Source organism: Pseudophryne corroboree, chromosome 6 (genome assembly GCF_028390025.1).
Source record: "Pseudophryne corroboree isolate aPseCor3 chromosome 6, aPseCor3.hap2, whole genome shotgun sequence".
NCBI classification, from domain to species: Eukaryota; Metazoa; Chordata; class Amphibia; order Anura; family Myobatrachidae; genus Pseudophryne; species Pseudophryne corroboree.
The window spans coordinates 361,847,643-363,001,075 of NC_086449.1; the positions used below are offsets into that span (position 1 = coordinate 361,847,643).

At 46.2% G+C, this 1,153,433-nt stretch overlaps 4 protein-coding genes, 1 non-coding gene and 4 pseudogenes across 20 annotated transcripts; 3 read left to right on the forward strand and 6 right to left on the reverse strand.

Annotated features, from left to right (window-relative positions):
- Window positions 1-49,026: 49,026 nt before the first annotated feature.
- Window positions 49,027-283,782, reverse strand: ADM2 (adrenomedullin 2). Of its 5 annotated transcripts, XM_063926663.1 has the most exons (5): window positions 283,227-283,782; window positions 132,425-132,563; window positions 91,517-91,664; window positions 50,226-50,296; window positions 49,027-50,112 (listed from the first exon to the last, which is right to left on the reverse strand). In XM_063926663.1, exons 3-5 carry the CDS (start codon window positions 91,619-91,621, stop codon window positions 49,836-49,838), a joined length of 453 nt encoding a protein of 150 aa, XP_063782733.1. In that variant the 5' UTR covers window positions 91,622-91,664; window positions 132,425-132,563; window positions 283,227-283,782; the 3' UTR covers window positions 49,027-49,835. The 5 variants fall into 5 exon arrangements, with proteins under 5 accessions (XP_063782733.1, XP_063782735.1, XP_063782731.1 ...); XM_063926665.1 differs by lacking the exon at window positions 132,425-132,563; XM_063926661.1 differs by lacking the exon at window positions 50,226-50,296 and having other exon boundaries at window positions 132,367-132,563; window positions 283,227-283,780.
- Window positions 110,445-112,183, reverse strand: LOC134935286 (uncharacterized). Its single transcript, XM_063930449.1, has 3 exons — window positions 112,072-112,183; window positions 111,784-111,996; window positions 110,445-111,163 (listed from the first exon to the last, which is right to left on the reverse strand). The coding sequence occupies exon 3, from the start codon at window positions 111,150-111,152 to the stop codon at window positions 110,484-110,486; it is 669 nt and encodes a 222-aa protein (XP_063786519.1). The 5' UTR covers window positions 111,153-111,163; window positions 111,784-111,996; window positions 112,072-112,183; the 3' UTR covers window positions 110,445-110,483.
- Window positions 283,783-283,784: 2 nt separating the features above from the next.
- Window positions 283,785-705,023, forward strand: SBF1 (SET binding factor 1). 8 transcript variants are annotated; one of them, XM_063926653.1, is made up of 45 exons: window positions 283,786-284,003; window positions 406,669-406,754; window positions 406,994-407,125; window positions 408,555-408,674; window positions 416,109-416,219; window positions 416,392-416,415; window positions 420,805-420,910; window positions 421,012-421,144; window positions 421,391-421,499; window positions 422,313-422,426; window positions 440,533-440,610; window positions 457,521-457,634; window positions 474,059-474,187; window positions 474,319-474,417; window positions 484,176-484,380; window positions 486,145-486,257; window positions 487,534-487,683; window positions 488,000-488,068; window positions 488,281-488,433; window positions 496,789-496,890; window positions 498,426-498,682; window positions 498,781-498,953; window positions 513,746-513,819; window positions 514,180-514,375; window positions 515,232-515,359; window positions 523,393-523,568; window positions 523,934-524,008; window positions 525,747-525,886; window positions 546,056-546,260; window positions 558,472-558,668; window positions 592,676-592,807; window positions 618,497-618,574; window positions 619,229-619,285; window positions 619,599-619,780; window positions 635,209-635,385; window positions 635,555-635,656; window positions 636,836-637,021; window positions 637,258-637,384; window positions 637,519-637,649; window positions 637,814-638,041; window positions 658,268-658,375; window positions 658,555-658,769; window positions 695,756-695,843; window positions 702,421-702,552; window positions 702,757-705,023. In XM_063926653.1, the coding sequence occupies exons 1-45, from the start codon at window positions 283,949-283,951 to the stop codon at window positions 702,853-702,855; spliced, it is 5,865 nt and encodes a 1,954-aa protein (XP_063782723.1). In that variant the 5' UTR covers window positions 283,786-283,948; the 3' UTR covers window positions 702,856-705,023. The 8 variants fall into 8 exon arrangements, with proteins under 8 accessions (XP_063782729.1, XP_063782723.1, XP_063782725.1 ...); XM_063926655.1 differs by lacking the exon at window positions 619,229-619,285 and having other exon boundaries at window positions 702,757-705,022; XM_063926656.1 differs by lacking the exon at window positions 523,934-524,008 and having other exon boundaries at window positions 702,757-705,022.
- LOC134937060 (5S ribosomal RNA) lies at window positions 563,821-563,941 on the reverse strand (annotated as a pseudogene).
- On the reverse strand, window positions 600,998-601,117 carry LOC134938998 (5S ribosomal RNA; annotated as a pseudogene).
- Window positions 609,152-609,271, forward strand: LOC134938999 (5S ribosomal RNA; annotated as a pseudogene).
- A 26,445-nt stretch (window positions 705,024-731,468) lies between the features above and the next one.
- On the forward strand, window positions 731,469-731,586 carry LOC134937792 (5S ribosomal RNA; annotated as a pseudogene).
- A 65,870-nt stretch (window positions 731,587-797,456) lies between these two features.
- Window positions 797,457-1,152,828, reverse strand: PPP6R2 (protein phosphatase 6 regulatory subunit 2). Of its 5 annotated transcripts, none has more exons than XM_063926667.1 (25): window positions 1,152,400-1,152,828; window positions 1,021,826-1,021,929; window positions 965,237-965,482; window positions 964,218-964,404; window positions 962,955-963,092; window positions 957,712-957,777; window positions 956,716-956,828; window positions 932,462-932,575; window positions 931,614-931,743; window positions 923,199-923,351; window positions 920,373-920,573; window positions 915,937-916,001; window positions 896,432-896,547; window positions 895,313-895,398; window positions 894,932-895,012; window positions 885,759-885,856; window positions 885,173-885,230; window positions 884,791-884,912; window positions 857,811-857,998; window positions 856,938-857,100; window positions 822,409-822,497; window positions 821,223-821,427; window positions 819,800-819,817; window positions 801,234-801,392; window positions 797,457-800,057 (listed from the first exon to the last, which is right to left on the reverse strand). In XM_063926667.1, exons 3-25 carry the CDS (start codon window positions 965,461-965,463, stop codon window positions 800,006-800,008), a joined length of 2,829 nt encoding a protein of 942 aa, XP_063782737.1. In that variant the 5' UTR covers window positions 965,464-965,482; window positions 1,021,826-1,021,929; window positions 1,152,400-1,152,828; the 3' UTR covers window positions 797,457-800,005. The 5 variants fall into 5 exon arrangements, with proteins under 5 accessions (XP_063782737.1, XP_063782736.1, XP_063782739.1 ...); XM_063926666.1 differs by having other exon boundaries at window positions 857,811-858,004; window positions 1,152,400-1,152,827; XM_063926669.1 differs by lacking the exon at window positions 819,800-819,817 and having other exon boundaries at window positions 1,152,400-1,152,827.
- On the reverse strand, window positions 927,360-927,548 carry LOC134938168 (U2 spliceosomal RNA). The gene has a single exon (XR_010180791.1). It is a non-coding gene; the product is annotated as a U2 spliceosomal RNA (small nuclear RNA).
- Window positions 1,152,829-1,153,433: the final 605 nt, after the last annotated feature.

Genomic DNA, 1,153,433 nt, shown 5'->3' on the forward strand with positions numbered 1-1,153,433 from the left:
TCAACCAGTCTATATTAGCAGCAGACACAGTACAGTGCGGTAGTTCACGGCTGTGGCTACCTCTGTGTCGGCACTCGGCAGCCCGTCCATAATTGTATATACCAGTGACCTAACCGTGGTTTTTTTTTCTTTCTTTATACATACATACTAGTTACGAGTATACTATCTCTTTATCAACCAGTCTATATATTAGCAGCAGACACAGTACAGTGCGGTAGTTCACGGCTGTGGCTACCTCTGTGTCGGCACTCGGCAGCCCGTCCATAATTGTATATACCAGTGACCTAACCGTGGTTTTTTTTTCTTTCTTTATACATACATACTAGTTACGAGTATACTATCTCTTTATCAACCAGTCTATATATTAGCAGCAGACACAGTACAGTGCGGTAGTTCACGGCTGTGGCTACCTCTGTGTCGGCACTCGGCAGCCCGTCCATAATTGTATATACCACCTAACCGTGGTTTTTTTTTCTTTCTTTATACATACATACTAGTTACGAGTATACTATCTCTTTATCAACCAGTCTATATATTAGCAGCAGACACAGTACAGTGCGGTAGTTCACGGCTGTGGCTACCTCTGTGTCGGCACTCGGCAGCCCGTCCATAATTGTATATACCAGTGACCTAACCGTGGTTTTTTTTTCTTTCTTTATACATACATACTAGTTACGAGTATACTATCTCTTTATCAACCAGTCTATATATTAGCAGCAGACACAGTACAGTGCGGTAGTTCACGGCTGTGGCTACCTCTGTGTCGGCACTCGGCAGCCCGTCCATAATTGTATATACCACCTAACCGTGGTTTTTTTTTCTTTCTTTATACATACATACTAGTTACGAGTATACTATCTCTTTATCAACCAGTCTATATATTAGCAGCAGACACAGTACAGTGCGGTAGTTCACGGCTGTGGCTACCTCTGTGTCGGCACTCGGCAGCCCGTCCATAATTGTATATACCACCTAACCGTGGTTTTTTTTTCTTTCTTTATACATACATACTAGTTACGAGTATACTATCTCTTTATCAACCAGTCTATATATTAGCAGCAGACACAGTACAGTGCGGTAGTTCACGGCTGTGGCTACCTCTGTGTCGGCACTCGGCAGCCCGTCCATAATTGTATACTAGTATCCAATCCATCCATCTCCATTGTTTACCTGAGGTGCCTTTTAGTTGTGCCTATTAAAATATGGAGAACAAAAATGTTGAGGTTCCAAAATTAGGGAAAGATCAAGATCCACTTCCACCTCGTGCTGAAGCTGCTGCCACTAGTCATGGCCGAGACGATGAAATGCCAGCAACGTCGTCTGCCAAGGCCGATGCCCAATGTCATAGTACAGAGCATGTCAAATCCAAAACACCAAATATCAGTAAAAAGCCTCTTTTTTTCTTTGCGTCATGTGCTGTTTGGGGAGGGTTTTTTGGAAGGGACATCCTGCGTGACACTGCAGTGCCACTCCTAGATGGGCCCGGTGTTTGTGTCGGCCACTAGGGTCGCTAATCTTACTCACACAGCTACCTCATTGCGCCTCTTTTTTTCTTTGCGTCATGTGCTGTTTGGGGAGGGTTTTTTGGAGGGGCCATCCTGCGTGACACTGCAGTGCCACTCCTAGATGGGCCCGGTGTTTGTGTCGGCCACTAGGGTCGCTAATCTTACTCACACAGCTACCTCATTGCGCCTCTTTTTTTCTTTGCGTCATGTGCTGTTTGGGGAGGGTTTTTTGGAAGGGCCATCCTGCGTGACACTGCAGTGCCACTCCTAGATGGGCCCGGTGTTTGTGTCGGCCACTAGGGTCGCTAATCTTACTCACACAGCTACCTCATTGCGCCTCTTTTTTTCTTTGCGTCATGTGCTGTTTGGGGAGGGTTTTTTGGAAGGGACATCCTGCGTGACACTGCAGTGCCACTCCTAGATGGGCCCGGTGTTTGTGTCGGCCACTAGGGTCGCTTATCTTACTCACACAGCGACCTCAGTGCAAATTTTAGGACTAAAAATAATATTGTGAGGTGTGAGGTATTCAGAATAGACTGAAAATGAGTGTAAATTATGGTTTTTGAGGTTAATAATACTTTGGGATCAAAATGACCCCCAAATTCTATGATTTAAGCTGTTTTTTAGTGTTTTTGGAAAAAAACACCCGAATCCAAAACACACCCGAATCCGACAAAAATAATTCGGTGAGGTTTTGCCAAAACGCGTTCGAACCCAAAACACGGCCGCGGAACCGAACCCAAAACCAAAACACAAAACCCGAAAAATTTCAGGCGCTCATCTCTAGTTCATATTATATCACAATACAGTGCACAGTTCAGATTATGCCAATTTACAGGTTCCCTTTACCATTGCAATATCCACTACACATGTCATTCACTGAAAATGGAATGTTACCCCATTTAGGCACGGCAATGGTTCAGACCCATTTGCTTAGCCGGCAATTCTTGGAACTTGGTAGACAACTACTGTTATATGACCTGTATCATAGCCATGGCGCCCTTACACAGATTCATACAATCGCCCTGATTGTCAAACTCTGTGCCCTCTCACCCCCTGGATCATCCGGCTATGCCTCTAAGAGTTCCTACCTGATTATTCTTATGAAATGTTTAATAAACTACTTTGTTGTGTAGGTTCTACAGGACAACACATAGAAATAGAGGCAGACCAGGCCCTGGAGGAGCAGAGGCACATGAAGGGGAGGGGATATAGAAAGAGGGGATGGTGAATGCCCAGGAGAGGGGCCACTGGAGGCTCTGGTCATTGTAGCTGAACAAAATTAAATTATCCTCTTTTCTAAACATGTTTTTTCCATGTAGTCATAACATTTGCCCCAAATTGTTCTCTTAGACCAGGCATGTACAAACTGCGGCCCTCCAGCTGTTGAGAAACTACACATCCCAGCATGCCCTGACACAGCTTTAGCATTCTCTGACAGCAAAACTGTGTCAGGGCATGCTGGGATATGTAGTTTCACAACAGCTGGAGGGCCGCAGTTTGGACATGCCTGTCTTAGACTATTTTCTAATCCATACTACAATCCTACAACAGCACCAAACCCTTGGGGGTATATTTACTAAGGTCCCAATTTCATTTGTTATTTGTTTTTTCGTCTAAGTGTGATCACGGGAATTTACTAAACACAAATTTCGGCAGTGTTGGGGCTATTCGTATTGTTTTCCAGGCAGAGTTCACAAATATGAATGGATAGACCATCGGTCAAACAAGGCGGTTATTTTATACAACTTGTTAATTTACTAAGAAATTGTATTCTCAATCACTGCCGACAATAGCCAAACACTTATACACAACAAAAGAAGATACCAACTAGCGCAAAAAAATGTTCATCAAAGGATAAGATTTATAAACACAAGTTCCTTACATGAAGGTATAGAGAAATTCTTCACTATATAGTCTTTTCACAAATTCGTGGTTTGTTTTTAACCGGCTGTGTTGCACTATGTTTTTCTCTTTTCTCGAGATATTGAAAATTGAAACTACTTATTGACCATTTATCAAACCTATATATGTTGGTCACGGAAAAGTGAAACTGGTGCAGATAAAGAGTTGGGATTGAATATCAGCCGTGCTCTGCTTGGTATTGTGAAAAGACTATATAGTGAAGAATTGAAATTGAAATTTGTTGGCGCCATTGCAAACCTTTTTTCTGTAATAGCCAAACACTGCCGGGAAAACATAGAATTCGTAACAAAAAGGAACTTTCAAATAGACCTGATTTATGCTGTCGTGTTCAAATAGTCATGCACGGATCAGTGAGATCCGTGCATGCTTATCTGTGTAAAAGGGTCAGAAATAGTTAAAAATGAAAAAAGAAATTGCGTGGGGTCTCCCCTCCTAAGCATAACCAGCCTCGGGCTCTTTGAGCCGGTCCTGGTTGTTTAAATGCCGGGGCAAAATTGACTGGGGTCCCCCCGTATTTAGACAACCAGCACCGGGCTCTTGGACCGGCCCTGGTTTTAAAAATACGGGGGACAAAAGACGTAGGGTTCCCCCGTATTTTTAAAACCAGCACCAGGCCCCACTAGCCGGGGGACATTTTTATACTGGTCCCCCCTTCCAGGCAACCAAGGGCCAGGGATGAAGCCCGAGGCTGTCACCCCATCCCTGGGCGGTGGATGGGGGGCTGATAGCCTTTTCCAGTGTAAAAAAAAAGAATATTGTCTTTCGTTTTAGAACTACAAGTCCCAGCAAGTCTCCCCACTTGCTGGTACTTGGAGATCCACAAGTATCAGCATGCGGGGAAATAACGGGCCCGATGGTACCTGTAGTTCTACAAAAAAAGAAATACCCAAATAAAAACAAGACACACACACCTTAACAGTAAAAAAATTTTAAACACACTTACACACTCATACATACTTACTTATATCCCACGCCGCCCAATCACGTCCACTTGTCCGGTAGAATCCAATCGTGTACCTGTAAAAATTTAAAATAAACTTACAAACAATCCAGTGATGATCTGTCCTCTTCTGTCCTGAAGTAATCCACGGCCTTGAAAAAAATTAAAAAAACAAAATCCCCGGTCCACACCACTAAAGGGGTTCCATGTTTACACATGGAACCCCTTTCCCTGAATGCCGGGACCACCCATGACTGCTGTCACTGGAGATCCCAGCAGCCACTCAGGGAGCGCCACGTCATAGCGCTCTCCTGATTGGCTGAGCGCTCCTGTCCTGTCAATCAGGTGGAGCTTAGCGGCTAGAATGGAGCTTAGCACAGCTCCATTCTGGCCTATGATGGGAACTTTGCGGTCTGCGGCTAACCGCAAGGTTAATTGGGGTCACTCTTGTGGCCACAAGAGTGACCACAATTAACCTCGCGGTTAGCCGCAGACCGCAAAGTTCCCATCATAGGATAGAATGGAGGAGAGCGATCCTCCAATTTTAGCATGGTGCGCTACTCCAGATTGACAGGCTAGTAGTGCACAGCCAATCGGGAGAGCACCAAGACGTGGTGCTCCCTGATTGGCTGCTGGGATCTCCAGTTTACTTCAGGACAGAAAAGGACAAATCATCTCTGGATTGTTTGTAAGTATATTTTTAATCCACAACAAAAGACAATATTTTTTTTTTACACTTGTAAAGGCTATCAGCCCCCCATCCACTGCCAAGGGATGGGGGGACAGCCTTGGGCTTCACCCCTGGCCCTTGGGTGTCTGGAGGGGGGGACCCCTTGATTTAAGGGGTCCCCACTCCCACGGGGAACCCCGGCCAGGGATGACTAGTTGGGGGTAATGCCACGGCCACAGGGATCAGTATAAAAGTGTCCCCCAGCTGTGGCATTATCTTCTCGGCTAGTGAAGCCTGGTGCTGGTTTTAAAAATACGGGGGACCCCTACATCTTTTGTCCCCCCGTATTTTTGGAACCAGGGCTGGCCCAAGAGCCCGGTGCTGGTTGTCTAAATACTGGGGGACCCCAGTTAATTTTTCCCCGGTATTCAAACAACCAGGACCGGCTCAAAGAGCCCGAGGCTGGTTATGCTTAGGAGGGGGGACCTCACACAATTTTTTTTAGACTTTTAACTCTTTCTATACTATACACAATGAAGCCCTGCACGGATCTCACTGATCCGGCCAGGCTTCATTGTGTTATGTCCGGCAGTGTTTTACTAATCACTCCCGTAAAACACTGGCCGACAATATGAATGTCATTGACATCGGAAAATACGAAAAATGAAAACTCAGAACCTTAGTAAATTACCAAAAATGAATTAAAAAAGTTGCAGAAAAAACCGTCCGATAAAAAACGAGATCAAAATCCCACCAAATCGGCACAAATACGAATCTTAGTAAATATATCCCTTGGTTTCTTCCACCATGAGAATTATTTCAGTGTCCTGTCCCCTGATGTAGCAATGTTTATATACCATGTACTTGTCCTACATTGTCTTGTATGGTAGATGATTGTTTTCCTGTTTGGCTCATTTGTTTATGTACTTTGTTAGGTGATGTGGAATGCTTGTTGCGCCATATAAATATATGATAATAATAAATATGATATTGGATTACGTCTATTTTTTGGAAAATAGTGTGTATGAGTTAGCTAAAAAGAAGTGCAGTACATATGAATGTATTCATAGGCAGGTGCATAAACATTTTATTAGGTGGTGCACCATCAGAGGAATGTTTAGCACCACCTGCTGGGCGTGTCTAGCACTGTATATTGGGTGTGTCTAGCACCGCCTATTGGCACTTAATGTAACATAAATCACATACCACAAGGGGCGTGGTCACTGTAAACAGGGACATGTCAACATGACACACCAACTGTTTCTAATCAATCTGGGAGCGTTACTTTCCATTTCATATGCCCCTTACCTTTATGGAGGTTTCCCACAACGGGGAACCTCCGAAGAAATGTCCTCCTTGGGCTCACAGTGTCTTTAGTTAGTAATTACTATTCATGTAGGATATCACATGGTCCAGAAGAGGCCTGTTTGTGTAGGAATATAACCAAGATCACCATCATGCATCAGAGGTTCAACCAGACTCATGTCACCTCCTGCCCTCTGCGTCTCTCAGACACACCATCATCTCCTCTCTGTGTCTCTCAGCCAGACCCTTATCTCCAGCTTGCATCTCTCAGCCACACCATCTCCTCCCCTCCCTGCATCGTCTCTTACCCCCACCATCATCCCCTCCCTGCATTATCTCTCATCCACACCGTCATCTCACGTCTGCATCTCTCAGCCACACACTGGCGTATTTATAATGGGTGCAGTGTATGCAGTGCACAAGGGCGCCTGGGTCCAGAGGAGGCCCACACCACACACACTGCACCCATTTATTCTATATTTACCTTTCCGGCATCCATCGGCGACTGTGTGTGGGCCCCCTCCTCACCTGTAGCCGTCACCGCCGCTGCTAGCACACTGAGCGCTAGAGACTTTGGCACCGTGCCAGAGTCTATAGCACATGTGCAGGACTCCAGAAAAATGTCATTTTTCGGAGTCTTGTGCATGCGCTGTAGACTCTGGCACTGTGCCAGAGTCTCAGCGCTGAGAGCGCAAGCAGCGGCGGTGACAGCTACAGGTGAGGAGGGGGCCTGCACACGGGTCCCCTCCTGTCTAGAAATGCCGCTGCAGCCACACCATCTCCTCCTCTCCCCGCGTCATCTCTCACCCCGCACCATCATGCCCTCCCTGCATTGTCTCTCATCCACACCATCATATCCCACCTGCATTTCCCTGCCACGCATCTCTCACAATCCACCTCACTTTGTGTCTCGAAGTCTCCCCCATTCACTGTGTGCCTCTCAGCCTCCCACCCTTCACTCTGTCTCTCAGACTGCCCCCTTCACTCTGTGTCTTTCATCCTCCACCTCCCTTCATTCTGTGTCTAATGCCGCTTACTGACGGTGCCCACAGTAGTAGCAGTAATAGTAGTAGTAGTAGTAGTAGTAGTGCCCCTTACATAATGCTCCCAGTAGAAGTGCCCCTTACACAATGCCCACAGTGGTAGTGCCCCTTGCACAATGCCCATAGTAGTAGTGCCTTACACAAATGCCTATTGTAGTGTCACACACAATGCCCATAGCAGTAGTGCCCATTACACAATGCCCATAGTAATAGTGACCCTTACACAATGCCCTTAATAGTAGTGCCCCTTACAAAATGCCTAAAGTTCTACCCATTACACAATGCCCATAGTAGTAGTGTCACACACAATGCCCACAGTAGTAGTGCCCATTACACAATGCCCAATAGTAGTAGTGCCCATTACACAATGCCTATAGTTCTGCCCATTACACAATGCCCATAGTAGTAGTGTCACACACAATGCCCATAGTAGTAGTGCCCATTACACAATGCCCATAGTAGTCGTGCCGCTTACACAATGCCCATGGTAGCAGTGCACCTTACACAATGCCCAATAGTAGTAGTGCCTGTTACACAATGCCCATGGTAGTAGTACCCCTTACACAATGCCCATGGTAGTAGTACCCCTTACACAATGCCCAACAGTAATAGTGCAAGTTACACAATGCCCAATAGTAGTAGTGCATGTTACACAATGCCCGTAGTAGTAGTGCCCCTTACACGATGCCCAATAGTAGTAGTGCCCCTTACACAATGCCCAACAGTAATAGTGCCAGTTACACAATGCCCATAGTAGTAATGCTGGTTACACAATGCCCATAGTAAAAGTGACGGTTACACAATGCCCATAGTAGTAGTGCCAGTTACACAATGCCCAATAGTAGTAGTGCCCTTTATACAATGCCCATAGTAGTAGTGCCCTTTACACAATGTCCATAGTAGTAGTGCCAATTACACAATGCCCATAGTAGTAGTGCTTGTTGCACAATGCCCAATAGTAGTAGTGCCAGTTATACAGTGCCCATAGAAGTAGTGCCAGTTACATAATGCCCATAATAATAGTGCCAGTTACACAATGCCCAATAATATTAGTGCCCCTTACACATGCCCACAGTCCCGAGTACCGACACTGCAGCACAATACTCACTTGAGACCCGCTCCAGCACCATCCGCAGTCTGCAGCTCCTCGCGCTTGGTAGTAGGTTAGAGACGTCATGACGTTGTGACGTCTCTCCCTTCACAAACTGCTGGAGCCAGAAAACTTAAGGCGAAGCTCAGGAATGAGCTCCAGCCTTCGTAGCGACTCTACATCTCCTTCGTTTAGAGGACCTCCCAGCCACTCTGGCTGCAGTGCACGGGTGGGGAGAGGAGAAGGAGGAGGATAAAATCAGCACGCATCACTGCAGCTGCAGGCATGGCGCATGTGTGAGGGGCTGCCTGTGCGCACCAGGCACTCACCATGTGCACGCCTATGAATATATTAGTAATAAAGGTGCCCAACTGTAAAGTGGGTGTAAATGGGCATTGCCATAACACTGGTAATAGTAAATACAGAGAGTAAATGGTGTAGAGAGAGACGCAGCATAAGCATTATCATATATTTAATATATTTGTGTCTTACTTTAATATGTTTGTGGATTCATAATGAGCCACAACTTAATCATTGCAGGAATTTTACCGTTGTTATGTCCCGTAATGGTTAATCAGGGCTCAATTAATATATGGTAGTATTGTAAAATAGTGTACATGTGATGTGTAGTAGACAATGAAGCATTTACATAAGAGGTGTGTTATATATAATTAAGCACACGTGAACTAGTTGTAAAACATAAGGTATAATAAGGAAGTAAATCTGCTGTGTTCATCTAAAAAACATAATGAGTTCATTGGCAATGAGTTCATTGATAATGACGAGTAACCGCAAATGAGGTAATATGCAATTTATGTTCAGGTTTGGCTACAGTGCAAAATATTCTTGTCACAAAGCTGACATATATATATTTCCTATGCAGAAGCAGAGAGCTTTTCTTATGGTCATATATACGAGACAACAAGACTGAGAGGTAGTACTTTAATGTCAATTTAAATCATAGATGTGGGTATAATTGCTAAAAATAACGATTCCTGGCCAGATTGTTACTTTGTTTTACTCAAAATATTTTAGGGGGTCAAACCAATCCTCCACAAGGGTTGTGAGGTGCTGTCACCACGGCCTGTCTACACCAGTAATGGCACCCAAACTCACACCCCTCATTGCCCCTTTTAGTGCCGACTCACAGATTTTTGCTCGCAGCCCCACAGGGTCAGCGTTACCGTAAGTGCAGCATAGCACCACACTTACTCGCACCTGCAAAAACATCGTGGGGAATAGGATTGACTCTTAGGTGTTACTAATTATTATTATTTTTTGTGTTAATACATTTATATAGCTGGTCCCCCGAAACATGATGCCAAGTTTGGTCTTATTCCTTTTACTTATTCTCATATAGGCAGCAGAAATCAGCTATCGGGTAAGTAGGTTACTGTATGGCAAGAGGTGGAAAGATTATTAACTCAGGTGTTTGCAAGATTGTGTTGATGTGGTGAAAAAAGATCCAAGATAAAATTAGATCTCTTCTGCATGGAGGTTATATTGAAATCCAAAGTAGTCTACTAATATCCCAAAAGAGATGGTATAGATACAGAGCAGATAACTAAGGACCAAACCTTGCTCTTCTTCAACAGATAGAAGTACTGTTGTTGACAATGAAATGCAGTAGAGTGGTGAAGGAGAATATAGACCACTTTAGTGCAGTCTTTGTGGACTATTGGGAACGAAATCCAGAATGAAGGGGTCCTATAGTTTGTGTGACAAAATTAGAAGATTTGTGTGCTTAAAAAAAAAAAGTGAAAAAATGCGTCCATTCAGCACATGGTGTTACATGGCAACATGTACACTTTTTATATGGAAGGATGATGAAGCGGTGTGTCAGGATGACAGCATCAATGCGTATGGGTGTGTATGTGTACTACAGGTGTACTACAGGTTAACAGCTTGTAGAATTTTTGGTATGAGGAACTGAGCATGCTGGACACAGATTCCTGATTGGCTGGTCCATTGCCTTGCTTGTGTTCTACTGTGAAATCTATTAATTAATAGAAGAAGTTATTCCAGGGGAATTTTGAATTACTCAGCTTCACCAATTCCTACTCAGTGGCTAATCAGACAAAGCACTGGTCCTTTAACTTCCAGAACAACATCTTGTTTGTCTTGCCTAATTACTGTAGTTCATGCCTGAGATCTTATCTGGCTACTTCTACTTAGGAAAACCATCTCTCCTCCCACCCGGTAATTACAGTGTAGTCAGTCTGGTAGGCCTGAACTGCACAAGCCAAAGGTGAGGTATTGGTCTGTACTATGACTTTCACCCACTAGAAATCCAGCCTATGGGCTATGTATGAGGTCTGAGACCCATCTATCCCTACTTTAATCACCATTGTTGGGTTACCATATGAGATCTAGAACCTAGTATTTTGTACCCACTCATCCATTCAGTGTCACTGCTTACCTATTTTTCCCAATGTACTGAAAAGACTTGTTCTTCAGTATTTAGCTACTTGATTACCTGTGCACTGACCTTGGCTTGTTAAACTGGGTCTGGTACAAACTGTTGACAATAAAAAAATTGACACCAGACTAACCCTGTCGACATTTCAACTGCGTTGACACTTTTTGAATGTTGCCCTAACATACAGCAGTGGGTTAATTATGCTCCATGTCTTCTTGTTCTGATACTAGATCCATTAGTCAGTCAGACTCAGGACATAGATGAAAACCCCTATACCAGCAGCAACAATCCAATCACTGTAATCAAATGCTGAATCACTAGAATGATTCATGATTCTCCAGGATGAACACCTAGGAAATACATACAGGGCCACAGAGAGCAGTGCCAGGCCTAGGTACTATAGGAGGCATGGCCTAATCAGAGGAGCGTGGTCACGCCTACAAAAATATATTTCACAAAAAATGTATTGCAAAGGTGTCACTGGGAAGATGGCACCATGGAGGATGAGTGATGGACCCTGGACCCCACCAGGCCCCTCCAACAAGCCCCGGCCTGGATAATTAGCATCCGCTTTCCTCCCTCTCGGTGCCAGTGAATACAAATATCCACTGATAGGAAGAACAATTTTCAGTAAAAAATTAATTTTGAAGAGATCTGTTCGGACAATATAACATTTATCATTGTGTGTAACAGATAAAGTTATTGCAGAATATTGAAGGACAATTATTAACTTTAAATAATACATTCAAAAATAATAATTATACAATAACTAGGCTGCTAAGCAAATAATTTGTGCTCTTATCACTTTTTGTGGCACTATTCTTAATTGTGAGATAAGGTAAGTAGTATTAGAGGTGGTTATATTTTTATCATATTCAGTGCATATTTTCTTCTACAATATCTTTGCTATACAGTAAGAAACAATGTGCTTTTATGATTTGTCTGCACATACTGTATGAATTCAAATAAAAACCTCTTGTAGCATGACGTAATACAGCAGCATGTAACAGCCAAGGTAACCTACCCACTGACTTTTAATTAGTGATGAGCGGGTTCGGTTTCCGAGAAACCGAACCCACCCGAGCTTTACATTTTTTACACGGGTCCGAGCAGACTCGGATCCTCCCGCCTTGCTCGGCTAACCCGAGCGCGCCCGAACGTCATCATCCCGCTGTCGGATTCTCGCGAGATTCGGATTCTATATAAGCAGCCGCGCGTCGCCGCCATTTTCACACGTGCATTGAGATTGATAGGGAGAGGACGTGGCTGGCGTCCTCTCCGTTTATATAGTTAATTATTAATAGTATACTACACAGTTGATCTGATTGCTTAGCTTATTGTGGGGAGGATTGGGGACTGGGGAGCAGCTGTTAGGAGGAGTACAGTGCAGAGTTTTGTTAGTTTTTTATCCGTTCTCTGCCTGAAAAAAACGCTCCATACCATATCTGTGCTCAGTGTGCTGCATGATATATATCTGTGCTGAGTGCTCACACTGCCTAATTGTGGGGACTGGGGAGCAGTTATAGCAGGAGTACAGTGCACAGTTTTGCTGACAGTGACCACCAGTATACGTTTGTCTGCCTGAAAAACACTCCTGTGGTGGCTTTTTTTTATACTAGTTCCGCAGTCTGCTGACAGTGTCCACCAGGTCCATTATACTGTATATAGCAGTACGGTAGGCCACTGCTGTACCTACCTCTGTGTCGTCACTCGTCGTCCATAATTATACTATAGTATCCATCCATCTACATTGTATACCTGTGGTGCCTTTTAGTTGTGCGCATTAAAATATGGAGAACAAAAATGTGGAGGTTAAAAAAATAGGGAAAGATCAAGATCCACTTCCACCTCGTGCTGAAGCTGCTGCCACTAGTCATGGCCGAGACGATGAAATGCCATCAATGTCGTCTGCCAAGGCCGATGCCCAATGTCATAGTACAGAGCATGTAAAATCCAAAACACAAAAGATCAGTAAAATTACCCAAAAATCAAAATTAAAAGCGTCTGAGGAGAAGCGGAAACTTGCCAATATGCCATTTACGACACGGAGTGGCAAGGAACGGCTGAGGCCCTGGCCTATGTTCATGGCTAGTGGTTCAGCTTCACATGAGGATGGAAGCACTCATCCTCTCGCTAGAAAAAAGAAAAGACTTAAGCTGGCAAAAGCACAGCAAAGAACTGTGCGTTCTTCGAAATCACAAATCCCCAAGGAGAGTCCAATTGTGTCGGTTGCGATGCCTGACCTTTCCAACACTGGACGGGAAGAGCTTGTGCCTTCCACCATTTGCACGCCCCCTGCAAGTGCTGGAAGGAGCACCCGCAGTCCAGTTCCTGATAGTCAAATTGAAGATGTCAGTGTTGAAGTACACCAGGATGAGGATATGGGTGTTGCTGGCGCTGGGGAGGAAATTGACAAGGAGGATTCTGATGGTGAGGTGGTTTGTTTAAGTCAGGCACCTGGGGAGACACCTGTTGTCCGTGGGAGGAATATGGCCATTGACATGCCTGGTCAAAATACAAAAAAAATCAGCTCTTCGGTGTGGAATTATTTCAACACAAATGCGGACAACAGGTGTCAAGCCGTGTGTTGCCTTTGTCAAGCTGTAATAAGTAGGGGTAAGGACGTTAACCACCTCGGAACATCCTCCCTTATACGTCACCTGCAGCGCATTCATCATAAGTCAGTGACAAGTTCAAAAACTTTGGGCGACAGCGGAAGCAGTCCACTGACCAGTAAATCCCTTCCTCTTGTAACCAAGCTCCCGCAAACCACACCACCAACTCCCTCAGTGTCAATTTCCTCCTTCCCCAGGAATGCCAATAGTCCTGCAGGCCATGTCACTGGCAAGTCTGACGAGTCCTCTCCTGCCTGGGATTCCTCCGATGCATCCTTGAGTGTAACGCCTACTGCTGCTGGCGCTGCTGTTGTTGCTGCTGGGAGTCGATCGTCATCCCAGAGGGGAAGTCGGAAGACCACTTGTACTACTTCCAGTAAGCAATTGACTGTCCAACAGTCCTTTGCGAGGAAGATGAAATATCACAGCAGTCATCCTGCTGCAAAGCGGATAACTGAGGCCTTGGCAGCCTGGGCGGTGAGAAACGTGGTTCCGGTATCCATCGTTACTTCAGAGCCAACTATAGACTTGATTGAGGTACTGTGTCCCCGGTACCAAATACCATCTAGGTTCCATTTCTCTAGGCAGGCGATACCGAAAATGTACACAGACCTCAGAAAAAGAGTCACCAGTGTCCTAAAAAATGCAGTTGTACCCAATGTCCACTTAACCACGGACATGTGGACAAGTGGAGCAGGGCAGACTCAGGACTACATGACTGTGACAGCCCACTGGGTAGATGTATTGCCTCCCGCTGCAAGAACAGCAGCGGCGGCACCAGTAGCAGCATCTCGCAAACGCCAACTCGTTCCTAGGCAGGCTACGCTTTGTATCACCGCTTTCCAGAATACGCACACAGCTGAAAACCTCTTACGGCAACTGAGGAAGATCATCGCAGAATGGCTTACCCCAATTGGACTCTCCTGGGGATTTGCGGCATCGGACAACGCCAGCAATATTGTGCGTGCATTACATCTGGGCAAATTCCAGCACGTCCCATGTTTTGCACATACCTTGAATTTGGTGGTGCAGAATTATTTAAAAAACGACAGGGGCATGCAAGAGATGCTGTCGGTGGCCAGAAGAATTGCGGGCCACTTTCGGCGTACAGGCACCGCGTACAGAAGACTGGAGCACCACCAAAAACACCTGAACCTGCCCAGCCATCATCTGAAGCAAGAGGTGGTAACGAGGTGGAATTCAACCCTCTATATGCTTCAGAGGATGGAGGAGCAGCAAAAGGCCATTCAAGCCTATACATCTGGCCACGATATAGGCAAAGGAGGTGGAATGCACCTGACTCAAGCGCAGTGGAGAATGATTTCAACGTTGTGCAAGGTTCTGCAACCTTTTGAACTTGCCACACGTGAAGTCAGTTCGGACACTGCCAGCCTGAGTCAGGTCATTCCCCTCATCAGGCTTTTGCAGAAGAAGCTGGAGACATTGAAGGAGGAGCTAAAACAGAGCGATTCCGCTAGGCATGTGGGACTTGTGGATGGAGCCCTTCATTCGCTTAACCAGGGTTCACGGGTGGTCAATCTGTTGAAATCAGAGCACTACATTTTGGCCACAGTGCTCGATCCTAGATTTAAAACCTACGTTGTATCTCTCTTTCCGGCAGACACAAGTCTGCAGGGGTTCAAAGACCTGCTGGTGAGAAAATTGTCAAGTCAAGCGGAACGTGACCCGTCAACATCTCCTCCTTCACATTCTCCTGCAACTGGGGGTGCGAGGAAAAGGCTACGAATTCCAAGCCCACCCGCTGGCGGTGATGCAGGGCAGTCTGGAGCGAGTGCTGACATCTGGTCCGGATTGAAGGACCTGCCAACGATTACTGACATGTCGTCTACTGTCACTGCATATGATTCTCTCACCATTGAAAGAATGGTGGAGGATTATATGAGTGACCGCATCCAAGTAGGCACGTCAGACAGTCCGTACGTATACTGGCAGGAAAAAGAGGCAATTTGGAGGCCCTTGCAGAAACTGGCTTTATTCTACCTAAGTTGCCCTCCCTCCAGTGTGTACTCCGAAAGAGTGTTTAGTGCCGCCGCTCACCTTGTCAGCAATCGGCGTACGAGGTTACTTCCAGAAAATGTGGAGAAGATGATGTTCATTAAAATGAATTATAATCAATTCCTCCGTGGAGACATTCACCAGCAGCAATTGCCTCCAGAAAGTACACGGGGACCTGAGATGGTGGATTCCAGTGGGGACGAATTAATAATCTGTGAGGAGGGGGATGTACACAGTGAAAGGGGTGATGAATCGGACGATGATGATGAGGTGGACATCTTGCCTCTGTAGAGCCAGTTTGTGCAAGGAGAGATTGATTGCTTCTTTTTTTGGTGGGGGCCCAAACCAACCAGTCATTTCAGTCACAGTCGTGTGGCAGACCCTGTCGCTGAAATGATGGGTTCGTTAAAGTGTGCATGTCCTGTTTATACAACACAAGGGTGGGTGGGAGGGCCCAAGGACAATTCCATCTTGCACCTCTTTTTTCTTTCATTTTTCTTTGCGTCATGTGCTGTTTGGGGAGTATTTTTTTGAAGGGCCATCCTGCGTGACACTGCAGTGCCACTCCTAGATGGGCCAGGTGTTTGTGTCGGCCACTTGGGTCGCTTATCTTAGTCACACAGCTACCTCATTGCGCCTCTTTTTTTCTTTGCGTCATGTGCTGTTTGGGGAGTATTTTTTTCAAGTGCCATCCTGTCTGACACTGCAGTGCCACTCCTAGATGGGCCAGGTGTTTGTGTCGGCCACTTGGGTCGCTTAGCTTAGTCACACAGCTACCTCGGTGCAAATTTTAGGACTAAAAATAATATTGTGAGGTGTGCGGTGTTCAGAATAGACTGAAAATGAGTGGAAATTATGGTTATTGAGGTTAATAATACTTTGGGATCAAAATGACCCCCAAATTCTATGATTTAAGCTGTTTTTTAGGGTTTTTTGAAAAAAACACCCGAATCCAAAACACACCCGAATCCGACAAAAAATTTTCGGTGAGGTTTTGCCAAAACGCGTCCGAATCCAAAACACGGCCGCGGAACCGAACCCAAAACCAAAACACAAAACCCGAAAAATGTCCGGTGCACATCACTACTTTTAATATTGCACATGATGTACATACATATTTAACCACTTAACTGACGATTCCCCCCCCTCCCCCCCCCAAAAAAAAACGCTCAGAAATTGTCAGGGGGGGGGGGAGGGGGGGATATGGGGGGGTACATGGGGGGGGACGTTATGAGTGAATTAGGTGAAGAACATGAATTTAACCCTATCCAAAATGATTTTAGTTAAAAAAAAGAAAAAATATATATATTTTTGATATTTTTTTTTTCTTCAAACATCAGAACATCGATCGGGAACATCGCGGCCATCAAAACATTGGAAACGTTGTGACCATTGCGGCTTTCATTTTGAAAGCCGGGACAGCCCCCAGGTTGCGGTCCCTCTGACAGCAGCAGCGGTAGGAAGTTTCCCTTCCCTGTCGCTGCTAACAGTGTTTATCTGACTGGTCGTATCACGTGCGACCAGGTCAGATAAAGCACTTGCAGACCATGCCAGGCAAGTGGTTAAGCCCACCCTATGTGCCTATACTCTCTTATGTTCATAACTGTGTTTTATTTTTGGATACAGCTTACTACAACTCGGTGCATTTACAGCTTGTCACTGCACTATTCCTCTAAGGTAGCGGAGTGGGAATCCTCCTCTTCCCAAACTGCACCTTCCGCATCATCCCACCCGAACCCTCCCTCATTTTCTCCACCTTTGAGGTCTGCTCTATTCGCCTCTTCTACCCCATTCACTTCCATGTGGCAGTCATTTACCGATCCCCCAGGCCCCTCTGCCCCATTCCTTGACAACATTGCTGCATGGCTTCCCCACTTCCTCTCCTCTGACCTCCCCTCTATCATCCTTGGTGACTTTAACATCCTTATTGACATCACAAAACCAGCATCCTCTAATCTTCTTGCCCTCTCTTCCTCCTTTGGCCGTTCTCAATGGATCTATACTCCAACTCACAGTCTCAGCCACTCCCTTGACCTTGTCTTCACCCACCGCTTTGATCAAACAGAGTTCTCTAGCTCTCCCATCCCCCTCTCTTTTACTCTCTCATTTCCTCCTCTCCTCTCCTCCCCACACCCAGACCCCCCCATCACCAGATGCAAATTTGGGTCTCTTGACCCCTATGTCCTATCCTCCCTCGATACACTCCTTTCTCCTCTATCCACCATGGCCTGCCCCAACCAGGCAGTCTCCTACTATAACTATTTTCTCACCCCTGCACTCAATTCTGTTGCCCCCATCTCCTCTGTTCCCCTCCGCCATTCTAAACCCCAACCCTGGCACTCCGAACTGACCCATTTCCTGCAAAAATGCTCACGCACTGCTGAGCGTCTCTGGAGGAAATATCGCTCTCTGGCGGACTTCCATTTCAAGTATATTTTCTATTTCAACAGCTCTGCCCTCTCCCTTGCCAAGCAATCCTTTTTCCAATCACTCATAATTTCTCAGTCCTCCAGTCCCCACCACCTCTTTGATACTTTCAACACTCTCCTTCAACCCGCCCTCCCATCCTCCTTCACTGACACTGACTATGACTTTCTTCTTCTCCAAAATTGAAGCAATCCATCATGAAATCTCCTCCTGTCTCCACTCGTCAGACCCGCTGCCCCCACCATCCTCAACCTCCAGCCATCCCACCTTGTGTTCCTTTCTCCCCACCACTGACAAGGAAGTCCACTCCCTCATCTTATCCTGTCCCTTCTGCACCTGCTCACTGGATCACCTCCCTTCCTGCCTTCTCCGCTTCCTCTCCCCCACTGTCTGCTTGCACCTTGCTCATCTCTTCAACCTATCACTCTCTACCAGCATCTTTCCCTCGCCATTTAAACATGCGCTTGTCTCACCTATTCTTACAAGACCCAACCTTGACCCTTCCTCAGCTGCTAGCTACCGCTCTATCTCTATTCTCCCATTAGCCTCCAAATTACTTGAGAGGCTGTTATACAGCCGGATCACAAGCTAACTCTCTGACAACTCCATCCTTTATCCTCTTCAATCTGGCTTTCGCCCCCTACGCTCCTCTGAAACTGCCCTTATCGAAGTCACCAATGACCTGCTTTTGGCCAAATCCAGGGGTCACTTCTATCTGCTCATCCTCCTGGACCTCTCTGCTGCCTTTGACACTGTGGATCATCCTCTCCTCCTCCACACCCTCCAGACCATTGGCCTCTCCCGCACTGTACTTGCTTGGTTCACCTCTTACCTCACCAACTACTCCTTCTCTGTGTCTTCCTCCGGCTCCACCTTACCCCCTTCCATTCTTCCCATCCCTTCTCCCTGTACACCTCTTCCCTGGGTGCGCTCATAAGCTCTTTTGGCTTTCCACCTCTATGCCAATGTTACGCAACTATACCTCTCCTCTCCTGACCTCTCACCCTCTGTCCTCTCTCAGGTATCCAGCTGCCTCTCCACCATCTCCTCCTGGATGGCTGAGCATTCCTTGAAGCTCAATATGGACAAAACTGAACTCATCATCTTTCCCCCACATCCAGGGTCTCCACCCTCCCTAATACAGTATCTCTGTCACTGTTGACAACACCATAATCCTCCTTGTTCCCCAACTCTGCTGCTTGGGCGTCACTCTTGACTTCTCCCTCTCCTTCACCCCTCACATTCAGTCTCTGGCTCAGTCCTGTCGGTTCCAGCTTCGCATCACTCGGATTAGGTTTTTCCTCTCCCAGTGTGTGACTAAACTTATTATCCACTCACTGGTCATCTCACGGCTCGACTATTGCAACATTCTCCTCACTGGCTTCCCATGCTCCCATCTCGCTCCACTCCTATTTGTTGTTAACTCCGCAGCTCGACTTACCTTCCTCTCCAGCCACTCCACATCTGCTACTCCCCTTCAACAAAACCTGCACTAGCTCCCATTCCCCTACATAATCCTCTTCAAATTCCTCACCCTCACATACAAAGCCCTTTCTAACTCCACTGCTACTTACATCTCAATCCTTATCTGCCTACATACTCCCTACCGCCCACTCCGGTCGGCCAATGGCCGTCGCCTCTCCTCACTGCATCCCATTCCCGAATCCATGATTTTACCCACTTTGCCCCCCTTTACTGGAACGAGCTCCCTCGCTCTATTAGACCCAACCTTGCAAAGTTTCAAACGGGCAATGAAAACCCACTCATTCATCAAAACGTACCCTTCCGCATAACCTAGTTTCTAGACCACCCTCCCAACCCTTTACCTAATGCCTTGACCATCCATGTCTTGCTTACTTCCTACCATCAGGCTACCTTTCGCTTTGTCGAACCTCATGTCACCTGTCTGTCTCCCCCGACCCCCTAGATTGTGAGCTCCTTGGAGCAGGGCCCTCTTCCCTCCTGTTCTCACAACCATCTTCTTTCACATTTCAATTACAGCTCTCTCCTATATAGCAAATGTCTATACAGGCATCTCCTCTCGCTCATTACTGTTTCTCTCTTCCAACGGCTGCCCCCAGTCGTATGCCGACTACTCCCTCGCTTCCTTTCATCTTGGCTATAGTGTATACTGATAATTGTGTTGCTAATTGTTACCTGTGCTCTCGTCTAGTTTTTCAGTTACTGTAATGTTAAGTTCTGTGTACCCTGTATTGTTCTAATGTCTGCTGTATGTACGGCACTGCAAAACACTTCTGGCACCCTATAAATAAAATGTAATAATAATAATTCTCTCTACGGCAATGCATGGTGTACATAACCACTACTGTTTAACTAAAGCATTTATACCAGGTTTTTGGCCATTGATTTCAATGGTGTTGTGCATTACCTGTAGAAAGTCCATTTCATTTGGATCTTAAAATGAATGGTTCTGCACAGTACTGTGGATTTTTTCTCCCAATGTCAACATAGATTAAATTACTCTCTCCTAATGTGCGCTATTAGTAAGGAGTTGCTGGGACTTCCCGTACCCTAACTGGCCATTGTGGGGAAACTGTTTATTAGTTGCAGGTGTCAAAAGAGAATTTTGTTTATCTTTTGTTGGACTGCCAATAGATAAGAAAGGAATATTTTTTCATTTTATATTTAATAAAGTAATAAATTAAACATTCAAAATCCTGTTTGTTTAAGTAAACTTGAACTGTGTCTGTGTATTTTCTCATTTTATGGGTCATAAGGACCCTAATCCATTCTAGACCTGTGAGGCAAAGGTATTACTCCAGCAAACCAAAGGAGAGAGAGGAGCACCACTTCTGTGCTGAGCAGCCTAGTGCTGCTTCCACAATAACAGAGTCCCAACAGTGGTGGATATCCCACTAGTCATGTGAGGCACGTTCCTAGGGGTGGCACTTGCTGGGTGGTAGCACACCAGGCTGATAAGGGCCAGGTGATTCTTTTTTTTTTTTTATCTATACAACTTTTTTGGTATAATTTATGTAGCAAATGATGGGCGTGGCACAATGGGCAGAAAATTGTGATCCATGAGTCGGTAGTAGAGTGAGGCTGGGGCTGCTTTTGTGGTCTCGAGGCTTTCGGACTGGCACCCGAAATGAAGAGGGCAATGAAGAGGGCAATGAAGTGATTGGGTGGGGGGGGGTTAAGCCAACAATGCCTGACCCCTAAATCTGCCCCTTGAGCCCCAACGCTTGCTGGTTCCCATTTTAGTTGAAACCAGCATAGTTTCTCTACTGCTGCGGATGGTTGTAGAATATATGAGGGGCATGGAGTAGCACGTATCTTGTGCAGCTCTCCAGCCACGATATCCTTCTACCACATCCTTATTCCCCCCCTGGGGCTCCCTGTCGGACTGCAGCTGGGTGAATTGCTGGTGCTCCCCTCTAACCCCGTTTGAGCTGCTGTGTAGCCGGGGATCGGCGCGCTATAGCCTGTTTTGTGTGCGGCCTCCGGAGCTGGGCCCACGTGGGACGCTGCAGCCGTGCACTCTCCTCCACCCCGGAAGCCTCTCTGCCTGCCACTGCTCGCTGCCGCCAGCCAGGACCAAGACGCTGCCTCCTCCGCCGTACTGCCCGCGGGTTTGCGCTCCCCCTTCTCCTGCTGTCCCGTCGCCGCCCGCTCCCTGTCCTCCGTGCTGCCTCTGCCTGATCTCGGCACAGCACAGCCCTCAGGATCTGAGGCGGGGGTGCCGCACTGCTGCTGTGGAAGGGGAGATTGGAAGTGCCCTGTACCTGGAGATTGTCTTGCTCCTCATAACCCCTTCACATTGTACACAGGCATATTTACAGCTGCACATTTAGTATTAGGGATTGGGATCCCTGCCCATGACCTGGATCATATACAGAGGAGATTAACCCTATATGGCCCCCTCATACTGAGGAATACGGCTTGAAGATCAAGCTGTCTGTCTCACTGCTTGTGACTTTCTGTGCCTGCATCTAATACGCCGTTTGAGTCTTTAATACTGTGCTGGTGCCTCCGTTACTCCTCATACCTGCATTTGCTTTGATACTTGGTACTGGACTACTACTGTGGCACCGTGTTATCCAAAATGGTGCGGGGCCGCCAGCAGAGTGCCGCGGCCGGTACGTTAGAAAAGTTTGTTCGAAATCCTGCTCCTCCGCAGCAGAGGAGGGAGGATGGGCGGTCTGAGGCTTCACCCCCGTCTCCCGCAAATAGCTCTGCTTCCTCTGAAATACCTGATGCTGCTTTACAGAGAGTATTGGATGCCGTGACTGCCAGCGAGGCTCGCTTGGCAGATAAGATCGGGCAGGTACAGGCCGACCTTTCTATTATTCACCATGACCGTCAGAGGGTGAGGGAGCGGGTGGGGGAGGTCGAGACCCGTATCTCCACTGTTGAGGACTCTGTTACTCCGCTGGGGAGGCGTACTGATGCCCTGGAATCTCAGATGACTGATGTGAGTAGGAAATTGACGGATATGGAGGGACGCTTACGGCGTAATAACATTTGTTTCATCGGCCTGCCTGAAAAAGAGGAGGGCTCGTCTCCGGAAGAATTCCTTGAAAAATGGCTTAGAGATGCATTTGGATCTGAGGAATTTTTGCCCTACTTTTCAGTGGAACGAGCCCATAGGGTGCCGATGCGCCCGTTGTCACCGGGGGCTCCGCCTTGTACCTTCATTGCCAAGTTTCTCCATTTCCGTGACCGAGACTTGGTTTTAAAGCTCGCTCGCACGAAAGGCCCTCTTAAATGTAATGGATCCCCAATATCTGTCTTCCCGGACTTTGCGGTGGATGTACAAAAGGATAGGGCTCAATTTCTGCCTGTTAAGCGGAGGCTTCGTGAGCTTGACTCACCATATGCTAAGCTCTTCCCTTCAAGATTGCGGGTGGTGGCTGATGGCGAGACTAAATTCTTTACTACTCCACGTGAGGCATCGCTCTGGCTGGATCACCGTTTCCCGGCGAGACGGGCCCTCGCAGATCCTTGATTATTTCCTGGAGCTATGGATGTGAGACTTTTGCTGTGTATGCTGAGAGTATATGCGTATCTGCTTCATGGATGTGGGGGTGGGAGGAAGGATAATTTTTGTCTGTTCTTTCCTTTTCTCATTTAGGCCAATTATATTTCTACTGCTGTGCAAAGGGGGGGATCTATGTGGTCCTACTATAGCCGATTGCATTATGTTCTTAAGCCCCGGGGGCAGTTTTTATATGTTTCACCACTTTTCCCTCCTTTTTAGGGGTGATCTAGTTTAGTGGCTGAGAGTGTGTTTTTGTTTTTTACTTTTTCTCTTTTCTCAGGGCCATTAGATTCTTGGCTCCACCCAGAATATAGCTTGCTGCGTGTTTTGGGTTTGAGTTAGTGTTCTGTTTTGGGATCCAGGTATGCTGCAAGTTGGGAGTAGTGTACAGGGTGGGTGGGGGGGGAAGGGATGTTATAGGCTACGGTTGTTTTTTGTATGGATGTTTTGGGTTTGTTTATGTGTGGATTACTACTTTGTTCATTGAGCACTGGTGCCTTGCGACTGCATACCGCGAGGGTGGATCTGGCTGGCTGCGGGCTGTAGCCCCTATTATCATTATAACTTCTTATGGCTGGATTTAGGATGTTATCATGAAATGTGCGGGCACTCAACGATAAGATTAAGCGATCTCTGGTGCTTAGACAAATTAAACAGTATGCCGCTAACGTAGCATGTCTTATGGAAACTCACTTGGTGGGCAGTAGGATCCTTTCCCTTAAGAGACCTTGGGTGGGTTGGGCATTCCATTTTATGCACACTTCTGCCTCTCGGGGGGTCTCTGTCCTTATAAAAAAGACAGTTCCCTTTGTGTTGGACTCTGTACAATCGGATCCATGGGGAAGATATGTGTTTTTAAAGTGTAGAATTCATTGTGCCCCTCTGCTTCTATTGTCCGTATATGTGCCTCCCCCATACTCTTCCGATGTCCTGAAAAAAGCTGCAGGGTTTATGGCCTTGTCACCGGGAACACCTGTAGTTTGCCTGTGGGATTTCAATAATGTGTTAGATGTAGCGCTGGATAGATTCTCTACTACTCCCTCTGGTCCGCATTCTGGAAAATCTGGCTTTGCTGATGTTGTGTCGGGGTTGGGCCTAGTCAATCCCTGGAGACTGAGACACCCATCTGTTAAACAATATTCCTGCTTCTCACATTCTCACTCCTCGTTCTCTCGGATTGACCTGGCCCTCCTTTCGAGCGATATGGTCCCTAGGGTTCGAGATAGTAGATATGAGACTAGAGGTATATCGGATCACTCCCCATTAACTTTGGTCTTGGATTTTAATTGCTCCAGAGGCCAGGCTGTATGGAAGTTCAATCCGTTCTGGCTCGTACATATGGGCGATGGCCAGGGCCGGCGCTACCATTAGGCAGCTTTAGGCAGCTGCCTATGGGCGCCGGCCACTAGAGGGCGGCAAGCTCCTGCTGAACCAGTTTTAAAAATTATTCTAGTGGCTGCCGCGGCGCGGGTCTGGCCAGCCGCAGCCACCACTGTCAGTCACCGTCCCCACCGGCCAGGGTGAATTGCGTTTGCCACCCTCTGGTGACGGACCCCAGACTGGACACAACCGCCAGTCAACAGCTGCGGCTCCCGCTCACCTCCGCCGCCGCAATGAAAGAAGTCAGCAAGGCTACGTAGTTAAAGCACTTGCGGCCGGGCCATCCTTATTGACTGTCAGAGGCTGACAGTGACAGTCGGCCTGTGCGCGATGCTGCTGTGTCTCTCTTCTGGCCGGACAAGCAGCAGAAGCATCGTTTTCTCCCTTCCCGTCCTGCAGCGCCCCCTCTCAAAGCCGCAGGCAGGGAGGTCCGGTCACTGCCCCCAGCCTTGCTCTCTCAGTCGCCCATCGTTTTCCACAAGCTGCTGGCAGCTGCCCACCTGCTCCAGGCTCCCTTGTATCTGCCTGACCCCGGCCAGCTCCACTTCCTGCTCCTGCAAGCTCTGTGTGCAGAGAGGAGCGATGGATCGCTCCTCTCTGCACACAGAGCTTGCAGGAGCAGGAAGTGGAGCTGGCCGGGGTCAGGCAGATACAAGGGAGCCTGGAGCAGGTGGGCAGCTGCCAGCAGCTTGTGGAAAACGATGGGCGACTGAGAGAGCAAGGCTGGGGGCAGTGACCGGACCTCCCTGCCTGCGGCTTTGAGAGGGGGCGCTGCAGGACGGGAAGGGAGAAAACGATGCTTCTGCTGCTTGTCCGGCCAGAAGAGAGACACAGCAGCATCGCGCACAGGCCGACTGTCACTGTCAGCCTCTGACAGTCAATAAGGATGGCCCGGCCGCAAGTGCTTTAACTATGTAGCCTTGCTGACTTCTTTCATTGCGGCGGCGGAGGTGAGCGGGAGCCGCAGCTGTTGACTGGCGGTTGTGTCCAGTCTGGGGTCCGTCACCAGAGGGTGGCAAACGCAATTCACCCTGGCCGGTGGGGACGGTGACTGACAGTGGTGGCTGCGGCTGGCCAGACCCGCGCCGCGGCAGCCACTAGAATAATTTTTAAAACTGGTTCAGCAGGAGCTTGCCGCCCTCTAGTGGCCGGCGCCCATAGGCAGCTGCCTAAAGCTGCCTAATGGTAGCGCCGGCCCTGGATGGAGTGCTGCACTGGAACCGCACTTCTAGGTTCTAAAGTCCCCCCTGCCACAGTCATCAAATTTATGTAAGTGAAAAATCGTGTGTGGCACCATGACATTAAACTAAATTAGGGTTGTTAGGTATAATTTATATAAAGGGGAGGGAGGGGGGGGGGGAGGATAAGCACAACGCATATAAGGGGTGGGGGTATGGTTAACAAAAACATATAAGGGGTACACAAAATTGTAATATATTATATATATATATATATAATATATATATATATATATATATATATATAAATATATATATATATATATATATATATATTCCATATGGTTTACCGTTTGGATGGGATGCCAGCTGTCACAATCCCAACAGCAGCATCCCGCTCGCCAGAATGCCTCCGTGTCGTCCTCTGGCTGTCCCTGTCGTCTCTCTGGCTGTCCCTGTCGTCTCTCTGGCTGTCCCTGTCGTCTCTCTGGCTGTCCCTGCTGTCACAATTTCAGCTCATTCTGTATGCTATAATGTGAATTTCGGCTCATTCAGTGTGCTACAATGTGAATGCGGCTCATTCAGTGTGCTACAATGTGAATGTCGGCTCATTCAGTGTGCTACAATGTGAATGTCGGCTCATTCAGTGTGCTACAATGTGAATGTCGGCTCATTCAGTGTGCTACAATATGAATGTCGGCTAATTCAGTGTGCTACAATGTGAATGTCGGCTCATTCAGCGTGCTACAATGTGAATTTCAGCTCATTCAGTGTGCTACAATGTGAATTTCGGCTCATTCAGTGTGCTACAATGTGAATTTCAGCTCATTCAGTGTGCTACAATGTGAGTTTCGGCTCATTCAGTGTGCTGCAATTTGACTGTCGGCTCATTCAGCGTGCTACAATGTGAATTTCAGCTCATTCAGCGTGCTACAATGTGAATTTCAGCTCATTCAGTGTGCTACAATGTGAATTTCGGCTCAGTGTGCTACAATGTGAATTTCGGCTCATTCAGTGTGCTACAATGTGAATTTCGGCTCATTCAGTGTGCTACAATGTGAATTTCAGCTCATTCAGTGTGCTACAATGTGAATTTCGGCTCATTCAGTGTGCTACAATGTGAATTTCGGCTCATTCAGTGTGCTACAATGTGAGTTTCGGCTCATTCAGTGTGCTACAATGTGAGTTTCGGCTCATTCAGTGTGCTACAATGTGAATGCGGATCATTCAGTGTGCTACAATGTGAATGTCGGCTCATTCAGTGTGCTACAATGTGAGTTTCGGCTCATTCAGTGTGCTACAATTTGACTGTCAGCTCATTCAGCGTGCTACAATGTGAATTTCAGCTCATTCAGTGTGCTACAATGTGAATGTCAGCTCATTCAGTGTGCTACAATGTGAATGTCGGCTCATTCAGTGTGCTACAATGTGAATGTCGGCTCATTCAGTGTGCTACAATGTGAATGTCGGCTCATTCAGTGTGCTACAATGTGAATGTCGGCTCATTCAGTGTGCTACAATGTAAATGTCGGCTCATTCAGTGTGCTACAATGTGAGTTTCGGCTCATTTAGTGTGCTACAATGTGAGTTGCGGCTCATTCAGTGTGCTACAATGTGAATTTCAGCTCATTCAGTGTGCTACAATGTGAATTTCGGCTCATTCAGTGTGCTACAATGTGAATTTCAGCTCATTCAGTATGCTACAATGTGAGTTTCAGCTCATTCAGTGTGCTACAATGTGAGTTTCGGCTCATTCAGTGTGCTAACAGTGCTTTTATGTGGCTTGATAAAAGCGCTGAAACGTTGACGATCAGAGACGTGTCCTGTTGTCATTATTTACGAGACCTGAGTGCCGCCATTGGAGGGAATATAGATATATAGATATAGATATATGTTAATGCTATATAGTCTGTGCGTTTCCAGTATGAACAGCTGGGCTTGGGGAACCAGTGTAGCATTATAGAATGGGTCAAATTACTATTTTGGGGGAGAGGTTAGGCTGCGGGGCTGGGTGGGTTAGGGTTAGTCTGCAGGGGTGGGAGGGTTTTGCTGTGGGTAGGGGGGATTAGGCAGACCTGGGGAGGGTTAGGATTAGGCTTTGGGGGAGGAAGGGTTAGGGTTAGGCACCACTGGGGAGAGTTAGGATTAGGAAGGGGAGGGGGGTGAAAGAAGTGTTGGGATTTTAATCTTCGGGATGTCGCTGTCCGTATTCTGACAGCCGGCATCCCGAGCGCCAGGATATCGTATGAGAGGAGGGAGAAGGGGGAGCCGCGCAGACGAGGAGGGAGAGGCGGCTGAAGAGCGGCGAGAACCGCTTCAAATGTAAGTCAGCCCCTCTCCCTTCCTCTCTCTCTCTCTCCCTCCACCACCTGCCGCAATGTGTAAAATGGGGACCTGTGCCTGCCGCAATGTGTAAAATGGGGACACTTGCCAGCATACTGTGTAAAATGGGGACCTGTGCCAGCCGCAATGTGTAAAATGGGGACACTTGCCAGCGTACTGTGTAAAATGGGGACCTGTGCCTGCCGCAATGTGTAAAATGGGGACACTTTTTCCTGCCGCAATGTGTAAAATGGTGACACTTTTTCCTGCCGCAATGTGTAAAATGGGGACACTTTTTCCTGCCGCAATGTGTAAAATGGGGACACTTTTTCCTGCCGCAATGTGTAAAATGGGGACACATGCCAGCGTACTGTGTAAAATGGGGACACGTGCCTGCCGCAATGTGTAAAATGGGGACACTTTTTCCTGCCGCAATGTGTAAAATGGGGACACCTGTCTGCCGCAATGTGTAAAATGGGGACACCTGTCTGCCGCAATGTGTAAAATGGGGTCACCTGTCTGCCGCAATGTGTAAAATGGGAAATGGGGACACTTGCCTGTCGTACTGTGTAAAATGGGGACACTTTTTCCTGGATATGAAATTTATGTTAGAAAAGGCAGTTTTTCAGGTAAATAAGTTCTGAAAGAGATATATATATATATATATATATATATATATATATATATAATATTTTTATTCATTTATTTATTTATTTATTTATTTATTTTTATTATTTTTATTTATTTATTGTAAAGTAATTTTTTTTTTTTTGCGGGGGGTGGGGGGGGGGGGGGGGGTTGTCAAATGACTACCTTGCCCCGGGTGACAAAAATCCTAGTTTCGGCCCTGCTAACCCAAACCGATAAATTGTGAGGCGGTTACCTGGGTGGGGGGGCTGCTGCTGACTATTTGCCTAGGGTGCAGAGAAACCTTGCACCGGCCCTGGCGATGGCTCCGATTTGGTGGCTGCATGGCGGGATTTTTTTTAGATAAATAAGGCTGGGCAGTCTATTTCTATTTTATGGGATGCGTTTAAGGCTTTTTTGAGGGGAACCTTAATTAAAAGGGTGGCTAATTTAAAGTCCTTTTTTAGGCGCCGGGAGTCCGTATTGGAAACCCTGAGTATTGCTGCAGAAGCACAATATCTGCAGGATTGTTTGGACAGTTCCAAATCGGCATGGTTGTCAGCCCAGGGGGAGTGGAAAGATTATCTCATGGAAAAGGCTCAGCATAGACTCCTTTTTTCCTCCCATGCCTTTTATGCTTCTGGGGATAGGACGGGATCATATTTAGCTTCCCTGGCACGAGATGAGAGGTCTTCTAATATCGTGGCTGAAATTGAGGCCTCAGATGGTACCACTTTATTGCAGACTCCACAAATTGCATCGGAATTTGTGTCCTATTATAGGTGTTTGTATAGCTCTAAATTAAACTGTACCTCGATGCAATTAGATGACTATTTACAGACTATACAAGTCCCCCTACTGACTTGTGAGGCACATGATTTCCTCGAGGCACCTATTTCGCCGGAGGAAATTGTGACTGCTATCAAGGCCGCTCCCAATGGGAAGGCTTCGGGACTGGACGGTATACCGTCTGAGCTCTATAAGGGTCATTTAGATTTTTTTGTCCCCTAATTACTAGAGCTATACAATCAGATATTTGCAAAGGAATCCCTTCCCTTGTCCATGGCGGAGGCATTGATTGTTGTCCTTCCTAAACCTGACAAGGATCTAAGGAAGGTTGATTCTTATCGCCCTATCTCCCTGCTGCCCACCGACATCAAGATTCCGGCCAAGGTCCTGGCATGTAGACTGAATCAAGTTATTACGCAGCTTATACACCCCGATCAGACAGGGTTTATGCCCAATAAATCAACGTCCATTAATCTCAGACGTTTATTTACCCATTTACAGATCCCTCGTGAAGATGCCCTCCTCCATTGTGGTATCATTGGATGCCGCTAAGGCCTTTGATTCAGTGGAGTGGGATTATTTGTGGAACATAATGCGTAAATTTGGTATAGGCCCCAACTTTATTAAATTTGTTCGGTTGATGTACTCCTCTTCCTTGGCCAGAGTGGTGGTGAATGGCTTTGTATCACACTCCTTTCCCCTGTCTAGAGGTACACGTCAGGGGTGCCCACTGTCCCCTACCCTGTTTGCTATGGCCATTGAACCCCTTGCATGTCTTCTGCGGGCAAACTCGGAGATTTTTGGTTTTAAAGTAGGCACCAGGGAGGAGAAAATAGCTTTGTATGCCGACGATATTCTGCTGTTTGTGGACCGCTATGCTGAGTCTATGCCTAAAATATTAGAAATTATTAACGAGTTCGGGTGTTATTCTGGGCTCCTGATTAATTGGGAGAAATCCTCTATCATCCCGTTTCGAGGTGAGATCCCTGCCTCCCTATTAGTTACTCTCCCATTACGATGGGTGAACTCCTTTAAATATCTGGGCATTTGGGTATCTAATGACATAGTAGTACTATATATTTAACACATTGCACCATATTATTACAATGTTAATATTCACATTAACCCGGCCGGCTGCGGGCCACACACCCCACAAACCTCCCACAGAAGGCCCGCATGACAGTTAATTAGATAACTCTAAGGCTCAACATTATTTATCTGTGAAGTAGCGAGAACTCATCCACTTTCCCCATACAGCAATAAACTTTTTTTCTGCATTCCTGGCCAGAAATACAAATTTTTCATGTGTAACAGAAGCGTTAACCAGAGAAATCCAGGATTTTGGGGCCGGGGCTTCATTAGCCAACCACAATCTGGCTATGCAAACCTTGGCCAAAGCATGGTGCGATGTGTTAAATATATAGTACTACTATGTCACCAGTGCTCTATTAATGTCTGACTTTGATTGGGATCCATATCCGCACGTCCCGCTGTGCTCTTTATGTACAACCGTAAGCCTGTTGTTGTTTCTGCTGTTTTTATTTTTTTTATTTGTTTTATTTTATTTTGTTTTGTATTGCCTTTTGCACTGTTTAATTGTAAAACTATCTAAAATCCAATAAAAAGTTTTTGAATTGAAAAAAAAGAATATATGAGGGACATGCTGCCAGATTCTTAATCAATTTAGTATCTCCCAATGCCTGGGTTGGGGAATTCGGCAAATCGTGAATTTTTACCATGAATAATTTTGCCGATTCCCATAAGGATCATCAGTCATCTATAGGCGACAATTGCCAGTACCGATCAAAATTGGAAAGAATTTGCCTAGCTTCCTTCTAAAAAAAAATTATTATTTAAAATCTTTGGCGCATTTTCCTGTTTACCACATCATAGAAAGTATTTAAATTTTCCTCAAATATGTTGGAGAAAAATAAAAAGGAACAAAAGAGAGTATAAAAATGTGTATACAGTATGATTTATCACTTAATTGAAGGCAAAATCGGCACTTTACATCAGAGTCCCTAAAATATGTGCTGTTTCTTCAGTGAAAAGGGATAGGAAACTATAAAGTTCCTAAACCTGTATAAAGGAGTAAATGGACCTTTAGAAAGTCTCTGCAGCTCCTCTTTAATGATACACTTGTGCCATGCGTATTGGCTAGCTTCCAATAAAAGTGGCTTGTAGTGTTGCTTCTCACTCATAGAAGGGCTGTGAACAGGGATGAGCGGGTTCGGAACCCCGAGATCCGAACCCCCCCTAGACTTCAGGAACCGAGCCCCGGATCCGAGTCCGGCTCGGGACTTCCCGCCAGACTCGGATCCCAGAACGAGGCAAAACGTCATCATCCCGCTGTTGGATTCTCACGGGTTTTGGATTCCATATAAGGAGCCACGTGTTGCCACCATTTTCACTCCGGACTTGGAGAGTGAGGGAGACAGACCTCTGTCTCTCTGCGGGTGGTGGTGTAGGATGGGGTCAGTGTGTGCTCTTTAGGGTTGCTGTCCTGTGTGCTGTTAGGGGTGCTGTCTTGTGGTGTCCTGTGCTGTACAGGGTTGCTGTCCTGGGGTGTCCTGTGCTGTTTGGGGTGCTGTACAGGGGTGTTCTCCTGTGCTGTTAGGGGTGCTGTACAGGGGTGCTGTCTTGTGGTGTCCTGTGCTGTACAGGATTGCTGTCCTGGGGTGTCCTGTGCTGTTTGGGGTTTTGTACAGGGGTGCTTTCCTGGGGTGTCCTGTGCTGTTAGGGGTGCTGTACATGGGTGCTGCTGTCCTGTGCTGTATAGGGGTACTGTCCTTTGCTGTTAGGTGCGCTGTAAAAATAAATGTGCACTGTCCTGTGTGCTGTAAAAATAAAGGGGAGCTGTAAAAATAAACGAATGCTGGGGCCCTGTCCTGTATACTGTAAAAAAATAGGGGTGCTGTAAAAATAAAGGAACGCTGTTGCCCTGTCCTGTATGCTGTAAAAATAAAGGGATGCTGTAAAAATAAAGCAACGCTGTGGCCCTGTCCTGTATGCTGTAAAAATATAGGGGTGCTGTAAAAATAAAAGAATGCTGTGGCCCTGTCCTGTATGCTGTAAAAATATAGGTGTGCTGTAAAAAATAAAGGAATGCTGTGGCCCTGTCCTGTATGCTGTAAAACTATAGGGGTGCTGTAAAAATAGAGGAATGCTGTGGCCCTGTCCTGTATGCTGTAAAAATACAGGGGTGCTGTAAAAAATAAAGGGGCACTGTTCTGTTTGCTGTAAAAATGAAGGGGCACTGTTCGGTGTGCTGTAATAATAAAGGAGTGCTGTCCTGTGAAATGGAGAACAAAAATTTTGAAGAATTTTTTTTCTAGTAGCTCGCGCTACTGGTGGTGCATATTAATATGGTGCCAGCCAACAGCCAATCAGAGCTCGTGCGCCGGCTCCTGACTGGCTGGCGGTCTGCACCATATTTCAAATGGCCGCGCGGCATGCCAGTACTTCAGTGAGGATGCAACGGAGCACGAGACTGAGGAGACGTCAGCGCCCGTACTTCAGTGAGGACGCGACGGAGCAGGAGACTGAGGCACTCGCAGTGCTAGTACCGGGCTCTCCTCCCCTCAGACACACACAAGCGAGCAGCGGCTGCGGGGGCAAAAGTGGTGAGAACTACTTGTATCTGACACTAATGGGGGGCATCACATGTATCTGGCACTGCAAGGGGGGCATTATTTGTGTATCTGGCACTGCGGGGGGGGGCATTATTTGTGTATCTGGCACTGCTGGGGGGCATTACTTGTTTATCTGGCACTGCTGGGGGTATTATTTGTGTATGTGGCACTGCTGGGGGGCATTATTTGTGTATGTGGCACTGCTGAGGGGCATTATTTGTGTATGTGGCACTGCTGAGGGGCATTATTTGTGTATGTGGCACTGCTGAGGGGCATTTTGTGTATCTACTCACTAGCACTGCTGGGGAGCATTATTTGTGTATCTGGCACTGCTGGGGGGCATTATTTGTGTATTTGGAACTGCTGAGGGGTATTATTTGTGTATCTGGCACTGCTGGGGGGCATTATTTGTGTATCTGGCACTGCTGGGGCATTATTTATGTATCTGGCACTGCTGGAGGGCATTATTTGTGTATCTGGCACTGCTGGGGGGCATTATTTGTGTATCTGGCACTGATGGGGCATTATTTATGTATCTGGCACTGCTGGAGGGCATTATTTGTGTATCTGGCACTGCTGGGGCATTATTTGCGTATCTGGCACTGCGGGGGGGGGGGGCATTATTTGTGTATCTGGCACTGCTGGGGGGCATTACTTGTTTATCTGGCACTGCTGGGGGTATTATTTGTGTATGTGGCACTGCTGGGGGGCATTATTTGTGTATGTGGCACTGCTGAGGGGCATTATTTGTGTATGTGGCACTGCTGAGGGGCATTATTTGTGTATGTGGCACTGCTGAGGGGCATTTTGTGTATCTAGCACTGCTGGGGAGCATTATTTGTGTATCTGGCACTGCTGGGGGGCATTATTTGTGTATTTGGAACTGCTGAGGGGTATTATTTGTGTATCTGGCACTGCTGGGGGGCATTATTTGTGTATCTGGCACTGCTGGGGCATTATTTATGTATCTGGCACTGCTGGAGGGCATTATTTGTGTATCTGGCACTGCTGGGGGGCATTATTTGTGTATCTGGCACTGCTGGGGCATTATTTATGTATCTGGCACTGCTGGAGGGCATTATTTGTGTATCTGGCACTGCTGGGGCATTATTTGCGAATCTGGCACTGCTGGGGCATTATTTGCATATCTGGCACTGCTGGGGGGCATTATTTGTGTATCTGGTACTGCTGTGGGGCATTATTTGTGTATCTGGCACTGCTGGGGGGCATTACTTGTTTATCTGGCATTATGCGGGGGGGCATTACTTGTGTATCTGGCACTACGCAGGGGTGCATTACTGTTGCGAGGCCACACCCACTTTTCTGAGGCCACACCCACTTCCACCGGAATGCGCGCGCATTGGGGGGAGGGGGGAGCTCTTCCAGAGGTTTTATTTTCCGAAAGCAGCTCACACTCCAATTAAGGTTGGAGACCACTGCTGTAGATTTACACCAGAATGAGGATGATATTGGTGTTGCTGGCGCTGAGGAGAAAGTTGATGATGAGGATTCTGATGGTGATGTGGTTTGTTTGAATAAGGCACCAGTGGAGACAGTTGTTGGCCATGGGATGAAAAAGCCCATTGTCATGCCTGGACAACATACCAAAAAATCCATCTCTTCGGTGTGGAATTATTTCTCTGTGAGGATGTAAACACTGAACGGGGTGAGGAATCAGAGGATGAGGACGACATCTTGCCTCTGTAGAGCCAGTTTGTGCAAGGAGAGACTAATTGCTTCTTTTTTTGTGGGGGCTCAAACAAAGCAATCATTTCAGCCACAGTCGTGTGGCAGACCCTGTCGCTGAAATGATTGGTTTGTTAAATCGTGCATGTCCTGTTTATACAATATAGAGGTGGGTGGGAGGGCCCAAGGACAATTCCATCTTGCACGTCTTTTCTTTGTCTGCCACATCATTCCAGGGGTGCTGCCCTATATGGGGCACTGCCCCTCTGCCCTATCAGTCCAGGGGTGCTACTCCACTGCCGTTTAAGTCCAGGGGTGATGCTGCCTGTCTGCTGTGCTGTGTAATTCTCCAGGGGTGCTGTCTATGCTGTATACATCCAGTGGTGTTGCCTATCTGCTGTATATTTCCAGGGGTGTTGCCTATCTGCTGTATAAGTCCAGAGGCGCTGCCGTATAATTCCAGGGGTGCTGCTGATCCTAGGTTTAAAGTTTAAACTAATGCCTACAGCAGAATATGAAACAAGCTTCAACATCACAACAAGATTTGTGAAAACATATAGCCGCAAAGGTGGAAATGGAAATTGCAATTTTGATGAAGTGTTTTCCAATAAAGTAGGGAGAGACCACATTTGTGGCCAAAGTCAGTCAGACTCAGAAGAGACAGAATCATAATCCAGCGGGACGTGACATGGCAACATCTCCTACTTTATTTTCTCTGACAACTGTCGGAGAAAACTAGATTTTCCAAACACACCTATGTCTGTATGTCTGCCATATAATTCCAGGGGTTCCCTGTCTGAACCCACTCATCTCTAGTAGATATATCTTCTAGTGTGCACTGTGTAGCCATCATTAGAGAGAGGTTCTTCTCAATTATTTCATGTTCGGGACTCAAATGAATGGCTCCAATTAGTTAATCTTAATTTTGATTTATTAATTTTACACATTTTGGGATTATTTACAAGAAGCGCATTTGTTGTACAGGGTTCTTTTCATTTTGTAAATGTTTTCTCCTTAATATTTGTACAATGTAAGGGCTGCATAGCGTTATCGCAAGACCTTGCAGTGTTAGCAGAACAGAGTTTCAGTGATCTTGCATTGCATCAGCTTTTCATTGCACTGCAGCACTAGATGGGCCAGGAGCTCCTCTGAGGCACAAACAGTTACTGAATAAGGCCCAGTATGGAGTCTCATGGTGGTTTACAGCCAGGAAGCTGTCTGGCTTGCCAGGCTGAGGCATGCTGGTGGCACAGAGGCTAGAATTGATTCCTCTCACAGTCCTACTTGTAATATGAAATGAGTTTGGACTAGAGTGGTAAGCTTCACTAAGGCAGGGGCTCAATAACAAAAAATCACTGCACACTCCTGCTTAGTACTGTATTGAACCCACCCGAACTCAGTAAAATAAACACACACAGGTATGCTCACGTGTGTAACTGGGATACACAGGTACGCTCACATGCGTGTAAATGGGAGCTGTGAAAAATGAAAATAAGAATTCTGCCACAAAATATATAAATAAAAATGCAATTAAAAAATTGAAAAAAAGAAACACGCAAGATTTTGACAAAATAAGTCTCCAGACTCCGTGAGGGGGACAATATCGAATCTTGATCCTGTGGTATACACCAGTTTATTTGCATCCCAGTATTAAATCTGAGATTATTGTTATCCCTGAAAATGGAGAATGGGGTACAAATTTGGAGACTTTGGCCCCTAGTTTTTTAGTTTGTCCAGTAATGTGGTAATTATATATTTGCTTGGTTAAAGTCCTTTCTGTTCCACACAAAGATAGGAGTGGAGGTGAAAGCCGTGCTATTCCTGATTGTGTGTGCCTCTCTAATTTTTAATCACCTTCTTGACACTGTCCTCTTCCTCTTCTCATAATGTGAAAATTCATCAAATATGGAGGTGGTATGTTTGTAGCTAGCTATGATTCTGAGAACTTGGTGAGCTTTTTCCAGGGGGACCACCTGTTGCTTAAATGATGGGTTTATTAAACTGTGACAGTCCTGTTTATACAACAGAAGGGTGGGTGGGAGGGCCCAAGGACAAGTCCATCTTGCGCCTCTTTTTTTTCTTTGCATTATGTGCTCTTTGGGGCCTAGTTTTTAAAACTTCCATCCTGTCTGCCAATGCAGTGCCACTCCTAGATGGGCCAGATGTTTGTGCTGCCCACTTGTGTCGCTAATACCCCTTTCACATCGCACTAAAAACCCGGTATCGACACGGCATATTGCCGTGTCGAAACGGGTCCATGTGCGATGTGAAAGGTCCTTTGGTGAATTAGCGGGTCGTCTGACCCGGTAATTCAACTCGGTAAAAAAGAAGGGTTATTACCGGGTTGATTACCAGGGTCAGGCGCAGTGTGAATGGGAGCCGTTCCGATGTGACACGGCTCCCATTCACAGTATAGGCAGAGGCGGCGCAGGAGATGAGCTCATCTCCCGGCGCCGCCTCCACCCCTGCTGCTGCTGCGCCCTCCGCTGCTATGGCAACCGACCCGGTATATTGCCGGGTCGGAAAGCCAGCAACGGAGCGCAAATGCCGGATCCTACCCGGTAAGTACACGTTTCTCTTACCGGGTAGGATCCGGCATTTGCGATGTGAAAGCAGCATTAGCTTAGTCCTCCAGCTACCTCGGTGCAACCTTTAGGCCTAAAAACAATATAGTGAGGTGTTCACAATAGACCGGAAATGAGTGAAAATTAATGTTATTGAGGTTAATAATACTGTAGGAACAAAAAAAACAACCCAAACTGAGTTGTTTAAAAAAAAACACAAAAAAAACGAATCCAAAACCAAAACCTGAAAGGGTGGTTTTGGCAAAACCAATCCAGATCCAAAACATGAACGGAGATCCAGATCCAAAACGGAAACACAAAACCCGAAAAGTGTCAGATGCACATCTCTAGTTGTGAATATGAAAATGAAGAATATTTCTAGAACATTATTGCTTTTCAATAAAAGATTACATTTAATGCACAAAGTAAAACATAAAATAAACAAGCCGATAGTGCAACATCTTAAAACAACAGAGGGGAAAGACCGGCTTTTAGATGTATAGCGCCAACACACTGGTACATGAAGACAGGGGCGGATTGGGAACAAAAAGCGGCCCTGGAAAAATTTGTACTAGTGGCCCCACATGGGCCATGGCAGCAGCACCCTCACCCCAAGACTTTCCAGAGAGTGGACATGTCCAACATCAAGGGAAGTTAAAAGGAAATAAAATTAAATATTATGACCACATTATATGATACACCTTTAGAATTTAGGAAACTATAGAATTCTATAGAAATATATATAGTCTTGCTTATTACACCAACAGTATCCCAATCACTATTCACTCAATCTATCTTATATGTCAGCCAAGCAGGCAGACAGAGCATACACTAGATCATCTGCAATCACAGGCTAAGTGGCAAAGTCATTTTCATATATGCAAATTATTTTGCAGCTTATTCATTATGGGGTATATGCAATTGTGGTCGACCGTTTTTAAATTCAACACAATTCGACAGTCACATACCCTCCCGCCGGGACCCGAATTCGACATATTCAATAAAAAACGGATTCGACAGTCCCGCTGTCGAAAAAACGGACCAATTGACGATAGGGTGCGTCCTGGATTCGACTTCATGGACGGCACAAAAGTGTGTAAAAAATCGTGAAAAAAATGCGTGGGGTCCCCCCTCCTAAGCATAACCAGCCTCGGGCTCTTTGAGCCGGTCCTGGTTGTAAAAATACGGGGGGGGGGGGGGGAAATGACAGGGGGTCCCCCGTATTTTCACAACCAGCACCGGGCTCTGCGTCCGGTCCTGGTGCCAAAAATACGGGGGACAAAAAACGTAGGGGTCCCCCGTATTTTTAACACCAGCACCGGGCTCCACTAGTCAGAGAGATAATGCCACAGCCGGGGGACACTTTTATATCGGTCCCTGCGGCCGTGGCATTAAATCACTAACTAGTCACCCCTGGCCACGTACTTGGCAAAAAAAAAAACGCAAAACCTGGACCATGCACTGAAAGGGCCTTTCCCCGAATGCCGGGACCCCCCGTGACTCCTGTCACAGAGGGTCCCATCAGATAATCAGGGAGCGCCACGTCGTGGCACTCTCCTGATTGGCTGTGCGCGTCTGAGCTGCAGACGGCACACAGCACTATGCCGCTCCATTATCTTCAATGGTGGGAACTTTGCGGTCAGCGGTTGACTGCGAGTAACCTCACCGCTGACCGCAAAGTTCCCACCATTGAATATAATGGAGCGGCATAGTGCTATAGTTTGTAAACATGGGACCCCTTTCAGTGCGTGGTCCGGGTTTTGCGTTTTATTTTTTTGCCAAGTAGGTGGATTACAAAAAAGAAGAGGACAGATCTACACTGGATTATGGTGAGTATAATTTTATTTTCAGGTACCCCGTGGATTCTACTTGGAGAAGTGGACCGAGTCGGCGTGTGAACATAGGTAAGTATGTGTGTGTCAGCATGCATGTATGTAATAAATTTTTACTATCACGGTGTGCGTGTACTGTTTTTATTTGGGTATTTTTTTTGCAGTAGAACTACAGGTACCAGCGGGCCCGTTTCCCCCCCGCATGCTGGTACTTGTGGTTCTCCAAGTACCAGCTTGCGGGGGAGGCTTGCTGGGACTTGTAGTTCTGCTACAAAAAAAAATACTCTTTATTTGGTCACTTGGCTATCAGCCCCCCATCCGCAGCCCTTGGATGGGGGGGACAGCCTCGGGCTTCACCCCTGGCCCTTGGGTGGCTGGAGGGGGGGACCCCTTGATTTAAGGGGTCCCCACTCCTCCAGGGTACCCCTGCCAGGGGTGACTAGTTGGGGATTTAATGCCACGGCCGTAGGGACCGGTATAAAAGTGTCCCCCGGCTGTGGCATTATCTCTCCAGCTAGTGGAGCCTGGTGCTGGTGGGAAAAATACGGGGGACCCCTATGTCTTTTGTCCTCCATATTTTTTGCACCAGGACCGGACGCAGAGCCCGGTGCTGGTTGTGAAAATACGGGGGATCCCCTGTAATTTTTCTCCCCGTATTTTTACAACCAGGTCCGGCTCAAAGAGCCCGAGGCTGGTTATGCTTAGGAGGGGGGACCCCACGCATTTTTTTTCACGATTTTTAACCCATTCCCACCCCTTCCCACTGAAAAACATGCTCTGATCTCTCCATATTGTTTTAGTCAGTAAAAAAATAAAAATATTCTTTTAAAAAATATATAAATAATACTTGTGGCTCCTAATAGACAAACCAAGTACATAATCCCTTCTAATATAAATAGATATGCTATTAGCAATAAAAAAAACACAAAAAAACATGTTTTTAAAAAAATTTATTAGATCCCGCCAGCAAAATGAGGCGGACTGAAATTGACGAAATGACTGTCGAAAAGCACTGTTGTCGAATCGACATTCTTCAATTTAATATACTTTTGTCGAAAAGCCGCATTTTTACCATTGCAGACATGCCGAATTTGAGTAAATGTCGAATTGCAAAAAGTCGAATCTGAAACGGCAGGTTTTTTGAGAAAAGTACTGTATTGCATTGTCGAATCTTTTTTTGTGTCGGAAATGCCCCTTTTTCGACATTTGCGGCAATTCGACCGCAATTGCATATATCTATAAGTAGGACCATGTGTCCTCAAACAAAACAGGCCCCACAGGTGCATCGGCCCACCGGGACTCCTCCCTGTGAAGTGTGAACCCAGTGGCCAATCCGCCTCTGCATGAAGACATATAACACCATGCAGGTAACCGCGCTGATGTAGATGGAGACATCACTCCAGTAGGCATGGCCAAACTGTGACCTATATGGCGGCTCCAGTCGGGTCGGGGAATCAGGGAAATGGCTAGATGTGTGGGGGCACTTACTCATTCTTTTCAATTCGTTTGAGTGGGGTTTCCATACTGTTTGTGCTCTCAACACATTTAGAAGCCAAGGCAAATACATGAACTGTATGTTAAGTATATATCAAACCTTTATCAGAAGTACAGCATTTATATGCATTTTCACATGAGATTTGTAGTTGAATTTTTCTATGAAACACAATGCCAGGGCAAGGTGCCTACAGAAAATAAGAATTTACTTACCGATAATTCTATTTCTCATAGTCCGTAGTGGATGCTGGGGACTCCGAAAGGACCAAGGGGAACAGCGGCTCCGCAGGAGACTGGGCACAAAAGTAAAAAGCTTTAGGACTACCTGGTGTGCACTGGCCCCTCCCCCTATGACCCTCCTCCAAGCCTCAGTTAGGATACTGTGCCCGGACGAGCGTACACAATAAGGAAGGATTTTGAATCCCGGGTAAGACTCATACCAGCCACACCAATCACACCGTACAACTTGTGATCTGAACCCAGTTAACAGCCTGATAACAGGAGGAGCCTCTGAAAAGATGGCTCACAACAACAATAACCCGATTTTTGTAACAATAACTATGTACAAGTAATGCAGACAATCCGCACTTGGGATGAGCGCCCAGCATCCACTACGGACTATGAGAAATAGAATTATCGGTAAGTAAATTCTTATTTTCTCTAACGTCCTAGTGGATGCTGGGGACTCCGAAAGGACCATGGGGATTATACCAAAGCTCCCAAACGGGCGGGAGAGTGCGGATGACTCTGCAGCACCGAATGAGAGAACTCCAGGTCCTCCTCAGCCAGGGTATCAAATTTGTAGAATTTAGCAAACGTGTTTGCCCCTGACCAAGTAGCTGCTCGGCAAAGTTGTAAAGCCGAGACCCCTCAGGCAGCCGCCCAAGATGAGCCCACTTTCCGTGTGGAATGGGCTTTTACAGATTTTGGCTGTGGCAGGCCTGCCACAGAATGTGCAAGCTGAATTGTACTACAAATCCAACGAGCAATCGTCTGCTTAGAAGCAGGAGCACCCAGCTTGTTGGGTGCATACAGGATAAACAGCGAGTCAGATTTTCTGACTCCAGCCGTCCTGGAAACATATATTTTCAGGGCCCTGACTACGTCCAGCAACTTGGAATCCTCCAAGTCCCTAGTAGCCGCAGGCACCACAATAGGCTGGTTTAAGTGAAATGCTGAAATTCTGCCCTGTCCGTATGAAAAATTAGGTAAGGGCTTTTATAGGATAAAGCCGCCAATTCTGAGACACGCCTGGTTGAAGCCAGGGCTAACAGCATTACCACTTTCCATGTGAGATATTTTAAGTTCACAGTGGTGAGTGGTTCAAACCAATGTGATTTTAGGAAACCCAAAACTACATTGAGATCCCAAGGTGCCACTGGAGGCACAAAAGGAGGCTGTATATGCAGTACTCCCTTGACAAACGTCTGAACTTCAGGAACAGAAGCTAGTTCTTTTTGGAAGAATATTGACAGGGCCGAAATTTGAACCTTAATGGACCCTAATTTGAGGCCCATAGACAGCCCTGTTTGCAGGAAATGCAGGAATCGACCCAGTTGAAATTCCTCCGTAGGGGCCTTCCTGGCCTCGCACCACGCAACATATTTACGCCAAATACGGTGATAATGTTGCACGGTTACATCCTTCCTGGCTTTGATCAGGGTAGGGATGACTTCATCCGGAATGCCTTTTTCCTTCAGGATCCGGCGTTCAACCGCCATGCCGTCAAACGCAGCCGCGGTAAGTCTTGGAACAGACATGGTCCCTGCTGGAGCAGGTCCTTTCTTAGAGGTAGAGGCCACGGGTCTTCCGTGAGCATCTCTTGAATTTCCGGGTACCAAGTCCTTCTTGGCCAATCCGGAGCCACGAGTATAGTCTTTACTCCTCTCCTTCTTATGATTCTCAGTACTCTTGGTATGAGAGGAAGAGGAGGGAACACATACACTGACTGGTACACCCACGGTGTTACCAGAGCGTCCACAGCTATTGCCTGAGGGTCCCTTGACCTGGCGCAATATCTGTCCAGTTTTTTGTTGAGGCGGGACGCCATCATGTCCACCTTTTGGTTTTTCCCAACGGTTCTCAATCATGTGGAAGACTTCTGGGTGAAGTCCCCACTCCCCCGGGTGAAGATCGTGTCTGCTGAGGAAGTCTGCTTCCCAGTTGTCCACTCCCGGAATGAACACTGCTGACAGTGCTATCACATGATTTTCCGCCCAGCGAAGAATCCTTTTCACTTCCGTCATTGCCCTCCTGCTTCTTGTGCCGCCCTGTCTGTTTACGTGGGCGACTGCCGTGATGTTGTCCGACTGGATCAACACCGGCTGACCCTGAAGCAGAGGTCTTGCCTGACTTAGGGCATTGTAAATGGCCCTTAGTTCCAGGATATTTATGTGAAGTGACGTTTCCATGCTTGACCACAAGCCCTGGAAATTTTTTCCCTGTGTGACTGCTCCCCAGCCTCTCAGGCTGGCATCCGTGGTCACCGGGACCCAATCCTGAATGCTGAATCTGCGGCCCTCTAGGAGATGAGCACTCTGTAACCACCACAGGAGAGACACCCTTGTCCTTGGAGACAGGGTTATCCGCTGATGCATTTGAAGATGCGATCCGGACCATTTGTCCAGCAGATCCCACTGAAAAGTTCTTGCGTGGAATCTGCCGAATGGAATCGCTTCGTAAGAAGCCACCATCTTTCCCAGGACCCTTGTGCATTGATGTACTGACACTTGTCCTGGTCTTAGGAGGTTCCTGACTAGGTCGGATAACTCCCTGGCTTTCTCTTCCGGGAGAAACACCTTTTTCTGTACTGTGTCCAGAATCATTCCTAGGAACAGCAGACGTGTCGTCGGAATCAGCTGCGATTTTGGAATATTTAGAATCCATCCGTGCTGTCGTAGTACTACTTGAGATAGTGCTACTCCGACCTCTAACTGTTCTCTGGACCTTGCCCTTATCAGGAGATCGTCCAAGTAAGGGATAATTAAGACGCCTTTTCTTCGAAGAAGAATCATCATTTCGGCCATTACCTTGGTAAAGACCCGGGGTGCCGTGGACAATCCAAACGGCAGCGTCTGAAACTGATAGTGACAGTTCTGTACCACAAACCTGAGGTACCCTTGGTGAGAAGGGCAAATTGGGACATGGAGGTAAGCATCCTTGATGTCCAGAGACACCATATAGTCCCCTTCTTCCAGGTTCGCTATCACTGCTCTGAGTGACTCCATCTTGAACTTGAACCTTTTTATGTAAGTGTTCAAGGATTTCAGATTTAAAATGTGGTACCGAAGCCGGACGGCTCGGTGAGACCCAAACAGCGTGGAATAATACCCCTTTCCCTGTTGTAGGAGGGGTACCTTGATTATCACTTGCTGGGAATACAGCTTGTGAATGGCTTCCAATACAGCCTCCCTGTCGGGGGGAGACGTTGGTAAAGCAGACTTCAGGAACCGGCGAGGGGGAGACGTCTCGAATTCCAATTTGTACCCCTGAGATACTACCTGCAGGATCCAGGGGTCCACTTGCGAGTGAGCTCACTGCGCGCTGAAATTCTTGAGACGGGCCCCCACCGTGCCTGAGTCCGCTTGTAAGGCCCCAGCGTCATGCTGAGGACTTGGCAGAAGCGGGGGAGGGCTTCTGTTCGTGGGAAGAGGCTGTCTGCTGCAGTCTTTTTCCCCTTCCTCTGCCCCGGGGCAGATATGAGTGGCCTTTTGCCCGCTTGCCCTTATGGGGACGAAAGGACTGAGCCTGAAAAGACGGTATCTTTTTCTGCTGCGAGGTGACTTGGGGTAAAAAGGTGGATTTCCCAGCCGTTGCCGTGGCCACCAGGTCCAATAGACCGACCCCAAATAACTCCTCCCCTTTATACGGCAATACTTCCATATGCCGTTTGGAATCCGCATCCCCTGACCACTGTCGCGTCCATAATCCTCTTCTGGCGGAAATGGACATCGCACTTACTCTTGATGCCAGAGTGCAAATATCCCTCTGTGCATCTCGCATATATAGAAATGCATCCTTTAAATGCTCTATAGTCAATAATATATTGTCCCTGTCCAGGGTATCAATATTTTCAGTCAGGGAATCCGACCAAGCCACCCCAGCACTGCACATCCAGGCTGAGGCGATTGCTGGTCGCAGTATAATACCAGTATGTGTGTATATACTTTTTAGGATATTTTCCAGCTTCCTATCAGCTGGTTCCTTGAGGGCGGCCGTATCAGGAGACGGTAACGCCACTTGTTTTGATAAGCGTGTGAGCGCCTTATCTACCCTAGGGGGTGTTTCCCAACGTGCCCTAACCTCTGGCGGGAAAGGGTATAATGCCAATAATTTTTTAGAAATTAGCAGTTTTTTATCGGGGGAAACCCACGCTTCATCACACACCTCATTTAATTCATCTGATTCGGGAAAAACTACGGGTAGTTTTTTCACACCCCACATAATACCCTTTTTTGTGGTACTTGTAGTATCAGAAATGTTCAAAACCTCCTTCATTGCCGTGATCATGTAACGTGTGGCCCTACTGGAAAATACGTTTGTTTCCTCACCGTCGACACTGGAGTCAGTGTCCGTGTCTGTGTCTGTATCGACCTGAGGTAACGGGCGCTTTAGAGCCCCTGACGGTGTTTGAGACGCCTGTACAGGTATTAACTGATTAGCCGGCTGTCTCATGTCGTCAACAGTCTTTTGTAAAGTGCTGACACTATCACGTAATTCTTTCCATAAGACCATCCAGTCAGGTGTCGACTCCCTAGGGGGTGACATCACTAACACAGGCAATTGCTCCGCCTCCACACCATTTTCCTCCTCATACATGTCGACACAACGTACCGACACACAGCACACACACAGGGAATGCTCTGATAGAGGACAGGACCCCACTAGCCCTTTGGGGAGACAGAGGGAGAGTTTGCCAGCACACACCAGAGCGCTATATATATACAGGGATAACCTAATATAAGTGTTTTTCCCTAATATAGCTGCTGTATATATTTATATGCCAATTTAGTGCCCCCCCTCTCTTGTTTTACCCTGTTTCTGTAGTGCAGGACTGCAGGGGAGAGTCAGGGAGCCTTCCTCCAACGGAGCTGTGAGGAAAAAATGGCGCCAGTGTGCTGAGGAGATAGGCTCCGCCCCCTTCTCGGCGGCCTTTCTCCCGCTTTTCTATGGAAAAATTGGCAGGGGTTAAATACATCCATATAGCCCAGGAGCTATATGTGATGTATTTTTTGCCAAAAAAGGTGTTTTATTGCGTCTCAGGGCGCCCCCCCCAGCGCCCTGCACCCTCAGTGACCGGAGTGTGAAGTGTGCTGAGAGCAATGGCGCACAGCTGCGGTGCTGTGCGCTACCTTATTGAAGACAGGAACGTCTTCTGCCGCCGATTTTTCCGGACCTCTTCACTCTTCTGGCTCTGTAAGGGGGCCGGCGGCGCGGCTCTGGGACCCATCCATGGCTGGGCCTGTGATCGTCCCTCTGGAGCTAATGTCCAGTAGCCTAAGAAGCCCAATCCACTCTGCACGCAGGTGAGTTCGCTTCTTCTCCCCTTAGTCCCTCGGTGCAGTGAGCCTGTTGCCAGCAGGTCTCACTGAAAATAAAAAACCTACTTTAAACTTTTACACTAAGCAGCTCAGGAGAGCCCCTTAGCCTGCACCCGTCTCGTTCGGGCACAAAAATCTAACTGAGGCTTGGAGGAGGGTCATAGGGGGAGGGGCCAGTGCACACCAGGTAGTCCTAAAGCTTTTTACTTTTGTGCCCAGTCTCCTGCGGAGCCGCTGTTCCCCTTGGTCCTTTCGGAGTCCCCAGCATCCACTAGGACGTTAGAGAAATAGAGGTGAACTAAGTCTAATAAAATTATTGGTTGCTTTGGAGAAAGGTAAGGTTGTGGTGTTATTGTTTAATGCTTATTAAGCTGGCCAAATATTGCACGATAATCATGCAAACTATCTTATTTCTATAATTATCATTCAATGACATGTAATGGCGGAAAACGGTCTGTATCATTCGGATTGTTTTTCAAACCTGGCCAATCCACCTGATCATCCTTCAGCCAATTCGGCTGTGAATGGAGATACAGTGCATCCGGAAAGTATTCACAGCGCTTCACTTTTTCCATATTTTGTTATATTATCGCCTTATTTCAAAATGAAATAAATTATTTTTTTCCCTCACAAATCTACACACAATACCCCATAATGACAACGTGAAAAAAGTTTTATTGAGATTGTTGCAAATTTATTAAAAATAAAAAACTAAGAAATCACATGTACATAAGTATTCACAGCCTTTTGCCATCAACAAAGTATTGAGCAAAGGCTGTGAATACTTATGTACATGTGATTTCTTCGTTTTTTATTTTTAATAAATTAGCAAAAATCTCAAAAACTTTTTTCACATTGTCATTATGGGGTATTGGGGGTCATTCCGAGTTGCTCGCTCGTTGCCGATTTTCGCTATGCTGCAATTTGTTGCTAACTGTGCATGCGCATGGTTCGCAGAGCGCATGCGCTAAGTTATTTAACACAAAACTTAGTAGATTTGCTGGTGTTCGAACGACTATTTTCAGTCGCACTGCTGATCGGTGAATGATTGACAGGATATGGGCGTTTCTGGGTGGTAACTGAGCGTTTTCCGGGAGTGTGCTAAAAACGCAGGTGTGTCAGGGAAAAACGCGGGAGTGTCTGGAGAAACGCAGGAGTGGCTGGCCGAACGCAGGGCGTGCTTGTGACGTCAAACCAGAAACTAAACGGACTGAGCTGATCGCAATCTGTGAGTAGGTCTGGAGTTACTCAGAAACTGCAAGAATTATTTAGTAGCAGTTCTGCTAATCTTTCGTTTGCTATTCTGCTAAGCCAAGATACACTCCCAGAGGGCGGCGGCCTAGCGTGTGCAATGCTGCTAAAAGAAGCTAGCGAGCGAACAACTCGGAATGAGGGCCATTGTGTGTAGAATTTTGAGGGAAAAAATTAATTTATTCCATTTTAGAATAAGGCTGTAACATAACAAAATGTGGAAAAAGTGAAGCGCTGTGAATACTTTCCGGATGCACTGTAACCTCCATACATTGTGTAGTTTAAGGAAGCGATTCAACTATATCAGGCAATTGGCTCCACACCTGTCCCTGTCGTCTGGTATCTCGATCTTTTAAGGTGGGTACACACTGGCCGATATATCGGACGTTCTCTTGAACGGACGATATATCGCGGGTCCGTCGGCCAGTGTGTATAGGCGATATGTCTGTGAACTCCGGTGTTCACAGACATATCGCGTCGGCCCCGCAGCACAGCTGACGGCTAATATATCTACCGATATATTGGCGAGTCGCTGTGTGTGTACAGGCGGTCGGCCGACCGCCCGTACACATGCTGCAGCAGCCGGCAGTGATTGACAGCTGAACTGGGCGGGCGTGTGTACACGCCTGCCCAGTTCATGACGTCAGTCCCCGACGGATCGGGCAGTGTGTATGCTCAACACACTGCCCGATCCGTCCATAGATATATCTGCCGATCAATTGATCGGTAGATATATTTATCAGTGTGTACCCACCTGTAGACACTGCTTATTATATGCTGAGCCTGTGCCACTACCCACGTTACATAATTGGATAAATGAATGACCTGATCAGACAGCAGCAATGAATGCTCCAATATTCTTTATTTAATCTGGTTACAGAAGACACTTTTTGAAAATGCAACAGTTTGCTTGATTGAGAGGGGTTTCACATGTGATACTGCTTAAGGCGAAGTGCTATTTTACTTCACAAAGATTCCCCCCACCCTCCACCCCTCAAAACAATTGTTGCACTGTTAATCTGACATTATTTTAAACTATGGAATCTTATCATTTTACCAAAGAGGGACTTTAAAGGTTTCTTATTGCGAAGCATATTTAGACATTCCCATATATGCACTAAAACCTGTGATTTATTATACAATTCAGCTTGCTAAACTACATACACTACAAGGCTCTTATATGAATGCTATTGTAAATAAAAACCCAATCAGATAGTTTGAAAAGTGGAGAACGAAGGGATGTGTTTGTGTATACAAATATAAATATCCATAATATGGACACTATGGAAAAAGGCAGAGAATGTATGTGTTTCACAAATGCGTATAACTGAACCAGTGCATGCATCAGTACAGTATATATGGAAGTCCATTGATCAATGTGTCCTCCTGGGAGCACCAAGCTATGGGTGGGGAGATGAAGATTAAACAAATAGACTGTATGTGTCTTCTAATGTGGGGAACTAAAGGGATCAGTCTTTCAAAGAAATATAGGATGTACAGAAAGCATTTCTGTACAAATTTCTATATATTTCTTTAAGACTCCATTACATAATTCATATAATAGTGTTAAGAAATAGGGTTAGTGTACTTTAAATACATAACTGTCCTACAATGAGCAGTGTTTTAGAAAAAATCGGAAGAATGCTGTGCAAAATTACATATCGTATCGTTAAGCCCCCGGCCCACCCACTTTACGGTAGAAGTAGGTGGCATGCAAAGCTAGTTTGCCCTCTCTGAGGTCCGGTAGAGCCCCCCCCCCCCCCCCCCCCCCACCACACAAAAATACTGGAGTCTCTCAGATATTCCTGGTGACTAGGTAAGTATGATGTATACCCATTATCTGCCTGGGGCAAAATAGGAACACACAGATGACTCAGACTAGTTGTTAGTATTGACTACTGAACATTCGCACTTTGTAAATAAACCTCCATGACTAATGCCCTCATCTGTCTCATGACAACCTAGTCATTAAAAACCTGACGTGGACTTTCACCCATGATGTACAAGATAAATAGGCAAATTTTAACAAAATTAAAAATACTGCGGTGCTGCATTCTTTTCTGGTTCATAAGTTACTAATAAATAAATTTATTAAAAAAAATAAATAACATTCATTTGGTTTGCGTGACAATGTTAGTGCAAGAATTAGCTACTAGCTGTCTAACAGGTTTCCATGATGAATGCGGATGTAACCTATTAGATCTATAATAGTCTTTACTATCCCAGGAATCCATTATGACAACAGTGATCTAGCTGTTTTTCAGTACACCATTAGTTAACAGATGGCGCCTCATACCAGCAGTACAAATGTCACTATCCTACCTCAGGCCTATGTTGTAGATATGCTGTTACCTGCTTAAAATAGTTCCAAAGCATTGTTTCACTGCAGAATATTCACTATGTGTTTTGCTTAGATCACAATATAAATAATACAGACACTATCTATCTGAAGCAGTCTATTTACTAAGCAGTATATTTGATACTACGGGGCTAAATCCCACGGCTAATTAAGTATGCCCCTATTTGGTAAACCAAAATCCAATGAGTTATGATAGGTCTTCTGTTGTCTTGGTCCATGAAACTCAGCCAAAGCTATGGGGATTGCTTAACTGGATTGGAGAATTCTCCTTCCCCGCTTGTCCCATCAGCTGCCACAGTCGATGGTTCAGGTTCTGCACTTGACATGTTCCTAGTGAGCAGCCAACACGCATTAACCGAGGTGCATGCATGCGTCGAGCACGTCTTCGTTTCCTCTGCAGGGTTCTCAGATGCATCTTCATATCAGTCATTGGTGGAGAGAATAAAGTTTGTCTTATTGTGGTAACCTCCTTTAGGTGTTTTTCCCTGTCTGGGGGCTCTCTGGAAGAGACAGAAAAATATTGTTGTTAATATACACCCATCATCACCATAAATGTCTTGTGCAGTCACTCACTTTCCACCTGACTGCCAGCGGTCTGCTGCCAATGACATACCCACTAATCAGCTTACCACCTAGGGATGGCCAAGCGGGATCGCCATGTCTGCATTTAATGCAGTAGATGATCTGTAAAATAATATAGATCTTCTCTAAGATAGATATTACTTTGACACATGCGCCGGTAGCAGTCAGATTAGTATTGCAAAGATTAGTATTGCAAATTCACAGTTAAAAAAGAGAGAAAACAATTTTCAAAAGTCCGTGGCTCTTCCCTTGGGTAGTAAAACTTTGCAAACTCAGACAGACTACTGGAATTATTCCACTGAAGTGGGCTAAAGATTGCTTCACTTATTTAGGAGTCAAAATTCCTCATCGGTTGTCTAACTTGTATACATTTAACTACTCACTCATCATTAAACAAATCTCAGATGAATTTGACAGCTAGAAAAACCTGCCTTTGTCTTACTAAGGAAACTTAAATCTAATTAAAATGATCTCTTTCCTAAAGGCCCATATAGACTGGCCGATGCAGGAGAGATGTGTGCTGAGCGAACCGCTCAGCACACATCTCTCCCGCCGCTCAGCACAGCGCGATCTGTGCTGAGCGTTCGGGGGGAGACGGGGGGGGGGGGGGGGCGCTCATTTCACCCAGCGGGTGAAGTGAGCGACCCGCTAGATTGGCCTGCATGCAGGCCAATCTAGCACCAGCGATAGCGATGCGCGGGGCTGCGCATCGCTATCACTGTAGGGGGTACACACGGAGCGATAATGCTCAAATTCTAAGCAATCTAGTCAGATTGCTTAGAATATCGCTCCGTGAGTACCCCCCTTGAGACTAATGTATCTCATTCAGGTCCTTCCCCTACTCATTATATAAAAATATGTGCAGAATCTTTGCAAACTTTTTAGACACTTTATCTGGCTCGTAAAAAGGCCTAAAATCAACATGATAAATCTGCAGCAGGCGTGGGGTCCCCTGATATACAGCAATATAACAAGGGAGGAATGTTTAGGTATCTGTCCTATTGGATCTCTGGGCATGACAACTAAGCTAATACCTCTCTAGAGAGAGAGTTATTGGGAGGAGGAAGTTTGATTTCTATTTTGCATCTCCATAACCAGGAAGTTCCTTCGCACATAGGAGATAATCCCTTATTATAGAATACAAAAAGAACATGGCATTGGGTCAGACATAAAGCTTAATTAAACTCTCATAAATCATTATTTCTTTCATTTATAAGAAATCCTGACTTTCAAAATGGCCAGGCAACATACCTGTTTACGATATGGGGGGTAGGTGGCGTCACTATTGTGGGTTGCCTATTTTATATGGATGCCCATCGTGTTCTCACATTTACTGAGGCTGTGGAGAAACATGGTACTTTGGCGGGATACCCTCTGGCCTTCCTGCAAGCCAAGCATTACCTTACATCAGTGGTACGGATGTTTTTGGAAAAAGACTGGGAGAATCCGATAGATGCCCTCCTAACTAGACCTCCATTGTTGAAAAAAGATATCTCCCATTTCATGGTTAACCTAGATCATTCGGCCTCAACAGTGGTTGCCGAAATGTCCTGATTATGAAATTATAGATCTACTTGCTGTCCTCATAAATTCATGCAAAGTTCTGCCCTCTTCTATATATACAGAAATGTTTTGGAAAAATTTTCATAGAGCTTATTTGTCACCGCACAGGAGTTTCCTTATGGGACGTTCTACTACTCACACCTGTTATAGATGTGGGGAATCAAATGCTGACCTTTATCATTGTTTTTGGTCATGTCTACTAGTTAGGAGATTCTGGTTACAAGTTAAACAATATGCTGAAACATCATTACTCAATTACGTTCCCTTCACAACAGAATGCAATTATTGGCATGATACCATCCACAATGAGTGTCAGCTAGGGAGGTAGACAACTTCTTCTAGCGGTCAGTGCGGCAGCCCGCAAGACAATATTGTAGGAATGTATATCTACATCCCCCATGACATTCTCATTGTTCAAATGTAAACTCTTCCACCTCTTTAGGATGGATTGGATCAAAGTCAACCTAGATAAAGAATCTAAAGTAGATTTTTTTTTATAATGTGGGAAAATTTTATTGCCATGCTGTCTGTGGCTATGAGACGACAAATCCATCATAGCTTGAAAAATACATCTTGGTATTTGTTGAGCTTGGTAGATACTGATCCATTCATAGAGACCAATACCACTCATGCATAATATATATTGCGAGGCTGAAATCAAAATGGGGATGTTCCTGGGGGCGTGGGTACTGGGGGTTGAGAAAGAGAACTGATTTAATTTTTGTTTTCTATCCTTGTACTATTGTTTTTTTCTTAAATCCTAATTCAAAGATACAGTTTGAATACTATTAATTAATTTGGCATGTATACTGTTCTCATTAACGATCCTGAGATATTTTTCATTCATAGTAACAAACGGTGTATGAAAATGTTCTGGTAATAATTCAAGATAGGTCTTCTCACTGTCAGATACTAGGTTACTGTGTTAAATATACTCTGTCCATGAACAAATTTGTCTTATAAGTTTACGGACTCTATTATTTTTGTAAATACTGTATCTTATTTTCTTACAGTGATGAGATTGTAAACTGGAAATGTTTTATACAAAATGCCCCAGCTTGGTGAGCACAGTGAGCCCACAAGGGGACTCTTTGCGCTTGCCCCGCTGCCGTCATACTGGCGGCCGAGATTCTGCTGTTGGTATATTCACAGCTGGCATCCCGGCCGCCGGTAAATCATACTGAATCCGTCCATACATACAGTAGCTTGGAACCCTATCATTGCTGTCAATGGGCTCATATATTAGACAGCTGATCTACATGGGTGGAAACGTCCTCTACTGTACAATAATTATTTGACTGGGGTTTCAAAATGTAACTCCAATGTAGTATGCAATCTCAGGCAGCCGACCCCTGGATCCGACACTTGAGGCATCATATGCTTAGGTTTATTTATGGCCATACATGTCATTGCATGTTAGCTTGTTACTTTCAGTGGCTATAATTAAATGCAGCACTTTTCTCATAGATGGAATATGGAAAGTATCGTTTTATACACTGAACCTGATGTGACCCAATAGACACTTTAGCCAATTTTTTACTTGTTATTCTTAACTGGACTACTGAAATGGATTGTTTGATCTTCCATAAAAAAATATCTCTGAATAAATAATCAAGGTAAGGTTAAATGAACACAAACATCTTATTTGTTTACTGTGATTTGCTGGAAACCATTTTTTTTTAATTAACTTAAGATTTCAGACCATGACAAAATATTATATAATAATTACCATAATTATGCTATAATCATGAAAACAAGGTTTCTATGAACAAAACAAATTTAATTTAGTATGGTGTGGCTTGTTTCATATAATGGAATATCTGGGCATTTAAAATAATGTTTGTGAACAGTTCAGTGTTTGGCATATACAAACAAGTCCACCAGGATAGTTGTGGAGGTGTGCACAGTCATATGTACTGCTGACTGTGAACATTTCAGTTTGAGCACATCAGGGCATTTGTTATTCATGCATGGCTATGGGTCCAATGTTCAATGCTGAAATAAGGCCGTCAGCAGAACAGAACTGGCCATCCGTACAATGTAATGTAAGAGCTACTGATAAATACTCCTAGACTAAATCATTTACTATGACATATTATGTCATATACAGCTGCTTCATCAATGCCATGTGTGTAACCTGTATCATTAAGTATTAATATTACTCTCTTTCAGGTTTGGCCATCCCGGGCTCACCAGTGGTCGAGGAATCCAACAGGTCTTATCAGCCAGAAACTGCCTTATTGTGACTTGAGGCAGAACATTTCTGAGACTTACTGTTCCAAAACAAATAATGGAGTCATGTGTTGCCTATCTCTTCACTATTTTACCTTCTTGTAAGTGCTCCAGCCCAACATGTATTAAATGCAATGTCTTCTTGTTAAGGTTTGGCATGTTTCCAGGTAATTAAGGAATCAAGTGGTGGATTTCCTACTAGGCATGTGTCTAAGGACACCACTTGCTAGAGGGGTGGCATAGCAGGCTCCTCTGCATGACAGTCTGCTAGGCCGCTGGTCATCTGAGATCAGTGATGTCATTACTACTTATTTTTTTATTGGGGGGTGGGGCAGTAAATTGTGGTGTGGGAGGTAGTGGGGGTGAGGTTGGAGGTGCTTTGGTGGTCTGGAGATATAAGGACTGCCCTAACATGAAGGGGGCAAAGGTGGCAGTGACGTGATGGGGGCAACCAATGTTGTTGTGCCTAGAGGCGGCCTGAGCCCTAAGTTTTCCCCTGCTAAGAAAAAAACTCCCAACACTGACCAGCATGTTTATTAGCTTGTAAATGTAAAGAGAGCAGTGACCTGAGAACTACTTATGCTTGTGGTTGCAAGCCGGATCTGGTACACAGAATGGGCACAGCAATGCTACAAACAGTGCTGCAATGTTGCGCTTAAATGTGTAAATGATGACAGCGCAATGTCACGCAGAAATGTACATAGGAATAACACTGTAAGAGCAACCTAATCTAATAGGCTGCAGCTTACACTCATCCACTCCAAATACCCTTTCATTGATGCACACCCCAGTGGACAGGCACATGTGGCACCCCTGTTCCCCACTACTCTTTTATGCAGAGCCATCAAGCTGGGAGAGTTGGAAGGTACTTTTTAGCATCCTCAAGTGTTTGGTCACACAATTTGTGTTATAACACCTTAGTCATCTTAGTGGTTACTGTGGTGTACGTGGCAATTTACACAATTGTTGCATGTCCGTCTATATTTTAAGATGTTAGATACCTTCTTGGCAGGTAGAAATATTCCTGAATATTAATGAGAATGAAAAATCCATGTGCTGGCAGGACGGGCTCTGGGTAATAGATCAACAGTTATTAGGTCGATAGTCAATAGGTCGACACCATATGGTCGACAGGTACAAAAGGTTGATAGGTAAAAGAGATCGATAGTGCTAAAAATCTGCAGGTTCAAAAGGTCAACATTACAATGGTCGACACACATAGTGGACACAAGTGGTTCTTTAAAAAAAAACAGTTTTTCCTCATTTACCATCCATGAGGACAATGATTGGGAATAATAACCTTGCCAAAAGCGTAGCCAGCGAAGTGAACCCGCGAGGGTGCATGTTTACACTAATGTGGCTTATATATGATTAAACATACAAAATGACACAAAAAAAAACCTGTGTCGACAATTTCTATGTTGACCTTTTAGACCCTGTCAACCTTTTGTACTTTCTAACTTTTCCATGTTGATTTTTGGCTCTGTTGACCTAATGCACATCAAACATATTTTGACTTTTTGACTGTTGACCTATTCATTGTCGATCTTACAATCCACACTTGGCAATAGTATCTAAAACAGGAAAAGTAAAAAGACCCTGGTGCTTAAAGTATGAAAACTTGATGATGATAAAAATAATAACAACAACAACTAGCGGGTTCAGTGACTTAAGGTTTAAAATGGGTCTCACCGAACTGTCCGGTTTTGGTACCACAAACAGGTTGGAATAGAAACCCTTGTTTTGTAGATGAAGAGGAACTGGAACAATGACCTGAGTCTGAACCAGTTTTTGAATTGCTGCTTGTAAGTTCATACGTGCTTCCGGTGAAGCTGGTAAGCCGGATTTGAAGAATCTGTGAAGTGGGATTTCTTGAAACTCCAGTCTGTAGCCCTGGACGATAAAACATGATGTGTTTCATACGTGACTGAAATATCGTAAGTAAGCTCCCACCTGCCTGTTGACCGGGCAGTGATGTCCACCATCATGCTGAAGGCTTTGCGGATGCAGAACCTGAGGTCTGATCCTGTGAGACTGCATTTGCAGGCTTTCTGGGATTACCTCTATTGCATTTGAAGGCAGTAGGAGAACCCTTGGCCTTACCTTTAAATTCCAAAAGGACTGCAAAGTAGGTGCAGAATAAGATTTTCAAGCCGGGGGTGCTGCGGAAGGAAGGTATGCAGACTTACCCGCCGTAGCCTTGGATATTCACGTATCCAGTTCACCTCCGAAAAGGGCTTCACCTGTGAAAGGAATGCTTTCCACGCCTTTCCTGGAATCCGCAGTCCACTGGCGTAGCCACAAGCCCCTGCGTGCTGAGACTGGCATGGCAATGGTGCGTGCGTTGAGCAATCCAATCTCCTTTATGGCCTCCACCATAAAGTTAGCAGAATCCTGTATATGCTGTAGGAGTAAAATAATCTCTTCCCTGGATAAGGAACCTAATCCGTCATTTAGATTACCAGACCATTTTGCAATGGCCCAATTGATCCATGCACAAGCTGCAATATAGTGGGTCTTTGGGCCACCCCCGCCGCTGTGTACAGAGACTTGAGAGTGGTCTCAATCTTGCGGTCTGCAGCATCCTTCAATGAAGATGCCCCAGGAACAGGTAAAACTATCTTACGTGACAGCCTGGAAACCGAAGCGTCCACTATCGGTGGGTTTTCCCATTTTTTCCTGTCATCCTGAGGGAACGGAAAGGATGTAATTAACCTTTTTGGAACCTGAAACTTCCTGTCAGGATTAACCCAAGTTGCTTCAAAGAGTGAAATTAATTCCTTAGAAGCAGGAAAAGTAGCAGAGTATTTCTTTTTCACATTAAAAAAGAATTCCTCCTCATCCTCTGACACCCTGGCAGAAATGTGTAAGACCTCTCTAATAGCTTCAATCAGGGCCTGTATTCCCTGTGCTAAAGCTGCATCCCCTCCCCCCCCCCTCCTCCCCCATCAAGTCCACCTCCCCCTCCTCTGGGTCTGATACATCATCATCGGTATCAGCCTGCATGATTTGGGCCAGAGTACGCTTCTGTGGACAAATAGCAGGGGTCTGAGACGCCGGGGTGACCACTGAATCTCTATTCATCAGGTCATCTACAGATTGCCTTAAATAGTGCGTCTCCTTTTCATTTTGGGACAATTTGTTTGAAATATTTGAAAACATCCCCTTTAATGAATCTAACCATACTGGTTCAGATCCACTAGCCTGAGAATGTGTACTATCCTGAGTACACTGTAATGATCCCCTAGATTGAGAAAAGCACTCTGCTGTGCATGATACACACTCCTTTGACATAATAATGTAAAAGAACACACACACATAGAGGAATATGTTAAAGCACAGTTAACCCACAGAGAGCCCTTCCAGGGAGACACAGAGTATTGGAGCCAGCCACACAGCGCCCCTATAGCTAAAGTAAAGTAAAGTAAAGTAAAGCTTAGCTGGGTCACAAACTGAGTATCCTTAATAGGGTTCAGTACACCAGATTATTAGTGATGAGCGGATTCGGTTTTACTCGGTTTTACTCGGTTTTACTCGGTTCTCAAAACGGCATCTTATTGGCTCACGGATGTCACGTGTTTTGGATAGCCAATAAGATGCCGTTTTGAGAACCGAGTAAAACCGAGTAAAACCGAGTAAAACCGAACCTCGCTCATCACTACAGATTATTGCTCTCCCCCCCCCCCCACACACACACACTTTACTAAGACCCCCTGGTACCGCTGAGGTGCTCTGGAGTCCGTGTGGAGGAGCTGCGCTTTCCTGTCAGGCTGCCTGTTGTAACCTGGAGAAGGGAAAATGGCGCTGGTGAGCTGCCGGATCAGCTCATAGTGAAGGCCCCGCCCCCTTAATGGCGCGCGGCCTTCCCACTTTTTATACTGGCTGAGGTGACAGAATAAGGGTTACAGTGGGTTAAAACCCCTGTAATATGTGCCAGTACTAGGTATTAACATTGGCTCCAGCCGCCCCTCACAGTGGTCACACAGTGCCCCTGAAACCTGGAGCGCAGCGTGCATGCAGTGCTGCGCTCCTACCCAGATGCCGCCATTACCGCCGGTGACCCGCTAACCGGGAAGCCGGCGACCTACTCACCACTCTTCAGTCTTCTGGCTCTGTTAGGGGTGGCGGCGTGCTGCGGGTCTGTTCGCTCGCCGTGGTGGGGCTTGAGAATAGGACCCTCAGGAGCTCAGTGTCCTGTCAGCGGGGAATGAGACCATTAACCCCAGGGAGGTTGGGCCGTTCCCCCTCCCCCTAAGTCCCACGAAGCATGCAGTATGGTGCCAGCAAGACCTGCCTGAAAATAATAAAATAGAAAATAAATGCAGAAAACTCTTCAGGAGCTTCCCAAGCATGACCAGCTCCTCCGGGCACAATTTCTAAACTGAGTCTGTTAGGAGGGGCATAGAGGGAGGAGCCAATGCACACTATTGATTTCTTAAAGTGCCCAAGGCTCCTAGTGGACCTGTCAATACTCCATGGTACTAATGTGAACCCCAGTATCCTTTAGGAACGTAAGAGAAAAGAAAAATCTCTAAAAACTATCAATTCTAGCCATCATCAATATTTACATGCATTAATTCCCAATATTTTAATAATTCAGCACTATTCACTGGACATAGGAAACTAAATAGCTATGCACCACACATCTGTATACTCAACTAAGTAGGTTAGCTAAGAGGTAAGTTTAGTATTAAAAGCACACAATGTATCACTGCAAGATGTGAAAAATGATTCAATCAAATATATGTACATACAGATGTGTCCACCCTCACCATATAAGTGATGCATGTACACGTGCATACACATCGCATGTAAGATTAGCCGAGCTAAGGTGCGTACAGTCACACCTGTGACTCAGCTGCTGAAAGTGTATGGGTCGGGGAGAGTGCATATGCACGCTTCCATTTGCGGACACGCTTGATGCAACTACATCACCGCGTACGCATCGCTTGGAAGATCACGGAGGACCCATCTATAAATAAATATATGTAAATATATGTTTTAGGGTGCATCAGGAACAGTCCTTTGTATATGTCTAATAACTTCAATAGCACCGGTTTCAGTGGTGAGAGCTTTATGTAGATCTCTCTGTACCCTTTTTAACACTGGATCCAAGGATGGAGATTTATGAATGGAATCTTCTTATTTCTACAATGAGACCCTCATACCAGAGTTCACCGAAGAAGACAAACTATCAGCTTCTGTCTAGTTCACTTATAAATGTTTCAATATATCAATAAAATCAGTAAAACAGCCTTAGATATGAAGTGTGGTCTTATTGGGTTAGATGTTATTAGAGTTGTTGTCCTGCCCTGTGAGGGGTGTGAGCTCTTGGACACCAAGTCGAAACCCAATCCCAGTCACATTGACAATATCCACTACACGTGTTTAATCTCAAGTGGCTTCCTCAGGAGTGTGTTTAATCAGGGCCGGTTCTAGACCTTGTAGCGCCCAGGGTGAAAAAATAGGGAGGTGGCTTCATGGGGAAGGGGCGTGGTCACAGTTATGCCCCCTGTAGCTGTGCCCTCAGTAGTTGTGCCCCCTGTAGCTGTTCCCTCAGTAGTTGTGCCCCCAGTACTGTGCCCCCTGTAGCTGTGACCGCAGTAGTTATGCTCCCAGTACTGTGCCCCCATTAGTTGTGCCCCCAATACTGTGCCCCCTGTAGCTGTGCCGCTAGTAGTTGAGTTCCCAATATAGTGCCCACAGTACTGTGCCCCCTGTAGCTGTGCCGCTAGTAGTTGTGCCTCCAATACTGTGCCCCCTGTAGCTGTGCCCCCAATACTGTGCTGCTAGTAGTTGTGCCCCCAATACTGTGCCCCCTGTAGCTGTGCCCCCAATACTGTGCCTCCTGTAGCTGTGCCGCCAATACTGTGCCCTCTGTAGCTGTGCCCCCTGTAGCGCTGCTTACCAAAATAAATAAATAAATACTCACCATCCCCGCTCCTGCTTCCCGACTGCGGCTGCCCTCCGTCTCCAGGCTGCCGGCAACGCTCTTCGGGTCTATGGGAGAGACGTCATGACGTCTCTCCCATAGCACTGCACAGACACTAGAGGTCAATTATGACCTCTAGCATCTATGGTCGCTCCCACAATGCCGTGCGGTGCGTGATAACATCATCGCGCACGGCACCGGTAGCGGATCTTGCTTCGCGGCGGCGCGCTCGGGACAGTGGTGCCCCGGGCAAAAATCTTGCTTGCCCGTGGCAAGATCCGTTACTATGTTTAATGATAGCTTTCCCAAATCCAAATAATCCAATTAGTTTTCAGATAACTACTGGTCAGCATATATTATTTATATGTAAAATGACGTAGTTTTCCTGTTTCCCATCTGAAGATTACCTATCTTAAGTTTCAGTTTCCTAACATATCGGGAAGTAAGAGAATTAGTGATGAGTCAGTCAGTGAGTGAGTGAATGAGTGAGTGAGGGCTTTCGCATTTATTTATATAGACACCTGTCATAAAATACAGAGACAAATTGATTACTATAATTAAATGTAATTTAAAAAAACACACAAACATAATAATAATACACCAAATACAGTGGATATAGTAAGAACAACTGGATCACAAAATAAGCTTATAAGCTTACAGTCATTTATATTCAAATATTTTTGTATCTGATAACCTTAACACTGCATGGAATTAGGTGCACGATCTAGATTATAACACTTATTAGACTATCGCAGTTAAACTAGGTACACACTATACAATTTTCTGGCATATTATCTGCCAAATCTAGCTGGTTGGAATGAAAATCTGGTAATGGATGAGAATAAATGACAATAAATCCCAAACACTGCAAAACAGACAAAACAGTTGTTCATCCAAGTTGGTTAAATTTGTGTTTAACCAATTTGTATGAACGACAGGTTTTGTTCGTTTTTCAGTGTTTGGAAATGGTCGATTGTCATTTGCTCTCATCCATTATCAGATGTTCATTCCAACCAGCTATGGTCGATTGCAGATTATCTGCCAGATAATTGTATAGTGTGTGCCTAGCTTTAGGTGGGCAGGTAGCTGTTAGCTGCAATTGAAACGGGTGGTATTCAGTTTGCCGGCTGTTGGGATCCCGGCGCACAGAATACCAGCACCGGATTCCCGACAACTTTTCTCCTTCTTGGGGGTCCACGACCCCCCTGGAGGGAGAATAAATAGCATGGCGCGTGTATCGCGCCACCGTGCCCCCAGAGTGGCAAGCGCAGTGAGCCTGCAAGGGGCTCATTTGCGTTAGCCCAGCTGTAGGTATGCCGGCAGTCAGGATCCCGGCGCCGGTATGCTGCACCCATTGAAACAGACTGTGTCCACCCCATTGCTATCTGGAAGCATAGCTCACAGTTTACACAGCTGCATTCATCCACCAGGGACTCGCAAGTACTGGATTGTTCACTAAAGCAGTGCACACTGCGACTTTGTACGTTACCTCATTGTGGCTTTGTAGCCTTATGCGACTCTGTATACTACTTATTGCGGCTTTGTGCAGAGCCTTGATACAGCAATTTATAAGAAACCAAATCCCAGTTATTTGTTTAACTGAGGACTGACACACAATTGGGGGAGTTCTTCAGTTAATTACTATAGGTTATTCTATACTGTTTCAATTGCCGCTATACTTTCTCATCAAACTTAGAGAATTGTTCTTACTATATTCACTGTATTTGGCATATTATTATTATTATTATTATTATTATTTTATATAAATTAAAATTCACATATTACAGGTTGAGTATCCCTTATCCAAAATGCTTGGGACCAGAGGTATTTTGGATATCGGATTTTTCCGTATTTTGGAATAATTAGATACCATAATGAGATATCACGGTGATGGGACTTAAATCTAAGCACAGAATGCATTTATGTTACATATACACCTTATACACACAGCCTGAAGGTAATTTTAGCCAATATTTTTTATAACTTTGTGCATTAAACAAAGTGTACATTCACACAATTCATTTATGTTTCATATACACCTTATACACACAGCCTGAAGGTCATTTAATACAATATTATTAATAACTTTGTGTATTACACAAAGTTTGTGTACATTGAGCCATCAAAAAACAAAGGTTTTACTATCTCACTCTAACTCAAAAAAGTCCGTATTTCGGAATATTCCGTATTTCGGAATATTTGGATATGGGATACTCAACCTGTATATCAAATTATCGGTATATTTTATTACACAAATCTATTTAATCACTTGTGGCAGGTGTTCTAGTTACCACCTAAGTGCCAGAGTGTGTGAAGATATTTCCATATTAATCTTGAAGGTTTTATATAAGTAAAGGAGCATACACACAGTGCAATGTATCCTTACGACTTTGACTATATAGCCAAAATCGTAAGGAAAGTTAGTGCAAATCGCACTGTGTGTACACCAGTGACGTGTGGTGAGGGCAATGGCTGGGGAGTCACTGGCTAGTCCCAGAGCCATAGTTCATGTGGGCATTCTAAAAAGATGCAGCAGTACAATATATACTTTATTACTATATACTCGTGTGTGTATGTGTGTGTATATATATATATATATATATATAATTATTATTTTTTTGCACAAAAAGCACTGAATTATGTTTATGTCATAGGGGACAATTTATAACTCAATGTCCCATCACAGCGGTAAGTAGCATTTCTTACCGCCAAAACGAGTATTCCATCTCAGCTTATCATTCAGATCTGTCCGATATAGCTCCAGCATAAAGTGGCTATCCCGCCATGTATACTATCTCCTGCAGATACCTATCGCCCAGACTGTACACAGTAAGAATATTCCATCAATAGTGGATCTGAGACAAGTTTCTAAATACAGGGGGAGCTGTATCAAGCCTCATAGAGAGATAAAATGGAAAAGTAGCTACCAATCAGCTTATAAATGTCATTTTATAGACTGCGATAGGTATAAGCGGTTTGGTTGCTATTGGCAACTCCTGCACTTTATCTCTCTCCAAGGTTTGATACATCTCCCCCATACTCTGGAAACAGTGACCTTCCTCTTCCTTGATCTGTTGGTCACAGGCCTGTTTGTTGGGATGTGCACACCGGTTTATTTGGCCTATGTATGTGCCATTGCTTTTCAAAGGGCACAGTCGGTGTAGATGTGACTTCCAGCAAAATTAATGCGTGATCCCTATGCTTGCATCAGATACTTGCATCAGGGCTTCCAGATCTTAACACCACAAGTGACATTATATTAAATTAATTGACCCATGAACTTTGAAGTAAATGAGAAACTCACAGCAATGTTCCTATGTTTATTTCAGTCAGTTACAGTGGGTAGTCTTCAGGTTGCCGGTGGCCAGGCTTCCGACAACCACCATACCGGCGCCGGAATCCTGACCGCCGGCATACCGACAACTTTTTTCTCCCTCTTGGGGGTCCACGACCCCCCTGGAGGGAGAATAGATAGCGTATCGCGCCACCGTGCCCGCAGCGTGGCGAGCGCAGCGAGCCCGCAAGGGGCTCATTTGCGCTCACCCAGCTGTGTCCTGACACAATCTTATAAGGCTGGGTGTATTAAAAATAATAGATGTGAAAGGCGTTTTCTGACCTCGTGTAGTCATCCTCCACAAGCATGGGATAGGAAAGTATCTTCCCGGAGAGATTGGTGCCAATGAGCTCTTGTATTCCAAGGTGCCATTGTTAGCAGTACTGTGGATGTGCAGGGCCCCCTGTCCAGGATAGTGCAGGCCAGGCACCGGCGATGCTGCCGCTTCTGCTGGCTGGGAGGGTGGAGGAGGAAGGGCACCGGCCAGCGCAGGCAGTCCAGGTCTGGTCTTCCTGCCGCCTCCGGGGACACCGCTGCTGCTGCCTGTCAGCGCTGGATCCCCTGTCCAATTACAAGTGCCTCGCTGACAGGGGCGTGCTTTGATGTGGACATCCCTGTCAACGAGGCACTTGTATAAGTGCCGCTTTCCCCTCTTTTTTGAATGGGTTTTTACAGCCCACTGGCTGGCTTCGCCCCCCGCTTTATCCCAGCTCCCGTTATCACTTGTATAAGTGCCGCTTTCCCCTCTTTTTTGAATGGGTTTTTACAGCCCACTGGCTGGCTTCGCCCCCCGCTTTATCCCAGCTCCCGTTATCAACGGGAGGTACAGCTATCAGTGCCTCCCAAACTAATTTAATGCATTAAAATTAATAGATTAATATGAAGAAGTTAATTATGACACAGATTATGTGTCATAAGTATCTTCTTTGTATTATTTCAACCATTAATGACAGGGGAGGCACTGCCTTCCCTGCCTCCCCTGACTGCACGTCTCTGGTGTACACAGCTTGCGATACTGATGTGCGCTCCCGTGGGGTCGGTATCGCAAGTAAAAACAGACTGTGCAGACAAGGCAATTTTGACTTTATTGAGTACAATCTAGTACACAGTATAGTTAAAATTGCCACTTAGTCAAAATCGCACATAGTCAAAATCACAAGTAAAGATAGTCAATATCGGTGGTTCTGGGCTCCGGGGAGTTCAAGAGAAATCGCAAAGTAAAAATCGGCGCATAGTCAATATCTCGCTGTATGTATGCACCTTTACACGGATTCAATGTAAAGATAGGCATATTTATGCTATTCTTTGAAATATTTGTTTCATTAATATGTGTTTGTGAGTAGGTGATACGTGCTGTAGGTGGTGCATGGAAGTGACTGATGACCTGAACCTTTTGTGAGAAGGACAAGAAGCACAAAAAAACATAACATGATGAGTTAGTGATGTGCTCCAACTTGCTCCATAGAAAGCTGTGCCCCTGTATTGCATCTCCTTCTTGTCTTTTGCTTATTGTGACTAGCGGATTTGAAATTTGGGAAAATGAATGATTTGCTTTTTTAGGCATAAACAGAACATTAGGATATTTATATACATGGATTAGGAAACGCTCTCCATCATTTCAGTAACAGGTAGTGCTCTTATGTAAAGACAAATGTGTTTGATCAGCAGAGGACAGTGTGTGTATGTGTACGTAGATCAACACACAAATGTGTGTGAACAGAGACTTTGCAGTGTAGAAAAAGACAACACAGCTAGTGTGAACAGAGACAGACATCGTATTTGTCTCATTTCCTCACCGTCTGAGACCTGTTACAGTCTTCAGGACAGGAGAGAGAGTGCAGCTATACACGTTCTCACTCTTACAGCCAAATCTTCCGCCGCCGGGATTTGATCCAGTTCATACTCTCATACCATACACACACATACAGGCTTGTAACTTTAGAAAAATGCTGCTCCCTGTACTGGAGATACAAGCAGATATGCATAGTTAACAAGAAGAAATAAGTCAATAAATGCATAAAAAGGTTCGGTATCTATAGTGAGCGCCATTTTCCTAAAGGAAGTTGCAATCCAAATGTATATAGACTGACAAAGTCTAATTTATGAAAAAAAGACATGTCATTTATTTAGTCAAATATCCATGATTAAGTGCACATAAAACATGGATTTAACAAACAGTACATAAAATTTAAATTAAAAGACGATGTATTGCACAGACCCTTATTGTAAACATCAGCAGTGTAAACATTAGAGGACAGTCTATGTGCTAAATTATCAAGCACGGGACTTCTGGCTCATACCGTTTAGGGTATGTGGTGTGTGCCTCGATGTTAAAAAGGTGGGTTTCCAGCAGGCAGCCCAGCAACACACCACACACTTTGCCCACAGCAGATGGATACAGCAAACCACTGGTGAGAGTCCAAGAAGATCAAAGTCCCGATACTGGCACAACGCGTTTCGGATAAGTCATCCTTTTTCAAGTGCATATGTGAAAGTGTGTACTGCAGCCCTATTTAAAGTCCTTGTCCAGAAATGACACATGTTACAATTCCCGCCGTTTGCGTTTCACCGCCCGGTCGGAACTGGAAGTGTGCGTTCCACCGGCCGCGATCATCAGAGGAAGTGGGAAGGATTGTTGGTCCTGACAGTTTGCGTTCCACCACTCAACGGGAATTGTAAAATGTGCCATTTCCGGACAAGGACTTTAAATAGGGCTGCAGTACACACTTTCACATATGCACTTGAAAAAGGATGACTTATCCGAAACGCGTTGTGCCAGTATCAGGACTTTGATCTTCTTGGACTCTCACCAGTGATTTGCTGTAGCCATCTGCTGTGGGCAAAGTGTGTGGTGTGTTGCTGGGCTGCATGCTGGAAACCCACCTTTTTAACATCGAGGCACACACCACATACCCTAAACGGTATGAGCCAGAAGTCCCGCACTTGATAATTTAGCACATAGACTGTCCTCTAATGTTTACACTGCTGATGTTTACAATAAGGGTCTGTGCAATACATCGCCTTTTAATTTAAATTTTATGTACTGTTTGTTAAATCCATGTTTTATGTGCACTTAATCATGGATATTTGACTAAATAAATTACATGTCTTTTTTTTCATAAATTAGACCTTGTCTATATACATTTGGATTGCAACTTCCTTTAGGAAAATAGCGCTCACTATAGATACCGAACCTTTTTATGCATTTATTGACTCTTGACACTGGTGTTAGTGTCTACTGGTATCCTAATAGTCTGCGGCACATTTTCCTCAAAGTGCGCACCATTCCACCAAAATCAATTTTTTCTATTTTTTAAGAAGAAATAAGTCATCAATAGTGTTCCCCTATTCTCTTCAATCAAAACTCACTGGTACAAATGACCGGTTAATTAGAAAACTCTATGAGGGTATCTATCAAAGTATTGAATGGCCTATTTATTATGACATAATTATCAATAGTAAGAATTCTGGGGGTTATTCAAGTTTGTTAGCAAACCAAAAAGCAAGCAACTCAACTAAGGGGGTAATTCAGACCTGATCACTCCTCTGCGAATTTGCAGAAAGGTTTGCGATCAGATAGTCGCCACCCAGACAGAGAGCCTAACTCAGACCTGACTGCAGCAGCAAATTTGTTCTCTAATGAGCAAAACCATGTGCACTGCAGGTGGGGCAGATATAACATGTGCAGTGAGAGTTAGATTTCAGTGGGTTATATCGTTTCTGTGCAGGGTAAATACTGGCTGCTTTATTTTTACACTGCAATTTAGATTTCAGTTTGAACATACCCCACCCAAATGTAACTCTCTCTGCACATGTTATATCTGCCCCCCCTGCAGTGCACATGGTTTTGCCCATTAGAGAACAAATTTGTTGCTGCAATCAGGTCTGAATTAAGCCCAGAGTGAAAATCCGCTCCGTGCAAGTCTGCGTACGCCTTGCGAAAATCTGTGAGAACGCCAGTAAGCTGCACATACCGTTCACAACTCACTCACCATTAAATGATTTTTCCAGTCTGTGCCTAGCTCAGGAACTACTCCTACAGTGCGATAGAATCTGGCTGACTGATGGCAGAGCTGACGTCACACAACTTCCCTGAAACGCTTGGGCACGCCTGCTTTTTTCCTGACACTCCCAGAAAACGTCCAGTTACCACCCCCAAACACCGGCTTCCTGTCAATAAAATTGTGTACGCCTAGCGATCAAAAAAGTTGCTATATTTTTTCGCAGTTTGGCCTCGTACGTGCGCACTACAACCGTACGCATGCGCAATCGATCGATAATCGGCCGCCCTGCGAATTCGCACAACAGGGAGCAGGCCCTAAACCATGTTGCACTGCAGGTGGGGCAGATGTAACGTGCAGAGAGATTTAGATTTGCGGGGACTATACTTTTTCTGTGCATGGTAAAATACTGGCTGCTTTATTTTTACCCTGCAATTTATATTTAAGTTTGAACACACCCCACCCAAATCTAACTCTCTCTGCACATGTTACATCTGCCCCACCTGCAGTGCAGCATGTTTGAGCCCAGTTGCTTGCTTTTTTGGTGAACTCACTGCTAGTTCAAAGAACCTTTTAGAGGCATTCATCATGCCTCATTAACTAAAGTATCACTTTCAAAAAGCCTTTTGCAGAGTCAGTTTTTTTCGAAGTGTAATACTTTTCCCCTACAGCTGTGATGTTTGCAGGGGTTTTTTTTAGACTACAAATCAGTGTGACATATGCCAGAGAGAGACTGCAGTCTACACACAAAGCTGCAGCCCCCTGCCACCCTTGTCTGTAACCCCTCCTCCCCGTTCAGACCTGCAGCCCCATGCCCTGCTCAGTGTTGCAGCATATCCTCCCCCCCTTGACAGCTGCTGTACAGAATGCAGCCGGCACCACTGTTACAGGCTGTACCCCCCTGATTAGATCTGCTCCCTGCCCCCCTACCAGGGCTGTAACTACGTGTGTGCCAAGTGTGCCTGGCACACAGCGCAGTTGCCCTGAGGGCGCAACGGCCAGCGGCATGTAATGAGTCAAACTGACTCATTACATGCCACCTCTGCTGTGTGCGCCGCGGCCGCGCTGATGAGGAGAGAGCAGCCGCCGGAGACAGCGGAGAAGGAGGGAGGGGGACTGGAGCCGCAGCAGCGCTATGTAATTGGTAGCAGCGCCGCTGCAGCAGTCTCCTCTCCTTCCGTATTGGCTGCCCGGCGCTGCTATGAATGCTGGGATGCGGTTCCTCCATCCCAGCATTCACAGCAGCGCCGGGAAGCCAATACGGAAGGAGAGGGGACTGCTGCAGCAGCGCTGATACTAATTACATAGCGCTGCTGCGGCACCAGTCCCCCTCCCTCCTCCTCCATCCCCCCTGCATCCGGAGCTGCCAGCAGGGAGAGATGGTAAGTATATCTCTCTGTCTCTGTCTCTCTCTCTCTCTCTTTATTTCTCTATCCTGTCTGCCGCAATGTGTAAAAAGGGGGACGATGGCTGCCGTAATGTGTAAAAGGGGCTCTACCTGATGTAGTGGCGCTATACCTGATGTAGTGGCGCTACTGTGCAGCGTAATTTGAATAATGGAGACTACTGTGCACCGTAGTATGAATTGCTATTATTTTGTGGCCATGCCCCTTCCCCATGAAGCCACTGCCCCTGTCTTGCACAGGGGCGCCAATGCCGTTTTTGCACAAAGCACTAAAATGCCTAGTTGCGGCACTGTCCGCCACCCCCCTTCCCCCAATCCCGCTCTCTGTAAACCTCTCCTCGGCCCACAGAGTTGCCACACTGCAGACGTCGCAGCTGAATGAGCGGTGACCACAGTAGAGGAGGACTACTGCCTACTTTTATTTATTTATTAACAGTTTCTTATATAGAGCAGCATATTCCGTTGCGCTTTTCAATTAGAACAACAGTAATAGAACAAAACTGGGTAAAAACAGACAGACATAGAGGTAGGAAGGCCCTGCTCGCAAGCTTACATTAGGCATGTGTCCAGGAGCCTGGACTGACTGAAGGACAAAGCAGCCAGTGATCTTTAGAATCCCTCTGCTGCACAAGCTGCCGTATAAATGGATGACATCACTCCCCCAACCACATGGAGCTGCACAGGAAAATATGTGAAACTGAGGTGAAGACCAGGTGCACTTGAGGTGAATGTAGCATCACCTGGAATTGAATTGTCCCCATTAGGTCTTATTTACAACAACACATCATTTAAAGTTTTTCACTGACTGTTCAGTGTAGCAATAAAGCCCATTTCATATCAGACTGGGCATATTAACAATGGTATTTGCAACAGTATGTGTTATGATCCTCTGTATATATGTTTAAAATTGTATCAGCTAACCAATTTATTTGTAAGTTCAGCTATAGAAAATTCCTAGCAGGCTGGAATGTTTACATTTTTGCAAGAACTAATTAAGTGTCAAAGGATGTGGCTGATAAACTGTTATTGCCAGCAGAGCAGGACCTTGTGTCCTGTGTGAACGAGCCAGTGTATTGTTTAAGTTGTACCAAGGGGCCACATGGGGAATAGGAATTCACACTGGTAGGTTAAGCCTGTCTGCTCAGTATGCCAGAGCAGGAAGGAGAAGATAAGTCCTATTTCATGCTGCCCACAGTGTAATCCCCATTTGCTGGACAGGAACTCTGTTCTGAGAAACGGGTTAGCCATCACACCGGGTACCCGGGAAGTAATTCAATCTAGACTTTCTGTCTCCCTCACCCACAAGCTGGGGGGGTTACGAAAATGTCTAGTTAGGACTCTGGTCATCACTTTCAATAAAATGAATAATGATAATCCGACTAATACAGAAAATGTATGCCCCACTTCACTGCCCAACAATCATCGATGCAGGACATTGTCATACCCATACATCACATCCTGAGTAATATTAATAAAAATATAAATACTCAGTCCAGAAACAATCTGCATAATTAAAAAGCTAGAGAGATCAGCACACCTTTTCATTATACAAAATATTTAGCAATCCATTTATTTAGTAGAGTAAAGCAATATTGCCAGGCAAAAAATAAACACCATACTTATCACATATACGGCTGCATCATTTGGTGACTTTATACAAATGCTACTACAATGCATACTTACCTACTTTAAATCTCCTTTCTGGGAGATGCCCGGAGAAGAGAAGCAGGTGGGCGGTGATGGGGGCAGGGCCAAGCAAATTGCGACATTAGACCCACCCCCTATGCCACAATTGGCTCGGATTTTCATAAGGGCGGGGCTAAAATGATTGTCATATAATTGCTCATTAGACCCCGCCCGTGGGTCTGCGGTTTTATTGTATTTATCGTCAAAGTGGGAAGAATGTGGGAGGGATGCCTACTCTTCCGGGGCTGCGGGGACTACCCAAGAAACAAGGTGTCTCCTGCAGAATCCGGGAGAGTAGGCAAGTATGCTACAATGTTCTTCCCTAGTGTACATGCAAGGGTATGAATGTGCAACAGAAATGCCACTTTGAGCACCTGTAGATGATTTAATACCGCATGCTAAAAGCTCCATAGGCCACTGATAACACCATGTTGCCGCATGGTTTGAATGAGGAGTTGATTTTGTCACGTTTTCTCTGATGGATATGGATATTGCACATGTACTGTGTTTTGTGGGCTATAGAGTTCTTTGCCAAAAGTTGTTTTTATCTATGGTTCAGAAAATAGTTTCTTGGCTACTCTTGTTATATCGTGATAAGATGTACACTGACGCAGGTTACACAATTATTCTTCTTTCTTGATGTGGATTCCATTCTCCTGTTAAGGATTAGGTTTACCATCATATAATTTTATATTTTTTTCCTTTGTACATGGCTTGTTCCACAGATAAGGTTAAAATTGTTTGTATATAAGTGTAGCCTTGTGTCATGTTTATAGGGAGTGTCGATTTAAATTTAAATTCTACCAGTGTATATACGGTATGACCACTTTTACCTACAAAGTTTATAAAGAAAACACGTAAAGACTAGTTCTCTTCACTTAGATTTTTCTGTGTATATTACTAATTTATACAAACAAGAGAGATAGCCCAAGATATATCCACACAGTACTGATCAGCTATGCCAGAAGATGTAATGATTAGGGAGGTGTCCAATTAGGTGCAATCCATTTTCGGCATATCAAAATGGCCGGATACAAAGTATTTTGATAGATGGTCATTATTGCGGTATCCAATTATGGCCCAATTCGATCGCCTTACAATGGACCCATGACTGCGCGAAAACACATGGGATCGGTGATAAGTCCCCGATCTGATATGTTACCAAGGCTCCAGGAGTCTGGGAACTACAGACCGGTTAGCTTAACATCTATAGTGGGGAAAATATTGGAAGGAATTTTAAGGGATAGCATACAGGAGTATCTGCAGATCGCTTAGATTATTAGCAAGAACCAGCATGGGTTTATGAGGGACAGATCATGTCAAACTAACCTAGTTAGCTTCTATGAGGAAGTGAGCGACAATCTTGACCAGGGAAAAGTAGCGGATGTGGTCTATTTAGATTTTGCAAAATCCTTCAATACAATGCCTCACAGGAGACTGATCATCAAATGAAAGGAGCTTGACCTAGGAAAAACTGTTATATGGATAAGTAACTGTGTGGATAACAGGGTATAGCGAGTAGTGGTCAATGGGATGTCCTCCAACTGGGCACCAGTAGTCAGCGGAATACCACAGGGGTCCATACTTGGGCCACTACTGTTCAACATATTTATCAATGACCTAGAAATAGGCCTGGAAAGCACAGTGTCAATCTTTGCAGATGATACTAAACTGTGTAGGGTAATTAATTTGGAAATAGATGTGGATTCTCTACAGAATGACTTATCTAAATTCGAAATCTGTGCATCTAAATGGAGAATGAGGTTCAATATAGAAAAATGCAAAGTTATGCATTTTTGGACTAAAAACAAACTTGCACCCTATAATTAAATGGGGAAAATCTAGGGGTAACAGTATTGGAAAATGATTTGGGGTTGCTCATTAATAATAGGCTTAATAACAGTATACAATGTCAAAGTGCAGCAAAGAAGGCAAGTAAGGTGCTAGCGTGCATAAAACAGGGGAATTGAGACAAGGGACAAGAGTGTAATCCTGCCGCTGTACAAATCATTGGTACGTCCGCACCTGGAATATTGTGTTTAATTTTGGGCACCGCATTATAAAAAAGATATCTGGGAACTCGAAAGAGTTCAAAGGCGAACTACTAAATTGATTAAAGGGCTAGAGGGACTGGATTACGAGGAAAGGCTTACTAGGTTGAATATGTATACACTGAAAAAGAGGCGTCTAAGAGGAGACATTATTAATATCTTCAAATATGTAAAGGGACATTACAAAGAATTATCAGAGGATTTGGTTATTGAAAGAACTCTGTATAGGACACGTGGGCACTCGCTGAGGCTAGAGGAGAGAAAATTCCGTACACAGCATAGGAAAGAGTTCTTCACAGTTAGGGCAATAAGGATTTGGAAATCCCTGCCAGAGAAGGTGTTAATGGTGGACTCTGTAAATGCATTTAAAATCAGATTGGATACATTTCTGACTAAAAAAGATATCCAAGGTTATAGCATTTAAAATATTGACATTGATAATCTGGGAGGAACATGATTTGTAGTTGTTAATTATTCATAAACATTACTTCAGTAGGGACATTATAATGAACTCATCTTAATACAGAAACCGATGGGCATTTTGCCTCTCTTCAACCTCATTAACTATGTTACATATTACCTGAGGCCCCCGAAGCATAATCAGAAATAAGTGCCACCATGGGGGGAAGGAGCGTGCTGCATCGGGTCTAACAGAATAGCCCCCAGAGACGCAATTAGCCACTGTCATTGACCGGAGTAATTGTATACCCGTTAATGCGATGTGCGTTCAGTATCAAATGTTTTAGTGTTTTTAACAGAAAATAGGTAACTTCCTTTCCCTCAGTTACTTTTGCCTTAAAACCTGCATTAAATAAAGAAAGAACTTGCCACCAACCTGCTACGGTCTGCCGTGTGGTCTGTACCAGATCGTAGGCCCTGGTCGTTGCCAAGCGACCAGGACTCGGCATCTCTTCCAGCCGGGGGGGCTGATGGTCCCCACGAGCACTGAACAACCAGGACGCTGTGACTGCAGTGCCCACCAGTAACAGCTGGGTGCTTGGAAACTGGGATGTCGGACATAGACCGTGTTACCAGTTGCTAGACAACCAGGTTCAGGCTTGTTCTGGCTAACAGCCAGGATGTGCAGCTGCACACCCTCAGTGATTAGTGACTCTCTCTGTCCTGGTACTGGTTGGTTTAGCTACCTTTTATATTCTGTGTTTGCCACTCCCTCAGTGCTGGTTATAGTTTGTACTATTGTGTAAACTGCTGGTCCATATTTGCATACCCTGCTCCACCTGTGGATATTCTGCCAGATTCTCTGTCAGTTTGAAGTCTTGCCTAGCTCTTGTCTGCACCTCAGTCTTGTTCCTGGGCCTGCCCGTCTCCTGTTACCTTCATTGTTGCCCACATCCAGCTTGTGATATTCCAACTACACTGTGCCTCACTCCACCTCACTGTGTCACCTCTGCTCCAAGCTTGGAATCAGTACCAACCCAGACCAATCCCCTCATCCTCCAGTTTGCCTGGATATTTGTCATTTATAGTCTCCAGTCAATTGTGTAAGCACCTACTGCTGAGGCATAAGACCTGAGGGCAACCTAAGTACCGGTGTACTTATAAACTTAGTGAACAGCGGGGGGCTGTTATAGGCTTTAAGACCCTCTATCAGGACTCTAGGGGTCTCACACACAGTGTACAGGAGTTCTTCTAACACTACCATAAAATATCCACTAAAAAGAAAAACTGCACAGAATGTAACCCTCAGTAAACAATGTTTCTTCTCTGAAATACTGTACAGTAAGCCATGATCAAAGTATATTAGGTGCACCAATGCCCTCCATGAAATAGTATTGCCCTGAAATTTGGTTTAATTTGTGGGAATGTACACCACTTCTTCAAAGCATATTATGTTTAACTACTCCTCCAGCCTCCAACATATTCCATTCCTCCGAGCTATTTTTATTAATTATGACAAAAACCTTGTTTGTACTCAATGTATCCCATTGTTTTCAAGTCTGATGTGTGTAGATCTTCATTAATTGACTCCCAAAGCATCAACAGTATGTGTATCCTAAATTAAAATGAGTGCATCAGCAAATAAGAATTTAATCTAACATTGGGCCAATGTTTGAATGTGCCAAGCAGGGCAATTTCCTCCTGCCCAAAGCATTTTTATGCACACAATTGCCAAGGTAATAAAAATATTACAAAGTACAGATGGCACATGTGAAAAAGACAATTACAATTTCCAATTAAACTACTTAGCAGTATTTCAGAAGAAAATGTAAATTCTCAAAATTACAGGACTTTTTCTGGGCTGCACCCACTCTGTGGAATGCCCTCCCATACACAATAAGACTTACTTTTAGTCTCCAAACCTCCAAGCATTCCCTGAAAACGCACCTCTTCAGTCAAGCTTATCAAATTCCAAACCCACCCACATAGCCTTCAATGCCTCCCTATCTAATTCCATATACTCTCTGTACATTTATTAGGAAATGAATGCGAAAAAAGAGTGGGGGGAGTACATTTACTAGGGAATTAATGTGAAAAAGGAGTGGGGGGAGTACATTTACTGGGGAATCAATGCAATAAAGGAGTGGGGGGAGTACATTTACTGGAGAAGTAATACAATAAAGGAGTGGGGAGAGTACATTTACTAGGGAATTAATGTGATAAAGGAGTGGGGGGAGTACATTTACTGGGGAATCAATGCAATAAAGGAGTGGGGGGAGTACATTTACTGGGGAATTAATGCGATAGAGGAGTGGGGGGAGTACATTTACTACGGAATTAATGTGACAAAGGAGTGGGGAGAGTACTTTTACTAGGGAATTAATGCGATAAAGGAGTGGGGGAGTACATTTACTAGGGAATTAAACCGATAAAGGAGTGGGGGGAGTACATGGAGTGGGGAGAGTACATTTACTAGGGAATTAATGCGAAAAAGGTATGGGGGGAGTACATTTACTAGGGAATTAATGCGAAAAAGGTGTGGGGGGAGTACATTTACTAGGGAATTAATGCGAAAAAGGAGTGGGGGGAGTACATTTACTACGGAATTAATGTCATAAAGGAGTGGGGGGAGTACTTTTACTAGGGAATTAATGTGATAAAGGAGTGGGGGGAGTACATTTACTAGGGAATTAATGCAATAAAGGAGTGGGGGGAGTACATTTACTGGGGAAGTAATACGATAAAGGAGTGGGGGGAGTACATTTACTGGGGAATTAATGCAATAAAGGAGTGGGGGGAGTACATATACTGGGGAATCAATGCGATAAAGGAGTGGGGGAAGTACATATACTGGGGAATCAATGCGATAAAGAAGTGGGGGAAGTACATATACTGGGGAATCAATGCGATAAAGGAGTGGGGGGAGTACATTGACTGGGGAATTAATGCGATAAAGGAGCGGGGAGAGTACTTTTACTAGGGAATTAATGCGATAAAGGAATCGGGAGAATACATTTACAGGGAAATTAATACGATAAAAGCTTGTGGAGAGTATTTTAACGAGAATTGATACTATAAAGAGTGGGGAGAGTACATTTACAGGGGAAATAATGCAATAAAGATGTAGATATACTGTATGCTCACTTTGCATAAGGAGTAGGTACTAGTGTACATTTATAGGGGAATAATTGTGATGCAGGATTGTGGAGAGTATATTTAAAAGGGAATTAATGAGATAAGGTAGTGGGGAGAGTACATTTACAGATGTAGCCATGCTTAGGAATTAATGGAGCGATTGCTGGCTGCAAAAAATGCAGCCTGGCACACCACGCAGCAAGACATGTAATAGCATGCCGCATCGCAGCAAAGATGAGCCTGGCTACATCTGTACATGGCAATTAAAGTAATAAAGATTTGGGTAGAACACAGTTAAAGGGAAATGAATGAGATAAAGGGATATGACAGTACATTTATAGGGAATTAAAGGGTAGTGCACATGTGAAGTATAATATATATATTTTTACTAGTTACCAGCCCGTCAAAACATAACAGTAATGTCAGCGCCGGCAGCTGTGCATGCCTGAACAGAGCAACACTAGAATTGCTCCTGTGGGTGCCATCTAGTGGCCACCGGCGTGCAAAACACTTGAATTCCTTCCCATAGAGGTGTGGATCAGCGTTAGCCTTTTATTATATAGGATATCTGTCACATATCTGGAAACCCCCCTTGCAAATCCTGTGTTTGCCGAAGGTGAGACTTGATGTGATGTTTTACATTTTCCAGTGTTTGAACTCTTATGTGTACCAGCAGACAGACTCACCCATCCAGCACACAGTCCAGACAGCATCGGTTCTGACTTCACTATGTCCTGTTCATGCTATCAGAATCTGATCCCATATACAAGATGATAAAATCTGATAATGACTGCATTCATTTTTGTAGGAAAGTTCCCAGGAATTATGTGGCAATTCACATCCGAATTGTGGGGCTCATGGCAAATGAAACATGTAGGGCTACCTCTCCATTACATCCCCATATCCTATGGCCCAATCTCTATCCTGGCGCCTAGAGAAGGTGAATACTATGATGCCCCACCACAGCAATAAAGTGCGACATTTAGGTAGGGAATTGGCAGAGGTACACATACATAGTGACGTACAGAAACTGTGTTTACTCTATAAGGCAGCAAGGGCACTTTAATCTGTCTCCGGCAGTGCCGATGATTCAAGAAGCAAACTGCCTGTGAATTATAGGACTGTCTGAGACCGAGGGGCAGTTCATGGCTTAACACAGAGTTTTCAAAACTCTGTCACTATAGTCTAGTTTTAAAGATATCCATGCTTGAGCACAGGTGACCTAATTAGTACTTCAGTCAATTTAATTTAACCATCTGGACCTCAACCATGTATCTTACATATGTACTCAGGGTCGGACTGGCCCACAGGGGTACAGGGGAAACCACCAGTGGGCCCCACCACCTGAGTGCCCACTCCTTCCTCTAGGGATCAGGTTCCAGACTGTGCACTTGTATTATACATGGTAGATATGTTGCATTACACTGCACAAGACTATTGTGCATTTCAAGTCTCTGTGGAGGCTGGCCACACCCCTAAGTATGGGCCCCTATCACTGCATTCCCCAGGTGGGCCCTTCATGCCCCAGTCCAACACTGTATGTACTCCCCTGACGGTGGCCCTGCCAATCAATATTGCAGTGTGTGATGCTAGCATGAGTCATTCTTAAACCATGGGGGTCATTCCGAGTTGATCGCTCGCTAGCTAGTTTTAGCAGCCGTACAAACTATATGCCGCCGCCAACCACTGGTGAGTGTATTTTAGCTTTGCAGAAGTGCGAACGCTTGTGCAGCCGAGCTCAGCAAAAACAGTTTGTGCAGTTTCTGATTAGCTCTGAACTTACTCAGCGCTTGCGATCACTTCAGCCTATTCGTGTCCAGATTTTCGTCATACACCCGCCCAGCGAACGCCCAGCCATGCTTGCGTTTTTTCATCCACGCCTGCGTTTTTACAAACACTCCCTGAAAATGGTCAGTTGACACCCAGTAACGCCCCCTTCCTGTCAATCTTCTTGCGGCCGTCAGTGCGATTAAAACTTTGCTAGAACCTGTTCACAACCACAACGGGCTTTGTACCCGTACGTCACGCGTGCGCATTGCGGCCCATACGCATGCGCATAAATGCAGTTTTTTCACCTGAACGCTGCGCTGTGAAAATCGGCAGCGAGCGATCAACTCGGAATGACCCCCCATATCAAGGAATGTTTAAGTGGAAGCTATTAATATGGCAGAGCTATAATAGGTCACTCTGCACCTGACCCCTGTGGTCAAGACTCTCTCTGAGGGGCAGATGTATTAAGCCTGGAGAAGTGATAAAGCAGTGATAAGTGCAAGGTGATAACGCACCAGCCAATCAGCTCCAATATGTAAATGGACAGTTATGAGCTGATTGGCTGGTACATTATCACCTTCCACTTTATCACTTCTCCAGTCTTAATACATCTGCCTCTGAGTCTCTGATATAACAATAGCTTTGTTTTTTTGTAAAGTAACCCTGAAGAAATTTCAATCTGTATTTCTAATGATGAACAGGAAAAAAGTGAGCAGAGAAAGAAAGGTAGAGTGGGATAGATGACAAGTAGATGAATGGGCTACAGAGAGGAGAATGAAGGATTGTGGAGGCTGGAGGAGGGGAGAAAGAGAGTGAGGAGACTGCCTGCAGATTCACACGTACACCTTGGGGTAGGCTAGTAATTCATATCTGCATACTGAAAAATATTTTTATGTTGTACATGGTGTATATCATGCATATCGTATATATACACATATATAGCTAAAATATTCAGTCCCTCAAAAAGTCAACAGATATGTCTGTATTACAAATTACACCTACAGACATTTTTTTTTTTTTTTTTTTTTTACAAAACAGTAGGATTTTGGAGTAGATTTTCAAACATATAATTTATTATTTGTCTGCAGATTATTATTATTATTATTATTATTATTATTATTACAAAACTGAAAAAACTTTTGCTTGTATAAGTATTCACCCTGCGGACTCCTACTTGGTAGAAGCATCTTTTGCTGCAATAAAAGCTTTAAGTCTGTTTAAGTACTGTAAGTTTCTACGAAGTTTGCACATTTTGGTTGAAATAGTGCACAGATTCTCAACTGGACTGAGATCTGGGCAATGACTTGGCCATTGTAGGAGAGTCACCTTTTTGTTGTTTACCCACGCTAGTGTTGCTTTGGCCTTGCGCTTGGGATTAGTGTCTCACTGTATTATGGGGGTCGTTCTGAGTTGAACGCTCACTGCCGATTTTCGCAGCGCAGCGATCAGGTGAAAAAACTTAATTTCTGCGCATGCGTATGGCCCGCAATGCGCACGCGCGACGTACGAGTACAAAGCCCTTTGTGGTTGTGCTCAGGTTCTAGCAAAGTTTTTAATCGCACTGGCGCCGATAGAAGATTGACAGGAAGGGGGCGTAACTGGGTGTCAACTGACCGTTTTCAGGGAGTGTTTGAAAAAACGCGGGCGTGCCCAAAAAAACGCAGACATGACTGGGCGTTCGCTGGGCGGGTGTATGACGTCAAATCTGGACACAAATAGGCTGAAGTGATTGCAAGCGCCGAGTAGGTTCAGAGACTGCACAAACTGTTTTTGTAGAGCTCGGCTGCACATGCGTTCGCACTTCTAAAATAGACTCCCCAGTGGGCGGTGGCATAGCGTTTGCACGGCTGCTAAAAACTGCTAGCGAGCGATCAACTCAGAATGACGCCCTTTGTGTCATCCATCAGTCCATCAATTTTAACATGATGCCCTTTCATCACTTAGGAAGAGCATCCCCACAACATGATGATACCACACCATACTTCTATGTTGGAATGGGTTGCGCTAGATTTGCACCACACACAGTTATGAATTAGGGACAAAGACTTCAGTTTGTCTCATCTCACAATAAAACCTTTAGCTGGGTCAGTCTGATATTTTCCTGCAAACTCCAGATGTGCTTTCATGTGTTTTAATTTCAGTAATGGCTTCTTTCTAGCCACCCTCCCATGCAGGCCACTTGTATGCAGAGCTCTTGTTATGGTTGACTGGTGCACCTTCATACCACTGTCAGATATAGCCAGTTTAAGGTGGGGATGCATGGCATACTGTACCCCGGGCCTCCTTTTGTCAGGCCCCCCCACCCCCACCCCCACCCCAGCACACTGATATCACTAAGTTTCCCTCTTAATGCAAGAGCCAGAAATCGAGCAGGACAGTATGCAGTGCAGAAAGAGACACAGGAGTATCAGGTTTCATGAGCTACCTATGGAGCTTTCTGACCAGAGGAAAGATAGGAGGGTGGAGAGACCTGTAAGTGACACAGGGATCCCAGCTTCTCCTCCTCCGTGTCTGGGTATCTGAGTCCTGTGTAAACTTTTATCCAACTAAACCATTTGGGTCTAGAGATAGAGACACACACAGAGAGACCTCCTGAGTCCTGTCCCAGTGTGTAAGAAGTACAGAGGCTGATGCTATTCTTGCATGTGACAAGATAAATGATTTTATTTTTCTATGTGTATGTTAAGGTTGTTTAAGTTGTCTTTGTTCCACTACAAGAAAATTTTCTAAAATAGGTTTCTTTCAAATAGGTGGAGCTACTGTATAAACAGTACCCAGGCATTATTAAACTTTTACTTTAAAACTAATATACACCATTGGTTTAAATTGAATATACACAATCTATACCTCCCACCATGACCCATTCCAGGAGGGACAAAATGTTTTCTACCTGGACTTCCTTCTTAATTTATGATTGCAATCACCTGTGTTGAAATATCTTTCTTATCAATTAAATAGTTAAACACAAGTGACATCAGTCATATATTAAGAGGGAAGTACAGGTAGAGAGCATTTTGTCCCTCCTGAAATGGGACATGTTGGGAGATATGCACAATCTAATATACATTCCCCACCGAGGCCCCCCTGTCTTGAGTGCCCCGGGCACACCCAAGGCTTAATCCGGCCCTGCTGTCAGCCACTGACCTTTTAGCTCCATCAATGTGATAGCTGGCCTCTCTGTGACTTGCCTTACAAGTCTCCGTCTTGCTCTGGTACTGAGTTTTGAGGAATGGCCTTATCTATACAGTACCTTAGTGGTATAATACAGCTTCCATTTCATCACAATTGCTCCAACAAAGCTCACTGGGATATCCAAGCACTTAGATATTATTTTGCAGCCTTTTCCTATCTTGTGCATGTCTTTAACTTTATCTTTCATTTTCTTACAAATGTGGCACATGGCCTGGCTGGCTGTCTTGAAGGATGTGCGCATATTGAGCTTCTGCAGCCTTGCTGTGTTGTGGGCACTTCTGAGAGGCTCCCTCACCCCCACTTTGCTCCCCTGGCCTCTACTACCTATTGCGTTCATCTGGTCACATCCGCAGCCCGATCAAAATGTCTCTGGGGGTCCGGGTCTTCTCTCCAGCTTGAAGCAATGGGCTCGACTATGGGGCTGGCATCACCATAGCCAAGGGAGTGTGCCATTGCTGCTGGTGCCCAGCCTCCTTGCTGGGCACAGTCTTTCCACTTTCCAGACCTGCTTTGTACTTCCTTCCCACAGGTGATCCAGTGAGCACGCTGGTGTCCAGAGTGCCAGCCTCAGGGAATATACAACATCTTGATCCCCCCGGTGACTGCAGTGAAGTTCAAGTGCTTCCCAGCTCCTGTTGCCCCAGCCCTGCTGGGCCTGCAAAGCATATTATCTGTGCAGTGTGCTGCGGTTTACAGACTTGTCTGTCATACTCACCCTGCAGTGGCCATATTAGACCAGGGTCAATCTGCCTGTGTTCCTTGTGACTGTGCTGGTACACTGTGTCTCTGGAAACTTTGGATCTTCGGTTCCTCAGCTGGCAGGCCTATTCCCTGCTGAGCTCTCCCTGGACCTCCTCATCTCTTGGCCAGTTACCAGTGGAACACACTTTAAAGTCCTGTCTGAGTTCAGGTCATGATGACTTTCTAAATGATTCACAGGTGGAAGGTAATTGAAAGCCAATTGTTTGGTCAACATCATTCATCTGTGTAAACTTGGAGCTTCCACTGCACAGGGGTTGAATACTTATGCAAAGAGCATGTTTAATTTTTTTTATTTGCAGAATTAGGAGTTTGAGCTGGCGGTCATGGCGAAACTTCTGCCAGCTCCAGTCATCAGGCTGCATCAAGGTCGTAACAAGTGCTTTCCCAGTGGAGACCTTAACGGGACCGCCAGCTGGATACAGCGCTGCTAAGCCTCCAACTAACGCTGCAGGTGTGTGAGCGGTCTGAAACACCAATAACTCCATGCATCAAAGGGCTGCGCCTGTGAGCCCTGAGAAAGCTCTACAGATAATAACCTCATCCAACCATCAGGGGTGAGACTTACATTTAAATATCGGGGGTCTGAGCATAGCGTACTTGGCCTAATGCTAATGATAAATCTGAACTTAATCTATTTGAACTGTACTAATAATAACCGGATAGCTCTTTAACCAGCCTAGAAGTAATATTGTGCATGCATATGAACATTACTTGCAACTACATCAGACTGAATCTTTTGATATCAGAAATCTTTTTAATGTTATTGTGATAATATTGTTTTTTATTAATGAAATATCTATATAATTATTTAAAGCGCTCCTTATCATTGGTCAATGTGTCTCTTTGTTTAATTGACATCCAGATTGTCTCTTAGGAGCTGCAAAAAAGTGTTTTAATCATTGAGGTATGTGCACTATTAGTTTTTCACATGAGATTGTGTTAACTATTGACTATTATTATTACTAAATCTTAATTGTGCGCCCGATTATTCTTATATGCTTATGTAGATACTAAGCATATTTGAAGAGCTAGCTAGATTATTTAATACAATAGATCAAACACATTAAAAATAGGTCAAATAAGAGTAAATTGCTGTTCTTATCACCATGTTTTCTCATTTTAAAGCTTCTGAAACATGATATAGCACCTGTGGGGTTGGTTCTGCACTGGACTGGGGTGACAATGTTACTTATTAGAGGTATTGTCAAGATGACTAATGGTAAAAGTTAGTTATTATACCCTTAGGGGGTGCGAGCAATTTCACTAAAGATCTAAAGATTCATTTTGAGGTGTTCAGAATATAATATAGATGAACAAAGTAAAGTGAAAATATCGGGTTATGATAATGTGGCACTTTGTTTTGGATATCAATATCGGTTTCTTAATTGTGCCAATAGATAATCACTCCTGATTGTAAACAAAGACTTAATGTTCTGCCAAGAGAAAGGGCTTGATTGTCTGCATGGGGGACAGGATAGACCTATACCTATCGATGAAATTGTGGGTAATAAGTGTGTGGTCTGTAAGTAGAGAAGGTAAGGTAAAATGTGCAGGGCAACCTTCTTGTGGAGAGGATAGAGTAAAAGATCAGGTTGAGGGTTTCTCCACTACTTCTGCTTTCTGTGTCAAAATGATATAGTTACTACACATGGTATTCCTTGGTGAACTCCCATTCAAGTACTGCCCAGGCCCTCACTGTTTAGCTTCCAAGATCAGATGAGATAGGGCGTAGCCAGTAAAGAATGGCAGTATTTGATTATAATGCCACAGATGGCATTATAGTGTGGTTAACAACTGTTGAGTAGCAGGGTGTACTTCTGCTTTCCAGGTATTGTGTGCTCAGAATCCCTGTTATATTTGCATTGCAGGGATTAGTAACTGGCACCCTGGACGAGAGAGTACACAGAAGTGGAAATTAGTATAAATGCCAGGGAAGGGTGGGTATAGGATTGTGTTAAAACAACGTTGCTTCTTCTGTCAGTCGTCATATATGATTGTGTGAATGATAATCTAGTGGACAAATGATGAGAGAGCTCAGATGTGGATTCCCATTTAAAGTAATAGTGTAGAAATTCTATATGCCCAAATGCAGGTTAGAGCTTGTGTGCAGTTGGTGGGGTCCTAGGTAGGGTTGCCACCTCATCCCTTTAATTCTGGACACATATTAATTACACAGGTTCTGTGGCTGATTAAAACCAGGTGAAATGGAGTCTTGAAGTCAGTCAGCCAAAGAACCTGTGTAATTAATATGTGTCCAGAATTAAAGGGATGAGGTGGCAACCCTAGTCATAGGCTATATTGGGGATCCAAAACGTGTGAGAGACACTGAATATTTGTGTGTGTTGCTAATTGCCATCATATCATATCAAAAACATGATAATGTGTTCATGCAGGTAGGTTTAACAGGTCTAATGTAATAAATAATTCTGGTGTCCAAGTTGGCATATAAATCAGACAGGTAAACCAAGAAAATATGAATTTTAAATTGAAGCAGAAGGTATACAGCAATCATTGGATGGCATAAGGATATGCAGGTGATGTAATAAGGCGTTCATGGAGATAGACTTATCAAGTATGATTTTGTAGGTAATACAGGAGCCCAAATGGGCAGACAGGATCAGACAGGAAACTCAAGAAAACATGTATTTCTCAATTCAAGCAGAAATGACATACAGTAACAAACATTTAGTAGCATAGAAATATGCAGGCAAAAAAGAAAGTCTTTGTGTTATCAAACCTGATTTTGTAGGTAACACAGGAGCCCAAATGGGCAGGTATCTATTGGCACAATTAAGAAACCGATATTGATGTCCAAATCAAAGTGCCACATTATCATATCCCAATATTTTCACCTTACCTTGTCCATCTATAATATATATTCAGAACACCTCAAAATGAATCTTTAGATCATTATAGACTACATGCTACCCCCTTAGAGGGTCTTTTCGGAGGTGCTCACCTTGTTCTAATGTTTACTGAGTAACTTTATCCTTGTAAAGATGTGTGTAACCTTACTGTCTTTTTAATAATTGAATAAAAGGTAATTTTTAAATCTTTTTCTGTACTCTATTAAGCGTGCCCCAACAAAATCTTTCTTTCCTCTGTTTTTCTTTTGAGCTTCTGCAAATTCTTTTTTTTTTTTACCTACAGTTATATTATAAACATGTAGCAAATTCCAATAACAGTCCTATGTATTTATTTATTTAGTTATTTATTTTTGTATGATATAGGCATTGCTTTATTTCTTATTGGTACAATTTATTTCATACTGTGCACAATAGTGGAGAATAGACTTCAGCTGCTGGACCTGATTCTCTTTCTGGTAGATGAATATTTAAAAATAAAATGTAAAATTGAATTACTATTATTATCTAATTAGCATTGGTAAAATAATAATATTCCTAAATGGCTCTGGAGCTTATGAAAACATGTTGGAGAAGAAGCAGCAGTGATGAGATGCTCTGGACCCTTATATACAGTACGAGTCAGTGAGCATTACCGACACTACCTTCTAGAGGTAGATATGCCTAGGTCTGCAAACTAATAAAGCAGTTTATATATAGGTACTAGCTCTGGTTTGCTGACTAATAAGTTAGTTATTACAAGATAGAAAACAGATGTGAGTATTTTGATGTGTTTTTTTTCCTGTTTATCAGTGCAAACATACGGTAAGGACTTCTTGGACAGATAATGAAGTGCAAACTTGTATCTCCATATCTTATTACATTCTGGGGCTGTCCCAGCAATAAATGACCCGGAAGAACTGGGTTACTAAAGTCCAGGGATTCTGTTTATCAAGGTGAGAAAATAACTTGTTGGAATTTGCAATGCACTGCACTCATTTGATAAATTATTTCCCAAGACAGAAATGAAAGTACCTGTAACACATTTTTGTGGGACAAGCATGCAGATTATCTCAGTTTCTTCTTTTCTGTCTATGCCATTAAAATATGTCCTATGGTGAATTTTGTACCAAGTCAAAATAATCTATCAGTTTCAATCTTTAGTCCCACTTGTTTGCACCGATTCCCTAAAGTGTATGCCCTTTACAGCATCACTGCGGTATCCTGCGTACTAAGGAGGATAAAGCAGTGACGCTGTATACGCCATTCACTATAGGGAATTTCACCTGAAAAAATGGATCGCAAGCGCCAGTATGCCCTGACATACAGAGCCCAATGACACCAGTAAGATGAGCATGGCTACGTCTGTATATATTGGGTGGTGCTTGATAAATCTGGTGGTTTATATATTCTTATAATGTAAAGAAAAATTGGAATGGCGATTTGTGTCCCAAGGACCTGATTCAGAGATGGATACAGATCGCTGCATATGTAGCCAGATTTGCATTCATCTCCTCACATGCTGGGGGCCGGCCAGCACAGGGCAAAATCGCCCCGCAAGTGTGGCGCCGCCTCCCTATACATCCGCAATTATATTGCGGATACATCGAATTAAAGTTGATCCCTGGTGGCCATTTTTTTATTCGGAGTGGCTGCGTGCGACATCATGCAGCCGTCCCGAAAGTGCTCCCGGCCCCCCCCCCCCCTTTTGCCCGCCCCATCCGTAAAACGCTGCGCCGATGCCCCCCTCTCCCCATACTGGCCTCTGCTGTCAATAATTGGGTAGGGTCGCGTACATGCACTGCGGCCGACGCACGTGCACTGCGGCTGGTGCACAGACCACACTAATGCAGCTGCTGTATACAGACCCAGGGCTGCATTTGACCTTAGTTACTCGGCGGGATGCAAAACTGCCAGGACAATGTTTTGGCCTGACAGTTTAGCTAAGCCACCATTTAGTAACTTCCCCCTAAGTTTTGAATATCTGTTACTACATATAATCTCAATAAACATATTCTTGGTTTTTAACATTAACCAGCCCTTCAGTACTAATTCCACAAGCTAATATTTTAGCTGGAAAATATGTTTCAAAGCATAATTAGGATTACTGTGTGTATGTCTTGGGTAGCTTGTTTTTGTTACAAAGTCAGTGTCTACTTTGCTAGAATTCAAACTTTTGAAATGCTTAGAATAGTACGTGTATAAAATTAAGAATGGAGGAGATTTTATGGAATTCAGGTTACATGGGTTTTTTTTATTTCCAAAACATTTACATATGTTTAGCTATCCAGTGGTCACGATATGTTATGTACCAGTAGGGCTAAAGCAGTAGGGACATAGAGCCTTATTCAGTTTCAGTTTCGTTAAAATAGCAAAACTATAACTGCTATCACTTGCATTCTGTGGGCGGCCTAGCACAGGGCAAGGCCGCCCAGCATGCTAATGGCGGCCAGCGCTGCGATCGCAATTCAATTGCGATCACATCGCTAAATAAGTGAAGACCCCTGCCTCTGCAGCCTGGCTGAGAAGGCAGTCGGGCTGCTGCCATTTTCCTGTTCACGGTGGCCACGTTTGATGTCATGTTTTTGCCGCAACGCCCCCACAGCGCAGACTCGCCGCACTCACAATGCCGCATCGCCACCCCAGACTGCCCCGCGAACGTCTCTGCCTGTCAATCAGGCAGGAGCATTCGCATACCTCCCAACATGACCCTCTCCAGGAGGGACAGAATGCTCTGCTCCTGGATTTTCTCTTAATTCATGATTGCCGGCACCTGTGTTGAACAGGTTAATGGATAAGAAAGGTGTTTCAGCACAGGTGATGGCAATTATAATTTAGGAGGGAAGTCTAGAGGCAGAGCTTTATGTCCCTCCTGGAGAGGGTCATGTGGCGAGGTATGCGTTCACATTGTCAGGCCCGCGCACGTGCAGAACAGGGCCTGCATGTGCGGGACGAGAGAATGCGGTCGAATCGCATTAGCGATGTGGCCTGAATAAGGCCCCTAATATATTCAACGTCTGATATTATTGTATTATGATACAGTTGAGTGCCTATATAATGTATGGTAGGTGCAGTATCCTGTGTGTATAAATAATAAGGGGGGAATTCCAATGACCTGCTATGTATTTGTGGGTGCGAGTAAGTGTGGCTGTATGCTGCCCTTACAGCATCACCAATTTGTGGATCTTCGTTTGCAGCCCCAATAGAATTGCAAGCAAAATATGTTAGTCTGGCATTAGAAGGGCCCACAAGGGGTGTGAGTCCGGATATCGCTGCCGGCGTTCACACACTGCTGCAAAGAAAACTCGCACCCTTCGCAGGGAATAGGATTCTCCCTTTAGGTTGTACTGTAAACTCACTTGGGCAATTTGTACCTTTCGTTTCATGTCTTTGTACTGTATGTAATTTGCTTGTGTCATGATCCACTCATTGTACAGCACTGTATTATATGTCTGTACTTTATAAATACAAGATAAGAATTATAATAAAATTGCATTTTCATTGTGTCAAGTGTCATGATTTAGACATGCTAGTCCTGATATAAGAGCTACTATATGTCCTTCCTTTTTCGATCATCAACACTTTGTTCCACAGTGAAAAAGTTAGGCGGTATCTCCCTTTCCAATGCATAGCCGTGGTAATGGGTGCCACATGCATCTACCAATGGTTATGGTCATCACACATTTTTGGCATATGGCCCGATTCAGACTTGATCGCTGTTGTGCGTTTTCGCAAGTCGGACGATTATTGATCAACTGCGCATGCGTAAGAATCTCAGTGCGCATGCGCGAGGACAAACCGTGAAAGAACCCAGCGTCTTTTTTGATCGCTAGGCATACGCAAGTTGATTGACAGGAAGCAGACGTTTGGGGGTGGTAACTGGCAGTTTTCTGGGATTGTCAGAAAAAACGCAGGCGTTTTCAGGAAGTGTGAACAGCCTATTGCTATCACACTGTAGGAGTAGGTCCTAGGCTACGCACAGACTGGAAAAAAAAAACATTCAATGGTGAGTTAGTTGCGAATGGATTTGCAGCAGAGATTTTTGCAAGGCGTACGCAGACTTGCACGGGGTGGGTATTCACTGTCTGGGCGGTGACTATGTGATCGCAAAACTCAGCAAATTCACAGAGGAGCGATCAAGTCTTAATCGGGCCCATAGATATGTGGGTTGAGCCATGCCCCCATTGTGGCATAGCCCTGCACCTTGCCCAGAATGAGACATAGAATATGTATGCTTTAGAACAGGGCTGGCCAAACCGGTCCTCGAGATCTACCAACAGTTCACATTTTCCAGACTACCTAGCTGGTGCACAGGTGTAGTCATTACTAATTAAGATGTGCTGCATTCATTCCTAACTGACTATTCTACAGATCTCCAGGAGGCCTGGAAAACATGCACTGTTGGTAGATCTCGAGGACCGGTTTGGCCAGCCCTGCTTTAGAAGTACGTTTCTGATCTCTGAATAGAGTTTTAGTTTGATAATATTATTAACTGCTGTGGAAGGCGTAATGTCATTTCTGCATACGGGTACATTTATGAAAACACCTCCAAAGATCATGTGCAAACATTTAGCATAAGGTATGTAGGAAAAAAACTACATACTGTACGTACTTGTTAACATTTAGACATGTCAGAAAAATTGTGACAAAATAAATCTTACCCCCAATCTACCCAAACTCCATCCTAACCCAACTGCAAATACCCACTATTGGACAAAACTCTGCCCTTACTTAGGTCTGCATATTGGGACTATACCACCAGTCTTAGGATAGTTGGGACGTATGTTTTAATTTTTTATTTCTTTTGGTCAGTCCCGCTGAGAATCTAGATCACCTTTCTCTGTGAGCACAACACACTGTTCATGCAGAGGCACATGCTGCAATCCCTGCTTTATAAGGAAGGTTCTCTAATAGAATAATTGTGAACAATGCAATGTTCAAGTAAAGCTCGAATGCTGGCAAGCGTTATGGTGTGGATACAGTTGTGCATTTTTCCACCTATTATGGTAGGCAGGGTCATGCTCATACATCCATAAGGCTGCAAACAGAATCTGCCTTCTGGCGTTAACGGACAGAACCCACCAGGACATGTTCCGGCGGCTATTGCCTGTAACTGAATATGCTCCCATGTCTGTAATGCACAATCTTGAAGCAGATGTCTATTTTTTAGTGGATATTTGACATAGTCTGTTCTGTAATAGTGGAACAGCAATGGTATTACTGGGTGCACATTGCTCCCAACTGTCCCAATTCCAGAGGTATAGTCCCTAATGGGAAGCGCTGGAACAAAACAGGCTGAATTTAAGCCCAAAGTTTGGGTTTTGGGCACAGCGGGACCTGGGTTTGGGTTGATATGAGCAGGGCTTGGGGCTTATTCTGCCACAATTCTGCTTGACTGAATGTTGGCAGGTATAATTTTAAAAGTATGTAGACTATATAATATTAAAGGGGGAAACCTTATTTGCAGTAAACCACATACAGTGCCAATATGTTTATAGATTTCTAATCCCCGCAGACATTGCAGTAAAAATTACTGAGCTAAGAAGTTATACAGAACGTTAACACATTTTACCAATATTTTTATTCCTTTTTTTATTTATTATTTATTTATTATTAATATTTATAATTCATATGATTATTTTGAGAGCTCATCTAACGTGGTTGTAACTGCCATACAGAGTACAGACTTTCCTTTTAGATTCCACAAATACAGTAGATACAGTAGAAGCAATATCCTTGTGTGACACTGCTACACTCAATCAGCACGGCAGTCTATAATATTAATCACATGCTTTTGGATCCCATTCAACAAGTTTGTGAATGGAATTTACACCCTCCCTCTTTTCCCTTATGTTATCATATTACAGTATGTGTAGGAAAATGTGAGGTGATGATGCTCTGCCAGTATGTCACGTGTTCTTGCGGTAAGAACATTGGATTCATTTAAAAGAGAAGATTTAACATTGCAAAGACATTGCATCAGATTGACGACTAACAGCTTTGACGAGACAGAAAAGGAGGGGAGCTATGTGATGTGGATAATGCACGCTTAATGTTACCTGCTGCACTGCTCCTATGGGGGAGTGCAACTAGAAAACACAGAGGCATTTTGTAACAAAAAAAGTTATGATTGGAGAGACAAGTAATGGAAATAAAATGTTTATTAAGAAGTTAAGAACCATTCATAGTACAAAATGTAACTAAACCTCTGCAGTTGTGCATTTTCCTATCACAAGTGAATACAATGACAAATCTTTTGAAATATATTAGCAATTCATAGATATGTATTTTGTTAAATATTTGCCAGGTGCGTTCAGGGTGTGAAATATAGATCATTCTATTAATATTAGTTTGTAATAGTCTTACATTTTACTTGTTCCTCCAATAGGAGTTGGTGGCATGATTGCAAATTTACGGACATCAAAATGTCTTTGAGAACATATGAAAACAAAAAATATTTTTAAAGAAACACCCTACCTATTCTAATAACGTGCCGATCACACATAAGCTCTATGTACAGGTGATAACAGAACTCACACTGCAGTACAGACGCCCTTATACCAGAGGGAAAATATAGCAGCCGCAGGCAACATAATTCCCTATAGCAATTTCTTCGCCTTGTTCACAGTACACTAAATTACTTCACGCCTAAACTACAGCTCTCTGAATCAAGGTGGTTCTCTTTACAGTTTACTGAAGTTTAGTACACATTTGTTCTTAATGATTTTTTTACTCACTTTTTGATACCTTAAAGTTAACATAAAAAGTGTCAGTAAAAAAAAAAAAACACTGCTGAGTCCTGCTTTTTCTGGATTTTTTTCTTCCAGCTGTCATTTAGTTATACTTTCAATGTTACTGCAGTTACATAAATCATAGAACAAAAATATATCACATGGCTGTCTGTAAAGGTGTCATTGAATAACATTGCTTTTGGTAAGTGGAATACAGTAAGACAGGTGGGTGGGTTGTGTTACATCACTTTGACTGTGAAATAAAACATCACACATTTGTCCTTACCTGGGAGTTGGCAGCAGTGAAAGAGGGGGAGAAGGCAAAGCCGAAAAGCCTGTCAGCTGTTGCATGCACAAGAGGCTGACACAGCCCAGAAACACAGTCATCCATGACCTCATGGCAAGAGCTGCTGCTTGAAGCCAATATTCAGTGCCTGTAAAATACAACAGTCAGAAGTCAGCCAGCATCCTGCGTATAAAACAGTGCAAGATATAAAACTAAAATAAATGAAAAAAAATAAAAGGAAAAGGAAAAAAAGTTCAACCATATCTGCAATTAACGTCCGGTTAAAAATATTTTTTTTCACCCATGATTACTACTCCCCCCTGCGAATTAGGCAAGGTTCACCAAATAATGCTTACGTCACTGAAATGTTCTTCTAATGCAATTTCTAAGCAGAGTATATCAATTCAGACTGTCAGCAGAAATGCCACGAAATGTTCCCACTGCACCTACTGGAATACTATTCACAAGTACAGGCTCACAGCAGCTCTCCCTCTTACCCTGCAAAAGATAACATAACTGCTGCTCTGTGCTGTAACAATATATAAGCCTTTACTTAGCTGGGATAATAGTGTTCATGTTTCTTACTCATATCAGTGAGAAAGGAATCATCAGCAGGAGCTCAACATACAGTACAGAAGCTGCTGTACATTCAGTCCCGTATCCCACATGACTCACTGTACAGTAGATCTCACTGGTGACTTCCAGAGTGGTGTCCTTACTATCACACGTGACTACGTAATAATTAGTTCCATTTTCTTAATCAACTGCAGATGGTAAAATTTTCATAAAGTACATACCAATTGTGTCCCCTCTACTAGTGAAATTTTAGTAAATTAATAAAAATGATTTATTAAATATGATGTTTGAATGAACTAGTTTACTTTCTGATAACTTTTCCCATGATAATCAGCTGAAACAAATCTCTGTCACCTCACAGCACATAAAACTGACCTAACACCACTGAAATGTCTTTAGTTCAAGATCTTTCACCCCTAGTTTAAATTTCTAGCCAGTTATCAAGTTTTGTAGACAGCAGTAAATGCTACTGCAACGCTGATAATAAGTTCTTTCAGATAAAGCCATTTAATATGGGCATGATCAGCTCAGTCCCAACCTGTCAGTGTCTGAAGCTTGTCCTTCTGCCGGCTCTCCTATAGTGTGTCTGTAGGAGACTGGACAGGTACAAGCTCCTGAATATTGGGCGGGGATATATACTGGAATGGGAGTGCTCTACAATAGCTTAACTGTTTCTAGAAAGAGCCAACTGCAGCTTCAGCAATATAAAGATTCCTATTGTGCCCCAACTAAGTCTAAATATATAAATTAGTTATGTAAAATAAAGTAATAATAATTGTTAATATTTTGTTTTATTACCATGAGTTTAACATCAGACACTTATAGTTAATTCCATTAAACAAAAATATAGAATAAATGTTCAAGTTATTTCAGCCAGGGAGGCTTTTATGCATAATTGACCCATTTAAAGAAACTGAGAATACATAAGAATACATGAGCATACAGCGTCGTTAACAACAACATAAAAAAGTGTTAGGGCTGTATTACCAGTCACAAATGAGAGGGTACTGCATCCCGCAAAGTGCATTGTGGGAAAGTGATGCAAGTTTTAATGCAAGTGTTGCTATGTTCTTCAGTGTACAAAACAAGTAACATTATAAAGTTGTAAATACACAAATCACACAATAAGTGACAAGGTGCTATTAGAAAAAACTAAATATCACAAAAGGGGTAATCCTAAATAAGAGACTGAAATTACTCTAGCTGCAAACTCCAAATGCGGGTGCGTGTATACTCACAACAAATACAGGATAACCACTAGTGGAACTGCTCTAGTGCAGTGGTTATCAAAGTGTGTGCCTAGGCACCCTGAGGTGCCTCAGGACATTTGTAGGGGTCAGGGGTCATTTTAAAAGAGGAGGAGGCCCGTGCTCCAGGTGGGCCCCCTCCTCTCTACGGTGCCGCAGGCTCTGACACTTTGCCGGAGTCTTCTGCGCATGCACAGGTCTCCGGAAATATGGCTTCCGCCATGGTCCGGAGGTAAATTATCTACTGCGCATGCGCAGCGGGCATTTTTAATGTGCTTTTTTGCCGTGACTCCAGAAACGCGAGTATTAAAACAATATGGGTGCAATGTGTTTGGTTTGGGCCCCCCTAGACCCAAGGGCCCCTACCGCACACATTGCATCCGTGATAGAAACGCCTATGGCAGGAGTGCCTTGGATTGATGGTCCAGAACCAATTCAAATTATTTATGATCAGTGTAATAGGCAAAACCAGTGCTCGTGGTTGCCAATTATAAAATATGTGGACAAACAGAAGCAAATCCTGTCCCTCGGCACACAATGGAACCTAAAAATGAATATAAACATTTTACTTAATATAATATTACTTTATAAATTTCTCAATAATACCCCTTTTAGACTGCCATCTATGAACATGGGTTATTGGCACATGAACGTGTATAACCCGTGTTCATGTGTGGTCTGAAAGGTACCAGGGTTGAAATACCGGGTCGAGTGACCCGGTATTCCAACTCAGGTAGCGAGCAGGGTTGAACATGTGTTCAACCCGCTCGCTGTGCGGTGTGAACGGGAGCTGGGTCGATGTGTCCCATTTCCCGTTCACTGTGTGCGGGCGGGCGGCGCTTGGAGATGGAGGCACCTGAGGCAGGTCGCACCCTGGGAGCTCCCGTGTCAGTCTCCCGGGTGCGACCCGTCTCAGGCGGTCTGAAAAGGATATAAGAAACTTTTGGCCTAGGTCTGCCGCTAAAAAATTCTGATACTCTAGGGCGCCGTGATTCAAAAAAGTTTGGGGACCACTTGGGAAAAGCTTGAGTGGACTACAGGTACCAGGAAAGAATTATTCCTCTGTAAAGCTCTTAAGACACTTGAACATATAAAACAGAAATGACAATCGCAGTATAGAAAGTTGTTACTTAGTAAATAAATAAAAATGAAGGAACTGAAAGTCCCCGTAATTGAGTAGTTATTCAAGTCCCATGGCGAATCGGGTAAACTGTGGCTGATGTGCTAGACTCGTTGTAGCTGCCGACCACATCCGGGCTCAGTGCTGTGTACAACTGTATGCAGGTAAGTGCCAAAACAGAAAATGCTGCCTTTTGTTATGATGTGGATGGGGACTAATGACATGGAGCCCAGTCCTGACCCTCAGAAGTGATGTCTGCTTCTCATCTCTCGGCTTTGCCTGGAGTGGACAACTTAAAAGGTGGCAAAAATGGTCCAACACATGAGCAAAGACAGGGTATCACAGGCTTATGTGGTGTTTCTAATGGTGCTGCATTCCACAGTCAGGACAGAGGGGATTGGAGAGCAACACGGAGACCAGGACAAAGCAGAGAATTACCCCAGGTAGGAGCGGAACGGGGATAAAAAGAAACACAGAGATTAAAAGGAAAAAAAAAAAGGAATGCCTGTGACAAAAGGCATTATTGTATTATTTTGAATTCACCACCAGAATGTTCAGAATGAGATTCATAGAACACCTTAGAAATATACTAAACATGCGGGGTCATTCCGAGTTGTTCGCTCGTTGCCGATTTATTTTCGCAACGGAGCGATTAAGGCGAAAATGCGCATGCGCATGGTGCGCAGTGCACATGCGCTAAGTATTTTAGCACAAAACTTAGTAGATTTACTCACGTCTGAACGAAGAATTTCCATCGTTAAAGTGATCGGAGTGTGATTGACAGGAAGTGGGTGTTTCTGGGCGGAAACTGACTGTTTTCTGGGAGTGTGCGGAAAAACGTAGGCGTGCCACGATAAAACGCGGGAGTGTCTGGAGAAACGGGGGAGTGGCTGGCCGAACGCAGGGCGTGTTTGTGACGTCAAACAAGGAACGAAACGGGCTGAGCTGATCGCAGTGTAGCAGTAAGTCTGGAGCTACTCAGAAACTGCTAAGAATTTTCTATTCGCAATTCTGCTAATCTTTCATTTGCAATTCTGCTAAGCTAAGATACACTCCCAGAGGGCGGCGGCCTAGCGTGTGCAATGCTGCTAAAATCTGCTAGCGAGCGAACAACTCGGAATGACCCCCATTGTCCAGTACCATAATCTTTCCACCGACTTTGACTAATAGAATTGATACCTCAAACCATCAGAGGAGAAGATAGGTCTAAGACTGAGCTGATCATCTTCCCATCCTCCCGCACAACTCACCTCGCACAATTTAATTATCTATTGGCAATACTATCTCCTCTAGCCCCCAAGTGCAGTGTCTTGGAGCAATCCTTGACTCCTTTAAACCACACATTCAGCACCTCTCACAAACCTGCCATTTTCATCTCAAAAATATTTCCAGGATCACACCCTTTCTCACCCAGGATGCTATTAAGGCCCTTATCCACTCACTGGTCATCTCCGGGGGTGTAGTATGGTATGCCGGCGGTTGGGCTCCCGGCGACCAGCATACCGGCACCGGGAGCCTGACCGCCGGCATACCGACAGTGTGGTGAGCGCAAAGGAGCCCCTTGCAGGCTCGCTGCGCTTGCCACGCTGCGGGCACTGTGGCGCGCTACACGCGCCACGCTATTTATTCTCCCTCCAGGGGGGTCATGGACCCCCACGAGGGAGAATAGCTGTCGGTATGCCGGGTGTCGGGATCCCGGCGCCGGTATACTGTGCGCCGGGATCCCGACATTCGGCATACTGAAGACCACCCATCTCCAGACTAGACTACTGTAATCTTCTCCTATCTGGCATCTTTGACAAATGCCTCTCTCCACTCCAATCTAGCCTCAATGCTCCAGCCTTTCTCATCTTCCACACCAAATGCACTACGCCCATCTCCCTTCTCCCAAGCCCTTCACTGGCTTCCCTTACATTTAAGAATCCAATTCAAGCTCCTCACATTCACTTACAAAGCCCTCACCTACACCAGGGCTGTCTTTTTGTATGGGCACTTGCCCAAGGGCCCCAGGATTATAAGGATCCTAGGCTGAAAGCTGAGGGTCCCCTCTTTCCAGGGGTACCATATTTTTCAAAATCGGCCCTGAGGAACCGGAGATATCTGACTTCAAATCAGTGATCCCCATCCAAGCCTGTTAATTGCTCTTTCCAGCCAGATATCTTGGGTTCTGTCTGACTTAGAGTTTTTCTGAGGGTATAATCCAAAAACTATCTTCTTTTGATGGACACTGACAGCTTGTCTCTACTATGCCCATAACCAGAGAGATCAGCCTTCAAGCAGCTGGTCTCTGCTCCAGCTCCACACGCCTAATATGCAGTTTTATATTTTCGTTTTTTTTATCCCATTCAAGCTAAGAAATCTATTTTCAGGAATTTAAGATATCTGCAGTCAAGCAAGCTGCCCTCCCACCAGAAAATTATGCCCACTCCACTATCCACCCCTCTCCTATGTATTAAACACCTCCTACCACCCTGGAAATCATGTACCAGGGCCCCCACAATCAGTCCAATGCCCCCTTCTACAGTTTAGTGTTCTCCCTCCAGCCCCATCTGTGCAGTAAAGGAATAATTGGCAGAAATGATTGCTCCAGGTCCTACATGCTGAGTGGAATATAGAACAACCCCCTACCGCCCACGGGACAACAAAGCTGCCGCTGATAGCACCCCCCACCCATACTGCGGGAAAATGGATAGGGGCCCCAATGCAGTGCTTTGTCCAGGGGCCTACACTGCTGTTAAGATGGCCCTTACTCACACCTCTCACATTTACATTTCTGACCTTATCTACCTTTGCACTCCCACCTGCCCTCTTTGCTCTGCTAATGCACACCGCCTCAACTGCCTACTGATTACATACTTCCACTCCTACCTACAAAATTTTTCAGTACTGCTCCCTTTCTCTGGAATTCTCTTCCTCTAACCCTCAGACTCTCCACCTCTCTACAAAACTTCAAACAGTTCCTCAAGACCCACTTCTTCACCAATCCCAGCAAATTCCCATCCTACCCAGCATTGCAAGTATGGCGGTACAGGGCGGTACGGCGTACCGCTAAGAAATTCCCGTAATGCCAGGCCATCCACCATACTGCATCCTACTGGCTTTGTTCTGTGTGAGTGGAGGAGAGCGCAGCGCAGCGCCTCTCCTGCCCCTCAATTCTCTTTGATGCCCGGTCTCACTCTCCATCGGCGGCAGCGTCAATCTGAATAAGGCACCGGTTTGCTAGCCAATCAGAGTTTGCAAACCAGCAGCCGCGGCTCCTAATTGGCTGCCGGTCCACAAGCTCTGATTGGCTAATGAACCAGCGCCTCATTTCAGATTGACCCCGCCGCCGCCGCTGGAGAGTGAGACCGGCATCAAAGAGAACTGAGGGGCAGGAGAGGCGCTGCGCTCTCCTCCCTTCACATAGAAGAAACAGAGCCAGCGGTAAGGGGTGGGGGGGCAATAAGCGCACAGTGCGGCAATGTATATCTGCCACTGTGGGGGCATTGTATATCTGGCACAGTGGGGCATTGTATATCTGGCACAGGGGGGCATTGTATATCTGGCACAGTGGTGTATTGTATATCTGGCACAGGGGGGCATTGTATATCTGGCACAGGGGGGCAATGTGTATCTGGCACTCTGGGGGCATTGTATATCTGGCACTGTGGGGGCATTGTATATCTGGCACTGTGGGGCATTGTATATCTGGCACAGGGGGCATTGTATATCTAGCACTGTGGGGGCATTGTATATCTGGTAATGTGGGGGCAATGTATATCTGACACAGGGGGCAATGTATATCTGGCATTGTGGGGGCATTGTATATCTGGTAATGTGGGGGCAATGTATATCTGGCACTGTGGGGGCAATGTATATCTGGCACTGTGGGGGCATTGTATATCTGGCACTGTGGAGCATTGTATATCTGGCACTGTGGAGCGTTGTATATCTGGCACAGGGGGGCATTGTATATCTGGCACAGGGAGGCAATGTATATCTGGCACTGTGGGGGCATTGTATATCTGGCACTGTGGGAGGCATTGTATAAATGGCACTGTGGGGGCAATGTACATCTGGCACAGGGGGGCAATGTATATCTGACACTGTGGGGGCAATGTATATTTGGCACTGTGGGGGCATTGTATATCTGGCACAGTGGGGCATTTGTGTATCTAGCACAGTGAGGCAATGTGTATCTGGCACAGTGGGGGCATTTGTGTATCTGGCACAGTGGGGGCATTTGTGTATCTGGCACAGTGGAGGCAATGTATATCTGGCACTGTGGGGCAACGTGTATCTGGCACTATTGGGGTCATATGTGTATCTGGTCCCCCCAGATGTGTATCACGGTCCCATTTTCATTGGCCACGCCCCACGTGGCATTTGACCATGCCCATTTTTGGCACGCGCGCACACTGTACCTAAAAGACATTTTTCTCATATGTCCTAGAGGATGCTGGGGACCACATCAAGACCATGGGGTATAGGCGGTTCTGCAGGAGCAATGGGCACTCTTAAGACTTTTTAATGGGTGTGAACTGGCTCCTCCCCCTATGTCCCTCCTCCAGACCTTAGATTTAGAAATGTGCCCAGGCAGACTGGATGCACTCTGAAGAGCTCTACTGAGTTTCTCTGGAAAAGACTTATGTTAGGTTTTTTATTTTCAGGGAGATCTGCTGGCAACAGACTCCCTGCTTCGTGGGACTGAGGGGGCAGAAGTAGGAACCAACTTCCTAAAGAGTTTCATGGCTCTGCTTCTGGCTGACAGGACACCATAAGCTCCTGAAGGGTACTGAACGCTAGCCGGGTTTAGATGCTCACTCCCACAGCACGCCGTCACCCCCCTCGCAGAGCCAGAAGTGCGAAGACAGGTGAGTATAAGAAGAATGAACTTCTATCAAGTAAGTGATGGCTGAGGTCCGGCGCGGCTGGCGGGAGCGCAGCGCGCCATTGCTGCCCACACACACAGGCACTGCAGGGTGCAGGACGCGGGGGGGGGGGCGCCCAGGGCAGCAAATATACACCTCAAAACTGGCTTAAAGGGGGCATAAGGTGCCACTGGCACAGCCCTACCCCCGCCAGTATAAATATTACAGTGATTACTGAGTGTAAGGATGCGCCATTGATGGGGCGGAACTTCTTCCTCAGGCAGCCAGCACACTGCTCAGCACCATTTTCTCTCTCTCCTCAGGCTGCAGAGAACACGCTGGTCCTCTCCTCCACTTCTGACAAGTTCAGGGTGTTATTTGGGGGGCACAAGGCGTGGTGGTGCATTTTATAGTGTGATTATCTGTATAAAAGCGCTATTTTGCTGTGGGCATTCTGTGTTCACACTCATTACATACTGGCGCTGGGTTTGTGAACTGGCTGCTCCTATACTGTGTCCCTCTGACAGATTTTACTGTGGGTCTGTCCCCAAATAAGTCCCAGTGTGTCTGTGAGTGTGCTGTACACGTGTGAGGCATGTCGGAGGCAGGGAGTTCCTCCCCGGAAGAAACCATGTTAGGGACACAGAGTTGTAATGTGGTGGCACTGCCGGCACACAAAGAGCCTGCATGGGTGAAAGAGATACGTGACAGTATGCATCTGATTAACCGTAGATTAGATAAATCTGAATCTATGACTGCATGCTGGAGAAAATCTGTTGAAGATGTGATTTTTCAGGATGCTGTTATTCCTTATGCAGGCGGCCCCTCTGGGTCACATAAGAGACCATTGGCGAATGTTGTAAACACTGATACCGACACGGACTCTGATTCTTGTGTCGACGATAGTGACTCCAGAGAGATAGATCATAAATTGGCGGAAAGTATACAATATATGATTGTGGCTATAAGGGATGGGTTGGAGGTTACAGAAACCACTCCTGTACCTCAGGAGAAGGCTTATTTATGTAAGGAAAAGAAATCCAAAGTCACGTTCCCTCCTTCACATGAACTAAATGCTCTCTTTGAAGGGATGTGGGTGAATCCTGATAAGAAATTTCGTATTCCCAAAAGGATTTAGATAGCTTACCCTTTCTCGGCTGAGGACAGGAAAAAATGGGAGTCACCCCCTGTGTTAGACAGTGCACTTTTCAGGTTGACAAAGAAGGTAATTCTTCCTGCACCTGGCACGGCTTCACTTAAGGAGCCGGCAGACCGTAAAATGGAAACGACATTGAAATCCATTTATGTTACCAATGGTACACTGCTCAGGCCCACTATTGCCTGCGCATGTGTGACTCGCGCTATTGAAAAATGGTCAGAAAGCGTGTCATCAGAAATTGACACGATTGATAAAGATGAGCTACTCCTTAAGTTAGTGAATATCAAGGACGCTGCCGCCTACATGCTGGAAGCAATGAAGAATATTGGACTCTTGAGTTCACAAGCCGCTACCATGGCAGTATCGGCTAGGCGGGCGTTGTGGATTCGCCAGTGAAACGCGGATGCAGATTCCAAAAGAAACATGGAGGCTCTCCCATATAAAGGTGAGGCCTTATTTGGCGATGGCCTGGATGCGTTAGTCTCGGCGGCTACCGCAGGTAAGTTGACATTTTTGGCCTCTGCGCCTGCACCGGCAAAAAAGACCTATCACGCGCAAATGCAGTGCTTTCGGCCCAATAAATACAAAAAGACGAGAGGTTCCCCCTTCTTTGCAGGTAGGGGAAGGGGAAAAGGAAAGAAGTCCGCAGCGGCTTCAGGTTCCCAAGAGCAGAAGTCTACCCCTACTTCTGCCAAATCCTCAGCATGACGCTGGAGCTCCCTTGCGGGAGACCGCTCGGGTGGGGGCACGTCTCAAACTGTTCAGCCAAGGTTGGATTCTGTCTGGCCTAGATCCCTGGGTGTTGCAAATAGTATCCCAGGGATACAAACTGGAGTTTCAAGACGTTCCCCCATGCCGATTTTTCAGATCGACCTTGCCAGTTTCTCCGCCAGAGAGAGAAGCAGTAACAGCGGCAATCCAAAAATTATGTCAGGATCAGGTCATAGTCCTGGTACCGTTGTCACAACAATGGCGGGGTTTTTATTCAAGCCTCTTTGTTGTTCCGAAGCCGGACGGCTCGGTCAGACCGATCCTAAACCTAAAAGAACTGAATTGCTACCTGAAAAGGTTCAAGTTCAAGATGGAATCACTTCGGGCGGTGATTTCCAGTCTGGAGGAGGGGGACTACTTGGGGTCGGTGGACATAAAGCATGCTGACCTGCATGTTCCCATTTATCCTCCTCACCAGGCTTATCTGAGATTTGCGGTTCAGGATTGCCATTACCAATTCCAGACGTTACCTTTTGGCCTCTCCACAGCGCCGAGGGTATTCACCAAGGTGATGGCGGAGATGATGGTCCTCCTTCGTCAGAAAGGAGTCAATAAAATTCCTTATCTGGACGATCTCCTGATAAAGGCGAGATCCAGGGAGCAGTTGTTACAAACATCTCACTCTCTCTGTCAATACTCCAACAACACAGGTGGATCATAAATTACCCAAAGTCACAGTTGGAACCGACGACAAGGTTGTCTTTCCTCGGGATGATTCTGGACACAGAAGTTCAGAGAGTATTTTTGCCGTTGGAAAAGGCTGTGGAAATACAGAAAATGGTAAAACAGATACTGAAACCATCCTGTGTGTCGATCCATCAGTGCATTCAGTTGTTGGGGGAAGATGGTGGCGGCCTACGAGGCCATACAGTTTAGCAAGTTCCATGCCAGAGTATTCCAGTGGGACCTGTTGGACAAGTGGTCGGGGTCACACCTACACATGCACTGAAAGATAATCCTGTCGTCAAAAACCAGGATGTCGCTCCTGTGGTGGTTACACAGCTCTCACCTACTAGAGGGACGCAGGTTCGGGATTCAGGACTGGGTCCTGGCAACCACGGATGCAAGTCTCCGAGGCTGGGGAGCAGTCTCTCAGGGAGAAAACTTCCAAGGACGTTGGTCACATCAGGAAGCCTGCCTTCACATAAACATGCTGGAGCTAAGAGCCATTTACAACGGCCTTCAACAAGCGGTACATCTTCTTCAAGACCGTCCCGTGCAGATCTAGGCGGACAATGTAACAGCAGTCGAGTACATAAACAGGCAGGGCGGAACAAAAAGCAGAGCAGCAATGGCAGAGGCGACAAAAATCCTCCGCTGGGCAGAAAAACATCTACAAGCTCTGTCGGCAATATTCATTCCGGGAGTAGACAACTGGGAAGCAGACTTTCTCAGCAGACACCATCTCCATCCAGGAGAGTGGGGCCTCCACCAAGAAGTTTTCGCAGAGGTGACAAGTCTTTGGGGAGTTCCTCAAGTAGACATGATGGCATCTCGCCTCAACAAGAAGCTTCAGAGATACTGTTCCAGTTCGAGGGACTCTCAAGCAGTAGCAGTGGATGCGCTAGTGACCCAGTGGGTTTTCCCGTCAGTGTACGTCTTCCCTCCACGTCCGCTGATCCCAAAGGTACTCAGGATCATAAGAAAACAAGGGTTCGAGCAATCTTCATTGCCCCAGACTGGCCAGATCTTCAGCAGTTGCTCATAGAAGATCCTCGGCCTCTTCCTCCTCGCGAGGACCTGCTGCAGCAGGGGCCGTGCGTGTATCAATACTTACCACAGCTACGTTTGACGGCATGGCTGTTGAGCGCTGGATCCTAGCCAGGAAGGGTATTCCCAAGGAAGTCATTCCCACTCTTATTCAGGCCAGAAAGGGAGTAACATTGAAACATTACCACCGTATTTGGAGAAAATATGTGTCTTGATGTGAATCCAAGAAAGCTCCTATGGAAGAGTTTCACTTAGGACGTTTCCTCCATTTTTTACAGGATGGTGTGGAGGCGGGCCTCCAATTGGGATCAATCAAGGTCCAGATTTCGGCCTTGTCAGTGTTCTTCCAAAAACAATTGGCCTCTCTTCCAGAGGTTCAGACCTTTGTGAAAGGGGTTCTGCACATCCAGCCTCCATTCGTGCCTCCAGTGGCACCATGGGACCTTAACGTGGTGTTGCAGTTCCTTCAATCGGATTGGTTTGAGCCTCTACGAGAGATAGAGTTGAAGTTTCTCACTTGGAAAGTGGTGATGCTTTTGGCTTTGGCATCTGCAAGACGGGTGTCTTAATTGGGGGCCTTGTCTCACAAGAGCCCTTACCTGATCTTCCATGAAGATAGGGCAGAGTTGAGAACTTGATAACATTTTCTTCCTAAGGTGGTTTCATCTTTCCACATAAACCAACCTATTGTAGTGCCAGTTGTTACTGACTCATTCACTGAATCAAAGTCTCTAGATGTGGTTAGAGCTTTGAAAATCTATGTTGCTAGAACGACTCGTATATACGGAAAACAGAGGCCCTGTTTGTCCTGTATGCTCACAACAGAATTGGGTGTCCTGCTTCAAAGCAGACTATTGCTCGTTGGATCAGAAATACGATTCAGCAAGCTCATACTACGGCTGGATTGCCGTTACTGACGTCGGTAAAGGACCACTCCACTAAGAAGGTGGGCTCATCCTGGGCGGCTGCCCGGGGGGTCTCGGCATTACAACTGTGCCGAGCAGCTACTTGGTCAGGGTCAAACACATTTGCAAAGTTCTACAAGTTTGACACCTTGGCCGATGAAGACCTAAAATTTGGTCAATCGGTGCTGCAGGGTCATCCGCACTCTCCTGCCCGCACTGGAGCTATGGTATAAACCCCATGGTCTTGATGTGGTCCCCAGCATCCTCTGGGACGTATGAGAAAACAGGATTTTGATACCTACCAGTAAATCCTTTTCTCCTAGTCCGTAGAGGATGCTGGGCGCCCGTCCCAGTGCGTACTTTACCTGCAGTTTAGTTATTCGGGTTACACAAGTTGTGTTATCTTAGTTTCAGCATGTTGCTGCAATTGTTTCATGCCTGTTGGCGTGGGTTATGTTGAATGCCATGTGTGCGGCATGGTTGAGGGTGTGAGTTGGTATGTATCTCACCACTAGTATTAAAGTAAGTCTTTCCCTCGAAATGTCCGTCTCCCTGGGCAAAGTTCCTATAACTGAGGTCTGGAGAAGGGGCATAGGGGGAGGAGCCAGTTCACACCCATTGAAAAGTCTTAAGAGTGCCCATGGCTCCTGTGGAACCGCCTATAACCCATGGTCTTGATGTGGTCCCCAGCATCCTCTACGGACTAGGAGAAAAGGATTTACCGGTAGGTATCAAAATCCTATTTTTCTACTTGCACCCCTGATCCTAACCATCTGTTCCACTATCACTGTCTACCCCATCTTTGTCACCCATGTCTGTCTGCCCCTCCCCTATAGAATGTAAGCTCCCACGAGCAGGGCCCTCATCCCTCATGTGCTTTTCCTTGTCTTACTTAAACCATCTTCGGTGGCACAAAATCCTGCGGTTTTCGGCCACCCTGATACTTATTCCAGTGTTGACTGCTGATACAGCTATGTTTATGTACCCTGTACTTTTCCTTTGTCTTCAACTGTAAGTCATTGTTTCCTGTTTTGTTTATTCATTTATGTACTCTGTAATTGGGTGCTGCGATTCCTTTGTGGCACCATATAAACAAAGGATAATAATAATTGGTATTGGACCTCATGTGAGGAAGTAGGTTACCCTATGGTGCTCAGGCGCTACGGAAATGAGATGCTGTGTCAAGCAGCGGCCTCAAAGAAATACGGGAAGTCACTCCCACAAGGTAAACAAAAAAGCAGAATAGAGGCTGCGCTAGATTTGTTCAATATGATAACATATAGTAATGTAACCAATATCACAATTTAATATGAAGTAAAATATATAAAATAAATACACTGAGTTTTTAGGGTAATTGTACCATAAAAATGCATGCAACACTGATATATGATTAAAAAAAGCACAAATAGTACTGTAAATATATCAAGGGTTACCCAAAAAGCCAGGAGTTGGAAAGAGAAATTAAATTTGGAAGTCCGTTCCAGAGTTTTTTTCCCCAAGAAATAAAGTCCAGCATAAACAGATAATTAGGAGGTAAGCAGTTGTCCGGTATGGAATAAGTTACCGCTAGAGGGTATGGTGATCCAAGGTTGTGACTTGTGAGCTCCTCATGCAAAGTTCATCGGTTCAGCTTAAATGCAAAGTCCTCCAAATGCAGATGAAAGTCTGGAATGCAGTAGGGGATGGTCCGGTCTTCCAACAATAAGTTCCTGCCGTGGGTACCTGTACCACTGACGCGTTTCGCTGCAATCAACTAGCAGCTTTTTCAAAGGTATCAATGGTTTGTGCATGTGGGGTTTATATACCCATGTCAATATGGTGGCTAATTAGCACCTGGTGCTGATGTTGTATAATTACTAGACAATAAACAACAAAATTGTATAATTATATAGAACTTATTGTTGGAAGACCGGACCATCCCCTACTGCATTCCAGACTTTCATCTGTATTTGGAGGACTTTGCATTTGCATTTAAGCTGAACCGATGAACTTTGCATACCGCACTGCATGAGGAGCTCACCAGTCACAACCTTGGAGCACCATACCCTCTAGTGGTAACTTATTCCATACCGGACAACTGCTTACCTCCTAATTATCTGTTTATGCTGGACTTTATTTCTTGGGGGAAAAAACTCTGGAACGGACTTCCGAATTTAATTTCTCTTTCCAACTCCTGGCTTTTTGGGTAATCCTTGATATATTTACAGTACTATTTGTGCTTTTTTAATCATATATTAGTGTTGCTTGCATTTTATGGTACAATTACCCTAAAAACTCAGTGTATTTATTTTATATAATTTACTTCTTATTAAATTATGATATTGGTTACATTACTATTTGTTATCGTATTGGACCTCATGCCTACAAGAAGTGTACCAGATCTTTCAGATAAATTTACAACATTCAGATGGGTTCATTGAGGCCAGGGATGGGGACCCTTCGGCCCTCCAGCTGTTGTTGAACTACACATGCCAGCATGCCTTGCTACAGTTTTGCTATTTGGCCATGCTAAAACGGTTGAAAGGCATGCTGGGATGTGTAGTTCAACAACAGCTGGAGGGCCGAAGGTTCCCCATCCCTGATTGAGGCAGTGGTGCTAATTCTACTCATTATCATTAGAAACTGTAATTTCATCATCTTTCAGTAACTTATATTGAATAAAATTTCTTACTTTAATGAGAATAGCATTAGGGATATTGGCCCTCATTCCCAGTTGTTCGCTCGGTAGCTGCTTTTAGCAGCATTGCACACGCTAGGCCGCTGCCCTCTGGGAGTGTATCTTAGCTTAACAGAATTGCGAATGAAAGATCAGCAGAACTGCTAATAAATAATTATTTGCAGTTTCTGAGTAGCTCCAGACCTACTCACAGATTACGATCAGCTCAGTCCGTTTAGTTCCTGGTATGACGTCACTAACACGCCCTGCGTTCAGCCAGCCACTCCCCCGTTTCTCCAGACACTCCCGCGTTTTTCCCTGACACGCCTGCGTTTTTAGCACCCTCCCGGAAAACGCTCAGTTACCACCCAGAAACACCCCTTTCCTGTCAATCATTCACCGATCAGCAGAGCGACTGAAAAGCGCCGCAGGATCCACAGCAAATCTACTAAGTTTTTAGTTAAATAACTAAGCACATGCGCCCTGCGTGCCTTGCGCATGCACATTTTGCAACAAATCGCAGCATAGCGAAAATCTGCAACGAGCGAACAACTCGGAATGAGGGCCATTATTAACTGTTACTTCGTCAATGGCGTATACTGAATATGAGATCATAATGTGTTCTCTGGAAGAATCAATTTCTCACAGATCGATTCTTATCATGTACTGTATATATATGAAGCCCTTCTGGTTACTGATATCACATGTGAAATTAGTCTGTCTGTCTGACTCTCTCTTTCTACAGTATACTACACACACACATAGAAATAATTCAGCTGCAGATTTTACCTATGGGCTGCAGCCACCCAAGTGAAATCCACCACACCAGTGAGCCAGTTGCAGTCCATGACTGCACTGGCTACACTGTGACTTCCCACTGGAAGTGCTATCTGCCAATCACACACAAGAAAGGCAGCCCCAGGGGGAGGTGTTTTCTCCCTCTATGACTGCCAGTTTGGGCTGTGAATAACAGAGATCGTGCTTCCCAGAGCCGGCCCTAACCAATATGATGCCCTAGGCAAGATTTTGGCTGGTGCCCCCTAGCATTGCCACTGGTTCTGCAGGAGATGCCTGGCTTGAGTCAGCTGGCAGCTCTGCTAACGTCGGGCGCCTTTTGTTTATGAAAATGCATCATATTATTTGCATTACTATGTGGCTAGGATGCACAAGCAGCTTCTGCTGATTAAAATGATATGCAGCATGCCTATATTCAGCATGCCTATATTCTGTGTGCAACTGCGGCTGTATCTGCATGTGAATACAGTGATTTTCAGAAATACACTGTAACATAGCATTTCGTATGCAGATACAGCTGCAGTCACACACAGAATATAGGCATGCCGCATATCATTTTAATCAGCAGAAGCTGCTGGTGCCCCTAAGCATACCAAATGCCCTAGGCAATTGCCTAGTTTGCCTATGCCTAAGGCCGGCTCTGATGCTTCCAGAGGGTAGTCGCTCCCTGTTTTATCGTTAGTCCTACCTAGCTTCTAGGGACTGCTGCCGATGCAGTCCCTATAAGCCGGTGTTTTGTGCATCGTACAGTCTCACCGCCAGTTGTGCACATGCACCGGTCCCAGTGCCTGCGAGATCCTTTACGCAGGTGCATGGAGTTGGGACCTGGCTGGTCTATATCTATATATATATATATAATTAGAGTGTCCAAAAACCATCCGCCACTTAACAACAAAATAGAGGGAGTGCCCGGTACATATATAATAGTTGTAGCTCAATGCAAAGAACCAGCACCTGGTTCTTTGCATTGATCTATATATATATATATATATATATATATATATATATAATAAAAGGCTAACGCTGCTCCTCACCTCTATCAGGGGAATTCAAGTATTTTGTGCTCCAGTGACCACTAGAAGAATTTATGTATACTGTATTTGCATCATACCTTATGTTACAAAGTTACGTGATTGGGGATACATGACAGACTTCTCATATCTTGGGGTAAATTTACTAAGCTCCCGATTTTGACCGAGATGCCGTTTTTTCATCAAAGTGTCATCTCGGTAATTTACTAAACTCAAATCACGGCAGTGATGTGGTCATTCGTAATATTTTGGAAGTTCAAGGTAAAAATCACGAATGAATACACCATCGGTCAAAATACGCCTGTTTAGATATGAATCTCGGTCATTTACTAACCATTCGTAATTGTAATTTCTGCCGTGAAAATGCATTTGCGGCCGCGAAAAAATACAAATCGTAAAAAATTCCTAAAAAAAAACGCGCCAGCATTTGAAAAGCGTGTTTACATGTGTACTCAATTATCCATTACTCACACCTGAATGTTTGGCCCTATAAAAGTGTTCCAGGCACATTTTGAATTTCTCTCACTCTGAAATGGCGGCTGTGGTGTGTGCCAATGAATTTATGTTTGCTGTGGGATACCTTAGACTGCTCCATGAGGCTTCCAGGAATCAGGCCCAGGTAAGTGAACATGGTCAGCAGGTTGTCCAGGTGCCGCGGAGGCTGCGCCAGCCTCGTTTTTTTAGAGGTCGTTCAAACTTAAACGCATTGTCCGATGATAGGGTCATACAGATGTTCCGCCTAAATAGAACCAACATTTTCCACCTGTATGACCTTGTCAAACTGGGCCTAGACCCTGAGACAGCACGCTCTCGCTCTGTCTCAGGCCTACACAAACTCCTGGCTGTGTTACACTTTATGGCTACTGGGAGCTTCCAGGCTGTGGCAGGCGACGTGATTGGTATCTCACAGCCCACCTTTTCAAGATATTTGAATCAGGTGAGTCTAAAAATACATAGGCGGTTATGTCTAAGTGTTGCTTCTGTAAGTACAAACAACACAGTATTGTATAGAATACCTAACATGACACTCACCTTAGCTTGTTTAATGTCCACTCAGGTTTTGGATGTCTTGGATCCACATATTAATGCCTCAATCTGCTTCCCTACCGAGGAGTCGGAGTGGCGTGCTGTCAGGGTAGCTTTCTATGAGCTTGCTGGCATGCCCAATGTGCTGGGGGCCATAGATTGCACACACGTTCAGCTGAGATCACCTAGGGGCCGCCAATACATATATACGAATAGACATCTGTCCCAATCAACTAATGTCCAGGTGGTCTGTGATGCAAACTTTAAAATTATGAGTGTTGTTGCAGGTTACCCTGGTGGCTGCCATGACTCCTTCATCCTCAGTCAGTCATCGCTCTTCGATAAATTTGAGGCCGGACAAATGCCTGATGGCTGGCTGTTGGGTATGTTCAAAATGTTTTGTGTGTATGTCTTTTAACCACAAACTCTAGTTTTGAGTAGGGGAAAGAATAATCTAACACATGTACTAATGTTGACTATATCTGTTTTTCAGGTGATGGGGGTTACGGCTGCTACTCTTGGCTCCTTACTCCATTGTCCCAACCTGATTCTCCTGCTGAACACAGTTACAATCATGCACATAAGGCTACGCGGAATGTGATAGAAAGATGTTTTGGTGTGCTGAAGTCACGGTTTCGGTGTCTGGATAAATCTGCAGGCCTTTTGTTGTATAGTCCCTCAAAGGTGACTAGAATTGTGTTCTGCTGCTGTTTTCTCCATAATCTGTGTTTAAGTCAACATCTGGCACATGATGAGGGAGAAAGCAGTCAGCAAGCAGAGGAGTTAGAACCATCTGGTGACAGTGTGAGTACATATGTAGGGAGGCAGGTACGGCAAGAAGTGATCCAGCGGTATTTTTCTGGTAAGTTTTTGTCGGATGTAATTATCCTTGACTAAACACTTTGCAATACTTTCAATTGTGTGTTTTGTTACTTACTGTTTGTTGTTTATAGTGGTGTGTACATTGTACTTAGTTTATGTTATAAATACATTTTCAGTCATTACCCATGAAAAACATACATACATACATAGCAGCTTCTACAATGTTTGAGACGGACACAGGAAGTTGTGTGTTTGTCAAATCAAAATTTTTATTGCGTAAATCACATTTGTCAAAAGTCTTATTTTTTCCGCTTGTGTGTGCTGGGTGCTGTGCTTTGTGCTGGCTCACTGGCACGTGCTCTGGAGGAACGCCGAACAGGGGAGGTTACTGGCGTTTGGATAGGGGTCGTGGTTCCAGAGCTGGAGGTCACTTGTTGAGCTGCCATCAATGTTATGTTGTTGCTCAAATTATTTATGCTAGCATTCAGTTGTGTGTTGGTTGCAGTGTGGCTGGCTACAATCCGGGATAAAGACTCATTCACAACCTGGTTGTGCTGAATGAGTTGTACGAGTGCCTGCTGATGGCGCTGTTGCTCATCAATGATGCGCGTTAAATGAGCCAGCATTTGGTTGTTGTCAGCCCGTATTTGCTCCATCGATGTTGCGATTCGGCCTACTTGGACAATCAGTCTGCCCGAGTTGCGACTAATGCGCGGTAGATGATGGGGCAGACTGGCAAGGTGTTGGGTATGTGCGGTCAGGCTGGCATTGCTTTGTGCCTGTTGGCTTGTCCAACTGGCCCAAAAGTCATCTGGTATTTGTGGCTGGGGTGGAGCTTGTGCCAGTTGTGGACTCATGGAGGCTTGGGGGATATCCTGCAGCTGTATTGGCTGGCTCGGGTCAACAGGTGTTAGTTGCAGTGTGAAGGTTGCCTGTTGGTCTTGTCCCTGCTGGTCCACGTCGGCCATCAAGCTGGGCTCTGTATGGGGTGGCCAACATGCAATGTTTATTTTTCTTAAAATATATTTGCTAGTTCTACACATTACTACATTCATAATACTCCATTTTTCAAGTTTTTAGAGTTGTTTTTCTAAACTTATAATTTGTTTTTTCGCAAAAAACATATATACCATCACAGGCGTGCACATAGACAGACTTGCGTAATCCTCACCTAACTACCTCCCCTCCACAGCATTACAGTGTTATGTCACCTCCCCTGTCCACGATATAGACTGCTTACCTGGATAGTCCAGAGGAGCGGAGCAAGTAAGCAGTCTACATACCGGACAGGGGAGATGTGTGAACACTATAATGTTGTGGAGGGTGTTTATTTTAAATTTTTTTATTTTGTTTTTAAATTTATTTTAATGTGCACGTGTGTGGCCAAAATTTTTACAAATGTATGTTCGTTTTTAAAAATGATGTTGGCGATATCAACCACTAAGACATTGAAAAATTAAGCATTTGCACCTTTACCAATTGAAGACGTAACATCACATTGCTTGTTATGGCAAACATGTAATCTCAACTCCAACTCACAACATAGTAACTGTACTGTGTAGATTATTTGCTATGTGTTTAGTTTCTGTTTTGACTCACCAGATAACTGAGGTGATCGGGGCTCATCACTCTGTGGACTCGCCAATAGTGCCAGTGGTGGCTGGGGTGACACTGCAGAAATGCGCCGCCTGGGTGGGGAAGATGGAGCCGCAGATTCCGTGCCAAGACGCCGTGTCTTACTTGGCCTCCTGGGTAAGTGGCCCGAGCCCTGTGATGGGCGCCTTACAGGAGGTCGGCTTACAGAAGCAGAACCTATGAGAATATATAAACATTAATATTTTGTACTTCTATGTGTTTGCAGAATATGTGACTACAGTGAAGTCTTACCTGCAATCCCAGCATCATCCTGAGTTGTCTGAGGCCTGTCTGGCCGGCTGGTCTGTCGGACTGTTGAAAAAGTGGAGCAAACATTATTACCATGCTTTGTGTAAAAATTATAACTGCAAAGCCTTAGTGTACTGTAACCATCTATTAGGTATTCGAAATTAAACTAATTTCTGCTTAAGATCTTCGTGCTTCCTTAATTTGTGGTGTATATCAAAATGTACATGGTGTTGCACCAAATAAATCTGTTACATTTGAGAATTATGTGTCAGATATTGCATAGATTGACTACTTGCAAATTTAACCAAAATGTAATTTTGAATTTGTAGGAACCTTTTTTTTGAAGTAAATAAATAAAATAATAAAAAATGCTATTAGATACAACACCGATGTCCAAGCAATATCGCAAAATTATTATTGCAAATACACATACCAGCAGGCATTGCACCTGTTTTTGAGCAAAATTAAATAAAAAATACAGCCAAGGCAAGATGGAAAATGCAATTTCTAAACACAAACACACCTTAAGGGTGCATAGGCCTGCAATATCTGACCAACAATTTTTGCATCCTTTAACATTAAAAAAAATTTAAAAAAACATTTAGAGGACATTTTAAAATAAATTTAACAAATCCAACTCACCATCCTGCGTGGGTCGGTCCGAATCCCGGACATGAGTTGCAGACACCACTTCTGCAGGAATCAATGCCCGCACAGGCTCCTCCCACTCCCGATAGGTTGCCCGGAAAGGGGGGCCACCTCCGGTTTTGCGGGCTGATTTTGCCTCTTTGGCCATCTTGGCCTTGACACGCCGCTTTATGTCATAGAACCTCTTGCGACACGTGTCCTCAGTCCGCCTCACCACACCCTCACTATTGACGGCAACTATTACTTGCCCCCACAGGACAGACTTCCTGCGGGAGGACACCTTGCCAGCATCCTGACCAAACAATTGGCGATGGTGCTTCATCAGCTCACGCACCAACGCCATGTTTTCAGCATAGCTGAACTTAATATTCCTGCCAGTCTTGGTAGTGGTGCGTGGCTGCGGAGCCACAACACCATCACTATCACTGGAGAATGCAGCAACAGGCACCCCCTCCTCCTCCTCCTCCTCACTAACCTCCTCCCTCTCACTAACCCCATCCACCTCACTAACAGCCTCCACCTCACTAACAGCCTCCACCTCACTAACAGCCTCCACCTCACTACCAGCCTCCACCTCACTAACCTCCGCCACCACACTGACCTCTGAGTCTGACATGAGGACAAACGACAAAAAACACTGAAAAATAAAAACACAAAACACACTCCTCCACTACTACTACTACTACACACCACACAGCCAACACACACGCTCACTCACTCACTCACAAACAATGACAAAAGACTAAAAATAAATAACAAGGACAAAAAAGTTGACAAACTGTGAAAAAACAATACTACAAATATGACAAGACTACTTACACACACAGTACAGCACTCAACAATCACAAAACTCCTCTCCAAATCCTCCAAAAACTCCACCAAACTCACCAACTCCAAATACACCTTCCTCTCTCCTCTCCACTAGCTAAACCCACGAGGTGCGGTGTGTTTGGGGCGGTTTTATAGTAATATGCACAGACACTCCTCCTTCACGAATACAACCAATCACGGACGCGTGACAAAAACGAAACTTAGGACTAAAAACGCGGCCGCAATATCAAAATCACTGCCGTAACAGACATGTGACGCAGTCGTAAAAAAACCCACAAACACGGCCGCGAAACAACAAAAGCGGCCGCATTCTACAGCAGAAAACCACGAATGACATCGACATCGGAACAAAAGAAAAACCCGAATACGACAGCTTAGTAAATTAGTCGTAATCAATTCAAAAAGTTGCAATTTTACACTGTCGATGTCATTCGTGATTGAACTTTGACCTGAAACTGGAAAATACGAATCTTAGTAAATTTACCCCCTAGTCTATTGAGTTACATATATGTTGAAGATGCAGAGCTTAAAAGGAAAGCAAGTTTGGTCCCTTGTAATCATGCAATTTCCTTCTATTGGAGATACAAAGGAGAAAAAAAAGAGGAAAGAATGTCTCTTTGCTGGCGCACAGATGAAAATTAAAAATTAACTTTTAATAGATTCGTTAAAATTGTCTAACCACGAAATAAAGAAAGTGCAATAAACTTGTGTGATATAATTATCATATATGGTGAATGAAAATAAATTATTAAAATCAAGGTTCGCTACCTGTGTCGTGTCTTTATTGATCCAAATTTAATGTATCCTAAGCAGGCGGTACTGTATTCGTACACTTCATTATATCAGTTATTGGCTTATTAATTATAATTAGCCCAATATTAGGATGCCGAATACTTTATAATATTTATTAATTGTATACTGATAGTTATATCATTAGTTTTGAAGTGTACAAATACAGTACCGCCTGCTTAGGATACATTAAATTTGGATCAATAAAGACACGACACAGGTAGCGAACCTTGATTTTAATAATTTATTTTCATTCACCATATATGATAATTATATCACACAAGTTTATTGCACTTTCTTTATTTCGTGGTTAGACAATTTTAACGAATCTATTAAAAGTTAATTTTTAATTTTCATCTGTGCGCCAGCAAAGAGACATTTCCTCTTTTTTTTTTTCCTTTGTATAACTCAACTTGTCTCTGGTAGCACCCCCGAACGTCCAGTAATTAGTACCTAATCAAACTGACGGACATTTATCGGGGTTCTCTCTCTTTTTTCTTCAAATAGCAATTATTTAGAATTAGTAGCTGGTGCAGAACATATCCCCCTCCCCTATTTCCCTACATATCTTCTATTGGAGATAGCTGGGGATGGGCCTGATTCTGAGACATGCACAATGACGACGTTTACGTGTTTGGGAGTTTATTGGCGTGTGTGTGTGTGTGTGTGTGTGTGTGTGTGTGTGTGTGTGTGTGAAGATCCCTAAAGACTCACGTGGCGCATGCGTCTCATGGTGTGCACATGCAGAGGTGTAGTTGCTATTGACATGTACGGTATCAGAAATGTATTGTAAATGTGCTGGTTGTTCCTGGGCGGTGACCTAGGACGTGGCTATTCTGGCGCATGAATACGGCCAGTCTTTTGGGAGAGTCACTGAAGTGGTTGCATACTCAGACACTTTTTGAATCACATAGGTGGCCATACTCAGATGGAAAACCTGCACCTACCATAAGGCTGGAGCAAGTTTCCATGGTGTGACTGATGGTAGCTTCTAAAGCCCTACCAAGTGGTATTACAGTGTCTGATGATGGGCGTCTCAGTCCATGCACAGTCAGACACACACTTACGGCAGCAAACAATAAAGCATTTGCAGTATCGTGTGACTTGGAATCAGCCACCGTGTGCTATTTGTATTTCACATGATCAGCACTCAATACTAATGCTATTCTAATATGCTCTGATGGAGTTACCATGGTCATCATACAGATGTGTGACTTTGTCCTAAATGTAATAAAGTGGTTCAAATTTGGTTTCACACACATACAGAATGTAGAATTTAGGATTTTATAACAACAGGACTGAATCAGCATAGCAAAATGGGGAACCATGATTGGTCTTCTGTGGTAAAGTGACTATTTGCCTAGTCCATGGGAATAGAACTAGAAAACACCAGATGTTATTTAGTCTGAGCCCAATCAGACAAGCGCATAAGTAAGAGTCCCGGTTACTCCTCCCAGTGCAAGTTCAAAGACTCAGGAAGATGGCATGCAGAGGATCCAGAGGTCACCGCTAAAACGTGCTTTTGGTCTCCCTACTTCCATAGCGGATGACATGGCTGGCATCAAGCTATTTCTATACAAGTATTCTAAGGTATTTTGAAATTTAAATTTTTGTTTTCATTTAAAAAATATGACTATATGCTACACTTATGCTGGACAAACATTATACAATTATCTGCGTGGGCCGCCTGTTATCAGTGGATTGCCCAAATAATTGTACTGTGTATGCGCACAACCGATCTGAAAAAAAACTGATCAGTCGGACATGCCGAATTGTCCACTAAAACGGGCAGTGTATGCACCACAACAGCCAGCCAACCGGCATTTCCTCTTTTCCTTCACAGGGTAGGAACGGGGAAATGTCTCTGCCCAGGGGAAGAACCCAGATATCATGTAGCCATGCCTATGAAATCTCACAGTTTATGCACATGATATCAGATAGGTGTCAGACTGAAAATGTCTATCGGTTTGACAGGCATTTTATCTGATCGTGTATACCCAGAGTTAGTAAGATAAGATTGCCTCCTTTCATGAGTATTATTGATGTTATGCCTGCACACCATATTGACTGCTGAACACAGTTGCTACCCTTTTCTCAGTCACTGAATACATATTAAAGCAGTAGACAGAGTCCCCATAAAACCCATGAGGAAGTAGGTTTTCCGCAACTAAATGCGTTATATGCCTTGTGTGAGACTGGTGTTTAAGCCTGGACTTAGTGATTACCTTCTCCCCCAAGACCAGCTTATTTATGGAACAGTTTATACAGTCAGTAAGCAGATCCTGTGGAGAAACACCATCATTGTGAAAGTTCGTTTTGCTAAAGTACCACTGAGGACTCGGAAAATCTGGTAATACAGGTTTCACTCACTGCTGGGAAATCTACTGGAACCGGTAACAAATTAAATTCTTGCTTTACACACTCATTTGGCATGAGACCTTATTCAATAACAAAGTTCCTCAATTACAAATGACTGTGCAGCGGGACAGCTTCTAATATTTAGTCAGCTGAAGCATCCAACTAGGTCCATCACCAGTCCCTCCTATTTTACATAGTTATATAGTGTATTGTGCTTAGCATGTTATATTGATTAAACTAATATTGATTATATATTATGAAATTGTTTATATACCAATTATTCACATGTACATTTAGGGGTCTATTCATGAAGCAGTGAAAAATGTGGAGAAGTGAGCCAGTGGAGAAGTTGCCCATGGCAACCAATTAGTATTGAAGTAACATTTATAATTTGCATACTATACAATTGAAGGGTCACTTCTCCACTCTTTTAACTGCTTCATGAATAGACCCATTCATTTCTTAAAACTTTTATTACCATTATCAGTGCTGTGCCCCCCCCCCATTCTTTTCAGAATCTACACAAGACCTACTCATAAATTTTGTCCTCCTAAAAGATGTCTCACGCATGAGAATGTACCATTTCTTGTACCAGAGGAACATGTCTCTGTGGAATCACTATCTGTTCTATCCTCCCTTGTAAAGCAATTACTCCGTACAACAAGCCATCTTTTTTTTTTTAATGAACATTTTTTATTTGGAATAATGATGCAAAACGGGTGTAGTATGGTATGCCGGTGGCCAGGCTCCCAGCGACCAGCATACCGGCGCCGGGAGCCCGACCGCCGGCATACCAACAGTGTGGCGAGCGCAAATGAGCCCCTTGCGGGCTCGCTGCGCTCACCATACTGCGGGCATGGCGTCGTGCTACGCGCGCCACGCTATTTTATTCTCCCTCCAGGGGGGTCGTGGACCCCCACGAGGGAGAAAAAGTGTCGGTATGCCGGCTGTCGGGATTCTGGCGCCGGTATACTGTGCGCCGGGATCCCAACAGTCGGCATACTGAAGACCACCCATGCAAAACATAGTATGAATATAACAAAGGTGGTTAAAATATACACACGTAAATATACAAGCACATACATAGAGATACATAATCATCTATCATCTATCTGCATTATAGACATTGACAACATGATTATAGCTTTTAGCATAGCGTCCAAAAAAGAGAAAAGAAAACAGAACTGAGTTACAGTATACTGTAATAATAAGTTCACAATAATGAGTGTTTGTGTTTTCATAAGATAGAACAGAAAAACAGGAAATAGTGCGGAAATAGAAAGTTTGGGGAAAGAAAGGATAGACAGATGGGGTGTATTGTGATCATGCTCATAAAGATAATGGTGATATATCCTATGAATTAACTAAATAAGGGTAGAGTATGGGTTGGACCAGAGTATCAAGTAATGCTGCGTATCAGAGACCATTAAGTATTTCCAAAGACTTTCATAATTTGTACAGAGGCAGTGGCGGTTAGATAATTCAGGAATAGATCCCATTTTTTATTGACTTTGTCAACACCTTTTTCAATAACAAGAAGAGCCATACGTCTTAATATTGTATGTTATAATATAATATTGAAAGTAGGTCAAATTAAACCATTGCAAGCAAGGGAGGGTTTGGAGAGAGCCACTAATGTACTACAGTCTTTTTGGCTGGTGTAATTATTTGTAATTAATTATTAAATGAAAGAGAATGTTTAATAAATAAGGATGTGGTCAACCAAACTTTGAAATTGGCTAACAAGATTGCCTCCCATCAGCAGGGGCGGGCTGGCAAGCAGGGTCCCGGTTACTAAGCAGACAAATCATCCACAGCCAGTACTTCTTGGCTGTAGCGTGTCGCTGTATGTCTTTATCGATTGGTGGATGGCGCTGGCAATCCACCAATACCATTTGTGGGAGTATCTAAATGCTGATTAGTGGATGGCTGGAACTATGGCTGGAGTAACAGGGGTCTGTTCCATGATATCATTTTATTTAATGGAGATGGTGGGTTGTTAGGTCTGAAGTCAGTTCTGGGACATATTAATTAAAAGGGAAAGGGGGGTTGTTAGGTCTAGTGGGGCAGTTATGGGACATGATATTAATTACAGGAGAAGGGGGGTTGTTAGGTTTAGGGGAGGCAGTTCTGGGACATGAAATTGATTGGGAGAGAAGGGGGGTTGTTACGTCTAGGGCAGTGGTTCTCAATCTCTGTCATAAGGACCCCATATGGTTCACGTTTTCCATGTCACCCAGTAGGTGCACTGTGTACCAACTGTCACATATTAAAAATTCTACAGGTGACCTGGAAAACATGAACCGTGTGGGGTCCTGAGGACCGAGTTTGAGAATATGTGGTCTAGGGGGTCAGTTCTGGGACATGATATTAATTGGAGTGTTAGGCGCAGCTAAGCAACGGTCCCGGCGCGTCACGTCCGCCGCGCCTCCTTCTGCTCCCCGCCTGGCAATGCCAGGACGCTGAGCGCTCCGAGCCGCCGGGTCCTTGGCAACGGGGACGCCACAGGAGGACCACGTTCCCTGTTGCCATAGAAGCATTGCACCTATCAGCTTGAGGTCGTGCAGCAGGGCAGCTGCACGACATTATCATATTAGGATCTCTGCAGCTATTGGTGCAGATTCCTGTTATATTCTCCCTCAGTGCCCTACACAGATGCCGGTGATAGCTTCCTGTGGGCTGTTCCTGCTCTGGAGAATTCCCAGTCTGGTGTTCAGTTATCCGGTCAACCTCGTTCCAGTGGTCCTGTGTCCAGGTGCCTCTCATTGGAGTCCTTCCAGCCCTACAGTCAGGAGAAACCGGAGTCTGTGATCTCAGGATTCTCGTTCACCTGTGGTTCACCTGCGGTTGTTCCCCCCCGGTGTTGTGAGTAGCGGCGGTTGCCACGTTTCGCGGCCTAGGCCATAGTATTTGCGTTATATTTGTTGCTGGTGTTTTTGCGGAGGTCTCCGCCCCAGCTGTCCTCCCCGGTACACGGCGGTGCCGTGTAGGGTGTGGACAGTGTACCTTTGTTGCCTTTTTCCATTGGCAGCCGTGCTGCACATACGTTTAGTTTTTAGTTCAGTAGTAGCCCCTAGCTCTGTGTTTGTTTAGTTAGAGGTCCCTTTGTTCCCATCCAGTCTCAGTTTATGCCTTGTCTCATATTAAGACCGGGGGGCATTGGAGTTGGGCAGACCTAATCCGCCCTTCAAACGCGGCTGCCATGGGCCCAAGAACACATAGTCTCGCATGCGTAGACTGACCACGTGGGTGGAACAACGGAGTTAGGGTCCTAGGGGTACTGCTCTACTTTGAAGAATTTATGTATACTGTATTTGCATCATACCTTATGTTACAAAGTTACGTGATTGGGGATACATGACAGACTTCTCATATCTAGTCTATTGAGTTACATATATGTTGAAGATGCAGAGCTTAAAAGGAAAGCAAGTTTGGTCCCTTGTAATCATGCAATTTCCTTCTATTGGAGATACAAAGGAGAAAAAAAAAGAGAAAAGAATGTCTCTTTGCTGGCGCACAGATGAAAATTAAAAATTAACTTTTAATAGATTCGTTAAAATTGTCTAACCACGAAATAAAGAAAGTGCAATAAATTTGTGTGATATAATTATCATATATGGTGAATGAAAATAAATTATTAAAATCAAGGTTCGCTACCTGTGTCGTGTCTTTATTTATCTAAATTTAATGTATCCTAAGCAGGCGGTACTGTATTCGTACACTTCATTATATCAGTTATTGGCTTATTAATTATAATTAGCCCAATATTAGGATGCCGAATACTTTATAATATTTATTAATTGTATACTGATAGTTATACCATTAGTTTTGAAGTGTACGAATACAGTACCGCCTGCTTAGGATACATTAAATTTGGATCAATAAAGACACGACACAGGTAGCGAACCTTGATTTTAATAATTTATTTTCATTCACCATATATGATAATTATATCACACAAGTTTATTGCACTTTCTTTATTTCGTGGTTAGACAATTTTAACGAATCTATTAAAAAAATTAATTTTTAATTTTCATCTGTGCGCCAGCAAAGAGACATTTCCTCTTTTTTTTTTTCTTTGTATAACTCAACTTGTCTCTGGCAGCACCCCCGAACGTCCAGTAATTAGTACCTAATCAAACTGACGGACATTTATCGGGGTTCTCTCTCTTTTTTCTTCAAATAGCAATTATTTAGAATTAGTAGCTGGTGCAGAACATATCCCCCTCCCCTATTTCCCTACATATCTTCTATTGGAGATAGCTGGGGATGGGCCTGATTCTGAGACATGCACAATGACGACGTTTACGTGTTTTGGAGTCTATTGGCTTGTGTGTGTGTGTGTGTGTGTGTGTGTGTGTGTGTGTGTGTGTGTGTGTGTGTGTGTGTGTAGATCCCTAAAGACTCGCGTGGCGCATGCGTCTCATGGTGTGCACATGCAGAGGTGTAGTTGCTATTGACATGTACGGTATCAAAAATGTATTGTAAATGTGCTGGTTGTTCCTGGGCGGTGACCTAGGACGTGGCTATTCTGGCGCATGAATATGGCCAGTCTTTTGGGAGAGTCACTGAAGTGGTTGCATACTCAGACACTTTTTGAATCACATAGGTGGCCATACTCAGATGGAAAACCTGCACCTACCATAAGGCTGGAGCAAGTTTCCATGGTGTGACTGATGGTAGCTTCTAAAGCCCTACCAAGTGGTATTACAGTGTCTGATGATGGGCGTCTCAGTCCATGCACAGTCAGACACACACTTACGGCAGCAAACAATAAAGCATTTGCAGTATCGTGTGACTTGGAATCAGCCACCGTGTGCTATTTGTATTTCACATGATCAGCACTCAATACTAATGCTATTCTAATATGCTCTGATGGAGTTACCATGGTCATCATACAGATGTGTGACTTTGTCCTAAATGTAATAAAGTGGTTCAAATTTGGTTTCACACCCATACAGAATGTAGAATTTAGGATTTTATAACAACAGGACTGAATCAGCATAGTAAAATGGGGAACCATGATTGGTCTTCTGTGGTAAAGTGACTATTTGCCTAGTCCATGGGAATAGAACTAGAAAACACCAGATGTTATTTAGTCTGAGCCCAATCAGACAAGCGCATAAGTAAGAGTCCCGGTTACTCCTCCCAGTGCAAGTTCAAAGACTCAGGAAGATGGCATGCAGAGGATCCAGAGGTCACCGCTAAAACGCGTTTTTGGTCTCCCTACTTCCATAGCGGATGACATGGCTGGCATCAAGCTATTCCTATACAAGTATTCTAAGGTATTTTAAAATTTACATTTTTGTTTTCATTTAAAAAATATGACTATATGCTACACTTATGCTGGACAAACATTATACAATTATCTGCGTGGGCCGCCTGTTATCAGTGGATTGCCCAAATAATTGTACTGTGTGTATGCGCACAACCGATCTGAAAAAAACTGATCAGTCGGACATGCCGAATTGTCCACTAAAACGGGCAGTGTATGCACCACAACAGCCAGCCAACCGGCATTTCCTCTTTTCCTTCACAGGGTAGGAACGGGGAAATGTCTCTGCCCAGGGGAAGAACCCAGATATCATGTAGCCATGCACTATGAAATCTCACAGTTTATGCACATGATATCAGATAGGTGTCAGACTGAAAATGTCTATCGGTTTGACAGGCATTTTATCTGATCGTGTATACCCAGAGTTAGTAAGATAAGATTGCCTCCTTTCATGAGTATTATTGATGTTATGCCTGCACACCATATTGACTGCTGAACACAGTTGCTACCCTTTTCTCAGTCACTGAATACATATTAAAGCAGTAGACAGAGTCCCCATAAAACCCATGAGGAAGTAGGTTTTCCGCAACTAAATGCGTTATATGCCTTGTGTGAGACTGGTGTTTAAGCCTGGACTTAGTGATTACCTTCTCCCCCAAGACCAGCTTATTTATGGAACAGTTTATACAGTCAGTAAGCAGATCCTGTGGAGAAACACCATCATTGTGAAAGTTCGTTTTGCTAAAGTACCACTGAGGACTCGGAAAATCTGGTAATACAGGTTTCACTCACTGCTGGGAAATCTACTGGAACCGGTAACAAATTAAATTCTTGCTTTACACACTCATTTGGCATGAGACCTTATTCAATAACAAAGTTCCTCAATTACAAATGACTGTGCAGCGGGACAGCTTCTAATATTTAGTCAGCTGAAGCATCCAACTAGGTCCATCACCAGTCCCTCCTATTTTACATAGTTATATAGTGTATTGTGCTTAGCATGTTATATTGATTAAACTAATATTGATTATATATTATGAAATTGTTTATATACCAATTATTCACATGTACATTTAGGGGTCTATTCATGAAGCAGTGAAAAATGTGGAGAAGTGAGCCAGTGGAGAAGTTGCCCATGGCAACCAATTAGTATTGAAGTAACATTTATAATTTGCATACTATACAATTGAAGGGTCACTTCTCCACTCTTTTAACTGCTTCATGAATAGACCCATTCATTTCTTAAAACTTTTATTACCATTATCAGTGCTGTGCCCCCCCCCCCCCATTCTTTTCAGAATCTACACAAGACCTACTCATAAATTTTGTCCTCCTAAAAGATGTCTCACGCATGATAATGTACCATTTCTTGTACCAGAGGAACATGTCTCTGTGGAATCACTATCTGTTCTATCCTCCCTTGTAAAGCAATTACTCCGTACAACAAGCCATCTTTTTTTTTTAAATGAACATTTTTTATTTGGAATAATGATGCAAAACGGGTGTAGTATGGTATGCCGGTGGCCAGGCTCCCAGCGACCAGCATACCGGCGCCGGGAGCCCGACCGCCGGCATACCAACAGTGTGGCGAGCGCAAATGAGCCCCTTGCGGGCTCGCTGCGCTCACCATACTGCGGGCATGGCGTCGTGCTACGCGCGCCACGCTATTTTATTCTCCCTCCAGGGGGGTCGTGGACCCCCACGAGGGAGAAAAAGTGTCGGTATGCCGGCTGTCGGGATTCTGGCGTCGGTATACTGTGCGCCGGGATCCCAACAGTCGGCATACTGAAGACCACCCATGCAAAACATAGTATGAATATAACAAAGGTGGTTAAAATATACACACGTAAATATACAAGCACATACATAGAGATACATAATCATCTATCATCTATCTGCATTATAGACATTGACAACATGATTATAGCTTTTAGCATAGCGTCCAAAAAAGAGAAAAGAAAACAGAACTGAGTTACAGTATACTGTAATAATAAGTTCACAATAATGAGTGTTTGTGTTTTCATAAGATAGAACAGAAAAACAGGAAATAGTGCGGAAATAGAAAGTTTGGGGAAAGAAAGGATAGACAGATGGGGTGTATTGTGATCATGCTCATAAAGATAATGGTGATATATCCTATGAATTAACTAAATAAGGGTAGAGTATGGGTTGGACCAGAGTATCAAGTAATGCTGCGTATCAGAGACCATTAAGTATTTCCAAAGACTTTCATAATTTGTACAGAGGCAGTGGCGGTTAGATAATTCAGGAATAGATCCCATTTTTTATTGACTTTGTCAACACCTTTTTCAATAACAAGAAGAGCCATACGTCTTAATATTGTATGTTATAATATAATATTGAAAGTAGGTCAAATTAAACCATTGCAAGCAAGGGAGGGTTTGGAGAGAGCCACTAATGTACTACAGTCTTTTTGGCTGGTGTAATTATTTGTAATTAATTATTAAATGAAAGAGAATGTTTAATAAATAAGGATGTGGTCAACCAAACTTTGAAATTGGCTAACAAGATTGCCTCCCATCAGCAGGGGCGGGCTGGCAAGCAGGGTCCCGGTTACTAAGCAGACAAATCATCCACAGCCAGTACTTCTTGGCTGTAGCGTGTCGCTGTATGTCTTTATCGATTGGTGGATGGCGCTGGCAATCCACCAATACCATTTGTGGGAGTATCTAAATGCTGATTAGTGGATGGCTGGAACTATGGCTGGAGTAACAGTAACAGATATAATGTTCCATGATATCATTTTATTTAATGGAGATGGTGGGTTGTTAGGTCTGAAGTCAGTTCTGGGACATATTAATTAAAAGGGAAAGGGGGGTTGTTAGGTCTAGTGGGGCAGTTATGGGACATGATATTAATTACAGGAGAAGGGGGGTTGTTAGGTTTAGGGGAGGCAGTTCTGGGACATGATATCGATTGGGAGAGAAGGGGGGTTGTTACGTCTAGGGCAGTGGTTCTCAATCTCTGTCATAAGGACCCCATATGGTTCACGTTTTCCATGTCACCCAGTAGGTGCACTGTGTACCAACTGTCACATATTAAAAATTCTACAGGTGACCTGGAAAACATGAACCGTGTGGGGTCCTGAGGACCGAGTTTGAGAATATGTGGTCTAGGGGGTCAGTTCTGGGACATGATATTAATTGGAGTGTTAGGCGCAGCTAAGCAACGGTCCCGGCGCGTCACGTCCGCCGCGCCTCCTTCTGCTCCCCGCCTGGCAATGCCAGGACGCTGAGCGCTCCGAGCCGCCGGGTCCTTGGCAACGGGGACGCCACAGGAGGACCGCGTTCCCTGTTGCCATAGAAGCATTGCACCTATCAGCTTGAGGTCGTGCAGCAGGGCAGCTGCACGACATTATCATATTAGGATCTCTGCAGCTATTGGTGCAGATTCCTGTTATATTCTCCCTCAGTGCCCTACACAGATGCCGGTGATAGCTTCCTGTGGGCTGTTCCTGCTCTGGAGAATTCCCAGTCTGGTGTTCAGTTATCCGGTCAACCTCGTTCCAGTGGTCCTGTGTCCAGGTGCCTGTCATTGGAGTCCTTCCAGCCCTACAGTCAGGGGAAACCGGAGTCTGTGATCTCAGGATTCTCGTTCACCTGTGGTTCACCTGCGGTTGTTCCCCCCCGGTGTTGTGAGTAGCGGCGGTTGCCACGTTTCGCGGCCTAGGCCATAGTATTTGCGTTATATTTGTTGCTGGTGTTTTTGCGGAGGTCTCCGCCCCAGCTGTCCTCCCCGGTACACGGCGGTGCCGTGTAGGGTGTGGACAGTGTACCTTTGTTGCCTTTTTCCATTGGCAGCCGTGCTGCACATACGTTTAGTTTTTAGTTCAGTAGTAGCCCCTAGCTCTGTGTTTGTTTAGTTAGAGGTCCCTTTGTTCCCATCCAGTCTCAGTTTACGCCTTGTCTCATATTAAGACCGGGGGGCATTGGAGTTGGGCAGACCTAATCCGCCCTTCAAACGCGGCTGCCATGGGCCCAAGAACACATAGTCTCGCAGGCGTAGACTGACCACGTGGGTGGAACAACGGAGTTAGGGTCCTAGGGGTACTGCTCTACTTTGAAGAATTTATGTATACTGTATTTGCATCATACCTTATGTTACAAAGTTACGTGATTGGGGATACATGACAGACTTCTCATATCTAGTCTATTGAGTTACATATATGTTGAAGATGCAGAGCTTAAAAGGAAAGCAAGTTTGGTCCCTTGTAATCATGCAATTTCCTTCTATTGGAGATACAAAGGAGAAAAAAAAGAGGAAAGAATGTCTCTTTGCTGGCGCACAGATGAAAATTAAAAATTAGCTTTTAATAGATTCGTTAAAATTGTCTAACCACGAAATAAAGAAAGTGCAATAAATTTGTGTGATATAATTATCATATATGGTGAATGAAAATAAATTATTAAAATCAAGGTTCGCTACCTGTGTCGTGTCTTTATTTATCTAAATTTAATGTATCCTAAGCAGGCGGTACTGTATTCATACACTTCATTATATCAGTTATTGGCTTATTAATTATAATTAGCCCAATATTAGGATGCCGAATACTTTATAATATTTATTAATTGTATACTGATAGTTATATAATTAGTTTTGAAGTGTACGAATACAGTACCGCCTGCTTAGGATACATTAAATTTGGATCAATAAAGACACGACACAGGTAGCGAACCTTGATTTTAATAATTTATTTTCATTCACCATATATGATAATTATATCACACAAGTTTATTGCACTTTCTTTATTTCGTGGTTAGACAATTTTAACGAATCTATTAAAAGTTAATTTTTAATTTTCATCTGTGCGCCAGCAAAGAGACATTTCCTCTTTTTTTTTTTCCTTTGTATAACTCAACTTGTCTCTGGTAGCACCCCCGAACGTCCAGTAATTAGTACCTAATCAAACTGACGGACATTTATCGGGGTTCTCGCTCTTTTTTCTTCAAATAGCAATTATTTAGAATTAGTAGCTGGTGCAGAACATATCCCCCTCCCCTATTTCCCTACATATCTTCTATTGGAGATAGCTGGGGATGGGCCTGATTCTGAGACATGCACAATGACGACGTTTACGTGTTTGGGAGTTTATTGGCGTGTGTGTGTGTGTGTGTGTGTGTGTGTGTGTGTGTGTGTGTGTGTGTGTGTGTGGATCCCTAAAGACTCGCGTGGCGCATGCGTCTCATGGTGTGCACATGCAGAGGTGTAGTTGCTATTGACATGTACGGTATCAGAAATGTATTGTAAATGTGCTGGTTGTTCCTGGGCGGTGACCTAGGACGTGGCTATTCTGGCGCATGAATACGGCCAGTCTTTTGGGAGAGTCACTGAAGTGGTTGCATACTCAGACACTTTTTGAATCACATAGGTGGCCATACTCAGATGGAAAACCTGCACCTACCATAAGGCTGGAGCAAGTTTCCATGGTGTGACTGATGGTAGCTTCTAAAGCCCTACCAAGTGGTATTACAGTGTCTGATGATGGGCGTCTCAGTCCATGCACAGTCAGACACACACTTACGGCAGCAAACAATAAAGCATTTGCAGTATCGTGTGACTTGGAATCAGCCACCGTGTGCTATTTGTATTTCACATGATCAGCACTCAATACTAATGCTATTCTAATATGCTCTGATGGAGTTACCATGGTCATCATACAGATGTGTGACTTTGTCCTAAATGTAATAAAGTGGTTCAAATTTGGTTTCACACACATACAGAATGTAGAATTTAGGATTTTATAACAACAGGACTGAATCAGCATAGCAAAATGGGGAACCATGATTGGTCTTCTGTGGTAAAGTGACTATTTGCCTAGTCCATGGGAATAGAACTAGAAAACACCAGATGTTATTTAGTCTGAGCCCAATCAGACAAGCGCATAAGTAAGAGTCCCGGTTACTCCTCCCAGTGCAAGTTCAAAGACTCAGGAAGATGGCATGCAGAGGATCCAGAGGTCACCGCTAAAACGCGTTTTTGGTCTCCCTACTTCCATAGCGGATGACATGGCTGGCATCAAGCTATTCCTATACAAGTATTCTAAGGTATTTTGAAATTTAAATTTTTGTTTTCATTTAAAAAATATGACTATATGCTACACTTATGCTGGACAAACATTATACAATTATCTGCGTGGGCCGCCTGTTATCAGTGGATTGCCCAAATAATTGTACTGTGTATGCGCACAACCGATCTGAAAAAAACTGATCAGTCGGACATGCCGAATTGTCCACTAAAACGGGCAGTGTATGCACCACAACAGCCAGCCAACCGGCATTTCCTCTTTTCCTTCACAGGGCAGGAACGGGGAAATGTCTCTGCCCAGGGGAAGAACCCAGATATCATGTAGCCATGCACTATGAAATCTCACAGTTTATGCACATGATATCAGATAGGTGTCAGACTGAAAATGTCTATCGGTTTGACAGGCATTTTATCTGATCGTGTATACCCAGAGTTAGTAAGATAAGATTGCCTCCTTTCATGAGTATTATTGTTGATGTTATGCCTGCACACCATATTGACTGCTGAACACAGTTGCTACCCTTTTCTCAGTCACTGAATACATATTAAAGCAGTAGACAGAGTCCCCATAAAACCCATGAGGAAGTAGGTTTTCCGCAACTAAATGCGTTATATGCCTTGTGTGAGACTGGTGTTTAAGCCTGGACTTACTGATTACCTTCTCCCCCAAGACCAGCTTATTTATGGAACAGTTTATACAGTCAGTAAGCAGATCCTGTGGAGAAACACCATCATTGTGAAAGTTCGTTTTGCTAAAGTACCACTGAGGACTCGGAAAATCTGGTAATACAGGTTTCACTCACTGCTGGGAAATCTACTGGAACCGGTAACAAATTAAATTCTTGCTTTACACACTCATTTGGCATGAGACCTTATTCAATAACAAAGTTCCTCAATTACAAATGACTGTGCAGCGGGACAGCTTCTAATATTTAGTCAGCTGAAGCATCCAACTAGGTCCATCACCAGTCCCTCCTATTTTACATAGTTATATAGTGTATTGTGCTTAGCATGTTATATTGATTAAACTAATATTGATTATATATTATGAAATTGTTTATATACCAATTATTCACATGTACATTTAGGGATCTATTCATGAAGCAGTGAAAAATGTGGAGAAGTGAGCCAGTGGAGAAGTTGCTCATGGCAACCAATTAGTATTGAAGTAACATTTATAATTTGCATACTATACAATTGAAGGGTCACTTCTCCACTCTTTTAACTGCTTCATGAATAGACCCATTCATTTCTTAAAACTTTTATTACCATTATCAGTGCTGTGCCCCCCCCCCCCCATTCTTTTCAGAATCTACACAAGACCTACTCATAAATTTTGTCCTCCTAAAAGATGTCTCACGCATGAGAATGTACCATTTCTTGTACCAGAGGAACATGTCTCTGTGGAATCACTATCTGTTCTATCCTCCCTTTTAAGGCAATTACGCCGTACAACAAGCCATCTTTTTTTTTTAAATGAACATTTTTTATCTGGAATAATGATGCAAAACGGGTGTAGTATGGTATGCCGGTGGCCAGGCTCCCGGCGACCAGCATACCGGCGCCGGGAGCCCGACCGCCGGCATACCAACAGTGTGGCGAGCGCAAATGAGCCCCTTGCGGGCTCGCTGCGCTCACCATACTGCGGGCATGGCGTCGTGCTACGCGCGCCACGCTATTTTATTCTCCCTCCAGGGGGGTCGTGGACCCCCACGAGGGAGAAAAAGTGTCGGTTTGCCGGCTGTCGGGATTCTGGCGCCGGTATACTGTGCGCCGGGATCCCAACAGTCGGCATACTGAAGACCACCCATGCAAAACATAGTATGAATATAACAAAGGTGGTTAAAATATACACACGTAAATATACAAGCACATACATAGAGATACATAATTATCTATCATCTATCTGCATTATAGACATTGACAACATGATCATAGCTTTTAGCATAGCGTCCAAAAAAGAGAAAAGAAAACAGAACTGAGTTACAGTATACTGTAATAATAAGTTCACAATAATGAGTGTTTGTGTTTTCATAAGATAGAACAGAAAAACAGGAAATAGTGCGGAAATAGAAAGTTTGGGGAAAGAAAGGATAGACAGATGGGGTGTATTGTGATCATGCTCATAAAGATAATGGTGATATATCCTATGAATTAACTAAATAAGGGTAGAGTATGGGTTGGACCAGAGTATCAAGTAATGCTGCGTATCAGAGACCATTAAGTATTTCCAAAGACTTTCATAATTTGTACAGAGGCAGTGGCAGTTAGATAATTCAGGAATAGATCCCATTTTTTATTGACTTTGTCAACACCTTTTTCAATAACAAGAAGAGCCATAAGTCTTAATATTGTATGTTATAATATAATATTGAAAGTAGGTCAAATTAAACCATTGCAAGCAAGGGAGGGTTTGGAGAGAGCCACTTATGTACTACAGTCTTTTTGGCTGGTGTAATTATTTGTAATTAATTATTGAATGATAGAGAATGTTTAATAAATAAGGATGTGGTCAACCAAACTTTGAAATTGGCTAACAAGATTGCCTCCCATCAGCAGGGGCGGGCTGGCAAGCAGGGTCCCGGTTACTATGCAGACAAATTATCCACAGCCAGTACTTCTTGGCTGTAGCGTGTCGCTGTATGTCTTTATCGATTGGTGGATGGCGCTGGCAATCCACCAATACCATTTGTGGGAGTATCTAAATGCTGATTAGTGGATGGCTGGAACTATGGCTGGAGTAACAGGGGTCTGTTCCATGATATCATTTTATTTAATGGAGATGGTGGGTTGTTAGGTCTGGGGTCAGTTCTGGGACATATTAATTAAAAGGGAAAGGGGGGTTGTTAGGTCTAGTGGGGCAGTTATGGGACATGATATTAATTACAGGAGAAGGGGGGTTGTTAGGTTTAGGGGAGGCAGTTCTGGGACATGATATTGATTGGGAGAGAAGGGGGGTTGTTACGTCTAGGGCAGTGGTTCTCAATCTCTGTCATAAGGACCCCATATGGTTCACGTTTTCCATGTCACCCAGTAGGTGCACTGTGTACCAACTGTCACATATTAAAAATTCTACAGGTGACCTGGAAAACATGAACCGTGTGGGGTCCTGAGGACCGAGTTTGAGAATATGTGGTCTAGGGGGTCAGTTCTGGGACATGATATTAATTGGAGTGTTAGGCGCAGCTAAGCAACGGTCCCGGCACGTCACGTCCGCCGCGCCTCCTTCTGCTCCCCGCCTGGCAATGCCAGGACGCTGAGCGCTCCGAGCCGCCGGGTCCTTGGCAACGTGGACGCCACAGGAGGACCGCGTTCCCTGTTGCCATAGAAGCATTGCACCTATCAGCTTGTGGTCGTGCAGCAGGGCAGCTGCACGACATTATCAAATTAGGATCTCTGCAGCTATTGGTGCAGATTCCTGTTATATTCTCCCTCAGTGCCCTACACAGATGCCGGTGATAGCTTCCTGTGGGCTGTTCCTGCTCTGGAGAATTCCCAGTCTGGTGTTCAGTTATCCGGTCAACCTCGTTCCAGTGGTCCTGTGTCCAGGTGCCTGTCATTGGAGTCCTTCCAGCCCTCCAGTCAGGGGAAACCGGAGTCTGTGATCTCAGGATTCTCATTCACCTGCGGTTCACCTGCGGTTGTTCCCCCCCGGTGTTGTGAGTAGCGGCGGTTGCCACGTTTCGCGGCCTAGGCCATAGTATTTGCGTTATATTTGTTGCTGGTGTTTTTGCGGAGGTCTCCGCCCCAGCTGTCCTCCCCGGTACACGGCGGTGCCGTTTAGGGTGTGGACAGTGTACCTTTGTTGCCTTTTTCCATTGGCGGCCGTGCTGCACATACGTTTAGTTTTTAGTTCAGTAGTAGCCCCTAGCTCTGTGTTTGTTTAGTTAGAGGTCCCCTTGTTCCCATCCAGTCTCAGTTTACGCCTTGTCTCATATTAAGACCGGGGGGCATTGGAGTTGGGCAGACCTAATCCGCCCTTCAAACGCGGCTGCCATGGGCCCAAGAACACATAGTCTCGCAGGCGTAGATTGACCACGTGGGTGGAACAATGGAGTTAGGGTAAGGGGGGTACTGCTCTACTTTGTCCTTATTTCAGCGTCACGTTCCTGTGCTCGGGATTTACCCACTCAGTGTTTTACGTTCGGAGTACAGAGAACGTAACATTGAGGAGAAACAGATTACCAGACTGAGGCTTTGGAATCAGAATTAATTGTCCATGAGAATAAAGTTTAGACTTAAAGTTAAGTAGAATGTCAAGTATAGGTTGGCCAGTATATTGTAAGGATCCCTTGGCATTATCAAGGTCTTATATGGCAGTGCTAGTATGAGGATGTTATACTGAAGCTTACCAGATTTTTTTATCAGATATATACAGAATGCAAATGTGTTAACATGAAAGTCATTGACCTGCTGCACCAAGTCATCCAGTTTATTTCTCCATTCCTCAAACTTAGCTTTTTCCATACGGAAAGGGGAACAGCGCAGAGCTTGATAGGCAAGGGTAAGGTCAGTCTGGGCCTCTTGCAGTAGTGCAGTATGTTGTTTGCTAGAATAGAAAGCATAAGAATTAATGTCCCTTCTGAGGACAGCTTTTGAGGTATACCAATATAGAGATTGTAAAGCGCAACGGAATATGCTGCGCTATATAAGAAACTGCTAATAAATAAATAATAAATAGAGAAGCAGTCCCTAGGTGTTGAGAGGTAGAAAAAACATAAGTTCCAAGCGGACTGCAGCATATCTTTGAATGTATTGGAGGAGGTTAGATAAGGAAAGCGCCTTATGCAAGCATTTTCTGTTGCAAAAGGGGGCAAATTTTAATCGAAAAGGGCATGGTCACAAAATAATACCAATTCATATTACGCCGCACAGTAGTTTCCATTATTCAAATTACTCCACACCAGGCATGTCCAAACTGCGGCCCTCCAACTGTTGAGAAACTACACATCCCAGCATGCCCTGACACAGCTTTAGCATTCTCTGACAGCAAAACTGTGTCAGGGCATGCTGGGATTTGTAGTTTCAAAACAGCTGGAGGGCCGCAGTTTGGACATGCCTGCTCTACACAGTAGTGCCACCAGGGCTGGCTTTACTCATCGACTGTTCCATTTTGTCCTCAACTTGTACCTTTGCACATCTCATTACCTTCTTAGCCACCTTCTGTCTAACAAGATACACCTCTTTGTCTTCATTATTATGCATCTGCTTAGATTTCCTAAAGGCCATTATTTTTGCTATCACAATACTTTGTACTTCTTTCGCATACCACACTGGCTTAATTTTCCTGTGTTTTTCCTAACCCTTTTGATACAAAGGTCTGTTGCCTTTAGTAATTCACTTTTTCATTTTTCCCACCTCTCATGCTTTCATTCAAAGTTCCTCCAATCCGCCAAAGATTCACTTACACATTTTCCCATCCCTACAAAATCAGCCTTCCTAAATTCTAACACCATTGTTTTTGTGTGGGAAGAGATGGTCTGTCTTTATTCTGAACCATATTGTTTGATGTTCACAGGATCCCAGGTTTTTACCCACATTTACATCAGATATTCTGTCACCATTTGGAAGTATTAAGTCTAATATTGTGTCTTTATGAGAGGGCTCCCTCACCAATTACTGGAGGGTTGACCCCTGCAAGAATTCAGAATGTCCCTACTTCTAGTGGAACTTGTAAAAGACACCTCCAAGTTTACATCAAGTAGATTAAAGTCTCCCATGATTATTACCTCTGTCACAAAGCGAGCATGCACAGTGCTGCCCTGCCAGGCGTTTTCTCACCTCTACTGCACTTCTACCTCAGTAGCCAATGTGATCAGTGTCCCACATGGAGCTGGCACTTGGCGCCACCATCGTAGACCTTGTCCCATGTCTGCAGTAGCACCAATGGAGTTAGGTAGGAAGCTGCATCAGCGGTGAGCGGCCAATCATCTGAGCCCCAGATCAGCTCCTAGATCGAAACCACAAACTAACCCAAGCAGATGGAGTTCATTTCCATGCACGCTCGTGTGTACTCGTCTGTGTGAAGGAACTTCGGGACCTTCACATTTTACATCTGGACCTTTCAGGCATTCGGGTAAATCCAACAATGCTCAAGCTATTTGTGCAAGAATGGTTTTCTAGGTCATCTACTTTGTTGAGTAGTTGGTGGATGTTTTATTTATTTATTTATTTATTTAAATTAGATTACTGGCTGCTGTATATTAAAGATGGCTTGCTTGTGTTCCCTAATTTTTGTTTCATTCGTCACAACTTGCAGGTCAGTGGAAGTTAGTTGGGCTTTGAGGAGCTTAATGGCTTCTGCAAATTGGTCCACTTGTTGTTGCATAATAGTAGCCATGTTATCTTTTATGGCTCACACCATATCCTCAAACATTTAGGGAAACAGGAGATATTGATGAGCAGGGGGTGGCAGATGAAGCAGCAAAAACAGGATTTTAATACCTACCTATAAATCCCTTTCTCATAGTCCATAAGGGATACTGGGGTTTACTTAATACGATGGGGTATAGAAGGGGTCCAAAGGAGCCATTGCACTTTAAATTTCTTCCACTGGGTGTGCTGGCTCCTCCCCTCTATGCCCCCTCCCACAGGCAGTTAAACAAAATAGTGCCCGAAGGAGAAAGGACATACTTGGAACATAACAAACAAGGAGTGGTGAGTTTCACACACCAGAACACCATCACATAAAACAACCAGCAAACGGCTGGAACAAAACAGCAAGAGCTGAACAGGTAACATTTTCAAAAAATAAAACCTGCAGAGAAGTCAACGCACAGAGGCGGGAACCCAGTATCCCTTATGGACTACGAGAAAGGGATTTACCGGTAGGTATTAAAATCCCATTTTCTCTGGCATCCATAAGGGATACTGGGGTTTACTTAATATGATGGGGACGTCCCAAAGCATCCAGAATGGCGGGAATGGCCAGAGACGCCTGCAGCACCGCCTGCCCAAACTGGGTATCCTCTTTCCTCTTTGACCAGGGTATCAAACTTGTAGAACTTCACAAAGGTGTTCCTCCCCGACCAGGTAGCAGCTCAGTATAGTTGCAAAGCCGATACTTCATGGGCAGGAAAACTCCACCGATCTTGTAGAGTGGGCCTTCAGAGACTCTGAAAAAGGCAAAGCTGCCAACACATAAGCCTGTTGGATAGTCAACCTAATCCAATGAGCAATGGACTGCTTAGAAGCAGGGCAAACCTTTTTCTGCGCATCATATAGCATGAACAAAGTATCCAATTTTCTGATCCAAGCCGTTCTCTTAACATAGATCTTCAAGGCTCTCACACCGGCGGAGCAGATGTCCCAGAACTAGAAGGGACTACAAGTGGTTGATACAAGTGGAATACCGAGACAACCTATGGCAGGAACTGCTGTCTAGTCCTGAGTTCAGCTCTGCCCTCATAAAAGATCAGTTAGGGACACTTACACGATAAGGCCCCCAAATCGGAGACACACCTAGCATAAGCCAGGGCCAGCAACATCACTATCTTCCACGTGAGGTACTCGTCTTCTACTGTCATCCAGGGTTCAAACCTGGAGGACTGTAAAAAATCCAACACCGCATTCAAGTCCCAGGGTGCCGTAGGTGGCACAAACGGAGGTTGTATGCAGAGAACTCCCTGCAGGAAGGTCTGAACCTCTGGCAACATTGTCAACTTCTTCTGGAAGAGAATTGAGGGAGCAGAAACCTGGACCTTAAGGGATCCCAGACGTAAGCCCTTATCCACACCAGCCTGCAGGAAACGTAAGAGATGTCCTAAGTGAAACTCCGCAGGCGGATATGTGCATTCCTCGCACCAGGAGACATATCTCCTCCAGATATGATGATAGTGCTTTGACGTCACCTGTTTTCTGGCCTGAACCATGGTTGCAATAACCTTTTTGGAAAGGCTTTTTTGTGCTAGGATGTTCCGCTCAACTTCCAAGTCGTCAAACGAAGATTCCGTAAGTCCGGGTAGATGAACGGTCCTTGTTGTAGAAGATCCTTTCGCAGTGGCAGGGGCCAAGGGTCTGTCACGGACATGTCCAGAAGATCTGCGTACCACACCCTCCGAGGCCAATCAGAATTGCCTGGACTCCCTGATTCGTTTGCGCACCCTCGGGAGCAACGGAATCGGACGAAACATGTAAACCGACCGATAAGGCCAAGGAGACATCAGCTTATCTATCGCCCTCGCTTGAGGGTTCCTGGTTCTTGAGCAATACCAGGGAGGCTTCTTGTTGAGTAGAGAAGCCATCAAGTCAATCTGTAGGCAACACCACTCTCCTGGGTGGAGATCGTGATGACTCAGGAAGTCCACTTCCCAGTTGTCCACCCCGGAATGAAGATGGCGGACATTACTCTTGCATTTCTTTCTGCCCAGAGGAGTATCTTCGACACCTCTTGCATGCAAGCCCTGCTTTTTGTCCCTCCTTGTCGATTTATGTAAGCCACCGCCGTGGCATTGTCTGACTGAACTTGGATCACCCGAGCCCTGAGCAGAGGAGAGGCCTGAAGCAGAGCATTGTAGATCGCCCGAAGTTCCAGAATGTTGATTGGAAGTTGGGCTTTATGGGTTCGCCATCTGCCCTGGAGCTGAGACCCCTGGGTGACAGTTCTCCATCCCCTCAGACTGGCATCCGTTGTGAGGAGGATCCAATCCTGGATCTCGAAACTTTTACTCTCCAGTAGGTTGGAGGACTGTAGCCACCACAGGAGGGAAATCCTGGCCTGAGGTGACAGACGTATTATCCGGTGCATCTGAAGATGAGATCTGGACCACTTGCTCCGGAGTTCCAATTGAAACGTTCTGGCGTGGAACCGTCCATACTGAATCGCCTCGTACGAGGTTACCATCTTCCCCAACAATTTTATGCAAAGATGGATGGATATTCGCGTAGGCCAGAGGATCATTCGGACCATCTCCTGAAGCATTTTCGCTTTGTCCTCTGGGAGGAACACTTTCTGGGCAACCATATCCAGCAACATTCCCAGGAACAGGAGTCGCTGAGCTAGTTCTAGTTGGGACTTCTGGAAATTGAGGATCCACCCATGGCGTGACAGAAGTTGGACAGTGCATTCTTATCAAGAGATCGTCCAGATAAGACACAACATTAACCCCCTGGACTCGGAGTTGGAACATCATCTCCGCCATCACCTTCGTAAAGACCCTCGGCACTGTAGACAGGCCGAAGGGTAACGCCTGAAACTGGTAGTGATCGTTCAGGAGGGCAAACCGCAGGTAAGTTTGGCGAGGAAGCCAAATGAGATATGGAGATAAGCGTCTTTTATATCCAGAGAGACCATGAACTCCCATTCTTCCAGGCACGCAATCACCACTCGCAGGGATTCTATCTTGAACTTGAAAACCTTGAGGTAAGGGTTCAAGGATTTGAGATTCAGAATGGGCCTTACCGAACCATCTGGATTTTGTACTACGAACAGATTGGAGTAGTAACCCTTTCTTTGTTGCAACAGTGGTACTGGAACAATGACCTGGGACTGGACCAAATTTAGGATAGCGTAACTCTTGTATCTACCAAAACTGGTAAGCCTGATTTGAAAAATTGTAGGGGGAGGAGCGCAGTCGAATTCCAGCTTGTAAACCTGGGAAATTAGATCCTTTACCCAGGTATCCTGGCAGGAGGCTGAAGTGACACAGACAAGCTCCCACCTCGAGATCCCCTTGGGGTGGAGAGGCACTGTCATGCTGAGGCTTTTGTGGAAGCTGCACTGGTGCTTGGTTCCTGGGAAACAGCGTCAGCAGCTGGTTTTCTAGTCTTACCTCTGGTACTTCGTGCCGCATTGGAGGTACCTCTGGCCCTTGACCTGAATCTGGAGGTCTGAAAGGAATGAGTAGACGGCCCCGGGTAGGAACGCCTAGCCAGTGGGGCCCCAGAGGAGAGAAACGTGGATTTCCCCACAGTGACCTAAGAAATCCATGTATCCAACTCAACCCCAAAAAGCCAGTCCCCTGAAAAAGGGAGAGACTCCACACTGCACTTGGAATCCACGTCTGCAATCCACTGACGCAACCACAAAGCTCTGTGCGCCGACACCACCATGGTAGTAGTTCTAGCATTAATAGTGCCTATTTCTTTGAGAGAGTCACACAGTACGCATGCAGTGTCCTGAATGTGCTTAATGAGGGCCACCGTAGTGACCAGGGGCATATCCCCCGCAAGGCCCTCTTGAATTTGAGTAGTCCAGGTATGGATGGCATGTGTCATCCAGCAACCCGCTATCACAGGTCTTTGTGATAAGCCAACCTCTGTGTAAATAGACTTTAATGTAGTTTCTATTTTCCTATCCCAGGGTCCTTGAGCTGAAAGGACCCAGGGGCCGGTAACACTGCCTTTTTAGAGAGGCGGGAGACTGAGACTTCTACGGCTGTGGGTTCTTCCCAATGCTTGCGACCCTCCGGTGTAAACGGGAAAGAGCGTAAAAACTTCCTAGTAACCTGATATATTTAATCAGGATTTTTCCAGGCTTGTTTAAAAACCTCATCTACTGTAATTCCGGAGAATCAGGGAAGGTGATGCTGATTGTTTCTGTGCAAAAAAAACGACTGCGGTGAAGCAGCTTCTTCCAAAGGGACTTTCAGAACATCCCTGATAGCAAGAATTAGTGGTTCAATACCCTCTGCAGGAGTGGAATCATCAATATCAGGTTCCAATTCCTCCACTCTTCCAGAATATCCTTCTCAGAGTCTGCTAGAAGAGCAGGCAGCCCACACTTAAGTGGTCCTGAACTATGGAGGGAAGGATGTCTGTCATCAGCGTTAGCTGTGAGGTCTGCTACAGCTTGTCGCAGCTGTAGAGTTGTTTGTTTATTAGCATCAAGCTGGGATGACATGTCAGTCATCATGGTCTTTATGGCCCTGAGCCAAGCAGGCTCCTGACCCTCCCCCCCAGTCCCCACACTGACTTAAGAAGACTGACTACACTGGGGGAGAATCTGGTCTGACAAACTTTGCATAATGTGTGTTTAACCATAGTGACAGTGAAACAACACTCACACACACAAACTCACAGACAAGTACAACAACAAGCTTGCCCGTACTGCGTGTGAAATGGAGACCCAGAGTGAGAGGAGGACAGCACCCCCCCCCCCGCCTGCAGACCAGACCTGCAAGCTGTATATAGTTATATCTCAGAAAGACCGGATTATCTGTCCTCTTCAGGACACTATATTGTATACAATAGCGTCTCTCCCCCTGTTAGTACACCCCTGTACCAGTTTCCAGTGTCTCCCGGAGCCCTGGAGGAGATGTTTGTCCTTGCCGCTCTGAGCAAGCTCCGCCCCCTATAATGGCGCCAGAACTACAGATAATCTTTATACTGGCAATGTCTCCAAATAATGTACAAACCTCACACTGCTTGCTAGTTTGCACCACCACTGCCAGTTGTACACGGGGAGCTATAGCGGGTCCCCCCATGGAGGGTCCTGTACGCTGCCACTGCATTGCACCATACCAAGAACCAGGGACCCCCCTAGCGGGGCCCCCAGTTTGTACTCACCACTCTTCTCACCTTCAGGCAGCGTTAGGGGTGTGCAGTGCCCCACAGAACAACAACATCTCAGGACAGTGGTCTTGCAGCAGGGAAGCGGCTCCGATGCCTTACAGTAACCGCCCTCCCCCCCTTTCTCCCCCCTAACTCCCACGGTACAGGTATACCTATGCCCAAACAGTATACCTAAAATAATAATGTTTAAAATTAAACTGAAGAAAATTCCTCTGGAGAACCCATAGTGTGCATCCTCTCCTGAGGGCACTTTTTTCTAAACTGCCTGTGGGAGGGGGCATAGAGGGGAGCAGCTGGCACACCCAGTGGAAGAAATTTAAAGTGCACCGGCTCCTTTGGACCCCTTCTATACTCCATCGTATTAAGTAAACCCCAGTATCCCTTATGGATGCCAGAGAAATCTGTATCAGTTGAGGCAGTATAAGCCAATGCTCTGCTGCATTCATGTGAGAGAGAAGAGAGTCCTGCGGGTAAAGGGGTATCTCCATTCTTGTTGAATTTGTTCTGCAGGGTTTTGCCTGGAGCAGGTGCCCCATTGAATGTGTCAATGCCCCATGTGGTTTCAAGAAATAGTTTAATAATCAAGTGTGTGAGCAAAAAGCCTCAGATCCACGTAAGCTGATAGGTAGATTTGGGGTACAGTAAGATAGGAATAGCCTTGCTGTATTATGTGGAATATTATTGAGGTAACAGGAAATCAATGAAATGAGATAGAAAATGAGACAAAATGTGAATATCTATTGAGCAAAGATTCTTCTATTCTGTAAAGCCTTTGGTTAATGAGACACCATTGTAAAAGTTAAGCTATGTACACACTTTTACGATCACTAGCCTGATTGGATTTTACACTCTCGATCAGCCGAGCAATGTGTATCCAGAATGACCCCCTGTGAGACGGCGGCAGCAGCAGTGATTGGAGAAATATTAAACCACATATAAGATGCGGTCTCCCATTCCCTAGCATTGCAGCAGTGTAGTAAGCCATTTATTGGCTACCATCAGCTATGGCACTGCATACACACCTGTACAACCGTCGGTGTGTACCCAGCTTTCGTATGAAACCAATGTATAAGCATAAAAATATTCGCCTTAGGGCATCAAATATTTAAACAAATCACATGTAATATGTTGTGTAAGCATCCCTAATCAGTTTAAACAAACAGAGTCCCATTTCTTAGTTCAGGGCTGTCAGCAGTTATGTGACAGAATGTACGAAGTGTAATTATCTGCTGTGGTAAAGTTTTTACATAATGCTTACTGTACAGAATCATTTACGTAATAAATGTAACGTCATACAGGCTTACTGCCTGACACACAAATTACACATTTTAAAATTGCTGCCTGTATCCTCCCTTAGCGGTCTTGCTACTAAGCACACTGACTGCTTGTATGTAAGCTCTCCTGTACCCATCATCAGTATCACATCTTGTGTACAAGACCATCAGTCTGCCTGCAAGTGTATCGATCTGGACTGTGCCTTAAGGGTCCCATACACTAGAATTATTATGCCCGATTTCAGCCCAATTCGGGCATTCGGGACGATATATTGGGTGAAATCGGGCACTTTGGCTGTGTATCCGATTCGATGCGCTGCCCCGTGAGGGTCGGATCGGCTCCCCTAGATCGTTAGTGCTGCACTCGTGATATGTCGGTTCCCGCAGGCATGGCTAGGATCGCATACGATATATCGCATGCAAAATGTACAAAATCGTATAGAATCGTATGGAACCACTCCCAGGAAGCTCCCGGGAGAGTTCAAGGGAAATCGCCCCCGACTTCAGCCTCAGACATATCGTTGTAGTGTATGGGGCCCTTTAGATCTGCTGCCAACTGCCTTGTGTGCCGACTGTCTGTAAACATATCTCTAAAGATATCCTGGTAGGCTAATTGTATAAAGACAAAATGAATCCTAGGGCGGTATTCAAATGATCTATCACGTCCAATCTCCTTTCTAAAGTAATCCCCGTTATCGCGCATTTCGTGCCCATAGTAATCAGGTTTAACTGAGTAAAGGGTTAGGGCGCCCTGAAATGATGACACCACGCCTGTCACCAGAAACAGAATAGGTGTGTAAGGAGGTGGAAAGAATTGAATACTGCCCCTAGTGTGTATGCATACTTCAATGGGGCAGGAAAGGGACTGATATGAACAACAAATATATTCTGTACATCAAAATTGGTGGTGCTATATAAATAAACAATAAATACCTGCTCCTGATTTAGAAAACTACATAGTGACCGTCAATGGCCCTCATTCCGAGTTGTTCGCTTGCTAGCTGCTTTTAGCAGCATTGCACACGCTAAGCCGCCGCCCTCTGGGAGTGTATCTTAGCTTAGCAGAATTGCGAACGAAATTTCTTAGCAGTTTCTGAGTAGCTCGAGACTTACTCTGCCATTGCGATCAGTTCAGTCAGTTTCGTTCCTGGTTTGACATCACAAACACACCCAGCGTTCGCCCAGCACTCCCCCGTTTCTCCAGACACTCCCGCGTTTTTCCCAGAAACGCCAGCGTTTTTTCGCACACGCCCAGAAAACGTCACGTTTCCGCCCAGAAACACCCACTTCCTGTCAATCACAGTACGATCACCAGAACGATGAAAAATCCTCGTTATGCCGTGAGTAAAATACCTAACTTTTGTGTAAAATAACTAAGCGCATGCGCTCTGCGAACCTTGCACATGCGCAGTAAGCGACTAATCGCAATATAGCGAAAATCGGCAACGAGCGAACAACTCGGAATGAGGGCCCATGTCTCCCTTTTGTTATCAGGTATCAGTATTAGCCTTATGCCCCAGTCAGCCCGCTTGGTTCCGCTTGCTGCTTAAACCCTCCTTCTGCCATCTCTGGTCCCAGCCTGGCTGAATCGCTCCCAGCTCATATTTATATGGCTACTGGAGTTAACTTGTGAACCACTATATTAATGACATGTGAAATCTTCCATTGGATTAAACAGTACTTTTCTCCCAAAAATGTCACATCAAGCTTATCTTCTGCTTCTTTTGGGTTTCTCAGATACTCGAGTTAGCATGTTATCTCCCACCCTCCCTTTTCACAAAGTTTCTGGCTCAAGCCACGTCCATTTAAAAAACAAAAAAAAGTACAGTATATAGTCATGTTCAGATTTATTTTGTCAACTAAATACACCTGCCTCTTTTACTTCAATATTCCATCATTGTAACTTTCCATCATGACTCCAATCTCAAAAGTGTCCCATCTATATGAAGTAAATGAATGTATTCTACAAGTAATTAGACATTTACATTGTTTTATCTTAGAAGGAATGTAGAAGAAAAAATGGGGTAAACTACTGAACGGAAGAGCCTACCAAGTCATCAAATCTGCTGAGCGAGACCAGGCCTTTTAATAGTGGAACATTCAGGGCTAATAACATACTTGCCTACATTGTTGATTTATTCTCTGGGAGATTCCTGGAGAGGAGAAGCAGGTGGGCGGCGGGGACCAATCTCTGCACTCCAGAAGCTGGTAAATCTGGCAGCTTTCCATCCCCCGTAGAAACCTACAGGGGTTGCGACTGCTGGCGAGAATAGAGGGATCACAGCAGGTATCGGAGATAGGGTTAGGCACCCCTGGTGGAGTTTAGGATCAGGTTGCGAGGGAGGAAGGTTTAGGTTTAGGCAGCAGAGATGGGGGTGTTAGGTTTCGGCATCTCCAGGGGGTGGTTAGGGTCAGGCACTGAAGGTGCAGGTTAGGTTTAGCCTGCGGGACCAGAGGGTTTGTGGGTAGGGGAGAGGGGGAAATACCCGCTACCCACTCCTGTTGGAATTTCTAACATCGGATCCCGGCGTTGGTATTATGAACACTGGGATCCCGTGTGCCAGCTTTTAATACTGATTCAGTTTCTACATGTGCCTGTGGTAGCATACTACATTTTCCAGAAAGAAAAAAACAAACAAACAATAGAAGTAGAAATAAAACTAAGGTACTGTGCTAATAAAATATTTTAGGTCTGACATGGCAAGCCTACATCAATACACACACAAATATAATATACTTATTTATTACTAATGGACCATACTTGCCTACCCTCCCGAAAGCTGCGGAAGATCACGATTTTTTAGGTATTCATCCGCTGCTCAGAAGAGTAGGCGGATCTCCCACATCCCACCCGCTTTCTGGTGAAGCAGGTTGGATATGGATAAAATCACTGCAATTGTGGCAGTGGTGTACAGTGGCTTCTCCCGAAGAGGAGACAAAAAAGTATGTATGGAATAGACACATATAGAAATATAATTGTAATCAACTGCCAATAAATTATATCTATTTAAAAGTATGAATTGTTAGCCGCACACACATTTTTAGGTTCAGAGGTTCCAGATAGGCCTGAGTTCTGGCTGTTAAATCTGCACTCCTTGTCCTTATCTGTCTACAAAAAATCGCTGTTGAAATATTTCAACAGTGCAGCTAAGGCAGTTATACCTGTGCATTGGAAATCCACCTCCACCCGACCCTTACTGACTAGTTTCAAAAACTAGTGTTATACAGATCTATGAATGATATTATAATGTCCTGTCTGGATAAGTTTGAGGCCTATTTGGCAGTATGGTTTCCATGGCTGGAATTCTGTGAATCTGATAAATTCAAGTCACTTACTGGTGCACCTTAGTTCTCTCTTTCTGACCAGTTACCAGGAAATGACTCGGTGTGTTGTTTGAGCACCGGTGGTGGTCTATTCGCCGGCCCTTCCTTAGCCCCCTCCCACCTTTTCTTGTTGATCTCTGTTTCTTGGTCTCCTTCTCTTTTTTTCTATTACATTTGTTATTCTATATTTATGTTCTCTTTTTCAGATGGACACCCTTTATATTTTTGTAACTGTTGATATACCATGGTTATTCTTATGCTATGTTTTCCTTTTTGTACCTTGCTACTTATTATTATAGCATACATTTGTATTAGTATGTAATTCTTACTGTCTTGGATAACAATTGTTCTCTTTTGTCCAGATATACAGTACTACATTTTCAATAAATATTACTTGCAAAAAAAAAAAAAGGGTATGAATTGTTAAGAGTTTATATTTAATAGCATTTGTTATGGAGGTGTACTTCAAATGTCATACACAATGTGCACAGAATTATTCATGCATCCCGGTGGCTGGATCAGAGTCCAACCACTTAGTGTAACTACAGTAACAGTATCAAAACCTGGACAAGTGTTTTTACCAGTCCAAGTGGGCATTGCTTTACCCTCTCCACAAGAGAGTATCAGCGGTGATGTAAGTGCAGCCCTCAGACCCATACTCAGTGGGAGATCACAATTCATGGGGTTGGCCAGTGGGATGATAAGTGGCTGCAGCTAAAGAGTCCGTGTCTTTATTTACCCAAAAGTAGTCAAGTATAGTTTGGACTCTAAGTTGGGACTTCAAGTACTCTCAACAAGTCAGACTCTGTGATTGTACCTGTGCCCACCTGAGTGCCTGACTTTCTTGGCAAGTATTTCTGTATGTTTTCCAGTTTTAGCTATCTGCAAGAAACCAGCAGTTATCTATAAGACTGTTTCCTGCGTAAATAACCTGGATATTATTGTGGCTCGTTCATTATTAGGCCTAGATTTATCAAGCCTTGGAGAGTGATAAATTGCAAGGTAATAAAGGGGTCTATTCATGAAGCAGTGAAAAGTGTGGAGAAGTGAGCCTGTGGAGAAGTTGCCCATGGCAACCAATCAACTGCTCCGTACAACTGTACAGTATGCAAATTATAAATGTTACTTCAATGCTGATTGGTTGCCATGGGCAACTTTTCCACTTGCTCACTTCTTCACACTTTTCACTGCTTCATAAACAGACCCCAAAGTACCAACCAATCAGCTCGTAACTGTCATTTTTCAAACACAGCCTGTAACATGGCAGTTAGGAGCAGAGTGGCTGGTACTTTCTCTTCATGCAACTTATTACTTTTCAAGGTTTGATAAATCTGAGCCTAAGTTTCTGTGTACTCCAAGTATCTGCTACAGAATTTGCCCTGTTAATGTCTATGCCAGTGTTATACGAGGACTCTTCATAGTGCATACAGGGCTGCCATCAAAAATTGTGGGGCCTGGGAATGGCAAAATATGCAGCCCCTCCCCCCCCCCAAAAAAAAAAAAAAAAAAACGGGCAGAGCTGTAGATAATATGAGTCGAGCTACAGCGGAGGTGAGGCATCAACTGGTGGCGTAAACCATTTTTTTAAAAGAAAATGCAGGGCAGGGATGGCTGGACCTGGGGGGCACAGGGGAGTAGGGGGGGTAGACCAAGGAGAAGTGCAGGACAGCGAGGGCTAGACCTATTAGCAGCACAGGGATAGCTAGTGGAAGGGTGGCATAGGGCAGGGAAAGCTGGACCTTAATGGGGAACACAGGACAAGGAAGACTGGACTAAGGAGGGCACAGGGCAGGGGAGGCTGAATGGGGACAGAGCAGGATGAGGATGTAGGGCAGAAATGGCTAGTGTAGGACAGGGTAGAGGCGAGATCTTGGAGGGGCATGGAGTAGGGAGGGCTAGACCAAGAGGAAGTGCAGGACAGTATGGGTGGGGTTAAGGTGGGCACAGAACAGGAATAAAACAATATTAAATCTAAGCACTCCCTTAGTATTGTTGTGACTGCTTTCAATAACAATGTGATTGTTAAGAAACTGAATAAAATGAAAGCGCTCAAAAAGTGTATAAAAAGGTAACATAAAATAGGTGTAATGTGTAAAATATATGCAGTTATAAAATGTGCAAGGTGCCAATATGTGCAGCAACAGTGTGAATTTCAGATGTGGTGCAAATAGAACACAGTATTGAAGACCATAGAAAGATTAAAAAAAATGTTTAAAAAGATTTAGAAAAAAATTAAATAACAAAGATACAAAATGTTTACACTTCTTTAGGAAAGATCATTAACCTCCCGCCTCAGTGCAGAAAATGTATGTTAATAAATAGGACACTGTCCCTATCTTACCCTGCCGCCAGTTTCTTTCAGTCTTCCAGATGCTGCAGAGAATGTGCTGAGCACTGTGCTCCAATCCCAATAACAGTATAATCTGATGTCCACCAAACAGCTTGTACAGAATCCCGTCGCAGCACTTAGAATGCAGGCAGTACGATGTTCCTGTGTAGAAGTTCCCAAAAAGTGATTACCGCTGCGTGTCCTGCAGTGCTTCCTGCATGCTACGACCCCACTGAACGCACAGAGGCCCTCATTCCGAGTTGATCGCTCGCTAGCTGCTTTTAGCAGCAGTGCAAACGCTAAGCCGCCGCCCTCTGGGAGTGTATCTTAGCATAGCAGAATAGCGAACGAAAGATTAGCAGAACTGCTCGGAAAAACTTTCATGCCATTTCAGAGTAGCTCCAAACCTACTCCCTCCTTGCGATCACTGCAGACAGTTTAGTTCCTGCTTTGACGTCACAAACACGCCCTGCGTTCGGCCAGCCACTCCCCCGTTTATCCTGGCACGCCTGCGTTTTTATCCGACACGCCTGCGTTTTTTAGCACACTCCCGGAAAACGCTGTTACCTACCAGAAACACCCACTTCCTGTCAATCACTCACCGATCAGCAGAGCGACTGAAAAGCGTTGCTCGACCTTGTGTAAAATAGCATAGTTTTGTGTGAAAGTACTTTGCGCATGCGTACTGCGGCCCGTACACATGCGCAGAAATGCCGATTTTTAGCCTGATCGCTATGCTGCGAACAACGGCAGCTAGCGATCAACTCGGAATGACCCCCTGAGAGCAGGCTGCAGTGAACAGGCACACGGTCAGGCAATAGATGCAGCAGCCAGCTCTGGGTGATAGAACAGGGAATGCTGGACCTTAGGGGAGCATCCACTGAGACACGCACCTGGGGACAGGAGGACCAGCAAATGGTGGGTGGCGGCCGCTACTGCATTTTTTGCCTCCAAGGACCCACTGGTTCCAGGTCACAGCTAGATATAGAAAAATAGCAGCTGCCGCAGGGATTTCAAATTCAGCACCACCAGGCCAATCACAGCTCGCGGACCGGCAGTCAACCAGGAGGGCCACAGCGGCCCGCAAGCTGTAATTGGCTTGCGGATGGCATCGAATTTAAAATGCCAGCACTATCTCCCCGTGGCTAGCTGCTGGACCGTGATCTGCTGCCAGGCCCCCTCTGTGTCCGGGTCTTGGACTCCAGTCCCGGCAGTACCTCACTGTCTGCATTTGCCAGCACAGCACCTGTTCTCTCACTGATTTGTGGACTTTAACTACATTGAGTTCACTGACTATTTTGCTTATCTCAGTTACCAGTTATCCAGGTCATTGTTTATTACTTATCCAGTGCTTCAGTTATCTAGGACATTGTTATTGCATTTCCAGTGTCTCCGCATTTATTAGCATAAACCAGGACATTGTTCATTTGCATCTCTGTGCTTTTGTATTCACCTCTCTATAATACCACCCAAATGGATCCAACATGGGTTTTCGAACATCGTTCTGACACGTGTCACAGCTAGGTCAGACCCCATTCACACTGCAGGCTGGACCCAGCATATTGGTGGGTAGACCCCTTTCAGACAGCACCCGTGTGCAGTTTGCCTCTTCTGCCAGTGATTGGAGATGCTGCTCTGGTCCTTCCTTGTTGCTAATTCCTCCCTTGGTGCTTCCTGGGTTACCGTTTCCTAAGGCTGAGGCTGTCCTTCTTCTTGTTCAACTGACTGGCTGCCTTGGGAGTCTACTCCCTTCCAGTGTCGCTGGTCCACAGGGTGTTGGTCCCAGGCGCCTGGTCTTTCACTGCCTGAGTGTCTGCTGTGCCATCACTGGACTTAATATTGCTCACCCATTTGGCTGAGGATAGTCTTGGGAATTGTGTTATTCTCATTTTGGCTCCAGGAGGTATATTTACTAAAATTTGTTTTTGGAATTATCTTTATGAAACTTCAAAATCAATTGAAATAGATTCTTTTTGATTTTCTGAATCCTTAAAAAATCCCTCAATTACTTAAAATCGATTTTGCAAAATCAAATTCAATGTGGATTCATGTTTGGAAGGGATTTTGAGTTGAATTAAGAAACTTTCTTCCAAAATCTCATACACGCTAATTAAGGGGGAAGCTCTCTATTTACACTGATTTATACATGAAAACCTATCTGATGATTACATTTTTTTTTAAATACTTACAGCAGAAATAGTTGGCAATAAGTGTAGCTCTAATCTGCCTACATGGCTGCCTTCCATTTTCTATGCATACATAGTCAGTTGTTGGTACAAAAAAAAAACACTCTGCTTGTTCTCTGTTTATTGCATAATCTGGGGGAGAGTGTTTTTTTAATGGAGAATTATGCAATAGATATCAGCAGAGCACAATATCGAACACTTTTGCCAAATGATATAATGTCTTCTGATTTTTTTTTCTTTTTAAATAAACCAAAGGTGCATTCTGTCATGAGTTGGGTGGCTATATGTGGCTCTTTATACTTATGCTCAGCAGGAGTTTGTGTATTTGACAATGGAGTCAGAAGCCAGGAGCAACAACCATAGCCTAAATAACCTTTTTTGGTGGAAGGGGAACAAATTAGAACAATATAGTAACAATAATTATTAGCTGCTTTATTAACACATACTGGTATCTTACACAACCATCCCTCATTTGTCCCACAAGAATTTTTGCAGACAGGGATGAATTGCTGATGATGTAGGCATCATGGGATGAACCAGGATAGCCAGTTACAACACTCATGATTTTAAAATTCATTATATCATCCAGCCAAATTGCCCAATATTGTGCTCTAGTGATATCTAATGCACATTCATGGAATAAGTATGATCTCTATAAGTAAAATGTGTTCACTATTCAACTCATGAAGCTGCTGATGGTGCTCTGATTAATCCTCCAGGGTTATCTCAGTCAGGTGGTGATTTGCATAGATAGATACACAACATACCATAACCTTGGACATCCATTATCAGTACTTCCACACTGCCCTACATGCTTTTAAACACTTAAAAAGTCATCACTATCAATTTCCTACCATTAGAATGGTGTTTAGAAGCGAAAATTGAATGTCTAACATCATTCTAAACATTTGAGGTTCGATTTTGAGTTAGATTTCAAATCGATCTGCAAATCGAAATTTTGTAAATCAGGGAATTCTATGTTGGGCTATGGGAAAACGTAAATGTTTTTCAGAAATTCGATTTCTATTGGGATGTGAGTTAAATTTGGCTTTAGAATCGATTTGACATTTAATTTGGTCTTTAGTAAACTCCTTCATTCCAAATGGAATGGAAATCTAATGGAAATCGAATACTAAATCCCTTGAAACTCAAATATCGCATTTTAGTAAATATACCCCCAGGGGGTATGTTTATTAAAATTCGATTTTGAAATCACTTTTATGAATCTACAAAATCAACTGAAATCCCTTCTATGTGATTTTCTAAATCCCCGAAAAAATACCTCTATTATTAAAAATTGATTTTGCATTCAATTTTCAAATCAAATTCGATTTTGATTCATGTTTAGAAGGGATTTTGGGTTGAGATTTTGAAATCCCTTCCAAAATCAAACTTTAAATCCCCAGCAAAATCACATGCAAAATCGAACAGAACTTCCTCATTGCTTCATATTGGTCCAAATGTATCACATGCACACTAATTAAAGGGAAAACTCTTACACGGTTTTATACATGAAAACCTACAGTAACTGTTGATTAAAATGTGTTTTTTGTTTGTTTTTAAATACTTACATCTGAAATAGTTGGCAATAAGCTTAGCCTAATCTGCCTTCCTCTTTCTGTGTTCACATAGTCAGTTGTTGGTAACAAAACCTCTGTCTGCTCCCTGTTTATTGCATAATCTGGGAGGAGTGGTTTATTTAAGGCGTGATTATGTAATAGATGGCTGCAGACCCCAATATTGGTCACTTTTGCCAAATTATATAATAATATGCCTCCTGAATTATCTATTTTTAATAGACCAAAGGTGCATTCTGTCATGGATTGGGTGGCTATATGTATAGGTAACTTACCCAACAATCATCCCTCTGGCATTTGACTCACCTCAAATTTTGCAGGCAGGGATGATTTGCTGAGGATGTAGGCATCATGGCACAAACCAGGATAGCCAGTTATGATACTCATGAATTTAAGTTTCATTATATCATCCGAAAAAAGTGTCAGATATTGTGCTATGCTGCTATCTATTGCACATTCATGGACTAGGTATGTTGCCCATTGGTATACAAATTTGCAGTATTCAACTCATAAAACTGCTGATGTTGCTCCAATTATTGCTCTTCTCAGTCAGGTGGTAATTTGCATTCTGCAGGTAGCTGTACAACATACCATAACCTTGGACAGCTATTATTCCTACATTCACATGATTTGGGTACTTAAAAAGTCATCACAATAAATTTCCTAGCAATAGAATGGTGGTTAGAAACTCAAATTTTTGGTGATTTCAAGTTCAATTTTGAGTTTGATTTAGAGTTCAATTTTTAAATTGAACTTTAGTAAATGAGGGGATTCTATATTGGACTATATGAAAACATTGATGTTTTTTAGAAATTCGATTTCTCTTGGGATGCGAGTTGAATTTGGCTTTAGAATTGATTTGACATTTTATTTTGCCTTCAGTAAATCTCTTCAATCAAAATCGATTGGAAATTGAATACTAAAATCCCTTCTAAATCATAACCGAATGATAGTAAATTTTGCCCCAGGTGCCCTCTTTTGTGTTTTTTCCCCTCACTGTGTGTTACACTCACCATTTATTGTTTATGCCCTTGTTTTACCACGTTTTTGCTGTGCTCCCCTAAACTACTGGTCCTTACACTGAACTTTTTTTCACTAAACATATTTGTTCTGTAATGATTTGACTTTGTCCCTGGTATTCTGTATCTTTTACCTCTCTTTTCCTTTTTGGATATCACACTCAACCAATGGTTCTTAACAGGGGCAGATTGGGAGCTAAAAGATGCCCTGGAATAATTTCTATAAGTGGGTGACACCAAATTAATTGTAGGCAAAGCCAACACCATAGTAGGCTTGATTGGTACATCACTAGACCTGTGTGAAAGTTCAGTGACAGTACATAACAAAGATGTATAAATAAATTTAGCGTGACAAAGTTGTGTGTACATACAGAGCCTGATTCAGACCTGATCGCCGTTTTCAGGGAGTGTCAGGAAAAATGCAGGCGTTCCCAGGTATTTTTAGGGCAGGTATGTGACATCAGCTCCAGCCCACGATCAGCCTGTTTGTATCGCAATGTAGGAGTAAGTCTTGGGAGACACACACACTGGAAAAATCATTGAGTGAGTTGTGAATGGATTTGCAGCTGTCCACTGTCTAGCGGAATTTTCGCATGGCGTACACATGCATTTGTACACTTGCACGGGTCGGGTTTTCACTCTCCCTGGGCGGCGACTATCTGATCGCAGACCTCTGCAAATTTGCAGCACAGCAATAAGGTCTGAATTAGGCCCACAAACGTAAGGATAATCATCCTATGCAGTGCTTGAGCACATTCAGACACTATACATACATATTATGTACACATCAATACACTGTAGTAAAAACAGCAACAGTACGGGATTAGAATGGCATGGATTACTCCTATTCAGATTCTTGATTTTAGTTTCATTATTTCACACATTGGTACCACCCAGATTAGGTTTACTTTATACCCCGTAATGAACAGTGCAGATATCAGCTTGCCATCTTGTTATATAAACATAGTGGGACCCTAACCAATTCCAGACCCAGTACAATAACACCGAATATGCAACAAGGGGATGTCTGATAGACAGGGTTATAATTTATTTTCTTCAGACTAATTTATTTTTCCTCCTGTTCACGCTTACCCTCCAATCTACCCATTCCTCTATCTCCTGTTTCCGATTAACCTCCTATGTACCCATAACTCACTCTCCTGTTCCTGATTACCATTCCAATCTACCCATTCCTCACTCTCCTGTTTCCGATTACCCTCCTATATACCCATTCCTCTCTCTCTTTCATCTTCTTTCCCTCTCATCTACTAGATCCTTCGCTCTCTCTTTCATATGAATCTCTCTTCTTTCTGGCTATCCTCCCTTTGCTCAGACGCCAACGCTTGTTACTCATTTTACCTCTCATCCTGTACTACTTGCTCTCTCTATTTCCCTTGTCAGACCCATACTTACTCATATTACTGCACAAGCTATATACACATGTTCTTATTTACACTATTATCTCAATACTCCAAATTGTTCCTTTCATGACATTTTACCATTATTTGAAACTTGTTAAGTCTATTCTACCTCATCTTTTCAGCTATCCAATTTTAGCTTTCCCACATCCGCCATCCCATGAATTTCTTAGTATCTGCTTACACCAATATACTTCTACCTCCATGTAAATGTTTATGTCCTTTCCCCCACTCAGCACCCTGCCTTCTGCAGAATAGCCCCAATGTCCTCCTTCCACATGCAGTTGCCCTTCATCCTGTGCAATTATCCTATACCAATCCTCCCACATTTTGCTCCCTTTATCACCTCCCATGATTTGCTCCCTTGTACCCCTCCTTTTCACCCCATGTAGATCCCTTCACGGTGTCCCATGCAGACTTTCCTGCCCCACATATCCATTTCCCCTCCTTGCACCCATGAGCCCTGGAGTTTGCATCTCCCTAGCTTCTTCTGTCTCCAGGCCCCACCCTGGCATTTCAAAGTATCTGTATCTCCACACAGAAGACATGTTATGAGTACACAGCCTCCATCACTGCCAACTAGTGTTGCTGATGGAGCAGCACAGTCAGCATCACAAACTACCTGATGTCAATGTCATGTAGTGTAAAACTTAACCACTTTCTGGCTGCCCCCACCTGGTTGGCGCAGGGTGCAAGGACTAGGCAAGAACAAGTGGGTAGTGCTAGAGACACGATGGTGCAATTGAACAAAAGTATTAACAGACAGACATACTGTAGAGGTAGGAGGGCCCTGCTCGCAAGTTTACAATCTATAGGGAAATAGGCATTGATACACAAGGATAGGTGCTACCTATTGCATAATGGTCCACCAGTTTGCAAAGATTCTTAATGGGCTCTATGATATGGTCACTCAGCAATGTTGGCCTGGGGTCAGGAGGATGGGAAAGTGAAGAGAGAGAAAATATGTGAGGTTATGTGTGGACTGTACAGGGTGGATGTAATTAGATAGGGAGGGGTAGGACCATGTTGCTAAAACCAGCATTGTAAAGCGGGAGCAGAGCCATAATGATCAAGCTGCCAGGAGCTTTGGGAGACTTGCCTCATGAGAGCTGCAATAGTGGTGGGTTTGTGCCAATGTGTTCAGGCGATTCATCTGGGGGTCCAGCTAATCTGGATCTGCCTCTGGCTATTTGTTTGGGGGCCCTGCATGGGACTACAATTCTGTGCATACTGGAAAAAACCTTCTGTGTATGGAGTGCACAACAGAAAAGGAATTGGGGGCATGAGTAATGGAGGAAGCCAGCTAATTTGAGAGTTCATACATGTGGATCTTATGGATACCGGACACTGCCCTTCCAAAGTAATTATAGATGGGTGGTATGCAGAATTTAGACAGACCTACCCTTACACCCAGACAGCCCCACCCCTGAAACCTGGGTAGCCCTGCCTCCAGAACTCCCAGTCTGAGGCTGCTATGCTATAAACAAAATCATAGCAGGTGGGGTACACAATCTGCATGTCTTACACGGCTGCAAATTGTGCTCCTGCGGCCCCTTGCAACACTATTCCGGCTACCCCTGGCCCGTAGCCAGATTAAGAAGGGGATGCAGGGCATGCTGTACCTCAGGCCCCTCTTTGTCAGCCCCCCCACAGCCAGAGCACACTGACATCACTAGTTTTCCCTCTTAAGCAGCAGCAGAACCAGCAGACAGAATGTGAGCAGGACAGTATGCAGTGAAGGCAGAGACACAGGAGTATCATGTTTCATGAGCTACCGATAGAGCTTTCCGACCAGAGGAGAGATAGGAGGATGGAGAGAGCTCTAAGTGACACAGGTTTCCCAGCTTTTCCTCTTCCCTGCTTGGTAGTCTGAGTCTTGTGTAAACTATTATGCATCTAAACCATTTGGATCTAGAGATAGATATACACAGAGTCCTCCTGAGTCCTGTCCCAGTGTGTAAGTAGTACAGAGGCTGTTGCTATTCTTGCATGTGACAAGATAAAGTATTTTATTTTTCTATGTGTATTTTAAGGTTAAGTTGTCTCTGTTACACTACAAGAACATTTTCTATAATAGTTGTCTTTCAATTAGGTGGAGTTTGATAAAGCTAAATATTTATCTTATAACATTCACTATATGTGGGTAAGAGACTCAGTACGCAATTGGCGTATGGGGTACCGTAAGGGTACGCAATTAGCGTAGCAGATGCTTAGCCGTGGTCGAGACGCACATGCGGCACGCTCGCTCACAGCTTAACGCTTGGTGTCGAACACGCTATAGGCGGCCGACTACCGTAATGATACGCTACTAGCGTAGCGGACGCTGTGACCGCGAGGGGAACACGAGCGGCGCAGACGCTCACGGGATGACACTCAGTAAACCTTGTATGCAACACACTATGATTGAGTTTGTATTGTAAACCTTACAACTGAAATACTGCAGCGATATAACGCTGCTTAACCTTGCTAGTGTAAATGCTGTTTGAGCGATTAAGTCGCTCTGAATACCCTCTGCAATGTAATAAACACACAATACCTTGCTAAGGCTCCAAAACCTTTACTAACAGGATTTAGTTATATTAAAAGGGGAAATACAGTTGACAATTCATACACTACAAGCTAACATCAATATCTAACAAAATAACTACACATAAATACACAATAGCAGCACAATAGCAAACAATAACATACAATGAGAGAGAGAGAGAGAGAGATCGTGGCACAATTACAATCAGAGATTAAGAATGGTCACAGAGAGAGTACTTACACACTGGGGAGTGATTCGCTGCGCATGTCCTGGTTACCAGCTCTGGGTTAGTCAATGATGAAAACCGTTGTGGAGAGAAGACTCTTGTGTCCCCAAGCCTATTTCAAACTATATTTATGTACTAGCTCAAGACATACTTCAATAGATACTATGTGTCCTCTTTTCATTGGTTAGGGGGTGGGACATGTATTGCACCTGGGATCATTGGTTAGTTCAAGAAATGGGCGATGGCTAGGACTTGTCAGTATTCTAAATTCCTCTCTTGGTTGTATTGGGGAAACCTATTTTTGGATCTTCCAAACAAACTCTGTCTCTGTGCTTTGTTTACCCTCTGGTCACCTCTTTCAGTTGAGACAATGACATCTCAGCAGTCATTATTCTGGAGAGAAACCTGGACCTATTCATAAACAAAGGTATAAGCCCTCTTCATAGAATCTCAAAGCTTAGTGTAAGTAAGGCTATTTGTTTTCGGTCTGTGTGAAAGAGGTGACTGAATTCCAGTCCCCCACCCTGCATTTGTGTAATTTATTCTGAATGCAATTAATCTTATGTTCTACTTCTGTACATAACCATGAGCAGGAACTATGCGAATCCCTCCCAACGGTCATAGACACAACACTTCTTCAATACCCCACAGCTGGACACCAAATACTACTCTCCAACCTTTATCTGAACCCTCCCAGCATGTAAAGGAGAATTTCTCAGGTCCAAGAACCGTTTTAAACTTACCATACTTGCTGACATTATTGAGGGGAATATTAACTATAAAACGCATTATATTGGTTAAATATGTAGCGATCGAGTCGCTCGCTAGTCGCACACAAACACCGCCGTAAATACCCATCTCCCTGCGCAGGCGACGTCAGAGCGTCCCCTACGCGACCTGAGGGGATGCGTACGCACGAGGGGGGTCGGTGCGCGAGCAGCGGGCACGTGCATTGGGGTTAGTACAAGGCATCATAGGTCGCTATATTTTTCGACTTTGACAAGTTATAAACAGTACCCAGGCATTATAAAACTATTAGTTTAAAACTAATATACACCATTGGTTTAAATTTAAATTTAATATACACCATCCATACCTCCCACCATGACCCATTCCAAGAGGGACAACATGCTCTCTACCTATGAAAGTGGTAAGTCCAGCAGAGCGTTTTGTCCCTCCCGGATTAGGACATGTTGGGAGGTATGCACAATCTAATATAACCCCCATCTTTCACCAGGGCTCCCCTGTCTTAAGTGCCCCGGGTGCCCCAGGCACACCCCAAGGCTTAATCCGGCACTGCCTGGTCCCCACTCCACACATGGAGCCCCCAGTGTTTCCTACCTGTTGCTCCTGCAGTGGTTCCTGCAGTGCATGATGCTTTGTTGAGTAATGGGCAGGGTGTAGGCGCCAGTGGCCTGCCATGTAATCTTTTCGGTAAGGCCTACGGCCAAAACTGTCCCTGTTTCTTAACTATATTGTGTAGTTCATCATGTACACTGAACTATAGGTCCTAACCTCATTCCTTTATTGAGCAATACTGTTATCTGTACTTTGTTTGCTGTATTGTGCTGCTATATCTTTTTTCTGTGTTTGTGCTCTAATTGTTTACTGATCAGACTTATTTACTGTGTCAAACCAGTAATTTATTTCTTAGTTACAGGTTTAATCTTTCATTTAGTGTTTTGTTTCTTGCACTACCTAGTGCCATGCACCCATAAAGAGTTTCACCAGTCAGGAAATGGCCCTATCCCTCCCCACTTTACTTCAGCAATGGAAGAGGTTGTTTTCCTGCTATCCCAAGCTTCTGCAATAGCCACATGATTAGCAATGGAGGTGTGGAACCTATTGACGCCCAATTTAGAAGACAGATTTAATTGCCTACTGTCTACTTTGGATCATGCACTGGCACCACGGGTTGATTTTCCTGTCCTGTAGCCAGGGCTGAAACTAGGATTTTCGGCACCCGGGGCAAAGCAGAAATTTGGCACCCTCCCTCCCAAAAAAACCAAAAACAAACTCTGTCAGACTACAATAATCAGATTATCAAAAAATGTAAAAAAAAGGGTATACTATTGGACAATATTCCCCTATGTGCCACAAATGCCCTATGCGTCACATGCCCCGCCAGCGTGTTCAACTACATGCTCCTCTGTGTGTCCCCATACATATATATACATATATACACTATGGGGGTAATTCCAAGTTGATCGCAGCAGGAATCTGGTTAGCAGTTGGGCAAAACCATGTGCACTGCAGGGGAGGCAGATATAACATGTGCAGAGAGAGTTAGATTTGGGTGTGGTGTGTTCAATCTGCAATCTAAATTGCAGTGTAAAAATAAAGCAGCCAGTATTTACCCTGCACAGAAACAAAATAACCCACCCAAATCTAACTCTCTCTGCACATGTTATATCTGCCTCCCCTGCAGTGCACATGGTTTTGCCCAACTGCTAAAAAACTTCCTGCTGCGATCAACTTGGAATTACCCCCTATATCATAACACTTTATTACTGCACTACATTCCCCTTTCCACAGCACTACATCACTACATCACTATATTACCTCCCCTACATGCTGAACTACACAACTACACTACATGCCCTTATATGCTACACCACATCAGTGCACTACATGCCCCTATATACTGCAATACATTACTACACTATATACCCTATATGGTACATTACATCAATACACTACATCCCCCTATAAGCTACACCAAATCCCCCCATCTGGGAGGCAAAGTGGAGGTTGATACTGCTAACTGGGAGCACAGTGCGCTTCTATAGCTTGTACAGTGCACTGCATGCTAGTCGCAGCACTGCATGGCAAAGAAGAGAGTATAAGACAGTAGCCAGCATAGGAGAGATCCCAGGTCCTGGACCTCACCCGCACAGAGCCAGCTGCGGGCAGATAAGTGGGCCAGAAACATTGCCCAGGGAGCTGTCTGCTGTCTCACTGGAGCAGCACAGCACTGCCGGGAAAAAACACACACACACACCCTCCTCTGTAACTTGTTGGCACCCCCTCAAATCCTGCACCCGGGGCGCATGCCCCTTTAGGCCCCCCCCTAGTTACGGCCCTGCTGTAGCTCCACCACAGAGGGACGGATCTGTGGTTAGTATGCCACATTCCCCAAGTTTGGTGTCTATACCTGCTGCCCATGCGCCAATTTGTGCTGAAGGGGCTGAGATCTTTATTCCTGCCCATCCCTTTAGCTCTGCAATGTTCCTTCTATAGGTGTTCTATATCTGTGGCTCTGGATCTGCATAGTGGCATAGTGGGTTTGAGGCAGTAAGGTTGGAGAAATCCCATAATCTTTCCCAGTTGGATTAGGTCAATACCTGAAGGCCTTATTTTTCTGACTTCTGCTTTTCAACTATTTTCTCATCTTCTGGTCTGTTAAATTGTATATCTGACGGTCAAGCCTGCTCATTTATACATTGGTTCTTTTTCAAGGTCTCCTTGGTTTCGTCATGTGAATGACCTTTGCGTTCTCTACATACTTCATGCACAATGTAAGTTATCAGTCTCTAGTGACCCAGTTGCATTAAACGAAAAGGATTGAGACAATCAATCCCTAATGCTTAGCATTACCCTTACCACAAATGATTACTTTTCTTTATAGGGTTTGCTCAAGATGTCTCTGGTTTCTGGCCATCTCTGGTCCCTATTCCAGAGACAGTCATGTTTTTGTTTTGTTTTTTGTTTATTTCCTTGGGAAAGGGGGGGTGGGGGGGTTAGAATAGAAAAATGGTTGATGCATTGATGTTTTATTATCTACCCATTATCACTATGCCGCTTCGGAAAATTTTTGTTACCTCTTCTCAACTCTTATATGTTTGCTGTGTCGCTGCTATTTGAACTGCATTGTCTGTGTGTAGTACCTTTACTTTTCTCTCTTTGATACATTTGTGTTCTTCCTTTATGCCATAGGACTGTACTTTACTGCTGCTAATTGGATCGACAGGGGCTATCCTATTAGCCCCGATGCTTGCACTTATTGGGGATTATGCTTCGGAAGCCTCAAGCACCCAAAGCATAATCTACAATAAGGGGTCTCTGGAGCTGCGATAACATATGGGATCGGGGACTTATCTCTGATCCCAGGTGTTGTTGTGTTATCGCAGGTCTAATTTCATCCATTCATTAATCGTAATATCCAGCCATTTTGATCGTCTGAAATAGCATCGGGGCTAATAGGATACCGCCCATAGTATGCTCAAATACATTACTGTCAACAATTCTTTTATTCTTGTTTATTTTGTGATATTGTTATAGTAATTTTCCCTACAATTGCTTCAATTTGTTATGCTTCAATATGTTATGCTTCAATAAAAAAAAAAGTTTTTTTTTAAAAAAGGACTGTAATTGCAATGGTAACCGGTGCTCACAAATGTAAATCCTAGACACTGAGGAGGATGTGCGATGAGCGCTTCAGATTCCAAGTAGTCAACAGAACTATGGCACAGAGGATTGGGATACCAATGATACAACAACATGCAGAAACTTCTAGATGGCATAGGGATGAGGTAATTGGTAATCCTGAAATACCAAAATGTGAGAATTGCATGAAGGGTACACAAACATGTTGTCCCTTTCCTAAGTCAGGGTCTAGAGAAAGAATACAATTGGAATTAGTGCACATAGATGTATGTGGTCCAAGGAAGGTGGAATCAAAGAGTGACAATGTCAGCAGGGCCGGTGCTAGGGTGTTCGGCGCCCCCCTGCAAACTATAAATTTGCGCCCTCCCTCTCATACCGTAGTTAATAAAATGAGAGCGTGCGTCGGAGGCCGCAAAAAAGGATTATGGTTTCCCACGGGGTGTGACCACACAACAGTACCCCCAATTCAAATTATGTCACACAGTAGCACAATCTTATTCACATTTTACCGCACATAGAATGAGACGAAATTCACATTATAACACACAGAATGAGCCGAAATTCACATTATAGCACACGGTAGGACCCGAAATTCACATTATACCACACGGTATGAGCTGAAATTCACATTATAGCACACAGAATGAGCCAAAATTCCCAGTATACCACACGGTATGAGACGAAATTCAAATAATAGCACATAGAATGAGCCTAAATTCACATTATAGCACACAGATTGAGACGAAATTCACATTATAGCACACAGAATGAGCCGAAATTCAAATGATGCCATATAGAGACAAAATTCAGGGAGAGTGACAGCAGGGACAGGGAGAGAGAGAGGGAAAGTGACAGCAGGGACATAGGGACAGGAAGAGGGAAAGTGACAGCAGGGACATAGGGAAAGGGAGCATGACAGAGAGAGGGACAGCAAGGGCATACAATAGGGACTAGGGAGAGAGAAAGGCAGCAGGGTAAGATTACCTATTTAGCAGCGGCTGTGCTGAGGATGCTGTGGTCTGCGGTGCGGTGTATTAGGAGGCTGTGGTCGGCATGGTACTGAAGTGCAGAGAAGGACTGAGGGCGGCGGTGTAGCAGAGGAGGAGGCAGAGGGCTGTGCAAGGAGGAGGAAGCTGTGGTTGGCGGCACTGCGGCTCCTATGACCACAGCACCACTATTTCAAATCCGCCGTGGACCTGCAGCCAATCCGGAGGGGGCAGGATAAGATCAGTGGTGAGGAGCAGGAGGGGACAGGATGGGAGCAGGAGGGGGCATATTAGCAAATGCAGGTGAAAGATGACTATTATTATCTATCATGTCATCATCCATCTGTGTACTAACAGGCCACAGCAAAACCAGACATGATTCAACTATTTAGCCCAATTGGCAAACTGAGCCGAGTTTAGACAAGTGGCTGTATCAGCCGATGTGTGACATTGTAAGTTGTAACGTACATCTATACAGATTCTTCCCTCACTCTGCTTATGTTTACCAGTAACTGGTAAATACTGCATGAGTAAGGGATTGTAAGCACTTGCAGCTTGATACCAACTTGTGGTGGAGGTGTCCTGCACCCTGTTCTCTGCATTATAAGCAGACTTTATACAGTAGGGATTTATTGATTTATACGAAGTATGTTGTTTATACCACCTGGATGCTGGATAGGCCGAAAATAGAGGCGTTCATTCATCATGCAGTGAGTTTAGACATCAACTTGTTTATAGGGCGGAATCGGAGTTGTATGATAATCCTGCTGCAACTGCAACCCCATACTCAGGTAAAGTGCTAAAATGCTAGTTTAAGTTTCCCCCACATGTACAAGCGTGAAATGGACTGTGTAATACGTGAAACACGTACTTTACTTATCTGAGCTCTGTGCAGATCCCTCAGCTGGCCCATGCACTCCCCCAGGCTACAGAAGTGAAACTTATACACACACACAAACACATATACATACATACACACATACATATACACATACATACACACATATACATATATACAGACAGTACATACACACACTTTCTCTCACCTTTTTTCCATCCACTTACAGACAGTATCACAGGCTGGTTGGAGGGAAGGGATCTGCCTCAGCTTGGGGATCCCGTTTAGCCCCGCCCCTTTTCGTTCGTGTAACCCCGCCCCTTTTAGTCCGTGTAGCTCCGCCCACCTTCCATTCGCTCATCATGCCTCTGTAGGGAAGGAGGGAGGGCTTTAAACGGACGGCGCTGCTGCCTGTCAGTTTGCATTTGCAGGCGGCAGCAGCAGGGGGTCAGGCCAGGCTCAGGGCAGCGCAGCACAGGAATGCAGAGCAGGAAGGCGCCTCTCCAATCAGGCGCCTACCTGCTTTGCGTCCCTTTGCTGAGCGGGTAGCGCCGGGCCTGAATGTCAGGATCTGACCTGGGACCAGCCGTTACTCACCGAGGTATCGGCTTCCTCTGGTCAGGTGGGCGGTCGGACACCGGGTGCGACGGTGGGTGGCCATATTGCATGCTCCTTCCAGAGTTTAGTGATACTCCCGCAGTGTGCACTGCAGTGAGGTTCCATGTGGATGCAGGACATGGGGGCAACCATGTTGCTCTGTCAGCTGACCAGACTGATCTCCAATGGGATTCTTAGTAATTCTCAGCTGACTCTCTTCACCAATGGCAATCTGCTTAAGGGTATATAAACAGGATCCTGGGAACAGGAAATCACCTGAACAACTTCCTTCTCTAGTGCATGTTGCTGTTTCCAGGCTCCATTCTGTGTCTCCACATGTTCTCCAGTGCCTGTTGCCATTGGCTATCTCCAGAGTTCTTCAGCACCAATTATTTCTTCAGCGTACCAATTGCTATCAGTTTTACTTCAACATCGTTTAACATCAATGAATTCTCCAGGGTTCTCAAGTACCGATTGCTATCGGTTATCTCCAGAATTCTTCAGCCTCGATTATTTCTTCAGAGTTCTCAAGTACCGAGTGCCATCGGTTGTCTCCAGCATTGATTAACATTGATGACTTCTTCAGTGTTCTCAAGTACCAATGCCATCGGTTATCCACATCATCGACTAACATCGATTGCTTCTTCAGTGTTCTCAAGTACAGAGTGCCATTGGTTATCTCCAGCATCAACTAACATCGATTGCTTCTTCAGTGTTCTCAAGTACAGAGTGCCTTTTATTATTTCCAGTATCGAATAACATCGATTACGTCTTCAGTAACACAGCCTGTAACATGGCAGTTAGGAGCTAATTGGCTGGAACTTTATCTCTCTCCACTTTCTCTCTCTCGTTGGCTTAGTACATCTTTCACTTTATGTAAACTGAATCTTCTTAGCATAAATAACAACTTCAGCATAGAATGGGACAATAAGGGTGCAATATATTTGGCTTAATGTTTACATTATGGCTAGTCTAAGCACATTTCTATAAGACACCCTTTCATTAGAGAGCTCATAGATAGTACCTTGGTCATAGTGATTTATGTGACTAGTTAGGGAAACCATGCAGATATGTTAACAAAAGGTCTAAAGTCATATGTTCTTAATGCCTGCCATCGGTTATTTCTGTAACTCTCAACAACATATAATAGGAGGCATCAGATGATGAAGAAAATGAAGAGGATGAAGGGTCTGAGTTTTACGAACATCTATCAGACCCAAAAACCCTGAAGAGAGAACCGAAGGAGGTAGCTTATAGTAGTTTGAAATGCAGGGGGAGGGAACCCCAGGATAATAGACCTAGAAATCTAAGAAGGGACCCTTATCCCGTAGAGCCAATTATAACAATAGATAAACCAACCATAAAAGGCTGGACAATCAGAGGAGGAAGTATCCCAGATGGCCTCCCCGATCTCAACTTAAGGATAGATCACCACTAGATACAGTAATGGGAGATAAATGACAAAATCAGATCATCACAGACCACAGGGCCCACAGATGCCCACACAGAATAGATTGGATCCTTTAACAAGGGGATTTGAAGGCTCGCCTTTTTAGAGGGGAGAACAAAGAACCGGTATCGCAATTAAGCACTTATACAGGTAAAAGGGCAAGTTTAAAAAAGAAACGAAAAAAAAAAAAAAAAAACGAAAGCAAAGGGTAGATCAAGATTCAGAAAAAGTCAAAATCTTTAACCTGAGTTCCCATGCTCTAACACAGTATGAGACCAAAGTCCTTGAAAAAGGACTGACATATGCCCCCACTGCTACAGTAATTTACCAATTTTGTAGACATAAATAAATTTGCCAGGAAATTCTGTTTAAAATTTTTTTTTGCTACCAAAGAGGATAATATAGAAGAAGCATATACTCCATTTAAGCCGAAGTCTATATTTTATTCGACTCATGTAAAGGGAAACTTTGTTGATATATTCTGCACTTTAGTACAAGATGACATAAAGAAAATATCATATAAAGGTGTGAAATTCAACCTTACATTGAAAGAGAGGAAGGCTCTAAAAGTATCTTAGAGAAAATGGAAAAATCTTCATCAAACCCGCCAATAAGGGCGGAGGGGTGGTGGTAATGGACAGCAGCTGGTATGAAAAAGAACTTTTGAGCCAGTTAGGGGATAAAATTACTTATCAGAACTTAAGATCAGACCCCACTATGAAAATTATGGAAAATCTAAAGGTTCTTCTTGAGAGCTACCAAACGCAGGGAGTTCTAACAGATAATGAACAGAAGTTCCTATGGAACCCAAATCCTGCCACACCAGTGATTTATATATTGCCGAAGGTCCATAAAGACCCTATACAACCACCTGAGAGGCCCATAGTGGCCACCATAGATTCTACCACAGCCAATGTATCAGAATATATAGATAACTTTTTAAAACCTCTAGCCCTGGAAAACAAATACCATTTAAAAGACACTAGGGACCTATTAACAATCTTACCCACATACCCGTGGGAAGATGGTTTACTCCTTGTGACAACTGATGTAATGTCACTTTATACAATTATTGAGCATCAAGCAGGGGTTGAGGCAATTGCTAAATATTTATTTAGAAGTGATTTGAGTGGAGCTATGCAAAAGTTTTTAATAGATGGAGTTAATTTTATCCTCAATAATAATTATTTTATGTTAACGGATTCGCAGACAAATATTAATTCTAGCAGCTGTCACCATAGCAACTGGTTAAACTCCATACCGGGAGTCCAACTTAAACGTCTAAAACGAAATTGCACAGAAGACGTAGTGTTTCAACAACAGGCATCTAAGATGGTGGGGTAATTCACCAGTAGTGTCTATTCCGTAGAAACTATAAATAAGGCAATGGAAGAAGTCAATGGAGCAGACAGGAGGCTTCTATTACAGAATAAAGCAGAAACTAGCCATACTCAGAAAAGACCAGAGTCAGAAAAATATAAGTGGGCGTTTATTACGGAATTTAGCTCACAACATAAATTAATTGAAAAGTCTTTTAACAAACATTGGGGAATCCTTAAAAAGGACCCCATTATAGGACAACAGATTCTTCTAAAACCTGTATTTATCTATAGAAAGGCCCCCAAACTGGGGAACAAATTAACCAAAAGCATTTACCCAGCAAAAAAAATGAAGAAGAGGTATACGCACAGCAGGTTTTCACAGGTGTGGTTCATGTATAGCTTGCAAGAATGTGAAAGGTGATGCAAAGAAAGTTGAAGAGGTTCATATTAATGGAAGAAATCACGAAAATAAAGGAATTTATAACTTGTAATGTTAAGAATGTGATCTACCTGATTGAAGGTTCCTGCCGCTTGCAGTATACAGGGCGGACATCTCACCCCTTGAAAGTGCGGGAACATTTATGAAATATCAGAAATGGCCTTGAGAGCCACTCATTTTCATACCTTTTTAAAACTCACCATAATAGTTAAATTACACATCTAAAGAGTTTCATAGGCATAAAATTTATAGAAGGACACTGCTGGAGATTTGAAACTCAGTTAGCGGAGTCAGAAATGAAATGAATTTATGAACTTAATACTTTAAAACCGAATGGGTTAAATACTGATTTTGAACTCAAGTGGTTTTTATAGTATGCTTCATTGCTATTTTTCTTTGTTCCGGTATTTTTATTATGCACCTCGATATGTTGAATGATGTGTTATTAACAGCTACCATTAAGAAAGTCTTCTATTGGAGATTTGAGACGATGACCTTATGAAAGTAATAATCACGTAATTGGGTTGTTCATTATTAATCAATCATCTAAAGGCCATGTTTATGTTTTTTTTTAATTCATTTTGCGTGCAGAATATGCTCATTTACCACTATATGGAGAATCTCTGTAGATCATGCTAATACAAACTGGCAGTCAAGTCCTTGGTGCAGACAACTTTTCAATGCGGCTTAGAAGGAAGGTTATCCAGCGCTCATGTATTTGAGTATTTAGATTGTCCTAAGGCTGCTACCTATTTTCAGAAGTACCTCAAGCTTCAATATAGATATAGTACAATACAGGGTTAGGTGCGCCAAATGGACAATTTCTTTTGGTGCAAAAAGGATGATGTTGTTATAATAACATTCGGACTAATTGTTTTAAATGTCAAAAATGTCTTTATTTAGGCTAAAAATATGTCTTCATTTACTGCACGCACTAAGAACTTATGCAGTTCTATGAAGGGTTGTGATTGGGGAAAGGGACTGGATGGTGAAGGATGTTGGAGAGGGGGGGGGGGGAAGAAAGAAATATCCGTGTGCTTTGGATATATAACAAGTCTGTTGCTGTAAAGGAGTGGAGACACTCAGGTCGGTGGCGTCCCACCTCTGTAGTGCCTATAGTCCTGTTGGAATGTCCAGAGCCTATGATCAGTATTTATGATATGTCCAATTGGAAGAGGTTCGAAACAAAAGGGGTACCCCCGGAGGGTCGGTGCGGCAAGGGATCCTAATGGTTGCTAATAGTCAGGTAGTGAGGGCTCCGGACATACCGTCCACCCCTGTGCTCTGACAGTTCACGGTGTCGTTCTTCTGAGCGCACCGTGGTTGTCTGTGTGAATGGGGAAGCGGTCACCGTCTTGGAGAGGGAGAAAGACAACTGCTTCTAGCCCTGCTGGGCTGTCTGCAGTGTCTTTTCCTCTCCTACAGAGTCCCTTACCTTATCCTCGTAGCTCCGTCTTGTACCCTCTTGCCGGCGGCCTGCTCCGTTCTCCTTCAGCGGCGCTGTCCTCCTCTTGCTTCCGGGTTGTCCTGATCACGTGTTTAGGTTACGAGGTCGCGACGTTCTCCTTCAGTGAAGCGGCTGTTCTCCCTCGTCCGTCTTCGTTTCTATGTCTCTTAGGGCTTTAAAATTATGCCTGTGTCACTTTTCAATGCGGTTTATTGCATTTTCGTCAGGTCAATGTGAAACAACCATAGGCGTGCGCAGCACATTTTATTAGGGTGTGCACCGCCGGAGGGGCAAGTCTAGCACCACCTATTGGGTGTAGCTAGCACCATTTTACAATTAGTGTAAGTGGGGGAGCATAAGAATGCAAAGAATGCCTCTCAGCCTGCCCCCCTTTCACTCTGTGCCTCTCAGCCTGCCCCCCCCCTTTCACTCTGTGCCTCTCAACCTGCCCCCCTTCACTCTGTGCCTCTCAGCCGGCTACCCCTTCCCTCTCTGCCTCTCAGCTGGCTACCCCTTCCCTCTGTGCATCTCAGCCTGCCCCTCCCTTTCACTCTGTACCACTCAGCCTGCCCTCCCTCCTTTACGCTGTGCCTCTCTGCCGGCTACCCCATCCCTCTGTGCCTTTCAGCCTGTCCCTCCCCCTTTCACTCTCTCAGCCTGCCCCCATTCACCCTTTCAGCCTGCACCTCAATCTGTGTGAATCCTCCCTTCTCCCCCCTCCGTTCTCTCACCTGCATGTGAGGCCAGGAGCAGCACCGCGGCAGTCAGTAATCAGACAGGGCAGGGACTCGGAGCGCTGCGCAGTAGTGAGAGTGACAGGCTCGCTGGTGGCAACTCAAATGTGGCGCTGGCCACAGGCCAATCAGAAGCCGCGGTCCGGCAGCCAATCAGTAGCCGCTGCTCCAGATTCGCTGGCGCTACGAGAGCTCCGATTGGCTGGAGACCGGCGCTGCATTTTGATGCCACCATCGAGTCGGTCACTCACTACTGCGCAGCGCTCCCTGCCCTGTCTGATTACTGACTGCCCTGCTCCTGTCCGCCGGCTCACATGTACTCCGCTGCCACCTGGGCCCCCATGTCTGTCAGGGCCCAGGACAAAGGTTCGACGGTCGGCCCTGCGTGCGGGGGGTGATGGACATTAGGGGGTGCCTGTGCGCACCAGGCACCCCCAATGCGCATGCCTATGGAAACAACAAGTAAACTCGCCTAAATACCCAGAGTGTGCAGCGTCCTTCTCCGCACGTCCAGAACTCAGGCACACGCCAGGTCCGTCGGCGCTAGCTGGTGACGCAATCAACCAGTGTCTATCACCATAGAAACGTGATACACACCAGCGCTCTGCACATACCATGCCCCGCACATGCATCTCTAACAAGGCAACAGCATAACACACATTAACATAAAAAATGTAACATCAGCTCCCAATAATGAAATACAAGCCATATTCATAATGCACGGGAAAATATATACAGGATGACTATAAATCCAGGACATATACTGGACACATATATGTATATTATGCAAGATTACAAGCCAAACAGATGTGTCTGATCACATAGTAATGCCTTTCTAACATGCAGAGGCAGAATAAACAGAGATAATCCATAAATAACAAGGCTGCCTAGCAGGAACAATCACATTAACCTGCAGCACTATAGCTATATCATAGCAAGGCACTCAGACCCAATTGCTCATTAAGACCCCTAGGCTGCAGGGTACCCAAACGGTGGATCCATCTCACCTCGAGTTGTAACAATTTCAGACCCCTGTCCCCACCTCGTGCCAGAGGCGGGACATGGTCTATCATACAGTAACGCAGAGCAGCAAGTGGATGTCGGGCTGACATAAAATGTCGTGCGACCGGCTGGTCACTGGAACCCTTACAAATTGCTGCTTTAATAGCCGACCTGTGGGCTGCCATACGCTCCTTAAACATACGCTCTGTCTTGCCAACGTATGACAGCCCACAGGGGCACAGCAATTGGTACACAACAAATTTAGACGAACAGGTTAATGTAAAGTTGATGGTCATAGACCGTCCCGTAAGGGGATGCTGGAAAATCCTACCACTAATCATAAATTGACATGTGGTGCAGGTGCATCTAATGCAACCACGTGGGTTACTCTGTAATACCAGATGTGGATTAGGAGAAATGTCATCTTTAATCAACCTATCTCTAATGTTGCGCCGTCTAGTATAACATGACATGAGACGGGTCTGTTGGAGATCTAGGTCCTGGTCTGATTGTACTATATTCCAAAGTTTTTTGGATGTACGATTTATCACACTACTGGCAGGACTAAACTGACCTACCCAAGGAATCATATCACTGCCATCATTAGCAGAAGAAGCCTGATGCAGAATCTGTGCACGATCCAATGCCAGTACTTTAGCCTTGGCTTGTGCAAGTAGTTGCACAGGGTAACCTCTGAGTATGAACTTTCTAATCATGGCCTCCATTTGCAACTCTGCCACTTCTGGATCTGATGTAATGCGACGGATTCTTAATAATTGGGAATATGGCAAGCCTTGTTTTAGTGAAGGCGGATGAAAACTGGAAAAATGTAGAATATTGTTCCTATCAGTGGGTTTACTGAACAAAGATGTATGGATACATCCATCATGGATGGATATATTAACATCTAGGTAGTTCACAGATTCTGTACTCATAGAGTATGTTAATTTGACAGGGTGGTTCTGGTTGTTATGTGTGTCAATGATCTGTTTAAGTCGTTCTTGACTGCCCTTCCATATATCAAGAAGATCATCTATATAACGATAGTAGGTGATGATAGCAGCTATAGAGGGGTCATCAAAAAACACCTCTTGTTCGACTTTGAACATGAAGATGTTAGAGTACGATGGGGCCACAGGGGACCCCATCGCACAACCAGTTTGCTGGAGATAGATTTTACCATCAAAAAAGAGAATTTTTTTTTGTTAGGGTCATGTATAGTAGATCTAAACAGAATCGTAAATCTGGGCCCTTGAAATTAGGGTGACCATACAAGAAGCTGTGCACCGCCTCCATGCCGTAGGCATGAGGGATAATGGTGTACAAACTCTGTACATCAATGCTGCACAGAGTGACTTCACCATCAAATCTGTCCAACATCTCTAATTTGCGCAGAAGAGTGTTGGTGTCGAGCAAAAACCTAGGGTGAGATTGAATACATGGCTGGAAAACTGAGTCAAGAAACAATGCGGACGGTTGAACAGGGATTTTTTAGCAGAAATAATAGGCCTGCCCGGTGGTTTGGACAGACACTTATGAATTTTGGGGGTGGTATAGAGTAGTGGAATAACTGGAAATTTAGGCACTAAAAATACCACGTGGGCTGCGAGTTCGTAACTCTCCCACAATAGGGCGCAATGACCCGGCATTTTGTCGCAAATGGGTCGGGATTCTTAACCGCTGCTCCATGGATCTGATGCTTCTCATTATCGAGCAATCTACTAAGGAAATGAACATGTACAAATCAAAGGCAGCTGATTTTGAGGCCAAACACAAGGCAAATTTGGAGGCAGACACGCTAGTGGACTGGACCACCAAACTTAATGATCAGTTACAGTTGCACAAACGTGAGCTTATTAAATTTAAAGCATTTAAACGGCAGAAAGTTTTTGTTGATTACGAACAACATAACGTCTATAAATGGGTGGATGGGCCTGACAAGCGTGATTCCAGGAGACCATTTTTCCGGCGCAGGGTGCATAGAACACGGGATCTGGAGTCATCTCATGAACATACGTCTACTACTAGTGATTCGGACTCCACGGCTTCCACAACCCGCCAGAACCGCCCTTTAGCAGTGGCCACCAGGGACAAGCTCCCTGGTGTAAGAGACAACGCCACCACACAAGACGTGGGCATCAATGGCAGAGGAAGGGGCAGAGTAGGCCGACCCCCCAAGAACGCGAGGACACAGAAAATGTAGTCATCAATTTATCCAGCTATGAGCTTAGTGATACAGAACTCTCTGTCCTTTCCAAAGGGTTGTCCTTCATACCCTCCTGTTCACAAGATCAGTTACAATGGAAGGCTGACAAATACCGGTTGCATCGTCAGCTTAAACTCCGTGAGCATTTCTGTAAGAACCCTACCCTGCCTGCCGCAGCTTCTGACATTCCACCAAAATTAAAGAAGATCTTACCCAAGTCTACTTTTGAACCCCAGACGCAAAATGCGTTCATCCGGACATTTATGTAGTTATTGGAATCTGAGACAGATCAACAGATCGCCACACTGCCCCATATTAGACACAACCTCACAAAAGCAGAGAGACTTGCCCTGGACCGGTTGTCAGCATGTTCTGATATTATCTTTAGACCTGCCGACAAGGGGGGTGCTCTTGTACTACAAGATCTGGCTGATTACCGGGCAGAAATTGATAGCCAACTCGCAGATCTGTCCACATATAGTTTACTACAGTCTGATCCCACTTTATTATTTAAAAAAGAATTGTGTGATAGATTGGATGTGGCGGTTGCAGCAGGGATTATTTCTGCTGAGTTGCGGAATGCCTTAGTGCCTAAATTTCCAGTTATTCCACTACTCTATACCACCCCCAAAATTCATAAGTGTCTGTCCAAACCACCGGGCAGGCCTATTATTTCTGCTCAAAAATCCCTGTTCCAACTGTCCGCATTGTTTCTTGACTCAGTTTTCCAGCCATGTATTCAATCTCACCCTAGGTTTTTGCTTGACACCAACACTCTTCTGCGCAAATTAGAGATGTTGGACAGATTTGATGGTGAAGTCACTCTGTGCAGCATTGATGTACAGAGTTTGTACACCATTATCCCACAGCTTCTTGTATGGTCACCCTAATTTCAAGGGCCCAGATTTACAATTCTGTTTAGATCTACTATACATGACCCTAACCAAAAAAAATTCTCTTTTTTGATGGTAAAATCTATCTCCAGCAAACTGGTTGTGCGATGGGGTCCCCTGTGGCCCCATCGTACTCTAACATCTTCATGTTCAAAGTCGAACAAGAGGTGTTTTTTGATGACCCCTCTATAGCTGCTATCATCACCTACTATCGTTATATAAATGATGATCTTGTTATATGGAAGGGCAGTCAAGAACGACTTAAACAGATCATTGACACACATAACAACCAGAACCACCCTGTCAAATTAACATACTCTATGAGTACAGAATCTGTGAACTACCTAGATGTTAATATATCCATCCATGATGGATGTATCCATACATCTTTGTTCAGTAAACCCACTGATAGGAACAATATTCTACATTTTTCCAGTTTTCATCCGCCTTCACTAAAACAAGGCTTGCCATATTCCCAATTATTAAGAATCCGTCGCATTACATCAGATCCAGAAGTGGCAGAGTTGCAAATGGAGGCCATGATTAGAAAGTTCATACTCAGAGGTTACCCTGTGCAACTACTTGCACAAGCCAAGGCTAAAGTACTGGCATTGGATCGTGCACAGATTCTGCATCAGGCTTCTTCTGCTAATGATGGCAGTGATATGATTCCTTGGGTAGGTCAGTTTAGTCCTGCCAGTAGTGTGATAAATCGTACATCCAAAAAACTTTGGAATATAGTACAATCAGACCAGGACCTAGATCTCCAACAGACCCGTCTCATGTCATGTTATACTAGACGGCGCAACATTAGAGATAGGTTGATTAAAGATGACATTTCTCCTAATCCACATCTGGTATTACAGAGTAACCCACGTGGTTGCATTAGATGCACCTGCACCACATGTCAATTTATGATTAGTGGTAGGATTTTCCAGCATCCCCTTACGGGACGGTCTATGACCATCAACTTTACATTAACCTGTTCATCTAAATTTGTTGTGTACCAATTACTGTGCCCCTGTGGGCTGTCATACGTTTGCAAGACAGAGCGTATGTTTAAGGAGCATATGGCAGCCCACAGGTCGGCTATTAAAGCAGCAATTTGTAAGGGTTCCAGTGACCAGCCGGTCGCACAACATTTTATGTCAGCCCGACATCCACTTGCTGCTCTGCGTTACCGTATGATAGACCATGTCCCGCCTCTGGCACGAGGTGGGGACAGGGGTCTGAAATTGTTACAACTCGAGGTGAGATGGATCCACCGTTTGGGTACCCTGCAGCCTAGGGGTCTTAATGAGCAATTGGGTCTGAGTGCCTTGCTATGATATAGCTATAGTGCTGCAGGTTAATGTGATTGTTCCTGCTAGGCAGCCTTGTTATTTATGGATTATCTCTGTTTATTCTGCCTCTGCATGTTAGAAAGGCATTACTATGTGATCAGACACATCTGTTTGGCTTGTAATCTTGCATAATATACATATATGTGTCCAGTATATGTCCTGGATTTATAGTCATCCTGTATATATTTTCCCGTGCATTATGAATATGGCTTGTATTTCATTATTGGGAGCTGATGTTACATTTTTTATGTTAATGTGTGTTATGCTGTTGCCTTGTTAGAGATGCATGTGCGGGGCATGGTATGTGCAGAGCGCTGGTGTGTATCACGTTTCTATGGTGATAGACACTGGTTGATTGCGTCACCAGCTAGCACCGATGGACCTGGCGTGTGCCTGAGTTCCGGACGTGCGGGGAAGGACGCTGCACACTCTGGATATTTAGGTGAGTTCACTTGTTGTTTCACATTGACCTGACGAAAATGCAATAAACCGCATTGAAACGTTGTCTGCACCAAGGACTTGACTGCCAGTTTGTATTAGCCGCTTGGAGTGCCGCACCACTTGCTGTCTATTTTATTCTTGTGAGGGCACCCAGCGCATTGATCCTGATTAATGGGAGAGCCGGACCTATCTGCTGTTCATATATATATATATATATATATATATATATATATATATATATATTTATTTATTAACAGTTTCTTATATAGCGCAGCATATTCCGTTGCGCTTTACAATTAGAACAACAGTAATAGAACAAAACTAGGTAAAAACAGACAGACAGAGGTAGGAAGGCCCTGCTCGCAAGCTTACAATCTATAGGGAAATAGGCATAGATACACAAGGATTGATGCTAACTATTGCATAATGGTCCACCAGATTGCTAGGTTCTTAATGGGTTGTATGATGATACCCCACAAAGTTATCCAAGTGTCAGGAGGGTGTGAGACTAAAGAAAGACAAGATATGTGATGTTATGAATATATATATACATATACACTGCTCAAAAAAATAAAGGGAACACTAAAATAACACATCCCAGATCTGAATGAATTAAATATTGTTATTACATACTTTGTTCTTTACATAGTTGAATGTGCTGACAACAAAAATCACACAAAAATTATCAATGGAAATCAAATTATTAACCCATGGAGGTCTGGATTTGGAGTCACACTCAAAATTAAAGTGGAAAAACATACTACAGGCTGGTCCAACTTTGATGTAATGTCCTTAAAACAAGTCAAAATGAGGCTCAGTAGTGTGTGTGGCTTCCACGTGCCTGTATGACCTCCTTACAACGCCTGGGCATGCTCCTGATGAGGTGGCGGATGGTCTCCTGAGGGATCTCCTCCCAGACATGGACTAAAGCATCTGCCAACTCCTGGACAGTCTGTGGTGCAACGTGGCGTTGGTGGATGGAGCGAGACATGATGTCCCAGATGTGCTCAATTGGATTCAGGTCTGGGGAACGGGCGGGCCAGTCCATAGCATCAATGCCTTGGTCTTGCAGGAACTGCTGACACACTCCAGCCACATGAGGTCTTGCATTGTCTTGCATTAGGAGGAACCCAGGGCCAACCGCACCAGCATATGGTCTCACAAGGGGTCTGAGGATCTCATCTCGGTACCTAATGGCAGTCAGGCTACCTCTGGCGAGCACATGGATGGCTGAGCGGCCCCCCAAAGAAATGCTACCCCACACCATTACTGACCCACTGCCAAACCGCTCATGCTGGAGGATGTTGCAGGCAGAAGAACGTTCTCCTTGGCGTCTCCAGACTCTGTCACGTCTGTCACATGTGCTCAGTGAGAACCTGCTTTCATCTGTGAAGAGCACAGGGTGCCAGTGGCGAATTTGACAATCTTGGTGTTCTCTGGCAAATGCCAAACGTCCTGCACAGTGTTGGGCTGTAAGCACAACCCCCACCTGTGGACGTCGGGCCCTCATACCTCCCTCATGGAGTCTGTTTCTGATCGTTTGAGTAGACACATGCACATTTGTGGCTTGCTGGAGGTCATTTTGCAGGGCTCTGGCAGTGTTCCTCCTTGCACAAAGGCAGAGGTAGCGGTCCTGCTGCTGGGTTGTTGTCCTCCTACGGCCACCTCCACGTCCCCTGATGTACTGGCCTGTCTCCTGGTAGTGCTTCCATGCTCTGGACACTACGCTGACAGACACAGCAAACCTTCTTGCCACAGCTCGCATTGATGTGCCATCCTGGATGAGCTGCACTACCTGAGCCACTTGTGTGGGTTGTAGACTCTGTCTCATGCTACCACTAGAGTGAAAGCACCGCCAGCTTTCAAAAGGGACCAAAACATCAGCCAGAAAGCATAGGAGCTGAAAAGTGGTCTGTGCTCACCACCTGCAGAACAACTCCTTTATTGGGGGTGTCTTGCTAATTGCCTATCATTTCCACCTGTTGTCTATTCCATTTGCACAACAGCATGTGAAATTGATTGTCAATCAGTGTTGCTTCCTAAGTGGACAGTTTGATTTCACAGAAGTGTGATTGACTAGGAGTTTCATTGTGCTGTTTAAGTGTTCCCTTTATTTTTTTGAGCAGTGTATGTATATTATATATATATATATATATATCCTTGCACAGCAGTCGGCACTCCTCAGCTCTCTCTGCAGCTTGCTCCGTGCCAGGTCACCATATAAGCACACCAATCCAAAGAAGAACGGCACTGGAGACAGCAAAATGTAACAAATTTGTATTCAAAGGCAACAGCCGTTTCAGGGCATCAGCCCCTTTCTCAGGCCAAATACAAAGTGATGTAGAGGAAGGGGCTGATGCCCTGAAACGGCTGTTGCCTTTGAATACAAATTTTGCTATCTCCAGTGCCGTTCTTCTTTGGATTGGTGTGCTTATATGGTGACCTGGCATGGAGCAAGCTGCAGAGAGAGCTGAGGAGTGCGGACTGCTGTGCAAGGATATAGTAGTGTCCAGTGGACACCTGTTGTATGGCACCACCTGCTACAATTTATTGAATCCCAAAGCCTATATACCCAGATTTTAGCATATTGTGTATCGGTGGGAACATTAGGTATATCATTGTGAAAGGAGAGCAATATGACCTCAGAGGGCGACACCCCAGGGTGTCAAATCATGGGAGCAATGGCCCCTGGCGAGACGTTTTGTTTCACACAGGAACAGATTGATAAAATTCTGTCTAAAGAAAGTATTCCTGCTACGGACTCTATTATGAAAGCGGAAGACTGTCTGTTCCAACTTATGAAATATAAACGTCGGGAGATTGATTTTTTATTACACGCAATATCTCTTACAGAATATTAAAAGAGCATAAAATCCCCAGAGGTTTCCGTGTTCGGAACGTGCCCACGATTGGGCGGCATAACCCCAAGGTTGTAAGAAAATGGATAGGCATTCTGAACAGGTGTGCCTTTGACCTCATGATCCTGGTGAAAGAAGAAGCTAATAGAGAGCTAGGGGTCACCCGACACAAGATTGCTGTGTTTGAAAAAGCGAATTTGGCAGTGTTTGATCAGGATGAATCACAGGACTGGCTGGGAAAATTGCAATCCCAATGTGACCAGTACCGACTTGACCTTTTAAAATTCAAACGAAATAAAAAAATGACGGTGGACCTAGACTACGAGGATAATAAAGTTTATAGATGGCTGGCAGGCATGGACACTCTGGAAAGATCACGACCGTCCCAAAAACGACGTCCCTGGCAAAGGCAGAGACAAGGCAATAAAAGTGCAAAGTCAAGCAGTGACAGCGACTTTGCCTTCTCTGAAACAGATGACTCGGCTGCAGGCGTCCCTTTAGGATGGGGCCCCCGAGATGGCCAGGCACAGGCCCAGACCGATGCACTCCCACCCGTCGGGGTGGCCAGAACAAAAGGCGTCAGAAGGGCGGCCCAAAAGAAGACCAACACTTAGTCTTCAATCTCTCCAAAAGAGTACTAACATCTGATGAAATCTGTGTCCTCAGTAAGGGACTCAGTTTTGTGCTCACCAACCTACATGATCCATTCTCTTGGTTCAGAGATCTCCATAGATTTACCAGGAAGCTTCGGTTGAAAGAATTCTTTCAGAACACCCCACAGGGAACTGGAAAAGCTTCCATCTTTGACACTTTCTTGAAGAAAAGATCTACGTCGAACTTTGACCCCGTTTCATCCAATCCCTCCATCAAGACCTTTGGCAGATTAATGGATGATTCCATTAATAGGTATGTGGCAGCACCAGCCAATATTAGACGTAATTTATCTATCAAGGAGAGACAGGCACTTACTGATCTGCAATCATACCGAGACATTGTCATCCGCCCCGCCGACAAAGGCGGGGCCATCGTCATCTTGGATATTGAGTATTACCGAGAGGAGGCTCTGTTGCAATTGATGGAGGAAGGAGTATACCGCAAGTTACCAGGTAATCCAGTTGTAGAATATCAGCAAGAACTGGTAGACATTTTGGGAAAATCCAAGGATGAGGGACATCTACCGGAGAAAGTTTATAAGGCCCTATGCGTGGCCCATCCAAAGAGTCCATTGCTATATACAATACCCAAGCTTCACAAACATCAAATCAGACCTCCGGGGAGACCGATCATCTCTGCGAGAGATTCATTATACCAACCAGTGTCACAACTCCTTGATAGTATTTTACAGCCTCCTTTACCGGTTCAGAGAACATTTCTTAAGGACACTAATTCTTTTATTCTTAAATTACAGGATTTACAGAAATTGGTGCCAGGCACGTTGATTTGCTGCTTAGATGTATGTAGCCTGTATACATCCATCCCTCATCATGATGGGATGAGGGCTATGCAGGGTTTTCTAGAGAATAAACTGGCCACAACAGCATTTAATCATAAGTTATTCTTAACATTCCTAGAGCTCACACTATATAGGAATTATTTCCTATTTGATAGTGAGTTCTATCTACAGCTACGAGGGTGCGCGATGGGATCATCGGTCGCACCCTCGTATGCTAACATTTTTATGTTTTCTGAAGAGCATAGGATGTTTTTCCCGGATCCCACGGTGGCCAATAACATCATATTGTACACCAGGTACATCGATGACGTCTTCCTGCTGTGGGGTGGTGGAAAAAAGACATTTGTAGATCTTATGGCAGATATTGATGCCTCATCCTCACCTATCAAGTTCACGTATACCTGTGATGAAAGGGAAGCTACTTTCCTGGATGTGAAAATCATCTTAGCTGATGGTGCCATTTCTACGGAAATATTTTCCAAACCCACAGACAGGAATACGTTATTGATGGCCTCCAGCCACCACCCAGAACCATTAAAACGGGGGCTCCCCTTGTCCCAGATGATGCGAGTGGCTCGCATCACGAGTGATAGAGCTAAAATACCTGAGCTGTTAGATAATATGATTTTGAAGTTTCCTGCCAGGGGGTATGATGGGTCCTTGTTACAGCTTCAAAAGATTCGGGTACTCCAGATGTCCAGGAAGGAATTATTGCATCCGGTACAGAAGACGACTAGGGATATTCTCCCTTGGCCTAGTGATGATTTCTCGGTAGCCAGCCCTATCGTCCGCAGGTCAACGCAAGCCCTCTGGCCGATAGTGGTTTCAGACCCAGATCTGACATATTTAAAAAAAACAAAACCGATTACAGCATTCAGGAGAGGTGCCAATCTTCGTGACCTCATTGTAAAAACAGACATTTCAGGCATGAAGGGTATGGAGGATGTTAATATTCAGAAAAAAGCCCCCGGGTGTTACCATTGTCCTAAATGTGCTACATGTAAGCATATGGTTGCGTGTAAAGAATTTAAACATCCGTATTGAGATGTTACGTTCACCATTAGACAGGTGATTACATGTAGCACATCACATGTTGTGTACGCTATAGTCTGCCCGTGTGGGCTTTACTATATAGGGCAGACTACTCGTAAACTTAGTGAACGCATGGCGGCTCACCGTTCAGCGATAAAACTAACGTTGGAGGGCAAACCGGTGGATCAGCCGGTGGCCCGACATTTTCATCTAGCTAAGCATACCATTCATTCTTTGAAATACTTTGGTATAGAACATGTGCCGGTTACGCTGAGGGGAGGGGATAGGGCCAAAATGTTACTTGAAAAAGAGACCCGGTGGATCATGAGGTTGGATACCTTCTGGCCCCGGGGTCTCAATGAGAAGGTTAATTGGAATGTGTTTGTATAAGAGTTTTAACAATCAGGTTTCTTGGATATGTGAGACGGTCATGGTTATATTTAGCATTTGAAAGTATCTCACACAGCAGACAATCTAGGTGGGTTGGTCTTTAATATAGGAAACATATATGTTGCCTTTGCCAGTGGTAATACTACAACAGCATTCATGTCCGCTAATCTAATGTCCCAATATTTTAATGTTGTGTTTAGTGTATACATTATATATGTTTATGATGTTTTGTTTGTTATAGGGGGCGCCTGAGCAGTCCATTGTTAGGGTCTCCTGCCCTGTGCTGCCACGTCGTCATGGCAACCGGGAGACAAGTGCTAGCGGAGTAACCTGAGCGCAGCTGATACTCCGGTTCGGGTCTTTTGCTGTGCAGTGGTTATAGGCTCTGTGCACGGCAGGGGATCCGGTGCTGGTTTTTGTGCTCACAGTCTGTGAGGTCTGAGTGGGGCGTGGACAGCACCTGCTTTATAAGGCCTCTTCTCAGTTTAAGCAGATGCTGCTGAATCTTTGTTGGTTAGTCAGTTCCTGAAAGTTAGCCAGTACTGTGTAGCTTTGTATTTGTTTGTTGCTTACTGCAAATAGGCCTGGGGATTTGGTATTACACTCTGCCAATCCAGACCTAGCAGTAAGACTGGAGTCAGTCGTTTAGCTTGCTGGGGTTCTGTTACTACTCTGTGAACTTAGCAAGTTTGCGGCTGTATTCTAAGACTTGCCTGTCTAATCCTGTCTCACTGTGCTAGGTGTCAGGGGTCAGTTTAGTGGCAGTAAGCTGAACCTGTGCACTGCGAGTGAGAATTAGGATTGTGGAGACTCTCCTTGTGTCTATCATTCCATCTCTGACCAAGGAGTTTACTGCCACACCCGTTGGTAACCCTTTAGGGTTTTGCGGTTGCCCTTAGCAACAGCATTTCGGGTTCTCTACGTATTAAAACACAACATCTTGCTTTTCCCATCTGAGCATTTCTAATACAAGGGAGATACCCAGTTCCTTAGCCTCTGGGCTTCTCTGTTCACTTTGTGTGTATTTTGTTACCCTATCACCTTCTGTGTATGTTATGTCATATTCCCCAGTCCGTCTGTGAGTCCATTTGTTTTGCATACCTATCCGTTCAGACACCAGTACATTCCTGCAGGCACTGGTGTGCATAACATATTCAGCAGCCCAATACTCCTGTTGAAATTTTGTGGGAATATGGAGCATACCCCTCAAAATACGTTGCAACAGGTGGTCGATCAGGTGCAGGTCCTGACTCGACAATTTAATGATTTGTCTATTAAAATGCACACCTCCCAGGCTGCTGGCGGAGCTCCCGCAGCAGCAGCACCTGCAGGGGTTAAGGAGCCGAAAGTAAATCTCCCGGATCGTTTTTCTGGAGATCGCTCGCAGTTCTTTTGTTTCAAGGAGAGCTGCAAGCTATACTTCCGGCTTAGGCCTCAGTCTTCTGGGTCGGAGATTCAGCGGGTGGGCATAGTGATTTCCTTGCTACAAGGAGACCCACAGGTCTGGGCATATGGGTTGCAGCCTGACTGTCCGTCGCTTAAAAGTGTTGATGCTTTTTTTACGGCACTGGGTATGTTATATGATGACCCTGACAAGACGGCCTCAGCCGAGGCTCAGATTTCGATCCTTAAGCAAGGGCGAAGGCCAGTTGAGGTTTACTGTACGGAGTTTTGGAGGTTGGCCCATGATACCCAGTGGAATGACCCAGCCCTGAGACACCAGTACCGAAGAGGTCTTTCTAACCAGATAAAGGACCAACTGGTACAATATCCCTTGCCTGATAGCTTGGATCAGCTCATGCAGTTATCCATCCGGGTGGATAGACGGCTGAGAGAGCGTAGGCTTGAAAGGGAGACTGAGATTTCCTTCCTTCCCAAGGGAACCTCAGACTCTGAGGAATTTTCCGAGGAGCCTATGCAGATTGGGGCTACCCGCCTCTCCTCGCGTGAGACGACGCGGAGGAGACAGCAGGGGTTGTGTTTGTACTGTGGGAATAAAGGTCATGTGGTAGTATCATGCCCAGAAAAGCCGGAAAACTTCAGGGCCTGAGGGTGATGGGAAATATCCTGTCAGGCCAGAAGTCAGAATTTCCCAAGAAGACTTTTATCATTCCGGTGACCTTGAAGATTCTCGGTCAAACTGTCAAGACTGAGGCCTTTGTGGACAGTGGGGCCGACGGGGTTTTTATGGACCGCCAATTCGCCCTGAAACACTCTGTTCCCTTAGTACCCTTGGCATCGGAAATTGAGATTTATGGGTTAAACGGGGAACCATTATCCCAAGGTAAAATTACCTCTTGCACTAGCCAGATTTCTTTGTTTATTGGAGCCACACACTCTGAAAAATTGTCCTTTTATGTGACTGTCTGTACTTTTGCCCCATTGGTGTTGGGGTTACCCTGGTTAAGGGCTCATAATCCTCAATTTGACTGGGTCTCTGGGGAGATTCTTAGTTGGGGTACTGATTGTTTCAGGAGTTGCTTGAGCCTTCCAGTCAGGCTCTCGCAGCTAAGTTTGCCAGGATTGCCAGGGTGTTATGCAGATTTTGCGGACGTGTTCTCCAAAAAAGTTGCAGAGGTACTACCTCCCCATCGCCCCTATGACTGTGCCATTGATTTGTTGCCAAATGCTAAGCTTCCCAAGAGCAGGTTGTACTCCCTGTCACGTCCTGAGACTCAGGCTATGGCAGAGTACATTCAGGAGAACTTGGCTAAGGGATTTATCAGACCTTCACAGTCTCCAGTTGGGTCGGGGTTCTTCTTCGTGGGTAAAAAGGACGGTTCGTTGCGACCCTGCATCGACTTCAGGGAATTGAACCGTATCACGATTAAAAACTCATACCCACTGCCTCTCATTTCGGTCTTGTTTGACCAGCATCGTACTGCCACCATTTTTTCTAAGATTGACCTACGCGGTGCGTACAATCTAATCCGAATAAGAGAGGGGGATGAATGGAAGACTGCCTTTAATACCCACTCAGGGCATTATGAATATTTGGTGATGCCTTTTGGGCTCTGTAATGCCCCGGCAGTCTTCCAGGATTTCATGAATGATGTGCTCAGGGAATATTTGGATAGATTCTTAGTTGTATACTTAGATGACATCCTAATCTTCTCCCATTCCCTGGAGGAACATCGGAAGCATGTACGCTTAGTCCTCCAGAAACTCAGAGACCACCGGCTTGGGGCGAAGCTGGAGAAGTGCGAATTTGAAGTTCAGCAAATCGCATTTCTAGGATATATTATCTCCCCAGAAGGTTTCCAAATGGAGGGTTCCAAGGTACAGGCAGTCCTGGATTGGGTGCAGCCCACTAGTTTGAAGGCGCTTCAGCGTTTCCTGGGCTTTGCGAATTTTTATAGACGATTTATCGCTGGATTTTCGTCTATAGTGGCGCCCTTGGTGGCACTCACTAAGAAAGGGGCGGATGTTGCTCACTGGTCTTGTGAGGCTAAAGCGGCTTTTGCCCGTCTCAAAAGGGCATTTGTTTCGGCCAAGGTGCTGCGACACCCAGATCCAGAGCGTCCTTTTGTGGTGGAGGTGGATGCCTCTGAGATGGGTATTGGGGCAGTGCTTTCTCAGATGGGAGTGTCTGATAATCGCCTTCATCCCTGTGCTTACTTTTCCCGTAAATTTTCGCCTGCCGAGATGAATTATGACGTGGGTAACCGGGAATTGTTGGCTATTAAGGATGCACTCGAGGAGTGGAGACACTGGCTTGAGGGGGCTAAGTTTGTGGTCTCAATTCTCACTGACCATAAGAATCTGGCATATTTAGAGTCAGCGAAGCGTCTCAATGCCAGGCAGGCACGATGGGCTTTGTTTTTTGCTCGCTTTAATTTTTTGATAACATATCGCCCTGGGTCAAAAAACATCAAGGCTGATGCGCTCTCGCGGAGTTTTGCTCCAATCCAGGAGACCACCGAGGAGCCGTTGCCCATTGTTTCCCCATCATGTATTAAAGTGGGCATTACCCAGGACCTCTTGTCATTAGTCCTTAGAGCACAGGAGCAGGCTCCTCCAGACCTTCCGGTAGGTCTTTTGTTTGTGCCTCCTAGGTTAAGACAGCGAGTGTTCCTGGAATTCCATGCCAAGAAGTCGGCAGGTCACCCGGGTATTGCCAGAACTCGGGAGTTGCTATCTAGGGCGGTGTGGTGGCCCTCGGTGGCTAAGGATGTGGATCAGTGGGTTCGGGCATGTGACATCTGTGCCCGAAATAAGACTCCTAGAGGGGTTCCTGTTGGCCCATTACATCCACTCTCTATCCCATCTAAGCCATGGACCCACATTTCAATGGATTTTGTGGTGGACTTGCCCAAATCCTCGGGGATGACAGCCATCTGGGTTGTCGTTGACAGGTTTTCGAAGATGGCGCACTTCGTTCCACTGGTTGGGCTGCCATCGGCCAGACGCCTGTCTGAATTATTTATGCTGCATGTTGTGCGTCTCCACGGGTTGCCACTTGATGTGGTCTCTGACCGCGGATCTCAGTTTGTGGCCAAATTCTGGAGGGCATTTTGTTCCGATCTCCAGATTTCTGTCAGCTTGTCGTCAGGCTACCATCCGCAGTCTAATGGGCAGACTGAAAGGGTGAACCAGTCCTTGGAGCAGTTCCTCAGGTGTTATGTGTCCAAGTGTCAGACTGACTGGGTTGCTCATCTGTCCATGGCGGAGTTTGCCTATAACAACGCGGCTCACTCTGCTACAGGGATCTCTCCCTTCCTTTGTGTGTATGGGCATCATCCTAAGGCCAATTCTTTTGACCCCCTGGACTCCACGCCTGGTGGTTCCTCTGTGGTTTCGGTCCTTAGAGGTATTTGGCGGAAAGTGAAGAAAGCCCTTGTGTCTGTGTCATTAGTGACCAAAAGGGTTTTTGATAAGCGGAAAAGACCCTGCAGCTTCAAATTAGGAGACTTCGTCTGGTTGTCTACCAAGAATTTGAAGTTGAGACAGCCATCTCATAAGTTAGGCCCCCGATTCATCGGCCCTTATAAGATCACCAGGGTTATCAATCCGGTGGCATTTCAGTTAGATCTGCCCCGTTCTTTGGGTATCAATAAAACATTTCATTGTTCCCTTTTAAAACGGGCGATTAGCAATCCTTCTTCCAGTGGAAGACCTTCCCCTCTTCTGATACGTGGCCAGAGGGAGTTTGTTGTTGAAAGGATTCTTGACTCCAAGGTGGTTCGGGGTCGGCTAGGGTCTCCTGCCCTGTGCTGCCACGTCGTCATGGCAACCGGGAGACAAGTGCTAGCGGAGTAACCTGAGCGCAGCTGATACTCCGGTTCGGGTCTTTTGCTGTGCAGTGGTTATAGGCTCTGTGCACGGCAGGGGATCCGGTGCTGGTTTTTGTGCTCACAGTCTGTGAGGTCTGAGTGGGGCGTGGACAGCACCTGCTTTATAAGGCCTCTTCTCAGTTTAAGCAGATGCTGCTGAATCTTTGTTGGGTAGTCAGTTCCTGAAAGTTAGCCAGTACTGTGTAGCTTTGTATTTGTTTGTTGCTTACTGCAAATAGGCCTGGGGATTTGGTATTACACTCTGCCAATCCAGACCTAGCAGTAAGACTGGAGTCAGTCGTTTAGCTTGCTGGGGTTCTGTTACTACTCTGTGAACTTAGCAAGTTTGCGGCTGTATTCTAAGACTTGCCTGTCTAATCCTGTCTCACTGTGCTAGGTGTCAGGGGTCAGTTTAGTGGCAGTAAGCTGAACCTGTGCACTGCAAGTGAGAATTAGGATTGTGGAGACTCTCCTTGTGTCTATCATTCCATCTCTGACCAAGGAGTTTACTGCCACACCCGTTGGTAACCCTTTAGGGTTTTGCTGTTGCCCTTAGCAACAGCATTTCGGGTTCTCTACGTATTAAAACACAACATCTTGCTTTTCCCATCTGAGCATTTCTAATACAAGGGAGATACCCAGTTCCTTAGCCTCTGGGCTTCTCTGTTCACTTTGTGTGTATTTTGTTACCCTATCACCTTCTGTGTACGTTATGTCATATTCCCCAGTCTGTCTGTGAGTCCATTTGTTTTGCATACCTATCCGTTCAGACACCAGTACATTCCTGCAGGCACTGGTGTGCATAACATCCATCCCCTTACAGCATCTGGCAGCGGGGGAGTGTCCCGGGGGATTCCGCTTCTGAGCGGCTGAGCCTGGGTGACACGCAAGCGCTGAGTCTCCTAGGCAACGGTGACGCGTCTGGCGGAAGTGACCTGGCGGCACGGAACCCGGAAGCAGGGACGCATGAGGGAGATGTGGCGAACGGCGCGCTCCAGTGGTATAAAAGTAGGTTAAGTGTTTTGTGTATGTTTGTATACATCACTTTGTATTTGGCCTGAGGAAGGGGCTGATGCCCTGAAACGGCTGTTGCCTTTGAATACAAATTTGTTACATTTTGCTGTCTCCAGTGCCGTTCTTCTTTGGATTGGTGTGTGTGTATATATATATATATATATATATATATATATATATATATATATATATATATAGTCCAACATGTCAGGCGGCACTCCGTTTACTCAATGAAATAACAATACTGCCGGTATTGCTTTGACAGCTCTGCAAGGCATCTGTTTCATTTTTCTGCCGTGAGTGCCGCCTGACCGTTGCTGTATATATATATATATATATATATATATTATATGGATCTATGTCCCTCTATACAGAGAGGTATATAAAACAAATATAAAACAAGACAACCCATTAGGAGTTAATAGAAGGAGCAACCTAATAGGTTACCGGGTTAACATCTAACAGAGTGGGATTTTGTTACTATGGTTGCTGCAGCAACCAAAGGAAGTGACATTACGGGCTACCAAACCCGGAAGACACTCCATGAGAGACTGACACGCTAGACCACGTGATGGAGAATATTGAGGTAATGTGATCTAGCGACGTCACTCTGTCTCCAAGACAACGTTAAATGCTGACTGCGGAGAGCGATAATGATTGGATAATCACAGATCTCAGCTGTTCCCAGTCAAGCATTTTGGAAACCTATACGGATAGGATCATGGGGATATAAAAGCCCATTGAGGGTAGTCCTGAGATATCTTTGCCTTGAAAAAGATCCCAGATAGGAATCAAAACGTATTGGCAAGAGAGGTGGACGGGGAGCACAGAGTGGGTATTGATGGCTGGAGTAGAACTCCAGGTAGCAGACTCGGGCAGACGCTTGGTGGATTGCACCTTTTATGCTCATTTGGGACTGTTTAAAACCAGTTCCATACTACATCTGGTAACTATCCTTCTGTTATGATTCCTGTACTCCAGACCGGAGGAGATCTTATGGCAGGGATCTGAGTACAGGAAAATAAGCTGGTTGTGGGAGCTGGATAGCCTAGTAACCCCTGGCGCCCTAACTCCGTTGTCTCGCCCGTGTTATCAGAAATCCCCTGCGAGACTATGGTTGCTTGAGCCCATGGCAGCCGCGTTCGAAGGGCGGATTATGTCTGCCCAACCCCGATGCCCCCGCAGGTCTTAATGGGAGACAAGGGGAAGTCCGAGACAGGGTGATAACAAGGGGCCCTCTGACTAAGCAACCAGGCCAGGGGTTACAAGCTAACTAACTAAATCAAAAGGTATGTGCGGACTAGCCGCCAGGAAAAAGGACAACCAAGGATCCACTGATCCGACACTCCTATCCGGCTCCGCCGGACACCAGAGTGGATCTGTGGAAGCGGAATCCTCCGCAAAGCTCCAGAACACAATTAAACAAAATAATAAACAGAAGCGGACAAGCCGCAACACACGGCTGCGCCGCGACTCACGAACACCACCAGATGTTAAAGGTGCTCGGTCAGACTCCAGGAACAGATGGTAACTTCCGAGTACAGGATCTCTGAGGACAGGAACAACCGAAAAGACCGGGACTAGGAACTCTCTGCAGCAGACACAGGCAAACAGGAAGCTCAGGAACTAGCAGGAACCAAGCTCAGAACTCAAGCAGACTGAAAACCCAGAAATATCACCAGCGTCTGTGAACTGCAATCAGCCAGCATATAACAGAGAGGCCTAATTAATAATCCAGAGCAGCTGGCCTATTGCATGATTCCAGCTGACAAGATGCAATTAGCAGCCAGGTGAGGCTGAACACATGGAACAAGCTGCAATTACACAGACTAACCAGCGGCAGCAGACAAGAGCATACTAAAACAGAGCAACAGGAAATCCTGGCATGCAAGACAACTTAATAAACATAAAATAGAAATGAACCACTACCTGTGGTTCATAACAGTATCCCCTCCTTAAGGGTGAGCTCCGAGCACCCCATGATACCCACGGGGAACATAAACAGAAGTATAACATAAAATACAGAACCAAAATGCAAAACAGGAATGAGCCACAGCCGTGGCTCATAACATTACCCCCCTCTTGAGGAGGGGTCAAAAGACCCCAAAATTCAGACTATCCAGAACAAGGGATACAAAAAAAAAAAAACCTGACACATTGGTCAAACAGACACGAAAACAGAAACAAGCTGCAACCACAGCTTGTAACAGTGCCCTCCCCCTGACGGTGGCCACTGGACACAAGATAAGGAAAAAAAATCTTTTTTTTTTTTTTTTATCAAGGCAAGAGTCAAAAATTATTTCTTTTTCTTCTTCTTCTTTTTACAAAGCTCTTTAGGTCTGACCAAGGTAATTCCCCAAACATTGTCTGAACTGATGGTACCACCCAACAAGGCTGCGTTCAAATCAGAGACAGGTTTCTTACCCTTGGGAGCTGAACTTTCTGGCAAAGTACTATTATTAGAAGAAGAAGAAGTCAGAAAAGCACATCCTGCAGTCAAAACAACGGGCTGGGACTCTTGTGCCGAGTTTACAGTATTTGGTGGAATCTCAGAAGACAAGACGGGTGACTTAGAGGAACCTGAACCAATTTCTTTGGAACCATATCTTTTAATAATTGCATCACTGAATGCTGGGGGATCCTGAAGAATGGGATCTTCAGCTTTCATTAGGCTGGTCACCCACTCAAAAGGCTCTCCTTTAAAAGAATAAATAAGATAGAGCACAAGGTTCTCTGGAGTGATGCCCAGAAATGGTCTAGACAACATAATAATGTAATAGTGTTTGTAAAGCGCCAGAAATTGGGCTAAGTCCCCATCAAAGATTATGGATGTTGAGATATCAGAGTCAGGATCTGTTTCCTTCCCATCTGACTGACTGAAGTGCTTTGCTAGTACCTGGTCACTATTGACCTTACTTGAGGCTGAGACTCTCTGAACCCCACCCAGGGCAGTGACTCTCTGAACCCCACCCGGGGCAGTGACTTTCTGAACCCCACACGGGGCAGTGACTTTCTGAACCCCACACGGGGCAGTGACTTTCTGAACCCCACACGGGGCAGTGACTTTCTGAACCCCACACGGGGCAGTGACTTTCTGAACCCCACCCGGGGCAGTGACTTTCTGAACCCCACCCGGGGCAGTGACTCTCTGAACCCCACCTGGGGCAGTGGCCTCCGGGAACCCCGCTGGGGCAGTGGCCTCCGGGAGCCCCGCTGGGGCAGTGACCTCCGGGAACCCCGCTGGGGCAGTGGCCTCCGGGAAACCCGCTGGGGCAGTGGCCTCCGGGAACCCCGCTGGGGCAGTGGCCTCCGGGAACCCCGCTGGGGTCAGCACCTCGGATTATTTTACTGGGACCGGACCGTTGGCCTCCCTGACTGGGATCGGGCCATCGGCCTCCCTCTCTGAGTCGATAATTATCGAAAGTTCTCCCGGGACTATGACTTCCGGGACTTTTGCTGAAGCCATAACGTTCAGATCTTCCACTAATGCTATGCTTCTTAAGTTCTTTCCTGGGGAAGCGACTTCTAGACCCTTCTTTGGGGCTGCGTCTCTCGAGACCCCACTTGGGGATATTACTTCAAAGATCCCTTCTGGGGTTTTGCTTCTCGAGTTCCCTTCAAGAACTATGGTTTTAGATACCCTTTCTGGGATTGCGCTTTTCAAATCCCTACCTGGGGTAACAGCTTCTGAGACCCCTTCCGGTATGGACACCTGAACTATAATATTTGATGTCCCTCTATAAGCTAGGGCATCGGGTACCGCTCCAGCACTCTGGGCATCGGGTACCGCTCCAGCACTCTGGGCATCGGGTACCGCTCCAGCACTCTGGGCATCGGGCACCGCTCCAGGACCCTGGGCATCGGGCACCACTCCAGGACCCTGGGCATCGGGCACCACTCCAGGACCCTGGGCATCGGGCACCACTCCAGGACCCTGGGCATCGGGCACCACTCCAGGACCCTGGGCATCGGGCACCACTCCAGGAACCTGGGCATCGGGCACCACTCCAGGAACCTGGGCATCGGGCACCCCTCCAGGAACCTGGGCATCGGGCACCCCTCCAGGGACTTGCAACTCCGCTTCCACAGGAACCTCAAGAGAGGAGAGAAACATTCTCTTTTGATTCCTGAATCTATAATGGGGCTCCCTTGCCCAAGGACCCCAATTATAGGACAGAGAGCTTTTTTGTGTGGGTTGTGTGACAAGTACCTCTGCCACAGTAGAGACAGGAGTAGGTCTTGTATCATGACTCAACTTGGCCAGAGGGCAAGACTCGTCACCACACTTTGGCTTGCGCAACTCACAGGTCTGCAGATAATGGCCTAAACCCCCACAATATAGGCATAAGTTTAAGTTTCTGCGACGCAGACGCTCCTCTTCTGAGAGCCTGGGCCGCAGAAAACTTTTAAACCTTTTCTCTTCAATTAAACCAGAGGATTCTCTTGTCACCATACTGTGAACAAGAGTCTCTTTAGAGATAGATGTACTCTCAACGACTTCTGGCAAAATGAGCAAGATTTTAGTCAGAAGGTTTTGCAGTTGCTTTAGGGATTGCTGCCAAACTTGTAGTCGCTCTGGTCTCAAAGCACTGAATACAGAGTTCAGGGCTTCGAGAGATGCCTGCAGGGCTTGCATAGTGGACATAGGAGGATTTAAGACAAGGCAAGACAAGACAAGACAAGACTAAATTTTGCTAAACAAATCAAGACTTTTTTTTTTTTTTTTTTTAAACACCGGACTGGATTCTAAACACCGGACTGGATTCTAAACACCGGACTGGATTCTAAACACCGGACTGGATTCTAAACACCGGACTGGAATCTAAACACCGGACTGGAATCTGCACACTGAATTCTATACAGGACTGGATTCTAAACACCGGATTGGATTCTGCACACTGAATTCTAGACAGGACTGGATTCTAGACTAGACACTGGACCAAAAAAGAAAAAAAGTTTTATTTCTTTTTTGTGGTATGGCTGGTGATAATGTTATGATTCCTGTACTCCAGACCGGAGGAGATCTTATGGCAGGGATCTGAGTACAGGAAAATAAGCTGGTTGTGGGAGCTGGATAGCCTAGTAACCCCTGGCGCCCTAACTCCGTTGTCTCGCCCGTGTTATCAGAAATCCCCTGCGAGACTATGGTTGCTTGAGCCCATGGCAGCCGCGTTCGAAGGGCGGATTATGTCTGCCCAACCCCGATGCCCCCGCAGGTCTTAATGGGAGACAAGGGGAAGTCCGAGACAGGGTGATAACAAGGGGCCCTCTGACTAAGCAACCAGGCCAGGGGTTACAAGCTAACTAACTAAATCAAAAGGTATGTGCGGACTAGCCGCCAGGAAAAAGGACAACCAAGGATCCACTGATCCGACACTCCTATCCGGCTCCGCCGGACACCAGAGTGGATCTGTGGAAGCGGAATCCTCCGCAAAGCTCCAGAACACAATTAAACAAAATAATAAACAGAAGCGGACAAGCCGCAACACACGGCTGCGCCGCGACTCACGAACACCACCAGATGTTAAAGGTGCTCGGTCAGACTCCAGGAACAGATGGTAACTTCCGAGTACAGGATCTCTGAGGACAGGAACAACCGAAAAGACCGGGACTAGGAACTCTCTGCAGCAGACACAGGCAAACAGGAAGCTCAGGAACTAGCAGGAACCAAGCTCAGAACTCAAGCAGACTGAAAACCCAGAAATATCACCAGCGTCTGTGAACTGCAATCAGCCAGCATATAACAGAGAGGCCTAATTAATAATCCAGAGCAGCTGGCCTATTGCATGATTCCAGCTGACAAGATGCAATTAGCAGCCAGGTGAGGCTGAACACATGGAACAAGCTGCAATTACACAGACTAACCAGCGGCAGCAGACAAGAGCATACTAAAACAGAGCAACAGGAAATCCTGGCATGCAAGACAACTTAATAAACATAAAATAGAAATGAACCACTACCTGTGGTTCATAACAGTATCCCCTCCTTAAGGGTGAGCTCCGAGCACCCCATGATACCCACGGGGAACATAAACAGAAGTATAACATAAAATACAGAACCAAAATGCAAAACAGGAATGAGCCACAGCCGTGGCTCATAACACCTTCTGCACTGTGCGCCACCTTACAGTTTTTATACTACTTTCACATTGTTTGTTTTATGTACATTTTATGGATATTTTAAAAGTATGTTATATGTCACGGATTAAAAACTATATTACTCCATGCCTTTCCCTTCTGTTCTTCTTATGTATGTACGGGAATTCATGAATCATTACCATTGAAATACACTTTAAGGAATTGTGGTGGCTTTGATCAAGGATTGGTGAAGCAAAATCTGTGAACCCGAGATTATCTTCACATACTGACAGACTGAAAGCGATCCTGCTTCCTTTAATTCCAGATTTAGCGCCGGTGAAGGGACCATTTTCCTTTTTTACTATTTGGATGCTACATTTGGAGGTTTGAGGAACTACTCTATAAGAGTGACTCCTATTCGGCAGCTTTGTAGTAGTGATGAGCGCCTGAAATTTTTCGGGTTTTGTGTTTTGGTTTTGGGTTCGGTTCCGCGGCCGTGTTTTGGGTTCGACCGCGTTTTGGCAAAACCTCACCGAATTTTTTTTGTCGGATTCGGGTGTGTTTTGGATTCGGGTGTTTTTTTCAAAAAACCCTAAAAAACAGCTTAAATCATAGAATTTGGGGGTCATTTTGATCCCAAAGTATTATTAACCTCAAAAACCATAATTTCCACTCATTTTCAGTCTATTCTGAATACCTCACACCTCACAATATTATTTTTAGTCCTAAAATTTGCACCGAGGTCGCTGTGTGAGTAAGATAAGCGACCCTAGTGGCCGACACAAACACCGGGCCCATCTAGGAGTGGCACTGCAGTGTCACGCAGGATGTCCCTTCCAAAAAACCCTCCCCAAACAGCACATGACGCAAAGAAAAAAAGAGGCGCAATGAGGTAGCTGTGTGAGTAAGATTAGCGACCCTAGTGGCCGACACAAACACCGGGCCCATCTAGGAGTGGCACTGCAGTGTCACGCAGGATGTCCCTTCCAAAAAACCCTCCCCAAACAGCACATGACGCAAAGAAAAAAAGAGGCGCAATGAGGTAGCTGACTGTGTGCGTAAGATAAGCGACCCTAGTGGCCGACACAAACACCGGGCCCATCTAGGAGTGGCACTGCAGTGTCACGCAGGATGTCCCTTCCAAAAAACCTCCCCAAACAGCACATGACGCAAAGAAAAAAAGAGGCGCAATGAGGTAGCTGTGTGAGTAAGATTAGCGACCCTAGTGGCCGACACAAACACCGGGCCCATCTAGGAGTGGCACTGCAGTGTCACGCAGGATGTCCCTTCCAAAAAACCCTCCCCAAACAGCACATGACGCAAAGAAAAAAAGAGGCGCAATGAGGTAGCTGACTGTGTGAGTAAGATAAGCGACCCTAGTGGCCGACACAAACACCGGGCCCATCTAGGAGCGGCACTGCAGTGTCACGCAGGATGTCCCTTCCAAAAAACCCTCCCCAAACAGCACATGACGCAAAGAAAAATAAAAGAAAAAAGAGGTGCAAGATGGAATTGTCCTTGGGCCCTCCCACCCACCCTTATGTTGTATAAACAAAACAGGACATGCACACTTTAACCAACCCATCATTTCAGTGACAGGGTCTGCCACACGACTGTGACTGATATGACGGGTTGGTTTGGACCCCCCCCAAAAAAGAAGCAATTAATCTCTCCTTGCACAAACTGGCTCTACAGAGGCAAGATGTCCACCTCATCATCATCCTCCGATATATCACCGTGTACATCCCCCTCCTCACAGATTATCAATTCGTCCCCACTGGAATCCACCATCTCAGCTCCCTGTGTACTTTGTGGAGGCAATTGCTGCTGGTCAATGTCTCCGCGGAGGAATTGATTATAATTCATTTTAATGAACATCATCTTCTCCACATTTTCTGGATGTAACCTCGTACGCCGATTGCTGACAAGGTGAGCGGCGGCACTAAACACTCTTTCGGAGTACACACTTGTGGGAGGGCAACTTAGGTAGAATAAAGCCAGTTTGTGCAAGGGCCTCCAAATTGCCTCTTTTTCCTGCCAGTATAAGTACGGACTGTGTGACGTGCCTACTTGGATGCGGTCACTCATATAATCCTCCACCATTCTTTCAATGGGGAGAGAATCATATGCAGTGACAGTAGACGACATGTCCGTAATCGTTGTCAGGTCCTTCAGTCCGGACCAGATGTCAGCATCAGCAGTCGCTCCAGACTGCCCTGCATCACCGCCAGCGGGTGGGCTCGGAATTCTGAGCCTTTTCCTCGCACCCCCAGTTGCGGGAGAATGTGAAGGAGGAGATGTTGACAGGTCGCGTTCCGCTTGACTTGACAATTTTCTCACCAGCAGGTCTTTCAACCCCAGCAGACTTGTGTCTGCCGGAAAGAGAGATCCAAGGTAGGCTTTAAATCTAGGATCGAGCATGGTGGCCAAAATGTAGTGCTCTGATTTCAACAGATTGACCACCCGTGAATCCTTGTTAAGCGAATTAAGGGCTCCATCCACAAGTCCCACATGCCTAGCGGAATCGCTCCGTGTTAGCTCCTCCTTCAATGTCTCCAGCTTCTTCTGCAAAAGCCTGATGAGGGGAATGACCTGACTCAGGCTGGCAGTGTCTGAACTGACTTCACGTGTGGCAAGTTCAAAGGGCATCAGAACCTTGCACAACGTTGAAATCATTCTCCACTGCGCTTGAGACAGGTGCATTCCACCTCCTATATCGTGCTCAATTGTATAGGCTTGAATGGCCTTTTGCTGCTCCTCCAACCTCTGAAGCATATAGAGGGTTGAATTCCACCTCGTTACCACTTCTTGCTTCAGATGATGGCAGGGCAGGTTCAGTAGTTTTTGGTGGTGCTCCAGTCTTCTGTACGTGGTGCCTGTACGCCGAAAGTGTCCCGCAATTCTTCTGGCCACCGACAGCATCTCTTGCACGCCCCTCTCGTTTTTTAAATAATTCTGCACCACCAAATTCAAGGTATGTGCAAAACATGGGACGTGCTGGAATTTGCCCATATTTAATGCACACACAATATTGCTGGCGTTGTCCGATGCCACAAATCCACAGGAGAGTCCAATTGGGGTAAGCCATTCCGCGATGATCTTCCTCAGTTGCCGTAAGAGGTTTTCAGCTGTGTGCGTATTCTGGAAACCGGAGATACAAAGCGTAGCCTGCCTAGGAAAGAGTTGGCGTTTGCGAGATGCTGCTACTGGTGCCGCCGCTGCTGTTCTTGCGGCGGGAGTCCATACATCTACCCAGTGGGCTGTCACAGTCATATAGTCCTGACCCTGCCCTGCTCCACTTGTCCACATGTCCGTGGTTAAGTGGACATTGGGTACAGCTGCATTTTTTAGGACACTGGTGACTCTTTTTCTGAGGTCTGTGTACATTTTCGGTATCGCCTGCCTAGAGAAATGGAACCTAGATGGTATTTGGTACCGGGGACACAGTACCTCCAACAAGTCTCTAGTTGGCTCTGCAGTAATGATGGATACCGGAACCACGTTTCTCACCACCCAGGATGCCAAGGCCTCAGTTATCCGCTTTGCAGTAGGATGACTGCTGTGATATTTCATCTTCCTCGCAAAGGACTGTTGGACAGTCAATTGCTTGGTGGAAGTAGTAAAAGTGGTCTTACGACTTCCCCTCTGGGATGACCATAGACTCCCAGCAGCAACAACAGCAGCACCAGCAGCAGTAGGCGTTACACGCAAGGATGCATCGGAGGAATCCCAGGCAGGAGAGGAATCGTCAGAATTGCCAGTGACATGGCCTGCAGGACTATTGGCATTCCTGGGGAAGGAGGAAATTGACACTGAGGGAGTTGGTGGGGTGGTTTGCGTGAGCTTGGTTACAAGAGGAAGGGATTTACTGGTCAGTGGACTGCTTCCGCTGTCACCCAAAGTTTTTGAACTTGTCACTGACTTATTATGAATGCGCTGCAGGTGACGTATAAGGGAGGATGTTCCGAGGTGGTTAACGTCCTTACCCCTACTTATTACAGCTTGACAAAGGGAACACACGGCTTGACACCTGTTGTCCGCATTTCTGTTGAAATACTTCCACACCGAAGAGCTGATTTTTTTGGTATTTTCACCAGGCATGTCAACGGCCATATTCCTCCCACGGACAACAGGTGTCTCCCCGGGTGCCTGACTTAAACAAACCACCTCACCATCAGAATCCTCCTGGTCAATTTCCTCCCCAGCGCCAGCAACACCCATATCCTCCTCATCCTGGTGTACTTCAACACTGACATCTTCAATCTGACTATCAGGAACTGGACTGCGGGTGCTCCTTCCAGCACTTGCAGGGGGCGTGCAAATGGTGGAAGGCGCATGCTCTTCACGTCCAGTGTTGGGAAGGTCAGGCATCGCAACCGACACAATTGGACTCTCCTTGTGGATTTGGGATTTCGAAGAACTCACAGTTCTTTGCGGTGCTACTGCTTTTGCCAGCTTGAGTCTTTTCATTTTTCTAGCGAGAGGCTGAGTGCCTCCATCCTCATGTGAAGCTGAACCACTAGCCATGAACATAGGCCAGGGCCTCAGCCGTTCCTTGCCACTCCGTGTGGTAAATGGCATATTGGCAAGTTTACGCTTCTCCTCCGACAATTTTATTTTAGGTTTTGGAGTCCTTTTTTTACTGATATTTGGTGTTTTGGATTTGACATGCTCTGTACTATGACATTGGGCATCGGCCTTGGCAGACGACGTTGCTGGCATTTCATCGTCTCGGCCATGACTAGTGGCAGCAGCTTCAGCACGAGGTGGAAGTGGATCTTGATCTTTCCCTAATTTTGGAACCTCAACATTTTTGTTCTCCATATTTTAATAGGCACAACTAAAAGGCACCTCAGGTAAACAATGGAGATGGATGGATACTAGTATACAATTATGGACGGACTGCCGACACAGAGGTAGCTACAGCCGTGGACTACCGTACTGTGTCTGCTGCTAATATAGACTGGTTGATAAAGAGATGTAGTATGTATGTATAAAGAAGGAAGAAAAAAAAACCACGGGTAGGTGGTATACAATTATGGACGGACTGCCGAGTGCCGACACAGAGGTAGCTACAGCCGTGGACTACCGTACTGTACTGTGTCTGCTGCTAATATAGACTGGTTGATAAAGAGATGTAGTATGTATGTATAAAGAAGAAAGAAAAAAAAACCACGGGTAGGTGGTATACAATTATGGACGGACTGCCGAGTGCCGACACAGAGGTAGCTACAGCCGTGGACTACCGTACTGTACTGTGTCTGCTGCTAATATAGACTGGTTGATAAAGAGATGTAGTATGTATGTATAAAGAAGAAAGAAAGAAAAACCACGGGTAGGTGGTATACAATTATGGACGGACTGCCGAGTGCCGACACAGAGGTAGCTACAGCCATGGACTACCGTACTGTACTGTGTCTGCTGCTAATATAGACTGGTTGATAAAGAGATGTAGTATGTATGTATAAAGAAGAAAGAAAAAAAACCACGGGTAGGTGGTATACAATTATGGATGGACTGCCGAGTGCCGACACAGAGGTAGCTACAGCCGTGGACTACTGTACTGTGTCTGCTGCTAATATAGACTGGTTGATAAAGAGATGTAGTATGTATGTATAAAGAAGAAAGAAAAAAAAACACGGGTAGGTGGTATACAATTATGGACGGACTGCCGAGTGCCGACACAGAGGTAGCTACAGCCGTGGACTACCGTACTGTACTGTGTCTGCTGCTAATATAGACTGGATGATAATGAGATGTAGTATGTATAAAGAAGAAAGAAAAAAAAAAAACACGGGTAGGTGGTATACAATTATGGATGGACTGCCGAGTGCCGACACAGAGGTAGCTACAGCCGTGGACTACCGTACTGTACTGTGTCTGCTGCTAATATAGACTGGATGATAATGAGATGTAGTATGTATAAAGAAGAAAGAAAAAAAAACCACGGGTAGGTGGTATACAATTATGGATGGACTGCCGAGTGCCGACACAGAGGTAGCTACAGCCGTGGACTACCATACTGTACTGTGTCTGCTGCTAATATAGACTGGTTGATAATGAGATGTAGTATGTATGTATAAAGAAGAAAGAAAAAAAAACCACGGGTAGGTGGTATACAATTATGGACGGACTGCCGAGTGCCGACACAGAGGTAGCTACAGCCGTGGACTACCGTACTGTACTGTGTCTGCTGCTAATATAGACTGGTTGATAATGAGATGTAGTATGTATGTATAAAGAAGAAAGAAAAAAAAACCACGGGTAGGTGGTATACAATTATGGACGGACTGCCGAGTGCCGACACAGAGGTAGCTACAGCCGTGGACTACCGTACTGTACTGTGTCTGCTGCTAATATAGACTGGATGATAATGAGATGTAGTATGTATAAAGAAGAAAGAAAAAAAAACCACGGGTAGGTGGTATACAATTATGGATGGACTGCCGAGTGCCGACACAGAGGTAGCTACAGCCGTGAACTACCGTACTGTGTCTGCTGCGACTGGATGATAAATAATGATATAAAAAATATATATATATCACTACTGCAGCCGGACAGGTATATATTATATAATGACGGACCTGCTGGACACTGTCTGTCAGCAGAATGAGTTTTTTATAGAATAAAAAAAAAAAACACCACACAAGTCACACGACGAGTGTTTAACTTTTCCAGGCAATCACAATATAGTATACTACTAACTATACTGGTGGTCAGTGTGGTCAGGTCACTGGTCAGTCACACTGGCAGTGGCACTCCTGCAGCAAAAGTGTGCACTGTTTAATTTTAATTATATGTACTCCTGGCTCCTGCTATAACCTATAACTGGCACTGCTCCCCAGTCTCCCCCACAATTATAAGCTGTGTGAGCACAGTCAGATATATACATAGATGATGCAGCACACTGGGCTGAGCAGTGCACACAGATATGGTATGTGACTGAGTCACTGTGTATCGTTTTTTTCAGGCAGAGAACGGATTATATTAAATAAAACTGCACTGTCTGGTTGTCACTGTGGTCAGTCACTAGTAAACTCTGCACTCTCTACAGTACTCCTAAGCTCCAGTAAATCAAGTGTCTCTGTCTCAAATCAATCTCACTCTCTCTCTTCTAATCTAAATGGAGAGGACGCCAGCCACGTCCTCTCCCTATCAATCTCAATGCACGTGTGAAAATGGCGGCGACGCGCGGCTCCTTATATAGAATCCGAGTCTCGCGATAGAATCCGAGCCTCGCGAGAATCCGACAGCGTCATGATGACGTTCGGGCGCGCTCGGGTTAACCGAGCAAGGCGGGAAGATCCGAGTCGCTCGGACCCGTGAGAAAAAACATGAAGTTCGGGCGGGTTCGGATTCAGAGGAACCGAACCCGCTCATCTCTACTTTGTAGTGTTGCGCAGTGTGATTCTTTCCACTTTGTTTCTATATAATATTGACGGTCTCAAGTGGCCAACAGTGCTGATCTCAATAGCTATTCTCAGTGGTCATCTATTCATAACTTCTTCGTCAGATAACTTGAAGTACCAACTGTTCCCGGTTATGTCTAGTAAAGAGGCTCCCAAACTGTGTGCCGTGGCTCCCTGGGGTGCCTCGGGACACTTGCAGGGGTGCCCTGGGTTGGTGGTCCAGGACCAATTCAAATTATTCATGGTCAATATAATAGGCAAAACCAGTGCTGGTGGCTGCCAGTCATAAAATATGTGGCCAAACAGAAGCAAATCTTGCCCCTCACCACACAACTGACCCTAAGGATGACATATAAAGTTATAAACGCGATCTACTTAATGTAATATTTCTTTCTAAATTTCTCAATAAGAAATTTTTGGCCTAGGGGTGCCATGAAAAAAATTCTGATATTCTAGGGCGCCGTGATTCAAAAAAGTTTGGAAACCAGTGGTCTAGTATATTTTATTTACAGTTCCTCTACTAACTACTGGGTACCTGTCCAGAGGGCCGCAACCTACTTGCCATGTGCCGTGAAGACCAAATCCACATAGGAGGAGGTCACTGGTGAAAACCACCGGCGGGTTAGACCCCACGCCTTTGGCCAGATCTCGCCAACATCCAGTGTTAGTTAGTATAGGAAGAAATCCTACATTCGCCAACCTCATCTGCAGTTCCATTCACAACCTGTAACTCCTTTACTCAGCTCACCAGCTGACACCACCAGGGATCAGGACATGACAACCACTAAGACCCAAAAGTGAAATAAAAAGTAAGATTACAGAATACAAGAGTCTTGTAGAAACTCAAACAGGCCTGAAGAGGTCTGATAATGGTGAATAAGAAAACAGAGATCTAGCTGCCTTCCTCAAAAGGAATGGCATACAATGTCAACTAATCATTGCCTACACATTTGAACAAAATGGCGTGAGAGAGAACAAGCATAATAATCATTTAAAGAGCACAGACTGTGATTAGTGATGCAGGTCTGGACAAGAGACTCTTTTCAAACTGCAGTATATATTAAGTATTGAGTACCTGCAGTGTCAGTCAAAGACAAAACACCATTGGCGGCATAATCTGGTAAAAGGCCAAGTATCAGTCATCTACATATCTAGGGATGCAAAGCATATGTACATAACCGTAAGAATAAAAAATACAAACTAGATTCCAAATACATCTCATGTTTTATGCTTGGATATTGTCAACAAAGTAAAGGTTACAAATTGTGGAACATTGGGCCTGATCTTGAGTTGGGAATAAAGTAAGAAAGAGCAAGTTAAACCATGCTGCAGGTGGGACAGATTTAAAATATGCAGAGAGATTTAGATTTGAGAGAGGCGTGTCCAAGCTGTCCAGAATTTGCAGAGTTGGGGGTCTATTGAGACACGAACGCAGCCGCGCGTTCCTACGCAGTGGTTGCATACAGGCTGTCTGCGCACACACACTTGCCGTAGTGCGCGTGCGTGACCCTTCACACTGTGGCCGCATCCTTGAGGGATGCAGCCACATTATAATTGACAATTCAAGCCATTTGGGGGGCGGGCAGGGGAGGCAACCAAGTGTTGCCTGGGCGGGCCACACAAAATGGGGGCAGGTCAGTACCGCTTTCGGGGCGGCTGCATGACGTCGCACGCAGCCACTCTGAGGGGAAAAAAAGGGCCTCCGAACATCTGACAGTGCAGCCTGGGGTCAACTCAAGTTCCGAAGCGTCTGCAATTAGATTGCAGATGCAGCGGGAGGCAGCCCCACAAATACTGGGCAGCCTTGCCCTGTGCTGGGTGGCCCTCAGCATGTACAGAGATGAACGCAGATCCAGCTGCATACGCAGCGGTCTGCGTTCATTTCTTAATAACCCCCTTAATGCAAAAACAGCTAGTATTTACCATGCATGCAATAAAATGTATGTATTTGCACCCCTTGAATTGCAAAGTGGATGTGCACTGCGGTGAGGTAGAGGAGGCACAGGCTAGTACCAGAGACAGATTTATAAACAATATATGAGCCAATGGGTTCATGTGGGCATTATACACAGGTGCAGCAGTATATTATTATATTCTATATTATTATAGTGCTGGAAATTTGGTGAGTTTTGATCAGAGATGTGCAGAAAACATAGGCACTGCCTCACCCGCCATAGACTTTTTACTCCAGATTTTTTACTATAAAAATGATTAGAGTATAATACAAAGTAGATATTTATAATATATTCTTTCTATTTTTCATATACTTTATACAGTCAAAACTCTGGCACATACATTAGTATGACAGGAAAGGCTCTGCCTCACCTCCCTCACCCCACAACACGTCACTGGTCCAGGTACACAGTAACTTGCTTTATTCCCTACTTTAGATGAGTGTGATACAGGAGGTCGGTGGTTGAGATGACGGCGGTCACATGACCGACTCCGGCATCCCGACAATTAGAATGCCGACAGGGGACGGGGTAGTTATTTTAACTCTCCCCTGTCCCCTACCCTAACTCGCCTGTGGTGGCGGATAGGGCTAAGATAGTGGAGGTGGCAGCTAAGACTTAGGGGTCTATTTACTAAGCCTTGGATGGAGATAAAGTCGCTGCAAATAAAGCACCAGCCAATCGGCTCCTGTCGTTATTCAAACACAGCCTGTGGCATGGCACTTAGGAGCCGTTTGGCTGGTGCTTTATCTCCAGCGACTTTATCTCCATCCAAGGCTTAGTAAATATATCCCTAAGTCACAGGGGGTGGCAGCTAGGATTAAGACTCCGGGGAGAGGCGGCTATGGCTACCCCCCTGGACAATAACCATGCCACCGATACTTACCTTCAGCATGTCAGCGGTCGGTGATCCAACGCCAGGATTCAGAGTTGTGTTGGGATTCCGGCGTCGGTCACATGACCGCAGACATCCTGACCACCATAAAGCTGACTGCATCTCCTCGTTATGCATAGTGTTTCATGAAACAGCTTCAATGAAAGAAAAAAGCAAAATACTACAACGCCACAAAAACTTGTAATGCTGGACTTACATCAGCTGGAAGCGTGCCAGTTATTGAAACCACAGATACAAGTGGTCAACCACAGAACAGGAATTCGATGAGTAACAAACGAAAACCTTCCAAATGATACAACAAGGAATATGCCAACTTTGTCTACTGTCAATATAAATTCAAATAAGCAAAGTCAAGCAGCGACTGGAACAAGTGGAAATCAGGCATATATACAGTGCTTGTGGGCACTCGATAACAATGACACATGGACTATTGTAAATAAGCTAAGCAACTGCAAACATGCAGGTCTTTTACATGAAATTAAACATAGACAGAAGAATTGATCTCTACAAAGCCCAACTTTTGCCAAAGGTTACACCTAGAAACCAAGCATCTTCAGATCTTCTTGCCTGCCTTAAAGTACAGTGCATTGAGCATGGTCATTGCTGCAGTGGCGGAACTAGCGAGCGGTGGGCCCAGGTGCAACAAAATGCTTTGGGCCCCCCTCTCATCCCATCCAAGTCCACCCCCTCAACTCCAAATGAGGAATTCCTTGCATGCTCCCGTATTATATATATTTAAAAAACGGATTGCTGGCCACACAGGTGTAGATCTGGTGAGGGTGACCTGCTCTGGGCCAGGGAAATGGATACCTAGCAACAGTGCCCTAATTAGACATTTTAGCGCTGTGTGCAAGAAATGGCATCAGTACCCCTACCTCTATGTATAAGAGGGTTTGCGTGCGCCGTAGGCGCACGCAAAAAATATAGGGATGTGGCTTCATGGGGAAGGGGTGTGGCCACAAAATAATACCAATTCATATTACGGTGCACAGTAGTCTCCATTATTCAAATTACGCCGCACAGTAGCGCCACTACACCAGGTAGAGCCCTTTTTACACATTACGGCAGACAGCGTCCCCTTTTTACACATTACGGCAGACAGCGTCCCCTTTTTACACATTACGGCAGAGTCCATCTTTTACACACTACGGCAGACAGTATCCCCTTTTTACACATTACGGCAGACAGCGTCCCCTTTTTACACATTACGGCAGACAGCTTCCCTTTTTACACATTACGGCAGACAGCTTCCCTTTTTACACATTACGGCAGACAGCTTCCCCTTTTTACACATTACGGCAGACAGCGTCCCCTTTTTACACATTACGGCAGAGTCCACCTTTTACACACTACGGCAGACAGTGTCCCCTTTTTACACATTACGGCAGACAGCGTCCCCTTTTTACACATTATGGCAGACAGCTTCCCCTTTTTACACATTACGGCAGACAGCGTCCCCTTTTTACACATTACGGCAGAGTCCACCTTTTACACACTACGGCAGACAGTGTCCCCTTTTTACACATTACGGCAGACAGCGTCCCCTTTTTACACATTACGGCAGACAGCTTCCCCTTTTTACACATTACAGCAGACAGCGTCCCCTTTTTACACACTACGGCAGACAGCATTCCCTTTTTACACATTACGTCAGACAGCGTCCCCTTTTTACACATTACGGCAGACAGCGTCCCCTTTTTTACACATTACGGCAGACAGCGTCCCCTTTTTACACATTACGGCAGACAGCATCCCCTTTTTACACATTACGGCAGGCAGCGTCCCCTTTTTTTACACATTACGGTAGACAGCGTCCCCTTTTTACACATTACGGCAGACAGCGTCCCCTTTTTTACACATTACGGTAGACAGCGTCCCCTTTTTTACACATTACGGCAGACAGCGTTCCCTTTTTACACATTACGGCAGACAGGATAGATAGACAGACAGACAGACCAGATGATACTTTACTGTCTCCGCTGGCTCAGGCTGTCAGGCTCCTCCGTGCAGCTTCTGGCAGATCCCGGGCAGGGGAGAAGGAGGAGGAGGGAGGGGGACTCGGGAGCCGTAGCAGCGCAATGTAATTGTTGGAGGCGCCGCTGCAGCTGTCCCTCTCCTTCCACATAGGCTTACCGCCGCCACCGCTGTGAAGAGGAAGCGCATCCCAGCATTCACAGCGGCACGGCCAGCCTATATGGAAGGAGAGGGACAGCTCCAGCGGCGCCTCCACCAATTACATCGCGCTGCTGCAGCACCCGAGTCCCTCTCCCTCCTCCTCCTTCCCTCCGTGGCTGCATCCCTGTGAGCTCCTCCTCTCCCCCTCGGCGGACCGCAGTACCCAGAGCCAGGCGGCACGTAATGAGTCAGTTTAACTCATTACATTGCCGCTGGCTTTGGGCCCCTTCACAGCGGCGGGCCCCAGTGCAAGGCACCGCTTGCACTGGTGGTAGTTCCGTCACTGCATTGCTGTATCTGCTATGTTTGATTTACTGCTGTACCAACTAGACTTTGATTAAGCTTACTTGAATGGCGAGCTCGCTGAAAAAATTTACATGGAGCCACCAGAACATTACAAAGTAAATGCATTTCCAGATGGAAAAGTATGCTTGCAGAAAAAAATCATTGCATGTGTTAAAGCAAAGTGGTCACTGAAATTTGAAAGTGTGTTAATAGAACCTGACTTTATACCTGATCCCTGATTGTACTATAAATGGAAAGAAAATAATTATTTATTATAGTAGCATACATGGATGATTTGTTGCTTGCAGGGCAGGAGAGACAGATACCTTAAGTGAAGATATTGCTAAAGGTCCATACACAGTACACACTGGGCTTTTTTGCCCAGCGTGTATGTACAGCGATGATCGCTGACATCGCTGGGCTGAAAAGCGCTCCGTGCATACACACTGAGCACTTTTCCCCGCTGCCCAGCGATGTCAGCGGAGGTGAGCGGCTTTCCATAGCAGGACGCTATGGAAAGCTGTTCACCCCGACGTTCATCTACTGGTAATACCAGATGAACGGCGGCTGCCAGGATGAAGCGGAAGCGCGCATCAGCGCTCACCGCTCATCGTTTGAGCATACACACTGGGCGGCTTTGAGCTGAAAGCAGCTCAAATCACCAAAAGTGAGCTGCATTCAGCTTAAAATCGCCCAGTGTGTATGGGCCTTAACAGGGCCGGTTCTGGCCCTTGTGGCGTCCCGGGCGAAAAATAGGGGTATGGCTTCATACAGGGGCGTGGTCAGTTACTTGCCCCCATTTGTGCCCCCTGTACAGTAGCGCCGCTTACTAAAATAAAAAAAAGAATACTTACTATCCCCGCTCCGGATTCCCTACCGCTGCAGACCTCCGCCGGCGCCTCTCCTCTCCTCGGATCCATAGATAGACACTAGAGGTCAATTATGACCCCTAGCGTCTGTGTCAGTCCCACAATGCTGTGCGGTGCACGATGACGCCATCGGGCACCGCCCAGCAAAGGTCCTCTCCACGAAGGGAAACTAGACGGGTAGCGTCTAGTTCCCTTCACAGCGGGGGACTCAGCGGGACACAGCGGGGGCACTGCCAAACAGTAGCAGATTTTGCCATGGTGCGGCACCCTCTGGATGGCGCCCCGGGCAAAAGTCCTGCTTGCCCGTGGCAAGATCCGCTACTGGGCCTTAAGTGATAAGTTTAAACGGAAAGATCGTGGGGCCCATACACACTAGAAGCTTTGAAAGATGTGAAAGATGAGCAATTTCCCTTGAACTCCCTGACAAACGAGATTGATCTGCTCTGCTGGGATTAAGCTGCATGTATGGAAGACCTGCTTTAAATAACCGCGGGGCATGCATCCTTCATTGGGGCAGATATATTAAGCCTGGAAAAGTGATAAAGCAGTGATAAGTGCAAGGTGATAACGTACCAGCCAATCAGCTCCAATATGTCAATTGACAGTTAGGAGCTGATTGGCCAGTGTGCGATCACCTTCCACTTATCACTGCTTTATCACTTCTCCAGGCTTAGGGGGTCATTCCGATGTTGATCGCTTGCTAGCAGTTTTTAGCAGCCGTGCAAACGCTATCCCGCCACCCACTGGGGAGTGTATTTTAGCTTAGCAGAAGAGTGAACGCATGTGCAGCCGAGCTCAGCAAAAACAGTTTGTGCAGTTTCAGAGTAGCTCTGAACCTACTCAGCGGCGATGCCTTTGCACGTCAAGAGTAGCTCCCGGCTGTGATGTCACGCAGCCGCTGCGGCCCGCTCCCATGAAACGGCGGCCAAACGCCACCTGACCGACCCCTCCCGCCCAGCGACCGTCTCTGCCTGTCAATCAGGCAGAGGCGATCGCAGCCCTGCTACGGCCTTCTGGCATGCGCCGAGCGCACTATGGCGCCGGCGCTTGCGCAGTAGGGACCCGTTCTCTCAGCTGCGACAAAAAACAGCGAGTGAATGGGTCAGAATGATCCCCTAAAGCCCCATACACACTAGATGAGAAAGTAAAAGATATCGCTCAGAAGGGCCATTCTGAGCGATATCTTTTACTAGCTCGTCTAGTGTGTACACTCAACATTATTAACGATGCACGCTCCCGCGCATCGTTAACGCCCCCCTCCCTCATCTGGACACTCCAGCTGAGGGAGGACCTCGTTAACGAGGGCCATGATGCAGTTGCAGCATGGCCCCCGCTCCCCCCTTCAAGCCGGCATTGCCAAGTGTGTATGCACTTGCCGATGCCGGCACCCCGCCGGTCCTGCCGCAGCAAATATCGTCGGGTATACACATCGGCTAATGTGTACCCAATTTAAGAATTGGTCAAGATTTGAATTCTAGAACTGTTACTGCCAATTAACAAGTTCCACTGAGGTGATGCACAACAAATGTAATATGACGGATGCTAAACCTGTCAATACACCAATTGATAAGAGTAACAAATGTAATATGACGGATGCAAAACCTGTCAATACACCAATTGATAAGAGTACAAAAATAACAAATGATGGACCTAATTCAGTAAGGATTGCAAATTCTGCTAATTAGCAGAATTTGTAATCTTTTTGCTAGCATGCTAGCCTCCCTCCCCTTGATGAAGCAGAAATTGTGATTGCATCGCAATTTCTGCTACATCGTAGCTTAGCTGCCCCCTCAGGAGGCCCGCCTCCATGTTCCCCAGCCGCCGTGATCACGCCCCCACCACGCCCCCATTTGCGCTGCATCGCCCCTTTGTTTGCGCCACACCACCACCCCCATTCGCGCCGCACCTGCAACACTCCGTCTCTGCCATTTTCTGCAGCCTCCCTCGCAGAAAGAGCGGGCGCATGCGCGGGACTGGTGCTGCGTATGCACCCACGGGGTGATCGTAATAATTCCGGTTGGATTGCGATTTGTGATCCAACCTGAATTAGCCCCTATATGTGTCGAACTCCAAAGAGTTCCCTGCGGAAGTGCCAGTGGAAATATGATGTATGCAATTGTTGGCACATGACCAGATATTAGTTGCAGTCAGTAATGGGGGTCATTCAGAGTTGATCGCTCGCTGCCGATTATTGCAGGGTTACTACCGATTTTTGATCCAGTTACTACTGCGCATGCACCGCAATGCGCACGTGTGTCGTACGGGTACAAACAGCATCGTTGCTGTACAATGCTTCTAACGACGAATCCATTTGCACAACCGATCGCAAGGAGATTGACAGGAAGAAGGCGTTTATGGGTGTCAACTGACCGTTTTCTGGTAGTGGTAGGGAAAACGCAGGCGTGTCCAGGCGTTTTGCAGGGCGGGTGTCTGACGTCAATTCCGGGACCGGACAGGCTGAAGTGATCGCAAAGGCTAAATAAGTTCAGACCTACTCTGAAAACTGCAAAAAAACGTTTTCTTACCGCTCGGCTGCACATGCGATCGCACACTTGCAAAGCGAAAATACACTCCCCCGTGGGCTGCGACTATGTGTTTGCACGGCTGCAAAAAGTAGCTAGCGAGCGATCAACTCGGAATGAGGGCCAATGTTAGCCAATTTGTAAACAACCCTGGAAAGGTACAATGGTTTGCCGTGAAGCACATTTTAAGATATCTTAAAGGAACTAGCTCCTTAAAACAAACGTTTTCTAAAACTGGAAGTCTGGAGAAACAGCGCGCCTGTGACGCTAACTGGGGGATAAGGTAAAGATGAGAGGTATTTACAAAATACCTGTCTGTATTAGCAGGCGCAGCATCAGTTGGGCTAGTAGAATATAGCATACTGTTGCTGTATCTACCGCTGATGGTGAGTGTATGCCACTCATGGAAACAGCCAAAGAGGCGTTGTGGCTGAAACAGGCTGTGAGGCAGACGTACTAAGTCTTGGAGAGTGAGAAAGTAGAGAGAGATAAAATAACAGCCAATCAGCTCCTGTCATTTTTCAAACACATCCTGCAACATGGCAGTTAGGAGCTAATTGGCCGGTACTTTATCTCTCTCCGCTTTATCTCTCTCGTTGGCTTAGTACTAAAGCCAGATTAAGGGGGGGTAGCAGGGCATACAGTACCCTGGGCCCCCCATTGTTAGGGGGCCCCCCAGACAGAGCACACCAACATCGCTAGCTTTCCCTCTCACGCAGTAGCAGAACCAGACATCCAGAATGCGAGGAGGGCAGTATGCATTGCAGCAGAGTATCAGGTTTTATGAGCTACCGATTGGGCTTTCTGACCAGAGGAGAGATAGGAGGGTGCAGAGAGCTGTAAGTGACACAGGGATCCCAGCTTCTCCTCCTCCCTGCCTGGGTGTCTGGGTCCTATGTAACCTGGCATTATTCAACTATTAGTTTAAATCTAATATACCCCTTTGGATTAAATTTAATATACACAATAAATACATCCTAACATGACTCCGTCCTGGAGGGATAACATGCTATATTAAGTTATGATTGCAATCACCTGTGTTAAAACACCTTTCATATCTATGAAATAGTTCAACACATGTCACACCATAAGAAGGAAGTCCAGGTAAACAGCATTTTATCCCTCCTGGATTAGGTCATGATGGGAGGTATGCACAATCTAAAATACACTCACCCGCCTTCCACCAGGGCCCCCTTGTCTTAAGGGCCCCGGGCACCCCCAAGGCTTAATCCGGCCCTGCTTAGTACATCTTCCCCTTTGTGTAAACTGAGTCTTTTTAGCATAAATAACCACTTCAACATAGCATGCGACAAGCATGTGACAATAAGGGTGCAATATATTTGTCTTTAGTGTTTACATTATGGCTAGTCTAAGTACATTGCTATAAAACACCATTTCATTAGAGAGTTCGTAGATAGCACCTTAGTCAGAGTGATTCATGTGACTAGTTAGGAAACCATGCAGATATGTTAACAAAAGGTCTAACGTCATATGTGCTTAATGCCTTACTACCAAAATGTGTGCATTTTTAAATCTTGATGAGTATGTCATATTATTATTTTGTATAATCTCCAGTGTTTTTGGTTACAGGAATAAATGACCTATTGCCATGTAACCAGAGACAGCCTTGAGTGAGAGGTGGTGTAGGAGGAGCAGCTTATAGCAAGGGATGTGCGCTTTCAGCGGATGCACAACCTCAGACCTAATGCTTGCTGCTCATTCTCCTTCCTACATCCTGCATATGAGTCATACTTGCCTACTTTTGAAAAAGCATTTCAGGGAGATGTGAAAGTAACACCTATCAGCGCGGGCGTGTACTGCTACATATGAGAGGCGCGTCATGAAAATGACTTACATCCAAATGAAAATGAGCCCCAAAGTTAGTAAAATCTATTTGTTGAAGAAAAGACACTGATATTTTGCAGGATTTGTTTGTGTATTGTGTTTTATAACAGGTTCCATATACTGTAAGTGGCCATAGGGATCATTGTGCCGTATAACCAATGCAGGGAAATGGCACTGATGATCCCATTTGAATGTATGTATCTCTTATTTATTTTCCCCCCAAGAATGTAATAGCTGCATAATGGGGGTAAGGTGCAATGAGGGAGATTGCTGGTATTTTCAGGGAGTCAGGGAGATTGCTGCTATTTCAGGGAGTCTCCTGCAGAATGAGGGAGGGTAGGCAACTATGATATGAGTAGGACTTGCCTACGAGTTCTGTCTTAGATTTACAGATGTGGCGGTGCCACCAATTACCACTGTGTCACCATGGCTTGTGGACTACAGCACGGAGCGGGGGCTGGAAGTGAGTGAAGTGTTATACAATGTAGATGCAGCCTGGATCACTGCGACAGAGACCATTCTCTTATGCACAAAGACACTTTCCTTCAAGAGTTTTAAACCAAGTAATTACGCCCTTCTTTTTATGCTTAGGGAGGGATTTTCTGTGCCCTTAACTCTGAATCTGCCTGGCACTGTGACGTGGCTAATAAGTTCCGCAGCAGTGATATTTATATCTGAAAAGTCAGTACAGCATAATTTTTGGCCGTGTCACAGTGTTAAATGGCAAGGGAAATTTGCCAGGAGGATCACCTCAGAAATATAGAATGGGGAGAACACTGTATTAACAGCGACACCTCATATGGTTTATTTTTTTGGTTAAGTTCACGGGCTACCTACTTGAAATTAAGAGGATCTTTCCCTATGGATAGATGCGTAATAAATATGAGAACAAAGAGTCTGGGGGGAAGGTTATTTTTATTTTATTTTTTTAATGGTGTCCATGTCCTGTGTTTTTTTTTTTATAACAGGTTGCCTCAGGCATGTTGGCGGTTGTGGTTTTTCAAGTGCCAGCATACCCCGGCAGACATTTAAATTGGGTATGACAGGGCTATTTGAGACCTGTAATATGCTAGTAAATTACCAAGGGGTCTGGGGAATAGCCTTAGACTAGTGCTATCTACACAGGGCAGGTTGTTCCCAGGGAAGGGGAGCCCACATTTTCTTTTTGGTTGGCCCCACTTCCCTAAGCATTCCAGCACTGTGTTGAGTATTGGCCGATGTAGCGCTGGCTGTAACTATGACTGGAGGGACCCCATGCTGGGTATCCTTCCTGCTACAGCATCACCAACATAGGCATGCACAGAAGCGGACACGGGGTGCCGCTCCAGGATTTCCCCCCCCTCTGTCGGGTAATGGACTACCTCAGCCACCCCTTGCTCTGGGACATAGACTGCTCTTCGCAGCTCACCAAGCACCACCCACATTTTTCCACTACCAGCCTAGGCTTTAGAGCCTAGAACAGCATATAATGTGGTGTGTGGACCCATGTGTATATACATATATATATATATATATATACACACACACACACACACACACACACACACACACACACACACACACACACACACACACACACACATATATATATATATATATACACACACATATATATATATATATATATATATATATATACACACACACAGAGGGGCAAAAAAGTATTTGGACAGCCACTGATTGTGCAAGTTGACCCACTTAAAAAGATGAGAGAGGTCTGTAATTTCCATCATAGGTACATTTCAACTGTGAGAGACAGAATTTGAAAAACAAAACAAAAAAAAAAAACAGGAAATCACATTGTATGATTTTTAAACAATTTACTTATATATATTACAATTTACTTGTATATTCTTGTGGAAAATAAATATTTGGACACCTACCAAGCAGCAAGATTTCTGGCTCTCACAGACCTGTTACTTCTTCTTTCAGAAGCTCTTCTATCCTCCACACGTTACCTGTATTAATGGCACCTGTTTGAACTGGTTATCTGTATAAAAGACACCTGTTCACACCCTCAAACAGTCAGACTGCTACCTCTCCACCATGGCCAAGACCAGAGAGCTGTCTAAGGACACCAGGGACAAAATTGTAGATGCACAAGGCTGGGATGATCTACTCGACAATAGGCAAGCAGCTTGGTGAGAAGAGATCAACTGTTGGCGCAATTATAAAAAAATGGAAGAAATACTAGATCACTGACAATCTCCCTCGACCTGGAGGACCTGGTCAATGACCTCAAGAGAGCTGGGACCACAGTCACAAAGGTTACCATTAGTAACACACTACATCGTCATGGATTGAAATTCTGCAGCGCCCGAAAGGTCCCCCTGCTTAAGCCAGCACATGTCCAGGCCCGTCTAAAGTTTGCCAGTGACCATCTGGATGATCCAGAGGAGGATTGGGAGAATGTAATGTGGTCAGATGAGAGCAAAATCGAACTTTTTGGTATAAACTCCACTCGCCGTGTTTGGAGGGAGAAGAATGATGAATGGCATCAGGGCCGGTTCTGTGCGCCCCGGGCGGAAATAGGGGGCATGGCCTCGTACAGGGGGCGTGGTCATTTACGCCCCCTGTACAGACTACTGTAGCACTCTGAACTGTGCGGTGCGCGATGACGTCATCGCGCACCGCACAGCCAAGGTCCTCTCCACGAAGGGAAACTAGACGCGTAGAGTCTAGTGCCCTTCGTGGAGAGGACCTTTGCTGTGCGGTGCGCGATGACGTCATAACGCACCGCACAGTAAAGGACCTCTCCACGAAAAGAAACTAGACTACGCGTCTAGTTTCCCTTCACAGCGGCCAGCGGCAGCGGGGGGCAGCAGGCAGCACAGCAGCAGCGGATCTTGCCCTGGTGCGGCGCCCTCCGGGAGGCGGCGCCCCGGGCAACAGTCCTGCTTGCCCATGGCAAAATCCGCTACTGAATGGCATCCCAAGAACACCATACCCACTGTGAAGCATGGGGGTGGAAACATCATGCTTTGGGGCTGCTTTTCTGCAAAGGGGACATGACGACTGATCCGTATTAAGGAGAGGATGAATGGAGCCATGTATCATGAGATTTTGGGCAAAAACCTCCTTCCCTCAGTAAGAGCATTGAAGATGGGACGTGGCTGGGTCTTCCAGCATGACTATGACCCCAAACAAACCGCCCGGGCAACTAAGGAGTGGCTCCGTAAGAAGCATTTCAATGCCCTTTAGTGGCTTAGCCAGTCTCCAGACCTCAACCCAATAGAAAATCTGTGAAGGGAGTTGAAAGTCGGCGTTGCACGGCGACAGCCCCAAAACATGACAGATCTAGAGAAGATCTGCATGGAAGAGTGGCCAAAACACCTGTTACAGTGTGTGCAAACCTGGTCAAGAACTACAGGAAAAGTTTGACCTCTGTAATTGCCAACTAAGGTTATATTACAAAGTATTGCGTTAAACTTTTTGATTGTCCAAATATTTATTTTCCGCAAGAATATACAAGTTAATTGTTTAAAAATCATTCAATGTAATTTCCTGTGGGTTTTTTTCAGATTCTGTCTCTCACAGTTGAAGTGTACCTATAATGGAAACTACAGACCTCTCTTATCTTTTTAAGTGGGTCAACTTGCACAATTGGTGGCTATCCAAATACTTTTTTGCCCCACTGCACGCTTTCCAAAATACCTGCCTGTCTGGATCTATGCAGTGTCTTCCTACAATCCACCTGTCAGAAGAAAAGTCATTTTCTGGGTTCAAACAGAACCCAACAGGTTCAAAACCCGCTAGCTAATAAATGTGTGCTTTCTATACGGTCAATGGGGGAATATCAGTACACGGTCTATTCTAAAGTGCACTTTTTTTCTGAGTCCACAGTGGCGGATTGGTCCACCGCTGCCCCAGTAGACCAATCCGCCCCTAGCTAAGGGTTAGATGTATCAAAGTTGGAGAGAGAGAAAACCAATCAGATCCTGTCATTTAAAAGAATGTCTTTGAAAAATGACAGGAGCTAATTGGTTGATACTATTTCTCTCTCCACACTTTGATTAATCTCCCTCTGGGAGTCTGGGTTTTGTACAATCTCTGAGTATGTGCATCAATTCAGCCCTTTTGCAGGAGTAAAAATGCTCTAAACAGACCATACTGCACTCCCCAAATTTGCCTACTCCCCTCTTTGACTCTCAAGCATTTTCCGCGATTTTCTCTATGATGTGCACAATTATTCAGACCCATGTGCACAGATCAGAGGTGGATTTAGATCTCACGGGGCCCTAATCAAGACACCAACTTAGGGACCCCAATGTCACCTCGCTACCAACTGTAGCAGACAGGCCACTCCCAAGTCAGTGCATGCTCCCCAATCTGCCCTCCCCCCCTACCCCCCAATTACAGCAGGCAAATGGTAGTTGCACTAGTGTACTTAAAATCACACTGTAGGTACTGCGCACAGGCAGGTGCAGGCAACTGGCAGCTAGCCGGGAGTATTCAGACAGCCCAGCACTCTGACATTTTTGGCGGAAATCAGAAATGCCCTCCCGACTCCATGATCTGTCAGCGAGCCCCCTGGGACCTGCCGGGCCCTTGCAACTGCTTTGGTTGCCTAGTGGTAAATCCACTACTGCATGGTGGTGAGTTCGCTAACTTAATTGTCAGATCTCGTATAATGGAGTCACACTAAAGGCACTGATATATGGTCAATATAGTCACTGACTAAGGGGTGCAGTAATGGATATATAAGGGAGATAGGGGATGTACTTCAATCAGTGGAGGGGGGCACTGATATACAATGCAGGCATTACTGATTGTAGCAGCCTAGCAAGTCCCACATCCTTTACAACAGTCATTATTATACCCCTCAGTCAGTGTGACTGTATTGATATTAATATATTAATATATTAGTGCCCCACTGATTGTAGCAGGCATCTCCTATACACGGTAGTATTTAAAAGAGTATAATATCATATTGATATATCACTAGTCAGTGTGTGCCTCCTCCCCAGCCATGCTTATAGCAGGCGGAGGTTAGACACTGTACTTAATATAACACTGTCTACCCCTCCCCCCATTCCCCACTCCTGCCTGGAATTTGAAATATTATTTTTTCTGTGCACATCCCGGCTCCTCTCTCTAAGCATCTGACATCATACACACGTGTCATGACTGGTCACACACACACAGTACTGCAGGTATGGGGACACAGGCATGCGCTGGAGACACAGGCATGCGCTGCATACCTCCCAACATGACCCTCTCCATGAGGGACACAATGCTCTGCTTCTGGACTTCCCTCTTAATTTATGATTGCCATCACCTGTAGTGAAACACCTTTCATATCCATTAACCTGTTCAACACAGGTGCAGACAATCATACATTAGGAAAAAAGTCCAGAAGCAGAGCATCGTGTCCCTCCTGGAGAGGGTCATGTTGGGAGGTATTATTATTATTATCCTTTATTTATATGGCGCCACAAGGGTTCCGCAGCGCCCAATTACAGAGTACATATGCACATAATCAAAACAGGAAAACAGTGACTTACAGTTGATGACAATTTAGGACAAGTACATGCAGGGACGGATTGGGAAACAAAAGTGGCCCTGGAAAAGTTTCTAGAAGTGGCCTCATGTGGGCGGCACCAAACCAACTGTAGGTGGAGCCAATACCAGAGTAGGCGGGATTACTTCAAAATGTAATGTAGGCGGAGTTACACCAACAAAAGGCAGAGCATGTCAAATTAGCTGGACCTAACACATTAAAAGTTTAGAAAGTATTATGTTGTAGCAGGAGTAATTAAGAAATTAAAACTGGGGTGACATTTAATCCTCTGCACACTCATATCTCAGTCCATCTTCTTCATTTGTCTCTGCTTTTAAGGGGGCAATTCAGTTCAACACATATTGAATAGCACTGGGAGGGAGCTCCTGGTGCTATTCAATTCAGAGTGATGCTGTCCCTAATTAGAGGATTTCTTCTTGCACTCTTCTAAGGGTGCATTCCGAAATTCAACAAAACTAGGTCCGCAATGCTGCTTTGTGACCGAACGCTGTGCAAACAGCACCACGGCGAGGCAGTTTAATCGGAGAATGCCCGTTCTCGCGACTAAACACCTTATTTAGGGGGTCATTCCGAGTTGTTCGCTCGTTATTTTTTTGTCGCAACGGAGCGATTAGTCGCTAATGCGCATGCGCAATGTCCGCAGTGCGATTGCGCCAAGTAAATTTGCTATGCAGTTAGGAATTTTACTCACGGCATTACGAGGTTTTTTCTTCGTTCTGGTGATCGTAATGTGATTGACAAAAAGTGGGTGTTTCTGGGCGGAAACTGGCCATTTTATGGGTGTGTGCGAAAAAACGCTACCGTTTCTGGGTAAAACGCGGGAGTGGCTGGAGAAACGGAGGAGTGTCTGGCCGAACGCCGGGTGTGTTTGTGACGTCAAACCAGGAACGAAACTGACTGAACTGATCGCAGATGCCGAGTAAGTGTGGAGCTACTCAGAAACTGCTAAGAAGTGTCTATTCGCAATTCTGCTAATCTTTCGTTCGCAATTTTGATAAGCTAAGATTCACTCCCAGTAGGCGGCGGCTTAGCGTGTGCAAAGCTGCTAAAAGCAGCTTGCGAGCGAACAACTCGGAGTGACCCCCTTAGTCCGGGAATACGTGTATTCTCAGACTTAGCATCGCGCTGCATTGAATAGCTCCAGAAGCTCCCTCCCGGTGCTATCCAATCTGCGTTGAATTAACCCCTTAGTCTATCTCCCCCACTAAGTCCATCTTCTGCATACATTTGCTCTCTTAGTCCATCTTCTGCGTGCGTCTCCTCCTCCCTCTCAGTCCATCTCCTGCATGTTTCTCCCAGCCTCTCTTTTCTCATTTTCTCACCTATATCATTCTCCCTTCTGCATGTTTCCTTCGGTCTATTCACTGACCACTTTCTCCTTCTGCACAGTTTCTGCCTCTCTCCCCTTTTATCTGCCAACCTTCGGCCAGTCACTTGATGCAGGGCTTCTGCGCCAATGGGACAGCCACAATTGGAAGCATGCAGCCACCCTGTTTAAATAGGGGGCACAGCTTCCTGCTGTACCACCTGACACTACCTTTACTGCATTTCCACTGGGTGAACAATTCTGAGCAATTCGCTTCCGCATGCTTTGACAATTGTTCCACTTTCTGCTTTCTGTTCCCTATCTGTGTGTATGCCTTCATCTATCAATCACCTGCCTGTCTTTCATCTTCTGTTAGCCTTCTTGTCTCCAATTTTTTCCCCATTCCCCTCCTCTTTGTGTGTTGTCTGTCCCTACCCCGTAAACTACAAATTTGTGCCCTAACCTCCATACTGTATAAAGGAACAGTGCACGCAGAAGGCGCGTGTCACAAAAAAAGTGTGCGGCATCACATGGAAAGGGCGTGGCCACACAATAGTACCCCCAATACAAATTATGCAACACAGTAGCACACTCTTAGGGGGATATTCAATTGTTTGAAAAGTCAGTTGGGTGTCTCTTTTTTCCTATCTAATAGACAGGAAAAAACAGACACCCAACTGACTTTTCAGTTTTCACACATTTGAATTTCCCCCTTATTGTCATTACACTGTACATAGTGCCTCTATTTCATATTACACCACAGAGTAGTGCCCCATATTCACGCTATGCTACACAGTAGCGCCCCTCAGGGCCGTAACTACGTGTGTGCCAAGTGGGCTTGGCACACAGCGCAGTTGCCCTGAGGGCGCAACGGCCAGCGGCATGTCATGAGTCCTTCATCCCAGCATCCACAGCAGCGCCAGGCAACCAATACGGAAGGAGAGGGGGATGCTGCAGCGGCGCTTACTACCAATCAAATAGCGCTGCTGTGGCTCCCTGCTCCCCCTCCCTCCTCCTCCTTCTCACCTCACTGCCTGCACCGAGAGGGAGATGCCAGCACGAGGAGCCTGTCAGCAGGGAGAAGGTAAGTATATCCCTCTCTCTCTCTCTCTCAGGGGGACACCGTCTGCCGCAATGTGTAAAAAGGGGTCCTGGCTGCCGCAATGTGTAAAAAAGGGGTCCTGGCTGCCGCAATGTGTAAAAAGGGGTCCTGGCTGCCGCAATGTGTAAAAAGGGGTCCTGGCTGCCGCAATGTGTAAAATGGGGTCCTGGCTGCCGCAATGTGTAAAAAGGGGTCCTGGCTGCCGCAATGTATAAAAAGGGGGACTGGCTGCCGTAATGTGTAAAAAGGGGGACTGGCTGCCGCAATGTGTAAAAAGGGGGACTGGCTGCCGCAATGTGTAAAAAGGGGGACTGGCTGCCGCAATGTGTAAAGAGGGGGCCTGGCTGCCGCAATGTGTAAAGAGGGGGCCTGGCTGTCGCAATGTGTAAAAAGGGGTCCTGGCTGCCGCAATGTGTAAAAAGGGGTCCTGGCTGCCGCAATGTGTAAAAAGGGGTCCTGGCTGCCGCAATGTATAAAAAGGGTGACTGGCTGCCATAATGTGTAAAAAGGGGGACTGGCTGCCGCAATGTGTAAAAAGGGGGACTGGCTGCCGCAATGTGTAAAAAGGGGGACTGGCTGCCGCAATGTGTAAAGAGGGGTCCTGGCTGCCGCAATGTGTAAAAAGGGGTCCTGGCTGCCGCAATGTGTAAAATGGGGTCCTGGCTGCCGCAATGTGTAAAAAGGGGGACTGGCTGCCGTAATGTGTAAAAAGGGGGACTGGCTGCCGCAATGTGTAAAGAGGGGGACTGGCTGCCGCAATGTGTAAAGAGGGGGACTGGCTGCCGTAATGTGTAAAAAGGGGTCCTGGCTGCCGCAATGTGTAAAAAGGGGTCCTGGCTGTCGCAATGTGTAAAAAGGGGGACTGGCTGCCGCAATGTGTAAAAAGGGGGACTGGCTGCCGCAATGTGTAAAGAGGGGGCCTGGCTGCCGCAATGTGTAAAAAGGGGGCCTGGCTGCCGCAATGTGTAAAAAGGGGGACTGTCTGCTGTAATGTGTAAAAAGGGGGACGCTGTCTGCTGTAATGTATAAAAGGGGCTCTACCTGGTGTAGTGGCGCTACTGTGCAGCGTAATTTGAATAATGTAGACTACTGTGCACCGTAGTAGGAATTGCTATTATTTTGTGGCCACGCCCCTTCCCCGTGAAGCCACGCCCCTATAACTTTTTCACTGCCCCTATCTTACATGGGGGGGCGCATCACTATCGTTTCTTGCACACAGCGCTAAAATGCCTAGTTACGGCACTGGCGCCCCTTATACACATGTCCACAGTATCAGTCCCGCTTATATACATAATACCCAAGGTAACAGTGCCTCTTATACACATAATGGGCACGGTATCAGTGCTGCTTACATACATAATAATAACCACGGTATCAGTGCCGTTTGTACACATAATGCCAATGGTAGCAGTGCCGCTTATACACATAATGGTCATGGTATCAGTGCCACTTATACACATAATGGGTACAGTATCAGTGCCGCTTATAAACACATAAAGCCCACGGCAGCAGTGCCGCTTAAACACATAATAATGCCCACAGTAACAGTGGTGCTTATACACATAATTGGCACGGTATCAGTACCGCTTGTATACATATTGCCCACGGTAGCAGTGCCGTTTATACACATAATAATGCCCATTGTAGCAGTGCTGCTTATACACATGTCCACGGAAGCAATGCCCATTTTACACATAATAAATGTCACCCCCACCCTACTTGCCTCATCTCTCAGTGGTGTCTGCTCTCAGTGCGCCACCAGCTCCTTATTCCCTCTGCAGTCCAGCACCATTGGAGGGGGACTGGGGGAGGCGGGCTAAGGGTATCAGTCTAGCGCCGCCTGCCCACCGTCCCTTCTATTTGTGTGGGAGCTGCGGATACACTACAGCGCTGCACTAAAGAATTCTCATGGCTGGGCAAAGTGGGCTGGAGGAAATTGAACTGAGAGTATTCCTCTTCTGCATACTGTTACACCCCTCCCATCCAGATCTCCATGTTACACTGGCACTACAGCTCTCAATATTTAAAAAAATGTCCTGCAAACTGCAATACCTGATAGTGGTACATGGAGATCTGTCTGACTGCTGCAATCAGGGCAGGCTCCATGTCACCATTTCTTCCAGCTTCTTCCCCCCTCCTGCAGACAGGCTGGCATTACAGGCTGGTGGTGGCCGGGAGTGCAGGCAGAGGCCAGAGTAGACTTATACCAGTGGCGGATCTAGACTTTATTTATAGGGGCATTGTTTCTGCATGGTGCCTGTGAGGCAGGTTGACCCGCGTGGCGTGGAGGGGTGAGGCTCCTGTACCAGTGCCGTAACTAGACATTTTAGTGCTGTGTGCAAAAAAAAAAAAAAAACAGCATCGGCGCCCCTCCCCCCAAATATAAAACTGAGCCAATGTGCGCCGTAGGCGCGCGCCAAAATATAGGAGTGTGGTGAGATATCTACCAACTCACACCCTCAACCATGCCGCACACATGGCATTCAACATAACACACGCCAACAGGCATGAACTAATTGCAGCAACATGCTGAAACCAAGATAACACAACTTGTGTAACTCTAATAACTAAACTGCAGGTAAAGTACGCACTGGGACGGGCGCCCAACATCCTCTACAGACTAGGAGAAAAGGATTTACCTGTAGTTATCAAAATCCTATTTTCTCATACGTCCTAGAGGATGCTGGGGACGACATCAAGACCATGGGGTCCATACCAAAGCTCCAGTACGGGCGGGAGAGTGCGGATGACCCTGCAGCACCGATTGACCAAACTTGAGGTCCTCATCGGCCAAGGTGTCAAACTTGTAGAACTTAGCAAATGTGTTTGACCCTGACCAAGTAGCTGCTCGGCAAAGTTGTAATGCCGAGACCCCCCGGGCAGCCGCCCAGAATGAGCCCACCTTCCTAGTGGAGTGGGCCTTTACCGACGTCGGTAACAGCAATCCAGCCGTAGTATGAGCTTGCTGAATCGTATTTCTAATCCAACGTGCAATAGTCTGCATGGAAGCAGGGCAGCCAATCTTGTTGTGATCATACAGGACAAATAGAGTCTCTCTTTTGCGTATACGAGCCGTTCTAGCAACATAGATTTTCAAAGCTCTAACCACATCTAGAGATTTTGACTCAGTGAATGTGTCAGTAATGACTGGCACAACAATAGGTTGGTTTATGTGGAAAGATGAAACCTGCCCTATCTTCATGGAAGATCAGGTAAGGGCTCTTGTGAGACAAGGCCCCCAATTCAGACACCCGCCTTGCGGATGCCAAAGCCAAAAGCATCACCACTTTCCAAGTGAGAAACTTCAACTCTATCCTTTGTAGAGGCTCAAACCAATCCGATTGAAGGAACTGCAATACCACGTTAAGGTCCCATGGTGCCACTGGAGGCACGAATGGAGGCTGGATGTGCAGAACCCCTTTCACAAAGGTTTGAATCTCTGGAAGAGAGGCCAATTGTTTCTGGAAGAACACTGACAAGGCCGAAATCTGGACCTTGATTGATGCCAATCAGAGGCCCGCCTCCACACCATCCTGCAAAAAATGGAGAAAACGTCCTAAATGAAACTCTTCCGTAGGAGCTTTCTTGGATTCACACCAAGATACATATTTTCTCCAAATACGGTGGTAATGTTTCGACGTTACTCCCTTTCTGGCCTGAATAAGGGTGGGGATGACCTCCTTGGGAATACCCTTCCTGGCTAGGATACGGCGCTCAACAGCCATGCCGTCAAACGTAGCCGCGGTAAGTCTTGGTACACACACGGCCCCTGCTGCAGCAGGTCCTCTCGAGGAGGAAGAGGCCGAGGATCTCCTATGAGTAACTGTTGAAGATCTGGGTACCAAGCCCTCCTTGGCCAGTCTGGGGCAATGAAGATTGCTCGAACCCTTGTTTTTCTTATGATCCTGAGTACTTTTGGGATCAGCGGAAGTGGAGGGAAGACATACACTAACGGAAACGCCCACTGGGTCACCAGTGCATCCACTGCTACTGCTTGAGGGTCTCTCAACCTGGAACAGTATATCTGAAGCTTTTCGTTGAGACGAGACGCCATCATGTCTATTTGAGGAACTCCCCAAAGACTTGTCACCTCTGCAAGACTTCTTGGTGGAGGCCCCACTCTCCTGGATGGAGATCGTGTCTGCTGAGGAAATCTGCTTCCCAGTTGTCTACTCCCGGAATGAATATTGCCGACAGAGCTTGTAGATGTTTTTCTGCCCAGCGGAGGATTTTTGTCGCCTCCGCCATTGCCGCTCTGCTTTTCGTTCCGCCCTGCCTGTTTATGTATGCGACTGCTGTTACATTGTCCGCCTGGATCTGGACGGGACGGTCTTGAAGAAGATGTACCGCTTGTTAAAGGCCGTTGTAAATGGCTCTTAGCTCCAGAACGTTTATGTGAAGGCAGGCTTGCTGTTGTGACCAACGTCCCTGGAAGTTTTCTCCCTGAGAGACTGCTCCCCAGCCTTGGAGACTTGCATCCGTGGTTACCAGGACCCAGTCCTGAATCCCGAACCTGCGTTCCTCTAGTAGGTGAGAGCTGTGTAACCACCACAGAAGCGAAATCCTGGTTTTTGACAACAGGATTATCTTTCTGTGCATGTGTAGGTGCGACCCCGACCACTTGTCCAACAGGTCCCACTGGAATACTCTGGCATGGAACCTGCCAAACTGTATGGCCTCGTAGGCCGCCACCATCTTCCCCAACAACCGAATGCACTGATGGATCGACACACTTGATGGTTTCAATATCTGTTTTACCATTTTCTGGATTTCCAGAGCCTTTTCCAGCGGAAGAAATACTCTCTGAACTTCTGTGTCCAGAATCATCCCGAGGAAAGACAACCTTGTCGTCGGTTCCAACTGTGACTTTGGGTAATTTATGATCCACCCGTGTTGTTGGAGTATTGACAGAGAGAGTGATATGTTTTGTAACAACTGCTCCCTGGATCTCGCCTTTATCAGGAGGTCGTCCAGATAAGGAATTATATTTACTCCTTTCTGACGAAGGAGAACCATCATCTCCGCCATCACCTTGGTGAATACCTTCGGCGCCGTGGAGAGACCGAAAGGTAACGTCTGGAATTGGTAATGGCAATCCTGAACCGCGAATCTCAGATAAGCCTGGTGAGGAGGATAAATGGGAACATGCAGGTAAGCATCCTTTATGTCCACCGACACCAAGTAGTCCCCCTCCTCCAGACTGGCAATCACTGCCTGAAGTGATTCCAACTTGAACTTGAACCTTTTTAGGTAACCATTCAGATCCTTTAGATTTAGGATCGGTCTGACCGAGCCGTCTGGCTTCAGAACCACAAAAGAGGCTTGAATAAAAACCCCTCCCTTGTTGTGACAACGGTACCAGGACTATGACCTGGTCTTGACATAATTTTTGGATTGCCGCTGTTACTGCTTCCCTTTCTGATGGAGAAACTGGCAAGGGCGATTTGTAAAATTGGCATGGGGGAACGTCTTGAAACTCCAGCTTGTACCCTTTGGATACTATTTGCAACACCCAGGGATCCAGGCCAGACAGAATCCAATCCTGGCTGAAGAGTTTGAGACGTGCCCCCACCCGAGCGGCCTCCCGCAAGGGAGCTCCAGCGTCATGCTGGGGATTTGGCAGAAGTAGGGGTAGACTTCTACTCTTGGGAACCTGGAGCCGCTGTGGGCTTCTTTCCCCTTCCCCTACCTGCAAAGAAGGGGGAACCTCTCGTCTTTTTGTATTTATTGTGCCGAAAGGACTGCATTTGCGGGTGATAGGTCTTTTTTGCCGCTGCAGGCGCAGAGGACAAAAATGTCGACTTACCTGCGGTAGCCGCCGAGGATAACGCATCCAGGCCATCGCCAAATAAGGCCTCACCTTTATATGAGAGAGCCTCCACGTTTCTTTTGGAATCTGCATTTTACAACATTTGCAAATGGTCTCTTATGTGACCCAGAGAGGCCGCCCGCATAAGGAATAACAGCATCCTGAAAAATCACATCTTCCACAGATTTTCCCCAGCATGCAGCCTTAGATTCAGACTTATCTAATCTACGGTTAATCAGTTGCATACTGTTACGTATCTCTTTCACCCATGCAGGCTCTTGGTGTGCCAGTAGCGCCACCACATTACAACTCTGTGTCCCTAAAATGGCTTCCTCCAGGGAGGAACTCCCTGCCTCAGACATGCGTCACACGTGTACAGCACACCAACAGACACACTGGGACTTATTTTGGGGACAGACCCACAGTAAAATCTGTCAGAGGGACACAGGATAGGAGCAGCCAGTTCACAATCCCAGCGCCAGTATTTCCTGTGAACACAGTATGTCCACAGCCTAACAGCGCTTTTTAAATAGTAATATACACTATCAAATGCACCACAATCGCTTTGTGCCCCCCCTTAATAGCACCATGTACTTGTCAGAAGTAGAGGAGAGGACCAGCGTGTTCTCTGCAGCCTGAGGAGAGAAAATGGTGCCGAGTAGTGTGCTGGCTGCCTGAGGAAGAAGCTCCACCCCCGCAATGGCACGTCCTTACACTTATACAAACACTGTGCATATTTATACTGGCGGGGGTAGGGCTGTGCCAGCGGCAACTTATGCCCCCTTTTAGCCAGTTTGAGGTATTTTTTTTGCTGCCCAGGGCGCTCCCCCCGCGCCCTGCACCCTGTAGTGCCTGTGTGTGGGGGCAGCAATGGCGCGCTGCGCTCCCGCCAGCCGCGCCGCACCTCAGCCGTCACTTACTTGATAGAAGATCATTCTTCTTATACTCACCTGTCTTCTGGCTCTGTGAGGGGGGTGACGGCGTGCTTTGGGAGTGAGCATCTAGACACGGCTAGCGTTCAGTTCCCTTCGGGAGCTAATGGTGTCCTGTCAGCCAGAAGCAGAGCCATGAAACTCTGAGGAAGTTGGTTCTGCTTCTGCCCCCTCAGTCCCACGAAGCAGGGAGTCTGATGCCAGCAGATCTCCCTGAAAATAAAAAATCTAACATAAGTCTTTTCAGAGAAACTTAGTAGAGCTCCTCAGAGTGCATCCAGTTGACCTGGGCACATTTCTAAAACTGAGGTCTGGAGGAGGGGCATAGAGGGAGGAGCCAGTTCACACCCAATAAAAAGTCTTTAGAGTGCCCATGTCTCCTGCGGATCCCGTCTATACCCCATGGTCTTGCTGTCGTCCCCAGCATCCTCTAGGATGTATGAGAAATAATAATTAAAAAAAGATTGAGCTGCATACCTGCAGTCCCTGTTCAGTGGTGACCAGCTCCTGCAGCCACCGAAAAAACCCCTGAAGTGCCTGAGCATGGGGGCGGGGTATGACGGGAGAGGAGTCCATTGCAATCTGGGAGGCTCACAAGTTCAGTGACAGTTCTAGTCTCCACCAGACCCCAAGGTTTTCCCTGTTGAGACCATGGACCCCGAAGAAGAAATACTGACGCTTAGTAAATTACCCCCTAGGATTCTCCTGAAATTTATACCCTTTTCAGACAGAAAAGTCTGAAAGTCCTGGCAATTACCTGGCATTACAGTGCCGGGTCGTTTTGCCGGGACCTGCCTGACCCCCCTTTCACACAGACAGGGTATTTTGTCTGTGTGAAAGGGTTAACCTGTGTCATAATTCCCGTGTCTCCGACCCTGGTGTTTCATGAAATTACTGGGTGGAACTGCTTCACCTGGTAATTTCACTTTCTGTCTGAAAGGGATATGACTAGTTTATATCATCGCTAGGGTTGTTTGTGAATACGGGCTAGGCTGACATCCTGGGCTGTGGCTTGGGACCTTAGAATGGAACTGGTCTGGCTTAATATAGGATCTACTCATTCATAGACGTGGCGGTTTAGCAAAGTTGGAACACCTGACTGGATGCTGTATCAGGTGAATTGAATTGGTTATGTGGTATCAGCTAGGGTGGTCTTCTGTATGCCGAATGTCGGGATCCCGGCGCACAGTATACCGGCGCCGGAATCCCGACACCCGGCATACCGACAACTATTCTCCCTCGTGGGGGTCCACGACCCCCCTGGAGGGAGAATAAAATAGTGTGGCGCGCCACCGTGCCCGTAGCGTGGCAAACGCAGCGAGCCCGCAAGGGGCTCCTTTGCGCTCGCCACCCAGTCGGTATGCCGGCGGTCGGGCTCCCGGCGCCGGTATGCTGGTCGCCGGGAGCCCGAGTGCCGGCATACCATGCTACACCCATCAGCTATATGGAAAACTGGAACACTGGGGTGATGAGCTAACAGTGCATTAGAATAGCTGGGAAGTTCATAACACTGAGTTTCACAATCACTGGGATAAGATTAAACAGAGAATCTGGAAATGCTGCAACGGATTTGCAGGGGCAGCTTTATGGGAACGCTGGGATGGGCTGTACCAGCAAATTGGGTAAATGCTGCAATGGATTGCAGGAGCAGCTTTTCAGGAATGCTGGGATAAGCTGTACCAGTGAATTGGAAATGCTGCAAACATGAACTGAGCAGTCCTTCAGGATCACTGGGATTAGCTGTACCGGTGAATATGGATATGCTGCAATGGTGAACTGAGCAGCCCTTCAGGATCACTGGGATTGGCTGTACTGGTGAATCTGGATATGTTGCGATGATAACCTGAGCAGCCCTTCAGGATCACTGGGATTGGCTGTACCTGTGAATCTGGATATGCTGCAATGATGAATTGAGCAGCCCTTCAGGATCACTGGGATTGGCTGTACCTGTGAATCTGGATATGCTGCAATGATGAATTGAGCAGCCCTTCAGGATCACTGGGATTGGCTGTATCACATGACTGTGAAATCATTCCAGATTGGAGTCTGGGTAGTCAGCTGATCAGAACTGTCACGGCTCCGTCCATGGCTGGTTTTGGAGGGAACTGCGGGTGTGGAGTGGGCAGTGGAGACTGACAATGGCCGCCAGGCCTGGGAGCGCCGGTAATGGAGACATAGCGCAGCAGCAGTCAGAGTAGGACGCCAGACGGACCAGCGGATGACGGACAGCTACTCAGAGTGCGGCGCAGGTAAGAGAGAGCGTGGCTGGGAAGCAGGGCCGTAACTACGTGTGTGCCAAGTGGTCCTGGCACACAGCGCAGTTGCCCTAAGGGCGCACGGCCAGCGGCATGTAATGAGTCAAATTGACTCATTACATGCCGCCTCTGCTGTATGCGCTGCCGCCGCACTGTGGAGGAGAGAGCAGCGCCGGGCAGCGGAGAAGGAGGGAGGGGGACTGGAGCTGCAGCAGCGCTATTTCATTGGTAGTAAGCGCCGCTGCAGCTGTCCCCTCTCCTTCCGTATTGGCTGCCCGGCGCTGCTGTGGATGCTGGGATGCGGGTTCCTCCATCCCAGCATCCACAGCAGCGCCGGGCAGCCAATACGGAAGGAGAGGGGACAGCTGCAGTGGCTCTTACTACAAATGAAATAGCGCTACTGCGGCTCCAGTCCCCCTCCGCTGCCTGCACCAAGGGAGCTGCCAGCACGAGGAGCCTGTCAGCGGGGAGATGGTAAGTATATATATCTCTCTCTCTCTCTCTTTCTCTCTCGGGGACACCGTCTGCCATAATGTGTAAAAAGGGGGACTGGCTGCCGCAATGTGTAAAAAGGGGGACACCGTCTGCCGTAATATGTAAAAAGGGGGCCTGGCTGCCGCAATGTGTAAAAAGGGGGACTGGCTGCCGTAATGTGTAAAAAGGGGGACTGGCTGCCGCAATGTGTAAAAAGGGGGACACCGTCTGCCGTAATATGTAAAAAGGGGGCCTGGCTGCCGCAATGTGTAAAAAGGGGGACTGGCTGGCGCAATGTGTAAAAAGGGGGACACCGTCTGCCGTAATGTGTAAAAACGGGGACGCTGTCTGCTGTAATGTGTAAAAAGGGGATGCTGCCTGCCATACTGTGTAAAAAGGGGGACGCTGTCTGCCGTACTTTGTAAAAAGGGGGCCTGGCTGCTGCAATGTGTAAAAAGGGGGACTGGCTGGCGCAATGTGTAAAAAGGGGGACACCGTCTGCCGTAATATGTAAAAAGGGGGCCTGGCTGCCGCAATGTGTAAAAAGGGGGACTGGCTGCCGTAATGTGTAAAAAGGGGGACTGGCTGCCGCAATGTGTAAAAAGGGGGACACCGTCTGCCGTAATATGTAAAAAGGGGGCCTGGCTGCCGCAATGTGTAAAAAGGGGGACTGGCTGGCGCAATGTGTAAAAAGGGGGACACCGTCTGCCGTAATGTGTAAAAACGGGGACGCTGTCTGCTGTAATGTGTAAAAAGGGGATGCTGTCTGCCATACTGTGTAAAAAGGGGGACGCTGTCTGCCGTACTTTGTAAAAAGGGGGCCTGGCTGCCGCAATGTGTAAAAAGGGGGACTGGCTGGCGCAATGTGTAAAAAGGGGGACACCGTCTGCCGTAATATGTAAAAAGGGGGCCTGGCAGCCGCAATGTGTAAAAAGGGGGACTGGCTGGCGCAATGTGTAAAAAGGGGGACACCGTCTGCCGTAATGTGTAAAAACGGGGACGCTGTCTGCTGTAATGTGTAAAATGGGGATGCTGTCTGCCATACTGTGTAAAAAGGGGGACGCTGTCTGCCGTACTTTGTAAAAAGGGGACGCTGTCTGCCGTAATGTGTAAAAAAGGGGACGCTGTCTTCCGTAATGTGTAAAAAGGAGACGCTGTCTGCCATAATGTGTAAAAAGGGGGAGTCTGCTGTAATGTGTAAAAAGGGGGACGCTGTCTGCTGTAATGTATAAAAGGGGCTCTACCTGGTGTAATGGCGCTACTGTGCAGCGTAATTTGAATAATGGAGACAACTGTGCACCGTAGTATGAATTGCTATTATTTTGTGGCCACGCCCCTTCCCATGAAGCCACACCCCTATAAATTTTTCACGCGCCTACGGCGTGAAGTGCCCCTATCTTACATGGGGACGCCAATGTCGTTTCTTGCACACAGCGCTAAAATGCATAGTTACGGCACTGCTGGGAAGCACTCAATATCTCCATTTTGTGAGTTTCTGCAGTATGAGTTCAAACTACCTAGACTAATAAAGGCTGCTTGTTTTGCCTTGACATAACTAGAGACTTCTGTAAATTGCAGAATTATAGCATTATACATCTAGGGTTTGCCTAGCCATTCTGCTGCATAAGGAGGCAACCATAATGCACAACAAAACTAAACAGTATAGTCACAGTTACAAATCATTCAAACATATAAAAAAAAAAAGATACAAACAGGGTTAACAAAGGAGGTGCAGAGGTGAGACTGCGTAGAGAAAGCCATGCTCATGAATCCTTATAGTCTAGACTCTAGAGGGCGAGGACAATGTTGTTACAATAGGACCTAGTGGGACTCAGAATATTAATCGGATTAGAAATGGTAGGACAAGCAGGGAGCAGTATGAGGTGGGGCTCAGTAAGATGTGCTAAAGAGGTGGGTTTCAAAGAGTGCTTTAATGACTGAAGGCTGCGGGAGTATCGTCAGAAGGGATAAAGGCGTTTCACAGGAGGGGTGCGCAGTGCGGTAGAAGACATAGGAAATACAGCTGAGGACAAAGTAAATGATGATACCAAATACTAGGGAAGAGTGTGATGCTGTCAAACATGAGAGAGACTAGAAGAGAGGTTATGACACTACAAAGAGGAAGATGGTGATCTCTATGCAGTGGATTTGGGATATACAAGAGAAAATGGAAGCAAGGCAGTTGGGGACACTGGATAAAAAAGTAGTAAGGTCGAGCAGGAGAAGTCGATTTGTGTTTACTCTGCATAGGAAAAGGGAGTATCCTGATTCTCCATGTGCAATCGGGTGTATCAGACTCATAGAAATTTTCATGGGTTCTTATGTGTATAATTTGTTTTCTGGGAATGCACAGAACAACAGATTTATTTATTGAACCTGGCATTGGTTCACTCTTTATCAGTAGAAGTAGTTCACCAAGAGGTATAAACAGAAAAAAACAAGGGTACAAGAACAGAGATTTGAGGAACACTGACAAATGGAGCCTAGGAATGGACATACAATTCTAAAATGCAAGTGTTAATACCGCCATCTGTTTACAAGGTAGAAAATACTCATCTAGACAATTAGCATTTTTGTAATCGGTTCCCTAAACTTAGCTGCCAGTTGACTGAGACCTCTGTTTGGCTCTTTCAGGCCAAATATTTGGTATCTTACTTCCATTGTACAAGGAAATTCCATTAAAGCGAACCTTAGCTTATACAGGTGAAACTCAGAAAATAAGATTTTACTTACCGGTAAATCTATTTCTCGTAGTCCGTAGTGGATGCTGGGGACTCCGTAAGGACCATGGGGAATACACGGGCTCCGCAGGAGACATGGGCACTTTAAGAAAGAATTTGGATTCTGGTGTGCTCTGGCTCCTCCCTCTATGTCCCTCCTCCAGACCTCAGTTAAAGAAACTGTGCCCGGAAGAGCTGACAGTACAAGGAAAAGATTTTGGGAATCCAGGGTAAGACTCATACCAGCCACACCAATCACACCGTATAACTTGTGATAACTTTACCCAGTTAACAGTATGAACAATAACAGAGCATCAGAAAAACCCTGATGCAACTATAACATAACCCTTATTTAAGCAATAACTATATACAAGCATTGCAGAAAAAGTCCGCACTTGGGACGGGCGCCCAGCATCCACTACGGACTACGAGAAATAGATTTACCGGTAAGTAAAATCTTATTTTCTCTAACGTCCTAGTGGATGCTGGGGACTCCGTATGGACCATGGGGATTATACCAAAGCTCCCAAACGGGCGGGAGAGTGCGGATGACTCTGCAGCACCGATTGAGCAAACAATAGGTCCTCCTCAGCCAGGGTATCAAACTTGTAGAACTTTGCAAACGTATTTGAACCTGACCAAGTAGCAGCTCGGCATAGCTGTAATGGCGAGACCCCTCGGGCAGCCGCCCAAGAAGAGCCCACCTTCCTAGTGGAATGGGCTTTCACTGATTTTGGCTGCAGCAATCCAGCCACAGAATGAGCCTGCTGAATCGTGTTACAGATCCAGCGAGCAATAGTCTGCTTAGAAGCAGGAGCACCAAGCTTGTTGGATGCATACAGGATAAACAGTGACTCCGTTTTCCTGACTCTAGCCGTTCTGGCTACATAAACTTTTAAAGCCCTGACTACATCTAGTAACTCGGAATCCTCCAAGTCACGAGTAGCCACAGGCACCACAATAGGTTGGTTCATATGAAAGGATGAGACCACTTTTGGCAGAAATTGTGGACGTGTCCTCAATTCCGCTCTATCCATATGGAAAACCAGATATGGGCTTTTATGAGACAAAGCCGCTAATTCTGACACGCGCTTAGCTGAAGCCAAGGCCAATAGCATGACCACCTTTCACGTGAGATATTTCAACTCCACTGTTTTAAGTGGTTCAAACCAGTGTGATTTCAGGAAACTCAACACCACGTTAAGATCCCAAGGTGCCACTGGAGGCACAAAAGGAGGCTGAATATGCAGCACTCCTTTCACAAACGTCTGAACTTCTGGCAGAGAAGCCAACTCCTTTTGAAAGAAAATGGAAAGGGCCGAAATCTGGACCTTAATTGAGCCTAACTTCAGGCCCAAATCCACTCCTGACTGAAGGAAGTGAAGGAAACGGCCCAGCTGAAACTCCTCTGTAGGAGCATTGCTGGCCTCACACCAAGAAACATATTTTCGCCATATCCGGTGATAATGTTTAGCTGTTACGTCCTTCCTAGCTTTTATCTGCATAGGAATGACCTCCTCCGGAATACCCTTTTCTGCTAGGATCCGGCGTTCAACCGCCATGCCGTCAAACGCAGCCGCGGTAAGTCTTGGAAGAGACAGGGTCCCTGTTGCAACAGGTCCTGTCTTAGAGGAAGAGGCCACGGATCCTCTGTGAGCAATACCAAGTCCTTCGTGGCCAATCTGGAACAATGAGAATTGTTCTTACTCCTCTTTTTCTTATTATCCTCAGTGCCTTGGGTATGAGAGGAAGAGGAGGAAATACATAGACCGACTGGAACACCCACGGTGTCACCAGGCCGTCTACAGCTACCGCCTGAAGATCTCTTGACCTGGCGCAATAGCTCTGTAGCTTCTTGTTGAGGCGTGACGCCATCATGTCTATCTGTGGTAGTTCCCACCGACTTGTAATCTGTGTGAAGACTTCTTGATGAAGTCCCCACTCTCCCGGGTGGAGGTCGTGCCTGCTGAGGAAGTCTGCTTCCCAGTTGTCCACTCCCGGGATGAACACTGCTGACAGTGCGCTTACGTGATTCTCCGCCCAGCGAAGAATCCTGGTGGTTTCCGCCATTGCCACTCTGCTCCTTGTGCCGCCTTGGCGGTTTACATGAGCCACTGCGGTAATGTTGTCTGACTGAATCAGAACCGGTTGGTCGTGAAGTAGGGACTCCTCAGAAAAGGAGATTTATGGTAGACTTACCATGGTTAAATCTCTTTCTGCGAGGTACACTGGATTCCACAGGGAATACATTGGGTGAGTTGCATCTTGATCCGAGGCACCAACAGGCTAAAGCTTTGACTGTTCCCAGGATCCATGATGCATTGCACCGCCTCCTCTATAACCCCGCCTCTAGGCACTGGAGCTCAGTTTTGTTAACCAGTCCAATGCAGTAGCAGGTAAAAGAGACGGTAGATGTTAGTCACATAGAACCACATTCTCACGACAGGAGAAGGAACTAGCGGCTAATGCCACACAAACCCAAAGAAGCTAAGTGCATCAGGGTGGGCACCCTGTGGAATCCAGTGTACCTCATAGAAAGATTTAACCATGGTAAGTCTACCATAAATCTCATTTTCTGCAGCGGGGTACACTGGGATTCCACAGGGAATACATCGGGGATGTCCTAAAGCAGTTCCTCATGGGAGTGGACGCACCGTAGCGGGCACAAGTACCCAGCATCCAAAGGAAGCATCCTGGGAGGCGGAAGTATCAAAGGCATAGAACCTGATGACAGTGTTCACTGAGGCCGCCCAAGAAGGTCCAACAGACCTAGTAGAATGGGCTTTAACAGAAGCAGGAGCTGTGAGTCCAGCCTGCGCATAGGCTTGTGCAATCACAATTCTAATCCATCTGGCCAAGGTTTGCTTATTCGCAGGCCAGCCACGTTTGTGAAAAACAAAAAGTACAAAAAGGGTATCTGAGGGAGGCAGTCCTCTCTACGTAAATACGGAGAGCCCGTACCACATCCAAAGACCGCTCTTTGGCGGACAAACCAGAAGAGATAAAGGCCGGAACCACAATCTCTTGGTTAAGATGAAAACAGGATTTTTATACCTACCGGTAAATCCTTTTCTCTTAGTCCGTAGAGGATGCTGGGGTCCACTTTAGTACCAAGGGGTATAGACGGTTCCGCAGGAGCCATGGGCACTTTAAGACTTTTTCAGAGTGTGAACTGGCTCCTCCCTCTATGCCTCTCCTCCAGACCTCAGTATAGGAACTGTGCCCAGGGAGACGGACAATTCGAGAAAAGGATTTACACCAGCTCACACTTCAACCATTCCGCACAACATGGCATACAAAATGACACATGCCAACGAGCATGACCATTGCAGCAACGTGCTGAAACAATTGAACACAACACCTGTGTAAACTATAACAAATTAACTACTGCAGGAAAAGTACGCACTGGGTTGGGTGCCCAGCATCCTCTATGGACTAGGAGAAAAGGATTTACTGGTAGGTATAAAAAATCCTGTTGTCTCATACGTACTAGAGGATGCTGGGGTCCACTTTAGTACCATGGGGTTATACCAAAGCTCCAGTACGGGCGGGAGAGTGCGTATGACCCTACAGAACCGATTGACCAAACTTTAGGTCATCAGCGGCCAAGGTGTCAAACTTGTAAAACTTAGCAAACGTGTTTGTCCCTGACCAAGTAGCTGCTCGGCAAAGCTGTAATGCCGAGACCCCCTGGGCAGCCGCCCAGGATGAGCCAACCTTTCTTGTAGAATGGGCATTCACCGAATTCGGTATCGGCAATCCTGCCGTGGAATGAGCGTGCTGAATCGTACGCGCAATCGTCTGCTTAGAAGCAGGACACCTAATCTTGTTGGGAACATACAGGACAAACAGTGCCTCTGTTTTCCGTATCCGACCCATTCTTGCGACATAATTTCTCAAAGCTCTGACCACATCCAGAGACTTTGAAGCAGCGAAGGTGTCAGTAACCACTGGCACCACAATAGGTTGGTTTACATGGAAAGAAGAAACCACTTTTGGAAGAAATTGTTCACGAGTTCTTAATTCAGCCCTATCTTCATGGAAGATCAAGTAAGGGCTCTTGTGAGACAAGGCCCCTAACTCAGACACCCGTCTTGCAGATGCCAAGGCCAACAGCATGACCACTTTCCAAGTGAGAAACTTTAACTCCACCTCCTGGAGAGGTTCAAACCAATCTGATTGAAGGAACTGCAAAACCACGTTAAGGTCCCATGGTGCCGTAGGAGGCACAAGAGGAGGTTGGATGTGCAGAACCCCCTTCACGAACGTCTGAACTTCCGGATGGGAGGCCAATTGTTTCTGAAAGAAAACGGACAAAGCCGAAATTTGGACCTTGATTGAACCCAATCTTAAACCAGCATCCACACCCACCTGGAGAAAATGGAGAAAACGTCCCAACTGAAATTCTTCTGTTGGAGCCTTCTTGGTTTCACACCAAGACACATATTTTCTCCAAATACGGTGGTAATGTCTAGACGTTACTCCTTTCCTGGTCTGAATAAGAGTGAGAATGACTTCTTTGGGAATACCCTTTCTGGCTAGGATCCGGCGCTCAACTGCCATGCCGTCAAACGTAGCCGCGGTAAGTCTTGATACACGCACGGCCCCTGCTGTAGCAGGTCCTCTTGAAGAAGCCGAGGATCTTCTATGAGTAACTCCTGAACATCCGGGTACCAAGCCCTCCTTGGCCAGTCTGGGACAATGAGGATCGTCCTAAGCCCTGTTCTTCTTATGATCTTGAGAACTTTTGGAATTAGTGGAAGTGGAGGGAACACGTACAGCGACCGAAATATCCACTGGGTCACTAATGCATCCACTGCTATTGCTTGTGGGTCTCTCGACCTGGAACAATATCTCTGAAGTTTCTTGTTGAGAAGTTATGCCATCATGTCTACTTGAAGAACACCCCAATGACCTGTCACCTCTGCGAAAACTTCTTGGTGGAGGCCCCATTCTCCTGGGTGGAGATCGTGTCTGCTGAGGATGTCCGCTTCCCAGTTGTCCACTCCCGGAATGAAAATTGCCGACAGAACTCTTGCATGTCTTTCTGCCCAGAGGAGTATTTTTGTCACCTCTGCCATTGCCGCTCTGCTTTTCGTTCCGCCTTGACGGTTTATGTACGCCACAGCTGTTACATTGTCTGACTGGATCTGGATCGGTTGATCTCGAAGAAGATGCATCGCTTGTAGAAGGCCGTTGTAAATGGCTCTCAATTCCAGAATGTTTATTTGAAGACAGGTTTTGTGACTTGACCATCTTCCTTGGAAGCTTTCCCCCTGTGTGACTGCTCCCCAGCCTCGGAGACTTGCATCCGTGGTTACTAAGACCCAGTCCTGAATCCCGAACCTGCGTCCATCTAGGAGGTGAGAACTGTGTAGCCACCACAGGAGCGAAGTTCTGGCTTTGGATGACAGGATTATCCTCTGATGCATGTGTAGATGGGATCCGGACCACTTGTCCAACAGATCCCACTGGAATACTCTGGCATGGAATCGGCCAAACTGTAGGGCCTCGTAGGCCACTACCATCTTCCCCAACAACCGAATGCATTGATTAATCAACACTTTTGTTGGTTTCAGAATCTGTTTGACCCTTCTCTGGATTTCCAGAGCCTTTTCCACTGGAAGAAATACCCTCTGTACTTCTGTGTCCAGTATCTTCCCCAGAAACGATAATCTTGTCGTTGGTTCCAACTGTGACTTTGGAAAGTTTACGATCCAACCGTGCTGTTGAAGTACTGTCAGGGAGAGTGCAATGTTCTGCACCAACCTTTCCCTGGACCTTGCTTTTATCAAGAGATCATCCAGGTAAGGAATTATATTGATCCTTGCAGTTGAAGGAGGACCATCATCTCCGCCATCACCTTGGTAAACACCCTCGGTGCCTTGGACAGCCCGAACGGCAACATCTGAAATTGGTAATGACAATCCTGCACTGCGAATCTTAGATAAGCTTGATGTGGAGGATAGATAGGATCATGTAAGTAGGCATCTTTTATGTCCACTGACACCATGTAGTCTTTTTCCTCCAGACTGGAAATCACTGCCCTCAGAGATTCCATCTTGAATTTGAACCTTTGCAGGTAGAGATTTAGTGTCTTTAGATTCAGAATTGGTCTGACCGAACCATCCGGCTTCGGAACTACGAAAAGACTTCAATAAAACCCTTCTCCCTGTTGCGACAAGGGAACCAGGACAATCACTTGATCCTGACACAATTTTTGTATTGCTGCCGATACCACCTCCCTGTCTGGGACAGAAGCTGGTAAGGCAGATTTGAAAAATTGGCATGGGGGAATGTCTTGAAACTCCAGCTTGTACCCGTGGGACACTATTTGTAAGACCCACGGATCCAGGCCAGATTGAACCCAAATCTGACTGAAGAGCTTCAGACGTGCCCCCACCTGAGTGGACTCCCGCAAGGGAGCCCCAGAGTCATGCTGAAGATTTGGCAGAAGCAGAAGTTGATTTCTGCTCATGTGATCCTGGAGACGCTGTGGACTTTTTCCCTTTTCCCCTTCCTTTACCGGCAAAGAAAGGGGAACCTTTACCCTTTTTGTATTTATTGGGCCGAAAGGACTGCATCTGAGAGTGATGTGTCTTTTTCGCCGGCGCAGGAGCATTAGGCAAAAATGTCGACTTACCCGCGGTAGCCGCAGAAACTAAGGCATCCAGCCCATCTCCAAACAAGGCCTCTCCTTTATACGGGAGAGCCTCCATATTCCTTTTGGAATCTGCGTCTGCGTTCCATTGGCGAATCCACAAGGCCCTACGTGCTGAAATTGCCATGGTAGCGGCTCTTGATCCCAAGAGACCAATATCTTTCATGGCTTTCAGCATGTACGCAGCAGCGTCTTTGATATGACCTAACGTTAGGAGTATCTCGTCTCTATCGTGTCTATGTCTGATGACAAGTTTTCTGACCACTTTTCAATAGCACTACTCACCCACGCATAGGCAATGGTAGGCCTGAGCAGTGTCCCATTGGTCACATAAATAGATTTCAACGTAGTCTCTAACTTGCGGTCTGCCGGCTCCTTTAGTGAAGCTGTCCCAGGCACAGGAAGAATCACCTTTTTTGTTAACCGTGACAGGGCACTGTCTAAAATGGGGGGTGATTCACAACTTTTCCTGTCCTTTGCAGGAAAAGCGTAAGCTGCCTGAATTCTTTTGGGAATCTGAAATTTATTTTCAGGGTTTGACCAGACTCCCTCAAAGAGACTGTTCAATTCATGAGATTGAGGGAAAGTTACATTAATTTTCATTAAAGTAAGTCTTCTCCTGTGGTAAAGGAGCCTCCGTAACTTCTAATACCTCCTTTATAGCAACAATCATGTATTGAATGTTTTTTGCTAACTTCGGATCTATTCCCCTGGAATCACTAGTGTCGACACAGGAATCAGAGTCCGTGTCGGTATCAGTTTGAACTACTTGGGCAAATGACCTTTTTTGTGAACCAGAGGTGTCCCCTGTGGATGAAAAAGCAGAACTATTAAAAATCACGTCTTCCACGGATTTTCTCCAATTTTCTGCATGAGACTCAGACTTATCCAATCTCTTACTAATATGATTCACACTATCACGTAATTCTTTCACCCATTCAGGCTCGTGGTGCGACGGCAGCGCCACCACATTACAACTCTGTGTCCCTAAAATGGCTCCCTCAGGGGAAGAGCTCCCTGCCGCAGACATGTCCCACACGTGCACAATCACACAACAGACACTCCGGGGCTTATTGGAGACAGACCCACAGTAAAATCTGTCAGAAGGACACAGAAAGGAATTGCCAGCTCACAACTCAGCGCCCAGCAAAAAAATCCCTGTGTAATGTATTTTGTGCACAGAGACCTTAAGCGCTTATATATTGCCAATAATATGACTGAGCACCCAAAAATTACACTCCCCCCCCCCCCCCCCCTTTCACCCTGATACTTGATTCAGAAGTGGAGATGAGGATCAGCGTGTCTTCCCCTGCTACAGCTTGGAGAAAATGGCGCAGGGAAGTGTGCTGGCTGCCTGAGGAGAAAGCCCCGCCCCCTGTAATGGCGCATTTCCCCTCAGATAAAATAACTAATCTTTATACTGGCGGGGGTGTAGGACTGTGCCACAACATCATATGCTACCTTTTGCCAGTGAGAGTAGGTTTCATGCTGCCCAGGGCGCACCCCCCCACCCCTCCCGCGCCCTGCTGGGCTCTGTGTTATGGATAGCATGCTCGCGCAGCGTTCCCACTCGTTGCGCGGTACCTTGAGCCGTCATGATGACCGGAGGTCCCTCTCTGCCGAACTCCGGTAACACTACTCACCAATCTTCTGACTTCTGGCTCTGTTAGGGGGGTGACGGCATGCTGTGGGAGTGAGCGCATAGCCTCAGCTAGTGTTCAGTACCCTTCAGGAGCTAATGGTGTCCTGTCAGCAGAAGCAGAGCCATGAAACTATTTAGGAAGTTGGTTCCTACTTCTTCCCCCTAAGTCCCACGAAGCAGGGAGACTGTTGCTAGCAGTCTCCCTCTAAAATAAAAAAAATTAATAAAGTCTTTTAGTAGAACTCAGTAGAGCTCTACTAGAGTGCAATCAGTCTGCCTGGCCACATTTTCTAAACTGAGGTCTGGAGGAGGGGCATAGAGGGAGGAGCCAGTTCACACTCTGAAAAAGTCTTAAAGTGCCCATGGCTCCTGCGGAACCGTCTATACCCCATTGTACTAAAGTGGACCCCAGCATCCTCTAGGACGTATGAGAAAAGATGATACCACCTTAGGTAGATAATTAGGGAGAGTTTGAAGAGCTGCCCGGTCACAGTGAAAAATCAGAAAGGGTGGACGACAGGACAAAGCGCCTAAGTCCGACACCCTCCTAGCAGAGGCAATAGCCAATAAAAACATGACCTTATGTGTAAGACATTTAAGAGCCACAGACTCAAGAGGTTCAAATGGAGACTCTTGCAGGGCATTTAAGACAACCAACAGATCCCATGGAGCCACAGGAGGGACATAGGGAGATTGAATTCGTAAAACACCCTGAGTGAAAGTATGAACGTCAGGAATAGACGCAATTTTCCTCTGAAACCACACCGACAAGGCAGATATATGAACCTTGAGAGGCAGGACGAAGGCCTAAATCTAGGCCCTGTTGTAGAAAAGCCAAAAGCCTAGAAGATGTGAACGAATAGGCATCATAATTCTTAGCAGCACACCATGTGAAGTAAGAGTTCCAGACCCTGTAATAAATCCGTGCAAAAGCCGGTTTGCGGGCCTTCAACATAGTTTGAATGACCGCCTCAGAGAATAGCTTGGCCCTCAGGAGTGAAGCTTCAAGAGCCACGCCGTCAAAGCCAGTCTGGCCAGGTCCGGATAGACACAAGGGCCCTGAACGAGGAGGTCTGGGTGTTGAGGAAGTAGAAGAGGACGCTCTATCGATAGACCCTGCAGGTCTGAGAACCAATGCCGTCTGGGCCACGCTGGAGCGACTAGAAGTAGTATTCCTCTTTCTTGCTTGAACTTCCGTAGTACCCTGGGCAGGAGTGACACTGGAGGGAATATGTATGGCAGCCGAAAGTTCCATGGAATTGCCTGTGTGTCCACGAACGCTGCTTGAGGATCCCTTGTCCTTGATCCAAAGACCGGAACCTTGTGATTGTGTCGAAACGCCATCACGTCTACACCTGGTAGGCCCCACTTGTCCACTAGGAGTTGAAAGACTTCCGGATGAAGACTCCACTCTCCGGCGTGAACGTCCTGACGACTGAGGAAATCCGCTTCCCAGTTGAGGACTCCGTGAATGAACACTGCCGATATTGCTGGTAGATGGCGTTCCGCGCAGCGGAGGATTTTTGATATTTCCAGCATTGCCATGCGGCTTCGAGTGCCGCCTTGATGAGTTATGTACTCCACCATGGTGGCGTTGTCTGATTGTACTTGAACAGGCCTGTTCTGTATTTGAGGTAGGGCCAATGTCAATGCATTGAACACTGCTCGCAATTCCAGAATATTTATCGGGAGGAGAGATTCCTCCCTGGTCCACCAACCCTGGAGAGTGTTGCTCCAACACCGCGCCCCAACCCCGCAGACTGGCATCCGTTGTCAAGAGGACACAGTTGGAGATCCAGAAGGGACAGCCCCTGCTCAACTGTTGGTCCTGTAGCCACCAGCTCAGTGACAGACGAATCTCCGGAGTCAAGGAGATCATTTGAGAACTGATCTGATGAGGCAAGCCGTCCCACTTACTTGGAAAGGATTAAGCTCTGCAGAGGGCGGGAATGAAATTGAGCGTACTCTACCATGTCGAAAGCGGACACCATGAGGCAAGGTACTTGCATCGCTGAGTGTATCGACACTCTTGGGCGAGAGAGGAAATATCTGATCCTGTCCTGAAGTTTCAGGACTTTCTCTGGAGACAAAAACAATCGTTGGCTGTGTGTGTCCAGTAGTGCCCCCAGGTGTACCATGCTCCGAGCAGGGACCAGCGAGGACTTTTTCCAGTTGATGAGCCACCCGTGGGCTTGTAGGAATTAGACCGTCAGTTCCAGATGACTGAAGAGAACCTCTTGGGTGTTCGCCAGGATCAGCAAGTCGTCCAGACACGGCAGGATCCTGATTCCCTGATGATGGAGAAGAGCCGTCATCACGGCCATGACCTTGGTGATGATCCGAGGGGACGTGGCAAGTCCAAATGGCAGGGCCTGGAATTGATAATGTAAGTTGCCAATAGCAAACCGCAGATATTGCTGATGCGACATTGCAATAGGTATGTGCAGGTAAGCATCCTGTATGTCCAGAGATGTCATATAGTTTTCGGGTTCCATTGCCAGCACTATAGAGTGCAGAGTTTCCATATGGAATTTGGATACTCGCACAAACTTGTTCAATGATTTGAGGTTGAGTATAGACCGGAAAGACCCATTTGGCTTCGGAACTAGAAACAGGGTCAAATAGTATCCCCTGCCTCTCTGAGACAGAGGTACCAGCACTACCACTCCTGTATCCAGGAGGAATTGTACAACCAAGTGTACAGCTTGCACTTTTAACAGATCCACAGGGATAACTGTTGTGCAAAACTGGTGAGGGGGACGTCTCTTGAAAGAGATTGCGTACCCGTGATAGACAACTTCACGCACCAAGACGTCCGAAGTGGTCTTTAACCAGGCCTGTGCGAACTGCAGAAGTCGGCCCCCCATCCTGGGGTCCCCCAGGGGGAGGCCCGCCCTGTCATGCAGCATGTTTGGAAGCAGGCTGACGGATGGCCCAAGATTGTTTAGATTTAGGTATCACTGACCTGGTTTGGGATTGTTGTGGACTCGGGGTATCTTCCAAAGATCGGAAAGAGGAACCGCAACTGGGCCGCAACAGGGATAGCCGAATGTAGGTTTTCCTCATACAGGATTCGGACAGCAGGCAGTAAGCACGTGTTGGATATTGAAGATCTCCTGAAAAACAAAAACTTGAAAGGGCTGATGAATCCTCTGCAGACAGATGATAATGAACGTGGCTGGAGAACAGGAAGATTGAGAGTAGTAACCGTGACTGGAATGCACGGTGCGGAAGCCTGTGTTTGCTGGACGCACAGTAAAGTAGAGGTACAGGACGCAGAAGGCACTGACTGTGCAAGGAGATACAGAAGTGCTTGGTGGCACTGAGGTGCTGGAGACACGGAGGTGCTCGGAGGCACGGAGGTGCTTGAGGCACGGAGGTGCTTGAGGCACGGAGATGCTCGGAGGCACGGAGGTGCTGGAGGCACAGAGGTGCTTGGAGGCACGGAGATGCTCGGAGGCACGGAGGTGCTGGAGGACTGGCGATCACCACTCCTGGGGAACTGATTATACTCAGGCACTGATGCAATGCCTGGCGCCTGAATTTATACTTCCCACCACCATCTGGTTGGTGGGAAGTGCCTGATGACGTCACCCGCCCAGACGCCGGGCCGAGCGACGGGAGCCGCCAGCGAGGACGGCCGCAGAGAGGACCAGCGCGCCCGGAGAGGTAAGTAAGGCGGACGGGGCGGCGGCGTGACCCCTGGACACTTCCCAGGTTTCGTAGGGTGCTTGGCATGGAAGATCCGGATTAATCGAGGAGCTGAGACCTCAGAAGCTCCTATCCAACTTCTTTCCTCAGTACCATAACCTTTCCATTCTACCAGATATTGCAGGTTCTTATGAAGATAACGAGAGTCCAGAATAGTTTTGATCTCGAAGTCTGTCCCAGCTTCAGTTTCTACCGAAGTGGGGCTTGAGGGCTTAGAATGAAAATGATTAAGGATGAGAGGACGAAGGAGAGAAACATGAAAGGCATTCGGTATGCGTAGATGAGAAGGTAATCCCAACTTGCAGACCACAGGATTCAGGATTTGTAGCACAGGGTATGGACCGATGAACCTTGGGGCGAACTTCATGGTGGGTACCCTTAGCCGAAGGTTACGTGTGGAGAGCCATACCCTGTCACCAACCTTGTATTGAGGAGCGGCTCGCCGTTTCTTGTCGGCGAAGAACTTGTATCGGACAGAAACCTTTTTAAGACTAGCATGAACCTTACTCCAAATTTGTCTGAAGTGTAGTAGAGTGGAAGTCACAGCTGGAACCTCTCCTGTTGGAAGAATTGGTAATTCTGGAACTTGTGGGTGGAAGCCATAGTTGATGAAGAACGGAGATTCGCCAGTGGAGGAATGGAATTAATGGTTATGTGCAAACTCTGCCCAAGGCAATAACTCTACCCAGTTGTCCTGTGAAGGGGAGAGATACAGGCGGAGGAAAGTCTCCAAGTCTTGATTGACTCGTTCCGTTTGCCCATTAGTTTGGGGGTGATAAGCGGACGAAAACTTAAGTTTAATTTGTAAGGCAGAGCAGAGAGCTTTCCAAAACCTTGCGGTGAACTGTACCCCTCGATCAGAGACTATTTCTTGAGGCAACCCATGCAACCGAAAATGTCCTCGGACAAATATTAGAGCTAATTTAGGAGCGATCGGCAGACCAGTCAGTGGAACGAAGTGCGCCATCTTCGAAAAACGGTCGACGATCACCCAGTGTTGAAACCTTTGGAACAGAGCAAGTCCGTGACGAAGTCCATGGAAATGTGAGTCCAGGGTTTCATAGGAATGGACAGAGGACGAAGTAACCCAGCAGGAGGTAGGCGAGGAGATTTATGCTGTGTACACTGTGGACAAGAATTAACGTAACTCTGTACATCCTTCCTCATGGAGTCCCACCAGTAAGATCTTTGCAGAAACTTGTACATCTTCTGGGCGCCGGGATGACTGGAAAACTTGGAGATATGGGCCCACTGTAGTATCCTCGACCGGAAATTAGCTAGTACGGACATTCTTCCAGGGGGAGGACATGGAGTAGTTGAGGCAGCGGAGACAGAAATTGGATTCAGAATTAAACTCCGCTCAAAAGAATCCTCTTCATCTGTGGGAGTTTGTGAACGGGACAGTGCACCCGCTTTAGTATTGAAAGTCCCGGCTCGGTACTTGATAACAAAAGAAAATCGAGTGAAGAAGAGTGCGCATCTAGCTTGGCGAGGATTCAAGCACTGTGCGGTTTTGATATACAACAAATTTTTGTGATCAGTGTAAATGGTAATCACATGTTTGGCCCCTTCTAAGAGATATCTCCACTCTTCCAAGGCAGTTCCAAGGCATATTTAATTGCCAAGAGTTCCTGGTCTCCAATAGTGTAATTTCGTTCAGCCGGAGAGAATTTATGAGAGTGGAAGCCACACGGATGTCATTTCTTATCTGAGGAGTACTGAGAGAGAACGGCCCCAACTCCGACCGAGGATGCGTCAACTTCTAGGAAGAAAGGTTCCTCGAAATTTGGTTGTTGGAGTACTGGAGCGGACATAAAAGCTGATTTCAAGTGGGAAAAAGCCTCTATGGCTTCGGGAGGCCACAAACCCGGGTTGGAACCCTTTCTCGTCAAGGCGGTAATGGGCGCAACAATGGTGGAGAAACTTCTAATGAACTTCCTATAATAGTTCGCAAAACCCAGGAATCTTTGTATTGCTTTCAAGGAGAGTGGCTGTGCCCAGTCCCGAATGGCGGAAAGTTTATCCGGGTCCATGCGAAGCTCCATCCCCGAGATGATATAACCGAGGAACGGTATTGATGTTACTTCGAAGGTACACTTGGATATCTTGGCATAGAGATGATTCTCACGTAAATGGCGGAGTACCTCTTTGACCTGTATCCTGTGTTCAGCAAGGTCTTTGGAAAAAATCAGTATGTCATCCAAATATACCACGACACTTAGGTATAACATGTCTCGGAAGATTTCGTTGACGAATCCCTGGAAGATAGCAGGAGCATTGCTAAGACCGAACGGCATCACCAGAAACTCATAATGCCCATCCCGGGTATTGAAGGCGGTCTTCCATTCATCTCCCTTTCTGATGCGTATAAGGTTATAGGTCCCCCTCAAATCCAGCTTGGAAAAAACGTGGGCACCACGAACTCTATCAAATAGCTCTGTGATTAGGGGCAAGGGGTATTTATTTTTGATGGTAATATCATTTAGGCCGCGGTAGTCGATACATGGTCTTAACCCCCCGTCCTTCTTTTTCACGAAGAAGAAGCCCGCTCCAGCCGGGGAGATAGAGGGGCGAATGAATCCCTTGTGAAGATTGGACTTGATATAGTCTGACATAGCTTGTGTCTCTGGAAGTGACAGAGGATAAATGCGACCCCGGGGCGGCATTTTCCCTGGGATGAGGTCAATGAGCCAGTCCCAAGACCTATGGGGTGGTAACTGGTCAGCCGCCTGTTCCGAGAACACATCCTTGAACTCTTGATACGCCTCCGGGATAAGTTCTTCCTCCGCCTTAGTAGAAACACGAAGCGGACAGACAGGGGTGAGATAGTTAGCGTGACAAAAAGAACTCCAAGACCGAATCTGTGCGGTCTTCCAATCGATATGGGGATTGTGAATTTTGAGCCAAGGCATTCCGAGAACCAGATCGTGATGCATTTCCGGAATCACCAGGAACTCCAAATATTCTTGATGTAGAGCCCCGACCTGTAATTTAACTGGAACCGTGCGCTCTGTTATGATACCCTTGGATATCCTAGTACCATTCATAGCTGTCAAGGAAATAGGTCGTTCGATGGGCCGTACTTCCAAATTCAGACTTTGGACACAGAGAGAAGAAACGAAATTCCCCGCAGCCCCGGAGTCCAACAGGGCTTCAAAAGACTTGGAAGTAACCTTGGTGGTTAACGATACAGGGAGCAAACAGTCCGAAGTCGGAGAAGATTTGGTCGTAACCCCCAACTTGACTCCTCCGGAACAAGCTAGGCCTGCCCGTTTCCCGGACGGGATTTGCAGGACTTGATGAAGTGACCCGCAGCTCCGCAGTACAGACAGAGTTTACCCTCATGACGACGCTGTCGCTCTTCCGGAGACAATCGGGATCGGTTAATCTGCATGGGTTCGTCCGGACTTGGGACCACTGCTTGCCTTGCAGGGGGAAGCCGGAACCTAGAACGATCCGATCGACTACGTTCACCTCCACGTTCCTGCATCCGGAGATCTACCTTGACGCAGAGAGAGATCAATTCCTCTAAAGAATCCGGAAGCTCCCGAGTGACCAACTCATCCTTCAGGCGATCAGAGAGACCGTTCCAGAAAGCAGCTCTCAGAGCCTCGTTATTCCAGCGAAATTCAGAGGCAATGGTTTGAAAATGAACCACATACTGACCCACGGATCGGGAGCCTTGATGGATGCGGAGCAAGTCAGAAGAGGCAGAGGTCATCCTGCCGGGCTCGTCAAAAATTATTCGAAAAGACGTGATGAATTCGGAGTAATTGGAAACCAGTGAATCAGAACGTTCCCATAATGGAGACACCCAATCCAAGGCAGATCCTTCCAGCAGAGACATAATATATAGTATGCCACCTTGGACCGGTCTGTAGGAAAGTTATGTGCAAGTAGCTCGAAATGTACCTCGCATTGGTTTAAAAAACCACAACAATTTTTAGGATTCCCATTATAACGGGACGGAGTAGGCAGCTGAAGGCGCGGAGTGGATCCGGCCGATGGCTGAACATTGCTGGAAGCGGCAACTGGTGCGGCTACTGGAACTGGTGCTGGAATTACCGAGGCTAGGGACGCTTGAATCTGATCCAGACGCCCGGACAACTCCTGGAGGTACTGCATCACCTGACCTTGTGCCGCTTCCTGACTTTGTACTCGGGAAGCCAGATTCTGGATAGCACTTGATTCCGTGTTCCGATCCCCCGGGTCCATGAGGCCTGAGTATACTATCACTGACCTGGTTTGGGATTGTTAAGGACTCGGGGTATCATCCGAAGATCGGAAAGAGGTACCGCAATTGGGCCGCAACAGGGATGGCCGAATGTAGGTTTTCCTCATACAGGATTCGGACAGCAGGCAGGAAGCACGTGTTGGATATTGAAGATCTCCTGAAAAACAAAAACTTGAAAGGGCTGATGAATCCTCTGCAGACAGATGATAATGAACGTGGCTGGAGAACAGGAAGATTGAGAGTAGTAACCGTGACTGGAATGCACGGTGCGGAAGCCTGTGTTTGCTGGACGCACGGTAAATTAGAGGTACAGAACGCGGAAGGCACTGACTGTGCAAGGAGATACAGAAGTGCTTGGTGGCACTGAGGTGCTGGAGACACGGAGGTGCTTGGACGCACGGAGGTGCTTGGAGGCACGGGGGTGCTTGAGGCACGGGGGTGCTTGGAGGCACGGAGGTGCTTGGAGGCACGGAGATGCTCGGAGGCACGGAGGTGCTGGAGGCACGGAGATGCTTGGAGGCACGGAGGTGCTTGGAGGCACGGAGGTGCTTGGAGGCACGGAGGTGCTTGGAGGAACGGAGGTGCTTGGAGGAACGGAGGTGTTTGAGGCACAGAGGTGCTTGGAGGCACGGAGATGCTCGGAGGCGCTGGAGGCACGGAGGACTGGCGATCACCACTCCTGGGGAACTGATGATACTCAGGCACTGATGCAGTGCCTGGCGCCTGAATTTATACTTCCCACCACCATCTGGTTGGTGGGAAGTGCCTGATGACATCACCCGCCCAGACGCCGGGCCGAGCGACGGGAGCAGCCAGCGAGGACGGCCGCAGAGAGGACCAGCGCGCCCGGAGAGGTAAGTAAGGCGGACGGGGCGGCGGCGTGACATTAGGCTTAGTGGTTTCAGAAGCACGAGCCTGTCGCAGATACGCCTGACCCTTTGCTATCCCTGGAGGTCGAAAGGTGGTACTCTTAGCCTTCGGAGCTAAAGGATTAGTATTTGTGAGACACACAGTCTTGGCAGTAGCCAAGTGAGTTACAATCTTGTTCAGATCCTCCCCAAATAGGATGTCTCCCTTAAAAGGGAGCACCTCCAATGTATTTTTGGAGTCCAGGTCCACCTTCCAGGACCTCAACTACATAATTCGATGAGCCAGGATACACGTAGTAGATGACTTGGCCGCCATTACACCTGCATCAGAGGCCGCCTCCTGAATATAGTGGGAGGCTGTGGTAATATAAGACAGATATTGTCTGGCAGTGTCAGAAAAATCCTGAGGCAGCTCATCCTCAGTTGCCTGAACCCATGCTTCAATTCCTTTCGCAGCCCAGGAGGCTGCCATAGTGGGTCTATATACTGCACCAGTAAGAGAGTAAATAGATTTCAAGCATCCCTCCACACGCTTATCCGTCGGTTCCTTCAGTGAGGTGACAGTGGTGACAGGCAGAGTAGATGACACCACAAGACGGGCGACATGAGAGTCCACCGGCGGCGGAGTTTCCCACTTGTTACTCAACTCCACAGGGATAGGATAACGAGATAGCATCTTTTTAGACAGGGAAAATTTCTTTCCTGGCGATGACCAGTATTCCTGACATATGTTAATTAAGTGGTCAGAATGTGGTAAGACTACTTTAGCAACCTTCTGACGTTTGAATTTATCAAGTTTCTTAGACACAGTAGTAGGCTCAATGTCATCATCTATTTGAATTAGCTTAATAACCTCCACTAGGTCAGGAACATCAACCTGGGTTGTAGATTCCTCATCAGAAGCAACTGTATTAGTGTCTGACAGATCAGTATATTCCCCATCCTCATCGGAAGAATTATCAGAAATATTAGTGGATTGTGAGGAAGAAATGGCCCATTTAGATGACCTCTTGACCCCAGAAGGGCGTGGGGTAGACTTTTGTCTAACCAAGGATTTAATTGTTGTAATTGGGTAGACAGAGTATCTGCTCAGGACGGATTAACTACAGGGACAATATGTGGCTGAAATGGCACTGGAGGTCCCACAGGAGGAGTAAGACGTGTCTCAGCATACTTGCGAATGCTGTGTACTCAGCAAGTGTACTCAGAATACTTGCGAACGCTGCCCAAGGTGGGTCCTGATTGGCCAAAGGTGCTGCAGGTTGACTGGGTGTATGGCACTCAGCGCCTGAACAAGCAGCTAAAACTTCCCCCTCAGGTAAATCCGTTGTGCCAGTACTGCAGGATGCAGAAGCGTCCGCGGATTTCCCGCCCTGTGTGGCAGACATTATAAGGAATGTAGCCTTAGGGCGTAACTACCATATAGCCAGACAAACACAATACCTGCAAAAAAAAACCTATGTTATGCGACAGTAAATACAGGACACAACACAGAGGATTCAAGAGGTATAAGGTGACTGAAACACACAGTAAAAATACCAAATTGTATATTCTGTGTAACACTACATATATATGGGACCCTGACGCACATAGCACCTCAGGGTACAGACTATAGCGATAGCAACATGTGATACAGGAGAATGGAATCCCACACAACAGCTACAGGCACACAGTGTACAATGCAGAAGTTATTACATATAAACAATAAAACTGCACTGGACTAGTACATTTACATATAAATATGTATGAGTATAGATATAACAATGCACAGTAGATACTGGATGTATATCACAGAATACTTGTACTAAATATTCAGATAGCAGTACACTTGTTCTTAACTAACACTGTCTAAAATAACATGTAGAATACTTAAGTGCCTGTAAATGCACAGTACTGATGAGACAGGCAGCTTTACAGGGGAGACAGTGTCCAGCATTCCCGGAGATCAGCCCAGCTAGTAGTGAAGATGGCGCCAAAATTTCTGTCAGGGAGTGAGGGAGAGTGAAATGCAGCTCCAGGGCGGGAACACCAGCAGTAGATGGCGCCCGGAGCTGGGGGAGGAGCTACAGGTCAGCACCTTATCCCCTATGCTGGTCCTCACCACCGGGTACTGTAGAGCGTATTATCAAACGGATTTTAGTAAATATGATCTGTGCTCCCTTGCCCTGGTGGATATAGTGGGGTCCCTGTGCAGTACAGTGTCCACGCCAGCGGCGCGGTCCGTCTCCTGGGACCGCGATTTACCGGCGATTCCCACCTGGGGGACCCTCTTACCTCCTCCCTAATGTGCAGCCACGCGATCCTGGAGAGCGTCAGCGGTGGTGTGCCTGATGTCCGGTGCGCCTCCGCTGCAAGTACCCAGGAACCCGGGCCGCGGGAGTATGCAGCGCTGCTGGGGGAGGTGATGGAGCCGCAGCACAGCATGTCATAAAAACATAGAAAGTGCTGCGAAACTTGAAGTCTTCTTAAAAGCTCTTTTCTGGGATGCCTAGTGCAGCCCCACCTGTTAGTGACCTGCTCTGCAGGCACCAACTTACACACTGAGCTCCAGTGCCTGGAGGCGGGGTTATAGAGGAGGCGGTGCAAAGCATCCTGGGAACAGTCAAAGCTTTAGCCTGTTGGTGCCTTGGATCAAGATCCAACTCTACACCCCCAATGTATTCCCTGTGGAATCCCAATGTACCCCGCTGCAGAAAAAGGATTTTAAATTCAGAAATGTCGGCCCTCTGAAAAGCATAATCATGCATATGTACTCAGTACTTGGTTTGGGCCCCTTTTGCATGAATTACTGCCTCAATGCGACATGGCCTGTAGCACTGCTGAGGTTTTTATGAAATACCAGGATGCATCAATATCAGCCTTCAGCTCTTCTGCATTGTTCAGTCTCATGTCTCATCTTTCTCTTGGCAATGACCCATAGATTCTCTATGGGGTTCAGGTCAGGCGAGTTTGCTGGCCAATCCAGCACAGTAATCCCACGGTCATTGAACCAGGTTTTGGTACTTTTGGCAGTGTGGGCAGGTGCCAAGTCCTGCTGGAAAATTAAGTCAGCATCTCCATAAAGCTTGTCTGCTGAAGCACAAAGTGCTCTAAAATGTCCTGGTAGATGGCTGCGTTGACTTTGGACTTAATAAAGCACAGTGGACCAACACCAGCAGATGACATGGCTCCCCAAATCAACACAGACTGTGGAAACTTCACACTGGACTTCAAGCATCTTGGATTGTGTGCCTCTCCATTCTTCTTCCATACTCTTGGACCTTGGTTTCCAAATAAGATGCAAAATTTGCTCTCATAAGAATAGAGGGCTTTGGACCACTGAGCAACAGACCAGCTATTTTTTTCTTTAGCCCAGGTAAGACGCTTCTGACGGTGTTTGTTGTTCAGGAGCGGCTTGACAAGAGGAATACGACATTTGAAGAACATATCCAGTATCCGTTTGTGTGTGTGGTAGTTCTTGATGCACTAACTCCAGCCTCAGTCCATTCTTGTGAAGCTCCCCCACACTCGCCTGACCTGAACCCCAGAGAGAATCTGATGAGAGACATGAGACCAACCAATGCAGAAGAGCTGAAGGCCGCTATTGAAGCATCCTGGTCTTCCATAACATCTCAGCAGTGCCATAAGCTGATAGAATCTATGCTATGTCGCATTGAGGCAGTAATTCATGCGAAAGGGGCCCAAACCAAGTACATATGCATGATTATGATTTTCAGAGGGCCGACATTTCTGTATTTAAAATCCTTTTTTTATTGATTTTATGTTTTATTCTAATTTTCTGAGATTTTGGATTTGGGGTTTTCTTAAGCTGTAAGCCACAATCATCAAAATTATAACAAAAAAAGGGTTGAAATATCTCACTTTGCATGTAATGAGTCTATATGATATATTAGTTTCACCTTTTAAGTTGAATTACTGAAACAAATGAACTTTTGCACGATATTCAAATTTTCTGAGTTTCACCTGTATATCTAGAAAAGCAATTTTATTGCCCTGACATTGGTTGCAAACAACATATTCACTATTAGACTTGAACAGAACTTAAAAACCTAATACAATAGGTGCAATGTTCAATTGATTGGTTGCTATGGGCAACATCTCTTTTTTAAAAACCACACTTTAGTAAATATACCCCAGGATATAGAACAAAAATACTCTACACCAATTCAAATTCCAGTGCAACCTTCTCTTTGCCTGCTATTTCCAATATTATTGGAGGTACCCTACCCCAGTTCAAACAACAAATAATTACCAAAAGAATATCTAGGATAATAAATACAATACTGCTTGCCAGCGCTTCCTGTTTTTTTTTTTGGTCTTTATGTAGGAGCAGTAGCGGATCTTGCCACGGGCAAGCAGGACTTTTGCCCGGGGCGCCGCCTTCCGGAGGGCGCCGGCGCCATCCGGAGGGCGCCGCACCATGGCAAGATCCGCTGCTGCTGTCAGTGCTGTGCCCCCCGCTGCCTCTGCCCACCGCGTAGCGTCTAGTTTCCCTTCGTGGAGAGGACCTTTGCTGTGCGGTGCGCGATGACATCATCGCGCACCGCACATTATTTCAGCCACGCCCCTATTGCCCGCCCGGAGCGCTGAAAACCCTGGAGCCGGCCCTGTGTAGGAGTGTGCCTAAAATGAGAAAAGTTGATACAACTCTCCTAGGCCTTAGACACAGAGGGGCAGATGTACTAAGCTTGAAAAGTGATAAATATCACTGTGATAAAGTACCAGCCAATCGGCTCCTAACTGTCATTTTTCAAACACAGCCTGTGACATGGCAGTTAGGAGCCGATTGGCTGGTGCTTTATCACAGTGATATTTATCACTTTTCAGGCTTAGTACATCTCCCCCAGACAGTGCAACACAAATTTAGTGAAAAGTGTTAATCATTGTGCTTTATTCACAGCAGAAGTGTTTTTATTAATGTGTCTCAAAGCTTTCCTTCAGCACAGAGTATTATGCTCTTAATAAATATTCTCATAATATTTAATTGTATTTTATCGAGCATTAAGGCTCCTGAATACTACTGACAGCAATAAAATTGACTCAAAACAAACAACTACCAGAAAGTGTATTAAAAGCCCATTTCATATTAGTCTACTCTCCTGGAAGGTGAGTGAGAATACAAAATTTGCGGGCATTATTTCGCACCCCCAGAAGAGTAGGTGACCCTCCCACATCCTCGCATTGTGCCCAAAGTGGACACTATGTGCAGAATAATGCCGTGAATCGTGGGTAACTGAAAAGGAGGAGGGCCAAAACGTATTTCTATGAAAATCATATCATATATGCCCAGCCCCCTCTCGAGCAACCCGCAGCATTGCCTGCATAAGGACGGGGCCTAGTGACACGTATCGCCGGGCACCTCCCCCACCTCCAGTCAGTCTCCTCTCTCCTTTGGGCTTCTCCCGGAGGAGAGATCGCAATTAGGCAAATATGGCCCATTGGCGTACTCAGTGTCTTGCAAGAGCATATGGGAAATCCTTCATTAAAGCCTATGTAGGTTTTGTTGTGGGGAACTGCAAAATATAAATTTTTCAGAAGATCCAGTTGTGCAAAGTAGGAAAGATAAAAATATTTTTTTTTACCTTGTTGATAAATCAAAGAATGATTACAATGTCAGTATTATATAAAGTGGAATTATTCTTAAATTGGAGTAACAGATTACAATGGTTCAATTTCACATTGTTCATGCAACAATAATTAGAAGGAAAAAAAGGAGACTTTTGCAGCGTGCGGAGTACTATGGACAAAACACTCTGGATATGTGACACAGCTAATATGATATAGAATTGCTATTTGAAAGAGCTATAGTCAAATACAACCTATTTAATATTCTTTACAATACGAATAGCTTTCAAGTGATAGAATTAAAATACATAGACCATCATGTTTAACCTTATAATTCTGTCATGGTTACAATGCTTTAGCTAACATTACTACCATGTCACCATACTTTGTTCAACGTTATGTTAAAGCAGAGGTGTCACTGGGTCTGGTGACACCCGGTGCGCACTCTGCACCCTCTTGCGCGTGGAAGCGCACACGTGGCCAAAAAGGGGTGTGGCTTATGTCGGATGGGTATGGCCTCACGGGGGAACCCAGTAACATCACTCCGGGGACAGCGTAGCATCATCAGAAGAAGCTGGACTGCCCCCTTTGAACAGCAAATGTGCAGTGTCAGCGCCTGGATCACAGGAGCAGAATGCTGCAAGCGATTGTCACACTGCAGCACCTGAATCCTGTGAGAGGAAGGCATTTTGGTGTCACCCCCTCCGAGGGTGACACCTGGGTGCGGCCCGCACCCCCCGATCCCACCTTCTGACACCACTGGTTAAAGACAACGTGATTGTTGATATTGTGACTGCACATCATACTGATTTCAGAGCTTTCTAGTGATTCATAAACAATACAGAGAGCATTCATTTGTAACCATTATAAAAAATTGAGAAAGCTGGGGCACAATGTTTTTCACTAGAGATTCCAACGTATTTTCACTTAAAGCTATTCTATAATATTAAGTCACGTAGAATAGTGTTGTCTGCTGATGTAACTATGTTTATTTACCCTGTGCTTGTCCTATATTGTTTTCAACAGTTAGTCACTATTTTCCTGTTTTGATTATTCATTTATGTACTCTGTAATTGGGCACTGTGGATCCCTTGTGGCGCCATATAAATAAAGGATAATAATAATAATAAATATATCCCAATCCCAATATATCCTCAATGCTGCTACCTGTCTTATCTACCTCCCCTATCTTACAGGACCTCCACTGGTTCCCCTTCCCTTTCAGATTCCAATTCAAGCTTCTCACACTCACCTACAAAGCCCTCACCCACTCTTCTCCCTCTTACATCTCGGACCTTATCTCTCTTTACATTCCGACCCGTCCTCTTCGCTCTGCTAATGCACGCCGTCTCTCCTGCCAACTGATTACCTCCTCCCACTCTTACCTACAAGATTTTGAATGTGCTGCTCCCTATCTCTGGAATTATCTACCTTTCCACATCCAACTCTCCACCTCTCTACAAAACTTCAAATGGGCTCTAAAGACCCACTTCTTCACCAAACCCAGCCAACTCTCATCCTAACCCTCTTGTCTATGCTCACTGTCTACCCCTTCTGTGTCACCCCGGTCTGTAAGCTCACAAGAGCAGGGCCTTCTTTCCTCATGTGAGTTTCCATTTATTACTTACCCGATCTTATACTCCATACTCCCTTTGATGGCACCTAACCCCTGGTTTTCTATACCTGTCCTATATTGTCTTGAACTGTAAGTACTGTTTTCTTGTTTACTCATTTGATTATGTACTGTGTAATGGGCGCTGCGGATCCCTTGTGGCGCCATATAAAGGATAATAATAATAATAATAATAATAATAAATAATATGATCAATCTTTTTGAGTCGAATAGAAAGCAATACTAACATTAGACAGTAGATGGCAGTATAATTCTACTGAAGTATAAACTGTGGACAGTAAGTTGCTTATAAAGGCATATTGTTTATATAAAGGTATTACATTTGTGAATTACTGCATAATGATGACTTTAAATGCATTCAGATCTTCATTAAGTCATACAAATATATCAAGAGAAGCAAATAAATAGCACACAATTAATCAGGTAATGTATTGCTTAACATTATCAACATTAAAGTTCTTTGTTGAGAAATGTATGTGCACCTCTGCTTTCAGTAACTTGTTTCAATATCTTCAATCAAATATTTATGGTAATTGTTGATCAGTCCCACGAAATGGTTTGGTGGAATTCTGTCCCATTCCTCCTTATAGACAGGGACATCTTAATGTATAGGCACACTGGGCACCTGCCCAGGGCCCCACAATTTTAGGAGCCTTTGAGCAGGGGTGGGCTGGTTCCTCCAGGGCATTTTTTGGGAGGCAGGTAGAAAATGCTGTCCAGCCACTCTGTGAATTACACACAATCAGATGGCCATGTAGCATTGTTTATCTGCTTCCCAGCAGGCAACCAGATAGTGAATGGCTGTCAGCATGCTGATTGGTGGATGGCTTGAACTATCAGAGTGCTGACAGCCATTCACAGTACAGAAGCATGTGGAGAGAAGGTGCGGGACCACATGAGCGTTATGATTTTTAACATTTTCTTGAATGGGTGGGTAGGTTATAATGCTGTTAAGTCAGCCCTGTTTACAGAACTACTTCAGCTAATGATATTGGCGAGCTTTGTTTCATGAACACCGCACTTCAGGTACTTTATATTGGATAATGGTATGGATTTTTACTAAGCCATTCCAAAACATTACATTTTTACCCCCCAAACATTATCAGTTAACCAAGGCCACACAACATGCATATGAAAAGTGACTTGGGTGGTACAAAAATAAAACAAAACAAAGAAATCAAAGAGTAAAGGGGGGTACACACGGAGAGATCCGTGTTTAAAACATACTTGCCTACTCTCCCGGAATGGCCGGGAGGATCCCGAAAATCGGGTGACCCTCCCGCCCCCCGGAAGAGCAGGCAAGTCTCTCGAATTCAGGGGTCCCCCCTGCCCGGCCGCCCACTTAGCGAGTAAAGTGAGTGGTCCGGGCAGGCGATGACGCGATTCTTGTTGTGTGTATGCCCCCCAGCGATAGCGATGCGCGGGGCTATCGCCGGTGCTAGATTAAGCCTGCATGCAGGCTCTAAGAAACATACAGAAAGTATATGGTACAGCATACACGTTAGCTAGACATATGATTAGTTTGGCCAAAAACAAAGTAAACAATTAGCAGAACTATAGAAATATAAGGGGAAATGAAGATGAAAGGAGAAGAGGATGGCGGTAGAGGAAAAAGCCTAATTTGGGTCCCTGGCAATTATGAGCAGCAGAACGTGGAGAACATTTAGGAGAAATGAGCAGCTTATGCATGGTACATGTACCTAAAAGGTTTGAATAGCCTTTAAGGATGTTCCATAGAGGTGTGGAACTGTTATAGAAAAACCAATCATACCAAACCTGGATACATTTATGGGAATTATTCTTCATGGTTGCCAAGTACCGGATCCTATTCAGAAGCTGGTGGCGGGATCCGGGGGACTTTAATGCCAGCAATTAGGCATCTAGTAGCATTCAAATTTTGTATGGAAATTTTGTTATGCTTATCCAAACCCCGTATTTAGCAACCAGATCACCTCAACACATGAATGCAGCATGAGGGGTCTATGATAAATATTTGCCACATGATAACAAGGAGCATTTTGGCACAAATTGTACCCCCCAAAAAACTGGTTATGATCAGCCTCCCGAGCAATTTAACCAATTATGGCATGGTTGAATAGCATGCAACTGCAGCCAGCTGGGCTTGTGCTGATACGGTCGAATCCCATTCGAATCTCCTCAGCTGGGCATATAGGGTGATATTGTGGCACTGGGGGAGAGGGGGTAATGCGTAAATAAGAATTAGTGGCTCTAGGCAGGGGGAGGGGGGGGTTATTTAATATATATTTAGTTTGGTGATGGTGGGAGCAGTGCCTCAGTGAGGGTCTATGGCCACTGGCAGCATGGAGGATAAAGAAACTGGGGACATTGTGCTGCTGGGGGTTCTATTTCCACTTGAGGTGGTGTGGTACTATGTAGATTGGGGGCTGCGAGACACTTTCTACACATTTTTTTTTTTCAATAAAATATTTTAATTAATTCTTAAAAATATATCTAGTCCATAGGTTCTCAAACTCGGTCCTCAGGACCCCACACAGTGCATGTTTTGCAGGTCTCCTCACAGAATCACAATTTAAATAATTTACTCCACCTGTGGACCTTTTAAAATGTGTCTGTGAGTAATTAATAGACCTGTGCACCTGCTGGGTTACCTGCAAAACATGCACTGTGTGGGGTCCTGAGGACCGAGTTTGAGAACCTGTGATCTAGTCAATTAAATGAAGGGGGAAAAAGCTATTTTTGAGCGTTTTTTGGGGAAGTAATTAGCTAAGTGGTTATGGATGTGATAAACCAGACGATTAATTATATTGTCTCCAAAGAGAGTTTCCAAGCAAGCCATGGTGTAGGATTAAATTTGGCATAAATGTAGAAGAATTCTAAACTCGCCCCAAGTGTCTTTGTATTCTGAGGATGATCTCATAGTGAAGGAGACAATAAGGAATAATTTTCTGTGTTTAATCCTGAAAATGTAGAAAACCTCATTAAGCATATTCATAAAGTGATTCCTTTGGTGTTTGAAGGTCTAATGATAAATGCATTTGAAAGAAAAATTGAGTCAATAAGAGCCACCATTGAAACTACTGTGCTAATGTCCTAAAAAATAAGAATTTACTTACCGATAATTCTATTTCTCGTAGTCCGTAGTGGATGCTGGGGACTCCGTAAGGACCATGGGGAATAGCGGCTCCGCAGGAGACAGGGCACAAAAGTAAAAGCTTTAGGATCAGGTGGTGTGCACTGGCTCCTCCCCCTATGACCCTCCTCCAAGCCTCAGTTAGGATACTGTGCCCGGACGAGCGTACACAATAAGGAAGGATTTTGAATCCCGGGTAAGACTCATACCAGCCACACCAATCACACTGTACAACCTGTGATCTGAACCCAGTTAACAGCATGATAACAGCGGAGCCTCTGAAAAGATGGCTCACAACAATAATAACCCGATTTTTGTAACAATAACTATGTACGAGTATTGCAGACAATCCGCACTTGGGATGGGCGCCCAGCATCCACTACGGACTACGAGAAATAGAATTATCGGTAAGTAAATTCTTTTTTTCTCTGACGTCCTAAGTGGATGCTGGGGACTCCGTAAGGACCATGGGGATTATACCAAAGCTCCCAAACGGGCGGGAGAGTGCGGATGACTCTGCAGCACCGAATGAGAGAACTCCAGGTCCTCCTCAGCCAGGGTATCAAATTTGTAGAATTTTGCAAACGTGTTTGCCCCTGACCAAGTAGCAGCTCGGCAAAGTTGTAAAGCCGAGACCCCTCGGGCAGCCGCCCAAGATGAGCCCACCTTCCTTGTGGAATGGGCATTTACATATTTTGGCTGTGGCAGGCCTGCCACAGAATGTGCAAGCTGAATTGTACTACACATCCAACTAGCAATCGTCTGCTTAGAAGCAGGAGCACCCCGTTTGTTGGGTGCATACAGGATAACAGCAAGTCAGTTTTCCTGACTCCAGCCGTCCTGGAAACATATTTTCAGGGCCCTGACAACATCTAGCAACTTGGAGTCCTCCAAGTCCCTAGTATCCGCAGGTACCACAATAAGCTGGTTCAGGTGAAACGCTGACACCACCTTAGGGAGAAACTGGGGACGAGTCCGCAGCTCTGCCCTGTCCGAATGGACAATCAGATATGGGCTTTTGTGAGACAAAACCGCCAATTCTGACACTCGCCTGGCCGAGGCCAGGGCCAACAGCATGGTCACTTTCCATGTGAGATATTTCAAATCCACAGATTTGAGCGGTTTAAACCAATGTGATTTGAGGAATCCCAGAACTACGTTGAGATCCCACAGTGCCACTGGAGGCACAAAAGGGGGTTGTATATGCAGTACTCCCTTGACAAACTTCTGGACTTCAGGAACTGAAGCCAATTCTTTCTGGAAGAAAATCGACAGGGCCGAAATTTGAACCTTAATGGACCCCAATTTGAGGCCCATAGACACTCCTGTTTGCAGGAAATGTAGGAATCGACCGAGTTGAAATTCCTCCGTGGGGGCCTTCCTGGCCTCACACCATGCAACATATTTTCGCCACATGCGGTGATAATGTTGTGCGGTCACCTCCTTCCTGGCTCTGACCAGGGTAGGGATGACCTCTTCCGGAATGCCTTTTTCCCTTAGGATCTGGCGTTCAACCGCCATGCCGTCAAACGCAGCCGCGGTAAGTCTTGGAACAGACATGATCCTTGCTGAAGCAAGTCCCTTCTTAGTATCTCTTGAAGTTCCGGGTACCAAGTCCTTCTTGGCCAATCCGGAGCCACGAGTATAGTTCTTACTCCTCTCCTTCTTATAATTCTCAGTACCTTGGGTATGAGAGGCAGAGGAGGGAACACATACACCGACTGGTACACCCACGGTGTTACCAGAGCGTCCCAGCTATTGCCTGAGGGTCTCTTGACCTGGCGCAATACCTGTCCAGTTTTTTGTTCAGACGGGACGCCATCATGTCCACCTTTGGTCTTTCCCAACGGTTCACAATCATGTGGAAGACTTCCAGATGAAGTCCCCACTCTCCCGGGTGGAGGTCGTGCCTGCTGAGGAAGTCTGCTTCCCAGTTGTCCACTCCCGGAATGAACACCGCTAACAGTGTTATCACATGATTTTTCGCCCAGCGAAGAATCCTTGCTGCCATTGCCCTCCTGCTTCTTGTGCCACCCTGTCTGTTTACGTGGGCGACTGCCGTGATGTTGTCCGACTGGATCAGCACCGGTTGACTTTGAAGCAGAGGTCTTCCTAGGCTCAGAGCATTGTAAATTGCCCTTAGCTCCAGTATATTTATGTGGAGAGAAGTCTCCAGACTTGACCACACTCCCTGGAAATTTCTTCCCTGTGTGACTGCTCCCCAACCTCTCAGGCTGGCATCCGTGGTCACCAGGACCCAGTCCTGAATGCCGAATCTGCTGCCCTCTAGTAGATGAGCACTCTGCAGCCACCACAGAAGAGACACCCTTGTCCTTGGAGACAGGATTATCCGCTGATGCATCTGAAGATGCGATCCGGACCATTCGTCCAGCAGATCCCACTGAAAAATTCTTTCGTGAAATCTGCCGAATGGAATCGCTTCGTAAAAAGCCACCATTTTTCCCAGGACTCTTGTGCATTGATGCACTGACACTTGGCCTGGTTCTAGGAGGTTCCTAACTAGCTCGGATAACTCCCAGGCTTTCTCCTCCGGGAGAAACACCTTTTTCTGGACTGTGTCCAGAATCATCCCTAGTAACAGCAGACGTGTCGTCGGAATCAGCTGCGATTTTGGAATATTTAGAATCCACCCGTGCTGTCGTAGAACTACTTGAGATAGTGCTACTCCGACCTCCAACTGTTCTCTGGACCTTGCCCTTATCAGGAGATCGTCCAAGTAAGGGATAATTAAGACGCCTTTTCTTTGAAGAAGAATCATCATTTCGGCCATTACCTTGGTAAAGACCCGGGGTGCCGTGGACAATCCAAACGGCAGCGTCTGAAACTGATAGTGACAGTTCTGTACCACGAACCTGAGGTACCCTTGGTGAGAAGGGCAATTTGGGACATGGAGGTAAGCATCCTTGATGTCCAGGGACACCATATAGTCCCCTTCTTCCTGGTTCGCTATCACTGCTCTGAGTGACTCCATCTTGATTTGAACCTTTGTATGTAAGTGTTCAAAGATTTCAGATTTAGAATAGATCTCACCGAGCCGTCTGGCTTCAGTACCACAAATAGCGTGGAATAATACCCCTTTCCTTGTTGTAGGAGGGGTACTTTGATTATCACCTGCTGGGAATACAGCTTGTGAATTGTTTCCAATACTGCCTCCCTGTCGGAGGGAGACGTTGGTAAAGCAGATTTCAGGAACCTGCGAGGGGGAGACGTCTCGAATTTCCAATCTGTACCCCTGGGATACTACTTGTAGGATCCAGGGGTCCACTTGCGAGTGAGCCCACTGCGCGCTGAAACTCTTGAGACGACCCCCCCCACCGCACCTGAGTCCGCTTGTACGGCCCCAGCGTCATGCTGAGGACTTGGCAGAAGCGGTGGAGGGCTTCTGTTCCTGGGAAGGGGCTGCCTGCTGCAGTCTTCTTCCCTTTCCTCTACCCCTGGGCAGATATGACTGGCCTTTTGCCCGCTTGCCCTTATGGGGACGAAAGGACTGAGGCTGAAAAGACGGTGTCTTTTTCTGCTGAGATGTGACTTGGGGTAAAAAGGTGGATTTTCCAGCTGTTGCCGTGGCCACCAGGTCCGATGGACCGACCCCAAATAACTCCTCCCCTTTATACGGCAATACTTCCATGTGCCGTTTGGAATCTGCATCACCTGACCACTGTCGTGTCCATAAACATCTTCTGGCAGACATGGACATCGCACTTACTCTTGATGCTAGAGTGCAAATATCCCTCTGTGCATCTCGCATATATAGAAATGCATCCTTTAAATGCTCTATAGTCAATAAAATACTGTCCCTGTCAAGGGTATCAATATTTTCAGTCAGGGAATCCGACCAAGCCACCCCAGCGCTGCACATCCAGGCTGAGGCGATCGCTGGTCGCAGTATAACACCAGTATGTGTGTATATACTTTTTAGGATATTTTCCAGCCTCCTATTAGCTGGCTCCTTGAGGGCGGCCGTATCTGGAGACGGTAACGCCACTTGTTTTGATAAGCGTGTGAGCGCCTTTAATTTTCTATCGGGGGAAACCCACGCATCATCACACACTTCATTTAATTTATCTGATTCAGGAAAAACTACAGGTAGTTTTTTCACACCCCACATAATACCCTTTTTTGTGGTACTTGTAGTATCAGAAATATGTAACACCTCCTTCATTGCCCTTAACATGTAACGTGTGGCCCTAATGGAAAATACGTTTGTTTCTTCACCGTCGACACTGGAGTCAGTGTCCGTGTCTGTGTCGACCGACTGAGGTAATGGGCGTTTTAAAGCCCCTGACGGTGTTTGAGACGCCTGGACAGGTACTAATTGGTTTGCCGGCCGTCTCATGTCGTCAACCGACCTTGCAGTTTGTTGACATTATCACGTAATTCCCTAAATAAGCCATCCATTCCGGTGTCGACTCCCTAGAGAGTGACATCACCAATCAGGCAATTTGCTCCGCCTCCTCACCAACATCGTCCTCATACATGTCGACACACACGTACCGACACACAGCACACACACAGGGAATGCTCTGATAGAGGACAGGACCCCACTAGCCCTTTGGGGAGACAGAGGGAGAGTTTGCCAGCACACACCAAAACGCTATAATTTTACAGGGACAACCTTATATAAGTGTTTTCCCTTATAGCATCTTAATATGTAATAATATCGCCACAAAAATGTCCCCCCTCTCTGTTTTAACCCTGTTTCTGTAGTGCAGTGCAGGGGAGAGCCTGGGAGCCTTCCCACCAGCAGTTCTGTGAGGGAAAATGGCGCTGTGTGCTGAGGAGAATAGGCCCCGCCCCCTTTTCGGCAGGCTTCTTCTCCCGTTTTTCTGACAACCTGGCAGGGGTTAAATACATCCATATAGCCCCAGAGGCTATATGTGATGTATATTTAGCCAGTATAGGTACTTTCATTGCTGCCCAGGGCGCCCCCCCCAGCGCCCTGCACCCTCAGTGACCGTTGGTGTGAAGTGTGCTGAGAGCAATGGCGCACAGCTGCAGTGCTGTGCGCTACCTTAAGAAGACTGGGAAGTCTTCAGCCGCCGATTTCTGGACCTCTTCTCTCTTCAGCATCTGCAAGGGGGTCGGCGGCGCGGCTCCGGTGACCCATCCAGGCTGTACCTGTGATCGTCCCTCTGGAGCTAGTGTCCAGTAGCCTAAGAAGCCAATCCATCCTGCACGCAGGTGAGTTCACTTCTTCTCCCCTAAGTCCCTCGATGCAGTGAGCCTGTTGCCAGCAGGACTCACTGAAAATAAAAAACCTAACAAAACTTTTACTCTAAGCAACTCTTTAGGAGAGCCACCTAGATTGCACCCTTCTCGGCCGGGCACAAAGATCTAACTGAGGCTTGGAGGAGGGTCATAGGGGGAGGAGCCAGTGCACACCACCTGATCCTAAAGCTTTTACTTTTGTGCCCTGTCTCCTGCGGAGCCGCTATTCCCCATGGTCCTTACGGAGTCCCCAGCATCCACTTAGGACGTCAGAGAAATCTGGGTGAGGGATTTATATTCAGATACTAACGACAAAGGGGGTAATTCAGACCTGATCGTACAGCAAATTTGTTAGCAGTTAGGCAAAACCATGTGCACTGCAGGGGGTCAGATGTAATATGTGCAGAGTTAGATTTGGGTGGGTTATTTTGTTTCTGTGCAGTGTAAATACTGGCTGCTTTATTTTTACACTGCAATTTAGATTTCAGTTTGAATACACCCCACCCAAATCTAAGTCTCTCTGCACATGTTATATCTGCCTCCAGGGCCGGCGCCACCACTAGGCAGCTTTAGGCAGCTGCCTATGGGCGGCGTCACTTGAGGGGCGGCAACGCTGAGCAGAATGAAATAGTGAGTGACAGCCAGGATGATGTGTGTTGCGCTGGCCGGGAGGAATGTGAGACACCTGCTCCATGCTCACCCTGGGTCGGATCTGCCGGGTGGGGGCTGTAGTGGAGCCGCATGTCTGTGTCCTGTACCGCCTCCCCCTTCTGCCTTGGCGCTCGTCCCACCGCTTCCTTCCCCTGACCAGTCACCCGATGACTGGGGAAAAGACGCGATCGCGAACGCAGCTTCCTCTGCAGGAAACTCTTGGCAGTCAAGCCAGCCAGCAGAGAGTGGTAGCTGTGGTGTATGCACAGCAACAGCAGCAGCTCTCTTATGTCCTCACAAGTCCCAGTTAGCTGGCAGTGTCTCCCCTCTGTATCCCCAGGTACAGTGTGCACTATATATATGTGTGTGTATGTATGTATAGTATGTGTGTGTTGTGTAGTGTGACTGTGTGCAGTCTGTGTATTCTCTCCCCCCCCCCCCATGACACAGTAACTTGCCCAATAGTAGCACTCCAAGCATACACTGTAACAAGACTTTCTGGTGGTCAGCTTGTAGTCAACGTTTCAATGCACCAATGTTTTGGCATTTTCATCATGTTCTTGAAACATTGACTATAAGCTGATTACCAGAAAGCCTTATTATATGGTTGGAGTGCCGCTACTTTGGAAGGATATACTGTGTGTGTATATATCAAGAATGTATATTTGGCCCTCCCAAATAAATTATGTTACCAGGTGCCCACCACAAAGTTGTATATATATATAATCCAAGGAAGGCAGCGGCACTGCGGGATTTGTTGTGATGAAAAAATTGTATTACACGTTACACCATGCTTGTGTAACTTTTAATACAATTTTTTTAGCACAACAAATCCCGCAGTGTTGCTGCCTTCCTTGGATTATATATATATATATATATATATATATATATATATATACATATATATATATATATATATATATATATACATATACATATACACATACATACATACTCGGAGTCTTGCAAGTCAGTGCAGTAATCAGTGTTTAATTATTAACATTTGCAGTGTATCCTGAACATGGGAATACAGTCCACGAATCATTGATAATTAAATGCTGATTTCTTTCACAGATCTGCTAGACTCCGAGTGATATATATAAAGCGAGCAGAAAAGACAGGCACTCCACTTTTGCATGTACCTGGGTGCCCTCCCTGGAATTGTGAATGCCAAACATTCTACACATACGCAGAGATAGCTTTTCAACATTACAGATGCTATAATATTGCATCTTGGGGGAATAGATGCAATGTTAAAGATACAATATTAAATAATCTAAAAACATTGTAAGCTATTTCTGCGTTTTTTTTAAATGCGTGGAGTGGCGCCAATTAGTACAGGAGTATACAGTATCTATCAATATCTCCCTAATCATAACCCCGAACCCTAGTACCTTAACCCAAACTGAAAAACCAACAATAATATCCCTAAACCGATCCCCCATACTAACCCTAATACCCTAGCTAAAACTGCTAAAATAACCCTAATACCCTCACCTTAATATCCTAACCCAATCCAGTAACTAACCCTAACCCCTAACCTATCCTGAATACTCTAGTCTCTAACCATAAGAAAGAAAGACAAATAATTCCAGCGCGTCTTAAAACTCCTAAAAATATATATAATGATGGTCGTATATGTTAAAAAATAGCAGCTCTCAATTGGACAGTACTGATCTGTCCACCAATGCAGCAACAAGAATTGATAATATGAGATACTATCAGAGAGCGCATATATGCGCTCTCTGATAGTATCTCATATTATCAATTCTAACCATAAGAGCAGACTGGATAGGCCATAATGCTCTTATCTGCCGTCAACTTCTATGTGAAGAAAATATTCTTTTGCGCGGCACAAACTCACATTTATCAGGCAGTTATTTGGAACTTATAAGACGCCGCCTCCGCACATTTCCACCTGAGGGGCTGGCTATTGAAGGGGGGGGACTGCGCTGAAGATTTGCCTAGGGCGCAGAGAAACCTTGCACCGGCGCTGTCTGCCTCCCCTGGACCGAATATATTTTAGATCTGCCTCCCCAGACCAAACACCACAATAGGGAAGAAATGTGATCGAAGTGACTTTGACCATGAAATGATTGTTGGAGACAGACAAAATGGTTCAAGTATCTCAGAAACTGGTATTTTCATGTGCAATAGTCACTAGCGTTTACAAAGAATGGTGACCAAAATACAGAAAAAAATTCCCAGCAATTAGCTCTGTGTGCAAACATACTTTGATAATGACAGAGGTCAGAGGAAAAAGTCCAGATAACCATACTTACAACAGTGGTATGCAGAAAAGCATATCTGAATGTACAGCACATCAAATCTTAAAGAAGATGATCTACAACAGCAGAATACACTGGGTTCCTCTTCTGCCAGATGGCCACATGCTCACCAAAGCTGGACAGCTGGATGTTGCCTGGCCTGACAAATCCCAATATCTTATATACAACATGCAGGTGATACGGCCAGAATTTGGAGTAAACATGAAGCTATGGGGGAGATTCAAATGTTTGAAAAAATAGGTGGGGTGTCTGTTTTTTCCCTGTCTATTAGATAGGGAAAAACAGATTCCCAACTGACTTTTCAAACATTTGAATCTCCCCCAATATATCTTACGGGTGTGGTTCGTTTTATCGACAGTATCTAGGTCGACAATGTTTAGGTCGACCACTATAGGTCGACAGTCACTAGGTCGACATGGATGGAAGGTCGACAGGGTTTCTAGGTCAACATGTGCTAGGTCGACAGGTCTAAAGGTCGACATGAGGATTTTTTTATTTTTTTTTGTGTCGTTTTCTTCGTAAAGTGACCGGGATCCCAAATTAGTGCACCGCGTCCCCTCGCATGGCTCGCCATGCTTCGGGCATGGTGCCTTCGCTCGGCTACCGCTTCGCTCGGCACACTTTACCGTTCCAATCATAGTCCACGTGGATCGTTAAGTATGAAAAAAAAAATGTGAAAAACTCATGTCGACCTAGCACATGTCGACCTAGAAACCCTGTCGACCTTCCATCCATGTCGACCTAGTGAGTGTCGACCTATAGTGGTCAACCTAAACATTGTCGACCTAGACACTGTCGATCTTCAGACCGGATCCCATATCTTACATCAGTGGTTTAAGTTGGTTGTGGTGGTGAAGGGGAATGTTTTGTTGACACACATTAAGCCCCATAATATAATTTCAGCTTTGTTTAAATGTCACAGCATACCAGAGCACTCTTGGATCCAATTGCTGAATCCATGCCAATAATAATCCAGGCTGTGCTTTGGGAAATGAGGCTCCTACCCAGTATTAAAAAGGGGAACCCAATAGAGTGTCCATTGAGTGCATGTATATGAGTTTTCACTATAATTTGACTTGTGTTACTCCGCTAACACACGTCTTCCATTATAAATAGTTTTAGATATAAGGTTAATAGTGATGTTATCAGATTACATATATAATTTAATCTCACATTAATTGTAAATTATTAATGTTTTCTATCACAGATATAGATTAGAGAGTATTTTATGGACCATTAAACTAAACACAGTAAAGACAATGCCACCCTATTTTGAAGAACACTACAATGCAGACCCTCAATTATATGGTGGGTATACAATACAGAACCCTTATTCTCTGGTGGATTTATATTCCATTAAATCTCTGGTGCTGACAAACTAGACAATGTTATCTCTGGTACAATGCAATCACAGATCTCTGTTGGTGTCGATACATAAATCGAATCTATAGCAATTTGAAAATCTCCTAATTTCTGGTGAATGTACAATGCAAAAATTCTCTAACCTTTATAATGAATATCCCGGATTTCTGGTGTTGACATAATGGAAATACCATTGGCAGGATGTAATGCAGTCCGAGATCGCCGAAGATGCCGGTTCCTGGCCAATCTTTGACTTTTTTTTTTAAAGGGACAGTTACAAGGCATGGTTTTGCTTTCCCCAGCAACTCGCACCTCTAGCGATGTCGGACTGAATTACATCACGCCACAATAGTGTGTTTACTAATCCTTTTGGCCCTATTCTATCCCTCTGGTGAAAACATGCCAAGAAGCTTTTTTACCCTCTAGATTCATCCTGATTAGGAGTTAATACTACCCTGGTGTGTACCTATAATGGTTGCAGGATGTGCAGCGCACATGGTTTCCTAAGCCAAGGTGGACCCACACTGCTCACCCTACACCCATTGAGTACACTTATCTTTCCGACCCTGCTGCTGAAATCACTAGCAGGTACACACATGAACAGCTGAGAAATCACCAGGGAGATGTGTTCCAAGAGATATGCTCGTGCACAGTTGACTCTCGCACAGTGTATGCACCGCATGTGGGGACCCCGCACAGGGACTGCACACAACCTCTTCTCTGATAAAACATATATGGTACTGCTCATTCAGGTAAAAGAATGATGAAGGTCTAACGGGCATCTAGAGTTCTGATTGGCAAATGGCTTATACACAAGTGTCAAGAGGTGATTTTTATTAACACTGATGCTCTACAAAAATTTGAGTGGGCAGCTGTCCAAGGCAGTTTCAGGACACAGCTGAGGTGGTGGTGGTGTATTGTACAAATTTGACAACATCTACTGATATCTAGAAAATTACACGAAAAAGTCTGAAAGTGACAGTAAATGTGGAAGACAAAAATTGGGGAGGCTTCATAGTCCTGCTCAAGGCAGCTGGATGGCTAATGGGGCCCATTCATTTGTGAATGATTGTGACAAATTGCCATTCTGCCGGCAGCTGGGTCAGGGGAACAGAGAAATCCAACATGTCAGATTTCCCAGACTCCGTGATTCTGGCCAAAAAAATAATGGGGTCCGGTAAGTCAGAGATTTTTAACATACTGAATTTCCCTGACAGAATTCCGATCATCGATGTCCACAGATAAGCATTTTTTTTAAATCACTGATTGATCGGATTTGCGTTTAAGACTTTAGGTGTTATTGTATGGCCCGCATCATGTTAGCCTATGGGGGATATCCAATTACTTACGGTACATTACGGATATTGCCCAGGTCTATCCTATCAGCCCTGACAAGCCGGCACAAGCTGTGGCTTACCAAGGTTTTTCTGTACTGCACCGGGTGCCGGCTCCTGATAGCTCCCAATGACCGCTCCCCATCATGTGACCGCTGTCGGAGGCATGCAGGTCACAACGCTGCTTCAGCTTCCCCGCTGGTGGTCCAAGCGCTGAGTGCCGGCTCCCAGCATCCTTCAAACAGTCCCAGCCTGCTGGTGCTTGCTGCGGGCATGGGACACTGCAGGTCGCCACGGTTAATGGGGATTTGGTTTCACCTGCACCGGGCAAGCGAAAACCAAATCCCTGGAAACAGCCCCGTTTTCACTGTTTCTCACAAAAACACTCAGGTTTCACTGAACCTATTTTTTATTTTATTTTTTGGGGAGGAAAGCTGTTTTTTTTATTGGCGAATCTAATTGGATAGCCTGTAAAAAAACATTGGTGAAACAACGGCAAAAAGTGTTCAAAACTGAAGTTTTTCGCACCCGATGTTTTATCTCATGTAACAGGATACCGCCCTAAGAGTCCTAAAATATTTACTCTGCAATAAATCTATCAAGTAATGTTTGAATTTGCTCTCATGAAGCAGGTGATAAAAAAATTATATCTTCTAACAACTTAAATTAATCCTATTATGTCATGCACCAGTTTAGAAAAGCATTAGGTTCTACATTTCCAAAGGTAATTATAGGAGTCTTTCTTAAAACCGTTAGATCAATATTTCCCAACGCCAGTACTCAGGGATACCCTACACACAGAAGATATCGGCCCGATATGTTATTTCCGTCCAAATCTGAACAACATAAGGAGATTTATGGTAGAATTCTTTCTGCGAAGTACACTGGATTACACAGGGAATAACATCTGGGGGTGTAGAGTTGGATCTTGATCTGAGGCACCAACAGGCTAAAGCTTTGACTGTTCATAGGATGCACTGCACCGCCTCCTCTATAGCCCTTCCTCCAGGCACTGGAGCTCAGTTTTGTTAACCAGTCCAATGCAGTAGCAGGTAAAATAGAGACGGTAGATGAAAAAGAATAATTTAACTAGAAAAGAAAGAACATCACTAAAGAATTTGATTAAGGACGAACAAATAATCATCAAACCCTGTGACAAAGGGGGTGGGGTCACTATTATGAATGTACAAGACTATAAAAATGAAGTGTACCGCCAACTGAATGATGAGAACACGTATAGCAAGTTAAAAACAGACCCCGCATCTAAAATCAGAAATAATTTGACTAAACTATTAAAAAGAACATTTTGAGAAAGAGACTATCACGAAGAAGGAATTTGTATTCTTAAATATCACTGATGCTACAGTTCCAACTATCTACATGCTCCCCAAAGCGCACAAAAACTCTTCCAAACCCCCGGGAAGACCAATTGTAGCAGGGGTAGGAAGTTTGACCACGAATTTATCAGAATTCATTGATGCTCATCTCCAACCAATTGTAATAAAAACTGCATCCTATTTAAAAGACACAACCGATATACTAACTAAGATCATGGACATATCGTGGGACAAAGAATAGATCCTCGTTACAGCAGACGTTGCAGCCCTTTACACTAGTATCCCACATCAGATGGGGCTCGAGGCGGTGAAATGGTTTCTAGATCAATATGACTATTCAGAAGAAAAGACAAAACTCATTATAGATGGTATCAATTTCATTATCCACAATAATTATTTCTACTTCGATGGAAATTATGATATGCAAGAAACTGGGACTGCGATGGGTACCAAGTTCGCCCCAAGCGACGCCAATTTATTTATGGCATATTGGGAGAGAAACTTAGCTTGGGGGGCGAACTTGGTATCATGGCATCGGTATATTGATGACATTTTCTTTGTCTGGAAAGGGTCAGAGGAAAGTTTGGACACCTTTTGCGAAAATTTGAATCAGAATTCCTCTAACATACGTTTAACCTTTTCGAAAAGCAGGGAACAAGTGAATTTCTTGGATTTACAAATTTATGTGGAAAATGACAATATAGAAACCAAATGCTACAGCAAACCTGCCGATGTCAACAACTATATAATGACTTCCAGTGAACACCATATGAATTGGCTCAACAGTGTACCAAAGAGCCAATTTATGAGAGTGAGACGTAACTGTAGCAAAAATAACATCTGTAATACCCAACTTAGAGAAATGGGAGAAAGACTAGTGAAGAAGGGATATCGTTTTGAGAAAATCAACATATTTAAAACCTCCTCCCTCAACATGGACAGAAGAGAGCTTCTAAAGAAGAAAGACAAGAAGAAAAATGATGAAAGCTATCAATGGGCTTTCATTACGGGCTACTCAGGGCAACATAAAGATCTAGAAATGATAGTGAAAAAATATTGGCACATCCTGAAGAAGGACCCTGTCCTGAAAGAATGTATTCCAGACGCTCCTCGATTCATCTACAGAAGAGCACCTAATCTAAAGAACAGTTTAACGAAAAGTGCATTACCTCCAGCATTTGTACATCCAATTAGGACCAAAGGCTACCACAGATGTGGTACATGCCTTGGATGTGAGAAGTTAAATCAACTACGTCAAAATATACCAAATTCTCGGTCAAAGGAGAAGACTATAAAATTAAACACTTCATGACTTGCCACACTAGCAATGTGGTATATTTAATACAATGTACTTGTAATCTAATATACATTGGAAGGACCATCAGGGCCTTAAAAACACGTTTAGGTGAGCACCTCCGGAACATCAGAAAGGGCCTCACCACACATTCATTATCAAATCACTTTAAGGAAGTACATAATTGCTCTACGTCAGCCATAACCAAATTCCTAGCAATTGATAACATCAAGAGTAACTGGAAGGAGCGTAATGAGGAGAAAATGTTAGCAAAATTCGAAATGCGATAGATTCACAGACTAAAAACCCTTGCCCCAGGAGGACTCAACCAGGACTTTGAGTTGAAGTGGTTTCTGGAAGCATAGTAGAGACCTTCCTATAACTCCGCCATTCTTCCCTATGCACTTGCTCCATGGGATTTTGTCTCTCTTTTTTTTTTTGGTTACTATTGGCGATTGGGCAAAATTTCATTCTAGTTCCGCATCAATATATAGCAGCTTTTAATATTTATACCCCTTTTTCAAATATCCTTCTCTATAGATCATCCTATTTTTTTCCCCATTTGAACAACCTATGCATTTGCCTTTTGAAGGCTTTTTCCTTCATCTATATTGACTTTAGTTGCTATTGGTGATTGGGCTAAATCATTCCAGTTTCACTTTGTGATGTATTATAGTTTTTCTATGTTTATAGCCCCCCGCTTAAATATCCTTTCCTTATACAGATCATCTTAATACTCTCCCGCTTAAAGAATGGATATAACATATTGTTTAAATAGCGGAACCGAAAAGAGAAGCCACCATAGAATGGATGCAGCACAAGCCACTTCCGGGGTCTGCGTGTCAAATGATCATTACGGACCCGACATGCGTTCCACCGGCGCCAGGATGCGCTCCACTGCGGGATTTCAATGGAAAGGAAAAAGACGCTACACAGGAAGTGATCGTCACTTCCGGGATTTTTGCGTTCCAGAAGCGCGCCATTAACCCTGGCGTGCGTTCCATCTGTCGAAATATGCGCTCTATTGCGGGGACACATCAGAAAAACAACTGATAGAGCCCCGTATAGCAGCATACATTAAGCAGGGAATGGGGGACATTTCCAAATAACATACAAATAACAAATAAAAAAGTGTTTGTTGTTATATTTAAGTTTAACACTGCCAATATGGAATAATGTTCGTACTCATCCTAAAAAGCATAGTTACTAGATAACATAAGCGTTCCTCTTATACAGGTTTTTAAAGTTAGTATGATTTTATTTCATTTTTATGTATTATTACCCGGAAGCTCTTAAACTCCATACTTTAAATTCATGTCTTCAGCTCCAACTGTCACATTGCCCTGACGAAGAGCTTCAGGCTCGATACGCGTTGGCCTGTGACAGGACGAACATTTGGTAGAAGTGTTTCCAGTGTCCCAGTAGGAGAATCCAGCAATTGAGCAGAGTCCCAGTTTATCAAGAACCTGGCACTCCATTTGAGATCTTTATGCCCTTGTTGAAATCTCCATCTGGTAACCGTCTCCATTTCTTACCAAAAATTTGTTTCTTTTTGCTTTTATAAATTCTCTTTATGTAATAAAATTTGTGTTTTTACGGAATCACGCTATGTGGGATATTATTCTGTTTATCCACATGTCCATGATGTAAATGAGGAACTTGCTACACTGAATCTGAGACAACACCAGCAGAAAGTATATATCTACATGCTGGTAAAGCCTCCATTACTTATCTTTTCTGGGATAAACGAGGGAATTTATTATACTTCTTATCGTGATACCTTCCAGATGCCATTTTTGGGATATTTTGATGTTATTTTGCGTTTGAAGAGTAGAGTTATCGGGTAAAGCCTCCATTACCTACCCTTGCAGATAAAGGAAGGGATTCACTATATTCTGTATAGCTATTCAAGATATGTGACGATATTTCACTATGTGGAGCTTTTTTCTCTCTTTTATTCCCATATATCCATGTGCATCCCATTAATGGGAATGAATCTCATCAAATCGATTTGAATCATTCTGAGATAAGTAGAAATTTGTGTACTACGACACTTTCGGGTGATTTTAACACTTAGCACGCAAGTTTTCTATCAACCACAACCTTTTTCTTGAGAGACGGTAGATGTTAGCCACATAGAACCACATTCTCACGACAGGAGAAGGTAACAGCGGCTAATACCATACAAACTCAAAGAAGCTAAATGCGTCAGGATGGGCGCCCTGTGGAATGCAGTTTACCTCGCATAAAGAGATTTAACTATGGTAAGTCTACCATAAATCTCCTTTTCTGCAGCGGGGTACACTGGTATTCCAAAGGGAATAACATCGGGCATGTCCTAAAGCAGTTCCTCATGGGAGGGGACGCACTGTAGCGGGCAGAAGAACCCAGCGTCAAAAGGAAGCATCCTGGGAGGCGGAAGTATCAAAGGCACAGAACCTGAGGAACACGAAGCTGCCTTGCAAAATTGTTGTGCAGTGGTGCCTCCGCGGGACGCCCAAAAGGTGCAACAGACAGAGTAGAATGGGCCATGATAGCAGCAGGAGCTGGGAGCCCAGCCTGCGCATAAGCTTGTGCAATCACCATTCTAATCCATCTGACCAAAAGTTTGCTTATTCGCAGACCAGCCACGTTTGTGAAAACCAAAAAGGACAAAAATAGAGTGACCTCCTGATGGAGGCAGTCCTCTCCACATATATATATATATATATATATACGGAGAGCCCGTACCACATCCAAAGACCTCTCTTTGGAGGACAAACCAGTAAAGATAAAGGCCGGAACCACAATCTCCTGGGTAAGGTGAAAAGATTATACCACCTTAGGCAGATAACCAGGGCGAGTTCGAAGAAAAATCAGAAAGGGTGGACGACAGGACAAAGCGCCTAAGTCCGACACCCTCCTAGCAGAGGCAATAGCCAGCAGAAACATGACCTTAAGTGTAAGGCATTTAAGGTCCACAGACTCAAGAGGTTCAAATGGAGACTCTTTTAGGGCATTTAAGACAATAGACAGAGCCCATGGAGCCACAGGAGGGACATAGGGAGGCTGAATCCATAAAACACCCTGAGTGAAAGTATGAACGTCAGGAAGAGACACAATTTTTCTCTGAAACCACACCGACAAGGCAGATATATAAACCTTGAGGGTGGCCAAACGAGGGTCTAAGTCCAGGCCGTGTTGCAGAAAAGCAAGAAGTCTGGCAGTGCTAAACTTGTATGCATCGTAATTCTTAGTAGCACACCATGTGAAGTAAGAATTCCAGACCCTGTAAGAAATCCGAGCAGAAGCTGGTTTACGGGCTTTTAACATAGTTTGAATGACCACCTCAGAGAATCATTTGGCCCTCAGGAGAAAGCTTCAACAGCCACGTCGTCAAAGCCAGTCTGGCCAGGGACGGGTAGACACAAGGGCCCTGAACGAGGAGGCCTGGGCATTGAGGAAGTAGAAAGGGACGCTCTATCGAGAGACACTGCAGGTCTGAGAACCAATGCCGTCTGGGCCACGCTGGAGCGACTAGAAGTAGTATTCCTCCTTCTTGCTTGAACTTACGTAGTACCATGGGCAGGAGTGACACTGGAGGGAACACGTATTGCAGCCGAAAGTTCCATGGAATTGCCAGTGCATCCACGAACGCTGCTTGGGGATCCCTTGTCCCTGCTCCGAAGACCAGAACCTTGTGATTGTGTCGAGACGCCATCAGGTCTACATCTGGTAGGCCCCACTTGTCCACTAGGAGTTGAAATACTACCGGGTGAAGCCTCCACTCTCCAGCGTGTACGTCCTGACGACTGAGGAAGTCCGCTTCCCAGTTGAGGACCCCGGGAATGAACACTGCCGATATGGCTGGCAGATGGCGTTCTGCCCATTGAAGGATTTTTGACACTTCCATCATTACCATGCGGCTTCGAGTGCCGCCTTGATGATTTGTGTACACCAGTGTGGGGACGTTGTCTGACTGTACTTGAACAGGCCTGTTCTGTACCAGAGGCAGGACAAATTTCAGCGCAAATTTATCGGGAGGAGAGATTCCTCCCTGGTCCACTGACCCTGAAGAGTGTTGCTCCAACACCACGCACCAACCTCGCAGACTGGCATACGTCGTTAGGAGGACCCAGTTGGAGATCCAGAAGGGACGACCCCTGCTCAATTGTTGGTCCTGTAGCCACCAGCTCAGTGACAGATGGACCTCCGGATTCAAGGAGATCATTTGAGACCTGATTCGGTGAGGCAGGCCGTCCCATTTGGAAAGAATTAACCTCTGTCCAAAGCAGACACCATGGCCTAGTACTTGCATCACCGAGTATATCGACACACAAGGGTGAGAGAGGAAGCATCGTATCTGTGGCCAGAGAGAGCCCTCAGCCACATGGTTAATGGCGGCCACGGCACTGAAGGGGTTAACCCTCAGTGCCTGGCGCCATATTCAAGGACAATGGGCGCTTGTCGCCAATTTTAAAATTTATGCTGGCGCTAGGCGCCATCTTTAAATGTATAAGGCGCTAGGCGCCGGGTGTTTAAAATTTATTTTTAAATGTATGCCGCGGTCCCGGATCTCTCCGGCGACCGCGGCAGTGAGGGAGCTTCCCCTGGCGCGCTGTGCTGTGTGTGCACGCCGGGGGAGAGAGGAGAGCCGCTGCACTGCCCGCCGGGGAACCAGGCTATCCCCCTGTTCGGCGGGTGGAGAAGGTAGTATGGGGGCTGCGCCTGGGAGACCAGGACCCCCGGCTCCTGGTCCGCCACACTCGGGAGATGGTGCGCTGTGTGCTGAGGTCCGGGAGCTACACTCCCGACACCTCATCGCTGCAAGGAGCACAGAGCCGCGGTGGCCGGGACAAGCGTCCTGAGCCGCCATCTTCAGATCAGGGGGGTGCGCCGCACCGTGCGGTGAGGCCACCAAGTGAGTGCCGCACTGAGGGGACAGGGAGAGCCAGCTCCCTGGACCCCAGTGGCAGGCATTGCACAGGCAGGCTGGGGGATGGGGGAAGCCAGCCCCATACCTCCAGCACAGAGAGCCCCAGCAGCCAGGCTGCAGTGCTAGGGGAGCCCAGTGCTGAGCGCTGGGCACAGTATTTAAAACAAAACAATGTATTCAAAGGTTTATATATATATATAAAAATATAAATAAATAAATATTTTTTTTTATGTGAGGCACTGCAGTGCATGGGTATGTGGAGCATGTGCAGGGCACAGGCTCAGTGTATATTTAAAGGGAAACATGTGCCATGTGTTTAAATGTAATGTATTTAAAGGTAAAATGCACTTACTTGGTTGTGTGTGTCTCAGAAGGGGGGAATCCATGGCTGTGCAGGCTGATGGATTCTCCCAGACATTTTTCCCAAAAATGGAATGCCTCCTCTTCCAGCCTCAACTTGAAAGTGGCATTGGAAGGGAGAGGAGAAGCTCAGCTTTGAAACAAGCTGAGTGGTTTTCCAGAGCTCAATAGGGATCCCCCGTAATGGCCAGGAAACCCTGACCAAGGATCTAGGCTGCCCAGCTCTGGAGCCCGAATCCAGGCTGCAGATGGTGAGCTAGGTCCCGGGCAGGTTTCTGGAAGTAAGTTTAGGCGGGAAAACTTCCACCAACCTAGACTGAATGGCACCGGGGCGTATCCTGATCCTCCAGGATGGGACGGTCAAAGGAGAGTGACCACTCCCCACTGGCCATAGAGGACAATGGTAGCCGTGCATGTGACCAAGGCATGCACAGCCCATGGGAAACACTGATTGGTTGTAAACCACAGGGCGGACTTACCCCCTGTGGAATTGTGTATTGGAGTAGGATAAAAGGAGGGCAGCTGCCCCATGAAAAGTGTATTATACCAATTTCATTCTGCTGTAACATCTGCTGTATTGCCGAGTTCTTTTCAGAACTATTTGTTGGCAAATAAAGATCTTATGCCGCAAGACGACCGCTTCATCTTGTGACCTGCAGGGCTAGGCAAAACCTAGCTCCGTTCCCCGCCTGTCCAGGGAACCATCATCTCCAAGTTCCGCCTTCGGCCTGCTACCGTGCTGTGCTTAGGAAAGCAACGTTTGGGGATTCGTCACCACCACACAGGTGTGGCAAGGCGGCGTGTCGACGCACACAGAGCAGAACCGTGGTTCCAAATGCCACGGCAGGTTAGGAGTTTGGTGGTGGCAGCGTAAATCCGCCCACTGTGCAGTGGGTGGAGTCAGTGACAGGCGGTTACTGACGGTAAGCGGGAATCCCCTATGTGACCAGGTCACGTGTGACCTAAGCATCCATTCTGTGTACTAGGGACGAGACGTGAAAGCGGTGAGGGCTTTCGTACGGGACCATCCGGTCGCAGAAAGTGGTGGCATAGCGTGGGATAATCCCAGGCGGCTTTTCGGTCACCTGATTGGAGAAGCAGAGTTACTCAGGAGAGGCGTAACTGCAGCGAAGGAGAATGCACAAGATGGCGGACTTCAGCGGAATGTCTAAACACGATTTGGAGATCATGTGTCAGCAGAAGGGTGTGCAGATCCCTTCCAACGCGTCCAAGAGCGTCATGAGGGTGGCGCTCATGAGCTTGGAGAAGTCCCGCCGGGTGGAGGTGGAAAGCACTGACGGCGTCAGCATCGGAGAAGACGTCCCACCAGTGGACCTTCGCAAGGAACCAGTGAGACCCACAAGCCCCGCCCCCTCTCGCAGCAGCAATATTTCCCAGCAATCTCTAACAGGGCCAGGATCCCAACGTCCCAGGGGGAGCGGCACGGATAGCCTAATGGATCGGCTAGCGGAATTGGGGGAAAGGGCAACGGAGCAAGAGCGCTTGATCATCATCCAGATGTGGCATGATGAGAGGCCACCACAGGCCGTGGTACCCCGGGAGCCGCTGTCAGCTGCTGCACACAGATCGGGACGCATTCAGTTTGCAGGCAGTAATGGGGATATTGATGGACATTTACAAGTTTTTGAAAGGACTTGTAAACTACATGATTTACCCAAGTCGGAGTGGGTGAGACACCTTGTGCCCACTCTGCATGGAGAGGCCTTGGAGGCCTATCGAGGAGTGGCCACAGAGGACTGTGGGGATTACGACGAAGTGGCGAAGGCCCTCCTCCAGCGATTCTTCATCACTCCAGAGTCGTACAGAAAGAAATTCCGGGACTTGCCCAAGAATCCTAGCTGCACCCATGAGCAGTTCGCAACGGCAGGTTAGGAGTTTGGTGGTGGTAGCGTAAACCCACCCACTGCGCAGTGGGTGGAGTTAGTGACAGGCGGGTATCCCCTATGTGGCCAGGTCCCGTGTGACCTAAACATCCATTCTGTGTACTGGGGACGAGACGCAAAAGCGGTGAGGGCTTTCGTACGGTACCGTCTGGTCACAGTATCCTGTCCTGAAGTCTCAGGACCTTCTCTGGAGACAAGAACAAACGTTGGTTGTGTGTATCCAGTTATGCCCCCAGGTGCACTATGCTCTGAGCAGGGAGTAGTGAGGATTTCTTCCAATTGATGAGCCACTGGTGGGCTTGTAGGAATTGGACCGTCAGTTCCAGATGACAGGTGAGAACCTCTGGGGAGTTCGCCAGAATCAGCAAGTTACCCAGACAGGATCCTGACACCTTGACGACGGAGAATGGCCGTCATGACTGCCATGACCTTGGTGAAGATCCGAGGAGCTGTGGTCAGTCCAAAAGGCAAGGCATGGAATTGATAATGTAGGTTGCCAATAGCAAACCGCAGATACTGCTGATGCGACATGGCAATAGGTATGTGTAGGTAAGCATCCTGTATGTCCAGGGATACCATATAATCCTTGGGCTCCAAAGCCAGAACAATAGAGCAAAGAGTTTCCATAGGGAATTTGGATACCTTCACAAACTTGTTCAAAGATTTGAGGTTGAGAATGGGCCGGGAGGATCCATTCGGCTTCGGAACTAGAAACAGTGTTGAATAGTATCCCCTGCCTCTCTGAGACAGGGGCACCGGCACTATCACTCCTGTGTCCAGGAGGGATTGTACAACCAAATGTAGAATTTTTTGCTTTTAATGGATCCGAAGGGATAACAGTCGAGCAAAACTGGTGAGGGGGACGTTTCTTGAAAGAGATGGAGTATCCGTGAGAGACAACTTCCTGCACCCAGGCGTCTGATGTCGTCTTTTACTATACCTGGGCAAACTGCAGAAGTCGGCCTCCCACCCTGGGGTCCCACAGCGGGAGGCCCACCCCATCATGCAGCAGGTTTGTCTGATTTGGAAGCACGCCGACAGGCGGCCCAAGAACGTTTAGGTTTGGTCTTAGAGGTTTTGGAAGTGTGAGCATGTCTCAGGTACGCCTTTGCTTTACCTGGAGGTCTAAAGGAACGGAAAGTGGTACACTTAGCCTTCAGAGCCGAAGGATTAGTACTTGGAAAACACGCAGTCTTGGCCGACACCAAGTCAGTCACAATCTTGTTCAGATCTTTCCCAAACAGTATATCTCCCTTAAAAGGGAGCACCTCCAAGGTTTTCTTAGAGTCCAGGTCCACCGACCAGGACCGTAACCACAGAATCCGGCAAGCCAGGATGGACGTAGTAGACACTTTGGCCGCCATAACACCAGCATCAGAGGCCGCCTCCTGAATGTAATGGGAGGCTGTGATAATATATGATAGACATTGTCCGGCATTGTCAGAAAAATTCAGAGGTAGCTCTGCCTCAACTGCTTGAATCCAGGCTTCAATACCTTTCGCAGCCCAAGAGGCTGTCATAGTGGGTCTATGTACAGCACCAGCAAGAGAGTAAATAGACTTCAAGCAGCCCTCCACATGCTTATCCGTCAGTTCCTTCAGAGAGGTGACGGTGGTGACAGGCAGAGTAGATGATACAAGACGGGCTACATGTGAGTCCACTGGTGGTGGCATTTCCCACTTGTTACTTAACTCTGCAGAGATAGTATAACGAGCTAGCATCTTTTTAGACAGGGAAAATTTCTTTCCTGGAGACTCCCAGGATTCCTAACGTATGTCAATTAAATGGTCAGAATGTGGTAAGACTAATTTAGTAACCTTCTGACGTTTGAACTTATCAGGTTTCTTAGACGTATCTGGAGGGTCAATCTCGTCATCAATCTGAAGAATCAGCTTGATAGCCTCCACTAGGTCAGGAACATCAACCTGTGTCGCAGATTCCACATCAGAAGCAGCTGTATCAGCGTCTGATGGATCAGTATATTCCCCATCCTCATCCGATGAAGTATCCTAAACATAAGTGGATTGTGAGGAAGAAATGGCCCGCTTAGATGACCCTTTGGTCCCAGTAGGGAGAGGGTTAGGCTTTTCTTTAACCAGGGACTGATTTAATTGCTGTAACTGGGATGACAGAGTATCCGCCCATGGTGGATTAACTACAGGGACAATATGTAGCTGTAATGGCACAGGAGATCCCAGAGGGGGTGTAAGTCGTGTTACAAGCATAGTCAGCATATTTGAAAAAGCAGCCCAAGGTGGGTCTTGATTAGCCACTGGTGCTGCAGGCTAACTGGGGGGTGCAGAACACCCAGTACCGGAACACTCAGATTAAATCTTTTCCTCAGGTAAATCCTTGGCTTCAGCACTGCATGAGGCAGGAGCGTCCGCGGATTTCCTGCCCTGTGCAGCAAACATTATTGGTAATGTAGCCTTAGGGCGTAACAGTACAATATAGCCAGACAAACACAATACCAGCAAATAACCCCCTGTGTTATGTAACCACAAATGCAGAACACAGAGGATTAAATCGGTATGAAGTGACTGAAACACACAGTGAAAAAGACAAAACAGTATATCGCGTGGAACACTATATGGTATACGAGACCCTGATGAACTTAGCCCCCCCCCCCCAGGGTACAGAATATAGTAATGGCAATATGTGTGAGATATACAGAATGGAAACCACACAGCATTATAGGCACACACAGTCACATGTACAATGCAGAAATTATCACATATAACAATAAAACTGCACTGGACTAGTAATACTACATATATATGTATGTATGTATGTATGTATACATATATAACAATGCACAGTAAACACTGGATGTATATCACAGAATACTTGTACTAAATATTCATATAGTAGTGCACTTGTTCTTAACTAAAGCTGTCTAAGCGACGTGTAGAATACTTAAGTGTCTTGTAAATGCACAGCGCTGATGAGATAGGCGGCTTTACAGAGCAGACTGTGCCCAGCAGTCCCAGGATCAGCGTAGCTCTGTGAAATGGCACTCAAACGCTGACAGGGAGTGAGGGAGAGAGAGAGATGCAGCTCCAGGGCGGGAACACCTGCTGTAGATGGCGCCTGGAGCTGGGGGAGGGGCTACAGGTCAGCACCTTTTCCCCTCTGCTGGACTTCACCACCGGGTACTATGGAGCCTATGTCAAATTGATTTTAGTAAATCTGACCTGTGCTCCCTGCCCTGGTGGATATAGTGGGGTCCCCGCACGGCCACAGTGTCCACGCCAGTGGCGCGGTCCATCTCCTGGGACCGCGACAGGATTGCGATTTCGGTGGGTCCCAGCTAGGGGACCCTCTTACCACCTCCCTGAAGTGCGGCCACATGATTCAGAAGAGCAGCAGCGGTGATGTGTGCCTTATGGGAACCGGAGAGCCTCCGCTGCAAGTACCCGGCAACCAGGGCGCGGGAGTACGCAGCGCCGCTGAGGGTGGTGATGGAGTCACAGCACAGAATATCAGACTGACATGCCTGTGCTGCAGCCTTTGAAGTCTTCTTTTTTCTTTAAAAAAAGCTATTTTCAGGGCTGCCTAGCGCAGCCCCACCTGTTAGCTGCCTGCACTGCAGGCACCAATTTACAAACTGAGTTCCAGTGCCTGGAGTCGGGGCTATAGAGGAGGCGGTGCAGTGAAAGCTTTAGCCTGTTGGTGCCTTGGATCAAGATCCAACTCTACACCCCCGATGTTATTCCCTGTGGAATACCAGTGTACCCCACTGCAGAAATTAGGAAGATCGTTCAGTGTTTATACCCGATATGCAGGTGCCCATGGTCACCAGTGAATAATCATTCTGTCCTACATTAAATCATCCTGTGTACTGAGTCAACCCCATATTGTCCCAGTACAGTCTCCCAGCTTACGAGTCAGTTGAGTATTTTACCTAGAGGGTGGAGCCTCACAGTAAAATTCACCACCTTCTGTGAGCCTAATTCCCCCAGAATGTGAATTAGCAGTGACTTCCCACTGGCGATTTCTGCTAATTACACTAGTTTTCTCTCCCTGGGACGGCCATTAGCAGATAACACTTCCAGTGGCAAACCACTCCCCTAATATTGCAGCAGCCCTACCTTCCTCTAGAGCAGGGGTTCCCAACCATGATCCTCAAGGCACACTACTACAGTCCAGGTTTTAAGGATAGCCGCACTTGAGTACCGTTGACTTAATTAGTACCTTATTTGTTTTCATTTAGCCATCTGTGCTCAAGCATGGATATCACTAAAACTTGGATTGTTAGTGTGTCTTGAGGACTGTTGTTGGGAAACTCTGCTCTGCAGTAGATGCATTCCCTAGAAGCCGGCTTGTTGTTTTGTGCACGTATGCAGACCCCTCCCGACATGACACAAGGTAGGAACTGCTCCTGCTAACAGTGCATGTTTACCAGGTCTCCACCACTGTGGATCTTTTAAAATGTACGAGTCACAAATGAATACACCTATGCTCCAACAAGGAGATAAAGAAAACATGCACTGCTAGGGATCCCAGAGAACTTGAGTTGGGAAACAATACTAATTCAGTCATTTTGCATGCTTCTAAACCAGTGATGAGCAATAGGAGCCTTCTCCTAGGGATGGACTTTGGAAGCTCAACATCAAATAGTTGCTGGGCTTCTGACATCACATCAAGTGATGAGATAGATGGCTACTAGCTACAGTATTACATCTAAACCATCCCATGTTATAACCATTGATGGTTAAACTTGCACATTCACAGAAGCATTCATTGCACATGTTGAGCTGTGCACACCAATTCCAGGTATCCGCAGCAAAAAAGGAAATGCCAGCCATTGGATGGGCTCAAAAAGCAACATCAGATAATAATTATAGAATACCCGCAAATCAATGAGAAAAGTAATTCTTTTAAATCAGGTAAATCAATGGCTGATATCCATCAGCTTCCAAGGTCCATCCCTACCTTCACCTGCTTGACTCCTTGACACCTCTCACCGACAGTTTCAGCAACAACTGTCAGTACAAAGAGCCAAGAGGAGTCCTAACCAGTTTTTTGTGTATTCATAATGCCTTTATGGGCCTAGCGATGACCTCTTTAGGTACAGCCCTGGTTTTACAGTAATGTAGCCTCCATCAGTCTAAACTTTCGATATGATGTGAACTAACAATTGGATTATAAGAATTTGCTTTAAAAAACTGCAATGATTCCCGTGTGCGCAATAAAATGTTTCTGCACACGCAATAGCGACCCGCAGCCCTGCTCGATGTTAGCTGAATCCAGATGCTGTACTTCAACATCGAAAGGCCATCGCTTCCATACCATTCAAAGGCAACTGGCATCTGTAAGCCGCAATTAAATATTAAAAAAAAAATCCCCGCCATCTCCAACCACAAGGAAACATCGACAGTAGTAATGCACTGACCATCGATGTCCAACCCTAAATTTTACAGTTAGTACCCTAATGGTAAACGCATTTAAAATTAAACATTTCACACCTTCCCCTTGTTCCACCAGGGAGCAGCAGTAGTCTGGGCTCTCCGTGTCAGGGAACATCGGGAGGATGCACACATGCCAAGGCTGCAAAGCTTCCCGCCCCCCTCGGAGGGAAGGATCAGAGTGGCACCGGCAGCCCGGCCCGGTACAACACTCTCCAACAGCAGGCAGCGGCGCTACGGGTACTGGGTATTCCCGCTGGAGGGGCGATGTTATATATAAAGTGATATTTAGGTGCAGGTGACCGGCCCGGGATCCCCTCCCATATAATTTATGACAGTGTAAGTTTCAGCCTCTGCAGCACAGACACCGACCGCAGGAGGAGGCCAGAGGCCGCCGGTGTCCCGCACACAGCGCGCCGCCCTTTTGCCAATAACACCGGCCGCCCTGACACCGACGCCACAGTGGCCCGCCTCATACATGACAGCGCCCATGACCAGGCGACGCCTCTCATTAGCATATTTTCCGTCATCGCCCCGCCCATTCCTCCGGTGTGCCCGCCTCCTTCGTGGGACAACGCTCTCTCCCGCATCAGTCCGCAGATGACGCTCCCATGTATGCCCTCCTCCTGACCCTAACACCAGCCCGCCCCGTGACGTCACCGCAGTAGTACCCACCCGTTCCAGCTGGATTCGTGCATGCGCAATACCGGGCCGGGCTGGCAGGAAAGATGGCGGCGGCGGGAGGAGTCCGGGGTTGAGAGAGCGGCCCGGGGAACGGGGACATGGCGAGATTGGCAGATTACTTCCTGCTGGTGGGGTATGACCTTAACAAGCGAGGTGAGAATGGGCGGGGACCGCTAGGGGAGAGAGGGGCTGGTGGTGGGGTCAAGGGTTTCTAGGAAGGTATGCACACCCCAGGGTGTCAGGGATAGATACCTGGTTGATGGGGGGTAAGAAGGGGTTGTGGTGTGTGTTAGTGTAGCTGGGGTCAGAGCACCTCAGGGGGGCACGTAAGTGTACAGATGAATCCTGTGTGTAGTGATATCAGCCCATCATGATACAGTGCACTGAGGTTGGCAGGCTGATCTGTGCATACAGCAGGGCTCAGTGTGTTAGATGAGCGTAGCATGCATGGCCATAGTGAAATATCCTGGTGATAATGCATCTCTTGAATAATAACTATAATTATTCCACTATTCTGACCATTTGCTCCTGCTGGGAAATTGTGGCGCTTGTATATCACATTGAATGTTTACGTTCCACTCCCTGTTATCCTTTATGCATTGCTGCCTGATCCTAAGCATAGTGTTGTCATGCCAAATATCAGATTTGCTATTCTGTTTTAATTATGTCACACCGACAAAGCTACCTAATGCTGTAAGATTGTAGTAAAAGCGGAAATTTAGTGACCAGAATAAACTGTGGTTTTCATCTATTCACACCAGCCTTAAAACCAGAACTGCCCACTCTATTAGTATTGTGTGTAGCTAACTACTCAAGTGTTTATCAGCAGGGTTCCATATAGGGAATATGTTCACTTAAAAGATTTGTACACTGAGATCTGTGTCAGACTATATGTTTTATGAAGTCAACGAACCAATGTTTAATCTGAGGCTGTGACGTGTGTGTATATGTATGTATATCCATCCTATGAATGTAAGTGCTAAGAAGAGACATTTTCACGTCAACAATTTGTGTTCCTATAGTGAAACCCCTTTGTTTCAGTGTTTAAGACCAGGCAACATTGGTGCGAAACAATGAAAGAAACCGTATAAATATCGCAGCCTTGCAATAAAAGGAATTGTCCAATGACAAAAAAGAAGTTAAACTCTTATTTTTCTGAGCATACATTCATTCCAATATACCACCACAAACCTGAGTTCTTGGGGTAATGCATAAATTAAATTAAATATTGTCTTTTAATAAGACAGTACTTAAAAAGCGATCTGTGTAAAATTTTGAAAAAGATGTTGCAAAATAAATGAAGTTGGTCCATTGAAATGCAGTATGTGAAGGCTTTGAAACGTTTACTGTAAAGGTGCTTACACAGGGTGAGATCCTTGATATGCCTGATTTTGTCTATGCGATTTCCCTTGAACTCCCCCAGAGCCCAGAAGCACCGATTTTGACTAAGTGCCAATTTTGACTATACTTTGTACTAGATAGTCAAGATTGACTGGCCTGCACAGTCTATCTAGCCTTACGATACCGACCCCGCGGGAGTGCGCATCAGGATCGCAAGGTGGCTAACACCATGTGATTTGCACTAACTTTGCTTGCAATTTTGACTATATAGTCAAAATCGAAAGTAGAAATCTCACTGACCTTAAAACCAAGGAATTCAAAATAAAGTTCAATTCTATATTGAAACTGATAGTAGGATACATTGTAAATATGTTCTTTCGGCGCTGATTTCAATGTACACTTTATAATATTTTGTGGCCATCCTATTTGATAATGAACTAGGTTTGTCCGAATGTATCGGAACAATATGGATAAAAAGGTCTACAGTCTCATTTTGTTTAAATATATTATCCAATAAGAAACGTGTTGTATGTTAGATTCAGTATTATGTAATGTTATACTGCATCATGAATATTTGACCTTTTTACAGTCAGTGGGCTAATTCACTTGTTTTCCCCAATGGCTACCACTAGGGGGCGCAGATTTAATGAATTCAATTGATGCTCTGTTTACACACCCGCTAGCTGCCGGGATGATATTTCTTTTCACGGCCTCTTGAGGTGCGAGAAGAAATGTGTGCAAAGTCTGTGTTTTGGGCGCCCTAACCAGAACTTTAAATGGGATTGGCCACTGTTCGCAGCTAAACCCTGTCTGTTTGGGCTCGTAAAAGCAATGAGCGTCCGATCAAAGCAACAATTGAATTGCTGTGATTGGCGTCCATTATTTTGGGTGCCCAAAAAAACATGAAATGACCAATAAGATTACAATGTACTTTTAATAATACATATTCTTTTGGGGGTGTAGATATATTTGCACATCTTTACAACTTATGTGCTCATCATTTGGATGTTTTACCCAACCATAACTTTTTTTTGGAGGAATTTGCACCGTACATTGAGTAAAGCATTGAAACTTACATTGTAATAAAATCTGATAACTTATGCAAGTGAAATATGAGCACAGCGTACCTGAGCCTAACTCATTGTGAAAACAGAAATTCTCCTGGTGGTGTGGTTATTTTTGCACCTCTTCCTTATCAAGCAGGTTTACTGTTTATACCTACTTCCAGAGTTTGCATCCCCATCTGCTATATACACATACCTGCACACATATACATACGCCAAACACCCCAAAGCAACGCCACATGTACACCTCATGGCAACCCCCACTACACAAACACATACATGCAACACCAGACCCACATGTGGTACTTACCTAAAAATGTAGAAATCGCTCCAAAAACGACTCTCCTCCGGGGTAACAGGTATCCTCCTGTCTGTCCTGGATTAAAGCCTGCTGGGTGTCCAAACGATACCACAGCAAACAACAACCAATTTGCTAGCTTTGCACCTCCACACACCTCTCTGCAGGTTCACAAAATGGCTGCTGAGCACGCAGCAAACAAGCCCTAATAAAGGGCTCAAAACGGCGGGAAGTCGAATTCAGTACGCCCACTACTCGACGATTGGTCCGTTATTCGACAAGGGGAGTGTCGAATACGTTTTGTATTGCATATGTTGAATTCATGGTCCCGGCGGGAGGGCTGCGGCTGTCGAGTACAGTTGAATTTTAAAATGGACGAAAAAAAGGCGCAATTCGTCCGGAATTGCATATACCCCATAGTATGGATTTACTCATTTCTTTTGTCTAGGCCACATAAACCTGTATTCAGTGCCCCAGGTTGCACCCTGGAATTTGGTGTGAAAGAGCTATAATACCCCTTTCACACTGACAAATATTTCCCGGGTTATTGCACATGAACGCACATCAACCCTGGATTTTGCTCAGTGTGAAAGGGTCCTGAAAGAATATCCTGTGACGAGCGTCCCGGCATTTCATCCCAGGTCTCAACCTGGGTTGAAGCCGGAATCGACCCGGGATGCGGTGCAGTGTGAACGGGTCGCACCTGGGAAGCACCCCTGTACACATTCCCGGGTGCGACCTAGCTATTGTCACTTTATCCTTTGCAATGCTAAGGGTGAGTGCTGGATGCTGGAGCTCATATGGGATCAGGAGGATTTACTTAAAAGTTGATGCTCCCCTCATATTTGCTGTTGCTGGAAATGTGATGATGTCATTAAGCCCCACCCCCTCCATCGAAAACGTTGCATACATTTTTTTACAAGCCAAACATTATTACTTTATAATAAAGAAAGCTAATATCTACTGTTAAGCTTGTTTTTGTGTTTTGAGCTGTAAGAACAATTGTAAAGCACTGAGTCCTATTAGGGGAAAAGTGCTATATAAATATTATTATTATTAAAGCGCTTGGAAAACCAGATATGGATAATAAGCTTTTCAAATCCTGGCATTAATAAACATTTATTTTTCAAATTTGCCTTTTGCATATAATCCAGATTTTCTGCTGTTTTCTAATGTTTTTTTTTAATGCTGAACCAAAAAGCACTAATACCCTTTTCACACTAGAAGCAAAATCCTGGGTTATTGCACATTTTCTTATACCCCTTTTCCAACTAATCCTCGGGTCCGACCCAGGTAACTGAACACGGCTTGAAACCCCTTTCACACTGCAGGCTGGACCCTGGAGAGTGATAGGTATTCTCTCTACCAGCGGCCAGTGATGTTGCTTTCCATAGGCTTTTAACAGTACCCGGGTCACTCGTTTACTTTGAAACTGGTAGCTATCTGGGTCAGATTCCCAGGTCACTGGACCCAGGTTGCTTTTCAAAGACCCTTTTCCACTAAACTGCAACCCAGGTAGACCTGGCAATAAGTCGGGTTATTGCAGCAGTGGAAAAGGGGTGAAAGCAAACAACCCACGACTAAGGGGCGTATTCATTTAGTGCCAGTTCTTTCGTCCAGGCGAAAAACTGCACTTTTCGGCTGTTTATATGTCGAATTTACATTCGACCTATTTAATGCCCATGCCGTTTTTTCGACTGTAGGAAAAAACCGTCACAGATGAAAACCACGTGGATAGGCGAATTTGCCACCGATCCACGTGTTTTGGTGAATTTGCGGGTGTTTTCGCTCGTTTTTGGGTCCATTTTCGCCCATGCAGAGTTGTCCACAAAACCCCCCCCGAAAAGGCATGGGCGAAAAGTGACTCCAAAATGGGCGAAAACACCCGCAATTGAATAAACTAATGTCGAATTAGTGCCGTTTTTTCGGCTAGCCGAAGAAAACAGCACTAAATGAATACGCCCTAAGTCCTGGGTCACCGACCCTGCTCTTCTTTGCAGTGGGTAACCAAAAAACCCTCCACACATTTGCTTTTTGTTTACTGTGTTGCAATTTAAATTAAATAGATTGCTTTGTTATTTCTTCTCACATGACAAAAACAAAACTGTTTTCAGGTAATAGAAGTCTTCTGAAACACAGACTGTAGAATTTGTGTGTGGGTACGGCATGAATAATTAGTGGTATTGATGTTGAAATGTGACCAGCTCAAAATGTGCCAAAATAGACTCCACAGCAAGGAATTAAAATGGTAACCAATGATGGTGTATTACTATTCGCTGCCTAAAAAGAAAAAAAAACCCAAAGAAAGATAAGACTTGGGAAATTTACCTTAGTGCTGTGTAAATTAAGTAGGTGATGACTTTTTATGCCATTCTCGTCATTGCTCTGTAGTTTAAGTTGTTTTAAGGAATAGCCCTTTTTAATCACACTGCAGTTTATGTAATTATGAACATAATTGGCTAGCGCTCTATCTTTTTGGCTGATATTCTTATTTAGCATCTCAGGTACTACCTTTACCTTGTATGAGTCACAGTAATTGTGCGCTTTTGGAATATACTAAGCAAGACACACAACCGATGCCAAAATAAAAAGAACTTTAGCCACTTAAGTGACCCATCCCCCCCCCCCCCCAAAAAAAAAAGGTCAGAAATTGTCTTAATAAATAAATAAATATGTTTAATGAAGTTTTAAGTGTATTTCTGCAGCGGGGTACACTTTGTTCCACAGGGAAAACATTGAGGTATAGAGATGGATCTTGATCCAGGCACCAACAGGTTAAAGCTTTAGCTGTCCCAAGATGCATTGGGGCCTCTCTATAACCTGCCTCCTGGCACTGTGAGCTCAGTTTTCAGTTGGTGTCTGCAGAAGCAGGTCACTTAACAGGTGGGCTACACTGGGCAGCCCTGGAAAAGCTTTTTCTGACAGATAATTTCTTCAAAACTGGGCTGTCAGGGTGACACTTCACTGCAGCTCCATCACCTCCCAAGCTGCGTCGCATACTCTCGCTGGCTCGGTTCTCCTGGTTCGCGCGGCTGCTACGGGGAGGAGGTAAGAGGGTCCCCCAGACAGGACCCGCCATTAAATCGTGTTCTGGTCGCTGTCTAGGGAAACGGACTGCGACTCTGGCGTGGACACTGTGACCAAGCAGGGACCCCACTATATCTGCCAGGGCATAGGAGTACAGGTCAGATATGCTAATGTCCACTTTTAATAAGACTCCACAGTACCAGGTGGTGAAGTCCATCATAGGGGAGCCGGCGCTTGACCTGTAGCCCATCCCCCATCCCAGGGCGCCATCTGCTGCTGGTGTTCCCACCCTGGAGCTGCCTCGCACTCTCCCTGACTGAGATGCTGGGCGCCATTTTCTAAAATAGATGCGACTGGTCTCGGGGACTGCAGGGCAAGGTCTCCTTTGTAAACCCGCCTGTACATCAGCGCCGTGGTTTTACAAACACTTAATTATTCTACATGTTGATATTAAGACAGTGTTAGTTAAGAACAGTGTACCTGTGCCAGAATATATTGTACGCGTATTCTGATATATACATCCAATCTCAGACCGCGCAATGTTATACAGGTTGAGTATCCCATATCCAAATATTCCGAAATACGGACTTTTTTGAGTGAGAGTGAGATAGTGAAACCTTTGTTTTTTGATGGCTAAATGTACACAAACTTTGTTTAATACACAAAGTTATTAAAAATATTGTATTAACTGATCTCCCGGCTGTGTGTATAAGGTGTATATGAATCATAAATAATTGTGTGAATGTAGACACACTTTGTTTAATGCACAAAGTTATAAAAAATATTGGCTAAAATGACCTTCAGGCTGTGTGTATAAGGTGTATATGTAACATAAATGCATTCTGTGCTTAGACTTAGGTCCCAGCACTATGATATCTCATTATGGTATGCAATTATTCCAAAATACGGAAAAATCCGATATCCAAAATACCTCTGGTCCCAAGCATTTTGGATAAGGGAGACTCAACCTGTATATTTTAATATGTGTTCATATAATAATCCTATGCAATTTTATTGTCACGAAAATAATTATCTGCATTGCAAACGTGACTGTGTGCCTGTATCTGCTATGTGATTTCACGGCGGTGTATTCCAGATATATCTATCACTGTATACTGTACCCTAGGGGACTAGGTGCGTCTGGGTCAATATATAATGCGTCACAGTATTTACTTTTCTCTGACGTCCTAGTGGATGCTGGGAACTCCGTAAGGACCATGGGGAATAGCGGGCTCCGAAGGAGGCTGGGCACTCTAGAAAGATTTATGACTACCTGGTGTGCACTGGCTCCTCCCACTATGACCCTCCTCCAAGCCTCAGTTAGATTCTGTGCCCGGCCGAGGTTGGATGCACACTAGGGGCTCTCCTGAGCCTTTAGAAAGAAAGTATAGAAATTAGGTTTTTTAATTTCAGTGAGACCTGCTGGCAACAGGCTCAGTGCAGCGAGGGACTAAGGGGAGAAGAAGCGAACCTGCCTGCTTGCAGCCAGCTTGGGCTTCTTAGGCTACTGGACACCATTAGCTCCAGAGGGATCGACCGCAGGCCCAGCCTTGGTGTTCGGTCCCGGAGCCGCGCCGCCGTCCCCCTTACAGAGCCAGAAGCAAGAAGAGGTCCGGAAAATCGGCGGCAGAAGACATCAGTCTTCACCAAGGTAGCGCACAGCACTGCAGCTGTGCGCCATTGCTCCTCACACACACATCACACTCCGGTCACTGAGGGTGCAGGGCGCTGGGGGGAAGGGCGCCCTGAGAAGCAATAATAACACCTTGGCTGGCAAAAATACCACAATATATAGCCCCAGAGGCTATATATGTGGAAAATACCCCTGCCAGAATATAGGAAAAAGCGGGAGAATAGTCCGCGGAAAAGGGACGGAGCTATCTCCTGCAGCACACTGGCGCCATTTTTCCCTCACAGCTCCGCTGGAAGGAAGCTCCCTGGCTCTCCCCTGCAGTCTACACTACAGAAAAGGGTAAAAAAGAGAGGGGGAGCACTAAATTTAGGCGCAGTATACATTTATATAGAGAAAGCAGCTATAGGGGACATAACTCAGTTAGTCCCTGCATTATATAGCGCTCTGGTGTGTGCTGGCATACTCTCACTCTGTCCCCCCAAAGGGCTTTTGTGGGTCCTGTCTTCTGTTGGAGCATTCCCTGTGTGTGTGCGGTGTGTCGATACGGCTGTGTCGACATGTTTGATGAGGATAATGATGTGGAGACGGAGCAGATGCCTTTAGAAGGGATGTCACCCCCTGCGGGGCAGACACCTGAGTGGATGAGCTTATGGAAAGAAATGAGTGCACGTATAGACTCCTTACATAAGAAATTTGACGACATGCCAAATGTGGGACAGCCGACTTCTCAGCTCGTGCCTGTCCAGGCGTCTCAAAGGTCATCAGGGGCTCTGAAACGCCCGCTACCTCAGACCGCAGACCCAGATGTCGACACTGATACTGACACCAGTGTCGACGACGATGAGTCTAACCTGATGCCCACTAAGGCCATTCACTGCATGATTGAGGCAATGAAAGAGGTGTTACACATTTCTGATATAAATACAGGTACCACTAAAAAGGGTATTATGTTTGGGGAGAAAAAACTACCCGTAGTTTTTCCCCCATCAGATGAATTAAATGAAGTGTGTGAAGAAGCGTGGGCTTTCCCTGATAAAAAATTGGTAATTCCTAAGAAGGTACTAATGGCGTTCCCTTTCCCGCCAGAGGATAGGTCACGTTGGGAAACACCTCCTAGGGTGGATAAAGCGCTCACACGTTTGTCTAAAAAGGTGGCACTACCGTCTCCGGATACGGCCGCCCTCAAGGAACCTGCTGATAGAAAGCAGGAGGCGATCCTGAAGTCTGTATACACACACTCAGGCATTATACTTAGACCAGCTATTGCGTCAGCATGGATGTGCAGTGCTGCCGCCGCGTGGTCAGATAAACTGTCAGAAAATATTGACACACTAGACAGAGACACGATCCTGCTAACCATAGACCATATCAAAGACTCAGTTTTATATATGAGAGATGCACAGAGGGAAATCTGCCGGCTGGCATCTAAAGTAAGTGCATTGTCCATTTCTGCTAGGAGAGGCTTATGGACTCGCCAGTGGACAGGAGATGCAGATTCTAAAAGGCACATGGAAGTTTTGCCTTATAAGGGTGAGGAATTATTTGGGGATGGTCTCTCGGACCTAGTTTCCACAGCAACGTCTGGGAAGTCAGCATTTTTACCCCATGTCCCCTCACAGCCTAAGAAGGCGCCGTTTTATCAGGTTCAGTCCTTTCGGACCCAGAAAAACAAGCGTGGAAAAGGCGGGTCTTTTCTGTCCAGAGGCAGAGGTAGGGGAAAAAGGCTGCAACAAACAGCAGGTTCCCAGGAGCGAAAGTCCTCCCCCGCTTCTTCTTCCAAGTCCGCCGCATGACGGTGGGGCTCCACAGGCGGAGCCAGGTACGGTGGGGGTCCGCCTCAAGAATTTCAGCGATCAGTGGGCTCGCTCACAGGTGGATCCCTGGATCCTTCAAATAGTATCTCAGGGGTACAAACTGGAATTCGAGGCGTCTCCACCCCACCGGTTCCTAAAATCTGCCTTGCCGATTGCTCCCTCACACAGGGAGGCGGTGCTAGCGGCAATTCACAAGCTGTATTCCCAGCAGGTGATAATCAAGGTACCCCTACTTCAACAAGGACGGGGTTACTATTCCACACTATTTGTGGTGCCGAAACCGGACGGTTCGGTGAGACCCATTTTAAATTTGAAATCCTTGAACACATACATAAAAAAATTCAAGTTCAAGATGGAATCGCTCAGGGCGGTTATTGCAAGCCTGGACGAGGGGGATTACATGGTATCCCTGGACATCAAGGATGCTTACTTGCATGTCCCCATTTACCATCCTCACCAGGAGTACCTCAGATTTGTGGTACAGGATTGCCATTACCAATTCCAGACGCTGCCGTTTGGACTGTCCACGGCACCGAGGGTATTTACCAAGGTTATGGCGGAAATGATGATACTCCTTCGAAAAAAGGGAGTTTTAATTATCCCGTACTTGGACGATCTCCTAATAAAGGCGAGATCCAAGGAACAGTTGTTGGTGGGAGTAGCACTATCTCAGGAAGTGCTGCACCAGCACGGCTGGATTCTGAATATCCCAAAGTCACAGCTGGTTCCGACGACACGGCTACTGTTCCTGGGTATGATCCTGGATACAGTCCAGAAAAAAGTGTTTCTCCCGGAGGAGAAAGCCAGGGAGTTGTCATCTCTAGTCAGAGACCTCCTGAAACCAAAACAGGTATCGGTGCATCACTGCACGCGGGTCCTGGGAAAGATGGTAGCTTCTTACGAAGCAATTCCCTTCGACAGGTTCCATGCCAGAATCTTTCAGTGGGACCTATTGGAAAAATGGTCCGGATCGCATCTTCAGATGCATCGCTTAATAACCCTGTCTCCAAGAACCAGGGTGTCTCTACTGTGGTGGCTGCAGAGTGCCCATCTTCTGGAGGGCCGCAGGTTCGGCATACAGGACTGGGTCCTGGTGACCACGGATGCCAGCCTTCGAGGCTGGGGGGCAGTCACACGGGGAAGAAACTTCCAAGGACTATGGTCGAGTCAGGAGACTTCCCTTCACATAAATATTCTGGAACTAAGGGCCATTTACAATGCCCTAAGTCAAGCAAAATCCCTGCTCCTACACCAGCCGGTGCTGATCCAGTCAGACAACATCACGGCAGTCGCCCATGTAAATCGACAGGGAGGCACAAGAAGCAGGATGGCAATGGCAGAAGCCACAAGAATTCTCCGATGGGCGGAGAATCATGTACTAGCACTGTCAGCAGTGTTCATTCCGGGAGTGGACAACTGGGAAGCAGACTTCCTCAGCAGACACGACCTCCACCCGGGAGAGTGGGGACTTCATCCAGAAGTCTTCCAGATGCTGGTAAACCGTTGGGAAAAACCACAGGTGGACATGATGGCGTCCCGCCTCAACAAAAAGTTAAAAAGATATTGCGCCAGGTCAAGGGACCCTCAGGCGATAGCTGTGGACGCTCTATTGACACCGTGGGTGTACCAGTCGGTTTATGTGTTCCCTCCTCTGCCTCTCATACCAAAGGTATTGAGAATAATAAGAAAGCGAGGAGTAAACACAATTCTCGTGGTTCCGGATTGGCCAAGACGAGCGTGGTACCCGGAACTTCAAGAGATGATCTCGGAGGACCCGTGGCCTCTGCCGCTCAGACAGGACCTGCTACAGCAGGGGCCCTGTCTGTTCCAAGACTTACCGCGGCTGCGTTTGACGGCATGGCGGTTGAACGCCGGATCCTGAAGGAAAAGGGTATTCCGGAAGAAGTCATTCCTACGCTTATTAAAGCCAGGAAAGATGTTACGGCAAAGCATTATCACCGCATATGGCGGAAATATGTTGCATGGCGCGAGGCCAAAAAGGCCCCAACAGAGGAATTTCAACTAGGTCGATTTCTGCATTTCCTGCAAGCAGGAGTGAATATGGGCCTAAAACTAGGCTCCATTAAAGTACAGATCTCGGCTCTGTCGATTTTCTTTCAAAAAGAACTAGCTTCAGTACCTGAAGTTCAGACATTTGTGAAAGGAGTGCTGCATATTCAGCCCCCTTTTGTGCCTCCTGTGGCACCTTGGGATCTCAACGTGGTGTTGAGTTTCTTAAAATCACATTGGTTTGAGCCACTAAAAACCGTGGATCTAAAATATCTCACGTGGAAAGTGGTCATGTTATTGGCCTTGGCTTCAGCCAGGCGAGTGTCAGAATTGGCGGCTTTATCATGTAAAAGCCCTTATCTGATTTTCCATATGGATAGGGCAGAATTGAGGACTCGTCCCCAGTTTCTCCCTAAGGTGGTGTCAGCGTTTCACCTGAACCAGCCTATTGTGGTGCCTGCGGCTACTAGGGATTTGGAGGACTCCAAGTTGCTAGACGTTGTCAGGGCCCTGAAAATATATGTTTCCAGGACGGCTGGAGTCAGAAAATCTGACTCGCTGTTTATCCTGTATGCACCCAACAAGCTGGGTGCTCCTGCTTCTAAGCAGACTATTGCTCGCTGGTTTTGTAGTACAATTCAGCTTGCACATTCTGTGGCAGGCCTGCCACAGCCAAAATCTGTAAATGCCCATTCCACAAGGAAGGTGGGCTCATCTTGGGCGGCTGCCCGAGGGGTCTCGGCTTTACTACTTTGCCGAGCAGCTACTTGGTCAGGGGCAAACACGTTTGCAAAATTCTACAAATTTGATACCCTGGCTGAGGAGGACCTGGAGTTCTCTCATTCGGTGCTGCAGAGTCATCCGCACTCTCCCGCCCGTTTGGGAGCTTTGGTATAATCCCCATGGTCCTTACGGAGTTCCCAGCATCCACTAGGACGTCAGAGAAAATAAGAATTTACTCACCGGTAATTCTATTTCTCGTAGTCCGTAGTGGATGCTGGGCGCCCATCCCAAGTGCGGATTGTCTGCAATACTTGTAAATAGTTATTGCTAACTAAAGGGTTATTGTTGAGCCATCTGTTGAGAGGCTCAGTTGTTTTCATACTGTCAAACTGGATATAGTATCACGAGTTGTACGGTGTGATTGGTGTGGCTGGTATGAGTCTTACCCGGGATTCAAAATCCTTCCTTATTATGTCAGCTCGTCCGGGCACAGTGTCCTAACTGAGGCTTGGAGGAGGGTCATAGTGGGAGGAGCCAGTGCACACCAGGTAGTCATAAATCTTTCTAGAGTGCCCAGCCTCCTTCGGAGCCCGCTATTCCCCATGGTCCTTACGGAGTTCCCAGCATCCACTACGGACTACGAGAAATAGAATTACCGGTGAGTAAATTCTTATTACAGGTACACCACCGATTTTCCGGCAACCGATGATCCAGAACCTCTTTTAATCCGGACAATTTTGATTTGTCCGGATTAAAGGGGGTTAGGGACATCCTTCAATCCGGAAAAATTTCTGCGCATGGACGTAACACGCAATACGCGCAAGTGTCAGTGGGTACAGCTTCCACGGACACTGCAGGTGACACAGCAAGCATCAGTGGGGCTGTTATGGCGTCCAAGGTCACAGCAAGTACCGCACATGGGCGGAACACACAGCCTGAGCCTGATACCTGTTTTGCTTATAAACAGTTTTGCATACACTACTGTGTTTATTCATTCATTAATATTATACTGTAGCATATATTTTACTATTTATTGCTTTAGAAATGTTCTGAAGGTGCAAAATTAGTTTCCACCGTTAATCCGGCAAAATCGATAATCCGGCACGGCACTGGAACCGAGGATGCCGGAAAATCGGTGGTGTACCTGTATTACATGTAATCTACTGTGTACTCAGTCACATGCTAACGGATTTATTCACAGGTATTGTACTCTGTCTGGCTTCATCGTACTAAGCTGCTCTCTGTTGCATTTGTGTATAATGTTTAACTTGTAGGACAGTAAATCTGGGGATTTACTTGAGGGGGACGTTTTGTGTGATGGTCTGTGTACTATGTCTCATACATCTCCCAGTCAGTCTGCAGCTCCTGTAATCAATCTGGAGCCAACCTGGGCTGTGTTCTCAAACCTACTGGGTACTCTAGTTGAACGCTTTATGCCCCCTATGGGACCACCTGTAACATTAGTCACTGGTGTCCCCATGGTTACTCCGCTTTGGGCGGGAAAATTTTACCTCACGGGTTGTAGCATATGACTCATTACTTGGTCAGGCAAAACCCTATTCCAGGTCACTCTTGTGTCTCTGGGTCTTCTAAGTGGGCTGCTCCCTCCTCCCTATCCAATAGTCTCTCTGATATTTTATCTGAAGAGAGGGGGATCATGTTGTCCTCAGTCCCTATATTAGGTGTTCTGAAAAGGATTTTCCATTGCTAAATGATACCACTGCCCTTGTGGTTTTTGGGAAACAAATCCTACAAATCACTGATGAGAAGAGGATTCCCCTACTGTGGTTAAACAAACTGATATGTTCACACGTCAGAGGGTAAATAAAACTCTGTTACCACAATCTGACCATTAAGTGTACATCAGACAAGACCCCTGGTCTAATCCAGGGAAGGCATTCCCCCTGTCTACAACGAGCATTAGCTCGATATTCTCCCCCTGCAGAGTTATATAACAAGTAGGTAATTCACTGCTAGTGAACTCATGTGTCACCCATCGGGTGTCGTCCACTCAACCACTGCCCCCTCACTGTAGTAACTGACAGATAAGCTTGTGGAGGGATGCCTAAAGTCTATTACTCCCTTACGGGTGTTGTACATAGACCACGATTGCGTCCTCTTGGGGCTGGATTAGGCATACGAGGAAGAGCTGCCTGATGATATATCTGTTAATGCCAGACATTCCCTATCTCACAATACCACCGCCACCTTTTTTCTACACCAGGAGGTGTCCCCTGAGGCGGGTATGTTGGCTGCCAAGGCATCTAATACGTCTGTCCTGGCTCGCCGTATTCTGTGGTTGAGGTCATGGAAGGTGGATCTGGACTCCAAAAGTCCTTGGAGGTATTCCGTTTTACTAGGGACATCTTATTTGGGGAAGACCTAATTAAAAATTGGGTCTGAATCGGCGGCTACTATGACTGCCTTTCTCTCAAATGCTACTCCTTCTGCATAGAAGGCATAAGGTACCACTTTTCCCTGCTTTCGGCCTTAAGGGAAAGCGAAGGTCAGGCATACCCGAGATCGTCTTGTGCTCCCAACAACCACTAAGCCCAAGTCCAAACTATCCTGGGCTGCTAGTCAGCCTGCTCTTCGTGACAAGTCTGCTGCATGACAGGACAGGCCTCCCCCTGGGGGGATCCCAGGGTGGGGGTCCGACTTCTACGATTCATCCAGATCTGGTTAATGACCACTTCAGATGCATGGGTGCGAGAAGTTGTCGCTCACGGGTACGCAGTCACTTTCAAGAGACGTCCTCTTCGCCAGTTCTTCACAACGGTTATCCCTTTGGATCCGTTATAGTGTTCACTCTAGGATTTTTTTAGGGCAGCGTGCTGATCATTGAGGAGGGCACATTTTTTATCTGACGCTTTGCGCACAAAGTATAGCGCAGATGTTTATAGTTTTTGTACATACATTTTCCCCTTAGTATATCATATACCCATACATACATACATACATACATACATACATACATACATATAGGACACCAATGTAACACCCAACATCTGTACTGAGCAACATGCTGTATATCTCCAGTCTTCTTGAAAGACTGGCTGTAGCATATACGTAAGTAGATAATTATAAATGTCTCCTCCAGTGCTGAAGTGGTTATAATCCGTATGTGTTATAAAACAGAAAAGTTAAGCAGAGGGTTAAAATACACTGCTCAAAAAAATAAAGGGAACACTAAAATAACACATCCTAGATCTGAATGAATGAAATATTCTTATTAAATACTTTGGGGTCGATTCTATTCGGCAACTAATGAATAGCGCCGGGAATTAGCTCCCGACGCTATTCAATTCAGCAACTAATTACCTGCAATTGTCGGGAATTCTTCTCTCATCCCCGGGGGATGAGAAGAGAAACCCGACAAAAGTGCTGCCTCGCGGCCGGCGCGAGGCTGATTCTGTCGGGAATCAGCCTCGCGCCGGGGAGTTAAGTCGGAGAATGCCCGTTCTCCCGACAATTCAACCTGTTTTGTCGGCGAGAACGGGCCATCACCGACGTAACTAGTTGCTGAATTGAATAGCGTCGGGAGCTAATTCCCGGCGCTATTCATTAGTTGCCGAATAGAATCGACCCCTTTGTGCTTTACATAGTTGAATGTGCTGACCACAAAATCACACAAAAATGATCAATGGAAATCAAATTTATTTACCCATGGATGTCTGGATTTGGAGTCACCCTCAAAATTAAGTGGAAAAACACACTACAGGCTGATCCAACTTTGATGTAATGTCCTTAAAACAAGTCAAAATGAGGCTCAGTAGTGTGTGTGGCCTCCACGTGCCTGTATGACCTCCCTACAACCCACACAAGTGGCTCAGGTAGTGAAGCTCATCCAGGATGGCACATCAATGCGAGCTGTGGCAAGAAGGTTTGCTGTGTCTGTCAGCGTAGAGTCCAGAGCATGGAGGCGATACCAGGAGACAGGCCAGTACATCAGGAGACGTGGAGGAGGCCGTAGGAGGGCAACAACCCAGCAGCAGGACCGCTACCTCCGCCTTTGTGCAAGGAGGAACAGGAGGAGTACTTCCAGAGCCCTGCAAAATGACCTCCAGCAAGCTACAAATGTGCATGTGTCTACTCAAACGATCAGAAACAGACTCCATGAGGGTGGTATGAGGGCCCGACGCCCACAGGTGGGGGTTGTGCTTACAGCCCAACATCGTGCAGGACGTTTGGCATTTGCCAGAGAACACCAAGATTGGCAAATTCGCCCCTGGCGCCCTGTGCTCTTCACAGATGAAAGCAAGTTCTCACTGAGCACATGTGACAGACGTGACAGAGTCTGGAGACGCCAAGGAGACTGTTCTGCTGCCTGCAACATCCTCCAGCATGACCGATTTGGCAGTGGGTCAGTAATGGGTGGCATTTCTTTGGGGGGCCGCACAGCCCTCCATGTGCTCGCCAGAGGTAGCCTGACTGCCATTAGGTACCGAGATGAGATCCTCAGACCCCTTGTGAGACCATATACTGGTGCGGTTGGCCATGGGTTCCTCCTAATGCAAGACAATGCAAGACCTCACGTGGCTGGAGTGTGTCAGCAGTTCCTGCAAGACGAAAGTATTGATGCTATGGACTGGCCCGCCCGTTCCCCAGACCTGAATCCAATTGAGCACATCTGGGACATCATGTCTCGCTCCATCCACCAATGCCACGTTGCACCACAGACTGTCCAGGAGTTGGCGGATGCTTTAGTCCAGGTCTGGGAGGAGATCCCTCAGGAGACCATCCGCCACCTCATCAGGAGCATGCCCAGGCGTTGTAGGGAGGTCAAACAGGCACGTGGAGGCCACACACACTACTGAGCCTCATTTTGACTTGTTTTAAGGACATAACATCAAAGTTGGATCAGCCTGTAGTGTGTTTTTCCACTTTTAATTTTGAGTGTGACTCCAAATCCAGACCTCCATGGGTTAATAATTTGATTTCCATTGATAATTTTTGTGTGATTTTGTTGTCAGCACATTCAACTATGTAAAGAACAAAGTATTTAATAAGAATATTTCATTCATTCAGATCTAGGATGTGGTATTTTAGTGTTCCCTTTATTTTTTTTGAGCAGTGTATATAGGTAAAAATAAAGTCTGTTCTACTAGGGAAATACTGTAAGCAGTACCTGCTTACTGCTTACCCTGTTCTTTCCCTCTTTATCAGGGTGCTGTTTTTTGCAGGCAGCCACAAAAGTGATGTCATTTACAGTGCCTCATCTGCCATCCAGTTCGCTAAGGATAGAAATTGTGCTCCAATTTCAGAGATGGGCAAGGAATAGAACATTGTAATATGGTGATTTATGGTCCTGCAGGGTGCACTGAAAAAGGGCAGGGTGCTTTTTTACATTTCAAAAATGGGCAGGGTGCAGCACCCTGCTGAAACAGCCTAGAAGGAACACTGCATTAAAGGCACAAGCTCTACAGATGGTTGTGCGTTCCCTCCTGGATACAGTAGTGGTAGTGCCGGTACCTCTGTCCCAGAGTGGCAGAGGATACTACTCGACCCTGTTTCTAGTCCCAAAACCTGATGGACTATTCTCAGCCTCAAATCACTGAACAAGTTTGTGAGAGTGTCCAAGTTCCGTATGGAAACACTGCGCTCAGTTGTACTGGCCATGGAACCCGGAGGCTTTATGGTATCCCTGGATATACAAGATGCTTACCTGCATATGCCTATTGCCATATCGCATCAGCAATATCTGCAGTTTGCTATTGGCAACCTTCACTATCAATTCCAGGCTCTGCCATTTGGACTGGCCACGGTCCCTCGGATCCTCACCAAGGTTATGGCCGGGATGACGGCTCATCTCCGTCGCCAGGGAGTCAGGATCCTGCCGTATCTGGATGATTTGCTGATTCTGGCAAACTCCCACGATGTCCTCCTCAGTAATCTACAACTGACTTTAAACTTCCTACAAGCCCACGGGTGGCTCATCAACTGGAAGAAGTCCACGGTGGTCCCTGCTCGGAGCATGGTTCACCTGGGGGCACTACCGGACACACACAGTCAACGGCTGTTTCTGTCTTGCAGAGAAGGTCCTGAAACTTCAGGACAGAATCAGATACTTCCTTTCTCGCCCAAGAGTCGATGCACTCGGCGATGCAAGTACTAGGCCACCAGGTGTCTGCTTTTGACATGGTAGAGTACGCTCAATTCCATTCTAAGTGGGATGGCTTGCCTAATCGGATCAGATCTCACATGATCTCCTGGACTCCAGAGGTTCGTCTGTTGCTAACCTGGTGGCTACAGGACCAGCAGTTGAGCAAGTTGAGCAGGGTCCGTCCCTTCTGGATCCCCAACTGGGTCCTACTGACTACGGACGCCAGTCTGAGGGGTTGGGGCGCGGTGTTGGAGCAACACTCTTTCCAGGGTCGGTGGACCATGAAGGAATCACTCCTCCCAGTAAACACTTTGGAATTGCGGCCTGTGTTCAGTGCTTTGTCTCTCGCCCTGCCTCTCATACAGAACAGGCCTGTTCAAGTACGGTCAGACAACGCCACCACAGTGGCATACATAAATAATCAAGGTGGCACTCAAAGCCGCATGGCAATGATGGATGTGTCACAAATACTTTGTTGGGCGGAACGCCTTCTGTTGGCAATATCGGCAGTGTTCATTCCGGGAGTCCTCAACTGGGAAGGTGATTTCCTCAGTCGTCAGGACGTGCACGCCGGAGAGGGGAGTCTTCATCGGGAAGTCATTTAACTCCTAGTGAACAAGTGTGGCCTACCAGATATAGACCTGATGGCGTCTCGACACAATCACATAGTTCCGGTCTTCGGATCAAGAACCAGGGATCCTCAAACAGCATTCGTGGACGCACTGGCAATTCCATGGAACTTTTGGCTGCCCTACGTGTTCCTTCCAGTGTCACTCCTGCCCAGGGTACTACGGAAGTTCAAACAAGAAGGAGGAATACTACTTCTAGTCGCCAGCATGGTCCAGACGGCATTGGTTCTTAGACCTGCAGGGTCTATCGATAGAGCGTCAGCTATGTAGCGCTGCTCTCCCCAGTCTGCCCGCGGCTCTTCCCCATCTCCCACCCCCCACAGTCTCCACGTCCCTCCGCTCCCCATCCCCGCATCACAGCCACCGCTCACGGCAGCGTCTGCCCGGCTCCAGCAAGCCAGGTCTCGCTTGCTGGAGCCGGGTGGACGCTGCTGTGAGCGGTGGCTGTGACATCCTCCAGCACTGCTCTCCCCCCGTCTGGCTGCCCGCGGCTCCCCCTGTCTGGCCGCCCGTGGCTTTCCCCCGTCTCCCCCCCACCCTCTCCTCCTCTCAGGTCCCTCATCTCAGTCTGACATTTTTTTTTATGTCGGACTGAGATGGTCGGAAACGGAGCCAAATCCTGACGAATTTGGCCCCGTTTCCCTCAAAAGTACGTGAATCGGCAGCTATTCCGCCGATTCACGTACTATTCGACAAGTCGAATTCCTAGACTTGTCAAATAAAAACAGCTGGGATTGAATAGGTCGAATCACGATTCGACCTTAAAAAGTCGAAAACTGATGTCTTTTCGACAGACGGCAGCTTTCGACCCTAATTGAATATACCCCATAATATCTAGAATGACTTATATGTGGTGTTTAAATGCTAAAGTCTCTGTAGCAATTATAAGATGTATTTAATTAAGAATATTCCAGTGTCTGTTGAGCTGATCTTAGGTGTTTTGGTGGGAGGAGTTCTTTCAATGTTTTAAATCTCTGATGAGTAATGTGATCTAATTTTTCTGTTGTGTCTTGTTTTTGGACCATATAAAGTGACATAAGAAAGTTTGTTTTTGTTCCCTATAGTAATTGTTGCAATGTACTGTAGGTATGTACCCTTGTGGTAGTTCATTTTTTATTTTATACATATGTCAAATGCAAACTCATTTGAATTATGTGCGTTGCTAGTGTTTTTTTTTTTAGCTCACTGTGGGCTTATCTGCAGTAAATGCATGTGGATAGAACAAGGGGGGTCATTCCGAGTTGTTCGCTCGCAAGCTGCTTTTAGCAGCTTTGCACATGCTAAGCCGCCGCCTACTGGGAGTGAATCTTAGCATAGTAAAATTGCGAACGAAAGATTCTCAAAATTGCGATTACACACCTCTTAGCAGTTTCTGAGTAGCTTCAAACTTACTCGGCATCTGCGATCAGTTCAGTGCTTGTCGTTCCTGGTTTGACGTCACAAACACACCCAGCGTTCGGCCAGACACTCCTCCGTTTCTCCAGCCACTCCCGCGTTTTTCCCAGAAACGGTAGCGTTTTTTCGCACACACCCATAAAACGTCCAGTTTCCGCCCAGAAACACCCACTTCCTGTCAATCACATTACGATCACCAGAACGAAGAAAAAACCGTGAGTAAAATTCCTAACTGCATAGCAAATTTACTTGGCGCAGTCGCACTGCGGACATTGCGCATTCGCGACTAATCGCTCCGTTGCGAGAAAAAAATAACGAGCGAACAACTCGGAATGACCCCCAAGATGCATTGTGAAAAGCAGGTTGCAGAAGGAAAGCTACCATAAATCTAGTACAAATGGTGGTAGATATTGTGATGTCCTACGTTACCAGTCAGTAGTTTTAGAAAACGATTTCCGTATTTTTTTTTTTTTTTCTTCCCTGTGGTAAATAAAAATTGAAAAATAATGTATATTTCATATATTCAATTAATGGGTTAAAAACTTGCAGCTGTACAACAGTAGTCAAGAGAAAACTGGAAGAAGGCTTTATGAATTGATGTATTAAAAAGTTAAATCTTTTTGGTTCATCATGCAGGGTTTTTGTACGCTGTAGAGTAGGCAGGGGGATGGTTACTCAGGGTATATTCACTAAACTGCTATGTTTTAGAAGTGGAGATGTGGTCTGTAGCAACCAATAAGACTCTACTTAACATTTATCTAGCACGTTCTAGAACAGACATGTAAAACTCACGGCCTGAGAGCCACTTGCGGCCAACAATGTTTACTTTTGTGGCCCAACTTTACTTTTTTTTTTAACAATGGAATGCGGCCCGCTACCGCCGGATGAGCTCCGATCGGGCAGCATTTACCGTTCTGCACATGCACGAGAAGTTAGTGATAGAGATGGAAAAATGTCCACGGGGAAAGCTGCTGCGCATACATGGCTGCCTTTGCACAGCTCAGCCCCCCACCGCATCCCACCTGCTCAGCGCAATTGGCACTGAGGCTGTCACGCCTTGTATATGTGTGTGTCCAACTGCCCTGTCCTAATTGCAGGAGGATTCTTCTGGAATCTAGATTGAAAAACATCTCTCAATAAAGAAGGTAAATTGGAGGGGGCTGGCACAGAGGGCTTGTGGCTGGAAGGTACATAAGGATCAAGAGGGGATACCAGGGGTGCATGTAGCTGGACTGAAGGGACAGTGAGGGGCTGCAAGTGACACGTTTTACTAATTCACACTGATACATATTATACAGGAGAGGGGACCGCACAATGATATATGAGGGGGAGTAACACAGCTCCCAGCTCACACTATTAAAGTTGTTTTCTTCCTGACATTTGACATCTGTAGGATTATACTTTTATTGTTGGTTTTTCTAATAAACCTTTCAAAATTGCATATAAGACTTTTTCTTGCGGCCCACACAAGGCTTAGACCTTGATTATTCTGCCCAGTTGGGATTTTGAGTTTGAGATGCCTGCTGTAGAAGATAATAACTACAATATGAAATCCACTTCTAAAAACCTGCACTTTAGTAAATATAGCCCTCAGTGTATAGGGTTTATTTACGAAGCTTCCCTGTGTTTTTATTTATCATTTAAAATGGTAATGCTTTCAAACGCCGAGGAGTTGCATTTTTTTGATCCTAGTTGGTCAAGGGTTCATCCTACAGCAAGATAGTGACTCAAAACATACAGGCTTTGTCAGATCTTCCTTCTAGGAAAGAACAAGACTAGGCTTCAAATCATGGAATGGCCAGCACAGCCTCCATGCTTAAACTCCATTGAGCAGGTTTGTGATGATCTGTAGAAGGGAGAAAGCAAAGCAACCAATAGGATGGTATCGGGATCCTGGGGGTTGGCATGCCGTCAGTCAGAATGCCGACAGCGGCATTCCGATGCTCAGGATCCCAACACCTACTAGGTAAGTATGCTACCTCTATTCTCTAATATCCCCGGGATGCCGGCCGTCTGTATACTGACAACCTCATCCCTGCCGCCAGTATGCCGGCAGTGGGGCAACTGCAAAGAGTCCCCTTGCGAGCTCGCTGTGCTTGCCATGCTGCGCTCACCGCGCTACGGTCTTAGTGGCTCGCTGCGCTCGCCACAGGTTCTGTTCCCACTCTATGGGTGTTGTGGACACCCTCGAGTGGGAATAGTCCCTGTTAGTTGGCATTGTCAGCGGTAGGTATTCCGCCGTCGATATTCTGACCACCGGCAAATTAACTGCATTCCCCATTCAAAGGCATTATGTCCCTTTTTATTCCCTATAACACCAGTATTTAGGTCTGTATTCAGTAAGAGTAGCAGATTCTGTTTTTTAGCAGGATCTCCCAATCTTTCAGTTGCATGCAGGGGGCCACCTATTGCACTAGGGAAGCCTCCTGCCGATGCAGCCTGGGTGTGATGACAGGAGTCTTGCCGCTATCTCTTCATTCAGAGCAGCTGCGTGTGACGTCACGCAGCTGACCCGAAAATGCAGCTGACCCGTTCCCAATTTCCCCATACTGCCCCCACAATGTTCTGCGAACGCCTTTGCCTGTCACTCAGGCAGAGGCATTCGCAGTTAATGTATTACCTGTGCATGCAGGATGGGACCTGCATGTGCGCGATGCCACCTGATCTTAGAAATTGCGGTTGCATCGCATTTTGCGATATGACCTGGATAAGGCCCTTATAGCCCTTTCACATCTCCAAAATAACCCGGGCTTATTGCCAGGTTGTTGCTGGGTCGACCCGGGTCAAGGTGCAGTGTGAAAGCGCCAAAGTCAATAACCCGGATCAAGCAACTCTGCATTTCAACCCGGGTTAAACACGTGTCGGGCCCGGGTCGTTGTGCAGTGTGAAAGCCTCTTACCCGGGTCTCAGAAAAAGGTGCTGATTGGCTGTTTGTCTGTTCAGAGCAGTCCCCAACCCCTCCTTTTATTTCCTTTGAAACCTCATCAATGTGAGTCAGAAAAATCCATTTTAAATCCCATCACAGTATTAAATATGGGTGACCCGGGTTCAGTGTGAAAGGCACCAACCCGGGAAAAACCTGCGTCGAAACTGCAATGTGAAAGGGTCTGAGCCTGCTCGGACCCAGGTTCAACCCGGGTTTGCGATCTGAAAGCGGTATTAGTCTGGTGTTCTAAATAGAGAACATTGTTCTAGTAGGGACACTATACTAGGGAATGTATCTAACCAGTAATACACAATTGGAACGGATCTGTATTTACAAAATAGATCATTTGGGTGAATTAGGTTTATTTCTGTTTTTACTTAACCATTTCCCTGGCACGGTCGCAGGCGATGCAACTGGAACCAGGAGTATGTTACCTGGCCAGGTGGCATCACATGCGACGCCCTTCCCCGCGGCGTCCCCGTTATGTAGATTAGGAGATTTGCACTGCACAAGTGCAGAACGGATCACCTCGGATCCCCTGGAGTGATGCAGCAGTCTCAGACTGCCAGCACTTCCTGAATTGTGCCGCAGAATGCCTTGGAGCCAACATTCTGGAGCGCATGCTCCGGGGAATCGCAGTATGTGAAGGGGAACTTAGTTCCTCCCTTAGTACAATTTGGCTGTTTAGCTGCAGTAAGGGGGACTGATGCGGAGTGGAATCACAGTGCGGGGAGGGGAGCTTAGTTCCTCTCCGAGCACAGTTTGGTTTATCTCTCTGGCTGATCAGCAGGAGGGACTGATCATCACTACACCTGGAACACGCTCCGCTGTGCTCTGCATTTGGCGGAGGGGGGGGATATAAAATATCTGTTGCTAGGGGGGGGGGGGGGGGGGGGAGTAAAACAATTAAAAAACAAAAATGAAATACATTGGTCACAAGATGGGGGAGGTGCAAAGAAGGGGATTTTTATAAAACATGTGTGGTTTTTTTTTTATACTAAGGGGTACTATTAGGATTTAAGGCCACTGGTGGGGTTCTATTGCCAGTGGGGGTGGGATGTTACTTTATAATAGGGGACTATAGACATGGGGACGGGCGGGTGCAAAACACCCCCTAGATAAATATATTTGTAAATAATTTTTTTTTTCATATATATTATTAATAATACTTAAAACTTTAATAAATAATTTAAAGAAAACTATTTTCGAGTGGTTTTGTGGTGAAAAAAATAATCAGTGAAGTAGTTAAATCTCAATATTTTATGTAAATCTAATTCAATAACGGGACACACACAGTATATGGACAAAAGTATCTGACCACACCTGTTAATTATTGAATTCAGGTGTTTCAATAAGACCTGTTGCAACAGGTGTATGAACTCAAGCACCTAGCCGTGCAGTCTCCATTTACAAACATTTGTGATACAAAATGGGTCACTGAAGAGCTCCGTGACTTCAAGCGTGGCACTGTGGTAGGATGCCACATTTGCAATAAGATGGTTTGTGAAATCTCATCCCTACTGGATATTTCACGTTCATCTATATGTGATATATTTAGAGAGTGGAAGCTCTTGGGAACAACAGCAACTCAGCCATGAAGCGAAAGACCACATAAAAAAATCACAGAGCGTGGTTTACGACTGCCTGCACATGATGTATAAAAGTTGCTAACACCCTGCTGATTCCATAGCTGAAATTTTCTGAACTTCCACTGGCATTAATGTAAAGGTGTGTACACACGGTGAGATATTTTCTTTCGATTTTGACTATATAGTCAAAATCTCAAGAAAAGTTAGTGCAGATCGCAAGGTGAAAGTCACCTTGCGATCCCGATGCGCGGTCCCGCCAGGTCGGCATCGCAAGAATAGATAGACTGTGCAGGCAAGTCAATCCTTGCTAGATCGGTGTACTATCTAGTTCATCTCACATGTCAAATCTCACATAAGCCAAAATCGTAAGCACACATAGGGGTATATGCAATTCCGGGCGAATTGCGGCACTTTTTCGCCCGTTTTTAAATTCGACACAATTCAACCGTCGAATTCCGGCAGGTGGGTGCCGGAATTCGACATATTCAATAAAAAACGAATTCGACAGTCCCGCTGTCGAAAAAAACGGCCGATTTTGACGGATTTTGATTAGATTTTTAAAAATGTTTAAAAACCGGTAAAAAACCCGAATTTTTTTTGCGTGGGGTCCCCCCTCCTAAGCATAACCAGCCTCGGGCTCTTTGAGCTGGTCTTGGTTGCCAAAATACGGGAAAAAAAATGACAGGGGATCCCCCGTATTTTAACAACCAGCACCGGGCTCTGCGCCGCCTGGTCCTGGTGCAAAAAATACGGGGGACAAAAAGAGTAGGGGTCTCCCGTATTTTTTGTACCAGCACCGGGCTCCACTAGCTGGACAGATAATGCCACAGCCGGGGGTCACTTTTATACAGCGCCCTGCGGCCCTGGCATTAAATACCCAACTAGTCACCCCTGGCCGGGGTACCCTGCAGGAGTGGGGACCCCTTCAATCAAGGGGTCCCCCCCCCAGCCACCCAAGGGCCAGGGGTGAAGCCCAAGGCTGTGTCCCCCCATCCAAGGGCTGCGGATGGGGGGATGATAGCTTTGTTGAAAATTTAAGAATATTGTTTTTTGCAGAAGAACTACAAGTCCCAGCAAGCCTCCCCCGCAAGCCAGTACTTGGAGAACCACAAGTACCAGCATGCGGGGGGGAAACGGGCCCGCTGGTACCTGTAGTTCTACTGCAAAAAAAATACCCAAATAAAAACTGGACACGCACACTGTGAAAATACAACTTTATTTCACACATGCCGACACACATACTTACCTATGTTGACACGCCGACTCTGGCCACGTCTCCAATGTCGACGTCCGGGGTACCTGAAAATAAAATTATACTCACCTGATCCAGTGTCCAGTTCTTTTATTATAATCCACGTACTTGGCAAAACAAAAAAACGCATTTACCCGAACCAGACGGACTGAAAGGGGTCCCATGTTTACACATGGGACCCCTTTCCCCGAATGCAGAGACCCCCCGTGACTCCTGTCACAGAAGGTCCCTTCAGCCAATCAGGAAGCGCCACGTCGTGGCACTCTCCTGATCGGCTGTATGCGCGTCGGAGCTGTTTCTAACCAGTGAAGAAAGTTTTAATCTCCTTCCTTCCTTCCTTCCTTCCTTCCTTCCTTCCTTCCTTCCTTCCTTCCTTCCTTCCTTCCTTCCTTCCTTCCTTCCTTCCTTCCTTCCTCCCTTCCTTCCTCTTCCTCCCTCCTTCATGAATGAGTATAGCTGATACCTTGGAGGTTGGATGTACTGCAATGGCAAAGTCAATTACATTGTTTATGGTACATTTTCTATTCTTAACAAGAGACCACGCATGGCATTTGATGGCACCACCAACAGTCCCCTTCCCATGTAAGGTTGCGAAGTACTTCCATTGAGATAGATAGATTTATATTATATATATATATATATATATATATATATATATATATATATATATATATATATATATATAAACATATATATATATATATATATATAAACATATATATATATATATAAACAGAGACAGGTAAGGCACTCCATATAACCAGATAAATCGCCGGTGCCGACGTAGATTCAACATAGATAAATCAAAGCAAGGACGTGGCACTCGTGCATGACAAAATCACATAGTCATATGTGGTTAGTAACGTTTCAGTGGACTCGCCACTGTCGTCAGACTTTATTGAAAAAAGAGATAAAACATACCTATTTAAACCACCCGCGTGAACTCCCTCAGCTGATCCACGCCCGAACATCCGGGCGGGAGGAAATGAGGTCATAGTGCTGATTAACAAATTAAGTGCATGAAACCATCACCATGGAATATATATATATATATATACAGGTTGAGTCTCCCTTATCCAAAATGCTTGGGACCAGAGGTATTTTGGATATCGGATTTTTCCGTATTTTGGAATAATTGCATACCATAATGAGATATCATGGTGATGGGACCTAAATCTAAGCACAGAATGCAGTTATGTTACATATACACCTTATACACACAGCCTGAAGGTCATTTTAGCCAATATTTTTTATAACTTTGTACATTAAACAAAGTGTGTGTACATTCACACAATTCATTTATGTTTCATATACACCTTATAAACACAGCTTGAAGGTCATTTAATACAATATTTTTAATAACTTTGTGTATTAAACAAAGTTTGTGTACATTGAGTCATCAAAAAACAAAGGTTTCACTATCTCACTCTCACTCAAAAAAGTCCGTATATCGGAATATTCCGTATTTCGGAATATTTGGATATGGGATACTCAACCTGTGTATGTATGTATGTATGTATATGTATATGTGTGTGTGTGTGTGTGTGTGTGTGTGTATATATATATATATATATATATATATATTAGTATGTGTGTATACATGTTTAATTACATATATGTTACTATGTGCTACACTTTTTGCACTTTCTTGTTGGTATTACATGTTTTCTTATACAGTACCTTGCTACTGTTGATAATTGTGCAGTGATCCTGTTCCTTATGACCATTTTCAAAGTGCAACGGAATATTTAGATAAATGTATTATAGCTGCACACATCGCGCCGCTATAGCACTTCCTGCTTCGTCTAATTACTGAAGCGAACCGTTAAGGGACATCGACAGGATGTATTAACATCTTGTCTGCCAAAGTGGGGGAGTGAAAGCTCCCCCCTCCAGTGATGTCCCCCTGAGCACACAGCACGTCAGCTCAGTGCTGACGCGCTGTGTCTTACTGCCTGGCCGGCCCCTATGCGCAAGCGCAGGATCTCGCTACTCACGCGAGATCTCCTGCGCACTCAGCAGCCGGCACCTGCCACAGCCAGGGACAGCTCTGTCCCTGCTGTGGTCTGTGGGCATTGCCACCTGCAGCTGTCGGAACGGTCAGCATACATTGCCTGCGCATATCGGCCTGCTATCTTTTATAGATAGCTGCTATCCAAATTAGCGCTGCTATCATACATGGGGGGGAAGTGGTATAGCGCACATAGGGGACTATGCAATTGCGGTCGAATTCCCGAAAATGTCGAAAAACGGGACATTTTCGCCCCCCAAAAAAATTCGACAATGCAATTCAGTACTTTTCGTAAAAAAAAACGGACTTTCAAAATTCGACTTTTTGAAATTCGACATTTGTCAAATTCGACGTTTCTGCAATGGTACAAATGCGGCAATTCGACAAAAGTATATTCAATTGAAGATTGTAAATTCGACAACAGTGCTTTTAGACAGTAAATTCGTCATTTTCAATCCGCCACACTTTGCTGGCGGAATCTAATAAAAATTTTTAAAAACATGTTTTTTTAGTGTTTTTTTTATTGGTAATAGCATATCTATTTATATTAGAAGGGATTAGGTACTTGGTTTGTCTATTTTGGAGGCACAAGTATTTTTTATATATTTTTAAAAATATATATATATTTTTTTAATGGAATGGTAAAAATCAGAAAAAAAAAATGCGTGGGGTCCCCCCTCCTAAGCATAACCAGCCTCGGGCTCTTCGAGCCAGTCCTGGTTATAAAAATCCGGGGTAAAAACTGACATGGGATCCCCCGTATTTTTAAAACCAGCACCGGGCCCAAATAAAAACAGGAGACACACACAGTGAAAGTAAAAGTTTATTTCATACATGCCGACACATACATACTTACCTATGTTGACCCGCCGACTGCCACGTCTCCAATGTCGCCGACGATCCGGGGTACCTGTGAATAAAATTATACTCACCTCAATCCAGTGTCCTGTGATTTGCAATCCACGTACTTGGCAAAAAAACAAAAAACGAATACCGGGACCAAACGGACTGAAAGGGGTCCCATGTTTACAAATGGGACCCCTTTCCCCGAATGCAGAGACCCCCCCGTGACTGTTGTCACAGAAAGGTCCCTTCAGCCAATCAGGAAGCGCCACTTCGTGGCACTCTCCTGATTGGCTGTATGCGCGTCTGAGCTGGCAGACAGCGCATCGCACAGCTCCCTTCATTAGTTTCAATGGTGGGAACTTTGCGGTCAGCGGTGGGGTTACCCGTGGTCAGCCGCTGATCCCGGGTGACCCCACCGCTGTCTGCAAAGTTCCCACCATTGAAAGTAATGGAGGGGGCTGTGCAATGCGCGTCCGGTGCTGGTTTTAAAAATACGGGTGATCCCATGTCCGTTTTTACCCCGGATTTTAAGAACCAGGACTGGCCCGAAGAGCCCGAGGCTGGTTATGCTCAGGAGGGGGGACCCCACGCAATTTTTTTCGTTTTTTTTTCCTGTTTTCCCCCGTTTTTTTTTACATTTTTACAAATCTAATCAAAATCCGTCAAATCGGCCGTTTTCGACAGCGGGACTGTCGAATCCGTTTTCTATTGAATATGTTGAATTCTGGCACCCACCTGCCGGAATTCGACGGTCGAATTGTGTCGAATTAAAAAACGGGCGAAAAATTGCCGCGATTCGCCGGCAATTGCATATACCCCATAATGTGGACTGATACTGCCCCCCCCCCTTAACGACTGTTCATACATTTACCCCATGCTGTGCTACATAAGAAACTGTAAAATATAAAATAAATGACCTCTCTCTGAACAGATACTCCATGTGAAGTAGAGAATTGGAGAGCCTTGTGCAACATATGCATCAGAAAATGACACTTACATAATTAGTTAATACATAACTATCTTGCATAATCATGGTAACACCCCATAGATTAGGATTCCCAGCACTATAGATAGACACATGGGAGGGGCATATGGGTATAATGGAAGCCTTTCCTACAGCATGTCTTTATATATAGATAGGGTGAGTGCTAAGCTGTAAGTATATTTATAATTCGGTATGTACAGGTATATTATGTTCTCATGTATACATATGTGTACAGAGGAGACAGCTGTAAATATCTAATTGTTTTTACTTTTAGCTTCAGCAACTCATTAAAATGACAACTTATTTTGTAGATGTTACTGTTCTTTTAAGTTGACAAAATATATATATATATATATATATATATATACAAATAGAATTGAGCGGCACTCTCAGGACTTTAACAAAGAACGGGTCCTCAGCTCATCATAAGCAAACTTATGATGGGCTGAGGACCCGTTCTTTGTTAAAGTCCTGAGAGTGCCGCTCAATTCTATTTGTTTATACAGTGGATAACTCTGCAAGAGAAGGCACCAGGTATTATATTCATTTAATCAGGAGTGCCGACCACTTGGACATCTATATATATATATATATGTATGTATGTATGTATGTATGTATATATATATATATATATATATATATATATTTTTTTTTTTTTTTTCTGTTACACATATAACAAATCATATTTGATATTGATGGAGTTACATATATAGGTATCAATGTACCATATACAGTAGCTGATGTAAAATAGTGTGCTTTAAATTCAGGCTACAGAAGTGTTTCTTGTCAAGCAACAAATCCTATTAGACAAGTATTATGCCCTGTAAAGAGCCGTCCTCAAAGGAACTTGCTACAGTTGCTCCTGCCTTTTGGAGTCCAGTGCACATTTTGCTTTGTGACCAGTCATGGCAATAAACATGAATGTGATACCAATATCATCATAAATCAACATTATCTGGCCATAGTATAAAAAAAATGTACATCACTTTGCCTGTTGAATGTGAGAAGAAGCAAATTGAGTTAGAAATAGTGTTTTGCAGTGCATTTTACATTCGTATATGAATGTTAAATGCATGTTTGCCAAATAAAACAAGACTTGGGTTTGTAGCATACATATTTGCATATATCTCCTCTCCTGTACTATGTAAACCTTGTTCCTTGCATTTATATACACAGGCTTTTTTAAATAGAGGTTGCCTCTGCTTCCTATCTCACAGCAACATCAGGAATTTCTGTGACATGGACCAATGAAGGGAGGATGTATACATAGTATGCATACTTTAGTTGCTGTATATATAATATACAAGTTGCAATGACTTTTGTTATACTAACTGAGATTATAGTTGGTGTATTCCTATTCTAATAAGGAATGCTTAGATCCACTATTACTGTAGGCCTGCATTGTAATAGAAGTGACAATTTTCAGTTAGCATAGCACATAATGGCTGTCTCACAGTTGGATGTGAATACATTTTGCAGGGTTTTCTCATCCTGTGCACACGCGATACAAAGAAGTACGTCCGTCAGCATACATACTGAGGAGGTGATTCTGTTTTTTGTGGCGCTCTGAGTAAAGGGCGCCTTAAGGAGCAAGTCAATTGTTGCTCTGATCATGAGCGACTGCTTTGGTGGCCATTGCTATTCTCACTTGTCATGCCCAAAGCACTGGCTAAACCAGTCCAAAGTACTGGTTAAAGCATCCTAAATATGGACTTTTTGCTGATTTCTGCTCTCCACCTCAGGAGGGTGTGAGCAGAAATATGGGTGCCCACGGCATTCATGCCTGTCGGCACTTACAATTTGACAATTTCATTTAGTTGCATCATAAATAAACCTTGTTAATCAGTCTCGGGTTGACAACATAAATCCTTGGTTTTGGAATACTTTTACTGGATTGCCTAATGTTTTTAAAAGAATAATATGTAAACCTGTAAAGTACTAAACATCAGTTTGTTGTATACATTGTTGCTATCCGTATACTGTAGGTTGATTTTAAATATGGAAACTTGTGTTACTGAAATATGGGAATGTGTAACCAATAAATAACAGATTTTGACTTTAAAACCTTACCGACATTCCAGCAGAGAAAACGTAGTTCATTCTACTGCAACATGCATTAATGTTTTCTTATAAATATACCTTTACATGCATTCTAGGGTATGTTATTTACATTGTGCATCACCTGTGCATATATAGTACATTATATACACTAATGGAGAATGCAGTTGGCCCTGAAAAGGACTTTTACACCCGATAATACGTGTTTGCGAGTGTCATTTTTCACTCAATCATTTTTCACACTATCAAATTACTCTGTTTTTACAAAACAAATGTTTAACTTTTCATGGGTTTTGTTTTCACGCATTAACTTTTCTCCTATAGGAAAAATCAGACTTTTCACGAAAAAGCTATTTAATTAGAAACATGCGTTAAATTAATGGAAGTTTGGGTTGGTATTAACACCTATTTTTTTTTTTTTTTAACCTTGTCGGTGGTGAGAAGTTGTAGGACAGCCCTGGCCAACCTGTGGCTCTCCAGCTGTTGTGAAACTACAAGTTCAGCATGCCCTGTCACAGTTTTGGCATTTCCTAATAGCAAAACTGTGAAAGGGCATGCGGGGACTTGTAGTTTCACAACAGCTGGTTGGCCAGACCTGTTAACTTTTGACCCAATTCCATGAGTTTTTATTTGAGATATGGGTGTGGAGAGTGTGCAGGGATGCATAGGTGAATGCATGTGTGGGTATTAAAAACGGGAGCTGGGGGGACCTGGCTGCAAAATGTGGCTAAGTGAAAGTGAAGCAGGGGTCGCAGGGTGTAGAATTTACACCTGGAGGTGGCGAGCTGAAATGTGCGAATAGTCGGCTGTTTGATCACCCAAACAGTACTTTTCCTTATGTGCCCATTAGTTTAGGTGTGGCTAAATCTGTCAAATTGGGCGCAATAATTAAAGGGTGCCCAAAACAACTAAATTGCAACAATGGGTGCCCATTAATTATCACGACTTAAAAAACAATTGAATTGCCCGATTTTTCCCCAAACTGAACAATAAGTAGACGGACACCCACTTTATTCACCATCCTCCTGTCTACCCTAACATACCAGCAGCAAAGTGGGTTTGAAGGATTGGTGCTACTGCTGCACTGTACAGTCTTCTCCCCAGTACAGCCATCACTGATGTGCAGAAACTGCCCCCATTTACACACTGTGACTGCCCATTACACCCAGCACCGTGACCACCACTTATTACAGCTGGCAATGTCCCCCTAATCACCCACAAACAATTAGCAGCTGCACTGTGCACTACTTCTGGGGCTGTTATGCTCCTGTCTGCCCAGTCTTTCCTATTCCGCAGAAAGAGTGGCTTGAGAGGAGGATCAGTGCTCCTGCTGCACTGTGCAGACCACCTCCTTCCTTCTCCACAGTACAGCCATCACTGATGTGCAAAAACTCCAATGTCGCCAGTCATTACACCAGGTACTGTGACAGCCACCCCAGCACCGTGACCACCACCACCCGTTACAGCTGGCAATGGTCCCCCCTATACACACATAGCATGCCGGCACTGTGGCCGGCTCAGCCAGGGCTGTTCCAGTCTTGTGTGCCCGGGATCCTTCCCTGGTAGCAGAGTGGATTGGGAGGAGAATCCTGTGCAGCCTTGACCCCTCCCTCCCCTGTTCTCCCCAGTACAGCTGTCACTGAATATGAAGCACCATTCCCTTCACCACTTTTTCTAGTAATATAAATCCAAATTAGTTACTGGTTCTATGGTGGTTTGGTGGTTGAGTGCACCTGATGTTGAGGGCTAGGTTTAAATCCGGGTTTCAGATAATACTTGTTTGTAAGTTTTATCCTTTATAACAATATGTTTATGTTTACATTCGTATTTTGTTATCCTTGGCTTTATTTTTCAGTATTTCTCTATCGTCCTAGTGGATGCTGGGGTTCCTGAAAGGACCATGGGGAATAGCGGCTCCGCAGGAGACAGGGCACAAAAAGTAAAGCTTTTTCAGATCAGGTGGTGTGCACTGGCTCCTCCCCCTATGACCCTCCTCCAGACTCCAGTTAGATTTTTGTGCCCGGCCGAGAAGGGTGCAATCTAGGTGGCTCTCCTAAAGAGCTGCTTAGAAAAAGTTTAGCTAGGTTTTTTATTTTACAGTGATTCCTGCTGGCAACAGGATCACTGCAGCGAGGGACTGAGGGGAGAAGGAGTCAACTCACCTGCGTGCAGGATGGATTGGCTTCTTGGCTACTGGACATCAAGCTCCAGAGGGACGATCACAGGTACAGCCTGGATGGTCACCGGAGCCGCGCCGCCGGCCCCCTTGCAGATGCTGAAGTCAGAAGAGGTCCAGAATCGGCGGCTGAAGACTCCTGCAGTCTTCTAAAGGTAGCGCACAGCACTGCAGCTGTGCGCCATTTTCCTCTCAGCACACTTCACACGGCAGTCACTGAGGGTGCAGGGCGCTGGGAGGGGGGCGCCCTGGGAGGCAAATGAATACCTATAAAGGCTAAAAATACCTCACATATAGCCCCTAGAGGCTATATGGAGATATTTAACCCCTGCCTGATTTTTCTAAATAGCGGGAGACGAGCCCGCCAGAAAAGGGGCGGGGCCTATCTCCTCAGCACACGGCGCCATTTCCTCTCACAGCTCCGCTGGTCAGGACGGCTCCCAAGTCTCTCCCCTGCACTGCACTACAGAAACAGGGTAAAACAGAGAGGGGGGGGCAAATTTATGGCGATATTTTGATATAACAAAGCAGCTATAAGGGAGCACTTATTATAAGGCTATCCCTGATATATATATATAGCGCTTTTGGTGTGTGCTGGCAAACTCTCCCTCTGTCTCCCCAAAGGGCTAGTGGGTCCTGTCTTCGTTAGGAGCATTCCCTGTGTGTCTGCTGTGTGTCGGTACGTGTGTGTCGACATGTATGAGGACGATATTGGTGTGGAGGCGGAGCAATTGCCAAATATGAGGATGTCACCCCCTAGGGAGTCGACACCAGAATGGATGCCTTTATTTATGGAACTACGGGATAGTGTCAACACGCTAAAGCAGTCGTTTGACGACATGAGGCGGCCGGACAATCAATTAGTGCCTGTCCAGGCGACTCAAACACCGTCAGGGGCTGTGAAACGCCCTTTGCCTCAGTCGGTCGACACAGACCCAGACGCAGGCACTGACTCCAGTGGTGACGGTGACGATTCAACCGTATTTTCCAGTAGGGCCACACGTTATATGATTTTGGCAATGAAGGAGGCGTTACATTTAGCTGATACTACAGGTACCACTAAACAGGGTATTATGTGGGGTATGAAAAAACTACCTATAGTTTTTCCTGAATCAGAAGAATTAAATGACGTGTGTAATGAAGCGTGGGTTGCCCCTGATAAAAAGCTGATAATTTCAAAGAAATTATTGGCATTATACCCTTTCCCGCCAGAGGTTAGGGAGCGCTGGGAAACACCTCCTAGGGTGGACAAGGCGCTAACACGCTTATCTAAACAAGTGGCGTTACCCTCTCCTGAGACGGCCGCACTTAAAGATCCATCAGATAGGAGGATGGAAAATATCCAAAAAAGTATATACACACATGCAGGTGTTATACTACGACCAGCTGTAGCGACTGCCTGGATGGGCAGTGCTGGGGTAGTTTGGTCAGAGTCCCTGATTGAAAATATTGATACCCTGGACAGGGACAATATTTTACTGTCGTTAGAACAAATAAAGGATGCATTTCTTTATATGCGTGATGCACAGAGGGATATCTGCACACTGGCATCACGGGTAAGTGCTATGTCCATTTCGGCCAGAAGAGCTTTATGGACGCGACAGTGGACAGGCGATGCGGATTCAAAACGGCATATGGAAGTTTTGCCGTATAAAGGGGAGGAGTTATTTGGAGTCGGTCTATCAGATTTGGTGGCCACGGCTACAGCCGGGAAATCCACCTTTCTACCTCAAGTCACTCCCCAACAGAAAAAGGCACCGACTTTTCAACCGCAGCCCTTTCGTTCCTTTAAAAATAAGAGAGCAAAGGGCTATTCATATCTGCCACGAGGCAGAGGTCGAGGGAAGAGACAGCAACACGCAGCTCCTTCCCAGGAACAGAAGCCCTCCCCGGCTTCTACAAAAGCCTCAGCATGACGCTGGGGCTTCTCAAGCGGACTCGGGGACGGTGGGCGGTCGTCTCAAAAATTACAGCGCGCAGTGGGCTCACTCGCAGGTAGATCCCTGGATCCTGCAGATAATATCTCAAGGGTACAGGTTGGAATTAGAGACAGATCCACCTCGCCGTTTCCTGAAGTCTGCTTTACCAACGTCCCCCTCCGAAAGGGAGACGGTTTTGGAAGCCATTCACAAGCTGTACTCTCAGCAGGTGATAGTCAAGGTACCTCTTCTACAACAAGGGAAGGGGTATTATTCCACTCTTTTTGTGGTACCGAAGCCGGATGGCTCGGTAAGACCTATTCTAAATCTGAAGTCCTTGAACCTGTACATAAAGAAGTTCAAGTTCAAGATGGAGTCACTCAGAGCAGTGATAGCGAACCTGGAAGAGGGGGACTTTATGGTATCCTTGGACATCAAGGATGCGTATCTCCACGTTCCAATTTACCCCTCACACCAGGGGTACCTCAGGTTCGTTGTACAAAACTGTCACTATCAGTTTCAGACGCTGCCGTTCGGATTGTCCACGGCACCTCGGATCTTTACAAAGGTAATGGCCGAGATGATGATTCTTCTTCGAAGAAAAGGCATATTAATTATCCCATACTTGGACGATCTCCTAATAAGGGCGAGGTCCAGAGAACAGCTAGAGATGGGATTAGCACTGTCTCAAGAAGTGCTAAAACAGCACGGGTGGATTCTGAATATTCCAAAATCCCAGTTAATGCCGACAACTCGTCTGCTGTTCCTAGGGATGATTCTGGACACGGTTCAGAAAAAGGTTTTTCTCCCGGAGGAAAAAGCCAAGGAGTTATCCGACCTTGTCAGGAACCTCCTAAAACCAGGAAAGGTGTCTGTACATCAATGCACAAGAGTCCTGGGAAAAATGGTGGCTTCTTACGAAGCAATTCCATTCGGCAGATTCCACGCAAGAATTTTCCAAAGGGATCTGTTGGACAAATGGTCAGGGTCGCATCTTCAGATGCACCTACGGATAACCCTGTCTCCAAGGACAAGGGTGTCTCTTCTGTGGTGGTTGCAGAGTCCTCATCTATTGGAGGGCCGCAGATTCGGCATACAGGATTGGATCCTGGTGACCACGGACGCCAGCCTGAGAGGCTGGGGAGCAGTCACACAAGGAAGAAGCTTCCAGGGAGTATGGACGAGCCTGGAAACGTCTCTTCACATAAACATTCTGGAACTAAGAGCAATATACAATGCTCTAAGCCAGGCAGAACCTCTGCTTCAGGGAAAACCGGTGTTGATCCAGTCGGACAACATCACGGCAGTCGCCCATGTGAACAGACAGGGCGGCACAAGAAGCAGGAGTGCAATGGCAGAAGCTGCAAGGATTCTTCGCTGGGCAGAGAATCATGTGATAGCACTGTCAGCAGTGTTCATCCCGGGAGTGGACAACTGGGAAGCAGACTTCCTCAGCAGACACGATCTTCACCCGGGAGAGTGGGGACTTCATCCAGAAGTCTTCCACATGCTGGTAACCCGTTGGGAAAGACCAATGGTGGACATGATGGCGTCTCGCCTCAACAAAAAACTGGACAGGTATTGCGCCAGGTCAAGAGATCCGCAGGCAATAGCTGTGGACGCGCTGGTAACGCCTTGGGTGTACCAGTCGGTGTATGTGTTTCCTCCTCTGCCTCTCATACCAAAAGTATTGAGAATTATACGGCAAAGAGGCGTAAGAACGATACTAGTGGTTCCGGATTGGCCAAGAAGGACTTGGTACCCGGAACTTCAAGAGATGATCACGGAAGATCCGTGGCCTCTACCTCTAAGGAGGGACTTGCTTCAGCAGGGTCCCTGTCTGTTTCAAGACTTACCGCGGCTGCGTTTGACGGCATGGCGGTTGAACGCCGGATCCTAAAGGAAAAAGGCATGCCGGAAGAAGTCATTCCTACTTTGATTAAAGCAAGGAAGGAAGTAACCGTGCAACATTATCACCGAATTTGGCGAAAATATGTTGCGTGGTGCGAAGATCGGAGTGCTCAGACGGAGGAATTTCAACTGGGTCGATTCCTACATTTCCTGCAATCAGGATTGTCTATGGGTCTCAAATTGGGATCTATTAAGGTTCAAATTTCGGCCCTGTCGATTTTCTTTCAAAAAGAATTGGCTTCAGTCCCTGAAGTCCAGACCTTTGTTAAGGGAGTGCTGCATATACAGCCTCCTGTGGTGCCTCCAGTGGCACCGTGGGATCTCAATGTGGTTTTGGACTTTCTAAAATCTCATTGGTTTGAACCACTAAATAAGGTGGATTTGAAATATCTCACTTGGAAAGTGACCATGCTTCTAGCCCTGGCTTCTGCCAGGAGAGTATCAGAATTGGCAGCTTTATCTTACAAAAGCCCATATCTGATTTTCCATTCGGACAGGGCAGAACTGCGGACTCGTCCGCATTTTCTCCCTAAGGTGGTGTCAGCATTTCATCTGAACCAGCCTATTGTAGTGCCTGCGGCTACAAGTGACTTGGAGGACTCCAAGTTACTGGACGTTGTCAGAGCATTAAAAATATATATTGCAAGGACAGCTGGAGTCAGAAAATCTGACTCGTTGTTTATATTGTATGCACCCAACAAGATGGGTGCTCCTGCGTCTAAGCAGACGATTGCTCGTTGGATCTGTAGCACAATCCAACTTGCACATTCTGTGGCAGGCCTGCCACAGCCTAAATCTGTAAAGGCCCACTCCACAAGGAAGGTGGGCTCATCTTGGGCGGCTGCCCGAGGGGTCTCGGCATTACAACTTTGCCGAGCAGCTACGTGGTCAGGGGAGAACACGTTTGTAAAATTTTACAAATTTGATACTCTGGCTAAGGAGGACCTGGAGTTCTCTCATTCGGTGCTGCAGAGTCATCCGCACTCTCCCGCCCGTTTGGGAGCTTTGGTATAATCCCCATGGTCCTTTCAGGAACCCCAGCATCCACTAGGACGATAGAGAAAATAAGATTTTACTTACCGATAAATCTATTTCTCGGAGTCCGTAGTGGATGCTGGGCGCCCATCCCAAGTGCGGATTATCTGCATAAATTGTACATAGTTATTGTTAACTAATTCGGGTTATTGTTGAAGGAAGCCATCTTTCAGAGGCTCCGCTGTTATCATACTGTTAACTGGGTTTAGATCACAGGTTGTACGGTGTGATTGGTGTGGCTGGTATGAGTCTTACCCGGGATTCAAAATCCTCCCTTATTGTGTACGCTCGTCCGGGCACAGTACCTAACTGGAGTCTGGAGGAGGGTCATAGGGGGAGGAGCCAGTGCACACCACCTGATCTGAAAAAGCTTTACTTTTTGTGCCCTGTCTCCTGCGGAGCCGCTATTCCCCATGGTCCTTTCAGGAACCCCAGCATCCACTACGGACTCCGAGAAATAGATTTATCGGTAAGTAAAATCTTATTTTTATTTATGTCCTTATGTCAAGTCATGTTTTATTATAATCAGGCAATATATGTTTTTTTTAATCTTTAAATGAGCATTTGGGCAGGATTTATCATTCATGGCATATTGCATGCAATATATCCCGCCACTAATCACATTCATAGCGGCATTTATTAATGCCATATGCAGGAATACTTGTGAATATAAATGCAAAGGACAGCTCTCAGATAAGAGCTGTCCTTTGCCTTATGAGGACTTCTGGGTGTATGACCAGCGCGCCTACTTCTCATGTGGTGTTGTCTTATTGGATACAAGCTCCAGAAAGAGCTTGATACATATGGGGAATGTCGAATGTTGCAATGTCTCTATTTTGGTCCTAGTAAAAGCAAAGCACTCTGCATGCTGGATAAAAATTACAGTGTGAGATACTGAACTACAGGAACCAGAGCAAACTGGCAGTTACGGTTCTCAAAGTGCCAGCTTGCCTTGGCAACTGTGCCATGCTGAGACATAAGGTTCACTGTAAAAAAAAATTAGAAAAAAAAATAACCTGATTTTATTGAAATAAATAAATTGACATCAATTATTTTTTTATTCAAAACATGCAGAAGTAGGAAGACACTGTCCGCCTACTTCTGTGTCATCACAAGTTGGAGGGAATTTGGCTGGTCTGCTGAAAAAGTTGTCAGGTTGTCTGATATGATAAAAAAAAAAGTAGGTTAGATGTGTGGAGTCAACATTTTAGTTGAACAGGTGGTCGGTTGGAGGAAAGTTGGTCTATTTTATGGCCATCTTATACTGTATACCCCTTTTCTCTGACGTCCTAGTGGATGCTGGGAACTCCGTAAGGACCATGGGGAATAGCGGCTCCGCAGGAGACTGGGCACAAAAAGTAAAAGCTTTAGACTAGCTGGTGTGCACTGGCTCCTCCCCCTATGACCCTCCTCCAAGCCTCAGTTAGATTTTTGTGCCCGAACGAGAAGGGTGCAAGCTAGGTGGCTCTCCTGAGCTGCTTAGAAGTAAAAGTTTAAATAGGTTTTTTATTTTCAGTGAGTCCTGCTGGCAACAGGCTCACTGCATCGTGGGACTAAGGGGAGAAGAAGCGAACTCACCTGACTGCAGAGTGGATTGGGCTTCTTGGCTACTGGACATTAGCTCCAGAGGGACGATCACAGGTTCAGCCTGGATGGGTCCCGGAGCCGCGCCGCCTGCCCCCTTACAGAGCCAGAAGAGCGAAGAGGTCCGGAGAAAGCGGCGGCAGAAGACGTTCCTGTCTTCAAATAAGGTAGCGCACAGCACTGCAGCTGTGCGCCATTGCTCTCAGCACACTTCACACTCCGGTCACTGAGGGTGCAGGGCGCTGGGGGGGAGCGCCCTGAGACGCAATAAAAACGATATAAAAACCTTATATGGCTAAAAAAAATGCATCACATATAGCTCCTGGGCTATATGGATGCATTTATCCCCTGCCAGTTTCCTGAAAAAAGCGGGAGAAAAGGCCGCCGTGAAGGGGGCGGAGCCTTTCTCCTCAGCACACAAGCGCCATTTTCTTTCACAGCTCCGCTGGAAGGACGGCTCCCTGACTCTCCCCTGCAGACTACACTACAGAAACAGGGTAAAACAAGAGAGGGGGGGCACTATTGGCAGCTAATATATAATACAGCAGCTATAAAGGGAGTAACACTTATATAAGGTTATCCCTGTATATATATATAGCGCTCTGGTGTGTGCTGGCAAACTCTCCCTCTGTCTCCCCAAAGGGCTAGTGGGGTCCTGTCCTCTATCAGAGCATTCCCTGTGTGTGTGCTGGGTGTCGGTACGATTGTGTCGACATGTATGAGGAGGAAAATGATGTGGAAGCAGAGCAATTGCCTGTGATAGTGATGTCACCCCCTAGGGAGTCGACACCTGACTGGATGGTAGTAATTAAAGAATTACGTGACAATGTCAGCACTTTGCAAAAAAACTGTTGACGACATGAGACAGCCGACAAATCAATTAGTGCCTGTTCAGGCGTCTCAGACACCGTCAGGGGCGCTAAAACGCCCATTACCTCAGATGGTCGACACAGACCCTGACACGGATACTGAATCCAGTGTCGACGGTGACGAGACAAACGTAATGTCCAGTAGGGCCACACGTTACATGATCACGGCAATGAAGGAGGCATTGAACATTTCTGACACTACAAGTACCACAAAAAAGGGTATTATGTGGGGTGTGAAAAAACTACCAGTAGTTTTTCCTGAGTCAGATGAATTAAATGAGGTGTGTGATAAAGCGTGGGTTTCCCCCGATAAAAAACTGCTGATTTCTAATAAATTATTGGCACTATACCCTTTCCCGCCAGAGGTTAGGGCACGTTGGGAAACACCCCCTAGGGTAGATAAGGCGCTCACACGCTTATCAAAACAAGTGGCGTTACCGTCTCCTGATACGGCCGCTCTCAAGGAACCAGCTGATAGAAGGCTGGAAAATATCTTAAAAGGTATATACACACATACCGGTGTTATACTGCGACCAGCGATCGCCTCAGCCTGGATGTGCAGCGCTGGAGTGGCTTGGTCGGATTCCCTGACTGAAAATATTGATACCCTGGATAGGGACAGTATATTATTAACTATAGAGCATTTAAAGGATGCATTACTATATATGCGAGATGCACAGAGGGATATTTGCACCCTGGCATCTAGAGTAAGTGCGATGTCCATTTCTGCCAGAAAAACGTTATGGACGCGACAGTGGTCAGGTGATGCGGATTCCAAACGACATATGGAAGTATTGCCGTATAAAGGGGAGGAGTTATTTGGGGTCGGTCTATCGGACCTGGTGGCCACGGCAACGGCTGGAAAATCCACCTTTTTACCCCAGGTCACCTCTCAGCAGAAAAAGACACCGTCTTTTCAAACCCAGTCCTTTCGTCCCTATAAGGGCAAGAGGGAAAAAGGCCGCTCATTCCTGCCCCGGGGCAGAGGAAGGGGAAAAAGAATGCACCATGCAGCCTCTTCCCAGGAGCAGAAGCCCTCCCCCGCTTCTGCCAAGTCCTCAGCATGACGCTGGGGCTCTGCAAGCAGACTCGGGCACGGTGGGGGGCCGTCTCAAGAATTTCAGCGCGCAGTGGGCTCACTCGCAAGTGGACCCCTGGATCCTGCAGGTAGTATCACAGGGGTACAAATTGGAATTCGAGACGTCTCCCCCTCGCCGGTTCCTGAAGTCTGCTCTACCAACGTCTCCCTCCGACAGGGAGGCAGTATTGGAAGCTATTCACAAGCTGTATTCCCAGCAGGTGATAATCAAGGTACCCCTCCTACAACAGGGAAAGGGGTATTATTCCACGCTGTTTGTGGTACCGAAGCCGGACGGCTCGGTGAGACCAATTTTAAATCTAAAATCTTTGAACACTTACATACAAAGGTTCAAATTCAAGATGGAGTCACTCAGAGCAGTGATAGCAAACCTGGAAGAAGGGGACTATATGGTATCTCTAGACATCAAGGATGCTTATCTCCATGTCCCAATCTACCCTTCTCACCAAGGGTACCTCAGGTTTGTGATACAAAACTGTCATTATCAGTTTCAGACGCTGCCGTTTGGATTGTCCACGGCACCACGGGTCTTTACCAAGGTAATGGCCGAAATGATGATTCTTCTTCGAAGAAAAGGCGTATTAATTATCCCTTACTTGGACGATCTCCTGATAAGGGCAAGGTCCAGGGAACAGTTAGAGGTCGGAGTAGCACTATCTCAGGTAGTGCTACGTCAGCACGGGTGGATTCTAAATATCCCAAAATCACAGCTGATTCCAACAACACGTCTACTGTTCCTAGGGATGATTCTGGACACAGTCCAGAAAAAGGTGTTTCTCCCGGAGGAGAAGGCCAGGGAGTTATCCGAGCTAGTCAGGAACCTCCTAAAACCAGGACAAGTGTCAGTGCATCAGTGCATGAGAGTCCTGGGAAAAATGGTGGCTTCTTACGAAGCGATTCCATTCGGAAGATTCCATGCAAGAACTTTTCAGTGGGATCTGCTGGACAAATGGTCCGGATCGCATCTTCAGATGCATCAGCGGATAACCCTATCTCCAAGGACAAGGGTATCTCTCCTGTGGTGGTTACAGAAGGCTCATCTTCTAGAGGGCCGCAGATTCGGCATTCAGGATTGGATGCTGGTAACCACGGATGCCAGCCTGAGAGGCTGGGGAGCAGTCACACAGGGAAGAAATTTCCAGGGCTTGTGGTCAAGCATGGAAACGTCTCTTCACATAAATAGCCTAGAGCTAAGGGCCATTTACAATGCCCTAAGTCAAGCAAGGCCTCTGCTTCAGGGTCAACCGGTATTGATCCAGTCGGACAACATCACGGCTGTCGCCCACGTAAACAGACAGGGCGGCACAAGAAGCAGGAGGGCAATGGCAGAAGCTGCAAGGATTCTCCGCTGGGCGGAAAATCATGTGATAGCACTGTCAGCAGTGTTCATTCCGGGAGTGGACAACTGGGAAGCAGACTTCCTCAGCAGACACGACCTCCACCCGGGGGAGTGGGGACTTCATCCAGAAGTCTTTCAAGTGATTGTGAACCGTTGGGAAAAACCAAAGGTGGACATGATGGCGTCCCGTCTCAACAAGAAACTGGACAGATATTGCGCCAGGTCAAGGGACCCTCAGGCAATAGCGGTGGACGCTCTAGTAACTCTGTGGGTTTTCCAGTCGGTATATGTGTTCCCTCCTCTTCCTCTCATACCAAAAGTACTGAGAATCATAAGAAGGAGAGGAGTAAGAATGATACTCGTGGCTCCGGATTGGCCAAGAAGAACTTGGTACCCGGAGCTGCAAGAGATGCTCACGGAGGACCCGTGGCCTCTACCTCTAAGGAAGGACCTGCTCCAGCAGGGACCTTGTCTGTTCCAAGACTTACCGCGGCTGCGTTTGACGGCATGGCGGTTGAACGCCGGATCCTGAAGGAAAAAGGCATTCCAGATGAAGTCATCCCTACCCTGATCAAGGCCAGGAAGGATGTAACTGCAAAACATTATCATCGCATTTGGCGAAAATATGTTGCGTGGTGTGAGGCCAAGAAGGCCCCTACGGAGGAATTTCAACTGGGTCGTTTCCTACATTTCCTGCAAGCAGGATTGTCTATGGGCCTAAAATTAGGATCCATTAAGGTTCAAATTTCGGCCCTGTCGATCTTCTTCCAGAAAGAACTGGCTTCAGTGCCTGAAGTTCAGACGTTTGTCAAAGGGGTACTGCATATACAGCCTCCTTTTGTGCCTCCAGTGGCACCTTGGGATCTCAATGTAGTTTTAGGGTTCCTAAAATCACATTGGTTTGAACCACTTGCCACAGTGGATTTGAAATATCTCACATGGAAAGTGGTAATGCTGTTGGCCCTGGCTTCAGCCAGGCGCGTATCAGAATTGGCGGCTTTATCCTATAAAAGCCCTTACCTGATATTTCATTCGGATAGGGCGGAATTGAGGACTCGTCCTCAATTTCTCCCTAAGGTGGTTTCAGCGTTTCACATGAATCAACCTATTGTGGTACCTGTGGCTACTAGGGACTTGGAGGACTCCAAGTTGCTGGACGTAGTCAGGGCCCTGAAAATATGTTTCCAGGACGGCTGGAGTCAGAAAATCTGACTCGCTGTTTATACTGTATGCACCCAACAAGCTGGGTGCTCCTGCTTCTAAGCAGACGATTGCTCGTTGGATTTGTAGTACAATTCAACTTGCACATTCTGTGGCAGGCCTGCCACAGCCAAAATCTGTTAAAGCCCATTCCACAAGGAAGGTGGGCTCATCTTGGGCGGCTGCCCGAGGGGTCTCGGCTTTACAACTTTGCCGAGCAGCTACTTGGTCAGGGGCAAACACGTTTGCTAAATTCTACAAATTTGATACCCTGGCTGAGGAGGACCTGGAGTTCTCTCATTCGGTGCTGCAGAGTCATTCGCACTCTCCCGCCCGTTTGGGAGCTTTGGTATAATCCCCATGGTCCTTACGGAGTTCCCAGCATCCACTAGGACGTCAGAGAAAATAAGAATTTACTTACCGATAATTCTATTTCTCGTAGTCCGTAGTGGATGCTGGGCGCCCATCCCAAGTGCGGATTGTCTGCAATACTTGTATATAGTTATTGTTACAAACAAATCGGGTTGTTTATTGTTGGAAGCCATCTTTTCAGAGGCTCCTACGGTTATCATACTGTTAACTGGGTTCAGATCACGAGTTGTACGGTGTGATTGGTGTGGCTGGTATGAGTCTTACCCGGGATTCAAGATCCTTCTTTATTATGTACGCTCGTCCGGGCACAGTATCTTAACTGAGGCTTGGAGGAGGGTCATAGGGGGAGGAGCCAGTGCACACCAGCTAGTCTAAAGCTTTTACTTTTTGTGCCCAGTCTCCTGCGGAGCCGCTATTCCCCATGGTCCTTACGGAGTTCCCAGCATCCACTACGGACTACGAGAAATAGAATTATCGGTAAGTAAATTCTTATTTTCCACTGACTTGAAAATCCTGGGTTATTGCACATGAATGCGCAACAACCCGGGCTTTTTGTCATTGGAAATGGCTCCACCCAGGTCCAGTCTCCCAGGAATCCTTACTGGTTACCTAGCAGGGTTTTACATAGGTCAGATCAGGAACTTTTGTAGAAAAGAGGTGTTAAGCTTATTTCTGCTTTTCCTTGTACTGTTTGTGTATGGGATATGTGGTGTATGACTTGTCTACTTTGTTTTTCTCCTTCATTTGAAAAAAAAAATGATGTAAAATAAAAGGGTCGATTTTTCAATTCAACGCCATGTGCCATTCTGGAGTGCCACATCGCATCCACTGGCGTCACAAGTTTTCCCTTGCACCCTGTACAGGTGAACATGCAAAAAGTAAGCATCACTATTTTCAAAACACATACTATTAAAGCAAAGTTGTATTCCATGGTATGGAATAAATGTTGACCATAGGTCTGAACATGGGCCTCAAAACTTATACCCAAAAATATGTTGTATTGCAGATACTGCTCACTTACCTTCTCAGCTATGTGATCCCATCATCCAGGAGCAAACCCTAACTTGTATACTGCACGCTTTTTGCCTGCCTGTAACCCATGCATATGTACCTGCCACCTCACCTCTTCCTATGCTATATCTCACACCACAGGTACTGCTGACATCTGCCCCTATATGGTGGCAATAGACGACATGTAGTGTGATTAGTTACTTCACCCAATGCACACAACTTACCTAATAATAGTGTTATGAGTGCTACCTGTATACACTGAATATGCCCTATTAATCCTGCCCAGCTAATTAGACCACAGGCTGTGGCAACTCCTCCCTTTGTTGGAATAGTGACGATCTGCTGTAAGTGTTGGCTGTTGACCTAGTAACCCTAAATAGCATATATTACCACCTTAAAGTGGTACTGGTCAGTGTGCTTTGTGATGTGATGTGGGGTGGTGTATAATGGTGATATTTGTCACCACTAGCAGTATGTTGTAAATTCTTGGTGAAAACATGTCAAGAAAAATATAGGATATAATGGTTTCAGGTAGCCATAATGACAGAGGTACTTCAGGACTGTTAATCTTCTATTTCTGGTTATTACCGTTAGTCTCTGCAGTAGATAGGGATTGTCTCTGTGTAATGAGTGTGTGTCTCTAGAAGATCTGCCTTCGTGGTACAGGGATCAATTCAGCGGTAGAACGAGGGTTTTCTGTGTGCAAACGTAGAACCATAATGGGGTATATCTGTGGTGGCATTGCCACAGAGGTGTCTCTGTGGCTTTACTAGAATGGTATATCCACATTTGAAGCGGACTGCAAATATTACCTGAATGTTTCCCGTCTGTCTCTGATTGACTGTGCCCATATATTAATGCACTGTGGGGTCTATTTACTAAAGGCCCATACCCACTGGGCGATTTTGAGCTGAAAGCTACTCACTTTTGGTGTTTTGAGCTGCTTTTAGCTCAAAACTGCCCAGTGTGTATGCACAAGTGTTGATCGCTGATGCACGCTCCCGCTTCATCGCTGGTGGCCGCCGTTCATTTGCTGGTATTACCAGTAGATGAACGGCGGGGAGAGCGGCTTTCCATAGCGTCCTGCTATGAAAAGCCACTGACATCGCTGTGCAGAGGGAAAAATCGCTCAGTGTGTATGCTTTTCAGCCCAGCAATGTCGGCGATCATCACTGTGCATACACGCTGGGCAAAAACGCCCCGTGTGTATGCACCTTAAGCCTTGGATGGAGATAAAGTCCCAACCAACCAGCTCCTAACTGACATTTTTCAAACGCAGCCTGTGACATGCCATGTAGTTACTGATTGGCACTTTTTTTTTTCCATGCACTTTATCTCCATCCAAGGCTTAGTAAATAGACTTCTATATCTATTGAACAAGCTTTAGGGTGTGTAATATCAGAAATTTTGATTTTACAGAGCTATGTATCTCTAAGCAGTGTTTCAGACATCTGGCAGATTAAATGGTACAATATCACCCCCCTAATTTTATGTACCCTCTCCATCTCCACTTTTACATTGTCAAGCTACCTGCATCTCTGTGTTATAAACATGTTCAGACGTTAAGTAGCTGCAGAATAGTTATCTTACGCCTACTTGAGGCCTCCAAACTTTTTAAAAGTATTTTTTAATCTTAAGCGTTTGTTACTACGTATCAATACACATGCAAAAATACGTTAGCTATTTTTTATACAGTACAGTGTGTTATGGAGCCCACACACATTATGGCACCCACACTTGCTCGACGCGACTGCCAAAGAACCACATCAGTGAACATTTAGCTGAATATGTACACAGCAGTTTAGGCACAGGCTGAACAGCCTTATAGTAATGTAAGTATGAGTGCCTACCTTTTTTGGGGTAAATCAAAATTGCACATATGCTGTATAGGTAATTTATTTAACCTGTTTTTCATTTTCAAACTACCCTTGAGAGGTGGCGTCTTGGGCTAACCCCCTACCCCCCACCTTCAGTGCCTAACACTACCCCCCCCCCCCCCCCCCCCATCCCCCTCCTCCGGGCCCTAACCCGAACCCCGTGTCGGGATTCCGGTGTCTGTCACATGACCGCTTAAATAAATTTGTGGTTACTCAGCATGTGTCTTCTTTTTGGCCCTTCCTACATTTCTTGGGTACATTCTAATGTTATGGCTGTCGTGGAGTATTGAAAAGGAAAACCGTAAATTACATTTACCAATAACCCCTTTTCGTTGAGTTACATAACAACCCATGGTGTCAGTTCAACGCAATTTGAATAGCTCCCGGAGTTATTCAAGTCAGCGCAATGTTATGCTGGAGTTGAGGATTTCTTTGTGCACCCCTCTGGGGGTGCAAGCAGAAATCCAACAAAAGACATGGTGCTAAGCTGTATTCTGTCCTTAGTGCGCCAGAAATAGCATTGCGACCAGCACTTAAGTCGGCGAATGCGGTTCTTGCAACTAAACACTATGTTTAAGGCTTGAGAAACGGCATTCTTCGACTCAACATCATACTGACTGAATTGAATAGCTCTGGGAGTTCCCTCATGGCACTATTCAACTCACATTGAGTTGAACTGACCCCTATATTTTTTTGAGAGATTAATCTACATTTTGCATAGGCAATTTGGGGAGTCACTTATACACAGGGGAAGAGGCGCGATAATACATGGGTAAGTGAATTTATTCCAGATTGCATGTGTTATTGTCCGAGAAAAGGAATTTTTCAGCCCAAGAAAGGGCTAGAATTTGATAGCCCGATAATCACCTTCGGGCTAAAATCACAATATTAGCCTATTTATTTATTTTTTGGGAGGGAGAGAAAAATTAACAGGGCCAATAGCATACCCCCTGCTGTGTTACAGTGAGGGAAAAATATTGTGTTTTAGTGTTTTTACCTAGTGTTTGTTAGATTCTATTGTACAATGCTAAATTGGAAAACTGAAAAAAGGACTACATTTTGATAAGTGTATTATATAATACAGGTTGAGTATCCCATATCCAAATATTCCGAAATACGGAATATTCCGAAATACAGACTTTTTTGAGTGAGACTGAGATAGTGAAACCTTTGTTTTCTGATGGCTCAATGTACACAAACTTTGTTTAATACACAAAGTTATTAAAAATATTGTATTAAATGACCTTCAGGCTGTGTGTATAAGGTGTATATGAAACATAAATGAATTGTGTGAATGTATGCACACTTTGTTTAATGCACAAAGTTATAAAAAATATTAGTTAAAATGACCTTTAGGCTGTGTGTATAAGGTGTATATATAACATAAATGCATTCTGTGCTTAGACTTGGGTCCCATCACCATGATATCTCATTATGGTATGCAATTATTCCAAAATACGGAAAAATCCCATATCCAAAATACTTCTGGTCCCAAGCATTTTGGATAAGGGAGACTCAACCTGTAGTACAGTATGATGAATATTGTATACTCTTGTTTGCTCATGCAATAATTAAGATCATTGAAAAGTCTTCTTTTAGATGGGTAGCAGGCGCCTGTCTGCATCAACAGTGTAGGATCTGTGTACATTCTGTAAAGCTGGTCTGTTTTCCAGGGAACACATAAGCGGAGTGGCTGCTGACTACAGTTACATGCAATAAGCGAGTGTCAAAGTTTATATGTTTTATGGGATGTGTTACAAGCTTTTTCCATGATCGATTTAAAATAAAAACATGGATCTATAATACTGAGTAGTGTAATGTAGTGTAGAAGTACTAATACATTTACCTAGTGATAGACGCTTATATTTTTAATAACAGAAACACAATTTAAAATAATTTGCTCGTTTCTTAAGTCCTATTGACTACTGTAGTTCTATCTCTTTTTCTAGATGTAGGTAAAACACTCAGTAGTTGCAAATTTTGTAAAGTACAGAAATGGGGAATGTAGCGAATACCCCTTTCACACTGGACAGATAACCCGGTATCGACCCTGTATATTGCCGGGTTGCTGCGCAGTGTGAAAGGGGTCACTAACGAATTCCCGTGTCGCCTGACCCGGTAATTCAACCTGGGAATAAAGCAGTGTTATTCCTGGGTTATTACCAAGTCAGGTGCAGTGTGAACGGGTTGCTTGGTCCAGGCTACCCGGGACCCGTTCACAGCATAGACAGAGGCGGCGTGGAGATGATCTCATCTTCCAGCGCCGCCTCTGCTCCCACCACAGAAGTCAATTACCCGCCTCCAAAGTAGTTACCCTTAAACCATGTATACTATTTATTACCAGTTTCTTATATAGCACAGTAAATTCTGTTGCACTTTAAAATTATACTGTTATCTCATTGGTGGCATTGTGTTCTTTTGTAACCCTGCACATTATTATGATTGTGCCTGAAGTACTTACATTGTAATTTATAAGTGTAAATTAGATGTATAAGTGCTGGCCGTGGCGTATCTGGTCATTTCAGCATCCCACCCACAGTGTAGAAATCGTTTGATTTCAAAATGCCTGCAGATGTACGGAGGTCACATTTTGGATGCCCATAGCAGGACTTTAGACTGGTTTACCCATTTTGTCTGTGTGGGCGCGACATGCGTGATATGCATGGGTGCCCAAACAACTATTGAATAGTGACAATTGTTTGGGTGTCTTAAAAAGTCCCGTTTAGACAGGACAATTGACAGAACAGCCCAAAACAGCTGAATTTCCCCCAAGGTAATACCCCTTTCACATCGCACTGAAAACCCGGTATCGACACGGCATATTGCCGTATTGAAACGGGTCCGTGTGCGTTGTGAAAGGTCCTTTGGTGAATTAGCGGGTCGCCTGACCCGGTAATTCAACCCGGTAAAAAAGAAGGGTTATTACCGGGTTGATTACCGGGTCAGGCGCAGTGTGAATGGGAGCCGTTCCGATGCGACACGGCTCCCATTCACAGCATAGGCGGCGCAGGAGATGAGCTCATCTCCTGGCGCCGCCTCCACCCCCGTCCTTGCTGCTGCTGCGCCCTCCGCTGCTATGGCAACCGACCCGGTATATTGCCGGGTCGGAAAGCCAGCAACGGAGCGCAAATGCCGGATCCCACCCGGTAAGTACACGTTTCTCTTACCGGGTAGGATCCGGCATTTGCGATCTGAATGCAGCATAAGTATATCACAATAGAGTTTTCAGAAAATTCCTTTTGTTTACCTTTAACAGTATGTTGCAGTAAACAGCCTGTCATTGATATTTATATTGCGTTTTAAGAGGATGACTAATGGGACTTGTCAAAGCCAAGTTATATAACTGAGAGCATTTTTTCTTAATTACATATTACTCACATTTATTGAGTACAGTTATTAACATTAAAGATACTTAATTGACTTAATTGTACAATTAGATTGTAATAACACAATTCCTCAATTATAGCCAGTCACTTTATGTATGTATTTATTAACAGCAATATACATTGTCAGGTATTGGCCAGCATATAATCATGGTTTGCAAACAGAAAGTTAGGTTTTTATGTAGAATTTATTTTTGGACCCAACTTCATTTCATATGAGAAATCCCCCTTTGTACTGTACTTATTTTAGATGTCAGGAGTATATAAGGGCGGTTTTCCTCAGTGGGATTTTATTCACGTGTATCCCCGTCTATTGTTTAGTCACTACTTACTAGTTCTAAAAGTTTTCTTTCTTTTTCTGGGTGCACACCTCTAGGCCTAGATGGTGCCCATCGCTGTTTTGGTTTGATGAGTAAATGTAGAAAATGGACTTTAGAGGAATTAGAGGATGTTTTTGCTGACTTTAAAATTATAGAAATATTATGACATGTTTTTCAGTAGTTTTGTATATGTTACCTACATGTTTACCATGGTTGATTACTTTGGTAAAGAATCACAGAGGATGGAGGTCGCTGGCATTTTTGCATTTTTTTAATGTTTTCAAAGTTCTCTTGCTGTTTTGCTGTCTCTGGTGGTTGTGGGTGGGGGATCAAAGCTGGCAAGCTCTTAGCAGTAATAGCTAAACCGCCTGGTATATGGTAGTTGCTCTGAAGCAGCCGTCTACTGGGGCAATTCTTACTAGGTCCCGAGATATTGCTGCCTAATTTCAGAACTATGTGAGGCCTTATTTAGCTCCTCTCCTAGTGACTATGTAGTCCAAGACCGTTTGCTCACTGAGGCCACATTGCCTAGTCTAACACCTGCACAGCACCTTACCTAAGAGGACATTCATTTGGTAATTTACAGTCTTCGTCTTGGCAAATCCTCATGCCCGGCTGGTTTCTCAGGGGACTATTACCTTCTCCTAAATGCCCTTTACTGACTTCCCTTCCAGAATCCAATTCAAGCTTCTCACACTCACTTACAAAGCCCTCACCCACTCCTCTCCCATTTACATCTCTGACCTTATCTCCCTTTAGACTCCCACCCGTCCTCTTTGCTCTGCTAATGCACACCACCTCTCCTGCATACTGACTACTTCCTCCCACTATTTCCCAAGATTTTCACGTGCTGCTCCCTTTCTCGGGAATTCTCTACTTCTCTCCTTCAGACTCTCCACCTTTCTACAAAACTTCAAACGGGATCTCAAAACCCATGTCCTCACCAAACCCTGCCAAATCTCATCTTGACCCTCTGTTCCACGCTCACCGTCTACCCCATCTGTCTCACCCCTGGTTGTCTGCCCCACTCCTTTAGAATGTAAGCTCTAATATTTAGCTGTTCATTTGCAAATGCTCACATGTATGTTGTTGTTGTTGTTGTTGTTGTAAGAGCAGTCTCTCCAAAATGTTAATTTAATATTCGCATACGGTACCAAGTTATTCCCAGTCTTTATAAGACTCCAGTATAGCAATGGAGTCAGATCACAGAGGCAAAGAAGTCATACATGTAGGGAGCTGCTCCCTACATGTATGCATGCTTTTACTAGTTGATACTGGACACAGTTGGCTCTAGTGACTCTGAAAAAGTGAGGTGTCTCAACAATGTTCTAGGGAATCATGGCTCTGTTCTCTTTTATTGTAGTCTGCTGGCTACAGTATTTTCTACTCATAGTAATAGCTTATCTCAGTCAGCCATATTGCAATTTTGATATCAATGGCCGGCAGATGTGGAACATTTCATTCTCAATGGTTAAGGCCAAGGGTCAATGGGAAATGAAACCTTTGCCAGGGTTTCCTCAGACTGGTGGCTTGGCAGAGCATAAACTAGAGAAGAATTGCATATTAGGGGGCACTAGCTTACTTGGTGGGCTGCAAATGAATACTCAATGGGCCTAATTCAAATGTGGTTGGAGGTGCGCCCTGTGCCGCAAAGTACAGATTATCAAACAGGCCCTGCAATGCAGGATGGCGGCAGACTGTTCGTTAATGACAGTCGTCTGCCATTTGGTGGTCAGGGAGGGGTGACGATGGCCCCTGTTTGTGAAAATGGAGGCATGTTCCATCGTTTAGGGGGAGTGAAGAGGTCAGGGATCTCCATCGTTGGGCGGAGATTTTGTGGCCTCTACGATGGACGACTTGTGTGGCATCATAGGGGCCGCAAGCCGCCCATTAATGAGTCATTAATCTGATGCATCGTCCTAGTACGCAGGTCGGATCACTACTGCAGCAAGAGTCGTCTGCTTATAATAAATGCCACCTGCTCCATAACCATACAACGATATGCAGCAGTAATAGCAACTCAAGCCACATCTGAATTAGTCCCTATTGTATGTTACCTCTCTTTTTAATTTTCTAAATATTTCTTTTGTTTCTATTCTATATCTGCTGAACTTGTATATCCAATCAAAACCCAACCATTCCATCTCCTTAGAAAATGACTTGCTTCTTTTTTACTAATAACATACATCAACTGATGCAAACAGTGTATTGTTATCTCAAGTACAGAGTTGTCCTTATAAACTAGCTAGTTAGCAGCTGCAATTTAATTTGAATGCAAATAGAATTTGCAATCCTGACATGCTGTCACTTTGCTTTTATTTCTTTGTAATTATAGCCTAGACCTAAGCATAATGCAGATTACTAAATAGAAGCCTGTAAGCAGTTATCCTTTTGGTGTTTCTAAATTACTCATAAGTTACAAATACACAAAACCTAGTCAGCTGAAAGTAAAAATCCTGGATACGGGGAGCAAAATCAGTCAGCTATGGTAACAGCCAAGGCATCGGCTTATCCCTCTCATGCGGATTACTGTATACACGGTCTCAAGCAGGTGATGTGTGAGGTTAGCAGCATTTGGCTTTGGATAAATCTCACACTTGAACCCTGTGCAATCATACAGTAGCTTGCTACATGCCAAAAAAATAATAAAATAATTTCTCCTAAAATACCGATGTCCTGGGTGCACTGTGAGGCAGTAGTGATAATTCTATGCAAATTTTTATAGTTAAAAAACTAAACCAAAAAAATAATAATTATCTGTTAATTTAAACTTGTAGATATCCTAAAGTGTTTGGGTACGGGAATCAGTGTAAACCCTGGATCTTTTAAAGCTGCTTCTGTTAGATCAAGTAAACTGCCTGCTAATAGTTAGTTTAGAATGTGTGAACAACTGCGCTGTACGTGTCTAAGCTGCTCTGTTTAAAACGGACACTAATAAAATTCATATAACGAGCGCTATAAAAATTATGAAAAAGTGGCACCTGTAGAGAAAAAGACTGTTAGTATAAAACGTGTTTACAGCTCCTTTTGAGAATTTGAGCTCAGTCCGTTCCGATTCACAGAATGTGAAAGTTCTAACTGTCCCTGACTACTAACCGGTACCATGCAGGATTCCAAAAGGTGGTATGTTGAACCCTTCTCTCCCGTACCGCTGCGTCCAGCGGTAAGGGATCGCGGCTAGCTGTTAGGTTGCGGCTCGATGACGTCACACTGCGGCTCGGCGTCAGGGAGTTCGGGCCAGTCAGATGGTATACAGTAGCTCTGTGCCTCCAACGCGTTTCGTGCGTCACCGCGCACTTAATCATGGATGGCAATTGTGTTTCCTGGTCCTTCCTTTATACTAGAAAAACTTTATTGTTCATTTTTGAAAACGGAAGTGCACACAGGAAGTTAACGTCAAACAGGCGGCAAGCATGTGCTCCTATTTAAACAATGGAAATATTATAAACAGAAACATTTTGTTTAAAAATTAAGTGCCACTTAAAATACTTGTCAAAATAAAAGTGAATTCTGTGTACTATAAAAATGCATTTAATTCGATGTCAATATTAAGTCCATGGGGTAGTAAAGTTTTCATTTCAATGAGGGCTACGGTATATTGGCCAGACCAAGAGAAAATTTAAAATAAGGCTGGCAGAACACATCTACAATATAAGAAGAGGTCTGAGCACTCACAGTGTGTCAAAACATTTCCTAGATTCTCACAATAAGGACCCACATGGACTAAAATTTCTAGCAATAATACAAGTTCAAAATAACTGGAGAGGTGGAAATATTGTCACAGACCTATTAAAAAATGAAACAAGATGGATCTTTGAAATGAAAACTATAATGCATAAAATAAAAACAGGACATGCACACCGTGAGAGTAAAACTTTATTTCACACATGTCGACACACACATACTTACCTATGTTCACACGCCGACCTCTGTCCACTTGTCCAAGTAGAATCCACGGTGTACCTGAAAATAAAATTATACTCACCTCAATCCAGTGTCCTGTGATTTGTAATCCACGTACTTGGCAAAACAAAAAAACGAACACCCGGACCAGGCGGACTGAAAGGGGTCCCATGTTTACACATGGGACCCCTTTCCCCGAATGCAGAGACCCCCCGTGACTCCTGTCACAGAAAGGTCCCTTCAGCCAATCAGGAAGCGCCACTTCGTGTCACTCTCCTGATTGGCTGTATGCGCGTCTGAGCTGGCAGGCAGCGCATCGCACAGCTCCCTCCATTAGTTTCAATGGTGGGAACTTTGCGGTCAGCGGTGGGGTTACCCGCGGTCAGTGACTGACCGCGGGTGACCTCACCGCTGACCGCAAAGTTCCCACCATTGAAAGTAATGGAGGGGGCTGTGCAATGCGCGTCTGAGCTTAGACGCGCAGAGCCAATCAGGTGAGTGCCACGAAGTGGCGCTTCCTGATTGGCTGAAGGGACCTTTCTGTGACAGGAGACACGGGGGGTCTCTGCATTCGGGGAAAGGGGTCCCATGTGTAAACATGGGACCTCTTTCAGTCCGCCTGGTCCGGGTGTTAGTTTTTTTTCTCTGACGTCCTAGTGGATGCTGGGAACTCCGTAAGGACCATGGGGGATAGCGGCTCCGCAGGAGACTGGGCACAACTAAAGAAAGCTTTTAGGTCACCTGGTGTGCACTGGCTCCTCCCACTATGACCCTCCTCCAAGCCTCAGTTAGATTTTGTGCCCGGCCGAGGTTGGATGCACACTAGGTGCTCTCCTGAGATTCTAGAAAGAAAGTATATAATTAGGTTTTTTATTTTACAGTGAGACCTGCTGGCAACAGGCTCACTGCAGCGAGGGACTAAGGGGAGAAGAAGCGAACCTACCTGCTTGCAGCTAGCTTGGGCTTCTTAGGCTACTGGACACCATTAGCTCCAGAGGGATCGACCGCATGGAACTGGCCTTGGTGTTCGGTCCCGGAGCCGCGCCGCCGTCCCCCTTACAGAGCCAGAAGTAAGAAGAGGTCCGGAAAATCGGCGGCAGAAGACATCAGTCTTCACCAAGGTAGCGCACAGCACTGCAGCTGTGCGCCATTGCTCCTCATGCACACTTCACACTCCGGTCACTGAGGGTGCAGGGCGCTAGGGGTGGGCGCCCTGAGCAGCAATAAAAACACCTTGGCTGGCAAAAATACCACAATATATAGCCCCAGAGGCTATATATGTGATAATTACCCCTGCCAGAATCCATAAAAAAGCGGGAGAATAGTCCGCGAAAAAGGGGCGGAGCTATCTCCTTCAGCACACTGGCGCCATTTCTCCCTCACAGCTCCGCTGGAAGGAAGCTCCCTGGCTCTCCCCTGCAGTCTACACTACAGAAAAGGGTAAAAAAGTGAGGGGGGGCACTAAATTTAGGCGCAGTATATATAACAGCAGCTATAGGGGACATAATTTAGTTAGTCCCTGCATTATATAGTGCTCTGGTGTGCTGGCATACTCTCACTCTGTCTCCCCAAAGGGCTTTTGTGGGTCCTGTCCTCTGTTAGAGCATTCCCTGTGTGTGTGCGGTGTGTCGGTACGGCTGTGTCGACATGTTTGATGAGGATAATGATGTGGAGGCGGAGCAGATGCCTATAGAAGGGATGTCACCCCCTGCGGGGCAGACACCTGAGTGGATGGACTTATGGAAGGAATTGCGTGCACGTGTCGACTCCTTACACAAAAAATTTGACGACATGCCAAATGCGGGACAGCCGGCTTCTCAGCTCGTGCCTGTCCAGGCGTCTCAAAGGCCATCGGGGGCTCTAAAACGCCCGCTACCTCAGATGGCAGACGCGGATGTCGACACGGATACCGACACCAGTGTCGACGACGATGAGTCTAGTCTAATGTCCACTAAGGCCATTCGTTGCATGATTGAAGCAATGAAAGAGGTGTTACAAATTTCTGATATAAACCCAGGTACCACTAAAAAGGGTATTATGTTTGGGGAGAAAAAACTACCTGTAGTTTTTCCCCCATCAGAAGAATTAAATGAAGTGTGTGAAGAAGCGTGGGCTTTCCCTGATAAAAGATTGGTAATCTCTAAGAAGTTACTAATGGCGTTCCCTTTCCCGCCAGAGGATAGGTCACGTTGGGAGACACCACCTAGGGTGGATAAAGCGCTCACACGTTTGTCTAAAAAGGTGGCACTACCGTCTCCGGATACGGCCGCCCTCAAGGAACCTGCTGATAGAAAGCAGGAGGCGATCCTGAAGTCTGTATATACACACTCAGGCATTATACTTAGACCAGCTATTGCGTCAGCGTGGATGTGCAGTGCTGCCGCTGCGTGGTCAGATTCCCTGTCAGAAAATATTGACACCCTAGACAGGGACACTATTCTGCTAACCATAGAGCATATAAAAGACTCAGTCTTATACATGAGAGATGCACAGAGGGAGATCTGCCGGCTGGCATCTAAAATAAGTGCATTGTCCATTTCTGCTAGGGGAGGCTTATGGACTCGCCAGTGGACAGGGGATGCAGATTCAAAAAGGCACATGGAAGTTTTGCCTTATAAGGGTGAGGAGTTATTCGGGGATGGTCTCTCGGACCTAGTTTCCACAGCAACTGCTGGGAAGTCAGCATTTTTACCCCATGTTCCCTCACAGCCTAAAAAGGCGCCGTTTTATCAGGTACAGTCCTTTCGGACTCAGAAAAACAGGCGTGGAAAAGGCGGGTCCTTTCTGTCCAGAGGCAGAGGTAGGGGAAAAAGGCTGCAACAAACAGCAGGTTCCCTGGAGCAAAAGTCCTCCCCCGCTTCTTCCAAGTCCGCCGCATGACGGTGGGGCTCCACAGGCGGAGCCAGGTACTGTGGGGGGCCGCCTCAAAAATTTCAGCGATCAGTGGGCTCGCTCACAGGTGGATCCCTGGATCCTGCAAATAGTATCTCAAGGGTACAAACTGGAATTTGAGGCGTCTCCACCCCACCGGTTCCTAAAATCTGCCTTGCCGACAACTCCCTCAGGCAGGGAAGCTGTGCTAGAGGCAATTCACAAGCTGTATTCCCAGCAGGTGATAGTGAAGGTGCCCCTACTTCAACAAGGACGGGGTTACTATTCCACACTGTTTGTGGTACCGAAACCGGACGGTTCGGTGAGACCCATTTTAAATTTGAAATCCTTGAACACATACATAAAAAAATTCAGGTTCAAGATGGAATCGCTCAGGGCGGTTATTGCAAGCCTGGACGAGGGGGATTACATGGTATCCCTGGACATCAAGGATGCTTACCTGCATGTCCCCATTTACTATCCTCACCAGGAGTACCTCAGATTTGTGGTACAGGATTGCCATTACCAATTCCAGACGCTGCCGTTTGGACTCTCCACGGCACCGAGGGTATTTACCAAAGTAATGGCGGAAATCATGATACTCCTTCGAAGAAAGGGAGTTTTAATTATCCCGTACTTGGACGATCTCCTAATAAAGGCGAGGTCCAGGGAGCAGTTGTTGGTGGGAGTAGCACTATCTCAGGAGGTGCTACACCAGCACGGTTTGATTCTGAATATTCCAAAATCACAGCTGGTTCCGACGACACGTCTACTGTTCCTGGGTATGATTCTGGATACAGTCCAGAAAAAAGTGTTTCTCCCGGAGGAGAAAGCCAAGGAGCTGTCATCTCTAGTCAGAGACCTCCTGAAACCGAAACAGGTATCGGTGCATCACTGCACGCGGGTCCTGGGAAAGATGGTGGCTTCTTATGAAGCAATTCCTTTCGGCAGGTTCCATGCCAGAATCTTTCAGTGGGACCTGTTGGACCAATGGTCCGGATCGCATTTTCAGATGCATCGCCTGATAACCCTGTCTCCAAGAACCAGGGTGTCTCTGCTGTGGTGGCTGCAGAGTGCTCATCTTCTAGAGGGCCGCAGATTCGGCATACAGGACTGGGTCCTGGTGACCACGGATGCCAGCCTTCGAGGCTGGGGGCAGTCACACAGGGAAGAAACTTCCAAGGACTATGGTCGAGTCAGGAGACTTCCCTACACATAAATATTCTGGAACTAAGGGCCATTTACAATGCCCTAAGTCAGGCAAGACCCCTGCTTCAAAACCAGCCGGTACTGATCCAGTCAGACAACATCACGGCAGTCGCCCATGTAAATCGACAGGGCGGCACAAGAAGCAGGATGGCAATGGCAGAAGCCACAAGGATTCTCCGATGGGCGGAAAATCACGTTCTAGCACTGTCAGCAGTGTTCATTCCGGGAGTGGACAACTGGGAAGCAGACTTTCTCAGCAGGCACGACCTCCACCCGGGAGAGTGGGGACTTCATCCAGAAGTCTTCACGCTGATTGTAAATCGATGGGAACGGCCACAGGTGGACATGATGGCGTCCCGCCTAAACAAAAAACTAGAGAGATATTGCGCCAGGTCAAGGGACCCTCAGGCGATAGCTGTGGACGCCCTAGTGACACCGTGGGTGTACCAGTCAGTTTGTGTTCCCTCCTCTGCCTCTCATACCAAAGGTACTGAGAATAATAAGAAAACGAGGAGTAAGAACAATACTCGTGGTTCCGGATTGGCCAAGACGAGCGTGGTACCCGGAACTTCAAGAGATGATCTCAGAGGACCCATGGCCTCTGCCACTCAGACAGGACCTGCTGCAGCAGGGGCCCTGTCTGTTCCAAGACTTACCGCGGCTGCGTTTGACGGCATGGCGGTTGAACGCCGGATCCTGAAGGAAAAGGGCATTCCGGAGGAAGTCATTCCTACGCTGATTAAAGCCAGGAAAGATGTAACTGCAAAGCATTATCACCGCATATGGCGGAAATATGTTGCTTGGTGTGAGGCCAAAAAGGCCCCAACAGAGGAATTTCAACTAGGTCGATTTCTGCATTTCCTACAAGCAGGAGTGACTATGGGCCTGAAATTAGGCTCCATTAAGGTACAGATCTCGGCTCTGTCGATTTTCTTCCAGAAAGAACTGGCTTCACTACCTGAAGTTCAGACGTTTGTGAAAGGAGTGCTGCATATTCAGCCCCCGTTTGTGCCTCCAGTGGCACCTTGGGATCTCAACGTGGTGTTGAGTTTCTTAAAATCACATTGGTTTGAGCCACTTAAAACCGTGGATCTAAAATATCTCACGTGGAAAGTGGTCATGTTATTGGCCTTGGCTTCAGCCAGGCGTGTGTCAGAATTGGCAGCTTTGTCATATAAAAGCCCTTATCTGATTTTCCATATGGATAGGGCAGAATTGAGGACTCGTCCCCAGTTTCTCCCTAAGGTGGTATCAGCTTTTCACTTGAACCAACCTATTGTGGTGCCTGCGGCTACTAGGGACTTGGAGGATTCCAAGTTGCTGGACGTAGTCAGGGCCTTGAAAATTTATGTTTCCAGGACGGCTGGAGTCAGGAAAACTGACTCGCTATTTATCCTGTATGCACCCAACAAGCTGGGTGCTCCTGCTTCTAAGCAGACTATTGCTCGCTGGATTTGTAGCACAATTCAGCTGGCACATTCTGCGGCTGGACTGCCGCATCCTAAATCGGTAAAAGCCCATTCCACAAGGAAGGTGGGCTCATCTTGGGCGGCTGCCCGAGGGGTCTCGGCTTTACAACTTTGCCGAGCTGCTACTTGGTCAGGGGCAAACACGTTTGCTAAATTCTACAAATTTGATACCCTGGCTGAGGAGGACCTTGAGTTCTCTCATTCGGTGCTGCAGAGTCATCCGCACTCTCCCGCCCGTTTGGGAGCTTTGGTATAATCCCCATGGTCCTTACGGAGTTCCCAGCATTCACTAGGACGTCAGAGAAAATAAGATTTTACTCACCGGTAAATCTATTTCTCGTAGTCCGTAGTGGATGCTGGGCGCCCGTACCAAGTGCGGATTGTCTGCAATACTTGTACATAGTTATTGTTAACTAAAGGGTTATTGTTGAGCCATCTGTTGAGAGGCCCAGTTGTTTTCATACTGTTAAACTGGGTATAGTATCACGAGTTATACGGTGTGATTGGTGTGGCTGGTAAGAGTCTTACCCGGGATTCAAAATCCTTCCTTATTATGTCAGCTCGTCCGGGCACAGTGTCCTAACTGAGGCTTGGAGGAGGGTCATAGTGGGAGGAGCCAGTGCACACCAGGTGACCTAAAAGCTTTCTTTAGTTGTACCCAGTCTCCTGCGGAGCCGCTATCCCCCATGGTCCTTACGGAGTTCCCAGCATCCACTACGGACTACGAGAAATAGATTTACTGGTGAGTAAAATCTTATTTTTTTTTTTGCCAAGTACGTGGATTATAATAAAAGACCAGGACACTGGATCAGGTGAGTATAATTTTATTCACAGGTACCCCGGATCGTCAGCGACATTGGAGACGTGGCAGTTGGCGTGTCAACATAGGTAAGTATGTATGTGTCGGCATGTATGAAATAAACTTTTACTTTCACGGTGTCTGTGTCCTGTTTTTATTAGGGTATTTTTTTTCCAGTAGGACTACAGGAACCAGCGGGCCCGTTTTTCTCCCGCATGCTGGTACTTGTGGTTCTCCAAGTACCAGCTTGCGGGGGAGGCTTGCTGGGACTTGTAGTACTACTGGAAAAACAATATTCTTTCATTTTTCAAAACGCTATCAGCCCCCATCCGCAGCCCTTGGATGGGGGGGACAGCCTCGGGCTTCACCCCTGGCCCTTGGGTGTCTGGAGGGGGGGGGACCCCTTGATTCAAGGGGTCCCCACTCCTCCAGGGTACCCCGGCCAGGGGTGACTAGTTGCATATTTAATGCCACGGCCGCAGGGCGCTGTATAAAAGTGACCCCCGGCTGTGGCATTATCTACCCAGCTAGTGGAGCACGATGCTGGTGTAAAAAATACGGGGGACCCTACTCGTTTTGTCCCCCGTATTTTTTGCACCAGGCGCAGAGCCCGGTGCTGGTTTTAAAAATACGGGGGAACCCCTGTCAGTTTCCCCCCCGGATTTTTAGAACCAGGACCGGCTCGAAGAGCCCGAGGCTGGTTATGCTTAGGAGGGGGGACCCCACGCAATTTTTTTTCTGTGTTTTTCCCGTTTTTTTTTACATTTTTTAAAATCTAATCAAAATCCGTCAAATCGGCCGTTTTTCGACAGCGGGACTGTCGAATCCGTTTTTTATTGAATATGTAGAATTCCGGCACCCACCTGCCGGAATTCGACGGTCGAATTGTGTTGAATTAAAAAACGGGCGAAAAATTGCCGCGATTCGCCGGCAATTGCATATACCCCATATTAGCAATTCACCAACACAGAAAAAAAAAAACACTTTGCAAACTAATTTGCAATTGAACTGATTTTAGCCTAAAACAATGGGGGTAATTCCAAGTTGATCGCAGCAGGAAATTTTTTAGCAGTTGGGCAAAACCATGTGCACTGCAGGATGGGGGGGGGGCAAGATATAACATTTGCAGAGAGAGTTAGATTTGGGTGGGTTATTTTGTTTCTGTGCAGGGTAAATACTGGCTGCTTTATTTTTACACTGCAATTTAGATTGCAGATTGAACTCATCACACCAAAATCTATCTCTCTCTGCACATATTAAATCTGCCTCCCCTGCAGTGCACATGGTTTTGCCCAACTGCTAACAAAATTCCTGCTGCGATCAACTTGGAATTACCCTCAATATCCCCTGGCCTAAGTTAATTGAAAATAATGTAATAGACTTTACCGCATTCTAAAAAGGCCACATAAGTAAGCTCAGATCTCAGAAGATGGCAACATATTAAAGAAATGTTGTAAAGCTTATTTCTTTTTAAATTTGTTGCAGAAAATTTTGACTAAAAGTATTCGACTACCGTTTATTTCAGGACTAAAATTACACTAAATTTGACCAAAATGAAAACTGAGATCCATTGACTAAATCTTAACTGAAACCAAGCAAAAAAAAATGACTAAGACTAAAACCAAATTTAAAATAATTGTCAAAATGAACACTGGAAGTAGGGTTTTATAATTTTAAAGAACAATTGTGTTGTAGATATTTGCAGAAAATAAATGACATGCTTTGTAAGAAATATGATTGTATATTGCACAAAGGCATTAATTTTTATGATATATGGGAGTACTAAGGTAAGTACACATTCTCTGCCTATTGAGCCTAGATTACTACACACCTAGTTAAAGGTATTCTAACTTCAAGGGAATTTTAGAGAAATGTTCTTCAGCAAAATCTATTACAGTATCATTAAACTGCGAAAGTTATGACTACAATATTGACTAAAATTTAAATGAAAAATGAGATCCACTGACTAAATCTTGACTAAAACAAAGCCAAAAAAAGGCAAAAATGTGACTTTAATCCAGCGACAATATTAAGTAAGCGACTAAAGGGGTATTCAATTAGTACTGAATTTTCCGACAGTCGGAAAAACTGCAATTTTTGCCCATTTTTAGGACGCATTTACATTAGACCTATTCAATCAAAGTGGCAATTTTTCGACAGTCGAAATATCCGGCACGGTAGGTAAACGCGTGGATCGTCAAATTACTCACCGATCCATGTGTTTTTGCCAAAAACGCAACTGTTTTCGAATATTTTCTGCGGATGCAGATTCAACTATTTAAGTCGAATCCGCGTTGTTGGAAAAAGCGTCCGTAAATGGCCGGGATAGAATAGCTATATCTGGATTTTTCGGCTAGTCGAAAAATCCGGACATAATTGAATACCCCTCTATAACTAAATTCAAAATCCTTGGATATTTCCAGATTCACAAAATAAACCAGCTAAGACCAACATCACTACATCCTTGCTTATACAAGTTGAGTTTCCCAAATCCAAATATTCCGAAATACGGACTTTTTTGAGTGAGATAGTGAAACCTTTGTTTTTTGATGGCTCAATGCACACAAACTTTGTTTAATACACAAAGGGGTCAATTCTATTCGGCAACTAAAGAATAGCGCCGGGAATTAGCTCCCGACGCTATTCAATTCAGCTAAAGTTAAGTCGGCGATGTCCCGTTCTCGCCGACTTAACAGGTAGTTTTGTCGGGAGAACGGGCATTCTCCGACTTAACTACCCGGCGCGAGGCTGATTCCCGACAGAATCAGCCTCGCGCCGGCCGCGAGGCAGCACTTTTGTCGGGTTTATTCTCTCATCCCCCGGGGATGAGAGAAGAATTCCCGACAATTGCGGGCAACTAGTAGCAGAATTGAATAGCGTCGGGAGCTAATTCCCGGCGCTATTCTTTAGTTGCCGAATAGAATTGACCCCAAAGTTATTAAAAATATTGTATTAAATGACCTTCAGGCTGTGTGTATAAGGTGTATATGAAACATAAATTAATTGTGTGAATGTATACACACTTTGTTTAATGCACAAAGTTATAAAACATATTGTCTAAAATAACCTTCAGGCTGTGCATATAAGGTGTATATGTAACATAAATGCATTCTGTGCTTATATTTAGGTCCCATGACCATGATATCTCATTATGGTATGCAATTATTCCAAAATACGGAAAAATCCGATATCCAAAATAACTCTGGTCCCAAGCATTTTGGATAAGGGATACTCAACCTGTATCTGCATTTCTAAACTAGCTAAGCATATGGCAAGCAAAATTAGTTGTTCTAAATCAAATATCGATTCTTTTTCAGATTTGATATTAATGTGCCTACTTTTTCTTTCACCTGTCTTACTGTTTTTTGAAGCAGATGGGTGTAATGGCATAAAGTGCATACTAATGACTTTTTGTTTCAAATGCAGTTTTAGTCTATTCAGATATACTGTTGAATAATGGTAAATTCATTGATTATAACAGTGGTTCTCAAACTTTTTTGAATCACGGTGCCCTAAAGCAGAAGAATTGTTTTCACGGCACCCCTAGGCCAAAAGATTCTTATTGAGAAATTTAGAAAGAAATATTGAATTAAGTAAATTGTGTTTATATGTCATCCTTAGGTTCAGCTGTGTAGTGAGGGACAGGATTTGCTTCTGTTTGTCCACATATTTTAAGATTGACAGCCATCAGCACTGGTTTTGCTTATTATATTGACCATAAATAATTTGATTTGGTTCTGGACCACCAACCCAGGGCACCCCTGCAAGTGTCCTGAGGCACCCCAGGGTGCCACGGCACACAGTTTGAGAACCACTGGATTATAAGATACAGTTTTACTCATGATTGCCTTTTTGCTGTGCTAAACTTAAAATCTCCGTAGTGTAAATGTATGGCAGTGCATATATAAATGTGTCATAATGGACACAGTTTGTCCTATGTATGTAATAAATACTTAGACACACCATATTTTTGGTGTATAACACATTCGTCACTTATAATTGAGCTACTGACACATGTGGCTTTCTGAGATGAAAATAGAACAGGCAGTCTGTCCTACTGCATTCTCAGCACGATGTATGATGCATAGATTCAGTTTTGACATTTCTCTTGTACTGATTTCCTGTCTCCATGCTACTGTGAACTCCTGAGCAGGACAGAATGCAGGGTGGGGTCTGTGACAGGAACTTCTGGGAGACCAAGTCCCTCTTCCTACATAGAGGTTGTTGGTTGTGGTGATTTTCAGTTTCCACAGTGGTCACTTGTCCCCTCATTTTTACATGAGACATTAAAGCACAGGATATGCAGGAAGCTTGTATGATGAGTGTAAGCCTTCAGCTTACTACTCTTTTTACAGTGGCATCAAGTGTTAATATGTAATGTACACACAGTAAAGAATTCTCCCTCTTTCTGGAGTGTACAGTATATGTACGTTATGAGTGTAACATATCAATGTGTTTATAACTGAATTATTTTTCTTTTCTTTTTTTGCATTTTGGAGCACAATTCTATTAGTATATAGGGTTGTCAGTCTTTTACATGCTATTTATGTGTATATGCAATGACACACAGCTGTTGACAATAGCTTACACGTATTGCTACAGTGTACCTTGACAGACCTTAACTGTTTTACTGAGGTTCTCCAATTCTAGCAACAACTATGCAGCATTTCTGTCTAGATTTACAACAGGGTGTTTACATTTGTGTATGTCTGTGCACTTTTCCCTGCATTTTACACAACGCAGATGGATGGCAATGATAAATTGTTGTTTTTTTTTGTATTTTTTAAGCCAACATTTTTTTTTTAATCCACCATTTGTATATAGCTATTTGCAGCCTTGTTAAACATTCTTAAATGATGCTGAATCATGGAGTACAATTTCTGTCAGGATGAAATAATAAGATCTAGAATAACAGGCTCTGCCTGAGACAGCCACGTCATACTGGTTACAGCTCTGGCACTGCTTTCTGCATGGAACAGTTTGTACACAGTACACTCCTTGCCTGGTGTTGCGTTTTATAACGAGAACCTTTCTATTTCCAATGTCTTGACTATAGACAGACCTGTAGTGATACTACGGTTAGCAGGTGTGGTACTGAAAATTTATAGAGATGTGAGACATAACATACTTGCAGTGGTTTTCTCAAGAGATTTACAGATAGCAACAGACGGACAAGTATTTTGTTTTGACTGGCCTGCCAAGCTACTTTATACAAGATGTCTTTAGATAGGGTCAGCTATTACTTGCAGCCATCATTGAATGAACAGGCCAAACAAAGCAATTTGCACCTGATAAACGTGAGAGGCCAATGTATGTTTTGGCTTGTGATGTTTGCAGCTATAGAAATGTAGTTGATTTGTGTGTTATACATGGTGCAGCTCTTCCTTTTCCCGTTTCTAAGCATAGGTAGGCAAGGTAGTGGTTTGCAGTCTTTGGGGGGAATTTAGATGTGCAGGAAGTGAGCCATATATCAGGCACTTACGGTAGTGCAGACATTGCAAGTTTTCCGCAGACATCTATGGAGTCTGGTATCCGTTCACATGGTCGACAGTCATTAGGTCGACCACTATTGGTCGACATTGTCATGGTCGACATGGACACATGGTCGAGACATGAAAATTGTCGACACATGAAAGGTTGACACGTGAAAAGGTCGACATGAGTTTTTGAACTTTTTTTTCTGTTGGGGAACTTTTCCATACTTAACTATCTACGTGGACTATGATTGGAACGGTAATCTGTGCCGAGCAAAGCGGTAGCGGAGCGAAGGCACCATGCCCGAAGCATGGCGAGCGAAGCGGTGCACTAATTGGGGTTCAAAGTCACTTCACGCAAAAAACGACACCAAAAAAAACAAACAAAAAACTAATGTCGACCTTTTACGTGTTGATCATTTTCATGTGTCGACCATGTGTCCATGTCGACCATGTCAATGTCGACCAATAGTGGTCGACCTAATGACTGTCGACCATAACATGGTCGACCATTCATACCGGAACCATGGAGTCTGAGGGTAAACTTGCAATGCTGACCGGATGCGATGTGTCGTTCCTAAGTTAGATCCATATGATCCAGCTTTACACTAGATAATGTATTTTCTGTATTCTGGAGCATTTGGGTATATAGAAGTACCATAAGAGAAAGTCTGCAGCCTTGATCTTTTTCTGTTGAATATGAAGGTTGAGCACAATGCTGTTCACAAATTGAAGGAAAGATTCAGCCTTGAGAGCAGAATTTATAGCCTGGATAAAAGAGTAAAGGCCCATACACATTAGACGATGTCGCTCTGTGAGCGACATCGTCTAACGTCTCCCCCTCCCGGGCCGGCCGGTCGGCGGCCGCCTGTAAGCACTGAGAGATATGACCGCTCATATCGCTCAGTGACGTCACGCCCCCGCCAGCCCTGCATGAAGGTCGTGGACGACAGTCCACATCCTTCATGCATGCCCTACCGACAGCGACGATCGTTGCCGACCCGCAGGGCCGCGCATCGATCGTCGCTGGCGGCATACACACTTAACGATACAATGTGCGACGTCGCTCAAGGAGGGGGAAAATGAGCGACGTCGCTCATTATATCGTTAAGTGTGTATGGACCTTAAGTCCTCAAAATAAATAAATAAATAAATAAATCTATTTGCTAAGCAAGTCTGCATATAGAAGATAGCTGTTCTCAGTCAGAGTAAGATTCAGAAGTATTAGGAGGTTCCCTTTGTACTGCATCTGGGAAACTGTAGAAGTAAATAGGCTAGATTTACTAAGCGGCAGGTATTCTTGGTTTAGAAACCGCTTGTACCTGCCATGGTTCGAAGTATAGTAAAGGTTTATAGTAAAGGTTTTCTCTATCGTCCTAGTGGATGCTGGGGTTCCTGATAGGACCATGGGGAATAGCGGCTCCGCAGGAGACAGGGCACAAAAAGTAAAGCTTTAGGATCAGGTGGTGTGCACTGGCTCCTCCCCCTATGACCCTCCTCCAAGCCTCAGTTAGATTTTTGTGCCCGGCCGAGAAGGGTGCAATCTAGGTGGCTCTCCTAAAGAGCTGCTTAGAAAAGTTTAGCTTAGGTTTTTTATTTTACAGTGAGTCCTGCTGGCAACAGGATCACTGCAACGAGGGACTTAGGGGAGAAGAAGTGAACTCACCTGCGTGCAGGATGGATTGGCTTCTTTGGCTACTGGACATTAGCTCCAGAGGGACGATCACAGGTACAGCCTGGATGGTCACCGGAGCCTCGCCGCCGGCCCCCTTGCAGATGCTGAAACAAGAAGAAGGTCCAGAATCGGCGGCATGAAGACTCCTCAGTCTTCTTAAGGTAGCGCACAGCACTGCAGCTGTGCGCCATTTCCTCTCAGCACACTTCACACGGCAGTCACTGAGGGTGCAGGGCGCTGGAAGGGGGGCGCCCTGGGAGGCAATGAAAACCTATTTTTGGCTAAAAATACCTCACATATAGCCTCCGGGGGCTATATGGAGATATTTAACCCCTGCCAGAATCCGTTAAGAGCGGGAGACGAGGCCGCCGAAAAAGGGGCGGGGCCTATCTCCTCAGCACACAGCGCCATTTTCCCTGACAGAAAGGCTGGAGGGAAGGCTCCCAGGCTCTCCCCTGCACTGCACTACAGAAACAGGGTTAAAACAGAGAGGGGGGGCACTAATTTGGCGTTAGAAATATATAAAAAAGATGCTATAAGGGAAAACACTTATATAAGGTTGTCCCTATATAATTATAGCGTTTTTGGTGTGTGCTGGCAAACTCTCCCTCTGTCTCTCCAAAGGGCTAGTAGGTCCTGTCCTCTATCAGAGCATTCCCTGTGTGTGTGCTGTGTGTCGGTACGTGTGTGTCGACATGTATGAGGACGATGTTGGTGAGGAGGCGGAGCAATTGCCTGTAATGGTGATGTCACTCTCTAGGGAGTCGACACCGGAATGGATGGCTTATTTAGGGAATTACGTGATAATGTCAACACGCGGCAAGGTCGGTTGACGACATGAGACGGCCGACAAACAATTAGTACCGGTCCAGACGTCTCAAAAACACCGTCAGGGGTTTTTAAAACGCCCGTTTACTTTAGTCGGTCGACACAGACACAGACAGGGACACTGAATCCAGTGTCGACGGTGAATAAACAAACGTATTCCTTATTAGGGCCACACGTTAAGGGCAATGAAGGAGGTGTTACATATTTCTGATACTACAAGTACCACAAAAGAGGGTATTATGTGGGATGTGAAAAAACTACCGTAGTTTTTCCTGAATCAGATAAATTAAATGAAGTGTGTGATGATGCGTGGGTTCCCCCCGATAGAAAATATGGGCGGTATACCCTTTCCCGCCAGAAGTTAGGGCGCGTTGGGAAACACCCCTTAGGGTGGATAAGGCGCTCACACGCTTATCAGAACAAGTGGCGGTACCGTCTATAGATAGGGCCGTCCTCAAGGAGCCAGCTGACAGGAGGCTGGAAAATATCATAAAAAGTATATACACACATACTGGTGTTATACTGCGACCAGCGATCGCCTCAGCCTGGATGTGCAGAGCTGGGGTGGCTTGGTCGGATTCCCTGACTAAAAATATTGATACCCTTGACAGGGACAGTATTTTATTGACTATAGAGCATTTAAAGGATGCATTTCTATATATGCGAGATGCACAGAGGGATATTTGCACTCTGGCATCAAGAGTAAGTGCGATGTCCATATCTGCCAGAAGATGTTTATGGACACGACAGTGGTCAGGTGATGCAGATTCCAAACGGCACAAAGGTGTATTGCCGTATAAAGGAAGAGGAGTTATTTGGGGTCGGTCCATCGGACCTGGTGGCCACGGCAACTGCTGGAAAATCCACCGTTTTTTACCCTAAGTCACATCTCTGCAGAAAAAGACACCGTCTTTTCAGCTTCAGTCCTTTCGTCCCTATAAGAGTCATATCTGCCCAGGGATAGAGGAAAGGGAAGAAGACTGCAGCAGGCAGCCCATTCCCAGGAACAGAAGCGTTCCACCGCTTCTGACAAGCTCTCAGCATGACGCTGAGACCGTACAGGACCCCTGGATCCTACAAGTAGTATCCCAGGGGTACAGATTGGAATGTCGAGACGTTTCCCCTGCGCAGGCTCCTGAAGTCTGCTTTACCAAGGTCTCCCTCCGACAAGGAGGCAGTATGGGAAAAAATTCACGAGCTGTATTCTCAGCAGGTGATAATTAAATTACCCCTCCTACAACAAGAAAAGGGGTATTATTCCACACTATATTGTGGTACTGAAGCCAGAAGGCTAGGTGAGACCTATTCTAAATCTAAAAAAATTTGAACACTTACAAAGGTTCAAATCAAGATGGAGTCACTCAGAGCAGTGATAACGAACCGGGAAGAAGGGGACTATATGGTGTCCCGAGACATCAGGGATGCTTACCTCCATGTCCCAAATTTGCCCTTATCACTAAGGGTACCTCAGGTTCGTGGTACAGAACTGTCACTATCAGTTTCAGACGCTGCCGTTTGGATTGTCCACGGCACCCCGGGTCTTTACCAAGGTAATGGCCGAAATGATGGTTCTTCTTCGAAGAAAAGGCGTCTTAATTATCCCTTACTTGGACGATCTCCTGATAAGGGCAAAGTCCAGGGAACAGTTGGAGGTCGGAGTAGCACTATCTCGGATACTGTTACAACAGCAGGGGTGGATTCTAAATATTCCAAAATCGCAGCTGATCCCGACAACAAGTCTCCTGTGCTTAGGGATGATTCTGGACACAGTCCAGAAAAAGGTGTTTCTCCCGGAAGAGAAAGCCAGGGAGTTATCCGAGCTAGTCAGGAACCTCCTAAAATCAGTGCATCATTGCACAAGGGCCATGGTAAAAAAATGGTGACTTCCTTCGAAGCAATTCCAGTCGGCAGATTTCATGCAAGAACTTTTCAGTGGGATCTGCTGGACAAATGGTCCGGATCGCATCTTCAGATGCATCAGCGGATAACCCTATATCCAAGGACAAGGGTGTCTCTCCTGTGGTGGTTACAGAGTGCTCATCTTCTAGAGGGCCGCAGATTCGGCATTCAGTTTTGGATGTTGGTGACCACGGAGGCCAGCCCGAGAGGCTGGGGAGCAGTCACACAAGGAAAAAATTTCCAGGGAGTGTGATCAAGTCTGGAGACTTTTCTCCACATAAATATAGCTAAGGGTAAATTTATAATGCTCTAAGCTTAGCAAGACCTCTGCTTCAAGGTCAGCCGGTATTGATCCAGTGGGATAAAACATCACGGCAGTCGCCCACGTAAATAGACAGGGCGGCACAAGAAGCAGGAGGGCAGTGGCAAAAACTGCAAGGACTTTTCGCTGGGCGGAAAATCATGTGATAGCACTGTCAGCAGTGTTTCATTCCGGGAATGGAAACTGGGAAGCAGACTTCCTCAGTAGGCACGACCTCCACCCGGCAGAGTGGGAACTTCATGGGGAAGTTTTCCACATGATTGTAAACCGTTGGGAATTACCAAAGGTGGACATGATGGCGTCCCGTCTGAACAAAAAACGGGACAGGTATTGCGCCAGGTTAAGAGACCCTCAGGCAATAGCTGTGGACGTTCTGGTAACACCGTGGGTGTACCAGTCGGTGTATGTGTTCCATCCTCTGCTTTTCATACCTAAGGTACTGAGAATTATAAGACGTAGAGGAGTAAGAACTATACTCATGGCTCCGGATTGGCCAAGAAGGACTTGGTACCCGGAACTTCAAGAGATGCTCACAGAGGACTTATGGCCTCTGCCGCTAAGAAGGGACTTGTTTCAGCAAGTACCATGTCTGTTCCAAGACTTACCGCAGCTGCGTTTGACGGCATGGCGGTGGAACGCCGGATCCTAAGGGAAAAGGCATTTAGGAAGAGGTCATTCCTACCCTGGTCAAAGCCAGAAAGGAGGTGACCGCACAACATTATCACCACATGTGGCGAAAATATGTTGCGTGGTGTGAGGCCAGGAAGGCCCCACGAAGAAATTTCAACTCGGTCGATTCCTGCATTTCCTGCAAACAGGAGTGTCTATGGGCCTCAAATTGGGGTCCATTAAGGTTCAAATTTCGGCCCTGTCGATTTTTCTTCCAGAAAGAATTGGCTTCAGTTCCTGAAGTCCAGAAGTTTGTCAAGGGAGTATTGCATATACAACCCCCTTTTGTGCCTCCAGTGGCACTGTGGGATCTCAACGTAGTTCTGGGATTCCTCAAAACACATTGGTTTAAAACCAGTCAAATCTGTGGATTTGAAGCATCTCACATGAAAAGTGAACATGCTCTTGGACCTGGCCTGGACCAGGCGAGTGTCAAATTGGTGGTTTTTTTCTCAAAAAAGCCCATATCTGTTTGTCCATTCGGACAGGGCAGAGCTGCGGACTCGTCCCCAGTTCTCTCCCTAAGGTGGTGTCAGTGTTTCACCTGAACCAGCTTATTGTGGTGTCTTGCGCCTACTAGGGACTTGGAGGACTCCAAGTTGCTAGATGTGGTCAGGGCCCTGAAAATATAGGTTCCAGGACGGCTGGAGTCAGGAAAACTGACTTGCTGTTATCCTGTATGCACCCAACAAACTGGGTGCTCTTGCTTCTAAGCAGACTTTTGCTAGTTGGATGTGTAATACAATTCAGCTTGCACATTCTGTGGCAGGCCTGCCACAGCCAAAATATGTAAATGCCCATTCCACAAGGAAGGTGGGCTCATCTTGGGCGGCTGCCCGAGGGGTCTCGGCTTTACAACTTTGCCGAGCGGCTATTTAGTCAGGGGCAAACACGTTTGTAAAATCCTACAAATTTGATAACCTGGCTAAGGAGGACCTGGAGTTCTCTCATTCGGTGCTGCAGAGTCATCCGCACTCTCCCGCCCGTTTGGGAGCTTTGGTATAATCCCCATGGTCCTTTCAGGAACCCCAGCATCCACTAGGACGATAGAGAAAATAAGAATTTACTTACCGATAATTCTATTTCTCGGAGTCCGTAGTGGATGCTGGGCGCCCATCCCAAGTGCGGATTATCTGCAATACTTGTACATAGTTACAAAAATCGGGTTATTATTGTTGTGAGCCATCTTTTCAGAGGCTCCGCTGTTATCATACTGTTAACTGGGTTCAGATCACAGGTTGTACAGTGTGATTGGTGTGGCTGGTATGAGTCTTACCCGGGATTCATAAATCCTTCCTTATTGTGTACGCTCGTCCGGGCACAGTATCCTAACTGAGGCTTGGAGGAGGGTCATAGGGGGAGGAGCCAGTGCACACCACCTGATCCTAAAGCTTTACTTTTTGTGCCCTGTCTCCTGCGGAGCCGCTATTCCCCATGGTCCTATCAGGAACCCCAGCATCCACTACGGACTCCGAGAAATAGAATTATCGGTAAGTAAATTCTTATTTTCTCTTTCATCCATCTGGGGGACGCTGCGCTGTTACTTGTGGGTTAGAGTGTGTGGGATGGGAGTTTGGCACAGAACCTATTAAAACTAACCCCTCCCCTCTCTAACCCCTCCCATCTCCAGCCTACTAGCAGATTTCTTCCGTTTTAGTTTTGTGCCTGAGGAGTACAGGCACAGATTTCCTTGTCTATAAATTCTAGTTTGGTTTCTTTTATTTCTTTTAGGTTTTCAACTATACTTAGTCCCTGTATACAGGTGACAAGTATAAAAGGAGTGGGGTTAGTCAGTTATGGATTTTACCCACTCTATTTGGCCTCTGGGAAGTCACCATACTTTACGTCACTAGGGCTTACTCGTTCCGGTCTCAAATCCGAGGATGCGATTTGTCAGGTAGGACAGCCACAACCTGCAGAGGCAGCGGTGGGCTGTTGCTTTCATTAATGTGTCTCTTGAATAAGAGATCCACCGTTCTCCCCCCTTCCCCTCATCTGCGTGTGTGCACGGGAACTGTTTGACTGGAGGAGCGCTGGTTTGTGCAAGGCAGACTGTCAGCGGCAGCACTAACAGAAGGGATCACTCAGATCACTGCCGCTAGTTTAACGGAGCGCGTCCCTCGGTTCAGAGCGCAAGGGTCCCTTTACGGAAGGGGACGTATGGCGCTCGGGTTGCTGAGGGGGCGGTAGCCGCGGCGGGATGCAAGGGGTAGGTGACGTCTTCCCGCCTTACCTTCCCGCCCTGCAGCGCCTTCCCACCCGCCGTCCTCACTCTGTGGGGACGGGACTCAGCTGCAGGCGCCATTTGCTTGTTCGCTGCCGGAGTGGACACTGCGAGGGATGCTGCGCTGCACACGGCACACTGACTCGGGGGATCCAGCATCTCACCCTGTATATTACAGGCGGAGAGCAACAAAACGGCAAGTATAGCTCAGCTATTCAGTTGTTGTGGAGTAAGTTGACTTTAGGTTATTTTATTACTCACACTGTGATTTTTACAAGTGGGGTACACAACATTACAGCATAAGTAGAGAGACATCTCTCTAGGTTTAACCCTCTATAGAACCACTGTCCTTTTCTTTGTTGTTTGCTTATTGTTTACTTACTAGGCCACTGATAGAGCTTAGCAATGGCCAGTAAACCGGACAAATCTACTAAAGGGAAAACAGGCTCAGCTGTGTATTTTTCCTGTTCTCAGTGTGGTTCAAAGCTTTCAAAGGGTAGCACTGATCCTGGTTCGCTCTGCACTGCATGCTCCGTGACGCCTGCCGTAGAGCAGCCTAGTGTGTCGACGGATCAGTCCATCCCTCTATGGGCCAGGAACATGGCCGATGCTATTGTTGATTTGCATCAATCCCAGTCAGGTACTGACTCCGGTCAATCTGCTATGGAGCCACCATGGGCAAGAAATATGGGTAAAAGTATTGCAGACTTAGCACAGTCTGTTAACAAGCTTGTGACTGCTTCAAGCTCGGCTGCCAATAAACGACAACATCTGCTGCCTGCTATCACCTTCCCAGGAGAGGAGTTAGATCCGGTGTCCGCTCCTCTCAAGGAAGGCGAACTGGATTCTGAGTGGGAGTATGCTTCCGCCTAGGAAGAAGAGTAATTGTCAACGTGTTCAGGTGTCAGATTATTGATTGAGGCCATCCGTCAGACTCTTAATCTTTAAGACGAGACGGAGACTTCGTCTGTCTTCTTCAAACGTCAGAAAAGACAAGTAACGGTCTTTCCGTTTTATACACATTTTGCAGAAATTTTGAAAGAACCTTGGCTTAAGCCAGATTCACGCTTTCAGGCTCCTAAAAATTAAGATTTTTGTATCCTTTTGCAGAGGAAGACACAAAGTTCTGGGAAACTGCTCCGAAAGGGGATGCTCCTATTTCTTATTTGACGAAGGCTACCGTAATCCCTTCGGTACTATCAGTGATGTTAAAGGATCCAACGGATCGGAAGATTGTGGCGATTCTTATATCCATTTTTGCCTTATCGGGTATTTCTCTGCGTCCAATACTTGCTGGTGCCTGGGTCCTTAAGGCTGTTGATGACTGGTTAGCCCAGGTGGTATTTGGCATGCAGTCAGATGACCCATCAGAGGCTATTCAGCTAGCTGAGCAGATCTCTGAGGCTCTCACTTATGTTTGTGAGGCCTTACTGGACTCTGCCTCGCTACAGTTGCGGGTATCTGCTCTAGCGGTTACAGCGAGGCGTTCACTATGGCTTCGTGTTTGGAACGCTGACTCTGATTCAGGACAGACATTGACAGCTGTTCCATTTGAAGGAGAGTTTCTTTTTGGTTCCAAACTTAAGATGATTATCTCTGATACTATGGGTGGTAAGAGCCCGTTTCTTCCAGTTGCTCCTCAGAAGTCAAGAGCATCTAGATTTCGGTCCTTTCGTACTCAAAGTAGGGGCGGTTTCCAGTCCTTTCGAGCCTTTTCAAGATTTCCATGCAGAGGCGCATACCGTGGTAGGGGTGCGCAGACACCTTGCAGAGTGGCAGTCAAGCCTGCCGCATGACGCAGGGACGTCGCCGGAGGGATCCTTGGTGGTGGGAGCACGGTTATGACAGTTCAGAGAGGTGTGGCTCCTGTCGCATCCGGATCGGTGGGTGACTGAGGTCATAACTTGATGTTACATTTTGGATCTCGAGGAACCTGTTCCAGACCGTTTTTTTATCACTCCTTCCAAGCGATCCCTCCAGACAAGCAATAATTCAGGCTACTTCCACGCTTCTGAGACAGGGAGTTGTTCTTTCAGTTCCCAGACCTCAACGCGGTCGAGGGTTTTACTCAAGTCTTTTTTTCGTAAACAAACCGGACGGTTCATTTCGACCCATTTTAAATCTAAAGTGCCTGAATCCGTATCTTTCTGTCCAGAAATTCAAAATGGAATCAATTCGTTCGATCATCGCGGCCATGGAACCGGAGGAGTATTTGGCATCTATCGACATAAAGGACGCCTGTCTCTATGTTCCAATTTGGTCGGGTCATCAACGTCTGTTGTGGTTCGCACTAGGGCCTTGGCATTTCCAATTTCAGGCTCTTTCTTTCGGTCTCTCCACGGCCCCTCGAGTATTTACTAAAATATTGGGTCACGTGGTGGTGATCCTCAGATGTCAAGGAGTCAACATTACTCCTTACCTGGACGATTTGTTGCTAAAAGCTCCGTCACCGAAACTTCTTCAACAACACCTACAACACACCACGACCACTCTGCAATCCTTCAGATGGATTGTGAATTTCCGGAAATCTTCCCTGATCCCCTCTCAGGAGATAGTTTTTCCAGGTCTACTGTTCGACACAAGAAGTCAGAAGGTTTTTCTACTTCAGGACAAACTTCAGGATCTCAGGTCCAGAATTCGCTCCCTGTTACAATTACCGAGGGTCTCGTTTCTCAGATGTATGCAGGTGTTGGCCAAGATGGTGGCGACATTCGAAGCGGTACCATATGCCAGATTCCATGCTCGGGCCCTTCAGGCTCAGATTCTGGGCTCTAGGAATCAGACGGGTCCATATCTGGACTTGCAATTGTGCCGGCTGTCAGCTCAGACTCGACAGTCTCAACTTTGGTGGCTTCACAGTTCCAATCTAACCAAGGGGGCGCCGTTCCCTGTTTGGTCTTGGATGATGGTCACCACGGACGCCAGCCTCATCGGTTGGGGAGTGGTGTTTCAATCTCTGCATTTCCAGGGACTCTGGAACGGTCAAGAGTCGCAGTTACCGATCAACATTCTAGAGCTGAGAGCAATTCGGTATGCCCTAATTCAAGTACAAGCCAGCGTCGGGGGTCATCCAGTACGCATTCAATCAGACAATGCCACGGCAGTGGCTTACATAAACAAACCAGGAGGAACTCGCAGTTGGAGAGCCATGAAGGAGGTCATACACATTCTCCAGTCGGCGGAAAAGCGGACTCCGACCATCTCCGCAGTTCACATTCCAGGTGTGGACAACTGGGAAGCGGATTTCTTAAGCCGTCACACGATACATCCGGGAGAATGGGAACTTCATCAAGAAGTCTTTCTGACCCTGATGTCTCGGTGGGGAACACCCGACATCAACCTCATGGCATGCGGCAACCGAAAGTTACCTCGGTACGGCTCTCGCACTCAGGATCCTCAAGCAACGCTAATCGATGCCTTGACAGCTCCGTGGCAATTTCATCTGGGATATGTGTTTCCACCATTTCCCTTGATACCGCGACTCCTTCAACCATTACGCAGAGAAGGTTTCCCAGTCATTCTTGTAGCACCGGACTGGCCTCGTCGTCAGTGGTACACTCTTCTTCGCAGCATGGTGTTCGGGGAGCCGTTCCGTCTGCCTCTATGACCCGACCTCCTACTACAAGGTCCTTGTCGCCACCACGATTTAAATTGTCTGGCTTTGACGGCTTGGTTCTTGAATCCAGCATTTTAAGAGCTAAAGGGTTATCTCGACCAGTGGTGAAAACTATGCTTCAGGCTAGGAAACCGGTCACTTCTCGTATTTATCACAGTATGGCGTATTTACATTGCTTGGTGTGAAAAGCGTGGATTGTCACCGCACCTCTTTCGTTTACCTCGTTTGTTGTCTTTTCTCCAGGATGGTCTGACTAAAGGACTTCGTTTGTCTTCCCTTAAGGGACAGGCTCCAGCACTGTCGGTACTTTTTCAAAAAAGATTGGCTCTCATTCCGGAGGTTCAGACTTTCCTTCAGGGTGTAATCAGGATTCAACCTCCTTTTGTACCTCTGGTTCCACCGTGGGATTTAAATCTGGTTCTTCAGGCTCTCCAGAAACCTCTGCTTGAACCATTGAATTCTGTTGAATTATGCTTTCTTACCCTGAAAGTGGTTTTTCTCTTTGCCATTGCTTCGGCTAGACGTGTTTCAGAGTTAGCTGCGCTTTCTTGCAGACCTCCTTTGTTGGTTTTTCACGACAAACGGGTGGTTTAACGTACAAAGCCTTCCTTCTTGCCTAAGGCTGTGTCGGCTTTCCATATGAATCAGGACATAGTACTTCCAGCATTTGTTCCAGAGTCTTCTGGAAAGGATTGCCATTTAGCGTTATTGGATGTTGTTAGAGCCTTACGCATTTATTTGTCCCGTACAGAATCTATTCGTCGTACGGATACCTTGTTGGTTTTGTTTGATGCGCCCAAGCGTAGCTGGCCGGCCTCTAAGCATACAGTGGCACGCTGGGTTACTTCTGCTATTCTGCAGGCTTATATTTCTTCGGCGTTACCTGTTCCTTATTCTTTGAGGGCTCATTCGGCTAAAGCTGTTGGAGCCTCTTGGGCTGTTCGCGGTGGTGTCTATCGAGCAGTTATGTACAGCGGCGACCTGGTTGTCCGTGCATACCTTCACAAAGTTCTACCATTTTCATACTTTTGGTTTGGAGACTGCCTCTGTTGGGCGTCAGATTTTGCAGACGTCTATGCCATCTACGTCTCCCTCCTCTAATTAGCTTGCTTTGGGAAATCCCACAAGTAACAGCGCAGCGTTCGCCAGATGGATGAAAGAGAAATAGGGATTTTTGTTACTTACCGTAAAATCGCTTTCTCTGATTCCATCGGTGGGACACTGCCACCCCTCCCGTATTTTTGTCTGGTTTATTGGTTATGTTCTGTTCTGTCTCTTCCGGCTTTGCTAAATGTTAACTGAGGTAATCTGGTAGTAGGCTGGAGATGGGAGGGGTTAGAGGTGGGAGGAGTTAGTTTTGATAGTTTCTGTGCCAAACTCCCAACCCACACACGCTAACCCACAAGTAACAGCGCAGCGTCCCCCAGATGGAATCAGAGAGAGATTTTACGGTAAGTAACAAAAATCCCTATTTTTTACCTTCTAAAAAGAACCTGCAGTAGTCCCATCAGTTTTTTAAATTGTATTTCATTCATTGATGGAACAATTTAAAAAAAAAAAAAAAAAAAAAAATCTGTATTTTTTTGTTTAAACCTATTTTTGTAACATTTTTTTTGCATTAATGTTTTAATGAAATAAAATTGAATCCTGCTTATTATAGCAATGTTTCACAGTATTAATATGTATTAGAAACCTTGATCGACCATATTTTAATGGTTTCTAACATTAACAATCTAAAGTTATTCGGCTTTGATATGATTTATTTTACATCTTTCAATAAAACCATTTTCTCTAACGTCCTAGTGGATGCTGGGGACTCCGAAAGGACCATGCTGGGGACTCCGAAAGGACCATGGGGAACAGCGGCTCCGCAGGAGACTGGGCACAAAAGTAAAAAGCTTTAGGACTACCTGGTGTGCACTGGCTCCTCCCCCTATGACCCTCCTCCAAGCCTCAGTTAGATTTTTGTGCCCGAACGAGACGGGTGCAGGCTAAGGGGCTCTCCTGAGCTGCTTAGTGTAAAAGTTTTTAAAGTAGGTTTTTTATTTTCAGTGAGACCTGCTGGCAACAGGCTCACTGCACCGAGGGACTAAGGGGAGAAGAAGCGAACTCACCTGCGTGCAGAGTGGATTGGGCTTCTTAGGCTACTGGACATTAGCTCCAGAGGGACGATCACAGGCCCAGCCATGGATGGGTCCCGGAGCCGCGCCGCCGGCCCCCTTACAGAGCCAGAAGAGTGAAGAGGTCCGGAAAATCGGCGGCAGAAGACGTCCTGTCTTCAATAAGGTAGCGCACAGCACCGCAGCTGTGCGCCATTGCTCTCAGCACACTTCACACTCCGGTCACTGAGGGTGCAGGGCGCTGGGGGGGGGGCGCCCTGAGACGCAATAAAAAACCTTTGTTTGGCAAAAAATACATCACATATAGCTCCTGGGCTATATGGATGCATTTAACCCCTGCCAATTTTTCCATTAAAAAGCGGGAGAAAGGCCGCCGAGAAGGGGGCGGAGCCTATCTCCTCAGCACACTGGCGCCATTTTTTCCTCACAGCTCCGTTGGAGGAAGGCTCCCTGACTCTCCCCTGCAGTCCTGCACTACAGAAACAGGGTAAAACAAGAGAGGGGGGGGGCACTAAATTGGCATATTAATATATACAGCAGCTATATTAGGTAAAAACACTTATATAAGGTTATCCCTGTATATATATAGCGCTCTGGTGTGTGCTGGCAAACTCTCCCTCTGTCTCCCCAAAGGGCTAGTGGGGTCCTGTCCTCTATCAGAGCATTCCCTGTGTGTGTGCTGTGTGTCGGTACGCTGTGTCGACATGTATGAGGAGGAAAATGATGTGGAGGCGGAGCAATTGCCTGTGTTAGTGATGTCACCCCCTAGGGAGTCGACACCTGACTGGATGGTCTTATGGAAAGAATTACGTGATAGTGTCGGCACTTTACAAAAGACTGTTGACGACATGAGACAGCCGGCAAATCAGTTAATACCTGTACAGGCGTCTCAAACACCGTCAGGGGCTATAAAACGCCCGTTACCTCAGGTCGATACAGACACTGACACGGACACTGACTCCAGTGTCGACGGTGAGGAAACAAACGTATTTTCCAGTAGGGCCACACGTTACATGATCACGGCAATGAAGGAGGTTTTGAACATTTCTGATACTACAAGTACCACAAAAAAGGGTATTATGTGGGGTGTGAAAAAACTACCCGTAGTTTTTCCTGAATCAGATGAATTAAATGAGGTGTGTGATGAAGCGTGGGTTTCCCCCGATAAAAAAAAATGCTAATTTCTAAAAAATTATTGGCATTATACCCTTTCCCGCCAGAGGTTAGGGCGCGTTGGGAAACACCCCCTAGAGTGGATAAGGCGCTCACACGCTTATCAAAACAAGTGGCGTTACCGTCTCCGGATACGGCCGCCCTCAAGGAACCAGCTGATAGGAAGCTGGAAAATATCCTAAAAAGTATATACACACATACCAGCAATCGCCTCAGCCTGGATGTGCAGTGCTGGGGTGGCTTGGTCGGATTCCCTGACTGAAAATATTGATACCCTGGACAGGGACAATATATTATTGACTATAGAGCATTTAAAGGATGCATTTCTATATATGCGTGATGCACAGAGGGATATTTGCACTCTGGCATCAAGAGTAAGTGCGATGTCCATTTCTGCCAGAAGAGTGTTATGGACGCGACAGTGGTCAGGTGATGCGGATTCCAAACGGCATATGGAAGTATTGCCGTATAAAGGGGAGGAGTTATTTGGGGTCGGTCTATCGGACCTGGTGGCCACGGCAACGGCTGGGAAATCCACCTTTTTACCCCAAGTCACCTCGCAGCAGAAAAAGATACCGTCTTTTCAGGCTCAGTCCTTTCGTCCCCATAAGGGCAAGCGGGCAAAAGGCCACTCATATCTGCCCCGGGGCAGAGGAAGGGGAAAAAGACTGCAGCAGACAGCCTCTTCCCACGAACAGAAGCCCTCCCCCGCTTCTGCCAAGTCCTCAGCATGATGCTGGGGCCTTACAAGCGGACTCAGGCACGGTGGGGGCCCGTCTCAAGAATTTCAGCGCGCAGTGGGCTCACTCGCAAGTGGACCCCTGGATCCTGCAGGTAGTATCTCAGGGGTACAAATTGGAATTCGAGACGTCTCCCCCTCGCCGGTTCCTGAAGTCTGCTTTACCAACATCTCTCCCCGACAGGGAGCCGGTATTGGAAGCCATTCTCAAGCTGTATTCCCAGCAAGTGATAATCAAGGTACCCCTCCTTCACCAGGGAAAGGGGTATTATTCCACGCTGTTTGTGGTACCGAAGCCGGACGGCTCGGTGAGACCCATTTTAAATCTGAAATCCTTGAACACTTACATAAAAAGGTTCAAGTTCAAGATGGAGTCACTCAGAGCAGTGATAGCGAACCTGGAAGAAGGGGACTGTATGGTGTCTCTGGACATCAAGGATGCTTACCTCCATGTCCCAATTTGCCCTTCTTACCAAGGGTACCTCAGGTTTGTGGTACAGAACTGTCACTATCAGTTCAGACGCTGCCGTTTGGATTGTCCACGGCACCCCGGGTCTTTACCAAGGTATTGGCCGAAATGATGATTCTTCTTCGAAGAAAAGGCGTCTTAATTATCCCTTACTTGGACGATCTACTGATAAGGGCAAGGTCCAGGGAACAGTTAGAGGTCAGAGTAGCACTATCTCAAGTAGTACTACGACAGCACGGATGGATTCTAAATATTCCAAAATCGCAGCTGATTCCGACGACACGTCTGCTGTTCCTAGGAATGATTCTGGACACAGTACAGAAAAAGGTGTTTCTCCCGGAAGAGAAAGCCAGGGAGTTATCCGACCTAGTCAGGAACCTCCTAAGACCAGGCCAAGTGTCAGTACATCAATGCACAAGGGTCCTGGGAAAGATGGTGGCTTCTTACGAAGCGATTCCATTCGGCAGATTCCACGCAAGAACTTTTCAGTGGGATCTGCTGGACAAATGGTCCGGATCGCATCTTCAAATGCATCAGCGGATAACCCTGTCTCCAAGGACAAGGGTGTCTCTCCTGTGGTGGTTACAGAGTGCTCATCTCCTAGAGGGCCGCAGATTCGGCATTCAGGATTGGGTCCTGGTGACCACGGATGCCAGCCTGAGAGGCTGGGGAGCAGTCACACAGGGAAGAAATTTCCAGGGCTTGTGGTCAAGCATGGAAACGTCACTTCACATAAATATCCTGGAACTAAGGGCCATTTACAATGCCCTAAGTCAGGCAAGACCTCTGCTTCAGGGTCAGCCGGTGTTGATCCAGTCGGACAACATCACGGCAGTCGCCCAAGTAAACAGACAGGGCGGCACAAGAAGCAGGAGGGCAATGACGGAAGTGGCAAGGATTCTTCGCTGGGCGGAAAATCATGTGATAGCACTGTCAGCAGTGTTCATTCCGGGAGTGGACAACTGGGAAGCAGACTTCCTCAGCAGACACGATCTTCACCCGGGGGAGTGGGGACTTCACCCAGAAGTCTTCCACATGATTGTGAACCGTTGGGAAAAACCAAAGGTGGACATGATGGCGTCCCGCCTCAACAAAAAACTAGACAGGTATTGCGCCAGTTCAAGGGACCCTCAGGCAATAGCTGTGGACGCTCTGGTAACACCGTGGGTGTACCAGTCAGTGTATGTGTTCCCTCCTCTTCCTCTCATACCAAAAGTACTGAGAATCATAAGAAGGAGAGGAGTAAAGACTATACTCGTGGCTCCGGATTGGCCAAGAAGGACTTGGTACCCGGAAATTCAAGAGATGCTCACGGAAGACCCGTGGCCTCTACCTCTAAGAAAGGACCTGCTCCAGCAGGGACCATGTCTGTTCCAAGACTTACCGCGGCTGCGTTTGACGGCATGGCGGTTGAACGCCGGATCCTGAAGGAAAAAGGCATTCCGGATGAAGTCATCCCTACCCTGATTAAAGCCAGGAAGGATGTGACCGTACAACATTATCACCGTATTTGGCGTAAATATGTTGCGTGGTGCGAGGCCAGGAAGGCCCCTACAGAGGAATTTCAACTGGGTCGATTCCTGCATTTCCTGCAAACAGGACTGTCTATGGGCCTCAAATTAGGGTCCATTAAGGTTCAAATTTCGGCCCTGTCAATATTCTTCCAAAAAGAACTAGCTTCTGTTCCTGAAGTTCAGACGTTTGTCAAGGGAGTACTGCATATACAGCCTCCTTTTGTGCCTCCAGTGGCACCTTGGGATCTCAATGTAATTTTGGGATTCCTAAAATCACATTGGTTTGAACCACTCACCACTGTGGACTTAAAATATCTCACATGGAAAGTGGTAATGCTGTTAGCCCTGGCTTCAGCCAGGCGTGTTTCAGAATTGGCGGCTTTATCCTATAAAAGCCCTTACCTAATTTTTCATACGGACAGGGCAGAATTGAGGACTCGTCCTCAATTTCTCCCTAAGGTGGTTTCAGCTTTTCACTTAAACCAGCCTATTGTGGTGCCTGCGGCTACTAGGGACTTGGAGGATTCCAAGTTGCTGGACGTATATGAAAATATATGTTTCCAGGACGGCTGGAGTCAGAAAATCTGACTCGCTGTTTATCCTGTATGCACCCAACAAGCTGGGTGCTCCTGCTTCTAAGCAGACGATTGCTCGTTGGATTTGTAGTACAATTCAGCTTGCACATTCTGTGGCAGGCCTGCCACAGCCAAAATCTGGAAAAGCCCATTCCACACGGAAAGTGGGCTCATCTTGGGCGGCTGCCCGAGGGGTCTCGGCTTTACAACTTTGCCGAGCAGCTACTTGGTCAGGGGCAAACACGTTTGCTAAATTCTACAAATTTGATACCCTGGCTGAGGAGGACCTGGAGTTCTCTCATTCGGTGCTGCAGAGTCATCCGCACTCTCCCGCCCGTTTGGGAGCTTTGGTATAATCCCCATGGTCCTTTCGGAGTCCCCAGCATCCACAAGGACGTTAGAGAAAATAAGAATTTACTTACCAATAATTCTATTTCTCGTAGTCCGTAGTGGATGCTGGGCGCCCATCCCAAGTGCGGATTGTCTGCATTACTTGTACATAGTTATTGTTACAAAAATCGGGTTATTGTTGTTGTGAGCCATCTTTTCAGAGGCTCCTTCTGTTATCATGCTGTTAACTGGGTTCAGATCACAAGTTGTACGGTGTGATTGGTGTGGCTGGTATGAGTCTTACCCGGGATTCAAAATCCTTCCTTATTGTGTACGCTCGTCCGGGCACAGTATCCTAACTGAGGCTTGGAGGAGGGTCATAGGGGGAGGAGCCAGTGCACACCAGGTAGTCCTAAAGCTTTTTACTTTTGTGCCCTGTCTCCTGCGGAGCCGCTGTTCCCCATGGTCCTTTCGGAGTCCCCAGCATGGTCCTTTCGGAGTCCCCAGCATCCACTACGGACTATGAGAAATAGAATTATCGGTAAGTAAATTCTTATTTTTTTCTGCTTCTTATTCCGATTACATCAGAATATATGTAGTTAGACTAAACATATTTGTACGTAAAAGTACACTCAGAGATGGATGAAATTGAAAATAAGAATATTAATTGTGGTTTTCTCCTATAGGATTGTTAGGGTAGGAGTTTTGGAATCTTAGCTGATGCTAGGCAGATTTAGAACCTCTCTGATATGGTTCACCCTCCCACTCCATATTTCTCTGTTGTGTGTGTGTGTGTGACTTTACTGCAGTGGTACAGTTCACTCAAATGAAGACCACAAGCAACAAGAATGTGGAATAATACCAGGGGGATTCCCTTATATTAGGCCTTTTTTAAGAAGTCACAGTGCCGTGCCTGCATTCAAAGCATAATAAAAAGTGTTATTTTTTCAAACAAAGGCCAAAAACCAATTGGTGTAAACCATGGTTTAAGCCACGGTTTACTGTAAACCATGGTGGTTGAAACCAGCCACCCCTGATTTCATTGCAAACTTACCACCATTCCATCTTGCATTAAAGACACTGAGTGGATCCCTAGAGCTTTCGATATTCTAAAATGCATAAATAAATGTATTACTAATAATAGAAAAAATCGTAATGGGTTCTCCACCCCCCCCCCCCCAATTTAAAATTAACCCTAGGACTTTAAGCCTGGGATGGTAGTCATTTGGAGGGACAAAGAGCATGGGATCCCATTCATATCTTTCAATTATCAATTGAAAGAGGCTGGTAGAACCATAGAAGGGAAATCTGCAGTGTAGTAGTCCCCATTCCACTGGCCCTAGTCCAGTTGGCACCAGTACTGGATCCACACACACACACACACACACACACACACACACACACACACACACACACACACACACACACACACACACACACACACCAAACCCCCCCCCCCCATATATTCTCTCTCTCTCTCTCTCACACACATGCTCCCACACACTGCCTATAGCATCCGCTATAGCATTAAAACCACTGACAGGGGAAGTGAATAACATTGATTAACTTGTTACAATGGCATCTGTTAAGGGGTGGGATATATTAGGCAGAAAGTAAACAGTCCCTGAAGTTGATGTTTTGGAAGCATGATGAAAAGTCTTGAGTATCTGAACATCTTTGACAACCCAAATTCTGATGGCCAAATGACTGGGTCAGAGCTTCTCAAAAATGGCAGGTCTTTTGGGTGTTTCCAGTGTGCAGTGGTTAGTACCTACCAAAAGTGGTCCAATGAAGACCAACCAGTGAACCTGCAGCAGGGCTATGGATGCCCAATTGCACATTTGGTAGGATCCCAAAGAAGAACTACTGTAGCACAAATTACTGAAAAAGTTAATGCTCACAGCTTGCTGCGTATGGGGCTGCTGACCCATGTCCATCACTGAAAGCGTCTATAATGGGCTTGTGAATGTCAGAACTAGACCAAGCAATTGAAGAAGGTGGCTTGGTCTGATTAATCACGTTTTCTTTTACTTCAGATGGACGACTTGGGGCATGTGCATACCTGGATTAGGTGCGCTGTGGGAAGAAGGCAAGCCAGCGGAGTCAATGTGATACTCTGGGCAATGTTCTTTTGGGAAAACTTGGGTCCTGGCATTCATGTGGATGTTACTGTGACACATAGCGCATACCTAAACTTTGTTGCAGACCCAAGTAAATACCTTCATAGCAACAGTATTCCGTGATTGCACTGTCCTCTTTCATGCAGTCCCTCTGAGATTGGCAAGTGCTGGAAGATGATCTTCCAGCAGCTGTCCACTGTGTGTTTTTATGTCAGGGAAAGCCCAACCTGCTGTAATCTGATATGACCACATCTGGCAAGGGGTTAAACAGTTTTATCGCCTTTGTCATTTGCCAGCCCATTGCCGGAGAAGTTTTTGTTGTACAGTTCATTTTATCAAGAAGTTACTATTAGGTGTCAAACTATCTTGTGATGATGTTATATTTATATCCTGTATACACAGCCCTAATTTACATATAAATAATATTTCTCTTACGTCCTAGAGGATGCTGGGGACTCCATAAGGACCATAAGGTATAGACGGGCTCTGCAGGAGACATGGGCACTCTAAAGACTTTAGAATGGGTGTGCACTGGCTCCTCCCTCTATGCCCCTCCTCCAGACCTCAGTTAGATCCTGTGCCCAGAGGAGACTGGGTGCATTGCAGGGGAGCTCTCCTGAGTTTCTCTGAAAAAGACTTTTTGTTAGGTTTTTTATTTTCAGGGAGCACTGCTGGCAACAGGCTCCCTGCATCGTGGGACTGAGGGGAGAGAAGCAGACCTACTTAAATGATAGGCTCTGCTTCTTAGGCTACTGGACACCATTAGCTCCAGAGGGTCGGAACACAGGTCTCATCCTCGTCATTCGTCCCGGAGCCGCGCCGCCGTCCCCCTCACAGAGCCAGAAGATAGAAGCCGGGTGAGTATGAGAAGAAAGAAGACTACAGAGGCGGCAGAAGACTTCAGATCTTCACTGAGGTACCGCGCAGCGGTAACGCTGCGCGCCATTGCTCCCAACACACACACACACACACACACACACACACACACACACACACACACACACACACACACACACACACGGCACTGTATGGGTGCAGGGCGCAGGGGGGGGCGCCCTGGGCAGCAATTTTTACCTCATAAACAGCACTGGCACAGATATTAGATACTGCTGAGGCAATATAATATAAAACCCCCGCCAGTATAAAGACATTGAGCGGGACCGAAGCCCGCCGTCGAGGGGGCGGGGCGTGATTCTTCAGCACGAACCAACGCCATTTTTCTCCACAGCATGCTGCAGAGAAGTGCTCCCAGACTCTCCCCTGCTGAACAATAACGGGACAAAAATGAGGGGGGGCACATTTATTTGGTGCAGTTTGTACATATATTTGTATATAAAGCGCTATTTAGGCTGGGACCGGGGTTTCAGCATATTGTGGCGCTGGGTGTGTGCTGGCATTCTCTCTCTCTGTCTCTCCAAAGGGCCTTATTGTGGGTCAGTCCCCATATTTATTTATCCCAGTGTGTGTGGGGGGTGTCAGTACGTGTGTGTCGACATGTCTGAAGCGGAAGGCTCGTCTTGGGAGGTAGCAGAGCAGATGGTGGTGGTGTCTCCGTCGGCACAGCCAACACCTGATTGGGTGGACATGTGGAATGTTTTGAATGATAATGTGGCTTTATTACAGATTGGACAAAGCAGAGTCCAAAGACAAGCAGAGAAGTAACCCATGGCTTTTACTGTGTCCCAGGACCCTTCAGGGTCCCATAAATGTCCCTTTACCCAGTTAGCAGACACTGATACCGACACGGATTCCGACTCCAGTGTCGACTAGGATGATGCAAGGTTGCACCCATGAGTCGCGACAGTATTCAATATAGGTTTATTGTAAAACACGTTGTTTCTCTTACGTCCTAGAGGATGCTGGGGACTCAAAAATGACCATGGGGTATAGACGGGATCCGCAGGAGCTTGGGCACACTGAAAAGACTTAAAGCTGGGTGTGAACTGGCTCCTCCCTCCATGCCCCTCCTCCAGACCTCAGTTAGACTTTGTGCCCAGGACTGACTGGACACTCACTAGGGGAGCTCTCCTGAGTTTCTCTGGAAAATACTTTTGTTAGGTTTTTTATTTTCAGGGAGACCTGCTGGCTACAGGCTCCCTGCAGCGTGGGAGTGAGGGGAGAGAAGCAGACCTACTTCTTCTTAGTTTAAGGGCTCTGCTTCTCGGCTATTGGACACCATTAGCTCCAGAGGGTTCGATCACTTGGTGCGCCTAGCTGCTTGTTCCCGGAGCCACGCCGTCACCCCCCTCACTGAAGCCAGAAGAAAGAAGTCGGGGGAGTATGAGAAGATCAGAAGACTTCAGGACGGCAGAAGACTTCGGTAACCAGGTACAGCGCAGCGGTAACGCTGCGCTCCATGCTCCCACACACGATCACTGACGGCACTCACAGGGTGCAGGGCGCTGTGGAGGGGGGGGGGCGCGCGCGCCCTGGGCAGCAGGTTACTGGGGTCTGGGAGCCGGCAGAAGCCTTTTCGGTGCCTCGGCCCCGTTTCTCGGACCCCCGCCGGCATTTTCAATTTTTCAAATCTGGCGTGCTGAAGCCTGCCGGGAAGGGGCGGAGCTTATCCGCGTGGCTCACAGCGCCATTTTTTCTCCTCCACGTGGTTGAAGGAGACGCTGGCCCGGGAACTCCACGACTCCTCGCAAGTAACGGGGAGATATCCGAGGGGGGGGGGGGGGGGGGGGCGCAGTTGTGGTGCATTGGTTATTATTATTTAAAGCAGGGCTGGTCATATATATCCCTTATAGGGATATTGGGGCGCTGGGGTGTGAGCTGGCATACTCCCTCTGTGTCCTCTATCTGGGCTTCACTGTGGGCCTGTCCCCTAGCTGAAACATTCGGTGTGTGTTTCGGTGTGTCGATTAGACGTGTCGGCATGTCTGAGGCTGAATGAGATTCATCGGAGGAGGTTGTTGGGGGAGCGGATGCGGGTCAGGATTTGGGCCTGTCTGCGCAGCCGACACCTGATTTACTCACATTACTAAGTACAATCAATACTAATGTAGCTTCTTTATCAAAGAGGTTGGATAAGTCTGAGTCACAGACGCAGGTGTGGAAAAAGTCCATAGAAGAGGCTTTGTCTCCGGTGCAGACCCCATCGGGTTCGCAAAAGCGGCCGTTTACTCAGGTGGGAGATACTGATACCGACACGGACTCTGATTCTGAGGTCGATTTTTCTGAGTCTGCTTTGCATCCACGTTTAGTGAAGAGTATTCAGTACATGATTATGGCTATAAAAGATGTTTTACACATTTCTGATGAACCTGCGGTACAGGAAACAAGGATTTGCTTGTTCAAAGGGAAAAAACCTGAGGTGAAGTTTCCCCCCTCGTATGAAATGATTACTCTTTGTGAAAAGGCTTGGGAGTCGCCGGATAAGAGGTGGCAGATTCCCAAGAGGATTTACATGGCGTATCCTTTCCCCTCTGATGACAGGGAAAAATGGGAGTCGTCTCCAAATGTTGACAAAGCTCTATCTCGTTTGTCTAAGAAAGTGGCGCTTCCGTCTCCTGACACGGCAGCTCTCAAGGATCCGGCGGATCGCAAGCTGGAGACCTCTCTGAAGTCCATTTTCGCTAATACGGGTGCATTGCTCAGACCTGCAGTGGTGTCGGTGTGGGTGAGTAGTGCTATTGCTAAATGGGCTGAGAATTTAGCTAATGATATGGATACCCTTGATAAAGATAATGTTCTTTTGACTCTTGGTTATATCAAGGACGCTGCAGATTACCTGAAGGATGCGGCGAGGGATGTTTGGCTCTTGGGATCAAGAGCCAATGCCATGTCAATGTCGGCAAGGAGGGCGTTGTGGATCCATCAATGGAATGCGGATGCCGACTCCAAGAGAGCTATGGAAGCTTTACCCTTCAAAGGTAATGTCTTGTTTGGGTACGGCTTGGCGGACCTGGTCTCTACCGCGACGGCGGGTAAGTCCTCTTTTCTTCCCTATGTTCCCACACAACACAAAAAGGCACCACATCAGCAGATGCAGTCCTTTCGTCCCAATAAGTATAGGTGTGGAAAAGGTTCGTCGTTCCTCGCTTCTAAAGGTAAAGGAAGGGGTAGGAAGTCGTCTGCCGTGTCGGGCGCCCAGGACCAAAAGTCCTCCCCTGCCTCTACCAAGTCCACCACATGATGCTGGGGCTTCCCTGGGGGAGTCCGGACCGGTGGGGGGCCGTCTCCGAGCCTTCAGTCAGGTCTGGATTCAATCAGACCTGGATCCTTGGGTCCTAGAGATTGTGTCTCAGGGATACAAACTGGAGTTTCGGGAGGTGCCCCCTCACCGGTTTTTCATTTCGCCCTTACCAGTATCTCTTCCGGACAGGGAGCTGGTGCTGGCAGCGATACAAAAATTGTGTCAACAGAGGATCATTGTTCCCGTTCCCCCGTCACAACGGGGGAGGGGTTCTACTCGAGCCTATTTGTTGTGCCGAAACTGGACAGTTCGGTCAGACCGATTCTGAATCTAAAATCCCTCAATCCATACTTGAAAGTTTTCAAGTTCAAGATGGAATCTCTTCGAGCGGTAATTTCCAGCCTAGAAGGGGGGGATTGTCTGGCGTCAGTCGACATAAAGGATGCCTACTTACATGTCCCGATATTTCCTTCGCATCAGGCCTTCCTCAGGTTTGCGATACAGGATTCTCATTACAAATTTCAGACGTTGCCGTTTGGCCTTTCCACGGCCCCGAGGATTTTCACCAAGGTCATGGCAGAAATGATGGTTCTCCTTCGCAAGCAAGGGGTTACAATTATCCCGTACTTGGACGATCTCCTGATAAAGGCGAGGTCCAAGGAAAGGTTGCTGAGGAGTGTAGATTTGGTGCTGTCGGTGCTGCGACGGCACGGCTGGGTGGTTAATTTGCCAAAATCTAAGTTGATTCCGACCACTCGGCTGTCTTTTCTGGGCATGATTCTGGACACGGAGTTACAGAGAGTATTTCTTCCAGATGAAAAAGCTCTAGAACTGCAGTCGATGGTCAGGAAACTTCTGAGGCCGAAGACTGTGTCCATCCATCACTGTACTCGGGTTCTGGGGAAGATGGTTGCGGCGTACAAAGCCATTCCGTTTGGCAGGTTTCATGCCCGGGTGTTTCAGTGGGACTTGCTGAGCAAATGGTCCGGGTCTCACCTGCACATGCACCGGAAGATAAGTCTATCTCCCAGAGCCAGAATTTCTCTCCTGTGGTGGCTACAAAGGTCTCACCTCCTAGAGGGACGCCGGTTCGGTATCCTGGACTGGGTACTTCTGACAACAGATGCAAGTCTCCGAGGCTGGGGTGCAGTCACCCAATGCAGAAACTTCCAGGGGAGATGGTCGCCCCAGGAAGCGGGTCTCCACATAAATGTTCTCGAGTTAAAAGCCATTTACAACGGCCTGCTACAAGCGAGAAGCCTTCTTCAGGGTCGATCTGTCCTGGTACAGTCAGACAACATCACAGCGGTGGCACATATCAACCGTCAAGGCGGAACAAGGAGCAGAGCGGCAATGGCGGTGGCCACAAGAATCCTTCGCTGGGCGGAACAACACGTGAGCGCTCTGGCAGCAGTCTTCCTTCCGGGAGTGGACAACTGGGAAGCGGATTTCCTCAGCAGACACAATCTCCATCCGGGAGAGTGGGCTCTTCACCAAGAGGTTTTTGCGGAGGTGACGAACCGTTGGGGAATTCCGTTGATCGACATGATGGCGTCTCGTCTCAACAAGAAGCTCCCCGAGGTATTGTTCCAGGTCAAGAGACCCCCAAGCCAGTGCGGTGGACTCCCTGGTGTCTCCGTGGGTGTTCAAGTCGGTGTATGTGTTCCCTCCACTTCCTCTCATTACAAAGGTACTGGGGATCATTCGTCGAGCAAGGGTTCAGGCGATTCTCATCGTTCCAGATTGGCCAAGAAGGGCCTGGTATCCGGATCTTCAGGAATTACTTGTGGAAGATCCTTGGCCGCTTCCTCTAAGAGAGGACCTGTTGTTGCAGGGTCCATGCGTGTTTCCAGACTTACCGCGGCTGTGTTTGACGGCATGGAAGTTGAGCACCAGATCTTCGCTCGTAAGGGTATTCCCGAGGAGGTCATTCCTACTCTCCTCAAGGATAGGAAGGAGGTTACGGCAAAACATTATCACCGTATTTGGAAGAAGTATGTTTCCTGGTGTGACACTAAAAGGGCTCCTGCAGAAGAATTTAATTTGGGGCGTTTTCTCCACTTTTTGCAGGCAGGTGTAGATGCAGGCCTGAAATTGGGCTCCATCAAGGTGACGATTTCGGCATTGTCTATTTTCTTTCAAAGGGAATTAGCTGCCCTCCCAGAGGTTCAGACGTTTGTGAAAGGAGTTTTGCATATCAATCCTCCGTTTGTGCCTCCTGTGGCCCCATGGGATCTTGACGTGGTCTTACGGTTTCTCATGTCTTCCTGGTTTGAGCCTTTGCGTAAGGTTGAGTTGAAGTTTCTCACCTGGAAGGTAGTCATGCTGTTGGCGCTGGCATCTGCCAGGCGAGTGTCTGAGTTGGCGGCCTTCTCATAAGTGCCCATACTTGATTTTTCATTCAGATAGGGCAGAATTGAGGACTCGTCAACAATTTTTACCGAAGGTGGTGTCTTCGTTTCACATTAACCAACCTATTGTGGTACCGGTGGCTAAGGATGCTGTGGCAGTTCCAAGTTCTCTGGATGTGGTGAGGGCTTTGAAGATCTACGTAGCCTGAACGGCTGTTGCCAGGAAAACTGAGGCGCTGTTTGTCCTGTATGCTTCTAACAAGATTAGTCATCCTGCTTCAAAACAGACTATTGCACGCTGGATTTGTAGTACGATTCAGCAGGCTAATTCTTCGGCCGGGTTACCGGTGCCGAAGACAGTTAAAGCCCATTCTACCAGGAAAGTGGCTCATCTTGGGCGGCTGCCCGTGGCGTCTCGGCTTTACAGCTTTGCCGAGCGGCTACCCGGTCAGGTTCAAACACGTTTGCAAAGTTCTGTAAGTTTGATACCCTGGCTGATGAGGACCTTGCGTTTGCTCAGTCGGTGCTGCAGAGTCGTCCGCACTCTCCCGCCCGGTCTGGAGCTTTGGTATAAACCCCATGGTGCTTTTAAAGTCCCCAGCATCCTCTAGGACGTAAGAGAAAATAGGATTTTGGTACTTACCGGTAAATCCTTTTCTCTAACGTCCTAGTGGATGCTGGGGACTCCGTAAGGACCATGGGGATAGACGGGCTCCGCAGGAGACATGGGCACTTTAAGAAAGAATTTAGGTTCTGGTGTGCACTGGCTCCTCCCTCTATGCCCCTCCTCCAGACCTCAGTTTGATACTGTGCCCAGACGAGCTGGGTGCTTTTCAGTGAGCTCTCCTGAGTTTGCTGAGAGAAAGTATTTTGTTAGGTTTTTTATTTTCAGGGAGCTCTGCTGGCAACAGACTCCCTGCATCGTGGGACTGAGGGGAGAGAAGCAGCCCTACTCTCTGAAGCTAGGTCCTGCTTCTTAGGCTACTGGACACCATTAGCTCCAGAGGAATCGGTACGCAGGATCTCACCCTCGCCGTCCGGTCCCGGAGCCGCGCCGCCGTCCCCCTCGCAGAGCCGGAAGACAGAAGCCGGGTGAGTATGAGAAGCAAAGAAGACTTCACAGGCGGCAGAAGACTCCGTGTTTTTCACTGCTCCACACACCTACACCTACTCCGGTCACTGTAAGGGTGCAGGGCGCGGGGGGGGGGGGGGGGGTTGGCGCCCTGGGCAGCATTTGGGACCTCTTTTGGCAAAGTTAAGCATATATACAGCTGGGCACTGTATATATGTATGAGCCCCCGCCAAAAAATTGCATATTTAAGCGGGACAGAAGCCCGCTGCCGAGGGGGCGGGGCTTCTTCCTCAGCACTCACCAGTGCCATTTTTTCTCCACAGCTCCGCTGAGAGGAAGCTCCCCAGGCTCTCCCCTGCAGATACACGGTAGAAGAGGGTAAAAAGAGAGGGAGGGGGGGGGGGGGGGGGGGGCGGCACATAATTAGGCGCAAAAAAGCAATATAAACAGCAGCTACTCGGTTAACATTAAGTTACTGTGTTATTCCTGGGTTTATAGCGCTGGGGTGTGTGCTGACATACTCTCTCTCTCTCTCTCTCTCTCTCTCTCTCTCTCTCTCCAAAGGGCCTTGTGGGGGAACTGTCTTCAGAGAGGGCATTCCCTGTGTGTGTGGTGTGTCGGTACACTTGTGTCGACATGTCTGATGAGGAAGGCTATGTGGAAGCAGAGCGGGAGCCAATGAATGTGGTGTCTCCGCCGACGGCGCCGACACCTGATTGGATGGATATGTGGAAGGTTTTAAATGATAATGTTAATTCCTTGCTTAAAAAGTTAGAAAAAGCTGAAGCCTCGGGACAGTCAGGGTCCCAACCCGTGCCTGATCCTATGTCGCAGAGGCCGTTAGGGTCTCAGAAGCGCCCACTATCCCAAACTGTTGACACGGATACCGACATGAATTCTGACTCCAGTGTCGATTACGATGATGCAAAGTTACAGCCAAAATTGGCTAAATCCATCCGTTATATGATTATAGCAATTAAGGATGTGTTGCACATCACAGAGGAAACCCCAGTCCCTGACAAGAGGGTGCATATGTATGGGGAAAAGAAGCCGGAGGTAACCTTTCCCCCCTCACACGAGTAAATGAGTTATGTGAAAAGGCTTGGGAATCTCCAGATAAAAAACTGCAGATTTCCAAAAGGATTTTTATGGCGTATCCCTTCCCGCCAACGGACAGGTTACGCTGGGAATCCTCCCCTAGGGTGGACAAAGCTTTAACACGCTTATCCAAGAAGGTAGCCCTGCCGTCACAGGATACGGCTACCCTCAAAGATGCTGCGAATCGCAAACAGGAGGTTACCCTGAAGTCCATTTATACACATTCAGGTACCTTCCTGAGGCCGGCAATCGCATCGGCCTGGGTGTGTAGTGCTGTAGCAGCATGGACGGATACCTTATCTGAGGAAATTGATACCTAGACAAGGATACTGTATTGTTGACCTTGGGGCATATTAAAGATGCTGTCCTATATATGAGAGATGCTCAAAGAGACATTAGTCTACTGGGTTCTAGAATAAATGCTATGTCGATTTCTGCCAGAAGGGTCCTGTGGACTCTGCAATGGACAGGTGATGCCCACTCAAAAAGGCATATGGAGGTTTTACCTTACAAGGGTGAGGAATTGTTTGGGGAGGATCTCTCGGACCTGGTCTCCACAGCTACAGCTGGAAAGTCAAATTTTTTGCCTTTTATTCCTTCACAGCCTAAGAGAGCACCGTATTATCAAATGCAGTCCTTTCGATCACATAGAAACAAGAAAGTCCGAGGTGCGTCCTTTCTTGCCAGAGGCAGGGGCAGAGGTAAGAAGCTGCACAACACAGCTAGTTCCCAGGAACAGAAGTCCTCCCCGGCCTCTACAAAATCCACCGCATGACGCTGGGGCTCCACAGGCGGAGCTAGGCCCGGTGGGGGCACGTCTTCGAAATTTTAGCCACAAGTGGGTTCACTCCCAGTTGGATCCCTGGGCGATAGAAATTGTGTCTCAGGGATACAAGCTGGAATTCGAAGAGATGCCCCCTCACCAATACCTCAAATCGGCCCTACCAGGTTTCCCCCACGAGAGGGAAATAGTGTTAACTGCAATTCACAAATTGTATATTCAACAGGTGGTGGTCAAGGTTCCCCTCCTTCAACAGGGAAGGGGTTATTATTCGACCATGTTTGTAGCCCCGAAACCGGACGGTTCGGTCAGACCCATATTGAATTTAAAATCCCTGAACATATACCTGAAAAGGTTCAAGTTCAAGATGGAATCGCTGAGAGCGGTCATCGCAAGCCTGGAAGGGGGGGATTTTATGGTGTCTCTGGACATAAAGGATGCATACCTTCATGTCCCCATTTATCCACCTCATCAGGCGTACCTTAGATTTGTGGTACATGATTGTCATTACCAATTTCAGACGTTGCCGTTTGGTCTCTCCATGGCACCGAGAATATTTACCAAGGTAATGGCGGAAATTATGGTACTCCTGCGGAAGCAAGGGGTCACCATTATCCCGTACTTGGACAATCTGCTCATAAAAGCGAGATCAAGAGAGCAGTTGCTGAACAGCGTCGCACTTTCTCTGGAAGTGTTACGGCAACACGGCTGGATTCTGAATATTCCAAAGTCGCAGTTGGTTCCTACGACTCGTCTGCCTTTCTTGGGCATGATTCTAGACACAGACCAGAAAAGGGTTTATCTCCCGATAGAGAAAACTCAGGAACTCATGACACTGGTCAGGAACCTATTAAAACCAAAACAGGTGTCAGTACATCACTGCACCCGAGTCCTGGGAAAGATGGTGGCATCATACGAGGCCATTCCCTTCGGCAGGTTCCATGCGAGGACTTTTCAATGGGACTTACTGGACAAGTGGTCCGGATCACATCTTCAGATGCATCAATTAATCACCCTATCCCCCAGGGCCAGGGTGTCACTCCTGTGGTGGCTGCAGAGCGCTCACCTTCTCGAGGGCCGCAGTTTCGGCATTCAGGACTGGGTCCTGGTGACCACGGACGCAAGCCTCCGAGGTTGGGGAGCAGTCACACAGGGAAGAAATTTCCAAGGTCTGTGGTCAAGTCAAGAGACTTGCCTTCAAATCAACATCCTGGAACTAAGGGCCATATACAACGCCCTACGTCAAGCGTAGACCCTGCTTCGCGACCAACCGGTTCTGATTCAGTCAGACAACATCACCGCAGTGGCTCATGTAAACCGACAAGGCGGCACAAGGAGCAGGGTGGCGATGGCGGAAGCCACCAGAATTCTTCGCTGGGCGGAGAATCACGTAAGCGCACTATCAGCAGTGTTCATCCCGGGAGTGGACAACTGGGAAGCAGACTTCCTCAGCAGACACGACCTCCACCCGGGAGAGTGGGGACTTCATCAGGAAGTCTTCGCACAGATTACAAGTCGGTGGGAACTGCCACAGGTGGACATGATGGCATCCCGCCTCAACAAAAAGCTACAGAGGTATTGCGCCAGGTCAAGAGACCCTCAGGCGATAGCTGTAGACGCCCTGGTGACGCCGTGGGTGTTCCAGTCGGTCTATGTATTTCCTCCTCTTCCTCTCATACCCAAGGTGCTGAGGATAATAAGAAAAAGATGAGTGAGAACAATCCTCATTGTTCCAGATTGGCCACGAAGTACTTGGTATCCAGATCTGCAAGAAATGCGCTAAGACAGGACTTGTTGCAACAGGGGCCCTGTCTATTCCACGACTTACCGCGGCTGCGTTTGACGGCATGGCGGTTGAACGCCGGATCCTAGCAGAGAAAGGCATTCCGGATGAGGTCATTCCTACGCTGATAAAGGCTAGGAAGGACGTGACAGCTCAACATTATCACCGTATATGGGGAAAATATGTTGCTTGGTGTGAGGCCAGGAATGCTCCTACGGAGGAATTCCATCTGGGCCGTTTCCTTCACTTCCTACAGTCCGGAGTGAATTTGGGCACAAAATTGGGTTCCATTAAGGTCCAGATTTCGGCCCTATTCATTTTCTTTCAAAAGGAGTTGGCTTCTCTACCTGAAGTTCAGACGTTTGTAAAGGGAGTGCTGCATATTAAGCCTCCTTTTGTGCCTCCAGTGGCACCTTGGGATCTTAACGTGGTGTTAAGTTTCCTGAAATCCCACTGGTTTGAACCACTTAAAACGGTGGAGTTGAAATATCTCACGTGGAAGGTGGTCATGCTATTAGCCTTGGCTTCGGCTAGGCGTATGTCAGAGTTGGCGGCTTTGTCACATAAAAGCCCCTATCTGGTTTTCCATGTGGATAGAGCAGAATTGCGGACCCGTCCACAATTTCGGCCGAAAGTGGTTTCATCTTTTCATATAAACCAACCTATTGTGGTGCCAGTGGCTACTACTGACTTGGAGGATTCTGAGTTGCTTGATGTGGTCAGGGCTTTGAAGGTTTATGTAGCCAGAACGGCTAGGGTCAGGAAAACAGAGTCGTTGTTTATCCTGTGTGCATCCAACAAGCTTGGTGCTCCTGCTTCAAAGCAAACTATTGCTCGCTGGATCTGTAACACGATTCAGCAGGCTCATTCTGCGGCTGGATTGCCGCTGCCTAAATCAGTTAAGGCCCATTCCACTAGGAAGGTGGGCTCTTCTTGGGCGGCTGCCCGAGGGGTCTCGGCATTACAACTTTGCTGAGCGGCTACTTGGCCAGGTTCAAAAACTTTTGCAAAGTTCTACAAGTTTGATACCCTGGCTGAGGAGGACCTCTTGTTTGCTCAATCGGTGCTGCAGAGTCATCCGCACTCTCCCGTCCGTTTGGGAGCTTTGGTATAATCCCCATGGTCCTTACGGAGTCCCCAGCATCCACTAGGACGTTAGAGAAAATAAGATTTTACTTACCGGTAAATCTATTTCTCGTAGTCCGTAGTGGATGCTGGGCGCCCGTCCCAAGTGCGGACTTCTTCTGCAATGCTTGTGTATAGTTATTGCTTCAATAAGGGTTATGTTATGGTTGCATCAGGGTTTGACCTGATGCTCTGTCGTTTGTCATACTGTTAACTGGTTGTTTTCACATGTTATACGGTATGATTGGTGTGGCTGGTATGAATCTTGCCCTGGATTACCAAAATCCTTTCCTTGTACTGTCAGCTCTTTTGGGCACAGTTTCTCTAACTGAGGTCTGGAGGAGGGGCATAGAGGGAGTAGCCAGTGCACACCAGAACCTAAATTCTTTCTTAAAGTGCCCATGTCTCCTGCGTAGCCCGTCTATCCCCATGGTCCTTACGGAGTCCCCAGCATCCACTACGGACTACGAGAAATAGATTTACTGGTAAGTAAAATCTTATTTTCTCCTAGTTCGTAGAGGATGCTGGGCGCCCATCCCAGTGCGGACTGTTACTTGCAGTGTTCTCTTGTCGGTTCACTTAGTTTATACACGGGTTGTGTATTTCTGGTTTCAGCTTGTTGCTGTTGTTTATTCATACTGTTATCTGGTTTACTGTTACTCCGGGTGTACGGTATGGTTGTGGTGTGGGCTGCTATGTTTGTAGCCCTTAGTTTACACAAAAAGCCTTTCCTCGAAATGTCCGTCTCTCCTGGGCACAGTTCCTTAAACTGAGGTCTGCAGGAGGGGCATGGAGGGAGGAGCCAGTTCACACCCAGTTTTAAGTCTTTTCAGTGTGCCCAAGCTCCTACGGATCTTGTCTATACCCCATGGTCCTTTTGGAGTCCCCAGCATTCTCTACGCACTAGGAGAAAAGGATTTACCGGTAGGTACGAAAATCCTATTTTTGCATATCTCAGAGGACTCCTCTGTCCCTGACACGAGGGTCTGCATATTTAAAGAAAAATAACCTAACTCATCTCATGAGCTGACCGTTTTATTTAAAAAAGCTTGGGAGACTCCTGACATTAGACTGCAAGTTCCCAAGAGTATTATTATGGCGTATCCTTTCCCCTCAAAGGACAGGTTACGGTGGGAATCCTCGCCCACGCTGGACAAGGCCTTAACGCCCTGGTCCAAGAAGGTAGCATTACCGTCCCCTGATACTGCGGCCCTATAGGATCCTGCGGATAGTAGGCAGGAATCTACCTTAAAATAAATTTTATGCGACTGCCAGAGCCCTATTTAGACCTGTAGTAGCGTCGGAATGGGTAGGTAGCGCAATTACAGCTTGGGCTGATATCTTGTTGTCTAACGTTGACACCCTAGAAAAAGATAGTATGGTGTTGGCCTTAGGTCACATGAAGGACGCAGCACTATATATGAGAGAGGCTGCGAGATATATTGGGTGTTTGGGTTCAAGGGCTAAAACCATAGCAGGTTCTGCTAGTAGTCCCTGCGGACCCGTCAATGGACAGGTGATGCTGACTCGGAGAGTGATATGGAAGCTTTACCTTGCAAGGGTGAAGTTTTATTTGGGGAGGGCCTCGCGGACCTGGTTTTCACAGCTACCGCGGGTGAGTCGTCTTTTTTGCCTTATGTTCCCCCGCAGCAAAAGGAAACACCCTAATAACAGATGCAGTCCTTGCGGTCTCGTAGTTCAGAAAGGGGCGTGGCTTTATTTCCTCGCCTGAGGTAGAGGGAAAAGATCACCGGGTACGGCCAGTTCACAGGAAAAGTGTCCTCCCCGGCCTCTACCACATCCATCAAAGAGGTGCTTCCACACCGATTTTCAAATCGGCCTTGCCAGCTACTTCCCCGGAGAGGAAAATAATTCTGGCTGCCAAACTAAAGCTGGGTCAACAGCAAGTGTTTATCATGGTTCCCCTAGAGCAACAGGGAAAAGGGTTTTATTCAGCCCTATTTGTGGTCCCAGAGCCGGATGGCTCGGTCAGACCGATTCTGAATCTAAAATTCCTAAACCTACATTTAAAGAGGTTCAGATTCAAGATGGAAGCTCTCAAGGCAAGGATATCCAGCCTGGAAAGGGGGGGATTTTAGGGTGTCACTAGACATAAAGGATGCATACCTTCATGTCCCTATATATCCTCCTCATCGGGCGTACCTAAGGTTCGCTGTACAGGATTGTCATTACCAGTTTCAGACGTTGCCATTTGGGCTTTCTACGGGCCCGAGAATTTCACCAAGGTAATGGCGGAAATAATGGTTCTCCTGCGCAAACAAGGGGTCACAAGTATCGCATACTTGGATGATCTCCTGATAAATGCGAGTTCAGGGGAGCAGTTATTAAAAACAGTGGCTCTCTCCCTGAGAGTACTACAATAGCACAGCTGGATTCTAAATCTGCCAAAGTCGCAGTGGGTTCCGACAACTCGGTTGTATTTTTTGGGGCATGATTCTGGATACGGAAAAACAGAGGGGTTTTTCTCCCGGTAGTAAAGAGGAACTCCAGAACATGATCAAAGACCTGCTAAAGCCTAAAAGAGTGTCAGTCCATCAATGCACTCGAGTACTGGGAAAAATGGTGGCGACCTACTAGGCCATCCCCTTCGGCAGGTTTCATGTGAGGACATTTCAGTGGGGCCTTCTGGACAGGTGGTCCGGGTCCCATCTTCAAATTCATCAGAAAATAAGCCTGTCCCCCAGGGCCAGGGTGTCTCTCCTGTGGTGGCTGCAGAGTGCTCACCTTCTAGAGGGTCGCATGTTCGGCATTCAAGACTGGGTTCTGGTGACCACGGACGCGAGCCTCCGAGGATGGGGAGCCGTCACACAAGGAAGACATTTTCAGGGACTATGGTCAAGCCAGGAGGCTTGTCTACACATCAACATTCTAGAATTAAGGGCCATATACAACGGCCTACGACAAGCGGGGAATCTTCTTCGCGACCTACCGGTTCTGATTCAATCAGACAACGTCACAGCCGTGGCTCATGTAACCGCCAAGGCGGGACAAGGAGCAGAGTGGCAATGGCGGAAGCCACCAGGATTCTTCGCTGGGCGGAAAATCACGTAAGCGCTCTGTCAGCAGTCTTCATTCCGGGAGTGGACAACTGGGAAGCAGACTTCCTCAGCAGACACGATCTCCATCCAGGAGAGTGGGGACTTCATCAGGAAGTTTTTGCAGAGATAACAACTTTTTTGGGGACTTCCTCAAATAGACATGATGGCGTCGCGCCTCAACAAGAAGCTTCGGAGGTATTGTGCCAGGTCAAAGGACCCTCAGGCAGTAGCGGTAGACGCCCTGGTGACACCATGGGTGTTTTCAGTCGGTCTATGTGTTCCCTCCTCTTCCTCTCATCTCAAAAATATTGAGAATCATAATACGAAAAAGAGTGCAGACAATACTCATTGTTCCAGATTGGCTCGAAGGGCCTGGTATTCAGATCTTCAGGAGATGCTCACAGAAGATCCTTGGCCACTTCCTCTCATGTGTTCTCATGTCCAAGATTTACAGCGGTTACGTTTGACGGCATGGCGGTTGAACACCGAATCCTAGCTGGGAAAGGTATTCCGGAGGAAGTCATCCCTACTCTGATAAAGGCTAGGAAGGAGGTGACGGCGAAACATTTTCACCGTATCTGGAGGAATTATGTGTCTTGGTGTGAAGCCAAGAATGCTCCTACGGAAGATTTCCACTTGGGATGTTTTCTCCACTTTCTACAGACAGGAGGGGATATGGGCCTGAAGTTAGGCTCCATTAAGGTACAGATTTTGGCCCTATCTATATTCTTTCAGAAGGAATTGGCTTCTCTTCCAGAAGTCCAGACTTTTGTAAAGGGAGTGCTGCACATCTAGCTTCCTTTTGTGCCCCCAGTGGCACCATGGGACCTTAACGTGGTGTTACAGTTCCTAAAATCACACTGGTTTGAACCTCTTCAAACGGTTGAATTAAAATTTCTCACTTGGAAGGTGGTCATGTTGTTGGCCATGGCATCTGCAAGGCGGGTGTACGAATTGGCGGCTTTGTCTCACAAAAGCCCCTATCTGATTTTCCATGTGGATAGAGCAGAGTTGAGGACTCGTCCTCAATTTTTGTCTAAGGTGGTTTCATCGTTTCATGTGAACCAACCTATGGTGGTGCCGGTGGATACGGGAGACTTGGAGGATTCCAAGTCCTTTGATGTAGTCAGGGCCTTAAAAATTTACGTAGCCAGGACGGCTCGGGTTAGGAAAACAGAGGCACTGTTTGTCCTGTATGCAGCCAACAAGGTTGGCGCTCCTGCTTCTAAGCAGACTATTGCTCGCTGGATCTGTAACACGATTCAGCAGGCTCATTCTAAGGCTGGATTGCCGTTACCAAATTCGGTAAAGGCCCATTCCACTAGGAAGGTGGGCTCTTCTTGGGCGGCTGCCCGAGGCGTCTCGGCTTTACAGCTTTGCCGAGCAGCTGCTTGGTCGGGTTCAAACACCTTTGCAAAATTCTACAAGTTTGATACTTTGGCTGATGAGGAGCTCATGTTTGCTCAATCGGTGCTGCAGAGTCATCCGCACTCTCCCGCCCGGTTTGGAGCTTTGGTATAATCCCCATGGTCCTTACGGAGTCCCCAGCATCCTCTAGGACGTAAGAGAAAATAAGATTTTAAACCTACCGGTAAATCTTTCTTCTAGTCCGTAGAGGATGCTGGGCGCCCGTCCCAGTGCGGACATATTTCTGCAAGTCTTGTATATAGTTGTTGCTTACATAAGGGTTATGTTTCAGTTAAGATCAGTCTTTGGCTGATGCTGTTTTGTTCATGCTGTTAACTGGTTGCGTATATTACAGGTTATACAGTGTGGATGGTGTGGGCTGGTATGAATCTTGCCCTTAGATTAACAAAAATCCTTTCCTCGTACTGTCCGTCTCCTCTGGGCACAGTTTCTCTAACTGAGGTCTGGAGGAGGGGCATAGAGGGAGGAGCCAGTGCACACCCATTCTAAAGTCTTTAGAGTGGCCATGTCTCCTGCGGAGCCCGTCTATACCCCATGGTCCTTGCGGAGTCCCCAGCATCCTCTACCGACTAGGGGGGTAATTCTGAGTTGATCGCAGCAGGAACTTTTTAGCAGTTGGGCAAAACCATGTGCACTGCAGGGGAGGCAGATATAACATGTGCAGAGAGAGTTAGATTTGGGTGGGGTGAGTTCAATCTGCAATCTAAATTGCAGTGAAAAAATAAAGCAGCCAGTATTTACCCTGCACAGAAACAAAATAACCCACCCAAATCTAACTCTCTCTGCAAATGTTATATCTGCACCCCCTGCAGTGCACATGGTTTTGCCCAACTGCTAAAAAATTTCCTGCTGCGATCAACTTGGAATTACCCCCCAGGAGAAAAAGATTTACCGGTAAGAGAAAAAAATAAGATTTTAAACCTATTTTTCTGGGAATCTCTGTGATGGTCCATGGAATTTACAAGGGCTTTACAATGGAGCATAAATTGATGTTGTTTGGTCCATCAGCTCACTGATTCTGACATACGTTCTAATCTATATGCAACTCTCAATAAGTCCAACTTCCATTCAGTCATGGAGAAACATTTTATTCAACCAGCAACCAAATTGTTTTGTTTGCCTGAGAAGCTAAGAAAAACAGACATATCTTATCTGAGAGGGCATTGCTGGGATGAAATGTATGCAATCTTCTAAAGAGGACAAGTGGAGAAATTGCCTATAGCAACCAATCAGATTCTATTTATCATTTTATAAAATTCACTAGAGAAATGATCGCTAGTAGGTGAATTTGTAGGTGTTGGTTAGGGTATGTCCAGAAAACTGTCCCGACACTTCCCCAAATGTTGGCTACCTTTCACTCAATCTGCGAATAAATCATCTGCGTGAGCAATCGCTAATCAAACTTTTCCCGTGCCATTTGCCGCTTGGGTGCATGCGCAGTGCCAAATAATTGCTCCACTGCATCTGACATCGACACTGGGTGCACCTAGCGATCAAACCCTTAGTGCAGAGTTTCCCAAACTCCGCCAATACAGTTCAGGTATTAAGGATATCCATGCTTGAGCACAGATGACTTTTAACAATCTGGACTTAAGCCTGGATAGCTTTAAAACCTGGACTGTAATAGCAAAATTTGGGAAACTGTCTTTGTGGGTTTTTTTTTCCGTACAATAACAGTTTCTTCCTGGGTTTGATAAAGTGGTTTAGCGAGGGATCAATCTAGTAATCGTTAGTGCATATGAACCCGAGATGAAATATATACAGTCAGGGTTGGACTGGCCCACAGGGGGTACAGGGGAAACCACTGGTGGGCCCCACTGCCTGAGGGCCCACTCTTTAGGGATCAGGCTCCAGACTGTGCACTTGTATTATACATAGTAGATATGTTGCATTACACTGCACAAGACTATTGTGCATTTCAAGCCTCTGTGGAGGCTGGCCACACCCCCTAAGTATGGGCCCTTATTACTGCATTTCCCCGGTGGGCCCTTCATACCCCAGTCCAACACTGTATACAGTACTGTGCAAACGTTTTAGGCAGGTATGGAAAATATGCTGCAAAGTAAGAATGCTTTAAAAAATACAAACTGTTAATAGTTTTTTTCTCCATTACCAAAATGCAAAGTGAATAATGAGAAATCTAAATCAAATCAATATTTGGTGCGACCACCCTTTGCCATCAAAACAGCATCAATTCTTCACTTGCACACAGTTTTTGAAGGAACTCGGCAGAGAGGTTGTTCGAAACATTTTGGAGAACTAACTGGAGATCTTTTGTGGATGTAGGCTTGCTCAAATCTTTCTGTCCCTTCATGTAACCCAGACAGACTTAATGATGTTGAGATCAGAGCTCTGTGGGGGTCATATCATCACTTCCATGGTTCCTTGTTCTTTAATCTGACGATAGTTCTTCATGACATTGGCTGTATGTTTGGGAGTCATTGTCCTGCTGCAGAATAAATTTGGAGATGCCTCCCTGATGGTATAGCATGATGGATAAGTACTTGCCTAAATTTCACAGCATTGAAGCACAAAGAAACGGGCAACATTGAGTTCCGTAGACGCAGTGGTTTGCCAAGGAAACTTAGTGCATCAGTTGAAAGACACATCATGCCTACTTCCCTTTGAAATCGGCAGAATGACACTCAGAGGTCTCATTGTCAAAATAAAATCAAGGCAATAGCATCAAAGTTTGCAGCGTTTCGGGTATTTATTACCCATTGTCAGGCAGCACATACATGCTGCCTGTTGACGAGTAATAAATACCAGAAACGTTGCAAACTTTGATGTTGTTGCCTTGATTTTATTTTGACAATAAGTCCACTGAGTGCCATTCTGTCACTTTACTATCTCTGTAGATAGAGAGAGAGAGATACGGTATGTGTGTGTATGTGTGTGTGTATATATATATATATATGTATATGTATATATATGCATACATACATACAGTATATGTGTGAAAGAGAGACGAGCGGCACGCCACGGATTTGAAAATAAGCTTGTGTAGCTGTCTACATTATTTTCAAATCCGTGTAGTGCCGCCTGTCTCTCTCTCACATGTTGTATGGCTCTTTGTTGATCCAGGGGAAGGCACCCAGGTAGCACAGCGTTTAAGTGGCATCCCGGTCAAATTGCATTGTGTGTATGTATGTATGTATGTATGGAAAATTGTCTGGCCAAAGCACGTAAATTATACATAAAAAATACCAGCAGCAGAAATAAGAACTGTGATCGTATAATCTTTAAGACCAGCTGTAACACCAGTTTGCATACTGTGGAAAGAACAATAAGAAAGAATTGGTCTATGATCAGTACTGACCCTAAATTTAAAAAAGTTGGCAGCAAACTACCTTTACTGAGTGTACAGAGAGGGTCTAATTTGAAGGATATGCTGATGAGACCCACTATGCGACCAACAATGACGTCTGGAACAACTTGGTTGAATGTAAATCCGGGATGCTTTAAATGCTTGCGATGCATGACCTGCCGAGCTATGATTACTGGGCAATTTTTCAACCACCCATTATATGGGACAAAAGTTACGTTGCGTCATATGATTATTGACTGGATTCCGCCACCCCTACGGGGGGGTGACAGGGGTTTACTACTCCTGAAAAGGGAAGCCTATTGGATTCACTATCTAGGAACAGTGTCACCAAGAGGGCTAAATGAACAAAATCATCTAAGTATTTTTCTCTGAATATATTGGACATTGGTTTCTAATAGTTTTTGCTAGTATTACTTTAATATTTTGGATTATGTCCAGTTTGGGGGGTCCACCATGGTTATCCAGCGATTCAGTCTATTAGTAGGGATATTTTAATATTGTCCTGTCTATATATGTTTGTATATGTGTATCGTTTACTAAGCTTCTACTTTGTTGCTTTTTTTGGATATGAAATCGGTGTGGAACTACAAGTGCCAGATTAGGTTGCCTGACTTATTAGGATCAGAATAGGTGATACATTAATGTTGAATACCGCTATAGCTACATTTATTTGATTGATACTATTAATATGTAGACTAAGATGACTTATGAGCTTACTATAGCGCAGCGTGTCACGCTGCGTTCCAGTGTTTACTTGCGCAGCCGGAAGTTGTAATACTCTGTCTAGAGACAGAGGAAATGCCATGCGGGTCACCCGCGGCGTGCGTTTCACCTGTCGGTGAATGGATACTGAAGAAAGAAGTGAGCGCAACTTCACTGGTTATGTAGTTTTAATGTGATGTCTATAATTAGTTGTGTTACTCTAATAGGAGGAGATGTGTGCTTTGGGTATTTTCTGATTACATGATCTTTAGGATAAGGATTTGATTGGTTGATGAGCTAACGGGCGTGACTTGAGGGGTACTTGTAGTTCCACACGGAGGGTCATATGGTTTGTGATTCGGATTATTGTACATTCTTGCCTGGAAAAAGGTCCGGTTTGGGACCGAAACGTCGACCAACCATGATTAAGCTGCTAATGTGAGGTTTGATAAACAGATTTATTTGCAATTCATTACAAGTCTGGTGAGTGCCTTCTTTATATCAAATTGATTATATATATATATATATATATATATATATATATATATATATATATGTATGTGTGAGTGTATTATTTATATATATATATATATATATATATATATATATATATGTATGGAGGAATTGGTGAAAATAAGCGCCCAAGAGTGTGAATTATAAAACAAGGTGAGTATAATGAAGGTATCGATGGTGGGTATATTAAAACCAGTTATAAAACTTATCTGAAAAACCAGAGAAGCTGGATTCAGGCGATGCTCCTTTGCTGCTTAATACATGTTAAAAATATGTTATATATATATATAAAACACATGCATATGCATTATATGGACTCTTTGTCACTCAGAAATCAAGCCTCACAGGTGCCCGCAGGCTACTCCAACATTTTACTTTCTAATAGTTATTATAAAGCGAAATGTTGGAGTAGCCTGTGAGCACCTGTGAGGCTTAATTTCTGAGTGACAATGAGTCCGTGACTGCTACCATTTCTATACTGCATATTACATCACTGTTGGAAGGCAACGTGTCAGGCTATAGAGTGCCCATCCCCCTATGTTTGGGTCCACCCCCTCTTTGGATCCTCCCTTCACAAATCCTGCGTTTGCCCCTGCCCATCTACTGTCCAGAAATTGTCTTCATGGAAGAATTGCAGCCAAAAAGCCATACCATCGATGTGGAAACAAGGTCAAGTGACTCAAATATGTGCGAAAACATGGCAACTGGGGTGCAGAAAAATGGCAGCAGGTGCTCTGGACTGAGGAGTAAAAATGTGAAATATTTGGCTGGAACTGAAGGCAGTTTGTTCGCCAAAGGACTGGAGAGCGGTACAATAAGCGTCTGCAGGCAACAGTGAAGCATGGTGAAGGTTCCTTGCAAGTTTGGGGCTGCATTTCAACAAATGCAGTTGGGGATTTAGTCAGGATTAATGGTGTCTTCAATACTGAAAAATACAGGCAGGTACTTATCCATCATCCAATACATCAGGGAGGCATCTGATTGGCTCCAAATATATTCTGCAGCAGGGCAATGACCCCAAACATGCAGCCAATGTCATTAAGACTTTTCATCAACGGAAAAAAAAACCAAGGAGTCCTGAAAGTGAGGCTATGCCCCCCACAGAGCCATTGAGATCTGTGGCTAGTTCTCCGAGATGTTTGGAACAATCCCCCCCCCCCCCCCCGAGTTCCTTAAAAAACTGTGTGCAAGTGTATCTGTGTGCAAGTGAAAAATTGATGCTGTTTTGAAGGCAATGGGTGGTCACACCAAATATTGATTTGATTTCAATTTATCTTTATTCACTTTGCATTTTGGTAATTGATAAAAAATAAACCTATTAACACTTCTATGTTTGAAAGCATTCTTACTTTGCAGCTTTTTTCTACACCTGCCTAAAACCTCTGCACAGTACTGTACTAAAGTTAAAAACTTTCCTAACATACAGCATTATAAAATACACGGAACTCATGCAGTTGTCCTGTATCCTACGACATAGTAGAGTTTTCTGTGACCTAAATTCTGAATAGATATCTTAATTTTATTACCATGGGGTGCACTGAAAATCTTCTGAAACCTGTTTCTTGCCCTCCATGCCATGTAGTGCTAGAGGTGGTGGAAATATGCTACAGACGGAAGTGGTTTTGACACCACAGTTAATGTTAAAACCAGACTGTTAGCTATGACTGTGACGCATCACAGGAAGAACTACACCTGTATCTGCTGCTGCATCTACAGCCTGTGTACATTGTGCAGGCTGTGTATGTGCTCAACACTGTGCAGACGGCACACACTTGGTAAATATATACTAACTGGGTATTACTACTCTTGTTTGAATAACATTGGTACTGTAATTCTTCCAGATCATTTGCATTTCTTTTTGTATGATCAGTGTACATAAGGCAGTGCTTCTCAAACCCAGTCCTCATGGAACCCTAACAGTCCATGTTTTTCAGATCATCCAGCAGGATCACAGGTTTATTAATTGACTAACACTTTAGATTTACAGATGGTACTAATTATTCCTGAGGATACTGTGAAAACATGCACTGTTAGTCTTCCATGAGGGCTGAGTTTGAGAAACACTGGCATAAGGTATTGTGAGAAATAATGCATTGAAGTGCCAAAAGTCATGGGATAGCAGAATGTTAAGGAAATGGTAGGTGGCGTCACCGTACTGTGGGCCTAATTCAGACCTGATCGCTAGCAAGTGATTTTTGCACTGCTGTGATCAGATAGTCACCGCCTACAGGGGGAGGGTATTTTAGCTGTGCAAGTGTGCGAACGCATGTTTAGCAGAGCTGTACAAACAGATTTTGTGCAGTGTCTGCTCAGCCCAGGACTTACTCAGCCGCTGCGATCACATCAGCCTGTCCGGGACCGGATTTGACGTCCGGAACCCTCCCTGCAAACACATGGACACACCTGCGTTTTCCAGACACTCCCTGAAAACGGTCAGATGACGCCCACAAACTGCTTCTTCCTGTCAATCTCCTTGCGATTGCCCGTGCAAACGGATCCGTCGCACAAACCCATCGCTGAGCGGCGATCTGCTTTGTACCCGTGTGACGCGCCTGCGCATTGCGGTGCATACGCATGCGCAGTTTGGACCTGATCGCCCGCTGTGCAGAAACACACAGCAGCAATCGGGTCTGAATTACCTCCTGTGACGTCTTGGAAATGGCCAGACCTGCGTCCGTTGTGATCTAACATACTATAAGTCACATTGAACACTGGCTAGGCTACTCATGTCAGGGCTAAGTGAACTATCTGAGTTTGAATGGAGCATGATAGTGGGTGCCAATGGTTGGGACATTCCATTTCCGAAGTTATGTGGGCATTCAACATTCTTCGATCTACATTAACACGTGTGTACCGGGAAGACAGGGATGCGGTCAGGATCCCGGCTCCAAAATGCAGACGCCAGAACTCTCACATAACTTGGAATGCCGATCCTGGAATCCCAACCACTAACATCTCGAATGTAAGCATGGTGTGGTCTCCTAGCTTTCGCTTATAGGGGGAGGGGGGTTAGGTTAGGCTGCGGGGGGCGAAGAGGCGAAGGTTAGGGTTAGGTTGTAGGAAGGTAGGGATTCTGAGCATCGGGATGCTGGTGTCGGTGTTATGACTGCCGGCATCCAGTTTCACACCGGGAAGGCATTACTACCCTCTGTAAACAGTGCAGTGACTGATGGCGGGTGCTTAATTTTCATGATTAGCTTGTCTCGCCATAATTGTCCATAGTAAGAGACAAGCGACAGTGGCTCAGATCACATCCACATTCAATGCAATAGGTCAGTGCAGCTTTCTTTAGCCTTCATGGGCTATAGGAACGGAAGACCCACCAGAGTACCCTGCTAACAGTTTAGCAACAGACACAGTGCCTCACCAGGGCTTATGATATCGTTAATTGGACCTTGGAGGCTTGGCAATATGTGGTGTGGTCCGCTCGGACAGGTGTCAACAAGGCACCATGCAGGTTGATGGTTGTTCCATAATGGTGTGGGGTGTGTTCACATAGCATGGGTTTGGTCCACTGGTTTCAAAACACGTCATTGACTGAAACCACTATGTTGCAGTACTTGGTGACCATTTGCAGCCTGTCATGGACCTCGTACCCTATCAATGATGGAATATTTCAGCAGGTATAGTATCGTATCATCGGTCCCAAGTTGTCCAGAATTGGTTCAAGGAGCTTTCTTTGGAGGTCTGATGATTGGTGTGGCCTCCACTTTTGTTATAACATTCTCTACTGGAAGTCACTTTTTTTCTTGTTCTGATCATATAGTTATAGGTAGTGGACCCCTTGTAGAACCATATAAATAATGATTATAGTGTGTACACTGCACCAGGGCCTGATGGCAATTATTGTGTAGTGTTATGGTCGTGAGAATTAGTTTGCAAATCTTTCAGATGTGTAGCTATGGATAGATCCTCATACAGCCCTTTTTAGCATGACAGGTTGCGTGATAATCTTCTAGCGTCGGGCATCTTTTTTTTGGTGAAAATGCATTTTTTCTCTGACGTCCTAAGTGGATGCTGGGGACTCCGTAAGGACCATGGGGATTAGCGGCTCCGCAGGAGACAGGGCACAAAAGTAAAAGCTTTAGGATCAGGTGGTGTGCACTGGCTCCTCCCCCTATGACCCTCCTCCAAGCCTCAGTTAGATTTTTGTGCCCGGCCGAGAAGGGTGCAATCTAGGTGGCTCTCCTAAAGAGCTGCTTAGAGTAAAAGTTTTGTTAGGTTTTTTATTTTCAGTGAGTCCTGCTGGCAACAGGCTCACTGCAACGAGGGACCTAGGGGAGAAGAAGTGAACTCACCTGCGTGCAGGATGGATTTGCTTCTTAGGCTACTGGACACTAGCTCCAGAGGGACGATCACAGGTACAGCCTGGATGGGTCACCGGAGCCGCGCCGCCGACCCCCTTGCAGATGCTGAAGAGAGAAGAGGTCCAGAAATCGGCGGCTGAAGACTTCCCAGTCTTCTTAAGGTAGCGCACAGCACGGCAGCTGTGCGCCATTGCTCTCAGCACACTTCACACCAACGGTCACTGAGGGTGCAGGGCGCTGGGGGGGGGGCGCCCTGGGCAGCAATGAAAGTACCTATGCTGGCTAAAAATACATCACATATAGCCTCTGGGGCTATATGGATGTATTTAACCCCTGCCAGGTTGTCAGAAAAACGGGAGAAGAAGCCCGCCGAAAAGGGGGCGGGGCCTATTCTCCTCAGCACACAGCGCCATTTTCCTACACAGCTTCGCTGCTAGGAAGGCTCCCAGGCTCTCCCCTGCACTGCACTACAGAAACAGGGTTAAAACAGAGAGGGGGGGCATTTTGTGTGGCGATATTATAATATATTAAGATGCTATAAGGGAAAACACTTATATAAGGTTGTCCCTGTATAATTATAGCGTTTTGGTGTGTGCTGGCAAACTCTCCCTCTGTCTCCCCAAAGGGCTAGTGGGGTCCTGTCCTCTATCAGAGCATTCCCTGTGTGTGTGCTGTGTGTCGGTACGTGTGTCTCGACATGTATGAGGACGATGTTGGTGAGGAGGCGGAGCAATTGCCTGTAATGGTGATGTCACTCTCTAGGGAGTCGACACCGGAATGGATGGCTTATTTAGGGAATTACGTGATAATGTCAACACGCTGCAAGGTCGGTTGACGACATGAGACGGCCGGCAAACCAATTAGTACCTGTCCAGGCGTCTCAAACACCGTCAGGGGCTTTAAAACGCCCATTACCTCAGTCGGTCGACACAGACACGGACACGGACACTGACTCCAGTGTCGACGGTGAAGAAACAAACGTATTTTCCATTAGGGCCACACGTTACATGTTAAGGGCAATGAAGGAGGTGTTACATATTTCTGATACTACAAGTACCACAAAAAAGGGTATTATGTGGGGTGTGAAAAAACTACCTGTAGTTTTTCCTGAATCAGATAAATTAAATGAAGTGTGTGATGATGCGTGGGTTTCCCCCGATAGAAAATTATTGGCGTTATACCCTTTCCCGCCAGAAGTTAGGGCGCATTGGGAAACACCCCCTAGGGTGGATAAGGCGCTCACACGCTTATCAAAACAAGTGGCGTTACCGTCTCCAGATACGGCCGCCCTCAAGGAGCCAGCTGATAGGAGGCTGGAAAATATCCTAAAAAGTATATACACACATACTGGTGTTATACTGCGACCAGCGATCGCCTCAGCCTGGATGTGCAGCGCGGGGGTGGCTTGGTCGGATTCCCTGACTGAAAATATTGATACCCTTGACAGGGACAGTATTTTATTGACTATAGAGCATTTAAAAGATGCATTTCTATATATGCGAGATGCACAGAGGGATATTTGCACTCTGGCATCAAGAGTAAGTGCGATGTCCATGTCTGCCAGAAGATGTTTATGGACACGACAGTGGTCAGGTGATGCAGATTCCAAACGGCACATGGAAGTATTGCCGTATAAAGGGGAGGAGTTATTTGGGGTCGGTCCATCGGACCTGGTGGCCACGGCAACAGCTGGAAAATCCACCTTTTTTACCCCAAGTCACATCTCAGCAGAAAAAGACACCGTCTTTTCAGCCTCAGTCCTTTCGTCCCCATAAGGGCAAGCGGGCAAAAGGCCAGTCATATCTGCCCAGGGGTAGAGGAAAGGGAAGAAGACTGCAGCAGGCAGCTCCTTCCCAGGAACAGAAGCCCTCCACCGCTTCTGCCAAGTCCTCAGCATGACGCTGGGGCCGTACAAGCGGACTCAGGTGCGGTGGGGGGTCGTCTCAAGAGTTTCAGCGCGCAGTGGGCTTACTCGCAAGTGGACCCCTGGATCCTACAAGTAGTATCCCAGGGGTACAGATTGGAAGTTCGAGACGTCTCCCCCTCGCAGGTTCCTGAAGTCTGCTTTACCAACGTCTCCCTCCGACAGGGAGGCAGTATTGGAAACAATTCACAAGCTGTATTCCCAGCAGGTGATAATCAAAGTACCCCTCCTACAACAAGGAAAGGGGTATTATTCCACACTATTTGTGGTACTGAAGCCAGACGGCTCGGTGAGACCTATTCTAAATCTGAAATCTTTGAACACTTACATACAAAGGTTCAAATCAAGATGGAGTCACTCAGAGCAGTGATAGCGAACCAGGAAGAAGGGGACTATATGGTGTCCCTGGACATCAAGGATGCTTACCTCCATGTCCCAATTTGCCCTTCTCACCAAGGGTACCTCAGGTTCGTGGTACAGAACTGTCACTATCAGTTTCAGACGCTGCCGTTTGGATTGTCCACGGCACCCCGGGTCTTTACCAAGGTAATGGCCGAAATGATGATTCTTCTTCAAAGAAAAGGCGTCTTAATTATCCCTTACTTGGACGATCTCCTGATAAGGGCAAGGTCCAGAGAACAGTTGGAGGTCGGAGTAGCACTATCTCAAGTAGTTCTACGACAGCACGGGTGGATTCTAAATATTCCAAAATCGCAGCTGATTCCGACGACACGTCTGCTGTTCCTAGGGATGATTCTGGACACAGTCCAGAAAAAGGTGTTTCTCCCAGAGGAGAAAGCCAGGGAGTTATCCGAGCTAGTTAGGAACCTCCTAGAACCAGGCCAAGTGTCAGTGCATCAATGCACAAGAGTCCTGGGAAAAATGGTGGCTTCTTACGAAGCGATTCCATTCGGCAGATTTCACGCAAGAATTTTTCAGTGGGATCTGCTGGACGAATGGTCCGGATCGCATCTTCAGATGCATCAGCGGATAATCCTGTCTCCAAGGACAAGGGTGTCTCTTCTGTGGTGGCTGCAGAGTGCTCATCTACTAGAGGGCAGCAGATTCGGCATTCAGGACTGGGTCCTGGTGACCACGGATGCCAGCCTGAGAGGCTGGGGAGCAGTCACACAGGGAAGAAATTTCCAAGGAGTGTGGTCAAGTCTGGAGACTTCTCTCCACATAAATATACTGGAGCTAAGGGCAATTTACAATGCTCTGAGCCTAGGAAGACCTCTGCTTCAAAGTCAACCGGTGCTGATCCAGTCGGACAACATCACGGCAGTCGCCCACGTAAACAGACAGGGCGGCACAAGAAGCAGGAGGGCAATGGCAGCAAGGATTCTTCGCTGGGCGAAAAATCATGTGATAACACTGTCAGCGGTGTTCATTCCGGGAGTGGACAACTGGGAAGCAGACTTCCTCAGCAGGCACGACCTCCACCCGGGAGAGTGGGGACTTCATCTGGAAGTCTTCCACATGATTGTGAACCGTTGGGAAAGACCAAAGGTGGACATGATGGCGTCCCGTCTGAACAAAAAACTGGACAGGTATTGCGCCAGGTCAAGAGACCCTCAGGCAATAGCAGGGACGCTCTGGTAACACCGTGGGTGTACCAGTCGGTTTATGTGTTCCCTCCTCTGCCTCTCATACCCAAGGTACTGAGAATTATAAGACGGAGAGGAGTAAGAACTATACTCGTGGCTCCGGATTGGCCAAGAAGGACTTGGTACCCGGAACTTCAAGAGATACTAAGAAGGGACTTGCTTCAGCAAGGATCATGTCTGTTCCAAGTCTTACCGCGGCTGCGTTTGACGGCATGGCGGTTGAACGCCGGATCCTAAGGGAAAAAGGCATTCCGGAAGAGGTCATCCCTACCCTGGTCAGAGCCAGGAAGGAGGTGACCGCACAACATTATCACCACATTTGGCGAAAATATGTTGCATGGTGTGAGGCCAGGAAGGCCCCACGGAGGAATTTCAACTCGGTCGATTCCTGCATTTCCTGCAAACAGGAGTGTCTATGGGCCTCAAATTGGGGTCCATTAAGGTTCAAATTTCGGCCCTGTCGATTTTCTTCCAGAAAAAATTGGCTTCAGTTCCTGAAGTCCAGAAGTTTGTCAAGGGAGTACTGCATATACAACCCCCTTTTGTGCCTCCAGTGGCACTGTGGGATCTCAACGTAGTTCTGGGATTCCTCAAATCACATTGGTTTAAACCGCTCAAATCTGTGGATTTGAAATATCTCACATGGAAAGTGACCATGCTGTTGGCCCTGGCCTCGGCCAGGCGAGTGTCAGAATTGGCGGCTTTGTCTCACAAAAGCCCATATCTGATTGTCCATTCGGACAGGGCAGAGCTGCGGACTCGTCCCCAGTTTCTCCCTAAGGTGGTGTTAGCGTTTCACCTGAACCAGCTTATTGTGGTACCTGCGGCTACTAGGGACTTGGAGGACTCCAAGTTGCTAGATGTGGTCAGGGCCCTGAAAATATATGTTTCCAGGACGGCTGGAGTCAGGAAAACTGACTTGCTGTTATCCTGTATGCACCCAACAAACTGGGTGCTCTTGCTTCTAAGCAGACGATTGCTAGTTGGATGTGTAGTACAATTCAGCTTGCACATTCTGTGGCAGGCCTGCCACAGCCAAAATATGTAAATGCCCATTCCACAAGGAAGGTGGGCTCATCTTGGGCGGCTGCCCGAGGGGTCTCGGCTTTACAACTTTGCCGAGCTGCTACTTGGTCAGGGGCAAACACGTTTGCAAAATTCTACAAATTTGATACCCTGGCTGAGGAGGACCTGGAGTTCTCTCATTCGGTGCTGCAGAGTCATCCGCACTCTCCCGCCCGTTTGGGAGCTTTGGTATAATCCCCATGGTCCTTACTGAGTCCCCAGCATCCACTTAGGACGTCAGAGAAAATAAGAATTTACTTACCGATAATTCTATTTCTCGTAGTCCGTAGTGGATGCTGGGCGCCCATCCCAAGTGCGGATTGTCTGCAATACTTGTACATAGTTATTGTTAACTAAAACGGGTTATTATTGTTGTGAGCCATCTTTTCAGAGGCTCCGCTGTTATCATACTGTTAACTGGGTTCAGATCACAGGTTGTACAGTGTGATTGGTGTGGCTGGTATGAGTCTTACCCGGGATTCAAAATCCTTCCTTATTGTGTACGCTCGTCCGGGCACAGTATCCTAACTGAGGCTTGGAGGAGGGTCATAGGGGGAGGAGCCAGTGCACACCACCTGATCCTAAAGCTTTTACTTTTGTGCCCTGTCTCCTGCGGAGCCGCTAATCCCCATGGTCCTTACGGAGTCCCCAGCATCCACTACGGACTACGAGAAATAGAATTATCGGTAAGTAAATTCTTATTATTTGCAGTGCGATGTGACTAGGACACACCAGGAAACTGCTGATTGATATGACAGTTGTATATCTGTGTGCAACTGAGTCTCTGAATCTGTGATGATATACTACTATGTACTCCCAATAAGCGTTTTGTTTTGTTCTGCATACTCACTCAGTCACACACAGTATACAAGAGTCCTATAATAATCTATATAATAATAATAATAATAATAATAATAATAATTAATCGTCTCAGTCTTCTTGTGTGTCATAGTCGCATTGCGAATAAGGTGCATTTTTGCCACAAGAAGACTCCTGATGTTAGCAGAGTTGCGCGGGATCTGGCGACTCACTCTTGCCAGGCATCTCACACTGCATGGCGTATTGAGGCTAGCTGAATGAGGACACATCTGTAGTTTTAAAGTAGATACGCTAAGGAATTACTTTGGTTTCAAATTTCTGGGTTAGAACTGCATTTTTGTGCAGAATAAAATAAAATAAAAGCAGACTTTTCCGTTTTACAGAATTGCATGTTCTGACTAACCCTACTGGTATGATTAGTAGGAATGTGATACGAAATACCAGACTGACACCGGCATCCCAGTGCTCAGAATCCTGATATGGTCAGGTAAGTATGCTTGTCCTCCCCTCTTACTCCCCTAACCCTCCCTTTCCACAGCCTAACCTTATTCTTTCCTTTGGTGCTTAACCCTCCCTTCCCCGCAGCCTAACCCTATACTCCTCCCGCAGCCTTAATCTAGGAGACCCCGGCATACTTACGTTCGGGACGTCAGCAGTCGGGATTCCAAGTGATGTTGGGATACTGGCGCCGGCATCCTGACCGCATTCCGATTTTAGTAGGTTTTTGTCCTGTACTAAAGGCAACAATCAGAGAAAAGAACAGCATAATTTTGTCACAAGTTCATTAAAATTTTGTGTCGTTCTGGGGTAATCATGATAATAATGGTATATCAGATCAGGACATCCTTTAACCTGGTGTTTTCCAATTTCAAGAAATTTCCTAACACTAAGCAATCAATACTAAACAGTTATATTAAGAATATGGGGATTCAATTATATGCAGTAATTTACCTTGGTTAATTGATTCCCCGGTGGCATATCCAATTAGCCTTGACAATGGCACTTATTGGAGATTTTTTTTTTCAAGCTCCATGAGGTCCCAAAACAAAATCCTTGATATGTATGTGCTGTTTTTTTCACGCTCACGAAAACACGTAGGTACGGGAACTTATCATGAATCCTATAGGGGTATCCTATTAGCCACTGTAATTTGCCGCAAGAAAAACACTTTTATCGAGATAAAAGGCCCATGGTCAATTCGGGCTATCCAATAATATTCCTTTGTATTGTGTGGCAAATTATTCCTATTCGTGTGAAAACACATAAGGTCCCCGTAAAGCCACAGACCTATGTGTTTTAGCGGTAGCTATTGCGAGAAATATGGGTACTTATTGAGGATTTGGTTTTTGCTTGCCTGAGGCAGGGAAAACGAAATCCCTGATGAGTGCTGGCATTGGGGCTAATAGGATAGCTCCATCGGTGGTAATTAGCCATTGTAAATTTCCGCGACTAATAGGATACAGCCTTATGTGTTTTCGCCTGAAAACTGGATTTTTTTTTTTTCTGTCAAGAAAAGGGTCTTGAATTGAATTGCCCAAAAAAAACCTTCAGGCAAACAATGTAAAGACTGTTTTTTTTTTTTTTTGTTTTTTTTTTTTTGCCAAAACATTTTTCGGGTGCAAATGAATTCCCCCCCTAATGTGTGATTTCCACAAATAAAATAGCACTGTAATGAGGTTTCTGGATCATAGTCTAGACTCTAGTAAAAAGCACTATGTTAATAGTGGTGTTTTTGATTCTCTTGGATAGTGAATCATTTTGAACTACAATGTGCGATTCTCTTTGGGTAGGAATAGATCAGTTTTATATGATTTTATATGTTTTCACGAGTAGAACGTCATTTAGTTATAGTGGTATGTTCTATACAGGTGATGGCATAGGTAACAGTTGATATCATAGACAATTCTGTGTGAAGTGATGTCGTTTGCTTTGTCCTTTATGGCGTTTTCAGTGTCACACTTACGAATTCAATTGAAAAAAAGTGCGTAATCGCAATTTTTTGTCCAATGTTTTTATTAGGCAATTCAATTAATAACAACAGCAGGGGTAGGCACTAGTGTGCTAATTATGAGACACAAAATAACCATGAAAAAGAGAGAGATACCAATCACAGACTGCTGCTCCAGACTTTGAGGGGCTGAACCTCAAATGAATGGGTGTTGCTCATAGAGTCGACAGTCAACCACTGTTGATCGACAGTGACTAGGTCGTCACCTGAAATAGGTCAACACGGTCATTGGGTCGACATTTTGTTTTGTTGTTTTTTCTTCGTAAAGTGACCGGGAACCCCAATTAGTGCACCGTATCCCTACACATGGCTTGCGCTTTGGGCAAGGTGCCTCGCTCCGCTACCGCTGCGCATGGCACAGGTTACAATTCCAAATCAGTCCACGTGGATTGAAAAGTATCAAAAAGTTCAAAAAATGTAATAAAAATGTGAAAAACTCATGTCGACCTTGCCCATGTCGACCTAAAGACCGGATAACCCAAATAATTACTATAAAGATAAACAGAAGAGGAAGCGCTGTACGTGAGGGTATACATTAATTCAAATTAAAACAAGCACAATACACAAATTTCACTGATAATCATCAGAAAAAGTAAAAAATGTAAAAGATAAAATTACAATATCCTGATTCAATTAATGGTCTGCAGACCCTGGGGTAAATATTGAATCCGTTTATATTCATTAGAAATTGATGGTAAAGTTTTACATCCAGTATTTTAATAGCTGAAGCATTTCAATAGTGCCAGTGGCTAAGCAGTCTTTTAACCCCAGAATTCCAAACAGCAGTGAACGGTTAGTGACAAATTGGTTAGTAACAGTCCGTTGCAAATTGGATGTTAATGAACAGTCCCGTTTAGGGTCAGTGTCCCCATCAGGAAAAGATTAATACAAGCTCCATAGTAATTTCACCAGTTTAATTAGAGACCTCTGACTTATAATAGGCAGTTTCAAGAGGCAACTTGGTGCGTATCTGAGCTGGCTATACGGAATGCTAGCCCAGCCAGGTCCACTGATGTGCGTCAGTCTATTGTGTGGATGCGCTTACCAGTGCCTCTATGTGAAGCAGTCAGTGTACAGTCTCTCCTCCCATTGCTGGCGCCAGCTAACCATGACCGGAGCTGATGGATGGTGTGCAGTGGATGCGGTCTGCAGATGTCACAGGTGGGGGGCGATGCTTGTCGCATTTCTCAGCCTCTGTAGTGGGGCTGTTTCCTCATATTTCAATTAATACCCTTTTTTGTGGTAAAACTTACCCGCTATTGTTGCGAAAAACACAGAATCCATGTGTTTTCATGATCGCGGCCGTGAAAAAAGGCCCTTATCGTATTTTGTTTCTCCTGCCTCCAGGCAGGTGAAACAAAATCCCTGATATCGTCAAGTTATGAGGATAATTGAATTACCCTCTGGGGATCGATTGGCAAATTTTATTCCCCTACTTTAACATTTGCTTAATTTTGTGAATTTGTTAATGTTCTTGGAGGTAACTATTTTGTACCATATTTGGAAACTTTCCCTTCTGATTTGTCGTATGTAATTTCTATACAGCTGATTACTCTGTTATTATGTAGATGGTGTAAAACAAAAAAATAAATAAAATAAAAGCTGTAATAGCAAAAATATTTTTTTTTAATTAAACTTTTTGTTCTTTTATTCTACCTCCTATATGCAGTCCATTTCATGAAATATTTGTATTGTTTATCTTTTTATTTAGCCCTATCTAATTAGTTGCATTATATTTCCAAAGCAATTGCTCTGCGGCATTGGTCATCGTCGTTATTGTTGTGGTTTTTTTTTTTATTGGCTATTTCAAAGTTTTGATTCAGACGTTTCAATGGGATGAATGAAAGGTTATGATTTATAATGTTAGACTTGGTGGACGTATAAGTTTTCATGTGTTCTTCCTCTTCCTGCAGGCAGTGGCATAGGACAGGGGAAGATTCTGCAGAAGTTCCCAGAGAAAGATTGGGAAGACAACCCCTTTCCCCAGGGCATTGAACTGGTAAGTGTTTTGATAAATGGCTACATGTATAATGTGTAACTTCTCTATACTTTAGTCAGCTGTATATTTCATAGATGAATCTGTTCTTTTATGCAGAAACCATATTCTGTGAGTATTCCTTGTTCTTACCAGGTTTTTCTGAAACCCTTCATGATCCTTAAACGTCAAGTAAACACAAAAACTATTCATGCCTTCTATTCTATCTCCTTTCATAAAACCCCCTCTCTGTTCTTTACTAGTTCTGTCAGCCCAGTGGATGGCAGCTGTATACTGAGAAGAATCCCCCAACGTTCTTCATTGCAGTTCTGACTGACATCAACTCCGAGCGTCATTACTGTAGTTGCTTCACCTTCTGGGAAGAAATCGCACAGGTATATCTAACTATTAATATTATTATTATTTACTTTCATTGTCTGTATACAGCCACGTTATGTTCTCATCCTTATTCTGTAATGACTCTGATTTCCCTTGCACACTAACATTGTGATTTTGTAATTATCCCTGCTTAGGTCTTTACATGAGAGTTTGGTTGAGACAGACAAGGCAATAGCAGATCATCTAAATTAGTGTAGAATTGAGGAATGGGAAAGAACGTGGCAGCTTTAATTTAATGCTAACAAAATGCTAAATCATGCACTTCGGTCTCAAAAACTCAAAGGCTAAATATATTGTCAAGGGTACTAAAATAGACTGTTGAAGAGGAAAGTGATCCAGGAGTCACTATTTCAAGTGACTTAAAGGCTGGAAAGCAATGTAACAAAACTATGAGAAAGGCAAGCCAGTCGCTTGGTTGCATTGGTAGAGTAATCAGTATCAGAAAAAAGTAGTAGTAATGCCACTGTATAGGTCATTTGTACGGCCTCATCTGGAATATTGTGTTCAGTTCTGGAGAACATATCTCCAGAAAGATATAAATACATTGGAGAGCATAGAAAGAAGGGCAACTAAAATGGTACACAACTTACCAGGTAGGACTAAAAGATCTTAATATTATAATTTGGAGCAGAGAAGAGAAAGGGAGGACATGGTAGAAAACTTTCAAATATGTCAAGGGTTTTAACAAGCTTTATTGCTGCTAATAGGTTCACTGTGGGCTATCCTACTATTCCCGATACCGGCATCCTTATCCTCCACTACCGGCAATAATCTGCTATTATGCTTCCCGTGCCTCAGGCACCCGAAGCAGAATCCCTGATACGTAGCAGTCTGAGCTGTGATAATACATGGAATTGGGAATTTAGCCCTGATTCCATGTGTTTTTCTTCTGATCGCAGATCATTTTTGCCCATTAAAAATGGCATTTAATTGGATACCTCAATAATGACCATTGGTCATAAATTGCGATATCCACCCGTTTTTAGCTGCCAAGAATACATCAGGACTAATTGGATACCCCCTATATCTTGTTTTGGATTGCAAATGTGTCTAGTACTCTGTGTTCACAGACTAAGTTTGAGGTCACAATGTCTTACCCTCTGTTGTTCCTTCTCTTTTTTTTTTCTGTCTATTATGTCACGAATTTGAGAATACAGAAGTGCTAATGATGATAAATAGTCTGATTGAAAACCTTCATGTATAATGGTCTTTCATTCTGTCCTGTAATCTACAGCTAGTTATAGCAGTCTATAGGGTAGATAGAACTACGTAATAAGCAAAATGACCAGATGGCATATACTATTGCCTGGATAAAAAACTGAAAACTTGTACTCGTTGACTATACTCCACATATTTACAAAATCATGTATTTTGCATAAATTGCAAAGTTGGTTAATCTAAATAAATACATCCTGTGTTCCATAGAACCTTACTGATCAGAGAGATGGAGAAGCTGAAGATGCACCCCTGCCATCTGCAGCTCAGCTTTACGCTCCCAAGACTCTGGTACTCGTGTCACGTTTGGATCATCCTGAGGTCTTTAGGGTAAGTGGCCTTCATTGGTTTAACATTATCTAAACTAAGACTTCCATCCTATCTGACATCTGTATTTTATCTAAAATGCTTGATGACCTTCGTTTTATGATACAGTGGTGTGAGGACTTTAAGCAGCTAGCACTTTATATCATTATGAAATATACATGATGATGTTGGTGATCTTACCAAAGAGTTCTAGTAATGTAGGTGGAAAATTCATTCTGCGTGATGACCACATTAATGTGAGCTGAAAAATTATTAGCGAATATACATTATGCAGAATTGAGTTGCCCCTATAAAGTTTAATATGGTGACGGTCAACAAGCTGATGTTCGAGAATTCACCCTCTGCTCCATCCTGCTTTATTGTGAGATTTGTTTATTATAGTTTGTGACACCTGTATAAAAGTCCTGCTGATATGTTATTACAGTTAGATGCCACTTTCTTTGATTAAATGTATTTTTATTTTTTATTTATTAACAGTTTGTTATATAGCACAGCATATTCCGTTGCGCTTTACAATTAGAACAACATTAATAGAACAAAACTGGGCAAAAACAGACAGACATAGGTGTAGGAAGCCCCTGCTCGCAAGCTTACAATCTATAGGACTATAGGCGTTGATACCCAAGGATAGATGCTACCTATTTCATAATGGTCCACCAGATTGCTAGGTTCTTAATGGGTTGTATGATATGATCACCCAGCAATGTTGGCCATGGGTCAGGCGGGTGTGAAAGTAAAGAGAGACAAAATATGTGAGGTTATGTGAACTGTACAGAGAGGATGTAATTAGATAGGGAAGCATTGAAGGTTATGTGGATGGGACTGGAATTTGATTTGCTTGTCTGAAAAGGTGAGTTTTCAGCAAATGTTTAAAGGTTTGGAGACTATGGGGGTATATTCAATACCCGTCGGATCGTTTCAGATGGAAAGGATCCGACAGGTCAGTATTCAATGAGCGGCCAAATCCGACTGTCTGATTTGGCCGTTCCCGACCACTGTCACAGCCGCTCATACCCCGTGCTGTCTCATCTGTGCTGCTGCTGTTTCCCGCTCCTCTCCTCACCCGTCCGCGATCCTCTCCTCACCCATTCGCGATCCTCTCCTCACCCGCCCACGCTCCGCTCCTCACATGGTCCCGTCCCCTCCTACCTGCCCCCGCTCACCCTCTTGACCTGTCCCCGCTCCCCCGTCTCATCTCCGACAATGTCAATCCGACTTTAAAAAAAGTAGGATTGACATAGTTTGTACTAGGGCCAAAACCTGTGGATTTAGCCGCCTTCACGACAATACACACGTGGATTCCGACAATCCACGTGTTTTCCGACTTGTCGGGGGGAAAAAGGCATTGAATAGGTCGGAACCCCTTCCGACCTAAACCTGTCGGAAACTGCTGTCTTTCCAACAAGACGGCAGTTTCCGACGGGTATTGAATACACCCCTAGAGGTGAGTCTTATTGTACGTGGGAGGGCATTCCACAGAGTGGGTGAAGCCCAGAAAAAGTCCTGTAATTTTGAATGGGAACAAGAAATACGTGTGGATGAGAGACGTAGATCTTGTGCAGAGCGGAGAGGTCTGGTAGGGAGATATTTTGAGATGAGTGAAGTGATGTATATTGGTGCAGTTTGGTTAATAGCCTTGTATGTTAGTAAAATATATTTCTCTAACGTCCTAGTGGATGCTGGGGACTCCGTAAGGACCATGGGGAATAGACGGGCTCCGCAGGAGACTGGGCACTCTATAAGAAAGATTTGGTACTATCTGGTGTGCACTGGCTCCTCCCTCTATGCCCCTCCTCCAGACCTCAGTTAGATTTCTGTGCCCGGCCCGAGCTGGTTGCACACTAGGAGCTCTCCTGAGCTTCTAGAAAGAAAGTTTAAATTAGGTTTTTTATTTTACAGTGAGACCTGCTGGCAACAGGCTCACTGCATCGAGGGACTAAGGGGAGAAGAAGCGAACCTACCTGCTTGCAGCTAGCTTGGGCTTCTTAGGCTACTGGACACCATTAGCTCCAGAGGGATCGACCGCAGGACTCGTCCTTGGTGTTCGTTCCCGGAGCCGCGCCGCCGTCCCCCTTACAGAGCCAGAAGCATGAAGATGGTCCGGAAAATCGGCGGCAGAAGACTTCAGTCTTCACCAAGGTAGCGCACAGCACTGCAGCTGTGCGCAATTGCTCCTCATACACACTTCACACTCCGGTCACTGAGGGTGCAGGGCGCTGGGGGGGGGGCGCCCTGAGCAGCAATAATATCACCTTGGCTGGCAAAATAACCACAATATATAGCCCCAGAGGCTATATATGTGGTAATTACCCCTGCCAGAATACAGAAAAAAGCGGGAGAAAAGGCAGCCGAAAAAGGGGCGGAGCCATCTCCCTCAGCACACTGGCGCCATTATTCCCTCACAGTTCCGCTGGAAGGAAGCTCCCTGACTCTCCCCTGCAGTCTACACTACAGAAAGGATAAAAAAGAGAGGGGGGCACTAAATTTGGGCGCAGTTTAATACAATAAGCAGCTATAAAGGGTCATAATTCAGTTAGTCCCTGTATTATTATAGCGCTCTGGTGTGTGCTGGCATACTCTCACTCTGTCTCCCCAAAGGGCTTTTGTGGGGTCCTGTCTCCTTTAAGAACATTCCCTGTGTGTGTGTGCGGTGTGTCGGTACGGCTGTGTCGACATGTTTGATGAGGAGACTTATGTGGAGGCGGAGCAGATGCCTATAAATGTGATGTCACCCCCTGCGGGGCAGACACCTGAGTGGATGGATTTATGGAAGGAATTACGTGCAAGTGTCGACTCCTTACATAAAAAATTTGACGACATGCCAAATGCGGGACAGCCGGCTTCTCAGCTCGTGCCTGCCCAGACGATTCAAAGGCCGTCAGGGGCCCTGAAACGACCACTACCTCAGATGGCAGACACAGATGTCGACACGGATACTGATGCAAGTGTCGACGACGATGAGTCAAATTTAATGTCCACTAGGGCCATTTGTGGCATGAATGAGGCAATGAAAGAGGTATTACACCTTGCTGATATAAACCCAGGTACCTCAAAAAAGGGTATTATGTTTGGGGAGAAAAAACTACCTATAGTTTTTCCCCCATCTGAGGAATTGAATGAGGTGTGTGAAGAAGCGTGGGCTTCCCCCGATAAAAAATTGGTGATTTCAAAAAAATTACTAATGGCGTTCCCTTTCTCGCCAGAGGATAGGTCACGTTGGGAAACTCCCCCTAGGGTGGATAAAGCGCTCACACGTTTGTCTAAAAAGGTGGCACTACCGTCTCCGGATACGGCCGCCCTAAAGGAACCCGCTGATAGAAAGCAGGAGGCTATCCTAAAATCTATATACACACACACTGGTGTTATACTGAGACCAGCTATTGCTTCAGCCTGGATGTGCAGTGCTGCTGCTGCTTGGTCAGATTCCCTGTCGGAAAATATTGACACCCTTGACAGAGACACTATATTGCTAACCATAGAGCATATAAAAGACTCAGTCTTATACATGAGAGATGCACAGAGGGAGATCTGCCGGCTGGCATCTAGAATAAGTGCTTTGTTCATTTCTGCTAGGAGAGGCTTATGGACTCGGCAGTGGACAGGAGATGCAGATTCTAAAAGGCACATGGAAGTTTTGCCTTATAAGGGTGAGGAGTTATTCGGGGACGGTCTCTCAGACCTTGTTTCCACAGCAACAGCTGGGAAGTCTGCATTTTTGCCCCATGTCCCCTCACAGCCTAAGAAAGCACCGTATTACCAAGTACAGTCCTTTCGACCCCAGAAAAACAGGCGGGGAAAAGGCGGGTCCTTTCTGTCTAGAGGCAGAGGAAGGTGGAAAAAGCTGCAACACACAGCAGGTTCCCAGGACCAAAAGTCCTCCCCCGCTTCTTCCAAATCCGCCGCATGACGGTGGGGCTCCACAGGCGGAGCCAGGTACGGTGGGGGGCCGCCTCAAGAATTTCAGCGATCAGTGGGCTCGCTCACGGGTGGATCCCTGGATCCTTCAAGTAGTATCTCAGGGGTACAAGCTGGAATTCGAGGCGCCTCCCCCCCACCGTTTCCTCAAATCAGCCTTACCGACGACTCCATCGGGCAGGGAGGCTGTGCTAGAGGCCATTCACAAGCTGTATTCCCAGCAGGTGATAGTCAAGGTACCCCTACTTCAACAAGGCCGGGGCTACTATTCCACACTATTTGTGGTACCGAAACCAGACGGTTCGGTGAGACCCATTTTAAATTTGAAATCCTTGAACACTTAAAAATTCAAGTTCAAGATGGAATCGCTCAGGGCAGTTATTGCAAGCCTGGACGAGGGGGATTACATGGTATCCCTGGACATCAAGGATGCTTACCTGCATGTCCCTATTTACCTTCCTCACCAGGAGTACCTCAGATTTGTGGTACAGGATTGCCATTACCAATTCCAGACACTACCGTTTGGACTGTCCACGGCACCGAGGGTGTTTACCAAAGTAATGGCAGAAATGATGATACTACTTCGAAAAAAGGGAGTTTTAATTATCCCGTACTTGGACGATCTCCTTATAAAGGCGAGGTCCTGGGAGCAGTTACTGGTCGGAGTAGCACTATCTCGGGAAGTGCTACAACAGCATGGCTGGATTCTGAACATTCCAAAGTCACAACTGGTTCCTTCCACTCGCTTACTGTTCCTGGGGATGATTTTGGACACAGAACTGAAAAAAGTGTTTCTCCCGCAGGAGAAAGCCAAGGAGCTGTGATCTCTAGTCAGAGACCTCCTAAAACCAAAACAGGTATCGGTGCATCGCTGCACACGAGTCCTGGGAAAAATGGTGGCTTCATACGAAGCAATTCCATTCGGTAGGTTCCATGCGAGGACCTTCCAGTGGGACCTCTTGGACAAGTGGTCGGGATCGCATCTTCAGATGCATCAACTGATAACCCTGTCTCCAAGGACCAGGGTGTCTCTACTGTGGTGGCTGCAGAGTGCTCATCTTCTAGAGGGCCGCAGATTCGGCATACAGGACTGGGTCCTGGTGACCACGGATGCCAGCCTTCGAGGCTGGGGAGCAGTCACACAGGGAAGAAACTTCCAAGGACTATGGTCAAGTCAGGAGACTTCCCTACACATAAATATTCTGGAACTGAGGGCCATTTACAATGCCCTAAGTCAGGCAAGACCCCTGCTTCAAAACCAGCCGGTACTGATCCAGTCAGACAACATCACGGCAGTCGCCCATGTGAACCGACAGGGCGGCACAAGAAGCAGGATGGCAATGGCAGAAGCCACAAGGATTCTCCGATGGGCGGAAAATCACGTACTAGCACTGTCAGCAGTGTTCATTCCGGGAGTGGACAACTGGGAAGCAGACTTCCTCAGCAGACACGACCTACACCCGGGAGAGTGGGGACTTCATCCAGAAGTCTTCCTACTGTTAATAAGCCGTTGGGAAAGGCCACAGGTGGACATGATGGCGTCCCGCCTCAACAAAAAGCTAAAGAGATATTGCGCCAGGTCAAGGTATCCTCAGGCGATAGCTGTGGACGCTCTAGTGACACCGTGGGTGTACCAGTCGGTTTATGTGTTCCCTCCTCTGCCTCTCATACCAAAGGTACTGAGAATAATAAGAAGGCGAGGAGTAAGAACGATTCTCGTGGTTCCGGATTGGCCAAGAAGGGCTTGGTACCCGGAACTTCAAGAAATGATATCAGAGGACCCATGGCCTCTACCGCTCAGACAGGATCTGCTGCAGCAGGGGCCCTGTCTGTTCCAAGACTTACCGCGGCTGCGTTTGACGGCATGGCGGTTGAATTCCGGATCCTAAAGCATTCCGGAGGAAGTCATTCCTACGCTGATAAAAGCCAGGAAAGAAGTAACCGCGAACCATTATCACCGTATTTGGCGAAAATATGTTGCGTGGTGTGAGGCCAGGAAGGCCCCAACAGAGGAATTTCAGCTTGGTCGCTTTCTACACTTCCTACAGTCGGGAGTGACTATGGGCCTAAAATTGGGTTCCATTAAGGTCCAGATTTCGGCCCTGTCGATTTTCTTCCAGAAAGAACTGGCTTCACTGCCTTAAGTTCAGACTTTTGTAAAGGGAGTGCTTCATATTCAGCCCCCTTTTGTGCCTCCCGTGGCACCTTGGGATCTCAATGTGGTGTTGAGTTTCCTAAAATCACATTGGTTTGAACCACTTAAAACTGTGGATCTGAAATATCTCACGTGGAAAGTGGTCATGTTATTGGCCTTGGCTTCGGCCAGGCGTGTGTCAGAATTGGCGGCTTTGTCTTGTAATAGCCCTTATCTGATTTTCATATGGATAGGGCAGAATTGAGGACTCGTCCCCAGTTTCTCCCTAAGGTGGTATCTGCTTTTCACTTGAACCAACCTATTGTGGTGCCTGCGGCTACTAGGGACTTGGAGGATTCCAAGTTACTGGATGTAGTCAGGGCCTTGAAACTTTATGTTTCCAGGACGGCTGGAGTCAGGAAGACTGACTCGCTTTTTGTCCTGTATGCACCCAACAAGATAGGTGCTCCTGCTTCTAAGCAGACTATTGCTCGCTGGATTTGTAGCACAATTCAGCTGGCGCATTCTGCGGCTGGATTGCCGCATCCTAAATCAGTGAAAGCCCATTCCACGAGGAAAGTGGGCTCATCTTGGGCGGCTGCCCGAGGGGTCTCGGCTTTACAACTTTGCCGAGCTGCAACTTGGTCAGGGGCAAACATGTTTGCTAAATTCTACAAATTTGATACCCTGGCTGAGGAGGACCTTGAGTTCTCTCATTCGGTGCTGCAGAGTCATCCGCACTCTCCCGCCCGTTTGGGAGCTTTGGTATAATCCCCATGGTCCTTACGGAGTCCCCAGCATCCACTAGGACGTTAGAGAAAATAAGATTTTACTCACCGGTAAATCTATTTCTCGTAGTCCGTAGTGGATGCTGGGCGCCCATCCCAAGTGCGGATTGTCTGCAATACTTGTATATATTTATTGCCTAACTAAAGGGTTATTGTTGAGCCATCTGTTGAGAGGCTCGGTTATATTTCATACTGTAAACTGGGTATAGTATCACGAGTTATACGGTGTGATTGGTGTGGCTGGTATGAGTCTTACCCGGGATTCAAAATCCTTCCTTATTGTGTCAGCTCTTCCGGGCACAGTATCCTAACTGAGGTCTGGAGGAGGGGCATAGAGGGAGGAGCCAGTGCACACCAGATAGTACCAAATCTTTCTTATAGAGTGCCCAGTCTCCTGCGGAGCCCGTCTATTCCCCATGGTCCTTACGGAGTCCCCAGCATCCACTACGGACTACGAGAAATAGATTTACCGGTGAGTAAAATCTTATTTTTAATTTATTATTGCGATTAAGGTTTGAGAGTCACCCGTGGAGCCCCTGAAGTGCATCAGGTTGCCTATTACTGGGGTAATTAGCATGTCATGATTTGTCACACTTTCAGGACTCCCTAGGACTGATTTACACCATTCATACAGATGGCTTAAGCATATCCCTGGAGAATGTCATAGGAAACTTGCTAACCTGCACTGTCCCTGTCACTGGTGGTTCCCAGGTGAGTGTTACCAGACAGAATCAGTTATGCCTCATGTGAATAACTGCGCAGTTGAAATGATAGCTTGCAAATGATTTTATCAAGCCTGTTGGGACTTGTGTGTGTTGACCATAGTTTACTACTAATACCTTGTGCATTGCTCTCTGACTCCATGTTAATTTTTTTCTCCCAGTCTGACCAGGAGCAGGATTCTATGGTATGCACCTCATTATAATTGCTGACACACTGCCTGCTTATCCTCTCCCATCGCCTCTATATTGGGAAAATGTGTGTTCCCTTCCATGTGCAAAGAATTAAAAGAAAATTGGAATGGCATAATATAGTTCCAAAAGTGCAGTAACAAAAAAAGTTTTAAAAACTGCACTTGATATACTTTTTTTTTTTTTAAATACAGTATGTACAGATAAAACATTTTGAGAATAGGCCTTAGATAATACATTTTAGGTAAAATGACAGCAATCAAAAATATTGCAACTCTTGTTTTTATCCAGTCCCCCACCTTGTAGAACAATGGTATCTCCATGCCCAGGTTTACAGCAGTTTCCCTCTTGGTGGTGTCTAAAATCCCATTATAGACAAGGACTTATTCTGGAATTTGAAGGTTCAGATTGTTGCTGTGACTTGTCAGATTGGCCGCATCTACAACCTTAGTTTCTCCTATAAAACCCTTACCAGGACCCTACAGTTCTGTTAGTTGAAAGCGTTGGTTTTTATTGCAAGTATTTAAAAAAAAAAAAAAAAAAAATTTTATTATTTTTTTTCTAATCCTCAAAACATATACAGGTTGAGTATCCCTTATCCAAAATGCTTGGGACCAGAAGTATTTTGGATATCGGATTTTTCCGTAGTTTGGAATAACTGCATACCATAATGAGATATCATGGTGATTGGACCTAAGTCTAAGCACAGAATGCATTTATGTTTCATATACACCTTATACACACAGCCTGAAGGTCATTTTAGCCAATATTTTTTATAATTTTGTACATTAAACAAAGTGTGTGTACATTCACACAATTCATTTATGTTTCACATACACCTTATACACACAGCTTGAAGGTCATTTAATACAATATTTTTAATAACTTTGTGTATTAAACAAAGTTTGTGTACATTGAGTCATCAGAAAACAAAGATTTCACTATCTCACTCTCACTCAAAAAAGTCCGTATTTCGGAATATTCCGTATTTCGGAATATTTGGATATGGGATACTCAACCTGTATGTATGTATGTATATGTATGTATATGTATGTGTGTATATATATATATATATATATAATTTTTTTTTTTTTTTTCATGTTTTGACTTTTATTGTAATATGACAGAAACAGGAGAATTATAGAAACACTTTTTTTCCAGTTCCCTAGATAGGAGTGATTCATGGGGTCAACATAATGGCTGCCGAACTATAGTCTGGATCCCAAGTTACAGACTGGACTTGCCAGAGTGGAGTTAGCTTCAACATAAGGACAGCCAATTGTCTTATTTGTGGAAGCAAGGCTCTACTTTTATTTGAAGTCTTTTCTTCTCTATTTATATACAGCAGGTGGTAAGTGAGCTCATCACAGGTGTGCAGCAGGGTAGTAGGGTTCAGCCTGTTCCACTCAGGCTGGGAATTTCTGTAACTCAGGATTTTGTGGACAATATGTTGGTTGCAATGGCTGCTACCTTTATTGTCTTGTGTGTACCAAATGCCAGTCTAGATAACCTGTGTAATCAGGTGTCACTCTGATGTCTTCCCATGGTACACCAAGGGCTAAAAAAACTCCAGGCCTGGGCTACTCAGTCAATCTGTGGATGCCATTTATTGCCTGCCTAGCGGACAAGGGCAGCCAGAGAACCTTGTGCATTTCTATCCTAGAACTTGCCTATGTTGGGTTCCTAAGGCAGGCCCAACAAAGACATTTGCAAACTTGTTAACCAAAGTATATTTTTTATCCTTTCCTGCCATTTAGGCTTCTAGTTTATGTTTGGAATCTAAAGTGAAGAGGAAGGCTCTATCAGAAAAGTTGCAGATATAGCCCTTGACAATTCTCATTCCCTTCTAGAATCTACTGACATTGTGACTGATTCTATACAATGTCTTATCAGAATAGTACATTTTGACCATAAAATGGAGGTCTTACAAGACAAGCCTTGTGTTACCTTTTTGTTGTTTTTCTCTTTTTTTCCTTAGGCATTCTGTCATCTTGTTGTTTTCTTCCCAGTCTAGACTTATACAGAGTTGTCTCTGGAGAATGGTATGATCCAAACACTTCAATGCCAAATACCGTTTCAGTCCTGTGCACTTTTTTCCTTTAGAGATTTACAGTTGAGGGATGTTCTGTTGCTGTGTGACCTGGTCTGTCAACAGCTGTCTTGGAGAGCGTCTTTCAAGAGTGTCTTTCAGGAGGTGATGATAATCATCTGCCCTATCTTAAACCATTAGAGGGTTGAGTTTTTTTCTAATCTGTTCTGCTATTGTTTCAGATAAGCAGTTCAATTACCTTGTAGCTCTTTTCCGTAAGTCTCCATTCCTATTATGTTATGAATAAAAAGCTGGTCACTTGTTTGGTTCCCTTGTTTCTACCTAAAGTTGTCTCGGGTTTTCACATCAACCAGGCATTGGTGGTTGTCATGAAGTGCCTTTACAACCACAAAGATGCTTCAGTTTTATGATGTGGCATGTTGTCTGTGGATCTAGCTGTACAGAGTATTGCCCTGGATATTCTGTTTGTAAGAGAACCATTGACTGGAAGTATTATCGCCTGCTTAATCAAACCTAAAATCTAGCAAAGGTGGGTGCCAATATCCTCTGGTCTGATCCGCACTTGACCAAAGTGATTAATCTTTCTTGGCATGTCACTGAGTGTCAATGAACCATGTGTACAGAGTGTCAGCCTGGTCACGCTCGCCAACTTTTTAAAGTGGACATTTCAGTCTCTGCTGAGTTCACCTTTGGTAGGACTGTCCTCCAGCCACTAATTCCCCTTTCACTGAGGGTGGTTTTGGGACCTTCCATTATCTTTATCCCATTGCTACTTAATAGAAGGAGAAGAGAGCAATTTTGTACTTGTTAAATCTTTCTTCAAGACTGTATGATGGAGCAACCCACCTAGATCTTCATGTATCTGTTCTACTCTTAATCTTTTCTTGTTATCTTGGTGGGCTAATTGTAAACTAAGAAGCAGAAGGTGAACATGGTAATTATGCGAAGTACTCTGTTCTTATTTTATTTTATTTTTGTTGTTGTTGCCCTGTGTTATAGGGGTGCAACATTTCTCAATGGCCATGTCTCCCTACAACTTGCGAGATATAAATTTTATGAAATTTGCTTATTTCTGCTGGACATGATGTAAAAAAACAAACTTAAAGCAGAAAAAAAATATTTTGAAAATGTGACAGTTTTTAAACTTTTTTTTATATTGTACTTTTTAAAATCTATCTACACATCTGCAAAGATTAAGGGTATGTTGCAAAAATCACATTTTGTACAGTACAGGAAGTAGGATATTAACAAGCACCATGGGAGGCCTAGGGGGATATCCAACATCGGGTCCGAAAAACAGCCGTTTTCTGACGTTTTTTGGACTTTTTTTCCGATGTTTCAACGATTTTTCTTTTCTTTTATTTTTATTATTTTTTTTATTTTATTTTTACAGGCTATCCAGATGGATCGCCTGTAAAAAAACAAAAACTCCTTTCTCCCAAAAACACACAGGTTCAGTGAAACCTGTGTGTTTTCGTGTGAAACAGCCCCGTTTTCAGGCTGGAGGCAGGTGAAACAAAATCCCAGATAAGCCGCGGCACGCGCCGGCTTATCGGGGCTAATTAGATAGCCCCCGGTGGGACAAGTAGCCCCGGTAAAACATTGGGGCTAACTGGATATCCCCCCTAATATTAATTATTTTTTAGTGTAATTGTCCGAATATTAATTTTACACATACACTGGGCACTGTTTTAGGAGATACCATTTATATCTCACTTGCAAAGTAGTCCTGTTTACAATGTGGTTGTAGTGCAGTCCATTCTAGGATGTAATTGAATAGTATATTTATTCTAGTATTCTAAGGTCTCTACCATGTATTGCAGTGCCAATGGAGGAGGCACGGTGACTATAGGAATCATGTATTCTTAGGTTACAGTGTGCTTTTTTTCCAGAAGTAAACACACGATTCATCCTGCCTAAACGCTTATAAAGTAAAGCTATAGTGCGAGCAAACCCTAAGACTGTGATGGATGGTCTGGCCATACATACTATACATTTTTCTCTTATAGAGCTTGTCAGTAAAATCAATGGGCACATGCTTCCATGTAATATACACAGAAATGAGCACATTCCTCACTCACTGTGTGGTTTGCTTTGTGGCCTAAACTTCTGTAGTGACCCCACTTCCTGCTGGTCACCCGCTCAGTCCTATCTTTAGTCCTTTAGAGTCTTTACTTGCATCACACAGTCTGAATGTACTCCCTTTCTCACTTGAATGCTGCCACAGAGTTTTCTCTTTATAATATTTCTCATCTCTAGCTCAGTGTTATTGCAAACCATATATCATTTTTTCTGATATCTATCTAAATGTTGTTTACTTTTGAAATACAAACAGAGAACCATATCTCTGGGTGCAGGGGACCGGCAAGTGATCCAGACCCCAATATGTGACTCTCTTCCCGTCAGCAACTGTAGTGTGGCCATGTTATTTCGACAGCTTGGTAAGTACACATAGAATACTCTTATCTCTTGCCGTTAATTGTATGGCCTTTTGTTTTTTCTCTCTTTATTTGACATTTTACTTTTGACTCTTATACTGCAGGCATCACCAATGTACTGTGCCTCTTCTGTGCAGCTCTCACTGAGCACAAGATCTTGTTCCTTTCACGGAGTTATCAACGCTTGACTGAAGCATGCAGAGCCCTCTTGGCTATAATGTTCCCTCTCCGATACAGGTAAAAAACTCAACAATTGTACACATTTTCATACTTGAACATATGGGAGCACAGGGAAATCACGATGACAGTCTTAGTAATCTTCTGAAGATTGCCCTGATATGTGGTACCATAAATCCCCTTTCTTAAACCTCTCACTCAGATTAAATTTTACTTGTTACAGAGAAAAGCTCATTCACTTACACAGATTGATCATATGTACTTTAATGAATCGCTCTGTTTCACAACATGCTTTTTGTCTTGCAGTTTCACATATGTACCCATTCTCCCTGCTCAGCTCCTTGAGGTTCTCAGCACCCCCACACCATTCATTATTGGAGTTAGCGCTCTCTTTCGCTCAGAGACCCAGGATTTGGTGAGAAAAGCATTTTAGAACTTTACCTACTCTCACTCTTGCTGCTCCAAGTGAGCACTTTCTACACGTTTTTAGATACACCGTATTGCTGTTGGGCAGGTGTACCTCTGTCCTCACATTTTCTTGCCTATTTGGCATAGGCTGCCTTTTTATGGTCAGTGGTGTTTGTATTTGCATGTGCGTTTCTTCTTACCTAACCTGTGTTTTGGGTTTTTTTTTAATCTGGACTGTCAGGGCTGCAAACTTTTGTGCTAAATTTGTCCTTATGGTCATAAAAAGGTGGTTTATTTGAGATCAGCTAATACTGGAATTTTGTCTGTTTGATCTTAGAGATCCTTTTTAGGCAATTCTATCCCTGACCATATTTGTGACACCAACTTTAATCCTATCTGAAAACTTTACCCATAGCAAATTGCAAAATTTGAATCCCTAAGCAATATCCCCACATTTTAAGCTAAATGCCTGTAAAGCTGCAGGTCTCGCGCTAAGTGGTACTGGGTCAAAGGTAGATATTTAAAATCTCAACCTCTTTGGGGTCAGTTTAATCAGATGCGAGTAAGAGCGGCCATAAGCTGCACTTATGGTACCGCTGGACTCGCAGAACATTGTTTGCAGCTCCTTAGGGCTGCAGACAAAATCCATGAGTCTCAGGCGAGATCGGCCCATGAAAGGGGGTTGCGTGGCCGGTGGTGGCAATTCCATGCTGTTACAATGGCAGTCTGCCCCACTCACATCTAATTAAATCAACCCCTTTGTTTTCCTAGAGTTTGTCAATGCTGTACCTCTGTTATTTGTTGTTCCCTCTCTCCTCAGCTTGATGTGGTGATTGCGGATTTAGATGGTGGCACTGTAACAATCCCAGAGTGTGTTCAGATTCCATTGCTGCCTGAACCATTGCTCCACTACACACAGGATGCCTTGTCAGTGGTGAGAATGCTTCTTCATCTGCAATCCTTTAAAAGCCATTTGTTTTTCTTTTACCGTCTCCCCCTTGGAATTTCTTTGCTTTGCAGCAATATAGTGGTTGTCATTGATTTAATTCCATTTGTTTTAATACACTTTATTGAGTAGATCACAGTGAACAACAGGGACCAAGATAAACAAAATCCCAATAACAAAAATAATGGACAAAGTAGATATCAAGTCCGTACAAAAGTTGGTTGTTACAACGCAAAAGTGAAGGGAGGCTTACCAAGGGCTCCATATTTTGTCAAATGATTTGAAGGAATGATTTAGTAATGCTAGTCATATTTATACTGCATGCTATAAATGTTCCAGATTCAGGAGAAAACAGACTGCATAGATGGAGAAGTGGGTTGTTTCCATTCAGCCGCTTGCTGGCAGGTCGTGACTAATATGATGCATTAATTTATTTTGGTGCCTAATCAATGTAGGAAGGATCGTATGGAATAGAAATATGAAATAGGCATGTTAGGAGATCGATTACTTCCTTCCAAAGATGTAATGTCTTTGGATAGAACCAACATACATGGAGGAAGGTGCCCTCCATACCACATCCTCTTCTTCATCTATCTGGCGTGCCGGCATACATTATGTTAAAGTGAGAGTGCATGTAGTACCATCTATATAATAACTTAAAAGTATTCATACCTATGGAACCAAAGGCAGCATTATCCCAGACCCCGGTCCATTCCTTGTCATCTAAAGTGTTACCCAGATCTACCTGCCAAGCGTTTTCATGAGGATAGTGTAAAGAAGAAGACTCCTCAACAATCAAAGTATACATGAGAGAGATCAAGCCTTTGGTCGAAGAACTTCTCATACATAAAGCCTCAAAGGTGGAAAGGGATCTACTGGTGAGGAGGTGTTTCACTTTAGAATGGGTGGTAGAAATTGGAAAAATCCTAGAAGGAAAAACTGAATCTGCCTGAATCTAGAAGAATTGAGGAAAATTTTTATCCTTTAGAATATCATTTTCATTCCATTTTTTATAACGACTGTCTGACTGTCATAAGTTTAGAATTTGTTGACGGTAGATAAAATAGGCAGGTAGCAGTGCTGCTGTTAAAGGCTAGGCTTAAGATGGCTGGGTAGCCCAAAACTGCATAGAAGTAAATCTTGCTTTCTGTCTCTTTCTGTAACTTCAGAGCCTGTACGATACAACAGAATATTGAGGGTAACTAGATTACAGCATTTATGACATGCAGATATAAGTAGCTAGCTGTAATGCTGCAAGGTCCTGTGTTACAGTTTTTGGTAGTATTGCTTGTGTAGCTCTAACTTTAAGAGTAGGCCCTGTAGGCATATGTATTTTACAGGTTGAGGATCCCATATCCAAATGTATTCCGAAATACGGAATATTCCGAATACGTAATTTTTTGAGTGAGATAGTGAAACCTTTGTTTTCTGAGGGCTCAATGTACACAAACTTTGTTTAAATACACAGTTATTCAAAATATTGTATTAAATAAAGTTCAGGCTGTGTGTATAAGGTGTATATGAAACATAAATGATTTGTGTGAAAGTACACACACTTCGTTTAATGCACAAAGTTATTAAAAATATTGGCTAAAATTACCTACGGGTTGTGTATATTAGGTGTATATGAAACATAATGCATTCTGTGCTTAGATTTAGGTCCTATCGCCATGATATCTCATTATGGTATGCAATTATTCCAAAATATAGAAAAATCAGATATCCAAAATACTTCTGGTCCCCAGCATTTTGGATAAGGGATACTCAACCTGTATTATCATCCGTTAATGAGATTATTTAAAATTTGCTACTGTTCACCTGCTGTCTTTATAAAAACTATTCTACAGTATATAAAATGTGAGGTTATTTGTCTTAACAATTGAAGCTTGTCCAAAATTGAATCTTACAACAGAATACTAAGCACAAAGTGAACAACAACTGAACAACTTAAACTGAGAGTCAAGGTTTTGGAATCGCTTTGGCCAAGTCAAAAGCTGGACCATAACCCCACTGAGATGCTGTGATGGAGTCTTTTTAATCCATCATTAAAGTCCTACTGTAGGCGAATATTCGAATTTGAAAAAATGTCTGTACAGTTATTAAACAAAATATGAAAAATAGCCTTGTTTTTCATATAAAATGATAATTAGTACCTACTTTATTGCTCTCTCCAACACAGTCTCTGTATTTGCATTCTCTTTTCATGTGCTAGGTATTCTCCTGACATGCAGTGTGATTCCAGTCCATTACAGATGTGTCCACTTACATCTAACCTCCGTGCACGTTAAACATCCCATCTAGTCACGCCATGCTGTGGCGTGACTCGGTGGCGCAGAGCGTCTTTATGTGCTACTTTTGCCATTAAAATGTCTCATTTGCAAACCGATGCAGTTTATACTGATTAAAATTATATGCGACATGCCTATATTCTGTGTGCGACTGTATCTGCATATGAAATGATATGGCAGCATAACATTTCGTATGCAGTTACAGCTGCAAAAAGAGTTATGTGAATAAAATGCATTTTTGGGAAAAAATTACGCCCTACGCTAACGAAGTTGCACGGGACCTGTCAGCTCACTCACGACAGGCATCGCCCGCTACGTGGCGTATTGAGGCAAGATGTATGATGACACATCTGTAGATCAGGAATTTAGGTTTGGGTCAAGCAATAGTTTGGAGTTTTTTGTTAAGGTTGTACAAACTGGGTTATGAGATGAAGGTTTAGGTATGGTTGGGCCTTGTTTAATAGTTCCAAGCCTGAAGTCAGACATGACTTTAGTATGCCCTTAGGTTAGGGAAAGATGTTGATTGTACAGAGTGTGTTATTGAGTGCTTTAGGGGTACATTTGCTAAGCAGTGATAAGAGCGGAGAAGTGAGCCAGTGGAGATATCTCCCCATCAACCAATCAGCAGCTCTGTATCATTTTATAGTATGCAAATTATAGATGTTACTTCAGTGTTGATGGGGCAACTTCTCCACTGGCTCACTTCTCCGCTCTTATCACTGCTTACTAAATGTACCACTTAGGGTGGTACTGGGTATAATAAAACTTTATTTTCCAAAGACCAAGCCTAATTCATACTTTACCTAGAAACAATTCAAGCATTTTATAGAATGCCTGTGTATATTTCTCTGACGTCCTAGTGGATGCTGGGAACTCCGTAAGGACCATGGGGAATAGCGGGCTCCGAAGGAGGCTGGGCACTCTAGAAAGATTTATGACTACCTGGTGTGCACTGGCTCCTCCCACTATGACCCTCCTCCAAGCCTCAGTTAGATCTTGTGCCCGGCCGAGGTTGGATGCACACTAGGGGCTCTCCTGAGCCTCTAGAAAGAAAGTATAGAATTAGGTTTTTTATTTTCAGTGAGACCTGCTGGCAACAGGCTCACTGCAGCGAGGGACTAAGGGGAGAAGAAGCGAACTCGCCTGCTTGCAGCCGGATTGGGCTTCTTAGGCTACTGGACACCATTAGCTCCAGAGGGATCGATCGCAGGCCCAGTCCTTGGTGTTCGGTCCCGGAGCCGCGCCGCCGTCCCCCTTACAGAGCCAGAAGCAAGAAGAGGTCCGGAAAATCGGCGGCAGAAGACATCAGTCTTCACCAAGGTAGCGCACAGCACTGCAGCTGTGCGCCATTGCTCCTCATGCACACTTCACACTCCGGTCACTGAGGGTGCAGGGCGCTTGGGGGGGGCGCCCTGAGCAGCAAATAAAAACACCTTGGCTGGCAAAAATACCACAATATATAGCCCCAGAGGCTATATATGTGGTAAATACCCCTGCCAGAATCCATAAAAAAGCGGGAGAATAGGCCGCGGAAAAGGGGCGGAGCTATCTCCCTCAGACACACTGGCGCCATTTTCTCTTCACAGTGCAACTGGAAGAAAGCTCCCCAGGCTCTCCCCTGTAGTTTTCAGGCTCAAAGGGTTAAAAAGAGAGGGGGGGCACTAAATTTAGGCGCAATATTGTATATACAAGCAGCTATGGGGGAAAATTCACTCAGTTATAGTGTTAATCCCCACATTATATAGCGTTCTGGTGTGTGCTGGCATACTCTCTCTCTGTCTCCCCAAAGGGCTTTGTGGGTCCTGTCCTCAGTCAGAGCATTCCCTGTGTGTGTGTGGTGTGTCGGTACAGCTGTGTCGACATGTTTGAGGAGGAGGCTTATATAGTGACGGAGCAGATGCCGATAAATGTGATGTCGCCCCCTGTGGGGCCGACACCAGAGTGGATGGTTAGGTAAAAGGTATTAACCGACAGTGTCAACTCCTTACATAAAAGGGTGGATGACGTAACAGCTGTGGGACAGCTGGCTTCTCAGCCCGTGCCTGCCCAGGCGTCTCAAAGGCCATCAGGGGCTCAAAAACGCCCGCTCATTCAGATGGCAGACACAGATGTCGACACGGAGTCTGACTCCAGTGTCGACAAGGTTGGGACATATACACAATCCACTAGGAACATCCGTGACTTGATCCCGGCAATAAAAAATGTGTTACACATTTCTGACATTAACCTCTAAAAATGGGTTTTTATGTTTGGGGAGAAAAAGCAGGCAGTGTTTTGTTCCCCCATCAGATGAATGAATGAAGTGTGTGAAAAGCGTGGGTTCCCCCTGATAAGAAACTGGTAATTTCTAAAAAGTTACTGATGGCGTACCTTTTCCCGCCATAGGATAAGTTACGCTGGGAGATAGCCCCTAGGGTGGATAAGGCGCTCACACGGTTGTCAAAATAGGTTTGGCACTGCCGTTTTAGGAACGGCCACTTTGAAGGTACCTGTTGATAAAAAGCAGGAGGCTATCCTGAAGTCTGTATTTACACACTCAGGTACTAGACTGAAACCTGCAGAGCGTGCTGCTGCAGCGTGGTCGGTGACCCTGTCAAACATACTAGTTTGCTAACATGAGAACATATTAAAGACGTCGTCTTATATATGAGGGATGCACAGAGGGATATTTTGCCGGCTGGCATCCAAAATGAATGTAATGTCCATTCTGTCAGGAGGGTATTAGAGACCTGTCACTGGACAGGTGATGCTGACCTTAAAAGGCGCATAGAGATTCTGCCTTATAAGGGTGAGGAATTATTTGGGGATGGTCTCTGGGACCTCGTATCCGCAGCAACAGCTGGGAAGAAATATTTTTACCTCAATTTTTCCTCACAGACTAAGAAAGCACTGTATTATCAGGTACAGTCCTTTCGGCTTCAGAAAAGCAAGCGGGTCAAAGGCGCTTCCTTTCTGTACAGAGACAAGGGAAGAGGGAAAAAGCTGCACCAGTCAGCCTGTTCCCAGAATCATAATTCTTCTCTCGCTTCCTCTGAGTCCACAGCATGACGCGGGGGCTCCACAGGTGTAGCCAGGTACGGTGGGGGGCCGTCTCAAAAATTTCAGCGATCAGTGGGCTCGCTCACAGGTGGATCCCTGTTTCATTCAAGTAGTATTTCAGGGGTACAAGCTGGAATTCGATATGTCTTCCCCCCGCCGTTTCCTCAAATATGCCTTGCCGACAACTCCCTCAGGCAGGGAGGCTGTGCTAGAGGAAATTAATAAGCTGTATTCCCAGCAGGTAATACTTAAGGTGCCCCTACTCCAACAAGGACGGGGTTACTATTCCACACGGTTTGGGGTACCGAAACCGCATGGTTCGGTGTGACCCTTTTTTATATTTAAAATCCTTGAACACATACATAAAAAAATTCAAGTTCAAGATGGAATCGCTCAGGGCGGTTATTGCATGCCTGGACGAGGGGGATTACATGGTATCCCGGGACATCAAGGATGCTTACCTGCATGTCCCTATTTACTATCCTCGCCAGGAGTACCTCAGATTGTGGTACAGGATTACCATTACCAAGTCCAGACTCTGCCGTTTGGACTGTACATGGCACCGAGGGTGTTACCATGGTAATGGCCGGAATGATGATACTCCTTCGAAAAGGGGAGTTTTTAATTATCCCGTACTTGGACAATCTCCTTATAAGGGCGAGGTCCAAGGAGCAGTTGCTAGTCGGGGTAGCACTATTTCTCTAACGTCCTAAGTGGATGCTGGGGACTCCGTAAGGACCATGGGGAATAGCGGCTCCGCAGGAGACTGGGCACATCTAAAGAAAGCTTTAGGACTATCTGGTGTGCACTGGCTCCTCCCCCTATGACCCTCCTCCAAGCCTCAGTTAGATCTCTGTGCCCGAACGAGAAGGGTGCACACTAGGGGCTCTCCTGAGCTTCTTAGTGAAAGTTTTAGTTTAGGTTTTTTATTTTCAGTGAGACCTGCTGGCAACAGGCTCACTGCATCGAGGGACTAAGGGGAGAAGAAGCGAACTCACCTGCGTGCAGAGTGGATTGGGCTTCTTAGGCTACTGGACATTAGCTCCAGAGGGACGATCACAGGCCCAGCTTGGATGGGTCCCAGAGCCGCGCCGCCGGCCCCCTTACAGAGCCAGAAGGCAGAAGAGGTCCGGAAAATCGGCGGCAGAAGACGTCCTGTCTTCAACAAGGTAGCGCACAGCACTGCAGCTGTGCGCCATTGCTCTCAGCACACTTCACACTTCGGTCACTGAGGGTGCAGGGCGCTGGGGGGGGCGCCCTGAGACGCAATAAAAACACCTTGGCTGGCGAAAATACATCACATATAGCCCCCAGGGCTATATGGATGAATTTTAACCCCTGCCAGAATCCATAAAAAAGCAGGAGAAAAGTCCGCGAAAAAGGGGCGGAGCCTATCTCCTCAGCACACTGGCGCCATTTTCCCTCACAGCTCCGTTGGAGGGAAGCTCCCCTGGCTCTCCCCTGCAGTCACTACACTACAGAAAGGGTTAAAAAAGAGAGGGGGGCACTAATTAGGCGCAGTATTAACTATACAGCAGCTATAAGGGGAAAAACACTTATATAAGGTTATCCCTGTATATATATAGCGCTCTGGTGTGTGCTGGCAAACTCTCCCTCTGTCTCCCCAAAGGGCTAGTGGGGTCCTGTCCTCTATCAGAGCATTCCCTGTGTGTGTGCTGTATGTCGGTACTTTTGTGTCGACATGTATGAGGAGAAAAATGATGTGGAGACGGAGCAGATTGCCTGTAATAGTGATGTCACCCCCTAGGGGGTCGACACCTGAGTGGATGAACTGTTGGAAGGAATTACGTGACAGTGTCAGCTCTGTATAAAAGACAGTGGTTGACATGAGACAGCCGGCTACTCAGCTTGTGCCTGTCCAGACGTCTCATAGGCCGTCAGGGGCTCTAAAGCGCCCGTTACCTCAGATGGCAGATATAGACGCCGACACGGATACTGACTCCAGTGTCGACGGTGAAGAGACGAATGTGACTTCCAGTAGGGCCACACGTTACATGATTGAGGCAATGAAAAATGTTTTACACATTTCTGATAATACGAGTACCACCAAAAAAGGGGTATTATGTTCGGTGAGGAAAAACTACCTGTAGTTTTCCTGAATCTGAGAAATTAAATGAGGTGTGTGATGAAGCGTGGGTTTCCCCCGATAACAACTGATAATTTCTAAAATGTTATTGGCATTATATCCTTTCCCGCCAGAGGTTAGGGTGCGTTGGGAAACACCCCCTAGGGTGGATAAAGCGCTCACACGCTTGTAAGGGCTCTACCTTCGCCTGAGATGGCCGCCCTTAAGGATCCTGCTGATAGAAAGCAGGAGGGTATCCTAAAAGGTATTTACACAGATACTGGTGTTATACTGCGACCAGCAATCGCCTCAGCCTGGATGTGCAGTGCTGGGTTGGCGTGGTCGGATTCCCTGACTGAAAATATTGATACCCTAGATAGGGACAGTATATATTTAAAAGATGCATTTCTATATATGCGTGATGCACAGCGGAATATTTGCCGACTGGCATCAAGTCTAAGCGCGTTGTCCATTTCTACCAGTAGAGGGTTATGGACACGTCAGTGGTCAGGTGATGCGTATTCCAAACGGCATTTGGAAGTATTCCTTTATTAAGGGGAGGAGTTATTTGGGGTCGGTCTTTCAGACCTGGTGGCCACGGCAACAGCTGGGAATTCCACGTTTGTACCCCAGGTCGCCTCTCAACATGAGAAGACGCCGTATTATCAGGCGCAGTCTTTTCATGGACAAGCGGGCAAAAGGTTCCTCATTTCTGCCCCGTGACAGAGGGAGAGGAAAAAGGCTGCAGAAATCAGCCTGTTCCCAGGAACAGAAACCCTCTCCCGCCTCTGCCAAGCCCTCAGTATACGCTGGGGCTTTACAAGCAGAATCAGGCACGGTGGGGGGCCCGTCTCAATGAATTTCAGCGCGCAGTGGGCTCACTCGCAAGTAGACCCCTGGATCCTTCAGGTGATATCTCAGGGGTACAAATTAGAATTCGAGACGTCTCCCCCTCGCCGTTTCCTAAAGTCGGCTTTACCGATGTCTCCTTCTGACAGGGAGACAGTTTTGGAAGCCATTCACAAGCTGTATTCCCAGCAGGTGATGATCAAGATACCCCTCCTGCAACAGGGAACGGGGTATTATTCCACACTGTTGTGGTACCGAAGCCGGACGGCTCGGTGAGACCGATTCTAAATCTAAAATCTTTGAACACTTACATACAGAGGTTCAAATTCAAGATTGAGTCACTCAGAGCAGTGATTGCGAACCTGGAAGAAGGGGACTACATGATGTCTCGGGACATCAAGGATGCTTACCTTCATGTCAAAATTTACCCTTCTCACCAAGGGTACCTCAGGTTTATGGTACAGAACTGTCACTATCGGTTCAGACGCTGCCGTATGGATGGTCCACGGCACCCCGGGTCTTTACCAAGGTAATGGCCGAAATGATGATATTCCTTCGAAGGAAGTGAATTTTAGTTATCCCTTACTTGGACAATTCCCTGATAAGGGTAAGATCCAGGGAACAGTTGGAGGTCGGTGTAGCACTACCTCAAGTAGTGTTACGGCAGCACGATTGGATTCTCAATATTCCAAAATCGCACCTGGTTCCGACGACGTGTCTTCTGTTCCTAGGGATGATCCTGGACACAGTCCAGAAAAAGGTGTTTCTCCCGGAGGAGAAAGCCAGGGAGTTATCCGAGCTAGTCAATGCACAAGGGTTCTGGGTAAAATGGTGGCTTCCTACGAAGCAATCCCATTCGGCAGATTCCACGCAAGAACTTTCCAGTGGGACCTGCTGGACAAATGGTCCGGGTCGCATCTTCAGATGCATCAGCGGATAACCCTGTCACCAAGGACAAGGGTGTCCCTCCTGTGGTGGTTGCAGAGTGCTCATCTTCTAGAGGGCCGCAGATTAGGCATTCAGGACTGGGTCCTGGTGACCACGGATGCCAGCCTGCGAGGCTGGGGAGCAGTCACACAGGGAAGGAATATCCAGGGCTTATGGTCAAGCCTGGAGACATCACTTCACATAAATATCCTGAAGCTAAGGGACATTTACAATGCTCTAAGCTTAGCAAGACCTCTGCTTCAAGGTCAGCCGGTGTTGATCCAGTCGGACAACATCACGGCAGTCACCCACGTAAACAGACAGGGTGGCACAAGAAGCAGGAGGGCAATGACAGAAGCTGCAAGGATTTTTCGCTGGGCGGAAAATCATGTGATAGCACTGTCAGCAGTATTCATTCCGGGAGTGGACAACTGGAAAGCAGACTTCCTCAGCACGACCTCCACCCGGGAGAGTGGGGACTTCACCCAGAAGTCTTCCACATGATTAAAAACTCGACAGGTATTGCGCCAGGTCCAGGGACCCTCAGGCAATAAGCTGTAGACGCTCTGGTAACACCGTGGGTGTACCAGTCAGTGTATGTGTTCCCTCCTCTGCCTCTCATACCCAAGGTACTGAGATTGATAAGATGGAGAGGAGTAAGCACTATATTCGTGGTTCCGGATTGGCCAAGAAGGACTTGGTAACCGGAACTTCAAGAGATGCTCACGGAGGATCCGTGGCCTCTACCTCTAAGAAGGGACCTGCTCCAGCAAGGACCCTGTCTGTTCCAAGACTTACTGCGGCTGCGTTTGACGGCATGGCGGTTGAACGCCGGATCCTGAAGGAAAAAAGGCATTCCGGATGAAGTCATCCCTATCCTGATCAAAGCCAGGAAGGATGTAACCGCAAAAACATTATCACCGCAATTGGCGAAAATATGTTGCGTGGTGCGAGGCCAGTAAGGCCCGACGGAGGAAATTCAACTGGGTCGATTCCTACATTTCCTGCAAACAGGAGTGTCTATGGGCCTGAAATTGGGGTCCATTAAGGTTCAAATTTCGGCCCTGTCAATTTTCTTCCAAAAAGAACTAGCTTCAGTCCCTGAAGTTCAGACGTTTGTAAAAGGGGTACTGCATATACAGCCTCCTTTTGTGCCTCCAGTGGCACTTTGGGATCTCAATGTAGTTTTGGGTTCCAAAAGTCACATTGGTTTGAACCACTTAAATCTGTGGAGTTAAAATATCTCACATGAAAAGTGGTCATGCTGTTGGCCCTGGCCTGGGCCAGGCGCGTGTCAGAATTGGCGGCTTTATCCTGAAAAAGCCCTTATCTGATTTTCCATTCGGACAGGGAGGAATTGAGGACTCGTCCTCAGTTTCTCCCCAAGGTGGTTTCAGCGTTTCACCTGAACCAACCTATTTGTGGTGCCTGCGGCTACTAGGGACTTGGAGGCCTCCAAGTTGCTAGACGTTGTCAGTGCCCTGAAAATATATGTTTCCAGGACGGCTGGAGTCAGGAAATCTGACTCGCTGTTTATCCTGTATGCACCCAACAAGCTGGGTGCTCCTGCTTCTAAGCAGACTATTGCTCGTTGGATTTGTAGTACAATTCAGCTTGCACATTCTGTGGCAGGCCTGCCACAGCCAAAAATCTGTAAATGCCCACTCCACAAGGAAGGTGGGCTCATCTTGGGCGGCTGCCCGAGGGGTCTCGGCTTTTCAACTTTGCCGAGCAGCTACTTGGTCAGGAGCAAATACGTTTGTAAAATTCTACAAAATTGATATCCTGGCTGAGGAGGACCTGGAGTTCTCTCATTTGGTGCTGCAGAGTCATCCGCACTCTCCCGCCCGTTTGGGAGCTTTGGTATAATCCCCATGGTCCTTACGGAGTCCCCAGCATCCACTTAGGACGTTAGAGAAAATAAGAATTTACTTACTGATAATTCTATTTCTCATAGTCCGTAGTGGATGCTGGGCGCCCATCCCAAGTGCGGATTGTCTGCAATACTTGTACATAGTTATTGTTACAAAAATCGGGTTATTATTGTTGTGAGCCATCTTTCAGAGGCTCCTCTGTTATCATGCTGTTAACTGGGTTCAGATCACAGGTTATAAGGGGTGATTGGTGTGGCTGGTATGAGTCTTACCCGGGATTCAAAATCCTTCCTTATTGTGTACGCTCGTCCGGGCACAGTATCCTAACTGAGGCTTGGAGGAGGGTCATAGGGGGAGGAGCCAGTGCACACCAGGTAGTCCTAAAGCTTTCTTTAGATGTGCCCAGTCTCCTGCGGAGCCGCTATTCCCCATGGTCCTTACGGAGTCCCCAGCATCCACTACGGACTATGAGAAATAGAATTATCGGTAAGTAAATTCTTATTTTTGGAAAGTGCTACAACAGCACGTTTGGATTCTAAACAGTCCAGAGTCACAGCTGGTTCCTACGACACGTCTACTGTTCCTGGGGATGGTTCTGGACACAGACCAGAAATAAGTGTTTCTCCAGGAGGAGAAAGCCAAGGAGCTGTCATCTCTAGTCAGAGACCTCCTGAAGCCAAAACAGTTATCGGTGCATCATTGCACGCGAGTCCTGGGAAAAATGATAGCTTCCTACGAAGCAATCCCATTCGGCAGGTTCCATGCAAGAACTTTTCAGGGGGACCTGTTAGACAAGTGGTCCGGGTCGCATCTTCAGATGCATTAGGCTGATAACCCTGTCTCCAAGGACCAGGGTATCTCTACTGTAGTGGCTGTAGAGTGCCCATCTTCAAGAGGGCCGCAGGTTCGACATACAGGACTAGGTCCTAGTGACCATGGATGCCAGCCTTTGAGGCTGGGGGGCAATCACACAGGGAAGAACCTTCCAGGGACTTTGGTCAAGTCAGGTGACTTCCCTACATAAATATTCTGGAACAGAGGGCCATTTACAATGCCCTGAGTCAGGCAAGGCCTCTGCTTCAAAACCAGCCGGTCCTGTTCCAATCAGGCAACATCACGGCAGTCGCCCATGTAAACCAACAGGGCGGCACAAGAAGCAGGATGGAGATGGCAGAAGCCACAAGGATTCTCCGATGGGCGGAAAATCATGTGTTAGCACTGTCAGCAGTGTTCATTCCCGGAGTGGACAACTGGGAAGCAGATCTTCTCAGCAGACACGACTTCCACCCGAGAGTGTGGGGACTTCATCCAGAAGTCTTCCAAAGGATTGTACACCATTGGGAAAGGCCACAGGTGGACATGAAGGCGTCCCGCCTCAACAAAAAGCTATAAAAGATATTGCGCCAGGTCAAGGGACCTTCAGGCGATAGCTGTGGATGCTCTGGTAACACCGTGGGTGTACCAGTCAGTTTATGTGTTCCCCCCTCTGCCTCTCATACCAAAGGTACTGAGAATAATAAGAAGGCGAGGAGTAAGAACGATACTCGTGGTTCCGGATTGGCCAAGAAGAGCCTGGTACCCAGAACTTCAAGAAACTATATATCAGAGGACCCATGGCCTCTGCCGCTCAGACAGGACCTGCTGCAGCAGGGGCCCTGTCTGTTCCAAGACTTACCGCGGCTACGTTTTGATGGCATGGCGGTTGAACGCCGGATCCTAAAGGAAAAGGGCATTCCGGAGGAAGTCATTCCTACGCTGATTCAAGCCAGGAAAGATGTTACTGCAAAACATTATCACCGCATATGGCGGAAATATGTTGCTTGGTGTGAGGCCAAAAAAGGCCCCAACAGAGGAATTTCAACTAGGTCGATTTCTGCATTTCCTACAAGCAGGAGTGTCTATGGGCCTAAAATTAGGCTCCATTAAGATACAGATCTCGGCTCTGTCGATTTTCTTCCAGAAAAAATTAGCTTCAGTACCTGAAGTTCAGACATTGTAAAAGGAGTGCTGCATATTCAGCCCCCAGTTGTGCCTCCAGTGGCACCTTGGGATCTCAACGTGGTGTTGAGTTTCTTAAAATCACATTGGTTTGAACCACTAAAAACCGTGGATCTAAAATATCTCACGTTGAAAGTGGTCATGTTATTGGCCTTGGTTTCGGCCAGGCGTGTATCAGAATTGGCGGCTTTGTCATATAAAAGTCCTTATCTGATTTTCTATATGGATAGGGCAGAATTGAGGACTCGTCCCCAGTTTCTCCTTAAGGTGGTATCAGTTTTTCACTTGAACCAACCTATTGTGGTGCCTGCGGCTGCTAGGGACTTGGAGGATTCCAAGTTACTGGACGTAGTCGGGGCCTTGAAAAATTATGTTTCCAGGACGGCTAGAGTCAGGAAAATTGACTCGCTTTTTATCCTGTATGCACCCAACAGGCTGGGTGCTCCTGCTTCTAAGCAGACTATCGCTCGCTGGATCTGTGACACGATTCAGCAGGCGCATTCTGCGGCTGGACTGCCGCATCCTAAATCAGTGAAAGCCCATTCCACAGGGAAGGTGGGCTCATCTTGGGCGGCTGCCCGAGGGGTCTCGGCTTTACAACTTTGCCGAGCTGTTACTTGGTCAGGGGCAAACACGTTTGCAAAATTCTACAAATTTGATACCCTGGCTGAGGAGGACCTTGAGTTCTCTCATTCGGTGCTGCAGAGTCATCCGCACTCTCCCGCCCGTTTGGGAGCTTTGGTATAATCCCCATGGTCCTTACGGAGTTCCCAGCATCCACTAGGACGTCAGAGAAAATAAGATTTTACTCACCGGTAAATCTATTTCTCGTAGTCCGTAGTGGATGCTGGGCGCCCATCCCAAGTGCGGATTGTCTGCAATACTTGTAAATAGTTATTGCTAACTAAAGGGTTATTGTTGAGCCATCTGTTGTGAGGCTCAGTTGTTTTCATACTGTCAAACTGGATATAGTATCACGAGTTGTATGGTGTGATTGGTGTGGCTGGTATGAGTCTTACCCGGGATTCAAAATCCTTCCTTATTGTGTCAGCTCGTCCGGGCACAGTGTCCTAACTGAGGCTTGAAGGAGGGTCATAGTGGGAGGAGCCAGTGCACACCAGGTAGTCATAAATCTTTCTAGAGTGCCCAGCCTCCTTCGGAGCCCGCTATTCCCCATGGTCCTTACGGAGTTCCCAGTATCCACTACGGACTACGAGAAATAGATTTACCGGTGAGTAAAATCTAATTTTTACATATATACAATAATGATGATAATAATAATTATTTCATAGAATAATATAAGATATATTATAATGATTATAATATAATTACAATTATCTGATGTTATTATTGTAATACGTTTATTATAATTTGATACTGTAGTGTATATATAAAATATTTAATATATATTGTATTATATATATATATATATATATATATATATTACATCTATTTCTAGGTAAAAGTGGATAGTAGTCAGAGCACACATAGTCCAAGAGAGCCTCTTACACAGTGAGGGTGGAACTAATTATTAGAACGTAGTCTACCAAGCCATGTCATGTGATGCATATCCTTGGATGTTAACAAATAGATAGCATACTGTTCATCCCACAATATGGGTCCCTCAGCTGTTTGTAGTTGTCAGATGCAAATTAGACTTGTGGTTCTACAACAGTGGGTGATCCACTAGTTGCCTGATCTAGTCTATAAAATAGGATTTTAATACCTACCGGTAAATCCTTTTCTCTTAGTCCGTAGAGGATGCTGGGGACTCCGTAAGGACCATGGGGTATAGACGGGATCCGCAGGAGACATGGGCACACTATAAGACTTTGAATGGGTGTGAACTGGCTCCTCCCTCCATGCCCCTCTCCCAGACCCCAGCTAGAAAACTGTGCCCAGGGAGACGGACATTTCGAGGAAAGAATTTATTGTTTAAACACGGTGAGTGTCATACCAGCTCGCACCACGAACACACCGCAAAACGTGACATTCAATAGAATACCAGCCAACTGCATGAACAATACACAGCCACATGCTGAGAGAATATGTAACACAACCAGTGTGTCAAAACAACCAATAATAAGACACCGCATGCCATGTCATGCACAACATCAGCAACAGCCTGACAGAAAAGAAACACCACCAGAGTGTAACCATAACCAGCATGGCATTCAACAACAACGCATGCAACGGTATGACCAACAACAGTCACAAACTGACTGAACTCAACGCAACATGAGCGTAACTATAACCAAACTGCAGATACAGCTCGCACTGGGACGAGTAGTAGACAAGTTCCCACCGGAGTGGGCTCCAGCCAGATAGAACCAGCCACATGCGGTGGATGTGGTAGAAACAGAAAACGACATCCGCTTCTGCGAACCTAACAAGGCTGCAGAACTCTTACCTTTTCACCTTCCACAATCAGCACCGAAAGGGAAAAAAGTACGGTATCGAACCGGTAAAAATGACTGCATCCCACAACAGAATGCGTCACCAACCGTTGTGAGGGAATCTAACTCACGAAGTTAGACTTACCAATGGTATCTGCCGAGAATGACTGCACTGAGGCCTCCCCAAACAGCGGTACACCGTCCCAGGGAAAAACTCCAGTATCTCTCTGAGTTAGCCTCAGCATTCCCCCGGCCACACCTCCTGTAATCGCACGGCAGCCTGCCGCAATGTTATAGAGAAGAATCAACATAAAAAACATCCCCTACTCTCTTTAGGGTAATTCCATCGGATGGCTTTCCGAATACAAACTCTCCCCCATGTCCATGTAATGCAAATAACTCCAAAGCATATCATATAAATAAAATAACACTTAGCTTCCTGTGTACGATCCTTTGTGACAGTGCCCCGTATCAACCAGGAGTGGACTTTCACAGTATTCTATCCGCGATATACACATATAATATATATATATATATATATATATATATACCATACATATAATAGAATTGTCCGGAACCGTTGGGTCCCTAGTGACATTAATGTGTTCTGAATATGTATGACCATGTATTGAATGCCCCAGTTGTGGATCTAACAGGAAACCTTATGGTCGACAGAAAACCTAGTATTCGTCGACAGCAGGGAGTAGTGACGAGGCAAAATAACATTCTTGCGACCCCGAGGGGTCCGAGGGAAGTATACATATAGAATTTTAAAAACACTCCCCCACAAATACTACCATGTCTGTGCACGAGCTACAGGCCCATGGAACCGTACCATACATATACATATAAATATATATACAGGTATAAGGCAGTTACAGCAAGTTAATTTACACCCAGTAATAACAGTTGGTGCCGACAGGGTCACCCACATACTACTCTGTCTCCCATACAGTGTTTACTCTCGAAAAGCATACAACTACCGACCTGCTGACACTGCATCTACTGAATCAAGTACCAACAGGCGTCGGTGATGCCGACAGGGATCCCCATAGCTGTTTGTGACAGAGCACTCCCGCATGTCGACACATGTGGACTAAAAAGCTATAGTGGGTATATCTGACAGGCAATACACAGACATATATGCACAACACAATGATTTCATGCCCATTATCTAAAATAGTGCTATATATCCCTCTATATAGCACTAAAACACTGTGCCCCCCCTCGTTTGCACTATACACATGCTTTGGCGGGGACATGGAGAAAATGTCGCTGAATCCTGTTGTGAGGGCTAAGCTCCGCCCCTTCTCGGCACGCTTCAGCCCCGCTATTAATATAACTTTTTATGCTGGCAGGGGTCCGTATACAGTGCCTATGCACTGTATACCTGTTTTGCCAGACTCACTTGAGGTATATATTGCTGCCCAGGGCGCCCCCCCTGCACCCATGTAGAGCCGTTGGTGTGTGGGAGCAATGGCGCACAGCGCGACCGCTGCGCGGTATCTCTGAGACTTGGAAGTCTTCTGCCGTCACTAAAGTCTTCTATTCTTCTCATACTCACCCGGCTTCTTTCTTCTGGCTTCTGTGAGGGGGGTGACGGCGCGGCTTCGGGAACAAGCAGCTAGGCGCACCAAGTGATCGAACCCTCTGGAGCTAATGGTGTCCAGTAGCCGAGAAGCAGAGCCTTTAACTCACAGAAGTAGGTCTGACTTCTCTCCCCTCAGTCCCACGAAGCAGAGAGCCCGTTGCCAGCAGGTCTCTCTGAAAATAAAAAACCTAACATAAAGTCTTTTAGAGAAACTCAGTAGAGCTCCCCTAGTGTGTGTCCAGTCTATCCTGGGCACAGAATCTAACTGGGGTCTGGGGGAGGGGCATGGAGGGAGGAGCCAGTTCACACCCATTCAAAGTCTTAGTGTGCCCATGTCTCCTCCTGCGGATCCTGTCTATACCCCATGGTCCTTACGGAGTTCCCTGCATTCTCTAGGACGTATGAGAAAGAGGGGTACTCACGGAGCGATCGCTGTTTAAAATCTAAGCAATCTGACTAGATTGCTTAGATTTTAAGCAGTGATCTCTCCGCGTGTACCCCCCACAGCAATAGCGATGCGCAGCCCCATGCATAGCTATCGCTGGTGCTAGATTGGCCTGCATGCAGGCTCAATCTAGCAGGTCGATCATTTCACCCGCTGGGTGAAATGAGCCCCCCCCCCCCCGCACGCTCAGCACACATCGCACTGTGCTGAGTGGGGAAAGAGATGTGTGCTGAGAGGTTCGCTCAGCACACATCTCTCCCCAAATCGGCCTGTGAAAACGGACCTTTAGAAATAGCACAATTGTGTTTAAGATAGATGGTTAAATTAGTAACTTAACTTTTGTCACTGTCTATGCAGTACGCCTGAATGACTAGTCATGTTCTTTTGAAAATGAGGCCTTTTGCTTTCACAGTATAGTCTCTTGTCTATTTGCTTTGTTATTAGTGTTTGGCCAAAGGAGTGCAGCATGTTAAGTCTATTGTTGATATACTGAAGTCAGTTAAGCAGTGCATTTAAGGTTAAAACTGAAGCATTACCTTATTTACCAGTGTGGGCAAATTGCTATGTAATTTACTGACATCCACTCAATCTAATTTCTCAGGTCCTGGATCCTTCTTTACAGATTGCTGATTTGGCATTCCCTCCATCCTCCATCACTGCCTCCACTCTGCGAATGCAGGTAAGTTAGTTACACACATATTGGGGGTAATTCCAAGTTGATAGCAGCAGGAATTTTGTTAGCAGTTGGGCAAAACCATGTGCACTGCATGGGGAGGCAGATATAACATGTGCAGAGAGAGTTAGATTTGGGTGGGTTATTTTGTTTCTGTGCAGGGTAAACACTGGCTGCTTTATTTTTACACTGCAAATTAGATTGCAGATTGAACTCACCCCACCCAAATCTAACTCTCTCTGCACATGTTATATCTGCCTCCCCTGCAGTGCACATGGTTTTGCCCATTTGCTAACAAAAATCCTGCTGCGATCAACTTGGAATTACCCCCCTTGTTAGTCTATCTCAGAGGTGTGCAACCTGTTGGATCACAGCCTCAAGTGCGGTCGCAGCTTTTGGTTTTTGTGTCCCATAAAATATTCAACTAGTGAAATAAGGGGGCACATCAACAGTCTATTGTAGGTTAATAGTACACATTTAATAACATTAAAAAACAATTGATTAAAAACAATGGTTAATGTACAATGTCTCCGTATCCGCAGTAAAGAGTTATTTGTTGAAAAGGCTATTGTTATAGCAGATAATGAAAGTCAATACAACACAGTTCCTTTTTGTACTTAAGTAACAACAGTGTGTTTGATCATATATAGAAAGTTTCCAACCGGTAACATAGAATCTTTATGTGCAACTTGCACTAGATGTTGAAAAGACAATAGCGCTGAAAGCCGTAGGGAGACCACGCTATGCTACCACCTCCCCGCTACTTCATTGTGCTCATCAGCTGGACGTGCAATCTTCCGGTTCCAAGCAAGGTATCGGGTATGCTGTACGGGAGCGGCGTGTCAGTTGTTAGCGGGGAGGGAGGGCGCGGCTTCTAATTTGGCAGCTGTAATGCGGAGTCCAATAAGCGGTGAACAGGTAGGCAGATCAGGTTTGCAGGTGCGCAATGATGTGCTGTACCGGTGGCATAAAGGCTGTAGACTGTATAAGGAGACCCCTTAACGCGTTTCTTCGTAGCATTGGTTTCCTCAGAAGGTGCTGTTGGTTACTCCATTCCAAGTGTATTTAAAGGATAGGCTGACCAATCAGTGGAATACACAGGTTAGCCCATTATCATAGTGAATGAGATGATTAACCATCTGCGGACACACATGGTAATCCAGGTGTCTGGATAGAGCATATTCAATACAAATTTATATAGCAAATAGCTAATTTAACTTTAAACATGAGGAATATTCATTAGATATATATTCATTTACACGTTTATCTTCACATTTTTTGTCAAAGCGTCTGTTTAGAGAAACAACGGGAGACATCATTTCTATTTTGATAAGACATAGACAGAGAGTGTCCCATAATAGTCTGTTATGCCATATTTTCTGTGTGAACCTTTCTTGGCAGGTTCCCAGAACAATGGTACACAGACACTAAGTCACACCTGACAGAAATATTAACCACCACTGTTCTAATTTGTTAATCTGTGTCAGTGCTTCTCCTCCAGTCATAGGTCTCCTTCAAGCACAGGTTGGAATATACCTTGTACAACCTTTGAAAGACGTATCTATGCTAGTAGAAATTCACAGACTAAACCAGTGGTTCCCAAATTCTGTCCTCAAGGACCTCCTACAGTTCATGTTTTCCAGGTCACCTATCAGGTGCACAGGTGTATTCATTACTCACTGACGCATTTTAAAAGATCCACAGGTGAAGCTAATTTTTTCACTTGTGATGGTGTGAGGAGACCTGGAAACCGTGAACTGTTGGGGGTCCTTGAGGTCCGAGTTTGGGAACCATTGAACTAAACAAATAGTTGTCAAAGCATAAGGCCAGAGTTAGAAACCACAGTCCTTAACCAGCGAGTCTCAAAAGCATTAATCTACATCAGATATCATCAAGCACCATCTACTTATTCTAATGCTTCAACAGCTACAGGATTTTTCTCTGCTGTTGTATAGGTTATCACCTTTTTCTGCAAAACCACAATTCAAGTAATTGGAAAAAATTACTTTTGTTGTTTAAGGCTGCACAATGGGGGTAATTCCAAGTTGATCGCAGCAGGAATTTTTTTAGCAGTTGGGCAAAACCATGTGCACTGCAGGTGTGGCAGATATAACATTTGCAGAGAGAGTTAGATTTGGGTGGGTTATTTTGTTTCTGTGCAGGGTAAATACTGGCTGCTTTACTTTTACACTGCAATTTAGATTGCAGATTTAACTCACCACACCCAAATCTAACTCTCTCTGCACATGTTATATCTGCCTCCCCTGCAGTGCACATGGTTTTGCCCAACTGCTAAAAAAATTCCTGCTGCGATCAACTTGGTATTACCCCCAATATGTAAATCATTTTTAGCAATTATGAATCTTAGTTACAAAATGTTTGATGTTCCCTTTTTAGAGAAAACTTAAGATCTAAATACACACACAGTAAATATATCAGACATGTATGTACACTGTTTTAAGGAGCACATAAAGCCACTATACCCATTAATTTACTTCTCTTTCAGCAAGGCTGGGGAGCACTGGACTATGGGATTGCAGGTTGGAGTTGGAGTCTGGCACTTAATGTAAACTGTAACTTTAAACCCAGGCTCCTCCCCTCTGCATCCTCGTCATTCGAATTTTCTTTAGGAGCCTATGGAGTGGGCACGTTTTTGATTTTGTTCAATTTCTTTTTTCCTTATTTTTGTAACTTTTCTTTTTCATTTGTTGTTAGGTTTGTGCGCTGCTTGTAGCAGCGCATAGTGTGGGAGCTGAGTTCAGCTTGCCAGTAACAGCTACGGCGGGGGGGAAGTGTACAGCCAGCAGGGGCCCCCACAACAATTTGGCCTCAATAGAGGCTATCTGGGCCCAGGGACTGGCACGTTCTGCCTCCTCCCTTTAAGAGGGGACAGACAGTTTAGTGTGGTCCTGAATGGTAGCCGCCATTTCTTTTTTGTTTTTTCTCTGACGTCCTAGTGGATGCTGGGGACTCCGTAAGGACCATGGGGAATAGACGGCTCCGCAGGAGACTGGGCACACTAAAAGAAAGATTTGGTACTACCTGGTGTGCACTGGCTCCTCCCTCTATGCCCCTCCTCCAGACCTCAGTTAGATTTCTGTGCCCGGCCGAGCTGGATGCACACTAGGGGCTCTCCTGAGCTCCTAGAAAGAAAGTATATATTAGGTTTTTTATTTTACAGTGAGACCTGCTGGCAACAGGCTCACTGCAACGAGGGACTAAGGGGAGAAGAAGCGAACCTACCTGCTTGCAGCTAGCTTGGGCTTCTTAGGCTACTGGACACCATTAGCTCCAGAGGGATCGACCGCAGGACCCGTCCTTGGTGTTCGTTCCTGGAGCCGCGCCGCCGTCCCCCTTACAGAGCCAGAAGCAAGAAGATGGTCCGGAAAATCGGCGGCAGAAGACTTCAGTCTTCACCAAGGTAGCGCACAGCACTGCAGCTGTGCGCCATTGCTCCTCATACACACTTCACACTCCGGTCACTGAGGGTGCAGGGCGCTGGGGGGGCGCCCTGAGCAGCAATAATATCACCTTGGCTGGCAAAATAACCACAATATATAGCCCCAGAGGCTATATATGTGGTAATTACCCCTGCCAGAATACAGAAAAAAGCGGGAGAAAAGTCCGCCGAAAAAGGGGCGGAGCCATCTCCCTCAGCACACTGGCGCCATTTCTCCCTCACCGTTCCGCTGGAAGGAAGCTCCCTGACTCTCCCCTGCAGTCTACACTACAGAAAAGGGTAAAAAAGAGAGGGGGGGCACAGATTTGAGGCGCAGTAAATATTATAGCAGCTATAGGGGACATAATTCAGTTAGTCCCTGCATTATATAGCGCTCTGGTGTGTGCTGGCATACTCTCTCTCTGTCTCCCCAAAGGGCTTTTGTGGGGTCCTGTCTCCTTTAAGAGCATTCCCTGTGTGTGTGTGTGCGGTGTGTCGGTACGGCTGTGTCGACATGTTTGATGAGGAGACTTATGTGGAGGCGGAGCAGATGCCTATAAATGTGATGTCACCCCCTGCGGGGCAGACACCTGAGTGGATGGATTTATGGAAGGAATTACGTGCAAGTGTCGACTCCTTACATAAAAAATTTGACGACATGCCAAATGCGGGACAGCCGGCTTCTCAGCTCGTGCCTGCCCAGGCGATTCAAAGGCCATCAGGGGCTCTAAAACGCCCACTACCTCAGATGGCAGACACAGATGTCGACACGGATACTGATACCAGTGTCGACGACGATGAGTCAAATTTAATGTCCACTAGGGCCATTCGTGGCATGATTGGGGCAATGAAAGAGGTTTTACACCTTTCTGATATAAACCCAGGTACCTCAAAAAAGGGTATTATGTTTGGGGAGAAAAAACTACCAATAGTTTCTCTATCGTCCTAGTGGATGCTGGGGTTCCTGAAAGGACCATGGGGAATAGCGGCTCCGCAGGAGACAGGGCACAAAAAGTAAAGCTTTTCCAGATCAGGTGGTGTGCACTGGCTCCTCCCCCTATGACCCTCCTCCAGACTCCAGTTAGATTTTTGTGCCCGGCCGAGAAGGGTGCAATCTAGGTGGCTCTCCTAAAGAGCTGCTTAGAAAAAGTTTAGCTTAGGTTTTTTATTTTACAGTGAGTCCTGCTGGCAACAGGATCACTGCAACGAGGGACTGAGGGGAGAAGAAGTGAACTCACCTGCGTGCAGGATGGATTGGCTTCTTGGCTACTGGACATCAGCTCCAGAGGGACGATCACAGGTACAGCCTGGATGGTCACCGGAGCCGCGCCGCCGGCCCCCTTGCAGATGCTGAAGTCAGAAGAGGTCCAGAATCGGCGGCTGAAGACTCCTGCAGTCTTCTAAAGGTAGCGCACAGCACTGCAGCTGTGCGCCATTTTCCTCTCAGCACACTTCACACGCAGTCACTGAGGGTGCAGGGCGCTGGGGGGGGGCGCCCTGGGAGGCAAATGTAACCTATATAAAGGCTAAAAATACCTCACATATAGCCCCCAGAGGCTATATGGAGATATTTAACCCCTGCCTGGATTCACTAAATAGCGGGAGACGAGCCCGCCGGAAAAGGGGCGGGGCCTATCTCCTCAGCACACGGCGCCATTTCCTCTCACAGCTCCGCTGGTCAGGACGGCTCCCAGGTCTCTCCCCTGCACTGCACTACAGAAACAGGGTAAAACAGAGAGGGGGGGCAAATTTATGGCGATATTTTGATATATATAAAGCAGCTATAAGGGAGCACTTATTATAAGGCTATCCCTGTTATATATAGCGCTTTTGGTGTGTGCTGGCAAACTCTCCCTCTGTCTCCCCAAAGGGCTAGTGGGTCCTGTCTTCGTTAGGAGCATTCCCTGTGTGTCTGCTGTGTGTCGGTACGTGTGTGTCGACATGTATGAGGACGATATTGGTGTGGAGGCGGAGCAATTGCCAAATATGAGGATGTCACCCCCTAGGGAGTCGACACCAGAATGGATGCCTTTATTTATGGAACTACGGGATAGTGTCAACACGCTAAAGCAGTCGTTTGACGACATGAGACGGCCGGACAATCAATTAGTGCCTGTCCAGGCGACTCAAACACCGTCAGGGGCTGTGAAACGCCCTTTGCCTCAGTCGGTCGACACAGACCCAGACACAGGCACTGACTCCAGTGGTGACGGTGACAAATCAACCGTATTTTCCAGTAGGGCCACACGTTATATGATTTTGGCAATGAAGGAGGCGTTACATTTAGCTGATACTACAGGTACCACTAAACAGGGTATTATGTGGGGTGTGAAAAAACTACCTATAGTTTTTCCTGAATCAGAAGAATTAAATGACGTGTGTAATAAAGCGTGGGTTGCCCCTGATAAAAAGCTGATAATTTCAAAGAAATTATTGGCATTATACCCTTTCCCGCCAGAGGTTAGGGAGCGCTGGAAAACACCTCCTAGGGTGGACAAGGCGCTAACACGCTTATCTAAACAAGTGGCGTTACCCTCTCCTGAGACGGCCGCACTTAAAGATCCATCAGATAGGAGGATGGAAAATATCCAAAAAAGTATATACACACATGCAGGTGTTATACTACGACCAGCTATAGCGACTGCCTGGATGTGCAGTGCTGGGGTAGTTTGGTCAGAGTCCCTGATTGAAAATATTGATACCCTGGACAGGGACAATATTTTACTGTCGTTAGAACAAATAAAGGATGCATTTCTTTATATGCGTGATGCACAGAGGGATATCTGCACACTGGCATCACGGGTAAGTGCTATGTCCATTTCGGCCGGAAGAGCTTTATGGACGCGACAGTGGACAGGCGATGCGGATTCAAAACGACATATGGAAGTTTTGCCGTATAAAGGGGAGGAGTTATTTGGAGTCGGTCTATCAGATTTGGTGGCCACGGCTACAGCCGGGAAATCCACCTTTCTACCTCAAGTCACTCCCCAACAGAAAAAGGCACCGACTTTTCAACCACAGCCCTTTCGTTCCTTTAAAAATAAGAGAGCAAAGGGCTATTCATATCTGCCACGAGGCAGAGGTCGAGGGAAGAGACAGCAACAGGCAGCTCCTTCCCAGGAACAGAAGCCTTCCCCGGCTTCTACAAAAGCCTCAGCATGACGCTGGGGCTTTCTCAAGCGGACTCGGGGACGGTGGGTGGTCGTCTCAAAAATTACAGCGCGCAGTGGGCTCACTCGCAGGTAGATCCCTGGATCCTGCAGATAATATCTCAGGGGTACAGGTTGGAATTAGAGACAGATCCACCTCGCCGTTTCCTGAAGTCTGCTTTACCAACGTCCCCCTCCGAAAGGGAGACGGTTTTGGAAGCCATTCACAAGCTGTACTCTCAGCAGGTGATAGTCAAGGTACCTCTTCTACAACAAGGGAAGGGGTATTATTCCACTCTTTTTGTGGTACCGAAGCCGGATGGCTCGGTAAGGCCTATTCTAAATCTGAAGTCCTTGAACCTGTACATAAAGATGTTCAAGTTCAAGATGGAGTCACTCAGAGCAGTGATAGCGAACCTGGAAGAGGGGGACTTTATGGTATCCTTGGACATCAAGGATGCGTATCTCCACGTTCCAATTTACCCCTCACACCAGGGGTACCTCAGGTTCGTTGTACAAAACTGTCACTATCAGTTTCAGACGCTGCCGTTCGGATTGTCCACGGCACCTCGGGTCTTTACAAAGGTAATGGCCGAGATGATGATTCTGCTTCGAAGAAAAGGCATATTAATTATCCCATACTTGGACGATCTCCTAATAAGGGCAAGGTCCAGAGAACAGCTAGAGATGGGATTAGCACTGTCTCAAGAAGTGCTAAAACAGCACGGGTGGATTCTGAATATTCCAAAATCCCAGTTAATGCCGACAACTCGTCTGCTGTTCCTAGGGATGATTCTGGACACGGTTCAGAAAAAGGTTTTTCTCCCGGAGGAAAAAGCCAAGGAGTTATCCGAGCTTGTCAGGAACCTCCTAAAACCAGGAAAAGTGTCTGTAGGATTGGATCCTGGTGACCACGGACGCCAGCCTGAGAGGCTGGGGAGCAGTCACACAAGGAAGAAACTTCCAGGGAGTATGGACGAGCCTGGAAACGTCTCTTCACATAAACATTCTGGAACTAAGAGCAATATACAATGCTCTAAGCCAGGCAGAACCTCTGCTTCAGGGAAAACCGGTGTTGATCCAGTCGGACAACATCACGGCAGTCGCCCATGTGAACAGACAGGGCGGCACAAGAAGCAGGAGTGCAATGGCAGAAGCTGCAAGGATTCTTCGCTGGGCAGAGAATCATGTGATAGCACTGTCAGCAGTGTTCATCCCGGGAGTGGACAACTGGGAAGCAGACTTCCTCAGCAGACACGATCTTCACCCGGGAGAGTGGGGACTTCATCCAGAAGTCTTCCACTTGCTGGTAACCCGTTGGGAAAGACCAATGGTGGACATGATGGCGTCTCGCCTCAACAAAAAACTGGACAGGTATTGCGCCAGGTCAAGAGATCCGCAGGCAATAGCTGTGGACGCGCTGGTAACGCCTTGGGTGTACCAGTCGGTGTATGTGTTTCCTCCTCTGCCTCTCATACCAAAAGTATTGAGAATTATACGGCAAAGAGGCGTAAGGACGATACTAGTGGTTCCGGATTGGCCAAGAAGGACTTGGTACCCGGAACTTCAAGAGATGATCACGGAAGATCCGTGGCCTCTACCTCTAAGGAGGGACTTGCTTCAGCAGGGTCCCTGTCTGTTTCAAGACTTACCGCGGCTGCGTTTGACGGCATGGCGGTTGAACGCCGGATCCTAAAGGAAAAAGGCATGCCGGAAGAAGTCATTCCTACTTTGATTAAAGCAAGGAAGGAAGTAACCGTGCAACATTATCACCGAATTTGGCGAAAATATGTTGCGTGGTGCGAAGATCGGAGTGCTCCGACGGAGGAATTTCAACTGGGTCGATTCCTACATTTCCTGCAATCAGGATTGTCTATGGGTCTCAAATTGGGATCTATTAAGGTTCAAATTTCGGCCCTGTCGATTTTCTTTCAAAAAAAATTGGCTTCAGTCCCTGAAGTCCAGACCTTTGTTAAGGGAGTGCTACATATACAGCCTCCTGTGGTGCCTCCAGTGGCACCGTGGGATCTCAATGTGGTTTTGGACTTTCTAAAATCTCATTGGTTTGAACCACTAAAGAAGGTGGATTTGAAATATCTCACATGGAAAGTGACCATGCTTCTAGCCCTGGCTTCGGCCAGGAGAGTGTCAGAACTGGCAGCTTTATCTTACAAAAGCCCATATCTGATTTTCCATTCGGACAGGGCAGAACTGCGGACTCGTCCGCATTTTCTCCCTAAGGTGGTGTCAGCATTTCATCTGAACCAGCCTATTGTAGTGCCTGCGGCTACAAGTGACTTGGAGGACTCCAAGTTACTGGACGTTGTCAGAGCATTAAAAATATATATTGCAAGGACAGCTGGAGTCAGAAAATCTGACTCGTTGTTTATATTGTATGCACCCAACAAGATGGGTGCTCCTGCGTCTAAGCAGACGATTGCTCGTTGGATCTGTAGCACAATCCAACTTGCACATTCTGTGGCAGGCCTGCCACAGCCTAAATCTGTAAAGGCCCACTCCACAAGGAAGGTGGGCTCATCTTGGGCGGCTGCCCGAGGGGTCTCGGCATTACAACTTTGCCGAGCAGCTACGTGGTCAGGGGAGAACACGTTTGTAAAATTTTACAAATTTGATACTCTGGCTAAGGAGGACCTGGAGTTCTCTCATTCGGTGCTGCAGAGTCATCCGCACTCTCCCGCCCGTTTGGGAGCTTTGGTATAATCCCCATGGTCCTTTCAGGAACCCCAGCATCCACTAGGACGATAGAGAAAATAAGATTTTACTTACCGATAAATCTATTTCTCGGAGTCCGTAGTGGATGCTGGGCGCCCATCCCAAGTGCGGATTATCTGCAATAATTGTACATAGTTATTGTTAACTAATTCGGGTTATTGTTGAAGGAAGCCATCTTTCAGAGGCTCCGCTGTTATCATACTGTTAACTGGGTTTAGATCACAAGTTGTACGGTGTGATTGGTGTGGCTGGTATGAGTCTTACCCGGGATTCAAAATCCTCCCTTATTGTGTACGCTCGTCCGGGCACAGTACCTAACTGGAGTCTGGAGGAGGGTCATAGGGGGAGGAGCCAGTGCACACCACCTGATCTGGAAAAGCTTTACTTTTTGTGCCCTGTCTCCTGCGGAGCCGCTATTCCCCATGGTCCTTTCAGGAACCCCAGCATCCACTACGGACTCCGAGAAATAGATTTATCGGTAAGTAAAATCTTATTTTTTCCCCCATCTGAAGAATTAAATGAAGTGTGTGAAGAAGCGTGGGCTTTCCCTGATAAGAAATTGGTGATTTCAAAAAAATTACTAATGGCGTTCCCTTTCTCGCCAGAGGATAGGTCACGTTGGGAAACTCCCCCTAGGGTGGATAAAGCGCTCACACGTTTGTCTAAAAAGGTGGCACTACCGTCTCCGGATACGGCCGCCCTAAAGGAACCTGCTGATAGAAAGCAGGAGGCTATCCTAAAGTCTATATATACACACACTGGTGTTATACTGAGATCAGCTATTGCTTCAGCGTGGATGTGCAGTGCTGCTGCTGCTTGGTCAGATTCCCTGTCAGAAAATATTGACACCCTAGACAGGGACACTATATTGCTAACCGTAGAGCATATAAAAGACTCAGTCTTGTACATGAGAGATGCACAGAGGGAGATCTGCCGGCTGGCATCTAGAATAAGTGCATTGTCCATTTCTGCTAGGAGAGGTTTATGGACTCGGCAGTGGACAGGGGATGCAGATTCTAAAAGGCACATGGAAGTTTTGCCTTATAAGGGTGAGGAGTTATTCGGGGATGGTCTCTCAGACCTTGTTTCCACAGCAACAGCTGGGAAGTCAGCATTTTTACTCCATGTCCCCTCACAGCCTAAGAAAGCGCCGTACTATCAGGTGCAGTCCTTTCGACCCCAGAAAAACAGGCGGGGAAAAGGCGGGTCCTTTCTGTCTAGAGGCAGAGGAAGGGGAAAAAAGCTGCACCACGCAGCAGGTTCCCAGGACCAAAAGTCCTCCCCCGCTTCTTCCAAATCCGCCGCATGACGGTGGGGCTCCACAGGCGGAGCCAGGTACGGTGGGGGGCCGCCTCAAAAATTTCAGCAATCAGTGGGTTCGCTCACGGGTGGATCCCTGGATCCTTCAAGTAGTATCTCAGGGGTACAAGCTGGAATTCGAGGTGACTACCCCCCGCCGTTTCCTCAAATCGGCCTTACCGACAATTCCCTCGAGCAGGGAGGCTGTACTAGAGGCAATTCACAAGCTGTATTCCCAGCAGGTGATAGTCAAAGTACCCCTACTTCAACAAGGACGGGGTTACTATTCCACACTGTTTGTGGTACCGAAACCGGACGGTTCGGTAAGACCCATTTTAAATTTGAAATCCTTGAACACATACAAAAAAAAAAATCAAAGTTCAAGATGGAATCGCTCAGGGCGGTTATTGCAAGCCTGGACGAGGGGGATTACATGGTATCCCTGGACATCAAGGATGCTTACCTGCATGTCCCAATTTACCTTCCTCACCAGGAGTACCTCAGATTTGTGGTACAGGATTGCCATTACCAATTCCAGACACTACCGTTTGGACTGTCCACGGCACCGAGGGTGTTTACCAAGGTAATGGCAGAAATGATGATACTCCTTCGAAAAAAGGGAGTTTTAATTATCCCGTACTTGGACGATCTCCTAATAAAGGCGAGGTCCAGGGAACAGTTACTGGTCGAAGTAGCACTATCTCGGGAAGTGCTACAACAGCATGGCTGGATTCTAAACATTCCAAAGTCACAACTGGTTCCTTCCACACGCTTACTGTTCCTGGGGATGATTCTGGACACAGAACAGAAAAAAGTGTTTCTCCCGCAGGAGAAAGCCAAGGAGCTGTCATCTCTAGTCAGAGACCTCCTAAAACCAAAACGGGTATCGGTGCATCACTGCACACGAGTCCTGGGAAAAATGGTGGCTTCGTACGAAGCAATTCCATTCGGCAGGTTCCATGCAAGGACCTTCCAGTGGGACTTCTTGGACAAGTGGTCGGGATCGCATCTTCAGATGCATCAACTGATAACCCTGTCTCCAAAGACCAGGGTGTCTCTACTGTGGTGACTGCAGAGTGCTCATCTTCTAGTGGGCCGCAGATTCGGCATACAGGACTGGGTCCTGGTGACCACGGATGCCAGCCTTCGGGGCTGGGGCGCAGTCACACAGGGAAGAAATTTCCAGGGACTTTGGTCAAGTCAGGAGTCGTCCCTACACATAAACATTCTGGAACTGAGGGCCATTTACAATGCCCTAAGTCAGGCAAGGCCCCTGCTTCAAAACCAGCCGATTCTGATTCAATCAGACAACATCACGGCAGTCGCCCATGTAAACCGACAGGGCGGCACAAGAAGCAGGGTGGCCATGGCAGAAGCCACAAGGATTCTCCGATGGGCGGAAAATCACGTACTAGCACTGTCAACAGTGTTCATTCTGGGAGTGGACAACTGGGAAGCAGACTTCCTCAGCAGACACGACCTACACCCGGGAGAGTGGGGACTTCATCCAGAAGTCTTCCTACTGTTGGTAAACCGCTGGGAAAGGCCACAGGTGGACATGATGGCGTCCCGCCTCAACAAGAAGCTAAAGAGATATTGCGCCAGGTCAAGGGACCCTCAGGCGATAGCTGTGGACGCTCTAGTGACACCGTGGGTGTACCAGTCGGTCTATGTGTTCCCTCCTCTGCCCCTCATACCAAAGGTACTGAGAATAATAAGAAGGCGAGGAGTAAGAACGATACTCGTGGTTCCGGATTGGCCAAGAAGAGCTTGGTACCCGGAACTTCAAGAAATGTTATCAGAGGACCCATGGCCTCTACCGCTCAGACAGGATCTGCTACAGCAGGGGCCCTGTCTGTTCCAAGACTTACCGCGGCTGCGTTTGACGGCATGGCGGTTGAATTCCGGATCTTAAAGGAAAAGGGCATTCCGGAGGAAGTCATTCCTACGCTGATAAAAGCCAGGAAAGAAGTAACCGCAAACCATTATCACCGCATTTGGCGAAAATATGTTGCGTGGTGTGAGGCCAGGAAGGCCCCTACAGAGGAATTTCAGCTGGGTCGTTTTCTGCACTTCCTACAGTCAGGAGTGACTATGGGCCTAAAATTGGGTTCCATTAAGGTCCAGATTTCGGCTCTGTCGATTTTCTTCCAGAAAGAACTGGCTTCACTGCCTGAAGTTCAGACTTTTGTAAAGGGAGTGCTTCATATGCAGCCCCCTTTTGTGCCTCCTGTGGCACCTTGGGATCTCAATGTGGTGTTGAGTTTCCTAAAATCACATTGGTTTGAACCACTTAAAACCGTGGATCTCAAATATCTCACGTGGAAAGTGGTCATGTTATTGGCCTTGGCTTCGGCCAGGCGTGTGTCAGAATTGGCGGCTTTGTCATGTAAAAGCCCTTATCTGATTTTCCATATGGATAGGGCAGAATTGAGGACTCGTCCCCAGTTTCTCCCTAAGGTGGTATCAGCTTTTCACTTGAACCAACCTATTGTGGTGCCTGCGGCTACTAAGGACTTGGAGGATTCCAAGTTACTGGACGTAGTCAGGGCCTTGAAAATTTATGTTTCCAGGACGGCTGGAGTCAGGAAAACTGACTCGCTTTTTATCCTGTATGCACCCAACAAAATAGGTGCTCCTGCTTCTAAGCAGACTATTGCTCGCTGGATTTGTAGCACAATTCAGCTGGCGCATTCTGCGGCTGGATTGCCGCATCCTAAATCAGTGAAAGCCCATTCCACGAGGAAGGTGGGCTCATCTTGGGCGGCTGCCCGAGGGGTCTCGGCTTTACAACTTTGCCGAGCTGCTACTTGGTCAGGGGCAAACACGTTTGCTAAATTCTACAAATTTGATACCCTGGCTGAGGAGGACCTTGAGTTCTCTCATTCGGTGCTGCAGAGTCATCCGCACTCTCCCGCCCGTTTGGGAGCTTTGGTATAATCTCCATGGTCCTTACGGAGTCCCCAGCATCCACTAGGACGTCAGAGAAAATAAGAATTTACTCACCGGTAATTCTATTTCTCGTAGTCCGTAGTGGATGCTGGGCGCCCATCCCAAGTGCGGATTGTCTGCAATACTTGTATATAGTTATTGCCTAACTAAAGGGTTATTGTTGAGCCATCTGTTGAGAGGCTCAGTTGTATTTCATACTGTTAACTGGGTTAAATATCACGAGTTATACGGTGTGATTGTTGTGGCTGGTATGAGTCTTACCCGGGATTCAAAATCCTTCCTTATTGTGTCAGCTCTTCCGGGCACAGTATCCTAACTGAGGTCTGGAGGAGGGGCATAGAGGGAGGAGCCAGTGCACACCAGGTAGTACCAAATCTTTCTTTTAGTGTGCCCAGTCTCCTGCGGAGCCGTCTATTCCCCATGGTCCTTACGGAGTCCCCAGCATCCACTACGGACTACGAGAAATAGAATTACCGGTGAGTAAATTCTTATTTTTTCCTGGCCGTGGCTCCATTCCCATACAATGAGGTGGGAGCATGTGCTACAGGCTGCCATGTCAGAAGATGCACGCTACACCAGTTTTTTTCCCCCGGCTAGGGGGACGCACTTACTCATGATGGTACTGTCAGAGCCTAGTGCATGGATTTTTTTGTGCATGAAGTTGTGGGTATGATGGTCTCTGCTTTCGAGACCATCACATATGCCTGGTTTGCACTTGGTAGAATTACAGTGGTAAATTTTCCGTTCTTGCATGGGATGCTCAGTATCGCTTTCTTCCTGATGTTCGTCTGTCCACATTAGGTCATAGTGTTCACACATGCGAATCCCCTAACATCAGGTAATATTGCATCACCTCTGGTTTCCGTTGGAGACACCTCTGCTGATCAGTGTACTACATCTCAGTCATCTTTTTAGCTCTTTCAGGAACCTAGACTGTCCGGCCCGAACGACCAGTTCATATTTAGTCGACCACGCCACGTCGGGTGTGTAATTTTCTGGAAGGTGCTAAGAGCTCAGTAATATTGGTACAGGCAGCCTAAATCATTTCAGTGGTGCTCCTGCCGGATTTGGGAAATTAATCAGCAGACTGCCTCAGCAGATTCACTCTTCTCACTGGGTTTTCTTCTCACTCCAAAGGTCTTCCAACACTTAGTTTGGAAGTATAGTTCTTCCACAGGTGGTTCTCATGGCTTCTCAACATATCTTCAGAATTAAACAGATTGTATGACATCCAGAAATCTGCTGGCCTTTCGCAGTGGATGCCTAAACAGTTCTGTGGGTTTCTCATATATTGTATCGGGTGCTTGGATCAAGAGTGTAATGGTATTCCTAGTTGATCTAGGCTGACCACGCAATGGGGTCTGTTTTCTACTCAAGGTTTTTCCTCGGTTGGCTTTAACGGCTTTGCCTTTGTAACCAAGCTTTTAGAAGCTAAAGGTTTTTCTCTCACTGTAGTATGTACTACTGTGTGCTGCAAGCCTAGACACCAGTTTTGCTTTTATCTTAATTTATTGTCAGCTGCATTTGTTTTTACTTCCAAAAGTCTGAACCGTTTTTTTGTTTTTCAATCATGTTTCATCTGCCGGTGACACCGTGAAATCGTCATCTGATCCTATCGGCTCTCTCTCACAGATTCCATATCGGTTCTTATGTTCAGCAGATCTTCCATGCGTTACTTCGGAGCTGTTTTCCTTATGCCTATTGTCTTTAGTTGGTGTGTTTCGTGTTAGTATTTTGGTCTTCCAACACTTTTTCTTGTCTGCAGGACAAGAAAGTGGTTCTCCCCATGGTTCCTATGTTCCAGCCGCATCTTGTTTTGGCCTTTCACTTCAACCAGGAAATGTTTTTTCACGGTTTCTTTTCTGTTGACTATTTCCCAACACCTGAATATTTTGGCTATTTCTTGCCTACCTCTTATAATTTTCTTGTGTAAGACTTCTGAGCGCTGCACAGATTCTCTGCCGTTCCTTTATAATGCATAACGATTGTTAGATAGCTGTTACTCAAGGCCATGGCATGTTTCCCCGCTTTCTTGGTCACTTAACGTGTAACCATTTACTTAGAAGCTTTGCATTCCCTCCCTCACTCTGTCATGCAGGGTGTGGTACTTAACTGTCTATTCCCTACTGGGTGGTTTGATTATTATAACAGTTTTACTGCTACTCTTTTCCGGACACTTTTGAAGAAGTACTGGAATCATGGGGATGCTCGGGGGAGGAGCTTGGGTTTAAAACTACAGTTTATAAGTGCCAGACTACAGTCCCAACCTGCATACCCATGGTCCCCAGCCTGTTTCAGAGAAAAGGATACAGTGGTAAGTGACCAAAGGTCCTCTTATTAAGCTGAGTAATACTTGAAATAATTGGAGTTCCTATATTAAACAAACTCAGAATGTCAATGCACTATCCAGGCAGCTATGTTAAGAAGCAGATTTTCCTCTGACAGAGCAGTTACAGGGGAAGAATTCAGTTACGCGCACCCGACAAAGCTATTCAATTGTTGCTCCTAAGCTGCCAGCACTGGGGTGGCGAGCTGTAATGTGTGAAAACTGACCCGTTTGGGCACCCAAATGGCACATTTTTGTAATCGCTCCTATTAGTTTAGTTGGGTTTAACCGAGTAAAGCTGATCGTCACGATAACGGGCATCAATTGAATATCGCCCCTGCGATCTCCCGTCACTTTAGACGGGAGGTTGTACGGCAATAACAATTTAATTCCCCCCACTGTGTCATCATTGACCACTGGGCAGACTTGCTTTGTAGAAATGCAAATGAAATTTGTGAATTCATACATATGGTAAAATTATATCATGGCACCACTGACTGCATTCTCACTGTCATAAACAGAGTTGCACTGAAATGTAAGTGTAACACTGCTTAATGTATTTTTACCTTCATGGTGCATGTATAAAATGTATATTTTAATGAAGCTTTAGGATCGTCATCATTTACTTCTTTGTGCCTCTCCCATTCCTTTCTGTGCTTAGGAATGTGCAGTTATGTGTTTATTTGAATCATGTGGGCTTTGGTTAAAATAAACGCAAATCTCATTTGTGAGGCCAGTTTTACCACTGTACTAGTGTGTGAAGGAACATTTAATTAAAGCATATCTAAATTTTGGGGACAATTAATTTAAAGCTTGTTTGTACACACGACAGTAATACTTTACTGAGGGTAAAAAGATTTGTCATTTTAAAACAGACTGCAGAACTAGTTAGCTGTGGTGTAATTTGTGTATGTGGTTATGTTGTAATGTAAAGTCATCGGTTTTATTTAGTTTTATCGTTATCTAGATGTATAGGTGGGTGCCGTGTGCACTTGTTAAATTTTATGTTTGGTTGCAGGATATGGAAGTGCGTGCTGTGTTCCTACGACTCTTTGCACAGATTTTACAAGGATATCGCTGCTGTTTGCAGCTGATCAGAGTTCATCCTGAGCCTGTTATACGCTTTCATAAGGTTAGTGCATTTCCTTTTGATTTAGCTATAAAAAAGTGAAAAACTCTTGTGTTTCAAGCAATATTCATGTAACGCCCAATCATGAGTCCATGTTCCCTGGTGACACAGGTGAACACAAATCACAAGGTTAAAAGGACAAATTGGATACATTTATGGGAAGGAGAAGAACAGTGTTGGGGACAGGAAGATCTCAGATACCTCAGAATACTCCCAAGTGAGAGAATTAGCATAAGACATATATATTTATTAATAAATTCATTAGTTTGCATCTATTAATAATGTGCTAAAAACAGCACTGCATAAAAGTACACTCCACTGATAAAATGCTATTCCCCAAGAATGGTGAGACCTACATTTTTTACTGGATAGAAACTTAATAGAAAACATCCATAAACACTCTTGGTGAAAGTGGTTGCATGCACAGATGCTCAGCTGCTGACCTAGGTGGCGATACTTGTCCAGAGAAACTGCACCTGTCACAGGACTGGTGCATCTAAACACTCACTAATCAGTATTTCATTGACTAAGGATGCTGACATTGGGTGTCTCAGTCCTTGCACTTTCTGGCGCATGGATGTACACATGGGGAAGGACTTTGTAGTGGCATTTGCATAAAGTCACAAACAGTCAACCGCCAATAGACGCAGGCGCGGTCAACCTCTAAATCATAAAATGTAGTACTAAGATTCACATGCCAACACTGTAATGCTATACCCGCAGCAACCCATGCACGCTGTAATGCTATACCGCAGCGAGCCATGCACGCTGTAATGCTATACCCGCAGCGACCCATGCACGCTGTAATGCTACACCCGCAGCGACCCATGCACGCTGTAATGCTACACCCGCACCGACTTATGCACGCTGTAATGCTACACCCGCACCGACCCATGCGCGCTGTAATGCTACACCTGCACCGACCCATGCGTGCTGTAATGCTACACCCGCACCGACCCATGTGCGCTGTTATGCTACACCCGCACCGACCCATGCGCGCTGTTATGCTGCACCCGCGCCGACCCATGCGCGCCGTAATGCTACACCCGCACCGACCCATGCGCGCCGTAATGCTACACTCGCACCGACCCATGCGCGCCGTAATGCTACACCCGCACCGACCCATGCGCGCCGTAATGCTACACCCGCACCGACCCATGCACACTGTAATGCTACACACGCACTGAGCCATGCTCGCTGTAATGCTACACACGCACCGAGTCATGCACGCTGTAAATGCTACACAAGCACCGAGCCATGCACGCTGTAATGCTGCACACGCACCGAGCCATGCACGCTGTAATGCTGCACACGCACCGAGCCATGCACGCTGTAATGCTGCACACGCACCGAGCCATGCACGCTGTAATGCTGCACACGCACCGAGCCATGCACGCTGTAATGCTGCACACGCACCGAGCCATGCACGCTGTAATGCTGCACACGCACCGAGCCATGCACGCTGTAATGCTGCACACGCACCGAGCCATGCACGCTGTAATGCTGCACACGCACCGAGCCTTGCTCGCTGTAATGCTACACACGCACCGAGCCTTGCATGCTGTAATGCTACACACGCACCGAACCTTGCACGCTGTAATGCTACACACGTATGCTACAGGGAGATACATTTTTCCCCAGTGGTGGTTGTTACAATAATGTATCAAAGCTATATAACAATAGGAATGACACGCCCCTTTAATAAGTGATTTACACATATTTTAGTTTAATCATCCACTAAGTTTCACATTTGCTGAGCTTACTGAATCTTTTGCATACTCCTATTGTGTATGTAATTGTATCTGTATCCAACCATGAAGATGTTTCAGGCATCTACCATGACAGTAGTTGACACCACAATGTGTTGCAGGATGATTTTTGTTATAGGTCCTACACACTTGTAGATAATACTGCACGATTTGAACAATCTCGTTCATTAATGAACGAGAACTCGTTCAAATCATGCAGTGTGTATATACCAGCGATGAACGATGCGCGGCCCCGCGCTTGTTCATCGCTGGTCTATCATCGCTGATACATGCAAGTCAATTTGAACGATACCGACATATACAATGTGCGGTATCGTTCATTGTGTATGTATCAGCGATGAACGATACTCGCGATACTGACGATCCTCCGCCCCGCCGCCTGCACGCCACGCCCGGCCGTCTGCACGCCACGCCCGGCTGTCACCAGAGGAACACTCCCGGCCGTCAGTGAAGAGGATCATAGCCGCAGCGCAGCTGCAGCATCGTGGAACAAGAGGAGCAAGCGCGTCTTTTGTAAGTATAGCAGTGTTCCCACTGGCCACCAATGTATAAAACACTGGCCACCAATGACACACTGTCCACCAATTAATTTACTAAAATCAACTGGCCACCACTGCATTATGTCCCCCGGCAGTGTGCATGCAGCATGTGTTCCTAGTGCACAGCATGCATATTGATATGCTGTGTACTGAGAACACATGCTGCATGCACACTGTCTGTGGACAAACCACTGCCCATAAATGTAATATGTCCCCCGGCAGTGTGCATGAAGCACACCCGTGGATTCTACGTGGACAAGGGGACCGAGCCTCGTGTCAACATAGGTAAGTATGTATGAATGTAAGTGTGCATGTATGTAATAAAGTTTTACTGTCACGGTGTGTGTGTACTGTTTTTATTTAGGTATTTTTTTTGTAGTAGAACTACAGGTACCAGCGGGCCCGTTTTTTACCCGCATGCTGGTACTTGTGGTTCTCCAAGTACCAGCTTTCGGGGGATGCTTGCTGGGACTTGTTTTTTGTAGCAGAACTACAATATTCCTTTTCTGACACATGGCTATCAGCCCCCCATCCGCCGCCCTTGGATGGGGGGGACAGCCTCTGGCTTCACCCCTGGCCCTTGGGTGGCTGGAGGGGGGGACCCCTTGATTTAAGGGGTCCCCACTCCTCCAGGGTACCCCGCCCTGGGGTGACTAGTTAGTGATTTAATGCCAGGGCCGCAGGGACCGATACAAAAGTGTCCCCCGGCTGTGGCATTATCTCTCTGACTAGTGGAGCCCGGTGCTGGTGTTAAAAATACGGGGGACCCCTACGTGTTTTGTCCCCCGTATTTTTGGCACCAGGACCGGACGCAGAGCCAGGTGCTGGTTGTTAAAATACGGGGGATCCCATGTCATTTCCCCCCCCATATTTTTACAACCAGGACCAGCTCAAATAGCCTGAGGCTGGTTATGCTTAGGAAGGGGGATCCCACGCAATTTTTTTCAGGTTTTTTTTTTAACACTTTTGTGCCGTCCATGAAGTCGAATCCATGATGCACACTATCGTCAACTGGTCCATTTTTCGTCAGCGGGACTGTCGAATCCGTTTTTTATTGAATATGTTGAATTCGGGTCCCGGTGGGAGGGTGTGTGACTGTCGAATTGTGTTCAATTAAAAAACGGTCGAATTCCAGCCGGAATTCGACCGCAATTGCATATACCCCTTAAAGGCAGAAGCATGCACAGATATTACTGGTTTGTGCATGCTTAACCAAAAATCGCCAGTATAAACCTGGTCTATTATTCTGGCGATTTTTGGTAAGGTTTTCTGTGAAGTGTCAAAATCGCATCCTATTACATTTGCGATTTTCAGTATTTTCACTTGGAAAATCTGTATGCGATTTTGACACTTGCTATTTTTGGATTAAGTAAAAAGATGCGATTTTGTGCAAAATCACATCCTATTACATGTGAATTTCAGCAATCGTGCAAATTTGTGGTAAAAATTGTACGTTTTTCGCAGGCTGTGAATACATGTGATTTATTATTTTATTTTATTTTTGAATGTTTCTAATTTATTATTTTTCTAAAATTTATAATTAAAAATTGTTACTAAAAATTGTGTGGAGTCTTTATTTATGGGTAGTGCTAAAAGGTTTACCAGGTATACACTGCACCAAATAAACTACAGAGCAGATATGCAGTGATTTTAAATGTATGCTGTTAATTATTGTACAAAGAAGACCTGCCCACCTTCCTAAAACCATGCCCAGTATTTAAATGAAGCTGAATCTTTCAAATCTTTCATCAGACATTGTTCAGTGTGTATGCACATAATCGTTGATGGGAAATCTTTCATCTATCATATCTTTCATCTTTTAAATCTTTCGAATCTACAAGTGTGTAGGGCCCATTAGATTTCACCGGTGCTGTAAAAACTGACATTTAATAGGCCCTACACACATGCCGATTTTTTGAAAGATATGAACGATCTCGTTCATAAATGAACGAGAACTCGTTCATATCTTTCAGTGTGGAGGCTCCAGCGATGAACGATGCGCGGCCCCGCGCTCGTTCATCGCTGGTCCCCCGTCGGCTGTGCATGCAGGCCAATATGGACGATTTCGTCCATATTTGCCTGCACTTCAATGGAGCCGCGTGACGGGGGGGGGGGGTGAAGAAACTTCACTCCCCCCGTCACTGCCCCCCCGCCACCGGGTCGCTCGTAAGCCGTATCCGCCGCCGGGCAGCTCGGCGGCGGGTCGGCCAGTGTGTAGGGCCCATTAGTGACCTGAGAGAAAGGCACTCTTGTTTGGAGCACAGTGCTACGCTAAAGTCAATATGGTGACAACATTTCTATAAAAACATAACATTTATTATATATTGCATTTAAAATAAAAACTCTGGTCTTGAGCTGACAGAAAAACCCCACAAATGACAAACATATGTAAATTAAAATCAGAGCTGTGGTCATGCAGGTGTGGAATGAGAGCATATACAAGTACTGAAATTAGACAAGTCAAAGATAATGTTTATTTACTCCACTCAGTGTCACCGCTCGTCGTTAGGGGGTCCTATGATAAATTCACTGCACTGTGCAATGGAGCAGTGACATATGTGATGAGGGATTACTCTGTTCCCACAGATCACTGCTATATAAGAAGCTATAATAAGCTCAGTACATGAGACGGCAAACAGTGAGAACAACGTGTTTTTATTAATTGACCACTCTCTCTAAAAATGCATTATGCGACTCCACTTCAGTGTTCCTATTAAATAGAAACAACGAATGTGTCCAGTCAGGAAATATCAGTGACAAAATGGTCACAGAAATATTGCAGTTATGTTAATCTACAAATAAATTATCCTAGAAGGTGATGTTATATGTAATTTGTAACAAAGCAACATATTGTAAATACGTTTTTATGTAAATGTGTGCTGGAATGTTAAAGCATTCAAAAAGTCACACAAAAATTTCAGATATCCAAGAGATTACTTTGCAACAATTAGTAACCAATATCAATAACTGTATCAGACAAATCCGCAAACAGCACGTTATAGAACAATTATATTGTTTGGTATAGGAGGACAGATGAGGTCAGCAATTGATACTATGTTACTTGAAAAGCATCCATCAGGTGCTGATTCTCTATTACACGTGATGTAAAAAAGACAAGTGAACAGTAAATACCAAACAAATAATAAGCAATGTGTAACCGTAAAGAAAAGGTGAGTATGTCAGCTGGGTTCTGTATGTAATACCGGCGCCCGGGGTGCCGAATGTCACTATCCCGATATCGGCATCCTGAGTGTTTGGAAGCCGGCAGGGTGGCGAGGGCAACTAAGTCACTTGCGGGCTCGCTGCGCTCACCATGCTACGCACGCCACAGGTTAAATATGACATGATAAATAATCAACACTTCCACAGTGTACGACACAATTTGTGACTGTAATCACTTTAAATTTTTTAAAGTGATATTAAATCTGACCCTACCCATGCACCAGCACCAGGATCGGAATAAACAAACTTACAGAAATATAGTAAAGTCAGCAATCACACTAGTGTTACGATCCTGATGCTCAGGACAGGGGAGATCTTATGCAGTGAGTCCAGAGCACCAGGACGTGATGCTGGGATAGGGAAATGGAATGGAAATAGCCCCTAGCACCCTACCTCCGTTGTCTTACCCGTGTTGTCAATCCACGCCTGAACGACTATGGTTTCTTGGGCCCACGGCAGCCGCGTTTGAAGGGCGGATTAGGTCTGCCCAACTCCGATGCCCCCAGGTCTTAAAGAGAGACAAAGCGTGAACTGAGACAGGGTAATAACAAGGGGACCTCTAACTGAAACAACCAAGCTAGGGGCTACTAACTACCTGAAAACTAAACGTATGTGCGGCACGCCGCCAAAGGAAAAGAACTACAAAGGATACCACTGTCCACTCCCCCACACGGCACCGCTGAGTTCCGGGGAGGACAGTGAAAGTGGAAACCTCCGCAAAAGCACCAACTCAAAGAAACGCAAATACTAAGCGGCCTAGCCCGCAACACGTGGCAGAAGCCGCTACTCACGAAACCGGGCGAGAACCCCAGATGACAGTAACAGGTTCACAAGGACCATAAGGATTCCCAGGACCGGCTTCAGAACTTCAGAATACAAGAGGGCAGGGAGCAGGATCGACCAGATGCAGCTGACCAGGAACAAACTTCTACAAGGCAGGAACAGCATACAGGAAGCTATCACCGGCGTTTGTGTGTGACACTGAGGAGGCATATAACAGGGAACCCTCCAATGGCAGTACAGAGCCTAATTGATAAATGTCGTGCAGCTGCCTTGCTGCACGACCAGGTGAGTAATCTTATGGCAACGGGGAACGCGTTCCACCTGTGGCGTCCCCGTTGCCATGGACCCGGCGGCCCTGCACGGCGTCCTAGCGTTGCCAGGGACCCGGCGGCTATCGCGCGCACGGCGTCCCGGCGTTGCTAGGCGCCGTGCGGAAGCAGGGAGAGAGAGAGGCGCGGCGGCCGTGACCGCTGCTCTGTCAGGGCACGGCCGAACACCGCTGCGCCTAACAGTACCCCCCCTTGAGGAGGGGTTAAAGAACCCCTAGAGACGGTTTTCTGAGGAAACTCCTGAAAGAATATCTTCTTAAGTTTAGGAGCATGTAAATCCTTATCCAACACCCAAGACCTTTCTTCAGGGCCATAACCTTTCCAGTGGATTAAAAAATAAAGCCGGCCACGAGAAAGCTTAGAATCTAAAACCTTCAACACCAAGAACTCTTGTTGTCCCTGAACATCCACTGGAGATCTACCCTGGGAAGTCCTCCGAGGAAATCTCCTGGAAGAAAAATACTGTTTCAAAAGGGAACAATGAAAAGTATTGCCAATTTTGAGTGATCTCGGCAAACGTAGCCGAAAAGCAACTGGGTTAACTTTCTTAATGATAAGGAATGGTCCAATAAATTTGGGTCCCAATCTATCCGAGGGTTGTCGGAGCTTGATGTTGCGAGTTGACAACCACACCTTATCTCCCACCTTAAAAGTGCAAGGACGTCGAAGCCTATCAGAAAAATTCTTTTCTCGGAAGGCAGCTTTCTTCAGGGCAAGGTGCACCTTTCTCCAAATCGTTCTGAGATGGGAGGTTAAGGTCAACGAGGAGACTGGAGAATGAGGGAAAAAAGAGTTGGCTCTAGGATGAAAGCCAAAGACCGAAAAGAATGGGGACTCCTTGGTGGAAGAATGACAAGAGTTATTATAGGCAAATTCAGCTAAAGGAAGAAATTCAGACCAATCATTCTGAAGTTTGGCCGAATATAACCGTAAATACTGTTTTAACGACTGATTAACTCGTTCGGTTTGTCCGTTAGATTGTGGATGGTACCCAGATGTTAAAGAGAGTTTCATATTTAATGGGGCACAAAAACGTTTCCAGAAACGGGCGATGAATTGCGGACCCCGATCAGAGACAATATCCCTGGGCAACCCATGGAGCCTGAACACATGGCGGAGAAACAAGACTGCCAACCCTTGAGCAAAGGGTAATCGGGGAAGAGCAATGAAGTGAGCCATCTTACTAAAACGATCTACTACCACCCAAATGACTCGAAATCCGGCTGAAAGAGGAAGGTCCACCACGAAATCCATGGATATATATGACCATGGCCTGAGAGGAACGGCTAAAGGTATGAGTTGCCCGATCGGCATCGAACGAGAAACCTTATGCTGTGCACAAACCTGACAGGAATGGACAAATTCCCTTACATCTTTAGAAAGATTAGGCCACCACACCGAGCGAGAGACTAACTCCAAGGTCTTAGTGATACCTGGATGACCAGAGACTTTGTTGTCATGAAACTCAGCTAAAACAGTGCCTCTCAGAAATTCAGGGACGAAGAGACGATCAGCAGGAGTAAGTTTGGGAGCCTGCCGTTGAAGCTGGACTAACTGAGTAAATAAATCCTGTGTGAGGCCTGCCCGGATGACAGATTATGGAACTATGGGGGTAGTAGCAGGATGGTTATTGTGAACCGGAAGAAAACAACGTGACAGGGCATCAGCTTTCGTATTCTTGGAACCGGCCTGAAGGTGATAATAAACCTGAAACGAGTAAAAAACAATGCCCAACATGCCTGCCGAGCATTAAGCCGTTTAGCTGACTCAATATACTGCAGGTTCTTATGGTCAGTAAACACTGTAATGGTATGCCTAGCTCCCTCCAGCCAATGCCTCCACTCCTCGAAAGCCCATTTAACTGCCAGCAATTCTCGATTACCAACATCATAGTTGGATTCTGCGGAGGAGAATTTCCTGGACATGAAGGCACAATGGTGTAATTCCTGAGACTCCGGATCCTCCTGAGAAATGATAGCCCCCACTCCAACCTCTGAGGCATCTACCTCGACTATAAAGGGGAGCTCCGGGTTAGGGTGCCTGAGAACAGGAGCCGAGACAAAGGCCTGCTTCAAGGCCAGAAAGGCAGACTCCGCTTCAGGCGACCAATTGGAAGGGTCCGCTCCTTTTTTAGTCAATGCTACTATAGGAGCGACCAAATCAGAAAAGGTATGAATGAAACGCCTATAATAATTTGCAAACCCTAAAAAGCGCTGAATTGCTTTTAAATTCGTGGGTTGCGCCCATTTAAGGATGGCCTGGAGTTTTTTCGGTTCCATTAAAAACCCCTGGGGAGAAATAATATACCCCAAGAAGGACACTTCTGTGATGTGGAAATCACATTTCTCCAGTTTAGCGTATAAATTATTCTCCCGTAGTTTTTGAAGGACCAGTCGCACATGGGAAATATGTTGTTCCATAGACTCAGAGTAAATCAAAATGTCGTCTAAGTAAACGACTACGAACTTCCCTAGAAAGTCACGAAGAACATCATTAATGAGGTCTTGAAATACCGCAGGAGCATTTGACAGCCCGAATGGCATCACCTAGTATTCATAATGACCCGACTGTGTGCTGAAAGCCGTCTTCCACTCATCCCCAGATCTTATTCGGATGAGATTGTAAGCTCCTCTAAGATCGATCTTAGAGAAGATAACGGCAGAGCGTAACTGATCAAACAGTACTGAAATCAAGGTCAAGGGGTAGGTGTTTTTAGCAGAAATTTTATTCAGAGCCCGAAAATCAATACACGGCCTGAGCGACCCATCTTTTTTCTCAACAAAAAAGAACCCTGCACTCAAAGGAGATTTCGAGGGCCTAATGAAGCCTTTTTTCAGGCTTTCCTGAATATAATTATCCATAGCCGTGGTTTCCGGCCCAGACAGGGCATATAATCTCCCCTTGGGTAAAGTGGCACCTGGGATTAAATCAATAGCGCAATCATAGGACCGATGGGGAGGCAGAATGTCCGCATTACCCTTGGAGAAAACATCGGCAAAATCCTGATATTCCAAAGGAACAAGTTCTGGGGTAACTGCCGCAACCCGGACTGGATGGGAAATACACTCCTTTACACAAAAGGGACCCCATTGGGAAATCTCCCCAGACCGCCAATCTATGGTGGGATTATGAAAGGCAAGCCAGGGATGACCCAAAACTACTGGAACTGCCGGACAATGTGTAAGGTAAAATTCTATTTTTTCTGAATGTAGGGCCCCCACTGTCAGTTGTACTGGAGGTGTGCGGTGAGTAATTACCCCATTGGAAAGCGGACCACCATCCAAGCCGTACATGGTGATACGTTTATCCAAAGGTATCTGCGGAACGCCTAAAGCCTTAGCCCAACCTAAATCCATAAAATTTCCTGCAGCTCCACTGTCGACGAAGGCCGACACCAACGAACTGAGGCTACCAAAGGAAATCTTTTTTTTTTTTTTGCAAATAGATTTTATTGAAATTTCAATTGAACGAAAACAGGAAGTTGCAGAAACATTTGAATAGCTTCTCAGATTGTCAGAGGTACATCATCTGGAGAGACTTAACACCGTGTATAATAAAAGAAAAGAAAAATAACTGTATAGGTGGTTGTCCTCTTTCCACTAACGTATCATACTTCCAGATAAAGAAAAATATATAGAGCATAAAGGAGTAAGAACCATAAACGTTTCATGAATTACAACTTCTTGATGCAAAAGGGAGAGAGTAGAAGTAGGAGAGGATAGAGGAGTAACGAGATACAAAGAGAAAAATAGAAGGGTAGGGGGTAGTATTACTCTCAGTGTAGAGGGGGAGAAAGAAAGGTAGCTTAGAGAGATAAGGTTTAGGAAGGGGGGGGGGGGGGGGAGGTTTTCTCTTCCTGTCCTAAGGGGCTTAAAGCATGATTAGTTACATATGGCAACTGGAGATAAAGGGGAGGGGTTTCTCTTAAAGAGAAGATTTGTAATGGGTTGACTCTTTGTATTCCAGCCATGGGCTCCAAGTAGCTATAAAGGAGGTGTTTTTCATTTCTAGAGACAAAATGAGATCTTCCATTGCCATATAGTGGTCTAATCGGGCGGACCATTCTTTCATAGTGGGGGGCACTGTTGATTTCCAGTGAACTGGGATCACTGCCTTAGAGGCACTTAGAATATGGCGAAGTAGTGATTTCTTGAGATGATAACTAGGTGTACGCGTGAGATTTAATAACCAAAAGCTAGGGTGGAAATCTTTATAGGAACTAATAAAGAATCATTAGAGGAGATTAACTGCAGACCCAAGTGAACCCCCTCACAATTCACTTGGTCAGAGCGTTTCCCGGCTTATTCGGGCAACCACGTGCGATATGTCCCTTGCCACCACAATACAAACAAAGACCAGAATTTAACCTTCTGGTTCTTTCCTCTGGGGACAGCCGGGAGAGACCCATTTGCATGGGCTCCTCGACGTCCTCAGGGAAAGTATACACACATGGACTAGGCCTAAAAGTTGTTCCTCTTTCAGCCCTCCGCTCTCGGAGACGACGATCAATTTTAATAGCGAGCTCCATGAGTTTGTCTAGTGTCTCAGGAGCGGGGTACTGAAGGAGACTGTCTTTAATAACTTCAGACAAACCGAGGCGAAACTGACTGCGCAGGGCCGGGTCATTCCAGCCACAGTCGTTCGACCAACGGCGAAACTCGGTACAATACGCCTCTGCAGGATTTTTACCTTGCTTAAGGGCACGCAGGTGGCTCTCAGCAGATGCTTCTCTATCTGGGTCGTCATATAAAAGGCCGAAGGATTTAAAAAAGGCGTCTACTGATAACAAGGCAGCATCATCCGCTCTTAGCCCAAAAGCCCAGGTCTGTGGATCACCTTGGAGTAAAGACATCACAATCCCGACCCGTTGAGACTCAGTACCAGAGGAACGGGGCCTTAAACGAAAATAAAGCTTACAAGCTTCCTTAAAATTAAAGAAATCTTTTCGGTTACCCGAAAAACGGTCAGGTAAATGCATTTTTGGTTCTGGAACCATACTTGGGGAGGCTCGCAAAAGATCTTCCTGCGATCTCACCCGAAGAGTAAGGTCCTGAACCATCTGAGTTAATTCCTGAATCTGGTTGACCAAAAGCTGACTGGGATTTGGCCCTAAAACTGCCGGATTCATGAGGCCGAATTTCTAAGCCCACCAATACAAAGGAAAAAGAATTATACCCCTTTTTGTGGGCCGGTGATAATGTTACGATCCTGATGCTCAGGACAGGGGAGATCTTATGCAGTGAGTCCAGAGCACCAGGACGTGATGCTGGGATAGGGAAATGGAATGGAAATAGCCCCTAGCACCCTACCTCCGTTGTCTTACCCGTGTTGTCAATCCACGCCTGAACGACTATGGTTTCTTGGGCCCACGGCAGCCGCGTTTGAAGGGCGGATTAGGTCTGCCCAACTCCGATGCCCCCAGGTCTTAAAGAGAGACAAAGCGTGAACTGAGACAGGGTAATAACAAGGGGACCTCTAACTGAAACAACCAAGCTAGGGGCTACTAACTACCTGAAAACTAAACGTATGTGCGGCACGCCGCCAAAGGAAAAGAACTACAAAGGATACCACTGTCCACTCCCCCACACGGCACCGCCGAGTTCCGGGGAGGACAGTGAAAGTGGAAACCTCCGCAAAAGCACCAACTCAAAGAAACGCAAATACTAAGCGGCCTAGGCCGCAACACGCGGCAGAAGCCGCTACTCACGAAACCGGGCGAGAACCCCAGATGACAGTAACAGGTTCACAAGGACCAGAAGGATTCCCAGGACCGGCTTCAGAACTTCAGAATACAAGAGGGCAGGGAGCAGGATCGACCAGATGCAGCTGAACAGGAACAAACTTCTACAAGGCAGGAACAGCATACAGGAAGCTATCACCGGCGTTTGTGTGAGACACTGAGGAGGCATATAACAGGGAACCCTCCAATGGCAGTACAGAGCCTAATTGATAAATGTCGTGCAGCTGCCTTGCTGCACGACCAGGTGAGTAATCTTATGGCAACGGGGAACGTGGTCCACCTGTGGCGTCCCTGTTGCCATGGACCCGGCGGCCCTGCACGCACGGCGTCCTAGCGTTGCCAAAGACCCGGCGGCTATCGCGCGCACGGCGTCCCGGTGTTGCTAGGCGCCGTGCGGAAGCAGGGAGAGAGAGAGGCGCGGCGGCCGTGACCGCTGCTCTGTCAGGGCACGGCCGAACACCGCCGCGCCTAACAACTAGCAGTCAGTCACATGTTATACATTTACATATTAAGCAATATGAGCACAACATCAACTACAGCTACATTTTAAGTATGTAGGAGAACATATTACTGCATCATGTTTAAACAGATCTAACGTATTCAGACGCAAATGCAAAAGAAACAAAAGTAAATGTATACAGACTCATATGCCATAGACACTTTAACTATTCGTACTCAAAAGGTAGATAGAGACTTAGTGCTGTATAACCCGTACGCAGTAGAGTGGGATACAGGGAGACTCACCCCGCTTCCAGGATGGATCAATACGTTAGCGAACGCTGAGTGAATCCAGACGCTACTAGTGTACACTGCCGCTCCATGAACCTATAGTGAACACAAACACTCAGTGAACATCGACGCAGCAGCCACACAGCCGCCTATGCTGCGACTGGGTCCTGTACAGCGTCTAAGACGGAAGTGGGAAACAGTTCATGGCGGGAGACTCTGAGGAAACTGGTCATGAACCGGGGGGAGGGGCGACCAGGAGAGCGTCTGACTCCCCACTGCTGACATCAACCCTAGGGATCGCGGCCTCATACTAATCCTGGAGCCTCTGATCCCTATGGCCTAGCGGTGGGGCACCCGAGGTGGTAGCCCCGTCAGTGACTGTTTAATGGTCTCCTTCCCAAAACAGTGCGGCTGTGTTCGTATTCCTCTTCTAAGCGGAATCGATGCCTTACCTTCTCCCCGTGCTCCGGCCACAGCCTGGTAACGTCTGCTGGACCTGCTAGTATATCCGACACAGATGCCCGGCGAAACAGCACTGTACTCGTAGGTAAGCGTTGTCGCGACCCGGCAGAGAGTTGTTGAAGCGACTCTTTCTAAGGTTCGTATAAGACGCTGTTTAGAAAGATTACTCAAGAAAAAATAGTAAGACTATAAAAATAAAATAAGAAAGCTTAGGGCTGCTAAAAACCAGCAGCCCCCTGACCATGGTCCGGCTCCTGCCTCACCAAAACAAAAAAACTGTTTTGCCTGCGCGAGGAGGCGGGGATATATGGATGGGCCGTTACATGCTGGGAGGCCGGAAATGCTTTGACCGATTGGTTCAAATCCGCTGCCTCTTCATCATATCCCATTGTTATCCTGTGGATAACCGGTGGACCCTGCCGGAGAAAAGACAGGTAATGGTTTTCCTAAGTTGCTGCTCGGGGAAGTGGAATCACTACCTAACTCCACTAAATAGACAATAGTTCTATACAAAAGGGGTACCCCTAGCGCAAACTTTCGGACAAAAGCAAGAAACTGTATATAATTAAAAAATATATAAATGTATTTAATATATTTCTAGTTTTATACTAGAGAGTGCATATAATAATCTGAATACTTATACTAAAAAGAATTTCTAAATCGAAATGTCACAATAAATTTGATATATCGTATACAAAGTATGGGAGTGTGAATGGTACCTATTACCGGTAAACGTAGACAACAAACAGACATACACACATAAAAAAAGATAAAAAACTATTTTTTTTTAATTTAAGACTAAAACTCAAAGAATTCTCTGTTTATCAGTCAATTATTCCAAAGTAAGCAATTTCCTGGAATGGTAGATGTTGTGTAAACCCACGAACACTCAGATCTGTGTAAAGTAATGGGTGCGCTGATTTTGGCTTACTCCCGCTGTCTAAACAGACTGGGGTCCACTGTTTGTAAAAACAAAAAAAGTTCTCAGTGTGGTTAATGGTTTCAGGGTGACCCTCATAAGTGCTTTTAAATATATAGCACTGGTCTTTCAGGGTTCAAATGAAAAGTTCATGTACCCCTATTCCTTATGTGGGGTATTCCCGGTATACAGTTCGCTAGTATGTACCTCACTCTCATTTGCAGATGGTCTCTCTCCAGACTTCAACTGTGTGGTTAACATTGTCCCTGTCCCAGGTGGGCTCCGGAGTCCGCCGGTGGAACTCCCGTGCATGCCGCTGATGCCGTTTAGCGGCAACATTGGGGATCAATGTGATCTATAGTCAACGCGTTTCGCCTGTGATAGGCTTCTTCAGGATTGCAGATAACTCGATCCTTTGCCTTCCTGTATTACTTATAGGGACACTGTGCGTTCCACTGTTGTAGCTACTTCCCGCATATGCGTTCCAAGTGAGGTTATGTTGCACTTCCTTATTGTGGGGCCGTACAATCTTTTTATATATTTTAAAACAACTGTTAATAAGAGGATAACAGAATAGTTGGACCAGATGCCATATACGTTTTCTGATGTATAAAGAGGATTTCTTGTTGTCTCCATGCCGATATACAATCTGACAACATACAAATATTTAACAAAACACAGTGTACTAATGGTGTGTTTGATAGTTACGGTTATGCGTTGTTTGAGGTGTGTTACAAAAAAATGACACCTCTATATTAGCATTCTTGAGCCCAGATCTGGATGTTACCTTTACAAAGACATGGGGTTGCCCATAATGTGAGGTATTGTGTGCCCCGTGTCTCCGTCACAAATATCATACTGCAAGACCGTATAGGATTGTGGTAAGTATGCATCCAAAATAGAGAAGTATTGTATAATCCTAGTATGTTAAATACTATGTAGTGATGCTACTATACACAAACATCTATTGTTGTCCATGTTTACCGGTAATAGGTACCATTCACACTCCCATACTTTGTATACGATATATGAAATTTATTGTGACATTTCGATTTAGAAACATTTTTTAGTATAAGTATTCAGATTATTATATGCACTCTCTAGTATAAAACTAGAAATATATTAAATACATTTATATATTTTTTCATTATATACAGTTTCTTGCTTTTGTCCGAAAGTTTGCGCTAGGGGTCCCCCTTTTGTATAGAACTAATGTTTTAACCATAGACTTTCTCAATGGAGACCTGAGTTATTTGACACAATCCATTATCTTAATGAAATGTTACATATAGAAAGTGTATGAGCAATCAGAGTATATTAAACTTTGCAAGCCTCTAGCTTTATAAAGCTGCCTTCTGTGAAGATAATCAGAATAACTGTAACAATAATAATAATAATCATCACCAAGCTGCCTAGGTACAAGCACAAAACAGAAATAAAATCCAACACTAGTTAAAATAATATTCCAATTATGTAAAATAAAAAAAGAAAACTTTAATAACAGAGCTGATACTCCACTCTGCTAACAAAGAATAGAGATATACACCGTGCTTTTGTTGTTTTAGTGTTCTGATATACAGTATGTGAGTATAATATGTGTGTTCTAACAAATGTAGTTGTGGAACAAGACTAACAAAGAATAGAGATATACACCGTGCTTTTGTTGTTTTAGTGTTCTGATATACAGTATGTAAGTATAATATGTGTGTTCTAACAAATGTAGTTGTGGAACAAGACTAACAAAGAATAGAGATATACACCGTGCTTTTGTTGTTTTAGTGTTCTGATATACAGTATGTAAGTATAATATGTGTGTTCTAACAAATGTAGTTGGCTCCTTCTTCCTTCGCCACAGAAAAATATCAGAGTTTGTCTTGTCATGCTACAGTATTTGTTTGTGGCTTTTACCAAACATTCTGTTTTTCTGTTTGCCAGGCCTCTTTTATGGGTCAGCGTGGATTAGTGGAAGATGATTTTCTCACCAAGGTTCTGGAGGGTATGGCATTTGCAGGGTTTGTGACAGAGAGAGGTCCACCATACAGAGCCCTGGATTTATTTGATGAGGTAGACAATGAGTTTTTATCTGACTGAGTTTTTCAATGCTTATCTGTGGTTACATTTGAACATTTAGATGATAAATATAGGCCACTTCCTGTTCCTTTTTACTCAGTTATCTTCTGTTTTTTCTTCCAAAGCTGGTAGCTTTTGATGTGAAGAAACTACAGTACGAGGAGGGAAGTCAGAAAAGTCTTGTCAAACATGTGCGAGAACTGGCTGAGAAGCTCTATCGGAACGTATGTTTTAAGGGACTGTTACATTTTTTTTTTGGGGGGGGGGGGGGGAAGAGAGAAGATTCACTCTCCCACTATATCATGTGGGTCTCCTGGAAATGCTAATTCTGACGGTAGCAAGTAGAAGCTGATCCTATGCTCTAGGGCTCAGCTGTATCTGTATCTGAGAGATAAGTTGCAGCATATGCTACTTATGAACTCTCAGGCTCTTATAGAAGTGCACCATATTAGAATATCTTGTGGGATTGGTACCGTATGTTTAATGTGGGAATGGTTTTACACCAACCATTATATATGATAAATTGCTAAGTGATAGAGCTATAATCAAATAACATACAACCTCATCTGACCAGTGTTTACATGGGAGCATATTTTAGTGACCATTTTCAGTACAGATAGCAGTATTGTGTTACATATAATACACCAAGGGGATTATTCAGAGATGAACGCCAAGTGCTGCATACATCTTTGCACATGCCGCCCCCACCCCCGATGCATCCGCAATTAGATTACGGAGGCATCGGCGCTAAGGTTAAACCCTAGCGTGAAGTGGTCAGCAGGCAGTTTTTTCCACGAAAAACAATCCCGACCCACCCCAGTTTTCCTGGCGCCGCCCCTGCAACACCGTAACTCCACCCCACAATGCCTTCAGGGATGCGTCTGCAACATGTAAGGTCTCAAACGGGCACAACGGCCGGTGTGCATGTGCTGACCACCTGGATGTGGCCCCTGCAAGCGGCTGCGTTTAGGTCTGAATCGTCGGGCCCAAAGAGTGTTCTGGTGACTCCTATACAGTGTGTGTTCTGGTGACTTCAAATCTGATATATTTGGTGACCAATTTTAATATAGAGCATTGTAATGATTGACATAATACAGGGAACAATATAGGGACCCCATTACACAAAGCAGTAAGATTATTAGAAACCTATTTACAGTATAAAATAATACAGTGGCCACTCTAAAATACAGAGACCAATGTACAATATAGAAAGCACCTAAGTGACCACTATACAATGCCAGGAAATTACTAGTATCTGATGTACAATGCTGCAAGCATCTTATTGACCAGTGTGCAATGATCTACTCTGCTCTGGAGGCAAATATATAATGCATATCCAAATGATTACTTTGAAGTTGAACTTTTCTGGTAAGCCGCTATAGATCTTGCTCAGTACTCTGGTGATTAGTGCCAACAATAGACCAATTAGTCTACTAATGTATACCAATGGGGTACTAAGGTCCACTTTGTAAAACAGAAGGGAACAATAACAAAGGGACCACCCTTCAGGACCAAAAATAGGCTCCGTGCAGATAAAGTAGAATGGTTGAATATGTCCTGCTCCCACTGAAAACATCCAGTCTCAGTATTTGAACAATTCCTTCAGACCTTCCAGTCTGACTAAATCTGTAGGATATGAGGGATCAGTAGAGTAAGAGGGGACAGGTAGATGAACGGGAATGATTATGGATTCTCTTGTGCACTGAGGAGATGGCCCTTTGGGCTGCCAAATACTCCTCCCAGTGCAGAGTACAAGATACTTCCTTTATGGCCTGTGTGCTGCAAATGTACACTTTGGGGTATATGCAATTACGGTCGAATTTACGCGAATGTCGAAAAACGGTGCATTTTCGACAAAAAAAACCTGTCGAATTGGATTCGACATTGCAATACAGTACTTGTCAACAAAAAACCTGCCGTTTCAGATTCGACTTTTTGCAATTTGACATTTTACTCAAATTTGACATGTCTGCAATGGTAAAAATGCGGCTTTTCAACAAAAGTATATTCAATTGAAGAATGTCGATTCGACAACAGTGCTTTTCGACAGTCATTTCGTCAATTTCATTCCGCCTCATTCTGCGGTCGTGATGTAATAAAATTTTTAAAAACATGTTTTTTTTTGTGTTTTTTTTTTGATTGCTAACAGCATATCTATTTATATTACAAGGAATTATCTACTTGGTTTGTCTATTTAAGAGCCACAAGCATTATTTAATAGATTTTTTTAAAATAATATTTTTTTTTTTTACTGACTAAAATAATATGGAGCGATCAGAGCATGTTTTTCAGTGGGAATGGGTTAAAATTTCAGGAAAAAAAAGCGTAGGGTCCCCCCTCCTAAGCATAACCAGCCTCTGGCTCTTTGAGCCGGTCCTGGTTGTAAAAATACGGGGGGGGGAAATTACATGGGTTCCCCCGTATTTTAACAACCAGCACCGGGCTCTGCGTCCGGTCCTGGTGCCAAAAATACGGTGGACAAAAGACGTAGGGGTCCCCCGTATTTTTAACACCAGCATCGGGCTCCACTAGTCAGAGAGATAATGCCACAGCCGGGGACACTTTTGTATCGGTCCCTGCGGCCCTGGCATTAAATCACTAACTAGTCACCCCAGGCCGGGGTACCCTGGAGGAGTGGGAACCCCTTAAATCAAGGCCCCCCCCCCCTCCAGCCACCCAAGGGCCAGGGGTGAAGCCCGAGGCTGTCTCCCCCCCCCCCCCCCCCCATCCAAGGGCGGCGGATGGGAGGCTGATAGCCAAGTCTCAAAAAAAAAGAATATTGTTTTTTGTAGCAGAACTGCAAGTCACAGCAAGCCTCCCCGCAAGCTGGTACTTGGAGAACCACAAGTACCAGCATGCGGGTAAATAACGGGCCCGCTGGTACCTGTAGTTCTACTACAAAAAAAATACCCAAATAAAAACAGTACACACACACACCGTGACAGTACATCTTTATTACATACATGCACACCGACATACACACATACTTACCTATGTTGACACTAGGCTCGGTCCCCTTCTCCACGTAGAATCCACGGGGTGCCTGTAAATAAAATTATACTCACAACAATCCAGTGTAGATCGGTCCACTTCTTAGTTTGTAATCCACGTACTTGGCAAAATAAAAAAACGCAAAACACGATCCACGCACTGAAAGGGACCGGCTCAAAAAGCCCGAGGCTGGTTATGCTTAGGAGGGGGGACCCCACGCAATTTTTTCCAGGTTTTTTTTTAACACTTTTGTGCCGTCCATGAAGTCGAATCCAGGACGCACACTATCGTCAATTGGTCCGTTTTTCGACAGCGGGACTGTCATATCCGTTATTTATTGAATATGTCGAATTCGGGTCCCGGGGGCCGGGATTCGACTGTCGAATTGTGTTGAATCCAAAAATGGTCGAATTCCAGCCTGAATTCGACCGCAATTGCATATACCCCATAATGTACAGATAAGCCAGTTGGAACACGTATTGCATAACTCTTGAGTGATTTTCAGGGGTCTGAGTCAGGACGGTGGCCCCACATTCTAGGATATCGATTGGTAACAGCAGCAACAAGGCCTTTAAATTGGCCAAGTATCTGGCCAGTAATCTGGTGGAATCAAAGTTCAAGCCCTTTTTGTAGGGCAATGTATGGAAATTCTTAGTGTGTCTGTTCTTGACGTGCCATTTTGCAAGTAATCTGCACAATAAAAAGTTGCTTTAGCCATCCAATAGGCTGCAAAGGCTGGTTTATGTGTTGAGCCACAGGTGGAAAATATTCTCTTTAACATATATTGTAACCCCTTAAGGGTGCGTAGATGGAAATTTCAGTCAACAGACTGAGAGGGGCTGTTATCATCTCTATCCTAGTAATGCTTGGAGAGGTTTAGCCATTACTGATGACATGCTGGGCTACTGCATAACACAGAGGGCCGGAAAACCAAATCAAGGCTTAGGGCAACAGATGGGGAAAAATAGGATTTTAATTACCTACCGGTAAATCCTTTTCTCGTAGTCCGTAGAGGATACTGGGGTCCATTTAGTACCATGGGGGTATAGACGGGTTCACTAGGAGCCATGGGCACTTTAAGAATTTAATAGTGTGAGCTGGCTCCTCCCATCAGACTCAGTCTAGGAAACTGTGCCCGAGGAGACGTACATATTTTGAGAGAAGGATAAATAATGATAGTGGTGAGATTCTGAACCAGCACACACAACAAGAGGAAAGCCAAGCGAATCAAACTTGAAACAGTAACAGCAACGGCTGAACCAACATTACGCAACCAAGTAACAGTGCAGGAAGAACGAAGCACTGCGCGGGCGACCAGTATCCTCTACGGACTACTAGAAAAGGATTTTCACCTTTCAAGAAGGTCTGGACCTCAGGGAGGGTAGCCAATTGTTTCTGAATGAAAATGGACAAGGCCGAAATCTGCACTTATATGCAGCCCAAATGTAGGCCCACATTCACTCCTGCTTGTAGAAAAAGCAGGAAACGTCCCAGATGGAGTTCTACCTCATAAAATTTTCTGCTGTCGCACCAAGAGAAATAGACGTTACCCCTTTCCTGGCTTAGATCATAGTCGGGATAACCTTATTAGGGATACCTCTCTTGGCTAGAATCAGCCGTTCAACTTCCATGCCGTCGAACGTAGCCGCGGTAAGACCTGATAGACGAACGGCCCTGTTGCAGAAGATCCTCGCGAAGAGGTAGAGGCCACGGATCTTCGAGGAGCATCTCCAGTAGGTCCGCGTACCAGGCCCTTCTTGGCCAGTCCGGAGCAATTAGAATTGCTTGAACCTTTTCCCTTTTTATTCTTTTTAGAATTCTTGGGATCAGAGGAAGTGGAGAAAACACGTACACCCTCTGATAGACCCATGGAGTCGTCAGGGCGTCTGCCACCACCGCCTGTGGGTCTCTCGACCTGGAACATTACCTCTTTAGCTTCTTGTTGAGACGAGAGGCCATCATGTCGATCTGTGGATATCCGCATCGACTTGTCAAGCATCTGAACACCTCCAGGTGAAGGCCCCACTCCCCCGGGTGCAGGTCGTGTCTACTGAGGAAGCCTGCTTCCCAGTTGTCTACACCCAGAATAAAGAATGCTGACAACGCCACAGCGTTTCTCTCTGCCCAGAGGAGAATTCTTGACACCTCTAACATTGCTGCTCTGCTTTTCGTTTCGCCCTGTCGGTTTATGTACGTTGCTGCCGTCACATTTTCCGACTGGACCTTAATGGCCTGATCTTGAAGATCTTGAGGCCTGCAGAAGGGCGTTTTATATGGCCCTGAGTTCCAGAATGTTGATTGGAAGGACGACCTCCTGACTAGACCATCTTCCTTGAAACTGCGCTCCCTGAGTGACTGCTCTCCCAACCCCTGAGGCTTGCGTCTGTGGTTAACAGAATCCAATTTTGAATTCCGAACCTCCGACCCTCGACGAGGTGATAAGTCTGTAGCCAGCACAGAAGGGAGATCCTGGCTTTTGGCGACAGATGGATCCTCTGGTGCATGTGAAGATGCGATCCTGACCATTTGTCCATCAGATCGAGCTGGAAGGGTCTTGCGTGAAACCTTCCTTTATTGAAGAGCTTCGTAAGAGGCCACCATTTTCCCCAGAAGGTGAATGCATAGATGCACCGATATCCAGGTTGGCTTCAGGACATCCCGACCTATTGACTGGATCACTAATGCCTTTTCCAGCGGAAGGAACACCTTCTGCGACTCCGTATCCAGTATCATTCCCAGGAATGGGAGCCTCCGTGTTGGCTCTAGGTGAGATTTCGGAAGGTTCAGAATCCACCCATGATCCTGGAGAAGTTTGGTTGAGAGAGCAATGCTGTCCAGCAACCTCTCCCTGGATGGTGCTTTTATCAGGAGATTGTCCAGGTACGGAATTATGTTCACTCTCTGTTTGCGGAGTAGAAACATCATCTCTGCCATCACCTTGGTGAACACCCTCGGTGCCGTGGAGAGACCAAATGGCAGGGGAACTGCTAGTGACAGTCCTGCAGTGCAAATCGTAGGTAAGCCTGATGAGGCGGCTAGATCGGAATGTGAAGGTACGCATCCTTGATATCCAGAGACACTAGGAATTCCCCCTCCTCCAGACCTGAGCTCAGCGCTCTCAGAGACTCCATCTTGAATTTGAACACTCGTAAGTACAGGTTCAACAACTTGAGGTTCAAAATTGCTCTTACTGAACCGTATGGTTTCGGTACCACAAACAAGTTGGAATAGTACCCCTTGTTTAGCTGATGAGGTGGAACTGGAACAATGACGTGAGTCTGTGCCAGTTTTTCGATAGCATGTTGTAAAGTTATACTTGCCTTTTGTGAAACTGGCAAGCCTGATTTGAAGACTCTGTGAGGTAGGAGCTCTTGGAACTCCAGTCTGTAGCCCTGGGAAATAGGATTTATGACCCAGGGATCCTGGCACGAATTTGACTAGATCTGACTGAAGAATTGTAGGCGTGCTCCCACCTGACAGCCTTCCAGGCATTGCGGTCCACCGTCATGCTGAAGTCTTTGAGGAAGCAGAGCCTGAGCACTGTTCCTGAGCACCTGCTGTTGCTGGTTTGCGTGGCTTACCTCTTGCTCCGCTGGAGGACATAGAAGCACCTCTAAATTTGCCCTTGAACTTGTCCATCCGAAAGGGCTGTAACTTAGAAGCTGAATAAATCTTCTTGGTTGGGGGGGGGGGGGGGCTGCGGAAGGAAGATACGTAGACTTACCCGCAGTAGCTGTGGAGATCCAATTGTCTAATTCATCTCCGAACAAGGCCTCTCCTGTGAATGGTAGGCCTTTCACGCCTTTCCTGGAATTCGCGTCAGCAGTCCACTGGCGTAGCCACAAGCTCCCTGCATGCCGTCACTGCCATAGCGGTGGTGTGTGTGTTAAGCATGCCTAATTCATTTATGGCTTCTACCATAAAGTTCGCAGAGTTCTGTATATGCTGCAGGAGTAAGACAACATCTCCCTTAGATAAGGAATCTAGCTCCTCAATTAGGTTACCTGACCATTTAGCAATGGCTTTAGTGATCCACGCACATGCAATAAGGGGGTATTTGGGCCACCCCAGCAGCTGTGTACAATGATTTGAGTGTAGTCAATTTTTTACGATCAGCCGTATCTTTCAGGGAGGCTGCACCAGGAACAGGCAATACAATTTTACGTGACAGCCTAGAGACTGATGTTTCCACTATCGGTGGATTTTCCCATTTTTTCCTATCCTCCATAGGAAAAGGAAAAGATTTGAGAGCAACCTTTTAGGGATCTGAAACTTCTAATCAGGATTAATCCATGGTTCTTCGAACAGGGTATTCAATTCCTTTGACGCAGGAAAAGTGACTGAGGACTTTTTTTACATTGAAATAAAATTCCTCACACTCCTCTGACACCTTATCAGGAATATGCAGAACATCTCTGATAGCCTCTATTCCCTTTGACAGAGCTGCATCACCAAGCCCCCCCCCCCCCCCCCCCCCCCCACCCCGAGACCACCTCTCTCACCTCCATGTCATACCTGTCAGAGTCAGACTGCAGGATATGGACCAGAGATCGCTCTGGCGGACAAATGGGAGGGGACTGAGACGCTGTCTTGGGGACTGAGTCTCTGTTCATAAACTCATCCGCAGTCTGTTTTAAGTATTGCGTCTCTTTCTCATTGCGGGACAGTTTTGTAGAAATAGTTGAGATCATTTCCTAATTAACCCATTTGGGTTTAGTCCCGCTAGCCTGTGAACCTTGATTACTCAGTAGTGAGCCCCCTGGTGAAGAGGAACACTCTAAGACACACACTCTCTGCCTGACATAATGTAATGTGACAGCACAAACACACACACACACACACACACACACACACACACACACACACACACAAGGTTAAGCAGAATTAACCCACAAAGAGCCCTTCAGGGAGACACAGATTTGTTTGGAGCCAGCCCTCATCGCGCCCTTATCGCTAATGCCAAGCTTAGCCGGGTCGCAGACTAAGTACCCTGAAACGGGACTTAGTACACCAATAATCGCTCCCCCCTGCTATGACCCCCTGGTACCGCTGAGGTGATCTGGAGTCACACTGGAGGAGCTGCGCGTCCCTGTCCAGACAGCGTCTGTGTCCACTGCAGAGGGAAAATGGCGCTGGTGAGCTGCTGGTTCCTCTCATAGTGAAGCCCCATCGCTTCAATGGCGGGCGGTCTTCCCGCTTTTTTTTATACTGGCTGAGGAATTGGGTGCTTAAAAGAGAGAACCGTTTTAAGGATGTTGTGCCAGTATGCGTACTGTGTACAGTGACGCAGTTGTGTACTGTGTCCGGAGACGCATTCCACCTCATGTAGAAGCCGTGCGTCTCCGTACCCTCATGCCGCCATAATGGCCGGCGCCCCGCTAGCCGGAGCGCCGGCTCAGTACTCGCCACTCTTCATTCTTCTGGCTCTGTTAGAGGTGGCGGCGTGCTGCGTGTCTGTACGCTTGCCGTGGTGGGGCTTGCGAATAGGTCCCTCAGGAGCTCAGTGTCCTGTCAGCGGGGAACGGGACCATTAACCCTTCAAGAGGTTGGGCCGCCCCCTCCCCCTAAGTCCCACGAAGCAAGGAGTTTGGTGCCATCTAGTCCTACCTGAAACCAATAAACCGAGAAAATAAATGCAGAAAACTCTTTAGGAGCTTCCTTCATTGTGACTGGCTCCTCCGGGCACATTTTCTAAACTGAGTCTTGTAGGAGGGGCTTAGAGGGAGGAGCCAGCCCACACTATTAAATTCTTAAATTGCCCATGGCTCCTAGTGGACCCATCTATACCCCATGGTACTAAATGGACCCCAGTATCCTCTAGGACAGGCATTCCCAACCACGGTCCTCAAGGCACACCAACAGTGCAGGTTTTAGTGATATCCAGGCTGCAGCTCAGATGGTTAAATCAAAATAACTGAGCTACTAATTAAGTCACCGGTGCTGAAGCCTGGATATCACTAAAACCTGCACTGTTGGTGTGCCTTGAGGACCGTGGTTGGGAATGCCTGCTCTAGGACGTAAGAGAAAGAGGATTGTCACTGGGAAAAAAAAGAATCTGAGTGATGAAATATAACCCAGTATCTGTGTTCTCCTTAAACAGAAAGAAGACTGGAACTTCCAATAGCATTCAGTCTAGCATTGACTGTCGCTTCTGCGAGCTTGTCCATTTGTTAGACAGCATCATGCAGCAGTGAGGAATCATGATCTTTTTATGTTGGCATTTTGACATCTGATATTGGGGGTCATTCCGAGTTGATCGCGCCCTAGCTGTTTTTAGCAGCCGTGCAAACGCTTTGCTACTGCCCACTGGGGAATGTATTTTAGCTTTGCAGGAGTGCGAACGCTTGTGCAGCCGAGCTCTGCAGAAACAGTTTGTGCAGTTTCAGAGTAGCTCATAACTTACTTAGCCCTTGCGATCACCTCAGCCTATTTGTGTCAGGATTTGACGTCATACACCCACCCAGCGACCGCCCAGCCACACCTGCGTTTTTTCCGACACGCCTGCGTTTTTCCAAATACTTCAGTTGACATCCAGAAACGCCCACTTCATGTCAATCTTCTTGTGTTCTGCCGTGTGAATGTAATCATGGCTAGACGCTGTGCAAAACCACAAAGTACTTCGTACCCGTACGACGCGCCTGTGCATTGCGGTACATACGCATGCCCAGAAAAGATTATTTTTAGCCTGATCGCTACACAGCAAACAAATGCAGCTAGCGACCAACTCGGAATGACCCCCATTGTCCACAATAAAATGTGTGTCATATAAGTCTCACTTTCAATCCATAAAGTGTAATGATTACTTTTGTCAATAAATCTGTGTATGCGTTATGTTGTTTAAGACTTACTAAATCTGCTAAATTTGGCAATATATTTTTTTTATGGTACAGGTGGCAAGTTTAGCAGATTTTAGGAGGACATGAGGATTTTTTTTTTTCTATTTTTTTTTTTATTATATGCATGTATTGACCTCTTTTACTGTCCTTTGTAGGAAAACCCGTATCCTGCTGTTAGTATGCATAAAGTCCAGCGTCCAGCGGAAGGCAGTCATCTGCGACCTCAACATAAGCCTTTCCCTCTACTTGATGAAAGTAGTGTACAGTGGATCTTGGATCAGGCTGCTGCCAAAATGCATAATGCACCCCCGGCTGTTAAAGCAGAGAAGAAGTGCATGGTGCCTCCTGGACCACCTGTTGGTTGGTGCTTTTGTTTTTGTTTTTTTTGTTTTTTGTTTCTTTAAAACGATTTATTGAATTTTCACTTAGAATGAGAAAAGGATCCAATGATAAAGGGTATCATACACAGACGATGGCATAAAAATGCATACATAATAAGCTCTACTAGGACAGTGATAAGCATCACAAGAACAAATTAAGGGGGTCATTCCGAGTTAATCTAGCTGTGCTAAATTGAGCACAGCTACGATCATTTACACTGACATGCTGGAGGACGCCCTGCACAGGGTTAGTCCGCCCCGCATGTCAGTGCTGCCCCCTCCCTCCCCCGCAGAAGTGCAAAGGCATTGCACAGCGGCGATGCCTTTGCACTTCAAGAGTAGCTCCCGACCAGCGCAGCTTTAGCGTGCTGGCTGGGTGCTACTCCTCGCTCCCCGGCCCGCAGCGGTTGCGTGTGACATCACGCAGCCGCTGCTGCCCGCCCCCCAGTTGGTCCGGCCACGCCTCCTGCGTTGGCCGGACCGCGCCTACGAAACGGCGGCCAAACGCTGCCGTTCCACCCTCTCCCGCCCAGCGATTGTCTCTGCCTGTCAATCAGGCAGAGGCGTTCACAGCCCTGCAACGGCCTTCGGCCATCTGGCACGCGCCAGCGCATGCGTAGTAGAGACCCGTTCGCTCGGTTGAGAAAAAACAGCAGCTAGTGAACGGGTCACAATGACCCCCTACGTGTATGCAGTAATGTTATAAAATACATATCAATTTCTTTCTTGCATTGGTATGTAATGAGCCCATCAGTTGTCACACCATTAGATACGAGCAGCTTAAATATGAATGCAATCAGTAGGCCAAGATAAAATAACGGGGGGTTTTGGGGAAGGAAGAACAAAAGAGGATGAAAGATATACACAAGACATCTTTATTAAATCTGATGCTTCTGGGGGTATGTTGCAGTAAGTTCAATAACAGGTAATACAGCATTAACAGAAAGGAGTCCTATCCTTCTGCTTCTAGGCGATGTAAAAGGATCCGGTTAGTAGTTTTAAACATTTTATAAATACGTGTCTGAGTAGAGCTATCTGGCTGTTCGATAAATATGCCCCACTTTTTTTATGGCATTGGATGACTCCCTTTTCCACACTCCCAAAAGCAATGCAAAAAGGAGGCATTCATAACCCTAAATTTGGGACAGGGCCCTGTCTCCGCTATTACCATATGTCTCCTTTGAGCAGTAGATATAAATGCCCTACTAAGGAATTTGAGATGTTTGTCCTGCAACTTAGCAGAGTATAAAAATGTAAACCCATAATACCTCAGCCAGGTCTCATGAGTGTCAATAGAAGACAGTCGGGGCATTATAAAGAAATCTGAGTTTATGGTATTTGGATAATGCAGAGAACATATGGGAGAAGAGGGGGTCCATGTCCTGATCACTCGACCTTTGCACTGATAGTGATTGAGCAAAATGTCTAGCTTGCAAAAACATATAAAACTGTTTATGCGGTAAATTACATTTTTCCTGTAAAGACAAAGTGGTTGGTGCTTTTGTAAAATAGATTTCAGCAATCCTCTTTAACAGTTAATGAACTTTATGAATTTTTCCTTATTATGCATCTTGAAGCCTTTTGGTCTTCTCAACTTAATTGTTCCGTTTGTTGTTGTACGAAGTACAAAATAATTTCTTTCTGCTTCCATTTGCATCTTCAACCCCTCACTCCATTTCTACATTATGCTCTTTTCTTTATATTCCTAATCATTTATGTCTGTTTTTGTTTTGGGTGTTTTTAGCAGCAATTATTGATTGGAATGGCAGTGCCCTATCCAACAGCAACCGACGACTAGAAGTTGTGAGGAACTGTATTTCTTACATCTTCGAAAACAAAATGCTGGAGGCCAAAAAGGTGATGGTCAATCTTTGTAAATTACACACAATAACTGATTCATTTGACGTATTACACACCCATTACATACACATCCCAGGTATTTGAGACCAAATTGAGTGTGTATTTAATCAGATTTCACAGCAAGTCCTTTACCCAATGACTGCCCGTGTCGTTCATTCAGTGTGTGGCCAGATTGGGAACTGGTCCTATTGAGTGGCAGTTGTTCCAAATGAAATGAAAAAAGATTGCAGTCTGTGCAGTTCAGCTTTATTATATTACTTTGTAACATAAATTTACAAAGAGCAGGAGGAAAAAAAAGGCATACCAATATACAGTATACTAAATATAATAAGGTAACACAATTATGCAGAATCATGTGCTGGGTGATGCTTTCTTATGTAATTCGTTTTTAAGTAAATTTATTGTACTGGGATACTATTTATGATTTCAAATGTTGTCTTGTTATAGCCTGTCACAGGTAACTTATACATACCATGCCTGGGTATAGATAGTAAATTTGAGACAACGTCCTGGAAATCTGAAGTGCATGTTGCATAAAATATGAGCCGCATTATATCATAGATAGAGATAGATAGATAGATATATATATATATATATATATACACACACACACACACACACACACACACACACACACACACACACACACACACACACACACACACACGTGTTGAGTATCCCTTATTCAAAATCCCACAATTTTGGTTCCCCTACTGAGATAATGATATATATGTGTGTGTATATATATGTCTATGTGTGTGTGTGTGTATATATATATATATATGTGAGTGTGTGTGTGTATGTATATATATATATATATATATATATATATACATACACATGACATAATATATATGTCATTATCTCAGTAGGGGACCCAAAAATGTGGGATTTTGGATAAGGGATACTCAACCTGTGTGTGTGTGTGTGTGTGTATGTATATATATAATGTTATGAAAAAAAATGTGAGAAGCGTACCAGGACTAAGGATTCTTGAGATCACGTTGTAAATGTAGCTAAAGAGCTTTAGATAATAGAAAAGAACAGCTTGTGCCTCAGGTACATAGTGAATGTCAATACAATACCAAACATTTCAAGTTCTATCAACGCATTATGAACTTATATATTTGAGAATGTGTGCAGCAGCTCTTATTTTTAAGACAACTTGTACTTTAGGTTTATTGGTCCTATTTACAGCTTATGTTTAGAGAAAACACATGTTAAACTGATATAAAAACATTGGTCCTGTTTGACTGTGACTTTCTCTGTGTAGCTGCAACCAGCTGTGCTACGGGCTCTCAAGGGACGGGCAGCAAGACAGTGTCTAACCCAGGAGCTCAATCTTCATGTGCAGCAAAATCGTGCAGTGTTGGACCACCAACAGTTTGACTTTGTTGTGCGTCTGATGAACTGCTGTTTACAGGTCTGTGGCCATGTCTGTATATTTATTTTATTTTTTATCATTATTGCATATATTTTTAATCGGTAACATACCATAAGAAACCATTATTTCTACTACTGTAAGACCAACATGCATGTGAGTTCTTTAAACTTGAGCCCAGTGAGATCATAAGACCATTCTGCAGTCCATAGATGTATTTTTGTGTGATGTGCGGTGTAGTATGTAATGATGAAAGTAAGCTGGGTGCAGTAGTAAGAGGGAGAAAGTGGTAAAGCCTGAAATAATTTAAGTGGAAGAAATAATGCGGTCACCGGTTTCCTTGTCTCTCATTTCTCAGGATTGCACATCTCTGGATGAACATGCTACAGCTGCAGCACTTTTACCTCTAGTCACCGCTTTCTGCAGGGTAAGTTCAGAGGTTGTTACAGAGCCTTTTTTTATTATTTAATTTTTAGTTTTACTTACTGGAACAAATGCTGCAGAACATGTTATCACTGTGTAATTGGTATGATAGTTATGTGGGTCCCATTTATTCTTGTTGTCTGGTGTTATTCTTAAGACTATTTTGTCTTTTGCACAGTAATGTGTTGCTTGCAATATTTTCTTTTTCCCATGCAGAAACTGAGCCCTGGCATCACCCAGTTTGCTTACAGTTGTGTGCAGGACCACCTAGTTTGGACCAACATGCAGTTCTGGGAAGCCATGTTTTATGGGGATGTACAAAACCACATCCGCGCCCTGTATCTAGCACCTGAAGAGTCTTCATCCACGGTAATGCCTCCCCTAGATCTTAATCCTCCTGTCCATGTATTTTCGCTGTGTGCTGCATGCTACTCCCTTACTGTATATTTATATTCTGCTTCCTCCTAATTCCAGTTGTTATGGTAATATTATTTGTAACCAATTTTACCTGTCTTTAGAATGTGACATTCCTTATTGAAAAACATGTTGTTATAACAGGTACAGGGGTATGTTTACTGATTAAAGCACAATGCCCCTTCCTTCAGGTGCTGACCACCCTGAAACTATTTCCTTTCTGTGTTGTCCATCAGGGTATTCCCTCTTAACTTTAATGATCAGTCCAAATATGAAAGTCAGCACCTAAACATAGAATAAGCACAAGATCCTATTCTTCCTCTCGAATACGCCTCACTGCATCAACACAAAAATAGTAGTCTCTTTCACGCAAGTCAAATTGATACACTTGAAAGAGATCTATAATAAAACTTTACATGCCTGCTCTAGACCTTTTAAATTAGCCATTTTATTTCTGTAAAACCTGCCTTTAATGCATCTGATGCCTTAAATAAGGAAAGTCAAACCTATTCTGGTTTAATTGCTGAAGAACTCTGATCTACCGATTAAAAAGAGTGTTCTGGAGGGACTTCCGGTGGGCGGACCCTGGGATGGCCGCTTTTTAGTGGAGCTCTCCACTGCTATAACAGCTTCCAGCGCAGGCGGCACCGTGTGTCTGGGACCTTACCCTGCACTGGAGGCCAGCGGAGATAGTGGTGGGTAAGAGGAGACCATCTTCCCGGCTCCCCACCGCCTTCTTCCCCGGAATCTCGGCACCACCTGAGGTGCACATTGCCCGCGGCCGCCATCTTTGAAGCGGCCGGGCGCCCTCTCACTACTGTACTGCTGCCAGCACCGAGGCCGTTGCTGACTGCTGTTAGCACCGAGGCCGTGGCTGACTGCTGTTAGCTAACGGCACCTCCGTGACACCCCTTCGGCCACCCTTTCCGTTTCCCCGCTGCCTCCTTCCCCTGAACTCCAGACATCAGAGGAGGTGCACGCTGCTTGGGATCGCCACGCTGACTACAGGTTGAGTATCCCATATCCAAATATCCGAAATACGGAATATTCCGAAATACGGACTTTTTTGAGGGAGAGTGAGATAGTGAAACTTTTGTTTTTTGGTGGCTCAATGTACACAAACCTTGTTTAATACACAAAGTTATTAAAAATATTGTATTAAATGACCTTCAGGCTGTGTGTATAAGGTGTATATGAAACATAAATGAATTGTGTGAATGTAGATACACTTTGTTTAATGCACAAAGTTATAAAAAATATTGGCTAAAATGACCTTCAGGCTGTGTGTATAAGGTGTATATGTAACATAAATACATTCTGTGCTTAGACTTGGGTCCCATCACCATGATATCTCATTATGGTATGCAATTATTCCAAAATACGGAAAAATCCCATATCCAAAATACCTCTGGTCCCAAGCATTTTGGATAAGGGATACTCAACCTGTACTGCCGAGTGTTCCCTGCTGCTGTCCTGTCACCTTCTCTCTCCACCGCCGGCACTGAAGACGCTGCCGCCTGACGGGTCCCCGTGGCAACGTGACGCTCTCTCCGGCTCTCTGCCGCCTGCTCCCTTGGTCTCCCGGCACCTGCTGAACGCACGTGACTCATGGCTGCCCATCTGTTGCCCGCCGGGCGCCCTCCACTACAGCCTCATCACTCCCTATTGTTGGAAGCTACATCTATACCATCACTCTAGAGGTACTTTAATTGTTTCCCTGAATCACCACTGCCTCCCTACGGAGTACGCTGCCCATGGCCACCATCTTGTTTATGACCATACTACGGTCCTAGCCCTAACACTGACCCTGCAATCTCTACTAACAGTGAAAGCCTGCAGACGGGTTAGCCTCTTCCTGGCTTTCTACTACAACACCTGCATTGGTCTCCTGGAGTTTACAGGGGACTACATCCTCCACAGCCACCATACTGCTGCATGATAGTTGTGTGGAGAATTTACTGCACAGCCCCCACTTTAACATAGCCGGTTGTACAATTTCCCCCACTCTATTGTATAACACCCGCGGCAGCTGCACTGACATTGTTTGGACGTCCTCTGCCACAGCCTATCCTTTTCAGAGTGCTGTGACTCTGCGAGGCACATTGTTGGCTGTCACCCCCCTTTTTCCACCTGCTGGGACAGTGGAACTCTATTCAAGGAAGAAAGGGACCGCTCTATTTGTATTATACGCAGCGACCTGTGCTGTCCTCTTGTGAGCAGCTACGCTCTTCACAAGGGTGCTATATTGTATGACTTGACTTTGTAGGGTAACATACTCCCTGCTGGGGAGGCGCAGCAGCAAAAACCAGGGACAACAGAGCTTTGGTCTCGACTCCCTCCAGCCCTCCACCTTCTCCTGCAGGTGACAACGTTCTAGAGGGTATAGCTGATCCTTCTAAATACACAACTGCTTCTGTGGCAAGAGCACAGGAACTCTCTCCGCTGCTAGATAAGAAACTTGCTGGTTTAAAAGATGCCATTGACTCCACTATGACGCAGCTGAAAGAACATAGCACGCGTCTGGACGAAGTTGAGCAGCGAGTCTCCAATCTGGAGGACGATCTCACTGCTGCTCGCTCCATCATTGATACCCACGAAACCTCCATTGCTGCCATGCAAGACAAACTTGAGGACTTAGAGAATTGTAACCGTCGTAACAATCTTCGTACGATTAGCTTGCCAGAGTCGGTTAAACCCAAAGAGCTACTGACCCTAATCTCTACCTGGCTGCCGACAGAGCTGGACTGTATGACCGACGGAGAACCGATAGTCATTGAACGGGCCCCCACATTGGCCCTGACAGCCAAGTGGATCGTCACAGACCCAGACCAGTCATATTTAAGTTTCTCAATTATGTGGATAAAGTCAGGGTGATGGAGGTGTACCGCAAGGCACAAGGGCTCTCCTACCATGGTGACAAGTTTCTCCTTTTTCAGGATTTTTCTTACAATGTAGCTACGCGAAGAAGAGAATTCTCACCTATATGCAAGATTCTCTTCGACACGTGGATTCGCTTTGCGTTGCTCTACCCAGCAAAGCTTCGTGTACAATACAATGGAAAGTCTCATCTACTCGACTCAGTGACTGCTGCAAAGACTTTTGTTGACTCTTTTTACAGAGTTCTTCTTCACCTGACTCTAGACCTGGGGACTGACGTTATATTCTGATTGCAAGTATCATACCTGTTACACCCCACTTACCGCTCTTATGTATGATAATATGTTATTGATGCTTTCTGTTTGCTCTTCAAATGTTGTTGTTATTTCTTTGTTCGGCTCTTTATATTAGAGATTTCTCTGGATTACTCAGAGAATTTTTCCCTTCCTTTCTTCCTCTTTCTTCTCCCCATCTTCTTCTCCCTCCCTCTCCCCCTCCTTTTCCTTGTTTGGAATACTGTCACAGTTCGTACAGACCCGTGTACTGGGTTCGTAAAATGATGAAAAATGGACGTACTGCACCTTATTGTTTGACAATGTTTATGGCTCTATTTTTATGGCACAGGTTATTTCTTCCCACTTCTAGTCTGGTTTCCCTGCTCACTGGGACATGGGAAACTGTGCATCTAGCTTAATTTCTATTGCTTGTGTCCAACAGGGCAGGTATTGGTTAATTTAGAGGTTATCATGGCTACTTCTTCTAAGGCTAAAACATGTATCAAATTCCTTACATGAAATGTGGACGGTCTTAACACGCCGATAAAACGTAAAAAAATGTAGCAACATTTGAAGGGTTTGAAACCAGATGTTGCGATGTTGCAGGAGACCCCCTGGAAAACGGGGGATCCCAATATACTTAGGGATAGCTGGATTAATAATTACAAATCGGCCTCCTTTACATCAAAGAAAAGAGGGGTCATGATTATATTTAATAAATCCCTTAGATATTCTATTCTAGATACCCTTGAAGATGTAGAAAGTAGATATTTGTTTATAAAACTGCAGCTAGAAGGGGACCTATACACCTTAGCAACACTCTATGCTCCGAATATGGATTACAATATCTTATTCACTGACATTTATGTTCGCCTGCAGGACTGGGCTGAGGGCAGGATAATTTTAGGAGGGGATTTTAATTCTACGCTGAATCCGATTTTAGATAGATCTGGTGCTCCTAGTGGGAGAGGTCATAATGCCCTGGCAGCCTTGCAATTCCTACTGTCCTCTTTAAATTTATCTGACCCATGGTGACATCAACACACAATTAGTCGGGAATACACCTTTTATTCTCACCCACATAACACTTCCACTAGGATAGACTATTGGTTACTTTCTACTGAATTACTTTCTAGAATATCTGATTCAAAGGTGGAAAATATAGCTATCTCTGACCTCGCACCCACATGGTTCACCCTTTCCCTAGTCACCCCTAGGATGGTTTCTTATAACTGGAGATTTCCGTCTTATTTGTTTACAGCCCCTGATTTTAAGTCTTATCTGGAAACTAATTTTCTAAATTATGTAGATGATCACATTCAACACATGGATAATATCAATATTTTCTGGTCAGCTTCCAAGACGGTGCTGAGAGGCCATATCATAGCATGCGTTGCAAATAAGCGAAAGACGATCACCCGCTGATTTCAGGAACTAGGATTAGAGCTCACAGATTCGTACGCGACCTTATCATCACCGACAGATGAGAATCGTAGAATATACCTTGAAAAGAAACAATTTTATGACACCCTCTGTACAGAAAGGGCTCAATATGCTTTGGATTATCAGAAACACAAATATTTTAGATGGGAACAAGGCTGGATATCTTTTAGCAAATGTAATCCATGGCCAACGTCCTATGCCTAGCATTCTGTCCCTTCACACTGATCTCAGGCACTGTCTGACTCGGTGGATATCGCTAATTCTTTTTTGGATTATTATAAAGGGTTGTATTCTGCCCCCCCAGATGAGCCCACTGGAGGCTTTGCTTTCCTCCGGTCAGCGGGCTCTCCTGTGCTGGCGGAGCAGGAGCGTGACTCCTCACGGGTCCCATTACTGACCTAGAATTAACAACTATTACCTTGCTTGCCAATGGCAAATTACCAGGCCCAGATGGATTAAGCGCTGAATATTATAAACTGTTATTACCACATGTCACGCCCCACTTGTAGTCCTTATTTAATTCCATACTGTCTGGTAATGATGACTCCCCCCCCCCACCACACCCCACCCCCACCACACACGCACACATTTAATCAAGCCCGCATAGTGGTTTTACCAAAGCCAGGAAAGGACCCTACATTAGTTCAACCTTACCGCCCAATCTCGTTGTTGAACCAAGGTTTTAAAAAAAATTCTACTATTATCGCAAATGGATTACAACCCATTTTATCTAGACTACTCCACCCTGCCCAAACAGGTTTTGTGAATGGGAGAACATCGGTACATAATATACGACAGTTGGTTGCAGCTCTGACCAAATCGAGCCAATCTCCACATGGCACATCTCTGCTGGTGAGATGCGATATAGACAGGGCATTTGACCGAGTGTCTTGGTCTCATCTGTTGAGAGTACTTCACTGGCAACATTTTGGTACAGGTTTTCTCAGGTTTTTTCGTACTTTATATGCCTCGCCCTCTGCATTCCTTATGGTGAATGGAATGAATACTGACACCTTTCAGTTACACAGGGGCACCAGACAAGGCTGCCCCCTGTCCCCACTTCTTTTCAACCTAGCCTTGGACCCACTCATTAGACATTGTCATTTAAATGCCACTTGGCACGGGATTGTGATAGGATCTTATAACCTCAAAGTCTCGGCATATGCTGATGAGTTCTTACTTTATTTCTCGAACCCTCATGTAGCTTTTCCTGGTCTGTTACAGCTGTTGGCAACCTTTGAGTCTATTTCAGGGTTTTTGATTAACAAATAGGAAACTGAAGCATTGGCTTTACACCCGAAAGCGCCACAAGACTGGAATAGTCCGTTTCCCTTTCACTGGGCAGACCAGAAAATTACATACCTAGGGTTTCAAATCCCCATTAATCCATCTACCCTATACATGCACAACTTCCCGCAAATTATTGCTCGTACCTTAGCTGATTTTCAGGCTTGGAAACATTTATCTATCTTACCTCAGTAGTTGTCAACTGATTAAAATTATCACCTTCCCCAGATTATTATATCCTATTTAGATGTTACCTGTCCATTGTCAGAGTCGGATCTGATGGTTCTGGCCAGAGCTTTTAGTGGGTTCATCTGGGCTAACAAAAAACTCATGATTTCACTATTTAAACGGAGTCAATCGCCAAAATTGAGGGGTGTCAATCCACCCTGTATTAGGAGTTACATGTTGGCTGCAAATTACAGATACGCAATAGATTGGATACGTGCAACAGAGGACTTCGCCAGCACTGGCTTGGAACAGGCTTTTTGTCCTGAAATCTCGCTTGTCAGTTTGTTACATATGCGCCCTTCCACTTTTCCAAATTCAATCAGAGACAACATTCTGCTAACCTCCACCTGCGCTGCATGGAGACTAACATGCTCAAGGATGGGCATCTCCAGTTATAACACAGTCTTTACCCGACTGACCCACAATATAGGATTCCACGGGACTGTAGTCCACTCAACTTTAACCGCCTTGTTCCAACAAAATAAACAATCAATTTATCAGCTGTTAGACCAAGGGAACATTCCAAATTCTTCCCCACTCCATCCATAGCGAAGCGTTTCTACAAATTAATATCTCATTATTTGTATATTTTCAAATACGCAGTTATATTAATAGATTACTGGCTGTTTTAACAGACAAAGATAGATCCAATGATCTGGATAGGTTACTACAGCTATCTTCAGGTAGAAGTCATTCAACATCTTTACTGTACATGTATGTCAGACTATTGATTGGGAAACCACTTCCACGAGATTAGCTAAATGGTCCTTAAATTTCCCGTTTATAACGATTCCGACTATACTTACTACTTTCAATCGATTAAATAAAAGCCTCATTTCAGCTTCATATGCTGAAATGAACGATCAAATATTATACCGCTCCTACTTCACCCCAAAATTACGATTTCAAATGGGTATATCATCAGATTCTAAATGCTTCAAATGTACTATGGTAGACGCTGATATATTTCACTGTTTGTGGAGCTGTCCGGAGGTTTTTCAATTCTGGACGTCAATCCAATCCTTTATCAAAGAAAATCTGGGAATACGTTTTAATATTTCCCCTGAGTGAGTTATTTGGTATATTCATTCATCGCTCCACACCCCCAGATTCCCACCAGGACAGCGTGCCTTGCTAGCCAAGGTAGCTGCTGCTGGTAAGAAGTCCATTCTCTCACAGTGGATATCCATAGACACTCTTTCTTTTTCTTTGTTGTTGCCTCACTTATCGTTCCTATTTCATATGGAGTGGTTGGAGATGGTAATAAATAAAGAAAAGAGGGTAGAGGGGTTTTTCGAGATCTGGATCCCATATGTCATGACGCTACCTGACCCCATAAAGGATTTCCTTAGACAGGCTGTGACACTTACCGCATGGTATAACCTTACAGTGCTCACTTTGGGCCACCGCCCTTTTATATCTGGGAAGTGTGCATATTTCCGTGTATAGACCTCTCCTGTGGTCCCACCTGAGTAGTTTCTGACCTCTGTTTGTAAACTACTCCTTGTATTCCTGACCTTGTATTTTCACAATACTGTATACGTTGTTATAACATTGTCATTTGCATGTGTACTTTCTCTTTGCTGGTTGTGTTTGTAAATCTGCACCATAGATTTTATGAGTGCCCAAGGATGTACCCACTTTGGAGAGCTGTTAACTGCCTTATTTTCATTATTGCCAATGATCAGATGCCAATTTCCCAGGTCATGTGCCTGAAAGCTCTTATTTACGTAAAAGACCTGTAATTCAATTGCTTTAGATAGAACAGTTATTACCATAATTTACAGTTATATATTAAAATACTTACCTACTACCTGTATTTCAAAATTATTTTTAAAAATCGTTTACCTGATCCTGAACTTAAAAATTATGGATACAATTGTGTTTAAAGCTGGCAGAGGAGTGTAATGTTGCCCGTGGGGCATCATTCTGAGCCCTACACTGCTCTGTCACCTGTTGTGCACATTGTTCTCTTGTGGAATGAAGTTTCACATGATAAAGAAGGTGTGGTTCTATTCACTTAAGGGGGTGGGTAAATCACCATTCAAAATGGGATTTTTGTACTTCCGTTTTATTTTATGTCTGTTGGGTATTACTATTCAATGGGGGTATAGAGTACAGTGACAGGAGTTTAGGAACTTTTTTAATTTACTGGCAAAAACTCAAACTCATCCTCTTCTATATCCTTATTGGCTGTCAGGTACTCAGTATGTCTCTAACCAAGCTCCAAAGGACAGAACCAGGAGAACAGATCAGTAGGGATCAGAGAGAAAAAATGTGCTCTAATGAGAACATTACTACTGTAAGTAGAATGGTGAAGTAAACGAATTATCAAGAACAGAATCCCAAACAAAAAAAGAGCATAAAGGCAGGGTGACCAGTGTCATGTGTCTCACAAGAAGTGGAGGCGGACATATTTGAGTTTTTTCTATTTAAAGTGTCCAATATCATGTTACTGTATGCTATACCATATTTTATTCAGTGACCCGCGATTGGACACTAGAGAACTAATTTTAAGTGTGTAATTGTCCTTTTAAATTGTTCAATAGCACATCGGAACTTTAATATTAAATAAGACTTTTTTCTTATATACACGTTTCCTGTAACGTTTTATACTCCCCCCGTTCTGCTTTACCCTCCAGACTTTTGACAGGTGATCAGTATAGTACAGTGGTTCACAAGCTCTGTCATCATGTCCCCAAACAGTTCATGTTTTCCAGGTCACCCATGGATCTTTAAAATGTGATAGTTGGTGATACGCCTGTGCACCTGCTAGGTGGTCGGGACAATGTGACCTGTCAGGGATCCTGAGGACCGAGATTGAGAAACACTTGTGTAGTATGAAAACCAAACTGTCACAGTACTGATGTCCAAAAGTTTGACAGATGTTTGACATTCACATTCAAGTGTTAATGTGATGCTTCTTATAATGATCTATTGGGATACATTTACAGGTACACCACCGATTTTCCGGCAACCGATGATCCGGAACCTCTTTTAATCCGGACAATTTTGATTTGTCCGGATTAAAGGGGGTTAGGGACATCCTTTAATCCGGAACATTTTCTGCGCATGGGCGTAACACGCAATACGAGCGAGTGTCAGTGGGTGCAGCTTCCACGGACACTGCAGGTGACACAGCAAGCATCAGTGGGGCTGTTATGGCGTCCAAGGTCACAGCAAGTACCGTACATGGGCGGAACACACAGCCTGAGCCTGATACCTGTTTTGCTTATAAACAGTTTTGCATACACTACTGTGTTTATTCATTAATTAATATTATACTGTAGCATATATTTTACTATTTATTGCTTTAGAAATATTCTGAAGGTGCAAAATTAGTTTCCACCGTTAATCCGGCAAAATCGATAATCCGGCACGGCACTGGAACCGAGGATGCCGGAAAATCGGTGGTGTACCTGTACTGTTCCTCCCTCCCCCCCCCCTCCCTTTTTAACCTCTGGAGTCTATTCAGTTATTGTCGGAATTCCTGACTTGTCGGAAAAACTGCACTTTCTGACTGTTTTTGGTCGAATCTGGATTCGACCTATTCAAGTCCAGTGCCGTTTTTCCGACAAGTCGGGAATTCTGACTTGTCGTAGCCGCGGATCCACGTATTTTGTCGGATTTTCGGGCATTTCCGATAGGTTTATGGCCCGTTTCCTGACAATGCTGGTTGGATCTTCATTGTCGGAAATGGCAAAATCCTGTTGAAATGCCCGCAAATTGAATACTGAAGTGTTGGGTCCGACAATAATTGAATAGACACCATAGTCTGTGCAAATTTTTCAAACCGTAGCCTGATGTATAGTAATGTTCCACGTTATGTTTTGTCAGGATGAAGTGGAAGAAGAGGAGCGATCAGCGCTTGAGCTAGCAGCAGAGCAGTGTCGCCTGTGGCCAACACTTCAGCGTGATAAACAGCTTGAGCTTATTCAGAAAGAGGAGAGCACAGTGTTTAGCCAGGCCATCCACTATGCCAATCGCATGAGCTACCTTCTTTTACCACTGGATACCTCTAAAAACCGCCTTCTTCGAGGGGCTGCCGGCCTGGGAGATGCAGAAAGTGTAACCAACAGCTTCATCACCAACAGGTTATTCCCGTAATGTCAGTTACGCTGTGACAGTCCTGCTATGCCTTATTGCTTCATTAACAAAGTCCTGATATCTGTTGTTTTCTTACACATTCCAGCATGGCAGGCAGTGTTGCGGAAAGCGCAGATACAGAAAGTGGATTTGAAGATTCAGAAAGCTCAGATGTGGCTCATTACGTGGTCCGATTCATTACACGTTTTGTGGACAAAGTATGTACAGAGAGTGGCGTCACATCTGATCACCTAAAAGGCCTGCATACGATGATACCAGGTGCATAACCTCAACATCAGTAAACCTAATCTGTTGCACAGCTGACTTGACTGAGTTACATATTTACTTCTAAATTTAATGTAATATGTTTTTTTATGGTTATCCAGATAGAGTAAATAGTCAATCTTTACTAAGCCCAGGATTCTGTGGTTCTGAACTTTTCTAAAGGGCCCCATACACTAGAGCGATATGTCTGAGGCTGAAGTCGGAGGCGATTTTCCTTGAACTCTCATGGGAGCTTCCCGGAAGTGGTTCCATACGATTCCAAACGATTTGGTACATTTTGCATGCGATATATCGTATGCGATCCCAGCCATGCCTGCGGGAACCGACATATCACGAGTGCAGCACTAACGATCTAGGGGAGCAGATCCGACTCTCCCGGGAACGCGGATCGGAAACATCTCCAAAATGCCAGATTTCACCCGATATATCTGCCTGAATGCCCGAAATTGGCTGAAATCGGGCATTATCATTCTAGTGTATGCGGCCTTTCCTGTTGCACTCAAAATTTGTTACCTTTCATGTTTTATATACCAGGGAATAACATGCTTATTTCTACAGGATCGCACATGTTGCGCCCAAACAGAAAGTGTTTAGCCGGCTAAAGCCGTCTAAAGTCCTGCTTTGAGTTTGGTCGCCCAAAGTGCCGACTTAGCGCACATTTCTTCTCACACCCCAGGAGGCTGCGAGAAGAAATGTCATCCCCGTGGCTACCAGGCATCTAAACAGTGCAACAATTAAATTGCTCCATTTTACACCACCTAGTGGTTGCCACGCTGTAAAACAATTGAATAGGCCCCATAGAACCTAAAAAAGACCTAATTATGTTACTTAAGTTTAAACTATAAGTTTACTGTGGAAATGTGTGGAATGAGTAGATTTCATATGTAATTCAGATGTACAGATGTGTAGTGTACGCTGCTCGACTGTCTGCTCCCGAGATTTATGGGTCTGAGAAGTACGTACTTGGTGAATAAAGCAGTGGAGTATTGGGCCACAAAGTTAATTACGGATTTGCAGAATGGAGTTCCGGTAGAGGAAATAGTTATCCTAGCGGAACACATTAAGGAGTCTGCTGTATATTTAGGTGAAGCATCTAGATATATCGGCCAAGGGAATTCGAGAATCTCGGCTTCTACTATTACTGCCAGAAGAGTCCTTTGGCTAAGGTCATGGCAGGTAGATACGGAGTCCTGCCGTTCACAGGTGACATTCTTTTTGGAAAAGAGCTGGGTACATTAATTTCGCAAGCTACAAGGGGTAAATCTCCCTTTTTACCGACCCTTCCATCACCACCTAAATGCTCTTATTCCAGAGTATCCTTTCGGTCCTTTCGCCCCACTCAATCTTTTAGAGGACATGGCAGAAGTTCATACTTGCGAGGCAGAGGTCGCAGCAAACAGCCAATCGTTGCTCATCGGCAGGACCCCAAGCATGCAGAAAAGGCCGTGGCATGACGGTCTCCCTTCCCACCGTGGCACAGATACGGTGGGAGGGCGGCTTCGAAATTTTCAAACCGCCTGGTTCAAAATATCTGACAATGCATGGATTCGCAATATAATTCCCGAGGGTACAAGTTAGATTTCAAAGTTTTACCGCTAAAGAAGTATTTTACTACAAGTCTTCCAATTCTTCTGGAAAAACGGTTAGCTATTCAAGGTGCAATAAAGAACTTAGTGGAATCGGCAGTATTAATGCTGGTTCCTCCGCTAAAGTGCAGATAAGGTTATTATTCCAATCTTTTTGTAGTTCCAAAGCCAGACGGCACAGTAAGACCTATCCTGAACCTAAAATTATTGAATCAGTTTCGAACTTATTACTGGTGCAAGATGGAGTCTCTCAATTCATTGTTTTCGAGCCTGCAACCCAGGGAGTTCATGATATCTCTGAACATCAAGGATGCATATCTCCACATTCCGATCTGGGACCCACACCAAGCGTTTCTCAGATTCGCTATTCAACAAGATCATTTTCCGTTCAGAGCCTTACCATTCGGACTGTCCACGGCACCCAGGGTGTTTACCAAGGTCATGTCGGTGATCATTGCTCACCTGAGGTCATTAGGAGTCACAATAATAGCATACCTAGACGACCTCCTCCTAAAGGCTCCGTCCGATCTCATTCTCCATGAGCATGCTCTATTAACGTACAGTGTGTTGGTAGAGCATGCACTGTAAGTGTGGTTTTCTTGTTTGCTCATTTATTATGTACTGTGTAATGGGCGCTGCAGATCTCTTGTGACGCCATATAAATGAAGGATAATAATAATAATAATAATAATCATTTTTTTAAAATCCAACTTGCAACCGTCACAGCTAATCCAGTTTCTCGGTGTGATCTTGGATACCAACGTACAGAAAGTTTTTCTGCCACAAAACAATGCTCTGAGTATACAGAAGTTGGTCCAAGCTGTTCTCAGGCCATGACTGGTATCAGTCCATTTATGCATTCGTTTGCTTGGGAAACTGGTAGCTGCCTTCGAAACTCTTGAGTTTAGGCGTTTTCATTCACGGCCCTTCCAGCTGGATCTGCTACATTAATGTTCAGGGTCGCATCTCCACCTTCAACAATTGGTTCGTCTATCTCCAGAGACATGACTGTCGCTTCTTTGGTGGCTCCAGTAGCACAATCTCACTGCGGGCAAGTGTTTTGGAGTATTGAACTGGACTCTCCTAACAACAGATGCCAGCCTCAGGGGATGGGGAGCGGTTGTGTTGGACTTTCATCTTCAGGGCCGCTGGTCTCCACTGGAATCGCTGTTGCCAATAAATGTGTTGGAACTAAGAACGATAAACAATCGGACAACGCGACTGCCGTAGCATACGTAAAAAAACAGGGAGGAACTTGCAGTCGCCAAGTGATGCGAGAGGTGACACGCATTCTTCAATTGGCAGAACGCAACGCTGTAATTTTCTCGGCGGGAGTGGACAATTGGGAAGCAGACTACCACAGCCGTCAGGATCTACATCCGGGAGAATGGGCACTTCACTCAGAGATGTTCGTTGCCCTGACACGACGCAGGGGGGTGTCCAGAGGTGGATCTCATGGCTTATCTCAATCATCCGCTTCCTCGATGCGTCTCCAGAACACGATATCCTCAAACGGAAGCTGTAGACGCTCTAGCCGTGTCTTGGCCGTACGACCTGGTATACGCGTTTCCTCTGTTCCCTCTATTATCTCGAATTCTCAAGAGAATCAAACGGGAGTCAATCACGGTGATTTTGGTGGCACCAGATTGGCCTCGGAGAGCTTGGTTTTTGGACCTGCATCTTCTGCTAGCGGACGATCCTTGGCCTCTCCCTCTGCGCCCGGATCTACTCTAACAAGGGCCTTTCGTACATCCAGATTTACCACGGCTACGTTTAACGGGATGGCTCTTGAGGCAGACATCTTAAACCGTAAGGGGATTCCAGAATGTGTTATTCCCACTATGTTGCGTGCACGAAAACCAGTGACGGCAGCCCATTATCATCGCATCTGGCGGTCTTATATCTCTTGGTGTGACCGAAACGGGTTTCAATCAGAGTCCTTTCGATTTTCAAGGTTCTTGCTCTTTCTTCAGGCAGGTTTAGATTACGGACTTCGTCTAGGATCCTTACAAGTTTAGGTGTCTGCCTTATTGATTTTCTTTCAAAAAAACGGCTGGCGCATCTACCGGATGTGCAAACTTTCCTACAAGTTGTCCTTCGGGTACAGCCTCCGTTTGTTCCTCCTACAGCTGCTTGGGAGTTAAATCTGGTGCTGGATTATCTACAGTCGCCCTGTTTTGAACCCTTGGAAGAAGCAGATCTTAAGTATCTCACTTGGAAGACTGTTTTTTTTTCTACTGGCCATAGCTTCAGCCTGGAGGGTGTCTGAATTAAGTGCTTTGTCTTGTAAGCCTCCCTACTTGATCTTTCATCCTGATAGGGCAGAGTTGAGAACACATGCTTCTTTTCTTCTCAAGGTCGTGTCGACTTTTCATATCAGTCAGCCTATTGTGGTACCATCCTTGCAAGAGGATTCTGGGACCTCTTCGTCTCTTGATGTAGTGAGAACGTTGAAGACCTATGTGGATCGTACAGCTCCGTTGTGAAAAACTGATGCTTTGTTTGTATTCTATGATCTCCCGCATAGAGGATGGCCTGCTTCTAAGCAAACCCTCGCCCGCTGGATTTGGTTGACTATTCGTCAGGCCTATATACATCAGTCTAGGCGACCTCCATTATCCATTGCTGCCCATTCGACACTCTCAGTTGGTTCTTCGTGGGCAGCTACTACGGGGCTACCACGTCTCAACTGTAGAGCAGCCACTTGGTCCAGTATCCATACGTTTGCCAAGTTCTACAAGTTTGATACTTTTGCGGCTTCATCTTCACGGTTTGGCCGTCTTGTTTTGCAAGTTTCTCAGCGATCTCCCACCCAGGGAGGAGACTTTGGGACGTCCCCACAGTCTTGAAATTGTGCCAGTTGCTGACAGAAAAAGGAAGATTTTGGTACTTACCGATAAATCCCTTTTTCAGAAGCAGAAATGCCTTCTTTGTTCTGTTGTATTTAATTGTTGTATGTTCTGTTCTCTTGTTCCCGTCTCCTCTCGGTTAATTCATAACTGAGGGATGATGGGGGATAGAGGGGGAGGAGCCCCTTTCACTTTTTAGATTATTTAAAGTGCCAGCTCCCAATAAGCCACCATCATCACCCCACAGTCTTGAAATTGTGCCAGTGTCCCCTATGGCTTCCAAAAAAGGGATTTATCGGTAAGTACCAAAATCTTCCTTTTCATTGGCCAATGAATCCCGGTATTGAAAGATTTTTTCAATCCCGATACCCAGGATTGAAAAAAACGGCCTGGGATTTGGCCTCCCTAGTATAAACTGACCTATAAAACCTATACAGCCCTAAAACATGGATTGGAAAAAACTAATTTTAGTTTTTTAGCTTCTGAAAATCTGGGGCCTAGTCATTACGTAGCCTGTAGTAACTAGCCAGTATGTAAGTTAAATAGGGGTCTTAGGGCCTGATTTAGAAATTAATGCAGATTCTGCTGTGAGTCTTCCACATTTATGCAACAGGACTGCATCTGTCGATCCATCTATGAAAGTAGCAGTCCTCAACATCAGCACTCATTTGTATCGGCCCTCTCCTTGGTACAGGAGATATACCTAAAAGCGACCAAATCTATGCGTACCTTTACCTCTGTATAGCCCACTATTCAGTGGAAATCAGACTGACATCCATACAACACCGTAATTGCTCTTAGTTGTTTTACCAGATCTGCTGTATATGCAGTATGCTTAGCTCTGAATCAAACCCTTACTGTGGTCTATTAGACAGTCAATAGATCGACCCCATATGGTCGACATGTGAATAATAGACAATTGGTAAGGCCGTCATGGTCAAAAGGTCGACATGATAATGGTTGACACATTTTTTTGGGTGAAATCTTGTATGTTATATCATATGTGACCACCATCAGTGGAAACATGTACTCTCGCAGACTTTCTTCACTCGCTGCGCTTTCAGGTTTCTTTTCCCAGTCTTCGTTCATGTGGATAGTGAATCAAGAAAAGGTTGGAAAACGTAAAATAAGAAAAATGTGTCGACCATTGTCATGTTGACCTTTTGTACCTGTGAACTGTCAACCTATCCATGGAACCCTTTACCTGTACCGTGCTGTAAATGGCAATAGGTAGTGTTCACATTAATAAGCTGGTGTTCAGTGCTGTAAGTTGCTTTAGCTTTTTCGAAAACAACATGGACGATTCTTGTAGCCAGTTTTGCTGTACACAATTATTGCCCAATAATAAGGCAATTTGCTGCATCATTTATGGCTTTTTTTTTTATTCAAATGTGGCGCTTGGCTTGTTATAAAGAAAAAGTGAGTGGAAATTTCTTACAGTTATTTTCTGAAAATAAAAACAGTATTGAGGAGTATTGCTTCTGAATAAATAACCATTTTATCATATCTGGTTATAACTACAATATTTATTTTATTAATCCTTTGTATAGGGCAGTGGTTCTCAAACTCGGTCCTCAGGACCCCACACGGTTCACGTTTTCCATGTCATCCAGCAGCTGCACTGTGTATCACCAACTGTCACATTTTAAAAATCTACAGGTGACCTGCAAAACATGAACCGTGTGGGGTCCTGAGGACCGAGTTTGAGAACCTGTGGTATAGGGCATACTGATGTACACAGGTCTCTAAAGAGGACACTGAATTAGATAGAATTTTAGAAAAGGCATAGAATGAAAGATGGAAAGAGGAGGGGGGAAAGGTAAAGGGAAGGGAACGAGGTGGGGGGGGGGGGGGGAGAAATAAAGGTGAAGCCATGTATGTCCGAGTCATCCGTTATACTCTGACTTAAGGCGAATGGTGGATCCTGTAGGAATGATCTAGTTTCATACCAAAGCTACTAAGTTACAAAAGATAACAGACATTGAGTGCAAAATATTAACAGCTTGTGAAGTACATAATTCATACTTATACTACGTTCTGTGGAGCAATTACCAAATGTGCTGAATGCTCTGTGTTATAAAAGCTAACAGATGCTGAGTACAAATTATTAACAGCTTGATTAAGTGCATGATTCATATCTTATATGGAGTAACTAGCAAGCGTGTTGTCAGTTCAGGTGATCCAAAGTATCACTGAAGATTACAATAAAGAGACTTTGTTGCCATTAGCTTTTCAAGTGCAGCTGCTCCTGTATTTCTTGCTTTTTAGTGAATTTAACAATTATTATATTGTAAATCAATTGTTTTTAATGGAGTAATTATAAAAGCATTTTTATGAGTATTGACGCTGGCCGTTATCAAATATAGTGATATGTGATAAAATGTATTAAAATAAAAATCTACTACAGATTAAATAGCGCTTTCCCATTGTTTTCTTTTTTCTGTCCTATATAAGGGGTTTAAAACCAATTACCCCTGGGAAAGCAGCTCTTTTTTTCTGTTCAATAGTGGCGCCTGGAATTTATTTTTTGTTTTTCATGTTGAAAGTTGTCATTGCCCAAAAATGGAAGATGTAAAGAATATAGAGTATGAATTTTGGCTTTATTACGTATTGTGTGCCATGTTGACATTAGTAAGGGATTTTCTAGTAAATGCGCAGGAATCTCGTGTTTGGGTAGGTGTAAAAAACTGGTCAAATCCAGATTGGGGAGAAATTGTTTTTCAAGCGTGTAGTTTGCATATTGATCTCTCCTATGGAGCCAGTCTTTAATGTATCTGCAGATGGCTGCTTGGTTATACAATTTAACATTAGGGAAATTAATTCCTCCCTCTTCTCTAGTCTTTTGTAATATTTTCAGGCTGATTCTTGGTCTTTTTTTAACCCAAATAAATTTTCGGAATAGTTCCGTAATTTTTTTTTTAACAGATAAAGGGAGTATAAGCGGGAGAACTTGCAGCGGGTTTAATAACTTTGGAAAAGTAATGAGTTTGATTAAATTGGCTCTTCCCAGGTACGACAACTGAAGGTGTTCCCACCCCTCTAATTCTGCTTAAATTTTTGCAATAAGTGGGGTTACGTTTGCATAATACAAGTTATGGATATTTTTAGTCCGGTTTATTCCTAGGTATTGTACCTGGGAAGAGGTCCACCGCAATCCCCCGAAAGAGTTAGTTGGGGTATAAGGACGATTACCTAAAGCCATTGCCGTTGATTTGGATAGATTAATCTTAAATCTTGAAATTGAGCCATAATAAGTGAGTTTATCAAACAAAGGTTCCAAGCTAACCTCTGGATTAGTGACGAAAAGTAATAGATCGTCGGCAAAGGCCTGCAATTTTAATTCCCGTTCCCCAGTCTTTGCCCCCTGAAAGATTTTCCACTGTTGTAAATGGCGTAACAGAGGGTCCAATGCCAAATTGAACAGCAAAGGAGATAGTGGACACCCCTGTCTCGTCCTACGCTGCATCAGCAAAGGTTTGCAGAGAAGACCATTGATCAGATATTTATACTTGGAGCCCAGCACTAGATTGCTGATCATTCCCACAAATGTAGTACAGGTTGAGTATCCCTTATCCAAAATGCTTGGGACCAGAGGTAATTTGGATATCGGATTTTCTCTGACGTCCTAGTGGATGCTGGGACTCCGTAAGGACCATGGGGAATAGCGGCTCCGCAGGAGACAGGGCACAAAAAGTAAAGCTTAAGGATCAGGTGGTGTGCACTGGCTCCTCCCCCTATGACCCTCCTCCTAGCCTCAGTTAGATTTTTGTGCCCGGCCGAGAAGGGTGCAATCTAGGTGGCTCTCCTGAGCTGCTTAGAATAAAAGTTTAGTTTAGGTTTTTTTATTTTCAGTGAGTCCTGCTGGCAACAGGCTCACTGCATCGTGGGACTAAGGGGAGAAGAAGCGAACTCACCTGCGTGCAGAGTGGATTGGGCTTCTTAGGCTACTGGACATTCGCTCCAGAGGGACGATCACAGGTACAGCCTGGATGGGTCACCGGAGCCGCGCCGCCGTCCCCCTTACAGAGCCAGAAGAGACGAAGAGGTCCGGTGAAATCGGCGGCAGAAGACATCCTGTCTTCAGACTAAGGTAGCGCACAGCACCGCAGCTGTGCGCCATTGCTCTCAGCACACTTCACACTCCGGTCACTGAGGGTGCAGGGCGCTGGGGGGGAGCGCCCTGAGACGCAATATAACAGTATATACCTTAGGTGGCAAAAAGAATACATCACATATAGCTCCTGGGCTATATGGATGTATTTTAACCCCTGCCATTTTTACACAAAAAAGCGGGAGATAAGGACGTCGTGAAGGGGCGGAGCCTATCTCCTCAGCACACAAGCGCCATTTTCCCTCACAGCTCCGCTGGAAGGACGGCTCCCTGACTCTCCCCTGCAGTCCTGCTTCAGAATCAGGGTAAAAAAGAGAAGGGGGGGCATTTTTGGCAGCAAATAACGATAATAACAGCAGCTATAAGGGAATAACACTTATATAAGGTTATCCCTGTATATATATAGCGCTGGGTGTGTGCTGGCAGACTCTCCCTCTGTCTCTCCAAAGGGCTAAGTGGGGTCCTGTCCTCTATCAGAGCATTCCCGGTGTGTGTGCTGTGTGTCAGTACGCGTGTGTCGACATGTATGAGGAGGAAAATGATGTGGAGGCGGAGCAGTTGCCTGTGTTGGTGATGTCACCCCCTAGGGAGTCGACACCTGACTGGATGATTGTATTTAAACAATTAAGTGATAATGTCAGCAATTTGCAAAAAACTGTTGACGACATGAGACAGCCGGCAAATCAATTAGTGCCTGTCCAGGCGTCTCAGACACCGTCAGGGGCGCTAAAACGCCCGTTACCTCAGTGGGTCGACACAGACCCTGACACAGATACTGAGTCTAGTGTCGACGGTGACGAGACAAACGTAATGTCCAGTAGGGCCACACGTTACATGATCACGGCAATGAAAGAGGCATTGAACCTTTCTGACACTACAAGTACCACAAAGAAGGGTATTATGTGGGGTGTGAAAAAACTACCAATAGTTTTTCCTGAGTCAGAGGAAATTAATGAGGTGTGTGATAAAGCGTGGGTTTCCCCCGATAAAAAACAGCTAATTTCTAATAAATTATTAGCATTATATCCCTTCCCGCCAGAGGTTAGGGCGCGTTGGGAAACACCCCCTAGGGTAGATAAGGCGCTCACACGTTTATCTAAACAAGTAGCGTTACCGTCTCCTGATACGGCCACCCTCAAAGAACCAGCTGATAGAAGGCTGGAAAATATCCTAAAAAGTATATACACACATACTGGTGTTATACTGCGACCAGCAATCGCCTCAGCCTGGATGTGCAGTGCTGGAGTCGCATGGTCGGATTCCCTGACTGAGAATATTGATACCCTGGATAGGGACAATATTTTGTTAACTATAGAACATTTAAAGGATGCATTGATATATATGCGTGATGCACAGAGGGATATTTGCACCCTGGCATCAAGAGTAAGTGCTATGTCCATCTCTGCCAGAAGAGCGTTATGGACGCGACAGTGGTCAGGGGATGCGGATTCCAAACGGCACATGGAAGTATTGCCGTATAAAGGGGAGGAGTTATTTGGGGCTGGTCTATCGGACCTGGTGGCCACGGCAACGGCTGGGAAATCCACCTTTTTACCCCAGGTCACTTCACAACAGCAGAAAAAGACACCGTCTTTTCAAACTCAGTCCTTTCGTTCCCATAAGTACAAGCGAGCAAAAGGCCACTCCTTTCTGCCCCGGGGCAGAGGAAGAGGAAAAAGACTGCACCGTGCAGCCGCTTCCCAGGAGCAGAAGCCCTCCCCTGCTTCTGCCAAGTCTTCAGCATGACGCTGGGGCTTTACAAGCAGACTCAGATATGGTGGGGGCCCGTCTCAAGAATTTCAACGCGCAGTGGGCTCACTCGCAAGTGGATCCCTGGATTCTACAGGTAGTATCGCAGGGGTACAAACTGGAATTCGAGGCGTTTCCCCCTCGTCGGTTCCTGAAGTCTGCTTTACCAAAGTCTACCTCCGACAGGGAGGCAGTTTTGGAAGCCATTCACAAGCTGTACTCCCAGCAGGTGATAATCAAGGTACCCCTCCTGCAACAGGGAAAGGGGTATTATTCCACGCTGTTTGTGGTACCGAAGCCGGACGGCTCGGTGAGACCAATTTTAAATCTGAAATCCTTGAACACTTACATAAAAAGGTTCAAATTCAAGATCGAGTCACTCAGAGCAGTGATAGCGAACCTGGAAGAAGGGGACTATATGGTGTCTCTGGACATCAAAGATGCTTATCTCCACGTCCCAATATACCCTTCTCACCAAGGGTACCTCAGGTTTGTAGTACAAAACTGTCATTATCAGTTTCAGACGCTGCCGTTTGGATTGTCCACGGCACCTCGGGTCTTTACCAAGGTAATGGCCGAAATGATGATTCTTCTACGAAGAAAAGGCATTTTAATTATCCCTTACTTGGACGATCTCCTGATAAGGGCAAGATCCAGGGAACAGTTAGAAGTCGGAGTAGCACTATCTCAGGTAGTGTTACGTCAGCACGGGTGGATTCTAAATATTCCAAAATCGCAGCTGATTCCAACGACACGTCTACTGTTCCTAGGAATGATTCTGGACACAGTCCAGAAGAAGGTGTTTCTCCCGGAGGAGAAGGCCAGGGAGTTATCCGAGCTAGTCAGGAACCTCCTAAAACCAGGCCAGGTCTCAGTGCATCAGTGCACGAGGGTCCTGGGAAAAATGGTGGCTTCTTACGAAGCGATTCCATTCGGAAGATTCCATGCAAGAACGTTTCAGTGGGATCTGCTGGACAAATGGTCCGGATCGCATCTGCAGATGCATCAGCGGACAACCCTGTCGCCAAGGCCAAGGGTGTCTCTCCTGTGGTGGCTGCAGAGTGCTCATCTACTAGAGGGCCGCAGATTTGGCATTCAGGATTGGATCCTGGTAACCACGGATGCCAGCCTGAGAGGCTGGGGAGCAGTCACACAGGGAAGAAATTTCCAGGGCTTGTGGTCAAGCATGGAAACATCTCTTCATATAAACATTCTGGAACTAAGGGCCATTTACAATGCCCTAAGTCAAGCAAAACCTCTGCTTCAGGGTCAGGCGGTGTTGATCCAATCGGACAACATCACGTCAGTCGCCCACGTAAACAGACAGGGCGGCACGAGAAGCAGGAGGGCAATGGCAGAAGCTGCAAGGATTCTTCGCTGGGCGGAAAATCATGTGATAGCACTGTCAGCAGTGTTCATTCCGGGAGTGGACAACTGGGAAGCAGACTTCCTCAGCAGACACGACCTTCACCCGGGAGAGTGGGGACTTCACCCAGAAGTCTTCCACCTGATTGTAAACCGTTGGGAAAAACCAAAGGTGGACATGATGGCGTCACGTCTAAACAAAAAACTGGACAGAGATTGCGCCAGGTCAAGGGACCCTCAGGCAATAGCAGTGGACGCTCTGGTAACGCCGTGGGTGTACCAGTCAGTGTATGTGTTCCCTCCTCTGCCTCTCATACCAAAAGTACTGAGAATCATAAGAAGGAGAGGAGTAAGAACTATACTCGTGGTTCCGGATTGGCCAAGAAGGACTTGGTACCCGGAACTTCAAGAGATGCTCACGGACGAACCGTGGCCTCTACCTCTAAGAAAGGACCTGCTACTGCAGGGGCCTTGTCTGTTCCAAGACTTACCGCGGCTGCGTTTGACGGCATGGCGGTTGAACGCCGGATCCTGAGGGAAAAAGGCATTCCAGAAGAAGTCATCCCTACTCTGGTCAAAGCCAGGAAGGACGTAACCGCAAAACATTATCACCGCATTTGGCGTAAATATGTTGCGTGGTGTGAGGCCAAGAAGGCCCCTACAGAGGAATTTCAACTGGGTCGTTTCCTTCATTTCCTGCAAACAGGACTGTCTATGGGCCTAAAATTAGGGTCCATTAAGGTTCAAATTTCGGCCCTGTCGATTTTCTTCCAGAAAGAACTGGCTTCAGTACCTGAAGTTCAGACATTTGTAAAAGGGGTGCTGCACATACAGCCTCCTTTTGTGCCTCCAGTGGCACCTTGGGATCTCAATGTTGTGTTGAGTTTTCTAAAGTCACATTGGTTTGAACCACTTTCCACTGTGGACTTGAAATATCTCACATGGAAGGTGTCGATGCTGTTAGCCTTGGCTTCAGCCAGGCGTGTGTCAGAATTGGCGGCTTTATCATTTAAAAGCCCTTACTTAATTTTTCATTCTGACAGGGCGGAATTGAGGACTCGTCCTCAATTTCTACCTAAGGTGGTTTCTGCATTTCACATGAACCAACCTATTGTGGTACCTGCGGCTACCAGGGACTTAGAGGACTCTAAGTTGCTTGACGTTGTCAGGGCCTTGAAAATATATGTTTCCAGGACGGCTGGAGTCAGAAAATCTGACTCGCTGTTTATCCTGTATGCACCCAACAAGCTGGGTGCTCCTGCTTCAAAGCAGACGATTGCTCGTTGGATTTGTAGTACAATTCAGCTTGCACATTCTGTGGCAGGATTGCCACAGCCAAAATCAGTAAAAGCCCATTCCACAAGGAAAGTGGGCTCATCTTGGGCGGCTGCCCGAGGGGTCTCGGCTTTACAACTTTGCCGAGCAGCTACTTGGTCAGGGGCAAACACGTTTGCTAAATTCTACAAATTTGATACCCTGGCTGAGGAGGACCTGGAGTTCTCTCATTCGGTGCTGCAGAGTCATCCGCACTCTCCCGCCCGTTTGGGAGCTTTGGTATAATCCCCATGGTCCTTACGGAGTCCCAGCATCCACTAGGACGTCAGAGAAAATAAGATTTTACTTACCGATAAATCTATTTCTCGTAGTCCGTAGTGGATGCTGGGCGCCCATCCCTAGTGCGGATTGTCTGCAATACTTGTATATAGTTATTGTTACAAAAATTCGGGTTATTATTGTTGTGAGCCATCTTTTCAGAGGCTCCTTTGCGTTTATCATACTGTTAACTGGGTTCAGATCACGAGTTGTACGGTGTGATTGGTGTGGCTGGTATGAGTCTTACCCGGGATTCAATATCCTTCCTTATTATGTACGCTCGTCCGGGCACAGTATCCTAACTGAGGCTTGGAGGAGGGTCATAGGGGGAGGAGCCAGTGCACACCACCTGATCCTTAAGCTTTTATTTTGTGCCCTGTCTCCTGCGGAGCCGCTATTCCCCATGGTCCTTACGGAGTCCCAGCATCCACTACGGACTACGAGAAATAGATTTATCGGTAAGTAAAATCTTATTTTTCCGTATTTTGGAATAAATGCATACCATAATGAGATATCATGGTGATGTTACCTAAATCTAAGCACAGAATGCATGTATGTTACATATACACCTTATACACACAGCATGAATGTAATTTTAGCCAATATTTTTTATAACTTTGTGCATTAAACAAAGTGTGTGTACATTCACACAATTCATTTATGTTTCATATACACCTTATACACACAGCCTGAAGGTAATTTAATACAATATTTTTAATAACTTTGTGTATTAAACAAAGTTTGTGTACATTGAGCCATCAAAATACAAAGGTTTCCCTATCTCACTCTCACTCAAAAAAGTCCGTATTTTGGAATATTCCGTATTTCGGAATATTTGGATATGGGATACTCAACCTGTATAATTATATTCTGATATGTAAAAAAGATTGGCAAGTATGTACATTGCTTTAGGTTAGGTTTCTAAATATCCTGTGAACTAATTAAAGGGATAGTCTTCTACCACTCTGCCTGCCTGGTGTGGTATTTTCAGTTCTAGCGTTAACACATGTCAGCAAGATTGACAAAGGAGAGCCATGATTGGGACCAGATGTAATCGTATAACAAGAAGATTAGAGTTACTGTAATCATACACATACATAGTTTAATGTTCCTGTTAACCTATAAGTACATCAAATCACATCTCTTTCACTGTGTAAAAAAAAAAAATCGCAAGATTTGGGGCGATTCACCTGTTTAGGACAGATTCCTCTTCCATAGTCCACAAGATCGCAATCAACATTTGTAGAGAATTCTATCAATTTCCATAATGTGTCATTAACAAATCTCTTTAATATAATTTCTTGTAACTTTATCCAACTGAAAACCACATTTGTTTAATTAAATCTCAAGTCTGTCTTTTTTATTATTAGTGCAAAGAGGATTATAGTAGTGTAGTTAAGTCTTAGGTATAATGTGAGTTACTTATAACTGACATCCATTGTTCAGTAGATTTGTAACCAAGCACTTCAATATTATGATTTTTTTGAATGCATTATTTGGCTAATAAATCTTTGTGGGTCTCCTCTTATGCAGACATTGTACAGATGCACATAGAGACTTTGGATGCTGTGCACAGGGAGAGCAAGAGGCTGCCTCCCATCCAGAAGGTTAGTTTCTGAATTTTTATAAGTTACTAAAAATGTCTGTAAGCACCATTCAGTGCAGTCTTCCCTATTAGCTGAATGTTTGGTTAGGTCATTTATGGATATACATGTTTTATTTCTCATGTTCTCTCAGTGGTCTAACTTGGGTATTTCTCTTTAAAGTATGCTGCATTTCCACCTAACTGGAGGACCAATCAGGAGATGCAATCTGGTTGGTCCCCAGCTCAACTCTGATACCTCTTTTCCTCATCGCAGTGATGTTGAACTCGCCTTTCTTCCATATATACTTGTATCTCCTATGTCTGTGTAGGTTTTTAGTACAACTGGATATTAATTTTTTTTAATTATACTTTTTCCCTTTAGCCCAAGCTTTTGCGTCCGTTATTGCTAGTAGGCGAGGATTTGGTAATTGATGGTCTTAGAGTCTATCTGCTGCCGGATGGTAGAGAGGAAGCGTCAGGTGTCAGTCTTGGAGGTACACCCTTACTTCCAGCTGAAGGGGCTCTGTTCCTCACTACTTACCGTTGCATCTTCAAGGGCACTCCTGTGGATCCTTTAGGTAACTATATTTTTCATAATACAAAAAACATTTTGCTTGTTTTTGAATGATTTGTCCTCATTTTCAGATTGCATGTAGGAGATCAAACCTCATAATTTTTTTGGTATACTTTTTGTTTTAACTCTGCTTGTTTTAAAGTTACTTTACAGATGATCAAATCACTCTGTGATCCTGTAGAGCAGCGGTTCTCAAACTCGGTCCTCAGGACCCCACACAGTTCACATTTTGCAGGTTACCCAGCAGGTGCACAGGTGTACGAATTACTCACTGACCCATTTTAAAACGTCCACAGGTAGAACTGATTATTTAACTTGTGATTCTGTGAGGAGACCAGGAATATATGAACTGTTTGGGGTCCTGAGGACCGAGTTTGAGAACCTGTGCTGTAGACTATTTATCATATACCAGTTATTCTATAGTTTGAATCTGCTGATTAAAACAGTTTAACTAGTGAAAATATATACACAATAGTAATGTGTAAATTAGCTTTAACATTTAACTAGTAAATTCCTTTTGTGATTCTCGGTGAATGTGTGTACAATTCTGGGGTTTTAGTCACTTTTGTATATGAATGATGATGAAAAAGCTGCATTAATACCTAATGGAGGGAATATTTTTTATTCACATGTGGCTATGACACTAATAACAGAGCACTGGTGAAACTATTTGTAATTGGATAGAGTGGAGCTTCAGGTATTGGTCATTTAGCAACTTACCAGGGGTTAAAACAAATTTTGTCCCTCATGTTACACAAATGTATGTTTAATGAAACATTCTCTGACCGCTAAATATGTAGTACACATATTCCACTAACTTCCATAGTAGCAAAATTATCAAAAACTGTCTCTGTACGCAGTGGCTGAACAGTCAGTTGTGCGGACGTTCCCCGTAGCTTCTCTGACAAAGGAGAAGAAAATCAGTGTCCCTGCTCAACTGGACCAGTACGTTCAGGAGGGACTTCAGCTTCGTTCATGTACTTTCCAGGTGAGATTTTTATTTTGATAATGAACATGCCTGTAAACAAGAGCAACTAGCAGTGGCGACAAAAATTAAGAAAGATCCTTTTTTATCCGGCTGGAGGTTTCTTAAAGTCCAGTAATGCACTCCTCTCCTGTCTTGTGTGCTTCATTCAAGCACACAAGCTTGTTGATGCGCCTCCTCCATTAACTTCTGCCTCACATGAAAGGAGAAGCGGTATCAACAACTTTGTTGTCTGTTTAAACCCAATAGACTGTATTAGCCTACAGGTAACCTCTGAATTAAGAGATTTTCAGCTGCAGTCAATGGAAATCATATGACAACACAATCATTATATTACTAGGGAGGTACAGTCCCTGAGCTTCTGGGGAGACATTATCAATAGTTGACTAGCAAGTGGGGTGGGCTGCTAAGTTGTGGGTACCCTCAGTCTGTAGGTTGGTGCTGGGGTGTTGGCCACTGTAAGCTATGTGGGAGCAGCTCCATGATTGTCACTCCTCCCTCTCTATACCACTACTGTGCCTGTGTTTTTCTATACTGTGTATTACTCCTGGTAGCTTAGACCGCTATGGTGTACCTGCTCTATCTCTCTGTTTCCTGGGTTCCTTGTTGATGGTGTGTGTGTGCAGTGAGTTGCCGGTTTCTTCTGTTCACTCAGTGTTGCAGCATGGCAGGAAAGTGTACTTCTGTTCCAACCACCATTGCTAAAGGGAATACCTCCCAGAAGTTTTTTTGCATGCTCCAAATGCAAAAGAAGTTTTCACAGACCCGTTCCAAGTATGGTGCGATGTGTGAATCTTGTGAGTCAGAGGGACCAGCCCTGGCTGTGGTTACTGCCTTCGTTGATACTCTGTCCTGTGTGGCTACCTTAGCAGGAGCCTGTCGGAGAAGTCCACACAATTAGCAGCCTCCCGGCAAGGTCAAGGATCCTGCCATCTTCTCAGGTATCAGAGCCTGCTTGGGCTCATGGTTTATAATTTTTAGTTCAGGTTTATTCTTTCTTGGAGGGGGTAATGGATTCCTCCACCAGGAGTTCAGACAGCGCCGCTAAACATTTGCCTCGTAAAAGACCGCTCCGTGCAGTCCTCCAATCGTGGGATGAATCAGATGCAGTTTTCTCCTCTCAGGAGGAGGAAGGTGAGGTTATAGAGGATTCATACTTGAAGAGACCTTCCCTCCAGAAGTAGATACAGGTGACACCCATGGGATAAGAGTTCCTTATCGAGGCGGTTCGTCAATTGTTCAAGATATCAGACTCTGACGCACCTGAGCCTCAAAAAAACCACTCTGTTTAAAAAGAAAAGACTTGCAATTTCTTTTCCCTCTTCCACTGAGTTGGAAGAGAAGCGGCCTGGAAACATCCTGATAAAAAATTTCAGATGTCCAGACATTTCTGATGTTTTACCCATTTCCGTCAATGGACAGATCTAAGTTGGAGACACAACCCTTGGTGGATCCATCGGTGTCCTGTTTTTCCAAGAAGACTATTTCTGTCCCAATTGCCATTTCCTTACTAGAGGGGTCTGATAGGAAATTAGAAACAACCCCCAAATTCATCTACATGACAGCAGGGTTTTCACTTGGCTGGCCCTCATCCTTTTCAGGTGATGTCTTGTTTGGGTCTGAGCTGGACAAGATCATTGTCTTGGCCACGGGAGGCAAGGGCACCTTTTTGCCTTCATCCACTGTGGCTCTGTGTCTGCCTTATTTGGGTCTGACATTTTGGGTTCTTCTCTGGTTTTGAGACAAAGCCAGAAATGACTCATTGCCGGCTAGATGTGGTAGGTCCAGAGGTCGTCAAGTCGGCCCTGCCTGCCACCCCAAGCACGCAGACAAATTGGCAGCATGACGGCCTCCCATGCCACCTGGGGGCTCTCATTGTGGGTGCTCGCCTGCTGGTCTCCATATATAAGCAAAAGGTGTTGTAACTAGCAATAGAAAAGCTTCTTGCTTCAGAGGTCCTAGCATCAGCACACTGATGGATTTTATTCCAATCTGTTTGTACTTCCAAAGCCGGACAGTTCAGTCCGGCCTATTTTGAATCTCAAATCCTTCAATGTTTATTTGATGTTTCGCCACTTCAAAATGGAATCCCCTTTATTCGGTGATCATAGGTCTAGAAGCTGAAGAATTTTTGGTGTCCTTGGACATCAAAGAAGCTTACCTCCACATTCTGATTTGGGAACCGCATCAGGTGTTCCTCCAATTTTCCATCTGGGTGATACTCTGGGAGTTTCCATTGTGCCATACCATGATGACCTACTCATCAAGGCTCCATCGGCAGAGAGTCTTCTAGATCATGTCATCTTGACACAGGTCTACTACACTTGCCCGGCTATCGGGATCCCAGCGGCCAGCATACCGGCGCCGGGATCCTGACCGCCGTAATGCTGGTAGCGGGGCGAGCGCAAAAGAGCCTCTTGCGGGCTAGCTGCGCTCACCACGCTGCAGACACAGTAGCACGCCACGCTATTTATTCTCCCTCCAGGGGCGTCGTTTACGGGGTGTGAAGGGATATTGTCGATATCCCGGTGCCGGTATGCTGAGGATATCGAGTGTCACGCCTTGACACATCAGATTCTCATCTTTTGAGGCCATTCAGTTCGGCAGGTTCCATTCCCAGCCCTTTCAGTTGGATCTTCTGTCCAAAGTGGTCAGGGTCCCATCTCCAAAATGCACATGCATTTTCAGCTGTCCCATCTGACTCGCATCTTGTTGCTTTGATGGCTTCAGCCAACTCATCTCACGGCAGGTTGCCACTTCAGCATCTGAAATTGGATTCTTTGAACCACAGACGTCGGTTTACATATCAAGGGGGGGGTGGTAGTGCCCGACAGCCAATTTAGGATCGCTGGTTGCGCCAGGAGGCGCTTTTTCCTATCAACATGCTGGAGCTCAGGGCAGTGTACAATGCACTCGGTGCAGTGTCGCCGCTTCTGCAGGGACTGCGGATTCGAATGCAGTTGAACAGTGCCACGGCCGTGGCATACATAAGTCGTCAAGGGGAAACTCTCAGGCAGCTGGCTATGAGGGAGTCCAGCCGCATCTTGCAGTGGCTAGAACGGCATGCCTTGGCCATCTCTGCTATGTTCATCCCCTGATTCAAGAACTGGGAAGCAGAGTATCTCAGTTGCCAGGATCTCAACCCCAGGGAATTGGCCCTTCATACGGAGGTGTTCTAGCAGCTGGTTTGGTGTTGGGGGCAGACCTCAGATAGATCTCATGGCCTCTCAGCAGAATCACCAGCTACCAAGATATTGCTGCAGGATGCAGGGTCCAGAGTTGTTGGAGATGGATGCTGTGGCCGTATTGTGGCGGTATCATCTGGTGTGCCTATTTTACCTTTTCCAATGCTGCCGCGGTTGCTCAAATGCATCAAGCGCGAGTCCACCACAGTCATCCTGGTGACTCTGTATTGGCCTTGCCTAGTGTGGTACACGGACCTTCTGCCACTTCCCACAGATGACCCGTGGCTGCTGCTAGTCAGGCCAGATCATCTTCATCAGAGTCTGTTTGTGTACCCTGAGTTACCGCACACTACTGTCGCATTTGGAAGTCTTAGTGACTTGATGTGAATGCCATGGAGTCTCCACTAACTCCTTCCGCCTCCTCTTCCTGCAGGCGGGTGTATGCGCCGGTCTGAGTCTGGGCTAACTGAAGGTACAAGTGTCTGTCTTGTCCATATTTATTCAGAGCTGGTTTGCCCTACTTCCAGATACAGACTTTCTTCTTTAGGGTCCATAGAGATCTACAGGGATACCATGGGGTTGTAGGAGATAGACTGGGCACCAAACAGTTAAGGCTTTCTGTTCACAGGATGCACTGGTCCCTCTCTCCTATAAACCACCCCCAGCCAGAGGCCTGGTCAGTATTCGTTTGGTGCCGGCAGGAGCCAGTGTACTTTTAGACAGAGGGACTGCTTTATAGTCCCAGGCCATGTTTTTATTTTGACTGCATGTTTTAGAGCAAGCAGCGATGGGCAGTCCGTTAGGACGCCGGCGCTGCAACTCCCCACCGGCGCAGCAAAGCTGGTAACTGGACCAGGAGTTTTTGGTAACTGACCAAGTTCCTCTCTCAGTAGATGCACATGTGGCTCATTTGTTAAGGAGTTCTACATTACCTATTTCCACAGCATCCTCACTACTGACAGAAAAATGGAAACTTCTTTAAAGTCCATTTCCCCCCCCGCATGCGGGTGCCATTACACGCCCAGCAATGGCTTGGGTAGTCTTAGCTATTGAGGCCTGGGTTGGTGCTCTTGAGGATACCCTCCCTTCAGGTGCCTCCAGAGAACAGTTGGCGCTCATCTCACATATTAAAGAAGTGGCCTCTTTCCTGGGTGAAGCAGCCCTGGATACAGGTGTTCAGGCTTCTAAAGTGTCTGCGGCCTGAGTGGCAGCTTGCTCCGCTCCTGGAGGGTGGATTCTGAGTCAAAAAATGCACTTGAATCTATTCCTTTCACAGCAAATAATCTTTTTGGCGCTTAGTTAGATAAGATAGTGGCCACTGTTGCAACTTCAAAGACTGCTATTCTACCTTCATCTGCTGCCACAAGGCCCAGGACATCAACCTTTCGGCCTCAGGGGAAGGTTAGGGGTCAGTCCTTTCATAAACAGACCAGCTCATTTAAAGCCAAGCCTCGCTCCAAGCAGCCATGGGCTGCCAGACGGCCGGCTGCAAAGGGAGGCCGGACAGAGGATAAGCCCTCTGCCTAATGGCATGGGTCTCCCCCTGGGGGACCCCAGGGTGGGAGGCTGACTTCTTCAGTTTGCAGATAAATGACATCAGAATACTACAGATGCCTGGGTATAAGAAGTGGTTTCCTATGGATATAGTCTCTTTTTTCAGAGAAATCTTCTTCAACAGTTCTTCTGTATGGGTCGTCCAGCAGATCCAATAAAGGCTTTGGCTCTGCAACAGGCCATTCTACAATCAGGAGTTATAATGCCTGTGCCCCCACTACAACAATGGACAGGCTTTTAGTCAACACTATTCCTGGTCCGGAAGTTTATACGAGTGCCCAGGTTTCGCATGGAAACCCCTCCGTTCCATAGCCCTGGCATAGAAACCTGGGGAATTCTCAGGCTCAGAAGATTTTTCTGCCAGAAGACAGATAACCACACTCCACTCTTGTCTGTGCAGTCTTCTTTGACACCCAACGGGTGTCCAACCACTTAGCAAGCTGGTCCTGGTCTCCACCTTTGACATGGTGGAGTGAATACGCACGGTTTCACTCCAGACCTTTGCAGCATCTGATTCTGTCACGATGGAACAGACAGCATCATCTTCAACATGGTATTAACATTCGAGGTTCGACTTTCCCTCTTGTTGTGTCTATAGACGTCCAACTTGGACAAGGTCCGCCCCTCTTGGATTTTGGACTGGATACTGCTTACCACAGTTGCAAGCTTCCAGGGGTGGGGAGCAGTTGACCAGTCAATAGTCCTTGCAGGGGCATTGGACAGTCCCAGAGCGTCGCCTGCCCATCAACATACTGTAGCTCAGGACAGTGTATAAAGCGCTCAGTCTGGCACAGAACCTTCAAGGCTGACCAGTTCAGGTCCAATCTACAGTAGCCAATCTCAACCATTAGGGAGGCACAAGAAATCTAGCCACCATGAGAGAAGTGACACACATCCTCACTTGGGCAGAACGTCATCTTCCGGCAATATCGGCAGTGTTCATCCCCAGAGTACTCAACTGGGTAGCAGACTTCCTAAGCAGGCATGACATCCAATCAGGAGAGTGGAATCTACATCCAGAAGTCTTTCAGAATTTAGTGGACAAGTGGGGCCTGCAAGAGGTGGATCTCATGGCATGTCGTCACAACCACAAATTTCCAGTATGCCGGCCTAGGACCAGGGATCCCGCAGCCAACTTCGTGGACGCTCTGATGGGGGTGGTGGAACTTCAGTTGGCATACATCTTCCCTCCAATTCCACTCCTCAGAGTGCTTCGCAGGTTCAAGCAGAAAGGAGGCGCCATGCCTTAGAGCTCCAGACTGGCCGAGGCATCCTTGGGTTTGCAGACCTGCAGGGGCTGTCAATCGAAACTCCTCTACAGCAAGATCTGTTCAAGCAGAAAGGAGGCGCCATGCCTTAGAGCTCCAGACTGGCCGAGGCATCCTTGGGTTTGCAGACCTGCAGGGGCTGTCAATCGAAACTCCTCTACAGCAAGATCTGTTAATGCAGGGTCCGTGTCTACACCAGGACCTGGCTCGGCTGTTTTTGACGGTGTGGCTCTTGAGAAGTCACTTTTAAAGTCTAGGGGCTTCTCGAGTTTGGTTGTCCATACAATGCTTAAAGCCCGTAAGCCTACTTGAGCAAGGATTTATTACAAGATTTGGCACACCTACTTCAGTGGTTCTCACCCAGGAGCTACAATCCTTCTGCTTTTAGAATTGCAGGAGTTCTTGCCTTCAAGCAGGATTGGACTTCGCCTAGCATCCCTCTGGGTACACGTATCTACCCTGTCTGTATGGTTCCAGCAAAAGATTGCTTCCCTACCGGATATCAGAACTTTCTTTCAGGGGATCCTGAACGATATCGTTCAGTGATGTCATCCTGTCACCGCTCCGAACATACAGTCGTTGACGATATAGTAAAAATTGAGCTGCATGTACAGATGACAGAAGTCCTTGTTAACGAACCGCGGTAGCGCGCATTGTTAACGATATTGAGCGTACACACTGGACGATATTACAAACGATATCACTCAGAAGGGCCAAAATTAGTGATATTGTTAAAAATATTGCCTAGTATGTACCCAGCTTTAGGGGCATTGTAGTGACAGCGGTGGGGCCCTTTCAAGATTTTCCACAAAATTTTATAGTTATGCCCCTGGGAGGAGGGACCAGTGCATCCTGGAAGACCATTATTCTTTTGGCTCTTGCTTCCACTCGGAGGGTGTCTGAGCTTTGGGCTCTGTTCTGTCGCTCTCTGTATCTCCTCTTTTTGGCTATTCATCAGGCTTACATGGCCAGTGCATGGTTATCACCTAGTTCCATCTCGACACATTCACGTGCTCAGTTGGGACCTCTTGGGCTGCTCGCAGAGGTGCTTCGGCTTCTCAGCTTTGCCGGGCAGCTTATTGGTCCTTGGTTTATATGTTTGTACCCTTTTACTGTTTCGATACCTTTGAGGCCACTGTTGCAGGGTTTGGTCATAGGGTCTTTGCAGGTTTCTCAGCGCTCTCTCATCTGGAATGGACGCTTTGGGACATCACCAGTGTAACTCCACTGTCCCTCAGTGGATAAAGGGAAAAAAACAGAATTTTTGTACATACCATATAAATCCCTTTCTCCGATTCAATAGTAGACACTGGACGCCCATCCAGCACTGTTCTTTACTGCCTTGTTCCTTAGTATTTTAGGACTGCCTGACGGTCGTCTGCTGTTTGTTTGTTGTTTTTGTTTTGGTCCTTGGACCGAGTTTACTGTTGGTTGCTCCTACTCCTTCTTTCTTCCTCTGTTGTGTTATCTCTACTCTCCATCGCCACTCGGGCTTGGTACTCTTAACTGAAGCAGTGGGATATAGAAGTGGAGTGGCCAATATCAATTATAAACAATTCTTAAACTACCAGGCTCCACTTGTCACCTGTCTATACCCCTGTGTAACTCCAGTGTCCCCTATGGAATCAGGGAAAGGAATTTTTCAGTAAGTACCAAAATCATGTTTTTTTTTTTGCAGTTATTGGTAGCGCCATTTTGTTACTTACTCGTTTTTTTTTTTAAATGTTGTTTTGTGTTATTGAGGTTACCGGTTAGGTGAAATATTGGCTGCAGTCTTGATAGGTCTGCTTCAAAGCATTCATATATTTTTGCTTGCATTTATGTTGCGATCTCACTTGAACTACAAGTGCAGTAGTTCTATGTAAGAACCTAAGTTCTGTGGGCAGCTCTTCTTGACCAAATAATATTGTGTAGTTAATACAAGTCAATGCAAAATAACTATCTGTTTGTAAGCTTTTATAAAGTAGATTATATTGAGTTTTTCAGTTTATGGGCTTTGCTTAACTTGACATTTATATTCTGATAACAGCTTCTGCGGGTGGCATTTGATGAGGAGGTCCCATCTGAGGTCTCTGAAGGTTTCCGCAAGCAGTTGCACAAACTGAGGTACCCTCAAGATGTTCTTGGTACCTATCCATTTAGTGTTGGCCTCTCCCTTCAGCACACTGTGCAGCCTAGGACCAAGGATAAGAATCCCTCCATCAAGTGAGTTAAATAATACGTCAGTCAAAAGCCGCATAACCACCCCAATTCGTTAATTGAGTGCCACCCCCCTCTTTTTCCTTCCATGCCCAAATCAGGCCAAAATAAAATAAAAAAATAGAGAAATTTTAATTCCTTCAGTATGCCATACTGATCTACGTGTGGTCATGTTTTCTTCTTTGTGTTATTGACCTTCCTGCTTTTCTATGTTTTGCTTGTACAATTCCATGTGGTGTTCTTGAGCATATATCTGATGTTCTGGACCGATGCTATAAGTATCTCCTTGCCTTCTTAAATCCCTTACTGTGTGTTCCTCTTTGTGGACCTGGTCCTCACCTGTGCAGTGACCCCCCTATCTTTTTCTGTAGCCCTCTCCATGTCAGTGATGTGTTCCAAGGCCGTCTGGCTGTGGGTTTATCTCTCAGTCGCTTCCATTCAGAAACGTAAGACCTCACATTTCTACCCAGCCTGGTCGTGGTCTCATGGTGACAAACCGTACTTCTGGGTGTGCAGCTATTTCCAATCTGTCCATTTTCTGTGCTGGCACTGGAACATACACAGTAAATAACAAACAAGACAACTGGAGCCTGTGAAACAATACAGATGAAGCCTTTAAGCACAATGCTGCTGTAGCATAGCATTTTGTGAAAAGCTATGTATTGACGTTTCACAGCACTGTAACATAATATACTATCATAAGGGATAGGAATCCACCTGACACCCAGTGCTACAGTCAGAGAACACAGAGATTATATATTCCACTTTCATTAGTCATATACAGCAGGGTATCTTACCAGGTCCTCACTTGTATTCTGTTCTTGTAGAATGATATCCGCTTTACTTTATATGGTCTGCTGTAGAAACTGCAGTTCTGGCTTTTATCATCATTCTCTTTGGTAATAACGAAATTATCTTCAAGGGTTAGGTAGTTTTCAACCATAACTTATTCTAGTACCATTGGATTGTGTTATGAAAAACTATCAATTATTTACTCTAAAATATTAGCTTTTATTATCTGTTCAATTGTCAATACTCTTCAACTCCTTTTAAGACATTAACTATATCATTACAAAATGTGTGTTGCACATTCAATTGCTGTTACCACAGCTAGGAATTGGTGTCTACATGCACCTGGCTTGTTACCTGATGCTATCATAAAATGTCCAGCTCTACAAGAGCGTTAGAATAGATCTGATCAGTCTCCCTGTTTTCATTTACTCTGGGTTTCTCAAATATGCACCACGTTTTCTTGTAGATACAGCTCAGGAGGGTTAAAGTGCAAAACAGGTATTTTACCAGTGCAGTACTGTGTGTAAGCAATTCATTTGGATGTCTATATGCATGTACCTACCCCATCCAAACTATACACTGCTTATTTTAGTTGCTGTACGGTAAAATAGACTTAGAAGTAGTTAAACACAGTAGGAGACATTTATAAAACTGGTACATGTCTGATTGTGCAGGAAAGTGCTGAACTTATAGTAACCAAATTGTGTTGTTTTATGGGACCTATTGAATTGTCTTTAAACTGAGTACACATAGGTTTGGCTGGGTACAATTTGTTCCAATCAGTTTATTTCAAGTCAGTCCTCTCCTATAATCATGTGTAAACAAGGTTTATGCAGGAGGTGCTAGGTTAGCAATAGTCATGTGAAGCATCTAAAGCTTAACAGCAGAGAGTAGTAGTGTCAGGCTTCTTTCTGACTGGTGGAACACTGTGGGGTGTAACTTACCTCTGCATGAAATGACAGTTATTGCAGCTTAGCCAATGAAATTGATTATCTGATTTGCTCTGGGTTACAGCACTTTTCTACCCAATTCTCTGAACACCAGTTTTGCAAAATGTAACCTGGAGTTCCGCTATGTGCTTTTCTTAACTTACATCAGCTTTCACATTCATTTTCCTTGCTATCCAGTACCTTTTTGGATTTACTTTGTGCTGTGACGTTCAGTACGGCATTGTGGTGGGCCCTTTTTATCTGCAGCTGAAATAGGTGTATATGCACTTTATAAATAAGTAACCTTCCTTCCTGTATTATTATTCACTTCAGAGTTTTAATTCCATAAATGTATTTTAATTCTGAGGGATAACACTATGCACTGTGCAAAATTACATGTTTGTTTATTTTCTGCACTCATTATCTTCTCTTCCTTGTGGGCATTGCAACTTATTTTGCCAAGGACCATCTCTAAGAACCTTGTAAAGTCTGCCAAAAAGACGATTGGCCGGCAGTATGTGACACGTAGGAAATATAGCCCCCCCTCCAGGGATCTTCGTGGGAGTCAGAATTCTCTGGAGCAGCAGGGTGATGACATTTCAGGTGGGTGCTTGGTCTTGTATTATGTAGGGGAGGAAAAAATATAAATATTAGTACTTTGAAGACCCTTAGCAATCATTTAACACCATAATGCAAAAGTCATGGCAAAGTGCAGATATTGCTTCAGAACGTGAATTATGGAATTTCTGGTTCACTGTATGTACATGTTCCAATAAACTCTTGTTATGGTCCAAACATATGTAATTTATGCTAAAATGTGGCGTTTGAGATCATTCATACCAAAACTAAGGATTGTTCAAACTGTCTCAAAACTTTGTTTTCAGTGATTCCGTTTTGATCACATCACATTTTAGGCAAAGTAATACAGGAATTCAAAGAATTGTAGAGTTCGCTGTTTGTGTTCTTACATACATGTGCAGTCTTTTTTTTTTTTTTCCTTGGGGCCATAGATATTGCTGGTGGGGTTAACTCCTTCGTTGCTGAGAGTTTTCTCAACCTTATGCTGAGATTATGTTTTCACATTTGTGTTCATCACATTCAAACATCGATAGCATTGCTTTCTGCTGCGGGGTACACTGGGCTCCACAAGTCTGGACAATGGGGTGTAGAGAAGGATCTTGATCCGAGGCACCAACAGGCTCAAAGCTTTGGCTGTTCCCAGAATGCACAGCACCGCCTCCTCTATAACTCCGCCTCCCAGCACAGGAGCTCAGTTTGTCGGTGCTGCAGTAAGCAGGCACTTAACAGAGGGGCTGCTCCAGGCAGCCCTAAGAAAAGCTTTTTATGAGGTAAAAAGTGAAGACTTCAAGGGCAGCAGCAGGGGTAAATGTCTTCTGACATTCTCTGCTGCAGCTTCAGCTCTCCCCAGCGGCGCTGTACACTCCCGAGCCCTGGTTGCCGGGTACCTACAGCGGAAGCTCCGGTTTACTTCACGTTAGGCACACACGGCTGGTGCTCTCCAGGATCGCGTGGCCGCGCTTCGGGAGGTGGTAAGTGGGACCCGGTCTTTATCGCGATCCGGCGCGTTCAGTGGGAGGCAGGCCGCGCGCGCTGGCGGTGGACACTGTGGATACATGCGATCCCACTAGATCACCAGGGCATGGGCGCAGGTCAGGTTTTCTCTTAAAACCGATTTCTCTGACGTCCTAGTGGATGCTGGGAACTCCGTAAGGACCATGGGGAATAGACGGGCTCCGCAGGAGACTGGGCACTCTAAAAGAAAGATTAGGTACTATCTGGTGTGCACTGGCTCCTCCCTCTATGCCCCTCCTCCAGACCTCAGTTAGATTTCTGTGCCTGGCCGAGCTGGATGCACACTAGGGGCTCTCCTGAGCTCCTAGAAAGAAAGTATATTTTAGGTTTTTTATTTGACAGTGAGACCTGCTGGCAACAGGCTCACTGCAACGAGGGACTAAGGGGAGAAGAAGCGAACCTACCTGCTTGCAGCTAGCTTGGGCTTCTTAGGCTACTGGACACCATTAGCTCCAGAGGGATCGACCGCAGGACCCGTCCTTGGTGTTCGTTCCCGGAGCCGCGCCGCCGTCCCCCTTACAGAGCCAGAAGCATGAAGATGGTCCGGAAAATCGGCGGCAGAAGACTTCAGTCTTCACCAAGGTAGTGCACAGCACTGCAGCTGTGCGCCATTGCTCCTCATGTACACCTCACACTCCGGTCACTGATGGGTGCAGGGCGCTGGGGGGGGGCGCCCTGAGGGCAATATAAACACCTTGGCTGGCAAAATAATCACAATATATAGCCCCAGAGGCTATATATGTGATAAATACCCCTGCCAGAATCCATAAAAAAGCGGGAGAAAAGTCAGCGAAAAAGGGGCGGAGCTATCTCCCTCAGCACACTGGCGCCATTTTCTCTTCACAGTGCAGCTGGAAGACAGCTCCCCAGGCTCTCCCCTGTAGTTTTCAGGCTCAAAGGGTTAAAAAGAGAGGGGGGGCACTAAATTTAGGTGCAATATTGTATATACAAGCAGCTATTGGGGAAAATTCACTCAGTTATAGTGTTAATCCCCACATTATATAGCGCTCTGGTGTGTGCTGGCATACTCTCTCTCTGTCTCCCCAAAGGGCTTTGTGGGGTCCTGTCCTCAGTCAGAGCATTCCCTGTGTGTGTGCGGTGTGTCGGTACGGCTGTGTCGACATGTTTTGATGAGGAGGCTTATGTGGTGACGGAGCAGATGCCGATAAATGTGATGTCGCCCCCTGTGGGGCCGACACCAGAGTGGATGGATAGGTGGAAGGTATTAACCGACAGTGTCAACTCCTTACATAAAAGGCTGGATGACGTAACAGCTATGGGACAGCCGGCTTTTCAGCCCGCGCCTGCCCAGGCGTCTCAAAGGCCATCAGGGGCTCAAAAACGCCCGCTCCCTCAGATGGCAGACACAGATGTCGACACGGAGTCTGACTCCAGTGTCGACGAGGTTGAGACATATACACAATCCACTAGGAACATCCGTGACTTGATCCCGGCAATAAAAAATGTGTTACACATTTCTGACATTAACCCAAGTACCACTAAAAAAGGGTTTTATGTTTGGGGAGAAAAAGCAGGCAGTGTTTTGTTCCCCCATCAGATGAGTGAATGAAGTGTGTGAAAAAGCGTGGGTTCCCCCGATAAGAAACTGGTCATTTCTAAAAAGTTACTGTTGGCGTACCCTTTCCCGCCAGAGGATAAGTTACGCTGGGAGATATCCCCTAGGGTGGATAAGGAGCTCACACGTTTGTCAAAAAAGGTGGCACTGCCGTCTTAGGATACGGCCACTTTGAAGGTACCTGTTGATAAAAAGCAGGAGGCTATACTGAAGTCTGTATTTACACACTCAGGTACTAGACTGAGACCTGCAGATATTGCTGCTGCAGCGTGGTCTGTGACCCTGTCAAACAGGGATACTAGTTTGCTAACATAAGAGCATATTAAAGACGTCGTCTTATATATGAAGGATGCACAGAGGGATATTTTACCGGCTGGCATCCAGAATTAATGTAATGTCCATTCTGTCAGGAGGGTATTAGAGACCCGACACTGGACAGGTGATGCTGATTTTAAAAGGCTCATAGATCTGCCTTATAAGGGTGAGGAATTGTTTGGGGATGGTCTCTGGGACCTCGTATCCACAGCAACAGCTGGGAAGAAAAAATTTTACCTCAGGTTTCCTCACAGCCTAAGAAAGCACTGTATTATCAGGTACAGTCCTTTCAGCTTCAGAAAAGCAAGCGGGTCAAAGGCGCTTCCTTTCTGCACAGAGACAAGGGAAGAGGGAAAAAGCTGCACCAGTCAGCCAGTTCCCAGAATCAAAATTCTTCCCCCGCTTCCTCTGAGCCCACCGCATGACGCGGGGGCTCCACAGGCGTAGCCAAGTACGGTGGGGGGCCGCCTCAAAAATTTCAGCGATCAGTGGGCTCGCTCACAGGATCCCTGGATCCTTCAAGTAGTATCTCAGGGGTACAAGCTGGAATTCGAGATGTCACCCCCCCCGCCGTTTTCCTCAAATCTGCCTTGCCGACAACTCCCTCGGGCAGGGAGGCTGTGCTAGAGGCAATTCACAAGCTGTATTCCCAGCAGGTGATAGTCAAGGTGCCCCTACTTCAACAAGGAGGGGGTTACTATTCCACACTGTTTGTGGTACCGAAACCGGACGGTTCGGTGAGACCCATTTTAAATTTGAAATCCTTGAACACATACATAAAAAAAAATTCAAGTTCAAGATGGAATCGCTCAGGGCGGTTATTGCAAGCCTGAACGAGGGGGATTACATGGTATCCCTGGACATCAAGGATGCTTACCTGCATGTCCCCATTTACCATCCTCACCAGGAGTACCTCAGATTTGTGGTACAGGATTGCCATTACCAATTCCAGACACTGCCGTTTGGACTGTCCACGGCACCGAGGGTGTTTACCAAGGTAATGGCAGAAATGATGATACTCCTTCGAAAAAAGGGAGTTTTAATTATCCCGTACTTGGACGTTCTCCTTATAAGGGCGAGGTCCAAGGAGCAGTTGTTGGTCGGAATAGCACTATCTCGGGAAGTGCTACAACAGCACGGATGGATTCTAAATATTCCACAGCTGGTTCCTTCCACACGCCTACTGTTCCTGGGGATGGTTCTGGACACAGAACAGAAAAAAGTGTTTCTCTATCGTCCTAGTGGATGCTGGGGTTCCTGAAAGGACCATGGGGAATAGCGGCTCCGCAGGAGACAGGGCACAAAAAGTAAAGCTTTTCCAGATCAGGTGGTGTGCACTGGCTCCTCCCCCTATGACCCTCCTCCAGACTCCAGTTAGATTTTTGTGCCCGGCCGAGAAGGGTGCAATCTAGGTGGCTCTCCTAAAGAGCTGCTTAGAGAAAGTTTAGCTTAGGTTTTTTATTTTACAGTGAGTCCTGCTGGCAACAGGATCACTGCAACGAGGGACTGAGGGGAGAAGAAGTGAACTCACCTGCGTGCAGGATGGATTGGCTTCTTGGCTACTGGACATTAGCTCCAGAGGGACGATCACAGGTACAGCCTGGATGGTCACCGGAGCCGCGCCGCCGGCCCCCTTGCAGATGCTGAAGTTAGAAGAGGTCCAGAATCGGCGGCTGAAGACTCTGACAGTCTTCTAAAGGTAGCGCACAGCACTGCAGCTGTGCGCCATTTTCCTCTCAGCACACTTCACACGCTGTCACTGAGGGTGCAGGGCGCTGGGGGGGGGCGCCCTGGGAGGCAAATGTAAACCTATATACTGGCTAAAAATACCTCACATATAGCCCCCAGAGGCTATATGGAGATATTTAACCCCTGCCAAACTTCACTAAAGAGCGGGAGACGAGCCCGCCGTAAAAGGGGCGGGGCCTATCTCCTCAGCACACAGCGCCATTTTTTCTCTCACAGAAAGGCTGGAGAGAAGGCTCCCAGGCTCTCCCCTGCACTGCACTACAGAAACAGGGTTTAAACAGAGAGGGGGGGCACAAATTGGCGATATAAATATATATATAAAGATGCTATTAGGGAGAAACACTTATATAAGGTTGTCCCTATGTAATTATAGCGTTTTTTGGTGTGTGCTGGCAAACTCTCCCTCTGTCTCTCCAAAGGGCTGGTGGGGTCCTGTCCTCTGTCAGAGCATTCCAGGTGTGTGTGCTGTGTGTCGGTACGTGTGTGTCGACATGTATGAGGACGATGCTGGAGGAGGCGGAGAAATTGCCTGTAATGGTGATGTCACTCTCTAGGGAGTCGACACCGGAATGGATGGCTTATTTAGGGAATTACGTGAGAATGTCAACACGCTGCAAGGTCGGTTGACGACATGAGACGGCCGACAAACAATTAGTAACGGTCCAGGCGTCTCAGAAACACCGTCAGGGTTTTTTTTATAAAAAACGCCCATTTACCTCAGTCGGTCGACACAGACACAGACACGGACACTGAATCCAGTGTCGACGGTGAATAAACAAACGTATTCCTCATTAGGGCCACACGTTAAGGGCAATGAAGGAGCTGTTACATATTTCTGATACTACAAGTACCACAAAAAAGGGTATTATGTGGAAGTGAAAAAACTACCTGTAGTTTTTCCTGAATCAGATAAAATAAAATGAAGTGTGTGATGATGCGTGGGTTTACCCCGATAGCAAATATTGGCGTTATACCCTTTCCCGCCAGAAGTTAGGGCGCGTTGGGAAACACCCCTTAGGGTGGATAAGGCGCTCACACGCTTATCAAGTGGCGTTACCGTCTCCAAATACGGCCGCCCTCAAGGAGCCAGCTGATAGGCAGCTGGAAAAATATCCTAAAAAGTATATACACACAGACGGTGGCTATACTGCGACCAGCGATCGCCATCAGCCTGGAGATGCAGTGCTGGGTTGGCTTGGTCGAATTCCCTGACTAAAAATATTTTATTGATATAGAGCATTTAATAGGATGCATTCTATATATATGTATGCGAGATGCACAGAGGGATATTTGCACTCTGGCATCAAGATAAGTGCGTTGTCCATATCTCCCAGAAGATGTCATGGACACGACAGTGGTCAGGTGATACAGATCCCATACGGCACATGGAAGTATTGCCGTATAAAGGGAAGGAGTTATTTGGGGTCGGTCCGTCGGACCTGGGGGCCACGGCCACAGCTGGGAAATCCAACCTTTTTACCCCAAGTTACATCTCAGCAGAAAAAGACACTGTCTTTTCAGCCTCAATCCTTCCGTTCCCATGTGGGCAAGCGGGCAAAAGGCCAGTCATATCTGCCCAGACATAGAGGAAAGGGAAGTAGACTGCAGCAGGCAGCCCCTTCCCAGGAAAAGAAGCCCTCCACCAGTGGGGGGGTAGTCTCAAGAGTCTCAGCGCGCAGTGGGATCACTCGCAAGTTGACCCCTAGATCATACAAGTATTATCCCAGGGGTACAGATTGGAGAGTCGAGACATTTTTTCCTCGCAGGTTCCTGAAGCCTGCTTTACCAACGGCTCCCTCCGACAAGGAGGCAGTATTGGGAAAAAATTCACAAGCTGTATTTCCAGCAGGTGATAATCAAAGTACCCCTCCTACAACAAGGAAAAGGGTATTAGTCCTCCACACTATATTGTGGTACTGAAGCCAGACGGCTTGGTGAGACATAGTCTAAATCTGAAATCTTTGAACACTTACATAAAAAGGTTCAAATCAAGATGGAGTCACTCAGAGCAGTGATAGAGAACCGGAAGAAAGGGGACTATATGGTGTCCCTGGACATCAAGGATTACCTCCATGTCCAAATTTGCCCTTCTCAACAAGGGTACCTCTGGTTCGTGATACAGAACTGTCAATATCAGTTTCAGACGCTGCCGTTGAATTATCCACGGCACCCCGGGCCTTTACCAAGGTAATGGCCGAAAAGATGATTCTTAAAAGAAGAAAGGCATCTAAATTATCCCTTACTTGGACGATATCCTGAAAGGGACAAGTTTCCAGAGAACAGTTGGAGGTCGGAAAAGAACTATCTAAAGTAGTTCTACGACAGCACGAGTGGATTCTAAATATTCCAAAAATCGCAGCTGTTTTCCGATGATACGTCTGCTGTTCCTAGGAATGATTCTGGGCATAGTCCAGAAAGAGGTATTTCTCCTGGAGGGGAAAGCCAGGGAGTTATCCGACCTAGTCAGAAACCTCCTAAATCCAGGCCAAGTATCAGTGCATCAATGCACAGGAGTCCTGGGAAAAATGGTGGCTTCTTACGAAGCGATTCCATTCGGCAGATCTCACGCAAAAACTTTTCAGGGGGATTTGCTGGACGAATGGTCCGGATCGCATCTTCAGATGCATCAGCGGATAACCCTGTCTCCAATGACAAGGGTGTCTCTTCTGTGGGGGCTGCAGAGTGCTCATCTTCTAGAGGGCAGCACATTCAGCATTCAGGACTGTGTTCTGGTGACCACGGATGCCAGCCTGAGAGGCTGGGAAACAGTCACACAAGGAAGAAATTTCCAAGGAAGTGTGGTCAAGTCTGGAGATTTTTCTCCACATGAATATACTGGAGCTAAGGGCAATTTACGATGCTCTGAGCCTAGGAAGACCTCTGCTTCAAAGTCAACCGGTGCTGATCCAGTAGGACATCATCATGGCAGTCGCCCACGTAAACAGTCGGGGCGGCACAAGAAGCAGGAGGACAATGACAGCAAGGATTCTTCGCTGGGCGAAAGATCATGTGATAACACTGTCAGCAGTGTTCATTCCGGGAGTGGACAACTAGGAAGATTTCCTCAGCATAAATGAATTCCACCCGGAAAAGTGGGAACTTCATCTGGAAGTTTCCACATGTTTGTAAACCGTTGGGAAAGACCAAAGGTGGTTATGATGGCGTCCCACATGAAGCGCCAGGTCTAGAGACCCTCAGGCAATAGCTGGGACGCTCTGGTAACACCGTGGGTGTACCAGTCGGTGTATGTGTTCCCTCCTCTGCCTTTCATACCCAGTGTATGGAGAATGATAGGAAGGAGAGGAGTAAGAACTATACTCGTGGTTCCGGTTTGGGCCAAGACGAACTTGGTACCCGGAACTTCAAGAGTTACTAGAAAGGATCTTGATTCAGCAAGAATCATGTCTGTTCCATGACTTACCGCAGCTGCGTTGACGCCAGGGCGGGTGAACGCCGGATCCTAAGGGAAAAAGGCATTCCGGAAGAGGTCATCCCTACCCTGGTCAGAGCCAGGAAGGAGGTGACCGCACAACATTATCACCGCTTAGGTGAGAATATGTTCCATGGTGTGAGGCCAGGAAGGCTCCACGGAAGAATTTCAACTAGGTTAATTCCTACATTTCCTGCAAGCAGGAGTGTATATGGGTCTCAAATTGGGGTCCATTAAGGTTCAAATTTCGACCGGTCGATTTTCTTCCAGAAAGAAATTGGCTTCAGTTCCTGAAGTCCAGAAGTTGTTAAGGGAGTACTGCATATACAACCCCTTTTTGATGTCTCCAGTGGCACTGGGCGATCTCAACGTAGTTTGGGATTCCTAAAATCACATTGTTTTAAACAACTCAAATCTGTGGATTTGATATATCTCACATGGAAAGTGACCATGCTGTTAGTCCTGGCCTCGGCCAGGCGAGTGTCAGAATTGGCGGTTTTATCTCACAAAGCCATATCTGATTGTCCATTCGGACAGAGCAAAGCTGTGGACTCGTCCCCAGTTTCTCCCTAAGGTGGTGTCAGCGTTTCACCTGAACCAGCTTATTGTGGTGCCTGCGGCTACTGGGGACTTGGAGGACTCCAAGTTGCTGGATGTTGTCAGGGCCCTGAAAATATAGTTTCCAGGTCGGCTGGAGTCAGGAAATCTGACTTGCTGTTTATCCTGTATGCACCCAACAAGCTGGGTGCTCCTGCTTCTAAGCAGACTATTGCTCGTTGGATTTGTAGTACAATTCAGCTTGCACATTCTGTGGCAGGCTTGCCACAGCAAAAAATATGTAAATGCCCATTCCACAAGGAAGGTGGGCTCATCTTGGGCGGCTGCCCGAGGGGTCTCGGCATTACAACTCTGCCGAGCAGCTACGTGGTCGGGGGAGAACACGTTTGTAAAATTTTACAAATTTGATACCCTGGCAAAAGAGGACCTGGAGTTCTCTCATTCGGTGCTGCAGAGTCATCCGCACTCTCCCGCCCGTTTGGGAGCTTTGGTATAATCCCCATGGTCCTTTCAGGAACCCCAGCATCCACTAGGACGATAGAGAAAATAAGAATTTACTTACCGATAATTCTATTTCTCGGAGTCCGTAGTGGATGCTGGGCGCCCATCCCAAGTGCGGATTATTCTGCAATACTTGTACATAGTTATTGTTACAAAAATCGGGTTATTGTTGTAGGAAGCCGTCTTTCAGAGGCTCCTTTTGTTATCATACTGTTAACTGGGTTTAGATCACAAGTTGTACGGTGTGATTGGTGTGGCTGGTATGAGTCTTACCCGGGATTCAAAATCCTCCCTTATTGTGTACGCTCGTCCGGGCACAGTACCTAACTGGAGTCTGGAGGAGGGTCATAGGGGGAGGAGCCAGTGCACACCACCTGATCTGGAAAAGCTTTACTTTTTGTGCCCTGTCTCCTGCGGAGCCGCTATTCCCCATGGTCCTTTCAGGAACCCCAGCATCCACTACGGACTCCGAGAAATAGAATTATCGGTAAGTAAATTCTTATTTTCTCCCGCAGGAGAAAGCCAAGGAGCTGTCATCTCTAGTCAGAGACCTCCTGAAACCAAAACAGGTATCGGTGCATCACTGCACACGAATCCACGGAAAACTGGTAGCTTCATACGAAGCAATTCCATTCGGCAGGTTCCATGCAAGAACCTTTCAGTGGGACCTCTTGGACAAGTGGTCGGAATCGCATCTTCAGATGCATCGGCTGATAACCCTGTCTCCAAGGACCAGGCTGTCTCTGTTGTGGTGGCTGCAGAGTGCTCTTCTTCTAGAGGGCCGCAGATTCGGCATACAGGACTGGGTCCTGGTGACCACGGATGCCAGCCTTCGAGGCTGGGGGGCAGTCACACAGGGAAGAAATTTCCAAGGACTTTGGTCAAGTCAGGAGTCGTCCCTACACATAAATATTCTGGAACTGAGGGCCATTTACAATGTCCTAAGTCAGGCAAGGCCCCTGCTTCAAAACCAGCCGGTACTGATTCAATCAGACAACATCACGGCAGTCGCCCATGTAAACCGACAGGGCGGCACAAGAAGCAGGATGGCGATGGCAGAAGCCACAAGGATTCTCCGATGGGCGGAAAATCACGTCTTAGCACTGTCAGCAGTGTTCATTCCGGGAGTGGACAACTGGGAAGCAGACTTCCTCAGCAGACGCGACCTACACCCGGGAGAGTGGGGACTTCATCCAGAAGTCTTCCAACTGTTGGTAAACCGTTGGGAAAGGCCACAGGTGGACATGATGGCGTCCCGCCTCAACAAAAAGCTAAAGAGATATTGCGCCAGGTCAAGGGACCCTCAGGCGATAGCTGTGGACGCTCTAGTGACACCGTGGGTGTACCAGTCGGTTAATGTGTTCCCTCCTCTGCCGCTCATACCAAAGGTACTGAGAATAATAAGAAGGTGAGGAGTAAGAACGATACTCGTGGTTCCGGATTGGCCAAGAAGAGCTTGGTACCCAGAACTTCAAAAAATGATATCAGAGGACCCATGGCCTCTACCGCTCAGACAGGATCTGCTACAGCAGGGGCCCTGTCTGTTCCAAGACTTACCGCGGCTGCGTTTGACGGCATGGCGGTTGAATTCCGGATCCTAAAGGAAAAGGGCATTCCGGAGGAAGTCATTCCTACGCTGATAAAAGCCAGGAAAGAAGTAACCGCAAACCATTATCACCGTATTTGGCGAAAATATGTTGCGTGGTGTGCGGCCAGGAAGGCCCCTACAGAGGAATTTCAGCTGGGTCGTTTTCTGCACTTCCTACAGTCGGGAGTGACTATGGGCCTAAAATTGGGTTCCATTAAGGTCCAGATTTCGGCTCTGTCGATTTTCTTCCAGAAAGAACTGGCTTAAATGCCTGAAGTTCAGACATTTGTAAAGGGAGTGCTACATATTCAGCCCCCTTTTGTGCCTCCTGTGGCACCTTGGGATCTCAACGTGGTGTTGAGTTTCCTGAAATCACATTGGTTTGAGCCACTTAAAACTGTGGATCTGAAATATCTCACGTGGAAAGTGGTCATGTTATTGGCCTTGGCTTCGGCCAGGCGTGTGTCAGAATTGGCGGCTTTGTCATGTAAAAGCCCTTATCTGATTTTCCATATGGATAGGGCAGAATTGAGGACTCGTCCCCAGTTTCTCCCTAAGGTGGTATCAGCTTTTCACTTGAACCAACCTATTGTAGTGCCTGCGGCTACTAGGGACTTGGAAGATTCCAAGTTACTGGACGTAGTCAGGGCCTTAAAAATTTATGTTTCCAGGACGGCTGGAGTCAGGAAAACTGACTCGCTTTTTATCCTGTATGCACCCAATAAACTAGGTGCTCCTGCTTCTAAGCAGACTATTGCTCGCTGGATTTGTAGCACAATTCAGCTGGTGCATTCTGCGGCTGGATTGCCGCATCCTAAATCAGTAAAAGCCCATTCCACGAGGAAAGTGGGCTCTTCTTGGGCGGCTGCCCGAGGGGTCTCGGCTTTACAACTTTGCCGAGCTGCAACTTGGTCAGGGGCAAACACGTTTGCTAAATTCTACAAATTTGATACCCTGGCTGAGGAGGACCTTGAGTTCTCTCATTCGGTGCTGCAGAGTCATCCGCACTCTCCCGCCCGTTTGGGAGCTTTGGTATAATCCCCATGGTCCTTACGGAGTTCCCAGCATCCACTAGGACGTCAGAGAAAATAAGATTTTACTCACCGGTAAATCTATTTCTCGTAGTCCGTAGTGGATGCTGGGCGCCCATCCCAAGTGCGGATTGTCTGCAATACTTGTATATAGTTATTGCCTAACTAAAGGGTTATTGTTGAGCCATCTGTTGTGAGGCTCAGTTATATTTCATACTGTTAACTGGGTATAGTATCACGAGTTATACGGTGTGATTGGTGTGGCTGGTATGAGTCTTACCCGGGATTCCAAAAATCCTTCCTTATTGTGTCAGCTCTTCCGGGCACAGTGTCCTAACTGAGGTCTGGAGGAGGGGCATAGAGGGAGGAGCCAGTGCACACCAGATAGTACCTAATCTTTCTTTTAGAGTGCCCAGTCTCCTGCGGAGCCCGTCTATTCCCCATGGTCCTTACGGAGTTCCCAGCATCCACTACGGACTACGAGAAATAGATTTACCGGTGAGTAAAATCTTATTTTTAATATCGCCCACAGTACCCGGTGGTTTTGCCAGCATGGGGGATAAGGCTTAGACCTGAAGCCCCTCCCCCAGCCCCAGGGCGCCATTTCCAGCAAGTGTTCCCGCCCTGGAGCTGCATCTCTGTCTTTCCTCACTCCCTGTCAGTGTCTGCGGCGCCATTACTCATCAGCTCACTGTTCCTGGGACTACTTGGGCAAATCATCCTATGTAAAGCCGCCTGGTTGTCAGTGCTGTGACTTTACATGACACTTAAGTATTCTACCTGCCTTTTTAGTCAGTGTTAGTAAGAAAGAGTGCATTTAGTCAGGGGTTTATAGTACAATTACCCTGTGATATACATCCAGTTTCTTACTGTGTAGTGTTATATCTATTGACTATATAGCTGTGTAAGCTAGTCCAGTGCAGTATTATTGTCTGTAATAACCTCTGCATTGTACAAACTGTGATTATTTGTGTGTGCATTGATAGCTGAGTGGTGTCCATCTCGTGTCTTTCACTCAACTTGCTATCCCTATATTCTATAACCTGAGGGGGCTTGGTGCGTCAGGTGTTATTTAATATAGGATTTTCACAAAGATATACTGTATTACGTATTTTTCTCTGTGATTTAGTCACCATATCTCTCCTTTATCTCTGCTGGTGCTGACTACACTGCGCAGGGGTTTGGGTTTAGGGATATAGTGCTGCTAATAATTGTACTGTGTTACCTCATACTGCAAGTTATATCATGTCTGCTTCTGAGGGTAACTGTTCTGGGGCGGAACACACTGCTGGTGTTGCTGAAGCCACAGGCACATATGGGGAGAATATAGCACGTGCTGCACCACTTTTCACGTGCTGCACCACTTCTCTGGAATTCCCTACCTCTCCCCCTCAGACTCTCCACCTCTCTACAAAACTTCAAACGGGCTCTCAAGACCCACTTCTTCACCAAACCCAGCCAAATCTCATCCTAACCCTCTGTTCTACACTCTCCATGTACCCCATCTGTGTCACCCCTGTCTGTCTACCCCTCCCCTTTAGAATGTAAGCTCTCACGAGCAGGGCCCTCTTCTCTCATGTGCTTATCCTTTTTTACTTTAATAATCTTCAACTGCATCAACTCCAGCAGTCTTCTGCCACCTGATACTTATTCCAGTGTCATCTGCTGATGTAACTATGTTTATTTACCCTGTACTTGTCCTATACTGTCATCAACTGTAAGTTGCTGTTTTCCTGTTTGATTAATCATGTACTCTGTAATTGGGCGCTGCGGAACCCTTGTGGCACCATTTAAATAAAGGATATTAATAATAATAATAGCAGCAGTGGGCTCTGGTTCTGGGGGCTCCTTGCTCCCCATTGGGACTGTGGCAACGGAGGCACATACTGACCCTTCGTGGGACGCTTTTTCTATGCTTCTGCATACGCTAGTTAATAAACGAACACCCCCTATGGCACCCCCAATGCCGGTACAACCGTATGTGGTCCCTGCAGCTAACCTGCCGTGGGCGGACGATTTATCTGCTCAATTAAAAAAGTTGAACCAGTCTCTGACTACTAAAAAGTCTGACCAACGCTCGCTTAGGTCCAAGAGGTCCTCTAAGCGAGCGCTGGTCTCCTCAAAATCCACTGCTGTCACTGACACCTCGTCTGATGAAGACAGCACATACACTGACCCCACAGGTTCTGACTCAGATACGGCTGATGGGGAGGGTAGTTCACATGTGGATGTTCCTGATCTTTTGGAGGCTATTAAGTTAATTTTGCAGATTACGGATGATCCCGAGACATCCGTTCCTCCTAAGAAACAAGATAGGTTCAAGCGTCAGAAGGTGGTTAAACAAGTTTTACCTCACTCTGACCACCTAGTGGATATACGTCAGGAACCCTGGCAAAGCCCGGGTACGAAGTTTGTGCCTCAAAAGAAGATGCTGGCTCGCTATCCCCTCACGCCAGAGCTGTCTAAGAATTGGGAAACGCCTCCTCCAGTAGACTCACATGTGGCTAGGATGGTGGTTTCCTCAGCTCTACCTGTCACTACCGTCACGTCTCTAAAAGAGCCTACGGATAAACGTGTCGAGGGTTGTCTAAAAGCGATTTACACCCTCACGGGTGCTGCACAAAGGCCCACTATTGCAGCTACATGGTCGGCAGAGGCTATTGAAGCATGGGCCTTGGAGTTAGAGGCTGAAATCTCCTCTGACCATGCTAGACAATGCTCGTCATATATTGTCACAACTTCTCGCTATATTAAAGAGGCGGCTTCTGATGCCGGTATCCTAGCAGCCAAGGCCTCTACTACGTCAGTCCTGGCTACCAGGATATTGTGGCTGAGATCCTGGTCTGTGGATCTGGACTCTAGAAAAACCCTGGAGGTACTCCCTTTCAAGGGGGATATTCTGTTTGGGGAGGACTTAAATAAGATAGTGGCTGACTTGGCTGCCTATCTGCCTAATACAGCTCCTTCTGTGTCGAAGGCCAAAGGCACGTCCTTTCGTCCTTCAGGTAGAGCAAAAGGTCAGGCGTACCATAAGCAGGCCCGCACTTCCAAACCTGGTAAGCCAAAGCCCAAAAGAGCCTGGGCTGCCCGTCAGCCAGCAGCCAAGACCGATAAGCCTGCCGCATGACGGGGCGGGCCTTCCCCTGGGGGATCCCAGGGTGGGGGGCCGGCTTCTAGGGTATACCCAGGAATGGTTGAAGACCACTTCTGATGCCTGGGTACGGGAAGTCGTCACTCGAGGTTACGCCAAAGCCTTCAAAAACCGACCCCCTCATCGATTTTGCCAAACAGACGTCCCGTCGGACCAGACAAAGGCAAACACTCTGCATTCAGTGGTACAGACCCTCCTGGATACAGGAGTCGTAGTACAGGTGCCTCTTGCTCAGAGGGGCCGTGGGTACTATTCTCCGCTGTTTCTAGTCCTGAAACCGAATGGGTCCTCCCGGCCCATTCTCAACCTCAAGGCACTGAACAAATTTGTGAAGGTTTCCAAGTTCCGTATGGAAACCCTTCGCTCTATAGTTCTGGCCTTGGAACCTGGGGACTACATGGTCTCCCTGGACATACAGGATGCTTACCTGCATATTCCTATAGCAGTGTCACATCAACAATACCTGAGGTTCGCTATTGGCAACCGCCATTACCAGTTTCGGGCGTTACCTTTTGGTTTAACAACGGCTCCGCGAGTCTTCACCAAAGTCATGGCGTGATGACGGTGGTACTCCGCCGTCAAGGGGTCAGGATACTGCCGTATCTGGACGACTTGTTAATCCTGGCAAATTCCCCAGATCTTCTCCTGCGTCATCTGGATATGACGGTCCGGTTTCTACAAGCCCACGGGTGGCTCATCAACTGGAAGAAATCCTCCCTGGGCCCTGCTCAGAGCATGGTGCATCTGGGAGCGCTGTTGGACACTCACAACCAGAGGTTGTTCTTGTCTCAGGAGAAAGTCCTGAAACTTCAGGACAGGATTCGTTGCTTCCTTTCTCGTCCGCAAGTGTCGATACATTTGGCAATGCAGGTGCTGGGCCACATGGTATCGGCATTCGACATGGTGGAGTATGCTCAATTCCATTCTCGCCCCCTCCAGAAGCTGATTCTAGCCAAATGGGACGGCCTGCCTCACCGGATCAGGTCTCACACGTTCTCTTTGACTCCAGAGGTCCGTCTGTCGCTGCTCTGGTGGCTCCTGGACCGACAATTGTGCAGAGGCCGTCCCTTCTGGATATCCAACTGGGTCCTGTTGACGACAGATGCCAGTCTAAGAGGTTGGGGCGCGGTGCTGGAGCAGCACTCCTTGCAGGGTCGGTGGACCAAGGAGGAATCTCTCCTCTCGATCAACATTCTGGAATTGCGGGCGGTCTTCAATGCGTTGAACCTAGCCCAACATTTGATTCAGAACCGTCCTGTTCAAGTACAGTCGGACAACGCCACCACATTGGCTTACATAAATCATCAAGGCGGCACTCGAAGCCGTTTGGCAATGAAGGAAGCCTTACGGATTCTACGTTGGGCAAAACGCCATCTACCGGCAATATCGGCAATATTCATTCCGGGAGTCCTGAATTGGTAAGCAGACTTTCTTAGTCGTCAGGACGTGCATGCCGGCGAGTGGGGCCTCCATCCAGAAGTGTTTCAACTCCTTGTGGAAAGGTGGGGTCTTCCAGATGTGGATCTGATGGCGTCTCGACACAATCGCAAGGTTCCGGTCTTCGGAGCAAAGACAAGGGATCCTCAAGCAGCATTCGTGGATGCGCTGGCAGTGCCGTGGAGGTTTCGGCTGCCGTACGTGTTCCCTCCGGTGTCACTCCTGCCCAGGGTAATTCGGAAGTTCAAGCAAGAAAAAGGAAATCTGCTTCTCATAGCTCCGGCGTGGCCCAGACGGCACTGGTTCTCAGACCTGCACGGCCTATCGTCAGAGCGTCCACTTCTACTTCCACAACGCCCAGACCTCCTCGTTCAGGGCCCCTGTGTCTACCAGGACCTAGCCCGGCTGTCTTTGACGGCGTGGCTCTTGAAGCTTCCGTCTTAAGAGCTAAGGGTTTTTCTGAAGAGGTCATTAAAACTATGTTGCGGGCTCGGAAACCGGCCTCTGCCCGGATTTACCATCGGGTCTGGCATTCCTACTTTGTTTGGTGCGCATCTAACCATTATGACGCTTCCAAGTTTAGTACAGCCAAACTTTTGGCTTTTCTAAAGCAGGGCCTAGATTTAGGCCTGCGTCTGGCCTTCCTCAAGGTTCATATTTCTGCCTTGTCGGTGTGGTTTCAGAGAAATATTGCGACTTTACCTGATGTTCATACTTTCACTCAGGGTGTGTTGCGTATCCAACCTCCCTATGTCCCGCCTGTGGCTCCTTGGGACTTGTTGGTGATTTTGGAGGCGTTACAGGAGCCTCCATTTGAACCTCTTGGTTCAAGCTGACCTTAAGTGGCTTTCCCTTAAGGTGGTGTTCTTGCTGACTATTGCCTCTGCTAGAAGAGTGTCGGATTTGGGTGCCTTGTCTTGGAGTTCCCCATATCTGATTTTTCACCGTGACCGGGCGGTTCTTAGGACTCGTCCCGGATATTTACCTAAGGTGGTTTCTTCGTTCCACCTTAATCAGGAGATTGTGGTTCCAGCTTTTGTCTCTCCTGATTTGTCTCCCAAAGAGCGGTCTTTGGATGTGGTACGGGCTCTCCGTATCTATGTGAAGAGAACTGCTTCCATTCGAAAGTCTGATTCTCTCTTTGTTTTGTTTGGATTTCACAAACGTGGCTGGCCTGCTCACAAGCAGACCCTGGCCAGGTGGATTAGAATGGTGATTGCGCATGCTTATGTGAAGGCTGGTCTGTCGGCTCCTGTTCACATTACGGCCCATTCTACTCGGTCTTTTGGACCTTCTTGGGCGGCCCAACGTGGTACGACCCTTGACCAATTGTGCAAGGCGGCTACGTGGTCCTCCGGGAACACTTTCATAAGGTTCTATGCCTTCGATACTGCCGCTTCCCAGGATGCTTCCTTTGTACGCCGGGTTCTTGTGCCCGCTACAGTGCGTCCCCTCCCATAAGGAACTGCTTTAGGACATCCCCATTGTCCAGACTTGTGGAGCCCAGTGTACCCCGCAGCAGAAAATGAGTTTTATGGTAAGAACTTACCTTTGTTAAAACTCTTTCTGCGAGGTACACTGGGCTCCACAAGGCGTCCACCTTGACGCACTTAGCTTCTTTGGGTTGATATGGCATTAGCCGCTAACACTTCTCTTGTCGTGAGAGTGTGGTGTATGTGGCTACTAACCGTTGTCGTCTCTTTTCCTGCTACTGCATTGGGCTGGTTAACTAAACTGAGCTCCTGTGCTGGGAGGCGGGGTTATAGAGGAGGCGGCGCTGTGCATTCTGGGAACAGCCGAAGCTTTGAGCCTGTTGGTGCCTCGGATCAAGATCCTACTCTACACCCCATTGTCCAGACTTGTGGAGCCCAGTGTACCTCGCAGAAAGAGTTTTAACAAGGGTAAGTTCTTACCATAAAACTCGTTTTTTTATGTGGTTCCTACAGAAGTTATACCATATTATTTCCAGAAATTGACATTATTTATTTAATTCATTCTTAAACTTATTTTTTTAACCCAGTGGGCCAAAAAAAGTGTTTTTTATTGACATTTTTAAGAAAGTCAACCAAAAGCAAACGTGGTTTTTTTTCTCTCCGTCTTATGAACCCCACAAAGAAATACTTTGTGATTCTTGCTTTGCCAATAATTCACCTTTCAAAAAAAGAAGAAAAAGAATTTTATGTGTAATTTTTGACATAAAATCTGCATTTGAAATGAAAATGCATTTTTTTCCACATATTTTTGCGTTCTTCATTGAAACGCTTTCTTCGGGTTACAAGAAGAAGATAAACACTTAACGCTCTGTTGGAGGGATAAAGAATGATACTTCCCATAGAAATTACTCCTGAGCCCGTGAATTTCATCAATATGAGATGGGTTTCTTCAGAAGGTATATAGAGTGAAAATAAATGAAATATGGTGTGAGACCTTTCAGGTAGGTAAAAGCAACTTTTTGGCTGGGAAATCACGGCAATTAATATGGGTGAGTGGTTTCTTATTATTAGAGGTTCACCACGTGATAATAAAGTGATGACTCTTATAAAGGTATCTTTACTGCATGATGCTCACATTAATGCTTACTTCTTATTGCAGTGTGATCCTCGCATCTGGGTTTCTTTTCCATAGAGGTCACTGTTTTATCCGCTGAGTGAGTAATCATGTCCAATAGTGTAGGGGGTTACACCATTTATTAAAAAACATCAAACAAATTCTATATAAAAAACAACAATAGTCCAGTTCTTTCTGGCGGAGGGCTGATGTAAGGTTTTTATCTCTTAAGAAGACCACTGGTATGCATGTTACAATGTCCCGGGCAAGATCTTACCAGCTGGTCAGAGATACTGCAACTCCCGCAGAGATTCAATTGATTTCCTAAATGAAGCACCGCACCAACGTGTTTCGACCGAAAGGGTCTTTTTCGAGGTGGTGCTGGAATGGTTCACTTGATAGATATTTATCCCTTAGTAGGGTTCGTCCTCTTTTCCAGCTGCAGGATCTCCGAGTCCTTCCCGGGAATTTCAACTTTGATAGGTAATGTGGCAGCTGTTGCGGAAGCGGAGCCCAGTCTGTAGCAATGAGCCAGGGACTCCTTGCCAGAGAACGGACACTGCTGGATCACAGGGAGGGAGCAGCTCCGCTAGCAGCCGCTGCACACCGGGTGGGGGGACCAGAGCTGATTGAATCTCTGCGGGAGTTGCAGTATCTCTGACCAGCTGGTATGATCTTGCCCGGGACATTGTAACATAGAATTTGTTTGATGTTTTTTTAATAAATGGTGTAACCCTCTACACTATTGTAGCTGATTACTCACTCAGCGGATAAAACAGTGACATCTGTGGAAAAGAAACCCAGATGCGAGGATCACACTGCAATAAAAAGTAAGCATTAATGTGAGCAATCATGCAGTAAAGATACCTTTATAAGATTCATCACTTTATTATCACATGGTGAACCTTTAACGATAAGAAACCACTCCCCATATTAATTGCTGGGATTTCCCAGCCATAAAGTTGCTTTTACCTACTTGAAAGGTCTCACACCATATTTCATGTATTTTCCCTCTATATACCTTCTGGAGAAACCCATCTCATAGTGATGAAATTCATGGGCCCAGGAGTAATTTAAAAGGGAAGTTTTCCATAGTGCAGGCTAATATTGTCTGGTGTATATTTCTTTTGTATAATATGTGTCTTATACATTGTAGAAATGTATAGTATAGTAGAAACATTTGTATTCTTGCCACTTTGATGAATACTGTACATTGGGAAACCACCTGTTTAGCATATATTACATAGAAACATAGAATGTCTGATCTTTTATCGGTGTCCTTGACATATCTTGCAGTGTCTGAAGATATGGACAGGAGTACGTTGACCTTGTCTACTTTAAAGGCCCCTGAGAAACAAGCAGGAAGCAATATGGCAGAGCGCGCTTGTTGCCGTGACTACCAGAGAATGGGGCTAGGTACTTTGAGTAACAGCTTAACCCGTGCGAAAAATGAACCATTCCGAATATCAACAGTGAATCGCATGTATGCTGTTTGTAACAGGTGAGGGTTATTAATAATGCACAAATATTGCTAATACAGTCATAAAGTCCTGTAACAGTCACATTAAATTGTGAGTACGGATGTCATTACTTCGGTGTTCATTAGCAAAACTTGTTTCTTAAAAGGAATAATTCCCTTTTCTCTAGCATCCATAAGGGATATTGGGGAATCTAGTACGATGGGGTATAGACGGGGTCCAAAGGAGCTGATGCACTTTAAATTTCTTAACTGGGTTTGCTGGCTCCTCCCCTCTGTGCTCCCTCCCACAGGCTGTTTAGAAAAAAGTATCCTCAGTAGAGGATGCACATCTTTGAGCTCCAGAGTGTTTTCTCTTACGTCCTAGAGGATGCTGGGGACTCCGTAAGGACCATGGGGTATAGACGGGCTCCGCAGGAGACATGGGCACTATAAAGAACTTTTAGTATGGGTGTGCACTGGCTCCTCCCTCTATGCCCCTCCTCCAGACCTCAGATTTTGTGCCCAGAGGAGATAGGGTGCATTACAGGGGAGCTCTCCAGAGTTTCTCTGAAAAATAATTTTTTTAGGTTTTTTATTTTCAGGGAGCACTGCTGGCAACAGGCTCCCTTCATCGTGGGACTGAGCAGAGAGAAGCAGACCTACTTAAATGATAGGCTCTGCTTCTTAGGCTACTGGACACCATTAGCTCCAGAGGGAGTAGGAACGCAGGTCTCACCCCGCCGTTCGTCCCAGAGCCGCGCCGCCGTCCTCCTCGCAGAGCCGGAAGATAGAAGCCGGGTGAGTTATAAGAAGAAAAGAAGACTTCAAGGCGGCAGAAGACTTCAGATCTTCACTGAGGTAAGCGCGCAGTGGTAACGCTGCGCGCCATTGCTCCCACACGCTACACACACAGAACGGGCACTGATGGGTGCAGGGCGCAGGGGGGGGGGCGCCCTGGGCAGCAATAAACCTCTGGTCTGGCAAAAAAGGGTACATTAGGCTACGGAGGCAGTAAATGAAGAGATCCCCCGACATTTTTTGAATATTGAAGCGGGACCGAAGCTGGAGGGGGTGGAGCTTGATCCCTCAGCACTAACAGCGCCATTTTCTCCTCAGAACGCTGCTGAGAAGCTGGCTCCCCACACTCTCCCCTGCTGAACTCGGTGACAGAGGGCTGAAAAGAGGGGGGGCATGTTTAAGGCGCAGTGAGTGTATAACATTGATTATATATATAAAAAGCGCTATCTGGGTTATTCCAGTGTCAGTTTGGCGCTGGGTGTGTGCTGGCATACTCTCTCTCTCTGTCTCCCCAAAGGGCCTTGTTGGGGAATTGTCCCCTTATAGATATATCCCTGTGTGTGTGGGGGTATCGGTACGTGCGTGTCGGCATGTCTGAAGCGGAAGGCTCGTCCAAGGAGGAGGTGGAGCAAATGTGTGGTGTCTCCGTCGGCAACGCCGACTCATGATTGGATGGACATGTGGCATATGTTAAATGCGAGTGTGGCCTCATTACATAAAAGACTGGACAAAGCAGAGTCCAGGGAGAAAGCAGGGAGTGAATCCACGGATTGGACTGGGTCACAGAGCCCTTCTGGGTCTCAAAAACGTCCCCTATCCCAAATAGTGGACACTGGTACCGACACGGATTCTGACTCCAGTGTCGACTACGATGATGCAAAATTACACACAAGGGTGGCAAAAAGTATTCAGTGTATGATTATTGCAATAAAATTTGTTTTGCATATCACTGATGACCCCTCTGTCCCCGATACGAGGGTGCGCATGTATAAGGAAAAGAAACCTGAGGTAACCTTTCCCCCATCTCATGAGCTTAACGAGTTATTTGAAAAAGCTTGGGAAACTCCAGATAAAAAACTGCAGGTTCCCAAAAGGGTTCTTATGGCGTATCCTTTCCCTACACAGAACAGGGTACGTTGGGAATCCTCTCCCAGGGTGGACATGGCTTTAACGCGCCTGTCCAAGAAGGTGGCGCTGCCATCTCCAGACACGGCAGCCCTCAAGGATCCTGCTGATCGCAGACAGGAGACTACTTTAAAGTCTATTTATGCGCATACGGGTGCTTTGCTCAGACCGGCAATAGCATCGGCATGGGTATGTAGCGCAGTAGCAGCATGGACAGATACCTTGTCAGCTGACCTTGATACCCTCGACAGTGATACCATTTTATTAACCTTAGCCCACATTAAAGATGCAGTCTTATATATGAGGGACGCACAAAGAGACATTGGGCTGCTGGGTTCCAGGGCCAATGCCATGGCTATTTCTGCGAGACGAGCTCTATGGACCCGCCAATGGACGGGTGATGCAGACTCCAAGAAGCATATGGAGGTTTTACCTTACAAGGGTGAAGTGTTGTTTGTGGAGGGGCTCGCGGACCTGGTTGCCACAGCTACCGCAGGTAAATCTACCTTTTTACGTTTTGTTCCCCAACAGCAAAAGAAAACTCCACAGTATCAGATGCAGTCCTTTCGGTCGCATAAATCCAGAAGAGGTCGGGGCTCCTCCTTCCTTGCCAGAGGTAAGGGTAGAGGAATGAGAACACCTGCTTCGGCTAGTTCCCAGGAGCAGAAGTCCTCCCCGGCTTCTACAAAATCCACCGCATGACGCTGGGGCTCCCCTAAGGGAGTCCGCACCAGTGGGGGCGCGCCTTCGACTTTTCAGCCAGATCTGGATTCTTTCAGACGTGGATCCTTGGGCGATGGAAATTGTTTCCCAAGGCTACAAGCTGGAATTCGAAGAGGTGCCTCCTCGCCGATTTTTCAAGTCGGCCTTGCCAGCTTCACCCCCGGAGAGGGAAGTAGTATTAGCTGCAATTCAAAAGCTGTGTCAACAGCAAGTGGTGGTCAAGGTTCCCCTGGTCCAACAGGGAAAAGGGTATTATTTAACCCTGTTTGTGGTCCCGAAGCCGGATGGTTCGGTCAGACCCATTTTAAATCTAAAATCCCTAAACCTGTACTTGAAAAAGTTCAAATTCAAGATAGAATCGCTCCGAGCTGTAATATCCAGCCTGAAAGGGGGGGTTTTGGTGGTGTCACTGGACATAAAGGATGCATACCTTCATGTCCCCATATACCCCCCTCATCAGGAGTACCTGAGATTCGCTGTACAGGACTGTCATTACCAGTTTCAGACGTTGCCGTTTGGGCTTTCCACGGCCCCGAGGATTTTCACCAAGGTATTGGCAGAGATGATGGTGCTCCTGCGCAGGCAGGGAGTCACAATTATCCCATACTTGGACGATCTGATAAAGGCGAGATCGAGAGAGCAGTTGCTGAAGAGCGTGTCGCTCTCCCTAAAAGTGCTGCAACAGCACGGTTGGATTCTGAATCTGCCAAAGTCACTATTGGTTCCAACGACTCGGCTATCATTCCTAGGCATGATTCTTGACACGGAACAAAACAGGGTTTTTCTCCCATTCGAAAAAGCCCAGGATCTCCAGAACATGGTCAGAGACCTGCTAAAACCAAAAAGAGTGTCTGTTCATCAATGCACTCGAGTTCTGGGGAAAATGGTGGCAGCCTACGAGGCCATCCCCTTCGGCAGGTTTCATGCGAGGACTTTTCAGTTGGACCTTCTGGACAAGTGGTCCGGGTCCTATCTACAAATACATCAGAAAATAACCCTGTCCCCCCGGGGCCAGGGTGTCTCTCCTGTGGTGGCTGCAGAGTGCTCACCTTCTAGAGGGTCGCAGGTTCGGCATTCAAGACTAGGTTCTGGTGACCACGGACGCGAGCCTCCGAGGATGGGGAGCAGTCACACAAGGAAGAAATTTTCAGGGACTATGGTCAAGCCAGGAGGCTTGTCTACACATCAACGTACTGGAATTGAAGGCCATATACAACAGCCTACGACTAGCGGAGAATATTCTTTGCGACCTACCGGTTCTGATTCAATCAGACAACGTCACAGCCGTGGCTCATGTAAACCGCCAAGGCGGCACAAGGAGCAGAGTGGCGATGGCGGAAGCCGCCAGGATTCTTCGCTGGGCGTAAAATCACGTAAGCGTTCTGTCAGCTGTCTTCATTCCGGGAGTGGACAACTGGAAAGCAGACTTCCTCAGCAGACACGATCTCCATCCGGGAGAGTGGGGACTTCATCAAGAAGTTTTTGCAGACATAACAAGTCTTTAGGGAATTCCTCAAATAGACATGATGGCGTCACGCCTCAACAAGAAGCTTCGGCGGTATTGTGCCAGGTCTCGGGACCCTCAGGCAGTAGCAGTAGACGCCCTGGTGACACCATGGGTGTTTCAGTCGGTCTATGTATTTCCTCCTCCTCCTCTCATCTCAAAAATATTGAGAATCATAAGACAAAGAAGAGTGCAGACAATACTCATTGTCCCAGATTGGCCTCGAAGGGCCTGGTACTCAGATCTTCAGGAAATGCTCACAGAAGATCCGTGGCCTCTTCCTCTCAGGGAGGACCTGTTGCAGCAGGGGCCATGTGTGTTCCAAGACTTACCGCGGTTACGTTTGACGGCATGGCGGTTGAACACCGAATCCTAGCTGGGAAAGGTATTCCGGAGGAAGTTATCCCTACTCTGATAAAGGCTAGGAAGGAGGTGACGGCAAAGCATTATCACCGTATCTGGAGGAAGTATGTATCTTGGTGTGAAGCCAAGAATGCTCCTACGGAAGATTTCCAACTGGGCCGGTTTCTCCACTTTCTACAGACAGGAGTGGATATGGGCCTGAAGTTAGGGCCGAAATCTGTACCTTAATGGAGCCTATCTATATTCTTTCAGAGGGAATTGGCTTCTCTCCCAGAAGTCCAGATGTTTGTGAAGGGAGTGCTGCACATCCAGCCCCCCTTTGTTCCCCCAGTGGCACCGTGGGACCTTAACGTGGTGTTAAGTTTCCTGAAATCTCACTGGTTTGAACCTCTTCAAACAGTGGAATTAAAATTTCTCACGTGGAAGGTGGTCATGTTATTGGCCTTGGCATCTGCAAGGCGGGTGTCCGAATTGGCGGCCTTGTCCCACAAGAGCCCCTATTTGGTTTTCCATGTGGATAGGGCAGAGTTGAGGACACGTCCTCAATTTTTGCCTAAGGTGGTTTCTGCATTTCATATGAACCAACCTATTGTGGTGCCTGTGGCTACGGGGGACTGGGAGGACTCCAAGTCCCTGGATGTAGTCGGGGCCTTAAAGATTTATGTAGCCAGGACGGCTAGGGTTAGGAATACAGAGGCTCTGTTTGTCCTGTATGCAGCCAACAAGGTTGGCGCTCCTGCTTCTAAGCAGACTATTGCTCGCTGGATCTGTAACACGATTCAGCAGGCTCATTCGACGGCTGGATTGCCGTTACCAAATTCGGTAAAGGCCCATTCCACTAGGAAGGTGGGCTCTTCTTGGGCGGCTGCCCGAGGCTTCTCGGCATTACAGCTTTGCCGAGCAGCTACTTGGTCGGGTTCAAACACTTTTGCTAAATTCTACAAGTTTGATACCCTGGCTGATGAGGACCTTGCGTTTGCTCAGTCGGTGCTGCAGAGTCATCCGCACTCTCCCGCCCGGTTGGGAGCTTTGGTATAATCCCCGTGGTCCTTACGGAGTCCCCAGCATCCTCTAGGACGTAAGAGAAAATAAGATTTTAAACCTACCGGTAAATCTTTTTCTCCTAGTCCGTAGAGGATGCTGGGCGCCCGTCCCAGTGCGGACTACATCTGCAAGACTTGTATATAGTTGTTGCTTTCATAAGGGTTATGTTACAGTTGGAATCGGTCTTTGACTGATACTGTTTATTGTTCATGCTGTTAACTGGTTGCGTATATTCCAGGTTATATGGTATGATTGGTGTGGGCTGGTATGAATCTTGCCCTTAGATTAACAAAATCCTTTCCTCATATTGTCCATCTCCTCTGGGCACAGTTCTCTAACTGAGGTCTGGAGGAGGGGCATAGAGGGAGGAGCCAGTGCACACCCATACTAAAAGTTCTTTATAGTGCCCATGTCTCCTGCGGAGCCCGTCTATACCCCATGGTCCTTACGGAGTCCCCAGCATCCTCTACGGACTAGGAGAAAAAGATTTACCGGTAGGTTTAAAATCTTATTTTCTTCAATTTCTTTTTAATGTTTGTTATTTTCGGTATGCTGTTTGGGCAACAGCATACCTGCACCGTGGGAGCTAGTGGGGGTGGGGGGGGGGACTTTCACCGGCCTTAGGGGGTGCAGAGCTGCTTCCCTGCTGCAGGACCACCGTCCTGAGGGGTTGTTGTTCAGTGGGGCACTGCGCCTTGGCTGTCACAGACGCCTCACAGCGCACACCCCTAACACTGCCTGAAGGTGACATTTGTGGTGAGTACAAACCGGGGGGCCCACTAGGAGAGGTCCCCTGGTTTACTGTGAGGCTGAATGCGGGCGTGACATACGGAACCCTCTGGGGGGGCGGGGGGGTTCCCACTAAGATCCCCTGTGTAGACTGGCACACAACCACTTAGACTAGTACTTGTTTTGATGTTTTTAAGCTGAAAGGAGACTTTGCCAGTATAATAAATCACTATAGCTCCAGCGCCATTGGAGGGGGCAGAGCTACCTCAGAGCGAGACCAGAGGCATTTTGTCGCCTTCCTCTGCTTACTGCAGTCATACACAGCACACACAGCGCTTCCTGACTCCTCAGCCACGCTGGATATCTGGTACAGGGTGTAGCAAAGGGGGAGAGCCGCTATTGTACACTATCTGTGTCCTCTACAGGACAGAATTTATTAGTGTTTACTGTGATAAAGTTTGCTGGCAGCCTCACCGGGGCTGTGCAGCTAGGGGTGTGCTGGTGTCCTTCTCTCTCTGGGCCTCCTCTCACATACAGTAAGGGCAGGCTTGCAATATAACTGTCTGTATGTATGTGTATGTTATTGTGCTTACTGCGAAACATGGGTAAACTCAAGCTGTGCAGTGTATGCCACACCAGATTCTCTCCATTATCATCTGATTCTGTTTCATGTGAACAATGCATCCAATCTTCCAAATCATTGAAGGGGCTTGCGGAGATGGCCCAGAGCCCCACTGGCTAGGGTCTCTTAAAACTATGATGTCTAATATGTCATCCCCAGCTCACTGCAAATGTTCAGAAAACTCAGGTACTACAACAGGCTGTTGCAGATTTAGTTGCTAGGGCAGATGTTGCACAGCCCCCCTCCTCTCATGCAGGACCACAAAAGCGTGGTTTACCTGCACTACTATTTGACGCAGATGAGGATATACAGGAGGATGGGGAGGACTTGGGCCCGTTAGTGGGGATCCCGTTTCTGCTCAGAGTATTGAACCCCTAATACTGGCTATACGGGACGTGTTAAAGCTCCCTGTAGAGGACACTGCATCACAGCAGTCGTTTTTCTTTATACAAAACAAGCCTAATGTCACTTTCCCCTGATTCTACAGAGTTAGATGACCTATTCAGGCTGGCCTGGAAAAATGCAGACAAAAAAAAACAAGTGTCAAAAAAGTTTTTGCGCACTTTCCCATTTGCTCCTGATGGTAGGAAATTTTGGGAGGAACCCCCAGGGGTTGATGTATGAGTCTCTCGACTGTCCAAAAAGGTGGTGCTGCCTGCCCTGGGCTCCTTTACCATAAAAGACCTTGGGGATAGAAAATAGAGACTACACTCAAATCTATTTACATGGCAGCAGGTTTATCGCAAAGGCCGGTCATTGCGGGTTGCTGGATGACCCATGCCATTCATTCATGGGCCACTCAAATTCAGGAGGGCCTCTCTGGGGATATGCCCTTGGTCACTATGGCGACCCTCCTAAAATGCATTCAGGACACTACACATGTCCTCTGTGATTCGCTCAAGGAGATGGGGGACATTAATGCTAGGACTTCTACCATGGCAGTGTCGGTGCGCAGGGCCTTGTGGTTGCGTCAGTGGATTGCAGATGCAGAATCCAAACGCGGTGTGGAATCCCTCCCCTTCTCAGGGGAATGACTTTTGGGGTTGAATTGGATACGTGAATTTCCAACGTTACGGCTGGGAAATCAACGTTTCTCCCCTCTGGGGCCCCGCCGGCGAGACGCTCCTACTCGGGGCCGTCTGTACAGTCCTTTCGGTCTCATAGATTTTGATCTAAGGCCAGAGGTGCCTTCAATGCAACTAGAGGCACCAGAGGAAGTCAAGAAAGCCTGCAAGCACCAGCTCTCAGGAACAGACCACTAATTTTGCTTCCACTAAGGCCTCAGCATGACGGTGCCCACCCACCCGGAGTGGATCTCGAGGTGGGAGCTCAACTGCGTCACTTCAGCCACGTTTTGGAGGCTTCCTGCCAGGATTCGTGGGTCAGGGATCTCGTTTCTCAAGGCTACAAGCTGGAGTTCGACAGTACTCCTCCCCAACAATTTTTTAAATCAAGCTTACCAGCTTTGGAGGATATGCAGGTTACGTTGCAACAGACCATCCTAAAGTTGGTCCAGTCCCACGGCATTGTTCCAGTACCAATACCACAACAAGGCAAGGGTTATTACTCCTACCTGTTTGTGGTTCCAAAACCGGATGGTTCGGTAAGACCCATTTTGAATCTAAAATCCTTGAATCCTTACCTGAAGGTGTTTACGTTCAAATGGAATCCTTGCGAGCAGTGATTGCGGTCCTGGAAGAACAGGAATTCATGGTTTCCTTGGATTTCAAGGATGCCTACCTTCATGTTCCGATTTGTCCGCCTCATCAGGCGTACCTGAGGTTTTTCCTGTTGGACGATCACTACCAATTTCAGGCACTGCCCTTCGGCCTATCCACAGCTCCGAGGGTGTTCACAAAGGTGAAGGTAGAGATGATGTTCCAGGTCTGTTTCCAGGGAATCAATATTGTCCCTTACCTGGACGATCTTCTGATCAAAGCAAGATCCAGGGAGCTTTTGTTGCTCCATATCGACCGCACTATCCAACTTCTGTCACGCTCAACTTACAGAAGTTCCACCTGGAGCCGTCTCAGCAGCTCCTGTTCCTGGGAATGTTGCTGGATGCTGTGGCCCAGAAGGTGTTCCTACCAGAAGACAAGGTGAGAACACTTCAGGAGATGGTCCGCATGGTGCTCCATCCTACTCGAGTGTCCATCCATCTTTGCATAAGATTGTTGGGAAAGATGGTCGCCTCATACATGGCGATCCAATACGAGAGGTTCCATGCCAGGTCTTTTCAGCTGGATCTCCTGAGCAAATGGTCCGTATCACATCTTCAGATGCACCGGATGATACGGCTGTCGCCTCAGACTAGGATTTCCCTCCTGTGGTGGCTGCAATCCTCCAATCTCCTGGAAAGCTGGAGTTTCGGGATTCAGGATTGGATCCTCCTCATAAAGGATGTGAATCTGAGAGGATGGGGAGCTGTCTACCAAGAGTCGCAGTTCCAGGGCAGGTAGTCAGCCCTAGAATCCCTCCTTGCGATCAACATTCTTGTACTTCGGGTGATCTACAATGCTCTGCTTCAGGCCTTTCCTATGCTCAAGGATCACTCAATCCAGGTACAGTCGGACAACGCCACGGCAGTGGCATACATCAATCGACAAGGAGGAACAAGAAGCAGAGCCTGCATGCGAGAGGTGTCAAGAATACTCATCTGGGCAGAAAGAAATGCAATAGCAATGTCGGCTATCTTCATTCCGGGTGTGGACAACTGGGAAGCGGACATCCTGAGTCGTCATGATCTCCACCCGGGGGAGTGGGGTCTCCACCTTTAGGTGTTCCAACAGATTGTCCACCGGTGGGGCTGCCCGCTGATAGACATGATGGCTTCTTGGCTCAACCAGAAGCTTCACTGGTATTGCTCACTAACCAGGGACCCTCAGGCAAGGGCAGTAGATTCACGTCGCCTTGGCCTTACCGGCTAGTCTACCTGTTTCCTCCGATTCCGTTGCTCCCAAGGGTGCTCAAGCGCATTCCGAAATCAGGGAATCCAGGCAATTCTGATTGCCTCGGATTGGCCTCGGAGAGCGTGGTACGCGGATCTTCTGGACATGTCCGTCGAAGACCCTTGGCCTCTACCTCTCAGAATAGATCTTCTTCAACAATGACCGTTCGTCTACCCAGACTTACGGCAAATTCGTTTGACGGCATGGAAGTTGAGCGGAACATCCTAGCTCACAAGGGCCTTTCCAAAAAGGTTATTACTACCATGGTTCAGGCCAGGAAACCTATGGCGTCAAAACACTATCATCATATCTGGAGAAGATATGTCTCTTGGTGCGTGGAACGCACGTATTCCCCCTGTAGCGTTCCACTTCGGATGTTTCTTACGTTTCCTAACTGGTGTGGATAACGGCTTACGTCTGGGTTCCATTAAGGTCCAGATTTCAGCGCTCTCCATTTTCTTCCAGAAGAAATTGGCTGTGTTGCCAGAAGTTCAGACCTTCTTGCAAGGGGTGCTCCACATACAACCTCCTTTTGTGCCACCTACGGCACCCTGGGATTTGAATGTAGTGTTGGAATTTCTACAGTCCTTCTGGTTTGAACCTCTGATGATGGTAGAAGACAAGTACCTCACGTGGAAGGCGGTGATGTTACTGGCCCTGTCTTCTGCTCGACGTGCCTCAGAATTGGGGGCCTTATCATGTAAAAGTCCGTACTTGGTCTTTTACGAGGACAGAGCGGAGCTCTGGACTAGACAGCAGTTCCTGCCGAAGGTTGTCTCCGCGTTTCACCTGAATCAACCTATTCTGGATTCCGTCCGCTTCTGATACTTCTGCTCTTCCGGAGGCATTGGATACTGTGCGTGCTTTGAAAATCTAAGTCAAGAGAACAGCTCGGATCAGAAAGACGGATTCCTTGTTCGTGCTCTATGGTGCGCAGAAAAAAGGTTGCCCTGCTTCTAAGCAGTCCATTGCTCGTTGTATTGGGTTTACTATCCTTCAGGACTATGTGTTGACAGCCTTGCCTGTTCCTAAGTCTCTGAAGGCCCACTCTACCAGATCAGTGGGCTCTTCCAGGGCGGCTGCGCGTTGAGTCACTGCCTTGCAACTCTGCCGAGCAGCTACCTGGTCGGGGAAAAACACTTTTGTGAAGTTCTACAAGTGTGATACCCTGGCCAAAGAGGATACCCAGTTTGGGCAGGCAGTACTGCAGCAGTCTCCGCACGTTCCCGCCCGTTCTGGAAGCTTTGGGACATCCCCATCGTACTAGATTCCTCAATATCCCTTATGGATGCTAGAGAAAATAGGATTTTAATTACCTACCCGTAAATCCTTTTCTTGTAGTTTATAAGGGATATTGGGTGCCCGCCTCAGTGTGTTGACCTTTCTGCAAGTTCTCTTTTATGTGGTTACCTGTTCAGCTGCTGCTGCTGTTGTTCCAACCGTTGCTGGTCATTGTATGTTAGTGGTGTGCTATTTTATTAATCTCACCTCTTTGTTGTCATGTTTCCTTCTCTCATATATGTCCTTTCTCCTTCGGGCACATTTTTACCTATAACTGCCTTTGGGAGGGGGCATAGAGTGGAGGAGCCAGCACACCCAGTGAAGAAAATTAAAGTGCACCGGCTCCTTTGGACCCCGTCTATACCCCATCGTACTAGATTCCCCAATATCCCTTATGGACTACGAGAAAAAGATTTACCGGTAGGAAATTAAAATCCTATTATTATTATTATTATTATTATTATTATTATCATCATCATCATCCTTGATATACTGACACAAGGGGTCTGCAGCGCCATGCAGAGTACATAAAAGCGTGTGCGAGCAAAACAATGAAAAAAGCTATAAGAAACTTAACATGCAAAACATTGCATAATATGGGATGCAAGTTCAATAACCATTTTGCACAGCAGCTGATCAGGTCTGAACTGCGCATGCGCCGGCTCCGCCGTGACAAGCAGAGGCAGTCGCTGGGCGGGAGGGGGCGGGCCGGCTGCGTTTGGCCGCCATTTTAGAGGCGCAGTCCGGACAACGCAGGTGTGCCGGACCGTGTGGGGGCGGGCTGCGGCGGCTGCGTGATGTCACACGCAGCCACTGCAACCCGGAAAGCGACAGGAGCTGCGCTGGTAGGGTGCCACTCTTCAAGTGCAGAAGTATCGCCGCTTTGCGATGCTTTTGTACTTGAGCGGCGGGGTAGGGCCTGACATGCGGGGCGGACTATTCCTGTGCTGGGCGTTCCCCCACATGTCAGGGAAGCTGATCGTAGATATGCTAACTTGAGCACATCTACGATCAGGTCTGAATTAGGCCCATTATCCATTAAACTGATTTTCATTTGTTTCAATTGTGCCATGTTAACTTTGTTACTTTTTAATTTTGTTCATCTTCATTGTGCAGCTATCCAGGGTTGCTAATTGTTCCTCAGACCATCCAGGACAACACTCTGCAAAAGATTTCCCGCTGCTATCGACAGAATAGATTTCCGGTAGTGTGTTGGCGCAGCCCTCGTACCAAAGCTGTGCTCTTACGTTCTGGGGGTCTTCATGGCAAAGGTGTGGTTGGACTTTTTAAGTCTACCAACACTGCTGCCACAGGTTAGTAGCTGTCCTATTTTATTGGTATAATTTGATTAGGGAAATGTTTTTTGTTATCTCCTTTGTAACAAGAAAACAGACAATTTCGTTAGTCACAGGTCCAAGTAAGACTTATAAGCAGTGTTTCTATGGGGTACAGGCCTTTTTTTTTTGCCTTGTTTTTAGTACTCCCTTCATACATATTATTCATATACCTGATTCACTTGAAAATCTTTCAAGTTATTCCTGGATAAAAAAAAATTTTTGTACATTCCTGCAGTCTTCCTGTGATAAGCAATTCTACTTTTTCTCGGGACCTCAGTCCCTGTAACTGGTGTTTCTCCTTCAGTACTCCATGGCACCTTTTATAAGTTAGGCAGAGACAGGTGGCTAAAAATCTAACTTGGATGGCATTATAGGGCTCATCTATTTTCTCTGTGTTTTTGAGCAACTTTCCAAATGGCCTCTAAAAAATCTACAACATTTGAAACACATGGATGGGAAACTTGGGCTGCCATGGTTGCCTTGTAGAAAAGGTGTTATCAGGTGACAAAATGTGATGTTCTCTCCTTCTGCTGTATGGCATCCCAATGGGATGTATGTATCCAGTACAATAGGGGAGGTCACAAAGAAATAAATTAGCATCAGACATTTTCTGTAAGTGGATGTGTGGAGAAACATGTCTTCCAAACTGAGACTTGACAGAGGATAAAATAGACAAGTGATAATGTCTTAAGAAGTTATAGATAGATGTCCATTTTGCTGCCTTACAATGCGCTCTGTCAGTGAGGTCCGAGCTCTCTTTGTCTAAGAAGTTGCTACCGCTCTAGTACAGTGACCTCTTAGTATCTCTGGTACGTTATGTCCACGTATTTAATTTAACTGTATGATATTTATGTATTCCTAAGGTACTTTGTCATGGATAAGTACTCAGTAATGGATCTCACTAAATGCAGTAAATGCAGTCTCTTCCCTTTGCTAACAAAAAGTTGTGTATAAATATATGGTGAAGTAATTTTTCTGTGAGCCACTAGGGGACACTGGCACAACTTCAAGACCGTGGGGTGATGATGGTGGCTTACAGGGAGCTGGCACTTTAAATAATCTAAGAAGTGAAACGTACTCCTCCCCCTCTATCCCCCATCATCCCTCAGTTTTGAATTTGTGCCGAGGGAGCCGGTCACTGCTGACTGAGCTCCAGCTCAGTCTCTATATTTACTTTCATTTATTTAATTTATTTAACTTTTTTAATCATGGGACTTAGTTCCCTCAGCCTCAGGAACCCTTCGCCACGTATATGAGAGAAGTGGGGTACGGGTTACACACTAGCAGCGTCAAGTTGCACAAGGAGAACAGTGCTTAACCTGAGAAGCACTGTTCCTCCCGAGACAGCAAGAACAGCGCTTAACTTGAGAAGCACTATTCCTCCCGAGACAGCTGCATCCTGAGGCTCTGGTTGGGTGAGTGAGCCTCCTTGTATGAGGCACTGTGCGGTGCCCACGTCCAGCGCAGCAGTGCCCCCCACATTCCCTCCTTTCCCTGCTGGCTATGACTGTCCGTGGTAGCGGCGTGGTCTCCACTACACTGCCGTGCTGACAATATACAGCGCGGCAGTGTGAGTGAGTGAGCCTCCTTGTGTGGGGCACTGTGCGCGACTGGCCGCAGCGTGGTCTTCACTTCACTGCTGCGCTGACAGTGCACAGCGCGACAGCATAGCTCACTCAGTGCAGGACAGAGGGAGTATACAGCTGAGGTTAGTGGAGCAGATCCGCTGTAAGCAGCGGATCTGGGGGCTATGGCGCAGAGCATTTAAATAGAAGGCAAACAGCATCTGGAGCACCTTGTGAGTTGGGTGCAGCAAAGGCTGATTTTAATTGTGTAAGGCACCCACACAAAATGGCGCTTAGGGACCTGGTTGAGATGGGTGCCTGTGCATAGGGAACGGAGTTGGCAGGTTTACAAACTGTCAGTCACAGAAAAAAGTTCCTTTCTCCTCTAGGCAGCTCATGAATAGCAAGAATGTTTCTTCTCTCCTCAGAAGTCTCCTTTCTCCTCAGGAATCAGCACTGTTAGCAGAGACAGGTGCACATTCCTTCAGACTACCAGAAACCTGAAAGCCTCATTCACATAAAATAAAGGCTGGTGGCAGAGGGAGTTAGAATAGAGGAGTAGTACAAATATTATACCTCCCTCTATCCTTCTGATATTCCCCTCTCTCTCTATATATATTATTGAGAGTGCTGGTGAGAATTGTATGTGTTACCACTCTGTCCGTCACAATGGTAGACGAGGGACCAGCTAATAAGGCATCACAAAAACTATGATAAGTGTAAAAAAAAAAAGCTCACACACACACGATTTCTTCCTGTGTGAAGCATGTGCTTCAGAGCAGTGGCGGAACTACCGCCAGTGCAGGCAGTGTCTTGCACTGGGGCCCGCCACTGTCCAGGGGCCCAAAACCAGAGCTGTGTGCCGAAGGAGGAGGAGGGAGGTGGAGGAGGGAGTCGCAGCAGCGCTGTGTAATTGGTGGAGGCGCTGCTGCTGCTGGCCCTCTCCTTCACCATAGGCTGCCCTCCGCCGCTGTGAATGCTGGGATGCGCTTCCCAGCATTCACAGCGGCGGAGGGCAGCCTTTGGTGAAGGAGAGGGCCAGCAGCAGCAGCGACTCCACCAATTACACAGTGCTGCTGCGGCTCCCGAGTCCCCCTCCTCCTCCTACTCCTTCTTCTCCCTGGCTGCCCGGGATCTGCCAGAAGCTGCACAAGGAGCCTGAGCCAGCGGAAACAGTAAGTATGTCTATTCTATCTATCTATCTATCTATCTATCTATCTATCTATCTATCTATCTATCTATCGATCGTTCTATCTATCCTGTCTGCCTTAATGTGTAAAAAGGGGGACTGTCTGCCGTAATGTTTAAAAAAAAAAAAAAGGGACGCTGTCTGCCGTAATGTGTAAAAAAGAAAAAAGAAGGGGACGCTGTCTGCCGTATATGTGTAAAAAGGGGGACGCTGTCTGCCGTAATGTGTAAAAAGGGGACGCTGTCTGCCGTAATGTGTAAAAGGTTGACGCTGTCTGCCGTAATGTGTAAAAAGGGGAATCTGTCCGCCGTAAGGTGTAAAAGGGGCTCTACCTGGTGTAGTGGTGCTACCGTGCGGCGTAATTTGAATAATGGAGACTACTGTGCACCGTTATATGAATTGGTATTATTTTGTGGCCACACCCCTATTTTTTGACGCGCACCTAATGCGCGCGCCACACCTGTTTTACATGGAGTGTGGGGGGCTCCGATGCCATTTCTTGCATACCGCGCTAAAATGTCTAATTACGGCACTGTTGCTAGGTATCCATTTCCCTGGTCCTAAGCAGGTTCCCCTCACCAGATCCTCTCCAGGGGTGAGGGGGTGGACTTGGATGGGATGGGGGGTGGGGGGGTTGCGGCAAAGCATTTTGTCGCACATGGGCGCTAGTTCCGCCACTGCTTCAGAGGTTACGTTAGTTAATCCATTCCAAGACGCTAATTTTCCCCCCTGGTCGGTAGCACTCAAAAAAACCATCTCACAATTACATAATGAGGTGTCTGCTTTACAAAAGACTGTTAAGGAGATTCCCCAAAATAATGTACTTTCTGTTGCTACAGAACCACTGTGGGTGGCAGGTCTTCTCTCTCAGGACGAAGCTAAAGAGGACGATCGCGAGTTGGGCGAAATTACTGACCCAGACGAAGAAGTTGCACAGGAACCTTCTCAGGGGGTTGAATCTCTTATTTTAGCTATAACATAAGTTTTGAAACCGGATTCACCATATACTGCTTTATTTGGTAGAAAGCAGTGTTCATCGTTCACTTATCCTTTTTCCAAGAAACTGGATGATCAGCTAACTGAGACTTGGAAACACTGGGACAAGCGGTTTCAGATGCCTAAAGGTTTTAGTATTTATCCATTTCCATCAGCTATGACGGATAAATGAGAGATGTAACCTCGAGTGGACTCCTCTATCCAGGTTGTCCAAAAAGACTGCATTACCTGTTCTGGGAGCAACTTCACTGAAAGACCTGTCTGACCGGAAGCTGGACAACATGTTGAAGTCCATCTATTCGGCCGCAGGTGTCTCACTTAGACCAATCTTGGTAAGTTCCTGGGTGAACAAGGCAGTGGAGCATTGGGCCACTAAATTGGGCCACTAAAAAGGACTTACAAGAGAGAGTTCTGTTAGAAGAAGTATTGATCTTAGCGGGACATATTAAGGAATCCACTATATATCTAGGAGAAGTGGCTAGGGATATCGGACAAGTTAACTCGAGAATCTCCGCAGCAACCTTTGGAGCCAGAACAGTTCTTTGGCTTCGGTCATGGAAAGTTGTCGCTGAGTCAAAAAGAGCGACGGAAGCACTTCCGTTCACAGGTGACATTCTTTTTGGAAAAGAACTAGACTCGTTATTTTCTCAGGCTACGGGTGGTAAATCTACATTTTCTGCTGCGGGGTACACTGGGGTTCCACAGGGAATAACATCGGGGTGTACCGAGGCACCAACAGGCTAAAAGCTTTGACTGTTCCCAGAATGCATAGCGCCGCCTCCTCTATAACCCCGCCTCTGTGCACAGGAGCTCAGTTTTGTAGTTGGTACCTGCAGACAACGGGCAGGGCTGCTCCAGCAGCCCTATGAAGAGCTTTTTTAAGTGAATTTTGAAAAACTTCCAGGGCTGCAGCAGAGACACTGTTGGTATTAGATGTCAACTTTGAAAAAGAAAAAAAGAAGACTCTTGTTGGGAAGCACTCATATACAGATAATATTGTACGACTAAATGTCAAAAATTAGCTAGCTAAGATACAAAGTTTTATTAATTCTCATTAAAATTGATTATTGGGGAGTTCAATAGGCGCCATTATTTGTTAAGTAGTGACATTGCGAAAATATAGGGAATAATGTATAAATTACGAGGTGCCAATACCTGATTCTGGCCGAGATGGGTATATCTATGATTTTGTTAATATTTATACTCCAACTGTGGGTCAGTCTGTGATTATAAATTGCTCATTTGTTGAAAATATGACCGTCATTTGTAAACTGCTATATATCCCAATTGGGAATTTTGATCCTAGCAGATGGTTGAATCATAGGTCATGACCGAGACGTAAGATAATGCTCTATAATAGTGACAGATGGGTGGCAAATATTTGCAGTACCAGGGTGTTCCTTAGTAGTCTCCTATCCAAGTACTTAACCCGGCCCTCCACTGCTTGGCTTCCAAGATCAGATGAGATTGGGCATCTCCAGCGGGGTATGACCGCAGACCTTATGCTCACCCTTGTCACGCTGTGTCCAAAATTGGGCACAGATAAGAGCCGATTAGTGTTATCATATGAGCCACAGGTTTGAGAGAAACACAGCTGATTTGATGTGGAAAAAAGGGATTTCTTATCACAGATGATAAAGTATACTCAGGGATTAAATACCCATCTAAATTGTCAGGGCTTAAGTAGTCGCAGTATAAGTAGGAAAAGACCTATATATTACACAGTTATCACATGCATGTAAATCAGACATTAGATAATGGTATTATTATAATTGTGCAAAAAGAAGGGAACCTCCAAATTTGGTCTCCAAAGCCACAATATGCATGCGTAATTACACTATAAATTGTGAGAATCAACTGAGCAGTGAAACCTACAGCTCTCAAAAACCAATCACGAATTATTGTCAAATGAGTTGACACAGTATGTATTCCTTATGATACATGCAAAACATAAAATGATACTGAAAAAAATTTTTATATAAGGATTTCTGCAGTGTAAAGGAAAAGAGAGAAGACGTTTTTGTTTTAAATGGGGTCCAAAGTTAACAGATGTATCCACATCCGCTTTTTTGATAAAGATATAGACCCCAAGAAGTTTTGTACTTATTCCTTTGCTGTTGATAATTAGATGTCACTCAATATAGTATAATAGTCTGTGTAACGTATAGGTAGGATGTTAATAAATACCTGTCCACGCTGGTGCATAAATAATATATAACCAAACCTGGTGTAACAGTCTTATAGTTTAAATCCTACTTGTATGATGAGGGAGATCCTGATATATGAAAGGTGCCGGCCGCGTCTGCCCGCGTCTGCCCACGTTGGGCCTGCTGCCGGGCTCCGGCCGCACTGTACTTCCTGTTGATCTGGTTCCCTAGGCGACGGACTTAGCCGAGAGCGGCTCGTTGCGGTCACGTGTGCGCACCACGTGACCGTGAGGATGTAGTCTCCTGACGTACGTTTCGCATAAAGCTTGGTCACAGGGCGTCAGGTTATACAGATAATTATCATTACACATATACACCACTAGACCAGTGCGGTTTCCAATCTCTTTGTTTCTCAAGTAGGTGTTAGATGTCAGTCAGACATCTCCTGCTGCAGCTCCATCGCCTCCCCTAGCGGCGCTGTATACACCCGCACCCTGGTTGCCGGGTACTTACAGCGGAGGCTCCGGTTTTCTTCAGTCAGACACACACACACCACCGCAGCTCTCCAGGATCGCGTGACCGCACTGCGGGAGGAGGTAAGAGGGTCCCCCAGGCAGGACCCACTGAAAATCGCGATCCGGCGCGGCCGGTGGGAGGCGGGCCGCGCGTGCTGGCGTGGACACTGTGGCAGTACAGGGACCCCACTAGACCACCAGGGCAGGGGCACAGGTCGGTTTTACTAAAATTTATACACATTGATAATCAAGACCAATGATAAGGAGCGCTTTGTAATTTTTTTTTTTAAATCCAATACTTTTTTTAATTATTTTTCATGGTTTCAGACAAACGGAAAAAAAAAAAGAAAACCACGAAACAAACACAGCACATAAACATTTTCAGATTAAGGGAATACGCAGATTCCCAATTGTTACCAATACCATATACAGCATTAAAAACACAAGCAGGCTTAGAGTCAAAAACCTGGTTCTACAAATTCAAAGAAGTGTCACAGGTTGTCATAGGTTATTCAGATATGGTGCGTAGAATTGCCTGTATCAAAGAAACATAATTATGTAACACATCGCATATCAGAAAGTGCGGGCACAGGAGCGGCTGGTCGCAGGCGCCAAAGAACGTCACAAAGAAGGAGAGATGACTCTCCCCGGTGCAGAGCTACTGTCGATATTCTAACACAGGTCACTTGATAAATGTCTTATTCCTCTACACACAGTCAGACACACAGTGGCTGAACTCAAACATTCCGATCCAAGCCATCTACCCCACAAATCTTGATATTTTTTCCCTGCTTTCCTGGCTAAATATACATATTTCTCGTGAGCAGCTGTATCATTAACAAGTGAAACCCAGGACTGTATTGTGGGAGCATCTTTAGCCAACCAGAGTCTGGCGATGCACACCTTAGCCAGGCCACAAAGGTTAATTACGTATCGTCTGGCAGGGGGATCCAGGGCATCCTCCTCCATAGCTGATAACACACATGTCACCGGGGAGCATAAAGAAGATGGAATTCCGGTCGACACCAGGGCGTTAATAACACCAGACCAAAATATAGCCATCTTGGGGCAAAGCCAGAGAGTGTGCCAGAAATCTGCATCTAAATTGCCACATTTAGGACAACTGGCGGAGTGTGTACCCCCCATGCGGCACAATTGCACTGGTGTCATATATACTCTGTGTATGATAAACAATTGGATTTGTTGATATCTAGTGGTGGTGGTGGTGGTGGTGGATAGTCGTGGGGAGCCCAGAGCACCCTCCTATATCTCATCAGCAACAGAGCCCAGATCAAATTCCCACTTAGTCCTGAGAAGGGATAATGGGTCAGAGTAGTGAGGCCGAAATACAGCTGTATAAATATTGGATACCAAACTTCTATTCCCCAGGCTTTGTAAAAGGGACTTGACTGGAGAGTCAATAAGGACTGGAGGGGTATCGGGAAACTGTGCATTAATCGCATGTCTCAATTGCAAGTAGCGGCAGAAATGAGAATGGGGTATGTTGTAGTCCTGCTGGAGCTGCAGGAAGGATTTCAGTATATTGCCATTATATAAGTGTCCCAGGGACGTCACACCCCATCTCCCCCACACCACCCAAGGTTGCAGCGAGGACAATTCTGGGAGATCAAGGACAGTGTCCAAAGGAGTATCTGGGTCTATACCTTGGCCCAATAAAAGAACATGTACCTGTTTCCATACAAGAATGGCCTGTTTTATTATAGGGATCTTGGACAATTTAGGGTTCCTACAGAGGAGCATCTGTAAGGGAGTGCCGTCGGGATACTCCTGTAGTAGCATTTGCGAGTGTATAGTGAGGGTATCCGTATCAGTCACCCATTCCCACACATGTGCCAACTGTGCAGCGTAGTAATAGAATTTAAAGATAGGGAGAGCCAAACCGCCCAGCAATCTTGGTCTGGACAAGATGTCAAGCCTCAACCGTGCTCTCCTGCTGGCCCAGATCAAGGAAGACAGCAGGCTGTCAATCTGTTTGAATATTTTTAAGCAAATATATATAGGGGACTGCTGGAGGACGTAAAGAAGCTTAGGCAAATACACCATTTTCACCAAGTTGACCCTACCAGTAACCGTCAGAGGCAAAGACCCCCAAACTCTGACCTTGGAGCGAAGATACACAATCTGCGGTATAATATTGAGAGAAACGTAAGTACACGGATCATTCGTCACCCATATGCCCAGGTACTTGAAAGAATCTACCCATTTAAGCGGGGTATGGATCAGTGGGGCTATCGGGATCAGGCCCCTAAGTGGGGTAATTGTGGATTTATCCCAGTTAATTTTGAGCCCAGAAAAGTGTCCATAGGTAGTTATCAAATCAAGGAGTTTAGGCATGGAGGAAACGTAATCATCAACAAATAATAGGAGATCATCAGCGTGTAGTGCTATTCTGTCCTCTCTCGCGCCCACCCTAATACCCACTATATCCTGAGCAGCCCTAATTAAACATGCTAAAGGCTCAATAGCAATGGCGAACAGAGTTGGGGACAGAGGGCATCCCTGTCTCGTTCCCCTAGATAGGGGGAAGGAGCGGGACACATACCCGTTCACGGAAACTCTGGCCATGGGCAGGGAATACAGCAATCTAACATAGCTGATAAAGTTGGGTCCCAGGCCAAATCTACCCATAGCCTCCCAAAGGAAGGCCCACTCCACTGAGTCAAAGGCCTTCGCGGCATCCAAAGAGGCCACTACGGAGGAGCAGGCCTCCCCGCGAGAAACCTGGAAATGGGTGAACAGACGTCGCAAATTAACAGCTGTGGACTTACCAGGCATAAAGCCCGTTTGGTCAGGGTGAATAATTTGAGTTATAACTTGATTAAGCCTGGAGGCCAGAACCTTGGCCAGGACCTTAATATCCGTGGGCAGCAGGGAGATAGGGCGGTAGGATTCAACCCTCTTGGGGTCCTTATCCGGTTTAGGAATCACTATAATTAATGCCTCCGCCATAGACGGAGGAAGCACGTTTGGGCAAAAATTGTATTAAATAAGGTAAGTAATTGAGGGGCAAAAAATTTAGCATGTTTCTTATATAATTCTGATGGAATGCCGTCAATGCCTGAAGCCTTACCATCAGGGGAAGCAGAGATCGCAGTTTCGATCTCCTCCAGTGATAAAGGGGCATCAAGAAGCGCTCTGGCTTCACTAGAAATACGGGGCAGTTGAATTTCATTGAAATAATCACACAGTTCCGTCGGGGAACAGGTCAACATGGTGCTATATAGTGCCTGATAGTATGAAACAAATTCCTCAACAATCTGGGGGGTACGGTCCAGCACCGTCCCGGCCGAGTTCAAAACCTCCACTACTGTACGAGAGGATCGATCTACTTTCGCAAGATTAGCCAAATAAGAGCTCGGTCTGTCCCCAGTAGCATAGTGGACATGCGAGGAGAAAAGAAGTCTGTGCTGGGTTTTCCCCCACAAATAATCCTTCCATTCCCCCCCGAGCATGGAGCCATTCCAGCTTGGAAGTATCCAAGCCATCCTGTAAATATGCCAACTCCGAAGCATCAACCCGAGCTTCCAACGCATCCTCATGTTTTCTAAAGGAGGATTTAAGACTTCCCACCCGCTTGATCAAAGTACCTCTCAGAAAAGCCTTAAAGGTGTCCCAGAGTAGAGACACATCGGTAGTGTCGCCATGCAAAGCAAAAAATTCCAGCCAGCTAGCCTCCAGTTCCGACCCCTCAGCCATATGCGTCAGCCAGAAAGAGTTAAACCGCCACACTGCTTGTCCCCGCTGACAGTCTAAGTCGATATGTAGCGCGATATAGGGGAGTGATCCGAAATACCCCAAGTCTCATATTTAACACCATGAACCTTGGGCAGAAGCTCCCGGGAAAGGAGCGCCAAGTCTATTCTAGAGAAGGAGTGAGAGTGTGAAAAACACGAATATTGCCTCAAATCAGGGTATCGTAATCTCCAAGGATCAACCAAACCCAGCTCAGAGAGTGTCTACAAACGGAGACCTCTTCGGCTGTGGGTTGGAGGATGCTGCAGAGAGCCTATCCATCTTGTGGTTCAAAACATTGTTAAAGTCTCCCATACAGATAACAGCCACTCCAGGTGATGTAGCCATAAAAGCAGACGCCTTTTTAAGCACGTCGTGTGAGTAAGGGGTGTGTGGGGGGGGCACATATATAGCCAGCAACAATAGGGGGACAGAATTAATTTTACCTTTTGAGAAACACATATCTACCCCATTGATCAGTTTGCACACTATCAAACGAGAAGGCAACAGATTTTTTAATTAGGATTGACACTCCCCGGGAAGCTGCAGTATGCATGGAATGGAAAGCCCAGCCCACCCACGGCCTTTTAAGGGACATAATTTTAGTGCCCACTAAGTGAGTTTCCATCAAGCAGGTTATATCCGATGCATAATGCTTGATCTGTCGAAGTGCCAGGGAGTGCTTGATTTTATCATTGATCCACCGCACATTCCACGACAGAAATTTAACCAAAGCCATAGCAAAGCATCATATGAATAAAGCAGACTACCCGCGACCAGCCGACGCTGGTCTCACAGGTGGATGTTCCTGACTTATTGGAGGCTATCAGACTAATTTTTCAAATGACTGATGACCCAGAGCCTGAATCTGCTCCTAAGTTTAGACGGGAAGAGCATGGCATAAGGGATGTTCAGTTCACGCAGCCTGCGTTTCACAGGGACAAATTGAGCTCTTTCCTTTTGAACGTCAATGGCAAAATCAGGAAAGACTGAGACCGGAGATCCGTTCCACTTGAGAGGGAAAAGAAACTCGTTAGTAGCTGTGACACAGTCAGAACAGAAACAAGCACAATACGTATTAGGAAATGAAAATAAAACAATAACCTTTTCCTAAAATAACCCCTACCCCTTATACCACTTAAAACTTGCAGCATACCTGGTTCCCTAACAAACAAAACTCCCTAAACACTAACAGTATCAACTAAGGCAGAATCACCTATGCATATTCCAAAACAAAACCCCAGAATCCACTATCCAGAAATCAAAGACGGGGCCAAGAATTTAAGCGTCTGTCCAGCCACACTGATGCTTCGCGGAGAGACATAAAGAATTTAGTTTCTCCGTCGGAAACCACCCGCAGTTTAGACGGGAAGAGCATGGCATAAGGGATGTTCAGTTCACGCAGCCTGCGTTTCACAGGGACAAATTGAGCTCTATCCTTTTGAACGTAAATGGCAAAATCAGGACAGACTGAGACCGGAGATCCGTTCCACTTGAGAGGACCCTTAGTTCACATCCCTATCACGATAATGAAAGAGCTTGGCTATGAATGTACGAGGAGGCGCCCCCGGAGGCAATGGACGCATGAGGACTCTATGGACGCATCAGGACTCTATGAGCGCGCTCCACTGCAAAATGTGAGGTAAACTCCTCCGCTCCAAACGTATCCAGCAGCCAGCGTTCAAGAAATTTTTCAGGGGAGGCACCCTCCTCTTTTTCAGGCAGGCCGACGAAGCGGACATTGTTCCGCCGCAGTCTCCCCTCCATATCAGTCATCTTCTTGTGTACCTCCGACATTTGGGACTCCAGGGCAGTAGTACGTCTACCGAGTGGCGACACCGTGTCCTCCAGCGTGGAAATGCGTGTTTCAACCTCACCGACCCTTTCCCGCACCCGTTGAAGGTCTTGGTGTATGATGGATAGGTCCGCCTGTCTGCCAGGCGGGTTTCGCTGGCAGTAACCGCCTCCAGTACTTTCTGTAGGGCCGTATCCATGGCCTCCACAGAGGAGGAGCTAGTGGAAGGTGACGGTGGTGACGGAGACGAGGCCGACTGTGCCTCCTCCCAACGCTGAGGCCGTGCCGGAGGGTTTCTGGAGTATTTTTCTAATTTCGCTGCAGCCGCAGCATTCTGGTGCTGTTTGACCATTATAGCCTGCCGATGGCGGGAATCAGGGAAGAGCAGTATATCAAAATTGTCCGGTCTCCGCCCGCAATGCAATATAGTATATCAAACCTGTCCAGTCGCTGCCCGTGGATAAATGTAGTATATCAAAACTGACCAGTGAGCGCTCGCGTGGACATCTAGTATATCAGAAACATCCAGCCGCAGTCTGCCTTGAAATAGAAGCCTCAGCAGGAGAATTACAGCACAGGGGACGCACACAGCATATAACTTGGCCAAACGTGCCCTTCAGCAACTTGTCCAGCTGAGCCCCATGGGATCCCAGGGTGTAAGGGACTGAGGCAGAACTAGCAGACCCTCCAGGGGTTAATATAGTGCAGTCCACTGCCCCAGTATAGTGCACAGCAAAGCAGGGCCGCCCTTATAATGTAGGCTGGAGAAGGGGCACAGAGAAGTGTATATCCCACCTATGCTGCACCGTCCAGATGATCAACGTGGGAGCCGGAGAACAGAGGCTAGAGCCGCAGGAGTGAGAAAGGAGAGCGGCGGCGGTACACGTGTCAGGGTCGCAGCGGGAGATCCCGCTGACACGCACCCGGACACAGGCACGGCCAGAGGAGCGCTCACCGGAGCCTCCCTGCAGTATCTCACAGGAGAGGCAGTAGATGCGGGTGTAGGGCGGCAGCCGGGCACAATCTCTCAGCGCGGGGAGACAGGATGGTGGCGTCCCACGTGACGAATCCGGCCCGGGAGCCCCGCACACAAAAGTCCGTCTGCAGCAGGAGGAAGGTGAGCAGGTCCCAGAGTAACAAAGGGACACCCTCACACAGGTTCTGGGGCAGCTGTCAGGCCCAGGGGGGGACACAGGATGGGGCAACAGGATAACTAAGCTGGAGAGTCACACAGCCTGTGTGCTACTCCATGTCCACCGAAGCCACGCCTCGAGCGCTTTGTAATTTAAAACAATTTAATTAGATAAACAATTAATGTCACATTTCATTAAAATGATATCTAGTTTAAAGACATATTATGGACTGATACCATTAAGAATAATCGTGTATGCACAATAAATTTCCAATCGACTTTGGATTATCCGGTGGAGTATAATTGTTGCAGTTCAATAAGTTAATAACGTTGTCCTGGGTACGCTATGCTCATTCCCCCAGTGTATAGAGGAAATGTTCTCACCCCTACTGGTGAATTAGGCAGTCATCTGTACACCTTTCCTGAAACTGATAACCTCAGTTTTTGATGTACCGCACAGGATCACAGTGCTTTCGGTCTGTTGAAGCATCAGCAGTATATGTTGGTTAAATTTACGGTGTGTACACACGGTGAGATTTTTTTCTTTCGATTTTGACTATATAGTCAAAATCGCAAGAAAAGTTAGTGCAGATCGCAAGGTGTTATGCCACTTGCGATCCTGATTCGATCCCGATGTGTGGTCCCGCCAGGTCGTATCGCAAGAAAAGATAGACTGTGCAGGCAAGTTAATCCTTGCTAGATCGGTGTACTATCTAGTTCATCTCACATGTCAATTAAATCTCACATAAGCAAAAATCGTAAGCACACATATTCCATATCTCAAGAAAAGTTAGTCAAAATCGGTGGTGCTGGGCTCCAGGGAGTTCAGGGGAAATCGCAAAGTGAAAATCAGGCATAGCAAAGTTAAATCAGTAGACCCATTATTGTAGCTATTGTAGGCTAGGCACTGGACGAGATTTCAGTGCAGTATAGTTACCAGAGCTGGCGGCCGTGGTACAGCATCCACTGGAACAGGATCTCTGCAGTTTCCAAAACAGGCTTTCTCTGACGTCCTAGTGGATGCTGGGAACTCCGTAAGGACCATGGGGAATAGCGGCTCCGCAGGAGACTGGGCACAAAAGTAAAGCTTTAGGACTACCTGGTGTGCACTGGCTCCTCCCCCCATGACCCTCCTCCAAGCCTCAGTTAGATATTTGTGCCCGAACGAGAAGGGTGCACACTAGGGGCTCTCCTGAGCTGCTTAGTGAAAAGTTTAGTTTTAGGTTTTTTATTTTCAGTGAGACCTGCTGGCAACAGGCTCACTGCATCGAGGGACTAAGGGGAGAAGAAGCGAACTCACCTGCGTGCAGAGTGGATTGGGCTTCTTAGGCTACTGGACACCATTAGCTCCAGAGGGATCGAACACAGGCCCAGCCATGGAGTCCGGTCCCAGAGCCGCGCCGCCGGCCCCCTTACAGAGCCAGAAGCAAGAAGAGGTCCGGAAAATCGGCGGCAGAAGACATCCTGTCTTCACCAAGGTAGCGCACAGCACTGCAGCTGTGCGCCATTGCTCCTCAGCACACTTCATACTTCGGTCACTGAGGGTGCAGGGCGCTAGGGGGGGGCGCCCTGAGCAGCAATAAAAACACCTTGGCTGGCGAAAATACATCACATATAGCCCCCAGGGCTATATGGATGAATTTTAACCCCTGCCAGATTACACTGAAAAACGGGAGAAAAGGCCGCCGAGAAAGGGGCGGAGCCTATCTCCTCAGCACACTGGCGCCATTTTCCCTCACAGCTCCGTTGGAGGGAAGCTCCCTGGCTCTCCCCTGCAGTCACTACACTACAGAAAGGGTTAAAAAAGAGAGGGGGGCACTAATTAGGCGCAGTATAAACAATACAGCAGCTATAAGGGGAAAAACACTTATATAAGGTTATCCCTGTATATATATAGCGCTCTGGTGTGTGCTGGCAAACTCTCTCCCTCTGTCTCCCCAAAGGGCTAGTGGGGTCCTGTCCTCTATCAGAGCATTCCCTGTGTGTGTGCTGTGTGTCGGTACGTTTGTGTCGACATGTATGAGGAGGAAAATGATGTGGAGGCGGAGCAAATTGCCTGTAATAGGGATGTCACCCCCTAGGGGGTCGACACCTGAGTGGATGAACTGCTGGAAGGAATTACATGACAGTGTCAGCTCTTTACAAAAGACAGTGATTGACATGAGACAGCCGGCTACTCAGCTTGTGCCTGTCCAGACGTCTCATAGGCCGTCAGGGGCTCTAAAGCGCTCGTTACCTCAGATGGCAAATACAGACGCCGACACGGATACTGACTCCAGTGTCGACGGTGAAGAGACAAATATGACTTCCAGTAGGGCCACACGTTACATGATTGAGGCAATGGAAAATGTTTTACACATTTCTGATAATACGAGTACCACCAATAGGGGTATTATGTTCAGTGAGGAAAAACTACCTGTAGTTTTCCTGAATCTGAGAAATTAAATGAGGTGTGTGATGAAGCGTGGGTTTCCCCCGATAAAAAAACTGATAATTTCTAAAAAGTTATTGGCATATATCCTTTCCCGCCAGAGGTTAGGGTGCGTTGGGAAACACCCCCTAGGGGGGAAAAAGCGCTCACACGCTTGTCAAAACAAGGGCTCTACCCTCTCCTGAGATGGCCGCCCTTAAGGATCCTGCTGATAGAAAGCAGGAGGGTATCCTAAAATGTATTTACACACATACTGGTGTTATACTGCGACCAGCAATCGCCTCAGCCTGGATGTGCAGTGCTGGGTTGGCGTGGTCGGATTCCCTGACTGAAAATATTGATACCCTAGATAGGGACAGTATATTATTGCCTGTAGAGCATTTAAAAGATGCATTTCTATATATGGGTGATGCACAGCGGGATATTTGCCGACTGGCATCAAGAGTAAGTGCGCTGTCCATTTCTGCCAGAAGAGGGTTATGGACACGACAGTGGTCAGGTGATGTGGATTCCAAATGGCATATGGAAGTATTGCCTTATAAAGGGGAGGAGTTATTTGGGGTCGGTCTTTCAGACCTGGTGGCCACGGCAACAGCTGGGAAATCCACGTTTTTACCCCAGGTCGCCTCTCAACATAAGAAGACACGCCGTATTATCAGGCGCAGTCCTTTCGTTCCCATAAGGGCACGTGGGCAAAAGGTTCCTCATTTCTGCCCCGTGACAGAGGGAGAGGGAAACGGCTGCAGAAATCAGCCAGTTCCCAGGAACCAGAAGCCCTCTCCCGCCTCTGCCAAGCCCTCAGCATGACGCTGGGGCTTTACAAGCAGACAGGGAGGCAGTGTTGGAAGCCATTCACAAGCTGTATTCCCAGCAGGTGATAATTAAGGTACCCCTCCTGCAACAGGGAAAGGGGTATTACTCCACACTGTTGTGGTACCGAAGCCGGACGGCTCGGTGAGACCGATTTTAAATCTAAAATCTTTGAACACTTACATACAGAGGTTCAAATTCAAGAGAAGGGGACTACATGGTGTCTCTGGACATCAAGGATGCTTACCTTCATGTCCAAATTTACCCTTCTCACCAAGGGTACCTCAGGTTTGTGGTACAGAACTGTCACTATCAGTTTCAGACGCTGCCGTTTGGATGGTCCACGGCACCCCGGGTCTTTACCAAGGTAATGGCCGAAATGATGATACTCCTTCGAAGGAAGGGAGTTTTAGTTATCCCTTACTTGGACGATCTCCTGATAAGGGTAAGATCCTGGGAACAGTTGGAGGTCGGTGTAGCACTATCTCAGGTAGTGTTGCGACAGCACGATTGGATTCTCAATATTCCAAAATCGCAGCTGGTTCCGACGACTCGTCTTCTGTTCCTAGGGATGATTCTGGACACAGTTCAGAAAAAGGTGTTTCTCCCGGAGGAGAGAGCCAGGGAGTTATCCGAGCTAGTCAGGAACCTCCTAAAACCGAGCCAAGTCTCAGTGCATCAATGCACAAGGGTTCTGGGAAAAATGGTAGCTTCCTACGAAGCAAAGCCATTCGGCAGATTCCACGCAAGAACTTTCCAGTGGGACCTGCTGGACAAATGGTCCGGGTCGCATCTTAAGATGCATCAGCGGATAACCCGGTCACCACGGACAAGGGTGTCCCTCCTGTGGTGGTTGCAGAGTGCTCATCTTCTAGAGGGCCGCAGAGTCGGCATTCAGGACTGGGTCCTGGTGACCACGGATGCCAGCCTGCGAGGCTGGGGAGCAGTCACACAGGGAAAAAATTTCCAGGGCTTATGGTCAAGCCTGGAGACATCATTTCACATAAATATCCTGGAGCTAAGGGCCATTTACAATGCTCTCAGCTTAGCAAGACCTCTGCTTCAAGGTCAGCCGGTGTTGATCCAGTCGGACAACATCACGGCAGTCACCCATGTAAACAGACAGGGTGGCACAAGAAGCAGTCAATGGCAGAAGCTGCAAGGATTCTTCGCTTGGCGGAAAATCATGGGATAGCACTGTCAGCAGTATTCATTCCGGGAGTGGACAACTGGGAAGCAGACTTCCTCAGCAGGCACGGCCTCCACCCGGGAGAGTGGGGACTTCACCCAGAAGTCTTCCACATGATTGTAAACCATTGGGAAAAACCAAAGGTCTACATGATGGCGTCCCGCCTAAACAAAAAATTGGACAGGTATTGCGCCAGGTCAAGGGACCCTCAGGCAATAGCTGTGGACGCTCTGGTAACACCGTGGGTGTACCAGTCAGTGTATGTGTTCCCTCCTCTTCCTCTCATACCAAAAGTACTGAGAATTATAAGACTGAGGGGAGTAAGAACTATACTCGTGGCTCCGGATTGGCCAAGAAGGACTTGGTACCCGGAACTTCAAGAGATGCTCACGGAGGACCCGGGGCCTCTACCTCTAAGAAGGGACCTGCTCCAGCAAGGACCCTGTCTATTCCGAGACTTACCGCGGCTGCGTTTAACGGCAGGGCGGTTGAACGCCGGATCCTGAAGGAAAAAGGCATTCCGGATGAAGTCATCCCTACCCTGATCAAGCCAGGAAGGATGTAACCGCAAAGCATTATCACCGCATTTGGCGAAAATATGTTGCGGGGTGCGAGGCCAGTAAGGCCCCGATGGAGGAATTTTCAACTAGGTCGATTCCTGCATTTCCTGTAAACAGGAGTGTCTATGTGCCTAAAATTGGGGTCCATTAAGGTTCAAATTTCGGCCCTGTCAATTTTCTTCCAGAAAGAACTAACTTCAGTTCCTGAAGTTCAGACGTTTTGTAAAAGGGGTACTGCATATACAGCCTCCTTTTGTGCCTCCAGTGGCACCTTGGGATCTCAATGTAGTTTTGGGGTTCCTAAAGTCACATTGGTTTGAACCACTTGAGTCTGTGGAGTTAAAATATCTCACATGGAAAGTGGTCATGTTGTTGGCCCTGGCCTCGGCCAGGCGCGTGTCAGAATTGGGGGCTTTATCCTGTAAAGGCCCTTATCTGATCTTCCAGACAGGGCGGAATTGAGGACTCATCCTCAATTTCTCCCTAAGGTGTTTTCAGCGTTTCACGTGAACCTGCCTATTGTGGTACCTGCGGCTACTAGGGACTTTGAGGACTCCAAGTTGCTGGACGTAGTCAGGGCCCTGAAAATATATGTTTCCAGGACGGCTGGAGTCAGAAAATCTGACTCGCTGTTTATCCTGTATGCACCCAACAAGCTTCTAAGCAGACTATTGCTCGTTGGATTTGTAGCACAATTCAGCTTGCACATTCTGTGGCAGGCCTGCCACAGCCAAAATCTGTAAAAGCCCATTCCACACGGAAAGGGGCTCATCTTGGGCGGCTGCCCGAGGGGTCTCGGCTTTACAACTTTGCCGAGCAGCTACTTGGTCAGGGGCAAACACGTTTGCTAAATTCTACAAATTTGATACCCTGGCTGAGGAGGACCTGGAGTTCTCTCATTCGGTGCTGCAGAGTCATTCGCACTCTCCCGCCCGTTTGGGAGCTTTGGTATAATCCCCATGGTCCTTACGGAGTTCCCAGCATCCACTAGGACGTCAGAGAAAATAAGAATTTACTTACCGATAATTCTATTTCTCATAGTCCGTAGTGGATGCTGGGCGCCCATCCCAAGTGCGGATTGTCTGCAATACTTGTACATAGTTATTGTTACAAAAATCGGGTTATTGTGGTTGTGAGCCATCTTTCCAGAGGCTCCTCTGTTATCATGCTGTTAACTGGATTCAGATCACTGGTTGTACGGTGTGATCGGTGTGGCTGGTATGAGTCTTACCCGGGATTCATAAATCCTTCCTTATTGTGTACGCTCGTCCGGGCACAGTATCCTAACTGAGGCTTGGAGGAGGGTCATGGGGGGAGGAGCCAGTGCACACCAGGTAGTCCTAAAGCTTTACTTTTGTGCCCAGTCTCCTGCGGAGCTGCTATTCCCCATGGTCCTTACGGAGTTCCCAGCATCCACTACGGACTATGAGAAATAGAATTATCGGTAAGTAAATTCTTATTTTTACTAAAAACCGTTTTTCTATGGCCCACAGTACCCTGTGGTGAAGTCCAGCAAGGGGATAAGGCTCTGACCTGTAGCTCCTCCCCCAGCCCCAGGGCACCATGTAGAGTAAATGTTCCCGCCCCAGGTTGCATCTCTCTCTCTCCCTCACTCCCTGTCAGCGTTTGGGCACCATCATCACATGCTGAGCTGATCCTGGGACTGTTTGGGCAAAATCTCCTCTGTAAAGCCGCCTGCATGTCAGCGCTGTGTATTTTACAGGACGCTTAAGTATTCTACATGTCTGTGGACAGTGTTAGTTAAGAAACAGTGCATTTATTTAGGGTAATGTAGTACAAGTTCCCTGTGATATACATCCAGTGTTTTACTGTGCATTGATACATCTATTAATCTGTATAGCTTTACTCTGTATTACTTTGTATTGCTAGTCCAGTGCAGTTTTATTGCATGTCATAATTTCTGCATTGTACATGTGACTGTGTGTGTGTGCATATACAGCTGCTTCGTGACTTCCATTCCACGTATCTCACTCAGATTGCTATCCCTATATTCTGTACCCTGCAGGGGGCTAAATGCGTCAGGGGTATTAGTTCATATAGGTGTTTCACATGATATACTTATTGAGTATTTTTCTCTGTGATTTTCAGTCACCATTTACCTCCTGAATTCTCTCTTTGTGCTAATACACTGCACAGGGGGTTCTTGTTAAGGTATTAGACTGCTGATATTGTGCTGGGTTGCCCATGAATTGAGCTTTCAGGTATATCAGCTACAAGGGGCAACGGAGCTGGGGCTGATCCCACAATGCGTGGTGGTGGCGCTGCAGACACAGAGGAAAACATAGCAGCAGAGGGTTCAGGTTCTGGGGGTTCCCTACCCCCCAGTGGGTCCGTAGCAACGGGGGTTCATAATGACCCACCTTGGGCTACTTTCTCCAAGTTATTAAGTAAGCTGGTAACTAGACTTACGCCCCCTATGGGACCTCACGTGCCCATAAAACCGCTTATGGTCCCTGTGTGAGATCACCTGTCCACTCAGTTACAGCAATTGAACCACTCATTGACTAAACAGAAATCTAACCCTCGCCCGCCTAAGACCAAGGGGTCCTCTAAGCGGGCCATTACTCCCTCACAATCCACCCACGTCCCAGACACCTCGTCTGATAAAGATGGCATGTATACTGATTCCACAGACTCTGATCCAGATACTTCTGATGGGGAATCTGTCTCACAGGTGGATGTTCCTGACTTATTGGAGGCTATCAGACTAATTCTTCAAATTACTGATGACCCAGAGCCTGAATCTGCTCCTAAGAAACCGGATAGGTTTCAACGTCAGAAAGTGGTTAAACAAGTTTTACCTCATTCTGACCATTTAGTTGACATTCGTCAGGAATCCTGGGAAAATCCAGGAAAGAAATTCACACCTCACAAGAAGATGCTGGCTCGCTATCCCCTCGCTGCGGAGCTAAGTAAGAATTGGGAAACACCCCAGCCAGTGGATTCGCAGGTGGCGCGGCTGGTGGTATCCTCAGCTCTGCCTGTAACTACCGTCACGTCTCTGAAAGAACCGACCGATAAGCGTGTGGAGGGTTGGTTAAACGCGATTTACACCCTGGCAGGTGCTGTGCATCGGCCGACTATTGAAGCGTGGGCTCAGGAGGTGGGAGCGGAGCTCACGTCCAGCTTTTTTGATAACGCTAGACAATGTCTCCCATATATTGTCACAGCATCTCATTACATTAAGGAGGCGACTTCTGATGCCGGTATTCTGACGGCCAAAGCTTCTACTACATTCATTTTGGCTCGCCGGATTCTATGGCTACGGTCCTGGTCTGTGGACATGAACTCTAAGAAATCCCTGGAGGTGCTCCCTTTTAAGGGATACAATCTTTTTGGAGAGGACCTCAACAAGATAGAGGCTGACTTAGCTTCTGCTAAAACAGCGTGTCTACCTAGTATTGCTCCTTCGGTGCCGAAGGTCAAGAGTACTTCCTTTCGCTTTCATCCTTCAGGTAAAGCCAAAGGTCAGGTGTACCCGAAACAGGCTCGCACTTCCAAAACCACTAAAGCCCAAGCCTAAACCTGCTTGGGCTGGCCATCAGCCGGCTTCCAAAACTGACAAGCCTGCTGCATGACAGGGCGGGCCTCCCTCTGGGGGATCCCAGAGTGGGAGGCTGACTTCTAGGGCTTACCCAGGAATGGTTGAAGACCACTTCTGATGCCTGGGTACGGGAAGTCGTCACTCGCGGATACGCCATATCCTTCAAGAATCGTCCCCCTCATCGATTTTGCCTGACAGACGCCCCTTCCGATCAGGTGAAGGCAAATCTTCATTCGGTGGTACAGTCCCTCCTGGACACAGGAGTGGTAGTACAGGTGCCTTTGGCTCAGAGACCAAGTGGTACTATTCACCGCTGTTCCTAGTCCCGAAACCGAATGGGTGCTCTCGGCCCATTCTCAACCTCAAGTCCATGAACAAATTTGTGAGCGTCTCCAAGTTTCGTATAGAAACTCTTCGCTCTATTGTTCTGGCCTTGGAGCCTGGGGATTATATGGTCTCCCTGGACATACGGGATGCTTACCTGCATATCCCTATTGCAATGTCGCATCAGCAGTACCTGAGGTTTGCTGTGGACAACCTCCATTATCAATTGCGGGCTTTACCTTTTGGTTTGACCATGGCCCCGCGTGTCTTCACAAAGGTTGTGGCGGTAGTACTTCGCTATCAAGGGGTCAGGATCCTCCAGTATCTGGACGACTTGTTGATCCTGACAAATTCCCCAGAAATTCTCCTACGTCATCTGGATCTGACGTTCCAGTTTCTGCAAGCCCATGGGTGGCTCATCAGCTGGAAGAAGTCTTCCCTGTTCCCTGCTCAGAGAATGGTGCACCTAGGGGCATTATTGGACACTCACAACCAGAGGTTGTTCTTGTCTCAGGAGAAGGTCCTGAAACTTCAGGACAGGATTCGATGTTTCCTATCTCGTCCGCAGGTGTCGCAACACTCGGCGATGCAAGTGCTATATCTCATGGTGTCGGCTTTTGACATGGTGGAGTACGCTCAATTCCATTCCTGCCCTCTACAGAAAATGATTCTATCCAAATAGGACGTCCTGCCTTATCGGATCAGGTGTCACATGATCTCCTTGTCTCCGTAGATCCGTCTGTCACTGAGCTGGTGGCTGCAGGACCAACGATTGAGCAGGGGTCGTCCCTTCTGGATTTCCTCCTGACGACGGATGCCAGTCTGAGAGGTTGGGGCGTGGTGTTGGAGCAACACTCCCTTCAAGGTCGGTGGACCAAGAAGGAGTCTCTCCTCCCATTAAACATTCTGGAACTGCGGGCAGTGTTCAATGCTCTGAACCTGGCCCAGCATTTAATACAGGACAGGTCTGTTCAGGTACAGTCGGACAACGCCACCACGGTGGCGTACATAAATCAGCAAGGCGGCACTCTAAGCCGCATGGCAATGAGGGAAGTATCAAGGATTCTTCAGTGGGTGGAACGCCATCTGCCAGCCAAATCGGCAGTGTTCATTCCGGGGGTCCTAAACTGGGAAGCGGACTTCCTCAGTCGTCAGGGCGTACACGCCGGAGAGTGGAGCCTCCATCCAGAAGTATTTCAACTCCCAGTGGACAGGTGGGGTCTCCCAGAAGTAGACCTGATGGTGTCTCGACACAATCACAAGGTTCCGGTCTTCGGAGCAAGGACAAGGGATCCTCAAGCAGGGTTCGTGGATGCGCTGGCAATTCCATGGAACTTTCGACTGCCCTAAGTGTTTCTTCCGGTGTCGCTTCTGCCCAGGGTAATAAGGAAGTACAAGCAAGAAGGAGGACTCCTGCTGCTGATTGCCCCAGCGTGGCTCAGACGGCATTGGTTCTCAGACCTTCAGAGTCTATCGATTGAGTCTACTTCCACAGCGCCCAGATCTCCTCGTTCAGGGCCCTTGTGTATATCAGGATTTGATACTAAAAATGTGTTTTGAGGGCTGCTCTGACACCTAAAGTTTAAGTAGCTGCTAAGGAAAATAAGGGGTTCCACTGGCCCTGTTTAAATGTGTATAAATTGGTTACTCCCAGCGCTTTTACTTAAACAAAGGACAAATAAACAGATAGGAATTTAAAAATATATAGATATTTATTACTTTGTAAAAAAAAAGGGGGATTTTTTTCTGTATATAATTTTTAATGTCCAAATGGCTTAACTGAATACTAATGAGGGATAATTGTACATATAATTAAATACAGAATGTAAAAATTAAGAAGACGATTCTACAGCAAGAGAAGGTGCCCGATCCTGAGCCAGGGAGTCAATCAGACCTAATACCCAGTGAGTATTGTCGGATGCTTGCCTGCCAGGAACAAACCCAGTTTGGTCAGAGTGTATCAGCAAGGGTAAAAAGGAGTTAATACGCGTGGCTATCAGTTTCGCAAATAGCTTAATATCACCATTCAAAAAAGCAATAGGGTGATAATTTTGGAAATGTGCTGGGTCTTTCCCAGGTTTGGGCAATGTTACAATATGCGCCTCCAACATTGGGAAGAGCCCCAAGTGAGGTGATATTTTTAAAAAGCTCAGCCAAATGAGGTATCAAAAGCTCCCAGAATGTAATATAGAAATCCTTGATAAACCCGTCCGGCCCTGGAGCTTTGCCACGGGATAAGGACTTTATAGCAGCACCTACTTCGAGAGGGGGTTCAGGAGGTGTAAATTTCGGATGCAGCAAGCCAAGAATAGGATTAACCATTTTTTCTCTTCATCTAGTGTTAGATGAAGAGAAAAATTGTTGATCCTATTTTTGGTATGCTAACATCTTGCCTAACCGATTACCAAAGAAATAGAATTTATGGCGGAGTCTGTTTAATGCAGATTGCATCTGAGCCATCAACAATTTCTGCAATTGACTACGCACTTCCGATATCTCTTTACGTAAAGCTGCAGACGGTGAACTTTTATTCCTAGTGTCTAAGTCTTTCAGTTTAGTCTCAAGATTTACTAGTCATTGAGCGCATTGCTTCATAAGAGTTGCCCCAGCTTGGATGGCAGCTCTGCGAGTGACTGCTTTAAAGCCACTTAAATGAATCACATGTGTGAATAGGCATCATGTGGCAAATTCAAACATCATAGGCATAATTTGTGGCTCAATTTGTATTTGTTTACCTTTGTCCCTCCCCCCCCTTCCATCCCCCCTTTATTGTGTACCCTGTAGCACTGTATTTTATTGTAAGGACTGCCATGTAGTACTGAAGGAGAGTACTGAATATTTCAAATACTATAGTGCATCAGGAAAGTATTCACAGCACTTCACTTTTTTCACATTTTGTTATCTTACAGCCATATTCCAAAATGTAATAAATGTATTTCTCTAACGTCCTAAGTGGATGCTGGGGACTCCGTAAGGACCATGGGGAATAGCGGCTCCGCAGGAGACTGGGCACAAAAGTAAAGCTTTAGAACTACCTGGTGTGCACTGGCTCCTCCCCCTATGACCCTCCTCCAAGCCTCAGTTAGATCTTTGTGCCCGAACGAGAAGGGTGCACACTAGGGGCTCTCCTGAGCTGCTTAGTGAAAAGTTTAGTTTTAGGTTTTTTATTTTCAGTGAGACCTGCTGGCAACAGGCTCACTGCATCGAGGGACTAAGGGGAGAAGAAGCGAACTCACCTGCGTGCAGAGTGGATTGGGCTTCTTAGGCTACTGGACATTAGCTCCAGAGGGACGATCACAGGCCCAGCCATGGATGGGTCCCAGAGCCGCGCCGCCGGCCCCCTTACAGAGCCAGAAGACAGAAGAGGTCCGGAAAATCGGCGGCAGAAGACGTCCTGTCTTCAACAAGGTAGCGCACAGCACTGCAGCTGTGCGCCATTGCTCTCAGCACACTTCACACTCCGGTCACTGAGGGTGCAGGGCGCTGGGGGGGGGCGCCCTGAGACGCAATAAAACACCTTGGATGGCAAAAAAAATGCATCACATATAGCTCCTGGGCTATATGGATGAATTTAACCCCTGCCAAAATACATAGAAAAACGGGAGATAAGGCCGCCGATAAGGGGGCGGAGCCTATCTCCTCAGCACACTGGCGCCATTTTCCCTCACAGCTCCGTTGGAGGGAAGCTCCCTGGCTCTCCCCTGCAGTCACTACACTACAGAAAGGGTTAAAAAAGAGAGGGGGGGCACTAATTACGCGCAGTATTAAAGATACAGCAGCTATAAAGGGAAAAACACTTATATAAGGTTATCCCTGTATATATATATAGCGCTCTGGTGTGTGCTGGCAAACTCTCCCTCTGTCACCCCAAAGGGCTAGTGGGGTCCTGTCCTCTATCAGAGCATTCCCTGTGTGTGTGCTGTATGTCGGTACGGTTGTGTCGACATGTATGAGGAGAAAAATTATGTGGAGACGGAGCAGATTGCCTGTAATAGTGATGTCACCCCCTAGGGGGTCGACACCTGAGTGGATGAACTGTTGGAAGGAATTACGTAACAGTGTCAGCTCTGTATAAAAGACAGTGGTTGACATGAGACAGCCGGCTACTCAGCTTGTGCCTGTCCAGACGTCTCATAGGCCGTCAGGGGCTCTAAAGCGCCCGTTACCTCAGATGGCAGTTATAGACGCCGACACGGATACTGACTCCAGTGTCGACGGTGAAGAGACAAATGTGACTTCCAGTAGGGCCACACGTTACATGATTGAGGCAATGAAAAATGTTTTACACATTTCTGATAATAAGAGTACCACCAAAAAGGGGTATTATGTTCGGTGAGGAAAAACTACCTGTAGTTTTCCTGAATCTGAGAAATTAAATGAGGTGTGTGATGATGCGTGGTTTTCCCCCGATAACAACTGATAATTTCTAAAATGTTATTGGCATTATATCCTTTCCCGCCAGAGGTTAGGGTGCGTTGGGAAACACCCCCTAGGGTGGATAAAGCGCTCACACGCTTGTAAGAACAAGGGCTCTACCCTCTCCTGAGATGGCCGCCCTTAAGGATCCTGCTGATAGAAAGCAGGAGGGCATCCTAAAAGGTATTTACACACATACTGGTGTTATACTGCGACCAGCAATCGCCTCAGCCTGGATGTGCAGTGCTGGGTTGGCGTGGTCGGATTCCCTGACTGAAAATATTGATACCCTAGATAGGGACAGTATATTATTGCCTATAGAGCATTTAAAAGATGCATTTCTATATATGCGTGATGCACAGCGGAATATTTGCCGACTGGCATCAAGTCTAAGTGCGTTGTCCATTTCTAACAGTAGAGGGTTATGGACACGACAGTGGTCAGGTGATGCGGATTCCAAACGGCATTTGGAAGTATTGCCTTATTAAGGGGAGGAGTTATTTGGGGTCGGTCTTTCAGACCCGGTGGCCACGGCAACAGCTGGGAAATCCACGTTTGTACCCCAGGGTGCCTCTCAACACGAGAAGACGCCGTATTATCAGGCGCAGTCTTTTCGTGGGCAAGCGGGCAAAAGGTTCCTCATTTCTGCCCCGTGACAGAGGGAGAGGAAAAAGGCTGCAGAAATCAGCCAGTTCCCAGGAACAGAAACCCTCTCCCGCCTCTGCCAAGCCCTCAGTATGACGCTGGGGCTTTACAAGCAGAATCAGGCACGGTGGGGGCCCGTCTCAATGAATTTCAGCGCGCAGTGGGCTCACTCGCAAGTAGACCCCTGGATCCTTCAGGTGATATCTCAGGGGTACAAATTGGAATTCGAGACGTCTCCCCCTCGCCGTTTCCTAAAGTCGGCTTTACCGATGTCTCCTTCTGACAGGGAGACAGTTTTGGAAGCCATTCACAAGCTGTATTCCCAGCAGGTGATAATCATAGGTACCCCTCCTGCAACAGGGAACGGGGTATTATTCCACACTGTTGTGGTACCGAAGCCGGACGGCTCGGTGAGACCGATTCTAAATCTAAAATCTTTGAACACTTACATACAGAGGTTCAAATTCAAGATTGAGTCACTCAGAGCAGTGATTGCGAACCTGGAAGAAGAGGACTACATGATGTCTCGGGACATCAAGGATGCTTACCTTCATGTCCAAATTTACCCTTCTCACCAAGGGTACCTCAGGTTTATGGTACAGAACTGTCACTATCAGTTTCAGACGCTGCCGTATGGATGGTCCACGGCACCCCGGGTCTTTACCAAGGTAATGGCCGAAATGATGATACTCCTTCGAAGGAAGGGAATTTTAGTTATCCCTTACTTGGACGATTCCCTGATAAGGGTAAGATCCAGGGAACAGTTGGAGGTCGGTGTAGCACTATCTCAGGTAGTGTTGCGGCAGCACGATTGAATTCTCAATATTCCAAAATCGCAGCTGATTCCTGGACACAGTTCAGAAAAAGGTGTTTCTCCCGGAGGAGAAAGTCAGGGAGTTATCCGAGCTAGTCGGGAACCTCCTATAACCGAGCCAAGTCTCAGTACATCAATGAGATGGTTCTGGGAAAAATGGTGGCTTCCTATGAAGCAATCCCATGCGGCAGATTCCACGCAAGAACTTTCCAGTGGGACCTGCTGGACAAATGGTCCGGGTCGCATCTTCAGATGCATCAGCGGATAACCCTGTCACCAAGCACAAGGGTGTCTCTCCTGTGGTGGTTGCAGAGTGCTCATCTTCTAGAGGGCCGCACATTCAGGACTGGGTCCTGGTGACCACGGATGCCAGCCTGCGAGGCTGGGGAGCAGTCACACAGGGAAGGAATTTCCAGAGCTTATGGTCAAGCCTGGAGACATCACTTCACATAAATATCCTGAAGCTAAGGGCCATTTACAATGCTCTAAGCTCAGCAAGACCATCTGCTTCAAGGTCACCCGGAGTTGATCCATTCGGACAACATCACGGCAGTCACCCACGTAAACAGACAGGGTGACACAAGAAGCAGAAGGGCAATGGCAGAAGCTGCAAGGATTCTTCGCTGGCTGGAAAATCATGTGATAGCACTGTCAGCAGTATTCATTCCGGGAGTGGACGACCTCCACCCGGGAGAGTGGGGACTTCACCCAGAAGTCTTCCACATGTTTATAAAACTCGACAAGTATTGCGCCAGGTCAAGGGACCCTCAGGCAATAGCTGTAGACGCTCTGGTAACACAGTGGGTGTACCAGTCAGTGTATGTGTTCCCTCCTCTGCCTCTCATAACCAAGGTACTGAGAATTATAAGATGGAAGGAGTAAGCACTATATTAGTGGCTCCGGATTGGCCAAGAAGGACTTGGTAACCGGAACTTCAAGAGATGCTCACGGAGGATCCGTGGCCTCTACCTCTAAGAAGGGACCTGCTCCAGCAAGGACCCTGTCTGTTCCAAGACTTACCGCGGCTGCGTTTAACGGCAGGGCGGTTGAACGCCGGATCCTGAAGGAAAAAGGCATTCCGGATGAAGTCATCCCTATCCTGATCAAAGCCAGGAAAGATATAACCGCAAAACATTATCACCGCATTTGGAGAAAATATGTTGCGTGGTGCGAGGCCAGTAAGGCCCCGACGGAGGAATTTTCAACTAGGTCGATTCCTACATTTCCTGCAAACAGGAGTGTCTATGGGCCTGAAATGGAGGTCCATTAAGGTTCAAATTTCGGCCCTGTCAATTTTCTTCCAAAAAGAACTAGCTTCAGTCCCTGAAGTTCAGACGTTTGTGAAAGGAGTACTGTATATACAGCCTCCTTTTGTGCCTCCAGTGGCACCTTGGGATCTAAATGTAGTTTTTGGGTTCCAAAAGTCACATTGGTTTGAACCACTTAAATATGTGGAGTTAAAATATCTCACATGGAAAGTGGTCATGCTGTTGGCCCTGGCCTGGGCCAGGTGCGTGTCAGAATTGGCGGCTTTATCCTGTAAAAGCCCTCATCTGATTTTCCATTCGGACAGGGCGGAATTGAGGACTTGTCCTCAGTTTCTCCCTAAGGTGGTTTTCAGCGTTTCACCTGAATCAACCTATTGTGGTGCCTGCGGCTACTAGGGACTTGGAGGACTCCAAGTTGCTGGACGTTGTCAGAGCCCTGGAAATATAGGTTTCCAGGACGGCTGGAGTCAGAAAATCTGACTCGTTTATTCTGTATGCACCCAACAAGCTGGGTGCTCCTGCTTCTAAGCAGACTATTGCTCGTTGGATTTGTAGTACAATTCAGCTTGCACATTCTGTGGCAGGCCTGCCACAGCCAAAATCTGTAAAAGCCCATTCCACAAGGAAGGTGGGCTCATCTTGGGCGGCTGCCCGAGGGGTCTCGGCTTTACAACTTTGCCGAGCAGCTACTTGCTCAGGAGTAAATACGTTTGTAAAATTCTACAAAATTGATACCCTGGCTGAGGAGGACCTGGAGTTCTCTCATTTGGTGCTGCAGAGTCATCCGCACTCTCCTGCCCGTTTGGGAGCTTTGGTATAATCCCCATGGTCCTTACGGAGTCCCCAGCATCCACTTAGGACGTTAGAGAAAATAAGAATTTACTTACCGATAATTCTATTTCTCGTAGTCCGTAGTGGATGCTGGGCGCCCATCCCAAGTGCGGATTGTCTGCAATACTGGTACATAGTTATTGTTACCAAAAAAATCGGGTTATTATTGTTGTGAGCCATCTTTTCAGAGGCTCCTCTGTTATCATGCTGTTAACTGGGTTCAGATCACAGGTTGTACGGTATGATTGGTGTGGCTGGTATGAGTCTTACCCGGGATTCAAAATCCTTCCTTATTGTGTACGCTCGTCCGGGCACAGTATCCTAACTGAGGCTTGGAGGAGGGTCATAGGGGGAGGAGCCAGTGCACACCAGGTAGTCCTAAAGCTTTTACTTTTGTGCCCAGCCTCCTGCGGAGCCGCTATTCCCCATGGTCCTTACGGAGTCCCCAGCATCCACTACGGACTACGAGAAATAGAATTATCGGTAAGTAAATTCTTATTTTTTTCCCTCAAACTTCTACACAGAATACCCCATAATGACAACGTGAAAAAAGTTTTATGAGATTTTTGCTAATTTATTAAAAATAACCAAACTAAGAAATCACATGTACATAAGTATTCACAGCCTTTGCTCAATACTTTGTTGATGCACCTTTGGCAGCAATTACAGCCTCAAATCTTTTTTAATCTGAAGCCACAAGCTTGGCACACCTATCTTTGGGCAGTTTCGCCCATTTCTCATTGCAGCACCTCTCAAGTTCCATCACGTTGGATGGGAATCCTCGGTGCACAGCCATTTTCAGATCTCTCCAGAGATGTTCAATCGGATTCAAGTCTGGGCTCTGGCTGGGCCACTCAAGGACATTCACAGAGTTGTCCTGAAGCCACTCCTTTAATATCTTGGCTGTGTGCTTAGGGTCGCCCCAGTCTGAGGTCAAGAGCGCTCTTGCCTAGGTTTTCATCCAGGAAGTCTCTGTACATTACTGCATTCATCTTTCCCTTTATCCTGACTAGTCTCCCAGTTCCTGCCACTGAAAAACATCCCCACAGCATGATGCTACCACCACCATGCTTCACTGTAGGGATGGTATTGGCCTGGTTATGATCGGTGCCTGGTTTCCTCCAAACATGACGCCTCGCATTCATGCCACAGAGTTCAATCTTTGTCTCATCAGACCAGAGAATTTTGTTTCTCATGGTCTGAGAGTCCTTCAGGTGCATTTTTGCAAACTCCAGGCAGGCTGCCATGTGTTTTTTACTAAGGAGTGGCTTCCGTCTGGCCAATCTACCATACAGGCCTGATTGGTGAATTGCTGCAGAGATGGTTGTCCTTCTGGAAGGTTCTCCTCTCTCCACAGAGGAATGCTGTAGCTCTGACAGAGTGACCATCGGGTTCTTGGTCACCTCCCTGACTAGGGCCCTTCTCCCCCGATTGCTCAGTTTAGATGGCCGGCCAGCTCTAGGAAGAGTCCTGGTGGTTCCGAACTTCTTCCATTTATTGATGATGGAGGCCACTGTGCACATCGGGACCTTCAAAGCAGCAGATATTTTTCTGTGCCCTTCCGCAGATTTGTGCCTCGAGACAATCCTGACTCAGAGGTCTACGGACAGTAACTTTGACTTCATGCTTGGTTATTGCTCAGACATGCATTGTCAAGTGTGAGACCTTATATCGACAGGTGTGTGCCTTTCCAAATCATGTACAATCAACTGAATGTACCACAGGTGGACAATTAAGCTGTAGGAACATCTGAAGGATAATCAGTGGAAACAGGATGCACCTGAGCTCAATTTTGAGCTTCATGGCAAAGGCTGTGAGTACTTATGTACCTGTGATTTCTTAGTTTTTTATTTTTAATAAATTTGCAAAAATCTCAAAAAATACTTTTTCACATTGTCATTATGGGGCATAGTGTAATTTTGATGGAAAAAAATAATTTATTCCATTTTGGAATTAAGGTGCATACACACTGGGCGTTTTTGCCCAGCGTGTATGCAAAGCGATGATCGCTGGGCTGAAAAGCGCTAAGTGCATACACACTGTGCACTTTTCCCCCCTACCCAGCGATGTCAGCGGGGGTGAACGGCTTTCCATAGCAGGACGCTATGGAAAGCCGCTCACCCCGCCGTTCATCTACTGGTAATACCAGTAGATGAACTGCGGCTCACCGCTCATCGCTTGTGCATACACACTGGGTGGCTTTGAGCTGAAAGCAGCTCCACACACCAAAAGTGAGCTGCTTTCAGCTCAAAATCGCCCAGTGTGTATGGGCCTTAAGGTTGTAACTTAACAAAATGTGGAAAAAGTGAAGTGCTGTGAATACTTTCCGGATGCACTGTATATAATTTTCAGAGAGTGCTGGTGAAGTTACAAAGTAACAGGAAAGAGAAGGAGCTGCATTGTATACCATCCTGGGCTTAACTTTATCTGCCTTTATCTAACTTGGAAGTGACTCAATTTAACCCATAGAATACTTTGAAGAAGAGAAATTACCTGGTTACTTAATTGACTTGTCCAGGCTTGCAGTGTCCAGGCTTGCAGCTCTGTGTTATATTTCACAAACATTGATTGCAAAATGCTGCAGAATATGCTGATGCTACATAAATAATCATAATAATAAATGGCCTGATTCAAAGGTATTTTTGCCGTTGGCTGATTTATTATTATTATTTATTTATTTTCCATATTTGGCACGTGCCACACTGGTCTGCCGTGATGGCGGTCGTAGTGTGGATTAGGATGCAGACTGATTGATAGTGCCCGCTTGTGGAAGGTAACTGGATGGCTACCAAAACCACAGGAGTGTCACAGCCATCTTGTGGGCGTGTCACAGCCAACGCCTGCATCCTTCTACGCAGTATGACTTGCCCCGGCAGCTTAGTTGTGACAGACTTTTCAGTAACCATAGGGTTGCTGAGAGGTCCAGTGGTACGACCGATGTGCGCTCGAAGCTGCGTCCTTGTTTATCTGTGATGCCGGCTGAGGACGACTCTGTACACAAGACAGAGGCTGCGACATTAGCATATTTATTATTTATTTATTAACAGTTTCTTATATAGCGCAGCATATTCCGTTGCGCTTTACAATTAGAACAACAGTAATAGAACAAAACTGGGTAAAAACAGACAGACATAGAGGTAGGAAGGCCCTGCTCGCAAGCTTACAATCTATAGGGAAATAGGCATAGATACACAAGGATAGATGATACCTATTGCATAATGGTCCACCAGATTGCTAGGTTCTTAATGGGTTGTATGATGATACCCCACAAAGTTATACAAGTGTCAGGAGGGTGTGAGACTAAAGAAAGACAAGATATGTGATGTTATGAATACTCTACAGAGGATGTAATTAGATAGGGAAGCACTGAAGGGAAAGTGGGTGGGTCTGGAATTTGATAGGCTTGTCTGAAGAGGTGAGTTTTCAGGGAACATTTAAAGGTTTGGAGACTAGAGGCGAGTCTTACTGTGCGTGGGAGGGCATTCCACAGAGTGGGTGAAGCCCGGATAAAGTCCTGTAATTTTGAGTGTGAACAAGTAATGCGTGTGGATGAGAGACGTAGATCTTGTGCAGAGCGGAGAGGTCGGATAGGGAGATATTTTGAGATGAGTGAAGAAATGTATATTGGTGCAGTTTGGTTAATAGCCTTGTATGTGAGTAAAAGTATTTTATATTTAATACGGTAGAATACCGGTAACCAATGGAGGGACTGACAGAGCGGATCTGCAGACTATGAACGTCTGGCATATCAGATCCGCTGCATACAAAGATGCGGTGGCAGTGGGATTTGCATCCAACTCATAGTCCCAGGTCTGCACCCCTGATTGTCAACCATTTTTGGCCTTGGCAGAGGCAGCCTTCAGCACAAATTTGTTCCTGCAGCTGTTTAGTTTCAGGGATTTCTTGTAAGAGTTTATCCACAGACACAGCTTCTTGCTATACCTTTCTCAATATTGTGTCCGTTATACATTTACATTATACAGTGCTGTCAAGCGATTTTGGCACATTGTGACCATTGTTTATTTTCTGTGTTTTCAGGCCCGTCCCAGACAGATTCCACTTCATTGGAGCAGGAGAAGTACCTGCAAGCTGTGGTGAACTCCATGCCCCGCTATGCAGAAATGGGTGGGCGCAACACCCTAAGTGCTTTCCCATCTTCACATCTCTATGGTGAGGGGGAGCTTCCTGTGGGAGGGTGCTACCTGGGGACCACAAAATATTCTTGGTCATCCTGCATTAACAGTTGCATTTTGCTGCATACTTTCTCCTTGTTATCTCTATCCAACTTCAATATGATCCTATCCTAGCTGTCACTACAGTTCTTGTTACTGCTGTGCTTTGTGGAATGGTGTACTTTATATAATCTTGTTTATATACTTTTAATATACACGTCTATACCAGAGACCTTAAATCCGTTTATTTCAATGGTCACAAATCAATGGAAAGTGTCATAAATTTGAAAATAGAAACCTTAATTGGAGATTAAACATGTTAAGATGCAATAGAGTAAGGGGGAGATAAAGTGGAGAAGTTGTCCATAGCAATCAGTCAGCGTCTGCCATTTACAGGCTGTGCTAGAATGACGAATAAAAGCTCATGGTTGCTCTGAGCAACTTCTCTGCTTTCTCTCTCTGCAAGATTTGGTAAATCTCCTGTGTATTGTTAGATATTCTCTCCTGATGCGTTGATGATCACTCTTTGAATGATCTGTATTGTCATAGAATTCCCACAGGTCACATATTTAATTAAAAACAAATTACAGGTAAAATGAAGATGTAATAAGATTTTAGATGACCTAGAAAAGACATGACTTCATCAGATAGAGAAACAGAGATGCTGTTCCTATTTGGGTAGGGAAATATCTCCCACAAAGGTGTCTTTCTTGCGCCACTTATAATTTTCCCTTACAATCCTGCCATAAACTGTCAGCTGTTCTTACCCCACTGTCACCTCTCACCATGTGATCACCACTTACACCTGCACATCCATACTACACTCATTTGCTTCACCCATGTAAATAGAAGGCTTTTGATGGGGTTTTATAGGCACAGTAAGCCATGCTGCTAAATGGTGTACTTTTTTAAACCTCTTTTTTTAAGTTTCTATTCTAATACACATAGACCATGTTTCTCTGACGTCCTAGTGGATGCTGGGAACTCCGTAAGGACCATGGGGAATAGCGGCTCCGCAGGAGACTGGGCACAAAAGTAAAAGCTTTAGGACTACCTGGTGTGCACTGGCTCCTCCCCCTATGACCCTCCTCCAAGCCTCAGTTAGATTTTTGTGCCCGAACGAGAAGGGTGCACACTAGGTGGCTCTCCTGAGCTGCTTAGTGAAAAAGTTTAAGTATAGGTTTTTTATTTTCAGTGAGTCCTGCTGGCAACAGGTTCACTGCACCGAGGGACTAAGGGGAGAAGAAGCGAACTCACCTGCGTGCAGAGTGGATTGGGCTTCTTAGGCTACTGGACATTAGCTCCAGAGGGACGATCACAGGCCCAGCCATGGATGGGTCCCAGAGCCGCGCCGCCGGCCCCCTTACAGAGCCAGAAGACAGAAGAGGTCCGGGAAATCGGCGGCAGAAGACGTCCTGTCTTCAATAAGGTAGCGCACAGCACCGCAGCTGTGCGCCATTGCTCTCAGCACACTTCACACTCCGATCACTGAGGGTGCAGGGCGCTGGGGGGGGGGGGGCGCGCCCTGAGACGCAATAAAACCACCTTAGATGGCGAAAAATACATCACATATAGCTCCTGGGCTATATGGATGCATTTAACCCCTGCCAGTTTTTCCTTAAAGCGGGAGAAAGGCCGCCGAGAAGGGGGCGGAGCCTATCTCCTCAGCACACAAGCGCCATTTTCTCTCACAGCTCCGCTGGAAGGACGTCTCCCTGACTCTCCCCTGCAGTCCTGCACTACAGAAACAGGGTAAAACAAGAGAGGGGGGGCACTAATTTGGCAGATTAATCAATACAGCAGCTATATAAGGGAAAAACACTTATATAAGGTTATCCCTGTATATATATATAGCGCTCTGGTGTGTGCTGGCAAACTCTCCCTCTGTCTCCCCAAAGGGCTAGTGGGGTCCTGTCCTCTATCAGAGCATTCCCTGTGTGTGTGCTGTGTGTCGGTACGTTGTGTCGACATGTATGAGGAGGAAAATGGTATGGAGGCGGAGCAATTGCCTGTAATAGTGATGTCACCCCCTAGGGAGTCGACACCTGACTGGATGGTCTTATGGAAGGAATTACGTGATAGCGTCAGCACTTTACAAAAGACTGTTGACGACATGAGACAGCCGGAAAAACAGTTAATACCTGTCCAGGCGTCTCAAACACCGTCGGGGGCTCTAAAGCGCCCGTTACCTCAGATGGTCGACACAGACCCAGACACGGACACTGACTCCAGTGTCGACGGTGAGGAAACAAACGTGTTTTCCAGTAGGGCCACACGTTACATGATCACGGCAATGAAGGAGGTTTTGAACATTTCTGATACTACAAGTACCACAAAAAAGGGTATTATGTGGGGTGTGAAAAAACTACCCGTAGTTTTTCCTGAATCGGATGAATTAAATGAGGTGTGTGATGAAGCGTGGGTTTCCCCCGATAAAAAACTGCTAATTTCTAAAAAATTATTGGCATTATACCCTTTCCCGCCAGAGGTTAGGGCGCGTTGGGAAACACCCCCTAGGGTAGATAAGGCGCTCACACGCTTATCAAAACAAGTGGCGTTACCGTCTCCTGATACGGCCGCCCTCAAGGAGCCAGCTGATAGGAAGCTGGAAAATATCCTAAAAAGTATATACACACATACTGGTGTTATACTGCGACCAGCAATCGCCTCAGCCTGGATGTGCAGTGCTGGGGTGGCTTGGTCGGATTCCCTGACTGAAAATATTGATACCCTGGACAGGGACAGTATATTATTGACTATAGAGCATTTAAAGGATGCATTTCTATATATGCGAGATGCACAGAGGGATATTTGCACTCTGGCATCAAGAGTAAGTGCGCTGTCCATTTCTGCCAGAAGAGGGTTATGGACGCGGCAGTGGTCAGGTGATGCGGATTCCAAACGGCATATGGAAGTATTGCCGTATAAAGGGGAGGAGTTATTTGGGGTCGGTCTATCGGACCTGGTGGCCACGGCAACGGCTGGGAAATCCACCTTTTTACCCCAGGTCACCTCTCAGCAGAAAAAGACACCGTCTTTTCAGGCTCAGTCCTTTCGTCCCCATAAGGGCAAGCGGGCAAAAGGCCACTCATATCTGCCCAGGGGCAGAGGAAGGGGAAAAAGACTGCAGCAGGCAGCCTCTTCCCAGGAACAGAAGCCCTCCCCCGCTTCTGCCAAGTCCTCAGCATGACGCTGGGGCCTTACAAGCGGACTCAGGTACGGTGGGGGGTCGTCTCAAGAATTTCAGCGCGCAGTGGGCTCACTCGCAAGTGGACCCCTGGATCCTGCAGGTAGTATCTCAGGGGTACAAATTGGAATTCGAGACGTCTCCCCCTTGCCGGTTCCTGAAGTCTGCTTTACCAACGTCTCCCTCCGACAGGGAGGCGGTATTGGAAGCCATTCACAAGCTGTATTCCCAGCAGGTGATAATCAAGGTACCCCTCCTACAACAGGGAAAGGGGTATTATTCCACGCTGTTTGTGGTACCGAAGCCGGACGGCTCGGTGAGACCTATTTTAAATCTGAAATCCTTGAACACTTACATACAAAGGTTCAAATTCAAGATGGAGTCACTCAGAGCAGTGATAGCGAACCTGGAAGAAGGGGACTATATGGTGTCTCTGGACATCAAGGATGCTTACCTCCATGTCCCAATTTGCCCTTCTCACCAAGGGTACCTCAGGTTTGTGGTACAGAACTGTCACTATCAGTTTCAGACGCTGCCGTTTGGATTGTCCACGGCACCCCGGGTCTTTACCAAGGTAATGGCCGAAATGATGATTCTTCTTCGAAGAAAAGGCGTCTTAATTATCCCTTACTTGGACGATCTCCTGATAAGGGCAAGGTCCAGGGAACTGTTAGAGGTCGGAGTAGCACTATCTCAAGTAGTACTACGACAGCACGGGTGGATTCTAAATATTCCAAAATCGCAGCTGATTCCGACGACACGTCTGCTGTTCCTAGGGATGATTCTGGACACAGTCCAGAAAAAGGTGTTTCTCCCGGAGGAGAAAGCCAGGGAGTTATGACTTCTGAGGAAGCAGCCCCTGTTTTGAGGCTGAGAAACGCGTTAAGTATCCTGCCATTCCTTTCTGCTGAATAATTGATGCTGGTGGCTCCATTTTTTGCTCCATTGATTGATCCACATACGGGAACCACAGTCGGAGCAAGGCAACCTTAAGCTCCGTGCAGATCCTTCACACCGAGTACAAGCCACGGGCAGCCGGCGCCCGCATCGGTGAATGAAACCTCGGCGGGTCCGGAACTAATAGAGACGGGGGTAAGCATATCATATGAACTCAACGCTGCTATAGAACGGGCCATGCTCTGATTCTAATTGAAACATCAAACGAATGTCTAATTATGCACCCCAGAAAAGTCTCTTAATTATTGGACCATCATAGTTCAGTGCTTGAACGGAGGTAAAAGAAATACATAATCTGATTTCATTTGTATTCTGCAGTGGACCCTTTTACAAATTATTTGTGTGGATCATTTAATGATATAAAGGATCAATAGTGAACTTCTGCATTAGTGGTTCCACCTGAGGAGTGTGCACACTCTGGAGATTTCTCCATTCACTTAAGTACATCCAAGGACTTTTTCAAAGAACTGTAACATCTTCTAAGTATAAATAAAGGAGCCTCCTAATATTAATAATATAAAGTTACCATTTTAGCTATATTGCAGCTTTGCTAACATTTCAGCAGAAAGGGTTTCATTTGTTTTAATATATTGTGTGTTATAACGGTAATAAATATATTTTTAACATTCTTCACTATTGGTGACAGCGCTTCTTATTTTGTTTCTATATTTGTCTATATATTTTTTTGAGGATCAGCACCTCAAATATAGAAGCTGCAGCCACCGAATAGTGGCCCTCATTCCGAGTTGTTCGCTCGTTCTTTTTCATCGCATCGCAGTGAAAATCCGCTTAGTACGCATGCGCAAAGTTCGCACTGCGACTGCGCCAAGTAACTTTACTATGAAGAAAGTATTTTTACTCACGGCTTTTTCTTCGCTCCGGCGATCGTAATGTGATTGACAGGAAATGGGTGTTACTGGGCGGAAACACGGCGTTTTAGGGGCGTGTGGCTGAAAACGCTACCGTTTCCGGAAAAAACGCAGGAGTGGCTGGAGAAACGGTGGGAGTGCCTGGGCGAACGCTGGGTGTGTTTGTGACGTCAACCAGGAACGACAAGCACTGAACTGATCGCACAGGCAGAGTAAGTCTGGAGCTACTCTGAAACTGCTAAGTAGTTAGTAATCGCAATATTGCGAATACATCGGTCGCAATTTTAAGAAGCTAAGATTCACTCCCAGTAGGCGGCGGCTTAGCGTGTGTAACTCTGCTAAATTCGCCTTGCGACCGATCAACTCGGAATGAGGGCCAGTGTTTTTAAAGGTGTCTCACAGTCAATACACTAGCGCCCACTTTCTTGTTGTGTATATAGTTATCCGAGCTAGTCAGGAACCTCCTAAAACCAGGCCAAGTGTCAGTGCATCAATGCACAAGGGTCCTGGGAAAAATGGTGGCTTCTTACGAAGCGATTCCATTCGGCAGATTCCACGCAAGAACTTTTCAGTGGGATCTGCTGGACAAATGGTCCGGATCGCATCTTCAGATGCATCAGCGGATAACCCTGTCTCCAAGGACAAGGGTGTCTCTCCTGTGGTGGTTGCAGAGTGCTCATCTTCTAGAGGGCCGCAGATTCGGCATTCAGGACTGGGTCCTGGTGACCACGGATGCCAGCCTGAGAGGCTGGGTAGCAGTCACACAGGGATGAAATTTCCAGAGCTTGTGGTCAAGCATGGAAACGTCATTTCACATAAATATCCTGGAACTAAGGGCCATTTACAATGCCCTAAGTCAAGCAAGGCCTCTGCTTCAGGGTCAGCCGGTGTTGATCCAGTCGGACAACATCACGGCAGTCGCCCACGTAAACAGACAGGGCGGCACAAGAAGCAGGAGGGCAATGGCAGAAGTTGCAAGGATTCTTCGCTGGGCGGAAAATCATGTGATAGCACTGTCAGCAGTGTTCATTCCGGGAGTGGACAACTGGGAAGCAGACTTCCTCAGCAGACACGACCTCCACCCGGGGGAGTGGGGACTTCACCCAGAAGTCTTCCACATGATTGTGAACCGTTGGGAAAAACCAAAGGTGGACATGATGGCGTCCCGCCTCAACAAAAAACTAGACAGATATTGCGCCAGGTCAAGGGACCCTCAGGCAATAGCTGTGGACGCTCTGATAACACCGTGGGTGTACCAGTCAGTGTATGTGTTCCCTCCTCTGCCTCTCATACCCAAGGTACTGAGAATCATAAGAAGGAGAGGAGTAAGGACTATACTCGTGGCTCCGGATTGGCCAAGAAGGACTTGGTACCCGGAACTTCAAGAGATGCTCACGGAGGACCCGGGGCCTCTACCTCTAAGAAAGGACCTGCTCCAGCAGGGACCCTGTCTGTTCCAAGACTTACCGCGGCTGCGTTTGACGGCATAGCGGTTGAACGCCGGATCCTGAAGGAAAAAGGCATTCCGGATGAAGTCATCCCTACCCTGATCAAAGCCAGGAAGGATGTAACCGTGCAACATTATCACCGTATTTGGCGTAAATATGTTGCGTGGTGTGAGGCCAGGAAGGCCCCTACAGAGGAATTTCAACTGGGTCGTTTCCTGCATTTCCTGCAAACAGGACTGTCTATGGGCCTAAAATTAGGGTCCATTAAGGTTCAAATTTCGGCCCTGTCGATTTTCTTCCAGAAAGAACTGGCTTCAGTTCCTGAAGTTCAGACGTTTGTCAAGGGGGTACTGCATATACAGCCTCCTTTTGTGCCTCCAGTGGCACCTTGGGATCTCAATGTAGTTTTGGGGTTCCTAAAATCACATTGGTTTTGAACCACTCACCACTGTGGACTTAAAATATCTCACATGGAAAGTGGTAATGCTGTTAGCCCTGGCTTCAGCCAGGCGTGTCTCAGAATTGGCGGCTTTATCCTATAAAAGCCCTTACCTAATTTTTCATACGGACAGGGCAGAATTGAGGACTCGTCCTCAATTTCTCCCTAAGGTGGTTTCAGCGTTTCACTTGAACCAGCCTATTGTGGTACCTGCGGCTACTAGGGACTTGGAGGACTCCAAGTTGCTGGACGTAGTCAGGGCCCTGAAAATATATGTTTCCAGGACGGCTGGAGTCAGAAAATCTGACTCGCTGTTTATCCTGCTGTGTACGCTCGTCCGGGCACAGTATCCTAACTGAGGCTTGGAGGAGGGTCATAGGGGGAGGAGCCAGTGCACACCAGGTAGTCCTAAAGCTTTTACTTTTGTGCCCAGTCTCCTGCGGAGCTGCTATTCCCCATGGTCCTTACGGAGTTCCCAGCATCCACTACGGACTACGAGAAATAGAATTATCGGTAAGTAAATTCTTATTTTCCTCCATTGTATTTAGGGTTTTGTGGCATCTGTGGTTTATTTAATTAAACAACGTCTTAAAAAAAATTAAGTACAGTACGAATGTTGGAAATGGTCACAGTGGTCTTTGGGTAAAACCCCGGTTTATTTAATATCCAGAACCATTGTTTTTGTCTCTGTCCCACAATGCCATTTCCCAAAGGCCCCTGTTAGTCTTATGAATGTGTGCAAACTCTAACAATATCTTATGACTTGTAAGGGTCTATTATGGTGTGGCAGTAGTAAGTAAAGATACAATTCTTAATATTTCTTTATGATCTTTTAGAACAAATTGAGAAAAAGTACCAAATAAGAGAAATGGAAAAAGAAGTAGACTCTTGTTTGGGAGCACTCTAACTCAGAGGAACTAGGTTGTATACATGTTTTAAACTGGTAAAATCATGATTTTAATAGATTCTTGTTAAAAATATATAGAATTATCGGAGTTCAAAGCTTATTCTATGTGATTCAAGACTATTGTGCAAAAAATATCTATATCAATTTAGTAAATAATTAGCGAAAATTGCTATAATATAATGTAAGCCGGAAAAGCTTTAGAATTCACAAAAAAGGGGGGGGGGGAAACACCTACTAGTCTCAATGGTGTCTGTCAAGTGAATATATGACCATCATTCATACTGCAAAAATCCCAAATGGAAAAAGTAGTTGCAGGGAATTAAATCATAGGCCATATGAATCCGAGTACCCATCTGTGACTTAGAATTGGGCAGCAAAATTTATTTGCAGTACCAGGATGTTCCAAGGTGGTCTCCCATCCGAGTACTGGTCCGGCCCTCCACTGCTTAGCTTCCAAGATCGGAAGAGATTGGGCATCTCCAGTGGGGTATGTCCGCAATTTCTTAAGATAGCCCTTTCATTTGTCACTTTATATTGGAAATGGAATCGTTCATATTTTCAACAAGAAAAATGAAAGAAGGACAGACACACATGTGAACGGCAGGCTCAAAAAGTGCAGATTGGATATGACAATTGTATGGCAAACAAGTATCAAGGCCATAAATATCCAATCAAAGTGAATCCTTCCTTATTTGTATTGTACTATACACCAGTCAATTGTATATAGATAACAAAATCATTCTTGGTTGTGCTGTCTAAATAAGACAGTAATAAGCATAAATGAATCACCAAGAAAGAATAGGGGAATTACTACAAAGAATCCTTTATAGTTAGTGGGTTAGTATCTGTGTTTTTCTCACAACCAAAGATCCACCATTGGTATACAAAATCTCTGAAATAAACAAAAATGAGAACAAATATTGTAGTATCAGGGTATTCCAAAGTGGTCTCATCCAAGTACCAAACCTGTCCACCGCTATATAGCATAAATGCTCAGATGCAATTAAGCACCATTCGTGGAATACATCTGCAATTAGATGCTTGTCACTGATTGGTATGGTCACCTTCAATCATAGTTTTTGGAAAAAGCATATGTTAGAAGGGCAAATAATAATTAGATGAGTATACCATATATGTGTACCTATGCAGGGTATGCAGTTGGTTAATTACCACAGCATTTAGCATATTACCCTGCAAAAGAGTATATGGTCAGAACACAGCAGGTGTAAGCTTGTAAGGCAAAACCATCAAACACATATTGATCCAAGCCTAAAAGACTTGGTAATGTAAGAATAATATTACCACTAACCAATAATGTAGCAGAGAGCTTATTTGCTAATCACCCTAGATAAAGATTGTTAAATAAATAAAACATGACAGGTGCTATTGTACCAGACACTTGGTTAATTTCATACAATACCAAACTGTAGACTTTGATATCCCAGGTTTTCTCGTGCAGGCAGTGGGAATGTGAACAGCGGGATAGGTGCAGCTGATCCCCGCTGCTCCTGCCCGAAATCGAGCTCCAGCGGATGGGGGGAATATCGCTGCGTCCCGCCGTATTTCCCCGCTAGCGAGTTCCAGACACTAGGGGATAGTTTGTGTGAGTATCCACCTCACTTGTGCCCGTAGACGAGCTCCGGCGGGTGGGGGTAGCCGCTAACTTCCGCGGCTTGTATGGTTGCCTGGTAACAGGCTGTGATGGTCCGGCTTCCAGGTCACGTGTGCGCACCACGTGACCATAAGGGTCCTGACGTACGTTTCGCTGGTAGGCTTGATCACAGGACGTAAGTCGTCACTGTGGGTTTAGATTTTTAAAGGAGAGTCTGATTGCTGATAGGAGATTCAGATTTGATGGACAGTTTCCTCGATCTATCCAATTAGTGCATTTTTTCTATAGTGACGAAAGCCTTATTAATTAACTTCTTTTTGAAGAAAATGCAATTACATTGCAATTCCATTATTAGATGTTGCTGCTAAAGCATTTGTTATGCATAGAGCTGTCCCATAATTGGGTATATACTAAGAATAAACAGGAATTGAAAACAGGGGAGTGATAATAATTAATTAATAATTGATAAAAATAAAATTATTATTATTAATAATAATGATGAATGAAAATAAAAATGAGAAATAAATAATAAAAAATAAATAAAAATAGATAAATAAAAATAAAAATAAATATAAAATTGAATAAAAATAATAAAAATAAATATAATAAAAATAAATATAAAAATAAAATTAAAAATAATAATAATAATAATAATAATAGTAAATAATAAATATGAAAATAAAAATAAAAATAAATGAGAATATGTGTAAAAATTAATAAATGGAGAAGGAGGGAGGGGGGGCAGTGGAAAGGCATTATTTTTATATGTGAAAAAACTTTTAAGTGCATTGTATATGGGTGGTACAAGTAATACTAGTACTATGGAGATAGCAAGAATATGTAAAGGTTATGTGATAAATAACCATAAAAATGTGAATTGAAGGTGAAATATACGTGAAATATAGATGAAGGGGGGACTGTAATGATTAAAGGAGGGGGGGGGGGTGAAAAGAAAGGGGGTTGAGAAAAGGGGGGGGGGGGAGGGCAAATAGCAAAAGTGAAGATGTGGAATATGGGTGTATAAACACAGTAAGGGGCAGAGTATGAATTCTAAAATAAGAGCCCATAGTGAGAATATATGGTAGTGAAAAAAAGTGTGAGTATCTTATGTTCAGCTGAGTGGACTTTTCAAATAAAAGTGACAGAAATTAATCCATATATTATATTCAGCGAGTGAGCCTTCCAATTGTGTAAACATTATAAATGAATAACTGTGAGGACAAAAGTAGTGAAAAATAAAGTGAAAGAAATAATAAGGTAGGTTGCCGTTAATAAGAAAAATGCCGAAACATACTGGGTATTGACTGGGCGAGTATTGTTTCAAGACGTTGGCCAGTATTCTAATTCAGGAAAGCCCCATAGTTTATGTTCTCATTCATACCGGCGGGGTAAATGGATCCCATTTTGAAAATCCATTCACTCTCTTTTTGCAAAAGGACATTTGTGAGGTTGCCTCCTCGTATACCTAATTTAATCCTTTCTAGACCAAACACTTTTAATTCTTCCCATCTGTTGTTATGATGGGTATGAAAGTGACGAGCGACTGAGGTCAGTTGCTTCATTTTTGCTTTGTCCGAAATAGCATTGCGTATTGATCCTATATGTTCTAGGATCCGCTGTTTTAAGGGGCGAGTAGTCATGCCGATGTATTTCTGGTTACAACTACATTTAATGCAATAAATGACACCTTCCGTCTGACAATTCATATAGTCTAGAATTTTGTGTTTTTTCCCAAACTTGTCCTCTATTTCCTTGGTTGGATCAATGAATTTACAGGCTTTACATTTGCCACAGGGATATGTTCCAGTTATTATTGGTCTCTTGTTCGGCAGTCTTTGAAAATGGCTCTGTACTAGGTGGTCTCTCAAATTTCTAGACCTACGCCAACTCATGGAGACTTTTGGGCCTAGTTTGGCTGATAGAGCAGGGTCTACATGCAAGATATGCCAGTGTTTTTGTATGGCATCATTAACTTTTCTCCATTCCTGACAGAAGTTGCCGACGAATCGGATGGTTGTGTTGGCTTTTGTTGGGTTTGGAACTTTTTTGAAGATTATATCATCTCTGTTGGTTTTTTTGGCAAAGGTCATAGCTTTCTTCACTGAGGTGTTGCTGTATCCCCTAGTTCTTAGTCTCTGGGCTAGCTCCAAACTTTGTGTCTCAAATTTCTTGTTGTCTGAGCAATTTCTGCGGAGACGGAGAAATTCCCCCTTGGGTATGTTTTCAATAGTAGGGGGAAAGTGGGAGCTGGTTTGGTGTAGGAGTGTGTTGGTTGCTGTGGTTTTCCGATATAGGCTTGTTGCCACCATTCCCTCTGAGTCTTTATAAATCGTAAGATCTAGGAATGGTAGTTCTTGCTGACTGATACTGTGGGTGAGGCGAATGTTCAGATCGTTTGTATTGAGATGTTCTATGAATTGGTGTAGTGGTTGTAAATCGCCCTCCCATATCAGGAAGATGTCATCTATGTATCGATTCCACATGATGACATGTGATGTATACAAGTCATTGTCGTCATTAAATACCACCTCTTTTTCCCACCACCCAAGGAATATGTTGGCATATGTGGGCGCACAAGCGGCTCCCATGGCGGTGCCCCTTGTTTGAAGAAAAAACTTGTCATTAAATGTGAAGAAGTTGTAGTGTAATACAAAATGAAGCAATTGAATGAGGAAAAGATGGAATTCGTCCATTCCTTCTGTATGTAGAAAGTATTCTACTGCTGCTATTCCATCTTTGTGGCCTATAGAGGTATATAGTGCCTCAACGTCAAGTGACACTAGATATTGGTTATCCTCTAGTTTTATGTCATGTAGCTTCCTCAAAATATCAGTTGTGTCCTGGACGTATGAGGGGAGGTCTAGAACAAAGTGTCTTAAGTGCAGGTCTAGAAAGATACTCGCCTTTTCTGTCAGTCCCCCTATGCCGGACACTATTGGTCTCCCAGGTGGAGTCTGAATATTCTTGTGTACCTTCGGCAATAAGTAGTATGTAGGAACTTTTGGATTTTGTGTGTGTAGATAGTCAAATTCTTGTTTTGTGATTGTCCCTTGTGAAAGTGCTTGATTTATTATATTGTAAAAAATTGTACTATAATTTTGTAATGGATTCAAGAGCAATCTCTTATAACATTCCGTAGTGTGTAGTTGTCGTTGAGCTTCTTTGATATAATCAGTTTTAGACCAGATTACGACATTGCCCCCTTTGTCCGATGGCTTTATGACAACATCTTGCCATGATCGTATTTCTCTCAGAGCTAATATTTCATGCCGTGTGAGATTGGATTGTCTGAAATGTTTGTTTTTGTTTTTATGAATTTGATCAAATTCATTAGCCACAAGTTTCATGAAGACCTGTACTTCTGGACATGTATTTTCTTGAGGGAAGTATGTGGATTTCTTCTTGCACATAGGTCTAGTAGAGAGTCTAGGTTCCATGTCTGCTGAGATGTTTTGTTCCTGTTCAAGTTCTTGTAGAGCACTAAGGGCTTCTTGTTCAGCCAGAGAAAGGTCCAGATGTGTTGATATTGTCTCTTCTACTCTTGATGAAATTCTTGGGGTAGTGGGTGTTGTAATATCTGTATTTCTTTGTGCTTCAGGAGAGATATTTTCTGTATTGGCATATAGTTTGGTGAGAAGTAATTTTCGACCAAATAGTTTGAGATCTTTCTCCCACTTGAACCTATCAAAACGATCTGTGGGGGAAAATGTCAGACCTCTACTAAGTACAGACTCTTGTGCTTTTGTAAGTTCATGTTCAGACAAATTGATGATCTTCAAAGTGGATTCCTCATTGGGATTAGTTGAATTCACCATCGATCCTGTTGGGGTTGCCTCCTGTATGTGTTGCGAGTCATTGGGGGTGAGAAATCCCATTGCTGTGGACCCCTTCTTCCTCTTGCGCCCCCGCCTCGTCTTCCTCCTCGTTGTCTGCCTCTTCCTCCTCGGGGATCCCCTAAAAAAGGTGTGGAGGTTTGTGTATTGCTTGTAATTTCGTTCCTAGCGTTGGAGTGCTTCTCTGAAATATAATCGGAGGTGTCTTCTGCTCCAGATGTCTCAGTTTCTGATGAAGAGTATTGATCCGTATGTCTAGGGGGACCTTTTCTCCAAGATGTTTTTTGCCACCTAAATATTTTGCCGGACGAAAAGTCCCGTTTGTCTCTTGCGTATTTGGTCTTTTTACGTTCGATGATTGTTTGTTCATAGGTCTGTAGTTCTTGTTTGTTTTTTTCAAAACATCTTTGGAATTGGGAATCCTTTTCCCATGTCTCTAGTTTTTTACCGAGATCTTCGAGACCGTGTTCACACTCCTCTAATATAAGATTGTTGGTCTAGAAAGGATTAAATTAGGTATACGAGGAGGCAACCTCACAAATGTCCTTTTGCAAAAAGAGAGTGAATGGATTTTCAAAATGGGATCCATTTACCCCGCCGGTATGAATGAGAACATAAACTATGGGGCTTTCCTGAATTAGAATACTGGCCAACGTCTTGAAACAATACTCGCCCAGTCAATACCCAGTATGTTTCGGCATTTTTCTTATTAACGGCAACCTACCTTATTATTTCTTTCACTTTATTTTTCACTACTTTTGTCCTCACAGTTATTCATTTATAATGTTTACACAATTGGAAGGCTCACTCGCTGAATATAATATATGGATTAATTTCTGTCACTTTTATTTGAAAAGTCCACTCAGCTGAACATAAGATACTCACACTTTTTTTCACTACCATATATTCTCACTATGGGCTCTTATTTTAGAATTCATACTCTGCCCCTTACTGTGTTTATACACCCATATTCCACATCTTCACTTTTGCTATTTGCCCTCCCCCCCCCCCCTTTTCTCAACCCCCTTTCTTTTCACCCCCCCCCTCCTTTAATCGTTACAGTCCCCCCTTCATCTATATTTCACGTATATTTCACCTTCAATTCACATTTTTATGGTTATTTATCACATAACCTTTACATATTCTTGCTATCTCCATAGTACTAGTATTACTTGTACCACCCATATACAATGCACTTAAAAGTTTTTTCACATATAAAAATAATGCCTTTCCACTGCCCCCCCTCCCTCCTTCTCCATTTATTAATTTTTACACATATTCTCATTTATTTTTATTTTTATTTTCATATTTATTATTTACTATTATTATTATTATTATTATTTTTAATTTTATTTTTATATTTATTTTTATTATATTTATTTTTATTATTTTTATTCAATTTTATATTTATTTTTATTTTTATTTATCTATTTTTATTTATTTTTTATTATTATTTATTTCTCATTTTTATTTTCATTCATCATTATTATTAATAATAATAATTTTATTTTTATCAATTATTAATTAATTATTATCACTCCCCTGTTTTCAATTCCTGTTTATTCTTAGTATATACCCAATTATGGGACAGCTCTATGCATAACAAATGCTTTAGCAGCAACATCTAATAATGGAATTGCAATGTAATTGCATTTTCTTCAAAAAGAAGTTAATTAATAAGGCTTTCGTCACTATAGAAAAAATGCACTAATTGGATAGATCGAGGAAACTGTCCATCAAATCTGAATCTCCTATCAGCAATCAGACTCTCCTTTAAAAATCTAAACCCACAGTGACGACTTACGTCCTGTGATCAAGCCTACCAGCGAAACGTACGTCAGGACCCTTATGGTCACGTGGTGCGCACACGTGACCTGGAAGCCGGACCATCACAGCCTGTTACCAGGCAACCATACAAGCCGCGGAAGTTAGCGGCTACCCCCACCCGCCGGAGCTCGTCTACGGGCACAAGTGAGGTGGATACTCACACAAACTATCCCCTAGTGTCTGGAACTCGCTAGCGGGGAAATACGGCGGGACGCAGCGATATTCCCCCCATCCGCTGGAGCTCGATTTCGGGCAGGAGCAGCGGGGATCAGCTGCACCTATCCCGCTGTTCACATTCCCACTGCCTGCACGAGAAAACCTGGGATATCAAAGTCTACAGTTTGGTATTGTATGAAATTAACCAAGTGTCTGGTACAATAGCACCTGTCATGTTTTATTTATTTAACAATCTTTATCTAGGGTGATTAGCAAATAAGCTCTCTGCTACATTATTGGTTAGTGGTAATATTATTCTTACATTACCAAGTCTTTTAGGCTTGGATCAATATGTGTTTGATGGTTTTGCCTTACAAGCTTACACCTGCTGTGTTCTGACCATATACTCTTTTGCAGGGTAATATGCTAAATGCTGTGGTAATTAACCAACTGCATACCCTGCATAGGTACACATATATGGTATACTCATCTAATTATTATTTGCCCTTCTAACATATGCTTTTTCCAAAAACTATGATTGAAGGTGACCATACCAATCAGTGACAAGCATCTAATTGCAGATGTATTCCACGAATGGTGCTTAATTGCATCTGAGCATTTATGCTATATAGCGGTGGACAGGTTTGGTACTTGGATGAGACCACTTTGGAATACCCTGATACTACAATATTTGTTCTCATTTTTGTTTATTTCAGAGATTTTGTATACCAATGGTGGATCTTTGGTTGTGAGAAAAACACAGATACTAACCCACTAACTATAAAGGATTCTTTGTAGTAATTCCCCTATTCTTTCTTGGTGATTCATTTATGCTTATTACTGTCTTATTTAGACAGCACAACCAAGAATGATTTTGTTATCTATATACAATTGACTGGTGTATAGTACAATACAAATAAGGAAGGATTCACTTTGATTGGATATTTATGGCCTTGATACTTGTTTGCCATACAATTGTCATATCCAATCTGCACTTTTTGAGCCTGCCGTTCACATGTGTGTCTGTCCTTCTTTCATTTTTCTTGTTGAAAATATGAACGATTCCATTTCCAATATAAAGTGACAAATGAAAGGGCTAGCTTAAGAAATTGCGGACATACCCCACTGGAGATGCCCAATCTCTTCCGATCTTGGAAGCTAAGCAGTGGAGGGCCGGACCAGTACTCGGATGGGAGACCACCTTGGAACATCCTGGTACTGCAAATAAATTTTGCTGCCCAATTCTAAGTCACAGATGGGTACTCGGATTCATATGGCCTATGATTTAATTCCCTGCAACTACTTTTTCCATTTGGGATTTTTGCAGTATGAATGATGGTCATATATTCACTTGACAGACACCATTGAGACTAGTAGGTGTTTCCCCCCCCCCCCCCCTTTTTTGTGAATTCTAAAGCTTTTCCGGCTTACATTATATTATAGCAATTTTCGCTAATTATTTACTAAATTGATATAGATATTTTTTGCACAATAGTCTTGAATCACATAGAATAAGCTTTGAACTCCGATAATTCTATATATTTTTAACAAGAATCTATTAAAATCATGATTTTACCAGTTTAAAACATGTATACAACCTAGTTCCTCTGAGTTAGAGTGCTCCCAAACAAGAGTCTACTTCTTTTTCCATTTCTCTTATTTGGTACTTTTTCTCAATATATTTCTGACTCATGGGAGCACCACTGAATGGTAACTATATTTAGTGCTCCTTAAAAGACATACTATCTTTCTATATGCACAGTTACCTTAATCTGAAGCAATTCTATAACATAAATTTCAGTTTCTCAGAGGACATTACTCAGATTGCTTTTCGTACAAAAATTGTTGCTAGACCGGTGCGGCTCCCACAAACCCCTTTCTTGGATCTTTTAGAACAAGTAAGATACTTAAGAGTCTTACTTTTACCTTGTTTTTTCTGTTTCATCCACTAGGGGACACTGGAGTCCTATACAGTAGGGGTGTGAAGCCTTGAACCGGAGGTGTGGCACAATCTTAAATTAGCATTGTCTGCACAGCCGGCTTCTCCCCCTTCACATCCCTCCTCCCTCAGTTTGAAAAATTGTGCTGGAGGCACAACAAGTGGAGCAACTGAGCTCCTGACTGCTGCGTCAACCTAACAAAGGGGAGACAAAGCTACTTATTATTGGAGAGACAAAGATCCCTATTGAAGGGACCTGCATCTCTCCACAGGAGATCCTCAAACAGCAGAATAGTGAGTAATGGTTGAAACTTAGAAGAAATAGCTTAGGCTAGGTCTTTTCATATAGTAAGGGTATTTATTTATTTAATTTTTCTCCCCTCTTGACACTTGCTGTGTAGTTTTACTAGTTTTACTAAAGACCCCCTCAGTAGCCGATGCAGCGCTGGGCTCTGTTTGTCCGTCCTGTGTGCAGGGGGAGACGGAGCGGCGCGCGGCGCGGGAGTTGGTGCAGCGCTGGGCTCTGTTTGTCCATCCTGTGTGCAGGGGGAGACGGAGCGGCGCGCGGCAGCGGAGAGAGGCGGTGTCCACATAGAACACAGTCCCGCCGCTAAGAAAGATCCTAACAGCGGTCCCGGCGCGCGCCAGCCAGCGGGCGGCGAGAGGGGGAGAGAGAGAGTGACAGCGCCGCGCGGCTGAGGAGTTCTCGGCAGCGCGCGGCGATAGAGATAGAAAGTGGTTAATTATATAAAGCACAAAGCAAGAAGGAAAAAAACATAGAGGCAATACAAATTCTAGTGGGGGCCATGTTTAATATTATGGCGCCAGTCGGAGAAGAGGCATACCCTCACCGTCCCTTCCCCCCTCCAACGGGGAAAACATAGAAGAAGAGTTTTTAAAAATAGCTCCCCCTGCTGCTCTGACGGGATATCTGGCTATGTTCATATGTGTAGAGCAGGGGTGGGGAACCTTTTTTCTACCGAGGGCCATTTGGATATTTATAAAATCCTTCGGGGGCCATACAAAAATTCTCAACTTAAAAAATTACCCTGCCCCCCAGTAGAACTGCCCCTTAGAGGTACTGTGTGTGCGCGCCGGAGGCGCGCACGCGCCAAAAAAATGGGTGTGGCCAGTTAAAATGGGACGTGATACACATATGCCCCCAATAGTGCGGTGCCAGATCCACAATTGCCCCCACAGTGCCAGGTATACAAATGCCCCCACAGTGCCAGGTATACAAATGCCCCTCACAGTGCCAGGTATACAAATGCCCCTCACAGTGCCAGGTATACAGATGTCCCCACAGTGCCAGGTATACAGATGCCCCCACAGTGCCAGGTATACAGATGCCCCCACAGTGCCAGGTATACAAATGCCCCCCACAGTGCCAGGTATACAGATGCCCCCACAGTGCCAGGTATACAGATGCCCCCACAGTGCCAGGTATACAGATGCCCCCAACAGTGCCAGGTATACAGATGCCCTCACAGTGCCAGGTATACAAATGCCCCCACAGTGCCAGGTATACAAATGCCCCCCACAGTTCCAGGTATACAGATGCCCCTCACAGTGCCAGGTATACAAATGCCCCCACAGTGCCAGGTATACAAATGCCCCTCACAGTGCCAGGCATACAAATGACCCTCACAGTGCCAGGTATACAGATGTCCCCACAGTGCCAGGTATACAATTGCCCCCACAGTGTCAGGTATACAAATGACCCCACAGTGCCAGGTATACAAATGCCCCCCACAGTTCCAGGTATACAGATGCCCCTCACAGTGCCAGGTATACAGATGCCCCCACAGTGCCAGGTATACAAATGCCCCCCACAGTTCCAGGTATACAGATGCCCCTCACAGTGCCAGGTATACAGATGACCCCACAGTGCCAGGTATACAAATGCCCCCCACAGTGCCAGGTATACAGATGACCCCACAGTGCCAGGTATACAGATGACCCCACAGTGCCAGGTATACAGATGACCCCACAGTGCCAGGTATACAAATGCCCCCCACAGTGCCAGGTATACAGATGCCCCCACAGTGCCAGGTATGCAGATGCCCTCCCCCCTCCCCTCCGTGCTGCTTACCGTGAGACACGGAGGAGAGTGCGGCTGTCGGGTGGGAGCGGCGGCGCCGTGTAGTACTTCAAACCAGCCGCCGGTTCGAGAGACAATCAGAGCTCGCGGACCGGCAACCGCGGCTCCTGATTGGCTGCCGGTCCGCGAGCTCTGATTGGCTCACGGACCGGCGGCTGGTTTGCAGTACTACACTCCGCCGCTCCCACTCGACAGCCGCGCTCTCCTCCCTGTCTCCTTGTTCTGACAGCTGAGACACGCTGCCGCCGGACTGAGCGGCAGCGTGTCTCACTGACACCAGCTGGTGGGCCGGACCAAACGGCTTATACGGCCCGCGGGCCGGAGGTTCCCCACCCCTGGTGTAGAGGATTCTTTAGGCTAAGAGCTCCCTCTGCTGGTGAAAATTATATATGTGAGGATCTCCTGAAAAGTAATCATATTTTACTGATTATATTTTCAAGGGACTTCTGTTTAAAGATCCTGAAGAAAATACACGGAAGCAAGCGAATACCAACTCTAACATCGTAGCTGATTAACAGTTGGGGTGTGAGGGTTGCGAGTCGGCTGGTGTTTTATTTTTTATATTTTGGTTAATTTTTATTTAATTTTTTCATGTAAAGATATTTGCCTTGATCCTTTTCCATAACAAAAGGACAGGTAATCCCAGCCGGATCCAATACCTTCGCTTCCGTCATCTCCCAGTCTTTCTCTTCCTAGTTTAAAGGGTGAAAGCGCTGCGTAATACCCTGATAAGGGGTTTAAAAGCAACATGTCTAAGGCGACCAAGACCTCTAAGACCTGTTATGTTTGTACGAAATGCAACAAGAAGAGCACGCGGGTTGGCAGCTCCGGGCTGTGCGACTCCTGCTTAGACAAGGACGCTCCACCTGGGAGCAGTGCTCTGGCTAAGACATGGGAAGACAACCTTGCTAACAGAATCTCCAAGGAGATGGCAGAATCCCGAAAACAGCAGGCGGAATGGGCTGCGGGATTCTCAAAGACGATGGAGGAATTTCTCATCAAGTTAACACCGCCCGCACACGCAGATACAAGTGTGCGCAAGGCTGTTAAAAGACCTCTTCCTCTTATACCAGAATCTGGGGAGGAAGAGGGTTTTCTTCTGGATACGAAAGAGGGTGAGTTAATTGAACCTAACCTAGACGCCGATTTTTCTGAAGAAGACTCGGCGATCTCTGGTCTGGATTCCTTAATTGACGCGGTAAAGGACATCCTAAGCTTTAAGGAAGCGGAAATCCGGGAGCCGGAAGAATTCGATTTGTTCGAATCCCAGAAGCCGCGTTCAGCAGAGTTCCCCATTCCTAAATCCCTCCAATCTCAGATGGAAGAGGCTTGGAAACAACCTGACAAACGTTTTCAATTTCCAAAACGTTTTCAGGTAACTTACCCCCTACCTAGGGGTGTAATGGACAAGTGGGAGTCTCCGCCGGTAGTGGATGCTTCCCTAGGAAGGTTGTCAAAGAAGACAATCTTGCCAATTCCTAACGTAACTACTTTAAAGGATGCATCCGACCGTAAAGTTGAGACTGCGTTAAAATCAATATTTGTAGCAGCAGGTGCAGCGCAGAGACCTGTGATCGTCTGTGCTTTGGTAAACAAGGCCATGGGTGCATGGTCCGGCCGTATTGTACAAGCTATTGAAGAGGAAAATAGCTTAGAAGAGATTACACAGCTGGCGGAACACATTAGAGAATCTTCTTCATACTTGTGTCAAGCTTCTAAGGATATTTGAGCCATAAAATCCTCCTAGCCGATATGGCCGATGCAGATATGCGTGATGCTATTCTGCAGAGAATGGCAAGGAGACTCTGACAGCAAGAAGGCGGTAGAATCCATCCCCTTTGGGGGTGAAATGCTGTTCGGACCAGAGTTGGACAAGTGGATTTCGCAGGCTACAGCGGGGAAGTCAACTTTTCTACCTACTCCTTATACGAGAACCGCTCCACAAACTAGGAGAGGTTATTCGGGACCAGCGTTTACTTCATTTAGATCACAGTCCTTTCGAGCCCGTGGTAGGGGTTTCGGTACACAAGCACGCGGGGGCAGAGGTAGAGGCCGCTCGCAGGCAACGACCAGAAAGCAGGATAAACCTGCTGACAAGACCGTGGCATGACGGCCTCCCAGCTCACCTGGGGTCCCCCTTGGTGGGCGGCCGACTGGAAGGTTTTCAGGACATCTGGGCCAAAACCTCACCAGAACTTTGGGTGAACAACTTAATCTCTCAGGGATACAAGCTGGAATTTCAACAGAGGCCTCACAGTCAGTTTTTTACAACAGGATTGCCTCGGTGCCCTCAAAAAGCACGGGCACTACGGGCAGCAATTCTCAAATTGCTACAAGCCGAGGTCATTATTCCGGTTCCCGCTTCTCAGAGAGGCACGGGGTTCTGTTTCAATCTTTTTGTCGTGCCAAAGCCGGACGGGACGGTCAGACCAATACTCAATTTAAAAGTTTTCAACCAGTTTTTAAGAGTCTACAAATTCAAGATGGAATCAATCCAATCAGTCATTGCAGGCTTAGAACAGGACGAGTTCATGGTATCCATGGACATAAAGGATGCATATCTGCATATTCCAATCTGGACTCCGCACCAGGCTTACTTAAGGTTCGCACTGGTGGCGGATCATTACCAATTCCGGGCCTTGCCGTTCGGTCTAGCATCAGCCCCAAGAATTTTCACAAAGATCATGGCGATCATGGTTGCAGGACTGAGACTGTTGGGTGTCAAGATTATACCTTATCTGGACGATTTACTGATCAAGGCTCCATCGCAGAATCGACTGCTCAAGGATGTTCAGACATCCCATCAATTTCTAATACAACATGGATGGATTGTCAACTTCCAAAAGTCCAACCTCATACCGACTTAACGGATTCAATTCCTCGGTCTCATCTTGGACACGGTCCTATTACGTGTGTTCCTACCAGAGAACAAGGTCCAGGACCTACAGAGATTAGTGGCTCAGGTACTGAGGACGCAAACCGTTTCTCTGCACCTATGTGTGCAACTTCTCGGGAAGATGGTGGCGTCATTCGAAGCTCTCCAGTACGGCAGACTTCATTCCCGACCATTCCAAATAAACCTCATTGCTCAGGGAGCAGTCTCGCACTGGCTTCTCAATCGGAGAATCCGACTTCAACCACAAGTACGGGTCTCCTAGATATGGTGGTCGTTACACAAAAACCTTGCAGCCGGCAAGAAATGCGACATTTGGGATTGGAGGATCCGGACGACGGACGCCAGTCTCAGAGGTTGGGGAGCCGTCCTAGAGGACCATCAGTTTCAAGGACGGTGGACGCTACAGGAGAGCAAACTGCCCATAAATATCCTCGAACTAAGAGCAGTTTACGATGCACTTCTCTTAGCAGAAAACCTAGTCATGAAACAACACATCAGGATTCAGTCAGACAATGTCACGACGACGGCTTACATAAACCGTCAAGGAGGAACAAAGAGCAGAATGGCGTTAAAGGAAGCCACAAAGATCTTGTTGTGGGCAGAAAGACGAGACATCATTCTCTCGGCAGTGTTCATTCCAGGTGTGGAGAACTGGGAAGCAGATTACCTCAGTCGCCAGGACATGCATCCGGGAGAGTGGTGCCTTCATCCACGGATTTTCAACATGATTGTGAGAAGATGGGGTCTGCCTCAGGTGGACCTAATGGCGTCTCGACAAAGCCATCAGCTGCCCAGATATGTGTCAAGGACTCGAGATCCAGCAGCAGAAGGAGTGGACGCATTAACACTTCCTTGGTGTTACAGGAGAGTTTACATATTTCCCCCATTCCCACTCATACCCAGGGTTCTAAAAAGGGGTAAAACGGGAAAGAGTGTGGGCCATTCTGATCGCACCGGATTGGCCCCGCAGGAGTTGGTACACCGACCTGCGAGGGTTACTTGCGGAAGATCCTTGGAGGTTACCTCAGAGAGAGGACCTGTTATCTCAGGGACCGTTATTACACCCCGATCTGAACAGGCTGCGTTTGACGGCGTGGCTATTGAAACCCGGATCTTAAGAAACAGAGGGATCCCACGAACGGCCATTCCTACAATGATTGCCGCAAGGAAACCGGTCACAGCCAGGCACTACTACAGGATTTGGAGACGGTACATGGCTTGGTGTCAGGAACGGGGATGGAATTAATCTAACTTCCATTTATCGTGTCTTCTACTTTTCCTTCAGGCCGGTCTCGAGGGAGGACTCAGATTGGGCTCTTTGAAGGTTCAGATTTCGGCTCTCTCCATCCTTTTTCAACAGCGGCTAGCATCCTTGCCAGAGATTCAAACCTTTTTACAGGGGGTTCTGAGGATTCAACCCCCTTTTCGTCCTCCCACGGCACCATGGGACTTAGGTTTGGTGTTAGAATATTTGAAGTCACCGACTTTTGAGCCGTTGACAAGAACAGACCTGAAATATCTCTCTTGGAAGGTCACGTTATTACTGGCCTTGGCTTCGGCTAGGCGGGTTTCTGAGTTGGGAGCCTTATCCTGTAAGAGTCCTTTCTTAGTTTTTCATGAGGATAGGGCGGAACTCCGTACAAGAGCAGACTTCCTTCCGAAGGTGGTGTCGGGGTTTCATGTAAACCAGCCAATAGTGGTCCCATCTTTCCAGGGTCTCACAGATGAGGACGTGTCCTTGGATGTTGTCCGAGCTTTACGGATATACGTACAGGTTACGTCGTCTTTCAGAAAGTCGGACCATTTGTTTGTTCTTTATGATGGGCCAAAGAAGGGTTGGCCGGCCTCTAAGCAGACTTTGTCCAGATGGATTAGACTTGCCATTCGGCAGGCTTATATTTCCTGTGGCAAACAGGTTCCGGTTCAGACGGGTGCTCATACTACCCGATCAGTGGGTGCCTCGTGGGCGGCTGCCAGGGGTGCTTCCACTACTCAACTTTGCAGAGCGGCGACGTGGTCTTCAGCCCACACGTTCGCGAGATTTTACAAGTTTGATACTTTTGCAGGCCACCGACAGCACTCCCTCCGTGGGGGAAAACTTTGGGACGTCCCCTACTGTATAGGACTCCAGTGTCCCCTAGTGGATGAAAGAGAAAAGAGGATTTTGGTACTTACCGATAAATCCATTTCTCTGAATCCTCTAGGGGACACTGGACGCCCGCCTCGGTGCTGTCAACCTGCTGTGTTACAAGTTCTTGTTTTAATCAGTTCGTGCAAACAGCGTTAGTTATTCGGTTAAGAGTTCTTGGCCGCTGTTTGATATGTTGTACGGTTCGGTTCCTCGCCATGGGCTATAGTGTCATGTCCTATTCTCTCAGTCACATTTTTCAAACTGAGGGAGGAGGGATGTGAAGGGGGAGAAGCTGGCTGTGCAGACAATGCTAATTTAAGATTGTGCCACACCTCCGGTTCAAGGCTTCACACCCCTACTGTATAGGACTCCAGTGTCCCCTAGAGGATTCGGAGAAATGGATTTATCGGTAAGTACCAAAATCCTCTTTTTTCTCTTCCTTGTATTCTTAGCGAATAGCTTCAAAGCATATCTGTCACCCTAAAGATGATCTTCAGTTTTGGGTATAGTTTGATGACCATTTATTAGGCACTCTTACTTCCCTGTCACTCTCCGTACACCAGATCCTGCAGTATACCTGATGGGTGTAATGATTCCATGTGGCACTCCAGCTTCCCCTTCCACTCACTCTATATATGTAATAAGCTGAGTATCTTATTCACACCTTTCTCCACTAACTTTTCCCTTCTGCTGCTTATAAAGTTCACGTGAGAAAGGGCATAGAGTCCTGCTTAACTTGATTCAAGCAGGTCAGGTTCAAAAGAAGGCTATAGAAATGTGGCGGTGGCCATTCTGGTAAATGCTTTAAAAATAGTGTGGAGAGGAAGTGAGATTTATTGGGGGGGTTTTGTGTCCTCAAACTCCGCACAATTTATTGAAATTCTGTTGTTATGGCATTATGCTTAAAACAGATTTTGGAACAGACGACATGTAGCTCTATTACACTGACTGTGTGTTACAGCTTGGTGGGTTTTTATAAATTCACCTTTTTACGTGTCTGAATACAATTGACCATCTTATGTCCTAGTGTTAGTGTTCATTAGTGACTATGCTGAGGCATGTGCATGCTCCGGTTGATGGGAAGTTTTCCAGCTGTTCAGGCTTAAACCTCTGATTTCCTGTAAATGCTCATTTAGGATTGATAGGTTCTTCACCTAAATTGTGCCAGAGGCATTTGTGCCTCTATCTGTGCTATGAATGCTGGATTATCAAATGTGCATGGCAAATCTGTTTTTATCCTCGCTTGGCTGAGGATTCTCCAATATGTGGTTTGAGGCCTTGCTATATTGAATAAATGGCCTTGTACATACAAGATATTAGCAGTAGGTGTTGAGTATTCTTGATGAGAGGTGTGCAAGGTATATAAGTTGGTATTTCTGCTGCAGATTCTTCAGACAAGCGACAACCCAAGCTTGGTTCATTGATGAAGCAGGTGATGGGAGGGAAGGAGGACATTCGAGGAGGTAGGCTCCCTACTTATCTCAGTGTATAGTTATGGACGTATATAATGTTTTGGGATTATTGTATATAATCTGTCTGACCCGTGTGGCAATTTGAGTTTTGTGAGCTGTGTACTATGTTTGGAGATGTTATAATATTGATAGAAAACAGCTGTATATGATTATTCATCTGTAACAGATTTAAGACCTCATTCTCACATTTTTTATTCCAGTACTGTTACAGTTTCATAATCTTCCTGTGCAGATCTCAGTTTACATTGACTTCCTCACCCATCTGCATCTATACATTTCCTAAATCTGTTAGTTTATTATCCTATTATTTCAGTCTTGGATAGATTATCTTATCTATCTTATCGCCCCTCATAATCGTTAAAATCCTCATTCCTGTCTGTCTCTTATGATGATCCATGTCGTCTCAAACACAACCACTCTCAGCTTCATTAGACCACGTGCAGTGGGCAGTGACAGCATTTTACACATACACGTTCAAGATCGGAATTTACTGTTGTGTGCCAGTAGTGTACTACATGGTGTTCTAGTTGTGTCCCACTGTATTCACCTCACACGCCAACAGTTGTTCCCATCTAACACTTGGGACTATACAAAAATTTGGTACATTTCTCCTTCACCCAGTTGCCCCCTCTCTTCTTAAACTAGGTCATTCAGTACGGGGTACTAAGCACCCCGCAGTGAGACGAGGCTATGCTGAGCAAGGTCAGTACACATGTCTTGCTGTATGCACTGGATTGACCAGGCTATGCCAATAAAGTTGACTCTTTCCTTGCCTGTCCCTGTCTGTAACCACAGTACCTAATAACACAGTTCTCCCCTTAGGTTAATAATGCTTAAGCTGTCTGCTTACATTTAACGTCTGCATAGCCCCCTTCCCCTATAGTTTGGTCAGTGTTGAGTTTGCTGTACTTACAGGTAGGCTCTAATAATGTGAATGATTGGTGATTTATCAGTGAAGTAGTTTACAGTACATTTCAGTACCTGTCTCCCTCATTAGCTTTTTTTGCTCATGCAGGCAAATGGGGTAGTATGCGTGGCAGTGGAAGACCTAGTTCCTATGGAATGAACTCGGACGTAGGAACTAGACTGGCTGCAAGAGAGCTTCTGACCCCCCATCAAAATGGCGGACCCTTAGAGAGTTCTCTGACCCCCCGGAGAGCTGCCCTGTACATCATAGGTGACAAGTCCCAGCTTAAAGTGAGTCTGATAAAGCATTCCTGTGGAAAGTTCTCTATTTGTTATTGCTTTCTTTTATTTATCCTGTGTCAAAAGGGCCTCATTTAACGTTAGTAGCAAATCCACCTAAAGGTGCAAATTGACATATGGGCAACAACGGAGTGATGTAAGGACTACAAATGCTTTCTATTATATTTCTCTTTTCACTGTATGGAGTACACTGGATACACTGCAGAATTGAGTGCGGAGCAGGAGCTTTGGCATAAATTTACCTCAGACAGTTCAATGTCCTCCCCATCGTCTGTGTTTCTATGTGCCCACTAGAGCCGAGCACTGCATAAATAACTGCTGCTGTTTTTTGCACTCCACTGTATGTATCTTTAGTGGAATACTCTCTGCCCTTACCCGCATCTGCACAAATGCAGCAGCTGTTGGATGGCTGGAGAGTCATCGACTGTCTGCCAACTCCCAATCTGTCATCATCTTGGAGGGTCTCTAGTACTACTGCTAGAGACCTTGGCCTATGGAGAGGAGAGTTGTGGCTCCTATCTCCCCCTTCCCCCAATGCCAGGGCTTAATGGTCTTGGTATCCAGTACCACTGTTCTGACGGTTTCTCTCACCGAGGTACAGTAAGTCTGTCAGAATTCCAGCATATGCTCTGTAGGTTACTGTGAACGCTGTGTCTATTTGCCAGTCCATTAGCAACTTTTGCCTATGCTTGGCAAATTGCATAATGTTGTCTGGTTTTGCAGTGCACTGCAACTGTTCTTCCTATATCTCTTTATCATTCCTGTTTGTCAGATTAGGTGGAGTCCACCCTAGGCTATGCCTGTGAAGGGTACAGCAGTAATATATTTCTGCAGCGGGGTACACTGGTATTCCACAGGGAATAACATCGGGGTGTAGAGTAGGATCTTGATCCGAGGCACCAACAGGCTAAAAGCTTTGACTGTTCCCAAGATGCTCAGCGCCGCCTCCTCTATAACCCCACCTCCGTGCACAGGAGCTCAGTTTGTAAGTTGGTGCCTGCAGTGCAGGCAGCTAACAGGCAGGGCTGCTCCAGCAGCCCTAAGAAGAGCTATTTTAAAGAAGCTAGAAGACTTCAAGGGCTGCAGCAGAGGCACTCTAGTGCTCGATATCATTCTGATATCTCCTGCTGCAGCTCCATCACCTCCCACAGCGGCGCTGTATACTCCCGCGTCCCTGGTTGCCGGGTACTTACAGCAGAGACTCCGGTTCTTCACCCAGGGCACACATACTAACCGAAGTTCTCCGGGATCGCGTGGCCGCACTAAGGGGAGAGGTAAGAGGATCCCCCAGGCGGGACTTGCTGGAAATCGCGATCCGCCGAGGCCATTAGGAGGTGGGCCGCGCGCGCTGGCGTGGACACTGTGGCAGTACAGGAACCCCACTAGATCACCAGAGCAAGGGCCCCTGTTCGGATTAGGCTATAATCCATTTTATTAAGGCCCGCAGCACCCAGTGGTGAAGTCCAGCAAGGGGATAGGCTCTGGCCTGTAGCCCCTCCCCCAGCCTCTGGGCGCCATTGAGAGTAAATGTTCCCGCCCTGGAGCTGCATCTCTCTGTCTCCCTCACTCCCTGTCAGCGTTTGGGCACCATTACACACAGCTGCGCTGATTCTGGGACTGCTTGGTGATGCCTCCTCTGTAAAGCCGCCTGCATCATCAGCGCTGTGCATTTACAGGACACTTAAGTAGTCTACATGTCGCTTAGACAGTGTTAGTTAAGAACAAGTGCATACTTCAGGGTTATGTAGTACAAGTACCCTGTGATATTCATCCAGTTTTCTCTAACGTCCTAGAGGATGCTGGGACTCCGTAAGGACCATGGGGATAGACGGGCTCCGCAGGAGACATGGGCACTTTAAGAAAGACTTTGACTCGGGTGTGCACTGGCTCCTCCCTCTATGCCCCTCCTCCAGACCTCAGTTTTGATAATGTGCCCAGAGGAGCTGGGTGCATTTCAGGAGCTCTCCTGAGTTTCCTGTAAGAAAGCATTTTTGTTAGGTTTTTTATTTTCAGGGAGCCTGCTGGCAACAGACTCCCTGCATCGAGGGACTGAGGAGAGAGAAACAGACCCACTTCTCTGAGTTTCAGGGCTCTGTTTCTTAGGCTACTGGACACCATTAGCTCTAGAGGGATCGGTACGCAGGTCTCACCCTCACCGTCCGTCCCAGAGCCGCGCCGCCGTCCTCCTCGCAGAGCCAGAAGATTGAAGCCGGGTGAGTATGTGAGGAAAAGATCATCACAGGCGGCAGACGACTTCAGATTCTTCACGGAGGTAATGCACAGCAATGCAGCTGTGCGCCATTGCTCCCATTCACCTCACACACTCCGGTCACTGTAAGGGTGCAGGGCGCAGGGGGGGCGCCCTGGGCAGCAATTTAAACCTCCTATATGGCATATAAGTGTATATACATGTACAGCTGGGCACTGTACATGTATATAGAGAGCCCCCGCCATAATTTGAATTATTTCGAGCAGGACAGAAGCCCGCCGCTGAGGGGGCGGGGCTTCTCCCTCAGCACTCACCAGCGCCATCTTTTCTCCACAGCACCGCTGAGAGGAAGCTCCCCGGACACTCCCCTGCTTGACACACGGTGAAAAAGGGTTTTTAAGTAGAGGGGGGGCACATATTTGGCGCAATACAGATTACAAAGCGCTACTAGGTAAACATACTGTGTTTTTCCTGGGTCATATAGCGCTGGGGTGTGTGCTGGCATACTCCCTCACTGTCTCTCCAAAGGGCCTGGTGGGGAACCTGTCTTCAGAAAAAGGGCTCCCCTGTGTGTGTGCGGTGTGTCGGTACGCGTGTGTCGACATGTCTGAGATTGAAGGCTCATCTAAGGAGGAGGGGGAGTGTATGAATGCTAGGTCTCCGTCAGCAGTGCCGACACCTGACTGGATGGATATGTGGAATGTTTTGAGTGCAAATGTTAATTTACTGCACAAAAGATTAGACAAAGCTGAAGCTGGGTTACAGTCAGGGAGTCAACCCATGCCTGTCCCAATGTCGCCTGGACCTTCGGGGTCTCAGAAGCGCCCTCTATCCCAAATAGCTGACACAGATACCGACACGGACTCAGACTCCAGTGTCGACTACGAAGATGCAAAATTGCAGCCAAGGGTGGCAAAATGTATTCGATATATGATTATTGCTATAAAAGATGTTTTGCATATCACTGAGGAACCCCCTGCCTCTGACACGAGGGTGCACATGTTTAAGGGAAAGAAACCAGAGGTCACCTTTCCTTCCTCACATGAGCTGAACGATTTATGCGAAAAAGCGTGGGAAACTCCAGACAAAAAACTGCAGATTCCCAAAAGGATTCTTATAGCGTATCCTTTCCCGTCACAGGACAGAATACGGTGGGAATCCTCCCCTAGGGTGGACAAAGCTTTAACACGCTTATCAAAAAAGATAGCGCTTCCATCCCAAGATACAGCTACCCTCAAGGATCCTGCTGACTGCAAGCAGGAGGTTACCTTGAAGTATATTTACGCACATTCTGGTACGTTACTCAGACCGGCTATTGCGTCGGCCTGGGTTTGTAGTGCTGTAGCAGCATGGACAGATTCCTTATCAGCAGATATTGAGACTCTTGATAAGGATACCATTTTAATGACCCTAGGGCATATAAAAGATGCTGTCTTATATATGAGAGATGCTCAAAGAGACATTAGTTTACTGGGTTCCAGAATAAACGCTATGTCTATTTCTGCTAGGCGTGGCTTATGGACCCGGCAGTGGACAGGTGATGCCGACTCCAAGAGGCATATGGAGTTGTTGCCTTACAAGGGTGAGGAATTGTTCAGAGAGGGCCTCTCGGATCTCGTCTCCACGGCTACGGCAGGCAAATCAATTTTTTTGCCATATATTCCCTCACAATCTAAGAAAGCGCCTCATTATCAAATGCAGTCCTTTCGTTCCAATAAAAGCAAGAGAGCACGTGGATTGTCCTTTCTTGCCACAGGTAAGGGCAGGGGGAAATAGCTGCACACCACAGCTAGTTCTCAGGAACAGAAGTCCTCCCCGGCCTCTGCTAAATCCACCGCATGACGCTGGAGCTCCCCTGAGGGAGTCAGCTCCTGTGGGGGCACGTCTTCGACTGTTCAGCCACGTCTGGGTCCACTCACAGGTGGATCCATGGGCAATAGAAATTGTTTCCCAGGGTTACAAGCTAGAATTCGAAGAAGTGCCTCCTCGCCGGTTTTTCAAATCGGCCCTACTGAAACAACCCCTGGAAAGGAAGATAGTTTTACAGGCAATTCACAAATTGTGTCTGCAACAAGTGGTGGTAGAGGTTCCCCTGCTTCAAAGAGGACAGGGGTACTACTCAACTCTGTTTGTGGTTCCGAAACCGGACGGTTCGGTCAGACCCATTTTGAATTAAAATCCCTGAACCTTTACTTAAAAAGGTTCAAGTTCAAGATGGAATCGCTCAGGGCGGTCATCGCCAGCCTGGAAGGGGGAGATTTTTTGGTATCTCTGGACATAAAGGAGGCATACCTGCATGTCCCCATATATCCTCCTCATCAGGCGTACCTGAGATTTGCGGTACATGATTGTCATTACCAATTTCAGACGTTGCCGTTTGGGCTTTCCACGGCCCCGAGAATTTTCACCAAGGTAATGGCGGAAATGTTGGTGCTCCTGTGCAAGCAGGGTGTCACAATTATCCCGTACTTGGACGATCTCCTCATAAAAGCGAGATCAAGGGAGAAGTTGCTGAGCAGCGTATCACTTTCACTGAATGTGTTACAGCGACACGGCTGGATTCTCAATATTCCAAAGTCGCAGCTGAATCCTACAACTCGTCTGCCCTTCTTGGGCATGATTCTGGACACAGACCAGAAAAGGGTTTTTCTTCCGGCAGAAAAAGCACAGGAACTCATGACTCTAGTCATGTACTTGTTGAAACCAAAACAAGTGTCAGTACATCATTGCACTCAAGTTCTGGGAAAGATGGTGGCAACATACGAAGCCATTCCATACGGCAGATTCCATGCAAGGACCTTCCAATGGGACCTATTGGACAAATGGTCCGGGTCGTATCTGCAATTGCATCAGAGGATCACCCTGTCCCCCAGGGCCAGAGTATCTCTCCTGTGGTGGCTAAACAGTGCTCACCTTCTAGAGGGCCGCAGGTTCGGCATTCAGGACTGGATCCTGGTGACCACGGAAGCGAGCCTCCGAGGTTGGGGAGCAGTCACACAGGGAAGAAATTTCCAAGGACTTTGGTCAAGTCAAGAGACTTGTCTTCACATCAACATCCAGGAACTAAGGGCCATATACAACGCCCTACGTCAAGCGGAGATCTTACTTCGCAATCGACCAGTTCTGATCCAGTTAGACAACATCACCGCAGTAGCTCATGTAAACCGCCAAGGCGGCACAAGGAGCAGAGTGGCAATGGCGGAAGCCACCAGGATTCTTCGCTGGGCGGAGAATCATGTAAGCATTCTGTCAGCAGAGTTCATTCCGGGAGTGGACAACTGGGAAGCAGACTTCCTCAGCAGACACGATCTGCATCCGGGGGAGTGGGGACTTCATCAGGAAGTCTTCGCGCAGATTGCAAGTCGATGGGGACTACCCCAAATAGACATGATGGCGTCCCGTTTCAACAAAAAGCTACAAAGGTATTGCACCAGGTCAAGAGACCCTCAGGCGGACGCTGTGGACGCCCTAGTGACACCGTGGGTGTTCCAGTCTGTATATGTGTTTCCTCCTCTTCCTCTCATACCCAAGGTGTTGAGGATAATAAGAAAAAGAGGAGTGAGAACAATTCTCATTGTTCCAGATTGGCCACGAAGGACCTGGTATCCGGATCTGCAAGAAATGCTCACAGACGATCCATGGCCTCTTCCTCTAAGACAGGACCTGTTACAACAAGGTCCCTGTCTGTTCCAAGACTTACCGCGGCTTCGTTTGACGGCATGGCGGTTGAACGCCGGATCCTAGCGGAAAAAGGTATTCCGAATGAGGTCATTCCTACGCTAATACAGGCTAGGAAGGACGTGACATCTAAACATTATCACCGAATATGGGGAAAATATGTTTCTTGGTGTGAGGCCAGGAATGCTCCTACGGAAGAATTCCACCTGGGCCGTTTTCTTCACTTCCTACAAACTGGAGTGAATTTGGGCCTAAAATTAGGCTCCATTAAAGTTCAGATCTTGGCCTTATCCATTGTCTTTCAAAAGGAATTGGCCTCATTACCTGAAGTACAGACTTTTGTGAAGGGAGTACTGCATATTCAGCCTCCTTTTGTACATCCGGTGGCGCCTTGGGACCTTAACGTGGTGTTAAGTTTCCTTAAGTCGCATTGGTTTGAACCACTTAAGACAGTGGAGTTGAAATATCTCACCTGGAAGGTGGTCATGTTGTTAGCCTTGGCTTCGGCTAGGCGAGTGTCGGAATTGGCGGCTTTATCACATAAAAGCCCCTATCTGGTTTTCCATATGGATAGAGCGGAATTGCGGACCCGTCCTCAATTCCTGCCTAAGGTGGTCTCATCTTTTCATATGAACCAACCTATTGTGGTGCCTGTGGCTACACGTGACTTGGAGGATTCCGAGTCCCTTGATGTGGTCAGGGCTTTGAAAATTTACGTGGTCAGAACGGCTAGGATCAGAAAAACAGAAGCACTGTTTGTCCTGTATGCAGCCAACAAAGTTGGCGGCCCTGCTTCAAAGCAGACTATTGCTCGCTGGATCTGTAACACGATTCAGCAGGCGCATTCTACGGCAGGATTGCCGTTACCGAAATCGGTTAAAGCCCATTCCACTAGGAAGGTGGGCTCTTCTTGGGCGGCTGCCCGAGGCGTCTCTGCACTACAGCTGTGCCGAGCTGCTACTTGGTCAGGGTCAAACACCTTTGCAAAGTTCTATAAGTTTGATACCCTGGCTGAGGAGGACCTCATGTTTGCTCAATCGGTGCTGCAGAGTCATCCGCACTCTCCCGCCCGTTTGGGAGCTTTGGTATAATCCCCATGGTCCTTACGGAGCCCCAGCATCCTCTAGGACGTTAGAGAAAATAAGATTTTAAACTTACCGGTAAATCTTTTTCTCGTAGTCCGTAGAGGATGCTGGGCGCCCGTCCCAAGTGCGGACTACTTCTGCAAGACTTGTATATAGTTATTGTTTACATAAGGGTTATGTTATAGTTTCATCGGTCTTGGACTGATGCTATGTTGTTTTTTCATACTGTTAACTGGGTAGTATTTCATAAGTTATACGGCGTGATTGGTGTGGCTGGTATGAATCTTGCCCTTGGATTACAAAAATCCTTTCCTTGTACTGTCCGTCTCCTCTGCGCACAGTTTCTCTAACTGAGGTCTGGAGGAGGGGCATAGAGGGAGGAGCCAGTGCACACCCAGAGTCAAAGTCTTTCTTAAAGTGCCCATGTCTCCTGCGGAGCCCGTCTATCCTCATGGTCCTTACGGAGTCCCAGCACCCTCTATGGACTACGAGAAAAAGATTTACCGGTAGGTTTAAAATCTTATTTTTACTGTGCATTGATATATCTGTTTATATACATAGCTTTACTCCGTAATAGTATTGCTAGTCCAGTGAGTTTTATTGTTTGTCATAATTCCTGCATTGTACATGTGACTGTGTGTGTGTGCATATAGCTGCTGGGTGATCTCTACTCTGTGTATCTCACTCCTACTGCTATCCCTATATTCTGTAACCTGAGGAGGCTCTGTGCGTCAGGGTTATTAGATAATATAGGTATTTCACAGGATTCACATATTTTGTATTTTTCTCTGTGTTTTTCAGTCACATTTTACCTCAGAAATCCTCTGTTTGTGCTATCACACTGCATGGGGGGTTTGTGTTAGGTATTTTATCTGCTGATATTGTACTGTGTAGCCCATGGTTTACACTTTCATATTATGTCAGCTATATGGGGCGATGGGTCTGGGGCTGATTCCGCCGTGTGCAGTTATGATGTCCCAGATGCATTTGAGGATAACATGGCTGCGGAGGGTTCAGGTTTGGGGGTTCTGTACCCCCCAGTCAGTTTGTAACAATGGAGGCACATCAGGGCCCGCCTTGGGCTGCCTTTTCTAATTTACTGACTACGCTGGTAACTAGACTCGCGCCCCCTATGGGACCTCCTGTGCCTTATCAGCCGCCTTATATGGTCCCTGCGTTTAATCTCCACTCAGTTACAGCAATTGAATAACTCTTTGGATAAATGTATTCCTGACCCTCGCCCACCTAAGACTAAACCTAAGAAGTCCTCTAAGCGGGCTGTTACTTCCTCTCAATCCACGCATGTTCCAGAAACCTCTTCCGATGAAGATGGCATGTATACTGACCCCACAGACTCTGATCATGACGTTTCTGATGGGGAATCTGTTTCACAGGTGGATTTTCCTCATCTGTTAGAGGCTATCAGGCTCTTTCTTCAGATTGATGATGATCCCGAGCCTGCTACTACATCTAAGAAACCGGACAGGTTCAAACGTCAGAAGGTTACTAAATTGGTTTTACCACATTCTGACCACTTGATTGACATACGTCAGGAATCCTGGGAGAACCCAGGAAAGAAATTCACCCCGCACAAGAAGATGCTAGCAGAATTGAGTAAAAATTGGGAAACGCCACTGCCGGTGGATTCGCAAATCGCTAGGCTGGTGGTGTCATCTGCTCTGCCTGTCACTACTGTCACTTCTCTCAAGGAGCCGACGGATAAGCGCGTGGAGGGCTGCTTAAAAGCTATCTATACCCTCGCAGGGGCTACGCATAGGCCCACCATTGCAGCTAATTGGGCCGCGCAAGCTATTGAGGCGTGGGCTCAGGAAACAGAGGCTGAATTTCCGTCCAATTTTTCTGAACATGCCAGACAGTGTCTCTCTTATATTGTCACGGCATCTCATTACATTAAAGAAGCAGCTTCAGATGCAGGTGTTCTGGAGGCTAAGGCTGCTACTACATCCATTTTGGCTCGCTGAATCCTCTGGTTGCGGTCCTGGTAGGTGGACTTGGACTCTAAGAAAACCCTGGAGGTGCTCCCGTTTAAAGAAAACATCCACTTTGGTGAGGATCTCAACAAGATTGTCGCTGACTTGGCATCTGCTAAGACTGCATGTCTACCTAGTACTACGCCTTCGGCCCCGAAGGCTAAGAGTACTTCCTTTTGTTCCTTTCGCCCTCCAGGAAAGCAAAGGGTCAGGCATACCCGAAACAGTCTCACACTTCCAAAACCACGAAGCCCAAGCCGGCTTCCAAATTTGACAAGCCTGCGGCATGACGGGGCGGGCCTCCCCCTGGGGGATCCCAAGGTGGGAGGCAGACTTCTACAGTTCACCCAGGTATGGTTGAAGACCACTTCAGACGCTTGGGTGTGGGAAGTCGTCACTCACGGATACGCTATATCCTTCAAGACACGTCCCCCTACTCGCTGTTGCCTGACGGAAAATCCCTTTGGCTCAGGTGAGGACAACAACTCTCCGTTTAGTGGTACAATCCCTCCTGGGCACCGGAGAGGTAGTACCGGTGTCTCTGGCTCAGAGGGGCAGGGGGTACTATTCAGTGCTGTTCCTAGTCCCCAAACCGAATGTTTCCTCCTGGCCCATTCTCAATCTCAAATCTTTGAACAAGTTTGTGGGGGTCTCCAAGTTTCGTATGGAGACCCTTCGCTCTATTGTCCTGGCTTTGGAACCAGGGGACTATATGGTATCCCTGGATATACAGGATGCTTACCTGCATATCCCTATTACCATATCACATCAGCAATACTTGCGGTTTGCTATTGGCAATCTCCATTACCAATTCCGGGTCTGACCACGGCTCCGCGAATTTTCACCAAGGTCATGGCAGTTATGACTGCTTAACTCCGCCGTCGGGACATCCAGATCCTGGCCAGTTCCCCAGAAGTTCTCCTCCGTCATTTGGATCTGACTGTCCAGTTTCTGCAAGCCCACGGGTAGCTCATCAACTGGAAAAAAAATCATCCCTGGTCCCTGCCCAGAGCATGGTGCAACTGGGAGCGTTGTTGGACACACACAACCAGAGGTTGTTTTTGTCACAGGAGAAAGTCCTGAAGCTTCAGAACAAGATGCGTTGCTTCCTCTCTCGTCCGCGTGTGTCGATACACTCAGCGATGCAAGTACTAGGCCTCATGGTGTCTGCTTTCGACATGGTGGAGTATGCTCAATTTCATTCCCGCCCTCTGCAGAAACTGATTCTTGCCAAGTGGGATGGCCTGCCTCACCGGATCAGGTCTCACATGATCTCCTTGTCTCCGGAGGTCCATCTGTCACTGACCTGGTGGCTTCAGGACCATCAATTGAGCAGGGGTCATCCCTTCTGGATCTCCAACTGGGTCCTTCTGACGACGGATGCCAGTCTGAGGGGTTGGGGTGTGGTGTTGGAGCAACATTCTCTTCAGGGTAGGTGGACAAGGGAGGAGTCTCTCCTCCTGATAAACATTCTGGAATTGCGGGCAGTGTTCAGTGCTCTGAAACTGGTCTGGCATCTTGTACTGAACAGGCTTGTTCAAGTATTGTCAGACAACGCCACGGTGGCGTCCATAAATCATCAAGGCGGCACTCGAAGCCGCATGGCAATGTTGTAAGTGTCATAGATTCCTCAATGGGCGGAACGCAATCTGCCAGCCATATCGGCAGCGTTCATTTCGGGGGTCCTCAACTGGGAAGCGGACTTCCTCAGTCGTCAGGACGTACACGCCGGAGAATGAAGCCTTCATCCAGAAGTATTTCAACTCCTAGTGGACAAGTGGGGCCTACCAGATGTATACCTGATGGCGTCTCAACACAATCACAAGGTTCCAATCTTCCAATCTTCGGAGCAAGCACAAGGGATCCTCAAGCGGCGTTCGTGGATGCACTAGCAATTCCATGGAACTTTCGGCTGACATACGTGTTCACTCCGGTGTCACTCCTGCCCAGAGTAGTGAGGAAGTTCAAGCAAGAAGGAGGAATCCTTCTTCTAATAGCTGCAGCGTGGCCCAGACTGCAGTGGTTCTCAGACCTGCAGGGTCTCTCGCTAGAGCGTCGAGAGACGGTGTGGCTCTTGAAGCTTCCGTACTGAGGGCCAAAGGATTTTCTGAGGCGGTCATTCAACCGGTCATTCAAACTATTTTGAAGGCCCGTAAGCCGGCTTCTGCTCGGATTTACCATAGGGTCTGGAATTCTTACTTTGCTTGGTGCACATCTAACAATGATGACGTTTACAAGTTTAGTACGACCAAACTTTTTGCCTTCTTACAACAAGGCCTGTACTTGGGCCTTCGGCTGGCCTCCCTCAAGGTTCATATTCCTGCCTTGTCGGTATGGTTTCAGAGAAAATTTGCCACTCTGCCTGATGATCATACCTTCACTCAGGATGTTTTACGGATTCAACCTCCCTATGTTACACCTGTGGCTCCTTGGGATTTGTTGGTGGTTCTGGAGGCTTTGCAAGAGTCTCTGTTTGTACCTCTTGAATCTGCGGACTTTAAGTGGCTTTCCCTCAAGGTCTTGTTTCTGTTGGCTATTGCCACTGCTAGATGGGTATCAGATTTGGGTGCCTTGTCTTGTAGGTCCCCCTATCTGATTTTTCTTCGAACGTGCTCTGGTTATCTACCTAAGGTGGTGTCTTCTTTCCACCTTAACCAGGAGATTGTGGTTCCGGCCTTTGTCTCTCCAGATTTATCCCCCAAAGAGCGGTCTTTGGATGTGGTGCGGGCTCTCCGTATCTATGTGAAGAGAACAGCATCCGTCTGTGGAATCCAGTGTACCTTGCAGAAAGAGATTTAACAAGGGTAAGTTCTTACCATAAATTTCCTTTTTCTAAAGCATCCATAAGGAATATTGGGGGAAACTAGTACGATGGTGTATAGATGGGGTCCAAAGGAGCCGGTGCACTTTAAATTTCTTCAACTGGGTGTGCTGGTTCCTCCCCTCTATGCCCACTCCCACAGGCAGGTTAGAAAAATGTACCCTCAGGAGAGGGTGCACATTTCTGCAGCTCCAGAGAGTTTTCTTCAATTTCTTTTAATCTTTTATTTTTTTCGGTATGCTGTCTGGGCAACAGCATACCTGCACCGTGGGAGTTGGGGGAGGGGGGGGGGGGGCGGGCTGGTCACCGGTCTTACGAGGTGCAGAGCCGCTTCCCCTCTGCAGAACCACCAACCTGAGGGGTTTTGTTCAGCGGGGCACTGCGCCTTGGCTGTCACAGCCGCAGTACGCCGCACACCCCTAACGCTGCCTGAAGGTGACATCAGTGGTGAGTACAAACCGGGGGCTCCGCTAGGGGGCCCCCCCGGTTCAAAGTGCAACTGACCACGGACGCGGCCTACGGGGGTGGGGGTCCCCGCTTTGATCCCCCGTGTAGAACTGGCACTACAGGGCTTGACTAGCATTTGTGTGATGTTTTAAGCTGAAAAGGAGACTTTTGCCAGTATAGTATATGTATGTAACTCCGGTGCCATTGGAGGGGGCAGAGCTACCTCAGAGCGGAACCTGAGGCATTTTGGCGTCTTCCTCTGCTTACTGCAATGGACAGCACACACAGCGCTTCCTAATCCTCAGACACGTTGGATATCTGGTACAGGGTGTAGCAGAGGGGGAGAGCCGCTTGTGCACACTATCCTTAGCCTATTTAGGACATTAATTCTTTGTGTTTACTGTATTATAGAGAGCTGACAGCCTCACTGGGACAGTGCAGCTCAGGGTGTGCTGGTGTCCTCTCTCTCTCTCTCTCTCTCTCTCTCTCTCTCATTCAGTAGGGCAGGCTTGAATTATAACTGTGTGTATGTTATTGTGCTTACTGTGAATATGGGTAAACACAAGCTGTGCAGTGTATGTCACACTAGATTCTCTCAATTATCTAGTGACTCTGTTTCCTGTGAACAATGCAGTCAATCTTCACAAGTCAGTGAAGAGAAATGGGGGAGAGGGTCCAGAGCCCCACTGGTTAGGGTCTCTTAAGACGGTATCCGGACTCCAGATCGACACACCTTAGGTCGACACACCTTAGGTCGTCGACATGGGGAAACGTCGACATGAGTTTTTTTTTTAAAAAAAAAATTCTAACTTTTTCATACTTTATGATCCACGTGGACTACGATTGGGAACAGTAACCTGTGCCGAGCACAGCAAGGCGCCTTGCCCGAAGCATGGCGAGCGAAGCGGTGCACTAATTGGGGTTCCCGGTCTACGAAGAAAACGACACCAAAAAAACATAAAAGACCTTGTTCATGTCGACCTTTTATCCATGTCGCCCTAAGGTGTGTTGACCAATTGGTGTCGACCTAAGGTGTGTCCACCTGGAGTCCCAGATCCCTTAAGACTATAATGTCTGATATGTCTTCCCAGCTCACTGCTATTGTGCAGAAAACTCTGCTGCTGCAACAAGCTGTTGCAGATTTAGCTGCTAGGGCAGATGCACAGCCACCCCCCCCCCCCCCCCCCCTTCCCTCTCACATGCAGGTCCTCAGAAGCGTGGTTTACCTGCTATACTGTCTGATACAGATGATGATATACAGGTTGATGGGGATGACCTGGATCCCGTTAGTGGGGATCCATATGCTGCTCAGGGTATTGAACCCCTCATTTTGGCTATAAGGGATATGTTGAAGCTCCCTCTAGGGGACGCTGCGTGTCAGCAGTCGTTTTTCTTTGTACAAAACAAGCCTAATGTCACTTTCCCTGATTCTACAGAGTTAGATGATTTATTCAAAGAGGCCTGGAAAAATCCAGACAAAAAATTCCAAGTGTTCCGTGAAAGTTTTTGTGCACTTTCCCATATGTTCCTGAAGGTAGAAAATTTTGGAGGAACTGTCTCTCTAAAAAGGTGGTGCTACCCGCCCCGGGCTCCTGTACCTTGAAGGATCCTGGGGATAGGAAGATAGAGACTACACTAAAATCTATATACACAGCAGCCGGTATAGCACAAAGACCGGTCATTGCGGGTTGCTGGATGACCACGTTTCTTGCCCCTTCTGGAAGCTTTGGGACGTCCCCATCATACTAGTTTCCCCCAATATCCCTTATGTATGCTAGAGAAAATAGGATTTTAATACCTACCGGTAAATCCTTTTCTCATAGTCCATAAGGGATATTGGGCACCCGCCTCAGTGCGTTGACTTTTCTGCAGGTTCTTGTTTTCTAGTTACCTGTTCAGCTGTTGCTGCTGTTGTCACCAGCCGTTGCTGGTTGTTCTGTGTTAGTGGTGTGCTGTTCTGTGAATCTCACCACCCTTCGTTATCATGTTCCTTCTCTCATATATGTCCTTTCTCCTTCTGGCACGTTTTTACCTATGACTGCCTATGGGAGGGGGCATAGAGGGGAGTAGCCAGCACACCCAGTTGAAAAAATTCAAAGTGCACTGGCTCCTTTGCACGCCATCTACACCCCATCGTACTAGTTTCCACCAATATCCCTTATGGACTACGAGAAAAGGATTCACCGGTAGGTTTTTAAAATCCTATTTTAGCAGTTCCAGATTCCACTCTGTGGGCATTTCAGAGTGCTATTGTTCACCATGGGAGGTGGGGTCCAGCAGCCACATTTACAGCATAAGGTTTCACCGAGTTGGTTGAACTTGCTTGGGCAAGGAGTATTGCCTGTGCTTGTTTATCTTTTACAGCTGCCACATGTTTTCAGTATCCTCCAAAGGATTCAATAGAAAATGGCATGCTAAATCGTTTTCTCTGAGATGAAAGGTGCACACTGGACATCTACCCTTTATGCTCCGATTTGTGTTTCTGTTTTCCTTGTTAGGATTTTTGTGACTGTTCTTATCATAGAACATTGTATACTCTCCCTCTTTTCTGTCCTTTAAATCCCCTCCTTCACAGAGCAACATGGTTTTGTCATAGTCCAAAATTGCACCTTCTAGTTGGATTTTTCCAGACTTTACATTCAGCTTGTGAGTGGAACTAAAGGTGCATGCGCACTTGCCAATACAGTAAACGAAGTCGCTCATTTTGAGCTTCCTGAGTAACGTCGTTTACTATACCGCGCAGTGTGTATGTTGCGGACGATGAACGATGTGCGGCCCCGCACATCGCTCATCACCACCCTCCCTCGGCTGTGCATGCAGCTCAATTTGGACTATCGTCCATGAGCTGCATGCACGGGCCGGCCGCGGCTGATGCCACAGTGCGATATCGCAGAGTGTGTATGCCCACGTCGGGCGGCCCGGGAGGAGTACACACTAGGCGATGTCGCTCACCGAGCACATCGGCTAGTGTGTACCCAGCTTAACACTTATGTGCAGTATATACCCCCTGGGAAATCTTTGTGTAAGGAGTTCTATGACACCCTTAGCAACCCTTCAGCCAAGCATTTGACTGATGTTTGTTTGTTTATATATCTTTTAACATACTGAGTAAATGTGTATTGGACATTCAGATCATTGATAAATATCCTGTGCTGTTGCATTAACATTCTTATTTTTCCTTTACCCAGGGAGTGAAACAGGACCCACTACAGCAGTGGGAGCTGGTGCCCATTGAGCTGTTTGAAGTCAGGCAAGTTAAGGCTAGTTTCAAGAAACTGATGAAGGCCTGTGTGCCAAGTGCCCCATCCACAGACCCCAGTCTATCATACCTACGCACACTGGAAGACTCTGAGTGGTTTTTACAGGTCTGCCTGATGCACACACTAATTCAGTTTTTTTATTTTCATTTTATATCTCCATATATTTGTTGTTCCGTATCTGCATGTGCCCAACCGGTTCTCCTCCTGATTTCTTACTGTTTTGACCTACTAAAATGATTGCAACGCTCATGGTTTTTTTTATCACTATTCCCAGCTACATAAGCTGCTTCAAGTCTCTGTGCTGGTTGTAGAATTACTGGACAGCGGTTCATCAGTCCTGGTTGGTCTAGAAGATGGATGGGATCTCACTACACAGGTACTGACACACACACACACACACACACACACACACACACACACACACACACACACACACACACACACTAAGTAAGACACGTTACTAACACTACAGAATAGAAACCTGCTGGTCCATACAGATGTATCTTTCAAGTCCGTCCATCACGTGGCAGGACTCTGTAGTGCCAAGCGTCTTTTTTTTGCTATTTTTTTCCACGAAAATGCGCCTTAGAGCAAAATGCAATGCAGTAGGATGCTCGAACAGCTTCTGCTGATTAAAATAATATGCAGCATGCCTATATTCTGTATGTAATTGCGGCTGTATCTGCATCCGAAATGCCACATACATTGTTTTCCAGGAAAACACTGTAGCATAGCATTTTGTATGCAAATACAGTTGCAGTCACACATAGAATAGAGGCATGCTGCCTATCATTTCAATCAGCAGAAGCTGCTCGTGCATCTAAGACGCATTTTCGCAGAACAAAATCGCAAAGAAAGATGCCCAGCACTACCGAGTCACGCGGCACTCATGCGTTTTGTGTAAAGCGACTTATAGCGCACAGGGCAAAGATGTAAGAGGACATATCTTTACTTAATGTTCTGTGATGACATCTTCAGTTGTCCCTATACAGAACACAAGGATGGCTGTTGCTGCTCAGGGAAAAGTAATCTAATCATAGCCTACAGTGAGGTGGTTATTTTTTAGTTTGTTTTTTTACTGTAGGAGACCGAAACCTTGCCAGTAACTGGATTTAATAGTTCTTATAGAAACACTTTATACTTTATACAGAATGGGACATTTCCTAACAAAACAAAATACAGGGCTGCTGGTTGTAAAAATACAATATGGTGTGATTGTTGACGTGCCTCTCTTAAAGTAAACTAGAACATCCTTTATAGGGAATAGTTTGCCTTATTCAAGATCAACTAGGGGTATTTGTGGGGTAAAGATTGAACTTAATTGATTTTTTTTTCCCCTAAATAATCAGATTCACATTTTTCCAATTTGCATCAAGATGGTGTTGATGATTAGTCAACTCTGTTTTCACCCATTCCAAAATATACTGTGTGCAAGGTGTTTTAACTGCTCTGATGTCTATAGCAAAGACCATTCCCCCAATCCCCACATCCTTCGGGTAGTTTGCATCAGATATCTACATGCACTGCATGACTAATATATCCTGCCTTTTCTTAGGTTGTGTGTTTGGTCCAGCTGCTATCTGACCCATATTATCGAACCATTGAGGGATTTCGACTACTCATTGAGAAAGAATGGCTGTCATTTGGTCACAGATTTAGTCATCGTGGAGCGCACACCGCTGCCAGCCAAAGTAACGGAATGACACCTATTTTTTTGCAATTTCTGGACTGTGTGCATCAGGTCAGTGTTTATATAGGACTAGATTTTTAAGAACCTGAGTTGTATGTTTTCTCTAATTGGTGTGGAATATTGCCATCTGCTGTGTCTGTATTTGTCATTACATATTTTTAAATAACTTTGAAACGCTTGTCTCTTATACGTAGTGTTTGAATGCAGTCAGGTACAAGTATTTGGTCTAAGTACAGAAAAACATTAGTAAACGTGAATCTTATTTACCTCTTGTATCAATTATATAGATACACCTGCAGTTCCCCTCTGAGTTTGAGTTTAGTCAGTATTACCTGAAGTTTCTGGCTTATCACTATGTGTCAAACCGGTTCCGCACCTTCTTGTTGGACTCCGACTGTGAGAGGATTGAGAAAGGTAAGAGCTGAGAATACGAGAGATCAAAGACTGAAAAGTTAATGAGAGAGAAATCTACAAGACCATTTTAAGAAATGAGTGGTCCCACATGACCATTACCAAGTGTGAGCCTAGAGACAATTTTTTCATTTCAGGGGTTCTGTATGAGGAAAAGGGGGATCGCCGGGGCCCTCAGGTCTGCCGCTCAGTGTGGGAGTATATTGAGCGATTGCACAAGAGGAGTCAAGTGTTTTACAACTACATGTTCTGCCCTGAAGATGGTGAGGTAAGAAGGAGAGCACATTTTGTGCCAGTCGCCATGAACATAAGCAGTGTACTGTACATTCAGTATAAGTAATAGGCATTCTATAAAGAAGGGGGTTTGATCAGTATATCATTTAGAAGACTGCTTTCACTTCTAACTCATGTTTGTGTGCTACTTCTCTACAGGTTCTGCGCCCTTACAGCTCTGTGTGGGGTCTTCGTGTATGGGATTACTACACTCATGAAGCTTTGAGTGAAGGCCCGTCTTATGATTGGGAGCTACTTCAGAACGCACAGCATGAAGAACCTGAGAAGAATGATAGCTCTGCCCCCCAGACCAAACGCAAGATCATTTGGCCATCCTATCATTCTCCACGGCGACTCCAGCCAGATGCCATCACTTGCTTATTAGAGGTCAGATACTAAAAAATAAACACGGGAAGGGGAGAGGGTGGTCACATCTGAACATTTCTTTTTAAGACTAGTAACTTTGCTGTAGTGATCACTTTTTAAAAACAAAACAAAAAAAAACAAAACAACAATTATAGGCAGACAGTACATATTTTCTCTAACGTCCTAGTGGATGCTGGGGACTCCGTAAGGACCATGGGAATAGACGGGCTCCGCAGGAGACATGGGCACTTTAAGAAAGAATTTGGATACTGGTGTGCTCTGGCTCCTCCCTCTATGTCCCTACTCCAGACCTCGGTTTGAATCTGTGCCCGGACGAGCTGGGTGCTGTTCAGAGAGCTCTCCTGAGCTTGATGTAAGAAAGTATTTTGTTAGGTTTTTTATTTTCAGGGAGCTCTGCTGGCAACAGACTCCCTGCATCGTGGGACTGAGGGGAGAGAAGCAGCCCTACTCTCTGAAGATAGGTCCTGCTTCTTAGGATACTGGACACCATTAGCTCCAGAGGGATCGTACACAGGATCTCACCCTCGTCGTCCGATCCCAGAGCCGCGCCGCCATCCCCCTCGCAGAGCCGGAAGACAGAAGCCGGGTGAGCATAAGAAGCAAGAAGACTTCGAAATCGGCGGCAGAAGACTCCTGTCTTCACTGAGGTAGCGCACAGCACTGCAGCTGTGCGCCATTGCTCCCACACACACCTCACATACTCCGGTCACTGTAAGGGTGCAGGGCGCAGGGGGGGGGCGCCCTGGGCAGCAATTGGGACCTCTTTGGCAAAAGTTTAGCATATATACAGTTGGGCACTGTATATATGTATGAGCCCCCGCCAAGTAAATGTATATTTAAGCGGGACATAAGCCCGCCGTCGAGGGGGCGGGGCTTCTTCCTCAGCACTCACCAGCGCCATGTTTTTTCTCCACAGCACCGCTGAGAGGAAGCTCCCCAGCCTCTACCCTGCAGTTACACGGTAGAAGAGGGTAAAAAGAGAGGGGGGGGGGCACATAATTAGGCGCAAAAATCAATATAAACAGCAGCTACTGGGTTAACATTAAGTTACTGTGTTATTCCTGGGTTTATAGCGCTGGGATGTGTGCTGGCATACTCTCTCTCTGTCTCTCCAAAGGGCCTTGTGGGGGAATTGTCTTCAGATGAGCATTCCCTGAGTGTGTGGTGTCGGTACGTGTGTGTCGACATGTCTGAGGTAAAAGGCTCCCCTAAGGAGGAGATGGAGCAAATGTGTGTGTGAGGGTGTCTCCGTCGACAACGCCGACACCTGTTTGGATATGTGTAATTAAGTGCTAAGGTGAATTTATTGCACAAAAGATTAGAGAACAGACAGGGAATCTACCCATGTCTGTCCCTATGTCGCAGAGACCTTCAGAGTCTCTCAATGATCACTATCCAAAATAATAGACACTGATATTGACACGGAGTCTGACTCCAGTGTCGACTACGATAATGCAAAGTTACAGCCAAAATGGCAGAAAAGTACTCAATATATGATTATTGTAATAAAAGATGATTTGCATATCACTGATGACTCATCTGTCCCTGACACAAGGGTACACATGTTTTAGGGGGAAGAAAGCTGAGGTAAATTTCCCTCCTCTCATGATGAAAAAGAGCGGGAATCTCCAGACAAGAGACTGCAGTTTCCCACAAAGAATTCTCAGGGAGTATCCTTTCCCTACTAGGGCCAGGATACGATGGGAATCTTCCCCTAGGGTGTCACGTTTGCCCAAAAGGTAGCCCTGACTTAACAGCTATCCTGCAGATAACGTGCACATTCTGGTACACTACTCAGACCGGCGATTGTGTCGGCATGGGTTTATAGCGCTGTAGCAGCGTGGACAGGTACCTTATCAGCAGAGATTGAGACCCTAGTATGTATATATATGTATATATAGAGATATATATATTAAAGATGCTGTTTTAAGAGATATATATATATAAAACATGCCCAAAGAGACATTAGTCTACTGGGTTCTAGAGTCAACGCTATGTCGATTTCTGCTTGACGTGTCCTGTAGAATATGCAATGGACAGGTGATGCCGACTTAAGAGGCATATGGAAGGCTGGGGATTGTGTGGAGAAGGGATCTCGGACCTGGTCTCCACAGCTATAACTGGTAATTCTGATATTTTGCCTTATATTCCTGCACAGCCTAGGAAAGCACGACATTATCAAATGCAGCCTTTCGAACACAAAGAAACAAGAAAGTCCGAGGTGCGTCCTTTCTTGCCAGAGGCAGGGGCAGAGGAAAGAAGCTGCACAACACAGCTAGTTCCCAGGAACAGAAGTCCTCCCCGGCCTCTACAAAATCCACCGCATGTCGCTGGGGCTCCACAGGCGGAGCTAGGCCCGGTGGGGGCACGTCTTCGTAAGTTCAGCCACAAGTGGGTTCACTCCCTGTTGGATCCCTGGGCAACAGATATTGTGTCTCAGGGATACAAGCTGAACTTTGAGGAGATGCCCCCTCACCGACGGCCCTGCCGGCTTCCCTCCACGAGAGGGAAATAGTGTTAACTGCAATTCACAAATTGTATCTTCAACAGGTGGTGGTCAAGGTTCCCCTCCTTCAACAAGGAGGGGGTTATTATTCGACCATGTTGTAGTCCCGAAACCGTACGGTTCGGTCAGACCCATATTGAATTTAAAATCCCTGAACATATACCTGAAAAGGTTCAAGTTCAAGATGGAATCACTAAGAGCGGTCATCGCAAGCCTGAAAGGGGGAGATTTTATGGTGTCTCTGGACATAAAGGATGCATACCTTCATGTCCCCATTTATCCACCTCATCAGGCGTACATCAGATTTGCGGTACAGGATTGTCATTACCAATTTCAGACGTTGCCGTTTGATCTCTCCACGGCCCCGAGAATCTTCACCAAGGTAATGGTGGAATTGATGGTGCTCCTGCGGAAGCAAGGTGTCACAATTATCCCGTACTTGGACGATCTCCTCATAAAAGCGAGATCAAGAGAGCAGTTGCTGAACAGCTTATCACTTTCTCTGGAAGTGTAACGGCAACACGGCTGGATTCTATATATTCCAAAGTCGCAGTTGGTTCCTACGGCTCATCTGCCTTTCCTAGGCATGATTCTGGACACAGACCAGAAAAGGGTTTATCTCCCGATAGAGAGAGCTCAGGAGCTCATGACACTGGTCAGGAATCTATTAAAACCAAAACAGGTGTCAGTGCATCACTGCACTCGAGTCCTGGGAAGGATGGTGGCATCATACGAGGCCATTCCCTTTGGCAGGTTCCATGCGAGGACCTTCCAATGGGACTTACTGGACAAGTGGTCCGGATCACATCTTCAGATGCATCGGTTAATCACCCTTTCCCCCAGGGCCAGGGTGTCACTCCTGTGGTGGCTGCAGAGTTCTCACCTTCTAGAGGGACGCAGATTCGGAATTCAGGACTGGGTCCTGGTGATCACGGACGCTAGCCTCCGAGGGTGGGGAGCAGTCACACAGGGAAGAAATTTCCAAGGTCTGTGGTCAAGTCAAGAGACTTGCCTTCACATCAACATCCTGGAACTAAGGGCCGTATACAACGTCCTACGTCAAGCGGAGCACTTGCTTCGCGACCAACTGGTTCTGATTCAGTCAGACATCACCGCAGTGGCTCAGGTGAACCGCCAAGGCGGCACAAGGAGCAGAGTGGCGATGGCAGAAGCCATCAGAATTCTTCGCTGGGTGGAGAATCACGTAAGCACTCTGTCAGCAGTGTTCATCCCGGGAGTGGACAACTGGGAAGCAGACTTCCTCAGCAGACACGACATCCACCCGGGAGAGTGGGGACTTCATCAGGAAGTCTTCACACAGATCACATATCGGTGGGAACTGCCACAGGTGGACATGATGGCATCCGCCTCAACAAAAAACTACATATTGCGCCAGGTCAAGAGACCCTCAGGCAATAGCGGTAGACGACCTGGTGACACCGTGGGTGTTCCAGTCGGTCTATGTATTTCCTCCTCTTCCTCTCATTCCCAAGGTGCTGAGGATAATAAGGAAAGGAGGAGTGAGAACAATCCTCATTGTTCCAGATTGGCCACGAAGGACCTGGTATCCAGATCTGCAAGAAATGCTCAGAGGACCCGTGGCCTCTTCCTCTAAGACAGGACCTGTTGCAACAGGGGCCCTGTCTGTTCCAAGTCTTACCGCGGCTGCGTTTGATGGCATGGCGGTTGAACGCCGGATCCTAGCAGAAAAGGGCATTCCGGACGAGGTCATTCCTACGCTGATAAAGGCTATGAAGGACGTGACAGCTAAACATTATCACCGTATATGGCGAAAATGTTTCTTGGTGTGAGGCCAGGAATGCTCCTACAGAGGAATTCCAGCTGGGCTGTTTCCTTCACTTTCTACAGTCAGGAGTGAATTTGGGCCTAAAATTGGGCTCCATTAAGGTTCAGATTTTGGCCCTATCCATTTTCTTTCAAAAAGAGTTGGCTTCTCTACCAGAAGTTCAGACGTTGTAAAGGGAGTGCTGCATATTCAGTCTCCTTTTGTGCCTCCAGTTGCACCTTGGTATCTTAACGTGGTGTTAAGATTACTGAAATCACACTGGTTTGAACCACTTAAAACGGTGGAGTTAAAATATCTCACGTGGAAGGTGGTCATGCTATTAGCCTTGGCTTCGGCTAGGCGTGTGTCAGATTTAGCGGCTTTGTCACATAAAAGCCCCTATCTGGTTTTCCATATAGATAGAGCAGAATTGCGGACCAGTCCACAATTTCTGCCAAAAGTGGTGTCATCTTTTCATATGAACCAACCTATTGTGGTGCCTGTGGCTACTCGTGACTTGGAGGATTCCGAGTTACTGGATGTGGTCAGGGCTTTGAAGGTTTATGTAGCCAGAACGGCTAGAGTCAGGAAAACGGAGTCGCTGTTTATCCTGTATGCATCCAACAAGCTGGGTGCTCCTGCTTCAAATCAAACTATTGCTCGCTGGATCTGTACCACGATTCAGCAGGCTCATTCTGCGGCTGGATTGCCGCTGCCTAAATCAGTTAAAGCCCATTCCACTAGGAAGGTGGGCTCTTCTTGGGCGGCTGCCCGAGGGGTCTCTGCATTACAACTATGCCGAGTTGCTACTTGGTCAGGTTCAAACACTTTTGCGAAGTTCTACAAGTTTGATACCCTGGCTGATGAGGACCTATTGTTTGCTCATTCGGTGATGCAGAGTCATCCGCACTCTCCCGCCCGTTTGGGAGCTTTGGTATAATCCCCATGGTCCTTACGGAGTCCCCAGCATCCACTAGGACGTTAGAGAAAATAAGATTTTACTTACCAGTAAATCTATTTCTCGTAGTCCGTAGTGGATGCTGGGCGCCCGTCCCAAGTGCGGACTTCTTCTGCAATACTTGTATATAGTTATTGCTGCAATAAGGGCTATGTTATTGTTGCATCAGGGTTGAACTGATGCTATGTTGTTGTTCATACTGTTGACTGGGTAAGTTTATCACAAGTTATACGGTGTGGCTGGTATGAGTCTTGCCCTGGATACCAAAATCCTTTCCTTGTACTGTCAGCTCTTCCGGGCACAGTTTCTCTAACTGAGGTCTGGAGGAGGGACATAGAGGGAGGAGCCAGAGCACACCAGAATCCAAATTCTTTCTTAAAGTGCCTATGTCTCCTGCGGAGCCCGTCTATTCCCATGGTCCTTACGGAGTCCCCAACATCCACTACGGACTACGAGAAATAGATTTACCGGTAAGTAAAATTTTATTTTTAATCACCTTTTTTTATTTGAATTCTTTGAATCTCGATTGCATACTGAACCCTTGTAACATTTATAAAAGAAGTACCTGACTTATCACTGACTGCCTAACAGCTATGGGGTTTTAATATAGGAGCTTAGAAAAATCTGTAGCCTGCAGACCAAATGTTTGCCTTGATATGTTCACCAACTTTGTTTAAGCCTTGATTTTTTTTTTTACAATGCAGCTACCAACAGTGCACATTTTGTGGCTGATCCGGACGTTTTTTGCATGTTCCGGACCTTGTATGCAAACTACAAGTGATGCAGAGTTGTATATGACTAAGTTGCATCATACATTTGCAGCGGAAGGGGTGTAACTGGGGCGTTCTCATATTGGCGAAGTTTACTGAGCATATATTTGCGGAATTGCAGACTAGTGCGTATATGTAAATATGCCTGTTTTCAGACACATCTTTGCTACAAGAATAGAACTAGAGCAAGTGTGCCCTGAAAATGATTACTGGTATCAAGCCATTGTATCTAATGGGAGTGTTGCAGCCTGCTTTTTCAAGGGTAACCGTTGAGTTTTGTTAAGTGCTTTTACCCAGTCTCATAAGCTACGCCTGAAACACTCACACATTCCTCACTCTGTGATTTGGTCTACTGCAGTCTTCTGTAGTCTAACTGCTCTTCGCCTTTCCCTTATACAGTTTATACGCAGTTGTAATGGCCAAAGGTTTTTGCATAAGGTAGTCAAGTGCTAAAAGTGAGGAAGCTGGTTTCCATAAGGAACTATTATTGGCTCTTAGAAGACCTTTATTTTCTGGTGTGAGCAGGATTTTCCCACATCATCATTTCGGCTGGTGATATTGTTTCTCTTCTTGCAGGAAGGGTTGCATGTTGTTTTATACTGCTTAGCTTCTTGTAGGTCCACATCTTATTGACCCGCTAAGTTCCCCCGTGTAGACTGGCTCACAGTCGCTTAGACTAGCACTTAGACTAGCACTTGTTGTGATGTTTTTAAGCTGAAAGAAGACATTGCCAGTATAAATAATAACTATAGCTCCGATGCCATTGGAGGGGCGGAGCTAACTCAGAGCAGAACCAGAGGCATTTTGGCGCCTTCCTCTTCTTACTGCAGCCATTTACAGCACACACAGCGATTCCTGACTCCTCAGACACGCTGGATATCTGGTACAGGGTGTAGCAAAGGGGGAGAGCCGCTATTGTACACTATCTGGGTCCTCTACAGGACAGAATTTATTAGTGTTTACTGTGATAACTGTGGGGTGTGCTGGTGTCCTTCTCTTTGTGGGCCTCCTCTCACATACAGTAGGGCAGGCTTGCAATATAACTGTCTGTATGTATGTGTATGTTATTGTGCTTACTGCGAAACATGGGTAAACACAAGCTGTGCAGTGTATGTCACATTATCATCTGATTCTGTTTCATGTGAACAATGCAGCCAAACTTCAAAATCAGTGAAGGGGCTGGGGGAGAGGGTCCAGAGCCCCACTGGCTAGGGTCTCTTAAAACTATGATGTCTAATATGTCATCCCCAGCTCACTGCAAATGTTCAGAAAACTCAGGTACTACAACAGGCTGTTGCAGATTTAGCTGCTAGGGCAGATGTTGCACAGCCCCCCTCCTCTCATGCAGGACCACAAAAGCGTAGTTTGCCTGCTCTACTATCTGATAAAGATGAGGATGGGGAGGACTTGGACCCCGTTAGTTGGGATTCCGACTCTGCTCAGGGTACTGAACTCCTAATTCTGGCTATATGGGACGTGTTAAAGCTCCCTCTAGAGGACACTGCATCACAGCAGTCGTTTTTCTTTACACAAAACAAGCCTAATGTCACTTTCCCTGATACTACAGAGTTAGATAACCTATTCAAGTTGGCCTGGAAAAATCCAGACAAAAAAAAAAACATGTCAAAAAAGTTACTCATACGTCCTAGAGCAGGGGTGTCAAAGACAAGGCCCGCGGGCCAAATCCGGCCCGCCAGACCTCGTCTGATGGCCCGCGGTGCCGCCGCCATGAAACCCCCTTCTCCCGAGTGCCCAGCTCGGGGGGGGGCGGGGTTTCGCGGAATGACGCGATTGCGTCGTGACGTCACGGCGCAAACGCGTCATTCAACGAAACCCCGTCGGAGGAGGGAGAAGGGAGCCGCGCAGACGAGGAGGGAGAGGCGGCTGAAGAGCGGCGAGAACCGCTTCAAATGTAAGTCAGCCCCTCTCCCTTCCTCTCTTTCTCTCTCTCTCCCTCCTTCCACCACCTGCCGCAATGTGTAAAATGGGGACCTGTGCCTGCCACAATGTGTAAAATGGGGACCTGTGCCTGCCACAATGTGTAAAATGGGGACCTGTGCCTGCCACAATGTGTAAAATGGGGACCTGTACCTGCCGCTATGTGTAAAATGGGGACCTGTGCCTGCCACAATGTGTAAAATGGGGACCTGTGCCTGCCACAATGTGTAAAATGGGGACCTGTACCTGCCGCTATGTGTAAAATGGGGACCTGTGCCTGCCACAATGTGTAAAATGGGGACCTGTGCCTGCCACAATGTGTAAAATGGGGACCTGTACCTGCCGCTATGTGTAAAATGGGGACCTGTGCCTGCCACAATGTGTAAAATGGGGACCTGTGCCTGCCACAATGTGTAAAATGGGGACCTGTACCTGCCGCTATGTGTAAAATGGGGACCTGTGCCTGCCACAATGTGTAAAATGGGGACCTGTGCCTGCTACAATGTGTAAAATGGGGACCTGTACCTGCCGCTATGTGTAAAATGGGGACCTGTGCCTGCCGCAATGTGTAAAATGGGGACCTGTGCCTGCCGCAATGTGTAAAATGGGGACCTGTGCACTATAAAAGGGGGCACATGGCTGGGCACTATAAAAGGGGGCACATGGCTGGGCACTTTAAAAGGGGGCAGATGGCTGGGCACATATAAGGCAGGTGGAGCGGTAAATTTTGGATAGACCTACAGATACAACCGGCCCTTTGATGGGGACCAAACTGCTGATGCGGCCCCCGATGAATTTGAGTTTGACACCCCTGTCCTAGAGGATGCTGGGGATGCTTCAAGAACCATGGGGTATAGACGGGATCCGCAGGAGACATGGGCACTTTAAGACTTTAAAAGGGGTGTGAACTGGCTCCTCACTCTATGCCCCTCCTCCAGACTCGAGTTAGATTCTGTGCCCAGAGAGACTGGTCACACACTGAGGAGCTCTACTGAGTTTCTTTGTTAGGTTTATTATTTTCAGGGAGCACTGCTGGCAACAGTCTCCCTGCATCGTGGGACTGAGGGGAGAAAAGCAGACCTACTTCTCTGAGTTCAAAGGCTCTGCTTCTTAGGCTACTGGACACCATTAGCTCCAGAGAGTCTGATCACTTGGTACGCCTAGCTGCTCGTTCCCGGAGCCGCGCCGTCACCCCCCTTTCAGAGCCAGAAGAAAGAAGCCGGGTGAGTAATACCCCTTTCACATCGCACAAATAACCCGGTATCGACACGGCATATCGCCGTGTTGACACGGGTCAGTGTGCGATGTGAAAGCACTTTGCGTGAATTAGCGGGTCGCCTAACCCGGTAATTCAACCCGGTATAAAAGGATTATACCCGGGTTGAATACCAATCAGGCGCAGTGTGAATGGGAGCCGTGTCGATGCGACACGTTTCCCATTCACAGCATAGGGAGAGGCGGTGCAGGAGATGAGCATCAAAGGAGAGCAAATGCCGGATCCCACCCGGTAAGGACACGTTTCTCTTACCGGGTGGGATCCGGCATTTGCGATCTGAAAGCGGTGTCAATGAAGAACAGAAGACTTCAGTGACGGCAGAAGACTTTGTGATTCTGAGGTACCACGCAGTGGCCGTGCTGCCCGCCATTGCTTCCACACACGAGCGGCACTACAAGGGTGCAGGGCGCCGGGGGGTGCGCCCTGGGCAGCATGTATGTATACCTCAGATAGAGACTGGCAAGAGAGATATTAGGTGCTTGGGCACTTAATACAGACCCCCGCCAGTATAAATATATAGAAAATAGCGGGGCTGAAGCGCGCCATTAAGGGGGCGTGGCTTAGCCCTCACAGCTCTATCCAGCGCCATTTTCTCCTCAAAAACGCTGGCCCTGCCAATAAAGCACTGCTGAACAGATCACAGTGAAAAACGGGGGGGGGGGGGGGGGGTTCACAGTTGTTTAGTGCAATATATGTTAGAAATAAAGCACAATGCGGTATCTGTGGGGGGTCATGACATGTATGGGCTGCGGCCCTAACTTTATACGATGGATTAAATTGCTGTATCAAAGCCCTTGCGCCAGGATCTTGGTTAATGGTTATGTTTCTTCCTCCTTTGCTTTGACTCGGGGCACCAGACAGGGATGCCCCCTCTCCCCAGCCTTGTTTGCCATAGCCATTGAACCCTTGGCTTGTTTGGTCAGATCGCACCCGGACATTGGGGGAGTTGATACGGGCCCATGTACTGACAAAATAGCCCTTTATGCGGACGACCTGTTACTTTTCTTACACGACTACAGTGTGGATATGCCTATAGTGTTGCAGGTCATAGAGACCTTCGGCGGCTTCTCTGGTCTCCGCATGAACTGGTCCAAATCATTTATAATGCCCATTATGGGCTCTCCTCCCCGGGTCCCAAGGATTTCCCTACCGCTAAGCTGGACAGGCCAGTTTAAATATCTTGGGATCCAGGTTACTAACGACCCTTCGGATTTCATATCCTTGAACCTTGACCCACTTGTACAGCTGATTGTACGCAAGTCGAGGGCTTGGTGTAAACTCCCGTTGACAATGACAGGCAGGGTCAGCCTTATTAAGATGATAGTTTTGCCCAAACTACTGTATGTTCTTTCGCAATCTCCTGTATATATATTCCCGGCCTTCTTAAAGAAATTAAACAATATACTGACATCTCTGATATCGGCCAATAAAAGACCTAGAATAAAGTTAAATACCCTCACTAGACAAAAAGTTGATGACGGCTTGGCCTTACCTCACTTCCAACTATATTACTATGCGGTCCAGCTGGCACACATCAGTATCTGGTTGCGGGGAGGAGAGGAGGCTGGTCTGAGCTGGGCATTTCTCCGATGTTACTACCCGGACCTGTCTCCGGCGCAGATTCTGGTGGGGCGGAGCGCTTCTCGGCTGTCCCCTCCTATTGTTTTTCAGGCCATGAAGATCTGGCAGGCTTTGATACGTATGCTTGGGTACGATAGTATGGACCCGGATACTCCCCTTTGGCACTCCGCATCACTCCCTGAACTGGGGTCTCTTGAGGGGGGGGGGGGGGGGTGGTATGGGCCCTGTACTCCGTATCCTCCATATTTCAGTTGTATGACAATAGTACAATGAAGTCCTTTCAACAACTAAAGGAGGAGTTTGGTCTCCCAAACTCTTACTTATACAGATTTTTACAGCTCAGGCACGCTTTACAATAACAGTTCGGAGATTCTCCCCCGGCGCTCCTCCCTTTCCCCATAAAGACCTTGCTATGCTCATTGGGTCGAGTCAAGGTGATCTCCTTCACTTACTTGTACCCTATAAAAACAATTCATGCAGACCCGCTCTCGAACCTTCGGGAGCGCTGGGAGCGTGATCTGGGCCCCATAGATACGGATGACTGGGAGGTGGCGCTGGGGAACTCGAGCCAGGTCACCAAATCACTACGGTTCCAACAAATCCAACTCTTTACATTACATAGATCATATATGACACCGAACAGGTTGGCCAGATTTGGGGCTGGTGGCGCAGCCGCCTGTCCTAAATGCGGGGCCGCTAGCGGATCATTCTGGCACCTCGTGTGGGAGTGTCCATCCTTACAGGCGTTTTGGGTTGGGGTCGGATCGATTCTGGAACGTACGGGGATACCGAGAGGAATGTTGACTCCAGGATTTTGCATTCTGGGAGTAGGAGGACCTGAATCTGGGTCTAAGTGGGAGGACTTGTATGCTCGCAGTATCTGCGCCCTTGCCAAGGTGTGTATTGCACGGACATGGATGGCCCCACATTCCCCTACGATGTCTGCATTTAAGGCCCTGGTCAATGACACAGTACTGAAGGATCGGTATATCTATATGAAAAATAATGTCCTTCCTAAACATGAGACGATATGGTCCTATTGGATTAATTCTACATATTCTTCCCCTGCCCTTAGAATTTAGAATTGAAAGAATTTATAATTTGACATGCCGCACGCCCTCTACGACAGCTAGGCTACCTGGGTCCCGTGGGGACGAGCCAGGCTCCTCTCCCGTATTATACACTATAGGGATAACGCACCTCACTTCGCATAACTGTATGAATCTAGGCTAGATGGAGTTGTTTTGGTTTGCTCTGTTTATGGTTCATGCTCTTTTTGGTTTTCCCTTTTTTTTTTTTTTTTTTGTTCTCAGGTGTTTTGTAGGCTTTATTAGGCCTTATAGTTGGGGGGGTTTATTGCAGTATCTCGGGGAGAAAACAAGAAATGTTAGTATGTGTTTCAATTTTGACTGCAGACTTCAGAGACAATATACGGTCCTGCGAATAACAGCTGCACCACGTATTTACACATATTGTTTGAGAAGGATATGTGCATGACTATATTGTATAATAATAACTGAAGATCCCAGTATACACTGAAATGTTTGTAACGATTTCATCCTTGTTGAATAAAAATACTCTATTCAAAAAAAAGAAATAAAGCACAATATATAATGAGTATGGTGTAAATAGAGCTGGTAAACGTCTGCGGTGTTTCCCTGACAGAAAGTACTGGGTCTATTCCTTATAGTTGGCATGTCTGAGGCTGAGGGCTCTGCCACAAACGGCTATGGGAATGTCTCTGTCGGCACTGCTGACTCCTGATGGTACTTGGTTCATGTAAATATGTGTCAACATGTCAGTAGATGTATGCTTTTCCAATGAGAAAACTATATGGGAGACACAGACGTGTGTGGGTGACCCTGTCGGCACCGACTAATCTGACTGGGTAAAAAAATTGACATGATAATGTGATGCATTTCAGAAAGCTATACCTGTATGTATGTATGTATGTATGTATGTATGTATATATATATATATGTATGGTACGGTTGCATAGATCTGTGGCTCGAACACAGACGTGGTAGAGGACGTAATATTAATAATATATTTCCCTCAGACCCCTCGGGGTCGCAAAAATTTTATTTGCCCAGTTACTGCTCCCTGATATCGACACGAATACTATTTTTTATGTCGACCATGATGTTTCCTGATTAGATCCACAACATCGGCATTCAGTACATGTTTCATACACATTAGGAACGTATTAACGTCACTAGGGACCCTGCTGTTCCTGACGAAAAAAATAAAAAAAAAATATATATATATATTTCCAAGAAGAGGGACGGCACTCATAGGATTTTGCAACAAACCTATTGTATTCCAATAAGAAAAAGTTCTAGAGATTACATCAACGTTTCGGTGTGGAACACCGTCATCAGGATGTACAAAATACACATACACGAACAATGGTGAACATAAAAATAACAGCAACTCACCAGCCTTATAAAGACCACTAAATGACAACAGCACATACACGTGAGCCGCCCGGCCTGCCCACCAGCGCCGCGGGGCGCGTGCCAGAGACGTCATCCTCATGTGTGTCCTGGCTGCGTCCCGCCGCAGTCATGACAACGGCCGCGGTTACCATAAATGCCCACAACGCCACCACGTCATTGGGCTAGACGGCCCGTGTTCCGCCGCCGTCAGAGCTGTGGGCATGGCCAGTACGTGTCACCCAGACGAACAATAACAAATAAACTTTAAAAACAACACCGGATCCCCAGTGTGTAAAAGCAGAGAATCATGAAACCCACTGTGAACACAGGACAGCAAGGACAACTTAGAAACCAGTACATATGCATTATATCAAGAGCAATGTCGGCAATCTTCATTCCGGGTGTGGACAACTGGGAAGCGGATCTCCACCTGGGGGAGTGGTATCTCCACCAGCAGGTGTTCCAGCATATCGTCCATTGGTGGGGCTGCCCACAGATAGACATGGTGGCTTCTCGTCTCAACAAGAAACTTTATTGGTATTGCTCACGAACCAGGGACCCTCAGACGAGGGCAGTAGATGCACTGACGTCGCCTTGGCCTTACTGGTTGCTCTATCTGTTTCCTCCGAATCCGTTGCTCCCAAGGGTGCTCAAGCGCATCCGACATCAGGGAGTCCAGGCAATTCTGATTGCCCCGGATTGACCTCGGAGGGCGTGGTACGCGGATCTTCTGGACATGTCCGTCGAAGAGATCTCCTTCAACAAGAACCGTTCGTCTACCCGGACTTACGGCGACTTCGTTTGACGGCATGGAGGTTGAGCGGAACATCCTAGCTCACAAGGGCCTTTCCAAAAAGGTTATTGCTACCATGGTTCAGGCCAGGAAACCTGTGACGTCAAAACCTTATCATATGTGGAGAAGATATGTTTCTTGGTGCGAGGAACACATGTATCCACCTGCGGAGTTCCACTTGGGACGTTTCTTACGTTTCCTACGTTTCCTGCAGGCTGGTGTGGATAACAGCTTACATCTGGGTTCCATTAAGGTCCAGATTTCAGCTCTCTCAATTTTCTTCCAGAAGAAATTGGCAGTGTTGCTAGCAGTTCAGACCTTCTTGCAGTGGGTTTGAATGTAGTGTTGGAATTTCTACAGTCCTCCTGGTTTGAACCTCTGCTGACAGTAGAAGACAAGTACCTCACGTGGAAGATGGTGATGTTACTGGCCCTGGCTTCTGCTAGTCTTGTCTCAGAATTGGGGGCCTTATCGTGTAAAGGTCCTTACTTGGTCTTTTACGAGGACATACCTGAGCTCCGGACTAGACAGTAGTTCATGCAGAAGGTTGTCTCTGCGTTTCACCTGAATCAACCTATTGTGGTTCCGTCCAGTTCTGATACTTCTGCTCCTCCAGAGGCATTGGATGCTGTTCGTGCCTTCAAAATCTATGTTAAGCAAACAGCTCGGATCAGAAAGACTGATTCCTTGTTCGTACTCTATGATGCGCAGAAAAAGGCAGTCCTGCTTTAACGCCGTCCATTGCTCGTTGGATTAGGTTTACTATCCAACAGGTCTATGTGTCGGCAGCCTTACCTGTTCCTAAGTCTCTGAAGGCCCACTCTACGAGATCAGTGGGCTCTTCCTGGGTGGCGTCTCGGCCTTGCAACTGTACCGAGCTGCTACCTGGTTGGGGAGGAACACCTTTGTGAAGTTCTACAAATGTAATACCCTGACCAAAGAGGATACCCAGTTTGGGCAGGCGGTGCTGCAGCAGTCTCCGCACATTCCCGTCCGTTCTGAAAGGTTTGGGACATCCCCATCGTACTAGATTCCCCAATATCCCTTATGGATGCTAGAGAAAGTAGGATTTTAATTACTTACCGGTAAATCCTTTTCTCGTAGTCCATAAGGGATATTCGGCGCTCGCCTCAGTGCGTTGACTTTTCTGCAGGTTCTCTTTTATGTGGTTACCTGTTCAGCTATTGCTGCTGTTGTTTCCAGCCGTTGCTGGTCGTTGTATGTTAGTGGTGTGCTGGTTTATAAATCTCATCACTCTTTGTTCTTCTTCGGGCATGTTTTTACCTATAACTGCCTGTGTGAGGGGGCATAGAGGGCAGGAGCCAGCACACCCAGTGAAGAAATTTAAAGTGCACCTACTCCTTTGGACCCCGTCTATACCACATCGTACTAGATTCCCCAATATCCCTAATGGACTACGAGAAAAAGATTTACCGGTAGGTAATTAAAATTCTATTAATGCCTCCCAGGATGCTGCCTTTGGGCGATGGGTTACCGCTCAGGAACGTCCCCACCCTTAGGAAATTGCTTTGGGGCCCTCCCATGGTAATTCCTGTGGAGCCTATGAACCCTGATGAAGAAAACAAGAGTTATGGTAGACTTTACCATTGTTAACTCTGTTTCTTCGAGGTGCATAGGCTCCTCAACTCACCCACCCTGAAGCACCTGGCGCATGGGTATTATTATATTGTCACTAATTCTCCTGTACTAATATGAGTGTTTCTTGAGTGTTCCATTCTTCCTTCTCCTCTGTCTTGCTCCTGCCTGGGGCTTGTTCACTAAACTGGGTGGGCTTTGGGGCGGGTTATAGGGAAGGCAGGACCAGTGCATCATGGTACTTGAAAGCTTAACTGTTTGGTGCCCGTTTCTCTCCAAACCACCTATACTGCATGGTAATTTCAGTGGAGCCTATGGACCTCGAAGATATAGAGTTAACAATGTTAAGTCTACCATTACTCTTGTTTATTGGTCACTTATCTTGGAATCTTTTTCTCTGAAGCAAGCTGAGTGACACAGTGTTCCCTCCCTCATGCTCAGTCGTGTGAGGTTTTGGTTCTTGACTGTATTTTCCCTACTGGTTCGCTTGATTGTTCTAACAGTCTCACGGGGTCACTGCTACTCCTTTTCGGATTCTTCTAAAGTAGTTCTGGAATTGTGGGGTTCCAGGGGGGAGCAGCTTTCTTATAAAGCTACAGATTAATTTAGTTGCCAGCTCCAGTCCCAACCTGCAGTCCCATGGTCCAGTGCTGCCTAGCCTGCTTCAGAGAAAAAGATTTAATTGCAAGTTACCAAGAATCATATTTTTTTTTTTTGTGTGTGTGTGTATCCTCTTTAGCAAGAGAAAACATAGGGAAAATCTTTATTGTAAGATAAAAATGTCAGGACACAATGAATAAACATGCACTTTGAGGGTCTTCACGGGGCTGTAACTAGGTGTGTGCAGAAGGTGCATTGCCCTCAGCACATTTATCCTTTGGACGCGCCAACTACATGTTCTCCCCGCTGACGGTCGCATCTTTCGCTCCCGCTTCACTATGTCTGGCGCCTCAAACTCTGATCAGCGGGAGCCTCTGCCGCTGGTCGCTGCATATAGTCAGCGGCAGAGCTGTCCGGTAAATCCCCCATGTGCTGCGCTCCCGCCCCTCTCTTATCCTGCAGTGTAAAGAGGGAGGGAGTTCCTGGTCAGGAACCTGCAGCAGCGCAGACAGAATGGAGAAATCATGTAAGTGCATACACACTACACTAATACTATACTACACTACAGTACACCTTAAGGATGATGGTGGGGGGGGTGTAAGGTGTAAAAGGGGACTGCCTGGCGTAATCTGTAAAATGTGGCTCTACCTGGCGTCATGTGTGATAGGGGCTCTACCTGGTGTAAGTGGTTCCACTGTGCTGCGTAATTTGAATAATGGAGACTATTGTGCAGAGTAATGTGAATTGGTATTATTTTGTGGTCACACCCCTTCCCCATAAAGCCACACCCATATATTTTTGGTATGCACTGACCCTATTTTAAATATTGGGGGGGGGGGGGCAATGCTGTTTCTTGCACACAACGCTAAAATGTCTAGCACTGGGTCTACATAGCATAATTTGGCCAATAAAGACGTATGTTTTCAGGTGAAAGCTTAATAATGGGTTAAATCAGAGGTTCCCAAACTGTGCCGTGGCTCCCTGGGGTGCCCTGGGTTGGTGGTCCAGGAACAATTCAAATTATTTATGGTCAATATAATAGGCAAAACCAGTGCTGGTGGCTGTCATTCATAAAATATGTGGCCAAACAGAAGCAAATCTTGTCCCTCACCACACAACTGACCCTAAGGATGACATATAAACGCAATCTACTTAATGTAATATTTCTTTCTAAATTTTAATTGATGAGAGATGGGTATGGTGAGTTGTATTAATGGAAGAGGGGTTTTAGAACTTGCAGATGGGAGCTAAAAAAATTATTTCTACCTTTTTCAAACATATGCAACGCTTGGTACCATGTTTCTACTATTTAATAAAAAGTGCAAAAAAACATTTTGACACCTTTTAAAGAACCTCCCCTGCTTTCCTTATGGTCACGAACAGCCTTTTATATGGTTCTTCTATGTCCATTCCAAGGATGGTTTCAGAACCTCTTCATGTACTTCTACAAGATAGCTTTTAGTAGACATGTCTCAACCTCACCGCAAGTTCCGTGAATTGGTATTTCTAATTTAGTCTCACAATTAGAGATGCCACAGTTACATGATAACAAGCTCACTTTCACAAACACGCTCCTAATTAAATTGACCCCTATGAATGAGATAATAGGACATTTGGGTCATTCCATGGTAACTAACGTTACATTTTGAAATATATTTCATGTGAAATTTATTTTTTTGAGCATGTGTTTTGAATATTTCGTGCAAAGTAAATGTTTGTGTGGTACATGATATGTTTTAAATTTGATTCAAAGCTTGTCATGAAAACTGGTAACAAACGTTACATAAAAAGTCCATTTTCTTGGAATGACCCTTTTGTACTTATGATAAATCCTTTTCTCTAATTCCATGGGACAGTAGATGCCTTTCATCACACTCCTGATTTTATTTGTCCTGCCCTTGTTTTGGATGCGACTTCTCCTCCTCCCTTGCAGTACTCTGCATCTGTCCTTTCAGGCTCTGGTAGTTAAAAACCAAGTGTAAAAGCATCCAGTTGGGATGTAAAGAAAAGGGAGTAGCTGATTTTTCAGAGGTAAATGTAGAAGTGCCCAGGTTCCTCACACCACATGATATAGCACTGTCCCGTATGAAATCGGAGAAAATTAATGATTGTATGTACAACAATCCCATTTTCCAACTTTTAAAACACTTCACTCAGTGGCATCTCTTATTTCCCATAATGAATTCACTCTTTTAAAGCAGACGCCCCTTGACACTATACTGCCAACTCCATGAAAACAAGTTGGATATATGCACTTTACTTCATATATAGGTGCATCTGACAAAGCGCTGTTCTCATTACTGTACAGAAGCATTAGATGGTCTGTTCTATTATGAGCCACACTGCTTTTTCTATCAAGCGTACTCTGGCTTCCCCTGGTCTTTTTTCCCTACCTCTCATCATGAGAGTGCCATTGTCCAATGCAGGCCTGTTTTTCCTTACTCCATCCCTCTAGTAGTAGATTATTGCCTCCTACAAGATCTTCATACTGTACTTATGTGAACATTCTGAAGGGTGCAGCACTTGTTCTAATGCACCTTTTGAAAAACCTTTTTGTTAATCTTATTACATGTTCCTGACTTCTAGATTTTAATCTCTCTACATTTCTCTTAAAATTTGTCACTACTGAACATTCATCTTACTCTTACTCTCGTATCTTGCCAGCACTGCTTTAAACAATTGCAAGCAATTAGACCAGTGGATGCGGCTGCTATGGGGCCCGAGATGCTCTTTGGGCCCACCGCTCCCCCGCACCCAATCTCACTGCAATTCCAGTGCAGGTCGCAGGCCAGCACCGCAGCAACCACGAGCGTGCATTTGGATGCTGCTTGGTGCATGGCATGTGGGGGCTGCCGCCCGTGGCTGCTGGGAACCGCTTTGCAGATAGCTGCCGTGTGCGAGTTGCCAGGTGCGTGGTGTGAGTGAGGGAGTGCCGGCCGCGGCTGCCATTGCTCTGTGGATAGGAGGTATGTGCGGTGCGACGCGATACGGGTGGGGGCCTTAGAGAGGGGATGCTGGAACCCACAACAGTATGCTAGAGGTAAGGTGGGATTGGCGTACTGTGTACTGAAGGGGGTAGGGGGCTGTTGTATGCTTATTGTGTCTTCCGCCTAACCCTCCTTATATGTGTATATAGTATATATTTTATACAGTATGTATATAACAGTGTGTGTGTGTATATATATATATATATATATATAAAAAATAGTATGTGTGCATATGTACCTTGCCCTTTTCTTCCCTCTCTAGAAACTCTCCTCTCCCCCACTTCCCCCTGCGCTCTTAGGGCACAGGGGGAGGGGGGGGGGGTGCTTTCTGGAATGTATTATTTGGAAATTTCGTGTTTGGGGCCCATAAAGGTCTAGTTACAGCCATGAATTAGACTATATTTACTGTTAGATAGCAACCAAACACAGAACCTAAAATGTAATCTGGAAGAGGTTCCTTATGTGTACTTTCATATCTGTGTAGATTTTGTGTCTGCCACAAGCCAGTGAATGCCCAGAACTGGTCTGGGCAGTTTATGCAAAGAGCAATTTCAAAGGTATAATAATAATAATTGTGTAAGGCTGTCCCATCTCCGCAATGTGCGAGTCCCAATAGCTCCCACTGCGAAGGAGACAGAACAGCATAAGGAGGGGAAGACTGGCCACCAGGGTAAGTATGACGTTTTAGTGTATGTGTGGAAGCTCATTCTGCAGTGGTTTTTGTAGTGCAAGGAAAATCTGCCGTCTGCTTCATCTGATCCGCCAGTCTGTTCACTCTGCTTGGTAATATGAGGACATAACTGAAAAGCACAAAAGGGAAAAAGTAAAAGCTAAAGCAATACAAATGCTTAAAGTTGAAGGGTGCATGTAAGAGTCAATAGATGAGTCGAATAAAATACTCCAGACTCTCCATATACTCTGAATAGTTTACAGTATTATGGTAACTACTTATTGTGTGTTAAAATAAGGCACTTTTGTTTGTTTGTGTTATTCACAGGAGTTACAGAATCTGGAGATGGAATTGCGAGCTGTTCCTGAGCGCTGGAAGGAAACGTGGGATAAGGTCAAAGCTGCCCACAGGACAGAAATCCGACATGAGGGTCGGGTGAGTTGCGTCATACAACTGGAATTGTATATGGGTGTTTTACGTATCCCCCACCCTGATTGAGGCAGAATAGTTCCTCATAAATGTATTTCTTAGTGGCCAGTATACCAAAATTTAGACTTGGCTGCTATGAGTATACTGATACAATTTGACTGAGTTTAACTTTGTCTTACATGCAGAAGTCCAGTGCTCTGCTGATGTCATCAAGCGTCCCCTCGCAGCGGCATTCATTGGGAATTTATCTGCAAGAAAGTGGTGTTGGATCTACGCTCAATCTGAGCTTGGAGAGTGGTTCGAGCACAACAAGTACTCCTTCCGGTGCCGGAAAACTGGGAGCACGGAATAGCACTAGCACCTTATACAATCAGTTTAACACTGCAGAAAGAGAAAACAGGTATTACAGTCCTAGAACATGCGGTAAACAAGTACATGGGTTAATACTTTAGAGTCTCTTGTATCAATCAAATCTGAGAAGATGCACACCAGGTGAACATTGTTCCTCTCACATCCATTGGGAAAGCTAGATTAATGGTGTATAGAGGTGCTGGATGGACAGTCGCGCTTCTCTCCTCTCTGTCTGCAGCTGGGAAACCCTCCATTTTTCTTTTTAAGTGTCACAGGGCAGGACTTTTAAGTATTGCTGCTGAGACAACTTTTCAATGTTTAATGTCCACATTTAGATGTACATTTTTTTTATTTAAAGCTTTTAGTATAGCAGCATCACTGCTGTGCAGTAGTTGATGTGCTGTTTTCAGTGTTATGATTGCTGAATGGGCTGCACCTCTTGACTGCTGCCCCTGTTATATACCTATACTCTAGAGAGCAACCCAGTTGCTACTGCCGCAGGTAGTTAATGCGGATTCCTGCTGTTTGACTGTGTCTACTTTTATCCTTCAGGGAGTACAGCATAGTTACTGAATAGTGGACAGTGGGTATCTGCAGAGCCTCAGTTGCATGTTTAGATTTTGAATTCCTCTATCATCCATCTGGGGGACGCTACACCCTTACTGCTGGGGTTAGAATGTGGGCTATAGAGTTTGTCACAAAAACTCACATTCTAACCCCAGCGTTCAGTGCGCAGCATCTCCCAGATAGACTCTGAGGAAAAGATTTTATGGTGAATAAAAAAATGTAAAATAGGCACCATAACTGCTGGTACAAGAGGGAGAAGCCTCCCTGGTCTGTTTGAATTTCCCTCTTGGCTGGCTGTTTTCTGCAATGAAAGCCCGCCCCTTTGGACTTCAGCCATCGATGGCAAAACAATCCATCTTCTCTAGATTAGGCAAAAATTGTTATGCCATGGTCCAGAATTGGGAAAGTTCAGATTGGGGGATATTGTCTCAGAAAGAAGTGGAAATGCCTGATATAGAGGAATCCATCTAAACTGGAGAATTGTCTAAAGCATTGCTTCTCAACTGCAGTCCTCAAATATACCCAACAGGTCATGTTTTCTGTATTTCTTTGATCATTCACAGGTGACTTGTTGCTGAGTCAGTACTTACGCCGCATATTTTCACAGACATAAATACTAAAAACATGACCTGTTGCAGGTGCTAGAGGACTGGTCTTTAAAACAACTGAGCTAAGACCGGGAACTGTGTGCATTTAATTAAAGCCGTAGACTTAGTTTATGAATACAAAGGAACTGAAATCTTGAAAGCTAAAACAAGGCGTTTTGTTTTTTTCTGCCACCTTCCCAATATAAAATTACTTATAAGTGTGGACAAGGCCTAACAAAAGTTTTCTCACATAATTTTATCCTAAGACGCACATGGTAACCTCTTACGATTGAAAAGAATTACAGTTATTCTATATTTAAATATTTTAATCAAGGCGGATTCATTTGCTCGTCTTCAGATTCATCTGTGCATTTCAATTCAGGTGTTAGTCTCATAGATGGGCTATCATTTAAAAGAAATTAATTCCCAGTGCGTACCTCTTGGGTCTCCGTGTAACAGCTGTGCCAGATTGCTGTATTGTCACCTAGCGTCTTTACACCATACTGTGCGAGATGCCCGTCCCAACGGTTGTGGTATGTTAGATAGACTAGACTTGGGTCGACAGTGTCTAGGTCGACCACTATTGGTCGACAGTAAGTAGGTTGACATGATTTCTAGGTTAACAGGGACTCTACGTCAACGTGAAAAAGGTCGACATGAGTTTTTTTATTTTTTTGGGTGTCGTTTTCTTCGTAGAGTGACCGGGAACCCCAATTAGTGCATTATTGTCCCCTCGCATGGCTCGTTCCCAATTGTAATCCACGTGGATCATAAAGTATGAAAAAGTAAAAAAAAAAAATGCGAAAAACTCATGTCGACTTTTTGTCATGTCGGCCTAGTCCCTGTCGACCTAGAAAATAGGATTTGAATTATCTACCGGTAAATCTTTTTCTCGTAGTCCATAGAGGATGATGGGGTTCCATTTAGTACCATGGGTATAGACGGGTCCCTTGGGAGCCATGGGCACTTTAAGAGTTTAATAGTGTGGGCTGGCTCCTCCCTCTATGCCCCTCCTACCAGACTCAGTCTAGAAACTGTGCCCGAGGAGACAGACATACTTCGAGAGAAGGAAATATACAGATAGTGGTGAGATTCTCACCAGCTCACACCGAAACGAAAAACTATGCTGACCAGCATGCAACATGGAGAACCCATGCTAATCAGCATGCAACATGGAGAAACCATGCAAACCAGCATGCAACTTGAAGAAATCAAGCGAACCTGCATGAAACATGAAGAAACCATGCCAACCGGCATGCAACATGAAAGAAACCATGCTAACCAACCGGTACATGAAGAAACCATGCTAAGCCGCACGCAACATGAAGACGCCATGCTAACCAGCAGGAACTAGAAGAAACCATGCTAATCAGCAGGAAAGCGGAACAGTAACAGCTAAACCAATACTTAATCAAGTAACAACGCAGGAAACTAAGCGCTGGGCGGGGGCCCAGCATCCTATACAGACGACGAGAAAAGGATTTACCGGTAGGTAATTAAAATCCTATTTTCTCTTACGTCCTAGAGGATGCTGGGGTTTCATTTAGTACCATGGGGATGTACCAAAGCTCCCAGTACAGGAGGGAGAGCGCTGAGGCTCCTGCAGAACAGTGTGACCAAACTTAAGGTCCTCAGAGGCCAAAGTATCGAACTTGTAGAACTTAGCCAACGTGTTCGACCCTGACCAAGTAGCTGCCCGGTAAAGCTGCAAAGCCGAGGCACCCCGGGCAGCCGCCCAGGAAGGAACCACTTTACGGGTAGAGTGGGCCCTAACAGAATTTGGACACGGCAGTCCTGCCATTAAATAAGCATGCTGGATAGTAAACCTGATCCAGCGAGAACTAATCTCCTTAGAAGCAGGACACCCAACCCTGTTGGGATCATAAAGGACAAACAGAGCGTCCGACTTTCTGTGACGAGAAGTTCTCTTCACACAAATCTTCAAAGCCCTCACAGCATCCAAGGACTTTGAGGTAATTGAAGTGTCAGTAGCCACTGGCACCACAATAGGCTGGTTGATATGAAAAGCCGACACAACCTTTGGGAGAAATTTCTGACGCGTTCTGAGCTCAGCTCTATCCTCATGGAAAATCAAGTAGGGGCACTTGCATGACAATGCCCCCAATACTGATACACGTTTAGCAGATGCCAATGCCAACAGTGTGACCGCCTTTCAAGTAAGACACTTGATGTTCACCTCCTGTAAATGCTCGAACCAATCCGATTACAGGAACTGCAGCACCACATTAAGATCCCAAGGTGCTGTAGGAGGCACAAAGGGTGGATGGATGTGCAGAACCCCTTTCAAGAAAGTCCGAACCTCAGGGAGGGCAGACAATTGTTTCTGGACGAAAATGGACAAGGCCGAAATCTAGACCCTTATGGAGCCCAAGCGTAGGCCCATATCCACACCTGCTTGCAGGAAGAGGAGAAACCGTCCCGTTGAAACTCCACCGTAGGAAATTTCTTAGATTCACACCAAGACACATACTTTTTCCAAATCTAGCAATGTTTAGATGTTACTTCCTTCCTGGTCTGTACCAGGGTAGGAAAGACCTTTTTCAGAATGACCTTCCGAGCTAAGATCTGGCGTTCAACCTCCATGCCGTCAAACGTAGCCGCGGTAAGTCTTGATAGGCGAACGGCCCCTGTTGTAGATGGTCCTCGCGAAGAGGAAGAGGCCTTGGATCCTCCAGTAGCAATTCCAGAAGATCCGCGTACCAAGCCCATCTTGGCCAGTCCGGAGCAATGAGGATCACCTGAACTCTTGTTCTTGTTATGAGTTTGAGAATCCTTGGGATGAGTGGAAGTGGAGGGAACACATACACTGACTGGAACACCCATGGATTTACCAGGGTGTCCACCTCCACTGCTTGTGGGTCACTTGACCTGGAACAGTATCTCCAAAGCTTCTTGTTGAGGCGAGAGGCTACCATGCCTATCTGAGGTACACCCCTTCGGCTTGTGAACTCTACGAATATTGCTCATTCCTAATAGCCTCAAACATATATTTAAAAAAATATAAGAACACTTCAGTGCGCAAATGACAGCAGCTGAAAGCCAGCAGTTCTCTCCTATGAGGTATCCTCCACCCCTCACCAAATAGTGTACGTAAAAGAATAAAATTGGGGAGAACACTTAGCCAGCGCTGTATCGGTTTTTCTTTCTTTACGACTCCCCTTCAAATCTCACAGATGGGGTTGCATGTAAGATAATAAAGCAGGAATGTATATAGTGAAGTACTGTTTAATACAAAACATATATACATAAATACAAATTAAACATAGGATCAGATAAGACACAATCCTTTAGGAGGCGTATAGGATGGGTAATTACCAAGATCAATGGGAACTGTGGTCAAACAGTCCCAACAGCGTTTGTGTCCCAAAAATGGGTGCTTCGGATCAGCCCACACTTCACACAGATGGTAACTGCTGGATCCCGGCAACGACACACCACTTGCTCAACGCCTCCACAGGAAAAACCAACGCGTTTCCTCCCCTAGCTGGGGACTTCTTCAAGGTGCAGTCAAGATACTGATCCTCTCCCTTCAACCCTCTATTTAAATGTCCATGCTCCAATCAGATTGTTTTTCCACAGCCATACATCGTTATGCTAATTGCCTCTCTTAATCCTTTTGTTCCTCCTGACTCTCCGTCTAATGTCAGGAGGAACTTCCGTGTATGGTGGTGTCCATGGTAACCAGGATTCCCCCAGTCTAAAGTCCCTGTGTGGCCATCTGACGATCGCGTCCGCAACTGCGGGTATCCATGGTGACCGGGACTTCCTCGTTGTAGCGTCGCGTCACTTCCGGTCTTCGTCAGGATGATAAAAAACAGTTTCTGAATCATAAAATCCTCCTTGTATGTGTCCAGCCCTCTTATAAGTCCACTGAGGCATTAATTCATTGTGTTGTTTATTATTTTATGTATTTTTATAACAATCAGCCGAGACATCACTTCCGGTGACGTCATGGGCTGTCACATACAGTTCTCCCTCTACAATGTAAGACAACAATTAGTATATTTTTTGCATGCAAGGATTTCAACATTATTTGCATAAATATTATAATCTTAAGGCATAATAAAAATTGAATTTTTTTTTTTATAAAAGATGTACATATGTTAAAACACAGCAGATATGTGAAAATAAAAGAACAGTGAAGCTTTTCATTGGTAAGTTATCCCCTTGACTTATGGGTTACTAAAAGACCCCTTTATAAAAACCACTTGACTTCAAAGTCAGAGTTTAACCCCCTTGGCCTCAGTGTCCCTAGTTCGAAAATGGCCTTCATTTCCGCCTGTGCTAGTTGATTAACTTTATCACAGCGTCTCCAATATCCTTTTATATGTCGTATTCCACAGAACATTTTTATCGCTCCTATATTACTTTGATGATGTGTTCTGAAATGTTCAGACAATGAATGAGTTGTCAGTCCATTTCTGATGTTTCGTAAATGTTCGCCAATACGAACTTTCAGAGGTCTTGATGTACGTCCAATGTACCAGAGATCACAACTGCAGCTTATTGCATATACTACATTGGAACTGTTGCAGGTTATGAAATCATTTATTTTCCATTTATTTTCATTTATTGAAATTTCAGTGATCTTACTTGTCACTGTTTTTATGCCCCTACAACCTAAGCACATCCCGCATCTGAAAAAACCTTTAGATTTTATCGTGCTCATCGTTTTTTTGGGAGGTAATGCGCTTTTAACCAAATTGGACTTCAGGTTCGGAGCCTTCCTGAATATGCATTTCGGTTTACCCGGTAGCAACTCTCCAATAATTGGGTCTTTTCGTAAAACTCCCCAATGTTTGTTGAGTGTTTGTTCAATGTTCTTTCTTTGACCGCTAAATTGTGTAATGAACGCCCATTCAAATTTATTATTTTCTTTTTTACTCGTCTGTTGTTGTAGTAATGTATCTCTGTTTATCTCCTCAACTTTATTGATGGCATCCTGTATTTGGCTATCTTGATATCCTGAGGCCAAAAATGTTCCTTTCATTTCTTCCGCCTGTGATTTAAATATTTCAGGTTTAGAGCAGTTCCTTTTCAGGCGTCTAAGTTGTCCCTCTGGAATTGATCCTAACCAGTTGGGATGGTGACAGCTGGTTATCCCTATATATGCCCCTGAGTCCGTTGGTTTCCTAAAAGTCATAGTTTGGATTTGTCGATCTTCAATATAAATAGTGATATCCAGAAAATTGATTTTCATCTTACTATATTCAAATGTTAAATGAATATTCAAAGTATTATTATTTTCTCTAACGTCCTAAGTGGATGCTGGGGACTCCGTTAGGACCATGGGGAATAGCGGCTCCGCAGGAGACAGGGCACAAAAGTAAAAGCTTTAGGATCAGGTGGTGTGCACTGGCTCCTCCCCCTATGACCCTCCTCCAAGCCTCAGTTAAGATTTTGTGCCCGGCCGAGAAGGGTGCAATCTAGGTGGCTCTCCTAAAGAGCTGCTTAGAGTAAAAGTTTTGTTAGGTTTTTTATTTTCAGTGAGTCCTGCTGGCAACAGGCTCACTGCTACGAGGGACTTAGGGGAGAGAAGTGAACTTACCTGCGTGCAGGATGGATTGGCTTCTTAGGCTACTGGACACCATTAGCTCCAGAGGGAGTCGGAACACAGGTCTCACCCTGGGGTTCGTCCCGGAGCCGCGCCGCCGACCCCCTTGCAGATGCCGAAAAGTGAAGAGGTCCAGAAACCGGCGGCAGAAGACTCTTCAGTCTTCATAAGGTAGCGCACAGCACTGCAGCTGTGCGCCATTGTTGTCAGCACACTTCATAGCAGCGGTCACTGAGGGTGCAGGGCGCTGGGGGGGGGCGCCCTGGGCAGCAATGATAGTACCTTATTCTGGCTAAAAATACATCACATATAGCCCCTGGGGGCTATATGGATGTATTTAACCCCTGCCAGGTCTCAGAAAAACGGGAGAAGAAGCCCGCCGAAAAGGGGGCGGGGCCTATTCTCCTCAGCACACCGCGCCATTTTCCCTCACAGAAATGCTGGTGGGAAGGCTCCCAGGCTCTCCCCTGCACTGCACTACAGAAACAGGGTTAAAACAGAGAGGGGGGGCACTTATTTGGCGATATGTATATATATATTAAAATGCTATAAGGGAAAAACACTTATATAAAGGTTGTCCCTGTATAATTATAGCGTTTTTGGTGTGTGCTGGCAAACTCTCCCTCTGTCTCCCCAAAGGGCTAGTGGGGTCCTGTCCTCTATCAGAGCATTCCCTGTGTGTGTGCTGTGTGTCGGTACGTGTGTGTCGACATGTATGAGGACGATGTTGGTGAGGAGGCGGAGCAATTGCCTGAAATGGTGATGTCACTCTCTAGGGAGTCGACACCGGAATGGATGGCTTATTTAAGGAATTACGTGATAATGTCAACACGCTGCAAGGTCGGTTGACGACATGAGACGGCCGGCAAACAAATTAGTACCTGTCCAGGCGTCTCAAACACCGTCAGGGGCTGTAAAACGCTCATTTACCTCAGTCGGTCGACACAGACACGGACACTGACTCCAGTGTCGACGGTGAAGAAACAAACGTATTTTCCTTTAGGGCCACACGTTACATGTTAAGGGCAATGAAGGAGGTGTTACATATTTCTGATACTACAAGTACCACAAAGAAGGGTATTATGTGGGGTGTGAAAAAACTACCTGTAGTTTTTCCTGAATCAGATAAATTAAATGAAGTGTGTGATGATGAGTGGGTTTCCCCCGATAGAAAATTATTGGCGGTATACCCTTTCCCGCCAGAAACACCCTTTAGGGTGGATAAGGCGCTCACACGCTTATCAAAACAAGTGGCGGTACCGTCTCCAGATAGGGCCGCCCTCAAGGAGCCAGCTGAGAGGCTGGAAAATATCCTAAAAAGGTATATACACACATACTGGTGTTATACTGCGACCAGCGATCGCCTCAACCTGGATGTGCAGCGCTGGGGTGGCTTGGTCGGATTCCCTGACTGAAAATATTGATACCCTTGACAGGGACAGTATTTTATTGACTATAGAGCATTTAAAGGATGCATTTCTATATATGCGAGATGCACAGAGGGATATTTGCACTCTGGCATCAAGAGTAAGTGCGATGTCCATATCTGCCAGAAGATGTTTATGGACACGACAGTGGTCAGGTGATGCAGATTCCAAACGGCACATGGAAGTATTGCCGTATAAAGGGGAGGAGTTATTTGGGGTCGGTCCATCGGACCTGGTGGCCACGGCAACAGCTGGAAAATCCACCTTTTTTACCCCAAGTCACATCTCAGCAGAAAAAGACACCGTCTTTTCAGCCTCAGTCCTTTCGTCCCCATAAGGGCAAGCGGGCAAAAGGCCAGTCATATCTGCCCAGGGATAGAGGAAAGGGAAGAAGACTGCAGCAGGCAGCCCATTCCCAGGAACGGAGCCCTCCACTGCTTCTACTAAGTCCTCAGCATGACGCTGGGGCCGTACAAGCGGACTCAGGTGCGGTGGGGGGTCGTCTCAAGAGTTTCAGCGCGTAGTGGGCTCACTCGCAAGTGGACCCCTGGATCCTACAAGTAGTATCCCAGGGGTACAGATTGGAAATTCGAGACGTCTCCCCCTCGCAGGCTCCTGATGTCTGTTTTACCAACGTCTTCCTCCGACAGGGAGGCAGTATTGGAAACAATTCACAAGCTGTATTCCCAGCAGGTGATAATCAAAGTACCCCTCCTACAACAAGGAAAGGGGTATTATTCCACTCTATATTGTGGTACTGAAGCCGGACGGCTCGGTGAGACCTATTCTAAATGGATAATCTTTGAACACTTACATACAAAGGTTCAAATCAAGATGGAGTCACTCAGAGCAGTGATAGCGAACCAATAGGGTGTCCCTGGACATCAAGGTTGCTTACCTCCATGTCCCAAATTGCCCTTCTCACCAAGGGTACCTCAGTTTCGTGGTACGGAACTGTCACTATCAGTTTCAGACGCTGCCGTTTGGATTGTCCACGGCACCCCGGGTCTTTACCAAAGTAATGGCCGAAATGATGATTCTTCTTCAAAGAAAAGGCGTCTTAATTATCCCTTACTTGGACGATCTCCTGATAAGGGCAGGGTCCAGAGAACAGTTGGAAGTCGGAGTAGCACTATCTCAAGTAGTCTACGACAGCACGGGTGGATTTTAAATATCCAAAATCGCAGCCGTTTCCGACGACACGTCTGCTGTTCCTAGGGATGGTTCTGGACACAGTCCAGAAAAAGGTGTTTCTCCCGGAGGAGAAAACCAGGGAGTTATCCGAGCTAGTCAGGAACCTCCTAAAACCAGGAAAAGTGTCAGTGCATCATTGCACAAGAGTCCTGGGAAAAATGGTGGCTTATTACGAAGCGATTCCATTCGGCAGATTCCACGCAAGAACTTTTCAGTGGGATCGGCTGGACAAATGGTCCGGATCGCATCTTCAGATGCATCAGCGGATAACCCTATCTCCAAGGACAAGGGTGTCTCTCCTGTGGTGGTTACAGAGTGCTCATCTTCTAGAGGGCCGCAGATTCGGCATTCAGGATTGGATGCTGGTGACCACGGAGGCCAGCCTGAGAGGCTGGGGAGCAGTCACACAAGGAAAAAATTTCCAGGGAGTGTGATCAAGTCTGGAGACTTTTCTCCACATAAATATACTGGAGCTAAGGGCAATTTACAATGCTCTAAGCTTAGCAAGACCTCTGCTTCAAGGTCAGCCGGTATTGATCCAGTGGGACAACAACACGGCAGTCGCCCACGTAAACAGACAGGGCGGCACAAGAAGCAGGAGGGCAATGGCAGAAACTGCAAGGATTTTTCGCTGGGCGGAAAATCATGTGATAGCACTGTCAGCAGTGTTCATTCCGGGAGTGGACAACTGGGAAGCAGACTTCCTCAGCACAACCTCCACCCGGGAGAGTGGGGACTTCATCGGGAAGTTTTCCACATGATTGTGAAACGTTGGGAAAGACCAAAGGTGGACATGATGGCGTCCCGCCTGAACAAAAAACTGGACAAGTATTGCGCCAGGTCAAAAGACCCTCAGGCAATAGCTGTGGACGTTCTGGTAACACCGTGGGTGTACCAGTCGGTGTATGTCTTACCTCCTCTGCTTCTCATACCCAAGGTATTGAGAATTATAAGACGTAGAGGAGTAAGAACTATACTCGTGGCTCTGGATTGGCCAAGAAGGACTTGGTACCCGGAACTTCAAGAGATGCTCACAGAGGACTCATGGCCTCTGCCGCTAAGAAGGGACTTGTTTCAGCAAGTACCATGTCTGTTCCAAGACTTACCGCGGCTGCGTTTGACGGCATGGCGGTTGAACGCCGGATCCTAAGGGAAAAAGGCATTCCGGAAGAGGTCATTCCTACCCTGGTCAAAGCCAGGAAGGAGGTGACCGCACAACATTATCACCACATGTGGCGAAAATATGTTGCGTGGTGTGAGGCCAGGAAGGCCCCACGAAGAAATTTCAACTCGGTCGTTTCCTGCATTCCTGCAAACAGGAGTGTCTATGGGCCTCAAATTGGGGTCCATTAAGGTTCCAATTTCGGCCCTGTCGATTTTCTTCCAAAAAAAAAAGAATTGGCTTCAGTTCCTGAAGTCCAGAAGTTTGTCAAGGGAGTGCTGCATATACAACCCCCTTTTTGTGCCTCCAGTGGCACTGTGGGATCTCAACGTAGTTCTGGGATTCCTCAAATCACATTGGTTTAAACCGCTCAAATCTGTGGATTTGAAATATTTCACAGGGAAAGTGACCATGCGGTTGGCCCTGGCCTCGGCCAGGCGAGTGTCAGAATTGGCGGCGTTTGTCTCACAAAAGCCCATATCTGATTGTCCATTCGGACAGGGCAGAGCTGCGGACTCGTCCACAGTTTCTCCCTAAGGTGGTGTCAGTGTTTCACCTGAACCAGCTTATTGTGGTACCTGCGGCTACTAGGGACTTGGAGGACTCCAAGTTGCTAGATGTTGTCAGGGCCCTGAAAATATAGTTTCCAGGACGACTGGAGTCAGGAAAACTGACTTGCTGTTATCCTGTATGCACCCAACAAACTGGGTGCTCTTGCTTCTAAGCAGACGATTGCTAGTTGGATGTGTAGTACAATTCAGCTTGCACATTCTGTGGCAGGCCTGCCACAGCCAAAATATGTAAATGCCCATTTCACGAGGAAGGTGGGCTCATCTTGGGCGGCTGCCCGAGGGCTCTCGGCTTTACAACTTTGCCGAGCTGATACTTGGTCAGGGGCACACCCTGACTGAGGAGGACCTGGAGTTCTCTCATTCGGTGCTGCAGAGTCATCCGCACTCTCCCGCCCGTTTGGGAGCTTTGGTATAATCCCCATGGTCCTGACGGAGTCCCCAGCATCCACTTAGGACGTTAGAGAAAATAAGAATTTACTTACCGATAATTCTATTTCTCGTAGTCCGTAGTGGATGCTGGGCGCCCATCCCAAGTGCGGATTGTCTGCAATACTTGTACATAGTTATTGTTACAAAAATCGGGTTATTATTGTTGTGAGCCATCTTTTCAGAGGCTCCGCTGTTATCATGCTGTTACCTGGGTTCAGATCACAGGTTGTACAGTGTGATTGGTGTGGCTGGTATGAGTCTTACCCGGGATTCAAAATCCTTCCTTATTGTGTACGCTCGTCCGGGCACAGTATCCTAACTGAGGCTTGGAGGAGGGTCATAGGGGGAGGAGCCAGTGCACACCACCTGATCCTAAAGCTTTTACTTTTGTGCCCTGTCTCCTGCGGAGCCGCTATTCCCCATGGTCCTGACGGAGTCCCCAGCATCCACTACGGACTACGAGAAATAGAATTATCGGTAAGTAAATTCTTATTTAAATAATCCATAAAATCCTTTAAAAGTTCCTCTCCTCCTCTCCAAATAAAAAAGATATCATCTATGTATCTTTTCCATGTCACCAGGTTCGCTCCGAATGGGCAGTGGTTCCAGATAACATCTTTCTCCCACTGACCCATAAAGATGTTAGCGTAACTCGGAGCGAACCTGGTGCCCATGGCTGTGCCAACGTTTTGGAGGTATAATGCATTGTTGAATGAAAAATAGTTATTTTGTAAAATGAATAAAACTCCCTTCTGTATAAAATCCTGTAAACCAATATCTAAGTCACTCTCACTTAATGCCAGTGATAAAGCTCTAACTCCGGTAGTATGTTCGATAATGGTGTACAGAGAGCGTACGTCCGCTGTCACCATTACCAAATCTTCTTCCCATTTGATCCTCTTTACAGCATTTAGGAAGTCCCTGGTGTCTTTCAGATGGGATGGATTCTTCACCACCAGCGGCTGTAGGAAAAAATCTAAAAATTCTGAAAGGTTGGACGTTACTGACCCTATACCCGACACAATCGGTCGTCCCGGTGGTTTAACTGGGTCTTTATGAACCTTTGGTAACACATAAATGACAGGGATAATTGGTTCCTCGATGAAAATGAATTTCTTTTCCTTTTCTTCTAATATTCCTTTATTGCTGTATTCTTCTAATAACTTTCCCAGATCTGATTTAATTCGAGCGGTCGGGTCAGATTTCAATTTCTTGTACGTGTCCCCCTCGTTTAATTGCTTGAGAATTTCGCCCTCATAATCTTCTCTAGTCATAATGACGACCCCCCCTCCCTTATCTGCCGGCTTTATGATGAGATCTTCATTGGCTTTTAAGCTCTTGAGGGCCTTCCGTTCCTTGCAGGTAAGATTGTGTTTTGGCACTCTTGTCTGTATTTCCTGTATATCATCCATCATCAGCTTTAAAAAGGTTTCTAAAAAATTCCCACGTGTGTGTACCGGATTAAAAATTGATTTTGGTTTGAAGGGGGTATTGTTTTTATTGGGGATTTCTCTTTCGTTCTGTGTTTCATTCATTATAAAAAAAAAAATTTATACTCAATTTTCTGATAAATTTTTGTAAATCTACAAACGTATTGAATTTGTTTAATGGGAGAGAGGGGGCGTATTTTAGGCCTTTTTCTAACAATGTAATCTCTTCCTTTGCCAAGACATGATTTGTTAAATTGAAGATTTTCATCTTTCCCTCTATGGTTACTTCCTTTTCAATACCTTTCTCTTTAGTATTTTCTTTATTTATTTTTCTTTTATTCCTTTTCTTCTGTTTACTAATCTTGTTGCCCTTACCTCCCCTCTTTCCTCTTTTTCTTGTACTTATCTTAACATTCTCAAACCTCTCCGCCTGGACAAAAAATGGGATGTTTCAGATTGGTCTTCCAAAGGTCTGAATCGATTTGATTCCCGTATTTCTCTAGGGGTGCCTCCTCTCCAGTTCCTCCATCTATCCCTGTTAGGTGATCTTCCATATCTTTCTCTTCTTTCAGAATAATTATTCTGTTCCCACTTCTCCCTTTCCACTCTGTCATTCCTTTGTCTATATCCATCTTCAAATCTTAAGGGTCTTAGTTCAGGATCTGTGTAGGTATTGGTATAGGGAAGATTTCTTTTCCGTTGTCCCCTCGCATTGGGAGCTTCTCTCCTCTTCTCTTTATATGGTGGAATCAGCTTCTGATTCCTTATTTGCACCGGGGTAGTAACTACCATTTCGTACTCTTCCTGTTCCTCTTCCTCTATATCCTCCTCTACTGATTCTGATACCTCTTCCCTAATGGTGTTTGATTTTTTGTCTCTATTAAATTTACGCACTTTTTTCTCAATAAGTGCTTTCTCATTTTTCTTAAGGTTATTTTCTATTCTTTTTTCAAAATCTTTGTATTCCTGGAGGTCTACAAAGGGATGGATTAGGGCTTTGTAATCATTTATCTCAGTCTCCAGTGGCACATTTCTGAATATTTTTTTAAATATATATTGTATTGTTTTATCCTTCTAATAGAACATTGATTGTGCTGCATTATGTTCAAATTACGGGAGAACCGTAAAACAACGTTTGATTACGTGTTTAGGGAGGAAGGAAATACCTCCACCCTTATAGATAAGAATTTAGAGAGTCTAATGAGAAAACTGGAAAATGTTTTATTGAGGGAAAGTAGGATATGGTGGGAAATGGTGACAATGGAGAAATATCTTTCCCACCAAATCATCCCGAAAGGCCTATGCATTCAGAAATGTGCCACTTTTTCTTCATCAGATGAAGGTTTTAAAACTGAATGGGGGAATATTTTGAAAACATGCTCCCTGTCCCTAATAGGTCTGATTATTGCGGAAAGGAGGCGGGAACTGACTAAATTGGAGACTGAGATAAATGATTACAAAGCCCTAATCCATCCCTTTGTAGAGCTCCAGGAATACAAAGATTTTGAAAAAAGAATAGAAAATAACCTTAAGAAAAATAAGAAAGCACTTATTGAGAATAAAGTGCGTAAATTTAATAGAGACAAAAAATCAAACACCTTTAGGGAAGAGGTATCAGAATCAGTAGAGGAGGATATAGAGGAAGAGGAACAGGAAGAGTACGAAATGGTAGTTACTACCCCGGTGCAAATAAGGAATCAGAAGCTGATTCCACCATATAAAGAGAAGAGGAGAGAAGCTCCCAATGCGAGGGGACAACGGAAAAGAAATATTCCCTATACCAATACCTACACAGATCCTGAACTAAGACCCTTAAGATTTGAAGATGGATATAGACAAAGGAATGACAGAGTGGAAAGGGAGAAGTGGGAACAGAATAATTATTCTGAAAGAAGAGAAAGATATGGAAGATCACCTAACAGGGATAGATGGAGGAACTGGAGAGGAGGCACCCCTAGAGAAATACGGGAATCAAATCGATTCAGACCTTTGGAAGACCAATCTGAAACATCCCATTTTTTGTCCAGGCGGAGAGGTTTGAGAATGTTAAGATAAGTACAAGAAAAAGAGGAAAGAGGGGAGGTAAGGGCAACAAGATTAGTAAACAGAAGAAAAGGAATAAAAGAAAAATAAATAAAGAAAATACTAAAGAGAAAGGTATTGAAAAGGAAGTAACCATAGAGGGAAAGATGAAAATCTTCAATTTAACAAATCATGTCTTGGCAAAGGAAGAGATTACATTGTTAGAAAAAGGCCTAAAATACGCCCCCTCTCTCCCATTAAACAAATTCAATACGTTTGTAGATTTACAAAAATTTATCAGAAAATTGAGTATAAATTTTTTTTTTTATAATGAATGAAACACAGAACGAAAGAGAAATCCCCAATAAAAACAATACCCCCTTCAAACCAAAATCAATTTTTAATCCGGTACACACACGTGGGAATTTTTTAGAAACCTTTTTAAAGCTGATGATGGATGATATACAGGAAATACAGACAAGAGTGCCAAAACACAATCTTACCTGCAAGGAACGGAAGGCCCTCAAGAGCTTAAAAGCCAATGAAGATCTCATCATAAAGCCGGCAGATAAGGGAGGGGGGGTCGTCATTATGACTAGAGAAGATTATGAGGGCGAAATTCTCAAGCAATTAAACGAGGGGGACACGTACAAGAAATTGAAATCTGACCCGACCGCTCGAATTAAATCAGATCTGGGAAAGTTATTAGAAGAATACAGCAATAAAGGAATATTAGAAGAAAAGGAAAAGAAATTCATTTTCATCGAGGAACCAATTATCCCTGTCATTTATGTGTTACCAAAGGTTCATAAAGACCCAGTTAAACCACCGGGACGACCGATTGTGTCGGGTATAGGGTCAGTAACGTCCAACCTTTCAGAATTTTTAGATTTTTTCCTACAGCCGCTGGTGGTGAAGAATCCATCCCATCTGAAAGACACCAGGGACTTCCTAAATGCTGTAAAGAGGATCAAATGGGAAGAAGATTTGGTAATGGTGACAGCGGACGTACGCTCTCTGTACACCATTATCGAACATACTACCGGAGTTAGAGCTTTATCACTGGCATTAAGTGAGAGTGACTTAGATATTGGTTTACAGGATTTTATACCGAAGGGAGTTTTATTCATTTTACAAAATAACTATTTTTCATTCAACAATGCATTATACCTCCAAAACGTTGGCACAGCCATGGGCACCAGGTTCGCTCGAGTTACGCTAACATCTTTATGGGTCAGTGGGAGAAAGATGTTATCTGGAACCACTGCCCATTCGGAGCGAACCTGGTGACATGGAAAAGATACATAGATGATATCTTTTTTATTTGGAGAGGAGGAGAGGAACTTTTAAAGGATTTTATGGATTATTTAAATAATAATACTTTGAATATTCATTTAACATTTGAATATAGTAAGATGAAAATCAATTTTCTGGATATCACTATTTATATTGAAGATCGACAAATCCAAACTATGACTTTTAGGAAACCAACGGACTCAGGGGCATATATAGGGATAACCAGCTGTCACCATCCCAACTGGTTAGGATCAATTCCAGAGGGACAACTTAGACGCCTGAAAAGGAACTGCTCTAAACCTGAAATATTTAAATCACAGGCGGAAGAAATGAAAGGAACATTTTTGGCCTCAGGATATCAAGATAGCCAAATACAGGATGCCATCAATAAAGTTGAGGAGATAAACAGAGATACATTACTACAACAACAGACGAGTAAAAAAGAAAATAATAAATTTGAATGGGCGTTCATTACACAATTTAGCGGTCAAAGAAAGAACATTGAACAAACACTCAACAAACATTGGGGAGTTTTACGAAAAGACCCAATTATTGGAGAGTTGCTACCGGGTAAACCGAAATGCATATTCAGGAAGGCTCCGAACCTGAAGTCCAATTTGGTTAAAAGCGCATTACCTCCCAAAAAACCGATGAGCACGATAAAATCTAAAGGTTTTTTCAGATGCGGGATGTGCTTAGGTTGTAGGGGCATAAAAACAGTGACAAGTAAGATCACTGAAATTTCAATAAATGAAAATAAATGGAAAATAAATGATTTCATAACCTGCAACAGTTCCAATGTAGTATATGCAATAAGCTGCAGTTGTGATCTCTGGTACATTGGACGTACATCAAGACCTCTGAAAGTTCGTATTGGCGAACATTTACGAAACATCAGAAATGGACTGACAACTCATTCATTGTCTGAACATTTCAGAACACATCATCAAAGTAATATAGGAGCGATAAAAATGTTCTGTGGAATACGACATATAAAAGGATATTGGAGACGCTGTGATAAAGTTAATCAACTAGCACAGGCGGAAATGAAGGCCATTTTCGAACTAGGGACACTGAGGCCAAGGGGGTTAAACTCTGACTTTGAAGTCAAGTGGTTTTTATAAAGGGGTCTTTTAGTAACCCATAAGTCAAGGGGATAACTTACCAATGAAAAGCTTCACTGTTCTTTTATTTTCACATATCTGCTGTGTTTTAACATATGTACATCTTTTATAAAAAAAAAAAATTCAATTTTTATTATGCCTTAAGATTATAATATTTATGCAAATAATGTTGAAATCCTTGCATGCAAAAAATATACTAATTGTTGTCTTACATTGTAGAGGGAGAACTGTATGTGACAGCCCATGACGTCACCGGAAGTGATGTCTCGGCTGATTGTTATAAAAATACATAAAATAATAAACAACACAATGAATTAATGCCTCAGTGGACTTATAAGAGGGCTGGACACATACAAGGAGGATTTTATGATTCAGAAACTGTTTTTTATCATCCTGACAAAGACCGGAAGTGACGCGACGCTACAACGAGGAAGTCCCGGTCACCATGGATACCCGCAGTTGCGGACGCGATCGTCAGATGGCCACACAGGGACTTTAGACTGGGGGAATCCTGGTTACCATGGACACCACCATACACGGAAGTTCCTCCTGACATTAGACGGAGAGTCAGGAGGAACAAAAGGATTAAGAGAGGCAATTAGCATAACGATGTATGGCTGTGGAAAAACAATCTGATTGGAGCATGGACATTTAAATAGAGGGTTGAAGGGAGAGGATCAGTATCTTGACTGCACCTTGAAGAAGTCCCCAGCTAGGGGAGGAAACGCGTTGGTTTTTCCTGTGGAGGCGTTGAGCAAGTGGTGTGTCGTTCCTGGGATCCAGCAGTTACCATCTGTGTGAAGTGTGGGCTGATCCGGAGCACCCATTTTTGGGACACAAACGCTGTTGGGACTGTTTGACCACAGTTCCCATTGATCTTGGTAATTACCCATCCTATATGCCTCCTAAAGGATTGTGTCTTATCTGATCCTATGTTTAATTTGTATTTATGTATATATGTTTTGTATTAAACAGTACTTCACTATATACATTCCTGCTTTATTATCTTACATGCAACCCCATCTGTGAGATTTGAAGGGGAGTCGTAAAGAAAGAAAAACCGATACAGCGCTGGCTAAGTGTTCTCCCCAATTTTAGCCTCAAACATATGTTGCCCCCCTCATATGTAATGCTCAATGTCCAGTTGTGTACAGTGCATTACATCTTATTATGCAAGGATCATTTGCTCATTGTCCTGCTGTGTACAGTGCATTACAGCTTATTACGTAAGGATCTTTTGCTCTTTGTCCAGCTGTGTGCATTGCATTACAGCTCTTTACAATAAAGAACACGTGCTCAATGTCCAGCTGTGTACAGTGCATTACAGCTCATTACAATAAAGAACACGTGCTCAATGTCCAGCTGTGCACAGTGCATTACAGCTCATTACAATAAGGCACACTTTCTCTTTGTCCAGCTGTGTACAGTGCATTACAGCTCATTACAATAAGGAACACTTTCTCTCTGTCCAGCTGTGTACAGTGCGATACAGCTTATTACGTAAGAATCTTTTGCTCTTTGTCCAGCTGTGCATGTTGCCACTTATTATTTATTTCTCTTATGTCCTAGGGGATACTGGGAATCCATTTAGTACCATGGGGTATAGATAAGCCCACTAGGAGCTATGGGCACTTTAAGAAATTGGTAGTTTGCGCTGGCTCCTCCCTCTATGCCCCTCCTTCAAGACTCAGTTTAGAAAATGTGCCCGGAGGAACCGGTCATGTCTCTGGAAGATCCTGAAGAGTTTTCTGCATTTATTTTTTGAGTTTGTTATTTTCAGGCAGGACTGGATGGCACCAGCCTGCCTTCTTCGTGGGACTTGGGGGGAAACGGCCAAAGCGACACAACCTCTCTCGGGGTTAATGGTCCCGTTCCCCGCTGACAGGACACTAGCTCCTGAGGGAACTATTCACAAGCCCTACCACAGCGAGTGTACATTTCCGTAGCACGCTGCCACCCCTAACCGAGCCAGAAGAATGAAGAGTGGTGAGTACATAGCCGGCGTCCCGGTTAGCGGGTCACCAGCCATTATGGCAGCATGAGGGTACAGAGACGCACGGCTTCTAAACGGGGCGGACTGCGTCTCCCGCTACGGACACAGAAGGTGAACAGCGGACACAGTACCCAGACTGGCAACATAGCCATAAAAGGAGTCTGCCTCCATTTTATGCACAAGACACATACAGCCAGTATAAAAAAGATTGGGAAGACCACGCGCCATTAAAGGGGTGGGGCTTCACTATGAGCAGCTCACCAGCGCCATTTTCCCTCTGCAGCTGACACAGACGCTGACTGACAGGGACGCGCAGCTCCTCCGGAGAGACTTCAGATTACCTCAACGGTACCAGGGGGTCATAGCAGGGGGCGAGTGATTTATTAGTGTACTAAGTCCCTAATCTAGGTACTTAGTCTGCGACCCAGCTAAGCTTGCCATTAGCGTTAAGGGCGCCTTATGCTGGTTCCATACTTCCTCTGTGTCTCCCTGAAAGGGCTCTTTGTAGGTTAATTGTGCATTTAACCTTTTTCCTGTGTGTGCTGTCACTGCTGCAGTATGTCAGGTAAAGAGTGTGTTTCATGTAAGGCACAGTGTTCCTCTTCCCCAGGGAATTCTCTAGTTTGTACTCAATGTAGTGTACCTTCCCAGGCTAGTGGGGCAGAACATAATTCCGTACCTGGACGATCTTCTGATAAAGGCACCATCCAGGGAGCGGTTGTTGGACAGTATTGGCCTCTCAACCAGACTACTACTGGATCACGGGTGGATTCTGAACCTACCAAAATCTCACCTGGAACCGACAAAGAGGCTTCCTTTCCTAGGAATAATACTGGACACAGAGTCTCAGAGAGTGTTCCTTCCCTTGGAAAAGGCTATGGTAATCCAGTCGATGGTTCGGGCTGTCCTGAAGCCAACCCTGATCTCGGTGCATCTGTGCATTCGCCTTCTGGGGAAAATAGTGGCGATTCAGTACGAAAGGTTTCATGTGAAGCCCTTCCAGCTAGATCGATTGGACAAATGGTCCAGATCGCATCTTCACATGCACCAGAGGATCCGTCTGTCGCCAAAAGCCGGCTCTCCCTTCTTTGGTGGCTACAGACTTTTCACCTAGTCGAGGGTCGGAGGTTCGGGATTCAAAATTGGATTCTGCTAACCACAGACGCAAGCCTCAGAGGTTGGGGAGCAATCACCCAGGGGGTGCAGTTTCAGGTAAGATGGTCAAGTCAGGAAGTCGTCCTTTCAATAAACATCCTGGAACTCAGGGTTATCTACACTGCCCTTCTGCAGGCCTCATCTCTACTTCGGAATCAGGCCATTCAGGTCCAGTCGGATAATGTGATGGCGGTAACGTACATAAACCGACAGGGTGGAATGAAAAGCAGGGCAGCAATGTCAGAGGTTTCAAATATTCTCCTCTGGGCAGAAAAACACGCTGTTGCGTTGTCGGCGGTCTTCATTCCGGGAGTAGACAACTGGGATGCAGACTTCCTCAGCAGACACCACCTACATCCGGGGGAGTGGGACCTTCACCCGGAGGTGTTCCGGTGGTTGACACGTCGGTGGGGATATCCGCAGATCCACATGATGGCCTCTCGACTCAACAAGAAGCTCAAGCGGTATTGTTCCAGGTCGAGAGACCCACAAGCAGCGGCGGTAGACGCTCTGACAACTCCGTGGGTCTACGTGTTCCCTTCACTTCCTCTGATCCCAAGAATTCTAAAAAGAATAAAAAGGCAAAAGGTTAAAGCAATACTCATTGCTCCAGACTGGCCTCGAAGGGCCTAGTACGCGGATCTTCTCGAGATGCTGATCGACGATCCATGGCCTCTACCTCTGCGCGAGGATATTCTGCAACAGGGCCCGTTCGTCTATCAAGACTTACTGCAGCTATGCTTAATGGCATGGAAGTTGAACGGCTGATTCTAGCCAGGAGAGGGATTCCTGACATGGTCATCCCAACTATGATACAAGCCAGAAAGGGGGTATCGTCTAAACATTACCTTATCTGGAAGAAATATGTCTCTTGGTGTGATCGCAGACAATATTCTGCAGTGGAATTTCATCTGGGATGTTTTCTGCTCTTTCTGCAGTCGGGAGTGGATGTGGTCCTACGTCTAGGTTCCATTAAAGTCCAGATTTTGGCCTTGTCTATTTACTTTCAGAAACAATTGGCTTCTCTCCCTGAGGTCCAGACGTTTTTGAAAGGTGTTCTTAACATCCAACCTCCCTTTGTGCCTCCTACGGCACCTTGGGATTTCAATTTGGTGCTGCAGTTCCTCCAGTCGGACTGGTTTGAACGTTACAGGAGGTAGACATAAAGTACCTTTCGTGGAAGACCGTCACACTGTTGACCTTGGCTTCAGCAAGACGTGTATCGGAGTTGGGGGCGTTGTCTTACAAGAGCCCCTACTTAATTTTCCATGAGGACAGAGCTGAACTCAGGACTTGTCAGCAATTCTTCCTAAGGTGGTGTCCGCATTTCATATCAACCAACCTATTATGGTTCCGGTTGTTACGGACACCCCTGCTACTTCAAAGTCTTTGGATGTTGTGAGAGCTTTTGAAGGTATATGTAAAGAGAAGCTCAGCACTCTCCCACCCAGTTTGGGAGCTTTGGTACTTCCCTATGGTACTAAATGGATTCCCAGTATCCCCTAGGACGTAAGAGAAAAAAGGATTTTAATTACCTACCGGTAAATCCTTGATTCGTAGTCCGTAGGGGATACTGGGCGCCCACCCGGTGCTTCGTTCCTCCTGCAGGGTTACTAGTTTAACTACTGTTGTTTGGTTCAGCTGTTGCTGTTCCGGTTTTCCAGTTTGGTTAGCATGGCTTTCCTCTTGTTCTGTGTGTGCTGGTTCGTAATCTCACCACTTTCCTTATCTATCCTTCTCTCAAAGAATGTCCGTCTCCTCTGGCACAGTTTCCTAGACTGAGTCTGGTAGGAGGGGCATAGAGGGAGGAGCCAGCGCACACTATCAATTTCTTAAAGTGCCCATATCTCTTAGTGGACCCGTCTATACCCTATGGTACTAAATGGATTCCCAGTATCACCTATGGACTACAAGAAAAGGATTTACCGGTAGGTATTTAAAATCCTATTTTTGTTATTACCAGTTACTTATATAGCGCACACATATTCCGCAGCGCTTTACAGATAATATTTGCCCATTCACATCCTGCCCCAGTGGAGCTTACAATCTATATTCCCTACCACATGTACACGCACACACATTCACACTAGGTTTTAATTTTGTGGGGTGCCAATTAACCTACCACTATATATTTTTGGGATTGTGGGAGGAAACCAGAGTACTCTGGGGAAACCCACGCAAGTATGGGGAGATTATACAAACTCCACACAGCACCATGGTGGAAATCGAACCCATGACCTCAGGTCTGTGAAGCAGTAATGCTAACCATTACACCATCCGTACCGCCCACCTTTGCTCACTGTCCCAACTATGTGCAGTGCTTTACAACTTATTACAATAAGGAACACTTGCTGCGCTTGTGACGCTGCTGACCTGGTGACGAGTTGCACTGGCCACAGGTTCTATTCCCATTCTATGGGTGTCGTGGACACCCATGAGTGGGACTAGTCCCTGTTAGTTGGCATGCCGACTGTAGGGATTGTGAGGGGGCAGCATCCCCAGTAAAGGCACACTTGCTCTGTATCTAGCTGTGTACAGTGCATTACAGCTCATTATAATAAGGTACACGTGCTCATTGTCCAGCTGTGTACAGTGCATTACAGCTCATTACAATAAGGAACACTTGCTCTATATCTAGCTGTGTACAGTGCATTACAGCTTATTACAATAAGGAACACTTGCTCTATGTCTAGCTGTGTACAGTGCATTACAGCTCATTACAATAAGGAACACTTGCTCTATATCTAGCTGTGTACAGTGCATTACAGCTTATTACAATAAAGAACACTTGCTCATTGTGCAGCTGTGTACAGTGCATTACAGCTTATTACAATAAAGAACACTTGCTCTATATCTAGCTGTGTACAGTGCATTACAGCTCATTACAATAAGGAACACTTGCTCTATATCTAGCTGTGTACAGTGCATTACAGCTTATTACAATAAAGAACACTTGCTCATTGTGCAGCTGTGTACAGTGCATTACGGCTTATTACAATAAGGAACACTTGCTCTATATCTAGCTGTGTACAGTGCATTACGGCTTCTTACAATAAGGAACACTTGCTCTATATCTAGCTGTGCACAGTGCATTACGGCTTATTACAATAAGGAACACTTGCTCTATATCTAGCTGTGTACAGTGCATTACAGCTTATTACAATAAAGAACACTTGCTCATTGTCCAGCTGTGTACAGTGCATTACTGCTTATTACAATAAGGAACACCAGCTGTGTACAGTGCATTACGGCTTATTACAATAAAGAACACTTGCTCATTGTCCAGCTGTGTACAGTGCATTACGGCTTATTACAATAAAGAACACTTGCTCATTGTCCAGCTGTGTACAGTGCATTACGGCTTTTCTCTGACGTCCTAGTGGATGCTGGGGACTCCGTCAGGACCATGTGGAATAGCGGCTCCGCAGGAGACAGGGCACAAAATTTAAAAGTTTGACCACTAGGTGGTGTGTACTGGCTCCTCCCCCTATGACCCTCCTCCAAGCCTCAGTTAGGTTTTTGTGCCCGTCCGAGCAGGGTGCAATCTAGGTGGCTCTCATAAAGAGCTGCTTAGAGTAAAAGTTTTGATAGTTTTATTATTTTCAGTGAGTCCTGCTGGCAACAGGCTCACTGCAACGAGGGACCTAGGGGAGAAGAAGTGAACTCACCTGCGTGCAGGATGGATTTGCTTCTTAGGCTACTGGACACTAGCTCCAGAGGGACGATCACAGGTACAGCCTGGATGGGTCACCGGAGCCGCGCCGCCGACCCCCTTGCAGATGCCGAAGTAAGAAGAGGTCCAGAAACCGGCGGCTGAAGGCTTTTCAGTCTTCATGAGGTAGCGCACAGCACTGCAGCTGTGCGCCATTGCGCTCAGGCACACTTCACACCGGCGGTCACTGAGGGTGCAGGGCGCTGGGGGGGGCGCCCTGGGCAGCAATGTTAATACCTTTCTGGCTAAAAAGAATACATCACATATAGTCCATGAGGCTATATGGATGTATTTCACCCCTGCCAGGTCTCAGAAAAACCGGGAGAAGAGCCCGCCGGAATAGGGGGCGGGGCCTATCTCCTCAGCACACAGCGCCATTTTCCTACACAGCTCCGCTGCTAGGAAGGCTCCCAGGCTCTCCCCTGCACTGCACTACAGAAACAGGGTAAAAAACAGAGAGGGGGGGCATTTTTTGGCGATATTATATATATTTAAGCAGCTATAAGGAAACAACACTTATATAAGGTTGTTCCTATATAATTATAGCGCTTTGGTGTGTGCTGGCAAACTCTCCTTCTGTCTCCCCAAAGGGCTAGTGGGGTCCTGTCTTCTATCAGAGCATTCCCTGTGTGTCTGCTGTGTGTCGGTACGTGTGTGTCGACATGTATGAGGACGATGTTGGTGTGGAGGCGGAGCAATTGCCGGTAATGGTGATGTCACCCCCTAGGGAGTCGACACCGGAATGGATGGCTTTGTTTATGGAATTACGTGATAATGTCAGCACGCTGCAAAAGTCGGTTGACGACATGAGACGACCGGCAAACCAGTTAGTACCTGTACAGGCGTCTCAAACACCGTCAGAGGCTGTAAAACGCCCTTTGCCTCAGTCGGTCGACACAGACCCAGACACGGACACCGAATCTAGTGTCGACGGTGAAGAAACGAACGTATTTTCCAGTAGGGCCACACGTTATATGATCACGGCAATGAAGGAGGCTTTGCATATCTCTGATACTGCAAGTACCACAAAAAGGGGTATTATGTGGGGTCTGAAAAAACTACCTGTAGTTTCTCTATCGTCCTAAGTGGATGCTGGGGTTCCTGAAAGGACCATGGGGGAATAGCGGCTCCGCAGGAGACAGGGCACAAAAGTAAAGCTTTTACAGGTCAGGTGGTGTGTACTGGCTCCTCCCCCTATGACCCTCCTCCAGACTCCAGTTAGATTTTTGTGCCCGGCCGAGAAGGGTGCAATTCTAGGTGGCTCTCATAAAGAGCTGCTTAGAGAGTTTAGCTTAGGTTTTTTGTTTTACAGTGATTCCTGCTGGCAACAGGATCACTGCAACGAGGGACAGAGGGGAGAAGAAGTGAACTCACCTGCGTGCAGGATGGATTGGCTTCTTGGCTACTGGACATGAAGCTCCAGAGGGACGATCACAGGTACAGCCTGGATGGTCACCGGAGCCACGCCGCCGGCCCCCTCACAGATGCTGAAGCAAGAAGAGGTCCAGAATCGGCGGCTGAAGACTCCTGCAGTCTTCTTAAGGTAGCGCACAGCACTGCAGCTGTGCGCCATTTTCCTCTCAGCACACTTCACACGGCAGTCACTGAGGGTGCAGGGCGCTGGGGGGGGGCGCCCTGGGAGGCAAATGTAAACCTTTAAAAAGGCTAAAAATACCTCACATATAGCCCCAGAGGCTATATGGAGATATTTACCCCTGCCTAAATGCACTAAATAGCGGGAGACGAGCCCGCCGGAAAAGGGGCGGGGCCTATCTCCTCAGCACACGGCGCCATTTTCTGTCACAGCTCCGCTGGTCAGGAAGGCTCCCAGGTCTCTCCCCTGCACTGCACTACAGAAACAGGGTATAACAGAGAGGGGGGGCAAAATAAATGGCAATATATTAATATAAAAGCAGCTATAAGGGAGCACTTAATCATAAGGCTATCCCTGTCCTATATAGCGCTTTTTGGTGTGTGCTGGCAGACTCTCCCTCTGTCTCCCCAAAGGGCTAGTGGGTCCTGTCTTCGTATAGAGCATTCCCTGTGTGTCTGCTGTGTGTCGGTACGTGTGTGTCGACATGTATGAGGACGTTATTGGTGTGGAGGCGGAGCAATTGCCAAATATGAGGATGTCACCTTCTAGGGGGTCGACACCAGAATGGATGCCTTATTTGTGGAATTACGGGATAGCGTCAACTCGCTTAAGCAGTCGTTTGCCGACATGAGGCGGCCGGACACTCACTTAGTGCCTGTCCAGGCGCCTCAAACACCGTCAGGGGCTGTAAAACGCCCCTTGCCTCAGTCGGTCGACACAGACCCAGACACAGGCACTGATTCCGGTAGTGAAGGTGACGAATCAACCGTATTTTCCAAAAGGGCCACACGTTATATGATTTTGGCAATAAAGGAGATGTTACATTTAGCTGATACTACAGGTACCACTAAACAGGGTATTATGTGGGGTGTGAAAAAACTACCAGTAGTTTTTACCGAATCAGAAGAATTAAATGACGTGTGTGATGAAGCGTGGGGTGCCCCGATAAAAAACTGCTAATTTCAAAGAAGTTATTGGCTTTATACCCTTTCCCGCCAGAGGTTAGGGAGCGCTGGGAAACACCTCCTAGGGTGGACAAAGCGCTAACACGCTTATCAAAACAAGTGGCGTTACCCTCTCCTGAGACGGCCGCACTTAAAGATCCATCAGATAGGAGGATGGAAAATATCCAAAAAGGTATATACACACATGCAGGTGTTATACTACGACCAGCTATTGCGACTGCCTGGATGTGCAGTGCTGGGGTAGTTTGGTCAGAGTCCCTGATCGAAAATATTGATACCCTGGACAGGGACAATATTTTACTGTCGTTAGAACAAATAAAGGATGCATTTCTTTATATGCGTGATGCACAGAGAGATATCTGCACACTGGCATCACGGGTAAGTGCTATGTCCATTTCGGCCAGAAGAGCTTTATGGACACGACAGTGGACAGGCGATGCGTAGAGGAGTTATTTGGGGTCGGTCTATCGGATTTGGTGGCCACGGCTACGGCCGGGAAATCCACCTTTCTACCTCAAGTCACTCCCCAACTGAAAAAGGCACCGACCTTTCAACGCAGCCCTTTCGTTCCTTTAAAAATAAGAGAGCAAAGGGCTATTCATATCTGCCACGAGGCAGAGGACGAGGGAAGAGACAGCAACAGGCAGCTCCTTCCCAGGAACAGAAGCCCTCCCCGGCTTCTACAAAAGCCTCAGCATGACGCTGGGGCTTCGCAAGCGGACTCGGGGGCGGTAGGCGGTCGTCTCAAGAATTACAGCGCGCAGTGGGCTCACTCGCAGGTAAATCCCTGGATCCTGCAGATAATATCTCAGGGGTACAGGTTGAAATTAGAGACAGAGCCACCTCGCCGTTTCCTGAAGTCTGCTTTACCAACGTCCCCCTCAGAAAGGGAGACGGTTTTGGAAGCCATTCACAAGCTGTATTCTCAGCAGGTGATAGTCAAGGTACCTCTTCTACAACAAGGGAAGGGGTATTATTCCACTTTTTTTGTGGTACCGAAGCCGGATGGCTCGGTAAGGCCTATTCTAAATCTGAAGTCCTTGAACCTGTACATAAAGAAGTCCAAGTTCAAGATGGAGTCACTCAGAGCAGTGATAGCGAACCTGGAAGAAGGGGACTTTATGGTATCCTTGGACATCAAGGATGCGTATCTCCACGTTCCAATTACCCCTCACACCAGGGGTACCTCAGGTTCGTTGTACAAAACTGTCACTATCAGTTTCAGACGCTGCCGTTTGGTTTGTCCACGGCACCTCGGGTCTTTACAAAGGTAATGGCCGAGATAATATTTCTTCTTCGAAGAAAAGGCGTATTAATTATCCCATACTTGGACGATCTCCTAATAAGGGCAAGGTCCAGAGAACAGCTAGAGATGGGTTTAGCATCAAGAGGTGCTAAAGCAGCACGGATGGATTCTGAATATTCCAAAATCCCAATTAATGCCGACAACTCGTCTGCTGTTCCTGGGGATGATTCTGGACACAGTTCAGAAAAAGGTTTTTCTTCCCGAAGAAAAAGCCAAGGAGTTATCTGACCTGGTCAGGAACCTCCTAAAACCAGGAAAGGTGTCTGTACATCAATGCACAAGAGTCCTGGGAAAAAATGGTAGCTTCTTACGAAGCAATCCCTTTCGGCAGATTCCATGCAAAGGGATCTGTTGGACAAATGGTCAGGGTCGCATCTTCAGATGCACCTGCGGATAACCCTGTCGCCGAGGACAAGGGTATCCCTTCTGTGGTGGTTGCAGGAGGCTCATCTATTGGAGGGCCGCAGATTCGGCATGCAGGATTGGATCCTGGTGACCACGGAGGCCAGCCTGAGAGGCTGGGGAGCAGTCACACAGGGAAGAAATTTCCAGGGAGTGTGGTCGAGCCTGAAAAAGTCTCTTCACATAAGCATTCTGGAACTAAGAGCAATCTACAATGCTCTAAGCCAGGCGGAACCTCTGCTTCAAGGAAGACCGGTGTTGATCCAGTCGGACAACATCACGGCAGTCGCCCATGTAAACAGACAGGGCGGCACAAGAAGCAGGAGGGCAATGGCAGAAGCTGCCAGGATCCTTCGCTGGGCGGAGAATCACGTGATAGCACTGTCAGCAGTATTCATCCCGGGCGTGGACAACTGGGAAGCAGACTTCCTCAGCAGACACGACCTTCACCCGGGAGAGTGGGGACTTCATCCAGAAGTTTTCCACATGCTATTAAACCGTTGGGTAAAACCAATGGTGGACATGATGGCGTCTCGCCTCAACAAAACACTGGACAGGTATTGCGCCAGGTCAAGAGATCCGCAGGCAATAGCTGTGGACGCGCTGGTAACACCTTGGGTGTACCAGTCGGTATATGTGTTTCCTCCTCTGCCTCTCATACCAAAGGTATTGAGGATTATACGGCAAAGAGGAGTAAGACTAGTGGCTCCGGATTAGCCAAGAAGGACTTGGTACCCGGAACTTCAAGAGATGGTCACGGACGATCCGTGGCCTCTACTTCTGAGAAGGGACCTGCTTCAGCAGGGTACTTGTCTTTTTCAAGAATTACCGCGGCTGCGTTTGACGGCATGGCGTTTGAATGCCAGATCCTAAAAGGAAAAGGCATTCCAGAAGAAGTCATTCCTACCTTGATAAAGGCAAGGAAGGAAGTCACCGCGAAGCATTATCGCCGTATTTGGCGAAAATATGTTGCGTGGTGCGAGCAGCGGAGTGCTCCGATGGAGGAATTTCAACTGGGTCGTTTTCCTACATTTCCTGCAATCAGGATTGTCTATGGGTCTCAAATTGGGATCTATTAAGGTTCAAATTTCGGCCCTATCAATATTCTTCCAAAAAGAATTGGCCTCAGTCCCTGAGGTCCAGATTTTTATCAAAGGAGTACTGCATATACAGCCTCCTGTGGTGCCTAAGGTGGCACCGTGGGATCTAAATGTAGTTTTAGATTTCCTCAAATCCAATTGGTTTGAACCACTAAAGAATGTGGATTTGAAATATCTCACATGGAAAGTGACTATGTTACTGGCCCTGGCTTCGGCCGGGAGAGTATCTGAACTGGCGGCTTTGTTTTATAAAAGCCCTTATTTAATTTTCCATTCGACATAGGGCAGAGCTGCGGACGCGTCCGCATTTTCTCCCTAAGGTGGTATCAGCGTTTCACCTGAACCAGCCTATTGTAGTGCCTGCGGCTACAGACGACTTGAAGGACTCCAAGTTGTTGGACGTTGTCAGAGCCTTAAAAATATACATTTAAAGGACGGCTGGAGTCAGAAAATCTGACTCGCTGTTTATACTGTATGCACCCAACAAGTTGGGTGCACCTGCTTCTAAGCAGTCGATTGCTCGTTGGATTTGTAACAAAATTCAACTTGTACATTCTGTGGCAGGCCTGCCACAGCCTAAATCTGTTAAGGCCCATTCCGCAAGGAAGGTGGGCTCATCTTGGGCGGCTGCCCGAGGGGTCTCGGCATTACAACTCTGCCGAGCAGCTACGTGGTCAGGGGAGAACACGTTTGTAAATTTTTACAAATTTGATACCCTGGCAAAGGAGGACCTGGAGTTCTCTCATTCGGTGCTGCAGAGTCATCCGCACTCTCCCGCCCGTTTGGGAGCTTTGGTATAATCCCCATGGTCCTTTCAGGAACCCCAGCATCCACTTAGGACGATAGAGAAAATAAGAATTTACTTACCGATAATTCTATTTCTCGGAGTCCGTAGTGGATGCTGGGCGCCCATCCCAAGTGCGGATTATCTGCAATACTTGTACATAGTTATTGTTAACTAATTCGGGTTATTGTTAGGAAGCCATCTTTCAGAGGCTCCTCTGTTATCATACTGTTAACTGGGTTTAGATCACAAGTTGTACGGTGTGATTGGTGTGGCTGGTATGAGTCTTACCCGGGATTCAAAATCCTCCCTTATTGTGTACGCTCGTCCGGGCACAGTACCTAACTGGAGTCTGGAGGAGGGTCATAGGGGGAGGAGCCAGTACACACCACCTGACCTGTAAAAGCTTTACTTTTGTGCCCTGTCTCCTGCGGAGCCGCTATTCCCCCATGGTCCTTTCAGGAACCCCAGCATCCACTACGGACTCCGAGAAATAGAATTATCGGTAAGTAAATTCTTATTTTTTCCTGAATCAGAGGAATTGAATGACGTGTGTGATGAAGCGTGGGTTACCCCTGATAAAAAACTGCTAATTTCAAAGAAGTTATTGGCGTTATACCCTTTCCCGCCAGAGGTTAGGGCGCGCTGGGAAACACCCCCTAGGGTGGACAAGGCGCTCACACGTTTATCCAAATAAGTGGCGTTACCGTCTCCTGATACGGCCGCCCTCAAGGATCCAGCTGATAGGAGGCTGGAAAATACTCTAAAAAGTATATACACACATACTGGTGTTATACTGCGACCAGCAATCGCCTCAGCCTGGATGTGCAGTGCTGGGGTGGCTTGGTCGGATTCCCTGACTGAAAATATTGATACCCTGGATAGGGACAGTATTTTATTGACTATAGAGCAATTAAAGGATGCATTCCTTTATATGCGAGATGCACAGAGGGATATCTGCACTCTGGCATCAAGAGTAAGTGCGATGTCCATATCTGCCAGAAGAAGTCTATGGACACGACAGTGGTCAGGCGATGCGGATTCCAAACGGCATATGGAAGTATTGCCGTATAAAGGGGAGGAATTATTTGGGGTCGGTCTATCGGATTTGGTAGCCACGGCAACAGCCGGGAAGGCCACCTTTTTACCTCAAGTCCCCTCCCAGCAGAAAAAGACGCAGTCTTTTCAGCCGCAGTCCTTTCGTTCCTATAAGAACAAGCGAGCAAAAGGACATTCATATTTGCCCCGAGGCAAAGGAAAGGGTAAGAGACTGCAGCAAGCAGCCCCTTCCCAGGAGCAGAAGTCCTCCCCGGCTTCTGCAAAGGCCTCAGCATGACGCTGGGACCTTACAAGCGGACTCAGGGGCGGTGGGGGGTCGCCTCAAGAATTTCAGCGCACAGTGGGCTCACTCGCAGGTGGACCCCTGGATCCTGCAGGTAGTATCTCAGGGTTACAGGTTGGAATTCGAGAAGTCTCCCCCTCGCCGGTTCCTAAAATCTGCTTTGCCAACGTCTCCCTCAGACAGGGCGACGGTATTGGAAGCCATTCACAAGCTGTATTCTCAGCAGGTGATAATCAAGGTACCCCTTCTACAACAGGGAAAGGGGTATTACTCCACGCTATTTGTGGTACCGAAGCCGGACGGCTCGGTAAGACCTATTCTAAATCTGAAATCTCTGAACCTGTACATACAAAAATTCAAGTTCAAGATGGAGTCACTCAGAGCAGTGATAGCGAATCTGGAAGAAGGGGATTTTATGGTGTCCTTGGACATCAAGGATGCTTACCTTCATGTCCCAATTTGCCCTTCACACCAAGACCAACACTTACATAAAAAGGTTCAAATTCAAGATGGAGTCACTCAGAGCGGTGATAGCGAACCTGGAGGAGGGGGACTATATGGTGTCGCTGGACATCAAGGATGCTTATCTCCACGTCCCAATATATCCTTCTCACCAAGGGTACCTCAGGTTTGTGGTACAAAACTGTCAATATCAGTTTCAGACGCTGCTGTTTGGATTGTCCACGGCACCCAGGGTCTTTACCAAGGTAATGGCCGAAATGATGATCCTTCTTCGAAGAGAAGGCGTATTAATTATCCCTTACTTGGACGATCTCCTGATAAGGGCAAGATCCAGAGAACAGCTGGAGGTCGGAGTAGCACTAACTCAAGTAGTGCTCCAACAGCACGGGTGGATTCTGAATTTTCCAAAATCCCAACTGATCCCGACGACACGTCTGCTGTTCCTAGGGATGATTCTGGACACTGTTCAGAAAAAGGTATTTCTTCCGGAGGAGAAAGCCAGGGAGTTATCCGAACTCGTCAGGAACCTCCTAAAACCAGGGACAGTGTCTGTGCATCAATGCACAAGAGTCCTGGAAAAAAGGGTCTCTCTGCTATGGTGGTTGCAGAGTGCTCATCTGTTAGAGGGCCGCAGATTCGGCATACAGAACTGGGTCCTAGTGACCACGGATGCCAGCCTGAGAGGCTGGGGAGCGGTCACACAAGGAAGAAACTTCCAGGGCGTGTGGTCAAGCCTGGAAACGTCTCTTCACATAAATATACTGGAACTAAGAGCAATCTACAATGCTCTAAGCCTGGCAAACCCTCTGCTTCAGGGTCAGCCGGTGTTGATCCAGTCGGACAACATCACGGCAGTCGCCCACGTAAACAGACAGGGCGGCACAAGAAGCAGGAGGGCAATGGCAGAGGCTGCAAGGATTCTTCGCTGGGCGGAAAATCATGTGATAGCACTGTCAGCAGTGTTCATCCCGGGAGTGGACAACTGGGAAGCAGACTTCCTCAGCAGACACGATCTTCACCCGGGAGAGTGGGGACTTCATCCAGAAGTCTTCCACATGATTGTAGTCCATTGGGAAAGACCAATGGTGGACATGATGGCGTCCCGCCTCAACAAAAAACTGGACAGGTATTGCGCCAGGTCAAGAGACCCTCAGGCAATAGCTGTGGACGCTCTGGTAACACCATGGGTGTACCAGTCAGTGTATGTGTTTCCTCCTCTGCCTCTCATACCCAAGGTACTGAGAATTATACGGCAAAGGGGAGTAAGAACGATACTAGTGGCTCCGGAATGGCCAAGTAGGACTTGGTACCCGGAACTTCGGGAGATGCTCACGGAAGATCCGTGGCCTCTACCTCTAAGAAGGGATCTGCTTCAGCAGGGACCGTGTCTATTCCAAGACTTACCGCGGCTGCGTTTGACGGCATGGCGGTTGAACGCCGGATCCTAAGGGAAAAAGGCATTCCGGAAGAGGTCATCCCTACCCTGGTCAAAGCCATGAAGGAGGTGACTGCACAACATTATCACCGCATTTGGAGAAAATATGTTGCATGGTGTGAGGCCAGGAAGGCCCCGACAGAGGAATTTCAACTGGGTCGATTCCTACATTTCCTGCAAACAGGATTATCTATGGGCCTCAAATTAGGGTCCATTAAGGTTCAAATTTCGGCCCTGTCGATTTTCTTCCAGAAAGAATTGGCTTCAGTTCCTGAAGTCCAGACTTTTGTAAAAGGAGTACTACATATACAGCCCCCGGTTGTGCCCCCAGTGGCACCGTGGGATCTCAATGTAGTTTTGGATTTTCTCAAATCCCATTGGTTTGAGTTACTCAAATCGGTAGATTTGAAATATCTTACATGGAAAGTAACCATGCTACTGGCCCTGGCTTCAGCCAGGAGAGTGTCGGAATTGGCGGCTTTATCGTATAAAAGCCCATATCTGATTTTCCATTCGGACAGGGCAGAATTGAGGACGCGTCCTCATTTTCTGCCTAAGGTGGTATCAGCGTTTCACCTGAACCAGCCTATTGTGGTGCCTGCGGCTACTAGCGATTTGGAGGATTCCAAGTTGCTGGACGTTGTCAGAGCATTGAAAATATATATTTCAAGGACGGCTGGAGTCAGAAAATCTGACTCGCTGTTTATACTGTATGCACCCAACAAGCTGGGTGCTCCTGCTTCTAAGCAGACTATTGCTTGTTGGATTTGTAGCACAATTCAACTGGCACATTCTGTGGCAGGCCTGCCACAGCCTAAATCTGTCAATGCCCACTCCACAAGGAAGGTGGGCTCATCTTGGGCGGCTGCCCGAGGGGTCTCGGCATTACAACTCTGCCGAGCAGCTACGTGGTCAGGGGAAAACACGTTTGTAAAATTCTACAAATTTGATACCCTGGCTAAGGAGGACCTGGAGTTCTCTCATTCGGTGCTGCAGAGTCATCCGCACTCTCCCGCCCGTTTGGGAGCTTTGGTATAATCCCCATGGTCCTGACGGAGTCCCCAGCATCCACTAGGACGTCAGAGAAAATAAGAATTTACTCACCGGTAATTCTATTTCTCGTAGTCCGTAGTGGATGCTGGGCGCCCATCCCAAGTGCGGATTGTCTGCACTACTTGTACATAGTTATTGTTACAAATAAATCGGGTTGTTTATTGTTGTGAGCCATCTTTTCAGAGGCTCCTGCGTTATCATGCTGTTAACTGGGTTCAGATCACAAGTTGTACGGTGTGATTGGTGTGGCTGGTATGAGTCTTACCCGGGATTCAAAATCCTTCCTTATTGTGTACGCTCGTCCGGGCACAGTATCCTAACTGAGGCTTGGAGGAGGGTCATAGGGGGAGGAGCCAGTACACACCACCTAGTGGTCAAACTTTTAAATTTTGTGCCCTGTCTCCTGCGGAGCCGCTATTCCCCATGGTCCTGACGGAGTCCCCAGCATCCACTACGGACTACGAGAAATAGAATTACCGGTGAGTAAATTCTTATTATTACAATAAGGAACACTTGCTCATTGTCCAGCTGTGTACAGTGCATTGCGGCTTATTACAATAAGGAACACTTGCTCATTGTCCAGCTGTGTACAGTGCATTACGGCTTATTACAATAAAGAACACTTGCTCATTGTCCAGCTGTGTACAGTGCATTACGGCTTATTACAATAAAGAACACTTGCTCATTGTCCAGCTGTGTACAGTGCATTACGGCTTATTACAATAAGGAACACTTGCTCATTGTCCAGCTGTGTACAGTGCATTACGGCTTATTACAATAAAGAACACTTGCTCATTGTCCAGCTGTGTACAGTGCATTACGGCTTATTACAATAAAGAACACTTGCTCATTGTCCAGCTGTGTACAGTGCATTACGGCTTATTACAATAAGGAACACTTGCTCATTGTCCAGCTGTGTACAGTGCATTACGGCTTATTACAATAAGGAACACTTGCTCATTGTCCAGCTCTTCCCATGACCACTTATTACAGTGAGGAAACTTTGCTCGGTGTCCTTCGTAGGTGATCCAAAAAAAAAACAAATGAGCACACCGCCTTTGCCACAGTGCCTTTCTAACTGTTCCATGGGCACATCATGGACAATTGAAACACACCCTTAGGGTTAGATTAAACTGTTTGCATCTTTCAGCCCATTACAATAGGCTGATTCCGTCGCACCTCTATATTGTGTGAGCTGAATCAGGCTTCTGGAGCTAACATGAGAAAGCCTGCAGCTTGCCACTAGAGTTGTATGTTAAGGTAGAGAAGGGGCTTCATCACTTTGTATTTTGTTCTAATCTAAGGTGGTTATATAATGCAATACTATCTTTGCTTATTTTTGCCTCCAAGACTAATGGTATTTGTTGTAACAAGTTTATAAAAAAAAGTTGTGCCATAGAGACCTATTGCAAGGGAGCATCATTTTGTATTACAACTAAAATGGTTGGTTACCAATACAGATTTCTTCTGACCTGAACAAGTGATAATATACTTGAATATAAGCTAAACTTATTAGATGACAGAGACTTCTATTCTACTTTTTCTGTAATAATTTCAGCTTTTACATGTTAATGAAATCCATGGCGTGGGACTGGAACGGTACACACCTGTATGTTCTATACTGACTGCTTATATCATATGTGACTAGCTGTAGGTTTTCAGAACACTATTGTGGTTCGTTCTACCTGTACAGTATGGTCTTACAAACTGGTACAGAAAGATGCAAGTGCTGACCAGATTGCAAATATTTGTGATGATAATTTAGGAGAATGATTATGATTAATATTACCAGTTTTTGTAGTTTGTATTATTATTATTATTATTATTATCCTTTATATGGTGCCACAAGGGTTCCGCAGCGCCCAATTACAGAGTATATAAACAAATAATCAAAACAGAAAAAGAGTGACTTACAGTTGAAAACAATATAGGACAAGTACAGGGTACATAAACATAGCTACATCAGCAGACGACACTGAAGTATCAGGTGGCAGAAAACTGCTGATTAGGTGCAGTCAGAGATTATTAAAGTAAGAGAAGGATAATCACATGAGGGAAGAGGGCCCTACACATGAGAGCTTACATACTAATGGGGAGGGGCAGACAGGGCTGACACAGATGGGGGAGACGGTGAGCGTGGAATGGGGGGTTAGGATGAGGGACAGCTGGGTTTGGTGAAGAAGTGGGTCTCACCCTGGGCAGGTGCTTTCCTATTGATCCACCTGTACACATGAATAAGACAAATCTGCCCTATTTTCATGGTCTGTTGATGTGGGAGACCACAAAACTGTTCCACTAACATTCTATCAATCAGTGTATTAAGAACTCATTCCCTGTGTCTTTCTAGATCATACGAGGGGATTCTCTATAAGAAAGGGGCTTTTATGAAACCCTGGAAACCACGCTGGTTTGTGTTGGACAAGACAAAACATCAGGTAACAGAATTTCTCTAACGTCCTAAGTGGATGCTGGGACTCCGTAAGGACCATGGGGAATAGCGGCTCCGCAGGAGACAGGGCACAAAATAAAAGCTTGAGATATCAGGTGGTGTGCACTGGCTCCTCCCCCTATGACCCTCCTCCAAGCCAGTTAGGATACTGTGCCCGGACGAGCGTACATAATAAGGAAGGATATTGAATCCCGGGTAAGACTCATACCAGCCACACCAATCACACCGTACAACTCGTGATCTGAACCCAGTTAACAGTATGATAAATTTAAAGGAGCCTCTGAAAAGATGGCTCAACAATAATAACCCGAATCTTTTGTAACAATAACTATATACAAGTATTGCAGACAATCCGCACTAGGGATGGGCGCCCAGCATCCACTACGGACTACGAGAAATAGATTTATCGGTAAGTAAAATCTTATTTTCTCTAACGTCCTAAGTGGATGCTGGGACTCCGTAAGGACCATGGGGATTATACCAAAGCTCCCAAACGGGCGGGAGAGTGCGGATGACTCTGCAGCACCGAATGAGAGAACTCCAGGTCCTCCTCAGCCAGGGTATCAAATTTGTAGAATTTAGCAAACGTGTTTGCCCCTGACCAAGTAGCTGCTCGGCAAAGTTGTAAAGCCGAGACCCCTCGGGCAGCCGCCCAAGATGAGCCCACTTTCCTTGTGGAATGGGCTTTTACTGATTTTGGCTGTGGCAATCCTGCCACGGAATGTGCAAGCTGAATTGTACTACAAATCCAACGAGCAATCGTCTGCTTTGAAGCAGGAGCACCCAGCTTGTTGGGTGCATACAGGATAAACAGCGAGTCAGTTTTCCTGACTCCAGCCGTCCTGGAAACATATATTTTCAAGGCCCTGACAACGTCCAGCAACTTAGAGTCCTCTAAGTCCCTAGTAGCCGCAGGTACCACAATAGGTTGGTTCATGTGAAATGCAGAAACCACCTTAGGTAGAAATTGAGGACGAGTCCTCAATTCCGCCCTGTCAGAATGAAAATTTAGGTAAGGGCTTTTACATGATAAAGCCGCCAATTCTGACACACGCCTAGCTGAAGCCAAGGCCAACAGCATCGACACTTTCCACGTGAGATATTTTAAATCTACCGTAGACAATGGTTCAAACCAGTGTGATTTTAGAAATCTCAACACAACATTGAGATCCCAAGGTGCCACTGGAGGCACAAAAGGAGGCTGTATGTGCAGCACCCCTTTCACAAATGTCTGAACTTCAGGTACTGAAGCCAGTTCTTTCTGGAAGAATATCGACAGGGCCGAAATTTGAACCTTAATGGACCCTAATTTTAGGCCCATAGACAGTCCTGTTTGCAGGAAATGCAAGAAACGACCCAGTTGAAATTCCTGTGTAGGGGCCTTCTTGGCCTCACACCACGCAACATATTTACGCCAAATGCGGTGATAATGTTTTGCGGTTACTTCCTTTCTGGCTTTTACCAGAGTAGGGATGACTTCTTCTGGAATGCCCTTGTCCTTCAGGATCCGGCGTTCAACCGCCATGCCGTCAAACGCAGCCGCGGTAAGTCTTGGAACAGACAAGGCCCCTGCAGTAGCAGGTCCTGTCTTAGAGGTAGAGGCCACGGTTCGTCCGTGAGCATCTCTTGAAGTTCCGGGTACCAAGACCTTCTTGGCCAATCCGGAACCACGAGTATAGTTCTTACTCCTCTCCTTCTTATGATTCTCAATACTTTCGGTATGAGGGGCAGAGGAGGGAATACATACACTGACTGGTACACCCACGGCGTTACCAGAGCGTCCACTGCTATTGCCTGAGGGTCCCTTGACCTGGCGCAATATCTGTCCAGTTTTTTGTTTAGACGTGACGCCATCATGTCCACCTTTGGTCTTTCCCAACGGTTTACAATTTGGTGGAAGACTTCTGGGTGAAGTCCCCACTCTCCCGGGTGAAGGTCGTGTCTGCTGAGGAAGTCTGCTTCCCAGTTGTCCACTCCCGGAATGAACACTGCTGACAGTGCTATCACATGATTTTCCGCCCAGCGAAGAATCCTTGCAGTTTCTGCCATTGCCCTCCTGCTTCTCGTGCCGCCCTGTCTGTTTATGTGGGCGACTGACGTGATGTTGTCCGACTGGATCAACACCGCCTGACCCTGAAGCAGAGGTTTTGCTTGAATTAAGGCATTGTAAATGGCCCTTAGTTCTAGAATGTTTATATGAAGAGATGTTTCCATGCTTGACCACAAGCCCTGGAAATTCCTTCCCTGTGTGACTGCTCCCCAGCCTCTCAGGCTGGCATCCGTGGTTACCAGGATCCAATCCTGAATGCCAAATCTGCGGCCCTCTAGTAGATGAGCCCTCTGAAGCCACCACAGGAGAGACACCCTTGTCCTTGGCGACAGGGTTATCCGTTGATGCATCTGAAGATGCGATCCGGACCATTTTCCCAGAAGATCCCACTGAAAAGTTCTTGCATGGAATCTTCCGAATGGAATCGCTTCGTAAGAAGCCACCATTTTTCCCAGGACCCTTGTGCACTGATGCACTGAGACCTGTCCTGGTTTTAGGAGGTTCCTGACTAGCTCGGATAACTCCCTGGCCTTCTCCTCCGGGAGAAACACCTTCTTCTGGACTGTGTCCAGAATCATTCCTAAGAACAGTAGACGTGTCGTTGGAATCAGCTGCGATTTTGGAATATTTAGAATCCATCCGTGCTGACTTAGCACTACCTGAGATAGTGCCACTCCGACTTCTAACTGTTCCTTGGTTCTTGCCCTTATCAGGAGATCGTCCAAGTAAGGGATAATTAAGATGCCTTTTCTTCGTAGAAGAATCATCATTTCGGCCATTACCTTGGTAAAGACCCGAGGCGCCGTGGACAATCCAAACCGCAGCGTCTGAAACTGATAATGACAGTTTTGTACTACAAACCTGAGGTACCCTTGGTGAGAAGGATATATTGGGACGTGGAGATAAGCATCCTTGATGTCCAGCGACACCATATAGTCCCCCTCCTCCAGGTTCGCTATCACCGCTCTGAGTGACTCCATCTTGAATTTGAACCTTTTTATGTAAGTGTTCAAAGATTTTAGATTTAATATTGGTCTCACCGAGCCGTCCGGCTTCGGTACCACAAATAGTGTGGAATAATACCCCTTCCCCTGTTGTAAGAGGGGTACCTTGATTATCACCTGCTGGGAGTACAGCTTGTGAATGGCTTCCAGAACTGCCTCCCTGTCGGAGGGAGACTTTGGTAAAGCAGACTTCAGGAACCGATGAGGAGGAAACGCCTCGAATTCCAGTTTGTACCCCTGTGATACTACCTGTAGAATCCAGGGATCCACTTGCGAGTTAGCCCACTGCGCGTTGAAATTCTTGAGACGGGCCCCCACCGTGTCTGAGTCTGCTTGTAAAGCCCCAGTGTCATGCTGAAGACTTGGCAGAAGCAGGGGAGGGCTTCTGCTCCTGGGAAGCGGCTGCATGGTGCTGCCTTTTTCCTCTTCCTCTGCCCTTGGGCAGAAAAGAGTGACCTTTTGCTCGCTTGTACTTATGGGAACGAAAGGACTGAGTTTGAAAAGACTGTGTCTTTTTCTGTTGATGTGAAGTAACCTGGGGTAAAAAGGTGGATTTTCCAGCCGTTGCCGTGGCCACCAGGTCTGTTAGACCAGCCCCAAATAACTCCTCCCCCTTATACGGCAATACTTCCATGTGCCGTTTGGAATCTGCGTCCCCTGACCACTGTCTGGTCCATAATGCTCTTCTGGCAGAGATGGACATTGCGCTTACTCTTGATGCCAGGGTACAAATATCCCTCTGCGCATCACGCATATATAGCAATGCATCCTTTAAATGTTCTATAGTTAACAGAATATTGTCCCTATCCAGGGTATCAATATTCTCAGTCAGGGAATCCGCCCATGCGACGCCAGCACTGCACATCCAGGCTAATGCGATTGCTGGTCGCAGTATAACACCAGTATGTGTGTATATACTTTTCAGGATATTTTCCAGCCTCCTATCAGCTGGTTCTTTGAGGGTGGCCGTATCAGGGGACGGTAACGCTACTTGTTTAGATAAACGTGTGAGCGCCTTATCTACCCTAGGGGGTGTTTCCCACCGTGCCCTAACCTCTGGCGGGAAAGGGTATAGTGCTAATAACTTATTAGAAATTAGCTGTTTTTTATCGGGGGAAACCCACGCTTTATCACACACCTCATTTATTTCCTCAGACTCAGGAAAAACTATTGGCAGTTTTTTCACACCCCACATAATACCCGCCTTTGAGGTATTTGTAGTGTCAGAAAGGTTCAATGCCTCTTTCATTGCCGTGATCATGTAACGTGTGGCCCTACTGGACATTACGTTTGTCTCGTCACCGTCGACACTAGATTCAGTATCTGTATCTGGATCCGTGTCGACCCACTGAGGTAGCGGCCGTTTTAGGGCCCCTGAGGGTGTCTGAGACGCCTGAACAGGCACTAATTGATTTGCCGGCTTTCTCATGTCGTCAACAGTTTTTTGTAAATTGCTGACATTATCACTTAATTGCTTAAACACAATCATCCAGTCAGGTGTCGACTCCCTAGGGGGTGACATCACTAACACAGGCAACTGCTCCGCCTCCACCTCATTTTCCTCCTCATACATGTCGACACACGCGTACCGACACACAGCACACACACCGGGAATGCTCTGATAGAGGACAGGACCCTACTTAGCCCTTTGGAGAGACAGAGGGAGAGTCTGCCAGCACACACCCAGCGCTATATATATACACAGGGATAACCTTATATAAGTGTTAATCCCTTATAGCTGCTGTTAATCTAGTTATTTGCTGCCAAAATGCCCCCCCTTCTCTTTTTTACCCTGAATCAGATGCAGTACTGCAGGGGAGAATCAGGGAGCCGTCCTTCCAGCGGAGCTGTGAGGGAATAATGGCGCCAGTGTGCTGAGGAGATAGGCCCCGCCCCTTCACGACGTCCTTAACTCCCGCTTTTTTGTGTAAAATGGCAGGGGAAAAAATACATCCATATAGCCCTGGAGCTATATGTGATGTATTCCTTTTGCCAGCTAAGGTATATGTGTGTTATATTGCGTCTCAGGGCGCTCCCCCCCAGCGCCCTGCACCCTCAGTGACCGGAGTGTGAAGTGTGCTGAGAGCAATGGCGCACAGCTGCGGTGCTGTGCGCTACCTTAGTCTTGAAGACAGGATGTCTTCTGCCGCCGCTTTCACCGGACCTTCGTCTCTTCTGGCTCTGTAAGGGGGACGGCGGCGCGGCTCCGGTGACCCATCCAGGCTGAACCTGTGATCGTCCCTCTGGAGCTAACGTCCAGTAGCCTAAGAAGCCCAATCCACTCTGCACTCAGGTGAGTTCGCTTCTTCTCCCCTTAGTCCCACGATGCAGTGAGCCTGTTGCCAGCAGGACTCACTGAAAATAAAAAAACCTAACTAAACTTTTATTCTAAGCAGCTCTGGAGAGCTACCTAGTTTGCACCCTTCTCGGCCGGGCACAAAAATCTAACTAGCTTGGAGGAGGGTCATAGGGGGAGGAGCCAGTGCACACCACCTGATATCTCAAGCTTTTATTTTGTGCCCTGTCTCCTGCGGAGCCGCTATTCCCCATGGTCCTTACGGAGTCCCAGCATCCACTACGGACTACGAGAAATAGATTTATCGGTAAGTAAAATCTTATTTATAATAATATGAATAGGTATTACACCTGGCTGATTCTGCTGCCTCAGCCCATGTTTTCATTTACAGGATCACTGTTCTCTTGGCCACAAGCTTGTGATAAAGCAGCCAAACCTTTTCTCTGTGAGGGGCCTGTTAGTGTAGACGGAAGATGGCCACACACACAAGCAAATACGTCTTCTTTCATCACCATCTGACCCTTTTTACCATCATGCCCAAAATGATTATTAGCAGACTTTACAGGTGTTTTCAGACCACACATGTAGCAGTTTCAGGCCTATTGCATTCGCTTTCGGACAGTATGTGGACAGCATAACCCACCGTATAGGGTTACACGCAAGTTAGCAAAATGTTAAATGGGGCTCATAGTGGAGGTAATTCCATTTGTCATTCTCAGCAAGCTAGAGATCCATCCTTTGTAGACCTGTGGACTAATTATGCAAGTCAATGTGGGAAAATTGTTCTCCCATGTTATACAGCATCATATCTTTTCTTATTGCGGGTATTATATTGTTTGTCTTATACTGGAGGAAGTAGAAAGTTTAAATACGCTATCTTTCAAATGGTAGTAAATAAATTCCATATTCTAATATATACTGTATAACAAAAAACCTTTTACCTCCAGTCTATAACCATGTTGATGTTTGCTTTTTGTTGTTTTCTTTCTAATCTTATTGCATTTCAGCGTTATTTAGTTCCCACCACTACTGTGTACAGTAGACTTCTCCTTGTCATGTGTTTTTTCTTGGTTATGTTTTCCTTCTCATTTCTATCGCTTCCATTCTTATGCTTTTGGATTAATGTGTCATATCCATTTTATGCTGTCTGTTTTATACTACGTTTTTCAGTCTTTTTATCACATTACACTTTTTTTTTTTACTCCCTGGTTAGCTGCGTTATTATGAGAACCACACAGACACTGAATGTAAAGGGGAGATTGACTTGGCAGAGGTAGAGGCTATATCAGCAGGTACTCCAACATTGGGTGCTCCGAAGACTGTAGATGAAAGGGCATTTTTTGATGTAAGTTCAAATGTTTCTTTCCTTTAACTTATTTTTTGGAGAGGGAGGGGGGTCGATTTTGCTAAGTTGCATCCAGTGTCTCAAATAAAATGTGTTTTTCCTTTAATGTCTGCTACTTACAATGTCCCCAGGAGCATCATTTTCTCTGTCATTTGCTATACGTTTCATTTTCTTCATAATTTCTGTACATTTTCTTCTCTCCAGTTGAAGACAACTCGACGGTTCTATAATTTCTGTGCCGCAGACCCTATGCTGGCCCAGCAGTGGATTGACCGTATCCAGAGCTGTCTATCTGATGCATGAGTCTTCAGGACGGGAAACAAAAATGTCAGGATACCACTGAAGAAATAGTAGCACTGGGTACCACTTGGAGGCATACAGCTTAATATGTAAACTCACAATAAGCTGTTGTATCTAAGTTACTGCCAGGAGGTAAAACAAGTAATAGCCTTGTCTAATTTTTGGCGTAAAGACTGCGTTAGTAATTTGGGTATGTACTGTCCATTGAAGTCATCCTGCAGAAACAATGAATACCGTCAAGAACGATCTCTCCAAGAATAAAAAGTTATGAGTAGTATTCTTCTGAGAATAGCTGGTGCCTCAATGGTGAGATCAGCGGCTCTTGTGGTGAAATGAAAACCAGGTAGACCCACTCTAATTAGGCTCCGGGTCCTTCATGACGCTCAACTGAAGTGACAGCTCTGGTATCCAAGGAATGATATGCATCTGGTTAGTCTTATAAATACTTATCTGTAAGATACCTTTGGTCCAAAAGTCAATTTTAAATTATTTTATAACGGTAAGAAGCATGAACACGTGTGACCTGCGCTTCCTTGTAACAAGGGAATTAAAAGTTTTAGCAAACCTGGCTGAAAAAGGAAGACCTCCACATAGGATACAAACAAAATACAGGTAGAGAAAAACGTGTCTTCAGTCGCATCCCTAACACCCAATGGTGATCAGTCTTCAGTTTTGTGTTTTTTTTCTTCAAGTATAAAGAGACATTTTCTAGATCTCCTTTGGCTGTAAGCAGCTGGCTACACTGTAGGAAATGGAAATTTGCACAGTGGCATTTGACTTGCCCAGTCCTCGTGCCCTGGCTGCAGAACGGTTGGAGCTTGGACTCTGATGTCCCAAATATAATGTAGGAAATGAGGTGAATACCACTAAGGATATTATTTTTATTTCCGTGTCACAGGATTTTGCTTTCCTCATTGTAAAGACTGTAATGACAAGGAAGAAGATGCTTATATGGAAAACATAGTTTCTGAATAGTAATATAAATATTCAAGTCTCAGACTCCTGGAGATGAGCCCCAAGACATTCTGGACCACACCTATCACCAGTCAGCTGCGGGTTGGTCTCTGTGTACCATGGACAGAATGCAGTGATGTCAGCACCTTTTGTTTGCCATGTGTACCATTTGGATTAACAGGAATTGTTAAACTGCTAACGGTATTTTAACTCTGGTTATTGTATGCCATTTAATTATTACTGTATATTGCTGTATATAGAGGAATGTCCAACACAGCATGAGATTTATGGAGAGGTGTCCTGGGAAATTATTGGAAGCTGATCTTTTTAACCCTTTCACTGCAGGAAAGCAGAATATTTTGTCAGATTGTGTCTGCTATTCGAATGATGTAGTCTTCTACGTCCACTCAAATTTATTTTGCGCCATTCTTACACTGGGCTTACAGTTCAGGTCTCACAGACAAACATGGATTTATGTATTTTTATTACCTACATATAAATTTGCACAGTGGTTACTGGGCGTTACTGCTCCAGTCATGAATCTGACAATATGGTGGGTGAGAGAGGGAACAAGCCAAACCTATGAAGAGTTAGTGTAGATTACAATAACACTGTATGGATTTACTGTGAAGAGAATGTAAAAAGTGGAGAGTTATAAAACTAGAGTATATGTAGAACTATGCACCGTTAGTTTTGCTGTGAATATGTGTAAATAATACACGTTTTGAATCCCAATTTAATTAACAATCAGAAGACTTTGCTTTTTGTATCATATATGTGCAGCTCGTAGTGGCAATACGAGTCAGTGTAATGTAAGCTAATGAGTAATGTTTGCATACTGCAGATAATGACAAGACTGACCATGAATGTAATGAAACATAACCAAGACTGTATTATAGAAAGAATACAAAGGTCCATCGAGTTAAACCGTTTATAAATTCTGCTTTGTAGCAGAGGTTTAAAAGCACACACCATTGCAAGATCCTAACAACATAAGTTTACCTTTTCTAAATGCTAGAAAACCCCTATATAACTAGGCTTGCCATAATATCCCTTTATACTGGGACACCTGTGATTTACACAGGTTCTGTGGCTGGCCAAATTCATGACTGCAATTCGTTTAGTTTTATGTGTCTTGGATTAAGGAAAAATTATAGTGTGTGTGTGTGTGTGTATATATATATATATATATATATATATATATATATATATACACACATATACATAGTACAATATTTTCCACAATAGTGGAAATAATAGCACTTTCCAGACATCTTACAATATCATAGCAAAAAGAGGAGAATACGGTTCACCAACGTTTCAGGCTAAACCAGGATCTTTTTCAAGGTACAACAGTGGAGTCACAGCATCAAATGAGCATAGAAGTAGACAGCAAGGAACTGGACCAGTTCCAGGTCCTTGCTGTCTACTTGTATGCTCATTTGATGCTGTGACTCCGCTGTTGTACCTTGAAAAAGGTCCTGGTTTGGCCCGAAACGTTGGTGAACCGTATTCTCCTCATGGAACTGTGGGTTGATATTTTTTCATTCTTTCTAATAAATTTCTTTTTGCTATGATATTGTAAAAAGTCTGGAGAGTGCTATCATGTCCACTATTGTGGAAAACACTGTACTGTAGTATGGGTCCCGCCTTTCGGTGAGTTGGACTCTGACCTGGCACTCCAGCAGCTGTTTAGTATGGGCCGGACTGGCCATATGGCACTTCTGGGGAGACCGTGGCTGGCCAAGCAGCACAGCCTCTCGACACTCTCCGCAGCTGCCTGGCACATGGGGGCATGCCATCATGACCCAAGACCGTGCCCCCTTGTTGCGTTCACCTACAATGCCAGGGTTGTTACAAAGTTCCATTCTGTCCCTGGCTGTAGAATATTTTACGCTGATCCCAAACAGAATATTTCACAAATTAAATTATTATTCTCTCATTACTGGTCTAGTAAATTATGTTTTACTTTTTTAAATGCCCTTTTTTTTGCGCAAATTTAATTTTTTGCTCAATGAGGCTCTCATTCAGTCACTGCCCCACCTCTCACTTTATCACAAAGAATAGTAAAGTAACTTGGTTAATCAATTTATTTCCTGAAATTAACCAAGAAAAAGGAATTGTAATAGAAAAAAAGACTATTTATTTAGAAGAGGTTTATCTCAATGACATGTAAATAAACTTATTTGTTTTTATGGATTTTTTCCTTATTACTTTACAGTTTTATGAAACAAGATAATTGGTGGCCTCGGTTGCTAGTTTATGCTGTAATAATAGCTTTAGTCCCATATTTACCAAACAGACTGGTAAAATTCTGACCGGGTGCTATCCTGTTACTTTCTGAACTTGGATAGGGTCTTCCCTATAAAAGGAAATATAGATAATAGCAAACGGTGTCCGATTGTTAAATCGATATAGGAAAGTTAGACGAGTCTGTGACCTGATAACTTTTACTTATAATTCATTGGTCACTATTACTCAGATGTATCTTCTGTACAGTAGGTTGTCATGGAAAATGATATGCGCACAATACAATATCTTATCTAAACACATTACTATATGTATATTTTATACCTGGCAATTGTCGCTATAGATTTTAAGTGATACATTAAATGCCTGCTCAACACATGTATTCTCTTAATTAGGCAATGTACAGTATTTCACTACCGGCACAGTGTGTTTCTGGTGATACTGTAAGGTCCTAACATGGGAAATCCCTGGCTTTGGGGTATATTCAAGAACTGTCGGAAGCTGCCGCCTCGTCGGGAAGACGGCAGATTCCGACAGTTTTAGGTCGGAAGGGGTTCCGACCTATTCATTACAGCCCAATTTTTCAGACAAGTCGGGAAACCCGACTTGTCGGAATGCACGCCAATCAGCGTGCATTGTTGGAAGCAGGGCCAAACCCGACAGGTTTTAGCCCCATTTCCAACAATTTCAATCCGACTTTAAAAAAGTCAGATTGAGATAAGTGAACTGAGAGCAGGAGATGGGGGAGCAGCGGGGAGAGCAGGGACCCAGCGGCAGCGTCCACCCGGCTCCAGCAAGCGACGTCCCGCTTGCTGGAGCCGGGTGGACGCTGCCGTGAGCCTCCGCTGCTGCAGCCGCTGCTCCCCCGTTTCCTGCTCTCTCCCGTCCGCTCCGTCACCTCCGCTGCTCTCCCCCTACACGGCGCCATAGACCCCCCCTGCTATCTCTCCCCCCTTCCCGGCGCCGCTGACCGCACCCCTGGCACCGCTGACAGATCCCGCTGCTGTCAGCGCGCCCGCAGCGCTGACAGCAGCAGCAGGTCAGGTAACAGGGAACGGCCAAATCCGACAGTCGGATTTGGCCGCTCTTTTGAATAGGGGTTGTCGAGTCCATTCCGACAACTGCATATCGCAATGACCCGACTCATATTGAATATATCCCTTTATGTACAACCCCTGTAACTACAATCTTATAGCCACTCTACAGAAGCTTGGTAAAGCATTTATGTCTATTCCTCTCTGCCACATCCTAATATCACAAACAAACCACTGATAAGGATTAGCGTACAAAGTGTTTTCTGAAGAAAAGGTTAGTGAATCTGTGATCCATTTTATAATACTCCACACAGAAAATGTAATGATAAAATACTCCATGTAACTGTCATTTTTCTTTTGTGGTGAAAGGGTTGATAAGTATCGCATTCCTGCTGTTCCCTAGGCAGGACCGCTAATACAGGATGGCCATTTTAGTAGAAGGATACTCTTTGTACATATTACAATTCTCAGGTTGAAGTTTCCTGTTTTTGTAGAATACATCAGTTCTTGTACATTGTGTAAAACATTCAGTCCTTGGGTTGTGTCTAGATATATGAAAACAGGAATAATTTCCAGAGAAATAAAGGAACTAACAAATATTTAAACTGTGATATATTCATATAATGAACTTTTCTTTACCTGCTTTTATGGAAAATGATTGTCCTAACCATCCCATATCACCTCTGTGTATGCCCCAGCCTCGCTGTACCTTCTGTAAATACCACTTATCCTCCATCAGTGTCCCTAACCATCTGTGTATCCTTCATTACACCTGCAAAACCTTCATAGTACGCACAGTGGCAGGAAGAATTCTGTAGAATGGGGGTATTCAAGATGTGACTTTCCAGCTGTTGTGGATCAACACTTACCAGCATGCCCCTCTAGCGAAACTGGCAGGGTATGCTGGGCTGTTTAGTTCCACAACAGCTGGAGGCCCGTATGCTGCATACCCTTGGTGTAGAATGTATAGAACAGATGCAGAAGTACACTTTGCAAGAAAATACCACCTTCTTTTAACTGCTTTAATAGTCAAAAAACTACCATCAAACTATTCATTTCTGACAAGTAAGGTAATTATCTGAAAATATTACTATACATTATTTCTCTGACGTCCTAGTGGATGCTGGGAACTCTGTAAGGACCATGGGGAATAGATGGCTCCGCAGGAGACTGGGCACTCTAAAGAAAATATTAGGTACTATCTGGTGTGCACTGGCTCCTCCCTCTATGCCCCTCCTCCAGACCTCAGTTAGAATCTGTGCCCGGCCAGAGCTGGGTGCTCCTAGTGGGCTCTCCTGAGCTTACTAGTAAAGAAAGTATTAGGTTTTTTATTTTCAGTGAGCTTCAGCTGGCAACAGACTCACTGCTACGTGGGACTAAGGGGAGAGAAGCAAACCTACCTGCTTGCAGCTAGCTTGTGCTTCTTAGGCTACTGGACACCATTAGCTCCAGAGGGTTCGAACACAGGCACCTGTCCTCGATCGTCCGTTCCCGAAGCCGCGCCGCCGTCCCCCTTGCAGAGCCAGAAGAACAGAAGCTTGAAGACGACTAAATCGGCGGCTGAAGACTCCTGTCTTCATTAAGGTAGCGCACAGCACCGCAGCTGTGCGCCATTGCTCCCAGCACACTTACACACTCCGGTCACTGTAGGGTGCTGGGGGGGGGGGGGGCGCCCTGGGCTGCAATTGAAGTACCTTTGGCACAAAAATACATATATACAGTCTGGCACTGTATATATGTAAAAAACCCCGCCATTTTTTTACACAGAAAGCGGGACAGAAGCCCGCCACTGAGGGGGCGGGGCCTTTTTCCTCAGCACACCAGCGCCATTTTCTCTTCACAGCTCCGCTGGAAGCAGCTCCCCAGGCTCTCCCCTGCAGTATCCAGGTACAAGACGGGTTAAAAAGAGAGGGGGGGCACATAAATTTAGGCGCGAATAAGACATATAAAGCAGCTATTGGGTAAATCACTTATTATCAGTGAAAATCCCTGTGTTATATAGCGCTGTGGTGTGTGCTGGCATGCTCTCTCTCTGTCTCCCCAAAGGACTTTGTGGGGTCCTGTCCTCAGTCTGAGCATTCCCTGTGTGTGTGCGGTGTGTCAGTACGGCTGTGTCGACATGTTTGGTGAGGAAGGTTACGTGGAGGTGGAGCAAGGGCAGATAAGTGTGGTGTCGCCCCCGTCGGGGCCGACACCTGATTGGATGGATATGTGAAGGTCTTAAATGACAATGTAAACTCCTTACATAAAAGCTTGGATGACGCTGCAGCCTTGGGACAGCCGGGGTCTCAGCCCGCGCCTGCCCAGGCGACTCAGAAACCGCCAGGGGCTCATAAACGCCCTCTATCTCAGATGGTTGACACAGATGTCGACACGGAGTCCGACTCCAGTGTCAACGATGAGGCACATTTACAGTCTAAAATGACCAAGGCCATCCGATACATGATTATTGCAATGAAAGATGTATTACACATTTCTGATATTAACCCTGTTAATACCAAGAGGGTTTATATGTTTGGGGAGAAAAAGCAGCCACTGACTTTTCCCCCATCTGATGAATTAAATGAATTGTGTGAAGAAGCGTGGAGTTCCCCTGATAAGAAATTAGTGATTTCTAAGAGGTTACTGATGGCGTACCCTTTCCCGCCAACGGACCGGTTACGTTGGGAAACATCCCCTAGGGTGGACAAGACGCTGACACGCTTATCTAAAAAGGTGGCCCTGCAGTCTCAGGATACGGCCACCCTAAAGGAGCCTGCGGATAGAAAGCAGGAAGCTATCCTGAAGTCAGTGTATACACACTCTGGTACTCTACTGAGACCTGCTATTGCTTCAGCCTGGATGTGTAGTGCTGTAGCAGCGTGGACAGATACTCTGTTAGACGACATAGATTCCCTCAACAGAGATACTGTTTTGCTAACCCTGGGCCATATCAAAGACGTCGTCTTATATATGCGGGATGCTCAGAGGGACATTTGCCTGCTGGGCTCTAGAATTAATGCTATGTCCATTTCTGCCAGGAGGGTCTTATGGACTCGGCAATGGACAGGAGATGCTGATTCTAAAAAAACACATGGAGGTTTTGCCTTATAAGGGTGAGGAATTGTTTGGGGACGGTCTGTCGGACCTCGTGTCTACAGCGACAGCTGGAAAGTCGACTTTCTTGCCTCAGGTTTCCTCACAGCCTAAGAAAGCACCGTATTATCAAATGCAGTCCTTTCGTTCCCAAAAAGGCAAGAGGGTCAGGGGCGCATCCTTTCTTGCCAGAGGCAGGGGTAGAGGTAAGAAGCTGCACCATGCAGCCAGTTCCCAGGAACAAAAGTCCTCCCCTGCTTCCACTAAGTCCACCGCATGACGTTGGGGCTCCACAGGCGGAGCCAGGTGCGGTGGGGGCGCGTCTCCGAAACTTCAGCAGCCAGTGGGTTCGCTCACAGGTGGATCTCTGGGCTATACAAATTGTATCTCAGGGATACAAGCTGGAATTCGAAGCGACTCCCCCCGCCGTTACCTCAAATCAGCCTTGCCAGCTTCCCCCATGGAAAGGGAGGTAGTGCTGGCGGCAATTCACAAGCTGTACCTCCAGCAAGTGATTGTCAGGGTCCCCCTCCTTCAACAGGGAAGGGGTTACTATTCCACAATGTTTGTGGTACCGAAACCGGACGGTACAGTGAGTCCCATTCTGAATTTAAAATCCTTGAACACTTATATAAAGAAATTCAAGTTCAAAATGGAATCGCTCAGAGCGGTTATTGCAAGCCTGGAAGTGGGGGATTTTATGGTGTCGCTGGACATCAAAGATGCTTACTTGCATGTCCCCATTTACCCACCTCACCAGGAGTACCTCAGATTTGTGGTACAGGACTGTCATTACCAATTCCAGACGTTGCCGTTTGGCCTGTCCACGGCACCGAGAATATTTACCAAGGTAATGGCCGAAATGATGATACTCTTTCGGCAGAAGGGAGTTATAATTATCCCGTACTTGGACGATCTCCTCATAAAGGCGAGGTCCAGGGAGCAGTTGTTGATCAGCATAGCACTCTCTCAGGAAGTGTTGCAACAGCACGGCTGGATTCTGAATGTTCCAAAGTCGCAGCTGATTCCTACGACGCGTCTGCTTTTCCTGGGCATGATTCTGGACACAGAACAGAAGAAGGTGTTTCTCCCGGTGGAGAAGGCCCAGGAATTAGCATCTCTGGTCAGGGACCTCCTGAAACCAAAACAGGTATCTGTGCATCACTGCACGCGAGTCCTGGGAAAGATGGTGGCTTCATACGAAGCCATTCCCTTCGGCAGGTTCCATGCGAGGATCTTTCAGTGGGATCTGTTGGACAAGTGGTCCGGATCGCATCTTCAGATGCATCGGCTGATCACCCTGTCCCCAAGGGCCAGGGTGTCTCTTCTGTGGTGGCTGCAGAGTGCTCACCTTCTCGAGGGCCGCAGGTTCGACATACAGGACTGGGTCCTGGTGACCACGGATGCAAGCCTCCGAGGATGGGGGGCAGTCACTCAGGGAAGAAACTTCCAAGGGCTGTGGTCAAGTCTGGAGACTTCTCTACACATAAATATACTGGAATTAAGGGCCATTTACAACGCCCTGAGTCAAGCAGAGCCCCTGCTTCAAAACCGGCCAGTGCTGATTCAGTCAGACAACATCACGGCGGTCGCCCATGTAAACCGACAGGGCGGCACAAGAAGCAGGATGGCAATGGCGGTAAGCCACAAAGATTCTTCGATGGGCGGAGAATCACGTGCAAGCACTGTCAGCAGTGTTCATTCCGAGAGTGGACAACTGGGAAGCAGACTTCCTCAGCAGACACGACCTCCACCCCGGAGAGTGGGGACTTCATCAAGAAGTCTTTCGACTGATTGCAAACCGATGGGAACTGCCACAGGTGGACATGATGGCGTCCCGCCTCAACAAAAAGCTAAAAAGATATTGCACCAGGTCAAGGGACCCTCAGGCGATAGCTGTGGACGCCCTAGTGACACCGTGGGTGTACCAGTCGGTATATGTGTTTCCTCCTCTTCCTCTCATACCCAAGGAATAAGAACAATACTCATTGTTCCGGACTGGCCAAGAAGGACTTGGTACTCGGAACTGCAAGAAATGCGCACAGAGGACCCATGGCCTCTGCCTCTCAGACAGGACCTGCTGCAACAAGGGCCCTGTCTGTTCCAAGACTTACCGCGGCTGCGTTTGACGGCATGGCGGTTGAACGCCGGATCCTAGCGGAAAAAGGCATTCCGGATGAAGTTATTCCTACGCTGATAAAGGCTAGGAAAGACGTGACAGCAAAGCATTATCACCGTGTATGACGGAAATATGTTGCTTGGTGTGAGGCCAGGAAGGCCCCTACAGAGGAATTCCAACTGTGTCGTTTCCTGCACTTCCTACAGTCAGGGGTGACTATGGGCCTAAAATTAGGGTCCATAAAGGTCCAGATTTCGGCCCTATCCATTTTCTTTCAAAAAGAACTGGCTTCACTGCCTGAGGTTCAGACATTTGTTAAGGGAGTGCTGCATAATCAGCACCCTTTTGTGCCACCAGTGGCACCCTGGGATCTTAACGTTGTGTTGGATTTCCTGAAATCCCACTGGTTTGAGCCACTTAAGACCGTGGAACTAATGTATCTCACGTGGAAAGTGATCATGCTGTTGGCCTTAGCATCGGCTAGGCGTGTGTCGGAATCGGCGGCTTTGTCATGTAAAAGCCCATATCTGATCTTCCATATGGACAGGGCAGAATTGAGGCCTCGTCCCCAATTTCTCCCAAAGGTGGTGTCATCGTTTCATTTGAACCAAACTATTGTGGTTCCTGCGGCTACTCGGGACTTGGAGGACTCCAAGTTGCTAGACATAGTCAGGGCTTTGAAAATATATGTTTCCAGAACGGCTGGAGTCAGGAAGACTGACTCGCTGTTTATCTTGCATGCACCCAACAAGCTGGGTGCTCCTGCTTCAAAGCAAACTATTGCTTGCTGGATCTGTAGCACGATTCAGCAGGCTCATTCTGCGGCTGGATTGCCGCATCCAAAATCCGTAAAAGCCCATTCCACAAGGAAGGTGGGCTCTTCTTGGGCGGCTGCCCGAGGGGTCTCGGCTTTACAGCTTTGCCGAGCGGCTACTTGGTTGGGTTCAAACACATTTGCAAAGTTCTACAAGTTTGATACCCTGGCTGAGGAGGACTTTGTGTTTGCTCATTCGGTGCTGCAGAGTCATCCGCAATCTCCCGCCCGTTTGGGAGCTTTGGTATAATCCCCAAGGTCCTTACGGAGTTCCCAGCATCCACTAGGACGTCAGAGAAAATAAGAATTTACTCACCGGTAATTCTATTTCTCGTAGTCCGTAGTGGATGCTGGGCGCCCGTCCCAAGTGCGGACTTTCTGCAATACGTGTATATAGTTATTGCTTACCTAAGGGTTATTGTTATGAGCCATCCGTTGAGTGAGGCTCAGTTGTTGTTCATACTGTTAACTGGGTAAGGTTATCACAAGTTGTACGGTGTGATTGGTGTGGCTGGTATGAGTCTTACCCTGGATTCAAAATTTCCTTTCCTTGTAATGTCAGCTCTTCCGGGCACAGTTTCCCTAACTGAGGTCTGGAGGAGGGGCATAGAGGGAGGAGCCAGTGCACACCAGATAGTACCTAATCTTTTCTTTAGAGTGCCCAGTCTCCTGCGGAGCCCGTCTATTCCCCATGGTCCTTACGGAGTTCCCAGCATCCACTACGAGAAATAGAATTACCGGTGAGTAAATTCTTATTTTATATGGTGCCTTAAGAGTTCTACAGCACCGTACAAAGTGAACGGAACCCAAGCAGGTTCTGTCAGAGAAGGCTGTGAATCCAGTGAAGTGGGCACTTACGGAATAACCTTCACTTGCGGTCGGAGCCGGAGGAGGGCGGGAGGCTGCTAGCTGGTTAGTCAATTGTAACATCATCTGAGACAGGGTCAATGCCCTTGCTGTTTCCTGTAAGTGATCCACTGTGGAAGGACCCGCTGCACAGGATTTATCACAAAAGCCATTGTGATCTTGAGTAGAAATAATGTATAACGCAAGCTGCAGGACACAAACACAAAAGTAGGTAGGGGTGCGGTTTCTAGGTGAGAGCATTGAATGTATAGACTATAATACAAGAAAATGAATGTTACAACGCAGTTCTGACAATCTGAAACCGTACATATTGAGTGAATGCGAACACATGGTTAACATAATAAAACAAACCGGAATCTGCAGTGTTAGTTTACTTTATATACTCTTGGGAAGTTACTAATTCTTATTGTTAAGGAAGCCAATATACAGTAATGAAATCCCAGCAGTACAGAAAAGAAAAACCTAACCCAGAGATTGTTTTCTGTGTGCCTGCTCCAATACTATCATTCAATGCTCAGTATAGGGAATAGATAACAAGTTCCCAGCAACCACCTCCAATAGGTGTCAAGGGGATATTAATTATAACTAGAACCTGACACCAAATGTGCGATATAGGGGAGGCAAGAGAATCTTACCTCTCTCAACTAGATAGGCTGCAATGTAAAATGGCTGCTCAGCATCTCGGGAGGAGAGAGCTTTCGGTGAACAGCCTGGAGTTGGGGATGTGCCAAAGGGTGGGGGAGGAGACCATAGGGAAACCGCCCTTTCACTTCTGCCAGAGCCTATGGACTTGTTGCTATTAATTATACTGGTCCTATTTTAAAAAAAAAAAGTTTCTGGTGGTCCACTGGAGGTGTGGAGACATCCTGGCCCCCTGCAGCCTCCTTCACTGGTGGTGACCGGTGCTATGGTGGAGCAAAGAAAGCCACCTTACCTGGTCCCTGGAGTTCTTGCAGCAATTGGGGCTCCTGCTGTGTGCTCAGGGGTGGTCAATAAACTGTGCCTAGCTCTTTGGGCTCTAAACAAAACAAACTAGTCCGGGGTAGGGTTTAGGGGAGGAGGAGCCAGTGCTGTCAAGAAAAGATTAACTGTTTGGTGCCCGGGACTCCTGCTCCACTATATCCAGGGTTCCCAGTGTCCCCCATAGAGGAAAGAGGAAGTCTGAGAATGAGGCTTGAGATGTGAAGTGGTAGATGGCTTTGAAGGTAAGTTAAGAAGATTGAATTTGATTTCTGAGTAGGACAGTGATCCAGTGGAGTGATTGGCAGAGAGGAAATTACTCGGGTAAGAACAGAATGAAGGGGCTGAGGTGGGATATAAGTGGGCCGATGCTGCAGTAGATTGTTGTAATCGAGGCAAAAAATTATAAAGGCATGGATGAGTGATTTAGTGACTTTCACAAGTAGAAGGAACAGATCTTTAATATATTGCAGAGATGGGGGTCATAAAAATACCTTATATTCCTAGCAGAATTTATGGTATAATAATGACCATTATTTAAAATAAAAGTAGAGCACTTCCCAAAAATAGTCACACTCTACCAATTCAGCCTTTTCTGAGTCGTGAGGCTACAGCATAAGCCTCTGATCCTGGTTGTCATGGGGAACTGACATGTTGGGATACATTCTACAATTTGTATAAATTGACAGAATTCAGAAACCAAACAATTTTCAGCATGACAATAGCTTCAATTGCATAGAACAATCCTTACCCAGCAAATGATCAACATCATAAACTAGTTACACAGCTCATCGGAATAGTGCCCAGGACCACAGACCTGAACCTCTACTTCAGAGATCGGCTCATCTGGAAAGATAATTTGGGTAAAATGTTAGAAAGGTAGATATCTAATTGCTTGGTAATGTACATAGCACAAGTAGCATGTGCTGTCCTATATAAAAGATGTTGAAAGTTAATTTGGTATTCACCTCAAATCCACCAGGGAGCCACATCCTGCTACTGTCAACGCAGCTCTAATAGCAGGAGATTCACCTAAGGACAGTGCCTTTCCATTTTTATCTGCACGCTGATCTAGCAAAGTACTAAAACAAGAATCCATCCAACATAAGGAGCTTGAGCTCCACAGGTTATGACTTTATATTTATAGGTGTTATTGTAACTTGCATTCCAGTTAGTTACTGTATCATATTCATTGTAAACCAGTAAAATGAACTATAAATTAAGTCCAACCAGCATCCAGGAATGTCTCTCACCTAGAGTGTGGCATCGCTTTTATGGCTCTAATGCACAGACTACCTACAGAACAAGAGAACACTGGGGGAACCAGTACTTTTGTGTAACAATATAAATCCAAAGTGTCTTCTTCTAAATAAATTGAGTATAGTTTCCATCCAGACTTATAAGCACTGCAGAGAATAACATAGCAAAGCTTATTCCTTGATCACTCAGCCCCATCCTTATGTTAGCAAATGCTCCAAGAGAAGAATGCTGCAAAGTACAGTAGAGCCAGTGCACAGTAAGGACAAGCTACTACCTTTCCTGTACATGAGTTAGTGATGTGAATGTCTGCACTTGCTTAGAGGGGCATTCAGGAGTTTTAAGACTACATATCTAGCCATGCATTGAGAAATGTAAAGTAGTATTGGGTCATGTGAGTACAGAGGCTGTGAGTCTACAGTAGGGATGGCAATCGATGGGTCTCCCATCAATGGTAGGACACCATCGACAGCTATCAGTGGAGGCAGGTCATGATGGGGAGGGGGCAACGCTAAACTCCATGCTCCTGGCACCAAGGAAGAAAAAACTCTCCGGATTCTGCCGTCCATGGTTGTTTATCATCACTGGTCAATGGCATTCCCTAACCTACAGCCTATGTAACCTATGTGAATAAATGTCTATCTACCAATGTACTTCATCAAAAGATGGAGCCCATTCATTTATCACTGGTACACTTGCTGCATTTGCACTTTCCATGTACAAGGACAACCATCACTCACACGCCTGAGATGAGAGACTGAGCTACTACTGGGTAGCTGTCACTGCCACTGTCCTTCTTCCATGTTACAGCTCCATTCAATGGTACTCTGCTGTCAAGAAATATATTTGACTGATTGGTTTTGCTTTTTACATTGGGGGTGGCGGATCTCTTGGTCCTGCTGGCAAAACATTAGTCTCTGCAGCAATTTGTTATCTGTACAATCTTTTGCGCACTGCAGCAAATATCTAGAGGCAATGCAAGTGGTAAAAAGAGATGAAGGATTGTGGCCTGTTGTGCTCTAAATGTTCTACTGTGTTTAAATACCACCAGGACACACATTCATTAGATGGTAATACCACTGTGAAACGCTGCTGATCTTCAGGTCAGTGGAGAGCCTCCAGAAATATATATTGGGTGGGGTGGGGATGTTTTGGTAGGAGAACGGGGACTACACTGCAAGCTGGGTCATTTTTGGCAGACTAATACAGTTTGTAAGCATGGTAGGCTGTCTGAAGCGCAGGGCAGCTACATCCTTATTCTTCAGCATAGCAGGCATGTATTCCCTCAGGAGACCTGCCTACACACATAAAGGCATCTGTATCATCACGCTTGGAGGACTACAATGCCCTCTACCTGGTTCTCCCACTTGGGAACCAGCCTTGGTCCTGCCACATGTCAAAGTCGAAAAATATTGCAGAACACACAGCACGTATAAACTGCACACACATGCCCACTGCACGTGCACTTGTTCTGCAGTGCGTGCACATATACGCACTTTGCGTATGGTCGCTCCCGCGGTCCTGCGCATCGGCGCGTGGTATGGGTATTTACGGCAGAGTTTGTGTACGCATGGAGGGCCATCAGAACACATTACATATTTAATCCAAATAGTGCACAATGTACACATAGTCTCCTTGCACGTTATAGCTGTTTAAATGGTTGCATAACAAAGGGATTCACCTTTACAGGATAAGAGGGGACAGACTAAGGTTATAAGGTGGTATTTGGTATCCAGCTGTAGGGTATTTTAAGGGAAACATTGCGGTGGTGGTCTGCGGAAGATCGCATGTTCCTGCGGATAGTTTTGTGCAGAAGCAGAATATAGATATAAATTGTATGTACTGTATATTATGTATGCGGCGGGAATCCAGAGGAGACCACCCACAAGAACAGTTGAGAAAGACATCGCCTACCTTTTCAAATCAACCTATGACCTCTCCTGTACTGTAAAGGTGCATCCCTGTGTCCAATGGACAAAGGGATTACAGTATCCATTGTATTGCTTTTGGAAGACTTGTATAAATAAAGCCTGCTGCAGAGCGGCCAGACACAAGACTCACAACGTTCTCTATTTGATTACGGAGGACTGGACCAGGAAGCGCACGCGAATATTCTCACGTATGTACATTGACTGTAGCCATTATTCTGTTATATATATATATTGTCTTGTATTGTAGTGTATAATTTGTATTGTAAACCCCCTTTCAGAAATAATCCACTGTAGTATCGGAACCCAGCGGTTAATCACAATTGGTGTCGTGTGCTCATTGCCCTGCTAAGGTTTAAAGTGTATTATTATTATTGCATTGCTGTAGAAGGTTTTAAGTGGATCTCTGGGTGTGTATGCGCTGCGAGTACTTTGTACCGTCAGCGCAGCGTGTGTACGCAAAGTCCGTACACTACGGAACCCTTTTACGCTGATAGCGTAAAAGGTGCGTAGTGTGAATTAAGTATAGCGGCCACAGCGGCTAAAGGTTTAAGGTATAGCTTTCATTCCTGTAAAGATAATCAGCTTTATCAATTGGGGGCATCGTCCGATTTTCCACATTTTTACTGCTTAACAGGTCACAAGCAGACATAATCTATCAGCATAAGGGTGGACGGGGATCCTACGTATCCTTTTCTTGGTCGGTGGATACACTGAAAACCCTACTTAATTGCTGATTAGATGGTGTCTGCTCTGTATGGTTTGTAGGGATGCTGGCAAGAACTCGTAAGGTAAGCAAAAAAAAAGGCTATTTAAAATCTGTGAATTTATTTTTGGCGCCAAATGCGTACACAACAAAAGCGTACACCCATACTCTGTGCATACTCTCCCACATTGTTGCCATAACATTCAGATTACTAGATTCGTAATATAAACAAAGGAAGTGTAAAACACAAACGCAGTCTGGCCTAGTTATAAAGGTTTATACAGAAAAGAAACTGGCGTGTTAAGTGAGCAATTATAGTTAATATTGCTCACATTTATAGAAATTGTATGATTTGTGCTATTGCGGACGTACGGTTTTGTACACGTGTCTCGGACAAAGTACGGAACTGCACACGCGGCGTAAGCACGGTCGCGTGTTTACGCAAATTGCGTAAGAATACGGTCGCTAAGTACAAATTACACAATAGTTTGTTTAGTTTAAAGGTGAGACAGTAGCCACGCTATAATAACATAAGATTGCCCAGCTTCCAAAGTTTAGTATAAAACCCGTATTTACTGTATTGCCTCTGGGAGTAAAGCTGCTTGTCTGAATGAAAGATAATTTTCTGTACAGAAAAACCAAAGTGTAATTGAGTGAGCGAACGCAGGAGCGAGTGGAAATTTGAACCACGGAATTTGGAATCTCAGTGTGTGGTACATCAAGTGAGTGGAGACTTGGTGGCGTGAGGCGGCTGACTCACGTTAATATAAGGTTTAATACGTAAGTCGTGAGGAGAATTACACAGGAGCGTGGTAGGGAATTGTGAAGTGTTCTGACCCATATAGGTTTTTTTTTTATACGCTCCGGCTGAGGTTTCGCAGCCTGAAAATCGATTCCAGTGGTCGTACGGCAGATAAGTAACAAGTACCTATACACTGTGCGATTGGACCGCGCGTTTGTGGGTGCAATATATAGCGCAACGTGATATCCTCTTTACGAGCTTTTGCGTAAAATCGCGGTATCATCAACGCTGTATAGAACATACGCAAGTGTGATTTGTGCATAATAAAGTGCATAGGGAGTTTTCGCTGGTCTCAGGAAAATCTTCAACGGCCGATACTTTACTGGAAAGGGTAAGTTATTCCTAAAAACTTCCAGTAAATATAGGTCACATAGGGCCCTAAGTTGGGTACATTGCCTTCGCTATCGACAGTGTATGGTAGTACTGGCCAATGTGGGCGGTGAGCGGGTGAAGAGCGCTCGGAGAACTTTCACAGTTACCTTATATTGAGTATTTTGGCGTTTGTGGGAAAAGGCCCACAATTATGGGAGCCAGTTGCTCAAGTAAGGGACGTTTAACCAGGGTTCAGGTTGTAGAGCCGCGGCCCATGGGGTCAGCGGAGTTTAAAGGAAAAAGTATTGAAGACTTTTTGTCTGAATGGGAATGTGTGACTGACAAAGATAGGGAACCATTCCCTAAGGTGGGCAGCTTTGAACCAGAGGTACTGCAGAATGTAAGCAGTAAAATATGACTTCTAAAAATCCAGAAAACAAAGGATTAGACATAATGATTGTTTAAAATTATGGCAACAGGACGGGGATATGCAAAGAGAACAAATTCGCAAAGCAGGTTCAAAACCTAGCGGGAATGAGATCACAAACACACCAGTGTCGACACAGGTCGAAGGGGAAGAGATGGCTACAGTCAATTATATATCCGTAAACGATAGTAGTATGCAAAAACAATGTATTAACCCTAATTTTTGCAAGATGTATCCTGTTTTGAAGTCTTTTCCAGGTTATAGGTCACAGGACGATGAAGGATCCAGCCAAATCGCAGCTCTCCTCCAAGCAGTCACTTTGCAGGACAATCAACCAGGTAGTGCAGTAACAATATTCCCCAATGAAAGAACTGGTGAGGTCACAGCTACCGGTAAGTGTGAGACAGCGCATTGCACAGAGACAACAACACCTCACAGTAAACAAATCGGGAACGGAATGGTAGAATTACACCCTGTCTTGGGAACAGTAACTCCCAATGGGGGAACCGATAGGGAGTAGTCCTCACCAGGAATAATGCAATGTATTGCCCGTGGCCCAGAGATGAGCTGTGATCAATCATTTCAGAATTCCCCGACCCTCGGAAGGATTTAGCTAGATGTCAGAAATTTATCAGAGATCTGGGTAATGCGTATGAACCGACAAACAAACACTGGCGGATACTTTTGAAAGCGTGCCTATCCCCTAATATTGACACCCAAAAATGTATCACTGATTGTAGATTAGAGTCGGATAGTCTTATGACTGACAAACACAATCAGGAGAACTTAGAGCAAATTAACAGGCAACTAGAGTTGTATTTCCCCACAACTGTTAAGTGGAGAAGAATTTTCTCCATAAAGCAGAGGGAAAATGAAATGACATCTGAATATTTCCATCGGGCCCTGCAAATAATGGATAGATACATGGGGGTATCGGATACAGGGAACGATACGAATTACAGGGAGGTGGCTGTCTCTGTGCTAATGGACGGACTCGATAAGAGAGTAAGGGACAGAGTACAAACATCTTTGCCTAATTGGAGAGGGGTCACAGTAGCTTGCCTTAGAGAGTGCGCAATTGTACACCACAAGAATATTGTTAGGCGTAGAAAACAACAGGAGGAGAGGCTGAGGATTGAAAGTATACAGGCTCTTACACCAAAGTCTCATCAGCCTAAACCCCAGACCCCTGCTGTTTGGAAAAGACAGAGAACATGCTACATTTGTAGGAAGGAAGGAAGGGCATTTTGCCAGAGATTGTAGGTATAGTAGAACACATAGTCAATATAGACCCCTAGACAGAGAAAACAAGCCACGTTATTAAACACATAGACGGGATCAAGGGACATATAGTAAGGAATCACGATACAGTATAGAAAAACACAGATTCGGTTAATGGGAAGAACAGAACAAATGCAACTTTATCCTTTTGACAGAACTTACAGGGGTTAGGAGGAGGCCTCTAAACTTCTGCTTCTCTCTCTAGCAGAAGTGACCTCTAAGTAACTTAACGGGAGTTTTGTTAGAGATGGTAAACATATTGAGTGCTCCCACCCAGGAAGCACAAAATATGTTAGATACCCACGAAGACTAATGTTGCATTTCACTGTTTTAGATACATGTCCATCACAGGTAGAGGAATTATCTCAACGATACCGGGTTCCCTATGAACTTAGAATGGACAAGACACTGGATTGATGGCTGGGATAGTCCCAGTAGAGATATAACACACATGGAATTTCTTTAAGGGGAAAAAGACCGATTAGGGAATCATTCCCTGTAGTGCCCAATCCAGATGTCAAACTTTGTAAAATCTTCTTTGCCTTTACAAACTTACCTGTTACTAAACTCTGTGATTTGTCTTCAAAGTTTCCTCTTCATTTCTTACGTTCACTGACAGGATTACAGTTCAAACGTCACATGCCTACCCATGGTTTGTCTACCATTTTCCTTAGACTGTTGCCATACAATTACCAACGGGATCAATGATCTTTAAGAGCAGAGCACCTTACACACATCCGCATTATCTCAACATTGAGTAGCTTATAAATCCTGAAGAAAATCCTTATTGTGAACATCTGTGTAAGGCTATGTAAAAAAAAACACCAAATTTTGACATGCGAAAGCAGGATCTAATATGTTGCTACTAAAACGGTAGTGTCACGGTTGTTGGATGATGTGTAATTAGGACATTGGTTAAGGACTAGTAATTTCTGTACAATAGTATAAAAATACTTAACTTTCACACAACACCCTACCAGGAATTTAGTGCTTCAAGCCATTTTCTTATTAACAATATTTTGCTTCCTTAAGCTAGGAGTTTAACTTCATAGATTGGCTCTTTAGTTACCTAAAACAGCTCTTAGCTCTCATCTTTTTCTCTGATCTCTTTTACAGTCAAGGTGTGAGTGTGATACTTCTTTTACACGATTTCAAATAGTGGAGAGTACACACTTCTTAAAATTGGAAGGAAATGGACAATATATATATAAAACGAGAGTTATGGTAAGAACTTACCGTTGTTAAATCTCTCTGCGAGGTACACCAGGCTCCACAGGGAATGACATTGGGTGTAGAGTAGGATCTTGATCAGAGGCACCTACAGGCTCAAAGCTCTGACCTTCTTCCCAGAATGCATAGCGCCACCTCCTCTATAACCCCGCCTCCGTGCACAAGAGCTCAGTTTTTTTAACCAGTCCAATGCAGTAGCAGGCAAAAGAGGACAACTGTTAGTAGCCACATACACCACATTCTCACGACAGGAGAAAGTGTCAGCGGCTAATGCCATACCAACCCAAAGAAGCTAAGTGCGTCAGGGTGGGCGCCCTGTGGGCCCAGTGTACCTCACAGAAAGAGATTTAACAACGGTAAGTTCTTACCATAAATCTCGTTTTCTGTTGCGGGGTACACTGGGCTCCACAGGGAATGACATTGGGGATGTCCTCAAGCAGTTCCTTATGGGAGGGGATGCACTGTAGCGGGCACAAGAACCCAGCGTCCAAAGGAAGCATCCTGGGAGGCGGAAGTATTGAAGGCATAGAACCTTATGAACGTGTTCACTGAGGACCACGTAGCCGCCTTGCACAATTGTTCAAGGGTCGCACCACGGCAGGCTGCCCAAAAAGGTCCAACAGACCGAGTAGAATGGGCCTTAATGGTAGCAGGAGCTGGAAGGCCAGCCTGTACATAAGCATGTGCAATCACCATTCTAATCCATCTGGCCAGGGTCTGCTTGTGAACAGGCCAGCCACGTTTGTGAAAACCAAACAGAACAAAGAGAGAATCCGACTTGCTGATGGAGGCAGTTCTCTTCACATAAATACGGAGAGCCCGTACCACATCCAAAGACCGCTCTTTGGAAGACAATTCAGGAGAGGCAAAGGCCGGAACCACAATTTCCTGATTAAGGTGGAAAGAAGACACCACCTTAGGTAGGTACCCGGGACGTGTTCTAAGAACCGCCCGGTCACGGTGAAAAATCAGATATGGTGACTTACTGGACAAAGCACCCAAATCCGACACCCGTGTGGCAGAGGCAATAGCCAGCAGAAACACCTTAAGAGAAAGCCACTTAAGGTCTGCTGATTCAAGAGGCTCAAAACGGAGACCCTTGCAACGCCTCCAGAACCACCAACAAATCCCAAGGAGCCACAGGCGGGACGTAAGGAGGTTGAATCCGCAACACACCCTGAGTAAGTGTATGAACATCAGGTAAAGTTGCAATTTTTCTCTGGAACCAAACCAACAAGGCAGAAATATGAACATTGATGGAGGCCAGATGAAGGCCCAAGTCCAGGCCCTGTTGTAGAAAGGCCAAAAGTTTGGCCGTACTAAACTTGTAAGCGTCATGATTGTTAGATGCGCACCAAGCAAAGTAAGAATTCCAGACCCTATGAAAAATCCGAGCAGAAGTCGGTTTCTGGTCCTTCAACATGGTTTGAATGACTCCCTCAGAAAATCCTTTGGCCCTTAAGACGGACGCTTCAAGAGCCATGCCGTCAAAGCCAATCGGGCTAAATCCTGATATACACAGGGGCCCTGAATGAGAAGATCTGGGCGCTGCGGAAGTAGAAGGGGACGTTCTATCGAGAGACCCTGAAGGTCTGAGAACCAATGCCGTCTGGGCCACACTGGAGCGATCAGAAGTAGGATTCCTCCTTCTTGCTTGAACTTCCTTATTACTCTGGGCAGGAGAGACACCGGAGGGAACACGTATGGCAGCCGAAAGTTCCATGAAATTGCCAGTGCATCCATGAACGCTACTTGAGGATCCCTTGTCCTTGCTCCGAAGACCGGAACCTTGCGATTGTGTCGAGACGCCATCAGGTCCACATCTGGAAGGCCCCACTTGTCCACGAGGAGTTGAAACACTACTGGATGGAGGCTCCACTCTCCGGCGTGTACGTCCTGACGACTGAGAAAGTCCGCTTCCCAGTTTAGGACCCCCGGGAATGAACACTGCCGATATGGCTGGCAGATTGCGTTCCACCCACTGAAGAACTGTGATACTTCCTTCAATGCCATGCGGCTTCGAGTGCTGCCTTGATGATTTATGTACGCCACCATGGTGGCGTTGTCCGACTGTACTTGAACAGGTCTGTTCTATATTAAATGCTAGGCAAAGTTCAATGAGTTGAACACCGCCCACAATTCCAGAATGTTTATCGGGAGGAGAGACTCCTCCTTGGTCCACCGACCCTGAAGAGAGTGTTGCTCCAACACCACGCCCCAACCTCTCAGACTGGCATCCGTCATCAGAAGGACCCAGTTGGAGATCCAGAAGGGACGACCCCTGCTCAATAGTTGGTCCTGAAGCCACCAGCTCAGTGACAGACGGACCTCTGGAGACAAGAAAATCATTTTAAACCTGATCCGGTGAGGCAGGCCATCCCACTTGGCAAGAATCAGCTTCTGCAGAGGGCAGGAATTGAATTGAGCGTACTCCACCATGTTGAAAGCCGACACCATGAGACCTAGCACTTGCATTGACGAATGTATCGACACTTGCGGACGAGATAGGGAGCATCGAATCCTGTCCTGAAGCTTCAGGACTTTCTCCTGAGACAAGAACAACCGCTGGTTGTGACTGTCCAACAACGACCCCAGGTGCACCATGCTCTGAGCAGGGACCAGGGACGATTTCTTCCAGTTGATGAGCCACCCGTGGGCTTGCATAAACTGGATAGTCAGATCCAGATGGCATAGGAGATTTTCTGGGGAATTTGCCAGGATCAACAAGTCGTACAGGTATGGTAGGATCCTGACCCCTTGACGGCGGAGTACAGCCGTCATTACCGCCATGACCTTGGTGAAGACTCGCGGAACCGTGGACAAACCAAACACCTGAAATTGGTAATGGAGGTTGCCAACCGCAATCCTCAGGTACTGCTGATGCGACACTGCAATGGGAATATGCAGGTAAGCATCCTGTATGTCCAGGGAGACTATATAATCCCCAGGTTCCAAGGCCATAACAATACAGTGAAGAGTTTCCATACGAAACTTGGAGACACTCACGAATTTGTTCAAGGACTTGAGGTTGAGAATGGACCGGGATGACCCATTCGGTTTCGGGACTAGGCACAGCGGTGAATAGTACCCCTTGCCTCTCTGAGCCAGAGGCCCCTGTACTACCACTCCTGTGTTCAGGAGGGACTGTACCACCGAATGAAGAGTTTTTGCCTTCACCTCATCCGAAGGGATGTCTGTCAGGCAAAATCGATGAGGGGGACAATTCTTGAAGGATACGGCGTAACCGAGTGACGGCTTCCCGTACCCAGGCATCGGAAGTGGTCCTCAACCATTCCTGGGTATACCTTAGAAGTCGGCCTCCCACCCTGGGATCCCCCAGAGGGAGGCATGCCCTGTCATGCGGCAGGCTTGTCAGTTTTATAAGCAGGCTGATAGGTAGCCCAGGCCCGTTTGGGCTTATTGAGTTTGGAAGTGCGGGCCTGTTTCGGGTACGCCTGACCTTTTGCTGTCCCTAAAGGACGAAAGGAGCGAAATGGAGTACTCTTCGCCTTCGGCACCGAAGGAGCAGTACTAGGTAAACATGCTGTTTTAGCAGAAGCTAAGTCAGCCACTATTTATTATTTATTATTATCCTTTATTTATATGGTGCCACAGGGGTTCCGCAGCGCCCAATTACAGAGTACATATGCACATAATCAAAACAGGAAAACAGTGACTTACAGTTGAAGACAATTTAGGACAAGTACAGGGTAACTAAGCATAACTACACCAGTAAATGACAGAGATAAGTTCCAGGTGGCCAAAAAACTGCGCGATTTGGGCAGTTGAGGATTATTAAAGTAAGAAAAGGATAAGCACATGAGGGAAGAGGGCCCTACTCATGAGAGCTTACATCTTGTAGAGGTCTTCTCCGAAAAGAAGGTCTCCCTTAAAAGGGAGTGCCTCCAGGGTTTTCTTAGAGTCCAGATCCACAGACCAGGACCGTAACCAGAGAATCTGGCGAGCCAAAATGGACGTAGTAGAAGCCTTGGCCGCCAGAATACCGGCATCAGATGCCGCCTCCTTAATGTAATGAGAAGCTGTGACAATATAAGACAGACATTGTCTAGCATGATCAGAAGCTTTGGAAGGCAACTCTGCCTCCAGCTCCTGAGCCCACGCTTCAACAGCCTCTGCAGCCCATGTCGCTGCAATGGTGGGCCTATGCGCAGCACCAGTTAGGGTGTAAATTGCCTTTAAACAACCCTCCATGCGCTTATCCGTCGGTTCTTTCAGAGACGTGACGTAGTTACCGGCAGAGCTGAGGATACCACCAGCCACGCCACCTGCAAATCCACTGGTGGGGGTGTTTCCCAATTTTTACTTAGCTCCGCTGCGAGGGGGTAGCGAGCCAGCATCCTCTTGTGAGGCGTGAATTTCTTTCCTAGATTTTCCCAGGACTTCTGACGTATGTCAGAATGAGGTAAAACTTGTTAACCACTTTCTGACGTTTAAACCTGTCCGGTTTCTTAGGGGCAGCATCAGGCTCCGAGTTATCAGTAATTTGAAGAACAAGTCAGGAACATCCACCTGTGAAACAGATTCCCCATCAGAAGCGTCGGGATCAGAATCTGTGGGGTCAGTATAAACGCCATCCTCATCAGACGAGGAGTCTGGGACGTTGGTGGATTGTGAGGAATTAATGGCCCGCTTAGAGGACCCCTTGGTCTTAGGCGGGTGAGGGTTAGACTTCTGAGTAGTCAGTGATTGGTTCAATTGCTGTAACTGAGCAGACAGTTGATCTGCCCATGGCGGGTTAACCGCGGAGACCATTAGCGGTTGTACCGGCACAGTAGGTCCCATAGTCTAGTTACCAGCGTATTCAATAGCGTGGAGAAGGTAGCCCAAGGTGGGTCATTTTGAAACCCCATTGCTACAGTCCCACTTGGGGGTAAGGATCCCCCAGAACCTGAACCCTCAGCTGCTGTTTTCCTCAAATGTGTCTGCAGCGTCAGCACCACGCAATGTGGGATCAGCACCATTGCCCTTTGCAGCTGACATATCTGAAAGCTCAAATCAAGGCAATACAGTACAATATCAGCAGCAGAATACCTGACAAGAACCCCCTGTGTATATCAGCAGCACAATACCTGACAAGAACCCCCTGTGTAGTGTATCAGCACAAACAGGAAATTCAAGAGGTATCTCGTGACTAAAAATCAGAGAAAAATACACACTGAGTGTATCCTGTGAACCACCTATATTAAATGACAAACCTGACGCACTTAGCCCCCTCAGGTTATAGAATACAGGGATAGCAATTTGAGTGAGATACACAAAATGGAGGTCACACAGCAGCTATATGCACACACACATAGTCACATTGTACAATGCAGAAATTATGACATGCAATAAAACTGCACTGGACTCGCAATACAGAGTAGTACTATGTATAGCTATACACTCAATAGATATAACAATGCACAATAAAGACTGGATGTATATCATAGGGTACTTGTACTATATAACACTGACTAAATGCACTCTTTCTTAATTAACACTGTCAGCAGACATGTAGAATACTTAAGTGTCCTGTAAAATGCACAGCGCTGACATGCAGGCGGCTTTACAAATTTGCCCAAACAGTCCCAAGATAAGCTCAGCTTGACCTAATGGCGCCCAAACGCTGACAGGGAGTAAGGGAGAGATATGCAGCTCCAGGGCGGGAACATTTACTCTAAATGGTGCCCTGGGGCTGGGGGAGGGGCTATAGGTCAAAGCCTTATCCCCCTACTGGACTTCACCACCGGGTACTGTGGGCTTATATAAAAAGTTTGAGAGAAAACCGACCTGTGCCCATGCCCTGATGGTATATTGGGGTCCCTGTACTACCACAGTGTCCCCGGCCGAGCGGGCTCGCTATTTACAGCGGGTCCCGCCGGGGGGACCCACTTACCTCCTCCCTGAGTGCGGCCACGCAATCCAGGAGAACAGCGGTTGTGTGTGTGACTAACAGGAAGAAAACCGGAGCCTCTGCTGTAAGTACACGGCAACCAGGGCGCGGGAGTATACAGCGCCGCTGGGGGAGGTGATGGAGCTGCAGCAGATGTGTGACTGACATCTAACACACACACAGTGTCTCTGCTGCAGCCCTTGAAGTCTTCATTTTTCTTTTGAAAGCTTCTCAGGGCTGCTGGAGCAGCCCACCTGTTGTATGCCTGCAAGCATGGCACCAACTACAAAATTGAGCTCCTGTGCACGGAGGCGGGGTCATAGAGTAGGTGGCGCTATGCATTCTGGAAAGAAGGTCAAATCTTTGAGCCTGTTGGTGCCTCGGATCAAGATCCTACTCTACACCCCAATGTCATTCCCTGTGGAGCCCAGTGTACCCCGCAGCAGAAATATATATATATATATATGTGTGTGTGTGTGTGTGTGTGTGATAGAGTAAAATTTGCTGTGAATTGGGCTGCAAGCTTAAATGCATTGTACAATTCATGAACTAAAACCCCATTGTTTATCCAGTTGTATATTAAAGCATTGAGGTGAATGAAATTACTAAGTAGAGTAAAATTATATATATATATATATATATATATATATATATATATATATATTGGAAAAAGTGGATGAGATCCAAGCGACCTTAGGTGGTACAAAATCTAAGTGACTATGCAGAAGATTCCTCAAAACAGAGAGATTTATTACAAAGAACGTTTAGGACAATTGTACATATAAAAAAAGGATTTAAACATAAAAATATACCATATAAGAATGTTTTAAAAACTGTTTTTAAATTGTTTAAAAAACATTCTAAAAGGCATGTAAAAGACAAGGTACAGTAGTGCTAAAAATATTTTTTTGCTAAAAATGAGTAATAAAAGAGGCTAAAATTATACAGAAAAATTCATATATATAAAAATTCGGTATAGCAAAAAAAAAAAAACCACCGGGGAGGCCCATTGTGGCAGGAATTGATTCCCTAACCTCGCATCTATCAGAATATGTGGATATTTTCCTTAGAAAATACGTTATGGATTTACCAGCGTATCATAAGGACACCACTTCAGTTCTCAACTCCATGGAATCGCAAGGATGGAAAGACACTTATAGATGGGTCACGATAGATGTACAGTCTCTCTATACGTGCATCGAACATGAGAAGGGAATTCAGGCGTGTAAGTTCTTCATGGATAAGGACCATCTCATCACGGACAATCACCAGACCTTCATTTGCGAAATTATGAATTATATCTTGAAGCACAATTATTTTAAATTTTTGGATCAATTTTACCTCCAGACCTGTGGGACAGCAATGGGCACTATTTTTGCGCCAAGTTTCGCTAATCTTTTTATGGGATATTGGGAAAACGAGTACATTTTTACTAACCATCCTTTTAATCCAAATATCATATTTTATAAGAGGTATATAGATGATATTTGAATCATATGGGATGGCGATGAATTCTCTTTTAAAGAATTTTTTATTTATATTTCCGACAATACCATGAACCTGAAGTTTACCTCCAACAACAGTACGGAACAAATAGAGTTCCTGGATCTGATACTGAGTCATCAAGGCAATGAGATTGTCACAAAAATTTTTATTAAAAACGTGGACACAAACAGCTATGTTCACTATCAGAGTAATCATCTTCAACAATGGAAGAATAATATTCCCCTCTCACAGTTCACCAGGATTGCAAGGAACTGCAAGAAAGAGGAAGATCGCGATGCCCAATTGTCAATTTACACAGAGAGATTTAAAGAAAAAAAGTACCCTGATCATATTTTAACAGCAGCCAACACCAAAGTGAGAACCTTTGAGAGAAAAGATCTTCTGAAATATAAGTCAAAAGAAAACACCCAAGATACCGTCAGATTCATTACCGGTTACAGTAGACATGACAACCTGATTAAACGAACACTCAAATCACATTGGAATATATTGCTAATGGATCCCATTCTTAAAGACTACTTACCAACGGAACCACAGGTGGTATTCAGGAAATCACAGAATCTAAAAGACCTCCTTGCGCCAAGTATGTTGAGAAAACATGAAGCTCCCACAGGTGTACTACACAAATGTGTGGGCTGCTTCAAATGTGGTCATTGCAACATCTGCAAATACGTAAATCCAAACAGAAAGTCATTTAAGAACACTGGTGAAACTAAGGAGTATAAGATTAAGCACTTTATTAACTGCAATACATCCTCGGTCATCTACCTCCTGGAGTGTCCCTGTAAGATGAAGTACATCGGCAAAACAAAGAGACCACTAAAAATCCGTATACAGGAGCACGTAAGGAATATTAAGAACAGAGTCCAAACGCATGCTGTATCCAGACATTTTTTACAACACCACGGCTCCAACCCGGAAGAACTTACATTCAAGGGCATGGAACTAGTGACACTCGGAGAAAGAGGGGACCTCTCCAATCTATTATCAAGAAGAGAGATGTTCTGGATACATGAAATGAAATCACTCCATCCAGACGGACTGAATGAAGGCTACGAAATAGCTCCTTTTTTATGAACGTAAGCCTGATATTCCATTCCTCTCCCTCTAGTCACCATCCACCATACCTTTCTCCCCCGGATAGATGCAGAGAGGCATTAGAACCTCAGTTAAATTCTTTATTGTGAATGCCCAGATCCCAAATTACAGTCATACCACACTGGATATGCCCAAATTCGTCCGATCTTGGAAGCCAAGCAGTGTCGGCCCGGCCAGTACTGGGTAAGGAAACTTCCCAAGAAGACCGGGTGCTGTAATAATAACTGGATCAACGGCGCGCTCTCTATATCCATACTAATAATAAAAATACTTCTATGACGGTCTCTCCAATCATTTAAATGATAATGTTGCTTGCCATAGCAATTTCGTTAGTGCATTCATCCCATACTCAACATATGTACCTAAATCAGAACTTTTCCTGTTACCAATTTGTGACACATTATTTGACATGTTATCGTCCCCATAGGGACATGATATGCTTTAAATGCATATCAAATAAAAATCTTGATATAACTGTATTTTAACCTTAGCACCTAAGTCCACAGCAATATGAGGAATTTGTACTCAGACCATGTATTACAGATGCATTCCAAATGTTTATAAGCACTAATTCCGTTTTTATCTTTATTTATATGTGGCTTTCCGATTTTGGAGACAAAAGAAATATCTATTACCTATTCATTTGAATGAACTATATCTACGAAAACATGGCCGCCGCCAGCCGCTTCCACTCTATGGGACTGTCTAACCTCATAGGCTACAGTAAAATGGCCGCCGCACCTTCATGTCTACCAGCCGGCACATGCTCAGAAGAACTTTCCGGACACCGGAAGTGGGCGGAAATGACGCGAATTGCGTCATAAACCGGAACTGAACATCTCTGAACGATTTTAATGATTTACAAAACATCCCTGCACAGTTTACAAGCGCAAATATAGCGCTTGGCTCCATATAAAACCTCCCTTTCCACCAGTTTCATGTATTATATGTTTTTTGCAATTTTATATCACATTACCAATTAACTACAGGAAGTGATGTAACCAAACACCTCCTACCCAGAGGGGTATATATAGATGATATGTCCCAGTATGCTCACTACCCCTTGATGAAGTCAGACCAGACGAAACGCGTTGGTTGATTCCTGCTACTATTGATATCCTCAGATAAGCTGCCTTTTTTTTTTTGCTATACCGAATTTTTATATATATGAATTTTTCTGTATAATTTTAGCCTCTTTTATTACTCATATTTAGCAAAAATTATTTTTAGCACTACTGTACCTTGTCTTTTACATGCCTTTTAGAATGTTTTTTTAAACAATTTGAAAACAGTTTTTAAAACATTCTTATATGGTATATTTTTATGTTTAAATCCTTTTTTTATATGTACAATTGTCCTAAACGTTCTTTGTAATAAATCTCTCTGTTTTGAGAAATCTTCTGCATAGTCACTTAGATTTTGTACCACCTAAGGTCGCTTGGATCTCATCCACTTTTTCCAATTTTTACTCTTACTGCACACGTACAAGTGCGGGTCGTATTTAAGATCTAGCAGACGCCCCATATATAGAGGGGAGTGGTTTATAGTGACTAGATGTGTTTTTTTGGGGCACATCCATAAACGACATACTAAGTATTTCTGCTGTATCTCTGGCGCTGTTGGTTCACACTATACACACATATATATATATATATATATATATAAATAAAGGATTTTAATTACCTACCGGTAAATCCTTTTCCCGTAGTCCGTAGAGGATGCTGGGGTCCACATTAGTACCATGGGGGTATAGACGGGTCCACTAGGAGCAACTGGCACTTTAAGAGTTTAATAGTGTGGGCTGGCTCCTCCCTCTATGCCCCTCCTACCAGACTCAATCTAGAACCTGCCCGAGGAGACGGACAACTTAGAGAGAAGGATTTTACACAGATAGTGGCGAGATAAACACCGGCTCACACAAACAAGGCAAACCAAGCTAACTAGCTTGAAAACTCAGCAACAGCTGAATAACATTACTGAACCAAGTAATAACGCAGTACTTAACTAAGAACAAAGCAGTACTGAATCAAGTAACCATTGCAGGATAACGAAACGCTGGGTGGGCGCCCAGCATCCTCTACGGACTACGAGAAAAGGATTTACCGATAGGTAATTAAAATCCTATATTCCCTTACATCCTAGAGGATGCTAGGGTCCACATTAGTACCATGGGGATGTACCAAAGCTCCCAGAATGGGAGGGAGAGCGTGGAGGCTCCTGCAGAACCGATTGACCAAACTTAAGGTCCTTAGAGGCCAAAGTATCGAACCTGTAGAACTTTGCAAACGTGTTCGACCCAGACCAAGTAGCCGCTCGGCAAAGCTGTAAAGCCGAGACACCCCGGGCAGCCGCCCAGGAAGAACCCACCTTACTAGTAGAGTGGGCCTTAACAGATTTTGGACACGGCAATCCTGCCGTAGATACGCATGCTGTGATAGAGTAGGATTTGCTGTGAATTGGGCTGCAAGCTTAAATGCAATATACAATTCATGAACTAAAACCCCATTGCTCAGAAGCAGGTGTCAAAGTCAGAAAAATATCTCTATGCACACTACCATATTTGCACCTCACACAGGTCCGTGCTGCGCATGCGTACGCTCTCCCGTACGTGCGCATACTCACAGTCGCGGGCACCCGCAGGCGCACGGTATGCGTATTTACGGTAGAGTTTATGTGATCGTAGCGTGCGACTCAATCGTTACATATTTTCACTATATAATGTATTTTGTAGATCATGGTCCCTTTGATAGATTCTGAAAGTTTGGTTAATGTAGAATGTTCATGAACAGAGAAATCCCTCTTTGTTTGATACGAAGGGACAGACAGGAGTAATACAGTGGTGTTTAGTACCCATCGGAAGAGTATTTAATTAGCAATATTCCGGTGTTGGTTTGAAGCGGATTAATCGCTCGTGCGAATAGTTATGGACATAAGAAGTTTATGAACATTTACTGTATTTGCACTTACTTATCCATGCGGCGGGAAACCCAGTTTCCCTCCCACCTGAGCTGTTGGAAATAGTCACAGCCCACCTGTATGAATCAACCTATGACCTTTTGTTATGATGCGAGGAGGAATTCCTGTGTCCAATGAACAATGAGATTGTAGGGACCATTGAATTGTATTGTGTGTGGGGCATAAATAGACAAGCCGATCACATCCAGCTCTCACTCTTCAACGGTTATCATTGCTGAAAATCGGGAGCTGGATGTCCAGAGGCGCATGCGATCGTTTCCCCTTGTGCGTGTTTCTCCGCAACCATATTGTTCTTACTGTTATTGTGGGCCATTTCTCTCTCTCTCTTCTCCTCTTTCTCTCTTATTTTTCCCTTAAAACGTAATTGTATTGTATTGTATTTTCCTGCGTAGTTATCTGGTTAGGTAGTCTATGTTATATTGTAGTGTATGACTTGTATTGTGTTAATTCTTTTGCAAGTATATCATTCATAATATATATTTATTAGGCGTTGGACCCTAAGCCCAGGTATCTGTGTATTTCTTATAGTGTTTAGTATTCTCAGAGCGTCGGTGACGCTCAAACAGCTTTTGAGTTAATAAGGTTATACTGTGTTGCATTTACACTCTATCATTACACTAAGGTTTTACTGCACAATACACTGTTTATGGTTTAGATACAAAGGTTTAACATTGTTAGCGTCAGCGCCGCTGGTGATCTCCTCGTGGTCCCGAGCGTCCGCTACGCTATAGCGAATCATTACGTTAGTCAGCAGCCAATAGCGTGCCTGCCTGTGATCTCTTGGCCGTGAGCGAACGTGACGCTTGAGCGTCTCGACTACGGCTAAGCGATTGCTACGCAACGTGCGTACCCTTACGGTACTCCATACGTAAATAGCGTACAGTGTTCTTAGACCTCATAAAGGGTTTTATAAAAAGATAAATATTCAGCTTTATCAATTGGCGGCTCGCCCGTCCTTCACATATCTGCACTAGGTAATTTCAGCAGACATTATCCAGCAGCAAAGGGCGGGAGGTCATATTCCTCGTAGTGCTGTTTGGATAAGCGTCTGCTTCGCTTAGTAAAGGGTGCTGAAGGAATCCGGGACCGAAGGTAAGAACAAAACGATAGTGTCTTTTTAAAACTGTTTATTTCTGTCTTGCGTACACACGCACGCATATCTGCATTTCTTTTCATTCGTGTATTTTCATATATCACTCTCCTGTTTGCCATTGTATAATTGATAAACGTACTAAGAGAGATTTGCCGCTATTCCATAGTTAAAGAGTAAAGGTAATACAGTTAAGGTATAGAAATACACACAGCTCTACCTAAAGGTAAAAGGAGAGATTGGTGTGGTGTGCGGTAGATGATCGAGGATCATCTACATTGATAAAACGTGTTAGTTGTGTTACGGTAGACAAAGACTGGTGTACACGTGTCTCTAACAAAGGGAGACTCGCGTACGCAAAGGCCGACGCACGCAGCGTAAATTACGCAACGGAGCGTCTGGGTACGCCCACGTAACTTAAGTCACACAATAGTGTTGATTTTTAAGTAACGCAACAGGCGATAAATAGCGCAAATCTATTTTAAATTCGAAATTTAAATTAACAGATCCTTCTCCTAATTTGTAACACATCTGGTCTAAAGAGAAATTTCTGCGCAGAAATAGAAATAGAAACAAAAGTGTACATGTGGTGAGTGAGTGTTTTTACATACATTTATACAATTTTGAGGTTGAACCAAAAGAAATCATCGAGTTCTCGTGAGGTACATACGTGTAAGTGACATGCACGGTGGCTAGGGAGGCATCCTTGGTTAAACATAAAATTTGAGCATTAGAGTATAGCAGACCAGGAGGTCATACTGTAACAGACCAGGAGGTCATAGCAGACCAGCAGGTTCAGGTACAGCAGACAAGGAAGTCCGCTATACAGTCCACAGGCACAACACCTAAAAGGGTTGGTGCAACACCCATATAGGCCATACAAGCTCTTGCTGAAGGAATTCGCAGCCGCAATTTTCGATTCCGCTGGTCGCTCCGTACATAAGATTAGTTGCTTATGTGCTGAACGATTGTACCGCACGTAATTGTGTGCATTAGTAAACCTGACCGGTACTATTTGTGTACGGAGGTCATAAACGCTATTTGTACATTCTGACGTGATTTGTGTAATTTTTTATTTTTACAAAGGGAAGTTCGCTGGTCACTCAGGAATTATCCAACAACCTCACCTTTACTGGAAAGAGTAAGTGTTCTGCGGATATCCCTCGCATGTTCCAGTAAACAAAGGTTAAATAGATGCCCTGGGTCGAGTACGCCAGCACCATATCGGTGTGATCAGGTCGTATTGGTCGGCGTGGGCAGAGTGAGTAAGGTGCTCGGTAAACCTTACCGTCAACCTATCGTGAATATCTTGGTTTTTTGTAAGGGTCCGTAACACCTGCAAATTATGGGGGCCAGTTGTTCAGGAAGGGGGCGATCAACCTCGGTTCGGGTTGATTCCATAAACCGACCAGTCGGGTCGGCAAGGTACGTAATGTGTGAAAAGTACGGAAGTCACACAGAAGCTTTATGTGATGAATGGGAGAGAATGACAGTACATGACGGGGAGAAATTCCCAAGAGTAGGTAGCTTCAGCACAGAAGTGTTAACGAATTTAAGGAGAAGGATATGTCTCATTAAATCAGCAAAGAGACGAATCAAGCATTATGATTATTTGCAGTTGTGGCAACAGGAGGGTGACATACAGAGAGGATTGGCTCAGGCGGCGGGATCTGGCTCGATCAGGAAACTGATAGCCACGGCCCCACCGCCACCATACATATCAGGAGAGAAATTGGTTGCGGAGAATGACGCACTAAGGTGTAACAAACAAACACTTAGCAACTGTGTAAATGTTAAAGATAATGTTAACCAATTAACCAATGCAAGTATTAACCCGTGCAAGTTGTACCCTGTTTTGAACTTTCCTCAGGAGTGTGATCAAGAGGACGAATCGGCAACAATTTCAGCGCTCTCTCTAGCAGCCACCATAGCAGAGACCACAGTAGGCACAGCTCCACCCCCGAGATTAGTAACAAAGGCCCCTAGCGGAGGGATAGGTGAGGTCGTATCAACGGGTAAGTACGGCACCATACACTATGCTGAAACTATTTCACAACAGCCTGTAGAATCTACACAGAATGAGGTTGTTAGAGTTAATCCTGTTAAGGTAATAGTAGTTCCAAATGGGAAAACAGACACTTCAGGAGTCACTCCTGTTAGGAACATTGCCATGTATAGCCCATTTTCCCGAATGGAATTAAGGACCATAGTGTCTGAATTCCCTGACCCTAGAAAAGACTTAGTTGCCAGCCAAAAATACATCAGAGACCTAGGTAACACGTTAGAGCCCAACAACAAAGACTGGCAGATATTGCTGAGAGCATGTTTACCCTCCAATGTTGACGCAACTCAATTTTTAGCTGACTGTGGATTAGATCAGGATGTACCTCTTACAGAAGTGTACAACAAAGACAATGTAAAAAGAATAAGCTTACAGTTAAAAGAGTATTTCCCAGCGGTAGTTAAATGGAACAAGATATTCTCCATTAAACAAAAGGAGTCAGAAACAGCTACAGAGTATTGTCACAGAGCATTATTAGAGATGGCAAAATACACAGGCATAGAGGACATTAAAACAAACATAAACCATCGAGAGGTAGCAGTATCGGTACTGATGGATGGTTTAAAAGAGTCATTAAAGACTAGGGTACAGACCACACAACCATGTTGGCGAGGTCTGTCTGTGGCTACTTTGAGAGAGGCTGCTATTGATCACGACCGGAATATCACCAGACACAGGGAACAACAAGGTGATAAGTTAATGGCAGTAAGTATACAGGCCTTGACCACAAAACAGCCTGTGTTAATATCACCAAACCCTGTGGGTAAGTCAAATGTGGTAACATGTTATTCTTGTCACAAACAGGGACACTTTGCACGAGACTGTAGATCGAGAAATATACAAAAATCTTATCAACCCCCTAGACAACGACACGACACACGACATTGGGATCAGGGTCCGCAGAAACGGAGTTATGAGCCACATGCAGGGGAAACAAAAAGATATCCCCCGAACAGAGACTGGCAAGCCTCTGGTAGCTCCCAATTAACTCCATCACAAGTAGTTGCTGCCAGCGGGATTCAGGGAGGTCACCATACCCAATAGGGGTGTGGCCATACCTGTAATCTGCAGCCAGTAAAATTGATTGCAAGCCTTGGAAGTGAACCAGAAATTGCAATCAATGTAGCTGGTAAATCATTAAACTTTCTTGTAGATACAGGGGCGGCCAAATCAGTGATAAATTCGACAGTGGGCATGAGAACCACTGGTAGGACAATTCCAGCCATGGGAGTAACAGGAGTAGTCCAGCATTACCCTGTTAGCAAACCAGCCGAGATTACAATAGGGCCTTTACATACCAAGCATTCCTTTTTGCTGGCTGCATCGGCACCGACTAATCTCCTGGGAAGAGTCTTGTTGTGCAAAATGGGGTGCGTCATTTATTGTACTCCTGAAGGTGTATTCTTGGACATACCTGAGAATCACGCTCAGGAAGTACGAGACATGTTAGACTCCCCATCAAAATTAATGTCACATACCATTATGACAAATAGGACTCCATCCCAAGTAGAGGAAATGACATCCCAGATACCAGAGTCACTTTGGACTAAAGATGGACAGGACACTGGATTAATGGCAAACGTAGCTCCAATAGTTGTACAAGTAAAAGATGGTAGGATAGCTCCAAAAATCCCACAGTACCCTCTGAAGCCAGAGGTGGAGTTAGGAGTTTACCCAGTAATAGAGCGCTTGCTACAACAGGGCATTCTGGTAAGAACGTCCAGCACTGCCAATAGTCCCATCTTCCCTGTTAAAAAGAGTGGGGGGAGGGGTTACCGGCTAGTGCAGGATCTAAGGGGGATTAACAAAATAGTTGAGAGTCAGTTCCCCGTAGTGCCAAATCCAGCTGTCATCCTAATGCAAATCCCTCCCACTGCGAAATTTTTCACTGTTATTGACCTCTGCTCCGCTTTCTTTTCGGTACCTCTGCACCCTGACAGTCAATATTTGTTTGCATTCACATACAGAGGAGTCCAATACACATGGACTCGATTACCACAAGGATTCATAGATAGTCCAAGTATATTTTCCCAGGCTTTGCATGATTGTTTACAGTCTTTCCAACCAGAGAGTGGATCAGTATTAATACAGTACGTGGATGATCTACTACTGTGTTCTGATTCATTGGAAGCATCCCTGAAGGATACGAAACAGCTCCTGTTTCATCTTTCAGACACAGGACACAAGGTTTCCAAAGACAAGTTGCAATTATGCCAAACTAGGGTAAAATATTTGGGACACTGTCTAACACAAGGACTGAGACACCTGACCGCTGATAGAATTCAAGCAATTAGAGACATGACTCTGCCACAAACCCAGCAACAGATCAGAACGTTTTTAGGAATGTGTGGGTATTGCCGTAACTGGATCCCAGGGTTTTCCATTCTAGCGTTACCCTTGCAGGAGATGGTCTCCTCAAACAAACCTGATCGGATTTCGCATACAGACGAGTCTGAGACAGCATTTGAGAGACTTAAACAGTGCCTAACGCAGGCACCAGCATTAGGTATGCCAGACTATGGGAAACCCTTTGAACTATACGGAACAGAAAGTGCTGGTTGCGCGGCAGGCGTACTAACCCAAAAGCACGGTGATGCCAGCAGGCCAGTAGCATATTACAGCGCTCAGCTAGACACGGTAGCGCGATCCCTCCCCACATGCTTGCGAAGCGTTGCTGCGATAGCATTGCTAGTAACGAAAAGCGAAGATGTCGTGCTAGGTCACAACCTCACAATTCATACACCACATGCAGTGTCAGCCTTGCTGAATTCTGCCCAAACCAGGCACGTCTCATCAGCGCGGTTTACAAGATGGGAATTGGCACTAATGGCCCCCGTAAACATCACCATAAGGAGATGCAGTGCATTAAATCCTGCAACATATCTCCCAGGTGTGCCTGGACAGGCACAAAGGGTGGAGGATGAGAGTGGTGGGGAAGGAGGATTTAATACAAAGGAAGACACACATGATTGTATGGAATATTTGACCCAAAATTTTACCGCAAGGCCTGACATCAGTGACAACCCACTGGAAGATGTAGAACTTACATTCTACACGGACGGTAGTTGTCATAGACAGTCAGACTCGGGAGACTTGTGTACTGGATACGCAGTCGTAGATGACCAAGGCACCATAGAAGCGGAACCGCTAGGCCCACCTCACTCAGCCCAGGTTGCTGAACTGGTCGCCCTAACCAGAGCATGCGAATTGGCTAAGGGCAAATCAGCCAATATCTACACCGACTCTAGATACGCATTCGGGGTAGTCCATGATTTCGGAGCCCTATGGCGCCTCAGAAATTTCATGACGGCAGCTGGTACACCGATAGCGCATGCAGCTCACATAAAAAGGCTTCTAACAGCGATACAGGAACCCGACAGAGTGGCTGTTATCAAATGTAAAGCACACACATATAGCCAAGACCCAGTATCACTTGGTAACAGCCGAGCAGACGAAGCTGCTAAGTTAGCAGCTGCTACCCCCAGACAGACAGACACCACACAACTGATGGTATTTAATACCATCAACACACAGAAGTTGTGTGAGATGCAAAATTTGTGTTCCACACAGGAAAAGGCAGTCTGGAAGGCAAAAGGATATGGCCAGGAGTCCGCAGGACTCTGGACGGATGGACACGGTAAACCAGTGGCCCCCAGAGCATACCTTCCATGTTTAGCTGAGGCAGCTCACGGGCTGACTCATCTGGGCAAGGAAGGGATGTGCAAGTTGGTAAGAGCATATTGGTGTGCCCCAGGATTTTCATCTCATGCGAGTAAAAGAGCAATGTCATGCCTTACCTGTTTGAGAAAGAACATCGGAAAGGCAATACCTACAGAACCATCTCATATCCCATCTGCCGGCGGCCCTTTCCAGGTAATACAGATTGACTTTATTCAATTACCCCCTTGTCGAAATTTGAAATATGTACTTGTTTGTATAGATGTTTTCTCAAATTGGGTCGAAGCATTTCCGGCGGCCACAAATACCGCTATGTTTACTGCTAAGAAAATTGTGCAGGAATTTGTATGTAGATATGGTATCCCTAGAATTATCGAAAGTGATAGGGGTACCCATTTTACAGGTGATGTCTTTCAAGGAATGTGTAAGTTGATGGGAATTGATAGCAAGCTGCACACTCCATACCGTCCACAGGCGAGTGCGAAAGTGGAAAGAGTGAACAGCACTATTAAAAATAAACTGAGTAAAGTGATGGCAGAGACAGGATTGACATGGCCAGAAGCTTTACCCATTGTACTGTACAGCATCAGAACCACTCCCAGGTCCCCTCTTAATCTGTCTCCCTTTGAAATCTTGTTTGGTCGACAACCGCATGTTATGATTAACCCTCAGGATGATTTGAAGTGTAACAATGAAGTGACTGTAAAATACTTGATTAACATGAGTAAACAGTTAAGGAATCAAAATGATAATCTGAAGTTAGTGATTCCTGATTTACCAGATAGTAATTGTCATGACATTGAACCTGGGGATTATGTAATGATACGGAATTTTCTACGCTCAGGTTGCCTTATTGACAGATGGGAAGGACCATACCAGGTCTTATTGACTAGCACTACAGCATTGAAGGTTGCTGAGAGAGAGACTTGGGTTCATTCGTCCCACTGTAAGAAGGTTGCTGATCCAGAGAGGTCCCGTGATAAGGAACAGACGGTAGAGGTTGTATCACTGGAGTGTCTGTTCCAGGAGGATTGAGGCGGCACCTGAGCATTGAAAATCACAAGACCAAAAGCAGTTGTCGATCCCCTGTTCCCTTTTATTGTTTTTTTTCCAACTTCCCATCCCCTCTCCCTCAAATTATTTTTCCCCCTTCTCATTCTTCTCCGTTTCCTCCTACAAGATGGACTTGCCCCAAGAGACTGTGATCCGGATTTTCCTGTTGACCATGATGTTGACCAGAGCAGTCTGTTCCGGCGAGAGTACCATGGAGGTCGAGAGAGGTTCTGGAATGGGTTCTGATGATAAAGATGGAGGCGTAGTTTTCCAAGAACAACTTAACCAACAAGTAAAGGCGAGTATCAGAAAACGATCCGATAGCATTGACCATAGAAGGAATTGTGAAGGATTGTTAGCTGAAGAAAACTGTATCTGTCGGCTCTGTAACAATGTCATTGAGGATGGGTGCATAAAGAAATGCCAATCCAGTTTTAATATCCATATGGACCGGCATCCATTGAGCGACTATCACTCCTTAGTGGGTAGTGTGTTAAATAAAACAGATTGTTGGGTATGCTCTCAAGTACCTCAAGGTCATAGCAAATCAGGGCTAGTACCATTCCCTTTAACGTTAGGGGAGGTACTTGAGTTAAGTGGTGGGAGACCGGTGGACAGGAGGTTTAATATCTCCAGCCCTCCTAGTTTGAAGCTCCACCAATACCATGTGGATAGGTCCCTATTATGTTTTAACATCTCCAATCCCCGAAAGCCGGGAAATTGGGAAGTGTCATGGAGTAATCAAACCATGACCTTTTCGCATAGAGCAGATAGAATGCCTACAGATACAGAGCTTATACGCCACATAGCCAGTAGAGGAAAATCTTTCCGGTATAGGTATACCTTAGGAAATAGGATTACGAGAGTTGGAGAGGTATCACCAGGATACTGTGCACATATCGTACAACCTGATACGTGTACTAAGCAGATGGAAGAATTAGGGTTAGGAGATTTCACATGGAAGGTGTGTAATATGGTTATGTCCTACTCCGTCCCATATGTTCTCCCCGATGATGCATATTTCATATGCGGGAGAAAGGCGTATAAGTGGCTTGCCCCAAACTCTGAAGGATTGTGTTATATTGGAAAAGTACTGCCTGAAGTAATGACTGTATCACATGACAAAATGAAAGACATACACCGTGTTGCCCAAACTCCTTATACTCACACCCATTACGAGCACGTAGTTAAACGGCACCTGATAGAAAGAACAGAGCATCCGGCCTCTGACATGATCCATGAATCCACCGGGATTCAGTTTCTAATCGCGTTAGACATCACTCGTACCGCCAGAGGAGTGTTGAATTATAAATACATATCCGCACTTGCAAATTTGTTAGATAATATCACTGAAATGTATGATGACACGTTTAGGTATACTGGAAGAGAACTTCAAGCTTATAAAACAGAACTGGTACAGCATAGAATGGTTCTTAATTACCTCACAGCAGTGACAGGCGGATATTGTGTCACACTGGCAACACAATACGGCGTGAAATGTTGCACATATATTACGAATAGCACCGAGGACCCGGTCGAGGTCATAGACCAAAAGATGGACGATATTCTCCAACTGAAGTGGGAATTTCGCAGGAGACACAATCTCACTCTTGCTGCTGTAGGTAATGAGCTGACTGGTTGGGTGTCATGGTTGAACCCGCGAAATTGGTTCTCTGGTTTAGGAGACTGGGCTCAAGGAGTCATAATGGATGTTGGGAAGTTTCTCCTATGTATCTTAGGTGTTATCATAACGATTGGCTTGATATTTAGATGCGGTCAGGCTTTAACGAAGTGTAATCGTCGTACTAGGGTAATGAGTTTAAGGAGTGAGGAAACTGTAATTCCCATGGATCTGATTTATGACCCAAATGTAGAAACAATGATGTGATGAAAATGCGATTTCTACGGTCCGTTTCTTTCACCTGTTTTTCCGTTTCCTCCAAGGTAAAAAGACCCACATGGACGAGGAATTTGATGAGCCGATATACAGACAACAGAGGGATTAAAGAAGAAGTTTTGACAACCTGATGCACAGATTTTTGATGAACTTTGCCATAGATCCCCAGTTTCCCTAGAAATTTTAAAATTACGCTAGCCCAACACTTTTGTAAATCTATGGACATTGACAGCTTTTGCTCGCACCTTATGGGCAAAAGCACAAAGAAGACTGCAACCAACAGACACCAAACAAGACCTCAATCGACGAATGTACATTTACCTGACATAGAATACCACCGCATTTACCGTAATTATGTATTTTCTTCATTTCTACAACCCTCAGGTAATGACACACATAGTCGATAGGGAATACAGGCACAGATATCAGCAATCACATATCTCCCCCATTTTGTTACAACCAAAGCCGAAAAGAGCTCGGTAAAGTTTGACAGCCCATCCACAGACCCGTACCACGGGATAAGAAGGAATTCAAATGTATACTTCGCAATACCTCGAAGCTTGATTTAAAACACGTACGGCACGATGATACATGACCCCCAAGCACGGATTCATACACACATGCTTCTGCTATCTCACTAGGTCATACCCTTTTTTTTCCTACCTTCTCCTCTCCTCCCCTACCCAACCATGTAAATGTATTAACCCCTGACATATATTTTTCTCTTTTTGAAATGTTTTAGAAGGTGGCAGTTATTGTTGACTGCCAAAGGGTGGACTGTCAAAGTCAGAAAAATATCTCTATGCACACTACCATATTTGCACCTCACACAGGTCCGTGCTGCGCATGCGTACGCTCTCCCGTACGTGCGCATACTCACAGTCGCGGGCACCCGCAGGCGCACGGTATGCGTATTTACGGTAGAGTTTATGTGATCGTAGCGTGCGACTCAATCGTTACATATTTTCACTATATAATGTATTTTGTAGATCATGGTCCCTTTGATAGATTCTGAAAGTTTGGTTAATGTAGAATGTTCATGAACAGAGAAATCCCTCTTTGTTTGATACGAAGGGACAGACAGGAGTAATACAGTGGTGTTTAGTACCCATCGGAAGAGTATTTAATTAGCAATATTCCGGTGTTGGTTTGAAGCGGATTAATCGCTCGTGCGAATAGTTATGGACATAAGAAGTTTATGAACATTTACTGTATTTGCACTTACTTATCCATGCGGCGGGAAACCCAGTTTCCCTCCCACCTGAGCTGTTGGAAATAGTCACAGCCCACCTGTATGAATCAACCTATGACCTTTTGTTATGATGCGAGGAGGAATTCCTGTGTCCAATGAACAATGAGATTGTAGGGACCATTGAATTGTATTGTGTGTGGGGCATAAATAGACAAGCCGATCACATCCAGCTCTCACTCTTCAACGGTTATCATTGCTGAAAATCGGGAGCTGGATGTCCAGAGGCGCATGCGATCGTTTCCCCTTGTGCGTAAGTGTTTCTCCGCAACCATATTGTTCTTACTGTTATTGTGGGCCATTTCTCTCTCTCTCTCTCTTCTCCTCTTTCTCTCTTATTTTTCCCTTAAAACGTAATTGTATTGTATTGTATTTTCCTGCGTAGTTATCTGGTTAGGTAGTCTATGTTATATTGTAGTGTATGACTTGTATTGTGTTAATTCTTTTGCAAGTATATCATTCATAATATATATTTATTAGGCGTTGGACCCTAAGCCCAGGTATCTGTGTATTTCTTATAGTGTTTAGTATTCTCAGAGCGTCGGTGACGCTCAAACAGCTTTTGAGTTAATAAGGTTATACTGTGTTGCATTTACACTCTATCATTACACTAAGGTTTTACTGCACAATACACTGTTTATGGTTTAGATACAAAGGTTTAACATTGTTAGCGTCAGCGCCGCTGGTGATCTCCTCGTGGTCCCGAGCGTCCGCTACGCTATAGCGAATCATTACGTTAGTCAGCAGCCAATAGCGTGCCTGCCTGTGATCTCTTGGCCGTGAGCGAACGTGACGCTTGAGCGTCTCGACTACGGCTAAGCGATTGCTACGCAACGTGCGTACCCTTACGGTACTCCATACGTAAATAGCGTACAGTGTTCTTAGACCTCATAAAGGGTTTTATAAAAAGATAAATATTCAGCTTTATCACAGGACACCCAAGTTTCTTGGGATCATACAGGACAAACAGAGAGTCCGATTTTCTGTGACGAGCAGTCCTCTTAACATATATTTTAAGCGCCCTTACAACATCCAAGGACTTTGAAGGAATTGAGGAGTCAGTAGCAACTGGCACCACAATAGGTTGGTTGATATGAAAAGCCGACACAACCTTTGGAAGGAACTGCTGGCGTGTCCGGAGCTCAGCTCTATCTTCATGGAAGATCAAGTAGGGGCTTTTACAAGACAAAGCCCCCAGCTCCAACACACATCTAGCAGAAGCTAAGGCCAACAGAGTGACAGCCTTCCACGTGAGAAACTTGACCTCAACCTCCTGTAGAGGTTCGAACCAATCCGATTGGAGGAACTGCAATACCATGTTAAGATCCAAGGGTGCCGTAGGCGGCACAAAGGGAGGCTGGATGTACAGAACCCCTTTAAAAAAAAGTCTGAACCTCGGGGAGGGAAGCCAGCTGTTTCTGGAAAAAAATGGATAAGGCCGAAATCTGGACTTTTACAGATCCCAACCTCAGGCCCATATCCATACCTGCTTGCAGGAAGAGGAGAAACCATCCCAGTTGAAACTCCATCGTAGGAAACCTCTTGGATTCACATCAAGATACTGTATATACTTCTTCCAAATGCGATGGTAATGTTTAGATGTTACTCCTTTCCTAGCCTGTATCAGGGTAGGAATAACCTTGCTCGGAATGCCCTTCCGAGCTAGTATCTGGCGTTCAAACTCCATGCTGTCAAACGTAGCCGTTGTAAGTCTTGATAAGCGAAGGGCCCCTGTTGTAGCAGGTCCTACCGAAGAGGAAGAGGCCTCGGCTCTTCCAGCAGTAGACCCAGAATATCCACGTACCAAGCCCTTCTTGGCCAGTCCGGAGCAATGAGTATTGCCTGAACTCTTGTTCTCCTTATGAGCTTTAGAATACTTGGAATGAGTGGAAGTGGAGGAAATATGTACACTGACTGGAACACCCATGGAGTCACCAGAGCGTCCACCGCCACTGCTTGCGGGTCTCTTGGCCTGGAACAATACCTCCGAAGCTTCTTGTTGATGCGGGAGGCCATCATGTCTATTTGAGGAACCCCCCAAAGATTTGTCACCTCCGTGAACACCTCTGGATGGAGATCGTGTCTGCTGAGGAAGTCCACTTCCCAGTTGTCCACTCCCGGAATGAAAATTGCTGACAGCACCAGTGCGTCTTTCTGCCCAGAGGATGATTCTTGATACTTCTGATATCGCAGCTCTGCTCTTCGTTCCACCCTGTCGGTTTATGTAGGCCACCGTCGTTACATTGTCCGACTGTACTTGAATGGCTCGATCTCACAGATGATGTGCCACTTGGAGAAGACCGTTGTACACGGCTCTTAGTTCCAGAATGTTTATTGGAAGACTGGATTCCAGACTTGACCACCTTCCTTGGAAGGTTTTCCCTTGAGTGACTGCGCCCCATCCCCGGAGACTTGCATCCGTGGTTAGGATACAGTCCTGAATCCCGAACCTGCGGCCCTCCAGAAGGTGAGGTATTTGCAGCCACCAGAGGAGTGAAATCCTTGCTTTCGGCGACAGATGTATCCTCAGGTGCATATGTAGATGAGAACCCGACCACGAGCATGAAATCTTCCGTATTGTAGAGCCTCATAGGAGGAAACCATCTTCGCCAGAAGGCAAATGCACTGATGAACCGAAACCCGGGCTGGCTTCAGGACATCCCGGACCATTGTTTGTATCACCAACACTTTCTGTTCCTGTAGAAACAACCTCTGCACTTCTGTGTCGAGGATCATCCCCAGGAAAGATAATCTCCTTGTCGGCTCCAAATGTGACTTTGGAAAGTTCAGGATCCAACCATGTTCCCTGAGCAGACAAGTCGTGAGAGCAATGGACTGCAACAACGTCTCCATCGTCGATGCCTTTATCAGCAGATCGTCCAGATATGGAATTATGTTCACTCCCTGTCTGCAGAGGAGAACCATCATCTTTGCCATCACCTTGGTGAACATCCTCTGTGCCGTGGAGAGACCGAATGGCAGTGCCTGAAACTGATAGTGACTGTCTAACAGTGCAAATCTGAGATAAGTCTGGTGCGGCGGCCAAATCAGAATGTGGAGGTACACATCCTTGATATCCAGGGATACCAGAAACTCTCCCTCCTCCAGACCGGAGATCACCACTCTCAGAGACTCCATTTTGAACTTGAACTCCCTCAGATAAGGGTTTAACGATTTCAAGTTCAAAATCGGTCTGACCGAACCATCCGGTTTCGGTACCACGAAAAGGTTTGAATAGTAACCCATGTGTTGCATATGAGGTGGAACTGGAACAATGACCTCTGACTTTTCCAATTTTTGGATGGCTTCCTGTAGGATAGCCCTGTCTGTCAGTAGAGCTGGCAAGCCTGATTTGAAGAACCGGTGAGGCGGGAGTTCTTGAAATTCCAGTCTGTACCCCTGGGACACAATATACTGTACCCAGGGATCCAGGCCGGACGACACCCAGACATGGCTAAAACGTTTGAGCCTCGCACCCACCAGTCCGTCCTCCAGGCTGTGCGGTCCACCGTCATGCTGAGGCTTTTGAGGAACCAGAAGCAGGCTTCTGGTCCTGGGAGCCTGCAGGTGCAGGCTTTTTGGATTTTGCAAGCCCACCTCGAAATCCACACATCCAACACTTCCCCAAATAGAGCCTGACCTGTGTAGGGTAGGTTCTCCACACTTCTCCTGGATTCCGCGTCTGCAGACCATTGGCATAGCCAGAGTCCCATGTGGGCTGAGACCGACATGGAAGATATCCTTGCATTCAGCGTACCCAGGTCCTTCATGGACTTCAACATGAACCCCGCAGAATACTGTATGTTACATAAAAACAGTTCAATGTCCGTTCTATCCATTGTATCTAAGTCCTCTAGTAACGTGCCTGACCTCCTTACTATAGCTTTAGAAATCCATGCACAGGCAATAGTAGGCCTTAAGGCCACCCCTGAAGCAGTGTATATGGATTTGAGTGTAGTGTCAATCTTACGATTGGCCGTTTTTTTTTTTAACATAGTAGAACCAGGGACAGGTAAAACCACCTTTTTGGACAGTCTGGAGACAGATGCGTCAACTATGGGCGGGTTTTCCCATCTTTTTCTATCCTCAGGGAAAGGAAAAGCAACCAGAACCCTCTTGGGGATCTGGAATTTTTTCTCCGGGGTTTCCCAGGACTTTTCATTAAAGCGTTTAATTCTTTAGACGCAGGGAAGGTTAGAGAGAGTCTTTCTTATTGTCTGTGAAGTAAGCCTCCTCAACCTGCTCAGGTGTTGTGTCAGTAATGTTTAACACATCTCTAATGGCCTCAATCATGAGCTGCACCCCCTTTGCCAGGGATGCCGACCCCCTCAGCATATCCCCGTCACCGTCTGCCGCCTCAGAGTCGGTATCCGTGTCATCTTGCATAATCTGGGCAAGTGCACGTTTCTGTGGGTAAATGCTAGGGGTTTTCGAAGGAATAGGAGCAGAACCTGACCAAACTGCCATAGAACTCTTTAAAACCTGAGTTTCAGTCTCAGTGTGAGCCACCCTAGTAGAGATCTGAGAGATCATTCCCTTAATAGAGGTCAGCCATTCTGGCTCAGCAATAGGGATTTGAGACAAGACATTACATTCCTGTGTAAATGGAATGGATTCCTCTGGAGAAGAAATGTCCTCTGCAGCATAAGACACAGAATCTCTGGACATGGCTATGTGAGAAAGCATACACCCACACACACAGGAAAATATCAGACACAATTTCTCCACCAAGTACCTTCAAAGAAACACAGGGCTTGGAGCCAGCACACACACGCAGCGCTTCACTAGGTAGTTATAACAGAAATACCTGGTGCTGACTGTGTACCTTAATAGACTACACAGCCTCCCCCCCTTCTACAACTTCCTGGTACCGCACAGGATAGTTGGAGTCATGTGGAGGGACAGCATTCCCTGTCAGCGTCTCTGTAGCTTGATCTGCAGGGAGGAAAATGATGCTGAACGCTGCTGGATCTGCTCTGAGGAGATGCTCCGCCCCCTGATGATGGCACGTCTTCCTGCACTTTCAAATTTTATACTGGCTGGAGGATTTTAGCAATCAGCGTTACCGAGGTCCCTGAAAGCCCTTTTAGTGACCAGTGTAGGGTATTAACGTCGCTGGCTCAGGACGCCCCTCCTGGCGCCGCACTGATGCACCGCTGAGTACTCCGGAGAGCAGTTAGTACTGCGCTTCTACCCTGTTGCCGCCATTCACACTGGCTCCCTGCTTGTCAGGGGCGCCAGTGACTCACTCGTCACTGGAATCTTCTGGCTCTGTAGGGGGTGGCGGCATGCTGCGGGAGTGAGCGGTCGCCTGGGGCGGCTAACGATCATCACCCTCAGGAGCTCAGTGTCCTGTCAGCGGAAATAGTGGCCATTAACCTCTCAGGGATGGACACTACTTCCCCCCCCCCCCCCCCAAGTCCCACGAAGCAAGGAGGCTTTTGCCAGCAGCCTCCCTGTGCCTATAGTCTAATAAAAATAAGAAAACCAGGAAAACTCCTATGGAGCTCCCCTAGCTGTGACCGGCTCCGTCGGGCACATTTTCTAAACTGAGTCTGGTAGGAGGGGCATAGAGGGAAGAGCCAGCCCACACTATTAAACTCTTAAAGTGGCAGTGGCTCCTAGTGGACTCGTCTATACCCCTATGGTACTAATGTGGACCCCAGCATATGAACAGCTGGTCCCGGTGCCCAGTGCAATAACATACACACGTCCAAGCACGGCACTCGCAGGGACTCGTCTCCAGCCGGTGTTTTATTTAAGGTGTATAAACGACATGTTTCGAGGATATTGCTGGTGTACCCTGATGAAGAGGCAGTAGCCTCGAAACATGTCGTTTATACACCTTAAATAAAACACCTGTTGGAGACGAGTCCCTGCGAGTGCCGTGCCGTGTTTGGACGTGTATATATATATATATATATATATATATATATATATATATATATTACAAGAATTGGTGAAAACAAGCGCCCAAGAGTGTGGTGATTAAATTTAGGGGGAATGAAGGTGTAGAGGAACGGATGATAAGGATCAGTTTAGAACACTTATCTGGTAGATAGGAACTCGGCTCAAGCAGCACTCTTTTTGTGGCTTAAAAACATGCGGATAAAACAGAAGAAAACTAACATAGTGTATACCATTTATGTTACGTATTATGTTACTGCTTAATTTCACAGGCCTGGTTAGGGAACTAGCTTATTCCCAAAGAGGATAAATGTACAGCCTGGGCAGTGTATATATTAAAAATACAAAGAATTTAATAACATAATCACATAAAAATACACATAAAATAGCTGTATAGCATGCGTACAGAATAAAAAATTATATCAGGCTTATCTGTCCATAATAATGACTGGAATGCATGCGTACAGAATTTAAAATTGTTTGAGGCTTATCTGTCCATAAAAGGAGATGTCTGCAGGTACTCCCAACGCGTTTCGTCCGTCAGCAACAGGACTTCATCAAGGGGATTGATGAAGTCCTGTTGCTGACGGACGAAACGCGTCTTATATATGGGTTCAGAACGTTTAAAGAACGTATGGCAGCCCATCGTTCTTCCATTAAAGCTGCCTTGGTTTCTGGTAAGAGCGATCAGCCAGTCGCAAGGCATTTTGCGCTGGCTGCGCATAGCCTCGCTTCATTAAAGTATAGGATGATTGACCGCATTCCCCATTCCCTACGTGGTGGTAACCGTGGCCTCAAGTTATTGCAATGTGAGGCTAAGTGGATTTTCCGCTTGGGGACTCTTTCACCGAGGGGCCTTAATGAACATTCTGGGATCAGTGTTTTGGCCAGCAGTATTTAATACTCTATATTTGTCTCCTATTCCTTTTTTGAATTTTCTGTATGGTATATAATGTTGAGGTATTAAAGCATAGATATTTTTTCATGCTAATAGCCTTTTTTAGCTTTTTCATATGGTCTTGTTATATTGTTCTATATGTGATAATACTTAAGTCTTTATACTGGATTGGTATTCCGGTCAGCCGTACATTGTACTTTTGTATCTTGTTTCTATGGTGATGGGCTTAGTCACGTGACGCCGCACGCTTCTGTTTCAGAGCGGCATGACGTCATTTATTCGTGCGGCCACCGGGTGTGCAGTCCCGCTGCGGCATTCGCGCCACGATGGGTGATACTGTCTATTTAAGGTAAACTGTTCTGCTTATTTGTATTATACCTGACGAAAATGCCATTCTAATAAACGGGCATTGAAACGTTGTATTCAAAATACCTCTGCCTTTGTGAATCATTGGAGTGCCGCACCACCCTGTATCTGCTATCTGCCTTTTTGTGAGGGCACCCAATGTACTATTCTCTACAAGTGGCTGTGCCGGACCCACTCCGTTTTCTACATTTGATCTCCTTGCTTGCTGGGATTTCTGGTCAGGGCACCCCTGAAATCTTCCTCAAGGTATTACCCTCTGTGCCTTTTATGGTACATTTGTTTTTAATATTGGTCTTTAAATTTTTTGCTGTTTTTGCACTTTATACTGCACTTTTTGCACTTTGAATTATTATGGCTGAATCGGAACCTGATCCGGTCCCTGAAGGTCTTACTGCTGTGTCCTATCCCATTGGTGATGTATACTCTTATTCAGAGGCTGAAGCTGATGTCATTTTATGTGCTGGGGCCTTACTAGAACAGGCTGAAGCTTTACCGCTTGATGATATTTATCGAGAGCTACTTAGACTCAAGCGTAAAGAAATTGATTACCAGTTCCATGCACTCTCTCTAAGTGACTACCACAAAGCCAAAAAGATTCCCAGGGGCCTGCGTGTCCGCAATGGGCCAACAATTGGGAAACATGATCCCGCTTTCTGCAGGAGGTGGGTGTCCATTGTCAATAAATGCTCCTTTGATTTGATGTTGCTGATTATAGAGTTTTCCACCAAGGAAGTAGCATCTATTAAATCTAAAATAGATGCATATGAGACTATTCACAAATCCAGCTTGATTGAGGACAAAAGCATTGATTGGTACAACAAATTGAACTCACAGATACAGACCTACAAGAGGGACTTGATCAAATTTAAGACGGCTAAATTGGCTAAACTTGAGGCTGATTATGAGTCTAATACTGTCTATCAATGGACTTACCCTGCCAGGAGTTCTGAATATAGAAGACCGTTTTTTAGACGTAATCGCAGACATGCAGGAAGACAACCTGAGTCATCAACAGATTTTAATTCCTCTGCCAGTGATACAGACAGAGGTGGTGTGGGCTTTTCTTCTCACGGCCAGAATGACCATTTAGGGATGACAACACGGGCACAATTTACCAGAGGCGACGTAAATACACCAGACGTGGTGGCCAAAGGCAGAGGTCGTGGCACAAAACAAATAAAGAAGAAAACTTAATTGTGAAATTGTCCTCCTATGAGTTATCTACATCTGAGGTCTCAGTGTTGTCTCGAGGATTATCATTTGTGCCGACCACAAAGTTCAATCCATTGGAGTGGCGGGTGGAACAACATAGACTCAATCGCCAACTGAAATTGAAAGAATTTTATGGCAAACAACGTGGTGCGAATTCAGATCAGTCTCTTCCATCAGAGATTCCAACTCAATTATCTAAGTTGATCCCACGCTCTTCATTTGAGCCTCAATCAACTAATTCTTCTATAAAGACGTTCATGCGTTTATTGCAAAATGACGTCGACTCTGTTATTTCTGAATTTCCGCCTCAACGTTGCAATTTATCTCCCAATGAACAACTGGCTCTGGACAATCTTGCTAATAACAAGAATTTGATATTTCGTCCTGCTGACAAGGGGGGTGCCCTGGTAATCCAGGATTTGGACGATTATAGACGTCAGGCTGCGATACACGTGAATGATTCTTCTACCTACAGACTACTCCCACATGACCCTTCTAGTGTCTTTAAGAGTGAATTGTCTTTGATTCTGAAACATGCTAGTGACGACAAATTAATTCCTGAATCTTTGTCTAAAGCTTTACTTCCAGCTTTTCCTCTGGTGCCGTTGTTCTACACCATTCCGAAGATCCACAAATCTGTGTCAGACCCCCCGGGCAGACCGATCATTGCTGCCCGTGGGGGTCTGACACAGCCCGCTTCTGTATTTGTGGACAGTGTATTACAAACTTATATAAAAGATCATCCTAGATATCTTCTAGATACAACTACACTCCTGGTTAAACTTATGTCTTTACCTAGGTTTACCGCTGATATCACCATGTTTACCATTGATGTGGTTAGTTTATACACTGTTATACCTCATGACCTAGGTTTGTTGGCTGTAGGACGCTTTCTGCATGGCCGGAGCTCTTACACTGGTCCTGATATTACATTTCTTTTGGATTTGCTTCGTTTTATATTGACAAAGAATTTTTTTCTTTATGATGGTTCTTTTTATTTACAACTGGTTGGTTGTGCGATGGGGGCGGCGGTAGCCCCCTCATATGCAAACATTTTTATGTTTGATGTGGAGCAATCAATATTTTTTTCTGACCCCATTATTGCAAACAGGATTTTATTTTTTTGTCGCTACATCAACGATTTACTGATTTTTTTGGCAGGGAGATGGTAACGATTTGGTACATCACCTGGAGTCACATAATACTAGTGATAGCCCTGTCAAGTTCACTTTTTCATTTAGTTCTACTGAGATACATTATTTGGATGTGGCTATTTCCATTAGGGATGGCTCCATTTCAACTAATTTGTATTCGAAACCGACAGACCGTAATAATCTTTTGTTATCTACCAGTTGCCACCCTAGGTCTCTGATTCAGGGCCTGCCGTACTCACAATTTATTAGAGCCAGACGCATTACGTCTGATATTAAATTAGCGGAATCCCAGATAGATTCTTTATTACAAAAGTTCTTGTCACGTGGGTATGATTACACCCAGCTTCAAAAAACTAAAGCTAGGGTTTTGAGTATTGATAGAGCAACATTGTTAAAATCTAAACCAAGAAATCTAAAGTCCTCTTTACCTTGGGTCACACAGTATACACCTATTAGTCCTAAGATTAATAAAATAGCCAAGAATCTTTGGCCTATTATTAAGTCTGATCCAGACTGTAATTTGTCTGATATAGAACTTATGCCTAGCTATAAACGTGGACGTAATATCCGTGATATTCTTGTTAAATCTGATATTACGCAACCTGCCCCTAATATCTATAGGGGTAAACTAGGATGCATACGCTGCACCTGTGTGACTTGTAAATATTTAATCCCTGGAGATTTATTTATTCTATCATCCTCTTACTGGTAAAGCCCTTAAGATTTACCATAGACTTACTTGTACCTCTGTTTATACCGTTTATCAAATAATCTGCCCCTGTGGTCTTTCCTATATTGGAAAGACTGAACGACCGTTTAAAGAACGTATGGCAGCCCATCGTTCTTCCATTAAAGCTGCCTTGGTTTCTGGTAAGAGCGATCAGCCAGTCGCAAGGCATTTTGCGCTGGCCGCGCATAGCCTCGCTTCATTAAAGTATAGGATGATTGACCACATTCCCAATTCCCTACGTGGTGGTAACCGTGGCCTCAAGTTATTGCAATATGAGGCTAAGTGGATTTTCCGCTTGGGGACTCTTTCACCGAGGGGCCTTAATGAACATTCTGGGATCAGTGTTTTGGCCAGCAGTATTTAATACTCTATATTTGTCTCCTATTCCTTTTTTTAATTTTCTGTATGGTATATAATGTTGAGGTATTAAAGCATAGATATTTTTTCATGCCAATAGCCCTCTTTAGCTTTTTCATATGGTCTTGTTATATTGTTCTATATGTGATAATACTTAAGTCTTTATACTGGATTGGTATTCCGGTCAGCCGTACATTGTACTTTTGTATCTTGTTTCTATGGTGATGGGCTTAGTCACGTGACTCCGCACGCTTCTGTTTCAGAGCGGCATGACGTCATTTATTCGCGCGGCCACCAGGTGTGCAGTCCCGCTGCGGCATTCGCGCCACGATGGGTGATACTGTCTATTTAAGGTAAGCTGTTCTGCTTATTTGTATTATACCTGACGAAAATGCCATTCTAATAAACGGGCATTGAAACGTTGTATTCAAAATACCTCTGCCTTTGTGAATCATTGGAGTGCCGCACCACCCTGTGTCTGCTATCTGCCTTTTTGTGAGGGCACCCAATGTACTATTCTCTACAAGTGGCTGTGCCGGACCCACTCCATTTTCTATATATATATATATATATATATATATACACACATACAGTATACACACACATATATATATATATATATACACACACAGTACATACATACATACATATCTCTACACGGAATACATACCTTTTACCGGCAGCCATATATGTCGGCTGTGGGGCGAGCACTAGAAAGCCCCTTGCGGGCTTACTGTGCGCTCCACACTGTGGACACCCAGAGAAGGAGAAAAGCCTGTGGCGACAGTATTCTGGTGGCGGCATCATTTCACCGCCTGTCAGGATTTCGTCGTCGTAATTGTGACCGCCGGGATCCCAAAAAGGCGGTCTCGTAATTGCCTGCTATATATAAAGAAAATTATATATATATATATATATATATATATATACACATACATACAGTATATATATATATATATATATATATATATATATAGATTATATAGATATAATAAGAATTTACTTACCGATAATTCTATTTCTCGTAGTCCGTAGTGGATGCTGGGAACTCCGTAAGGACCATGGGGAATAGCGGCTCCGCAGGAGACTGGGCACAAAAGTAAAGCTTTAGGACTACCTGGTGTGCACTGGCTCCTCCCCCTATGACCCTCCTCCAAGCCTCAGTTAGGATACTGTGCCCGGACGAGCGTACACAATAAGGAAGGATTTATGAATCCCGGGTAAGACTCATACCAGCCACACCAAACAACCTGTGATCTGAACCCAGTTAACAGCATGATAACAGAGGAGCCTCTGGATAGATGGCTCACAACAACAAAAACCCGATTTAGTTAACAATAACTATGTACAAGTATTGCAGACAATCCGCACTTGGGATGGGCGCCCAGCATCCACTACGGACTACGAGAAATAGAATTATCGGTAAGTAAATTCTTATTTTCTCTGACGTCCTAGTGGATGCTGGGAACTCCGTAAGGACCATGGGGATTATACCAAAGCTCCCAAACGGGCGGGAGAGTGCGGATGACTCTGCAGCACCGAATGAGAGAACTCCAGGTCCTCCTCAGCCAGGGTATCACATTTGTAGAATTTAGCAAACGTATTTGCCCCTGACCAAATAGCTGCTCGGCAAAGTTGTAAAGCCGAGACCCCTCGGGCAGCCGCCCAAGATGAGCCCACCTTCCTTGTGGAATGGGCTTTTACAGATTTTGGCTGTGGCAGGCCTGCCACAGAATGTGCAAGCTGAATTGTATTACAAATCCAACAAGCAATAGTCTGCTTAGAAGCAGGAGCACCCAGCTTGTTGGGTGCATACAGGATAAACAGCGAGTCAGATTTTCTGACTCCAGCCGTCCTGGAAACATATATTTTCAGGGCCCTGACTATGTCCAACAACTTGGAGTCCTCCAAGTCACTAGTAGCCGCAGGTACCACAATAGGTTGGTCCAGATGAAACGCTGAAACCACCTTAGGGAGAAAATGAGGACGAGTCCTCAATTCCGCCCTGTCTGAATGGAAGATCAGATAAGGGCTTTTACAGGATAAAGCCGCCAATTCTGACACGCGCCTGGCCTAGGCCAGGGCCAACAGCATGACCACTTTCCATGTGAGATATTTTAACTCCACAGATTCAAGTGGTTCAAACCATTGTGACTTTAGGAACCCCAAAACTACATTGAGATCCCAAGGTGCCACTGGAGGCACAAAAGGAGGCTGTATATGCAGTACCCCTTTTACAAACGTCTGAACTTCAGGAACTGAAGCTAGTTCTTTCTGGAAGAAAATTGACAGGGCCGAAATTTGAACCTTAATGGACCCCAATTTTAGGCCCATAGACACTCCTGTTTGCAGGAAATGCAGGAATCGACCTAGTTGAAATTCCTCCATCGGGGCCTTACTGGCCTCGCACCACGCAACATATTTTCGCCTAATGCAGTGATAATGCTTTGCGGTTACATCCTTCCTGGCTTTGATCAGGGTAGGGATGACTTCATCCGGAATGCCTTTTTCCTTCAGGATCCGGCGTTCAACCGCCCTGCCGTCAAACGCAGCCGCGGTAAGTCTTGGAATAGATAGGGTCCTTGATGGAGCAGGTCCCTTCTTAGAGGTAGAGGCCACGGGTCCTCCGTGAGCATCTCTTGAAGTTCCGGGTACCAAGTCCTTCTTGGCCAATCCGGAGCCACGAGTATAGTTCTTACTCCCCTCCGTCTTCTAATTCTCAATACTTTTGGTAAGAGAGGAAGAGGAGGGAACCCATACACTGACTGGTACACCCACGGTGTTACCAGAGCGTCCACAGCTATTGCCTGAGGGTCCCTTGACCTGGCGCAATACCTGTCCAATTTTTTGTTTAGGCGGGACGCCATCATGTCCACCTTTGGTTTTTCCCAACGGTTTACAATCATGTGGAAGACTTCTGCTGAGGAAGTCTGTTTCCCAGTTGTCCACTCCCGGAATGAACACTGCTGACAATGCTATCACATGATTTTCCGCCCAGCGAAAAATCCTTGCAGCTTCTCAACGTGGGCGACTGCCGTGATGTTGTCCGACTGGATCAGCACCGGCTGACCTTGAAGTAGAGGTCTTGCTTGGCTTAGGGCATTGTAAATGGCCCTTAGCTCCAAGATATTTATGTGAAGTGATGTCTCCAGGCTTGACCACAAGCCCTGGAAATTTCTTCCCTGTGTGACTGCTCCCCAGCCTCGCAGGCTGGCATCCGTGGTCACCAGGACCCAGTCTTGAATGCCGAATCTGCGCCCTCTAGAAGATGAGCACTCTGCAACCACCACAGGAGAGACACCCTTGTCTTTGGTGACAGGGTTATCCGCTGATGCATCTGAAGATGCGATCCGGACCACTTTTCCAGCAGGTCCCACTGGAAAGTTCTTGCGTGGAATCTGCCAAATGGAATTGCTTCGTAGGAAGCCACCATTTTTCCCAGGACCCTTGTGCACTGCTGCACTGACACTTGGCCTGGTTTTAGGAGGTTTCTGACTAGTTCGGATAACTCCCTGGCTTTCTCCTCCTGGAGAAACACCTTTTCTGGACTGTGTCCAGGATCATCCTTAGGAATAGAAGACGTGTCGTCGGGATCAGCTGCGATTTTGGAATATTAAGAATCCAACCGTGCTGCCGCAACACTACTTAAGATAGTGCTACCCCGACTACCAACCGTTCCCTGGATCTTGCCCTTATCCGGAGATCGTCCAAGTAAGGGATAATTAAAACTCCCTTCCTTCGAAGGAGTATCATCATTTCGGCCATTACTTTGGTAAAGACCCGGGGTGCCGTGGACAAACCAAACGGCAGCGTCTGAAACTGATAGTGACAGTTCTGTACCACAAACCTGAGGTACCCTTGGTGAGAAGGGTAAATTGGGACATGGAGATAAGCATCCTTGATGTCCAGAGACACCATATAATCCCCTTCTTCCAGGTTTGCCATCACCGCTCTGAGTGACTCCATCTTGAATTTGAACCTTTGTATGTAAGTGTTCAAGGATTTCAGATTTAAATTAGGTCTCACCGAGCCGTCCGGCTTCGGTACCACAAACAGCGTGGAATAATACCCCTTTCCCTGTTGTAGGAGGGGTACCTTGATTATCACCTGCTGGGAATACAGCTTGTGAATGGCTTCCCATACCGCCTCCCTGTCGGAGGGAGACGTCGGTAAAGCAGACTTTAGGAAAACGGCGAAGGGGAGACGTCTCGAATTCCAATTTGTACCCCTGAGATACCACCTGAAGGATCCAGGGGTCCCCTGTGAGTGAGCCCACTGCACGCTGAAATTTTTGAGACGGGCCCCCACCGTGCCTGAGTCCGCTTGTAAAGCCCCAGCGTCATGCTGAGGACTTGGCAGAAAACGGGAGAGGGCTTCTGTTCCTGGGAACTGGCTGTTTGCTGCAGCCTTTTTCCTCTCCCTCTGCCACGGGGCAGAAATGAGGAGCCTTTTGCCCGCTTGCCCTTATGGGGCCCAAAGGACTGCGCCTGATAATACGGCGTCTTCTTATGTTGAGAGGCTACCTGGGGTAAAAATGTGGATTTTCCAGCCGTTGCCGTGGCCACCAGGTCTGTTAGACCTACCCCAAATAACTCCTCCCTTTTATAAGGCGATACTTCCATATGCCTTTTGGAATCAGCATCACCTGACCACTGTCTTGTCCATAACCCTCTTCTGGCAGAAATGGACAGCGCACTTACTCTTGATGCCAGTCGGCAAATATCCCTCTGTGCATCACGCATATATAGAAATGCATCTTTTAAATGCTCTATAGTCAGTAATATACTGTCCCTATCTAGGGTATCAATATTGTCAGTCAGGGAATCCGACCAAGCCACCCCAGCACTGCACATCCAGGCTGAGGCGATTGCTGGTCGCAGTATCACACCCGTGTGAGTGTATATACATTTTAGGATATTTTACTGCTTTCTGTCAGCAGGTTCCTTAAGGGCGGCCGTATCCGGGGACGGTAGTGCCACCTGTTTAGACAAGCGTGTGAGCGCTTTATTCACCCTAGGGGGTGTTTCCCAACGTGCCCTATCCTCTGGCGGGAAGGGGTATGATGCTAATAACTTTTTAGGAATTAACAGTTTTTATCGGGGGAAACCCACGCATCATCACACACTTCATTTAATTCCTCAGATGCAGGAAAAACTACAGGCAGTTTTTTCTCACCCAACATAATACCCTTTTTAGTGGTACTGGTATTATCAGAAATGTGTAAAAACATTTTCCATAGCCTCAATCATGTAACGTGTGGCCCTACTGGAAGTCACATTCGTCTCTTAATCGTCGACACTGGAGTCAGTATCCGTGTCGGCGTCTGTATCTGCCATCTGCGGTAACGGGCGTTTTAGAGCCCCTGATGGCTTTTGAGACACCTGGACAGGCACAGGCTGAGTCGCCGGCTGTCTCATGTCATTAATCTTTTGTAAAGAGCTGACTCACATAATTCCTTCCATAAGCTCATCCACTCAGATGTCGACTCCCTAGGGCAGTGTTTCCCAACCACGGTCCTCAAGGCACACTAACAGTCCTGGTTTTAGTGATATCCAGGCTTGAACACAGGTGACTTAATTAGTACCTCAGTTATTTTGATTTAATGATGTGTGCTGAAGCCTGGATATCACTAAAACCTGCACTGTTGGTGTGCCTTGAGGACCGCGGTTGGGAATGCCTGCCCTAGGGGGTGACATCTCTGTTACAGGCAATTGCTCCGCCTCCACCTCATTTTCCTCCTCATACATGTCGACACAACGTACCGACACACAGCACACACACAGGGAATGCTCTGATAGAGGACAGGACCCCACTAGCCCTTTGGGGAGACAGAGGGAGAGTATGCCAGCACACACCAGAGCGCTATATTTATATACAGGGATAACCTTATATAAGTGTTTTTCCCCTTATAGCTGCTGTATTGTTATACTGCGCCTAATTAGTGCCCCCTTCTCTTTTTTAACCCCTTTCTGTAGTGTAGTAACTGCAGGGGAGAGCCAGGGAGCTTCCCTCCAACGGAGCTGTGAGAGAAAATGGCGCCAGTGTGCTGAGGAGATAGGCTCCGCCCCCTTCTCGGCGGCCTTTTCTCCCGTTTTTCTGTGGAATCTGGCAGGGGTTAAAATACATCCATATAGCCCTGGGGGCTATATGTGATGTATTTTCGCCAGCCAAGGTGTTTTTATTGCTGCTCAGGGCGCCCCCCCTAGCGCCCTGCACCCTCAGTGACCGAAGTGTGCTGAGGAGCAATGGCGCACATTGCAGTGCTGTGCGCTACCTTGGTGAAGACAGGATGTCTTCTGCCGCCGATTTTCCGGACCTCTTCTTGCTTCTGGCTCTGTAAGGGGGCCGGCGGCGCGGCTCTGGGACCGAGCTCCGAGGCTGGGCCTGTGTTCGGTCCCTCTGGAGCTAATGGTGTCCAGTAGCCTAAGAAGCCCAATCCACTCTGCACGCAGGTGAGTTCGCTTCTTCTCCCCTTAGTCCCTCGATGCAGTGAGCCTGTTGCCAGCAGGTCTCACTGAAAATAAAAAACCTAAAACTAAACTTTCACTAAGAAGCTCAGGAGAGCCCCTAGTGTGCACCCTTCTCGGCCGGGCACAAAGATCTAACTGAGGCTTGGAGGAGGGTCATAGGGGGAGGAGCCAGTGCACACCAGGTAGTCCTAAAGCTTTACTTTTGTGCCCAGTCTCCTGCGGAGCCGCTATTCCCCATGGTCCTTACGGAGTTCCCAGCATCCACTAGGACGTCAGAGAAATATAGATTTTATATATATATATTATATATATTATATATTATTTATATATATATATATATATATATATATATATAGAGAGAGAGAGAGAGAGATGCGCATATATATATATATATATATAGATAGATATACATATAGATATATAGATATATATACACACACACATCACACACTGCAGGCGGCACTCGGAATAACTTCAATCAGAGACAGGATAGCAACAAAGATTCGAAGTTTACTACTTCGTCCTCAGGTTACGAAGTGGTAAACTTCGAAACGTTGTTGCTATCCTGTCTCTGACTGAAGTTATTCCGAGTGCCGCCAGCAGTGTGTGGTGTAGATAGTACCCGTGGCTGAGCGTGGTTCCAGGAGGGCACCGGGACAGTTATTAAGTATTTGGGAGTGCTGCCAGAAATTTGTGTGTGTATATATATATATATATATATATATACACATACACACACACATTGATTGGCATTGTAGAACAAGTTTAGCAGTAGTTGCATCAGCTGAATCAATTGTATAAGTCAGTGGTTCCCAAACTGTGCGCCGCGGCTCCCTGGGGTGCCGCGGCGCTGTGACAGGGGTGCCGCAGCCTAGCAGCCGATTGTCCGCTTTTTTTTTTTTTTTACTTCCGCCTGTCGCTACGGAAGGGGAGTGCTGGCAGCAGGAGAGGCAGGCCAGTGTGGCCGGCGCCGGGACGTGCTGTGCGGAATGTGTCCGCATGTGGCTTCGGGAGGGGAGTGCGGGCAGCAGGAGGATCAGTGTCACAGTAGTGAGTAGTCCGCTCAGTTAGCCGGCGCCGGGGCTAGCGGGTGCTGGCGGCAGCAGCTGATATACAATGCGCACAGTTAGGGTCGGGGGGCGAGCCGGAGGGAGAGAGTGCAGGCTGATTACCACAGTGTGCACAGAGCCGGCGCCCGGAGGGGAGGGGAGGGCGCAGGGGCAGGGAGAGAGTGCAGGCGGCAAGCTGCAGCTGGGCAGTGTGGAGTGGCTTGCAGCTGGGCAGTGTGGAGTGGCTTGCAGCTGGGCAGTGTGGAGTTAGCCAGCGGGGGAGGGAGGAAGAGGAGAGCTGCGGCTGGCCAGTGTGGAGTTAGCCAGCGCAGAGGGGAGGGGTGTTTGTGCGGGATGTGCTGTGGCTGTGCCCAAAGTTAGCCAGCTCAGGTGCTGGGGCAGTCACCCTGTGGGGAGGGGAGGTGTTATTGTGCAGGTTGTGACCGGGTGCTTTGGGGAACCTGTGACTGGAATCAGCCGGCAGGGGGTGCAGGTGTAAGCAGGTTGCAGTGGCCGAGGAGTGCGCTGAAGTGGCCGAGGAGTGCCATGGAGTGGCCGAGAAGTGCGCTGAAGTGGCCGAGGAGTGCGCTGAAGTGGCCGAGGAGTGCCCTGGAGTGGCCGAGGAGTGCCCTGGAGTGACCGAGGAGTGCGCTGAAGTGACCGAGGAGTGCGCTGAAGTGGCCGAGAAGTGCCCTGGAGTGACCGAGGAGTGCGCTGGGCAAGGGTCCTGACGGCTGATTGAAGTCCTGGCCGCTGTGACAGAGGAGCTGGCTGAGAAAGTGAGTAAAATATTAATATTAATATGTGATACTGTATGTGAGATGCTGCATAGGAAAATCTATAGGAGGGGGGTGCCTGCTATAAGTGACTTATATCTCCCATAGTTAGCAGCACTGCTGATAGCCCTCTGAGCACTAGAGACTCTACAGTGCATGCGCAGGACGCCGAAAAAATAGGCGCAGCACCATTTTTTCGGAGTCTTGTGCATGCACTGTGGACTCAGGCACTGTGCCAGAATCTCTAGTGCTCAGTGCGCTAGCAGCGGCGGTGGCGGCTACGGGAGAGGAGGGGGCCCACACGAACACCAATGGACGCCGGAAAGGTAAGTATCGAATAAATGGGTGCAGTGTGTGCGGTGCGGCCCCCCTCTGGACCCAGGGGCCCGCACACTCTGCACCAGTGGCGGAACTAGCGAGCGGTGGGCCCAGGTGCGACAAAATGCTTTACCCCCCCTCCCATCCAAGTCCACCCCCTCACCCCTGGAGAGGATCTGGTGAGGGGAATTTGCTCAGGGCCAGGGAAATGGATATCTAGCAACAGTGCCGTAACTAGACATTTTAGCGCTGTGTGCAAGAAACGGCATCTGAGCCCCACACAATGTAAAACAGGGGCAATGCAATTACACCAGGTAGAGCCCCTTTTACACATTACGGCAGACAGATTCCCCTTTTTATACATTACGGCAGACAGCTTCCCCCTTTTTTACACATTACGGCAGACAGCGTCCCCTTTTTTACACATTACGGCAGACAGCGTCCCCTTTTTTGCACATTACGGCAGACAGACAGAATATATATAGACAGACAGATAGAGAGATAGATAGAATAGATTATACTTACAGTCTCCGCTGGCAGTCAGGCTCCTCGGTGCAGGCAGTCAAATACTGATAACATTGGTTTGACCCAACTACTTTAAAAAAAGGGACAGTTCGGTAATTATTTTGGCTTAAGGGTGCCTTGAAAAAGTCAGGAAGACCCAAAGGGTGCCTTGGACTAAAAAAGTTTGGGAACCACTGGTATAGGTATATCTATGTGTGTGCACAAAGTATTTACTCAACAATTCAAATTATACATTACTATTCACATTACATGTTTAACATTTAATCTCAAGTTTGTCTTGCACCAATACAAAATCATCATATAATTAGGAAATATAATTAAAAAAAAAAGTACCAGTTATCCAAAACATTAATAATAATATTAGACATATCCTACCATGATCAGACATTTGATAAAGGGGTGTAAAAATATGCCAGGCCTGCACACAATATACACTGTTTACAGGGAGGAGGGGGTGGGGGGGGGGGGGGGGGGGCTGGCTGTCAGTCAGTAGCGATATCAATTCCAGTTTCTAAAAGGTAATCTTATATAGCTTTTATGACTCATAATAATTATGTCTTGTATCCACCATTCAATTGCATATTCTTTGTATACATGCAATATATTGACTACATTATGCACTTTTTCAGAAAACAAATAAATAACAATAAAAAAAATGCATGTCTTGCCATCCGTTTGAACACAGCACATTCCTCCTGCATGAGTGTGTGTTGATCAAGTGTGCGCAAATTTAAAACCAGTGCAATAAAAAAGAAAGATCACCACAGCGACAAAAACACATCTGCCCAAGTCCTTTCCAGCTGTGAGCACACAATCTAATGGTTATATGTACTGTACTGTGTAGTAGAGGGATGATGGTTTCACAGCACATACACATGGAAGGTGGGTATACATTATTATTAGATTTCACATCTAAAGTGTCTATAAAAAAGTACAGATGTGACCTGTTTACCTCTGAGGTTCAGAGAACAGGGTTTATATTTTTTGCATTTACTGGCTAAATCAGAAATAAGCGACAACTGTATTCAACTTCTCTGCTCGTGTGCGGCATTTTGTGGAAGACTCGCACACAATTATTCTGAACACGTATGTGTGTTTAGTTTTATTTTGAAAGGGTTTTCACTAAGATATTCTGGGGGGGGGGGGGGGGGGGGGCTGATGTATCAAAGCCCAGAAAGATATAAAATGGAGAGAGATAAAGTACCAACCAATCAGCTTCTATCATTTTTCAATCACAGCCTGTAAAGTGGCAGGAGTTGATACTTTATCTCTGTCCACTTTTTTCTCAAGCTTTGATAAATCAAACCCCCCCCCCACAGAATGAATATATATTTTTATTTTTGTATCATTTTATATAATAACATTTCCAAAATATACAATCAATTCAACTCAATATAAAACACGTGTAGATTGTAAACAGTATAATGCAATACTGACAAATAGAATATAGATCTGATATAATAATTAATAACATTAAAGATGTCATTTTTGTACTTTTACGGAAAGAGAAGAAAGAAGTTATATAGTGAAACACAGAGATCAAACAACAAAAAAACTAAGTTAGAATAGAAGACAGAAAGGAAAAGGAGAAGAAACAAGAGGAAAAAATATATTTTGGAACAGTGTGCTGCTCCTGTTGGAGGAAATGACCTTTGTTTCCACATGGGAAAAATGAGTGAAGACAGGGCTAGATGTAGCATTGGCAGAAAAATGAGGAAGCGGGAAGCCACCGTGACATACCGAAAGCAGCAGGAGCCACAACAGTAAATAGTAACACTGTAAGGTTCCTGTCAAGCTGGTGCAGAATAATGCACTTCTATAGGCAATACAGTTAAACACATTCAGATTGTTTGTCATCTAGCAGAAAGTCTACATCAGGGATGCCTGTACCTCCCAAAATTATATAAAGACATTTCGCGACTAAAGGGGTCATGACCTCACAAGAAATGCTGTCACCACAAGCCACGCCTACCATATTAGTCACGCAGAGTGCATGCCCAGCGCTCCATGAGCTGCTGGCTTCCCCTCAGTGCCTCTCCCCACTGCATAGATACGGCACACATACACGGCATCTAGTCACTGCTTGCGCTGCTGAGCATAGCAGATGACCAAAGTTTTTTGTACCATGGGGCTGTGGACCTTAAATGCTCAGGGCTGAACGCTGCAAACTTCCATATACAGTTTATTTACCTGCAGTGTACCCTTTAGCATTACTTGATAATACAGATCTGACCTCATACGCCTAGCCTCGATATGCCATATGGTGCGACTGAGCAAATCCGGGAGGTGTAGCATCTTTTTCATTGAATTTTTAACGACATACACATCACATATGCAGCAAACTCTAGCTCAAAGTGTACTAAAGACACCAGGCTGCAGCTTTCTCTGCACAGGAATTTGTTTTAAACACATACAAAGTCACCTGGTGAGAAAAAGGCGTGGCTGCTGCATCGTAGCACTTCGTACACAGATTGAGACTCATTTGCATCATAGATGGAAAAATGTCACACATCAAATTGGTCAGTGCAATCTAGCAAAGTAGTTTTGTCACTGCCAATTGTTTTATTAATGCGAATAGGACACATATTGTGAGCGATAAAAAAGCTTGGCATGGCAGAGTTGCATGGGAGCATCAAAAAGGGCTGTATGACGCGTCTGAAGCCACTCAGTATGAGGACACATCTGTAGCAACTGAAGCCATTCAGTATGAGGACACATCTGTAGCAACTGAAGCCATTCAGTATGAGGACACATCTGTAGCAACTGAAGCCATTCAGTATGAGGACACATCTGTAGCAACTGAAGCCATTCAGTATGAGGACACATCTGTAGCAACTGAAGCCACTCAGTATGAGGACACATCTGTAGCAACTGAAGCCATTCAGTATGAGGACACATCTGTAGCAACTGAAGCCACTCAGTATGAGGACACATCTGTAGCAACTGAAGCCACTCAGTATGAGGACACATCTGTAGCAACTGAAGCCACTCAGTATGAGGACACATCTGTAGCAACTGAAGCCACTCAGTATGAGGACACATCTGTAGCGACTTAAGCCACCTCAGTATGAGGACACATCTGTACGTAGGAGCTCAGAACTAAAAACACTCGGGTTAAGAGAGTAAAAGTGGGCAGTTTGGTGTTGCTTTACTGTAGAACATACACATACTAACTAGGACCCACTAGTAGTCACCATCATGGAGGGGCTGCTACATATACAGCCAGAAGGAGACTTGCACACAAATATCCAGACAGATATTGTTTACAGGAATTTCAGGCTGTCTGCCCCGCTTGCACGCATACTTCCACTCAGCCCTCCATCATGGATCACTACAACATGAAGCCCCATTCTGGTCCGGGGCCCTCTCCGCTCCTTTCCTCACACCCTGACTTCTTCACACGCTCGTGGCCAGGATCGATCAGCACAGTGCTAAACAAGCTTTCAGCAACCAGCATCATTTACCCCAAGAAAACATCTTTATTCAAATGACCCCACTATGCCTATCCCTGGTAATGTGTGTATATATGCAGGCAGCACTAATGATATTAAGCATTTGAGGATGGTGCTTCCCCTCTTCTGAATAAAGATACTCCTAAAAGGAGGTTTTTTTCTAGAGTCTACTGCCCGAAATCGTTCCTACACTACTACACAATGAAGTCTCTGGAGTCAGCAACGAGGAATCCCCAAATTTGAAAACTACAATGGTTTCGAATCATCTACATGGTCACTGTCTTTTTTTCTCTTACGTCCTAGAGGATACTGGGGTCCACAATGGTACCATGAGGTATAGACGGGTCCACTAGGAGCCTTGGGCACTTTAGGAAATCAGTAGTATGCACTGGCTCCTCCCTCTATGCCCCTCCTACCAGACTCAGTTTAGAAAATGTGACCGGAGGAGCTGGTCAAGCTTAGGGAAGCTCCTGAAGAGTTTTCTGCATTTATTTTCTGTTTGTTGTTTTCAGGCAGGTCTGATCGGCACCAGACTGCCTGCTTCGTGGGACTTAGGAGGGAGAACGGCCCAACTTCCCAAAGAGTTAATGGCCCCGTTTCTCCACTGACAGGACACTGAGCTCCTGAGGGAGTCATTTGCAAGCCCCACCACGGCAAGCGTACCCTCCCACAGCACACCGCCACCCCTAACAGAGCCAGAAGATAGAAGAGTGGTGAGTATAACGCCGGCGTCCCGGTTAGTGGGTCGCCAGCGGGAATGGCGGCACAAGGGTAGGAGTGCAGCTCTGAGTGCAGGCTGCGCTCCAGGGGGCTCAGAGGACATACACAGACGTGGGGCGCGCTGAGCCACCAATACATACCCACACTGGCTATCATACCTAACAAGGGTTTTAACCCTCTGTTAGGCATAAAAATTACCCCAGGCCAGTATAAAAAGGAGGGAAGCCGAGAGCCGGGGGCGGGGCTTCACTGAGCAGATCCAGCCGCTCACCAGCGCCATTTTCCCTCTACAGCTTACACGGACAGTAATCACAGGGAAGCGCAGCTTCTCCACAAAGACGCCACGTCTCCTCAGCGGAACCAGGGGGTCTTAGAAGGGGGGGAGGGGGAGTGTTGTAGTATACTAAGCCCTATTAAGGGACTTAGTGTGGCGACCCAGCTAAGTTTTACTTTTTTACAAGGGCGCTGTGCGGCTTGCGCCAATTTCCGACTCTCCCTGAGGGCTCTGTGTGGGTTAAACTGTGTTTTCACCTTCTGTCTGTGGGTGTGTGTGTCCCTTCACAACTGGGTGTCTTTCCTCCCCCGGAGACTCTCTACCCTGTACTCAGGATAGTGCAGGCTAGTGGGGCTGAACCCCCATGGTTAGCTTCCATTAAAGGGATGATATCGAAAATTTCTACTAAATAATCCCATAATGAGACAGAGACGCAATTCTAAAGACAGTCTATGGATGACCTGATGAACAGAGATTCAGTTCCCATACCAGCGTCTCAAACGCCCTGCTACTTGCATCACATCTTTAAAATCACGCGGTTCAGTCGGACAATGTGACGGCAGTAACGTACATAAACCGACAGGGCGGAACGAAGAGCAGAGCAGCAATGTCAGAGGTAACAAGAATTCTCCTCTGGGCAGAAAGACACGCGGTGGCGCTGTCGGCAATCTTCATTCCGAGAGTAGACAACTGGGAAACGGACTTGCTCAGCAGACACGACCTCCGCCCGGAAAAGTGGGGCCTTCACCCACAGGTGTTCGAGTCCTTAACACGTCGGTAGGGAATTCCACAGATAGACATGATGGCCTCTCGTCTCAATAAGAAGCTAAAGCGGTATTGTTCCAGGTCGAGGGACCCGCAAGCAATGGCGGTGGACGCTCTGGTGACTCCATGGGTCTACCAAATGGTTTACGTTTCCACCTCTTCCACTGATCCCATGAATTCTCAAAAGAATAAAAAGGGAAAAAGGTTCAAGCCATTCTCATTGCTCTGGATTGGCCAAGAAGGACCTGGTACGCGGATCCACTGGAGATGCTCCTATAAGACCCATGGCCTCTACCTCTTCGAGAGGATCTTCTACAACAGGGGCCGTTCATCTATCAAGACTTACCACGGCTATGTTTGACATCATGGAAGTTTAGCGTCAAATTTTAGCCCGGAAATGCATTCCGAACAAGGTTATTCCAACACTGATCCAAGCCAGGAAAGGGGTAACGTCTAAACATTACCACCGTATTTGGAAAAAAATATGTTTCGTGGTGTGAAAACAGGAAATTTCCTGCAATGGAATTTCAACTGGGACGTTTTCTCCTTTTTCTACAGTCGGGTGTGGATGTGGGCCTACGTTTGGGCTCCTTGTAGGTCCAGATTTCGGCGCTATCCATTTTCTTCCAGAAACAATTGGCTTCCCTCCCTGAAGTTCAGACGTTCTTGAAGGGGGTTCTGCACATCCAACCACCCTTTGTGCCTCCCACGGCACCTTGGGATCTGAACGTGGTGTTGCAGTTCCTACAATCGGAATGGTTTGAGCCTTTACAGGAGGTTGATGTAAAGTTTCTTACGTGGAAGACCGTTACACTATTGGTCTTAGCTTCTGCAAGGCGTGTCCCCGAATTGGGGGTGTTGTCTCACAATAGCCCCTACTTGATTCTTCATGAAGATAGAGCTGAACTCAGAACTCGTCAGCAATTTCTTCCTAAGGTGGTGTCTGCATTTCATATCAACCAACCTATTGTAGTTCCAGTGATTACTGACACATCTGCTACCTCAAAGTCCTTGGATGTTGTGAAGGCTTTGAAGATCTACGTGAAGCAGCTCGTCACAGGAAATCTGACTCGCTGTTTGTTCTCTATGATCCCAAGAAAATTGGGTGTCCTGCTTCAAAGCAGTCTATTGCTCGATGGATCAGGCTTACTATCCAGCATGCTTATTCATCGGCAGGATTGCCGGTTCCTAAAGTACAAGCCCACTCTACTAGGTCGGTGGGTTCTTCCTGGGCGGCTGCCCGGGGTGTCTCGGCTTTACAACTCTGCTGAGCAGCTACTTGGTCGGGTTCGAACACGTTTGCTAAGTTCTACAAGTTCGATATTTTGTCCTCTGAGTACCTTCAGTTTGGTCAATCAGTTCCGCAGGAACCTCAGCACTCTCCCACCCGGTTTGGGAGCTTTGGTACATCCCCATGGTACTAATGTGGACCCTAGTAACCTCTAGGACGTAAGAGAAAATAAGATTTTACTCACCGGTAAATCTATTTCTCGTAGTCCGTAGTGGATGCTGGGTACTCCGTAAGGACCATGGGGAATAGACGGGCTCCGCAGGAGACTGGGCACTCTTTAAAGAAAGATTAGGTACTAACATCTGGTGTGCACTGGCTCCTCCCTCTATGCCCCTCCTCCAGACCTTAGTTTAGGGAAACTGTGCCCGGAAGAGCTGACATTACAAGGAAAGGATTTGGAATCCAGGGTAAGACTCATACCAGCCACACCAATCACACCGTACAACTCGTGATAACTATACCCAGTTAACAGTATGAACAACAACTGAGCCTCATTAAACAGATGGCTCAGAACAAAAAACCCTATAGTTAAGCAATAACTATATACAAGTATTGCAGAATTCCGCACTTGGGACGGGCTCCCAGCATCCACTACGGACTACGAGAAATAGATTTACCGGTGAGTAAAATCTTATTTTCTCTGACGTCCTAGTGGATGCTGGGTACTCCATAAGGACCATGGGGATTATACCAAAGCTCCCAAACGGGCGGGAGAGTGCGGATGACTCTGCAGCACCGAATGAGCAAACTCAAGGTCCTCCTCAGCCAGGGTATCAAACTTGTAGAATTTTGCTAACGTGTTTGATCCCGACCAGGTAGCAGCTCGGCAAAGTTGTAAAGCCGAGACCCCTCGGGCAGCCGCCCAAGAAGAGCCCACCTTCCTTGTGGAATGGGCTTTGACTGATTTAGGATGCGGCAGTCCAGCCGCAGAATGTGCAAGTTGAATCGTGCTACAGATCCAGCGAGCAATAGTCTGCTTAGAAGCAGGAGCACCCAGCTTGTTGGGTGCATGCAGGATAAACAGCGAGTCAGTTTTTCTGACTCTAGCCATCCTGGAAACATAGATTTTCAGGGCCCGGACTACATCCAGCAACTTGGAAGCCTCCAAGTCCCGAGTAGCCGCAGGCACCACAATACGTTGGTTCAAATGACACGCTGATACCACCTTAGGGAGAAATTGGGGACGAGTCCTCAATTCTGCCCTGTCCATATGGAATATCAGATAGGGGCTTTTACATGACAAAGCCGCCAATTCTGACACACGCCTAGCCGAAGCCAAGGCCAAAAGCATGACCACTTTCCACGTGAGATATTTCAACTCCACGGTCTGAAGTGGCTCAAACCAATGTGATTTTAGGAAATCCAACACAACGTTGAGATCCCAAGGTGCCACTGGAGGCACAAAAGGGGGCTGAATATGCAGCACTCTCTTAACAAACGTCTGAACTTCAGGCAGTGAAGCCAGTTCTTTTTGAAAGAAAATAGACAGGGCCGAAATCTGGACTTTAATGGATCCCAATTTTAGGCCCATAGTCACTCCTGACTGTAGGAAGTGCAGAAATCGACCCAGCTAAAATTCTTCTGTTGGGGCCTTCATAGCCTCACACCAAACAACATATTTTCGCCATATGCGGTGATAATGTTTTGCTGTCACATCCTTCCTAGCTTTTATCAGCGTAGGAATGACTTCAACCGGAATGCCCTTTTCCATCAGGATCCGGCATTCAACCGCCATGCCGTCAAACGCAGCCGCGGTAAGTCTTGGAACAGACAGGGCCCCTGCTGTGAACATAAACCAAAAAAAGAGAACTACCCAACTGCGCACAGCTTATAAAAGTCCACTTAAATGTAGAAAATTTCGAAAATACGTCAGTCAAAAAAGTGGAGAGGAGGTCGTAGACCAGTCTTCTTCTCTTCTTCCTTTTTAATTCCGAGGAGTCCCCTTCAGATTTACCGAATGTCCCTCAAAAACAGTGGAAGAACAATATTGTAGCAGGTCCTGTCGGAGCGGCAGAGGCCAAGGGTCCTCTGAGATCATTTCTTGTAGTTCCGGGTACCAAGTCCTTCTTGGCCAATCCGGAACGATGAGTATAGTTCTCACTCCTCTCTTTCTTATTATCCTCAGTACCTTTGGTATGAGAGGAAGAGGAGGGAACACATAACCGACTGGTACACCCACGGTGTCACTAGAGCGTCCACAGCTATCGCCTGAGGGTCCCTTGACCTGGCGCAATATCTTTTTAGTTTTTTGTTGAGGCGGGACGCCATCATGTCCACCTGTGGCCTTTCCCAACGATTTACAATCAGCTGGAAGACTTCTGGATGAAGTCCCCACTCTCCCGGGTGGAGGTCGTGCCTGCTGAGGAAGTCTGCTTCCCAGTTGTCCACTCCCGGAATGAACACTGCTGACAGTGCTATCACGTGATTCTCCGCCCATCGGAGAATCCTTGTGGTTTCTGCCATCGCCATCCTGCTTCTTGTGCCGCCCTGTCGGTTTACATGGGCGACCGCCGTGATGTTGTCTGACTGAATCAGCACCGGCTGGTTTTGAAGCAGGGGTTTTGCCTGACTTAGGGCATTGTAAATGGCCCTTAGGTCCAGAATATTTATGTGTAGGGAAGCCTCCTGACTCGACCATTGTCCTTGGAAGTTTCTTCCCTGAGTGACTGCCCCCCAACCTCGGAGGCTTGCATCCGTGGTCACCAGGACCCAGTCCTGTATGCCGAATCTGCGGCCCTCGAGAAGATGAGCACTCTGCAGCCACCACAGCAGAGACACCCTGGCCCTCGGGGACAGGGTGATCAGCCGATGCATCTGAAGATGCGATCCGGACCACTTGTCTAACAGATCCCACTGAAAGATCCTTGCATGGAACCTGCCGAAGGGAATTGCTTCATAAGAAGCTACCATCTTTCCCAGGACTCGCGTGCAGTGATGCACCGACACCTGTTTTGGTTTCAGGAGGTCTCTGACCAGAGATGACAACTCCTTGGCCTTCTCCTCCGGGAGAAACACCTTCTTCTGTTCTGTGTCCAGAATCATACCCAGGAACAGCAGACGCGTCGTAGGAACCAGCTGCGACTTTGGGATATTCAGAATCCAGCCGTGCTGTTGTAGCACTTCCTGAGATAGTGCTAATCCGACCAACAACTGCTCCATGGACCTCGCCTTTATAAGGAGATCGTCCAAGTACGGGATAATTATAACTCCCTTCTTTCGAAGGAGTATCATCATTTCGGCCATTACTTTGGTAAATACCCTCGGTGCCGTGGACAGACCAAACGGCAACGTCTGGAATTGGTAATGGCAGTCCTGTACCACAAAACGGAGGTACACCTGGTGAGGTGGGTAAATGGGGACATGTAGGTAAGCATTCTTGATGTCCAGTGATACCATGTAATCCCCCTCTTCCAGGCTTGCAATAACCGCCCTGAGCGATTCCATTTTGAACTTGAACTTCCTTATATAAGTGTTCAAGGATTTCAAATTTAGAATGGGTCTCACCGGAGCGTCTGGTTTCGGTACCACAAATATTGTGGAATAGTAACCCCGTCCCTGTTGAAGGAGGGGAACTTTGATTATCACCTGCTGGAGGTACAGCTTGTGAATTGCCGCCAGTACTACCTCCCTGTCCTGGGGAGTAGCTGGCAAGGCTGATTTGAGGTAACGGCGAGGGGGAGACGTCTCGAACTCCAGCTTGTATCCCTGAGATACCACTTGTAGAACCCAGAGATCCACCTGTGAGCGAACCCACCGGTCGCTGAAGTTCCGGAGACGGGCCCCCACCGCACGTGGCTCCACATGTGGAGCCCCAGCGTCATGCGGTGGACTTAGTGGAAGCAGGGGAGGATTTTTGTTTCTGGGAACTGGCTGTATGGTGCAGCTTTTTCCCTCTACCCCTGCCTCTGGGCAGAAAGGACGCGCCTCTAAACCGCTTGCCTTTCTGAGGCCGAAAGGGCTGTACTTGATAATACGGTGCTTTCTTAGGCTGTGAGGGAACCTGAGGTAAAAAAGTCGACTTCCCAGCTGTTGCTGTGGATACGAGGTCCGAGAGACCGTCCCCAAACAATTCCTCACCCTTATAAGGCAAAATTTCCATGTGCCTTTTAGAATCAGCATCACCTGTCCACTGCCGAGTCCATAATACTCTCCTGGCAGAAATGGACATTGCATTAATTCTAGATTCCAGCCGGCAAATGTCCCTCTGTGCATCTCATATATATAAGACTACGTCTTTAATATGCTCTATGGTTAGCAATATAGTGTCCCTGTCAAGGGAATCAATGTTATCAGACAGGGAATCAGACCACGCTGCTGCAGCACTACACATCCATGCTGAAGCAATAGCAGGTCTCAGTATAGTACCTGAGTGTGTATACACAGACTTCAGGATAGCCTCCTGCTTTCTATCTGCAGGCTCCTTTAAGGCGGCCGTATCCTGAGAAGGCAGTGCCACCTTTTTTGATAAGCGTGTGAGCGCTTTGTCCACCTTAGGGGATGTCTCCCAGCGTAACCTTTCCGTTGGTGGGAAAGGGTACGCCATTAGTAACCGCTTAGAAATTACTAGTTTCTTATCTGGGGAACCCCACGCTTCTTCACACAATTCATTTAACTCATCAGATGGGGGAAAAGTCACTGGCTGCTTTTTCTCCCCAAACATAATACCCTTTTTTGTGGTAACCGGGTTAATGTCAGAAATGTGCAACACATTTTTCATTGCAGTAATCATGCATCGGATGGCCCTAGTGGATTGTACATTTGTCTCATCCTCGTCGACACTGGAGTCAGACTCCGTGTCAACATCTGTGTCTGCCATCTGAGGTAGCGGGCGTTTTTGAGCCCCTGACGGCCTCTGAGATGCCTGGGCAGGCGCGGGCTGAGATGCCGGCTGTCCCAAAGCTGCGTCATCGAACCTTTTATGCAAGGAGTTGACACTGTCGGTTAATACCTTCCACATATCCATCCACTCAGGTGTCGGCCCCGCAGGGGGCGACATCACACTTATCGGCACCTGCTCCGCCTCCACGTAAGCGTCCTCATCAAACATGTCGACACAGCCGTACCGACACACCGCACACACACACACAGGGAATGCTCTGACTGAGGACAGGACCCCACAAAGTCCTTTGGGGAGACAGAGAGAGAGTATGCCAGCACACACCAGAGCGCTATATAACAGAGGGATATACACTATACACAAAGTGAATTTTCCCCCTATAGCTGCTTATATCACAATTTGCGCCTAAATTTATGTGCCCCCCCCCCTCTCTTTTTTACCCTTTCTGTAGTGTATACTGCAGGGGAGAGCCTGGGGAGCGTCCTTCCAGCGGAGCTGTGAAGAAAAAATGGCGCTGGCTGTGCTAAGATAGCCCCGCCCCTTCAGCGGCGGGCTTCTCCCGCTTTTTTAATGAAAATTATGGCGGGGGATTAGGCACACATACAGTTTAGAACTGTATTATGTGCAGTTTGCCATTAAGGTATACTAATTGCAGCCCAGGGCGCCCCCCCCCCCAGCGCCCTGCACCCACCAGTGACCGGAGCGTGTGGTGTGCTGTGGGAGCAATGGCGCACAGTTGCAGTGCTGTGCGCTACCTTATTGAAGACCGGAGTCTTCAGCCGCCGATTTTCTCCGGTTTCTTCCGTCTTCTGGCTCTGCAAGGGGGACGGCGGCGCGGCTCCGGGAACGGACGATCGAGGTCGGGCCCTGTGTTCGATCCCTCTGGAGCTAATGGTGTCCAGTAGCCTTAGAAGCACAAGCTAGCTGCAAGCAGGTAGGTTTGCTTCTCTCCCCTAAGTCCCACGTAGCAGTGAGTCTGTTGCCAGCAAATCTCACTGAAAATAAAAAACCTAACAAATACTTTCTTTATAGTGAACTCAGGAGAGCCCACTAAGTGCATCCAGCTCAGGCCGGGCACAGATTCTAACTGAGGTCTGGAGGAAGGGCATAGAGGGAGGAGCCAGTGCACACCAGATGTAGTACCTAATCTTTCTTTAAAGAGTGCCCAGTCTCCTGCGGAGCCCGTCTATTCCCCATGGTCCTTGCGGAGTACCCAGCATCCACTAGGACGTCAGAGAAAATAGGATTTTAATTACCTACCGGTAAATCCTTTTCTCGTAGTCCATGGAGGATACTGGGCGCCCGCCCGGTGCTTCGTTTTTCCTGCACTGTTACTTTGTTAAGTAATGTTGTTGGTTCAGCTGTTGCTGTTCCTGTTCAAGTTGGTTAGTATGGCTTTCCTCTTGTTTGTGTGTGCTGGTTCAAATCTCACCACTGTTCTGTTACATCCTTCCTCAGCATATGTCCATCTCCTCGGGCACAGTTTCTAGACTGAGTCTGGTAGGAGGGGCATAGAGGGAGGAGCCAGTGCACACTATTGATTTCTTAAAGTGCCCAAGGCTCCTAGTGGACCCGTCTATACCCCATGGTGCTAATGTGGACCCCAGTAGCCTCTACGGACTACGAGAAAAGGACTTACCGGTAAGTAATTAAAAACCTATTTTTCTTATACTTGAATTATCACTTTGAATAGATTTGTGTAAAGAACCACACTCCCCACTTACTGTATAATAAGGTATACCTTATCAGAGTTATAATGATGCACCACTATGTCTACAACTACATGGCACTTCTCTCACACCAGTAACAAATTAACGTAAAAATTGCAAACATTACTGGCAAGCATTAATGATAATGAGCATTTCTGGATCTGTAACATCCTCTTGACAGTGTGCGTAATGGAAATGTGATTCATAGAAGCCCAGCAGAACAACTAAGCTGGAAAATTCCTTTACACTCAGAATCAAGATGGCTAATTATGGAGAATAGGATTGCACAAAACAAGAAATAGACATCATGCTGTTTGTATAAGGATTTTTTTCCTTACTTTATTCAGAAATCCCTTACAAAGGATAAACAGGATTTATTTTGGCAGCAATATAATTAAATACATGTTGGATTGTCATATGTACAGAATAAAGAAAATGTGAACATGACATTTGTCACATAGTTCAATGATAGAATGGCTCTGCCATTCCCAACTAAAACCACAATAATGCCTTAAAAATGCCAAATAATGTCCTTCAATTTGGAGGTGCATTTAAATTATGTTTTTTTCCCACCTAGTTTAACATTTCTTTAACCAAAATTCTAGTGATTGACACCATACGGCATAATACATAACTGCCGATACGGGTAAAACATTAAAGGAGTGAAAACAAACTCCTCTGCTTGCTGTTCTCTTAGTAAAGGTTTAGGGATGACCACACCAAACTCCTTCAGGTAGCTCCAGCCACAAAAAAAATAAGATTTTACTTACCGGTAAATCTATTTCTCGTAGTCCGTAGTGGATGCTGGGGACTCCGTAAGGACCATGGGGAATAGACGGGCTCCGCAGGAGACAGGGCACTTTAAGAAAGAATTAGGAATACTGGTGTGCACTGGCTCCTCCCTCTATGTCCCTCCTCCAGACCTCAGTTAAGGAAACTGTGCCAGGAAGAGCTGACAGTACAAGGAAAGGATTTTGGAATCCAGGGTAAGACTCATACCAGCCACACCGTATAACTCGTGATAACCTTACCCAGTTAAGAGTATGAACAACAACAGAGCATCAGATAAACCTGATGCAACCATAAAATAACCCTTATTTAAGCAATAACTATATACAAGTATTGCAGAAGAAGTCCGCACTTGGGATGGGCGCCCAGCATCCACTACGGACTACGAGCAATAGATTTACCGGTAAGTAAAATCTTATTTTCTCTAACGTCCTAGTGGATGCTGGGGACTCCGTAAGGACCATGGGGATTATACCAAAGCACCCAAACGGGCGGGAGAGTGCGGATGACTCTGCAGCACCGAATGAGCAAACTCAAGGTCCTCCTCAGCCAGGGTATCAAACTTGTAGAACTTTGCAAAGGTGTTTGAACCCGACCAAGTAGCCGCTCGGCAAAGCTGTAATGCCGAGACCCCTCGGGCAGCCGCCCAAGAAGAGCCCACCTTCCTTGTGGAATGGGCTTTTACTGATTTTGGAGGCGGCAAGCCAGCCGCAGAATGAGCTTGCTGAATCGTGTTACAGATCCAGCGAGCAATAGTTTGCTTTGAAGCAGGAGCACCCAGATTGTTGGATGCATACAGGATAAACAGCGACTCAGTTTTCCTGACTCTAGCCGTTCTGGCTACATAAACCTTCAAAGCCCTGACTACGTCCAGTAACTCGGAATCCTCCAAGTCACAAGTAGCCACAGGCACCACAATAGGTTGGTTCATATGAAAAGATGACACCACTTTTGGCAGAAATTGCGGACGAGTCCGCAATTCTGCCCTATCCATATGGAAAACCAGATAGGGGCTTTTATGTGACAAAGCCGCCAATTCTGACACACGCCTCGCCGAAGCCAAGGCTAATAGCATGACCACCTTCCACGTGAGATATTTTAACTCCACAGTTTTAAGTGGCTCAAACCAGTGTGATTTCAGGAAACCCAACACCACGTTAAGATCCCAAGGTGCCACTGGAGGCACAAACGGGGGCTGAATATGCAGCACTCCCTTTACAAACGTCTGAACTTCAGGCAGAGAAGCCAGTTCTTTTTGAAAGAAAATTGATAGGGCCGAAATCTGGACCTTAATGGACCCCAATTTTAGGCCCAAAGTCATTCCCGACTGTAGGAAGTGAAGGAAACGGCCCAGCTGGAATTCCTCTATAGGGGCCTTCCTGGCCTCACACCAAGCAACATATTTTCTCCATATACGGTGATAATGTTTAGCCGTCACGTCTTTCCTAGCCTTTATTAGCGTAGGAATAACTTCATCCGGAATCCCTTTTTCTGCTAGGATCCGGCGTTCAACCGCCATGCCGTCAAACGCAGCCGCGGTAAGTCTTGGAACAGACAGGGTCCCTGCTGCAACAGATCCTGCCTTAGAGGCAGAGGCCATGGGTCCTCTGTGAGCATTTCTTGCAGCTCTGGATACCAAATCCTTCTTGGCCAATCCGGAACAATGAGTATTGTTCGCACTCCTCTTTTTCTTATGATTCTCAGTACCTTGGGTATGAGAGGAAGAGGAGGAAAAACATAAACCGACTGGAACACCCACGGTGTCACTAGTGCGTCTACAGCTATCGCCTGAGGGTCTCTTGACCTGGCGCAATACCTCTGTAGTTTTTTGTTGAGGCGGGATGCCATCATGTCCACCTGTGGCAGCTCCCACCGACTGGCAATCTGCGCGAAGACTTCTTGATGAAGTCCCCACTCTCCCGGGTGGAGGTCGTGCCTGCTGAGGAAGTCTGCTTCCCAGTTGTCCACTCCCGGAATGAACACTGCTGACAGTGCTCTCACGTGATTCTCTGCCCAGCGAAGAATTCTGGTGGCTTCCGCCATCGCCACCCTGCTCCTTGTGTCGCCTTGGCGGTTTACATGAGCCACTGCGGTGATGTTGTCTGATTGAATCAGCACCGATTGGTCGCGAAGCAGGGTCTCCGCTTGACTTAGAGCGTTGTATATGGCCCTTAGTTCCAGGATATTGATGTGTCTCCTGACTTGACCATAGACCCTGGAAATTTCTTCCCAGTGTGACTGCCCCCCACCCTCGGAGGCTTGCATCCGTGGTCACCAGGACCCAGTCCTGAATGCCGAATCTGCGACCCTCGAGAAGGTGAGCACTCTGCAGCCACCACAGAAGAGACACCCTGGCCCTGGGGGATAGGGTGATCAGCCGATGCATCTGTAGATGTGATCCGGACCACTTGTCCAACAGATCCCATTGAAAGGTCCTCGCATGGAACCTGCCGAAGGGAATGGCCTCGTATGATGCCACCATCTTCCCCAGGACTCGCGTGCAGTGATGCACCGACACCCGTTTTGGCTTTAAGAGGTCTCTGACCAGTGTCATGAGTTCCTGAGCCTTCTCCGTCGGGAGAAAAACCTTCTGTTCTGTGTCCAGAATCATGCCCAGGAAGGGCAGACGCGTCGTAGGAATCAGCTGCGACTTTGGAATATTCAGAATCCAGCCGTGCTGTTGTAACACTTCCCGAGAGCGTGCTACGCTGATCAGTAACTGCTCTCTGGACCTCGCCTTTATGAGGAGATCGTCCAAGTATGTGATAATTGTGCCTCCTTGCTTTCGCAGGAGCACCATCATTTCCGCCATTACCTTGGTAAATATTCTCGGTGCCGTGGAGAGACCAAACGGCAACGTCTGGAATTGGTAATGACAATCCTGTACCACGAATCTGAGGTACTCCTGATGAGGTGGATAAATGGGGACATGCAGGTAAGCATCCTTTATGTCCAGAGACACCATAAAATCCCCCTCTTCCAGGCTTGCAATGACCGCTCTGAGCGATTCCATCTTGAACTTGAACCTTTTCAGGTAAATGTTCAGGGATTTTAAATTCAAAATGGGTCTGACCGAACCGTCCGGTTTCGGTACCACAAACATTGTGGAATAGTATCCCCTTCCCTGTTGAAGGAGGGGAACCTTCACCACCACCTGCTGGAGATATAATTTGTGAATTGCCGCTAACACTATTTCCCTCTCCACGGAGGAAGCTGGCAGGGCCATTTTGAGGTAACGGTGAGGGGGCCTCACTTCGAATTCCAGCTTGTATCCCTGAGATACAATCTGTATAGCCCAGGGATCAACCTGCGAGCGAACCCACTGGTGGCTGAAATGTCGGAGACACGCCCCCACCGATCCTGGCTCCACCTGTGGAGCCCCAGCGTCATGCGGTGGATTTAGTGGAAGCCGGGGAGGACTTCTGTTCCTGGGAACTAGCTGTATTGTGCAGCTTCTTTCCTCTACCCCTGCCTCTGGCAAGAAAGGACGCACCTCGGAGTTTCTTGCCTCTTTGTGATCGAAAGGACTGCATTTGGTAATATGGTGCTTTCTTAGGTTGTGAGGGAATATATGGCAAACAATTTGACTTCCCAGCCGTAGCTGTGGAAACTAGGTCCGAGACACCGTCCCCAAACAATTCCTCACCCTTATAAGGTAAAACCTCCATGTGCCGTTTTGAGTCGGCATCACCTGTCCATTGCCGAGTCCACAGGACCCTTCTGGCCGAAATCGACATTACATTTATTCTAGAGCCCAGTAGGGTAATATCTCTCTGGGCATCTCTCATATACAGGACAGCGTCTTTTATATGCCCCAAGGTCAGTAATATAGTATCCTTGTCCAAGGTATCAAGTTCCTCAGATAAAGTATCTGTCCATGCTGCGACAGCACTACACATCCAGGCCGACGCAATTGCCGGCCTTAGCAGAGTACCTGAATGTGTATAAATGAACTTCAGGATCCCTTCCTGCTTTCTATCCGCAGGATTCTTTAGGGTGGCCATATCCTGTGACGGCAGGGCTACCTTCTTAGATAAGCGTGTCAAAGCTTTGTCTACCCTAGGGGAGGATTCCCAGCGTAACCTGTCCGTTGGCGGGAAAGGATACGCCATAAGCAACCTTTTGGAAATCTGCACTTTCCTATCTGGAGATTCCCAAGCTTTTTCACATAACTCATTTAATTCATGCGAAGGGGGAAAAGTCACCATATGCCTTTTTTCCCCAAACATATAAACCCTCTTGTCAGGGACTGGGTTTTCCTCTGAGATGTGTAATACATCCTTCATTGCTGTAATCATGTAGCGGATGGCTTTAGCCATTTTAGGCTGCAACTTTGCCTCATCGCCATCGACACTGGAGTCAGAATCCGTGTCGATATCTGTGTCAACTATTTGGGATAGTTTACGCTTCTGAGACCCTGACGGCCTCTGCGTTGTAGGGTCAGGCATGGGTTGAGACCCTGACTGTCCCAAGGCTTCAGCTTTATCCAACCTTTTATGCAAGGAATTAACATTATCATTTAAAACCTTCCACATATCCATCCAATCGGGTGTCGGCGGCGATACCACATTCATCTGCACCTGCTCTGCTTCCACATAGCCTTCCTCGTCAAACATGTCGACACAAGCGTACCGACACACCACACACACAGGGGATGCTCTATTTGAGGACAGAACCCCCACAAGGCCCTTTGGAGAGACAGAGAGAGATAGAATGCCAGCACACACCCCAGCGCTATATGACCCAGGAATTACACAGTAACTTAGTGTTTACCCAGTAGCTGCTGTATACACTGATTTTGCGCTAAATTTGTGCCCCCCCTCTCTTTTTACCCTCTTTCTACCGTGATTCTGCAGGGGAGAGCCTGGGGAGCTTCCTCTCAGCGGAGCTGTGGAGAGAAAATGGCGCTGGTAAGTGCTGAGGAAGAAGCCCCGCCCCCTCATCGGCGGGCTTCTGTCCCGCGATTTGTGTAAAATAATGGCGGGGGCTCATGCATATATACAGTGCCCAACTGTATATATGCTCTTTTATGCCAAGAGGTACTTAATTGCTGCCCAGGGCGCCCCCCCCCTGCGCCCTGCACCCTACAGTGACCGGAGTGTGTGGGTGTAATGTGGGAGCAATGGCGCACAGCTGCAGTGCTGTGCGCTACCTCATATGAAGACTGGAGTCTTCTGCCGCCGCTTTCGAAGTCTTCTTGCTTCTCACGCCGGCATCTGGCTCTGCGAGGGGGACGGCGGCGCGGCTCTGGGATCGGACGACCAACGGTGCGTTCCTGTGTTCGATCCCTCTGGAGCTAATGGTGTCCAGTAGCCTAAGAAGCATGACCTATCCACAGTGAGTAGGTCTGCTTCTCTCCCCTCAGTCCCACGTAGCAGAGAGTCTGTTGCCAGCAGATCTCTCTGAAAATAAAAAAACCTAACAAAATACTTTCTATTCAGCAAGCTCGGGAGAGCTCACTAAAGTGCACCCAGCTCGTCCGGGCACAGATTCAAACTGAGGTCTGGAGGAGGGACATAGAGGGAGGAGCCAGTGCACACAAGTATTCCTAATTCTTTCTTAAAGTGCCCTGTCTCCTGCGGAGCCCGTCTATTCCCCATTGTCCTTACGGAGTCTCCAGCATCCACTAGGACGTTCGAGGAAAAAAGAAAGACATTCCTAATATTTTGCCTGGGACTATGCAGTTTCTACTTTATGCCCTGTTGCGTATTACCAATCAGCCGTACTAGTTTTTGTGCCTACGTGCCAAACAGACAAACGAGGAAGAACTGTAAACTTGAGAATGCCATACAGTGCCACCAGAAAGGCAGAGAGGGAAAATCAGAGTGCAAACAACACAGGCTTTCTTTTGGAACGAGGATTTTCATGTTTGTTTTGTTATATAGTATATAGTATGACACAGATGCAGAGATGAACATAGGCCAGTTTGCAAAACAAATCATGATTATTTTGATCGCATCCAAGCTTGCACCTGAAGAGGCAGACATAAGCAAAAATACACCTGTTTGTGCTTTAGGACCTAGTATAAGACAGGAGCTATTACTCAGTGGCAATGAGTTATCGTAAAACATAACCAAGTGCATTTGCTGCAGAGAGGGGCTGCACATGGGCGAATACACATTTTGTAGTACACACTTGCCGATTTACTGCCAACTCTGCTTTAGTCCCTTTATGTACCTTGTGTCAAAGATGTGATCTCCTCACATAAAGCTAGTCAGCTAATTCCGACTGAGCACAATATCAATTAGTGTAACGTATCCTTCCCAAATGTTTCTGATTGGCTATTTGCAAGGGTGTGGTATGGAAGGTAGATAGTAACTAGGTCGACCACTATTGGTCGACAGTAACTAGGTCGACATGTCAAAAGGTCGACATGAGGGGGTTTTGTGTCGTATTCTTCGTAAAATGACCGGGAACCCCAATTAGTACACCATGTCCCCTCACATGGCGAGCGAGCTTCGGGCAAGGTGCCTCGCTGCGCTCAGCACAGGTTACTATTCCCAATTGTAGTCCACGTGGATCATTAAGTATGAAAAGGTTCAAAAAAAGCGGAAAAAAATCATGAAAAACTCATGATGACCTTTTGACCTGTCGACATAGAAACCCAGCCGACCAATAGTTGTCGACCTAGAGACCGAACCCCATTTGCAAATGGTCAGTTGTCACTGATGGGTGCTTCTGTCAGCATGTATTATGCCTCAATTCCTAAATGTCAGAAAGGGTATAATATTAATTAAATCATTCTTTTTTTGAGATTGTTGAAGCTAATGAGGTTTTTTATTTTGCCTAATCAAGGCAAACAGTTGTTTCTGCTGTAATTGAAAGGTATTCGTAGTTTAAATTCTGCCAAATACTGGATTTGTTTTGAATAAAATGAATGGTTTACAATGCAAGTGGGACGCAACGGTTTGTGACATGTGCCTGAGGAAAATCAGTCATGCTATTGTCACCGAGGGGAGTGTATCTCCAGCCCTCATATAGATGGCAGTATAGTGTTTTACATGTCACTTCTTAAATGTGTGTGTACTATTAAGTGGCACTTTTAGGACTTTCAATCAAAAACAGGTCATCATCCCGTTATGCCAGCAACGTTTCGGTATTTATTCCAACCGTCATCAGGCTAAACGTTGCTGACATAACGGGATGATGACCTGTTTTTGAATGAAAGTCCTAATAAGAGTGCCGCTTAAAAGTACACATGAAAAACAAGTAACTTTGCGTAAAAGAGCACCAGGCAACTATCTGCAATACAGTGTTGAGTGCCGAATACACAGACAGATATATACATATACACATATATATATATATATATATATATATATACATATGTGTGTGTGGTAATAGGGGATAAGGGTTCAAGTGACCGATGGGGAAAATGTCTTATAAGTATAAATAGACATGGTAATCAAGATAAAAAAGTAACAAAGGGTTTTTACTTAGCATTATACAGAGTCTAAGTACCAAGGTCAATAAAAAATTAAAAAGTTCAGCTATTCTGAATAAAAGTACAATAATAAAATCAAGACAAATAAAAGAGCATAAACACGCTTAACTGAGGTACTGGGAGGTAAGTTAACCTCCCATTACCTCAGTTAAGCTTTTTTATGCTCTTTTATTTATTTATTAATCTTTATTACCATGTCTATTTATACTAAGAAGACATTTTCCCCGTCCACATTGACACCATTGGTCACTTGAACCCTTTAGTATTATTATTACATTTTATTTATAAGGTACCACAAGTGTTTCATAGCGCTGTACAAAGTAACAGTGCAGGGAGACAAAACTAACTTTATCATCTATTACCACATAACTTCACAGTAATCAAACAATACTGGATATTTAAGGGACAGCTGCCGCCCACTAAATTGGGAGTGTCATTTTGATATAAACTTAATTATCACAAAAGTAAGACTGGTAGATACACTCTCATAAGTGGCACTGCATTCTTCTTTTTTCACATCTATATATATATATATATATATATATATATATATATATATATATATATATGAAACTAGTGAAGATAAGGGCGCCTATTTAGTGTTTCTTTAAAAAATTGATATGAAGTGAAACAAGTGGTAATGTATGGACATCACTTATCTGGTATAATAAGATTTTACTCACCGGTAAATCTATTTCTCGTAGTCCGTAGTGGATGCTGGAAACTCCGTAAGGACCATGGGGAATAGACGGGCTCCGCAGGAGACTGGGCACTCTAAAAGAAAGATTAGGTACTATCTGGTGTGCACTGGCTCCTCCCTCTATGCCCCTCCTCCAGACCTCAGTTAGGATTCTGTGCCCGGAAGAGCTGACACAATAAGGAAGGATTTTGAATCCCGGGTAAGACTCATTCTAGCCACACCAATCACACCGTATAACTCGTGATACTATACCCAGTTAACAGTATGAAATATAACTGAGCCTCTCAACAGATGGCTCAACAATAACCCTTTAGTTAGGCAATAACTATATACAAGTATTGCAGACAATCCACACTTGGGATGGGCGCCCAGCATCCACTACGGACTACGAGAAATAGATTTACCGGTGAGTAAAATCTTATTTTCTCTGACGTCCTAGTGGATGCTGGGAACTCCGTAAGGACCATGGGGATTATACCAAAGCTCCCAAACGGGCGGGAGAGTGCGGATGACTCTGCAGCACCGAATGAGAGAACTCAAGGTCCTCCTCAGCCAGGGTATCAAATTTGTAGAATTTAGCAAACGTGTTTGCCCCTGACCAAGTTGCAGCTCGGCAAAGTTGTAAAGCCGAGACCCCTCGGGCAGCCGCCCAAGATGAGCCCACTTTCCTCGTGGAATGGGCTGTTACTGATTTAGGATGCGGCAATCCCGCCGCAGAATGCTGCAGCTGAATTGTGCTACAAATTTAGCGAGCAATAGTCTGCTTAGAAGCAGGAGCACCTATTTTGTTGGGTGCCTACAGGATAAAAAACGAGTCAGTTTTCCTGACTCCAGCCGTCCTGGAAATATAAATTTTTAAGGCCCTGACTACGTCCAGTAACTTGGAATCTTCCAAGTCCCTAGTAGCCGCAGGCACTACAATAGGTTGGTTCAAGTGAAAAGCTGATACCACCTTAGGGAGAAACTGGGGACGAGTCCTCAATTCTGCCCTATCCATATGGAAAATCAGATAAGGGCTTTTACATGACAAAGCCGCCAATTCTGACACACGCCTGGCCGAAGCCAAGGCCAATAACATGACCACTTTCCACGTGAGATATTTCAAATCCACAGTTTTAAGTGGCTCAAACCAATGTGATTTTAAGAAACTCAACACCACGTTGAGATCCCAAGGTGCCACAGAAGGCACAAAAAAAGGGGCTGAATATGTAGCACTCCCTTTACAAATGTCTGAACTCCAGGCAGTGAAGCCAGTTCTTTCTGGAAGAAAATCGACAGAGCCGAAATCTGGACCTTAATGGAACCCAAATTTAGGCCCATAGTCACTCCTGACTGTAGGAAGTGCAGAAAACGACCCAGCTGAAATTCCTCTGTTGGGGCCTTCCTGGCCTCACACCACGCAACATATTTTCGCCAAATACGGTGATAATGGTTTGCGGTTACTTCTTTCCTGGCTTTTATCAGCGTAGGAATGACTTCCTCCGGAATGCCCTTTTGCTTTAGGATCCGGAATTCAACCGCCATGCCGTCCAACGCAGCCGCGGTAAGTCTTGGAACAGACAGGGCCCCTGCTGTAGCAGATCCTGTCTGAGCGGTAGAGGCCATGGGTCCTCTGATATTATTTCTTGAAGTTCTGGGTACCAAGCTCTTCTTGGCCCATCCGGAACCACGAGTATCGTTCTTACTCCTCGTTTTCTTATTATTCTCAGTACCTTTGGTATGAGAGGCAGAGGAGGGAATACATAAACCGACTGGTACACCCACGGTGTCACTAGAGCGTCCACAGCTATTGCCTGAGGGTCCCTTGACCTGGCGCAATATCTAGTTTTTTTGTTTAGGCGGGACGCCATCATGTCCACCTGTGGCCTTTCCCAACGGTTTACCAACAGTTGGAAGACTTCTGGATGAAGTCCCCACTCTCCCGGGTGTCGGTCGTGTCTGCTGAGGAAGTCTGCTTCCCAGTTGTCCACTCCCGGAATGAACACTGCTGACAGTGCTAAGACGTGATTTTCCGCCCATCGGAGAATCCTTGTGGCTTCTGCCATCGCCACCCTGCTTCTTGTGCCGCCCTGTCGGTTTACATGGGCAACTGCCGTAATGTTGTCTGATTGGATCAGTACCGGCTGGTTTTGAAGCAGAGGCCTTGCCAGACTTAGGGCATTGTAAATGGCCCTCAGTTCCAGAATATTTATGTGTAGGGACGACTCCTGACTTGACCAAAGTCCTTGGAAATGTCTTCCCTGTGTGACTGCCCCCCAGCCTCGAAGGCTGGCATCCGTGGTTACCAAGACCCAGTCCTGTATGCCGAATCTGCGGCCCTCTTGAAGATGAGCACTCTGCAGCCACCACAGTAGAGATACCCTGGTCCTTGGAGACAGGGTTATCAGCCGATGCATCTGAAGATGCGATTCCAACCACTTGTCCAAGAGGTCCCACTGAAAGGTTCTTGCATGGAACCTGCCGAATGGAATTTTGCTTCGTAAGAAGCTACCATTTTTCCCAGGACTCGTGTGCAGTGATGCACCGATACCTGTTTTGGTTTCAGGAGGTCTCTGACTAGAGATGACAGCTCCTTGGCGTTCTCCTGCAGGAGAAACACTTTTTTCTGTTCTGTGTCCAGAACCATCCCCAGGAACAGCAGGCGTGTGGTAGGAACCAGCTGTGACTTTGGAATGTATAGAATCCATCCGTGCTGTTGTAGCACTTCCCGAGATAGTGCTACTCCGACCAACAACTGCTCCATGGACCTCGCCTTTATAAGGAGATCGTCCAAGTACGGGATAATTAAAAACTCCCTTTTTTCGAAGGAGTATCATCATTTCTGCCATTACCTTGGTAAAGACCCTCGGTGCCGTGGACAGTCCAAACGGCAGTGTTTGGAATTGGTAATGGCAATCCTGTACCACAAATCTGAGGTACTCCTGGTGAGGATGGTAAATGGGGACATGTAGGTAAGCCTCCTTGATGTCCAGGGATACCATGTAATCCCCCTCCTCCAGGCTTGCAATAACCGCCCTGAGCGATTCCATCTTGAACTTGAATTTTTTTTTATGTATGTGTTCAAGGACTTAAAATGGGTCTCACCGAACCGTCCGGTTTCGGTACCACAAACAGTGTGGAATAGTAACCCCGTCCTTGTTGAAGTAGGGGCACCTTGACTATCACCTGCTGGGAATACAGCTTGTGAATTGCCTCTAGCACAGCCTCCCTGCCTGAGGGAGTTGTCGGCAAGGCAGATTTGAGGAAACGGCGGGGGGGAGACGCCTCGAATTCCAGCCTGTACCCCTGAGATACTACTTGAAGGATCCAGGGATCCACCTGTGAGCGAGCCCACTGATCGCTGAAATTTTTGAGGCGGCCCCCCACCGTACCTGGCTACGCCTGTGGAGCCCCCGCGTCATGCGGTGGACTCAGAGGAAGCGGGGGAAGAATTTTGATTCTGGGAACTGGCTGACTGGTGCAGCTTTTTCCCTCTTCCCTCGTCTCTGTGCAGAAAGGAAGCGCCTTTGACCCACTTGCTTTTCTGAAGCCAAAAGGACTGTACCTGATAATACAGTGTTTTCTTAGGCTGTGAGGAAACCTGAGGTAAAAAATTTTCTTCCCAGCTGTTGCTGTGGATACGAGGTCCCAGAGACCATCCCCAAACAATTCCTCACCCTTATAAGGCTTTATGTGCCTTTTAAAGTCAGCATCACCTGTCCAGTGTCGGGTCTCTAATACCCTCCTGACAGAATGGACATTGCATTAATTCAGGATGCCAGCCGGCAAAATATCCCTCTGTGCATCCCTCATATATAAGACGACGTCTTATGTTCGCAAAATAGTATCCCTGTTTGACAGGGTTACAGACCACGCTGCAGCAGCACTATCTGCAGGTCTCAGTCTAGTACCTGAGTGTGTAAATACAGACTTCAGGATAGCCTCCTGCTTTTTATCAGCAGGTACCTTCAAAGTGGCCGTATCCTAAGACGGCAGTGCCACCTTTTTTGACAAACGTGTGAGCGCCTTATCCACCCTAGGGGATATCTCCCAGCGTAACTTATCCTCTGGCGGGAAAAGGTACGCCATCAGTAACTTTTTAGAAATTACCAGTTTCTTATCGGGGGAACCCACGCTTTTTCACACTTCATTCACTCATTTGATGGGGGAACAAAACCCTTTTTTAGTGGTACTTGGGTTAATGTCAGAAATGTGTAACACATTTTTTATTGCCGGGATCATGTAACGGATGTTCCTAGTGGATTGTGTATGTCTCAACCTCGTCGACACTGGAGTCAGACACCGCGTCGACATCTGTGTCTGCCATCTGAGGGAGCAGGCGTTTTTGAGCCCCTGATGGCCTTTGAGACGCCTGGGCAGGCGCGGGCTGAGAAGCCGGCTGTCCCATAGCTGTTACGTCATCCAGCCTTTTATGTAAGGAGTTGACACTGTCGGTTAATACCTTCCACCTATCCATCCACTCTGGTGTCGGCCCACAGGGGCGACATCCCATTTATCGGCATCTGCTCCGCCTCCACATAAGCCTCCTCATCAAACATGTCGACACAGCCGTACCGACACACCGCACACACACAGGGAATGCTCTGACTGAGGACAGGACCCCACACAGCCCTTTGGGGAGACAGAGAGAGAGTATGCCAGCACACACCAGAGCGCTATATAATGTAGGGATAAACACTATCACTGAGTGAATTTTCCCCAATAGCTGCTTGTATAAACAATATTGCGCCTAAATTTAGTGCCCCCCCTCTCTTTTTAACCCTTTGAGCCTGAAAACTACAGGGGAGAGCCTGGGGAGCTGTCTTCCAGCTACACTGTGAAGAGAAAATGGCGCCAGTGTGCCGAGGGAGATAGCTCCGCCCCTTTTTCGCGGACTTTTCTCCCGCTTTTTTATGGAGTCTGGCAGGGGTAATTATCACATATATAGCCTCTGGGGCTATATATTGTGATTATTTTGCCAGCCAAGGTGTTTTTATTGCTGCTCAGGGCGCCCCCCCCCCCCCCCCCCCAGCGCCCTGCACCTTCAGTGACCGGAGTGTGAAGTGTGTATGAGGAGCAATGGCGCACAGCTGCAGTGCTGTGCGCTACCTTGGTGAAGACTGAAGTCTTCTGCCGCCGATTTTCCGGACCATCTTCATGCTTCTGGCTCTGTAAGGGGGACGGCGGCGCGGCTCCGGGAACGAACACCAAGGACGGGTCCTGCGGTCGATCCCTCTGGAGCTAATGGTGTCCAGTAGCCTAAGAAGCCCAAGCTAGCTGCAAGCAGGTAGGTTCGCTTCTTCTCCCCTTAGTCCCTCGTTGCAGTGAGCCTGTTGCCAGCAGGTCTCACTGTAAAATAAAAAACCTAACATATACTTTCTTTCTAGGAGCTCAGGAGAGCCCCTAGTGTGCATCCAGCTCGGCCGGGCACAGAAATCTAACTGAGGTCTGGAGGAGGGGCATAGAGGGAGGAGCCAGTGCACACCAGATAGTACCTAATCTTTCTTTTAGAGTGCCCAGTCTCCTGCGGAGCCCGTCTATTCCCCATGGTCCTTACGGAGTTCCCAGCATCCACTAGGACGTCAGAGAAAGGTATAAAATAGTAAAAATGCAAGCGTACAGAATATAACAAGATTCGAGCTTATCAATCTGTATGTACAATCGGATACATCCTGTTTTCCATAAAAATCCAATATTGGTAAAAGTGCAAACGTACAGGAAATTTAAGTTAAAAAAGCTTATCTGTCCATAAGGAGGTCTCAGGTACAGCATTTTTACTATTTTATACCTTCTATGTTTTATGTTGTATTAAAATTTTGTGAAAAACTCCAATAATCCCTGCTGGTGGATTTTTACCATTGAGGATTTGCTTATCCTAAGGAGGTTTTTTAGATACAACTACTTCTATTTTTTATGGTGAAATATGCTTTAAAACTGTACGCGCTATGATATTAATGTTTTATTTCTTTTTACATATGTGCACTGGTCATGAGACCGAAGAAAGTGTATATACCAGATAAGTGATGTCCATACATTACCACTTGATTCACTTCATATCAATTTTTTAAAGAAACACTAAATAGGCGCCCTTATCTTCACTAGTTTCATATTTTACCCTTTATGTGCCATCCAAGCACATATCACATTGTTTAAGGTTGCTGCCACCCATTAATTGGGTTAGTTTTATAGTCTTTACGTTATATATATTTATTCTTTTAAAATCACAGATTCACGTGCACTCTTAGTGCTCACTGAACGTTACCCGTGCGCCCCCGCATCTATTTGTTTTTATATATATATATATATATATATATATATCTATATGAGGGAAAAGAACGGCGTCACTCCAGGTCTTGTGCATAAAATTAAAGTGTATTGAAAATATACACATCACATGGAAACTCCAACGTTTCGGGGCCCGTAGCCCCTTTGTCACGCCTTGACAAAGGGGCTACGGGCCCCTAAACGTTGGAGTTTCCATGTGATGTGTATATTTTCAATACAATTTAATTTTATGCACAAGACCTGGAGTGACGCCGTTCTTTTCCCTCATGTTAATTCTAACACGGAAGGCACCCAGGCTATAGATACAGGAAGGACCAGGAGTGCCGGGCAACATAGCAGTGTATATATATCTATATCTATACATACACATAATCTTGGTTAAGATCACCTGGGATAGATATGATTGCCCCTTACACTTCAACCTTCTTAAATACAGTTCACGATTAACAAAATTAGTACATTGGTCAAAAAATATGACAGGAGGAGACAATATTTTAAAAAATTAAACGTAGAAAGCTTAACCCTATTGGTACATGTCTGCAGATATAAAAATGGTGTGTAATTTGCGACTGAAACAGCAAATCATCTCCTTAGACAAGATGTACAACTGCAATCAGTAATATTGCTACAGCAAACAATGTGTTTGGGGAGTCCGGCAAATCCCATACTTTACATAATAAAAATGCTGGACATTCCAGCTAGGGCTCAGATTACAGCAGCATGAAATATGATGTACTAAGGTATAGCAGTTAGGGATGTTAGTACATTTACAATATGTATTTTGTAAATCATATGAATGTGTAGAACATGAGAACAGCACATTTTAAATCAAGAGTGGCCTTAAAAATCAAGTAAAGACATTTGGCCTGCTTCAGAGGTGGACAAATTGCTGAGGTTTGTGCAGCTGAGCAATTTGTCTTGTACTGAGCAGATGGTGGATGCAGTGAATATTTATCTGCAAAGTGAGTGTGGGAGGCAAAGAGGGTGGTTACAAAAGCATGACCATTTTGGGGGCGTACAAAAAAAACACAAAACTGGGACTGCGCAATTCACTCTGATATGGATATTTATTATCACATAAAATTAATCTCTTAAAAATACATATAAACACATATACTACTAGATGCCGGCCAGCATCACATAAAAATAAAAATATATATATATATATATATATATATATAAAAAATCAATCAATATATTACCAATGGGTCTAGTAATAGAGGATATATCACTTGATTCCAATATATACCTAATACACCTTATATCTTGGATTTTATACGCTAAAAATTTAATGAACCATTAATAACTTTCTCTTGAAATATGAGTAATATCACTTCCAATGGATTTAAATAAAAATAGATTGTCCAGCGCTTTTTTATGGTTTGTGATATGCAACAATGCCGAGTATTTTTCCTTTTAGATAGTGATATTCTGTCCCAGCACAAATTTAGTTAATATCTCGATCCAAGCCAGAAAGTCTTTCTCCTCAATTAAAAGACATCCACATTCAGTTATGCACTTAGAACCACATTATCCACATGTCGGGCTTCTGCCGTTTAGCTAAGCAGATCATACATGATATTAGCCTCTTAAAACGCAATTATAGCATTCCACTCTTTCAGGGTATAATACTGTGCCTGTACAAGTGTTCTTGGATAGATCGCTCCCGGCTGGTATAGCCTTATCTGGAGTCTCCGGGTTCTCACTGCGGCATGATTATCTACCCAACCACTGTGGGATTTCTTATGCCTGCGGCCGGCCGGCCCGTTAGTGTCTCCGCTGCTAACTCCTGTAACGACAGACGCGTTTCCCCGCCTTCTATTGCATCGGCGGCTTCTTCAGTGTCAGATCTGACACTGAAGAAGCCGCCGATGCAATAGAAGGCGGGGAAACGCGTCTGTCGTTACAGGAGTTAGCAGCGGAGACACTAACGGGCCGGCCGGCCGCAGGCATAAGAAATCCCACAGTGGTTGGGTAGATAATCACGCCGCAGTGAGAACCCGGAGACTCCAGATAAGGCTATACCAGCCGGGAGCGATCTATCCAAGAACACTTGTACAGGCACAGTATTATACCCTGAAAGAGTGGAATGCTATAATTGCGTTTTAAGAGGCTAATATCATGTATGATCTGCTTAGCTAAACGGCAGAAGCCCGACATGTGGATAATGTGGTTCTAAGTGCATAACTGAATGTGGATGTCTTTTAATTGAGGAGAAAGACTTTCTGGCTTGGATCGAGATATTACTGTCAAAGTCAGAAAAATGTCTCAATGCACGTTGCCATATTTGCACCGCACACTGGTCCGCGCTGCGCGTGCATGCGCTCTCCCGTGGATTCGCATACCCGCAATAACGTGCACTCGCAGGCGCGGTATGCGTATTTACGGTAGAGTTTATGTAGTCGTAGCGTGCGACTCATTCGTTACAAATGTTCACAATTAATGTAGTTTATAGATCATGGTCCCTTTGATAGATTCTGAAAGTTTGGTTAAAATACAATGTCCCAGAGCTGAGGAATCCCTCTTTATATCGTACAAAGGGTCTAACAGGAATCATACAGCAGTGTTTGGTACCCATCGGAAGAGTATTTAATTAGCAATATTCCGGTGTTGGTTTGGAGCGTATTAATCGCTCGTGCGAATAGTTATGGACATAAGAAGTTTATGTCCATTTCTATTAATTACACATACTCAGGTATGCGGCGGGAAACCCAGTTTCCCACCCACCTGAGCTGTTGGAAATCGTCACAGCCCACCTGTATGAATCACCCTATGACCTTTTGTTATGATGCAGGGCCGAATTCCTTCGGCCAATGGACAATGGGATTGTAGGACCAGGAGATTGCATTGTGTGTGGGGCATAAATAGGCAGGCCGACCACATCCAGCTCTCACTCTCTCATCAACGGTTATCTGCTGATAGCCGGGAGCTGGATATCGAGGCGCAGGCGATCATACCCTTTGTGCGTAAGTTTCTCTCCGTAATCATTGTCTTTCTGTGAGCCAATTTCTCTCTCTCTCTCTCTATCTCCTCTTTTCTCTTATATCTCTCATAGTATTATAGCATTGTATTGTATTGCATTTAGGTCAGAGTAGTATTGTCTTTTTGTATTTATAGTTTAGTTCTGTGGTTAGGAAGTCTCTGTTATATTGTAGTGTATCAATTGTACTGTTATCCCCTTTTACAAGTATATTAGATATAATACAGTTAATAGGCCTTGGAACCTAAACCAGTATCTGTGTATTTTCTATAGTGTTAAGTGTTCACTTGAGCGTCGGTGACGCTCAAGCAGCTTTGTAGGTAGTCAGGTTACACAAGGTTGCACTTACACCCTGTACTCACATTAAGGTATTCAGTGTATTTCATTGGTATAAGGTTTTATCATAAAGGTATAGTGTTGTGAGCGTCTGCATCGCTGGTGACCTCCTCGTGGTCTCGAGCGTACGCTAAGCTACAGCGAATCATTCCCCTAGACATAACCAATAACGTGTCCTGTGATCGCTGGGCCGTGAGCGAACGTGACGCTTGAGCGTCTCGCCTACGGCTGAGCGATCGTTACGCAACTAGCGTACCATTACGGTACTTCTTCAGTAAACAGCGTACAGTGTTCTTAGCTTCATAAAGGGTTGTTTATACGACAAAGGAATTTAGCATTGTCATTAACTAAATTTGTGCTGGGACAGAATATCACTATCTAAAAGGAAAAATACTCGGCATTGTTGCATATCACAAACCATAAAAAAGCGCTGGACAATCTATTTTTATTTAAATCCATTGGAAGTGATATTACTCATATTTCAAGAGAAAGTTATTAATGGTTCATTACATTTTTAGCGTATAAAATCCAAGATATAAGGTGTATTAGGTATATATTGGAATCAAGTAATATATCCTCTATTACTAGACCCATTGGTAATATATTGATTGATTTTTTATATATATATTTTTATTTTTATGTGATGCTGGCCGGCATCTAGTAGTATATGTGTTTATATGTATTTTTAAGAGATTAATTTTATGTGATAATAAATATCCATATCAGAGTGAATTGCGCAGTCCCAGTTTTGTGTTTTTTTTGTAGTTCTATATTAAGGTTTAAAACCAAAGACCCTTTTGGGATTGCTGCATTCATCTGTAGTCAATCAAAGCGCCAGGTGTGTGTTTTTTGGTTCTTTAATTGTTATTTTGGGGGCGTGGTTGAGCCTGTGATGGAGTCTCCGTACACAATTGTAAAGGATATGGCAGCTTACTTGCTACCGACATTCTGATAGCTGCTTTACTAAATAGGCAATGACTGAGCCTTGCTATGCGCAAATACACTGTGAGAACTATTTGGGGGCAATTTAAATCAGAGCAATGTTGGGTCGTGATGAGTGTGACCTCGCCTATACAGTAGTCCAATATCCCTCATTTTACTGCACACCACCATGGGCGTGCAAGGTAAATTGTGCAAAGTGCTTCAGGTACTAACGTTCCCAGCACAACACTCTGGATTGAATTGCCCCTTTGACTCATACACAGGCAGGATGCGTGAAGGTGATGACAGCTCAAATGACTATCAACTTTTTGACTCTATTATGACCCCAGTAGTACACATTAACAAACTCTGCATTTAAGAGACTAGTTCACTAAACCTCAGCAACCAATCAGCTGCTGTCTATCGTACAATATATATATTAAAAGCAAGTGTTGTATTGGTTACTATTGTTTTGTGCAAATTCCGCTCCTAGATTCAGCATTAGTAAACAAGTCTTAATAGGTGAGAGGAGCATCAGCTGTCTGTGATGGGCTGGGGAGAGAATATGTTACCAAGACTTTAGTGGGATTGTCAGGTTACCCCTGAACAGTGTATTTTATGGTCATGGTTCTACTCTATGCCTATTTAAGGAATAGTCTCTGAATGTATCTGCAATTATGTAGTGAAGGCTCACAATAGTCTGTTTCTCCCATCATACCTTCCTTTGTAAAAACCTCTAGAGACGTATTGTTTTATTCCAGCTAAATGTGGATTTTATATGCTTCTAATGCAAAGTACTGACCAAAGAGAAATAGCAAATGATACATGTGCATTTAAAAGAAAAAAACAAAATTCAAGTAAAAACAAGCTATTTAAAAATGTCAAAAAAAATTAAAAGATAAGCAACACAAAACCAAACCACAATACCACATGGGGCTGCAGAGCTAAGGCGGCATATGGCGTAAGTTGATTTTAAGGGTGGCATTCTTAAAAATATGCATTTTAACATAGCCTGGAAATAAAAAAAAATAAAAAAGTGCATTGTTTAATAACCATTAAACACTATTTACAACAAAATGTAAAACAATAATTGTGCTTTCAAAGCCCAAATAGTTAAAAACAAAAATGAGAGGCCCTCACAAAAATAAAAAACACAACATACACTATAAAATAAGAAATGTGAATTAGATCACATAACTTCTTCAGCAAAAATAAATATGCCAAAAATGTTGTATTTTAATACTATTTTAGACTTCTGTAAAAAATACTCTGTTGTAAATAATGATATTCCATTAGACTTTGTTTTTAAGAATGCCCCCTATGTGTTGCATTACACATTATAACCTACTCTATATTTCTGGCCTATGTCTGAGGGTTTCCAAGGTAAAGGGAAAATATGACAAACACCACAGAGAAAGCTGGAGAGGCATGGAATAACTGCAATAGCAGGGGTCAGAGGTTAAGAACATCCTACAGATGGAAGAGTCACTAAAAATCCCTACTTTCCTTAGGGCCATTTAATGAGGAAGGGACTTCCTTGTACCAGACATTCCCCTTTATAATGTGCACTGGGTGTTTCTCTTACACACAGTAACATGAGACAGAGAAACTTAACATACTGCAGGTGCATTGGGCTGAGAGTAGTGCAGGATGTATTACTCAGTGAGAAGGTCATTTCTGATTGAGGAAGAGCTGGAAAGGTTGTCATGGATCTTGCTTAGTATGGACTGAATCTTACCTGATAAATACAAAGCATACCTAACAGAGGTCATTATTCATGAAATGCGGTTCTTTTACATACTGAACTAAAATGCTGTCCTTTTTCTTTATCAAAGGTGCTTGAATAGGAACATAAGGTAAAGTGCATGGAAACAAGTAAGACTGTCACCCGTCTGTACCAGCAATGTACAGTGTTCCTGCCACACACTGGACCTGCTTGCGGTTTAAAGGACTTCTCCACACTGCTGGGAAGAGATCACATCTGCAAGTAGGTAGAAGCATGTAAGAGTATCTGCCAACAAAATGTGGAGGATTATTGCTAAAAATAATAAGTAGCGTTGAAGAAACTGCAGACAGGAAGTCGCTAGTATCTATGCTGGTTTCCAGCTGTCCTGTGCATCTTTCCGCTGCAGAGAGATAGGTATGACGACAGAAGAATATGGAAGAAACTGCATAAGCACGGGGCAGTATTCCTTTCCGAGTGTTTACTTAGTGCTAGATTTCCAAGTTGTCATCTTAGACTAATCAAGCTTCTGCATCTTCCACTTTTCCTGTAAGTACTTTCTCTTAATTGGCATAAGGTTCCCCAAACAAATTAGAGGTGTCTGCGTCTGCAGTAACGTCCATGGCAGTGAGAGGAGTGCCTCACACCAGTTTGGAGTTTCAGTTGTGTCATGCCGGCCCATTTAATGTGGTTTCATTATTTAAGACAAGCTCTCCATGACTGTAAAACAAAACAATGCTACATAAATAATAAACTATACACAGCAAAACACTGAATATCTCACTTTGAAGGCCAACACTACAGGGATTGCTAATGGGCCCAGAGGTGGGGAAGGAGCCAGCAATGTTGGGTCATTTCCATCACTCTGAGGCCCCTGCAATGCTCTGAGTCCTCTTCTGATCAGACCACACACTGCTCTTCTGAGAGCAGAGCTGACAGCCTGACTTGATAGTTCAGCATTGTTAAGCCCTTCCAAACGTTTGGTATGAGCCCAGTGGTGTGCATAATAAAAGTAGTAAAACATACAATACAGAAATCTGCCCAGCATTTGCACTATACAGGGTGGGCTTCAAGTGTGGAAACACCCTTAGAAAAAGGAAACAGATGCAGAATTTCATAAAAACAACAATAGTGTTCTTCGTTTGAACGTATCTCTATTCATTCTCGATTTTTAACAAAGTTTACAGAATATGTTCGAAGTGCTAGCCACCTTGTTGTAGTGTTACGGCTATTCTCGTTTCCACACTTATAGACCTCTCTGTATTTGGAGATACAGCCATCTTAAAATCCACTGACAGCGATTCATAGCTAATACAACTACATTTTGGATTGAGAACTCGACAAGAACCTTGCTTATAAGCCGGATAACAGCTAGGACACGCATTTGTTTACATTGACTTGATCTTTTACTGGCAAAAGCAGTAATACACACTCCTGCAGTTTGTAGAAATAGAGGCTATTTGTCACTGCTCTAACTGGGGCACAAATGCAGGCTTATGGATTTTACGAGTAAGAGGAATGTTATGGCTAATTAGCCTATTGTGTGTTTTCCTTGCATTTTATTGACGGTTATATTTATTTAATACATCTTATTAGGCACATTTACAGTATTACATACTTTTATATTTTCAAGTTGACATAGTGTAGGCTGTTACTACGTTGTTACTCCAAGGGTCCCTATTTTGTCTTTCTGAAGGGACCTGCACATGTGCAATGGAGCCTCATTTAGGCTCACTGCGCACGTGCTGGCCCCTGCATATGCTTAGAAGAACAGAGCAAGGGCCTACTGATAAGATGGGCAGCATTGCCGGCACCCCATCAAACATCCTGGGCACCCCCTCACTCAATATGATACTTCCGCTACTGGCATCATTTACCTATGGATCTCATACTTACCTTTTGTCTCTACAAGAGCCTTGTGTGCTTGTGGTACATGCTGCAGCTGAACTCTGGTCTTGTGGTGCATCCTCAGTGCTGATGTTGCAGGGATGGTTTTCCTTTGTACATTTGTCATCAGCAATATTCAACTGATCAATTACTAGGCCATCAGGATTGCTGTGGAAGAGAAGGCACCGATATTAAACTCTTGTAACTAAGAGGCTGCTTCTATTTATTACACCTAAATACACATATTTAAATGCATACCAAAACAACTTTGTGTACATATAATAACTATTCTATTCATACTCATTTCTGTGCAAAATACAATTTCCTGCGAATGTGCTTGATAATTGTAACAACTCATATCCATGCAATAGCAAGTATATACATATGTGCATATATTATAATTAATACACAGAGGAAAACTGATGTACAAACCACCTGTACTCGATAAAAGCACTGTAACACACAAGGACAGAAATCTAATTTTTTGCTTCCTCACAATGGTTACAATTAATAGTGAACACAATAAAAAAAAAGAAGTGTAGGCTACACAAATTCATTTGGAGTTACACAGCACTTTAAGATACTAGAGGTTACTTTAAAAATGACAACATAATCAACAAGAAAATTCTAATGCATATGTAAGCAATGTAAACCTGCAGCTTATTAAATTAACTCTTCAAATGCTTGTACAAATTTATGTGCAGTAAAGTAGAGTAAATCACATACTGTATGAGGCATGCCAAATGCAAAGATTTAGGGGGACATGTACTAAGCAGTGAAAAGGTGGAGAAGTGAGCCAGTGGAGAAGTTGCCCCATCAACCAATCAGCATTGACATAACATTTATAATTTGCATAATATAAAAGTACAAAGCAGCTGATTGGTTGCCATGGGCAACTTGTCCACTGGCTCACCTCTCCATTTTTATCACTGCTTAGTACATGTCTCCCTTAGTCACAATGACGGCGCAAGACATTGATCAATTTAGTCTTAAAAACCCCTTTAATTGAAATCATTCAAGTTCTATATAGCAGTGAAACAGATAACTTGGGTGTATAAAGTACATAGAGGACAATTAGCTGCTGCTCCTGATGAAAGCATGACCCCCATGCAAAGCAGTGCATAGAAAGTGCAGGGTGTCGGGCATGCAATGCAAACAGTCTACCACCCTGAAAACATACAGGACACTTCAGACACCTGCTAGGAGGAGGGAGAATCTCAGGGGCTGGACTCTTCAAATGTCAATAAGGTACAGGTATGAGTGTATAGATATACAGATGTGTTCCTCATGCACTACTGGTGCAGTAACGCCAAACAGCCCATCCCGGCGCGCCAGGTCCCTTGCGACTTGACATGCACCGATTGTCTTTTTCACTCAAACGTATGTCTTAGTCGCAATGAGAAGCTATAAAAACACTTGACAAAACTGCACTGATTAATTTGATATGCGATACTTGTACATCTGTGTGCGAATGTATCCGAATCTATATACAAAGTGCTATGATGCAGCGGCTGCTGCTCATTTCTCACTGCTTCATCTGAAACTGTACATGTTTAAAACTAATTCCTGTTCGGTCACAGTGTTTCACTGCGTCTGCAGTGGGGGTGAGGGAGGTGCTTTGTGCGGCTCACTCACGCCACATGGTGTATCGAGGCAAGATGTATGAGAACACATCTATAGAATCCCAATATCTCCTCTTATAAAAAGACAGCTGTGCACTGCTTAATAGTCTGTACATACCGACTGGTGCCAGATTAGCAACCAATAATTTCAATAGTTACACATATAGATAGCATGAGTAGAAATAATTGTCCATTACAGCCAAAAGATTATGGTAAAAATAAACTTCAGGATCAAGTTTTACATTTCTCCAATTTCCAAAGTTGGTAACATTAATTTGCATCCATCCCAATACTAGTCTCCCGTATCCAAAATCCCAAAATATGAAATATTGCGAAAATACATAATTTTTTAAACTAGACTAAGATTGCATTTTATTTTACCTTTGCATTCTAATCGTTCAATGTACACACACTTTGTTTCAAGCCCAAAATGATTAAAAACACTGTATAAAATTCTCTTCAGGCTATGTGTATAAGGTGCATATGAAACAGAAATGCATTTCATGTTTAAGCTTTGGTCCCAACCAAAAAATATCTCTTACTTTTGGTCCCAATCATCTCAGATATGGGAGAATCAACCTATATAGTGTATTAAGGTTTACCCATACTTTATCTCCCTCTCTTTTCAGCATTTAAAAGTATGTCCTCTAATCCTATACAATAAAAAGCTAACACTGCTCCTCACCACTATGGGGGGCATTCAAGTGTTTTGCACGCTGGTTGCCACTAGATGCCGCCCAACAAGCAATTCAAGTGTTGCTCTGTTCAGGCGTGCACAGCCACTGACACTGACATTATTATTATGTTGTTCCGTCATTTTCATTGGCCTGTAATTACTACTAAATAAACCCACATCCCCACATTGATCCAATAAAACCTCTGACTACAATACACAATACTCTGCTCTTCCAATCACTACTATAGGAAACCTAAAGCAAAGAAAACTACTGTTAAAGATCTCAATGTGAATGACCACTGACCAAATATTCTCTGTAAAGTGCTGCGGAATATGTGTGCGCTATATAAATAACTGGTAGTAATAATAATAAGATTTTAAACCTACCGGTAAATCTTTTTCTCCTAGTCCGTAGAGGATGCTGGGGACTCCGTAAGGACCATGGGTTATAGACGGGCTCCGCTGGAGACATGGGCACTATAAAGAACTTTAGATGGGTGTGCACTGGCTCCTCCCTCTATGCCCCTCCTCCAGACCTCAGTTAGAGAAACTGTGCCCAGAGGAGACGGACAGTACGAGGAAATTATTTTTGTTAATCTAAGGGCAAGATTCATACCAGCCCACACCATCCACACCGTATAACCTGGAATATACGCAACCAGTTTACAGTATGAACAAAACAGTACCAGCCAATGACTGATCTTAACTGTAACATAACCCTTATGTAAGCAACAACTATATACAAGTCATGCAGAAATATGTCCACACTGGGACGGGCGCCCAGCATCCTCTACGGACTAGGAGAAAAAGATTTACCGGTAGGTTTAAAATCTTATTTTCTCTTATGTCCTAGAGGATGCTGGGGACTCCGTAAGGACCATGGGGATTATACCAAAGCACCAAAACGGGCGGGAGAGTGCGGATGACTCTGCAGCACCGATTAAGCAAACATGAGGTCCTCATCAGCCAGGGTATCAAACTTGTAGAATTTTGCAAAAGTGTTTGAACCCGACCAAGTAGCCGCTCGGCAAAGCTGTTAAGCCGAGACACCTCGGGCAGCCGCCCAAGAAGAGCCCACCTTCCTAGTGGAATGGGCCTTTACCGAATTTGGTAACGGCAATCCAGCCGTAGAATGAGCCTGCTGAATCGTGTTACAGATCCAGCGAGCAATAGTCTGCTTAGAAGCAGGGGCGCCAACCTTGTTGGCTGCATACAGGACAAACAGTGCCTCTGTTTTCCTAATCCGAGCCGTCCTGGCTACGTAAATTTTCAAGGCCCTGACTACATCAAGGGACTTGGAATCCTCCAAGTCCCCCGTAGCCACAGGCACCACAATAGGTTGGTTCATATGAAATGATGACACCACCTTAGGCAAAAATTGAGGACGAGTCCTCAACTCAGCTCTATCCACATGGAAAATGAGATAGGGGCCCTTATGAGACAAGACCGCCAATTCGGACACCCACCTAGCAGATGCCAAGGCCAACAACATGACCACCTTCCAAGTGAGAAATTTTAATTCAACTGTTTGAAGAGGCTCAAACCAGTGAGATTTTAGGAACTGTAACACCACGTTAAGGTCCCATGGTGCCACTGGGGGCACAAAAGGAAGCTGGATGTGTAGCACTCCCTTTACAAAAGTCTGGACTTCTGGGAGAGAAGCCAATTCCTTCTGGAAGAATATAGATAGGCCAGAAATCTGTACCTTAATGGAGCCTAACTTTAGGCCCATATCCACTCCTGTCTGTAGAAAGTGGAGAAAACGGCCCAAGTGGAAATCAACCGTAGGAGCATTCTTGGCTTCACACCAAGATACATATTTCCTCCAAATACGGTGATAATGTTTCGCCGTCACCTCCTTCCTAGCCTTTATCAGAGTAGGGATGACTTCCTCCGGAACACCTTTCCCAGCTAGGATTCCGTGTTCAACCGCCATGCCGTCAAACGTAACCGCGGTAAGTCTTGGAGCCCGCAGGGCCCCTGCTGCAACAGGTCCTCCCTGAGAGGAAGAGGCCATGGATCTTCTGTGAGCATCTCCTGAAGATCTGAATACCAGGCCCTTCGAGGCCAATCTGGAACAATGAGTATTGTCTGCACTCTTTTACGTCTTATGATTCTCAATATTTTTGAGATGAGAGGAAGAGGAGGGAACACATATACCGACTGAAACACCCATGGTGTCACCAGGGTGTCCACCGCTACTGCCTGAGGGTCCCTTGACCTGGCACAATACCTCCGAAGCTTCTTGTTGAGGCGTGACGCCATCATGTCTATTTGAGGAAGTCCCCAGAGACCCGTTATCTCTGCAAAGACTTGTTATCTCTGCAAAAACTTCTTGATGAAGTCCCCACTCTCCTGGATGGAGATCGTGTCTGCTGAGGAAGTCCGCTTCCCAGTTGTCCACTCCCGGAATGAATACCGCTGACAGAGCGCTTACGTGATTTTCTGCCCAGCGCAGAATCCTGGTGGCTTCCACCATTGCCACTCTGCTCCTTGTCCCGCCTTGGCGGTTTACATGAGCCACGGCTGTGACGTTGTCGGATTGAATCAGAACCGGTAGGTCGCGAAGGCCGTTGTATATGGCCCTTAATTCCAGTATGTTGATGTGTAGACAAGCCTATTGGCTTGACCATAGTCCCTGAAAATTCATTCCCTGTGTGACTGCTCCCCATCCTCGGAAGCTCGCGTCCGTGGTCACCAGAACCCAGTCTTGAATGCCGAACCTGCGACCCTCTAGAAGGTGAGCACTCTGCAGCCACCACAGGAGAGACACCCTGGCCATGGGGGACAGGCTTATTTTCTGATGTATTTGAAGATGGGACCCGGACCACTTGTCCAGAAGGTCCCACTGAAAAATCCTTGCATGAAACCTGCCGAAGGGGATGGCCTCGTAGGTCGCCACCATCTTCCCCAGTACTCGAGTGCATTGATGTACTGACGCTCTCTTCGGTTTTAACAGGTCTCTGACCATGTTCTGGAGTTCCTGGGCTTTTTCCATCGGGAGAAAAACCCTCTTTTGTTCTGTGTCCAGAATCATGCCTAAGAACGACAGCCGAGTCGTAGGAACCAACTGTGACTTTGGTAGATTTAGAATCCAGCCATGCTGTTGTAGCACTCTCAGGGAGAGCGACACGCTTTTCTGCAACTGTTCCTTTGATCTCGCTTTTTTCAGGAGATCGTCCAAGTACGGGATAATTGTGACTCCTTGCCTGCGCAGGAGCACCATCATTTCCGCCATTATCTTGGTGAAAACCCTCGGGGCCGTGGAAAGCCCAAACAGCAACGTCTGAAACTGGTAATGACAGTCCTGTACAGCGAATCTCAGGTATGCCTGATGAGGAGGATATATGGGGACGTGAAGGTATGCATCCTTTATGTCTAGTGACACCATAAAATCCCCCCCTTCCAGGCTGGAGATAACCGCCCTGAGCGATTCCATCTTGAACTTGAACCTTTTTAAGTACAGTTTTAGGGATTTTAAATTTAGAATGGGTCTGACCGAGCCATCTGGTTTCGGGACCACAAACAGGGTTGAATAGTACCCCTTTCCCTGTTGAATCAGGGGAACCTTGATAATTACTTGCTGTTGACACAGCTTTTGAATTGCCGCTAAAACTATCTCCCTCTCTGGGGGAGAAGCTGGTAAAGCCGATTTGAAGAATCGGCGAGGAGGCACGTCTTCGAATTCCAGCTTGTAGCCTTGGGATACAATTTCCATCGCCCAAGGATCCACGTTCGACTGAACCCAGACGTGGCTGAAAAGTCGAAGACGTGCCCCCACCGGCGCGGACTCCCTCAGTGGAGCCCCAGCGTCATGCGGTGGATTTAGTAGAGGCCGGGGAGGACTTCTGCTCCTGGGAACTAGCCGAAGCAGGCATTCTTTTCCCTCTACCCTTACCTCTGGCGAGGAAGGAAGAGCCACGACCCCTACTGGACCTATGCGACCGAAAGGACTGCATTTGATACTGTGGTGTTTTCTTTTGCTGTATGGGAACATATGGCAAAAAGGTAGATTTACCCACGGTAGCTGTGGAAACCAGGTCCGTGAGACCTTCCCCAAATAAAACCTCACCCTTGTAATGCAAAACTTCCATATGCCTTTTTGAGTCGGCATCACCTGTCCATTGGCGGGTCCACAGTGCTCGCCTAGCAGAAAACGCCATGGCGTTGGCTCTCGAACCTAGCAGCCCAACGTCTCTCTGAGCGTCTCTCATATATATGACTGTGTCTTTAATGTGACCTAAGGTCAATAAAATGGTATTCCTATCTAGGGTATCAATATCAGCTGACAAGGTATCTGTCCAAGCTGCTACAGCGCTACAAACCCAAGCCGATGCTATTGCCGGTCTGAGTAAGGCACCCGTATGTGTATATATTGAATTTAAAGTCGTTTCCTGTCTGCGATCAGCAGGATCCTTGAGGGCTGCCGTGTCTGGAGACGGTAGTGCCACCTTCTTGGATAAGCGTGTTAAAGCCTTGTCCACCCTGGACAAGGATTCCCACCGTAAACTGTCCTGTGCAGGGAAAGGTTACGCCATAAGAATTCTTTTGGGAATCTGCAGTTTCTTGTCTGGAGATTCCCAAGCCTTTTCAAATAACGCATTCAGCTCATGAGATGGGGGAAACGTTACCTCAGGTTTCTTTTCCTTAAACATGTGTACCCTCGTGTCAGGGACAGAGGGGTCATCTGTGATATGCAAAACATCTTTTATTGCAATAATCATATAATGAATGCTTTTGGCCATCCTTGGGTGTAACCTCGTATCATCGTAGTCGACACTGGAGTTAGAATCCGTGTCGGTATCAGTGTCTGCTATTTGGGATAGGGGACGTTTTTGAGACCCTGAAGGGCCCTGTGACACCGTCAAAGCCATTGATTGACTCCCTGTATTATCCCTGGACTCTGCTTTGTCTAATCTCTTATGTAACAAGGTCACATTTGCATTTAAAACATTCCACATGTCCAACCAATCAGGTGTCGGCGTTGCCGACGGAGACACCACAATCATCTGCTCCACCTCCTCCTTAGATGAGCCTTCCGCTTCAGACATGCCGACACATGCGTACCGACACCCCCACACACACAGGGATATATTTATATGGAGACAGTTCACCAATAAGGCCTTTTGGAGAGACAGAGAGATAGTATGCCAGCACACACCCAGCGCCAACTGACACTGGAAATTCCCAGATAAACAGCGCTTTTATATAATTTTATGTATATATCTATACACTCACTGCGCCTTACAAGTGCCCCCCTCTTTTTTGCCCTGTGTCACCGTGTTCAGCAGGGGAGAGTCCGGGGAGCCAGCTTCTCTGCAGTGTGCTGTGGAGAAAATGGCACTGGTTAGTGCTGTGGGATCAAGCTCCGCCCCCTCAGCGGCGCGCTTCGGTCCCGCTCAATTTTTTAATACTGGCGGGGGATTTAATATATATTGCCTCCTTAGCCTATATATGTCTGTTAGCCAGTCCTAGAGGTTTATTATTGCTGCCCAGGGCGCTCCCCCTGCGCCCTGCACCCATCTGTGCCTGTGGTGTGTGCTGTGTGTGGGAGCAATGGCGTGCAGCGTTACCGCTGCGCGTTACCTCAGAGAAGATCTGAAGTCTTCTGCCGCCTTTGAAGTCTTCTTTCTTCTTATACTCACCCGGCTTCTATCTTCCAGCTCTGTGAGGAGGATGGCGGCGAGGCTCCGGGATGAACGGCGAGGGTGAGACCTGCATTCCGACCCTCTGGTGCTAATGGTGTCCAGTAGCCTAAGAAGCAGAGCCTATCACTTAAGTAGGTCTGCTTCTCTCTCCTCAGTCCCACGATGCAGGGAGTCTGTTGCCAGCAGTGCTCCCTGAAAATAAAAAACCTAACAAAATTATTTTTCAGAGAAACTCAGGAGAGCTCCCTGTAATGCACCCAGTCTCCTCTGGGCACAGGATCTGACTGAGGTCTGGAGGAGGGGCACAGAGGGAGGAGCCAGTGCACACCCATCTAAAGTTCTTTATAGTGCCCATGTCTCCTGCGGAGCCCGTCTATACCCCATGGTCCTTACAGAGTCCCCAGCATCCTCTAGGACGTAAGAGAAAATAAATAATAATCTCATGGTGACATTCACAAACACCTAGACTGGAGTTGTATGTTTCACTCAATGGCACTGAATCCCAATCTTGTTTTTAAAGTTCTGCAAACCAATACCCACCAAAAGCAGGGTTTCTGGATTATAGAGAGAATGCACCGTACAGTCTCCCTGATAACAACTGTTTTTCACTAAGGAAAAAAATGGTTATTGAAGTAAACTGCAGGTGCCAGAAAGGAGAGGTGTATGTTATGCTGCCTCAGATAAAGGAGGCACTTCTAGAGATAAATAGTGAATTCATTCAGAATTTCATTTAGAAGAGAAGCATATTTATGATGTGGGATGTTCAGGAAATATTCTGCTCTTTGTGACTCGGGAAAGAGAGGGTGCAGAGATGAGAGAGAGAGGAAAAATAAGATTTTACTCACCGGTAAATCTATTTCTCGTAGTCCGTAGTGGATGCTGGGGACTCCGTAAGGACCATGGGGAATAGACGGGCTCCGCAGGAGACATGGGCACTTTAAGAAAGAATTTGGATTCTGGTGTGCTCTGGCTCCTCCCTCTATGCCCCTCCTCCAGACCTCCGTTAAGGAAACTGTGCCCGGAAGAGCTGACATTACAAGGAAAGGATTTTGGAATCCAGGGTAAGACTCATACCAGCCACACCAATCACACCGTATAACTTGTGATAACATACCCAGTTAACAGTATGAACAATCAACAAAGCACCAACCACGGATGCCAACATAACATAACCCTTTATTAAGCAATAACTACCGTATATACTCGAGTATAAGCCGACTTTTTCAGCACTTTTTTTTGTGCTGAAAAAGCCACCTCGGCTTATACTCGAGTCAGTGCAGGCAGAGCAGTGTGAAGGAGGGACATGGAGCGCACAGCGCGCGGCGCTCCTGTGTCCCTCCTGCATCTCCGGCGGCAGCAGCGGCGGTTCTATTACAGGAAATACCCGTTCGTGACCTCTGATCACGAACCGGCACTTCCTATAATAGACCCGCCGCGGCCGCCGAAGATGCAGGAGGGACACAGGAGAGCCGCGCACGCTGTGTGCTTCGTGTCCCTCCAGAAGACAGCGCGGGATCGACGGAGGGGTAAGTAACAGCACTGTGGGGCATACCTGGCACTTGGGGAGGGAACGTATCTGGCAGCACTGTGGGGGCATATCTGGCAGCACTGTGGGGGCATATCTGGCAGCACTGTGGGGGCATAACTGGCAGCACTGTGGGGGCATAACTGGCAGCACTGTGGGGGCATATCTGGCAGCACTGTGGGGGCATATCTGGCAGCACTGTGGGGGCATATCTGGCAGCACTGTGGGGGCATATCTGGCAGCACTGTGGGGGCATATCTGGCAGCACTGTGGGGGCATATCTGGCAGCACTGTGGGGGCATATCTGGCAGCACTGTGGGGGCATATCTGGCAGCACTGTGGGGGCATAACTGGCAGCACTGTGGGGGCATATCTGGCAGCACTGTGGGGGCATATCTGGCAGCACTGTGGGGGCATAACTGGCAGCACTGTGGGGGCATATCTGGCAGCACTGTGGGGGCATATCTGGCAGCACTGTGGGGGCATATCTGGCACTATGAGGGCATATCTGGCACTGAGGGCTGTGTACGGCTAGAGCTGCATTTCCCACCCTAGGCTTATACTCGAGTCAATAAGTTTTCCCAGGTTTTTGTGGTAGAATTAGGTGCCTCGGCTCATATTCGGGTCGACTTATACTCGAGTATATACGGTATATACACGTATTGCAGAAAGTCCGCACTTGGGACGGGCGCCCAGCATCCACTACGGACTACGAGAAATAGATTTACCGGTGAGTAAAATCGTATTTTCTCTAACGTCCTAGTGGATGCTGGGGACTCCGTAAGGACCATGGGGATTATACCAAAGCTCCCAAACGGGCGGGAGAGTGCGGATGACTCTGCAGCCCGAATGGGCAAACACAAGGTCCTCCTCAGCCAGGGTATCAAACTTGTAGAATTTTGCAAAAGTGTTTGAACCCGACCAAGTAGCTGCTCGGCAAAGCTGTAATGCCGAGACCCCTCGGGCAGCCGCCCAAGAAGAGCCCACTTTCTTTGTGGAATGGGCTTTTATCGATTTCGGATGCGGCAATCCAGCCGCAGAATGAGCCTGCTGAATCGTGTTACAGATCCAGCGAGCAATAGTTTGCTTTGAAGCAGGAGCACCCAGCTTGTTGGATGCATACAGGATAAACAGCGAGTCAGTTTTCCTGACTCCAGCCGTTCTGGCCACATAAATCTTCAAAGCCCTGACTACATCAAGCAACTTGGAATCCTCCAAGTCACCAGTAGCCGTAGGCACCACAATAGGTTGGTTCAAATGAAAAGATGACACCACCTTCGGCAGAAATTGTGGACGAGTCCGCAATTCTGCCCTGTCCACATGGAAAACCAGATAGGGGCTTTTACATGACAAAGCCGCCAATTCTGACACACGCCTAGCCGAAGCTAAGGCCAATAGCATGACCACCTTCCATGTGAGATACTTTAGCTCCACGGTCTTAAGTGGATCAAACCAGTGGGATTTCAGGAAACCCAACACCACGTTGAGATCCCAAGGTGCCACTGGTGGCACAAAAGGGGGCTGAATATGCAGCACTCCCTTAACAAACGTCTGAACCTCAGGAAGAGAAGCCAGTTCTTTTTGAAAAAAAATGGATAGGGCCGTAATCTGGACCTTTATGGACCCCAACTTCAAGCCCATAGTCACTCCCGACTGTAGGAAGTGCAGGAACCGGCCCAGCTGGAATTCCTCTGTAGGGGCCTTCCTGGCCTCACACCAGGCAACATATTTTCGCCATATACGGTGATAGTGTTTTGCTGTCACGTCCTTCCTAGCCTTTATTAGCGTAGGAATAACTTCATCCCGAATGCCTTTTTCCGCTAGGATCCGGTGTTCAACCGCCATGCCGTCAAACGCAGCCGCGGTAAGTCTTGGAACAGACAGGGCCCCTGTTGCAACAGGTCCTGTCTGAGAGGCAGAGGCCATGGGTCCTCTGTGAGCATTTCTTGCAGTTCCGGGTACCAAGTCCTTCTTGGCCAATCCGGGACAATGAGTATTGTTCTCACTCCTCTTTTTCTTACGATTCTCAGCACCTTGGGTATGAGAGGAAGAGGAGGAAATACATAGACCGACTGGAACACCCACGGTGCGTCCACAGCTATCGCCTGAGGGTCCCTTGACCTGGCGCAATACCTTTTTAGCTTTTTGTTGAGGCGGGATGCCATCATGTCCACCTATGGCAGTTCCCATCGATTTGTAATCTGCGTGAAGACTTCTTGATTAAGTCCCCACTCTCCCGGGTGGAGGTCGTGCCTGCTGAGGAAGTCTGCTTCCCAGTTGTCCACTTCCGGAATGAACACTGCTGACAGTGCTTGCACGTGATTCTCCGCCCAACGAAGAATCCTGGTGGCTTCCGCCATCGCCACTCTGCTTCTTGTGCCGCCCTGGCGGTTTACATGAGCCACTGCGGTGATGTTGTCTGACTGAATCAGCACCGGTTGGTTGCGAAGCAGAGGCTCCGCTTGACTCAGGGCGTTGTATATGGCCCTTAGTTCCAGGATATTTATGTGCAGACAAGCCCCCTGACTTGACCACAACCCTTGGAAGTTTCTTCCCTGAGTGACTGCCCCCCATCCTCGGAGGCTCGCATCCGTGGTCACCAGGACCCAGTCCTGTATGCCGAACCTGCGGCCCTCGAGAAAGTGAGCACTCTGCAGCCACCACAGAAGAGACACCCTGGCCCTGGGGGACAGGGTTATCAGCCGATGCATCTGAAGATGCGATCCGGACCACTTGTCCAACAGATCCCACTGAAAGATCCTCGCATGGAACCTGCCTAAGGGAATGGCTTCGTATGATGCCACCATCTTTCCCAGGACTCGCGTGCAGTGATGCACCGACACCTGTTTCGGTTTTAAGAGGTCTCTGACTAGAGTCACGAGCTCCTGAGCCTTCTCCGCCGGGAGAAACACCTTTTCCTGGTCTGTGTACAGAATCATGCCCAGAAAGGGCAGACGCGTCGTAGGAATCAGCTGCGATTTTGGGATATTCAGAATCCAGCCGTGCTGTTGCAACACTTCCTAAGAGTGTGCTACGCTGATCAGCAACTGCTCTCTGGACCTCGCCTTTATGGGGAGATCGTCCAAGTATGGGATAATTGTGACTCCTTGCTTTCTCAGGAGCACCATCATTTCTGCCATTACCTTGGTAAATATTCTCGGTGCCGTGGAGAGCCCAAACGGCAACATCTGGAATTGGTAATGACAGTCCTGTACCACAAATCTGAGGTACTCCTGATGAGGTGGATAAATGGGGACATGCAAGTAAGCATCCTTTATGTCCAGAGACACCATAAAATCCCCCTCTTCCAGGCTTGCAATGACCGCTCTGAGCGATTCCATTTTGAACTTGAATCTTTTCAGATAAATGTTCAGGGACTTTAAATTCAATATGGGTCTGACCGAACCGTCCGGTTTCGGTACCACAAACATTGTGGAATAGTATCCCCTTCCCTGTTGAAGGAGGGGAACCTTTACCACCACCTGCTGGAGATATAACTTGTGAATTGCCGCTAACACTACCTCCCTTTCCATGGGGGAAGCTGGCAGGGCCGATATGAGGTAACGGTGAGGGGGCATCACTTTGAATTCAAGCTTGTATCCCTGAGACACAATCTGTATAGCCCAGGGATCCACCTGTGAGCGAACCCACTGGTGGCTGAAATTTCGGAGACGCGCCCCCACCGCTCCTGGCTCCACCTGTGGAGCCCCAGCGTCATGCGCTGGATTTAGTGGAAGCCGGGGAGGACTTCTGTTCCTGGGAACTAGCTGTATGGTGCAGCTTCTTTCCTCTACCCCTGCCTCTGGCAAGAAAGGATGCACCTCTGACTTTCTTGCTTTTTTGTGATCGAAAGGACTGCATTTGGTAATACGGTGCTTTCTTAGGCTGTGAGGGAATATATGGCAAAAAAATTTGACTTCCCAGCCGTAGCTGTGGAAACTAGGTCCGAGAGACCGTCCCCAAACAATTCCTCATGCTTGTAAGGTAAAACCTCCATGTGCTTTTTGGAGTCGGCATCACCTGTCCATTGCCGAGTCCACAGGACCCTTCTGGCAGAAATCGACATTGCATTTATTCTAGAGCCCAGTAGGCAAATGTCCCTATGGGCATCCCTCATATATAGGACAGCGTCTTTTATATGCCCCAGGGTCAGTAAAATAGTATCCTTGTCCAAGGTATCCAGTTCCTCAGACAGATTATCTGTCCATGCTGCTACAGCACTACACATCCAGACCGACGCAATTGCCGGCCTCAGTAGAGTACCTGAATGCGTATAAACAGACTTCAGGATACTTTCCTGCTTCCTATCCGCAGGATCCTTTAGGGAGGCCGTATCCTGTGACGGCAGGGCCACCTTTTTAGATAAGCGTGTCAGAGCTTTGTCTACCCTAGGGGAGGATTCCCAGCGCATCCTGTCCGTTGGCGGGAAAGGGTACGCCATAAGTAACCTTTTGGAAATCAGCACTTTCCTATCGGGGGAATCCCACGCTTTTTCACATAACTCATTTAACTCATGTGAAGGGGGAAAAGTCACCTCTTGCTTTTTCTCCCCATACATATAAACCCTCTTGTCAGGGACAGGGTTTACCTCTGATATGTACAATACATTCTTCATTGCTATAATCATGTAGCGGATGGCTTTAGCCATTTTAGGCTGCAATTTTGCCTCATCGCCATCGACACTGGAGTCAGAATCCGTGTCGATATCTGTGTCAACAATTTGGAATAGTGGGCGCTTCTGAGACCCTGACGGCCTCTGCGCTGTAGGATCAGGCATGGGCTGAGACCCCGACTGTCCCAAGGTTTCAGCTTTATCCAACCTTTTATGCAAGGAGTTTACATTATCATTTAACACCTTCCACATATCCATCCAATCAGGTGTCGGCGCCGTCGGCGGAGACACGTCATTCATCTGCACCTGCTCTGCCTCCACATAGCCCTCCTCGTCAAACATGTCGACACAAGCGTACCGACACACCACACACACAGGGGATGCTCTATATGAGGACAGGACACCCACAAGGCCTTTTGGAGAGACAGAGAGAGAGTATGCCAGCACACACCCCAGCGCTATATAACCCAGGAATCACACAGTAACTTAGTGTTTACCCAGTAGCTGCTGTATATATGATTAATGCGCTAAATTTATGTGCCCCCACTCTCTTTTTACCCTCTTTCTACCGTGAGTCTGCAGGGAAAAGCCTGGGGAGCTTCCTCTCAGCGGAGCTGTGGAGAGAAAATGGCGCTGGTGAGTGCTGAGGAAGAAGCCCCGCCCCCTCAGCGGCGGGCTTCTGTCCCGCGATTTTGTGTAAAAATAATGGCGGGGGCTCATGCATATTACAGTGCCCAGCTGTATATATGCTGCTTTTTGCCAGGAGGTACTCAATTGCTGCCCAGGGCGCCCCCCCCCTGCGCCCTGCACCCTACAGTGACCGGAGTGTGTGGGTTAGTGTGGGAGCAATGGCGCACAGCTGCAGTGCTGTGCGCTACCTCATATGAAGACCGGAGTCTTCTGCCGCAGATTTTGACGTCTTCTTGTTTCAACCCGCCGGCTTCTGTCTTCTGGCTCTGCGAGGGGGACGGCGGTGCGGCTCCGGGAACGGACGACCAAGGTTAAGTTCCTGTGTTCGATCCCTCTGGAGCTAATGGTGTCCAGTAGCCTAAGAAGCGCAACCTAGCCGCAGTTAGTAGGTTTGCTTCTCTCCCCTCAGTCCCACGTAGCAGAGAGTCTGTTGCCAGCAGAAGCTCTCTGAAAATAAAAAAAACTAACTAAAATACTTTCTTAATAGCAAGCTCAGGAGAGCTCACTAAAATGCACCCAGCTCCTTCCGGGCACAGATTCTAACTGAGGTCTGGAGGAGGGGCATAGAGGGAGGAGCCAGTGCACACCAGTTGTACTAAATCTTTCTTAGAGTGCCCAGTCTCCTGCGGAGCCTGTCTATTCCCCATGGTCCTTACGGAGTCCCCAGCATCCACTAGGACGTTAGAGAAATGGGAAATAATAACCCACTACTACTTATACCATCATAAATTGATAAGGCAGTCCAAGAACGCTGGGACAAATGCATCCTATCTCAGCCTTGGATAGGAACCTAGCCATATATGCCATGGTTACAAACTCTTATTTCCACAGTGATGACTGATGTACTCCACAGGTGTGGCACAGACAAACTTAACATGGAATGAGTAACCTATGTTATGCATGGTCCATTAATTAAGGGGCCTGTATAGAATTGTTTCCAATCTAACTGACTGCAAGCTAAATTCATAGACTAAGGATGCTACCCCAGACAGACAGATGTAGGTCAATACCAGCCGTCACTAGTAGATAAAGACGTCCTCTCAAATACAAAATGAGAGGATGATCAATGCATGGAGAGACCAGCTCAACTGATAAAGGAAATCTAAAAGGTCCATGGCATGAGATATGGAGAGATAGCTGGGGGAGAGATAGCTGGGGGTTTTTTACCCAGTCTCCAGCCAAGGAAAAGAGCACAATCTATCAGGGAATCGATCGCAGTCAGGGTAGGCAGAGCCTCCCCTGTCATACTCGCTGTCAAACTCCTGAGATTTTATATAAAAAGATTAGAATATTACAAAGAAGATATTTATAACATAGACATCCTCTTTGTTTATTGTAATCCTTTTTATAGCTAACACTCACCAGCTTTGTGGAGATCCCTGAAGCTTCAGGGAAACGAGAGATGAGGCAGCAACATCTCTGCTTCGGCTCTACAGTCGGACACCGGGGGTGGGGGCACACTACCGGCAATAAAGCTGCACAGAAAGGGAGCTAATAGAGGCATGCCTCTGAGTGTGGGCCTTGTGTATTGATGGACACTTGGATGTGTTATGTGACCAGGAAGTGCACTGTAGTCAGAACTCAGTCAGCAGCATGAGAAGACACAGGGATGCAGTTAGGAGACTCAATGGACACTGTAGTTTAGTGAAGTGAGGGGAGTTACAGTGAGTAGGGGTTGAGACAGGCTCACAGCATTCAGAACCATCCACATATGTGCCTCCCCAATCACTCACCTCACGTCAGTGCAATCTATATGGTTTAGTGAAAGTACAAGTCAGGGAAGGGCCTGTCTATAGCAAAAGAAGAATGGACAACAAAAGGACAACCAGGTAACGGTAAAGCAAAAAAACTCTATGTGATATAGGAGTGGTAGAGAGAAAGAATGACCAGTTCTAGTGGAGTCAAGCAAAATAACCAGCTGTAAAGGCAGTAGAGCAAAAAGATGAGGTGGTGTAGGGGGTGGTAGAGTCAAAGGATGACTAGATGCAGGGGTAGAGTGTAAAGTCAATGAACGGTAGGAGCACTAGAACAAAACAAAAAATAGTAGAAGAAAAAGACTATGATCAGTAATAGAGAGAAGACTAATGAGGGGGGCAGCGAGAGGATGGTTTGGGAGAAGGGTCTAAGCGAAAAAGAATGAAAGGTTTAGGGAAGAGAATATTATATAATAATACACTCAAAAGTATAAATTAGGCTTAATCCAGGAAACTGTCAAGTAGTGTGTGTTTGGACACCCATTCAAAAAATATAAGTGAAATTAAAAAAGTTATAAATACATTGTTATTGTGATACATTTCTTAATGGTGTTATCATGAGTATATTTTGTTATCACTGTGACCTAGTAAAGAGATATCCAGTAGCAGCTCCACCTCTCCACTGGAGATAACTGAATGCTCAACTTCATACAGTACTGCAATGCAATGTACTGTACGCAATACTCCAGGCACCCATGGCACGGTTTGATTTTATTCTTGGAATGAGATACCCCTTTAATGGCCTGGCATGGTATAGTACTTTGAAATAAACATAAAAATTATTTTTAAATTTCAGGTACATTCATCATTCCAACTGAACCATCCTGCCTCATATAAAAGCCTGATATGATGACCTAACTACTACACCTCCATCCTTCCCACAGTCACCATTTCATCAATAAATCTTCCCTAGAATAATGTACCCAGTCCTTCAATTCTATCCTGCATTCCCAGCCCACCGAAAAGAGCTGTAGTGGGTCAATGGTTGTTGCCACATCTACAGCCACATCTACAATATTCCCTCCCTCAATGCAAGAGAGATATTAAACCAGTCAGAATAACGTAGCTGTGCTTTTCTGTAGACTTTGGTATGCATTATAGCAAATATATAGAATGTGACGGCAAATAAGAACCACTTGGCCCATCTAGTCTGTCCCTTTTTTACCATAGTTTTACCTCAAACCTTATTTAATCCTTATTACTTTGTAAGGAAATCCTTATGTCTATCCCATGCATGTTTAAATTGCTCTACTGTCTTGGTCTCTACCACCTCTGATGGGAGGCTATTCCACTTGTCCACTACTCTTTCTGTGAAGTCATTTTTCCTCAAATTTCCCCTGAATTTACCTCCGTCCAGTTTCAGTGCATGCCCTCATGTTCTAATACTTCTCTTCATTTGAAGAATATTTCCCTCCTGGACTTTGTTAAAACTCTTGATATATTTGAAAGTTTCTATCATGTCCCCCTTTCCCTTCTCTGCTCCAAACTATACATATTGATATTTTTTAGTCTTTCCTGGTAAGTTTTGTGATGTAGGCCATGCACCATTTTAGTTGCCTTTCTTTGTACAGTCTCTAATGTATTAATATCCTTCTGAAGATATGGCCTCAGAATTGAACACAGTAGATGTTATATCATTGCCAGACATCACAATTAAGACACTCACTGCTATACAGTGACCCATAACTGGCAGAATAATGCAAATGCACCATAAAAAAATCCTACGTAATAAAAATGATATATGCACTGTTTTCAAAACTTTTATATTAGGTATACTACTATATGGTACCCACTTAGCAGCTACATTAATGAAGATGTGCAAAACATAATACAAACTTACTGTACAAATGTATGCACTATAATAATGCATTAAACGATCGGAATATAAGAGTAATGAGTTGATGTATGAGATGAGTAGTAATTCAGTTGTATATGGCATAAAGACAGTTTTTCATGCACTTTGATGAGAGTGGGAAACAGAATGAGACTCTCCCTGCTCCTTTAGGCATTTTGAGTACTTTAATCCTTTCCTGACATGCTGTACATACCCTGCAGGTGTAAAGATTCTGAGCAGTACCCACAGCAGGAGAGAGGACATGGTTGAAGAGAGGGAATGACACACGAGAGAATATAGTCAAGAGAGCAGTATACCAAATAGGAAGGCATGGATATGGAAAGTTCAAGTGCTTGTATAGAATATAATGAGAAGCATGTATGAAAGATATGTTAAACAGGAAAAAAAAGTAAACAAATAAAAATAAATAAACATATATATAAATAAATATATATATATATATTTATATATATAAAACGAAATAGAGGAGATGGTGCCAAGGGAGTTATATCAACGCCCTACCTAAAAACGGAACCTTACAGTACTCTCCGGATTAAAATTACGTCAGATAACAAATACTAACATAAAAATTTATTAAAACAACATATAAACCCGACACAAATGTTCATAAGTATACAGAGTTGATACACAATTTGAACAATCTGTTTGTAGTGATGAGGAAAAAGCGTAGATATATCACTACGATTTCCTCCTTCTCCTTATTGTAGATTCGGAGGTAACATCAGATAATAGATAGATAAATAACCCTTATTTATCTATCTATTATCTGATGTTACCTCCTAATCTACAATAAGGAGAAGGAGGAAATCGTAGTGATATATTTACGCTTTTTCCTCATCACTACAAACAGATTGTTCAAATTGTGCGACAAATGTAAATGTATCAACTCTGTATACTTATGAACATTTGTGTCGGGTTTATATGTTGTTTTAATACATTTTTATGTTAGTATTTGTTATCTGACGTAATTTATCCGGAGAGTACTGTAAGGGTCCGTTTTTAGGTAGGGCGTTGATATAACTCCCTTGGCGCCATCTCCTCTATTTTGTTTCATATTTTCACACATTTAGTTCCTCCTAACAGGGAACTTAGAGGATACAGGCAGCCACATAATTAATTAATTTTAGTGTTTTATTTGAAATAGCGCAGTGGGAGAGTAATTCTTGTCATATATATATATATCCATAAATAAATAAATAAAATGTAATTAATAAAACAGTTGTCAATCACTTAAACACTATAGTGAGGATTTTTTATTAGTAAGGTTCAAATAATCCATAATACCTTATCACCTTATTTGTTCTAATACAAGTTAGATGAGGAAAGCAAATAATGATTAGTTGCTAAGGGTTACAGCACATTTGAGCCTTTTATGCAAATTCCAGCGGCTTTAAAAAACGCATTGCAGCATTAATTATATCTGTATTTTTTGGTTAGTTGCTGGTAAAAAGTGCCTCTGAAACATGTCATACCATCATTATGATCTACAGGTTTGTCAAAAGTCAAATATTCGGGAAGCCTTCTGAGATTGGATGCATTTAACTTTCACCTGAATTTGCTATTCAAACATCTAGATTTATTATTATAAATGGAAATCATGTTCTCGTCTTATTTACCTACTAAACGTAGCCTTTTCATTCTTGGTGTCCATGGTGAGTCTTATAGTCTCATGTCCAGCTCCAGTGCTTATGGTCTCAGTGATAATATTGGTCTTTTCTTCCTCCTCACTATCTGAGCCACCAGATGAGCTGCTATCTGAGCCAATAACTGGAGCCTTTCTGGCTACGCAGGCATTCCACACACATGGGGACGGGGCACTGACTGAGTAGAGACAAAACAACCTTAATATAAGAAAAATATCATTTCACTCTCACATTAATATCCATTTTTACAAGATGGGTGTGGAATTTAGTTACACTTTAACCTGATATCAAAACTCAAAGGACCTACTTTGTGAAGTCCATTGGGCGTGCAGTGCAATATGACCTGGTTACATATACAGCACAACCTCATACCATTATAGAACAAGCCATTTACAGTGTTTCTTCTGAAAATACTATTTATCAGGCCTTTATTATATAGGGGCAAGTTATGTGTTTGTGTAGGTGTCTTGCTCATATGCAACTGGAGTAGGACTAGATCAGATTTCCCCCAGCTGTGAGCTAGTGCATGCAACAAACCGAATTACACCCTCACCATACCGTTATTTTATTTTACTAATCTCACTCAGCAAAATGAAATCTCTCTTGTCAAATCTAGGCACAAAGTATTCTTGGTACATGTCAGGGAACAACCTCTTTCCACCTAACGGGATCAGTTTAATTTGCCGGCTGTCGGGACCCTAGGGGTCGGAATACAGACAGTTGGCAATGCCACCAGATGGAATACCGGCGCCTTCCCCTTGTCCAAGGAAGCTACACCACAAGTGCCACCATAATGCTCGGTAAACCCAAGCACTTAGGCGATCATCTAACAAATGAAGCAAAGGAGAACAAATCAAATCCTCACAATATTTCCTATCAACTATATATATTAATTCACATTGTATTCTTTTTATAAACAAACTCGTGTTATCTTGCACCGGTGAGACAAGATAATTCAGTATGCTGCATACTAGAGAAACCCTTGACCAAAAGTTTTGTAAATGTGGTTAAAATAAATAAATAAAGAAAAACACAAATATATCCATATCTATCCACCCATGGAAATGAGCCTATTTATTCTCCACACCCGCAATCTTGCTGTTAAATATTCAGATCATTTATTGTTCTGTTTCTAGGAGTATGTGCAGGTCATACTCACAGAATTTATCTTGGCTCTGCTTGGTATGTCCATCAGAGCCACTGCTCTCAGTATCCACAGGGGAACTGCAGCGGGGACCAGATTCAGAACTGTGGAGAGACCAGGCAGTATATAAGTGACAGCAACCTATCAGCTGAGTTTTACATCATGACAAAACAAGCCAACTGTCAGGGTGCAGACATAAACCACTAAACACAAATACATAATCATTTAAATGAAAATTATATCTGAATATACTGATCTGCATCTTCACTTATTGAAACATTCATGACCACATAAAATTATTTTTGCAATTGCTCTTTCGGTAACAGTGTTTCTCTCACCTTTAAGGTGCAGCCATGTGCCAGCCAACTCCAACTGGCTGTTTTTTCCTATCCATTACCATGTTCAAACTTTAGCATTCAATAAATGCAATCAATCAAATTAAAAATAACCAACAATTAGAAAACCAACTGACAAATAGGGGCCAAATGACAATAATGGACACGCTCAAGTCAGCAAAGAACATCCATCATTTAGTAAATAGCTTTCCATAACGTAGTTCATTCTGTGCAGTTCATATAAAGTGTAGACTAAATCTCTATTGTCATACCATGCATAAATTATGATTATTATTTTCTTTATATTTATCTTCTGTACAGAGCAAAAAAAACCACAATAGCCCATTACAATTGGGAATAAACAGAGTAATAAAAAAAATAAGAGTTATGGTAAAACTTACCCTTGTTAACGCTTTTCCTTTGAGGTCCATAGAATCCACAGGGATGACCTTGGGTATGATGGTGGAGACCAGGTTCAGGCACCAAATAGTTAAGTTTCTTAGCTCCCAAGATGCACTGGTCCTTCTCCCTCATACCCTGCCCACAGCTCAGGACTCCTCAGCTTTATTAACAAGCCCAAGGAAGGAGCTGGAGAGGAGAGAAGGAAGATGGTACACACACAGAAAACACACCCTCACAACAGGAGATGGGAAATGGTGACCGAGAAGAGTAACCCATTGAAGCTAGGTGCGTGGATCCTATGGACCTCGAAGAAAAAGTTAACCAGGGTAAGTTTTAACATTACTTTTATTTTCTTCTTCAGGGTCCATAGGCATCCACAGGTATGACCATGGGGATGTCCTAAAGTAGTTGAATTAGGGAGGGTACACTTCTAAGCTGAGAGGAGAACATTGCGCCCAAATGAGTTATCTTGAGAGGCAGATGTATCAAAGGCATAAAAAATAAGAAACATGTGGACAGAGAACCACGTGGCTGCCTTGCATAGTTGTTCAGCAGATGTGCCACGATGGGCTGCCCACGAAGGTCCCACAGTGAGAGAAGAGTGTGCAGAGACTGTATCCAGCATGGGGAGGTCAGCCTGCGTGTAAGCCTGTGAGATAGTCATGTGAAGCCATCTGGCCAGAGTCTGTTTGTTAGCTGGCCAGGAATCAATAGAGGACAAAGAGTGAATCCGTTTTCAGGAAAGAACTAGTACGGTCCACATAGATTCGAAGAGCACAGACCACATCCAAGGAGGCCTCCCCTACCAAGAGGTCTGGTGATTGGAAGGCCGGAACTACTATTTCTTTGTTAAGATGGAAGAGGGATACTACCTTGGGGAGGTAACCCTATTTGATCCGCAGGACAGCTCTGTCATGATGAAAGATCAAAAACAGAGAGTTGCAGGAAAGCACTCCCAAGTCTGACACCCTTATTGCCGAGTCTATAGCCAAAATTATTTGCCGTTAACCATTTGAGGTCAACAGAGTCCAGTGGGTCAAACGGTGACTGCTGTAAAGCACAGTAGAACTAGAGACAAATCCCACTGGAGAGACAAAGGTAGAATGAATCCACAGTACCCCCAGAAGGAAGGTATGCACATCCAGCAACAGAGCAATCCATTTCTGAGAGCCGAGACCTGTACTTTAAGAAAAGCAAAGCATATGCCAAGATCCAAACCTGCCTGAGAGAAAAGCAATGATTGTGGAAATCTGAAAAACCAGAAGATCATAGTGTCATTGAGCACACCAGTGGAAGTAAGTATGCCATAATCTGTAATAGATATGGGCTGAAGCAGGCTTCCAAGCTCGGAGCATTGTCTAAATGCCAGAACAGGAGAACCCTTCAGACCTTAAGAGGGATGACTCAAGAGCCACGCCGTCAAAGACAGGCGAGCTAGGTCCGGATGTAGATAGGGACCTTGAGACAAGAGGCCTGGACGTAGAGGAAGTGAATGAAAACGTCTCTGGATAGACTGTAAAGATCTGTGAACCAATGGCGCCTGGGCCAGGCCGGAGCTATCAAGATTACGGTGTCGCCTTGCTGCTTGAATTTGTAAAGCACCCTAGGAAGGCGGAAGACTGGAGGGAAGAGGTACACCAAATGGAAAGGCCATTTGACTGCCAATGCATCCATGAAGACTGCCTCTGGATCCCTTGTCCTGGACCCGTATAGTGGCAGCTTGTAGTCCTGTCTATAGAACATGAGGTCTGCTTCCACCCCATTTGTCCACCAGGACCTGAAAAACATCTGAATATAGAGACCACTCTCTGGTGTTCACATCCAAGCGACTGAGGAAGTCTGCCTCCAAGTTGAGGATTCCTGGTATGAAAACTGCGGAGATGACTTGGAGATAGCGTTCTGCCCACTTGAGTAAGTGTGCCACGTCTGTCAGTGCCGAGACACTGCGAGTGCCTCCTTGGTGATTGAGGTAGGCCACTGTGATGGCGTTGCCTGACTGGACTTGAACAGGACAACCCTGAAGAATGTCCTAAGCCAGAGTGAGGGCCTTGTAGACAGCTCGAAGTTCCAGAACATTAATTGGTAGGTCCCTTTCGGCAGGAGTCAAATGGCCTTAAAAGGTACAGGTTGAGTATCCCTTATCCAAAATACTAAATCCCAAATTTGTGGGTCCCCTACTGAGATGATGACATAAATAAATATATATTATTTATAAATAACAGGATTTTAATACCTACCGGTAAATCCTTTTCTATAAATCCGTAGAGGATGTTGGGGACACCAAAAGAACCATGGGATATAGACGGATCCGCAGTCCATGGGCACTTTAAGACTTTCAAGGGGGGCGTGACCTGGTTCCTCCCTCTAAATCCCCCCCCCCCAGACTCAGTTTGGAACTGTGCCCGGAGAGATGGACATTTTGAGGAAAGGAATTAACAACAAGGTGAGCATCAAACCAGCTCACGCCATAAACATGCCGAATAACATGGCATTCAACTGAACACATGCCAACGGACATGAACAAAATTCAGCAATAAGCTGAAGAAACCATAACACAACCTGTGTGTAACCAGAACTAAACTGCAGATACAATACGCACTGGGACGGGCGCCCAACATCCTCTACGGACTTATAGAAAAGGATTTACCGGTAGGTATTAAAATCCTGTTTTCTATTACGTCCTTGAGGATATTGGGGACACCAAAAGAACTATGGGATTATACCAAAGCTCTATAACGGGCGGGAGAGTGCGGATGACTCTGCAGCACCGATTGACCAAACTTTAGGTCTTCATCGGCCAAGGTATCAAACTTGTAAAACTTCCTTGCGAAGAGGAAGAGGCCATGGATCTTCGACTAACAACTCCTGAAGATCCGGGTACCAAATTCTCCTTGGCCAGTCTGGAACTACAAGGAGCGCTGGAATCTGCGATTTTCTTAGGATTCTCAGAACCTTTGGAATGAGAGGAAGCGGAGGGAAAACGTACACCGACGGATACACCCAAGGTGACGTCAGTGCATCCACTGCCGCCGCCTGTGGGTCCCTGGACCGGGAACAATACTTTAGTAGTTTTTTGTTGTGGCGGGACGCCATCATGTCTATGTGGGGAACCCCCCATAAATTTGTTAGTAGGGAGAAGACCTCCTGATGGAGGCTCCACTCTCCTGGATGTAGATCGTGTCTGCTGAGGAAGTCTGCTTCCCAGTGCTTTCTCCCAAAAATGCCAACCGGGTTGTTGGAATTAAGTGTGATTTCGGCAGGTTCAAGAGCCAGCCGTGCTGTTGTAGAAGCGACAGAGACAGTGCAATGTCCTGTACCAGTTTTTCCTTGGACCTCGCCTTTATCAGGAGATCGTCCAAGTACGGAATAATTGTAACTCCTCTTTTTCTGAGGAGAACCATCATTTCTACCATGACTTTTGTGAAAATCCTCGGAGCCGTGGCCAGGCCAAATGGCAACGTCTGAAACTGGTAATGAGTATCCTGGATTGCAAACCGGAGATAACTCTGATGAGGGGGATATATGGGAACATGAAGGTAGGCATCCTTTATGTCCAAAGACACCATGAATTCCCCCTCCTCCAGGCTGGAGATCACCGCTCGGAGAGACTCCATCTTGAATTTGAATTTCTTCAGGAATTTTTTTTAGAGATTTTAGGTTGAGGATTGGTCGTACCGAGCCATCCGGCTTCGGCACTACAAATAGGCTTGAATAAAACCCTTCCCCTTGTTGCGCCCGGGGGACCGGGATCACAACCTGATTTTGACATAATTTTTGTATTGCTCCACAGACTAGAACTCTGTCTGGAAGCGAAACTGGTAAGGGTGATTTGAAAAAACGGCGAGGGGGAACGTCTTGGAATTCCAGTTTGTACCCTTGGGTCACAATTTGTAACACCCAAGTGTCCAGGTCCGAGCGAACCCAAACCTGACTGAAAAGCCTTAGACGTGCCCCCACCGGTGCGGTCTCCTGTAATGGAGACCCGGCGTCATGCGGTGGATTTGGCGGAAGCCGGGGAGGACTTCTGCTCTTGTGAACTCGAGGAGGCGGAAGTTCTCTTGCCCTTTCCTCTACCTCTGGTAGCGAGGAAGAAGTTACCTCAGCCTTTTCTATATTTATTGGGCCGAAAGGACTGCATTTGATAGTGCGGTTTCTTCTGTTGCGCAGGAGCATTAGGTAAATAAGTAGATTTTTTAACAATTCAACAGATTGGTGATTATTTTTCTTTGCGCCTCTAAACACTTTGCAGCCAAGACAACACCATTCAAGGGTACCAAACACTTGAAAATTCTAAATACACAAAAATACACAGAGGTGGTCCACCGGCGCTAAATGTATGCTACTCTTTAAGATTTCTACACCGTTGATTGAAGACCTTGATAATCAATTCAACCTCATAGGAAATTCATTCTTAATTCATTCATTGGATATACCTCACTCACCGACGGTCAGTCGGATTCACCCTTATAAAGGTATCTTTTATTGGAACATCTTATTGGACATCTTTAGGCCATATAGAAAATCACTCACCAGTAATATGAGCCCTATGTTCATCAAAAGGTTTCTTTCTGGCTATATCCGTGGAATCCTAGAGCTTCGTCAAAGAATTCTCCAATGCTGGATCTCGATAAAAACGTGTTTATTCCACAAACAAATCCGACAAAAAATACACACAGAGTTAAAAATAGGGGTTACACTGCTTCACTACACCCAGGATCTCAGATATTCACCAATCACCACCCTATTCCCGGGAAAAAAAGGGGAGATGAGGTGAGTCTGAGAATAAGATCTTACTCCTTAGGTGGATGCAGATGTTAGTTCCTATTATCTTATCACCAACGCGTTTCGGAATATCTCCTTCCTCAGGGTGTGAAGTGTGTAAGCCCAGTACAAAGTATTTATACCCACTGGTCCTAATCATGTGATCACCATCCAATCGCCTTCCAATACTTCGTTTTAACCTAATAAAAGCATTTTCTACTATAATTTACTGGCTTTTCTTCAAGCCACATATTCCCAATTCTTATTTTATCTAATCTCATATCCCCTCAAAATATAAAAACCATTATACATCTATATTTACTTAAAATCATATCAATTGAACAGTATTAAAATCCGGTCTGGATTGCTTGATTTTGCTTGGTTAAAGTCCATGCCACTATTTTTATCATCCAATCTACTACTATCAATGTCCAATCATATTGTGTTTCCCATAATCCCCCCTGGTTTCCACCGAGAGAGATTGGCAGAGTCTGGGCGCCAAAAACTGTTGTCGAGGAAACGGCTTGCTGTCCACCGCGAGTTCCGGAAGTAACTCCCTCCTCTGTATCTCCGGAGGTCTCCAAATCCCCGCCTTTCAATGTGGTGCGTTCTTTCGTCTCATACGTTTTAGACGTTTGGCCGGATGTTCCTGTTGCTTCACTTCCCTTCTCAATGGAACGCAAACAGGAAGTATATGCGTTCCATTGCCGTTTTTTTCCTCGTTTTTCATTACTCTTTCTCTTAGAGGATATTTCAACCCGGGGCCTCATATGGGATATTCATCATGAATATATCCAGGGGGAGATAAATATAAAGATGCCATTAGTGATAAACCTATACATTCCTTATTGGCATAAAACAATCATATTATAATAAGAACATACAAATAAAAAGGATTTGTTCCATAAAAACATACAAATAAAAGGATTTATTTCATAAAAACCATTTAGTCTCAAAGTCTGCATTGAGACCTCTGGGGGTGAGGGTTTTTAACTCATAAATTGTTCTCATTTCCAATTTCGCTAGTTTGATGTCTTTATCATCAGTCCTCCAACTTGATTTAACAGTTTTAATACCATAAAAGCTAACCAAATTATTTATATTACATTGGTGTTGATTCTAAAAGTGTAGTGATACATTGTGAGTTTCTAAACCCTTCTTTATATTTCTTATGTGTTCCCCCAAACAGGTCTTTAACATGCGAGAAGTCCTACCTACATATTGGACTTTGCATGAGCATTCCAACAAGTATATGCAATATTTTGAACTACAGGTTACAAAATCTCTAATTTCACATGTTTTATTGGTTTGACACGATCTATACTCTGTGATTTTACTATTAGGACCCTTACAGGTACGGCACATAATACACGTACCGCACCTGTAGAAGCCCTTTGACGAATTAACCATCAAAGGCTTGGGAATAGATACAACACTTTTGACAACTGTGTCTTTAAGGTTACGTGCCTTCCTATACACAAACTTAGGTGTACTCTTAACATATTTTTTTAAAGGGGGGTCATGCTCAAGAATACCCCAATGTTTAATTATTATTTTTTCCACCTGTTTGTATTGACTAGTAAAGTCGGAAACAAAGGGTATATCTTCCCTATTGCATTTAATATTATTCGTTCTCCTATCCCCCTTTAGGGCCATTTGCCTATCCATAACCAATGCTCTTTTGGAGGCTCCCTCAATAGTATCTTTTTTATAGCCTTTAGCCACCAATTGTTTTTCCAAAATCCCAGCTTGGGTTTTGTACTCTGTTATCTCTGTACAATTTCTACGGATCCTTTGAAATTGGCCGACAGGAATACTGTTCAGCCAATTCTTATGGTGATTACTTGATGTAATATACGAATTGCAATCCGTCGGTTTAACATAATTGCGGGTTTTTAATGCGCCATCTTCCACATAAATATCTAGATCTAAGAAATTCACCTTCAAACTACTCACACTATAAGTGAGTTTAATATTTCTGTTATTTTCATTTAAATACTCACAAAAGGAGTCGAGAGATTGTCGGTCCCCGCTCCAGATAAATAGACGACATACCTTTTTATTTGTATGTTCTTATTATAATATGATTGTTTTATGCCAATAAGGAATGTATAGGTTTATCACTAATGGCATCTTTATATTTATCTCCCCCTGGATATATTCATGATGAATATCCCATATGAGGCCCCGGGTTGAAATATCCTCTAAGAGAAAGAGTAATGAAAAACGAGGAAAAAAACGGCAATGGAACGCATATACTTCCTGTTTGCGTTCCATTGAGAAGGGAAGTGACGCAACAGGAACATCCGGCCAAACGTCTAAAACGTATGAGACGAAAGAACGCACCACATTGAAAGGCGGGGATTTGGAGACCTCCGGAGATACAGAGGAGGTAGTTACTTCCGTAACTCGCGGTGGACAGCAAGCCGTTTCCTCGACAACAGTTTTTGGCGCCCAGACTCTGCCAATCTCTCTCGGTGGAAACCAGGGGGGATTATGGGAAACACAATATGATTGGACATTGATAGTAGTAGATTGGATGATAAAAATAGTGGCATGGACTTTAACCAAGCAAAATCAAGCAATCCAGACCGGATTTTAATACTGTTCAATTGATATGATTTTAAGTAAATATAGATGTATAATGGTTTTTATATTTTGAGGGGATATGAGATTAGATAAAATAAGAATTGGGAATATGTGGCTTGAAGAAAAGCCAGTAAATTATAGTAGAAAATGCTTTTATTAGGTTAAAACGAAGTATTGGAAGGCGATTGGATGGTGATCACATGATTAGGACCAGTGGGTATAAATACTTTGTACTGGGCTTACACACTTCACACCCTGAGGAAGGAGATATTCCGAAACGCGTTGGTGATAACAAGATAATAGGAACTAACATCTGCATCCACCTAAGGAGTAAGATCTTATTCTCAGACTCACCTTATCTCCCCTTTTTTTCCCGGGAATAGGGTGGTGATTGGTGAATATCTGAGATCCTAGGTGTAGTGAAGCAGTGTAACCCCTATTTTTAACTCTGTGTGTATTTTTTGTCGGATTTGTTTGTGGAATAAACACGTTTTTATCGAGATCCAGCATTGGAGAATTCTTTGACGAAGCTCTAGGATTCCACGGATATAGCCAGAAAGAAACCTTTTGATGAACATAAGGCTCATATTACTGGTGAGTGATTTTCTATATGGCCTAAAGATGTCCAATAAGATGTTCCAATAAAAGATACCTTTATAAGGGTGAATCCGACTGACCGTCGGTGAGTGAGGTATATCCAATGAATGAATTAAGAATGAATTTCCTATGAGGTTGAATTGATTATCAAGGTCTTCAATCAACGGTGTAGAAATCTTAAAGAGTAGCATACATTTAGCGCCGGTGGACCACCTCTGTGTATTTTTGTGTAAATAAGTAGATTTACCCGCTGTGGCCGCTGATACTAAATCAGTAAGGCCGTCACCAAACCGTTCCCCACCCTTAAAGGGAAGGGACTCCATATTTTTCTTGGAACCAGTGTCAGCATTCCATTGATGAGTCCATAGCGCACGCCTAGCCGCAACTGACATAGCATTAGCCTTAGCCCCCAGGAGGCCCGCATGTCTTGCAGCCTCTTTCAAGTACGCAGCCGCATCCCTGATATAAACCAGCGTCACTAGGATGCTATCCCTATCCAGAGTATCTAAGGGGGTCATTCCGAGTTGTTCGCTCGCAAGCTGCTTTTAGCAGCTTTGCACACGCTAAGCCGCCGCCTACTGGGAGTGAATCTTAGCATATCAAAATTGCGAACGAAAGATTAGCAGAATTGCGAATAGACACTTCTTAGCAGTTTCTGAGTAGCTCCAGACTTACTCGGCATAGGCGATCAGTTCAGTGCTTGTCGTTCCTGGTTTGACGTCACAAACACACCCAGCGTTCGCCCAGACACTCCTCCGTTTCTCCAGCCACTCCCGCGTTTTTCCCAGAAACGGTAGCGTTTTTTCACACACTCCCATAAAACGGCCAGTTTCCGCCCAGAAACACCCACTTCCTGTCAATCACACTCCGATCACCAGAACGAAGAAAAAACCTTGTAATGCCGTGAGTAAAACTCCAAACTGCATAGCAAATTTACTTGGCGCAGTCGCAGTGCGGACATTGCGCATGCGCATTAGCAACTAATCGCTCCGTTGCGAGAAAAAAATAACGAGCGAACTCCTCGGAATGACCCCCTAAATCCGCAGATAAACTTTCAGCCCATTTTTCAATGGCGCTACTAACCCACGCTGACGCAATAAGCGGTCTAAGCTGCGTCCCCGTGGTAGTAAAAATAGCTTTTAAAGTAGCCTCCTGCTTACGATCAGCCGGCTCCTTAAGAGTCGTCGACTGAGCCGCAGGCAGCGCTACCTGTTTAGACAAGCGTGCTAGGGCTTTGTCTACTGTGGGTGGTATTTCCCACTTATCCCTATCCGCTGCGGGAAAGGGGTATGCCACCTTGATCCTATTAGGAATGAGAGATTTCTTATCAGGTGTATTCCACATGCCATCAAAAAGGTAATTTAGTTCAAAACAACGAGGAAAAGAAACCGAGCGTCTCTTTTCTTTGTAAATAAGGACCCTCGTTTCTGGTGTAAAGGGGTCCTCGTCAATACGTAATATGTCTTTGACAGCCACAATCATATATTGAATACTCTTAGCCAATTTAGGATCTAATCTAGAATCAGCATAATCGGCACCGGTATCAGAGTCCGTGTCGGTATCTGTGTCATCTAATTGGTCAACACCACGTTTTAGTGACCCTTGTAATAAAGCGTCATCTACTGATCTCTTCCAAATCTGCAGTTGAGAGTCAGATTCAGTAAACTTTTGATTTAATAGAGTAACATTAGCATTTAAAGCAGTTAACCAATCAGCAGTCGGCGGTGCCGACAGGACCCCCAAAACATTTGGTGTCCCCAATAAATTATCCCCCTGAGAGGAAAATTCTGCCTCAGACATGTTGTCTCCCTAACAGCACCCAAAAGAAAGCCTGTGAGGGAACAAAAGGAAAGGAGCCAACTCACACCCCAGCGCCAAAGTGCAGGTCTGAAAAACACCCTCAAGTGTCACAGAGCTGCAGCGCTATAATATGTACGTAAATAATCTGCCCCCCCCTCGTTTTATAGCCCCTGGTACTTGGTGCTGTGAGGAAGGACCAGCGCTGCTGCTTGGAGGAGGAAATGGCGCCGAGTGAGCCTGGAGGAAGAAGCCCCGCCCCCAGCATGGCGCACTTCTTCCCGCTTATTTTTACATGTTTATCCTGGCGGAGGTTTTGCTGTACAGATATGCCAGCCTTATTTATGAGGTATTTGTAGCTCACCAAGGCGCGCCCCCCCCCCCCCCTCTCCCCCCCCCCAGCGGTGTGTACAGTCCGGGAGCCTGGCGCGCACTGAGCAAATCACGTTGCGCGGTACCTCTATATGCCGTCTTTGTTGAAGAGAAGATGTCTTTTCCTCACATACTCACCGGTCTTCTGACTTCTGGCTTGAAGAGGGGGGACGGCAAGCTGTGGGAGCGAGCATCCAGGAGAGCCCGGCGTTCATCTCCCCCCTCAGGAGCTGATGGCATCCTGTCAGCAGCAGCAGAGCCCTGAAACTCATTAGAAGTGGGTCTAGACTGCTCTCCCCTCTTTCCCACGAAGCAGGGAGTCTGTAGCCAGCAGATCTCCCCAAAATAAAAAACCTAACATTAAGTCTTTTCAGAGAAACTCTAAGAGCTCCCCCGAGTGCCTCCATCTCGCAGGGCACATTTTCTAAACGGAGTCTGGGGTGGGGGGGGGGGGGGGGGGGGGAGATATAGAGGGAGGAGCCAGGTCACGCCCCCTTTGAAAGTCTTAAAGTGCCCATGTCTCCTGCGGATCCGTCTATATCCCATGGTTCTTTTGGTGTCCCCAACATCCTCAAGGATGTAATAGAAATATATATATATATATATATATATATAAAAAGATTATATACACACACATATATATATATATATATATATATATACACACACACACACACACACACACACACACACATATATATATATATATATATAATACATTTGTCATTATCTCGGTAGGGGACCCAAAAAATGTGGTAATTTGAATTTTGGATAAGGCATACTCAACTTGTATGACTTCCAGTGACTGCTCCCCACCCACGCATGCTGGCGTCTGTGTTGAGAAGGACCCATTCTGGAATCCAGAAATGACGACCCTTGTCCAGGTGGGAGGTTAGCAACCACCACAGGAGGGATATCAGAACTTCTAGAGAGAGGATCATCATCTGGGATTTTATCTGCTTGGCCATTCCAAATGGATAGGATCAGGTCCAGTAGAGGCATGGAGTGGAACTGAGCGTATTCAACCATGTCGAAGGTGGATACTTTAGATCCCAAGCTCTGCATTGCAGAGTGAATGGACACTCTGCGACTGTGGAGCAGCCTGCGCACCCGTAGGTCGGTGTCGCAATCTTGTCCGTAGGTAGGAAGATTCTCTGTACGTGAGTATCCTGAAAAGCTCCCAGATGTACCATCCTCTAAGAGGGGATCAGGAAGATTTTTTCCAGTTCATTAACCAACCGTGTCTGCGCAGAAAGGCTATGATTACCTGAAGATGGCGGCTGAGGACCTCCGGAGAATGTGCCAGAATAAGCAGTTCGCTCAGGTAAGGAAGATTTCTGATTTCCTGACGACAAAGCTGAGCCACCATGACATCCATGAGTTTGGTAATGACCCTCGCAGCCTTAGAAAGTCCAAAAGGCAAAGCTTGAAATTGGAAAAGCTGTTGTAGGACAGTAAACTGAAGGTATTGCTGATGAGAGGGCGCTATAGGTACATGTAGGTAAGTGTTCTGGATGTCCAAAAAGACCATAAAGTCCCCAGGCTGCATAGCTAGAATGCAATAGAGAATTTCCATATGAAACCTGGCCATATTTGTTCAGTTACGTGACATTGAGGATCGGCCTATCGGACCCATTGGGTTTCTGAACAAAAAACTGGATTGACATGTATACTGCAACTTCATGAGTCAAGATAAGCTGCCTGATTAGTGAATAATATATAGTTGGATTTTCCTGCTCCCTCGCCTCTCCCGGGTGCTGGCGAGCGAAGGTGTCCTGGCATGAGGCGGCTACGACAGTAGTCCAGCGTTGCGGGTTCATTGTCCCATTCGCGGCGGGCATCCTAAGGAGTGGAGGTTTACCGGGGATGATTGTTTTAATCCATGTGATATTAAGCCCACAGCATAGAGCTGGTACGAGCAATAGCGCTGTGGTTTTAACATCTGAGTTCTGTTGTGCTTTTAACTGATTAAATTGATCCTGCACTATGGAGCATCCGGTCTGTTTATTGTTTTAGATGGTTATCTCCCGTGGGATTCCAGGATGTTTTTGATGGTTGGGAGCAGCTGTCATATAACAAGAGAGACCAAAGTGCATCTACCCCTCCAGATTGGAGAGTTGGGGAGTGATCTCTTATGAATTAAGATTGGTCATTTTTTATACGTTTTTAAAAATACGGAGCGCACCAGATATAATTTTATTGTATGTATATGTGGGACACTCCTGGATTGCGTTGAGAACAGCAAATGCAAAAGTGTCAAAGGCGCAAAAGTTGATAAATCTCTGGGCAATAGACCATGTGGCCACCTTGCACAGTTGTTCTGCAAAGGCTCCACAGCTAGCTGCCCAAGAGGCACCCACCGAACGAGTGGAGTGTGCTGTGACCCCTGCAAGTATAGGGAGTCTCGCCTACATATAGGACTGGCGAACAGCTAAACAAAGCCACTTGGATCGAACGGACACATTGGAAACTAAGACGGATGATCTCTGCAGCTCCCAACACCGCCTTGACAGTGAGCTCACCAGATTGCACGAAGAAATGGAGACCCTCAAAGAACGACAAGAGGACCAAGAAAATCGCTCGCGTAGAAATAATCTACGCATACGCGGTGTCCCAGAATCGGTCCTCGGACCATCGCTGCCGTCATTTCTGAGAGAATTCTTCACACACATAGCACCAGACCTCACAGACGAAGAATGCCTCTGCGACAGGGCACATAGAGCACTCCGTGCAAAACTGTCTCCTGCCCAACCACCCAGGGATGTTATTATCCGTTTCCATTATTTCCGTTCGAAAGAGAAAATTCTATCCTCCGTTCAAGACTCATCGGAGATTCTGTTTAAGGGTATGCAACTACAGATTTATCAGGACTTAGCCCCCTCCACGATCCAGAAACGGCGGGACCTCCAGCCGGTCACCCGGGTCCTGTGTCAGCATCAGATCAGATACAGATGGGGATTCCCCTTTCAACTTCATGTCTAGGTCAATAACTTTGTCCATTCAGTCAAGACCTTAAACCAAGGACAGGAACTACTGGCAAAGTTAGATCTCCTTCCTGTTAGGCGCCGGGGTCCGCTCGGCCGTGCGGCCCGGCGCCTAGCAACCAGGGACGCCGTGCGCGTTCAGCCGCCGGCTCCCTGGCAACGCTAAGACGCCGGGCGCACGGAGCCGCTCTGACCTTAGCAACGGGGACGCCACGTTCAGCCGCGTTCCCCGTTGCTGGGTCTATTCTCATTACCCTGATTATGTGCTGGCCGTGCAGCATGCAAGCTGCACGGCATTTCTATTTGATTGTCCTGTCTGGATCCTGATTGGAGGGTGCCTGAATAAAGGCACCCTCAGGACTTCTTACAGACGCCGGTGATAGCTTCCTGTTTGCCTGTGTCTGCTGCAGAGAGTTCCCAGTCCCGGTCTTTTCGGTTGTTCCTGTCCTCAGAGATCCTGTACTCGGAAGTTACCATCTGTTCCTGGAGTCTGACCGAGCACCTTTAACATCTGGTGGTGTTCGTGAGTCGCGGCGCAGCCGTGTGTTGCGGCTTGTCCGCTTCTGTTTATTATTTTGTTTAATTGTGTTCTGGAGCCTTGCGGAGGATTCCGCTTCCACAGATCCACTCTGGTGTCCGGCGGTGCCGGATAGGAGTGTCGGATCAGTGGATCCTTGGTTGTCCTTTTTCCTGGCGGCTAGTCCGCACATACCTTTTGATTTAGTTAGTTAGCTTGTAACCCCTGGCCTGGTTGCTTAGTCAGAGGGCCCCTTGTTATCACCCTGTCTCGGACTTCCCCTTGTCTCCCGTTAAGACCTGCGGGGGCATCGGGGTTGGGCAGACATAATCCGCCCTTCGAACGCGGCTGCCATGGGCTCAAGCAACCATAGTCTCGCAGGGGATTTCTGATAACACGGGCGAGACAACGGAGTTAGGGCGCCAGGGGTTACTAGGCTATCCAGCTCCCACAACCAGCTTATTTTCCTGTACTCAGATCCCTGCCATAAGATCTCCTCCGGTCTGGAGTACAGGAATCATAACACTTCCAGCATCATCCGTAGTCGACACGGTGACTTCTTCATCTAAATCACCGCACCCTCCGCCACCCCTTCCCGACTGGACGAGGGTGACCCGACAGCGCAATGTGGACAAAGACCCTCCCTGACCTGGGGAGCTCCCCGCTGTAGATTATATGCGTAATGTTGGCGCAACAATTCCGCGCCTCGAACTGAGCCAGAGCCGTGGAAGATTCGACCTCCATCCATATGCCAGTGTCGTAACTATCCTCAGTTATTGCTGTTATAATTAAGTCATACTTGTTTGCACCCCTGTGGTTTCCCTTCTCCCTCCCCCCCCCCCCACCCCTATAATATATATATATTTTTTTTCCTCCTTCTTCTCTTCTCCTCTTCCCCAACCCCTTCCTTCTCCCCCCTTCCCCCTCCCTATCTTGAATTTATGTTTGAGGTTCTTGTTGTCTGGACGCAGTTCTCATTGTCCTATATTGTAATATGTCAGATATAGATAAAAAACGGCCAAAGCCAATCCCAACCCTTGTGGCCCGGGCACCCTACGCCCTCCCACATGGTACCCTGGTTACCCCCCCATAATCCCTTATTGTTGCTTACAATGTTACTGTTGCAATGCTTTTTCCCTGGCGGTCCCCGAATGGGACCCACAACCTTAGGGATGTTTCCCCGTTTGGGGTGTTTCTTCTTCTTCTCTATGTTCCTCTTTCTCTCTCTCTTCTGGCGACCTCTGCCTGACCTTCCCGCTCCTTTTCTTGCTTGGCCCAGAGGGGTGGCCCTCTTCTGGCGCAGACGGTACGTTACTGGACCTTTAGGGCAACATGCCATACTCCCCCACGTAAATAGCCATGTCCCTTAAAATATTCTCGGCCAATGTAAATGGCCTAAACTCCCCTAGGAAACGCACCGTGTTCCTGAGCGCCTGCAGACGAGAGAAAGTCGACATAGCATTTCTCCAGGAAACACACCTCACCGGTCCCCATACCCAGCTTAAGGGCAAATGGTTCTCCCAGTCCTACTTTGACTCGGCAGACTGTAAAAAATGGGGTGTGGCCATATTAGTTCGCGGTAACATCCCGTTTACTCACTCTAGGACAGTGACAGACCCAGAAGGACGGTTCCTCATGGTAATGGGTACCCTCCGCTCAATGGCTCTCACACTGGTCTCCACCTATGCCCCCAACCAAGACCAGTCTCTGTTTTTCGACTCTCTCTCTAAACGCTTATCACGGGAAGCACAGGGAAGCATTATCATGGGTGGCGATTTTAACACCATAATCGACCCGCTGCTAGATAGATCTGGCCCCCCCCCTCACGCTTCTATAACGACCCTTCCTCGGGCCTCCCGCACACTTACCGCCATCATGAAACATCACGGCCTCTGTGACACTTGGCGTTCCCAACACCCTCACACCAAAGATTTCACGCATTTTTCAGCCCCACATCAACACTACTCCAGGATCGATATGATCCACATCTCCTCTGCCCTCGTACCACTGATCTCGGACACGGGCATTACACCTCTGTCATGGACGGACCACGCTGGGGTCTATCTCCTTATAGACATATACCGCGCACCGCGTAGGAGATATAAATGGCGTCTGGACGACTCGCTTCTACAACACCCCTCAGCATTAGAGGAAACCAGACTAGCAATCACACACTACTTCACCGAAAACACATCTCCCGACATCTCGCTTAATGTTCTCTGGGAAGCCCATAAAGCTACGATTCGCGGAGCCTTACTGGCAAAATCGTCAGCACTTAGGAAAAAAGCAGCGCAGGAGATATCCTCCCTCGAATCAGAAATAGCCACCCTACTATCCAAACATAAAGCATCCCCCAATCCCTCCCTGCTCACCCAGATAGATTCCCTTCGGGGACAACTTAACACCCTTCTATCCAACCGCGCGGCACTGATCCTCCGGAAGCTGCAACAACGCTTCTATGATAAAATGGACAAAATAGATTCCCTACTGGCCAACAAACTACGTCGCAAGCAAGCGTTGGGTGCAATAGATAAATTGTATTCGTCGCGAAGGGGAACCTATACATATGACCCTGAAGTGATGGCCGAAGACTTCCGTTTGTTTTATAGCTCCCTTTATAACCTACCTGGCCCATCCCAGCAGTCTCCTGAAGAGACTGGGGGAGTGCGCTCATACTTGTCTGATACCCCCCTCCCAACCCTATCGGATTCTCAGTTGGAAGCCCTTAATTGTCGAATCTCGGAGGAGGAGACAATAGCCGCCATACGATCTATGCGCTCGTCGGCCGCTCCAGGTCCGGATGGTTTCACAGCCCAATATTATAAACTCTTCGCAAAGGAGCTGACCCCACACCTAACCTCCCTATTTAACGGTATTCTTGAGGGAGCCTCCTTCCTGCCAGAGACCACCCGGGCCGACATAGTGGTAATCCCAAAGCCCGACAAAGACCCGACTAGTTGCCTGAACTACAGACCGATTTCACTATTGAATGTCGACCTGAAGATATACGCGAAAATATTAGCTAACCGTCTGGGTCCCTTGATGCCCGGTCTGGTCCATCCGGACCAGGTCGGCTTCATCCCTGGACGCCAGGCACCTGATAACACTAGAAGGGCCATAGATCTAATATACTCGATTCAAAAAAGGAAATCTCCCTCTCTCATTCTGGCTCTCGATGCGGAAAAGGCCTTCGACCGTATATCGTGGTCTTTTACCTTTGCAGTCCTTGACAAAATGGGATTCTCCGGAGAATTTTTGGAAGGGATCAAAGCACTTTACCGCTCCCCATCGGCCCAGGTTATGGTTAACGGTGTCTCCTCCTCCAGTTTTGGGATTGCCAATGGTACCAGGCAGGGATGCCCCTTTTCCCCTTTAATCTTCGCACTAGTCATGGAGCCCCTAGCAGCAAGAATCCGTAACAACAATACTATTCGTGGAATATCCACAGGCCTATCCGAACATAAGATAGCGTTATATGCCGACGATGTCCTGATCTCCCTCACAGACCCAGCCCAATCTCTCCCCGCCCTCTTATCCGAGATCAGCTCATACTCCCAGTTCTCTGGATATAAAATAAATGTTAACAAAACAGAGGTCCTCAACTTTTATATCCCAGCAGCTCTCAAACAAGACCTTCAGAACACCCTCCCCTGTAACTGGTACACAAAGAAAATCAAATACCTCGGTGTGTACCTGACCCACCATCACCACCAACTTTTCCAAGCAAATTATCCCCGTTTATTGCAGACAATCAAGGAGGATTTGGTGGAATGGTCCAACTACTTTATATCATGGATAGGCAGAATTAACTCCGTCAAGATGAGCGTACTCCCCCGACTTCTGTATTTATTTCAGACCCTCCCGATTTATGTCCCTACCTCCGTGTTCAAGACCCTGCAACGCCAATCCTCCCTTTTTATCTGGAACCATAAGCGTCCCCGCGTTAGACTTAAATTGCTTCAACGCCCCTCCAGAGGCGGAGGCCTGGGTATTCCGGACTTTAAGAAATATTTCTATGCTGCACAACTTGCTCAATGCGCACAATGGTGCAACGAGGGAGGGACACGAAAGGTCTGGGTGGGAATAGAGGCAGAGGAGACGGGCCTAGCTACATTATCCTCCCTATTGTGGCTTCATCAGAACCAGCGCCCGCGCGCGGCCCTCTCGCACCCCGTAGTAAGTCGCTCATTAGTGACATGGGATCTGACAAATAGACGGTTCAGTTTAGCCCCATACCCATCCCCGCTAATTCCGTTATTTCACAACCCAGCCTTTCCTCCAGGCATGGGTAAAGCCTCGCATACATTTTGGCGCTCGAGTGGTATACTATATGTTAACGATATCACCTCCAATGCTACTTTCCCACAATTCGCGGATATCCGTGAAGGAACAGTAATCCCCTCTTCGGACTTCTTCCGCTACCTACAAATCAGACACTTCCACTCCACCATTACCACTACCCTCCTCCACAGACATTTATCCCCCTTCGAATACATTAGCTGGAAACGCACCAACACTAAGGGCCTCATATCAGATATTTACACCTTACTTGACGACTACCCCAATACATCCCAGGCCCCTCACGAAGCGGCATGGGAAGAGGAACTAGGAGTAACTATAGACAATGAAGATTGGGTAGATATATGGGACAATGCGGCTTCCAGCTCTATCTGTGTGAGAATTAAAGAAAACATCTATAAACTACTCTACCGCTGGTACTATGTCCCTGCCCGTCTACACACTATGTTCCCCGACACTCCAGATGGTTGCTGGAGGGGTTGCACGGACAGTGGTTCTTTCTTACACATATGGTGGGCCTGCCCTAAAATTCACAAAATATGGGGTGAACTCATTACATTGCTTTCGCGCTTATTTGACATCTCTATCCCCCCTGACCCCCAATACTTCTTGCTCCCCATGTCTCTTCCAACCCTCAATAGACACCAAAACAAACTATTTCGACATGTAGTTTCTGCAATGACTTGCCAAATTGCCACAGACTGGAAGAACCTGACCCCCTCACCAATGCCGGTGATAATCTCCCGGATATGGTATGTCCACAAAATGGAATATATGACCGCAGTCATACGTAACACCTCGAAACAATTTGACAAAGTATGGTCCCCGTGGCTAAACCTACAACAGGCCTCCTCCCCATTTGTAACCTGACGCGGTACGCCACAGTCCGGCCCGCCTCCTGCCCCACCCCTCCACTCCCCCTCTATTCCCCCTGCTTTTCTCTCCGACTGGAGGCGCTCAGCCTCACCTGCTTTCTGTCCCCTTTTACTCGATCTCTGAGTATTCTTTTCTTCTCATTGCCTCCGCTGACTCTCTATGACGGAAGGCCACTCCGTTGCCGAGAGTTCCCCACCGCATACATCTTAATTTTAATCTTTTAAAATTAGGGGAAAACAAAAACAAAAAAGGATCAATTATTTTGTTGTTGTAACAATTTATTGTAACTACATTTGTTCTTTAAACACCCAAATTGTCCGGGTGCTCTGTTACCAATGTAATCTTATTGTGATCCACCCAATAAATTGTGTTTAAAAAACAAAAAAAATAAGAATTTACTTACCGATAATTCTATTTCTCGTAGTCCGTAGTGGATGCTGGGAACTCCGTAAGGACCATGGGGAATAGCGGCTCCGCAGGAGACTGGGCACAAAAGTAAAGCTTTAGGACTACCTGGTGTGCACTGGCTCCTCCCCCTATGACCCTCCTCCAAGCCTCAGTTAGGATACTGTGCCCGGACGAGCGTACACAATAAGGAAGGATTTTGAATCCCGGGTAAGACTCATACCAGCCACACCAATCACACCGTACAACCTGTGATCTGAACCCAGTTAACAGCATGATAGCAGAGGAGCCTCTGAAAAGATGGCTCACAACAATAATAACCCGATTTTTGTAACAATAACTATGTACAAGTATTGCAGACAATCCGCACTTGGGATGGGCGCCCAGCATCCACTACGGACTACGAGAAATAGAATTATCGGTAAGTAAATTCTTATTTTCTCTGACGTCCTAGTGGATGCTGGGAACTCCGTAAGGACCATGAGGATTATACCAAAGCTCCCAAACGGGCGGGAGAGTGCGGATGACTCTGCAGCACCGAATGAGAGAACTCCAGGTCCTCCTCAGCCAGGGTATCAAATTTGTAGAATTTAGCAAACGTATTTGCCCCTGACCAAGTAGCTGCTCGGCAAAGTTGTAGAGCCGAGACCCCTCGGGCAGCCGCCCAAGAAGAGCCCACCTTCCATGTGGAATGGGCTTTTACAGATTTTGGCTGTGGCAGGCCTGCCACAGAATGTGCAAGCTGAATTGTACTACAAATCCAACGAGCAATAGTCTGCTTAGAAGCAGGAGCACCCAGTTTGTTGGGTGCATACAGGATAAACAGCGAGTCAGATTTTCTGACTCCAGCCGTCCTGGAAACATATATTTTCAGGGCCCTGACTACGTCCAGCAACTTGGAGTCCTCCAAGTCCCTAGTAGCCGCAGGTACCACAATAGGCTGGTTCAGGTGAAATGCTGAAACCACCTTAGGGAGAAATTGAGGACGAGTCCTCAATTCTGCCCTGTCCGTATGAAAAATCAGGTAAGGGCTTTTACAGGATAAAGCCGCCAATTCTGACACGCGCCTGGCCGAAGCCAAGGCCAACAACATGACCACTTTCCTCGTGAGATATTTTAAATCCACAGATTTAAGCGGTTCAAACCAATGTGACTTTAGGAACCCCAAAACTACATTGAGATCCCAAGGTGCCACTGGAGGCACAAAAGGAGACTGTATATGCAGTACCCCTTTTACAAACGTCTGAACTTCAGGAACTGAAGCTAGTTCTTTCTGGAAGAAAATTGACAGGGCCGAAATTTGAACCTTAATGGACCCCAATTTTAGGCCCATAGACACTCCTGTTTGCAGGAAATGCAGGAATCGACCTAGTTGAAATTCCTCCATCGGGGCCTTACTGGCCTCGCACCACGCAACATATTTTCGCCAAATGCGGTGATAATGCTTTGCGGTTACATCCTTCCTGGCTTGACCAGGGTAGGGATGACTTCATCCGGAATGCCTTTTTCCTTCAGGATCCGGCGTTCAACCGCCCTGCCGTCAAACGCAGCCGCGGTAAGTCTTAGAATAGACAGGGTCCGTGCTGGAGCAGGTCCCTTCTTAGAGGTAGAGGCCACGGGTCCTCCGTGAGCATCTCTTGAAATTCCGGGTACCAAGTCCTTCTTGGCCAATCCGGAGCCACGAGTATAACTCTTACTCCCCTCCGTCTTATAATTCTCAGTACTTTTGGTATGAGAGGAAGAGGAGGGAACACATACACTGACTGGTACACCCACGGTGTTACCAGAGCGTCCACAGCTATTGCCTGAGGGTCCCTTGACCTGGCGCAATACCTGTCCAATTTTTTGTTTAGGCGGGACGCTATCATGTCCACCTTTGGTTTTTCCCAATGGTTTACAATCATGTGGAAGACTTCTGGGTGAAGTCCCCACTCTCCCGGGTGGAGGTCGTGCCTGCTGAGGAAGTCTGCTTCCCAGTTGTCCACTCCCGGAATGAACACTGCTGACAGTGCTATCACATGATTTTCCGCCCAGCGAAAAATCCTTGCAGCTTCTGCCATTGCCCTCCTGCTTCTTGTGCCGCCCTGTTTACGTGGGCGACTGCCGTGATGTTGTCCGACTGGATCAGCACCGGCTGACCTTGAAACAGAGGTCTTGCTTGGCTTAGGGCATTGTAAATGGCCCTTAGCTCCAAATATTTATGTGAAGTGATGTCTCCAGGTTTGACCACAAGCCCTGGAAATTTCTTCCCTGTGTGACTGCTCCCCAGCCTCGCAGGCTGGCATCCGTGGTCACCAGGACCCAGTCCTGAATGCCGAATCTGCGGCCCTCTAGAAGATGAGCACTCTGCAACCACCACAGGAGAGACACCCTTGTCTTTGGTGACAGGGTTATCCGCTGATGCATCCGAAGATGCGATCCGGACCATTTGTCCAGCAGGTCCCACTGGAAAGTTCTTGTGTGGAATCTGCCGAATGGAATTGCTTCGTAGGAAGCCACCATTTTTCCCAGGACCCTTGTGCACTGATGCACTGACACTTGGCCTGGCTTTAGGAGGTTTCTGACTAGTTCGGATAACTCCCTGGCTTTCTCCTCCGGGAGAAAACACCTTTTTCTGGACTTTGTCCAGGATCATCCCTAGGAATAGAAGGCGTGTCGACGGGATCAGCTGCGATTTTGGAATATTGAGAATCCAACCGTGCTGCCACAGCACTATCTGAGATAGTGCTACCCCGACTTCCAACTGTTCCCTGGATCTTGCCCTTATCAGGAGATCGTCCAAGTAAGGGATAACTAAAACTCCCTTCTTTCGAAGGAGTATCATCATTTCGGCCATTACCTTAGTAAAGACCCGGAGTGCCGTGGACAATCCAAACGGCAGCGTCTGAAACTGATAGTGACAGTTCTGTACCACAAACCTGAGGTACCCTTGGAGAAGGGTAAATTGGGACATGTAGGTAAGCATCTTTGATGTCCAGAGAGACCATATAGTCCCCTTCTTCCAGGTTTGCAATCACTGCTCTGAGTGACTCCATCTTGAATCTGAACCTTTGTATGTAAGTGTTCAAGGATTTTAGATTTAAAATTGGTCTCACCGAGCCGTCCGGCTTCGGTACCACAAATAGTGTGGAATAGTACCCCTTTCCCTGTTGCAGGAGGGGTACCTTGATTATCACCTGCTGGGAATACAGCCTGTGAATGGCTTGCAATACTGTCTCCCTGTCTGAGGGAGACGTCGGTAAAGCAGACTTTATGAAACGGCGAGGGGGAGACGTCTCGAATTTCTTGAGACGGGCCCCCACCGTGCCTGAGACCGCTTGTAAAGCCCAGCGCCATGCTGAGGACTTTGCGGAGGCGGGAGAGGGCTTTTGTTCCTGGGAATTGGCTGTTTGCTGCAGCCTTTTTCCTCTCCCTCTGCCACGGGGCAGAAATGAGGCGCCTTTTGCCCGCTTGCCCTTATGGGGCTGAAAGGACTGCGCCTGATAATACGGCGTCTTCTTAGGTTGAGAAGCTACCTGGGGTAAAAATGTGGATTTTCCAGCCGTTGCCATGGCCACCAGGTCTGTTAGACCTACCCCAAATAACTCCTCCCTTTTATAAGGCGATACTTCCATATGCCTTTTGGAATCAGCATCACCTGACCACTGTCTTGTCCATAACCCTCTTCTGGCAGAAATGGACAGCGCACTTACTCCTGATGCCAGTCGGCAAATATCCCTCTGTGCATCACGCATATATAGAAATGCATCTTTTAAATGCTCTATAGTTAGTAATATACTGTCCCTATCTAGGGTATCAATATTGTCAGTCAGGGAATCCGACCAAGCCACCCCAGCACTGCACATCCAGGCTGAGGCGATTGCTGGTCGCAGTATCACACCCGTGTGAGTGTATATACATTTTAGGATATTTTACTGCTTTCTGTCAGCAGGTTCCTTAAGGGCGGCCGTATCCGGGGACGGTAGTGCCACCTGTTTAGACAAGCGTGTGAGCGCTTTATTCACCCTAAGGGGTGTTTCCCAACGTGCCCTATCCTCTGGCGGGAAGGGGTATGATGCTAATAACTTTTTAGGAATTAACAGTTTTTATCGGGGGAAACCCACGCATCATCACACACTTCATTTAATTCCTCAGATGCAGGAAAAACTACAGGCAGTTTTTTCTCACCCAACCTAATACCCTTTTTAGTGGTACTGGTATTATCAGAAATGTGTAAAAACATTTTCCATAGCCTCAATCATGTAACATGTGGCCCTACTGGAAGTCACATTCGTCTCTTAATCGTCGACACTGGAGTCAGTATCCGTGTCGGCGTCTGTATCTGCCATCTGTGGTAACGGGCGTTTTAGGGCCCCAGATGGCATTTGAGACACCTGGACAGGCACAGGCTGAGCCGCCGGCTGTCTCATGTCATCAATCTTTTGTAAAGAGCTGACACTGTCACATAATTCCTTCCATAAGCTCATCCACTCAGGTGTCGACTCCCTAGGGCAGTGATTTTCAACCTTTTTTTACTCGCAGCACACCGAACAATATTTCAAAATTGCCAAGGCGCACCATCAGTTCTCCCCCCCCCCCCCCCTACACACACACACACACATTGGCCCTCACAGTAAAAAAAAAATCCACACATACATTGGCCTACACAGGAAAAACAATGACATTGCTCCCCACATAAATCATGTTGCTCACACATAAATCAATCATATTTCTCCCCACATAAATCCTATTGCTCCCCACATGAATTATTCACATTGTTTCCCCCATAAATCCATAATCCTATTGCTCCCTACAGGAGAAATAACTTAACAAATATTATCCCCTACCGGTTAGCTGTCCTCCTCCCTGTCCTCAGTGGCGGGGATTGTTCATAGTGGAGTGCTGCGAATACTGAGCAGCGGGCGGTCGGGCAGGTGGGGATGTGGGTGGGCAAGCTGTGGATGCAGGCGGGGACTGGAAGATGTGTACACAGGCGGGTGGGCTGGCTGAGTGGTGAGAAGTGGCGGCCGTGACCTATGATATCACACCGCCGCGTCATCAAGGCATAGGTCACAGCTGGAGCATGACTGATCCTCTAAGAAGAGCCCGGGCCAACGGTTCACTCTGAAGGTGCAGGAAGCTGCTCTGGCTCCGCAGCACACCTTGCAACTGGTCGCGGCACACTAGTGTGCCACGGCACACTGGTTGAAAAAGCCTGCCCTAGGGGGTGACATCTCTGTTACAGGCAATTGCTCCGCCTCCACCTCATTTTCCTCCTCATACATGTCGACACAACGTACCGACACACAGCACACACACAGGGAATGCTCTGATAGAGGACAGGACCCCACTAGCCCTTTGGGGAGACAGAGGGAGAGTATGCCAGCACACACCAGAGCGCTATATATATATATACAGGGATAACCTTATATAAGTGTTTTTCCCCTTATAGCTGCTGTATTGTTATACTGCGCCTAATTAGTGCCCCCCTCTCTTTTTTAACCCCTTTCTGTAGTGTAGTAACTGCAGGGGAGAGCCAGGGAGCTTCCCTCCAACGGAGCTGTGAGAGAAAATGGCGCCAGTGTGCTGAGGAGATACGCTCCGCCCCCTTCTCGGCGGCCTTTTCTCCCGTTTTTCTGTGGAATCTGGCAGGGGTTAAAATTCATCCATATAGCCCTGGGGGCTATATGTGATGTATTTTCGCCAGCCAAGGTGTTTTTATTGCTGCTCAGGGCACCCCCCCCTAGCGCCCTGCACCCTCAGTGACCGAAGTGTGAAGTGTGCTGAGGAGCAATGGCGCACAGCTGCAGTGCTGTGCGCTACCTTGGTGAAGACAGGATGTCTTCTGCCGCCGATTTTTCCGGACCTCTTCTTGCTTCTGGCTCTGTAAGGGGGCCGGCGGCGCGGCTCTGGGACCGAGCTCCGAGGCTGGGCCTGTGTTCGGTCCCTCTGGAGCTAATGGTGTCCAGTAGCCTAAGAAGCCCAATCCACTCTGCACGCAGGTGAGTTCGCTTCTTCTCCCCTTAGTCCCTCGATGCAGTGAGCCTGTTGCCAGCAGGTCTCACTGAAAATAAAAAACCTAAAACTAAACTTTCACTAAGAAGCTCAGGAGAGCCCCTAGTGTGCACCCTTCTCGGCCGGGCACAAAAATCTAACTGAGGCTTGGAGGAGGGTCATAGGGGGAGGAGCCAGTGCACACCAGGTAGTCCTAAAGCTTTACTTTTGTGCCCAGTCTCCTGCGGAGCCGCTATTCCCCATGGTCCTTACGGAGTTCCCAGCATCCACTAGGACGTCAGAGAAAAACAAAGCCACTTGGCCAAGGTCTGTTTTGAAGCCGGCCAGCCCCGTTTGTGAGAGTCATAGAGGACGAACAGGGAATCCGACCTACGAACCTCGTCCTATCCACATAAATGTAGAGAGCTCATACAACATCCAGGGACGTTGCCTCAGAGGAACCATCCGAAAAGGTGGGGACCACCATCTCCTGGTTCAAATGAAACCTGAAAACGATCTTGGGTAGGTAGTCCGAGCGGGCGCAAAGAACCGGCCTGTCCAAATGGAAAATCAAAAAGGGCGAGCGCCAGGATAAGGCACTGAGGTCTGACACACATCGGGATGAGGGGATGGCCAACAGGAAGGTCTTCCATGTAACCCATCAGAGATCTAGGGGGCTAAATGAAGAGCCCCAAGAACCAGGGAGAGATCCCATGGAGCAACAGGGGGTACAAAGGGTGAACATGCAGCACACCCTGTAAGAAGATTCGAATGCCCAGCAAGCTAGCCAGCTGACGCTGAAAGAGAACAGACAGGGCAGAGACTTGGACCTTCAACGAGGAAAGTCGGTGACCCAGATCCAGACCCGCCTGAAGAAAAGCTAGCAAGCGGGAGAGACAGAAGCCATGTGGGTTGAACCCATGGTAGAGCACTAAGCAAAGTAAGCTTTCCAGATTCAAAGGCTTCAGGGCCCTGAATGACGTTCAAATGACTCTGCTGGAGAAACCCTTCACCTTCAGGACTGATGTTTCAACAGCCACGCTGTCAAAGCTAGATGGTTCAGATCCGGATGAAGACATGGGCCTTGAGAGAGAAGGTCTTGTCTCAGAGGCAGACGTGGTGGTGTGTCGATGGACAGGCTCAGAAGATCTGCGTACCATTCTCGACATGGCCAATCAGGAGCCACCAGAATCAGGGTCCCGCCTTCCCTTTTGAATTTGCACATGACCCCCAGAAGCATCTGTATTGGAGGGAAGGACATACACCAGAGGAAACGACCATGGAGCTGTTAATGCGTCCACCAGGAAGGCGTCAGCGAACTCTTGTCCACAAGCCGTACCTTATCACTTGGTGGATGTGCGGAGATGCCATGTAGTATATGTCTGGGAGACCCCACCATTGCACCAGAATCTGAAACACCTCCGGATGTAGAGCACACTCGCTGGAGTGAATGTCCTGGCGGCTTAGGAAGTCTGCATCCCAGTTGAGACACCAGGACTGAAGACTGCCAACGGGGCTCCGCCCAATGGAAGATTCGAGTCACCTCTGTCATCACACTGCGTCTAAGGGTGCCTTCTTAACAGTTTATGTAAGCAACTGCTGTTGCATTTTCCGATTGCAATTTGACCGGGTGGCCCCAGAGGAGGTGCTAAGCCGCAAACAGAGCTCAGAAGCTGGCTCTGAGCTCCAGCACTTTGATGGGGAGTTGGCTCTCAAGAGCCGTCCAGCGTCTATGGAATGGCTGATTGTCGAAGACTGCTCCCCACCCTCGTAGGCTGGCATCAGTGGTTATCAGGACACAATCCGGGGTCCAGAATGGGCGGCCCTGGGTCAGGTTAGACTTTAGGAGCCAACACACGAGGGAGTGTTGAACCTCTCGGGAGAGAACAATGGTCTGCACCTTGATATGCAGGCAGGAGCCGTTCCACTGTTTGAGAACCTGTAGTTGCAGAGGATTGGAGTGAAACTGAGCGTACTCCACCATATTGAATGTGGCCACCATCGACACCAGGATCTTCATAGAGGTATGGATGGAGACTCAGCGATGGTGTAAATAGTATCTGATAATCCTGGATTGCAAGAAAGTTTGCAAAAGTTTATCCAGCGGCAGGAATACGCGTTAAAGGCGAGAATCCAAGAACACTCCTAAGTTCAGTACTTCTTGCGAAAATGTTTGAGTATTTCCACCAATTTATCTTCCAGCAGTGAGATGGTTGAAGATTGACTGTAACATGCCCTGGTGGTCTTGCGGTGTAGCGCAGCGCACTGAGCCCCTGCCGCACCTGCCCCCCGCCAGCTGGGAGGTTCGCCTATGCAAGCATGGAGCCGGTAACCTTACCTTCCCAGCTTCTGCATTCGGCTGAGGAGCTTCCCCGAGGTGTGTGTGCCTTGTAGGGGTCCCCCGCGACACAGTCGCCAGTGCTTTTGCCGCTGTGCGTGTAGGTGCGGCGGTATGGGCGTCCAATGGACACCTCTACCACTGCTCAAGTAGTGCAAAATAAAGTAAGAGTTAACCCGAGGGGAAGCAGCCTCCCTAAAGTGGTGCCCGTTCCTGGCGGCACCAAAGTAAAAAAAAATGGTTGACTTGAGCCAGGGGGCGTGGTATAGGGGAAAGGGACACCAAGTATGCTGGGAACAAAACTGTAACCGTTTGGTGCCTGCACCCTCCCTCACCACCTATAACCCAGCATAATCTCTCCTGTGCCACTTATACCCCTGTCAGACTGACAAAAATTTCCCGGGTTATTGCACATGAATGCGCATCAACTCAGGAATTTGCTCAGTGTGAAAGGGTCCTGTAAGAATATCCCAGGACGAGCGTCCCGGCATTTCATCTCAGGTCTCAACCAGGGTTGAATCCGGGATTGTCCCGGGATGCGGTGCAGTGTGAACGGGTATGCCAAGTCAAGGCGACCCGGCACCCGTTCTCTGCATAGGAGGCAGTGCTTGGAGATGATTATCTCCAAGCACAGCCTCCGGTAGCGTCAGCGGTGACGTCACCAACCAGGCAATATGCCGAGTTGGCCGCAAGTCTGAAGGGGTCTCATGCTGGGTCGCACCTGGGAAGCAACCGTGTACACATTCCCGGGTGCGACCGGGCTATTGTCAGTCTGAAAGGGGTATCAGTGGATGACAAAGAAAATAAGATTTTAAACCTACCGGTAAATCTTTTTCTCCTAGTCCGTAGAGGATGCTGGGGACTCCGTAAGGACCATGGGGAATAGACGGGCTCCACAGGAGACATGGGCACTATAAAGAAACTTTAGAATGGGTGTGCACTGGCTCCTCCCTCTATGCCCCTCCTCCAGACCTCAGTTAGAGAAACTGTGCCCAGAGGAGACGGACAGTATGAGGAAAGGATTTTGTTAATCCAAGGGCAAGATTCACACCAGCCCACACCATCCACACCGTATAACCTGGAATATACGAACCAGTCAACAGTATGAAACAAAACAGCATCAGTCAAAGACTGAACAAAACTGTAACATAACCCTTATGCAAGCAATAACTATATACAAGTCTTGCAGAATGTTGTCCGCACTGGGACGGGCGCCCAGCATCCTCTACGGACTAGGAGAAAAAGATTTACCGGTAGGTTTAAAATCTTATTTTCTCTTACGTCCTAGAGGATGCTGGGGACTCTGTAAGGACCATGGGGATTATACCAAAGCTCCAGACCGGGCGGGAGAGTGCGGACGACTCTGCAGCACCGACTGAGCAAACGCAAGGTCCTCATCAGCCAGGGTATCAAACTTATAGAACTGTGCAAGTGTTTGAACCAGACCAGGTAGCTGCTCGGCAAAGCAGTAAAGCCGAGACGCCTCGGGCAGCCGCCCAAGAAGAGGCCACCTTCCTAGTGGAATGGGCCTTTAACGAATTTGTTAACGGCAATCCTGCTGTAGAATGAGCCTGCTGAATCGTGTTACAGATCCAGCGAGCAATAGTCTGCTTAGAAGCAGGAGCGCCAACCTTGTTGGCTGCATACAGGACAAACAGTGCCTCTGTTTTCCTAACTCGAGCCGTCCTGGCTACATAGATTTTTAAGGCCCTGACTACATCCAGGAACTTGGAATCCTCCAAATCACTCGTTGCCACAGGCACCACTATAGGTTGGTTCATATGAAATTAAGAAACCACCTTAGGCAAAAATTGAGGACGAGTCCTCAACTCCGCTCTATCCACATGGAAGGTCAAATAGGGACTCTTGTGAGACAAGGCCCCCAATTCGGACACCCGCCTTGCAGATGCCAAGGCCAACAACATAACCACTTTCCAAGTGAGATACTTTAATTCCACGGTTTGAAGAGGCTCAAACCAGTGAGACTTAAGGAACTGTAACACCACGTTAAGGTCCCATGGTGCCACTGGGGGCACAAAAGGAGGCTGGATATGCAGCACTCCCTTCACAAAAGTCTGGACTTCTGGTAGAGAAGCCAATTCCTTCTGAAAGAAAATGGACAGGGCCGAAATCTGTACCTTAATGGAACCCAATTTAAGGCCCAAATTCACTCCAGTCTGTAGGAAGTGGAGAAAACGGCCCAGATGGAATTCTTCCGAAGGAGCATTCTTTGTCTCACACCAAGACACATACTTCCTCCAGATACGGTGATAATGTTTCGCTGTCACCTCCTTCCTAGCCCTTATCAGAGTAGGAATGACCTCATCCGGAATGCCCTTTCCAGATAGGATCCGGCGTTCAACCGCCATGCCGTCAAACGCAGCCGCGGTAAGTCTTGGAACAGATAGGGCACCTGTTGCAACAGGTCCTCTCTGAGAGGAAGAGGCCACGGATCTTCTGTGAGCATTTCCTGCAGATCCGGATACCAGGCCCTTCGAGGCCAATCTGGAACAATGAGAATTGCCTGTACTCCTTTTCGTCTTATGATTCTCAATATTTTTGAGATGAGAGGAAGAGGAGGGAACACATAGACCGACTGAAACACAAACGGAGTCACCAGGGCGTCCACTGCTACCGCCTGAGCGTCCCTTGACCTGGCACAATACCTCGGGAGCTTTTTGTTGAGGCGTGATGCCATCATGTCTATTTGAGGCAGTCCCCACTGACTTGCAATCTCTGCAAAGACTTCTTGATGAAGTCCCCACTCTCCTGGATGGAGATTGTGTCTGCTGAGGAAATCTGCTTCCCAGTTGTCCACTCACGGAATGAAGACTGCTGTCAGAGCGCTTACATGATTTTCCGCCCAGCGAAGACTTCTGGTGGCTTCCGCCAATGCCACTCTGCTCCTTGTGTTCCGCCTTGGCGGTTTACATGAGCCACTACCGTGACGTTGTCTGACTGAATCAGAACCGGTAGGCCTCGAAGAAAATTCTCCGCTTGACGTAGGCCGTTGTATATGGCCCTCAATTCCAGTACGTTGATGTGTAGACAAGCCTCCTGGCTTGACCACAGACCCTGGAAATTTCTTCCCTGTAAGACTGCTCCTCATCCTCGGAGGCTCGCGTCCGTGGTCACCAGAACCCAGTCCTGAATGCCAAACCTGCGACCCTCTAGAAGGTGAGCACTCTGCAGCCACCACAAGAGAGATACCCTGGCCCTGGGGGACAGGCTGATCATCTGATGAATATGTAGATGTGACCCGGACCACTTGTCCAGAAGGTCCCACTGAAAGGTCCTCGCATGGAACCTGCCGAATGGAATGGCCTCGTAAAACGCCACCATCTTTCCCAGAACTCGAGTGCATTGATGGACCGACACCCTTTTTGTCTTTAACAGGTCCCTGACCACGTTCTAGAGTTCCTGGGCTTTTTCCATCGGGGGAAAAACCCTTTTTTGTTCCGTATCCAGAATCATGCCTAAGAAAGGCAAACGGGTCGTTGGAACCAACTGTGACTTTGGTAGACTGAGAATCCAGCCGTGCTGCTGCAACACCCTCAGGAAGAGTGATACGCTGTTCAGCAACTGTTCTCTCGATCTCGCTTTTATTAGGAGATCGTCCAAGTACGGGATAATTGTGACTCCCTGCTTGCGCAGGAGCACCATCATTTCCGCCCTTACCTTGGTGAAAATCCTCGGGGCCGTGGAAAGCCCAAACGGCAACATCTGAAATTGGTAATGACAATCCTGTACAGGAAATCTCAGGAACGCCTGATGAGAAAGATATATGGGGACATGAAGGTATGCATCCTTTATGTCCAGGGACACCATATAATCCCCCCCCCCCCCCTCCAGGCTGGCGTTGACCGCTCTGAGCGATTCCATCTTGAATTTGAACCTTTTCAAGTATAGGTTTAAAGATTTTAAAATCAGAATGGGTCTGACCGAACCGTCCGGGTTTCGGGACCACAAACGGGGTTGAGTAGTACCCCGTCTCCTGTTGAAGCAGGGGAACTTTGACCACCATTTGTTGAAGACACAATTTTTTAATTGCATTTAAAACTACTTCCCTCTCCGGGGAAGAAGCTGGTAGGGCCGATTTGAAAAACCGGCGAGGAGGCACCTCTTCGAATTCCAGCTTGTAACCCTGGGAAACAATGTCTATTGCCCAGGGATCCACTTGTGATTGAATCCAGACGTGGCTAAAAAGTCGAAGACGTGCCCCCACTGGGGCGGACTCCCCCAGCGGAGCCCCAGCGTCATGTGGTAGATTTTGTAGAAGCCGGGGAGGACTTCTGCTCCTGGGAACTAGCTGAAGTTGGCAGCTTTTTCCCCCTGCCCTTACCTCTGGCAAGAAAGGAAGATCCCCGTACTCTCTTGGATTTATGCGACCGAAAGGACTGCATCTGATAATGAGGCGTCATTTGTTATATGCAACACGTCTTTTATTGCAATAATCATATAATGAATACTTTTTGCCAACCTTGGCTGCAACTTCGCATCATCATAGTCGACACTGGAGTCAGAATCCGTGTCGCTATCAGTGTCTACTACTTGGGATAGTGGGCGCTTTTGAGACCCAGATGGTCCCTGCGACATAGTGAAAGTCAGGGCTTGACTCCCTGTACATTCCCTGGACTCCGCTTTGTCCAGCCTTTTGTGTAATAAATTCACATTTGCATTTAAAACATTCCACATATCCAACCAGTCAGGTGTCGGCGTTGCCGACGGAGACACCACACTCATTTGCTCCACCTCCTCCCTAGAAGAGCCTTCCGCTTCAGACATGCCGACACACGCGTACCGACACCCCACACACTCAGGGAAATCTCTAATCTGGAGACAGTTCCCAAACAAGGCCCTTTGGAGAGACAGAGAGAGAGTATGCCAGCACACACCCAGCGCCAATGACCCTGGAAAAAAAATCCCAGATATATATAGCGCTTTTTATGATATATATACTGCGCCAAATTATGTGCCCCCCCCTTCTTTAAAACCCTCTGTCACCGTGTTCAGCTGGGGAGAGTCCGGGAAGCCAGCTTCTCAGCGGTGTGCTGTGGAGAAAATGGCGCTGGTTAGTGCTGAGGGATCAAGCTCCGCCCCCTCAGCGGCGGGCTTCGGTCCCGCTCGATTTCTTTAAAAACTGACGGGGGTTTTCTATATACAGCCCTCAGAGCCAGAGATAATGTCTGGCCAGTCCTAGAGGTTTAAAATTGCTGCCCAGGGCGCCCCCCCTGCGCCCTGCACCCATCAGTGCCTGCCTTGTGTGTTGTGTGTGGGAGCAATGGCGCGCAGCGTTACCTCAGAGAAGATCTGAAGTCTTCTGCCGCCTCTGAAGTTTTCTATCTTCTTATACTCACCCGGCTTCTATCTTCCGGCTCTGTGAGGAGGACGGCGGCGCGGCTCCGGGACGAACGGCGAGGGGAGACCTGCGTTCCGACCCTCTGGAGCTAATGGTGTCCAGTAGCTTAAGAAGCAGAGCCTAGCATTTAAGTAGGTCTGCTTCTCTCTCCTCAGTACCACGATGCAGGGAGCCTGTTGCCAGCAGGGCTCCCTGAAAATAAAAAACCTAACAAAATTCTTACTTTCAGAGAAACTCAGGAGAGCTCCCTGTAGTGCACCCAGTCTCCTCTGGGCACAGTATCAAACGGAGGTCTGGAGGAGGGGCATAGAGGGAGGAGCCAGTGCACACCCATTCTAAAGTTTCTTTATAGTGCCCATGTCTCCTATGGAGCCCGTCTATTCCCCATGGTCCTTACGGAGTCCCCAACATCCTCTAGGACGTAAGAGAAAAAATACAAATTAAGGAGGGAAGGGAGGAAAGGAAAGAAAAGAAGAGGGAAGGAAGTCTAAGGGGGAATTCAAATGTTTGAAAAGTCGGTTGTGTGTCTGTTGTTTCCTGTCTATTAGACACCCAACTGACTTTTCAAACAATTGAATTCCACCCTAAGTGTTTGATATCATTACACTGGAAAAAAATTTTGGATTGCCCTAATTATATAAGTAATGATGAGAACCATAAAACCATTTGTTTTGTCATTCTTGTCGACATTTTATGATTGAATATATTTATTCCAGTATGCTATAAAAAAGCCTCATCTTCCAACAAATAAAATCTATGTAAAATTCACTTGTGCACAAACAGTAGCTACAACAGGGTTGTTCTTTGTTTAACAGACATACAAGATTATAAAAAAATCAGTTTTAAATCATTTTTGGTTATTAAATGTTTATTAGACTATAATCCATGGGAAACTGGTGCAATGTAGCAGCACCATGTAACAAAGTACTGGACTACTTACCAACAGAAAGGCTGAAAGTCAGTAAATTTGGCCCATCCCTTTTCTTCAGGCGTGGATGTCTCAGGAACAGGTACATCCCATACACTGGACCCAACATCTAAAGCCACAGAAGGAGTGGGAGGCTTGGAGTTCACTGGCTCAAACACCGCTGTCCAGCCAGTCTCTAATGCCACAAAAGAAAGTTATAAAGAGTTACAGTATATAGAAAAGAGTTATTTTTAAAATGTGCGATTTAAATTTTATGATTCTTGTTTATTACAAAATGTGAAAATCCATTGATGCATGCCTTTATACACAAAGGGGGTGATTCAGAGTTGTTCGCTCGCTAGCTGCTTTTAGCAGCATTGCACACGCTAAGCCGCCACCCTCTGGGAGTGTATCTTAGCTTAGCAGAATTGCAAACGAAAGATTAGCAGAATTGCGAATAGAAATTTCTTAGCAGTTTCTGAGTAGCTCCAGACTTACTCAGCCATTGCGACCAGCTCAGTCCTTTTCGTTCCTGGTTTGACGTCACAAACACACCCAGCATTTGCCCAACCACTCCCCCGTTTCTCCAGCCACTCCTGCGTTTTGCAACTCGAACGCCTGCATTTTTCCGCACACTCCCATAAAACGGCCAGTTTCCGCCCAGAAACACCCACTTCCTGTCAATCACACTACGATCAGCACAGCGATGAAAAAGCTTTGTTAAGCCGTGAGTAAAATACCAAATTTTTGTGTAAAATAACTAAGCGCATGCGCTCTGCGAACCTTGCGCATGCGCAGTAAGCGACTAATCGCAGTATAGCTAAAATCGGAAACGAGCGAACAACTCGGAATGACCCCCAAATAACAAGAATCTCTCAATATTTCTATTTTAGTTTCAACTGATACCTCCTGCAGTTGTATCCTCTCTCTGTGTCGGAGAGCCACTGCTGATGGGACTGAGCCGGAGAGTTGGAGGCATCTCTACATTACGACTCTCCTCCTCCTCTTCCTCATCAGATGCAGGGCTACCTTCAGGCTCCCCATTCTCCAAGTCACTGCGAGAGGAATCCTCTGACGACTGTGATACTCCAAACCTGCAACTTAGCAAATGAAAACAACGCATATAAATGGGGACAAAGTTTCTGTTTAGTATTTCATTAAAAAATATTCCTTATTTTGGATTCTCTATGCCCAGACAGGAGTTTGTCTCATTGTTTTCTGTTTTGTATGTAGAAAAGGAAAATTAGCAAGCTGTTATCTATGGACCATGCGTGTGCTGTCCAGACTAGAAGGGATTTGCAGAAAATAAGATTGGCAGAAGGAAACCTATTCTATGGGTGTAACCTGCTCTATTTAGTTTATGGTCTTTTATTTAATTGCCCCTTTCATTTACAGTATATCGTGTGCTTATCCTCTATCTACAGTTTTGTTGTTCTGCTATCCTCGTGCTCATTATAGCTAAATATTTGCGTGTAACACTTACTTTCCGAGAGAATCCTGTTCTAACTGGTGTATGGCCCTTTATATAGTTTTACATTAGTATTATGTCTGTTTCCGGCTCCTTGTATCTAAGAACGTGTGCACTTTTTACCATTTTGTCGGAGAAGCTTGCCATAATTAGTCTGTGGTCGCTTGTTTTAGTTCCACAGCCATTTATATTTATATTCTGTCTTTAAGCTCAGCTAACTCAGTATTTGCATACTACTTTACTACTCTGCGGGTATAACCTGCTCCACTTAGTTTATGGACATTTATTTTAGCTGCCCCTGTCAATTATACGGTATACTTAACCTGTGTTATGGGGTTGGTGGGTGGAGGGATGTTAGGCATTTAGGTGTAGTGTAGTTAGGGATGGGGTTCTTATGGGGATCCAGGTATGCCTAGGTTGGAGTTAGGTTATACAGGGAGGGGGGTTCTTTGGAGGTTTGCTTTGGGTGTCTTTATTTTATTTTGTGTATTTGTTTTGTTTGTAGGTTAGGGTATATGGGGTGTGGGGGAATGTGATGCTTTTTGTTTTGATATTCTGATGGATGCGAGTTATTTATATTTTCATTTATGGTATGTCACCTATGCCCCACTATAAATCTGGTTCTCTCATGTGTACACCCGAATGGCGCCTTCGGGTGGTGATTAAGTTATCAGAGTTTGATTTGGGGTATTCTGTATGTCATTGTTTTTACTATATCCTGCTATTGTTCCATTTCCCATGTCCGATGGCTTGGTGGCTAATCTTTATTTTGTCATTTATACACTGTTTATGCCCTCCTGTATTATTCCTCATGTTTGCCTTACAATTCATATGCCTCTTTAATGTCTGGGTGTAACTTTTTAAATTTCCAATAAAAATTACACAATTAAAAAAAAAAAAAAGTGACTAGACCTTTCACTTTACGAAATAGACACGAGAAGATACACTGGGAAGTGGTGGAAAATATATAGGAGTTTGGGTTGAACTACCATTTTGACCAGAGTCACTCTACCAGTGAGAGTGAGAGGCAGCTTACATCAAGAAGGGTTTTGGCCTTCAAATATTCCAGTTGCGGCTGGACATTCAGAGCACTATAATTGCTTGCAGGGAATCATTAATTGTTTCCTTAGTATCTAACTCTATGGAGGCAGGCTTTATACTATTATCTCAATGAAACACAAGAAAAGGCAATTTATTAAAGCACTAAGGCAGTGGTTTCCAAACTGCGTGTCTTAAGCACCCTGGGGTGCCTCAGACCACTTACAGGGGTGTCATGGGTTGGTAATCCAATATCAAATAAAATGATGTAAGGTCAATGTGATAGGTAAAACCAGTACTGGTGGCAGCTAATCATAAAATGATAATGGACTGAAGAGCAACCTTGTCAACAACCACATAACTGAATTTAAAGACGACACATAAACACAATTTAGTTTAATATTTAATATTTTTTTTGCTGCATTTCTCAAACTTTTGGCCTAGGGGTGCCGTGAAAAAAATGCAGAAACTCTGGGGTGCCATGATTCAATAAAGTATAGGAACCACTATTCTAAGGGACTCATTTATAGCAGTCTGCAATTTTGTGAGTGGAACATAAAACCGATAAAGCAGAATTATGACCTAACACGTGTATGTTTAATTGCCAGAAACTCTAAGTGCTGTGTAACTTGTATTCGGCCACAGATATGCAAGTCATTATCAACTTGATGATAATGACTGGAGTTTGACATTAAAAAGTATAAATACACTTGATTAAAACTTAGCACACATCCCAACATTTTTTTGTACCCACACCAGTTTTTTTAGTCTGGATTAGTTATGGGGTCTTCCATAAAAGTCGCTACTAGTACCGGGCTAGAGCAGCCTAGTATGGTAATACTATATAACAGGGAGGCTTGCCGCGAAGGATCACTCTATCAAAGTAATGCTGGCCATACACTAGGTCAATATACTTTACGAATACACGATATCGACCTATCATTCGACCCATTACATGCACATTGTGCACGTTAAAAGGTGAGAATACAATGCGATGCATGGCCCCACATCGCATTAGCTGATCATATGTGCTACACATATGATCAACCAATCCCAGGCCCCCGGCAATTAAGGAGGTACGATAGCTTGTACGGTGCAAAACCACCATACAATCTTTTGCATGCCCGGCGGCTGGCAGGGGGGATCATTAGTACGACTCACATCTAATATGAGTCGTACTAATGTATGACCAGCACAGGAGTAAACCCCTGCCTATTCAGAGCAAGAATAAAGTCAGCAAATAAAAATAAAAAAAAGTCTACAAAAAAAAGCAAGTGGCCAGCCAATCAGAGCAGTTGGCATCTGATTGCATGGAGGGTGAGAAATCAACTCTGTGGCACTAGCTGCCAAGGAATGCTGGCACTTTCATTCTGCAGGTACCAACATTTTGGGAAGAGCTAGGCTGGTTTCTCTTGGGGATCAGATGCGGTCCTTGGGACAACCGCACATATTTTATTGAGGCATTGTGATAGTGGCTTTTCCCTGTTATACTATGAACAGGCCAGCTGGAAATAGCCTGTACTGGTTAGCTCTTAAGGTGGGAAACCCAAACTATTTGCCCCAGCATTAATAATAACCATATAAGCACATTCAGAGGGCAGGAAAGGATATGATTTATGAATTCATCAAAAAAAAATTAAATCTGCATTTTTAAGGCCCATATAGACGGGTCGATGCGGGGAGAGATGTGTGCTGAGCGAACTGCTCAGCACACATCTCTCTTGCCGCTCAGTACAGCGCAATCTGTGCTGAGCGTGCGGGGGGAGACAGGGGGCCGCTCACTTCACCCAGCAGGTGAAGTGAGCGACCCGCTAGATTTATCCTGCACGGCAGGCCAATCTAGCAGCAGCAATAGTGATGCGCGGGGCTGTGCATCGCTATCGCTGTAAGGGCTACACACGGAGCGATCATGCTTATATTCTAAGCAATCTAGTCAGAATGCTTAGAATATCGCTCCGTGAGTACCCCCCTATAAGGTCGACATGACAATGGTCGACACTTTTTTCTTTCTTTCTTACTTTACTATCCACATGGACTACGTTTGGGAATAATAACCTTGCCAGAAGCTTGTTCCCCATGCGAGGGACACACTAATGGGGCTTTTTGTGGCAGAAAAGTTACAAAACAACCCCCAAAAAATGTTTTTAAAAAATTGTGCCAACCTTTTTTGTTCTATCTATTTCCATGTCAACCATTAGTGGTACACCTATTGACTGTAGACCTAATGATCCACACCACTTAAAGCATACAACACTCTGATAACATTAAGTTTTGACAAGAAACAATGGTGGGAGATGTATGAAGCAGTGAAAAGAGCAGAGTAGTGAGCCAGTGGAGAAGTTGCCCATGGCAACCAATCAGCTGCTACCAATAAATGTACCTATAACTTTATAGAATGCATTTATTATTTATTACTAGTTATTTATATAGCGCAAAAATATTCTGCAGGGCTTTACAGAGAATATTTGGCCATTCACATCAGTCCCTGCCCAGTGGAGGTTACAATCTATAATCCCTACCACATGTACACGCACACACATTCAAGTTACTGTAGGGTTGTTGTTTTTTGTTGGGAGCCAATTAACCTACCAGCAATTTTTTTGGATTGTGGGAGGAAACCAGAATACCCAGAGGAAACCCACACAAGCACGGAGAGAATATACAAACTCCATACAATTAGGGCCATGGTGGGAATCGAACCCATGACATCATCGCTGTGAGGCAGTAATGCTAACCATGTAATTGATCGCAATGGCCAATTTCTCCACTCTTTTCACTGCTTCATACATCTCCCCCCATGTGCACAAAGAATGCTGCTGAAATCAGCTCACATAGACTAAAGACTTGATTCAGATGTGGACGCAGTGTTGATGTCAAAAGGCCAATATTTTAAGACTGCGTTGTGTGTCCTCATTGCACCGCACATGTGTCCATATTGTATGCACACATAGATGCAGCACAGAATCGCATGCGTGATCTGAGAATTTTAATGGGCATTCCTGGGAGGTAATGGGGGTGAAGAAGCAGACCGATCATGCCGCTGAAAGTGGCTGTGTTCAAAGACGCACAGACACTCACATAGGAAGCCAGCCCCGCTTGTGAACATCATACAGGTCAAAGAGAATCCAAACTGCAGACTTCCCTGGTCCTGTCCATGAAAGTTTGGAGCCCTCACATCAAGATTGGCTCCCTCCGGCGAACTGTTCAAAGAATAGAAGACAGAGCCACATTCTCTTCAGTGTCAAACACAGGATTTCTGGAGGGGGGTTTCCAAATGTTTGATTTTAGAGCAATTTCGCCAGCCCATGAAGGATGAATAACTAGCATGTAACAAGCTATAGTCTGCTTAAAGCAAAGTGCAGTGATTAAAACCCAAAACGTTGAAATGGAGAAATGTTTTCCCGGTTAATAATCGTTTGGCGAGTGTTACCCAGCTGGTGGAATTGGGTGTGTATTGTTGGCAGGCACCACGGCAAGTTATACAGTAGGTGGTAGAAGTGTGGAACTAATAAATATTTTTATATATGTATGTATATGTGTATGTGTATATATATATATATATATATATATATATATATATATATATATATATATAATAGGATTTTAGTACCTACCGGTAAATCCTTTTCTCCTAGTCCGTAGAGGATGCTGGGGACTCCAAAGGGACCATGGGGTATGGACGGGATCCTCAGGAGCTTGGGCACACTGAGAAGACTTTAACTGGGTGTGAACTGGCTCCTCCCTCTATGCCCCTCCTCCAGACCTCAGTTCTAGGAACTGTGCCCAGGAGAGACGGACATTTCGAGGAAAGGATTTTTGTTTAAAGTAAGGGCTACAACATACCAGCCCACACCACAAACATACCGTACAACCGAAGTAACAGTAAACCAGATAACAGTATGAATTAACAACAGCAACAAGCTGAAACCAATAACTACACAACCCGTGTATAAACTAATTTAACCAGCAAGAATACACTGCAAGTAACAGTCCGCACTGGGATGGGCGTCCAGCATCCTCTACGGATTAGGAGAAAAGGATTTACCGGTAGGTACTAAAATCCTATTTTCTCTTACGTCCTAGAGGATGCTGGAGACTCCAAAAAGACCATGGGGTCTATACCAAAGCTCCAACACGGGCGGGAGAGTGCGGACGACTCTGCAGCACCGATTGAGCAAACATGAGGTCCTCCTCAGCTAGGGTATCAAACTTGTAAAACTTAGCAAAAGTGTTTGAAACCGACCAGGTAGCTGCTCGGCAAAGCGGAAGTGCCGAGACCCCTCGGGCAGCCGCCCAAGATGAGCCCACTTTCCTGGTAGTGGGCCTTTACTGACTTCGGCACCGGTAGGCCAGCCGAAGAATGAGCTTGCTGAATCGTACTACAAATCCAGCGTGCAATAGTCTGTTTCGAAGCAGGATGACCAATCTTGTTGGAAGCATACAGGACAAACAGCGCCTCTGTCGTCCTGGCAACAGCCGTTCTGGCAGCGTAGATTTTAAAAGCTCTCACAACATCCAGAGACTTTGGAACTGCCACAACATCCGTAGCCACGGGTACTACAATAGGTTGGTTAATGTGAAACGAAGAAACCACCTTCGGCAGAAACTGTTGACGAGTCCTTAATTCCGCTCTATCCGAATGGAAAATCAAGTACGGACTCTTATGAGATAAGGCCGCCAACTCTGACACTCGCCTGGCAGACGCCAGAGCCAACAGCATGACTACCTTCCAAGTGAGAAACTTTAACTCAACCTTACGCAAAGGTTCAAACCAGGAAGACATAAGAAACTGCAAGACCACCTCAAGAGCCCATGGTGCCACAGGGGGAACAAACGGAGGATGGATATGCATCACTCCTTTCACAAAAGTCTGAACCTCTGGGAGGACAGCCAATTCTTTTTGAAAGAAAATAGATAAAGCCGAAATCTGCACTTTGATGGAACCTAATTTCAGGCCTGCATCGACGCCTGCCTGCAAAAAATTGAATTCTTCCGCAGGAGCCGTTTTAGTCTCACACCACGAAACATACTTTCTCCAAATACGGTGATAATGTTTCACCATAAACTCCTTCCTAGCCTTAAGGAGAGTGGGAATGACCTCCCCGGGAATACCTTTTCGAGATAAGATTTGGAGCTCCACTTAAATGCCATCAAACGCAGCCGCGGTAAGTCTGGAAACACGCATGGTCCCTGCAATAACAGGTCTTCTCTTAGAGGAAGCGGCCAAGGATCTTCCACAAGTAATTCCTGAAGATCCGGATACCAGGCCCTTCTTGGCCAATCAGGAACGACGAGAATCGCCTGAACCCTTGCTCGTCGAATGATTCCCAGTACCTTTGGAATGAGAGGAAGTGGAGGGAACACATACACCGACTGGAACACCCACGGAGTCACCAGGGCGTCTACTGCACTGGCTTGGGGGTCCCTTGACCTGGAACAATACCTCGGAAGCTTCTTGTTGAGGCGAGACGCCATCATGTCGATCAGCGGAATTCCCCAACGCTTCGTCACTTCTGCAAATACCTCTTGGTGAAGAGCCCACTCTCCCGGATGGAGATAGTGTCTGCTGAGGAAATCTGCTTCCCAGTTGTCCACTCCCGGAAGGAAGAATGCTGACAGGGCGCTCACGTGTTGTTCCGCTTAGCGAACGATTCTTGTGGCCTCCGCCATAGCCGCCCTGACGGCTTATATGCGCCACCGCTGTGATGTTGTCCGACTGTACGAGGACAGGTCGACCCTGAAGTAGGCTTCTTGCTTGCAACAGGCCGTTGTAAATGGCTCTTAACTCAAGAACATTTATGTGGAGACAAGCTTCCTGGAGCGACCATTTCCCCTGGAAATTTCTTCCTTGTGTGACTGCGCCCCAGCCTCGGAGACTTGCATCTGTTGTCAGTAGTACCCAGTCCTTGATACTGAACCGGCGCCCTCCTAGGAGGTGAGAACTTTGTAGCCACCACAGGAGAGAAATCCTGGCCTTGGGAGATAGACTTATCTTCCGGTGCATGTGCAGGTGAGACCCGGACCATTTGCTCAGCAGGTCCCACTGAAACACCCGGGCATGAAACCTGCCAAATGGAATGGCTTCGTACGCCGCAACCTTTTTCCCCAGAACCCGAGTACAGTGATGAATCGACACACTTGTTGGCCTCAGAAGTTCCCTGACCATTCTTCCGGAAGAAACACTCTCTATAACTCCGTGTCCAGAATCATGCCCAGAAAAGGCAGCCGAGTGGTCGGAATCAACTTAGATTTTGGCAAATTTAGCACCCAACCGTGCTGTCGCAGAACCGACAGTGACAAATTCACACTTCTCAGCAACCGTTCCTTGGACCTCGCCTTTATCAGGAGATCGTCCAAGTACGGGATAATTGTAACCCCTTGCTTGTGAAGGAGAACCATCATTTCTGCCATGACCTTGGTGAAAATCCTCGGGGCCGTGGAAAGCCCAAACGGCAACGTCTGAAATTGGTAATGAGAATCCTGTATCGCAAACCTGAGGAAGGCTTGATGCGGAGGATATATCGGGACATGTAAGTAGGCATCCTTTATGTCGATTGACGCCATAAAATCCCCCCTTCTAGGCTGGAAATCACAGCTCGAAGAGATTCCATCTTGAACTTGAAAACTTTCAAGTATGGATTGAGGGATTTTAGGTTCAGAATCGGTCTGACCGAACCGTCCGGTTTCGGTACAACAAAGAGGCTCGAGTAGAACCCCTCCCCCCGTTGGGACGGGAACAATGACCCTCTGTTGACACAACTTTTCTATTGCTGCCATCACCACCTCCCTGTCCGGAAGAGACACTGGTAAGGCCGAAATGAAAAACCGGTGAGGGGGCACCTCCTGAAACTCCAACTTGTATCCCTGAGATACTATCTCTAGGACCCAAGGATCCAGGCCAGACTGAACCCAGACCTGACTGAAGATCCGCAGACGGCCCCCCACCGGTCCGGACTCCCCCAGAGAAGCCCCAGCGTCATGCAGTGGACTTGGTAGCGGCAGGGGAGGACTTTTGGTCCTGGGCGCCTGACACTGCAGGCAACTTCCTTCCCCTTCCTCTACCCTTTGAAGCGAGGAAGGACAAACCTTTTCCACGCCTGTATTTATTTTTCTGTTGTGTGGGAACATAGGGAAGAAAAGACGACTTTTATCCGCAGTCGCAGTAGAGACCAGGTCAGCCAAGCCGTCCCCAAACAAGACATTACCTTCGAAGGGTAGAGCTCCATAGCTCTCTTGGAGTCGGCATCAGCATTCCATTGATGGATCCACAGCGCCCTCCTGGCCGAGATCGCCATGGCATTGGCTCTTGATCCCAAGAGACCAACATCCCTCGCCGCATCCTTCAGGTAATCTGCAGCTTCCTTGATATAACCAAGAGTCAAAAGAACATTATCTTTATCAAGGGTATCCATATCAGCAGCTAAATTCTCAGCCCATTTAGCAATAGCACTACTCACCCATACCGACGCCACAGCAGGTCTGAGCAATGCACCCGTACTAGCGAAAATGGACTTCAGAGACGTCTCCAGCTTGCGATCCGCCGGATCCTTGAGAGCTGCCGTGTCAGGAGACGGAAGCGCCACCTTCTTAGACAAACGAGATAGAGCTTTGACAACATTTGGAGACGCCTCCCATTTTCCCCTGTCATCAGAGGGGAAAGGATACGCCATGTAAATTCTCTTGGGAATCTGCCACCTCTTGTCCAGCGACTCCCAAGCCTTTTCACAAAGAGTATTCATTTCATGAGAGGGGGGAAAACTTCACCTCAGGTTTTTTCCCTTTGAACAAACAAATCCTTGTTTCCTGCACCGCAGGTTCATCAGAAATGTGTAAAACATCCTTTATAGCCACAATCATGTACTGAATACTCTTATCTAACCATGGATGTAAAGCAGCCTCAGTGAAATCAACCTCGGAATCAGAATCCGTGTCGGTATCAGTATCTACCACTTGGATATACGGCTGCTTTTGCGATCCCGATGGGGTCTGCACCTGAGACAAAGCATCCTCCAAGGATTTCCTCCACACCTGTGTCTGAGACTCCGATTTATCTAACCTTTTTGACAAAGAAGCCACATTTGTATTAAGTGTACTTAACAATGTGAGTAAATCAGGTGTCGGCTGCGCCGACAGAGCCAATTCCAGACCCGCATCTGCTCCCCCAGCAACCTCCTCCGGGGAATAACATTCAGTCTCAGACATGCCGACACTGAGTATCGACACACACACACACACACAATGCCTCAGCTAGGGGACAGGCCCACAAGGAAGCCTGGATAGAGAAACACGGAGGGAGTATGCCAGCTCACACCCCAGCGCCCATATATCCCACCAAAGAGTATATGTAAATAGCGCTGCTTCAAGGACAATAATTATGCACCACAAAACTGTGACCCCCTCCCCCCCCCCCCACAGATAAGCTCCCCGTTACTTGCAGTGGAGCTTTGGAGGTCCCGGGCCAGCGTCTCATGCAGCCGCGTGTATTGGCACTGGTGAGCCGTGCGGCTAAGCTCCGCCACTTCCCGGCGCGCTTCAGCCCGCTAAAATTTTTAAATTGTAAATGCCGGCGGGGGTATGAAAAACGGTGCCGAGGCCCCGAAAAGCCTTCTGCCGGGGCGCTTTCTCCCCCCAGCGCCCTGCACCGTGAGTGCCGTTGGTGAAGTGTGTGGGAGCATGGAGCGCAGCGCTACCGCTGCGCTGTACCTCGTTACTGAAGTCTTCTGCCGTCACTAAAGTCTTCTGCCTTCTGCATACTCACCCGGCTTCTTTCTTCTGGCTTCTGTGAGGGGGGTGACGGCGCGGCTCCGGGAACAAGCAGCTAGGCGCACCAAGTGATCGAACCCTCTGGAGCTAATGGTGTCCAGTAGCCTAAGAAGCAGAGCCCTTAAACTAAGTAGAAGTAGGTCTGACTTCTCTCCCCTCACTGGGCACAAAGTCTAACTGAGGTCTGGAGGAGGGGCATAGAGGGAGGAGCCAGTTCACATCCAGTTAAAGTCTTCTCAGTGTGCCCAAGCTCCTGCGGATCCTGTCTATACCCCATGGTCCTTTTGGAGTCCCCAGCATCCTCTAGGACATAAAAGATATATATATATATATATATATATATATATAGAATGTGGGAGATCGGCGGCACTCAGAGGCTTTCACATCCAGATTAATCAAGAAAGTGCATTTAATGCACATTAAATGCACTTTCTTTCTTGATTAATCTGGATGTGAAAGCCTCTGAGTGCCGCCGATCTCCCACATTCTGCATATTGGGGCCACCATACCCCGAGGAGGGCACCAGAGCGATACCCCTTTGGGGACCACGGAGTGCCGGGCTGTTTCCATGGACTGTATATATATATATATATATATATATTTTAAACGAGTGATCCAGCACTCTACTCACTATACTGCAGACACTTGCTGTGGTGCCTTCCCGGTGGTTCACTTAGATATCCATAGTAAAAAGGCGGCACTCACAGGCTTCAAAGAATTATAAAACTTTGTCCTTTATTAGGGTCCCAATATTTCAGGGATAACTCCCATCGTCAGGGACAAGCAAGTATACAAACATGTACGTAAACTGGTATATATAGCATCTCATAACAAGCAATCATCAGCAAACAGTCTCAACTGCACCAGCATGCATCCGCCCTCCCAGTGTATGTCTCAAAGCACAGTACACACTTCCGGTTAGGACCTGCTGCTGCTGCCAGCATAGGAAACCATGGCAACCAGAAAAACAAATACTCGCTATATCAAACGTTAAAAACATGAATAAACGTAAACCGTACATAACTGATAATAAAAAAACTATCCATCACCACAGGTATACTAAATAAATGTAAAAAACTCTTAAAAAGTGGGCTCTCCTAAAAACACTGCTAGGGTTTATCACCCTGCTTACAGCCTAACACATAACACTGTGCTTAAACAAGGGCCATGGGGTATAAAAGGTTTATACATTTACACAGAACCATCTGGACTTAAAATGACTACCAATTAGTTACTCCAGGATCATTGAAAGCTCCAAAATGCATCCTAACAGCACAACATCGATGCCTTACCATAACCATCGATGTTGGTTTGATAACCTTAACATTCCTTTAGGACCCTAATAAAGGACAAAGTTTTATAAATCTTTCAAGCCTGTGAGTGCCGCCTGTATACTATGTATATACATATATTTATTATTATTATTATTACCAGTTATTTATATAGCGCACACATATTCCGCAGCGCTTCATAGAGAATATTTGGCCATACACATTGGTTCCTGCCCCAGTGGAGCTTACAATCTATATTCCCTATCACATGTACACACGCACACATTCATACTAGGGTTACATTTTTTTGTTGGGATCCAATTAACCTACCAGTATATTTTTGGATTGCGGGAGGAAACTGGAGTACCCAGAGGAAACCCACGCAAGTACGGGGAGAATATACAAACTCCACACAGTTAGGGTCATGGTAGGAATCGAACCCATGACCTCAGTGCTGCAAGGGAGTAATGCTAACCATTACACCATCCGTACTGCCCCAGTATACGTGTGTGTGTGTGTGTGTGTGTGTGTGTATATATATATATATATATATTTATATATATATATATATATATATATATAGCAAGAATAGTTACACGGCACTCACTATGTCCTCAGTATCAGTGTAGAAATCTGTACAGCCAGTGCCTTCCAGTGGTACTGGCGTACGCTATACCAATAATAGATGCAGCAGACAGGCGGCACTCACGGCATGAAAGAACAACAGACAACGGTCTGGGAATATCAACGTTTCAATGTCTTGTTCACATTTTCGTCAGGATAAACAAACAAAATAGTGCTACTCACCTAAATACCTCCGTCTGATAGTCCACGGGGCCAGCGGGCCGCCGCGTCCCGCCGGACGAAAAAATTCCGTCATGCCGAGGCGCCGGCTTCGGCGTCATGGAGCACCCAAACCGGAACACCACTAAAGAGTGACTAGGCTTCATCTAGTAGTAGTGCATTACCATCAGCACTAAGAGTTCGATCCAAATTTGATTCGGTTTCTCAAAATCAGTCTATTAAAACATTTACAAGAACTGTTAACCACCAGGTACAAACTGCCATCAAAAAGGAAAAACCCCCCAATTCTAATCTCACGAAGGATGAATGGAAGGCTTTGAATAACCTTAGCAAGTATGATGACATCGTAATCCGCCCGGCGGATAAGGGGGGAGCGATTGTGGTACAAAATATCTCTGATTATATCACTGAACTGGATCGACAACTGTCTGATGTCCTAACATACCGAAAACTCCAGTCTGATCCAACCATCAATTTTAAAAAGGAGTTGGACAATATTCTATCACAAGCCACCCAGGAAGGTCTTTTGTCATCTACTCAGTGTCAAGCATTAAGCACCAAATTTCCAGTTGTACCGATGTTATATTCGGTACCAAAAATACATAAAAATAGTCAATTTTCTCCTGCACGCCCTATAATTTCTGCGAGGGGGTCCCTTTTCAAAAGGTATCCATATTTTTGGACTATCATTTACAACCATGCATTCAAGAAGTCGATCACTGCCTAAAAGATACTACATCTCTTCTCAATAAATTATCAGCTATTGGGACTGTTCCTACCAATTGTTTACTGGCCACAATTGATGTCCAGAATTTGTACACCTGTATCCCTCATGCAGAAGGACTGAAAGCGGTTGACATCCTGATTCGCAATAATCCAACGTACAACGGACCAGAAATGTTTTTTTTCTTTCTTTGTTACAGCTCACTTTACAAAGGAATTATTTCTTGTTCAATAACCAATTTTTTTTTACAGCTCCAAGGTTGTTCCATGGGCAGCAACGTATCGCCCTCTTTTGCTAACAGTTACATGTTGCAAATAGAGGAGGCATTGGCCCTCATTCCGAGTTGTTCGCTCGTTATTTTCCTTCGCATCGGTGCGATTTTCCGCTAACTGCGCATGCGCAATGTTCGCACTGCGGCTGCGTCAAGTAAATTTGCTAAGAAGTTTGGTATTTTACTCACGGCATTACGAGGATTTTTCTTCGTTCTGGTGATCGGAGTGTGATTGACAGGAAGCGGGTGTTTCTGGGCGGAAACTGGCCATTTTATGGGTGTGTGAGAAAAAACGCTGGCGTTTCTGGGAAAAACGCGGGAGTGGCTGGAGAAACGGGGGAGTGCCTGGGCGAACGCTGGGTGTGTTTGTGACATCAAACCAGGAACGAAACTGACTGAACTGATCGCAGTGGCAGAGTAAGTCTCGAGCTACTCAGAAACTGCTAAGAAATTTCTATTCGCAATTTTGCGAATCTTTCGTTCGCAATTCTGCTAAGCTAAGATTCACTCCCAGAGGGCGGCGGCTTAGCGTGTGCACTGCTGCGAAAAGCGGCTAGCGAGCGAACAACTCGGAATGAGGGCCATTGTTTCTGTCCAATGAGGCAACCAAACCTTTTGTCTTATTGTATCTTAGATATATAGACGATTTGCTTCTGTTCTGGACAGGTCCCCATAGCAGTTTGGAATCTTTACTTGAATCACACAATGAATCCAATTCCCCTGTTAAATTTACGTATGCCATACATGAACAAAGTGTCAACTATTTAGATGTGTTAATCACCATCAAAGAACAAAAAATTGAGACAGATATTTATATTAAAGATACCGACAGGAATAATCTTAAACAAGCTTTCAGTCACCATCCAATTTCCCTTCGTAAAGGCTTCCCCTATTCACAAATGCTTCGTCTAAAAGGAATCATTAGTGATGAAGCTAAATTAGAGATAGCATGTAATAACATGATTAGTAAATTCATGCAGAGAGGATATGCTCATTCAGATTTAATTACCATTAAAAACAAAGTACTCATGATGAGAAGGAGTGACACTAGCTCCTGTCGATAAATCTACTAACATAGATAGGTTAATTTGGACCAATCAGTTTAACACACAGAGCTCTATGGTTAATAAAGTCACTAAACAATTCTGGCCTATAGTGCAAACAAACAAAAAACTTAGTACTTTATCTAACACACATATTATGCCGGCTTACTGTAGAGGAAAGAACATACGTGACTTTGTTGTGAAAACTAATATTGAAAGCATTAAAAGAACACAAATCACCACATTTCTTAAATCTTCCTGCCCTGGGTGCTTCAAGTGCCTAGGCTGCACTACGTGCAGACATATGCTGACAGGGGACACTTTCTGTCACCCGTTTACCGGCAAAAAATGTAAGATTCGACACCGTGTGACATGTACCACACGCTTTGTAGTCTATCTTCTCAGCTGTCCTTGCGGGCTTCATTATGTCGGCAAGACAGACTGTATGTTTTAAGAGCGTATGGCTGGACATCGAACATCCATTAGAGCCGCTCTGACTTCAGGCCACAGTGACCAACCTGTAGCAAGACACTTTTTAAACGCTAAACATTCCATAGCAGTTTTGCGACATCGTATCATTGACCACATTCCTCCACTCAAAAGAGGTGGAGATCGTGGTCAATTGCTATTGAAAGCAGAGGCTAGATGGATATTTTTGCTTGACACTTTGTCTCCTCGTGGGTTAAATGAACATGCAGGTTTGTCTGCTTTCATTTAACTGACACATCACACAGTAACTGTTGAACACTTTTTGCAACATTATATAGGTTCTCGTTTCTGTGTTTTACATTTGATTTTTTCTGTATGTGTAAACTTATCACACTCAATCAATGGCTTTTTTAATGCCTAATATGGTTTCAACCGTATCATAGTGTGATATCTATCATTATTATATGATGTATATTTTGGGCTTTAATGGCATGTTGTTTAGGCAGCACTTGTATCGGACATGCTGTATCCCCAGCAATTATGTTACTGAGCACTTTGTCTCTTGCCTTTAAATATTTAATCTAAGGATATTATTCATTATATTGTCCGATCTCATTCTAGATAAACAATTTGTTTTTTTGTCACTCTTTAGTGGTGTTCCGGTCCGGGTGCTCCATGACGCCGAAGCCGGCGCCTCGGCATGACGTCATTTTTTCGTCCGGCGGGACGCTGGCGCCATGGACCATCAGACGGAGGTATTTAGGTGAGTAGCATTATTTTGTTTGTTTATCCCGACGAAAATGTGAATAAGACATTGAAACGTTGATATTCCCAGACCGTTGTCTGTTGTTCTTTCATGCCGTGAGTGCCGCCTGTCTGCTGCATCTATATATATATATATATATATATATATATATATACACACACACACACACACACACACACACATATATAATTTAAAAAAAACTGAAATCGAAGATGAGACCTTTCTTCAGTAATAAAAGAATGAACAATGCTTTCATTAGAGAAGAGCAGATTCCCAGAAATGAAGAGGACAAAATGTATAGTCTTTTTAATAAAGGTGACATGCTAGGCTAAACCCACATACTGGTTAATCTGTTCCAAATAAGATGAGAGATTCTTGGTATTAAATGTGATTGTTCTAACTCATACATTGTTACGATATTAACAGATTGTTACTCACATGACAACACATTCTTCATGAGAATTAAAACCTTAATGCCCGCTTGTATCTACAGCAAGCAGAGATACTCAGCCAGATGTGTTATCTAGGTGCAGATTCAAAATAAGAATTTACTTACCGATAATTCTATTTCTCGTAGTCCGTAGTGGATGCTGGGGACTCTGTAAGGACCATGGGGGATAGCGGCTCCGCAGGAGACTGGGCACAAAAGTAAAGCTTTAGAACTACCTGGTGTGCACTGGCTCCTCCCCCTATGACCCTCCTCCAAGCCTCAGTTAGGATACTGTGCCCGGACGAGCGTACACAATAAGGAAGGATTTTGAATCCCGGGTAAGACTCATACCAGCCACACCAATCACACCATATAACTTGTGATCTAAACCCAGTTAACAGCATGATAACAGAGGAGCCTCTAGAAAAGATGGCTCACTACAGCAATAACCCGATTTTTTGGTAACAATAACTATGTACCAGTATTGCAGACAATCCGCACTTGGGATGGGCGCCCAGCATCCACTACGGACTACGAGAAATAGAATTATCGGTAAGTAAATTCTTATTTTCTCTAACGTCCTAAGTGGATGCTGGGGACTCCGTAAGGACCATGGGGATTATACCAAAGCTCCCAAACGGACGGGAGAGTGCGGATGACTCTGCAGCACCAAATGAGAGAACTCCCGGTCCTCCTCAGCCAGGGTATCAAATTTGTAGAATTTTACAAACGTATTTGCTCCTGACCAAGTAGCTGCTCGGCAAAGTTGTAAAGCCGAGACCCCTCGGGCAGCCGCCCAAGATGAGCCCACCTTCCTTGTGGAATGGGCTTTTACAGATTTTGGCTGAGGCAGGCCTGCCACAGAATGTGCAAGCTGAATTGTACTACAAATCCAACGAGCAATAGTCTGCTTAGAAGCAGGAGCACCCAGCTTGTTGGGTGCATACAGAATAAACAACGAGTCAGATTTTCTGACTCCAGCCGTCCTGGAAACCAATATTTCCAGGGCTCTGACAACGTCTAGCAACTTGGAGTCCTCCAAGTCCCTAGTAGCCGCAGGCACCACAATAGGTTGATTCAGGTGAAACGCTGAAAACCACCTTAGGGAGAAACTGAGGACAAGTCCTCAATTCCGTCCTGTCCGAATGGAAAATCAGATGAGGACTTTTACAGGATAAAGCCGCCAATTCTGACACGCACCTGGCCCAGGCCAGGGCCAACAGCATGACCACTTTCCATGTGAGATATTTTAACTCCACATATTTAAGTGGTTCAAACCAATGTGACTTTTGGAACCCAAAAACTACATTTAGATCCCAAGGTGCCACTGGAGGCACAAAAGGAGGCTGTATATACAGTACCCCTTTCACAAACGTCTGAACTTCAGGGACTGAAGCTAGTTCTTTTTGGAAGAAAATTGACAGGGCCGAAATTTGAACCTTAATGGACCCCCATTTCAGGCCCATAGACACTCCTGTTTGCAGGAAATGTAGGAATTGACCTAGTTGAAAATTCCTCCGTCGGGGCCTTACTGGCCTCGCACCACGCAACATATTTTCGCCAAATGCGGTGATAATGTTTTGCGGTTATATCTTTCCTGGCTTTGATCAGGATAGGGATGACTTCATCCGGAATGCCTTTTTCCTTCAGGATCCGGCGTTCAACCGCCCTGCCGTAAAACGCAGTCGCGGTAAGTCTTGGAACAGACAGGGTCCTTGCTGGAGCAGGTCCCTTCTTAGAGGTAGAGGCCACGGATCCTCCGTGAGCATCTCTTGAAGTTCCGGTTACCAAGTCCTTCTTGGCCAATCCGGAACCACGAATATAGTGCTTACTCCTCTCCATCTTATAATTCTCAGTACCTTGGTTATGAGAGGCAGAGGAGGGAACACATACACTGACTGGTACACCCACTGTGTTACCAGAGCGTCTACAGCTATTGCCTGAGGGTCCCTTGACCTGGCGCAATACTTGTCGAGTTTTATAAACATGTGGAAGACTTCTGGGTGAAGTCCCCACTCTCCCGGGTGGAGGTCGTGTCTGCTGAGGAAGTCTGCTTCCCAGTTGTCCACTCCCGGAATGAATACTGCTGACAGTGCTATCACATGATTTTCCGTCCAGCGAAGAATCCTTGCAGCTTCTGCCATTGCCCTTCTGCTTCTTTTGTCACCCTGTCTGTTTACGTGGGTGACTGCCAAGATGTTGTCCGAATGGATCAACTCCGGGTGACCTTGAAGCAGAGGTCTTGCTGAGCTTAGAGCCTTGTAAATGGCCCTTAGCTTCAGGATATTTATGTGAAGTGATGTCTCCAGGCTTGACCATAAGCTCTGGAAATTCCTTCCCTGTGTGACTGCTCCCCAGCCTCGCAGGCTGGCATCCGTGGTCACCAGGACCCAGTCCTGAATGTGCGGCCCTCTAGAAGATGAGCACTCTGCAACCACCACAGGAGAGACACCCTTGTGCTTGGTGACAGGGTTATCCGCTGATGCATCTGAAGATGCGACCCAGACCATTTGTCCAGCAGGTCCCAACTGGAAAGTTCTTGCGTGGAATCTACCGCATGGGATTGCTTCATAGGAAGCCACCATTTTTTCCAGAACCATCTCATTGATGTACTGAGACTTGGCTCGGTTATAGGAGGTTCCCGACTAGCTCGGATAACTCCCTGACTTTCTCCTCCGGGAGAAACACCTTTTTCTGAACTGTGTCCAGGATCATCCCTAAAAACAGAAGACGAGTCGTCGGAATCAGCTGCGATTTTGGAATATTGAGAATCCAATCGTGCTGCCGCAACACTACCTGAGATAGTGCTACACCGACCTCCAACTGTTCCCTGGATCTTACCCTTATCAGGGAATCGTCCAAGTAAGGGATAACTAAAATTCCCTTCCTTCGAAGGAGTATCATCATTTCGGCCATTACCTTGGTAAAGACCCGGGGTGCCGTGGACCATCCATACGGCAGCGTCTGAAACTGATAGTGACAGTTCTGTACCATAAACCTGAGGTACCCTTGGTGAGAAGGGTAAATTGGGACATGAAGGTAAGCATCCTTGATGTACCGAGACATCATGTAGTCCTCTTCTTCCAGGTTCGCAATCACTGCTCTGAGTGACTCAATCTTGAATTTGAACCTCTGTATGTAAGTGTTCAAAGATTTTAGATTTAGAATTGGTCTCACCGAGCCGTCCGGCTTCGGTACCACAACAGTGTGGAATAATACCCCTTTCCCTGTTGCAGGAGGGGTACCTTGATTATCACCTGCTGGGAATACAGCTTGTGAATGGCTTCCAAAACTGTCTCCCTGTCAGAAGGAGACATCGGTAAAGCCGACTTTAGGAAACGGCGAGGGGGAGACGTCTCGAATTCCAATTTGTACCCCTGAGATATCACCTGAAGGATCCAGGGGTCTACTTGCGAGTGAGCCCACTGCGCGCTGAAATTCATTGAGACGGGCCCCCACCGTGCCTGATTCTGCTTGTAAAGCCCCAGCGTCATACTGAGGGCTTGGCAGAGGCGGGAGAGGGTTTCTGTTCCTGGGAACTGGCTGATTTCTGCAGCCTTTTTCCTCTCCCTCTGTCACGGGGCAGAAATGAGGAACCTTTTGCCCGCTTGCCCACGAAAAGACTGCGCTTGATAATACGGCGTCTTCTCATGTTGAGAGGCGACCTGGGGTACAAACGTGGATTTCCCAGCTGTTGCCGTGGCCACCGGGTCTGAAAGACCGACCCCAAATAACTCATCCCCTTAATAAGGCAATACTTCCAAATGCCGTTTGGAATCCGCATCACCTGACCACTGTCGTGTCCATAACCCTCTACTGGTAGAAATGGACAACGCACTTAGACTTGATGCCAGTCGGCAAATATTCCGCTGTGCATCACGCATATATAGAAATGCATCTTTTAAAATGCTCTATAGGCAATAATATACTGTCCCTATCTAGGGTATCAATATTTTCAGTCAGGGAATCCGACCACGCCAACCCAGCACTGCACATCCAGGCTGAGGCGATTGCTGGTCGCAGTATAACACCAGTATGTGTGTAAATACCTTTTAGGATGCCCTCCTGCTTTCTATCAGCAGGATCCTTAAGGGCGGCCATCTCAGGAGAGGATAGAGCCCTTGCTCTTACAAGCGTGTGAGCGCTTTATCCACCCTAGGGGGTGTTTCCCAACGCACCCTAACCTCTGGCGGGAAAGGATATAATGCCAATAACATTTTAGAAATTATCAGTTGTTATCGGGGGAAAACCACGCATCATCACACACCTCATTTAATTTCTCAGATTCAGGAAAACTACAGGTAGTTTTTCCTCACCGAACATAATACCCCTTTTTGGTGGTACTCGTATTATCAGAAATGTGTAAAACATTTTTCATTGCCTCAATCATGTAACGTGTGGCCCTACTGGAAGTCACATTTGTCTCTTCACCGTCGACACTGGAGTCAGTATCCGTGTCGGCGTCTATATCTGCCATCTGAGGTAACGGGCGCTTTAGAGCCCCTGACGGCCTATGAGACGTCTGGACAGGCACAAGCTGAGTAGCCGGCTGTCTCATGTCAACCACTGTCTTTTATACAGAGCTGACACTGTTACGTAATTCCTTCCAACAGTTCATCCACTCAGGTGTCGACCCCCTAGGGGGTGACATCACTATTACAGGCAATCTGCTCCGTCTCCACATCATTTTTCTCCTCATACATGTCGACACAAACGTACCGACATACAGCACACACACAGGGAATGCTCTGATAGAGGACAGGACCCCACTAGCCCTTTGGGGAGACAGAGGGAGAGTTTGCCAGCACACACCAGAGCGCTATATATATACAGGGATAACCTTATATAAGTGTTTTTTCCCCTTATAGCTGCTGTATCTTTAATACTGCGCGTAATTAGTGCCCCCCTTCTCTTTTTTAACCCTTTCTGTAGTGTAGTGACTGCAGGGGAGAGCCAGGGAGCTTCCCTCCAACGGAGCTGTGAGGGAAAATGGCGCCAGTGTGCTGAGGAGATAGGCTCCGCCCCCTTATCGGCGGCCTTATCTCCCGTTTTTCTATGTATTCTGGCAGGGGTTAAATTCATCCATATAGCCCAGGAGCTATATGTGATGCATTTTTTTTGTGCCATCCAAGGTGTTTTTATTGCGTCTCAGGGCGCCCCCCCCAGCGCCCTGCACCCTCAGTGACCGGAGTGTGAAGTGTGCTGAGAGCAATGGCGCACAGCTGCAGTGCTGTGCGCTACCTTGTTGAAGACAGGACCTCTTCTGTCTTCTGGCTCTGTAAGGGGGCCGGCGGCGCGGCTCTGGGACCCATCCATGGCTGGGCCTGTGATCGTCCCTCTGGAGCTAATGTCCAGTAGCCTAAGAAGCCCAATCCACTCTGCACGCAGGTGAGTTCGCTTCTTCTCCCCTTAGTCCCTCGATGCAGTGAGCCTGTTGCCAGCAGGTCTCACTGAAAATAAAAAACCTAAAACTAAACTTTTCACTAAGCAGCTCAGGAGAGCCACCTAGTGTGCACCCTTCTCGTTCGGGCACAAAAATCTAACTGAGGCTTGGAGGAGGGTCATAGGGGGAGGAGCCAGTGCACACCAGGTAGTTCTAAAGCTTTACTTTTGTGCCTAGTCTCCTGCGGAGCCGCTATCCCCCATGGTCCTTACGGAGTCCCCAGCATCCACTTAGGACGTTAGAGAAATAATGTTTCTCCATGTGATACAAAACAATCTGAGGTAAATGAAAGCACTGAGCGCCTGTGATTTCATTATTAAGAACAGGAGTTTTAAGCTGTGTAAATACTATACACTGTTGCAGGTATAAACATTGGTGACATTGTGTAGATTTAAAACATATACTAGAACAAAATAGGACTACCTGTTTCTGCCATTTTCTTCTCAGAGAGTGGAGGGGCAATATGCAATGTGTAAACACAATTGTATATGTATATAAACCTCCATTTCTCCTGAAAGTGATACAATAGGAGACATGTTATAAGCAGGCTAGTCATATATTCCCCTGCTTATAATGCACAGTTTTTCCTAATGAACACTTAAGTGATGTCAACAAAATGTATTATTTATACATATAGTAATATCACTTGTGTATTTTACAGAGCTAAAAATACCATTGGTCAATGCTAAGCACAAGCTCTGTGGAGAAAATGAGGTTATATCAGCACAGCTTGGCTCTCCATTGTTAAGTGTATGTGCCACGGGATGCAGTGAATATACCTGCTGTTGAAATCCTGGTGTACAGCAGACCGACAGCCAGTGACCGCAGTCCCGTATTCACACTCGGGTGATGGGTCCATGCCACCACCTGAGTGAGAATATAACCTGAAGCGTGGTGAGCACAGCAAGCCCGCGAGGGGACTTGCTGCCTTGTAAGCAGGATGCCTCTTTCAGGATACTGACAGCCGCCATCCTGTCTGCTGGGATTACATATGTATTTCGTACCATCCCCTGGATATAACTCACAGTGTAGATTGGCAATATAAAGGTGTGCATGTGTACCTTGATGGAGACAGCCAACAATAGGTATGAGCCTTATTGTGTACGGTACCCCATACAAAGATGCTGTTGGGGGGGGAAACAGATCAAAGCAGAACAGCAGGAGAAATTTTTATATTACAGGTTGAGTATCCCTTATCCAAAATGCTGGGGAACAGAGGTATTTTGGATATAGGATTTTTCCGTATTTTGGAATAATTGCATACCATAATGAGATATCATGGTGATGGGTCCCAAGTCTAAGCACAGAATACATTTATGTTACAAATACACCTTATACACACAGCCTGAAGGTGATTTTAGCCAATATTTTTTATAACTTTGTGCATTAAACAAAGTGTATCTAAAGTCACACAATTTATTTATGTTTCATATACACCTTATACACACAGCCTGAAGGTCATTTAATACAATATTTTAATAACTTTGTGTATTAAACAAAGTTTGTGCACATTGAGCCATCAAAAAACAAAGGTTTCATTATCTCACTCTCACTCAAAAAAGTCCGTATTTCGGAATATTTGGATATGGGATACTCAACCTGTACTCTATCAGTGTCTGCAATCAAGGCTGACACGTGCAGAGATATCAAGGAAACAAAGGGGTATATGCAATTGCGGTCGAATTCCCGAAAATGTCGAAAAACGGGACATTTTCGCCAAAAAAAAAAAAATTTGACAATGCAATTCAGTACTTTTCGTCAAAAAAACGGACTTTCCAAATTCGACTTTTTGAAATTCGACATTTGTCAAATTCGACATTTCTGCAATGGTACAAATGTGGCAATTCGACAAAAGTATATTCAATTGAAGTTTGGAAATTCGACAACAGTGCTTTTAGACAGTAAATTCGGCATTTTCAATCCGCCACACTTTGGTGGCAGAATCTAATAAAAAATGTTTAAAACATGTTTTTTTTGGTGTTTTTTTTATTGGTAATAGCATATCTATTTATATTAGAAGGGATAAGGTACTTGGTTTGTCTATTTTGGAGGCACAAGTATTATTTATATATTTTTAAAAATATTATTATTATTATTATTATTTATTTATTTTTTAAATGGAATGGTAAAAATCAGAATAAAAATTGCGTGGGGTCCCCCCTTCTAAGCATAACCAGCCTCGGGCTCTTCGAGCCGGTCCTGGTTCTAAAAATCCGGGGGAAAAACTGACAGTGGATCCCCCGTATTTTTAAAACCAGCACCGGGCTCTGCGCCTGGTGCTGGTGCAAAAAATACGGGTGACAAAAAGTGTAGGGGTCCCCCGTATTTTTTACACCAGCATCGGGCTCCACTAGCTGGACAGATAATGCCACAGCCGGGGGTCACTTTTATACAGCGCCCTGCGGCCGTGGCATTAAATATCCAACTAGTCACCTTTGGCCGGGGTACCCTGGGGGAGTGGGGACACCTTCAATCAAGGGGTCCCCCCCCCAAGGGTGAAGCCCGAGGCTGCCCCCCCCCCCATCCAAGGGCTGCGGATGGGGGGCTGATAGCCTTGAGAAAATTGAAAGAATATTGTTTTTTCCAGTAGTACTACAAGTCCCAGCAAGCCTCCCCGCAAGCTGGTACTTGGAGAACCACAAGTACCAGCATGAGGGAGAAAAACGGGCCCGCTGGTACCTGTAGTTCTACTGGAAAAAAAATACCCAAATAAAAACAGGAGACACACACCGTGAAAGTAAAACTTTATTTCACACATGTCGACACACACACATACTTACCTATGTTCACACGCCGACCTCTGTCCACTTGTCCAAGTAGAATCCACGTGTATCTGTGATTAAAATTATACTCACCTGATCCAGTATCCAGATTATAATCCACGTACTTGGCAAAAAAAAAAAAAAACGAACACCCGGACCAGGCGGACTGAAAGGGGTCCCATGTTTACACATGGGACCCCTTTCCCCGAATGCAGAGACCCCCCGTGACTGCTGTCACAGAAAGGTCTCTTCAGCCAATCAGGAAGCGCCACTTCGTGGCACTCTCCTGATTGGCTGTATGCGCGTCTGAACTCAGACAGCGCATCGCACAGCTCCCTCCATTAGTTTCAATGGTGGGAACTTTGCGGTCAGCGGTGGGGTTACCCGCGGTCAGCGGCTGACCGCGGGTGACCTCACCGCTGACCGCAAAGTTCCCACCATTGAAAGTAATGGAGGGAGCTGTGCAATGCGCGTCTGAGCTTAGACGCGCAGAGCCAATCAGGTGAGTGCCACGAAGTGGCACTTCCTGATTGGCTGAAGAGACCTTTCTGTGACAGCAGTCACGGGGGGGTCTCTGCATTCGGGGAAAGGGGTCCCATGTGTAAACATGGGACCCCTTTCAGCCCGCCTGGTCCGGGTGTTCTTTTTCTTTTTTTTTGCCAAGTACGTGGATTATAATCTGGACACTGGATCAGGTGAGTATAATTTTTTTCACAGGTACCCCGGATTCTTCAGTGACGAGGGGGGCGTGGCAGTCGGCGGGTCAACATAGGTAAGTATGTGTGTGTCGGCAGGTGTGAAATAAAGTTTTACTTTCACGGTGTGTGTCTCCTGTTTTTATTTGGGTATTTTTTTTCCAATAGAACTACAGGTACCAGCGGGCCCGCATGCTGGTACTTGTGGTTCTCCAAGTACTAGCTTGCGGGGGAGGCTTGCTGGGACTTGTAGTACTACTGGAAAAAACAATATTCTTTCATTTTTCTCAAGGCTATCAGCCCCCCTTCCGCAGCCCTTGGATGGGGGGGGACAGCCTCGGGCTTCACCCCTGGCCCTTGGGTGGCTGGGGTGGGACACTCCTTGATTGAAGGGGTCCCCACTCCCCCAGGGTACCCCGGCCAGGGGTGACTAGTTGGATATTTAATGCCACGGCCGCAGTATAAAAGTGACCCCGGGCTGTGGCATTATCTGTCCAGCTAGTGGAGCCCGATGCTGGTGTAAAAAATACGGGGGACCCCTACTCTTTTTGTCCCCCGTATTTTGTGCACCAGCACCAGGCGCAGAGCCCGGTGCTGGTTTTAAAAATACGGGGGATCCACTGTCAGTTTTTCCCCCGGATTTTTAGAACCAGGACCGGCTCGAAGAGCCCGAGGCTGGTTATGCTTTGGAGGGGGGACCCCCACGCAATTTTTTTTTCGTGTTTTTTCCCGTTTTTCCCCGTTTTTTAAAAATCGGAACAAAATCCGTCAAATCGGCCGTTTTTCGACAGCGGGACTGTCGAATCCGTTTTTGATTGAATATGTTGAATTTCGACACCCACTTGCCGGAATTCGACGGTCGAATTAAAAAACGGACGAAAAATTGCCGCAATTCGCCGGCAATTGCATATACCCCAAAATGTCTATGTAAAACCAATGCATTGCTGATCCAGCCTGGCAGTGGTAGGGTGTATTTCCCCAGGGTACCTTTTTGTCATACTAGAATCTTTTTTTTTTTTTTCTTTAACTTTCTCTTAATATTTTGTTTTCTTAAACAGGGGAAGACTTGAATAGCCTGGTAACTAGTAAGAAACACAAAGTGATTTCATATGGGTTTCAATGCACTCTGTAAAGGCAGCACAGGAACAATAACCAAAATACATGATACCTGGTCCCATCACTGTACACAATGGCTGCCAATCACAGCGACAGTAGGGCAATAGGGATTTGTGCCATCTCCATCATGACACTTTAAAATACAGGTTGAGTATCCCATATCCAAATATTCCGAAATACGGAATATTCCGAAATACAGAATTTTTTTAGTTGGACTGACATAGTGAAACCTTTGTTTTCTGATGGCTCAGTGTATACAAAGTTATTAAAATATTGTATTAAATGACCTTCAGGCTGTGTGTATAAGGTGTATATGAAACATAAATTAATTGTATGTATGTAAACAAACTTTGTTTAATGCACAAAGTTATTAAAAATATTGGCTAAAATGACCCTCAGGCAGTGTGTATAAGGTCTATATGAAACATAATGCATTCTGTGCTTAGACTTGGGTCCCATAGCCATGATATCTCATTATGGTATACAAATATTCCAAAATACGGAAAAAGCCGATATCCAAAATACTTTTGGTCCCGAGCATTTTGGATATGGGATACTCAACCTGTATCAGTCTGCAGTATGATGCCACCAGATGTGACATTTGTAAACATCAATATGCATGAAGCAGTTAGTATTGATTTCCATGGAAAAATAACAATGTATTGCAGCTCAATTAGACTACAAAGGTTAATCCAGGAAAACTGCTTTATGGCAATATATGGACAGTTTAGAACCAGAGAATTCTTTCATAAGCAGAAATGAGCAGATACTTTGTAAATGCATCTGGAGACAGGGCGTGAAGACAGTAGTCCAGATGGACAGACTATGAGAAAATGAGACAGGACAAGAAGGCATCTACTTACCGAGTTCTAGACTTAACCTGTGTGCCATAACCAATCTCCTTTTCCTCCCAAATATCCTCCTCTTCGTCATCAAACTGTTGGATGCGCTCGTTACAGCAAGCTTCAAATAAGGCAGCATTAGGCTGAAATAAGGAGCAGTGTGTATAAGTATATGAAATATACAATGGTTAATAAACAAATAGAATATTTATTTGAACTGTGCACAATTCTATATAATGAAAGTGTATAATTCTGAGCATGTACTAACTCTTAACATCAGTTAAACAGCAGGTTCTACAGTAATCTGTTGTGATATAAAACTGTAACAGTATTTAAAAGAAAAGGGAAAGAAAATACCGAACTTCTTGCAAGTTCACTACAAGTCATTAGATATAGTACTTACATTTTCATCTTCTGCTTCTAAATTAAAATTAATCTCTGTGATGCGGTCAAAAGGAGCACTAAAATATAGAGAGAGACATTTATAATGGCTTCACTACATTCAAAATACAATAACTGAGAATAAAAATATAAGGGAAATGAAAATGGTGATTCCAAAAAAAAAGAAAAAAAAAAAGCAGGGATTTTGTAAGTTTTCAGGGAATTACAGGGGAAAAAGCGATAGTCACAGCAACTATCTGAGCAGCATAAATACAGTAAGAACACTGAATAGAGTTGTCTATTACATATTACAATCTGGTTACCCACAACTGAAACACAATGCAAACATGGGGCCCCTGCATTTCGCTCAGTGGGTCATTAGTTAACCTCTTTGCCACCATTCCCATCACATACAGGCAGACTTGAGCAGAATGGTGTAATGGTGTCAATGGTGTCAATATCAAATGTATCAACCAAAATTGCACAATGTGTGGTATAGTACAACGTAACAACTGAATACAATATACAGTAGTCACTTGCAAGACATGGCACGCACAGACTAACGGTTAGTTAGAAACGCGATAACACTAGTATAGAAGGTGAATTACTTGATGTTGTCTTCCTGCTCAGCAAATTCTTCATCGTTAAATCCAAACTGATCAACAAAGTTAGAGGTCATTTGCTGAACCTGGTAATCGGAAAACGCCTGAAATCCACAAGAGAAAAAAAAAATGCCAAAGTGAAATAAGGAGATTTATGGCATACTTACCATTATTAAATGTCTTTCTGCGAGGTACACTGGATTCCACAGCGAATAACATCGGGGTGTAGAGTTGGATCTTGATCCGAGGCACCAACAGGCTAAAGCTTTGACTGTTCCCAGGATGCACTGCACCGCCTCCTCTATAGCCCCGCCTCCAGGCACTGGAGCTCAGTTTTGTTAACCAGTCCAATGCAGTAGCAGGTAAGAGAGACGGTAGATGTTAGTCACATAGAACCACATTCTCACGACAGGAGAAGGGACTGGCGGCTAATGCCATACAAACCCAAAGAAGCTAAGTGTGTCAGGGTGGGCACCCTGTGGAATCCAGTGTACCTCGCAGAAAAAGATTTAACAATGGTAAATCTACCATAAATCTCCTTTTCTGCAGCGGGGTAAACTGTGATTCCACAGGGAATAACATCAGGAGGGGACGCACTGTAGCGGGCACAAGAACCCGGCATCCATAGGAAGCATTCTGGGAGGTGGAAGTGTCAAAGGCATAGAACTTGATGAATGTGTTCACTGAGGACTACGTAGCCGCATTGCACAATTGTTCTGCGGATGCGCCACGACGGGCCGCCCAAGAAGGTCCACCCGACTGAGTAGAATGGGCCATGATAGCAGCAGGAGCTGGGAGCCCAGCCTGCGCATAAGCTAGTGCAATCACCATTCTACTCCATCTGGCCTAGGTTTGCTTATTTGCAGGCCAGCCACGTTTGTGAAAACCAAAAAGTACAAAAAGGGAATCTGACCTCCTGATAGAGGCAGTCCTTTCCATATAAATACGGAGAGCCCGTACCACGTCCAAAGATCTTTCTTTGGAGGACAAACCAGAAGAGATGAAGGCCGGAACCACAATCTCCTGGGTAAGGTGAATAAATGATAACACCTTAGGTAAATAACCAGGGCGCGATCGAAGAACTGCCCGGTCACGGTCAAAAATAAGAAAGGAATAAGAAAAGGTGGGCGACAGGACAAATCGCTGATAATGTCGATTTTATACTAAACAGAAAGCTATACCTTTAAACACACTTTTACCATGGAGCCGCTGCGGCCGCTAGACTTAATATGCACTCTACGTACTTATTACGCTATTTGCGTACAGAGTCCCGTACCTTGTACGGACTTAGCGTACAAACGCCGCGCTGGGGGTACAAAGTACACACAGCGCGCACACACCCAGAGATACACTTTAAACCTTATGCAGCAATGCAATACAATGATATTCCACTTTAAACCTTATGCAGCAACGCAATACAATAATGCTATTATACTTTAAACCTTATGTAGCGCTGACAGTACAAAGTACCCGCAGCGCGTACACACCTAATTATTACACTTTAAAACCCTAGCAGGGAAAAGAGGACACAACACCGATTTGTAGTTAATCACTGGGTTCCGACACCACAGAGTAATATTTCTGAAAGGGGGTTAACAATACGAATTATGCACTACAATACAACAGAGTAAATGGCTACAGTCAATGTACATACGTGAGAATATGCGCTTGCGCAACCCGTCCCGGTCCTCCGCTATCAAGTTGATTGCGTTGAGAGTCTTGTGTGTGGCCAGGCTGCAGCAGGCTTTATTTATACAATTCATCTAAAAGCAATACAATGGATACTGTAATCCCTTTGTCCATTGGACACAGTATTGCACTTTTACAGTACAGGAGAGGTCATAGGTTGATTTGAAAAGGTAGGCGATGTCTTTCTCAACTGCTCTTGTGGGTGGTCTCCTCTGGATTCCCGCCGCATACATAATATACAGTAAATACAGTTTAAACCTATATTCTGCTTCTGCACATAACTATCCTCAGAAACATGCGATCTTCCGCAAACCAACACCGGAATGTTACCCTTAAAATACCCTACAGCTGGATACCAAACACCACCTTATAACCTTAGTCTGTCCCCTCTTATCCTGTAAAGGTGAATCCCTTTGTTCTGTGTTCATTTAAACTGTTGTTACTTTCTGATGTGGTGCAGGGGGACTATGTGTACAATGTGCACTATTTGGATTAAATATGTCATGTTTTGATAGCCCTCCATGCGTTCACAAACTCCGCCGTAAATACCCACACCACGCGCAGGACCGCGGGAGCGATCATACGCAAATTGCGGATATGTGCACGCACGGCGGAACAAGTGCACGCGCAGCGGGCATGTGTGTGTCGCTTGTACGTGATGTGTGTACTGCAATATTTTTCGACTTTGACAGCGCCTAAGTCCGACACCCTCCTAGCAGAGGCAATAGCCAACAGAAACACTACCTTAAGTGTAAAGCATTTAAGGTCCACAGATTCAAGAGGTTCAAATGGAGACTCTTGCAAGGCATTTAAGGCTACAGACAGATCCCATGGAGCCACAGGAGGGACATAGGGAGGCTGAATCCGTAAAACACCCTGAGTGAAAGTGTGAACGTCAGGAAGAGACGCAATTTTTATCTGAAACCACACCGACAAGGCAGATATATGAACCTTGAGGGAGACCAGACGAAAGGTCCAAGTCTAGGCCTTGTTGTAGAAAAGTCAAAAGTCTGGAAGTTTTGAAGGAATATGCATCATAATTCTTAGCAGCACACCATGTGAAGTAAGAATTCCAGACCCTGTAATAAATCCGAGCCGAAGCTAGTTTACGGGCTTTCAACATAGTTTGCATGACCGCCTCAGAGAATCCTTTGGCTCTCAGAAGTGATGCTTCAAGAGCCATGCCGTCAAAGTCAGTCTGGCCAGGTCCGGGTAGACACAAGGGCCCTGAACGAGGAGGTCTTGCTTGAACTTCCGTATTACCCTGGGCAGGAGTGACACTGGAGGGAACACATATGGCAGTCGAAAGTTCCATGGAATTGCCAGTGCGTCCACAAACGCTGCTTGAGGATCCCTTGCCCTTGTTCCGAAGACCGGAACCTTGTGATTGTGTCGAGATGCCATCAGGTCTACATCTGGTAGGCCCCACTTGTCCACTAGGAGTTGAAAGACTTTGGGATGAAGACTTTGGGATGAAGACTCCACTCTCCGATGTGCACGTCCTGACGACTGAGGAAGTCCGCTTCCCAGCTGAGGACTCTCGGAATGAACACTGCCGATATTGCGGACAGATGGCGTTCCGCCCATTGGAGGATTTTTGACACTTCCATCATTGCCATGTGGCTTTGAGAGCCGCCTTGATGATTTATGTACGCCACCGTGGTGGCATTGTCTGACTGTACTTGAACAGGCATGTTCTGTACCAGAGGCAGGGCCAGTGTCAACGCATTGAACACTGCCCGCAATTCCAGAATGTTTACTGGGAGGAGAGATCCCTCCCTGGTCCGCCGACCCTGGAGAGAGTATTGTTCCAACACCGCGCCCCAACCCCGCAAACTGGCATCTGTTGTCAGGAGTACCCAGTTGGAGATCCAGAAGGGACGGCCCCTGCTCAACTGTTGGTCCTGTAGCCACCAGCTCAGTGACCGACGAACCTCCGGAGTCAAGAAGATCATTTGCGACCTTATCCGATAAGGTAGGCCGTCCCATTTGGAAAGGATTAACCTCTGCAGAGGGAGGGAGTGAAATTGAGCATACTCTACCATTTTGAAAGCCGACACTATGAGGCCTAGTACTTGCATCACCGAGTGTATCGACACTCTCTGGCGAGAGAGGAAGCATCTGATCTTGTCCTGAAGTTTCAGGACCTTCTCCGGAGACAGAAACAGTCTTTGGCTGTGTGTGTCCAGCAGCGCCCACAGGTGCACCATGCTCCGAGCAGGGACCAGCTAGGACTTCTTCCAATTGATGAACCTTAGCACCAGCAGGACCCGTGGGCTTGTAGGAATTTTGGACTGACATCTCCAGTTGACTGAGGAGGACATCTTAGAAGTTCGACAGAATCAGCAAGTTGTCCAGAGACGGCAGGATCCTGATTCCCTGACGATGGAGGAAAGCCGTCATCACGGACATGACCTTGGTGAAAATCCGAGGTGACGTGGCCAGTCCAAATGGCAGAGCCTGGAATTGAAAATTAAGGTTGCCAATGGCAAACCGCAGATATTGCTGATGCAATATGGCAATAATTATGTGCAGGTAAGCATCCTGTATGTCCAGGGAAACCATATAGTCCTCTGGTTCCATGGCCAGCACAATAGAGCGGAGGGTTTCCTATACGGAATTTAGACACTCTCACAAACTTGTTCAATGATCTGAGGTTGAGGATAGGCCGGAAAGACCCATTTGTTTTCGGAACTAGAAACAGGGTCGAATAGTATCTCCTGCCTCTCTGGGACAGAGATACCGGCACTATCACTCTTGTTTCCAGGAGGGATTGTACGACTAAGTGTAGACCTTGCGCTTTCAACGTATCCGAGGGGACAACCGTTGAACAGAACTGCCGAGGTGGACTTCTCTTGAAAGAGATTGCATACCTGTGAGAGACAACTTCCTGCTCTCAGGCGTCTGAAGTGGTCTTTAACCAGGCCTGGGCGAACTGCAGAAGTCGGGCCTCCCACTCTGGGGTCCCCCAGGGGGAGGCCCGCCCCATCATGCAGCAGGCTTGTATTGTTTGGAAGCAGGCTGACGGGCCGCCCAGGATTGTTTAGATTTGGGCTTAGTGGTTTTGGAAGTACGAGCCTGTCTCGGGTAGCCTGACATTTTGCTTTACTTGGAGGTCGAAAGGAACGAAAAGTTGTACTCAGCCTTCTGGGTAGAAGGATTAGTACTTGGGAGAAACGCAGTCTTGGACATCGCCAAGTCAGTCAGAATCTTATTCACATCCTCCCCAAATAGTATGTCTCCCTTGAAATATAGCACCTTCAAGGTCTTTTTAGAGTCCAGGTCCACCTTCCAGGACCGCAACCACAGAATCCGGCGAGCCAGGATAGATGTAGTAGATGCCTTGGCCGCCATGACCCCTGCATCAGAGGCCGCCTCCTGAGTATAGTGAGAGGCAGTGGTAATATACGACAGATATTGTCTGGCAGTGTCACAAAAATTTTGTGGTAGCTCATCCTCAATTGCCTAAACCCATGCTTCAATAGCTTTTGCAGCCCAAGATGCTGCCATCGTGGGTCTATGCACAGCACCAGTAAGTGTGTAAATAGACTTCAGGCATCCCTCCACACGCTTATCCGTTGGTTCCTTCAGTGAGGTGACAATGATGACAGGCAGAGTAGAAGATACCACTAGACGGGCGACATGAGAGTTCACCGGCGGTGGAGTTTCTCATTTGTTACTCAACTCCGCAGGGATAGGGTAACGAGCTAGCATCTTTTTGGACAGGGAAAATTCATTTCCTGGAGACAACCAGGATTCCTGACATATGTCAATTAAAAGGTCAGAATGTGGTAAAAATAGGATTTTAAATACCTACCGGTAAATCCTTTTCTATGAGTCCATAGAGGATGTTGGGCACTCTCAAAAGACCATGGGTATAGACGGGATCAGCAGGAGACATGGGCACTTTAAGACTTTCAAAGGGGCGTGACCTGGCTCCTCCCTCTATATCCCTCCCCAGACTCAGTTTGGAACTGTGCCCGGCGAGACGGACATTACGAGGAAAGGACTTAACAAACAAGGTGAGCCAACACCAGCTCACGCCATAAGCATGCCGTATAACATGGCAGATAACTGAACACATGTCAACGGACATGGACAAAACCTCAGCAAAAAGCTGAAGAAAAAAACAAAAACACAACCTGTGTGTAACCAGAACTAAACTGCAGATACAGTACGCACTGGGACGGGCGCCCAACATCCTCTACGGATTTACTGGTAGGTATTTAAAATCCTATTTTCTATTTCGCCCTAGAGGATGTTGGGCACTCTCAAAAGACCATGGGGTTTATACCAAAGCTCAATAGCGGGCGGGAGAGTGCGGATGACTCTGCAGCACAGATTGACCAAATTTAAGATCTTCATCGGCCAAGGTATCAAACTTGTAGAATTTAGCAAACGTGTTCGACCCCGACCAAGTAGCAGCTCGGCAAAGTTGCAATGCCGAGACACCCCGGGCAGCCGCCCAGGACGAACCCACCTTCTTAGTGGAATGGGCCTTCACTGATTTCAGCAACGCCAAGCCTGCCGTTGAATGAGCCTGCTGAATCGTCTGACATATCCAGTGGGCAATGGTCTGCTTGGAAGCAGAAACCCCAATCTTATTGGGAGCATACAAAATAAACAGAGACTATGTTTTCCTCAATGGAGCCGTCCTGGCTACATAAATCTTTAAAGCTCTGACCACATCCAGAGACTTATTCTCAGCCAAAGCGCCAGTAGCCACTGGCACCACAATAGGTTGGTTGATATGAAAAGAGGAAACCACCTTTGGCAGAAATTGTTGCAGAGTTCGCAACTCTGCTCTATCTTCATGGAAAATTAAATAAGGGCTCATGTGAGACAAGGCCGCCAACTCCAACACCCACCTTTCGGATGCCAACACCAACAAAATGACAACTTTCCAAGTGAGGAATTTTAACTCCACTTTACGCAAAGGTTCAAACCAATGTGACTGAAGGAACGATAATACGACGTTAAGGTCCCAAGGTGCCACAGGGGGCACAAAAGGAGGTTGGATGTGCAACACCCCTTTCACAAAGGACTGCACTTCAGGAAGCGTCCCGTCTATACCCATGGTCTTTTGAGAGTGCCCAACATCCTCTAGGACGAAATAGAAACTACTTTAGCAACCTTCTGACGATTGAACTTATCAGGTTTCTTAGACGTAACAGGAGGATCAGTCTCATCATCAATCTGGAGAATCAGATTGATAGCCTCCACTAGGTCAGGAACATCAACTTGAGTTGTAGATTCCTCATCAGAAGCAACTGTGTCAGTGTCTGACGGATCAGTATAATCCCCATCCTCATTGGAAGAATCATCCGAAATACAGTATTAGTGAATTGTGAGGAAGAAATGGCCCGCTTAGATGACCCCTTAGCACCAGCAGGACGAGGGATAGGTTTTTGTCTAACCAAAGACTGATTTAATTGTTTTAACTGGTAGACAGAGTATCCGCCCAAGGCGGGTTAACTATAGGGACAATATGTGGCTGCAATGGCACAGGAGGTCCCACAGGGGGCGTAAGCCATGTTACAAGCATAGTCAGCATATTTGAAAATGCAGCCCAAGGTGGGTCCTGATTTGCCACAGGTGCTGCAGACTGACTGGAAGGTGCAGGGCACCCAGTACCTGAACTCTCAGCTGAAACCTTTTCCTCAGTGAAATCTGTGGCGCCAGCACTGCATGATGCAGGAGCGTCTGCGGATTTCCCGCCCTATGTAGCAGACATTATTGGGAATGTAGCCTTAGGGCACAACAGTACAATATAGCCAGACAAACACAATACAGGTACCTGCAAAAAAACAAACAAAAAAAAACCTGTGTTATGTGACAGTAAATGCAAGCACAAACAGAGGATTTAAGCGGTGTGAGGTGACTGCAACGCACAGAGAAAAATACAAAACAGTGTATCCTGTGGAACACTATATTTGAAATGAGACCCTGATGCACTTAGCCTCCCATGGTACAGAATATAGTGACAGCAATACGTGTGATACACAGAATAGAATCCACACAGCAGCTATAGGCACACACAGTCACAGGTACAATGCAGAAATTATTACATATAAACAATAAGACTGCACTGGACTAGTAAATCTACATATAGATATGTATGTATACAGATATAACAATGCACAGTAAACACTGGTTGTATATCACAGAATACTTGTACTAAATATTGATATAGCAGTACACTTGGGGGTAAATTTACTAAGATGGGAGTTCTATTTAGGATGGGATGTTGCCTATAGCAACCAATCAGATTCTACTACTCATTTATCTAGCACCTTCTAGAAGATAATACCTGGAATTTGATTGGTTCCTATGGGCAACATCCCATTTTAAATAGAACTCCCATCTTAGTAAATTTACCCCTTGTTCTTAACTAACACTGTCTAAAATTACATGTAGAATACTTAAGTGTCTGTATATATACAGTGCTGACAAGACGGGCATTTTTACAGAGGAGACAGTGCCCAGCAGTCCTGGAGATCAGCCAAGGTAGTAGTGAAGATGGCGCCAAAATCTCAGCAGGGAGTGGGGGAGAGAGAAATGCAGCTCCAGGGAGGGAACACCAGCAGTAGATGGAGCCCGGAGCTGGGGGAGGGGCTACAGATCAGCGCCTTATCCCCTATGTTGGTCCTCACCACCGGATACTATGGAGCCTATTACAAAAAAAATTTGTAAATCCGACCTGTGCTCCCTGCCCTGGTGGATATAGTGGGGTCCCTGTATGGCCACAGTGTCCATGCCAGTGGCGCGGTCAGTCTCCTGGGACCGCGACTGGATCACGTGGGGGACCCTCTTACCTCCTCCCAGTCATGCAGCCACGCGATCCAGGAGAGCAGCAGCAGTGGTGGTGTGCCTAGAAACCGGTGCGTCCCCACTGCAAGTACTCAGGAACCAGGCAGCGGGAGTATGCAGCGCCGCTGAGGGAGGTGATGGAGCCGCAGCACAGCATGTCAAAATGACAAAAAAAGTGCTGCGGCCCTTGAAGTCTTCTTAAAAAGCTCTTTTCACGGCTGCATAGCGCAGCCCCCCCTGTTAATGACCTGCACTGCAGGCACCAACTTACAAACTGAGCTCCAGTGCCTGGAGGAGGGGCTATAGAGGAGGCGGTGCACTGCATCCTGGGAACAGTCAAAGCTTTAGCCTGTTGATGCCTCGGATCAAGATTCAACACTACACCCCAATGTTATTCCCTGTGGAATACCAGTGTACCCCGCTGCAGAAAAACAGCTTTATTATACTAAATAAAAAGTCCATTCTAAACTGTTCAATTCAAGAAATTCAGGTTTACACATTAAACATGGAAACTAGTGGAAGATGGAAAATAGCTTACTTATAGAAATTATGAGATATCCTACAATGATATATTGATCTATCTGGAATGTAATGACACTCATTACAAACCAAAAGGAGTAAATTCCATGATTATCACATATTACATTAGCAAGTTCAATTAAGTGACCTTGAGAGCTCACCTGCTGCACTGATAGTTCATTGGGAAATGCACTGTCGATATCTTCATCTTCACTAGAAGATCGCAAGTGGTGTGTGTTTACCTACAGAATGTGAGACGATACACTAAGCATTGTGATGGGTAAAGGAAAAGAACTAAAAAGACAAGTGATCCAATATGTAAGCAAAGCACATAAGAGAAGCTGTATACATAATATATCACACAGACTTGTTCAGAGAATGAAACCTTTAAATAAACACACAAGATGGATAGCAAGACAACATACTTCCAGTACAGAATGTAAGGACTTGAAGATATGAGCACGATGTATAAAATGGAACCAATAAAAGAAGCAGAAACAAAATAATAGTCACATATGTGGTGAAAGAGAGCGTAACTTTACCAAGTCCACAGTGTTCCTGCGATTAGTTTCTGTTAAGGTCTCCTCAACAAAAGTCTCCCATCTTCCTCTGCAGTCCTCAGGTAGCTCTACAGAGAGAACACAAGTACTTTATTAGTAAGGAAACCAACAAACACAAAATGGTAATATGCTTAAGCGACTATAACCATTCCTTTGCATAAAATGTGTTCATCTTTCAAAAGACTACCTTCAAAGGGGTCTATGTACTAAGCCTTGGAGAGAAATCAAGTGGACCAAGAAAGTAGCAGCCAATCAGCTCCTAACTGGCATGTTACATGCTGTATTGTTAGGAGCTGGTTGGTTGGTACTTTATCTCTCTCCAAGGCTTTGTACATAGATGACATAGGGCCTAATTCAGAGTTGATCACAGCAGCAAATTTGTTAGCAGTTGGGCAAAACCATGTGCACTGCATGATATAACATGTGCAGAGAGAGTTAGATTTGGGTGGGGTGGGATCAAACTGAAATCTAAATTGCAGTGTAAAAATAAAGCAGCCAGTATTTACCCTGCACAGAAACAAAATAACCCACCCAAATCTAACTCTCACTGCACATGTTATATCTGCCACACCTGCAGTGCACATGGTTTTGCCCAACTGCTAGCAAATTTGCTGCTGCGATCAACTCTGAATTACCCCCATAGTCCTTTGTTTGACTTACACTATGGTAGAATTTGGCAGACAACTACCACCACTGTTAAGGTTTGGCACACAAAATGCAAAATTACCAAGCGGCATTATTTATAAGCTGTTGATTCTCAACAGGTTTTAACTTAAAATTTAAAATGGCAATAACATTAAATACAAAACCAGTGGTGTTTTGCAGTTATTATTACTGACGTTTAGCCACTAAGGACATGCAGCTTGCAAAAGCCACAGCTTAGTAAAGCTCGTACTGATGTGCATATGTTTCTGTAGCTCAAGGGATAATTCATCCCTATGATATACTGATGGAGAGGTTTCTTATCTAACTGACCATTAGAGAAACACTAAGTAAAAAATAGAACACATCTTATGTTTTTGTGTAATGTATCCAGGCACACTGCATATCAGAGAAGCCAATGTGTCACAGTATAAGACAAAAACTGGCCAAATGCATTACCTTTAATAAAGTCACTGATCTGTACTTGCATGGGACCCTTCTCCACATTCTGTACCACTGCATTGGCAATGCGTGTTAAGTGACCCATGTTTCCTCTCCTCATTCCTCCTTCAGCTCTGCAAAGAGATATGTGAAAGAAGTAAACCACAAGCTAATACACTCCTAATTCAGATTTGTGCGTAAACCCAATGGTTTACGTATAAATCCGATGGTATGGGAAATGCACAGGTGCAAGCTCCGTTCTGCACATGTGCAGTACGGGTGTTGCGATATCACTCACAGCCCCGTCAGCCGGAACATGACTGACATGCTGGGGCATATGGGGGGCAGAGCGGTTGCAGCACCAGGCACAGTTCTACAAAAATTGGGGCGTGTCACACCCATTTTGTAGGCGTGACGAATCCAGGGTCTGTGTCGTTAGATGCAGACTTTACTGGTCCCGGGTGTCTGAATAAGACGGCCAGCCTGATAAGCTTAAGCTAACGAAGACTGACTGATGCTTAAAAAAATTGTGACTCTTCACCAATGGTCGCAATGGTGATCCAAGGCTGCGTTCTCACGCGCAAGACTCAGGTCTCGCGAATGCATGCAGGAGGCATCTATCCATATAGGCGCCTACAGCTGAATCTGAATTTTAATTACACTGAATTTTAAAGGGGCTGAGCAATACCTTGATGAATGTATCAGGCCCTCTATACCCCCACTCACAACATACACACACACACACACACACACACACACACACACAGAGGTAAACATACGTACCCAGGTAAAACACAGAGAACTTAACACCTCAACCGTGGCACACCAAATACACCAGATATCTGCAAAAATGCTCACGTACTGCTGAGCGACACTGGAGGAAATCACGCTCTAAGGCAGACTTCCTCCATTTCAAACGTATGCTCTCATCCTTCAGTGCTGCCCTTTCTCTTGCTAAACAGTCATACTTCAAGAACCTCATCTCCTCCCAGTCTTCCAACCCCCGGCGCCTCTTTGCCACTCTCAACTCACTCCTCTGCCCACCTCCACCTCGTCTCCCTTCCTCACTCTCTGCTCTTGACTTTGCCACTTACTTCACATCCAAAATTGACTCCATACGTAAGGACATCACATCACACCAGACCATCCATAGCCAGCTTTCTCCCATCCCTTACCACCCCTCCCCATCCCTCCCACCAACTCTGACTTCTTTCTCCCATGCATCTGGAGAGGAAGTCATGGCCCTCATTCGTTCCTGTCCCCTCACCACCTCCCCTCTTGACCCTATCCCCTCCCGCCTCCTCCACTACCTCTCTCCTTCTGCTTGTTCTCATCTTTCCCACCTTCTCAATCTCTCCCTCTCATCAGGCACTGTCCCCTCTGCCTTCAAGCATGCACTCATCTCTCCTATTCTTAAAAAACCTACCCTTGATCCAAACAAACACTCTCTCCAACTACCGACCCATCTCTCTCTTCCCTTTTGCCTCCAAACTCCTTGAGCGTATTGTCTACAACCGCCTTATTTCCTTTCTTTCCTCACACTCACTACTTGACCCATTCCAGTCTGGCTTCCGTCCTCTCCACTCCACTGAAACTGCCCTTACAAAAGTATGCAATGACCTCCATGCTGCTAAATCTAAGGGACACTACTTTATAATTATTCTACTTGATCTCTCTGCTGCTTTTGACACTGTGGACCATCCTCTCCTACTGCAAATCCTTCACTCCATTGGTCTGCGTGACACTGCCCTCTCTTGGCTGTCTTCCTACCTCTCTGACCGTTCATTCTCTTTCTCCTCTCATGACTCCACCTCCCCCTCACTTCCACTAACTGTAGGTGTACCCCAAGGTTCTGTCCTTGGTCCTCTTCTCTTCTCTCTCTATACATCCTCACTAGGTAAGCTCATTAGTTCTTTTGGTTTCCAATATCATCTCTATGCTGATGACACCCAAATCTATCTTTCCTCTCCAGACCTCTCCCCTGCTCTCCTCACTCGTATCTCCAACTGTCTCTCTGCTACCTCTTCCTGGATGTCCCAGCGCTTTCTTAAACTTAACATGTCTAAGACAGAGCTGATTATCTTCCCTCATTCCCGCATAACCTCACCTCCTACAATCTCATTATCTATTGATGGCACTACTATCTCCTCTAGCCCCCAAGTGTGCTGTCTTGGAGTAATCCTTGGCTCCTCCCTCTCCTTCAAACCACACATTCAGCACCTCTCACAAACCTGCCGTTTTTATCTAAAAAATATTTCCAGGATCAGACCCTTTCTGACTCAGGATGCTACTAAGACTCTTATCAGCTCACTGATCATCTCCACACTGGATTACTGTAATCTCCTCCTGACTGGCATTCCTGACAAACGCCTCTCTCCACTCCAATCTATCCTCAATGCTGCTGCCCGGCTCATTTTCCTCACCAAACGCACTACGTCTACCTCTCCTCTCCTACTAGACCTCAACTGGCTCCCCTCTTCCCTTTCAGAATCCATTTCAAGCTTCTCACACTCGCTTACAAAGCCCTCACCCACTCCTCTCCCATCTACATCTCTGATCTTATCTCCCTTTACACACCCACCCGTCCTCTTCGCCATGCTAATGCACAACGACTCTCCTGCCTACGGATTACTTCCTCACACTCCTACCTCCAAGATTTTTCACGTGCTGCACCACTTCTCTGGAATTCCCTACCTCTCCCCCTCAGACTCTCCACCTCTCTACAAAACTTCAAACGGGCTCTCAAGACCCACTTCTTCATCAAACACAGCCAAATCTCATCCTAACCCTCTGTTCCACATTCTCTATGTACCCCATCTGTGTCACCCCTGTCTGTCTACCCCTCCCCTTTAGATTGTAAGCTCTCACGAGCAGGGCCCACTTCCCTCATGTGCTTATCCTTTGTCTTACTTTAATAATCTTCAACTGTACCACATCCAGCAGTCTTCTGCCACCCGATACTTATTCCAGTGTCATCTGCTGATGTTACTATGTTTATTTACCCTTTACTTGTCCTATACTGTCATCAACTGTAAGTTGCTGTTTTCCAGTTTGATTATTTATGTACTCTGTAATTGGGTGCTGCGGAACCCTTGTGGCGCAATATAAATAAAGGATAATAATAATACATATGTAAAAGGTGTTGTACCAGCTAATCAGACAGTTCCATTAATTTTCTATAATGAATTAGAAAAATAGGAAACAAATGTAGTAAGTCCTAAGGCAATAACACCATAAAACATGCACCATACACAGTGCTTATGACGTAATGTTGCGCTGTGTAACACCAGAATGTGAAGGTCATAAGAGGCCAATGCAGTTTCAAAATATAACAGTGAAAACAATGTTTAAACTAAACCATGCAGCAGATGAAGTTAAAAGCTGTAAGTACACTAATCAGCAAGATTTAATATGCACAAAAAACATATACAGAAAAATAAGAGACAAATATAAAATCAATAATGATTTAAAATTCAGGTATATCTCAAAAACAGCTATTACATAAATAAATAAGTAAGTATAGAACCCTCTTCATTTTACCAGCATGTATCGATCTGGGAATGAGTTATATAACAATATCCAATACAAGACACAGTCTCAGAAATGTATCCATCCATGCAAGTAAGTGTACAATAAAGATTGGGGGGGGAATCAATTGCTGTCAAAGGGTGGGTATTACCATTTCTGCAACATTTAAACGGCAGCAACAGACCACCATCACGCATTGTTCTGCCGGCCGAATGACACAAAAGTGCTCGCTACGTTATGGGGCAGCAAACACTTTTGAGCGAGATTGGGCTGCTATACAGTGCGACTATGATCGCTCTAATTCGACTGGGCAAACGGATTTGCCCTTAGTTGTATTCCCTCCTTTGTATTCAGCACATAGAATAGACGACACTCACAGGCAACTAATGGAAGAGACAGTTTGGGAGGTATCTATTAAAATTTTATCTATCTATCTATATATATAGTCGGGGAAAAAAACTGCGGCACTCAGGGTCTTGTATTAGTGTAAAGATGTATTAGAAATACATGACAGAGAACATGTTCTCTGTCATGTATTTCTAATACATCTTTACACTAATACAAGACCCTGAGTGCCGCAGTTTTTTTCCCCGACTACCTACAAGTGTTGCTGAGGGCACCGGGGCGCTATATTCAGAGGAGGAGTGCCGGGCCATACATGATCTACATATCTATATATATATATATATATCTATATATATAATGCACAAGCAGGTTAGGCACTCACCCCAACCATATCAACATGTCCAGGCGCCCCTCCGAAGGGAAATTACAAGTATGTATGTATGTATGAATGTATGTATATATATATACACACACACATACATATATATATACATACACACACACCCACATATGTATGTATATATATATATATATATATATATATGGCCCTGTGCTTGGAAGAACAAAACTGTCAATTCTCGCTTGGTAACCCCCATACCCAGAGCTCCTGCACCTAACAAAGACAACTGAAGGCACACTGGTATGCCCAATCAGGTCAGTCATTTGTAATGCCAGATCTATAAGAAACAATACTGCTACAATTGCTGACCTTATTGACCTTATTGAATCTGCAGATCTAGCCTGTATTACAGAGACCTGGCTAGATGAAAATGCAGCACCTATATTGGAGGCTGCAGTCCCAACAAACTACTCTGTCATCCACAACCCAAAACTGGACCGCAGGGGTGGCGGGGTGGCTATCTACTTCAAAAAAGACCTTAAACTTAGGGTCCACCCTATTGAAATTACTCGCTCATTCGAGTGCATTGCTGCCCGGAGTTCGACAGGATTAGGTTTCAGAGTACTTCTCATTTACTGGCCCCCTGGAGATGGAAAGATATTTCTACAAGAAATTGCAGACACTGTTGCTGGCCTGGTTCTGGAATATCAGAGATGGCTCATCCTCGGGGATTTCAATGCATGGGTGGATGATGAGCTCTCACGCCTTGGCCAAGACCTCCTGTGCACAATGAATGGTCTGGGCTTCACACAGGTCATTCCTTCTGCCACACATAAAAGTGGTCACACTCTTGATCTTGTCTTTCAGATTGGATTAGAAGTCACTGACCTAAAAATAAACCCAGTCATTTGGTCAGACCACCACGCCCTTTGGTTCTCAGTTGCAACCCCTCAAATAAGATCTCTGCCCGTGGAGTTGACCAGGTATCGTCCAAGGAGGGGTATGACTCCCCAGGATCTAACAGCAAATCTGGATCTCTCTGCTAAACTGGGTGCCTGTGAAGATCCCTGTTCCCTAGTCCATTATTATAATAGGGATGTTATGGCTGCAATTGATATTATCGCCCCTGTGCGTATAAGACCTCGCAAACCACAACGTCAAGCTCCATGGTTCGACAACAGTGTTAGTGAGCTCAAGAAAAGGGGGAGCAGACTGGAAAGACGATGGAGGAAGACTAACCTAGTGGATGACAAAATAAAACTAATAAAGCATAATGAAGAATATCAATCGACAATCACCCGTAAGAAATCACAGTTTCTGTCAAATGAGATCACGGCAGCAAACAATAGGCTGGAATCTCCACAGTGCCATCAAAGGAGTGTCAAACTACAAAACCTGCCAATATAAGCCACCTGCCTTCATGGACCAGCTTTCACCCAGTGGATGTAAAGGACATTGCTGAAATTGCTCGGATTTTGCGTCCCACCACCTGTGATCTGGACCCTGCCTCAACCAAGCTTCTAATAGGTTGTATGGATATAATTGGTCCTGTCTTTGCAAAAATTGTTCAATGCTCTTTGCAGACAGGCATATTTCCTGGACCCCTAAAGGAAGCAATTGTTAGACCTCTTCTTAAAAAACCTAATTTAGATCCCCACTGCATGACCAACTATAGACCGGTATCAAACCTTCCTTTTCTAGGAAAGGTTGAGAAAGTGGTTGCAAATCAACTGGAAACCCGCCTGACAACCCATGATATCTACGGATCCATTCCAATCAGGATTCAGGAGAAGACATAGCACTGAAACAGCCTTGGGGTGTGTGTTAAATGATCTTCTGACGGCAAGAGACAGAGGCGACTGTTCAATATTAAACCTTCTGGATCTGCAGCATTTGATACCGTGGACCATGGGCTTCTGATTGAGTGTCTGATACATTTTTGTGGACTGGATGGCACAGTCCTAAATTGGTTCAAATCATTTCTCACAGGCAGGTCACAGAGAGTATCGTCTGGATTATACTCATCACCACCAGTGCCATTGCCATGTGGTGTCCCACAAGGTTCTATACTATCCCCCATGCTTTTTGCAGTATACATGCTCCCGCTGGGTGAAATAATCAGGCGCCATGGGCTAGTCTACCACTGCTATGCAGATGATACACAACTGTACTTGTCCTTTGCTCCGGGCACGGATAACCCAATAGCAACCCTAAATGGCTGTCTAGCTGAACTCCAGGAGTGGATGAGTGCTAGTTGGCTGAGACTGAACCCGGATAAAACAGAGGTCCTTATGATAGGACCGCAACATCAAAGGACAAGACTGCAGCATAGCCACCCAACTGGACTTACACTCGGGGATTCGGAATTACAAACCACTGATCGTGTGCGGAATCTTGGCGTTGTCCTGGATGGTGGCTTGACACTTAAACATCAGATATCAGCCACAATCAAATCCTCATTCTTTCACCTGAGGAACATAGCCAGAATCAAGCACTTAATTCTCTCAGGTGATCTGCCAAAAGTCATCCACGCATTTGTATCATCTCGATTAGACTACTGTAATGCCCTCTACCTTGGTCTCCCAGCAAAAGAATTGCACCGCTTACAGCTGGTGCAAAACACAGCTGCCAGGCTGTTAACCAACCAGCCCCGTTCTAGCCACATAACACCCATACTCTACTCCCTTCACTGGCTGCCTGTTAGATGGCGAATCATCTTCAAGATTGGCTTACTGAGTTTCAAAGCACTACATGACCAGGGCCCAAGGTACCTGAAGCAGCTACTGACCCCATACTGCCCCACTCGATTACTGCGATCTGTAGATGAAGGACTTTTGTAGATCTGTAGATGAAGGACCTAGAATCTCCCGTAATTCATCTGGGGGTCGAGCTTTTAGTCATGCGGCTCCGACTCTATGGAACTCACTTCCCCGCATAGTTCGAGAGGCCCCAACTATAGAATCCTTCAAAAGTAGACTCAAGACTTTCCTTTTTACTCAAGCATTCCCATAATTGTCCCTTTAGTATCTCCATGCTTCTGTATTTTATGAAAATATGCTCTGTACTTCATTATTTTCTGTACTATATTATGCTATGTATCTGTTAAGCGCCTTGAGTCCTATTGGAGAAAGAGCGCTATATAAATAAAATTATTTTATTTATATATATATATATATATATATATATATATATGTATATATATATATTGTGACAAGAACACTGGGATAGTGTTTGAGGGCAGGTATGTTTGTCCCAGGTTCTTGTCTTACGTGTATTAGAAAAATGAAAACTTCTAGGAATATGTTTTGTTTTGTTAGAACCTTTTCAATTTGTTGGAAAAGCTGGGTAAGGGCCCTGAAAGAGAGATGGGGCAAGTTCCAGACATTGGGCCCAGTTCGGGTCTTTGGCCTCACAGAAGGCTAATCAGGCTTTCAGCTGTGTAAGAGTGTTATAGAGCTGCTGGCCTGATTAGGGTGTGCAGACTGCCTGGGAAGACTGCAGGATCTCTGTGAGAGAAACACGCTTCCTGATACAAGTGAGCTATACAGTGCTTACTGGAGAACTCTGTGTTTTTTCTTTAGTGATAGTTAGGAACATCTTGTGTTTAGTTAGTGCCGGACAGGCAAGGTGTTTTCTTTTGGTGTTTGTTTTATTTTCTGTATAATAAAACTGTCTGGGGCCAGTTGTACCAGAACCTGGACTTGTGTTGTTCCTCAGCTGCTGCGTGCTGCCATATACCCCAGGAAACGGCACCTTGCACCTTTACAGTGTTACAACTTGGTGGAGAATGCGAGCATGCCGTTCTGCGCATAAGTGAAAGCAGCAGCTTTGTGAGGCCTGCAGAAAACGGTAGTTTATGCAGATACAGCCCAGTGTGAAGTTACGGAGACTCGCCCTGAGGATTTGATATATGTCCTGGGTGAAAGCAGCTACAAAGCCGCCTGAAAAATCTGTCGACATGGAGGAACTGCTTAAAGCCTTGCTGCAAGCTACAGCGGCTCAGCAGGAGGCCAACAGACAGCAGCAGGTGGCAATGGAGGAAAAATAAGAATTTACTTACCGATAATTCTATTTCTCATAGTCCGTAGTGGATGCTGGGAACTCCGTAAGGACCATGGGGAATAGCGGCTCCGCAGGAGACTGGGCACAAAAGTAAAAGCTTTAGGACTACCTGGTGTGCACTGGCTCCTCCCCCTATGACCCTCCTCCAAGCCTCAGTTAGGATACAGTGCCCGGACGAGCGTACACAATAAGGAAGGATTTTGAATCCCGGGTAAGACTCATACCAGCCACACCAATCACACCGTACAACCTGTGATCTGAACCCAGTTAACAGCATGATAACAGAGGAGCCTCTAAAAAGATGGCTCACAACAATAATAACCCGATTTTTGTAACAATAACTATGTACAAGTATTGCAGACAATCCGCACTAGGGATGGGCGCCCAGCATCCACTACGGACTATGAGAAATAGAATTATCGGTAAGTAAATTCTTATTTTCTCTGACGTCCTAGTGGATGCTGGGAACTCCGTAAGGACCATGGGGATTATACCAAAGCTCCCAAACGGGCGGGAGAGTGCGGATGACTCTGCAGCACCGAATGAGAGAACTCCAGGTCCTCCTCAGCCAGGGTATCAAATTTGTAGAATTTAGCAAACGTGTTTGCCCCTGACCAAGTAGCTGCTCGGCAAAGTTGTAAAGCCGAGACCCCTCGGGCAGCCGCCCAAGATGAGCCCACTTTCCTTGTGGAATGGGCTTTTACAGATTTTGGCTGTGGCAGGCCTGCCACAGAATGAGCAAGCTGAATTGTACTACAAATCCAACGAGCAATAGTCTGCTTAGAAGCAGGAGCACCCAGCTTGTTGGGTGCATACAGGATAAACAGCGAGTCAGATTTTCTGACTCCAGCCGTCCTGGAAACATATATTTTCAGGGCCCTGACTACGTCCAGCAACTTGGAGTCCTCCAAGTCCCTAGTAGCCGCAGGCACCACAATAGGCTGGTTCAAGTGAAATGCTGAAACCACCTTAGGGAGAAATTGAGGACGAGTCCTCAATTCTGCCCTGTCAGTATGAAAAATTAGGTAAGGGCTTTTATAGGATAAAGCCGCCAATTCTGAGACACGCCTGGCTGAAGCCAGGGCTAACAGCATTACCACCTTCCATGTGAGATATTTTAAGTCCACAGTGGAAAGTGGTTCAAACCAATGTGATTTTAGGAACCCCAAAACTACATTGAGATCCCAAGGTGCCACTGGAGGCACAAAAGGAGGTTGTATATGCAGTACCCCCTTGACAAACGTCTGTACTTCAGGAACTGAAGCCAGTTCTTTTTGGAAGAAAATCGACAGGGCCGAAATTTGAACCTTAATGGACCCTAATTTTAGGCCCATAGACAGTCCTGTTTGCAGGAAATGCAGGAAACGACCCAGTTGAAATTCCTCTGTAGGGGCCTTCCTGGCCTCGCACCACGCAACATATTTACGCCAAATACGGTGATAATGTTGCACTGTTACATCCTTCCTGGCTTTGATCAGGGTAGGGATGACTTCATCCGGAATGCCTTTTTCCTTCAGGATCCGGCGTTCAACCGCCATGCCGTCAAACGCAGCCACGGTAAGTCTTGGAACAGACAGGGTCCCTGCTGGAGCAGGTCCTTTCTTAGAGGTAGAGGCCACGGGTCCTCTGTGAGCATCTCTTGAAGTTACGGGTACCAAGTCCTTCTTGGCCAATCCGGAGCCACGAGTATAGTCTTTACTCCTCTCCTTCTTATGATCCTCAGTACCTTGGGTATGAGAGGCAGAGGAGGGAACACATACACTGACTGGTACACCCATGGTGTTACCAGAGCGTCCACAGCTATTGCCTGAGGGTCCCTCGACCTGGCGCAATACCTGTCTAGTTTTTTGTTGAGGCGGGACGCCATCATGTCCACCTTTGGTTTTTGAAGTGATGTCTCCAGGCTTGACCACAAGCCCTGGAAATTTTTTCCCTGTGTGACTGCTCCCCAGCCTCTCAGGCTGGCATCCGTGGTCACCAGGACCCAGTCCTGAATGCCGAATCTGCGGCCCTCTAGAAGATGAGCACTCTGCAACCACCACAGGAGAGACACTCTTGTCCTTGGAGACAAGGTTATCCGCTGATGCATCTGAAGATGCGACCCGGACCATTTGTCTAGCAGATCCCACTGGAAGGTTCTTGCGTGGAATCTGCCGAATGGGATTGCTTCGTAAGAAGCCACCATTTTTCCCAGAACCCTTGTGCATTGATGCACTGAGACTTGGCCTGGTTTTAGGAGCTTTCTGACTAGTTCGGATAACTCCCTGGCTTTCTCCTCCGGGAGAAACACCTTTTTCTGGACTGTGTCCAGGATCATCCCTAGGAATAGAAGTCGTGTCGTCGGGATCAGCTGCGATTTTGGAATATTGAGAATCCAACCGTGCTGGCGCAGCACTATCTGAGATAGTGCTACCCCGACTTCCAACTGTTCCCTGGATCTTGCCCTTATCAGGAGATCGTCCAAGTAAGGGATAACTAAAACTCCCTTCCTTCGAAGGAGTATCATCATTTCGGCCATTACCTTGGTAAAGACCCGGGGTGCCGTGGACAATCCAAACGGCAGCGTCTGAAACTGATAGTGACAGTTCTGTACCACAAACCTGAGGTACCCTTGGTGAGAAGGGTAAATTGGGACGTGTAGGTAAGCATCCTTGATGTCCAGAGACACCATATAGTCCCCTTCTTCTAGGTTTGCAATCACTGCTCTGAGTGACTCCATCTTGAATTTGAACCTTTGTATGTAAGTGTTCAAGGATTTCAGGTTTAAAATTGGTCTCACCGAGCCGTCCGGCTTCGGTACCACAAATAGTGTGGAATAGTACCCCTTTCCCTGTTGTAGGAGGGGTACCTTGATTATCACCTGCTGGGAATACAGCTTGTGAATGGCTTCCAATACTGCCTCCCTGTCTGAGGGAGACGTCGGTAAAGCAGACTTTAGAAAACGGCGAGGGGGAGACGTCTCGAATTCCAATTTGTACCCCTGAGATACCACCTGAAGGATCCAGGGGTCCACTTGCGAGTGGGCCCACTGCGCACTGAACTTCTTGAGACGGGCCCCCACCGTGCCTGAGTCTGCTTGTAAAGCCCCAGCGTCATGCTGAGGACTTTGCGGAGGCGGGAGAGGGCTTTTGTTCCTGGGAACTGGCTGTTTGTTGCAGCCTTTTTCCTCTCCCTCTGCCACGGGGCAGAAATGAGGCGCCTTTTGTCCGCTTGCCCTTATGGGGCCGAAAGGACTGCGCCTGATAATATGGCGTCTTCTTAGGTTGAGAAGCTACCTGGGGTAAAAATGTGGATTTTCCAGCAGTTGCCGTGGCTACCAGGTCTGATAGACCTACCCCAAATAACTCCTCCCCCTTATAAGGCAATACTTCCATGTGCCTTTTAGAATCCGCATCACCTGACCACTGTCGCGTCCATAAACCTCTTCTTGCAGAAATGGACAGCGCGCTAACTCTTGATGCCAGTCGGCAAATATCCCTCTGTGCATCACGCATATATAGAAATGCATCCTTCAAATGCTCTATAGTCAATAATATACTGTCCCTATCAAGGGTATCAATATTTTCAGTCAGGGAATCCGACCACGCCAGGCCCGCACTGCACATCCAGGCTGAGGCTATTGCTGGTCGCAGTATAACACCCGTGTGAGAGTATATACATTTTAGGATATTCTCCAGCTTTCTATCGGCAGGTTCCTTTAGGGCGGCCGTATCAGGAGAGGGTAGTGCTACCTGTTTTGACAAGCGTGTGAGCGCTTTATCCACCCTAGGGGGTGTTTCCCAACGTGCCCTATCCTCTGGCGGGAAAGGGTACGATGCCAATAACCTTTTAGGAATTATCAGTTTTTTATCGGGGGAAACCCACGCCTCATCACACACTTCATTTAATTCCTCGGATACAGGAAAAACTACAGTCAGTTTTTTCTCACCAAACATAATACCCTTCTTAGTGGTACTTGTATTATCAGATATATGCAATACATTTTTCATTGCTTCAATCATGTAACGTGTGGCCCTAGTGGAAGTCACGTTTGTCTCCTCATCATCGACACTGGAGTCAGTATCCGTGTCTGTGTCTGCCATTTGAGGTAACGGGCGTTTTAAAGCCCCTGATGGCGTTTGAGACCCCTGGACAGGCACAAGCTGATTAGCCAGCTGTCTCATGTCGTCAACTGTCTGTCGTAAGGAGCTGACACTGTCCCGCAATTCCTTCCACAAGCTCATCCACTCAGGTGTCGACTCCCTAGGGGGTGACAACTGTATAATAGGCAATTGCTCTGCTTCCATCTCATTTTCCTCCTCAAACATGTCGACACAATCGTACCGACACACCGCACACACACAGGGAATGCTCTGATAGAGGACAGGACCCCACTAGCCCTTTGGGGAGACAGAGGGAGAGTATGCCAGCACACACCAGAGCGCTATATATATACAGGAATACCACTATCAAGTGTGTTTTTCCTTTATAGCTGCTGTTAATATAAAACTGCGCCAAATTAATGCCCCCCCTCTCTTTTTTACCCTTTTCTGTAGTGCAGGACTGCAGGGGAGAGTCAGGGAGACGTCCTTCCAGCGGAGCTGTGATGGAAAATGGCGCCTGTGTGCTGAGGAGATAGGCTCCGCCCCCTTCTCGGCGGCCTTTTCTCCCGCTTTTTTGGTAATTCTGGCAGGGGTTAAAATACACCCATATAGCCCTGGGGGTTATATGTGGTGTATTTATGCCAGCCAAGGTGTTTTACATTGCTGCTCAGGACGCCCCCCCCTAGCGCCCTGCACCCTCAGTGACCGGAGTGTGAAGTGTGCCTGAGTAACAATGGCGCACAGCTGCAGTGCTGTGCGCTACCTTGTTGAAGACTGATGTCTTCTGCCGCCGATTTTTCCGGACCTTTTCTTGCTTCTGGCTCTGTAAGGGGGCCGGCGGCGCGGCTCCGGGACCGAGCTCCGAGGCTGGGCCTGTGTTCGGTCCCTCTGGAGCTAATGGTGTCCAGTAGCCTAAGAAGCCCAATCCACTCTGCACGCAGGTGAGTTCGCTTCTTCTCCCCTTAGTCCCTCGATGCAGTGAGCCTGTTGCCAGCAGGTCTCACTGAAAATAAAAAACCTAAAACTAAACTTTTCACTAAGAAGCTCAGGAGAGCCCCTAGTGTGCACCCTTCTCGGCCGGGCACAAAAATCTAACTGAGGCTTGGAGGAGGGTCATAGGGGGAGGGGCCAGTGCACACCAGGTAGTCCTAAAGCTTTTACTTTTGTGCCCAGTCTCCTGCGGAGCCGCTATTCCCCATGGTCCTTACGGAGTTCCCAGCATCCACTAGGACGTCAGAGAAATAGGAGACAGCAGCAGGTGGCAATGGAGGAAAATAGGAGATAACAGCAGGCAGCTGTTGACGAACTTTACAGGCAACAGCGTCAGGATAGAGAGGCCTTAACAAAAGTGGTGCAGCCCGGATTGGAGATGTGGCCGTCAGTGCTCCGACCAGCTCTAGTTCTATACGGGCCAGTCACTTCCTGCAGAAAATGACAGAGGCTGATGATGTGGAGGCCTACCTGACCACGTTTGAAAGGACTGCCGAGCGTGAGAACTGGCCGAAAGCACAGTGGGCCAGCCTGCTGGCACCTTTTCTGTCAGGTGAGCCCCAAAAAGCGTACTTTGATTTAAGCCCTGCTGAGGCTCGGGACTATGATAAACTAAAGACTGAGATCCTGACCCGCCTGGGAGTCACGCTGTCAGTACGAGCACAACGGATGCACCGTTGGGTGTACGCCATGGAGAAGCCGCCTCGCTCCCAGATGCACGACCTTATTCAGAAAAACAAAAAAATGGTTACAGCCAGAGACATTAACTGGTCCCCAGATGGTTGAAAGAGTCGTCATGGACCGCTACTTGAGATCTTTGCCCATGGTCCTGCGCAAGTGGGTGAGCCATGGAAACCCGGGTACTGCTGACCAATTAGTTGACATGGTAGAGAGGTATTTGGCAGCAGAGGAACTACTGATGACCACCCAGCAACACATAGATCCTCGACAGCGCCCTTCAGTAAAGACTGGTAAGACTGTTCCGTGGGAAAATGTTGCTGGGCGATTAAGAGAACGCAAGGCTGGAGAGACTGTAAACACTGGCCCTGGAGACAGGCCAATGGGGCTAGAATGGTCTATGCTGCCCAAACGGGTTGATAATCGTGTGGTTAAATGTTTTAGGTGTGGTATGCCAGGTCATGTTATTGCCAATTGCCCAGTCACGCAAGAACCCATGCAATGTGATGCTGCCTTTGAATGTCGCAGAATGTCTTTCTTTGCTAGGTTAGCCTGTACTGTGGTACCTTCACCTGAGCTGGAAAAACAAATGTGTGATGTGTTCTTAGAGGGTAACCGGGTAGAGGCCTTGCTATATTCATGAAGTTTAGTTACCCTCGTGAAAGCGGGGTTAGTGAACCCCTTAAAGGTCCAGCAAATACCTATTGGGGTAACTTGCATACATGGGGATACCCAACATTATGTCACTGCTGAAGTGAATATAGAAACTTGTTGTGGGTCAGCAATTGTTAAAGTAGGACTGGTCCCCACCTTGGTGCATGAGGCCATAATAGGGAGGGATTTTCCTCATTTTTGGAAACTTTGGGAATCACGTTTATCAACAGATGTGAGAAGTAAAGAGCCAGTTGATAATACCGGTGATTTCATGGATGTACGTGTGTCTTTGGAACTTTCTGACCCTTTGCCTTTTGCTAGTTTGGTTGGGGAAGGGACAGATGGGGAATCCAGTGAAGACCCTCTTGCTGGGAAAAGAGACATAGTAGTTAGAACTGAAAGCGTGCCTGACCTGGAGGTAAAGAAGGATCTGTTTGCGTCTGAACAGTTAAAGGATCCTACCTTAATAAAGGCTAGAGAGAATGTTAAGGTTGTTAATGGAGGACCTGTGGTACCAGGTGACAGGGTTACGTATCCCCACATGGCCATCTGTAATGTGCTCTTGTACCACATTGTCAAAAGGGGTGAGGATGTGGTGGAACAGCTGGTAGTTCCCCAGCCTTATCGGAGAACGGTACTAGATTTAGCTCATAGTCACGTTACCGCAGGACATTTAGGGACAGAAAAAACAACTAAAAGAGTTTTACAAAGGTTCTTTTGGCCAGGGGTTTATAAAGAAGTGTCTGAATATTGTTCTTCCTGTCCTGAATGCCAGTATCATGCCCCTAGACCCCATTTCAGGAGCCCACTAGTTCCCATGCCTATTATAGAGGTCCCGTTTGACAGAATAGCCATGGATCTCGTGGGGCCCTTGTTAAAGTCTGCTCGGGGCCATCAGTATATCCTGGTAATTATGGACTATGCCACTCGATATCCTGAGGCTGTCCCTTTACGCACTATCACAACCAAGGCAATAGCTAGGGAGCTGGCGCAGGTTTTTAGTAGAGTGGGAATACCAAAAGAAATTTTGACTGATTAAGGTACTCCATTTATGTCAAGGATCATGAAAGAATTGTGCAAATTATTTAAGGTCACTCACCTCAGGACGTCCATCTACCATCCCCAAACTGACGGGTTGGTGGAAAGGTTTAATAAAACATTAAAAAGTATGTTAAGAAAGGTTGTTGAGAGAGATGGGAAAAACTGGGATTGTTTGTTGCCCTACTTGTTAATGGCCATCAGAGAAGTTCCTCAGTCCTCTACGGGGTTTTCTCCATTTGATTTGTTGTATGGTAGACACCCCAGAGGGTTGTTGGACATTGCCAAAGAGACGTGGGAAGGACAGCCCACTCCTTATAGAAGCGTTATTGAACATGTAACACAAATGCAGGATAGGATTGCAGCCGTGGTACCTATTGTCAGAGAGCACATTGAACAGGCCCAAAGTGCTCAACAGAGGGTATATAACCGGAGTGCCAAGATACGGGAATTTGCTCCTGGAGATAGAGTTCTTGTTTTGGTTCCCACTTTGGTAAGCAAATTCCTAGCTAAATGGCAGGGTCCATTTGAGATTAGGGAAAAAGTGAATGAGGTTAATTACAAAGTATACCAGCCAGGAAAGAGAAAACCCGAACAAATCTACCATGTTAACTTAATCAAACCCTGGAAAAATAGGTTGTCTCTGTCAGCGGAGCCTTGCCCTTCGGTGTCTTCACCTCGGTTGCTTCCCGCAGTAAAGGTGTCAGAGACATTATCAGCTGATCAGAACAATCAGGTTAAAGAATTTCTCATCCAAAATAGGGAGATATTTTCAGAGCTCTCTGGCCGAACGACCATAATAAAACATGACATTGTCACAGACCCAGGGGTCAGGGTTCATTTAAAGCCATATAGGATTCCTGAAGCTCAGCGAGAAGCTGTTTCTAAAGAAGTTAAAACCATGTTAGAACTTGGAGTCATAGAGGAATCTAATAGTGAGTGGTCCAGTCCCATAGTTCTCATCCCGAAGCCAGACGGTAGCATACGCTTCTGTAATGACTTTCGTAAGTTAAATGAGGTGTCCAAGTTTGACGCGTACCCCATGCCCCGTGTGGATGAGCTTATAGAAAGGCTGGGAACAGCCAGGTTTCTCACCACGTTGGACCTGACCAAAGGTTACTGGCAAATACCTTTATCTGATAGCGCAAAAGTAAAAACAGCCTTTTCGGTTCCGGAGGGGCTGTACCAGTATACGATGTTACCCTTTGGGTTGCATGGGGCTCCAGCAACCTTTCAACGGGCGATAGATAAAATTTTGAGGCCCCATAGAAAATATGCAGCTGCCTATTTGGATGATGTGGTAATTCACAGTACAGACTGGGGGTCCCATTTGGTTAAAGTACAAGCAGTACTGGACTCAATCAGAGAGGCAGGGTTAACTGCTAACCCAAAGAAGTTCTGCCTCGCAATGGAGGAGGTAAAATACTTGGGCTTCACCATAGACAGAGGTCTAATTAGGCCCTAATGGAATAAAATTGATGCTATTCAAAACTGGCCTCATCCAGTGAATAAAAAACAGGTAAGGGCTTTTTTGGGAATAACTGGGTACTACAGACGGTTTATTCCCAATTTTGCAACCACAGCGGTGCCGTTGTCAGACCTTACCAAAGGGAAGCAGTCAAATATGGGGAAATGGAACCCTGATGCAGAAAAAGCGTTCCAAGCGTTAAAAGTGGCTTTGTGTTCACAACCGGTATTGATAACACCAGATTTTTCAAAAGAATTTGTGGTACAGACAGATGCCTCAGAGGTAGGGATAGGCGCTGTGCTGTCCCAAACCAGAGATGGGGACGAACACCCTATCATTTATTTGAGAAGGAAACTCAATGAGCATAAAAAAAGGTATGCCATTGTGGAAAAGGAGGCTTTGGCCATTAAGTGGGCACTAGATACCTTGAGATATTACCTCTTGGGTAGACAATTCAGACTAGTGACGGATCATGCCCCTTTAAAATGGATGTATGTAAATAGAGGCAAGAATGCTCGTGTAACTAGATGGTTTCTAGCGTTGCAGGATTTTAAGTTTACTGTCGAACATAGACCGGGTACACAATTGGCCAACACAGATGCATTGTCCTGCATCTTCTGTTTGGGGGCTACAAGTGTTCCGGCCCCTAGGTCGAAACAGGGGAGGGGGATATGTGACAAGAACACTGGGATAGTGTTTGAGGGCAGGTATGTTTGTCCCAGGTTCTTGTCTTACGTGTATTAGAAAAATGAAAACTTCTAGGAATATGTTTTGTTTTGTTAGAACCTTTTCAGTTTGTTGGAAAAGCTGGGTAAGGGCCCTGAAAGAGAGATGGGGCAAGTTCCAGACATTGGGCCCAGTTCGGGTCTTTGGCCTCACAGAAGGCTAATCAGGCTTTCAGCTGTGTAAGAGTGTTATAGAGCTGCTGGCCTGATTAGGGTGTGCAGACTGCCTGGGAAGACTGCAGGATCTCTGTGAGAGAAACACGCTTCCTGATACAAGTGAGCTATACAGTGCTTACTGGAGAACTCTGTGTTTTTTCTTTAGTGATAGTTAGGAACATCTTGTGTTTAGTTAGTGCCGGACAGGCAAGGTGTTTTCTTTTGGTGTTTGTTTTATTTTCTGTATAATAAAACTGTCTGGGGCCAGTTGTACCAGAACCTGGACTTGTGTTGTTCCTCAGCTGCTGCGTGCTGCCATATACCCCAGGAAACGGCACCTTGCACCCTTACAGTGATATAATATATATATATATATATATATATATATATATATATATATATACATACACACGCACACATATATACATATACACACACACACACATACATACAAGGAAAGTGCACTTTAATCAAACAACTGGGATTAACAGAATTACATTGAAATATGATCTCCGTGAATAACAGTAGTTTATACTAAGGGCTGTAACACACACTCCGGTTTTTCCCGGATGGCAAAAAGCCGGACAAAGTTTGTCCGGCTTTTTGCCATCCGGGAGAAACCGGCAGAGTCTGTCACACAGGACGGCTTTGAGCCGTGTGTGATGCTGTGCGCATGCGCAGCATCAGACACGGCTGCAGAAGAAACCGTTGTGTGTGAAAGCTCCCCTTCACACACATGGTTTACTGGCTCCAAGGGCGGCCGCCCGGCCGCCGGACCCTCCAGTGGTGAGACCCGGCTGCAACCCGGCAGCCGGGCCGGGGCCGTGCAGTGTGAAGGGACCCTAGCCCTCACACTGTTAACTACAATGCCGGCACGGGAAAAAGCCGTCCGGCTTTTTCCCGGCCGGCAAAAACCGTGTAGTGTGTTTCAGCCCATACACTAATGTTGCCAATTATTTGACGGCTCCTTACTCGCTCTCTATATGAGAGTATATGGTATTTTTGTCTCTATATGGTGCTAATGTAACATGGAGGAAGGCATCTCAATAGTAATGACGGGATGCAGTCAATATACCGGCTGTCGGGATCCTGGCGTTCAGGGGACCGACGCCAAAATCCCGACAGCCTGTGAAATGCTGATGCCGAAATCCTAACAAATGCTCGGAATTCCCACCCGGTTGGTGGGTCCATGCCACCAACCGAGTGTGAAAAGAACCTGTGACGAGCAAAGCGAGCCACTGGGCCAGATGCTTGGCGAGCGCAATGAGCCCACAAGGGGACTCACTGCTGGGATTCCGGCAGACGGGATGCCACTGTCAGTATAGTGACAGCCGGCATCCCATCTGCCGGGATATCATATGTATCCCGTAATGACCGCTATCAATCCTACAATGGAAATATGATTTATATACACCTTTATTTGACACACAGCTTTAACACTCAATTTTAGTACTCACTGAATCTTATCATTTGTTTCCCAAGCATCCAAAATTCTTTGCACCAAGCAACACTCCTGGAAAAGCTGGAACAGAAATCTCATTAGTTATACATATACAGCATGATTTAAAATGGTTCTCTTGCAGACAGTTTGAATGCCTCAACTCTTCTGTGTATGTTTGGAAAGAGGTTGGGGTAACAGGATTGATGGATGGGCATGTAATAGGTCTTGGTGATACTGGACTATTAAATGTTGTATAAACTTATCTTACAGTGAAGGCTCAGCAGCTTCAGAAAGTCAGTTTCTCTGAAACATCGCTGCTATATACACATACACACACACACACACACACACACACACACAGACACACAGTGGGGCAAAAAAGTATTTGGACAGCCACCGATTGTGCAAGTTGACCCACTTAAAAGATGAGAGAGGTCTGTAATTTCCATCATAGATAAACTTCAACTGTGAAAGGCAGAATCTGGAAAAAAAAAACAGGAAATCACATTGTATGAATTTTAAACAATTTATTTGTCAATTCTTGCGGAAAATAAATATTTGGACAATCAAAAAGTTTAACTCAATACTTTGTAATATAACCTCGGTTGGCAATTACAGAGGTCAAACATTTCCTGTAGTTCTTGACCAGGTTTGCACACACTGTAGCAGGTATTTTGGCCCACTCTTCCATGCAGATCTTCTCTAGATCTGTCATGTTTTGGGGCTGTCGCCGGCCAACACAGACTTTCAACTCCCTCCACAGATTTTCTATTGGATTGAGGTCTGGAGACTGGCTAGGCCACTAAAGGGCATTGAAATGCTTCTTACGGAGCCACTCCTTAGTTGCCCGGGCGGTGTGTATGGGGTCATTGTCATGCTGGAAGACCCAGCCACGTTCCATTTTCAATGCTGTTACTGAGGGAAGGAGGTTTTTGCCCAAAATCTCACGATACATGGCCCATTCATCCTCTCCTTAATACGGATCAGCCATCCTGTCACCTTTGCATAAAAGCAGTCCCAAAGCATGATGTTTCCACCCCCCTGCTTCACAGTGGATATGGTGTTCTTGGGATGCCATTCATCATTCTTCTCCCTCCAAACACGGCGAGTGGAGTTTATACCAAAAAGTTCGATTTTGTTCTCATCTGACCACATTACATTCTCCCAATCCTCCTCTGGATCATCCAGATGGTCACTGGCAAACTTTAGACGGGCCTGGACATGTGCTTGCTTAAGCAGGGGGACCTTTCGGGCGCTGCAGGATTTCAATCCATGACGACGTAGTGTGTTACTAATGGTAACCTTTGTGATTGTGGTCCCAGCTCTCTTGAGATCATTGACCAGGTCCCCCCGTGTAGTTCTGGGCTGATTCCTCACTGTTCTCAAGATCATTGATACCCCACGAGGTGAGATCTTGCATGGAACCCCAGGTTGAGGGAGATGGTCAGTGATCTTGTATTTCTTCCATTTTTTTATTATTGCGCCAACAGTTGATCTCTTCTCACCAAGCTGCTTGCCTATTGTCGAGTAGCTCATCCCAGCCTTGTGCAGCTCTACAATTTTTGTCCCTGGTGTCCTTATGTGTGCATAGGCGCCTTTGTAACAAAGATGAGAGAGTAGTGTAAAAACAATTTTATTGACACAATATAAACATAAAAGCATAGACGGGGTCACAGAATGAACAAATATATTGCACTAGTCCCAAAAAAGATTTCTCACCCTCTATATGAATTTGCGGTGGGCAGATGGCTTTCTCAGCAAAAAAGCGATCAATTCCCAGTGTGGTTCACTGGGAATTGATCGCTTTTTTGCTGAGAAAGCCATCTGCCCACCGCAAATTCATATAGAGGGTGAGAAATCTTTTTTGGGACTAGTGCAATATATATGTTCATTCTGTGACCCCGTCTATGCTTTTATGTTTATATTGTGTCAATAAAATTGTTTTTACACTACTCTCTCATCTTTGTTACAAAGGCGCCTATGCACACATAAACCTTTTTGTTTGCATTGTACCATAGGGATATGGTGTTCCCTTTTTCTGTGTGACGGCTGCCCACTGTAACATTTATTGCGCACTTTGGATCTACCTTTTTATCTTTGATATACGTTCCCTGGTGTCCTTAGACAGCTCTCTGGTCTTGGCCATGGTGGAGAGATAGCAGTCTGACTGTTTGAGGGTGTGGACAAGTGTCTTTTATACAGATAACCAGTTCAAACAGGTGCCATTAATACAGGTAACGAGTGGAGGATAGAAGAGCTTCTTAAAGAAGAAGTAACAGGTCTGTGAGAGCCAGAAATCTTGCGGCTTGATAGGTGCTCAAATATTTATTTTCCACAAGAATATACAAGTAAATTGTTTAAAAATCATACAATGTGATTTCCTGTTTTTTTTCTTCAGATTCTGTCTCTCTCATCTTTTTAAGTGGGTCAACTTACACAATCGGTGGCTGTTCAAATACTTTCCCCCCACACTGTGTATACATATACATACACACATACATACATTTTATATATATATATATATATATATATATATATACACCCATACGTACAGTATACACATAATATATCTATAATAAGATATCTATAATGTGATCACCTGCCCATATACAAAAGCACACACACGTCAGTCTAACTGCTGAGCAGTTCTGTGACTAATGTTATATATGTAAATTTACAAAAGCTCCATGTTTGCCCGAGTCGGCAAACACTGGAGTGTTTGGCCATTTTTACAAACACAGAAATTTAGCAAAGAATAAACACGGGAGAGTTAGGTCAAATAGAAGTACAAAACACGAGTGTACAGGGACATACAATCAAATACACCATTGGCCAAACTCAGATGTAATTCCCATAGACAACACTGAAACATGGGAATTTACCTAAAATCGTTTCTACAAACACACCCGTGAATTGAGCAAACTCGGATCATAATGCATTTTTCAAATAGACATCCCTCTCAGCAGCGTATTTAGAGTAGCCTGCACAGATCAGTGACATCTGTGCATTTCTTCTCTGGTAAAATGTGTTGACATGTTTAAAATAAAAAAAACCTGTGTGAGGCCCCACCCCCATAAGCATAAAGAGCTCTGGGCTCTTTGAGCCGATCCTGGATCTAAAAATACAGGGGAAAATATGACTGAGTTCCCCCTGTATTTAAGGAACCAGCACTGGGATCTGGCACCGGTCCTGGTCTCAAAAATATGAGGGAACAAAAATGTAGGGGGCCCCCGTATTTTTATAACCCGCACCATAGAATTGTATGGTGGGAACCATGGCTATATGGTTACCCACAAGGTTAATAGAGTGAAATAAAATAGCGCTCCCTGATTAGATGGCAGCTCTGCAAGTGACAGAAGTCAAGTGGAGGCCGGCATTCGGGAAAGGGGATCTATGTGGTCACGCATAGATCTCTTATGGCAGTTGGTGCGGGTATAGTGGGGGTTTTTTTTTTAACCCCTGGGATGCCTACTGGAACGAAGAGGACCAATCTACAGTGGAACAGGTGGGTATTTACTTATTTTATTTTTTTACAGGTTACACTGGATTCTACAGGACAAGAGCACTGAAGAGCTACAGGGGATGTAGGTAAGTATGTGTGAGTGTGAGAGTGAGTGTGCAAGTGTGTTTAATAAACTTTTATTTTCTACTGTTTTTATTTTAATATTTATTTTACAGGGGGACTACAGGAACTAGCAGGCCCTTTAATACCACGTATGCTGGTACTTGAGGTTCTCAAAGTACCAGCATGTGGGGGAGGCTTGCTGGTACCTGTATTTCCACCTGTAAGAGACAATATTATTTCACATTTTTACAACTGAAAGCTACACTTCGCTCCCACCTCCCAAGGGTGCCGATGATAGCCCAGGGCTTCAGCACTTGCCTTGGGTGCCCTGGTGAGGGGTACATCTTTATTAGAAGGGGTCCACACTTACGCAGGAATCCCCGGCCATTGCCAACTATTTTTTTTTATTTTATTTTTTTTTTGGGGGGGGGGGGGTAATGCTACAGGCGCCGGGACCAATATATACGTGTCCCCCGGCTGTGACATTACCTCCCTGGCTAGTGGAGCTCAGTGCTGGTTACAAAAATACAGGGGACAACATCTTTTTTCCCCTGTATGTTTACAGCCCTTGGCTGTTATGCTTATGGGGGGGACCCCACCTTGTTTTGATTTTTATATATATATCTAACCTTTGTTTGTTTTGCTTTTTACACATTTTATAACAGAAGCACTGCAAAGATCTCACTGATATATGCAGGCTTCATGTACGGGAGTGTTTGGCTGCAGCCAAACACAAGCACATATGGAAAACACGTTTAACTAAAACATGGGGTGTCTTGTCACTATGTTCCCGAGTGGTGTCTTGTTGGACTTTATGCATGTTTAATTGGTTCAGGAGTCCTGGGGAAACACACCTTTTTTTTTTTAGAAACAACATTCAGACTTACATGTGTGATCATGAGATCCTCATGCTCAGGTATGCAAGTCTCTGAACTTTCTGTGTTCCCATTAGGTGCCTCCTCCTTTGTTTTCTCTTCCATAGTTAATATGCACTTTCCATCTTGTAGAGAGTGGGAAAGGATTGCTGCTATGCACAACTCAACCTGGACGTGCAGAAAGTTGTTCCAAGTAAACCTAAAAAATAGGTCCTGAAGAAGCAGAAAAACAGAATTTATGTAGCTACCCCTGAATGTTTTATTCATGTGGTGACTAGGAAGACACAGGGAACATTAGGAGTATAGGCCACATCAATTGAAGTAGGCTATTAACAGTATGCACAGTACTTTCCAAAAGTTTTAGGCAGGTGTGGAAAAAATGCTGCAAAGTAAGAATGCTTTCAAAAATAGAAGTGTTAATAGTTTATTTTTATCAATTGTCACAATACAAAGTGAATGAACAGAAGATAAATCTAAATCAAATATATTGTGTCTGCTGGCAACAGTGAAGCATGGTAAAGCATTCTTGCAAGTTTGGGGCCGCATTTCAGCAAATGGAGTTGGGAATTTGGTCAGGATTAATGACGTCCTCACTGCTGAGAAATACAGGCAGAGGCAAGTACTCATCCATCATGCAGTACCATCAGGGAGGCTTTTGATTGGCTCCAACTTTATTTTGCAGCAGGACAACGACCTCAGACATACAGCCAATGGGCCCAATTCAGATCTGATCGTAGATGTGCTAAATTTAGCACATCTACTATCAGTTTCACAGACATGCGGAAGGAAGCTCAGCATAGGGCTAGTCCACCCCACATGTCAGGTCCTACACCCCTGCACAGGTACAAAAGCATCGCACAGCGGTGATGCGTTTGTACCTGATGAGTAGCTGACGAGTAGCAGGAGCTGCGCTGCAGGCCGCTACCCGTTGCGTCCCGGGTCGCAGCGGGTGCGTGTGACGCCACAAAGCCGCGGCGGCTCGCCCCCCCCAACGGTTCCGGACACGCCGCCGCTGTCCGCACTGTGCCCTGCTAACGGTGTACTAACGCCATTGGAATGTCCCCTCCCACCCCAAGACCACCTCTGCATGTCAATCAGGCAGAGGCGATCGCAGCCTTGAGATGCTGATAGCATCTCCCTGGACTCCTGGGGTGCGTGCGCACTCCACAAAGTAATTCAGACTGCAATCACTGCAGCGATGCAGTCTGAATTACCCCCACAGTCATGAAGAACTATCTTCTGCATAAAGAAGAACAAGGAGTCCTGGAAGTGATTATATGGACTTAACAGAGCCCTGATCTCAACATCATTGAGCCTATCTGGGATTACATGAAGAGACAGAAGGATTTGAGCAAGCCTACATCCACAGAAGATCTGTGGCTAGTTCTCAAAGAAGTCCGGAACAACCTTCCTGCCGAGTTCCTTCAAAAACTGTGCAAGTATACCTAGAGGAATTGATGCTGTTATGAAGGTGGAGTAGTCACACTAATTATTGATTTGATTTAGTTTAACTCCTGTTCATTCACTTTGCATTTTGTTATTTAATAAAAATAAACTTTTAACACTTCTACTTTTGAAAGCATTCTTACTCTGCAGCATTTTTTCCCACACTTGCCTAGAACTTTTGCACAGTACTGTATATAAAAAAAGAAGCTTGTGCTATCACCTAAGCCCCAATAGCAGACAAGGCTTAGGAGAAGAACAAATCTCAAAACCTTTCACAAATGCCGAGTCAGACCTTGTGGACGGGTTTCCCTACAATACATAGTTCCATATAACATATTTACCACTGATGCTCTCACCTCTGTGCCAAGCCTATTTTGGAAGTTTTTGGTGTATTCAAATTCCAACATCAATCATTTGTTTATGCAGTACACACAATAGTTTTAGTTTTTATTTTGTTTTGCTTATTTTTTCAGAAGGCTTTGCATTTTTCATAAGAGATTGCTTATAGCTATGGACACAGCAAGGAAAATCTACCCCAGTTGCCCCCCCCCCCCAAAAAAAAAAGAGAAGTGCTTCTTCCTATTAAAATTTTTAAAAAGTTAGATAAATGAGGGAATATCTGAATTCATGTAAGCTAGGATGGGGGAGAAATGGGCATTATAATAACACCCCTCCCCATCACTGGGCTGTCAAATGTTAACTGTAGGGTAGAATGCTATTAGTTGGTTATCTCAGGGGAAAGGGGAGACTGCCCTCTTTCAAATGAGAGTATAAAATAAGTTATTGCCTTCTCAGTATATGTGAACATACCAGATAATAATACCCTACATTACAGAAAGCAAAGCTCAGGGGGTACCCTCATGGATTACCACCAGCGCACAGGAAACCGATTTATCATCAGATCATAAGAAATATTGCTAACATCTTGAATCCAAGAAATTTAAAAAATAACACCAAGTGGCGTTGAGTGGGCGAGGGTGGTGGGAAGCTTGTGGTCCTAGAAATGGGGGCGCGTCACCCCCGTTTTTTGGGAGGGGATAGCCATGGGTCTGCGTGTCACTACGAAGACTTCCTGGCATCGTAGTCCTCGCTTTCGTTGGCCATCTGAGAAAGCAGAGACTTACTCAACTGGCCATCTGCGTGGAACATGACCACTGGACCCCAGATTGCGACATCGGTTGCAGTGCTGGGATCGCAGTTACATACAGGAGGCATCTCTTCTACTGAGACGTCTCCTGCATGTCTCTCCTTGAAATCACACAGAAACTCAATGGCATGCAGCATTGATTTTCTCTCCGCATCTGAATCAGGCCCATTGTCATCTGTTGGCTGCTATCTAGTATACATTTTTGCAGTATAAAAACATGTTAAACCTTTTTCAGACATGCTTACAAGTAAGAGATCCATGGTATGAAGCCTGCAGAGCTCCTGGTTAATACTGAGAGCATTGGCTTGCAACAAGGCAGCGATGAGGCGTGTAGTGTGAAGGCGGGCATTTCCTAAAGGCTCTTCCAGAACACCAATAGTGGTCAGGATTGATTCTTTCTGTAGGAAACAGAGTAAATACCTAATGTGGACATCATTGGAGTCTCCAAAGATGCAATCTGAGCTTTCATGGGTATAGATATGTATATATATATCTATATATATATTATTATTTTTTTACCTTTACACTCTGTATATTTAACAACTATTAACCCTGGATATTTTACCCAAATTTGGTCATTTTAAAATCTGTAAATTGATATGTAAATCATAATAAAATGTCAATGTCACAAAACAGATCAATTACAGTAGGTGCTTCAAAGTATTAGCAGGACAACAGCACAATACTCAAAATATGGGGCATTCTGAATCTCAAAAAACGACTGATGACCTCTCTGTAGCACACTGTGGTCAGGCTGCAAATCAGTACATATCTTATTGCTGCCAAACTGTAACCATACTAGATAAACAAGCAATTCCATGTGCACATCTAATGGAAAATAAAGCATCTTATTTTAGTCATAAAGACTATATTCACTTTAAAACAATAATAGTAATTAACCACATATCAAAGGTATCATTGAGCACTATTATAAACCTTGCTGTAAACATTTGCAGTGATGACATCTGGTAATGACTGGTAATAGAGCTGGGACTGTGAATTAGCCAGTCAGGCAACCTAGGGTGTCACACCAAATTATAGATACTGCAGAAGCAGTCTTGAAATCATGATAATCAGGCAGGGCCGGAATAAGCCTTTGGGGGTCCCAGAGCTCTTAAAACATGAGGGCCCTCCCTCTCTTGTCAGCAACACGCCATTAGCAGTGCCCACTTTATGCCTCCTTCCCCCGTAACTCCATGAGGCAGCCGAAAATGAGACTTTCCAGTTCTCCCAGTATTTGGTTCAAATAGCTTTGGATACCAGGGCGCAAAAAGGCAGGTAATCTCTGTAGGCAGAGAAAGAGTGGGAATGATCTGATGAAGCTGATAAAGGGGGTAATTCAGACATGATCACTGCTGTGCGTTTTCGCACAGTGGGCGATCAGGTTCAAACTGCGCATGCACCGCAATGGGCGGGGGCGCGTTGCACGAGTACAAAGCGCATCGCCGTGCAGCGAAGGGTTTGTGCGACGGATCCATTCGCACGGGCGATCGCAAGGAGATTGACAGGAAGAAGGCGTTTGTGGGTGTCAACTGACCATTTTCAGGGAGTGTCTGGAAAAACGCAGGCGTGTCCATGCGTTTGCAGGGAGGGTTCCTGACGTCAATTCCGGTCCCGGACAGGCTTATGTGATCACAGCGGCTGAGTCCTGGGCTGCACAGAGACTGCACAAAATCTGTTTGTACAACTCTGCTACACATGCATACGCACACAGCTAAAAAACACTTCCCCTGTAGGCGGTGACTATCTGATCGCAGCAGTGCAAAAATCGCTTGCTAGCGATCAGGTCTGAATTAGGCCCAATGTTCCAAACATTTTTATAGTAAACAGGGTAGGTCAAAATAGGCTATGAACAGTATAGGGTTTTGGAATAACATTGTAGGAGGTGGATATGGCGAAACCAGAGAGAGGTTAAAATTAATCATGAAGATAATAATAAATTAGGTACAAAGGTGGTAATAGCATGAGAGGTATTAGCTGCTCCGAGGTGGGGTATTGGGTCACTGGGTGCAGAGAATGTGCAGCTCTCTGTGACTGCTGCCTCTGGTGCACAGTACACTTTGGGGGAAATGTAAAAAAGGGATTTTGGTTACCTACCGGCAAATCCTTTTCTCGTAGTCCATAAAGGATACTGGGGTCACTTAGTACAATGGGGTATAGATGGGGTCCAAAGAAGCTGGTGCACTTTAAATTTCTTCAACTTGGTGTGCTGGCTCCTCCCCTCTATGCCCCCTCCTACAGCAAGTGTAGGTAAAACTGCCCGAAGGAGAATGGAAATACTTGAGAGAAGGAACATAACCTTTTTGGAAAGGCCGTTGCAAGCTAGGATGTTCCGCTCAACCGCCATGCTGTCAAACGAAGCCGCCGTAAATCCAGGTAGATGAACGGTCCTTGTTGAAGAAGACCTCTTCTCAGTGGCAGAGAACCACGTACCACTCCATCCGAGGCCAGTCTGGGGCAATTAGAATTGCCTGGACTCTTTGATGCCTGATCCTCTTTAGCACCCTTGGGTACAACGGAATCGGCAGAAACAGGTAGACCAACCGGTAAGGCCACGGCGGCGTCAGTGCATCCACTGCTATCACCTGAGGGTTCCTGGTTCTTAAACAATACCGGCGAAGCTTCTTGTTGAGCCGAGAAGCCATCAGGTCGATCTGCGGGCATCCCCACAGGTCGGTGATTTGCCGAAACATCTGTGGGAGGAGGCCCCACTCTCCCGGGTGGAGGTTGTGACGACTCAGGAAGTCCACTTCCCAGCTGTCCACCCCCGGAATAAAGATGGCCGACATTGCTCTTGCATTTCTTTCAGCCCAGAGGAGAATCCTTGACACTTCTCGCATGCAGGCTCTGTTCTTTGTTCTTCCCTGTCGATTGACGTATGCCACTGCCATGGCGTTGTCCGACTGAACTTGAATGGCCCGATCCCGAGGCAGAGGAGAGGCCTGAAGCAGAGTGTTGTAGAGAGTTCCAGAATGTTGATTGGAAGTAGGGCTTCGTGGGCTGACCACCTGCCCTGGAACTGAGCCCCTTGGGCTACAGCTCCCCATCCCCGCAGACTCGCGTCCGTTGTGAGGAGGATCCAATCCTGAATCACGAAACTTCTGCCTTCCAGCAGGTCTGAGGACTCTAGCCACCACAGGAAAGAAACCCTGGCCTGAGGTGAGAGGCGTATGATCCAATGCATCTGAAGATGTGATGACCACTTGCTCAGGAAATCCAATTGAAATGTTCTGGCATGGAACCTTCCCGTACTGGATCACCTCGTAAGAGGCTACCATCTTTCCCAACAACCGTATGCAAAGATGGATGGATATCCGATTCGGCCTTAAAACCGCTCGGACCATCTCCTGGAGTGTCCTTGCCTTGTCCTCTGGGAAGAATACCTTCTGAGCCACTGTATCCAGAAACATTACCAGGAACAGGAGCTGCTGGGTTGGCTCCAGGTAAGACTTCTGTAAATTTAGAATCCATCCATGTTTTGACAGAAGCTGAATAGTGCGGTTGATATTGAGCAATAGAAGCTCCCTGTATCAAGAGATCGTCCAGGTAAGGGACGAGGTTGAGCCCCTGGACTCGGAGCTGGAACATCATTTCCGCTATCACCTTCGTGAAGACCTTCAGAGCCGTGGACAAGCCAAAGGGCAGAGCCTGGAAATGGTAGTGGTCGTTCAACAGGGCAAACCGCAGGTAAGCCTGGTAGGGCTGCCAAATCGGGATATGGAGAAAAGCATCCTTTATATCTAGTGAAACCATGAACTCCTGTTCTTCCAGACCCACAATCACTGCTCGCAGGGATTCCATCTTGAACTTGAAGACCTTTAGGTAAGGGTTCAAGGATTTTAGATTCAAAATGGGCCTTACCGAACCGTCCGGAGTCGGTAGCACAACAGGTTGGATTAGTATCCCTTGCTTTCTACATTAGGCGGAACTGGAACTATAGCTCGGCTTTGACGCAGTCTTAGTACAGCCTCTTGTAATATCTCCCACGGTTCTTCTGAATGTGAAGTGGAGTGAATTTAAACTCTCTTCATGTCAGGGGAAACAGATCTTTTACCCAGGGATCCTGGCAGGAGCTTTTTCTAAATATGCTGAAATATTTTAGACGGGCCCCTACCCTGGAATCCCTTAGGAGTGAAGGACCACCTTCATCCTGAAGTGTTTATGGAATAGACTTGGTGCACTGTTTTTGTGATCCTGTAAAACAGGTCTGTTTCTCATATGGTGCCTCTGTTGCATTGAGGCACCACTGGCACTGCCCCCAACACTTGCAACCCTAAGATGATGATCTCGAGTAAGCACATCTGATGAGCGTAGCCGCGACAGTAGGTACGTGGACCCAGCGGTAGTGATCCGTGAGATTCCTGAACCCAGCATTCACTAACCACTGACGTAATCATAAGTTCTGCGAGCAGAGAATGTCATAGTAATACTGCAGTATCAGGTTAATGCGCGGAGTGGACAGAGCAAGCTCTTTACCCATCTCCCTGTTCTAAATTTTCATATAATATATGGCTCCCAGATAAGGGGTGTATCAGACAGGAAACTAATAAAAACAGATACTATCCTTGATCTAGGCCAGAAGGCCGAGAGGCGATGCACAGGCATTTATAATGCCTATTTTTTAGTTAGTTATTATTTTTATTTTATTTTTTTACTGCCTCGCATACTGTAGGAAGCTTTTAAACTCCTGCATATGACGCATAAGCATCATAAAGCCAGCTGGAGATGCTTTCTTGTTTTAGTCCGGTAACCTTTAGCAGGGTTATGTACCAATGGCCTGCGTAATCCAGCAGCCTACAGAGATGGTTCTCTAACCTTGTGGTTATGTATTAGACACCAGTTTTCCATTTTGTAGGAAAGCACAGCATACCTCCCAACTGGCCCGATTTTCGCGGGACAGTCCCGTTTTTTAGGGACTGTCCCGCTGTCCCACCCGCAGGCCGCAGTGGGGGCAGTTGTGAGGCTCCTGCACTTGCTGCTCTGCTACTGAATAGATGATGTGCGCATGCGCACAGAGTCTATTCAGTGGAGACAGAAGGAGAGGAGGCATGCCAGCAGCTCACAGAGTGCCGGGCATGCCCCCTCAGTGACGAAAACGGGGGCATGACTCGTGATCACGGCCATCCCGTGAAGCCATGCCCTTTTTTGGGCGCCTGCACACTGCGCACGCAGATGTCCCTCCTTGCTAGAGACAGAAGTTGGGAGGTATGGCAGAGGGAGAACACACAAACTCCAGACAGCCAGGGTCGTGATGGGCACAGAACCCCTCGACTCCAGTGATGTGAGGCAGTAATGCCAATCTCTGATAGACAACCCCCTTTGAACAGGTATTCCTGTTTATTTTTTAGATTGAGTAATCTATCCTCTGGAGGGAAGGTAAGGCTGTATATGAATTTCTTAGTCACATGAATTATCGTATTAGGCAGACTCCATGGTCCCCTGAATGAGTTACCAGTTAACTCCTTAATGGAGACTTTTCTGTGTACATAAATTTCTGGTATATTTACACAGATCTTGTAGCATAATAATTGCTCTACTCCTAATGGTGTGTACACACGGTGAGATTTTTGATTACGATTTTTACTATTCGTAAGAAAAGTTAGTGCAGATCGCAAGGTGAAAGTCACCTTGCGATCCCGATTCGATGCTGATGCGTGGACCCGCGCGGTCGGCATCGCAAGAATAGATAGACTGTGCAGGCAAGTCAATTTTGACAATCTCTATAGAAGAGATAGTCAAAATTGACACTTAGCACATAGGGGGTCATTCTGAGTTGATCGTAGCTGTGCTAAATTTAGCACAGCTACGACTGTTAACTCAGACATGCGGGGGGACGCCCAGCACAGGGCTAGTCCGCCCTGTATGTCAGTGCCGGCTTCCCCGCACAAATACAAAAGCATCGCACAGAGGCGATGCCTTTGTATTTGAGGAGTAACTCCCGGCCAGCGCAGCTCCCGAATCTCACCGTGTGTATGGGCCATTAGGTAGAGAATTTCTATAACCTCTTAAGAAGCACTATCTTACGTTTTCGCAGCAGCTAGCAAGTTTACCCTTCAGACATAGTACAAAGACACAGGCACACTGTTACCACTGTTAAAATTAAGTTACCACTGCCCTCCTCTGTCTGTAGGCAACGTTGTATCCAGATTATGGTGTGGATGATGGCTGCTGAGACTAGTTTTTACGCAGAATAGTATATGTAGAGGGACAAGCATGCGTTTCACAGTTTATACAGAGAAAGAACCAGCATACCTGCCTCCAGCTAACTGCTGGGCTACATATAATGTATATATTATATAATATATCTGTACTAGGACCTTTTGTTTTTTAAAAGCTCCTGTAGCATCACTCAACCCTACAATAAAGCCCATTGTCATTTGTGGCGTTGGAGTGTCCCTGGAGGAGTTGATTTGTCCCCTGCAGCATCTGTGTAATCAGTGTGCAGTGAAATGGCGCCAGAAAACTGCTGGTCTAGCTCTGAGTTAGCTCCACCCCCTGTAATGGCGCCAAAGCTATGTACTTATTTATACTGGCCATGTTTCCTATATGGTGCCAAACAGAGTATAAATACTTGTTTCCGCCCAACCGCTAGCCAGTTCACGCAGGGGGGCTATGGGATCCCCACCGGGTGGGGTCCGGATGCCCTCCTGCGATCGCACCAAGAACCAGGGGACACACGACTCTTCTCACCTTCAGGCATATGTTTGGGGTGTGCGGCGTACTGCGATTGTGCTCGCTAAGACGCCGTTCCCGCTGTAACACAACCTCTCAGGACAGTGGTCCTGCAGCGGGGAAGCGGCTCTAACGCCTTTCAGAGGCCGGTGACCGTCCTCTTCCCCTAACTCCCACGGTGCAAGTATGCTGTTGCCCAAACAGCTTACCTGAAAATAATAAACAGAAACTAAACTGTAGAAAAAACTCTGGCGCTCCAGAGTGTGCATCTTCTCCTGAGGGCACATTTTTCTAAACTGGCTGTAGGAGGGGGCATAGAGCCAGCACACCCAGTTGAAGAAATTTAAAGTGCACCAGCTCCTTTGGACCTCATCTATACCCCATCGTACTAAGTGACCCCAGTATCCCTTATGGATGCAAGAGAAATGTGGCAAATATCATGCCGCAATAGCGCTTCCTGCTTCACCTCTTTACAGACGCGAAGGAGGAAGCAGTACCAACGAGGTGTATTACCATTTCCTCTGCCGGAGTGGCAGAGTGAAAACTCCTCCCTCCGGCGATCCCCGTCACAGCCCACAGTGCATCACCCTAGTGCTGGTGTACTGCATATCTCCTCCTGGACGACTCTATTAGGCATGTGCGAAATCTCCCAAGCCTCACGAGATCTCCTGTACAGCGCATAGCTCCCCTGCCATTTAGCACACACCTCCATACTAATAAATAGGGAAGAATCTGTAATTGCTGCACCTAATGTGTGTAGTTATCACTTTCTACCCTATCGCCACATAATAATACATCTACCCCTCTGTATAAAGGAGTCTAATTCCTCCCATCTCATCATCTACTACTCTTGTTAACCAACAACTCTCATCACCTCCTCCTTGGACTCTCTTCCCAAGGGCTCCACCCCCACATTGCTTCTGCTTTGCACCTCTTTCAGTGGTCCGAAATCTGTTAGTTGAACCCTAGCTGAAAGGTACAGGTTCCAGCTGGTATTCACCCTACCCCACCTGCATCAATAGCGGAGTTGAGAGTTGTAAATGTTAATTGTATTGTACTGTGTTACCATGTATTGACATGTCTTCGTCTTCTGTACAGCGATGCAGACATTTGGTGCCCTATAATAATAATAATAATAATAATAATAATAATAATAGTGCAGCTCTTGCTGGACCTAATTGTGGAACATGCTGGCTGTGACTGAGGAACCTGTCTTTTTAGTAGCAGCTCTTTAAGACAAAGAAGGATCTTCCTTCCTGCCTACCTCCCAAGTGCAGTGTGGTAGGGATGGGGGCAAACCTTTGCACTGTGCTGTGCTGTCAAACAGGTTGCAGTGCGAAAGTGCCCCTTTTACTACTGTACCTTATTCCCTAGATCCATCAGACCGGCATCTTGCATCTTCACGCTGCTCGGATGTTTACTCCGTCAATGTGCCTGTGCAGAGCAGACTGGATGAGGGCTGGGGAGGGTGGGAGAGGCAGAACACACTCTCTGTTGTCTCCTCCCATTCCTCTGTCATGTGGAGCTGCTCAGCTGACTGGTCAGAGCACGTCCTGCCTCTGTCCGAGCAGCATTTCTATCAACCACGTGAGGAACACTGCACAGTTGTGACATTCCGGACCTGGCTGTAACACCCCCACACACACACTTCCCCACCACATCGCTGACTCATCGGCCATTTAAAGAAAAAAAAAATGCACCCAGGGGGTCCTCCTGCGAGAGGGAGCCTGGGAGTACTTGCCCCCCAGTGCCCCGTCCCCTACTTAATTTGGCTATGTAATCAGGGATAACAGGAAGGCATTGTATTCAGCAAGAGAAAATGCTATAATGCTTAGTAATATTTAGTGCAAAATGATCTGTAGATGTGGTAGTTAATTACTACTGGTAAAGGTTATAGAAAAGGAGTCTGAGTACTCACAAATTACTATAGTATGTAAAGCTAAGGTGTAGAGTTCTAGTGCACAAATGCAGGCACTAGTAAGAATTACCTTAGGGGGATGCTGGAGCAGGTGGTGAAAATCCTTCAGCCGCGATTCTATGCCCTGAAGAATACTGCTGCTGACAGTAGGTCCTGGCTTCTCATATCCCTGAGGAAGTGAATCCAGAAGAGGATCCACACTGTACATAGCAAGATAGACATTGGTACAAAACACAGAGGCAGAGACATAAAGTAGACAGATAGAAAACAAAAGAGAGGAAAAAGTTTGGTAATATCCTCTACAAAGGGAAAGAGAGATGAGGCTGCATAGTTCCAGTTTCATTCAGAACACATTAAAGGGAAGGATAGTTTATGAGCTGCTAAAGCACAAAATGTTTACTTTGTTATCAGACCTGAGAAATAATATCATTCATTTTGGACTAATTCAGAATGCAGTTTGCTTGGGGGTTGAAACCAGAACACTTGAAGTCTGGTTGGTGTTGGCAGCATTCAACAAAGAACATTGTAGTCATGCAAAATATTGACACTTGCATTATACCCCTTTCAAACCGCACAAATAACCCGGTATCGACCTGGCATAGCCGAAATCCCGGGCAATTCAACCCGGGAATAAAGCAGTGGTATACCCTGTTGAATACCGGGTCAGTGGCTGCGTAAATGGGCTCCCAGGTCGATGCAACCCGGGACCCGTTTACTACAGCATCTCCCAGCGCCGCCTCCACCTCCGCCCCCTGCTGCTATGGCAACCAGCCCGGCATATTGCCGGGTCGGGGAAGCCAGCAGCAGCGGCCAATGCCAGATCCCACCCGGGAAGGACCCGTTTCCAATTCCTGGGTGGGATTCGGCACTGGCAGTGTGAAAGGGGTATTACTGTACTTATTAGTTAACTGGACATACCTTGGTCTTCTAGTCTCCAGTAATGTCAGCAGAATCTGCGTTCCACTCACAACACAGCTCTCAGTCTGCTCTCCATCAAACATGTTGTGCAAAAGTTGCTCTACACACTGCTGTCTGCGGGTATAAAACACACTATATTTCTACAACAGAACTGTACCTGCAAGGGCCCTCTACTGTGTGCAAGTGATTATATTGTCTGAACATACAAACTGTAAAAATAAAGTTTTTTGAAGGTGCTAATTATTTCCTAGTATAGCAATGTAAGTAAACCAGCTTCAACAACAGACTTCAAAATATACAAAGCTTTCTGCTATAGATCAACAATCCTAACTGCTTTGTAGGTATTCATATATTATAGTAGAATACACAATCATGTACATTAATTACATCTGTTAGGTTTGAAATATTATTAAGAAACTTGAAAAAAAGTTTTGCTTAAATACAAGTAATGTGAGAATAATATGCTTGGAGCAGACTTATGTACAAAAACTAGAAGCACTGTACCAGGTATGAATGAAAGAGAGCAACTTAATGTCAATTCAATAGAATGTCCCTTGACTGAATTTACAATGCTACTTAAAAGTTTGTGAACCCCCCCCCCCCCTCCCCCCCACCACCAGACACGTGAAAAGGCAGGGAGAACCATTATTTTAAGGTAAAAATGTTGGAACTTGCTTCAGAACCACTTGGACACACCCTAATAATTAACTGGACATTTGGACGTTTTTAATTAAATTAACTGGGGATAAAGAAAATAAATGGCTTCAAAGTACCCCAAAATAAACTTTTTTTTTAATTTATGCACCTCAAAATAAATTGAAGTATTTATTTCAATAAAAAATAATTGCTTATTATCATTTTTGTTTTGTTATTTTTTTTTATTAAACTGGCCTCAATTACCTCCAAATCACCTTTCTCATATGTCCTAGAGGATGCTGGGATCCACTTCAGTACCATGGGGTATATACTGTTTCGCAGGAGCCATGGGCACTTTAAGACTTTTCAAAGGGTGTGAACTGGCTCCTCCCTCTATGCCCCTCCTCCAGACCTCAGTTTTAGAAATGTGCCCAGGCAGACTGGATGCACTCCAGGGGAGCTCTACTGAGTGTCTCTGAAAAGACTAATGTTAGGTTTTTCATTTTCAGGGAGGACTGCTGGCAACAGACTCCCTGCTTCGTGGGACTGAGGGGGCAGAAGTAGGAACCAACTTCCTGAAGAGTTTCATGGCTCTGCTTCTGGCTGACAGGACACCATTAGCTCCTGAAGGGAACTGAACGCTAGCTGTGCCTAGATGCTCACTCCCACAGCACGCCGTCACCCCCCTCACAGAGCCAGAAGTCAGAAGACAGGTGAGTGTTAGAAGAGAGATCTTCAATCAAGGTGACGGCTAAAGGTACCGTGCGGCTGGCGGGAGCGCAGCGCACCATGTTGCCCATACATACACAGACACTGCAGGGTGCAGGGCGTTGGGCACCCTGGGCAGCATGAAACCTTATAAAATTGGCTGAAAAGGGGCATAAGATGCCGAGGCACAGTCCTACCCCCGCCAGTATAAAAAATTTACCTCAGAAATGCTGAGGAGAAACGCGCCATTACGGGGGCGGAGCTTCATCCTCAGTCAGCCAGCACACTGCGCAGCGTCATTTTCTCTCTCTCCTCAGGCTGCAGAGAAAACACTGGTCCTCCTCCACTACTGAATACAAGTATCAGGGAGCAAAACAGAGGGGGGGGGACTGGGGGGGGGGGGGCACAGTGAAATTGGTGCTTTATATTGTGTATTGACATTATAAAAAAGCGCTGCATGTCAGTGGGCATTTTGGTGTTTCACGGGCATTGTGTTACTGGCGCTGGGTTTGTGAACTGGCTGCTCCTATCTGTGTCCTTCTGACAGATTTTACTGTGGGTCTGTCCCCTATAAGTCCCGGAGTGTCTGTGGTGTGTTTGTGCGTGTGTGTGACATGTCTGAGGCAGGGAGTTCTTCCTCTGAGGGAAAGAAATACGTGATAGTGTGAATCATATCAGTAGGAGATTAGATAAGTCTGAGTCTCATGCAGAAAGCTGGAGAAAATCAGTGGAAGATGTGATTTTTCATAGTTCTGCCTTTTCACCCGCAGGCGACCCCTCTGGGTCACATAAGAGATTGCAAACATTGTACATACTGATACCGACACGGACTCTGATTCCTGTGTCGACGATAGTGATATCAGGGGGATAGATCTCAAATTGACAAAAAGCGTACAATACAGTATATGATTGTTGCTATAGACGAGGTCTTAGAAGTTACAGAAGCCCTTACTGAACCTCAGGAGAAGGCTTATTTCTATAAGGAAAAGAAATGTAAGGTAACTTTCCCTCCTTCACACGAGCTAAATACTCTTTTTGAGGGAGTTTGGGTGAATCCTGAAAAGAAATTTCATATTCCCAAAAGGATTCAGGTTGCTTATCCTTTCCCACTGAGGACAGGAAAAGATGGGAATCACCCCCGGTGTTAGACAGTGCACTATCAAGGTTAACAAAAAAGGTGATTCACCCTGCACCTGAGACGGCTTCACTAAAGGAGCCGGCAGTCCGCAAAATGGAGACTACGTTAAAATCTATTTATGTGGCCAATGGTACGCTGCTCAAACCCACCATTGCTTGCGTGTGGGTGAGTCATGCTATCGAAAAATGGTCAGACAACCTATCATCTAAAATTGACACGATAGAGACGAGATACTCCTAACGTGAGGTCATATCAAAGACGCTGCTGCATACATGCAAGAAGCTATGAAGGATATTGGACTCTTGGGTTCAACAGCCGCTACCATGGCAGTATCGGCTCGGAGGGCGTTGTGGATTCGCCAGTGGAATGCTGATGCAGATTCCAATAGAAAAATGGAGGCTCTCCCGTATAAAAGTGAAGCCTTATTTGGTGATGGGCTGGATGCGTTAGTCTCGGCGGCTACCGCAGGTAAGTCGACATTCTTGCCTTATGCTCCTGCACCGGCGAAAAAGACACATCACTCTCATATGCAGTCCTTTCAGCCCAACAAATACAAAAAGGCCAAAGGTTCCCCTTTCTTTGCAGGAAGAGGAGAGAAATCCGCAGCGTTTCCAGGATCCCAGGAGCAGAAGTCAACCCCTGCTTCTGCATGACGCTGGGGCTCCCTTGTGGGAGTCCGCTCGGGTGGGAGCACGTCTGAAACTTTTCAGTCAAATCTGGATTCAATCTGGCCTGGACCCATGGCTCTTACAAATAGTGTCCCATGGGCATAAACTGGAGTTTCAAGACGTCCCCCCATGCCGATTGTTCAAATCGACCTTGCCAGCTTCTCTTCCAGAAAGAGAGGCAATAACAACGGCAATTCAAAAATTATGTCAGGATCAGGTCATTGTCCTGGTACCCTTATCACAGCAAGGAGAAGGTTTTTATACAAGCCTCTTTGTAGTTCCGAAGCCGGACGACTCGGTCAGACCGATTTTAAACCTGAAAAAGGTTCAAGTTCAAGATGATGGAATCCCTGAGGGCAGTGATTTCCAGTCTGGAAAAAAACGGTAGCGCCCTACAGGGCCATACAGTTTGGCTGATTTCACGCCAGAGTGTTCCAGTGGGTCCCACCTACACATGCACCGGAAATTAATCCTGTCCCCGAAAGTCAGGATTTCGCTCCTGTGGTGGCTACACAGTTCTCACCTATTAGAGAGACGCAGGTTCGGGATTCAGGACTGGGTCCTGGTAACCACGGATGCAAGTCTCCGAGGCTGGAGAGCTGTCACACAGGGGGAAAGCTTCCAAGGAAAATGGTCAAGTCAGGAAGCCTGCCGTCACATAAACGTTCTGGAATTGAGAGCCATTTACAACGGCCTTCTACAAGCGGTACATCTTCTTCAAGATCATCCCGTGCAGATCCAGTCGGACAATGTAACAGGCAAGGCGGAACGAAAAGCAGAGCGGCAATGGCAGAGGTGACAAGAATTCTCCTCTGAGCAGAAAGACATGTTAGAGCTCTATCAGCAATTTTCATTCCGGGAGTGGACAACTGGGAAGCAGACTTCCTCAGCAGACACTATCTCCATTCAGGAGAATGGGGCCTCCACCAAGAACTCTTCGCAGAGGTGACAAGTCTTTGGGGAGTTCCTCAAGTAGACATGATGGCATCTCGTCTAAACAAGAAGCTTCAGAGATATTGTTCCAGGTCAAGAGACCCTCAAGCAATAGCAGTGGATGCACTGGTAACCCAGTGGGTGTTTCGGTCGGTATACGTTTTCCATCCACTTCCACTCATTCCGAAAGTTCTCAAGATAATAAGAAGAACAAGGGTTCGAGCAATCTTCATTGCCCCAGACTGGCCAAGGAGGGCTTGGTATCCAGGTCTTCAGGAGTTACTCATAGAAGATCCTCTGCCTCTTCGTCCTCGAGAGGACCTGCTACAGCAGGGGCCGTGTATCAAGACTTACCGCGGCTACGTTTGACGGCATGGCTGTTGAGCGCCGGATCATAGCCCGAAAGGGTATTCCCAAGGAAGTCATCCCCACTCTTATTCAGGCCAGTAAAGGAGTAACGTCTAAACATTACCACCGTATTTGGAGAAAATATGTGTCTTGGTGTGAATCCAAGAAGGCTCCTACGGAGGAGTTTGAGTTGGGACGTTTTCTCCATTTTCTGAAGGCTGGTGTGGATGCGGGCCTTAGATTGGGGTCAATCAAGGTCCAGATTTCGGCCTTATCAGTTTTGATTCATAAACAACTGGCCTCCTTTCCAGAAGTTCAGACGTTCGTGAAAGGGGTTTTGCCTCCAGTGGCACCATGGGACCTTAATGTGGTGTTGCAGTTCCTTCAATTAGATTGATTTGAACCTTTGCAGGAGATAGAATTTAAGTTTCTCACTTGGAAAGTGGTAATGCTTTTGGCCTTGGCATCAGCAAGGCGGGTGTCTGAGTTGGGGGCCTGGTCTCACAAGAGCCCTTAACTGATCTTCCATGAAGATAGGGCAGAGTTAAGAACTCGTCAACAATTTCATCCAAAGGTGGTTTCGTCCTTCCACATAAACCAACCTATTGTGGTGCTAGTGGCTACTGACACTTTCACTGAGTCAAAGTCTCTAGATGTGGTTAGAGCTTTGAAAATTTACGTCGCAAGAACAGCTCGGATAAGGAAAACAGAGGCTCTGTTTGTCCTGTATGCTCCCAGCAATTTTGGGTGTCCTGCTCCTAAGCAGACTATTGCGCGCTGGATCAGAGGTACGATTCAGCACGCTCATTCTATGGCAGGATTGCCGATACCGAAGTCGGTGAAGGCCCATTCTACTAGGAAGGTGGGCTCATCCTGGTCGGCTGCCCGGGGAGTATCGGCTTTACAACTTTGTCGAGCAGCTACTTGGTCAAGGTCAAACACATTTGCTAAATTTTATAAGTTTGACACTTTGGCCGATGAGGACCTCAAGTTTGGTCAATCGGTGCTGCAGGCTCATCCGCACTCTCCCGCCCGTACTGGAGCTTTGGTATAACCCTATGGTCTTGATGTCATCCCCAGCATCCTCTAGGACAGGCATTCCCAACCACGGTCCTCAAGGCACACTAACAGTGCAGGTTTTAGTGATATCCAGGCTGCAGCACAGATGGTTACATCAAAATAACTGAGCTACTAATAAAGTCACCTGTGCTGAAGCCTGGATATCACTAAAACCTGCACTGTTGGTGTGCCTTGAGGACCGTGGTTGGGAATGCCTGCTCTAGGACGTATGAGAAAACAGGATTTTAATACCTACCGGTAAATCCTTTTCTCCTAGTCCGTAGAGGATGCTGGGCACCCGACCCAGTGCGTACTTTACCTGCAGTTTGTTCATTATAGTTACACAAGTTGTTTTACATTTGTTTTCAGCATGTTGCTGCAAATGGTTCATGCCTGTTGGCGTGTGTTATGTTGAATGCCATGATATGCGGCATGGTTGAGGTGTGAGCTAGTATGAATCTCACCATTAGTATAAAAGTAAAACCTTTCCTCGAAATATCCGTCTCCCTGGGCACAGTTCCTATAACTGAGGTCTGGAGGAAGGGCATAAAGGGAGGAGCCAGTTCACACCCTTTGAAAAGTCTTAAAGTGCCCATGGCTCCTGCGGAACAGTCTATACCCCATGGTACTGAAGTGGACCCCAGCATCCTCTACGGACTAGGAGAAAAGGATTTACCGGTAGGTATTAAAATCCTGTTTTTCTATACTTTTATTTGGATTTTTCATTTAATTCCTTCATAATTAAAAGAAATTCGTAAGCATTTTACTTTATTTTCAAGATGCACAGATCAGATATTTGACACCTTTTAAAAATGTCCACTGCTTTCCTTATGCCCACTAACAGCCTTCTATATGGTCCTACTAACGAAGTTGTTACTTTTCAGGAGTCCAGGAAGGTCTCACCACTTTTTCATGCGCTTTTCCAAGTGTGCTTTTTGCACAAAGTTCGCACACCCTCGCCGCTAGCAGTGAGAATTGGCATTTTCAATTGAGTTGTGTGTATCTCGGGTGCGTGCATGAAGGCAAAGTGTGTGCGTTTAACTAGGTGAGCTTGTATTCTGCAAACTCGCAACTAATTCAAGTCCTTCTGGCAACACTGTCAACTTCTTCTGGGAGAAAATTGAGAGAGCTGAAATCTGGACCTTAAGGGAACCCAGACGTAAGCCCTTATCCACACCAGCCTGCAGGAAACGTAAGAGATGTCCTAAGTGGAACTCTGCAGGTGGATATGTGCGTTACTCGCACCAAGAGACTCATCTTCTCCAGATAGGATGATAGTGTTTGGACGTTCCAGGTTTTCTGGCCTGAACCATGGTTGCAATAATTTTCTTGGAAAGGATGTTCCGCTCAACTTCCAAGCTGTTAAACGAAGTCGCTGTAAGTCCTGGTAGACGAATGGTGCTTGTTGCAGAAGATCTTTTCTCAGTGGCAGAGGCCAGGGGTCTGTCAAGGACATGTCCAGAAGATCTGCGTACCACGCCCTCCGAGGCCAATCTGGGACAATCAGAATTGCCTGGACTCTTTGATTTCTGATTCGTTTGAGCACCCTCGGGAGCAACGGAATCGGAGGAAACAGACAGACTGACCGGTAAGGCCAAGGAGACGTCAGCGCGTCTATTGCCCTCGCCTGAGGGTCCCTGGTTCTTGAGCAATACCAGGGAAGCTTCTTGTTGAGTCAAGAAGCCATCAATGATATTAAACAATGGAGCCATCAAGTCTACCTGTGGGCAGCGCCACAAGTCGATGATCTGTTGAAACACCTGGTAGTGGAGACCCCACTCTTCCCGGTGGAGATCGTGGCGACTGAGGAACTCTGCTTCCCAGTTGTCCACCCCCGGAATGAAGATTGCGGACATTGCTCTTGCATTTCTTTCTGCCCAGAGGAGTATTTTGACACCTCTCGCATGCAGACTCTGCTTTTTGTCCCTCCTTGTCGATTGATGTAAGACACCGCCGTGGCGTTGTCCAACTGAACTTGGATCGCCCGATCCCTGAGCAGAGTAGAGGCCTGAAGCAGAGCATTGTAGATCGCCCGAAGTTCTAGAATGTTGATAGGAAGAAGGGCTTCGTGGGTTGACCACCTGCCCTGGAACTGGGTCCCTTGGATGACAGCTCCCCATCCTCTCAGACTCGCATCTGTCGAGAGGAGGATCCAATCCTGAATCCCAAAACTGCGACCATCCAGTAGGTTGGAGGACTGCAACCACCACAGAAGGGAGATACTGGCATGAGGTGACAAACAAATTATCCGGTGCATCTGAAGATGTGATCCGGACCACTTGCGCAGGAGATTCAATTGAAAAGTTCTGGCATGGAACCTGCCGTATTGAATGGCTTCGTAGGAGGCTACCATCTTCCCCAACAACTTTATGCAAAGATGAATGGATATCCAAGTAGGCTGTAGGACTAGTTGCACCATCTCCTGAAGTGTTTTTGCTTTGTCCTCTGTGAGGAAGACTTTCTGGGCCACAGTATCCATCCACATTTCCAGGAACAGGCGCCGCTGGGTTGGCTCCAAGTGGGACTTCTGGAAATTGAGGATCCACCCATGGTGTGACAGAAGTTGGATAGTGCGGTCTATATGGAGCAATAAAAGCTCCCTGGATCTTGCAATTATCAAGATATCGTCCCGATAAGTGATAATAATGACCCCTGGACCCGGAGTTGGAACATCATCTCCGCCATCACCTTGGTGAATACCCTTGTGGCTGTGGATAGGCAGAAGGGTAGTGCCTGGAACGGAAAGTGATCATTCAGCAGGGCAAACCGCAGGTAAACCTGGTGAGGTGGCCAAATGGGGATAAGGAGATAAGCGTCCTTTATATCCAGAGAGACAAGGAACTCCCGTTCCTCCAGGCCCGCAATCACTGCTCTCAAGGATTCCATCTTGAACTTGAAAACCTTGAGATAAGGGTTCAAGGATTTCAGATTCAGAATGGGCCGTACCGAACCGTGCGGTTTTTAGTACCACAAACAGATTGGAGTAGTAGCCCTCCCCCCGTTGTAGCAGTGGTACTGGAACAATGACCTGGGACTAGACCAACTTTAGGATAGCCTGTTGCAGCATAACCCGTGTATCCCCCAAAGCTGGTAAGCCTGATTTGAAAAATCGTTGGGGAGGAACGCTGTCGAACTCCAGCTTGTAGCCCTAGGCCCCTTACCCAGGTATCCTGGCAGGATCCTTCCCAGATGTGGCTGAAGTGGTGCAGACGAGCTCCCACCTCGAGGTTCCCTCGGGGTGGGGAGGCACAGTCATGCTGAGGCTTTTGTGGAAGCTGAACTGGCGCTTGGTTCCTGGGAAACAGCAGCAGCTGGTTTTCTTGTCTTACCTCTGGTGCCTCATGCTGCATTGGGGGCACCTCTGGCTCTTGATCTGAACCTGGTGGTCCAAAAGCACTGGTTGGACGGCCCCGGGTAGGAATGCCTAGCCGGCGGGGCGCCCGAGGGGAGAAACGTGGATTTCCCTGCATTGACCTTAGAAATCCATATATCCAACTCAACCCCGAACAGCCACTCCCCTGAGAAAAGGAGAGACTCCACACTGCACTTGGAATCTGTGTCCGCAATCCACTGATGCAGCCACAAAGCTTTGCGCACCGACACTGCCATGGTATTAGTCCTAGGATTAATAGTGCCTATTTCCTTGAGAGAGTCACACAGCACGCGTGCAGTGTCTTGAATGTGTTTGATGAGGGTCACCGTAGTGACCAGGGGCATATCCCCTGCAAGGCCATCTTGAATCTGAGTCGCCCAGGTATGGATGGCATGAGACATCCAGTAACCTGCTATCACAGGTCTTTGTGTTACGCCAGCCGCAGTGTAAACAGACTTTAGTGTAGTTCCTATTTTCCTGTCCCCAGGGTCCTTGAAAAGACCCAGGGGCAGGCAGCACCACATTCTTAGAGAGGCAAGAGACTGAGACATCTACGGCTGGGGGTTCTTCCCAATGTTTCCTACCATCCGGTGTAAATGGGAAAGAGCGTAAAAACTTCCTTGTAACCTGTTATCTTTTATCAGGAGTTTTCCAGGCTTGTTTAAAAACCTCATCTAGTTCCATAGAATCAGGGAAGGTTATGTTAAGCTTCTTCTGCGCTAGGAAAAAACGACTGCGGTGCAGCAGCGTCTTCCAAAGGGATTTTTAATACATCCCTGATAGCAAGAATGAGGGGCTCAATACCCTGTGCAGAAGTGGAAACTTCTATATCAGGTTCCAATTCCTTCCCCTCCTCCTGAATATTCTCATCAGATTCTGAGAGTAGAGCAGTCAGCCCACGTTTTAAGAGGCCCTGAACTAGTGAGGGGGGGCTGTCTTTCATCAGCCTTAGCAGCCAGGTCTGCAACAGCCTGTTGCAGTTGTTGTGTTGTCTGTTTATTACCAATGAGCTGAGATGACATGTCTGCCATCATAGTTTTTATGGCACCGAGCCAGGATGGCTCCTGACCATCCCCTCCAGTCTCCTCACTAACTTGGGAAGACTGACTGCATTGGTCACACGATAGGGAACCAGTGGTAGAAGGGGAGAATCTGGTGTGACAAACCTTGAATACTGCGTGTTTGACCATAATTACAGTAACAACACTCACAAACACACACAGAGACCAGTACAATAAACAAGCCTGCCCTTACTGCGTGTGAGATTGAGACCTAGAGTGAGAGGGGGACAGCACACCCCAGCCTTGCAGACTTAGGAAATCTGCAGGCTAAATATAGTTTTATCACAGTAAAAATCGGATTACTTGTCCTATTCAGGACATTAGATTGTGTACAATAGCGGCTCTCCCTTTTGTAATACACCCCTTTACCAGTTTCCTGTGTATCCCGAAGTGTCTGGAGGAGTTGTGTGTCCTTGCTGCTGCAGCGCTGGGCAGAGAAAGGCACCAAATGCCGCTGGTCCCGCTCAGAGTAAGCTCCGCGCCCTGTAATGGCGCCGGAGCTACAGAGAATATTTATGCTGGCAAAGTCTCCCTATTATGTGCAATCATCACAGAGGCTGCTAGTTTGCAGTACCGCTGCTAGTGTACACAGGGGGGGCTATAGGGGGTCCCCCTGTGGAGGGTCCCATATGACGCCCCCGCATTTTGCTGCACCAAGAACCGGGAGACTCCCCTACCGGGGCCCCGGTTTGTACTCACCACTGATGTGTCACCTTCAGGCTATCTTAGAGGTGTGCAGCATGCAGCAATTGCGACCGCCAAGGCGCAGTGCCCCGCAGAACTAACAACCTCTCAGGATGGTGGTCCTGCAGCTGGGAAGCGGCTCTGACACCTTACAGAGGCCGGTGACCGCCCTCCCTAACTCCCCCGATGCAGGTATACTGTTGCCCAACAGTAAATCCTCTGGAGCTCCAAGACTGTGCAGCCTCTCCTGAGGGCACTTTTTTCTAAACTTCCTGTGGGAGGGGGCATAGAGGGGAGGAGCTATCACACCCAGTTGAAGAAATGTATAGTGCTCTGGCTCCTTTGGACCCCTTCTACACCCCATTGTATTAAGTGAACCCCAGTATCCCTTATGGATGCCAGAGAAATTGTATTACATCCCCACATCGAATGCAAAAAGGTGCCTTACTTCGGCTGACGCCTCTCAAATATTGAAAAATGGGCAGGCCTAACATGATAAAAAATATTCTCAAACCTTAAACCAGCCACACAAGAAGAAAAAATAAGATTTTAAACCTACCGGTAAATCTTTTTCTCGTAGTCCGTAGAGGATGCTGGGACTCCGTAAGGACCATGGGGAAAGACGGGCTCCGCAGGAGGCATGGGCACTTTAAGAAAGACTTTGACTCTAGGTGTGCACTGGCTCCTCCCTCTATGCCCCTCCTCCAGACCTCAGTTAGAGAAACTGTGCCCAGAGGAGACGGACAGTACAAGGAAAGGATTTTTGTAATCCAAGGGCAAGATTCATACCAGCCACACCAATCACACCGTATAACTTGTGATATACTACCCAGTTAACAGTATGAAAAACAACATAGCATCAGTCCAAGACCGATGAGACTATAACATAACCTTTATGTAAGCAATAACTATATACAAGTCTTGCAGAAGTAGTCCGCACTTGGGACGGGCGCCCAGCATCCTCTACGGACTACGAGAAAAAGATTTACCGGTAGGTTTAAAATCTTATTTTCTCTAACGTCCTAGAGGATGCTGGGACTCCGTAAGGACCATGGGGATTATACCAAAGCTCCCAAACGGGCGGGAGTGCGGATGACTCTGCAGCACCGAATGAGCAAACAGGAGGTCCTCCTCAGCCAGGGTATCAAACTTATAGACCTTTGCAAAGGTGTTTGACCCCGACCAAGTAGCAGCTCGGCACAGCTGTAGTGCCGAGACCCCTCGGGCAGCCGGCCAAGAAGAGCCCACCTTCCTAGTGGAATGGGCCTTAACCGATTTTGGTAGCGGCAATCCTGCCGTAGAATGTGCCTGCTGAATCGTGTTACAGATCCAGCGAGCAATAGTCTGCTTTGAAGCAGGGCCGCCAACTTTGTTGGCTGCATACAGGACAAACAGTGCTTCTGTTTTTCTGATCCTAGCCGTTCTGGCCACGTAAATTTTCAAAGCCCTGACCACATCAAGGGACTCGGAATCCTCCAAGTCACGTGTAGCCACAGGCACGACAATAGGTTGGTTCATATGAAAGGATGAGACCACCTTAAGCAGGTATTGAGGACGGGTCCGCAATTCCGCTCTATCCATATGGAAAACCAGATAGGGGCTTTTATGTGATAAAGCCGCCAATTCCGAAACTCGCCTAGCCGAAGCCAAGGCTAACAACATGACCACCTTCCAGGTGAGATATTTCAACTCCACTGTGTTAAGTGGTTCAAACCAATGTGACTTAAGGAAACTTAACAGCACGTTAAGGTCCCAAGGCGCCACCGGAGGTACAAAAGGAGGCTGAATATGCAGTACTCCCTTCACAAAAGTCTGTACTTCAGGTAATGAGGACAATTCCTTTTGAAAGAAAAAGGATAAGGCCCAAATTCACTCCAGTTTGTAGGAAGTGAAGAAAACGGCCCAGGTGGAATTCTTCCTTAGGAGCATTCCTGGCCTCACACCAAGTAACATATTTTCTCCATTTTCGGTGATAATGTTTAGATGTCACGTCCTTCCTAGCCTTTATTAGCGTAGGAATGACCTCACCCGGAATACCTTTTTCCGCTAGGATCCGGCGTTCAACCGCCATGCCATCAAACGCAGCCGCGTTAAGTCTTGGAACAGACAGGGACCTTGTTGTAACAAGTCCTGCCTTAGAGGAAGAGGCCACGGATCTTCTGTGAGCATTTCTTGCAGATACGGATACCAGGTCCTTCGTGGCTCATCTGGAACAATGAGAATTGTTCTCACTCCTCTTTTTCTTATTATCCTCAACACCTTGGGTATGAGAGGAAGAGGAGGAAACACATATACCGACTGGAACACCCACGGTGTCACTAGGGTGTCCACATCTATGATTTGAAGACCCTAAATCCGAGAGGGCTTAATATTGAGTTCGAAATGAAATGGTTTTTATAATACATGTAAACATTCAGCCTTAGGGAAGGAGAGTCTTGGGTAACATCCTATGTAATCATTCCTGTCCTTATATGAATGTCTTAGGGAACCTTTCCAGTTTCCATGGTAATGAATATACACAATTTCCTGTGAATTTAAGATAAAATCCAAAAAAAGACATATAACCTATAAGGGTTTATTGTGTCCGAGTTATGAATGATGGAAATGGTTTGCTTCTATGGAATAATCTTGTTGTATCACTTTCTTTCTATATTCTATGTGCGCTGAGGACGATACGTCCCGTAAAGGGAAAATGACTGTGCGTTCCACCACATTCGGAACTTGCGTTCCAACCACCGGAAACGGATGGACGTCATTTCCGGTCACGAACAAACGGACCGAAAAGACGATATTCACAAAGTGGAACCTCGAACAGTATGCGCCTTGTATGGAGGGACACGATACCCGGTGACACTATGATGCCTCACTTCCGGGGGAAATCAAAGACGGACTTTTGAACTATCAGAGAATGAAAAGAAAATATGGACTAAAAATCCGGATGATATAAATGTGTTCCTATGAAAGCCTTGTAATCTAATTATTCCAGTACGGGGTATCATTATAACCAATTGTGAAAGAATCTTTATTTTTCTTGATGTTTTAAAGTAATTTTTTAGAATGAAAAGATCCGGATGTTATATATTTACATATTTAACGTATAGAGAATAGAGAAAGTTGTAAGGAGAGGTATAATATGTATTTTAGACATCCCTTAATCGGGATTGGTCCATGGATACACAGGAAGAGACCAGTGGGTATAAAAAGGCCACTGTGTTTGTTCTGCAGTATGCCCTGAGGAAGGATAGCATATCCGAAACGCGTTGGCTTATTCTGGGGATCCCTGCCTGTAAGTTCTTATTCAAGCTTTTACCCTATAGTAAGGCCCATTGTTTTAAGGAATTTTTTCAATCGGTCCCTGAGGGTATAAGGCGGAACAAACACAGGACTAGTGGGATCTCCATTGCTGTTTTATTATTTGTTTTACTTTTTGGATGTTTTAATTCATTATTTGTTTTTACTGGAATAAATACATTCTATTTTGGAAAGAAATTACCACCCAGTTCCTTTTTGGTTTCCTGTCTCATGAATTAATGAGGTGAATAATATCCGGACTTCCGAGAGAAGGAGGACGGTGCCACGACTAAAGAAACCTTTTAAGGAACATAGGGAACTGAATAGAGGTGAGTGTCCCCTGCAAGGGACGGGATGATGTCCGTTTGACGGGAGGTTGAGAAGCTGTGAAGAATAAACATAAAAAGAAACCTTTATATGGGTATCCCGCACTGAATGGAGGTCAGTCCAAAGGTGCGCATTTAGGAGGGAAAGGAAAAAGTATTTACAAGGACCAAGGAACAACAAGTCTGTTATCAGACAGAAAGAACATTTGGGCAGGACTCAACCAGAGACCTCCCTTAGATACAGTAGCGCTTGTGGACTACTCCACTTTTTCTTTTGTGTATAATTGTTAGATAAGGAGTGGTGCTCTTTGGGAGTTTAGTACAAAGCAGCAACTGAGGCGCAAGTTACTCTTCTCTGTTTTTCTGTTATTGTCCACAGCGTCCGCCTGAGGGTCTCTTGACCTGGCGCAATACCTTTGTAGCTTTTTGTTGAGACGGGATGCCATCATGTCTATTTGGGGTAGTCCCCACCGACTTGCAATCTGCGCGAAGACTTCCTGATGAAGTCCCCACTCTCCCGGATACAGATCGTGTCTGCTGAGGAAGTCTGCTTCCCTGTTGTCCACTCCCGGAATGAACACTGCTGACAGAGCGCTTACATGATTCTCCGCCCAGCGAAGAACTCTGGTGGCTTCCGCCATTGCCACTCTGCTCCTTGTGCCGCCTTGGCGGTTTACATGAGCTACTGCGGTGATGTTGTCTAACTGGATCAGAACTGGTCGATTGCGAAGTAAGATCTCCGCTTGACGTAGGGCGTTGTATATGGCCCTTAGTTCCAGGATGTTCATGTGAAGACAAGTCTCTTGACTTGACCAAAGTCCTTGGAAATTTTTTCCCTGTGTGACCGCTCCCCAACCTCGGAGGCTCGCGTCCGTGGTCACCAGGATCCAGTCCTGAATGCCGAACCTGTGGCCCTCTAGAAGGTGAGCACTGTTTAGCCACCACAGGAGAGATACTCTGGCCCTGGGGGACAGGGTGATCCGCTGATGCAATTGCAGATACTACCCGGACCATTTGTCCAATAGGTCCCATTGGAAGGCCCTTGCATGGAATCTGCCGTATGGAATGGCTTCGTATGTTGCCACCATCTTTCCCAGAACTTAAGTGCAATGATGTACTGACACCTGTTTTGGTTTCAACAAGTTCATGACTAGAGTCATGAGTTCCTGCGCTTTTTCCTTCGGAAGAAAAACCCTTTTCTGGTCTGTGTCCAGAATCATGCCCAAGAAGGGCAGACGAGTTGTAGGATTCAGCTGCGACTTTGGAATATTGAGAATCCAGCCGTGTCGCTGTAACACATTCAGTGAAAGTGATACGCTGCTCAGCAACTTCTCCCGTGATCTCGCTTTTATGAGGCGATCGTCCAAGTACTGGATAATTCTGACACCCTGCTTGCGCAGGAGCACCATCATTTCTGCCATTATCTTGGTGAAAATTCTCGGGGCCATGGAAAGCCCAAACGCCAATGTCTGAAATTGGTAATGACAATCCTGTACCTTAAATCTCAGGTACGCCTGATGAGGAGGATATATGGGGACATGCAGGTATGCATCCTTTATGTCCAGAGATACCAAAAAATCTCCCCCTTCTAGGCTGGCGATGACCGCCCTGAGTGATTCCATCTTGAACTTGAACCGTTTACAGTAAAGGTTCAGGGATTTTAAATTTAAAATGGGTCTGACCGAACCGTCCGGTTTCGGAACCACAAACAGAGTTGAGTAGTAACCCTGCCCTCTTTGAAGCAGGGGAACCTCTACCACCACTTGTTGCAGACACAATTTGTGAATCGCATGTAACACTATCTCCCTTTCCAGGGGTTTTCGGTAGGGCCGATTTGAAAAACCGGCGAGGAGGCACTTCTTCGAATTCCAGCCTGTAACCCTGGGAAACAATTTCTATTACCCATGGATCCACCTGTGAGCGGACCCAGACGTGGCTGAACAGTCGAAGACGTGCCCCCACAGGAGCTGACTCCCTCAGGGGAGCCCCAGCGTCATGCGGTGGATTTAGCAGAGGCCGGGGAGGACTTCTGTTCCTGGGAACTAGCTGTGTTGTGCAGCTTTTTCCCTCTGCCCTTACCTCTGGCAAGAAAGGACGATCCACGTGCTCTCTTGCTTTTATTGGAACGAAAGGACTGCATTTGATAATGAGGCGCTTTCTTAGATTGTGAGGGAATATATGGCAAGAAATTTGTTTTACCTGCCGTAGCCGTGGAGACGAGATCCGAGAGGCCCTCTCCGAACAATTCCTCACCCTTGAAGGGAACAACTCCATATGACTCTTTTAGTCGGCATCACCTGTCCATTGCATGTTCCACAAAACACGTCTAGCAGAAATCGACATAGCGTTGACTCTAGAACCCAGTAGACTAACGTCTCTTTGGGCATGTCTTATATTTATATATATATATATATATATATATATATATATATATATATATAACATCAACGTCTTTTACATATAAATATATATATATATATATATATATATAAATATATATATATATATATATATATATATATATATATACTAGGGACAATAACATGGTATCCTTATCTAGGGTTTCAATCTCCGCTGATAAGGTATCTGTCTACGCTGCTACAGCGCTATGAACCCATGCCGACACAATCGCCGGTCTGAGTAGTGTACCAGAATGTGTGTAAATGGACTTCAAAGTACTTTTACTGCACGCTATCTGCAGGATCCCTGAGGATAGCTGTAAAGTCAGCGCTACCTTTTTGGGTAAACGTGTCAATGCCTTGTACACCCTAGGGGAAGATTCCCATCGTATCCTGGCCCCATTAGGGAAAGGATACTCCCTGAGAATTCTTTTTGGGAAGCTGCAGCTTCTTGTCTGGAGATTCCCGCTCTTTTTCTTCATGAGAGGAGGGAAATTTACCTCAGCTTTCTTCCCCTTAAACATGTGTACCCTCGTGTCAGGGACAGATGAGTCATCAGTGATATGCAAAACATCTTTTATTACAATAATCATATATTGAATACTTTTCTGCCAGTTTTGGCTGTACTTTGCATTATTGTAGTCGACACTGGAGTCAGACTCCGTGTCGATATCAGTGTCTATTATTTTGGATAGTGAGCGTTGTGAGACTCTGAAGGTCTCTGACATAGGGACAGACATGAGTAGATTCCCTCCCTGTCTGTTCTCTAATCTTATGTGTAATAAAGTCATCTTAGCACTTAATTACACATATGCAATAAGGCGTCGGCGTTGTCGACGGAGACACCACACACACACACACACACACACATTTACTCCATCTCCTCCTTAGGAGAGCCTTTTACCTCAGACATGTCGACACACACGTACCGACACACCACACACTCAGGGAATGCTCTTCTGGAGACAATTCCCCCACAAGGCCCTTTGGAAAGACAGAGAGAGAGTATGCCAGCACACACCCCAGCGCAATATGACCCAGGAAAAACACAGCAATTTAATGTTTACCCCGTAGCGCTGTTATTATTATCTGCGCCGAATTATGTGCGCCCCCCTCTTCTTTAAAATCCTCTCTTCTACCGTGGTATTAGCAGGGGAGAGTCCGGGGAGCTTCCTCTCAGCGGTGCTGTGGAGAAAAACATGGCGCTGGTGAGTGCTGAGGGAGAAGCCCCGCCCCCTCGGCGTCAGGCTTCAGTCCCGCTAAAAGTGTAAAATTGGCGGGGGCTCATGCATATATACAGTGTCCAGCTGTATATATGCTCTCTTTTGCCAAATAAGAGGTTTATATTGCTGCCCAGGCTGCCCCCCCCCCCCCCCCCTGCGCCCTGCATCCTTACAGTGACTGCCGTTTGTGAGGTGTATGGGAGCAGTGGCGCACAGCTGCAGTGCTGTGCGTTACCTCAGTAAAGATCAATGAAGTCTTCTGCCGTCTCTGAAGATCTTTTCCTCTCATACTCACACGGCTTCTATCTTCCGGCTCTGTGAGGACGACGGCGGCGCGGCTCCGGGACGAACTCCAGGGTGAGACCTGTGTTCTGACTCCCTCTGGAGCTAATGGTGTCCAGTAGCCTAAGAAACAGAGCCCTGAAACGCAGAGAAGTGGGTCTGTTTCTCTCTCCTCAGTCCCTCGATGCAGGGAGTCGGTTGCCAGCAGGCTCCCTGAAAATAAAAAACCTAACAAAAATGCTTTCTTACAGGAAACTCAGGAGAGCTCCTGAAATGCACCCAGCTCCTCTGGGCACAGTATCAAACTGAGGTCTGGAGGAGGGGCATAGAGGGAGGAGCCAGTGCACACCCAGAGTCAAAGTCTTTCTTAAAGTGCCCATGTCTCCTGCAGAGACCATCTATCCCCATGGTCCTTACGGAGTCCCAGCATCCTCTAGGACGTTAGAGAAAATAGGATTTTCAATACCTAGAGGTAAATCCTTTTCTATGAGTCCGTAGAGGATGTTGGGCCGCTCAAAGAACCATGGGGTATAGACGGGATCCGCAGGAGACATGGGCACTTTAAGACTTTCAAAAGGGGCGTGACCTGGCTCCTCCCTCTATATCCCCCACCAGACTCAGTTTGGAACTGTGCCCGGCGAGACGGACATTTCGAGGAAAGGATTTAACAACAAAGGTGAGCACAACACCAGCTTACGCCATAAGCATGCCGTACAACATGGCAGATAACTGAACACATGTCAACGGACATGAACAAGATTCAGCAAGAAGCTGAAAAAACCATAACACCAACTGTGTTTAACCAGAACTACACTGCAGATACAGTACGCACTGGGACGGGCGCCCAACATCCTCTACGGACTCATAGAAAAGGATTTACCGGTAGGTATTCAAAATCCTATTTTCTATTTCGTCCTAGAGGATGTTGGGCCGCTCAAAGAACCATGGGGATTATACCAAAACTCTAAAAACGGGCGGGAGAGTGCGGATGACTCTGCAGCACCGATAGACCAAAACTAAGGTCTTCATCGGCCAAGGTATCAAACTTGTAAAACTTAGCAAACGTGTTTGACCCCGACCAAGTAGCAGCTCGGCAAAGTTGCAATGCCGAGACACCCCGGGCAGCCGCCCAGGAGGAGCCCACCTTCCTAGTGGAATGGGCATTCACCGATTTCGGTAACGGCAAGCCTGCCACGGAATGAGCCTGCTGAATTGTTTGACAAATCCAGCGTGAAACGGTCTGCTTGGAAGCAGGACATCCAATCTTATTGGGAGCGTATAAAATAAACAGAGACTCTGTTTTACGCAATGGAGCCGTTCTGGCTACATAGATTTTCAAGGCTCTGACCACATCCAGAGACTTATTCACAGCCAAAGCGCCAGTAGCCACTGGCAGCACAATAGGTTGGTTAATATGAAAAGAGGAAACCACCTTTGGCAGAAATTGTTGCAGAGTTCTTAACTCAAAACGATCTTCATGGAAGATCAAATAAGGGCTCTTGTGAGACAAGGCCGCCAACTCTGACACCCGCCTAGCGGATGCCAATGCCATTAAAATGACAACCTTCCAAGTGAGGAATTCCAACTCCACTTTACGTAAAGGTTCAAACCAATGTGACTGAAGGAACGATAACACCACGTTAAGGTCCCAAGGTGCCACAGGGGGCACAAAAGGAGGTTGGATATGCAACAGCCCTTTCACAAAGGTCTGCACCTCAGGAAGTGAGGCCAATTGTTTCTGAAAGAAAATGGACAAAGCAGAAATCTGCACTTTAATGGAGCCCAATTTAAGGCCCGCATCCACACCATTTTGTAGAAAATGGAGAAAACGTCCAAGGTCAAATTTCTCCACAGGAGCTTTCTTGGACTCGCACCAGGAAATATATTTCCTCCAAATACGGTGATAGTGCTTCGACGTAATAACCCTTCCTGGCAAGGATAAGAGTAGGTATGACTTCACTGGGAATACCCTTTTGGGCTAAAATCTGGCATTCCACCGCCATGCCGTCAAATGTAGCCGCTGTAAGTCTTGATAGACGAACGGCCCCTGCCGCAGCAGGTCCTCGCGCAGAGGAAGAGGCCCGGGATCGTCGACCAGTAACGTCAGAAGATCCGGGTACCAAGTTCTCCTTGGCCAGTCAGAGGACCACAAGGATCGCCGGTATGCTTGTTCTTTTTAGAAGCCTCAGCACCTTTGGGATGAGAGGAACCGAAGGGAACACATACAATGAGGGGAACACTCAGGGTGTTGTCAGTGCATCCACCGCGTCCGCCTGAGGGTCCCTGGACCAGGAACAATACCTCGGAAGTTTCTTGTTGAGGCGAGACGCCATCAAGTCTATTTGGGGAACCCCCATCGATTTGTTAGCAGCGTGAAGACCTCCTGATGGAGGCTCCACTCTCCTGGATTCAGGTCGTGTCTGCTGAGGAAGTCTGCTTCCCAGTTGTCCACTCCCGGAATGAATATTGCCGACAGAGCGCTTGTATGCCTCTCCGCCCAGCGAAGAATCTTTGTGGCTTCCGCCATTGCCGCTCTGCTTCTTGTGCCGCCTTGGCGGTTTATGTAAGCTACTGCCGTGACATTGTCCGAGTGGATCAGAACCGGCAGGTTTCGAAGAAGATGTTCCGCTTGTAGAAGGCCGTTGTAAATGGCCCTCAGTTCCAGAAGGTTGAAGTGAAGATGAGTTTCTGGACTTGACCATCTTCCCTGGAAGGTCACCCCCAGAGTGACTGCTCCCCAACCTCGGAGACTTGCATCCGTGCTCACTAAGATCCAGTCCTGGATCCAGAACCGACGTCCTGCAAGGAGGTGAGAGCTGTTGAGCCACCACAGGAGGGAGATCCTGGTGTTGAGAGAGAGAATTATCTTCCGGTGTAAATGTAGGTGGGATCCGGACCACTTGTCCAACAGATCCCACTGAAACACTCTGGCCTGGAACCTCCCGAATTGGAGGGCCGCGTATGCCGCCACCATCTTTCCCAGCAATTGAATGCATTGATGAATGGAAACCGTTTTCGGTTTCAATAAGAGTTTTACCAAACTCTGAATTTCCAGAGCTTTCTCCACAGGGAGAAAAACCTTCAGCTGGACCGTGTCCAGAATTATGCCCAAAAACGCCAATCGGGTTGTCGGGATCAACTGTCATTTTGGCAAGTTCAGGAGCCAGCCGTGCTGTTGCAGAACTGACATGGACAGTGCAATGTCCTGTCACAACTTGTCTTTGTACTTCGCCTTTATCAGGAGATCGTCCAAGTACGGGATAATTGTAACTCCCTGCCTGCGCAGGAGAACCATCATTTCTACCATTACTTTGGTAAAAATCCTCGGAGCCGTGGACAGACCAAACGGCAACGTCTGAAATTGGTAGTGCGTATCCTGGATAGCAAACCTCAGGAAACTTTGGTGAGGAGGATAAATGGGGACATGAAGGTAAGCGTCCTTTATGTCCAAGGAAACCATGAATTCTCCTTCCTCCAGACTGGAGATCACCGCTCTGAGAGACTCCATCCTGAATTTGAATTTCTCTAGGAATAAGTTGAGAGATTTCAGGTTGAGAATAGGTCTCACCGAGCCGTCCGGCTTCGGCACCACGAACAGGCTTGAATAAAAGCCCTGCCCCTGCTGATCTAGAGGTACCGGGACCACAACCTGATTTATACACAATTTTTGTACTGCACCGCAGATAAGTTCCCTTTCCTGCAGTGAAGCTGGCAAGGCTGATCTGAAAAACCGGCGAGGGGGCACATCTTGAAACTCCAGTGTGTACCCCTGGGATACAATCTTCAACATCCAAGGGTCTAGACCCGAGCGAACCCAGACCTGACTGAAAAGCCTGAGACGTGCCCCCACCGGAGCGGGTCCCTGTAAGAGGGACCCGGCGTCATGCGGTGGGTTTAGCAGGAGTCGCGGAGGACCTCTGCTCCTGGACACCCGAGGAGGCGGGTGCCCTTTTTCCTCTACCTCTGGTAGCCAGAAAGAAGTTGCCTCGGCCCCTTCTATACTTGTTGGGCCGAAAGGAATGCATTTGATAATTTGGCTGTTTCTTTTACTGCGTAGGAACCGAGGGCAAGAAGGTAGATTTACAAGCGGTAGCCGCTGATACTAAATCAGTAAGGCCTTCACCAAAAAGTTCTCCTCCCTTAAAGGGAAGGGATTCCATATTCCTTTTAGAATCAGCGTCAGCATTCCACTGATGAGTCCAAAGCGCACGTCTAGCCGCAATGGACATAGCATTCGCCTTAGCACTAAGGAGACCAGCGTTACGTACAGCCTCTTTCAAGTATGCAGCTGCATCTCTAATATAACCCAGCGTCACCTGGATGGAATCTCTATCTAGATTCTCCCAATCAGAAGACAAAGTGTCCGCCCACTTTTCAATAGCACTACTGACCCACGCGGATGCAATAAGAGGCCTGAGCAACGTCCCTGTAGTAGTGAAAATAGCCTTCAGGGTAGCCTCCTGCTTACGGTCCGCCGGCTCCTTAAGGGCCGTCGACTGAGCTGCAGGGAGGGCTACCTGTTTAGACAAACGCGCCAGGGCTTTGTCTACAGTGGGGGGATTCTCCCACGGGTCCCTATCCGACTCGGGAAAAGGGTATGCCACGTTGATTCTTTTAGGAATCTGAAACTTTTTATCAGGGTTATTTCTAATGCTATCAAAGAGAGCGTTCAGTTCAAAACCAGGAGGAAAAGTAACCGAGCGCTTTTTCTCCTTGTAAATCAGGACCCTGGTTTCAGGTGTAATAGGGTCCTCATTAATATTCAAGATATCTTTAACAGCTACAATCATACTGAATACTCTTAGCCAATCTTGGATCTAATCTGACATCAGCATAATCGACATCGGCATCAGAGTCCGTGTCGGTACCTGTATCAACTAATTGGTCAAAACTACGTTTGTGTGACCCTGCAGGGTCTTGCCACTGTAATAAAGCGTCCTCTACTGTTCTCTTCCACACCTGGGATTGAGACGCAGACTCATCAAACTTTTGATTTAATGATGTGACACTAGCATGCAAAGCATTCAAAGTAGTTAACCAATCTGCAGTCGGCAGTGCCAACAGGGCCACTCCCAAACATTTGGTGTCCCCAACAAATTGTCCCCCGGAGAGGAATAATCAGCCTCCGACATGTCGACACCTGAGAGACAGCACACACACCAAGCACTGAGGGAACACATAGGGAAATAGCCAGCTCACACCCCAGCGCCAAATAAGCAGGTCTGTGAACACCAAGATGTCCCAGAGCTGTCTGCGCTTGTTTGATATAAATAAATATGCCCCCTCTATGTTTTTTTAACCCCCTGGTACTTGCTGCGGAGAGGAAGGACCAGCGACTTCAGTTTGTGGAGGAGGAAATGGCGCCAGTGAGCAGTGAGGAAGAAGCTCCGCCCCCCAACATGGCGCGCTTCTTCCCACTTTTATTATTTCATTATATGCCGGCGGGGGTTAGCGGGCAGTGCCAGGGCACTATAGGATTATGCCAGCCTTATATATGAGGTAATATATGCACCCCAGGGCGCCCCCCCCCCCCAGCGCCCTGCACCCAGCGGTGTGTACTCAGCGTGTGCATGGCGCGCACTGTGCATAGCCGCTGTGCGGTACCTCTACAATGCCGTCTTGAAAGATGAAGAGTAGTCTTCTTTCTTCTTATACTCACCGGTCTTCTGACTTCTGGCTTGAAGAGGGGGGACGGCAAGCTGTGGGAGGGAGCATCCAGGAGAGCCCGGCGTTCGTCTCCCCTCAGGAGCTGAAGGCATCCTGTCAGCAGCAGCAGAGCCCTGGAACTCATCAGAAGTGGGTCTAGACTGCTCTCCCCTCTTGCCCACGAAGCAGGGAGTCTGTAGCCAGCAGATCTCCCCAAAATAAAAAAGCTAACATTAAGTCTTTCAGAGAAACTCTAGGAGCTCCTCCTAGTGCCCTGTGTCTTGTCCGGGCACATTTCTAAAACTGAGTCTGGTGGGGGATATAGAGGGAGGAGCCAGGTCACGCCCCTTTTGAAAGTCTTAAAGTGCCCATGTCTCCTGCGGATCCCGTCTATACCCCATGGTTCTTTGAGCGGCCCAACATCCTCTAGGATGAAATAGAAAGTTTATAAATTTAGGTGTAAAGTGCTTAACACTCACGATTCAAGTGTTACCAACAATGGATCAATCTCCAGTATTTCCTGCATCTGACTGCACTGATCCCTGCTTAGCCGGATGAGATCACATAAAGTCTGGGATGCATTGGACTGTCTCTGAAAAAAACCAAGACCAAAAAAAATAAAAATAAAATAACTTACCATAAGATAAAAATGATTGCAGCACAGTACAGACATCCAGACACCCTCATTCATTGCCAACCAACCAGTTAGACTACAGCTGCCACTAAATTACAACTCTTGCAATATTCAAAATGGGCCAGTGGCTGCAAGAGGCTTGTACAAGACAGAGAGATACTGGCCTTATGCCTTCAGCAACACAGCTTCAAGTGGCACTCACAAGTAAATAAGGACACTTCATAAATAAAGTCCTAGGTCTCATTCATCAGCATATAACAGCAAATTGAGCTCAACAAAATAGAACAATCTTTATGACTGCTTTAATACAAAATAAATAAATACAAATATTAAAATAAAAGATTTTTAGGAAACAGTACTTGCATAAGCAAAATGGCAAAACCATTCTTGGAATAGTAACAAATCTGGCAAACTCAAGATGGGACAAACAATTTGCTATAGTTGTTTCGGAGGTTATTCTCTAAAGATTTTTGCAAAAACATCAGATCCTCTAGTTTTATTTTAGTATGAAGGGAGATATGAAGAGGCCAATTGTTTCAGAAGCAGGATATGGAGGTTCTTATTGATGAAAGAGCTTATTAAGTTTGCACATGAATACATATGCAGAAAAATAAAGGCAATAAGGCTGGACTTTACAGACAAAATAAAATCCCAGGCATACATAGGAATCAGTGCCAAGGACAGTTCTGGCCAAATTTCAGGCAAAGCTCTGAGTGAACAAGGAATAACGTGTATAGATAGACACAGGAGATGTTTGTGCTCAGATGTTAGCTATGCTGTCCCAGCAATCTACACTTTTACGCTAATGGACATGATGGAAGCTCACAGACAGGATACTTACATCCTCATCCTCACTGCAGTGGATGAGATCTATCAATCTCTGAATGAGCCTCTCTTCATTCAGCCACTGAAATCATAGACAGAAAAGTTTAACCGTGCAGTATTATAGCACACATAGAAACATAGAATTTAACGACAGATAAGAACCGCTTGGCCCATCTAGTCTGCCCCTTTTTTTTATCCTTTAGGTAATCTCAACCCTTTTTGAACCTTAATTCTTTATAAGGATATTCATATGCCCATCCCAAGCATGTTTAAGGTGGTTTACATATACGGCTGGCCCACACAAGTGCTTTATATTCCACTAAGGAGTGTGGAACAGAACGTCAGAAATCTGCTAGGAAAGTAGTGAGGCATACATATGATATGCTACAAAGACACCAATGACCTATGCAGCATAACATGAGACAAACGTGTCTAGATTATAGGATTCATGCTAATTGGCAGGCAGTATTCGCAGGTTGCATTTTATATGGAGCACAATGACAGAAAGAATATGCCATGACACAATATTTTATGCATTTAATAAAATATTTGCTATTACATTAAATTCAAATCCAAATTTTGCAAATTCAAAAACAGTGCTTAATCTATATTTGCACACAGCTTTAATGTGCTCTAGTGCAATTCCCATTGAAATTAGAAGGAAATTCCAAATGAAACATGCAGACATATTATAGAGAAACGAAAATGAAGGAACCATTTCTGAAACCAACAAAAACTTATATATATATATATCATATATATCTATATATCTTGCAAATCCTGGGGATTGTCAAACTCCTGTCCAGATACAAGGCCAGCAGGCGGTAGTAATAGTGACGTTTGTTTATCAGATTATGGGGTCTATTCAATAGTGCCGGTATTTCCGACAGCCACGGGTTTTGTCAAATTCGCGCCCAATTCAGACAGGATTTTGGCCAGTTTAAAAAAAGTTGGATCAGCATTGTCTAAAAAAACGGGCAAAACCTGTAGGAATTGTCCAAGAATTGAATACTGCACTGGCGGATCCTCCCCGTCGGAGAGGATCCAACATGCATTGAATACCCCCGTATATCCATGTCCAGTAAACTAAGCAGTGTTCTCGTCCTGAAAATTTTCACAAGCGCTCCACCTGGCTGTTTTTATATGACAGCAGCACTGTCCTGCTCCAGGGGCCTGACGGCCCAAATCAGAGTAGCACTGTGCTTATGTTACTATGAAAAGCACAGTATCAGAGAACACTTCCCCGCGTTAAGAGGCAGGATGCCATATGGGCAGCGGGAACACTGCAGAGAAGGTAGACGGAGAAGGGCAGACTTGCACTATGTCTCAGCATCCATTTCCTGTGTCCAATCAGTTAGTGGGCAATGTATGCAACATACTTTAAAAATTATGTCTATGTTCATCCAGCTACCTACATCTTAATGCCGCCCAGCTGGCACAAATTTCTGGGAAGAGCATGCTAGGTATAACAAAATGCAAGGAGTTTAATATGTTTTGTGTACCTGATTATCTAGATTTGAAGTGGGGGTTTTATATTTGTCGACATTTATCGTGTCAACATTCATCAGGTTGACACTGATGAAACTTCTACACGAATAGAATGTTGACGAAATGTCGCCCGGAGTCTAGTAGTGACTTACATGGTATGGCGGTTCCAGCAGTGACATCCTGATGACTTTTGATGGTGAGTATTGTTAATCCTAACCTCTAAATCTAATCACCCCTCTGTGTCTAACTGTAACCACCACTCTCACAGCCTAACCCTAAACCTCCGCTGCCGGTTTATGCAAAATGTCGACTTTATGACTACATTCTACTGGACTTGGATATCCTCTAATAAATGAATTTATCTGTACACTGTGTGCTGGCATCTTGTGAGATTTATGTTATTCATAATAATACTCATACTCAGAGGTTAAAGTGAGCCGGAATGGGGCGGAACTGCGCTCCGCCAGTTCGATTTGGAGACAGTCTGGCTCACCTAACCTAGGGAAATGCCGGGCGCCCGCTGAGACTGTGTTACCAGTGGGCACCGGCTCTTTCCCCCCTCACTCTTAAGCTCCGGCTTCCGGCTCAGGCATTGTGCGGCGCTATGATATCATGACGTCTCTCTCATAGTTGCGAGGAGCGGGTGCCAGGCAGAGGCTGCGGTCCGGAAGCAGGAGTGGGGCTGTCGAGTATTTTTTTGTTGTATTTTTTTGTGTGTGAAAGCAGCACTTCTAGAGGGGGGAACTAGAGGCATATCTATTGGGGGCAAACAAACTAGAGGCATAACTACTGGGGGCAAACCTACTGGGGGCATATCTACTGGTAGGCAAACAAACAGGGGACAAACCTACTGGGGGCAAACCTACTAGAGGGAATATCTACTGGGGGCAAACCAAACTGGGGGCATAACTACTGGGGGGCAAGCAAACTGGGGGCATAACTACTGGGGGGACACCAACTGGGGCTACACCAACCGGAGGCATAACTACGGGGGCATTGAGGGTATAACTACTGGGGGGAAATCCAACTGGTGGCATAACTAATGGGGGCACACCAACTGGGGGCATTACTACGGGGGGGCACACCAACTGCGGGCATATCTACAGTGGGACATAACTACTGGGGGCAATACTAATGAGAGCATTGCATAGGGGGCACTTAATAAGGGGCATCACTCCTGGGGACATAAGGGACACTACTACTTTGGGCACCAATACTATGGGCTCTACATAAGGGGCACCACAACTGTGGGCAATACCACTACAGTGGGTATTGCAAAAGTGGCACTATTGCTGTGGGCATTGTGTATTTGCAGTGCTACTACTATTGGATTTGTGTATAAGGTTCACTAATGTGTGTCATAACATGAATAAAGGACACTAATATGTGGTGTAATGTGAATAAGATTGTGCTACTGCGCGGCGTAATTTGAATTGGGGTTACTATTGGGTTACCACGCCCCTTTCCTTTCAAGGGCCACGCCGCTTTTTTTGCGGTGCACGCAATCCCTTTATTTCACTAGCGTGGAGGGGTGAGTTCCAACACCTCTCTAGGATCACTTTAAGCACTGCTCATACACACAAAGTATGTGCACACCTTTCATAATTAGTGGGTTTCTATGTTAACCACACCTATTCTTGACAGGTTATACCAGTGGTTTCCAAACTTTTTTGAATCACGGCGGCCTAGAATATCAGAATTTTTTTCACGGCACCCCTAGGCCAAAAAATTTCTTACTGAGAAATTTAGAAAGAAATATTACATTAAGTAGATCGCGTTTATATGTCATACTTAGGGTCAGTTGTGTGGTGAGGGACAAGATTTGCTTCTGTTTGGCCACATATTTAATGACTGGCAGCCACCAGCACTGTTTTGCCTATTATATTGACCCTGAATAATTTGAATTGGTCCTGGACCACCAACCCAGGCCACCCCTGCAAGTGTCCCAAGGCACCCTAGGGAGCCACGGCACACAGTTTGGGAACCTCTGGGTTATACTAAAGAGTTCAGTGACAATTAACATTACACAGACATAGGATGCCACCTTTCCAACAAGTCAGTTCAGCAAATTGTTGCCCGTCCCCGGCTAGAGCTGACCTGCACAACTGTAAGAGCTTTTATTGTGGAAAAAGTCTAGGAAACAAGTACTGTGAAGAAAATAAATAATCTTTCCTCAGTTACAAGCCTCACTACTGGGTTCCGGAACTGAATCTGGTAGCAATGTCAGCACAGGAAGTGGTACTCATGAGTTTCATGGATTGGGTTCAAGAGTTTCATGAAATGCAATTCCATGGTCAAGCAGCTGCACACAGGCCTCTGATCACCATGTATAATGTCGCATATCAGTGGAATGGTGTAAAGCACACAGCCTTTGGACTCTGGAGCAGTGTAAATGTTTTCTCTTGAGGTAATGTGAAAAATGTATCGGGTTAGGCGATTACCAGGAAAATGTGTACTGGCAACTGTAGAGTACAGTTTGGTGAAGGAGGAAATATGGTCTGGGGCTGCTTTTCAAGGTTTGTCCTGGGCCCTTGTTCCTGCAATAGAAAATTTTATGCTATAGCAAACCTTGATATTCTAGAGAAACGTGTCCTTCAAACTTTGAGACAAGTTTGGGGGAGGCCCTTTCCTGTTTCAGCATAACAATGCCACGCACAAGGCAAGATCCATCAAAAATGGTTTGCTCATCATGACTGGCCCCTAACTTATCATCATCAAACATCTTTGGAAGGACTGTAGTGCCGACGGTGAGCTAGAGATCATCTCCCCAACATTAGTTCCTGATCTCACGAATGCTCTTGTGGCTGAATGAATACATATCCTTGCTGCCATGTTCCAAAACCAATTAGAAAGCCTTATGAAAACAGTGCAGTCTGTGAACATAGCCAAGGTGCTGTGTAACAAGGGTAAGAACACAAATGCAGTAAGCAGCAAATTTTGACTATTCATCTATTAGGGGTTTATATTTCCCTTTCCAATATTTCGGGATTAATGCTTCTGCTGCATTTAAGACAAAGAACTAAAGATTTCTTAACTTCATCTCTAATTAGGTGTCTACTCTGTTCACACAGCTGTTCCAAGTCAAACAGACGTATACAGATAAAAATAGATGCTTAGAGAAGCTCTGCTTCATCCCAAGATATTTGTCTCTATACCTCCTAACACAATCTGGTAAAAATAAATTATTTGTGCTGCCCAACATGGGGCCTAATTCAGACTTGATCGCTCCTCTGCGATTTTGCAGAGGTCTGCGATCAGATAGTCGCTGTCCATAGAGAGTGAAAACCCGCCCTGTGCAAGTGTGCGAATGCATGCGTATGCCGTGCGAAAACTTCGCCAGACAGCGGGCATCTGTAAATCCGTTCGCAACTCACTCACCATCTAATGATTTTTCCAGTCTGTGCGTAGTTCAGGACCTACTCCTACAGTGTGATAGAAACAGGGTGATCTGGGCCTGAGCTGACAAACACCCTCCATGAAAACGCTTGGGAACGCCTGCGTTTTTCCGGACACTCCCAGAAAACAGCCGGTTACCACCTCCAAACATCCACTTCCTGTCAATCAACTTGCGTACGCAAAGCGATCAAAATTTTTTACACGATGCTTTTGCAGTTTGGACTCTCATGTGCGCATTGCGATCCATACACATGAGCAGTGATTCGATAGTCGGCCGATGTGCGATTTCGCACAACAGCGATCAGGTCTGAATTAGGCCCATAGTCCCATGTCTTGGTTAGTGACTGAATGTAACATGCATTTGATAGCTCTCACGTTTAGTACTTCTTGTCTCAGCGGAGCCGGCTCTACACAACTAATGAGACGAAGCAACAAGTCCATCATAGCCGAAGTACCAATGTGTTTCAGCACCAGCATTAGGAACTTTTCCTTCTTCCTCAGAAACCCAATGACCTAGAACAAGCAAAGTTAATCAACAGCACTGATAGGACATTCCATAGCTACATGACTGAGTATAGAGCCTAATTCAGACCTGATCACAGCAGCAAAATTGTTCTCTAATGGGCAAAACCATGTGCACTGCAGGGGGGGCAGATATAACATGTGCAGAGAAATTTAGATTTCTGGGTTATTTGGATTATTGTTGAACACACCCCACCCAAATCTAACTCTCTCTACACATGGTTTTGCCCATTAGAGAACAATTTTGCTGCTGCAATCAGGTCTAAATTAGGGCCATAGTACATATGATAGATAAGGTGTGTATACTACAAGCACGACTGACTACAAACTGATCTGAACTGGTTTAATACAGATCTGATTATTTATTAACCCTAGAATCACTGTAAGTAAATCACTGTTAGCATACAGAGCGATAACGTTTTTTGTAAAAATGGAGCTAGGACAAAAATGGAATGAATAGTTTAATGCAGAGGTGCGTTTGTCTTTCTACATCAGTTCTACAGGAACCTCTCCCACTGCTGCTGCTGAGCACCCTGCTGTTCACTATGGCCCAAATGTATTAAGCCTTAACAAGATGGAGACAGATAGAGGGTAATAAAGTACCAGCCACCCAGCTCCTAACTGTAAGTTTTCAAACACAACCAGTAACATGGACGTTAGGAAGCTGATTGGCTGGTCATTTATCACTCTTTATCCATCTCCAGTTTATCACTTTTTAAGGCTTAATACATCTGGGCCTATGTCACTCTCACACTGCAGTCTCCCCTTGCCTCCATTCCTTTCCTTATATGCAGCCTTGTCCTCACACAATCATACTAAAACCTCATTGCCTCCCACTACATCAGCATATTCATTTCCTAAAATAATATTCTACAATGCTGATAATATTACTATGCTCTGATTGGCTACAAGTCCTTCAATACTCCTGAATTTCCAAACAGGGAACTTACAAAAGATGCAGAACAGAAACAAATTCACCCTAAAAATAATGAAACCTCAAATAACACTGCAAGAAAATATAACACTCACTTTAATTTGAGAAGTCTTTATATTGCCACATCTAGAACATAATTATGTCTTAACAGTCGTACACAAAAACAGATGAGCCAGTCTTACTTGTTCAGTTTTCCTAGCGATCAGGTAGCCAATAGTTTTGCTGAAAAAGCTGGCCAGCAGCGGGTTCAAGGGCGGCTCTTGTCGTAGGAAGTCATATAGGATGTTCAGGAGGTGCTCGTCCTCACCTAACTTGTCGTTGATCTGTGGCACGTCACATGTGAGCAGCTCGCAGGCTATGTTAGGGTACCTGGTGTAACATTAAAGTTGTAATAATTACAAAAACATTTACCTAACATACTCCAGCACTGGCAGTCCAGACTAGAAATACACAATTCCCTTTTTTTCATAATCTCAATGCTCCAGGAAGATGTCCCTCTCTATCCAAAATATCATACCCTCACCATCCTCTCAACAACAAACTAATACAGCATATTGTCTCCATCCCTTGCCAGTCAGAGACTGACTGGAAATGCTCATTTGTCCCCACTCGCCAGTATTCAAAAGACTATGGAACATGTATGAAATGAAGTGCATGGCCATCACCTATAACTCATCCAAATCTTTCTGCAAAATATTGGACCTGTAGGCCACTCACTTTAATGTGAGGCTACCCGTTACAATATGGTTTTGACGGGTGGTCTTCTATATGCCGAATGTCGGGATCCCGGCGCACAGTATACCGGCGCCGGAATCCCGACACCCGGCATACCGACAACTATTCTCCCTCGTGGGGGGTCCACGACCCCCCTGGAGGGAGAATAAAATAGTGTGGCGCGCGTAGCGCGCCACCGTGCCCGCAGCGTGGCGAGCGCAGCGAGCCCGCAAGGGGCTCCTTTGCTCTCGCCACGCTGTCGGTATGCCGGCGGTCGGGCTCCTGGCGCCGGTATGCTGGTCGCCGGGAGCCCGAGCGCCGGCATACCATACTACACCCGGTTTTGACAAATGCAAACTATATTGTAAAGGGCAGCCTCACATTAATCTGCGTTTTTAAGACAATTGCTTATTTAACATTTTTCTGCAATGTCACTGTTAGTCAATCTATGACAGGAATGAGGTTTTCATTAATGGACTTTACTCACTTGAAGCGGACTCTCTCCTCCATGTCTGCAGGAGGTTTCTGTGTGATCAGCTGGACAAGCTGCTCCATGCACTGTGGCTGACACAGGAAGTCCAGCAGCCGCTGGTTCTGAGCCTTGCACTCCTGGAGCAGGTCATCCTCATCCATTAATTCCAGCAGGGTGACATCCTCCTTCTCCAGGAGCTTGTCCACATGTGACGTTGTGTTCAGGTCAAACTTCCAGAACATGGTGACAAATTGCTCCGGACTGTTAGTAAAGAGTTAAGAAGAGAGTGAGAAAAATAAATTTTGTTGACAAGACAAAGATCACTGAATATTGTTCTAAAAACATTCCTGGAACATAACGGATGTGTGCTTAAAATTCTAGCATGCCTAAGCATCTTAGATGTATCATGTCTCAGGCAATACAAAGCATGAATGTATTTGAAAAGTCTGATAATGATATCTGAAACACTTAAATCAATTATGAGCCATATGCATCCAGCAAAGACTTAACCTCAGGTCTTTCCACCTTTATGCTCCAATTTCCCTAAATCTTATTATCTGCTTTATGCCCTGCTCAGATTAACTGCTCCCAGCTTTTATAGAATTAGAAGTGAGGCAGTGTGCCATAACAGCAGGATCACCTTCTTTGGATGGAAAACTTCATTTACACATTACCAGACTTTCTCCGCACAACACACAGAGACGAGATCACAAGGAACCCAAGTCTGCAACATGTGGTCTCCCTCCTTCCTCCATGTGAAATAGCTGCATGACTACTTACTTTGCATTTACTACAACATAAGAAGGAATTGTCAGGCAGGCCATTTATGTACACTGCAAAGTGTTAGTCTATTTTTGGTTCTACTTACACATTTGAGCAGACATTCTCTTTTATGGGGTACATTAAAAACAAAGGATGACAGATGGAAACAGACATGTTGTGACTGTTTCAGCTGATACAGTGGGATTTATTTACATTACATTAAAATACCTACTGATTACTATTTTAGCTGGTGTTACTTTTTAAGTAAATGTATTGATTAAAAATAGTGCAGGGATAAAGGGTAATGTATAAAGGGTAATGTGACAATTTTGAAGATTAGGGGGCTTATGTGACTCTTGAAGAATGTTAGGCTGCCCATAATTGACTTATATTGCTTATAACCCTTTTCTTACAAATACAAGTGAGGTGCTGAAGGAGATATTTAAGTATTAGGTGAACTTAATTTCACACAGAAATGAATGCGGTTTCTAATGCAGCAAAGTATAAAGCTAGAAACACACTGTAATAAACCGGCCATTCAGTCAGTTTTCAACTACTTGATCCCTTAGGGGGGTATTCAATAAGTGTCGGAAGCTGCCGTCTTGTCTAAAAGACAGCAGCTTCCGACAGAAATATGTCGGAAGGGGTTCCGACTTATTTATTAGAGGCAGTTTTTTCCCGACAAGTCAGGAATTCACGACTTGTCGGAAAACACGTGGATCGGCGGAATAGCCGCAAATCCACATGCTTTTGTCGGAAACAAGGCCAAATCCGACAGGATTTGGCCCCGTTTCAGACTTTTAAAAAAGTCGGATTGAGGTGAGCGGTGTGGCGGCTAGGGGGAGCGGTGCACAGTATTTCTCGGTGAGTTAACAGCACTTTTCTTTTGTCATGTGTATGAACTTCTGATCAGTTGTCTTACGTTTCTGCAGATAGTTACCATGAAAGTCCTTTGCTTGTTTGAGTAAAAGATAACACTTCTCAATATGATTTTTTTTTCCACAAGAAAACTGAATAGTGCGGTTTGAAATACTAAATTCAAATATGTGCTTAGAATGTTTCCATCAGGCATAGTGTGTTTGTGACAGTTACTTTTCTTTTTTTTTATATTTTAGTGTTCTTTATGATCTGTCATACACACATAGACATTAGAAAACAATGGCATAAACATGAATCTCTTATTCCTAGGCAGTAAAATGTGTTAAATACCCCTTTAGTGGATCCTGAAAAAGCGTATTTACCTCCACTGCATATTAAACTAGGACTGATTAAATAATTTGTAAAAGCAATAGATAAAAACTCGGCTGCATTTATGCATTTGAAATCTACAATTTCCAAAAGTAAGTAATGTCAAACTGAAAGACATTTTTATAGGACCACAAATAAGATCAGTAATGGATAATGAACATTTTCAGGAACAGTTAAATCCACTGGAAAAAGCATACTAGCTGTCATTCAAAAATATCGGTTCTTGTTTTCTTAGAAATCATAAAGCAAAAAACTATTGTGATATAGTGAGAGACCTAGTGAGTTCATACAAAGCTATGGGATGCAACAGGTCTTTAAAAATTCACTTCTTAGACTCCCACCTAGACTTCTCAGAATATCAGTATCCGGATGATAGGTCGAATCAATAGGTCAACACCAAATGGACGACATGCATATGGTTGGCATAGTCAAAAGGTTGACAGAGTAAAATGGTCGACATGACAATTGTCGACACAAGTATTTATTTATTTATTTGGGGGGGGAGGTTTCAACTCTTTCATACTTTACCATCCACGTGGACTACAATTGGGAATGTTAACCTGTGCCGAGCCAGCAGTAACATAGCGATGCACCTTGTCCAAAACGAGAGCAAGCGGTACACTAATTGGGGTTCCATGTGTTGGAAGATAAATTGTGACACAAAATAAAAAAAAAAGACATGAAAAACTCTTCTCATGTGTTCACCATTTCTGCATCGACCTTTTTCACATGTCAACCTTGTGCATGTCGACCTAGACACTGTCAGCCTTTTGACTGTGGACAGATTTTACCATAACCCAGAAAATCTTGGGGTTGCCAGTGATTAGCATGGCCAGTGTTTCCATCAGCAGATTTCTACGATGGAAAAGAGGTACCAAGGCAAATGGAGTTCTAGTATGCTGGCTGACTACTGCTGGGCAAAGAAGAGAGATATCCCAAAGGCAAAATATGTACAAAATCATTATCTACAACTTTTTTAGGTCAGCCAGAATGATCAACTGAGGAAGCTGCCGATGGTGATGTGAGGCGGAGAAACGCGTATTGAGTGGTGTCAGCAGATACGCACACTGGTTCTCATCCCCACTGCCCCACGTGGAACGGATACGGACCTCCGGATAAGGCTCAACTAAAAAGGAATTTGCTAGCTGAGCCGGGAGCCCCACCGATCAGCAAATTTGATCCACGGACGGTGAAAGGGGTAAAGTTGTTCTATATTTTAAAAAACAAACATGGCCATGTTTATAAAAAAGCACTAAAGGTGCGACTAGTTGTTCCTGCTCTGCAATAGAGGATTCAAGTAAAAAATATTAAATACGTTGATTAAAGCATCTGTCTGAGCAAAGACCTCAACGTGTCCTTACTGAATCTGCTGATTAAAGCCTGCGTTTAAAAGCGTTTAAAACAGTGACTTTATTTCTTTACAGCAAGAACTTTTGCAGCATGGTTATTGCAATGTCATTTTAATTACATGAGTGAAAGAATCCATTTATTGTAGTTAGATTAATATCAGCTTTTAAATGTGCATTTTATTGTATGTGATTACACAGTGAGTAAATTACTCTGTTGCAGAGTGAAAGTGAGCTGTGGACTTTTCTGTTCTACAGAGACTGGTTGGATACATTGTAATATAATTTAGGTAACATCTAAATAGAAAGTCTGAGAATAGTCTCTGAGAACTAGAAAGTGATTTTCACATGGGATATATAGAAAAATGGATTAACAATGTGCTTTTAATTATTCTGCTGATTTGATGTTTTAAACTTTACTAAGTTTATGGTATTAAGATACAAATAAAAACAATTTCATATATATTATATATATATATATATATATATACACACACACACATCTATATATCTATATCTATATCTATATATATATATACACACACACACACACACACACACACACACATACAGATTGTCAGCGCTTTCAATTTCTATCTTTTTTGCTGGTTTCTAAAAAGGGTTGAGTATTCCCTATTGTGTGAGAGCTGCGGCAAATCTGTTGTTTAAATACTGGGTATTTGGCTGGCGCCGGGAAATTTGTTTTTTCTTTTCTCAGCCAGAATGAGGTGTGTATTTATCATTTAGACTTTCACAAGTACTAATTTAATAAAACTTTAAACGTGTCACACACAAAAAACCCTGCCTGGTGGAAAAAATCTAAATGCATACTAAAATTCAGCACAAAAAATACATTTAGATTCAGTTTATTATGTTATTGTGAAAGAAAAAATATATATTTTTGTAGACCACTGTAATTGCTTGGAAAACTCACATAAAACTCTGATGATCCCAAGATTGTTTCAGCACTCAGAAAACTGTCAAACGAACAAAATACTGTAGTTCAAGTAATGGATGATGTGTTCACTTATTTTAATGATAATATGAACCATAACTCTTTGATTGGCTACAGATTGGTGCTAGGTCAGTGTAAAGCTTTAATTGGCTGTCCCATTCATTATAACCTATTAATTTGACATCAAATTCAAGCCAAGAGAACTACTTTCGCATATTGAACCATGGTATATCAACTGCAAGCCCATTTACTCATTGTCAGGACTTGCTATAAGATAGAAAACTATATTAAAATTGATCTGTTATGAACTATGGAACATCACAACATTAACCAGGCTATCAGGACAAAAAATCCCCCAAATGCCTTGTAAATTAATTAACCTACCATTTCAAACCACATATTTCTTGATCCTAGCACTACATCAGTGATGCACCGGGCATGATTAACAGTAGGTACTGCTGGACAATCTAAGCATTTTCTCCCTTGTGACACTGGTCTGTTCATTATTGCGACTTTTGTTTCCTTCATACACTTGTGCTATTCATTCAGCCTAGCAATGTAAGGAAGCAATCCCCCAATTTTTTTTTAGTTGAAAGGAAGCATTTTACTCTTTCACTTATAGTCAAAGCGGGAGTCTGTTCTAAAACTGGCATTTTATACAATATTTGAATACTTAACAGGTCAGGTTTTCAGTATTTCTTTAACCATGTACTAGGAGTTAATACATTTTGCTTGGCCAGTAAATATCACAATAGTTTCCACTGACAGAAAGTCCTTCTTCACATTGGGCCTGATTCCGATGTGGGGATAAAGCAAAAAAGAGCAAGTAACTGTGCAACTGGACTTACCATGTTGCACTGCAAGGGGTGGGGAAATGCATTTATTTATTTTTGAATGCAGGGTGAATACTGGGTGCTTTTGCATTCAGCCCACAAATACTGGACAGCTTTATTTTTACACAACAATGTAGACTGGATATTCACCTCTCAAACCTAAATCTCCCTGCACATTTTAAACCTGCCCCACCTGCTGTGCAGCATGGTTTTGCCCAGGCACACAATTACCTGTTTGTTTGTTTGTTTGTTTGTTTGTTTGTTTGTTTTTGCTCTACTCCCACCACATAATCAGGCCTACTATGTGCATGGCAGTCACATATATACATCTGTAAAGCATGGGTGTGGGGACAAGCTCTTGCTTGTTTGCGATCAAGCAGCACTCCTGAAAATGTTCCAGTAAATAATTTAGCACAATGGCTTTTGAATATTTTTTTTGTACCTGTTCCTATTGTTCGATTTAAAAGGTAGTTATATAAAGCCGTTTATCTTAACCTGTTATTCTACCGTATTCAATATAAAATACTTTTACTCACACACAAGGCCATTAACCAAACTACACCAACGTACATCACTTTGGTAATCTCAAAATATCTCCAAACCTGACCTCTTCGCTGTCATCTGCGTCTGTCACCCACACTCATTACTCGCTCCCACTCACGACTGCAGGACTTTTTTAATGCTGCACCCACTCTGTGGAATGCCCAACCACACACAATAAGACTCTCCTCTAGTCTCCAAACCTTTAAGTGTTCCCTGAAAACTCACCTCTTCAGGCAAGCTTATCAAATTCCAGAAATGCTCACATAACTTTCTAAACCTTCCTATCAAATTGCTTCCACTCTGCACAGTCCACACATACAGTATCCTCACATGTCTTCTCATTATTCACTTTCCCTTCCTCCCGACCCCGGTTCATCATTGCTGTATGACGATATCATACAGCCCACCAAGTACCTTTGCAAGCTGGGGGATTACAATAGATACTGTAGCACCTATCCTTGTGTATCCATGCCTATTTCCCTATAGACTGTTTGTTATTACCCCGTTTTGTTATATAATTATTTCCAATTGTAAAGCGCAATGAAATTTGCTGCGCTATATAAGAAACTGTTAATAAAATAAGAATTTACTCACCGGTAATTCTATTTCTCGTAGTCCGTAGTGGATGCTGGGGACTCCGTAAGGACCATGGGGAATAGGCGGCTCCGCAGGAGACTGGGCACATCTAAAGAAAGATTTAGGACTATCTGGTTTGCACTGGCTCCTCCCCCTATGACCCTCCTCCAAGCCTCAGTTAGGAACTGTGCCCGGAAGAGCTGACACAATAAGGAAGGATTTTTGAATCCCGGGTAAGACTCATACCAGCCACACCAATCACACCATATAACACGTGATAGGAACCCCGGTTAACAGTATGATAACAAATGGAGCCTCTGAAGAGATGGCTCACAACAAAACCCGATTTTTGTAACAATAACTATGTACAGGTATTGCAGACAATCCGCACTTGGGATGGGCGCCCAGCATCCACTACGGACTACGAGAAATAGAATTACCGGTGAGTAAACTCTTATTTTCTCTGACGTCCTAGTGGATGCTGGGGACTCCGTAAGGACCATGGGGATTATACCAAAGCTCCCAAACGGGCGGGAGAGTGCGGATGACTCTGCAGCACCGAATGAGAGAATTCCAGGTCCTCCTCAGCCAGGGTATCAAATTTGTAGAATTTTGCAAACGTGTTTGCCCCCGACCAAGTAGCTGCTCGGCAAAGTTGTAAAGCCGAGATCCCTCGGGCAGCCGCCCAAGATGAGCCCCCTTCCGTGTGGAATGGGCTTTTACAGATTTAGGCTGCGGTAAGCCTACCGCAGAATGCGCCAGCTGAATAGTGCTACAAATCCAGCGCGCAATAGACTGCTTAGAAGCAGGAGCACCCAGCTTAGTGGGTGCATACAGGATAAACAGCGAGTCAGTCTTTCTGACTCCAGCCGTCCTGGAAATATAAATTTTTAGGGCCCTGACTACGTCCAGCAACTTGGAATCCTCCAAGTCCCTAGTAGCCGCAGGCACCACAATAGGTTGGTTCAAGTGAAAAGCTGAGACCACCTTTGGGAGAAACTGAGGACGAGTCCTCAATTCTGCCCTATCCATATGGAAAATCAGATAAGGGCTTTTACAAGACAAAGCCGCCAATTCTGAAACCCGCCTGGCCGACACCAGGGCCAACAGCATGACCACTTTCCACGTGAGATATTTTAAATCCACAGTCTTAAGTGGTTCGAACCAATGTGATTTCAGGAATGCCAAAACCACATTGAGATCCCAAGGTGCCACTGGGGGCACAAAAGGAGGCTGAACATGCAGTACTCCTTTGACAAAAGTTTGAACTTCAGGCAGTGAGCCAGTTCTTTTTTTGGAAGAAAATCGACAGAGCCGAAATCTGGACCTTTATGGACCCCAATTTGAGGCCCAACGTCACCCCTGCTTGCAGGAAGTGCAGGAATCGACCCAGGTGAAATTCCTCCGTCGGGGCCTTCATGGCCTCACACCAAGCAACATATCTTCGCCAAATGCGGTGATAATGTCTTGCGGTGACATCCTTCCTGGCTTTGATCAGGGTAGGGATGACTTCCTCCGGAATACCCTTTTCCTTCAGGATCCGGTGTTCAACCGCCATGCCGTCAAACGCAGCCGCGGTAAGTCTTGGAACAGACAGGGTCCCTGCTGCAGCAGGTCTTGTCTGAGCGGCAGAGGCCAAGGGTCCTCTGTAAGCATCTCTTTAAGTTCCGGGTACCAAGCTCTTCTTGGCCAATCCGGAACCACGAGTATGGTTTTCACTCCTCGCCTTCTTATTATTCTCAGTACCTTGGGTATGAGAGGTAGAGGAGGAAACACATAAACCGACTGATACACCCATGGTGTCACTAGAGCGTCCACCGCTATCGCCTGAGGGTCTCTTGACCGGGCGCAATATCTTGTCAACTTCTTGTTGAGGCGGGACGCCATCATGTCTACCTGTGGTTTTTCCCACCGGTTGACCAGCATTTGGAAGACTTCTGCTATCCTGCTTCTCGTGCCGCCCTGTCTGTTTACATGGGCGACCGCCGTGATGTTGTCTGACTGGATCAGTACCGGCTGGTTTTGAAGCAGGGGTCTTGCCTGGCTTAGGGCATTGTAAATGGCCCTTAGCTCCAGGATATTTATGTGAAGAGAAATCTCCTGATCTGACCACAGTCCTTGGAAATTTCTTCCCTTTGTGACTGCCCCCCAGCCCCAAAGGCTGGCATCCGTGGTCACCAGGACCCAGTCCTGTATTCCGAATCTGCGGCCCTCTAGTAGATGAGCCCTCTGCAGCCACCACAGCAGCGACACCCTGGTTCTGGCCGATAGGGTTATCCGCTGTTGCATCTGGAGATGGGACCCGGACCATTTGTCCAACAGGTCCCACTGGAACGTCCTTGCGTGGAACCTTCCGAATGGAATTGCTTCGTACGAAGCTACCATTTTTCCCAGGACTCGTGTGCATTGATGCACCGACACTTTTCCTGGTTTTAGGATGTCTCTGACCAGAGATGACAATTCCTCGGCTTTTTCCAGTGGAAGAAACACTTTTTTCTGGTCTGTGTCCAGAATCATTTCCAGGAACAGAAGACGTGTCGTCGGGACCAGCTGTGACTTTGGAATGATTAGAATCCAGCCGTGCTGTTGTAGCACTTCCTGAGAAAGTGCCAACCCCACTATCAACTGTTCTTTGGACCTCGCCTTTATCAGGAGATCGTCCAAGTACGGGATAATTAAAACTCCCTTCTTGCGAAGGAGTATCATCATTTCGGCCATTACCTTGGTAAAGACCCTCGGTGCCGTGGATAACCCAAACGGCAGCGTCTGGAACTGATAGTGACAGTCCTGTACCACAAATCTGAGGTACTACTGGAGCGGAGGGTAAATGGGGACATGCAGGTACGCATCCTTGATGTCCAGGGATACCATGTAATCCCCCTCCTCCAGGCTCGCAATAACCGCCCTGAGCGATTCCATCTTGAACTTGAACCTTTTGATATAAGTGTTCAAGGCTTTTAAATTTAAGATGGGTCTCACCGAACCGTCCGGTTTCGGTACCACAAACATTGTGGAGTAGTAACCCTTTCCTTGCTGAAGGAGGGGTACCTTGACAATCAATTTCTGTGAATACAGTTTTGAATAGCCACCAACACTGCCTCCCTGGCAGAGGGAGTTGCCGGCAAGGCAGATTTTAGGAAACGGCGGGGGGGAGACGTCTCGAATTCCAGCCTGTACCCCTGAGATACCACTTGAAGGACCCAGGGATCCACCTGTGAGAGAGCCCACTGTGTGCTGAAAAACCTGAGACGTGCCCCCACCGTTCCCGATTCCGCCTGAATAGCCCCAGCGTCATGCTGTGGACTTACCGGACGCAGGGGAGGACTTCTGCTCCTGGGAACTAGCTGTGTGCTGCAGCTTTTTCCCCCTTCCTCTGCCCCTCGGCAGAAAGGATGAGCCTCTAGCCCGCTTATTTTTCTGGGGCCGAAAGGACTGTACCTGATAATACGGTGCTTTCTTTTGCTGTGGGGTAGCCTGTGGCAAAAAAGTCGATTTCCCAGCAGTAGCTGTGGAAACGAGGTCTGAAAGACCTTCCCCAAAAAGTTCCACCCCTTTATAGGGTAAAACTTCCATGTGCCGCTTGGAGTCGGCGTCACCTGACCATTGCCTAGTCCATAACCCCCGTCTGGCGGCAATGGACATATCGCTTATTTTTGATGCCAGCCGGCAAATATCCCTCTGTGCATCACGCATGTATAAGACCGCGTCTTTTATATGGTCAATCGTTAGCAAAATATTGTCCCTATCCATGGTATCAATGTTTTCCGACAGGGAGTCTGACCACGCAGCAGCAGCACTGCACATCCAAGCTGATGCAATAGCGGGTCTCAATATAATGCCAGTGTGTGTGTATATAGCTTTTAGGGTACTTTCCTGCTTTCTATCAGCAGGTTCTTTTAGGGCGGCCGTATCCGGAGACGGTAGTGCCACCTTCTTTGATAAGCGTGTCAGCGCTTTATCTACCCTAGGGGGTGTTTCCCAGCGTGACCTATCCTCTGGCGGGAAAGGGTACGCAGCCATTAACCGTTTAGAAATGATCAATTTCTTATCTGGGGAAGTCCACGCTTCCTCACACACCTCATTTAATTCGTCAGATGCAGGAAAAACTACTGGTAGTTTTTTCTCACCAAACATAATACCCTTTTTTGTGGTACCTGGGGTATCATCAGAAATGTGTAATACATTTTTCATAGCCTCAATCATATAACGGGTGGATCTATTGGAGGGTACACTCGTCTCATCATCGTCGACACTGGAGTCGGTATCCGTGTCGACCTCTGTATCGGTCATCTGAGGTAGCGGGCGTTTTATAGCCCCTGATGACATTTGAGACGCTTGGACAGGCACAAGCTGAGTAGCCGGCTGTCCTATGTCGTCAAACCTTTTATGTAAGGAGCTGACACTGTCACGTAAATCCTTCCATAAGTCCATCCACACTGGTGTCGACCCCGCAGAGGGTGACATCACATTAACAGGCATTTGCTCCGCCTCCACATCATTATCCTCATCATACATGTCGACACAGCAGTACCGACACACAGCAGACACACAGGGAATGCTCTTACAGAGGACAGGACCCCACAAAGCCCTTTGGGGAGACAGAGGGAGAGTATGCCAGCACACACCAGGGCGCTATATAACACAGGGATATCACTATACAGAGTGTTTTCCCCTATAGCTGCCTATAATATATATATATTGCGCCTAAATTGTGCCCCCCCTCTCTTTTTTACCCTTTCTGTAGTGCAGGACTGCAGGGGAGAGCCAGGGAGCTTCCTTCCAGCGAAGCTGTGAGGGAATAATGGCGCCAGTGTGCTGAGGGAGTTGGCTCCGCCCCTTTTTCGGCTGGCTTTCTCCCGCTATTTTATCGTTTCTGGCAGGGGTTAATATACACCTATATAGCCTCTGGGGCTATATATGGTGTTAGTTTTGCCAGCCAAGGTGTTATTATTGCTGCTCAGGGCGCCCCCCCCCCAGCGCCCTGCACCCATCAGTGACCGCAGTGTGTGGTGTGCATGAGGAGCAATGGCGCACAGCTGCAGTGCTGTGCGCTACCTTGGAGAAGATAGAAGTCTTCAGCCGCCGATTTTCCGGACCACCTTCTTGTTTCTGGCTCTGTAAGGGGGACGGCGGCGCGGCTCCGGGAACGGACGACGAGGTCGGGTCCTGTGTTCGATCCCTCTGGAGCTAATGGTGTCCAGTAGCCTAAGAAGCCCAAGCTACCACCACTTAGGTAGGTTCGCTTCTTCTCCCCTTAGTCCCTCGTTGCAGTGAGCCTGTTGCCAGCATGTCTCACTGAAAATAAAAAACCTAAACTATACTTTCTTCTAGGAGCTCAGGAGAGCCCCTAGTGTGCATCCAGCTCAGCCGGGCACAGAAATCTAACTGAGGCTTGGAGGAGGGTCATGGGGGAGGAGCCAGTGCACACCAGATAGTCCTAAATCTTTCTTTAGATGTGCCCAGTCTCCTGCGGAGCCGTCTATTCCCCATGGTCCTTACGGAGTCCCCAGCATCCACTAGGACGTCAGAGAAATAAATAATACATCAGTATTACTACCACTTGTCACCAGTTTGTGATTTCCATAACACCAGAATGCTTACATTTTCACTTGGGACAAAGGGGTCTATTTACTAAGCCTTGGATGGAGATAAAGTGCACAGAGAAAAAGTACCAGCCAATACACTCATAACTAATTTTTTTAGACACAACCTGTAACATGGCAGTTAGGAGCTGATTGGCTGGTACCTTATCTTCATCCACTTTATCTCCATCCAAGGCTTAGTAAACAGACCCCAAAGTATACTCAGATTTCTTTAGTTCAAAAGGATTTCAGGAAGCAGTTGGTTGTTGATGTTATTGCCACCTTCTCCAAAACTTCCATGGCCACTGGCTCCATCCCCCATATCCATTCTGCCCCATTTGCTCCAACTGTCTCATCACCCCATCTCATCATTCTAGAATGCCAGATCTTATGTCCCTAGTCAAGTTTGACTCTTGTTCAAATGCTGATCTGTTTAATTACGGACAATGAATTTGTGCTGGTACTGGTGTTCGTACACTACTCATTCTCTACTATACCTCACATTGCTATAATGAGCAGCTGGGTTCAAGTATTTGCTATTATGCTTAACGGTCTTTCTGCTTATAAGTTTACTGTAATCATTTATGCTATACTGCACTATGGAATCTCTGATGAAGTATAAACTAATAACGATCATGCTGATGCTCCCCAAGTATGAGGCAGAGTGAGCTTAAGTATAGAACGCCTCATTCTCCTATGCTACATTTACCCCTCTCTCTGTCAAACAGGGTCCTTTTGTATACCGCTAATAAAAGAGAAAGAATTCATCTGAACAGGTAAAACATATGTCAAGTTCTGAAAGGTCTATTACTGGCAACTAAGGGCCTGATTCAGTGGTGTACGCATTTGCAGGATCAGCTGCATCTTTATGCTAATATCACGGTCAGTTGGCGTCCTACTGAGATGCTCACCAGCCATGGCGCAAATCCGTATATGTGTGCACAAAGACGCACCATTGATCAGACATCAGCCACATCATTGGAAATTAGAGCAACCCTAGGGTTGCTCCGAATGTCCATCTGATCATGGCTGCAGTTACTAGTGGAAATGTGTCTTTCAATGCAGTCCCTGACAATGACATGCCTGGGGCCGTTAGACGCCCTCCACCCATCACTGCCCAGGAACACCTATAGAAATTAAATGAAGCTCCATGCAAATCAATATGCATCCCCTGGTGGTAACCACTGGGATGCAAGAGCAGTGAGTCGTTGACGCAGGCTAAAAGCATCGGCACTTACGCACAATGTTTTCATTCTGCCCACCTCTGAATCAGGCCCAAGTTCTCTTAAAGGCTGCATCTACTATGTTACTTGGAATATCAAGAATGTATACTTAGGAGGGCGTGGCCTGACAAACTGAGAGGAGGCTGTGTGTGGGGAGAGCTCCTCCGTTTACAGCCTTGCAAAAGCCATCTATCTGGGGTTATTTTGCACCCCTGTAGCTCTGCACACTACCTGGGTGTGCCCTGTGACCCTGCAGTCTCCCCCGCTGAGCCGCAAAGCCAAGGGCCGTGGACGCTGGTCCTCCCAGGTTGCGGCCTAGCAAAGAACTGGAAGCCGGGACGTCGGGCAAGAGCCACGGACGGGCTGTGAGCTCCGGAACGTGCGCTCCGCATCGGAACGCCGCAGCCGCCCTGTCTGTGAAGGAGGAGATCCCCTGCTAATCATATCAGTGACTGCAGAGCGAAGAATCTCACCTGGACTTCGGCAGCAGCCTGGGTAAGCGTACCCCACCAGCCCTTCCTCCTGGAGTGAGATACACTGGGCGGTGGCCCTCTTGCAGCCCGGTGTACTGATTAAGCAGCTCCCCAGCTTTTACAGGACTGGTTGCTGCACTATATTTGAGGGTCTCTGAAGTAGGTTCTGCTGCTGCTAACCGCTGGGGAGATAAGGGACGCCGCAAGGGCCGCACTTGAAGTGTAAAATTCCTGGCAGGGATTTCCAGTGTGGTGTTTTTGCCCCCCTTGTCACTCTGATTGACCGCTATATTGGTCTTCGCCTGCACCCATCTGTGAATTATTATTATTTTTTTCAAGTTTGACTGATTTATTGGAGGATGGCTAGTCCCCTAGCCCTGTCGACCCTGCTAATGCCGATCTAATATGAGTGTTATCTCCTACCCTTTGTCATTATCTACGAGATGTCTCAATAGTTCTCAGGACCGCGAAGCCTTCGGTTTTTTCTATTTTCTGTGTTTGGGAACATTGTGCTGTTTTCCTCTGTGCCTTATTATGCCTTCAAGAAGGAGCAAACCATCGAAACCTGTCTCGCAGCTTTCATTTTTCAAGTAGTCACCACAACCTTCCCGCCCTAAAACCGATGGGACCCCCACTACGGAGTCAATCTTTCAGATCACTTTACCTACGGTGGCCCCCTCATCTCCGCCTGCAGCCGCTTCGACTTTGAACAAAGTCAGGGATGATGACGCCCTCACTGTGGGTACTATGAAGCTACTTCAGTCTCGTTTTAAGGAGAAGGAAGCAGCCGAATTCCATACCACCATAATGGCATGTCAACAATCTATAGACGACCTGGGTAGCCGCACTAATCACCTGGAAACTAAAATGGAGGAAGTCGTCGGGTCGCATAATGGCCTAATAGACTCTCATGATGCGCTAGATGCGGTGGTGCGACTTTTACGAGACAAGGTCATGGATTTGGAGGATAGATCGCGACGCAGTAACCTTAAACTGTGTGGTGTTCCCGAATCTGTGTCACACAGTAGTTTGCATGATTACGCAGTGGCCTTATTCAAGTCTCTGTTGCCTCAGACCTCCCACACAGATTTGCTTATTGATCGGATACAACGGTAGGGCCAGAGCGGCTCCGGACAACGCCCCTAGAGATGTCCTGATGAAGATGCATTATTTCCACATCAAGGAAGCCTTCCTGAAAGCATCTAGGCCGACATCTGACATGTCTTCTGCCCTTGACAAGCTTCAACTCTTCAGAGATTTGTCTGCGGCTACCCTCTTTAAACGACGATCGTTTCATCCCATCACTGCTGCCTTTCGAAAGACTAAAATCCCTTATCATTGAGGTTTCCCTACTAAGTTGTTAATTTCCCGGGACGGCTCCACTGTCTCTATACCTAATGCAGATGACGGGGCGAAATTGCTTAAATCATGGAACATTGCGGGTCCCTCTGTGGACTCCTTCCCCCCACCAGCGACTTCAGCAGGACTGGTCCTCAGTGCGGTAGAGATTAACATCTTTGGGTATTGCAGTATGCATGGTTCACTTTTCTGTTTTTCTCTGCTCTAAGTATTTCTGCTGTTATGTTTCCAGTGACTATCATGATATAGCTGTTTTGCTGTTTTAGTATTGTTAATGTCCTTCTCAAAATTATTGGGGGTCATGGTATGCTTGGGGAGGCGCTAGATAAATTGTGCGGTTTTGATGATTATATGGTTCTGTTATGTTATACTGTATGGTTCTGCCTCTTATCAGCACTGTACAGATTTATTCATGTTTCATGTATCAGGTGTGATTTACTGTTTGCACGATTTACCATATTAATACTTCTGCTTTTCAATTTTTTCAACATGCCTTTGTTTGGTTTTGTCTGGTGCTTCCTAAGACATAGTTGTTTGGTCGCCATTGCCAATCTCGTTTTTTTTTCTAATGTTGGCAGGCCCTCTTTTCTATTTTTATTTTTATTTTCTTCTTTTGTATTAATGTTGGTCTGCTGGGCATTTTGATATGTAGTGAGAGACGCTGAGTAGACTCTACTGTTTTGATTATTGTGTTGTGTTGTGTTATCATGCTGTAGCACTATGTTCCACCTTCTATGCTTTCAATGTTTTGGTCAAGTATCTGTATGATTATCTGCTTTTGTATTATTAAGATATTCTCGTGTTTACTATTTTGGAGTACGATTATAGGGTGGTGGGTAGGAGATATGCCACTATCCCCTCCCCCCCCCCCCTTTAGGCCACACAGCCGACACACAATGGCGACTGTTTATGACCTCAAGAGAGATCAATTTAGTTTTGTTTGTTCTATCTTCCCTATGTTTTTCCACCTGTTCCTTTTATGTGTTATCCCCTCCATATCAGGTATCTCTGTTCATGTACAGGAGTTGGTCCAGAGAGTCGACAGCTCCATTCGCAGTGGACTATGGTGCACGTAGTCTCTATTAACGCTAAAGGGCTTAACTCCCCCCAAAAGCGGAGATTGGCCTTAAATTATTTTCATAAGCTTAGGGCACATGTGGTCGCAGTGCAGAAAACACACTTTCAGAGTCAGAATCCCCTCCTTTTTACTAATTCTCGATACCCTCATAGTTATACTGCTAATGGGCCCGCCAAGAAGGCTGTTGCGGCTCTTCTTATAGCGCAGCACTACCCGTTTGTTTTATCTTCCAAATATGAAGACCCTGACGGGAGATATTTAATTTCAGTCGGTAAGTTAGACAATGTTGAGACTACTCTGGTCTCTTGCTATGCCCCATATAACAAACAAATTTCTTTTTTTAGAACCTTTTGTAGAATTCTCCAGGATCATTCAAGAGGTGAGCTCTTGATTCTTGGAGACTTTAATATGGTCTTAGACCCTAGTATTGACCGCTCCCGCCCAATCCGAGCCCTTCGTAGGAGTCAATCCCAAAATCCCTCAGGCAAATTTGGTCAACTGCTAGCTGAGTATGCGTTATATGATGCATGGAGGTCCAAGCATCCTACAGTACGAAACTACACTTTCTATTCTCACATGCATAGTTCTTATTCTAGAATAGATTTGGCATTGGTGGATAAGTGGACGTTAGCGTCTATAAGCAGGATTGATATATTACTGATGTCTTGGGCGGATCACTCGCCTCTTGTGCTGGCTTGGGATATCAGTAAACGATATCGGTTGATCCAAGTATTCAGGCCATGCTTTCCACCTTTGTGGAAGGGATTAAAACAACGTTTCAACAGGAACTTAAAAAGGTGGTGGACGACTTTAAGGTTGAAATTACCTCTCTTGGATCAATGCCTTGGAGTCCTTGATTCTTTCCTCCGGGATCTATTTAAACACATTGCTCCTAATCTCCAGGATAACGAATTGCTCTTGGATAGAGAGCATCGGGCTCTCAGGGCGAAACCTGCATCTGGTCAGCAACCGAGAGATATCATTGCCAGACTACACTATTATCGCACTAAAGAGAAATTAATGACGGCGATCAGAGACACTCCAGATATTCTATATAAGGGTATGAATATTCAAATTTTCCAAGACCTTGCTCCATAAACACAAAAGGGAGTCAGTCAATCCCACCAAAGTGGATATAATTTTCCTTCAAATGTCTCTTTGGGTAATAAAAACAGTCCCCAGGATTCTTGGTTCTTTTACTCCTTCCAGATAGATTCCCTTTGGCAGTTATTCGGAATATACCCAAAAAGGAAAGAGACAATAATAGTGTAATCCTGTATGGTTTGGTAATATAGGGATGGTATAAAATTGCACTTACATTTCAAAAAATGGGTAAAGGCATGTATCTCACTCAATAGTGAGTAATTTCCAGGATAAGAATAATTCTGTCCCTCTTCTGAAGATGGATCTCTATTGGGTAATCTTCCAAAGCAGTACCACCAAATAAAGAGAGAATATACAATAGTGCAAATAACGTCTTTTTTTTAAAAACAACGATATCTTTAATAAATAGCACTCACATTATAAAAAACAAATACAGGCATATCTACCCAACATCTGGGTCCAGGAGTTAAAATTCAAGCAGCAGGTTATCCTCACAGATGGAAAAAGTGCACGTGCAGTGATAGAGAACCAGTCTCCTCAAGACAACCCTGGGTCCACAGAATATAGACAGCAGCTTAACGCGTTTCGAACCCTAAAAGGTTCTTCCTCAGAAGCATGCTGTTAATCCATCCTGAGCATCCTAATATACTATGTCTAATTGATACTCCTCCCCTTCCTTCCAGCATGGTTTCCCGCACTTTTTTCATTAAAAAAAAAAAAAAACGGTCTGGAGATGTCATATCCACCGGAAGTGATGTAAATTTCATAGTGAACCACAATTAAACATACAATTTCACCTGCTTGTATCATAAAGCAGACTATCCTTTTCAAGTCCAAACAGACTGCCAAGAATTTAACCAAAAAAAAAATAACGTTTATGTTCCCGGAAGTGATGTGAACCGCATATGGAACGCACAGTCCAAATCGCGTCGACTTCCGGTTTCCGGGTGCGTCGCGTCTATGACTTGTGGCGCTGCTTGATTGAGAACCACGACGCCTTGCTTCCGGAATGACGGGTGACCCGCACGTGGAACGCAGGCGTATAGAGGGGATCGTGGTTACTTCCGGGTTCTGGCCTTTTCGCGGCCAGGATAGGAAGTTTTTTTGGGTTAAATTCTTGGCAGTCTGTTTGGACTTGAAAAGGATAGTCTGCTTTATGATACAAGCAGGTGAAATTGTATGTTTAATTGTGGTTCACTATGAAATTTACATCACTTCCGGTGGATATGACATCTCCAGACCGTTTTTTTTTTTTTTTTAAATGAAAAAAGTGCGGGAAACCATGCTGGAAGGAAGGGGAGGAGTATCAATTAGACATAGTATATTAGGATGCTCAGGATGGATTAACAGCATGCTTCTGAGGAAGAACCTTTTAGGGTTCGAAACGCGTTAAGCTGCTGTCTATATTCTGTGGACCCAGGGTTGTCTTGAGGAGGCTGGTTCTCTATCACTGCACGTGCACTTTTTCCATCTGTGAGGATAACCTGCTGCTTGAATTTTAACTCCTGGACCCATATGTTGGGTAGATATGCCTGTATTTGTTTTTTATAATGTGAGTGCTATTTATTAAAGATATCGTTGTTTTTAAAAAAAAGACGTTATTTGCACTATTGTATATTCTCTCTTTATTTGGTGGTACTGCTTTGGAAGATTACCCAATAGAGATCCATCTTCAGAAGAGGGACAGAATTATTCTTATCCTGGAAATTACTCACTATTGAGTGAGATACATGCCTTTACCCATTTTTTTAAATTTAAGTGCAATTTTATACCATCCCTATATTACCAAACCATACAGGATTACACTATTATTGTCTCTTTCCTTTTTGGGTATATTCCGAATAACTGCCAAAGGGAATCTATCTGGAAGGAGTAAAAGAACCAAGAATCCTGGGGACTGTTTTTATTACCCAAAGAGACATCTGAAGGAAAATTATATCCACTTTGGTGGGATTGACTGACTCCCTTTTGTGTTTATGTAACCTCATATAACGCCTATTGAAGTCTCTATTTTTGTTCTTTCCACATTTGCTTGAAGTTAGGTGTTACTTCTGAAAGGCTTTTTGTGCTGTTTGTGTGGGGTGTAGTGCGCCTATTCATATATCATCAGCCACTGTTTCCAAGACCTTGCTCCATCAACTATACAAAAGAGGAGGGATTTACAACCGATCACAAGAGTACTCTGTCAAAACTATATCAAATATCGCTAGAACTTTCCTTTTCAGCTTCAGGTCCTGACAGACGCCACCATTCGCACAGCTAAAACCTTGGAACAAGGGCAGAAACTGCTGATGGACTTAAACATTCTTCCGGACCCCGCCATGTCTGCCTCCTCACAAGGGTCACCTAGGCCTCAACGTTCCCGCCCTCCGCAACCACAATGGTCAACGGTCCGTCGAGGCAGACTGGATGATGCTAATCCACCTTGAACTGCTGATATGGTATTGCTATGGCAGTATTTTTTCTCATTGTCTTACTCTCCCTTTGTGATAGTTGGAACGGTTTGAGTTTATTGATTTCCTAGTGCTATTGCTAAGGGTTTATACTAGATCTGCAACTTTTAGTGCGGATCCGTTGCTTCTTTTACATTTCTAGTTCTAGTTTAAGGGCCTTGCATAGGTTTATAATCTGTGAAATACACCACCCCCTACCCTGATATATGCATATTATACTTCTAATGTATGTTCTGGTTAGTATTGGATACGTGGCATCTTAAAAACTCGACAGCTAGAGACTACACTCATTTTTCTGGCCCCCACCAAATTTATTCTCACATTGACATGATCTTTGTATCAAGACCGCTTGCTTCCAGGGTAGCGGCGGCAGGTATAACACCCTTCTCAAGGACAGACCATGCGGGGCCTTATATTTTCTTAGATACATTTTCGTCCCAACACAGATCCCGCTCGTGGCGTTTGGATGATAACATGTTATTGGACCCCTCATTTTTTGAGGATGTTAAGTCTGCCATATCGGAGTACTTTGATTTTAATTTGACTGATGAGGTGTCGAAGGGGATTCTATGGGAAGCACACAAAGCAACACTCAGGGGTAAATTTATTAGTAGGGCAGCGTTTCGAAAGAAACAAGCCCAAAGAGAAATCTCCCAGCTTGAAAATGAAATTTCCTCTCTTCTTGCTCAACATAAGCAAAATCCCACGGCAGCTCTACTAATTCAGATCAATTCTCTGAGGGGCAGATTTACCATTCTCTCTCGCAAATCTGCTTATATTTTGAAACAGCTCCAACAAAAATATTATGATAAAGCAGACAAGGCTGATTCGGTTTTAGCTAGTAAACTTAGACAAAAGAGGGCATCTGGTTTGATTGCAAAACTAAAGGAACACCGTTCCGGAGTGATTACTTACGACCCCAAGCGCATAGTTTTAGAATTTCAAACATATGAGAAATGATATAACTTATCTCGCTCCCCCCCTCCTCAAGACCTATCTTCTATTCCCTCTCTGTCCACCTTTTTCTCTAACAAATTACTCCCCATCTTACGTGACCAACAAGTTTTAGACTTGAACATAAATGTAATGGAAGAGGAGATTTTATCGGCCATTAAGGGACTGCTGCTCCAGGCCCGGATGGCTTCACATCTCAATACTATAAGAAATTTGCTTCCGTTCTCACACCCTTCTTAAAAAATTTTTACAATGACCTTCTCGATGTTGCCTTTTTTGACCCTTTAACCTCCTTGGCCAGCATAGTTGTAATCCCTAAACAGGGCAGAGACCTAGAGTTGGCCTCTAACTATAGACCTATCTCTCTGTTAAACGTGGATATGAAAATCTATTCAAAAGTATTAGCAAATAGGCTGGGTCCTCTACTACCGTTCCTGGTCCATCCGGACCAGGTCGGTTTTATAACCGGTCGACAAGCATGTGATAATACCCGGCGTACAATAGACATAATACATGCAATTCATAAACAAAAATTACCGGCATTGGTCCTAGGGTTGGATGCTGAAAAAGCTTTTGACCGGATTCAATGGTCCTTTATGTTTCATACTCTCCAATCAAATGGGATACAAGGTCAGCTCCTACGGGGTATTAAGGCGTTATATGATAAACCTAGTACAGCAGTGTTGGCCAACGGGGTTGCATCCCCTCCCTTTCCGATATCTAATGGGACCCGACAGGGGTGCCCTTTATCCCCTCTTATTTTCACCCTATCTATTGAACCTTTGGCTGCGCGCATTCGGGCTAACCCAAATATAAAAGGTATCAGAATAGGGACTAAAGAATATAAGATCGCTCTTTACGCGAACGATGTCCTGCTAACCATCTCAGACCCACTTCATTCTCTGCGACACCTCTTTCGAGAAATTGAAGAATAAGGTGCCCTCTCGGGTTATAAGATCAATACAGAAAAGACTGAGGTTTTAGATTTCTATATTCCTCAAGCTGTTAAAGGCTCATTAGAACACGCTTTCAATTTTCATTGCAATAGACGACACCTTTCCTATATAGATGTATCCATAACCAAGAAGTACTCGCAACTTTACCAGGCTAACTATCCAAAATTGCTGGCTCAACTTCAGAAGGATCTTGAGGACTGGGGAAGGTACCATATTTCTTGGATAGGGCGAATTACTGCCATTAAAATGAATTACCAAGACTACTTTACCTATTTCAAACTTTACCAGTTCGAGTTTTCCCCTGTGTCTTTTCAAGGGTCTACAACATAGTGGAATATAATTTATTTGGTCAAAGAGGAAACCAGAGTGAGGGTGGACTGGGTGTCCCTAATCTAAAATCTTATTACTTGGCAGCTAGACTAGCATAATGCATCCTCTGGAATAGGCCTAATTCGGAAAGAGTGTGGGAATCAAATTACCTTAATTTCCACACCATATCCTCTCTTTTATGGATACCTAGATCATCCCGTCCTAAAACAATTATTGCTCACCCTGTTTCACACACATTAGATGTGTGGGATATGGCAAATAGGCAATTTCACTTAGCACCTGCTCCTTGTCCTCTGATTCTGCTGTTTGATAATCCTCGTTTTCGTCCAGGATGCTTCGCCTCTCCTTTCAATTGTTGGTTGAATGGCGGAGTCAGACTATTTAATGATATTACTCAAAATTCATCTTTCCCCACATTTGCGGACCTACAAAATAAACACTATCCCTCATAAATCTTTTTTTTTTTTTTTTTATAAATTTCTTTATTAGACAGCCATATAGTCACAACATAAAAATATCAGTATTCAATTTGCAGGAGTAGTCAACAGTGACCAATAGTCAATTTCAATAATGAATAAAATACAGAAATTTGATGGCTGTACGACTTTTTTGTATTTTTTGTAGTAGAAGAGAAAGAAAGATAATAACATTTCACATAGAGTAATATCAACGCAGCCGTCTAGCAACAATAGTAGGGGGATATGATTCACCAGGGTGTACCACTGCCCCCAACAGTAAGCAACATACATAATATGTAGTCTAAATATCACAGCTGTGAGAGAGAAGGAAGGACAGGAAAGGAAAGAGAAAGAAAGTATTGAGAAAGAGATATTACAGAGATTCTATAGGCCGGTGGTATATATATTGCCGGAGGGGGGGGGGGGGGGTTTGCAATTAGTCTAAAATATAATCTGGAGAAGGAAATGGAATGGTGGTTTTGGGGTGGACACTGTAGTGTGCAGTGCCATAGCTTTGGAGAGTCAATGTTATAAGTGGAGTTGACTCATGAATCCTGTCCTTTAAAGTATCGAAAATCAGGTAATAATGCCCGCTATCCGACTAGTCCAGTACCACGTTGTGTCTCGGAATACCCTCCAAATACATTCACGTCTATCTATAGGTAGACTTTCTATATAGGTTCCCCACTTTTTATGGAAAAGTATAACTCCATTTTCAATTTGGAAAGTGGCCATTCGTCTCTCACAAAATAGCACGTCTAATAAAGCAGATTCCCATTCTCCTACCGTTGGGGCAGTTTTATATATCCAGTGTCTCAGTATCACCTGCTTTGCTACCGTAACCATCACAGTCAGCAGAGGGATCACCGGGGTGAGATCAAATCGTATCAGCCAGGGCAAGAAGTCAGCGAACAACAGTGGGTTCACCACTCCAGGGAGAGTTACTTTGAGTAGTCGGGATAAATACTGGAGAATCTTACACCAGAATCGTTTAATTTTCCCACATAACCAGAGATTGTGTGCAAGAGATGCTTCGCTTACTCCACATTTAGGGCATGTGCCCGACTCATCTGGGCGGAAGTGTTGTCTTTGGGAGGGGGATATATACATCCTATTTACTGTCCTTAAATGTATTTCTTGTAATGTAGCGGATTTTAGGGCCTTAAGAACTAGGTCAGTGTTCTCAGAGACCCCGCTCATCTCGGGTGTCTCCGGGAGCTCTTTCTGCCAGGAATTAGAGAGAGGGGACCAAGAGGGAGCTGATATCTCAATCAGGTCATTGTAAAGATATCGAATTTTGAAGGGATTTTGTCTGCAAAACGTGAGTGTGTCGAGAATTGTTCGATTAGAGGTCTCTTTGCCTAAGGGGTCACGGAGAGAGTTGATGTAATGGCGCGCTTGGAGAAACATGAAAAAGTTGGAGTGGGGTAGAGAGAATTTGTCACGTAATTGCATAAAGGAGAGCATCTGTCCACCAGGATCAAAGACATCCTTAATAGTGTATATCCCTTTACATTTCCATGTGTAGAAGTGACAGTTATCCAAAGAGGAGGGGAAGTTGGGGTTACCCCATAAGGGTATGTATGGTGACTCAAATGGGTCAGTACCGAATAGTTTATGGATAGAGGTCCAGGCACTATAGGTATCCCAAAATAAGATATTAGTCTTAATTTCTTGGGGTAATCCAGATCTCGGTGTGTGAAGTAATGCTGCAGGGGAGTAGGGAGAGAACAGTGCCTCTTCCAGTTCTAGATTCGTGAATATGTCTGACCGTAGTAGCCAATCTGATGCGAACTTAAATAGTGCTGATCTAGCGAACATCGTTACATTGGGCATACTTAGTCCACCTTTTCGCTTATTAACATAAGTTCGGGCTTTGGGCATACGTGGTTTTGAATTTTTCCAGATAAACTTTGAAAATATTTGTGAGCATAATAGGGCGTCTTGCTTAGTGATCGTAACAGGGAGCATTTGAAGCAGATAAGCCAGTTTTGGGAAGATTATAGCCTTTATCACCACTATCCTGCCCAACAGAGAAAGTTTAAGATCTTTCCAGGATTCTAATCGTGTTTTAATTTGTTGAATAATAGGTGTATAATTAAATAGATATAGCCGGGAGAGTTCCGAGGGGATATAAATACCTAAGTATTTCAGTTTAGTAGGGGTCAGCGTGAATTGGGAAGAGAATTCGGAATAGAGAGAAGGGTCTGCTATGTCAGTTAAAGGGAGTAATTCAGATTTATGGGTATTTATGCGATAACCAGCAAAGGTACTAAATCGATGTATGGTGTCAAAGATAGCAGGTATCGAAGTGTGGGGGTTAGAGACGAACAAGATCATATCATCTGCAAATAGTCCAAGTTTAACTTCCTTTTTTCCTACTGATATTCCCGAAAAGGCTGATAGTTGTCTCAGTGCTACTGCCAGGGGTTCTAATGCTGCCGCAAAAAGTAAAGGGGATAAGGGACAGCCCTGTCTGGTCCCCCTATGAATTCTTAAGGGTTGAGATAAATGTCGATTTGTGAAAACTTGTGTAGATGCATTACAGTATATGGTGTGTATGATGGCCACAAACTGATCGGAAAATCCAAAACGTCGGAGTGTCTCAAATAGGTGGTCCCATGTCACCAGGTCAAAGGCCTTTTCCGCATCCAATGATAATAGGAAAGCGGGGCCACCCCCCTCTACCTCCCTCAGGGATTGTAGGACCGTTAGGACTTTACGGATATTGGTCACCGAGTGCCTGCCTGAGATAAAACCGGTTTGATCACTGTGGATTATTTCAGGTAAAATAAATTTTAGTCGGTCCGCTAACAGTTTAGTGAATAATTTGTAGTCCACATTAAGTAAGGAGATAGGGCGGTAAGAAGACGGGAGAAGCGGGTCCTTGCCAGGTTTGGGTATAACCCGGATCAGGGCTGAGTTAAAATAGTGTGGGATAGTAAGGTTGGAAAAGATGGAGTTAAAGAAGGCTGTTAGGGAGTCTACTATTTTAGGTGAAAGTAATTTATAGAATTCCCCAGATAGACCATCAGGGCCTGGGGTCTTCAGCGGTTTAAGAGCTTTAATAGCCTCCGTCACTTCAGTGGTAGTAACAGGGGCCGTAAGGGAATCTGATTGGTCCGGGGAGATCTGAGGTAATTGTAATGTGTCCCAGAAGGAGGTTTTGGTAGATTGGTCGACGTCACTATGAGAGTAGAGGTCACTAAAAAAGTAGTAGAAGATGTCAGTGATCGCCTTCCCTTCTGTCTGGACAGCTGAGGTCGTATCCCTCAAAGCTGTCACATGTTGGGGTCCCTTGTCGGATTTAAGTAAATTGGAAAGCATTTGGCTCGGCTTATCTCCATATTGAAAAAATTTATATTTACCTGCTATAAGGAATCTATTGTCCATATGTGTCAGAGTGTGATCAAATTGGGTCTTAGCGTCTCTATATTTCTGCTTGTTAGCTAACGTAGGTGAGGATTTAAAGCTTTGAAATGAGGAAGTGAGTGTAGATTGTGCTGTCCTATATGTGGCTTCTTGGTCCCGCCTTTACTTCGACATGTATGCAATTATATTCCCTCGTAAAACAGCTTTAGCAGTCTGCCAAAATAAGGCAGTGTCAGACGTATGGTCAGAGTTGTTGAGAACATAGGAGTCCCAGGAATTCATTAACATAGTTTTAAAGTCTGGAGAAGCCGCCATCTTGGCAGGGAATCTCCAGTGTGAGTTAGTACCCAAAGTGAGTCTACCTTGAAGGACAAGTGAAATGGGGGCATGGTCTGAAATAGTTATAGGGTTAATAGCTGTGTCAGTGATCCTGGGTGACAGATCGGTGGAGACAAGGAAATAATCTATACGTGAGAAGGAATTATGGGATGCAGAGTAATAAGTGTATTCCAATTCTACAGGGTTGTGGAGGCGCCATACATCAATCAGTCCCAGCTGTGCAGACAGGTAATCTAGGTTGATCTTGGGTAGTCGGGTCTTCTGAGTCGAGGCACCCTTCCTGTCTAAAACCAAAGAGGATACCATGTTCATATCCCCTCCAACGATGAGAGGCATGTGAATATGGGCGGAGGATATTCGTTATCTCCAAATAGAATGATTTATCATAAACAGCCGGGGCATAGATATTGCACAAGGTTAGTCTGGTGCCCTCTAAAGTGATATCCAAAACAATGTATCTACCTAAAGGGTCGATAATCTGATGATGTATGTCAAATACCACCCCCTTACGGATAAGGATAACTACTCCCCTTGCCTTAGTAGAGAATGAAGAGGATGCTACAACTTCTTGTCTAAGCATGGCAAGTTTAGCATGTTCAGGGGGGGTCAGGTGTGTCTCTTGAAGCATAGTGACATCAGCTTTGATCTTATTTAAATAGGTAAGGATACGTCTCCGTTTGATAGGAGAGTTAATACCCCTAACATTCCACGATATTATATTAAGTTGTGACATTTATAACATCATCAGAGGAATATAGAAGGGTATTAAAAGGTCTTGTGGTAAGAAATATCAATATACAAGTAATCCAGAGTATCATAGAAATACACAGTCTCCACTCCAGCAGGCTAAGCATCTGTAAATAAGAGGTAACGGAGAGGAAAGTAAGAGAAGTCGGAAAAAAGAGGAAAAGGTAAAGACAAACATGAAGGTAGAGATAACATATAGGAGCGTCTACACCAGTATACATCAGTATAAACTTTCGGTGTGAACCCGCTGTAATGTAGAACAATGGACATAACAAAATAACCAACAGGCAATATGTATATAATAACCTTAAGGAAACATCCCAATGACCCGTATAGAAAAAGAAGTGTTTTTCTAAATGGTCATAACATGAGTTAAACCTAGATTACCTCACAATAGAGTATAATTAGCAACTATAGTAAACAGTATACGAACATGGACTCTGTCCCGGCATCAGGCATCAATCGTTATCAACCGCCTTGTTTGGAGAGGGTGGTGATGAGGTCGAGGGCGACCGCATGGTTTTACCTAGCTCCATCATAAAGCCCTTAGCTGAGTCCACCGAAGTGAAATCTTTCGGACCTTGTGGGGTGAAAATGCGAAGCCGTGCAGGGTAGAGAAGTGCAAATCGGATATAATTTTTCACTAGATGAGCGCATATTGGGGACATTTCTCTCCTGGCTCTAGAGACTTCTGCGGAGTAATCCTGAAAGAGAAATAGCCGTTGTCCATCCCATTGAAGTGGCCCTTTGTTTCGGGCCGCGGACCATATCAGTTCTTTATGTCTGAAGTTTAAGCACTTGAAGATAACCGGACGGGGTCTAGATTGGTTAGAGTCACGTGGGGGCCCCAGTCTATGAGCTCGTTCAATTTCCAGCGATGAGAGTTCGTCGGGGATACCCAGGAGGCCTGGTAAGTCGGAGAGGAGGAATTTCAGAAGATCAGGGCCCTTCAAGGTTTCTTTAAGACCCACAATACGTAGATTGTTACGTGTCGAACGATTTTCCAGGTCGCCTATCTTCATCATCATATGTTGACGTGTAGTTGTTAGAGAGACGACTTGTTCTTTAAGGTCTTCAATTTCTTTAAAGTTAACTCCAATCCTATTCTCGTTCACCGAGATTCTGCGGGACATAGAGCCGAGTTCTGATTTCAGGTCTGACACTGCAGTCATAAATTTATCCGCCTGAGCTTGTAGTAAAGGCTCCACAGTTTCCTTGATTGCTTTCACTATATCCGAGTAGGAAGGAGGAGTGGGGGGCACCTTTGGGGCCATGGTAGACGATGATTCTGCTGTGCTGTCTAAACTGACAGGCTGGGAGGACAGTAGCGGAGAGGTGGTGTTTGGTTCTCCGCGTTTATCGCCACTCCTATATCTTTGGGGTTTTGGTGTAGAAGATCTTAAGAATTTGTCCATAATAGTACCTATGAGCTCATGAGGGTCGGGCAGGTGATATGATTTGCCGTTGGTTATAAGAATAGGAAAATATCTACATCACAGTTGCGGGTGGTGCAAGTTCACATAGTGCTGTGAGATGTCTCCATTACTGGTGAACTGAGAGCGGGTATAGTACACCGAGTTGATAGAGAAATGCAATTGTGTTTACCAGGTACAAAATTGCTGTCGCCAATATATATGGTAGGAGCGAGATTCTGAGGGCGTGATAGATAATAGCGGTAATGTAGTATTTCAATTACAACGGCAATCCGGCCTGCGGTATCACCGCGTAAGCACGCCAACTGGAAACAAATTAGTAGGTATTGAGTAAATCTCACTCACCTCCCACACACGTGGCAATGGGGAGGGGGGGTGAAAGATGTAATTCACTTCGTGGCAGCGGACCGGAGAAACCGCAACACTTCCTGGGAACAGCAATGTTAGCAGCCAGGGTTATTTGCTGCAGTATGATGTAATTCAGGTTATATCAATCACAGGGTCCAGGTATAAGCAGTAAAGGGCAAAGGGGGGGGGGGGGGGAGGGTATGGAAGTACTGCGGTGTGTCTGTAATTGCAGGTATAGAAGAATGTAGAGATATGACACCTGCAGACCCCCTCACCTCCACATCCCTCTTCCACCTCACTCTGCTGGGATAGTTGGTACTTCGAGGGGGAGAGAGGTGCAGGGAAGGCGTCTCCGCCTCAGACGAGTATCACTCCCTCATAAATCTTTTTATCAATACTGACAGATTAGACACTTTCCCTCTGCGGTTTCTTCTCAACTATGTGCTAGACCTCTCTCTTCAGTGGAAAACTTAGCGTTTTGTAAAAGCCTCCACTAAAGGGCTTATATCTACCCTGCCCTCTTTATTATCTCCCTTATCCACAGGGCCTAAAGATTCTCACGAACAGGCTTGGGAATCCAATTTGGGGGAAACACTTGAGGATGATTGGTCCACAATTTATTCTAGAGTGGCCTCTAGTTCTCTGTAAGATTGAAGGAGAACGCCTATAAACTTTTTTACAGGTGGTATTATGTCCCAACTAGACTTAACAAAATGAATCCTGTGATCTCCTCACTGTGTTGGAGATGTCGGAATATGGACGGCAAGTTCCTACATGTTTGGTCGACTTGTCCAATTTTAATTCCCTTGTGGAGGGAGATGGCGGTCTTGGCTTCTGCGGTCTTGTCTATCCCTATTCCTTTTAAGGACGGCTATTTCCTTCTATCAATGGATATTCCTAAGACTACGCGTCACCAAAATAAATTGTTCACTCACGTGGTCCTGGCAGCTAGATGTTGTATAGCAGCGCAATGGTGGTCCTCAGAACTTCCTAAACTAGACGTGATCATAGCTAAAATATGGCATATTTATTCAACGGAGCATGTTACTAGTATCCTAAAGAATTCTTCTTTGTCATTTATTAAAGTTTGGAGCCCATGGGCCTCCTTTTTTAACACTCCACTCGCTTTTACTTAAGGTGGTAGCACTCTCTCTAGCGTATATTGGACCAGTGTAATGTCCCATAGCTGTCCGGAGACTTATCGTTTGGAATTTAGGTTGACCAGTCGGATTAATTCCCCCCGTTCCTTTCCCTTTCTTACCTTTCGTTCTCTTCCTTCTCTCGACCTGTTTTTATCACATGGAGCTTTAGATGCTCTTGTGGCTCCATTTTCTTTAATTTTTTTTTATAACATAAAAAAAAAAGTGTAGACGACATAATGGAGTTTCATCATCTATTTTTATTTTTTAAGTTTTGATATATTTTCTGATCTGTGTTCAACTGGCCCTCTTGGTTACTCTACTGAGGCTTAGTAATAAGCTGTTTGTTCACACTTTCAATAGCCTCTGCGTAGGTCGTTTGTGATGTCACTTATGTCCATGTCTTCTCACTAATAATAAGAATTTACTTACCGATAATTCTATTTCTCGTAGTCCGTAGTGGATGCTGGGACTCCGTCAGGACCATGGGGAATAGCGGCTCCGCGGGAGACAGGGCACAAAAGTAAAAGCTTTAGGATCAGGTGGTGTGCACTGGCTCCTCCCCCTATGACCCTCCTCCAAGCCTCAGTTAGGATACTGTGCCCGGACGAGCGTACACAATAAGGAAGGATTTTGAATCCCGGGTAAGACTCATACCAGCCACACCAATCACACTGTACAACCTGTGATCTGAACCCAGTTAACAGCATGATAACAGCGGAGCCTCTGAAAAGATGGCTCACAACAATAATAACCCGATTTTTGTAACAATAACTATGTACAAGTATTGCAGACAATCCGCACTTGGGATGGGCGCCCAGCATCCACTACGGACTACGAGAAATAGAATTATCGGTAAGTAAATTCTTATTTTCTCTGACGTCCTAGTGGATGCTGGGACTCCGTCAGGACCATGGGGATTATACCAAAGCTCCCAAACGGGCGGGAGAGTGCGGATGACTCTGCAGCACCGAATGAGAGAACTCCAGGTCCTCCTCAGCCAGGGTATCAAATTTGTAGAATTTTGCAAACGTGTTTGCTCCTGACCAAGTAGCAGCTCGGCAAAGTTGTAAAGCCGAGACCCCTCGGGCAGCCGCCCAAGATGAGCCCACCTTCCTTGTGAAATGGGCATTTACATATTTTGGCTGTGGCAGGCCTGCCACAGAATGTGCAAGCTGAATTGTACTACACATCCAACCAGCAATCGTCTGCTTAGAAGCAAGAGCACCCAGTTTGTTGGGTGTATACAGGATAACAGCAAGTCAGTTTTCCTGACTCCAGCCGTCCTGGAAACCTATATTTTCAGGGCCCTGACAACATCTAGCAACTTGGAGTCCTCCAAGTCCCTAATAGCCGCAGGTACCACAATAAACTGGTTCAGGTGAAAAGCTGACACCACCTTAGGGAGAAACTGGGGACGAGTCCGCAGCTCTGCCCTGTCCGAATGGACAATCAGATATGGGCTTTTGTGAGACAAAGCCACCAATTCTGACACTCGCCTGGCCGAGGCCAGGGCCAACCGCATGGTCACTTTTCATGCGAGATATTTCAAATCCACAGATTTGAGCGGTTTAAAATGTGATTTGAGGAATCGCAGAACTACGTTGAGATCCCACAGTGCCACTGGAGGCACAAAAGGGGGTTGTATATGCAGTACTCCCTTGACAAACTTCTGGACTTCAGGAAGTGAAGCCAATTCTTTCTGGAAGAAAATTGACAGGGCCGAAATTTGAACCTTAATGGACCCCAATTTGAGGCCCATAGACACTCCTGTTTGCAGGAAATGCAGGAATCGACCGAGTTGAAATTTCTTCGTGGGGCCTTCCTGGCCTCACACCACGCAACATATTTTCGCCACATGTGGTGATAATGTTGTGCGGTCACCTCCTTCCTGGCTTTGACCAGGGTAGGAATGACCTCTTCCGGAATGCCTTTTTCCCTTAGGATCCGGCGTTCCACCGCCATGCCGTCAAACGCAGCCGCGGTAAGTCTTGGAACAGACATGGTACTTGCTGAAGCAAGTCCCTTCTTAGCGGCAGAGGCCATGAGTCCTCTGTGAGCATTTCTTGAAGTTCCGGGTACCAAGTCCTTCTTGGCCAATCCGGAGCCACGAGTATAGTTCTTACTCCTCTACGTCTTATAATTCTCAGTACCTTGGGTATGAGAAGCAGAGAAGGGAACACATACACCGACTGGTACACCCACTGTGTTACCAGAACGTCCACAGCTATTGCCCGAGGGTCTCTTGACCTGGCGCAATACCTGTCCAGTTTTTTGTTCAGGCGGGACGCCATCATGTCCACCTTTGGTCTTTCCCAACGGTTCACAATCATGTGGAAGACTTCCCGATGAAGTCCCCACTCTCCCGGGTGGAGGTCGTGCCTGCTGAGGAATTCTGCTTCCCAGTTGTCCACTCCCGGAATGAACACTGCTGACAGTGCTATCCCATGATTTTCCGCCCAGCGAAGAATCTTTGCAGCTTCTGCCATTTCCCTCCTGCTTCTTGTGCCGCCCTGTCTGTTTACGTGGGCGACTGCCGTGATGTTGTCCCACTGGATCAATACCGGCTGACCTTGAAGCAGAGGTCTTGCTAAGCTTAGAGCATTGTTTTATGTGGAGAGAAGTCTCCAGACTTGATCACACTCCCTGGCAATTTTTTCCCTGTGTGACTGCTCCCCAGCCTCTCCGGCTGGCATCCGTGGTCACCAGGACCCAGTCCTGAATGCCGAATCTGCGGCCCTTTAGTAGATGAGCACTCTGCAGCCACCGCAGAAGAAACACCCTTGTCCTTGGAGACAGGGTTATCCGCTGATGCATCTGAAGATGCGATCCGGACCATTTTTCCAGCAGATCCCACTGAAAAGTTCTTGCGTGAAATCTGCCGAATGGAATCGCTTCGTAAGAAGCCACCATTTTTCCCAGGACCCTTGTGCAATGATGCACTGACACTTTTCCTGGTTTTAGGAGGTTCCTGACTAGCTCGGATAACTCCCTTGCTTTCTTCTCCGGGAGAAACACCCTTTTCTGGACTGTGTCCAGAATCATCCCTAGGAACAGCAAATTGTCGTCGGAAACAGCTGCGGTTTTGGAATATTTAGAATCCACCCATGCTGTCGTAGAACTACTTGAGATAGTGCTACTCCGACCTCCAACTGTTCTCTGGACCTTGCCCTTATCAGGATATCGTCCATTTTCTTTGAAGAAGAATCATCATTTCGGCCATTACCTTGGTAAAGACCCGGGGTGCCGTGGACAATCCAACCTGCATCGTCTGAAACTGATAGTGACAGTTCTGTACCACGAACCTGAGGTACCCTTGGTGAGAAGGGCAAATTGGGACATGGAGGAAGCATCCCTGATGTCCCGGGACACCATATAGTCCCCTTCTTCCTGGTTCGCTATCACTGCTCTGAGTGACTCCATCTTGATTTGAACCTTTGTATGTAAGTGTTCAAATATTTCAGATTTAGAATAGGTCTCACCGAGCCGTCTGGCTTCAGTACCACAATATAGTGTGGAATAATACCCCTTTCCTTGTTGTAGGAGGAGTACTTTGATTATCACCTGCTGGGAATACAGCTTGTGAATGGTTTCCAATACTGCCTCCCTGTCGGAGGGAGACGTTGGTAAAGCAGACTTCAGGAACCTGCGAGGGGGAGACGTCTCGAATTTCCAATCTGTACCCCTGGGATACTACTTGTAGGATCCAGGGGTCCTGTACGGCCCCAGCGTCATGCTGAGGACTTGGCAGAAGCGGTGTAGGGCTTCTGTTCCTGGGAATGGGCTGCCTGCTGCAGTCTTCTTCCCTTTCCTCTATCCCTGGGCAGATATGACTGGCCTTTTGCCCGCTTGCCCTTATGGGGACGAAAGGACTGAGGCTGAAAACACGGTGTCTTTTTCTGCTGAGATGTGACTTAGGGTAAAAAAGGTGGATTTTCCAGCTGTTGCCGTGGCCACCAGGTCCGATGGACCTACCCCAAATAACTCCTCCCCTTTATACGGCAATACTTCCATGTGCCGTTTGGAATCTGCATCACCTGACCACTGTCGTGTCCATAAACATCTTCTGGCAGATATGGACATCGCACTTACTCTTGATGCCAGAGTGCAAATATCTCTCTGTGCTCTATAGTCAATAAAATACTGTCCCTGTCAAGGGTATCAATATTTTCAGTCAGGGAATCCGACCAAGCCACCCCAGCGCTGCACATCCAGGCTGAGGCGATAGCTGGTCGCAGTATAACACCAGTATGTGTGTATATACTTTTTAGGATATTTTCCAGCCTCCTATCAGCTGGCTCCTTGAGGACGGCCGTATCTGGAGATGGTAACGCCACTTGTTTTGATAAGCGTGTGAGCGCCTTATCCACCCTAAGGGGTGTTTCCCAACGCGCCCTAACTTCTGGCGGGAAAGGGTATACCGCCAATAATTTTCTATCGGGGGAAACCCACGCATCATCACACACTTCATTTAATTTATCTGATTCAGGAAAAACTACATGTAGTTTTTTCACACCCACATAATACCCTTTTTTGTGGTACTTGTAGTATCAGAAATATGTAACACCTCCTTCATTGCCCTTAACATGTAACGTGTGGCCCTAAAGGAAAATACGTTTGTTTCTTCACCGTCGACACTGGAGTCAGTGTCCGTGTCTGTGTCTATGTCGACCGACTGAGGTAAATGGGCGTTTTAAAGCCCCTGACGGTGTTTGAGATGCCTGGACAGGTACTAATTTGTTTGCCGGCCGTCTCATGTCGTCAACCGACCTTGAAGCGTGTTGACATTATCACGTAATTCCTTAAATAAGCCATCCATTCCGGTGTCGACTCCCTAGAGAGTGACATCAACATTACAGGCAATTGCTCCGCCTCCTCACCAACATCGTCCTCATACATGTCGACACACACGTACCGACACACAGCACACACACAGGGAATGCTCTGATAGAGGACAGGACCCCACTAGCCCTTTGGGGAGACAGAGGGAGAGTTTGCCAGCACACACCAAAACGCTATAATTATACAGGGACAACCTTTATATAAGTGTTTTCCCTTATAGCATCTTAATATATAATCATATCGCCAAATAAGTGCCCCCCCTCTCTGTTTTAACCCTGTTTCTGTAGTGCAGTGCAGGGGAGAGCCTGGGAGCCTTCCCACCAGCAGTTCTGTGAGGGAAAATGGCGCTGTGTGCTGAGGAGATAGGCCCCGCCCCCTATTCCGGCGGGCTCTTCTCCCGGTTTTTCTGAGACCTGGCAGGGGTGAAATACATCCATATAGCCTCAGGGACTATATGTGATGTATTCTTTTTAGCCAGAAAAGGTATTAACATTGCTGCCCAGGGCGCCCCCCCCAGCGCCCTGCACCCTCAGTGACCGTTGGTGTGAAGTGTGCTGAGAGCAATGGCGCACAGCTGCAGTGCTGTGCGCTACCTCATGAAGACTGAAAAGCCTTCAGCCGCCGGTTTCTGGACCTCTTCTTACTTCGGCATCTGCAAGGGGGTCGGCGGCGCGGCTCCGGTGACCCATCCAGGCTGTACCTGTGATCGTCCCTCTGGAGCTAGTGTCCAGTAGCCTAAGAAGCAAATCCATCCTGCACGCAGGTGAGTTCACTTCTTCTCCCCTAAGTCCCTCGTTGCAGTGAGCCTGTTGCCAGCAGGACTCACTGAAAATAAGAAAACTATCAAAACTTTTACTCTAAGCAGCTCTTTATGAGAGCCACCTAGATTGCACCCTTCTCGGCCGGGCACAAAAACCTAACTGAGGCTTGGAGGAGGGTCATAGGGGGAGGAGCCAGTGCACACCACCTGATCCTAAAGCTTTTACTTTTGTGCCCTGTCTCCTGCGGAGCCGCTATTCCCCATGGTCCTGACGGAGTCCCAGCATCCACTAGGACGTCAGAGAAAATATTTATTTAAAAAAAAAAAAAGAACAATGGCTGGATACAGAATGCAATGTGGCAACCAGCCACTACTTAATTAAATTCCCTGCAGCTGCCTCCCTACACATCCCTTGCTGTTCAGTGAGTGCCTGGTATCAGCGTAATATGGCAACTCACAAGGATGCAAGGCGAAAGCTCCCCCCGCCTGCCCGAGCGTCCGGAGAGCTAAGGAGCCGGTGGACAGGGAACGGAAGGAAAAGGAAGTAGGCGTCCCGGTCGCCTGGCAACAACCGGGCGGTGTCGGAGACGCGGGTCACGGCTACTAACAGCGCGGCCCGTGACAACATTAATTCCAATGGGTAGATAGTAATGGGGTTGGTTAACAAGGAGTGAAAAACAAAAATAGTTCATATATTTGCATTAGAAATCTTTATGCTGATAGCGTGAGTCAGTATCATGGGCCTTTCTGTATCAAATCATAAAATATAAAAATAAATGGATAACTTTTTTCTAAAGTATCATTAATGAAGCATGAAAGTACAAGGAAATTGAAAAAAAATGCAAATGAACACATAAAGTAAGATACATGAAATGAGTAACAAAAAAAACCCCAAAACAACCCTTAAGCCGGGTACACAATAGAAAATATGCTCCAAGAGCGATATCGTCAGTGCTTGCCCTTGATCTCCCAGGCAAACAACGTAGTGCATACACACTCAACGATAACACTAATAATATCGTACAATGACATCATCGTGCCACAACCCCAAATATGCAGTTTTGTGACGATATGCCACATCTTATTACGAAAACATATGCATGAAAATAATGGGAGCAGAGAAGGTGAACTCTGGGCGAAACCTGGAGTATACTCTTTCTAGCTGTGGCTTTGCCAACAGCAGTTTTCTGCAGCCATAAAGCTGAGTAAACACTGGAGCAATGTGTGGCCAGCTGATATGTCAGCCCAACTATCTGACATATTGGAACCTGGGTACACACTGAGCGATGTTAATGAAGGATGGAACGATCACCGTTTTGTCCTTCATCAGCATACATGTTGTTGCTAGCGATATGGGGCCTAATTCAAACCTGATCCAAGCAGCAATTTTTTTAGCTGATGGGCCAAACCATGTGCACTGGAAGGGGGTGGGGGTGGGTGGGGGGTGTTTGCAGATATAACATGCGCAGAGAGAGTTAGATTTGCGTGGGTTATATTGTTTCTGTTCAGGGTAAATACTGGCTACTGTTTGCAGATATAACATGCGCAGAGAGAGTTAGATTTGGGTGGGTTACATTGTTTCTGTTCAGGGTAAATACTGGCTGCTTTATTTTTTCACTGCAATTTAGATTTCAGGTTGCACACACCACACCCAAATCTAAATCTCTCTGCACATGTTATATCTGCCCCCCCTCGCAGTGCACATGGTTTTGCCCATTAGCTATCAAATTTGCTGCTGCGATCAGGTCTGAATTAGGCCCATAGTCAGGTTTGATGTGCAGCACATACACACAGCCCAATATGCACCTATGAGAGCTGTATGTTGGTCCGATCAACTGGATCAGACGACATATCGCTCAATGTGTACCTAGCTTTGGAGAGTCGGCAACATTCAGAGAGGATTCCAAAGACAGGGAAATGAGCAGCCAAATAATCCTTATTGAATTGACAGAATTTTTAACAACTGGGTAACAGAAACAGTGTGCCAAATCAGCATCAGGGAAGAATACATTTGGGGATGGAATGGTTATAAGTTAAACCGATTTTTGAAATGTCAAATAAATGGTTAAATTTAATGGCTTACATTAAAACTTGAAATGTAATATTTCCTATTGCTAGGAGTAGGTTATTTTATTCTATTCAATGAGAACTAACTGAAGCCAACAAATTTCAAAGAAAGAAATTAAAATGCACACACTTTTAAAAATATATATTTACACCAACTTAAGCTACAAAATTAGCTTAACTTTAAAACACACCGAATCCCGAATCCATTCAACTCGTCTTTAACTTATATGAGAGAAATGACCAGTCTCCAATTTGAACAGAGATAAAAGATGTAGTAGATTTAGGCAAGAGAGTGTTCAAAATAGAGTTTGATGCTGAGAAATCTATGTCAAATATATGTATCATTTGGTTGGGAATACCCAAATGTGAAAATTGGGTTCTCCAAGTTCTACACCCTAAAGACCTAAGTGGTCTATACTAGCAGGAGCCTGTGGCACTTGTGTATGTACTATACACCAGAATCCTGTGCTGCTTGTTTACGCAGCAGAACTGGATGAAAACACAAATATTTTATTTGATTCTTTGTGTGTGACCCAAACTGGAGATTGCATGCAGAAATATTGCAATCAGTACCCACCAAAACAGTATCTAATTGCCAATATGGAATAAAAATTTACTGATCACAATCCTCCAGACACAATAGGATTCTCACAGTGGGTTTCAAATTAAAAAACACCTGCTAACAAAAAAATATTGTGACACTTGAAGAGTTCATACAGGCATTAACAAAGTGGAAACATTATATTCACATTTTTATTGCCAAGTCTCAATCTTGCTCTCTAAAGTACATTAAGAAAAGCTACTGACACAGCAATTGTAATAATGGACTTCAGTGAAAATGATTCATTCGTAATCCCGGATGATGCTCGATGATGCCACTAGAACTGTGAATCCTGCATTGTTCATCATGTTGTCATTCACTTTAAAGAGATAACGGGGGTGGGGGTGGAATCCCATTGCAATCTCTCCAACACCCTCAAGCCGTTGGAAAAAGAGTTAACAAAGGTAAGTTTTACCATAACTCTCATTTTCTTCTTCGGGTTCCATAGGGGGTCCACAGGGAAGACATTGGGGATTTTAATAGATGGGAAGCTCCTGATCGGATAAAAGAATCTGGCGTTCAAAAGAAGCATCTTGGGAAGAGTATCGAAGGCATAGAATCTAAGAAAGGTGTGGAAAGACGACCATGTAGCCACCTTGCACAGTTGTCCTGCAAACGCACCATGGTGTGCTGCCCACGAAGGACCCACAGAGCAAGTAGAATGAGCAGTCACAGGAAGGTCATCCAGAGTGTACGCCAGTGAGATGGTCAGACGAATCCATCTGTTTGTCATAGTTAACCCCTCTTTTAGAAGTCATAGAGGACAAAGAGAGAATCTGATTTCCGAAGAGAGCTGGCACGATCCACATAGATCCTGAGAGCTCGGACCACATTAAGAAAGGCCTCTCCAGTCAAAAGGTTTGAAGACAGAAAAGACAGCACCACAATCTCCTTATTAAGATGGTACTGGGACACAACCTTAGTGAAGATGACCGGGTCTAGTCCTAAGAACAGCCCTGTCCCGATGAAAAATAAGAAGGGGGGGGGGGGGTGCTACAAAAGAGCACTCCCAAATCTGATGCAATAGCTAGCGGGAAGAAATTTTTTGCCGTCAGCAACTTCAGATCCACCAATTCCCGAGGTTCAAACGGAGGCTCCTGAAGGACTTTGAGGACCATCAATAAATCCCAGGGAGCCATCGGAGGTACATATGGAGGTTCAACCCGGAGCACGCCCTGAAGAAAGGTACGAACATACGGAAGGAGCAACTAGTCATTGAAATTAAATGGACAGGGCCGTGACGTACATTTTCAAAGTTGCCATATGTAGTCCCACAGTCAGTATGGCTTGGAGTAAGCGAGAATACTGGACTCACAAAAGACCGTGGGTCACAGCACCTTGGATCGCACCACTGTAGGTATGTATGCCATACAAGATAATAGAAGCGAGCAGAGGTCGGCTTCGTGGTTGGCTTCCTTGCTCTAAGCATTGTCTGGACAACCAACTGTGAGAATCCCTTTGCCCTCAGGATGGATGACTCCAGAGACACGCCATCAAAGACAGATGAGCTAGATCTGGGTGTAGACAAGGGGCCCTGAGACAGCAGGTCTGGTTGCTGGGTAACTGGAAATGGATCTTCTACGGACAGGCTCTGCAGATTGGAAAAATCAATTTTGTCTGGGTCATGTCAGGGTTATCAATATGATGGTGCCTCCTTGTTTAAACTTCCGAAGAACCAGCGGAAAAAGAGCAACCAGAGGAAAGACATATAATAGTTTAAAGTACCATCGCACGGTCAGGGTGTCCACGAAGGCTGCTGTGGGATCCTTTGTCATGGACCCTTATACCAGAACCTTGTAATTGTGTCTGGAGACCATGCGGTCGACATCTGGCAGGCCCCACTTGTAGAAGACCTCCGGGTGTAATGACCACTATCCGGCGTGAACATCATGATGGATGATAATGTCGGCCTCCCAATTTAGCACACCTGGCATGAACACCGCCGAGATGGCGGGAAGGTAGCTTTTGGCCCACTGAAGAATGTGAGCCACTTCCTTCATTGCTGTCACGGCTACCAGCAAGTTCCGGCCTAGGCCTCAGCATTTACCTGTCTGGCCGACTATGCGGGCATGCTCGTCCCAGCAGCAAGCACTCTGTTCAGTCACATCACTGTCGCCGGAGGTGGTCGTGGCAGGGCACAGGGCAGAGAGGAGACTGTGGGGGTAATTCAGACCTGATTGCTAGGGTGCGTTTTTTGCATCCCTGTGATCATGTAGTCGCCGCCTACAGGGAGAGGGGGAATTCGCTGTGCAAGTGTGCGTTTGGATGTGCAGCAGAACTAATTTTGTGCAATCTCTACGCAGCCCAGGACTTACTCTTCCAGTGCAATGATCGGGGCCGGAGCTGACGTCTGAACCCTCACTCCAAATGCCTGGTCTCTCCTGCATTTTTACGGACACTCCTTGAAAACGGTCAGTTTCACTCCATAAACAGCCTCTTCCTATCAATCTCCTTGCGATCGCCGGCGCGTTGATTTTTCACACCATGCTGTCACTGACCGGCGCTCCCCGTTGTTGTGGTCTGTCGCGCCTGTGTATTGCGGTGCATACGCAGTTCAGACCTTGTCGCAGCCTGTGTGAAAACGCACAGCAGCGATCAGGTCTGAATTACCCCCTGTGTCATGCTGCAGGGTTCCCCGTGGCTCTGGCCTGTCGGGACATGTGGTGTGGATGGAGCCATCTTGCTTCAGGTCACCTGACCTGCAGCCAATCCGGATTCACTTGAGGGTATAAAGCTTCTTGCTTCACAGGACTTTGGTGCCAGTTCCACATATCACACCGTAGAGTGTGAGACTGAGCTCCTAGTGAGAATTTCGGCTATAGTATATCAGCATGATTCCCAGTCATCACGGTTCCACCCTGTCAGCCCTCTAGTCTGGTTCAGTGTCATCATCCCGGTTCTGCGCAGTCCGTACTCCAATCCATTTCAGTAACTTCATTCTGGTTCAGCCCGGTCAGCACTCCAGTCTGGTTCAGTGTCTTCATCCCAGTTCTACCCGATCAGTACTCGTATCCAGTTCAGCGTCATTATTCCAGTTCTGCCTTGTCAGCACTCCAGTCCGGTTCAGTGTCATCATTCCAATTCCAGCCTAGTTAGCACTCCAGTCCAGTTCCGGCTTTCCTTTCTGTGACTAAGTCACATAGTAACATACATAGTAACATAGTATCTAAGGTTGAAAAAAGACAATTGTCCATCGAGTTCAACCTATTTGTGGTCTCCTATGCACGATTATTTTGTATAAAATTTTGACTGAAGTTGATGACTGCCGTTACGTTTTACCCCTCTTTTTTATAATAACCATAGTGCGTGACTATGCCCCATAACCCTGGATATCCTTATCCATTAGGAATTTATCTAACCCATTCTTAAAGGTGTTGACTGAGTCGGCCATTACAACTCCCTCAGGCAGGGAATTCCAAACACGTATCGTCCTTACCGTAAAAAAGCCTTTACGCCGTATTGTGCGGAAACTCCTCTCCTCTAACCTGAGCAAGTGTCCACGAGTTCTCCGTGTTGATCTAACCAAAAACAGGTCCTGCGCAAGATCTGTATATTGTCCCCTTATATATTTGTAAATGTTGATCATGTACCCTCTTAGTCTCCTCTTTTCCAGTGTAAACATGCCAAGTCTTGCAAGCCTTTCCTCGTATTCCAGCGTCTCCATACCCTTAATTAGTTTGGTCGCCCGCCTTTGAACCTTTTCTAGCTCCAGGATATCCTTTTTGTAGTATGGTGCCCAGAATTGTACACAGTATTCAAGGTGTGGCCTCACAAGTGATTTATATAACGGGATAATACTCTCGTCCCTAGCAACAATTCCCCGTTTTATGCATGCTAATATCTTATTAGCCTTCTTTGCTGCAGTCCAACTTTGGGTACTACTGCTTAGTTTGCTATCTATGAGGACACCTAAGTCCTTTTCCAGTACAGAATCCCCTAATTTTACCCCATTTAGTAGGTAGGTGTTATTTTTGTTCTTGTTACCACAGTGCATTACCTTGCACTTGTCTGTATTGAAGCGCATTCTCCATTTCGCTGCCCAAGCTTCTAATTTAACCAAGTCATTCTGAAGCGACTCAGCATCCCCCTCCGCATTTATAACTTTACACAATTTGGTATCATCTGCAAAAATTGACACCATGTTCTCTAGACCTTCTGTTAGGTCGTTAATGAAAATATTGAACAATAGCGGTCCTAATACTGAGCACACCACTTAGCACTTCAGTCCAAGTTGAAAAAGATCCATTAACCACAACGCGCTGCTCCCTATTATCTAACCAGTTTTTGGCCCAAGTGCATATTGTGCTTCCTAGCCCTGATTCTTGTAGCTTGTAGATAAGTCTCATGTGTGGTACAGTGTCGAATGCTTTGGCAAAATCTAAAAAGATTACATCCAACTCTTTACCCTGATCTAGGTTTGCGCTTACTGTTTCATAAAAGCCAAGTAAGTTGGTTTGACAGGATCTGTCCTTCATAAACCCATGTTGATTCCTTTTAATGACCTTATTGACTTCAAGGAACTTCTGAATACTATCTCTTAGAATACCTTCCAATATTATCCCCACTATAGATGTAAGACTAACTGGTCTATAATTACCTGGTTCAGCTTACTTCCCTTTTTGAATATAGGCACTACTTCCGCTATACGCCAGTCTTTGGGAACCATACCTGATATTACTGAATCCTTAAAGATCAAAAATAGCGGTTTTGCAAGTTCACAGTGAAGCTCCATTAGAACCCTTGGGTGAATACCATCGGGACCTGGTGACTTATTAATCTTTAAATGTTTTAATCGGTCACAGACTACTTCCTCGCTTAAATAAGTACCTATCAGTGGGATATTCTCATTATTGAGATTATGTGTTAGTCCCTGAATTGGGTCCTCTCTAGTAAATACTGTTGAAAAAAACTCATTTAGTGTGTCCGCTATGTCATTATTATTTATGCTTAAGACTCCCAACTTGTCTTTTAAAGGGCCTATACTCTCCCTTCTTTAATCTCTTGCGATTAATGTATTTAAAGAATTTTTTGGGATTCGCTTTGCTTTCCTTTGCTACTAGTTTTTCAGTTTCTACTTATTTTGTTACATTCCTTATAGTGCTGAAATGACTCTGCTTCCCCGTCAGATTTGTATTTTTTAAATGCTCGCCTTTTCTTGTCCATAAGTACCTTTATCTTTTTGTTAAGCCACATCGGTTTATGATTTTTATTCCTTTTTTTGCTGCTCGTAGGAATAAATTTGAGTGTATTTTTAGCTAGCAGGAATTTTAGTACCTCCCATTTCTCCGTAGTATTTTTTCCTAAAAACAAACCTTCCCATTCAATATCCCTGAAAAATACCCTCATCTTTTCAAAGTTGGCTTTGCTAAAGTTTAGAGTCCTAGTTGAGCCAGTATAGGGCTGTTTATGAAAACTGATATTGAATGTAACCATATTGTGGTCGCTGTTTCCTATGGGTTTCCCTACTATAATACCGGATACCAAATCCCCATTGTTAGTTAATACCAGGTCTAAAGATTGCATTGTACCTAGTTGGTTCCTCAATTAGTTGAACTAAGCAGTTATCATTAAGTGTGTTTAAAAACATATTGCCCCTAGCAGTATCACTTGAATCGTTTTTCCAGTTTATCTCTGGATAGTTAAAATCTCCCATCACTACTATGTCTCCTACTCCTGCTGCTCTTTCAATTTGCTTTAGTAACAATTCCTCATCAGATACGTTGATGCCAGGCGGCCTATAGCATACACCCAATACTAACTTTTTTATTCCTTTTTCCCTGCATGCAATTTCTACCCATAATGTCTCGACAGTGTCTACAGTCCCCTCCTGAATATCTTCCCGTGTAACAGGTTTTAAAGACAGACCCCTTTACCCTTTTTATTTAGTCTTTCTCTCCAAAACAGTGTATAGCCCTCTAGATTGACTGTCCAATCATGAGATTCGTCCCACCAAGTTTCAGTAATGCCTATAATATCATACTGTTTGCTTGCTGCAAGTATTTCTAGTTCGCCCTATTTACCAGTAATGCTTCTAGCGTTTACATTAGAGATGAGCGGATTCGGTTTTACTCGGTTCTCAAAACGGCATCTTATTGGCTCACGGATGTCACGTGTTTTGGATAGCCAATAAGATGCCGTTTTGAGAACCGAGTAAAACCGAATCCGCTCATCTCTAGTTTACATACATACATACATACAACTAAGATAAGTATTTTCCCTTGCGTTAGGGACATCTTTCACCTTATGTAGCAATGATGACATGTAATCGTCATTGGTTAGAGCTTTGGTAAAATCTCTTTTAGTACCCAAGTTAGTAACCTTACCGCCTGCTCTTTCCTTCCCCCCCAACTTCTCCCCCATATCGTTTACTACCGCCATCCCCACTATTCTCACTGCATGACCCGTAGTTTCTAGCTAAACCCTCCCCCCAGGCTTCTAGTTTAAAATCTCCTCCAACCTTCTAACCATCCTTCCCCCCAGCACCGCTGCCCGTCAGGTGCAATCAGTCACGACAAAAGAGATGGCGCCTGACTGAGAAGTCCGCCCAGTGTTCCAGGAACACAAACCCCTCTTTCCTGCACCAATCCCTAAGCCACACATTTACCTCCCTAATCTCCCTCTGCCTCCCTGGACTAGCGCGTGGCACGGGTAATATTTCAGAGAATATTACCTTAGATGTCCTTGCCTTAAGTTTCTTTCCTAAGTCCCTATAGTCTTTCTTAAGGACATCCCACCTTCCGCTAACTTTGTCACGATACATCTCCTCCGGTTACTCCTCGCCAGTTAGTGCATAGTCCATGTAACTCAGATGGGGAACCGCGACCGGCTCATCGGGTGCAGTGAAGCCCAAATACCCTCATGAGGTTCCCTGGCAAAAACCAACGGTGCGGTAAGACTCCACGTCCCTGTCCTGAGTCCAGCTATCTGGTTCTAGTTCTTAGCTCTCATTTTGAACCTTGCAGACTTCCAGCATACTACAAGAAAGCACCATCTCCGACCACCTAGCTTCTGGTACGGACAAGACCCAAAATACCAGCAGCTCCGATCCTAGTTCGGAGACATCCAAAACCAAAATCGAGACGGTATGCGGTGAGCATACTGCTCATTGGGATCCCGGCTCTCTCAATACCGACACCGGGATCCTGACAGGGTCACCAGACCGCCGACGGAATACTGGCGAGGTAGGTGATTCCCCCTCTATGGGTGTCCACGACACCCATAAAGGGAGAATAGAACATGTGGTGAGTGAAGCTCGCCATCAAGACCGCAAGGGGCTTCATTGCGCTCACCCCCTTGCCAGCATTCTGCCGCATGGGATGCCGGTGTCTGTATACTGACATTTGGCATCCCGTGCGGCGGGATCACATACCAATCCCATCAATATAATTGCCTATCGACTGCAGGTGCTGCCCTGATGGCTGAGGTAGGCAACTGTTGTGGGGTTGCCACACTGGATCTGTATAAGTTTTCCCTGAACAAAGTCCTATGCCAGAATAAGAGCTCTGTAAACGACAAGCAACTCCAGGAAAAAAGAGCAGTCCGGTTACTGCCCCCCATCTGCGGAGACTGGTATCCGTGGTCAGCAGTACCCAATCCGGAATCCAGAAGGGTCGTCCCTTCCCCAAGTGGATCATCTGGAGCCACTAGGTTAAAGACAGACAGACTTCTGGATCACAGGACTAGCATCGCCGAGTGTAGAGATACAAGACGACTGTTGAGCAAGTGGTGTATCCATTGCTGTAGCCTTGAGATTTTGCCACGGGTCAGGAAGAGTCTCGGAACTCGAGAATCCAGAACACCCAAATGGATCATGCGTTGTGAAGGTGTGAGGGATGACTTCTTCCAGTTGATGATCCAACGGTGAAGTGGAAAGTCCAAAAGGCAATGCCCGAAATTGGTAATGTTGGTGAAGAATGAAGAATAGCAAACCTTAGGAATTTTTGGTGAGAAGGTGCTTTAGGGAATTGGTGAGTTGTGTGGATTGGGAAGAAGAGACATTACACCTAACAGCCTAGAGGGCAAAAGCTTGTCACTCTGTAATAGCTGCTGGAAAGCTATAGAAGTTTGTGTCAGGCTCTGTACTGAATTAGACAGCGCATCCACCCAGGGTGGATTTATGGTTGTGACAGGTATACCCGGAGGAATGGATAGGACTGATATATCAGTATGTACTTGCTGAGGAATTCCCACAGGGGGAGTTACTACAGGAGTTGCCAGGCAGTCAGCTAAAGCCCATGGAGTGACATCCCTTTGGATACACATACATTATAGCTATATATTGAAAATACAACAGGATATGATCCTATTCAAGACAAATTTATGTAAAAAAACAATAAATGCTTTTTACCCAAATCTCATTGCGTTTATAATCCACTCCAGTTGAGATGGATGTACTCTATGAGACCTCTTCAGAAACACATCAAGTTAACCGAGCATAAAAATATAGATACTTTCTCATTTGGCACAGTAGAATTTTATTTTAACATCTATTTACATGTGCTTGACTTGCACCGTAAGTTAAATAATTTTCTAAGGTATCACTTTGAATCGATGGAGACTGAAACTGGGAAAAATGAACGCAGAAAAACAAATGTGCATTAGTGACAAAGATAGTGCTAGGAGGAGAGACCAAAAGTAGTAAAGGGCCCTTCCCGTGAGGGCTTACAGTTTAAGAGGCTTTGGGTGTATCAAGGAGGGTGCACCAAAAAAGAGGGTAGGTGGGTTGTCAGAGGTACTGAGGGTGAGGAATCACAGTGGTGACAGAGGTAAAAGAGATAGGCAACAGCTTTCATGATCGAGAGTAATGGGATACACGAGTGAGAGGAAGGCCATAGAAGATGAGGTTGCAGTAGCCTATGTAGTATGTGGATTAGGATAAGTGCATAACAGAGATCCACGATGAGGTAATGTCCAATTCTAGAGGTACTACAAAGGTAAAAGCAGCAAGGCTGCAAGATAGACTGAAGTGGAGGAGTGAGGGAGAGATTGTTGAGGTTGAGAATGATGCTGAGGCAGCAGACCTGGGGGACAAAAGTGTGGTGTTGCCAAAAATACCAAATGATTAGGAGAGGTGAGGGGGATAGAAAGAATACAAATAATTTGGAATACAATTAATTTGGTTTTAAGCATACTGAGGTAAATTCAATTGTTATCGTCACCCGATCTCCCGTCTAAAGTGACGGGAGATCGCAGAGGCGATAATCAATTGATGCTGGTTACTGCGTGTATCACGCTCTAAACTAATGGGGGCGATCGCGAAAAGAGCCGTTAGGGCGCCCAAACAGGTCACTTTTTCGCACATTTCAGCTGAAATGCCGGCACTGGCAACTGGTCATGCCCGACAGGAGCAACATTTGAATAGCTCTGTCAGAAGCGCAAGAGAGAGTTGCTTGCGCCAGGGCCGGATTAACAATGGGGTGGATGAAGCTGCAGCTCCAGGACCCACTGCTCTGCATAGATTGTGCTCCCGCACCCCAAATCTTCTCCAACTCTTCGCGGACATATTCCATTTCATCACTACCAAATATGGGTATTCTGGTTTTGTCACTCCAGATGACACCGTTCCATTGTTCTGATTAATTAATATGCTTTTTAGCCCATTCTAATCTTTTCTGTTTTTGTTTGAGAGATAAGCGACTTTTTCCTTGGAATTCTGGCTTAAAATAAAATATTGAAGTCTGCGTCGAACAGTCCTGGCACTGATGTTTACACCACATTCACGTAAATAATTTTGAATTGAATCAGACTATTTTTTTCTGTCTCTCAATATATATGTATATGTTTGTAGCAGAACAATAGTCTCCGCAGCAATTTTCCCCAAAAGGAAACAAAACTTCACAGAAGAACGTTGTTCATGTGAATCAGCCATCACAAAAGTAGTCGAAAGAATAAATAACTCGTTGGGGGGAGGGGGGTCACTGCAGTTAAATACTACCTTCCCCCTCAACATCAGCAGGAATACTGGCTCAGAAGGGTTACACAAACATTCACCTAGCGGCTGAAGCCCATACTACAAGTGCCCCGCCCTCTAGAACACTATTCCTGTTTCTTTTGGGTACCCTCCACATAATTTTGGAGTGGGTGGAGTGCCGGATCTTATATACCTCTGAAGAAACCGCCCATTGTGGAGGCGGAGAAACGCGTCAGGTGACTTGTTACGACTGTGGAACGCAGGTGGACCGCAACCGGAAGCCGGAAGCACCGAACCCGGAAGCCGCGAATCGCGGCATCTCAGCGTCCCCTGCTACCCAGGACTTACACACACGGCTCCCTGTCTCCGTTCCTGCAAAGGCCAAGTGCTAGCCTACAGCACATTGCACCACTCACAGCGGACACAGCCTAAAGAGAACCGCCGCAGAGCGGCCAGCCATTTTTTCCAGTGAGTGGATCCTACAAGCCACACGGAGGGAGACAGTTGCGGGAACGGCATACTCCAAAACCAGCCACACCATTTGAACATAACGTCCATCAGTTCTTTCTGGTGAAGTATCAACAGGCCTTATTCATCTTTAGCCTTTCATTCCCGCGAAGTGCACTTAAGCCTGTATAAGCACTAAGCCCTAATTACCATTAACAGCTGGCTCACGCATGCAAAAGAACTAACAACTAAAATTAGGGATAGTGCCTAAACATATATAAGTCCTGGGACCCAGGACACAGTTATTATTATCATCTCCATTATTATTGTTGTAACTTGTTTTTATTTTTCTCATCTAATTGTGTATAGGAATTGCCTATGGCACTCTAGCCATATATATGTGTATTTGTTTTTATTAATATTTTATTACTAATAAATACTATTGAATTTTTACAAAACCAGCAGCTGTTGTACTACGATTTCCCTTGAGCGCCCACATTATTTTTCTTTTTGTTTAAAATACTACCTTCCCCCTCAACATCAGCAGGAATACTGGCTCAGAAGGGTTACACAAACATTCACCTAGCGGCTGAAACCCATACTACAAGTGCCCCGCCCTCTAGAACACTATTCCTGTTTGTTTTGGGTACCCTCCACATAATTTTGGAGTGGGTGGAGTGCCGGATCTTATATCCTGCTCAGGTGCCCTCCAACTTGGAGTACAACTCCTCTCTTACACACCATACTGTAGGCGGCACTCAGAGACTGTTGACTTTGGTGAAAAATCAATGAAATTTATTTCAACGTTTTGGGGAACAGATCTCCTTCATAAGGAAACACAGCAATACATTTCACAGATTTTTCACCAAAGCCAACAGTCTCTGAGTACCGCCTACATTATGGTATATTGGTGGTTGTCCGCCTGTTACATTATGCTATTGACACTACAGGCTCCTTCTCTTGTGTACATCTGCGTGTCTGAATGTGCAAGGACTGAGACACCCACTGTCTGCAGCTGTAGATGCGGTAATACCAAATAGTGTGTCTGGTCCCGGCATGCTGCAGTGTTTTGAATACTGCCGGTGGTGTGGGATGCGAGTCCGGTGAAAGCAACTACGATGTGGGGAGAGTGTCCTGGTGCAGTATATGTTAGCAATATGTGGTATTAAGCCCACAAAGTTTGTTCTTTGGTACAAGCATACTCTATATGGTGGAGATAGCCTTTTAACTATTTTTATTATTAATTTTTTTAAGCACTATGGAGCACCCTTTATATGCTTTATTTTAACAGAAATATATATCTCTTTAAAACATAAAAAATGTAAACATTTATTCAATGCTCAATAATAAGATTTTAAACCTACCGGTAAATCTTTTTCTCGTAGACAGTAGAGGATGCTGGGGACTCCGTAAGGACCATGGGGATAGACGGGCTCCGCAGGAGACATGGGCACTTTAAGAAAGACTTTAGATCTGGTGTGCACTGGCTCCTCCCTCTATGCCCCTCCTCCAGACCTCAGTTAGAGAAACTGTGCCCAGAGGAGACTGACAGTACAAGGAAAGGATTTTTGTTAATCCAAGGGCAAGATTCATACCAGCCACACCAATCACACCATATAACTTGTGATATACTATCCAGTTAACAGTATGAAAACGACATAGCATCAGTCCAAGACCGATGAGACTATAACATAACCCTTATTTAAGCAATAACTATATACAAGTCTTGCAGAAGTAGTCCGCACTTGGGACGGGCGCCCAGCATCCTCTACGGACTACGAGAAAAAGATTTACCGGTAGGTTTAAAATCTTATTTTCTCTTACGTCCTAGAGGATGCTGGGGACTCCGTAAAAACCATGGGGATTATACCAAAGCTCCCAAACGGGCGGGAGAGTGCAGATGACTCTGCAGCACTGATTGAGCAAACAGGAGGTCCTCCTCAGCCAGGGTATCAAACTTATAGAACTTTGAAAAGGAGTTTGAACCCGACCAAGTAGTAGCTCGGCACAGCTGTAGCGCCGAGACCCTTCTGGCAGTCGCCCAAGAAGAGCGCACCTTCCTAGTGGAATGGGCCTTGACCGATTTAGGTAACGGCAATCCCGCCGTAGAATTCGCCTGCTGAATCGTGTTACAGACCCAGCGAGCAATAGTCTACTTTGAAGCAGGGGCACCAATCTTGTTGGTTGCATACATGACAAACAGTGCTTCTGGTTTTCTGACTGTAGCCGAACTGGCCACGTAAATTTTCAAAGCCCTGACCACATCAAGGGACTCGGGATCCTCCAAGTCACACGTAGCCACAGGCACCACAATAGTTCATATGAAAGGATGAAACCACTTTTGGCAGGAATTGAGGACGGGTCCGCAATTCCGCTCTATCCATATGGAAAACCCGATAGGGGCTTTTATGTGATAAAGCCGCTAATTCCGACACTCGCCCAGCCGAAGCCAAGGCTAATAACATGACCACCTTCCAAGTGAGATTTTTCAACTCCACTGTTTTAAGTGGTTCAAACCAGTGTGACTTAATGAAACTTAACACAACGTTAAGGTCCAAAAGGCGTCACCGGAGGTACAAAAGGAGGCTGAATATGCAGTACTCCCTTCACAAAAGTCTGTACTTCAGGAAGAGAGGCCAATTCCTTTTGAAAGAAAATGGATAAGGCCGAAATCTGAACCTTAATAGATCCTAATTTTAGGCCGAAATTCACTCCAGTTTGCAGGAAGTGAAGGAAACGGCCCAGATGGAATTCTTCCGTAGGAGCATACCTGGCCTCACACCAAGAAACATATTTTCGCCATATACGGTGACAAGGTTTAGATGTCATGTCCTTCCTAGCCTTTATTAGCGTAGGAATGACCTCATCCGGAATACCCTTATCCGCTAGCATCCGGCGTTCAACCGCCATGTCGTCCAACGCAGCCGCGGTAAGTCTTGGAATAGACAGGGCCACTGTTGCAACAGGTCCTGTCGTAGAGGAAGAGGCCACGGATCTTCTGTGAGCATTTCCTGCAGATCCGGATACCAGGTCCTTCGTGGCCAATCTGGAACAATGAGGATTGTTCTCACTCCTCTTTTTCTTACTATTCTCACACCTTGGGTATGAGAGGAAGAGGGGAAAATACATAGACCGACTGGAACACCCACGGTGTCACTAGGGCATCTACAGCTACTGCCTGAGGGTCTCTTGACCTGGTGCAATACCTCTGTAGCTTCTTGTTGAGGCGGGACGCCATCATGTCTATCTATGGCAGTTCCCACTGACTTGCAATCTGTGCGAAGGCTTCCTAAAGAAGTCCTCTCTTGGATGCAGGTCGTGTTTGCTGAGGAAGTCTGCTTCTCAGATGTCCACTCCCGGAATGAACTGCTGAAAATGCGCTTACATGATTTTCCGCCCAGCGGAGAATCCTGGTGGCTTCTGCCAATTCCACTCTGCTCTTTGTGCCACCTTGGCGGTTTACATGAGCCACTGCGGTGATGTTGTCTGCCTGGATCAGGACCGGTAGGTCGCGAAGCAATGTTTCCGCTTGCCGAAGGGCGTTGTATATAGCCCTCAGCTCCAGGATGTTGATTTGAATACAAGTTTTTTGACTTGACCCAAAGACCTTGGAAGTTTCTTCCCTGTGTGACTGCTCCCCCACCTCGGAGGCTCGCATCCGTGGCTACCAGAATCCAGTCCTGGATGGCGAACCTGCGACCCTGCAGAAGGTGAGCACTCTGCAGCCACCATAGGAGAGACACCCTGGCCCTAGGGGACAGGGTGATTAACTGATGCATCTGTAGATGTGATCCGGACCACTTGTCCCGTAGATCCCATTGGAAAGTCCTTGCATGGTACCTGCCGAAGGGAAAGGCCCCGTAAGATGCCACCATCTTTCCCAGGACCCGAGTGCAGTGATGCACTGACACCTGTTTTGGCTTTAATAGGTTTTTTACCAGAGTCATTAGTTCCTGGGCCTTCTCTATCGGAAGATAAACCCATTTCAGGTCCGTATTCAGAATCATACCCAAGAAGGGCAGACGAGTCATAGGAGCGAACTGTGACTTCGGGATATTGAGAATCCAGCCCAGTTGCTGTGACACCATCAGCGACACAACTGCTCTTTTGATCTCGCCTTATTAGGAGATCGTCCAAGTATGGGATAATTGTGACTCCTTGCTTGCGTAGGAGCACCATCATTTCCGCCAATTACCCTGAAATTGGTAATGACAATACTGTACCGCAATTCTCAGGTACGCCTGATGGGGTGGATAAATGGGAACATGAAGGTATGCAGCCTTTATGTCTAGATACACCATAAAATCCCCCCCTTCCAGGCTGGCGATGATCGCTTTGAGCGATTCCACCTTGAATTTGAACCTTTTCAAGTATAGGTTCAGAGATTTTAATTTTAAAATAGGTCTGACCGAACCGTCCGGTTTCGGGACTACAGCCAAGGTTGAGTAATATCCCCTTCCTTGTTGAAGGAGGGGAACCTTCAGCACCACCTGTTGGAGATACAATGTGTGAATTGTATTTAATATTATCTCCCTTTCTGGGGGAGAAGCCGGTAGGGCCGATAAGGAAAACCGGCGAGGAGGCACCTCTTCGAATTCCAGCTTGTAACCCTGAGAAACAATTTCTATTGCCCAGGGATTCACCTGTGAGTGAACTCAGATGTGGCTGAAGAGTCGAATACGTGCTCCCACTGGGGCGGACTCCCTTAGCGGAGCCCCAGCGTCATGCGGTGGACTTAGTAGAGGCTGCGGAGGACTTCTGTTCCTGGAAACTAGCTGTGCCCTGCGCCCTTACCTCTGGTAAGAAAGGACGCTCCTCGTACTTTCTTGTTTTTCTACGACCGAAAGGACTGCATTTGATAATGTCGTGCTTTCTTAGGCTGTGAGGGAATATAAGGCAAAAGATCAGATTTACCAGCTATAGCTGTGGAGACCAGGTCCGAGAGCCCTTCTCCACACAATTCCTCACCCTTGTAAGGTAAAACCTCCATATGCCTCTTTTAGTTGGAATCACCTGTCCATTGCATGTTCCACAGGACACGTCTAGCAGAAGTCGACATAGCGTTGACTCTAGAACCCAGTAGACCAATGTCTCTTTGAGCATGTCTTATATATAAGACAGCATCTTTTATATATCCTAGGGTCAATAACATGGTATCCTTATCTAGGGTTTCAATCTCCGCTGATAAGGTATCTGTCCACGCTGCTACAGCGCTATAAACCCATGCCGACACAATCGCCGGTCTGAGTAGTGTATCAGAATGTGTGTAAATGGACTTCAAAGTACTTTTCTGCATGCTATCTGCAGGATCCCTGAGGGTAGCTGTATCTTGGTATGTCAGCGCTACCTTTTGGGTAAACGTGTCAACGCCTTGTCCACCCTAGGGGAGGATTCCCATCGTATCCTGGCCCTAGCCGGGAAAGGATACGCCATGAGAATTCTTTTGGGAAACTGCAGTTTCTTGTCTGGAGATTCCCTCTCTTTTTCACACAATTCATTTGGTTCATGAGAGGGGGGAAATGTTATCTCAGCTTTCTTCCCCTTAAACATGTGTACCCTCGTGTCAGGGACAGATGGGTCATCAGTGATATGCAAAACATCTTTTATTACAATAATCATATATTGAATACTTTTCTGCCAGTTTTGGCTGTAACTTTGCATCATCGTAGTCGACACTGGAGTCAGACTCCGTGTCGGTATCAGTGTCTATTATTTTGGATAGTGGGCCTTTTGAGACTCTGAAGGTCCCTGCGACATAGGGACAGACATGGGTAGATTCCCTGTCTGTTCTCTAATCTTTTGTGCAATAAATTTACCTCAGCACTTAATTCCACATATCCAGTCAGGTGTAGGCGTTGTCGACGGAGACACCACACACACATTTGCTCTATCTCCTCCTTAGAAGAGCCTTTTACCTCAGACATGTCGACACACACTTAACGACACACCACACACTCAGGGAATCCTCTTATCTGAAGACAGTTCCCCCACAAGGCCCTTTGGAGAGACAGAGAGAGAGTATGCCAGCACACACCCAGCGCTAATACCCCAGGAAAAAACACACAATGTGTTTACCCAGTAGCGCTGTAATACTATTATTTGCTGCCAATTATGTGCCCCCCCCCTCTTCTCTGAAACCCCCTTTCACCGTGGATAAGCAGGGGAGAGTCCAGGGAGCTTCCTCTCAGCTGTGCTGTGGAGAAAATGGCGCTGGTGAGTGCTGAGGGAGAAGCCCCGCCCCCTCGGCGGCGGGCTACTGTCCCGCTTAAATATAATAAAAACTGGCGGGGGCTCATTATAAATACAGTGCCTAGCTGTACATATATCTCTTTTGCCATAAATGAGGTTTATATTGCTGCCCAGGGCGCCCTTCCCCCCTGCGCCCTGCACCCTTACAGTGACTGCCGTGTGTGAGGTGTGTGGGAGCAATGGCGCACAGCTGCACTGCTGTGCGTTACCTCAGTGAAGATCATGAAGTCTTCTGCCGCCTCTGAAGTCTTCTTTTCTTCTCATACTCACCCGGCTTCTATCTTCCGGCTCTGTGAGGAGGACGGCGGCGTGGCTCCGGGACGAACTCCAGGGTGAGACCTGTGTTCTGACTCCCTCTGGAGCTAATGGTGTCCAGTAGCCTAAGAAGCAGTGCCTTGAAACTCAGAGAAGTAGGTCTGCTTCTCTCCCCTCAGTCCCTCGATGCAGGGAGTCTGTTGCCAGCAGGCTCCCTGAAAATAAAAAACCTAACAAATATACTTTCTGTCAGAAAGCTCAGGAAAGCTCTCTGAAAAGCACCCAGTCTCCACTGGGCACAGTATCAAACTGAGGTCTGGAGGAGGGGCATACCAGATCTAAAGTCTTTCTTAAAGTGCCCATGTCTCCTGCGGAGCCCGTCTATCCCCATTGTCCTTACGGAGTCCCCAGCATCCTCTAGGACGTAAGAGAAAATATAATTGGTGGTGTATTCTTCATATAAGCAAAGAGGGGAGAGAGATAGAGATGGTTGATGGTAGGTAGTTGCTATGCCCTCCATGGTGCTAGCCAAATCCCATGGCACAGATCACACTCCCTGTGCAGACAAAACCTCCACAATAGTAGTCACACCTACCAAACCCCGTTGTGCTAGTCACACCCACTGAGGTATCACACAATAGGCCCTTCTTAAATTTCAGCTCCAGGCCCATGTGGACCTCATCTGGAACTGGTCGGCGCCAACAAATGAATTCCCCCCACTGAGTTAGTGAAAGCGCTCCGACATCCAGGAGGGGATAGCAGAAAGATATAAAGGAATTATCACAAAATTAGGTTTTAACATTTTTGGACATTGTGCTTGATGTGAGGGCCACCCACCTGGAGATATTGGGGCCAAACTCCCAAAATCATCAGTAATATAGCTACGTGTGGCTACTAAAGGTAGTTTTTAATAATTACAGAATAGTGAATGAGGACACTAGGTATGATGGGTTACTACAACAAATGCCCTTCTGCTCCCAGGGGAGGTTTCTGTCCACCGTGGGCTCAACTCAGGATATCTGCATTAAGGTACCCCAGTCAAACTCCCCACCTCAGGGATGTGCGGTGAGCTAAAAGGTTAAGGAGGCACTAGCTAGCACCAGAGCTAGATTTACACGCAAAATATGAGCCAAAGAGTACATCTGGGCATTATACACAGGTGCAACAGTATATACTCCTGGAAATTTGGTGAGTTTTGATCAGAGATGTGTGGAAAAGATAGGCAGGCAAGACACTGCCTCACTTGCCATAGACTTTTTACTCCTGAGTTTTGGCAATAAAAATTACTAGAATAATACAAAGAAGATATTTCGAACATATTCTTTGTATTTTGCATATACTTTATACAATCAAAACTCTGGTACAAACGTAAGTATGACAGCAAAGGTTCTGCCTCACCAGCCTCACCCCACCGCATGTCACTGCCCCACCTGCCAATATCCTTGGAGTGGGGAAAGTGACACATATTGGGTGACATTAGGTAAATAATCAAAGTTACCAACACTGCAACTTTCTCTTCAACTGGATCAGAAATACCACTGTAAAACATTAACGGGATGCAGTTATGATCTCGGCGGTCGAGATCCCTGCGGTCAGCATACTGACACCAAGATCCCAGTCACCAGAATGCCAGCAGGGGGCCCAGGACTATTCCCATTGGTGGGTGTCCATGACACCCATAGAGTGGGAATAGAACCTGTGACGAGTGCAGCGTGGCAAGCGCAGCAAGCCTGCAAGGGGCTTCATTGCGTTCGCCCCCTGCCGGCATTCTGGCAGCCAGGATCCTGGCTTCGGTCACCCGATCCCAACTTCACATAACACCAATCTCTCGTCTATGAACAGCATAAAAATTCAGTACTTACCTTGTAAAGGAATATATTCAGTCTCAAGGCAAGCGACGTAGATGATCATGCACATACATTTGGACTAAAGATTGTAATACCAGGATAATACTCTACACGGAGACCTAAATATAAAATAAGATACTGTAAGTATAATTTGCTGAAGATATAGAATGTAAACAAAGAATAGGAAAAACATAAAAAGGTGTCAAATGGAACATAATATCCCAATATCAACATTATAAAATAAGATTTTACTCACCGGTAAATCTATTTCTCGTAGTCCGTAGTGGATGCTGGGGACTCCGTAAGGACCATGGGGAATAGCGGCTCCGCAGGAGACTGGGCACAGCTAAGAAAGAATTAGGACTACCTGGTGTGCACTGGCTCCTCCCACTATGATCCTCCTCCAGACTTCAGTAAGGATACTGTGCCCGGAAGAGCTGACACAATAAGGAAAGGATTTTGAATCCCGGGTAAGACTCATACCAGCCACACCAATCACACCGTATAACTCGTGATATTATACCCAGTTAACAGTATGAACATAACAGAGCCTCTCAACAGATGGCTCAACCATAACCCTTTTAGTTAACAATAACTATATACAAGTATTGGAGACAGTCCGCACTTGGGACGGGCGCCCAGCATCCACTACGGACTACGAGAAATAGATTTACCGGTGAGTAAAATCTTATTTTCTCTAACGTCCTAGTGGATGCTGGGGACTCCGTAAGGACCATGGGGATTATACCAAAGCTCCCAAACGGGTGGGAGAGTGCGGATGACTCTTCAGCACCGAATGAGAGAACTCAAGGTCCTCCTCAGCCAGGGTATCAAATTTGTAGAATTTTGCAAACGTGTTTGCCCCTGACCAAGTAGCAGCTCGGCAAAGTTGTAAAGCCGAGACCCCTCGGGCAGCCGCCCAAGAAGAGCCCCTTTCCTTGTGGAATGGGCTTTTACAGATTTAGGGGTATATGCAATTCACGGCGAATCGCGGCAAATTATCGCCGTTTTTTAATTCGACACAATTCGACAGGTGAATTCCGGCAGGTGGCTGCCGGAATTCACCATATTCAATGAAAAACGGATTCGACAGTCCCGCGGGCGAAAAACGGCCGATTTGCCGGATTTTGCCGCGAATTAAAAAAACTGGAAAAAACGGGAAAAACCCGGAAAAAAATGGCGTGGGGTCCCCCCTCCAAAGCATAACCAGCCTCGGGCTCTTCGAGCTGGTCCTGGTTCTAAAAATGCGGGGTAAAAATTGACAGGGGATCCCCCGTATTTTTAAAACCAGCACCGGGATCTGCACCTGATGCTGGTGCAAAAAATACGGGGGACAAAAAGAGTAGGGGGTCCCCCGTATTTTATACACCAGCATCGGATTCCACTAGCTGGACAGATAATGCCACAGCCGGGGGTCACTTTTATACAGCGCCCTGCGGCCGTGGCATTAAATATCCAACTAGTCACCCCTGGCCGGGGTACCCTGGGGGAGTGGGGACCCCTTCAATCAAGGGGTCCCCCCCCCCAGCCACCCAAGGGCCAGGGGTAAAGCCCGAGGCTGTCCCCCCCATCCAATGGGCTGCGGATGGGAGGCTGATAGCCTTGTGAAAAATGTCAGAATATTGTTTTTTCCAGTAGTACTACAAGTCCCAGCAAGCCTCCCCCGCAAGCTGGTACTTGGAGAACCACAAGTACCAGCATGCGGGAGAAAAACGGGCCCGCTGGTACCTGTAGTACTACTGGAACAAAAATACCCAAATAAAAACAGGAGACCGACACCGTGACAAGTACAACTTTATTACACACTGCCGACACACACATACTTACCTATGTTGACACGCCGACTGCCACAGTCTCCGACGATCCGAGGTACCTGTGAAAAAAATTAGACTCACCTCAATCCAGTGTCCGGGAGATAATCCACGTACTTGTTAAAAAAAAAACAAGAACACCCGTACCAGCGGACTGAAAGGGGTCCCATGTTTACATATCAGACCCCTTTCCCCAAATGTCGGGACACCACGTGACTCCTGTCACTGAGGTCCCTTCAGCCAATCAGGAAGCGCTACTTCCGTGGCGCTCACCTGATTGGCTGTGCGCGTGTGACCTCAGACAGCGCATCGCAAAGCCTCTTCCATTACTTTCAATGGTGGGAACTTTGCCGTCAGCGGTGGGGTTACCCGCGGTCAGCCGCTGACCGGCGGGTGACCCCATCGCTAGCCGCAAAGTTCCCACCATTGAATATAATGGAGAGGCTTTGCGATGCGCTGTCAGCTCAGACGCGCACAGAGCCAATCAGCAGAGTGCAAGGACGTTGCGCTCGCTGATTGGCTTACGAGACCTTTCAGTGACAGCTGTCACGAGGGGGTCTCTCTGCATTCGTGGAAAGGTGTCCCATGTGTCAACATGGGACCCCTTTCAGTCCGTGTGGTACGGGTGTCCGGTTTGTTTTTTTGACAAGTTCGTGGATTTACCTCTGGACCATGGATGAGGTGAGTGTATTTATCTTTTCTTTTCAGGTACCCCTGGATTCTACTTGGAAAAGAGGACCGATGTCGGCGTGTGAACATAGGTAAGTATGTGTGTGTCGACGTATGAAATAAAGTTTTACTTTCACGGTGTCGGTCTCCTGTTTTTATTTGGGTATTTTTTTCCCAGTAGAACTACAGGTACCAGCGGGCCCGTTTTTCTCCCGCATGCTGGTACTTGTGGTTCTCCAAGTACCAGCTTGCGGGGGAGGCTTGCTGGGACTTGTAGTACTACTGGAAAAAACAATATTCTGACATTTTTCACAAGGCTATCAGCCTCCCATCCGCAGCCCATTGGATGGGGGGGACAGCCTCGGGCTTCACCCCTGGCCCTTGGGTGGCTGGGGGGGGGGGGACCCCTTGATTGAAGGGGTCCCCACTCCCCCAGGGTACCCCGGCCAGGGGTGACTAGTTGGATATTTAATGCCACGGCCGCAGGGCGCTGTATAAAAGTGACCCCCGGCTGTGGCATTATCTGTCCAGCTAGTGGAGCCCGATGCTGGTGTATAAAATACGGGGGACCCCTACTCTTTTTGTCCCCCGTATTTTTTGCACCAGCATCAGGCGCAGAGCCCGGTGCTGGTTTTAAAAATACGGGGGAACCCCTGTCAATTTTTCCCCCGCATTTTTAGAACCAGGACCAGCTCGAAGAGCCCGAGGCTGGTTATGCTTTGGAGGGGGGACCCCACGCCATTTTTTTCAGGGATTTTACCATTCCATCCAAAAAAAAACAAATATATATTATTTTTAAAAATATATAAATACTTGTGCCTCCAAAAAAGACAAACCAAGTACCTAATCCCTTCTAATATAAATAGATATGATATTACCAAGAAAAAAAAACACAAAAAAAACATGTTTTAAAATTTTTTTATTAGTTTCACCCTCCAAAGTGTGGCGGATTGAAAATGACGAATTTACTGTCTAAAAGCACTGTTGTCGAATTTCCAAACTTCCATTGAATAGGCTTTGGTCGAATTGCAGCATGTGTATCATTGCAAAAAAGTCGAATTTGTTAAAAGTCGAATTTCAAAAAGTCGAATATTGAAAGTCCGTTTTTTTGTCGGAAAGTACTGAATTGCATTGTCGAATATTTTTTTTTGGCGAAAAATTCCCGAAATTCGACAATTTCGGGAATTCGACCGCAATTGCATATACCCCATAGGCTGTGGCAGGTCAGCCACAGAATGCGCAAGCTGAATTGTGCTACAAATCCAGCGAGCAATAGTCTGCTTCGAAGCAGGAGCACCCATCTTGTTTGGTGCATACAGGATAAATAGCGAGTCAGTCTTCCTGACTCCAGCCGTCCTGGAAACATAAATTTTCAAGGCCCTGACTACGTCCAGTAACTTGGAGTCCTCCAAGTCCCTAGTAGCCGCAGGCACCACGATAGGTTGGTTCAAGTGAAAAGCTGATACCACCTTAGGAAGAAACTGGGGACTAGTCCTCAATTCTGCCCTATCCATATGGAAAATCAAATAGGGGCTTTTGCATGACAAAGCCGCCAATTTTGACACCCGCCTTGCCGAAGCCAAGGCCAAAAGCATGACCACTTTCCACGTGAGATCTTTTAAATCCACGGTTTTGAGTGGCTCAAACCAATGTGACTTTAGGAAACCCAACACCACGTTGAGGTCCCACGGTGCCACTGGAGGCACAAAAGGAGGCTGAACATGCAGCACTCCCTTGACAAATGTCTGAACTTCAGGCAGTGAAGCCAGTTCCATTTTGGAAGAAAATCGATAGAGCCGAAATCTGGACCTTAATGGAACCCAATTGTAGGCCCATAGTCACCTCTGACTGTAGGAAGTGCAGAAATCGACCTAGCTGAAATTTCTCCTTTGGGGCCTTCCTGGCCTCACAGTACGCAACATATTTCCGCCATATGCGGTGATAATGATTAGCGTTCACTTCTTTCCTAGCTTTAAATAGCGTAGGGATAACATCATCCGGAATTCCCTTTTCCTTCAGGATCCGGCGTTCAACCGCCATGCCGTCAACGCAGCCGCGGTACGTCTTGAAACAGACAGGCCCCCTGCTGCAGCAGGTCCTGTCTGAGCGGCAGAGGCCATAGGTCCTCTGAGATCATTTCTTGGAGTTCTGGTTACCAAGCTCTTCTTGGCCAACCCGGAACAATGAGTATAGTTCTTACTCCTCTCCTTCTTATTATTCTTATTACCCTGGGTAAGAGAGGCAGAGAAGGGAACACATACACCGACTGGTACACCCACGGTGTTACCAGAGCGTCCACAGCTATCGCCTGAGGGTCCTTGACCTGGCGCAATATCTTTGTAACTTTTAGTTGAGGCGGGACGCCATCATGTCCACCTGTGGCCTTTCCCAACGGTGTACAATCATTTGGAAGACTTCTGGATGAAGTCCCCACTCTCCCGGGTGGAGGTCGTGTCTTCTGAGAAAGTCTGCTTCTCAGTTGTCCACTCCGGGAATGAACACTGCTGACAGTGCTAACACATGATTTTCCGCCCATCGGAGAATCCTTGTGGCTTCTGCCATCGCCATCCTGCTTCTTGTGCCGCCCTGTCGTGTACATGAGCGACCGCCGTGATGTTGTCTGACTGGATCAGCACCGGCCGGTGTTGAAGCAGGGGTCTAGCCTGACTTAGGGCATTGTAAATGGCCCTTAGTTCCAGAATATTTATGTGTAGGGAAGTCTCCTGACTTTTCCATAGCCTTGGAAGTTTCTTCCCTGTGTGACTGCCCCCCAGCCTCGAAGGCTGGCATCCGTGGTCACCAGGACCCAGTCCTGTATGCCGAATCTGCGGCCCCCTAGAAGATGAGCACTCTGCAGCCACCACAACAACGACACCCTGGCCCTTGGAGACAGGGTTATCCGCCGATGCATCTGAAGATGCGACCCGGACCACATGTCCAACAGATCCCACTGGAAAATCCTTGAATGGGACCTGGCGAATGGAATTTCTTCGTAAGAAACTACCATCCTTCCCAGGGCTCGCGTGCATTGATGCACCGACACCTGTATACGTATTAGGAGGTCTCTGTCTAGAGACGACAACTCCTTGGACTTCTCCTCCGGGAGAAACCCTTTTTATCCTGTTCTGTGTCCAGAACCATACTCAGGAACAGTAGACGCGTCGTAGGAACCAGCTGCGACTTTGGAATATTCAGAATTCAGTCGTGCTGTTGTAGCACTTCCCGAGATAGTGCTACTCCGCCGAACAACTGCTCCCTGGACCTCGCCTTTATAAGGAGATCGTCCAAGTACGGGATAAGTATTTCGGCCATTACCTTGGTAAATACCTCGGTGCCGGGGACAGACCAACGGCAACGTCTGGAATTGGTAATGACAATCCTGTACCACAATTTTGAGGTACTCCTGGTGAAAAGGGTAAATAGGGACATGTAGGTAAGCATCCTTGATGTCCAGTGATACCATCCAGGCTTGCAATAATCACCCTGAGCGATTCCATTTCGAACTTGAACCTTCGTATATAAGTGTTCAAGGCTTTCAATTTTAGAATGGGTCTCACCGAACCGTCTGGTTTTGGTACCACAACATTTTGGAATAGTAACCCCGGCCTTGTTGAAGGAGGGGTACCTAGATTTCACCTGCTGGAAGTGCAGCTTGTGAATTGTCGCCAGTACTACCTTTCTCCGAGGGCAGCAGGCAAGGCTGAGGTGAGGTAACGGCGAGGGGGAGTCGCCTCGAACTCCAGCCTGTATCCCTGTGATACTATTTGCAGAACCTAGGGATCCACCTGTGGGCAAACCCACTGGTCCCTGAAGTTCCCGAGACGCGCCCCTACCGCACCTGTCTCCACCTGTGGAGCCCCAACGTCAAGCGGTGGACTCAGAGGAAGCGGGGGAAGATTTTTGATCCTGGGAACTGGCTGCTGGTGCAGCTATTTCCTTCTTCCCTTGTCTCTGTGCAGAAAGGAAGCGCCTTTGACCCGCTTGCTGTTTTGAAGCCGAAAGGATTGTACCTGAAAATACGGTGCTTTCTTAGGCTGTAAGGAAACCTGAGGTAAAAAAATTTTATTTTTTTTCTTCCCAGCTGTTGCTGTGGATACGAGGTCCCAGAGACCATCCCCAACAATTCCTCACCCTTATAAGGCAGAATCTCCATGTGCCTTTTATAGGCAGCATCACCTGTCCACTGCCGGGTTTCTAATACCCTCCTGGCAGAATGGACATTGCATTAATTCTGGATGTCAGCCGGCAAATATCCCTCTGTGCATCCTTTATATATAAGACAACGTCTTTAATATGCTATATGTTAGCAAACTATTTTCCCTGTCTTAGAGTATTAATATTATCTGACAGGGTATCAGACCACGCAGCAGCAGCACTATTTATGCTGAGGCAATTGCAGGTCTCAGTATAGAACCTGAGTGTGTATATACAGACTTCAGGATAGCCTCCTGTTTTTTATCAGCAGGCTTCTTCAAGGTAGCCGTATCCTAAGACGGCAGTGCCACCTTTTTTGACAAACGTGTGAGCGCTTTATCCACCCTAAGGGATATCTCCCAACGTGACCTATCCTCTGGCGGGAACGGGTACGCCATCAGTAACTCTTTAGAAATTACCAGTTTCTTATTGGGGGAACCCACGCTACTTTACACACTTCATTCATTCATCTGATGGGGGAACAAAACACTGGCTGCTTTTTCTCCCCAAAAATAAAACCCCTTTTATGTGGTACTTGGGTTCATGTCAGAAATGTGTAACACATTTTTTATTGCCGAGATCATGTAACGGATGTTCCTAGTGGATTGTGTATATGTCTCAATCTTGTCGACACTGGAGTCAGACTCCGTGTCGACATCTGTGTCTGCCATCTGAGGTAACGGGCGCTTTTTTGAGCCCCTGATGGCCTTTGAGACGCCTGGGCAGGCGCGGGCTGAGAAGCCGGCTGTCCCACAGCTGTTTTACGTCATCCAGCCTTGTAAGGAGTTGACATTGTCGTTTAATACCTTCCACCTATCCATCCACTCTGGTGTCGGCCCACAGGGGGCGACATCCCATTTATCGGCCTCTGCTCCACCTCCACGTAACCTTCCTCATCCCACATGTCGACACAGCTGTACCGACACACAGCACACACACAGGGAATGCTCTGACTGAGGACAGGACCCCACAAAGTCCTTTGGGGAGACCGAGAGAGAGTATGCCAGCACACACCAGAGCGCTATATAATGCAGGGATTAACACTATAACTGAGTGATTTTTCCCCCAATAGCTGCTTGTATAAACAATATTGCACCTAAATTTAGTGCCCCCCCCTCTCTTTTTAACCCTTTGAGCCTGAAAACTACAGGGGAGAGCCTGGGGAGCTGTCTTCCAGCTGCACTGTGAAGAGAAAATGGCGCCAGTGTGCTGAGGGAGATAGCTCCGCCCCTTTTTCGCGGACTTTTCTCCCGCTTTTTTATGGATTCTGGCAGGGGTATTTATCACATATATAGCCTCTGGGGCTATATATTGTGATATATTTGCCAGCCAATGTGTTTTTATTGCTTCTCAGGGCGCCCCCCCCCCCCCCAGCGCCCTGCACCCTCAGTGACTGGAGTGTGAAGTGTGTATGAGGAGCAATGGCGCACAGCTGCAGTGCTGTGCGCTACCTTGGTGAAGACTGGTGTCTTCTGCCGCCGATTTTCCGGATTTCTTCTTGCTTCTGGCTCTGTAAGGGGGCCGGCGGCGCGGCTCCGGGACCGAACACCAATGGCCGGTTCCATGCGGTCGATCCCTCTGGAGCTAATGGTGTCCAGTAGCCTAAGAAGCCCAAGCTACCACCAGTTAGGTAGGTTCGCTTCTTCTCCCCTTAGTCCCTCGCTGCAGTGAGTCTGTTGCCAGCAGATCTCACTGTAAAATAAAAAACCTAACATATACTTTCTTTCTAGGAGCTCAGGAGAGCCCCTAGTGTGCATCCAGCTCGGCCGGGCACAGGATTCTAACTGAAGTCTGGAGGAGGGTCATAGTGGGAGGAGCCAGTGCACACCAGGTAGTCCTAATTCTTTCTTAGCTGTGCCCAGTCTCCTGCGGAGCCGCTATTCCCCATGGTCCTTACGGAGTCCCCAGCATCCACTAGGACGTTAGAGAAAAATAAATACCTAGCATCAGACATTATTGATTTTTAATCCCTTCACATCTTCCTATCTTTGCACATTAGAGACATATTTTTGCACATTCTGTTCCGTATGAAATTTAGTGGAAATAATTTTTGTTTCCTAATCATTTAGTCTACCCAAGCAAATCTTATTTTATTACTTAGATACATGTGGCTTTATTTTTGTAGTATATTTTGATACGTGTGTTAGGGGCATTATAATGAGAAAAAAATGCAAAAATAAATATATGCTTATGTGTGTATATATATTAACACATTAAACAATGTAGAGGTCTACATTACTTTCTACTATTGCCTAATACAGCAGTAAAGGTGTGTACACACGGTGATAGCCTTGCTATGCCCGATTTTGACTAAGCAATTTCCCTTGAACTCCCCCAGAGCACAGCAGCACTGATTTTGACTATCTGTACTTTCGATTTTGACTATGTACGGTTTTGACTAAGTGTCAATTTTGACTATACTTTGTACTAGATAGTACACTAGAGATAGTCAAGACTGACTTGCCTGCACAGTCTATCTAGCCTTACAATACCGAACCCACGGGAGCGCGCATCAGGATCGAATCTGTATTGTAAGCTGCCTAACACCTTGAGATATGCACTAACTTTCCTTAACATTTTGACAATATAGTCAACATCTTACAGATTTATCTCACCGTGTGTACACAACTTTACTTATAGTGGCCAAACACTGCAATTATCAAACCGATCAACCAATTAATTGCCAGATTGTGCTGTTTACTGCACAAGGTGTGGCTCAAACTGAGCACCAATTCATGCATGGAATATCTCTCAGCATGCGACAGATGCGATAGCCAATTATCTGACAGTGTATGGGAATGTCTGATATTGGTCTGTCTGATGGTGATTTTTATCGGACAGTGCATGACCACCTTTAGATAGGGGATGCAGTCATGTGACCGGTACTCGGGATACCGACAGTCACCATGCTGACGCCGGGATCCCACCCGCTTACCAGCCCACTGACAGGCCCACATTTTTGGACAAACATGTCAAGATCCTCACTTATACTCCATGCTAATTGTAGAATTTATCAAAATTACTTTGACTACCAGTATTCTTAGTGTGCAGCTGCATTTTAATTTTCTACCTTTTAAACCTTCCCCACCAGCAGTGCAACGTGATTTTGCAGGGTGCAAATTTTCTCCATTTCTGATTTGCGCTAAACTCAATCGGCATGGGTTTAATTTTCTGTATTACTGTATATAATGACGTAGGTCCTGATTCAGAGGTGGATACCAGTCTGCGACTTTGTGCAAATGCTACTACAAACTCCTTCCATGGTGTACATTTGTGCATATGAATGTGAAAGGACGGAGAGGCATGCTTTCAGCTTCAGTAGACATTATCTTTAGATGCCACCATTGGTTGCACCATCAAAATTTGTACCAGCCCTATGGAAAGGGCAGATATACATTCTGCGTAGGGCCTCCAAAGTGAATGATTGAGCATCTCTGAAATCGTGCAACTCAATCGCAACAGAGCCTCTGTGAACACACGCTGTGTAATGCATGCAACATAGGAGTTTTTAGGAATTTTCATGAATGTGCATAACCAGGTGCGTCTAAATTGAGAGCACAATCTTCACATTTAAAAGTGGCGCACTATAATTGGAGACCACATTCTGATAAACCTGGAACCTCATGGCACAGGCATCTTAAACAAGATACTGCCAATTACTGCTGATTGTTCAGCCTGGCAGCACCCCCCAACCAGCAGCTGCAGACATTAGCAACCACTGGGGAAATGTAAAAAAAAAAAAAAAAGCAGTGCTCACCTTCCCTCGGGAGCTCGGAAGGCTGCAGAGAGGATCACGTGCCAGAAAACTGAAGTTGTGATGGTCACTATGGGGTAGATGTATGAAAGTGCACTGTCGTTTACGCGTGTTAACGTCGTGTGCAATGCCAGCCACGCGCCCCCGCTGCGAACTGCTTCCCCGCCGGTCCGGAACGCCTCCCGTGTTCAGGCGATGTGTGTTACCCTCAATCATGGATGTTTTTTTTTTTGTTAATGAAATTGAGACAAACAAAAACGTTATTGTTCCCAGACAAACACTTCCTCAAACCGCCGGTGGCGCATGCGCCGGAGGCCGCCAGCAGCGTCTGCTGGAAGGAGGGGAGAAGGGCGCAAGCGCACAGACTGCAGCACCGATAACAGCCTCGCCGATGTGGAAGAAGGCATATCACACTACAGGTGACATAACGCCCTCACACATCGGCAGGCATGCAAATACTACATTGTGGCGGCGGGTGGGGGCGTATCACCAGGATAATGTGCTGATACGCCCCCAGGCACATAATGGTAGTCATTCCGAGTTGATCGTTCGCTAGCAGTTTTTAGCAGCCCTGCACACGCTATGCCGCCTCCCACTGGGAGTGTATTTTAGCTTAGCAGAATGCGAACGAAAGGATCGCAGAGCGGCTACAAAGTTTTTTTTGTGCAGTTTCAGATTAGCTCAAAACCTACTCAGCGCTTGCGATCACTTCAGACTGTTCAGTTCCTGTTTTGACGTCACAAACACGCCCAGCGTTCCCCCAGCCACGCCTGCGTTTTTCCTGGCACGCCTGCGTTTTTCTGAACACTCCCTGAAAACGGTCAGTTGACACCCAAAAACGCCCACTTCATGTCAATCACTCTGCGGCCAGCAGTGCGACAGAAAAGCTTCGCTAGACCCTGTGTGAAACTACATCGTTCGTTCTAATAGTACGTCGCGCGTGCGCATTGCACCACATACGCAGAAGTGCCCTTTTTTGCATCATCGCTGCACAGCGAACTAATGCAGCTAGCGATAAACTCGGAATGACCACCAATGTCCGTTAGGACGTTTTACATACATCTCCCCCATAGCTCCCATCATCGATGGTCATGATGTTCTGATCATCAATGTTTGTACTGATGTTTTTGTTTTGTTTTGAAATATTTTTATTTTTTTTATTTAGTTTCTTAAGAAAATTGTATTGGACATACCGGTACTTTAAATAAACGTTTTAACCTAATTCAACCATTTAAAAAAAAAAAACAATTTCTGAGCGGTTATTGGAAAAAATATTTGTCAGTTAAGTGGTTAATGGGCACCCAGGACAACTGACCTGCTCCATTAGTAACCAATTAGTTATCACTCCTATTAAAACAATAGGAATGATAACCAACACCCCCCCCCCCTGACAATCTCAGTTGGGCAAGGCTATCATTAACTCGTTTCATTTCATTTTACAGAATTTGTTTGAATTTATTAGTGCTTTAGTGATAAATTATAGTTTTCCTATACTTGACTATTTAGCTCCTGAATTGACATTTTAAATCTAAGTACTAAAAACAACGACTGCAACTGTGCGACATCAGCTTAGACTGGAATACAGGTGTGTATGACACAATTACATATCTATTTTATGATGTAACAGCATCGTGCCTGGCTGCCACCACATCATATGATCTTATCATGTTACGGGAAGCGAGATGGAATATTCATGTGACTATACATAAAAATACTGCGGAGAACAGAATGGAAAGGTGCACCTAGACTGCACAATTACTTTAGCAGTTTGAATTGCATAGTGCAGACGTGCCATCTTCAGTGGGGGGGGTTTAAATAAGATTTTACTCACCGGTAAATCTATTTCTCGTAGTCCGTAGTGGATGCTGGGACTCCGTAAGGACCATGGGGAATAGCGGCTCCGCAGGAGACTGGGCACAACTAAAGAAAGCTTTAGGACTACCTGGTGTGCACTGGCTCCTCCCACTATGACCCTCCTCCAGACCTCAGTTAGGATACTGTGCCCGGAAGAGCTGACACAATAAGGAAGGATTTTGAATCCCGGGTAAGACTCATACCAGCCACACCAATCACACCGTATAACTCAAGATACTATACCCAGTTAACAGTATGAAATATAACTGAGCCTCTCAACAGATGGCTCAACAATAACCCTTTAGTTAGGCAATAACTATAAACAAGTATTGCAGACAATCTGCACTTGGGATGGGCGCCCAGCATCCACTACGGACTACGAGAAATAGATTTACCGGTGAGTAAAATCTTATTTTCTCTGACGTCCTAAGTGGATGCTGGGACTCAGTAAGGACCATGGGGATTATACCAAAGCTCCCAAACGGGCGGGAGAGTGCGGATGACTCTGCAGCACCGAATGAGCAAACTCTAGGTCCTCCTCAGCCAGGGTATCAAACTTGTAGACTCTTGCAAAAATGTTTGAACCCGACCAAGTAACAGCTCGGCAAAGTTGTAAAGCCGAGACCCCTCGGGCAGCTGCCCAAGAAGAGCCCACTTTCCTCGTGGAATGGGCTTTTACAGATTTAGGGTGCGGCAGTCCAGCCGCAGAATGTGCAAGTTGAATCGTGCTACAGATCCAGCGAGCAATAGTCTGCTTAGAAGCAGGAGCACCCAGCTTGTTGGGTGCATACAGGATAAATAGCGAGTCAGTTTTCCTGACTCCAGCCGTCCTGGAAACATATACTTTTCAGGGCCCTGACTACGTCCAGTAACTTGGAATCCTCCAAGTCCCAAGTAGCCGCAGGCACCACAATAGGTTGGTTCACATGAAAAACTGATACCACCTTAGGAAGGAATTGGGAACGAGTCCTCAATTCCGCCTTATCCATATAAAATACAGATAAGGGCTTTTGTATGACAAAGCCGCCCATTCTGATACACGCCTGGCCGACGCCAAGGCCCACAGCATGACCACTTTCCACGTGAGGTATTGTAGCTCCACGGATTTAAGTGGCTCAACCCAATGCGACTTCAGGAAATCCAACACCACGTTGAGATCCCACGGTGCCACTTGAGGCACAAACGGGGGCTGACTATGCAGCACTCCCTTAACAAAAGTCTGAACTTCAGGCAGTGAAGCCAGTTCTATTTTGGAAGAAAATCGATAGAGCCGAAATCTGGACCTTAATGGAACCCAATTTTAGGCCCATAGTCACCTCTGACTGTAGGAAGTGCAGAAATCGGCCTAGCTGAAATTCCTCCTTTGGGGCCTTCCTGGCCTCACAGCACGCAACATATTTCCGCCATATGCGGTGATAATGGTTTGCGTTCACTTCTTTCCTAGCTTTAAATAGCGTAGGGATAACTTCCTCCGGAATGCCCTTTTCCTTCAGGATCCGGCGTTCAACCGCCATGCCGTCAAACGCAGCCGCGGTACGTCTTGGAACAGACAGGCCCCCTGCTGCAGCAGGTCCTGTCTGAGCGGCAGAGGCCATGGGTCCTCTGAGATCATTTCTTGGAGTTCTGGGTACCAAGCTCTTCTTGGCGAACCCGGAACAATGAGTATAGTTCTTACTCATCTCCTTCTTATTATTCTCATTACCCTGGGTAAGAGAGGCAGAGAAGGGAACACATACACCGACTGGTACACCCACGGTGTTACCAGAGCGTCCACAGCTATCGCCTGAGGGTCCCTTGACCTGGCGCAATATCTTTGTAGCTTTTTGTTGAGGCGGGACGCCATCATGTCCACCTGTGGCCTTTCCCAACGGTGTACAATCATTTGGAAGACTTCTGGATGAAGTCCCCACTCTCCCGGGTGGAGGTCGTGTCTTCTGAGAAAGTCTGCTTCTCAGTTGTCCACTCCGGGAATGAACACTGCTGACAGTGCTAACACATGATTTTCCGCCCATCGGAGAATCCTTGTGGCTTCTGCCATCGCCATCCTGCTTCTTGTGCCGCCCTGTCGGTTTACATGAGCGACCGCCGTGATGTTGTCTGACTGGATCAGCACCGGCCGGTGTTGAAGCAGGGGTCTAGCCTGACTTAGGGCATTGTAAATGGCCCTCAGTTCCAGAATATTTATGTGTAGGGAAGTCTCCTGACTTTTCCATAGCCTTGGAAGTTTCTTCCCTGTGTGACTGCCCCCCAGCCTCGAAGGCTGGATTCCGTGGTCACCAGGACCCAGTCCTGTATGCCGAATCTGCGGCCCCCTAGAAGATGAGCACTCTGCAGCCACCACAACAGCGACACCCTGGCCCTTGGAGACCGGGTTATCCGCCGATGCATCTGAAGATGCGACCCGGACCACTTGTCCAACAGATCCCACTGGAAGATCCTTGCATGGGACCTGGCGAATGGAATTTCTTCGTAAGAAGCTACCATCTTTCCCAGGGCTCGCGTACATTGATGCACCGACACCTGTATTTGTATTAGGAGGTCTCTGTCTAGAGACGACAACTCCTTGGACTTCTCCTCCGGGAGAAACCCTTTTTATCCTGTTGTGTCCAGAACCATACCCAGGAACAGTAGACGCGTCGTAGGAACCAGCTGCGACTTTGGAATATTCAGAATCCAGCCGTGCTGTTGTAGCACTTCCCGAGATAGTGCTACTCCGGCAAACAACTGCTCCCTGGACCTCGCCTTTATAAGGAGATCGTCCAAGTACGGGATAATTATTTCGGCCATTACCTTGGTAAATACCTCGGTGCCGGGGACAGACCAACGGCAACGTCTGGAATTGGTAATGACAATCCTGTACCACAATTTTGAGGTACTCCTGGTGAAGAGGGTAAATAGGGACATGCAGGTAAGCATCCTTGATGTCCAGTGATACCATGAAATTCTCCAGGCTTGCAATAATCGCCCTGAGCGATTCCATTTTGAACTTGAACCTTCGTATATAAGTGTTCAAGGTTTTCAATTTTAGAATGGGTCTCACCGAACCGTCTGGTTTCGGTACCACAACATTTTGGAATAGTAACCCCGGCCTTGTTGAAGGAGGGGTACCTTGATTTCACCTGCTGGAAGTACAGCTTGTGAATTGCCGCCAGTACTACCTTTCTCCGAGGGCAGCAGGCAAGGCTGATGTGAGGTAACGGCGAGGGGGAGTCGCCTCGAACTCCAGCCTGTATCCCTGTGATACTACTTGCAGAACCTAGGGATCCACCTGTGGGCAAGCCCACTGGTCCCTGAAGTTCCCGAGACGCGCCCCCACCGCACCTGTCTCCACCTGTGGAGCCCCAGCGTCATGCGGTGGACTCAGAGGAAGCGGGGGAAGATTTGTGATCCTGGGAACTGGCTGTCTGGTGCAGCTTTTTCCTTCTTCCCTTGTCTCTGTGCAGAAAGGAAGCGCCTTTGACCCGCTTGCTTTTCTGAAGCCGAAAGGACTGTACCTGAAAATACGGTGCTTTCTTAGGCTGTAAGGAAACCTGAGGTAAAACATTTTATTTTTTTTATTATTTTTTTCCCCAGCTGTTGCTGTGGATACGAGGTCCCAGAGACCATCCCCAAACAATTCCTCACCCTTATAAGGCAGAATCTCCATGTGCCTTTTAAAGGCAGCATCACCTGTCCACTGCCGGGTTTCTAATACCCTCCTGGCAGAATGGACATTGCATTAATTCTGGATGCCAGCCGGCAAATATCCCTCTGTGCATCCTTCATATATAAGACGACGTCTTTAATATGCTCTATGTTAGCAAAATATTATCCCTGTCTAGGGTATTAATATTATCTGACAGGGTATCAGACCACGCTGCAGCAGCACTATTTATGATGAGGCAATTGCAGGTCTCAGTATAAAACCTGAGTGTGTATATACAGACTTCAGGATAGCCTCCTGCTTTTTATCAGCAGGCTCCTTCAAGGTGGCCGTATCCTAAGACGGCAGTGCCACCTTTTTTGACAAACGTGTGAGCGCCTTATCCACCCTAGGGGATATCTCCCAACGTGACCTATCCTCTGGCGGGAAAGGGTACGCCATCAGTAACTTTTTAGAAATTACCAGTTTCTTATCGGGGGAACCCACGCTTCTTTACACACTTCATTCACTCATCTGATGGGGGAACAAAAAACACTGGCTGCTTTTTCTCCCCAAAAATAAAACCCCTTTTATGTGGTACTTGGGTTCATGTCAGAAATGTGTAACACATTTTTCATTGCCGAGATCATGTAACGGATGTTCCTAGTGGATTGTGTATATATCTCAACCTCGTCGACACTGGAGTCAGACTCCGTGTCGACATCTGTGTCTGCCACCTGAGGTAACGGGCGTTTTTTGAGCCCCTGATGGCCTTTGAGACGCCTGGGCAGGCGCGGGCTGAGAAGCCGGCTGTCCCACAGCTGTTACATCATCCAGCCTTTTATGTAAGGAGTTGACATTGTCGGTTAATATCTTCCACCTATCCATCCACTCTGGTGTCGGCCCCACAGGGGGCGACATCCCATTTATCGGCCTCTGCTCCGCCTCCACGTAACCTTCCTCATCCAGCATGTCGACACAGCCGTACCGACACACCGCACACACACAGGGAATGCTCTGACTGAGGACAGGACCCCACAAAGTCCTTTGGGGAGACAGAGAGAGAGTATGCCAGCACACACCAGAGCGCTATATAATGCAGGGATTAACACTATAACTGAGTGATTTTTCCCCCAATAGCTGCTTGTATACATATATTGCGCCTACATTTAGTGCCCCCCCTCTCTTTTTAACCCTTTGAGCCTGAAAACTACTGGGGAGAGCCTGGGGAGCTGTCTTCCAGCTGCACTGTGAAGAAAAAATGGCGCCAGTGTGCTGAGGGAGATAGCCCCGCGCCTTTTTCGGCGGACTTTTCTCCCGCTTTTTTATGGCTTCTGGCAGGGGTAATTTATCACATATATAGCCCTGGGACTATATATTGTGATGATTTGCCAGCCAAGGTGTCTTATATTGCCCTCAGGGCGCCTCCCCCCCAGCGCCCTGCACCCATCAGTGACCGGAGTGTGAGGTGTGCATGAGGAGCAATGGCGCACAGCTGCAGTGCTGTGCGCTACCTTGTTGAAGACAGAAGTCTTCTGCCGACGATTTTCCGGAACACTTCTTGCTTCTGGCTCTGTAAGGGGGCCGGCGGCGCGGCTCCGGGAACGAACACCAAGGTCGGGTCCTGCGGTCGATCCCTCTGGAGCTAATGGTGTCCAGTAGCCTAAGAAGCCCAAACTACCACCTGTTAGGTAGGTTCGCTTATTCTCCCCTTAGTCCCTCGCTGCAGTGAGTCTGTTGCCAGCAGATCTCACTGTAAAATAAAAAATAAGATTTTACTCACCGGTAAATCTATTTCTCGTAGTCCGTAGTGGATGCTGGGGACTCCGTAAGGACCATGGGGAATAGCGGCTCCGCAGGAGACTGGGCACAGCTAAGAAAGAATTAGGACTACCTGGTGTGCACTGGCTCCTCCCACTATGACCCTCCTCCAGACTTCAGTAAGGATACTGTGCCCGGAAGAGCTGACACAATAAGGAAAGGATTTTGAATCCCGGGTAAGACTCATACCAGCCACACCAATCACACCGTATAACACGTGATATTATACCCAGTTAACAGTATGAACATAACAGAGCCTCTCAACAGATGGCTCAACCATAACCCTTTTAGTTAACAATAACTATATACAAGTATTGCAGACAGTCCGCACTTGGGACGGGCGCCCAGCATCCACTACGGACTACGAGAAATAGATTTACCGGTGAGTAAAATCTTATTTTCTCTAACGTCCTAGTGGATGCTGGGGACTCCGTAAGGACCATGGGGATTATACCAAAGCTCCCAAACGGGCGGGAGAGTGCGGATGACTCTGCAGCACCGAATGAGAGAACTCAAGGTCCTCCTCAGCCAGGGTATCAAATTTGTAGAATTTTGCAAACGTGTTTGCCCCTGACCAAGTAGCAGCTCGGCAAAGTTGTAAAGCCGAGACCCCTCGGGCAGCCGCCCAAGAAGAGCCCACTTTCCTCGTGGAATGGGCTTTTACAGATTTAGGCTGTGGCAGGCCAGCCACAGAATGCGCAAGCTGAATTGTGTTACAAATCCAGCGAGCAATAGTCTGCTTTGAAGCAGGAGCACCTATCTTGTTTGGTGCATACAGGATAAATAGCGAGTCAGTCTTCCTGACTCCAGCCGTCCTGGAAACATAAATTTTCAAGGCCCTGACTACGTCCAGTAACTTGGAGTCCTCCAAGTCCTTAGTAGCCGCAGGCACCACGATAGGTTGGTTCAAGTGAAAAGCTGATACCACCTTAGGAAGAAATTGGGGACGAGTCCTCAATTCTGCCCTATCCATATGGAAAATCAAATAGGGGCTTTTACATGACAAAGCCGCCAATTCTGACACCCGCCTTGCCGAAGCCAAGGCCAAAAGCATGACCACTTTCCACGTGAGATATTTTAAATCCACGGTTTTGAGAGGCTCAAACCAATGTGACTTTAGGAAACCCAACACCACGTTGAGGTCCCACGGTGCCACTGGGGGCACAAAAGGAGGCTGAATATGCAGCACTCCCTTGACAAATGTCTGAACCTCAGGCAGTGAAGCCAGTTCTTTTTGGAAGAAAATCGACAGAGCCGAAATCTGGACCTTAATGGAACCCAATTTTAGGCCCATAGTCACCCCTGACTGTAGGAAGTGCAGAAATCGACCTAACTGGAATTCCTCCGTTGGGGCCTTCCTGGCCTCACACCACGCAACATATTTTCGCCATATGCGGTGATAATGTTGTACGGTTACATCTTTCCTAGCTTTAATAAGCGTAGGAATGACTTCCTCCGGAATACCCTTTTCTTTTAGGATCCGGCGTTCAACCGCCATGCCGTCAAACGCAGCCGCGGTAAGTCTTGGAACAGACAGGGCCCCTGCAGCAGCAGGTCCTGTTTGAGCGGCAGAGGCCATGGGTCCTCTGAGATCATTTCTTGAAATTCCGGGTGCCAAGCTCTTCTTGGCCAATCCGGAACAATGAGTATAGTTCTTACGCCTCTTCTCCTTATTATCCTCAGTACCTTGGGTATGAGAGGAAGAGGAGGGAACACATAAACCGACCGGTACACCCACGGTGTCACTAGAGCAACCACAGCTATCGCCTGAGGGTCTCTTGACCTGGCGCAATATTTTTCCAGCTTTTTGTTTAAGCGGGACGCCATCATGTCCACCTGTGGCCTTTCCCAACGGTTTACAATCAGTTGGAAGACTTCTGGATGAAGTCCCCACTCTCCCGGGTGGAGGTCGTGCCTGCTGAGGAAGTCTGCTTCCCAGTTGTCTACTCCCGGAATGAACACTGCTGACAGGGGATCAGTACTAAATGCCGCCGGTCGGAATCCCGGCGGTCGAAATCCCGACCACACAATCCCGACAGGGGTGGTGAGCGGAACGAAGCCCCTTGCGGGCTCGCTTCGCTCGCCACGCTGCGGGCACGGTGCCTCGCTACGCTCGGCACACTATTATATTCTCCCTCTATGGGTGTCGTGGACACCCACGGAGGGAGAATATGTCGGGATTGTGGCGGTCGGGATTCCGACCGCCGGGATTCCGTCCGGCGGCATCCTGACCGCATCCCGCTGACAGTGCTAACACGTGATTTTCCGCCCAACGGAGAATCCTTGTGGCTTCTGCCATCGCCGCCCTGCTTCTTGTGCCGCCCTGTCGATTTACATGGGCGACCGCCGTGATGTTGTCTGACTGGATCAGAACCGGCCGGTTTTGAAGCAGGGGCTTTGCTTGACTTAGGGCATTGTAAATGGCCCTCAGTTCCAGAACATTTATGTGTAGGGAAGTCTCCTGACTCGACCAAAGTCCTTGGAAGTTTCTTCCCTGAGTGACTGCCCCCCAGCCCCGAAGGCTGGCATCCGTGGTCACCAGGACCCAGTCCTGTATGCCGAATCTGCGGCCCTCTCTGAGATGAGCACTCTGCAGCCACAACAGCACAGACACCCTGGTCCTTGTAGACAGGGTTATCAACCGATGCATTTGAAGATGCGATCCGGACCATTGGTCCAACAGGTCCCACTGAAAAGTTCTGGCATGGAACCTGCCGAATGGAATCGCTTCGTAGGAAGCTACCATCTTTCCCAGGACTCGCGTGCAATGATGCACCAACACCTGTTTTGGTTTCAGGAGGCCTCTCACTAGAGACGACAGCTCCTCGGCTTTCTCCTCTGGGAGAAACACTTTTTTCTGGACCGTGTCCAGAATCATCATTTCGGCCATTACCTTGGTAAATACCCTCGGTGCCGTGGACAGGCCGAACGGCAACGTCTGGAATTGGTAATGACAATCCTGTATCACAAATCTGAGGTACTCCTGGTGAGGATGGTAAATGGGGACATGCAGGAATCTCCCTCTTCCAGGCTTGCAATAACCGCCCTGAGCGATTCCATCTTGAACTTGAATTTTTTTAAAATATGTGTTCAAGGATTTCAAATTTAAAATGGGTCTCACCGAACCGTCCGGTTTCGGTACCACAAACATTGTGGAATAGTAACCCCGTCCTTGTTGAAGTAGGGGCACCTTGACTATCACCTGCTGGGAATACAGCTTGTGAATTGCCTCTAAAACAGCCTCCCTTTCTGAAGGAGTCGTTGGTAAGGCAGATTTGAGGAAACGGCGGGGGGGGGGGGGGGGGGGGGTGTCTCGAATTCCAGCCTGTACCCCTGAGATACCACTTGAAGGATCCAGGGATCTACCTGTGAGCGAGCCCACTGATTGCTGAAGTTTTTGAGACGGCCCCCCACCGTACCTGGCTCCGCCTGCTGAGCCCTAGCGTCATGCGGCGGACTTAGCAGAAGAAGCGGGGGAGGACTTTTGTTCCTGGGAAGTGGCTGTATGCTGCAGCTTTTTTCCCCTACCTCTGCCTCTGGGCAGAAAGGACGCGCCTCTACCCCGTCTGCTCTTTTGGGGGCGAAAGGACTGCACCTGATAATACGGTGCTCTCTTTGGTTGTGAGGGGACATGTGGCAAAAATGCCGACTTCCCAGCTGTTGCTGTGGAAACTAAGTCTGAAAGACCATCCCCGAACAACTCCTCACCCTTATAAGGCAAAACTTCCATGTGCCTTTTGGAATCTGCATCCCCTGTCCACTGCCGGGTCCATAACCCTCTCCTGGCACAAATGGACAGTGCACTTATTTTTGATGCCAGCCGGCAAATATCCCTCTGTGCATCTCTTATGTAAAAGACAGCGTCTTTAATATGCTCTACGTTTAGCAATATAGTGTCCCTGTCTAGGGTGTCAATGTTCTCTGACAGGGAGTCTGACCATGCAGCTGCCGCACTGCACATCCATGCTGAGGCAATAGCTGGTCTCAGTATAATACCAGTGTGTGTATATATAGCTTTTTGGAGAGCCTCCTGCTTTCTGTCAGCAGGTTCCGTTAGGGCGGCCGTATCTTGGGACGGCAGTGCCACCTTTTTTGATAAGCGCGTAAGTGCTTTATCCACCTTAGGGGGTGTTTCCCAACGTGACCTATCCTCTGGCGGGAAAGGGTACGCCATTAGTAATTTTTTTGAAATTACAAATTTTTTATCAGGGGAAGCCCACGCTAGTTCACACACGTCATTTAATTCTTCAGAAGGGGGAAAAACTACTGGTAGTTTTTTCTCCCCAAACATAATACCCTTTTTTGTGGTACCTGGGGTCACCTCAGAAATGTGTAAAACATTTTTCGTTGCCTCAATCATATAACGAGTGGCCCTATTCGACAATACATTAGTCTCTTCGTCGTCGACACTGGTATCAGTATCCGTGTCGACATTTGTGTCTGTCACCTGAGGTAGCGGGCGTTTTAGAGCCCCTGATGACTTTTGAGACGTCTGGGCAGGCACGGACTGAGAAGCCGGCTGCCCCACATTTGGCATGTCGTCAAATTTTTTATATAAGGAGTCGACACTTTCGCATAATTCCTTCCACAAGTCCATCCACTCCAGTGTCTGCCTCGCAGGGGGTGACAACACATTTATAGGCACCTGCTCCTCCTCCACATAAGTCTCCTCATCAAACATGTCGACACAGCCGTACCGACACACCGCACACACACAGGGAATGCTCTGACAGAAGACAGGACCCCACAAAGCCCTTTGGGGAGACAGAGAGAGAGTATGCCAGCACACACCAGAGCGCTATATAATACAGGGATTAACTAAATTATATCCCCTATAGCTGCTATATATGTATTTTGCGCCTAAATTTAGTGCCCCCCCTCTCTTTTTTACCCTTTTCTGTAGTGTAGACTGCAGGGGAGAGTCAGGGAGCTTCCTTCCAGCGGAACTGTGAGGGAAAAATGGCGCCAGTGTGCAGAGGGAGATAGCTCCGCCCCTTTTTCGCGGACTTTTCTCACGCTTTTTTATGGATTCTGGCAGGGGTATTTATCACATATATAGCCTCTGGGGCTATATATTGTGATATATTTGCCAGCCAAGGTGTATTTATTGCTTCTCAGGGCGCCCCCCCCAGCGCCCTGCACCCTCAGTGACCGGAGTGTGAAGTGTGTATGAGGAGCAATGGCGCACAGCTGCAGTGCTGTGCGCTACCTTGGTGAAGACTGATGTCTTCTGCCGCCGATTTTCCGGATTCTTCTTGCTTCTGGCTCTGTAAGGGGGCCGGCGGCGCGGCTCCGGGACAGAACACCAATGGCCGGTTCCATGCAGTCGATCCCTCTGGAGCTAATGGTGTCCAGTAGCCTAAGAAGCCCAAGCTACCACCAGTTAGGTAGGTTCGCTTCTTCTCCCCTTAGTCCCTCGCTGCAGTGAGTCTGTTGCCAGCAGATCTCACTGTAAAATAAAAAACCTAACATATACTTTCTTTCTAGGAGCTCAGGAGAGCCCCTAGTGTGCATCCAGCTCGGCCGGGCACAGGATTCTAACTGAAGTCTGGAGGAGGGTCATAGTGGGAGGAGCCAGTGCACACCAGGTAGTCCTAATTCTTTCTTAGCTGTGCCCAGTCTCCTGCGGAGCCGCTATTCCCCATGGTCCTTACGGAGTCCCCAGCATCCACTAGGACGTTAGCGAAAACCTAAATATACTTTCTTTCTAGGAGCTCAGGAGAGCCCCTAGTGTGCATCCAGCTCAGCCGGGCACAAGATTCTAACTGAGGTCTGGAGGAGGGTCATAGTGGGAGGAGCCAGTGCACACCAGGTAGTCCTAAAGCTTTCTTTAGTTGTGCCCAGTCTCCTGCGGAGCCGCTATTCCCCATGGTCCTTACGGAGTCCCAGCATCCACTTAGGACGTCAGAGAAATTTACTTTATTCATCAGAGCAATACCATATTACAAGACATAATATAGCACAAAGCAAGTTGTAGGCAGCTTCCCTGAAATAATACATCATGATTGCCTTACAAGCATTTTCACAAGAAGACAATAACAAAAAACGCAATACATTGCACACAATAGAACCTAAGCATGGCAGGCATATCCCCTCAAACAAGTACCCCCAAAAGAGACCCAGAAATAAATAAATGGGGCGCACATCAGCCTAAAGAAGATAAGGAAATGTGTGTGTCATCCAATAAAATCTGGGTTTCATACCAAGAGGTACAACGGAAGAATTAATGCAACGGATGTTTAAGGGCCCATGTAAAACAGTCTATAGGACCCTCCCACAGCTGGAATAAATAAGTGGTTTTCCTTATGCAAGGTACTCTCTAGCCTATCCATTTGGAAGGCAAAAAATTGCTTAGCCCAGAATAGAGAAACCGATGGGGATCAGCATGGGTCCGCATCTGTAATATGCCCGTACAAGCCACTGCTGATATGATCAAAAATAAAAAATTTTACCCAGATATTATAATACCCAGAATCGCCCACTACGCCGATAAAGGAAGATAACTTACAAGACACATGGAAATCTATTGACAGATGACCAGAACCTTCGTATAAGGGGGCAATCCCACATGCAATGTATGAAGGCTGCTTTGGAAGCCCCACACTTAGGGCAAGCACCAGTATTTAACGATACCATCAGGAACCTACCGTGAGGGGAAACATACGAGTGTCATAGAACATTTTTCTGTATATGCTAGATGAAAGCACTGACTGAGTGTAAAGAAGTGACCGTAATAGTTTTTCCATGGTAATATGGGGGAATGCAGTACACCAAGAAGATAACCCTGTACATATTTTAGTAGTTTTAAGTCATTCTAAAATTCTTATTAGAACTTTCAGCCTCAGTCAATGGGCGGTATCCAAATGATATATCACGCCCAATCTCCTTTCTAAAGTGATCCCAGTTATCGCATATATCGTGCACATAGTAATCAGGTTTAGCTGCATAAAGGGTTGGGCGTACTCGCCACAGGGGGTAGCGGGCTGAAATGATTATACCACGCCCGTCAGCAGAAACAGAATGGATACGGAAGGGGGTGAAAAGAATTGAATACCATCCAATGACTCACTGTCTTGCTTAAAAATGTAATTTACAGTAATCAATTGTGATACTCTATTTGCCTAAAATGGAAGCTATAACCTATTCAGAAGCTGTATTGTTTTGACATTTCTAATATTAAATAACATATACCGGTATGAGTAATTCTGCCAATTACTTAATTTAATAGCATGTACACAGTAACTTACAGCTCTATTGGTTATACATACTATTAGAGACATATGTGTTACAGCCCCTGAAACACAATATCGATATAGATTGATTTTCATTCATTGGTTTAAATCGATAAAAGTCACTGAAAATAGACCTTTAGTAAATATACCCCATAGCGTCACAGCTGCCGGACTTCGTTTGGCACATGCTTGACCAAAACATTATTAAATATGCATTTACACGACACCTAGCATCAATAGTTCATATGAAAATGGCACTGCAGCACAAAGTATTAACCCGCTCAGTGCTGTGGCCATCATCTTAGTTACTTAGGCTGGGTCCCCGGACACACATTTGCATTACCATAATGCAGTAAATCAGGCTTCCGAGGCTACTTACAAATACAGATACTTTGCGTCTGAATCAGCCCCAGTAAGTGTGTTTCACTTTTATGTTAAAGAATCGAGCAGACAGAGAGTTAAAATAAGATTTTACTCACCGGTAAATCTATTTCTCGTAGTCCGTAGTGGATGCTGGGAACTCCGTAAGGACCATGGGCAATAGACGGGCTCCGCAGGAGACTGGGCACTCTAAAAGAAAGATTAGGTACTATCTGGTGTGCACTGGCTCCTCCCTCTATGCCCCTCCTCCAGACCTCAGTTAGGATACTGTGCCCGGAAGAGCTGACACAATAAGGAAGGATTTTGAATCCCGGGTAAGACTCATACCAGCCACACCAATCACACCGTATAACTCGTGATACTATACCTAGTTAACAGTATGAAATATAACTGAGCCTCTCAACAGATGGCTCAACAATAACCCTTTAGTTAGGCAATAACTATATACAAGTATTGCAGACAATCCGCACTTGGGATGGGCGCCCAGCATCCACTACGGACTACGAGAAATAGAATTACCGGTGAGTAAATTCTTATTTTCTCTGACGTCCTAGTGGATGCTGGGAACTCCGTAAGGACCATGGGGATTATACCAAAGCTCCCAAACGGGCGGGAGAGTGCGGATGACTCTGCAGCACCGAATGAGAGAACTCAAGGTCCTCCTCAGCCAGGGTATCAAATTTGTAGAATTTTGCAAACGTGTTTGCCCCTGACCAAGTTGCAGCTCGGCAAAGTTGTAAAGCCGAGACCCCTCGGGCAGCCGCCCAAGAAGAGCCCACTTTCTTCGTGGAATGGGCTTTTACTGATTTAGGATGCGGCAATCCAGCCGCAGAATGCGCCAGCTGAATTGTGCTACAAATCCAGCGAGCAATAGTCTGCTTAGAAGCAGGAGCACCTATTTTGTTGGGTGCATACAGGATAAAAAGCGAGTCAGTTTTCCTGACTCCAGCTGTCCTGGAAACATAAATTTTCAAGGCCCTGACTACGTCCAGTAACTTGGAATCTTCCAAGTCCCTAGTAGCCGCAGGCACTACAATAGGTTGGTTCAAGTAAAAAGCTGATACCACCTTTGGGAGAAACTGGGGACGAGTCCTCAATTCTGCCCTATCCATATGGAAAATCAGATAAGGGCTTTTACATGACAAAGCCGCCAATTCTGACACACGCCTGGCCGAAGCCAAGGCCAATAACATGACCACTTTCCACGTGAGATATTTCAGATCCACAGTTTTAAGTGGCTCAAACCAATGTGATTTCAGGAAACTCAACACCACGTTGAGATCCCACGGTGCCACAGGAGGCACAAAAGGGGGCTGAATATGTAGCACTCCCTTTTCAAATGTCTGAACTTCAGGCAGTGAAGCCAGTTCTTTCTGGAAGAAAATCGACAGAGCCGAAATCTGGACCTTAATGGAACCCAATTTTAGGCCCATAGTCACTCCCGACTGTAGGAAGTGCAGAAAACGACCCAGCTGAAATTCCTCTGTAGGGGCCTTCCTGGCCTCACACCACGCAACATATTTTCGCCAAATACGGTGATAATGGTTTGCGGTTACTTCTTTCCTGGCTTTTATCAGCGTAGGAATGACTTCCTCCGGAATGCCCTTTTCCTTTAGGATCCGGAATTCAACCGCCATGTCGTCAAACGCAGCCGCGGTAAGTCTTGGAACAGACAGGGCCCCTGCTGCAGCAGATCCTGTCTGAGCGGTAGAGGCCATGGGTCCTCTGATATAATTTCTTGAAGTTCTGGGTACCAAGCTCTTCTTGGTCAATCCGGAACCACGAGTATCGTTCTTACTCCTCGCCTTCTTATTATTCTCAGTACCTTTGGTATGAGAGGCAGAGGAGGGAACACATAAACCGACTGGTACACCCACGGTGTCACCAGAGCGTCCACAGCTATCGCCTGAGGGTCCCTTGACCTGGCGCAATATCTCTTTAGTTTTTTGTTGAGGCAGGACGCCATCATGTCCACCTGTGGCCTTTCCCAACGGTGTACAATCATTTGGAAGACTTCTGGATGAAGTTCCCATTCTCCCGGGTGTAGGTCGTGTCTGCTGAGGAAGTCTGCTTCCCAGTTGTCCACTCCCGGAATGAACACTGCTGACAGTGCTATGACGTGATTTTCCGCCCATCGGAGAATCCTTGTGGCTTCTGCCATCGCCATCCTGCTTCTTGTGCCGCCCTGTCGGTTTACATGGGCGACTGCCGTGATGTTGTCTGATTGGATCAGTACCGGCTGGTTTTGAAGCAGGAGCCTTGCCTGACTTAGGGCATTGTAAATGGCCCTCAGTTCCAGAATATTTATGTGTAGGGACGACTCCTGACTTGACCAAAGTCCTTGGAAATTTCTTCCCTGTGTGACTGCCCCCCAGCCTCGAAGGCTGGCATCCGTGGTCACCAGGACCCAGTCCTGTATGCCGAATCTGCGGCCCTCTAGAAGATGAGCACTCTGCAGCCACCACAGCAGAGACACCCTGGTCCTTGGGGACAGGGTTATCAGTCGATGCATCTGAAGATGCGATCCCGACCACTTGTCCAAGAGGTCCCACTGGAAGGTCCTTGCATGAAACCTGCCGAATGGAATTGCTTCGTATGAAGCCACCATTTTTCCCAGGACTCGTGTGCAGTGATGCACCGATACCTGTTTTGGTTTCAGGAGGTCTCTGACTAGAGATGACAGCTCCTCGGCTTTCTCCTGCGGGAGAAACACTTTTTTCTGTTCTGTGTCCAGAACCATCCCCAGGAACAGTAGACGTGTGGAAGGAACCAGCTGTGACTTTGGAATGTTTACAATCCAGCCGTGCTGTTGTAGCACTTCCCGAGATAGTGCTACTCCGACCAACAACTGCTCCTTGGACCTCGCCTTTAAAAGGAGATCGTCCAAGTACGGGATAATTAAAACTCCCTTTTTTCGAAGGAGTATCATAATTTCTGCCATTACCTTGGTAAACACCCTCGGTGCCGTGGACAGTCCAAACGGCAGTGTCTGGAATTGGTAATGGCAATCCTGTACCACAAATCTGAGGTACTCCTGGTGAGGAAGGTAAATGGGGACATGCAGGTAAGCATCCTTGATGTCCAGGGATACCATGTAATCCCCCTCGTCCAGGCTTGCAATAACCGCCCTGAGCGATTCCATCTTGAACTTGAATCTTTTTATGTATGTGTTCAAGGATTTCAAATTTAAAATGGGTCTCACCGAACCGTCCGGTTTCGGTACCACAAACAGTGTGGAATAGTAACCCCGTCCTTGTTGAAGTAGGGGCACCTTGACTATCACCTGCTGGGAATACAGCTTGTGAATTGCCTCTAGCACAGCCTCCCTGCCCGAGGGAGTTGTCGGCAAGGCAGATTTGAGGAAACGGCGGGGGGGAGACGCCTCGAATTCCAGCTTGTACCCCTGAGATACTACTTGAAGGATCCAGGGATCCACCTGTGAGCGAACCCACTGATCGCTGAAGTTTTTGAGGCGGCCCCCCACCGTACCTGGCTCCGCCTGTGGAGCCCCACCGTCATGCGGCGGACTTGGAAGAAGCGGGGGAGGACTTTTGCTCCTGGGAACTGGCTGTATGCTGCAGCTTTTTCCCTCTACCTCTGCCTCTAGACAGAAAGGACCCGCCTTTTCCCCGCCTGTTTTTCTGGGGTCGAAAGGACTGTACTTGATAATACGGCGCTTTCTTAGGCTGTGAGGGGACATGGGGCAAAAATGCTGACTTCCCAGCTGTTGCTGTGGAAACTAGGTCTGAGAGACCATCCCCGAATAACTCCTCACCCTTATAAGGCAAAACTTCCATGTGCCTTTTTGAATCTGCATCCCCTGTCCACTGCCGAGTCCATAAGCCTCTCCTAGCAGAAATGGACAATGCACTTATTCTAGATGCCAGCCGGCAGATCTCCCTCTGTGCATCTCTCATGTATGAGACTGAGTCTTTTATATGCTCTACGGTTAGCAATATAGTGTCCCTGTCTAGGGTGTCAATATTTTCCGACAGGGAATCTGACCATGCAGCAGCACTGCACATCCATGCTGAAGCAATAGCTGGTCTCAGTATAACACCTGTGTGTGTATATATAGACTTCAGTATAGCCTCCTGCTTTCTATCAGCAGGTTCCTTTAGGGCGGCCGTATCCGGAGACGGTAGTGCCACCTTTTTCGACAAACGTGTGAGCGCTTTATCCACCCTAGGGGGAGTTTCCCAACGTAACCTATCCTCTGGCGAGAAAGGGAACGCCATTAGTAACTTTTTAGAAATTACCAATTTTTTATCGGGGAAAGCCCACGCTTCTTCACACACTTCATTTAATTCTTCAGATGGGGGAAAAACTATGGGTAGTTTTTTCTCCCCAAACATAATACCCTTTTTTGAGGTACCTGGGTTTATATCAGAAATGTGTAATACCTCTTTCATTGCCTCAATCATGCAACGAATGGCCCTAGTGGACATTAAAATAGACTCTTCGTCGTCGACACTGGTATCAGTATCCGTGTCGACATCTGTGTCTGCCATCTGAGGTAGTGGGCGCTTTAGAGCCCCTGATGGCCTTTGAGTCGTCTGGGCAGGCACGAGCTGAGAAGCCGGCTGTCCCGCATTTGGCATGTCGTCAAATTTTTTATGTAAGGAGTCGACACTTGCACGTAATTCCTTCCATAAGTCCATCCACTCAGGTGTCTGCCCCGCAGGGGGTGACATCACATTTATAGGCATCTGCTCTGCCTCCACATAAGCCTCCTCCTCAAACATGTCGACACAGTCGTACCGACACACCGCACACACACAGGGAATGCTCTTAACAGGAGACAGGACCCCACAAAAGCCCTTTGGGGAGACAGAGAGAGAGTATGCCAGCACACACCAGTGCGCTATATAATGCAGGGACTAACTGAATTATATCCCCTTATAGCTGCTATAAGTTATACTGCGCCTAAATTTAGTGCCCCCCCTCTCTTTTTTACCCTTTCTGTAGTGCAGACTGCAGGGGAGAGCCAGGGAGCTTCCTTCCAGCGGAACTGTGAGGGAGAAATGGCGCCAGTGTGCTGAGGGAGATAGCGCCGCCCCTTTTTCGGCGGACTTTTCTCCCGCTTTTTTATGGATTCTGGCAGGGGTAATTATCACATATATAGCCTCTGGGGCTATATATTGTGATTATTTTGCCAGCCAAGGTGTTTTTATTGCTGCTCAGGGCGCCCCCCCCCAGCGCCCTGCACCCTCAGTGACCGGAGTGTGAAGTGTGTATGAGGAGCAATGGCGCACAGCTGCAGTGCTGTGCGCTACCTTGGTGAAGACTGAAGTCTTCTGCCGCCGATTTTCCGGACCAACTTCATGCTTCTGGCTCTGTAAGGGGAACGGCGGCGCGGCTCCGGGAACGAACACCAAGGACGGTCCTGCGGTCGATCCCTCTGGAGCTAATGGTGTCCAGTAGCCTAAGAAGCCCATGCTAGCTGCAAGCAGGTAGGTTCGCTTCTTCTCCCCTTAGTCCCTCGTTGCAGTGAGCCTGTTGCCAGCAGGTCTCACTGTAAAATAAAAAACCTAAATTATACTTTCTTTCTAGGAGCTCAGGAGAGCCCCTAGTGTGCATCCAGCTCGGCCGGGCACAGAAATCTAACTGAGGTCTGGAGGAGGGGCATAGAGGGAGGAGCCAGTGCACACCAGATAGTACCTAATCTTTCTTTTAGAGTGCCCAGTCTCCTGCGGAGCCCGTCTATTCCCCATGGTCCTTACGGAGTTCCCAGCATCCACTAGGACGTCAGAGAAATATAGTGACCTTTTAAGCTGATAATTGAATATAAGTTAACCATTGAATTTATCCATTGGTGTATAACGAATGGCCGCCATAATGTTACAGAATTGATATCTGATGAAGATAATGTGATATGGAAAGCTATTGTCAGTGGGCCAGAGAGAGTTGCCCAGAAGCTCGGGACGACTCCGCACCTTGTAGGCTAAAGGGGTCATTCAGAGTTGATCGCTCGATAGCTATTTTTCTGCAGTGCTGCGAACAGATAGTCGCCGCCTACAGGGGAGTGTATTTTTGCTTTGCAAGCGTGCGATCACATGTGCAGCAGAGCACTACAAAAAAGTTTTGTGCAGTTTCTGAGTAGCTCAGAAAATACTCAGCCGCTGTGATCACTTCGTCCTGTCTGGTCCCGGAATTGACATCAGACACCCGCCCTGCAAACGCTTGGACACGCATGCGTTTTTCCAAACACTACCAAAAAATGGTCAGTTGCCACCCCCAAACACCTTCTTCCTGTCAATCTCAATGTGAGTGGCTGTGCGAATGGATTCTATGTTAAATCCATCGCTCAGCAACGATCCGCTTTGTACCCGTACAACGTGCCAGCGCATTGCGGTGCATACACATGCGCAGTTATGACCTGATCGCAGCGCAGCGAAAAATCCTAGCATGCGATCAGGTCGGAATGACCCCCTGTGTGCAGTAGCACTGAAGCTGCACTCAGGCTGTGCTAGCAAGATGCAGGGGCCGCAGCATAGCGATGGTGCTGCTCCGAGGTCCTTGCACCCCTGGACGACAGCACAATTCGCACAGCTCTCCCTATGGTCCTGGTTATTGTTATCTGTAGCCTCTGCAATTTTGTAACAGTACAAAAGCTTTACAGACCCTTACAAATGCGTTGATATTGATAAAGTTAGGTGGAATTTTTTGCCTGTCGGAAAGCGTTAAGCACAAGTGTCAGAAGCAGAAATGAAACCCTCCCACAATGTTCTCGTAAAATATCATGCAGACAGAAACCCTAATTCTGCAGCAATTCAGATACTGGGACATCACTGGCCTTGCCCTCAATAAACCAATCTAGACAGTAAATTTCTGCACAATAAGGGCATTATTCAGAATCAGACGCATCTGGAATTGCAAATTTATTTGCATCAATGCAAAAACTTCAGAGTCAGCTATGACTCCTCCCTCCTGGCTGCGATTCCCTCCCCTTTGTCTTGGATTGAGAGGAGCCAAAAATGCGATTGGACGCGTGATTTCAGAAATTATTCACAAAATATTAAAAATGGCAAGATACAAAGGAAGCACATTACAGTTAATGTGGGTCATTCAGATCTGATTGCTGCTGTGCGTTTTCGGACAGCGGGCGATCAGATCCAAACTGCGCATGCGTCTGAGCCGCACTGTGCCGATGCGTTGCACGGCTGCAACGGGCATTGGCGCCCTGAGACGGGATTGTGCAAAGGATCCATTTGCACGTGCTTTCGCAAGGAGATTGACAGGGAGAGGCCGTTTGTGGGTATCAACTGACCGTTTTCAGGGAGTGTCTGGAAAAATGCAGGTGGGATAAAGTGTTTTCAGGGAGGGTGTCTGACGTCAAATTCGGTCCCGATCAGCCTGATGTGATCGCAGTGGAAGAGAAAGTCCTGGGCTGCGCAGAAACTGCACAAAATCAGTTTGTGCAGCTCTGCTACACATGCGTTTGCACACCTGCACAGCTAACATACACAAACCCACTCCCCCTGTAGGCGGCGACTATCTGATCGCAGCAGTGCAAAAATCTCTGCCCAGCGATCAGATCTGAATGACCCCCCATGGCCGGATAGAACAGAAAATAAGTACCACAGTGGATTGGTATATCCGTAATTCTTATCAAGGCAGATGCAAATATAACATTTTCATTTATTATGACAACACTTTAGAATATATGCGCAGGTTCTCCCATCCCCAATTGAGTCTGAAGCAGTCTTTATTTGTATAAGACAAGCGTATAGTACATTGTTAAATCACTTTTGAAACCACTGATGGGTTAGTTTAATGAGTTTTGCATAAATGGGTGCATTTTCAGTATTTCCAACCAACTGCACACAGGGGGTTATTATGGGGGTCATTCCGAGTTGTTCGCTCGCAAGCTGCTTTTAGCAGCTTTGCACACGCTAAGCCGCCGCCTACTGGGAGTGAATCTTAGCTTATCAAAATTGCGAACGAAAGATTAGCAAAATTGCGATTAGACCTTTCTTAGCAGTTTCTGAGTAGCTCCAGACTTACTCGGCATCTGCGATCAGTTCAGTGCTTGTCGTTCCTGGTTTGACGTCACAAACACACCCAGCGTTCGCTCAGACACTCCTCCGTTTCTCCAGCCACTCCCGCATTTTTCCCAGAAACGGTAGCGTTTTTTCACACACTCCCATAAAACGGCCAGTTTCCGCCCAGAAACACCCACTTCCTGTCAATCACATTACGATCACCAGAACGAAGAAAAAACCTCGTAATGCCGTGAGTAAAATACCTAACTGCATAGCAAATTTACTTGGCGCAGTCGCACTGCGGACATTGCGTATGCGCTTTAGCGACTAATCGCTCCGTTGCGAGAAAAAAATAACGAGCGAACAACTCGGAATGACCCCCCATGTACGGATTGCAGATTCTCCTAAAAATCCCAATCTGCAATCCTTTCTATCGCATGCTGGAGGCTGCCCATCACAGGACAAGGCCATCCAGCATGTTAAATGGCCTGTCAAGTGGCTGTGACCACAATTTAATTGCGGTCGCAGCAACTGTGGATGACCCCCTACAGCTGCAACTAGGTTGCATATGCAGGCAGTCCGTTGCCATTTTCTTGGTCAGACCGGCCCCCGTTTTCGGTGCACTACCCCCGCAACACTCTGTCGCCGCCCCCCGTCCGGTGAACGCCTCTGCCTGCCAATCAGGCAGAGGTGTTCGCAGCCAATGGGGTCTAATCGCCTTGACTGCTAAGCTCACACGCCAGATGGGACATGCGCGTGAACAGTAGCACCAGGAACAGGGTTATTGTAGTCGCATCGATTAGCAATGCGACCTGAATAACCCCACAGTCATCATTATCGACTTTACACTTATACCTGGGTCAGAGCACACGCAATTCAGGCAACGCCAGGAGGATGCATTTGAGACTTTTCAGTAGTCATATTAGTCACAATCAGCGAAAACACATCCAAACCATGCCGTTACTGTACTGTGGCTAAGACTGCACGCTGTCACGGCTTAGGGTAATGCTCCCAAATCCCGGCCTTCTTTCCTGCCTGGCCGGTCGCTGGTCAGCTGCCACCGCGCTGTAACAGCCAGAAGTTGTGGCATTCGTGCGGTGGTGATACTTCTGCAGCCAGGTCCGGAGGTTCCATGGATACCACACTGGGGTGCACAGAGAAGGATTCCAGGAATGCCTTGCATGGCTCAGGTGTATGTGCAGAGTTTGGTTCATGGTGTGCTGCTGGCGTTCCACATGGTGCAGTTCCCGCCAGACTATCAGCATGAATTTGCCATCTTGTCCTGTATCAGGTGATATGATTCTGACAAATCCTGTCCAGTCTGGAGCTCAGCTGACACTTCCAGCCAATCCAGAACAACCTTTGGGTATAAAGCTTCCTTGTTTGCAAGCCCAAGGCGGTCAGTGTCATAGGTCACACAGCTCTGCATGTGAGGATTGTATCTGTGATCTTCAACTATCCAGTTTCTACCATCGGTGTAAGTCCAATATTCTCTACCATCGGTGACCCATACATTATTCCTTTCTAGTGTTAACACAGTTGACCCAGACAGGAGATCGCGACCGGCCCGTCGGGCGCAGCTAGAACGAAATTCCCTTGCGGTAAGACTCTGCACTCCTGTCTTGGGTCTTAAGGGACCTACACACTGGGAAATTTGTATGGGCAATATGAACGATCTCGTTCAGCAATGAACAATAAATCGTTCATATTGCTCAGTGTGTATGCATCAACGATGAAAGATGCGCGGCCCCGCGATCGTTCATCGTTGATCTATCGTCGTTTAAACATGTAAGTCAATTTGGACGATATAGATGTAATGTACTCTCATATCGTCCAAACTGACCATCAATATTGTCCAGTGTGTAGGCTGAATTGATTATCGATGTATCCTTGAGCGATGTATCATTGGTCAGTTACATCGCCCAGCGTGTTACGGCCCTTGAGTCAACTACCTGGTGTTAGTTTATGTACTCAGTCTACTACTACTCCATAGTAGCCAGCACTTCAGTCTCTGATGCGAAGGAACTATGGGGGTAATTCCAAGTTGATCGCAGCAGGAATTTTTTTTTGCAGTTGGGCAAAACCATGTGCACTGCAGGGGGGCAGATATAACATGTGCAGAGAGATAGATTTGGGTGTGGTGAGTTCAATCTGCAATCTAAATTGCAGTGTAAAAATAAAGCAGCCAGTATTTATCCTGCACAGAAACAAAATAACCCACCCAAATCAAACTCTCTCTGCAAATGTTATATCTGCCCTCCTGCAGTGCACATGGTTTTGCCCAACTGCTAAAAAATTTCCTGCTGCGATCAACTTGGAATTACCCCCTATACACAGCTTCCCAACTTCATGCCATCCTCATCCATCAAATCCTGACAAACACGCACTGCAATTGTATGCACACCCACTTCCTGCGTTTACATACTTATCCCAGCCCCAGTTTTGTCTCCCTAGTCACACACAGTCTCAAGTCACGTTTGAGACTGAAAATAAAAAAATTAAAAAAAGGCAGATTGTGAAAACATTTACATGCATAATGTGGAAAACTGCAACATGACTGCAAAACAAAACAAAAATTTCAAACTGATTCTGAATAACGCCCTAAGGGGTATATTCAATTAAAGTCGGATCCATTCCGACATGTATTTGTCGGAATGGATCCGACAACCCCTATTCAATCCCATCTTAATTTGACTTTCTCTTACGTCCTAGAGGATGCTGGGGACTCCGTAAGGACCATGGGGATAGACGGGCTCCGCAGGAGACATGGGCACTTTAAGAAAGACTTTAGGCATGGGTGTGCACTGGCTCCTCCCTCTATGCCCCTCCTCCAGACCTCAGTTTACTACTGTGCCCAGAGGAGACTGGGTGCATTACAGGGAGCTCTCCTGAGTTTCCTGTCAGAAAGTATTTTGTTAGGTTTTTTATTTTCAGGGAGCCTGCTGGCAACAGACTCCCTGCATCGAGGGACTGAGGGGAGAGAAGCAGACCTACTTCTCTGAGTTTCAAGGCACTGCTTCTTAGGCTACTGGATACCATTAGCTCCAGAGGGATCGGTACGCAGGTTTCAACCTCGCCGTCCGTCCCAGAGCCACGCCGCCGTCCTCCTCCTCACAGAGCCGGAAGATAGAAGCGGGGTGAGTATGAGAAGAAAAGAAGACTTCAAAGGCGGCAGAAGACTTCATGATCTTCACTCAGGTAACGCACAGCGGTGAAGCTGTGCGCCATTGCTTCCATACACCTCACACACGGCAGTCACTGTAAGGGTGCAGGGCGCAGGGGGGGGCGCCCTGGGCAGCATTTAAACCTCTTTCTGGCAAAAATAAGTATATATACAGTGGGGCACTGTATATATAATGAGCCCCCGCCAGTTTTCAGTATATTTGAGCTGGACAGAAGCCCGCCGCCGAGGGGGCGGGGCTTCTCCCTCAGCACTCACCAGCGCCATTTTCTCCAAAGCACAGCGCTGAGAGGAAGCTCCCCGGTCTAGGTCGACAGGGTCTTTAGGTCGACAGGTCAAAAGGTCAACATGAGTTTTTCATGTTATTTTGGTGTCGTTTTCTTCGTAGAGTGACCGGGAACCCCAATTAGTGCACCGCGTCCCCTCACATGGCTCGCTTCGCTCGCCATGCTTCGGGCATGGTGCCTTCGCTCCGCTGCCGCCGCTTCGCTCTGCCCAGATAACCGTTCCAATCGTAGTCCACGTGGATCGTTAAGTATGAAAAGGTTATAAAAAAAAGAAAAAAATTGTGAAAAACTCATGTTGACCTTTTGACCTGTCGACCTAGAACATGTCGACCTAGACACCCTGTCGACCTAGTTACTGACGACCAATAGTGGTCGACCTAGACATTGTCGACCTAGTTACTGTCTACTTTCAGTCCGGATCCCTTTTGAAGAAGGGGGGGCACATAATTTGGCGCATTTATATATGTACAAACAGCGTTACTGGGTAAACATATATTTATATAGTGTTTTTTCCTGGGTCATATAGCGCTGGGTGTGTGCTGGCATACTCTCTCTCTCTCTCTCCAAAGGGCCTTGTGGGGGAACTGTCTTCAGATAAGAGGATTCCCTGAGTGTGTGGTGTGTCGGTACGCATGTGTCGACATGTCTGAGGTAGAAGGCTTTCAGGGGGCGGAGGAGAAGAGAATGAGTGTGGTGTCTCCGTCGACACCTGACTGGATGGATATGTGGAAGGTTTTAAGTGCTAATGTAAATTTATTGCACAAAAGATTAGACAAAGCTGAAGCTAGGGAACAGCCAGGGAGTCAACCCATGTCTGTCCCTATGTCGCAGGGACCTTCGGCGTCTCAAAAGCGCCCACTATCGCAAATTGTAGACACAGATACCGACACGGATTCCGACTCCAGTGTCGACTATGATGATGCAAAATTACAGCCAAAAGTGGCTAAATGTATTCGATATATGATAATTGCAATAAAAGATGTTTTGCATATCACAGAGGAACCCCCTGTCCCTGACACGAGGGTACACATGTATAAAGGAAAGAAACCTGAGGTAACCTTTCCCCCCTCACATGAGTTGAACGAATTATGTGAAAAAGCTTGGGAATCTCCAGACAAAAAACTGCAGATTCCCAAAAGGATTCTTATGGCGTATCCTTTCCCGCCAACGGACAGGATACGGTGGGAATCCTCCCCTAGGGTGGAAAAGGAATTAACACGCTTATCCAAAAAGGTAGCACTGCCATCCCAAGATACGGCTACCGTTAAGGATCCTGCTGACCGCAAGCAGGAGGTTACCTGAAGTCCATTTACACACATTCTGGTACATTACTCAGACCGGCGATTGCGTCGGCCTGGGTTTGTAGCGCGGTAGCAGCATGGACAGATACCTTATCAGCGGATATTAAGACCCTAGATAAGGATACCATTTTATTGACACTAGGGCATATAAAAGATGCGGTCTTGTATATGAGAGATGCTCAAAGAGACATTAGTCTACTGGGTTCTAGAATCAACGCGATGTCCATTTCTGTTAGACGAGTCCTATGGACCCGGCAATGGACAGGTGATGCCGACTCAAAAAGGCATATGGAGGTTTTACCTTACAAGGGTGAGGAATTGTTTGGGGAAGGTCTCTCGGACCTGGTCTCCACAGCTACAGCGAGTAAATCAAATTTTCTACCTTATATTCCCTCACAGCCTAAGAAAGCACCACATTATCAAATGCAGTCCTTTCGATCACAAAGAAACAAGAAAGTACGAGATGCGTCCTTTCTTACCAGACGTAAGGGCAGAGGAAAAAAGCTGCACAACACAGCTAGTTCCCAGGAACAGAAGTCCTCCACGGCCTCTACAAAATCTACCGCATGACGCTGGGGCTCCGCTACAGGAGTCCGCCCCAGTGGGGGCACGTCTTCGAATTTTCAGCCACATCTGGGTTCACTCACAGGTGGATCCTTGGGCTATAGAAATTGTTTCCCAGGGTTACAAGCTGGAATTCGAAGAGGTGCCTCCTCGCCGGTTTTTCAAATCGGCCCTGCCAGCTTCTCCCCCAGAAAGGGAGATAGTGTTAAATGCAATTCACAAATTGTATCTTCAACAGGTGGTGGTCAAGGTTCCCCTGTTTCAACAAGGGAAGGGATATTACTCAACCCTATTTGTGGTCCCGAAACCGGACGGTTCGGTCAGACCCTTTTTAAATTTATAATCCCTGAATCTATACTTGAAGAGGTTCAAGTTCAAGATGGAATCGCTCAGAGCGGTTATCGCCAGCCTGGAAGGGGGGGATTTTATGGTATCTCTGGACATAAAGGATGCATACCTTCATGCTCCCATTTATCCACACCACATCAGGCGTACCTGAGATTTGCGGTACAGGATTGTCATTACCAATTTCAGACGTTGCCGTTTGGGCTTTCCACGACCCCGCGGATTTTCACCAAGGTAATGGCGGAAATGATGGTGCTCCTGCGCAAGCAAGGTGTCACAATTATCCTGTACTTGGACGATCTCCTCATAAAATACGAGATCAAGAGAGCAGTTACTGAACAGCGTGTCACTTTCACTGAAGGTGTTACAGCAACACGGCTGGATTCTCAACATCCCGAAGTCGCAGTTGGTTTCTACGACTCGTCTGACTTTCTTGGGCATGATTCTGAATACAGACCAGAAAAAGGTTTATATTCCGATAGAAAAAGCTCAGGAACTCATGACTCTAGTCAGGAACTTATTGAAGCCAAAACAGGTGTCAGTGCATCACTGCACTCGAGTCCTGGGAAAGATGGTGGCATCATACGAAGCCATTCCCTTCTGCAGGTTCCATGCGAGGACTTTCCAATGGGACCTATTGGACAAATGGTCCGGGTCGCATCTACAAATGCATCGGTTGATCACCCTGTCCCCCAGAGCCAGGGTATCTTTCCTGTGGTGGCTACAGAGTGCTCACCTTCTGGAAGGCCGCAGGTTCGGCATTCAGGACTGGATCCTGGTGACCACGGACGCGAGCCTCCGAGGTTGGGGAGCAGTCACGCAGGGAAGAAACTTCCAAGGTCTTTGGTCAAGAGACTTGTATTCACATCAGCATCCTGGAACTGAGGGCCATATACAACGCCCTACGTCAAGCGGAGACCTTACTGCGCGACCGACCAGTTCTGATCCAGTCAGACAACATCACCGCAGTGGCTCATGTAAACCGCCAAGGCGGCACAAGGAGCAGAGTGGCAATGGCGGAAGCCGCCAGGATTCTTCGCTGGGTGGAAAAATAGGATTTTGGTACTTACCAGGCAAATCCTTTTCTTTGAATCCATAGGGGGCACTGGAGTACTCTTAGGGATATGGACGGCTTCCGCAGGAAACAGCACTGAATATTTAAATTTAGAACACTCCACCCCTCCATATCCCCGAGTACCTCAGTGTTTTTTACTGAGCCGAACAGGAACTATAGAGAGGTTGACAATGGAGTATTACATATAACATAACGGACAACAACGAAGTTGACACATAACGTTACTGACAACTAAACAGTTGACACCATAACCAGCACTTGATAAATTTGAACCAGTCGGTGAGAGTGTGTTACCATAAGATCCTCTGAACTTACCACAAACCAGGTAAAACTGCTCTGGGTGGGCGTCCAGTGCCCCCTATGGATTAAAAGAAAAGGATTTACCTGGTAAGTACCAAAATCCTATTTTCTTTTTCATCCACTAGGGGTCACTGGAGTACTCTTGGGACGTACCAAAGCTTCCCCCGTGGGCGGGAGAGCTGTTTGGCACCTGTAACACTAGGCGGCCAAAGCTAGATGCTGAGCCCGCAAACGTATCAAACTTGTAAAAGCGCACAAACGTGTGCAATGAATACCATGTAGCCGCACGGCAAAGCTGCGTCGTAGAAGCTCCCCGACCAGCTGCCCATGAAGTTCCCACAGAACGTGTGGAATGAGCGGTTACTGATGTAGGCGGCTGTAACCTAGCATGAAGGTAAGCCTGACGTATGGTCAGTTTTATCCATCTGGATAAGGTTTGTTTAGACGCTGGCCAACCCATCTTGGCAGCATCATAGAGAACAAACAACGTATCCGTCTTACGAACTGAAGACGTTCGGGATACATAAACGCGTAATGCGCGTACCACATCCAGAGTTCCAGAATGTGCTGTCAACACAGGAACTACTATTGGTTGATTGATGTGAAAAGATGACACTACCTTTGGTAAGAAAGCGGGATTCGTCCGAAGTTCCGCTCTGTCATCATGAAACACCAAATACGGTGGCTTGCATGACAAGGCACCCAAATCTGAAACACGCCTTGCCGAAGCTAAGGCTAGAAGAAAAATTGTTTTCCAAGTGAGAAACTTTATATCCACTTGCTGTAAGGGTTCAAAATATGAAGACTGTAAGAAATCTAAAACCAGATTCAAGTCCCATGGCGCTGTAGGTGGAATGAATGGAGGCTGAACTCTGAGGACACCTTGGAAAAAAGTGTGTATAGACGGCAATAGAGCCAATCGTCTTTGAAAGTAAATTGACAAAGCAGATACCTGCACCTTTAGTGTAGATAAACGCAGTCCTCCATCTAAACCCGTCTGTAGAAATAACAAAAGGCGGGATAACTTGAAAGATGATGTCGGAAACTTCCGAGCTTCACACCAACCTATATAGGTACGCCATATTCTGTAATAATGAGCTGCCGTAACCGGCTTCCTAGCTCGTAACATGGTTGGTATAACTGATTCTGGGATGCCCTCTCTTCTTAAGAGGGCGGTCTCAACAGCCACCCCGTCAAACGCAGCCGCGCTAAATCGGGGTAAAGGAACGGACCCTGTTGTAACAGGTCTGGACGTAGTGGGAGCGGCCAAGGATCGTCTGCGAGTAGTCCTCGGAGATCCGAGAACCAAGCTCTCCGAGGCCAATGAGGCGCCACTAGTATGACTGTGACAGACTCTCTTTTGATCCGTTTTAGCACCAGAGGGAGCAATGGAAACGGTGGAAACAGGTACACAAGGCTGTACGGCCACGCAACGGTGAGAGCATCCACCGCCACTGCCTTTGGATCTCTTGTTCTGGACACATACTGGAGCGTTTGGTGATTGTGGCGAGACGCCATCAGGTCCACCTGAGGATAACCCCATCGCTGAACCAACATGTGAAACACTTCTGGATTTAATGCCCATTCTCCTGGATGAAAATCCCGACGACTGAGATAATCCGCTTCCCAGTTGTCCACTCCCGGAATGAACACGGCCGACAATATCACCTGGTGGTATTCCGCCCAATTGAGGATTCGAGCTACTTCCCGCATTGCCATGCGGCTTCTCGTTCCTCCTTGTTTGTTGATGTATGCGACCGCCGTCGCATTGTCTGACTGCACTTGGACAGTCTGAGAGCGAAGCATGTGCACTGCTTGTCGTAGCGCATTGTAAATTGCGCGGAGTTCCAGGACATTTATAGACAGCAATCTTTCGTGATCCGCCCAGAGACCCTGGAGCTGACAATTTTGAATTACCGCTCCCCAACCTCTGAGACTGGCGTCCGTCGTTAGAATTATCCAATTCCAGCCTCCGAACAGTCTCCCTGCGTTGAAATTGTGTTCCTTGAGCCACCAGAGCAGAGACACTCTTGCCCTTGGCGACAACCTCACCCTGTGGTGAATCTGCTGATGCGAGCCCGACCACTGGGCGAGCACATTCAGTTGAAATGGACGCGAGTGAAATCTTCCGAACTGAAGCGCTTCGAAAGCTGCCACCATTGTGCCTAAGAGGCGAATGCACAAGTGTACAGACACTGTGCGTGGCTTGAGCACTAATTGTACTAGATGGCGTAGAATTTGTACTTTCTGTTGTGGTAGGTAAATTCTTTGATTGACCGTATCGAGAATCATACCTAGGAATTGAAGGCGTTGAGACGGAATTAGATGTGATTTCTTGAAGTTGACAATCCAACCGTGGTGAACCAGTACATCGTACGTTAGCAGCGCATGTTGGAGAAGCATCTGTTGAGACGGAGCTTTGATGAGCAGATCGTCTAAATACGGAACTATTGTCACTCCCAGGGATCTGAGATGAGCTATCATCACAGACATCACTTTGGTGAATACCCGAGGCGCTGACGACAGGCCAAACGGTAGAGCCTGAAACTGGTAATGGTTCTGGCGTATTGCAAACCGCAAGAATTTCTGATGAGGCTGCCAAATTGGAATGTGTAAGTACGCATCCTTGAGATCTAGCGCAATCATAAATTCCTTTGGCTCTAAACCCGCAATCACGGAACGCAGAGACTCCATCTTGAATCTGTAGTAAGTTACGTACTGATTTAGACCCTTTAAGTATAATATTGGTCTGACTGAGCCATCCGGCTTCGGTACCACAAACAGACAGGAATAATAACCCTGACCCTGTTGATGTACAGGGACCGGAATCAAAACTGCTGAATCCAGTAGGGACTGAATGGCAATTTGCAGAACCGCCCTCTTGTCGTCCGACAGAGGCAATCCTGTTTTGAAAAACCGCAGAGGCGGAAGACAGTCGAACTCTATTTTGTAACCTTTTAACACTAAATTGCGGATCCACCCATCCGCGGATGTGTGGAACCACGCCAAATGGAACGTCTGAAGGCGTGCTCCCACAATCGGAGAACCGAGATGGGCCGGTAGCCCGCCATGCCACTGGTTTGTCAGTAACCTTAGCGTCCTGGCGACTTGTGTTGGTTTGTTGGAAACCACGTCCACGACCACGTCTAGCAGGCGTGGCTGTTCCTCTGCCACGTCCTCGAAAGGACTGAGGTCTAAAGGATTTGAACGAAGGTCCAGCGTACCTCCTTCTTGATACCGGTCGAGGTAATGGTAAGAAAACAGACTTACCTCCCGTAGCCTCAGCAATCCATGCGTCCAATTCAGGACCAAACAACTTCTTGCCATCGTAAGGCATCGTTTGACCTCTGCCTCCGCATGATAAGCACGCAGCCAGAGTGCTCTTCGTGCCGTAACTAGCGACGATGAAATACGAGAAGTGAGCTGACAGACGTCAGTAGACGCTGTACAGAGATACTCTACAGCCTCACCCATTTGATTTGCAAGTAGTATCAGGTTTTCGTCATGTAAAGCAGATTTGAGTTCTGTAATCCATATTATGAGCGCCTTAGTGACCCAGATGCCAACCAATCCAGGTCTCAGCATCACTCCTGCTGCTACATACATGGACTTTAGCATAGTTTCTATCTTGCGATCTGAAGGGTCTTGAAGCGTAGTAGCTGCTGGCACTGGTATGGTTAATTTCTTGGTAAGCTTCGACACTGACGAATCAACTATTGGTGGATTCTCCCATGTACATGTTACCGAGTCTGGAAACGGGTAACTAGACTTAAATCTGCGAGGTATAGAAAACCGTTTATCTGGATTCTGTCGTGTTTCTACTAACATCTGATTAAGAGATTCTGAGACAGGAAAAATAAGAATTTACTTACCGATAATTCTATTTCTCGTAGTCCGTAGTGGATGCTGGGGACTCCGTCAGGACCATGGGGAATAGCGGCTCCGCAGGAGACAGGGCACAAAAATAAAGCTTTAGGATTAGGTGGTGTGTACTGGCTCCTCCCCCTATGACCCTCCTCCAAGCCTCAGTTAGGATACTGTGCCCGGACGAGCGTACACAATAAGGAAGGATATTGAATCCCGGGTAAGACTCATACCAGCCACACCAATCACACCGTATAACTTGTGATCTGAACCCAGTTAACAGTATGACAAACGTAGGAGCCTCTGAACAGACGGCTCACAACAATAACAACCCGAATTTGTTTGTAACAATAACTATGTACAAGTATTGCAGACAATCCGCACTTGGGATGGGCGCCCAGCATCCACTACGGACTACGAGAAATAGAATTATCGGTAAGTAAATTCTTATTTTCTCTAACGTCCTAAGTGGATGCTGGGGACTCCGTCAGGACCATGGGGATTATACCAAAGCTCCCAAACGGGCGGGAGAGTGCGGATGACTCTGCAGCACCGAATGAGAGAACTCAAGGTCCTCTTTAGCCAGGGTATCAAATTTGTAGAATTTTGCAAACGTGTTTGCCCCTGACCAAGTAGCAGCTCGGCAGAGTTGTAATGCCGAGACCCCACGGGCAGCCGCCCAGGATGAGCCCACTTTCCTTGTGGAATGGGCCTTGACAGATTTAGGTTGTGGCAAGCCTGCCACAGAATGTGCAAGTTGAATTGTGCTACAAATCCAACGAGCAATCGTCTGCTTAGAAGCAGGAGCACCCATCTTGTTGGGTGCATACAATATAAACAGTGAGTCAGACTTTCTGACTCCCGCCGTTCTTGAAATATATATTTTCAATGCCCGGACCACGTCCAACAACTTGGAATCCTCCAAATCGTTAGTAGCCGCAGGCACCACAATAGGCTGGTTCAGGTGAAACGCTGACACCACCTTAGGCAGAAAATGAGGACGCGTCCGCAGTTCTGCCCTGTCCGTATGGAAAATCAGATATGGGCTCTTATATGATAAAGCCGCCAATTCTGATACTCTCCTGGCTGAAGCCAGGGCCAGTAGCATGGTTACTTTCCATGTAAGATACTTCAACTCCACCGATTTGAGCGGCTCAAACCAATGGGATTTGAGAAAATCCAAGACTACATTAAGATCCCACGGTGCCACTGGGGGCACAACCGGGGGCTGTATATGTAGTACTCCTTTTACAAAAGTCTGGACTTCAGGAACTGAAGCCAATTCTTTCTGGAAGAAAATCGACAGGGCCGAAATTTGAACCTTAATGGACCCCAATTTGAGGCCCATAGACAATCCTGTTTGCAGGAAATGTAGGAATCGACCCAGTTGAAATTCCTCCGTGGGGGCCTTCCTGGCCTCACACCACGCAACATATTTTCTCCAAATGCGGTGATAATGTTGTGCAGTCACCTCCTTCCTGGCTTTTACCAGTGTAGGAATGACCTCTTCCGGAATGCCTTTTTCCCTTAGAATTCGGCGTTCAACCGCCATGCCGTCAAACGCAGCCGCGGTAAGTCTTGGAATAGACACGGTCCCTGCTGAAGCAGGTCCCGTCTTAGAGGTAGAGGCCACGGATCCTCCGTGAGCATCTCTTGAAGTTCCGGGTACCAAGTTCTTCTTGGCCAATCCGGAGCCACGAGTATCGTTCTTACTCCCTTTTGCCGTATAATTCTCAGTACTTTTGGTATGAGAGGCAGAGGAGGGAACACATACACTGACTGGAACACCCACGGTGTTACCAGAGCGTCCACAGCTATTGCCTGAGGGTCTCTTGACCTGGCGCAATACCTGTCCAGTTTTTTGTTGAGGCGGGACGCCATCATATCCACCATTGGTTTTTCCCAACGGTTCACAATCATGTGGAAGACTTCTGGATGAAGTCCCCACTCTCCCGGGTGTAGATCGTGTCTGCTGAGGAAGTCTGCTTCCCAGTTGTCCACTCCCGGAATGAATACTGCTGACAGTGCTATCACATGATCTTCCGCCCAGCGAAGAATCCTTGCAGCTTCTGCCATTGCTGTCCTGCTTCTTGTGCCGCCCTGTCTGTTTACGTGGGCGACTGCCGTGATGTTGTCCGACTGGATCAACACCGGCTGACCCTGAAGCAGGGGTTTTGCCAGACTTAGAGCATTGTAAATCGCTCTTAGCTCCAGTATATTTATGTGAAGAGACATCTCCAGGCTTGACCATACTCCCTGGAAGTTTCTTCCCTGTGTGACCGCTCCCCAGCCTCTCAGACTGGCATCCGTGGTCACCAGGACCCAGTCCTGTATGCCGAATCTGCGGCCCTCTAACAGATGAGCACTCTGCAACCACCACAGAAGAGACACCCTTGTCCGTGGCGATAAGGTTATCCGCTGATGCATCTGCAGATGTGATCCGGACCATTTGTCCAGCAGATCCCACTGAAAAGTTCGTGCGTGGAATCTGCCGAATGGAATCGCTTCGTAAGAAGCTACCATCTTTCCCAGGACTCTTGTGCATTGATGCACAGACACGTTCCCTGGTTTTAGGAGGTTCCTGACAAGTTCGGATAACTCCCTGGGCTTTCTCCTCCGGAAGAAACACCTTTTTCTGAACCGTGTCCAGAATCATTCCCAGGAACAGCAGACGTGTCGTCGGGGTCAACTGAGATTTTGGAAAATTCAGAATCCACCCGTGTTGTTGCAGCACTAGTCGGGTTAGTGCTACTCCGTCCTCCAGCTGTTCTCTGGACCTTGCCCTTATCAGGAGATCGTCCAAGTAAGGGATAATTAATACGCCTCTTCTTCGCAGAAGAATCATCATTTCGGCCATTACCTTGGTAAAGACCCGAGGTGCCGTGGACAATCCAAACGGCAGCGTCTGAAACTGATAATGACAGTTTTGCACCACGAACCTGAGGTACCCTTGATGTGAAGGGCAAATTGGGACATGCAGGTAAGCATCCTTTATGTCCAGGGACACCATAAAGTCCCCTTCTTCCAGATTCGCTATCACTGCTCTGAGTGACTCCATCTTGAACTTGAATTTTTGTATGTACAGGTTCAAAGATTTCAGATTTAGAATAGGTCTTACCGAGCCGTCCGGCTTCGGTACCACAAATAGCGTGGAGTAATACCCCTTTCCCTGTTGTAGGAGGGGTACCTTGACTATCACCTGCTGAGAAAACAGCTTGTGAATGGCTTCCAATACCGTCGCCCTGTCTGAGGGAGACGTTGGCAAAGCAGACTTTAGGAACCTGCGAGGGGGAGACTTCTCGAATTCCAACCTGTAACCCTGAGATACTACCTGCAGGATCCAGGGGTCCACCTGTGAGCAAGCCCACTGTGCGCTGAAATTCTTAAAACGACCCCCCACCGCTCCTGAGTCCGCTTGTAAGGCCCCAGCGTCATGCTGAGGGCTTTGCAGAACCCTGAGAGGGCTTCTGTTCCTGGGCAGGGGCTGCTTGCTGCCCTCTCTTACCCCTTCCTCTGCCCCGAGGCAGATATGACTGTCCTTTTGTCCGCTTGTTCTTATAGAACCGAAAGGACTGCGGCTGAAAAGACGGTGTCTTTTTCTGTTGGGAGGGGGTCTGAGGTAAAAAGGTGGATTTTCCGGCAGTTACCGTGGCCACCAGATCCGATAGACCGACGCCAAATAATTCCTCCCCTTTATACGGCAATACTTCCATATGTCGTTTGGAATCCGCATCACCTGACCACTGTCGCGTCCATAAACTCCTTCTGGCAGATATGGACATCGCATTTACTCTCGATGCCAGAGTGCAAATATCTCTCTGAGCATCTCGCATATAAAGGAAAGCATCCTTTAATTGCTCTATAGTCAATAAAATACTGTCCCTATCCAGGGTATCAATATTTTCAGTCAGGGAATCCAACCAGACGACCCCAGCACTGCACATCCAGGCTAAGGCGATGGCTGGTCGCAGTATAACACCAGTATGTGTGTATATACTTTTTAGGGTAGTTTCCAGTCTCCTATCAGCTGGATCCCTGAGGGCGGCCGTATCAGGAGACGGTAACGCCACTTGTTTTGATAAGCGTGTGAGCGCCTTATCCACCCTAGGGGGTGTTTCCCAGCGCGCCCTAACCTCTGGCGGGAAAGGGTATAATGCCAATAACTTTTTTGAAATTAGCACTTTTCTATCTGGGTTAACCCACGCTTCATCACATACATCATTTAATTCCTCTGATTCAGGAAAAACTACAGGTAGTTTTTTCACCCCCCACATAATACCCCTTTTTGTGGTACTTGCAGTATCAGAGATATGCAAAGCCTCCTTCATTGCCGTGATCATATAACGTGTGGCCCTACTTGAAAATACGTTTGTTTCATCACCGTCGACACTAGATTCAGTGTCTGTGTCTGGGTCTGTGTCGACCGACTGAGGTAAAGGGCGCTTTACAGCTCCTGACGGTGTCTGAGACGCCTGGGCAGGTACTAACTGGTTTGCCGGCCGTCTCATGTCGTCAACTGATTTTTGTAATGTGCTGACATTATCACGTAATTCCATAAACAAAGCCATCCATTCCGGTGTCGACTCCCTGGGGGGTGACATCACCATTATCGGCAATTGCTCTGCCTCCACACCAACATCGTCCTCATACATGTCGACACACACGTACCGACACACAGCAGACACACAGGGAATGCTCTTATCGAAGACAGGACCCCACTAGCCCTTTGGGGAGACAGAGGGAGAGTTTGCCAGCACACACCCAAGCGCTATAATATATATGGGAACAACCTTATATAAGTGTTGTTCCTTATAGCAGCTTAAATATATCAAAATATCGCCAAAAAATGCCCCCCCTCTCTGTTTTACCCTGTTTCTGTAGTGCAGTGCAGGGGAGAGTCCTGGGAGCCTTCCTCACAGCGGAGCTGAGCAGGAAAATGGCGCTGTGTGCTGAGGAGAATAAGCCCCGCCCCCTATTTCGGCGGGCTTTTCTCCCGGAGTTTTAGATATCTGGCATGGGTTAAATACATACATATAGCCTCAATGGCTATATGTGATGTATTCTTTTGCCATAAAGGTATTAAATATTGCTGCCCAGGGCGCCCCCAGCAGCGCCCTGCACCCTCCGTGACCGCTTGGTGTGAAGTGTGTGACAACAATGGCGCACAGCTGCAGTGCTGTGCGCTACCTTCATGAAGACTGAAGAGCCTTCTGCCGCCTATTTCCAGACCTTCAATCTTCAGCATCTGTAAGGGGGGTCGGCGGCGCGGCTCCGGGACGAACCCCAGGGTGAGACCTGTGTTCCGACTCCCTCTGGAGCTAATGGTGTCCAGTAGCCTAAGAATCCAATCCATCCTGCACGCAAGTGAGTTGAAATTCTCTCCCCTAAGTCCCTCGATGCAGTGAGCCTGTTGCCAGCAGGACTCACTGAAAATAAAAAACCTAAAAACTTTTTCTAAGCAGCTCTTTAGGAGAGCCACCTAGATTGCACCCTGCTCGGACGGGCACAAAAACCTAACTGAGGCTTGGAGGAGGGTCATAGGGGGAGGAGCCAGTACACACCATCTAATCCTAAAGCTTTATTTTTGTGCCCTGTCTCCTGCGGAGCCGCTATTCCCCATGGTCCTGACGGAGTCCCCAGCATCCACTTAGGACGTTAGAGAAACTTATTGGAGTTTTTTGTCGTTTAGTAAATACGACCTGATCATTTGTGAGAGGCTCCTCAGTTTCAGTAAACTTCAGAGACTGACGCACCGCTCTGATGAGATCATCAATGCCGGAATTGTTAAAATCCTCACTATCTGACTCCACTTCGCCCTCCTCACCCTGATCTTGTTCCGTGAGGTCTGGCATGGAATCGTCAGAATGCAACATAGCAGAAAATAAGATTTTACTTACCGATAAATCTATTTCTCGTAGTCCGTAGTGGATGCTGGGGACTCCGTCAGGACCATGGGGATTAGCGGCTCCGCAGGAGACAGGGCACAAAAATAAAGCTTTAGGATCAGGTGGTGTGCACTGGCTCCTCCCCCTATGACCCTCCTCCAAGCCTCAGTTAGGATACTGTGCCCGGACGAGCGTACACAATAAGGAAGGATTTTGAATCCCGGGTAAGACTCATACCAGCCACACCAATCACACCGTACAACTTGTGATCTGAACCCAGTTAACAGTATGACAACGTAGGAGCCTCTGAACAGACGGCTCACAACAAGAACAACCCGATTTTTTTGTAACAATAACTATGTACAAGTATTGCAGACAATCCGCACTTGGGATGGGCGCCCAGCATCCACTACGGACTACGAGAAATAGATTTATCGGTAAGTAAAATCTTATTTTCTCTAACGTCCTAGTGGATGCTGGGGACTCCGTCAGGACCATGGGGATTATACCAAAGCTCCCAAACGGGCGGGAGAGTGCGGATGACTCTGCAGCACCGAATGAGAGAACTCCAGGTCCTCTTTAGCCAGGGTATCAAATTTGTAGAATTTTACAAACGTGTTCTTCCCCGACCACGTAGCTGCTCGGCAGAGTTGTAATGCCGAGACCCCTCGGGCAGCCGCCCAGGATGAGCCCACCTTCCTTGTGGAATGGGCCTTGACAGATTTAGGCTGTGGCAGGCCTGCCACAGAATGTGCAAGTTGAATTGTGCTACAAATCCAACGAGCAATCGTCTGCTTAGAAGCAGGAGCACCCAGCTTGTTGGGTGCATACAGTATAAACAGCGAGTCAGATTTTCTGACTCCAGTCGTCCTTGAAATATATATTTTCAATGCCCTGACAACGTCCAGCAACTTGGAATCCTCCAAATCGCTAGTAGCCGCAGGCACCACAATAGGCTGGTTCAGGTGAAACGCTGACACCACCTTAGGCAGAAAATGAGGACGCGTCCGCAGTTCTGCCCTGTCCGAATGGAAAATCAGATATGGGCTTTTATACGATAAAGCCGCCAATTCTGACACTCTCCTGGCTGAAGCCAGGGCCAGTAGCATGGTTACTTTCCATGTAAGATATTTCAAATCCGCCGATTTGAGTGGCTCAAACCAATGGGATTTGAGAAAGTCCAAAACTACATTAAGGTCCCACGGAGCCACTGGGGGCACAACCGGGGGCTGTATATGTAGTACTCCTTTTACAAAAGTCTGGACTTCAGGAACTGAAGCCAATTCTTTCTGGAAGAAAATCGACAGGGCCGAAATTTGAACCTTAATGGACCCCAACTTGAGGCCCATAGACAATCCTGTTTGCAGGAAATGTAGGAATCGACCCAATTGAAATTCCTCCGTGGGGGCCTTCCTGGCCTCACACCACGCAACATATTTTCTCCAAATGCGGTGATAATGTTGTGCAGTCACCTCCTTCCTGGCTTTAACCAGTGTAGGAATGACCTCTTCCGGAATGCCTTTTTCCCTTAGAATTCGGCGTTCAACCGCCACGCCGTCAAACGCAGCCGCGGTAAGTCTTGGAATAGACACGGTCCCTGCTGAATCAGGTCCCGTCTTAGAGGTAGAGGCCACGGATTTTCCGTGAGCATCTCCTGAAGTTCCGGGTACCAAGTTCTTCTTGGCCAATCCGGAGCCACGAGTATCGTTCTTACTCCCCTTTGCCGTATAATTCTCGGTACTTTGGGTATGAGAGGCAGAGGAGGAAACACATACACTGACTGGAACACCCACGGTGTTACCAGAGCGTCCACAGCTATTGCCTGAGGGTCTCTTGACCTGGCGCAATACCTGTCCAGTTTTTTGTTGAGGCGAGACGCCATCATATCCACCTTTGGTTTTTCCCAACGGTTCACAATCATGTGGAAGACTTCTGGATGAAGTCCCCACTCTCCCGGGTGTAGATCGTGTCTGCTGAGGAAGTCTGCTTCCCAGTTGTCCACTCCCGGAATGAACACTGCTGACAGTGCTATCACATGATCTTCCGCCCAGCGAAGAATCCTTGCAGCTTCTGCCATTGCTCTCCTGCTTCTTGTGCCGCCCTGTCTGTTTACGTGGGCGACTGCCGTGATGTTGTCCGACTGGATCAACACCGGCTGACCCTGAAGCAGGGGTTTTGCCAGGCTTAGAGCATTGTAAATCGCTCTTAGCTCCAGTATATTTATGTGAAGAGACATCTCCAGGCTTGACCATACTCCCTGGAAGTTTCTTCCCTGTGTGACCGCTCCCCAGCCTCTCAGACTGGCATCCGTGGTCACCAGGACCCAGTCCTGTATGCCGAATCTGCGGCCTTCTAACAGATGAGCACTCTGCAACCACCACAGAAGAGACACCCTTGTCCGTGGCGATAAGGTTATCCGCTGATGCATCTGCAGATGCGATCCGGACCATTTGTCCAGCAGATCCCACTGAAAAGTTCGTGCGTGGAATCTGCCGAATGGGATTGCTTCGTAAGAAGCCACCATCTTTCCCAGGACTCTTGTGCATTGATGCACAGACACTTTTCCTGGTTTTAGGAGGTTCCTGACAAGTTCGGTTAACTCCTTGGCTTTCTCCTCCGGAAGAAACACCTTTTTCTGAACCGTGTCCAGAATCATTCCCAGGAACAGCAGACGTGTTGTCGGGGTCAACTGAGATTTTGGAAAATTCAGAATCCACCCGTGTTGTTGCAGCACTACTTGGGTTAGTGCTACTCCATCCTCCAGCTGTTCTCTGGACCTTGCCCTTATCAGGAGATCGTCCAAGTAAGGGATAATTAATACGCCTCTTCTTCGCAGAAGAATCATCATTTCGGCCATTACCTTGGTAAAGACCCGAGGTGCCGTGGACAATCCAAACGGCAGCGTCTGAAACTGATAATGACAGTTTTGCACCACGAACCTGAGGTACCCTTGATGTGAAGGGCAAATTGGGACATGCAGGTAAGCATCTTTTATGTCCGGGGACACCATAAAGTCCCCTTCTTCCAGATTCGCTATCACTGCTCTGAGTGATTCCATCTTGAACTTGAATTTTTGTATGTACAGGTTCAAAGATTTCAGATTTAGAATAGGTCTTACCGAGCCGTCCGGCTTCGGTACCACAAATAGCGTGGAGTAATACCCCTTTCCCTGTTGTAGGAGGGGTACCTTGACTATCACCTGCTGAGAAAACAGCTTGTGAATGGCTTCCAATACCGTCGCCCTGTCTGAGGGAGACGTTGGCAAAGCAGACTTTAGGAACCGGCGAGGGGGAGACTTCTCGAATTCCAACCTGTAACCCTGAGATACTACCTGCAGGATCCAGGGGTCCACCTGTGAGCAAGCCCACTGCGCGCTGAAATTCTTGAGTCGACCCCCCACCGTTCCTGAGTCCGCTTGTAAAGCCCCAGCGTCATGCTGAGGGCTTTGCAGAACCCGCGGAGGGCTTCTGTTCCTGGGAAGGAGCTGCTTGCTGCCCTCTCTTACCCTTTCCTCTGCCTCGGGGCAGATATGACTGTCCTTTTGCCCGCTTGTTCTTATAGGACCGAAAGGACTGCGGCTGAAAAGACAGTGTCTTTTTCTGTTGGGAGGGGGTCTGAGGTAAAAAGGTGGATTTCCCGGCAGTTGCCGTGGCCACCAAATCCGATAGACCGACGCCAAATAATTCCTCCCCTTTATACGGCAATACTTCCATATGCCGTTTGGAATCCGCATCACCTGACCACTGTCGTGTCCTAAACTTCTTCTGGCAGATATGGACATCGCACTTACTCTCGATGCCAGAGTGCAAATATCCCTCTGAGCATCTCGCATATAAAGAAAAGCATCCTTTAATTGCTCTAAAGTCTGTAAAATACTGTCCCTATCCAGGGTATCAATATTTTCAGTCAGGGAATCCGACCAGACCACTCCAGCACTGCACATCCAGGCTGAGGCGATGGCTGGTCGCAGTATAACACCAGTATGTGTGTATATACTTTTTAGAGTAGTTTCCAGCCTCCTATCAGCTGGATCCTTGAGGGCGGCCGTATCAGGAGACGGTAACGCCACTTGTTTTGATAAGCGTGTGAGCGCCTTATCCACCTTAGGGGGTGTTTCCCAGCGCGCCCTAACCTCTGGCGGGAAAGGGTATAATGCCAATAACTTTTTTGAAATTAGCCCTTTTCTATCTGGGTTAACCCACGCTTCATCACATACATCATTCAATTCCTCTGATTCAGGAAAAACTACAGGTAGTTTTTTTCACCCCCCACATAATACCCCTTTTTGTGGTACTTGTAGTATCAGAGATATGCAAAGCCTCCTTCATTGCCGTGATCATATAACGTGTGGCCCTACTGGAAAATACGTTTGTTTCTTCACCATCGACACTAGATTCAGTGTCCGTGTCTGGGTCTGTATCGACCGACTGAGGTAAAGGGCGTTTTACAGCCCCTGACGGTGTCTGAGACGCCTGGGCAGGTACCAACTGGTTTGACGGCCGTCTCATGTCGTCAACTGATTTTTGTAATGTGCTGACATTATCACGTAATTCCATAAACAAAGCCATCCATTCCGGTGTCGACTCCCTAGGGGGTGACATCACCATTACCGGCAATTGCTCTGCCTCCACACCAACATCGTCCTCATACATGTCGACACACACGTACCGACACACAGCATACACACAGGGAATGCTCTATTGAAGACAGGACCCCACTAGCCCTTTGGGGAGACAGAGGGAGAGTTTGCCAGCACACACCCAAGCGCTATAATATATATGGGAACAACCTTATATAAGTGTTGTATCCTTATAGCAGCTTAAATATAGTAATATCGCCAAAAAAAAAGTGCCCCCCCTCTCTGTTTTACCCTGTTTCTGTAGTGCAGTGCAGGGGAGAGTCCTGGGAGCCTTCCTCACAGCGGAGCTGAGCAGGAAAATGGCGCTGTGTGCTGAGGAGAATAAGCCCCGCCCCCTATTTCAGCGGGCTCTTCTCCGGAGTCTGTGAGATCTGGCAGGGGTTAAATACATCCATACAGCCTCAAGGGCTATATGTGATGTATTTTTAGCCATAAAAAGGTATTATACATTGCTGCCCAGGGCGCCCCCCCAACGCCCTGCACCCTCCGTGACCGCTGTGTGAAGTGTGCTGACAACAATGGCGCACAGCTGCAGTGCTGTGCGCTACCTCAGGAAGACTGAAAAGTCTTCTGCCGCCTGCTTCTGGACCTCTTCCATCTTCGGCATCTGCAAGGGGGGTCGGCGGCGCGGCTCCGGGACGAACCCCAGGGTGAGACCTGTGTTCCGACTCCCTCTGGAGCTAATGGTGTCCAGTAGCCTAAGAAGCCAATCCATCCTGCACGCAGGTGAGTTCACTTCTCTCCCCTAAGTCCCTCGATGCAGTGAGCCTGTTGCCAGCAGGACTCACTGAAAATAAAAAACCTAAAAACTTTTTCTAAGCAGCTCTTTAGGAGAGCCACCTAGATTGCACCCTGCTCGGACGGGCACAAAAACCTAACTGAGGCTTGGAGGAGGGTCATAGGGGGAGGAGCCAGTGCACACCACCTGATCCTAAAGCTTTATTTTTGTGCCCTGTCTCCTGCGGAGCCGCTAATCCCCATGGTCCTGACGGAGTCCCCAGCATCCACTAGGACGTTAGAGAAACTGGAAAATCATAAGACATATGAAATTTATCCCGTTTACCCAAAATGGATTTGGACCTTACGCAAGGCGGAGACGCCTCCGTTAGTTCTGGCGGTCTCACTCTAGACTCAGATCTTGCCGTTTCCCGCTCCTGTCGAGCGGCGGTCAATTCTGATTGCAACCCAGCCAGTACATTTGCTAACATTTCCCAAGGAGGGGTCGGTGAGGAAATAGGCTGTAAAACTGGAGCAGAAATTGTATTCTGAACCGAATCCACAAAACATACTGTACATGTGGTAGATCCATCCGGTAACACACTGCTACAGACTTTGCAATTATGCTTTTTAGTTTTTGCTGGTGCCTTACTCATTATGGCGACAGACAATACAATACACAAACACAGACACTTGCACGACTCAGTAAAATAGTAGTAAGGTGTCTCTATATATATATCTGGCCAAGTGCAGTACACGTGGCCAGTACTATGAAATGTGATCCCAAATTCCCACTAACACCACTGCGTCTCCGGTGGAGTAGAGATGTAGTACTGGAACGTTCTGGAATCACAGAGGAAGACACAGGAAGCATGGTTAAAAATGGCTGCCATGCTTATACATATAATCACAGTGCAGGTTCTATTCCTACTGATATTATAAATAGCCTGTGTAACCATCCCTGCCAGTCTTTTATATATATATATATATATATATATATATATATATATATATATATATATATATCATACTGCTATGTTGCTGCTGTACCTTCTCCCCCCCCGCCCCCCCGCGTCTGCTCCGTTGCGGATGCAGTGAGGGCCGGGCAGCGGGTTCGTGGGGAAGCCAGCGGGACCTGGAAGCGGGACGGGGAGCGCGCTGTGAAGCGCTATGATTAGCAGAGCAGCTGAACAAGCGGCGGCGTGAGCAGCGGCCCGGCTTCTGAGAAGCGGCGGCGTGAGCAGCGGCCGGGCTTCTGAGAAGCGGCGGCCGGAGCAGCAGGCGGGCTATGTGAAGCGGCGGCCGGAGCAGCGGGCGGGCTATGAGCAAGCGGCGGCCGGAGCAGCGGGCGGTCTATGAGACACGGCGGCCGGAGCAGCGGCGGCGCCTGTAATCAATGTCCCCACACCTCGGGGCGGCAGCGGGAGCTGTCCGCCCCGCACACATACCTGTACTTCGTTGTGATGAGGCTCCGACGGGGCTTCTCAGTAAGCGCCGGCCAGCCTGTGTACAGAAGATCTGTGTGTGTGGCTGTGAGGGTGCTTGCACTATCCCTGACCCTGCCTTTTGGAAGGGGGAAAGGGATGTAATAAAAATAGAAAAAATATTCCAAAAAATAAAATAAAATTCAAAGTAATTGTGGACTCAGCCACAGAGCTGTTACTACGTCAAGCACAGAAAATACACTGAGGTACTCGGGGATATGGAGGGGTGGAGTGTTCTTAATTTAAATATTCAGTGCTGTTTCCTGCGGAAGCCGTCCATATCCCTAAGAGTACTCCAGTGACCCCTAGTGGATGAAAAAGAAATCATGTAAGCGCTCTGTCAGCAGTGTTCATTCCGGGAGTGGACAACTGGGAAGCAGACTTCCTCAGCAGACACGACCTGCATCCAGGAGAGTGGGGACTTCATCAGGAAGTCTTCGGACAGATTGCAAGTCAATGGGGACTGCCCCAGATAGACATGATGGCGTCCTGCCTCAACAAAAAGCTACAGAGGTATTGCGCCAGATCAAAAGACCCTCAGGCGGTAGCTGTAGATGCCCTAGTGACACCGTGGGTGTTCCAGTCGGTCTATTTGTTTCCTCCTCTTCCTCTCATACCCAAGGTGTTGAGAATAATAAGAAAAAAAGGAGTGAGAACAATTCTCATTGTTCCAGATTGGCCACGAAGGACCTGGTATCCGGATCTGCTGGAAATGCTCACAGAAGATCCGTGGCCTCTTCCTCTACGACAGGACCTGTTGCAACAGGGGCCCTGTCTGTTCCAAGACTTACCGCGGCTGCGTTTGACGGCATGGCGGATGAATGCAGGATCCTAGCGGAAAAAGGCATTCCGGATGAGGTCATTCCTACTCTGATAAAGGCTAGGAAGGACGTGACAGCTAAACATTATCACCGTATATGGCGAAAATATGTTGTTTCTTGGTGTGAGGCCAGGAATGCTCCTACGGAAGAATTCCATCTGGGCCGTTTCCTTCACTTCCTACAGACTGGAGTGAATTTGGGCCTAAAATTAGGCTCTATTAAGGTTCAGATTTCGGCCTTATCCATTTTCTTTCAAAAAGAATTGGCTTCTCTCCCAGAAGTACAGACTTTTGTGAAGGGAGTGCTGCATATTCAGCCTCCTTTTATACCTCCGGTGGCGCCTTGGGACCTTAACGTGGTGTTGAGTTTCCTTACGTCGCACTGGTTTGAACCACTTCAAACGGTGGAGTTAAAATATCTCACTTGGAAGGTGGTCATGTTATTAGCCTTGGCTTCGGCTAGGCGAGTGTCGGAATTGGCGGCTTTGTCTCACAAAAGCCCCTATCTGGTTTTCCATATGGATAGAGCGGAATTGCGGACCCGTCCTCAATTCTTGCCTAAGGTGCTGTCATCTTTTCATATGAACCAACCTATTGTGGTGCCTGTGGCTACACGAGACTTGGAGGATTCCGAGTCCCTTGATGTGGTCAGGGCTTTGAAAATTTACGTGGCCAGAACGGCTAGAGTCAGTAAAACAGAAGCACTGTTTGTCCTATATGCAGCCAACAAGGTTGGCGCCCCTACTTCAAAGCAGACTATTGCTCGCTGGATCTGTAACACGATTCAGCTGGCGCATTCTACGGCTGGATTGCCGTTACCAAAATCGGTCAAGGCCCATTCCACTAGGAAGGTGGGCTCGTCTTGGGCGGCTGCCCGAGGGGTCTCGGAACTACAACTATGCCGAGCTGCTACTTGTTAGGGTTCAAACACCTTTGCAAAGTTCTACAAGTTTGATACCCTGGCTGAGGAGGACCTCCTGTTTGCTCAATCGGTGCTGCAGAGTCATCCGCACTCTCCCGCCCGTTTGGGAGCTTTGGTATAATCCCTATGGTCCTTACGGAGTCCCCAGCATCCTCTAGGACGTAAGAGAAAATAAGAATTTACTCACCGGTAATTCTATTTCTCGTAGTCCGTAGTGGATGCTGGGTACTCCGTAAGGACCATGGGGAATAGACGGGCTCCGCAGGAGACTGGGCACTCTTTAAAGAAAGATTAGGTACTATATCTGGTGTGCACTGGCTCCTCCCTCTATGCCCCTCCTCCAGACCCCAGCCAGGGAAACTGTGCCCGGAAGAGCTGACACTACAAGGAAAGGATTTTGGAATCCAGGGTAAGACTCATACCAGCCACACCAATCACACCGTACAACTCGTGATAACTATACCCAGTTAACATTATGAACAACAAATGAGTCTCATTAACAGATGGCTCATAACAAAACCCTTTAGTTAAGCAATAACTATATACACGTATTGCAGAGAGTCCGCACTTGGGACGAGCTCCCAGCATCCACTACGGACTACGAGAAATAGAATTACCGGTGAGTAAATTCTTATTTTCTCTGACGTCCTAGTGGATGCTGGGTACTCCGTAAGGACCATGGGGATTATACCAAAGCTCCCAAACGGGCGGGAGAGTGCGGATGACTATGCAGCACCGCATGAGCAAACTCAAGGTCCTCCTCAGCCAGGGTATCAACCGTGTAGAATTTTGCAAACGTGTTTGACCCCGACCAGGTAGCAGCTCGGCAAAGTAGTAATGCCGAGACCCCTTGGGCAGCCGCCCAAGAAGAGACCCCTTCCTCGTGGAATGGGCTTTTACTGATTTAGGATGTGGCAGTCCAGCCGCAGAATGTGCAAGTTGAATCGTGCTACAGATCCAGCGAGCAATAGTCTGCTTAGAAGCAGGAGCACCCAGCTTGTTGGGTGCATGCAGGATAACAGCGAGTCAGTATTTTTGACTCTAGCCGTCCTGGAAACATAGATTTTCAGGGCCCGGACTACATCCAGCAACTTGGAGGCCTCCAAGTCCAGAGTAGCCGCAGGCACCACAAAAGGTTGGTTCAAATGAAACGCTGATACCACCTTAGGGAGAAATTGGGGACGAATCCTCAATTCTGCCCTGTCCCTATGGAAGATCAGATAAGGGCTTTCACGTGACAAAGCCGCCAATTCTGACACACGCCTAGCCGAAGCCAAGGCCAAATATATATATGTCCACTTTCCACGTGAGATACTTCCACTCCACGTTCTGAAGTGGCTCAAAACAATGTGATTTTAGGAAAACCAACACTACGTTGAGATCCCAAAGGTGCCACTGGAGGCACAAAAGGGGGCTGAATATGCAGCACTCCCTTAACAACGTCTGAACTTCAGGCAGCGTCTTTCCAAGCCTTTAACAGCGTAGGAATCACTTCATCTGGAACGCCCTTTTCCGTTAGGATCCGGCGTCCAACCGCCAAGCCTTCAAACGCAGCCGCGGTAAGTCTTGGAACAGACAGGGCCCCTGCAGTAACAGGTCCTGTCTGAGAGACAGAGGCCATGGGTCCTCCGAGATCATTTCTTGTAGTTCTGGGTACCAAGTTCTTCTTGGCCAATCCGGAATTACGAGCATAGTTCTTACTCCTCTCTTACTTACTATCCTCAGTACCTTGGGTATGAGAGGAAGAGGAGGGAACCCATAAACCTACTGGTACACCCACGGTGTAACTAGTGCGTCCACAGCTATCGCCTGAGGGTCTCTTGACCTGGCGCAATACTTTTTTAGCTTTTTGTTGAGGCGGGACGCCATCATGTCCACCTGTGGCCGTTCCCAACGGTTCACAATCTGCGTGAAGAATTCTGGAAGAAGACCCCAATCTCCCGGGTGGAGGTCGTGCCTGTTGAGGAAGTCTGCTACCTAGTTTTCCACACCCGGAATGAACACTGCTGACAGTGTTAGCACGTGATACTCCGCCCATCGGAGAATCCTTGTGGCTTCTGCCAACGCCATCCTGCTTCTTGTGCCGCCTTGTCGGTTTACATGGGCGACAGCCGTGGTGTTGTCTGACTGAATCAGCACCGGCTGGTTTTGAAGCAGGGGTTCTGCTTGCCTTAGGGCATTGTAAATGGCCCTTAGGTCCAGAATATTTATGTGTAGGGAAGTCTCCTGACTCGACCATCGTCCTTGGAAATTTCTTCCCTGAGTGACTGCTCCCCAACCTCGGAGACTTGCATCCGCGGTCACCAGGACCCAGTCCTGAATGCCAAATCTGCGGCCCTCGAGAAGATGAACACTCTGCAGCCACCACAGCAGAGACACCCTGGCCCTCGGGGACAGGGTGATCAGCCGATGCATCTGAAGATGCGATCCTCACTTGTCTAACAGGTCCCACTGAAAGTTCCTTGCATGGAACCCGCCGAAGGGAATTGCTTCGTAAGAAGCTACCATCTTTTCCAGGACTCGCGTGCAATGATGCACCGACACCTGTTTTGGTTTCAGGAGGTCTCTGACCAGAGATGACAACTCCTTGGCCTTCTCCTCCGGGAGAAACACCTTCTTCTGTTCTGTGTCCAGAAACATGCCCAATATCAGCAGACGCGTCGTAGGAACCAGCTGCGACCTTGGGATATTCAGAATGCAGCCGTGCTGTTGTAGCACTTCCTGAGATAGTGCTACTCCGATCAACGACTGCTCCTTGGACCTCGCCTTTATAAGGAGATCGTCCAAGTACGGGATAATTATAACTCCCTTCTTTCGAAGGAGTATCATCATTTTGGCCATTACCTTGAAACACACCCTCGGTGCCGTGGACAGACCAAACGGCAGCGTCTGGAATTGGTAATGGCAGTTCTGTACCACACAATAACCGCCCTGAGCGATTCCATTTTGAACTCGAACTTCCTTATATAAGTGTTCAAGGATTTCAAATTTAGAATGGGTCTCACCGAACCGTCTGGTTTCGGTACCACAAACATTGTGGAATAGTAACCCCGTCCCTGTTGAAGCAGGGGAACTTTTATTATCACCTGCTGGAGGTACAGCTTGTGAATTGCCGCCAGTACTACCTCCCTGTCCTGGGGAGTAGTTGGCAAGGCTGATTTGAGGTAACGGCGAGGGGGAGACGCCTCGAATTCCAGCTTGTATCCCTGAGATACCACTTGTAGAACCCAGAGATCAACCTGTGAGCGAACCCACTGGTCGCTGTAGTTCCGGAGACGCGCCCCCACCGCACCTGGCTCCGTCTGTGGAGCCCCAGCGTCATGCGGTGGACTCAGTAGAAGCAGGGGAGGATTTTTGGTCCTGGGAACTGGCTGTCTGGTGCAGCTTTTTCCCTCTCCCCCTGCCTCTGGGCAGAAAGGAAGCACCTTTGATCCGCTTGCCTTTCTGAGGCCGAAAGGACTGTACCTGATAGTACGGTGCTTTCTTAGGTTGTGAGGGAGCCTGAGGTAAAAATGTCGATTTCCCAGCTGTTGCTGTGGATACGAGGTCCGAGAGACCATCCCCAAACAATTCCTCACCCTTATAAGGCAGAACCTCCATGTGCCTTTTTAGAATCAGCATCACCTGTCCACTGCCGGGTCCATAATACCCTCCTGGCAGAAATGGACATTGCATTAATTCTAGATGCCAGCCGGCAAATATCCCTCTGTGCATCCCTCATATATAAGACGACGTCTTTAATATGCTCTATGGTTAGCAAAATAGTATCCCTGTCGAGGGTATCAATATTATCTGACAGGGTATCAGACCACGCTGCAGCAGCACTACATATCCATGCTGAAGCAATTGCAGGTCTCAGTATAGTACCTGAGTGTGTATATACAGACTTCAGGATAGCCTCGTGCTTTCTATCAGCAGGCTCCTTCAAGGCGGCCGTATCCTGAGACGGCAGTGCCACCTTTTTTGACAAGCGTGTGAGCGCCTTATCCACTCTAGGAGATATCTCCCAACGTGACCTATCCTCTGGCGGGAAAGGGTACGCCATCAGTAATTTTTTAGAAATTACCAGTTTATCGGGGGAACCCCACGCTTCTTCACACACTTCATTCAACTCATCTGATGGAGGGAAAAACACTGGCTGCTTTTTCTCCACAAACATAATACCCTTTTTAGTGGTACCTGGGTTAATGTCAGAAATGTGTAACACATTTTTCATTGCCGTAATCATGCAACGGATGCCCCTTGTGGATTGTGTATATGTCTCATCCTCGTAGACACTGGAGTCAGACTCCGTGTCGACATCTGTGTCTGCCATCTGAGGTAACGGGCGTTTGTGAGCCCCTGATGGTCTTTGAGACGCCTGGGCAGGCACGGGCTGAGAAGCCGGCTGTCCCACGGGTGTTAGGTCATCCAGCCTTTTATGTAAGGAGTTGACACTGTCGGTTAATACCTTCCACATATCCTTCCACTCTGGTGTCGACCCCGCAGGGGGTGACCACATTTATCGGCACCTGCTCCGCCTCCACATAAGCCTCCTCATCAAACATGTCGACACAGCCGTACCGACACACCGCACACACACAGGGAATGCTCTGACTGAGGACAGGACCCCACTAAGTCCTTTGGGGAGACAGAGAGAGAGTATGCCAGCACACACCACAGCGCTATATAATCAGGGATTTACACTAACACAAAGTGATTTTTCCCTATAGCTGCTTTACAATACAGTTTTAAGCCTAAATTTAGTGCCCCCCCTCTCTTTTTTACCCTTTGAGCCTGGAAACTGCAGGGGAGAGCCTGGGGAGCTGTCTTCCAGCGGAGCTGTGAAGAGGAAATGGCGCCAGTGTGCTGAGGGAGATAGCCCCGCCCCCTTCTCGGCGGACTTCTCCCGCTCTTATATTTCTATTATGGCGGGGGATTTTTGCACATATATAGTTTATTAGACTATATTATGTGCTGTTCGCCAAGTAAGGTACTCTAATTGCTGCCCAGGGCGCCCCCCCCCCCCCCAGCGCCCTGCACCCATCAGTGACCAGAGTATGTGGTGTGCATAGGGAGCAATGGCGCACAGCTGCAGTGCTGTGCGCTACCTTAATGAAGACCGGAGTCTTCAGCCGCCGATTTTGTCCTCGGAATCTTCTGTCTTCTGGCTCTGCAAGGGGGACGGCGGCGCGGCTCCGGGACCGGACGACCGAGGCTGGGCCTGTGTTCGATCCCTCTGGAGCTAATGGTGTCCAGTAGCCTAGAAGCCCAAGCTAGCTGCAAGCAGGTAGGTTCGCTTCTCTCCCCTAAGTCCCTCGTAGCAGTGAGTCTGTTGCCAGCAGATCTCACTGAAAATAAAAAACCTAATAAATACTTTCTTTACTAGAAGCTCAGGAGAGCCCCTAGTGTGCAACCAGCTCGAGCCGGGCACAGATTCTAACTGGGGTCTGGAGAAGGGGCATAGAGGGAGGAGCCAGTGCACACCAGATATAGTACCTAATCTTTCTTTAAAGAGTGCCCAGTCTCCTGCGGAGCCCGTCTATTCCCCATGGTCCTTACGGAGTACCCAGCATCCACTAGGACGTCAGAGAAAATAAGAATTTACTCACCGGTAATTCTATTTCTCGTAGTCCGTAGTGGATGCTGGGGACTCCGTAAGGACCATGGGGAATAGACGGCTCCGCAGGAGACTGGGCACACTAAAAGAAAGATTTGGTACTACCTGGTGTGCACTGGCTCCTCCCTCTAAGCCCCTCCTCCAGACCTCAGTTAGGATACTGTGCCCGGAAGAGCTGACACAATAAGGAAAGGATTTTGAATCCCGGGTAAGACTCATACCAGCCACACCAATCACACCGTATAACTCGTGATATTTTACCCAGTTAACAGTATGAATAACAACTGAGCCTCTCAACAGATGGCTCAACAACAACCCTTTAGTTAGGCAATAACTATATACAAGTATTGCAGACAATCCGCACTTGGGATGGGCGCCCAGCATCCACTACGGACTACGAGAAATAGAATTACCGGTGAGTAAATTCTTATTTTCTCTGACGTCCTAGTGGATGCTGGGGACTCCGTAAGGACCATGGGGATAATACCAGAGCTCCCAAACGGGCGGGAGAGTGCGGATGACTCTGCAGCACCGAATGAGAGAACTCAAGGTCCTCCTCAGCCAGGGTATCAAATTTGTAGAATTTTGCAAACGTGTTTGCCCCTGACCAAGTAGCAGCTCGGCAAAGTTGTAAAGCCGAGACCCCTCGGGCAGCCGCCCAATATGAGCCCACCTTCCTCGTGGAATGGGCTTTCACTGATTTAGGATGCGGCAAACCAGCCGCAGAATGCGCCAGCTGAATTGTGCTACAAATCCAGCGAGCAATAGTCTGCTTAGAAGCAGGAGCACCTATTTTGTTGGGTGCATACAGGATAAAAAGCGAGTCAGTTTTCCTGACTCCAGCCGTCCTGGAAACATACATTTTCAAGGCCCTGACTACGTCCAGTAACTTGGAATCCTCCAAGTCCTTAGTAGCCGCAGGCACTACAATAGGTTGGTTCAAGTGAAAAGCTGATACCACCTTAGGGAGAAACTGGGGACGAGTCCTCAATTCTGCCCTATCCATATGGAAAATCAGATAAGGGCTTTTACACGACAAAGCCGCCAATTCTGACACACGCCTGGCCGAAGCCAAGGCCAATAACATGACCACTTTCCACGTGAGATATTTGAGATCCACGGTTTTAAGTGGTTCAAACCAATGTGATTTTAGGAAACCCAACACCACATTGAGATCCCAAGGTGCCACAGGAGGCACAAAAGGGGGCTGAATATGAAGCACTCCCTTTACAAAAGTCTGAACTTCAGGCAGTGAAGCCAGTTCTTTCTGGAAGAAAATCGACAGAGCCGAAATCTGGACCTTAATGGAACCCAATTTTAGGCCCATAGTCACTCCTGACTGTAGGAAGTGCAGAAAACGACCCAACTGAAATTCCTCTGTGGGGGCCTTCCTGGCCTCACACCACGCAACATATTTTCGCCAAATGCGGTGATAATGGTTTGCGGTTACATCTTTCCTGGCTTTTATCAGCGTAGGAATGACTTCCTCCGGAATGCCCTTTTCCTTTAGGATCCGGAATTCAACCGCCATGCCGTCAAACGCAGCCGCGGTAAGTCTTGGAACAGACAGGGCCCCTGCTGTAGCAGATCCTGTCTGAGCGGTAGAGGCCATGGGTCCTCTGATAACATTTCTTGAAGTTCCGGGTACCAAGCTCTTCTTGGCCAATCCGGAACCACGAGTATCGTTCTTACTCCTCGCCTTCTTATTATTCTCAGTACCTTTGGTATGAGGGGCAGAGAAGGGAACACATAGACCGACTGGTACACCCACGGTGTCACTAGCGCGTCCACAGCTATCGCCTGAGGGTCCCTTGACCTGGCGCAATATTTCTTTAGCTTTTTGTTGAGGCGGGACGCCATCATGTCCACCTGTGGCCTTTCCCAACGGTTTACCAACAGTAGGAAGACTTCTGGATGAAGTCCCCACTCTCCCGGGTGTAGGTCGTGTCTGCTGAGGAAGTCTGCTTCCCAGTTGTCCACTCCCGGAATGAACACTGCCGACAGTGCTATTATGTGATCTTCCGCCCATCGGAGAATCCTTGTGGCTTCTGCCATCGCCATCCTGCTTCTTGTGCCGCCCTGTCGGTTTACATGGGCGACTGCCGTGATGTTGTCTGACTGGATCAGTACCGGCTGGTTTTGAAGCAGGGGTATTGCCTGACTTAGGGCATTGTAAATGGCCCTTAGTTCCAGAATATTTATGTGCAGGGAAGTCTCCTGACTTGACCATAGTCCTTGGAAGTTTCTTCCCTGTGTGACTGCTCCCCAGCCTCGAAGGCTGGCATCCGTGGTCACCAGGACCCAGTCCTGTATGCCGAATCTGCGGCCCTCTAGAAGATGAGCACTCTGCAGCCACCACAGTAGAGACACCCTGGTCCTTGGAGACAGGGTTATCAGTTGATGCATCTGAAGATGCGATCCCGACCACTTGTCCAAGAGGTCCCACTGGAAGGTCCTTGCATGGAACCTGCCGAATGGAATTGCTTCGTATGAAGCCACCATTTTTCCCAGGACTCGTGTGCAGTGATGCACCGATACCCGTTTTGGTTTTAGGAGGTCTCTGACTAGAGATGACAGCTCCTTGGCTTTCTCCTGCGGGAAAAACACTTTTTTCTGTTCCGTGTCCAGAATCATCCCCAGGAACAGTAAGCGTTTGGAAGGAACCAGTTGTGACTTTGGGATGTTTAGAATCCAGCCATGCTGTTGTAGCACTTCCCGAGATCGTGCTACTCCGACCAGTAACTGCTCCCTGGACCGCGCCTTTATTAGGAGATCGTCCAAGTATGGGATAATTAAAACTCCCTTTTTTCGAAGGAGTATCATCATTTCTGCCATTACCTTGGTAAACACCCTCGGTGCCGTGGACAGTCCAAACGGTAGTGTCTGGAATTGGTAATGACAATCCTGTACCACAAATCTGAGGTACTCCTGGTGAGGACGGTAAATTGGGACATGCAGGTAAGCATCCTTGATGTCCAGGGATACCATGTAATCCCCCTCTTCCAGGCTTGCAATAACCGCCCTGAGCGATTCCATCTTGAACTTTGATTTTTTTATGTATGTGTTCAAGGATTTCAAATTTAAAATGGGTCTCACCGAACCGTCCGGTTTCGGTACCACAAACAGTGTGGAATAGTAACCCCGTCCTTGTGGAAGTAGGGGTACTTTTACTATCACCTGCTGGGAATACAGCTTGTGAATTGCCTCTAGTACAGCCTCCCTGCTCGAGGGAATTGTCGGTAAGGCCGATTTGAGGAAACGGCGGGGGGGAGTCGTCTCGAATTCCAGCTTGTACCCTTGAGATACTACTTGAAGGATCCAGGGATCCACCCGTGAGCGAACCCACTGATCGCTGAAATTTTTGAGGCGGCCCCCCACCGAACCTGGCTCCGCCTGTGGAGCCCCACCGTCATGCGGCGGATTTGGAAGAAGCGGGGGAGGACTTTTGTTCCTGGGAACCTGCTGCGTGGTGCAGCTTTTTTCCCCTTCCTCTGCCTCTAGACAGAAAGGACCCGCCTTTTCCCCGCCTGTTTTTCTGGGTTCGAAAGGACTGCACCTGATAGTACGGCGCTTTCTTAGGCTGTGAGGGGACATGGGGTAAAAATGCTGACTTCCCAGCTGTTGCTGTGGAAACAAGGTCTGAGAGACCATCCCCGAATAACTCCTCACCCTTATAAGGCAAAACTTCCATGTGCCTTTTAGAATCTGCATCCCCTGTCCACTGCAGAGTCCATAAGCCTCTCCTAGCAGAAATGGACAATGCACTTATTCTAGATGCCAGCCGGCAGATCTCCCTCTGTGCATCTCTCACGTACAAGACTGAGTCTTTTATATGCTCTATGGTAAGCAATATAGTGTCCCTGTCCAGGGTGTCAATATTTTCTGACAGGGAATCTGATCAAGCAGCAGCAGCACTGCACATCCACGCTGAAGCAATAGCTGGTCTCAGTATAACACCAGTGTGTGTATATATAGACTTTAGGATAGCCTCCTGCTTTCTATCAGCAGGTTCCTTTAGGGCGGCCGTATCCGGAGACGGTAGTGCCACCTTTTTAGACAAACGTGTGAGCGCTTTATCCACTCTAGGGGGAGTTTCCCAACGTGACCGATCCTCTGGCGAGAAAGGGAACGCCATTAGTAATTTTTTTGAAATCACCAATTTCTTATCAGGGAAAGCCCACGCTTCTTCACACACTTCATTTAATTCTTCAGATGGGGGAAAAACTATTGGTAGTTTTTTCTCCCCAAACATAATACCCTTTTTTGAGGTACCTGGGTTTATATCAGAAAGGTGTAAAACCTCTTTCATTGCCTCAATCATGCCACGAATGGCCCTAGTGGACATTAAATTTGACTCATCGTCGTCGACACTGGTATCAGTATCCGTGTCGACATCTGTGTCTGCCATCTGAGGTAGTGGGCGTTTTAGAGCCCCTGATGGCCATTGAATTGCCTGGGCAGGCACGGGCTGAGAAGCCGGCTGTCCCGTATTTGGCCTGTCGTCAAATTTTTTATGTAAGGAGTCGACACTTGCTCGTAATTCCTTCCATAAGTCCATCCACTCAGGTGTCTGCCCCGCAGGGGGTAACATCACATTTATAGGCATCTGCTCCGCCTCCACATAAGTCTCCTCATCAAACATGTCGACACAGCCGTACCGACACACCGCACACACACACAGGGAATGCTCTTAAAGGAGACAGGACCCCACAAAAGCCCTTTGGGGAGACAGAGATAGAGTATGCCAGCACACACCAGAGCGCTATAGAATGCAGGGACTAACTGAATTATGTCCCCTATAGCTGCTATATTTACTGCGCCTCAAATCAGTGCCCCCCCTCTCTTTTTTACCCTTTTCTGTAGTGTAGACTGCAGGGGAGAGTCAGGGAGCTTCCTTCCAGCGGAACTGTGAGGGAATAATGGCGCCGGTGTGCTAAGGGAGATGGCTCCGCCCCTTTTTCGGCTGACTTTTCTCCCGCTTTTTTCTGTATTCTGGCAGGGGTAATTACCACATATATAGCCTCTGGGGCTATATATTGTGGTTATTTTGCCAGCCAAGGTGATATTATTGCTGCTCAGGGCGCCCCCCCCCCCAGCGCCCTGCACCCTCAGTGACCGGAGTGTGAAGTGTGTATGAGGAGCAATGGCGCACAGCTGCAGTGCTGTGCGCTACCTTGGTGAAGACTGAAGTCTTCTGCCGCCGCTTTTCCGGACCATCTTCTTGCTTCTGGCTCTGTAAGGGGGACGGCGGCGCGGCTCGTTGCAGTGAGCCTGTTGCCAGCAGGTCTCACTGTAAAATAAAAAACCTAACATATACTTTCTTTCTAGGAGCTCAGGAGAGCCCCTAGTGTGCATCCAGCTCGGCCGGGCACAGAAATCTAACTGAGGTCTGGAGGAGGGGCATAGAGGGAGGAGCCAGTGCACACCAGGTAGTACCAAATCTTTCTTTTAGTGTGCCCAGTCTCCTGCGGAGCCGTCTATTCCCCATGGTCCTTACGGAGTCCCCAGCATCCACTAGGACGTCAGAGAAAATAAGATTTCTCTGACGTCCTAGTGGATGCTGGGTACTCCGTAAGGACCATGGGGTATAGACGGGCTCCGCAGGAGACTGGGCACTCTTAAAAGAAAGATTAGGTACTATATCTGATGTGCTCTGGCTCCTCCCTCTATGCCCCTCCTCCAGACCACAGTTAGTATCTGTGCCCGGCCAGAGCTGGATGCACCCTAGGGGCTCTCCTGAGCTTCCTAGAAAAGAAAGTATTTGTTAGGTTTTTTTATTTTCAGTGAGATCTGCTGGCAACAGACTCACTGCTACGTGGGACTGAGGAGAGAGAAGCGAACCTACCTGCTTGCAGCTAGCTTGGGCTTCTAAGGCTACTGGACACCATTAGCTCCAGAGGGATCGAACACAGGCCCAGTCCTCGGTCGTCCGGTCCCGGAGTCGCGCCGCCGTCCCCCTTGCAGAGCCAGAAGAACGAAGAGAAGTTGAAAATCGGCGGCTGAAGACTCTGGTCTTCATTAAGGTAGCGCACAGCACTGCAGCTGTGCGCCACTGCTCCCTTAGCACACCACACACTCCGGTCACTGATGGGTGCAGGGCGCTGGGGGGCGCCCTGGGCAGCAATTAGATTACCTTACTTGGCGAAAAGCACATAATACAGTCTGATAAACTGTATATGTGCATTAACCCCCGCCATTAAAGTACATAAAAGGACAGAAGCCCCCCGCTGAGGGGGCCGGGCCTTCTTCCTCAGCACACCGGCGCCATTTTCTCTTCACAGCTCAGCTGGAAGGAAGCTCCCCAGGCTCTCCCCTGCAGTATCCTGGTACACAAAGGGTAAAAAAAGAGAGGGGGGGCACATAAATTTAGGCGCAAAACTGTGTATATAAGCTGCTATAGGGGAAAAATCACTCAGTATAGTGTACATCCCTGTATTATATAGCGCTGTGGTGTGTGCTGGCATACTCTCTCTCCGTCTCTCCAAAGGGCCTGGTGGGGGAACTGTCTTCAAATAGAGCATCCCCTGTGTGTGTGGTGTGTCGGTACGCGTGTGTCGACATGTCTGAGGTAAAAGGCTCCTCTAAGGAGGTGATAGAGCGGATATGTGTGTGGGAGGTTGTCTCCGTCGACAACGCCGACACCTGTTTGGATATGTGTAAGTGCTGAGGTAAAATTATTGCACAAAAGGTTAGGGAACAGAAAGGAAATCTACCCTGGTCTGTCCCTATGTCACAGAGTCCTTCAGAGTCTCTCTATGTTCACTATCCAAAATAACAAAGTATCGACACGGAGTTTAACTCCACTGTCGACTACGATAATGCAAAGTTACAGCCAAGAGGGCTAAAAGATATTCAATATATGATTATTGGAATAAAAGATGATTTGCATATCACTGATGACTCATCTGTCCCTGACACGAGAGTACACATGTTAAGGGGAAGAAAGCTGAGGTAAATTTCCCTCCTCTCATGAGGAAAAAGAGCGGGAATCTCCAGACAAGAGACGGCAGCTTCCCACAAGAGAATTCTCAGGCTGTATCCTTTCCCCACTAGGGCCAGGATGTGTTGAGAATCTTCCCCTTGGGTGTCCTGTTTGCACTAGCTATTCTCAGGGATCCTGCAGATACTGTGCACATTCTAGTATACTACCCAGACCGGCGATTGTGTCGGCATGGGTTTATAGCGCTGTGGCAGCGTGGACAGGTACCTTATCAGCAGAGATTGAGACTCTAGTATGCATATAAATATTTTAAGATGCTGTCTTAAGTGATAGATATATAATTATAAAGCATGCCCAAAGGGACATTAGTATACTGGGTCCTAGAGACAAAAGCTATGTCGATTTCTGCTTGACGTGTCCTGTAGAATATACATTGGACAGATGATACCGACTTAAGAGGCATATGGAAGGCTGAGGATTGTGTGGAGAAAGGTTCTCGGGCCTGGTCTCCACAGCTATAGCTGGTAATTCTGATATTTTGCCTTATATTCCTGCACAGCCTAGGAAAGCACGACATTATTAAATGCAGCTTTTCGAATAAAGAAACAAGAAAGTCTGAGGTGCGTCCTTTCTTGTCAGAGCCAGGGGCAGAGGAAAGAAGCTGTACAACACAGCTAGTCCCCAGGAACAGAATCCTCCCCGGCCTCTACAAAAATCCACCGCATGTCGCTGGGGCTCCACAGGCGGAGCTAGGCCCGGTGGGGACACGCCTTCGTAAGTTCAGCCACAAGTGGGTTCACTCCCTGTTAGATCCCTGGGCAATAGAAATTGTATCGCAGGGATACAGGCTGGACTGTGAGAAGATGCCCCCTCACCGAGGATCCGGCGGGCTTCCCCCCAAGAGAGGGAGCCAGTGTTAACTGCAATTCGTAAATTGTATCTTCAACAGGTGGTGGTCAATGGTCCCCTCCTTCAACAAGAGGGTGTTATTATTCGACCATGTTATAATCCCGAAACCAGACGGTTCGGTTAGACCCATATTGTATTAAAATCCCTGAACATATACCTGAAAAGGTTCAGGTTCAAGATGGAATCGCTAAGAGCGGTCATTGCAAGCCTGAAATGAATCGGGACATAAGGGATGCATACCTTCGTGTCCCCATTTATCCACCTCATCAGGCGTACCTCAGAATTGCGGTTCGGGATTATCATTACCAATTTCACCAAGGTAATGGCGGATATGATGGTGCTCCTGCGGAAGCAAGGTGTCACTATTATCACATACTTGGATGATCTCCTCATAAAAGCGAGATCAAGAGAGCAGTTGCTGGACAGCGTATCACCTTCTCTGGAAGTGAAACGGCAACACGACTGGATTCTATATATTCCGAAGTCGCAGTTGGTTCCTACAGCTCATCTGCCTCGCCTAGGCATGATCCTAGACACAGACCAGAAGAGGGTTTATCTCCCGATAGAGAGAGCTCAGGAGCTCATGACACTGGTCAGGAATCCATTGAAAACCAAAACAGGTGTCAGTGCATCACTGCACTCGAGTCCTGGGAAGGATGATGGCATCATACGAGGCCATCCCCTTCGGCTGGTTCCATGCAAGGACAATGGAACTTACTGGACAAGTGGTCCGGATCACATCTTCAGATGCATCAGTTAATCACCCTATCCCCCAGGGCCAGGGTGTCTCTCCTGTGGTGGCTGCGGAGTGCTCACCTTCTCGAGGGCCGCAGATTCAGCATTCAGGACTGGGTCCTGGTGACCACGGATGCAAGCCTCCGAGGGTGGGGGGCAGTTACACAGGGAAGAAAATTCCAAGGTTTGTGGTCAAGCTAACAGACTTGCCTTCACATCAATATCCTGGAACTAAGGGCCATATACAACGCCCTAAGTCAAGCGGAGTTCCTGCTTCGCGACCAACCGGTTCTGATCCAGTCAGACCGCAGGGGCTCATGTAAACCGCCAGGGCGGCACAAGGAGCAGGGTGGCGAGGGTAGAAGCCACCAGAATTCTTCGCTGGGCGGAGAATCAAGTAAGCGCACTGTCAGCAGTGTTCATTCCGGGAGTGGACACGACCTCTACTCGGGAAAGTGGTGACTTCATCAGGAAGTCTTCACGCAGTTTTGCAAATTGATGGAAACTGCCTCAGGTGGACTACATGGCGTCCCACCTCAATAAAAAGATAAAAAAGGTTTTACGCTGGGTCAAGGGACTCTCAGGCGATAGCTGTGGTCGCACTAGTAACACCGTGGGTGTTCCAGTCGGTCTATATATTCCCTCCTCTTCCTCTCAGACCCAAGGGCTGAGAATTGTAATAAACGGAGGAGTGTGAACAATATTCTTTGCTCCGGATTGGCCAAGAAGGACTCGGTACCCGGAACTGCAAGAAATGCTCTCAGAGGACCCATGGCCTCTGCCTCTCAGTCAGGACATGTTGCAACAGGGACCCTGTCTGATCCAAGACTTACCGCGGCTGAGTTGGACGGCATGGCGGTTGAACGCCGGATCCTAGCGGAAAAGGGCATTCCGGATGCAGTTATTCCTACGCTGATAAAGGCTAGGAAAGACGTGACAGCAAGACTTTTTCACTGTATATGGCGAAAATAGGTTGCTTGGTGTGTGGCCGGGAAGGCCCTACAGAGGAATTCCAGGGGGGTCGATTCCTGCACTTCCTACAGTCAGGAGTGACTATGGGCCTAAAATTAGGATCCATAAAGGCCAAGATTTCGGCCCTATCCCTTTTTCTCTCAAAAATAACTGGCTTCACTGCCTGAAGTTCGGACGTTGTTACAGGGGTGCTGCATATTCAGCCCCTTTTGTGCCTCCAGTGGCACCTTGGGATCTTAACGTGTGTTAGATTACTAAAATCCCACTGGTTTGAGCCACTTAAGACCGTGGAGCTAAAATATCTCACGTGGAAAGTGGTCATGCTTTTGGCCTTAGCTTGGACTAGGCGTGTGTCAGAATTGGCGGCTTTGTCATGTAAAAGCCCATATCTGATCTTCCATATGGAAAGGGCAGAATGGAGGACTCGTCCCCAATTTCTCCCTAAGGTGGTATCATCGTTTCATTTGAACCAACCTATTGTGGTGCCTGCGGCTACTAGGGACTTGGAGGATTCCAAGTTGCTGGACGTAGTCCGGGCCCTGAAACTTTATGTTTCCAGGACGGCTAGAGTCAGAAAAACTGACTCGCTATTTATCCTGCATGCACCCAACAAGCTGGGTGCTCCTGCTTCAAAGCAGACTATTGCTCGCTGGATCTGTAGCACGATTCAGCTTGCACATTCTGCGGCTGGACTGCCGCATCCTAAATTAGTAAAAGCCCATTCCACGAAGAAGGTGGGCTCTTCTTGGGCGGCTGCCCGAGGGGTCTCGGCTTTACAACTTTGCCGAGCTGCTACTTGGTCGGGTTCAAACACTTTTGCAAAATTCTACAAGTTTGATACCCTGGCTGAGGAGGACCTTGAGTTTGCTCATTCGGTGCTGCAGAGTCATCCGCACTCTCCCGCCCGTTTGGGAGCTTTGGTATAATCCCCATGGTCCTTACGGAGTACCCAGCATCCACTAGGACGTCAGAGAAAATAAGAATTTACTCACCGGTAATTCTATTTCTCGTAGTCCGTAGTGGATGCTGGGAGCCCGTCCCAAGTGCGGACTCTCTGCAATACATGTATATAGTTATTGCTTAACTAAAGGGTTATTGTATGAGCCATCTGTTGAGAGAGGCTAAGTTATTGTTCATACTGTTAACTGGGTATAGTTATCACGAGATGTACGGTGTGATTGGTGTGGCTGGTATGAGTCTTACCCTGGATTCCAAATCCTTTCCTAGTAATGTCAGCTCTTCCGGGCACAGTTTCCCTAACTGAGGTCTGGAGGAGGGGCATAGAGGGAGGAGCCAGTGCACACCAGATATAGTACCTAATCTTTCTTTTAAGAGTGTCCAGTCTCCTGCGGAGCCCGTCTATACCCCATGGTCCTTACGGAGTACCCAGCATCCACTACGGACTACGAGAAATAGAATTACCGGTGAGTAAATTCTTATTTTTAAACCTACCGGTAAATCTTTTTCTCGTAGTCCGTAAAGGATTCTGGGCTCCCGTCCCAAGTGCGGACGACTTCTGCAAGACTTGTATATAGTTTTGCTTACTTAAGGGTTATGTTATAGTTTTCATCGGTCTTGGACTGATGCTATGTTGTTGTCATACTGTTAACTGGTTAGTTTATCACAAGTTGTACTGTGTGATTGGTGTGGCTGGTATGAATCTTGCCCTTGGATTAACAAAAATCCTTTCCTCGTACTGTCCGTCTCCTCTGGGCACAGTTTCTCTAACTGAGGTCTGGAGGAGGGGCATAGAGGGAGGAGTCAGTGCACACCCATACCTAAAGTCTTTCTTAAAGTGCCCATGTCTCCTGCGGAGCCAGTCTATCCCTATGGTCCTTATGGAGTCCCCAGCATCCTCTACGGACTACGAGAAAAATATTTACCGGTGGGTTTAAAATCTTGTTTTTTCAAATCGAATTGAGATGGGACGCAGAGGAGAAGGGGGGCGAGCAGTGCTGGAGCCAGTTGGAAGCTGCCGTGAGGTCGGGCGGCTGAGTGACATCCAGCTGCAGCGCTACTGTAGCGCTAATCTCCCCTGTATGCTCGCCTCTTTCTTGCTTGAACTTCCGAATTACCCTGGGCAGGACTGACACCGGAGGGAACACGTTTGGCAGCCGAAACCTCCACGGCACTGCCAGCGCATCCACGAATGCTGCTTGAGGATCCCTTGTCCTTGCTCCGAAGACCGGAACCTTGTGATTGCGTCGAGATGCCATCAGATCTACGTCTGGAAGGCCCCACTTTTCCACTAGGAGTTGAAACACTTCTGGATGGAGGCCCACTTGCCGGCATGCACGTCCTGACGACTGAGAAAGTCCGCTTCCCAATTCAGGACTCCCGGAATGAATATTGCAGATATGGCCGGTAGATGGCGTTCCGCCCAATGTAGAATCCGTGAGACTTCCTTCATTGCCAAACGGCTTTGAGTGCCGCCTTGATGATTTATGTAAGCCACTGTGGTGGCGTTGTCCGACTGTACTTGAACAGGACGGTTCTGAATTAAATGCTGGGCCAGGTTCAACGCATTGAAGACCGCCCGCAATTCCAGAATGTTGATCGACCGACCCTGAAGGGAGTGTCGCTCCAGCACCACGCCCCAACCTCTTAGACTGGCATCTGTCGTCAACAGGACCCAGTCGGATATCCAGAAGGGACGGCCCCTGCACAATTGTCGGTCCTGGAGCCACCAGAGCAGCGACAGACGGACCTCCGGAGTCAATGAGATCATGTGAGACCTGATCCGGTGAGGCAGGCTGTCCCACTTGGCTAGAATCAGCTTCTGGAGGGGGCGAGAATGGAATTGAGCATACTCCACCATGTCGAATGCTGACACCATGAGGCCCAGCACCTGAATTGCCGAATGTATCGACACTTGCGGACAAGAAAGGAAGCAACGAACAATGTCCTGAAGCTTCAGGACTTTCTCCTGAGACAAGAATAACCTCTGGTTGTGAGTGTCCAATAGCGCTACCAGGTGCACCATGCTCTGAGCAGGGACCAGGGAGGATTTCTTCCAGTTGATGAGCCACCCGTGGGCTTGTAGAAACCGGACAGTCATATCCAGATGACGTAGGAGAAGTTCTGGGGAATTTGCAAGGATGAACAAGTCGTCCAGATATGGCAGTATCCTGACCCATTGACAGCGGAGTACCACCGTCATCACCGCCATAACTTTGGTGAAGACTCGCGGAGCCGTAGTTAAACCAAAAGGTAACACCCGAAACTGGTAATGGAGGTTGCCGATCGCAAACCTCAGGAATTGCTAATGTGACGCTGCTATAGGAATATGCAGGTAAGCATCCTGTATGTCCAGGGAGACCATGTAGTCCCCAGGTTCCAAAGCCAGAACTATAGAGCGAAGGGTTTCCATACGGAACTTGGAAACTTTTACAAACCTGTTCAAATCCTTGAGGTTGAGAATGGGCCGGGAGGACCCATTCGGTTTCGGGACTAAAAACAGCGGAGAACAGTACCCCCGGCCCCTCTGCGCAAGAGGCACCTGTACTACGACTCCTGTATCCAGGAGGGTCTGTACCACCGAATGTAGAGTGTTTGCCTTTGTCTGGTCCAACGGGACGTCTGTCCGGCAAAATCGATGAGGGGGCGGTTTTTGAAGGCTATGGCGTAACCTCGAGTGACGACTTCCCGTACCCAGGCATCTGAAGTGGTCTTCAACCATTCCTGGGTATACCCTAGAAGCCGGCCCCCCACCCTGGGATCCCCCAGGGGGAGGCCCGCCCCGTCATGCGGTAGGTTTATCGGTCTTGGAAGCTGGCTGACGGGCAGCCCGGGCTCTTTTGGGCTTCGGCTTACCAGGTTTGGAAGTGCGGGCCTGCTTGTTGTACGCCTGACCTTTTGCTTTACCTGAAGGACGTAAGGGGCGAAAGGAAGTACCTTTAGCCTTCGACACAGAAGGAGCGGTACTTGGCAGACAGGCAGTTTTGGCAGTAGCCAAGTCAGCCACAATCTTATTTAAGTCCTCCCCAAATAGAATATCTCCCTTGAAAGGGAGTACCTCCAGGGTTTTTCTAGAGTCCAGATCCACAGACCAGGATCTCAGCCACAAAATCCGGCGAGCCAGGACTGATGTAGTAGAGGACTTGGCTGCTAGGACACCGGCATCAGAAGCCGCCTCTTTAATATAGCGAGAAGCTGTGACAAGATATGACAAGCATTGTCTAGCATGGTCAGAAGAGATTTCAGCTTCTAACTCCAAGGCCCACGCTTCAATAACTTCTGTAGCCCATGTTGCTGCAATAGTGGGCCTTTGTGCAGCACCCGTGAGGGTGTAAATTGCTTTCAGACAACCCTCCACACGTTTATCCGTAGGCTCTTTTAGAGACGCGACGGTAGTGACAGGTAGAGCTGAGGAAACCACCATCCTAGCCACGCGTGAGTCTACTGGAGGAGGCGTTTCCCAATTTTTAGACAGCTCTGGCGCGAGGGGATAGCGAGCCAGCATCTTCTTTTGAGGCACAAACTTCTTACCCGGGTTTTCCCAGGGTTCCTGACGTATATCCACTAGGTGGTCACAGTGAGGTAAAACTTGTTTAACCACCTTCTGACGTTTGAACCTATCTGGTTTCTTAGGAGGAACGGATGGCTCGGGATCATCCGTAATCTGCAGAATCAACTTAATAGCCTCCAAAAGATCAGGAACATCCACATGTGAAATACACTCCCCATCAGCAGTATCTGTGTCAGAATCTGTGGGGTCAGTATAAGTGCCATCTTCATCAGACGAGGTGTCAGTGACAGCAGTGGATTGTGAGGAGATAAGAGCTCGCTTAGAGGACCCCTTGGGCTTGGGCGAGCGAGGGTCAGACTTTTAAGTAGTCAGGGACTGGTTCAACTTCTTCAATTGAGCAGATAAATTGTCCGCCCACGGCGTGTTAGCTGCAGGGACCACATACGGTTGCACCGGCACAGGGGGTCCCATAGGGGGTGTTAATTTATTAACTAGCGTATGCAGAAGCGTGGAAAAAGCAGCCCACGGAGGGTCATTATGGACCTCCGTTGCCACAGTCCCACTGGGGGGCAACGAGCCCCCAGAACCAGAGCCCACAGCTGCTATATTCCCCTCATATGGATCTGAGGCTTCAGCAACACCTGCAGTGTGTTCCGCCCCAGAACCGTTACCTTCAGAAGCAGACATAACTTGCAGTATCAGGTAACACAGTACAATTGGCAGCAGCACAATACCTCTTACCCAAACCCCTGCGCAGTGTAGTCAGCACAAGCAGAGATAAAGGAGAGATATGGTGACTAAAAAAACAGAGAAAAAATAAGAATTTACTCACCGGTAATTCTATTTCTCGTAGTCCGTAGTGGATGCTGGGTACTCCGTAAGGACCATGGGGAATAGACGGGCTCCGCAGTAGACTGGGCACTCTAAAAGAAAGATTAGGTACTATCTGGTGTGCACTGGCTCCTCCCTCTATGCCCCTCCTCCAGACCTCAGTTAGGGAAACTGTGCCCGGAAGAGCTGACACTACAAGGAAAGGATTTGGAATCCAGGGTAATACTCATACCAGCCACATCAATCACACCGTACAACTCGTGATAACTATATCCAGTTAACAGTATGAATAACAACTGAGCCTCACTGAACAGATGGCTCATAACAATAACCCTTTAGTTAAGCAATAACTATATACAAGTATTGCAGAAAATCCGCACTTGGGACGGGCTCCCAGCATCCACTACGGACTACGAGAAATAGAATTAACGGTGAGTAAATTCTTATTTTTTCTGACGTCCTAGTGGATGCTGGGTACTCCGTAAGGACCATGGGGATTATACCAAAGCTCCCAAACGGGCGGGAGAGTGCGGATGACTCTGCAGCACCGCATGAGCAAACTCAAGGTCCTCCTCAGTCAGGGTATCTAACTTGTAGAATTTTGCAAACGTGTTTGACCCCGACCAGGTAGCAGCTCGGCAAAGATGTAATGCCGAGACCCCTTGGGCAGCCGCCCAAGAAGAGCCCCCTTCCTCGTGGAATGGGCTTTTACTGATTTAGGATGCGGCAGTCCAGCCGCAGAATGTGCAAGTTGAATCGTGCTACAGATCCAGCGAGCAATAGTCTGCTTAGAAGCAGGAGCACCCTGTTGGGTGCATGCAGGATAAACAGCGAGTCAGTATTTCTGACTCTAGCCGTCCTGGAAACACAGATTTTTAGGGCCCGGACTACATCCAGCAACTTGGAGGCCTCCAAGTCCCGAGTAGCCGCAGGCACCACAATAGGTTGGTTCAAATGAAACGCTGATACCACCTTAGGGAGAAATTGGGGACGAATCCTCAATTCTGCCCTGTCCATATGGAAGATCAGATAAGGGCTTTTACATGACAAAGCCGCCAATTCTGACACACGCCCAGCCGAAGCTTAGGCCAATAGCATGACCACTTTCCACGTGAGATATTTTAGCTCCACGGTCTGAAGTGGCTCAAACCAATGTGATTTCAGGAAATCCAACACAACGTTGAGATCCCAAGGTGCCACTGGGGGCACAAAAGGGGGCTGAATATGCAGCACTCCCTTAACAAACGTCTGAACTTCAGGCAGTGAAGCCAGTTCTTTTTGAAAGAAAATAGACAGGGCCGAAATCTGGACTTTAATGGATCCCAATTTTAGGCCCATAGTCACTCCTGACTGTAGGAAGTGCAGAAATCGACCCAGCTGAAATTCTTCTGTTGGGGCCTTCATAGCCTCACACCAAGCAACATATTTTCGCCATATGCGGTGATAATGTTTTGCTGTCACATCCTTCCTAGCTTTTATCAGCGTAGGAATGACTTCAACCGGAATGCCCTTTTCCATCAGGATCCGGCGTTCAACCGCCATGCCGTCAAACGCAGCCGCGGTAAGTCTTGGAACAGACAGGGCCCCTGCTGTAGCAGGTCCTGTCTGAGAGGCAGAGGCCAAGGGTCCTCTGAGAGTATTTCTTGTATTTCCGGGTACCAAGTCCTTCTTGGCCAATCTGGAATGATGAGTATAGTTCTTACTCCTCTCTTTCTTATTATCCTCAGTACCTTTGGTATGAGAGGAAGAGGGGGGAACCCATAAACCGACTGGTACACCCACGGTGTCACTAGAGCGTCCACAGCTATCGCCTGAGGGTCCCTTGACCTGGCGCAATATCTTTTTAGCTTTTTGTTGAGGCGGGACGCCATCATGTCCACCTGTGGCCTTTCCCAACGATTTACAATCAGCTGGAAGACTTCTGGATGAAGTCCCCACTCTCCCGGGTGGAGGTCGTGCCTGCTGAGGAAGTCTGCTTCCCAGTTGTCTACTCCCGGAATGAACACTGCTGACCGTGCTATCACGTGATTTTCCGTCCATCGGAGAATCCTTGTGGCTTCTGCCATCGCCATCCTGCTTCTTGTGCCGCCCTGTCGGTTTACATGGGTGACCGCCGTGATGTTGTCCGACTGAATCAGCACCGGACGGTTTTGAAGCAGGAGTTTTGCCTGACTTAGGGCATTGTAAATGGCCCTTATTTCCAGAATGTTTATGTGTAGGGAAGCTTCCTGACTCGACCATTGTCCTTGGAAGTTTCTTCCCTGAGTGACTGCCCCCCAACCTCGGAGGCTTGCATCCGTGGTCACCAGGACCCAGTCCTGTATGCCGAATCTGCGGCCCTCGAGTAGATGAGCACTCTGCAGCCACCACAGCAGAGACACCCTGGCCCTCGGGGACAGGGTGATCAGCCGATGCATCTGAAGATGCGATCCGGACCACTTGTCTAACAGATCCCACTGAAAGATCCGTGCATGGAACCTGCCGAATGGAATTGCCTCGTAAGAAGCTACCATCTTTCCCAGGACTCGCGTGCAGTGATGCACCAACACCTGTTTTGGTTTTAGGAGGTCTCTGACCAGAGATGACAACTCCTTGGCCTTCTCCTCCGGGAGAAACACCTTCTTCTGTTCTGTGTCCAGAATCATACCCAGGAACAGCAGACGCGTCGTAGGAACCAGCTGCGACTTCGGGATATTCAGAATCCAGCCGTGCTGTTGTAGTACTTCCTGAGATAGTGCTACTCCGACCAACAACTGCTCCCTGGACCTCGCCTTTATAAGGAGATCGTCCAAGCACGGGATAATTATAACTCCCTTCTTTCGAAGGTGTATCATCATTTCGGCCATTACTTTGGTAAATACCCTCAGTGCCGTGGACAGACCAAACGGCAACGTCTGGAATTTGTAATGGCAGTCCTGTACCACAAAACGGAGGTACACCTGGTGAGGTGGGTAAATGGGGACATGTAGGTAAGCATCCTTGATGTCCCGTGATACCATGTAATCCCCCTCTTCCAGGCTTGCAATAACCGCCCTGAGCGATTCCATTTTGAACTCGAACTTCCTTATATAAGTGTTCAAGGATTTCAAATTTAGAATGGGTCTCACCGAACCGTCTAATAGTAACCCCGTCCCTGTTGAAGGAGGGGAACTTTTATTATCACCTGCTGGAGGTACAGCTTGTGAATTGCCGCCAGTACTACCTCCCTGTCCTGGGGAGTAGCTGGCAAGGCTGATTTGAGGTAACGACGAGGGGGAGACGTCTCGAATTCCAGCTTGTATCCCTGAGATACCACTTGTAGAACCCAGAGATCCACCTGTGAGCGAACCCACTGGTCGCTGAAGTTCCGGAGACGGGCCCCCACCGCACATGTGGAGCCCCAGCGTCATGCGGTGGACTTAGTGGAAGCAGGGGTGGATTTTTGTTCTTGGGAACTGGCTGTATGGTGCAGCTTTTTCCCTCTACCTCCGCCTCTGGGCAGAAAGGACGCGCCTCTAACCCGCTTGCCTTTCTGAGGCCGAAAGGACTGTACTTGATAATACGGTGCTTTCTTAGGCTGTGAGGGAACCTGAGGTAAAAAAGTCGACTTCCCAGCTGTTGCTGTGGATACAAGGTCCGAAAGACCGTCCCCAAACAATTCCTCACCCTTATAAGGCAAAATTTCCATGTGCCTTTTAGAATCAGCATCACCTGTCCACTGCCGAGTCCATAATACTCTCCTGGCAGAAATGGACATCGCATTAATTCTAGATGCCAGCCGGCAAATGTCCCTCTGTGCATCTCTCATATATAAGACTACGTCTTTAATATGCTCTATGGTTAGCAATATAGTGTCCCTGTCAAGGGAATCAATGTTATCATACAGGGAATCAGACCACGCTGCTGCAGCACTGCACATCCATGCTGAAGCAATAGCAGGTCTCAGTATAGTACCTGAGTGTGTATACACAGACTTCAGGATAGCCTCCTGCTTTCTATCTGCAGGCTCCTTTAAGGCGGCCGTATCCTTTTTTGATAAGCGTGTGAGCGCCTTGTCCACCTTAGGGGATGTCTCCCAGCGTAACCTATCCGTTGGCGGGAAAGGGTACGCCATTAGTAACCGCTTAGAAATTACTAGTTTCTTATCTGGGGAACCCCACGCTTCTTCACACAATTCATTTAACTCATCAGATGGGGGAAAAGTCACTGGCTGCTTTTTCTCCCCAAACATAATACCCTTTTTTGTGGTAACCGGGTTAATGTCAGAAATGTGCAACACATTTTTCATTGCCGTAATCATGCATCGTATGGCCCTAGTGGATTGTCTATTTGTCTCATCCTCGTCGACACTGGAGTCAGACTCCGTGTCGACATCTGTGTCTGCCATCTGAGTTAGCGGGCGTTTTTGAGCCCCTGACGGCCTCTGAGATGCCTGGGCAGGCGCGGGCTGAGATGCCGGCTGTCCCAAAGCTGCGTCATCGAACCTTTTATGCAAGGAGTTGACACTGTCGGTTAATACCTTCCACATATCCATCCACTCAGGTGTCGGCCCCGCAGGGGGCGACATCACACTTATCGGCTCCTGCTCCGCCTCCACGTAAGCGTCCTCATCAAACATGTCGACACAGCCGTACCGACACACCGCACACACACACACAGGGAATGCTCTGACTGAGGACAGGACCCCACAAAGTCCTTTGGGGAGACAGAGAGAGAGTATGCCAGCACACATCTGTGTCTGCCATCTGAGGTAACGGGCGCTTTTTTGAGCCCCTGATGGCCTTTGAGACGCCTGGGCAGGCGCGGGCTGAGAAGCCGGCTGTCCCACAGCTGTTTTACGTCATCCAGCCTTGTAAGGAGTTGACATTGTCGTTTAATACCTTCCACCTATCCATCCACTCTGGTGTCGGCCCCACAGGGGGCGACATCCCATTTATCGGCCTCTGCTCCACCTCCACGTAACCTTCCTCATCCCACATGTCGACACAGCTGTACCGACACACAGCACACACACAGGGAATGCTCTGACTGAGGACAGGACCCCACAAAGTCCTTTGGGGAGACCGAGAGAGAGTATGCCAGCACACACCACAGCGCTATATAATCAGGGATTTACACTAACAAAAGCGATTTTCCCTATAGCTGCTTTCATTTATAGTTTTGCGCCTAAATTTAGTGCCCCCCCCCCCTCTCTTTTTAACCCTTGATGCCTGGAAACTGCAGGGGAGAGCCTGGGGAGCTGTCTTCCAGCGGAGCTGTGAAGAGAAAATGGCGCCGGTGTGCTGAGGAAGATAGCCCCGCCCCCTTCTCGGCGGACTTCTCCCGCTTTTTTTATCTGTATAATGGCGGGGGATTATGCACATATACAGCTTAAAAGCTGTATTATGTGTCAATTAGCCATGTAAGGTACTCTAATTGTTGCCCAGGGCGCCCCCCCCAGCGCCCTGCAACCATCAGTGACCGGAGTGTGTGGTGTGCATAGGGAGCAATGGCGCACAGCTGCAGTGCTGTGCGCTACCTTAATGAAGACCGAAGTCTTCAGCCGCCGATTTTCAGGATTCTCTCTATCTTCTGGCTCTGCAAGGGGGACGGCGGCGCGGCTCCGGGACCGGACGATCGAGGTCGGGCCCTGTGTTCGATCCCTCTGGAGCTAATGGTGTCCAGTAGCCTTAGAAGCCCAAGCTAGCTGCAAGCAGGTAGGTTCGCTTCTCTCCCCTAAGTCCCTCGTAGCAGTGAGTCTGTTGCCAGCAGATCTCACTGAAAATAAAAAACCTAACAAATACTTTCTTTTCTAGAAGCTCAGGAGAGCCCCTAGTGTGCAACCAGCTCGGGCCGGGCACAGATTCTAACTGAGGTCTGGAGGAGGGGCATAGAGGGAGGAGCCAGTGCACACCAGATAGTACCTAATCTTTCTTTTAGAGTGCCCAGTCTCCTGCGGAGCTCGTCTATTCCCCATGGTCCTTACGGAGTACCCAGCATCCACTAGGACGTCAGTGAAATACGTATTAAAGTATATCTTGTGAAAATCCTATATAAATATAAAACCTGACGCACCCAGCCCCCTCAGGTTATAGAATATAGGGATAGCAAGGTGAGTGAGAGACACAAAATGGAAACCACTCAGCAAGCTAATGCACACACATATAGTCACAGTTGTACAATGCAGAGGTTATTACTAACAATAATACTGCACTGGACCAGCTTATATAGCTATGTAATTAATAGATATAACACTGCACAGTAAGAACTGGATGTATATCACAGAGTAATTGTACTAGAAAACCCTGACTAAATGCACTCTTTCTTAACACTGTCTAATAGGCAGGTAAAATACTTAAGTGTCATGTAAAGTCACAGCGCTGACAACTAGGCGGCTTTACACAGGAGGATTTGCCCATGCAGTTAGGGGAGTGAGGAAGAGACAGATATGCAGCTCTAGGGCGGGAACATTTGCGGGAAATGGCGCCCTGGGGCTGGGGGAGGGGCTCCAGGTATAAGCCTTATCCCCCTGCTGGCAAAACCACGGGGTACTGTGGGCTACTATTAAAATGGTTTTAAGAGAAAACCTGACTTGCATCCATGTCCTGGTGATCTAGTGGGATCGCTTGTACTGCCACAGTGTCCACCGCCAGCGCGCGTGGCCCGCCTCCCACTGACCGCGCCAGATCACGATAAAGTCCCACTCACTACCTCCCGAAGCGCGGCCACGCGATCCCGGAGAGCCCCCGTCGTGTGTGCCTGACCATGGAAGAAAACCGGAGCCTCCTGCTGTAGGTACCCAGCAACTAGGGCACGGGAGTGTACAGCGCCGCTGGGGAGAGATGGAGCTGCAGCAGTGAATGTCAAAGACATATACACACTGCTACAGCCCTTGAAGTCTTCACTTTTCTTCTTAAAAAGCTCTTCTCAGGGCTGCCCAGAGCAGCCCCTCTGTTATGTGCCTGCTATCTGCGGCACCAACTACAAAACTGATCTCATGTGCAGGGAGGCGGGGTTATAGAGGAGGCGGCGCTATGCATTCTGGGAACAGTCAAAGCTTTTCAGCCTGTTGGTGCCTCGGATCAAGATCCTACTCTACACCCCCTATGTCTATACTTGTGGAGCCCAGTGTACCCCACAGCAGAAAAGGGGGCCAAAACTTTTCGACACAAGCACGTGGATCGGCAGCTATTCCGCCGATCCACGTGCTTTTCGACAAGTCGAATTCATCGACTTGTCGAAAAATCAGGATTCGACCTTAAAAAGTCGAAAACTGCCGTCTTTTTAACAGACGCCAGTTTTCGACTTCAATTGAATATACCCCTTTGTGTGTAAAGCTGTCGCTCAAATGCTGCTTATTTAATCCAGAAGCACATCCCTGGCAATAGTCTGCAGAGCATTGGAAAAAAAAATATCTAAAAAATAAGAATTTACTTACCGATAATTCTATTTCTCGGAGTCCGTAGTGGATGCTGGGGTTCCTGAAAGGACCATGGGGAATAGCGGCTCCGCAGGAGACAGGGCACAAAAAGTAAAGCTTTAGGATCAGGTGGTGTGCACTGGCTCCTCCCCCTATGACCCTCCTCCAAGCCTCAGTTAGGATACTGTGCCCGGACGAGCGTACACAATAAGGAAGGATTTTGAATCCCGGGTAAGACTCATACCAGCCACACCAATCACACTGTACAACCTGTGATCTGAACCCAGTTAACAGTATGATAACAGCGGAGCCTCTGAAAAGATGGCTCACAACAATAATAACCCGATTTTTGTAACTATGTACAAGTAATGCAGATAATCCGCACTTGGGATGGGCGCCCAGCATCCACTACGGACTCCGAGAAATAGAATTATCGGTAAGTAAATTCTTATTTTCTCTATCGTCCTAGTGGATGCTGGGGTTCCTGAAAGGACCATGGGGATTATACCAAAGCTCCCAAACGGGCGGGAGAGTGCGGATGACTCTGCAGCACCGAATGAGAGAACTCCAGGTCCTCCTTAGCCAGGGTATCAAATTTGTAGGATTTTACAAACGTGTTTGCCCCTGACTAAATAGCCGCTCGGCAAAGTTGTAAAGCCGAGACCCCTCGGGCAGCCGCCCAAGATGAGCCCACCTTCCTTGTGGAATGGGCATTTACATATTTTGGCTGTGGCAGGCCTGCCACAGAATGTGCAAGCTGAATTGTATTACACATCCAACTAGCAATAGTCTGCTTAGAAGCAAAAGCACCCAGTTTGTTGGGTGCATACAGGATAACAGCAAGTCAGTTTTCCTGACTCCAGCCGTCCTGGAACCTATACTTTCAGGGCCCTGACAACATCCAGCAACTTGGAGTCCTCCAAGTCCCTAGTAGGCGCAAGGCACCACAATAAGCTGGTTCAGGTGAAACACTGACACCACCTTAGGGAGAGAACTGGGGACGAGTCCGCAGCTCTGCCCTGTCCGAATGGACAAACAGATATGGGCTTTTTTGAGAAAAACCCCACCAATTTGACACTCGCCTGGCCCAGGCCAGGGCCAAGAGCATGGTCACTTTTCATGTGAGATGCTTCAAATCCACAGATTTGACTGGTTTTAAACCAATGTGATTTGAGGAATCCCAGAACTACGTTGAGATCCCACAGTGCCACTGGAGGCACAAAAGGGGGTTGTATATGCAATACTCCCTTGACAAACTTCTGGACTTCAGGAACTGAAGCCAATTCTTTCTGGAAGAAAATCGACAGGGCCGAAATTTGAACCTTAATGGGCCCCAATTTGAGGCCCATAGACACTCCTGTTTGCAGGAAATGCAGGAATCGACCGAGTTGAAATTTCTTCGTGGGGCCTTCCTGGCCTCACACCACGCAACATATTTTCGCCACATGTGGTGATAATGTTGTGCGGTCACCTCCTTCCTGGCTTTGACCAGGGTAGGAATGACCTCTTCCGGAATGCCTTTTTCCCTTAGGATCCGGCGTTCCACCGCCATGCCGTCAAACGCAGCTGCGGTAAGTCTTGGAACAGACATGGTACTTGCTGAAGCAAGTCCCTTCTTAGCGGCAGAGGCCATAAGTCCTCTGTGAGCATCTCTTGAAGTTCCGGGTACCAAGTCCTTCTTGGCCAATCCGGAGCCATGAGTATAGTTCTTACTCCTCTACGTCTTATAATTCTCAGTACCTTAGGTATGAGAAGCAGAGGAGGGAACACATACACCGACTGGTACACCCACGGTGTTACCAGAACGTCCACAGCTATTGCCTGAGGGTCTCTTGACCTGGCGCAATACCTGTCCCGTTTTTTGTTCAGACGGGACGCCATCATGTCCACCTTTGGTATTTCCCAACGGTTCACCATCATGTGGAAAAACTTCCCGATGAAGTTTCCACTCTCCCGGGTGGAGGTCGTGCCTGCTGAGGAAGTCTGCTTCCCAGTTTCCACTCCCGGAATGAAACACTGCTGACAGTGCTATCACATGATTTTCCGCCCAGCGAAAAGTCCTTGCAGTTTTTGCCATTGCCCTCCTGCTTCTTGTGCCGCCCTGTCTGTTTACGTGGGCGACTGCCGTGATGTTTTTCCCACTGGATCAATACCGGCTGACCTTGAAGCAGAGGTCTTGCTAAGCTTAGAGCATTATAAATTTACCCTTAGCTCCAGTATATTTATGTGGAGAAAAGTCTCCAGACTTGATCACACTCCCTGGAAATTTTTTCCTTGTGTGACTGCTCCCCAGCCTCTCGGGCTGGCCTCCGTGGTCACCAGCATCCAATCCTGAATGCCGAATCTGCGGCCCTCTAGAAGATGAGCACTCTGTAACCACCACAGGAGAGACACCCTTGTCCTTGGATATAGGGTTATCCGCTGATGCATCTGAAGATGCGATCCGGACCATTTGTCCAGCAGATCCCACTGAAAAGTTCTTGCGTGAAATCTGCCGAATGGAATTGCTTCGTAGGAAGCCACCATTTTTACCAGGACCCTTGTGCAATGATGCACTGACACTTTTCCTGGTTTTAGGAGGTTCTTGACTAGCTCGGATAACTCCCTGGCTTTCTCATCCGGGAGAAACACCTTTTTCTGGACTGTGTCCAGAATCATCCCTAGGCACAGCAGACGTGTCGTCAGGATCAGCTGCGATTTTGGAATATTTAGAATCCATCCGTGCTGTTGTAGCAGTATCCGAGATAGTGCTACTCCGACCTCCAACTGTTCCCTGGACTTTGCCCTTATCAGGAGATCGTCCAAGTAAGGGGAAATTAAGACGCCTTTTCTTCGAAGAAGAATCATCATTTCGGCCATTACCTTGGTAAAGACCCGGGGTGCCGTGGACAATCCAAACGGCAGCGTCTGAAACTGACAGTGACAGTTCTATACCACGAACCTGAGGTACCCTTAGTGAGAAGGGCAAATTTGGGACATGGAGGTAAGCATCCCTGATGTCCCGGGACACTATATAGTCCCCTTCTTCCTGTTCGTTATCACTGCTCTGAGTGACTCCATCTTGATTTGAACCTTTGTAAGTGTTCAAATTTTTTTAGATTTAGAATAGGTCTCACCTAGCCTTCTGGCTTCAGTACCACAATATAGTGTGGAATAATACCCCTTTCCTTGTTGTAGGAGGGGTAATTTGATTATCACCTGCTGGGAATACAGCTTGTGAATTTTTTCCCATACTGCCTCCTTGTCGGAGGGATACCTTGGTAAAGCAGACTTCAGGAGCCTGCGAGGGGGAAACGTTTCGACATTCCAATCTGTACCCCTGGGATACTACTTGTAGGATCCAGGGGTCCTGTACGGTCCCAGCGTCATGCTGAGAGCTTGGCAGAAGCGGTGGAAGGCTTCTGTTCCTGGGAATGGGCTGCCTGCTGCAGTCTTTTTCCCTTTCCTCTATCCCTGGGCAAATATGACTCTTATAGGGACGAAAGGACTGAGGCTGAAAAGACGGTGTCTTTTTCTGCAGAGATGTGACTTAGGGTAAAAACGGTGGATTTTCCAGCAGTTGCCGTGGCCACCAGGTCCGATGGACCGACCCCAAATAACTCCTCTTCCTTTATACGGCAATACACCTTTGTGCCGTTTGGAATCTGCATCACCTGACCACTGTCGTGTCCATAAACATCTTCTGGCAGATATGGACATCGCACTTACTCTTGATGCCAGAGTGCAAATATCCCTCTGTGCATCTCGCATATATAGAAATGCATCCTTTAAATGCTCTATAGTCAATAAAATACTGTCCCTGTCAAGGGTATCAATATTTTTAGTCAGGGAATCCGACCAAGCCACCCCAGCTCTGCACATCCAGGCTGAGGCGATCGCTGGTCGCAGTATAACACCAGTATGTGTGTATATACTTTTATATGATATTTTCCAGCCTCCTGTCAGCTGGCTCCTTGAGGACGGCCCTATCTATAGACGGTACCGCCACTTGTTTTGATAAGCGTGTGAGCGCCTTATCCACCCTAAGGGGTGTTTCCCAACGCGCCCTAACTTCTGGCGGGAAAGGGTATACCGCCAATAATTTTCTATCGGGGGGAACCCACGCATCATCACACACTTCCTTTAATTTATCTGATTCAGGAAAAACTACAGGTAGTTTTTTCACATCCCACATAATACCCTCTTTTGTGGTACTTGTAGTATCAGAAATATGTAACACCTCCTTCATTGCCCTTAACGTGTGGCCCTAATAAGGAATACGTTTGTTTATTCACCGTCGACACTGGATTCAGTGTCCGTGTCTGTGTCTGTGTCGACCGACTAAGGTAAACGGGCGTTTTAAAACCCCTGACGGTGTTTTTGAGACGTCTGGACCGGTACTAATTGTTTGTCGGCCGTCTCATGTCGTCAACTGACCTTGCAGCGTGTTGACATTATCACGTAATTCCCTAAATAAGCCATCCATTCCGGTGTCGACTCCCTAGAGAGTGACATCACCATTACAGGCAATTGCTCCGCCTCCTCACCAACATCGTCCTCATACATGTCGACACACACGTACCGACACACAGCACACACACAGGGAATGCTCTGATAGAGGACAGGACCCACTAGCCCTTTGGAGAGACAGAGGGAGAGTTTGCCAGCACACACCAAAAAACGCTATAATTATATAGGGACAACCTTATATAAGTGTTTTCCCTTATAGCATCTTTTTATATATTTCTAACGCCAAATTAGTGCCCCCCCTCTCTGTTTTAACCCTGTTTCTGTAGTGCAGTGCAGGGGAGAGCCTGGGAGCCTTCCCTCCAGCCTTTCTGTGAGGGAAAATGGCGCTGTGTGCTGAGGAGATAGGCCCCGCCCCTTTTTCGGCGGGCTCGTCTCCCGCTCTTCAACGGATTCTGGCAGGGGTTAAATATCTCCATATAGCCCCCGGAGGCTATATGTGAGGTATTTTTTGCCAAAAAATAGGTTTACATTGCCTCCCAGGGCGCCCCCCTCCCAGCGCCCTGCACCCTCAGTGACTGCCGTGTGAAGTGTGCTGAGAGCAATGGCGCACAGCTGCAGTGCTGTGCGCTATCTTCTCTTTTCAGCATCTGCAAGGGGGCCGGCGGCGAGGCTCCGGTGACCATCCAGGCTGTACCTGTGATCGTCCCTCTGGAGCTAATGTCCAGTAGCCAAAGAAGCCAATCCATCCTGCACGCAGGTGAGTTCACTTCTTCTCCCCTAAGTCCCTCGTTGCTGTGATCCTGTTGGCAGCAGGACTCACTGTAAAATAAAAAACCTAAGCTAAACTTTTCTAAGCAGCTCTTTAGGAGAGCCACCTAGATTGCACCCTTCTCGGCCGGGCACAAAAATCTAACTGAGGCTTGGAGGAGGGTCATAGGGGGAGGAGCCAGTGCACACCACCTGATCCTAAAGCTTTACTTTTTGTGCCCTGTCTCCTGCGGAGCCGCTATTCCCCATGGTCCTTTCAGGAACCCCAGCATCCACTAGGACGATAGAGAAATATATATACAGATGATATGGGTTAGGAGGAGGCAGATAACCGGCTCAACTACTTTATATCTACTGCGAGTCGGCCGAGGGGTGTACTCCTGTGCTCGTCCCTCCCACACCCCGCACAAGACATGCCCAGACCCCTCTGGCCAGCTGCTGGTGGCTACTGGTGTCCTCTACCCCCAGACTGGGCAAGAGATGTGCAGGGACTGGTGAGCTTACATGTGCCAGTATTAGTGTATATAGGGCAACATCATTATAGCCTGCTCATTACAGATATACAGCATCCATATATATATATATATATATATATATATTTCCCTCATCACTGAATGAAGAGTGACACACTGCATTCAGTTTTCATCGCTCACAATCTAAAATTTACAAAACCCCAATTTAGCATGTTTTATTAGCCCTCAATGGGAGTGGACAATGGGCCTAATTCAGAGTTGATCGCAGCAGCAAATTTGTTAGCAGTTGAGCAAAACCATGTGCACTGCAGGGGAGGCAGATATCACATGTGCAGAGAGTTATAGGCCCTACACACTGGCCGATTTTCTGAAAGATATGAACGATCTCGTTCATAAATGAACGAGAACTCGTTCATATCTTTCAGTGTGGAGACTCCAGCGATGAACGATGCGCGTCCCCGCGCTCGTTCATCGCTGGTCTCCCGTCGGCTGTGCATCCAGGCCAATATGGACGATCTCGTCCATATTTGCCTGCACTTCAATGCAGCCGCGTGACGGGGGGAGTGAAGAAACTTCACTCCCCCCGTCACTGCCCCCCCGCCGCCGGGTCGCTCATCGGCCGTATCGGCCGTCGGGCACCTCGGCGGCGCATCGTGATATGTGTAGGGCCCCTTAGATTTGGGTGTGGTGTGTTGAAACTGAAATCTAAATTGCAGAGTAAAAATAAAGCAGCCAGTATTTACCCTGCACAGAAACAAAATAACCCACCCAAATCTAATTCTCTCTGCACGTTATATCTGCCCCCCCTGCAGTGCACATAGTTTTGCCCAACTGCTAATAAATTTGTTGCTGCAATCAACTCTGAATTAGGCCCATTGTCCACTCCCCTTGAAGGCTAATAAAACGTGAAATCTGAGAAAATCAATGCTTTGGTTTTTTTTGTATTTTAAAACCCTCTTATTATATCCATGTTGCATGATTATGTGAAACTTATTAACCACTAGTTAAAAGCTCGTCAAAATGACGGACACCAGGGCCGGATTATAAAGGGATCTCTATATATATATCTAATCAATTACTATAGGAACATCATGATGCCCTCGCTAGCAGCATAAGGGAGTAGATCCATAGTATAGACACATCAACCTTTGCATCTAGTCCTTATAACTATGTCCAATATTGCTCAAAATACTGTTATTAGGCTTTGCTCTGCTATATAAAGCTGTATTATTGCCTGTATGAATTACTTGCAAAGTAACATTAATATAATAAACATGTCAGGCGTACCAGCCCAGATTTTTTAAACATCCATGTGTCGGTAATACAACGGTATGCTAAACGGATCCCGTTACAAGCACTGAGGAATTCTAGAAACAAATGTATTTAGGATAGTCAGGGCTGGCAACAGAAATCACGGGGCCCGGTACAGCCAATATATTAGGGCCCCCATCCCCAGGTCCCTGGCAAGTACAGGCCATTCGGCTTGAGAGTCTGCCTTCCCTATATGTGGTTTGTCTGCGATGGGGAACTTCTGAAGAAATTTCTCCTCCATGGGCAGGTGACTTCAGTGGGTATTTTCTATTCATGTACGAGATCACATGGTTCGCATGGTTCGGAAAAGACGTCTGTTTTCAAAGGAATATAACCAATGTCATTGTCATACAGTCGAGGTTCTGCCAGATAATAAACTGTTCCTACAGTGTCCCTGTTGTCAGTCTACTACACAGTTCCCCTGCAGCCAACTTCCATTGTCCTTCCATCCCCTGGAGCGACCCTGAAGCCAACCTCCATTGTCCATCCATCCCCTTCACAGTCCCAGCAGCCAGATCCCTGTGCCGATCCATCACCTAGTGTCCCTGAAGCCAGCTCCCAGTGTTCCTCCATCCCGTACACGGTTCCTGAAGTCAGCTCTCAGTGTTCCTCCGTCCCCTACACAGTCCTGGCAGTCAGCTCCCGGTGTCCCTCCAGCAGTGTCCCGGCAGCCAGTGTCCCTTCATGCTCCCACACTAACCCTCTTGTATTCAGGGTGCCCACTTTGGCTCCTTTGCAGGCCTTCAACTGTATGGGGTGCGGTGCTGCGTCACATGCCGTGATAAAACATTTTTGCCAGTGCCGCTGCCGGCAATACAGCCATAGTACATCAGCTCCACGGACGAACACCCTAGCTGCCTGCGCTACTGATCATACTGCAGCGCATACAGCTGTACCCTTAGAACCCCCTGTCGCCGGGCCTGAGGATACCATTTACAACACACTGATTAATATTTAAGGGCATACATATTAATAATAAGAATTTACTTACCGATAATTCTATTTCTCATAGTCCGCAGTGGATGCTGGGGACTCCGAAAGGACCATGGGGAATAGCGGCTCCGCAGGAGACTGGGCACAAAAGTAAAAGCTTTAGGACTACCTGGTGTGCACTGGCTCCTCCCCCTATGACCCTCCTCCAAGTCTCAGTTAGGATACTGTGCCCGGACGAGCGTACACAATAAGGAAGGATTTTGAATCCCGGGTAAGACTCATACCAGCCACACCAATCACACCGTACAACTTGTGATTTGAACCCAGTTAACAGCATGATAACAGAGGAGCCTCTGAAAAGATGGCTCACAACAATAATAACCCGATTTTTGTAACAATAATTATGTACAAGTATTGCAGACAATCCGCACTTGGGATGGGCGCCCAGCATCCACTACGGACTATGAGAAATAGAATTATCGGTAAGTAAATTCTTATTTTCTCTGACGTCCTAGTGGATGCTGGGGACTCCGAAAGGACCATGGGGATTATACCAAAGCTCCCAAACGGGCGGGAGAGTGCGGATGACTCTGCAGCACCGAATGAGAGAACTCCAGGTCCTCCTCAGCCAGGGTATCAAATTTGTAGAATTTAGCAAACGTGTTTGCCCCTGACCAAGTAGCTGCTCGGCAAAGTTGTAAAGCCGAGACCCCTCGGGCAGCCGCCCAAGATGAGCCCACTTTCCTTGTGGAATGGGCTTTTACAGATTTTGGCTGTGGCAGGCCTGCCACAGAATGTGCAAGCTGAATTGTACTACAAATCCAACGAGCAATAGTCTGCTTAGAAGCAGGAGCACCCAGCTTGTTGGGTGCATACAGGATAAACAGCGAGTCAGATTTTCTGATTCCAGCCGTCCTGGAAACATATATTTTCAGGGCCCTGACTACGTCCAGTAACTTGGAATCCTCCAAGTCCCTAGTAGCCGCAGGCACCACAATAGGCTGGTTTAAGTGAAATGCTGAAACCACCTTAGGGAGAAATTGAGGACGAGTCCTCAATTCTGCCCTGTCCGTATGAAAAATTAGGTAAGGGCTTTTATAGGATAAAGCCGCCAATTCTGAAACACGCCTGGCTGAAGCCAGGGCTAACAGCATTACCACTTTCCATGTGAGATATTTTAAGTCCACAGTGGTGAGTGGTTCAAACCAATGTGATTTTAGGAACCCCAAAACTACATTGAGATCCCAAGGTGCCACTGGAGGCACAAAAGGAGGCTGTATATGCAGTACTCCCTTGACAAACGTCTGAACTTCAGGAACTGAAGCTAGTTCTTTTTGGAAGAATATTGACAGGGCCGAAATTTGAACCTTAATGGACCCTAATTTTAGGCCCATAGACAGTCCTGTTTGCAGGAAATGCAGGAAACGACCCAGTTGAAATTCCTCTGTAGGGGCCTTCCTGGCCTCACACCACGCAACATATTTACGCCAAATACGGTGATAATGTTGCACAGTTACATCCTTCCTGGCTTTGATCAGGGTAGGGATGACTTCATCCGGAATGCCTTTTTCCTTCAGGATCCGGCGTTCAACTGCCATGCCGTCAAACGCAGCCGCGGTAAGTCTTGGTCCTTCTTGGCCAATCCGGAGCTACGAGTATAGTCCTTACTCCTCTCCTTCTTATGATTCTCAGTACCTTGGGTATGAGAGGCAGAGGAGGGAACACATACACTGACTGGTACACCCACGGTGTTACCAGAGCGTCCACAGCTATTGCCTGAGGGTCCCTTGACCTGGCGCAATATCTGTCCAGTTTTTTGTTGAGGCGTGACGCCATCATGTCCACCTTTGGTTTTTCCCAACGGTTCACAATCATGTGGAAGACTTCTGGGTGAAGTCCCCACTCCCCCGGGTGGAGGTCGTGTCTGCTGAGGAAGTCTGCTTCCCAGTTGTCCACTCCCGGAATGAACACTGCTGACCGTGCTATCACATGATTTTCCGCCCAGCGAAGAATCCTTGCAACTTCCGTCATTGCCCTCCTGCTTCTTGTGCCGCCCTGTCTGTTTACGTGGGCGACTGCCGTGATGTTGTCCGACTGGATCAACACTGGCTGACCCTGAAGCAGAGGCCTTGCCTGACTTAGGGCATTGTAAATGGCCCTTAGTTCCAGGATATTTATGTGAAGTGACGTTTCCATGCTTGACCACAAGCCCTGGAAATTTCTTCCCTGTGTGACTGCTCCCCAGCCTCTCAGGCTGGCATCCGTGGTCACCAGGACCCAGTCCTGAATGCCGAATCTGCGGCCCTCTAGAAGATGAGCACTCTGTAACCACCACAGGAGAGACACCCTTGTCCTTGGAGACAGGGTTATCCGCTGATGCATTTGAAGATGCGATCCGGACCATTTGTCCAGCAGATCCCACTGAAAAGTTCTTGCGTGGAATCTGCCGAATGGAATCGCTTCGTAAGAAGCCACCATTTTTCCCAGGACCCTTGTGCATTGATGCACTGACACTTGGCCTGGTTTTAGGAGGTTCCTGACTAGGTCGGATAACTCCCTGGCTTTCTCCTCCGGGAGAAACACCTTTTTCTGTACTGTGTCCAGAATCATCCCTAGGAACAGCAGACGTGTCGTCGGAATCAGCTGCGATTTTGGAATATTTAGAATCCATCCGTGCTGTCGTAGTACTACTTGAGATAGTGCTACTCCGACCTCTAACTGTTCTCTGGACCTTGCCCTTATCAGGAGATCGTCCAAGTAAGGGATAATTAAGACGCCTTTTCTTCGAAGAAGAATCATCATTTCGGCCATTACCTTGGTAAAGACCCGGGGTGCCGTGGACAATCCAAACGGCAGCGTCTGAAACTGATAGTGACAGTTCTGTACCACAAACCTGAGGTACCCTTGGTGAGAAGGGCAAATTGGGACATGGAGGTAAGCATCCTTGATGTCCAGAGACACCATATAGTCCCCTTCTTCCAGGTTCGCTATCACTGCTCTGAGTGATTCCATCTTGAATTTGAACCTTTGTATGTAAGTGTTCAAGGAATTCAGATTTAAAATAGGTCTCACCGAGCCGTCCGGCTTCGGTACCACAAACAGCGTGGAATAATACCCCTTTCCCTGTTGTAGGAGAGGTACCTTGATTATCACCTGCTGGGAATACAGCTTGTGAATGGCTTCCAATACTGCCTCCCTGTCGGGGGGAGACGTTGGTAAAGCAGACTTCAGGAACCGGCGAGGGGGAGACGTCTCGAATTCCAATTTGTACCCCTGAGATACTACCTGCAGGATCCAGGGGTCCACTTGCGAGTGAGCCCACTGCGCGCTGAAATTCTTGAGACGGGCCCCCACCGTGCCTGAGTCCGCTTGTAAGGCACCAGCGTCATGCTGAGGACTTGGCAGAAGCGGGGGAGGGCTTCTGTTCGTGGGAAGAGGCTGTCTGCTGCAGTCTTTTTCCCCTTCCTCTGCCCCGGGGCAGAAATGAGTGGCCTTTTGCCCGCTTGCCCTTATGGGGACGAAAGGACTGAGCCTGAAAAGACGGTGTCTTTTTCTGCTGAGAGGTGACCTGGGGTAAAAAGGTGGATTTCCAAGCCGTTGCCGTGGCCACCAGGTCCGATAGACCGACCCCAAATAACTCCTCCCCTTTATACGGCAATACTTCCATATGCCGTTTGGAATCCGCATCACCTGACCACTGTCGCGTCCATAACCCTCTTCTGGCAGAAATGGACAGCGCACTTACTCTTGATGCCAGAGTGCAAATATCCCTCTGTGCATCTCGCATATATAGAAATGCATCCTTTAAATGCTGTATAGTCAATAATATATTGTCCCTGTCCAGGGTATCAATATTTTCAGTCAGGGAATCCGACCAAGCCACCCCAGCACTGCACATCCAGGCTGAGGCGATTGCTGGTCGCAGTATAATACCAGTATGTGTGTATATACTTTTTAGGATATTTTCCAGCTTCCTATCAGCTGGTTCCTTGAGGGCGGCCGTATCAGGAGACGGTAACGCCACTTGTTTTGATAAGCGTGTGAGCGCCTTATCTACCCTATGGGGTGTTTCCCAACGCGCCCTAACCTCTGGCGGGAAAGGGTATAATGCCAATAATTTTTTAGAAATTAGCAGTTTTTTATCGGGGGAAACCCACGCTTCATCACACACCTCATTTCATTCATCTGATTCAGGAAAAAATAAGAATTTACTTACCGATAATTCTATTTCTCGGAGTCCGTAGTGGATGCTGGGGTTCCTGAAAGGACCATGGGGAATAGCGGCTCCGCAGGAGACAGGGCACAAAAAAGTAAAGCTTTACTAGGTCAGGTGGTGTGCACTGGCTCCTCCCCCTATGACCCTCCTCCAGACTCCAGTTAGGTACTGTGCCCGGACGAGCATACACAATAAGGGAGGCATTTTGAATCCCGGGTAAGACTCATACCAGCCACACCAATCACACCGTACAACTTGTGATCTAAACCCAGTTAACAGTATGACAACAGAAAGGGCCTCTTAAAGATGGCTCCTTAACAATAACCCGAATTAGTTAACAATAACTATGTACAAGTATTGCAGATAATCCGCACTTGGGATGGGCGCCCAGCATCCACTACGGACTCCGAGAAATAGAATTATCGGTAAGTAAATTCTTATTTTCTCTATCGTCCTAAGTGGATGCTGGGGTTCCTGAAAGGACCATGGGGATTATACCAAAGCTCCCAAACGGGCGGGAGAGTGCGGATGACTCTGCAGCACCGAATGAGAGAACTCCAGGTCCTCCTTTGCCAGGGTATCAAATTTGTAAAATTTTACAAACGTGTTCTCCCCCGACCACGTAGCTGCTCGGCAGAGTTGTAATGCCGAGACCCCTCGGGCAGCCGCCCAAGATGAGCCCACCTTCCTTGTGGAGTGGGCTTTTACAGTTTTAGGCTGTGGCAGGCCTGCCACAGAATGTGCAAGTTGAATTGTGTTACAAATCCAACGAGCAATCGACTGCTTAGAAGCAGGTGCGCCCAACTTGTTGGGTGCATACAATATAAACAGCGAGTCAGATTTTCTGACTCCAGCCGTCCTTGCAATGTATATTTTTAAGGCTCTGACAACGTCCAACAACTTGGAGTCCTCCAAGTCGCTAGTGGCCGCAGGCACCACAATAGGTTGGTTCAGATGAAATGCTGATACCACTTTAGGGAGAAAATGCGGACGAGTCCGCAGTTCTGCCCTATCCGAATGGAAGATTAGATAAGGACTTTTATAAGATAAAGCCGCCAATTCAGATACTCTCCTGGCAGAGGCCAGGGCTAGTAACATAGTCACTTTCAATGTGAGATATTTCAAATCCACCTTTTTCAATGGTTCAAACCAATGGGATTTGAGGAAATCTAAAACTACATTTAGATCCCACGGTGCCACCGGAGGCACCACAGGAGGCTGTATATGCAGTACTCCCTTGACAAAGGTCTGGACCTCAGGGACAGAGGCCAATTCTTTTTGGAAGAATATTGACAGGGCCGAAATTTGAACCTTAATGGATCCCAATTTGAGACCCATAGATAATCCTGATTGCAGGAAATGTAGGAAACGACCCAGTTGGAATTCCTCCGTCGGAACCCTCCGATCCTCGCACCACGCTACATATTTTCGCCAAATGCGGTGATAATGTTTCACGGTGACTTCCTTCCGTGCCTTAATCAAGGTAGGAATGACTTCTTCTGGAATGCCTTTCCCTTTTAGGATCTGGCGTTCAACCGCCATGCCGTCAAACGCAGCCGCGGTAAGTCTTGAAAAAGACAGGGACCCTGCTGTAGCAGGTCCCTTCTCAGAGGTAGAGGCCACGGTTCGTCCGTGAGCATCTCTTGAAGTTCCGGATACCAAGTCCTTCTCGGCCAATCCGGAACCACTAGTATTGTTCTTACTCTTCTTTGCCGTATGATCTTCAATACCTTTGGTATGAGCGGCAGAGGAGGAAACACATACACTGACTGGTACACCCAAGGAGTTACCAGTGCGTCCACAGCTATTGCCTGTGGATCTCTTGACCTGGCGCAATATTTGTCCAGTTTCTTGTTGAGGCGAGACGCCATCATGTCTACAATTGGTCTTTCCCAACGGTCTATTAACATGTTGAAGACTTCTGGATGTAGACCCCACTCTCCCGGATGAAGATCGTGTCTGCTGAGGAAGTCTGCTTCCCAGTTGTCCACGCCCGGGATGAACACTGCTGACAGTGCTATCACGTGATTCTCCGCCCAGCGAAGAATCTTGGCAGCTTCTGCCATTGCACTCCTGCTTCTTGTGCCGCCCTGCCTGTTTACATGGGCGACCGCCGTGATGTTGTCCGACTGAATCAACACCGGCTTTCCTTGCAGGAGAAGTTCCGCCTGGCTTAGAGCATTGTAGATTGCTCTTAGTTCCAGAATGTTTATGTGAAGAGACTTTTCCAGACTCGTCCATACTCCCTGGAAGTTTCTTCCTTGTGTGACTGCTCCCCAGCCTCTCAGGCTGGCGTCCGTGGTCACCAGGATCCAATCCTGAATGCCGAATCTGCGGCCTTCTAATAGGTGAGCCTTCTGCAACCACCACAGAAGTGACACCCTTGTCTTTGGTGACAGGGTTATTCGCAGGTGCATCTGCAGATGCGACCCTGACCATTTGTCCAACAGATCCCTTTGGAATATTCTTGCATGGAATCTGCCGAATGGAATTGCTTCGTAAGAAGCCACCATTTTTCCCAGGACTCTTGTGCATTGATGTACTGACACTTTTCCTGGTTTTAGGAGGTTCCTGACCAGATCGGATAACTCCTTGGCTTTTTCCTCTGGAAGGAAAACCTTTTTCTGAACCGTGTCCAGAATCATTCCTAGGAACAGCAGACGAGTTGTCGGGATTAAATGGGATTTTGGAATATTCAGAATCCACCCGTGTTGTCTTAGCACCTCTTGAGATAGTGCTAAAGCTGTCTCCAGCTGTTCTCTGGACCTTGCCCTTATTAGGAGATCGTCCAAGTATGGGATAACTAATACGCCTTTTCTTCGAAGAAGAATCATCATCTCGGCCATTACCTTGGTAAAGACCCGAGGCGCCGTGGACAATCCGAACGGCAGCGTCTGAAACTGATAGTGACAGTTTTGAACAATGAACCTGAGGTACCCCTGGTGTGCGGGGTAAATCGGAACGTGTAGATACGCATCCTTGATGTCCAAGGATACCATAAAGTCCCCTTCTTCCAGGTTCGCTATCACTGCTCTGAGTGACTCCATCTTGAACTTGAACTTTTTTATGTAGAGGTTCAAGGACTTCAGATTTAGAATAGGCCTTACCGAGCCATCCGGCTTCGGTACCACAAATAGAGTGGAATAATACCCCTTTCCTTGTTGTAATAGGGGTACTTTGACTATCACCTGCTGAGCGTACAGCTTGTGAATGGCTTCCAACACCCTCTCCCTTTCGGAAGAGACGGTTGGTAAGGCAGACTTCAGGAAACGATGAGGAGGATCCGTCTCTAATTCCAACCTGTACCCCTGAGATATTATCTGCAGGATCCAGGGGTCTACCTGCGAGTGAGCCCACTGCGCGCTGTAATTTTTGAGACGGCCCCCCACTGTCCCCGAGTCCGCTTGAGAGGCCCCAGCGTCATGCTGAGGTTTTTGCAGGAGCCGGGGAGGGCTTCTGTTCCTGGGAAGGAGCTGCCTGTTGGTGTCTCTTCCCTCTTCCTCTGCCTCGTGGCAGGTACGACAAGCCCTTTGCTCTCTTATTTTTGTAGGAGCGAAAAGGCTGCGGTTGAAAGGTCGGTGCCTTTCTCTGTTGGGGAGTGACTTGAGGTAAAAAAGTGGATTTCCCGGCAGTAGCCGTGGCCACCAAGTCTGATAGACCAACTCCAAATAACTCCTCCCCTTTATACGGCAAAACCTCCATGTGACGTTTTGAATCCGCATCGCCTGTCCACTGTCGTGTCCATAAGGCTCTTCTGGCTGAAATGGACATAGCACTCACCCGAGATGCCAGTGTGCAAATATCCCTCTGTGCATCACGCATATAGATAAATGCATCCTTTATTTGTTCTAACGACAGTAAAACATTGTCCCTATCTAGGGTATCAATATTTTCAATCAGGGATTCTGACCAAACTACTCCAGCACTGCACATCCAGGCAGTTGCTATAGCTGGTCGTAGTATAACACCTGCATGTGTGTATATATTCTTTTGAATAACTTCCATCTTTCTATCTGATGGATCCTTAAGTGCGGCCGTCTCAGGAGAGGGTAACGCCACTTGTTTGGATAAGCGTGTGAGCGCCTTGTCCACCTTAGGGGGTGTTTCCCAGCGCGCCCTAACCTCTGGCGGGAAAGGGTATAATGCCAATAACTTTTTTGAAATTATCAACTTTTTATCAGGAGCAACCCACGCTTCATCACACACGTCATTTAATTCTTCTGATTCAGGAAAAACTGTTTGTAGTTTTTTCACACCATACATAATACCCTGTTTTACGGTATCTGTAGTATCAGCTAAATGTAACGTCTCCTTCATTGCCAAAATCATATAACGTGTGGCCCTACTGGAAAATACGTTTGAATTTCTACCGTCGTCACTGGAATCAGTGCCCGTGTCTGGGTCTGTGTCGACCGACTGAGGCAAAGGGCGTTTTACAGCCCCTGACGGTGTTTGAGGCGCCTGGACAGGCATTAATTGATTGTCCGGCCGCCTCATGTCCTCAACTGACTGTTTAAGGGAAGATAAACCATCACGTAATTCCACAAATAAAGGCATCCATTCTGGTGTCGACCCCCTGGGGGGTGACATCTGCATATTTGGCAATTGCTCCGCCTCCACACCAATATCGTCCTCATACATGTCGACACCACGTACCGACACACACCGCAAACTCACAGGGAATGCTCTAATGAAGACAGGACCCACTAGCCCTTTTGGGGAGACAGAGGGAGAGTCTGCCAGCACACACCACAAAGCGCTATATATACAAGGGATATCCTTATATTAAGTGCTCCCTTATAGCTGCTTTAATATATATATATATAGCCATTAATGTGCCCCCCCTCTCTGTTTTACCCTGTTTCTGTAGTGCAGTGCAGGGGAGAGACCTGGGAGCCGTTCTGACCAGCGGAGCTGTGACAGAAAATGGCGCCGTGTGCTGAGGAGATAGGCCCCGCCCCTTTTTCGGCGGGTTCTTCTCCCGCTATTTTTCCAGTCAGGCAGGGGTTAAATATCTCCATATAGCCCCTATGGGCTATATGTGAGGTATTTTTAGCCTTGTATAAGGTTTATATTTGCCTCTCAGAGCGCCCCCCCCCAGCGCTCTGCACCCTCAGTGACTGCCCAGTGAAGTGTGCTGAGAGGAAAATGGCGCACAGCTGCAGTGCTGTGCGCTACCTTATGAAGACTGAGGAGTCTTCAGCCGCCCGTTTCCGGACCTCTTCACGCTTCAGCATCTGCAAGGGGGTCGGCGGCGCGGCTCCGGGACCGGACTCCACGGCTGGGCCTGTGTTCGATCCCTCTGGAGCTAATGGTGTCCAGTAGCCAAGCAGCAAATCCACTCTGCATGCAGGTGAGTTTACTACTTTCCCCCTAAGTCCCACGTTGCAGTGATCCTGTTGCCAGCAGGACTCACTGTAAAGAAAAAAACCTAAACTAAACTTTCTCTAAGCAGCTCTTTAGGAGAGCCACCTAGATTGCACCCTTCTCGTTCGGGCACAAAATCTAACTGGAGTCTGGAGGAGGGTCATAGGGGGAGGAGCCAGTGCACACCACCTGACCTAGTAAAGCTTTACTTTTTTGTGCCCTGTCTCCTGCGGAGCCGCTATTCCCCATGGTCCTTTCAGGAACCCCAGCATCCACTTAGGACGATAGAGAAACTATGGGTAGTTTTTTCACACCCCACATAATACCCTTTTTTGTGGTACTTGTAGTATCAGAAATGTTCAAAACCTCCTTCATTGCCGTGATCATGTAACGTGTGGCCCTACTGGAAAATACGTTTGTTTCCTCACCGTCGACACTGGAGTCAGTGTCTGTGTCTGTGTCGACCATCTGAGGTAACGGGCGCTTTAGAGCCCCTGACGGTGTTTGAGACGCCTGTACAGGTATTAACTGATTTGCCGGCTGTCTCATGTCGTCAACAGTCTTTTGTAAAGTGCTGACACTATCACGTAATTCCTTCCATAAGACCATCCAGTCAGGTGTCGACTCCCTAGGGGGTGACATCACTAATACAGGCAATTGCTCTGCCTCCACACCATTTTCCTCCTCATACATGTCGACACAACGTACCGACACACAGCACACACACAGGGAATGCTCTGATAGAGGACAGGACCCCACTAGCCCTTTGGGGAGACAGAGGGAGAGTTTGCCAGCACACACCAGAGCGCTATATATATACAGGGATAACCTTATATAAGTGTTTCTCCCTGATATAGCTGCTGTATATATTTATCTGCCAAATTAGTGCCCCCCCTCTCTTGTTTTACCCTGTTTCTGTAGTGCAGGACTGCAGGGGAGAGTCAGGGAGCTTTCCTCCAACGGAGCTGTGAGGAAAAAATGGCGCCAGTGTGCTGAGGAGATAGGCTCCGCCCCCTTCTCGGCAGCCTTTCTCCCGCTTTTTTATGGAAAAATTGGCAGGGGTTAAATGCATCCATATAGCCCAGGAGCTATATGTGATGTATTTTTTGCCATATAAGGTGTTTTTATTGCGTCTCAGGGCGCCCCCCCCCCAGCGCCCTGCACCCTCAGTGACCGGAGTGTGAAGTGTGCTGAGAGCAATGGCGCACAGCTGCGGTGCTGTGCGCTACCTTATTGAAGACAGGACGTCTTCTGCCGCCGATTTTCCGGACCTCTTCAGTCTTCTGGCTCTGTAAGGGGGCCGGCGGCGCGGCTCTGGGACCCATCCATGGCTGGGCCTGTGATCGTCCCTCTGGAGCTAATGTCCAGTAGCCTAAGAAGCCCAATCCACTCTGCACGCAGGTGAGTTCGCTTCTTCTCCCCTTAGTCCCTCGGTGCAGTGAGCCTGTTGCCAGCAGGTCTCACTGAAAATAAAAAACCTACTTTAAACTTTTACTCTAAGCAGCTCAGGAGAGCCCCTTAGTATGCACCCTTCTCGTTCGGGCACAAAAATCTAACTGAGGCTTGGAGGAGGGTCATAGGGGGAGGAGCCAGTGCACACCAGGTAGTCCTAAAGCTTTTACTTTTGTGCCCAGTCTCCTGCGGAGCTGCTATTCCCCATGGTCCTTTCGGAGTCCCCAGCATCCACTAGGACGTCAGAGAAAATCCAGTAACAGTTGCAATATAGCATTTCCCAGCTGATATTTTCATTTATCCCGCTATGTAGGTAGGAAAACTCGCAGGGACAGCGGTAGCGATAACCTCTGTCCCTCTGAGTTACTACTCCGACATTTTGGAGGAGTTTTTCACGTTTGTGAAAAACCCCTCTGGGAGAATCTGACACTGTATGCGCACAGTGTCAGTTTCCGGAATTAGGGCTGGCGCAAGACGGAGGCTACAGGAGGGGAAATAAATCAGCTCTCTCCCACTAACATGCCTCCATAGGCTTAAAATAAGTTTACACCATCTTAAGATGGGGTATACGGGTTTGGTATGTTATCCCGGTTAGCGGGATGCCTGTGGTCACATGACCGACGTCGGCATCCCATCCATCGGGATGCTAAACACATCTCGTGTAAACTAACATGGCCAAACTAAAGTAGTTTAGTACAGGTGTCAGATCGTAGTCCTCAATGATAATAATGGAGACTATCATTCTGCAGGAGATTTCTGTGAAATCTTTGGAATTATACTATTAGTACATAGCCACAAACTATAAAATTATGCAGAAACTTTAGTTTCTACATAATTTTGTGAAGGGAAAAAGCTTGATAAATAGGCCCCTTAGGATAGTTTGAGGAAAAATACATTTAGGGGTCTATTTTCTAAGCCTTGGATGGAGATTAAGTCGCTGGAGATAAAGCACCAGCCAATCAGCTCCTAACTGCTATGCCACGGGCTGTGTTTGAAAAAATAAGAATTTACTTACCGATAATTCTATTTCTCGTAGTCCGTAGTGGATGCTGGGGACTCCGTCAGGACCATGGGGAATAGCGGCTCCGCAGGAGACAGGGCACAAAAGTAAAAGCTTTAGGATCAGGTGGTGTGCACTGGCTCCTCCCCCTATGACCCTCCTCCAAGCCTCAGTTAGGATACTGTGCCCGGACAAGCGTACACAATAAGGAAGGATTTTGAATCCCGGGTAAGACTCATACCAGCCACACCAATCACACTGTACAACCTGTGATCTGAACCCAGTTAACAGCATGATAACAGCGGAGCCTCTGAAAAGATGGCTCACAACAATAACAACCCGATTTTTGTAACAATAACTATGTACAAGTATTGCAGACAATCCGCACTTGGGATGGGCGCCCAGCATCCACTACGGACTACGAGAAATAGAATTATCGGTAAGTAAATTCTTATTTTCTCTGACGTCCTAAGTGGATGCTGGGGACTCCGTCAGGACCATGGGGATTATACCAAAGCTCCCAAACGGGCGGGAGAGTGCGGATGACTCTGCAGCACCGAATGAGAGAACTCCAGGTCCTCCTCAGTCAGGGTGTGCCCCTGACCAAGTAGCAGCTCGGCAAAGTTGTAAAGCCGAGACCCCTCGGGCAGCCGCCCAAGATGAGCCCACCTTCCTTGTGGAATGGGCATTTACATATTTTGGCTGTGGCAGGCCTGCCACAGAATGTGCAAGCTGAATTGTACTACACATCCAACTAGCAATCGTCTGCTTAGCAGCAAGAACACCCAGTTTGTTGGGTGCATACAGGATAACAGCAAGTCAGTTTTCCTGACTCCAGCCGTCCTGGAAACCTATATTTTCAGGGCCCTGACAACATCTAGCAACCTGGAGTCCTCCAAGTCCCTAGTAGCCGCAGGTACCACAATAAGCTGGTTCAGGTGAAACACTGACACCACCTTAGGGAGAAACTGGGGACGAGTCCGCAGCTCTGCCCTGTCCGAATGGACAAACAGATATGGGCTTTTGTGAGACAAATGCCGCCAATTTTGACACTCGCCTGGCCGAGGCCAGGGCCAACAGCATGGTCACTTTCCATGTGAGATACTTCAAATCCACAGATTTGAACGGTTTAAACCAATGTGATTTGAGGAATCCCAGAACTACGTTGAGATCCCACAGTGCCACTGGAGGCACAAAAGGGGGTTGTATATGCAGTACTCCCTTGACAAACTTCTGGACTTCAGGAACTGAAGCCAATTCTTTCTGGAAGAAAATCGACAGGGCCGAAATTTGAACCTTAATGGACCCCAATTTGAGGCCCATAGACACTCCTGTTTACAGGAAATGCAGGAATCGACCGAGTTGAAATTTCTTCGTGGGGCCTTCCTGGCCTCACACCATGCAACATATTTTCGCCACATGTGGTGATAATGTTGTGCGGTCACCTCCTTCCTGGCTTTGACCAGGGTAGGAATGACCTCTTCCGGAATGCCTTTTTCCCTTAGGATCTGGCGTTCAACCGCCCTGCCGTCAAACGCAGCCGTGGTAAGTCTTGGAACAGACATGGTACTTGCTGAAGCAAGTCCCTTCTTAGCGGCAGAGGCCATGAGTCCTCTGTGAGTATCTCTTGAAGTTCCGGGTACCAAGTCCTTCTTGGCCAATCCGGAGCAACGAGTATAGTTCTTACTCCTCTACGTCTTATAATTCTCAATACCTTGGGTATGAGAAGCAGAGGAGGGAAACACATACACCGACTGGTACGCCCACGGTGTTACCAGAACGTCCACAGCTATTGCCTGAAGGTCTCTTGACCTGGCGCAATACCTGTCCAGTTTTTTGTTCAGGCGGGACGCCATCATGTCCACCTTTGGTCTTTCCCAACGGTTCACAATCATGTGGAAAACTTCCCGATGAAGTCCCCACTCTCCCGGGTGGAGGTCGTGCCTGCTGAGGAAGTCTGCTTCCCAGTTGTCCACTCCCGGAATGAACACTGCTGACAGTGCTATCACATGATTTTCCGCCCAGCGAAAAATCCTTGCAGTTTTTGCCATTGCCCTCCTGCTTCTTGTGCCGCCCTGTTTACGTGGGCGACTGCCGTGATGTTGTCCCACTGGATCAATACCGGCTGACCTTGAAGCAGAGGTCTTGCTAAGCTTAGAGCATTATAAATTGCCCTTAGCTCCAGTATATTTATGTGGAGAAAAGTCTCCAGACTTGATCACACTCCCTGGAAATTTTTTCCCTGTGTGACTGCTCCCCAGCCTCTCAGGCTGGCCTCCGTGGTCACCAGCATCCAATCCTGAATGCCGAATCTGCGGCCCTCTAGAAGATGAGCACTCTGTAACCACCACAGGAGAGACACCCTTGTCCTTGGAGATAGGGTTATCCGCTGATGCATCTGAAGATGCGATCCGGACCATTTGTCCAGCAGATCCCACTGAAAGGTTCTTGCGTGGAATCTTCCGAATGGAATCGCTTCGTAATAAGCCACCATTTTTCCCAGGACTCTTGTGCAATGATGCACTGACACTTTTCCTGGTTTTAGGAGGTTCCTGACTAGCTCGGATAACTCCCTGGCTTTCTCCTCCGGGAGAAAACACCTTTTTCTGGACTGTGTCCAGAATCATCCCTAGGAACAGCAGACGTGTCGTCGGAAACAACTGCGGTTTTGGAATATTTAGAATCCACCCGTGCTGTCGTAGAACTACTTGAGATAGTGCTACTCCGACCTCCAACTGTTCTCTGGACCTTGCTCTTATCAGGAGGTCGTCCATTTTCTTTGAAGAAGAATCATCATTTCGGCCATTACCTTGGTAAAGACCCGGGGTACCGTGGACAATCCAAACGGCAGCGTCTGAAACTGATAGTGACAGTTCTGTACCACGAACCTGAGATACCCTTGGTGAGAAGGGCAAATTGGGACATGGAGGTAAGCATCCCTGATGTCCCGGGACACCATATAGTCCCCTTCTTCCTGGTTCGCTATCACTGCTCTGAGTGACTCCATCTTGATTTGAACCTTTGTAAGTGTTCAAATATTTCAGATTTAGAATAGGTCTCACCGAGACTTCTGGTTTCAGTACCACAATATAGTGTGGAATAATACCCCTTTCCTTGTTGTAGGAGGGGTACTTTGATTATCACCTGCTGGGAATACAGCTTGTGAATTGTTTCCAATACTGCCTCCCTGTCGAAGGGAGACCTTGGTAAAGCAGACTTCAGGAACCTGCGAGGGGGAAACGTCTCGACTTTCCAATCTGTACCCCTGGGATACTACTTGTAGGATCCAGGGGTCCTGTACGGCCCCAGCGTCATGCTGAGAACTTGGTAGAAGCGGTGGAAGGCTTCTGTTCCTGGGAATGGGCTGCCTGCTGCAGTCTTCTTCCCTTTCCTCTATCCCTGGGCAGATATGACTCTTATGGGGACGAAAGGACTGAGGCTGAAAAGACGGTGTCTTTTTCTGCAGAGATGTGACTTAGGGTAAAAACGGTGGATTTTCCAGCAGTTGCCGTGGCCACCAGGTCCGATGGACCGACCCCAAATAACTCCTCCCCTTTATACGGCAATACATCTTTGTGCCGTTTGGAATCTGCATCACCTGACCACTGTCGTGTCCATAAACATCTTTTGGCAGATATGGACATCGCACTTACTCTTGATGCCAGAGTGCAAATATCCCTCTGTGCATCTCGCATATATATAAATGCATCCTTTAAATGCTCTATAGTCAATAAAATACTGTCCCTGTCAAGGGTATCAATATTTTTAGTCAGGGAATCCGACCAAGCCATCCCAGCTCTGCACATCCAGGCTGAGGCGATCGCTGGTCGCAGTATAACACCAGTATGTGTGTATATACTTCTTAGGATATTTTCCAGCCTCCTATCAGCTGGCTCCTTGAGGACGGCCCTATCTGGAGACGGTACCGCCACTTGTTTTGATAAGCGTGTGAGCGCCTTATCCACCCTAAGGGGTGTTTCCCAACGCGCCCTAATTTCTGGCGGGAAAGGGTATACCGCCAATAATTTTCTATCGGGGGAAACCCACGCATCATCACACACTTCATTTAATTTATCTGATTCAGGAAAAACTACAGGTAGTTTTTTCACACCCCACATAATACCCTTTTTTGTGGTACTTGTAGTATCAGAAATATGTAACACCTCCTTCATTGCCCTTAACAAGTAACGTGTGGCCCTAAAGGAAAATACGTTTGTTTCTTCACCGTCGACACTGAAATCAGTGTCCGTGTCTGTGTCTGTCGACCGACTGAGGTAAATGGGCGTTTTAAAGCCCCTGACGGTGTTTGAGATGCCTGGACAGGTACTATTTTGTTTGCCGGCCGTCTCGGTTGACATTATCACGTAATTCCTTGAATAAGCCATCCATTCCGGTGTCGACTCCCTAGAGAGTGACATCACCATTACAGGCAATTGCTCCGCCTCCTCACCAACATCGTCCTCATACATGTCGACACACACGTACCGACACACAGCACACACAGGGAATGCTCTGATAGAGGACAGGACCCCACTAGCCCTTTGGGGAGACAGAGGGAGAGTTTTCCAGCACACACCAAAAACGCTATAATTATACAGGGACAACCTTTATATAAGTGTTTTTCCCTTATAGCATTTTAATATATATATAGTCATATCGCCAAATCAGTGCCCCCCCTCTCTGTTTTAACCCTGTTTCTGTAGTGCAGTGCAGGGGAGAGCATGGGAGCCTTCCCACCAGCATTTCTGTGAGGGAAAATGGCGCTGTGTGCTGAGGAGAATAGGCCCCGCCCCCTTTTCGGCGGGCTTCTTCTCCCGTTTTTCTGAGACCTGGCAGGGGTTAAATACATCCATATAGCCCCCAGGGGCTATATGTGATGTATTTTTAGCCAGAATAAGGTACTATCATTGCTGCCCAGGGCGCCCCCCCAGCGCCCTGCACCCTCAGTGACCGCTGCTATGAAGTGTGCTGACAACAATGGCGCACAGCTGCAGTGCTGTGCGCTACCTTATGAAGACTGAAAAGTCTTCTGCCGCCGGTTTCTGGACCTCTTCACTTTTCGGCATCTGCAAGGGGGTCGGCGGCGCGGCTCCGGGACGAACCCCAGGGTGAGACCTGTGTTCCGACTCCCTCTGGAGCTAATGGTGTCCAGTAGCCTAAGAAGCCAATCCATCCTGCACGCAGGTGAGTTCACTTCTTCTCCCCTAAGTCCCTCGTAGCAGTGAGCCTGTTGCCAGCAGGACTCACTGAAAATAAGAAACCTAACAAAACTTTTACTCTAAGCAGCTCTTTAGGAGAGCCACCTAGATTGCACCCTTCTCGGCCGGGCACTAACTGAGGCTTGGAGGAGGGTCATAGGGGGAGGAGCCAGTGCACACCACCTGATCCTAAAGCTTTTACTTTTGTGCCCTGTCTCCTGCGGAGCCGCTATTCCCCATGGTCCTGACGGAGTCCCCAGCATCCACTTAGGACGTCAGAGAAATGACAGGAGCCGATTGGCTGGTACTTATTACCTGGAGTAAGCCAAGTGACAGTCTTTTAGTCTTTTTATTGCTGACATTACTACCATTTTGCACACGAGAAGGGAGCGTGGCCAGCACTTCCATTCCCCTAAAAGGATCATTCAGAATGTAGCGCACACCATGGCAGGGGTGCACAGCACCCATTCACTCATGCTATGATAGGCAGCACAGCGGTGAATGGTGCGTACCGCTCAATATTCTGGCTCATAGGGACTAAGCTGTCCCAATTAGGATTTAGGGGGGTATTTATCAAAGCTTGGAGATAAAATTGTGAGAGTACCAACTAAGCTAATGTCACTGTTAATTAGTCCACCATCAGGAGGACACTGAACATCATTGGTGTGCATTGCAGGATTGCAAGGAGAAAGCTGCTGCTCGTCTGCAGTTTGCTAAAGATCACCTGGACAAGCCAGAAGGTTATTGGAACAATGTTTTGTGAACATATTAGTCCAAAATAGAGCTTTCTGGATTAAATGAGAAGCGTTATGTTTGAAGAAAGGAGAACACTGCATTCCAGCATAAAAACCTCATACCATTTGTGAAACACAGTGTGGTGGTATCATGGTTTGGCCTGTTTTGCTGCATCTGGACCATGACAGCTTGCCAACATTGATACAGTCTGAATTATACTAGAATATTCTGAAGGAAAATGTCAGGAAATCTGTCCATGAGCTGCATCTCAAAAGAACGTGGGTCATGCAGCAAGTCAACGACCCAATGTACACAAGTCTTCGCCCAAAGAATTATTAAAGAAGACTAGATATAAAGTTTTGGAATGGCCAAGTCAAAGTCCTAACCTTAATCCAATCAAAATGTTGTAGAAGGACCTGAAGCGAGCAGTTAATGGGAGAAAACCCACCAACATAACAGAGTTGAAGTTGTTTTATACGGAGCAACGGGGTAAAATTACTCCAAGCCGATGTTCAGGAGTCAGGACTAATCAATAATTACCAGAAACATTTACATGCAGTTATTGTTACATAAGGGGGGCATATTACAACTTTTTTCCATGCCAAAACAAGGTTATAAATAACATTCTCTGCAAACTCAACTTTAGAGGAGTGGCACTGCTTCCATAATTACAAACCAGTTCATTAGTTATAGACATTTAGAAATGCTCTGATTTGTGATTAGGCTATTCATTTATTAATTGTTGACTTATTCAGTCCAATTCCTTCACAAATTGTTATCTATGTGCTATTTTATGGTCTCACTGCCTCTTTTATGATATCCTCCCACAATTAAACAGCAAACAGGTAAGTTAGTTGGGTGTGGCGGTGACATTTATTTTGCTAAGTGGACCTGTCAAAAGCGTAGGCATCTATTTTATGGGATAAACTAATCAAAGAGCAGTAGCTATGAAGTTACCTTGAACGCAAGTCAGGCTCAGTGAAGATCATTCAGGTAATGCTTCACTGCTAGCAAACTAAGAGGTTATATACTGTATTGGCTCCACCAGTCAGGTGCTTCAAAAATTATTAAACTGCCAGTCCAGCATGTTCATGCTATATAAAACCTGATTATTATAACCATGAGCAATGTTTCATGCAGGTTTTAAAGTTATTGCTATACCAACTAAAACCCATTGTAACTGAGTTATTCTATACATAAAGCTTTGACAATTACAAAGGAAAAGATAAATTTGTTTTTTAATAAGTTTGTGCCAAATCCATGTTTTAGGATTCAAACGAATTCCAAGAAGTTTTACAAAGAAATTTGAGAACTATCTGACCAATTTAATTTGCATATTAAAATAAAGCACAACCAACTGATTTTAATCTTTAATTTCATTCCTAGATAGCAGAACGCTATATTCTGTGCCATGAAATTACAGGAATCAGGAATGACTTGGCCGAATCCTAAGTATCTTGCTAGAAATACTCATGATTCAAGGATTCAGATTTTATTTTTATTATTACTTTTATTAAACCTCTAGAGTCTTGAAGAAATAAGCATTGGCTGCAATTCAACAGTGAGCAGTCTTTTTCCACAACATTAAAAATATGTGTATTTTGTTTTCAAAATAATATTTGATTACATTTATTGCATAAAACATTTAATTTGTCTAATTTTAAGAGAATCCAGGTTGTAATCATAATAAAGTATAAAAATCTTTGTTAATCCTGAAAATTTATACAGGTTGAGTATCCCTTATACAAAATGCTTGGGACCAGAAGTATTTTGGATATCGGATTTTCCCGTATTTTGGAATAATTACATACCATAATGAGATATCATGGTGATGAGACCTAAGTCTAAACACAGAATGCATTATGTTTCATATACACCTTATACACACAGCCTGAAGGTCATATAATACAATATTTTAATAACTTTATTAACTTTGTGTAATAAACAAAGTGTGTGTACATTGAGCCACCAGAGAACAAAGGTTTCACTATCTCACTCAAAAAATTCTCTATTTCAGAATATCCCGTATTTCTGAATATTTGGATATGGGATACTCAACCTGTAGTATGTTTGGATTTCCTGGTATATTAGGGCACACAGCTAAATCTGTAGTACAAGAGTCTCAAAACAAAACTTGTATGGGCCCAAAACAAATACTCAGTTTATTCTAACACTATGAGATAACTGCAAGTCATTGGACTACAACAAGCTTGAAGGGGTGATTCAATTGTTTAAATAGCCGCAACAATTAATGAGTGCCCCGATCGAGCAATTCAGTTGTTTCAGGGGCCCATTAATTATCACGCTTATATTTCACCAACAGGACCGGGTTGGCTGTGTATAACAACTAAAATACTGTCAGTGACGTGAAAAGTGCATTTGGGCTTCCAAATGAGCCATTTTTGAACATTTCTGCTCCCCCTCCAGTTTGGTAGCTGGCAGCACTTGCTCCCAAATGGAGCAAAAATTGAATTGCTCTGTTGGGCACCCATTACACAGAGCTGTCAGCAAAAAAACTGAATTACCCCGAGTGTCTATAGAAATGTGCTGTGCCTACCTACCAAATTAGCAAATTTTATGATCATGCTTAGTGCACATTTATATGGCAAACTTTAGAGTATTAAAGCGTTTCAGAACTCTTAGTAAATCCGATGGGCGTTACTGTACATTTGGCTATTTCGACATATTCAAAGAAAAGCATTCAATTCAGTGCAATGCAAAGTCGCAATTTGGGCAGCACACATCATCATTATATATTAAACTAGCGTAACCATTGCTAATTTTCCTACACATCTCTCAAGGTTGCAATGAAAATTGCAGCAAAGTGCCATCATCCAACTGTTCCAGAGGCACTAGCAGCCATCATGCGGGGTTGAATAAGTGCTAATAAAGTATTGTGTATGCCATACTCTCTTGACCATATGCAGAGTATATTAGACGGCAAATATTAACATCTACTGGTTGAAACCAACATACACAGATCAGCCACAAGACATAAAAAAATGTCTAAACAGTTTTAAGCTAAACAAAAGACACAGGAGATCCAGGGGCGATATTCAATTGCTCTCGCTTATCGCGCTCATTAGTGTCGGGTTTAGCCACATAAAGCGGCTAAACCCGACTAAACTAATGGGCTCCCAATGCAAATGCGAAAGAGAAAAAAGAATATAGAGTGCGCTGTCAACAGCAGCCAGTATGGGGAAGGTCAATTCCCCAAAACAAATATATAGAATATGGAAAAGATATACTGGCGCCAGTATATCTTTTCCATATTCTAATGGGCTCCCAAACTGGCCACTTTCCGCTCATTTCAGCTCTCCATGCCCATCGGCAGAAACAACTGAATAGCTGCTGGCGGGTGCTTTTTAATTTCCCCATCGTTCAATATGGTATTTAATTGTAGGTGCAAATACAGAACCAGAAGTGCCACAGGATAATTTATAAATGGTAAGAGGGGTGGTCTTCTGTTTGCCGGCGGTCGGGCTCCCGGCGCTCAGTATACCGGCGCCGGGAGCCCGACCGCCGGCTTACCGACACTTATTTTCCCTCGTGGGGGTCCACGACCCCCATAGAGGGAGAATAAAATAGTGTGGCGCGCGTAGCGCGCCACCGTGCCCGTAGCGTGGCGAGCGCAGCGAGCCCGCAAGGGGCTCATTTGCGCTCGCCAAGCTGTCGGTAAGCCGGCGGTCGGGCTCCCGGCGCCGGGATGCTGGTCGCCGGGAGCCCGACCGCCGGCCACCCGTAGTGAACCCGGTAAGAGAGTTCAATCCCGATATGCCAAATATTAGCAGTTAAACAAAACTGTTAGGAACAATGCAAGTCCTCCTAACTGTAAAGTTCAAAGAAATATGTTAGATAATTGTGTAGGACCCTGAAGTGCACTGCCGGCTTCTTACTTTTTTTTTTTTTTTACTTGTGTAATTTTTTTATTGAAGTTTTTCAGGGAAAAACAAAAAACATTAAATACAGAACAAAACCAAAACACCAAACAAAACAAAGAAAAAGGTACAGGAAAAATACAGCAAATAATGCAATCTGTGTCACATAGATAAAGATAATAAGTGTCACGACAATCTCGCAGATTCACATACTAAGCCTCAATCAGTTAGAGAATAGTGCCCCAAATGCAGCCAGACGGGAGGTATTCCACTTGCTGAGGTAATGGGGCAGGGTCCCTCTAGACCAGAGGTTCTCAAACTCGGTCCTCGGGGGCACACACAGTGCATGTTTTGCAGGTAACCCAGCAGGTGCACAGGTGTATTAATTACTCACTGACACATTTTAAAAGGTCCAGAGGTGGAGCTAATTATTTCACTTGCGATTCTGTGAGGAGACCTGCAAAACATGCACTGTGTGTGCCCCCGAGGACAGAGTTTGAGAACCTCTGCGCTAGACCTATGTGTAAACCTCTCATGTCCTGACACCTCATTCACTAGAGCTTGCCAATTGTACACATTAGGGGAAGAAGTAGCAAACCAGTTACGCGCTATAATCACCTTAGCTAAGGTAGTCAGGCAAAGAACATATTTGTATAATGCCGGGCAGTAGGATTCCTCTTAGTCTAGCGCAAACATACACAGTGTAGGAGAAAGGGGGGGCAGCATATGTTCAGTAAGCAGAATGTCCGACCAGACTGCTTCCCAAAAGGCATATACAGTGGGGCACAGCCATAGCAGATGCCAAAAGGTAGCTTCAGGGGCACCACATCTTGGGCAGGTACTACCAGGCCGTAGACCTGCTTTACATAAAGAAACTGGAGTTCGCCGGTTTCTTACTTTAATCACAATCTCCGATTTGGTAATCAAATCCCTGTTGGTCATGTGGATCCAAATTATTATAATATCAGTCCCTCCATTGGTTATCTGTATTCTACAGTATTCAATATAAAATATTTTTATTCACACACACAAGGTCATTATCCAAACTACACCTATCCTGGTGTATCAATGCCTAGTTCCCTATAGATTGTAAGCAGGGCCCTCCAACCTCTATTACTGTCTGTTATTAACCAGTTTTGTTTTATCACTGTTTCCAATAGTAAAGCAAAAGAGAATTTGCTACGCTATATAAGAAATTGTTAATAAATAAATAATAATGTAACAGCCGATTTAGTAGTTAAGTACAGTTCTGACACATTTCACTATGGAAATAACTTATAAAAGGAATAAAAGGCACTGTCATATAACTAGCCTCTTTATATAGATGTCGTTCATACTTTACGGGTGCATATATCTTACTGCTGATCCACAATTATAGTATAATACATTTATCTAAAGCCGAAAATTTCAAACATTACACCACACCAAGGAGGCAGTCCTACAATAAGAAAACAAATGTAATAAACAATTAATACAATGCATCATTAGTATTGAGAATGTAAGCATTTAATTTACTCATGAATGCAAACCCACATATACTGTAATCATTTACTAGTCCAATACCTCTCAGTCAAGAAATATCCAACACATAATGAATCTGTAGCTTAATAAAAATAAACATTTAAAAATCTCTCCATAACTTTAGCCAATGCCATTAACAAATGCAAGTCACATGGTCAAATGCAGTTAAATAAAATACAAATATATTTTAGAGAAAATTATCTCAGTCTAATTATAAGGCACATATTTATTAAATTAATTCTGGGGGAAATCCCACAAAAACGGGTGGGATACCAGCAAAATATATCCCATGGATGTACGTTGGGGGCTCTGCAGCATGTATCAAGAGATATCCCCCATTTCCAATCGCAATAGCAGCCCCCATTGGTTTCTATAGTGACTGCTATATTGTGGTACTTACCAAGCTCCAGATTGCTTTCCAGAGCTTGATCCCAATCTCTAAAGACATCTTTAGGTGGCATTAGCCATTGTAGCCTATGAGCTACAGATAGCAACATTTACCGTGAGAGGGACCTGTAGGATCCCTACCCAGCAACAGCAGCTTGCTCATTTGTGGTTTGCCGATCGTGCAGATGCATTAATGCACAAGGGTCCTGAATTAGTAAAGTAAATGCATTAGTGATCACTTTACTGTTACCTACTGCAGAGTTGTGCTCCTGCATGTTTTCTCATCCAGCCCAGTGGTGTAAAATGTCTTATTGCCTCAGTAAAAAATATATAGGCCCCTAAATCCTTTACTTCAAGGCTAAGAGCACCCACAATAGTATTAATGCCTCCTAACTTTTGTGAGTGGATTTTACTGAAGTCAATATATGCACATACACCATCGCAAAGCAGTGACGTGCGGTGGGGTGAGGCAAAGATTAGTTTTAATAGAATAAAATCTCAACAAAAAAAGTAATTAAAAAAGAAATTGAAGATTCAGTTGTCTACTTTTTTGACAGTCTAAATTTTATTTAGCGTTTAGTCAGTCTCACATTGTCCCTCTCCTTCCACCTCAATCTAGAAAGTTTTGCTGCATTGGTGTTGTGTGACAACAGGGAAGATGTAGCATGAGAGGTCAAGTGGACCAGGTGCCTAAAGCAACCAATAAACAGCTGTCATTTCAATGACTGTGCTACTGTATATAAATGATTTAGAAGCGTATTGGTGGCGCTCGCTCATATCTCCCCAAATATTTGAAAAGACATTGTATGGATGCGCTATTGCATTCTTTGTGAGCTTTGTCTTCCTACAAAAAAGATCTATCCATTTTTCTATTGTAACATTTTGTTTCATTAAAAGAACCATCTATATTACCCTAAATGTTCTATTCGTACTCTCTCCAGCTTTAGGTCTTGCACACAACATAACTTCTAAGTCAGTAACCCCTCTCTTAGTAAAGGTGCCCAAACACGGCATGACATTTTAAACGATGTGGACGTTTCAGGCCGCTCGGACCGACACATTGTTTAAAAAGTGTCATGTGTGGTCATGATAATGACACCGATGCGCGCACCCACGTGTCATTCGTAGCCTCCAACATGCAGAAGGATCTGAGGAGGTAGTGAATAATTGCCCCGCTAATCCCCCCACACCCCTCCATCGGTGCCACCATTGGCAAACGTGCGTGCAGTTGCCAATACCGGCAGCCCGCCAGGTACCCGTCGCTCGCGATGTTTCCCTGGAGGACACATCGCTCCGTGTGTGGGGGCCATAAGAGTGGCTTTCCCTTTAAAATTGTTAATGCCATTTTGGATAGATCAATGATAGACAACAGGCAGCACTAGGGTCGCATGAGATCCTCCAAGCCTTTACCTGCAGACCCAGGGGCAGATGTATTAACCTAGAGAAGGCATAAGGAAGTGATAAAACAGTGAAAAGTACAAGGTGATAAACGCACCAGCCAGTCAGCTCTTAACTTCAATTTTCATACTGGAGCTGATTGGCTGGTGCCTTTATCACCTTGTACATATCACTGGTTTATCAATTCCTTATGCCTCCTCCATGTTAATACATCTGCCCCCCAGTTCCTTTCTGCTTTGTGGTTATATTTGTCTGTTATAGCCTCTAACAATGGTTCAAAATGCCTGTATACTATTACCAATAGTTGTCTTTTTCATTGATCAAATGTATGAATTTAACTTACTGCTGAGATTAAAAGTAAGGTGCAGCCCTATTGAAGGTCAGGCGTCCTCCCAGTACAGCCCCCAAAGTATATCAGATTGCCTATCTCTGGGATAGATATACCATCTTCAATATTTGGGTGTCCCCATCTTCTAAACCTATAATGTTTGGCTGGTCACATTGATTTTTATATTAATATTTACTTGTATAGTACCAGCACATACCATTGCACTTTACAATTGAGAACAAAACAGTATTAAGACAAGACAGAGTAATAAAAGACAAAAGTTAATAATCTGCAGGACTGATAATTAGAATGGAACATCATTTTCTTCTGTTTTTATTTAAGAACATATGGGCCAATTTATCAAAGCATTTTTTCATACAATTATGCAGAAGCTACAGTTTCTACATCATTTTATATATCGCCACTATGTACTAATAGCCCAATGCAAGAGATTTCACAGAAATTGCCTGCAAAAAGCTACCTTTCTGTGCAGATCGAATACCCTATTAGTATCAGTGGGGACTATGGTCTGACACTCATGTACCAAACTCCAAAAAGCAGATGGCGTAAACTGCTTTATGCCTATGAAGGCATATTCGGAAGAGAGGGCTCTTACTAACCCTCTTCAGCAGCCTCCAGCCGTGTGCAGTGTCAGATCCTCCGATGAGCTGGGGGTGAAACCCGCAGGGACAGCGGTTATCATGTATGCTGTTCCTGCGAGTTTACTTTTGCATATAGTATGGATATTTTTATTCAAAATTAACTTTCTCTATCGTCCTAGTGGATGCTGGGGTTCCTGAAAGGACCATGGGGGGATAGCGGCTCCGCAGGAGACAGGGCACAAAAAGTAAAGCTTTAGGATCAGGTGGTGTGCACTGGCTCCTCCCCCTATGACCCTCCTCCAAGCCCCAGTTAGGTTTTTGTGCCCGGCCGAGAAGGGTGCAATCTAGGTAGCTCTCCTAAAGAGCTGCTTAGAAAAGTTTAGCTTAGGTTTTTTATTTTACAGTGAGTCCTGCTGGCAACAGGATCACTGCATCGAGGGACTTAGGGGAGAAGAAGTGAACTCACCTGCGTGCAGGATGGATTGGCTTCTTTGGCTACTGGACATTAGCTCCAGAGGGACGATCACAGGTACAGCCTGGATGGTCACCGGAGCCTCGCCGCCGGCCCCCTTGCAGATGCTGAAAAGAGAAGAAGGTCCAGAATCGGCGGCAGAAGACTCCTCAGTCTTCTTAAGGTAGCGCACAGCACTGCAGCTGTGCGCCATTGCTCTCAGCACACTTCACACGGCAGTCACTGAGGGTGCAGGGCGCTGGGGGGGGGCGCCCTGGGCAGCAATGAAAATCCTTTTTTTGGCAAAAAATACCTCACATATAGCCTCCGGGGCTATATGGAGATATTTAACCCCTGCCAGAATCCATTTTTAAGCGGGAGACGAGCCCGCCGAAAAGGGGGCGGGGCCTATCTCCTCAGCACACAGCGCCATTTCCTCACACAGTTCCGCTGGTCAGGAAGGCTCCCAGGCTCTCCCCTGCACTGCACTACAGAAACAGGGTTAAATCAAGAGAGGGGGGGCAAAATTTGGCGAAATTGTGATTTTATAAAAGCAGCTATAAGGGAGCACTTATTATAAGGCTATCCCTGTAAAATATAGCGCTTTGGTGTGTGCTGGCAAACTCTCCCTCTGTCTCCCCAAGGGGCTAGTGGGGTCCTGTCCTCTATCAGAGCATTCCCTGTGTGTGTGTGCTATATGTCGGTACGTGTGTGTCGACATGTATGAGGACGATGTTGGTGAGGAGGCGGAGCAAATTGCCTGTAATGGTGATGTCACTCTCTAGGGAGTCGACACCGGAATGGATGGCTTATTTATGGAATTACGTGATAATGTCAACACGCTGCAAGGTCGGTTGGCGACATGAGACGGCTGGCAAACAAATTAGTACCTGTCCAGGCGTCTCAAACACCGTCAGGGGCGTTAAAACGTCCTTTTACCTCAGTCGGTCGACAGACACAGACACGGACACTGATTTCAGTGTCGACGGTGAAGAAACAAACGTATTTCCCTTTAGGGCCACACGTTACATGTTAAGGGCAATGAAGGAGGTGTTACATATTTCTGATACTACAAGTACCACAAAAGAGGGTATTATGTGGGATGTGAAAAAACTACCTGTAGTTTTTCCTGAATCAGATAAATTAAAGGAAGTGTGTGATGATGCGTGGGTTCCCCCCGATAGAAAATTATTGGCGGTATACCCTTTCCCGCCAGAAGTTAGGGCGCGTTGGGAAACACCCCTTAGGGTGGATAAGGCGCTCACACGCTTATCAAAACAAGTGGCGGTACCGTCTATAGATAGGGCCGTCCTCAAGGAGCCAGCTGACAGGAGGCTGGAAAATATCATAAAAAGTATATACACACATACTGGTGTGATACTGCGACCAGCGATCGCCTCAGCCTGGATGTGCAGAGCTGGGGTGGCTTGGTCGGATTCCCTGACTAAAAATATTGATACCCTTGACAGGGACAGTATTTTATTGACTATAGAGCATTTAAAGGATGCATTTCTATATATACGAGATGCACAGAGGGATATTTGCACTCTGGCATCAAGAGTAAGTGCGATGTCCATATCTGCCACAAGATGTTTATGGACACGACAGTGGTCAGGTGATGCAGATTCCAAACGGCACAAAGGTGTATTGCCGTATAAAGGAAGAGGAGTTATTTGGGGTCGGTTTATCGGACCTGGTGGCCACGGCAACTGCTGGAAAATCCACCGTTTTTACCCTAAGTCACATCTCTGCAGAAAAAGACACCGTCTTTTCAGCCTCAGTCCTTTCGTCCCTATAAGAGTCATATCTGCCCAGGGATAGAGGAAAGGGAAGAAGACTGCAGCAGGCAGCCCATTCCCAGGAACAGAAGCCTTCCACCGCTTCTGCCAAGCTCTCAGCATGACGCTGGGACCGTACAGGACCCCTGGATCCTACAAGTAGTATCCCAGGGGTACAGATTGGAATGTCGAGACGTTTCCCCCTCGCAGGCTCCTGAAGTCTGCTTTACCAAGGTCTCCCTCCGACAAGGAGGCAGTATGGGAAACAATTCACAAGCTGTATTCCCAGCAGGTGATAATCAAATTACCCCTCCTACAACAAGGAAAGGGGTATTATTCCACACTATATTGTGGTACTGAAGCCAGAAGGCTAGGTGAGACCTATTCTAAATCTAAAAAAATTTGAACACTTACAAAGGTTCAAATCAAGATGGAGTCACTCAGAGCAGTGATAACGAACCAGGAAGAAGGGGACTATATAGTGTCCCGGGACATCAGGGATGCTTACCTCCATGTCCCAAATTTGCCCTTCTCACTAAGGGTACTTCAGGTTCGTGGTACAGAACTGTCACTATCAGTTTCAGACGCTGCCGTTTGGATTGTCCACGGCACCCCGGGTCTTTACCAAGGTAATGGCCGAAATGATGATTCTTCTTCAAAGAAAAGGCGTCTTAATTATCCCTTACTTGGACGATCTCCTGATAAGGGCAAAGTCCAGGGAACAGTTGGAGGTCGGAGTAGCACTATCTCGGATACTGCTACAACAGCACGGGTGGATTCTAAATATTCCAAAATCGCAGCTGTTCCCGACGACACGTCTGCTGTGCCTAGGGATGATTCTGGACACAGTCCAGAAAAAGGTGTTTCTCCCGGAAGAGAAAGCCAGGGAGTTATCCGAGCTAGTCAGGAACCTCCTAAAACCAGGAAAAGAGGCTTCCTACGAAGCAATTCCATTCGGCAGATTTCACGCAAGAACTTTTCAGTGGGATCTGCTGGACAAATGGTCCGGATCGCATCTTCAGATGCATCAGCGGATAACCCTATATCCAAGGACAAGGGTGTCTCTCCTGTGGTGGTTACAGAGTGCTCATCTTCTAGAGGGCCGCAGATTCGGCATTCAGGATTGGATGCTGGTGACCACGGAGGCCAGCCCGAGAGGCTGGGGAGCAGTCACACAAGGAAAAAATTTCCAGGGAGTGTGATCAAGTCTGGAGATTTTTCTCCACATAAATATACTGGAGCTAAGGGTAATTTTATAATGCTCTAAGCTTAGCAAGACCTCTGCTTCAAGGTCAGCCGGTATTGATCCAGTGGGAAAAACATCACGGCAGTCGCCCACGTAAACAGACAGGGCGGCACAAGAAGCAGGAGGGCAATGGCAAAAACTGCAAGGACTTTTCGCTGGGCGGAAAATCATGTGATAGCACTGTCAGCAGTGTTTCATTCCGGGAGTGGAAACTGGGAAGCAGACTTCCTCAGCAGGCACGACCTCCACCCGGGAGAGTGGAAACTTCATCGGGAAGTTTTTCCACATGATGGTGAACCGTTGGGAAATACCAAAGGTGGACATGATGGCGTCCCGTCTGAACAAAAAACGGGACAGGTATTGCGCCAGGTCAAGAGACCCTCAGGCAATAGCTGTGGACGTTCTGGTAACACCGTGGGTGTACCAGTCGGTGTATGTGTTCCCTCCTCTGCTTCTCATACCTAAGGTACTGAGAATTATAAGACGTAGAGGAGTAAGAACTATACTCATGGCTCCGGATTGGCCAAGAAGGACTTGGTACCCGGAACTTCAAGAGATGCTCACAGAGGACTTATGGCCTCTGCCGCTAAGAAGGGACTTGCTTCAGCAAGTACCATGTCTGTTCCAAGACTTACCGCAGCTGCGTTTGACAGCATGGCGGTGGAACGCCGGATCCTAAGGGAAAAAGGCATTCCGGAAGAGGTCATTCCTACCCTGGTCAAAGCCAGGAAGGAGGTGACCGCACAACATTATCACAACATGGGGCGAAAATATGTTGCGTGGTGTGAGGCCAGGAAGGCCCCACGAAGAAATTTCAACTCGGTCGATTCCTGCATTTCCTGCAAACAGGAGTGTCTATGGGCCTCAAATTGGGGTCCATTAAGGTTCAAATTTCGGCCCTGTCGATTTTCTTCCAGAAAGAATTGGCTTCAGTTCCTGAAGTCCAGAAGTTTGTCAAGGGAGTATTGCATATACAACCCCCTTTTGTGCCTCCAGTGGCACTGTGGGATCTCAACGTAGTTCTGGGATTCCTCAAATCACATTGGTTTAAAACCAGTCAAATCTGTGGATTTGAAGCATCTCACATGAAAAGTGACTATGCTCTTGGCCCTGGCCTGGGCCAGGCGAGTGTCAAATTGGTGGTTTTTTTTCTCAAAAAAGCCCATATCTGTTTGTCCATTCGGACAGGGCAGAGCTGCGGACTCGTCCCCAGTTCTCTCCCTAAGGTGGTGTCAGTGTTTCACCTGAACCAGCTTATTGTGGTGCCTTGCGCCTACTAAGGACTTGGAGGACTCCAAGTTGCTAGATGTTGTCAGGGCCCTGAAAATATAGGTTCCAGGACGGCTGGAGTCAGGAAAACTGACTTGCTGTTATCCTGTATGCACCCAACAAACTGGGTGCTCTTGCTTCTAAGCAGACTATTGCTAGTTGGATGTGTAATACAATTCAGCTTGCACATTCTGTGGCAGGCCTGCCACAGCCAAAATATGTAAATGTCCATTCCACAAGGAAGGTGGGCTCATCTTGGGCGGCTGCCCGAGGGGTCTCGGCTTTACAACTTTGCCGAGCGGCTACTTAGTCAGGGGCAAACACGTTTGTAAAATCCTACAAATTTGATACCCTGGCTAAGGAGGACCTGGAGTTCTCTCATTCGGTGCTGCAGAGTCATCCGCACTCTCCCGCCCGTTTGGGAGCTTTGGTATAATCCCCATGGTCCTTTCAGGAACCCCAGCATCCACTAGGACGATAGAGAAAATAAGAATTTACTTACCGATAATTCTATTTCTCGGAGTCCGTAGTGGATGCTGGGCGCCCATCCCAAGTGCGGATTATCTGCAATACTTGTACATAGTTACAAAAATCGGGTTATTATTGTTGTGAGCCATCTTTTCAGAGGCTCCGCTGTTATCATACTGTTAACTGGGTTCAGATCACAGGTTGTACAGTGTGATTGGTGTGGCTGGTATGAGTCTTACCCGGGATTCAAAATCCTTCCTTATTGTGTACGCTCGTCCGGGCACAGTATCCTAACTGAGGCTTGGAGGAGGGTCATAGGGGGAGGAGCCAGTGCACACCACCTGATCCTAAAGCTTTACTTTTTGTGCCCTGTCTCCTGCGGAGCCGCTATACCCCCATGGTCCTTTCAGGAACCCCAGCATCCACTACGGACTCCGAGAAATAGAATTATCGGTAAGTAAATTCTTATTATCTGTCATGATAATGACTGTTAATAATCATGGTAGTGCTGCCATTATTAATACATAGGGGGGTATTTATCAAAGCATGAAAAGAGAAAGTGGCGGGGAAAACAAAAGAACAAACCATTCTGCTCCTGTCATTTACAAAAACAGCCTGTTAAATGAGAGTAAGAAGCTGATTGGTTAGTGGCTAGTGGGGCAATTCAATATTTTTTGGGAGCGCCTGCTGGAGCAATTGCTCCAGTGGGCAACCATTGCTGTTGATTTGCCCTAAAACACCGGGTTTAGCCTTGCAAAGTGGCTAAACCCAACGAAAGTCCTGGAGGGGCTGCGAAAAGTGCAGTTTTGGGGCCCAAATGGGACACTGCACATTTCTGCTTGCTAACTCGGGAGGCTGCAAGCAGACATGTTGGCACCAGTAGCTTGCGCATCCATACAGCAGCAAAATTGAATTGCTGCCAGTGGGTGCCCAAAACAATTGAATAGCCCCCTAAATCGCTCTTCATGCTTTGATAAATACCCACCATAGGCCCAATAGTCGTCAATATCTCTTTCAATTAACAGCAACCAGTTGTCTTTCACATTCCAGTCTGTGATATACGCATCTTTCTCTAGACTGCTGGAATTTTGAAAAGGATCCAATTTTTCACAATCTCTAATTGTATTTCTTTAACTTTCATATGTCTATCACAATTACACACTTGGATGATACAGTGAAAGAAAAGCATGACAACTAACACACTTTAGACTAGTGATGTGCACCGGACATTTTTCGGGTTTTGTGTTTTGGATTCGGTTCCGCTGCCGTGTTTTGGATTCGGACGCGTTTTGGCAAAACCTCCCTGAAAATTTTTTGTCGGATTCGGGTGTTTTGGATTCGGGTGTTTTTTTACAAAAACCCCTCAAAAACAGCTTAAATCATAGAATTTGGGGGTCATTTTGATCCCATAGTATTATTAACCTCAATAACCATAATTTCCACTCATTTTCAGTCTATTCTGAACACCTCACAATATTATTTTTAGTCCTAAAATTTGCACCGAGGTCAGAAAATTTGCACCGAGGTCAGAAACAACTGAATAGCTGCTGGCGGGTGCTTTTTAATTTCCCCATCGTTCAATATGGTATTTAATTGTAGGTGCAAATACAGAACCAGAAGTGCCACAGGATAATTTATAAATGGTAAGAGAGTTCAATCCCGATATGCCAAATATTAGCAGTTAAACAAAACTGTTAGGAACAATGCAAGTCCTCCTAACTGTAAAGTTCAAAGAAATATGTTAGATAATTGTGTAGGACCCTGAAGTGCACTGCCGGCTTCTTACTTTTTTTTTTTTTTTACTTGTGTAATTTTTTTATTGAAGTTTTTCAGGGAAAAACAAAAAACATTAAATACAGAACAAAACCAAAACACCAAACAAAACAAAGAAAAAGGTACAGGAAAAATACAGCAAATAATGCAATCTGTGTCACATAGATAAAGATAATAAGTGTCACGACAATCTCGCAGATTCACATACTAAGCCTCAATCAGTTAGAGAATAGTGCCCCAAATGCAGCCAGACGGGAGGTATTCCACTTGCTGAGGTAATGGGGCAGGGTCCCTCTAGACCAGAGGTTCTCAAACTCGGTCCTCGGGGGCACACACAGTGCATGTTTTGCAGGTAACCCAGCAGGTGCACAGGTGTATTAATTACTCACTGACACATTTTAAAAGGTCCAGAGGTGGAGCTAATTATTTCACTTAGCTGGATGACTAAGCTAAGCGACCCAAGTGGCCGACACAAACACCTAGCCCATCTAGGAGTGGCACTGCAGTGTCAGACAGGATGGCACTTCAAAAAAATAGTCCCCAAACAGCACATGGTGCAAAGAAAAAAAGAGGCGCAATGAGGTAGCTGTGTGACTAAGCTAAGCGACACAAGTGGCCGACACAACCACCTGGCCCATCTAGGAGTGGCACTGCAGTGTCAGGCAGGATGGCACTTCAAAAAAATTGTCCCCAAACAGCACATGATGCAAAGAAAAAAAGAGGCGCACCAAGGTCGCTGTGTGACTAAGCTAAGCATCACAAGTGGCCGACACAAACACCCGGCCCATCTAGGAGTGGCACTGCAATGTCAGGCAGGATGGCACTTCAAAAAAATTGTCCCCAAACAGCACATGATGCAAAGAAAAAAAGAGGAGCACCAAGGTCGCACCACAGGTATAGAATGTAGATGGATAGTATACTTGACGACACAGAGGTAGGTACAGCAGTGGCCTTCCGTACCGTACTGCTATATATACTGGTGGTCACTGTGTCAGCAAACTGCAAAACTAAAATGCACCACAGGTATAGAATGTAGATGGATAGTATACTTGACGACACAGAGGTAGGTACAGCAGTGGCCTTCCGTACCGTACTGCTATATATACTGGTGGTCACTGTGTCAGCAAACTGCAAAACTAAAATGCACCACAGGTATAGAATGTAGATGGATAGTATACTTGACGACACAGAGGTAGGTACAGCAGTGGCCTTCCGTACCGTACTGCTATATATACTGGTGGTCACTGTGTCAGCAAACTGCAAAACTAAAATGCACCACAGGTATAGAATCTAGATGGATAGTATACTTGATGACACAGAGGTAGGTACAGCAGTGGCCTTCCGTACCGTACTGCTATATATACTGGTGGTCACTGTGTCAGCAAACTGCAAAACTAAAATGCACCACAGGTATAGAATGTAGATGGATAGTATACTTGACGACACAGAGGTAGGTACAGCAGTGGCCTTCCGTACCGTACTGCTATATATACTGGTGGTCACTGTGTCAGCAAACTGCAAAACTAAAATGCACCACAGGTATAGAATGTAGATGGATAGTATACTTGACGACACAGGGGTAGGTACAGCAGTGGCCTTCCGTACCGTACTGCTATATATACTGGTGGTCACTGTGTCAGCAAACTGCAAAACTAAAATGCACCACAGGTATAGAATGTAGATGGATAGTATACTTGACGACACAGAGGTAGGTAGAGCAGTGGCCTACTGTACCGTAATGCTATATATTATATACTGGTGGTCACTGGTCAGCAAAACTCTGCACTGTACTCCGTATATTATATATATATATATATATATATATATATATATTATACTGGTGTTCCCCAGTCCCCACAATAAAGCAGCACACTGAGCACAGATATGGAGTGTTTTTCAGGCAGACAACGTATACTGGTGGTCACTGTCAGCAAAACTCTGCACTGTACTCCTGCTATATAATACAGCTGCTCCCCAGTCCCCACAATTAAGCAGTGGGAGCACAGATATATGCAGCAGACTGAGCACAGATAAGGAGCGTTTTTTTCAGGCAGAGAACGGATAAAACTGGTGGTCACTGATCAGCAAAACTCTGCACTGTACTCCTCCTATATTAATATAAAGCTGCTCCCCAGTCCCCACAATGATATAAGCAAGCACAAATATTTGCATCAACTCAACAATGAATAAACGGAGAGGACGCCAGCCACGTCCTCTCCATAACATTTCCAATGCACGAGTGAAAATGGCGGCGACGCGCGGCTGCTTATATAGAATCCGAATCTCGCGAGAATCCGACAGCGGGATGATGACGTTCGGGCGCGCTCGGGTTAACCGAGCCATACGGGAGAATCCGAGTATGCCTCGGACCCGTGTAAAAAGGGTGAAGTTCGGGGGGGGGTTCGGTTTCCGAGAAACCGAACCCGCTCATCACTACTTTAGACATGTTTCATCAAAGTGTTTTGCAGCTCGTTTTCATATCGCAATACAGTGCACTGCTCACACACATTGCCTCATTCATTAGTATAATACTAATATCTTGTGCAGTAAATTTGATACAGTTCATTTTAAGCGCAAAACACAATAGTGGGAAGGCACCATTACATTTTCTCTGTCACATTTTGAAAGCACTTTCTACGTTTGTACACATGTGAAACACCCAAGATGGGAATGAGCCATAATAAACCATCGTGCATAATAAAGTAACTTTATGGTTATTGTGAGTATCACATAAACAACAACAGCATGAACGTGGAAGATGGAAATACTTGGATAAAACACATGTAATCACTACATTAGTGATAATAAAGACAATGTAAAGAGATGTAATAACACTGCGGGGGACATATCGCCAGTGAGAGAGGCTGGCGAGTTACAGAGAACTTGTACAATATGCAGGGTACCCTGACGCTCCCTGCCAGCAGACACATTATAGGAATAAAGGCGATGTACTGTGTAACGAGGTCGGAGTGCAGCTGACACCCGGCCACACGCTGCTGCTGCTGTGTGCGGGGAACTGCTGCTGCCGCTGTATAGAGGGGACACGTACCGGGAACGGAGAGCGCTCTGATCGGCCTCACCGGAACTTTAACTCCCGGTGGGAAGGTGCCGTGTCCCTCCCCCTGTCGGCGCTGCGAGACGGGTGTCCAGGTGCGGTCACCGGGTCCGGGTTAAATATCTCACTTTCGCGAAGAGAAGCTCACGATGAATTAGCCGGGGCTTGTTCTGTATGTTCTCGGTACTACACTCACGGGCCGAGATTCTCTCAGTCACCGGCCGCAAGATGGCGGACACGGGGGAGGCGCCACATCACGGGGGAGGGAGAGCGGCCGGAGAGGAATCAGAGGACAAGCTGCCGCTGTGGGTTGGGATGTCAGGACTCGGGCTACCTGGGGCAATGGTCGGAGGGGTCTCTGTGGTGGGCAGTGTGCACTCAGTCGGTATATCAGCAGCAGGGTGATCGGGCTGTGAGCTCTGACGTGCAGTCACACTGCCCCAGGGGCAGAGCCGGATTTAGCCCTCATGGGTCCCTAGGCAAGTTTCTGGTTTAGGGACCCTTTACTCAAGCAATCCATAACACTATTTTTTAGTACCTAATTCATTCCAGTTACATTATTTGTAATTTTTCCTCATAGTAATGCCCTTTGCACATTTATGTTACACACCGTAATGCCCCTTATAGATTATCCCACACACCGTAATGCCCCTTATACATTAGGTCAGAAAGGGTTCCAAGCTATTCAATGCCGGCTCAGATTTTCCAACAAGTCGGGAATTCCAACTTGTCAGAAAGCATGCGGATCGGTGGGTGAACGTGTATTGTCGGAAACGCAGCCAAATCCGACAGGTCCCCGTTCCCGACAATGTCAATCCGACTTTAAAAAAAGTCAGGTTGGCATTGTCGAGAACAGCCAAATACTGTTAGATTTGGCTGCTCACTGGGGGATATTCAATTTTTTCAAAAAGTCGGTTGGGTGTCTGTTTTTTCCTGTCTATTAGAGAGGAAAAAACAGTCGCCTAACTGTCTTTTCAAACAATTGAATACCCCCCATTGAATAAATACTTAGATGTCGGATCCTTTCC

Excerpts from the sequence above, each read along its gene's own strand:
- LOC134935286 (XM_063930449.1), bottom strand. The coding sequence starts at position 111,152 with ATGGCCGACGTGGACCAGCAGGGACAAGACCAACAGGCAACCTTCACA.
- ADM2 (XM_063926661.1), bottom strand. The coding sequence starts at position 132,481 with ATGGAAAAAGCTAAGTTTGAGGAATGGAGAAATAAACTGGATGACTTG. Across the intron at positions 91,665-132,366 it reads ATATCTGATAAAAAAATCTG|GCACTGAATATTGGCTTCAA; the intron begins GTAAGCTTCAGT and ends TGTATTTTACAG. Across the intron at positions 50,113-91,516 it reads TCACTGCTGCCAACTCCCAG|AGAGCCCCCAGACAGGGAAA; the intron begins GTAAGGACAAAT and ends TGTCTCTTCCAG.
- SBF1 (XM_063926653.1), top strand. The coding sequence starts at position 283,949 with ATGGCGAGATTGGCAGATTACTTCCTGCTGGTGGGGTATGACCTTAAC. Across the intron at positions 488,069-488,280 it reads TAGTCACCGCTTTCTGCAGG|AAACTGAGCCCTGGCATCAC; the intron begins GTAAGTTCAGAG and ends TTTCCCATGCAG. Across the intron at positions 523,569-523,933 it reads GATAAGAATCCCTCCATCAA|CCCTCTCCATGTCAGTGATG; the intron begins GTGAGTTAAATA and ends CTTTTTCTGTAG.
- PPP6R2 (XM_063926666.1), bottom strand. The coding sequence starts at position 965,463 with ATGTTCTGGAAGTTTGACCTGAACACAACGTCACATGTGGACAAGCTC. Across the intron at positions 963,093-964,217 it reads TCGCTAGGAAAACTGAACAA|GTCATTGGGTTTCTGAGGAA; the intron begins GTAAGACTGGCT and ends TGCTTGTTCTAG. Across the intron at positions 800,058-801,233 it reads GGCTCTTGTAGAGACAAAAG|TCATGGAGAGCTTGTCTTAA; the intron begins GTAAGTATGAGA and ends TTTGTTTTACAG.